General features: G+C 38.1%; 5 protein-coding genes, 1 non-coding gene and 6 pseudogenes across 9 annotated transcripts; 5 read left to right on the top strand and 7 right to left on the bottom strand.

Annotated features, from left to right (window-relative positions):
• Positions 1-81,206: 81,206 nt before the first annotated feature.
• AKR1D1 (aldo-keto reductase family 1 member D1) lies at positions 81,207-161,573 on the bottom strand. The gene is made up of 9 exons (XM_037836077.1): positions 161,274-161,573; positions 142,160-142,327; positions 133,076-133,192; positions 109,510-109,587; positions 102,433-102,555; positions 96,352-96,461; positions 95,230-95,395; positions 86,807-86,889; positions 81,207-82,566 (listed from the first exon to the last, which is right to left on the bottom strand). The coding sequence occupies exons 1-9, from the start codon at positions 161,364-161,366 to the stop codon at positions 82,524-82,526; spliced, it is 981 nt and encodes a 326-aa protein (XP_037692005.1). The 5' UTR covers positions 161,367-161,573; the 3' UTR covers positions 81,207-82,523.
• A 50,467-nt stretch (positions 161,574-212,040) lies between these two features.
• LOC119535299 lies at positions 212,041-214,417 on the bottom strand (annotated as a pseudogene).
• A 19-nt stretch (positions 214,418-214,436) lies between these two features.
• On the bottom strand, positions 214,437-216,733 carry LOC119535300 (annotated as a pseudogene).
• Positions 216,734-217,216: 483 nt separating this feature from the next.
• LOC119534872 (glutaredoxin-1-like) lies at positions 217,217-217,883 on the bottom strand. Its single transcript, XM_037837427.1, has one exon. The coding sequence runs from the start codon at positions 217,852-217,854 to the stop codon at positions 217,534-217,536; it is 321 nt and encodes a 106-aa protein (XP_037693355.1). The 5' UTR covers positions 217,855-217,883; the 3' UTR covers positions 217,217-217,533.
• A 12,954-nt stretch (positions 217,884-230,837) lies between these two features.
• On the top strand, positions 230,838-355,626 carry CREB3L2 (cAMP responsive element binding protein 3 like 2). Of its 2 annotated transcripts, XM_037836079.1 has the most exons (13): positions 230,838-231,348; positions 290,104-290,320; positions 317,503-317,678; positions 321,127-321,214; positions 325,313-325,497; positions 327,457-327,603; positions 328,644-328,702; positions 329,980-330,048; positions 347,452-347,551; positions 347,828-347,954; positions 349,337-349,553; positions 349,679-349,746; positions 350,889-355,626. In XM_037836079.1, the coding sequence occupies exons 1-12, from the start codon at positions 231,247-231,249 to the stop codon at positions 349,722-349,724; spliced, it is 1,533 nt and encodes a 510-aa protein (XP_037692007.1). In that variant the 5' UTR covers positions 230,838-231,246; the 3' UTR covers positions 349,725-349,746; positions 350,889-355,626. The 2 variants fall into 2 exon arrangements, with proteins under 2 accessions (XP_037692007.1, XP_037692006.1); XM_037836078.1 differs by lacking the exon at positions 349,679-349,746.
• Positions 311,417-313,773, top strand: LOC119534049 (annotated as a pseudogene).
• Positions 320,049-320,821, bottom strand: LOC119534050 (annotated as a pseudogene).
• Positions 355,627-388,628: 33,002 nt separating the features above from the next.
• On the top strand, positions 388,629-927,272 carry DGKI (diacylglycerol kinase iota). The gene is given in 35 exon segments (XM_037836080.1): positions 388,629-388,677; positions 388,680-389,022; positions 563,454-563,562; positions 576,820-576,915; positions 595,886-595,960; positions 597,847-597,903; positions 605,658-605,723; positions 618,280-618,351; positions 621,832-621,948; positions 649,283-649,357; positions 649,859-649,957; positions 658,016-658,098; positions 662,338-662,398; positions 671,503-671,616; positions 673,035-673,172; positions 681,483-681,561; positions 694,284-694,339; positions 695,326-695,388; positions 698,991-699,064; positions 700,470-700,581; positions 724,543-724,742; positions 729,983-730,045; positions 755,986-756,086; positions 784,907-784,986; positions 787,268-787,312; positions 810,682-810,751; positions 812,788-812,828; positions 813,706-813,833; positions 816,043-816,165; positions 854,710-854,735; positions 897,416-897,453; positions 900,988-901,108; positions 918,878-918,914; positions 920,637-920,736; positions 924,685-927,272. Coding segments are annotated over 35 exon segments (3,228 nt in total). The 3' UTR covers positions 924,802-927,272.
• LOC119534053 lies at positions 627,751-628,267 on the bottom strand (annotated as a pseudogene).
• Positions 927,273-931,933: 4,661 nt separating the features above from the next.
• On the top strand, positions 931,934-932,036 carry LOC119535663. The gene has a single exon (XR_005217274.1). It is a non-coding gene; the product is annotated as a U6 spliceosomal RNA (small nuclear RNA).
• A 7,457-nt stretch (positions 932,037-939,493) lies between these two features.
• Positions 939,494-940,784, bottom strand: LOC119535090 (annotated as a pseudogene).
• Positions 940,785-969,878: 29,094 nt separating this feature from the next.
• On the top strand, positions 969,879-1,099,335 carry PTN (pleiotrophin). 3 transcript variants are annotated; one of them, XM_037836083.1, is made up of 6 exons: positions 969,911-970,344; positions 978,264-978,345; positions 1,068,658-1,068,773; positions 1,070,411-1,070,584; positions 1,072,810-1,072,971; positions 1,098,690-1,099,335. In XM_037836083.1, the coding sequence occupies exons 3-6, from the start codon at positions 1,068,659-1,068,661 to the stop codon at positions 1,098,743-1,098,745; spliced, it is 507 nt and encodes a 168-aa protein (XP_037692011.1). In that variant the 5' UTR covers positions 969,911-970,344; positions 978,264-978,345; position 1,068,658; the 3' UTR covers positions 1,098,746-1,099,335. The 3 variants fall into 3 exon arrangements, with proteins under 3 accessions (XP_037692012.1, XP_037692011.1, XP_037692010.1); XM_037836084.1 differs by lacking the exon at positions 978,264-978,345 and having other exon boundaries at positions 969,879-970,344; positions 1,098,693-1,099,335; XM_037836082.1 differs by lacking the exon at positions 978,264-978,345 and having other exon boundaries at positions 969,923-970,344.
• The last annotated feature ends 54,098 nt before the right edge of the window (positions 1,099,336-1,153,433 follow it).

A 1,153,433-nucleotide genomic window follows, 5' to 3' on the forward strand; every position in this document is an offset into this window, starting at 1 on the left:
TTAATGGGGATTTATTAGGTTGCAAATTTACAGTTCTAAGGCCATGAAAATGTCCAAATTAAGGCATCAAGAGGCAGATACCTTCTCTGAGGAAAAGCTGGTGGCATCTGGGGTTCCTCTGTCACATGGGAAGGCACATGGTGATGACTGCTGGCCCTTTATCTTCTGGGTTCCATACTCAAAATGGCTCTTTCAATTTCTGTAGGTCCTTCTTGCTTCTCCTGGGGCATTTTCTTTCTTGGCTTCTCTCTGTTCTTTCCAAAATTGTCTCTGCCTTTTATCTCTCATAGAGGACTCCAGCAAGGGGATTAAAACCTACCTTGACTATGCAGGGGCACATCTCCATGGAAACAACCTAATTAAAAGGTCCCATCCAGAATAGGTCTGCCCCCACAAGATTGGATTAGAATAACATAGGCTTTTCTGGGGTACACAATAGATTCAAACCAGCACATGGACTTAGTCTTATGATTGTAAGTAACTAAAAAATTAGGGGCAGGATGGCATCTGTAGGTGTTGATTTTAGTTTCTCTCTCTGTGTTGGAGCCTTATACAGATCCATCTGTTACATAATAATTGCCAGGATGGGCAGTGTGGGGTATCAGGCCAGTAGGATCTTATGAGCACTGAGAACCAGTCAATGAAAGCCAGAAGATAAGAGTTAGCTACAAAGTAAGATATTAAGCAGTCAGAAAATCATGGCAAGAACTCTGAGATTGATGTTTCTACAAGATTGGAAAGGACAGAGCAATAGCTTCCTGGAGAATGGGAACTTAGTCTAGTATAGAGGAGATTTCTTCAGTTTCCTTGCCACTTATGGTTTTTCCAGGGTTTCTGTGGGGCAGGAGCCAATCTTATCGGAGTATGCAGTTGGCAGAATACTGTATAATATAGCAATTAAAGACTTGAAGAACCTGGTTTCAAATCCCATCATTGCTATTACTACTTGTGCCTGTTTGTGTGTATTGTGTCCCCCAGAAAAAGCCATGCTCTTTGATGCAATCTTGTGGGGGCAGACATATTAGTGGGGATTAAGTTGGAGCATTTGGATTAGGTTGTTTCCATGGAAATGTGCCTCACACAACTGTGGGTAATAACTCTCACTGGATAATTTCCATGGAGGTGTGGCCCCATCCATACAGCATGGGCCTTAATTAGTTTACTGGAGCACTATATAAGATCAGACAGAAGGACCCAGCTTGCTAAAGCCAAGAGGGACACTTTGAAGAATGCACAGAAGCTGAGAGAGTATCTGCAGATGAGAGACAGTTTGAAGATGGCTGCTGAAAGCAGACTTTTGCTCCGGAGAAGCTAAGAGAGGACAAATACCCCAAGAGCAACTGAGAGTGATATTTTTGAGGAATTGCAGCCTAGAGAAGAACATCCTGGGAAAAAGCCATTTTGAACTCAGAACTTTGGAGCAGATGCCAGCCATGTGCCTTCCCAGCTAACAGAGGTTTTCCAGACACCACTGGCCATCCTCCAGTGAAGGTACCTGATTGCTGATGTGTTACCTTGGACACTTTATGACCTTAATACTCTAGCTGTGTAACCAAATAAGCCCCCTTTATTAAAGCCAGTCCATCTCTGGTGTTTTGCATTCTGGCAGCATGAGCAAACTAGAACACTACTCATGTGAAATTTGGATTCAGATTTTTAATCTGCAAAATGGGAATTCTAATAATACCTATATTTCAGTACCCCTGTGAGGATTAAATAAGGTAGCCCATGAAAAGTGCTTAGCACATGGGATGGTGTTGTTAAAGGATAAATTTCAAAGCGGAAAAATCATGACTGTTAGGTATATATAAAGTAAACATTGGTTAAAGATTTTATTTAACTCATTAATTGATGAGTGAACCAGTAAGATGTTATAACCAGCTCAAAAAGCATTTAAGAAGCTAGGATACTTATAGGCAATTTGACAAAGAAATGTTAGACTAAGATTGCTGATATAAAATATGCCATAAATCTTTAGGGGTTATCTTTTCTATCAGACAGAAATTGTTTGTATCTTTCCCAGACAAAAATCAACACATTAACAAGTGGCTTCACTGAGTCTGATGCCTTTAATCAATGGTAAACATGAGATAAACTAAATATAATTCTGTAGACAATCTCTGGGTAACATTTGCTCCACTGTGACATTGCAAGGATGTGCCACCCACCTCTTTGACCTTATTCCCAAGTTGTGGATAATTTTTCTGGACAGCATATAGTTGTCCAATAATCTGTTTTAGGAAGAAAGAAAGATGGAATATAATACCACTGTTTTCAGTGGATGTGAAAAAGGAAGTTTGCTTCTACCACCAACACCTTGCATTGGTTGGAACGTTTGTTACAACTGATGGGTAGCACATTTTTATGATTTGGGATGAAGGGATACCAACCTTAGGGTGAAGGCAATGCTTAGACAACAGAGAATTGAAGAGACAGAACCTGAATTCTTCACTGGTCATTGAAAAAACTAACTGCAAAGCCTGCCATTCCTCTGGATGTTAAAATCTGTGAGATAATAAATGTCCTTATTGTCTAAACCTGTTTGATTCAGGTTTTCTGTTACTTGCAACCAAAAGCAACCCAGGATCTTCACACTCTCTGGCTTTCTAGGGTCGCTCTTCTCTTTAGCATTCAAATAAAATAACTCAAGCTCAAATCCTACATGATTTAAAGATTTTGTCCTTAATGTTTTTGGATGTATGTGCAGTATATTTAGATATGGCCTCAAAATCAGTGTTCATCTCTTCCTAGGGGCAGCTACTTTACACTGTTCTCTATAGCCTCTGACTTTTTTGACAGCTGTGCCAGTTTGAATGTATTGTGTCTCCCAAAATGCCATTATCTTTGATACAGTCTTGTGCGGGAAGATGTGTTAGTGTTGATTAGATTGTAATTCTTTGAGTATTTCCATGGAGATGTGACCCGCCCAACTGTAGGTGGTAACACTGATTGGATGATTTCCATGGAGGTGTGTCCCCGCCCATTTGGCATAGGCCTTGATTAGTTTACTAGACCACTATATAAGCTCAGACAGAAGGACCCAGCTTGCTACAGCCAAGAGGGACACTTTGAAGAACTCACAGGAGCTGAGAAGAAAGGAGCTGCAGATGAGAGACAGTTTGAAGACAGCCATTGAAGGCAGACTTTTGCTCCAGAGAAGCTGAGAGGAAAAATGCCCCAAGAGCAACTAAGAGTGACATTTTTGAGGAACTGCAGCCTAGAGAGGAATGTCCTGGGAGAAAGCCATTTTGAAACCAGAACTCTGGATCAGATTCCAGCTACATGCCTTCAGCTAACAGAGGTTTTCCGGACACCATTGGGCATCCTCCAGTGAAGGTACCTGATTGTTGATGACTTACCTTGGACACCTTATGGCCTTAAGACTGTAACTGTGTAACCAAATAAACCCCCTTTATAAAAGCCAATCCATTTCTGTTGTTTTGCCTTCTGGAAGCATCAGCAAACTAGAACAACAGCCTTTTCAGGATGCTCCTAATCCTTTATTATCTTTCTCCTGAAAAAATGTCAAGCCTTCTCTCTTTACTTGCCAAGGGAGCACTAGCAGAAAGCTTACCCTAGATTATACTGCTAACAACTTTTATTGAAAATTGAATGGTATAATCAAGAGAGTATTGTCAAAAAGGGTCATTTAAAATTGGCTATGTTGGACAGATATTTGCACACCATTGTTCATAGGCATTATTCACAATTGCCAAAAGATGGAAGCAATACAAATGTCCAACAGATGAATACATGAATAAAATGTGGTACATACATACAATGGACTATTATTCAGCATTAAAAAGCAATGAAGTTCTGATTCACGTGACATGGATGAATCATGAAGACATCATATTGAGTAAAATAAGCCAGACACAAAAGGACACATATTGTATCATCTCACTTTTGTGATACAATTAGAATAAGCAAACTCACAGAGTCAGAATCCAGAATATAGGTTACCAGGGGTGGTGTGGGGATATGGAATGGGAAGTTAAGGCTTAAAACATACAGGGTTCCTATTTGGAATGATGGAATGTTTTGGTAATGGGTGGTGGTGATGGTAGCACAACACTGTTTTACAAGTAACAGCAATGAGATATATATATATATATATATATATATATATATATATATATATATATATATATATGAATATGATTAAAGGGGAAATGTCAGATTGCATATATGGTAACAAGAAAATTTTTAAAAAATCCATGGAACTACAGTGCACAGTGAACTTTAAGTTAAACCGTAGACTTTAATTAATAGTACAATTATAAATATGTGCTACCATCAATTGTAACAAATATTCCAACCAATGCAAGGTGTTGGTGGTAGGGAGGTATATGGAGATTCTCTATTTTATGCATGATTGTTCTGTGAACCCACACCTTCTCTAATTAAAAAAAAAGAAAAATTGGCTATCAGATTGCACTGGTCTTAGAGTCAGTTGGCCATGCTCATTTGTAGGTTGTCACCTATAGGTTGGATGTTTCCTTAGCCCCCAGCTTGTGCTAGGACTGCTGGTTATACCCCCATTGGTATCTTGGTCCTTTCTTCTCCAAGCCTGAGGGATATGCACATTCCATGGAAATGGCCTTTACACTACTGAACATTTAATATCTCCATCCAAAGAACAATGGGAGGATAGTTGGCTTACATTTGTTTAACCACAAGAAATACATCAACAAATATTTGGTTCCACCTCAGAAGTAGATCAAGATCCAATGTTTTCTAACTATTCCTCTGCTCTCACTCTATGTGAACCGCTATCTTCCTGCTTGGACTACTGGGGCAACTAGGCAAGTCTGGCTCTTCTCTCTTGACTTCCACAGTCCCATTTCCACACAGAGCTAGAGCCATCTTTTTTTTTAATGTTTCTATTAATTTTATTGTTTATTTTCTCCCCATGCAATGTCTTTATTTTGTTATTTATCTAACCATACACTGGATAAAGGGGGTATCAGTCACAATGTTTTTACAATCACACAGTCACAAGATAAAAGCTATATGATTATATAATCATTACCAAAGATCAAGGTACTGGGTTACAGTTCAACAATTTCATGTATTTTCTTCTAGCTCTTCTAATAAAATAAAAGCTAAAGAGAAAATCTGTATAATGATTCAGTAATCATAATCGTTTGTTAAATCCTAACTTCTCTGTTACAACTCCTTCCTCTCATTTGATTATTCTTTCAATCTTCAGGGATATTTGGGCAATGACCATTCTAATTTCTTGATGCTGAAAAGGGGTGTTGAATTATGGGGTACAGAAATGCAACTGGTAGATCTTCTTGGAGAGACTGGTACTTCTGTGTTTCAGGGCTTATCTGGCATAAGAACAACTGGGAGGTTTTAAGTTTCTGAAAAACTAAACTTAATAAGTAAAGCTTTTATATAGTCTTAGATAGACCCCAGGGTATTCTTTAGGGTTTTCAGGAATACTGTTTGTTGTGGCTTGGCATACCATGGCATTTTTTCAATATCTGGCTGAAACTTGCATAAGAGTAACCTCCAGAATGACCTCTCAACTCTGTTTGAAATCTCTTAGTCACTGAAACTTTATTTTGTTCCATTTCTTTTCCCTCATTTTGTCAAGAAGGCATTCTCAATCCCACAATACCAGGGCCAGGCTCACCCCTGGGAGTCATGTCCCACATTGCCAGGGAAACCTACACCTCTGGAAATCATGTCCTACATAGTGGGGAGGATGGTGAGCCTATTTGCAGAGTTTGTCTTAGAGAGAAAGGCCACATCTAAGCAACAATGGAAGCTGTCTAGGGGGTGACTCTTAGGCATAATTACAAGGCCTAGTCTGGCCATTGCAGACATAAGTTTCATAAGGGCAGGCCTCAAGATTGAGTGGAGTCCCTAATGCTTAAGAAAATATCAGGAATTTCCCAGGTGGGGATGTTTAATAGTTCTATGTTTTTTCTCCAGTCCCTCAAGGGCCTTCACAAATACTTTTTTATTTTCTGCCCCAAATACTCTAAGATGTATACAGACTTTCATTCCCTATTTTAAGCTCCAAGTAATTAGTTTGTTCAAATAAACTTAACCAACAGGTTAAGTAGATAATGTGCTACAGAAAATTTAAATTTTGGACAAAATAAGCACCTTTTCTTTTGGTCTCACACAGAAGTTGAAGTGTTAAAATACAGACAATGTCATCCTTTACCCTGTATTCTGATTTACCCTAGTCCTAACCAGATCTGCTTCATTCATGTCTCTGTTTGAAGTCTCATCTCTTTTTCAACTTCTTTAACAGTTGCTGTATGGAGTAATGCTGACTTTTAGCGCTGTGGAACTATAACTCTGAGTCTCAGGTGTTACAGAGTTACCAAAAGTTCCAGGGAACTACCAGATTATACACAGTAGCACAGCATCTCAGAATTTAGAAATAACAATTAAAACAGGAATAAATACAACTGCTGTAAGAGCTTACAGTCTAGGCCCTAATTCTCTTATAAACATTTTCTAAATGAGATCATACAATATTTGACCTTTCAATTTTGGCTTATTTCACTCAACATAATGTCCTCAAGTTTCTTTCACCTCGTTGCATGCATCATGACTTCATTCCTTTCTGTAGCCACACAATATTCTATCCTATGTATACACCGCAGGTCGCCCTTCCACTTATCAGTCAATGGACCCTTTGGTCACCTTCATCCATTAGAGCCATTCTTTTAAAACACACTCAAATCATGTCACTGCTTTGCTCAAAATCCTCCAATGACTTTCTTGCTCATGCAGCATGTAGAAGGGGACAGTTTGAGAGTGTCCTGCCTCCTTTCCTTGGAACCCAAAAATAAACCCTGTGTTCAGGACCAAATGTGCCCACCTGGCACCTCAGATAGGTAATGAATATGGGCTGACTTCCTCCTTGGGGAATCTTGTCCTGAAACTCATCCCCTAGTAAATAGTGGTGTGCTGGCACATTCTTGCTCCTTTTGTCCTTAGTATATGTAATCATTCACAGAGACTACTTGGCTACATGTGTGCATTTCATGGTACCTGGCAAACCCCACTGCTATATCCGTTCCCTGTGGGGAGGGATCAGGGTTCTTTGCTTATGGCATAAGAGGAGTGTATACAGACCATTACTCTGCATTGGCCATGGATTGAGGCCTGCTGGCCAAGGGCCACTGATGCCTACCTTTGAAGCTGACTTTGCTCTGTCTCTTCTCTATTTGAGTAAAGCATTGTTCTATCCAATGCCTGTGTGAGTTGTGCTTTTCCTGGTGACCCTGATACCTACAAACCATGGTTGTTTTCTGTTTAGGTTTGCAAAGGCTGCCAGAATGCAGTATATCAGAAATGGGTTGCCTTTTACAATGGGGATTTATTCGCTTACAAATTTACAATTCTAAGGCTGTGAAAATGTCCAAATTAAGGTATTAACAGGATGACACCTTCTCTGAAGACAAGCTGCGAGCATCTAGGACTCCTCTGTCACATGGGAAGGCCACACGGCCAGTGTCTGCTTGTCCTTCTCTTCTGGGTTTTGTTAGTTTCAGCTTCTGGCTTCAGTGGCTCTCAGCTTCTGTGGGTGTGTCCTTGTCTCTCAGGTTCTCCCAGGCTTTTCTCTAAGCTCTCTGTGCTTTTTCTGTCTTTCATCCTCTCATGAAGGACTCCAGTGAAACGATTAAGACCCACCTTGAAGAGGGTGGTTCAGATCTCAATTGAAATAACCTAACCAAAGAGTCCCACCTACAACTGGTCTGCACCCACAGGAATGGATTAAAATAACATGGCCTTTTCTGGGATACATAACAGCTTCAAACTAGCACACCATCCTTCATGCAACGAACTCCTCCCTGGAGCTGGTAACAGGTCTTTCTTATCCCAAAGTTTAATGCAGTGAGCAGAGTTGACACAGTAAAGTCTATAGTTTAAAATGCAATTCTCTAGCCAATAAAAATAAGTTCCTCCTTAGGTTACCCAAGCATTTGCTAAAAACTTGTTTTACTTTGATGGCGCTGTTGTAACAAAATACCACAGACTAGTTGGCTTTAACAATAGCAATTTAGTTTGGGAGGGTAGAATTTAAAATAATGGTGTCAGCAGGATCATGCTTCCTCTGAAGTCTGAGGCATTTTAATGGTGGCTTGCCAGCAATCCATAACTCAGTCTCTACCTCTGTTACATGGCTGGTTCTCTCCTGTCTCCTACTACTATGGTTTCTAAATTCCCCCCGGCTTGTAAGGATGCCAGTCATCTTGGATTAAGGCCCACCCTGATTCATTTGGCCTCATCTTAACTAATAAGATCTTTGAAGATCCTATTTACAAATGAGTTCACAGCTATAGGACCAGGATTTGTACTGGGACAAGTCCCTGTGGGGACATGATTCAATCCAAGAAGCAAACTGTTTGAGGAAAACATTTTGTTAGCATGTGGCTACTATAATTAAGATGCCTTTCTAATGTTAGGAAAACTATCTGAAACTTGCAAATAAGGTAGAAACCTACTTGCATGACCATTTAATGTCCAAAATGCCCACTGAAGGGCCTCAGGCTCTGACAATATAACTTGGGTTGATTTGGAGCCAGTTGTTTTTCAATTCTGTCAAGTTAGAACTTAACTTGTAGAAAACGGATTTAGGTTTATTGCCCTGTAGCTCATTAATTGGTTTTTTATCTAATTTAGCAATCTTATTTTAGCTTTCTTTCTTTTACTTATTAATCCTCCTTCTCATATCCTTTAAGAATGTGCTCTGTCACCCACCTGGTTCCCTCATTAATAAATCGATTAAAACTTTGACATGGACTCGTTCGTCATTTGCATGAGAATTAGCTTTGCAAAATATTTTTCTAGCCACTTATACTTTTATTTTATACTTCGAGAAAGAGCTCTTTGAGACTTATTTTGTCATAGACTTTTATTTTATATTACTCTGGATCATATCCCCCTAAAAAGGAAAACATAAGTGAAATCAATTGATTAAGGAATTTCTAAATCCTCTTCACATTCACAGCCAAACTCTTCTGATAAACTTTTCCCACTCAAAGTCATCAATGTCTGTGTTTTTCCACATATATCATCCTCTGTGTGATCAAGAGGATAGTGATGCAGCATTTCTTGAAAATGTACTCCATTGTTGTCTCCTGACTACTCCATTCATCAAGTTTGATGTTCATATTTTCCTGCATTGCACATGATCAGTGATTCTTCTTTAAATATCTCAGTCATAAAATATAATGCAGCTTCATCTACAAGATCTTCTTCTTAGGTCCTGTCAAACATTTTCTTTTTGCCTAGCAGGAACATGTAGAATTGTGATCATATTTTTTTATTACTTCAAAAAAATATTTGCTTTAGAAATATCAAATTTATGTCCTGCTCTTTTATGTTTGTGCTTTTCTCCACATACAATAACTGCATTTTTAAATGGCTTTAATGTAGCTTAATTAATGTTTTTAAAAAATGAGGCAGTTAGATAGAGAGGGATGGAGGGGGAAGAGACCCTAAGACCCCAAAATAAGAAGTTGCTTTTGGCCCCCACACACCTAGCCCTCAGGTCGGCACCTGGAAGGAACCAATGCACCCCTTATCAGCATAACCACAGGGGGAAGGGCCCATCCAAATCCTTGTAAAGCAAGGAGCCTGACTTCAGAGGGCTTTCCTCCTTTGGAGAACTCCCACACTGACCCTCTTCAAGCGTGTACTTTTGCTACACATTAAACTTTTTGACTGTATACACTGACTAGTCCTTGTTTGGCTATAGACACTGTCTAGTCCTTCTTTGGCTGTGCACGCTGACTAGTCCTTGTTTGACTGTACACACCGAATAGTCCTTCTTTGGCTGTGCACGCTGACTAGTCCTTGAATTCTTTCCTGTGATTGAGTCAAGGACCCTCACAGTGCCAGCCCTGGTCGAGGTCTTGACTTTTCTGAGAACTCCCAGGGCTCATCAACATCAAAAAGCTGCACATTTATAAAGTGTACAATTTGATAAGATTTGACACATGTATGTATCCATGAAATTATCACCCAAATCAAGATAATGAACTTAACAATCACCTCCAGAAGTTTCCACGGTGGGTTTATAAATTTGAGCGCTGTACTTTGACACTAACAGGAAGCAGCTTTCAATGTAAAATGTAAATTTTAATAAGTAAATTGTGAAGAAAATTTCCTAGCCACAGTTTAAGGGGGGACGAGGGCCTTGCTTCAATTTTATTGTTGCTACTGTAACAAGTTACCACAAATTTAGTGCTTAAGACAGCTTAGAACAGCTAGAAGGAAATAACTGAAATGGTGGAACTGAAACCCATAGTGTATTTTGAAATTTGTTCTATAACTACTTGTTAAATCATACTTTGAAAGTTATCACTTTTCTGTATATATGTTATATTTCACAATAAAAAATGTTAAAAAAAAAGACAACATAAATTTGTTCTCCTTCAGCTCTGGAGAACAAAGTTAACATTCATAGATTCTGGGGACTAGCATAACAGATGAAACTATCTTTGGGTGACTATTAGTCATCCTACCACACATGTCAAGTGTTTGTTTAGTTCATCTGTACCCTCTACCACCCATGCCCCTGTGTTGGAGAATCCTTCAAAATTCTCCTGGCCGGCCAGGATCCCCATTGGGCTTATGGAAGCCCTAGAGAGTTTTGAGAAGTATAGAAACCAGTGGAGGCTATGCTTCTATGTCCAGGTGGAGCTGTTCCTTCTGGGTGGACTGCTGGCTGGCTAGCTTTTGAGGGCAAGAAGTTTCTTCTCCACCAGCAGACCCAACTTTGTACCTGTGTGAATCTGGTAAGAACTACATGCACCCTTGTGTTCTATCTCTTGGCCCACTCCCCTGTCTACCCCAAAATGTTTGCTAATTACTTTTTCCCTTCCCCTTCATCCACTTCCTTCTTGCTTCCCATCAACACTGGGCTCTGTAGGATGTTGTCCATTCTTTCTTTGTTCTCTACATAAAGCCCCATTCACATCTTTTGTTTCATAATGGCCCCCAGGAAAAGCCTAAATCTGCAGTATGGAAATTAGATTTCCCTTTCCTTAAGGGCAGGGAGGACTCAAACAGTTCGTATAATCCACCCAAGAAGAGAGAGTCACCTGGAGAAGTCCACTCCTCCTTCCTCTCCTCTACAAGAGATTGAAGAAAACAAAAGGGCAAAGCACATTTTTTCATACTTAAAAGAAAACAACCACAGAACAATCATAACTGCAATCTTCAGAACTACGGGAGGAAGCATAATGAAAGAATTTTTTGATGCCTTTTAAGTAATGTTAAAAATGCTGATTTAGAGAGGGAAAATTCCATCACTGTGTTTCCATCATTTGAATAGCTGATGATGTGCAACTTCATCTCCAGAGTTCCAGTCCCACATATCCAACATTTATTGAACATTGTCACTTGTATGCCATGTAAGAGCAAAATGATGAAATTTTCTTTGAGGGGAGAAGTGGCTGCCACTCCATGCTCTTCTCCTTAGGATGTCTCCTTGAAAACTTAACAGGTGAGATAAAGGGTCAAACTCTGGATCTTATGATGCAAGATCATGTGCTTTCTGACCCTTGGAACTATAAACACCTACCTCCCAAACTTAGTCAGAAGTTTCTCAGGAGGTATACAGGAAATAATCACAAGGTGAATCCATTTATCTCTCATGAAAATAAGAGAAGTTTGAATTGTTCTTTCTTCTATCTTATAAATTTGTGTGAAATTCTGTCCAGACTTTGTAGTCGCTCATGCTCCCTTACATGATGTACATCTGATAATGTTTATTCAGTAATAAGTTTTTCTTTCTCTCTTCTAAATTAGTACAAATGGGTCTTTTGTTGGCAGGATTGTTGTAATTTCCTCCAAACCCCTCAAGTACCTCAAGCTCAATGCAGTGAAACTAAAACCAACCAGGTTTCTCCTTTCCCATCCCAAACTCAGTCATAGACCTAAGAATGACAGCACATCCACACCCAGGCACCAAAGGCAAAACCTGTGTCACCTATGGCCTTACCCTCTTCTTCATTTATTCAACAAATACTCACTGAGCACATTTTATTGAGTCAGGTACTGTTCTGGGCACTGGGAACCAAGTAGTGAACAAAACAAACTCCCTGCTCCCCTGGAGCTTACATTCTAAGGGGAGAAAGTCAGTGAACAAATAGCTAATCTAATACCAGGTAGTCAATGATAAATACTATGAAGAAGAATAAAGCAGCTTTCTGAGAGTGAGAGAGAGGTGGTTAGGGAAGCTTAGGTAGATATTTGATTAGAGATCTGAATGCAGTGAAGAAGTAAACTGTGCAAAGATTTAGAGCTTGGCTGGAGCTCAGTGAGGGATTGGGAAAGCGGCAGGTAAGGAAGTCTAAGTAGGCAGGGTTCGGGCTCAGAGGGTACTATAGGTCACTCTAGGACTTGTATTTCTATTCAGTTCTTTGAGTAGGAAAATAACACAATCTGATATATGGTTTAAAAGGATTTCTGGGTCTGTTTTTCACTTTGACCAGGGTGATCTTTCCCATTCTTTCTTTTTCTTCCTCTTTCAACTCCTCCTCTTCCTCTTCTTTGTCTTTCTCCTTTTTTTCTTTTAAATGTAAATAGCTTCACTGATTGTAAAAATGTCATGTTTATTATAAGAAATTCAAACAGAATAGGAACATACTTTTTTTAAGTGAAAGTTGAGTGAAATCCCCTGGGTAACATTTTGGTACACCTTGCTAATATTTTGGTAAATGCAGAACAGTTTTGTAACCACCAATGTCAGTTAAAAATAAACCATGTAAGAGGTGCTATTGCTGATGCTGGGACCATTGTCCAGCATACTTCCCCTACTTGTTATTTCCTTCCATTGTTATTATAAGTTGTTATTTGTATTGGCTGATAACCATGCTGTAGCATACTTCCCTTACTTTTTATTTCCTGTCATTGTTATTACAGTTGTCTGTATTAGCCAAACCAGATGCTTCCTGTACTCCTTTACAGCCAGATAATACCTATCCCAATTAGTTCAGACACTTCATAGGCCAACTTACAATCCTTAATTGGAATATATACACAGCCAATCACAATAGCCAACTTATGATTGTTAATTTGAACATTTGCTAACCAATCACAATGTGCATATGTCTCTACACCCTCCTCCCCTTTCTTTAATTTAATAAAAATTCTATACACTCCAAGTTGGGGAGACAGATTTGTGCTTTGCCTCCTGTCTCCTTACTTGACCGCCTTGTAACAAAACTCTTTCTCTCTTTGAAACCCTGGTGTCACAGAATTGGCTTTGCATCAGGCAGTGAGCCCACTTGTTCAGCAATGGTTTCTCAGAGTGGAACTCTGTTCACTCTCCTCCCTGAATCGAAGTCCCTTAATATGTTTTCATTGTTCTTAGGATGAAGCCCACATCCTCTACACTGAGCTCGTTGCAATATGCCTCCCTTTACTTCACCATTCAGCTGTCTTTCACATCCAGGCCTCTGCACAGACTGAGGCCTTACCTCCACCCAGTTAGCCCTGCTTAACCAGCTGCTCAGATCCTCTACACCTGCCTTAGTTCTCTGTCTGATAGCTAGACACTCTAACTGTGGACTGTAAGCCTTTTTGGAGGGCAATCAGAATGTCTTTATGCCCCAGCATCCCAACACTTAGCCCAGTGCCTGGTACATGAGAGTCACACACAATAAATATTTTTGAATGAATGCATGAGACACTTTGATTGCAGATAACTCATTCAAGTGATATTTATTAAGTATCTACTAGATGGTAGGTTTTATTCTTTAATCAGAAAGATAAAAAAAACCTGAACACAAGCCTCCCCTCCTCAGGTTTTTAGTCTCCTGCTGCTCCTTGTCCCTTCTTCCTGAGGTAGGTTAAAGTTAGTCTTCAGCCTATAGCATCTTGATACCAATATCTTTTTAAGGATTTCTGCTGAAATTCTGGGATCCCTAGCACTCCTATGATCTGCTATTTTGCCTACCATCAATTTAAAAGTAAATCAGTGAAATGTGCCCTTTCTTCATTTTTACTTTTTTCTTTTACTATGACAGAAAAATATTTGATCTACTACCTATTTAAAGGTAAACAGTGCAATGATGTTTTTTATTTTTATTTTACTTGGTATATACTTTTTTATATAAGGGAAGTAACTGCTTAAAAACATGATTCACTTTTCTCTCCTTCCTTGGAGAAAACTTTTAATTTAATTGGTTTTTGGTTCTCAGATTTATTTATTGCATGTTCTTTCCATAGGGTCCTTATTCTATGCCTTGGCCTCACGCTACAATATTCCCCCACTTCCTGTGGATGTTTGCCTGTGTCAATCATAGAAACATCAGTCAGACCCCGGGTCTGTGGGAGACTGGCAATGCTACTCATTGGGTACCCTTTTCCCGCCCCCTCAAATCTAGGAAGGGACGATTTCTAAGCTGAGCATAAGAGAAAATTTTGAATCGCCTGCTATTCATGGCCCTCTAGTTTCTTTCACTTTTGAGTCACAATTTTTCTATCAACAATCAAGGATGAGATTGTGACAATCCCTCGAGGTTCTTTATTCTTCATATGTGTTTTGTTACCAATTTGCATAAGCATGGCTGTAGCTGACTAGTATCTCAATGGCTGGGGTTCCTCAGCTACTCCTTCCTCTTCTCAGCTGTCACCCTGACAGCTTTGTGTCTGCTATAACTCTTTTCCTCTTTTGGCAACATCCACAAAATAATAGGAGTAATACTTGGTTTTATGGTGTTTTATGTTTTTCAATGTGCTTTCCTATGTATCTATTTTTTTTTTTTGTCCCTGTTTTTCCACTCATTCATCCATACACTAGACAAAGGGGAGTGTGTTCCACATGGCTTTCCCAATCACATTGTCACACCTCATAAGCTACATTGTTATAAAATAGTCTTCAAGATTTAAGGGTTCTGGGCTGTAGTTTGATAGTTTCGGATATTTACTGCTAGCTATTCCAATTCATTAGAACCTAAAAAGAGTTGTCTATATTGTGTGTAAGAGTGCCGACCAGTGTGACCTCTCGGCTCCTTTTGGAATCTCTCAGCCGCTGAAACTTATTTTATTTCATTTCACATCCCCTTTTTGATTAAGAAGACGTTCTCCACCCCACAATGTCAGGTCTAGATTCCTCCCCCGGAGTCATATTCCATGTTGCCAGGGAGATTTACACCCCTGGGTGTCAGATCCCATGTAGGGGGAGGGCAGTGATTTCACCTGCCAAGTTGGCTTAGCTAGAGAGAGAGGGCCACATCTGAGCAACAAAGAGGCATTCAGGAGGAGGCTCTCAGGCACAATTATAAGCAGGCCTAGCCTCTCCTTTGCAGCAACAGTCTTCCGAAGGGCAAGTCCCGTGATAGATGGCTCAGCACATAAAACCTCCAGTCCCCAATGTCTGTGAGCACATCAGCAACCATTGAGGTGGGGAAGCCCAACACCCTTACATTCTCCCCAGCTCCTCAGAAGGGCTCTGCATATTTTTTTCATTGTTCTTTTTTTTTTTTTGAATTAACTACTAACTATATAAAAAAGAAATTAAAAAAAACATACAATAAAAAAACATTTCAAACCAACCAAAACAAGGGAATAAGAAAAAGGCAACTAACTTCCAACATGTTCCTACTCTACCCCAGGAAAATGTACAGACTATAACACACCAAAAGAATAAGAAAGACAGATAACCTAAGATAGCAACATTTCTGTGAGCTTGTTCCTACCATACACACCAGAAATTCACAAACCATAGTCAGCATCTATTGGTCAAATCAGTCTTGCCAAGGATGTAGGGTGGCTTTGGCTTTTATGTCCCTCCATTTACAAATGAAGAGACTTAAGATAAAGAGAATTTAGGTGATTCACACAAATTCATGCAGCTAATAAGTGGCACACCATGAACTGCAACGAAGATTTGTGACCAGTTGCTCAGCCCAGTCTCAGCTAGACAAAGCAAGCACTCCATAAATATTTGTTGAATAAATGAGTGATGTGCTTGTGTTTGCTCTTGTCTGATTGACCATTCTGTTGGCAAGCTCTACAAAAGGCCAAGCTGTTTCTCAGAGTGAGCCAGAGTTTTTTCTATCGATACTTCCAGGCTCTCAGTAAAAGCTTGTTCTTTGGACAATTTTTTACACGGATAGTTTACCTTATTCAAGTAGCAGAGGGTCCTGAATTTATAAAAACTCTCAGAAAATCATAGCAGAAAAATAACATGTGAGGAAGTTGAGGACATGGTTCATTACTCATTCATACATCACTTACATTTAAGGATGTTTACCAAACACATTATAAGGGTAGAGAGGAGGGGAATGGAAGTTGAGTTTGGACCAAAAGGGAAGATATTTTAAAAGTTAAATAGAAGAATACAGTTGTTCATGGATTTATGGTGATAATGAGCAATGAAATGAAGAATATGATAAACTTTTTGCTCCCAAGATTCAAAAAGAAAATAAATTCTATGTATTTCTCTCATCTCTCTCCTCCATGCAATAATAAAGAAAAAAAAAGTCCATCTAGAGAAATGTAAGTTTAAAAATTTTCACTTTTATTTTATCTTTCAAATAGCACCCTTCTGCAGGAGTGTGATCTTCAAGAGAAGGAATTATTTACAGAGCTGAATCCTAAAATGTGAACCATTTCTGCCAGTTGCTTGCAGATCATTTCTGACACCTGGGGAGCTGCTCTCAATTGTATTGATTTTCTGTGACCTTCCTTTATCATGCAAACCAAAGCAGTCAAACTGACCGAGCTAGGTCCTCCCTAGTTCCTGGCAGATGGTCATTACTCATAGCAAGTGAATGGTAAGATTATTCTTGGGCTCTGGCTCTCCCTTCAACTCAGTAAACTGGGTTTAGTGTCTGAAGATTAGACAGACATTTGCAATGGCTGATGTTCTTCCATTTACTGTGGAAAGGATTCCTATTTTGAGAGCTTTAAATGTTTCCAAATCACAAGTGAAGTCTGATCCAAAATCCATGAAACAGCAAAAATAAAATTCTATTTCAATACCAGTAATTAAATAAAATAGAAAAATCCCCAAATTTTTAATAAATATATTTTTGTCTTGAGTTTTAAAATGAAAAACTATTTTAACGTAAAGATGTATTAATTAAAAAAATAGAGATGAGTCCTGTGGCAGCCCAGGGGTGGGAACCCCCTCCCTTGGGGAAAAGGGTGGAGCCTTGGGCACGCAGTACCAGTGTGACCAGAGCACAGGCATTGAAGGTCACTGAGCCTACTCGCTGTTGGTAATCAACTTCTATGAGAGAGACTCAGCTGAGGCTTCTTTGTATCCAAATCTCGTGAGGCTCTGCTGAAATCAACTTTTGTGAAACTCAGCTGAGGCCTTTTTGTAACCAAATCTTGCAAGGCTCTGCTGAACCATAGAAAGCACTCCTCTTCGTCTTGTTTGCACTGATCATTGACCCATTTCTTAACCAGCTGTCATTGGGAAAAAAATCCTCCTTTACATAAGTCCCTAATTAAAACTCATAAGTAACTTTTTGCCTGGCACTTTCTTTGGTCTTGGGGTTGAGTTGGGTTGGAGGAAATACAAAGAAAATATTATCACATATGTTTGTATCCACCACTCAGAATTAACCAATGCTAATGTTTTGTCATTTTTCTTCAAAAGCTCTAATAAAAAAGAATTGGGATAGTACGGAAATTGTTGAATTCTACCTTATTTACCACATCACACCATTACAAATCTGATATAGTTTCAATCCATCTTTTTATACTTTTTGTAAATATATCATATTTTCATGTTTTAAAAATGACATAGATGGCATCATACTCTGCATATGATTCTGCAATGTTTCTTGCTCAATAATCTCAATTTTTTAAGATTATTGATACATACAGATTGACTCATTGAAACTGTCATCCAAGTAGTATTCCATTTACAAATAGGCCAAAATTTATTTATCCATTTCCCAACTGATAATTGGTTGTTATACTTTTTTTGTTTGTTTCAAACAATACAGCATATTCAGATCCCCTTGTGAACACATATTCCAGAGATACTCAAAAAGTAAAATTTCTGGGCCATAAGGTATGCTAATTTCTACTTCCATAGCTATTATCACAATTTTTCAAAGAGGTTCTACCAATTTACATGTTCCTGTTTCCTCACATCCTTCTAAAAACTTGATAATGTAAAATTTTTTAATTTTTGCAAACTGATATAAAATATCTCATCTTTTTTCATTGTTTTTTTTTTTTTTTTTCATTTGTACTTTCCTGATTATTAGTGAGGTTGATGCTCTTTCCATACCATACACTTACTGGTCCTTCTTTTGTGAACCACATGTGATATCCTTTGCCTTTTTTCTTTTAATAAACTATTTTGTTGACTACCTCTTTTCAGTGATATGTAGTAGTTCTTTAAATATTCTGAATACTAATCCTTTGTGGCTTACCTTTTAACAATATCTATGACATTATTTTTTGTTTGAAAGTTTTATTCTTGATGTTGATAATTTTATACCTTTTCCCTTTATGATTTCTGATTTTTAAAAATTTATTTTGTGTCTTTATAAGAAACTCTTCACTACTTCAAAACTACAAAAATATTCCTTGCATTTCCTTCTGAATGTATTAAATAATTATTCTTATAATTAAGTCCTTAATTCTATGGAGTTTTCTCTTCCCTATGGTTGAAGTAGAAATCTACCTTTTAGTTTTATTTCCTTTTACGGAAATCCAGTTGAACCAGGACCATTTATTGACTGTCCATTCTTTGTTCTAATGGTTTGTATTGACATTTCTCTAACATAGGAATGTCTCAAAAGTGCTTGGGTGTGTTTCTGAGGTCTTTTATTTATCTAATTGTCTGTATGCCAATATCGTTAAATCTTCATTTCTATAGCTTTACAATGAATTTGGGTATCCAGGAAGACACATGTCCCCTCTTTTGTTGTTCAGAATTATTTTAGACTTTTATTCTTTCATATTCATTTCCCAAACCACTGATGAGTTAAAGATATTGCCTTCTCTTCGTACTCTGCTGAACAGTTTTATCATAAATGAATATTGAGCTTTACTGTGTGCTTTTGTCTATGTCTACTGAGAAATTATATGATTGATCCTTGCATTCATGAGATAAATTTTACTTGATTATGCTATATTATATTCTATATACACATATTTGCATTACCTATAGGACAAAATTTGATTTGTTATTTTTTAAATTGAGGAGTTCTGCATCTATGTCTATACATGAGACTATACTGTCCTTCTATTTGACATCTAGGTTATACTAGCTTTGTAAATTGAATTTGGTCACTTTTACTTTTTTATTCTCTGAAACATTCTATATGAAAGAAGAATTACATATTTCTTGAAGGGACACATTTCAAATCATCTTGAAAAGTGTCTTTTGGTGTAGAGAAGAGTAACCTTTACTATCTTTTCTACTTCTTTAATGGTTATAAGTTTACTGAACTTTTATTTTTTAGTCAAATCTGGAAATTGGTACTTTTTCTTTCATAAATTGTTCATTTCATCTAAGGTTTAAAATTTGTGGGATAATGTTTTTTTATTGTTTTCTCATATAATTTTCTTTTATATCTGTAAAATACCTGTAAAATGTCACAATTTTTATTAAAATATTTATTTATGCCCTTTTCCTTTCATTTTTATTCAGATTTTCTAGTGTGTTATAGTTTAAATTCATTTTTTATTAATGAATACTGCTTTTGGCTGTGTTGATTTGCCTCTCCTTGTTGTTATCTATTTCATTAGTTTTCATGTTATTTTAGTTCATTCTGCTGACTGTATTTTGGTGTGTTTTTTTCCTTGTTTATTGTTACTATCTTATCTTCTTCAGCTGAAAACTTAATTTGTTTATTTTTACTCTGCATGTCTATAAATTTGCACTTCAGGCTATAAATTTTCATCAAAGTATTAATTTAATACACCCCACACATTTTGAAAGGTAGTGAGGTTTTAAGCATGTGTTTTTTAAATTTCAGTATACAATATTCTAATTTTCACTTTGATTTGTTTTTAACTCTCTCTCATGTGCTTGTTTGTTTAGTTTCAAATATACATGCAATAACTATCTTTTATTTTTTGAGGTTGAATTCTACCATGTTGGTCAAAGCCAAGTATTTGTTATTTAATAATAGGCTAAAGAGAAATGACAAACAAATTCAATACCTAGCTGTGGTGGACTGAATTATGTACCCAATTTAGACATTGTCTTGGTCTCCATCTGCATGCCTGTGGATGTGAATCTGTTGGAAGTAGGACCTCTTAAAGAAGTTATTTTAGTTAAGATGTGTCCCAACTCAATGAAGTTGAACCTTAATCCAGATTAATGGTGCCTTTTATGAGCAAAAGAAATTCAGAAAGAGAGAAAGTCTCATGGGAGGAAAGAGAATATCAGATGAGAGAAAGTCAATGGAACCAAGGGGAGAAAGTGATGCTGGAGATCCTCCAGGAGTTCTTGGAGAGCTCAAGACCTCAACTAGGGGCTGACACTGTGAGGATTCTTGACTCAGTCACAGGAAATAATTCAAGGACTATTCAGTGTATACAGCCAAAGAATCCATGGACTAGTCAGTGTGTGCAGCCAAAAAGTTGAATGCATAGTGAAAGTACATGCTTGAAGGGGATGAGCCTGGGCATTCTCCAAGGAAGGAGAAGCACTTACCCAAGCTGGGATTCCTGTATTTTAAGCACTTGGAGGGGCCCCTCTTCTTTTGGTTATGCTAATGAGGGATTGATGTGCTGCATGGGTCACTGGGTGCTGACCTGAATGAGGGCTAGGTGTGTCTGTGCCAAAAGGAACTTCTTGTTATGGGTTTTAAGGTCAATTCCCCCTCCCTCCTTCCCTAACTGCCTTAAAAGGAAAGGACGTCATATTGTGACAGGTAAGCCAAAAAACCCAAGGGCTGCCTGACACTCAGAATTCTACTGGCCCCAGGAAGAAGCAAGCCTTCTAGCCTCTGAAACCATGAGCTAATAAATTCCTGTTAAGTCCATACCAGTTTGTGGTATTTGTAATCATAGATTAGCAAAACTAAGACACCAGCCTTAGATCAGATATTGTAGTGCAAGGGGGAAATGCTATAAATCATATTTTTAGGCAGCTGACAAAATTAGAATATATACAGTAGATTAGATTAAATTATCAATGTAAATTTAGTAACTGGATAACTCTGGTGGTAATATAAAAGACTATCTTTATTCTTACAAAATACAAACTAAAGTATTTAAGTGTAAACAACTATGATGTTTATTCTCAAATGGTTCAGAAAAAAATTATATACACACAGAAAATGATAAAGAAAAACGGGTATAATGTTAACAATAGGTGAATCTGGGTAAAGGGTACACAGGTGTTCTTTGTACTATTTCTATTTTTGCATATTTTATATGTTTAAATCTATTTACAAATAAAAAGTTTTAAAGTATCTCATGGGTTCTTAAATACAACACGTATTTTCTACTTGTTTGGATGTAGTATTTTATTTATATAATATATCTAGTAGATGAATCTTCTTCATTGTGGTTTACATATCTTTTATATCCTTAGTAACTTTGATCTGTTTCATCTATCAGATTCAGAGAGAGGTTTGTTAAAATCTCCCAATGGCTTTGGATTATTCCAGTTTTCCTTGTTATTTACTCAATTTTTGTCTTATGTATTTTTTTTATTGCTAGAAACATCATTATTTTTCTCTTTATTTTCAACTTCTATGCAAATTTACCTAATGAATGCTATGGTAAGAAAAAATACAAGGGTTTTCACTGGCCAAATATGAGATGAATTGCATATCAAAATAAATAATGATAATAGATTATAACCCAAGGAATAAAATAAGAATTTATGATTCCCTTCTGAAAAATAAATAAATAAATAAGGAGAGGAAGGGACTTCCTTCCAGAAAAAATTGTCAACTGAAAGTGTATAATAAATTATTCTATTAGAAAATCACTGTTTGGCAAGAACCACAGTAGTTGTTTTAGGGAGGTATCATCAATGGAGGCTAAAATTACTGGGTGAACATATGATGAAAAATAAGATATTTACATAGTCTCAAAGTATCTCTCCACAAGGTACTTATTAATTACAAAGTGAATAATAGTAACTTCACAGTGGAGAAACCTGGCAGACGCACCTTAACCAAGTAATCAAAGTAACATCACTAGAAATGGGATAAATCACTATTTTGCCATTTAGGTCACAAAATATCTCCATTTTATACTCAGATAGTTATATACATTACATGATATTTTCCAGGGAGCCAGGCCCATAAATCCATAGTTTCCTGGTTTGTTTACCATAAGCAATCCTATCTAACCAGGTTCACCTTGCTAAAAGCATTCCATAGATAAGGGCTCCCCTGCTAGCAAATACCTTTATCTTGTTTGCCAAGAGGTCTGTCATTAGCCTTTTCACAAGGAGATTAGGCTGGCTTCTGCCTTATTTCAGCCCTCAGTAATAGAAGAAACTGCAGAGTTATCGCTTTACCCTTTCCTTTCCACAGGCATCACAAATATATTCACCTATTCTCTGTCTATTAACTTTTTCCTTGGTGTCCTTCACTGAATAGGAATCCTCGATCCTTAATTAATTAAATCCTTAATTAATTATGTATCAATATTTTGCTTTATGACTTGTAGTTTTGAATTGTTTATGAAATCCTTCTCATCTTGGGTCACAAAGATAACCCAATCAACTTTATTGTGTAGTTTTCTAAATCTTCATGTCAGAAACAGAGTAGCCCTTCAAAACTCCCAGCTTTAGCAGATGGCTCTGGTCCTGTTTTGCTCCCTGCAGCGTCTGGCCTGGCTTCTCCTTCCTGCACAGTTTCACACTCTTGTCTCCAGCTTCTAAGCCCACATTCAGTTCTAGGAAATCCAGGTTGGCTTCCACGTCTACTTCCTGCTTGGACTTTAAATTCATTCTATTTTTGGCATCTTAGCGTTTTTGTTTGTTTGTTTTTTGAGTTTGGTTATTCCGTCTTCAAATTTTTTTTCTTAGTAAAATTTAAGGAGCATTTCTATATATTTTTAGTAAAGTGGTGGGCAGTGAACTTTGCTGATTATGGATTAAACTGTTATAACTTGTTTCCCTTGTGACATCATAGAAGAGAAACCAGGAACCTCTGAAAGTAAGAAACTTTTGGGGGAAATACAGAAATATCTAAAGAAGAATTTTATTAAGTTTTTACCTAATGTCATGTGTAATGTGAATTTTCCTCAGTGGATTGTCACCAAATCTTCAATACAGTACTCACTTTTCATTAATGACTTGTGGGTGCAGCCTGAGCTTGGATATGAACAGAGGCAGCTCATAGAATCTACTCAGGTTACAACCTGAGGTTCAAATTCCACTTCTTTCCCTAGCAGCTGTGTGACCTTGGACAAATTTTATAACTTCTCAGAGTCTCAGTTTCCTTATCTATTCAATCAGGATAATAAGATGCACCTGATTGTTGTGCTAAATGGGGACGTTTACCTACATGCCTTTCTTTCCTCCTCTGCCTGTGGAAAAGCACAATAGAAAGATTGCAATGAAAGTCTGGATTAGCTAGCTCTGCAGTATTGCATACATCACTTGGCCATAACCTACTTTAGTTTCACCATATATGAAATAGTCTATAAGATTTCTTCCAAATAGAAAATCCCATGATTCAAGGTTTTGTGATTGTATTTAAGATAAACATCTGACAAGACTCCTGTGCATTTCCATTTCACTTTGCAAATATTTGCTTTGCAATGCTGCAAACAACACTGAGACTAACTTAGTCTTCTGGTGTTAATTTGCATAATGTAATCATCATGTGAAAGTTCTAGTTACCAGTAGAGATCCATTTTTTTTCTTCTAGCTCAAAATGACAAAGAATCAACTGACAAAGCATTGATAAGGACTTGCTGTGTATGTATTTTTACTCTTTTACAAGTCATCAGTCTTCAGTGAGATTCTTTTTCTTACAGGCAATCAAAATTGATCCATGGTAATTGGGGGAAAAAAATGGTTATTCTTAAATAACTATAACAGGAGGCTCAAACTAGTTCCTCTTGGAAACAGTTGAGACTATTCACGAAATATGCACATGCACACACACAAAGAGGCCTCTCCCTCAGCAATGGAGGAGCAGCTAAACTGCATAGCTGCAGAAGGCCATCGATCACATTTATTACACTGCAGACAGCACCAATTTTAAGTGAGGGCAGGCTTCCCGAATGAATTCCAATAATTCAAGTTATGATTCCTAAACTGTGAAACTGTGTGTCACACTAATTCAATATTACTTTAAGGAAAAAAAACAAAACACAAACACAACATAAAAACAAACAAAAGAACACACACAAACAAGACAAAAACCAAAAAATAAATAAAGTTGAAATTATTAGTCCTATACTATGGGTAAAGGAACATAGTTTTATTACTTTAGTCATTAATAAAGACTACATACCACTAGGTGATTTTTTAAAAATAAAAGAATGAAAAAAAATTGTACAAATCCTGCATCACAGTTGCATAAAAGGTCTTTTTTTTTTCTCTTAACATCAGAAATAGATTAAAAATAGACTTTGGAGCCAAATTACTTTGCATCACAATTTTGGGGTTTCTTTACTTTTTTCCAACATGGAGATTTTTAAAAATTGTTTTTGCTGACTATAAAAGTAATTCATGGAAATGAAAAATAAAAAGCAAACAGAGGAATATAATCTGAACAAAGAGAATTTCCCCTTGACAACACCCTTTGGGAATATGTGGTAAAATAAAAAATTGGTATTTATTTTCCAGATTTTTAATGTAGAGCTTGTAATGTAGAGCTTTTAATGTGGAGTTCAGATTTCCATGCCTTCCTTTCAGCTCCATTTCTAACTATTGTGAGACTTTGGGCAAGTCATGCAACCTCATTTATAACATGCATGTTCTTTGCATATTGGTATACTTTGAATTAGGCTTTGCTTTGTAGCTGGGTCTTGAGAAAGGGTTCATAAATATTTGATGGAAGGTTATTTTTATCTACAGGAGCATCCAGTTGGTGGACTACAACAGACACATATCTTGAAATACTCCAACATCTGAAAATGTATCATTTCTAAATGACCACTTAGCTAGTCTCTTTTAGGCTAAGCTTAAAATACTTAATGATTTTTAGCAATAGAGTCTGAAACAGATGTCTCTGTTGGCTCTGAGAAAATGCTTAAATAAAATTGATCATGTCTTGTCATTGATAAAACGATACTAGCATTGGCATCGGTAGCATAGAAAAGGGTTTGGGAGTGGTTGCCTATGCATGCTGAATTTCAAAGATGTGGTCTCAGGAATACAGAGGGTTTTGTATGGAGCTGAATGAAGCTTCCACAGTCTGAAAGCCCATCTTTGGGAAACAAATATCCTGTTGCCATGGAGACACTCAAGGTGGATGAAGGATGGATTAATCAAAATACAGTAAATCCTTTTTACGAGCTTCCTAAGAAATCTAGTGTGAAGTGAACCCTCTGGTCTGTCTTCTCTTATTCTCCCCTCCATCACACGGGAAATCTACCATGGATGAACAATAGCATGCATTTATTGTATTGAGTTCTATCTACACACTAGTGAAAGACAGATACTCTCTCTTGCCTGAAAGACACACTCATTGAAGCACAAGGGCTCCCCAAATGTTTATTTTTTAAAAAATAGTTTTAGAAATTTAAGGAAAAATCCCCTTATCTTCCGTACTCTGCAGCAAAAGAGAAAAGAAAATGGTAAGAGATAGCTTCTGAAAATTGTTGTTATTTATTAACTGAGCCACATTCTCCGGGGAATAAAGGAAATGAAATCATTGGTACTGAGACAGAGGCTACATTCAGCTTTGATCTAAATGCACAACAACTCTGATCATTTCAACTGTTCAATTTTGTCTCTGACAATCTTGGTATCAGTTAAATAAACAAATGAATAAATCTAAATAATAAAGTTGAATACATTAAATGAAAAAATAAATTAAATGTCTATTCCCTCCCTTCCCAACAAATTGGCAGGTCAAATTAATCAAAATGGTTAATCCAGTTGTGGGAGACATTTCCAGAAGCCTCCAGTAAATCATTCCTGCATAGCCAGTTCGAATTTAGCCCCTGATCTTAAACAGCCCCCTTTTCAGACAGACTAGATGAGCTAGCACATGGACCCAAGCTGATGTGAGTAGGTTTTGGACACTATCCAAGAACACATAACGGTTCACGGTGAGGACACAGGCAAGGGGCCTAAGGGGAGTGCAGAGGACCCAGCAGAGAGCACAGGCAGGGAGCTTTTCCACAGAAGCACCCCAGGTCTCAGACGCCATGTGTTCTCTTGCAATGAAGGGAACACAGAGGAGCAAATTCTAAGGGAATTCAGCAGAGAATGAGACAGTGGCTCCCAAATGGGAGCAGTTTTGTCACAACCAAAGTGGGAGGCAAGGGTGCTACTGATATCTCCTGGATAGAGGCCAGGGATCTGTTAAATATGCTATAATATACAGCCCAACCTCCCACAACAAAGAAAAATGTCAGTAGTGCTGAGGTTGAGAAATCCTTTAGTAGAAAAAACTAATAGCTGATAGTTTCTAAGCAGAACCTTAGATTAAGCACAAACTCATGGATTTACACCAGCATTACAAAAGAGAGATAGTTTCTGAGTACAGCAGTAGGGAATCAGCTTTGGTCTTGGGATTTGAAGACTTGGGTTTCAATTCTACCCTTGCTAGTTACTATTACCTGTGAGATGTTGGCCTGCTTAAGGCTTAGTTACTTAATCTATTAAATGATTATAATGATACCCACCTATATTATAGTGAGGATTAAATGAGATTGATGTGAAATGTGGGATACAGAGTCAGAGGTCATGAAATAATTATTGAAAACAAGCAAGCCTGCTTTTCTTTATGTTCTTCTTGAGGCAAGGCTGTCAGTTTTGGCCAATGATGACAATAAAAAGAAAAAAAAAATGGATTTCTTGTTCAACACTCAATGTGCTCTTTTTGCTTAGAGGGTGCTGGGTATGAGGATGCAAGATTGGAGAGGGCTGGATTTTTTTTGCACCAGAAAAAAAAAGAGATAGGGAAAATGTCAGGAGAGATCCAGTGCGGAGGGTGGGAGCCAGGAAGGTTGAATGGGAAGCATGGGAGCAGATATCAAACAGGATTTCAAAAAATGAAATTTTGCTGTGTGATATGCAGTGTAAACCCTCTCTTCCATTTCACTGCAGAGTATTGGTAAAATCTTTACTCATTTATGTTTTGTTTCATTTTGATTTTGACACAAGTAAGTGCTGACTCCTGTTTCAATGTGCAAACGCAGGGCTGCCACTAGCTTGTATTAAGGAAAATTATGGAAGACTTTGAAGAAAGCCCAAAGATGTTGAAGATCATGCTAAGAATATTTTCTAACAAGTTCATGTAAGAATCACCTGACTCATGGAATTTAGGTTTGTTGGTACAATTAATTAAAACTTAGAGATTTTCACAATTCTGTAAAGCTGTTCTGGTGCTATTATTTTCTTTTTTGTTTTGTGGGAAAGATAACCCCAAAGTTATGGTTTCATTACTTTTGGAGATTGAATCCTGTCCCCCATAAAGACATGTTCAAGTTTTCATCCCTGTTCCTGTGTGTGTGAACACATTTGCATATAGAACCTCTGAAGATAATATTAAAATGTGGATTCCTTTGTGAATAGGGTCTTTGAAGATCCTATTTTAGATTATGCCAAATTGAATCAGGGTGTGCTGTGTTTTAAAATGATATTGGTGATCTTGAATCCCAAAGATATTGTAAACATGTTGATTACAATTAGAATGTAAACAAATTGAGAAAAACATGTTTTTGTAACAAGTGACAAGCAAACATTCATGCCATGCTCTGATGTGGATGGGCTTGATGCCAGCCAAACGGGCACTTTCGGTAAAGACCCAGAGCCAATGCCACCTCAGTGAGCCCCTCCTGGGCTGTGCTGTGCTGTGAAGGAGCTCGCTGCGGCCCTTGCTACTGCAGTGTGATCACCAGCTCCCACCGTGGCCACACTGATGTGTGTTGGACCTGCTTCCAAGCCCTCTCATTAAAGACTCTGCCTGCATTCTTTTGGTCTTCAGCCAATGGACTTCAGAGTCTCTGGAATCCTCTAACTCTAAATGTGTTGTGAGCCCTTGACCTGGTCTTTACTCATTGGTTGTGTTGGCAGCTTGTGATTAAGCAGGCAAACTGCATTGAACATCCATATCATGTCGTGTGAAATCTGCTTTCAAGTGCTGAATTTCCTTTCAATTTCGCTCTCTTTTCAGTTTGTTATAACCACATTTATGTGTCAGGGTGGGCCTTAATCCTTAAGAGTGGAAATTCTGGCACAGTTATAGAAGCCAGATGGAAGTCAGAGGGAGAGATTGCCATATGACCTGGGCTTGCCATCCCCAGAGTGCCACAGATTCCAGGAGAAAACGTGGCTTTTCTGACACCTTAATTTTGGATGTCTAGCTTCTAAAACCATGAGACAATAATTCCTGTTGTGTAAACCAACCTATTGTGTGGTATTTGCCACAGCAACCATGGCAAACTAAAACAGTTACCATGAAGGATATTAACCAGTTTTGTATCTAACTCAGCACTTTATTTTAGTGTTACTTTTTTCCCCCAATTTACTGTAAAAATCCAAATTTCTTAAATCCTTCTTTTCACTGGTTTTATCAATCTGCTGCTTCCTTCATTAGTAGATTTACAAAAGCTTTGACATGTACTCACTATCTATTTCTATGAGAATTACATTTTTAACATTTTGTAAATTACGCTTTCACAGCTATTTGCAGTCTTTGTGTGAATTGATAAAAGGTCCCTCCTGGAACACAATTATTTTTCTTTTTCTCAAGTACGATTTCTAGAAGTTAGTATATTATTTATTTCTTAATAATAAAAATTTCAGGATACATAAAGTCATTCTATATAAATAATACAAATTAAATTGTTGAATATATAATAATAGTACGTACAAATTTTTAATCATAATAAAGAAAGTGCTGTATTAGAATTTAATAATTTTTTATAAAATAGGTATACACAACTTGCTTTCATGGAAACAAAAATCCTTATGACAGAATATGTTGCAACTTTTCAACTGGAGTCATTTGTGTGCAGATTTTAGAAACAAAATTAAGGTTTTAATTTCTTATATATATTAAAGTCCTATCAACATCATTTTCCTTACTTTGTTCACCAGTGAATTCCAATTGTTAGTGCTTACATAACTGCCATAGTTCCTGTTCACTGGTATTTAAATTACATTCACCATCTAGAGCACTGACAGGCCATGATATTCTTTCAGTATTTTAAAACATTTCCTTAAAGATGATATTGTTGTATCCCATAAAGAAAAAAGAAAACTAAATGTGGGGTTTAGTATTGAATCATAGATGGATTTCTCAGTTGAGCTGAAACTTTTTACTCCTTTTTCAGTATTGCCTATATTGGGGATGTTAATGTCAATGTCAAGAGACTGCAATTTGTTTAGTTCCAATATATATTTTTTTTCATTTATGTTATTGCTTTATTTTTCTTCAAAGGATTTATTAATTATTTTGGTACTTTTAAATGCATTATGCACATTTAATTTTTGTTCCTGCATCATTTTGCATATACCATCGATTTTTACCTCAAGTATTATGCTGAACTGATATTGGGCAAATAAATTTAAAAGTGCTTGTTTTTAAAGCTGTAGCTTTGGCTTGTATTACAGAAAAAGATTAACTATTAACATCATCAACAATTTTTAACAAGAGCATTGCATTCTTTCTCTATTTGAGTTTCTACTGTTGAGATGGCATCATCTTGACTTTTTCATCATGTTTTACAAAAGAACTTTCAAATTGGTATTCTTTTTTCCTAAATTGTTTTCAATAAATTCCAACATTGATTCCAAAAGAGTTGTTGAATGTTTTCCGTCAAGTTTAAAGAATGTGTAAAACAAATAATATAGAATACCATGTCATTTTTTTTCAAGAATTTACTGCTGTGATCCCTTATGTTTTCCACATGTATTGTATCATTGTCATATCCCTGGTTATGCAAATTATTTTGTCTAGATTCAGTTTTTGTCTAGATTCAGTTCTGTAGATATTCTACTGAGAATTGATATTATCTCTGCCAACATAGCTTAACCCTTTCTTTCTTTCTTTCTTCCTTCCTTCTTTCCTTCAGGAAATTCTAGCTCAGTAAGATAAGATTACAAACAAATAAATAACTTCAGTTTGATTCAGGAAATTCCTGCAAGCTAATTTATCATGGCAAACATTTGGCTTATTGTGGTAAAGAGATAATCTTGTCAAGAAAACCTGGCTCACATGGATGCACAGCTTGCTTATCAGGATAATAGTTTATCCAGACTTGCCTCAAGTGTCTCATCTTTGTGTATCTACCAATCCTAAACAATTACATCACCAACTCAGCCCAATCCATATCAGTTCCCTGCCTTGAAAGACTTGCCTTAACCCCCTTGAGCTCAGACCCCCAAACTGTATAAATATCCTTCCATAGATTCCCCCTTCTGAGACACCACAAATACTCTCCAGGATGTTGTTCTGGTTTGCTAATGCTGCCATTTTGCAAAACACCAGAAATGGATTGCCTTTTATAAAGGGGGTTTATTTGGTTACAAAGCCACAGTCTTAAGGCCATAAAGTGTCCATCCACAAAGGGTACCTTCACTGGAGAAAGGCCGTTGGATCTGGAAAATCTGTGTTAGCTGGGAAGGCACGTGGCTGGTGTCTGCTTGCTCCCAGGTTGCATTTCAAAATGGCATTCTCCAAAGTGTCAGTTTCAGCCTTCAAAAGCCATTTTTAAAACGTCTCTTTAAGCTGCAGCACTGAGTTCCTTCTGTTGTGCTCTTTTATAAGTCTCTAGCAAACTAATTAAGGCCCATGCTGAATGAGTGGGGCCACACCTCTATGGAAATTATCTGATCAGAGTCACCACGTACAGTTGGGTTGGTCACATCTCCATGGAAACAACCTAAGCCAAAGATTCCAACCTAATCCACATTAATATGTCTGCCTCCACAAGATTGCATCAAAGATAATGGTATTTGGGGGGCCATAATACATCCAAACTGGCACAGATGGCATTCTTCCCTGCTGCAGGAAATCTAATACTTATCTTTGCATGGCCAACAGATTATCCTGGTGGTTTTTGTCGGGGAGCCAACAGTCAAAATTATTAAAAATGCATATAATTCTTCCTTTCTCATGTAATTTGCTGAACAAAACCCCACAAAATGTTCACCTTCAGACATATTTTCATGTTTGAAATCCAAAAATCCATTAACAATTGTTTTCTGTTCTACATAGCTTGCATCAGGGGTTATATACAAAATGGTTGAGTAATATTTAATATTTCTTCTGAATTTTAAGTAATATACAATATGATTTGGTGTTGATGTTGTATTCCAAGAAAATGTTCTGCATTTAATGTTATCATGTTTTACTGTGGTTCCTGCCAAATGAAGAAAGTTCCCATAATAATGCTAATACAGTGCATATTACATCAATTTTACCAAGTGTTATGCCAAATTGGTACTGAGTAAAAACCAATACCAATGGTATTGGATGATCTTCTGAATGGTTGCATTGTCACACCAAAAATGAATCATGTAACTATAGCACGCTGACATTTTATTTTGTTATCATATAGCTTCTGATTTGTATCTTAAAACCACATTTAAATACTTAACACTGTTGTTAACATGCATTTAATTTTCTTGTTTACTAAGAACATGTGATAAATGATGCCAGTTATTGTAGTATTCTCATCCTTCAGTTGATTTTTCCCATCCCCAAAGATTTTGCCTTAGAGACAAAATGCAGAATCTTTTGAAGAAGAAAGATCTAGTAATATTTTTCATCATAAGGAAAAGTTTGCATGTGATGTTTCCAAAGATTTGTTACCTATATCTTGAGGTAGGTAATTTTTAATGAGTTTCCTTTCAATATTCAAATTATATGGACATGCACTTGGATGCATAGAAGGTACATTGGGTTTAATGGAATCTTTGACATATTGTTTTGTCTTCCAGATTTTCTGGAAATTTATCAGTTATGGTTGACATCGAGATAGAAGGCAAACTCATGTCCTTTATAGTCAGTGACATGTAAATACTACACTCTATTGCAACTCTTAACTCTGTCATTTTTTCCTTATTCCCCCTCAATTTTTTATATTTTCTCCAAAAATTTATTCAATTATCTGAACACATTTCTTTCAGTTGTGCTAATGGATTTCTTTTTTCTTATCCTGGTAATTAAAAAAATTTGCTTTGACATCTGGGAAGAAATTGTATCATAACAACTTAATGTTTTATCTTATAATTTGAAACATTTAAAATAATAGTATGGAGAAAACAGAACTACGGTGGAGAAATTTGGAAGACTCCATCTAAACCAAATGATCAAAGTTAACACCCCAGTAATGAGACATATCAACATCATGTGCCTCCTGATATGATGCACTGAGAAAGGTCCAATGTCACTTCTATGGAATTCCTACCCAAAAATACATAACCTAAATTCAATTTTGAGGAAGCATCCAATAATTCCAAATTGTGGGACAGTTCACAAAATAACTAGCCAGCACTCTTCAAAAGTGTCAAGATCATGAAAAACAAAGGAAAATTGAGAAGTTGTACAAGACAGGAAGAGACTAAAGAGACACTATAACTAAATGCAAATGAGATCCTGGATTGGATTCTGGATCAGTAAAAAAATAATAGCGGGCGTGCGGGTTTGGATGTATTATGTCCCCCAAACGCCGTGTTCTTCTAGGCAAACTTGTGCAGTCAGACATATTTAGTGTTGATTAGGTTGGGATCTTTGGATTAGGTTGTTTCCATGGAGATGTGACCCACCCAACTGTGGGTAATACCAGTGATTAGATTATTTCCATGGAGGTGTGGCCCTGCCCATTCAGCGTGGGTCTTGACTGAGAGAAAGATCAAATGAGAGAGAGGAAGTGTAACTGAGAAATTACGATTTAACAAATGACTGTGACTACGGACTTATATATATATATTTCTTTTTAGTGTCTAGTGTTTTAGGATAGACAGAAGGAAATACCTGAAGTTGTTGTACTGTAATCCAGTAGCACCAATCTTTGATGATTATTGTATAACTATATAGCAAAAAAAAAAAAAAAAAAAAAAAATAGTTGCCTGTGTTTGTATGAATCTACTTGTGGCTGTGTTCTGTTCCTGATCTGTTTATCTATCTCTGACAATACTACCCTGTCCTAGTTAACCTATCGTTATTGTACATCTTAAAATTGAGTAGAGCACAATACTAGTGGTCAATAGGAGGGGTAAGAGTTATGTGTTGTGTGGGGTTTTCTTGTTTCTTATTTCATTTTCTGGAGTAATGCAAATGTTCTAAAAATGGTCATGATGGTGAATATACAACTATATGATGATACTGCGAACCATTGATTGTACACTTTGGATTGATTATATGGTGTGTGAATATATCTCAATAAAATTATATAAAAATATATAAGCGTATGAAGGTGGAAGCTAGGCAAAGTGTCAAATAAAGGGAGAAAGCAAAGACACCAAGAACTGTGAGTCAAAGAAGCTAAGAGGGGACAAAACACTTCAAGAGCAACATTTTGAAGAATGCATGGGAGCTGAGAGAGAAGCTGAAACACAATCTGGGATCAGCAGATGCCAGCCATGTGCCTTTCCAGCTAACAGAGGTTTTCTGGACACTATTGGCTTTGCTTTGGTGAAGGTACCATATTGTTGATGCCTTTGCTTGGACACTTTTATGGCATTAAGACTGTAACTTTGTAACCAAATAAACTCCCTTTATAAAAGCCAATCCATTTCTGGTATTTTGCATAACAGCAGCATTAGCAAACTGGAACAGATTTTGGTACCAGAGAAGTGGGGTGCAGCTGAGTTTGCAAATACCAAACATGTTGGAATGGCTTTTTAAATGGATAAGGAGAAAATTCTGCAATAATTGTGTGGAGCTTGATAGACAAAGCCTAGAATGTTTGGAAGAGATTGTTGGCAGAAATAGGAACTCTAAAGATACATTCAATGAGGCCTTGAACAGAAATGATGAATATGTTACAAACTGGAAGAAAGGAGATCCTTGTTTTAAAGTGGCAGAGAATTTGGCAAAATTGTGTCCTGGTTTCAGATGGAAGGCAGAATTTGAAAGTGACGAGCTGGAGTACTTAGCTGAGAAGATCTCTAGACTATGTGTGGCTTTTCCTTGCAGCTTATAGTAAAATGTGACAGGACAGAGATAAGCTGAGAAATTAACTTGGGTATGAAGAAACCAGAAACTGATAGTTTGGAAAATTCTGGGCTTCCGGAAAGTGAAATCGCCAGAGGCTACAGCCCCACATAAGGATTTAAACAGACATGGAACCCGACCACCATTTCAGTACAAGCCAGGATTGGAGATGGAGTTATCTAGAAAGGATTTGTGGAAAGTCCCATTGTTTGATGGTTTTTACTCCTGTGTGCTTCATGCCAAGCCAACAAGATTTTTGTGAGATCTGTATAGATGGAGCTACTGCCAGTGGACTGGAAGGGACATTGAAGGAACAAATTGAAAAAAATAGTTCTTCAAAGACAGAGCTATGGAAGATTGAGGTCCAGAGTCAAGAGGTCTTGGGCAGGGAGAGTGGAGCAGCCCATGCATGTGGAAAGGGTGAGTTTGCCCCGGTGGCAGAGGGCGGGCCTTCCGCCTTGATGCTCAGGAAGAGTGCTGCCACCCCAGGCCTCAGAGCGGGTGGAGCACGTTTCCCTGGGATTGGAGAGAGCCTGGCCACCATCCCATTGTTCAGAGAGGGGAAAGCCTTTGCCCTGGAGAGGCAGAGTCCGGTTGGCACCCCAGTGGTGAAGAGGGAGGGGCCATGAAGGGTGCCAGGAGCTTCTCCTATGGCTCTTTGAAGCTGTACTTTCTTGATTTGGCACTTGCCAGTAAATGTAGCCCCTTAACTGTTTTCTGTAGCTTTGAGGAAGAGTGCCGTCTTTACGCCTCATCTGATGTTTCACCCAGGGTGAGTAGGAATAACGGCTGCCCTCAGAGCCTGGCCCCCAACTATCTGAAGTAGGTAATCAAATTGGTGATCAGTGATCAGACTGCATACCCCCTGGATCTTGGGGAACTAAGTCTTTATTTCCTACCCTGGCACCAACTGCCTATACCAGGGGCTGAGTGTGAGTACCTCACTGCTGCCAGCCGCAAGACCAGGGAATGTGCGATGGTAGCCGCTGTGCGGAGAGTGCAATTCTCTGATATTTACCATGATTTACCAGCCACTCCCATGCTTCCCTGATTGCTGCACAGTGCTCTACCAGATTCTGAATTTTCAAAATAGTTGTTCAGACAGTTTCTTCCTGTTTAATAGTTGTTCTGGTGGAGGGACTGATTCTTGGAGCTTCCGAGTACACCATCTTCCCACAATCACCATTCTAGTTAACTCTTATTCAGTCAACTATCTCTAAGAGATAGCTGACTGCCTATAAGTAACATTGAAAGTCCAAAAGACAACACATTTGAGGAAAGTTAATTAACTTTTGAGGGCTAGCCTTACAAATCCAAACCATGAATGCATGGGCACTGGGTTCTAGACTCAGTACCCCTGCTTGGAGTGGGTTGCTAATTTTCAGAAGCTGAATCCTTGAACATTTTGATGTCAAATATTTGTAGTATCACTCACCACCTGTGGTGGTTCTGTCAGAAGATACAATCCATTTGTATGGATAATATTACTTGTGGTATTTGAAGTTAAATTTATGTTTATCAAGCAATTACGAATGGTTGAGAAAAAGACCAATGACATTTTATCAATAGTTTTGAGCTTAAATTCGAATCCAAAATTCTTGTGCAAAAGATCAATGAAGCACAATCAAGTTATTCTAAAGTAGGATATAAATGCAGGATTTTGGCATCATTAGGCTCTATTAATTACTCTTTTATTCTATGTTTAGAATGAAAAGGTGGGCGTCATTACCCAAGTGCAGCTGGAGAAACAATAACAGCCTCTGAAAAAGGAGGGGGAGGATTTGTCTTGGACCCTTTTAGAATCACGAGGACTTTGTGTATATGCTGATCAGAACTTCTTGAACCTCTGAGACTTCTCTGAGAAATAAATATGCTGTCATTCTGAAAACATTCCTGAGGTGGGTCAAGCATGACCTAATCATAACACAATGGATTCTTTTTATGAAATCAGGAGAAAATACTGCACGTTAAAATGAATGCCTAGAGTATCTATTCCCATTTAAATTGGAAAGCCTGGGAAATTCACTGCAGGCCATATATGACTCACCCACCAATGGAAATAGCATGAAGTACATGCTGATAAGTGCCAAGCTCTTCTTTGTGTTCATCTTTAGGGAAGCTGTAAGAGACAGTTTGCCTTTGGGATTTTTCTCTGTGTAGTTGCTTAACAATCATTACAAGAGATTTTCTGGACACTGTATTTTGTTCTTCCTGCTCCTCGTTTTTCTTCTTGTTCTTCTCTTCCTTTCCTTTTCCTCCTCCATCTCTTCCTCCCACTCCTCAGAAGATTCAATGATGGTGCAGCATGGAGTGTGAACTGTGATTGCTCTTGTTTGGGAATAGAATTTGGGTCAAAAGTGGAGTCTTCTAGGCATGATATGTGGGACAGAACATTATACTGGAACTTAAAAGACCTGAGTTGGTCCTGTTTTTTTTTTTTTTTTTTACTAAGTATCTATTTTAGACTTTGGTCTAAGGCTTTCTGATTTCAAATCTGGGACTCTTTCAATCAAATCATAATGTCTTCTGTTCTTTGTATGCTGGGATTTTGGTTTCATTTGGGCATCATCTTCAATAGCTAACCAGCAAGTATTGTGGGATTCCCTCTTGGAGGAACTAGGTTTGCCCAAAGAGGCATATAACATTCTTGAGACAGATGAGTCTAGGTTGAGGCATATCCAGAAGAGATGTTTCCTAAAATTGTCACATTGCTGAGAGAAGAAGTTTAGCAATGTATTTTGCTAAACTTCTAGCAAAAGAAGAGAAGAAAGGATCAACTGAAGTCTGGATCGGAAGAGAAAGAAAAGTGTTAGGATAAATGTCACAGCTGGGATAAAAGTAGGATGAAGTAAAGTGCACAAGATGGGTTGGATAAAGTGGTTAAGAACTGGAGCCTACAAGTTCTGAACTTGGAAGACTGAGGCTTCATGTTGTGTTTATATTTGAATCTGTTAGCTACATTTCTTTATTGACTTGTATTTTGCAAGTCTACAAGAAGAAAACACAGCTGCCCAATAAAAAATATGGGCAAAGGACTTGAAAAGTCATTTCAAAGAAAAGAAATATAAATGTGAAAATATTTAAAAGATGTTGAATCTCATTCATAATTAGATAACTGTGAATTAAAATTGAATATACTATTATCAAATCTCAGATTAGCAAAAATCTAAAATTTTTCAATGCACTCTACAAGTACAGTTGTGAAAAATAGGGAAATAAGTACTTTCATACATTGTTGGTGTGACTGCAAAATATTGGAATCCCTATGAGGGTTATTTGGCAATTGTATTAGTCAGGTTCTCCAGAGAAGCAGAGAGAGAGAGAGAGAGAGGGAGACATAGAGCTAGAGAGATAGAGATTAATTTATTATAAGGAATTAGTTCACGTGATTGTGGGGACTGGGCAGGTCCAAATTCTATAGGCAGACCAGAGGCTGGAAATTCCAGTGAAGAGTGATATTGAAGTCTTCAGTGTGAATTCCTGAGGCTGGAATCTCAGGAAGGGGTGGAGGGTGAGGTTTCGAGGCAGAATTCTTTCTCATCCTTGAAATCTTCAGTTTTCACTCTTAAGACTTTCCAACTGATTGGATAAGGCCCGCCGATATTATTGAGAGTAATCTCTTTTACTTAAAGTGAAGTGATTACAGATGCTTATCTCATCTATGAAACACTTCCACAGCAACAACTATGCCAGTGTCTGTGCAAACATCTGGACACTGTAACCTAAGCTAAGTCAACACATAAAATTAACTATCTTAGCAATATCAGAATTACACTTGCATTTATTCTCTGACCTGGAATTCCTACTTATGAGAGTCTTTCCTAGAGATACATATTTTAAGTGAGGAATGCATAAAATTATTCAATGCACAAATTGACCCATACAGGAAACTCATACAAGTATTTATGTATGTGTATGGGTAGGTTGGTCAGGGTGGATGAAGACAGGGGTAAGAGTGAGATTTTTCATATTTTTTTTGAACCATGTGAGTGTGCTACCTGTTATAATTCATACATAAGATATACATTTACAAATGCATGGCTTATCCCTTAAACTGAAAATTGATAAATATCAATTAATCTACCAGTCTCTCTCTCTTTCTCTCTCTCTCAAACCATCCATTCATCCACTCATCCATCTATCCATTCATCTGTTCACCCATTTGGAACCATTACAGATATTCCTCCTGGATCCTCTGTCTTCTTTCCTCCTTCTCCATTCTGCATGACTAACTTTTTAGGCTTGCTGTCCACTTACTGTTCTAGAAGTTCTCCCCACCATCTTTTTCAGAATTTTCATTGTTTCCCTTCTGTGTTGGATACTCTGTTTATTAAATCCTATGTCTTCTTTTCCTTGGTATTCTCCCTCATTTGGATGGAGCCCTTCTTCTAGTTGCTTCTTAAGATTTGGCATATAAATTTTTTTTTAAATTTTACCCTCACATTTGATTAATTTTTTTTTTTTTTTACCTATAGGTTGCAAATCATTTCCTCTAAGAATTCTGAAGGCATTGCTTCATTGTCTTCTAGCTTTCAGAGTTGTTGAAATCTGATACCATACTGAAATTTTTGTGTTTTTGCTCTACATTATGGGAGATTTCCTTGGCATTATATTTCAGCCTTTACATTGAAATATTTATTTCCACTCTAATATTTTAATTTCAAAGAACTCTTTTAATTTTTTTTTTTTAATGACATCTGGGAAGAAAAATATTAGCAGCTGGGCTCTAACACTTTGTCCCTTCCCTGGGAATGCCAAAGGAGAAGAAAAAGGAAATGAACAAGGAAAATCTTGTAAATAAGCCAATGGAACAGTATTTATAAGCAGGAAGAGTTCTCATCTCTGGAATACTTCAACCAGTATGTACCTGGTCTAACTAGGTTGCCTTTGGTAAGCAAAACCACTTGAAAAATGTCTGCTTTTAACTGTTAGAGTATAAAATGGAGATTTTTTTGACTGAAATATCTCTGTTTGTGTGAGTGATGCCTTGTATATACTACTTAGAACCTCATATGTTAAATCTGGACTACAGCATGTCCTAAAATGGCAAGGAAGTACCTGGGGATCTGCATTGGCCAATTCAGATTTTCTGTGCTTTGCTTATGTGTTGTGGTTACCTGTATCCTTGAATCACTAGTAAATTTTGATACTAAGTTCTCCAATTCTTATGAGTCTGATTTGATAATATAATCCTTTGTGTTACCACAGTATTCCATTTCATAGATTCAATACCTTCTCTTTGAAGATAATAATTATGTTTTTAAAATGTTTCTTTTTTTCATTTGCATAGTCTTTATTTCCTTCAAGTTCCTTGTTTCTGTGAATTTGTGAGGATCATTTTCATGTTAAAATTTCTGTATGAAAGTACCAAAATGAATTTCCTCTTGGACTGGCTAGTCTTCCTGGAGAGGAAACCTACCATCTCTGGAAGTGGGGGCTGTGTTAGTTTCCTATTGCTGTTATAGCAAATTAACACATATTAGTGGCTTACAACAACATAAATTTATTATCTTACAGTTCTGGAAGTAAGAAGTTCAGCATGGGTCTCACTGGGCTAAAAGAGAGATGTCAACAGGGGTATGCTCCTGTCTGGAGGCTCTAGGGGAGAATCTGTTTTCTTGCCTTTTCCAGCTTCTAAAGTCTGCCCACATACTTTGGCTCATGGTCCCCTTCCTTCTTCAAAGACAGCAATGACATGTCAAGATTTCTCATATGTAGAACTCTGATCCTGACTGTTTCAATTTGCTAATGCTGCCATTATGCAAAACACCAGAAATGGATTAGCTTTTATAAAGGGGCTTTATTTGGTTACAAAGTTACTGTCTTAAGGCCATAAAGTTCCAAGGTAGGGCATCAACAATAGGGTACCTTCACTGAAGGATGGCCAATGGCTTCTGGAAAACCTCTGTCATCTGGGAAAGCACATGGTTGGCGTCTGCTTGCTCCCAGATTGTGTTTCAAAATGGCATTCTCCAAAATATCAGCTTTCAATGGCCATCTTTCAAATGTCTCTCAGCTGCAGCAAGCAGTGATCTCCTTCTGCCTGAGCTTTCTATATGGCTCCAGTGATTTAATTCAGATCCACCCTGAATGGGTGGGGTAACATCTCTATGGAAATTATCCAATCAAGGTCTTGTCCACAGTTGATTGAATCACATCTCCATGGAGACACTCAATCAATAGGTTGCAACCTAATCAACAGTAATACATCTGCCCCCACAAGATTGCATCAAAGAACATGGCTTTTTGTGGGACACAATACAGCCAAACCATCAAACAGAATCTCCTGCCTTTCACTTATAATGGAAACTTTCACTTACAATGAACCTGGTGATTAATTGGGCCCATCTGGATAATCCAGGATAATCTCCCCATCTCAAGGTCAACTAATTAGTAATGTTAATTCTGTCTGTGACCTTGATTTCCTCATACCATGTAACATAACATAGTCACAATAACCAGGATATGTCTGGTTACTGTTGTTCTGTAAAACAAGTGGGAACGAAGACTGACAGGTAGTTCCTGCTATGTGGTATGTAAATATTATTTAGTTCCCCTTGTTCACAATAGCATCCTCAGCTGTGTCTCTATCCCTGAGTTCAGAGATCAGAGCAAGATCTTCAGAGAGTAAATCTGTCTTCTGCCAAGCTGGTGGAGGGGTGGCATCTTGGCTTTGTGGGGATGTGGAGGACATCCAGGGGCTCCAATACTTTTTCATTTTCATTTAGTTCAAAGTATTTTAAAATTTTTTTCTTGAGACTGTTCTTTAACCCATGCATTATTTAGGAGTGTGTTGTTTAAGCTCTAAATATTTCAGGATTTTCCAGCTATCTTTCTTTACTGATTTCTAGTCTAATTCCATGATGATCTGAAAGCATACTTAAATTTGTTAAGATGTGTTTTATGGCTCACAATATGTCTATCTTGGTGAACATTCCATAGGAGTTTGAGAAGAATGTGTATTCTGCTCTTGTTGGATGAAGTATTTTATACATGTCAATTAGATCCAGTTGATGGATGATACTGTTGAATTCAACTATATTCTTACTGATTTTCTGCCTGCTGGATCTGTCAATTATAGACAGAAGGGGTTTGAAATCTCCAACAATGATAGGTGGATTTGTCTGTTTCTCTTGCAGTCTTATCAGTTTTTGCCTGACATATTTTGATGCTCTGCAGTTAGGTTCAAAAATATGAAGGGAAGTTGGCTCCTTTATCATTTTGTAATGCCCATGTCTGTCCCTGATAGTTTTCCTTGTTCTGAAGTCTGCTTTGTCTGAAATTAATATAGTGACTCCAACTTCCTTTTGATTAGTGTTAACATGTGTTCTAGTTTGCTAATGCTGCTGGAATGCAAAACACCAGAAATGGATCAGCTTTTATAAAGGGGATTTATTTGGTTACACAGTTACTGTCTTAAGGCCATAAAGTGTCGAAGGTAACACATCAGCAATTGGGTACCTTCACTGGACGATGGTCAGTGGTGTACAGAAAACCTCTGTTAGCTGAGAAGGCACGTGGCTGGCATGTGCTCTGAAGTTCTGGTTTCAAAATGGCTTTCTCCCAGGATGTTCCTCTCTAGGCTACAGTTCCTCAAAAATGTCAGTCTTAGTTGCACTTATGGTATTTGTCCTCTCTCAGCTTCTCCAGAGCAAGGGTCTGCTTTCAACGGCCATCTTCAAACTGCAGTTCCTCTCTCAGCTTCTAGGCATACTTCAGAGTGTCCCTCTTGGCTGTAGCAGCTTGCTCCTTCTGTCTTATCTTATATAGTGCTCCAGTAATTTAACTCAGACCCACCCTGAATGGCCGGGCCAACATCTCCATGGAAATTATCCAATCAGAGTTATCACCCACAGTTGGGTGGGTGCATCTCCATGGAAACACTCAAAGAATTACAATCTAATTAACACTGATAGGTCTGCCCACACAAGATTACATCAAAGATAATGGTGTTTGGGGGACATAATACATTCAAACTGGCACAACATGGCATAGCTTTCTCCATTCCTTTTCTTTCAATCTGTCTTTATATTTAAAGTGGGTTTCTTATAGATAACATAAAGTTGGGTCTTGTTTATTTTTAACCACTCTGTCTGTCTGTCTTTCAATTGGTGCATGTGATGGTTAAGTCCATGTGTCAACTTGGCTGGGTTATGGTGTCCAGTTGTTTGGTCAAGCAAGCACTGGCCTGATTGCTACTGTGAGGATACTTTGTGGATTTGAGTAATCAGTAGGTTGATTGCATCTATGGCTGATTATGTCTACAATTATAAAGGAGATTGTCTTCAACAATGAGAGAAGTCTTATTCAATCAGCTGAAGGCATTAAAGGGGGAACTGATGATTTCAGCAGTCAGAAGGAAGGATTTTTGTCTCTATTTCTGCCAGCCAGTTTCTCCTGGGGAGTTCATTGGAGTTCCTAGCTTGCAGCCTGCCCTATGGAATTTGGACTCGCCAATCCTCATGGTCATGTGAGCCAAATCCTGTAATAAATCTCATAATATTTACAAATATATATATCCTATTGGTTCTGTTTCCCTGGAGAACCCTAATACAGTGCCTTTAAATCACACTTAATCACATTTAAATGATTATTTATATAGAAAAGATTTATATTTACTATATTTATAACTGTTTTCTATTTGTTGCATATGTTTTTTGTTTTATATTTTTTCTTCCACTCTTTTTCTGCTTTTACTTGAACATTTTATGATTCTGTTTTCTCTCCTCTCAGCACACTGATTATACTTCTTTTAAAATTTTTTGAGTGATTGCTCTAGAGTTTTCAACATGCATTTACAACTAATCTAAGTCCACTTTCAAATATGACAATTCTATTTACTGGGTAGTGCAGGAACCTTATAACAGAGTATGTCTAATTCCTCCTTCCCATCCCTCATAACATTGCTGTCATTCATTTCATTGATCCATAAACTATAGTTACCTAATACATTGTTGCTATTATTATTTTGAACAGTTATCTATTAGATCACTTCAGAATAAGAAAAACAAAAGATTTTATTTTACCTTTATTTATTCCTTCTCTAATGCATCTCCTTTATTTATGTAGATCTGAGTCTCTGCCCTATCTCATTTCCTTCTCTCTGAAGAACTTCTTTTAACACTTCTTGCAAGGCTGGTCTACTAGTGACAAAATTCCTCAGTTTTTGTTTGAGAAACTCTTTCTTTCCCCTTCAATTTTGAAGGATAATTTTTCTGGATACAGAATTCTAGGTTGGCTGTTTCCTCTTTCAATACTTTAACTATTTCATTCCCCTCTGTTCTTGCTTGCATAGTTTCTGAAGAGGAGTCTGAAGTAATTCTTATCTTTGTTCCTTTATAGGTAAGGTCTATATTTCCTCTGGCTTATTTCAAGATTTTCTCTTTGCTTTTGATTTTCTGCAGTTCAGATTTTCTGCTTGCTGGATCTGTCAATTACAGATAGAGAGGTGTTGAAGTCTCCACCTAGGATAGTGGATTTGTCTATTTCTTCTAGAAGTTTTATCAGTTTGCTTGTGTATATATTTTTTGGTTTTTATCCTGTTTGGTGTTCTCTGAGCTTCCTGGACCTGTGATTTGTTGTCTCTCATTAATTTTGGGAAATTCTCAGCCACTATTATTTCAAATATTTCTTCTGCTCTCTTTTCTTTGTTGTTACCATTACAAGTTATACCTTTTTCAGAATTGTCCCACCGTTCTTGGATTATCTGTGTTTTAAATTCTTTTTTCTCTTTGCTTTTCAGTTTAGGAAGTTTCTAATGATATATCTTCAAGCTCTCTGATTCTTGCTTCAGCTGTGTTCAGTATAATGATGAGCCAATCAAAGGCATTCTTCATTTCTGTTATAGTTTTTTTTTTATTTCTAGCATTTCCTTTTGATTCTTTCTTAAAGCTTCCATTTCTCTGCGTTTATTACCCTACTGTTTTTGCAAGTTGTCTACTTTTTCCATTAGATTCCTTAACATATTCATCATAGTTATTCAAATTCCTGGTCTGATAATTCCAAAATCTCTGCTGTATCTGAATATTTTCTCTTCGTGATTGCATTTGCTCTTCAAACAGTGGTTTTTCTTGCCTTTTAAGCATACCTTGCAATTTTTGGTTGAAAGCTAGACATGATGTAATTAGGTAATAGGAACTGAGATAAATGGCCCTTTACTGTGAGATTTTATATTTATCTGGCTAAGAGTTAGGCTGTGTTTCATGTTTGCTGTAGTCATAGGTGTCAGAGGCATCAATTTCCTCCAGTGTCCTTGTGATTGTCTCCCCTATTGCCTTCAAGTCTTCCCAGAAATTCCTTTTAAAACAGAATCTGTGTCTTACAGCTCTCTCAAGTGCAATCCACTGTTATTATATTGGGGCCCTGCTGTGAAAAAAATCTCAGTTTTTTTGTTTGTTTGTTTGTTTTTGTTAAGTGGGCTTGAGTCCCTGGCTGTGCCCTTCAGAAGAATATTTTTTAGCAAGTTTTTCTTGCCTTATGTGATATAGGAAAGCTAAAGGGGGCTGGTTTATCTAATTGTCCTTTCCCAAGGCAGATTTGGCTCTGGTGAAATAGTTTTCCTTAAGGGCAGGCTTTTGTTAGGGAAAAGAGAACACTGTGGGTGTACTTCAAAACGGTTACTTTTCCCCTTCCTCTGCCTGAAACAAGAGGGTATTTTTCTCCAGCCTTCACCATGAGAGCCTGGTGAATCTCCTAATGGTAAAACTTACGAAAGTGTAGGGGCCTTCCTACGATTGGGCTCCCAGGAGATTTTAACACTCAAATTAGTCCATTTTAGGTTCCAACAATTAGTCAATTACCAATTACGTGTTCTTATTAGCTTTGGCTCCATCAGCTTGTTCTCCTGTTAATTCTCTGTAGCTGCCTGTCTCTTCAGTTTTGGGAGCAGCAATATGCCCTGAGTTTTAGTTTCCTAGGCTGCTCTAGCAAACGCCATGAAACAGGTTTTCTTAAACAATGGAAATTTATTAGCTTACAGTTTTGAGGCTGGGAAAATGTCAAAATCAAGGCATCATCAAAGTGATGCTTTCTTCTCAAAGACTAGCTGCCAGAGATCTTTGTTCCTCTGTCACATGGCAAGGCACATGGCGGTGTCTGCTGGTTTCTCCCTCTCTCCCAGGTTTCATGATTTCAGCTTCTGGCTGCTCAGTCTGTGGCTTTCTCTCTTTCTCTGTATTCACTGCACTTATAAAGGACTCCAGTAATAGAATTAAGACCCATTCTGACTGAGGTGGGTCACACCTTAACTGAAGTAGCCCAATCAAAAGTCCTACTTACAAAAGGCTCACACCCATAGGAATGGATTAACTTTAAGAGCAGGTTTTTCTGGGGTACATATAACTTCAATCCACCACACCCTGTGACTTCAATTCTCTGAAGGATTTAAGAAGAGTTGTTAGATTTTCAGTTTGTTCAGCTTTTGTTTTGCTGAAAGGAAGGGAGTGACAACTTCAAAGTTCTTTACATGTCAGAGTAGAAACCAAACAGGCTTGAGTTTTTCTGGATATCTATCTCCCTATCAATTTCTCTCTGAAGATAACATTTTTGCAGGTCTTACACTCAGAGGGGTTCCAAGGATGGCTTTCTAAGGATTTCTCCCCTACACGCAGCTCCATGTAGGATTTCAACACTCTTCTCACCTCCCAGTTGTTGTTTACTAGGTAGCATTGAGCCAAGGCTGTGTCACCAAGGCAAACTCTGCATAGAAGAGGCACTCCCACCCCAGGCTCTTCTTCCTCTAAAATTACTTTTAGAACAGATTTTCAACTAATTCTCCTGCTTTGTAGACTCACCTGCCTCCTGGTGCCTCCAATTCCTGAGACTTTCTGGCTTCAATATTGTAAATCAGTTTGCTTTTTAGTTCCATCCCCACCTCTATAAATCCTCCCGCACTCCCTTTAGGCACTTCAGTTTCAGCTCTCTCTAGTCTGGTAGACCAGTCACCAATTTGTGTCATCATTCCATCCCCCAAACTTTGGTTGAAACTCTTTGTCCCTAGTCTCCTATTCTCCTTGCCCTTTTGGGTTTATGACTCATACTACTTTATTGTCATTTCCAGTGATCTGGACAAGTAGAAGCAAACATATGCCTTTAATTCACATATTTAATTGTAAACATTTTAATTTTTGCCCTACCTGGCTCTTCGTCTTTTCTTTTTCTGTTTTAATGGTTATCATTAGAAGGTAACTATTCTTTAGCTGATTCTTTCTTATTTGTACTAAGAAAGGAAATGATCAGTTTAGCATTTTGGATTTCATCAAGCCCCTTATTAAATAGAACTGTAACTTACATTTCTATCACTATTGTCAGTCTGATAAAATCAAAGCTAATAATTTCTGAGTTCTACAGAGCTCTGTCAGTATCTGGTGTTTCCTGAAGCCTAAAGCTCCACTTTTATAATGTGTTTCATGTTTGTGCATGAGAGAAGCAGGGTAGTTTCCAGGTAAAGATGTCATTGTTATTAAATGCTAGATAAAGGGGCTAAGAGAATCTTATAAATTCTTCAATATAAAGCTGCTGGCTTATCCACATCTGCAGAGCCCCTGCTGCCTTCGTGTTTGGAATTTAAAACTATTCCCAAGATAGGTATTAGCATTACTTTCTGCTCACAGTCCCTCTTCCCCCACAATGTGGTGATCTCTCACAGTCCATAATCTGTTTTCTTTTGGTAGATTTTTTTTTCTGTTGTAACTTTGATTATTGTTACTGCTCCATTTGTTCTGGTTTCTGTGGTAATATCTGCTCTCCTCTCATCTTTATCATCTCTTTGTTTTATCTATTTTATTTCAGCTGCTATATGCTTTGTTTTATTATTTCTCTTATGAAGTCTATTCTTGTTTAATAAAGGAAAGCAATGCTTTCCTTTATCTCACTGAAAATAAACTACATACCTTTTCTTGAAACATCCTATGCATTACGAAGAAAACTCTATTGGAGGTGGGGTTGTGTAAGATTTTTCACCAGAGCCTTTATTACATTTCTTGTCTTTTGTTTGCAATAGGTACTGGGTTAGTTTGTTTTTACCCTGTTTTTTTGTGTTTATTTTGTTAAAATTATCTGCATTTGTGTGTGTGTGTGTGTGTGTGCATGTGTCCGTCTGTCTGTGCTGTTTTTAAGGCTGATGAGTACCACTGTCTCATTTGACTACACAGAATGCTATCCAGAGACAGTATTAGAATAAATGTGGCACTGCAATTTTTGCTTTTGTGTTTTCATTCACTTTGGAGGTCTCTTCTCTTCGGGATTAAAGGAGAGACTGTGATATGGAGCTCCTTCTCAGTGTCTTCTGCAGAGTAGTGTCCATTCAATATCTCTTAATTCCCTTTGTAGATGCAAATTATCAGTTCCAATCATCCAAGCAAAGAAAAAAGACCTCTCCAAGTCTAATCTGTGGACAAAAATCTCCTTGGGAGTGAAGTCCCAGTACAGAGAACAAAGGAAGAATAGATCAGAGGCTTATTTACCTTTCACTGCTTCAGGGATTCAGAGGCCAACAAGCACACAGATATAAAAGAAAGCTTAGGGCTGGACATTCTTTTTTTATACTCTCTCTCTTTTCTTCTTTTGTGAGATACAATAGACAGAGCTGCCCAGAGGCAAGGGAGCTAAGGAGTTTCTAAAGTTGGGTGAGGTCAATGCAGTGGTAGTATTGTAAAGGCCTTTGATACTGATTAAGGTCAAAGGGAATGGTAAAATAAAGAATTGAGAGAGGAATCCTTATGGGCATGCAGGTCTAAGATCCTTGGGCTGGGGAAGATGAATAGCAACTTGCCCTCCTGAGAGGATTAACAGGATGGACAGGGTCTTTCCTTTAGGAGATTCTGATAAACCAGATTTGGAGCGGGATTTTTTCCTTTGAGAATCAATGACCATCGAAATGAGTGTGTTATTCATGTTTAAGGTGGACTTGGAACTCCTCTACTGAACCTCTGGCCTTGACCAGATAGTTTTCTTAAAGGCAGGTGGTGAGCCTCATCTTCTGTAATGACAGAAATACTGATGTTGCCATTAGTACAAGGTATAACCATGAGAAAAACGAAGGTGTCTGTGCATTAAATTGTCTTTCCATTTGCTTAAAAATGCTTCAGCATAGACAGTGAAGGAGTATGTGTTCTAGTGAGTTTTATTCTCTTCTTTGGAATAATTACTGGACATTTCAAGAAGCCTAATTGGGAAAACATACTCCAGGGGTTGAAGGTTAACATTTGAAATTCTCAAATCAGAAGACATATTCCAGAAAGATTATTACATTCTAGCTCCAGCCATCCTTACCTCATATAAATCCCAGCATAACTTGTTAATTAGTGTTATGGATGTTAGAAAGGGTTTTTCATTGGTGAAATATGTTCAATTTATGTGTATTGGCCAACATTGTTTTATGTGAACTTGCTTTAGTTTCCTCTTTGCAAAGCAAATACCATGCAATGGTTTGGCTTAAACAATGGGAATGTATTGGCTCACTGTTCTGAGGCTAGGAGAAGTCTATATCAAGGCATCAGGATGATGCTTTCTTCTTGATGACTGGCACTTTGGGGCTGGCTGCTGGTAATCCTTGGTATTGGCTCCTCTGTCACATGGCAATGCACATGGCGGCCTCTCCTGGCCTCTCCCTTCTCTTCCTGGATCCACTGACTTTCAGCTTCTGGCTGCTCCCTCTGTGGCTTTCTTTCTGTCTGAATTTCATCCTGCTTACAAAGGACTTCAGTAATAGGATTAAGACCAATTCTGATTGAGGTGGGCCACACCTTAGCTGAAGTAACCTCATCAGAACATCTTACGTACAATGGGTTCACACCCACTGGAATGGATTAAACTTCAGAACCTGTTTTTCTGGACTGCATAGCTCCAAACCACCACAGCTCTCTTGCCTTTGCATGTGAAAATCTATCCAGTCTAACAGTTTATACACCTTGGATTATCTCCACAGGTTTGGGATTCTAAACTGGGTCATGGCTGAAATGGGTAGGGGTGGCGGGGTGGGATTCTTCATCTGACTTTGACTTAAGAGTTAGCTGAATACTGCCTCTAAGCTGGAACATTGTTCTACATGTCTCTAATGTCTGTTCGTACTGTAGGCACAACTAAAAGTAGAAAGAGCTAAGGTTTCATCAAGCCCACAAAAACTGGTTGTATGACTGTTTGGAAAACTCCTTGTTAATAAATATTTACACATGTGGCAAAATGATGTCCAAGACATTTTAATTATAACATACCATCTGGAAGTGAGGTCCCTGTGGTTGTCATTTACCTCTAATTAGCTGGAGCAATGGACACCTATCCAAAAGAAACTAATAATTGTGCAAGACCAAATTAGCTTAAGTGTATTTGAAATAGGATTTTTTTTTACAACTCCTTCATGATATCATTTGTAGTCTTTGGTCACCAACACATGAAGGTGACCAGAAGATTATGTGCAATATTTACAGTCTTTTTTTTTCCAAGACAAAAATAATATAACTCATTATGAGAGATTTTGAAAATGCTGAAAAGTATAAAGTTTAAAGAAGAAAATAAAAAATCACTAGGAATCACATACCTTCCACATTCAGTTTTTAAATCACTTCTTCTTTCTCAGATTATTCCTTCATAGAAAAATGAGAATTTAAGTATATCAGTCGGATTCAAGGGATCTGGCAGAATTAGGAGAAAAAGAATAAGTTCAGAGATGTCCTGGTCAAAACAATTGTAACAATTATAATGATAGCAATAATAACTTTTTCCCTATTGAAAAATTAACCCTATCTCTCAGCATATAAAAAATACTTTCAAGATATATTAAAGAAATAAACCTAAAAACTATAAAACTAATAGAAGAAATATATACTATTTTAACTTGGGGAGGGAGGCCTTCTTAAGTGAGATACAAAACCCAGAGACAAAAAGTACAGATGGAAGGACTTAATTTGAGACATAACTACAAGCAAAACACATAAGTATAAAAAAAGTTATCATAAAAATGTTACAAAGGAATAATCTTGGAGAAACTATTTGCAATATATATTAAAAAACAGAAAATAATTGCTTGTAATTGCACTATCAATGATGATAGAGATGACGATTCCTATTAACTTGGAGAGTATATCTATCTGTCATCTATCTCAGTATCATAATTTTTCCCATGTATTGACATAATTTGAATATGTTTCCATACATTAAGAATACTTCTAGGACGTAATTGTTAATACTGACAGAATTTCATTTTACCGAATGTGGTGTACAATTGTGGGGTTACTGCAGCGGAACTGCCCTAGGGGAGAGTAAGCTGAGCCCTCCGTCATCAAGTCTTCTCCATCCTTCTTCCCTCAGTCAGTGACATGGATCCTTTAAAAAAAAAAAAACAATGGACAAATATTTATGAAATGGTACCAAATTATTACACTGTATGGGGTTACCTGTTTCTCTTGATCCGGAACTGCCTGTCTCTTTTGGTGCCGTTTCAACAAAATCTATATTTATTTTTATTTTAAGCAAAAAGTGGAAAAAGGGGGAGGGAGAAACATGTGGTAGTATGAAACCAGCAAATGTGTGAAAATCCCATGACTAAATTTTTTTCCAAATTTTGAGCAGATTTGTTAATGAAGATATATAACATCTCTCTTGTCAATAGACATTTTTGTGGAATAACAGGAAATTGTTTGACATAAAATTAAATGTAATAATTCTCCTCTTCTGATACCCCTAACTAATTCTTTAATTTATAAAGAACTTCACATAAAAACTGTTTTAATAGTTGTTCCTTATTATAGATTGTGAAAAAAGTTTTTCTATTACAGCAAACATATTATACCTTGTTTAATAATTAAAATGAATTAAAATTATTTTGTTTTGAGAAGTTTATGATTTCAAATGATCTTTTTCAAATAAAATCTTAAGTTTGCCAATAGTAATATAAGTGAGAAACAATGAAACTTCTCTAATGAAATTAAAATGCAATCTAAAATGCGTTTTAATATTCTTATACATTTATGACCTAAGTAGTACATGCTCATGATTAAAAAGCAGAAAACTCAGAAATGTGGAAAGAAGAAAATATCCATTCAAAGTCTCAGAACTGTTAATATTTATTGTATTTCTTTTCATTTTCTAAGCAGAGTGTCCTCTTTTTCATCCTTCATGATTATTATTATTATACTACTATACAATGTTGAATCCTCCATTTCTCACTTGACATAAAATATGCTTTGTTAGCAGAATTTTCATTTTGTGAGATGGAATTTTCCTCTTAGGAATGCACGTTTAAGATTTGGTCCCTCTGTTTAACAGATGGCCAGAAACAACATTGTGTTTAATAGATGTTTCTATAAGTGAGTCTAGGTCCTGTTCAGAGCCTTTTTGGAATTTAGAGAGGTTCTGGATTTTCATTACTCATTTCAGCTCTTCTCCGAGCAGCAAAGAAGAATGACTTTTGGCAGCTTGGCTTGTGATGTACTGCCAATCACCAGGGCCAATGCCTGATAATTAACTTAGAAAATCTCATTGCTTTTGACTGAAAAAAAGAGAAGGGCTAGTTTCCAATTTACAAATATTGAGTTTACTGTTGCAGGGCAGACACAAAACATATTTTGAGAGAAGATGCTATTTATGTCAAATGCATCCTCCCAGTAGGTTGGTGAACAGAGTTCTTCTCTGTAGAGATGAATCATATTTCTAGCAGACATCTCTTCGGTACAGGCAGCTACAATTGATTCAAGCACCGAACTGGGTGTTCTCATTCCTAACCTTGTTCTAGAGAGGTGGTCACTCACTCCATCATCCATTTCCCTTCAATGAAGCCTAGTTTCCGAAGAGAAAGCCTCTTGGGGAAGGTGTGACCCTCTCAAATATCAGTGCATAGACTGCTTTATGCAGACACTATGAATAATGCACAGTAAATAAAATAAATACAACTGACCTGTGGTATTTGTCTCTCTCTGTCACAGGAATTCCCATCCCAGAGTAGAGACCCTGACTACATGAAGAATGAAAATCACATAGAACAACCATTTCAAAGCAAAACCCTCAGTGTGCACAAAACACTGCTTTGGATAAAAGATGGCAGCTGCAGAGCTGGCATGGTAGTTGGTTGCCATGGTTACCAAGTGCTGGTTCAGCTACCAGACGCCACCTGGTGTTAGTAGCCTGGAAATGCAGGTCTGTGGTGTCCCAGACATACAAATGGAGCCATGTCATAGTTCTTCAGAGAAATAGGACTGGCCTTGAATGTGAAGCATTGTTTGTGCCATTTTACCCATTGGTGGAAGAATTTGGTGCTTCAGCCTCATAACCATGGCCAGGGTTCAGGTGGGGAGCAGACACAGAAGCACATACACTCTCTCTCATTTAAATCATTTTAATTCTCTCAGGGAAATATGACCATACAAACATTCATTTTCAGGATCAATTTTTGTCCTCCTTTCAAGGGGAATTTGCTACCCAAATCAGACAAATCTGCAGGAATGATAAACTCAAAATGCTGGGCACAAGGATTGCAGAACGTTAGATTTTTTCCAAGTCTTTGCCATCTTTAGTGCCCTTTTCTCCTTCTAAATGTTCTTTGTGGAAAATAACAGCAATATCACTTTATTTTAATGTTGAATTGAATCCAAATTTCATTTATATATGTATATGTATGTACTTAAATACATGTTTATATATGATTTCTTGGCGTCTTTTAAAATCACTAAATGAAAGAAACCTGTTATAAATCTCTGATAATATGTATACTGTTTTACAATGGAAGGCAGAAATTCTGGGCACTGGTCTTGAGCTCCTTCAGAATGTTCACAGCCATTTGGTAGCTGTTATTGTGCAGTAGTAAGTAAATATACATGCTATATTGAAAATGTCATGTAATAATTTTAGCCTTTATTGTAAGTTTTGGGGACTAGTTTGATTTTTAGATGTTTGGTAAGAACACAGACAAGGTTTAGATATTGCTAGAGGCTTAACTTTGAAATGAACATAGTTTATTACCTTTCTTTCTATTTTCTAGAGCTATTAGAAAAACTGATTAATCATTTTATGTTAATGATACGAGCATGCAAAATTGTAGATGTGATTTTGCTGTCATTTTTACCAGAGCTGAGAGAAGAGTCATCAACATAATAAATAAAGAAGATAGTTAAAGAATAAGAAAAAATAATAACTTTTGCTCTTTACAACTGTTCCTGTATTATGTCAGGACTTTTAATGCTGTATAATTAAAAAGAAGGAAATAAATTTGATCCAGAGGTTGTTATACCATCTGATATGCTTTTTAATTTTGGGGTGCATCAAAACAGCCTCATCGATTAACTTTATAATACATACATGTCATACATTCTAATTTATAAAATGCATTATGTTAACTGAAAATAGCTTTTATTTTTCATTTATACTGGGGTCCCAAATAAAATTTTTGTTTGCAAAATGATTTCTGCTGATAAAAATGACTTTGGAAATCACTAGATTTGAACATATCAGGGCAAATACATGTCTATACATACTGAAGAAAATTGGCCCAGTCTCCGTAGACAAATCAGTCCAGGGAATTTCAGGAAATTTGGCCTTCATTCTGGTTCAGGTGGAAGTACCTTTAGCTGCCAACATAAACTCACAGAATCTGTAGACTACAGGTAAAAGAATGAGCTGGCCTATATAAAGAAACTTTGCCCTAGAAGAATAAAAATCTTGGACAGGCCAGGATCCCTTGAGGGCTTGCAAAATCCTATTATGTTTTGCTTCTTTCACCCTTGCCCTTCTCTGATTCTTCAGTCCTGATCTCATCCTCGAGATTATCACCTTTCCAGTCTTTATATTTGTTTTGCTTGCTTGATGATATCCTGAATAGAATCCCAATTTTGTCTCCCTAACTCATTCACTTGACATTTGGGTCTTGCTTCTTTAATTGTGGTACTTGCCCATTGTTACTATAAATACTATTACTACTACTTCTATTCTCATCAGCACCACCATTTGTTGAGCCCTTACTATGACAGTGGGACTATGCTAGCTGCTTTGCTCTTATTTCCTCAAATCTTCACAAAAACTCTTTGAGGTATATTTTATTCCCATTTTACCAGAGGAGAAACAGAAGTTCAGAGACAAACAGGTTAATTAACTAGCCCAAATGCCACATGGTTGATGACTTTTGGAAATAAATTTAAAATCCAGGTCTGCCTGTAAAAAGACTGCAAGTATCATTTTCTTTTTCTGTCTATGGGCCTGAAAAGGTGCCAGCTACAGACTTCTATGATGGAGCTTCCATAACCTACTCAAGTTTCTAAATTCCATCCATTTCTAAGATGGAGCATTTCTAACCTTTAAAATAATCACAAACCCTTATTAGTGTTTCCTTATGATTTATTTACATCTTTTCAAAATAATGATACACACACATATTCTTTCAAAAATCATGGTTTCAGTGGCTTGCTCATAGACAGCACTTGCATCTCTTGGTAACATTCTGTTTTTTCCTGACAGCTCCTTTCTGTACTACAGATAGATCAGAAGAAAGTCTTGCCTTTGTTCTTGTTTCTGTCCCTAACCAGGCAGAAGCCAAAACTGTGTGATAAGAATCCTTCTATTCAGAATATGAACCTCTGTAACTAATCTCTTTCAAGCATAAAATCTTCTCTTATAGATCACTTTTCCTTTGAGCAAGATAAAATGATATCCCCTCTGTCATAATATGTTTGCTTTGTATAGATAATCAATGTAAAGGGAAATCTCATTATGTATCATATAGTTCTTTATAGCATAGTTTGTAATGATCTCATTTGGGGAGATGAGAAAGGGAGAGCAAGCCTCCAGAGTATTATGAACTGCAGGTTCTGTGATAAGGAAGCAAAAATAACAATATTGAACTGTGTTCCAGGGAACACTTTGGAATTTACTTGTGTAGATACAATTTGGCCCTCAAATTTTTTTAATTTAACATTATGCTATAGTAAGCATTTTTCCATGTTTTAATATTTATGGATATAATTTCTATTGGTGTATGTTTCATTGAGATGATTTATCATAATTTTCTTATCTGTTTCTTTCTTCTTGAGCATCGAGCAATTTCCTAAGACCTTCATTATCTGCCTTCCCTCCCATCAACATTTAAATAAATGGGCAATAAATTTTTTTTATGACAGCTTTATTGAGATACAATTCAAATGCCATGTAATTTGCCCATTTAAAGTACACAATTCAATGGCTTTTAGTATGTTAACAAAGTTGTGCAAGCATCCTCACAATGAATTTTAAAATATTTTCATCACCCCCTAAAGAAACTCCATACTCATTAGCAGTTACTCCCCATACCCACACCCCACCCCCAGCTCCAGGCAACCACTAATCTACTTGGTCTCCATGGATTTATCTATTCTGAACATTTCATATAAATGGAATCACATAAGATGTGGTCTTTTGCGACTTACTTCTTTCACTTAGTATGTTTTCAGGTTTCTTCCATGTTGTAGCATGACTCAGTACTTCATTCCTTTTTATGGACGAATAATATTCCATTGTATGACTAGACCACATTTTATTTATCCATTCATCAGTTGATGGACATCTGGGTTGTGTGATGATCAGTTTTACCTGAAATCTTGTCTAGCTAGTCTAGTTAACATCTTGTCTATTTATTGAATGAAACACTAATCTAGGTGTTGCAGTGAAGGTAGTTTGTAGATGGGATTAACATCTATATTCAGTTGACTTTAAGTAAAGATGTTACTTATTATACTCCGTTATGCAAGTGGACCTGATTCAGTTGAAAGGTCTTAAGGGAAGAACTGAGGTTTCCCTAGGAAAGAAGAAATTCCACCTGTGGATTGCAGCTTTAGCTTGTGCCTGGGAGTTTCCAGCATGCCCTTTCTCATAGCTTTCCTTGTCTAGCCAGCCCACAGCCAATTCCGTAATACAAGGTAACAAAAATTTACACCTATACTTTCTTCTGAGTTTAATAGTATTAGCTCTTACATTTAGGTCTTTGATCCATTTTGAGTTAATTTTTGTATATGGTGTGAGATGGAGGTCTGACTCCATTCTTTTGTGTGTAGATATTAAGTTATCCTGGCATTGCTGAAAATAAACAATGAGCAAGGCTTCTGGTTGACAAAGATGGTGGCATAAGATGCTCTAGGCTGTTGTTCCCCTTTTGAATCTTTGAATAACTAGCAAAGATTAACAGAGCCATCTTTCTCAAAGTTCTGGAGAACAAGTGAATGGGTTGTAAAAACTGGGGAAGTGATGAATGAAAACACAGTTTCAAAAATTGGTAGACAAAGCTAATGGAAACTTCGCTAGTTCCTCACCCAAGTTCTCTCAGCACAGTGTGAAGCCAGCCTGTGCTCCCATTGTGGGTCCCTGGCCTTGTTCTAGAGGGAGCAGAGTAACCCTTATGTACATACTGGGTTTCCTATATGTCAGCACCAGTTTGTCAGGTTGAAGCCTAAAAGACTGAACCTGGAAATGTGTCATGGGATCACCTTCCCAAAACTTGTCCTGCATGAAGAAGCAGCATGCAGACAGATAAAGCAGTGTTGCAAACAATTAAGTAGAAGTAGTCTGGGGTAAAGGATTACAAGTATTAAGTCACACAATAGGGCACCCAGAATGAGATGAAAGTCTATTTCATAGAGAGTAAAGGGGGCATTCAAATTCCTATAAATGGGGGAATCCCTAAGGTTAAAAGCAAACACAGGCCCAGGATAAGAAGCAGGATCCAAGCAGGCTCAGAGAAGACAGAGAGAACTTTGTAGTCACCTTGTACTACTCTTCTTAATAGGAGGGTTAAACTCTAAAGGAGACTACCAGCCAAAGCAGAGCCAATTTTCAAAGACTATAAAAGACTTTTTTTTTTTTTTTTTGCATTGGTTTGTTTTGTATTTGTTAGCTTTGGTACTCAAGGAAATCTCTGTCATATAACTATCTGGATACAAACTGAAGGCCCAGGAACTAAATCCCAGAGTTAACACTTTAAAATATTAAAATGTACAGTGTGAAAAAAAGATTATAAGGCAAACAAAGAAAAAGGAAATGTGGCTTATTCAAAGGAACCAGAAAAATTCCAGAAACCATCAACAAAGGGAACCAGACTTTGGACATACTGGACAAAGACTTTAAAAAAGTGATCTTCAATATACTCAAGGAGATCAAGGAAAACACACAGAAAGAGCTAAAGGAAATCAAGAAAACAATGAATGAACAATATGAGAATCCCAATAGAGAAAAGAATGTTAAAAGGAAACAAACAATTACTAGAGTTGAAGATCACAATAACTGAAATGAAAAATTTCCCAGAGGGTGTCAACAGCAGATTGGAGCTGGCAGAAGAAAAAAATCAGTGACCTCAAAGACAAGACAATTGAAATGATTCTGGCTGAGGAGCAGGAAAAAAAAAAAAAAAAAAAAAAAAGAATTAATGAAAGCAAACAGAGCCTAAGAGACCTGTGGGACACCATCAAGCGTACCAATACATGCATTTTGGGAGTCCCAGAAGGACCAGAAAGAGAGGAAGGGGCAGAAGGAATATTCAAAGAAATAATGGCATAAAACTTCCCAAATTTAAAGAAAGGCAAGAATATGCAAATTCAGAAGCCCAATAACATCAAACAGGATAAACTTGAAAAGGACACGCCCAACGCATAGTATTCAAACTGTAAAATGCCAAGGACAATGAGAGAGTTTTACATGAGGGTGACCCAATAAGATTAAATGCTGATTTCTCATCAGAAACCATGGAAGCAAGAAAGCAGTGGGATGAAATATTTAATGTTCTGAAAGAAAATAGTTATCAACCAAGAATTTCCTATCTGGGGAGACTGTCTTTCAAAAATGAGATTAAAACACTCCAGATAAACAAAAGCTAAGGAATTTTGTCACCACTAGAACTTCCTTACAATCAATGCTAAAGGGAATTCTTCAGACTGAAAGGAAAGGACACTAGACAGTGGATCAAAACAGCATAAAGAAATAACACCATCTAGTAAAGGTAACCATGTGGGTAATTTAAATGCCAGTAATATTGTATAGAATTTTTTGGTATATAACTCCAGTTTTTACTTTTTACAGGTGCTAAAATGCAAATGCATAAAAAGTAATGTGAAAAATCTGTGGTTTTGGATATGCAATGTTAAAAGATATGATTTGTTACTTGTAAATCTGTGACTTGTAAAAAGGTGGGAGGACAGAGGCATGTAGGAATAATGTATGTGTATGCTATTGACGTTAAATTGGTATCAAATCAAATGTGCTTGTTATAAATTTAGGATGTTAACTTTAAGCCGTGATAACAACAAAGAAAATATAAGAAAAATATATACAGAAATGAGAATGGACTCAAAATTCTGTAATACAAAAAATCAAATCATATGCAAATTGGTATTAATGGAAGAATTGAGGGACAAAAAGGTATAAGATTTGCAAAGACCATGTGGTAAAATGGCAGAAGAAAGTTGCATGTTATCAGTAGTTACTTTAAATGTCAAAGGATTAAACTTTCTGGTCAAAAGGTAGAGATTGACAGAATGGATTTAAAAAACTGACTCAACTATACATTGTTTACAAGAGATTCACCGAAATGCAAAGACACCAGTAGATTGAAAATGAAAGGATGGAACAAATATACTATGCAAATAGTGAAAAAAGAGAGCTGGGTAGCTATACCAATATCAGATACAATAGACTGTAAGTCAGAAACTGTTATTAGGGACAAAGAAGGTTGCTAATACTAATTGCTATGGTTTGCTGAAGCTGCCATTATGCAAAATACCAGAAATGGATTGGCTTTCTTAAAGGATTTATTAGGCTACAAACTTACAGTTGTAAGGTCATAAAAGTGTCCAAACTAAGGTATCAACAAGAAGATACCTTCAACTGAAGGCAGACCAATGGCTTCTGGAATACTTCTGTCAACTGGGAAGGCATGTGGCTGGTGTCTGCTGGTCCTTTGCTCCCAGGTTGCATTTCAAAACTGCTTTCTCCAAAATGTCTCTGGCCTTCCATCTCTCTTAGCTTCTCTCAGCTCTCTGCTTGGCTCTCTTGGGGTGTTTCTCTCTAAGCATCTGGGAGTCCTCTCTTAGCTTCATCTCTTAGCTTAGCATTTTCAAACGTCTTTCTGTCTGCATCTCCAAACATCAGCATCTGTGTCAGTTCTTGAGCTCTCTTAAGTCCTCCAGTGAACTAATCTAGACCCACTCTGAATGGGCAGGGCCCACACCTCCATGGAAATAATTTAATCAAAGGCCTCACCTACAGTTGGATGAGTCACATCCCCATGGAAACAATCAATCAAAAGGTTTCACCTTAATCAAAAGACTAGTAAGTCTGTACCCACAAGATTGCATTAAAGAACATGGCTTTTGTGGGGGACATAATAGGTTCAAACCAGCACACTAATAAAGGGATCAATTCAAAAAGAAGACATGGATTATAAATATATATGCAAGAAGAAGGCAAGCACTTTTCAAACTATTCTTGATAAGATTTTACAAAGAAATAAAAAACTTTATTCTCAATGTTTCTATTTGAAATTACAGAATATTAAATAAATATTAGTTGTACTTTTTTCATTTCACTATATATTTATAATCAACACTAAGAAAGGTTTTAATGTTTTGACAAAAATTTAAAATGTCACAGTGGTAATTTTTTCCATTATGATGTTTAAAATTATTTATGCTTTTCCACATCAAATTTCAAGTTTCTGTGCTGTGCCTACCCCATAGAAATTCCTTACTATATATCTATATCTCTATATATATCTTTTCCCCCAAATACCTCATTTCATTATGTTTATATTTGTTTATATTTACTTCTGGATATAGCATTTACCTTACATATTGGAGACCTAAATGCTTATTATTTAAAAAATAATACTGTAAGCACTCTGCTCACCAGTATGAGCATGTGTGTATAAAAGAAAATGAAAATTGTTTGAATTTAAATTCCATTTTTTCCCTGCTCATTCTGGCAGGAAAATAATTATCAATTACCTTCTGATAATCGAAAATTCAAGGTACCCCTTGCTCCCCCAAGCCCTACTATATATAAAAAGATAATTTAGAATGATCATTAGACACAAGGTAAATACCAAAAAAAAAAAAAAATTGATTTTTTTTCTGTTTTTTTAATTAGAGCAATTGCAGGTTATGCCAGTTTGAATGTATTATGTCCCCCAAAATGCCATTATCTTTGATGCAGTCTTGTGTGGGCAGATGTATTGGTATTGATTAGATTGTAATCTTTGAGTGTTTCCATGGAGATGTGACCCACCCAACTGCAGGTGATAACTCTAGATAATTTCCATGGAGGTTTGGCCCCGCCCATTCAGCATGGGCCTTGATTAGTTTACTAGAGCACTATATAAGCTCAGACAGAAGCACCCGGCTTGCCACAGCCAAGAGGGACACTTTGAAGAATGCACAGGAACTGAGAGAGGAGCTGCAGATGAGAGACAGTTTAAAGATGGCCGTTGAAAGCAGACTTCTGCTCTGGAGAAGCTAAGAGAGGAAAAATGCCCCAAGAGCAACTAAGAGTGACATTTTTGAAGAACTGCAGCCTAGAGAGGAATGTCCTGGGAGAAAACCATTTTGAAACCAGAGCTCTGGAGCAGATGCCAGCCACATGCCTTCCCAGCTAACAGAGGTTTTCCGGTCACCACTGGCCATCCTCCAGTGAAAGTACCTGATTGTTGATGACTTCACTTGGACACTTTATGGCGTTAAGACTAACTTTGTAACCAAATAAATTCCCTTTATAAAAGCCAATCCATTTCCAGTCTTTCGCAATCTGGCAGCATTAGCAAATTAGAACACAGGTTTTCAGACAAATCATGCAGTCCCATATATATCACCACCCACAGTTTTCCTTATTTTAACATTTTGCGTAAGTGTGGTACTTTTGTCACAATTAATGAAACATTATAATTATAATTATATTATTAACTATAGTTCATAGTTTACATTAGGGTTCCCTCTTTGTGTTGTACATTTCTATTCTGGTAATATATATGCAAGCTAAAAGTAATCATTTTAGCTAATTTTAAGTATTCAATTCAGTGGTGTTAAGTACATTCACAATGTCATACTGTCCTCAGTACCATGCAATACCAGAGCTTTCCCATCACCCCAAACAGAAACTCTGTACAAACTGAGCATTAACTCCCCATTCCCCATATCCCACTCCATCCCTGCCCCTGGTAACCAGTCTTCTAATTTCTCACTCTAATAACTTTTTAAAAATAATAGCACCATTCTTATGAGTTGGAATAAAAAAAATTTACTGTAGCAACATATCTGTAGATTATCTAAGAATTAATTGAACAAGGAAGTAGAACACTTATGTGAGAAAAACTATTTAATTTTGCTGAAGGATATACCATAAGAATTGAATGCAGAAACATACCATCAATGCTTCTCAAATAACATATAAATTTTATGCAATTCCAAACAGATTCCCAATGGAGCATTTGGAGGACTTATTTTCATCTGAAAGAAAAAGAATGTGATAATTGCCAAGAAATTTTTGAAAAAGATAATAGTGAAGGAGGATCCAACAGATATCAAGAAATATTACAAAGCAACCCTAATTAGTAGTTTTGGTGAAAGAGTAGACAAATTCATCAGAAGAGTAGAAAAGAACCCTGAAATAGACTCATGTACATATGGGAGTTAAATGTATGAAAAATGGACCCTTTCAAATCAGAGAGGAAAGGATGGCCCCCCGATAGATGGCATTGGAACAACTAGGTCTCCATTTAAAAGAATTAAAGTTATGAGCTGTACTTCACAGCAAATGCAAAAATATTTCATATGAATTAAAAATCTAAATGTAAAAACAAACAATGAAACAAAAAAAAACCTACAAATGATTAGAAGAAATAGAGGCAATTTATATAATTTTAAGGTAGGATAAAAGGTGAGAATATTTAAAGGAAACTATTGACAAATTTTACAATATAACATTTTATTGTATATGTGTATATTTCTTAGACTTCATGTACAGAGAGTTGAGATAATCAGATGCTTCAGTTTGTGACACATTATTGTTAAATAAGAAGTCTCCTTTTAGCAAGCAAGGATGCCCACTGTCACCACTGTTTTCCAACATTGTACTGGAAGTTCTAGCCAGAGCAGTTAGGCAAGAAAAAGAAATAAAAGGCATCCAAACTGGAAAGGAAGAAGTAAAACTTTCACTGTTTGCATATGATATGATCTGATATGAAGAAAGTCCCGAAAAATATACAACAAAGCTGCTAGAGGTAATAAATGAATTCAGCAAAGTTTCAGGGTACAAGAGCAACACGTAAAAATCAGTAGTGTTTCTGTACACTGGTAATGAGCAACCTGAGGAGGAAATCAAGAACAAAATTCCATTTTCAATAGCAAGTAAAAGGATCAAGTATCTAGGAATAAATTTAACCAAGGATGTAAAGGATGTATACACAGAAAACTCTAAAAGATTTCTAAAAGAAATCAAAGAAGACCTAAATAAATGGAAGGACATTATGTGTTCATGGATTGGAAGACTAAATGTCATTAAGATGTCAATTCTACTGAAAATGATTTACAGATTCAACACAATCTCAATCAAAATTCCAATAGCCTACTTTGCAGAAAAGTAAAAGCCAATTATCAAATTTATTTGGAAGAATAATGGGCCCCAAATAGCCAAAAGTATCTTGAGAAAGAAAAACAAAGTTGGAGAACTCATATTTCCTTACTTTAAACCTTATTACAGAGCTACAGTGTTGAAAGAGCATATTACTGGTACAGGGATAGATATATTGATCAATGGATAGAAGTGAGAGTTCAGAAATAAACCTTCACATCTATCACTGATTGATGTTTGACAAGGATGCCAATTCCATTCAATTGGGAAAAGATCATTCCCTCAACAAAAGTGCTGGGAGAACTGAATATCCATATGCATAAAAATGAAGTGCGCTCCTATCTTACACCATATACAAAATTTAACTCAAAATGAATCAAAGACCTAAATATAAGAACCAAGATTATTAAAATCCTAGAAGAAAATGTAGGGAAGGTTCTTCAGGATCTTGTGTTACGTGATGGTTTCTTAGACTTTATACCCAAAGCACAAGCAGTGAAAGAAAATATAGGTAAATGGGACCTCCTCAAAAAAAAAAAAAATTGTGCATCATAGGACCTTGTCACAAAAGTGAAAAGACAACCTACTCAATGGGAGAAAATATTTGGAAACCACATATCTGATAAGGGTTTAATATCCAGAATATATAAAGAAATCCTACAACTTAACAATAAAAAGGCTAACAACCAAATTAAAATGTGGTCAAAGACATGGACAGACACCTCTCCAAAAAGGATATTTACACAGCTAAAAAGTACATGAAAAGGTCCTCAACATCACTAGCTACTAGGGAAATATAAATCAAAACTACAATGAAATACCATTTCACACCCACTAGAATGGCTACATTTAAAAAACCAGAAAATTACAAGTGTTGGAGAGGATATGGAGAAATAGGAACACTCATTCATTGCTGGTGGGAATGTAAAATGGTGCAGCCACTGTGGAAGATGGTTTTGTGGTTCTTCAGGAAGCTAAGTATGGAATTAGATATTACTTGGCAATTCTGATACTAGGTATATTCTCAAAAGAATGAAAACAGGGAAATGAACAGATATTTGCATACCAATATTTATAACAGCATTATTCACAATTGGCAAAAGACGGACATAATCCAAGGGTCCATTAACCAATGAATGGATAAAAAAATGTGGTATGTATATACAATGGAATATTATTCAGCCATAAAAAGGAATGAGGTCCTGATGCAAGTGACAACTTAGATGAACCTTGAGGACATTATGCTGAGTGAAATAAACCAGAAACAAAAGGACAAATATGATATGATTTCACTGATAAAAACTAATTATAACAAGCAAATTCACAGAGTTAGACTCTAGGATATAGGTTACCAGAGTATGGATTGGGGGTAGAGAATGCAGAATTGATAATTTGTACAGAATTTCTATATAGGTTGATGTAACATTTTGAAAATAGATGGTGGTGATGGTAGCATATTATTGTGAGTATAATTAACAGTGCTGAATTATACTTGTGAATGTGGTTAAAAGGGGGAAATTTTAGGTCATCTATGTTACTGGAATAAAAATTAAAAGATAAAATGTAGGACTATATAACACAGTGAACCCTATTCTAAACAATGGACTATAGTGAATAGTACAAGTATAAGAATGCTGTTTCATGAATTATAACAAATGGACAACACTGATACAAGGTGTTAATAATAGGGAAGTATATGGGGAAAATACACCTAATGTAAACTGTGGATTATAGTTAATAGTACAACTTTAATATTCTTTCATAATTTGTCACAAAAGTATGACACTAATGCAAAACAATAGGGGGGTACATGAGAACACTATTTTTTAGTTCATTTATTTATTTAGTTCAATTTTATTGAGATATATTCACAAAGCATACAATCATCCATGGTATACAATCAGTTGTTCACAGCACCATTATATAGTTGTGCGTTCATCACCACAATCAATTTTTGAACATTTTCATTACCATGCACAAAGAAGAATAAGAAATAAAAGTTAAAGTAAAAAAGAACACCCAAAACATCCCATACCCTCATCTCTCCCTTTTATTCATATACTTTTTGTCCTCCTTTTTCTATTCATCTGTCCATACACTGTATAAAGGGAATGGGAGCCTCAAAGTTTTAACAATCACACGGTCACACAATGTAAGCTATGTAGTTATACAATCATCTTAAAGAATAAAGGCTACTGGGTTGCAGTTCAACAGTTTTAGGTATTTCCTTCTGCCTATTCCAATACACTAAAAACTAAAAAAGGAATATCTATATAATGCATAAGAATAACCTCCAGAATGACCTCTTGACTCTATTGGAGATCTCTCAGCCACTGAAACTTTATTTTGTTTCCTTTCTCTTCCCCATTTTGGTCCAAGAAGGTTTTCTCAATCCTGTGATGCGAGGGCCCAGCTCATCTCTGGGAGCCATATCCCATGTTAACAAGGAAATTTACTCCCCTGGAAGTCATGTCTCATGTAGCAGGAAAGGCAGTGAGTTTATCTGCAGAGTTGGCTTAGAGAGAGAGGCCACATCTGAGCAACAAAAGAGGTTCTCTGGAAATTCCTCTTAGGCACTATTTTAGGTAGGCTTAGTCTCTCCTTTGCAGTAGCAAACTTCATAAGGGCAAGTTCCAAAATCAAGGGCTCAGCTTTCTAAATTGTTAGTCTCCAGTGATTGAGAACGCTATTTTTTACATGATTTTTCTGTAAACCTGCAGCATCTCCGATTAAAAAATCATCAACAACAACAACAACAACAAAACCCAAAATATTTCACAGGTCTGTGTATTGGGTGTTTTAAATGAGGTAATACATGTAAATTGCTTCACACAGTGCTTAGATCATTGAATCTCTCAATAAATCCTGGCCACTACTGTTAAAAAATAGTAGTACATGCTGGTTTTAATCTATTATGTCCCACAGAAAATGTTATGTTCTTTTAATCCAATCTTGTGGGTGTAGACCTATTGTGCATGGGATCTTTTGATTAGGTTTTTTCCATGGAGATGTGACCCCGTCCATTCAAGATGGGTCTTAATTAGTTTACTGATGTCCTCTATGAAAGGATAAAAGGCAGAGACATTTTGAAGAGAACTCCGAGATATTTAGAGAGAAAATGCTCAGAGGTGACAGACCCAGACATTTGGAGATGCTGAGAGAGGAAGCCCAGAGTTTGCCCCAGGGAAGCTAAGAGAGGACTCCCAGATGCTTAGAGAGAAACACTCTTGGAGAAAGAAGCAAGGATGCATGGGAGCTGAGAGAGAGGAGCAAAGACAGATGCCCAGAGACATTTCAGAGAAAGCCATTTTAAAACACAACCTGGGAGCAACGGACAAGAAGATGCCAGCCATGTGTCTTCCCAGCTGACAGAGGTGTTCTGGACACCATCGGCCTTTTCCTCAGAGAAGATATTTACCTCTTGATGCCTTAATTTGGACATTTTTTTTTTAAATTATGAACTAATAAACCCCCCATTGTAATAGCCAATCCATTTCCAGTATTTTGATTTCTGGCAGCTTTAACAAACTGGGACAAGCACAATTATAAAAAAGTGCTATCATCAATTTAACAAATGTTCTACCAATGCAAGGTGTTGGTGGGGTGGTCTATGGGAACCCTGTTGTTCTAGTTTGCTAATGCTGACAGAAAGCAAAACACCAGAGATGGATTGGCTTTTATAAAAGGGGGTTTATTTGGTTACACAGTTACAGTCTTAAGGCCATAAAGTATCCAAGGTAACACATCAGCAGTCGGGTACCTTCACTGGAGGATGGCCAATGGTGTCCGGAAAACCTCTGTTAGCTGGGAAGGCACGTGGCTGGCGTCTGCTCCAAAGTTCTGGTTTCAAAATGGCTTTCTCCCAGGATGTTCCTCTCTAGGCAGCAGTTCCTCAAAAAGTCACTCTTAGTTGCACTTGGGATATTTGTCCTCTCTCAGCTTCTCCAGAGCAAGAGTCTGCTTTCAACAGCCGTCCTCAAACTGTCTCTCATATGCAGCTCCTGTGCATTCTTCAGAGTCCCTCTTGGCTGTGGCTTCTCTTCAAAATGTCACTCAGAGCTGCACTGAGTTCTTTCTGCTTGTCAGCTCATTTATATGGCTCCACTGATCAAGGCCCACCCTGAATGGATGGGGCCACGCCTCCATGGAAATATCTCATCAGAGTTATCACCTACAGTTGGGTGGGGCACATTTCCATGCAAACAACCTAATCCAAATGTTCCAACTTAATCCCCACTAATATGTCTGCCCCACAAGATTGCATCAAAGAATATGGCTTTTTCTGGGGGACATAATACATTCAAACCAGCACACCTGTATTTTATGCATGATTGTTCTATAAACCCACAACTTCTCTAATAAAAAATTAAAAAAAGTATATATGTATTCATGTATTTAATCTCATTTGTCTCTTTGTATCTTTTCACCCCCTACATGTATAAACAACTATTTTAACATATTAAATATGTATTCTTTCATTTACATTGCTCTAAAATGGATATGTCGTTTAGAATGCATGTCTTTAATTTGTATATCATGTTATAGATCTTGTTCTGTTTCTTATTCTTTTATTTTTTTTCTCATTAAGAACTATTTTTTTTGAAGATCCATATTGCTCTGTTTACAACTAGCCTGTTGTTTCTATTGTCTGCATAGAACTCAGTGGTGTGTGTTTACCATATTTCACTTCTCCTCTCACCGGTGATCCACACCCAGATTGCTTCCAGCTGCCAGACACAGAAAGCATTGCTTCCATGAATATACTTTTGCATGTAATCTTACAGTCCTAGGTGGGAATCTCTTTGGAACAAATACCTGGGTATGGAATAGCAGAGACATAATTTGGCCAAGTGCTAGATCTGTCCTCCAAAATGACTGCACTGCTATGTTCTGTCAGCAGTTCATTAAGATCCGTTTTCCCCAATTTTTCTAATTTCCATCAGTTTTAGAGATTTAGAGTGATCTCATTATCTTTCCTAATTTCTTAAAAAAAAGTCAATTCTTTTATATTGATTGCAATTGTCTTATGGCCTGGCATATGCTCCTCTTGATGAATGTTCCATTAGTAGTAGGAAGAAAATGTGTATTTTTGTTGTTGTTGGGTAGAGTGTTCTGTAAGTGTTTGTCTTAGTTTCAGAGGACTGCTGCAACAAAGTACCACAGGTCAGTTGGCTTAGACAGAAGAAATTTATTGTCTCACAGTTCTTGAGGCCAAGGTGTCCTTAGGGCCAGGCTTCCTCTTCAAGGGAGAATCTGTTCTGGGCCTCTCTGCTGGCTCCTGGAGAGTGGCTGGAAATCCATGGTGTCCCTTGGCTTGTGGCAGCATCTCTCAATCTCTGTGTCCGTCATGTGGCCATTTCTCTCTCTGATGGGCTGTGTACCAATTTTTCTGCTTGAAAGGGGGCTCACCCTAATCCAAACAGGGCTTAATTAACATTTCAAGGATCCCATTTCTGAATGGGGTCATGTTCACAGGACAGGAGTGAAGGACTTGAATTGGAGGACACACTTCAGTCTACAACAGTGTTGATTGGGACAAACTGGTGGATAGAATTGTTTGAACATTTTATATTCTTACTGATTTTCTGTACATTTGTTCTACCAATTTGCAAGAGAGGTATATTGAGATTGCCAGCTATAATTGTGGATTTATCTATTTTTCCTTTCAGTTCTGTGAGTTTTATTTCACGTATCTTGAAGCATTAATTGTGTACACATTTAAGACTGTTACAACTTCTTGATGAATTAAACTGTTCCACATTATGAAATGTTCCTCTTTATTGCTGGAGATATTTTTTATCTTGAAGTCTGCTCTGCCTGTTATTAACGTAGCCACTCTTGCCAGTTGCTCAGAAGGACCCCATGCTTGTTTTAATGTTCTGCTGTCATCATCTTGATGTTCTTAGAAGTTTTATCTTTGAACTTGTGTTTTTGTAAGTGAAGTCTGTTGGGGCAATATGAGGAGATATGCACAGTGTACATGTCTGCTGCTCCTTGTGCCCCATTCACATATAGTGTTCACGATGCACTATGAGCACACAATCCTAGTGGACCCACAATACATGGAAGTTCAGGGAGACTCAAAGTGAGTACAAGTTATCTTATGTCTATGACTGAGAAAGTGGAAGAGGGGCACTGATGACCCCTAGAGGTCGTGTTTTCATTAGATCCAGAACTTCGAGTGCAGAAGGAAGTTAACTGAGCTTTAAGAAACATAAATGACCAACCAATCCTATCATATCCTTTCTGTATTAATTAACCAGTTAAACAGAAAATGATAATGTAAAAGGGAAAGATAGGGCAACCCACAGTTGCTTTTTCTTTCAGTCTTTCCTTATTCATCTGTAAGGGAGAATGTTGGTAGAATGGGCGTGTTTAATGATATGGAAAAAAAAAAAGTTAACTTAGATTTTTGCAGAGTTTCCACTGTTCTGGTGAGAATAAAGTACATGTGCATATAAGAGCTACAGAATATGAATTGTGTAATTTCATGATTCTGCATACAAGTTAAATGCTCTTATATTTGCAGTTGAAACTGGCATTAGATAATATAAACAGTAAAATTCATGCTGAAAATTAAAATTTTTAACTTTTCTTTACTTAGGATGACATTAAATAGCAAATTTAAAAAACAGCTAACCTGCAGCATCCTTTGAAATCTGTCTATAGCTACTTGTCATATTGTAATTTGAAAGCCATAACTTTTTGTATGTAAGTTAGATTTCACAATAAGGAAATAGCTGAAATTATGGTAGTATAACTCATAATAACTTTGGAAATTTCCTATATATCTACTTATTAAATCATACTTTGAAAGCTATTACCTTTATTACCTTTTTGTATGTATGTTATATTTCATAATAAGGAAATAACTGAAACTGTGGAATTGTAATCTATGATATTCTTTGAAATTTGCTCTCTAACTACTTGTTAAATTGCACTTGGAAAGTTATCACTTTTATGTATATATGTTATATTCCATAATTAAAAATATGATAAAAAATAAATAGATCACTGGAAAACACAACAAAACAAACAAACAAGAAAAACACCATGACAAATAAAGAGAAACCACAGAAGAAAAGAAAGGGTTTTCTATTTTAGTACCACTTTTTTTCTGCTTTTTGAAGAAGGGGCCCTATTTGACCATTTTCATTTTTTTACTGGGTTCTGAAAATTATATAGTTGGTCCTGATTCCAGCTCTCTTATAATGAGTGTTTGCATGGTGTATCTTTTTCTCTCATTTACATTTATGTTTATATTTGTCAGTTTCCTGTAGATAGCATATAGTTGAGTAATACATTTTTATCTAGTCTGACAATCTCTGCCTTTTCATTTGAATTCTCAGACTAATTACATTAAATGTAATTATCAGTTTGATTTAGTTTGAGTTCACCATCTGGTTATCGGCTTTCTATTTGTTCCACATATTCTTTGTTTCCTTTTTCCTCTTTTCCTGCCTTCTTTTAGATTAACTAAATATTTTTATGATTCCATTTTATCTCCACTATTGGCTTCTTAGCTGTACTTTTTTTTAATGGTTAGAATTTACCTTAAATAGGCTACTATCAGATAACTTTATGCCACTTCATTTTCAAATTAAACCCTTATAACAGTATATCTCCACTTCCCCATTGACCCATTCTCCCATTTTCCCATCAATACTGGAAGTTAACAGAAGGTCAGTCTGTCTGTACGTAGGCCAACTAGCAGCATCTGAGAAGTTTAATGGTTGTGGAGTTTCGCTGTGGAGTATATACAACTAATATATTAGTAATGATTATTACTAATTATTAATAAGTTATCAGTAACATTACTAATTAGTAATTTATTACTAATATGTTAATAATAATATATTAGGTTGTTCCTGTATAACATCTGCTGATGTCCTGTTAGAACTTCTCCCTCTTTTAGGCCAGGGCTGCTCTACCTCCCTGAGAGGAACTTCTCGACTCTCCCCTTGCGGTCAAACAAGGTGCCAATAGAGCAGGTTTGGCCATAAGGATTTAGTGTCTTTTTGATGCAGCCCTATCAGGTGAATGTCAGTTTGGGGTAATGGAATGGCTGTGTCTCAACATTTAAGCACCTGGCTATCAGGCAGTAGTGGGAGGCACAGAAGTAGGAGGACAACCACAAATATTATGAGATACTTTGGAACCTACTTTATAACTAATTTTTTTTTTTTTTTTAGTTAGCATAGGTCTAACAAGGAGAGCAGTTTTACTAAGTTTAGGTAAATAAGCTGCTTTATTTTGTGTGTCTTAATTGAATATATTACCTGTTATTTGGTTCATCATCAGAGATAAATTATAGATCACACATTCTTGTTTGAAATGTCTTGCCAGAGTAGAATCCTTATAGAAACCAGTGAAACCGAGTGTCTTAGATCCACTTTGATAAGTTATGATACCAGGTTTGGTTTTGAATATTTGGGAAGGCTGGAATACAAGTTTAACAGTTGGAAACTGATAATGGTGAAAATGCCAAAAAGGATTAATATGAAAGAAAAGAAGTAAGAAAAGGAGGATAAGGTAACTAATAAAGCTTAATTTCAAATGTAAATCTTTTATTCTGATTGTGTCTTGATTTGAAGGCCTTTATAGGATGCTGTCTATATCTGATGTCATCTTGAGTCACAGAATCTTTTTTTTTTTTTTTTAGTACAATGATCCTTTTTATTTTAACTTTTTGTTTTGAAACACTTTCAAATTGACAGGACAGTTAGAAAAATAATATAAGCTCCATACAGAGAACTCCAATATACCCTACCCCCCACATATCCAGATCCAACCAATTTTAATATTTTGCCACATTTATTGTTCTGTCTAAATATCAGTTATCTTTCTATCTATCCACTCATTTTCTGAACACTTGCATGTAGATTATATACATTATGCTCCTTGAACTCTTAATACTGTCTTGTACATTTCCTAAGTACAAGAATATTCACTTATGTATGACTTTAAGTGCAATAATCAAATTCAAAAAATTTAACATTGATACAAAGCTTACAATCTATATTTCAATTTTTTCGTGTCCCAATAATGTCCTTTTGGTCATTTTCTCCTCCTTTGTTACATCCCATCAAAGATCAGATATCACATTTGTTACTCTCTTTTGTTCCTTTCTCTGTTTTTGTAATTGTGAGAATATATATATATATACACAACTTAAACCTTCCCAACTCAGCCACTCCCAAGCATACCATTCAGTGGGATTAATCACATTCATTTTGTTGCAGTACCGTCACCACCTTCCATGACTGAAACTTTCCCATCTCCCCCAATTGACACCCTACACTCATTGTGCATTAATTCTTCATTCTTTCTAACTCCTGCCTGCGGCAACGTGTATTCTAATTTTTATCTCTATGAGCTTGTATAGTCTTTGATATTTTCTCTGAAGTTACCATGGAGCTCAAATTTAATAAAATAAAATTAACTTCAATAGTACACAGAAACTATGTTCCTATACCCCTCTGTCCTCCCACCTTTATGTGATTCTTGTCACAATTTATATGTTTATACATTATGAGTCCAAAACCACTGATTTATCATTACATTTTATGCATTTTTCTTTTAGTTCCTATACGAAGTGAGAGGTGGAGTTACAAACAAAAAATACAATAGTACTGGCATTTATATTTACCCATGTTGCTACCCTTACTGGAGATATTTACTTCTTTATGATCTATTGTCTACTGTACTTTCTTTCAACATGCAGAACTCTCTTTTGAACCTCTTGTGGGGCCAATCTAGTAGTGACAAATTCTCTCAGTTTTTTTTATTTGGGAATATCTTAATCTCTTCCTCATTTTTGAAAATCAATTTTGCTGGATATTGAATTCTTGGTTGGCAGTTTTTTGCTTTCAGCACTTTAAATTTGCCTTCCCACTGCCTTCCTGCCTCTATGGTTTCCGACGAGAAGTCACACTTAATCTCACTGAGGCTCCCTTGTATGTGATAAGTTGATTTTCTCTTGCAAGTTTAGGAATTCTTTTTCTCTTTGGCTTTGATAGTAATGTGTTGTGGTATGGGTCTATTTGGGCTTATTCTGTTTGAAATTCAATGAGAGTCTTAGATGCATATATTCATGTCTTTTGTTAAATTTGAGAAGTTTTCAGCCATTATTTATTTGAATATCTCTTTATCTTCTCCTTCTGGAATTCTCACAATGCATATATTGGTACACTTGATCGTGACCCATAGGTTCCTCAAACTCTGTTCACTTTCCCTCGTTTTTTGTATTTTGTGCTCCTCAGACTGAATGATTTCAATTGTCTTACCTACTTGAGTTAATTGATTTTTTCTTCTGCCAGCTCCACTCTGCTGTAGAAGCCCATTAGGGAATTTTAAATTTCTGTTACTGTGGTCTTCACTTCTAATTCCTGTTCATGATTTCCATCTCTCTATTGGTTTTTGCTTTGTATTCATCCATTGTTTTCCAGATTTCCTTTAGTTCTTTATCTGTGTTTACCTTTAGCTCTTTGAGCATATTTAGGACCATTTTAAAAATGTCTTTGTTTGGTATGTCCCAGTCTGGTTCTCCTTGCTGAGTTTTCTAATGCTTTAATCTTCTTTGCCTGGGCTATTACTTCCTGTTTCTTTGTGTGTATTGGAATCTTTTGTTGAAACCTGGACATTTTGAGATTTTAATGTGTTATCCCTGGAATTTAAACTCTGAAGCATCTGTTCCATGAGATTTTATCCAGGTAGTTTTATGACAGAAATTTCCTTGAATGCCAGGAGCTTTCCAGGTGCTTGAGCTGCTGCAACTGCTGCATGTTGTGCTGCTGCCGTTTCTGCTCCTGGAGATGCTGCAGCTTCTGCTCGGGTGGCTCCTGCAGCATCATGCCCACACTGGAGGACATCTCAGCCTGCACAATGCTTGGCAGCCCTGGTGACATGGCTGAGGTGGCCAAGATGGCCTCACAGAATCTTAGAGGAAGCTGTTTGCTTTTGTTATTGGTCTACTTCTGGGCCCCTTAAAGAGCCTGAAGGTCAGATCTCCAGGTTGTAGTCTGAAGTACTAAAGTGGGAAGTCTGTAGAGGTGTATTTGTTATTGTCCCTTTGGGCTGTGTGGATTGCATCTGCTGGGTATATAACTAAGTACGAGATTAGCTAAATAATAATATCTTATGAGAACATAATGTACCAAATTGGAATCTGACAATATAGAACTCAAGCCAGATCTCAAGGGACTTTTAGTAATAATGTTATATAGGAAGAGTATATGGGGATTTTGAAGTATACATCCCGTCTTTAGAGCTAGGGGTAATACTTTAGGCCAAGGAAGAATAAGCACTTTTGGAAGCTGGACAGTTTTGAATTTCAAATATCATTAGTTTTTTTTTTTCTCCTTAGAGCTTTGAAAACGATGTGGACAAAATGTTTCAGTTTAATGTCAGTAATTCACAAAGAAGTTAGAAAACTCTATTTTCATAGCATGTCAAATTCACAAACAACTTTTAAAAAGGCACATTTACTATCAGCATAGATGTTAATTCCTAAACCTCTAGTAATGTGGAATGCTCAGGTCAGAGTAATTTGAATAGAATTACTTATTAATTAATAACAATATTCTATAATAAAATACTTAGAAATTACCTTGATTATCGTTAATGCCAGATAACTTCATATTAAAATAGTTAGGGTTGAATATCAAATTAGAATGAAACAAGTTTAGAGCTTTAAATTGGAGTTTATACCCTAAAACATAACCTTGCCTTTTATGAACTAATAATGGAAGTTAGAAATTGCTAGAGCTTCGGGGTTGCTTTAATATCAGTTAAGAAAGGATCTGGCTCCCAGGAGATAGCTTCTGAGACCTTTAACTGTAGTAAAGGTACCCTTCAGACAGGCAGAAGCTATAAGGCACATAACCAAGATCTCTCTTGCTAGTTTTGTCCATGAGCACTCATTTGCTGTCATCTTAGCAAAATTTTAAGTTGGCAAAAACATGCATGTGCATCAACAGTTAAAAGCATTGACATTTTTTGATCAGATAATTGACGGCCATTCTATAATTTTATAAAAATAAGGGAGAAGGGTAAATTAAAATGATTAGTGAAGAGTTTTAATCTTAATTAGAAATTTTCCAAGTATCCAAATATAAGTTAATAATCAACTCAATTTAACATTAGTTTATAGTCTTAAAATTAGGATCTGGAAATTACAATTTAAGGTGACACATTAAGTCTGTATGATTTATAGTATTAAGAATTAAGCTCCTTTCTAAAGAATCATCTTACAATTTAATTTGGTCGGATATATAATTTTAAGACTTTATAACCTTAATTGATATTAGCTCATTTGACTAGAAAAAACAGTAAATTTAGAAAACTCAAATTAATTAGCCTGTGTATTAGAAAATAACCCCAAGTTGTGTTAAAACAAGAAAGTCTGTTAACATAATGTTATAGTGTTAAAATCAGGGAAAAGACATAGTTATTCTAAACCAGAAGTATTAAACCAGTTTAATTTGTTCAAGGAGTCATCTTGATTAGTATTATATGAATCTTTTCCATATACATCTATATGTCATATGTTAAAGCTTTTAAGTTGTTTACAAGTAAGTTTTGCTTCTGGCTTCCTAGTGACCAAGGCCATTAATTAAACTCATCATTAAATTTTAAAAATATGCATTACACCTTTAAGAAGACAACATTTCCTTAAAAAGACAGTATATTTAAAGCATATAATTTTTCCTAGAAATTTTTGCATTTCTCTTCACATTTATATTAACGTTTGATATATTAATATCATTTCTACTGGATAATTGGAAGAGGAGCCTGTTCCAATAAATTTCAAGAAATATTATAATCTGAATTATTAATTCACCCTGGAGGTTGGCAAGATATATGTTAACTCAAAAATTATATCTATGAAACAGAAAATTTTATGAACTCTTGTTCAAACTAGAGTTGCCAATTGTGATAAAGCAGCAGAATCTAATATAGAAACAGAGCTGCCAGTATCTATTGAGAATGTTGATCAGTTAAAGAAACAAAAACATATAATTATGCACCATTAGGTCCGTAGGGGGAATATCATTACTGAAAATATAAATAATTTTATGACTTATTTCTGAATATAGCAGCAAATCTCTCTTTTTTTCCAGTCTCCATGTCCCTTATGGTAATGACAATCTCCTTCCTTTAGTATTATTTAAAAATCCAAAGAGACACTAATTTGGAATTCTTTAATCATTTGGCAGTTTAAGCACACCAAGCAAAGAAAGCTGATCATTGCATATTAGGAACTTAGTTTCCTCCTTGTTCTAAGGCTTTTCTTTGGTAAAACACTTTAGAAGGAACTATGGGTAACAAAAAAGAGAAAAACAGAGAGGAGTCTATTAATATCAGAAAAACAAAATCCTTTTAAATCTGTATTTTTAAATGCTAGGAAATATTTGAAGACTCAACCAGATTCCAGATTCCCTGTCAATTGCCTGTTGACAGGAGCCATATTTCTACTATCTACCAAATGACAGAAATAACCTAATACTTGATCCATACAATCAAAACCCAGGTGTCACCATGGCTGCCAGTGGGGAGGACCCAACCAGCACGTACAATAAGGCTCAGAACCAAGAATCAGGTGTAGTGCGCAGAAAGCCAGAGCACAATGGCACGTTGTAACCAAGAAATTAAGAATTAAGAAATGATTATGATTACTGAATCATTATATAGATGCTTTTCTTTCTGTATTGTAGAATAGGCAGAAGTTAATACCTGAAATTACTGAAACTCAACTAGTCTCAGCCTTATTTATGCTTACTTTTGTAATGGTTATTCCAGTTTATTCTTAGCCCTCTTTATACTTTTGTAATGGTTATTCTAGCCTAGTCTCAGTCTCATGTATACTTCCTTTCTATTGTAATGGTAACAACTCCATCCCCTCTTGTTTGAATCCATAAGAACGCTGAATTCCTTAGCCTCAGGGAGACAGATTTTTGGCAGATAGGCCATCTGTTCTCCTGCTTTTTGGGTAACATTAAACTTTCTCTCTTTGAAATCCTGGTGTCATGGATTGATTGTTGTGTGCATGGGGCAGAGAACCCACTGCTTTTGTCTGGTATCAGTGTGAGGCTCACTAGAGACTTGAATAAAGACCAAAATGGAAAGTGGTGGAAATCAAGTCACCTTGAGTGAGAGTCCAAAAACTCCTGTAAATTGTGGTGCTTGACTAAGTCTGGGCAGATCTGTTTAATTCTAAAGTTATGTTTTATCTCCATTTCTCACTGCCTGCTCCACAAGAGTTTATTAGTGGGTGAAGGTTCAGCTTCAGGTAACAGAAACCCACTCAAAATACTTAAAAGAGACATGGTTATTTATTGGAAGGGCACAATTTCAAGTGACCAAAAAGTCAGCTCAAACAGGCTTAAATTAAAAGGGAATTTATTAGCTCATGTTTCTGAAAAGTCATAACCGTTTTTAGAATCAGAGAAGCCTGGATTGAGGGGCTGAAGTGTCATAAGACTACATTTTGCTATCTTCATTTCTTAGCTTTGCTTTTCTCTGTTATTGTTTTATTCTCAGAGACTAAAATTGTTGGTGGCACTATATAGCTTACACTAAAGACAGATTTCTCTGACAAACAATTCTGATAAAAGTCCTTGGTATGACTCTTATTGGCCCAAGTTATGTTATGACTTTATTCCTCAGTCATTTGCTCAATCCAGGGAAATGGAGTGAGTGGGTTCACTTACACCTGTGTTATTTACCTATTCCTGGACTGAAGGTGCGGTCATATCCATACTTACCCAACCCATATGGACAGAAAATTGGTCACTAGCTGACCTTATTTACTCAGTGTCTAGCCCCTCCAGAAGTCAAACTGATATCCCATGGTCCAAGGCCCTCACCAGAAATCACATTGTTAGCATAAACTATTTGGCATGACCCAAGACCCAAGCAAAATAAGACACTCATCTGTAGAAGAGATACTCCCCAAATATGGGCTCGCTGCTTGGCAGGGCCAATAGAAGTCACACTGAACCAGGCTAAAGAGGAAAAGAGAGTTTATTATTTACTTCAGCAAGATACAGGGGAAGTTTTTCCAAATCTACCTGTTTCTTCAATTGGTTTTTATACCCAGAGACAAAGAGAGTTAATCATTTAATTAACATGCAACAAGAGTGATAGAGGAAAGGCTTATCTATATCTGGGAGGTTGGGGCAATCTCCCCAAAATGATTCTTTAATTGGCTAAACCCATTAGGGACAAAGGGAGTTAATCATTGTTCTAGTTTGCTAATGCTGCCGGAATGCAAAACACCGGAGATGGATTGGCTTTTATAAAAGGGGGTTTATTTGGTTATACAGTTACAGTCTTAAGGCCATAAAGTGTCCAAGGTAACACATCAGCAATTGGATACCTTCACTGGAGGATGGCCAATGGTGTCCGGAAAACCTCTGTTAGCTGGGAAGTCACGTGGCTGGCGTCTGCTCCAAAGTTCTGGTTTCAAATGGCTTTCTCCCAGGACGTTCCTCTCTAGGCTGCAGTTCCTCAAAAACATCACTCTTTAGTTGCACTTGGGATATTTGTCCTCTCTCAGCTTCTCCAGAGCCAGAGTCTGCTTTCAATGGCCATCTTCAAACTGTCTTTCATCTGCAGCTCCTGTGCTTTCTTCAAAGTGTCCCTCTTGGCTGTAGCTCCTCTTCAAAATGTCACTCACAGCTGCACTGAATTCCCTCTGCTTGTCAGCCCATTTATATGGCTCCACTGATGAAGGCCAATGCTGAATGGGTGGGGCCACACCTCCATGGAAATTATCTCATCAGAGTTATCTCCACATTTGGGTGAGGCACATTCCATGGAAACACTCAAAGAATTACAATCTAATTAACACTGATAGGTCTGCCCACACAAGATTACATCAAAGATAATGGTGTTTGGAGGGACATAATACATTCAAACTGGCACAATCATTTTAGTTAACATGTAACAGGTTTGAAGAACGTCAGTAATTTAGTTAATTCCCATTTTCTTCAAGAACTAGGTGACACCTGTGAAAGGTAAAAACTTTACATTTACATATTGTTGCAGACTTTACGTCTTGCTCTTTTGTGAGAACAAAGGATCCTCACCCCCGCCCCCCCCCCCCCTTTGACAGTCAGAAGCTGTTTTAGGTTACATTCCAAGGTTAATTTACAATTTCCTGATAGCTTACACTTTTTAAGATTATATTTAAAAAGTCACTGTTACATGTCAGCAGTATATTCTGAGAGCTTAGAGGTTTCTCGCAGGAGCTGGTCAGGGGCAAACCTTTCTTTGGAATGTACAGGGTTTGAACATATCAGATCTGCTGAGTTACCCCTGTACTGCACAGTATCAAATAGGATATTTTATAGCTCTATAAGAGCAGTTTTTAATTTACAGAAAATTGATAGTGATTAAAGTGATTCTTGCTCAGTAGCAGTGATAATAGATCTTGTATGGTAGACACATAAATTATTACATCTGGTAGAAAAGAGAAATCAAAAGGTTATAGTTTTGTTGTCATTTAGAACATTAACCAGTTTTGAGCTAAATCAGCAATTTTATTTAAACATTCTTTCAGCTACTGTAAATATTTCACTCTCTCCAATTCTCTTACTAGTTCTACTATCTTGCTGATTCCTTCATTTATGAGGTGATTAGATCATTGTATGAACAAACTTTGTATCTTATGAAAATCATATTTTTAACTTTTTGAAAAAATAGACTTTGAAAATTTTAAAATAATTTACAGATTCTGATAAGGCAGAGAGCAACCTTCTTAATTTTCAGTGCTGATGCAGATTTTCTCTATTGTATCATTTTCAGGGGAATCCAAAGTGAGGGAAGGAGGGAACTAAAACTTAGTGTTCCAATACTCTGACCTGGAAATCCTTATTATGGACATCTTTTATTTTGTCTGCTCAGAATCCTTTTCCCCTTCTTGGGGGAACTTATTCCTTGTGATTCAGGTGGTGCTGGAGGTCACCAAGACCTTTCTTCCTCCTCTGTTCCATTGCCTTTCCATTTCCTCCTATGCCTGTCTGCACTTCTTCCCCCTCCTATCTCCCTCCCTTCATCCCTCTCCACCCCCTTCTCAGCCAAGAGTGAGCTTCTGCCCCAGGCCCCTCCAATTGGACAGACTGCCCCACCTTCTGGCCACAGTGGTTAGCGCAAGCATCCTGCCTGCTGGACCAGAGTTATTCCCAGGACTATCCCTTGACAGAGCTACGATTAAAGACTCTTACTTTCTGCTGGGGTTCTAATCTGATTGTATGAGAGTCCAAAGCTGCTGAGAGATATCTTGCCTGCAGTGTGGAGATGTTTAGTCCAAGGGGTTAAAAAAACAGACACTAGTTGTGATCACATTATTCGAGCGCTGGCTCTAGTTTTTTAAAGTCACTTTATTCCTGTATTTCTTTTTCTTCCCAGTTCTGTGAACCAATAAATTCACTCTTTCTGCTTAATCTAGTCTGAGTTGGGTTTTTATCGCCAGCAACTAAAAATATCCTACTAAAAAAATAATTACTTGGAAGTTGGGTATGACAAGTGAAAACTCCAGAAATTTAGAATTGGCTGACAAAACAGCTGGGTTAAACTATTAGATTTTGTAAGTTTGACCCTGTGCCTGGCTACACTCAAGCTTTAGCGCTGTGGTAGAAGATTTGTGTTGGATGCTTCCTGTGGCCTTCGGTTAAATCCTTGGTTTGAACTGGTGTGAAGGTTGGGGTGGTTGTAGAAGACAAAGAGGGAAGAGAATGTGGCCTTATTAAGCAAGTAGTCTCTGGCTGCTTTGAGTAATCCATAAAGGCTGAGTCATGTGCCTTGCAAGAGGAGGAGTCTGCACGAAGCTGCAATTAGCGAGCTCCACCTGGGCCCCTGTGTGTCCATTGGAAGGGGGAAGCTCCTTTACAGAGATTGTAACCACTGTAAAAAGCTTTTCACCAAAATGCTCCTTGAGAATAAGAGGTTCAATGGACAAAAAGCCTGAGAGGGGTGAGAGCTGAGGGAAGAGTGAATGCAGAAGCATTTTATCAGACTCTCGCTTTCTTGACTTACCTGTTTTCTGTCTTCAACTCTTTTCCTTCTGTCTCTGTTATGACTAAGGGAGGATGCCCCTCCTCCGACCTCTAGACATAATTTTTTCTTAACATATGGTGGGAGCCTTTTCTAATGCCTGGTTTTTAAAAATTGTTTCATATGTGTGGTCTCTATTCCTACTTCTATTCCCACCTTCAGGGACAACACGGATCAGGACTCAAAACGGTTCTTTCCTTAGGGTGCCCCCTTTTCTTCCCTTTTTTCCCAGTGCTAAATGTACACTAGGAAATCAATTAAAGGCCTTTTAGTTGAATTGAATTCAGATGATTCCTCCTGGTTCTCCCCCTTTCTGTCTTGGTAACAGAGCCTGAAGCAACAAAATGAAGATTCACGTGGTAGAACAAATTATCAGAATTTATTATTTCTTGAGAACAAAATATTTTCCAGAGAACAACATTCTGATTTTCTATTATTAGAAATTTATTAATTTTATTCATATTGGAATCAGTGGAAATGCTGAGTTTAGATCAGATTTTTTCAGAGCAATAATTTCTCAGAAATGTTTTCAGTTCATTGAAGATTATCTATAAACTATTGGTCCTAGATAAACATAATTTTCAAATAACTCTTGTCCTTGGGAGAGTGACCTAATGTAAATGAAGGAAATACATTTCTCCAGTTGAATTGAAAATACATACATCTCTACTGCTAAATTCTAATGATCTTATTCACTTTTTAGAAATTTACCAATGTTCTTTTGCACTTGTTACTTTCTCAAAACTCAACAGCTATCCCAATAACACTTTCAAAGTCTTAAATATAACAGTAATATTATAAAGCTTCTTCTTTCAATATGTTCCCTAAAGCCTGCTTTTTAAAGGCCTCTTTTAAAATGGTCATCTTTGGACTATTCTATGGTACAAGGTTTTATTTGTGTACATTGGTTATTCCAAGCTACTTCATGTAATGGTGTTCATATGATGAATGTGTGCAGGATTGATTGACAGTAGAAATACGGATCAACAGTTATGCTGAAGCTTCGGTGCTCTAAAGAATGCACGAGAGAATCAATTATCCATCCCTCAAGCTAGGTAAAAGTTAAACAAACACATACCAGGCGAAAACCCACCAAAAAACAAAATCATTATGGCTTAGTTGACCAATGTAATGTTTAATTATCTCTATTTTAAGACTTTTCTACACTTATCCCTGTCACTCTACTACGGTGCAGCAAAGCTCTTCCTTGTCAACAGTGAACGTGTGGGTCTTATCTTGGCTATGTCTAAATTACAATCAATGGCCCAAACCATCAAGGCCACTGTCAGAGTGCTGGCATGTGCTGGCTCTCTGCCCTCTTTAACTGCTTAAGAGCTTAGATTACCAAGTAGTCTCCAGATTCATGAGTTATTTGCCTTCATATGTTGTCATTTGAAGTCTATTCTAAAGCTTTATGTTTTGTTGTCTGAAGCCCAGAAGACACTGATCTAATAAAATATTAGTTGATAATTTCCAAACAATGATTTCAACAGGTTTAAACATTAGGTTCTTCAATATAGCTAAGTCAAAGTCATTCACACTACATAAAATTTGCATGCTTCAATCATTACTTCTTCTGAGGATAATAAAACTCCTTCTATTTCCACATCCGGGGGAACCACTACCCAAGTTTGTGGGTTACACAGAAGGGAAAATCTGTTGAGGAGCTCTCTGAAGTCAGTATTCATCATGAAATGGGTATTCAGGATGATCACTCCACCTGCCAAAACAATTTCCAAAAAAGAAAAATTCATTCTAAAAGTTGTACAGGCTGTATACTACTATCCTTTGACAATTTTATTGACCACTCTACCTCCCTCCTACCCATTTGTACTCTATTTCTCATCTGCTCTCCTCCCCTTTCCCCACTCAAGCTAACACCTTTTGTTAAAGCCCTGTACAGCACCCTGGGTGTAGAGTGTGTGAGTGTGTATAAGTGTGTGTGTATGAGCGGTTACCAGGGCACCAACACTCTGCCCAGAAAAAAGCACAGGTGAGTCAGCTGCCTTCATTTGCCTGCTTCTTCCCAATTTCTTCCACTCTCTCCTCTCTTGATATAGGCTGCCTGCCCTTTCAATGAACCATGTTAGCATTACTTCTCAAAACTCTCAATACCTGTCAGCATTTTTACTTGCCTTTCTTGCTACATCTTCTGAGAGTTAGAAGTTTGAGATCTAGAAAGTTGATGACCAGCAAAGCAAGTTTCCATGGTTGTTATTATTATTATTACTATTATTATTTTTATGAACCTATATCTTAAATAATGATGGTGAAATAGTCTGTAAAAGATCTGGAGTGTGTGTGGGCCTGTCCTGTAACATAACAAGATTCAGTTTTCTGCGAGTACTGTGAACTTTAAATTAAAATATAAAACAAAAAAGGCTCTCCAATGTCAAAGAACAACTGGAAAAAGAGTAGAAAAGGATCATGGCCCACTATCCCTAAATGGTCCTTTTTTTTTTAATCAACAGGGCCTAATCTTTGCTTTTTCTAGTTAACTCCTGGAAAGAAGTTATTTTCCCAGTGATGCTAGAATTAGGTATTAAATATGTCAAATACCAAATGTCAAAGCAAATGACATCATCAAGTGTGGTGGTCTGAAGCTGTCTGTACCCCAGAAAAACATGTTCATAAATCTAATCCATTTTTTTGTGTGTGTGAACCCATTGTACGTAGGAACTTTTGATGAGGCCAATTCAGTTAAAGGTGGCCCAGAATGGGTCTTAATCCTCTTACTGGAGTCCTTTATAAGAGGATAAAATTCAGACAATGAGAGGAAAAAGTCATGGAAGCAAGAAGCTAAAATCAATGAAATGCAGAAGAGAAGAGAGAGACCAGCAGATGCCATGATGTGCCTTGCCATATGGCAGAGGAGCTGAGTAACAGACAGCCAGTCTTTGGGAAGAAAACATCACCTTGATGATGGCTTGATTTGGACATTTTCCTGGCCTCAAAATTGTAAGCCAAAAAATTCCCATTGTTTAAGCCAACCCATTTCATGGTATTTGCTGGAACAGCCTAGGAAACTAAAACAGATTTTGGTACCAGGAGTGGGGTGCTGCTATTGCAAATATCAAAAAAGTGGAAATGGCTTTGGAATTGGCTAATGGGTAGAGACAGGAAGAATTGTGAGATACTTGATAGAAAAGGTTTAGATTGCTCTGAAGAGAACATAGGAATATGGATGCTAAAGGTACTTCCAACAAAGTCCTAGAAGAAAATGATGAATATGTTATTGGAAACTGGAGGAGAGGTGATCCTTGTTTTAAAGTGGTAGAGCACTTGAAAAAAATGAGCTCTGATGTCAGATGGAAGGCAGAATTTGAGAGTGATGAACTTGGATATTTGGCTGAGGAGATTTCCAAGCTAAAAGTGGAAAGTGCAGCCTGGTTTCTCCTTGCAGCTTATAGTCAAATGTGAGATGAAAGGGATAAGTGGGAACTGAACTCCTGAGCACAAAGAAACCAGAAATTGATGGTTTGGAAAATTCTGAGTTTCCAGAAATTGAGTTCCCAGAGAATAGTGCTCCAGGTGAGGGTTTAACTGAATATGGAACCAGTCAGCCATTTCAGTGCAAGTCAGGATTGGTAAAAACAGTTATCCAGGAAGGATCTTTGGGAAGTCTTACTGTCTGATGGTTTGTATCTCTGTGTACTACATGCAAAACTCACATTTTGTGTGTGTGTGTGTGTAAGATCTGTATGAACAGAACCACTGTCAGCCTGGACTAAAAGATACAGAAAAGGAATGGATTGAAGGAAAAATCACCTCAAGGGCAGAACAATGGAAACTGAGGTATGGACAGAAGACATCTCCTTGGGCCAAGAGAGCCAGCTCACCCACATGTGTGAAAGGGATGTGTATTCCAGCACTTTGAGAGTGGGCCTTCTGCCCCATTGTTCATGAAAAGTGGTAGAACCTGACGTTTCTGAGAGGCTGGAGTCTGTGCCCCAGTGATTGTGGAGAGTCTGGTCATCACACCAATTCCTAGAGACAGTGGAGCATTCACCCCAGTGTGCAGAAAAGGATGTGACTGCCGCTTTGTCAGGCCCAGAGGACAAAACATTGTTCCACAGATGACTCTCAGACCTTGAAATCTAATGGCGTATGCCCTGCAGGGTTTTGGAATTGTTTTGGACCCATGACTCCTGTTTTCCTTCCACTTTCTCCCTATGGGAATGGAAATATTTATCCTATGTCTGTCCCTCCTTTGTCTATTGGAAGCAGATAACTTGTTCTCTAGGACTCACAGGTCCACAGACTGAGGGGAATTGTGCCCCAGGACAGACCACAACTATAACTGAATTTGATGTGATTTTGTACTAAGCATTGTTTCTGAAATGATTTAAGTTTTTTTGGATATTGTGATGGAATGAATGTACTTTGCATATGGAAAGAACATGTCTTTTTAGGTCCAGAGGGTGGAGTCTGGTGTACCTCAGAAAAACATGTTCTTAAATCTAATCCATCCCTGTGAGTGTGAACCCATTGTAAGTAGGACCTTTTGATGAGGCCAATTCAGTTAAGGTGTGGCCCAGGATGGGTCTTAATCCTCTTAATGGATTTCTTTATAAGAGGATGAAATTCAGACAGGGAGAGGAAAAAGCCATGGAACCAAGAAGCGGAAAGCGATGAAACCCAGAAGAGAAGGGAGAGACCAGCAGATACTGCCATGTGCCTTGCTATGTGGCAGAGGAGCCAAGGATTGCTGGCAGCAAGTCTTTGGAAATGAAGCTTGATAATGGCTTGATTTGGACATTTTCCTGGCCTCAAAACTGTAAGCTAATAAATTCTCATTGTTAAGCCGACTCATTTCATGGTATTTGTTGGAGCAGCCTAGGAAACTAAAACACAAACTGTCTGTAAAAAATCAGTACAGTGGTGGATGGATCATATCTTACTATCTCTTCTTAATTTAATGATATTTATTCAACACAAATTTTTTATCTTAAGAGTTATTAATCTATAAGTGTTTGCTAGTTTTGAAAAAGGTCATGTTTGTTTTTACTCTTTTGTTCTTGAGGCTGGTCATACCATTTGATGTCAAATAATTTTCCTCCTGAAAAATTAACATTAGAAATCTGTTACATTAATTCAGAAATTCTGTATTAGCCTAGTCAGAGCACTTTCTGATTCATGAAAAATAGTGGGACCAATAAGACACATGACCAAACTATATGAACAATCTGAAGACCATTTTCTAAATCTCTGCTTAAAGAGAAGATTCCAAAAAGAATGTGACTATCCAGGTGATTTGAAGAACTTGAAAGATAAATAGAGAATTATTAAAAAGAAAAAAAAATGTGTATGTGAATGCCTATGTGTGTATATATGTGAACTCTATTCTTTTTTATTTTAAAGGCCCAGTAAAGTTTAGAGAATAAGGGCATTTCAGTTGGCTAGTTGAATTTGGAAATATTTTGAAGGTGTGTAAGGAATTCTGCTTCTGACAAGTCAGCTAAAAGATGGGGCTAGAAACTCAAAATCTTATAGGCAAGCAAGTATTTGTCTAAAACTCTAGGTTCTTGGTTCCCAGCCCAGTCTCTTTCTACTACATTATCGTGCCTTTCTCGCAGGAATTGTTTCTTGCAGGAATTGTTTCTTGCTGAAAACTTTGCTCTAATTTGGGCATTGCTTTGATGTTTAGGAAGAAATAATTTTTTTTTCAAGATTTGTGCTGCTTTTATATTAAAATATGTACACTATAACTTAATTCTCCTCAAGGTCCTTAGCTCTCCAGGTCCTAACTAAGTCATAGAGTGTAGTAAGTGCCAGGAACCTTCTTTTAAATAAAAGTATAGGTTTTTAGGAAGTTCCTATAGTAGACGTTTAATATTCAGCACATGCTGCCCACCAGCGTTTACCCTTGTGGCTTTCTATGATACAGGTCAGCATGCATCTGAGCCCTGTTGGTTGATGCTTGCCAATCCAACACCACTGGATGCTACCCCAGAACTCACATCAACAGGTTCACAAAGCGGACGTTTTTATTCAAGTCTTCAATGTCCTTCATTTCTTTTTCAGTGAGAGAAAAGTCAAAGACCTAATATAATGGAAATAGAAGACAGAACATTTTTGAAGGTAGGCAGTGGGTCAAGTTTGGGATTGGGAAGTAGTAGGATAGGGGATTGGGGCCAGCAGTGCACTTGTGGAGGGATACCAAGTGGGGAGTGGCAGGGAAGCCCTTCAAAGACTTATGAGGATTCCTGAACATGCCTAAGAGCAGCTGGACTAGTGCTGAGGGCCACCCCACTGATGTGGAGCTAAGCATTCTGTTCTGCCTTTTGTCCCTGACAAAATCCTGCTGGGGACTCCTTGTGAGATATTCCAACTACTCTGAAACAGCATATGTTCAGGAAGTCTCTTGAAATCTCAAATATGAAGATTCCTTATTATTTCCATATAGATGCTGAGCTTTTTGTTCTGGACTGCTACCTTAAATTTTATTTTTTGTTTGGATATTCCCTAGTCTCTAAATTTTCTTGTGGGTTTAAAATTTCAATTTGCTTAGTTTTATCCTCAATCCTTTCCTGCATCATTTTAAATCTCTCTCCTTCTACCTTTTTATTCTAATTACATTTTCATTATTTTTCTTAGGTTTTATACTTTGTTTATACTCTGGTTTTACAATTGTCCTTATAAATATTTTTATAATTTAGCTTATTTTTACTTTTAACATTTAACTTTTCTGTTTGTAACTTATCTTTTCTTTTATGTTTTAACTTTTATTTTAAAATATATTTTAAACATTCATAAATTTTATTGATGTAGGTAGCACATAAATATATGCTCTTTGTAGAGAATGAAACACTACAGAAAGGCACACACATATATGGAATAAAAAATGAAAGTTCACTTAGCACCCACCACTCCAATTTTATTCCCCTTTCTAGACGATCTTCTGAAACATTAACACATTAAGAAAGCAAAATACAGTAATTTTATCATATCTTTATCATCCTTCAACTTTCTTTGATGCATATAATATGTCTTGGTGATCTTTTATGTCAGTATATATAGACCTACTTTAATTATTTAACCACTGCATAGTATTCCATGCTATGGATATAACCTGATTTATTTAGTCATTCTCCCGTGGGTGATAAACATTGTATTGTTTATAAGTACCTCTTTTTAGGGAATCTTTTTCTTTGATATTTACTATCCAAGTATTAGAGGTTAAGAGATTGTGTAGGGAGTCAGAACTTTGCATAAGATAAAAATTCATGAATACACCAATCACTTGTAAAGTGGAATCCTTACCTCCTTTTTTTATTAAAATTAGTCCTGGTGAGAAACTAAGATGGCGGCTAGGTGAGACAGGGTGAAAAAACACCTCCATGAAAAACACTAGCTAAAAACCAGAAAGTGACCCAGAACACCAGTTACAGCGATGCGCCAGCTGGACAAGGCCTCCTAGTTCCACAGGGGCCGTATACTTGGTGAAACCGGGAGTCTGCATTCTGAAACAAGTGAGTAAGCTGACTGGAAGACCCGCAGCCATGTGGCGGTCTGGGGAAGCCAGGATTTGGCGTTTGGAGACCGGCTGGCTCTTTTTTTTAAAAAAAAAAAAAGGGAAAAACCCAGGAGCAGCTGCAATAGGGGGAACCACGCAGCAAAACACAGCAAGAGGGGGCTGGGCCGGCCTCTCAGTGTCTGGCTGGGAAGACAGCCCGCTGCAGATACCCTTGGGTCTGGGGGAATGGAGGGGAGAGCCGGAAGCAGAAAGAAACCCTGCGGCTAGCAGCTGGCCCCCCGGGGGGCTGGATAAACTCCTGCCTGGAGCCCAGTGCCCAGAGCCCCACCAGTTGTCCTGGAGCTGGGAAGGAGGAACTGTGCGAGGAGAGGGGGGTTGAGACTCCCCGTTCGGCCATTTTTGCTTCAGGCTGAGAGTGCGCCGCTGCACGGCCCAGCAGCCCGGGGCATCCCTTGAGGAATGGCGTGCACTGGTGATGTAGCATGGCATTCCCTTGGCTGAGCTCCTGGAGGATCACGGCTGGGAAGGGGACCTGCTCAGAGAACCCAGGGACGCTACGCCAAGTCCGGTGGTTTGTGGGACAGTGAGAGAGAGGGTCTGGGACTGAACTGAAATGAAGGCTTAGACTCTTGAGGCGGCCTTGAATCTCTGGGAACCTGGGGGATTTGAACATTAAAACTGCCCTTCCTCCCTGGCCACCCGTACACATGCCCCACATTCCGGGCGGAAGGCTCCAGCAACACACCCAAACTGAGTTCTCCAACTGAACCCCACAAGAAACATTTCCCCACACACTGTGGGAACAAGGTTGAGAATTGACATGAGGGATATAGGTGACTCACAGACGCCATCTGCTGGTTAGTTAGAGAAAGTGTACGTCACCAAACTGAGTTTCTGAAAAATTATATCGATATCCTTTTTTTTTTACAACTTGAAAGAACCCTATCAAGCAAAACAAATGCCAAGAGGCCAAAAACAACACAAAATCTTAATGCATATGATAAAACCAGACGATATGGAGAATCCAACTCCAAACACACAAATCAAGATATTGGAAGACACACTGTACCTCGCACAATTAATCAAAGAACTACAATCGAGGAACAAAAACATGGCAAAGGATTTAAAGGACATCAAGAAGTTCATGGCCCAGGATATAAGTAACATAAAGAAGACCCTAGAAGAGCATAAAGAAGACATTGCAAGAGTAAATAAAAAAACAGAAGATCTTATGGAAATAAAAGAAACTGTTTGCCAAATTAAAAAGACTCTGGATATTTACAATACAAGACTAGGGGAAGCTGAACAACATCTCAGTGTCCTAGAGGTCCACAGAACAGAAAATGAAAGAACAAAAGAAAGAATGGAGAAAAAAATTGAAAAAATTGAAATGGATCTCAGGGATATGATAGAAAAAATAAAACGTCCAAGCTTAAGACTCATTGGTGTCCCAGAAGGGGAAGAGAAGGGTAAAGGTCTAGAAAGAGTATTCAAAGAAATTTCTGGGGAAAACTTCCCCAACCTTCTACACAATATAAATACACAAAGCATAAATGCCCAGTGAACTCCAAATAGAATAAATCCAAATAAACCCACTCCGTGACATATTCTGATCAGACTGTCAAACACTGAAGAGAAGGAGCAAGTTCTGAAGGCAGCAAGAGAAAAGCAATTCACCACATACAAAGGAAACAACATAAGATTAAGTAGTGACTACTCAGTGGCCACCATGGAGGCAAGAAGGCAGTGGCATGACATATTTAAAATTCTGAGAAAGAAAAATTTCCAGCCAAGAATACTTTATCCGGAAAAACTCCCCTTCAAATTTGAGGGAGAACTTAAATTTTTCACAGACAAACAAATGCTGAGAGACTCTGCCAATAAAAGACCTGCCCTACTTCAGATACTAAAGGGAGCCCTACCAACAGAGAAACAAAGAAAGGAGAAAGAGATATAGAGAATTTTAACAGACATATATAGTACCTTACATCCCAAATCACCAGGACACTCATTTTTCTCTAGTGCTCACGGATCTTTCTCCAGAAGGGACCATAAGCTGAGACATAAAACAAGCCTCAAGAAATTAAAAAAAAAAAAAAAGAAATTGAATATACTTAAAGCACATTCTCTGACCACAATTTTTTGTCAAAATCTCCTCTGAATGATCATTCTGCAAAAAAATCTGTGTGAAATAGAGGATGCCATATCATGCTATCATGTGATTTTGTCAAGCACATTTAAAAAAAACAATACTTCACTTTTTGTTTATTTTAAGATTTAGTGCCTATGCAATTTAACCTAAATTTTATTGAACATAAAGTGATGAATACGTACTTCACTATTTTTTCATTGCAATTTAAAAATAAACTTCCTCCCCCCCCACATTATTTCTATACATTTTTCCTCATTTTACATGGCTTAAATTTCAGTAGACTTTTTTTTTCAAGGCACAAATTATCCTAAATGACTGAGAGTATTTATTTGCAATGAAAATTTTTGTACATACATTTTTATGCACATTTTTTATCTTTCTATCCCTTGCAATTAGGGATTTATATTTAAAATTTGGATTCCTACCTGTGAAAAATGCTATACCATTTACCTGTTGGATATTCTGAAGCTTTTAAAATTTTTCAAGCCAATGGAAATTTTTACTGAGGTTTTAAAAGTTTAGTTTTTCTTTTGTTAGTATTCTTAACTTAATTTATTAGTTAACATGTGCCAGGCACTGTTCTAAGTACTGGAGGTACCGCAGTGAGCATATCAGAAAGAAGTCCCTATCTCCATAGATTCCTATATTCTGGGTATGGGGGAGGGTACAGACAATTAACAAGATAAATAAAATATGTAGTATGATAGATAGAGGTAAGCATAGGGAAGAGATAAAGCAGAGGAGGAGAGAGGAAGTGTTGGAGGGGCTGCAGTTTTAGATGAGGGGGTAGTGGTCAGGGAAGGCTTCTTTGGGAAGTATGTGAGGGAGTAGCCATTTGTATATCGGAGGAAGTTCATTTTCAGACAGAAGAATGAGATGTTCTTCTGCGCTGAGGCAGGTGTGTGTCTAATGTCTGAAGGAATTCTGAGGAGTCCAATGTGGGAATGGAGTGAACAAAGAAGAGAGGAGAAGGATGAGGTTGGAGAGGTAATGGGGAGTGTGTGTGGGGGGCGCAAATCATGAAGGGTTTTTACTGTGAGTGAGAGGGAAAGTCACTTGGGGGGGGGGTGATATGAGCACAATATATTAGGACTGAAAACTAGTTTTTGGATCTAGCAATATGGAGGGTATTGGTGACCTTCACAAGACTGGTTTGAATGGGTTTAAGAGGTAATGGGGGAAGAGAATCAGAGGTAGTGAAAACAGACATCCCTTTCAGGGGTGTTGCTAGAAAAGGAAACAGAGAAATGGATAATAGAGAGAGAGAGGAAAGTGAGTCTAAGTTGGATTTTATTTTTTAATATTGGAGGTTACAGCATGTCTGTATGTTGGTGGGAGTCATACTGTAGCAAGGAACAATTGATAACGCAGGACAGGGGAAATTGGAAGGCCCTATGTTCCTGCAAGGCTGAAAGAGATGGAATCTGTTAAGCAAGTATGGGGTTTGGCTCCAGCCAGGAGCATGGTCATAGTTACGGTAACAGGAAAGCAAGTCACATATATTCACAAGGACACAGGTAGGTAAGTAGATGTTTCATGTGAGTTGGAAAAGTTCTTTTCTGATTGTTTCTATTTTTCCTCAATGATGAATAGAAATCAAGTTGATCAGCCAAGGCAGAGGTCAAGTATTAGATGTTAGAGAAAAGGGAAGAAAAAAAGGGAAAATATAAGAAATATTGTCTAGGAGAGTGGAAAAGGACTGTAGGAGAAGGGGAATATAGATGGCTGCCAGGCAGCCTTAAGCGCTTACTTGAGGTTAGTGATAACACGTTTTTGAAGAGACTGTCTGATATCTCTGATCACATTAGCAGGGTGTCCATCACAAAATAAGTGGGGAGATGAAATTAACCAAGATAATAGTTTAACAAAGAGCGAGTGTGGCAAGGGACTTCTGAGTAGTTTAAGGGAAGGATTGTAACGATTAACTATGAAATTTAGAGTAGTAAGAGGGTAAGTGAGGACATGAAGGTGGTGGACAGTGAAAAGGTGGTAGATTTACCCGATCATGGAACCCAGTAGAGGTGGGTACTAGAGGGGGTGAGTCAGAAAGATAGGAGGTGGTGGAGAGATAGTGGGATGTTTGAAATTGAGATTATGCAGCAGTTATTAATTCTCAGTAATTGCAAATGCCAAGTTATGACCATGGAATTTAGAACTAAAGTGTATAGGACCAGATCCCTGGGAGAGAGGAAGTCACGGAACTGTCAGGCCAGGGTACTGGAAGGATCATTTATGTGGATATCGAATTCATCAAGAGTTATGAGAGGAATAGTGTTGGAGAGAGTGATAGTGAGTCAGGAAATAAAAGCTTCAAGGAATTGGGGTCCGTGTATGAGGCCAACAAGGCCAGAAAGGGGGTGGTATAATCTGATATCTTTTGTTTGTTATTTTAACTTTTAAAATATTCTGCCTCTTTATTAGTTTTCTTCATTTTTTTGCCTTTAATTGTAAATATTTTTAAATTGTTTTAAAATAGTTTTTAATTGTTTTTGAAATTTAAATTAATGGTTTAGCATAATTTTTTATTATATAATTTTTAAATTCTCTGACATTCTCTTCTTTCATAGTCAAAATATTTAGTTTCTCCTTTAGACTTTATGTTTATTTAAATTTACCATTCTTTAAAAATAGCTTTAAAAGTTCATTTTACCTCAGTTCTAAAAGGGCACAATTTTCATAGTTTTCTGTTTTGTTGGTTTGATACTCAACAAAATTCATAGTTATAGAGTTAGTCTATATCCTAAAGAGTGGATCTTTGCTGTGATTCTCATTTTCCTTATAAATCTGTATCCTTTTTACATTTCCTTATATCATGTGAGTCTCTGATTTCTCTTCTTTTATTATTAGGATTATGGAAATATATGGAATGTAAAAGAATTAGTTGCAATAAAAATTTTAAGGAGCATCACAGTTCCTTCAGTACAAAATTATGATTAGCCAAACGCCATAAAGTCCAAAGGCTTTAGCCAACTCTTACAAAGTCTAGTAGTAACCACTCTCAATTTCTGAACAGTAAAATTTTGAGTCCATGAGAGCATTTGTTTCAGATACATCAAAATTTGTTTTGTTTTAATTGTTATGAAACTACCAATTAGCCATCTTTTAAGATGGCTAAAAAGTGTCATTTTTAGTATGAGGTATGTTGGTAGATATTAAAGTATTAATAGTTGATACAACTGTTTAGCAGCCTTTCCCCTTTTTGCTAATAACAGAGCACCCCCTTTCTTTCCTTTCATGAACTTTCCTTCCTCCACCTAGTGGGGCTGTCAATCACATGTTCTCACCTACTCCAGCATGGGAGTAGGGATATAGCCCAGGAGGCCAATGGGGGTATCCCACTCTATGGACATGGTGATTATTATGGAGGTGGGCCCATAACCCACAAAGGACCAGAGACTGACAGAGACCCTGAAACAGAGAGGATGTCTCTATTTTCTGTGATTATTGCTGTTGAGTAATAGATTATCCTGGAGCTGTCAGAGGCTGTCTGTGCCACCATGTGGAAGGAACTCATCTAATAACGAAACCAGCATAAAGAGATGGGGAAACACACACACGCACACACACACACAGAGGAGAGGGTAACTAAAATTCCTTTATAAATCATTTGAGCACCTATGTCCAGCCAGGTCCAATCTCCCCATGGATCTTTCAGTTATATGAGCTAATATTGATGTCTTTTTTTCCTTAAGTTTGAGTTATATTTGCTCATGTGCTAATAAAAGAGCTCTGACTATATAATTGTCTAATATAATGGATATCTTCCCATGTCAGTACTTACATTCTAATTTTATTCTTTTTAATGGCTACATAATATTCCATTTTACAAATATATCATAATTTGTTTTAAAAGGTCCTATTGAAGAGTGTTTCCAGTTTTTTAAATTACAGATAACATTGCAATAAACATCTTGGTGTGTGTGTGTGTGTGCGCGTGCATGTGTATGTGCAAATACATGTGTAGGATAAAATAGCTGCATCAATGGATAAGTACATTTGTAATTTTGATGAATCTGGAAAAATGACATTCCCACACCCAAATCTTATGGCCATCAATGTTTCTATTAACAGTATATGAAAGTGCCTGCTTTCCCACATGTTATCAAACATTTTAATGTTTTTCCTATCTGAGGTGATAAATACCAGGGATATTTACCTTTCATTATGAGTAAGGCTGAGCAAACAATTTACTTTTGAAACTGATATTATAAACTGGTGGGTAATTAATGAATTTGACATGGTGCTTTTCTAGGACTGTATTTAATCTAGCAGTTTAGTCTTCAGTAGTAGCAGAGCAAGCTAATCATCCCTTTGTTGGGTGGCTTGTTTTCTCACTCAGACATACTAACGCTGGTCACAGATTGCATATAGAGGGAATATTGGCAATTAGCATTTCCAAGTTTTACCAGAGTTTTAAAAAGTTGGAAAACTGACTATTACAGATTTCACATTTTATACAATGTATTTCTGCTGTGCTGGTAGAGAAATAAGTGATTAGTGTTGAGTCTATAAATAAGGAAAAAGAGAAATAAGGGCATTGGGTAATGTACAAACAGCAAAGCAATCCTGGAAGTAGTGGGAATTATCTCAAATTCAGCTAAAATTAAAACCAGATACAGGCATCTTGGGCTGGGGAGCCAGTATAAAAGAAAATATGAGGAATTACAAGTTTCTTATTAAGCTGAACAGAAAATTCTCTAAGTAATAATTTTTAATAATACCCCTTTTCATGTTTCCAAAAGCAATTTTCTTACCTGGAAGTTTTCTTTGATCCTTTCACTATTAAAGCTTTTAGGAATGACAACTACCCCTCGTTGGATATTGAAACGCAAAGCAACTTGAGCTGCTGTCTTATTGTATTTTTTTCCCAGTGAGTTTAAAAGTGCATCTTTCAACAAAGGTGGAGAAGAGAGATTCACCCTTGGGAAAAATCAAAACATGCATCATATTTAGCTTGGGTAATGAAAACCCTGATTAACTATTAATCAGTTACCCTCCTCTGTCTCTCCCACTACCAGGACACTACCTGTAACTAATTTCTCTGGGTGCAGAGTACTCATGGAATGAATAGTTGCTTTTAGTATGGAAAGGCCAAGAGAGGCAAGTTTTAAAACATTTTAGGTATATATATATATATAATATGATATATACTATAATATATAAAATAAAAATCTAGAATAAAATATAAATATATATTACAAAATTTGTCATTTTTAACCATCTTTTCTGTGAACGATTTAGTGGTATAATTACTTTTACAATGTTGTGCTATTCCCCTCTTCTGTTACTCTAACTTTTTTTAAAAAAATTATATTGTGGTAACATATATACAACATAAAATTTCCCATTGTAACCTCTTTCAAGTATACAATTGAGAGGCAAGTTTATAGAGCTTCCTCTTTCAGAGAATAAATATAACTTCTTTGATGAGTCTTAGAGAGAGAGAACTAGGTCAGAGGAACTATATAGAGAAAGTCAGGAAGACTGAAGTGGAAGAAACAGAGGCATAGCTCTCAGAATAATCCCAGAGTTGACAATTTTCCACATAAGTCTGTAGAAGTGTCATCATTGAAAAGAGATTAAAAAATAAAAAAAAAAATTTGAAATATGGCCATAGAAATGATTTCTCAAGTAATGTTTAAACCAACATTTATTGAGCCTTTCCCATGTTTTAGGATCTGTTAGTTAATGTCATACCTATAGTGTAATCAATTTTTACACCAGTTGGTGGTCTATGTGGAGAATGACTTGAAGAGGTTAAGTTATTTTCTTAAGATCACACAGACAATAGAATCATTCTAATCAAGTAATACACATTAGCCTTAAACTGTACACCACAGGAAATAATTCTTGAAGAGAAGTACAGCATTACTTACCAAACTGAATCCCTGGAGGTCCCCAAAGGGCTATATGCAGTAATGACAATGTCATGTTCTTGGCAAAATTTCAAGAGTTTGGGCTGGGTGAAATATGGGTGGCACTCAACCTATGTTGTTGCATTGGAGAACAGAGCATAAAATTAAGGCCTTGTAGATTAATGCAATTATACATAGTTTAAAAAAAATTCTTCAACTAAATCCATTAAAAATTATTAGGAATAATAAGGGAAGTCATTTTGTGTCTGGCTTATTCAATTAGCATAATGTTTACAGAGTCCATCCATGTTGTACTATGTGACAACTAACTATATTCCTTTTTGTGGCCAAATAATATTCCATTGTATGTATATATTGCATTTTGTCTATCCATTCATCTGTCAATGGACAAAAAGTGGTTTACACCTTTTGGCTATTGTGAATAATGTTGCTATGAACATAGATGTACAAGTATCTGTTTGAGTATTTGTTTTCAATTCTTGTGGGTATGTAACTAGGAGTGGAATTGCTGGGTCATATGGCAATTCTATGTTTAATATTTTGAGAAACTATCACACTATTTTCCACAGCAGTTGCACCATTTTATGTTCCTAACTATGGTTGGTTTTGACCCACGTTTTCTTTTATTCTTAATTAAAATCAACCAAGGTTTAATTAAAATATTTTAAGTGTATAATTATTATTTTCACAGTCTAGAATACTGAATATCTGACAAGTTGATTTCTAGAGTGCACAGAAAATACTATTGACCAAATGGAGAGGTAAACCGGGGCTCTTAGTGGTGGGTCTTTTTCCCTTTTATAATCCAGTATCTTTTTTCCCCCCAGGTGTTAGATTCTTTCATATCTTCTCTCTCTTTCCCTTTCTCTCTCTTTGATCTTGCTCTGTCTTAATGTAAGAAAAACTTTTGTTTTTTCCCTTGAATTTCATAAACAATTGAAATTTCATAAACAATTCTAAAAAATGAAACACAGATTAAGTTAAGAATCATCATGTTCATAGTGTTTCTTTCCCTTACCCTCTCCCATCCCAGTATCACCCCTCACCTTCACTCTCTTAAAAATTATCGTCCTATATATAATTGGTAGGCCAAACTTCCCACACCACACATTTTATCATGTTACTCTGTGATTCCAGACTAAATATGAATTACTTAATTTAATGTCCGTTTGCTTGTTCCAAATATAGCACTTAATTTCTCCCACAGGGACTCCTTTGTAATAGGGCTGGAGTGCTGTTACCTGTCTCTGGCCTCTCTCTATATATTTTATATATTTATTTATGCATATATATTGGGCATTTTTATAGCCTACCTTTTGAAAAAGGATTTTATATGGTTTGTAGCAAAAGTTATATGTACCAAGTCTAATAAAACTTTTGAGCAAACAAATATGTGAATATCAATTCTGTGACTGAACAAATCTGACATTTTAAAGAGAGATGCATTGGACAATATACTAGAAAAATGTACTCAATAGAGGTTTTTGAGTTAATGTAAAAGAGGGCTTTGCCTAGATAGTTCTTAGATAAAAATTCTAGGACACTAAAGGGAAACTCTGTTAAGGAAATTCTGGGGTGGGATGGTTTAAGCTAATAGGATTGAAGTACCCATGAACTCAGAGAGCCATGTTCCTTCTTTTCATAGCATTTATCTCAGCTTCTGATTACAAATAACATTTTTTATTGGACAGTGTCTTCTTCCCACTAGACAATTAGCTCCATGAGAGCAGAGATTATATCTCTCTTTGGTCACCTTTGCATCCTTAGGGCCTAGCAAAGTGCCTGTCATAAAGGCTCATGCTAGAGGAACATTTGTTGAATGAATGAAAATAATAAAGGGCAGAGCTCAGATCTTAGGACCTAGCAAACTGTCACAGGCTGGCCTTCACACGGGCTGCAGCTTGGTGGGTCACTTCAGGCCAGGGAATGGTCCTTGTTGAATAGGTCAGACCAGATACCCAGTTTAAAGTAGAGGTTAGTAATGGTATCTTAGATGTCACAGGGCCTTGGCTGAGTAGCATCATAGCCAGGGAACTTCATTTCCAAGTAGAAGAGTGCCTAACACACTTGCCTTCCTTCTTTGCTAGGGGCTGATTATAGCCCTTTGTGAATAGGCCAATGGAGATAGAGCCTTTAATTTTCTCGTTTGCCATGTAGGATTGGTATAACCTGTCACTGCAGTGTCTTGATGTGTCTGGGGCTTTTACAACACTAACTGGTAATGCTGTGGCTTTAGATGCGAAAATTTCAGAAAGTGAAGTTAAGAAGCTGGGTAGAATCCCCGAAACAAAATAACAAAAGCCCCTTTTCCATTAACTCCATCTTCTTCTACTTCTCTAAAATTCCATGTTAAATTTTCACTTTATTAAGTCATTCAACAAATATTAATTGATTAACATGTGTCAAGACATCTGTGAGTTAATAGTGAATTGGGTTAGGAAAAACTTTGAAGACTTTGAAAATCCTTCCTTCCTGCTTTTCGCCCTCCCTTCCTCCTGTACTAAACCTTATATAACTTAACATGCTTTCTCTTCCATGCACCCCCTCTCCAAACTAGGCAGTTCAGGCCAAATTTGATGTTCAGATTTTTTTCAGGACTCCTGAAAGGAACTAACAAGTGCCCTTTCCTTCACTACTCTCAAACTCTTCTGGTTTTTTTGGTTAATGAATGTAGGCTGAGATGGTGGTGGAGAGGGATGAGGCAGAAAGGGAAAAGCTGGAAAAGGGCATTGTCATATAGAAACTTCAGGAAAAGTTTATTCCTTCAAGCTAAAGTTTGAAGTGTGCTAGAACCTACTCCCATGACTTCCCTGGGATGACCCTGGAAATAGTAATGTTTCCTAAGATTCTCACTATGTTTTCTCTGTGCATTATCTTGGAACCTACAGGATTATAATGAACTAAAGAGGAAAAACTGGTGGCAGTGAAAATCCTCAACAGTGCAGATTCAGACTGAAAATTCATAGGATATTGGTTTATAAAACAGAAACTCAATTTCTTAATTTACAACATAGTTTAGTAATTAAGAGCAGGGTCTTTGAAATAGATAGAAATGAGTTCAAGCCCTTGGCTTTCTTAGCTGTGTGATCTTAGACAAGTTATTCAATAACTAATTCTAAGCCTTAGTTTCAATATCTGTAAAATAGAGAAAATGAAACTTCCTACCTCATTGAATTTTAGAGGATTAAAAGAAAATCCACAAAAATTGCTTGATTTGATGAATTCTCAGTAAAGATTAGTTATTTTTTATTAGATTGGCTGGTTAACAAATTATTGTTCCAATAAGAAAGCCAATTTGGGAAAATGGTTGCTTGGCGAGTTGTAAGTCAAAGCAAGGGAAATTAACCCTAAGGATTAATGAGGGTTAGTTGACATAGTTGTTAGAACTTTCTATTAGGTTAAAGGGCCTGATGTAAATAAAGAGGCTCCTTTGAATTAGGCTGGGAAAATGCTGCCATGTCAAGGTACCATAATTTTTAGGTCCATCAGTAAAACCTGCAGATAAAGAGTAAACCACAGAGTGGAATCTGGAGACACAAGTTGCTTCAGATGGATGCCAGAGGCAATACTGAGAAATTTTGGAATTCTTAGACTCAGAATAAGCATAGAGTGAGATCACATACTATGTGAATTTGTTCACGAAGTCTATGATCAAAATACAGGAAAAAAAAAATGGCAAATTCTACTTTACATTTATTTCTACAGGACAATTAGTTTTGAAGTATGTGAATTTTGAGTTAGGCAAGGTCTTCAGGCATATATCGCTTGCACATTAAATGCTTCCAGTCTATATTATGCCCACACTATGTTAATAGTGTAAGTGGATAGTAACATTGGAAGCTGCTTGTGTACAGAGCTCTTTTTGCATTTGTAGAGGTGGTCCAAACCAGTGCCAGCAGCAGGTAGAATTGTGCTTTGATCTGTCCCATCTCTAGAGTATATCAATACTCTGCTTTCAAAGGTCACTGAGCATTTGAATGGGCTCAGGCTATAACCCTCTAACATGTCTTGCTTCACCTGAGGAGTATATTTTTTAGCTGACCAATACTCTTGTGCCAACAGATCAGGGTATCTCCTCCTTGACATGAGGAGACACTATTGTCAAATTTTTACTCTGGTTTTCATTCTGAGGTAAAAAAACCACCATTATTCTCTGTACTTATAAGAACCCAGCATTTCCATAATAAGATGTTCTCGGGATGTAGGAAGGCACGTGCTGGTGAGGAATAGGGCAATAATAAAATTATAGATGGAAATCAGTCAGAAAGTCAAAGGTGGCTTTGTTTTCTGTTCCTGAGAGCATGTGGTACAGTGCCAGCAGAGGTGTCAATTCAGAACTTCTATTTTAACTATAGGTTCTTGTCCTGACGTGGGTAAATAATTTATTCTGTCATGGGCTCACTGCAGACTCTTCTGAATTATTTAAAACAATCAGACGAACAAGCAAACTGAAATCCAAAAGTTGAAAATTTACCCAATACAAGAGCATTTTTTTAGTGTAGCGCATAACATTTTACAACATAGGGCGAAAGGGCTCTTATTATCCCCATTTAACAAGATGGATAATGGTGTTTTGTTGTGGTTACAAAAATAATATATTCTCACTTAACTTTTCAAATACAGAGAAGCCTAAAGAAAAAAACAAAATTCACTTGTAAATTCACAGCCCAGAGATAATTATTGTTAGCATTTTGATATATTTCCTTCCAGCTTTTTTCCTTTGCATGTTAAAAAAATATAACATTGCAGCATTCGTACTGCATGTTCCATTTTGAACCCTGATCTTTTTCCTTAATATCAAAGCCATTTTCCTTTCCCTCAAATGATTCAAGAACATCTTTTGTTAAGGTTTCACATAATATGAATGTGTCATAATTTAAGTATTCCTCTAATTTTCATATGTATGTTTTTTCCACTTTTTTTTTTTTTTTTTTGTCTTTATAGACAATGCTGTGAGAAACACAAGTCTTTCTAGGCTTTTTGACATTTTTCCTTAGGATAGATTCCTAGAAATAGAAGAGGGAACATTTTTTAAGGTTCTTAAAACGTATTGTCAAATTGCTTTCCAGTAAGTCTGAGCCAATTTGCACCCCCCACCAATTCATCATTTGCTTACATGGAGAATCATCTTAAAAAATAAAACAAAAGCTTTGCTAACTTGATAACACAATATAATATAATATCATACTTTAAATTTCTCTAATTACTAGAGAGTTTGAAATTTTTTTGTATGCTTACCAATCTTGCCATTTGTCTTCTGTGAATTTCTATTCATTTCTTTTGCCCATTTTTCTATTTACCCTTTATATCTTTTTCTCATTGATTTTATTAACCTTTGAAATCATAAAGATATGTACCCCTTTTCTATTACATTTTTAAAAACATAATTGTCTATTTTTGTTTGCTCTTTATTTCTAATAATTTTAGAGTTAAAAAATGTTATACTGTTAAATTTATCAGACTTTTGTTTATAATTTTTCTATGGCTTCCTTTTCTATTCATAGCTCCAGAAAACCAAAGTTCTTTTGTAGTATTTTAAGAATGTTTTCTTTTTTCTTTAACTCCCAATCAAAGGGACATTCACTTTGGAGTCTGATATGAGGCAAAGATCTATATTTGTCTCTAAACTTCCATTTTCCTCCATACGATTTCCTGAAATATCCATTCCTTTGTATTAGCCATTTTATTTTACATAAAGTTTTAAATTATAATTTGACCTGTCTCTAAGATTTTTTTTTGTTTGTTTTTCATTTATTTGTATGTTGATTCTTGCATTAATTTTACATTGTTTTAAATACTCTATAATATGTCTTAATTGCTGGCAGGTCTAGTTTTCCTTCACAAACTGTTCATCTTCAATTTTTTTTTTTTTTTTTTTTTTTTGGTTACTTTTGCCTGGATTTGCAACTTCAAATCTTTTTTTCTCAAGAGGCATAAATTAAGAGAAGTTAAATGACTTGCTCAGGGTCTCATGACCAGAGATATGTGGAATCACCATAAGACTTCCTGACTCCTACTCCAGCATCCTTCTGTTAAGTAATTACTGGAATTTTCCCCCAAATGGAAGTAGTCAAGCTGTACCTGATTGTTCACAGGCTTGTATTTGAGTCCTGGTTTGTTTAGAATGAGCTCCAGCTGCCTGCGGTTAAAATTGGACACCCCAAGGGATTTCACCAAGCCGGCATCTTTGCAAGCTTCCAAAGCCTGTTGAATAAACACAAATAGTTCAAGAAAGGAGCCTCAAAAGAAGCAAAAATGAAGAATATTTTTAAGTGTGACTGAATTCTTTGGAAAGAAAAGTCCTTCAGTTTGTTAACGGGTATTCTCTGAAGAAAAAAATAAAATAAAAGGAGAGGGGCAGGAATTCTGTGATTGAATGAGTTTGGGAAATATTGTATACTATAGTTTCCCCTTGTATTGTCCCAGTGTTTACCAGTAAATTAATAATTATCTTCTTGAAATTTTTTGAGGCTTTCTTTATGCCATAGTACCTGATCAGTTTTTGTAAATGTTCTGCTTGTGTAAGAAAAGTGTATATTCCATGTGTATATATCCCATGTGTGTGAGAAAAATGTATATGGCAAAACTGTCCCTATTGATTGACCTATTGATCTAATTATCTATCATCTATCTATCATTTCTCTGTATATCTATATCTATCATCTATTAGGTCTAGCTTTTCCTGTATTCTCAGTAATTGAAAGGAGTATGTCAGAAATCTCCCATCATATTGGTGGGTTTATCAATGTCTTCCCATAGTTTTATTTGAAACTTCTGTATATTCTTGGTAAATTTAATCTTTTATCATGCTGTGGTGACTCTTTTTATCCCTAATAAGGTTTTTGATTTTTAAGTCTATGTTAACTGGTATCAATATAACTATACCAAGTTTTTTCTAAGTATTTGACTGATGATTTTTCCTATCCTTTAAATTTTAACTTTCATATGTCCTTATGTCAATCTTTGTCTTATAGTAGGTGAATTTGGTTTGTTGACATTTCTCATGACTATATATTTATTTGGACTGTTTCTATCATCTTAATTTTTCCATGTTCATTTTTAATTCATTATTGCTTTTAGAAAGTTTTTATCTATAACTTCTCCCTAATAAAGAAAAGAACTTAACATGCTCGCATATTCCTTGATGTTTCCCATAACACTTATGATGTTAGTAGTATAGAAACTTCAATTCTAGACTAAATTCTAATTTTAGGGTATATTTTTCTCTTTTATTTTGATCTTAGATATTTTTATAGATAACAAGAAACTTTATCAAGATTGATTTAATCTCTTTCACTTTACACATTTCTTGGAGCATCTCTTAGATTTTCTGTTCCTCATATTTAAGTATATCATCCTCAAAGGTTTTCATTGTGGGTCTTTAGGTGGCAAAACTTCTGAGCAGTGTATAGATCTGAAAATATTTTTAACATAACTCATTTTTGCCTTACGGTTTGGCTGGATATAAAGTTCAATGTCAATGTTCTTTTTTCTTCAATACCTTAAAATACTGTTCTATTATTTTTTTGCATCCAATGTTGCTGATAATAAAATCAAATAGAACAAAAATAAAATGGATGCCAATATCATTGTATGTGATTAGTTCTTTCTTTCTGGAAATGTTTATGTTCTGGTTTGCTAGTACTGCCGTTTTGTAAAACACCAGAAATGGATTGGCTTTTATAAAGGGGGTTTATTTGGTTACAAAGTGACAGTCTGAAGGCCATAAAGTGTCCAAGGTAAGGCATCAACAATAGGGTACCTTCACTGGAGAAAGGTCACTGGCATCTGGAAAACCTCTGTTAGCTGGGAAGGCACGTGGCTGGCGTCTGCTTGCTCCCAGTTTGCATTTCAAAATGGTGTTCTCCAAAATGTTAGCTTTCAAAGGCTGTCCTCAAAATGTGTCTCTCAGCTGCAGCTCTCCAAAATGTCACTCTCAGTTGCTCTGAGGTCCTTCTGTTTGTGAGCTCTTTTGTATGACTCCAGCAATTAAATCAAGATCCACCCTGAATTGGTAGGGTCCATATCTCCATGGAAATTATCCAATAAAACATTTCACTCACAGTTAGTTGAGTCACATCTCCATGGAAACACTCAGTCAAAGGAGTCCAACCTAATCAACACTAATACACCTGCCCCGACAAGATTGCATCAAAGAACATGGTGTTTTGGGGGACATAATACATATAAACCAGCAATTTAATTTAATTTTTTTGTAACTTTATTGAATTATAATTGATGTACAAAAACTACACATATTTAGAATTGTGCATTTTGATGAATTTGACCTATATATACATCTGTGAAGTCATCACCATAATTAAGATCATGAACATGCCCAGTAGTGTACTGAGAAATGTTTAACAATCATCTCTCCAGGAAAAAACAAAAAGCCCCAATTTGTAGTGTTCCTCAATTTCTATGGCATAAATATTCACAACAGACTGAATTCAAGCTAAGAACATGGCCTCACTGAAAATGGAGATGCGCAAAATCATTTCTTATACACTAGCGTGAGCTGGTTCCACTATGTCACCTAAAATTCCTCACTGAATGGCCTTGGAACTTTGGTTGAAAATTGTTTGGGTCTATTTCAGCACACTCTTTTCTGTTCCATTGATCTATATATCTCTAGTCATGCTAATATGACACTTTCTTACTGTAGTTATATAATAATTCTTGAAATTAGTGTAAGTAGTTCAAATTTATCCTCAATTTTCAAAGTTGTTTTGGCTTTTCTAGGGCATTTTCACTTCTAACTACATTTTAGAAGCAGATGTTCAATTTCTGTTGGGAGTTTGATTGTGGTTTCATTGAATCTATAGATCAGTTTGGGGAGAGTTAACATCTTGATCATATTGAGTCTTCCAATCCATGGACATGGTATATCTGTCCATTTATTTTAGGTCTTCTTTAGTTTCTCTCAGCCATGTGTTGCAGTTGCAGTTTTTACTGTATGAGTCTTGCACATATTTTCTTAAATTTATCCCCAAATATTTAATACTTTGATGTTATTGTAAATGGTATTGCTTTTCTTAAAAACATGTCAGTATTTAGAGATAAGATAGATTTTTATAAATCAAAACTTGTATACTACAATCTTGTTAAATTCTGTTACCTTAATTTATAGATTCTTTAGGGTTTACCATATAGATAATCATATTATCTGAAAATAAAGAGGATTACTTTTTTCTTTCCAACCAATACACCTTTTATTTATTTACTCTGCCTCTTGGCATTGACTATGGCTTCCAATACATTGTTGAACAGAAATGGTGAGAGCTGACATTTTCATCTCCTTCCAATCTTGGGGTGGGGGGCAGAAGGGTGCATTCAGTCTTTCATCACTAAAAATGATAAAGATTTTTCTTAGATGCCCTTTATCAGGTCAAGAAAGTTGCCTTCTATTCGTAGTTTTTTGAAAGTTTCTATTATGAATGGACATTGGATTTTGTCAGAGGCCATTTCTGCATCTGTTGATTCATACAGTTTTTCTTTTTTAGTCTATAAATATGGTGAATTATATGATTTGCTTTTTTAATCATATAAACCCCACTTGGCCTTTATATATTACCCTTTTTATTCTGCCAGATTCTCACTTGTAAAAGATTTTGCTTGTAATTAAGTAGATTGACAAGATCATTTTGCTAAACAGTTTTTCAAAGATTTTTTTTTGCATCTTTTAAAGATGAGAGATCTTAGTCTGTAATATCTTTAGAGTAATGTTTAAGTATGATTTTGGTATCCATGTTATACTGGGCCTCATATAATGAATTGGGAAGTCACCTCCTATTTTGGGGGAGAGGCTACATAGAATTGGTGCCATTTTTTCCTTACATGCTTGGTAAAAGTCACCAGTGAATCTATCTGGGCCTAGAATTTTCTTATCCTCTCTTTCTAAATATTGGGAGATTTCCACATTCTGACCTTTCAATTTGATATTTTTTTCCTCAGCTATATCCATTCTGGTATTTATCCCATCTCTTGTATCATATTATTTATTTTTCTGATTATTATTTGTGTTATTTAAAAATATTTTGCTGTTCTTATTTCATATTGCTAATACATTTTCTTATCTCCTTTAACATATTAATTGGCTAATTTAGAAGTCTGTAGTACTCTTCTGTTTATGTTGGGGTCTGTAATTGAGATACATTGTTTTCTTGTAGAACAAATGTCTTATTATTTTGGGATGTGAGTTCATTTTCTCCTAGGGTTATTAGATACTCTGACAGGCAGTCCCTTAGAAGGGTGTGCTGGTTTGAATGTATTATGTCCCCCAAAACGCCGTTAACTTCGATGTAATCTTGTGTGGGCAGATGTATCAGTGTTGATTAGATTGTGATTCTTAGAGTGTTTCTGTGGAGATGCACCCACCCAACTATGGATGATGACTCTGATTGGATAGTGTGCCGGTATGAATGTATTGTGTCCCCCAAATGCCATTATCTTTGTAGTTTTGTGGGGCAGAAGTTTCGGTGCTGGTTAGATTTGCTTGGAGTGTGCCCCACCCAGCTGTGGGAGATAATTTTGATGAGATGTTCCCATGGAGGTGTGGCCCCACCCATTCGGGGTGGGCCTTGATTGGTGGAGCTATATAAATGAGCTGACTCAAAGAGGAAAAGAGAGTGCAGCTGGGAGTGATGTTTTGAAGAGAAGCAAGCTTGCTGGAGAGGAACGTCCTGGGAGAAAGCCGTTTTGAGGCCGGAGCTTTGGAGCAGATGCCAGCTGCCTTCCTAGCTAACAGAGGTTTTCCGGAGGCCATTGGCCATCCTCCGGTGAGGGTACCCGATTGCTGAGGTGTTACCTTGGACGTTTTGTGGCCTTAAGACTGTAATTGTTTAGTGAAATAAATCCCCGTTTTATAAAAGCCTATCCATCTCTGGTGTTTTGCATTCTGCAGCATTAGCAAACTAGAACAGATAGTTTCCATGGACGTGTTACCCCACCCATTCAGCATGGGCCTTGATTAGTTTACTGGAGCACTATACAAGCTCAGACAGAAGGAGCAAGCTTGCTACAGCCAAGAGGGACACTTGAAGAATGCACAGGAGTGGAGAGAGTAGCTTCAGCTTACAGAGTCATTTTGGAGATGGCCTTTAAAGCAGACTTGCTCCAGAGAAGCTAAGAGAGGACAAACACCCCAAGAGCAACTGAGAGTGACATTCTGAAGAAAAGCTGAAGCCTAAGGAGGAATGTCCTGGGAGAAAGTCACTTTGAAACCAGAACTTGGAGCAGATGCCAGCCACATGCCTTCCCAGCTAACAGAGGTTTTCTGGACATCATTGGCCATCCTCTGGTGAAGGTACCCAATTGTTGATGACTTACCTTGGACATTTTATGGCCTTAAGACCGTAACTTTGTAACCAGATAAACCCCCTTTATAAAAGCTGATTCATTTCTGGTATTTTGCATTCTGGCAGCATTAGCAAACCAGAACAAAGGGAAAGCCAAACTCTAAATTTTCAATAAGCTCAGGAATTCAGTGTTTTGTCTCTTGGATGGTGAATCCCAGTGTTCTAGTTTTCTAATGCTGCCTTTTTGCAAAACACCAGAAATGGATTGGCTTTTATAAAGGGGGTTTATTTGGTTACAAAGTTACAGTCTTAAGGCCATAAAGTGTCCAAGGTAAGTCATCAACAATCAGGTACCTTCACTGGAGGAGGGCCAATGGTATCTGGACAACTTCTGTTAGCTGGGAAGGCATGTGGCTGGCATCTGCTCCTGAGTTCTGGTTTCAAAATGCTTTCTCCTAGGATGTTCCTCTCTAGGCTGCAGTTCCTCAAAAATGTCACTCTTAGTTGCTCTTGGGGCATTTTTCCTCTTTTAGCTTCTCCAGAGCAAAAGTCTGCTTTCAATGGCCGTCTTCAAACTGTCTCTTATCTGCAGCTCCTGTGCTTTCTTCAAAGTGTCCCTCTTGGCTGTAGCAAGTTTGCTCCTTCTGTCTGAGCTTATATAGTGCTCTAGTAAACTAACCTAGGCCCACGCTGAATGGGTGGGGCCACACATCCATGGAAATTATCCAATCAGAGTTATCACTTACAGTTGGGTGGGGCACATTTCCATGGAAACAACCTAATCCAAATGTTCCAACTAAATCCCCACTAATATGTCTGCCCCTACAAGACTGCATCAAAGATAATGTTTTGGAGGACATAATACATCCAAATCAGCACACCCAGCCACCAGAAAACAGAGTCAATACCTCCTAACTACTCAAAACCACTACCATTTGCAATCCACTGCTTGGATTTTCAGCTATTATGTCCAGGAAGATATACTCAATAGAGTGTAATTTCCCAGACTTTGGAGTTTGAAATGGGAAACAACTGTCAGAGGTCAGTTAGTAATTAATGTTTTCCTCAGCTGTTCACAAACAGCATTAAAATACTGTTCAGATTTGATTCCTGATTATACCTGGACACGAGTTTTAAGTTTCTGCATGTGTGGAGCAGACAATATTTGTCTCAAGATTATGGCAGAGAGAAGAAAGAGCCAAAAGTATTCCAGAAGTTTCCCTTGTATACTACACTCTCACTGCTTGTTGGACTGTCTTCTACTCTGGATCATAGCTTCCACATCACCTTTGAAACAAACCAGTTCAATCTGCTGCCCCCCTAACCCCCCTCCCCAGTCTCTAGGGGTTTCCTCATTTTTTTCACTATTTTCCTACTCTTTATGATCTTGGTGAAGGAGTCAGAAATCATGCTAGTTCAGCAGCTTGGTTAGAAATGGAACCAGACTTATTGTTCAGCATTTCATGTATCATTTTGTTTTAAGGTTTTTTCTTTTAGACATCATATTGTTGATTTTAAAAAATTCAATTTGAGAAACTTTTTTTAATTTGTGAATTTATCTTATTTATGATTTTTATTATCACTGTTACAGTAGAACTTCTTTCCTTTACTCTTTTTTTCCTTCCAACAACCCTTCTCCCTTTCCTTGGAATTCTACTCTTCCAACAAAACAAAATCAAGAATAATTCAGCATCCAGAAGTGGAGCTGAGACACATATGCACATATTATTAGCAGTACCTGTTCTGACTGTTATTTTTCTTTGGCAGTAAAGGCTGCATCTCTCCATAGATCTGACAGAATTAATCAGAGCACAGCTTTTAAAATATAGTCCTTTAAAATACAAGGGCAACTTGAACTTACCTCCCAAGTGGCACACAGATTTGATGGGTGATATAACCATTTGCCGTTCTCATCTCTAGGATGGATTACATCTCCAGGCTTCAAACAAAAGAAAAAGTGTAATACATTTTATTTATGTCTGGAGGTTATAACCATGGAATTTGAGTTGTTGATATAGCCTGGACCCAGGAAAGCAATTCGAGTTTACTTTTTTACACAGTGACATAATTATGTAATAAATTATACAAATATAAATATAAATATATACATATTACCCCCTTTGTGGGACTGTCCAGAAATTCCTTCATTAGTCCTACACTGGTGACACGTTAGTCTCATTATTGTACTCTACTCTGGTATTCATTTTAAGATAAATAAATTTTTCCTCTATTTTTTGACAAATTACTGTTGTTCTTAAGCCATGAAGTTCTCTCTTAACAACAGAATTACTTTTACAAAAAAAGAGTAGTGTTTGAAAATTAGGACTTTCTTATGGGTGTTTTTTTTCCTGTTACTTTTTTTCCTTGCAATTTTATTGAGATATAGTCACACACCAAACAATCATCCAATGTGTACAATAAATTGTTCACAGTATCATCACATAGTTGTGTATTCATCACCAAAATCAATTTCTGAACATTTTGCTTACTCCAAAAAAAATAATAAAAATAAAAATAAGAATAAAAATAAAAGTAAAAAAGAATACCCAAAACAACCCATCCCCACCATCCCTCCCTATAATTCATTTACTTTTTTGTCCCCATTTTTCTACTCATCTGTCCATACACTGGATAAAGGGAGTGTGAGCCACAAGTTTTCACAATCACACAGTGATACTGTAAGCTATATGATTATACAATCATCTTCCAGAATCAAGGCTACTTGGTTGCAGTTCAACAGTTTCAGGTATTTTTTTTTCCTAGCTATTCTAATGCACTAAAGACTATAAAGGAATACCTATATAATGTTTAAGAATAACCTCCAGAATGACCTCTTGGCTCCATTTGAAATCTTTCTGCCACTGAAATTTTACTTTGTTTCATTTATCTTCCCGCTTTTGGTCAAGAAGATTTTCTCAATCCCATGATCTGGGTCCAGACTCATCCCTGGGAGTAATGTCCCACATTGCCAGGGAGATTTACACCCCTGGGAGTCATGTCCCACATAGTGGGGAGGGCAACGAGTCCATCAGCCAAGTTGGCTTACAGAGGTAGCAACCACATCTGAGCAACAAAAGAGGTTCTTGGTGGGGGGGGGACCCTTAGCACAATTATAACTAGACCTAGCCTTTCCTTTTCAGTAATAGGCTTCATAAGGGCAGGCCCCAAGATCAAGGGCTTGATCTGCTAAATTGGCAGTCCCCAGTGTTTGCAAGAATATAAGAAATACCCCAGGTGGGTAATTAATATTTCCACATTTTCTCCCAGTCTCTCAAGGGGGGCTTTTCAAATAGTTTTTTTTTTTCCCTCTGCCCAAATTACATTGGTATGTATCGGGGCTTCACACTAAGCTGTGAAAACAAACCAGATCTCACTCCCTATTCAAGGTTCCATATAATTATAGTGTTTGTATAAACTGACCATACAAGTTAAATTACATAGCATGCTACAGGATATAAAGATTTTCCACCACATAAATATCTCTACCTTTGGTCTCATACAGAAGTTGAAGTTTTAAAAAACATAGTCAATATCATCCTTTACCCTTTACTCTAATTACCTTAGTCCTAACCAAGGTCATTTCGTTCGTATCTCTAATTGAAATCTGATCTCTTCTTCAGTTTCTTTAACATTTGCTGTATGGGGTAATGTTGACATTCATGGCTACCAAAATCTAGCTTTGATTCTCAGGTGTCATACAGATTCCTGAAGTTCCAGGGACTGATCAGGTTATACAGAAGAGCTCAGCATCTCAGAATCTAGAGATAAGTTTTACAACTCAGAAATAGAGGTAACTCTGAAAGTGCTTAAAATCTAGGAACCATTACAATAAGCCTTCCCCTGATAACATATGCTCTCAGATTCAATTCTCAGAGTTTGCACATTATAGTTAGTCCATATTAGTCAGGCATTATAAGGTCTGTCTTTTCATTTCTGGCTTATTTCACTCAACATACTGTCCTCAATTTCCATTCACCTAGTTGAATACCTCACGACTTCATTTTTTCTTGCAGCTGTTCAATATTCTACTGTATATATACACCACAGTTCACCATTCTGTTCATCAGTTGATGTACCCTTAGGTACCACTGCGACTTGTGAATACTGCCACCATAAACACCAGGGTGCAAATGTCCATTCATGTCCCTGCTCTCAGTTCTTCCAAGCATATATCAAATAACGGGGTTGCAGGACCATATGGCGACCCCATACTTAGCTTCCTGTGGAACCACCACATTTCCCTTCAGATAGGTGGCACCATTCTACTTCCCCATCAGCAGTGATTAGGTACATCCCTCTCTCCAAATTTTCTCCAGCATTCGTATTCCTCTGTCTATTTTTTAGACATTCAATCCTAAGTAAACAATCAGTGGTTCCTGGTATAATCACATAGGTATGCATTCACCACTACAATCTATATGCAGACATTTCTGTTTCTGATATCTCTCTTCTTCAATTTGGCATCTGTAGGGTCCTTTTTCCATCCATAGCCTCCTCCAGAGTTCCAAACATGTCAGGGTCATCCTACTTTTTTGCTGAATACCTGGGGAGAAGTTTTCGGCAGCTGTTTACGTTGCCATGTTGATGACGTCATCCAGTCTGGGTGCTTTGATGGTTGATCCTTGTCAAAGTTGTGGACAATAAATTACTTACTTTCACAAGATACCAAACGCGATCACTTAGAGGGATCACTTAGAGTGTGGTTGATGATTCTTTCATCAACAGTAACAAATGTACTATACCAATACTATGAGTCAATAATGGAGAGGGGGTGGTTAGGGGTATGGGGGATTTGAGTTTTCTTTTTTGTCTTTATTTCTTTTCTGGAGTAATAAAAATGTTCTAAAAATTGAAAAAAAAATTAATTGTGATGATGAAGGCACAACTGTATGATGGTACTGTGGGCAACTGATTGTACACTTTGGATCTTTGGATGATTGTATAGTATGTGAACAATCTCAATACAATTTTAAAAAATTAAAATAAATAAATACAGTGTGGCTGATGGATGGAATGCTAAGTATAAAGAAAAGGCACAGCACATTGCTTCTCAGTCCTGGTTAACCTGCTCACTGGTTCTTTTCTTTCCCTTTCTGGCCCCTTCAAGAGTTCAGCAACCTATTTCCACCCCATGCATTATCTGAGTGCCAATCTCTTTAGTCAGGGCCTATTTTTTTGTAGGAGGATTTTCAGCTATTCAGTAAGGAAGAACACAAGGATATTATCAACCAACCTGACATACACTGGGAATGTTAAAAGGTTCCAGAAATTTTACAAAATAAAATTGTCCTGAATTCATTTCTAATTTAAGTCAACACCATCCTTAACTCATGCCACAAGCCCTTGTCTTTTGGTAATGAGCTCCTTCACACCAGTGACACTGATCAGGATTCATCTTTCCTAAGTCTATAGTATACCAAGGGGGTGTAGTTCATCTTTTTTCCTACTACTTTCTACAGACACTCTTTTTATTTTTATTTTATTTTTATTTTTATTTTTATTTTTTTTGGTTGAGGTATATTTTACATACAATAAAATAGACAAATCTTCTGCATACTGCTCAGTGATTTTGACAAATGTAAGTACTCATTTAACAATCATCCAGATTAAGATACAGAATATTTTTGTCACTTCAAAACGTTCCTTCCTTTCCCTTTCAGTCATTCTGTCAGCCTTCAGAGGCTCAACCACTATTCTGATTTCTGTCACTATATATTAGTGTTGCCTTTTCTTGAATTCCATATAAATGGAATCACAAAAAAAAGTACTATTTTATCTCTGGCTCCTTTTAATCCATAGGTATGTGTTAGTTGTAGTTTGTTCATTCTTCTTGCTGTAACATGGCGTATTCCTTTGTGTGAATGTATTACAACTCATTTTATCCATTCTGTTGGCAGGCATTTAGGTTGTTTCCAGTTTTTGGCAAGTAGTGAATTATGCTGCAGTGAAGATTTTCATATATGTTTTTTGGTGAAATATATGGAAGAGGAATTCCTAGGTTATAGGGTGTGCTTGTGAACAGCATTAGATCCTGTCAAACAGTTTTCCAAAGTGGTGTACCAGTTCATACTCTTAGAGGTAAAGGAGCTTTCCAGAATTTCCACTTCCTTGCCAACACTTGGTGTTGTCTGTCTTTTTTGCATTTTTTTGGCTATTCTGGTGAGGGTATAGTGATATTGTGTGAAGATTTTGTTCTTTGTTTCATGATATAGCAACTCAAGTTGAGTACCTTCACCTGAGTTTATCAGCCATTAGGCTGTTCTTTTTTGTGAAGTGCCTTCTATCAGGTACCAGTTTGTCTATATTTTTTTCTTACTGACTTGTAAGAATTCTTGATATATTTTGGATATAAATATTGCGTTGAATCTACAAATATATCTTCTCCACTCTGTGGGTTGCTTTATTATCTTTTTTTTTTTTTTTGCTCTTTATTTTTTATCTTCATTTTATTGAGATATATTCACATACCACGCAGTCATACAAAACAAATCGTATTTTCGATTGTTTACAGTACCATTACATAGTTGTACATTCATCACCTAAATCAATCCCTGACACCTTCATTAGCACACACACAAAAATAACAAGAATAATAATTAGAATGAAAAAGAGCAATTGAAGTAAAAAAGAACACTGGGTACCTTTGTCTGTTTGTTTCCTTCCCCTATTTTTCTACTCATCCATCCATAAACTAGACAAAGTGGAGTGTGGTCCTTATGGCTTTCCCAATCCCATTGTCACCCCTCATAAGCTACATTTTTATACAACTGTCTTCGAGATTCATGGGTTCTGGGTTGTAGTTTGATAGTTTCAGGTATCCACCACCAGCTACCCCAATTCTTTAGAACCTAAAAAGGGCTGTCTAAAGTGTGCGTAAGAGTGCCCACCAGAGTGACCTCTCGGCTCGTTTTGGAATCTCTCTGCCACTGAAGCTTATTTCATTTCCTTTCACATCCCCCTTTTGGTCAAGAAGATGTTCTCCGTCCCACGATGCCGGGTCTACATTCCTCCCCGGGAGTCATATTCTACGTTGCCAGGGAGATTCACTCCCCTGGGTGTCTGATCCCACGTGGGGGGAGGGCAGTGATTTCACCTTTCAAGTTGGCTCAGCCAGAGAGAGAGGGCCACATCTGAGCAACAAAGAGGCATTCGGGAGGAGGCTCTTAGGCACAACCATAGGGAGGCCTAGCCTCTCCTTTGCAGCAACCGTCTTCCCAAGGGTAAAACCTATGGTAGAGGGCTCAACCCATCAAACCACCAGTCCCCTATGTCTGTGGTCATGTTAGCAACCATGGAGGTGGGGTAGGCGAATACCCCTGCAATCTCCACAGGCTCCTCAAGGGGGCACTACATCTTTTTTTTTCCTTGTTTTTCTTTTTTTTTTTTTAACTTTCCCTTCTTTTTTTTTTATCATCATTTTATTGAGATATATTCACATACCACGCAGTCATACAAAACAAATCGTACTTTCGATTGTTTATAGTACCATTACATAGTTGTACATTCATCACCTAAATCAATCCCTGACACCTTCATTAGCACACACACAAAAATAACAAGAATAATAATTAGAGTGAAAAAGAGCAATTGAAGTAAAAAAGAACACTGGGTACCTTTGTCTGTTTGTTTCCTTCCCCTATTTTTCTACTCATCCATCCATAAACTAGACAAAGTGGATTGTGGTCCTTATGGCTTTCCCAATCCCATTGTCACCCCTCATAAGCTACATTTTTATACAACTGTCTTCGAGATTCATGGGTTCTGGGTTGTAGTTTGATAGTTTCAGGTGTCCACCACCAGCTACCCCAATTCTTTAGAACCTAAAAAGGGTTGTCTAAAGTGTGCGTAAGAGTGCCAACCAGAGTGACCTCTCGGCTCGTTTTGGAATCTCTCTGCCACTGAAGCTTATTTCATTTCCTTTCACATCCCCCTTTTGGTCAAGAAGATGTTCTCCGTCCCACGATGCTGGGTCTACATTCCTCCCCGGGAGTCATATTCTACGTTGCCAGGGAGATTCACTCCCTTGGGTGTCTGATCCCACGTAGGGGGGAGGGCAGTGATTTCACCTTTCAAGTTGGCTTAGCCAGAGAGAGAGGGCCACATCTGAGCAACGAAGAGGCATTCAGGAGGAGACTTTTAGGCACAAATATAGGGAGGCCTAGCCTCTCCTTTGCAGCAACCGTCTTTCCAAGGGTAAAACTTATGCTAGAGGGCTCAACCCATCAAACCACCAGTCACCTATGTCTGTGGTCATGTTAGCAACCATGGAGGTGGGGTAGGCGAATACCCCTGCATTCTCCACAGGCTCCTCAAGGGGGCACTACATCTTTTTTTTTTCCATGTTTTTCTTTTTCTTTTTTCTTTTTTTTAACTTTCCCTTCTTTTTTAAATCAACTGTATGAAAAAAAAAGTTAAAAAGAAAACAAACATACAATAAAAGAACATTTCAAAGAGACCATAACAAGGGAGTACGAAAAAGACAACTAACCTAAGATGACTGCTTAACTTCCAACATGTTCCTACTTTACCCCAAGAAAGTTACCTAATATAGCAACATTTCTGTGAACTTGGTCCGACTATATCCATCAGAAATTAATAGACCATAGTCATTCCTGGGCATCCCCAGAACGTTAAATAGCTTATCTGTTCTTCTTGGATTATTGTTTCCCCTTCCTTAATTGCTCTCTATTGCTAGTTCCCCTACATTCTACATTATAAACCATTTGTTTTACATTTTTCAAAGTTCACATTAGTGGTAGCATATAATATTTCTCTTTTTGTGCCTGGCTTATTTCGCTCAGCATTATGTCTTCAAGGTTCATCCATGTTGTCATATGTTTCACGAGATCGTTCCTTCTTACTGCTGCGTAGTATTCCATCATGTGTATATACCACATTTTATTTATCCACTCATCTGTTGAAGGACATTTGGGTTGTTTCCATCTCTTGGCAATTGTGAATAATGCTGCTATGAACATTGGCGTGCAGATATCTGTTCGTGTCACTGCTTTCCGATCTTCCGGGTATATCCCGAGAAGTGCAATCGCTGGATCGAATGGTAACTCTATATCTAGTTTTCTAAGGAACTGCCAGACTGACTTCCAGAGTGGCTGAACCATTATACAGTCTCACCAACAATGAATAAGAGTTCCAATTTCTCCACATCCCCTCCAGCATTTGTAGTTTCCTGTTTGTTTCATGGCAGCCATTCTAACCGGTGTTAGATGGTATCTCATTGTGGTCTTAATTTGCATCTCTCTAATAGCTAGTGAAGCTGAACATTTTTTCATGTGTTTCTTGGCCATTTGTATTTCCTCTTCAGAGAACTGTCTTTTCATATCTTTTGCCCATTTTATAATTGGGCCGTCTGTACTATTGTCATTGAGTTGTAGGATTTCTTTATATATGCAAGATATCAGACTTTTGTCAGATATATGGTTTCCAAAAATTTTTTCCCATTGAGTTGGCTGCCTCTTTACCTTTTTGAGAAATTCCTTTGAGGTGCAGAAACTTCTAAGCTTGAGGAGTTCCCATTTATCTATTTTCTCTTTTGTTGCTTGTGCTTTGGGTGTAAAGTCTAGGAAGTGGCCGCCTAATACAAGGTCTTGAAGATGTTTTCCTACATTATCTTCTAGGGGTTTTATGGTACTTTCTTTTATATTGAGATCTTTGGTCCATTTTGAGTTAATTTTTGTGTAGGGGGTGAGGTAGGGGTCCTCTTTCATTCTTTTGGATATGGATATCCAACTCTCCCAGCCCCATTTGTTGAAAAGACCATTATGACTCAGTTCAGTGACTTTGGGGGCCTTATCAAAGATCAGTTGGCCATAGATCTGAGGGTTTATCTCTAATTCTCAATTCGATTCCATTGATCTATATGTCTATCTTTGTGCCAGTACCATGCTGTTTTGGCAACTGTGGCTTTATAATAAGCTTCAAAGTCAGGGAGTGTAAGTCCTCCCACTTCGTTTTTCTTTTTTAGTGTCTTTAGCAATTCGAGGCATCTTCCCTTTCCAAATAAATTTGATAACTAGCTTTTCCAAGTCTGAAAAGTAGGTTGTTGGAATTTTGATTGGGATTGCATTGAATCTGTAGATGAGTTTGGGTAGAATTGACATCTTAATGACATTTAGTTTTCCTATCCATGAACATGGAATATTTTTCCATCTTTTAAGGTCCCCTTCTATTTCTTTTAGTAGAGTTATGTAGTTTTCTTTGTACAGGTCTTTTACATCTTTGGTTAAGTTTATTCCTAGGTACTTGATTTTTTTAGTTGCTATTTAAAATGGTATCTTTTTCTTGAGTGTCTCTTCAGTTTGTTCATTTCTAGCATATAGAAACATTACTGACTTATGTGCATTAATCTTGTATCCCACTACTTTGCTAAATTTGTTTATTAGCTCTAGTAGCTGTATTGTCGATTTCTCAGGGTTTTCTAGATATAAGATCATATCATCTGCAAACAATGACAGTTTTCCTTGTTCTTTTCCAATTTGGATGCCTTTTATTTCTTTGTCTTGCCGGATTGCCCTGGCTAGCACTTCCAGCACAATGTTGAATAACAGTGGTGACAGCGGGCATCCTTGTCTTGTTCCTGATCTTAGAGGGAAGGCTTTCCGTCTCTCACCATTGAGTACTATGCTGGCTGTGGGTTTTTCATATATGCTCTTTATCATGTTGAGGAAGTTTCCTTCAATTCCTACCTTTTGAAGTGTTTTTATCAAAAAGGGATGTTGGATTTTGTCAAATGCTTTTTCAGCATCTGTTGAGATGATCAATTGATTTTTCCCTTTCGAGTTTTTAATGTGTTGTAATACATTGATTGTTTTTCTTATGTTGAACCATCCTTGCATGCCTGGAATGAACCCCACTTGGTCATGGTGTATGATTTTTTTAATGTGTCTTTGGATTCGATTTGCAAGTATTTTGTTGAGGATTTTTGCATCTATATTCATTAGGGAGATTGGCCGGTAGTTTTCCTTTTTTGTAGCATCTTTGCCTGGTTTTGGTATTAGATTGATGTTAGCTTCATAAAATGAGTTAGGTAGTGTTCCATTTTTTTCAATGTTTTGAAAGAGTTTGAGTAAGATTGGTGTCAGTTCTTTCTGGAAAGTTTGGTAGAATTCCCCTGTGAAGCCATCTGGCCCTGGGCATTTATTTGTGGGAAGATTTTTGATGACTGATTGAATCTCTTTGCTTGTGATGGGTTGGTTGAGGTCTTCTATTTCTTCTCTGGTCAGTCTAGGTTGTTCATATGTTTCCAGGAAATTGTCCATTTCTTCTACATTATCCAGTTTGTTGCCATACAGTTGTTCATAATATCCTCTTATAATCTTTTTAATTTCTTCAGGATCTGCAGTTATGTCACCTTTTTCATTCATTATTTTGTTTATATGGGTCTTCTCTCTTTTTGATTTTGTCAGTCTAGCTAGGGGCTTGTCAATCTTGTTGATCTTCTCAAAGAACCAACTTTTGGTGATATTTATCCTCTCTATTGTTTTTTTGTTCTCTATGTCATTTATTTCTGCTTTAATTCTTGTTATTTCTTTTCTTCTACTTGGTTTAGGATTGGTTTGCTGTTCATTTTCTAGCTTCTTCAGTTGATCCATTAGTTCTTTGATTTTGGCTCTTTCTTCCTTTTTAATATATGCGTTTAGTGCTATAAATTTCCCCCTTAGCACTGCTTTTGCTGCATCCCATAGGTTTTGGTATGTTGTGTTCTCATTTTCATTCATCTCTATATATTTAGCAATTTCTCTTGCTATTTCTTCTTTAACCCACTGATTGTTTAGGAGTGTGTTGTTTAACCTCCAGGTATTTGTGAATTTTCTAAGTCTCTGATGGTTATTGACTTCTAATTGTATTCCATTGTGGTCAGAGAATGTGCTTTGAATAATTTCAATCTTTTTAAATTTATTGAGGCTTGTTTTATGTCCCAGCATATGATCTATTCTGGAGAAAGTTCCGTGAGCACTAGAAAAGTATGTGTATCCTGGTGATTTGGGATGTAATGTCCTGTATATGTCTGTTAAATCTAATTCATTTATCAGATTGTTTAGGTTTTCAATTTCCTTATTGGTCTTCTGTCTGGTTGATCTATCTATAGGAGAGAGTGATGTGTTGAAGTCTCCCACAATTATTGTGGAAACATCAATTGCTTCCTTTAGTTTTGCCAGTGTTTCTCTCATGTATTTTCTGGCACCTTGACTGGGTGCATAGACATTTACGATTGTTATTTCTTCTTGCTGAATTGCCCCTTTGATTAGTATTCAGTGGCCTTCTTTGTCTCTCAAAACATCCCTGCATTTGAAGTCTATTTTATCTGAGATTAATATTGCTACACCTGCTTTCTTTTGGCTGTAGCTTGCATGAAATATTTTTTTCCATCCTTTCACTTTCAGTTTCTTTGTGTCCCTGTGTCTAAGATGAGTCTCTTGTATGCAACATATTGATGGTTCATTTTTTTTGATCCATTCTGTGAATCTATATCTTTTAATTGGGGAGTTTAATCCATTTACATTCAACGTTATAACCGTGAAGGCATTTCTTGAATCAGCCATCTTATCCTTTGGTTTATGTTTGTCATATTTTCCCCCTCTCTCTATTAATATCCTTTATTGTACCCATACGGAATCTCTTTAGTACTGAACCTTTCTCCAAGTCTCTCTGTCCTTTCTTTGTTTCTCTGTCTGTAGGGCTCCCTTGAGTATCTCCAGTAGGGCAGGTCTCTTGTTAGCAAATTCTCTCAGCATTTGTTTGTCTGTGAAAAATTTAAGCTCTCCCTCAAATTTGAAGGAGAGCTTTGCTGGATAAAGTATTCTTGGCTGGAAATTTTTCTCACTCAGAATTTTAAATATATCGTGCCACTGCCTTCTTGCCTCCATGGTGGCTGCTGAGTAGTCACTACTTAGTCTTATGCTGTTTCCTTTGTATGTGGTGAATTGCTTTTCTCTTGCTGCTTTCAGAACTTGCTCCTTCTCTTCTGTGTTTGACAGTGTGATCAGTATATGTCTCAGAGTGGGTTTATTTGGATTTATTCTATTTGGAGTTCGCTGAGCATTTATGATTTGTGTATTTATGTTGTTTAGAAGATTTGGGAAGTTTTCCCCAACAATTTCTTTGAATACTCTTCCTAGACCTTTACCCTTTTCTTCCCCTTCTGGGACACCAATGAGTCTTATATTCGGACATTTCATATTATCTATCATATCCCTGAGGTCCATTTCGATGTTATCAAATTTTTTCCCCATTCTTTCTTTTATGCTTTCATTTTCCATTCTGTCATCTTCCAGGTCACTGATTCGTTGTTCAGCTTCCTCTAGTCTTGTACTATGAGTGTCCAGAATCTTTTTAATTTGGTCAACAGTGTCTTTAATTTCCATAAGATCATCCATTTTTTAATTTAGTCTTGCAATGTCTTCTTTATGCTCTTCTAGGGTCTTCTTGATATCCTTTGTATCCCGTACTATGGTCTCGTTGTTCATCTTTAGTTCTTTGAGTAGCTGCTCTAGGTGCTGTGTCTCTTCTGGTATTTTGATTTGGGTGCTTGGGCTTGGGTTATCCATATCGTCTGGTTTTTTCATATGCTTTAGAATTTTCTGTTGTTTTTGGCCTCGTGGAATTTGCTGAACTTGATAGGGTTCTTTTAGGATTTGTAGACCAATTGAAGTCCTTATCTCTACTTTATCAGATCTACAGCTTCGTGGAGTACACTTTCTCTAACTAACCAGCAGGTGGCGTCCACGAGCCACCTGTTCTCCACAAGCCAGTTCTCCCCTGCTTAGCCTTTTTGGTGAGTGGGGGAGTGAGTCTTGTGGGGTCCAATTGGTGTACCAAGCTTGTGTGTGTAGTTGGTGTTGCTTGCCCTGTATATGGGGAGTGTTTCTGGGCAGTCAGGGAGGGGGGGGTGGCTGTAACAATCAAATCTCCCTGGTGATCCTAGAGTTTTAAAGCTGCTGCAATAGTCTAATCCTTCAGTTCAGTCCTGCCACAGTTTGTCTCTGCCACTGACCCACAAGTCCTTGGTATTGGCGTATGGCTCCTGAGACTTGCAAGTGGGCCCCTCTTCCAGGCCGTGCACCCTGGGTCCTCTGTTGAGGGATGACTGTGCTATATCACAGGTGAGTGCCGTCCCCCCAGGGCAGTTCTGGGCTGCTGGGCTGTGTAGGGAGGCTCCCAGTCTGCTGAAATGATGGCTGAATGGGGCTTTGTTAATTCACACTGCTCCACCTTCCCAACTCTGGGACAATCAGCTGAGGTTGCAGGGAAGGCTAATGTCCACGCTCAGTTTTGTGGTGTGCGCCTGTTATTTGAAGCACTTTTGTCACACTGGGTTGTCTGCGGCAGCTCTGGGCTATGGGGCTGGCGATGGGCAGGAGTGTTTCCTGTCCACCAGGATGATGGCTGTGAGCGGACACCCCCCTTTTCTTGGGAAGTTGTGGTGTTTAGTGAATTTTCTCAGCCACTGGATTATTGCGTTTTGTCTCAGAGCTCTCTTAGTTCTGCTCTTGACTTGACCTGCCCAAATTGCAAGTCTTTGAAGCTTTCTGTATTGGGCTTCTTAGAGTAATTGTTTTAGAAAAAGAAAAAAGGATTAAAAAAAAAAAAAGGGCCCTCCTCAGAGATCTAATGGGTTATTGAAATGCTAAGAGACAAAGCAATTAGGGCCATTAAGGAAAGGTCCACAGGGCAGAGAGATCAGCTTTTCTTCAGGATTTGCATATGAGCCTGAGGGCCTGAGCTCTGCCCTTCCCCTTTCTATGTTCACCAGAAGTCCAGAAATCCTCCGCTTTTATTTTGGAGTTTTTCCTGCTGTTTTTTTCTATGTCTGTCTCCTCTCTGCTGGGCTGGCTGCTCTCAGATTCTCTGGTGTCTGGTCTCAGTCTATCTATGGTTGGAGTCTGGATCAGTAGAATGAGTTTCCGATAAGAGCAGCCACTGCAGTTCTCCCTTCTCCTTCCCGGAGCTGACAGCCCCTCCTCCCACGGGACTGAGCCTGGCAGGGAGGGGTGCGGGTCCCCTGGCTGCAAAAACTTACAGATTTCGCTGATCTCAGCAGTTCCACGTTTTCATGAGTGTTGTATGAAGTATGCCCAAAGTCAGATTGCTCTGTGGTGTCCAGTCCACGCAGTTCCTGGCTTTCCACCTACTTTCCTGGAGGAGTAACTAAAACATACAGCTCAACAGTCCACCATCTTGCCCCGCTTCCCTCTACAGACACTCTTAAACCACTCACATACCACAAGACCAAATTTCTATTTGGCTGATCAAATATCCTTCCTTCTCCATTACCAAACTTTCTTCTGGCCACCAACATAAGCCTTCAGACTACTTCTGACACTCATGCTCCACCACTATTATTTTTATATCTCATCCTCCAAACATCCTTCTTATTTTATTCTCCATCTCCTCAGCTCATTCTCATATCCATTATGTACCAGGGATTGTTGAAGGATATTGTGGTGAATAAGATAGCCAAGACTCATCTTCCAATGGAGATTACATTCTAGTTGAGATGTAGATAATGAGCAAGTTGAGAAATATAAATAATTAAGATACTTTCAGATACTAATAATAGCTAAAAAGACTAACTATATGATGGAGAATTAGTTGAGGAGGCCATATTATGTGGTGTGATGGTTTGAAGCTGTACATACCCCAGAAAAACCTAATCCATTCCTGTGGGTGTGGAACCACTGTAAGTAGGATCTTTTGGTGAGTAGGATCTTAATTTAATTTGCGATTCGACCCACCACATTCAGAGTGGGTCTTAATCCTCTTACTGGAGTCCTTTATAAGAGCATAAAAGATAGAGAGAAGCTCACAGAAAAAAGCCCCAGAGAAGTTTAGAGAGGACACATAGAAGTTAAGAGAAACAGAAGCTAAAAGAGAGAAACATGCAGAAATTAAGCCAGTGAAGCCAGAAGGTGGAAGCAATGAAACCCAGGAGAAAAGGGAGAGACAAGCAGAATGTCCATGCGCCTTTGCGTGTGACAGAGGAGTACTGGATGCCAGCAGCCTATCCTCAGAGAAGGTATCATCCTGTTGATGCCTTAAATTGGACATTTTTCATGGCCTCAGAACTGTAAACTTGTAAGTTTACAAATCCTCATTGTAAAAGCCACCCCATTTCCATTACACTGCATTTTGTCAGCTTTAGCAAACTACAGCAGATGGGATATTTAGGGAAGGCCTCTTTGGTAACATGACAAAGGAACTGGGTTCTGAAAGATGAGATGAAGACAGCCATAGAAAGATTTAGAGGGAAAAACAGTCCAGGCAGAAGGAATAAGCATAAAGTGTCTAAAGCAGAAATGAGCTTGGCATGATTAAAGTAGTGAAAGAAGGCCAGAGGTCTGGAGTCTAGTGAACCTTAGTAAGTGTGATAGAAGGTGGGATAAAAGAGATAGGCAAGGACCAGGTCATGCTGGGTCTTGCTGTCCATGGTAAATACTTGGTGTTACATGCTAAAGCAATGAGAAGTCATTGGAGACTTTCAAGCAGAGAAGTGACATATTTGATTTATGCTTTTAAAAAGATCATTAGTGCTACTTTGTGGAGGATGAATGTTAGAGGATATTTTAATTTCTTTGGCTGCTCAAGCAAATACCATGCAATGGGTTGGCTTAAACAATAGGAAATTATTAGTTTACAGTTTTGAGGCTTGGAAAAAGTCCAAATTGAGGTGTCATCAGTGTGATGCTTTCTTCCCAAAGACTGGTATTCTGGGGCTGGCTGCCAATGATTCCTTTGTCCTGGGCTCCTCTGTCACATGGCAATGCACATGGCGGCCTCTCCCAGTCTCTCCCTTCTCTTCCAGATTCTGCTGACCTTCAGTTTCTTACTTCTGGTGGTTTCCTCTCTATCTGTCTAAGTTTCATGCCTCTCATAAAGGATTCCAGTAACATGATTAAGACCCATCTTGACTGAGATGGGTCAAGCTTCAACTGAAGTAACCTCATCAAAAAATCCTACTTAAATGGGTTCACACCCATAGGAATGTACTAAGTTTAAGAACATGTTTTTCTGGGGCACATACAACTCCAAACCACCAGGGGAGTAAAATGAAAACACAGAGACAGGTTAGGAGAATGTTGTCAGTTACATGCCCATACCCCTTGGATACCATTACCTTTTTTATGCATACTGTGCTTTCACTCACCATAGCCAGCACCTGCATTTCTTTGTTAGAGGACTGCTCTCAGGTTGCTGGAACCTGTTTGTCTACCCACACGGATGTGTGCAGGAATTTACATCCCCTTGGGGAAGTCTATAACCAATAGTTGCAAAGATAAAAAATCCCTGTTTCTTTGTTCTTTGATCAAGTGACTTGGAGATGTGACCAATTTTGTCTTAAGATCTTCCTGTGGCACTGAGCCTAAGTTGCTCTCTGTAGGACTCTGCTTTATACCTCACATCTGCTTGGCCTCTTTTGCTCCCCAGTCACATTTCCCCCCACTCCCTATCAGTTTTTCCTGGGAATCTTCATATTAACTCACTTTCATATGCACTCTCCTCTTCTCAGGGTTTAGCTTCTGAGGAAATCAACCTAAGATACAGTTGTAGTAGGCCAGGCAAGAGCTGATTTTGGCCCAGACCCTGGGGCAATAACAGTAGAGATGAAAATAAGGGATCAGATTCTGATATGAACTAGAAGTAGAGTGAACACAACTTTTTTTTAGCTTGGAAATTGGGGGTAGGGGTGGTGAGGGAAAGAGAGGAACCAAAGATGATTTCTAGACCCCACAGATGGATAATGGTATCATTTCCTGTGGTTGGGGGTAGGAACCAAGAGTTTTGTTTTGGATATTTCAAATTGAAAGGCCCATTCAAGTGGATATTTGAGTAGGCAAGTGGACGGAAAAGTCTGGGCACAGAGAGAGGTCATGGCTGCAGATAAAATTTGCAAGTAATCAGCACATAAAATGTATTAAATCCTTGTGACTGGATCAAATCCCCCTATAGAGAGAGTGTGGCTCAACAAGACAATAATACGGAAAACAGAGTACTGGGGCACAACAACTTTTGGAGGTTGGGCAGAGCAGAAGATACTGCTAAATAATCATGAGAGCATAGAAGTCATAAGAAGAAAGTGTTTGAAGAAGGAGGGAGTAAACTGTGTTGAAAGATATTACATAAGATGAGGACAAAGTATCTACTGGATTTGGCAGCATGGAAGTCTTTGGCCCCATCTTCATTCATGCTAAACCACCCTTTCTGAATCTGATTTCTAAGCACTTTGATCTTTTCAACACTTATGACCGATATTTCTATTCTAATTCAGTCTCTTGCAATATTTTTTGTCTTCTGCATTTTGAAATTCTACATATGCTCTGCAACTGCTCTATTTCTCTGTCATGACCTCTGTTAAATAATTTTTACTTCCCTTTAATTTAATTATCTTAATCTTGAATGAACCCCAGTTAGATATTTCCCTAGTGCCCCTTTGAGCTTCCACTGTGCCTAATTTTCTGATCCCTTCAGTAAAGGAATGAGTCTTTTCCTCCCTGCCTGCTCCTCCCTGCCAGGCATGATTGGAAAAATAATCCAACTCTTTAAAATTCCATGCTACTGGCTTCCACTCCCACTCAGCAATACTTCATCCATCTTCTTAAAAATGTCTTATAATGATTACCATAACAATGAGTCCTCAAGGTTTTTCATGATGCTCAAATTCTACTCCATCATGATTTTACTTTCAACATGCCAGGTTTTTTTTAATTGTTAAATTAGAACTTAAGTTGCAAGTATGAGAGACTAACTTGAGTCAGTGCAAGGCAAAAAGGCAAATTTAGTGTAAGGGATAGCAGAGTGTCTTATGAAAGATGAGAGCAGGCTTCAGGAAGGACTAGAAACAAGAAACAGAAGCCCATCTTCATATTAAATATTGAGAATTTAAAATATTATCCTTTCCAATGGGAGATACTGGTCTGTATTTGAGTTATGAGTGATAGAGAGAAAGAGGTAATGCTGTGGAAAAGAAACCAAAGAAAATCAATAAGGGTCTATCTTCCTGTAGCCTTTCTTATTCCTTTCTTCATGTAATTAGTATTCACTTCCTATTTCTCTTGCTCTCTGCACATCTGCTTCATTTTCTTTCTGTGAAGATTTTCAATCCACATTGAAAAACTTGGCTGCCCACAGATCCCAAGTTTAGTTACACTGTTCTATCAATCTCAAATCCAAATTTCTGGGTGAGAGAATCTGATTGGGTTGGAGTGCATCAGGTGTCCATCACTGGATAGGTCAGCAACTGTCAGAGGAGAAAGGATCATGCAGTAGAAATATTGCTACCAGGAGACCATCCTTTATGACAGGACAATGAGAATGAGGCAGTTTGACACAGATCACAGGGTAAAATGAAAGTCTTTTTAAACAGTCAAAAAATAAGGAGGAATGAATGGGGGGTCATCTCAATACATATGATTCTTCAGCCTTAAGCTCAAACTCAAACTCCAGTAGTTCTAAGTGCTTCCAAATTATTTCTACCTTTATATTTACCACAATGGTTCAAATTCAACATCTTTAAAACTGAATTTAGCAGTTGCAAGGTTCTCTCAAGTTTTCCTTGATTTTATCTTAAATTTTCTCAGTGCCTTAGCCTGGGCCACTGGATACAGCTGCATGGACAGCTCCAGGAGGCACCATTTACATAGACTATACATAGACTATACATAGACTATACATTTACATAGACTATACATAGACTATAACAGTGTAAAGGGACTATACATAGACTATAACAGTGTAAAGGGACATTCTGGAGCACTGCAATTTGGTGGCCCTGACCATTGTGCTGCTTAGATTCTTATCTGGCTTATTGCACTTACCTCCTCCTGGTCCCCTTGCCTCCAGGATTCTCAGCCCACAGGCTAGACCAGAATAAACTTCCAGACTCATCATTTGGATCTTAATATTCCCATTCTCCTATATCTTCAATTACTCCCAAGAACTTGAAGAATCCAATACAAATTTCATAGCCAGCCATTTATGGTCTTTTCTAATAATGCTTCAAAGTGCTTTTTCTGTCTTATATCCTAATACATTCATCTTACCCTACAGCAGTTGTGAACTGCTTGCTGATCCCCGAACTCACACAGCACTCTTCCTTTCCTGTGTCTGTGTCCTGTCTAATCCTTTTGTTAGAAATAAGCCCATTAATAACTAAATCCAATCTTCAAGCCTTAGCTCAAATTCCGTCTCCTCCATGACATTTTCTCAGGTAGGGGAAGGATGGAAGCATTCACTTTTACTGTCTGAAAACATTTTCAGCTCTTTTCACTTGCTTATCACATCTTGCCTTGTATTGGTGTTCTGGTCTTATCCCAGGGTTATATTATAAGTTCCTGATAAGGACAGTGACCATATCATTTACATCTTTAATTGTTTGACGCGTCTACCATATAATCTTTTACCTAGTACATATTTGATAGGCATTGGTTATTTGTGGCCTTTATTTGCTGTGTGACTTCAGGCAAATTGTTTTACCTGGAGTCTGTGTTCTTGTCTAAATAATGGGCTGGTGAGCAGAGGGGCTTTGATGATGGTGATGCTTAATTATACCTTCCCTATTTTCCTTCAGATGAAGTGATGCATATAGAATCAGTTTGAAAACTACAAAAAGTCACATAGACATGAGGTTTTGCCAGTATTGCTAATCATTCCAGAAAGGCTTAAGCAAAAGAACTGCACCTGGGCTGGAATGAAGTGTCCTAGGAGTCAGAGTCCAGTAGAGGGTTGGGAAAGGGCTCCTTAGGAGGCAAAGAACATGAAACTGGAGGTATGCCTAGAGCAGATTCCAGGGATGAACTCTCAGCCTGTGCAAGCCAGTCAACCTTTGTAACCTCTTCCCAGGGGAATGCAGGGACAAGGTCACAGAATGGGAACTGGGGAGTCACATCAACGAGAGGGTTTAAATAGAGGGTGGAAGCAGATCCTGGAGAAATTCTCTCAGTCAGCAAAGCAAAGAGGTGGGGGGCTTTTGATAGAGGATTTGCAGCCCCCACAATGGTTGGTAAGGGAACAGGTGACTCATGGAACAAGTATAGACCCTGGTGGAGGCAACTGCTTTGTTTGCAGATCGGTGCAACCCTTGTCACCTGGAAATAGGGGAAGATAGTGAAAGTGAATTTTAAAAAAAAATGTTTCTACTATCTTCCTGGCTGTCCTTGCAGTTCTGGTTTAGAGGGATGAGTGTGTGCAGTCCACCCCAACTTCTCAACACCACCCCATTGATGATGAAATTAGTGGGAATTTCACTCAGTCTTATCCCCTATTTCCTATACTTTTGCTTATCTGATATTATTAAATGTGTCTCCCTGGACATATTAATGGAAAATTGGAAAATGTTGTATCTGGCACTGCTAATGCCAGTTTATTATTCTGATAGCACCTCCTCATTTTGAAAGAGATATAGTTCCCCAGGCCACCAGTCAAGTGTAAAAGTGGGAATGCAAAATGATTTCCTTCATCTGGGAATGTTTCTCTGGTCTCCATACTGCTGTTGCCCTCTTTTCCCATAGGGCTTTGGGGCTTTTCCCGGCTGGCTGCCCTGACTCTGCTTACCAGTATCAGTGGCCTCCAAATACTTTTGACCACGTATACTGTAAAGACAAAATTGAAGCACACACCCTTGTTTTGTGTGTATTGTTTTTTACATAAAGGCAGCACTAGACTAATACCATGAATTATTAACATATGGTATAAAACATATGTAAAAATAGGATGTAAAAATGGATGACATAAAAAATATATAATAAAATTTCAATATTTATTCCACATCTCAGGACTGACATAAGTGAAAATTCTATTTTCCTTTGCTTTACTACTAAGCTTTCAATATTGTGAATTTCTAAATCACAACTGAGTGTTCAAAACCAATTTATTCTGATACTGGCATATAAGGTGAAAGGTTGAGTAAAAAGAAAATGGGTATAAAGTTTGTTTTCTGCCTGGTGAAGAAGTTGGGGGAATTCTCAAGTTAGTGATTAGGAAAAAAATAGTACAGGGGAATTAAGATGTTCGTGAGAGAATTGGAGCACCAGAGAGGGAAAGAGGTAAGGATGGATCCGAGAGGCCAATTTAAAGTTGGGGTCAAAGTCAAGAAATACGAAAGGCCTTGTCCATGTGTGGCACATTTCCTAAATAAGCATATAGAGAAATTTTAGCAGCAGTAGTATTTTGTATTTTGTTGCTTTGAAATTTTCTACTTATTAACCCAACATTTAAAAACAATAAAGTGCTATAAAATATTTTAGCAAGAAAAGTTTTGTGTTTAAAAAAATCAAGATATTAAAAAAGCATTTGACAATTTGACTTCAAATATTGATTTCTCAGTAACAGGCTCAGTTGGGACATAATATTGTGGTCATTTCCCATTGTTCTAAGTTTTACCTTCAGTGATCTTGAGCCTTGATCCCATGTAAGAATAGAAATAAAAGCTCTTTATTTAACTGCTCTCAACATTTTTACAGGCCATTAGTCAGCCACAGTAAAGCAAATTTCATTTTTCTGAGTTTTAAATATAGGTTCTCTACAAATTTTTAAGACAACTTAGAGATGTGCTGTTTGAATAAGGGTCTGAGCTAGCTGAGTGTTGATGATGACTGAGGAGGTATATTCCAAGGGTCCTAAAATCAAGAAATCACGGTGGTCCACAGGGAGCTGGGATTATTAGGCTCAGAAGGATAGGGCGGAAGAGGCCATGTAGTGTCAGGGCACAAGCCTAGGACTGGCATCAGGAGACGCAGGATCTGTTCCCTGTTCCAATGGACTGTAAACCTGAATAAATTACTTCACTGCTTGGGGTCTCAAATTTCTCCTCTGTGAATTGAGGTTATTGGGATATGTAATCACTAAGGTTCCTTCCAACTTGAACATTTCATAATATTATTTATCACTTATTATCTATAAAATGCCAGGTATTGTGTTAGTAATTTTAATGAATCCTCATGAAATTCTGCAAGTTAGTGATTATTGTTTCCATTTTACTGATAATGGAATTGAAATTCAGAAGAGTGAAAGTGACTATTCTAGGAAGCAATGAAGCTGAAAGTTAATCTTTTTTTCTGTGTGATTCCAAAGCTCACGCTCTTTCCACTGCACCATGTGTAGGTGATGTGGAAAGAGATTAGGTAATAGCTTGACTGCAGTCATTTGCTTCATATTGGACAGAGCTGGGATTCAAACTATGCAGCCTGGCTTTGGAGTCCATGCTCCTTACCACTATGCTCAATGACCTCTCATAGTTTCAGATCTGAATTAATGAGTACAGTGGAAACTATCATTTTTGCTTTCTGCCATTGCTATCCTTCTTCTCTGGAAGAACTCATTCCATGTCCTGGTGGGCTGATTCAGCTTCCATTCTTGGTCACAGAGGTTAGACCAAAGACTAGTCAGGAATAGGTACATGACCCAAGCACAGCTAATCAGTGTATCTCCCTGAGGTTTAATGTGTGGTCTTTCTTTTCTTGAATTTTTGAGTTGTATTGACAATATAGGCTTGGCATTTCAGCAGAGGTTTTGATACCATATGGAGAGGGATTTTTGAGAATGAAGTTAAGCAGAACGTAGGTATAGAGAAAGAACCAGAGTACAAAATGTTTTCTGAACATCTGAATCCAGTTATGCCTGTAATTCTCAGTTCCTTTTTACAGAACCGATTTGGATTTCTGCCATGTGTAACAAGAGCCTTGAACCATGTAGAAGTATTTGGATGTTGCAATTGGTGGACCAAAAAATGTGGAATTGGCTAGATCAATATGGTATTGTTGGCAGGAAGGATTTTCCCACCTCCAACGGAGGACTGGTAATTCCTGTTATGCAATAGCATGGTTTCTGGTTAAACTGTGGCTTTCCTGTATCTTGGGACTCAGACAATAGGACTTGTACGGCTGGAGTTTTACGGATCTTAGTAGACAAACATTAGGTGTTAGAGTTTGTTGACCATTTTTTGCAGCTTTAAGTCATGTCCTATAAGAAAGGTAAATGTGTTCATTGATACTGGACAATTTGAAAGTGGAGAGGTAAGATGGTGCTTTGCGAAAATGGGTGCTTTCTGCTTCTAGACAGCAATCCAAGATAGCAGAAGGTTAGACCTGAGCTTTTCAGTGTTGGAAAAGTCAGTGTCAGTGAAGCAGGAAGGCAAGTAACCTAAAAGGAGATAAAACTGGGCTTTGGGAAAAAACTGTTTCTTGAGATCCCTCTGAAGCTGAGATCTCAAGCCATGGATGGCATTCCTGATAAAGGTGAACAATCTAATGAGATGCAGACTGGGGACAAGGAGCATATTAGGACCACCTTCCTGTTTTGTATTATTTCAAATCAGAACCAAGAAGAAATCCATTAATCTGAGGGCTGGGCAGATGGGCAGAGCAAGGAGGCTCTTCGCTAATAGAACCCATAGGCAAAGGATTAGATACACAAGAAATGTGACCCTATAAGATTTCAAGCTCATAGAACAGACTGAATTTAATGAAAGCTTATCAAGAATTTAAGGGATATTGTCTTTTAGGGAAATTTTACCAAATCAAAAAAGGCCTATGATTACCAAGGCAATTGTGAAGCCCGTAAACCCATAACTATGTGACACAGAATGCAAAAGGGATATATTTCCCAAAGTCCATACCGGATGTGACCACAGAGAAGAGTAAACAAGTAAAGCACTCCCAGAGAACAGAATAAGGGGTGACAGGTTGGTTGCCTAAAGGAACTCCTGCCACGGCAATGGCAGGGAGTCCTTGCTCTTCCTGACCAGGATGATCTGATTTACCTTGTGTACAAGTGGCCAATTTTGTTTCTCTATCTCCCCTCTCTTCAAAAAGAGTTTAAAGCCATTATTGTTCTTCAGCATTGTATATTGTGTTGCTGATGGTTAAATTAACGTTGAGTCTATAGATTGAGAAATTTCAAGGCAATAGTATATCTGAACGGAAAGAATAGACATCACCTAGGTGACCTGACCTTGGAATTGGATCCCAAAACCTGACCATTCTTTGGGGTTGCCTCCCTTTGGAGGAAGTGGAGATGAGTCTATTTTAAGTTGTATATTTTGTCACTGCATTATGTTGAGTAGAGACATTTTCAAGATCGTAAATGGAAGAAGGGTACATCTGGAGGTCAACCAACTAAAATGTGGGCTACAGTTAGGGGACCATACGTTAGTTTCATGGGGAGAGTTTAAACTATAGTTGTAAAAACATGATATAATAGAAAATACGTTGGATAAAGAACCAGGAATCTTGGAATCCAGGTCTTATTTTGCTACTCATAATCTTTCTGGGCATTTGTGGGCTGGGTTCGTACTCCGACATGGTAAAGTATCACTGTAACATTCTGTGGTGCTAAATAAGGAACTAGCTTCGTGCATATAAAGGCCGACTCGCAACTGTCTAAATGCAGAAGCCTAACCTTCAGACATCTGAACTCACCTTCAGAGTCATTGGCATTTCAATGATGTAAAGATCCACATAATCTAACTGAAGGGTCCTGAGTGTTCTCTCCAGGGTTGGGCGGACCATCTCTGGGACATGATTTGTAGCCCACAGCTGAAAGAAAAAAAGGGGCTAGTAAATTAAAACCTATACTATTTTACAAACATGCAACCCTTTAGACTTTACAAAACACTCATACACATCTTATTAACTCATTTAATTTCACAAAAATATGTTTTGCTGCAGTATCACCTGGTCATAGGATGGGCTGATAACTCTTGAAACCCAGGGTATAACTTTATCAGAATATAGCACCAGATACTTAAAGATCTACGTGAACCACAGAGCAATGGATCAGGGACAAAGTCTTCCCCTGTCCCATGCCCATTTCCTAATTGACCCTCAAAGCTTTCACTTATCCTAGTTGTTTAACTAGGGACCGTATATCTGACTAGCCGTTCTACCCTAGCCTGGCACTTTATTTTCATGCTGCTGGGATAAAATGAGCAAGAAATATGTTGTGTGTCATATAACTTCAACAGCTCCTCCCCATTGTGACAGATAACGCAGAAGCCTGGTGAGATGATAAATTTTTGCATATGTTTAGATTCCCTTTCACTTCTCCTGTGTTCTCATGAGGTCCTACTCTGAAATTGGCAATTCTGCAAATTTCTACAAAAAATTTCTAGGTCTCTAAAATGAAACATCACGGCTTAGCTTGTCAAACTGTTACATGTGTATCCCTCAAGATGTGCAAAACATCAGGTGCCAAAGGGTACTCAGAGCTGCAGGACATATTAAGACATTTTCTTGGAGCATCAATTTTGCTCAAAGATTTTAGAATAAAGAAATTCTGAATTTTTTACCCCTCCCCCTTTTTTTGTCACAAGAAAAGATAAGCAAACTTGGAAAACTCTGATTTTTTTTGATAGTGATTTTTCCCTCTCACTTTAGAAGAGAGAACTTTAAGTGGAACAAATAGTTTAAATATGTGCTTTTACTGTTGTTGTGGGCCATTCTGGTGTTATCACTGCCATCCCATCTAAGTGAAAATTCTGTTTTATACATTTATTTTTCCTTAACAAACACCTGCAATACATCTAGTACTACTGTGTTTTGTAAATATTAACTCATAACTTTATGATATAGTTGATATTATTATCACCATTTTTGAGAAAGGGTCACCGGGCCCAGAAATGCTAATTCATAGCTAGTGTTATGGATTGAATTATGTCCCCCAAAAAGATGTTCTGAAATCCTAATTCCCAGTACCTCAAAATGTGACCTCATTGGGAAATAAGGGTGGTACAGATGGAATTAGGCAAGTTCAGTGAAGTCATTCTGGAATAGGGCAGGCCCGTCATCCAATATGACTGGTGTCCTCTCAAACAGAGGAAATTTGGACACAGGCAGAGAGAGAGAAGGCAGAACACCATGGATTGCTGGCAAGCCACCACCAGAAGCTGCAAGTGGCAGGGAACAGATTCCTTCCTGTGGACTTTGAAGGAAGAATGGCCCTGCCAACACCAGCACTGTGGGACAATAAATTTCTGTTGTCTCCATCCACCCAGCTTGCAGCACTTTGTTATGCCAGCCCTAGGAAACTGAGATATGCCCGCCATTCTGGAGGCACTTGGAGAAGCTGAGGATGCTGGACATGCTGTTTGTTTTACAAAGAATCAAAGAAAACTAATAGTGCTTTGGATTTTTTAAAGCATCAATTAGGAGCTGTTTCTCAGAAAATCCAGAATAGAGCTGCTTTGCCTAGAGCTGGCAGAAATGAAAGAGAAATATGAGGCTATTGTAGAAGAAAATTAAAAAAATGGAAAACAAAGCTTTTTTGGTATGAACCACTTCTCAGTTGAACAGACAGTGAAAATAGTTTTGTATGACTTGAATAGTTTGTTTAGTATTTAATCTTTTCTGAACAGATGCTATAGAACTTTTTAATATGTTAAATTCACTTACCACACTTTATTGTAAACCTATAGAATCATCAATAATAACTTAGTATAACTTTCTTTGATCTTAAAGCAGGAGAATCCAAAGTAAATCCTGAAAAAATTCTAACAGTTGTCTAAAGAGTTTTCATCACCTTAAAGTTATCTGAATAGTAATGATGGCACTGATTGTATTTTAGCCAAGGAAGTTTAGCATGGATCTATTTTTTGGTTTAGTTCAGGATATGAGCTCATTCTTTAAAATGAAGATGATGTGGTGTTTATATTCCCTGGTTCCCGTGAATCCTCTGCTCTTGTTTATATAATGCAAATAACTTCACTTTAGATAACCGTGCATGTTCCCGTTTGAACTCTGAACACATTTCCCTTCTGTGCAATCATGCCCTATTGGGCAATGTTCCCCAGCTTTGCTCTGGGCCTCAGTGGGTCCTAGTTGCACATTGACCTTTCTGTGTTAATTGTTTTTCAATTTGCTCTAATAGCAGTTACCCTGATTGTAATTTAAATAACTTTAAACAGGATTGACTGTTTCCCTGCCCTACCCTTATGAAAATTGCTTAGTTGAGCACAGAACAGAGAAGATATACAATTCTGGATTCACACAGAAGGGATATGAGAAGGGGAATGAGCTATACAGAATGGAAGATTATAATTTGTGGGTATAACTATATAGTGCTTTCTCCCTCAAAGAATTTTTCTAGCCTTGAATTAATTTTATCTTCACTATCCCTGTGAAGTTGGTAGGACACATATGAGGGGAGGTTGGGTACTGAATTTTCAGACCAAAGACGATATTAATACAAACTGTCTACTAAGTGTAGAACCTTGGTATATCAGTTAACTTCTCTGAGATTCATTTTCCTCATCTGTTAAACGAGAATATCTGTGCTGCCTGCTTCACTGTGTTGTTAGGGGCATCAAATTAGAACATACATGAAAGATTTGTAAATGCTAAAGGACTGTATAGTTGTTTGTTAGTTCTTTTTCCTTTCTTTTGGAAGACTTACAGCCATATGCGTTGTTTTATTGATTATTTATTTCCTCATTGATTGACTGACATTATTAAGAATAATCCTAAAACATGTTTTCTATCACTGTTGTTAGACAACATCTTTAGTTTTTTTTTTTTTTTTTTTTTTTTTTGTCAAAACCCACATAGAAACAAAATGAATCCAATGCAAGCTGGTTTAACTAGCAAAGGTCTCAGCACTGCTGGAAACTAAGACCAAGTCAATTATAAGGGAATTTTAATCAGTCATGTTTTTAGGAATGCGGCCAACGGCCTGTGCCTCGTCTTGTCACAAGTTTGTTTTTGGAGAGGGATTCCAGATACGATTGGAGGAACATTAACCTGAATTGATTTCTCTCTTACCAGTTTGAGTGCCTCATATGTGGAGAGAAATGGGCTAGGCACTGGGTGTTATAAGGATGAATGACTTGGAGTTATAAGACATGCATGCAAGCAATTGCAATATGGGATAGGATGTGCCAAGAACAATCTGAATATAAAACTTGACCCCATGTGGGAAGGCAGGGAAATTTGGCTTCTTTAATCTGATGGTATGATGGTCCCTTTGTAGATAAAGACAGGTAGAAATTATTTCTGGCAGCCACCCCTCATTTTTCCCCCAATGGGATTAGTATTGATATTTATGTCACTAAACCTGGTGACCATCTCTTGTACCATCCTTTTCGACAGAATGGAAATGTGGGTTGGATAATCCCACTTTTAGGTGCAATTGACCTGCTTAAACTGCTGTTCAAGTCATTGCTATTTAAGAATTCAGGGTCAACTTGGCTTCTGGAGGTCCTTTTCAACATTTCTATCAAGGATTTGGATGAATTTAGTATACAAGAGGATGCTCAATGGAGTAGAGAAGAAAGATTCCATCAGTTTAATTCTTGCTATACTTCACCTGTCTTATGCTATAAAAATGTTGATTTCATGTCTTGCTTACCTCACAAGGGTTGTGAGAATCAAATTAAATATAACAGATTTTAAAAATGCTTTTCCCATATCTATTGAGATAATCATATAATTTTAAAAATTTAATTTGGGTAATAAATTACTTTGATACATTTTCTAATAGATAAATCCAACTTGATGATAATGTTTTGCTTTTTTAATGTTATTGCTCCATTAAGCTTGGTTACACTTTGCTTATGATTTCTGGACTTATGTTCATTGTGAGACTGGCCTATAACTGATCTTTCCTTTACTGCCCCTGTTGGATTTTGGTAGTAAGATTTTGTCAGCCTCATAAATGGGTTGAGAGTTTTCTTCTTTTTATATTCTATAGTAGAGCTCTGTAAATACTTAATCATTTTCACAACTATAAAGTTCTCAGGTTTTAAAATTTCTTCTTGAGTTAGAGAGTTCATTTTGGTAAATTAATTTTTCTAGGAATTTGTCTATTTTATCTATGCTTTTAAATCTGTTGATATAAAATTGTTCAAATTATCCTCTGGTTTTTAAAAATGGCTTTACCCATCTTGTTTTATTCCTAATGTTGTTTGTGAGCTCTTTCTCTCTGTCTCTTTATGAATCTCCCAAAGTTTGTCACTCATTTAATCTCAGCATAAAAATATGGGGATTGAAGTGGAACCCAGAGATTCCTGCAAAGCTGTCTATAAGTCTACATCCTAGTTTCCCACTGGCTTTCCTTTTAATCATGGTCTTTTGTCTTTCTGATTGTGTTTTACTGGCAAGTGATTTCTAACACTGGAGATTTAAATTGCTCAAAAGGAAGTTATCAGAGGTGGCAAGATGGCAGCATAGAGAGGAGTGGAATTTAGTTAGTCTCCTGGAAAAACTAATAAATAACCAGGAACAACTAGTAAATAATTTGGAATAACTGCTGGGGGACAACCATGACTGTCCACACATTGTACACTAACCTGGATTGGGAGGAATGCTGGAGATAGCAGCATAAAATCTGTAAATAAAAACTGTGGAACCATGCTGGGTGCCCCCCCCCCCCCTCCAGCAGGATGAGCTGGAAAACCTTGCTGTGGTAGAAAGCAGAACTCTCCCAGCAAGTGAATATAGCTCAGTGGTGCTCCAATTGGGTTTAATTAACAAATGTGGACTGATGAATACAAGGCACAAACCCAACAAGCAGACAGAGGCTTCTAGTGATGACTGACCTTAAAGAACAAGAAGACTCATCTGTCCTGGGAGGGGGAGCCCAGAAGACCATGTGTAACCCTCGGGCCAAGTGAACTGGGGGGCCATGTACTGGCTCTAAAGGGGCTTTCTGTCCCTTTCTCCTCTCTCTCACACCATCAGGGGCTCAGAAGAGAGAACCTTAGCCATTTTAAGTTCTCAGTGCTCTGACCCAGACAGGGGTGGAGATAACAGAGTCAGAGAGAAAACAATTCAAATGCAGATGATAACCCCCTAGGGTATATCTCCTAAGAGTAAGGAGGTGTAGCCCAGCTTTCCCTTCAGAACCAGACTCCAGAGCCTGGAGGTAAACAGCCAAAACAGAAACTAAAGGGGCCACACCTCCTTACACCAGTCAGGAGTGACAGGCTGACAGGCACCACTTGCTGGGCAGGTTAGGAAAAGCAAAGTGGCTAGAGACCTCACAAGAAAGTCTTTAATCTCTAAGACACACCCTTAGGGAGACTTGAAACTGAATATAACCCCATTCTGAGATCTGAACCCGTTCTGGTCTGGGAAAATCTGATTGGGGTAACCAAGGAAACCAGATGTCTAGACAACAGAAAACTACAATCTATACTAGGAAAAATGAAGATATGGCCCAGTCAAAGGAACAAACTTACACTTCAATCAAGATACAGTTGAGATATTGTTTCACTTTAATAAAAAAATCTATTAAAGATTTTCAAAGAAATATGCTAAATCAAATAAAAAACAAAATAAATGAGTTCAGGGAAGATATGACAAAAGAGATGAAGACTATAAAGAAAACACTGGGTGAGCATAAGGTAGAAATTGAAAGTTTGAAAAAACAACTGGCAGGACCTATGGAAATGAAAGGCACAACACAAGAGATGAAAAACACAATGGAGACATACAACAGCAGATCTCAAGAGGCAGAAGAAAAGATTCAGGAACTGGAGGACAAGATATCTGAAATCCTACACACAATAAAACAGACAGGGAAAACAATGGAAAAATATGAGCAACATCTCAGGGAATTTAATGACAACATGAAGTAGTGCATGAATGTACATGTCATGGGTATTGCAGAAGGAGAAGAAAAGGGAAAAGGGGCAGAAGCAAAAATAGAGGAAATAATCAATGAAAATTTCCCATCTCTTATGAAAGACATAAAATTACAGATTCAAGAAGTGCAGCATAGCCACCCACAAACAGAATAGATCTGAACAGACTATGCCAAGACACTTAATAATCAGATTACAAATGTCAAACAGCAAAGGAGAGAATCCTGAAAAGCAACAAGAGAAAAGCGATCCATTCAACATACAGTGGAGCTTGATAAGACATGTGTGAATTTCTCAGTAGAAACATGGAGGCAAGAAGGAAGTGGTGTGATATATTTAAGATATTGAAAGAGAAAAAACACACCAACCAAGAATCCCTATATCTGGCAAAACTGTCCTTGCAATAGAGGGAGAGTTTAAATGAAAGAGTTGTGATTAAGGTACCTTGCTACAGGAAATACAAAGGAGTACTACAGACAGACAGGAAAAGACAGGAGTGAGAGGTTTGGAACTACAATTTGGGAGATAGTAGCACAGCAAGTAAGTACACTGAACAAGGTGACGGGTGAGTATGGTTGAAGAGGGAAGGTTAGGAGCATGTGAAACACCAGAAGGAAAGAGGAAGAGGAAAGATAAAGAATAGGACTGTATAAACTAAGTGAAACCTAGAGTGCTCAACAATTGTGATAAAATGTACAAATATGTTTTACATGAGGGGAGAACAAATGAAGTCAACCTTGCAAGGTGTTAAAAATAGGGTGGTATTGGGGAAAAAAATATAGCAATGCAAAACTAGAGACTATAGTTAACAGAAACATATATTATACTTCCGTAATGTAAACAAAGGCAATATATGTAAGCTGAATGCCTATAAGAGGGGGACATAAGAGAGGGGTTAGGGACTTGGCATGGTGATGTTGTCTGACTGTTTTATTCTTCTTTAATTTAATTCTGTCTTTTCTTTCATTGCTTTTAGCTGTCAATTTTTGTTTTTTTTTCTTTTTTTCTCTACCTTTTTTGATTCTTCCTCCTTTTTGTGGAAGAAATGGAGATGTCCTTATATAGTTAGTAGTGGTGGTGGTGAATACATAAATAGGTGATTATACAGCAAACCATTGATTGTCTACTTAGGATGGAAATTATGATGGGTGAACAAAACCGTCTTTAAAAAAAAATACATGTTGATGAAGGAAAACTTGACAGGGAAACTACATGAGTGAAATAAGTCAAACACGTAAGGACAAATATTGCAGGGTCTCACTGATACAAACTAATTATAATATGTAAACTTCATAGACATGAAATATATGTTACCAGGATATAGAACAAGGGCTAAGAACAGGGAGCGGTTGCTTTATTATGAGTAGAATGCTCAACTAGGTTGAACTTAAGTGTTTGGAAAGGGACAGAGGTGACAGTAGCACATTATTATGAGAAAAACTAACAGTGCTGAATGGTGTGTGAATGTAGTGGAAAGGGGAAGATTAGAGTATGTATGTCCAGATGGAAAATTGGAGAAAAAGATGGGAATGCAAAAACACAGAATCTTGTGGTGGACAATGTCCGTGATTAACTGTACAAATATTAGAAATCTCTTTCATGAACTAGATAAATGGATGACACTAATAACTAGAAATAATAATAGAGGGGTATATAGGGAAAAATATACCTATGCAAACCATGTATAGTTACTAGTATTTTAACATTCTTCATCAACAGTACCAAATGTACTATACAATACTGTGAGTCAATAATGGATGGGTGTGGTTAGGGGTATGGGAGGATTTGAGTTTTATTTTTTTATCTTTATTTCTTTTCTGGAGCAATGAAAATGTTCTAAAAATTGAAAAAAATTAATTGTGGTGATGGATGCACAGCTGTATGATGGTACTATGGGCAATTGATTGTGCACTTTGGATCTTTGGATAATTGTATCAATATGAAAATCTCAATAAAATTAAATTAAAAAATAAAACAACAGGTAGTTATCTACCTTATGGACTCATGTAGTCTTCCAAAATAACAAATTTTCCTTCAAAAAAACCTGTTAATCCAGGAAATAGACTAACAGTATAAAACTCTGTGGATGAAATCTTGTTATACTGAAGATAAAGAAAATTCATGATAGGTTCTAATAACAAAAATGGTTTAAAAAACTAAAAAAAAAAAAGTAGTGTTTGAAACAAAATATGGTACAACCATACAACAAAATATCCTTCATCCATAAAAAGAAATAAGTTACTGATAGATGCCACAACATGTATGAACTTTGAAAACTTTGTGCTAAGTGAAGGAAGTCAGACATAAAAGGCCACATATTGTATGATTCCATTTATATAAAATGTCCAGAACAGGCAAATCTAGAGAGACACAAAGTAGGTCATTGGTTGCCAGGAGCTGGAGGAAGAGGGTAATGGAGAATGACTGGTAGGGAGAATCTCTTGGGAGTGATGAAATGTTCTGGAATTAGTAGTAATGGTTGCACAACTCTGTGAATATACTTAAAATCACTGACTTCTACACTTTAAAATGGTGAACCTTGTGGTTTGTGAACTATGTCTCAATTTAAAAAATAGTGATCTGTGGACAAACAGGAATGTACAAAAGAAAAAGAAGCCTGCTCTTTTAGAAACAGCATTCCTAAATGCTTGTAATATGAATCTCCTATCACCACCCCCTTCCCACCACCACTTTCTTTCCTTCCACTCCTCAATTTATCTGCTTCCTAGATTTGGCTTTTCACATAGTAAGTTTTTTAAATCAATGCCCATGTAGGAAAGAGGTAATTAGTGCATAAGTCCTTGGCACAAGTGAGGAATTTGGAAGTTGAAGAGGAAGAAGGGGAGGAGCGTCCAACATTCTTTAGCAGAAAAGTGACCCTAGAGCCACTATTAATAGCAGGAGTTGGAGTCAGGGCGTATCTCACCTTTCCGCAGTAGAAAATATCCTCCCTCCGCACCTTGCCTTCTGCTATCTTCTCCCTGATGGCCTCCCCCACTTCATGCTCATTTAGATAGATGTAGGCACCATCAATGTGCCTGTACCCCACGTCGATGGCAGTCTTCACAGACGCCGCACAAGTCCCCGCGGTGGTCTGAAATGAGAAGGGAGTTGGGGTCAGGGAGAGAAGAGAAATGGGGCTTTCTTTTAGTTTAATCATTATTCATAAGGCCACATCTTACATATATCGTTTCACAGTGAAAATAACCAATTCCCAATTCCATTGCTGCTGTGATTAGAAGACAGTGTCAAAAGATTGAAGAAACTGACTCCCCAGAGCCCCCCTTCCCAGTGTGAGATGCCACCCACCCCAGGTCTGCCCTCAGCTTTATGGCTTCAGAGGTTTGATTCGATAAATTTTATCAGCGACAGAAGATTTCATGGTAGCCATGCCACAGGAGGACTCAGGTTAATTGAAGAAGGCTAGATTGTAAATCAAAAGATTTAAATAAATTGAGACATATCCACAGAATGGCATCCTACTCACTTATAAAAAGGAATGAAATATTGATGCATACAACAACATAGATGAATACTAAAATAATTATACTGAGTGGAAGAAACCAGATGGAAAAAAATACTACATGGTTCAATTTTCTTAAAATTCTAGAAAATGAAAGCTAATCTACAGTGACAGACACAGATCTGAGAATATCTGGGGTGGGAGTATGGGGTTGGGTGGATGGGAAGAATTACAAAGGAACAGGAGGAAACTTTCAGCGTGATGGAACTATTCATTACCTTGATTGTAGTGGTTGTGGTTTCATGGGTATATACATATGTCAAAACTCATCAAATTGTACACTTTAAATATGTGCAGCTAACCGTGTAACAATTGTATCTCATTAAAGCTGGGAAAGAAATATTGTTGGAGGACTGTTAAATTTTTAAAGATATATTTTTTGTCAAATTTGGTAGCTAACTTTTTTCATTTTATTAACCTGCATTAAGCACAAGAATTAGAATATCATCTTCATCTGAACATTGTTAAGACAAATTTTTTTAATGACAAATTTTTAGTGCTTGAGGTCTAAGTTACCATTTTTCATATGCCACATAAATCACTATTCTTCAGTTATGAAATTTAAGTATACAATAGTTTGTCTCATTTCAGTTATGATTTTTCTTAATGAGAATGGGACTTGATGAAGATTTCCATCAAGACAAACACTTTTGTCTCATCAAATAAAATTTTCAAATCCTCTTTTAAGATATGAGTATGAGCAAAGGTTAATCTGCTTTATTTATTTTTATTAACTTCATATTTCAAGGGTTATCTTTCTGATCAAGTTCACAGTACTTGGCTCTGTTTTCCATGTTCTAACCAAATGCTTGCCAAGTCACATCAGACCTGTGAACTATGACCCACAGCTATTGATTTGTCATAGAATGAGTGAAATTTGGAATATGTTTCTAGTGCCTTTATAGTCTTGGAAAGAAAAGACAAAGAATTGGAAGCATAAGTTGTATTTCCTTTCTCTATTTCAGCTGAAAGTTATCATCATGGAGAATATGAAAAATGAAAAACTGGCCTACACAGAAAAATAATATGAAAAACAGGATTCATAGTCATGAATATCTTGTAGCTGGGAAATGGAGCCACACATTCCAGGGATGCAAAAAATAAGTTTCTGGTCAATTGTCAACCTGATTAATAGTGCTTGAACAGAAATTGAGGCAAAATGGAAAAATTCAGAAAAAACTGTAAAATGAGATGTTATAGATGACAGCAACTATGCTAAAAGTACCGTGGAAGGGGGATAGGTGTAGTATCCAGAAATTTAGAGGAAAAAATAAAATAAAATAATACTTTCATTCCAAGTTATACACATATTAGTAATTAAAAAAAGCCTAATACAGTATTGTAAATATAATCTCAGAATTATCATTGAGATTTTATGAGTTGGAACTGATAATTTAGTGATAATTTTACTGATAAAGTAAATTTAATACAATGGGGAGAAGTATTAAAACATGCATATTCAAGTTTATGCTTGTGATTCAAAGATTAACCAGAAAAGCAGCACAGGGGAGAGCACTTAGAATAAAGAAAGAGGGAGAGACAAGGTCTAGGGTAGGGTGTGGATTGACTGTTCAGTCTGAAATAAATTATGGATTGTGATTTATTAAATAAGGATTCAGGCACAGAGCAAATTACAGTAGTGTAAGTCTTCAATTACTCAGCTCTCTTCAAGGAGCCTTTTCTAAAAGCAGAATATCTGGTATACTCTTTACTTGCTAAAATTATTTTCCCTCAGAAGGCAGAAGCAGCAATGAGGTGAGCTGCTATTTTGTATTTAATTCTAATCAATACAGAAGAACTAGTGGGAAATATGGACATGATGGAAAAAAAAAATACTACTTGTAATACTTAAATGCAACATAAGGTAATTCTACATAAATTCTGACAGTCTTCAGGAAAATCAATTTCAAAATGATCAGAAATATCAAATAGGACACCATATGTGGGGACTAAAATAAAGGATAGGATAGGAGAATCTAAAATATAAAAACTTAACACCACAGTTAAAGACAATCTCACTGAACTGTAAAATAGAGTTCTGTGTACTGTAATGGTGGGCTTGGTTATTCAGCCCCCCCCCCCTCCCGCCATCCACTTAAGACAACTAAAAATGCTGGATTTAAACTTTAATAATTACCTTAAAAATACTAATATGCTGAAAAAACAGTAGTTCATCTACCAGACTAAATTTTGTGGGAAAGTATAAATTTAGAAAGTAAAAGGAATACTGGGAGGACAACTGGTAAACAGCCAGGAACTGTATAGAACAGTGGTTTGGGGGACTTCTGTGACTGGCCAGCATGTACACCAGTCTGGAATGGGTTGAATGGCTGAGATTGCAGCAAAGACCTGCAAGTTTCCTTGGCGGGGGGTCTGGAGCCCCTCTCCCACAGGCACAGCAGACTGTCTTGGGGCTGGTTCCTGGAGGGAAAAAGAAACAATCTGTGCTGGGAGCACAGAGGGGGTCTCAACTAGGGTCCAATTGCAGAATTAATTAACAAATTCAGATTGCTGAATAAAAACTCCAGGCACAGATAAACCAAGAGCAGGCAGGAAAGGAACTGGGAGGACTTGGTCCAGCAGAGAGGAAGTGGGACTGACAACAACAAAAAGAACCAGAGGGGAAGGCGGGGCAAGATGGTGGAGTGGTGAGAAGCAGAATTTCGTCTCTCCCCTAGAGCAGATGGCAGTTACCCAAGAAACTATATGAAACAGTGTTTTCGGGGTCTCCAGTAACCAGTCACACATTGGGACACAAGTTTTGGAATTGGAGGAAAAGCTGAGATCGCATCGAACATTGTAAGTTCCTCGGACCAGGGGTCTGGCGCCCCTCCCCACCCAGACCTCACAGACTGTCTTGCTGCCAGCTCCCTGAAAGGGAGGGAAAAAAAAAACCAAAAAACAGCAATCTGCTGAGGGCAAGAAGGGAGGCTCAGCCCAGCCTCAACTGCAGAATTAATTAACAAATTAATTAACTAACTTTGGGAGCCGGGGTGCTAAAGAAGGGCTGGACTCCGAGAAGTGGGGGCAAGTAAAAGCAGGCACCCATTCCCAGACTCCAAAAAAGCCATTTTTTTTCCCCTACATTTTGTCCCTTCTGGCTTCTCACTGATCCCTTATCTTTTTGCATTTCAATAGCCCCCAGCAGGGGTGGAACCGAAGCGGTTGGAGAATAATTATCAGACAATAGCCCAAAGCATATCTTTAAATGCTCTATTCTGACACTGACAAAACTTCCAGGCTGGGGGAAGACTTTTAAAAGAGACTTTTTTTCTTTTCCTTTTTTCTTTTTCTTGATTTCTTTTCTTTTTTTTTTTTTTTTAATCTAAAAGTAATATATGTGGTTATTTTCTATCGGAAAGCCCAGGTTGAGGGACTAGGCTGGGCTTGGGGGGAGACAGAGTACCCACAGTGTCTTTGAATTCCATATTCACTACTGAAGGCCTCCACCCCCGTCTTTAACTGGCAACTCAGGCTGACCAAGGAATCTACCTGGAGAGGCCCCAAAGAGGAGAGAGGAGAAGGGAATAGTGCCCCTGAGAGACAACTGGAGTTCTGAGGACTGGGAGAGTGGAGGGAGGTCCAGCTCAACTGGCAGTCCTCCTTCTGGGAATTCAGACACCAGGGGCTGGAATTCAGATTCTGGCTTCAGTCAGCCATGCCCCTGACAGGATGAGAGTCACCAGGAGAACTAAAGGCTCCACACCTCCTTACACTGGTGGGGGAGCTGCGGGCTGGCCAGCGCCACCTGCTGGACAGGAGAGGAAAAGCACCAATTCTAAAGGCCTCATAGGAGGGTCTCATTCTCAGGAAAACTCCATACCCTCCCAATGACACCTGGGCCTCACTAGACTGGGAAAATCTGACTAGGGTCGACCATATCTGAGGAGACCCACTCACAAAAAGGTTACATAGAGGCAGAGCAAGAAACAGAAAAAAACAAGAGGGGGAAAAATTCTGATCAACTAAATAGAACCTAAGTTAGAGGTCTAGAATAAGTTGAACTGAATAACAGAGGCCAGAGACAAAGCCAACCAACAAGAAAACCACTAGGTAAAGACAGAAAACAAGCTCCAAAATAAACTAATCAAGAAAATCAGATGCTTAGACAACTTAAGATACAAGCCATACCAAGAAACACGAAAACATGGGCCAGCCAAAGGAACAAACTAATAGCTCAGCTGAGACACAGGAGTGGAGGCAACTAATGCTAAATAAATTTGATGAAATGAAGGAAGATATAGCAAAAGAGCTGAAGAATATAAAGAAGACACTGGCTGACCATAAAGAAGAATTCATAAACTTAAAAAACAAATGGCAGAACTCATGGGAATGAAGGCCACAATGGAGGAGATGAAAAACACAATGGAGGGACACAACAGGAGATTTGAACAGGCAGAAGAAAGGATCAGTGAACTGGAAGACAGGTCATTCGAATTCATACACACAAAAGAACAGATGGTGAAAAAAATGGAAAAATATGAGCAGGGTCTTAGGGATCTGAGTGACAACATGAAACGCACAAATATACGTGTTATGGGTATCCCAGAAGGAGAAGAGAGGGGAAAGGGGCAGAAAGAGTAATAGAAGACATATTCACTGTAAACTTCCCAACTCTTATAAAAGACAGAAAATTAGAGATTCAAGAAGTACAACATACACCAAATAGAATAGATCCCAATAGACCTACTCCAAGACACTTACTGGTCAGATTGTCCAATGTCAAAGACAAAGAGAGGATTCTGAAAGCAGCAAGAGAAAAGCAATCCATCACATACAAGGGAAGGTCAATAAGACTATGTACAGATTTCTCTGCAGACACCATGGAGGCAAGACGACAGTGGCATGATATATTTAAGATACTGAAAGAGAAAAACTGCCAACCAAGAATTCTATATCCAGCAAAACTTTCCTTCAAAAATGAGGGAGAGATTAAAACATTTTCAGACAAACAGACACTGAGAGAGATTGTGAATAAGAGACCAGCACTACAAGAAATACTAAAGGGAGTGCTACAGGCTGATAGGAAAAGACAGGAGAGAGAGAGTTGGAGAAGAGTGCAGAAATGAAGATTATCAGGAAGGTAAAAGGAGAGGAAAAAATAAGATATGACATATAAATTCCAAAAAACAAAATGGTAGTAGAAAGTACTGCCCTTACAGTAATAACACTAAATGTAAATGGATTAAACTCCCCAATAAAAAGACACAGACTGGCAGAATGGATTAAAAAACAGGACCCATCTATATGCTGTCTACAAAAAAGAACCAGAGACTTTTGTCATTAGAGGTGTTCAGAATATTGGAAAAGGGCTTGGGTCCAAGGAAAAAGGGGCACATAAGAAAGGGTACCAAATCCAGCTCTTGCTTCCAAACCCAGGTAGCTGGGGTCTGGCTCTGAAAAGGGTTATTTTTCTTCTTCTCTTCTTTCTCTCTATTTATTTATTTATTTATTTTTTACTTTTCATTAGCCCATCAGAGCTGCTGGAAGGTTCAGGTTTCAGTACTGCCCCAGGCAAGGGGAGAATTAAAGTTGCCTGAGAGTAACTATTCAGGTGAAACAGATAAAAACCTAAAGGGCATATCTTTAAATAGTCTATACTGGGACTGACTAAACTTGGGGGCTGGGGAAAGGACTTGAAAAGGGATTTCTTTTCTTTTCTTTTTAAAATAATTATTCTAAGTAACTCATTACAGAATGCCTCTGATATTTGCATTTGGCACCTGGACCCCAGCAAAGGTGGAGCTAAGATAGGTCTGAGGGACAAAGCAATAAGTCTAGTGGGGGAGATAATACCCTAAAGGATATAACTTCCCCAAGACAATGGTGTGGGGTGGAGGTGGGGCCCAGACCAAGTGGTGGCCCTTATTCAGAGAATTCAGACCCCAGGGGCTGGATAACAGAAACAGCTTGAGTCAGCCATACCTCTGGCAGGGACAGGGTCTGCAGAGAATTAAAGGCACCAAGCCTTTAATTGTGGGCTGACAAGTGCCACCTGCTGACAAGTGCCACCTGCTGGACAGGATAGGAAAAGCACAGAGCCTAGAGGCTTCACAGCAGTGTCTAACAACCAGCAGGTCTCATTCTCAGGGAAATGTGATATGGAGTATACCCTCCTCCTGAGACCTGGGGCAGTGTGGACTGGGAAATCTGATTGGGGTCAATCATATCTGGGGAGACCCTCTCACAAAAAGGTTATATAGAGCAGGGCAAGAATCAGAAAAACAAGAGCTGATAAATTCTGATAAACTAAACAGAAGCTATGTTAGAGGCCTAGAGTAAGTTGAACTGAATGCCAAAGAATAGAGAACAAAGTCAACCAACAAGAAAGCCCTAGGTAAAAGAGTGAAAATGAGCTCTAGAAGAAACTAATCAAGAAAATCATGCCTATACTGCTAAAAATAATGAGCCATACTAGGAAACATGAAAATATGGACCAGCTAAAGGAACAAACAAACACTTCAACTGAGATACAGGAATTGAAGCAAATAATAATTGAACAGATCTCCTAAATCAATTCAAAAATCAAATCAGTGAGCTGAGGGAAGATATGGCAAAAGAGATGAAGGATATAAAGAAGACACTGGATGATCATAAAGAATTCATAAACTTGAAAAAACAAATGGCAGAACTTATGGGAATGAAGGGCACAATGGAGGAGATGAAAAACACAATGGAAGGAAACAATAGTAGATTTGAACAGGCAAAAGAAAGGATCAGTGAACTGGAAGTCCAGACATTTGAATTTATACACACAAAAGAACAGATGGTGAAGAGAATAGAATAATATGAGCAGGGTTTTGGGGAGATGAGTGACAACATGAAGCACACAAATATATGTATTATGGGCATCTGAGAAAGAGAAGGGGGGGAAAGGGGGAGAAAGACTAATAGAAGCAGTATTTACTGAAAATTTCCCAACTCTTATGAAAGACAGAAAATTACTGATTCAAGAAGTACAGCAGATCCCAAACAGAATAGATCCCAATAGACTTATTCCAAGACACTTACTGATCTGATTGTCCAATGTTAAAGACAAAGAGAGAATTCTGAAAGTGGCAGGAGAAAAGTGATCTCTCACATACAAGGGAAGCTTGATAATACTATGTACGAATTTCTCCACAAAAACCATAGAGGCAAGAAGGTATGGTATGATATATTTAAGATACTGAAAGAGAAAAATTGCCAACCAAGAATTCTATATCCAGCAAAACTGTCCTTGAAAAATGAGGGAGAGATTGAAATATTTTCAGACAAACCAACACTGAGAAAGTTTGTGAATAAGAGACATGCACTACAAGAAATACTAAAGGGAGTCCTACAGGCTGATAGGAAAAGACAGGAGAGACAGGTTTGTACAAGAGTGTAGAAATGAAGACTATCTGAAAGGGTAAAGGAAAAGAGAAAAAAATAAGAGATGATATATAAAATCTAAAAGACAAAATGGTAGAAGAAAGAACTGCCCTTAAAGTAATAACACTAAATGTTGATGGATTAAATTTCCCAATAAAAAGACACAGACTGGCTGAATGGATTAAAAAAACAGGACCCATCTATAGGCTGTCTACAAGAAACTCACTTTAGACATAAGGACAAAAATAGGTTGAAAGCAAAAGGTTGGCAAAAGATATTTCATGCAAACAACAACCAGAAAAAAGTAGGAGTAGCTATATTAATGTAAAACAATTAACAGATACAAAGAAGGACATTATGTACTAATAAAAGGGTCAATTCATCAAGAAAACAAAACAATCATAAATATTTATGTACCAAGCCAGAGAACCCCAAAATACATGAGGTAAACACTGAGAACACTGAAGGGAGAAGTAGATACCTCTACAATAATAGTTGGAGACTTCAATACACTGCTATCATCAATGGATAGAACATCTAGACAGAGGATCAGTAAGGAAACAGAGATGTTGAGTTGTATGATAAATGAACTAGACTTGACAGATATTTATAGAACACTACACCTCACAACAGCAGGATACACATGTTTCTCAAGTACTCACAGATCATTCTCTAGGATATACCACATGTTGGGACAAAAAGAAGTCTCAACAAATTTACAAATATTGATGTTATACAAAACAGTTTCTTGGATCATAATGGCAGAAGGTTGGAAAGTTCACAAATATATGGAGGCTAAACAACACACTTTTAAACAACAGTGGGTAAAGGGAGAAATTAATAAATATCTTGAGGCAAATGACAATGAAAATACAACATATCAAAGCTTATGGGATGCAGCAAAGGTGGTGCTGAGAGGGAAATTTATTGCCCTAAATGCCTACATTAAAAGAAATAGCAAAAATCGAGGAATTAATTGTTCACCTGGAGGAGCTAGAAAAAGAAAAGCAAACTAACTGCAAACAAACAGAAGGAAAGAAATAACAAAGAGTAGAGCAGAAATAAATGAAATTGAGAATAGGAAAACAATAAAGAGAATCAACAAAATCAGAAGTTGGATCTTTGAGAAAATCAGTAAAATCGATGGACCCTTTGCTAGGCTGACAAAGAAAGAGAGAGGGAGAGAGAGAGAGAGAGAGAAAGAAAGAAAGAAAACAAGTAATTGCAAATAAACACAATCAGAAATGGGAAAGGGGAAATAACTACGGACCCCACAGAAACAAAGAAAACAATGAGAAGATACTATGAGCAACTATGTGCTAGTAAACTAGACAATTTAGATGAAATGGACAACTTCCTAGAAAAGCATAAACAACTAACATTGACTTAAGAAGAAATATGTGGCCTCAACAAACCAACCACAAGTAAAGAGATTGAGTCAGTCATCAAAATGTGCCCCCCCCCCACCAAAAAAAAGCCCAGGACCAGATGGCTTCACATGTGAATTCTACCAAAAATTCAAGAAAGAATTAGTACCAATCTGGCTCAAACTCTTCGAAAAAATTGAAGAGTAGGGAAAGCCACCTAACTCATTCTATGAAGCCAACATCACCCTGGTCTCAAAGTCAGACAAAGACACTACAAAAAAGGAAAAGTATAGACCAACCTTTTTAATGACTAGAGATGCAAAAATCATCAACGAAATATTCGCAAATTGAATCCAGCAACACATTAAAAGAATTACACAATTCTAGTCCAGGTATGCAAGGCTGGTTCAACACAAGAAAATCAATTAATGTAATACATCACATCAATAAATCAAAGTGGAGGAACCACAGGAGCGTCCCGATCGATGTAGAAAATGCAAAGGCACTCAACCCGGAAAGGAAGAAGTAAAATTTTCACTGCTTGTAGAAAATCCAGAAAAATCTGCAGCAAAGCTACTAGGGCTAATCAATGAATACAGTCAAGTGGCAGGCTAAAAGGACAATATGTAAAAATCAGTAGTGTTCCTATACACAGCTAATGAGCAACAGGAAGAGGAAATCAAGAAAAGAATTCCATTTTCAATAGCAATCAAAAGAAGCAAGTATTTAGAAATACACTTAACCAATGCCAAAAAAGACGTATTCACAGAAAACTACAAGAAACCGCTAAAAGAAATCAAACAGGACCTTAAAAAATGAAGAACATACTATGTTCATGGATTAGAAGACTAAATATAGTTAAGATGTCAATTCTACCTCAACTCATTTATAAATTCAATGCAATACCAGTTAAAATCCCAACAATTTACTTTGCAGAAATAGAAAAACCAATAACCAAATTTATTTGAAATGGCAGTGTACCCCAAATAGCCATAAATATCTTTAGAAAGAGGAATAAAGTGGGAGGTCTCATACTACCTGACTCTGAAGCATACTACAAAGCTACAGTGGTCAAAACAGCATTGTATTGGCATACAATGGAATATACTGACCAAAGGAATTAAATTGAATATTCAGAAATAGACCTTCTCATCTACAGACAATTGATAGTTGATACGGCAGTCAAGCCAATGCAACTGGGACAGAGCAGCCTCTTCAATAAATGGTGTTTGGAGAACTGGATATCTGTATCCAAAAGAATGAAAGAGGACTCCTACCCCACACCTTATAAAAAAAATTAACTCAAAATGGATTAAAGACTTCAACAGTACTAAGACCACAAGAATTTTAGAAGAAAATGTAGGAAGTGTATTAAGTATCTTGTGATAGGGGGTGGTTTCCCAGACCTGACACCCAAAGTGTGAGCAATCAAAGAAGAAATAGATAAATGGGATGTACTTTTGTACATCAAAGGACTTTGTCAGAAACGTAAAAAGGCAGCCTACACAACGGGAGACAATATTTGGAAACCACATGTCAGACAAGGGTTTAACATCCAGAATATATAAAGAAATCCTACAACTCAACAACAGAAAGACAAACAACCCAATTAAAAAATGGGGAAAAGACAGGGACAGACACTTTTCTGAAATGTGGTATATACCTTTTCCACTTTTCCAAAGAAGAAATACAAACGATGCAAAAACATATGAAAAGATGTTCAAATTCACTGGCTATTACGGAATCGCAAATCAAAACCACAATGAGATATCATTTCACACCTACTAAAATGGCCTATCATAAAAACAGAAAAGTACAAGTGCTGCAGAGGATGTGGAGAAAGAGTCACACTTATTCACTGTTGGTGGGAATGTAGAATGGTGCAGCATTGGAAGGCAGTTCCTCAGGAAGCTAAGTATAGATTTGCCATATGATCCAGCAGTTCTGTTACTAGGTATATACTCAGAGGAACTGAAACCTAAGGCACAAATGGACATTTGCAAGCCGATGTTTGTAGTGACATTATTCATGATTGCCAAGAGATGGAAATAACCCAAATGTCCATCAATGGAAGAGTGGATAAACTGTGGTATGCACATACAATGGAATATTACACAGCTACAAAACAGAACAAAGTCATGGAGCATATAACAACATGGATGAACCTTGAGGACGTTATGTTGAGTGAAGTTAGCCAGAAACAAAAGGACAAATACTGTATAGTCTCACTAATATGAACTAACATTAGTGAGCAAACTTTGAGAGTTAAAGCTGAGAACACAGGTTATCAGAGGGTAGAGATTGGGCATTTGATGCTGAAGGAGTATAGAATGTTCAACAGGATTGATTGTATAGATCCAGATATGGAAAGCACAATACTATGTGATGGTAGCACAATATTGTAAGTACACTGAACAAAGATGTCTGTGAATCAAGTTGAAAGAGGAGGGCTAGGGGCATGTATGACACCAGGAAGAAATATAGATGATAAAGACTGAGACTGTACAACAGTGAAACCTAGAGTGGTCAATGATGGTGACTAAATGTACAAATATAAAATGTTTTTACATGTGGGAGAACAAATGAATGTCAACCTTGCAAGATGTTGAAAAAGGGATGGTATTAGGAAAAAATATAATCAATGCAAACTGGAGTTTATGGTTAACAGTAACATTGTAATATGCTTCCATTAAATTTAACAAAGACAATATACCAAAGCTAAATGTCTATGAGAGGGGGTTATAAGGGATAGGTATGGATTCTTGCTGTTGTTGTCTGATCTTATTATTGTATTGTATTTTAATTTTTTCTTTTATCTTCTTTATTCTTAAAAATTTTTTTTGGAGTAATGAACATGTTCAAGTGCTGATTGCAGTGATGAACACACACCTATATGATGATACTGTGAATAATTGGTTGTACACTGTGAATGATTGTATGGTATGTGAATATATCTCTATAAAATTGCAGGAAAAAATATAAACAGAGGGAAACAAGTGCTGGAGAAAATACGGAGAGAGGGATGTACCTATTCACTATTGGTGGAGAAGTAGAATGGTGCAGCCCATCTGGAGGACAATGTGTTTCCACAAGAAGCTAAGTATGTGGGTGCCATAAGGTCCTACTACCTCATTATGGGGTATATACCTGGAAGATCTGAGAGCAGGGACTCAAATGGACATTTGCACACTGATGTTTATGGCAGCAGAATTCATGATTTGCAATGGATGGAGGTGGCCTAAGGGTACATTGACTGATGAACAGAATGGTGAACTGTGGTGTAGGCATATAATAGAATATTGAGCAGCTGTAAGAAGGAATGAAGTTGTGAGACACGCAACTAGGTGAAGGAATCTTAAGGACAGCGCTTTGAGTGACGTACACCAGAAATGAAAAGACAAACATTGTAATGCCTCACTAATATGGACTAACTATAATGTATAAAGTCTGAGAATTGAATCTTAGAGCACAGGTTATCAGGGGAATGCTTATGGTAATGGTCCCTAGATTGTAAGCTGTTACAGCAGTCGCATCTATTCCTGAGTTGTAATGTTTATCTCTAAATTCTGAGATGCTGGTCAGTCTCTGGAACTTTGGGTATCTGTGTGATGCCTGAGACTCAGAGCTAGAGCTCGGCAGCTATGAATGTCAGTATTATCTCATACAGCAACTGTTAAAAAAAAGTTGAAGAAGAATTCAGACTTCAATTACAGATATGAATGAAGCGGATCTGGTTAGGACTAAGGCAAATCAGGCCAAAGGGTAAAGGATGGTATTGACTGTGTTTTAAAACTTCAAATTCTGTGTGAGACCAAGGGAAGAGATGTTTATTTGGTTCAGGATTTATATTTTTCTGTAGCACACTAAATAATTTAACTTGTACAGTCAGTTTATTCAAACACCATCATCACATGGAACTTTGAATAAGAAATGGGATCTGGTAGGTTTGTACAGGTTAATGTGAAATCCCAATACATCCCAAAATAATTTGGGCAGAGAATAAAAATGTATTTGCAGTGCCCCCCTGAGGAACAAGGGGAAAATTCAGAAATATTGAACTTCCCCACCTGGGTTATTACTGATATTCTCACAAACATTGAGGATTACCAATTTAGTAGGCCAAACCCTTGATCTTGGGGCTTGCCCTTGTGAAGCTTGTTCCTGCAAAGAAGAGGCTAAGCCTACCTATAATTGTTCCTAAGAGTCTCCCCCAGAGAACCTTTTTTGTTGGTCAGATACAGCCTCTCTCTCTAAGCCCACAGAGCAGGTAAGCTCACTGCCCTCCCCCCCCCCCACCACGTGGGACATGACTCCCAGGGATGAGTCTGGACCCAGCATCATGGGATTGAGAAAATCCTTTTTGACCAAAAGGGGAAAGCGAAATGAAACAAAATTAAGTTTCAGTGGCTAAGAGATTTCAAATGGAGTCGAGAAGTCACTCTGGAGGGCATTTTTATGTGCTATATAGATATCTCTTTTTAGTTTTTAAAGTATTGAAATAGCTAGAAGGAAATATATGAAAGTGTCAGACTGCAACCCAGTAGCCTTGATTCTTAAAGACAATTGCATAACTATGTAGCTTACATGGTGTGACTGTGTGATTGTGAAAACCTTGTGGCTCACACTCCCTTTATCCAGTGTATGGACAGATGAGTGGAAAATGGGAACAAAAATTAAATGAAAAATAGGGTGGGATGGAATGCTTAGAGTGTTCTTTTTTACTTCTATTTGTATTCTTATTTTAATTTTTTTTTTTTTTTTTTGGAGTAAAGAATATGTTTAAAGATTGTGGTGATGAATGCACAACTATATGATGGTACTGTGAACAGTTGATTGTACACTGTGGATTATTTTATGGTATATGACTGTACCACAATAAAACTGAATTAAAATAAAAGAAAATACTGGAACATTGAAGCCTAGTTTTCCCTGAGGGATTTATCAATACCAAATTTTGGTTGTGTGACATTGAGGGGTAAGGGCAAAAGAAAAAATATCTAGGGTCTATCAAAAATGAACAGTCTTGTAGGAGATGTTCATAATATTAAACTGAGTTACCCAAAGATCTATACAATCAAAATAATGGTAAACCAGAACTGAAGCCATCACTTTGGAAGCCTAGATTACTGGTAAATTTGCCTTCATAATCAGAAGTGCAGGAGATGAGAAAGGAAAGCAAAACCCTGGAAGATACTTTGTGTTAGCCCTTAAGGCATCCTAATGCATATGTAATATATATAATATATGCATAAGGGAGAACTGTTAAAAACAACAAAGAGCCTAAACAGAGCCACAGATTTCTACTATTGGAATTGCCAAAGATTGTAAAATAATGATGCTTACTTTGATTAAAGAAATAACAGACGAGATATTTTCTGAGAACAGGAAAATATAAAAAATGTCATAGAAGATTTGGGAAAGAAACAAAAGAGGGCTTCTATAAATAATAAAAGATTATAAGAAACTTAAAATTAAATGAGCTTATTGGCAGCGTATTGAACATGGCAATAAAGAATTAGCGAACTGGAAGATAGATGAAGTGAAATTATTGAGATTGAAACACAGAGAACACAGGAAAGAAAATATGAAAAAGGGTAAAAGATATGTGAGGTAGAGTGAAAAGCTCTAACATATGTTTAATTGGAATCCTTGGAGAGGAAAGAAATGAGGCAGAGGCAAAACTTGAGTAGAAAGTGACTGAGAATTTTCTAGGATTATTGAAAGTCACCATCCATAGGTTCAAAAAGCCAATATAGACCTAGCAAGGTAAGTAAAGGTATTTCTATTAATGAAATAGAAAACAATTTGACAAACTTCTGTCAACTTGATTAGGAAAAAAAGAGAAGGCACAAATATCAATATTAAGAGTGAATCAAAGGATGTGACTACAAATGCTAAAATATTAAAAAGACATGAGAATATTATGAACAACTTTAGGCAAAAGTCTTGCAAATTAAAAGAAATAGAAAAAGTCCTTTAAAAATATACCAAAATTTATTTGAAACAGGAAGCCTAATAATCCTTATAACTATGAAAGAATTAAAGTCATCAATCCCAGGGAAAAATGTGGAAATATTAAATTTACTCACCTGGGGAATTCCTTATATTCTTGCAAATATTGGGGGTTACCAATTTAGAAAGCTGAGCCCTTGATCTTGGGGCTTGCCCTTATGAAGCTTGTTACTGAAAAGGAGAGGCTAAGCCTACTTATAATTGTGCCTAAGAGTCACCCTGAGAACCTCTTTTGGTGCTCAGATGTGGCCTCTCTCTCTCTAAGCCGACTTGTCAGGTAAACTCACTGCCCTCTCCCTTACGTGGGACACTCCCAGGGGTGAAAATCTTCCTGGCAATGTGGGTATGACACCTGAGGATGAGTCTGGACGTGGCATAATGGGATTGAGAAAGCCTTCTTGACCAAAAGGAGGAAGACAAATGAAACAAAGTAAAGTTTCAGGGGCTGAGAGATTTCAAATGGAGTCAAGATGTCATTCTGGAGGTTATTCATATGCATTATGTAGATATCCCTTTCTAGTTTTTAGTGTATTAGAATGGCTGGAAGGAAACAACTGAAATTGTTAAATTACAACCCAGTAGCCTTGATTCTTGAAGATGATTGTATACCTATATAGCTTAAATGGTGTGACCATGTGATTATGAAAACCTTGTGGTTCACACTTCATTTATCCAGTGTATGGACAGATGAATAGTCATATGGGGACAAAAAAGTAAATGAATAATAGGGGGATTGGGGGAAAAGAGTTCTTTTTTTCTTTTCTTTTTATTCTTACTTTAAATTTTTTTTTGAGTAATAAAAATTTTCAAATATTGATTGTGTTGATGAATGCACAAGTATATGATGATACTGTGAACAACTGATTGTACACTTTGGATGACTGTATGATATGCGACTATATCTCAATAAAATTGCAAGGAAAGAAAATCAGCAGTCCAAAATATTCCAAGAAAGAACACTCTACACTCAGAGTTTTTTCTACGGAAATATCCAATATCCTCAGCATTTACTAAAAAGACTGTCCTTTACCTATAGGTCTAAAGTGCCACCTCTCTCACATACATCAAACTAAGACTCACAAAATACAATAATAAAGTGGGAGAACATGCTTCTCCAGAAATGAAGATTTATTAACAAAATATTGTCATTAAGATAGTGTGACATTGGTACAGGCTTGATTATAAGACTAGTGGAACTCTAGAGATGGTTGAATTCTTAATCCCCGCATGGCTTGGATTAGAGAGAAATGGGATCCTGAGATTTTGGAGGGGATATCTGGATCAATGTACTTGAGCACCTTGAAATACAAGAGCTCCCTGAACTCTCTTGAATTTCAGAAGTTACCCGCTCAATCCTGCTGAAGCCTGGTATTCTCCCATTCTTTGAAGATGATTCAGAGTCCTCTACCTTGCAAACAACATATGTCCCCTGCAGGATCCACTGTCATCTCTCCTCCCAACCACCAGACCAAAATGTCAGAAAATATCCTGGCCAGGGAAGTACTGGTCCTGCTAAGGGAAGAAAGAGGACTATACATTGAAGGAACTGCAGGACCCAGACAACAGGTATAATAGGAGCAGGAGAATAAATATGGGATTGGACATTGAGGATACTGTATCAAGAAGGGATGGAACATCAAATTGGATAAAGGAGATTTTATTGATATGGAAACATCTTCTGATACATGATTTTGCACCCTGGCAAGGACCTCAGGAAACAATGCTAACATAACTATCAGGATAGCTGTTGGAAACTTGGAAAAAGTGATCCACATTAAAAGATGTATAAGTTGCCCTAAAGATGGCTTCAGTGGCAGGAGATGTATTCACCCCACTAACCTGCATCTTTTAATTTTTGGAATTTTGGAAAATCTGTTCCCAGATATGCTGCACTTAGTATATGAAGCTAGTGGATCCAACTGGCAGCTGCCAGGAGCTGCCAGGAGCCAATTGCTAGGAGAAGTATTTTTTTGTGGAAGGGGAGAGGGTGAGTGTAGTTTTGTCATGTTGAGTTAGAGGTGCCTGTGGAAGGTGAAGCACAAACCTAGTCATGCATCAGAATTACTGAGGAGCCTAAACACAGGTCAAGCTCTACCCCCAAAGATCCAGATTCTATAATCTGAGGTGATGAACAGGAATCTGAATTTTTAACAAATGCTCCATGTAGTTTTGATGTAACCAGTCTATAGCAATATGGGGAGATACAAAAAGCACAATATAGAATAGGAAATAATAGATTCAGGAGTCTTGTCTATATGCGGTTGGAGCCAAGATTATGGATGAGGTCATACAGAGACAATGTGCAAAGTGAGAAGAGTAAAGGACCAAGTTTATACATACACTCATGTAATTGCTCCAGGAGTGATTTTATCTTCATCTTTGAAGATTCTATAGCATATTCTATAGCTGGGCAATAGATGTGGAATGTGTGATTGTAATACAAATGTTACCTACTCTTACTATTTATAGTTTATTCCCCTTCCTCAGCCTTCTATTCTCTATTCTTCCACTAGAGCAATCTTTCAAAAACCCAGATTTGATGATACTATTCCTCTTTTGCTAAGCTTTAGATGATTCCTCATTTCTTATAGAATGAAACGTCAACTCCTTAGCATGGTATTCAAGGTCCTCTGCAATCTAGTTTCAACTTGCATTTTCAGATTCCGTTGTTCACCCTTCACCATTAACTCCATGTGCCAGCTACTGTGGGCTTGGCCATCCCTGGACATATCAGGTACCCTTGTGCCTCTACACCGACTCTTCTGCCTAAAATGTACTGCTTCACCTCCTCTTCCATGCCTGGCTAATTCATACTTAGCTTTACCGAGTTCATTCAAATATGATACCACAAATTTCAGTAGCATTTCTACAAGTACTGACGTTTGTTCTGGCAATCAGCATGTTGAATTGCAATGAGGAAAGCAGAAAGATGTTCTTACATGCAGAAAGTTTACAGTGTTGAAAAGGAAACCCGTTTCAATTTGCATGGTCAAATTTAATTATTCTCTTTTTTTTGCAGAGAAACACTGTTTACAGTTATAGGATAGCATTTACTTTTATTTTCACTGTTTTACAAATAGTTGTTATAAAGTCTTACTCCTCTATTTGATTTTTTTTTACTCCCTAGACAACAGAGATATTATTCTCTTCATCTTTGAAGATTCTATAGCAAATCCTTAGCACATGGTAGGTACTCACTAAGTGTTTGTTAGATTTCACTTAACATTCTCAAATATAAATTTTAAAATAATCACAATCCCAAACTCAGAAATTTCATGTGCCTTCGTTCAAGCCGGCAATCCACATTCAGCTAAATTTTAGTAAAGTAATCCATATTCAGCTGGATTTTAGTAAAGGAAGCAGAAAGGTCTCATTCTCTAATTCAAAATAATATTTAAGGAAAAATTTAAGCAAGAATATAAACATTTTCTGGTTTAGTTTAACTTTTGGCTTAATACTCACTCAAACAAACAGTAATCCTTGGAGGTTGCTTTGATTATTAAAAAAAGTAAATCAGTGAACACAAACAGTGAGCCCTAAGTTAAACCATGAAATTTAGTTAGTGTTACAGTTGTAAAAATGTGCTATCCTTAACTGTAGCAAATGTTCCACACCAGTTGCTGGGTGTTGGCTGTAGGATGGAGTATTGATCCTGTATTTCATGCATGATTGTTCTGTAAACCCACAACTTCTCTAATTAAAAAAAGTAAATCAGTGAGATCCATTCAAAATCAAGAACAAATTACACTTTGGGCATGAGGTTAAAAAGAGAGAGATACACTTACCAGCTTAGGTTCTGCGTAGGTTCCAAGACCGATAATAGGAATGCTATTTCCATCACTTAGAGGAATGCGGTGATTTGCAGCACTGAGGTGCATTTTGGAGAGAGAGTTCTGAGGTTCCAAGTTTCTAATAATGACACAGAACACCTTAGGGAGATTTCGTCTTTTTGAAAAGTTGTCCTAATGCCCAGTGAAAGAAAATTCAGAGGAAGGAGCTGCCGGAGGGAAGAGTGATTAAAAGATCTGTTTCTCAATCTGTTTTCTCCAGATGAATACTAAGAGAAGTTGCCCTTTGAACACCAACAGAGGCATATAAAAGAGTGATTAAAAGATCTGTTTCTCAATCTGTTTTTCTCCAGATCAATTCTAAGAGAAGTTGCCCTTTGAACACCATCAGAGGCATATAAATAAAATATTTCATTAAGAGCTTATGCTTACTTATCTGGAAAGTAACGAGTGAAAAAAACGAAAGGAAACAAACCCAGTTGGCCTCAAATTCTCTCAGACTATAAAGGAAATTTGTTGGTTCATGTGTCTGAAAACTCTAGCATTAGACTAGCTTCAGTTGAGATTTAGAGCAGTTTCCCAAGACCTTCCTGGAGATTCTGGCACAGCAGGACTGGGAAAGGGTTTGGGATTTTTCTCACCCAGTTAAATGTGGGAAACAATGGACTAGATGAACAAATGATATAACCAGGAACCCATTTTTCACTCTCTAGCTTGTTTCTCTACCTCCTCAGTCTGCATGCCACTCTCAGCGAACTCTTCCCCTTATCATTGAACGATGGTTGCCAGCAACTCTTGGAGAAACATGGTTACAGTTACAACCCAACAATAAAGAGATTTTACTTAATCCATAACTCAAAGAGTAATGCAGAAATTGAGTCTTGTTGGTCTTGATTGCATGTTTTGGTTTATGGATCTATCACTGAATTATTCATACTGTATTAAGATAATTAGATACCATCTCTAGATTTTGAGTTAAGGTTAATCTTACTTGAGAAGTGATAGCTGGATAAGTAGAAAATACTCAGTATAATTCTTCAGCTGGAAAATGCTTAGTATAGTCTTCAATAGCCAACAGAGGGAAAAAAAAAACCTGTTTATTAAGATCGCTTTACTCAAGCAAACTTATTCTCTGTTCCCAGGACCTTTCTCAGCATTGCCAGCAGTAGGATAAAAAGTATACAAACAAGAGGGAGATGTGACCAAAAGCTTTCTCTCTTCTATTTTTTTCCCCTTCTGCTTTCTTCTTGATTCTGGCTACTTCTTTGTGTTGAGTTATAAATGTCGAAACAACTCTCTCACTCTGAACTAAGGTTGGAAAGCTTTTTTTCCCTCCAGTTCCTTGTTAATGCATCTTCAATAAACTCACCTTCTCACCAAAGCAAAGAGACTTGTTTCTCTGTTTGAAGTGGGATCAGACGGGCCTAACTATTTAAAACCATGTTTTCTAATAGTATCAGAAGAGTCTGGAGAATGTTAAGGAAAAAGGAAGAGGTAATAGGGAAACGGTAAACAGATGTTTATTACATTTTCCTTAAAAGAATTGTGCTGTGGGCAAAATGAGAGCTTTGGGCCTGATGACCTCAATGATCACTTATCCATGATGGTTAAAATGTCCTAACGTCCAGTTATAATTAACTTGCCCTTTCTCCAGGACAGTCATTCTAGCTTATGTAAATACTATCAACCACAGGCTATGGTTATTTAAAGGAGCTTGGCGCAACATGGAGCAGGGCAGTAGTGGTCTCCAAAATAATTTGTAAATTGATCCAACAAACACTTATTAGTCATGTTTCTTTATTTTTATTATTGTTGATTTTTTTAGTTCTATGAATTTTAACACATGCATAGATTTGTGTAACCACCATCATAATTGAGTTATGGAAAATTTCTGCAATTCCAAAGAACTTCATCATACTATCCCTTTATAGTCAAAGTCACACCTCCCCCACCCCCAACCCCTGGAAATCTCTACCTGTTTTTCATCAATATAGTTTCATCTTTTGGAAATGTCATATGAATTGAATCATACAGTATGTAATCTTTTGAGATTGGTTCCTTTCACTCAGTACATTGCCTTTGAGATTTAACCAGGTTGTTGCTTTATCAATAGTATATCCTTTTTTGTTGTTATTGTTTTTGTTTAATTTTTTTAAGTTAGAGCAATTATAGATTTACAGAAAAATCATGCAGAAAGTACAGAGTTTCCATATACTACTGTGTGGTTTGGATGTATTATGTCCCCCAAAACACCATTATCTTTGATGCAGTCTTGTGTGGGCAGGAAACATATTGGTGTTGATTGGGTTGGAGACTTTTGATTGGATGTTTCCGTGGAGATGTGATCACTCAACTGTGGGTGAGATCTTTCACTGGATAATTTCCATGGAGGTGTGGCCCTGTCCATTAAGCATGGGCCTTGATTAGTTTCAGGGAGCCCTATAAAAGCTCAGACAGAAAGACTGAGCTTGCTACAACCAGGAGGGACACTTTGAAGAACTCACAGGAACTGAGAGAAGAGCTGCAGCTTACAGAGACATTTTGAAGATGGTCGTTGAAAGCAGACTTTTGCTCTGGAGAAGATAAGAGAGGAAAAACGCCCCAAGAACAACTAAGAGTGACATTTTTGAGGAACTGTAGCCTAGAGAGGAACATCCTGGGAGAAAGCCATTTTGAAACCAGAACTCTGGAGCAGACACAGCCACATGCCTCCCAGCTAACAAGAGGTTTTCGGGACACCGTTGGCCATCCTCCAGTGAAGGTACCCAATTGTTGATGGCTTACCTGGGACACTTTATGGCCTTAAGACTGTAACTTTGTAACTAAATAAACCCCCTTTATAAAAGCTGGTCCATCTCTGGTGTGTTGCATTCCGGCAGCATTAGCAAACTGGAACAACTACCACCTCAGTTTTCCCTATAATTAACATTTGCATTAGTGTTATTTTTTACAATTGATAAAACAATATTAATATAATTATACTATTAATTGTAGTCCATAGTTTACATTAGGTTTCACTCTTTGTGCTGTACAGTTCTCTGGGCTCCTTTTTAGTATTTTTTATTCTAATATATGCAACCTAAATTTGCCCATTTCAAATAAAAAATTTGGTAGTGCTAATTATATTCACAACATTGTGCTACTACCATTACCAAAATTTTTCCATCACCACAAATGATACCAATTAAGGAAAAATCTCCAATTCCTCACCTCCATGCCCACCCCTGGTAACCTGTTTTCTAGTTTTTACTATTAGTTTGCTTATTTTAAGTATTTATCAGTGAGATCATACAATATTTCTCCTTTTAGGTCTGATTTATTTCACTTGATATGACGTCTTCAAGATTCATCCATATTGTCAAATGTATCAGAACTTCATTCCTTTTTATGGCTGAATAATACTGTATTTATGTATACACCACATTTGGTTTATCCATTCATTTGTTGATGGACACTTGGATTGCACTCATCTTTTGGCAATTGTAAATAATACTGCCCTTAACATTGGTGTGCAAAGATCTGTTCGAGTCCCTGCTTTCAGTTCTTTTACGTATATACCTAGAAGTGGGCTTACTGTGTTATATGGTAATTCTATACTTAACTTTCTGAGGAATTGCCAAATTGCCTTCCACAGCACCTGCCACATTTTACATTCCCACCAATGATCTATGAATGTTCCAATTTCTCCACATCCTCTCCAACAATTGTTATTTTTCACTTTTTAAATAGTAGCCATCCTAGTGGTGGTCTCATTGTGGTTCTGGTTTTTAGTTCTCTAATTGGAAATGATGTTGAACATTTTTCATGTATTTATTAGCCATTTATATATCTTCTTTGGAGAAATGTCTATTCAAGTCTTTTGCCCATTTTTAAATCGGGTTGCTTGTTGGTTTAGTTGTGGAATTTCTTTATATATTCTGGATATTAAACCTTTACCAGATATGTGGTTTCCAAATATTTTATCCTGTTGTGTAGGTTGTCATTTTACTCTCATGATAAATTCCTTTGAGGCACAAAATTTTTAATTTTGATGTAGGCCCATTATTTATTTTTTCTTTTGTTGCTCATGCTTTTGGAGTAAAGTCTAAGAAACCATTGCCTTACTCAAGGTCTTGAATATTTTTTCCCTATGCTTTCTTCTAGAAGTTTTACAGCTTTTGTTCTTATATTTAGATCTTTGATCCATTTTGAGTTGATTTTTGTATATGCTGTGAGGTAGGCATCCTCTTTCATTCTTTTGCATATGATTATTCAGTTTTCCCAGCACCATTTGCTGAAGAGACTATTCTTTACCAATTGAATGGACTTGGCACCCTTGTCAAAAGTCACTTGGGTATAGATGTGAAGGTTTCTTTCTCAAGTCTATTCCCTTGATCTATATGTCTGCTTCTTGTGCAAGTACCATGCTGTTTTAATTACCGTAGTTTTGTAGTAGGTAAGTCCCCTAAACTTGCTCCTCTGTTTCAAGAATGTTTTTGTCATTTGAAGTTCTTTGCAATTCCACATGAATTTTAGGATCAACTTTTCCATTTCTGCAAAAAAGATCATTGAAATTGTGATAGGGTTTCCATTGAATATGAAGATTACATTGGGTAGTACTGCCAACTTTACAATATTAATTCTTCCAATCAGTGAACACAGACATCTTTCCATTTATTTAGGCCTTCTCTAATTTCCTTCAGCAATGTTTTGTAGTTTTCAGTGTACTAGTCTTGCACCTCATTGGCTAAATTTATTCCTAAGTATTTTATTCTCTTTGATGCTATGGTATGTGAATTTCTTTCTTAATTTCATTTTCAGATTGGTCATTACTGGTATATGGAAATACAACTGAGTTTTGAATATTGATCCTAGTATCCTGCAACTTTACTGAAGTTTATTACTTCTATTTTGTGTGTGTGTTCTTTAGGATCCTCTCTATATAAGGTCATGTCATCTGTGAATTAAGATAATTTATTAATTTGTTTTTAGTTTGTCTGCATTTTATTTCTTTTCTTTTCCTACTTGCTCTGGCTAGAATATCCTATACAATGTTGAATAGAAGTGGTGAAAAGTAGGCATCCTTGTCTTGTTTCTGATCTGAGGATGAGAGCTTTCAGCCTTTTACCACTGAGTAAATGTTAGTTGTGAGCTTTTCATAAATGTTTGTTATCAGATTGAGGAAGTTCCTTTCCATTTGTAGTTTTCTGAATGTTTTTATCATGAAGGGGTGTTGGATTTTGTCAAATGCTTTTTCTGCATCCATGAGATAATCTTGCATTTTTCTTTAGTTCTATCAATGTGGCATATTACATTGATTGATTTTTCATATTGAAACATCATTGCATTTCTGAGATAAATTCCACTTGGTCATGGTGTATAATCTTTTAATATGCTGTTGGATTCAGGTTGCTAGCATACTGTTGAGATTTTTGCATCTACATTCATAAGAAAAATTGGGCTGTAGTCTTATTTTCTTGTGCAGTCATTATCTGGCTTTGGTATCAGGGTAATGTTGGCCTCATAGAATGAGGTGGAGACTGCTCCTTCCTCTTCTATATTTTGAGATTTGAGAGGGATTTGTTAATTCTTTAAATATTTGACTGAATTCAGTAGCAAAGCCCTGGGCTTTTCTTTCTTGGGAAGTTTTCAGTTACTTATTCTGTTTCTTTACTCCTCATAAATCTATAAATAGAAATTTTCTATTTCTTCTTGAGTCAGTTTTGTTGTTTGTGTGTTTCTAGTAATTTGCCCATTTCATCTAAGTTACCCAGTTTATTGACATACAATTGTCAGAGTATTATCTTATAATCATTTTTATTTCTATAAGGTCTCTAGCATTGTTCCCTCTTTCATTTCTGATTTTAGTAATTTGTCTTCTCTTTTGTCTTGGTCATTCTAGCCAAAGATTTGCCAATTTTGTTGATCTTTTACAAAGAACCAACTTCTGGTTTTGTTGATTCTCTCTTGTTTTTCTCCTCTCTCTTTTGTTTACATTCATTCTAATATTTTTTATTTCCTTCCTTATGTTAAATTTTGGTTTAGCTTATCCTTTTCTTCCAGTTCCCTAAAGTATAAAGTTAGGTTATTGATTTGAAGTCTTCTTTTTTAATGTAAGTATTTATAGTGATAAATTTCCCTCTGGGCACTGCTTTCAGTGCATCCCATAGGTTTAGATTTTCATTCATCTTAAATTATTTTCTAATTTCATTTGTAATTTCTTCTTTGAGCTGTTGAGTACATTAATTCTCACCAGTTGTAAATTTTCTATTTTTGCTTCTTTTATTGATTTCCAAATTCATTCTCTTGTGGTTGTAGAAAATATGTTTTATGATTTCAGTCATTTAAAACTCATTGTGACTTGTTTTGTTGCCTAACATATGGTCTATCTTGGAGAATATCCCACGGGCACTTGAGAAAAATATTTATTCTGCTCTTTTGAGGTGGAGTGTTTTATAGATGTCTCTTAAGACTAATTGATTAATAGTATAGTTCAAATCCTCTATTTTCTTACTGATCTATTATTGAGAGTGGGATGTTGCAGTCATCAACTATTATTGTACAAATGTCTATTTTCCCTTCAATTATGTCAGTTTTTGCTTCTTATATTTTGGGATTCTCTTATTAGATGCATATAGGTTTGTAATTGTATCTTTTTGACAGATTAACCCTTTTACCAATGCATGATTATCCTTCTTTGTTTCTTGTAACAATTTTTGCCATAAGTCTGATATTTGTATATCTGATATTATCTTGAGGACTTTATGCATTTGTCCTTTAAATCACATAGAAAAAAAGTGGAGTTATCATCCAAAAATTCAATACTACTGGTTTTATATTTATCTATATTGCTACCTTTACCTTGTTCATTATTTTTTTTCACAGTACCATTACATAGTTGTGCGTTCATCCCCAAAATCAATCCCTGACACCTTCATTACCACACACACACAAATAACAAGAATAATAATTAAAGTGAAAAAGAGCAATTAAAGTAAAAAAGAACACTGGGTGCCTTTGTTTGTTTTTTTGTTTTTTTCCTTGCCCCATTTTTCTACTCATCCATCCATAAACTAGACAAAGGGGAGTGTGGTCCATATGGCTTTCCCTATCACATTGTCACCCATTATAAGCTACATTTTTAAACAATCATCTTCAAGATTCATGGGTTCTGGGTTGCAGTTTGATAGTTTCAGGTATTTACTGCTAGCTATTCCAGTTAATTAGAACCTAAAAAGGGTTGTCTATATTGTATGTAAGAGTGTCCACCAGAGTGATCTCTTGGTTCCTTTTGGAATCTCTCTGCCACTGAAGCTTATTTCATTTCCTTTCACATCCCCCTTTTGGTCAAGAAGATGTTCTCCATCCCACGATGCTGGGTCTACATTCCTCCCCTGGAGTCATATTCCATGTTACCAGGGAGATTCACTCCCCTGGGTGTCTGATCTCATGTGTGGGGGGGTGGGGAGGGTAGTGATTTCACCTGCTAAGTTGGCTTAGCTAGAGAGAGAGGGCCACATCTAAGCAACAAAGAGGTATTTGGGAGGCGGCTCTTAGGCACAATTATAGGGAGGCCTAGCCTCTCCTTTGCAGCAACAGTCTTCTCAAGGGCAAGTCCTGTGGTTGAGGGTTCAACCCATCAAACCACCAGTTCCCTATGTCTGTGAGCACATCAGCAACCTTCGAGGTGGGGAAGCCCAATACCCCTGCATTCTCCACCAGCTCCCCAAGGGGGCTCTGCATATTTTTTTAATTAACTCTTTTTATTTTTAAATCAACTATATAAAGAAAATTTTAAGAAAATACAATAAAAAACATTTCAAACAAACCATAACAAGGGAGTAAGAAAAAGACAACTAACCTAAGATAACTACTTTACTTCCAACATATTCCTACTCTGCCCCAAGAAAGTAACCTAATATAGCAACATTTCTGTGAACTTGTTCCTACTATACCCATCAGAAATTAACAGACTATAGTCATTCCTGGGTATTCCCAGAACATTAAATTTACCCACAATAGCTTATCTGTTCTTATTGGGTTATCATTCCTTCTTCCTTAATTGCTCTCTATCACTAGTTCCCCTACATTCTACATTATAAACCATTTGTTTTACATTTTTCAATGTTCACATTAGTGATAGCATATAATATTTATCTTTTTGTGCCTGGCTTATTTTGCTCAGCATTATTTCTTCAAAGTTCATCCATCTTGTCATATGTTTCACGATGTCATTCCTTCTTACTACTGTGTAGTATTCCATCGTGTGTATATACCACATTTTATTTATCCACTCATCTGTTGAAGGACATTTGGGTTGTTTCCATCTCTTGGCAATTGTGAATAATGCTACTATGAACATTGGCATGCAGATATCTGTTCATGTCACTGCTTTCAGATCTTCCAGGTATATACCGAGAAGTGCAATTGCTGGATTGAAGGGTAGCTCTATGTCTAGTTTTCTAAGGAACTGCCAGACTGTCTTCCAGAGTGGCTGTACTATTATACAGTCCCATCAACAATGAAAAAGAGTTCCAATTTCTCCACATCCTCTCCAGCATTTGTAGTTTCCTGTTTGTTTAATGGCAGCCATTCTAATCGGTGTGAGATGGTATCTCATTGTGGTCTTAATTTGCATCCTCTAATAGCTAGTGAAGCTGAACATTTTTTCATGTGTTTCTTGGCCATTTGTATTTCCTCTTTAGAGAACTGTCTTTTCATATCTTTTGCCCATTTTATAATTGGGCTGTCTGTACTATTGTCATTGAGTTGTAGGATTTCTTTGTATATGCAAGATATCAGTCTTTTGTCAGATACATTGTTTCCAAAAATTTTTCCCATTGAGTTGGCTGCCTCTACCTTTTTGACAAATTCCTTTGAGGTACAGAAACTTCTAAGCTTGAGGAGTCCCCATTTATCTATTTTTTCTTTTGTTGCTTGTGCTTTGGGTGTGAAGTCTAGGAAGTAGCCACCTAATACAAGGTCTTAAAGATGTTTTCCTGCATTACCTTCTAGGAGGTTTATGGTACTGTCTTTTATATTGAGATCTTTGATCCATTTTGAGTTAATTTTTGTGTAGGGCGTGAGGTAGGGGTCCTCTTTCATTCTTTTGGATATGGATATCCAACTCTCCCAGCCCCATTTGTTGAAAAGACTGTTATATCCCAGTTCAGTGGCTTTGGGGGCCTTATCAAAGATCAGTTGGCCATAGATCTGGGAATCTATTTCTGAATTCTCAATTTGATTCCATTGATCAATATGTCTATCTTTGTGCCAGTACCACGCTGTTTTGACAACTGTGGCTTTACAATATGCTTCAAAATCAGGGAGTGCAAGTCCTCCCACTTCGTTTTTCTTTTTTTAGAGTGTCTTTAGCAATTTGAGGAAACTTCCCTTTCCAAATAAAGTTGATTACTAGGTTTTCCAAGTTTGCAAAGTAGGTTGTTGGAATTTTGATTGGGATTGCATTGAATCTGTAGATGAGTTTGGGTAGAATTGACATTTTAATGACATTTAGCCTTCCTATCCATGAACATGGAATATTTTTCCATCTTTTAAGGTCCCCTTCTATTTCTTTTAGTAGAGTTATGTGGTTTTCTTTGTATAGATCTTTTACATCTTTGGTTAAGTCTATTCCTCAGTACTTGATTTTTTTAGTAGCTATTGAAAATGGTATCTTTTTCTTGAGTGTCTCTTCAGTTTGTTCATTTCTAGCATATAGAAACATTAATGACTTATGTGCATTAATCTTGTATCCTGATACTTTGCTAAATTTATTAGCTCCAGTAGCTGTATCATCGATTTCTCAGGGTTTTCCAGATATAAGATCGTATCATCTGCAAACAAGGACAATTTTACTTCTTCCTTTCCAATTTAAATGCCTTTTATATCTTTGTCTTGCTGGATTGCCCTGGCTAGCACTTCCAGCACAATGTTGAATAAATTGTGGCAGTGGGCATCCTTGTCTTGTTCCTGATCTTGGAAGGCTTTCAGTCTCTCACCATTAAGTACTATGCTGGCTGTGGGTTTTTCATATATGCTCTTTATCATGTTGAGGAAGTTTCCTTCAATTCCTACCTTTTGAAATGCTTTTATCAAAAAGGGAGGTTGGATTTTGTTGAATGCTTTTTCAGCATCTTTTGAGATGATCATTTGATTTTTCTCTTTTGATTTGTCAATGTGTTATAATACACTGATTGATTTTCTTATGTTGAACCATCCTTGCATGCCTGGAATGAACTCCACTTGGTTATGGTGTATGATTTTTTTAATGTGTCTTTGGATTCAATTTGCAAGTATTTTGTTGAGAATTTTTGCACTTATATTCATTAGGGAGATAGGCCTGTAGTTTTCCTTTTTTGTAGCATCTTTGCCTAGTTTTGGTATTAGATTGATGTTAGCTTCATAAAATGAGTTAGTCTTCCATTTTCTGTGATGTTTTTAAAGAGTTTAAGTAAAATTGGTGTCAGTTCTTTTTGGAAAGTTTGGTAGAATACCCCTGTGAAACCATCTGGCCCTGGGCATTTATTTGTGGGAAGCTTTTTGAGGACTGATTGGATCTCTTTGCTTGTGATTGGTTGGTTGAGGTCTTCTGTTTCTTCTCTGGTCAGTCTAGGTTGTGCATATGTTTCTAGGAAATTGTCCATTTCCTCTACATTATCCAGTTTGTTGGCATATAGTTGTTCATTGTATCCTCTTATAATTTTTTTAGTTTCTTCAGGATCCGCAGTAATGTCACCTTTCTCATTCATTATTTTATTTATATGGGTCTTCTCTCGTTTTGATTTTGTCAGTCTAGCTAGGGGCTTGTCAATCTTGTTGATCTTCTCAAAGAACCAACTTTTGGTGTTATTTATCCTCTCTGTTGTTTTTTTGTTCTCTATGTCATTTACTTCTGCTTTAATCCTTCTTATTTCTTTTCTACTACTTGGTTTAGGAGTGGTTTTCTGTTCATTTTCTAGGATCTTCAGTTGATTCATTAGTTCTTTGATTTTGGCTCTTTCTTCCTTTTTAATATATGCATTTAGTGCTATAAATTCCCCCCACAGTACCACTTTTGCTGCATCCCGTAGGTTTTGGTATGTTGTGTTCTCATTTTCATTCAGCTCTATATATTTAGCAATTTCTCCTGCTATTTCTTCTTTAACCCACTGATTGTTTAGGAGCATGTTGTTTAACCTCCAGGTATTTGTGACTTTTCTAAGTCTCTGATGGTTATTGACTGCTAATTGTATTCCATTGTGGTCAGAGAATGTGCTTTGAATAATTTCAATTTTTTTTTTTAATTTATTGAGGCTTGTTTTATGTTCCAGAATATGATCTATTCTGGAGAAAGTTCTGTGAGCACTAGAGAAGAATGTGTATCCTGGTGATTTGGGATGTAATGTTCTATATATGTTTGTTAAATACAATTCATTTATCAGATTGTTTAGGTTTTCAATTTCCATATTGGTCTTCTGTCTGGTTGATCTATCTATAGGAGAGAGTGATGTGTTGAAGTCTCTCACAATTATTGTGGAAACATCAATTGCTTCCTTTAGTTTTGCCAGTGTTTCTCTCATGTATTTTGCGGCACCTTGATTGGGTGCATAAACATTTATGATTGTTATTTCTTCTTGTTGAATTGCCCCTTTTATTAGTATGTATTAGCCCTCTTTGCCTCTCATAACATCCTTACATTTAAAGTCTATTTTATCTAAGATTAATATCATTACTCCTGCTTTCTTTTGGCTGTAGCTTGCATGAAACATTTTTTTCCATCCTTTCACTTTCAATTTCTTTGTGTCCCTTTGTCTAAGATAAGTCTCTTGTATGCAACATATTGATGGTTCATTTTTTTTTTTAGCAATTCTGTGATTCTATATCTTTTAATTGGGGATTTTAATCCATTTACATTCAACGTTATTACTGTGAAGGCATTTTTTGAATCAGCCATCTTATCCTTTGGTTTATGTTTGTCATATATATTTTTTACCTCTCTCTATTAATGTCCTTTAACATACCCATACTGAATCTCTTTAGTACTGAACCTTTCTTCATGCCTCTCTCTCCTTTCTTTGTTTCTCTGTCTGTAGGTCTCCCTTTAGTATCTCAAGTAGGGCACGTCTCTTGTTAGTAAATTTTCTCAGCATTTTTTTTGCCTGTGAAAAATTTAAGCTCTCCCTCAAATTTGAAGGAGATCTTTGCTGGATAAAGAATTCTTGGTTGGAAATTTTTCTCACTCAGAATTTTAATATGTCATGCCACTGCCTTCTCGCCTCCATGGTGGCTGCCGAGTAGTCACTACTTAATCTTATGCTGTTTCCTTTGCATGTGGTGAATTGCTTTTCTCTTGCTGCTTTCAGAACTTGCTCCTTCTCTTCTGTATTTGACAGTGTGATCAGAATATGTCCTGGAGTGCTTTTATTTGGATGTATTCTATTTGGAGTTCGCTGGGCATTTATGATTTGTGTATTTATGGTGTTTAGAAGATTTGGGAAGTTTTCCCCAACAATTTCTTTGAATACTCTTTCTAGACCTTTACCCTTCTCTTCCCTTTCTGGAACACCAATGAGTCCTATATTTGGATGCTTTATATCTATCATATCCCTGAGGTCCATTTTGATTTTTTTCAATTTTTTTCCCCATTCTTTCTTTTGTTCTTTCATTTTCTGTTCTGTCATCTTTCAGGTCACAGATTCATTATTAACCTTCCTCTAGTCTTGTACTATGAGTATCCAGCATCTTTTTAATTTGGTCAACAGTTTCTTTAATTTCCATAAGATCATCTATTTTTTAATTTACTCTTGCAATTTCTTCTTTATGCTGTTTTAAGGTCTTCTTTATGTCCTTTATATCTTGTACCATGTTCTTCTTCATGTCCTTTATATCCTGTGCCATGGTCTCATTGTTCATCTTTAGTTCTTTGATTAACTGCTCCAAGTACTGTGCCTCCTCTGATCTTTTGATTTGGGTGCTTGGGCTTGAGTTATCCATATTGTCTGGTTTTTTCATATGCTTTTAAATTTTCTGTTGTTTTTGGTCTGTTGGCATTTGCTTAACTTGATAGGGTTCTTTTAGAATTTGTAGACCAATTAAAACCTTTATCTCTAATTTGTCAGATCTACAGCTTCATGGAGTACACGTTCTCTAACCAGCAGGTGGCATCCACAAGCCACCTATTCCCCTCAAGCCAGTTCTCCCCCACTTTGTCTTTTTGGTGAGTGGGGGTGTGAGTCTTGTGGGGTCCAATTGGTGTACCAAGCTTGTGTGTGTAGTTGGTGTTGCCCACCCTGTGTATGAGGCGTGTGTCTGGGCAGTCAGGGAGTGGGGGCAGCTCTAACAAACAAATCTCCCTGCTGTTCCTGGAGATTTAAAGCTGCTGCAATAGTCTAATCATTCAGTTCAGTTCCACCACAGTTTGTCTCTGCCACTGACCCACCAGTCCTTGGTATTGGTGTGTGGCCCCTGAGACTTGAGAGTGGGTCCCTCTTCCAGGTTGTGCCCCCCCAGGACTTCTGCTGAGGGATGGCTTTGCTGTGTCACAGGTGAGTGCCATCCCCCCAGAGTGGTTCTGGGCTCCAGGGCTGTGTAGGGACATTCCCAGCCTGTTGAAAGGATGGCTGAATGGGGCATGTTAATTCACATTGCTCCGCCTTCCCAACTCTGTGGACAATCAGCTGAGGGTGTGGGGAAGGTTAATGTTCATGCCCAATTTTGTGGTGTATGTGTGTGTAGTTGGAAACACTTCCCCTCCACTGGGCTGTCTGGGGCAGCTCTGGGCTGTTGAACTGGCAACTGGCAAGAGTGTTCCCTGCCCACTGGGAAGATGGCTGTGAGGGGATGCCCTCCTTTTCTTGGGAAGTTTTGGTGTTTAGTGAATTTTCTCAGCCACTGGACTTACTGCCTTCTGTCTCAGAGCTCTCTTAGTTCTGCTCTTGTCTTGACTTGCCCAAATTGCAAGTCTTTGAGGCTTTCAGTATTGGGCTTCTTAGAGTAATTGTTTTAGAAAAAGACAATAAAAAAAAAAAGGGAAGAGCCCTCCTTGCAGATATAATGGGCTATTGTAATGCTAAGAGACAAGGAGATTAGAGCCATTAAGGAATGCTCCAGGGAGCCGAGAAACAGGTTTTGCAAAGAAACTCTTCTGGATTTGCATGACTCTGCCTGAGCTGTGCCCTTCCCCCTTCTATGTTTACCAGAACTCCAAAAAGTCTCTGCTTTTATTTTTGGGTTTTACTTGCTGTTTTTGCTATCCCTATCTCCTCTCTGCTGGGCTTGCTGCTCCCAGATTCTCTGGTTTCTGGTCTCAGTCTATCTATGCTTGGAGTTTGGATCAGTAGAATGAGTTTCTGATAAAGGCTGCAACTGCAGTTCTTCCTCCTCATTCCCAGCACTGATGGCCCCTCCTCCCATGGGACTGAGCCTGGCAGGGAGGGGCGCGGGTCTCCTGGCTGTAAAAACATACATATTTTGCTGATTGCAGCTGTTCCACATGTTCATGAGTGTTGTATGAAGTATGCTGAAAATCAAATTGCTCTGCCATGTCCGGTCCACACAGTTCCTGGCTTTCTACCTACTTCCCTGTACACCTCATCACTCTGCCAACTTGCCCTGCCCTCCTCTGCTCATTATTTTTCAATACATTTTTATTGTGAAATTAAAAATATGTACATAAGAATGATAACTTTGAAAGTATGATTTAACAAGTAATTAGAGAGCAAGTTTCAAAGAATGTTATGGGTTACAGTTCCACAATTTTAGTTATTTCCTTATTGTGAAATGTAACATATATACAGAAAGGTGATAACTTTCAAAGTACAATTTAACAAGTAGTTATATTGGTAATTTCAAAGAATGCTATGGGTTACAGTTCCACAGTTTCAGTTATTTCCTTCTAGCTATTCTAATACCCTAGCATCTAAAAACTTTATATAAAGATTCATTATTTGTAATCTTTTGTTAAATCCTATCTTGTCTGTTGCTATCCCTTCTTCTTGTTCAATCACTTTCTCAATCTTCTGGGGTGTCTAGGCAGTGACCAGCCTAATTTGTTCATATTGAAAAGGGGTGTCAACATTATAGGGAAGGGGACTGCATCTGGTTGTTGTTCTTAAAAAGGCTGTTGCCTCTAGGTTTTAGGACTTGTTTGGCATAAGAACACTCTGGTGGATTTAAGTTTCTGAGAGATAAACTTAGTGAATAAAACTTTTGTAGAATCTCAGATAGGGACCTAGGTATTTCAGGACTACTGTTTGTTAGGGCTTGGCAACATGTGGCCATTTGGGATATATAGCTGGGGCTTGCTTAAGAGTAATGTCCAGGATAGTCTCTCTACTCTATTTGAAATCTCTTAGCCACTGTAACCTTATTTTGTTACTTTGTTTTCCCCATTTAGTCAAGAAGGCATTTTCAATCCTTTGATGCCAGGGCCAGGCTCATTCCTGGGAGTCATGCCCCACATCATCACGGAGATTCACTCCCCTAGGAGTCATGTCCCATGTAGGGGGGAGGTTAATGAATTTATTTGCAGAGTTGGGCTTAGAGAGATAAAGGCCGCATCTGAACAATGAAAGAGGTTCTCTGGAGGTGCCTCTTAGACATAATTATAGGAAGGCTTAGCTTTCCATTTACAGCCCTAAGTTTCACAAGTACAAGCCTGAAGATCAAGGGCTTGACTTATTAAGTAGGGGGTTTGTAATTTCACATAGCATATATTCTGCCCAGGATAAACAATCAGTGTCTCACATTAACTTCACTTAGTTTTACAATCATCCTCTCTCTTGATTTTGAACAATGATGCTAACATAAAACGCCCCAGCATTATTTCTTCATATGGCTTTGAGTTACTTTCTAGAGACCTTTCAATTCATCCTGGAGGACTCACTTTACCATTTTTTGTAGTGGAGTTCTACTGGTGATGGGCTCCCTCAGTTTTTTGTTTATCTGAGAATGTCTTAATTTTTCCTTTAGTCTTTTTATTTTTATGGTTTGGGAATGCATTTTTTTTTAATTTTCTTAATTAAGATTTATTCACATACCATAAAATCATCCAAAAGTATGTATCTCCTTTAGTTTTAATAGATGGTTTTCCTGCATATAAGATTCTTGGTTGACACTTTTGGTTTCTTTCAGCATGTTAAATATGTCATCCTACTGCCATTGGGCCACCATAGTTTCTGAAGAGAAATTGGCTGTTAAGTATATTAAGGGGTCCTTATATAAGATAAGTCACTTCTCTTTTGCTGATTTCAAAATTCTCTTTTTGACTTTAACTTTTGACAATTTGTCTATAATGAGTCTGTTTGGATCTCTCTGAGTTTATCCTGCTTAGAGTTCATTGAACTTTTTGGACATGTTGATTCATGTCATTCATTAAATTTGAGAAGTTTTCAGCTATTATTTCTTTGAATATTCTTTCAAGCCTTTTCTGTCTCCTCTCCATCTAGAACTCCAATTATGTTTGTTTGTATGCTTGATGGTATCCCACAGGTCTCTTAAGGGTTGTTCAATTTTCTTTATCCTTTTCTCTTTTGCTCCCCACACTAGATAATCTCAGTGAACCTATCTTCAAATTTACTGATTCTTTTTTCTGCCTGATGAAATCTCCCATGAGCCATTCTAGTGATTTTTTTTAAATTAGAGAAGTTGTGGGTTGACAGAACAATCATGCATAAACCTCTAGTGAAGTTTTCATTTCAATGATTGTACTTTTCAACTCCAGAATTTCTATTTGGTTCCTTTTATAATTTCTATCAATTCACTGATATTCTCTATTTGTTGAAACATTGTTCTCTTGGTTTCCCTTTGTTCTTTGTCCAAGATTTCCTTTAGCTGTTTGTGCATATTTGAAAAAGTTGATTTAAGATCTTTGTAGTTAATTCTTGGGCTTCCTCATGGACAATTTCTATTTCTTTATTTTTCCCCTTGTGAATTAACCATGCTTTTGTTTCTTTGTATGCCCCATAATTCTGTTGAAAATTGGACATTTTGAATATTAAACTATTGCAAAGTTAGACTCTTTCCTCTTATTTTAGTTTTTTGTTGATGCTTGTTTTGGGTTGTTGTAATTTGCTTGTGTAGTGAGTTTTCTAAACTATTTTGGTAAAGTTTCTATTCTTTGCCATGTGTGGCCTACTAATGTCTATGCTCCATTAGCTTAGTGGTCAGCTACTGCTTTTACAGAGTTTCCTTAAATGCCTAGAGTCAAAAGAGAGAGAGAGAGAGAGAGAGAGAGAGAGAGAGAGAGAGAGAGAGAGAGAGAGAGAGAGAGAGAGAGGGAGAGAGAGAGAGAAAGGGAGAGAAAGAAAAAAAAATAAAAAAAGAAAAAGGAAAAATAAGCTCTCCCAGACTTTGTATATTAGCTCTGTGTTGGGGCACACCTTCAGTGCTTAACCAATCTGTTAACTACTCAGCCTTAGCTTTCATTTCTGGCTTGCAAGGAACCAGAAGTTCAGCCAGAAATGAAAGTTCAGAATCTTCTCAGATCTTTTCTGAGCATGTGTCCAGCCCTAGGCATGTGTGTGGACTTCTCAATTCCCCAATCTATGAAGGAGCCTTTAAAAGTCCTTCCCCCTTACATATAAACTTTCCCAACCCCTTCTTTCCCAGAATTTTTTGTCTGTCTATTGCTTGTCCTGACTCTTATCCCTAGCCCCTGGCTGCTATGGTGAATCTGTCTGACTGTACATTTCTTTCAGCAATATCCTCCTGGGAAGTCCCCCAGCCTTAGTAATGCTCTTATCCAGGTAAAAGAAAGGCAAGCTTTTTTGCTGGTCCTTCAGGGAGCCACCAGACAAGTCAAAACCCACAGCCACAATTATTTGAGAATAAAGTCTGTATTGCTCCCTCTGGCACAAGCAACCTGCATGGTAGTATATGCTGCTGTTCTCATGGCCACCACCAATCTGTGGTGTGGGGGATTTTAGGTGGCCAGTTTAAAATGCAATAGTGCTTTCTTACCACAAAGCAGTAGCATTTTTCTTCACTTACCCTTCTTTTTTACTAGAATCCAGAGTTCTGAAAAAGTTGATTTTGATGGTTTGTCTAGCTCATTAGTTACTTTTGTGGAGGAAAAGAACCCTGGAGTTTCCTATGCTGCTGTTTTCCTCTATTCATCTAAAAAATTTTTTTTCTCTCTGTCATTGAGATTGGATTATTTCTATTGACATATTTTAAATTCACTGATTCTTTCCTTTTTCTTCTCTATTCTGCTATTGAGCTCATCCAATGAGTTTTTCATTTCAGTTATTGTGTTTTCCTTTTCTAAAATTTCCATTTGGCTTTATTTATATTTTTTATTTCTTTGCTGTGATTTTCTATTTTTATACCAGCTTCAAAAGTGTTATTTAAAGTGTTTGTTAAATAATTCCAATGTCTATGCCATCTGACACTGACACCTGTTGGGTTTTTCTCCCATACAAATTTAGATTTTCCTGGTTCTTCATATGTAAGGTAAGTTTAGATTGTATTGAGGATATTTTGTATATTAGTGTGCCAGTTTGAATGTATCATGTCCCCCAAAATGCCATTATCTTTGATGCAATCTTGTGTGGGTGGACATATTAGTGTTGATTAGATTGTAATTCTTTGAGTGTTTCCATGGAGATGTGACCCACCCAACTGTGGGTGATAACTCTGGATGATTTCCACAGAGGTGTAACCCCCCCATTCAGTGTGGGCCTTGATTAGTTTACTAAAGCACTACATAAGCTCAGATAGAAGGAGCGAGCTCATTACAGCCAAGAGGGACACTTTGAAGAATGCACAGGAACTGAGAGAGGAGCTTTAGCTTACAGAGACAATTTGGAGACAGCCTTTGACAGCAGACGTTTGCTCTGCTCTGCTCTGGAGAGGCTAAGAGAGGACAAATGCCCTAAGAGCAACTGAGAGTGACATTTTGAAGAGGAGCTGCAGCCTGGAGAGAAACATCCTGGGAAAAAGCCATTTTGAAACCAGAACTTGGAGCAGACTCCAGCCACATGTCTTCCCAGCTAACAGAGATTTTCTGGACAGCATTGGCCATCCTCCAGTAAAGGTACCCAATTGTTGATGCATTACCTTGGACATTTTATGGCTTTAAGACTAACTGTATAACCAAATAAACCCCTTTTATAAAAGCCAGTCCATTTCTGGTGTTTTGAGTTCTGGCAGCATTAGCAAACTAGAACAATTAGGTTATTAGGAAAGTTCCCTGGCTGGATAACTTTTACAGTGGGCCCACTTCCCAAGCTCCAGATGTCTGGAGGCAGGCATCAAGCTGGGAAAAGGCCAAAGCTTTTCATGTCTGAAGGCAGGCAGCAATTTAGATAAGGGCTCCTTGCTAGGCTCCTTCTGTGCTCCTGTCTCCTGCCCCTGCTGTTTCCCATCTAGCCCCAAAGAAATTGTCACTTGAGATTAAAGACATGTAAACACACCTTATGGCTTTAGAAAAAAATGTGCCCTCCCTGAAATACCTGAAAACAGTCACATAGGAAACGACCTTGTATGCTATAAGGTAGGAGACTACCTTGTATGGTATAAAAACCTGTAGAAATGAGTAGAATAAAACTTTCTTTTGCAGGCACACAGAGGATGGAGTGGGCTCCTTTCTTTCACAATTGGTGCCCCGTGTGAAGTGTTCCAGTCCTGACCATGACATTTGGAAGCTGCGCAGTAAGTACAAGTGAGTTGTCTCATGATGGGTCAGAAGTTTCAGCCACTCAACCATATGGGTCAGTCTCTCTTTGTTCCCCAGCGCTGGTATGTGTTAATTGTACAATGGCTGCTGCAGGCTAGTGAAGCTTCTGTTTCAGAAGACAATTTGTACTCTTTATTGCATAATGTTTTTCATCATAACCCTTGGTTTCCCGAGGAAGGCACATTAGACTTAAATGTGTGGGAGCGCACTGGACGAAATTTAAAGCACCACTTTAAGCAAGAGCAGAAAGTTTCCTCTAAAAATTTACTACATGGGCTCTTATTTGCACTGCCCTGGCCCCTCTTCATATTGCTGAGACTGAGAGCTCTGAAACTGAGGTCCCTGAAAAAGAGACTGCCACTCTCTCTGATAAAGGTCTCCCGCCTCCCAAACCCTCTGCCCCCATACCGCCAGTCGATAAAGGTGGTGGGGAAATGACTATAGCCTTGCTCCCTCCCTTTCCCCCTTTATCACCACCACCACTGCCTTCCCTCCCTAGAGGAGCCACACCAGTTTTGCAATGCTGTTTTCACAAGGCAGCATTAGCCAGAGATTTTGTTTGCCCCATTATGCTTAACCAGTTGCCCAGAAATATTTCCTAGAGCACTGGGACTGGGAAGTCCAGATGAAAGTGCCTGCCACAGACAAACACCAAATGCATCTGAGTTAAGGTAGCTTTGCAATTAAAACTTTCCCTGTGCTGGTTAAGTGTGTAATTTTTTGTTTATTGTCGTCATTTTGCTTTCTTTTATTTCAATTAGTCTATTGTGTAGTAAAGCTAATTAAGTTAATCCAAGGTTCATACATACAAACTCAGTGGGTTTAAGCCCCACTAACAGTAACCCCAGATTTGTAGTTCTTTTAAATTTTGTGCAGTTTGCACAATTTGAATTTGTTTGAAAAACCAGTAACATTTAAACAGCTCCTACTCCTATGTTCTGTCTTTATAATTTCTTTTGCTGTTGTTCACCCATGGAAAACTCTCAAAGCATGCCAGTTACATCTTCCTTAAAAACTATTCTTAATAATTGGCCTAAATTTAAAAAGTGTCATTAAATTGTTAATAAGCTATAGCTGCAGCCAGCTGGCCTTTGTGTTTGGTAGGCTAACTATAGCAAACTGTCTCAAAAAACACAAAGAAATCTGTAAGTTAAAAGAAAAGTTACAGTTTAAAAAATATGCAGACTTCCACCTCTGCTTTAATATCATGACTTCCAAAGCAATTAAAAAATATAATAATAATGTAAATGTGCTAGCCTATCAGTTTTTAAAATTAAGAAGTCAAAAAAAAAACCTAGTCGAAAGGGTCCTTGCAAAAACCTAAAATTACTGAAAGGACATCAAAAGTAACTAATACAATTTAAAAATCAGCAAAAGTGCAAATTGTCAAACCAGTGTCATAAAATTATATCTCTACTAAGGAATCTGATAATGAGAACTTTGACTCCCTCTCTCTGTAAAGAACGTTTTGTTTTAAATATTTAGCATCATTCTAACAAGTTTGATTTTAGTGGCAATAGCATGTTGTGTAGAAGGTATAAAGAATGTTTTTCTAATTAAGGGAAAAAGGCAAGTAGCTTTGTCCTAAATGACTGATTGTTTAGGAATGTAAAATAAACCTGGAAGGATAGGAATGTGGGATAAAGCTTAGATGGATACAGAAAGTTGTAGAAGGTTTGTAGAGTGGAAAATTTATTTCTGTAGTCAAGGTTGAAAGATAGGTACAGAAAGCTGTAGAAAGTTTGTGAAAACAATTATTTCTGTGGTCAAAATAAAAAAATAGTAAAAACTAGTAATAACACTGCTTAACAATAGAACCTCACAACTTAAAGAAAAAAAAGTGGTTTTATGAAACAAAATAGCATTAAATATTTTAACCACCACCCAAAGCAGCAATCAGTATGCAATGTTGTATGTGCCTAATAATTCACAAAATATAAAACATTCCTCACCGTACTGCAAGCTCCTCATGTTACAGTCTCCTGCTCTTTTTATTAAGAAAAGGTTTCCTTAAATTATTAAGGGTTATTTTTTGATAAAAGGTTGTAAAAGTGTTTTTCTGAGTAATCAGTGTAAAATGCAAAAAGTCTCTTTTATCAAAATAACTTCTTACACTCAACATATGTTAAGTTTATCATGTCCTTAGTTATTTAAAAATATTATCTTCTCATTTTTAAAAGAGCTAAGTCTTTTCCTTAACTTTAATTAAAAATAAATAAATAAATACTTCTTCAAACCTAATAACTTTTAACATTTTATTTTCTCAAGGTGAAACCCTAAAAAATATCTTTTTATTCCCAGCCATTACAAAGAATTTATTCTTTCACCTTAGAAAAATAAATAATTAAACTACTAAAAATAATTAAATTCGTGCAGTATGTTATAAATTGCAAAAAAAAAATGTTTAGACAATGTTATAAAAATTAAAAACTTCTAACCTTCCTTTGGTTACTAATGTGCATAACATTAAACAACAATATAATACTAATAATTATAATTTCAGTTATTTTTAAAAGGTTATCTATCACAAAACAGCCCAATGGAACCCTGAAGCCCACCATCCTGTTTCCCAGAGAACCAACGATGCTGTTCTATGACAACTGTACAAAGAAAATACCTCCCAAAGCTGACTCCAGTGCGGATGGACCAGCCTAAGAAAATGTGGCACCCGTTCCCGGATCCCCCATGATATCCCTATGAATATGTCACTACACCAAATTGTAATCATAATAAAAAGTGGGGAGATGTGGAGACACGGGAAGTTCCCTGGCTGGATAACTTATACGGGGAGGCTGCTCTCAAGCTCCGGATGCCTGAAGGCGGGTGCCAAGCTGGGAGAAGGCCAAAGTTTTGCATGCCTGAAGGCAGGCAGTGATTTAGATAAGGGAATAGTCGCTGGGCTCCTTGCTGGACTCCTTCCATGCTCCTGTCTCCTGCCCCTGCTGTTTCCTGTCTAGCCCCAAAGAAATTGTCCCTTGAGATTAAAGACATGTAAACACACCTCATGGCTTTAGAAAAAAATGTACCCTCCCTGAAATACCTGAAAACAGTCACACAGGAAACGACCTTGTATGCTATAAAAACCTGTAGAAATGAGTAGAATAACTTCCTTTTGCAGGAACACAGAGGACGGAGTAGGCTCCCTTCTTTCACAGGTTATTAAGTTATGAGAATTTGGTTTTGTTTAAATCTTAGCAGAATGTTGATATTGTTGTTTTAGAAGAGAGTCAAGCTGGTTAGGTTTGGGTTACAAGGCCCAACCTGTGTTTTGTGTGCTGTGGTTCCAATATCCGTTCAGATCGCAAACACTTCCAAGTGCTCTTCGGATCTATTCTGCATATGCACCTTGCAGTGGCCAGTCCGATATCTAGGCAGCAGCTTATCTGTTAGTTCATTTCTGTGTCTTTGATGTGTTGAATAGGATCAAATCTAGCACATACAGCTCAGAGGTGACCCCAGTGACAATTTTATGTGGTCACTGTCCCAAAGTCATGCTTACTGCAATCTTATTGTTAATTTCCAGTTTCTCTTTTTGGTCCTCCAACTGAATGTTTGGGCTTTGATTACCCCACTCCATTGTGTACTCCCACAATTGTACCTGTGACTGGGTCATGTGATGAGAGGGCAGAGAGAGAGAATAAAAGTAACATGGGTTGATCCCACTTTTTTGTAACTGCAGCATCACTGAACATAGAGAACAAATCTCCATTCCACACAATTTCAGCTCCTGTTAGCCCCTGTTACCTAAAATTGCTACTGCCACTATCATGAATTCTTTGGGGACTAGAGCACAAGGGAATGGAGAAAACAAAGAGGAAAAAATGGAGGATTTTCACACTCTTTGAGTAAAATGAATTATCATTCTTCAAACCTTCACCTCTAGTTAGGTCTTCTCCCTGAGTTCTCTGTTTGCACTATGGTGCCCACTTCCTGGTTGCCTGTGTAAACTCTCTCCTGGGTCAGTGGTACTGGGATTATGGTCTTCTGTCCCAATGCACCTGGCACTATTTACTTTTCAGGGTTCTGAAATACTGCCAATGCATTCTGCCTGGGTTTGATAGTTGCATTCAGTGGGAGAGACAGAGTAGAGGATGATTACTCCACTTTACCTGGAACTGGAACTCAGACATATTTCTTCATTTAATTTTTTACTTTTTACATATCCTGACTAAATTGATGTGAATTTAAATATTGGATTGTTTCTTTTGCAAAAGTTAGTTGCAGTTACTTCTTAGATATTGATACTTTCAAAATAAATTGACTTAAAATATCCCTTTTCATTCAAAGAAAGTATTGCTTGGGAATTATTGCTGTTATTGCTAATACAAATTCATGAATACTCATAGTGATAACAATAATGAGATAATTTTTTAGTGTTTACCATGCACCTAACATGGATCATTTCAGTTAATTACAGCATCAATCCTATGCAGTGGTTACTGTTATTATCCCCGTTTTTATAACTCGGGTATTCAGAGAAGATACTTGTTAAAGATTACACTTTAACTTTCAGAGATGTCAGGTTATTTGAGTCCAGAGCCCACATTTTTAACCATTGCACTTTACTACCCCCAAACAGAACTATACAGAGTTGATGAATCAGTTGACTATAAAAAATGTTTGAAAAGGATTGTGAAACGACTAACTCAGACAAGTAATTCATAATTAAGTGAAAATAAATATACAGGCTTAGTATGCCAGAGCTGTTATGTTATATACCATACAATGGGTTGACCTGAGCAACAATCATTTATTGTCTCACGGTTTTGAAGGCTTAAAGTCTAGCATCAAGGTTTTGACAAGCCATGCTTTCTCCCTGATGTCTGTAGCATTCTGGTTCTGGCTTGCCACAGTTCTTGGGGTTCCTTGACTTGCATTCTGCCTCCAAGGGATTTTATGGGTCCTGGCTTCTAAGTCTTCTGGCTTCTTCTGGTTTCTGGTTTATACTGACTGACAGTATCTAAATTTCTTCTTTTTTATAAGGCCTCCAGTAATATAGATCAAGGCTCATCCTGATTCAATTTGGACCACACCTTAACTAATAATAACATTGTCAAAAGGACCTATTTGTAAAGGGATTCACACCCACAGAAATGCAGACCAAGACTTAGAATGTGTCTTTTGTTGGGGTAAATGATTTCTATCTATTGCAGAGACCTCTATATATAATGTGTTCACAATGTCAACTAGGTAATATTGTTCCTTTAGATATGAAAATAGGAAAAATCCTTACTCTTGACCATACCAATCAACTCATTCTACAATAAAAGGATCAGAAGGGACTTACCTTTGTCCAACTTAGAGGCAATATATCCCAAATAACTTTCTTACCAGTAGAATCATGACGATGGAAAAGATGTAGACATCAAAGATGTCTCACAAACTGACTTTGTCCATGGCTAAAAGTGGGAACTAAGAAAGAATAAAAGCAACCCTGACATCAAACCCTATTAGCTGGTAGCTGGCCTAATTTTTACCACTAAGCAATGTTGTTTCCCTGCTGAACATAAACAATTTCACAGCATACCAACATCAGATACGGACTTTTCATGATCATGATAGAAAAGAAAAAGCTAAGTTCACTCCATAACTATGTACTTAAGAATCTAGACAGGATGCATTGACCAACTGCAATACAGGCAATTATCAGAAAAAAATTATTATTCATTAAAGATTGTTCTTCCAGGGCCCTAGATGATCAAACCTAGGTCTCACAAATATGTTTAAAAATCCAGCTGGGTCTAATACAATATTTATGTATTTGCACCAGGATATCTTTGGTGTGGCATAAACTGCCCGTTAGCTACCCAAGAAAAAATCAAGAGTTATGTGATTGTCCATGAAAACCTTGGTTAATATATTTAAATTGGTTTAATTGGCCTCCAGTGATAGTGTTCACACAAGAAGTAATTCTCTAGTCGGGCACTGACCGTATGGAGAATACAGTCAACTAGAGTGAACCAATCATTGCACCATTAAAGTAGGCATATTTTCTGAGTGAAGTTAACCAGTTCTTAACAAAGCAGGAAGTAGTGACTTTGAAGAGAACAAATTGTCAGTTGCAGTGAGGGTGGCTTATATATTAATTCCTACTCCTGATGAATTGAGTTTAGTTGTCAGGGTTTAACGATCTCACAAAAAGCATTTTGTTGATCTGGAGGCAAATTCAAATTTTACATGACTGAAGGTTGGGATTAATAACCTGAGAGAAATTTCTGTACAGAAAAAACCTGTACAAGGAAATCAACCTTTCAAAGTCCTTAAAGAAATAAATATTAAATTTCTTTTCAGCAGGATCAGGTTACTATTGATCCACCAATTAGACAGATTTAGAGCAGTGGCCACGGTCTAAGAAAAATGCATAAGAATGTTTGTCTTTCCTTAAATGGCACCAAAAGGCCATAGAGGATTAAAAGTAAAAGGAAGAAGGTATAGGAGAGCATGCTGAATTTAATAAGTCACTGGAGAGATTCAGTATGTGCTGTTAGGCAAGATTAGTAGTAAAAAGCACAAAGAAAGAAAAAGGATGTAGAGGTGACAAATACAGGGGACAAAAAGTGGATGAATAAAAGTGGGGGAGGAGGGACATGGGATGTTTTTGGTGTTCTTTTTATTTTTATATTTTGGAGTAAAGAAAATGTTTTGGAATTGATTGTGGTGATGAATGCACAACAATATGATGATACTATGAACAATTGTGCAGTTTGGATGATTGTATGGTATGTGACTATATTTCAATAGATTTCATTTTAAAAAAGGCCATTGGTCTCTTTGGGGAAGGCTAGGAGGAAGATTAACACTATAAATTTTTGGCAGTGTAACAGGGTCCTTCCCCAAGGGGATGCGGCCTTCCCATCATTCAAGGGGCTCTTGGTCCGTAAACTGTTTCAAGTCTGGGAAGTGATTAAGGGGCTGTGACTCTCTGTTTTTTGTAATTCAAGTTAGGCTTTCTGTTCACCTGACCTAGAACTCTTCTGCTTATACAGATCAAGTAAGAATTTAGTACACTGCCCATCTACTTTACTTCTAGGTACTCCATAATTTTTTTTTTTAAACTTTATTTATCAAAAAAATTTTAAAAAAAAACATTTCAAACAAAACAAAACAAATGAATAAGAGAAACAAATATCCTAAAATAACTACATTGCTTCCAATATGCTCCTACCATATCCCAAGAAATTCAACATACCATAGTCATTCCTGAGCATTCCTGTATCATTAAGTTTACCCTCAATATCTTATCTGTTCTTATTAGATTATTGTTCCCCTTTTACTAGTTGCTGACTATCTCTAGGTCCCCTATATTCTAGAATATAAAATACTTGATTTGCATTTTTTTCAGAGTTCACATTAGTAGTATCATACAATATCTCTCCTTTTGTATTTGAATTATTTCACTCAACATTATGTCCTCAAGGTTCACCCATGTTGTCATATGCTTCATGACCTTGTTCTTTCTCACTGTTGCAATAGTATTCTCTTGTATGTATGTACCATGGTTTATTTATTCACTCACCTGATCTAAGACAATCTTGGCAATTGGGAACAATGCTGCTATGCACATTGGTGTGCAAATATTTATTCATTTCACTGCTTTCTGGTCCTCTGGTTAAATATTGAAAAGTGAAATTGCTGGATCATAAGGTAACTCAATACCTAGTGTTCTAGTTTCCTAATGCTGCAGAATGCAAAACACCAGAGATGGATTGGCTTTTAAAAAAAGGGGGGTTATTTGGCTATACAGTTACAGTCTTAAGGCCATAAAGTGTCCAAGGTAACACATCAGTAATCGGGTACCTTCACTGGAGGATGGCCAATGGCATCCAGAAAACCTCTGTTAGCTGGGAAGGCATGTGGCTGGCGTCTGCTCCAAAGTTCTGTTTTCCAAAATGGCTTTCTCCCAGGACGTTCCTCTCTAGCAAGCTTGCTCCTCTTCAAAACGTCACTCACAGCTGCACTCCGTTCCCTCTCTTTGAGTCAGCTCATTTATGTATCTCTACTGATCAAGGCCCACCCTGAATGGGCGGGGCCATGCCTGCATGGGAACATCGCATCAGAATCATCTCCCACAGCTGGGTGGGGCACATTCCAAGCAAATCCAACCAGCACTAAAAACGTCTGCCCCACAAAACTACAAAGACAATGGCATTTGGGGGACACAATACATTCAAACCGGCACACCTAGTTTTCTGATGAACCACCAAACTCTCTTCCAGAGTGGCTGAACCATTATACAGTGCCACCAGCAATAAATAAGAGTTCCAATTTCTCCACATCCTCTCCAGCATTTTTAGTTTCATGTTTGCTTAATGGCAGCCATTCTTACTGGTGTGAGATGATACCTCACTGTGGTCTTGGTTTGCATCTCCCTAATAATTAGCAAAGATGAACATTTTTTCATGTGTTTTTTAGCCATTTGTATTTCTTCTTTGGAGAAATGCCTTTTCATATATTTTGCCCATTTTATAATTGGGATTTTTGCCCATTTTATAATTGGGCTATTTGTACTAATGTAATTGAGTTCTAAGATTTCTTTATATATACAAGATATCAGTTTCTTGTCAGATAGTTTCCAAATATTTTATCCTGTTGAGTTGTCTGTCTCTTTACCTTTTTGACAAATTACTTTGAAGTACAGAAGCTTTAATTCTGAGGAGTTCCCATTTAACTATTTTTTGTTTCATTGTTTGTGCTTTAGGTGTGAGGTCTAAGAAGTGACCTCCTAATACCAAGTCTTGAAGATGTTTCCCTAAATTATCTTCTAAGAGTTTTATGATGGAGTCTCTTATATTGAGATCTTTGGTTCATGCTGAATTAATTTTTGTATACATTGTGAGGTAACGGTTCTCTTTCATTCTTTTAGATATAGATATCCAATTCTCCCAGCTCCATTTATTGAAGAGGCTGTTATGTCCCAATCCAGTGGATTGGGGGCCTTCTCAAAAATCAGTTGACCTTAGATCTGGGGGTCTATTTCTGAATTCTCAATTTGATTACATTGATCAATATGTCTATCTTTGTGCCAATGTCATGCTGTTTTGACTACTGTGACTTTAAAGTAGGCTTCAAAGACAGACAGTGTAAGTCCTCCCACTTCATTTTTCTTTTTTAGAATATTTTTAGCAATTTGAGGCATCTCTCCCTTCCAAATAAATTTGATGACTAGTGTTCTAGTTTGCTAATGCTGCTGGAATGCAAAACACCAGAAATGGATTGGCTTTTATAAAAGGGGGTTTATTTGGTTACAAAGTTACAGTCTTAAGGCCATAAAGTGTCCAAGGTAACACATCAGCAATTGGGTACCTTCACTGGAGGATGGCCAATGGTGTCTGGAAAACTTCTGTTAGCTGGGAAGGCACATGGATGGCGTCTGCTCTAAAGTTCTGGTTTCAAAATGGCTTTCTCCCAGGATGTTCCTCTCCAGGCTGCAGTTCCTCGAAAATGTCACTTTTAGTTGCACTTGGGATATTTGTCCTCTCTCATCTTCTCCAGAGCAAGAGTCTGCTTTCAATGGCTGTCTTCAAACTGTCTCTCATCTGTATGTAGCTCCTGTGCTTTCTTCAAAGTGTCCCTCTTGGCTGTAGCTCCTCGTCAAAACATCACTCACAGCTGCACTGAGTTCCCTCTGCCTGTCAGCTCATTTATATAGCTCCACTGATCAAGGCTCACACTGAATGGGTGGGGCCATGCCTCCATGGAAATATCTGATCAGAGTTATCACCTACAGTTGGGTGGGGCACATTCCATGGAAACACTCAAAGAATTACAATCTAATCAGCACTAAAATGTCTGCCCCACAAGACTGCATCAAAGATAATGGTGTTTGGGAGACATAATACATTCAAACTGGCACAACTAGCTTTTCCAGGTTTGCAAAGTAGATTGTTGGAATTTTGATGGGAATTGCATTAAATCTGTAGATCAGTTTGGGTAGAATTGACATCTTAACTATGTTTAGCCTTCCTATCCATGAACACAGAATATCTCTTTATCTCTTTATGTAGCCCTCTATTTCTTTTAGTAGAGTTATATAATTTTCTGTATAGAGGTCTTTTACATCCTTGGTTAAGTTTTTCCCTAGGTACTTAATTTTTTTAGTTGCTATTGAGAATGGAATCTTTTTCTTCATTGTCTCTTCAGTTATGTCATTTCTACTGTACTGAAACATTACTGACTTATGTGCATTAATCTTATATCCTGTGACTTTGCTGAATTCCTTTATAAGGTAAAGCAGGTATGTCATTGATTTCTCAGGATTTTCAAGTATAAGATCATATCATCTGCAAATAGAGTTTTGCTTCTTCCTTTCCAATTTGGACACCATTTATTTCTTTCTCTTGGTGAATTGCTCTGGCTAGAACTTCTAGCACAACGTTGAATAATAATGGTGACAACGGGCATCCTTGTCTCATTCCTGATCTTAGAGGGAAAGCTTTCAGTCTCTCACCATTGAGAATTATACTGGCTTTCAGTTTTTCATATATGCCCTTTTATCATATTGAGGAGGTTTCCTTCAATTCCTAAAGTCTGAAGTGCTTTTATCATAAAAGGATGTTGAATTTTGTTGAATGCTTTTTCAGCATCTGTTGAGATGATCATTTGCTTTTTCCCTTCTGATTTGTTAATGTGTTTTATTACATTAATTTATTTTCTTATGTTGAACCACCCTTGCATGCCTGAGATGAAACCCACTTGGTCAGGGTGTGTAATTTTTTAAATATGTCTTTGAATTCAATTTGCAAGTATTTTGTTTAAAATATTTGCATCTATATTCATTAGGGAAAATAGGCCTGTAGTTTTCCTTTCTTGTAGCATCTTTATCTGGTTTTGGCATTAGTGCAATGTTGGCTTCATAAAATGAGTTAGGTAGTGTTCCATTTTCTTCAATTTTTTTAAAAGAGTTTAAGTAGGAATGGTATCAGTTCTTTTTGGAAAGTTTGGTAGAATTCCCCTGTAAAGCCATCTAGGTCTGGGGTTTTATTTGTAGGAAGCTATTTGATAACTGATTTATCTCTTTACTTGTAATTGGTTTGTTGGGTTCTTCCATTTCTCCTTTATTAAATCTAGGTTGTTCATGTGTTTCTAGGAAATTATCCAGTTCCTCTAAATTATCTAGTTTATTGTCATAGAGTTGCTCCTAATATTCTCTTATATGTTTTATTTGTTCAGGATCCATAGTAATTTCCCCACTCTGGTTTATTATTTTGTTTATTTGGGTCTTCTCTCTTTTTGACTTTGTTAGTCTAGCTAAAGGTTTGTCAATCTTGTTGATCTTCTCAATGAACCAACTTTTGGTTTATTTGTTCTCTCTATTGTTTTTTGTTTTGTTTTGTTTTGTTTTCCATATCATTTATTTCTTCCTTAACCCTTGTTATTTATTTTCTTTTACTTGCTTTAAGATTAGTTTGCTGATCCTTTTCTAACTTCTTCAGTTGTTCCAGTAGTCCTTTGATTTTAGCTCTTTCTTCCTTTTTAATGTATGCATTTAGATCTATAAATTTCTCTCTCAGTACTACCTTTGCTGCATCCCATACATTTTGATATGTTGTGTTCTCATTTTCATTCATCTCTAGATTTCTGGAGAACAGCACTTTCTCTTGCAATTTCCTCTTTGACCCACTGATTGTTTAGGCATGTGTTGTTTAATCTCCAAATATTTGTGAGTGTTCTGGTTCTTTGGGAGTTACTAACTTCTAGTTGTATTCCATTATGGTCAGAGAATGTGTTTTGAATAATTTTAATCTTTTTAAATTTACTAAGGCTTGTTTCATGTCCCAACATATAATCTACCCTAGAGAAAGTGCCATGAGCACTAGAGAGGAATCTATATCCTGCTAATTTGGGATGTAATGTTCTAGATATATCTGTTAAGTCTAATTCATTTATCACATTCTTTAAATTCTCAGTTTACTTATTGGTCTTCTGTCCAGATGATCTATCTACAGGAGAGATAGCCAATGCCATAAATCTCTGTAAGTCAGATTATTTTGACTGCTGCTTTGAGTCTGCTGTCCATTATGGTAGCCTCCTCCACCTTGTCTTTAGCAGTTAAATGCTGCCACATGGCTTCTGCTAATTCAGGATCCAATCATCCCCATTGTGTTTAAGGATTCCAGTTCAGTGACAGCAGTTCCCACAGTAATATCTGACCTACAGAGAAGGGCAACTACAGAACTCTTCAGAGATGATGGAGTTAGTCTCAAAAATTTATTCCTCACAGTCTTTGTAAAAAGTATGTCCTCTGGACATTTCTGGAGTGGGTGAGCAGGTCTCCCATGATAAGTCCACTCTGAATTCCAATCTGTCTAAGACTTTGGATCCCCTCATACATTATACCATGGCAGTATTGGCATTTTGACCTCAGGTTATGTTGGCCATCTTTTGAGCCATGTTTTAGCCAACCACCCAAACAAACTATTAATACTCTTTCTAACCCCTAAAGCAACAACATTGACTCAGAATCTCTGCTGAGTGTGCCCATATCAATAAATTCAGCTTGATCCAACTTTATATTACTCCCACTGTTATCCCACACCCTTATTATCCATTCCCACACATATTCCCCTGAATTCTGTCTATATAAATTGCACAATTCATGCCATTCTTTTGGAGGGTAGCATACCTCCTCAGGGTCACACTTTGTACCTCACCTTTTGGGCTTGTTGGGACTTTAGTCTAGTTATTGTAAATTCTGACTCTATAAGTTGTTTATTCTAATCATTTCATATCAGTGAGATCATACAATATTTGTCCTATGGTGTCTGGCTTATTTTACTCAACATGATGTCTTTGAGGTTCATCCATGTTGTCAAATGTATCAGAACTTCATTCCTTTTTTAGGGCTGAATAATGCTTTGTATGTATATACCACATTTTGTTTCTCCATTCATCAACTGATGGTCACTTGGGTTGTTTCCTTCCTTTGGCAAATGCAAATAATGCTGCTATTAACATTGGCATGCAAGTATCTGTTCAAATCCCTGTTTTCAATTATTTTGGGCATATATCTAGAAGTGGGCTTGCTGAGTCATATGGTAATTCTATACTTAACTTTCTGAGAAACTGCTATACAGTCTTCCACAGAGGCTGCACCGTTTTACATTGCCACAAGAGATGAATGATTGTTCCCATTTCTCTGCATTCTCTCCAACATTTGTAATTTTCTGTGTGTTTTTTTTTTTTAATAGCAGCTATTCTAGTGGGTATTAAATGGTATCTCATTGTGGTTTTTATTTGCATTTGCCTGATGGTTAATGACTTTGAGCATCTTTTCATGTGCTTTTTGGCCATTTCTTTATCTTCTTTGGAGAGATGTCTATTCAAGTCTTTTGACCATAGTTTAATTTGGTTATCATTTTGTTGTTAAGTTGAAGGAGTTCCTTATATATTCTGGATATTAACCCTTTATCAGATATGTTTAACCTTTATCAGATACGTGGTTACCAAATATTTTCTCCCATTGGATAGGTTGTCATTTTACTTTCATGATCAAGTACTCTGAGGCACAAAAGTTTTCAGTTTTGAGGAGGTCCCATTCATCTATCTTTTCTTTTGTCACTTGTGCTTTGTGTGTAAAGTCTAAGAAACCATTGCCTAACACAAAGTCCTAAAATGCTTCCCTATGTTTTCTTCTAGGAGTTTGATAGTTATGGCTCTTATATTTAGGTCTTTGATCCATTTTTGAGTTGATTTTTTGTATAGGTTGTGAGGAATGGTTCCCCTTTCATTCTTTTGCAAATGGAAATCCAGTTTTCCCAGCCCAGTTTGTTGAAGAGACAATTCTTTCCCCATTGAGTGGTCTTTGTCCCCTTGTTACAATTTTCCATAAATGTGAGGGTTGATTTTTGAGCCCTCAATTAAATCCCATTGTTCTGTATGTCTCCTTTTTGCCAGTACCATGCTGTTTTCATTACTTTGGCTTTTTAATAAGTTTTAGGATCAGGAAGTGTGAGTCCTCCAAATTCATTCTTCTTTTTCCAAATGGATTTAGCTACTTGGCACCCCTTACCTTTCCATATAAATTTAACTGGTTTTTAATTTCTGCAGAGAAGGTTGTTGGAATTCTGATTGGAATCACATTGACTCTCTAAATCGCTTTGTGTAGAGTGGACATCTTAACAATAGTTAGTCTTCCAATCCATGAACATTGGATGCCCTTCCATTTATTTTGGTCTTCTTTGATTTCTTTTAGCAATATTTTTTAGTTTCTCTGTACAAGTCCTTTACATTTTTCTTAGATTTTTTCCTAGATATTTGATCTTTTAGTTACTATTATATATGGAATTTTTTCTTCATTTCTTCTTTTGATTGTTTTTTGATAGTACACACTACTGATTTGGGGGTATTGATCTTGTGTCCTACCAATTTTCTACACTAACTTATTAGCTCCAGGAACTTTGTTGTAGATTTTTTTGGGATTTTATGTATATAGGTTCATGCCATCTTCAAATAGGGAAAGTTTTACTTCTTCCTTTCCAATTTGGATGCCTTTTATGTCTTTTTCTTGCCAAATTGCCCTAGATAGAACTTCCAGGAAAAGATTGAATAACAGTGGTGACAGTGGGCAGCCTTGGTCTGGTTCCTGCTCTTGGAAAGCTTTCAGATTTTCACTAAGTATGATGCTAGCTGTGGATTTTTCACATATGCCCTTCTTATTGAGGACACTTCTTTCTGTTTCTAGTTTTATAAATGTTTTTTATCAAGAAGGGGTGCTGGACTTTGTCAAATGCCTTTTCTGCAGCAATTGAGATGATCATGTGTTTTCCCTCCTTCATTCTTTTAATGTGGTGTATTACGTTAATTGATTTTCTTATGTTGAACCACCCTTGCATACCTAGGAAAAATCCCATTTGATTTTGGTGTATAATTCTTTTAATATGCTGTTAGATTCAGTTTTCTAGTATTTTGTTGAGTATTTTGCATCTATATTCATGAGAGATGTTGGTCTGTAGTTTTCTTTCCTTGTGGTATCTTTATTTGTCTTTGGTATGAGGGTGATGTTAGCCTTATGGAATGAATTAAGGAGTGTTCCCTCCTCTTCAATTTCTTGGAAGAGTAGGAGCAGGATTGGTGTTAATTCTTCTTGGGATATTTGATATGACAAAATTCCCCTGTGAAGCCATCTGTTCCTGGGCTTTTCTTGATTGGGAGGTTTATTATTATTATTATTATTATTATTATTATTATTATTATTATTTTCAATACCTTTACTGGTGATTGGTTTGTTGAGATATTCTATTTCTTCTTGAATTGGTATAGGTAACTTTTATGTTTCTAGGAATTTGTCCATCTCATCTAGGTTATCTAATTTATTGGCTTATAGTTGTTCATAGTATCCTCTTATAGTTCTTTTTATTTCAAAGGGGTCAGTAGTAATGCATCCCTTTTCATTTCTGATTTTAACCATTCTTTCTGGAAGTATTAAATGTGAGAAAGATAAATAGTACTGACAGGCATCAGATGTTAGCTGGTTTGGTTGCTACCATTTAGGCTATGGTGCCTCCCCATTGAACATAAACAATTTCACACAATATCAGCATCAGATGTGGACTCTTGATGACTATGATGGAACAACAGAAAAACAGCACCAATCTATAATCACTCTTGGGAAAAGATACAAATGAAGACACTATGCAACCACATGCATACAAATACATACACACTTGCAAAATGTCCCCCTCTCCCTGACTGCATGAGTGACTACTGCTTCTTCTCCAATGACAATTGTAACCTCTTTCCACTCCTCTTCCTTCATAGATAAAAATTATCCTACCATATCTCTGAATTGCCCCACTTTCCAACAGCACCCAATCCAGACCAAACCATCAGTTCTTGAACTCTCCCCAATACATTTTTTCTTCAATTCAGTTTTATTGAGATATATTCACACACCCTACAATCAACCACAGTGCACAATTTTTTCACAGTACATTGTGAATTCATCACCAAAATCTATTTTTGAACATTTTCATTACTCCAAAAAAATGAAAATAAAAATACAAGTAAAGAAGAACACTCAGAACATCCAATCCCCCCATTCCCCCATCATTCATTTATTTTTTGTTCCCAGTTTTCTACCCATATGTCCATACACTGCATAAAGGGAGTGTGAGCCACAAGGTTTTCATGATCACACAGTCATACCATGTAAGCTACATAGTCATACAATCATCTTCAAAAATCAAGGACACTGAATTGCTATTCAACAATTTCAGATATTTACTTCTAGCTATTCTAATAAACTAAAAACTAAAAGAGATATCTATATAATGCATAAGAGTTATCTCCAGAGTGACCTCTTAACTCCATTTGAAATCTCTTAGCCACTGAAATATTGTTTTATTTTATTTTTTTCATTTCTCTCCCCCCTTTTGGTCAAGAAGACTTTCTAGATCCTATGATCATAGGGCCAGACTCATCCCCGAGAGTCATGCCCCATGTTGCCAGGGAGATTTACACCCCTGGGAGTCATGTCCCATGTAGGGGGGAGGGCAGTGAGTTTACCTGCCAAGTTGGATTAGAGAGAAAGGCCACATCTGAGCAACAAAAAAAGTTCTCTTGGAGTGACTCTCAGGCACAATTATAAGTAAGCTTAGCATCTCCTTTGCAGTAAAAGCTTTATAATGGCCAGTCCCAAGATCAAGGGCTTGGTCTACTAAACTGGTAGTCCCAATGCTTGTTAGAATATCAGGAATTTCCAAGGTCTGGAAGTTTAATATTTCAACATTTTCTCACAGTCTCTCCATGGGGCATTGCAAATATTTTTTATTCTCTGCCCAGATTACTTTGGGATGTATCAGGGTTTCACATTAGCCCATACAAACCAACCAATCTTATTCCTTCTTCAAGGTTCCATGTAATTATGGTGTTTGAGTAAACTGGCCATACATGTTGAATTATATAGTGAGCTACAGAAAAAGTAGATTTTGCATCAAATAAATATATCTTCCTTTGGTCCTACACAGAAGCCGAAGTTTTAAAACTCACTTAATATCATCCTCTACCCTTTATTCTGATCTACCCTAATCTCAACCAAGTCCATTTTGTTCATATCTCCAATCGAAATCTGATCTCCTTTTCAGCCTCTTTAACACTTGCTGCATGGGGCAGGGCCAACACTCGCAGCTGCTGAACTCTGGCTTTGAGGCCCAGGTGCCCTACAGACACTTGAAGCTCCAGGACTGACCAGGTCACACACAAACAGCTCAGCATCTCAGAATTTAAAAATAACTGTTACAACTCATAAATAGACATTACTACTATAAGAACTTACAATCTGGAAGCCATTACAATAAGCCTTCCCCTGATAATCCATGCTCCCGGATTCAAATCTCAGCAGAGTTTGCACTTATTGTTAGTCCATATTAGTGAGGAATTATAATGTGTGTCTTTTCATTTCTGGCTTATTTCACTCAACACACTGTCCTCAAGGTCCATTCACCTAGTTGCTTACATCACAACTTCATTCCTTCTTGCTGCCACTTGAAATTCCATTGTATGCATATACCACAGTTCACCATTCAGGTTTTCAGTCAATGTACCCTTAGGCCACCTCCATCCATTGCAAATTGTGAATACTGCTACCATAAGCACCAGTGTGCAAATGTCCACTTGTGTTCTTGCTTTCAGTTCCTCTCAATATACAACCAATAACAGGGTTGCAGGACCATATGGCAACCCCATACTTAGCTTCCTGTGGAATCACCACACTGTCCTCCAGATGGGCTGCACCATTCTACTTCCCAACCAACAGTGACTAGGTACATCCCACTCTCTACATATTCTCCAGCACTTGTATCCCTCTGTTTATTTTTTTAAACAGTTTTTTTCCACACCTGTGATGGTTAGGTTCATGTGTCAACTTGGCCAGGTGATAGTACCCAGCTGTCTGTTCAAGCAAACACTGGCCTAACAATTGCTGTAAGGATGTTTGAGGCTGGTTAATAAACCAACAGGCTGGTTTATTAAATCATCAGTCAATTGACTGCAGCTGTGACTGATGACTCACCAAAGGGCATGCTTTCCACAATGAGAGAATGTAATTGGCTGGATTTAATCCAATTAATCAGTTGAAGACTTATAAGCAAGACAGATAGAGGACCTTCACTTCTTCTTTGGCTGCCCAGTGAAGCGTTTCCTGAGGAGTTCATTGAAGTTGCCGGTTTGTTTCCTGAGGAGTTCATCGAACACATTCATCCAAGATCCCAGTTCATTTCCTGAGGAGTTCATCAAAGTTGCTGGTTCATTTCCTGAGGAGTTCATCGGACATCTTCCTTGGAGTTGACAGTTTGCTGACTGCTCTGCAGAATTTGGACTCATGCATACCCACAGTTGCATGAGTCACTTTTACAATTTGATAGTCAGAGACACCTCTCATTGATTCTGTTTCCCTAGAGAACCCTAACTAATACAATCCATCTTAAGTAGACAATCAATGATTCCCAGTATAATCAGATAGTTATGCATTCACCACCACAATCTATATGGTATTTCCCTTTCTTCTGCAATAAAAGAAGAAGAGGAGAAAAAAATAAGGAATAAAAGAACTACAAGAAAAATATAAAATACAATGAAAAGTTCATACAACAACACCAAGTATCCCATTCCCCTCCCTTATATCCTTCTCTTATAGACCTTTAGTTTTAGCATATTGCCTTTGTTACAATTAAGGGAAGCATATTACAATGTTACCGTTAACCATAGATTCTAGCCCACACTGACTGCTCTTTATCCCCAGTATCAACCAGCTTTCAACACACTGCAATGTTGACATTCATTTGTTCTCCCTCACGTTAAAACGTTCTTATATTAGCGCACTGAATCACTATCATTGACCACTCTAGGCTTCACTAATTTATACAATCCCAGTCTTTTTATGTTCTATCTTTCTGTCTGGTATCATACATGCCCCTAGCCTTCCTCTTTCACCCATACTCACACTCATCTTTGTTTAAAGTACTTACAATATTGTGCTACCATCACACATTATTTTGCTATTTATGGATCTATACAATCAATCCTGTTGAACATTCTATACTCCTTCAGTACCAGATGCCTGACCTCTACCCTCTTTCTATCTCCTGATAACCTATGTTCTCAACTTAAATTTTCAAGGTTCATTCATTAATGTTAGTTCACATTAGTGTGACCGTATTGTATTTGTCCTTTTGTTTCTGGCTAATTTCACTCAATGTAATGTCTACAGTCTATCATTTTGTCTTTTGGATTTTACATGTCATATTTTGTTTTTATTTTCTCTCTCTCTCTTTTTACCCTTATCAATAGTCTTCATTTCTAAATTCTTCTCCAAACCTCTCTCTCCTGTTTTTTCCTATCTGCCTGTGGTTCTCCCTTTACTCTTTCATGTAGAGCAGGTATCTTTTTCACAAACTCTCTCAGTGTCTGTTTCTCTGAGAATATTTTAAACTCTCCCTTATTTTTGAAAGACAGTTTTTCCAGATAGAAAATTCTTTTTTGGCAGTTTTTCTCTTTCAGTGTCTTGAATACCAATACGTTCTCTCCTCCCTGGTTTCTACTGAGAAATCCACACATAGTATTATCAAGCTCCCCTTGTATGTGGATAGATTGCTTTTCTCTTGCTGCTTTCAGAATTCTTTCTTTGTCTTTGACATTTGATAATCTGATCATTAAGTGTCTTGGTTTAGGTCTATTCAGATCTATTCTGTTTGGAGAATAGATCTGTAATTTTATGTCTCTCATAGAAGATGGGAAATTTTCAGTGATTATTTCCTCCATTATTGTTTCTGCCTCCTTTCTCTTCTCTTCTCCTTCTAGGACACCCATGACACTTACATTCATGTGCTTCATGTTGTCATTCAATTCCCTGAGATGCTGCTTATATTTTTCCATTCTTTTCCCAATTTTTAGTTTTGTATGTAGGATTTCAGGCCCTAAATTTCAGTTCATGAATCCTTTCTTCTGCCTACTCAAGTCTGCTGTTGTATGTCTCCTTGTGTTTTTCATCTCTTCTATCATGCCTTTCATTCCCATAAGTTCTGCCATTTGTTTTTACAGGCTTATAAATTCTTAATGGTCACCCAATGTCTTCTTTATATCTTTTACCTCTTTTGCCACATTTTCCTTCAGCTCATTGATTTGATTTAGAAGATTTGCTTGAACATATTTAATTAGTTGTTCCAGCTCTTGTAATCTCATCTGAAGTGTAAGTTTGTTCCTTTGACTGGGCCATATCTTCATTTTTCCTAATGTGACTTGTAATTTTTTGTTGTCTAGGCATCTGGTTTCCTTGATTACCCCAACTAGATTTTCCCAGACCAGACAGAGCCAGGTTTCAGGAGGAGGGTGTAATCAGTATCAAGTTTCCCTGAGGATGAGACCCAGAAGGTTGTCAGACTTTCCTGTGAGGCCTCTAGACTCTGTGCTTTTCCTATCCTGTCCAACAGCTGGTGCTTGTCATTCCTGCAGTTCCCTACTAGTGTAAAGAGCCCCTATCCTGGCAAGGGGCCAAGGGTGTTGGAAGCTTAGCTTAAGTTGTTCCTGATTTTTTTTTTGTCCCCCAGGCCCTGGGATATGAATTCTCTGAGGGAGGGCAGTCACTTGAGCTGGGCCTTGCTCCTCTTTCCTCAGGGAAGATATGCCTTTTAGGGAATTATCTCTTACACTTGAATTCCTCCTTTGTTTCTCTGACTCTCTTAACTCCACCCTTGTCTGGGTCAGAGCTGACACTTGAAAAGGCCTGAGGTTTTCTTTGATGGGTTACTTAGAATGGATAAAAAAAGGAAAAAGTGAGAAATCCCCTTTTCAGAGCCAGTCCCCAGCCCCTCAGTTTTGCCAGTCATCTGGAGTTGGTACCCCGTTCTCTGTGCCCCCTTTTTTGGGGACACAGCCATTTTCCAGTACTCTGAGCTCAGCTATCTCTAAAAGTCTCTGTTTTTATTTATTTATTTATTATTTTTCCCCATCATCCCCATCTCCTATCTGCCAGGAGAAACCTCAGGGTTCCTTTCCTGCTTGCTTCAGGTTTTCCTGTGCTTGTAGCTTGTATTCAGTAGTCCAAATTTATTAATTAATACCATAATTTGAGTTTGGTTGAGTTACTTTTTCTCACTCTTACTAGCCTGCTTCTTTTTTTTTAAATTCAATTTTATTGTGATATATTCACATACCATGCAGTCATACAAAGCATACAATCAATTGTTCACAGTACCATTATATAGTTGTGCATTCATCACCAAAATTAATTTTTGAACATTTTCATTACCACACACACAAAAGTAATAAGAATAAAAATTAAAGTGAAAAAGAACAATTAAAGTAAAAAAGAACACTGGGTGCCTTTTTTTTTGTCCCCATTTTTCTAACCATCCATTCATACACTGGACAAAGGGGAGTGTCCAGTGTCTCTCCCAATCACATTGTCATCCCTCATAAGCTACATTGTTATACAACCATCTTCAAGATTCAAGGGTTCTAGGTTGTAGTTTGATATTTTCAGGTATTTACTTCTAGCTATTCCAAGTCATTAGAACCTAAAAAGGTTATCTATCTTGTTAGCCTGCTTCCTTTTTCCACAGGGAAGTGTCCCAATTCAGCATGCCATGCCAGTGGTGGAGGGGTGCCATCTCTGCAGTTTGGGGAGCTTTACTTACAGTTCTATGCTGCCATCTCAGCCATTCCACCCATTCCAGCCTGGTATATGATGCATGTCCAGTCATGGATGACCCTCAACAGTTGTTGCAGACTATTTACTATTTGCTAGTTGCTCTAGGGGACTAACTAAATTCCACACCTCTCTATGCTTCCAACTTGCCCTGCTTCCTGAGACCAATGGCCTTTTACCAGGGTATCTGTGCATTGAGGAAAGGGAAATGATCAGACATTTTGGGGATTATTAGACACTGGCTCAGAAGTGACATTAATTCCAGGAGACCCAAAATATCACTGTTGGCCACTGGTCAGAGCAGGAGCTTATGGAGGTCAGTTGATCAGTGGAGTTTTAACTCAGGTCCATTTCGCTGTGGATCCAGTGGGTCCCCAGATCCATTCTGTGGATATTTTCTCAGTTCCAGAAAGCAGAATTGGAATAGACATATTCAGAAACTGCAGAATCCCCACATTGGTTCCCTGACTTGTGGAAGCCACTAGAACTGCCTCTAGCAAAATAGTGAAACCAGAAGCAACACCGTATTCCTCTGAAATATGGATGTCAGAGACTAATGCCGTTCTTAAGGGCTTGAAGAATGCAGGGGTGGTGATTCCCACTACATCCCCTTTCAACTCTCCTTTTGGCCTGTGCAGAAAACAGATAGGTCTTGGAGGATGACAGTGGATTATCATAAACTTAATCAGGTTGTGACTCCAATTGCAGCTGCTGTTCCAGATGTGATATCACTGCTTTAGCAAATCAACACATACCCTGGTACCTGGTATGTAGCTATTGATCTGGTAAATACTTTTCTCTCAATTGCTGTTAGTAAGGACCACCAGAAACTGTTTGCTTTCAGCTGGCAAGTCTAGCATTATACATTCACAGTCCACCTCAGGGGTATATCAACTCTCCAGCCCTATGTCATAATATTTTTTGCAGGGATCTTGATCATTTTTCCCTCCCACCAGACATCACACTGGTATACTATATTGATGACATCATGTTGATCGGACCTTGTAAGCAAGCAGTAGCAACTACTATAGACTTATTCATAAGGCATTTGTGGGTCAGATAAATCCAACAGTGAAATTTCTAAGTGTCCAGTGGTGAGGTCATGTCAAAGTATCACTTCTAAGGTGAAGGAAAAGCTGTTGCAGTTGGTCTTTCCTATGACTAGAAAAGGGGCACAATGTCTAGTTGGCCTCTTTGGATTTGGGGGACAACAGATTCCTTATTTGGAATATTTACTGAGTGATCAGAAAAGATGCTAGTTTGGAGTGGAGACCAGAACAAAAGGAAGCTCTGTGAAGGTCCAGGACACTGTGCAAGCTGCTCTGCTACTTAGGCCATATGATCCATCAGATCCAATGGTGCTAGAAGTGTCAATGTCAAATAGAGAGGCTGTCTTGTGCGCTTGGCAAGCCCTGAAAGGATAAACACAATGCAGATCCTAAGGATTGTGGAGCAAAGCCTTGCCATCCTCTGCAGATAACCACTCTCCTTTTGAGAAACAGCTTCTGGCTTGCTACTGGGCCTTAGCAGAGACTGAATGCTAACATATGGGTCACCAAAATACCATGAGACCTGAGTTGTCTGTCATGAGCTGGATGTGGTCCAACCTGTCAAACCATAAAGTTGGGCATGCACAGCAGCACTCTGTCATAAAACGGAAGTGGTATATATGAGAAAGGACTTGGGCAGGTCCTGAAGGCACAAGTAAGTTACATGAGGAAGTAGCCCAAATGCCCATGGCCCCCACTCCTACCACATTACCTTCTCTTTTCCAGACCACAGCTGTGGCCTCTTAGGAAGTTCCTTACAATCAGTTGACTGAAGAAGGGGAAACTCAGGCCTGGTTTACAAATGGTTCTGCACGATGTGCAGGTACCACCTGAAAGTGGACAGCTGTAGAACTTTAGCCCCTTTCTGGGATGTCCTTGAAAGACAGTTGAAAGGGGAAATCCTCCCAGTGGGCAGAACTTTGAGCAGTGTCCCTAGTTGTTCATTTTGCTTGGAAGGAGAACTGGCTGGAGGTGCATTTGTTTACTTATTCATGGGCTGTTGCTAATGGTTTGGCTGGACTGTCAGGGACTTGGAAGGAACATGATTGGAAAATTTGTGACAAAGAGGTATGGGGAAGAGGTATGTGGATAACCCTTTCTGAGTGGGCAAAAAACATGAAGATATTTGTGCCAGTATGAATGCTCATCAGAGGGTAAATTCAGCAGAGGAAGATTTTAATAATCAAGTGGATAATAAGACCTATTCTGTGGATACCAGTCAGCCTCTTACCTCAGCCACTCATCTCATTGCCCAATGGGCTAACGAACAAAGTGGTAATGGTGGTAGGGATGAAGTTATGCATGATCTCAGCAACATGGACTTCCACTCACCAAGGCTGACCTGGCAACAGCCACTGCTGAGTGCCCAATCTGCCATCAGTAGAGACCCACTCTCAGTTGCCAATATGGCACCATTCCCTGAGGTGATCAGACTGCTACCTGGTGGCAGGTTGATTACATTGGACCACTTCCATCATGGAAGGGGCAGTGATTTGTTCTCACTGGAATAGACACATACTCCAGATACAGGTTTGCCTTCCCTGCACATGATGCTTCTGCGAAAACCAGCATCTGTGGACTTACAGAATGCTTTATCCATTGTCATGGAATTCCACATAGCCTTGCTTCTGATCAAGGAACCCACTTCACAGCAAATGGAAGTGCAGGAATGGACACATGCTCATGGAATTCTCTGATCTTACCATGGTCCCCATTATCATGAAGCAGCTGGGTTGACAGAACAGTGGAATGACTTTTTGAAGTCTCAATTACAGTGCAAACTAGATGTCAATACCTTGCAGGGCTGGGGCAGTGTTCTCCAGGAAGCTATGTATACTCTGAATCAGATCCACTCTATGGTGTTGTTTCTCCCATAGCCAGGATTCATGGGTCCATGAATCAAGGGTTAGAAACAGGAGTGGCACCATTCACTATAACCCCTAGTGATCCACAAGAAAAAATTTTGCTTCCTGTTCCTGCAACCTTAAGCTCTGCTGGTCTACAGGTCTTTGTTCCAAAAGGCAGAGTGCTTCCACTAGGGGGCACAACAACCATTCCATTGAACTGAAAGTTAATGCTGCCAACTGGCCATTTGGGCTTCTTATGCCTCTGAGTGAACAGGCAAAGAAGGGGATTACTGTACTGGCTGGGGTGATTGATTCTGACTATCAAGGAGAAATAACACTGCAACTACACAATGGAGGTAAAGAAGAGTTCTCTTGGAATACAGGAGATCGCCTAGGGCATCCCTTAGTGCTACCATGCCCTGTGATTAAAGTCAATGGAAAACGGCAACAACCCAATACAGGCAGGACAACCAATGCCCAGAAACTTCAGGAATGAAGGCTTGGGTCACCCCACAAGGCAAAGAACCATGTCCAGCTGAGGTGCTTGCTAAGGGTAAAGGGAACATGGAATGGGTGGTGGAAGAAGGTAGTGATAAACATGAACTACAACCATACGACCAGTTACAGAAATGAGGACCATGACGGAATGAATGTTTTTGTTATGAGTATGTTTGTATATGTACATAAAGCAAATATCTTTGTTTTCTTCTCTATCTTATCCCCTTATCATATGACATAAGTTGTATTGTTCATGTAGTAGTATTTAAGTTATAGGATATCAAGTTTTAGAGTGAATATTACCAAGAACTCGCACCCTGCTCTGGAGAGATTTAGTACATTTCTGGTGTGTATGCAGAACAGTTGTGTATTACTAGATGAAAAATATGTCTGTTATTGTTTTTTATTTAGAGATTAGGTATGGTTTAAGGTGATGTGTATAGCTGCCAAGTTGACAAGGGATGGACTGTGATGGTTAAGTTCATATGTCAACTTGGCCAGGTAATGGTCCCCAGTTGTCTGGTCAAGCATGCACTGGCCTGCTACTGTGAGGACATTTCATGGACTTAAATCATCAGTAAGTTGATTGCATTTATGGCTGATTGCATCTATAATCAACTAAGGAAAATGTCTTCAGCAATGAGAGACATTTCATCTTTGAAATGTTGAAGCTGAAGGTTTAAAAGAAGAAGTGATGACTTCAGCAGTCAGAAGAGAGAATTTTCATCTCTTCTTCAGCCAATCAGCCTCTCTTTGGGAATTCATTGAAAACCTTTATCAGGATTGCAAGCTTGCAGCCTGCCCTATGGAATTTGAATTCATGCATCCCCACAGTTGCATGAGACACTTTTATAAAATCTCATATCTCATATCTTCTGTTGGTTGTTTCCCTAGAGAACTCTAATACAATCAGTCACCAACAATTTTAGTTAAGAAGCTAGAAAAAGGAAAGCAAAGTAAACCCACGCTAAATATATGGAAGGAAATAATAATGAGAAAAGAAGAGATCAAATAAATGGAGAACAGAATGAAAATGGATAACATCAACAAAGCCAAAAGCTAGTTCTTTGAAAAGATCAACAATATTGACAAATCTGTAACTAGACTAAGGAAATGAAAATACAAGAAACACAAATCATAAAGATTAGTGATGAAAGAGGGTTATCTGTACAGCTCTTACAGATAATAAAAGAATACTAAGGACAACTTCATGCCAACAGTTTTATTTAACAATTAGATGAAATGGATATGTGTCTTTAAAAATACCTACAAAAATTGAAATGAGAAGAAACAAAAAATCTGAATAGGGAAGAAATTGCATCTAAAACCTTCTCAATAAGAAAACTCCAAGCCCAGATGGTTTCACTGGTGAATTCTATCAAACATTTGAGGAAGCAAACACCAAACTTACACAAATGTTTTTAGAAATCAGAGAAGAGATCACCGCTCAATTCATTTTATAAGGCCAGAATAACCTAATACAAACATCTGGCAAAGACATTATCAAAAAAATTTACAAACCAATCTCCCTCATAAATATAGATGGAAAATTTGTAACGAAATATTAGCAAATCAAATCCAACATCATAATCAAGTAGAGTTTATCCTAGAATGCAAGATCAATTTAACACTTGAAAATTAATCTATGTAATTCGCCATATTAACAGAATAAAGGGGAAAATCCAGATGATCATTTCAACAGATACAGAACAAGCATTTGATGAAATTCAACATTCATTTGTGATAAAAAACACTCATCAAACTAGGAATATAAGGAACTTCCAAACTGATAAAGGGCTTCTATGAGAAACTTACAGCCAACACTATGTTTAATGGTAAAAGACAAGTGTTTTCCCTCAGACTGGGAACAAAGTAAGGATACCTACTTTCACTACTTCCATTCAACATTGTACTGGAAGTCCTAGCTAATGCAATATGACAAAAAAATAAACAAAGCTATAAATATCAGAAAGAAGAATTAAACCATACTTACTTACAGATGATATGCTTTTTTATATAGAAAATTCCAGGGAAATGACAAAATAATTATTAGAACTAATATATGAATTTAGGGTAGAATGTTAAAAACTAAGCAATTGGAAATGAAAATAAAAAAAGAACAATTCCATTTAGGGTAGCACTAAATCCATAAAATATCCTGTATAATTCAACAAAAGGCAGCTAAGATCATAACACTGAAAACTACACCACATTGGTGTGAGACGTTAAAAAAGACCTAAATTATATAGAGACGTGTCATGTTTACACTGGAGTAGGGTGTGCCTTTAATCCAGTATGACTGGTGCCCTTATAAGAAGAGACCCGGAGACACAAAGGGGGACAACCATGTAAAGATAGAAGCAGAGATTGGAGTGATGCATCTACAAGCCAAGGAACACCAGCAAACACCCAGAAGCTAGAGGACACAAGGGATTACTTCCCTCACAGGTTTCAGCCATGGTGACATGTTGATTTTGGATTTCTAACCTCCAGAAATGCCAGACAATAAATTTGTGTTGTTTTCAGCCACCTAGCTTGTGGTACTTTGTTGTCGAAAAACTGTTGCTATATGCAGGAATATGGATGACTCAGAATCATTAAGCTGAGTGAAAGAAGCCAGGTATTAAAAGAGTACATGCTTTATAATTCCATTTACATATATTTCTAGAAAATGAAAACTAACTAAGTGCAAGAAAACAGGTTAATAGTTGCCTAGGGATAGGGATGGCAGGAAGAATGGATTACAGTGGAATTGTAAATGGATTACAAGGAAACACTGGGAGTTATGGAAACATTTGCTATATTGATGGTCTGTGATAGTTTCACATGTATAAATACATATTAAATTTACTCATATTATACAGTTTAAGTATGTGCTGTTTGTTGCACTTCAATTTTTCCTCAGTAAAGCCGGGACAAAATAAGGAGAAATTAAATGGAAAAATAATCAGTCTCTGCAGTTCACCACATTAACAGGAAAAGTAAGTGGAACCAATTGATTATCCTAATAGATACAGAAAAGGCAGTTGATCAAACTTAGCACCTGTTCATAATAAAAATTCTCAGCAAACTATGAGTAGAAGGTATAACAGGTCAGTTTCCCAGGAAGCAGACTCAGCTATATACTCCATTCCATTGGAATCCCATCCCAAGTGATCCTGCTCCAAAATTCCATTTAAGAATCTGCTTCCTCAGACCACTCCCCATACCAAATGTCACAGAAACAGATTTGCATGAAGGAAGTTTATTGGTGTATGCTCACAAGATCATCTGTGGGGGCAATGGGGATGCCAGGGGCAGGTAGGGAGAGAAGTTGATGTGTTATGCAGGTTTTTTAAAAAAGATTTATTTTGCAGATTTAGAAATTTGAGATTTTTAAACAGCTGCAAAAGAAATTCAGTCACACTTATTGGATAAAAGAATGTAGTGGTATCTAAACAGAAATTGTGCTGATGTGCCATAATAAATTGTCTAATAGTAAAAAAAAATACATCTTAGGGCACAGTAATGTATCACAAATGACAGTAGGGATACTTTGCAAGAATTTAATCAAACCAGATAATTCTGAATAACTGTTTCTTTTAAATGTAGCACTTAATGTAACAACTGCTTTATTTTTTTCTTAAAAAATGACCTTGTGTGTCATAGAAATGTTGCTTTATTGCTGCAGAGGTCAAAGTTCAAGGCTCAAGAAGTACAGGAGAGAATATAAAGGTAGTCTTCAGAAACTCAGTTTTGTTTATGTACAAAAAAGGTGAAGTTGATAAAAGTTAATTTACAAACCAAGAACAAAAGTGGTATGCATGCATCATGTACCAGCATCATTAAAATACCTAAATTTTCAAATGCATAGCCAAAAAGAACAGGTAACAACCACTGCCACTTGGGAAAAAAAAAAAAAAACAAACACCTCCAATCACAACATTACTTTCTTTTGGGTAGATTATACGTTTCTGACACCACCAAATCCACAATTAATCACTTAATCTTTTTCAGGATACAGCATTTAGATGTACCATAAAAACTTAGTTGTACACAGAGAGGAATGATCTAACAATTAAAAACATGAGGGTGAGGCATTTCTGCTGGTTAGTATGTGCAGTGATATGTTAATTTATAGATCCAAGGTGGCCATGGAACCAGTCTCACATACCTTGGTGTCCTTTCCTAAGAAAATGTTTTCATACACAATATTGTTTTCACTTGACAAAAAAAAAAGATTATAAATTCCCTTTGCTGTACATTTGTTAAATCCACTACAATGGTTATATATTTTAGGTGCATTTTAAAAATGTGTGCCTATTACCTCATGCATAATAAAATAAAAAGTATATAGCAGCCAGGCATAAAAAGAGAATTATTATATGCTACCACTAATGTGAACATTGAAAAATGTAAAACAAATGGTTTATAATGTAGAATGTAGGGGAACTAGCGATAGAGAGCAATTAAGGAAGGGGGAATGATAACCCAATAAGAACAGATAAGCTATTGTGGGTAAATTTAATGTCCTGGGAATGCCCAGGAATGACTATGGTCTGTTAATTTCCTATGGGTATGGTAGGAACAAGTTCACAGAAATGTTGCTATATTAGGTTATTTTCTTGGGGTAGAGTAGGAACATGTTGGAAGTAAAGTAGTTATTTCAGGTTAGCTGTCTTTTTCTTACTCCCTTGTTATGGTTTGCTTGTAATGTTTCTTTTTTATTGTATGTTTAAAAAAATTTTTTTATATAGTTGATTAAAAAAAAAGTTAATTAAAAAAGAAAATGAAAAACATATGTAGGGCCCCCTTGAGGAGCTGGTGGAGAATGCAGGGGTGTTGGGTTTCCCCACCTCAATGGTTGCTGATGTGCTCACAGACATAGGGAACTGGTGGTTTGATGGATTAAACCCTCTACCACAAGACTTGCCCTTGGGAAGACTGTTGCTGCAAAGGAGAGGCTAGACCTCCCTATAATTGTGCCTAAGAGCCTCCTCCCGAATGCTTCTTTGTTGCTCAGATGTGGCCCTCTCTCTCTAACTAAGCCAACTTGGCAAGTGAAATCACTGCCCTCCCCACTACATGAGATCTGACACCCAGGGGAGTGAATCTCCTGGCAACGTGGAATATGACTCCCGGGGAGGAATCTAGACCCACATCATGGGATGGATGACCAAAAGGAGGATGTGAAAGGAAATGAAATAAGCTTCAGTGGCAGAGATTCCAAAAGGAGCTGAGAGGTCACTCTGGTGGGCACTCTTACACACAATATAGACAACCCTTTTTAGGTTCTAATTAACTGGAATAGCTAGCAGTAAATACCTGAAACTATCAAACTGCAACCCAGAACCCGTGAATCTTGAAGACGATTGTCTAAAAATGTAGCTTATGAGGGGTGACAATGTGATTGGGAAAGCCATATGGACCACACTCCCCTTTCTCTAGTTTATGGATGGATGAGCAGAAAAATGGGGGAAGAAAAAAAAAAAAAGGCACCCAGTGTTCTTTTTTACTTCAATTGTTCTTTTTCACTTTTATTTTAATTCTTATTATTTGTGTGTGTGTGGTAATGAAAATGTCAAAAATTAATTTTGGTGATGAATGCACAACTATATAATGGTACTATAAACAATTGAATGTATGCTTTGTTTTGTATGACTGCATGGTATGTGAATATATCTCAATAAAAATGAATTATTAAAAAAAAAAGTATATAGCCAGGCAGGGGACATAATAAAGTTTGAAGCTGTACTTTGGAAAGAACAGAACTAAAATACACCCTATTTACTGGCTGGTAATTTAATGGAAATAATATGTGAAATTAGCAGTCACCATGAAAAAGTACAAAAATCATTACAAAACAAAACATCTTTTTGAAATTCTGGCCAAATATTAATAGTTCTTCCATCACAAATATGCAATTTTGGGCATGTTTTCTGACCATGGTTCAGGCATGCTCACAACCTTCAACAGTTCAAACAAAATGCTTAACACTAACAACTGCAGGTATCAATTCTACAGAAAGTATAATACTTGATAGAGTGGTTCCCATTTAGATGTGATAAGTTTAACCTAGTTTCACATTATTTTTAAAGTTTCTATATTTTAAGAATTAAATGTGGTCAATCGGGACAGAAACACTATTTGCTCCAACAAGGTAATTTGGATCTCCAGGAAGACACTTGTTCTGCTAGGTTTTAGGATCATGGTCAGGGGTCAGGGATGCCCAGTGTGGTAAGTGCAGCTCTGCAGGCTTCAGGAACTTGCAGCTGTGGGACCCACACATCACTCAGGGGCTCAGCAGCATCTCACCTTTCTCTTTATCTAAAGGTGGGAGGATGCTGTTGTCTCGGCAGAACTTGAAATAGATTTCCTTCTCGATTCCCTCAGGAATGGCTCCTTGTGGGATAATTACACCAACGCCAGTTTCTATGGAACTCAACATCCCACCATTGCTGTTAATATGCCTTGGGCTGTGGCCAACAGTGTGACCGTTCTCATCTTCATCCTCTTCCATAGCTGAAGGACTCACAGGAATAGCTTTAGGCACTGTGCTGATATTATTGACTGGTATTTAGCCTTGTCTGTAGAATGGAGAAAGTTTCAACTCCACTGTCAAATTCAGGAGGCTATGCTGAACTGTGGGCTTTCATTACAGTCTTTGGAGAAGTAGGGGCTTTTAAAGACAAGTCTGGTTTATGTGCAGTTTCACTTGGGCAGAAGATTGTGACTGAATTTAGTACTTTCAAACTTGCGTTCAAATGGCCTAGGGTAACTTGTATATGGTTTTGGTGTGAATAAATTGTATGTTGCAGTGATTGTTTTCTGAGTCTGTTCAGCTACACCAACTGGAGCTTCATCTGAGAAACTTTTCTGGTGATAGACAGACTGACCAATATCTTCTCTGTTCGGTGGTCTGAACATTGCTGGATTATTCTGAGATGGAGGTGGGACTGGTTTAGACACTAAAGAGTTCTGAAAATCCAATGACTTTGAACTACCTTCACCATGTGCTCCCTTAGAATGTGTGTGAAGGGCCAGAGAAGAGCTGGTGACAGGATGAGAAGGCTGGGTGTACTGGGAGGGCAAAGGTGGTGGAGGAGGAGTGGTCTGGATTGGGTCATAACATTTCTCAACAAAGGACCTATCCACATCATCAGCTTCAGTAGGCTTTTCCTTTGAAGAAAAACTAGAAAAATGTGTTCAATTCTGAGAATGAACTTGCTTGGCAAGCTCTGAGATAATGGGCAGCAGGAATGTGTGTAGATGGTGGCTTGCTCTCAAAGCTTTGGTCAAATTACGAAAGCTGTTTTTGATAGTATTCTTTATCTTTCTCAGGCTTATAATGATTTGAATGAACAATATCTTCAGTTCTCTGCTTCACTTGAGGTTTTTGAGGTTCTGGGATCCTGCATAGCATTTTGTCATGCCCACTGAATTGATCCTGAGGAGTGTATTTAGCACCAATGATGGGGGCACCTGGAGGCTTAAACTGGCTAAGTCATTTACATCCTTCTGGCTCTCTAATGATGCTGATCTTCTGTTGTCAAACATTTTAACTCTAGTGAGCACAGACTGCAGTTTCATGGCTGGATCGTCCTCTTCTTTGGTTAGAGTAGGGAGAGGAGGCAGTAGTTTGGTATTTGAAGGCAGAATTTCTGGCTTATGCTGAGGTGAAGCTATTAGAGGAGAGACAATTGCGGTACCATGAAGAGGATCATAATGGCCTGCTGTAGAGGTAAATCTTTGTTATGGTACTTGCTAGTAACTTTGTGGGTATTGGTTAAAATATTTCTTGGTCTCAGAAGACTTAGGACCTGCTGAAGGATAAAGGCTGTGCTTCTGATGTGTTCCTATTATGCATATTGTACCCAGGAGTTGGCTGCCCTTCATGTTGTAGGGTGGAGGTTCTAGGTGGCTGTTCATAGCAAGGTCTACTGTCATTAGAGGGGTTGGCTCTTCAAAATGTGGGAGATACCCTTGTTCTGAGGACTCTTCAGGATGCTGTCTAGAGTCAAGGTCTAGAGGGTGCTGATTATCAAAAGAAGGCCAAGGTTGGTAGGGCTGTTTGTCATCATAATATGACCACTGGTCTTCACATAAAGGGATGTGATCTTTGTATTGCAGATGATGGCCCTAGTTTGAGGAGTCATATCTGTATGTGGGCTGCTCAAGGTCTTTGTTTCTCCACATATTGGAGGTGAGGTTAGCTCAGAGTAAGGTCTTTGTCTGGCCTCTGCCCTGGGTGACCAACAGCTGGCTGTTTCAAAACATGATTCTATCTCATCACTTCCTCAGGTTATGGATACTTTCCATATACCTGTTGAGAAGCTGTTTAAATCCAGGTAGTCTATTCTATGGATTGGTTGGGGCTGCACTTGTGGTGAATAAGAGGATATGTTTGGTTTTCATGATGCATTCCAGAGAAGTCTTCTCTTACAGGCCCAGAGGACCTGTAAAGGCAGTCTGCAGTGAAGTCCCAACCTCATCATTAACAGTTTCAACTAGTTATTGATCAGGATGGGCCCTGCCTTCTGTATCTGTGTCTTTGTAGTCAGAAGTGTGTCTGCTCTCCATGCTATACATTGAGTATTCACTACCTGGGGCTAACAGGTAGGACAGACAATTATTATGCAAAATCAATATCATTACTCGTAGCACTATCCACCTTTCCCTCAGAAACCCATACAAGCTGGTTCTGCTGTTGTTGAATTTCTTCTTTTAGTGTACCATACCAACTATCATTCATTGAATTTAAATTAATTGTAGTTGTAAAAAGATGATAATTATTTTTATGAAGTTCAGAGACTGCTCGTGTAATTTCCTAGCACTTTTCCATGATTCTGGACATCATCTCATTCTCATTTTTTCATATCTTACTTAGAATCAGGGTGAAGGAAAATGACAATCGGATACCACTGAGCATAATTCAGATGATCAACTGCATTTGGTGTTACATCTAACAAAGCATGTTTGTCTTGATCTGTTATTTGCTTTATTGTATGAAGCTGAATAATGCCAGAGTTAGGCTGGTCAGTTTCAGCATCTCATGGTTCACTCTTTGCAATTTGATAAATATCTGGTTCTTCTCTTGCCAGTTTTTCTCTGGCAACATCAGAAGATGGTTACAGGCCTAAGAAATACAGCTTCTCAAAGAACAACTCTTTCATAAGCTGGAAACTTTGTTTGAACTAGATGAATGGACTAATCTCTGCTTTATTGAAGATTTCTCCTGGAGCTCAAAAGACCTCCGAATCTCCAGAAGTCAGCCTGGTCTCCTGCTGTTTTTGGAAGTGTGTACTGGACACTGGCTAATTGCTCAGCTCTGTTTTTATTAGGGATGATACCTCATTCTACCTCCTTGTGATTTTTTCCAATTCTATAGCAAGCCAAGAACCCAGTTTTCCATTGTACGAGGTATCCATGACATGGAATACCTGTCCTTTGTTAAAACTAAATCTTTAGGGAGATTCCTCATGCTCAAAATGGGTTCTAATATAGAAAGAATTTTCCACATCTGATTCTACAATGTGATGATAAACATCCTTCTTCTGAGCTAAGAAGGTCACTTATTTTCTTTTAGGGAGATCAAGTAGGAAAAGGACAGTTTCTCCTCTTATGATATTTGTGAAATCTCTGTTGTTTACCCTGAGAAGTTGATCACTTTCTTCCAAGCCTTTTTTGGCTGCAGGTCTATCTTCTAGAACTCCAGCTACAAATATTCCAACATCATTGCCACCAGCCAGCTGCAGACCCACACTGTCTCCTTTTCTGAATTTTACCAATTCCATGCTGGGTCAAAGAATCCCATCTTCATGAATGGGATTAGGTAGGACACCATCAGATGGATTGATAGGTAAATCCATATGTATTTGTCTAACTTGAGCATACACAGGCTTTGGCTCTGGAAGACTGGGTGCTTGTTTTTCATTTTTTCATCTGTAACTTCTTCCAATGTTGTAGGTGTGTGATCATCTGCATGTTTTACAAGATTTGAGACAGTCCCAGGCTTAGAAATTCTCTCTCTTTGCTCCAGAGACTGCCATTCCTGGGCTGTGGTCAAGAGTGTCTGGAATGATCAGAAGGCTCTGACCTTTGGTCAGGAGATCGTGACTGGCTGGGGTGGGGCCTGTCCTGTGACTGACTGGAATGATGTGAAGCCAGTGACTGAATTTCTGAAATGTCATCTCTCTCAGATGCATTAACAGAGTGGATGCTATCGGAAAGATCAGGGAAGTTCAATAGGGTAGCCTATTCATCTCTTGGAACTACCATTTTCAACTTGCTTTTAGACTTTTCTATCAATGTCTTTGCATCTGTCAATGATATATTCTCTGTCACAGTACCATTTATCTTCAAAACAACATTGCCTTCTTGAATATTGCCATCTTTTGCTGCCAAACTATCTTGTGAAATTTCTTTTATAAACATATGATTGGCCAATCGAAGACCACATTCTTCATTTTGCTGAGATTTCATCAATGTGACTTTGGTTGGTTTGGCAGGTTCACTAGAAGCCACAGATCGTCAATCTGATTGTGGAGACAAACTCCTCTCTCTACTTGCACTTCTTTCCTTCACCTAATTCTTCTCATTCCTTTTGTTAGCCAGACCACTATAGACACTTCCTCATCATAACTTTTGTGCCAGTTTGGATATATTATGCCCCCAAAGAAAAAGCCATGATCTTTTTTTTTTTTTTTTTTTTTTTAAATCATGCATTTTAATTTTGATGATACTGCAAAACAACACACACTCATTCAGGATTACCTGGACAAGCATTTTATATAAAAATATTGCCACATGATTGCAACATCTGTACTTGTGTCTCTGACCCCTGTGGCACCAAGTGAAGACTAACAGTGCTTAACTTTTCCTGCAGAGTTTCTCAACTTGGGCCCTCAGCCATTTCAGGGAATTGTTGCATATTTCCTATGAGAACTCTTAAGTTGTCAAGGTTGTGAACATTGGCTCAGGGCAATGATTCTCAAAATGGATAGAGTGGGGTAAAGATGGTGAAGGGAGATAGATATGTAGTTTGAAAAAGCACATTTAAGAAGCTATTGATTTCATAATGCAAACTCTAGAAATTCAAGCTCAGGAAAATAATTGGCTTATAGGTAGTACCAAAAACCAAATATAGATCCATTCTAGGGGGCTTGGAATAAACATGGTTGCTGTTGAGAAACCCTGGTTTAGAGGTAGAGGAGTGCTGGCACATCAAGAACAGTCAGTAAAAAAACATGCCCAAAAGAACATCTTTTGGGTCAATGGGTGAATCCTAAACCAGAACTTGTCATGGTCTTCTGGAACTCAAAAGGCCAATCCAGAAGAAACCCAAGATGGTCCATCAGTCTTTTCAGCCCCATGGTGTGGGGAAAGTTAGTCTTTTTAATACTGATCCAAAAGAAGACAAGCTTTCCCCCCTGCCCATACTTCACCACTCCCCCTACCATTATTATTATTATTTTGATAACTGTATTTCATAATAAACAGTTGCTATAGCTGATAAGAATGGCCCCATATCCATCCACCAAGAAGTGTTGTCTTCATTGGTGAGGCCATCCAGTTCCCAAGGGGGACATCATTGGTGTCTGCTCTGTAATTATTTTAGAGCTTCAATTTGCCGTAGCCAGGTCTCCAGTTCTCCACTCTTTTGCATGCTTATTAGATCAGAGCATCCACCTATACAATCTTTTCCGATAAAGACCTGAGGTACCGTTCTTGCCCCCGTGAGCTGTTGGAAATAATCCTGAATTGCGTTTGTGTCACTGGTGCCTGTGATATCGACGAATTCCAGAAGTCCTTGTTTGAAGGGCATTTGACAGAGGATCTCTTGGGTCTTTCTGCAGTAGGGGCAGGTGGGCTTGATGAACACAACCACCTTCCCGGGGTGGATTTTGCTGTTCACAAATTCCTGAGCCATGCTGGCAGGCAGCCGTCTTCCCGGGAGGAATCCTCTGCCATGATCTTTTAATCCAGTCTAGTGGGATATTGGGATTAGGTTGTTTCCATGGAGATGTGACCTACCCAACTGTGAGTGACACCTTTGGTTAGGGCGTGATCTCTGATTGAATGTTTCCATGGAGTTGTGGCCCCACCCATTCAGCATGGGCCTTGATTAGTTCACTGGAGTCTTATAAAAGCTCATAAATAGAAAGACCTCAGAGCTGTAGTAAAGAGAGACATTTTGGAGGATGGCCATTGAAAGCTGACATTTTGAAGAACGCCATTTTGAAATGCAACCTGGGAGCAAGAAGATGCCAGCTATGTGCCTTCCCAGCTAACAGAGGTTTTCCAGATGCCAATGGCCTTTCTCCAGGGAAGGTACTCTATTGTTGGTGTCTTACCTTGGACACTTTACAGCCTTAAGACTGTAGCTTGGTAACCAAATAAACCATCTATATAAAAGCCAACCATATCTGGTATTTTGCATTCTGGCAGCATTAGCAAACCAGAATAACTATCCTCTTCATTATTTGATACTGGTTAAGGATCAGGGCAAGTTACTGGTATCTGAACTTTCTTCAAATGGTAATGTTCACATTCTTCTAACTTTTCTTAGTTGCTAAACAGCAAAAACATGTTCAACATTATCCATTGAAACTCCACTAACTATTGCAACTTGGTCATTTTCCTGTAGCTATCCTTCAGCTGGTCTTCCTTTCATAACATCTGAAATTACTATTGAGGTTTCCCCACTCTGAAAACGAGGATTATATCTTCCACCAAATATTGCAATTCCAAATCCAAATCCAGGAGCCTTGTGAAGCATTACTGTGTATTGTTCCCATTTGACTGTTTCCTCCATTGTTGTATTAGTGAGTTCACAAAAATCAATGCTATAAGGTTTTTGTTTCTGTGTAGTCTCTATCCGTCTTAAAGAAGATTTTCCTTGGCTGACGCTAGAGGATGGCATAGCCCACAGCTTCCTCTTGAGTGGCAGGAGGTTGCCATGGATGGAGGGAATGACATCAATGACCATCTGCACACTGTCAGGTATTTCTGGTACTTTGTCTTGTCCCTGCTCCACTCCTGGGGAGGGTCCCATGCTCTCAACACTCCCACTCCCGCTGCAGCCACTGGCACTACCCCTTCTGCCCCAGCAAACCTCAGACTCCAAGCTGGCTGGCCTCCTCAGTGTGCACCCAGCCCACCACAGGGCGTGGCAAGCCTTTGCACCTGGTCTCGGAACAGCAGGGTGAGGGTGGTACACCTCTTGACCCCCACCTTCCCCACCGCCCAACTATACATTTTTTAAATTAAATTTTATTGAGATATATTCACACACCGTACAATCATCCATGGTGTACAATCAGTTGTTTACAGTACCACTATATAGTTGTGCATTCATCACCACCATCAATTTTTGACCATTTTCATTGCCACACACAAAAGAGAACAAGAATAAAAGTTAAAGTAAAAAAGAACAATGAAAACATCCCATAACCCCCATCCGTTCCTATTATTTATTTACTTTTGGTCCTCATTTTTCTATTCATCTGTCCATACACTGGATAAAGGGAGCGGGAGCCACAAAGTTTACACAATCACATGGTCACACAGGGTAAGTTATATAGTTATACAATTGTCTTCAAGAATAAAGGCTACTGGGTTGCAGTTCAACAGTTTGAGGTATTTCCTTCTAGCTATTCTAATATACTAAAAACTAAAAATGGATACATATATAATGCATAAGAATGCCCTCCAGAGTGGCCTCTCAACTCTATTTGAGATCTCTCAGCCACCGAAATTTATTTTGTTTCATTTCTCCTCCCCTTTTTGGTCCAAGAAGGCTTTCTAAATCCTACAATGCCAGGGCCAAGCTCATCACTGCAAGTCATGTCCTATGTTGCCAGGGAGATTTATACCCCTATGAGTCATGTCCCATGTAGTGGGGAGTGCAGTGAGTTTACCTGCAGTGTTGGCTCAGAGAGAGAGGCCACATCTGAGCAACAAAAGAGGTTCTCTGGGGGTGATGCTTAGGCACAAATATAAGTAGGCTTACCCTCTCCTCTGCAGTAACAAACTTCATAAGGGCAAGCCCCAAAATCAAGGGCTCAGCCTTCTAAATTGGTAGCCACCAATGCTTGTGAGAGTATCATTAATTCCCCAGGTGGGGAAATGTAATTTCCACATTTCCCCCCAGTTCCTCAAGGGGACTTTGCAAATACATTTTTATTCTCTGCCCAAATTACTCTGGGATGTATTGGGGCTTCACACTAACTACTGTACAAACCAACCAGATTTCACTCTCTATTCAACGTTCCATATAATTATATTGTTTGAATAAACTGACCATACAAGTTAAATTATATAGCACATTACAAAAATATAGATTTTTCACCTAATAGACATCTCTTCCTTTGGTCTCACACAGAAGTTGAAGTTTTTAAAACACCATTAATATCATCCTTTATCCTTTAGTCTGATTTACCTTAGTCCTACCCAAATCAATTTTGTTCATATCTCTAATTGGGGTCTGATCTCTTTTTTCAGACTTCTTAACATTTACTATCTGGGGTAATGCTGACATTCATGCTGCTGGACTCTGGCTCTGAGTCTCAGGTGTCACACAGATACCCAAAGTTCCATGGACCAACCAGGTTATACACAAAGAGCTCAGCATCTCAGAATCTAGAAATAACCATTACAACTCAGGAATAGATATAAATGCTGTAAGAGCTTACAATCTAGGAACCTTTACAATAAGCCTTCCCCTGATAACCTATGCTTTCAGACTCAATTCTAAGAGTTTGCACATTATAGTTAGTCCATATTAGTGAGGCATTATAATGTTTTCCTTTTCATTTCTGGTTTAGTTCACTCAACATACTGTCCTCAGTGTCCATTCACCTCACAACTTCACTCCTTCTTATAGCAGCTCAATGTTCCATTGCATTTGTACACCACAGTTTGCCACTCTGTTCATCAGTCGATGTAACCTTAGGCCACCTGCATTCACTGCAAATCATGAATACTGACACTATAAACCCCACTGTGCAAATGTCCATCCATGTCCCTCTTTTCAGTTCTTCCAAGTATATACCCAATAACTGAGTTTCAAGATCATACGGCAACCCCATGCTTAGCTTCCTGTGGAACCACCACACTGCCCTCCAGATGTGCTGCAGCATTCTACTTCCCTACTAATGGTGATTAGGTACATCCCTGTCTCCACATTTTCCCCAGCACTTGTATCCCTCTGTTTATTTTTTAGACGGTTTTATTCACACATCACACATTCCATCCTAAGTAAAAAATAATGGTCCCCTGCGTAATCACATAGTTATGCATTCACCACCACTATCACATAAGGACATTTCCATTTCTTCCACAAAGAAAGAGGAAGAGGGAAAAAAGTAAAAAGAAAAAAGAAAAAGAAAGAAAATAATGACAACTAAAAAGCAACAAAAGAAAAAATAAAATTAAAATATAATAAAAAGTCAGACAAAACACCAATGCCAAGAATCCCATACCCCTCCCTTATATCACTCTCTTATAGACATTTAGCTTTGGTATATTGCCTTTGTTACAATTAATGGAAGCATATTACAATGTTACCATTAACTATAGACTCTAGTTTGCACTGATTGTATTTTCCCCCCAATACCATCCCATTTTTAACACCTTGCAAAGTTGACATTTGTTTTCCCTCATGTAAAAACATATTTGTACATTTAATCACAATCGTTGACCACTCTAGGTTTCACTAAGTTATACAGCCCCAGTCTTTATTGTCTATCTTTCCTTTTGGTGTCCTACATTCCCCTAATCTTCTTTCAACTGTATTCACAGTCATCTTTGTTCAGTGTACTTACATTGCTGTGCTAACGTCACTCAATATTATGCTCCAACCCTCTCTCTCTCTTCTCTTTTCCTGTCAGTCTGTAGCGCTCCCTTTAGTGTTTACTGTAGAGCAGTTATCTTGCTCACAAACTCTCTGTCTTTTGAGAATATTTTAAACTCTCCCTCATTTTTGAGGGACAGTTTTGCCAGATATAGAATTCTTGGCAGTTTTTCTCTTTCAGTATCTTAAATATGTCATACCATTGCCTTCTCTTCTCCATGGTTTCTACTGAGAAATATACCACATAGTCTAATCACACTTCTCTTGTATGTGATGGATCGCTTTTCTCTTGGTGCTTTCAGAATTCTCTCTTTGTCTTTGACATTTGATAATCTGATTATTAAGTGTTTTGGCATAGATCTATTCAGATCCATTTTGTTTGGGGTATGCTGTGCTTCCTGGATCTGTAATTTTACGTCTCTCATAAAAGATGGGAAATTCTCAGTGATTATTTCCTCCATTATTGTTTCTGCCCCCTTTCCCTTTTCTTCCCCTTCTGGGACACCCATGACACATACATTCATGTGCTTCATATTGTCATTCAGTTCCCTGAGAGGCTGCTCATATTTTTCCATTCTTTTCCCTATCTGTTCTTTTGTGTGTATGATTTCAGATGTCCTATCCTCCAGTTCATGAATATTTTCTTCTGTCTCTTCAAATCTGCTGTTGTATGTCTCCATTGTTTTTCCTCTATTGTATTGTGCCTTTCATTCCCATAAGTTCTGCCTATTGTGTTTTCAAATGTTTGAGTTCTTCCTTATATTTGCCCAATGTCTTCTTTATATCTTTCATCTCTTTTGCCGTATCTTCCCTCAACCTGTTTATTTGATTTTTGAATTGATTTAGGAGATTTGTTTGATTAATAATTAGTTGTTTCAATTCCTTTTTCTCAGTTGAAGTGTAAGTTTGTTCCTTTGACTGGGCCATAACTTCACTTTTCCTAGTGTGATTTATAATTTTTTTTGTTGTGTAGGCATCTGGTTTCCTTGATTACCCTAATCAGATACACCCTTTAGAGAGTTATCATCTACACTTGAATTCCTTCTTTGTCTCTCTGACTCTGTTAACTCCAGCTTTGCCTGGGTCAGTGCTGAAAACTGAAAATGGCTGAGGCTTTCTCTAATGAGCTACTTAGAATGCGAGAAAAAATAAAAGGAAAAAGAAAAAAAGCCCCTTTTTAGAGCCAGTCCCCAGCCCCCCAGTTTCAGGAGTCAACTGGTGTTGGTACCTGGTTCTCTGTGTCTCTTTTCTTAGGACGCAGCCATTTTCCAGTATTCTGAGCTCAGCCATCTCCCAAAGCCTCTGTTTTTATTTACCTATGTATTTTTTTTTTCCATCAGCACTGCCTCCTCTCTGCCAGGAGGAACCCCAGTTTTCTTTCCTGCTTGCTCTGGGTTTATCTGTGCTTGCAACTTGTACTCAGTAGTCCAAATTTTTAAATTAAAACCACAGTTGTAGCTTGGTGGAGTACAGTCCCTTGCTCCAGGCAGAATCTGCTTCTTTTTCCCACAGTGAAGTGTTTCAGCTCAGCCTGCCATGACAGGGGGAAAGGGGCACAAACTCTGGATTTTGGGGAGTTTTAGTTACAGTTCTATGCTATGATCTCAGCCATTCCACCCATTCCAGGCTGGTGTACAATATTGCCTGGTCATGGATGTCCCCCAACAGTTGTTCCAGACTATTTTATAGTTGTTCCTTGCTATTTGCTAGCTGCTTTAGAGGACTAAATTCCACACCTCTCTATGCCACCATCTTGCCCACCTCCCAACTATGCAGTTTTGACAAAGGCCTCAGTCAATCTTATGGGGAGCTCTGACACTGGGATGACTATTCAGAGCTGTCCAAAATTGCAGCATGAAGACTGGGTCTCTACACTCTATGGTTTGTGAACTTGAATGGAGTGACTCTCTTTGGCTACAAAAGGTCTCACAGAGAATTTTCAGCTGCCAGGACTTCTTGGAGTCGTGGAAATGAGTGTTTGTGTCATGCATGAGAGGGCCTGAGGAGGCAGGATTGAGGCACCACATAATGGCACCAACTATAGAAGTAAATCTCCTCAATTTAAAGTAAACATAAATAAAACATACATGTAATATAAACTATTGTACACTTTCCCCCTAAGGTGGCAAATCAAACAAGGACGATTACTCTTACCACTTTGATTCAAACATTGTTTTGGATGGACTGGGCAATGCAATAAGGCAAGAAAAGGAATAAAGCTTAAAAATTTTAAAGGAAGAAGTAAATTTGTCATATTAGCAAATGATATGACTATGTACATAGAAAATCTAGAGGAATAAACAAAGATATAACTAGAACTGACAAGAATTTAGCATTGTGTGAGACAAAGTCAATATGCAAGAATTAATTCTACTTCCACTGATATTAACAAGCAACTGGAAAAGGAAATTAAGAAAAAGCAATACTAGTTTCAATAACATTAAAAAAGATAATATACCTGGGGATAAATTCAAGTAAAGATGTTCAAGACCTCTATACTAAAAACTATAAAATTTTGCTGAGAGAAATTAAAGGAGACCTAAAGAAATTAAGCTATATTTTATGTATATGAATTGGAAGACTCAATATTATTAAGATGACAAGTTTCCCAAAATTGATTTAGAGATGCAATGCAAATCTCAGCAGAATTTTTAAAGATATGGATGAGATGGTCATAAAATTTATATGGAAATGCACAAGACTGTAAATAACTAGACAATCTTGAAGAACAATAAAGTTAGAGGATCTTTCAATACCATATTTTAAGACCTACTATAATGCTATAGTAGTTAAGACATAAAATCAATGGAACAGAATAGAGAGTTGACAACTCATCCATGAAAATGTATCATATATTTATTTTCAACAAAGACACCAATGTAATTTAATAAAGAAAGGAAGGTCTTTTCAGTACTGGAGCAATTGTATATCAGTATGAGAAAAAAAATCATTCTTGATCTCTACCTCACATCATACAGAAAAATTAATTTGTGATGGATCAGAGACCTACATGTGAAAGCTAAAATTATAAAGCTTTTAGAAGAAATAGAAGACATTTGTCTTCATTACCTAGGGGTAGTAAAAGATTTCTTAAGTCACACAAAGCACTAACACTAAATGAAATAATTGGTAAAGTTGACTTAAAATTTAAAACTTCCATTCATCATAAGCCACCTTTAAGTAAATGAAAAGGAAAGTTACATACTGGGAGAAAATAGTTGAAATATATGCAAAAATATCTATATTTATTTGACAAAGAACTCAAAAGTAGAATGAAGAATTCTTAATAATCAGTAATAAAATAAACACCCCAATTAAAAATGGACAGAATACTTTGAACAGTTACTTCACAAGGAAATATATTCAAATGGTCAACAAACATATGAAAAGGTGTTACCTCATTAATCATCAGGAAAGGATGAATTAAGACCACAATGATATATGAGCACACACCCACCAGAATGAGTACAATTTAAAAAGACTGTCAATAGCAAGCGTTGGTGTAGATATGAAGCAACTGAAATGCGTATTGCTAATGAGAATATAAAATGGTACAACCGTTTTGAAAAACAGTTTGAAAGTTTCTAATAAAATTGAACATGCACAGTAATTTCACACTTGGGTAGATATCCAAGAGAAATGTATGCATATTTCCACCAAATAGCTTATCCAAGAATGTTTATAGAAGCCTAATTCATAATTGTCCTAATTCATAAGAGCCTTAAACAGGAAACAACCCACAATTCCATCCATGGGTGAGGGGAGGAACAAATAAATGACATTTACACACAATGGAGTATTGCTCAGCAATAGAAAGAACAAAGTATAGATACGTGCAACAGCATGTATGAGTTTCACAGTCATTGTGAGAGAGACAGAGGAGTACATACTGAATGGCTCCATTTTTATCATGCTCAAGAATGGATAAGTCTAATCTAGGGAAGTTGGAAAAGCTGTTACCTCTGGGGGGTTATTGATTGGAATCAGCACAAAGGCACACTTTTTGTTGATGGAGATGTTCTATATCTTGGTATGGGGGGAGGCAAAAATTAACATAGAATGGGAACATGAAGATTGATTTTATTTAATGACGATTTTATTTCTATCACTTTGGGGTTGCTAGTGGCACGGTTCTTCTACAGCCACACGGTGGCAGAGTTGTATAAACAACCAAAATTCAGACAGACAAGTTCCTTTCAAGTTCAGCTGTTCAGTTTCTGATATGTCTTCCGTCCTTTTTTAAGTTATTTCTGACCTCCACCAACATTTCTCGTGACACAGTGGGAACAATGTCCCAAGGTGAGGATTCTAAACTGGTCTCAGACAAAATTGTGGTGTGGCAGTTTATCTTTGAGGCTTCTCTCTCCCATCTCCTGGCCTTTGTTCCCATTTCCTAAGCACCAGGCAACCTTAGGCTGTCAAGTTCAACACCCTGAGCCTAAACTCCCATTACAGGGAGAAGGTCACAAATGGGAAAATTCAAAAGAGAAAAACATCTTATCCCTCTGTCATGTACAAGATGTTTCCAGAAGTAAAATCTGAAAGTTGAATAGAGGCTTATCAATAAGAGAATAAAAAGTGCCTCACTTTTGTCATGCAGCCATTCACAAGAATATGTTAAATCTATCAGAGGACTTGGGGGACCTTCAGAATATATTGTTAAGGGAGAAAAGCAAAATGCTGAATAGTGTGCATAACAAAACAATGACCAAAAACTCCTATGTGTTTGTGTATTTGTATATAATTACAGGAGCATAAAGAAAAATGTGGGGAGGTACATGCCAGGCTGTGGACAGGTACAAAAAGAAGAGAAGAGAATTGTAAGGGGGTGGTAATATATCTTGAAGAGTAATGACAGAGATGTTAAATCCTAAGTGTGATGAGGCTTGTTTTTGTTTGTTATTTAAAAGGCTATGATGGCTTTGTCAAAGAATCAAAGAATTATGTTTGGGGCAGTAAAATTATCAAGAAAGGAATGGGCTTGCTCTAGGAATTTGTGGGTTAATATTGATGGTGACACTGTAGTCATCCATTATGTATTATGGCTCCCTCTCTTGCTTGCCTCTCCACCTTGGTGTAATCCTCACAATTTCAGGAAGAAGACTTTTATAAGCCAACTGCTGCCCAGTCTCAAACACATTCTCTGGTCCACAGATTCACTTGGGACGACCAAGTCTTCAAGGTTTCTGTCATGTATTGGTGTCAAGATATAGCTCCTGGGATGCTTTTACTTAATTTTTGCACAGCTTTTTCATGTTAGCTTAGGAAGATTTTTCTTCTGCCAATGAAATTTTTCTCCAATTCATGGGCTAGCTAGACTGAATCTCACGGAATGATTTCAGTTGAGGAATAAGAACCAAGATGATATTATCTTTCTGACCATCACCAACTTCAATTTGCTGGGCTGCTGTGATATTCATCTTTTGGCTAAGCCTTGAGATCAAAGTTCATCTCCAACACTAGGAAAGCCTGAGCGATGCCAGACTAGAATGGATCCAGCTTTCTGCCTTTGCGTTCCACATCTTGATACTTGAACTGAGTATGGCTTTTTCTCTCCTAAGCACCAGTCTCAGAAAATGGTGAGTAGCCAGACCCCATTTCTTTCTTTAAGAGAGTTTTATACCTGGCTGGGTAGAAAAATGTACACATCATGTGCCTGGCTTCCATCAGGTGCTTAACAAATCTTTGTGGATAAACTGGAGAAATCATGGGACATGAAAAGGGAAAATTCAATAGATTAATATTTGTTGAATAATCAGATCCAAATCATGCTGACAAATGGGGCTTTGGCAACTAAGATGGTGGTTTCTAGTATCATGATGTGCATAATTCTGGAAATACGTTGTCTTACTAATTAGGATGAAGGCATAGAAAACATATAGAGCAAATTTGTAAACAGATTGTCTCATGAAAAGATGGCAAAGACTATCAGGAAAAAGAAAAGAAAAATATTTTTTTGTCTCACATATCTGATTTTGGTTTTGGGAAAATATGACTTCCAATCATAAAGATGCCATTTATATAACAATAACAGACTAGGAAAGAAAGTATTGCTACTTCCTAAAGGATGCCAGAGAAGCTGGAAAAAGTGTCAACTAAATTGCTAAGTCCTAAAAATAAGAGGGAAAGGGACAGACTTTATTATTCAAGATGTAAAATAGGAGGAAGGACTGCTGAGAAGTCTTGTGTACATTTAATAGAAGTACACATAAAACAAAGGACAACGTTAAAAAAAATTCACCGTGAAAAATTGTGACATTATTCGTATACTGATAAGTTTGATCAAGTCATTTAGGGTGCAAATTGTCATATTACTTCACAAAGGAAAAACTTAGTGTCTTAAAACAACATACATTTATTACCTCACAGGTTCTGTGGGTCAGTAATCTGGGTATGGCTTCAGTGTTATCAGGGTCTCTTTTAAGGGTGCAATAAAGCTGCTGGCAGAAGTTGCAGTCATTTCAAGGCTCAGCTGGAGGAGGATCCACTTTTATGTTTACTCCCACAATTATTCACAGGATTCAGCTGTTTATGGGTTGCTGGACTGAGGACCTCAGTTCCTCACTCACTATTGTCTGGAGGTCTCTCTTAGTGCCTTGCTAAGTTGGCCTCACCATGTGGCAGCTCACAACATGGCAGCTGGCTTCCCTCAGAGACATCAAAAGAGACAGAAAGAGAGGGTAAGCAAGCCAGAAGCCAGAATCTTCTTGAAACCTAGTCTCAGAAGTAACACCACTTTTGCCATATTCTGTTTTTTAGAAGGTAGTCCCCAGGTCCAGCCCAAACTCAAGAGGAGGGAACAAAACAAGTATGTGAATATCAGAGGATTGGCACCCATGGAGACCATCTTAGAGGCTGCCTACCACATGGAGCATAACCAGGGGAGGACTTCGTCAAACATGGAAATGGCTGACAGATAAATGTTCAAATTCCAATACTAAGGCTGCGGGGTGGGCATACAAGTTTCCAACTTCACTTGCTCCTGTTAAATGCTATGCTGTAAAACTAGGAAAGGTCTTCAAAAACTGAAAGGTGCCCTATGAAAAGTACGTGGTAAAGGAGACAGAAGATTGGAAATCAAGGAGGGTCTAAGAGAAAAACGAGAAAATTATGATACAAGGAATGTCTGTGCCCATAAGCTAGAATCTCTACTCTGAGGGCATTAAAATAATTTCAAAAGATCCCAAGAAAACTACAGTGAGATATCACCTCGCACCCACAAGGATGGGTATTATTTAAAAGTCAGAAAGTAAGTGTTGGAGAGGAGAGATAGGAACTCAAGTGCATTGGTGGTGGGAATGTAAAATAATGTGGCCATTGTGGAAAGTGACATGGTGGTCCCTCAAAAAGTTAAATATAGAATTACCATATGACCTGGCATTTCCACTTCTAGGTTTACATCCAAAGAGAATGAAAACAGGGTCTCAGACACTTGTACACCAGTGTTTATAACAGCATTAGTCACAATAGCCAAAAGGTGGAAACAACCAAAATGTTCATCAACAAATGAATGGATTAATAAAATGTGGTAAATACACAAAATGGAACATTATTTGGCCATAAGAAAGAATGAAGTTATAAGAGATGCTGAAACGTGGAAGAACCTTGAAAACATGATCAGCAAAACAAGCATGGCACATAAAGACAAAAATTGTATGATCACATATAGAGCTGCCTAGAAATAGCAAATTCGCAGAGATAGAAAGCAGATTAGAGGTGGTTGTTGTTGGTGGTGTTTGTAAACATTAAAAAAAAATGTTAAAAAAAGAAAGCCCCAGGAAATAGACTAAACAAATGGAATATTTTACATGATAAACTGCTGCCTAAACACAATACAGTTCTATGACATTTGACTGTCCCAACCCACTAAAAATTGCATGTGAAGGGGACAAAGCAACACCTAATATCTGAATGTGTCATTATAAGCAACTTCCAGTGCCATCTGTCAAATACTCTTTATATTTAAAATGGGCAAACTATATTTTCAAGGACTTTGTTTCTTAAAAGGGAGGAGTCAAAAGGAGGGAGAAAAATCAACGTTGGGGGAAACTACTTTAAAATAAGCTATGTCTTCCTCAATCTATGCAGGAGTGGTGACCCAGCCTTCCCTCAAGCCGTCTCTCCCAGCACTCTCTGCCTGGCACCCCCAGCTGCAGCCACTCCTGCCTCCCTGTCACAGTCTGCAAATCCGGAATCCAAATTACTCAAGCCTCCTCATTTCTTTCAGGTTTGTGCTCAAATGTCACTTACCCAGAAAAAGATTCCCTGACCACGCTCCCTCCACTGAGATAAAAGCTCTATGAATTCAAGAACTGAAGATGACTGATGTATTTTAAGCACCTGGAAAAACACCTAGTAGGCTCTTATGAATAATGCCTGGTGTGTGAATGAAAGAAAAAACAAAATATGTGAAGCCCATAAAAGTAGGTCAGAAATAGAGCATTTAAAAAAAAAAAAAAAGAGGGCAAAAATGTGAGGAACAAGCCAATGAAAATTTCCTAGTACTCTGATAAAAATTTATGCGCAATGGGGACTATTTATATAGGTGTATAATAAATAATTATTAAAAAAATCCCGAAGGACTTAAATGAGCTAAACTACTTGAAGATACTTTCGTCAGTATATAAATCTGCCGCATTTCTCTAGCGTAGTTCCCACCGCCGACTCTCGGCGGGATGCTTGATTTTTGAGGATTCTCGGCCAGGGAATTGAGTTCGCCCTCCCTCTTTCATTAAATGTATTCTTGGCGCTATGTGATTGGCTCTCTGTCCCAGGAGCTCTTTTCTCAATGGTGGTGTCCTAGGTCCATCACTCCGCGACTCTAGCATTCCATTGGACGATTGCAACAAACAGCCCGCGGCTGGCGGAGCTCAAGAAGGCTGTGTTCCACAGTGACGTCAAAGAAGCTCCCCTCCCACATTCCAATTCCTGAGCCGAGAATGCTCGCCGTCCCTGCGTTTGTGGGCGGGCCGAGACAGAGAGCTAGACTTCTGATTGGGTTATACCGGTGGGGAGGGTATCCGATTGGTCAGTGACCTGGAGGGAGGTGGGGTCTGTAGCTGGGTCCTGGAGCGGAGCTGCGGAGCACTGGGGAGTCTCAAAGTTTGTCTGTGTAGCAGTAGTGGAAAGCGGACTTGTTGCGAAAGGATTTTATTGGGATGAGAGTTTAACTCCGGTCTTCATTTTGGATGCTCTTCCTGTTTTAACTCCTGCAGACTCCGGTCTCTGGACAGCCTGTCTCCCCTGGGGATTCTCAGATCTCCGAAGAGAGTGGACGGGAGCCTCTGGCAGTTCTCCGTCAGGCAGAGGAGAAAACGTTTTCCTTTCTAAGTGCCTGAATTACACAGCCACTCACACACACACGCACACACGCACATACACGCACACGCGGAATCTGCCTGTCCGAGGAGGCTCTGCCGGCCCCCCTCCTGCCCTCAGCATCCTTTGCCCAGCGGGGCTTGGACCACCATGGAGGTGCTGGAGAGTGGGGAGCAGAGCGTTCTGCAGTGGGACCGCAAGCTGAGCGAGCTGTCAGAGGCCGGGGAAAGCGATGCTCTCACGTATCACACGGTGAGGACTCGGCGGGGCGGGGGAAAGGGTGGCTTTTAAAGGGGGAAGTGTTGTCATCAAAGGGAACAACTGGAGACTGGGTTCACTGGGAAAGAAGTGTTTGGGAAAGGGCATGCCCAGACTGATGAGGTCCGCAGAGAAGGGTAATTTGTCTTTTTAACAAATGAAGGTGGACAGCTGGTCCCTTTAAACTTTCAATAATGGCAATAGCACTTTGCATTCCTCTAGCAATTCATACTTTTTTCAAGGTTATTGCTAATAGTAGTAAAGCGGTGGAGGGGATAGGCGTTTTCAGCCTACCATGCTTTCATCTAGTTTTCGATTAATTGTTGTGGGAAGGTTTTAAAAAACTGGACAAAATAAAGTGGCGTTTTCTTTCCATCCCCTTGCCACACACTCGCTTTTTTTCTTTTTTTTCCTTTACTTTTTTATTTATAGTTTTAAAAGTACATCTATGTTTTGTGTGTATGTGTGTGTGTGTGTGTACATGTACGTGTGTTTTGAAAGGCCTCTTTTAGGAGGAAGGCTGCTTTATTTGGCTTCTTTAACTGTGCAGTCCAGAAGTCTGCTTCCTCCTGTAAAGAGGAAGGACCAGGGAGAGGAGTATGGAAAATCTGAGATGTTTGCTTATTTCAGAAATGCCTTGGGCAAGGTGGGACAGACTGAATAAGTCTTATTCCGGTCTTATTATGCCTCAGAGACCCCTTTGGGGGTTAAACTGTCACAGAACATGCACATTTCTTTTAAAGTTTTCAATTTCAATTTTTTAATTTATTTGCAAAATGAAGTCTTGTTTCCATCTGCCGGCACTGTTAATATGACTTCATGTGAGATCTTTTGGTTTCTTTCTTACACATGCAGAAGTTTGTGATTAGAAAGAGAGAGAACACTAATGAGAAAAACGAGGGATTTGGCTGCTTCCTCTTCAAGGTTCTTTTAATGGGGTCAGTGCCAGGATATTTGAAACTTTTACAAAATGGCCTTCTTCAGGCTCCACCTCTTTGGCCTTTGCCTCTGACTGACGTTATTTTGGGAAAAGGGATGAGGGCCTCCCTGAGGATTCCCACCAAATCATTTGTGGTGGCTGAGAATGGGCTTGTAAGAAAATGCAGAGTGCAGGGCAGAGAGGGACTGGTAGTTCATGCTGGGGCAAATGCCAGATGTGCGGTTTGATCTGCTGAGCTATGCTCCCGGAGCCGTCCTGAGGAGACCATGTGGGTTGCATTTGGATTGGGGGCCCAGATGTGCTTCCTGTTGTCAGTAAAGAACTTGGAGCACTTTGGTCCTCAAATGTCTTCTGAAGATTGGGTACTTCAGATGTTTCTATTGACGTGGGCTGCATTTTAACCACTTGCTGAGGATTAGCTTCTCTTGAGTTCTTAATGATGCCATTCTTTTACTGTGAAAATGTCTCATGCCGTGGCTTTGGGATTGTCTTCCACCTGGTAGAATGAATTATTGCCAGGTATCCACAGTCTCTTTCCTGGCTGGGTCCTGTGGCTGGCATTTGTGAAATCTCAGGCAAGAGTTTGCGATGCTACCTGTGACTGGCTCTAATAAACATCTTTATACACTAACAGTTTCAGGAGCAGAGACTTACATCCCTTGTGTTATTAATGCTCAGTTTTTCTCCATCATTGTGATAAAGCATTGATGTGTGATTCTTTTTCTTCCAATTCTATTTTTAAAATAACTTTTATCTCCTCCTTTTAGGGATTTGTCTCCCTTCTTAATAGTGCACTACTTATCATTGCTGCAAGTCATTGCAACAAACTGTATATATGAATTAGTCCTGAAGGGGCGTTAAATTTAGTAGCACAATTGAATTTGTTCCTTGCAAACTAAGGAGGGTTTGGCAGAGATTTGAAATTAGACAATTTTCCCATCTCTTTCTTGAACTCTCTTGGACATCCAGTTCAGGAACTGGTTATTATTGCCATTTGTCCATAATGGGTGATGGTCTGACATGTGACCGAATGTGCATGTGGTAAAAGAGTGGTCTGATCATGCATACATTCAAACATTTATTTGTTCTTTCAATTAATATTTATTGAATATTTCTATGTGTCAAGCACTATTTTAGACCCTTGTTATAAATCAATGAACAGAAGCAGACAAAGATTCCTGATCTTGAGAAGCTTACATTCTAGTATGTGTGGGTATGTTTGAGTGTGTATATTATTGTGTTTGTGTAGAGGGAAGACAAACAAATGATGAACATAATAAAGAAGTAAATGATATAGTATATTAGACAATGTAAGTACTATGGAAAAAGAAAAAGTAGAACAAAGTAAGGGAGTTAAAGAATACACGGTGGAGGGAGGGCAAAATACAGTGTAGAATTGCATCCTCAGGATGAGTCTCACATAGGAAGTGGATCTGAACAAAGACTTGAAAAATGTCTGCTCAGCAGAGTAAAAAGCCAGAGCAAAGGCTCTCCAAGGGAACTGGGAACTATCTGGTATGAGCATAATTTCACCTTCTGTTTTAGATCCCCCATATTGGTGGGATTCCCCATTTATGCCTGTTTTGGGGATGGCCCAGTGAAGCTTACCAGACTGAATGGACTGGGAATTGTACCTGGAGAGGATAATCTGCAGGGAAGGTGAGATACAGATAAAAGTGGGGTGAGTGATAAGAAATGACAATGGCGACCTTTTTTGAGTGTTTTATTATCCAAAAGGGAGGGCTGGCTCATGGGCACAGAGCGTCACACTGGGTTTAATACTCTATTGTCACCATCTTGAAATCTTAAAAATTTTTGAGTAAAGGCCGTGCATTTTCATTTTGCACTAGGTCTCACAAATTATGTAGCTGTTCTTGCTGAAAGGCATTGTGTTTAGGAGTCTACAGAAATGATACCATTTAACCCTCTTAAAAGCCAGTGAGGGAGCCATTTTTGTATTTATTAGAATCTCATATTAATTATAAGCAACTCGATGAAGGTTCTACAGCTAATTGGTGGTAGAACCAGGATTCAAATTTCTCCAAACCCCAAGATCTTGACCACCATGATATTTGAATGATGGATCCCAATTAGGGAGAAGGGATTGAGTAAGAGTTTTGGAGAGAATGATTGCGAGTGGGAAGCTGCTAATGTTTAACTGAGGCTCACGTTGTCAGCCCACCAAGCCATCCTAGCACGATCAGTCTCATTGCTCTGAGTAAGGATTTAGTTACCGCATGCATGGCTGCTAATGAATGCCCTGTTTTAGCAAACCTGTCACACATCGGATCTTAAAAACATAGAAGGTTCAATTTGCCTGAGGCTGGGATTATAATGTCTCTCATAACGTCTCTCAGTTGCCTTCTGTAAGCCATCAGGAGGTAATGTTTTTCTCATTTGGTTAGTTCTGAAGAGTTCTTGGTCCAGAAATACAAAGGTTTAGAGGCGAGAGGGTTAATGTTTACAAAGTAATGAAGTGTAGTGATAGGGTGTATATGGACTTGCTCGTTAGATCCTGAATTACTAGGACTCTGGGCTTTTTCTTGAAGCCTAAAAAATAGTTTCCATACAGGTGATGAAATATTATTTTAACTCAGTGAGTGGTAAGTTTATGAAAGCTTTTGCTTCAAGAGTGGATCCAGGCTAAAAATAGATTCGGAAAAGATGGTAGGCCTAAAAATGAGTGTGTCTCTTATGGTTTGATGGATGTTTGAAAAACCTTGCCCCTTCTCCCAAACCTGAGGAGTTGTTGGATGTTTCTAACATTCATGTTGTGTTCCTCTAAGATTCAGTACATGTTACATTTCTGGGAATTCACTGTGGGATTTGGCAATTTAAAGAGAAAAACAATCTAAAAATTTTTGTGTATATCTGTAGTATATATGCCTAGACTATCTCTGGAAGGATTCACAGAACAACTGATATTATTTCTGGGAAGGGCTGTTGGGAGTCTAGAGGTCAGGAGCAGGAGGGAGACTTATTTACACACTATATACCTTTCTTATACTATTCAAATTTTTATTTCCTGGATGTATTTAGAAAATACAAAATTAGAACTTAAAAGCACCATGTAAAAGCTGGATTAGTGGTACTTTTAACCCAGGTTTTCTTTGTGGCAGAGAGGAATTCAGTGCCATGTTAAAGCTCAGCATCATTCAAGTCAATAGAGGCCTTTGCTGGAGAATAGGGAAATTAGGCGTGTTTGGTGGAAGTGGCCTTAAGAGTGGAGGATTAACAGTGGGTTTGTGTATGATAAACTGTATGATGTTTTCTCTTTCTTAACTCTCAGTTAAGCAATCTATAAAATAGGGTTTTTATCAAATTTTGCAATGATTTTTTCCTTTTCAAAAAATATGCATAGGAACTTTGCCAAGATATCACAGTTTTGCTTATTTAAATGCAAAATCATAAAAAGCCAGTTATTTGTAAAATAATTTTATACTTATCCTACTAAAATTCTATGTCCTCTTGCTTCTTAATGTGGATTGACTTATCTCAGACAGTGGTAGGCAGTGAGTTAAAGAAATGATCTCGGTGCCTGGAAATGAAGGCCATCTGGCTTCCACATCTATCACTCTCCTGATTGCAGGACATTGTCAGCTAATCTCACAGGCTTGATAGTTTCCCCTTCCTCCCAGCAGATATTGTTCCAACGGGATATTGAAGCTTTTGGTTTTGTTGGCTTCCAGCCTGGTTCTAAGGGGGATACCTGGGTCCTCCGTTGACTGAGAATGCCATTATTTACAGCCACTTGATGGTCACAAGAATAAATGTTAACAGCTGTTAGTAGGGGATGGAATTGTGAAATAAGTAAAATTTGTCTTCAAGGCCTTTGCTTCGTCTCTCTATATCTTCACCTCTTTCTTATTTTCATCCCTTCTCTCGACCCCAAGTGCTTACTTTAATGAGGTTGTCTTTGCAAATCTCCCTCTTTGAATTTTCTTCTCAGTAAAGATTTGATCAGCTTACACTAAAAATTTAAATAGTACCAACGCTTAACATATTATCCTTAAATGGGCAGCTGTATTTAATAATAATTACTTCAGGTCAAATGGGTGAATCTCTAACTGGGGAACTTAAGACAGTCCCCAGATAGTAAGGGAAGGAATATTTGGGGTATGAAAGAGGCACCGTTACCACTGCTCTATTAGTCCACCACATGTGGCCCTCAGTCATAAGGTAGCTCTGCAACAGTTAGTGTTGCTACTTTATTTATCATCTAAAGAGTTTCCACTGGCTAGGGAAAAAAAAAATCGGACCCGTTATTTTCTTGTCTCTGAAAGTGTTCTCATAGTGTTAACATGGGCTGGGGAGAAGGTGGACTTGGACACAGTCCTGAAAGGTGAGAGGGCAGTATAGAATTTTGCACTTGCCCTCCTTGAAAGATCCCTGAGCAATAATGTTCTGTGAAAACAGGGAGCTCTTACAGGACAAGTGAGGCATTGCATCTAGATTAATATTTGAATTAATTACAGTGCTTTAGCTGCAAGTAACTGAAAACTGATCTAACTTGGCTTATATGATAAGTAAATTATTATCTCAAGTAGCAAGAGGCCTAGAGGTATATGGCCCCTGGTTGATTCATTGTCTCCTCAGCATCATCACATCATATGGTCCATCCACCCATATCTTCTTTACCATCCTCATGTGCAACTTTCATCCTCAGGTTGGTTGTGAGATCTGTATACAAGTTTCAGATGTTAATTCAAAATGACAGTATCCAGAGGAAGAAAAGAGATCATCCTTTTCATGTGTCCCTTTTTAGGATGGAAGACACTTTTCTCAAAACCCCACCATTAAAAAAAAAAAAAGAATAAAAATTAATAATAATAAAAAAGAAAACGAAAAAAAACAAGATAAAAAAAAAAAAACCAGCCACAAAAAATACAACACTCAAAAAAATAAAACAAAATCCCACTAGTTGATTTCTCTTTGAGCTTTATTAGCAAGGATTAGGTCACATCACTATCTCTAAATCAGTGACTGTAGCAGCAATATTGGAGATTCAGCTGGCCTGACCATTTTAATGATCACTAGTGAAATGAGCTGACAGTTCTTTCCTAGCCAGAAGGCATGTTTGTTTAGTGAATGGAGTATTTTTCACAAAGATGGGCTCACAAATAGAAAATGTTTTTTTAAATCCCCAATAATTAGCCTTTGGAGCAAAAGAACAAACTCAAATACTGTGCCACTTGCAAAGGTCTAAGAACACTCTTTAGCTATTCTAACAGCCCCCAGTGAAAAATTATATAGGCAGGAATAGCCTTTCTGAAGCACATGCAAAGGCCATCATGGGTGGAGTAGTGTGGGTCCTTACTCACTAAGGAAACGGAGAATTAACTATATTGCCTGGGCTTTCCGTGCTTAGCTACACCAGGGCAGGCGATAGCTGACTGAGCCCTGTAATCATGCTCACTATGCAAGACAAAAATGACTTGTTATGTTTGAGGTCCACAGCAGGAGGAAAGCTGAATGTTATTTTTCAAAAAAGGTTATTTTTCCAGTTAATACAGCTATTCAAATATTCATGAAGCCTCCTATGCCTGTTTGCAGCTTGCACTGGCAGTCTCAGCTGGGTGTGGCTCCAGCCTGCTTGCTGTCTTTTGGGGCAGATGGCCCTAGGCTTTAGCTGGATATTTAGAAGGGCTGAGAGACTATGGCTGCAGGGCTACTGTATGTCCAGGTGAGTGAGCTTATGTTTAAGGGAATAGTACCCAACTTCCCAGCTCCTGTGGCATCAGAATTGAAAGGAAGTGATGAATGTCTTTAGGTCCATCCAAATACTGTTCCTCCTTCTCCCATCTTACTAGGCACTCTCTGGCTCTTCCAAATAAAGTTCTAAGTGATCCTGATTTTTCCCTGATTCAAATAGGTTATCCCTGAGGCACATAGGAGGTTATGACCAGTTTTGTCTGTGGAGAATCTGAGACCTAGAGCAGTAAAGAGATTTGTTCCGCTGGAATGCAAATTCCTTGAGGGCAGGAGTCATGGCTACTCTGTCTTTCCTGTACTCCCACAATGCTTAGGAAAGTGCAGGATGCTCTACTGTACTTAATAATTGCATGATGCCTAATTAAATGGAATGAGGCAGTGGCGGAGAATGGATAAATGTAAGTGGCCTTTCCCATTTTGTTAATATATTTTTTAAAACTCTGTATTCTTATAAATGCTTCTGCAAACTTGAAAATTTGGTATGAAAGTGACTTGGGTAATTCAGGGTCAATGGCTTTCTTGTGTTGCTTAGAGAAAAAGACAGGGGGTTTTATTAAGAGTCCCAGTTTCCACCAGCCTCCACCACACATGGCAATGAGGACTTGAGCCTCTCAGTAGGGGAATTGGAGGTAGCATTGTGGAAAGGCTTGGGCAGGTTTGGTGTTGAGTGGTGCGGGTTCTCTGGTGACCTTTGGGTCTCAGTTTCTTCCTTTGTCTGCCCCATGGGGTTTGAGGATTAAATGTGAGGGTAAATGTAAAGTGCTAGTAGCTCTGCTCCTGGCCTATACACTTTTACATTCTCTCCCCTAAGTTAAATGTCTCCACTCTGAGGAAGAGGTGTCCTAGCCTTAGGAGTCTGACATCATTCTGGAAGCATGGGGGGCTGTGATTTTTCTCTCTCAAGCATTTTCATTTCCTTTCCTCCCCAGCTTCTAACCTCTACTTTAAACACAGGTCTCTGCCTTGAAAACATGTTTTCCTGTTGCCCTTTCTTGCTAATTTTTTTTCTCTCGTTTACTGCTAGATTTTCTCAACAAGTAGTTCATAGCTGGGGCCTTCTTCTCATCACTTTCTATTTTGTCCTATACCCTCTGCACTTTGGTTCCTACTGCTGATAGAAGGTCCACCATCTTCTACCTAATTGCAAAGTCCATGAGTCTTCTCTCTGTCTTTAGCTGCTAGGCCTCATGGAAATGTTTGGCAATATTGACACAAAGCCATCTCATAACTCGTTCTTGCTTTGGCTTCCATTATACTCTGGCAAACTTAGACTTCTTCCTTCACTGGTTTCCTTTCTACCTGCTAAAAGTCAGAGTTTGTTGCTAGGCCTTCTCTTCTCTTTGTATGCTCTCCTGGGCTCCTTTATCAACTTCAGCACAGCTGGTTTTCAGATCTTTATGTTTCTTGTTTGTCTATTGATGGAAATCAGATCTTTGGAGTATGACTCAAGATTGTTCTGGGTCTGCCTTAGCTGCAAAACAACACTGGCTTGATAACCCTTCAATCTTTATGATATGTTACTCTGACTGAGAGGAGCTGGGGGCACTTTGATCCCCCTTATCACTGCACCTCATTTATCTCAAGGAATGTTTAGTGACTCATCTCTGCTGCAGTGTAAAGCACTGAGCTCCTCATGGGTCATTGCTAGGGGCACAGCTCCTTCTAGAGTCAAAGTCATCCATCAGATGTAGGTTGTGTTTTGTCTGCGCTTTTGCTTATACTTTGGCTTGGGAAACCCTCTGTGGTGTTCTGAGGTGGTATGGCTCATTTTTTCTAGGACTGTATGGAAGGTCAATGCAAAAGTCAGATATAACGTCTTGGGTCATATCCCATATATGCTTGTACATACCTATGGTATGTATAGCTGTTCTCAAGCTCAGTTACAATTGCCTCATGTCAAATTGCTTGCCTTTTGAGTTGCTCTGTTTAGTGTAATTTACCTAAACTTTACTGACATTACTGAAGAGTTTTGGATTTTATTTTTTGAATTGAGATGGGTGGTTCAGAGCCACTTACATTTATTTGCTTGTTTCTTTTAGAAGTATTGATACTGGCTTTTGGAATAGAATTTTTCATTGGACCATAAAGCATTTTGTTCTATGAACTCACTGTAGTACAAGTTACTTCACCTCCTGGGTCTCAGTTTATTTAACTATAAAATGTTGCATTTGTGTTATATTATCCCAAAGCTTCCTTTTAAATCTATAGTTCCATGCTGACTATGAAGTTCCTGCCATTGAAAGTCTCTCATCTTAAAACAACAGCAACAACAATATTCAGTTGACAGTGTATTTGATTTGGACAATTCAGTTGGCAGGTGTAGTTTTGCATTTTGTAGTTTCTGATTTCTGACTAAAAACCTGGCTTAAGCAACCCAGACAAAATAAAGAATCGAAAAACAGAGAGGCACAGAGGTAGGAAACGTTTTTCTACATCGGGAGGAAAAAATAAAACCTCTTTAGACATCTTGGCAAATAAGAGGAGATTGGGGGTAAAAATCCACAAACAGTGCCCTAGTTGTCTGAGTGGAAAGTCCTGGTTTTTTCACATTTCATATCTTGGAAATGTCTGAACAGTTTTTGTTTAAAGGGAAATTCCTTTTGGCTGAGAAAGCGCCTGGAGGATTCAAACTGATAGGGTGATGTTTTTAGAAAACTTGGAGGAAATAAGAATTTGTGATGAAAATGCTTTCTCACTAGCCAATGGTGTTAGAAATCCAAGGTTACCAATCACAGCTTTGTACTGGTTCAGCCATTAACTCCATCCTTCCCCTCACTTCCTGTTTGTGCATCCTGGGGAAATCTCTCTAGTTGGCCTTTCCTCCAGTTTGAGGAGCTTATTGAACTATTTTTCTAAATCTGTGTACCTTCTAGGCAGAGGGATATGTATTCTTGACCTTGTGCTTCTCCCAGTAGAGTGGATGAGGAAGATACGTAAAGAAATCACTACACACCTTGTATCCATCTTGCATTAGACAGATGGAGTGACAAATCTGAAGGGAATGGAGAGTTGGAAACACTTCACAGAGCAGGGGATAATTTACAGTGGGTCCTGATGTATGAGTAGGAGTTCCACAAGCAGTGGGAATAGCAGGTACAGAGGAAGAATGTATAAAAAGGCATGTTTGTTTCTGGGGATCCTGGGTGGTTTCATAAGTTTGAGAATAGGGTGCTCTTTGAGGGGGGTTGGGGGGAGGTTAGGAGATGAAACAGGATCATAAGAGGTTTGCAGTAGGGTGGGAGGCTTTTGAGGTTTTTAATACAGAGGGACAGGAGCAGAAAAATATTTTAGAAAGGAAATCCTATTCGGTTATGAAGGATGCGTTGGAAGGTAGAATTGACGGCAAGACAATATGCCAGATGGCTATTACATCTGTGAAGCAGAGCAAGACACCATAAGGGCCTGAACCGGACAAGGGGATGCAGATGAATGTAAGAGAGGTATAGCAGCTAGACTTGGAGGCTTGGTGACTGTGAGCATGACGGAGGGATATTGAAGGCATTTTGTTTCTGACTTGGCATGCCAAGCTGATGGTGCTGCTATTAACCTAGAAAGAGAATGTTTGGAGAAGAAATCAGTTTAGTGGGGAAAATAATGGGTTCAGTCTCAGACATGACAAATCTGATGTATTTGTGAAACAATCTAGAGAAATGCCAAAAAAGCTTTTGAAAACTTGGGTCTGGAGTTCTGGAGAATGGACTGGATCGTAGCTGTCAGATTTGGGTGTAGTAGGTCTAGTGGAGAATAAGTGAAGCCAGTGTCCCAAAAAGGTCAGGGTGAAAGTGAGGAGTATGAAAGAAAGGCTAAGGATGGAACCCTGGGGACACCTCAAGGGTTGGCAGAGGAAGAGAAATCTGCAAATAGAACTCAGAAAGAATCAGCAGAAAAACTGGAGAAAAACCAAGAAAATTCTATCACAAGATCTAAAAGAAGGGAGAGCTGCTACAGAGTGGTCAGGATAAATAAGGGCCGAGTGTGCTCTTAGCTGACTGCGAATATTTCAAGGGCTATTTATTTGTTAGCTCAAGGCAGTACCTGTGTCTCTATAGGCACAGATGTTTCACTGTTGGTGAAAACCCACATGCATGTTATGTGGCATTGTGCCTAGGAAGATGAGGCCTTGTTTCCAGAAGGGCAGGAACTGAGGGTAAATATACATAGTATATAATACACAATACTGCCTCATTTTACTTTTTGTAATGATATTAAAATTAGTCTTCAAAATTGGAGACTGTCAAGGGGGCCATTGTAGTTTTATGAGGATCCTTTCTTCATTCTTCTCTCCAGGCTGAGTCCTTCTGTCCCCGGACATCCTTTCAGTTGGCAGGGAGGAGTTTGTACTTGTGTCTCTTTTGTACATGCATCATATATGGTTCTCAGCTTTGGGGTATGCAAAAAGATAGTCTCTGGACTTGTTATATTGGCACAAGAGTGTTGGGATTTAGGAAATGACTGTAAGGTTGGAGCCGTTTTCTTCCTCAATTTCTCCTGCCTCTTCCTATTGAGAACATATCACATGGACCCATTGGCTGTTGAAGATGAGTTTGATCACAGAGGAATCAACACTATTCAAATGGTAGAAAAATAGAATACAAACTAATTGGCTCAGTTTTTGTATGAAATAATAATAAGAATATGAGGTGAAGGCTGTCCAGTAGACAGAACATTAAGATAAACAATTGTAGCTTCAAAGCAAATGTGTAGCTACACGCAGTGCGGCCTGGGTTTCAGGACCTACAAAGGAGCCTCTGGAGGGTCAGGATCCCTGCCTGGCTCCTGTGCCCCCTGTGTGCTGTTGCTGGTTCCTGCCTTGGCTCACCACTGCGCTGTACTGGAGGCTGCTTTCCTGGCCCCCCCTGCCTTCCAGGGAGGTGAGGAACAGTGATGGGAGGGAGAAGCTCTGCAGCCAGAACTGAAGTCAGACAGGCCAGGGCATAAGAAAGAAGGGGGAAGGAGGGTTGGAGAACAAGGAGAACTCTGCTTCCTGGCTACGCCGGGAGGGAGGAGGCAGCCCTCCCAATTTAGGAGCAGAACAGGCTCATGGGAGGAGACGCTGTGCTTAGGGTTAACGCCACAGTTCTGCTGCATTGTGGGTTACATGGGTTTCTGAGGGCTGACTGGAAACAAAGGACTTTTTATCACATTATTTCAATATGAAAATGTCTTGTGAGTTTGAAGCACCCATTTTACAAACTTTTGGAATATGGGTTCATAAGCAGGGGTTACTTGTGGTAGCTTTTGATTTTAACTTTGTTGTTATTTTTTTTTTAATGAGTCAAAGACAGTCTACTCTTTGTGGTCCAGCAAGAAGCCAGATTGGCCCACAGAAGCCCTAAGAATGCATGTGTGAGTATGTTTGTGTGTATGTATGCTGTTTTTTTTTTTTAAGCAACTTATTTCAAACAACCTGGAGCAGGCCTGTAGATTGGAGTAGAATACAATTAAAAAGTTTAAAATATGGTGGACTTTTCTACCCTTTACATTTTCAAATGATGTAGACACTGTGGTCTTGGGAAGGGGGTGTGGGATCTAGTGGTGAAATGCTATATATATATATTTTTTACCCAAGGAACCTGAAGCCAATCTTTGTAGCTATGACTTTTAGGATCCTACTCTGAGATAGTATTCATTTCTGAGCCACTGCCAAGAGTTGTTTTTCTGGTTCTGCTCTGGGTTTGCAAGTTTTGTTTTCAGTACTCCCCAGCAGACAGTGACCCATATTTGGGAGCAGCTGGAAGGCCAGGGACTGTGGGGTGAGGAAACTGAGGAAGCCGAGACCAAAATCTGCCCTCCTTGGCCTTCAGGGAGGGCATAATGTTCTAACTAAAGGTGCCCAGCGACCCAGCCAATCTTAAAAATTATGCATTTTTGTGTCTGATGAGAAATGAAGGACAGAAGAGTAGCCTCCAGAAAACCATTTGGTGCCTCACTTTGTTTATAATGAAAGTTGATGAACATGAGATGGGTCAAAACTCAGTGTTTCCCTTTGATTTAAATGCAGGCATATAGAAGGAAACTGAAACTAAAGGCTGACCCAGTAGAGAGGTGGGATGGTTCAGTGGATTGAGCATGACAAATTTTTAGCTCTCTTATTCTTACTTTTCCTGTTTCTGAGAGTGTGATCCTGAATGTCATGTTGTTTGCTGATTACCCGACTACTAGGGAGGAGGCAGTTGATAGAAACAGCAGTGATTTTGGAGTCAGTGCAACTTCATAACCTATAATACCATAGACAGATTATTTATTCAGTGCTTCCCAGCTTTGCTGACATGGCATCCATAGAAAATGGTAGTATTCACATTATACATTGAAATAATGGATGAGGCTGCTCTCAGTGGGTGGAAGCCATCCCAGGGGCTTTGTCTGCTTCATCCTCTATTGCCAACCCACTGCTCCTTCCCGGCTATGTGTTGCCGGAGCACTCCACAGGCACGCTTGTTGGAAAGTTTTTATATATATGTTTGTTTGTTGTTTGTCTCCCTCAACAAAATATAAGCACTATGAAAGCACAGAATTCACTTATTTTATTCACTGCTGAATATTTTGTTCATTCTCTAGTTTTCAGCTACTAGAGAAGGGCCAGGCATATCACAATATTAGTAAAATATTTGATGAATGAATGAATGAATAAATCTGGGCTTAACATCTGGTCTGGTGCTCCCTACTCTGAGCACCTTTCAGGGGCTGTTTTACCAGGTCGTGATAGAGGATGGATGACATGAGGTAAAATAAAGTGTCTATCACAGGGCCTGGTGCATGGTAACTACTTAGTAGATATTAGGTCTCTTTCCTCTGTTTTCTTTTTTTTTTTTTTTAGTTTTTTAAATTGAAATATATTCGCATACCATACAGTCATCCAAAGTGTAAAACAGTTGTTCACAGTATCTTCATATAGTTATGCATTCATCACCACAATCAATTTTTAAACATTTTCATTACTCCAGAAAATAAAAATAAGAATAAAAATAAAAGTAAAAAGAACACCCAAATCATCCCATACCCCTCCTCCCCCATATTATTCATTTACTTTTTGTCCCCATTTTTCTACACATTTGTCCATACACTGAGTAAAGGGAGTGGGAGCCATAAGGTTTTCACAATCACACGGTCACAGCTTATAAGGTATACAGTTATACACTCACCTTCAGGAATCAAGGATATTAGATTGCAGTTCAACAGTTTCAGATATTTCCTTCTAACTATTCTAATAAACTAAAAACTACAAAGGGCTATCTATATAATGCATAAGAGTTACATCCAGGATGACCTCTCTATTTGAAATCTCTCAGCCACTGAAACTTTATTTTGTTACATTTCCCTTACCCCTTTTGAACCAAAAGTCTTTCTCAATCACAGGATTCAGAGTCCATTATCATCCCCAGGAGTCACATCACACGTTGCCAGGGAGATTTATACCCTGGGAGTCATGTCCCATATAGTGGGGAGGGCAGTGAATTTACCTGCTGAGTTGGCTTAGAGAGGCCACATCTGAGCAACAAAAAAGGTTCTCTGGGGGTGACTTTTAGGCACAATTTTAAGTAGGCTTAGCCTCTCCTTTGCAGTAACAAGCTTCATAAGTGCAAGCCCCAAGATCGAGGTCTCAGCCCAGCAAGCTGGCCGTCCCCAATGCTTGCCAGAACATCACGAACTCCCCAGCTGGGGAAGTTTAATATTTTCACATTTTTTCCCAGTCCCTCAAGGGGGCTTTGCAAATACATTTTTATTCTGTGCCCAAATTACTCCAGGTTATGTCAGGGCTTCATGCTGTCCTGTAAATCATCTATTTTTCTATTCCAGTAATTTAGAGAAGCAGAGGAAGAAAACCCTTACTGAATTCTGAACATATGGAAAAATTAGTAAATAGAATAAGGCCGTTTGAATGTAGCCTAATTTTGAGAAGACATTTAATTGAAAATAGCCTAAAAGTTTCTTTGGTTTCCTCTAGGATTCTTTAGGCTCAAGGGCTATATTGATTTGCATGACAGAATTCACACTTCTCAGGCACCTGCTTCTGCAGAACTGAAATTCTTTGTAGGTTTTGAGGGGGTGGGTTGGAGGCAGGTGGTGGCATTCTTCAAGTTACAAGAGGGAAGGCAAGAAGGGAACCAGATTATTTTCCCAATTCCTGTCTCTACCATCCTCTGAAACAGCCACCTGTTTTTGCAGTTTTTTCTAACATGAGTAGTTTTTCTGGGGCTGATTGTGATACATTTAGAAGTCCACTTGTGTGAGGAGAATAAGAAAGGAATGGTGAGGATGGTATAAGACAGTCCTGGTCTCTGCTGCCCATAGTGTCACAGAGAAGCCTGAAGGGCTTTCTGTCTGCTGTGGCACTGCCTTCCCTGAAGACTAGTTTTTGAGTGCTGTTGATAAGCTTGAACAAAAGGCATTTAAGCCACATGCTCTCCTTCTGAACCATGGCCTGAACTTGCTCAACCTTTGTCTTTCCAAAATAGTTGATGTAAGTAGATTTCAGGGAGAACCTTCCCTGAGTCCTTCTTTCTTAGGAAGCAGGATCATACATTGGTCTTCTGTGTCTTCCTTTTACTTGGAACAAGCAATACTCTATCTAACAGAAGTTCCATGGAGTTTTTGGCATGTGAATGAATCCTCTTGCATAATGTCTTAATATTACTTTGGCAATTTTCAGTAGGGATTTGGGAGGGAGCTATTAAAAATCTGTTCTGAAATCTCCATCTTCCATGGAAATTATACAATTTTACTTTAAACAACAACAACTAAAACTGCTGGTACTGGTTGAAAAGAGAGGAAATCTTTAGATATAGAGGCTAACAAGTTTTTAAAAGTTACCTGATTCTTCTGTGACGAGCTACATCATTGCAAAAACACTTGACAGTTTTGGAGACTGGTTAGCCCTTCATCTTTGGACCTTCATGAAATGCAGGTGCCATTCAGGGAGAAGTTTTAGGTTTTTTTTTTTTTTTTGGTTTTGTTTTGTTTTGTTTTGATTGCCTCTTTGAGAAACTATTACCTGAGCCAACTTTGCTTTTGGGGAAGAGAAAAAAACAAGAACATAAATATGGAGATCACGAGTATTTATGTCATTAACTTAAAAATACAGTAACTCAAATATGTAAGGGCCTACTTATTTCATGAAACAAGAAACCCTGAGCTGGACCTTCCGGGATGGGTATAGTGGTTGAACAATGCCAATGTGTCCAAGATTTTTCTGCCTTTTCATTCTGCCATCTTTAGCAAGTACACCTGTGTCCTCATGGGCATTGCCTTCACCTCCATCCTAACATCCACCTTCCTGGCAGGAAGAAACTGGGAGGGAAAGTAGGAAGAGGTAGCACTTGTATTAGAAAAGCCAAGGTTTTCTCTGAAGTCCCCAGCCATGTGGCCACCCCTTGCTGCAAGAGAGTGTTTTTATCTGGATACCTTGCTACCTTGAACAAAATTAGTGTTCTGGTAGTAAGGAGAAAGGGCAGGATGAATATTGAGTGGTCTATCAGCAGTGTCTGCCACACCACAAATAACAATTTTACAAACTTACAGAATCATAGGCCTGGTAGAGGTCTCTGAGATGGCTGAGTGCAACCCCTTCAAGTTACAGACAATGAAACTAATTTATTTTCTTTTATTTTTGCTCTTGTGCCAGAAATCTTAGTTGCACTTTTCAGCACTTCTGAGCAGGGCTGCTCATCTGCTGATCTGTGAACTCTGCCTGGAATGTGGGAATGTGAGTGGGATGTCAAGAAGTACCTTTTACTAGAGAGGAGAGTGGTAGAGGCCTGGGCAGTTTGTTTTTGGGAATCAAAAGGTCCGATTATGCTTTCTGAGGAAAAGCAGCCAGACAACAATAATTACTGAGCCGCCTCTGAGAGCAGAAGCTGGAATCTGGCCTCCTGGAATGATCACAAAAGCCATAGAAAACTCATCCCTGCCTTTGAGGAGTGAAAGCCCAGCAGGGCCAAGCAGACAATCGCATGTGAGAGACATAAAACTGAGACATAAAACAGAGACACGTGAATGAAGAAAGGTCTTGGCAAATTGAGTAGCCAATCCAGGAAGGCAGCTTGGAGAAGTTGGCTTTGAGAGGGATTTGCAAAGATCTATTATTTGGTGGAGAGCAACGATATGTAAAACCACTGGTTTGAGAGTACTCAGCTTTGCCTGGTTGGAGCAATTTAATAACGCAGGCCTGAAGCCTGGTGTGTTTTCTTAAGAAGAGCTGCCTGAGAGTCAACAGTGTTTATGGACTCCTTGCTGTGTGCAGAGGGAGTATTAACTTAGCTGGATTTATTGGAACATGTGTAAAAAGACTGCTAGCTCTGTACCAGCTTTCTCTTTGAATTTCTATTTTCGATTTTAATCCTCTTCTTCCTTTCCCCCATCTCTTAGTACTCCCTGGTAGCCCTGACATTTTGTTTCTGTCCTTACTTCTCCTGTTTAAGATTCCTTCTTTGGGGCCTAGCCAGTCTCCTCAGTCCTGAATCTGTGTGCTAAGGAGAGCTCTAGAAGGCATTCTCCAACCTCAACTCAGGGCCATGTGGTGGAGGAGGCAAAAAATGAGGGACTTGTGTCTCAGAGGCTCTTACACCCCATAGTGGAGGTGGGCTGTGTTTGGTGTCGATGTTTCTAGGTGTTCATTAGAGTTTCATTCATCTCCCAAGTGACAAATGGAGGTGACTAAGGCAGTGTGTCTTCTGCTGGAAGAAACTGGTGGGAGTTGAAGACCTGTTGAGTGGAGATTCTGAACCTGGGGTCCAGGGACCCAAGTGGGCCTGGGAACCCCCTGAAATCCTCTCCAGGATTTTATCCAGATAGTACATTTGTGCATTTTTCAAGAAAGAAGATCCATATGTTTTCATGACTTTTTCAAAAGGCATTCATGACCCGACAAAATGTTAAGAGCTCATGTCCTGGAGATTGTACCTCTCAAGTAGAGGCTGAAAAGGAACAGGTCTGTGCATGGCTGTGTCCACCACCAGCAAGCTGTGTGCACGCGGATGATGCCTCCTGCTGGGCTGCTGTCAGTGCCACAGAGCATTTCAGAGAAGCACCGCTTCTTCCAGCTGCAGTGTACTCATTTGACCCAGACTGCTGACAGGTGAGCTTACTACCCAAGAACTAGAGAGAGCACTTCACCAGGAAACTGCGTTCTTTGCCCCATAAGACTGGCTTCATTTCTTTGGAGAATACAGGAAATAAGTGACTGTCTTACATCATAAGCCAGGAAAACTATCGTGCTTTTTAAAGACATTTCATAGTATTCTCAAGATTCTAACTCAGATTAGACAAAAGTTAAAGCTGTAATTTCTGACCATAAAATGGAGGCCTCTGGCCCACATGCTCATTTATCCTGTCTGTTGCCAAACCATGACTCACTTGGCTGGACATCCTGGTGGAGTGTCCCTTCCAGGCTAACTGATTTGAAGAGCAGGGACTGGGACTCATGGGTACAAATTTTTGGTCTATGACTTTTTTTTCCTAGTCAATTGCTGCAGAGACTATTATTTTCCAGCTGCGTGCTTCTTTTTTCTACTTTTGGTCCCCCCACATTGCTAATTCTTCTCAACACCCATTTTGAATTTTATTTGACCTCCTCTTTTATGTTTCCTTGAAGCCACTTACACCCTTTTGAAACATGGTAAGCATAAATAAATTTTAAAAAACCTTAGAATCTGGGATTAGCCTGGGCTGGGTGATTTCTAATGCTGGTATAGTCCCTGAAGGATAGTAAAGGCATTTACTGGTGTCCAGTCTCCTCCACCCCCATCTGGGCTTCCATTTTCTCATGTCCTTTCTGCCCCTCTCTTTCCCTTTTTGTGCCCTATACTCTTCTCCTCTCTCTCACCCAGGCCTTTCTCCTCCTTCTCTCATTGTGCTCTGACTGTCCCTATTCCTAGAGCTGTGCTCAGTCCTGACAGGAGTTGTTAGGGCTCAGACTCTGGGTTTGGAATCTGTTCTTAGGATTTCTTGTCTCATTGCAAGGACTTTGGTCCCCAGCAGATGATGGCATCCTGAAGGTTGTCACCTTAGTGATGCCTCATGAAGGGTCTTGTGGGGGATTTCTGATGGGCATTTGGAAACTGAAAAATTGACTTTCCAAATATATGGAGTCACTGGGGACATGGGAAGGGCCAACATATAAATGAAGAGCACAGGTAGTGAGTCACTCTTAAAGTGAGGAATTTTATTGGCGGCCAATGGTAAACTTGTTTCCAATTTTTGCCTTTCCTGTTTTTATTCTCAGCAGAAATTCTGAAGCTCTTTAGCCTTTGACTCTACCCAGTTCTGGAGCCTCCATTGACCAAGCACAGTCGTGTTTTAGGAGCCCGTTCCACAGGTTGGGGAAATCTGGCACTAGTTTTGCTGTTTGCAGGGATCTGTAATGCTTGGGTGCTAGCTTCCGTTTTCTCCAGTTGTGTCTGTCCAGGCCTAGGGGAGCTCCCACCAGTCTGGGACCACTTTAACCGGGCCTCTGATCCCTTCCTTAGCTGATCTTGCCCCTCAGCTAATTGACAGAGAACTGCTCCAGTCCAGATGAACCACCTGGAGTGAATCTCCTGCCCTGACCATCCCTGCTGTCTAGAGCAATGGTTCTCAGTGTTGACTGCACATTGTAATTTCCTAGGGGCTTAAAAATATTGGTGCCTGGGTCCCAGCCCAAGAGATTCTGATTTAATAGGTCTTTGATGAGACTAGACATCATTAATTTTTAAAAGCTGCCCTTAGAATTCCATAGTGAAACCAATGTGTTGTCTGTACCCTGGCAACACCAGCATCACCTGGGAGTTTGTTACAAATGCAGAATCTTAGGTCCTACCCCAGACTTTCTGAATTATAACCTGAATATTAAAAAGTTCCTCAGTTGATACTTATGCACATTAAAGTTTGGGGATCATTGGCCAGAGTGTCTTGCTTCCCCTCCCATGAGGCAGATTGGGCCACTATCCAGATCCCACTTCACCAAGTACTGATGCCAGACCAGGCTAGATGGAGCCCAAGAAGTTGACTTGGCCCTACATTAACCCTTCTGGAGAGTCAACTCAATATCTGCAGGATGACTAGGTAAAGCCCCGGGAGAGCAAGCCATTAGGACAAGATATCCAGAAGCATAGGTTATAGCCAGTCTCACCAGACCCTAATTTCAAAATAAAACCCAGGGGTGGGGGTGCGGGCGGGGCAGGGAGGGAATGGGGAGTTATTGCTTAGCGGATGGAGTTTCTGTTTGGGATAATGCAAAAGTTTTGGCAATGGATGCTGTTGATGGTAGTACAACATTGTGAATGCAATTAATACCACTGAATTCTGCACATCAAAGTGGTTAAGGAAATTTTGAATTGTATATATGTTACAATAAAAGGTTAAAAAAACCCAAACCATATTGGGACCTCTGGAGGAAAATGTGTAAAAAGGGATTATTCAAGAATGGGAGGGAGCAGGGGACCTAATCCAAGTTTCTTATTACACAAAACAAATAAAGCATGGTTTGTTGTTTTTAATTAATTGCCTTCAACATGAAATTAATTAGCCAGGCCTTTCTGAAACTGCTATTCATTATTTGATTAGATGCCCAGTGGGTTATACCAAGATTCTTTCCAGAGCCACTCTTTGGCATTCCTTTTTTTGAACGCCTGTAGGTATTATCCGTCCCTGCAGTGTTATTTTGTAATTGGTACGTTGTTGCATAACCATTTCATATGTGCTCTGGATGTCTGAGAGTACAGAAATGGAAATTGCTGCTGCTTGAATGGCTACTGCACCCAAGCACTCTGCTGGATCCTGTGCCCTGGAAAACCTAGGTAGGGTTTACTACTAATCCTTGCTCTCTTTTGCTAGATTTTAAGACTTGGCAACCCCACGTCCCCCAGCCTTCCAGTGTAGATGGGAGGCAGTGCTGATAGGAGGTGGAGAAGGAAGCAGCAAGAATGGAAGGTGGCAGCTGGGCAAGTACGATATCAAGTGTGTAAGCTCAAGGAGTGGCTTTAAACCTGCATTTCTCCTCTGCAGTCTCAGTTCTAAAGGAATAAAAGGACGTCTCTCTCTGGCTCCCACCCTGCATCTTTTTTCCTTTTCTGTGTGTTGGTGTGTGCTTATAAGAAGGCTGAGCAGTGCTGGCTTTGTAGCTTATGATATTCTTCAGTTTCCACCCTCTGGCCTCTGCCACTCCCACCAACCAGTCAGAGCTCATGGGAAGAAAATACATTCTTGCCTAGCCTTTTGGCTTCACGTTCCAATTTTCTGTGGGAGATTAAAAAAAAAAAAAAAGTACTGATACCCGAACCCCACTCAGGACTAATTAAATTGGTGGGATATAAGAATTAAAAAAATAACAACAACGAAACTCTCCAGGTGGGAACTGTATGGATACTGATGTTTGTAATTTACTAGGCAGTGCATCAAAAAATAAAATGTGGTGATGGATGAAGAGAATGAGGGCAGATGGATAGATTAGTGATAAAGCAAGAATAATAAAATGTCAGTGGTAGATTGTAGGTACTGGGCATATGAGTACTTATTATAAAATTCTTTCAACTTTGCTGTGAAATTTTCAAATTAAAATAAGGAAAAAACCCCAAACCTCTTCAGGTAATTGTCATATACAGCTAGGTTTGCGGATCACTAGACTAAATGATGAAATAATGAGCTACCACTTCTTTGAGATGCTTAGGGCGGGAAATTTGAGGCTGTTGGAGCCAAGCCCTGATGGTTGAGAGGAGTGCAGAGACTACATCTATTCTTTACGAAGAGGGTGTCAGGTCAGAGGTCTTAGCACGTTTGCTGGCTCAGTGGCCATAGTACGTTTAGGAAAGGAACCCCAAAAGGCCCCAGGGAGAATGTGGGTGAGAGCAAACTCCTGGCTGATAAAATATCCATGTTACCCACACAACCTGATTAATTGAAATTCTGTGGGCCACTGATTCACATATTAGCATAGAGAAAATAGATGTTTTTGAACAATGCTGACTCTTTAAGTGGGGATGATGTCTGCTGAACATCTGGTTCTTACTTATGGGAGCAGAGTCTTGCTGCTGAAGAAACCATTGAAGGTCATCTGGTCCCACCTCCCACTCAGTGTCTTTCTCAGTGACCTGAGCTGAGTTGTAATTGATCATGCAGCTGGACCGATGATTCTGTTTTGAGGGTGAATCTACTTTTATTTCCAGCAAATTAATATAGTTTAAAACAGTTTTCCTAAGAGAAAACTAAGAACTGGTTTGTGCAAAGTTCAATTGGCTCTCTCTTTCTTGCTATTTTAAAATCATGTTTTAAGGCAATGGGAGATGAACGGTGCCTCGAGGAGAAGTGTGTTGTGTGGTGTGTGTGTGTTATTTCTCACTGAGTCACTCAGTCCTGGTTGTCCCTGAAATGTGCAGAATGAAATCTCTTTCTAACTTCCCTGCTTCCCAACCTTCGTTCCACTTTGAAGCAAAGGCCCTTCTGTGTAACTGCCTGTGAGGCTGTGGAACAAATGACAAAGGCTCTTTAAGGGAGGGAGAAGGGGAGAGAGTCCTGCAGATGTGAGGTTATAGTGTGTCAGCCTGGCCTCTGGGGGCTGCAGCCAGCTTATTACAGAGGCGGCCTAAGCATGGGATCATTTGTGGGTTCTGGAAAAGAAACACCCTGCCGATTATGAGTAACTCCAAGCCCCTTTCCGGGAGCCTCTTGGGCCCACAGAGAATTTCAGAGTCTGTTCTCCTCGAGTTTTTGGAGTTTTGATATAGATTATGCTCCTGCCCAGTCACATCTGTACAACTAATGATCTTGTTGAGCTTGATGTGGGACTTTTCTTTATCAGTTTCTACATCTATAAAATACTGAGAAATATTCGATAGTCTCTAAACCTGTTCAACTCTTATAATTAATATTTTATAATGCTTTACAGTTTATAAAACACATTCATATATATTATCTAATCAGATTCATACAGCCCTCTAAAAAGCTTTGAATATCTCAAGGCTTGGTGGTGCTGAAATGTCATCTCTTCTCGTTCTATAACATTTCCTTGGGCAAATTATGATAGGCCCATAATTTATATATTTAGTGTGGATGTCTTTCTAAGACCTTATTATTATCTAATTGCCAGTTTATCTCTTTACTGGGCTGTCTCAAAGATTCTTCAACTAAATATGTTCAAGAATGAACTTACAAAGCTTTTCTGCCCCCAGGCTCCACCCCACACTTGTTCCTTATCTCAGCGAATGGGGCAGTCATCCATCCACTCGAGCAGGCCTGGCCCCTGGGAGCCATCCTTGACATCATCCTCTCCCTAACCGCTCATATCCAATCTGCCACTCAGTCCCATGGACCTTTCATCCTAAATGTCTTGACCCCATCTGCTTCTTTCCATCTCCTTCGTTAGGAAAAGCTGCCACCATCTTGTTACCAGAACTACTGCAGTGGTGTGTTAACAACTCTTCTCACATCTTATTTTGCCCTCTAGTTCCTCTCCCCATCATGCTCAAATTTCAAAGAAATCTTCAAAGTGCAAATCTGATTAAGTCCCTCCCACTCCTTAACCCCCTCATAGCTTTATAGTGCAGTTATGATAAAAATCCTTAACAAGGCCTCAGCACCCTCTGTGGCTTGATGGTCATCCTGCTCTTCCCTGGCAATCTGTGCTCTGGCCATAAAAGCATTTCCTCTTCCCCCACTTTTCAAGTTCTTTAAATATACTCCTTCTCCTACAGGGCCTCCTTCTGGCTGAAGCCCTCTTCCCCGCCTCTCTCCCTTTTACCCAGTTAACTGCTGCTTATCCTTCAGATTGAGCTCAAGCATCTCTGCCTTAAGGAGACTCCCTGCTCCTCCAGTCTATGTCAGGTTCCTTTCCTCTAGGTTCCTTTATTTCAGAGGAGTTATATCATTTTATAGTTATTTGTTCATTAGTTTATTTGATTGACCTCTTCTTTCCCATGAGCATAAGTTCCACTAGAGCAAATATCTGTTTGCTTTTCATCATCAGTGTATTCCAGTACCCAGAAATAATTGCTGAATGAATGAACCCAGTGGGGAAGGTAGGGCAATTATTTTTATTTCCTTTTTTTTTTTTTTTTTGCACAAGGAGATTGATTTTAAAAGGCAGATGCTTGGCATTATTTCTGATCTCATAATACTGAGTGTTCTATCTGTGGTCCATTCCTTCTTCCATCATCTCTTGTTCCCAACTGGTCCAGCAGGGTGAAGATGAGCAATCATTGCTTTGGGAAATGCTCCTCAGAATGATAGAACATCAACTTACAAAATGTTTTTAGATTGTTGGAAATCTTGTGAAAACTTACATAGTTAACAATTGGATAATTTAACTGTGAGTATAAGTGGGGGGTAATTAATTAGTTAATTAGAAGCTCTGTATGATAAACTGATTAAACAATGCAAGTGGGTTTTTAAGAGGTAGTTTTGGGGTGGGAGTCTCACCTTTTGCCTGCAGGGCATTAGGAAAAATAACCTATCCCTCCTAGTGTCTCAGATCCATCATATTAAGTCTTCTTGGTCATAACTTATCTGGATCTGGGTGCAAGATGTGCCCTCTGCTACTACTTTCTTGACTTAGAGCATCTCCTCTTACCTTCTGCGCTTTACTCTCCCTGGGAAACACAATAGATTCTAACTTACTCCCAAGGGCCATGTGTATCTCGTGTTGTGTTCAAAGAAAATAGGCACTTGTGTGTCACTGACTAGGAAACTCTCTAGTGCCTTCCTTGCTGCAGTACTAAGCCTATTAAAGTTAATCAACTTTGAGCCCATACCCACCATGAGCTTATGGATTCAGAGAGCACCCAGGATCTCCACCCCTAAAGATCCAATCTTTTATACAAGGCAAACAAGTTGGAATAGGCATCTCTATGACCTAGTCCATCATTAGTTGAGGGATTTCAACTATTTTAGACCTTCACACTAGCCTATTTCTTTAATATTCTGGTGTGGGTTGTGGTGTGTATGTGTGTTGTGTGTTTGTTTTCTCATGTACAAATATTTCTGCAGTAAAGAAGCTTTTATCTTCACTCTGTGATTGAAAACCGTGGGGACATTCCCCAAATCAGACAGGAGGCATCTGTTACCAAGGTGTCCATGTGGATACTTGTGAAATACTCGTGTTCATTCACAGTGGACTTATTACTGGATGTTACAGATACCTTGGTATTTAGCTTCCTTAGATGACTACAAAATTCAAAATAAGAAATCTGCTTTTATGCTAGCTTCATTGTTTTGTTTTACTTATCAAGAGAAAATACTGTTTTTATCATTTATTAGAAAAATAATATCCCATTATAGAAACTGAAAAACAAAAAAGGCATCTCACTAAAACTCTTTATCCCTGTAAACTGCTATTAAATTCTGTCGCATTAACATTCAGACATTTTTCTATGAATATTTATTTTACATAGCTATGTCATTCATATCTTCATGTAAATTTTTTGTGTCCTATTCTTTTACATTCTATGATAGACATTTTTCCTATTTTATTATTTATCACGTATTATTTTTATTCACTGTGTGTATGTATTGTGGCTTCTTAACCAATATCTAAATGTTAAAATTTTGGGTAGTTTTCCATTTTTTTCTCTTTTAATAGGTTGGCTTAATTTTTGATTAATAATTTTAGAAAAGTGAGAAGAGCCAGAATGTGCATTATAAACATTCTATGGTTTTTTGTGACTATCCAGAGAAGTCTATGGTTAAGGTAAGAGTATATGACAGAGTGGTCTGCAAGGGGTTAAAAGCCCCACGGGCATTATCACTCCTCAGGGAGAGGGTTTGAGTGATGTGTGTGCCCACATCTCACTGCACTGCCACTGAGAAGGGGGGCCTGCAGGACTAGCTGCTCCCCTTTAGTGTCCTGTGTAACACCTTCTATGTCTTTCCAAAACTTTTTTTTTTTTTAACGTAACTCAAACTTGGGAAATTAAGCGGCAACTTTATGCCCGGTGTAGACTTGATTATTTTCGTTTAAATTTGTGTGTGTGTCTTAGTATTCATGCTAATTTCATTCAGGGTCTAGGTTCATACTGACGTTGGAAGCATGCCATACTCCAGACATTTTAAAAAATATGAATGTTCTTAAGTCTCTCCCAGAGGCACACAATTATAAAGTAAATGCAGCAGAGGGAGATGTGCTCTTCATAAACAGTTATTGGGTAAGCCAGAGAAATAGCTGGAGGAGAAATGTGTTCTTAGAACAAGGCACACGCTGTTGGTTCCAGACATTCTTTCTCGCTGGAGGATACAAAAGTGGTGTTTAACGGCTCCCTGGCCCCCGCCCACTCTCCAGCCCTGTGGAATGTGCTCTGTCTGGGCCACACTCCCAGCCGTCAAGGCAGTTACTGTTGGGAAGGGAGAAGACAGCTCTCCAGTTCCTCGCCCTTAGCTTTTCCTGCCAAGAGGAGGAATCTGTTTTAAAGACTGGGTTTCCCACCTAACCCCTGTCCCTCTTCCATGAACTGCCCTGCTTACAGAAGAAGGCTCATTTTTCTTTCTTACAGTTGCTGTTTCTTCAGTGCAAGTGCTTTGCCCTGAATGTAATGTTAAGAAAAAGAGTTTATAAGACGCTTAGAAGTGTTACCTGTCCTCCCGTTAACGACATGGTATATGGATTGATTCTAAGTTGTATGGTTTTTGGCATGTGCCATCTTTCTAAAATTGCTTCTCTGTGTTTTACATAACAGGAAGAAAGAAAAGAGTATTTTAAAACTTTGGTATTCAATTTATTGTAAGTGGGGATAATGCTACATATCCCGTCCTTTCTTATATGATGATAATGATTATGATGATGATGATGATGATGATGATGATGATGATGATGATGATGATAATGATAGTCAAGAGCTTTGGTGAATTATCTAATTTAATTCTCCCAAATAGCCTTTCTATTTGGCCTCATCCACTGCTGTAATTATTGATTCCCATGTCTGTGTTCTCCTCCTGAGTTTAAAATATGAGGCTCTTCAGGTCAGGGACTGGATTTCTATAAACGCTTGATGAATGAACAAGGAAGAAATGGAATTGAATTCCCTTTGAGCAGTAGGTTGAATTAGATACATGTCTTGTAACAAAGTAGCTTCAAAGTAGAGTCACTCAAAGAAACAAATGAATATATAATGTGTTACTTTCTTAACCAACCTCTAGTCCTCTATTCATTGTCATGAATGTAGGGGTATGGGAAGAAGGCAAAAAAGACAGATAAGAGTATATAGTAATCCAAGGTTATTAGGAGGTATTCATTGGGCAAATGTAAAAATTTCCTGAGGCTTATGGAAATGTTGGCAATAGAGGTTGGGGCTAATTTGTGATTTTTCCCTTACATTTTTATTTTGAAAAATTTCTACCTGAGAAAAGTAGTGAAAATAGTATAATGAAAACCCAGATATGCCTCAACTAAATTCATCAGTTGTTATATTTTATCATATTAACTTATTTCTCTTTCTACGTACAGTGTATGTGTCGATATGTTTCCTTTTTGCTGACCTTTGAAAGTTAGTTAAGATATTGTGACATTTCATCCCTAAATACTTTAGAATTTATCTTTGAAGAACAAAGACAGTTTCCTAGACAACCTCAATAAAAATTACTATGCTCAAAAAAGTTTAACATTGATATATTGCTATTATCTAATATGTTCATATTCTAATTTCCCCAGTTGTCACCCAAAATGTTCTTTATATCTGCTTATTTTTTTTGAACCAGTATTCTATCAAGATTAAACATTGTTTTTATGATTTGTAGTCTTTGTATCCTGTACATTCTCTTCTCAGACTAAGAACAGTTTGCTTTGGCTTAACTAGGAGGACCAGAGAACTTATTATGGTTTCAGATTTTAACTTCCTGTTCCCCCTGACTAAGCAGCCCCACAAATGTCCTTACTTGACACTTATTGCTTTACAGGGCATCACATCTTCCTTCCTTCTCTTTCTCCTCCTCTGCTTTTTTCTTGACCACCTTTCTTCTCTTTCCTTTCTCTTTTTCCTTCTGCATTTTCTATTTTCCTTCCTCTCTTTTCTCTCTCCTTTTCCCCAAGCCCGTATAACATACATGAGACCTGAGACCTGTTCTTATGTGCTGTAATTGTTGTGTGCCGTAATTTAGAAATTGATGGGGTAGCAGATGGGAGACAACAAACTTGATTCATTTATGGGTTGGGCAGGGACCAGGTGAGGGAGTTGAGGGGTAGGGGATTGCACTAGGGGTCTGACCTAGCTGTAGACCCTGTTACAGAAAGCCCAGATGGCTTGACACAAGATAAGGCTCAGAGTGGCGACTGCCAGTACAGCCAGACATCAGCAATGGAGCATAGGGAAGGGGTGGTGTGTGCCATGATAGGGGAGAAAATGGCACTGTGGCTTATTGGAAAGAATATGGACTTTAAAATTGGATAGATAAGATAAAATACCAACTCTTTCACTAACCAGCTGTATGATACTGGGAAAGTCATTTAACCTTCTAAGACTTAGGTTCTTCACCCAAGCTACTTTGCAGGGTCCTATTGAAGGTTAGGGCTAATACATGTTAAAGCATAGATCCTGGCACACAGTTAGTGCTCAGTAAACAGTAGCTGTTAGATATTTACATGATGTCTCAGTAAGTGGATAGAGCACTGCAGTATGGGGAATCCCGGGTAGATGACATTGGAAGTTCATGCAGGTAGGCAGCATGGGGCTGATCTATCAGTGGATAGAAGTAGACCCTTCAGGATGGGGTACAGGGCAGGCCTCCAGTTAAGGAAAAGAAATTTGTTAGGCAGGAACCAGTATTTAGGAGCAGCAATAAATAAAATATCCAACTAGATATTGAGACCTTGATGTGGACCCAAGTGCCAGAACCAACTGTCCCATCAGGTTCAAATGAATAGCAAGGCCATCTTGATACGGAGCCATCTGTAGTGTATCTTGTTTAGGATTAGGAAGGACTAGGATTAGAGAGCAACTAGGTTAGGGATTGAGTCACTGTGGGGAGGAGGGCTGGAACTCAAACCAAGCCTGGCATTTATTCTCTTTTTATATCTGTTGTTGTTATGGTGACATTATTATATTAAAGAGGCTGTTGTCTTTCTAGGTACTTGGCTCACAGTTAGAATAACTCATCACTAGGTAGCAGATGTTACCTTGATTAGGAGCTCAGAGCCCAAACTGCAGGGCTGATCTAGATTCATTCCTACAGGTCACCATTTCTTGACACTTGAGAATATGCATGTTATGAGAGATGTTACCTTGATAATTTGTTGCTCATATGTACTCTATGGAAACAGAATAATGATGCAGAACCACAGTTTGAGGACTTTAAGCAGATTGACAATAAAAAGCCTTTGTAAGGAAGCTCTAATTAACTCATATTGCATGGATCCTTCCTTCTTACCTCTATTTTTTCCTTGTACAGTTTCCTTGTTATTTTTCATGTAGAGGTATGAAATGGAGCCAAAATGTATTTTGTTTGTTCTTTGTAAAATCTCCCAATTGAACTTTCTATAGCCAAAAGTGAGGTACCCCCTTCTCTCCAAAAGATTAGCTTGTTCCAAGCTTTCCCTCTTTCATGCAAGCCATGGCTAGAATGAACACACACTTCTTAAACCTTCTCATTCACACCAGAGATAGGACTTCTTCCTTTCTGCTGTGCACTGGCCTGCCCGTATATTTCCAGTTTTCTCTATGGACTGAATCTGCTTTTGTTTTTACTTGATTTCTGAAAGAGCATCAAATGACAATTTGTTTAAAAGTACAAAGTATTTTTAAAAAAATATTTAAGCAAGATACACCATAAAAATAGAATATAATCTACTTTTACAAATTATAAAGTAATGTACATTAGGGTACAATTAAAAAGCTGTAATAGCCCTTGTGTTTTCACTTTCTTTAAGAATTTCATGGCTGTTCACTTTTGTACCTCCCTTCTCTGGTCCATATCTTCTTTGACTCCTGTGTCTTGGTCAGCTGAGGTCCTCCCAACTCCATTTGAACATCAAGGACCTTCATGGAGACCAGCAGCCTCACCTGAGAACTTGTTAGAAATACATATTCTAATTCATTTCTGAGTTAGAAACTCTCAGGGAAGGCCCAGCTATCTGTGTTTTAAAAAACCCTCCATGAGGTAGTGATGTCCACTAATGTTTAAGAATTCCTGCACTAGAATAGGGGGCAAGATTTCAATTTATCTTCCAGTTCCTTATTTTGGCATAAATAATATCACTTTATTTTGCTTTTCCTCAAATGTAAGGTCAGATGATTTTTAAATTGATGAAATTTAGAGATTACCCTGGTCAATTCACATTACCGTAGATGGGAGTTTGTGGCTTGTGCTAAAGGTTTGCAGCTAGTTGCAGTGTTTAGATGAAGCCCAGGGCTTCATATTTCTGGTTCCTTGCTCATGACATGGGCCACATTACTTATCCAAGATTGTTTTGTCAGTGCTTTCTGAGACCAGGGTTCTTTGTAGGGTGGTCTAAGGAAATATTCCAAAAGAACCAATAGCATTGGCCTAATCACCTGTAGGTTCTCTTAACATTGTAATATTAATCATATTTTAATATTTCAGATGTAGGCTCCAAAGTCTCAAAATCAAGTGGCTTTTGTCAGGAATTTGATCTAATTTTTCTGGGGGGATGGACCAAATGCTTGAACTAGCAGAATTCCATATTTTTCTGACTTTTTTGGCTTTTTCACATATGAGAAAATGCGTATAAAAATATTTGTGTTTGTCTGTGTCTGATATGTACTTGAGGGGCAAAGGAGTAAATTTCTATTCATAGGAAAATTATATCTGAAGGAGGAGTTATTCTGGAAATGGCAACAGTTTGGACTAGTTTGAGCAGTTGTGGGGCACAGTCAACTGCATTGTCCCTTGATCTAACTCTGGTTTTAGAGGTAGGTATATTTTGAGTGTCATTACATGGGTTGTTTCCTTATCTACTTTGTTTCCTCTATTGGATGATCTCTGCAGCAGAACTAGATTTTAGTCACTACTGGCTTGTGATTCTCTATAATCTGAAAAAAAGGGTAAAATTGGAAGCATTTAGGAGCAGCTTGTCCAGATAATGCAATGGTGACCCTCTCACACATCACCCTGATCCCTTGGGAGGGGCAGGAAAGCCTTTACCTGAATGTTCTGGTTTTACTGAATGGCACAAAATTCTTGCATTTGATGGGTTAATAGTCCCAGGTGCTTCAGTATCTGTACTCAGTATGTAGAAAGGATGAACTGGGAGAGAAACATTCCCCTGTCAAAATACATGGTTGAGTTGGTAATAAGTGTCAGGTGATAAGTATCAGGTAAGTGTTTAGTAATAAGAGCCAGGGTGTAGACTTGCTGGTGGATTTGTGAGGACTTCTTTAACGTGGTATTTTCAAAAGGGATAAGGGTGACTAGTTAGATCTTCTAGGAATTTATTTCTGCTGAAAACAGATTCTCGTAAAGTCTCACTTTACTGATGTTATCGTTTGTTCATTATTCTTTTCTTCCTTTCTTTAACAAATATGCCAAGGACTGACCTAAGCACTGAGCAAAATAAGATTGGGGGTGGGGGTGGGGGGAACCTAAGAAAAAGGATGTAAAAACAAATCAGATAACATCCCATATAGTTATCCCTGTATCAGAAATTTCAAGAGAAGGCTTTCAAAAGATTCAGGGAAAAAATCCGATAAGCTTCATGGCCAAAGATTCTAATGCAAATATAGTTCATGAAGGATGAAGTGAGAAGAAAACTTAAATCAGTCTATAAAAACCATGCATGATAAAACAAAGGTGGGAGAGGGAGTAATAACCCTAGAGAATGACTAAAGAATTTTCTAATAAGCTCACATTTCAAAAGAATGCATCCAGAAGACAGAAGGATTGATGTTTATCTTAGGACAAAAATAAAAGTGATATAGATTGCTAAAAATTAGCATAAGGCCTACCAAAGTCAAGTTTGAGGTCCCAGAAAGCTAGAAAGAAGGGAGTACAGTGTTGATTTTTGAAAAGTGAAAAGCAGAGAAATTTGGAAACCACTGATTGATAAACTGGACATTAATATCTCGAAAATTACTACTATTAAGTCAGTCCTTGTGAATAGCGAGGTAGTGATGGCTAAGTGGTGGTATGGATTTGCTAAGATGTAGTCAAGAGTATGTAGATTTCAACTTAAAGCCAAAGGAGAAGGTAGTCTTTAGAAGGGCTCTGTCTAGTACATCTTTCTTATTAGCAAATTGGATAATGACATAGGCAGTATACTTACTAAGACTTTTGATGGGTGGCTGGTTTGAGATTGGGGAAGAATGAGGGAGGGAGCTGGTGAGAGTCGGGGAAGGAAGGAAGGAAAAATGGAGGGACTGGAGACAGGTTTATGAAGACCCACAGATGCCAGAATCAACATTCAAACTCACCTCGCTCAGGGGGTAAAGCTATATGCAGACTTGTGTGAGAGAAAGCAAATATGTATGTAAGTGATGGGGGATAGGTGTGAGGATGGAGAATCCATTCACTGAATATTTATTGAGCACTTACTTTGTGTCCAGTGCTTCATTCTATATATGGGAATACAACAGTGAATGAAGTAGACAAAGGCCCTGCCCTCAAGGAGCTAACATGCTATGAGGCAGGTAGAAAACAAGCACATAAATATATCATTTCTTAGGGGTGATAATGTGATATGAGAATGATAAAATAGGATGGGGTGAGAGAATGCTGGGGAAGGTTGGGTGGCTGTTGTATATAGGGTGGCCAGGGAAGGCCTGTCTGACCTTGTGGCATTGGAGCCCGAAGGTGGTAAAGGAGCTGTCAATGCAGATGGGTGGGGAAAGGAGTTCCAGGCAGAGGGTGTGTGTGAAGACTTGTGTAAGTGTGTGCTGGTGTGCATGGGAGCAGCGAGAAGGCCATTGAGCAAAGGCAAGAGTGTGGGAAATGGTGCTGGAAGAAGATGAAGGGTGGGAGGGCAGAGAATGGAGGGTCTGGAAGCCAACTGTTTGAGTAAGATTCAGCATTTTGGGCAAAGGAGTGATGAGATCCGAGAATACTCAGGATTTTCCTTTATGACTTTTCAAACACATAAAGGGAGAAGTTCCAAAGTCAGAACCAGGACCATCAGTGAAAATTATAAAGAGATACCTTTTAGTTCAGTATATGACAGAGCTTTATAATTCAAATTGCTCAGCCATGTTCTAAGCTACTTAATGAGATGTTCGTCCTTAGATACGCTGTAAGTGTTGTGCTTGCCCTGAGGCTGGCTTTAATTTAAAAACCTCCAAGGTCTCTTTCAATGTGAAGGTTCTGTGTTCTTGGAGAACAAGAGTTTTCTGACTTTGGTCCTGACTTTAGGTGGGGTGACGGGTGTGGAAAAGAGAGTGGAGGGGCATGGAGATGAGTGGGGTAATAAAGGATGGAGAAATGGAGGGCTGTAGACAGGTTTATGGAGACACAGGGAGAAGTTTGAAATCCTAGAAAGGGAGCTCTGTGGTTCAGCAAAGTTAGGGTAGGCTTGGCAAGCTGGGCAATGAGGGCACCAGGAGGGGTTGATCTCCAGGTCAGGGGTGGGGAGGGAACATGAGGGAAAGAGTTTGAGAATTTCCAAGGACAGATAGTGAGGATGAGTGGCCAAGGTAACAATCCAGAGACCTGTGAATCGTGCACCTGGGCAAGATAGGGAGAAAGTCCCCTTCTTCAGGGACCGGGTAGCTGAGAGAAGGGTAGATGACTGCCTGGTATAGAAAAGGGATTCGGGAGGACTGACAAGGTGACGAGAATGACTCCCAAGGAGAGGCTAGCAGCTAGATCCCTGAAGGGAGACTTCTGAGGATGTCCTGCTGTGGTGAAGTTGCTAAGAAAGGGCCTCTTTCAGACAGGACAAACTGGGAGGCACTGAGGTCCTCAGGCACAGAACTTTGAAGGAATTCCCCCAGTTTTTGGTCTCTTGGGTGTGGGGAGTGACTGTTGACTCAAGCAGAGAGAATCTGACTCAGCTTTGGCTGAAGAGGGGAGGACTCCCATGGCATGGCTTCGCCAGCTTTAATCCACAGTACTTACGCACTTTCTCCAGCACTGCTTCTTGATTATCTGCTGGCCTGATCCCAAGGACACTGGACTGATTAATTTCATTTGAGAAAATTGGAGACACTTGTACATTTAAAGAGTCTCATCTCTCTGTTCTAGTGTATAAATAACTTGGAAGAAGAAAGTGAATATAATGCAGAACATGAACATTTAACTGGAAATAGAAAGTTTCCTACTAAAACAAAAATTTACTTCTTTAATCCCACATTTTTCTTTGAGTAAAAGAAAAAATTCACTTGTTTCAAATAATTGAAATACAAGATCATATTAATTTGTGAATTTAAATAAACCTAGTTAAAAGTTTTATTTTAGAAGCGATTGTTATTTACTTAAATATATGATGGCGAAACTATTTAGAAATATGCACAATTAGTTGGTTGAATTTTGGGTGGTTCCCCTCCTGATGGCTTCACATATATGCTCCTGTTCCAGAGATAATCGGTCCAGTGATACCTTTTATTAAATAGTTCCAGGATACCAGACCACTAAACCTAATCAGCCTATATTCCTGGTTTTCTCTCACTCTTCCTCTATGTCTTAGAAAGGATTTGGATAAAATCAACAAAATTCTGACTCTTCTGGGAAAACTGCAATTTGCACAGCTACTTCTTTCTCTCTTTCTTTCTGTTGCTCTCTGTCTCATCTTTCTCTCCCTCTATATGTGCATGTATAGATATAAATATTTACTTTTGTATTTATTTATAGTCGCTGTATTTTAAGCTTGCATTCTCATGGAAAGTCAATGTTATGAGCTCAACAATAGAGCTTAGAGAGTTTCATAACAGAAAATTCATAAGCTATGTAATCAGAGAGATGGCTTAAATTCTAGCTCTAACACATTCAAATCATGTGACTTTGTAAGTTACTTAACCTCTATGAGTCTCGGTTTACTGCTCTATAAAACAGGTCTAATCATACCTACATAATAGAGTTATTGTGAGAATTAACAATATAATGTGTATAAAGTACCTAGTAAAGTGTCTCAATATATACAAGCTGTTGCTGTTACTATTGTTTTTGTTAGAGGACTATAATGAGGATATGAAGTAATAGAATTAGAAAAATTAGGGAAGGGAAACATGGAAAAGAAGAGTCCTGAGAAGTGAGGGAGAAGAGAGTGAACATGAAAGGTTATTAAGGTAAGTTAGTGTTTCACTGTTCAGGTTTCTCATGTGTTGGTAGACTTGATAATAAAAATACTTCAAATTTTCTAAATATTGTACCCATTTCCCTCACGGAATGGCAAAGAATGCAATTTTCCTAGGACTATTTAATTTGGTCTTTATCTCTTCCAAAAATTTTTTTGAGAATGGTATTTGCATTTTGCTGAATAACAAATTACCATGAAATTTAGTGATTTAAAACAACAACCATTTATTTAGCCCACAATGCTGTGAGTCAGCAGTTTGGACAAGGCTCAGATGGACAGTTCTGCTAGCCTCAGCTGGGCTCACTCGTGGGTCTGCCCTTAGGTACTGGTCAGCTAGCCAGTTCTGCTTCTGGGGAATGGTTGGCTGTTAGTTGGGGCGATGAAAGGAGGGAAGTCGTTAGGGTCACCAGACCTCATCTTCTCATCATCCAGTAAGCTAGTCCTGGCTTATTCACATGGAAGTGCAAGGTTCCAAGAGGAAGATTGGAAGGGTAAAAGACTCTTGAGACCCAGTTTTAGAATTTGGGCATTTCACTTCCACCTCATTCCATTGGCCAAAGCAAATCAAAAAGCCATCCCTGAATCAAAGAGCAGAGAGAGACACCACCTCTTTGTAGGAGTTTCTGTAAAGTATTGAGGCCACTTTTGCAATCTCTGCAGATGGGAACTCAACAGTCCTCTGATAATTCAAGTCTTTTCCGTTGGTGTCAGTAGTTCCCTTCTCAAGTCCACCTGTAATCCCTTCTGCTTTTCATTTCAGTTAGGTTCATTTCAGTTAGGTTTTTCTTTCATGACTTAATATTCTGAAAACTGGAAAGAGCTGCTTAAGTTCTTACGTCTCTTCCCTTGTGGCTAGAGCTCAAATTTATAAAGTGTTGGTGCCTGAGGATTGATGCTGATCTCATAGAACCTTCCTTGGGTTTCATCTCTGAAATCTCTGAAATCCACATCCACTCACCCATGCCTAAGCGGGGGCCAGGCAGAGTGGGGAAGCATCAGCTGGATGATCTGGCCAGAGGCTGCTTAGGGTGGACCTGGCTGAAGGGTAGTTTATTCATTGCCCTGCAACGAAGACAGTGCGCCATGGTGAAAAGAGCCCCCTCTTAATTAAATGGACCTCTTGAAACGTTTAGATATTGCATTGTAGCAAATACTAAGCAGGAAAGTGATTTCATCAAAGTAGTTTCACACTTCTTTTATCCATCAGATAATCTCAGTCTTCTGGGTTTACGTGGCTAAGAATTTATTTTCTGATTCTTTTGAGGGGGTAGAAATTTTAGTCATTTTTCCCCAGATACCATATTTGGGATCTAAGTGGTTTGCCTCTAAGTCTCAAAGTTAGAGTTCTTTTTAACACGAACCTAATCCCCAGAGTTCTCCTAGTTTATGTTAGACCATCAAGTCTGCCACCCATAGCTTTGGCTTTGTATGATTTGGGTGACACAAACTCTCTGAACTATCTTCTGGCCTCTAAATTGTAAATTCAGCTCTGTTCCATGAGGCCTACTGCAGGGCATTGCGTGAGCAAGGATGTAAGAGGAGGGGCCAGGGAGCTGCCTGTTTCCCTCAGTGACAGGAAATTAGGTCCAGTGATGACCAGGACTTTGGAGAAAAGTAGGAAATGATTGATCCAATTTAACGGCTTCTCAGGACGCCAGTGGGTCAGACCTGGTTCAGAATGTACCAGACATGATGTTCCTGCCTTCTGGGAGGGGTTACTGTCCTGTAGTCATTCCCACAGGGCCAAACAGTCCTCCACTTTATATTACAGCAGATTACCAAGAGCTCATGTGAAGCACTTTTACTTTATTGATCAATTACTACCTTGGCAGAAGAAAGAAAAGTCACTTCATTTACCACTCTTCTTATATACCCAGTCATCTTTACACAGGTGGGTTCTTTGAAGAAAGCTTGTAAAGCAGCTTAATTGAATGGAGGAGGTAGGAATTATTTGACTTATCAAAATAATTTTCACTCTCTAAAAAAGAGAAAAAAAGTTATCCGTTTCCCTTGAGTTTAAGTGTTCTTTACTAGTTGAGGACTGGCCTGGTTGTTTAAGTTTTAGTTGCTCTTTTTTTTTTTTTTTCCTGGAAGGAAATAGTCAAGGCTGAATCTAGATTCAGTGTGAGGAGTCACCCCTGGAGTTGGGTAGCAAGGCAGCCTTCTGGATGGTAAGGATGTGGCACAGAAGGGCAAGGAAAGCAAAAGGGTCATGGAGTTCCTCAATTTAGCAAGCATTTATCTGGCTTCTACTGTGCCTTGGCATTATGCTAGGTTTTGTGGCCACATCCTTGAAGAGGGAAAAACAAGCAGGTGAAAAAATACCAAGTAAGTGATAAATGTAGTAAAATAAGCATGTGTAAGGATCTTTTGATGCACTTTGGGTGCAGAATGACATGACTATTCCTGGGTGAGTGGAAGAAGGCTGTGTTGTGAAGGTAGGAGGTGGAGAGGGGAGGGAAATGGAATTCGAGCCTTCAGGAACCTTGTGTACAAAGGCAGGAAGTTTTGATGAGCACCTTACGTCCAGGGAAATCCACGTCACTTCATCTGGCTAGACCAAAGCCAGAGTGGAGAGCCAGGAAAGAATGAAGACTAAACATTTTGAGATTTTTACTGTATATCAGTGGAGAAATTGGATTAAATTCACTGACATAAGTTCTAGAAAGGCCTCTGTTTTACAGAGTGACATGCTGTTCATCTCTAAAAGCAGCTATTCAATAACTGGGTTAATTGAATTGTGCCACCTTCCTGCAAGTGGCAGATCCTTTTTCCTAGAAAAATGTGAACAGATTCATCTAGTCCTGGGACTGTTGTTTCACCCGTTCGAATGGTCTAAACTTTCAAGTGGATTGAAAGGCACCCAGAAAGAGGAGAGAAATTTTACTTGTGGCAAGGAAGACTTAGTTTTGAATACTGCTAGCGACATTGTCTGTGTAGCCTTGGAGAAGTTATTTCGTCTTTCTGAGCATCAGTTATGATCTTTATAAAATGGAGATGATAAGCATACCTGCTTCTTTGGGAAGGGTTTTAGACTCATCTGTAATATTTCAGTTCTCTTTAAAAAAAAAAAAAAATCTAAGGCCCTAAATAGCAGGTTTACATTTTAAAAATCTCGGTGGTGCATTCAGGGTATCTGTCCAATTATTTGCTGAATTAATTTATTTCGAGTTATTTCCTAGTTAGAAAAAAAGTTTTAATCACAAATTATTATTGAAAATGTCAAGTGCCCTCACATATTTCTAGGCTCAATAAGTATCTTTGTATTTGATGTTTATGCTTGGCTTGGGGGATTTAAGGGGAGATGAGTGAGTGGCAGTGCTGAAGAATTAATCATAAAATTACCACTGTCACACTCCCCTTACCCTGTGGCCCTTAGCAAACCAAGAAGTGACTTGCTTCAATCCATCAGGGCTTCACTGCTTGCCCATTAGAACAATGTTACTGGACCTTAGTAAAGGAAATAAATGTCTGTGAACGTGAGTTTTTTGAATGCTATCATTTGATTTCTAATGATGGAGTAAGTGTATCTAATGAAGCAGTAAGTGTATCTGCTTACTGCTTACAAAAGGCTGGCCAGGTGAGAACCAGAGGTCACTAAAGTAACTGGCCTGCCACAGCCATCACCTCTATCTCTAAATGTAGGCTAAACGTGGAAGAATGGTGTTCCTACCAGAGGATCTGTCATAAGAATGCAGCACTTTCATGTTTTATTTTCTGTTAAGTAAGAAACCAGACTCCAGTGGAGGGAGCAGGGTGGGGCCGTTCCCTGTAGATTTTGAGCAGGCACACACTGGAGCAGGGTTTCCTCAGTCTGGGCTCTCAGTGACTAGCAGAGGCGAGTGACTAATTAGGTGTACGCTTAGGCAATGTCTGCAGTGTTCTTTTTACTCCTTTGTAGGTTGATCAATTGTCCTAGTTTGCCTGGGACTGAAGGACTTTCTGGGCTAAACTGGGAAAGTCACTGGTAAACTGGGATAGTGGGTCACCCAACTTTTTAGCCTCTCTGCTATTCTTTTCTCTCTCTTGCTGCTTCTCACTGGCAAACAACATAGTGAGCATTTCAAAATGCTTTGTCCGTTGTTAACAGGTAAACTTTACATGTGGTGGACCTGGGGATCTTGAGAGCAGGAATATTTATAAGCTGTGGATTATACCACCAGGATTACTAGTCTTTTCAGGAAAAGTAGTATACAATTGGACCAAAATTTAAATAAACACTAAAACCACACACTTTTGCCCCAGTGATCATTAAATGACAATGGATCATTTTACAATTTTAGTCCTCGTTTTAGTTATCCCTCATGCCTGAGTAGAACAAATGCAAATTGTTTCTCAGTGTCAAAGGGCAGAACTCTAATAGCCCGAGGAGCTTCAAAATAACAAATCCATGCAGGCTGTTGCTCAAGATTTTGATTTTCTCTCTGTTAAGAATGACTGAATTTTTTACTCCTTATGACTCATCAGGAAAGTTCTGTTTATTCTTCCATGTTTGCTGCACACAAACCTTCCTGGCAAAGTTACATGACTGTGTGATATTGCTGGACTGTGTGAAAAACCTCTGATCATAATTTTCCAATCGGCATGTCGTCTTTATTTGACTACCTGTTTTAGGTGGCCCTCCCTCCCTTGGTTGTCTAGCTGTGAGCTGTTTACAAGCTAATTTTGCATCAAGCAATTGCCTAGAAATCATCATGAAAACAGGATTAGGTAAAGCATTTTTTCGGTATTACAGCTGCTTTCTGATTAATGCTTCGTGTTAGAAATAGCTCAGCTTATACCCCATAAGCAAAACAAGAATTTTTCAACATTGTTAAATGATTTTCCCAAAGTCACATTCTGAGATGGTCATCACCAACCCAATTCTCCCATTCCTCTACAATCCCCCTGCCCCACCTCCCTTTTGGGAGGGCCACGTGTTGGGGATTGTTGGCCCCCTTTTGAGAACATTAACATAAACCAACAACAAATCTCAGACACTGTTATCCATCCATCAGTGCTTCTGAACTCAGTCAGACCTCAGTCAGACTGGAACGTGTGTGGAGAAGTGAGAAGGCTATTGCAGTAATTTGGTCATGAAGGAGGAATGTGTTATGTGGAATACCAGTTAATCAGCTAAGTGATAACCAGAGTTTCAACAAAACACCGCCAGGGGCTAATTCCACTTTAAATCAACTGCAGGGATTCAGAGGGAACAAAATCTCTAACTATGAACCCTGTTGTCTCCCAGGAAAGAAATCAGGATGGAGTCAAGGGGTGTCAAGAAGTATATGTTGAAAGGACTTACTCAATGACTGACATATTCTTAGTATCCTCCTGGAATAAGATAGATAGGTAAATAAATGGGTTTGACTGGGTCTGGGGTCAAAGGAGAAAAAGGAATCAGGGAAACCTCTGAGTCAGTAAATCAGCAAATATTTATTGAGCACCTCCTGTGTGTCAGGCTGTACTTGTAGGTGTGGTGGGGGAAGGGTGGGGTGGCTGTGAAACAAGGAGCAAGACAGTTCCTGTGTGTTCTAGTGAGGGGGCAGACGTCAGACAATAAAAACCTGAATAGATAAATAATTTCAGATAATGGGAAATGCAATGGAGAAGGTAAAACAGGGTTAGTGACTACAGTTGGAGGCATGGTGCTGCCTTTCTGAGCTGCCACTTGAGTTGAGGGACTGAGAATTTGAGGGCTTGGGAGCTGACGCCATGTCAGCAATGGGGAAGTTGGGAAGGAGGCTGAGTGTATACGGTAGAGATAGTAGAAATCAAAACACAAAGAGAAACTTCAGTGTTGTTAGATGAGAAATCAGGTCCATATTAGGAAGATCATTTTCAAGTTTCTCAGGAAAGTGAAACCTCACCAGTCCTCTAGATGGTTTTAATTACCTTTTGGTGGTGATGAATAACATAGTATTAGTCATAGAATAGACTTTTAGATTTTTCTCCCAGATATTAATGGCGGGAGTTATTTGATATTTAAAATTTAATTTTTAAATCGCAAAAATAGCATAATACCAAAGTTGGAGGAATAAGAAAAGGAAAAAACCTCCTTTAATCCCACTACCCCAAAAGTGCTGTTGTCTATTTTGTACATTCCTTTCCAGTCTTTTTCAAGTACATGATTTTAGATAATTAATACATAGCCTTGTAAATGTATCACAGCCATTTTTCCACATTGCCTCAAACTTGTATTCCATACTTACAATTCATAATGGCTTTATACACTATTCTACTGATTGGCTGTCCCGTGATTAACTGCACCATAAATGGCTCCCTTTGGAAGTAGACACAGACACGCTCCTACTCTGGTGTAGGTGGAGCCTTTGTAATTCCTCCTCATTCCCCACCCCAGACAAACCAAATCCTGAAACACGGGGGTAGCCAGGATAGAAACAACTCTCTGCATCTCGGTAGGGGATAACATAATAGGGGATAGCGGTAGTAACCACCTTACATTTAGGAGGGGCTTTCGCATTTGTGAAGCCATTTGCTGTACCTTCTGTAATTTGATCTTCACAATGATTCTGTGAGGAAGACAGAATTATTATTTTCATTTTCCCAGAAAAAGGCTCCAGTGTGAAATGATGAAAATCATACCCTCCCTTCCCTGTGTTTATGAAATGACTGGCCTCTTTGCCCTCAGCAGAGGACGAGAGTGAGTCTTGCTTCATTTCTTTGAACCATGGCCTTTTTGGTGAGAATGGACCTCCCATTGGAAAACACATACCTCTCTCGTGGTCCCCAAATGCATGGTGATATCCATCCGTTTTCACCTGGATGATCAAGAAGCATGTGGTATAGTGTAAAGAGTGTGACTTTTGCAGTCAGGGGAACTGGTTTTGATAGCCTGGCTCTGCTCTTTCCTTAACTGTGCAACTTTGGGCTGATTGTACAGCCTCTCCAAGCTTGCATTTTCTCATTAGTAAAACGGGAAAAATAGTAGTACCTAGCTCATACATTTGTTGTGGAGATTTAATGAAATGATATATTTAGCCATTTTCCTCATTAAACTTCTGATGAGAAGACCTATGTTGACAAGGAGCTTAGAGGAAGATCAATGAGTAATCTTGATGGTAACCTTTGTTTCCAAGCAACTCTGTTTTGAAATTTCTCACCCTCAATAGCACCATTATCGAATAACCACTGTGCATTGGTTTTCTCATCACTGTGTCTAAGCTAACATCACTATTTATTTTTATTCCTCCAAAACACATTATTTTATCAAGTATGGGAAACATAAATGTTCCAAAATAAACATTAATAAAATCTCCCTTAGATATTTCCCTAATCTTTATTGGGGTGTTGACAAGCTTTCTGTACATGTTGGCTGTTGAGTAATATTGGAAGAGCCTTGCTAAATATAACAGACCCTGGTCAAATAAATGGTGGGAGAAGAGTATAGGACAAGACTGGTGCCCGTTTCATCGATATGAAAATTGAAATATAAGGAAATGACTTGCACAGTGTAATCTCTAAATCAGTTTTTGAATTCCTGGATGGGGAGAACATAGAAAGATCCCCTTTCTCTGAATTTTGCCATTAAATGAGAATTTGGGGGCCCTTTATGACATGTTTGTTTTGAGATCCATGTTACATCTATACAGCACGATTTCTAGCCTGTTCTTATTAAAACTTCTGTGTGAAGTTGGCAGGTAAAAACCCAACTGATAGATTGCTCTTATAAAGTACTCAAGGTAAGCTTCACAATGGTGAGGATGATGGGGTCAGCAATCTGGATGCTAAACTCCAGGTCCAAGTGGCTATTTCTTTCTGAACTTTGATAACTCATATCTGTCTGAGAGAAAATGACTTTTGTTTGTGCTGGCTTGGCCTTTTAGTCACCCTGAGACCACTGATCTCTGGACCCTGATGTGGGCTGTAGACTCGTTTCTCAACTAGGTACAAGTTAAACAAGTCATGTATAACTTGTTTGGAATTTTTTCCATTCTTGACATGCTTTTGCCTTCCGTGTCTGAATGGCTTCTTATATTTCCTATGACTCATAGGTGTGAGTTGGTAGTACACAGCCATCCTTACACATGGAACAGAGTCAAAAAACTGACTGGAACAATGCCCAGTGATCACGATGGTTTTTGTTGTCATCTCTATAACTGATTGGAATGGCCAGTTGCTCATTGTATGTTGCAGGTCACAGAACAAAGACAATAAAATGTCTCTGCTTTGCTTTCCAGGAGCTTGCAGTTTAAGACAGGTGCATGTACAGGGATGGCCAGTTTATTTTCGTGAGGCTGTTCTTCAGTTACACACTGATATTCATGTTTGTGGTTTCAACAGGAAGATTTAATCTAGGGAATTCTTGTTTTGACTCTAGCACATTTGAATAACCAAGAGGACCTCCTTAAAAGTTAGTGTTTATCTCTACTGAGTCATCTTGGGCAGAGTGAATTGTTACTCTATTTCTTCTTTTTAGTTAAATACAGTGGGTATCTGTGAATATGTAATAACAATGTAATAGGGAAAACTCTTGTAAGGACATGGCATTTAGACACTGAAATTCTAATACATTTGTTTTCTTTCAACTCTAGAATGTTTGTTAATAGGAGATAAAGAAGCTTCAGATAAGTTTTGGTTCCCACCATGGTGGTCCTGTGGCTACCAGCGAGATGAGACTTAGATCCTAGCCAAGAAAATAGGTTGATCATGAATCAAGTTTTAGCATAATGTAGTCCCGGCCTCAGTAAGGGACTAGCAAGCATATTTTAGGCATTCCTAGTACGCTTTGAGCTACATGTTAGCGTCTCTAGAATTTAGCAAGGTTGCCTGACACATAGTGAATTCTTAATATATTTTAGCTGAATGGAAGCCAAATAGGTCAGAAAATAAGAGTAAGACACAGGGTCACAGAGGTCTAAAGACAGTGAATGAAGCAAAATTACCTTGTTAGGTCCACAGCAATAGGCCTAGGAGGAGAATTATTGAAGTCAGAAAGGTAAGCACTTGCTCCTCCATGGAGCCAGAAACCAGAGGGGGTGTACCTGCTACAGTGGCTGCAGAGTGGAAGGGGCGTGAGTCTCCAGAGCTAGCAAGGGTGCCAACTCAAATGCAAGTTGGGCCAGAGAGAGAGGAGCACGGTTGTAAACCTCCTGCAAAGACAAGGCTGGGGAGAGAAGCGGATGTGGGGATGAATAGTCCATAGTCTACACCAGCCAAGTCAGGCTGTGACTAGTGTTTAGTTAGGTTAGGGCAAGAAAAGAGTCCTGTGTAAATGTGTCTATTTCCTTCATTTGAAAAATCCTCTTCCTTCTTCCCTTCAGTTTTTTTGTAAGGCATTTCTTAAAAAAAAAAAAAAAAAAAAAAAAAAATCAACTTTATCTTGGCCAAACCATCAGGAAAAAAAAGATTTATCCAAATATAAGCCAGGGCAGAACAGTAGCTCTATGATTCGGGAGACAGGTATGAAATTACAGCAGTTGTCTTACCCTGACTTCTCAGAAGGAGTAAACAGGGGGAGGTGAGGCAAAATATCAGGTTCAAGAAACATAGTGGAGAGCCTCAGACAGATCTGGCGGGGAGGGGGCTTAGGGCTACACGCCCCAGTTTGAGGCTGAGTAAATGGTTTACAATCTGTCCAACCCACACATTTTTCCTTAGAGGGTAGACCCAAAGAAGAGAGAGTATGGATGAGGGAGTGGACAGATATGTGGCTGGTTGGTGAGTATATTCGTTTTCTTTTGCTATATAATAAATCACCACAAGTTTCATGGCTTAAAACAATCTACATTTGTTATGTTACAGTTTCCATGGGTCAGGACTCTGGTCATAGCTTAGCTGGGTCCACTGCTCAGGGCCTCACCATGCTGCAATTAGGAGTCTAATGCTTGGGGTCTTCCTTTTGACTCATATCGTTGTTGGTAGAATTTAGTTTCTTGTAAAATCTCTCTGACTTATGGACCCTCTTTTAAAGGGCTTGCCTGATTAGGTCAGCCCCACCCAGGATAATCTCCCTTTTGATTAACTCAAAGTCAAGTGAATTGGGACTTTAATCCCATCTGCAAAAACTCCTTCACCCTAAAGTAACCTAATCATGGTAGTGCCTTCCATCACTCAAGGGAAGGGGATTATACAGGGAATGCATGCCAGGGAACTAGAATCTTAGGGGCTGTCTTAGAATTCTGCCAACTGTGTGGGTGAGAGAGAGTGACTGGCTGGTGCTTGTCTGTTCTCTCCATAAAAGCTGATGGATTTAGCAGATTGTAATTTGGTGGGGGTTGGAGAGCAGATCAAAAGTAGTATTTTAAGTGTTTATGGCTGGTGGTCTCAAGTCATGAGAGAATAGAAACTACCATTAAATACAATCTAAAGGGAAAAACTTAATTGTGGGGGTTCTATAAATGCTTTGAGTATATAAATATATAGATGGACATATGGCTAAATGTTGACAGTACTTCCGCATAGTATGCAGTATGTTTTTTATTTTTCTTATCTATATTATCTAAATAAAAATCTACAAATTTATAATAGGGGAAAAAAAGCATTTGTTTTTGAAAACAGACTCATTTAATGGAATTAAGTGAGATCTGGTTTAAATAGTCCTCTGGGAATAAAGAGGTGGAAATTTTGATTTATAAAAGAAAAAGTGTTATTGATAGGGCAATTGATGAGACTTGTTTTAGGGTTTACCCTTGTGAGAAGAGGGTAAATAAAGAGGAGCTCATTTCCAGGATCTGAGATTCTCTTGCATTTAAAGTTCCCAACTGAAGCTATTTTTAACAACAGAGCCTGTGCTTTCACCTATAGGTAACCCTACTTGGTGGAAAAAGATCCAGTAGTGTAAGGACTTGATTGCTTTCAAAATGGAGGACAAAATTAGAGAGGAAATTTCTGTCCATGTAACGTTTAAAGTGTCAGAGAAAAAAAAAATCTATGATTTGAGGGTATTATTGTCCTGCACAGTGATCTGTCTTTTAAGTCTGTGTCTGCCAATAGGTTATTATTATTCATATTTTTTAAAAATCAGGAATTACATATAGAATATCTATCTTCTGGTCACAAAATGTCTGGGCAGAAAATAGTTGTTCTCATTGTTCTTTATTCCCAGAGGACTATTTAAACCAGATCTCACTTAATTCCATTAAATGAGTCTGTTTTCAAAAACAAATGCTTTTTTTTCCCCTATTATAAATTTGTAGATTTTTATTTAGATAATATAGATAAGAAAAATAAAAAACATACCACATACTATGCAGAAGTACTGTCAACATTTAACCATATGTCCATCTATATATTTATATACTCTAAGCATTTATAGACAAATTTGTATTTCATAATTGAGAATATAGTGAACACATTTTTGTAACATATTTTTCATTTAGAAATATATTGTGAACCTTTTTATGTATTAGTAAATAACCTTCTACAATAGCACTATTAATGGTTACTTAAATATACCTTATTTATTTAGAGAGTTTTATATGGGCTATTTTAAATTGTTTATATGTGCATGTGCATATACATATATTAATATCTGTCCATTCAGGGTTATCCACCTTTGATCTAAATTATACTTAGTGGTTGTGATCCTGTTATTTTTACCCAAATGCTCATTTCTTTTGTCTTTATTTACTAGGAGCACTAATACTCGTTGATGCTGTGCTTGTGGCTTGCAAAGGCAAAACTTGTGCTTTATGTTTACTTTTTTCCCTGGTTGGTTCCCAAGACTACTTGTAGAGTTTTAAAATACTTCTTTTGTGAGCTAGAAACCCTAATAAACAAATCACTTTGTTGAGACTAGGAGTATTAGCACTGGCACAATTTACTAATTTTACAGTGTGTTGCAGACATCACGAGGCAGTGAGGTGGTCCAGCTGCACCTTAGTTATATACACAGAGTCTGTGTACAGCTTTGTGAACTGCTGTTTTTCTTTCCCTTTTCCTTCTAAACGGGCTGCTGGTGGCAAAAAATCTGTTTAAACAAAGGTGAGGAAAGGATCAGTTTAGTGCAAGCACAAACTTTAACCTGTTAGAAACCTGAGCTCTGCGAATGTTGAGAATATTAGAGTTAATGGGGAAAGAGGCAATCAGATACTGGTGGGTCATTAGACAGAGGAGGGAATACAATTCAATGATGGGAGACAGTCATCAAGAGAACTTTTTGACGTGGTGACACATTTCATGTGAATGATGAAAACAGACCCACCAAAAGAATCTGAATTAACATATGGTTCTTTCATCCAGCTGAGTCTATATACTGAAAGTTCACTTCTGGGGCTTCTGGAAATATATGAAGGCATTTTCGATTGTCATCATGAGGGGAAAGGCATTTAGAGCTCAGGGGCCAGGGATCGAAATGTGCTGGATGATCCCGGTAAAGGAAGAGTCATCTTACCTAAAATACCAGTATGTCCAATTGAGACGCTCTAACCATTTCAGAACCTTATGATTTCTTCTAGGAAGGAAACATGAAATTATGGCCATCCATTTTTCTGGGGCTTCCTAGAGATTATCTAGTCTTACTTCCCCCATTTTCTAAAGAGATTCTATAGGACTAAGACTAAAAAGATATTGGTCAAAGTAAGGGGTATGGGTAAGAGGAAAGCAGTACAACACTTTTTAAGTCTGATATTTCTCTCTATCTTTTTTGTCTGCAAAAGTTGAGTCTTTTTTTCTGTTACAAGCCTGTCTGGTTGTTTTTCTCATAGACCAGCTGTTCAAAGGGTAGAAATCATCTAATAGTGTCCAGCTGTTAATTCAGCCGTCCTCAGGGGAACTAATTCTTTGCCAGAAAAGTCTCAGAAAAGGCCATAGCAAGGGAAATGTAGGGAACACTGACTCAGGCTTAAGATTTGTTTTCCAGCTATTTTATTCCTTTAGGTGTGAGTGGAAGCAGAGGCTCCCTGCATCATAGCTAGGCTCTTAGAATGTCTGAACTGCAGGGGCACTGGGAGACCATCTGGTCCCACCCTTTTATTACATATTCCAAGAAAAAGAGATACAGAGAGGTTAAATGACTTGCCCAGGGTCACAAAGCCAGGTAGTGACAGAGACAGGCCTCAGACCTAAGCCTTTTTATTCCAAGTAGAGCATTATTTCTACTGTACCAGCAGCTACCCCTTTGATTTCTTATGTTATTTATTAATGAAGAGGGTTTGCTGACTTTCTTTCAAAAATACTCTCCCTCCTCCCCCAAGGCATTGTGACATTATTATACTCAAACCTTATGCAATTTTTGAGCCTGCTGGCTTCATAGGTAATGGAAAAGAACCTTTTATGACCAGGAGGCAAATATTCCCTATTTATGATGTGGTAAGCAGTTATCCACTTTTGTTCAACTGCCTAACGTCTGTGTGCTAGAATTTTGTTACATATGAAACTTAGGTCCCTGTCCTGTCTCCTCTGCTATCCCTAAAACTTTTTTTTTTTCCTTTCGTGGTGTACATAGGGATCTGCAACTCCAGTTTTATCACTACCTAGGTAATTTCTCTTTTTCTCCAGGAATATATTGAAGTCCTCCCCAAATTGCCAAAACCAAAATTAATTCTAATTCCTAAATATGACATAGGAAAAGAAGGCTTGATTCTAATGGGAAGTTAAATAATGAAAAAGTCATAAAAAATTTAGAAGCATTGATCCAATTTAGCTGTTTCGTATCAGGTTTAAACATGTGGTGATTGCATGTATTTCCCAGAGGCACTCTGTAGAGTATTTTTTGTTTGCTCATTCTTATAACAACTCTGCAATCACTAGATTCCATGTATGGGCTTTCTTAGAAAGAGAATATTATGGTCTCTATGTTTTTTTTCACCATTCTTAGACGTTCTCCAACTCTACCAAAGTCAAACCAAGAGGAATGGCAGGACTGTAGCTAGAGCTCAATAAATGTTAGTTGTTTTATTGTTGTTATTTTGACATGCCTTGCTGAAACATGGACAAAGTATTAAGCATTTTTTTTCTGATCAGCCTTTTAACACTATAAAAAATACGAGGCTTATTAAATATCAGCTTAATGGCAAAATCACTTAAAGAGATACCTTTTGGAGTACATGGACTCAACTTTGAGGGAAAGATTTGAGAACAGGAAAAGACCCATCTGTTGGGAAAGATTTGGCCACTGCTTAGAATCAGAGTAAAAAATCTTTGGTCACTTCTCGTAACCAAGTTGTTCTATGTTCCTGATTTGACAACCCGTGGGATTCTTCTTACTCTTATCTCGGAGTGAAGGAGCTCCTCCTGGCAATGGGTCAACTCCCTGTGCATTTAAGCAATATGGATAGTAACTTGTACTTCTGAAGCACTTTTCCTTTTCCCTAGTGTGTCACCCTAGGGATAAGATTACCTCATTAATTTCTGCAGCATATTTGGCTCATAAGGAAAGAGTAGGTTTTCTAGGGAGGATGCCATTTTTTCCCCATACCTGACATCTTTGGCATTTGATCTCAACTTGGAGGCAGAATTGTCCAATTGCAAAACAGAGGTTCTCTTCAGAGAATATCATGGGAGAAGTCTGTGGGTCCCTCTTCAGTCACCCATGTTTGGTGATACTTACGTTTAGTCGCTGTCTCTCTTGTTACAGATTCTGCAGTATGGAGTTCACCCTTCAACTCTGCTTTCATGTGCCACTTTGGATCTTAGTTTTCTCAAATCAGAATGCTCCTGTCTGAATGTGGAGGTAGAGTCTAAACTTGGGGGTAGAAATGGAGAAAAGGCTGGGGGAAGAGGTAGTTGTCAAGACGGTACCTTCCCTTAGTATCTCAGGTCCCTGTGGCTCCCCCACTGAGGATGCAGAGAATAGAAGTGCAGATTCTGTACCGCCTCAGCCTGGAATGGTTGACTCCATCATGATTTTGAAGGGCTTTCATTTGTTGGTGAGATTAAGCAGTCTTTTATAGGAAGGAAGAATGAAGAGAAGGACTGAGGGGATTGTTTGAGTTTCTCAAAATCAATCAAAGACCCTTCCATCTGATATGGATATGTTATTTCTGGAACAACTCTGCCTGCTCTGAAAGCCACCTACGGATTTCCTCCCATAATGCAAGGAGATTGCACTGCTCTCAGACCCAAGATGAAATTCAAAAGCACTTACAAGTAGGAATCGGAGTGCCAGGTTCTCTTTACTCGTGATTGAGAAGCAGAGGGCTATGCTACAAATGCATTGGAAGGGGAAACCAGGGATCCAGCTCTACTCTAGTGCACAATTTCCACTCTCTGGATAACTCTTGATCAGATACAATAATGATGTAGAAGTGTTTTGTCATATGTGAAACACTATGCACCGAACATGGAAGGTGATATTGTAATTATATTTTGTTATCATTATTTTTATCCTGTGGAGACTGGTTGATGCCCTGAGGTCATGGAGGGGGAGGCCCTCTACTAGGTATAAAAGGGTAGTTGGGTCCAGAAAGAACTAAGAAGCACACATTTGGGGGCATTTGTAGCTATATATGTAAACGAGGCAAGAAATAGGCAGATTGAGATTGAATTTCTCTGATACTCTTAGTTCTCCTTTGCCAGCAGAAGCCAACCAAGGGGTGTTTCTTCCTAAATCTAAGTAGCTGATTTGTTTGCATTGGGGGCAGATATTCTTGAAACGACACAATGGCTTTTTCACATCAAATGTTAAGCAAAGAAGAAACTGCTATCGGCCATTTAGGATTGGACTGTATTTGGAGAAAGTGCTTAATTAAATTTACTTGTTTTAATGATGGAAAACAGAAAAGTACCTGGTTTAAAAGAAATTAGTATTGGTGCATCTCAAGAAGCCGATGTCATTTGTAAAAATTTGTATTTGCTTAGTAAATAAATTAGGAGTGACTCTGTTTACAAAAAGTAGAATTTACTCTGTCAATGGATTATAATAGGGTCCCTTTAAATAGCGCCACTCCCCTTTATAATTTGATTAAACCTGTTTCACAAAGAAAGGCTCATTTGGATACTATGAACAAAAGTATGTATGTTTTGGATTAGGGATTTTAAAAACAATTTCTGCTACTACTCTTGAAATTCTGTAATGCAGGTATCATTTCAAACACATACACACATACACACTTCTTAGTCCAAAGTTTATTTATTTAGAGAAATATGAAATGTACCAAAACTTTGGTAGCAGAAAAGAATTGAGGCAGACTTGAAAGTTCACTATAATGAGGTTTGACTTGTGAGCCGTTGTTTTTTGTTTGTTTGTTTGTTTTTTTGTGAGCCGTTTTTATGCTGTAACTTTGACAAGATCACCTTTTTTCTGTTTCTTGGCATCTGGCCATTTTCTGTGTGGTATGTGCCACGTTTTATATATATATATATGTGCCACCTTTTGTATATGTTTATTTGTATTTTGTATTTGTATATGTGCCACCTTTTATATGGGTTTTTTGTATAAGAACAGTTCAGGTCTAAGGTTTGCTCTCCTTGAAGGCAAGTTCCTGGGAGATGCAGGGAGGGGGTGGAGGAGGGAGGGAGGGGGTCCCCGTGTCTTTCGGGGCAGCCTCTCCCTTCTCCATCCTCCTCCTGGGCAACTACAAATGAACTGTGTGTTTTGCTGGAGAGAAACCTTGATTTTTAAAGTGAATTTGAGGCGCGTCCTCTAAATTATTTCTCTGCATTTCCTTAAGGCTTTTGGAGGTTGTTAGCTTGCCCCAACCGCATTCCCTATGTCTGTGGCATGTTCCTGTGCTCTAGGCAAGGCTCCTAGCTGTGATTTTTAAGTAAAAAGCCTTCTTTCCCTTCTTGAGAGCGATCCATTCAGCCAGAGACCTGCACCAAACGCAGTAACATTTCCCCAGGCAGCAGGGCTTGAGAAAAGGATCTTTGTGGAACACAGATGGCGGAGCTCTGGCCAGGTTCTGCTTTCTAAACCCCATTACCTCCTGCACCCAACCACTTCACTGGCCCCCGGGCAGTGTTTTCTAAATCTAAACACACCCATGAAACAGTAAGAGGGCGTTTTCCCTCTTCCTTTCACTAAATTTAAAAGTTTATGCAGCTACATCTTATATTGCTGTAACATTTTTAGAAAATTACAGGGTATTATAGCTGAATAGGTTGTTAGCAAAGACCCATAAATTATTCTCTTTCTGGGAGTGTTTAACATGAGATCTAAGGAAACCCTCTCTCCCATGTGGGTGAGCCATCTGAAATTGTGTGCAGTATTTGTGTGTATGTGCCTGTGGATACTTCTGGCAGGTAGTTCCAGAACTGCCATTAGATTATCAAGAAAATCCATGACTCAAAAAGGGTGACAAACCACTGATCATGTCCATAGTCCACTCTAGCTCATCACCATCCCCTCTCGCCACGCCTCCCCCACCCCCACCCCCCATACTCCTATAGTTTTATAGATAAGAAAATTGAGTCCCAAAGATGTGGAGTGACAGCCAGTGAAATGCAGGGCCAGGACTAGAACCCACTTCCTCTTCTTACTCTGGTCCAGCCCTCTTTCAATAGCGTCGCACAAAGGAGGCCGACTTACAGAGGGCAGTACTGCCGGGGAGCAGGCTCCATGAGCACACTGAACGACTGGGGTGCAGTAATGCTTTCCAGATTATTTATTTATAAACTCATTTTGCACCTCAGGACAGAACTCTCTAAGACTGATCTTTATTCGTCTTTCGGCATGCCCACCACCACTCCCAGCACAGTGCCTTACTCAAGAGTAGCTGCTCACTATATTTGTTGAATGAGTGAACATCAACGGTGAGTGCTACGAGGATGACAGCAGCTTAGTGCAACCAGTTATTTGAACTCAAGAATTACGAATCTTTCATTTTCCTATCCTCCTTATTCCCCTTTTTCCATTTTGATCACATCAGATCTTGGGGCACAAGTGGAAAAGTCACTGTAATTTTTTAAATAAAATAAATAATTTTTGTTTGGTGAACAATTTCCCCTAATTTATCTGATTTGTAAATTTGCATATCTCTTTAAGCATTTAATGAGACTTATTTATAAGAGTGCCTGGGCTCTAATTCTTTTTTTTTTTTTTCTGTTTGGGATATTGTCAAATAATAAGGAAGCAAGAGAATTATTGAGTGCATAGTATCTGTGATCTGTGCTTAGCTCTCAAGGGGATGGGTAAAAATGTTTATGACTGGTCATAGAGTTTATAAGGCCTAATGATAAAAAATTTAAATAATTTGACAATGAGGGGAACATCAAAGAAAAGTAAAAAAAAAAGTGTCAGATTAAGAGATATTTATTCTAAAGGCTGCAGCTGTTCAGGGAAGTAAAATCAATTCAAGCTGTATCTGTCTAGAATGACTTTATAAAATAAATAGATTTGTTTTGTCTTAGGTTTCCAGATGGGTAGAGAGGGAAATGAAAGGCCATTCTAGGAAGCACAGCAAGAGAAGCAATGTAGAAATAGAAAATGCCAACATTTTATTGTTTTAATTATGTTAGGCTTTTAAAAAAAAAGCCTTTTAAAAGATTGGGTTGCTGTGCCAGTGACATTTTAGGTGAATTACATGCATTATCTAATTTAATCCTCACAATAGGAAGCGGGTGCTATTGTGTTCCTCACTTACAGGCCTAGGAAACCAAAGCTTAGAGAATTGAAGTCTCTTGCTCAGGTTCACACAACTAGAAGCCAGGATTCAAAGTCAGGGCTTCCTGGCTCCAAAGCTATAATGCCATATGTTGATGACCACAAGGGTTGGAATAAAAGTGTCATGTATAATAAAGGGAGACAAGCCTTTACAGGATGATTGGAGCCAGGTTGAAGGATATTGAATTCCAGGTCTATACATAATGGGGAGAAAAGACTTTGGCAACAGATTTCCAAAGGAAGTTGCCAACTGTCTTCCTTTAGCTATTGATAAAGGATGGAAATTCCATCTGAGTTGCATGTAGAACTTTCGTGTCATGAGAAAGGACTTAGCACTGTCGGGAGGTTTCTTCCAACCCAGAGATTCTGTGATGTTACTTTGAACCCTTTGGCAGGAGTATGTACTGAGGGCAAGTAAACATCTTCATCTTTATCACCTTCCCGAGAAAGTGATTCTGGTAGCCTTTCCATCCAACAAGTCCCTGCCATATTTCTACCCTTTTAAGACAGAAAAACTGTGTTGATAGTGAATGTGCCATCAAAGAATTCAGTGGGTCTATGCTGTTTTATTTATTTATTTATTTATTTAACTCCTTTCTCTGTTTTGTGTCAGATTTAGAGGCTGACTTAAATGAAGCAACATGCTGTAATGCATGTGATTTGGGGTTGGCTAGAGTTCGGATAGAATCTCAATTCTACTTTTCATCAGCTGTATTACACTGAACAGGATATCTAACCTCCTTGAGCTCCCAGTTCCCTATTCTATAAATGGGGCTATGTCTGCCTTATGGGAAAGCACTGATCTCATTTTCTGAAAATCTAATATATCCATCAGACATAGGCTTAGTCCATCAGACCAGCCTAGCACTTAATTCTATGAGTATGAGCATCATCATCATCATGTTCTTTATACTTGTTAAGAGTTTCTCTAAGAAATTGGATTTTGAGGCTCAAATACTTCTTTCCCAGGAAAAACAATGTGAGAAAAGTTCAGTGAAGTTGAAGTAAGAGGACTATAGTTCAAGGTCTAGCTGTAACAGTAGGTAACTGAAATCGTGGACACTAGGTTTAAAGCCAACATCACAAGGTTGTTGTCAGCATTGAATGAGGGAAAGCCTATGAAAGTAATTGGTAAACCCATAAACTTTGACTAAAATATTAGCAGCATGGTAAAAATGTCATTATGCCATTGTCTTTGAAAGACTTAAATTAAAATTTCATATCCCCTGAGCTCACATGGGTAGTATTTTGCTGAAATGGTTGTAGGATTCTCCAATGTTCTTACCTCTTTGAGGCTCACTTGGCTTCTTTCTGTGGTTTTTGGCCTCTGTGCCAGTTTGAATGTATTATGTCCCCCAAATGTCATTATCTTTAATGTAATCTTGTGTGGGCAGACCTATCAGTGTTAATTAGATTGTAATTCTTTGCGTCCCACCCAACTGTGGCCATTGAAAGCAGACTCTTGCTCTGGATAAGCTAAGAGAGGACAAATACCCCAAGTGCAACTAAGAGTGACATTTTTGAGGAACTGCAGCCTAGAGAGGAACATCCTGGGAGAAAGCCATTTTGAAACCAGAACTTTAGAGCAGATGCTAGCCACATGCCTTCCCAGCTACCAGAGGTTTTCCGGACACCCTTGTCCATCCTCTAGTGAAGGTACCCGATTGCTGATGTGTTACCTTGGACACTTTGTGGCCTTAAGACTGTAACTGTGTAACCAAATAAACCCCCTTTTATAAAAGCCAATCTGTCTCTGGTGTTTTGCATTCCAGCAGCATTAGGAAACTAGAACAGCCTCCAAGACCATGATGCCCGTCTCTCGCTGGCTGTTGTGAATGATGGGTTGAGCCTGGCCTGGTCCCTGCCTCAGCAGTAGAATGCCAAGTCACAGTATCTAGTTGGAACTATGTGGGCATATCTTTTCAATGACAAGTACCTCCCCTGAACCTACCCGCTACTCACCACTTTGTTAAGCTCCTTGGATTGGAGGGTGGTTAGGCGCAGTTGGTCCCTGCTTCTGAAGAGGCTCTAAATCCATAGGGGAGATGACACTAACACACTTGATAGCAAAAGTGAATTCTTCAAGACTGCCTATCATTAGAGCTAGATTGTTTGGTAACATGATAATTACTCCATAATCCACATGGGGGAGTCCAGGGAAGGTTAGCAGAGTTAGAGGAGGTTTATTATTGGTTATCCAGGAGCTATTCATGAAAACTTTCATCAGTGCTGTTCAGAAGAAAGAAAACATAGTGTCAGCAGAGTAGCCCAACTTGGGCAACTTCCATGGGAAAGTGTGGGCAAAGAGAGCCTGTCCTAAGAAGAGAACATGATTCCAGAGTTTTAGCAGGGCTTGTGGATCTGACCAGTCTATACCGTAGCTTAGAGAACAGAATCCTGGCTTGGGAATGCAGGTTTGTGAGTTCTACTTTTGCTTTTGCATTTTACTCTGTTATTTACTTCTCTTTCTGTTTCCTTAATTTTGTTCTTGAAAGGAATTTAGCCAAGTGCTTATACAGTATTCACCATCAGGCAGTCGGTAAATTTGTCATTAGGTCCCTACTTAGTGAATCAGATCCTGACTTCAGGTTATTGTAAATCAGGAAATCTGAGTTTTAATCTTAGCCTTGCCACTGTTCTGTTCCTGGCCTCTCAAAGCATGGTCCATGGAGTAGCACCATCAGTATGACCTGGGAGCTGGTTTTGAAATGCAGAATCTCAGACGCATCTGTACCTGCCATCCAAAATCTATATCTTAACAAGATCTCTAGGTGATTCATATGCACAAAAAAATTTGAGAAGCACTGGCCTAGATGGTCAGCTTTGGGAAGAAATAGGCTTTTTCTATCTTCTTTGATTATTTTGTATCCCCAGTGCCTTCTAAAGTTAAACACATAATAGGTATTAAATTCATGAATTTTCCTCTGACCTTGGGCGTGTCTGAACTTCTAGGGACCTTGGCTACCTGAGCTGCAGTAGATGTGGGGGGACAGGGAATGGAAATAGGGTCAACCTTCAGTGTTTGAAAAACTGAAGTGAGTATTAATCACCTACTGGTGGTGGTAGTTGTTTTCCTATGGATGCCTTTGACCTACTAAGTGCAAAATCTCTGAGGGTGGGTCATAAAGTTTCTATTTTTAAAGCTTTCCTTCATGTTCAAGAAAATTTATTACCATATCATATGTAATTGATACGAAATTGATAAAAAATCTTGTAATGTCTCTCAATGGAAATGGAATACAATTCAGAAATTTAAATGAATGAAATAGAGCTACATGTATAAACAGGGATAAATCTAAAAAAAATTATTTTCAGAGAATAAAGCTTCAGAAGGATATGTGGGGTATGGTGCTGTTTATTTGAAGTTTAAAAGCATTATGTGTATATTATGGAAACATATAATGAAAGTATAAAGACATGGATGGGAATGATAAACACCAAGTTCAGGGTGGTAGTTAACTCTGGGAAGGAAAAAGGGGAATGGATGGGAGCCGTAACAGTCCTTTCATGTTTTATTTCTTTAAAAAAAGAGAAAAATAGAAAAAGCAAAGAAAAAAGGTGATAGCAGCAAACATGGAATTATAAGATGTTGTTTAAAAGGGGTGATGGTTCATGATACTATTCTGTGTTACTTTCCTGAATGCTTAAAATATTTCATTATAAAATGCCTGAAATAAAATTCTCCTGGTCATACAAGCAGTTAGCATTGGGGGATTATTGCTTTAGATGCTCCTTAGGACCTTCCAGTTCTAAATGTGTTTTCACATGGATAATTTGCTCCATACCACCCTCCTTTGTCTCATAGATGGCCAGTGTCTGTAAGGCCTGCAGCTTCCCTGAATTCTGGCCTGAGGAGATGTAGTCATTTCCTGTATCTGTGATGACAGTGAAACCCACCATTCTAACTATAGTTTAAGGACATAGACAACAAGGTCCTCCTGTCTGCTGTCTGCTTCTTTCCTTTATTAAAGGAAAAGTTCTGTCCTACAGCTACTCTGATCTTAGAGCTCTAGCTTTAGAGTCACCTCTGCCTTCCTTTCCCTCAGGCTGCTTTCATTTTTCACAACCTCTTCGTTTACTGCAGTTCGGTGGTGGGACTCATCTATTTGAAGCCTGAGAATTTTCATTGCCTGCCCCAAGTCTCACAATTTTCTATCAGTTCTCTTATCGCGGTATCTGCTTCCTTAACTTCCTTTCTGTACCAGAAGCATCCCTAAAAGTTTAATCAATAAGGAAGAAAATTGTTGGCCTGTGATTCAGGGAGCATTGAAGGAGGCAGAAGTGGCTCCAACAGCTGGTGCTAAATTAGATTTAAAAGTTTTATACTCTATAACAGTTGTTCTAAACCAGGGATAATTTTGCCCTCTAGGGACACTGGCAATATCTAGAGATGTATGGTTGTCACACTGGGGAGGGGAGAGGTGCTGCTGGCATCTAGTGGGTAGAAGCCAGGGATGCTGCTAAACCTATGATGTACAGGACAGTCCCCCAAAACAATAATTATCTGGCCCAAAATTTCAATAATACGGAGATTGAGGAGCCCTGCTCTTCAGATCCTCATACTTTGGATATCCCCCTATCAAAGAAGGCCAGTGGCTGGGGCTGCAGCTCCTTTATCATGAGGCAGTAGAACAAAAGATGTAGGAATCCCAGTGAATATAGGTACAGACCATTCATATATCACCTTCCTTGGCATGGTGGGGCTAGGGAGTCCATGGCATTGGAGATGGAAGATGTGAAGAGATTAAGGGGATTAAGAAAAACTGGAGAGGAGCAAAGTCCAGGTGGTAGTGAGAATAGAGAGAAGCTGCCTCTGATGCCTTTGACTGGCACCTAGCTATAAATAACCACTCTCATGCTATTTACAGGACAGCTTATTTCAGATATTCCCATTGCAAGTGTGGTAGATGGTTACCATAATGGCCCCATTGAATCATGCTGCCTTTGGTCCATACTCTTCTGCAATGCAATTTTTTGCCATTCCTTTCATCAAGAGGTGGAGTCCATTTTCCCACCTCATGAATCTGGACTGGCCTTGGCACTTCCCTTGACCAAGTGGGTGTGGAAGAAGTGATGTTCTATGCCTTCTGAGGCCATTCAGCTTTGATTTCTCCCTCATGGAACATTTCTGCCATCATGTGAGGAAGCCCAACTTGATTTAGCCTCCTTGAGAAAAATACCCAGCTGTCCAGTTACCCCAGCTGAGCACAGTGCCCAATAGACATTTGAGCTGAGTGCAGCCACACCAGTGAACCCAGATGAAATCAGTTGACTCACCAAGTCAACCTATAGAATACTGAAAAATGATAAATTGTTATTTTAAGCTTATAAACATTGGGGCAGTTTGATAGATAACTGTACATTGTAAATAAGTGATTCATATAAAGCAATGATGATATATTTGCCTTAGAATATGTGTGTAGAGTAAATATCAGATCTTGGTTAAGAGAAACTGAGTTCTTCCTCCTTTGTTTCTTGTAGCACTTCTCAGAACTTCTGGATGAGTTTTCCCAGAACGTCTTGGGTCAGCTCCTGAATGACCCTTTCCTCTCAGAGAAGAATGTGTCGATGGAGGTGGAGCCATCCCCAACATCCCCTGCACCTCTCATCCAGGCTGAGCACAGCTACTCCCTGTGTGAAGAGCCTCGGGCCCAGTCACCATTCACCCACGTTACCCCCAGTGACAGCTTCAATGACGGTAACCTCAGAGCAGGGAAATACCTGGGACAATAAAGCCTTTGCTGTTGAGCTCCTTGAGGGCGTTGGAACATGCATTATATTATTGTCAGCACCCACTTTAACCAAATACCTACTGAGTGTAAGGCCTTGTGCTTGGGCTTTGAGGAAATGCAAAGAGGCACAAAACACATCTCTACTCCAAGCTGTATACTCTGGGAACTTTCTGTGACTGAATCATAGTAATTACTTTCTTTGATCCTGTGGATTAGACAGCAGGTCATCCTTTTGCAAATCAGGCTAGCCTACCTGGTTGATAACTCCTGCTAATCCACTAAGTCCCATTGATTCAAGAAGTCATGCCTTTTTTTTTTTTTTTTTTTTTTTTTAATTTTTATTGAGATTGTTCAGATACCATCCAATTATCCAAAGATCCAAAGTGTACAATCACTTCCCCCTGGGTACCCTCATACAGCTGTGCATCCATCACACTTAATTTTTTTTTTTTTTTTACCATTTTTTTTAAATTTTTATTTATTTATTTATTTATTTTTTCATTTTTATTGAGATTGTTCAGATACCATACAATTATCCAAAGATCCAAAGTGTACAATCACTTGCCCCTGGGTATCCTCATACAGCTGTGCATCCATCACCACACTTAATTTTTGTTCAAGTTTTTAGAAACTTTTCATTACTCCAGACAAGAAATAAAGTGAAACATGAAAAAAGAAAAAAAGAAAAGGAAACTCTAAACTTCCCCTATCCCTAACCAACCCCCCTCAATTGTTGACTCCTAGTATTGATATAGTACGTTTGTCACTGTTTATGAAAAAATGTTGAAATACTACTAACTGTAGTATATAGTTTGTAATAGGTATATAGTTCTTCCCTATATGCCCCTCTATTATTAACTTCTAATTGTATTGTCATACATTTGTTCTGGTTCATGAAGTGATTTCTAGTATTTGTACAGTTGATCACGGACATTGCCCACCAAAGGATTCAGTTTTATACATTTCCATCTTTTGACCTCCAACTTTCCTTCTGGATCACACTTAATTTTTGTTCAATTTTTAGAAACTTTTCATTAATCCAGACAAGAAATAAAGTGAAAGATGAAAAAAGAAAAAAAGAAAAGGAAACTAATCCTCCCCTATCCCTAACCAACCCCCCTCAATTGTTGATACGTAGTATTGATATAGTACATTTGTTACTGTTTATGAAAAAATGTTGAAATACTACTAACTGTAGTATATAGTTTGTAATAGGTATATAGTTCTTCCCTATATGCCCCTCTATTATTAACTTCTAATTTTATTGTCATACATTTGTTCTGGTTCATGGAAGCGATTTCTAGTATTTGTACAGTTGATCATGGACATTGCACACCATAGGATTCAGTTTTATACATTCCCATCTTTTGACCTCCAACTTTCCTTCTGGTGACATATATGACTCTGAGCTTCCCCTTTCCACCTCATTCACACACCATTTGGCGCTGTTAGTTATTCTCACATCTTGCTACCAACACCCCTGTTCATTTCCAAACATTTAAGTTCATCCTAATTGAACATTCTGCTCATACTAAGCAACCACTCCCCATTCTTAAGCCTAATCCTATATCTTGGTACCTTATATTTCATGTCTATGAGTTTACATATTATAATTAGTTCCTATCAGTGAGACCCTGCAATAATTGTCGTTATGTGTCTGGCTTATTTCACTCAGTATATTGCCCTCGAGGTTTTGTCATCAACCCATTTTTTTTTTTAATATGGTTTTGTTCACTCACCATACATTCCATCCCAAGTAAATAATCGATGGTTTTCTGCATGGTCATACATTTATGTGTTCACCACCTTCACCACTATCTATATAAGAGCATCTGCATTTCTTCCACAAGGCAGGAGGGAGAGTCAAAGAAGGTAGAGAGGCAAAAGAAAGAGGAAAAGAAAATGACAGCTAGGAAGCAGCAAAAGGAAAAATAACCTTAAATCAAAGTAGAATAAAGAATCAGACAATACCACCAATGTCAAGTGTCTCACATGCCTCCCCTATCCCCCCCTCTTATCTGCATTCACCTTGGTATATCACCTTTGTTACATTAAAGGAAGCATAATACAATGATTCTATTAGTTACAGTCTCTAGTTTATGCTGATTGCTTCTCTCCCCCAATGCCTCCCCATTTTTAACACCTTGCAAGGTTGACATTTGCTTGTTCTCCTTCGTAAAAGAACATATTTGTACATTTTATCACAATGGTTGAATACTCTAGATTTCACCAAGTTACACAGTCCCAGTCGTTATCTTTCCTCCTTTCTTGTGGTGTCTCACATGCTCCCCACCTTCCTCTCTCAACCGTATTCATAGTTACCTTTTTTCAGTGTACTTACATTGTTGTTCTACCATCTCCCAAAATTGTGTTCCAAACCACGCACTCCTGTCTTCTATCACCCTGTAATGCTCCCTTTAGTTTTTCCTGTAGGGCAGGTGTCTTGTTCACAAGGTCTCTCATTGTCTGTTTGTCGGAAAATATTTTGAGCTCTCCCTCATATTTGAAGGACAGCTTTGATGGATATAGGATTCTTGGTTGGCAGTTTTTCTCTTTCAGTATCTTAAATATATCACACCACTTCCTTCTTGCCTCCATGGTTTCTGCTGAGAGATCCGCACATAGTCTTATTAAGCTTCCTTTGTATGTAATGGATCGCTTTTCTCTTGCTGCTTTCAGGATTCTCTCTTTGTCTTTGACATTTGATAATCTGATTATTAAGTGTCTTGGCGTAGGCCTATTCATATCTCTTCTGTTTGGAGTACGCTGCGCTTCTTGGATCTGTAATTTTATGTCTTTCATAAGAGATGGGAAATTTTCATTAATTATTTTCTCTATTATTGCTTCTGCCCCCTTTCCCTTCTCTTCTCCTTCTGGGACACCAATGATACGTACGTTATTGTACTTTGCTTCATTCTTGAGTTCCCTGAGACATTGCTCATATTTTTTCATTCTTTTCTCCATCTGCTCCTTTGTGTGCAGGCTTTCAGGTGTTTTGTTCTCCAGTTCCTGAGTGTTTTCTTCTGCCTCTTGAGATCTGCTGTTCTATGTTTCCATTGTGTCTTTCATCTCTTGTGTTGTGCCTTTCATTTCCATAGATTCTACTAGTTGTTTTTTTGAACTTTTGATTTCTGCCGAATATATGCCCAGTGTTTCCTTTACAGCCTCTATCTCTTTTGCAATATCTTCTCTAAACTTTTTGATTTGATTTAGCATTAGTTGTTTAAATTCCTGTATCTCAGTTGAAGTGTACGTTTGTTCCTTTGACTGGGCCATAACTTTGTTTTTCTTAGTGTAGGTTGTAATTTTCTGTTGTCTAGGCATGGTTTCCTTGGTTATCCAAATCAGGTTTTTCCAGACCAGAACAGGTTCAGGTCCCAGAGGGAAGTAATATTCAGTATCTGGTTTCCCTGAGGGTGTGTCTTAGAAAATTGCTCCACCCTTTGATGCCTTGGGTCACTGTGCTTTTCTGCCCAGCAGTTGATGCCTGTTAGCCTATAATTCTTGACTGGTGTGAGGAGGTGTGGCCGTGTTCCCCCAGGCTCTGGGGTCTGCTTCTGAATGGAAAGTGCCCCACCCCTTTCCTCCTAGAGAAGACAGAGCCCCCAGGTGGAGGTCATTAGCATTTCAATGGTCTTGCTCTCTGCTTGTGCTGTCTCCACCCTTCCCCAAGTCACAGCCCTGAAAACTGAAAATGACTGGGGCTTTCTCCACTGAGCCAAAAAAGAAACAGATAGTCCCCTTCAGACCCAGTCCAAGGCGACCCTCCAGCTCTCCAAGGTCAGTCGTCACCCAAAGCCTCTGTCTGTTTTTTGAGGATGCGTACCTGTAGCGAGCAGTTCACACTCGCTACTTAAAACCCCAGTTGGAGCTCAGCTGAGCTATTTTTGCTTGCTGGGAGAGAGCTTCTCTCTGGCACCATGAGGCTTTGCAGCTCGGGCTATGGGGGAGGGGGTCTCACGACTTGGATCTGCAGGTTTTACTTACAGATTTTATGCTGTGTTCTCGGGCAATCCTCCCAATTCAGGTTGGTGTATGATGAGTGGATGGTCTCGTTTGTCCCCCCGCAGTTATTCTGGATTATTTACTAGTTGTTTCTGGTTTTTTGTAGTTGTTCCAGGGGAACTACTTAGCTTCCACTCCTCTCTATGCTGCCATCTTGCCACTTCTCATGCCATTTTTAATTTGGAAGATTTTTTTCTGATGACGCCTTTATAGAAACTTTTTGGAGTTTCTAATCCTATTTCCAGCATGTACTATCAACCCCAGGCATATGGGATCTTGAGAAGCATTCCTAGACTTTCTTATGGGTTACCCTCTCATGCACATAGTTAATGCCATCAATAGGGTGTTTGTTGAAGGCCCGGTTTTCCTGGCCTTAGCGCTGTTAATATGTTTTGATCATTACTCGTCTGGCCTTTTATTGGAATATATTGTGTCTTCTAAACTCTCCAAGACATGTACACCTTTTTTAATTTTCTATCATTTGTTTTCCTAGAGGTCTAACCACATATTTTAGTACCTTGAATAAGTTTTAGAAGCTATATTCTCTTTTCTCAATGATGCATATACCACCTTCTTCTCAGGAGGATGACACTGTAGAGAATGATCACTAATTTGACCTCCTTTGCACATCTTCTCTCCCTCCTTACACTAGTGTATCTGTGGCAGCATCTTTTGAAGTTTTCTTGTGATTTCCCTTTGGTTAAAGCCAGTCCCTATATCTTCTTCTTCAAAAAAGGTATTAGCTTTGTGGGGGAACCCTTCTTCCTGTTGGGGTTCCTAGATCCACTACTGGCCTCCAAGGAAACCAACTCTGGGACCAGTAAAACATCATATCTTGGAAGAGGGAATTCTGTGAATGCCATAGCAGATACAGTCTTCCTTTGAATTGTATTGTCCTGATCAGCAGCTCAGGAAATTTGGCCCTATACCCTCAATGAAGAGAGTGCCTCCAATGTACAAATAGATTCTTTCTTGGCTGGATCTTGCTGGAGCCTTGACCATACACTCAGATTTTTTTCCTGGTAAGGGTTTTGATGCCCTGTAGTTTTCTGCTCTGTGGTTTCTCTCCTTTCTTTACCTTAGGTCAGGGAGATGGGGAGGAATTATAACTAAAATAATTTGAGAATGTGGAGTTGTTTTAAGGGACATGAGATGATGTATGTAAAAAACTTAGCAAAATGCGTGGCACATAGCATTTCCATAAATCAATTTTTTCCTCTTTTTCTTCTTTTCTTCTTCCACTACCTCCTCCTCTTTTATTTCTCTCCTCCTCTTCCCCCTTTTCTCTTCCTCCTCCTTTTCCTACTTGTGTTTATACTTCTCCTTTTTGCTCTGTTTTCTTCTTCTCCTTCTCTCCCCCAACTTCTTATTTAAATCACTTTCAGGAATGATCTGAATTCTAAGGTAGGAATCTAGTCTCTATTATGATAAGCACCCTTGTTTGGATCACTACAATAAAGAGAACTATAGGAATTCAGCCTTCTGGGTTCCACCTTGGATAAAGTCACTGCAATCTCTGGCTTAGTTTTATTGTTTTAAGAGTGGACTTTAGCATTAGATGAGTGGTTAGACTAAATGACCTTTAAGATTTCTTCCATTCGGTAGAGGAACATTTTGTACCTGACTTTGCTCATGGTTTTTTCCCATGCTTTGCCTTTATTATTCTGACAATTCCCTTGATGCTTCTGTTTGAAACCCTACTTCCTTTGTGAAAGTCTTTTTTAGTACCTCACATATTACTTATCTTTTGCTGTGTGGCTAATAGCCACAAAATGGATGGCTTTAAAACAGCGATAATAATTTATTATCTTCATGAGTCTGTTGAATAAGAAATTCAAGAGTGGTTCAGCTGGGTGGTTCTGATTCAGGATCTCTGGTGAGGTTGAAATGAGATGTTGCCTGAGGATCTACTTCCAAGTGGCTTATTCACATAGCTGGCAAGTCAGTGCTGGTGATTTGATTCTTCTCCAAGTAGGCCTCTCCATGGGGTTGCTTGAGTGTCACCAAAGCATGGCAGCCAGCTTCTCCAAAAGTTAGGGATCCAAGAGATCAAGGCAGAAGCTGCAATATCTTTTTCTGACCTACCACTAAAAGGTATAATGATGGTCACACAAAAGAGCCCTGATTCATTGTAGAAGGGGACTACAGAAGGGTGTGAGCACAGGAAGGTGAGGATCATTGAGGACAACTTGGTAGCTGACTGCCACATCTCTCCTTACAGTGATATTTGTAAAATGACTTTCTTTCATTGCTGAATTCCTCTGATGAGTGAAGAATAAAGCCCGTCCCTAACCTTTGGTGATGGCATCATGGAATTCACCTCCTATGCTCTCCCATGCATTGTTTTTGCCCCATAGCATGTCTGCCTGTGCAGATCCACTGGGCTTGGCACTATGCTTGAATCCTATATAAGAAAATTTCTCCAAGTCAAGAAATGGGGTGATATTTCTTGACTTGGAGAAATTTTCTTATATAGGATTCAAGCATAGTGCCAAGCAGAAGTAGGTACTTTATGTTTTAATATATAAATGCTTTATGATTCCTTTTTAAAATTCATTCCATAACTGTTTATGGAGTACCTACCTTGTGCTTAATTAACATGCTAGGGACTGTTGTAAGCATTGGGTGATAAAGCAGTGAATATAACTTACAAAGAACTCTGCTCTTGTGGAGTTTACATTCTTGTAGCTGGTAGTGGGGTGAACGGAAAATAAAGAAGTAAAATATGTAGTGTATTAGATGGCAGTAAGTGATACACAGAAATATAAATCAATAAAAGGGATAGGGTAATGAATTGGAATGGCTAGCAGTAAATACCTGAAACTATCAAACTATAACCCAGAACCCTTGAATCTTGAAGACAATTGTATAAACATGTAGCTTATGAGGGGTGACAATGTGATTGGGAAAGCCATATGGACCACTCTCCCCTTTGTCCAGTGTTACGGATGGATGAGTAGAAAAATGCGGGCAAAAAAAAAAAAAAAAGGCACCCAGTGTTCTTTTTTACTCTAACTGTTCGTTTTCACTTTAATTTTTATTCTTATTATTTTTGTGTGTATGGTAATGAAAATGTTCAAAAAATTAATTTTGGTGATGAATGCACAACTATATAATGTTACTGTGAACAACTGACTGTATGCTTTGTATGACTGAATGGTATATGAATATGTCTCAATAAAAATGCATTAAAAAAAAGGGATAGGGAGTTGCTGGGGTAGGAAGAGTTGCAATTTTAAATAGAGTAAACAGGGAAGCCTCAGGTAACAGTTGAGTGAAGGCCAGCAGAAGATGAGGGAAAGAACCAGGTATATGTCTTGGGAAGAGGCCTCCAGGCAGAGGAAGCAGCAAGTGCAAAGGCCCTGTGGCAGGAATGTGATAACAATATAGTGATATCTATATTATATTAAGACAGCATCTGTGGAGTAGTTTGCTGTTCCAGAGCCTTGCTATTCTAGTATTACGCAGGTTAGAGATGGCCTAAACAACTTAGGCAGACTATCTTTCCTCTTCAGTTGCACATTTGTTTGTTGAACGCTTACCATTTGCCAAGCCCTGACCTAATGTCTGTGGAACACAACAGTAAAACTTAGATCTTGCCTATAAGTAGCTCAGAGTCTTGTGGAAACAATATGTACTAAATACTGTGTCAGCAAAGTGTGAGCAGTGTTCCAAGAGGAAATTAAACTGTAGAAGTTTAGAGGAGAGAGGACATACTCATTGAAGATCTCAGGAAAAGTCGCACAAAATGAGGGAGTATTTTAGGTGGTCCTTGCAGCTTTCAGTAGAGTTAAATCAGCAGAGATGGTTGGAGGAAAATAGATGGAGAGCAGAGGGCTAGGACATCAGTTCTTCTAAAACAAGATATTTAGTGAAGTGATTGCAAATAAGCTGATTTCCAGAAGTTCAGTGTCCTTCCTTTTCAACCATAACACTATTTTTTTTTCTCTTTTAGTTCTAATCAATATAAATGCAACATAAAAGAACTCATGGGTGTTTCCTATGCTAATAGCTGAGTGTGGGGAGAAATAATCAGTTGATCTTTTCCTGGAAGCGTGTCTTATCATGAGGCCATTCAGTTCCCCTAACTGGCACCTTGTTCTATTTATAGATCCTGTGCTGCAACAGGCTATGCTGGTAATTTGCTGAGAACTGGTACAGCCAGCAGGTCAGATATATTTTGCAAAGGGTTTCTGATACACAGTCCATCTTCATCAAAGAACCAGTGTTTTCTCTGAGTAAAACAGTTAACATCTGTGGAATAGTCAGCCATTCAGCAGCTCTGACATCCTAGAATATGCAGGTTGGAATGGCCTAAACAACCTAGGCAGACGAACCTTCCCTTTCAATTCCACAGAGTTATTGAACACCTACTCTGTGCCGGGTGCTGTCCTAGGTACTTGTGGGTGGCCTATGCCATTACAAGGGGATAATGAACATGAGGTAGTAACAGTTAGGCAGATGGATTATTGGATGGGAAACTTGCCCAGGAGAGCTTTGTTTAGGTCTTAGTTTAGCAATTATTTTTCTGAGTTTTGTGGATGAACAAATGTTTAGGAACAGAATGATTTTATTCGTTTGAAACCTAATTTGCATTCCCATGGGGATTAATATACACAGCAAAGTGCTCTGTGAAAGTTAACCTCCCTGACAGAGGAGGTTATGCAGCATTAAAAATTGCTGTTTGTGCAAATTAATCTTAATGTAATAATATTAAAAATTAACAATTAATCACCATTAACCAATCTAATATTAATGAATAATATTAATTAACATTAATTTAATAATTATCTGTCTGTTGCATTGTGATAAGCAAAACTAAGAGTCCTTATTTCTGCTGATGGATAGTATTTCACTATACCCAGAAAAGCCAATGATTAAGATCACTTGTCCACTTTTACTAGAATTAAGTGCAATTCTTCTGTAATTGCTTCTAAGACTAAAAGTAATAAGATACACAATTCAAGTAGAGGTTCTCTCCTAGTTTATAAGAATTGTTCTCTTTCCTTTTCTGCCTCTTTCTGCCCTTCTTCCTCCTCCTCTGTCCCACCATAAACCCTCTCTCTTTCCTCCCTACCTGCCTTGTCCCTCCCTCCTAACTTCCCTTCACTCTAGCCCACCCTCCTTCCCTCCCTCCCTCCCTGATCCCCAAGCCAACAATGTAGGGCAAATGTATGTGTTCTCAGCAGTCATCTTCTCATGGACCTCAGAAAGACTTTGGACACTAAAATTATACACCAAACTTTTGCCTATTTATGTATATTAATTTTTATGGTGAGAGCATTTATACCATTTTTAGATTTTCAAAAGAATCTGTGACCAAAAAGGGATAAGAAACACTAGTCTAAGATTACATAAGGGTAAACCGTCTTCTGAGTTGAATTTGACTGTAGACTTCTCTGAAATACTAGAGCTAAAGAACTTCATGTGGCTCAGCAACCACAGGAGCCAATTCTAGCAATGTGGGCTCACCCTTCAAAACCACCAGAAGTGTATCTCATGTCCAGCTTATGCATTTCTTCCCAGGATTAAGGCTGTTAACCAGATGCCAAGCAGGGTTTTCTGTCTTACAAAAAAAAAAAAAAAAAAAAAAAAGTAAAGAATAAAAAGAGATAAACAGAAACCATTCATGTAAAATAGTTATAGAAATTTTCTTACTTTGATCAAGGAATAAAAGCCTAAATTTGAATGACCAAGCACTTTTGTGCCTCAACACAGGAGGGTATCTTTGTGATTTACCATATTTTAGTGATGTTTTCTTGTAATTAAACTGAGATGCTAGATATGCATTTTTTTTATTTTCTATTTTTTGTTCTTTAATTTGTCTTCCTCCTAAAGAAGAACCTTGGTAGTGCTGGACTAGGGCTGCTCAGAGACTATGTCACTTGGTTCCAGTCCTCCAAGATGATGCAAGGAGATAATTTAAAGATATATAAAAAAATCAATTGACCTTAGCATAAAACATTCTAATACTGGCCTAATACTGAGCTTGCACCATGTGTAAGTCAAGGTGATTTTATTTTGGGTGGAATTAAGGACTAGAACTGTGGCTGTTCCAGGCCAGGAATGTAAATAATAATAATTTTCTTCTGACTGAATCTAGTCAGGCTTCTAGAGCCAGTAGGGGCCAGGGATGACTGGGTAGACTGGACTACTATGGACATCCTACATTTTTGGAGCAGTTTTCACAGGTGGAAATGAAAACAGTAGTCTGTGAGCTCAAAAATGAGCAGATGCTACTGTTGTGAAGTAAAATGAGAAAAAAATGAAGAGGGTAGATGGGACAGCCTGGTGAAGGACAAGGATCCCGGGTTTGATTGCCACATGGTAGAAAGCAAGGCCTTAGGAAAGTGGGATGATGGTTTTTGGAGATTGGAAGAAGACAATAATGTCTCAAGGATTGATGATGCCAGAGCAGGGAAGGTATGCAATGACAAAGATATAGTAATCCAGGGAGAAATACCCGGGTGTATACCATGGCTGGCAGAGAAAGACTGGATTTGAAAATGATTAGGTGAAACCCACGGCGGGATTAGTGCATGATCGAGTTCGTTGAAGAAAGGGTAGAGATAGAATTATAGATTACTTAGGTTTCTGCTTTGCAGTATTTTAAGATCTTGATGTTGAAATGTTTCAAGGAAATGACACCTGAAAGAAAGTCTCAGAGAGAAGATGGATAGTTGTATTGTCATCATGTTTAGTTTGAGTTGGTGACAAGAGCATAAGGGTGGGCTTAGGGGTAGAAAAGGAAGACATGTTTGTCATCTACTTACAGAGATTAACTGGACCCTCTGACATGTGTAAGCTAAAGAAAGAACTCGATTATGGTTGGGTAAGGCAGAGAAGCAATCGTCCTCTCTTGAGTCTGAAGCTTGGCCGTGTGTTATTTGATATTTTTTTTTCATTAACTTTTTTTGGTATTACCTTTTAGTTTTCTTTTCTAATAGGTAAGAAGGATAATGATGCTTCTTTGTTTTTCAAATGAGTCAATGACTTCTTTGCCTACCCACTACAATGCTAGAATAGAATTAGAAAACAATGGTTGCATTTATATAATAAAGTATTTTCGATATTCATGAACAAGGGTCATAACCTCAATGAAGACATAAAAGTGTGGCTGAGGTTGTATGTGTGTGTGTGTCTGGGTTTACCAAATCTTCTGAAATCAACAACTTGCTCCACAGATATTTATTTAATTCATACTCTGAGCCTGGTATCCTACAGGAGGACATGAGATGCTAAATGCAGAACCATTAATAGAGCATAGCGGTCCATCTCTAGAGTCAACCTGTCTGGACTAGAATCTGGGCTCTACTCTTTATTAATGGTGTGATCTCAGGCAAGTTGCTTAACTCTTCTGTCTCACTTTCCTTATCTATTAAATGGGAATAATAATAATATTTACCTCATACCATTGTTGCAAAGATTAAATGAGTTAATACTTATTAAGCAGTGAAAACAATACCCCAAAATTAGTAACCACTCAATAAGTATTAGCTATTATTATTATTATTGCCTTTACATTGATTACAGCATAATTAAATACATAATTTACCCACTGGCCAGAGTAAGAATGACAAGAACCAGGGAAAGGGTTCTGTATACACAAGCACAGAAAGAACATGGAGTAAGAGAGGTATCTTAGAAAGATTGTCTTGATCCCGGAGGCCATTCTAATACATGAAAACATTTAGAACAATGTCTGGTAACAGTTCCCCCTTGAATATTTTAGCTACTCTTGGTTGGTCATAAACTGGGTTTCTTCATCTCTGGAACATTGAATAGAAGTCCATATAAACTAGGAAGTATAAAAAATATAGAAGGAGTGAGAATAGAAAAAAACAATATTGTACCTTCTGCATTGGCTAATTGTGGACCCCTAATAACACTAATTGAAAATAATCTTGGCTAGACATCTCTTTAGTCATTGAGCTCTTGAAAAGCAAGATATTACAGTGGTAAAGAACACAGGTTGTGGAGCTATTTTACCAGAGTACGAATCCCAGGTCTACTGTATGCTAGATGTATAACTTTGGACGAATCATTTAATCTCTTGGTTTCCTTATCTGTAAAATAGTAATAATAGTACACACTCCATGTGGTAACTCTTAGGATTAAATGAATTAATATACCTAGAACAATACCTAGCACAAAGTAAACACTCATAGTAAGTGGCTTTTACTCTTTTAGCCATCTCTTCATGCCATTCACAACTGGAGGTTATTTCAGGGTCAAGGTACTTTTTGCATTAAAAATTGGTCAAGGTTTGGTAACTCTTGAAAAATTTCAGAAGAGCAAACAGAGTCTTGAAATACTGAGGAATTTAGATGAGGCATACTTTTTTAATTTACAAAATTTTGCTTCACTTTAGACATACATAAATAGCAAAATGGATATAAAGATGTGCATATTATAGAAGTGGTATTTCCCCCATGTGATTTCTCTTTTTAAGAATATATGTGCACTACACACACACACACACACACACACACACAAACATACATATTTATAAAGGTACTGTCAACTCATGATTTAGGATTTAATCTTTTTTTTCCCTTCCCAAGAATCAGTATCTATTCCATGTGCAGTTATCTATGCAGTACAGATGGAAATGATTGAGGATCTTTATTTTGGTGTTGCCACTACTGTGGCTTTGATTTTGCATATTTTTTTAAGTCTGTCTGTTCACCATGATGCCTTGCTAATCTTGGTGTTTAATGCCCTTGTTCATAGCTGCTCCATTTGTCCTTGAGTATGAAGGACTTGCTCATCACCATGAGACGGTGGCTTCATTTTATTTTCTTGCTTATAGCTAAATGGTGATGTTGAGGAAATATGCCAGTTAAGTCTGACTGTTGGCAGAAAACTGTTTAAATATAATCAGATGATCTGGAGGTTGTTCTTACTCCCCGCAGTATGCATTACTAACCTTATTGAGTGATGTTTTTCTTCTGAAATGAAACTTAAAGGGCGTATAAATAGAAGTTAGAAAAACTTCTTTCACTCAAGATCTGAGCTTCATGTTTTAGAAATTAGGAAGGTTAGAGTGTTTACTGATTCCTGCTTTTATAGTTTAGCCAATAATTCAAACATTCCAATTTTAAGCCATGGTGGCTCTACTGCTATTTTTGCCAATAAAATACTACTACAAAAATAAGGTGTTCTAGTTTGCTGATGCTGCCGGAATGCAAAACACCAGAAATTGATTGGTTTTATAAAAGAGGGTTTATTTGGTTATACAGTTACAGTTCTGAGGCCATAAAATGTCGAAGGTAACACATCAACAATCTGGTACCTTCACTGGAACATGGCCAATGGCATCTAGAAAACCTCTGTTATCTGGGAAGACATGTGGCTGGCGTCTGTTCCAAAGTTCTGGTTTCAAAATGGCTTTCTCCCAGGACGTTCTTCTCTAGGCTGCAGTTCCTCAAAAATGTCACTCTCAGTTGCTCTTGTGGCATTTGTCCTCTCTTAGCTTCTCCGGAGCAAAAGTCTGCTTTCAATGGCCGTCTTCAAACTGTCTCTCATCTGCAGCTCCTGTGCTTTCTTCAAAGTGTCCCTCTTGGCTGTAGCAGCTTGCTTCTTCTGTCTGATCTTATATAGTGCTCCAGTAATTTAATTCAGACCCACCCAATGGGCAGGCCAACACCTCCATGGAAATTATCCAATCAGAGTCATCACCCACAGTTGGGTGGGGCGCATCTCCATGGAAACACTCAACAAATTACAATCTAATTAACACTGATAGGTCTGCCCACACAAGATTACATCAAAGATAATGGCTTTTGGGGGGACATAATACATTCAAACTGGCACATAAGGTCATGTGGAAAAATTACAATCCATGTTATACTCATTCCCTTTCACTCTATCCTCCACTAACCTGCTACTTCATAATTACATTTGTCATTTTATTTTTTCTAATTTGATACTTATTTCCATTGAGGGACAGAGTACAAGCCAATATGGAATTCACAATAAGAGCTCTTTTCTCTGATATCAGCTGCCACTGGAATGCTATTCTTACCAAACTTGTTACTGGCTTTTCTTTCTTCAACTGAAGTCTTTTGTTTTATGGTGTAACTGGTATGTCTAATTGCCAATCTACAAATATTTATTGATATTGTTTACAATTTGTGATTTAGAGGAATCATTTTGGAAATGAAATGCAGCAATTTTGTTGCAATAGGTTCTGATGAATGGATTTGATTTCTTTTTCATGCATTCAACTATATTGTATCAGCTAGCCATGTTTCTACTACATAATAAACCACCCCAAATTCAGTAACTTAAATAAAAGCCATTTATTATCATAGCTCACGTATCTGTCCCATGGCTGGGGACTGGCTGATCTTGGTGGGGGTCAGCTGGAGTGATTTTGCAAGTTTCAGCTAGCTTCATTCACATGTCTAAGGCGAGTTTAGAGTTGGCTGATCTTGGCTAGGCTAATCTGGGTGTGTCTCTGAGACAGGTTTGTCTTCACAGTTCAGGTATCATAGTTTGCCCTCCAATCTCGATTCCCTGATAGAGCAATGTTTATATTTGTATGCATCAGTTTAGTAGGTCTATATAGGACACTGAACATTTAGAATATAAACTGTCCTGATCTATTTCATGAATATAGGCACTTTGAGAATGGTTTTGCTGGATTTTAATAGCTGATTTTAATACCTGTCTTCATTTTGTCTTTTAAATTTGTATTTACTCAGTTGTGTTTCATTTGGTTTGCCTTGTGAATTATTTCATCACATTAATCTTATCTGAACAGTGAGGGATCCTGCCTTACCTCACAATTTCCTGGTAATTGTGTGCAACCTTTTCCTTAGGGATGCTTTCTTCTTTTAATTTTAAATATGTACTGTGGCTATATTTCATCTTACTATCTTCCTTCCGGTCTCTGCCAGGGATAAATAATGCTCAATTTGGACAGGTTGTATGTGTTGTTGACTTCAGGAAGCAAATGGTTCCTCAGGGCCACAGCAGAGACATCAAAATATCATTGCTAAGGGGGATCGTCCAGGAAGATGGTGGAATAAGGACAAGCAGTACTCACACCTTCACCAAAAACACCTAGAAAACAGGCAGAAACTCTCCAAAGCAGTGGTTTGGGGGCTTAGGAGACCAGGGAAGGGCCACTGGGACACATAAGGAAGAGCTTGATGAAAAAGCAGAGAAATTATGACTGAAAAACAGGGGTGAGTGAACTGAAATGTGCCTGTCTCCACACCCTTGCTGGTGGCTGTGCATCGGTCTGGTTCTTACCAGGTGGCAAAACACAGTGCAGTCCAAAGTGAACCCTCTTGGTCCCGCAGCCTAGAGTCTTTCCACATGGGAGTCCAGGAGCCAGCAACTCCATTATATCCACAAACAGAGACTCCATCATGGTTCCAGGTGTCCACTCCCACCCCAGAGGCCAGCAGCTTTAGGCACCTGAATCTGGGGGTGATGGGGAGCCCTCCCCTCACAGAGAAAGGGATGCAGAACAGTCCTGATCTGGTGGTTGGCTGGCAAGGGTCCTGCAGCCTTGAATGTTTCCATGCCTGGGACAGGGCGCTCATGGCTCTGCTATTTCCAGGAACAGAGAGGCAGGGGTGAGGGAGGGAGCTCCACTGTGACATGTGGTGCCTGTGCCGGTTTGGATATATTATGTCTCCCAGAAAGCCATATTCTTTAATGCAATCTTGTGGGGGCAGACTTATTAATCTTTTTGATTATGGTGTGACCTCTTAAATGAATGTTTCCATGGAGATTTGACCCCAGCCATTCAGGGTGGGTCTTGATTAGTTTACTAGGGTCCTATAAGAAAGCAGCTGAGAGAGACTTTTGAGAGAGACACTTGGGAGCTGATGCTTAGAGATGCCTGGAGATGTTTGGAGATGGTAGCCCAGAGTTTGCCCCAGAGAAGCTTAGAGAAACAAGCCTAGAGACATTTTGGAGAAAGCCATTTTTGAAACACAACCCAGGAGCAAAGGAAGAGCAGACACCAGCCATGTGCCTTCCCAGCTGACAGAGGTGCTCTGGACACCACTGGCCATTCTTCAGTTAAGGTATCCTCTTGTTGATGCCTTAGTTTGGATACTTTTATGGCCTCAGAACTATAAATTTGTAACCAAATAACCCCCCTTTATAAAAGCCAATCCATTTCTGGTATTTTACATAATGGCAGCACTAGCAAACTGGAACAGTGCCCATCCCCCACCCCTGAGGCGGGCAACTGTGCATCAGCCTGGTTCTTGGAGACTCGGCACAGTCCAGGTTCAGTGGCTAGCCAGTGAAGTTAACCCTGTCAGTCCTGCAGCCTAGAGTTTTTCCATGCGGGAGTCTGGGAACCAGCAGCTCCATTGTATTCACAAACAGAGACTCCTCTGTGGTTTCTGGCATCCATCCCCTACCCCTGAGGCTGGCAGCTTGTGTGTGTGTGCCTGGACCTGGGAGAGACAGGGAGGCCCTCCACTCAGGAAAAGAGGGAAATACAGAACAGTATTGATCTAACAGTTGGCTGGCGAGGGTGACCATCTGGGTCCCGCAGCCTGGAACCAGACCTTGAGCTGGTCTGGACCCTGCCCAGCAGGCTCCTACAGTCTGGGAGAGGCAGGGTTGTGGGGAATAGGTTGCCCAAGATCACCATGTGCTGGAAAGGCTGGGAAAGTGCAGTCTTGGAAGCTGCTTCCTGCCCACCCTCTAAGGCCCTTCTGAAAGGGGTTTTACCCCCTGCATGAGACCCTGGTCCTGGTTTGGCTGGGAAATACTAATGAACCAAGTGTCAATGGAGACCTTCAATATGAACCCAAGCAACAACAAAATCTTAGACAAGAGAGGGAAACCAACTTTCAAAATAATCTTATCAAGATAATCAGATGCCCAGAAACAAACAAAAAAAGATTACAAGGCACATCAAGAAACAAGAAGATAAGGCCAAACCAAATTATCAAATTAAAAAATAAGAGGAGACACAGAATTTGGAACAAATAATCAAAGATGCTCCAACTTATTTCCTAAATAACTTCAGTGAGATAGTTAAAGAGATAAAAGATATCAAGAAGACACTAGAAGAGCATGAAGAAGAATTTGAAAGAATACATAGTAAAATAGCAGGTCTTACAGAATAAAAGATACTGTGGATCAAATTAAAAATATACTACAAACACACAATAGCAGGTTTGAAGAGGCAGAAGAAAGATCAGTGAACTAGAGGACAAAACAACCAAATTTGAAAACCCAAAATAATAAATGGAGGAAAAAATGGAAAAATTTGAACTGGAGTTCAGGGTAATGATTGACAACACAGAGCACACAAATATACAAAATCACAGTTGTCTCAGAAGGAGAAGAGATGGTAAATAGCCAGGAAGAAAATTTGAGGAAATAATCGAGGAAAATTTCCCAACCCTTATAAAGATAAAAATATGCAAATCCAAGAAGCCCAGTGTACTCCAAATAGAATAAATCTGAATAGATCCACTCCAAAACACATCAGACTGTCAAATGCCAAAGAGAAGGAGAGAATCCTAAAAGCAACAAGAGAAAAGTGATTCACCACATACAAGGGAAACCACATAAGGCTAAGTGCTGATTACTCATCAGACACAATGGAGGCAAAAAGGCAGTGGTACTATGTATTTTAGATACTGAAAGAGAAAAAATGCCAGCCAAGAATCCTTTATCTAGCAATGCTGTCCATCAAAAGTGAGGGAAAGTTTAAAATATTCACAAATAAACAAAAGCTGAGAGGATTTGTTAACAAGAAACCTGCCCTGCAAGCAATACTAAAGGGAAAAAGAAAAAAGAAAAAAAAAAAAAAGGCAAGAGAGGCTTGGAGGAGAAATGATTATCAGTAAGGGTAACTAAAAGGATAAAATGAGAGAAAAATAATAGATCTGACAAATAAAAGCCAAAGGATAAAATGGTCAAAGTAAGGATGGCTTTTACAGTAATAATACTGAATGTTAATGGGTTAACCTCTCCAGTCAGAAGACACAAAGACACAGATTCCCCCTACCTGGGACATGACTCCCAGGGATATAAGTCTCCCTGGCAACGTGGGACATGATTCCCAGGGATGACCTGGCCCTGGCATCACAGGATTGAGAATGCCTTCTTGACCAAAAGGGGGAAAAGAAATGAAACAAAATAAGGTCTCAGTGGCCAAGAGATTTCGAGAGGTCATTCTGGAGGTTACTCTTATGCAAGCTTTAGCCAGATATTGCAAATTGCCACAGTATGCCAAGCCCCAACCAACAGTATTCCTGAAAACCTTAAAGAAAACCCTGGGCTCTGTCTAAGACTCTATAAAAGTTTTGCTTAGTAAGTTTATTTTTTCAGAAACTTAAGGTCTCTAGACTGTTCCTATACCAGATAAGTCCTGAAACCCAGAGGTACCAGTCTTTCCAAGAAAATCAACGAGGTTCATTCCTCTGCCCCATAAGGTCAACACCCCTTTCCAACATGTAGAAGCTAAAATGGTTATTCTAGTTTGCTAATGCTGCCAGAATGCAAAACACCAGAGATGGATTGGCTTTTATAAAAGGGGGTTTATTTGGTTACACAGTTCCAATCTTAAGGCCATAAAGTGTCCAAGGTAACACATCAGCAATCGGGTACCTTCGCTGGAGGATGGCCATTGGTGTCCGGAAAACCTCTGTTAGCCAGGAAGGCACATGGCTGGCATCTGCTCCAAAATTCTGGTTTCAAAATGGCTTTCTCCCAGGACGTTCCTCTCTAGGCTGCAGTTCCTCAAAAATGTCACTCTTAGTTGCACTTGGGGTATTTGTCCTCTCTTAGCTTCTCTGGAGCAAGAGTTTGCTTTCAATGACCGTCTTCAAAATGTCTCTCATCTGCAGCTCCTGTGCTTTCTTCAAAGTGTCCCTTTTGGCTGTAGCGGCTTGCTCTTTCTGTCTGATCTTATATAGTGCTCCAGTAATTGAATTCAGACCCATCCTGAATGGGCAGGCCAACACCTCCATGGAAATTATCCAATCAGAGTCATCATCCACAGTTGGGTGGGGCACGTCTCCATGGAAACACTCAAAGAATTACAATCTAATTAACACTGATAGATCTGCCCACACAAAATCACATCAAAGATAATGGTGTTTGGAGGGACATAATACATTCAAACTGGCACAATGGTCATTGTCCAGATATCCCTGAAGATTGAGAGAGTGATCAAATGAGAGGGAGGAGGTGTAACTGAGAAATTAGGATTTAGCAAATGATTATGACTAGTAAATCATTATATGGATATTTCTTTTTTAGTTTCTAGTGTATTGGAGTAGCCAGAAGGAAATACCTGAAATTGTTGAATCCAGTAGCCTTGATCTTTGATAATGATTATATAACTATATAGCTTTTATCATTATCATGTGAACCTGTGATTGTAAAATCCATATGACTGACACTGCCTTTACCAAATGTATGGGTAGATGAGTAATAAAATAAAGAATGCATGAAAAAAGAAAAATAATAATAGGTTGGGAATATGGGGAAAAAATCCCTACATAAACTATGGACAATAGTTACAGCATTACCTTAATAATCTTCCATCAGTTGTAACAAAAGTAACTATCTTAAAAAATAGAATTACCAAAAAAGTGTTATCAACTGTAACAAAATTTCCACACCAATGCAAGTGCTGGTGGTGGGGAGGTGAATGGGAATCCTGTATTTTATGCATTTTGTTCTATATACCCACAATTTTTCTAATTAAAAATAAGAGAGAGCGAGGAGATAATGGTAGAGGATGTTTCTAGAGCTACTGAAGTAACCAGGGAGCTTTCATCACATAAAAATATCACTACTGTCTTTCTTTTATTGAAACTAAAATGTTCTTCCTAAAGAATTCTTGATAAAAATAAAGGTTAATTTGTTCACAAGAAAAAAGACACAGATTGTCAGAATGGATAAAAAAATATGATCCCTCTATATGCTGTTTACAAAAGACTCATTTTAGACCCAAAGATACAAATAGGCTGAAACTGAATGGATGGAAAAAGATATTCCATGTAAGCAATAACCAAAAAAAGCTGGTGTAGCCATACTAATATCAGACAAAATAGACATTAAATGCAGAAGTATTATAAGAGACAAAGAAGGACACTATATATTAATAAAAGGGGCAATTCACCAAAAAGAAATAACAATCAAATATTTATGCACCTAATCAAGGTGCCCCAAAGTACATGAGGCAAACACTGGCAAAACTGAAGGGGGTAATAGACTTCTCTACAATAATAGTGGGAGACTTCAACACACCACTCTCTTCAATGATCTAATGTCTAGAGAGAGGATCAACAAGGAAATAGAGAACTTAAATAATATAAATGAAATAGACCTTACAGCCATATATAGGTTGTTGCACCACAAAACAGCAGGGGATACATACTTCTCAAGTGCTTATGGAACAGTCTTCAGGAAAGACCACATGTTGGGGTACAAAATAGATCTTTATAAATTTTGAAAGACTGAAATTATACAAAGCACTTACTTTCTCCGATCAAAGTGGAATGGAATGAAGCTGGAAATCAATAACAAACAGAGAACCAGAAATTTCACAAATATATGGAGATTAAACAACATGCTTTTAAACAATCAGTCGTTCAAAGAAGAAATTGCAAGAGAAATCAGTAAATATCTTGAGACGAATGTAATGAGAAAACAACATATCAAAACTTACGGGATGGAGCAAAGACTGAGAGGGAAATTTATATCCCTAAACCCCCACATTAAAAAGGAAGAAAGAGCTAAAACCAGATAATCTAACTGAACACCTGAAGAAAGTAGAGAAAGAACAGCAAACGAATCCCAAAGCAAGCAGAAGGAAAGAAGAAAGATTAGAGGGGAAATAAATGAAATGGAGAATAAAAAAACGATAGAGAGAATCAGTAAGACCAAAAATTGGTTCTTTGAGAAGATTGATAAAATCAACAAACCCTTAGCTAGACTGACAAAGACAAAAAGAAAGAAGCTGCAAATAAAATCAGAAATGAAGGTGGGGGGTGGGGTATCACCACCAACCCTGAAGAAATAAGAGGATACTATGAACAACTGTATGCCAACAAACTAGACAAAGATGAAATGCACAATTTCTTAGAAACACAGGATCAACCTATACTGACTTGAGAGGAAATAGAAGACCTCAACAAACCAGTCACAAATAAAGACGAAGAGATTAAATCAGTCATCACAAACCTCCCTACAGGCCCCTCCCACAGACGAGGGCCCGGGCAGCCGTGGGCGTGTTCCCCGGCTGCACCCCGGCGTTGGCGGGGCACGGTGTGGCCCAGGGGCTGCGAGGCTGCCCGGCTGCCGGCTGGGCGTGCAGATGGCGCCTCCTCCGCCTCTCCTGAGTCCCGGCCACGCCAGGCACCGTGCGGCCACCAAGGAAGAGTGCCATTTGCCCGGTTCCGGGAGCCCCACTGGCACTGCACGCCGTGGTCCATTGTTTCGGCTTCTCTTTCTCTTCCGGACAGGTGCCAGCGGCACCCCGGCCCTGCAACTGCCAAAGCCTCGGCAGGAACGGCGGACCCGTGGGCGCCGGGCAGGGGGCGTCTCCGGGCGTGCGGCAGGAGATGAAGCACCTAAAGCCGTGATGGTCAGACGGGGAAGGCCTGCTGCACCTCACCATCCTGCTGAGCTTGGCGGACCTTTACCTGCTACTCCCCCCGCCCACCCTGCTCCCGGATGAGCTGCTGCTCCTGGGCGGCCCGACCAGCTCCGCCTACACGCTCAGACCCGTCCCGGCTTCGGGAGGGTGGAGGCGCAGGGGCCTGCTGCACCCCAAGGGCCGGGAGCCGGTCCCCGCGACGCCATTCAAGTCCGCCGCCTTGATGGCCTGAGAAGTTGGTATCAGCATGAGCGGCGGCAGCCGGGGAGGAGGAGACGGTACTAGCGGAACCCACGGCACCAGGAGGTGCTAAGAGAGCGCTGTGAAGTTGTGGATTATGGTTGCCAGCATGAGGAAAATGAGCTAAGGGCGTTAGTCCAGAAGAAGGAATCACCACAGCAGATCAGTGAAGATGAAAATGAAATAGCAGCTAAACCGGACCGAGAGGCAGAAAAGGCCACCGAATCTAGAAATGAGAGACGTCTGAATGGCACAGACACCTCTTCCTCTCTGGAAGACTTATTTCAGTTCTTTTCATCACAGTCTCTCACTGGGAGATACCCCACCTCTTCCCAGCAGTAGCAATGATGTCATGAATTCTTCACATTGTAATGCAGATTTTAGCCAGGCTCTGAGTCATGATGTGAGTCTGCATGAGGCCATGTTGCTGTGTTCCAATAATATATTTAGAAGAGATCCGGTAACTAGGACTTCACAGCCACATGAACCTTTTCTGCAATTATATGCTTCTTCCACCAGTCCTTAGCAGATCCTTCCTGGAACTAATCTGACAGGATTTCTTCTGCTTGTTGACTATCAGATGAGGAATCTAATAAGCCAGGACCTTCTATATGACCTTGCTGTAAACATATTTGATGAGATAAATTTATTGTCTTTGGCCATGGAAGAAGGTTTTGAGTCAATGGAAGTTTCTCAACTTTCTGAAGAAGCAGATTCTGATTCTGGGCTCTCTTTAAATTCAAGGCACTGTAGCACATCTGTCACCAAGTCTAATTCCTCTTACTGTATGTGTGATGAAGGTGCTATAGGCTATACTAGTACCCTTGAATCTCTTTCCCATCAGGACTTAGGAGCTGTAGGAGGCTGCTACCCAGAGCCTGATAAGCTTTGTCACATGGATCGGAGTGATTCTGGTTTACTTGGAGAACTTGCTTTTCAACACATAGTTCATAACCACACTTACTGCTTACAGCCAAGTGCATTGGGATCCTTTCTGAATCTCTTAAATGGCCTGGGAAGTCTCAAAAAAATAAGAAATGGGTGTCACGATAAACAACATGCTAAATTTTTCATATTCCTTTTTCTATAGATGAAATTGTCCTCATGCCTGTTGATTCTTTCAATAGCATGCTAGCTAAGCAGGTGCTGTTTGACAGACTTACAAGTGTCACTGATTTGTGATAGCAGAAGAGGAAAAAATAAAATAGCAGCTCAGAAGTGTTGTAAATGCAAATTAGATGTAATTTTGAATCTAGAAGATGATGTATGTAACTGGCAAGCAGAAAAGGAAACCCTTGAGAGAGAGAGCAGGCCCAGTGCAGCAAAGCTGTTAACATAATGAAACAGAAACTGCATGACCTTTCTCATGATATTTTCGGTAGGTTAAGAAATGACCAAGGTAGGCCAGTCTATCCAAACCAGTATGCTGTTCAGTGCAGCCATGATGGAAGTGTTTTGATTGCACCCAAGGAACTGGGCAAAAGACATGAAAAGACATTTTTCCAAAAAAGAAATAAAAATGGCTAGCAAGCACATGAAAAGATGCTCATCTTCAATAGCTATTAGGGAAATGCAAATCAAAACCACATTGAAATATCATCTCATACCCATTAAAATGGCTGCTATTAAACAAACAGGAAAAGCTACAAGTGTTGGAGAGGATATGGAGAAATAGAAACGCTAATTCACTGCATGTGGGAATGTAAAATGGTGCAGCTGCTATGGAAGGTGTTTTGACAGTTCCTCAGAAAACTAAATATAGAGTTGCCCCATGACCTGGCAATTCTGCTACTTGGTATGTACCTAGAAGATCTGAAAGCAGTGACGTGAACAGACATTTGCACATTGCCGAAACATGGAAACAATCCAAGTGTCCATCAACCAATGAATGGATAAACAAAATGTGCTATATACATATGATGGAATATTATTCAACAGTAAGAAGGAAAGAGCTACTGAAGCATGCAACAAAATGGATAACCTTGAGGACATAATGCTGAGTGAAATAAATCAGGACAAATATTGTATGATTTCGCCAGTATGAATTAATAAAATATGTAAACTAATAGTCATAAAATTTAGAAAATAAGTTATTGAGAGATAGAATGAAGCTATAGAATGGGGAATGGTTGCCTAATATATATAGAATTTTTAAGTAGGTTGAACTTAAATGTTTGGAAATGGATAGAAGTGACCGTAGTATGTTATTGGGATTATAAATATACTGCCGAACTGTCTGTGAATGTGGTTGAAAGGATTATTTAGAGTCATGTGTGTCACCAGAAGGAAAACTAGAGGTTAAAATATGGGAGTGTATAACACAGTGAACCTTGTGGTGGACAATGTCTGTGATTAAAACTACAAAAATAAGTAAGCTCTTTCATGAACCAGAACAAATGTATGACACATTTACAAAGAGTTAGTAGTAGAGTGGTATATGGGAAAAATGTATCTATTGCGAACTACAGACTATAGTAAATAGTAATATGTTAATATTCTTTCATCAACAGTAACAAATGTTCCACATCAATACCAGGGGTCACCAATGGGGAGGGGGTAAAGGTTATGGAGTGTCTGGAGTTTTCTTTTTTAGTCTTTTATTTTTCTTTTTGGAATAATATAAACATTCTAAAATTAATTGTAATGATTGCACAACTATGTGATGATACTGTGAGCCACTGATTATGTACTTTGGGTGAATTATATGGTATGAATGTATCTTAATAAAATTTGCATTTAAAAAAGCAAAAAAAAACCCCCCGAGTTGAATAAAATTTGAATATGCATTATATAACATGAAATGATTAATATCTGTAATGTATAAAGATTGTCTACAAATCAATGAGTAAATGATGACATGGTAGAGAATAGGCAAACTATGCCATGGTAACAAAATATGTAAGAACCTCTGTAGAAGATAGATATAAATTAATAAATATGTTCTCATTAAGAGAATATGCTTGTAATCCATAAATTACTTTGCAAGCTGGATTTATTATGCTAAGAACCCAATTAGGAAATTAGGAGATGCAGTGTGTACTAGTAGTATGTCTTATATTTTCTGAAATGCATATCTGGACTCCTATTTTTGTGTTTGGAGAATAGTTGTAAAATACTACATAAAAGCATAAAATAGCTAGGGAAATCATTAATATTGGTTCATAAATCATATTTGTTCAAACACTGAAGATGTAAGTGAATTAGCTGTAAGTATACCATTTGATTATTGCTGTCCTTTTTTTCCAAAGTCATGAAAGATTAAGGTATTTGAAATAAACAATGTCATGGTTTTGTCTCCCTGCTGCAGTGTATTTCAGATCACTTTATTAAAGCAAAATGAACTAAAAAAAAAGTACTTGTGAAATAATTTACACGTTTGTTATAAAATAGTTACATATGGATGCACTTGTCATATTTATTTGGCAAAATCATTCAGTTTGAGAATCAACTGACATTTATTGGGTGCCTTCTGTGTACCAGGTACTTTAACCAATGTTACTTTTGTTGAATACTCAGAAATATACAAATATGATAGTTTTAATATTAAAAAAATGACAAAAAAAAATAAACGCATTGCTGAATGGAGATAGTAAATCTCTCAGTCTTTGCAGCTGCCTCCTGAATCTGTTCTAAGTGAGTCTTCCTTGTAGGGACATATTCTAGTTCCTAAACTCCTTTTAGGAGAGAATGAAAATCTTTTGGTTCTTCATCCAGTTGCTTCTCTAAGCTGAGCTAGAGTACCCATCAAGCCAGCTGAATTCTATGTCAAGTACAGTGTGGTCTCACTCCCCTAGCCACTGTCAAAAAGTCCTTTGTTTCCTAGGCCTCCCCCATATGCCAGGATGTCTTGCACACCCTGTGAATGATGGTGGAAATTCCCCCTATCAGTCCACCAGACTTCAGCAACACTAGAGAAATGGCTCTAAAAGCAAAACATCTTCAACCAACGAAACTCCTGCCTGTCTTTATTTTACCACAGGAAATAAATTGAGGTTGGAATAGTTAATTAAGCCAAATATAAATTAGACTTAGAGGGGAAAATCATTTTCTTTTATGAATGTGAATCTTTTTCTGAGCTTGAAAGAGGTTGCTTATGAAATAAAATTTTAAATAATTGTGAACTTTAATTTTCAGCTTTTGTGCCCACCCTTCCCCCTACCCCTAGCAGTTCTGAGTGATCTTTATGTACCTTTTTTTTTTAGAGGAAACTTGAGTCAACTCTTGAGTGTAAAATAATCACACTATGAATGATTTTTCTCTCTTGCGCAGTAATAGTTCAGTGAGCGGATGGAGTGTGCATTTAAACATTTCCACAAAGCAGGGAACATCTCTTTACTTAATTTTAGCCTAATTTTAGCAAAATTGCTATCAGACGAGGAAATCGCTCACTTGTTTGTTTGTGTTCTGTGTCAATTTGCAACCTTCTTGATGTAATTATTTCTTTGTCTTTAATTTTCCTGTTCTCCTCCTTGCCTTGCTAGGGCTGTGCTGAGATACTAGGTCTGAAGTAATTTGGTAGGAAATGCATGGTACTGCTTAGACTCCTAGAAGAATGTGTTAAGTAATGAGGTGCCTCTGTCTGTTCTGTCTCTGCTTCTTGGTTGCTGTGCTCAGGCCTGGTGTTCTCATGAAAGCCATCAGCAAGCCATGATCCAGACTGTGATGAGTAGTTACTCCATTTTAGCAAGGGATGGATGTTTGTCCGGCTCTCAGGTTTCCCAGAGGGCTCAGCAAAGACTCTGGAAGTCCAAGTCAGGTTTCAGGCATAGGTAGGGAAACAGAAGAGGACAAAAGACAGGGAGAGTACGAAGGAAAAAATCATAACGCAAATAACTGTGCATTAAAGAGGGTAGAGACCTGCTATTCATTGCCTCATGTTTCTCCCCTGAGACCCAGTTTGCCAACCAGTCACTTTTTTCTTATTTTTAAATTCATTTTTAAATTCACTTATTTATTTTTAAATAGATAACACCTTCACTTGGTTTGAGAACCAAAAACTATAAACTACACATTGAAATTCCTCCTTTCCATCTGTAGTCCTCATCCACCCAGTCTCCTTCCTGTCCTCCCCAGGGAGCCAAGTTTCGTTCCAGAATTTCTTTAGGCATACTCACGGTAAATACAAATACAGTCTTTTCTTTATCCGTTTATCTCCTCTTTCATATGCTCATTTTATTTCCCTTTTCCCCTACTTTCAATATTCCTTTGTTGGAGCTTTTTTAATAAAATCAATGGTCATTTGTTTTCCTTGTGCCTGATGCCCTGAGCCAGTTCACATGTGTGCTTGTCTTCTGCCCACAGAGGAGGTGGAAAGCGAGAAGTGGTACCTGTCTACAGACTTCTCTTCAACAACCATCAAGACAGAGCCGTTTACAGATGAGCCGCCCCCAGGACTTGTCCCCTCTGTCACTCTGACAATCACAGCCATCTCCACCCCTTTTGAGAAGGAGGAACCGCCTCTGGAAATGAATACTGGGGTACATTCAGTTTTCTTCCATATAAACAGGTTGGATCAAAAGATAGAGTTTCTCATTCGCCAATAATTTTTTTGGAGGTACTTTAAATTTAAGGATATGTACGTGTGCGTGTGTGTGTGTGTGTGTATGTGTATATACGCACACACATATATTTAAGATATTTTTTAAACTTTCAATCATTTAACCTTTTCCTAATCTATCCATGTTTTATTGCCTTTATATCCTCCCTTTTCTAGCTTCTTTTTTTTTCCCCACTCATGGCCCCTACAAGCATCCTAAAAATTGTGGTCAGTTCCTAAACTATTCCAGTTTAGTTTTTTTCTCTCACTTCTGAGATTTTGAGAATTGTGGCAATCCAGATTCTTTCTTTCTAAAAATTACTTCTTTTTATTTTTAAAAACACTGTCCCTCACCCCTCCCTCCATCCCCCCTCCCTCAGTAATGACTTATCTGCAAATTTGTTATTTCTAGTCATCTCTTATAAGTGATATCATACAATTTTTGTCCTTAGGTGCCTTGCTTGTTTCACTGAACATAATGCTTTCAAGATTCTTCCATGTTGTAGCTTGTCTCATCTTCATTTTTTCTTATGGCCAAATAATATTCCATTGTGTGTACACACCACATTTTGTTTACCTGTTCATTTGTTGGGGGATACATGGGCGGTTTCCAGCTTTTGGTTGTTGTGAATAATGCTGCCATAAACATTGTTGTACAAGTATCTGTTTGTTTGTTTTCACTCTCTTTGTGTGTATACCTAGAAGTAGGATTAGCAGGTCATACTGTAATTCTGTATCTAACTTTTGAGGAACTGCCATATTGCTTTTCACAGCGGCTTCTCCATTTTATATTCATACCAACAATGCACCTCCACATCCTCTCCAACACTTATTTTCCTTTTTCTTTTTTTAAATAATAGCTTTCCTTGATTTAGTATCTGCATTGATTGTATCAGTGCCTTTAGAAGCTTTGTCCAGAAAAAACTGGTAGAAATGAAGATTTCATTTTTTTCTTTGATTGCTTCTATAAAATTTTTTAAAAATAGATGGATATCTGTGGTAATAAAAAAAAAAATTCTCCATGGGATTTATTTTTAAGTCAGTGGAAAGGAAATGGTTAGGCCATGTAATCCATGACTTACTGGACATGATACCCCAAAAGCATTGCTGGGGCTGTTGGGAATGCTGATTCCTGTGCCATATTTTGCTTTCCTACTGCAGTGCTATGTTGCTCTGTCCCAACCCAGGGATTTCCAACCCACCAGTTGTTTGTGATTGTGTAACCCATGGAAAGCATAAGAAATTAGGAAATTATTCCTTGCTCAATTCCATGTCCTCAGCTATTAGAGTTTAGTTCGGTTCCTCCTTCTCTCTGGGTATTTCCACTGTCTAGAAATGGACCAGAATCCTGCTTGTATATCTTCTCACAGATGCTGGGAACCGGGCTTAAGTTCAAAGCCTTGGGTGATAAACAATGACTCCATTAAAACTTCTTGAGTCGAATGCCCTATGAGCAAGGTATAGTGGTCTTCCTATTTAGGAAAAGGTAGACTCAGTAGAGTCCAGAGGCTTCACTCCAAACTCAATTCTTGGTGCTCTTTACATTCCATCTATGTAGACGATGATGGGCTGTAGACAGAAGATTTCAGCAGCTGTCCTCTAAGATTCTTTTCTCTGTAATAGCCTGAGTCTCTACTGGACTGAACTCCTGGGGTGTGTAGTAGTCTTCTTGCTCTGTAAGATTTTGGTTCAGTTTATTTTTAAGTATGTAAATAAGAAAGGTCAGGGTCCTGGCCTTGCTTCATGTATAGATCAGTTAATTTTTCTCTTTTCCCTACCAGGAATTACATGGTTAGATGCCATCAGATTAGGAAGCCTGGAGAGAATGGATATAGCTTGTTGCACACAATTCCTACAGCAGGAAACACTAGTGGAGGGCTGGTTGCTCTTTAAAAAATTTACCAGAATATTATGTTATAAAATACCTTTATATTACTACAGAAACAATAGAGAAAAGTAGTAATGTGTGAGCCTTGCTTTTTTTTTTTTTTTTTTTTTTGCAGATGAAACAATTTTATTTCACAGTTGAGTTTAAAATCTCAAAGACACTACATTCTTCATATAAAAACAGTGATACAGATACCCTGTACTTTCTAGAAAATGATTATGTAGACCCTTTCAAAGAAAAAAAAGCACCTCATTATATGGTTTCAGTTAGGTTACTTGGAAGAAACTCATTTCTGGACTGATTACTAAAACGTACTATTCCACTACTCTGTATCTTTTGGTTCAGCATACAGATTATTGTTATTCAGGTATGTGGTCCTGCATTGTTATATATTTGATAATGTATATATAGTTGGTTTATCATTTAATGTTCCATTGGTTCATCAGCCTTTTCTGCAGGTTCATCAGAAGGTTGAGCAGGCTGTGCCTTTCTGTGTGGTCTTTCTTCAAGACCTTCCAGGAATGGGGACACATCATCATCATCATAGATCTTGAACTCCAAGTCTTTACCAACAATTCCAGTAGAAACATTCTTTGCAGTTAGGTCCTGCTCTGCAGGAAGTGTCTCTTGAGGCACGTAGACCATTTTAAACCATTTCATTCAAATTATACTTCATAATCTCAGACATATGTCTCTTCTAGTAAGTAGGAACTGATTGAGAATGGGCTCCAACAGACGTAGCTCTGCAATCCAAATAGTTAGCAGATGGACAAATTTGGAAAATTGAGGGCACATATCATCATAATCAGCAATTAACAGTCCCACACCATATGGTCTCCAGCCATATCATTGTGTTGGTATCTGGGTCTTGCTTCCAATTAGAGATACAAGACAAGACATGGGAAGAGGTCTGTCAAATACAAATCTGGAATCCAAACACTCCTGGCATGTGAAATTACATAACAGTCTAGCATAAGTAGTAGGCCCCACAGTTGTGATACCAATATGGTTATTATATGGAGACTTTTTTTTTTTTTTTTGATGGGCTGCAATGCAACCAACATTGCATGGATTTTCCATTTCAGACCAACTGTGGCTGAACCTTGCTTGATCACTGCCATTGTATATTCAATTTGATGAATCCTGCTGTGAGGGCTTCAAACAGTGACATCATTGTCCTACTGATGGCAAAACATGGTTCTGGCATGGGACTGGCTGCAGCCTCCTGCAAAACTGCAGATCAAGGTGCAATGCCTTGTGTTTTTAATTTTGGGTTCTTAGGGTTCCATCAACCATAATGCCAGGGTTATCAATGAGGAAGTGTTAAGATATTTGAAATATCTTCATTTCATAAAATAGTTTTTGCTCAGCACTGGTCAGCCAACTCCAGAGAAGCGGGGTTGCTCTGAGAGGAAGACACAGATGACTAAATAGCTTTTCTTTGTGTTTCTTCAATGTTATTATTTGTTTTAAAAAATTGTTTTTGAAATTCTTTCTTTAGGTTGATTCCTCATGCCAGACAATTATTCCTAAGATTAAACTGGAGCCTCATGAAGTGGATCAGTTCCTAAACTTCTCTCCTAAAGAAGGTCTGTCTGTTCTCCCCATTTTTCTTTGGGTTACCAGATGTATTTACACAGGCTAAAGAGAGAGAACACATGGGAGGTGGTGCTGAGATTTAGTTTGTACCACTAGTATATCTTGCTTTATGAAATAGCTCTCTTCTTAATAACTTTGATTTTAAATAAAAAATTTGAAAGCTAAATCTTATCTTCCCATATATGTGCATGCTTAGTTTCCAGCTAAGTCTTTTACTTTACAAATACTCGTAGCCAGTGTGATTTTACAAAATGTTTATAGACTGGTACAGCTTGGGCACTGATAAACAGGAAAACCGCTGCCTTTTATTCTGTCCAGATATGAGATGTGAATATAGCCCAGCTCCCTGCACTGAAGTGATGATTAGCAGAGGCCAATAATCAAATACTACAAAGGGACCTTGCCTATTTAAAACGACTCTAGTTTAAACCCTTTTCAAAGTAAGTTCATAATGTATCTGTCTGGTCAATTAGGTGTTTTTAAATGTTGACTTTGAATGACAACAGTTGCAAGGAGCCCCTATTTGGTAAATAATATTCATAGCCTCAGATAAATGATGCATCTCTTTGGGCTTTTGTTATCCATTTAGAACTAAATAATGTCACACTTGCTGTTGCCATACTTTTACTTTTTTCTTTCTTTCTCTATGTCAGTTTTTTCCTGACCTTTTCTTTCTGAAGCCATACTTAGGAATGCTGAATGCTGAGCTCTAAGCCCCATGTAGTTCAGGGCATCTCTTTCTACCCTGTCTATTCAGATATCCCTGCACAGGTCATGCTTTTCTCCATTCTGTGCCTTCGATCACGCCATACTCCTACCCCCTCCCTTTTTTTTTTTCAATTCAGTTTTATTGAGATATATTCACATATTATACAATCATCCATGTTCACAGTGTCATCATATAGTTGTGCATCCATTACCCAATCTATTTTTTTGAACATTTTCCTTATATCAGGAAAAGTAAAAATAAGAATAAAAAATAAAAGTAAAAAAGAATACCCAAATCATACCCCCATCCCACCCTATTTTTCATTTAGTTTTTGTCCCCATTTTTCTACTCATCCATCCATACAGTGGATAAAGGGAGTGTGATACACAAGGTTTTCACAATCATACTGTCACCCCTTGTAAGCTACATTGTTATACAGTCATCTTCAAGAGTCAGGGCTACTGGGTTGCAGTTTGATAGTTTCAGGTATTTATTTCTAGCTATTCCAGTGCATTAAAACCTAAAAGGGGTTATCTGTATAATGCATAAGAGTGCCCACCAGAGTGACCTCTCAACTCCATTTGAAATCTCTCAGCCACTGAAACTTTATTTTGTTTTGTTTCACATCTCCCTTTTGGTCAAGAAGATGTTCTCAGTCCCACGATGTCGGGTCCAGATTCATCCTCAGGAGTCATATCCTGCATTGCAGGGAGATTTACACCCCTGGGACGGGAGAGGGCAGTGAGTTCATCAGCTGCATACCCCTCCCTTTTTAGTAATAGTTTCAGTAAAGTTTTATAAGTACACTTGATTAGTGTGGTATACAAATAAGAAAATAGTATATGCAATTGTCATGGGAAAGGTATTTCTGCTATAATATATACCTAAAGTATATATTGTAAATATATGAAGTATGGATGTTACACATAAGCAGTTCTCATGGAAGTGTAGTCTACCTTAATTCCACTAGAAACTAACTCAGGATTTGATTTGTGACATTTTAATCAGAGTTGGAGCTTACCTTTATTGTTGTCAGTAAAGAAAGGATTAAATTTAAAAGGTTAATAATATGGACTTTTGTCAATACTTCTTTGCACCAGGTGACATACATTAATGCCTTTCAGCTTTATATACAGTTTTAAAGTAATTCCTGTTGCTTTTATGATACCTTTTGATAATATCAAATACATTTTGTTCTTTTAATTTATGTTACAATATGCTTCAGGAAGTGTTACAACTGTAGCAATGAATCCCACAGTGGCTTCAGAATCCAGGGTCACTGGAGGAGAAGTGCTTCAAGAGTAAAGTAAATGGCGTTCCTTCTTCATTATCCTGGATAAACAGAGATAAGGAAATTCAATATCCTTGAATGCATCAGAGCTTCTAGACAAAGTAGCTTGTCCCCAGACCTTTCAGTAATGTAAGCGCAGCGTTTCAGATGCTATTTAGAAATCTGATACCAAAGCATCTGCAGCCAGGTCAGTACCTCTTAATAAGTAGGAAAATGGAGTTTCAAACTTGCTTCACTTTTCCTGTCATGCCAGGAAATTTTTTAATGTGTGTATGAGACACTCCCTTTTTGTAAAGGAGGAAAGTATTAGAACAATTTGACCCGTGGCAATTGACAGGAATAGGTGAGCTCTAGGTACTCTTGGCTAGCTCTCTGGAATGGAACAGCCCTGCATGACAGACAACTGGAGCCCCTGATAGGTTAGTTTGCTTCCTGTTTTCCTTGCCATTAAGTGTCACGGGTATTCATAGCATTGGGAAGACCTTAGTTCTTAGCAGTCCTACTTTCTAGCCAAGCACATATGTACTTAAGGTACATACCTAGCCTCCTTAGCTGCCTGGAACTGTTGGCAGGAGTGTTGGGAATAGAGATATATAGAATTATTTTAGAATATTCCCAGGCTCTAAGAGTGCTCAGAGACACTAAGAAGCCCATGGAGCCCTTTGGCAAGACTTTGGCAGAGAGAAAGGGAAAAAAGGAAGTATCTAGAGAAAGTAGTATGTTAGAAAAAAGAGGAAAAAAAGGGTTCGAATGAAAGATTAAGATAGAAAGACGAAGGAAATGCACACTGGGGACAGGGATAGGGAGGGACACCATCGCTGTTGTCTCATATTCAAGTATTTCGGTAGGAGAGGAAGCTGCCAGGTCACTGCTTGGCCATCTCCAAAGGCAGCTATGAGTGGGGTCATTTTTCTAGGTCAATAAGTTGTGCCCGATTGTCAGGAAGCCCCTTCTCATCAGCAATGCCTTTGTTAGGCTCTAGTTGAAGAAGAGAAGTGGAGATTAAGTGCTGAGGCCCGACCATTGCCGCAAGCAAAAGTACACTTCCTGGGAAGACACACTCAGCATGTCTCTTGATTGAGCAATCCCAGATTTGTGTAAAGCAGCCCAGCCCCGTGCCCAGTTCAGGGCTGCTGGACTGGAGCTCTGTCGTGCTGGGGGGCCCAGGAAGGGTTTGGGTGAAAGGCTTACCCAAGGTTACCTCCCTTGGCTCAGTGACAGTGAGCAGCCGAGTCTTAACAAAGCATTTCAGCGCAACACAAATATCCACTGTTAGTGAAAGAAGGAAGAAGACCAGAGGCAGTTTTGTCCAGGTGGACTCCAGATCTGGATTCTTCCTTTAGAAGCCCACCCCTGCTGGCTGGCAGATGCCTGACCGATGCCAATTAAGGCAAGCAGTGTGTGCTTCAAGAAAGGCCAAGGATGGGCATTTAGATGCTGGGGACTTTGGAGGAGAAAGCCACCACCTCTAATTTATTTTTCCACTACCTACTCATCTCTCTAAAGGTGGAGTTAGTGAATGCATAATTCCTGAGGCTCCTGCCATGCATATTCCTTTAGAGACAGAATGAGCTTTTCTCAGAGCAGCCATTGGGAACCCTCATGAGCTCCCAGATTTTGCTATTTTCTAAAGACCTTTTTTTTTTTCCTTCCTGAAGTGATAATACACTAACATGGTTTAAAAAAGAAAGAAAGGTCTTGCCAACCCTCTGTCACTGTCTACCCTAATTTCTCCTTGCCCCTAGTCACAATTTTATTTATGAGTTTCTGGTGTATTCTTCTGGTGTTTCTTTGTGTAGATACAAGCAAATATCAGTATATTAAGTCTCTGTCTCTCCTTGTACATAAAAAAGGAGAGCTACTTTATACACTGTTCTGCACCTTGCTTCTACCCCCTACCCACCCCACCCCACCCCCACTTAACAATATATCTTGGAGATCTTCACCATATCAGCTAATGGAGAGTCCTCATTCTTTTATTCAGATGTTCTGTGTTCTAAAGTATGAATGCACATAGTTTGTTTAACCAGACCCCAAGTCCTGCTTCGTTGCTCTCTGCATCGATGAATTCCATTCTCTTTTCTTCAGCTCCAGTCGACCACCTGCACTTACCACCAACCCCTCCCAGCAGCCACAGCAGCGACTCGGAGGGCAGCTTGAGCCCCAACCCACGCCTGCACCCCTTCAGCCTGCCTCAGGCCCACAGCCCTGCCAGAGCCACGACTCGGGCCCCCTCTGCCCTTTCCAGTTCTCCTCTGCTCACGGCTCCTCATGTAAGTATACGGCTGCATTTCTGCCCATGAACCCTTCTCATTCTGTCCCTTGGAGTTTCCTCCAGAGTGGGTGCCATTCAAGGCCATTCGATTTTTATTCTTTTAAAGAAGCTTTCTGTCTAATTGCTAAAGCAATGTGATAACAACCTTACAGAACATTTAAAAGTACTGTCCATCATCTTACCATGTTACCAAAATTCTCTTCCTTTTCATGTGCATACTTCCACGTTTTACTTGTATGTGTATTTTACATAGGATAAAATTTTCTTTCTTTTCTCCTCAAAATTATATTATAAATGTTTGCCATTATTTTAGGAGTTCCTTATGACCTACAAAAGGAAATAACTTTTATTTTTAAAATAAGCAATCTCTGATGAACTTAAAAATCTCTCTGACATTAAAATACTTTGGTGCCAAAGGCTCAAAAACTTAGTTTAACCCCTTTTTGTCTGTGGTAATACTCTTAACCCAGTGATTCAGTTTAGAAATTGTGAGTCATCACTCATCCTCACATCTTTAATGACATTTCTAAATAAAAAATAGGGATAGCTAATTAACTTTTATTGTTTTGAAGAGTGAATTGATTTTTATGAAGTCTTAAAAATTATAAAATTATAATCAAATTTGTTGAATTTATAATATGAAGAGCAAAATTAAATGAAATGCTGTAAAAACTATATATCAATTAATCGAACTTTCCCAGAAAGTTCTAGATCTGTGGCTACATTCTTACACATCACCATCACTGAAAACAAAGAATTAATTCTTTCCACTCTATCTTTACTGTCTCTACTCTAATCTGACTCCTCACCCCTTCAATTACTGTCGCAGCTTTCATCCTATGTATCTGTGTGCCGTACCACAATCAATCCATTCTATACTTTAGTTACGGAGTATGTCTTCCCCATGTCATGCCCTTGCACGGCAGCCCTGTTGGTTTCCCTTTTATCTGTTGGCATCAAGCCCAAATATCTCTACTTGGTATCCAAGGTCCCAACCTCTCCTGTTTCAAGAACTCCTTATCCCCTCTAGGCACAGTGGTTTCTTCAATTACTTTTCAAAGTTGTGCCTTTTGCGTGGACCATCTCCTCTTTCTTATGTAAATAATCCCCTTTCTTTCCAGAGACCAAGTCAAGTCTTAACTCCTCTCCTAAGTCTTCCCTTATCACACAAACTTACATAAGTTTTCTTTTTCTTAAAATTTCCAGTGCATTTTGAGTTAACATTTCACAGTTTGGCCTTTACTTGTTCTCATCCTTTTGTGAATATATATATCAATTCAGTCTCACAGTCTTGATCATAAGTTGCTTGAGACATGGAATTTGTTTTGATTTCTCCATGGCATTTAGCTCAGAGCTAGTAAGCAGTAGGTACTAATTTATTTGACTAATTATAAACAATTCATTTCTATTATGGGTTAAATGAAATGAGCTACACTTCTTGTCTTCATTGATGGATGATCTGGGAATATACTGAAGCCAGAGACCTCCATGGAAAGTGCCTGCAGGTGTAACCCTGGGAACCCTGGTTCTTTAGCTGGAAGTAGGGGATAGTAAGTGACCCATAGAGTATGGAGGAATCTGGTACAAAGCTGCAATTTTCAGAAGGAGAACAACAGAAGTTTTTTTTCCTTAAGGCAGAGCTCCAAGTGAATCCTTCATCATTCCAGGGTCAATAAATCTTCAGGGATGTGGGAAATGAATTCTATAATGGATAGAGGCTTCTTTATCCTTTTCTTTGAATTATAATTCTTGGATTATAACACTCACATAAGAATGTCTTCTCCATCTTTGCTCCCACTTCAAAGTACCCATTTCTCACCAAAAGCAGATGGGGCATCATTTTCTCTGAACATCTCCAAGACATTATAACTTATTCTGATGACTTCATTACGAGGCTGTTCTTCAGGATGCTCAGTTTTTCTTCTTTCGACCATTTTATGCTCCTTTGTCTACACAGAAACTGCAAGGATCAGGCCCACTGGTCCTGACAGAGGAGGAGAAGAGGACCCTGATTGCTGAGGGCTATCCCATCCCCACCAAATTGCCCCTAACAAAGTCAGAGGAGAAGGCCCTGAAGAAGATTCGGAGGAAAATCAAGAACAAGGTGAGCCCTGCAAGCCCAGGCACTTCTGTGCGCAGAGACAGAGAGCAGAACCGAGGCCACATCCCCTCCACCTCCATTCCCAACGACAAAAAGCACTGGCTTGTGCCTTGGAGGGGAATCAAGGCTCAGCCATTCCCTTGGCAGGGAGGAAGGGCACCGTCACCACCTGCCACTATCCTCCTCCATCCCCTTCGATCCATTCTCTAGGCCAGTGGATTCCAAAATCAGGTGTGCCCAAGATTATCCGTTAGGGGGTGGGAGGAAAATATGAGAACTTCTCTTAATATTTATTTTTTAATCTCAACCCTTTAAATTGTTTCATGATATATACAATATTTGCTTATAGTAAACATGCATATAATTTATAAATAAAAAAATATACATACATTGGGGGGTGCTTTTTTGTTTTTTTTTTCTTCGTAGGGGTTTGTGATAAAAAAAAATTCTGGAGACCACTCTTCTATACCTGGGCATCATGCAGGATGCCTAGTCCTGTGCTCATCGGTTTCCTAGTCCGTGACCCCGACATAGCTAAGCATGGCTAGGAAGGCCCAAAGGCTTAGTTAAAAGTACAGGCAGAGCAGGAGGGAGGCAAGAAAGAGAGGAAGATGGAAAGAGCTTGGTTAGCTTGTAACTTCATACATACGCAGAAGTGGCAAGGAGTTTACACATGTACGGGCCCACTTTTCTTACTTTCTTACGTATATACATATACCATCTGAAGTCCAGAGAGGTGAAATCATTTACCTAAGACCATAGGGATGGTTTGTGACAAGCAGTGACTAAATCCGACATGTTCTGTTCTGACTCCTGGCTCAGTGCTCTTTCCACTTGGGGCCTAGTGGGTGAGGGCATAGGCTGGTTGAAACCAGGGAGGACAGAATAGGTGATTAGGAGGTGAGCCTAAAGAAATGAGGAGTGGCCACAAACATGAGTAGGACTTTGGTGATTTCTGTGCTGATGGCTTCCTGCCTTCCATTTACATATAATTGGTTTCCTTATATAACTGGAAATTAATCCTTTTTTCCCCCTTATCTCAGATTTCTGCCCAGGAAAGTAGGAGAAAGAAGAAAGAATACATGGACAGCTTGGAGAAAAAGTAAGACTCCTGACAAACTGGTTAGGTTTATTGGGCAATAACTAGAAGACTGAGACTGTGGTAACAATCTGCTTTCCTTAAAAAGCAGCTAAGTTCCTCTTCCTTGCCATCTTTAAAGCCTGTTGGTTTATCAGCTATGTTTTTCCTGCCACCTACTGGTGATTTGGAAAGGAAAGCTTATAAGTGTGGAAAGAAGCAATAAGTGCAGTCCATTGCATTAGGCACATGTACCAGTTTTTCCAACCAGGGATCACTGAATCCTTGAAGGCTTCCTTTGAAACAAGTACAAATATTAGCATCCATGCCTATTCCTGGAATTTTTCAGAGGAGAAGGCAGTGTTTTTGCAGAAAGGAGCAGTGCAATTGAATCAATTCCCATTGGCCACATTCCCTCACACAAGAGCAAACAAGGAATGGTGTAAGTAAGACTGGCATTCTTTATTTTCTGTCCACTAAAATTCTTACTATAGGTGGCTCACTCTTTTTGCAGTAGCCCTTGAAGGCACCCTCTGTTCTTCTGAAAAGCCTGGAATGTCAGGAGTGCTGTTAGAAAATACAAATTAAATGCAATTTTATATTAGGCCTAGAAAAGAGTCCTCCAGCTGATAAACTAATATCATTTCAAGGTGACAATGAGGCCCCAGACCCAGAAATGAACCTTCTTATGTATCTGGGGAAAGAAGTGGTCAATGGATTCTGGCTGAGCCTAGAAGTTCCCATTGAAAGTCAGTGTTTCTGTCACCCGGTTAAGTGTTGGTAATTTAGCATTAGGTAGCCCCATTCTATTCCATCATATTCTGCAGGCATCCAGGGCCCAGATATTTGTATGAATATCTCTCTGGGATGTGTATGTCCCCTGGTCCCCACTCCCCACCAAGTCCCATGGCTTCTCATCAGTCCTCCTGGCCAGGAGTGCAACCAGAAGCATCCAGGTCCTGGCAGCATGGAGGGAGCAGATTGATGAGCATTGAGGGAAATAGGGAAGAGGTGAGAGAAAACATGGCTGTGACACCCTGAAAAAGGTTTTTATTTTGTGCTACCCATAATCATTTTCCATTATCAAGGCATTTGTTACTCAACTTCTCCACCCCCCTTTTCTTTGTCTTCTCAGCCTTCTCACTTTCTCACTTTCAGTTGACCAAGCTCTTTCCCTCACCTTCCTGGAGTAGCTGATTTCCCTCCTTTCCCTGATCCTCACCCTGTCTCCACCCTAGCCCCTGGCTTAGTTTTTGCTCTGTTGATAATAACTGATTTTCTTCTTTCTCTCTCCTCTGTAGAGTGGAGTCTTGTTCAACCGAAAACTTGGAGCTTCGGAAGAAGGTAGAGGTTCTGGAGAACACCAATAGGTAAGTGTAGCCAGAGTAAGAACTGATGGAGATGCCTAGTGGAAGGTGGGGAAAGAAGGGGCACAGAATCCAGGATCAGAAATGAAGAAAATTGGAGATCATGTTGAAAGTGTGGTTGTGCCAGGATGTTACTCCAACCCACCTGTTCCTGCTACAGACACATGTACGGACTCACATGCACACACACATACACACATACACACATGCACATGCACACAGTCTTTACTTTTCCTACAAGACACAGGATTGGTGAAGAGGTTGATCCTGACAAGGACTGTTATGTGGGGGTAAGAGGAGAAGCTTGGAGGAAAATGAGGCCTTCTGGAAATTACATCAAACTTTAGAGGTGGTCAGGGAGGTACTGTCCACTTCATTGTCACTCAACTTTAGTAATAAATGGTGTTTATTAATGAAGAAAAAGAGAAAACCATGTTTGTTTTTTTAATTGATAAAAAAATTTATTAGTTATATTTCAAACCCATTTTGAAGAATAACTATGGCTCAGACTGAGTTAATGAATTCTTCTAGCACTTACTATGCTGGGCACTGTTTTAAGCACTTTATAGATAATAACTCATTTAACCTTTCAACAGCCCTATAAGATGGTACTATTATTATCCTCATTATGTAGAGGGGATTAAATGAGACTCAGAGAGGTTAGGAGATTTGCCCATGGTCACACAGTAAAGGCCAGAAAGAGCTGTGATTTGAACCCAGGCAATTTGGCTCCAGAGCTTCTTTATGAGAAGAATAAATTGAGATTTAGCCCTGGGTCATATATAAGAGAAAGGAATTAAGGTATAGGGTTAAGCAAAAGGGCATAAGAAACCCATATAGGTTAAGGTATAGGTTGTTGGAGAGTTTCATCTAGAATATGAATGTTCATATGCATACTTGGTGCATACCTATACTTTGAAGATTAAAGTATTCATTAGTTAGAGAATTCTGTCCAACAACCAAACAGAGAGAAATTGATTTGAAGGTTAAGCAAAATATTAATTAATCATTTTAAGGCTTAACATAAATGCCTGATAATTTTGCCAATTTTAAGAGATCAGGTTACATCTATTTGTGTATTTTCTGATACTTTCATTAAAATTGACTCCAGTTAGCTGAATCTTTGTAGTTTGTTGCTCAGATAGCAGGCTAATCTACTTGTAAGTTAAAACCAGCATTAGTGGGACATTGGACATTGTGAACCCACTAAATTTCCTTCTGTTACTGGAAGCATGTGCTCGTCTAGCAGGTCAGTGGCAGTTCACCTCAGATGCTCTGTAGGCAGACTCCTAAAGGGAGTAGAGGCCACCAGCTCAGTGTGCCGTGACCTTGATCCCCTGAGGTAAGGGAGACGTAGCAGAATCCACTTTTGGATTCTGGTTTCACTGCTTGCCTTTGGCCATTAGTCTCCTGAGGCTTCATCCCTTCTCACTCCACCTTCACTGCTGTCAGAGGGGATTTCCAGAGGCGTTTTTGGTCTTCCAGATCCTGACTCCCTCCATCTCGTTAGCTTCGAGGAGCTCTGGCACCCATCCTTGCACTTGCTGCTATGAAAGGGCCTCACGTTCACGAGTGGGACAAATTCAGGCCAAGCATGGGTGAAAGGAGGAAGAAGAATCTATCAAAGACAGGACCGAGTTTTTTTCCAGGTTTGGTCTTGGCGCTCCAGTTGTCAGGCCTTTCCCTGCCACACGGGGGCAGCAAAGGTGCAGCACAGGGCGCAGGTGGATGAGAGGCTCCTGCACTGCCACCTCCCCTGGGAAAGATCGCTCCTTCACCTCGCTAGGCTTACTACCATATTTTTATGTCCTATCATATTTTTTTTTTAATTAAAAAACCCGTAAGTGATATATGCCTATGGTATAAATAAAGGAGGAACTATAGGTAAACAAAAAAGAAAAGAAATCCAATCCTGTCACCCAGGGTATCTTTCCATTTTGGAATATTTTATATGTGTGCATTTCTATTGTACAGGCTTTTGTGTTAAAGTGCCTTTCCATTTAACAAAGTACACTGGAAATATTTTAATATCAATAAGTATATTTGTACAGAGTCTTTGTTTCTATCAGATTTTGATAAAGAACTTTAATTTGAGTAACACTGACATAAGGTACATCTGATTCCATGTAACAACAATCCATGTTTTGCCAACTGTTTTTATCTTTTTAAATAATTGTCATACCTATTTTAATATGATATTGGCTATAATAAAATACAATTTATGGGAACATGACATATTTGATCTTGGGAAAATGGTCAGCATATCTTATGTTGTTGCCTGAGAGTCAGTGTTGATTTTTCCCTCTGTCTGCTCTGCTCACTGTGTAAGAACCTTTTCCCAGTCATTGAGCCTACTTGAAACTCCATGAGAAAAAATACTACCTCATGATAATGGTATCTGAGCCTTCCCTAACAGCACTGGTTGCTGTTAATGAAAATGGCCAGAGCTAGTGGTCGTCCACCTGTTAAAGCAGGGAAAGTTTGTTGATGCCTCCTCCCCCCACTTCCCCTTTCCCAATTGCCTCCCTCTGTCCCTGGACTGTGAGGAGCCTCCACGGTGGTTTCCCACCAGTGTTCCTGTGTGTATTTCCTCTCATTTCTTCTCCCTCTTCAAAACTTACCTCTCTGAGTAGACAATCTTTTAAGATAGCAATGGTCGGCAGTCGATTAATCTGTAGTCTTCCCAAGGATAATTTTATCTGAGGACTCCTAGGGATATAATATCTAAACCCAGCAGCTTTTAATGTATTTTGACTCAAGAGGTAAATAAATAAAAGCAGAGCTGCCCTTACTGAAACAGGGAAGGTGATCCTGCAGTCCCTCCAACTTCCTCTTTCCCCTTTCTCTTATTCTCTGCCTAGGTTCTCCCCTTGTGCAGGGAACAGTAGTTTAGAAATCACCACACTAACCAAAATGACTAAATGTAAACATTGGCAATTTCCTGTGCCCAACCCAGCCACAGGGTGTTGGTGTTTTTGGTGTATGGCAAGGGAAGACTTGTGGAACCTTTACTCCCAGCACACCATATAAGTGATCCAGAGTTTGAAATAAGTACAGGGTTAGGCCTAATGAACTCACACCTGTGTTTGTGTTGCTGTTCATGCTTCTCGAATTATAATCCTTTGGAGGTAGCTGGACAGAAGGAGAAATGAATGTTATAAGTGAACAAGATCCTGGGTCACCAACTCCAGTTGGAGACCTTGGGTGCCATTGTTTCAAGTGTCATGACATGGACATGAAAGGAGAGTAGATGCTTTATCATTGACCAAATATAGGAAAAATTATACCTCTTTACACTTTTCCAGTTCTGTGCCATACCCCACCAGAGAGTTTTCCATCTGTCCATATGAGAATTAGTGTTCAGTTTGAGTCATTTCAGAGTGTCCTTCTTTGTACTGGACTCAGCAGCAGCTACCTACCCATATTAGTGGTTTCTGGGTGAAAAGACCCATTTATCTAAGCTCAGGAAAACTGGAAGAGGATGGTAACGGGAGGAGATGAAGACGCCCTCTTAGCCTTTCTTCAGCTTTACCCCTGGAGCCTCCCAGAGCAGAGTTGAGAGAGCGTGAAAGCACCTTCACACTCCTTGGCTGAGGTGATCCACTAATTGCACGCCATCAAGAAATGTGTAAGATGCAAGTGAGATGGTTTCCCAGGGGGCCCTTCTTCCTCTGCTCAGTCAGGAAATACACTTTCACTTACTAAGCTAGGAGCGATGCTCATGTATTTGTGGCTGTTGGAGAATTCTCCTGGCTTCCCTATGCTTAACCATCCCTCCATAATGCGAGCTTTCTGGATGGCACCACCCTTGTCTCATTCCTAAGAAATTGATCCTTGTTTTTCTTACTTCTTTTCCAGAAGCCCTTGTATCTTTTTCTTCTGCACAGGTCATTCGCATATCCTGGCCAGTCCATCGGTTTTGTGTTTGTGTCTCAGTTTTCTTCATCTATTACTTATTTTGCTTTCATGTCTCTTTAGGGCTCTGAGCCACTGTCCTTCTCATCTAGCTCTGATTTGTAGAGTCATAGGAGCTTAGATTTAAAAAACTCTTTAGTGATCATCTTATTTAACCCCCAATTTGTTCATTTTACAGAAGAGAAAACTAAGGCCCAGTGAAGTTATGGTTATCTGAACATGTAGCAGTAGAATAAAGGCCAGCCACTTGGCTTTTTTTTTTTTTTTTTAACTTCACCGTTATTTCTTTTGCTGCTGGGCCCGTCTGTCCTTTAAGGATGATTATCTTTCCCCAGCACAGGACTGACTTTAAACTCAGGCAAGAGGGTCCTTGCTTTGGACCCAACGTTTTAGAGGGCCTTGCTTTGCCTCTCCTCTAGCCACACCCTCTCCGTGGGACAGGTATTTAGCAGTGCCAAGGAGATGTGTCTACCTGGAGCTCTCACCCTCCCCTTCTCAGGCCATTCCTTGGTATCTGGGTTCTTGGAATTTCCTCCCCAAAGGACCTTAGCCCACATCCAGGGCCTGTTTGGACTTCTACCCCAGTCTGTTCTCCAAAGGGTACACCCGGCCACCAGTATGCACACCTAAGCCCAGAGAATGGCCCAAGGCAGGTCTTTGTGAAGGCTGTGTATGGAGTTTGAATTTACAGGCAAGTGTACATGAGATCCTTCTTTGTGTGTCAGGTCTGGGGTTCAATTTTATCCTCTTTACAGAAGATGGAAGAGTACTGGGTCAGAAGAGTTTATTACTCACAGCACAGCAAACAGCATGAGCTTCAACATATTTGCATCTGTTCTCCTTGCTCCCATGTCCTATGATGGGCCCAGATGAATGCTGTGTTCACAGTAGGATTTTGTTATAGTTAAGGAATCCTGGGCTTGGGGAATCCACTGGTTTTATACTAAGCAGTAAGCAAATCTGCATTTTGTCCATGGGGAGCCATTACCTCATCTCTCAAGGCTACCAGCTTCATAAACAACCCTGAAAAATGGCCAGTGTAAAACAGTGGCCAGGGCCTTTCAGTCTTAGCATACCCAGCAAAGCGTGTTGACTAAGAGACCCAGGGAGGACTGTCTCTCAAAACTGGTGTGGGGTAGAGACAGGGATGGGAACAATGAGAGAGCTAGAGCTGGCTGTGGCCTGGGGTAGTTTTGTCCATACCACCACATTTTGGCAAGGAACCCTGGAGAGGCCGAGAATCCTAAATTGAAACCCAGCCTTAGATAAGTTAGCAGGAATGGGTGGAGAAGGGGTCTTGTGGGCAGACTTTGGAGTGGGTGAGGTGAGGAGAAACCTTAAGATGTTTAGTGTAAGCGTCATTCATACTCTTTCTCCAGCCCTCATGGAAGTAAGAGACATGCCTGTCCTGACCACATATCTCTATTGTTTCAGAAATAAGAATTGTTTAATAATCCCCTTTAACTTTTCTCTTAAGTTATCTTCCTAGTTAGAATATTCCGTCGTAGTCCTCCTCCCCATCTCACTCCAACCTTCCTGTTCTTTAAAATCCGTATGTGTTTCTGGCAAAGGCTTTTCAGCTGATTCTGTAGGGCTTTGACTATTTTCTGGCTCTCCTAATGCTTTTGTTTAGACCACACAGCTGTGTCCATTTGTATTTGTTTTGTATATTTGCTCCCTGCACATTATTATAGTCTTCTGTGGTGTGAGTTCTTTTCCTCTAGACCAACCGTAACTGGCTCATCCCACTCCCAGCTGTGCACACAGAAGCCATTCAAGCACTGATTAAAAATGGCCCAAGTTTCTCCTCTGTAGACTTTTATCTTCGGTTTTCATTTCTTCATTATTTCTATCTTCTGGTAGTGTGAGGTGTATAAACTTTGTTTTCAAGGGAAAATATTTCAAACCTAAAGGATTTTTGGGTACTAGACTAAGTTCCCTAGAGCGTTAAGGAAGGAATTTTAGTGTAACTTGGTGGTTAAATTAGAAATCTCACAGCCAAGGAAAACATACTAGAAGTCTCTTTTTTGTATGTTCCTGGGCCAGTGGTACTATAGTATTTTCAGAAATTCTCTCTGATCCCTGCAAAAATAAATAAACCTCCTATAATATAGCAGTTATGCAGAAAGAATAAGAAGGCAGTTTGTTCCTTTGTTTTCATTTAGGCCAGAGTCCCATGAACAACCTTCAAAAACTTAAATAAAGGATCATAAGCAAATGTGTATTTACTCTCTAAGTTTAGGATTTTAGCTGAAGGGGTTGTCTTTTGTACATGTCATACTGCAGTATTTAAAAATCTTTGAGACAGTTTGTGATTCTTGCTGAATATCCTTATGGAATGAGTAAATTTCTAATTAAGAGTATTATATCCCATCACCTCTCTACCCTCCACCCCAGGACTTTGAGGTAGATTTTTTTCATACTCTTCCTACTTTGGGACACTCTCACTCCTAAACCTGCAGGACTGCTAAGACACTAATTCTAGATGACTGCAGTGGGGATGGGGGGGAGGGATTCAGGTGGAATTCTGCCTCAGAAGGACACAGATGCTTACCTCTTCCATCATGGGGCCACTGTTAGTCACTATTTTTTTTTTTTTTTTTTTTTTTTGCAGGTGTGCACTAGATAAGAGGCATTCCCAACTTTTTTTAATTATAATCATTTTACATTTTATATACTGGCTCAGAGCATACTGCACATACATAAACCTATACACATACACATGAATGCATATCATATACGTAACTAACATGGATATTTCACAGATTAATACTTATTTACTATATGTGATACCTTTTGATGTGTATTCTATTTGATTCTATTTCACTAAAAAAAAACATGTTGGTCACAACCCAACTGATTTCACAACCCACTAGTGATTCATGTCTTAGAAGTTGGCCATTTCTGTTCTAGAAAGTTCTTTAGGGGGTGTGGAAAAAAAGTTTCTGCACCTCTGAAGGTGCCTGATTTACCCAGGGAGTAGTTTATATGCACACATATGTGCGCATACATACCCATACTCCAGCCCAGCTATTTCCGTTTCTGAGCAAGGTGTGTTACAGGATTTGATGGAAAGTATATCTCCAGGGAGGGTCTGGTTTGAAGCTCCCAGCACAGCAAGTAACTGGGAACCACCAGTTTATTGTTTTTCTTGGGTCCTGGTTTCTGCCTCCAGTGGGAAATCAGGAACCTGAATGTTCCAAGTATAACATGTGACAGCCATACTCCCTCCCTCTCTCTGTGTGTCAATCTCTCTCTCTCTCATAAATAAAGGAAACAGAAGAGAAGAAAATTAAACCAAGTGAAAACATATGAGGCTGTTGATGCATTTCCCAGTTATTGTAAGATTGTGCCTCACACTCTTGGCTACTTTTGAATGTTTTGCCCAATTTCCTGTGATACTCCTCCCAAGATATGGATGACACTTTATTTTGAGCAAGGCTGGCAGCTGCCTTTGACTGCTCTTTTGCAAGGAACTGTATGAGGATAGCCACTAAATTTATTTTTACAGCTCATGACAGGACAAAATCCACATTTTCAATAGATTGTTGGGCACCACTATTTAACAAGTTGTGAAAAATCTGTTGGCCCAGATAAACATATGCTGGGAGTACTCCTTTCTCTAAATTAAGACCTTGCTCCGGGAAGCCCAAGAATTCATTAAGCCATAATTAGCCATGATCACTGATGATTTAAAATACAATAATAAGGAGAAGTTTACACTGAGCTTTGAGCTCACCGTTGGATCTGTCCTACAGTTGACTTTTTATAGCCTTAGTTTAAAAATAATTCTTCCATTTTATCTGATGACTGATGGCTGCCTCTTCTCCACCCAGCCCTTCCCCCAAGCAGGATAACAGCTATCATCCTAGCTCCCAGTGCTGCAGGCAGGTCTGCCTCTGTTCCAGTGGTATCAAAGAAAGTACCAAAAGGTTTTTTTTCCCCTATGTTTTTATTTTTTATTGAAATATATTCACATAGCATACAATTATCCAAAGTGTAAAACAGTTGTTCACAGTATCATCATACAGTTGCACATTCATCACAATTTTTGCACATTTTTATGACTCAAAAAAATAAAAATAAGAATAAAAATAAAAGTAAAAAGAACACCCAAAACATCCCATACCCTTCCTCCCCCATATTATTCATTTAATTTATGTTCCCATTTTTCTTTGCATTTGTCCATACACTGGATAAAGGGAGTTGGAGCCATAAGGTTTTCACAGTCACATGGTCACACGATGTAATTATATAATTATATGCTTGCCTTCAAGAATCAAGGATACTGGATTGCAGTTCAACAGTTTCAGATATTTCCTTCGAACTATTCTAGTAAACTAAAAACTAAAAAGGGATATCTATATAATGCATAAGAGTTACCTCCAGAATGACCTCTCGACTCCATTTGAAATCTCTCAGCCACTGAACCTGTATTTTGTTTCATATCTCTTCCCCCTTTTGGTCCAGAAGGCTTTCTTAGTCACATGGTGTAGAGTTCAGTTTCATCCCCGGGAGTCACGTCCCACATTGCCAAGGAGATTTATATGCCTGGGAGTCATGTCCAATGTAGGGGGGAGGACAGTGAGTTTACCTGCTGAGTTGGCTTAGAGAAAGGGGCCACATCTGAGCAACAAAAGAGGTTCTCTGGGGGTGACTCTTAGGCACAATTATGAGTAGGCTTAGCTTCTCCTTTGCAGTAACAAGCTTCATAAGGGCAAGCCCCAAGATCAAGGTTTCAGACTACTAAGCTGGTTGTCCCCAATGGTTGCAAGAATATCAGGAATTCCCCAGGTGGGGAAGTTTAATATTTCCACATTTACCCCCTGTCCCTCAAGGGGACTTTGCAAATACATTTTTATTCTCTGCCCAGATTACTCTGGGTTGTATTGGGGCTTCATGCTAACCTGTACAAACCAACGAGATCTCACTTCTTAGTTGTTCTGGTTTGCTAGTGCTGCCATTATGCAAAATACCAGAAACGGATTGGCTTTTATAAAGGGGGTTTATTTGGTTACAAAGTTATTGTCTTAAGGCCATAAAAGTGTCCAAGCTAAGGCATCAACAACAGGGTGCCTTCACAGAAGGATGGTCAGTGGCACCAGGAACAACTCGGTTGTCTAGGAAGGCACGTGTCTGGCATCTTCTTCCTTTCCTCCCAGGTTGCATTTCAAAATGGCTTTCTCCCAGGATGTTTCTATCTAAGCGTCTGGTGGTATTCTCTTAGTTTCTCCCAGGCAAACACTGGGCTAGCATTTACAAAGTGTCAGCAAAAGTCTGCTTTCAGCAGCCATCTTCAAAATTTCTCTCTTGGCTGAAGCAATGAGCTCCTTCTTTCTGAGTACTTGTAAGGGTTCCAGTGATTTAATTAAGAGCCATGCTGAATGGGTGGGGCCACAGCTCCATGGAAATAATCTAATCAAAGGAATTACCCACGGTTGGATGGGTCACATCTCCATGGAAACAAAGTAATCCAAAGATTCCAACCTAAGCAAAACTAATACTTCTTCCTCCACAAGATTGCATCAAAGAACACAGTATTTGGGGGGACATAATACATCCAAACAGGCACACTAGTCAAGGTTACAAGTAATTATGGTATTTGAGTAAACTGATCAAATTAAATTATATAGTTTGCTACAGAAAATATAGATTTTGCACCAAATAAACATCTCTTCCTTTGGTCTCACACAGAAGCCAAAGTTTTAAAGTACAATTAATATCATCCTCTACCCTTTAGTCTGATCTACCCCAATCTCAACCAAGTCCATTTCATTCATATCTCCAATCTAAGTCTGATCTTTTCAGCTTCTTTAACAGTTGATTCATGGGGCAACACTGACACTCACAGCCTCCAAACTCTGGCTCTGAGTCCCAAGTGCCACTCAGACACCTGAAGCTCCAGGGACCTACCACGTCACATACAAACAGCTCAGCATCTCAAAATTTAGAAATAACTGTTACAACTCATGAATCGATATGACTGCTGTAAGAGTTTATAATCTAGGAACCTTTACATAAGCCTTCCCCTGATAACCCATGCTCCCAGATTCAATTCTCAGAGTTTGCATATTATTAGTCCATATTAGTGAGACATTATGTTTGCCTTTTCATTTCTGGCTTATTTCACTCAACCTACTGTCCCCACAGTCAGTTCACCTAGTTTCATACCTCACAACTTCATTTCCTCTTGCTGCTCCCTCATGTAAAAACATTCTTAGATTTGTACATTTAATCACATTCATTGACCACTCTAGGTTTCACTAAGTTATACAGTCCTGGTCTTTATCTTCTATCTTTCCTTCTGGTGTCATACATACCCCTAACCTTCCCCTTTCAACTGTATTCACAGTCATCTTTTTTCACTGTACTTACAATATTGTGCTACCATCACACAGTATTTTGCTCTCCATTTCTGGACCTATACAATCAATCCTTTAAAACGTTCTATCTTCCTTCGACATCAAATACCAGATCTCTATCCTCTATCTCCTGATATCTTCATTTCTACACTCTTCTCCAAACCTCTCTCTCCTGTCTTTTCCTATCTGTCTGTAGTACTCCCTTTAGTATTTCTCGTAGAGGAGGTCTCTAGTTCACAAAATCTCTTAGTGTCTTTTTATAAGTATTTTATACTCTCCCTCATTTTTGAAGGACAGTGTTCTAGTTTGCTAATGCTGCAGAATGCAAAACACCAGAGATGGATTGACTTTTATTAAAAGGGGGTTTATTTGGCTATACAGTTACAGTCTTAAGGCCATAAAGTGTCCAAGGTAACACATCAGTAATCGGGTACCTTCACTGGAGGATGGCCAATGGTGTCCGGAAAACCTCTGTTAGCTGGGAAGGCACGTGGCTAGCTTCTGCTCCAAAGTTCTGGTTTCAAGATGGCTTTCTCCCAGGACATTCCTCTCTAGCAAGCTTGCTCCTCTTCAAAACATCACTCACAGCTGCACTTGGGGTATTTGTCTTCTCTTAGCTTCTCTGGAGTAAGAGTCTGCTTTCAACGGCCGTCTTCAACTCCTGTGCTTTCTTCCAAGTGTCCCTCTTGGCTGTAGCTGCTCCTCAAAACATCACTCAAAGCTGCACTGAGTTCCCTCTGTTATGTCAGCTCATTTATATGGCTCCACTGATCAACTTAGACCCATCCTGAATGGGCGGAGCAACACTTCCGTGGAAATTATCCAATCAGAGTCATCACCCACGGCTGGGTGGGACACATTCCAAAGAAACACTCAAAGAATTACAATCTAATCAACACTGATAATGCCTGCCCACACAAGATTACATCAAAGATAATGGCGATTGGGGGACATAATACATTCAAACTGGCACAGACAGTTTTGCCAGATACAGAATTCTTGGTTGGCAGTTTTTCTCTTTCATTATCCTACATATATCACGCCTTCTCGCCTCCATGGTTTCTGCTGAGAGATCTGCAGTTTGTCTTATTGAGCTTCCCTTGTATGTGATGAATTGCTTTTTTCTGGTTGCTTTCAGAATTCTCTCTTTGTCTTTGACATTTGAAAATTTGATTAGTAAGTGTCTTGGAGTTGAGCTAATTGATCTATTTGGATCAATTCTGTTTGGGGTAAGGTGTGCTTTGTGGACCTGTAATTTTATGTCTTTCGTAAGAGTTGGGAAATTTTCACTGAATGTTTCATCTGTTATTCTTTCTGCCACTTTTCCCTCCTCATCTCCTTCTGGGACACCTGTGACATGTATATTTGTGCACTTCATGTTATTTGTGCACTTCATGTTGTCATTCAGTTCCCTGAGACCCTGCTCATATTTTTCCATTCTTTTCCCTATCTGTTCCTTTGTGTGCAGGATTTTAGATGTCCTGTCCTCCAACTCACTGACCCTTTTTTTCTGCCTCTCCAGGTCTGCTGTTGTATGTCTCCATTGTGTTTTTCATCTCTTCTCTTATGCCTTTCATTCCTATAAGTACTGCCGTTTGTTTCCTCAAGCTTACAAATTCTTCCTTATGGTCACCCAGTGTCTTCTTAATATCCTTTATCTCTTTTGTCACATTTTCTTTCAACTTGTTGATTTAATTTGAAAGATTTGTTTGAACATATATAATTAGTAGTTTCAACTCCTGAATCTCAGTGGAGGTAGTATTTTCTTCCTTTGACTGGGCCATATCCTCCATTTCCTGATGTGGCTCATGATTTTTTGCTCTCTAGGCTTCTGATTTTCTTGATTGGTTTATTCTGGAGATTGTTTTCTCTCTTTTGCTTAAGGTTTTCTTGTTGGTTGTCTTTGATCTCTATCTTTTCTTTGTTTGTCTTCCTGGCCAGTTGTCAGATTGGCTCTTCCCCCCAGTCTTCCCCCCCCAAATCAGATGTCCACCATGGCCTGCCACAGGGATGAGGGAGGTAGGCACTGGGCACCCCAACAAGTTCACTGTGTGTGGTAATATAGATCTGCTGGCTTCCAGTGGTGCTCTGTTTTCCACCAGCTAGCAAGACCTGGGTTTGTTTTGGAGCCCTGCTTTAACAGTTGTGTCTTCCCTATTTCTCAACCAAAACAGTGCTGGGCTTCCGTACGGGGCATGTAGACAAGCTCCTGTGCTCCTAAGAAAGGATCTGAAGCATCTTTTAGTCTTTTACTTCCCTTGCATTATCCAGACTGTTCAGCAGATGGCGCTGTTGAGTAACTTAATCGTCCTCGGAGGCTGCACCCCTCCCCAACCCCCCGGCACAGGCGTTGTATGAGCCAGTGAGGCTGAAGCTGTGGGATTCCTATGCCCTCACTTTGCAGGCCAAAATCTGGCTCAATGTGGGGCTCCACCTGTGGCAGAGTAATCCCTCAGCCAACCTATTACTCCAGCTGTCCCCAAGGCAAGGACAAGGATGCTGACTGCTGCTTCCCTCAAGGGTGGGGGAAAGGCTTTAAGACCCAGGGCTGGGAACATTCTCTGTCTGTGTTTTCTCAGTCTCTTTGTCCCTCACTGATCTTGGTCTTGAAATGTCCTCCCCTGTCCCCTCGGTCTTCAAACAATGAGGGTATGTCTCACTGCTGTGAGAGATTTTTAAAGTCTGTGACTTAGTGGGAGGGGTCCCGTCTGCTGGTTCTGTGCCTCTGAGACCGAGTGAGGGGGAGGGGAGAGGACCGGCTGATCTAGGACGGAAGATTCTTACCTGATATTTCTTCTTTCTTCAAGTTGGCATTTGCAGGGTCTTTCTCCAGTCTATATCCTCCTCCAGAGTTTCAAACAATTCAGAGTTGTCCCTTTTTCCATCGAATCTCTGGAGAGAAGTTTTCAGTAGCTGTTTACATTGCCATGTTGATGATGTCACTCCCCGATCTATACGAATATGTATGTTATGAGGGCACAGGCTTTCCTGTAGGGAGGACTAGTTTCACATACACACGCATACACATCATATACATCAGTCATCTCACCAGTAAGAAGAGACAGCAGGCACTATTAAAAGATGTATTTGCTTCAACAAACAGAGTATTCCAGGAGAGGAGATCCTCTCATGTTTACTCTGTTAGCATATGATATGGAAGGAATTGACTTTTATTCCTACTAGATGTTAAGCTCTATGCTAGGTTTTGGATAAGTATTTTATTTAATTTTCAAAACAATCCTATGAGATACTGATTAATCCCATTTTATAGGTGAGGAAATTGAAACTCAGAACTTAACTTGATTAAAGATGCTTAGCTGTGGTACTGCTATCTAAACTCAGCTTTCTCAGCTTTTGGAGCCTGGCCCCCTGTTGTACCAGAGTAGCAATCCTAAAGCCATACCATCAGCTTCTGTGGTGTCTGAAAGAGTGGCAAGTCTTATATTTTCCATTTTTCAAAAGAAAGCCCGGGTTTGATTTCCTGACATCTGAACTAGAGGAAGGAGCACCTTTGATTCTTTTATCTGCCACCTGCTTTGTATCTTTGAAATATGCAAAGATGTACCATGGAATGTTTATTTGCCTTTATTGATATTATTTGGATCATTATCCCTGAAATTTTGTTAGTGTGCATCTCACTGTCATTGGGCTGTTGTATTGGTGCCTGGGTTTTCATTGTGGCTCTCCCATCTGTGATTTTCATATGTAACAGTGGCATGATAACTTTGTTGAGCTTTGTTACTATGGTATTAACGTCACTAGATTTAAGAAACATCTACTCAACTGAAAGTATTTTGGTTATTAATTTTACTACATTATTGGTGCTGTACCATGTTGGAAAGTAAATGAGCTATGGAGTCAGACAGGTTTTGGTTTACATCTTAGGTCTTCTACTCACTAGTGACGTGGCTGAGACAATCAGCATATGAAGTGCCTAGAACGCAATCAGTGGGCACCCCATCATTGTTCATTTTTTCTCCTTTTCCCTTATGATAAAAATGAGGGTTTCTGTTGTATGTATGCATATGAAAGTCCCAAACTTTATTGGGTCATATAAATCTATTTAGATTTTAGAAATGGATGAGCTGATTTATTCCTGAGGGACTTGTGTGAGTATACTCTGGTACAGTGACTCATTGTGTTATTGTTGGGTCCTGTTCACCTTCACCAACCCAAGGAAGAGAAGCAGGAGCAAACAGCACATTATAAATCATTGTCACCTTCCACTAACATTTCAAACTTAAAAAACAAAACTCTTTTAAACTACATGTTTGCTCATCTTAAAGAGTTAGATTATAAACTGTTAGAAGTCCGGGACCATTAAACAACCATTTTCATTTGCATTGGATTTAGAATGTAAGCATCTTTGCTTTTGGAAAAAATATGCCACTGAATGCCAAGTAAAGTGCCATACAGCCAGGATGACATGAAGCCTCCCCTGCTTTCTCTAGCCAGACTTAAATAGTCCTTCTTCCACATTTGTAGCACTTGGCACCTGTAGCTTGAGCCTAAAGCATGACTACCATCAAGGTTTAGTGGTATCTGGCCTGCTAGAGGTGGTCTGTTTTCAGGAGGGAAACTATTCATCCAAAGGGATCACAGCCAGAAATTGGAAGGGAAGGGTGATTCAAATAATGTTTTCTTAGGGACACCTGCTCTAAGGACCTGGGCAAGGAACAGTACATAGGCAGGGAGAGAGAGTGTGATGGTTGTGGGTAAATAAGAATGTTGGTAAGAACTGGAAAAGGTAGTTTTGCTTAAGAAACACTCTAAGTCTTTGGAGCAGAAGTAACATGACCTTAGCACCCAGGTGGAAAGTCCTATCTAGCTCTGAAGCCTGGGTGCAGGCACGTTTCCCTCTTCTGCATGGAACACAGCTGAACTTTAGCACTTCAGGGATGCAGCACACAGCAGTGGCAGCAAGAGTGCCCAGTGGGAAGTCGAGGAGCTCAGCCATTGCTAAAGTGGTGGCTCTTCAGCAGGGACCTGGGGAAGCAGGGAGATCCCTTTCTGTAACTTAGCAGGCAGTGAGGACCTTATTAATTGGTACCAGAGAAGGAGGCCACAATGCAAGAGAAAAGGGCTTGCGCCATGTGGCCATAAGCAGACCTTACCTGTGGGCTCATCTGTCTGCCCTGGGTCTTCCGGAAATACTCAGTGAGGAAATTGGGGCTGGCATTAGCAGATGGTGGGCAATAAGATACTTGCTGCAGCCAGCAAACTCTTAGCTGCTGTGAGAATGAAGGGGTCACTCGGGAAATGGGGGTGCAGTAGCTCATTTAGTTCTCTGTTTTGAAAGGGCAGCCATGCTAGTGGGTAGGAGGGGGTGCTCTTGGGAAGTCTCGGGAGAAGAGAGAAAAGAACTGGGAAGGAAAGGTGCGGCATTATAGAATCATTCAGTTATGACTTTTTCTTTAAGTGGATTAAAGAAATTGTACTATTGGTACTTCTCAGCCCTGAGTAATGTACAGAAAACATTTAAAGAAGTGATTTGAACATAGATAAACATAAACCAAGTCTAAACTATGTGTGATTATATCTATATGTAACCAGAAAACAAAAAAATGTACAATAAAGTACTAAAAAGACCTCGAAGTTAATAGAACTTAAATTGACTATAGTAGTTAACAGGATGGATGATTTTGTTCTGCTTAAATTAAATCACCACACAAGGCAAATATGGTGTAGGTGGGACCACACAGCAGTTTTTGAATTCAGAAAGCTTTCCCTAATATAGGCTCCCATTTCCCCACCAGTTTTATCCACTTAAACTGCTGAAAACGTTATTATTCTTATGGCCAACCTGTCCTTAATGTGCTGAAACCTGGGAGGACTGGTTTCATTGGCACTTGTCAGAGGGGAAGTTGCAAGTCCTGGGAAAGGCTGCTTATTCTTCCAGCACTGTACAGCTATTCAAGGAGTAGGTGAGAGGCAGCTGTCTATGAAAGCCCAGGATTCTTCTGCAAACAAGTGATTTGCTGGTATTTTCCGCTGAACTTGTCTGGCTTTCTAACGTCACGTCACAGCATGAATTTTCTGAAAATACTTGAGAGTCAAGAATAAGCATCTGCTTATAAAATCTTTCCACTTTTCCATGTGCATTGGGCTTGGGATAAGAGATGAGGGCGAGAAGGAGCTTCAACTCTTTACACTGCTCATGCGAAATTCATCCCAGATGCTCTAATTTAGGAGGGTGTGTTGTAAGATCCTTTTCTGTGGCTCTTGGTGTTCAGAATCTGCAAAGAATTTCACCAGCTGCTCTTTCTATGTACTGGTGTCACACAGAGCAGAGTTTTAATACTATTCTCATTGCCAAACATTTTCCTTTTAAGAGTGTGCACATTTGTCCTATTTTAGGGATGGAACAACTCTTTCTTGCTCCTGCTTTCTGTCTTTTGCTAAAGAAAGACTAGAGTCTGCATCACAGGATCGTTTCCCAGATCCCTGGCTCTGAGGGGGAGTGTTCAGTTGAGCAGGCATCTTTCTTTGCTCTTCTGTATTTTGGCTTCATTTATGACTGTGGAGGTGCTGTGAGCTTACGAGAACCACAGGCTGGAGGTGTGGATGGCTGTTTGCCTCCCTGCCCTAAACAAGGCCATTTTTGTTTTTCTTCTCTATCTCTCTCTTCATATCTGTTGTCAGAATGCCTGCTGCTTAGTGGCTCTGCTGCCATTTCTAATCACAGCCACCACTGGCCATTTCTCTGCCAGTCACTTTCCTCTTTGCTTTTCTCCTTTCCTCTTTTTGTTTTTCTCCTTTCTTCTGTTTTCTTCAGTGTTTTTCACCCTCAGGGTAAATGTGTTCTCCTTTTATCACCATCCCCAGCTAATCAGAGTGTCATAGCATGTTGAAGTCATTTTTGGGCATTCATCTTTTACTCAGAATAGCACAAAAACAACAAGCCACAAAAGTGGGCAGATTCTGAGCCCCAGTGAGCTCTATGTCTGTGGTGATGGGTTTTGGCACCTGTATCTTCTTCCATAGGAAAATTTTACTTGGTGCTCTTTGTTCAAATTCAGTAGCAGCAGCAATTTTCCTGAAGCACAGTGGGGGAGGGAGGAGAGATCAGCAGAAATCATTGTCATGCCTAACAGGCTCCCTTAATGGTTTTTATTTGTTGCCTTTTCAGAACTCTCCTTCAGCAACTACAGAAGCTTCAGACTTTGGTTATGGGCAAGGTGTCTCGTACCTGCAAATTAGCAGGCACACAGACTGGCACCTGCCTCATGGTGAGTTTCCCAAAGGGCAGCACGATCACTGCCACCTGGCCCAGCCCCCCCATCTCCACTCCCTCCCCCAACTTGCCAAGTCTCAGGGCTCTGGGGTTGGAGAAACTATGCCGCTCACTCTAAAGCGGTTACTTTGCTGTGGTATAGTTACTTGACTTGGGGGTGCATGGAGGGGAGGTGAGTTTCCCAAAGTCTCCCAGGGGTTGCAGTTCTAAAGGTTTGCTCTGTGGAGCCCAGAGTACACAGCTTCTCATATTCTTCTCCTTCCCCCTCCAGGTCGTTGTGTTATGTTTTGCCGTTGCGTTTGGCAGCTTTTTTCAGGGCTGTGGACCCTATCCATCTGCCACGAAGATGGCTCTGCCCAGTCAGCATTCCATGCCAGAGCCGTACACGTCCTCTGTTGGTAAGAGGGCACTCAGCAATTTGGAAAATTTGTTTTACTTCTCCAGAGCCAGATTTTTCAACTTTCTGAAAGGAATCTTATGTGAAATTAAAAAATAAAAAAAAATCAACAGTAAAAGTGAGCTTCTCCATTTGAAGAGAGGGAATAGGGTGGGGGAGAGGTTTCTGCTGCCCAGGCTGTCGGGTTTCCCCTGGTGCCCCCCACGCACTGGGATGAGGCACCCCTGGGAATGCTCTAGAGTTCTTCAGAGCACAGTTTCCTCACTAGTGCTCTAGACTATGTTCCCTGATAATTCTGACAGTTCCCTTTTGAGCTCTGATAAAGGGATGTGGATTTTTTGGGGAGGTCAAAGGAGCATTAAACTTTCCATGATATTTTAAGAGAACTCCTGAATTTCTGCCTCCATTCAGTGGAATTGTCTGTTAATGGGATGAGATTCTAAAATCAAATTAAAGAAATCAGCCTGTCTTATAAAAGATTATGCCCCATATTTAAAGAATTTGGAGATTCAGGTGTCAGATAGGAAGTGTGTGATATTCTAACCTGGATCCATTATCTCTTTCAAATATTTATGAAATAAAGGATTGGTGAGTAGGGATCAAACACTAATAACAACAAGTGTGTGGAATTAGGAGATAAGGGATTTGGAGTAGGGATGATTCTGCAGTTCTGAAAGGTCTTTGATCTCCGGGCAGGTATATCCCTGCTGAGTAGATGACAGAAGTGCTAGCATTTCAACAAAATCATTTCAGTGGCCTCTTGGGAAATGCTTTGTTTCCCCGAGGAACTATCTCTCTACATTTAAATGGAAGCCAACTGGAGCATAGTTTCTTTGTTGTGGAAAACTGCTGCAGAGCCATCTAGCCATGCCACTGTTCTACAAAATGAAAGAGACTATCTCCATCCTTTGATTTATGGCTTGGGCTTTGTGTCTTCTCTCCAGGTTGTGAAATGAAAATGCACATTTTCTGCCATTGTCCCTTGTTTCCCTGTGAGACCTATGCATTGGGGATGCTCCTTATTTTAGCTGGATTTGGATGTCTCCAAGTATTTGGTTCCCATTCTCCATGAGTTGTTGCCCCTAGATGGTTATGGCTGGGTAAGGAGAGCTTTATTTTCAAAGCATTCAGGTTAGCAAGTTAGCTTCTGTATTTATTTGCTTTTCTACTGTTCTTCCAAGTCTGTATAGTCAGTATAATTTGTGAATGCACAAAATTGCGAAAGTCTTTAAAGACAGCCAACTCCATTTGGCAACTCAGTCCTGAGTAATAGGAATACATCAATTGTCACCTGCTACTGGCCTTCAGGCATCTTAAATGAGAATTGGTGGTGTGCCCTTTGTTGTCTCTTGCTCACCCCTTGTTACTTTGTTCTGTCCTCAGTGAGATCCAGGAACCTGCTGATCTATGAGGAGCATTCTCCCCTGGAGGAGACGTCTAGCCCATCCTCGGGTGGGGAGCTTGGGGGCTGGGACAGAGGATCCTCCCTGCTCAGGGCATCAGGGCTGGAGTCCAGGCCAGATGTGGATCTTCCCCATTTCATTATATCGAATGAGACAAGCTTGGAGAAGACAGTGCTGTTGGAGCTGCAGCAGCACCTGTGAGTCAAATAGACACTGATTCAACTCCCCTACTGCACTGATGATGGCTTATGAGTCATCATCCTGGAATGTGGGGGATGGACTCTCCCACATTGGACCAGTCCAATCCCTCTGCTATTTCCAGGACCAGGAACTATGGAGAGTCTGGTGCTTGTCAGGAGGTGCCCTAAGCAGAAACAAGGAAAAGACCGAGTAAGCCCCCCCCCCATGCCTGCTGCATCAGCGGGGAGCTGGCAGTGGTGGCACCATTCAGTGGGAGGGCCTTTAATCCCTCCCCTCACCATCTTATTCTCCCGTCAAAGTCACACAAGTGAACATACAGCCCAAGAAATAGCAGTGTGTTTGCTATGCAAATGCAACTTCAAGACAAGCTCTAGAGTTTCCTTCTAACTAAAGAGTAAATATATGTTAGGCTATATATCAATATATAGTTTTATAGTTTTATATATATAAATATATATCCCTCCCACAAATGATGCTATTTCAAAGTAAGTGGGAAAGATTGCATTTCAGATTCTTTAGCTTTCTTCCCTTAGTTCTGCTGGAGAAAGGTCATCACTATATGTATTTTTATATATTTATATTATATATGCATATTTAATATTTACACAGTGTTTGTTACTTTAAGCACTTTACAAATGTATCATTTTAATTCTTTTAACAGTCTAGAAGATAAGGCATTATTATTCCAATTATTGAGAAATTCTTGAGCTGCCACTAGACAGTCTTCTATGGAAGACTCAGCTGCTTCATCACTTGGCCCATAAGTCTTCTCTACTCTTAGCCTGGCTATTCAAGACCCAATTCAAATCCCAGTTGTTCTGCAATACTTCCCAGATACCAAAGTCCTCATAGTCATCTTTTGAATGCTTAAAGAACTTCAGGCTGTTACACTACCTAATAACATTTTTGTTTTCTATTATATATTTATCATTATTTCAAATTAGTTTAAAAAAAAATCTTTTTCTGGATTATTAGCAGTTTTAGAACAGGGATCAGACCTTCCCAGAGTCTAGCATGGAGCTAAATATTCTTAGTAAATACAGTAATTTAAAGCAACTTATAACAAACCAGGATCAAGCTACCATGTTTATCCTCTGGGTGGGATGTCTGCCCTTGGCTGGGATAAAGGTAGGAGTATGACTGAGTGGATAGGCTAATGGTAAGAGACCTTGGGAATAGAGAATTGCTATTAGGAGGGAAAAGGACAAGAAAGATGTTTGGGCCAGCCCATGAAGTTGCAATAACAGAATGATTATATCATATTACAAAGCCTGGGAATTGTACTTTACAGTTAGTGGCTAATGCTTATTTTCCTTTCTATGCCTTCACAGGGTCAGCTCCAAACTGGAGGGGAACGAAACACTAAAAGTTGTAGAACTCGACAGAAGAGTGAATGCCACTTTTTAAAGAGGCTCTATCCACCCTCCTCCTTTTTCTTAACTCCACTTATACATCCCCACACCACCTTGGTCATAAGCCTTTCCTTTTTGCTACCCAATCTTGATGAAGACAAGTAGTGGGTTTGGATGGGAAGAGAGCCTGGGATTTCTTCCTGCAGCGAGAGAGCATCCTCCTCTCCATTTCCATCCCCTCCCGTGCAGAGGGGAGCCTGGCATGTCTCGCTCCCTTTCTCTTACTGCCATAGGAAATTATTTTAGGGCTCGGGGTGGGACGAGCAGGCTTGTTTCCACCAATGGTGCCAAAAGGATACTGCCTGATTCTCACCTGTCAGGTGTGCCCACTTCTTTGAGGAAGATTAAGCGCTTGTTCATTTGAGACCCCCAACTTCAGCCAGAAAAACCGAGGATGCCTGTTGGGATCTGGCGAAGCACTGACTGATGTCCTCCCTTCCTCACACTTGGCTGTCCGTTGTGAATGCCCAGTTTTGGCCATGAATCAGCATCCCCCCTTCCACTCTCCCCCCTTTGAGCCCCCCCTGGATTGCCCTCCCTGCACTGACTGGCAGGTGAGGGCTTCCTCTTTGCATTCTCAGGCCGCAAGTGCAATGCCTGAAGGAATCAGGCTTTTCTACTCCAGGCGAACCAATCCCATCTTGTTGCTTGTAGGACTCCCCCATCACCTGTTTTTCCACATCCCCATAGTTCTGCCTCCCCGGCTTCTCCTCCCCATTTGTAAATAGTATTTATTAGCTTTCTGAGGTTTCCCACTAGCAACCACACTGAAGAGATTCGGTGCCTCCCTCCAAGCTAGCGAAGTCTTCTGTTGACCTTTGTAGCTGAGAGGGCACAATAGGCTCTGGGGTCTGCACTCTTTCCTGACCATGTTTTATTTCCTTTTCTTTTTTACTGGAGGTCTTTACAAGATTATGGTCAAGACATCCCCTGAAGCATTTGTCTCCCTTTAGGGTGAACTCAGAGGTAAAGATGGAGCACTTCCTTGCTCAGATCTGTGGCTCTGTGGCCACATATTTTTTCTATCCTGTTCCCCATAACAGAGAAGGGAGGTCCTGGGCCTGACAACAGGTATTTCAGACAACCTTGCTGGCTTGTCTTTCCATACCTGCTCCTGGCATCCTCCTTCCCTTCTCCTCCCCTCACCCACCCCACTCCTGCTTTACCTTTCTCTTCTCTTGCCTCAACAAGGGGGATGGACCTGAGGCCCATTCCTGGGGTTGGGATAGAAGACATTTGTATATTCACATTCTTACCTTTTTATAATCAGGTTTGGTTACTTTGCAGCTCACTCCAAAGAGATACAACCTAACCCACCATCCTCCTTTTATTATTATTTTTAATGATTAAAAATAACTTTTGTAGTTTAAAAAAAAATCTTTCTTCTTTCATACAAATAAGAAATGGAAATTGCCTTTTTATTGTATAATGTAGAAAACTCCCCTTAAGTGTTTTTCTTTTTCCCCAGCTTGTAAAAGATTTTGTGTAAGGACATTTACTTACATTTTGTATTTTATTAGTAGTAGCAGCCGAGGGGCCTTTAGCGCTGTTCTCGCTTCTCGTTCTCTATCTCAGCTGTCTGCATTATTGCTGACGAGTCTGTACTTAAGAGGGATTGAACCCACACATGGGCCTTTGATTCCATAACAGGTAACAGGATTTGGTGCCATTAGCATTTGCCATCATACTTCATAAGCGGATTCTTGCTTTGTGTGCCCAGGTACATGTAGGGTTTACAGTGAGCAAGTCCCCTCTCTCCCTGTTGTGACAGGGAGTGTTCAGACTGGAGAATGGCCAAGTTCATCTTTCTGGCAGTGTGTAAAAGGTGGATTGGGACTGTAATGGTCCTGACAGCCCTGCAGTTGTGATGTTTATCACTGTCATTTGTAGTGGCCAGGGAGGGCTGGGACCATCTGAGCTGTGTAGGCAGGAGTTGGTAGTATGCCCCCTGCTTCTGATGCTTCCGCTCCACTCTCCCCTGCTCTGGATCTTCTGGGGCCTGGATGCTGTCTGGTTATCCTGGGCCACTGCTGACTCATCCTTCTCTTTAAAATTTCATGCAAATATCAGGCAGGAGCCAGCCTGTGGGGCCATAGAAAAGGTGGAAAGAAGGAATTAAAGCAAGTAGTATTTGGGTGATGAAAAAGGAAGGGTTTCACATTTAAGGGCAGAGGTACAAGAATGGGTCAGCTTTTCCACAAGCCAAAACTGAACCAGATTGGGTTTTTAAACTGAACCTCGATGTAGCCAGAATGGAAAATCTGCTAGTCTGACTAGAGGGAGAAAAAAAGCACAGACAACTTCTAGTCTCTTGTCCTTAGTGCCTTGAGGATTTTCTGCCCTACTACACCCTTGCTTGACATCACTGTCTCCAGATCTCCAAGCATCAGGGTTTTATCTCCAGGGAATTATCCTTCCAGAATTGCTTCTATATCTAGTAACATGGGACAACAGCCTGAGAGCTCCAATGGCCCTTTTGACAGTGTTCCAAAAACCAACATTGTTGCTATTTGAGAAAAATCTCTGCCCTCTACTCCTTGCTTGGGTGAGTAAAGGGAACTAAAGTTATCCCTTTAGGAGGACCTAACAGGCACATGAAGACAAAAGAGATGGATAACAACAGATTGGTTCTAAATGATTAATGGAAATGTGCACTTTTTCTGTTCAAGTGTTAAGACCAGAATATCAAAGATCAAAGACCAATCAGTAATACATGGTTAGGTCTGAAGATTTCAAATAGTGGCAGATATTGGCTTCTGGACTTAAGTTTTGAAAAGTATGAGTCTATGAGAGCAACCATGAATCACACAAAAAAATAAATATGGCATGTTAATTATATTTTTCATCATGTAAAAAGCTTTTCTTCCTCCCTTTCTTGATTAGGTTAATTAAGGAGATGTCTTACAAAAATGCAGAGAACCAATAATTTTTCACTGAGTAACCCAGGCCCCCCAAGGTAGTTCTTTTCACACGTTTCAACTTTGCACTTAGAAATGGATATTGTAAATTAAAGGCACCAATGCCCAGTTTTAAGAAAGAATTTCTGTGAAGTGCTTGGACTCTGGAGTCTTTCTCACATAAAGAGAGTATTATATAAAAATCTGACAGCTGAACGAGGTTGTTCCCTTTTGGCAGGAGTTGGGGATGGAGCCTGATACCAGTGTAGGCAAAATTAAATAACTTTTTTATTAACGTAAAGAATTTTTATTTGGAGACATAATTTGTAGATCATGAAAGCAGGTTTTAGTTCAGCTTATTTACAAACCAAATAAATAATCCCCCGATTTTTCCTCCCCGAATCTCTTTGAATTCCTCCCTTGTCTTAAAGATACCTGCTGGTGCCTTAGCTGTGCCTTCTATATAAATCTAGATTGACTGAGGAATCCCTTGACTGTGGAGATTTTATCTGTAGCCTTAGTATTAGACTGAAGTAACTGTGGGGAAAAGGAACTTTTTCCATAGGCTCAAAAATGGTTTCCTGAAAGTGAGCCACTCTCAGATTTGCACATCAGGAAAAAAGAAATAGGGTTATTTCCATCAGGAAAATCCCATTTTGTAGGGGTGCAATCAAATCAAAAGCAGCCATCCTGGATTAAGGGTATTATAACCTCGTGGCAGAACATTTTCCTCAGTGCAAAGGAACCTGCGCATTTGAAGACGAATGCTCAAAGGGTCAGCACATACTACAGGAAGAAACCAGGGTGCTGTTTTGTTTGGTTTTGTTATTTGGGGCAATGTAAAATTCAGGAATGCTTGTTTTGTCTTGGTTTCTAGAAGGAAGGGAAATTATATTTTTTGATAACTTACTAGATTATCAGATGCTGTGCTAAATATGTTTCAAGTCCTTTAATTGTATAGAGATACAGGAAACAAGGGTGACTCCTCTCCCACGGCCTGGTTTACCGGGGGATGATAAACAGCTGTATGTTGTGAGAAGTGCCACGATCTGTGGATTAGACTGAGCGATTCCTTTCTGTGAATACACTGTAAACTTTTAAAGTTCTCTGGGCAGGAAACATAGTGTCTGCCCCCTGTGATGGCCCCACTGTTAGATAGTTCGGTTCCTTGTCTCATGCTGGAGATGTCCCACAGATGTTCATCTCCAGTCTTCTTCATCCAGTCTTCTGTGAATTCCAGCTAGCAGGCTTTGCATCCTGGAAAAGGGAAACCAAGAGTTTCAGCTCCCTGCCTATTTTTCTGCTCTCATCCTTTGCTCACCAGCTCTTTGAGAACATGAACTTTCTGCACCATGGACCTATGGTCTATACTACTCAGATGAAATATTTCACGAGTCTATGAAGAACACCAGCCCTCTTGGACAATGTGAGTGACCCTTTTTAAACAATGCCTAATGTTTCCTGGACTAGAATCAACCTTGAGCTTTATGGTCTATGCTGACAGGCTGGGCTCTCCCCTCTTCTTTTGTAACAGGTTATATAGAGAAGCAGTGTGTAAATCTCAACATATTGTGAGTCTATTATCCTATTGTGCTAATTGTTTTTTATGGCTCTTTATTCTTTATTGTAGCTGAATAAATACCAAAAGAAAAAATGCTTTGTAGGACTCATACGTAGTTAGGGAGAAAAAATAATAAATTGAAATTATTATGCATTTGTATTTCCATTTCTTGCAAATAAATATTTTTTCTTAAAGAGTACAGTGTTGCCCAGTCTTTAAAATCCTGCTTTAATCTGATTATAAATGCACTTTGCTTTTTTTTACGAGCATGGGTTCTTGTATGTGTGCCTTATTGTTTAGTCGTTGAACTGAAAAACGAGCCTCAAACCAGTAATTTGAATGTTGTATAGTACTTGAATCCAACTCTCAGTCTGAGGAATATTGAGAAATGTAATTGTTTTTTTAGTCAGCAACAGGAATGAAAATACACTGGTATTCTCTAGGGATTTATGCAGCCTGACTGCTATTTTTTGTTGTCTCCTACAACTATTACCTAACTGGATTTCAAAACTCTCTGGATTTGATTTTGCTGTCCTCAACTCTGTATGTTTGAGAATGATGCTTTGGACTTGTGCCAGAAAGAAATGAATCCTTCTTCATGTAACAGTTGCAGAGGATGCCCAACACAGATTCATGCTTCAGAAATTCTGATGAAATGGTTGATAAAGGTCAATGCACTCAAGCAGAACAATCTTCATTCATTCCATTGCAATCTCTGGATTCAAATTTAATTTTTTCCATTCAGAGTGGGGGCTACATTTAGCCTCAGACAGAGTGCCCGGGGATGTTAGAAACTAAGGCCATGTTCTGTGCTTGCCTGAAAATAATTTTTTTTTTTTTTTTTTTTTTAAATTTAGGAGCATGCCTCACCCCAGATATGATTCGAGGGTGCATTGATCCCCTGCTTCCTTTCCCCTCTGAACATCTTGACCTTTTCTTCTTTTCCTATGCAAGGGGCCTCTTTCCCCAGGGTGAGCTTCTAGTAACACTTCCTCCCCTTTCTTTCTTATACGGGGATCCTGGTATGGAAGTCTCCTCCCTGACAGTGCTGACATCTTTCCAATGACGTGGGGAAATGTGGGGAGGGGGCAAATGCTCACCGATTTGAAAATATTCTTTGGGTATTGAACTGTTAAATCAGAGGCTGATCACAGAATCGTGGGCATCCCTGGGTTCATGGATGGGTCCACCACGATTTAGGGTAAGATAAGATAGACTTATTATCTCATTTTACATTCATTGTTATCTTGTTCCCGAGAAGAAAAGTGAGACTTATAAAGGGTGGTCACGGGGCTTGTTCATGGCAAAGGAGGGAAAATAGGTGTCTAAAGATCTCACCCTGTGCTCTGATTTCAGGATAAATCATACCTGGTATCTCTGAATATGAGAGCTAAAGAGGCAAGGAAACATTGCGATACGGTGGGGAAAATCCACACTGGAAGACATGAGTTTATGGGTTCTTGTTACTGTTATATCATTAACTTGCTAACTTTAAATGCCTTTTATGTACTAGGTGATTTTCAAATATTATCTATGACCTTATTTAATTCCCCCCAAAACTTTATGGAGGATACATAATTACCTCCTTTTACAGTTGAGGACTTGAGGGTTTTTATTTGTAAAAATACAGAGGTTAGCCTAGATTAGAGTTTGCAAACCTTCAGCCCATGCACAAATGTTTCTGGTTTGGTTCCATGATGGTTCAGACATTTAAAAATCATTGGCTAACATTCCAGCATTTGAAGATTTCTTATAAAACTCCAAATTTCCATCTTCTCTTGAAATATTGGAAGTCCTGGCAACTTCAGGGGCTTTGTAGTGATGACCCCTTAGATGGCAAAGATATCCCTATTGGCCACTATTGTCCATGCCCATTTAGGTTATCTGCTTGGTCCTTATTTGCCTCTAGGTTAGATAGTGACTGACTTTCTGGGAGTCACAGGAAAAAGAATAGGTGAGAAGATACTGTATTGGTGGTAGGTTGGACTAGGTGATGGAGAGGTGGGTGGACTAGGAGGGGCTTAGTTTCATCCTGAGAGGCAAGGAATGAGAAGCCTTAGTAGGGAAGTAGCTGCACCATGAGCTATAGAGTATGCACACTGGTTGCCCTTCTTTGCCCTGAGCTTTGAAAAGTCAGGAAGAAAACATTGAAATCTGGGGTCTGTTCTTTCCAGTTCCATAAATAAGCCATCATTAATCTCAAAAATTATATTTAAAAAACCATGTTATTGACCCCACTTCTCTAAGACATTGTGCCTTACATAAAGCTCTTTCACATGTTATCTAACATACCTGTTGCTCATCTAGGAGAAAGGTGGTGCATTCATTATTGACAATCCTTGTTTTTCAACTGAAGAAATTGGGGCCATAGAGACAGGAATGGCTCCCCATTTTAGATTCCACATTAGTGAGTGAGCTGCAGAGCAGAGTCAGGAAGCAGCTGTCCTGATTCCCACCCCAGTACCATTTCCATTGGCTATGCCTCATCTGGGCAAATGGCACTCAAGCCGTCCAAGTCAAACAGGTCTCCTCCAAACATGTGGGGTTGTGTACAGCCACGAAAGTGAACCTATTTTACAAGAAGCCGCTGCAATCCTTTTTTCCTTAGTATTCTCAGGATTGAGTTTTAACCCTGGATTTGGGACACATAATGTACTTCCATCTCTATAGAGAGAAGAAAAGGAAGGACTGTGGCTCATCTCAGTCATTCCTTGCAAAATAATCTAGGTAATCATTTGAGGGGCTGATTGCATTCAATCCTTCATCATTTCATGAGCCTGGGCAGTTGCACAAGTTGATGTTGTCTTCCAATGGGCACAGCTGTTGCTATATCTTTTGGCAATTTTAAAGAGTTCTGGCCCCATGAGGAGCCCACATGTTCTCCTCCTCCTTCTGTGTTGTTGTTTTTAGATAAAGCCCAAAATAACCATTGAGGAATACCATGAAAGCTGGCAGAGAAGCTGTGGTGCTGTTCTCCAAGAAGTCTGTTTCAAAATGTTTAATGTTTCTTATGTGAAAAGTATTTGGGAATCAGGCTGCCGGAGTGTTCATAACTAATGTCCTCCCCACTTACACTCAGAACAGATGGCAAGTTCAATTTCATGATGTGTGCATGAGGAGTGCCATGTGCCTAGGCTGGTTCAAATCAAAAAGGTAGAGTATAAGTCACCGACATTTTTTAGAGATCACTGGGATAGAAAAAAGTGCTCTATATTCCCAAAATGTTCCTTTTCTTTATTTAGTTTTGTTTAAATACTTTTAATGGTTGATATATCTTTTCATCATGGTTTGAGATAGTTAAAATCAAAATGAATGCAGAAAAGAAAATATAGTCTAAAAAGTATTTGTAACATAGCATATATAAAACTCCATGTAATCCTACTCCACAAGCAGTCCTTGACTGGGGTTGTAAGTGGAACTGTGAGGTGTTTTGTGGGGAACGTGGGTTGTAGTTAGGGAGTACATGTATGGCATAATCAGGGAAAAGAAAGAGGCAGAAAGAGTGCCTTTGGAACCAATGACAAAATTTTCCTACAATACAATTAAATTTTTGAAAATTTTACTGTCGTGATATTGTGCCTAGCTATAAAAATTACAGTACTAATAAAGCTTTTTTGAGAAACAAGTCCATTGCTCTATCCCTTTTCCATATACTACTCTTACTCCTTGGAGGTAACCAATTTCAATTTCTTCTTCTATTTACCTCTATATTTATAAATAGTAGGATTATGGTGCTAATGCTTGATATATCAATTTTAAACAGTTATCATTATCTCTTGCTATGGTATACAGTATAAGAATCTACCACCCTCAATATATGCACTTCTCTTTCCCTATTTTCCCAATAGAGTTTATGTTAATATAACTATAAATGTTTTATTAATTAATGTTATATTAATATATTATGTACATTAATATGACTATGTAAATGTTGTTTTCTGCTCTCATGGCCCAAGAGAGCTTTTGTTGCCAAAGGACTAAAGAAAGCACTGGACACATTCTGAGACATGAGCCTTTATTGTGGGGCTTACCAACAGGGTGGAAAGTTGAGTCACGTTGCCCTGAATTCAGGAGCTTCTCTGTATGGATTCAGGAGCTGCTCTGAATGGTGGCAGATTCAGAGCTCAACATGAAAATACTCCACAATTTGAGGGGGCTCAATAAGCTGGTTACAGGGCTCGACATTCCAATGGGTATGAGCATATAAGGCAGACTTGCAGTATAGGGAGGGAGGGATTGTAATCAACAGGGAGGAGGGGAGGATTATAGATTATCTTGTAGATAGTATCTCAGGGAGTCCCAGGGAGGAGGTAGTTATAGATTACATTTAGCACAGATGTTACAAGAATAGGTCAAACATTAACTGTCCTAGGTCAAGCAAACTGCTGTGTGCAGTCTTCAAGACATTTGGGGGCCTGGGGTTCCCACATCCGTTGTGCCATGTTTTATGTTAGGATTATATTTCCTTGTATAACTTTTTGTCTTTCCTAGGATTAATAATTGTCTCATTTTTCCATTTAGTTATGTGTGTGTGTGTGTATTCAGCTGTTACATCTGCTTTAGTGCCTATCAATTTGTTTTCAATATTCAAATTAATTAATCTATCAAAGTTCTATTTCTCTTAGAGATGCTCCTTTAAGATACCTCCAACTGCCCGCTTCAATCTGTCTGCTTTTTAGACTTATTGTGCAACTGTCGTATGGAACTGCTCTTCACTATTATACTGGGAAATCCCTTCTCCTTTTTGTTCTCCTGGAGTCCCCGTGTGTCTTCTCTTTTCTTGATTTAATCCCTTGTTTAGCTAGAGTACATTCTAGTAGCTGCCTAAGGAAAGGTTTGTTAGTGGTAAAATATTTTATTATTTAATTCTGGCAAGGCTCAAAATATTCTATTCTCCTTTTTCACTTCAATAGTTGGTTGGGTCTAGAATATTTGGCTAGGAAAATCCTCCCTTAGAATTTTAAAAGCATTACCCTATAATCTTCTAGCTTTCAAAACTGGCATTGAGAATTCTTTTGCTATTCTGGTGTGACTTTTTCCTCCTGTATTTCTGTTGTCATGAAACAGATCTGCCTTATTGAGGGTCTTTTTTGTTTACTGCTTTGGACTATTTATTCCAAAGACTCAGATCAGGGAAAATTTTTTGAATAGTTTATTTTCCTCTCTTTATTTTTGGAATTACTGGATTAATCCCTTAATTTTCTCCCCATTTTCTATTTCTTCTTTTTTGTATAATTACTTTTACTTTAACTTCCGGTACTTCTGTTTAAATTTTGTTTTTCAAATATATACATTTTTTCATTTTGAAAGCTCTTTTTTCTTTCTCCAATTTTTCTTATTCATAGCATCTGTTCTGGGTTTTTAGAAGAAACATCTGCTTTTATATAAATGTATATTAAGCACAATATTTTTAAACTTGTTTCTGTTTCCAAATGTGTTTCCACTTTAATTCCCCTGTTTGTTTTTATCTCCCTCTTTTATATTGTCAACAGTCCTCAAACGTCTGAATGGATATTGCTGTCCACTCATATGCATCAAAGAGTATAAATGAACTGACTGAAAGCTCTTTCTGCATGGGTGAATCTCTAATGGGTCTCAATGCAAGGTGATAAGATGGCAGGTTAGCTTTTTGCTGGGGTTCCCAAAGGCTAGCAGTATATGAAGAACTGGGGCCATTTAGCTCAAAGGGCGGATGTTTCAGGGCTCTGATTGGGGAATGTAATTTGTGTGTGTATTCTGGGATGACAGTAGGGAATAGCACTGGGGAAAGTCTAATCATTCAGGGTGTAGTTCACTTAATCCTGTTTTCATCCCACGCCTCACCTCTGCTTTCCTCCATCTCTGATGGCCAAAGGTGTGTTCTCTTTTGATTATCTCCATCAAGAACATCCTAGAATTTTAAAAGATAATTGAGCACTTGTGCTCATCCCACTATTGCTTAATGATGAAATGAAAGACCTACTCCAAAGATGAACAGTAAGTTTCTCTTTCCCCTGCCCAAACTCCGTCTTCCTCTGATGTTCCTCAGCTGGCATAGGTCTCTGAGTTTTTGCACAAACAAGGGTAAAATAATCTGGCACATCTAAGGGAGTATATGCTATTAAAAGAGCTGGAACCTTCAACACAAATTTGAAAATGCTTTTCAAGCTGGGATCAAAAACATATTAGAAGCTGAGCATGTCCTGGGGCAACAGGGGAGAAGATAATATGGTAAAGGGGAGAGCTCCCATGAGAACTACATGGCATTGCACACATCCTTCGTAAGCTTTACTCTCTTTGTCTTTTCTGGATACCTGATTGTGGAAGTTATGTACGCAGACTGAGAGCGTGAAGTGGGTGGTAACAGATAGAGGCAGAGCACTTGGTATAGGGAATACCTATATTTAGGTACAAAAACTTACCTTTCTAATAATAGATTAAGGGAATCTAGCTTAGCAGTATATCTAGAAGTTTGTGTTGACACTTTGGAATGTGACTGACCAAAGTGAGTGCAGACTTAGAATCTGCCTTGAGTCATAAGAAGCAAGGGCCCCACTCACACTGAATTAATTGATTTACATATGTGGTATTCCATTTCATTTCTGGAGTACTATGTTTTAAAATACATGTTGTTAAGTTTCTTAGTTACTAACATGCTTTTATCAAAATGGTTGTATCAATTTACACCTCCATCAACATTACATGTGTTCCTGTTTTCCAACATGCATACCAACACTTGGTGTTAATCAGATTTTAATTTTTGCCAGTCTGATAGGAATAAAATGATACCTCGTGGTTTCTATTGTTTTAAAACGCTCTGTTTTTATTCTTTTTAAACACATTAATTTTAGTCTTTTAATGCATATTTAATTTGAACATCTAAAATTAGTATATTTATTCTCCTTTTGAACAACTTAAGGATCTTAGAATCTTAATTCTAAACAGCCCTTCCATTTCTGTGCAATATTTTAGTTGTATCTTGTTTTATTTAACTCACAAAGTAGACGTTTTATTGTTTTATATTGTCAAATTTTTAATCATTTTCTTTGCTTATAATTTCTTTTCTTGCATCTAAGAACTTCCTTCTGGGATCATTTTCCTTCTTCCTAAGGTACCTCACTTCATATCTATTTTCTAATTCCTATTCATATCTAGGTCTCTTTACCATTGTGTCTAATCTGCTTGTCACTGATGGGATTCTCTGGAAGCAGATGCTAAATGGAGTTTCGGGTATAAGCTATTTATTACGTACCAACCCCTACGAAAAGAAAGATGAAGGATCAGAACTGGGCAAAGGGGGAAGCCAAACTTCAGTGCAGGTCTAACAAAGCTTTGACCAATCCAGCAGGGGTCTTTGAAGTGAACATTTCCTACCAGAGTTTTCCAACATTGGGCTGAAACAGTTCAGATCTTTATATCCACTCCTTCCTCAGTCATTGGACACAGGCTACCCTAGGGACGTTGGCTGCTGTACTTCTCAGATCCAGGATTTCTAGTTGGTTCCTTTTTAAATAATTTCTATCTTTTCATGGCTAGTCCCTACTTGTTCATATATTATTCTGATTTCCTTCAGTTTTTTGTCCATGGTTTTCTTCAGCTCTTTGAGCATATTTAAAACAGTTAATTAAAAATCTTTGTCTAGGAACTCTTGTGTCTGAGGTTCCTCAGGGATGGTTTCTGTCAATTTTCTCTTTTCCTGCCAGGCTGAATTTTCCCTTTTCTTTGTATGTTCTGTAATTTTTTGCTGAGAACTGTGCATTTGAGTATTGTAATGTGGTAACTCTGGAAATCAGATTCTCCACCCCTTCCAGATTCCTATAGGTACTTAATGAAGGCTGCAGTCCTCTGTTAGTGACTTTTCCAAACTATTTTTTCAAAGACAGTATTCCTTGTTGTGTGTGGTCACTAAAATCTCTTCCATTATATTTGTGGTCAGCCAGTGACCTGACAGAGATTTCCTTAAATGACTGGATCCAATAAGAAAAGGAAAAGAAGGGGGATTTTGTCTCTTTAAATCCCCTCAACATATGCCACAGGTGAGCTGCTTCAGCCTGGTGGGGTTTGAAATGATGGTCAGCCTCTGTGCTGGCCCCTCAGCAATCAAAAGCTGTGAGCAAAACATACAACCTGGAGTTTTGGAGAACAAGGTCCCTATTTCCCACCATGGCACCAGCAAGCCACTCCAGGAATGCTGGCCACCATCTCCACCAATGCCTGCATGGTGCTGGATGTTGGAGGATGTAGCCTCTGTGCTAAACACTGAAACTGATTGAAATTGACCAGCCTCTTTCTTCACCAAGCAGTCCTTGGATGATGAATGTGTTCAACTACATGCCAGAGTTCCAAAGTAGTTGCTTCAGACAGTTCTTGCCAATTCAATAGTTGTTTTAATGGAGGGACCAGTTCCTGGAGCTTCCTGCTCCATCATCTGTCTTTCCCCAGTGACTCTGGGCAAGGCAGTTCTTGATAGATGAGCAGACCCTAAAGGAGATGACAAGTGGAGGCTGTCTACTGACCACACTCTTTGCAGCTGGACAGCAAGTTTCTCCTTGATGGCACATTTCTGAGTCAACTACATGCTGTTTAATCTATCACATTTCTAATTTCAGTTATTTTTTTTTAAGCTCTAATTGGTTGGTTTTTTTTTTTTAGAAAATGTTAGTTGTTTTCATAGTCATGTTCTTCCATCACAGTTTCAATAACTTCTCTTATTTTCAAACATCTTAAACATTATTTTATATTCTATACTAATATTTCCATAATATGCAGATCTGTAGGATGATTTGGTAATTTATTTCTCTGTGGAATCTTGCACACGATGCCTTGCCTCTTCATGTGTTTTGTGATATTTGATTACAAACTTGTCTTCTTTGAAACTTTATCTGGGGAGTATTCTGAGTCCTAGATTTAAACTGTGTTCCTCCAAAGAAAACCTGACCTCATTTCACCAGATGCCAAGACTTTACCTGCTTGGCACTACTTTAAGCTAAGTTTCTCATTTGTGTTCTCCAGGTAACAAAGATAGTATGAATTCTGACTCCAAATCTTACAAAATTTTTGTGGAGACTTCCTTCTTCTTTTACCCCTCCTATTCTGTAGTAGTAACAGTAGTAGTAGTTTACTGCCTACCAAGCCTACAGTCTGCAACCAACCCTACCAACTTCCTCTGTGGGCTGGATTTTTCTAGGTCTCTCACTGTGGATGCAGTGCTTCAGGGATCTCTTCTTGTCTGATCCCATTAAACATCCACTTCTGGTTAACAAGGAATCAGCAAAAACCTCTAGGGCAAACTTTCTTATTATTTCTGGCTTTTGAGGCTTTCCTAACTTTTAAATCAGCTTAAACATGCATTTGAAAAAAAGATGTTTTCTATGTTTTATCCAGAACTCTGGATGACTTACATCAAGGGAAATTTCTTTGGGAAGCTAGTGTACCATATTGCCAGAAATGAAGGCAAGGTACCACATTTTAAGCAGAATATTGATAATTGGAATGTGCCTAGAAGAAGGTAAAACTAGAGCAAAACATGAAGCTGAGAACCCTGCACTATACAAAAAAGTAGAAGGAGACTGAATTATTTATCTTGGAAAAGAAAAGATGCTGTCTTGGAAAGGTATTACAGAATGAGTACTGGGTTGTAATTTAGAGGCGCTCTAGCTTCAGTTCTAGTTGGGCTATTCATTAATCATATAGTTTTGGAACATCTCTACCACTTTAGCCTTCTGTTTTGCCATCTATAAAATGCAAGGTGACACTGGTTGATTTATGAGGCCTTGTCCAGGTCTAACATCCTATAATCCTAGTTGTATGAGGGTCATTCATTTGAAGCAACAGATTCATATTAAAAGGGCCAGATTAGAATTCATAAACAGAGGTTGCAAAGAAGAAATGTTTAGCTCAGCATAAGGAATTACAATGAATTAAGATGTTCCTCAGTGGAATTCTGCCCTGGCGATACAGTATTATCTTAGAGCTATTTAAGACCCAGATTCTGGAGTCAGATAGGGCTCTCTCAACTTCAGTTCCTTCATGTGTAAAATGGGAATAAAAATGGTACTTACCTTGATAGGGTTATTGTGAGTTTAGAATGATGTTCTGGTTTGCTAGTGTTGCTGTTAAGCAAAATAACAGAAATGGCTTTTATAAAGGGGGTTTATCTGGTTACACAGTTACAGTCTTAAAGCCATAAAGTGTCCAAGGTAAGGTATGAGCAATAGGGTACCTTCAATGAAGGATGGCCATTGGCATCTGGAAAAACCTCTGTTAGCTCAGAAGATACGTGGCTGGTGTCTGCTTGCTCCCAGGTTGCATTTCAAAATGGCATTCTCCAAAATGTTGCTTTTGGGGCATTTTGTCCTCTCTTAGCTGCAGCTCCTCTTCAAAATGTCACTCACAGTTGTTCTCCAAAATGTCACTCTTAGCTGCTCTGAGGTCCTTGCCTGCGTACTCCTTTAAATGACTCCAGTGATCTAATTAACACCCACCCAGAATGGGCAGGGTAACACCTCCATGGAAATTATCCAATCAAACTTTTCACTCACAGTTGATTGAGTCACATCTCCATGGAAACAATCAAAGAATTCCAATCTAATCAACACTAAATACATCTGTCCCCACAAGATTGCATCAAAGAACATGGTGTTTTGGGGGACATAATACATCCAAACCGGCACAAATGAGTTAGTATAAGTGGTATGTTAATAATTGGCACATAGTAGTCACTATATAGTGTTAGCTATAATTATTAATATTGTATATGTAAGATGGTTGGATAGATAATCATTACTGATGAGCAAATGGAACTATACCTTTAACTTTTAATTATCTATGAATTCCCACTTAATGCTCTAAAACTTTCCTTAATGACCCCATCCAGCCCACAGAAATCTCTCCTTTCTAGAAGGTACTATAACATCCATTGTCTGTACTGCAAGGGCCTGTGGAACTATGCTATTTTATCAAATACCAACACTTACTTCATGGCAAATACCCAAATAGTTGTGCCCAAGAGATAAACCAACAAGCATCTAGATCAGTGATTCTAAAAACTTTCTGTATGTTAGAATTACCTGGGGAGGTGTTTTCTCCCATTCTGTATGTTGTTGTTTTACTTTCATGATGAAGACATTTGATGCACAAAAGTTTTAAATTTTGATGAAGTTCTATTTTTCTATTTTTTCCTTTATTGCCTGTGCTTTGGATGTAAAGCCTAAGAAATCTTTGCCTAACACAAGGTCCTGAAAATTCTTCCCTTTGTTTTCTTCTAGGAGTTTTATAGTACTAGTTCTTACATTTAGGCCTTTGATCCGTCTTAGTTAATTTTTATATATGGTGTGAGGTAATGTTCAACCTTCATTCTTTTGCACATGGATGTTCAATTTTCCCAGCACCGTTTGCTGAAGACTCTTCTCTGGCACCCTTGTCAAAAATCAATTGGCCCTAGATATGAGGGTTTACTTCTTAACTCTCAGTTTGATTCCATGGGTCTATCATGCCTGTCTTTGTGCCAGTACCATGCTATTTGGATTACTGTCTCTTTGTAATAAGTTTTAAGATGATTGCAGGAAGTTTGAGTTGTCTAACTTTGTCCTTTTTCAGGACGATTTTAGCTATTCAGTGTCCCTTTACCTTTCATATAAATGTGATGATTGGCTTTTCCATTTCTACAAAGAAAGCTATTGAATTTATTTTAGGATTGTGTTGAATTTGTAAATTGCTTTGGGTAGAATGGACATCTTACACATGTTTCATCTTCCAATCCATGAACATTGAATGTCTTTCCATTTATTTAGGTCTTCACTGATTTCTTTTAGCAATGTTTTGTAGTTTTCCATGTAAACCTACTTTACATCCTTGATTAAATTTATTCCTACATATTTGATTCTTTTAGTTGCTAATAGAAATGCTATTTTTCCCTCTATTTTCTCTTCAAATTCTTCATTCCCAACATATAGAAACTCTACAGATCTTTGCATATTCTTCTTATATCCCTTCATTTTGCTTAATTCATGTATTAGCTCTAGGAATTTTGTTGTGAATTTTTCAGGATTTCCTGTATGGGGTCATGTTATCTGCAATAGAGATAGTTTTACTTCTTCCTTTCTGTTTTAGTTTTCTAGCTGCTAAAACAAATACCACACTCATTTATATTATCAACAGGAATTTATTGGCTCACAGTTTTGGAGGCTAGAAGGCTTGCTTCCTCCTATGGTTGATATTTTCTGGCTGGCTGGAAATCTTCAGGGTTCTTTGGCTTTTCCATCACATATCAATGCACATGGCTGTATCTTCTTCTTTCTTTTGCAGATTCTATTGACTTCCACCTTCTGGTTGCTCCCTGTGGCTTCTTCCATGTCCACTTTCCTTTGCTTTTAAGGATTTCAGCCATATTGGATTAAGACCCTCCCTTATTCTGTTTGAGCACAGCTCAACTGATAGCATCATCAATGGTCCTATTTACAAATGGGTTCACACACTGAAGCGCAGGGGTTGTGACCTGAACATGCATTTTGTAGGGGACGTGATTTCAATCCCCAACACTTTCCAACTTGGGTGCATTTTATTTCTTTCTTCCCTAATTGCTCTGGCTAAAACATCTAGTACAATGTTGAATAACAGTAGTAACAGTGGGCAGCCTTGTCTGGTTCCTGATCTTTTAGGGAAAACTTTCAGTCTTTCACCATTGAGTATGATGTTAGCTGTGGGTTTTGCATATATGCTCTTTATGTTGAGGAACTTTCTTTCTATTCCTAGTTTTCCAAGTGTTTTTATCAAGAAAGGATGGTGGATTTTGTCAAATGCCTTTGCTGTATCAGTTGAGGTGATGATTTTTTTTTTTTAAATCTATTAATGTCATAATATTACATTAACTGATTTTCTTATGTTAAATCACCATTATATACCTGGGATAAATATGCTTTATAATGGTGTATAATTCTTTTAATGTGCTTTTGGATTCATTTTGCTAGTATTTTGTTGAGGCTTTTTGTATCTATATTAATAAAGGATATTGGGCTTTACTTTTATTTGCTTATAGTATCTTTATCTGGCTTTGGTTTTGGCCTCATAAAATGGATTCCAAAGTCTTCAATTCTTTGGAAGAGTTTAAGCAGGATTGATGTTAATTCTTCTTGGAATGTTTGGTGGAATTCATCAGTGAAGCCATCTGGTCCTATGATTTTCTTTGTTGAGAGGTTTTCAGATTACTGTTTCAATCTCTTTACTTGTTATTGTTCTGTTGTGATCTTCTATTTCCTCTTGGGTCATGATAGCTAGTTTATGTGTTTCTAGGAATTTTCCCATTTCATCTAGGTTATCCGATTTGTTGGCATAAATTGTTCATAGTGTCTTCTTATAATCCTTTTTATTTCTATGGGGTCAGTGGTAATGACCCCTTTTATTTCTGATTTCACTTATCTGTGTCCTTCCCTTTTTTTCCTTTGTCAGTCTAGCAAAAGGCTTATCAATTTCACCGATCTTTTCAAAGAACCGCTTTGGTTTCCCTGATTTTCTCTATTGCTTTTTTATTCTCTATTCCACTTATCTGCACCCTAATCTTTATTTCCTTCCTTCTGCTTGTTTTGGGTTCAGTTTGCTGTTCCTTTTCTAGATTCTCCAGTTGTGACATTAGTCTTTGATTTGAGATCTTTCTTTTTCACTATAAGCATTTGTCCCAATGCATTCTTGCCTCCATGGTTTCTGCTGAGAAATTGGCACTTAATCTTATCGGGATTCCCTTCTACATAACACATTGGTTATCTCTGACAGCTCTCAGAACTCTGTCACAGTCCTTGGCATTTGACAGTTTGTCTCTGTCTCTGTCTCTGAGAATGGTTCTCTTCAAGTTTATCCTGTTTATGGTGCATTGGGCTTCTCAAATGTGCATTTCATGCCTTTCCTTAAATTGGGGAAGTTTTCTGCAATTATTTCTTTGAATATTCCTTGTGCCCCTTTCTCTCTTTCTTCTCCTTCTGGGACTCCCACAAGGCAAATATTGGTATGTCTGATGATGTCCCACAGGTCTCTTAGGCTCTGTTTGCTTTTTCTTTTTCTTTCTGCTCCTCAGTCTGCTATCATTTCTATTGTCTTGTTTTTTAATTCACTGATTCTTTCTTCTGCCTGCTACAACCTTCTGTTGCAACTCTCTAGGGAATTTTTCATTTCAGTTATTGTGTTCTTCAATTCCTTAATTTCTGTTTGGTTCCTTTTTAAAATTTCTCTCCCTTTTTTGAGATTCTCATATTGTTTATTCATCATTTTCTTGATATACTTTAGCCCTTTCTCTCTGTTTCCTTTATCTCCTTGAGCAGGTTAATCCTTTGCCCCAGGCCACTTTGACTTAATTATGTCTTATACTGCTTTAGCTGTCCACAAGCTGCAAACCTGAGACAGATTTCCTGGTTCAATCTTTCAGCTTATTGGCATCGACATATAGGTACCTCAGTATGCCCTTGGGGGTTATTCTGCTTCCTGTGAAACAGGGCTAGGGACCTACAATGGGAGCACAGGCTAGTTCCATACTGCACAAGGGATAGATTAGAGGAGGGGCCAGGATGAATGTCATGAGCTTCTCCTACCATTTTTTAAAGCTTGTTTTATTGATTTGGCACTAGCCTAGATACTACAACCCTTTATTTTTTTTTTGGAGGGGGGGTTTCTAAGGAAGATGTCTCTGCTAGTTTTTTCTAGTTCAAAGAATCCAGGGGGAATGCACCTTGGAATATCTTACAACTACCATCTTGATTGATCAGAAGTGCTTTTCTCTTTTTTACATGGGCATCGAATCAGTAAAGTAACTTTGGCCAAACATTGGAACATGATGGAAAGTCTAGATACGACAATCCCCAAACCAGGCAGTTGCAAAGGAGTCCTGTTCTCAGCTTGCCATAGGGCAAATACCACCATCTGCCTGGGTGCCTTGGACAATTGACTGGCTGAGCAAATGGAGCTTTTTGGTACAGTTTGAAGAAGTTTGCTGGCTGGGAGATACTTCAAGAGTGGCTGTCTGTTCCTTGTTACTCTGTCAGGAACCCTCAGCAACAAAGGGGTGCTTGGAGTTCTCCCATCCTCATCAGCCTTTTTGTTTCAGGCCCACTGGGAAGGACAAATGACACCTTCCTCTTTCATTTCTTGACCACCCACTTCTATCGGAGAGACCCATCCTTCTAACTGGTACTGAAGATTACTGCATGCTGGCTGGCACAAGTAGGCCAAGAAACATCACAAGCCATTTAAGGAGACAGAGACATTTGAAAAGGGGAGATCAAGCTGAATAATCAGATTAGGTGCTTTCTATGGAAGCCGAGCTAATGGAAGAAAGAACTGAAGACAGTGTTAATAAAAACATAATGAGGGCTTTTAAAGATATTTGCTTAAAGAACAAATTAGAGTTCTGGAACCAAATGAAATTCTGAATTTAAAAAATTTATTAGAGGAATGTAGAGAGTTCATTTTCTTTTGGTTTGTCCCCTGGCAAATCAACAGCATTCCCATAAGACTTTAATTGTGCCAGGCTTTAGCTTTTTCCTTATCAAACTAAACAAATATCTCTAATTCCTTCCATTTTCCCCATTTTTATTTCTTTAATCATCTTTATTGCTTGACTCTAAACTCTATTAAGTCTACCCATATCTTCTTTAAAAGAGTAATAACAATTTAACCAGCACAGTGGAGTTACTGTGTTCGATGTGATTACATGTCCCTACAGGAGGGCAGAAGCTTCCACCTCAACTGTCAGAGCATTGTTCTAAGAAGCAGCCAGCATTCACACTTTCAAAGGAGAAAACAAAGTCCATTTGGCAACCTCAGGGCTGTGGGGGGACGAACACATCTCTACATTTCCAGCATAATGGCTTTTCTCCTCTTCCTCTCTACTTCCTTCCATATTCAAAGAATTCATTCCAGAGTGGTTTTAATAGTATCATTTCTATTATTGCTATTTAATGATTATTGAGTAAAGGAGCAGGAAACACATCAGTGGAATCTTGACTAACAGACTAGAGTTATCCATTAGCTTTGATGAAGCGGATCTTTTGGAAATAGTTCAATGTTCAGATTGGCAAACATGCTCAAGAAATTACTTCCTGAGACAGAAAAACAACTGAAAAGTATAAATATCTGTTTCTGGGAGTAAGATATGATAATTAATATCTTTAAGAAGCTCCTTAGTCCTGCCCTTTGAAAGTGTTCACGTTACCATGGCTCCTAACCTCTATGTGACTTAACGGTGATCACCATCTGAAGTGGGGGAGGAAAAATAGAAGGGGATGGCGAGAAGATAGAGAAAGAGAGAGGGAAGGGTAAGACAAATGAAGCCAGAGTAGTAAAAGCATCATTCAAGCTGTTTTAGGACAACAAAATGTATGATAGGGTGCCAGTCTACCTCAACTTTCCAGTTCGCACCTTGTTCAAATTTATGAGATTCTCAGAGCGAGAAAGAATCTCAGAGATTCTCTATTTCAACTCTTTCATTTTATAAATAAGAGAACTAAATACTAGAGAAGTTAAGTGACTTGCCTGAGGCTGTACAACTACTTGGTGTTAAAGATAGAGCAAGAAGGGCTGTGACTTTCTCTTCTAGCATCCTTTCCAGTATAAAGTCTTCCTGAGACAGTTTTTGACTGGAAGATTTGGTTTAAGTTTTTTCATGTCTGCTTTGTTTTAAATGCAGTTGCCATTTTCTCAATCAGGAGTCTAGTTGAGTGAAAGAGTATGAGTGCTCAGGTGTTATGGTCTGAATGCAGGTAGTAAACAGAATATCACCTGTGGTAAGCCAACAGACCTTCAGTTTATGTCTCTAAATGGCCCACACAGGGACTGAACCCATTCCCTGTCCCAATAATAATACCTTCTCTAACCCAATAAGCTGATTGGTACAGACTCCAAAGAAAAAACATAAAATAAAACAAAACAAAAACAAAACAGGAAGCCTCAATTAATCAGTTCATCAACCTATCAAGCAAGCAATTGGTCAATTACAATTTATGATAATGGATCTAGCTTTATTAAGTACTTTATTAGGAAGCCAAAGAACCATAGAAGTTAATGCCCTAAATGAGCTGACACCTGTAGAGAGATTAGGAAACAACAGAATGCTTTATTTGAGTAGGTATTAAGAGAGGCATGGTGTAGAATAGTCTCCCTTAAACTGGGTACAAAAGTCTGGAACTTCTGTTGTTTCTCTTTAAAAATTAAATTTTTTATTTTTATTTATATCATCATCTAAAAATTAATATGGTGTATGTATATTCTTCATCACCTGGTTTATCTCCTGAATACTAAATGCCATGTGATTTCAGGGGCCGCATTCACACTGGGGCAATGTAGCACTATTTTGTGGTTCTGGCTGATGAGGACAGAATAGAGATGGAATTATTATGATGTCTTTGTGTTAAGTAAGGCCAAATGGCATCAGGGTGGGCTGTGTAAGCAAAGGCTCCAGGGTAATTGCAGTGTAGAAGTATGACCAACAACTGAGTTTTCTCAAAGCACCCTATAATACAGGTAGCACCACCTCAAAAGTACTTCCTCTGGAGCAAACAGGACGATATTCTTTTTGGAGGTGGTGATTCAATTTGAAGAAAACATCCTCTATCATATTGAGTTAATAGAGAGATTTAAATATTTTGGTTCAGTAATTTTGTATTGTATTTGAGAATTATTTGAGTTTATTATTGTGTAACTAATCTAAGAATTTTATATCTTGCTTTCGTAAAACTTATTTAATTACAATTATAATTAAGAGAATTTAAATGAATTCTGTGTCTGCAAAAATTCTTTTTTCCTTTAAGAGGTCAGTACATGATTAAAGATCTAGACACAGTAGAGTAGATAATGAGTCGAACAGGAGTTCAAATAAATGTAATAGTCGCTGCTTTCAAGGCCCTTGGACAGCAGATGCAATAGTTGGGCTAGTAAGGTTAAATTGCTGCAATCCAATTAAAGATGCAGCTCACTTGAAACATAAGGGGAAATGCAAATATTCTCCTGTGCTGCTCCCTAATGGTGGATTGGCCTGATTGAGTACTGCTGATTGCACTTGGCTCACCGGAGGGACTGTGAGTAATAACAAAGGCATACCTCTAAGTACTCTGTTTTTTTGTTTGTTTGTTTGTTTTTTGCCACAAGGGAACTCTGGTCCTAAGAACAGGAGCATTTTTCCTCAGGGAACTTCTCTCACTCCAATCAGCATTATCTTCCAGAGGAAGAAAATGGAACTCTGGCAAATAATTCTGCATTATCTTTGATTAATAAAGAAAGGAAGAGCAAGCTGCGACGTCCTGAAGTGTGGTGCTGGGACTGGCATCTCGGTTTAGATGACTACATCAAGAAATGGATTTCTTCCCTAGCCTTGCTATTGCTTCTGCCTGGTTCTTGCCATTTGGAGCATTCTTCTTAAGATAATTTATTTTCCTTGCTCAGGGTCTGAGACTTAAAGTTAGAGATAGGCTTCAACAATTTGTAAACGAGAATGGTCTTAGCATAAATTCTTTTTCACTTTTTCCCAGAATATAATTTTTTTACCCTTGTTTTAGAGGTTTTCTATGACAAGTATTCTTGATTTGACCTTTCTCTTAGTTAATGTGCATTTGATTATCAGAGATTTGGCAGGCTAGATAAGGAAGTTTTGAGCAACTATTTCTGACATATAGATAAGCTCATGTTAAGTTCTATTATGTCCTTCACATTACTAGAAATGCTGCCTAAAATTTCTGGAGTTACTGATTGGAAGAAGTACTTCAAGCTGGTTGAATTCAACTTTGATTCCACCTTTTCCTTCACTATTTATAACCAGCTTGCTAAATCCTTTTAATTCTACCTCAGCAAATGTCTCAAATATTTATTTCCTTCTGTGGCACCCCACCACACCTTCCTCAGGTTCTTAGTATTTCTTGCATTGACTCTTGCAATACCTCTTAACTTGTCTTCCTACTTCTTCCTGCCTTGATTTGTCCTCTCCACTTCCATTGCTTTCCAAAATTTATATCTGATTATGCCATTTTCACTGCCTAGAAACAATCCGTGCTTTTTATTTGTCTATTCTACAAAGTTCCATTCTTCAGAATAGAATAAGACCTCTCGATGTTTTCAATGTGTCTGCAACTTGCCCCTCTGGTCTCATCTGCCCCCACGTCTCCCCTCCCAGCTCCCATCCCAAGTTCATGCCACATCGAAGTATTTGGCATCCTCCAGTACACCTGGTTCTTCCATTTTTCTGTGCTTTTGCAACAAGTCATTTCTGGGGGATGGAAGCCCACTCAAACCTTCAGAAGCAAGGTGAAAGTCACTTCTCTGTGATGCCGCAGACAACAATTGTTATGTCCTTCCAGGTCATGCTCCAAGGTACTTGGAACCTAACAGAACACTAGCACTTAGATCATTGTGTCTTACAGTGGTTACTTGTCTGTTCCCCTCACAAGACTATGGTCCTTGAAGGTTAAGACAGATCCCCAACTTACCTTTGTATAGAATGCTAAACATAGTGTCCAGCATAGAGTAGCACAGAATAACTAATAAATAAGTGTTTATTTAATGAAAGACTGTTTATTCTGGGGGGTGAATAACATTAAAGAAGACCTGACTTCTACTCCTTGCTATCCACTTACTACCTATGTGATCTTGGGTGAGTCATTTAACTTCTCTAGGTCTTAGTTTCCTTCTTTGTGAAATGAAAGGTGAGGACAGATCATCTCTAAGATCCCTGCCAACTATGGAATCTTATTATTGCTGTTATTATGTCTGAAAAAGATGACCTTAATCATTAAAATAATTTCATTGTCCGTGACTTGCAAGGAAAACAAAACAAAACCAAATGTCTTTAACTCATTTTGACCCTGCATTTCATGTTCATTCCTGAGCAGAACCATTCTAATTTTTATGAGCTGTCCTGATATTACAAAAATTCACTCCTTTACTGAATTACAATGTTTTGTTACCTTATTTTATTTAAATTAAATATATAGCTCTGTTTCTCTTTCCAGTGATATCAACCCATAGGCTTATATATCTGTTCCTGGTATAGGTACAATAAGATATTTATGAAAGAACATGGTGTTTAGTAAAATAATGTTTATCATTTAAAATGTTTGCAATATAAAATAAGCTATAAATTATTTTGAAAAAATTTAAACTCACCTTGAAAACCAACTGTTACCCTATATACTGCTGTGTTTTCCTCTTCTGCCTTTATATATACATATTTTTATATAGTTTTAATGATGATGTCACTTAATTTTATATCCCAGTATTTTCATTTTGCACATAATCAGTAACTTCAGTTGTGTCTACATCGTGTTCATAGCTATCATTTTGGGGGTCTGCATAATATTCCTTCAATGGACATTGAAAAATTACTTAATTATTTTCCTAGGCAGGAAACCTGTTAGTTTCATTTTATTCATTATTAAATATAATTTTACAACAAATATCTTTCTTTAGTCAGAATCTTCTTCACTTGAGATGTTTTCCTTAGAATACCTTTCCAGAAGTGAGATTTTTTGGCTAAAAGAGTGCTATTACCAAATTAATTTTGAAGTTAACTTTGCAAATTATCCACAAAAGTATATATTTGGGGGGATATAGCCCAAATACTGCATTTGCTATAGGTTATTATGACTATTTCAGTCAATTTATTAAAATTATTTCTGAATTTATTTGTGCCACATGACAGTTAGGAATGCATTTGACTCCAATAATAAAAAAGTCTAATCAACTGTAGCTTAAATAGATCAAGATTTAATTTTTTTCACATACGAGAAGTCTAGAGGTAGGCAAGTAGTTCTGGGTTGGCAGCTGCTCAAGAAATCATCAAGGGAGGTGGAGCTAAGATGGCAGCGTAGAGAGGAGTGGAAGACTGTTAGTCCCCCCACCCTGGAACAATTCATAAATGACCAAAAAACTAGTAAATAACCTGGAATAACTGCAGGAGACAAACGTGACTGTCCACTCATCATCCACCAACCTGAATTGGGAGGAATGCCCAAGATCGCAGCATAAAATCTGTAAGTAAAACTGCGGACCCACGCTGAGAGCCGAGAGCCGAGAGCCCCTTCCTCACGGAAGCCTCGTGGTGCTAGAGAGCAGCACTCTCTCAGCCCAGCTTCAACTGGGGTTTTAATGTTAACTGCTCGGTACAGACAGCAAATCCTCAACAAGCAGACAGAGGCTTTTGGTGACAACTGACCTTGGGAGAGTCGGGGGACATATCTGTCTCAGGACGGGGAGCCCAGAGGATCGGGTGCTATCTCTGGCTGACTGGTGAACCTGGGAGCTTTTCTGTTCCTTTTTCTCTCTGTGGAGAAAACCTCAGCTGTTTTCAGCCCTCAGCGCTTTGCAGTAAAGACAGCCTCAGCCGTTTTAAAATCAAAACACTTTGATCAGCAGAGTCAGAGAAACAAAGAACTTATTGATATGAAGATGACCTCTCTGGAGGGTGCATAGCCTCCCAAGAGGAAAGGGAGGGGCCAGCTCTATTCCTGCCTTTCCAGAGCCAGACCCCAAAGCCTAGGGGAGGAGAGCCACAGGCCACACCCTCTTACACAGGCGGTGACAGGCTGACAGGTGCACCTGCTGGGCAGAAAAGCACAGGTGTATCAATCCTCTAAGAAAAACCATCAGGGAAACCAGATACTGAATATTATCTCCTTCTGTGACCTGAGCCTGTTCTCGTCTGGGAAAACCTGATTGGGGTGGCCTAGGAGGTCAGATGCCTAGACAACAGAAAACTACAACCTACACTAAGAAAAATGAAGCTGTGGCCCAGTCAGAGGAACAAACGTACACTTCAGCTGAGATACAGGAATTTAAACAACTAATGCTAAATCAATTAAAAAAGTTTAGAGAATATTTCACAAAAGAGATAGAGGCTGTAAAGAAAACACTGGGCATACATAAGGCAGAAATTGAAAGTTCAAAAAAACAACTAGTAGAATCTATGGAAACGAAAGGCACAACACAAGAGACGAAAGACACAATGGAACCATACAACAGTAGATCTCAAGAGGCGGAAGAAAGTACTCAAGAACTGGAGAACAAAAGACCTGAAAGCCTACAGGCAAAGGAGCAGATGGAGAAAAGAATGAAAAAATATGAGCAATGTCTCCGGGAACTTAAAGATGAAACAAAGTACAATAATGTACGTATCATTGGTGTCCCAGAAGGAGAAGAGAAGGGAAAAGGGGCAGAGGCAATAATAGAGGAAATAATCAATGAAAATTTCCCATCTCTTATGACAGACATAAAATTACAGATCCAAGAAGCGCAGCGTACTCCAAACAGAATAGATCTGAATAGGCCTATGCCAAGACACTTAATCATCAGATTATCAAATGTCAAAGACAAAGAGAGAATCCTGAAAGCAGCAAGAGAAAAGCAATCCATCACATACAAAGGAAGCTTAATAAGACTATGTGCGGATTTCTCAGCAGAAACCATGGAGGCAAGAAGGAAGTGGTGTGATGTATTTAAGATACTGAAAGAGAAAAACCGCCAACCAAGAATCCTATATCCATCAAAGCTGTCCTTCAAATAAGAGGGAGAGCTCAAAATATTTTCTGACAAACAGACAATGAGAGACTTTGTGAACAAGACACCTGCCTTACAGGAAATACTAAAGGGAGCATGACAGAGTGATAGGAGAAGACAGGAGTGTGTGGTTTGGAACACAATTTTGGGAGATGGTAGCACAGCAGTGTAAGTACACTGAACAAAGATAACTATGAATACGGTTGAGAGAGGAAGGTGGGGAGCATGTGAGACACCAAAAGAAAGGAGGAAAGATAAAGACTGGGACTGTGTAACTTGGTGAAATCTAGAGTATTCAACAATTGTGATAAAATGTACAAATATGTTCTTCTACGAGGGAGAACAAGCAAATGTCAACCTTGCAAGGTGTTAAAAATGGGGAGGCATTGGGGGAGGGATGCAATCAGCATAAACTAGAGACTGTGCTAACAGAATCATTGTATTATGCTTCCTTTAATGTAACAAAGGTGATATACCAAGGTAAATGCAGATAAGAGGAGGGATAGGGGAGGCATGTTAGATACTTGATATTGGTGGTGGTGTCTGACTCTTTACTGTGATTTAAGGTTACTTTTCATTTTGCTACATCCTAGCTGTCATTTTTTCCCTCTTTCTTTTGCCTCTCTACCTTCTTTGACTCTCCCTCCTGCCTTGTGGAAGAAATGTAGATGCCCTTATATAGATAGTGGTGAAGGTGGCGAACACGTAAATATGTGACCATACGGAGAACCATCTATTGTTTACTTAGGATGGAATGTATGGTGTGTGAACAAAACCATCTTAAAAAAAAAGGGGGGGGGTTGATGACAAAATCTCAAGGGCAATATACTGAGTGAAATAAGCCAGACACATAAGGACAAATATTGCAGGGTCTCACTGATAAGAACTAATTATAATATGTAAACTCATAGACATCAAATATAAGGTACCAAGATACAGGACGAGGCTTAAGAATGGGGAGCTATTGCTTAGTATGAGCAGAATGTTCAACTAGGATGAACTTAAATGTTTGGAAATGAACAGAGGTGTTGGTAGTAAGATGTGACAATAAGTAACAGTGCTGAATGGTGCGTGAATGAGATGGAAAGCTCAGAGTCATATATGTCACCAGAAGGAAAATTGGAAGTCAAAAGATGGGAATGTATAAAACTGAATCCTATGGTGGGCAATGTCCATGATTAACTGTACAAAAATTAGAAAACTTTTCCATGAACCAGAACAAATGGATGACAATACAACTAAAAGCTAATAATAGAGGGGCATATAGGGAAGAAATATATACCTATTGCAAACTATATACTAAGTTAGTTGTATTTCAACATTCTTTTATAAACAGTAACAAATGTACTATACCAATACTATGAGTCAACAATTGAGGGGGTTTGGTTAGGGATATGGGAGGATTTGAGTTTCCTTTTTTTTTTCTTTTTACATCTTTCACTTTATTTCTTGCCTGGAGTAATGAAAGATTCTAAAAATTGAACAAAAATTAAGTGTGGTGATGGATGCACAGCTGTATGAGGGTACCAGGGGCAACTGATTGTACACTTTGGATCTTTGGATAATTGTATGGTATCTGAACAATCCCAATAAAAATTAAAAAAAAAAAAAAAAAAAAGAAATCATTAAGGACCAAGGCTCACTACCTCTTCTGACTTCATCATCCTTAGTAAATGGGTTCTGTCCTTGCTCTAGTTTGCTAATGCTGCTGGGATACAAAATACCAGAAATGGATTGGCTTTTATAAAAAGGGGATTTATTTGGTTACACAGTTACAGTCTTAAGACCATGAAGTGTCCAAGGTAACACATCAACAATCAGGTACCTTCACTGGAGGATGGCCAATAGTGTCCGGAAAACCTCTGTTAGCTGGGATGGCACGTGGCTGGCGTCTGCTCCAGAGTTCTGGTTTCAAAATGGCTTTCTCCTAGAACGTTCCTCTCTAGGCTTCAGCTTTTCTCCAAAATGTCACTCTCAGTTGCTCTTGGGGTGTTTGTCCTCTCTTAGCTTCTCTGGAGCAAAAGTCGGCTTTCAAAGGCCGTCTCCAAAATGTCTCTGTAAGCCGAAGCTCCTCTCAGTTCCAGTGCATTCTTCAAAGTGTCCCTCTTGGCTGTAGCTCCTCTTCAAGATGTCACTCTCAGCTGCAGCTGCACTGAGTTCCTTCTGCTTGTCAGCTCATTTATATGGCTCCACTGATCAAGGCCCACCCTGAATGGGGGGGGGGCACAACTCCATGGAAATATCTCATCAGAGTCATCACCACAGTTGGGTGGGGCGCATTTCCATGCAAATCTATCAGCACCAAAACGTCTGCCCCACAAGACTGCATCAAAGAATATGACTTTTTCTGGGGGACATAATACATTCAAACTGGCACAGTCCTTTTGGTTGCAAGATGGCTATTATACCTCTAGGCTTTGAATTAGTTCTCAAAGCATGAAGAAGGGAGGACAAAGGACTGAAGGGGCATATTATCTTCTGTACTATTAAAACATTTTCCCGAAAGCTCCATCTGGTTACTTTGGCTTAGATTTCGTAGGTCAGAACCAATTCACAAAGTTACACTTCACTGCAAGGTTGTTTGGGAAGGAGAGTATCAGCGTTTATAGCTCTATAGTTTGTGAAGATGAGGGAGAAAGGGACATAAATGACTTTTGAGTAAAGAAGCCATAGTGTCTGCTACAGGGTTTTCATTACTTTAAGAAAGGGGATGATTTTCCTTTATTACAATTAAATGATAAACACCTTCAGGGAAGTTCTTGAATTGTCTCCATCTTTGAAACCTTAGCATTAGCATAGTATTCATATAGAAGAAGCTCAAGAAATGTTCATAAAACTGTATGTTGAAAAGCAAATATATGATCCCTGGAAGTTAGGATGGATTAATTGAAAAGTCATGTTAGATTAACCTCATTTCCTTTGATAGGGTTTCCTGTCTGATGCTTTGGGGAAATGCACTTGTCCTAATACAGTCATTCAACCCAACTCTGCACACAGATGGATTCAATGTGGTTTCAATGAGATGTTTTAATATAACTAAACACAAAAGTTATTAATGGAGTACTAGAATGGTTAGCACCAGGAGAGTAGAGTCTAGTTTTTTTCCGCTAAATCACTAGTGCCTCAAACAGTGTATAACACATACAGACATTTAGTAACTGCCTGTAAAACACATGATTGTAGGTCTGGATCAGAATTTCTGGAGGCATTTCATGCATTCTGATCCCCATTTTATCCTTTCCAGGAAATTTACTGGTAACCTCACTGAGTATACTGCAGATCAGACCTGCACCTGATACGGAACCAAGAAGGATAGTGATGTACTGAGTGATAGAATTCTGACCCCAAAGACTCTTGGATGGGTGAATGATGGTCAGAACATAGCAAGAGAAAATTTCATGGGAATAAATGTTAATTCCTTTAATTGGCTTCCAAACCAGCTCTCAACTACAGTAATATTGTAAATATCTATTTTTTTCCTCCTGCATCAGAGGTCAGAATGTGAAATAATAATGAAAAGTAGGGAGAACTTAGTGATAACCTGTTGAGAATAATTGGGTTGCTCTTACTCACCTGCAACTACAGTTGTTCAAGGCTAAAAACATTCCTTGAAGGTATACTATCGAAGCACCAGGCATGGATGGGAGGCTGGACTTGATGATCTAAAGACCCCTTCCATCTTGAAGATAGAATGGTTCTATTTTTATTTAATTTAAGACCACCTGTGGCAATGAATTTCTATCAGTAGAAACTGAAAGATTGTTATCATTCTAATTTTACAGGTTCTCACTGCAGCTTCGTATTCTGTATAGCGATGAAAGCCTGAGAATCTCCTTCAGTTCTGGGTTTAACTCACAGTTCTTATGTGGATCACTTCTCTTTTTGGCTGGCAAATTTACAATCCAAGCAGCTTCCAAATTGGTCCTCTAATTTTCCTTCTAGGCAAATGATTGTTGAATAGCAAACATTCATTCAATAAACATTTGTTGTGCCCCAACTATGTGCCTAGTACTGTTTAGTTGAATATATTAGCAAAAGTAGAGCCATATCCTAATAAGAGGAGAAAGACAAAGAATTAAATAAACAACATTTAGACAGTAGGAAATGCTACGAGGAAAATAAAACAGTCATATATTAGCTAATGGCTAGGAAGTGCTCTTTAGGGAGTTTCAGGGAGGTGTCTCTGATGAGGTGATAAGTGAGGTAAGAGCTGAATGAGAAGATGATGTGCACAGTTTATGGGCCTCCAGAGATTGGCTTGGCCCCATCCCCCTTGTTTCTTTAGTTGCTCAATGGAAAACCCCAACTGCTACTGCTTTGACTCATATCCTATCTCTGCCAGCTATCTCAGTTGCCCGCATATCCTCCCCCACCCCCAGCGAGGGGTGGGCTCCCGCACAGCCTCCATTGAAGTCTCATTGGAAGGATGCTCAACAGCTTTGGTTACAACATAAAATTGGACTCTTGTTCAATCCATATTTTTCCATTTGTGTACAAAGTTAAATTGAAGGATTACTCTTTCTGTTTCATTTCCCCCAAGAGACCCTAAACTGTTGGGTTTAGGCCCAACCTATTTCTACCCTGAGAGATTCCTCCTACCACTTCCAGGAAGAGATAAGGAGCCCAGCTGTGGGGAACGGGAGCCGGAGGCTGCTGTGGAGGGCCGGGTAACACCACTAGGTGAGTTAATTCCCTAACAGACAAACTTCTACCATGTGAGACAGGAGATAGGAAGAAACTCATGGATAAATTCCTCTCCCTTCTTCCTGATGACAGAATGTTCCTAGGTGCACTAATGATGTAAGTCCTGTCTGGAAGAAGGTCTGGTGACCAAGCAACCAGGTATGTTTTTTGTGAAGCTGTGGCCATCTCAGTAACTCACCACATATTATTAGTAGAGCAACTGTTCATATGCTTACCAGCCGTAATTATCTCTTCCTTTGTTAGTTACATCTATTGGTATTCCTCTTTTTTTTTATTGACTTGTAACTTTTAAGCCTTTGCTGCAAATAGTTTTTCAAGCATAACACTTAATTTTTAACTTTGCTTATTTCTATCCAAGTAAAAAACTTAAATTTTATATAGTCATCTCTGTCAATATTTTCCTTTGTGATTTCTGGTCTTCGGGTCAGGCAAAGTAAGATCTGCCTATTTCAAAATTATGTAATTTTCTCTTGTATTTTCTTTTAGTATGGTTTTTAGTTTTAGTTTTTACATTAAAGTCTAGAATCTATCTGGAATTAATTTTGGAGTGTGGACTGTTTTCCCCAAATGATAATCAATTCTTCCCATCTATTCCTGTTTGCTAATGCTGCCATTATGCAAAATAACAGAAATGGATTGGCGTTTATAAAGGGAGTTTACTTGGTTACAAAGTTACAGTCTTAAGGCCATAAAGTGTCCAAGGTAAGGCATCAACACTAGTATACCTTCACTGAAGGTTGGCCAATGGCATCCGGAAAGCCTCTGTTAGCTGGGAAGGCACGTGGCTGGCATCTGTCCGGAGTTCTGTTTTCAAAATGACTTTCCCCCAGTACATTTCTTTCTAGGCATCTAGGGGTGTTCTCTTAGTTTCTCCCATGCAAACTCTGGACTAGCAAAAGTTTACTTTCAATGGCCATTTTCAAAATGTCTCTCTTGGCTGAAGCTAACATCAGGGGTCTGTAACTCCAAGCATGTCTAAGCATCAGCATCAGCAAGCATCTGGGCCTGCGTGGCTCTTTTTAAAGTACTCCAGAAAATCAGTCAAGACCCATTCTGAATGGGTGGGTTCACACCTCCATGGAAATAATCTAATCAAAGGTATAACCCACAGTTGGTTGGGTCAAATCTCCATGGAAACACTCAAAGGATTCCAACCTAATCAAAACTAATATGTCTGCCCTCACAAGATTGCATCAAAGAACATGGCGTTTGGGGGACACAATACATCCAAACTGGCACACCACCTTATTTGTTGAATGATCCATCTTTTTTTAACTGACTTAGCCACTGTCATCAAACATTGAAGTCTTATATATGGAAGGGTGTGATTTTTGATTCTATTTGACCGATCTGTAGCACACTGTTTAAATTAAGGTAGCTTTGTAGTTTCTTTTAATAGCTTTTAGGGCAAGACCACCTGTTTTAGTTGTCTTTTTCATTATTTTCTTGGTGATGTTTGAAAATCTCCCTATTTCACTTTTTCAGTGGTTCCTTGGCTATTCTTTACATGGATTCTTTTAGAATATATTTTTCCACTTAAAAATAATCATTTGCATTTGATTTTAATCATGTTAAATTTAATAGTTGGCATCACTTTATTCTTCTAAGTCCAATTGTAAGACATTAAAATTGAAACCATGATTTTAGTAACAATATACTCCTGGAATAAAAGGACTGCTGATCATTCCCCAAAAACATTCTTCCAGAATAACAGGTGGACTTATTATATCATCATTAACAAGCTTTAAGATAAAAATTTTCATGTTTTTGCACATAGTTTTCTACTTGTATTTTTCTTTTACCTAAAAAATTCTTTGATGTTATATGTGAACATATGCATGTCCCTGTTTGAAGCTGGGAACTTCAAATAGTCTTCATTACTTGGGAATCAGAATAAAAACTTTGAAATGCTGCTAAAATTGAAAGGCTTAGCAAAGGAATGATAGAATGTGTAAAAGTCAAAGGGTGTTTAAAAATAGAATTTAATGAAAATTTCCTGGTTGAGTCCCATAGATTTATTTTCAAGTGGTAAAATTTGACTTTATTATCCTTACACTGTATATTGGTCTATAAATGAGTTCATGTTTATATGTGCTACTTGCTTTAAAAAATTTTTTTCTGTGTTATTTCTTGAAAATACCTGATTATTATGCAGTTTTTTTTAAATATTAGATATAACATTCTCTTTAGTATCTGCTTTTTGCAGTCTTATCTAGACTTTAAAACTAATTTCTCCTTTCTTTAAAACTTTATGTTTGAAGCTCTTTTAATCAAGGCTAGAATTTAGGAGACTTAAGTTTGATATCTAATACTGAGCAAATAACAGTTTTAGACTGAACCATACTTAATAGAAAGAGAAAGCAAGATACCCACTCAAAGGGACCTGGTTTTGGGTCCAGTGATGGAGATAAGATCCATCAGAGGTCTGGGCTTATACTTATAGGTTCAGAAGCTGGGTGTTTCAATATACTCAGAGATGTTCATTTCCTTGTTTATGTGGGTATGTTACCCAAAATTGTACAAGGTATATTTTAAAATCAGAATGTGAATTTATTGTTTTATACTGGGGGTTAGTGATGATTTTCTTTTTCTGTGCTTGGAATGTTTTTGTCCTATTTCCAGGGATTCCACTTTTTAGTGTCAAGGAATCTAAGAAGCTAAAAGAATAAATACAAGGTGCTTACTGACCACTGGAAAACAAAACAAAAGGGGAAATGAGTAGTTTATGGAGAGGACTAGTATTTTAAGTAACTTCTCAGAAGACCACTCCACAATGAAATTCCTGGAATTGATCATGCTTTCCAAATCTAGGGTCAGTCTTTCTCTCTCTTTTAAATTAGGGTGCCTGTTCAATGACCTTTTTTTCTTTGTCCTGTTTTCCTTTGTTTAGCAACCCATCTATAGTGATACACTCCTTTAACATGAAAATATGCACCTAATAGGTCTGGCTAGTTTTCTTGTTAGCCTGGGAGATAGTCACGTGATAGTATGTGTTGATTTAATCAGACAAAAGCTCAGGATTCTAGCTGGGGTCATGTTATGTGTTAATTTAATCAGGAAAAAGCTCAGGATTCTAGCTGGGGTCACTCAACTCTGCTTGAGTGTCAATGTTTTCTTACATATTTCCAGATATTTCTGGATCTCTATATCTGTATCTATCTGTACATATTTATCCTATTTTTACAATAAATGGTATAATATGAAATAGTTGTGTGCACCTTATTTTTCTTTTTTAGTTAATGTTATATTTTTGAGATTGTTCTATATTAATGCATATCAATTTTCCTTATTCCTTTCAATGACTGCAGAGAATCACATTGTCTGGATGTATAATAATGTAGGTAATTAGTCCTACACTGACAGACATTTAGATTATTTCCTATATTTTGTTATTATAGGCAACACTGTGTCTATGCATAAATTTTTGTATACAGTTACACAAAATTTCTAGAAGTGGAATTGCTATGTTAATTATGTTGTAAATTTCATATATTGACAGATACAGTATTGCCAAGTTTGCCATTAGAGGCTGTGCCAGTTAAACTACACCAACAATCAGAAAGTGTTGGTTTTCCTATCCCCTTGCTGACACCATCTATTATCAAACTGCTTATTCTGAAAAATGGCATCATATTTTAGTTTAAAATTAAATTTCTTTTATAATGAGTGAATTTGAGCATATGTTCATATGTTGAAAGCCATTTATAGTTTCTTTTCTCAGTCAAGAACCATTTAATGAGGGCCTATGATATGCACAATTATGCTAGTTGCTAGAGATATAATGATAAACAACATACAGTCTCCATGTACATGTGTTAGAGATAGAAAAGTAACAAGCAATTACAAGGTCAATGGTGCAAAGGGAGCCTATTGGAGTTGCATCTATCAGTCTAGAAGGCTTAAGGGAGACTTCTAGGGGGAAGTGACATTTAAATTGAAATCCAAAGGAGGTGTAATAGCTCAGGGAGTATTAGGGGTGGGAGACGCATGGGAAAGGAGATAGCAGAATCACATGAGCAAAGATTGGAGTGGAGAGTGCCTGGAGCATCTAGGCCCCTGCACATTGTGCAGTTCAGTGCCACACTATCAGACAATATGAAGGGACAGTGGACAGGGCTAGTGCACCACCCACCAGTGTGGACTTAAACACCAGTTAAAGAGTTTGAACTTTATCCTAAGGGCAATGTGACAGCATTGAAAGATTTTTAAATAGAGGAGTGACATATCAGAAATATTTGGGGGGTCATGTTGTAGAATCCATTGGAGAAGTTATGGCTGGGGAGGAGAGCAGTTAGGAACAGTTGCAGTAATTCAGGTAAGATGATGGTTCCTTGGCCTTAGGGACGTACTAGATATTCACGAATCTCATTTAAAATTGCTGTCAAAGCTGCTAATACTCTCCGTTCCTTCTGAAGATGGGATGCACTGCACTGGGTGTGATTCCTGGCTCTGCCACTTTCTAGTAACTTCCCCCTAAGCCAAGGGAGAAGTTACTCACATTTGAGGGGTGTTGTGAAAATGTAAAGACATATGTGTGTGTAGTGTTTAGCACAACACATATTTTAAACGAGGTCTTAACAACCGTTAGCTGTTATTATTACCTTTCTTCACGCCACTCTGAAAATGCTCTTTGGCTTATTATAATGTACATATGAAGATAATTATGGGAATGTGGGCGTTGGATGAGATTTAAGGGACTTTGTTCATCCTAATTTTAGCCATAAAAAAATAAAGACAAATAAATTAAGCTAGTTTTCCGGGGTCACACAGGCGCGCGGAAACTCCTCGCTGGTCTGGTTCTCTTACCACCACGTACACGTAGGTATATATTTTGGTCACAAACACTCTTAAGCATACACCCTTTTCGTGTTTGTTGGCAGTAGCGATTTCATGGGCGGAAATCCCTAATTGGAAAAAATAAGGGTCTTAAACACATAGTAACACACCATTCAAACCCCAACGAGTTATCTTTAATCTTAAGAAAAAAAACCAAAAAACAAAAAACGGGGTGTGTGTGTGATGTAAGCTGTAAAATTCTGCAGAGACTGCAAGCTCGGAGTCCAAAGTGGTTCCAAGCAGCAGCCCCTTGGGCGAGCCCCTCCTCCCCTCCTTGCCTCCTCCCATCGCAATTCACAAGCCGGTCCTCACTTCTTGAATTTCTGAATTCTCTTGTCTTTTCTGCTTCACTGAGGGCCCTGTGATCCAATTCAATCGAATTAACAGCTGTTTAGCGAGTGCCTGCTACGTGTAACTGGCGAGGAGCTGGGAGGGGAGATTTAGGGATGAACGGCTGCCAGCCCTTGGCCAGAGAGAGGAAGAAGGAAGCACCTACCGTAACTTACCCACCCCACCACCTCTTAATAACTTGATCCCCACCCTCCACCCCCCTTTAATTTACATTGCGCACGAATTCTCTCCAGGGTTTCCACAGACCATGCTCCTTCCACAACACTCAAAGCTTTTCCCGCGTAGGGCAGCTTCCGTCTTGTTCCAGCTCTGCACACCTGGGGAGCCGTGGTGAAGAGAATGCTGACCCAGGCATCACGGGTCCTGGGACTAGGGTGGACACTGCCACTTATGGGGCGAATGACTGGGCAGGTCATCTCTCAGGTCTCAGTTTCCTCGAATATTAAAGCAGGGAGCGGCAAGCTTTCCCCTAAGTTCCCCTCTAGTGCTCTCATGGCAGGGTTCTCCGTGTTCCAATCTCACGGATCCCAGGCCGGCGGCTCCTCTTCCCCTCCTCTCTTTCTCTCTCTCTCCCTCTCCCTCTCTCTCTCTCTCTCTCTCTCTCTCTGCCTGTCACGCAGACCGTCGCCTCAGGGCAAGGTTCAGGTTGAGCCCTGGCTTATGCTCTCGATTTAGGAAAAGGCCAGTGGGGGCTGCAGGGCGCGGATTTGCAGGGGGGAGGAAGGTGGAGAGCGGTGGCCTCTGATTGGTTGGGGAGGGGGAGTGGAGGCACGGAGTTTCCCACAATGCCCCTGTGCGGTGCAGCCGCGGATGGATGCTGCGGGAAGGGGCTGCCATTTGCTGCCCCTGCCAGCGGCGCGCGAGGCTGCCGGGTCCCTGCAGTCGCCGCGGTCGCCACTGCCACCAGCCGGCTCGGCTTCTGCAGCGGCCCCGCCTCGGCTCCCTCCGGGACTCGCGGAGAGGTCGCCATGAACCCCAGCTCCTCCGCGGGAGAGGAGAAGGGGGCGACAGGCGGCAGCAGCAGCAGTGGAAGCGGCGCCGGGAGCTGCTGTCTCGGCGCCGAGGGCGGCGCGGACCCGCGGGGCGCAGCGGCAGCGGGGGCCGCTGCCCTGGAAGAGCCGGTAGCCGCTGGCCAGAAGGAGAAGGACGAGGCGCTGGAGGAGAAGCTGAGGAACTTAACTTTCCGGAAGCAGGTCTCTTACAGGTAGGCGCGGAGACCCGAGGCAGCTGTGAGACTGGTGCCGCCAAGGGGCGTGAGACGCATTCTTTTCTCCCTCCAAAAGGCGCTTCTACGGAGTTGGGACGCACTTGCAGCTGGTTCCCTCTCCCCTCTGCCCTCTCTCTCCTTTTCGGGATAACTCTTCTCATTCGATCATTCTGGGCTGGAGGGACGCTTCACGCGCCTGGGTTTCCTCTATAACAGGAAAGGAGGCTGGGTCTCTGAGGTCAGAACAACACTGTGTGTGTGTGTGTGTGTGTGTGTGTGTGTGTGTGTGTGTGTGTGTAAGGAGAAAGGTTCAGACAGAGAGACGTACTGAGTCTTTCTGAGAGTAGTCCTCAAAGTTGTCCCTAAGCCAGTGTCATCTTCAGCCACTCCCCCTACCTTCCAGATTTCACTTGATAGCTGAGCTCACACCTACAGGCAGAAAAGAACAACGCTGTAATGAGGAGAAATCCTTCTGGAGGTCGGACTTGCGTGGAAACCCCCATTAACCAACAGTCAGATGTGGTTCTATGTCTGCAGATACGCAACTGGTTACAGGGGTTACAGGTACACGTGCTCTCTCCCTGTCTCCTGGGTGTGCTCAGAAGGATGCCGTGGGGAGCCCATGGCAAGAAAGGGATAAAGGCGAGAAGGGGACCATACTCACACCTAAGAATGGATGTGTTTAGGAGACAAGGACAGTGCAGGCTAAATTACTACCAAATTTTTTATAAAAGATAATCCAAAATTGTGTCAGGATTCAAAAATGAGAAATGAGAGTTCATTAGATTTCCCTTCATCCCCAGACAAAAATAAAAAATACTGACAGATTTGGAGAGTTGCAAGAAGGAATTGATGGTACTACCTTTCCTGCTTGTTGATTTTAAAAGTTGCACTGATATGCAAGCACAAAACTGCCAAGATTTACCCTTGCTAGGGTTTCTTGAGAAAAGGATCATTAAAAGCATTCCTGTGACCCTAATTCTTTTGAGTTACGCAGTCCCTTACAGAAAACCCTATGAAGTATTAAGCCTGCTACACCATGTGCTGTTATGTAAGCAAAAGCAGATGACAAAGGTGTGTGGGTTTGTGAGAGTGTGTTTTATTTAGGGGTGCATATGTGTGAATTATTGGGATCCCCATAGACACTGTCTGGACTGGAAGCCCCAGTCATCAGGGCATGTCCTGTGCCTAAGCGTTGACTTCTGCTGACTCCTTCAAACAGTCTTCCTGATGAGGTTGTTGCGCCTCTATCCCTTGTGTTCATTTTGTTCACTGTGCACTGTTTCCCACCTGAGTTGCTCTTTTAGTTATTCACACAAATCAGGACCTAATGGATTTTCTCTTTTTATTTTTGGTTTCTAAAAATAGACAGGGCGTAGCTCTAGGGAGGTATGCTAGGACACAGGCAGTTCTACTTCCTAGTTACTGTCTCCTGTTTGGCTCTTAGGGGAACAGAGACCATGTTCAGCCTAATTTAGGAGCTGTGAGTTGGGGGTGGGGGTAATTACATGGAGCATATTGTGGGTCTGGGCTCCTTGGCTGAAAAAAAGCTCCTGTGTCATTGGTATTCACCAGGCTTCTCATTTAGGAGGCTACAAAGCCAGAGTTTGCAAGGGAAATCATTTCAGCTTGCCTCTTGGCAGAGGTCATTCTCAGAGCCTTTCTCCTGGCTATGTGTACTCCTTGGAGCCAGGGCTTTCTGGGTTGCATGCTCACAAATGCATGTGTAAGTGTGTACACACAAAAAGACATGGACACAGACAGACGGCGTTTTTCTATAGGGGAATAATACCGTATCTGCCTTTCAGTCCATAGAAGTGGGCCCCACTTTGTGAACATCATTTCCTTTTCAATAAGATGAAATGATATCATGTGTAGAATTTGCCTCAGTATAATCTGGGAAATGGGGAAATGACGGGGATGTGGGTGAGAAAAAATTAGCCTTGAGTTGATAATTGTTGAGGTTGAGAGATGTTTATACAGGGTTCATTATACTATTCTCTCTTCTGAAATTTGAAAAAAAGAAAGTCTATTGCATTTTATGCATCAATGAAGATGATCATGTGATTTTCCGGTTTGATTTATTTATGTGGTGTATAACATTGATTGTTTTTCTTTTGTTGAACCACTCTTGCATACCTGGAATAAACCCCACTAGTTCATGGAAAAAAAATCTTGCTGTCTCTAATTCAGCAAACCACCTGCATCAGCGTCCCCTTAGGTGGCTGGTTAGAAATGTCCCCACCCCAGACTTACAGTATCAAACTCTCTGTGGGTGGGAATTTATAACAGGCTCCTTAGGAGGTGCTTTAGCACACTAATATCTGAGGATTGTTGCCATATTTTTTTCAAAGGCTAAATAATTGATCTTTGAACTTTTAAAAAGTACCCAGTCAAAAACGTCAGGCAGTCCTAATGTCAGAGGAATGACAGTGAGAAAGGAGGTGATGTCATCCAGAACATATTTGTCCTGAGTAACTTGGAGAGGTTCTCATATTTGAGTATAATAACAACCATCATCATCATCATCATAATTTGTTTTTAGAGGCATGGTGAATGGCCTACCCAGTCACCATGGTGGCCATTTGTCCTGGACTCAGATGTAGCTGGCCTGACAATTTTGCCTGTGGTTCAACAAATTGTCTGGAAGGAAAAGATAGCTTTTCCTCAGTGAGGACCACACCAGCTCATTTCTGGGGCATTCCTGAGGTGGTGACCAGTAGGAGTTAATGGGGAATGGTTAGGAAGACCTCAGAATGGAGTCCAAGAAAAAGGGTTCAGTTGGAGTGTGAAGTAAGGCTGCTTGTGGAAGGGGGGTCATTTGAGGGAAATGGAGATTTGCAGGTAAGTAAAAAATATCTTTTGAAGAACGTGGATATTTGTGAAATGACACTTTGCAGGGAAGAAGAAGGGGGATTTGGAAGAGGGTGTGCGTGTGTGTGTGTGTGTGTGTGTGTGTGTGTGTGTGTGTGTAGGGGGGTCTCATCTGCTCCTTCTGTTGCTAAGGAACATATAAGCTAGGGTTTAAAAATAAATGAGGAGTGGGTGGGCATATGCAGTGACTCCTGTCTTTTTAGGAACCAGAGCCCTTTACAAAAAGCCTTTAAATAACCATTTCTGGAGGCAGATTATTCATTTTGCTTGACTTTTACTTTGTTAATTAAAATAAATTCCTTTATATACCCTTAGATTTCCCCTCATTATCTTTTCTTTCTTGGCTTTTTTTGGGAACCATTTTCCTTTATTTCAGTTTCTGCTCCCCTAGAGCAGTCTCTGTATACTGTAAAGCTGAAGGTTTTAGAAGGTGGTGCAAGTGAGCTAGTACTTTTCTCTTGAAATTACTACTTCCTTTTTCTTTGAAAATTATGGTGCTACAACAGATACAAATGTGCAAATGACTATATAATGTGTAGGAACTTTTTTTTTTTCTTTTTTACTACTTTAAGAAATTCCCATTTAAGTCAGGGAAATTAAAAAAAAATAACTTCCAGGAACACACAGGGGAAGGGCAGGAGAAGATCAATGATGTTTATTGTCTTCTATGTACCAAGTACTATGCTATCTTATTGTATATTGTGTATCTTATTTAATCTTTATGACAGTCCTATGATGTGATTATGATTACATCTATTTAAAAAAAAATGAACCTGAAGCATAGAGCTTGGGCAGGAGACAGAATTAAAACACAGTTCTGACTCTAAAGGACTTTCTCTTTAGACCATATCATGCTGCTTCCCTAAACAGTCATTTTAGGTTTTCACTTCCACCATGTGTATGTGTGTGGGTACAACATGATCTTTCATCTCATCCCTCATGTACCACAGGTCATTATATATTATCTCTTGGTTACTTTATTCTTTGGGCTTTGTTCCTTTGGCTATGTAATTTTCAGGAACTCCTTTACTATTTCAGAAAAAATGTGTATAAATTCATGATAGAAAATATCCACCTACACGAGACTTGCCAACTCTGTGAAAAGATCCATGTTAAGAGTTTTTACATGCCTTTAAAAAAATTACACAGACATGGTGTGGGTAAAGCTAGATTCAGTGAAGAACTGGCATGTCTGTACCTCCTTGGGCAGCACAGAATGATTTTGCATGTAAGGAGGACTGGACAGTTACTATTACTTATGAGATGTTGATGCCTGTGTTTCAGTTTCTCTGCTTATAAACCAGGATGGTAATAACCAGACCTTCCTTAAGGGGAGCTCTTTGTGTGAGAAAGAAGTAGTAGCTAAGAATATTGAACTTCTTAGTTTAAACAAAACTTACATTTTATGTTTTGTCCTGAAAAACAAGATTTTATGACTACAAGAAAGATGACTGTGAAGCTGGAAGTCAGAGAGAAATGACAGACATTATTCTTACTTCCATGGCAATCAATAGTGTATGGATGGATGTTTTCTTCTCCTGAATATCAGTATGTAGCATCCTCCCTTGTCAGTAAATTTTATTTATTTTATATTTTTGTCTGCTAGATATTTAGAGACTTTTGGATCAGGTAAAAATCTTGCTTCTAATTTAATATTTCCTTCCTCAGTAATTACTTACGTACTGGCTAAGTTGGCTTTCTCATTTAGGAAATACACCAGGCAAGATTTCAATTTAACTACTGTCCACAGAACTTTAACCTGCTATAGTTGATCTTTCAGAGGCTTGATGTTTCAGAGGCTTGTGTTGGGTCTGGTAGAATCTGGGATGGAGATCCTGAAGAGAGTGTTGCTGGTATTCCAGTCTTCTGTGGCAACATCAGCATTGTCTCATGGGGCCAAATTAAATTAGACCAGATAGCTCTTTGTAACACATCACTTTCTTATCTGAAAAAATAAGGATTCCCAGTGAGGGCCCAGGCTGGTTGCACCTCCATATTCTTCTTGGCCGGGATCTAGGTTACATGTTCCCTGCAAAATCCACAGGTGCTCTTGAAGTGGGCTCAGAGATACTCACCCTGTTAAACAGGAGGCCCCTGGAAGGATCATCGCCAATATGTTGGGCTGTGGCATTTGCTTTCTTAATTGGTAACACTGGATCCTATGGAGTCTTTTTCTTCTGATATCCCATCATTGTAGTTGTAGGACAGTAGTCACTGCAATGAGTGGGGGTATGTGAGCTTTTCTCACAGTGGATAACTGAGGAAGTAAGATCAGGAGTGAAACAAATCTAAGCCATTAGGCCTTTATTTTCCTTTATAATGTAATTTGCTCCAAATAATCATAAAAGGGCTTATTTCTAATTGTTTGAACTGGTTGGGACCTATTTTAAGGCATAACAAATCAATGCAATGTAGAATAAGATTGAAGAAATACACTCTAAATTTTGCCTATTTGCACATAATGCTTCCATAATTCATCTCGAGCTTGTTTACCAGGCAAGTTCCTCCTCAGGATTCAGCTCAAAAGGATCCTTCTTCTGTGATAGGTGGTTTTTTCTCCCCTGTCCTCACATAGTACTTTCAAACAGCTTTGTTAGGACTGAATTGTAACTATTTCTTCTTGGAGTTAGATTACTGTTTGAACCTAGCTGGTCTTGGGGGAGTTATTTAAATCTTTTGAAGCACAGCATATTCATCTGTAAAATAAGGTAATAGTAATACCTACTTTAAAGGTTTGTTAATGGGATTAAATGAGCTGCTTTACGTAAAGAGTTCAGCCCAGTACCTTGTCCAGAGGTAACTTTTATAATTGTTATTATTCCCTGCTAAATTGTTAGCTCCTTGAAGATAGAAACTGCACCTTATTGTTTGAATCTCTGAATCCTGTTCTTCTTTCTCATTTGGTGTTGGATAAATATTTGTTGAACGAGTGAATTTAATTACCTCCTATAAATAAGCTACTACTATTGTCCATTCCCAATCCATCTAAATTGGGCTTTCCCTTTCTACTATAAATAAAGGTCTGCCTTTTCTCATTTATACTTTGTCCAATAGCCCAGGACTGTGTTTCTGTTTTCAACTTCCTGTTGGAGTACCTGCATCAGCCATTTAGCCAGCTGTTGGAGGCTGGAGAAGGGTGTTAGAAACTCTTACTTAACCAGCTATTTTCAGCTTGTCAAAGAAAAGGCTTTAATTTGCCTTCTGAGTAGCACTAATTAGCTCTCCCGGTTCTCTTTCTATCTGTCTCATCCCTTTCCAAGGGGCAGCATTGATTTTCTCCTCAGGGTGGTTTCTGTTGACTTTTCCTTGTGTAATTGGAACTTAAAAATGCAGGAAGATGGCTACCCCGTGTTCTGAAGTTTGTCCTGACTGTTGTGAGGCCAGCCTGAGGTTACTCCAGCAACCACCGTTCTGTGTTACTTCACCAACTCTTTCCTTCCAAGTAGTCTGATTGACTTTGGTGTGAAAATTATTTTAGGAAGAATTCCTTGGCTAACTTAGTGACTCTAGGGTTTTGTTTTGTTTTTAAATTGCTTAATAAAAAAAGGCATCAAAAAAGTGCTAGCTACTTTTATTCATATAATATAAAGCATTTGAAGAATGGCTAGTGAGTTTCCCAACATCCATGGTGTTCAAAGAGATGTTGGATGTGCAGTGGTCAGGGTTCATTTTAGAGAACATTAAATCATCAGGGGTTTGTATTGTCGGGTGGGGGCATGGTGGAGTCTGGCTGGGTAGAGGTGGGAAGAAGAGTTTTGCAGATGAATTTTAATGCTCTTTCCTTTCAGTGCAAAGGTTCTGTCAGCCTTTAAAGTGGAGTTAACATAGTTTTTAAAAGGCAACACATTTCTTACAGGGATTTCTGTAGTTCTGACATCTAACTTTGAGTTTTGCTCACATGGAGATTTGCCTTTAGAGTTTCAGATTCATAACTAATCTTATGGTAAGGACCCAGTTCTGTTTTAAGCTGTAATATTGTCTGGGTTTTGTTGGAGGTAGTGAAAAGCATTCAAAGTTTAAAACAGTAATAATTAAAACTTCAATAAAATCTCATTACTCTTGTCCTTCAGTTATCAAAAAGACAGAGTAGAGTAGTGCTTCGGAGTCCTGACTCTGGAGCCTACCGCCTGGGGTTTCACCTATTGTGTGACCTTGGGTAAGTAACCTAGGCTCCCTGGGCCTTAATTTCCTTATTTATAAAATGGTAATGATGTTAGTACTCACCTTGTAGGATTGTTTGAAGGTTAAATGAGTTGATACAACTCATTCTAAAAGTACATTTTAGAAATGTATCATATGAGGAAGACAAGAATTCTGTGGAAAAATAAATTTTTTGTTTAAAAAATTTTTGTAAGTGCTAAGTGGTGTCATCCAAACTTAAGTGAAGGAGCACATTTGTTTCTGACTCTTCAAAATATTGAACATTAGTCACATTATCTACAGCTAGTGATAAAATTAGATAACATTGAAAATGAGATATACATTTAAGAAATTTAGTTTACAGATTTTAGCTTTTATCAAGGTAAAGTATATAATTTTCCTCTCACAACTTATTAAAAATAGTTCACTCTTACTAAGGGACCTGAAGATGAGCAAGCTGCTTCTGCGTGCTCTGGAATTTGGAACAGTCAGGAGAGAGAGGTCTGAGAAGACAGACATAGTCAGTGTAGAGAGGAATCAGAGCAGCTCCCCAAACCCCCAGCTGGCAGGCTGAGGGCAAGAAGCCAGGTGTGGAGAGTTGGAAGGTTGGGGAGTTGGATAACAGGGGTCTCAGCTTCGCAGTCAGGAATAGATAAATAGATAAAGATAGAGGTATTAGAAATAGAGTGGTCACCAGTGATTTCAGGACAGGTGCTGTTTCTCTTTCAGCCTGGCTTGCTGATGTCTGCTGTGTATGTACAGACAATGGCCGGCTTGAGTGTCCTGGCAGTCAGGGAAAAATGCTTCAAAGATGGTATCTGCCCTGGATTATTTCAGAAATGGAAGGGTCAGCCTTCTGGGATGTTCTGTCAGCTATCTCAACCAAGCCACGCAACAGAGTTTGTTTTTTAAACTGTAGATTATTATTAAATATTTGTTAAACAAATAACACTGGCTCAGGATTGTGAAATAAATGTTGAGGAAATAAATCCATTTTGTTTTTCAAAAGGCAAAGATAAAGGCAGTTTGTTTGCTTTTGTGTATCACATGGCTTCTCAGGAAATAGCCAGAAAGTAGACTCCTTGAAAGTTTCAAAAGTACATTTTAGAAATGTATCATATGAGGAAGAAAAGAATTCTGTGGAAAAATAAATTTTTGTTTTAAAAAAAACTTGCAAGCAGTTTTTCAGGATGAAAAGAGTTCTATATAAGCTTATGTGAAAGCAGCTGGAAAGGGCTCTGCGTATCGTTTTGAGACAAACTTCTAGAAAATTCTTCAGATTGAAAGGACTATGATTTCATCATGGTCCTTATGTAATTGACAAGATTTGAGGCAATCTCTCTCAGATAGATGGGGTTCCCTATAGAGTTTTTGAGAAAAGAGCCTGATTTAAAACAATTTCTTCCTTTTAAATTGGTCTCCTCTACAATGCAAAGACTAAGCTGTAGCATATTTTTGTTTCTTGCCAGTTGTAGCACTTTCTTCAGCATCTAAAGGCAGACAGGAAGTGGAAAAACCTTGATCCCCAGAAGCTTCAGGATGTCTTACCTGACAGAGTGATCCTCCCCTGATCTCCCTGAGAACGACTGCCCAGTGGCTTAGCCTTGTTAACCCATTCTGCCTTGTCTCACAATCACCTCTGAAGCAGTACGTATTGCTTCTTGTCCTTCAGGTGCCTCCGATGGGCCATTTCTCCAGGCAGCCAGGCAGCCTGTTCACTTCCAGACTTTTTGTACAGAGGAAGACAATTTTCTTAGTTCAGATATTTTTCTTAGTTCAGATACTGACTACGAGTGTTAATGTATTTACCTACCTACCTGTGAGTATTAATTATTATGTTACTGATTTTCTTAAATGCTTACTCTGTGCCAAGAGCTGTTAAACATTTTTTTTTTAATTTTAAATTCAGTTTTATTGAGATATATTCACATACCATACAGTCATCCATGGTGTACAATCAGCTGTTCACAGTACCATCACAGAGTTGTGCGTTCATCCCCCCAATCCATTTTTGAACATTTTCCTTACACTAGAAAGAATAAAAATAAGAATAAAAAATAAAAGTAAAAAAGAACACCCAAACCATCCCCCCCATCCCACATTATTTTTCATTTGGTTTTTGCCCCCACTTTTCTGCTCATCCATCCATATACTGGATAAAGGGAGTGTGATCCACAAGGTTTTCACAATCACAGTCACCCCTTGTAAGCTATATTGTTATATAATCGTCTTTAAGAGTCAAGGCTACTGGGTTGAAGTTTGATAGTTTCAGATATTTACTTCTAGCTATTACAATACATTAAAACCTAAAAAGGGTTATCTATGTAGTGCATAAGAATGCCCACCAGAGTGACCTCTCGACTCCATTTGAAATCTCTCAGCCACTGAAACTTTATTTTGTTTCATTTCACATCTTCCCTTTGGTCAAGAAGGTGTTCTCAATCCCACGATGCTGGGTCCAGATTCATCCCCGGGAGTCATATCCTGCATTGGCAGGGAGATTTACACACCCCTGGGAGTCAGGTCCACATAGCGGGGAGGGCAGTGAGTTCACCTGCCCAGATGGCTTGCTGCTAAACATTTTACATACAGTACTTCATTTAACCCTCAGTTAAGGAAGGATTATGATTATTTCCATTTTATAGATGGGGCATTGAAGTTTAGGATTTAGGTAATTTGCTTGAGGTCACATAACCAGTTAAGTGGCAGAGTGAAGTCTGTGCCTATATTTACACATTGCTTCCCTAGTGCAGCTTTTCAGTCTGGTTCTTATTTTACCCATCCCCATTTTCTATGTGCAAAGAGCCATGTTTTCACAATCTGGTGGCTTTATTAGACTGAAATCCTCTTGAGGGCAGAGACTGATTTTTCATCTTAGTGGGTCCATACAGGTCTACACAGGACATAGAGAAGGGACTTAAGAAGTGGTGATTGGCTGTCCAAGCATAAGATTCAGTTGTAGGGAGGCCAATATTGAACTTTGCAGAGCGGTTAGCTTTGAAAACTATTGGAATTTTCCATTTCACAAGATGGGGAGATAAAACCAGTTTCCTGGGGCTAGAAAATGACAGCAGGAATTACAGCCTGGTATTTCTCCTTTAAATTCTAGCCCTTATAACAAGGTCTTGTGATTCTTAGTAATCAGAGCAGAACTTGAAGGCGGAATCCTGATGATTTCTTGGGTTGGGGTCCAGTGTAGTAGTTAGGTCCAATGTATGTGCATTTTATGCAGCTGGAATGGCATAAGAAGCACGATTTGATTCTAAAAAAAATATTCTTTGAAGATTTGGGTCTCTTGGTTTTAATTAGAGCATCTGCTCAAGCTGCAAGTTTTTGCAATATATTTTTTTCCATTAAAAACATCCTTCAATATTCATATGTGTATGTTCATGTGTGCAGTTACAGACACCTAGAAAGTTTCAAAGGAACATTTCAAAAACCTGAGTCATTTTTTCACATTTGAAGGAAACCTCCAAAATTTCTTAAGAAAATAAATCTGTAGCTTAAAAATAAATGTTGAAGCTATTTAAAGATTAAAATAGAAGCTATCTATGAGCCAGTGCTGAATTACTTATAAAAAAAGTCTAAGGGATTTTTTTTTTAAAGACACATTTCTGGAGATTCCTTAAACTGCTAATATTGATGAAATTTATGTACTTAATAATAAAAAAGTATATAGTGCTTTTAGGACGTTACCATTTATAAACTGCTTTCATATAGTTGACCTAATTTTACCCTCAACACAATCTGAGGCAACAGATACAGCAGGTATTATTTTCATAGCTACTGTACAGCTAAGGAACCAGGCATGACAACTAAGTGACTTCTCCAAAGCCACAAGCCAGTAAGGGGCACAGCCAGGCTCAAGATAGATTTTGGATCCAAAGTCCCATGTTCTTTTCACTTCTGGGCACTGCTTCTACATACCTCTCGATGGAAGGATAGTTGGGAACATTTTTTATTTGCATGACTCTAAACGGTTAATCACAATCTATGAAGTCGGAAGAACTCACCGGGCAGCATACCTAAAGTATATTGCGTTGACAATGTGGATGATCTCATTGTCATCCTTATTACTTTTACTTTATATATGAAAGCATAAAAAAGAGATCACAAGTGCAACAGTATATATTTAATGCTCCACTTAAACTGGGAGAAAAAATGAGGGTATTCAGGTTCTTCCTTTGCATTAGTTGCTAGGCAGCAGCCGTTTCATTGTAAAGGAGATTCAGTTAAAGTAATGACATAGGTATTCCAAGAATAGCACTTCATTTTTACAGCAGCTGCATTTCAGGACTTCATATAACATAGACTCCTTTGGCTCAGTGATTTCAGGGGGAGAAATAGCCACCTCAATACATTTGCTGAAAATATGGGGAAAATTCAATATAGCTAATCACCTAATAACCCAAATCCCATGTTCTGTGGCTGACAGTGGACAGACAGGAGGCTGCTTGCAGTTTGGAGGATTTGGAAGTGTCTTCAGAAAACATGACTGACAAACAGGTATGTTTTTTAGGCCATATTTGAAAATGACTTATATCATCTCAATGGAATAGTCTGGATAATTTAGAATTCTAAATTTTTTTGAAGTAATATGATATAGAAAATTTTGTTGCAGCAGAGTTGTGTTGTGGCCAAGATTTTGCTGGCAGCTGAAGAGTCTTAAAAATGAAGGTAAAATATAGGACCAAATAAGGCTAGCCTAAGTCATGGGAAAAAGATGTGAGTATAGAGGAAGACGTGTATTCAGTGTCCCTGTAGGTATATGGATAAAGGAGAAATGTTAAGAAGTAAAGCTGCCAGATGATATATTTTCTGATTGCACTATCATTAATTTTGAAGACTGCATGATATGTGTGTGGAAGCCCATGGCCCTGCCTTTCAAGGAATTTCCGCCATTCCTCGTCTAACTTGCATATATTGTTGTGAAACTTATGAGTATCTAGACAAGTATATTTTCTTCAAAGAACTGCTTCATGGGAATTGTGAAGGGAGCAAACTTTGTTGTTTTTTAAGAGTTCACTGCAGAGCACCCCTCCTACAACCCCTCCCCAAGCTGTTTGAGAGAAAATGCCTCTCTCTCCTGAAGCAAATGGGATGCTTGGAAGCTGGTCTTTAACTTCCAGTAAATTGCCCTCCCATTTAAGGCAAAGTACCTCTTCCAAGGAACTAAAAGTAATGTGCGGAAGAAGTAATACATGGATGAATCCACAAATGGTGTACGGTCATTCCCACGGTGGTGTTGGGTTCATTAGTACGGCTGTTTTTAGCATCTCTTCAGCAATTAGTGCTTCTCATGTATTTTACTGGACACTTTTTACATTACTCAAACAGCTTTGGTGAAGCAGCGCTAGCATTATAAGAATGCATTATCTACATGGGGAAATCAAGTCCAGAAGGGCTGGGAGAAGAGAACTAAAATCATTGATTCCCTGGCCTGGCATGAAACCACAGAGGGGCAAGATCCTAAATATCTCTCAGAAAAGGCATATCTGGGAGGTATGTTCAATGAAACACCCACAGCATTATTAACACTAATATTAATTATAATAATGAGCATTTATTGAGTTACTATGTGCCAGGACCTGTGCTAAGTGCTTTACATACATTATCTCAGTTAATTTTTACAACAACTTTATGAGGTAGATGCTATTGCCATCCACATTTTCACAGAAGAGGAAACTGAGGCCCAGGAGGATGGTGCAACATGTCAGCCTCACAGAAAGCAGTGGAGCCAGGGTTTAAATCCAAGCAGAATTCTAGAGTCGGTGCACTTAAACATTACTCTATGCTATATCCCAGTATAAATATATAAATACACCCTGTTTTCCTCTTGGGAATTACCTCTACCCTATTGTGTTTGATCTTTGTACGGCTGTACATCAAGGTGCCTGACTGTCCACCCTGGAAGCCAGTGAGGTCTTTGGAAGCTGCTGTATGCAACTTCCTCTTGCCACTTTGATATCACCTCATGGCAAGCATATGACTTGAGCTTGCATAATCAGACAGACTCTTTTGGACCTTGAGTGTTCAAGGGCTATCAAAGGGACTGCCAGTTCATCCATGTCCAGGGGCAGCCCTGGTGGGATAATTCCTGCTGCCCTGGTTCCTGGCTTTATTCCAAGCATCAATTACCAGCCTTTCTATTGAATCTGTGAACTACCCAACATTTTCTCAATAAACTTCCCTTTTGCTTAAATTAATCAGGGTGTGTTTCTGTTGTTTGCAATTTAAAAAAAAAATCTAACTGATAAAGTATCATTGGCAAATGGTCCACCAGCCTCTACTGTTGAGTGTCCTCAGTGCCAGAAAGTTCATGGCTGCATTGGGGAGGTAGTTATGCCGTTAGCCAGTTGTAATTGTTAGAATTTTTTTGTTGTTGTTATAGGAAAAATGAAAGTATTATCATTTAATGACTATTTAGCATGGAATGGATACTTTGTTGCCTCCTTTTTTGTTGTCATTCTCTTATTTAATTGTCACAATTCTTTTAGTCTGTTATCTCTATTTCCAGATGAGAAAACTGAATTCTCACAGTTTTAGATCAAAGGGCTATTTGTGATGGAGTCCGGATTCAAACTCAGATCTAAGTCCCCTGAAGGCCACAATTTTTTCCATTATATTATGTTGCCTCCATGTTGAGACCAAAATTGACTCCTTTTTTTTTTTTTTTTTTTTTAATATACTGATATTTCAGTTCCACTTCTGGGAGATATTCAAGATAACCTGCCTCCCCTTTTCTATATGATAAGTCTTTGAATATTTGAAGTCAGCTATCACTTATCCCTTTAGCTTTCTTTTCTTTAGATGGAACCATTCTCCAATTTGATTCTTCACATATCCCTTATCTAAAGGTGATTTTCAATCACCTTCACTTTTCTGGCTGTCCTTATTCTGACGACATCGTGGCCTTCTTGATAAAAGCTGAGCACTAAAGTAAAAATGTGGTCTAATCAGGGCCACCAATAATACAGTCAGTACCTTTGTCCAAATTAGAAACAGCACTCCAGTCTGAGTGGGCAAATTACAAAATTCCCTCTCACTCCGGAGCTCTGCCAGTCCCTGAACCAGCACCTAGCACATGGTGGGTGGAAGTTAGGCTGGATTTCAGTGCCCACTTTCTCCCTTCTCTGGAGGCCCTAGTGCTGGACACAACCTGCACACTATAGGGATGGCTCTGGGGGATATATTCCCTTGCTGTGGCCATTGGTTGCCATGAGTATATGGATTAGTCTGGGTACAGGCCAATTTCTGTAAAACTCACTCCAAAAGCCAGTTTGCCAGATAGCCAATTTAACAAATTACTGATGACATTTCCAAAGTTTTGCTTTTATGGCAGCCATTTCACTTAGGATTTGACACTTCAGTTTGGCTAAATATTTGTCATATTTCATATTTGTTTCAGAGACCAAACACTTCTAGAATCTTTAAGATCTTTCCTTTCCTTCCTCCCTTCTTTTCTTCCCCCCTTCTTTCCTAAATAAGAAAGGGCAAACTGTCTCTTAAACATATTTAATATTATTTTTATTTTTCATGCTTATCCCTGCTCCACCCTTCTGCTGGTGGAGAAATAATGCCTGTGGTCAACTCCCTTAAACTTGGTTTAAGCTGTTTGTCTGAGAGGTTTGGGGGAACTTTTTTTTATTTTGTTGGCATAGAGCTGATAAAGAAATTCATCTTTACTTTGGTTAAACCTATATTTGATGTCTAAGAGTGTTTTTTTTTTTTTTTTTTTTTTTTGTCCAGAGGATAAAATTTTGCTATTACAACACTGGGGATGTGCTGTTCAATGCCATAGATGCTAGCCACATGTGCCTAGTAAAATTGAAATTAAATTAAAAACCCAGTTTCTCAGTCACATTAGTTACATAATATGTGCTTCATAGCCTTCTATGGCTAGCAGCTATCATAGTGGACAACATAGATGGAGAATATGCAGAAAGTTCATTTGGACAGCACTGCTTTGAGGGAGAGTAGCATCAAAACACTAATTGATCCAAATTACAGAAACCTCCAGCCAATCATCCTTGAATGACAACCTTGAATATTGTTTTTGAATTAAGAAGTCTAGTCCCTTACTTTAAGGTATAATTAGGAATGAGAGAGCATTGTAGACAGAAAAAAGGGAAAATTCATCTTGGTTTTCTCTATCCTCCTGCTTTCTTGTATTCCTTTTCTCCTTACCACAGTAGTGATTGAGTTCCTTAAGGGTAGAGCCAGAGAATTTGTCTTCTCTTTTCTTTGTAACTTGAATCTTCCCCTACATTGTTCATGAACAAAATAGAGGTCTATGCAGAAGGATACATGTTCTGTAACTTTTGGATGGACTAGCTGTTTTGCCACTTGTGATAGTTGCATTTGGGGTTGGGTGAAGGGTGGGAGAAGAAGAATGTTGCTGTTTATCTATGAGTAGGTGCCTGAAATTTGGACAAGGATTGGTCCCAGAGGCAGTATACAGACTTGGAGTGTGGATATCTAGGCTTCAGATTGTGTCTCTGTCACAAAAATTCCTGAGTGTACTCCCTGCCTTATTCTTAACATCAATTCCCATCACATTCAATAAATATTTTTTGTAAACTCACCTGGAGATATGGAAGCAAATACATGGACTTAAACCTTTAATACGGCACACCCGGTTCTTAGTGGAAAGACCCCAGGAAGCTATTGAAAGGAGCTTCAAGGACAAAGCAAAAGCCCTAGGAGAATCTGTGTGTGTGTGTGTGTGTGTGTGTGTGTGTGTGTGTGTGTGTGTGTATTCTCTCTGGTGCTTTGAACTGCCAATATTGCACACAAGGGTTTTCTAAAAATAACCTGAGTAATGTGTATCCTTTGCTGGAGGGAGTGAGATAATTTGTGAGGATGATGAGAAATGGAAAAGGAGAGGAGCTTCAGAGTGATGAGAAATGGAACACGCAAATTTCAGCAGTCTCTGAGACTCTTCCATGCACCAAGAGCTTTGTGTGAAGTCTTGATTTTGAAAACCAGGAGGAAGTTCTTAAAAAAGGCATTACTGGGAGAACCATCAGGTTTTTCTCACCTATGTTTTATAACATGATCAGTCCCAGATCAAAACTACCTATTTCATAAGAATAGCTTTTGAATACTTGCTTTTTGTACGTGCAAAACCCTGTTTCAATCCTTTGGTGGGGGATCCAAAGTTGAATAATCTATGATCTCTACTGTCAAGTTGCTTATAATTTGTTGGGGAAAACTAATCAAAAGCTTTTGAATGACAACTATGTGCTAAATACTATGCTAAGTGCTAGAAATAAAAGACAAATAAGAATCTCTGCTACCAAGAATTTATGATGTAGTGAGGGAGAGAGGCAAGGAATTGACCAGTTAACATATACAAGATGATAAATGCAAAGATAGGGGAATCATCAGGGTGTGGGGTGTGGGACTACAGAGGCAGGACACCCACATTACACAGGAGAGTTGAAGATCTTCTGGAGCAGGTGATGGTTAATATGTCTTCAAGGAGGAGGAGATAGCTATGTGAAGAGGGGAACAAAAAGACCTCTTCATATCATTGTCTGAATGGAGAAAACAAACCCTAACATCTAAATGACAAACTAGGAACCAAATTTTGGAGCACAGTCCATTTACTTCTAACCTCCTCTGAAAAGCCACTAAAATAGATAATTTGAATTTTTGGAGTGGAGAATTTTAACAGGTTCTACAGCCTAGAAATCCATGCATAAAGGACCTTTACTAGGAGATACCTTTTCTGTACTTATTAGACATTAACAGCGTGAACAAAGGTAAAACAGTGGGCATGAAAAGAGGCACATTATCATATCTGGACTGTAGGAGCAGAGAAAAAGGAGAGGTTAATTCTGTTTGCGAGAATTTTTCTTTGATCATTGACTGAAGGATTGGTAGGATTTCAACAAGAGGAGATGGGATGTGAGAGGTACTGTATGAGAAAGGACATGGTGGGTGGAGGCGCATGGCATGTTTGGGCAAAGTGGGAATTGTGGAATAATTTTGCTTTGAGCTTATGGATATGTTGTGGAAAATAAGGCAGAGAAGGTAAATTAAAACACTCACTATGGAGAGCCCTTGAATGCATCAGAGGAATTTGAATTTTGTGGTTATTAGGGAGCCAACGGAGTTTTGGGCAGAGAAGTGATATGATAATAATGGGGGATGCTCTGTACCCAAGATCAAGCTGCCCAAATGTGGGGGTTCCTTGTTCTCCCTGGAACCATTGCTAGTTCCTCTTTTGCTGAACTTCTGTCACTCTTATTGTTATGGAAGCCATGGCTGCAGAAGTGACACCTCCACCTGGCCCTGCCTTCGAGCATTCCAGTATAGACAAGACAGAGGGAGACCCTGTTGTCTCTACAGAAGCCAGGGTGACAGAGAGCATGCTCCCCGCATACTTCTGGGATAATAGGAGGTAGGGCAAATCTCCAGGCTCTGATGAGAATTTGGGAAAGACTAATGAGAATGTGAGATGTCCCCAGAGTCTGAACATGAAACTTATTTTTACATGAAGTTCTGTAATAGTCATGTTTAGATTTGATGTAATTAAGTAATACTTTAGCTAAAGAACATGGTCCTAAAGTCTAAACAGGTAACTGCAAAGAAAGTCTGGGAACACGACTTGCCTCTGAGCTGGGAACTTTCTCTCTAACCTGTTTGGAGAAACCCCCAGAATCACATTATTGGACTTTTAAAATGAGGCTTTTTAAAAAACAGATTAAAACACCTAGAGACCTCTGAACAAATTAATGAGAGTAATATGTGTTCTGAATTCATTAGAAAGATAGTAGTTGAGCAGCTTAAATGTTGTTCTTGTCAGAAGACTGTGCCACTGTCTAACATTATTACATGAGCAGTTTGGCTGGACCAGTTAATAGAAGTAAAATAATTTTGCAGCTAAGAAAGATTTGCTTTCAGCTGCAAACTGCACACTCTATTCAGAATGAAGCTTCAGTAAATGAAGTGCAACATTGTGGTGGAAACTCAGTATGACCAAGTCTGTCTCCTGGCTTTCATGCCTGTTCCTGAAGGATTAGGACGATGCCCAGCTTATTCTCTGCATTATGTTCATTGCATTCGATGCCTAAGAGCTGGCTCAGGCCCTGCGTTTTGAAAATTCATCATTTTTGTTATATAAATGGAAAATAGGAGAACACAGGGTAGAAGAAGGAGCAACTTTGAGATCAGAGTAATATTAACGTGTAGGAAGGAACTGAGTCTTGGTTCCAGGCTACCTACAATGATGAGCAATTTGAGCCCGCAGACCTGCATGACCTGCCTGCTCTGGGGATACAGCCTGCAAACTAATTTCAAAATTAAGATTAGAAAACTCTCTTTACCTATATTTCAACCAAACACAGTTATTAATAATTTAGAGACTACCAATGTTCAGCTTTCTAATTGACATAATTCTATTCAATAATACTAAACTCTAAGAAGCAAAACTTTATTTTTTTCCATGTTACTCAATGAAGCCAGCTTAATTTTTTTAAACTGCAAATTTTATTGAGATATATTCATACACCATATAATTCATCCAAAGTATACAGTCAATGGCTCATGGTATCATCACCTAGTTGTGTAATCATCATCACAATCAATTTTATAACATTTTCATTACTCCAGAAAGAAAAATAACAAATAGACACACAAAAAATAAAACCCAAAACACCCCACACTCTTTATCCCATGCAGGGATTTTCATTTTTTCATGTTTTTGGTACCATGTGCCAGCAAACCCTGTCATTTCCTCCTCTGCCCCTGAGTCTCATGGTTGGTCTGAAGTCTTTTCTACATCACATGACCTTCCTTACCAGGCTGCTGTGTTTCTCAGTAGTCTTCAGGTGGGCAGCACCATGCCATGGACCACTTGGAGACACACCTTCTGGGCACTTCCTCTCTGGCTCGTCCCCCCACATTTCTTGTGGAGTGGCCCCTCCAGCCTCCAGTGGGTATCCCTTCTTTTATGTTCTAGTCTAGAGAAGCTGGGATGATGCTTCATTTCTAGATCTTTGTCATCTGCAGAGCTGATGAGACCAAATGAAAGTCCCAAGAGGCATCACAGAATAGAGGCAATAGCATGGGCTTTACAATCAAGCAAACCTGCTTCCAGTCTCACTGCTGTCATTTTTTAAATTCAATTTTATTGAGATATATTCACAAACCATACAGTCATCCACAGTGTACCATCAGTTGTTCACAGTATCATTATCTAGTTGTGCATTCATCACCACAATCAATATTTTAACATTTTCATTGCCACACAAAAAAGAGAAAAAGAATAAAAATTAAAGTAAAAAAGAACATCCAAAACATCCCATACCTCAATCCCACCCTATTGTTTACATTTAACTTTTGTCCTCATTTTTCTATTCATCTGTCCATACACTAGATTAAGGGAGTGAGAGCCACAAGGTCTTCACAATCATATGGTTACACAGTGTAAGCTATATAGTTAAATAATTGTTTTCAAGAATAAAGGCTACTGGGTTGCAGTTCAACAGTTTCAGGTACTTCCTTCTAGCTAATCCAATACACTAAAAAACTAAAAAGGGATATCTATATAATGCATAAGAATAACTTCCGAAATGACCTCTCAACTCTATTTGAAATCTCTCAGCCATTGAAACCTCATTTTGTTTCATTTCTCTTCCCCCTTTTGGTCAATGAAGGCTTTCTCAATCCCACGATGCCAGGACCAAGCTCATCCCCACGAGTCATGTCCCACATTACCAGGGAGATTTACACCCCTGGGAGTCATGTTCCACATAGAGGAGAGGGCAGTGAGTCTACACAAGGTTGTCTTAGAGATACAGGCCACATCTGAGCAACAAAAGAAGTTCTCTGGGGGAGACTCTTAGGTACAATTTTAAGTAGGCTTAGCCTCTCCTTTTCATTAACAGACTTCATTGGAACAAGCCCCAAGATCGAGGGCACAGCCTTCTAAATTGGTAGTCCCCAGTGCTTGTGAGAATATCAGTAATTCCCCAGGTGGGGAAGTTTAATATTTCCACATTTTCCCCCAGTGCCTCAAAGGGGCTTTGCAGACACAGTTTTATTCTCTGCCCAAGTTATTCTAGGATGTATCGGAACTTCACACTAACTTGTGCAAACCAAACAGATTTCACTCCCTATTCACAGTTCCATGTAATTATGGTGTTTGAATAAACTGACTATACAAGTTAAATTATATAGTATGCTACAAAAAATATAGATTTTGCACCTAATAAACATCTCTTCCTTTGGTCTCACACAGAAGTTGAAGTTTTAAAACACCATCAATATCGTCCTTTACCCTTTAGTCTGATCTACCTTAGTCCTAAATAAGTCCATTCATTCATATCTCTAATTGAAGTCTGATCTCTTTTTCAGACTCTTTAACATTTACTGTATGGGGTAATGCTGACATTCATAGCTGCCAGACTCTGGCTCTGAGTCTCAGGTGTCACATAGATACCCAAAGTTCCAGGGACCGACCAGGTTATACACAAAGAGCCATTACAACTCAAGAATAGATGTAAACGGTGTAAGAGCTTACAATCTAGAAACCTTTGCTCTCAGATTCAGTTCTCAGAGTTTGTACATTACAGATAGTCCATATTAGTGAGGCATTATAACATTTGTCTTTTAATTTCTGGTTTATTTCACTCAACATACTGTCCTCAATGTCCATTCATTTAGTTGCATACCTCATAACTTCATTCCTTCTTGTAACAGCTCAATATTCCATTCTATGTATACACCACAGTTTGCCATTCTGTTCATCAGTTGATGTACCCTTAAGCCATCTCCATCCACTGTGAATTGTGAATATTGCCACCATAACCCCCACTGTGCAAATGTCCATTTGTGTCCCTCTTTTCAGTTCTTCCAAGTATATACCCAATAACAGGGTTTCAGAACCCTATGGCAACCCCATGCCTAGTTTCCTGTGGAACCAGCAAACTGCGCTCCAGTTGGACTGCACCATTCTATCTCCCCACCAACGGTGATTAGGTACATCCCTCTCTCCACATTTTCTCCAGCACTTGTATCCCTCTGTTTTTTAGCAGTTTTATTCGGACACCATACATCCCCTCCTAAGTAAACAATGGTTCCCTGTATAATTACAGTTACACCTTCACCACCACTATCTATATGAGGGCATTTCCATTTCTTCCAGAAAGAAAGAGGAAGAGGCAAAAGAAGAATAAAGAAGAAAAAGAAAAAGAAAGAAAATGTGATAACTAAAAAGCAACAAAAGAAAAAATAAAATAAAAATAAAATACGATAAAAAGATAAGATAATGACACCAAAGCCAAGAATCTCATACCTCTCCCTTATATCCCCCTCTTATAGACATTTAGCTTTGGTATATTGCCTTTGTTACAATTAATGGAAGAATATTGCAGTGTTACTGTTAACTATAGACTCTAGTTTGCACTGCTTGTATTTTTCCCCAATAAGATCCCATTTTCAACACCTTGCAAAGTTGACATTCATTTGTTCTCCCTCATGTAAAAACATTCTTATATTTGTACATTTAACCACAATCATTGACCTCACTAGGTTTCACTAAGTTATACCATCACTGTCTTTATTTTCTATCTCTCCTCCTGGTGTCCCACATGTCCCTAACCTTCCTCTTTCAACCACACTCATAGTCATCTTTGTTCAGTGTACTTACAATATTGTGCTACCATTACCTGGTATTGTGCTATCCTAGATCTATGCAATCATCCTGTTGAACATTCTATTGATCTTTACCCTCTTTATATCTCCTGGTATCTTCACTTCTACACTCTTCTCCAAACGTCTCTCTCCTGTCTTTTCCTTTCTGTCTGTAGCACTTACTTTAGTATTTCTTGTAGAGAAAGTCTCCTATTCATGAATTCTCTCAGTGTCTGTTTATTTGTAGATGTTTTAAACCCTCCATCATTTTTGAAGGACAACTCTGCCGGATATAGGATTCTTGACAGTTTTTCTCTTTCAGTATCTTGACTATATCATATCACTTCCTTTTTGCCTCCATGGTTTCTACTGAGAAATCCGTACTTAGTCTTATTGAGCTTCCCTTGTATGTGATGGATTGCTTTTCTCTTGGTGCTTTCAGAATTCTCTCTTTATCTTTGATATTTGACAATTTGATTAGTAAGTGTCTTGTAATAGGTCTATTTGGATGCATTCTGTTTGGGGTATGGTGTGCTTCTTGGACTTGCAATTTTATGTCTTTCATAAGAGTTGGGAAATTTTCAGTGATTATTTCATCTGTTATTCTTTCTGCCACCTTTTCCCTTCTCTTCTCCTTCTGAGACACCTATAATGTGTATATTTGTGCACTTTATTTTGTCATTCAGTTCTCTGAGACCCTGATCATATTTTTCCTTCTTTTTCTTATCTGTTCCTTTGTGTGTAGGATTTCAGATGTCCTGTCCTCTAGTTCAGTAATGCTTTCTTCTACTTCTCCAAGTCTGCTGTTGTATGTCTCCATTGTGTTTTTCATCTCTTCTATTGTGCCTTTCATTCCCATAAGTTCTGCCATTTGTTTTTTCAAGCTTACAAATTCTTCCTTTTAGTCACACAATGTCTTCTTTATATCCTTCATCTCTTTTGTCACATTTTCTTTCGACTCATTGATTTGATTTAGAGATTTTTTTGAACATCTTTAATTAGTTGTTTCAACTCTTGAATATTGAGGTGTTAGTTTCTTCCTTTGCGCCATATCTTGGTGTTTCTTGGTGTAGCTCATGATTTTTTGCTGTCTAGGAATCTGATTTTCTTGGTTAGTTTATTCTGGAGGTTGTTTCCTCTCTTTTGCCTTGGGTTTTCTTTGATCTCTATATTTCTTTGTTTCTCTCACTGGCCAATTGTGAGATGGGCTGTGCTCCCCATTCTTCTCCTCCAAATCAGGCACCCACCATGGCCTGCCACAGGGATGGGAGGTCGGCACTGGGCACCCCAGCAGATTCACTGTGTGTGGTAATGTAGATCTGCTGGCTTCCAGTGTGCTCTGTTTTCTGCCAGTCAGCAAGACCTGGGTTTGTTTTGGAGCCTGCTTTGACAGTTGGGTTGTCCATATTTCTCAGCCGAAACCAGGCTGGGTTTCTGTGCAGGGTGTGTAGACCATCTCCTGTGGTCCTAATAAAGGGTCTGGAGCATCTGTTTAAAAGTGTTTCTATTCCCTTGCACTTTCTGGACTGTCTAGTAGGTGGTGCTGCTTGGTAGCTTAATCATCCCCAGAGGCTGCTTTGCCTCTGAGCACAGGCTACATCTACACATGTGAGCTGAAACTGCAGGATTCCTAAGCCTTCACTTTGCCGGCCAAAATCTGACTCAGTGTGGGGCTACGCCCATGGCAGAGTACTCCCTCAGCTGACCCAGCACTCCATCCATCCCCAACACAAGGAAATGACTGCTGGTTGCTGCTTCCCTCAAGGGTGAGTGTGGGGTTTCAGACCCAGGGCTGGAAATGCAGTCTCTGTCCACATTTTCTCAGTCTCTTTGTCCCTCACTGACCTGGGCCTTGAAATGTCCTCCTCTGTTACCCAGTTCTTCAAGCAGTGAGGATATGTCTCCCTGCGGAGAGAGATTTTAAAATCTATGTCCCTGGTGGGATGGTTCCTGTCTGCTGATTCTGTGCCTTTCCCACACTGAGCCTAAGTGAGGGGGAGGGGAGAGGAGAGGCTTGTGTGAGACAGAAGATTCCTACCTGATATTTCTTTTCTTTCTTCACTTCAGCAACTGCAGGGTCCATTTCCAGACTATATCCTCTTCCAGGTTTTCAAACAATTCAGAATTGTCTTTTATTTTGGTTGAATCTTTGGAGAGGAGTTTTCAGTAGCTGTTTAAGTTGCCATGTTGATGATGTCACTCTCAGTGCTGTCATTTATTAGCTCATGGCAGAGTTGGTCAAGTCCAATGAGCTTCTGTTTCCTTATGTATACAATGGCAATCACCCTATGAGCCTTGCAGGGCAGTTGCAAGGATTAAATTATCTATTGTATGTGGTATAATGCTTGGAATATAGTGAGTGAGTACTCAAAATTGAAGAGTCTGTATTATTGTTATAGACCATCCAAAATGGACTCAGGTGCCAGTCAAATGAAGCTTTACCCTGGGACCAGTATTCTCTTGTCCTTGAAAGTAATATCAGAGTGGCTATCTGGTAGGAGCCACACTCTTCTTTGGCACCTTTCCAGGACTATACTGACCTTCTGAGCTCTAACTTTCTACCCTACCCCCGAAGTTAATCCATATGTCATCAGTCACTATAGTGACTTGGAGAAGTCTTTGAATGCTCTTTCTTTTGTATCCCTACCCATAAAAATCATACCCTTTCTTTATTGTCAGACTTACATACTAGCTCTTCCCTGAAATCTCCCTTATCATCTCCTCCAGCTGTGAGCTTTCCCCATGCTTAGTACTCTTATGACACTTGACACTTTCTATCTTGTATTATTATTACTTATGTTTATGTGTTGTCACCCCTTTGGAGTCTTAAGTACTTTAAGGGAAGGGGCCACACCCACTTCCTCTTTATGTCCCTCTGTAGTGTCTTGTGTAGTTTAAAACACAATGTAAGCACTTAGTGTTTTTGAAACATAGAATAAACTTGTCTTCTTGTTAACTGAGAGTTTCTTCATTGCATGGTATCAATTGTAAGGACATTTAGGGCAGTCTTCAAAGAAGTCCACAGTAACTGTCCACAGCCCTGCACATGCTCATGAAAGACATTTATCAACCTTAAACAACAGCAGCGACAGGAGCACCCTCCTCTATGTTTTATCCCTAGGAATTTTCATGATGTTTTTGGCTGACAGGGTGGAAGAGTTTTACATTTAATCAGATGGGTTTTATGAGTGACACAATCTATGAGGTCATTTCTGGTGTCAGTGAGTTGAATCTATCACATGTGGAAACAGCTTTGAACAGGGAACCAAGCGTATGGATCTGAGCCTCGGATCTGTCACTTGCTAACCCTCAGCTAGGTCGGTTTTTCTTTGAGCCCCAGTGTTCTCATCTGAGAAATGAGGGTAATAACTGCCACACAGCATGGCTTTTAGGATTGAATAGAATGATGTCTGTGCCTTGTAAATTGTAAGGCTCCATACAAATGCAGGATATTGCTATCACCACTGCCGTCATATATATGTTGTCTGCTGTGGAATAAACTGAAGACCTTGCAAATTCATTGGGGTAATTAAGTTTCTTAATGACAGCTCTGGAGCATTGTTTTGCAGTGGTTCCTCTCATCTTGAGGATGTGCAAATGCAGGATTTGTGAGGATTGGCCAACTCTTTGTTTTCTTTGTAAATACAAATTTACTTAATCAAAGTAACACAAAAGCATCATTTAAAAAGTTAACTTGAACCACAGGCTTAAATAAGCACCAGCATTTCCCTTCTTCATGCCTCTATTTCCCATACTCCCATACCCCCAAAGCTGCTATCATGTATTAACTGTTTCCTCTGTGTTCTACATTTATGCTTTTAAATAATAAGCTGTTAAGTGGTGTTTCAGAATTTTTCTTGACTGCTTGCTATAAGAAGGTGAAAATTTAGTTCTCCTTTATTCCGTACCCATGTGTCCCTTCCTCCATCCTTCTAATATATTCATCACAATTATTTAAATAATTAATAAATGTTTATATTATTATGACTTTGTAAATCTTATCCATAGCTGAGCCACCAAATATGCTATGAATACATTTCCTTTCTTGTATTATTTATCTAATTTTAAAAATTAGGCTTATTATGGGCTTGTTCCCAGTATTTTCACAAACTCAGTTAATGTATCAGCTTCTTACTTTTCTTGTAGAAAGCCCTCCTGGTACCCCCTGTCATCATGTCCCATCTTGTCTGTTTTTAGCATAGCTCTCACCACCACCCCCATTATCATACTTTCCTGTTGTGATTTTTGTTCCTTTGGATTTCCTATTTTCTAGATTTCATGTCTTTTTCTTTTTTTACTTTTGTGCTAGTTTTAGTGGAGCACACAACAACTCCTGGATGATTTTTTTTTCCCCGCAGGAATTTTGATGATGTTTTCAGATGACCAAGTTGAAAAAGTTTCCCAGGATGTGGCACACAAGCTGTAGTAGCTGCCTCAGAAAGGCTACATGGAAAGTAGATGTTTCGAGTTCTTTCATGTCTGTGAATATATAACATCTTTCTGTTATACTTGATTGAGAGTTTTGCAGGTTGCTGAGTTCTTGTTTGGAAATAATTTTCCCTCAGAGTTGTGAAGTCATTTCTGCTTAGCTTTCAAAGTTGATATTGAGAAATCCAGTGCCATTCTGAATCTCAATATTTTACTATGTTTTTTCTTTATCTCTGGGTATTTTTGTTTTACAGAATTTTTTATTTGTATCTCAAATTTCAAAACTAATGTGTCTTAGTTTGGATTAATCTATTCAGGTTATTGGTAACTTTTTAGATCTCTTTAATCTTAAAACTTTTAGTTCTGGGAAGTTTTCTCTTATTTTTTGTGGCGGGGTGGGGAGGTTTGTGAGAGAATACTTTCTTCCCCACCATTTTACCTATTGCTTTTTTTTTTTAAATTTCTGTTATACAGATATTGCATCTACTGTACTATTTTTCCAATCTTCTTTTATGTTCAATATCTCCTTTCATTTTATTCTGCTTTCAGGGAAATTTCTGCATTTATTTTCCATCCTTTCATTGAATTTTTATTTTTTTTCACAATTATATTTTAATTCCTAAGAGTTCCTTCTTGTTTCTGAATTTCCTTTCTATAAAATTCCATTCTTATTTCTTGGTTTTAATCTTTTATTTCTCTAAGAATATTGATAGTATTTTTGAAGGTTTTTCACCCTGCATTAATTCTGTTTTATTTGAATTCTCTTTTCTGTTTATGTTGGTCTCTTCATGTTGGAGACTGTATTCAAATATCTGGTGATCAAGACATATTTAAGAGAGAGGCACCAAAATGTTGATTGGAAGCTCAGTGTACATGGATGAGGCTTGTGAGACCATTCACTTTGGGGTGATTGCCTGGAGACCTGGGTTGTTTTAACAGATAAACCCCCAAATTAATATTTTATGTTCAGTTTCTTGAAGAGGCATACATCTAACTACCATTTCTCTGAGGCTGAGATTTTTATTATTCAATGAATAGACTAAATTTGATCTCGATGTTTTTAATAGAGGATCTTACTCTCAAACCCAGCTGTGGTTGATGCCTCTTAGTTCCTCTTTTTATTTGACTTCCTTAGAAAATAAGTCTTCTGTCTCATTGCTGGGTAGAAGAGGAGGCACCAGGCTGCTCAGGATGGTGGTCTAACTACTGTCTGTGAAGCCTTTTTCCTGTTTTCAGCCCCTTCTTATGTGCTCACCTTCAACGGTACCTGATGGGCCTTCAATTTCTGAGCTTTCCTGGAGCTCTGCAGCATGAATCCACCTCCTTTTTGTTTGTTTCTTCCTCCTTGGTACACCTAATTTCCAGCTTTCTCTACCATGCCTAAATTCAGTTACCTCTACTCAGTTCACTCTCTAGCTTCCAACATTTTTGACATCTCCCCTGCTGTTGTGTTCTCTCCTGTCTTTTTTATTTCCTTTACTTTCATTTTAGTAAGGGTTTCTGGAGGGAGTTGAGATAACAATATGTATTCAACTCACCATGTTGAACTGGAAGTTGCCCACTCTGTTTTTCTCAGTTAGTATGGTAGAAACTTAAATTCATATTTTTTTTTAGAATTTTTGAACAGCCAGTGTTTTTAGGGCATTCTTATTTCCAAAGAACATTTAACCTCTGTACAGGTGTTTCATCTGTCCTTACTCTTTCCCTCTGTGACAGGAGGGAATAGATCATTTTACGTCATTTTCCAAGCATCCGAGTAGGTTATGTGATTTCCCTGTGGCATTCTGCCACAAGTCACTTGCAATTGTTCAGTTCACCATTTACCTTGCAGCCCACAACTAAAGTTTCAAAATATCCTTTCGAATCTTGGCACCTCCTAAACTTGTGCCACTGGTTTCTGCCAGACATGATGCTCTCCTCTGTCCTCTGTCTGTAACCCATGCTCTCCTGATTTTCTGAGAAGCCCTGAGATTTGTCATTCTCCTAGCAGCTCAGATGCCATTCTCTCCAAACACCCCGAGTTCATTTAGCACTAAGGAGGTGCTCAGTCTGGGATTTCTGAGGGACTGTCACTGGGGATGGACTGTTGCTAATTGAGTGCAAATTGGTAGCAGCTGGGGAGGGGCTGGTCTCTCTAGGCTGAGCCCCAGGGGAGGGGTGGATTGCTATGACACTTTCAGAAGAGGCTGGCTGTGGGCTGGAAATGGTGACTGCACCTTGTGGTAATGGCTGCTTCCTTGGCCAGCAGAGGCCCTTGCACAATGCTGGGAGGCTGGTCTGGACACACACAGCCGTACCTTCAGAGCTGCTGCCAGCTGGCTAATCTCTTGGCTGGTTTTCCTGGCTGGCTTTCCCTGTAAGCAAAGAGGCTATGATCAGTCATGGGGCTTTCCCAGACATTGGAGAGTCAGCCAGGGAGTCCCATATCCCCCAGAGACACTGTTCTTGGGATTGGTCTGCAAGAAGGTTGAGAGGCTGGGGGATTGGTGGTGGAGTTGTGGTTATGGTAGCAACTGTTGGGAGAAGGGAGCATATCCATGTCTCCACATCATTTGCTCACCAGTCTTGCATGGAAGAGATGCTCATTCAGTAAACTGTTTACCAAGGTGCCCTAATCAGTTCCTCTTCTATGCTCCTGAAAGCCATTTTTGCTTATAAGTGTCCTTACCAGAGCTGTGGCAGAGCTGTGGGTGGAAGGAACCAGAATCTATGTTCTAATGGAGAGAAAATGGAGGGAAGTAGGTGGCTTTATTGTTCCTGGCTTTTGTGACATAGTATGACTGATTAGGGTGTCTTGCTGCCATCTGTGTGTCTATTTGGGTGATCTTAAATAAATCTCTTAACTTCTCTGACTCTAGCATCTCCTGCTCTTTCTTCTTTCTCTTTATCTCATTCCCTCTAATATTTATAAAGAATTTTCTGGGGGCCAGCCTAGATACAAAGGATGACAGAAATGAATGAAATACGGTCCCCATCCTCAAGGACTCCCCTTCTAATGGAAGGAGGGAGACTTATGAACAACACACAATTAGGCATGATGAGAAATGCGCTATGTCATAGGTATGTAAAAAGTGTCAAAGGAAGACAGAGGAAGGGGCAGTAATGCTTTCTGAGAGGTTCAGAGAAAACTGTACAACGGTGGAGACGTTTGGACTGGTCTGTAGCAATGGAAGTGTGTTTAAGAGAGGTGACAGCATGTGCATAGCATGGAGGTTTGAAACAACTTGGTCTAGCTGTTTGCTGGCATAAGAGTGCAGGTGCAGGATAGACTGGTAGGATATGAGGCTGGAAATAGACCCGATCAGATGATGAAGTGTGCTGCTTGCCATGCTGAATTTGGATGTCACCTTACTGGTGATGGGGAGTTGCTGTGGGCCATGGAGAACTGTACTAATTTACTAAATGAGGAGGCTGGATTAGGTGATCCTTAAGATTCCTTATAGTCTGAAATTCTTGGCTTCTCTGTGTGGGTACAACGATGTGGGTCTGGGAACACAGCTTCGTTGAGGAGTGTTATCTGGTATAACGTCTATGAGTAGGTGTTTAAGTGTGGGTTGTACTCAATAGCTATATTAAGAGGCAACGTCAAGCAGAGTGTGGAGCCCTGGGTTCTGAGTTAAACTGGAGTTTAAATTTCCAAGTCTTGTTTCAGCCTTCAGTCACTCTTTGACCCTGGCTAAAGCACTTGACTTCTCTGTGCCTGAGAATCTCCACTTGTAAAATGGAAAGTTTCACTTCTGTGCAGCTGCATGGGGGTAGGGCTGGTTGAGAAGCTTTATTTGATAATGACTTTGCTGCAATTTAGGGCAATTGAGGAAAGAAATTATTTTAAAGTTTAAAATTATTTCTAATTATATAATTAGCTATCAATAAGCAAGGAAATAAAAGTTATCTCTTCATCAATTTTTCTGTAATATACTTTTGCTGAGTTTCTCCTGAGTTTTGATTCATATGTGGAGGGGGAAACTGGTAGGTGTGGGGGAGGGGAGATAGGAATGTGTTGAAAACATGGTATTGCAGGAGCTAACTCAGTTAACCAAATAGATGGACAGAGCTTTGTTTCAGCTACATCTTCCAGCTGGACCATTTTAGACATGCACTTGTATGATTGTTGACACATTTCCTGAGCTCCTAAGTACAGTTTATGCTTGTTGAACATTAAACCAAGGAGATTATTATGTTCTGGAACCACATGATAAACATTTTTGTCCAACTCCAGAACAGTTCCCAATTTCCCAGTTGCCTGTCTGCTTTTGAGTTGGGTGTATTTTCTTCAATTTTATCCTAGAGGGTCTTTAATTGGCTAGCCTGCCATCTTCTCAACATACTCTTCAGTTAGCTGTCTTTGTTATCCAGTGGGATAAATGATTTCTACATAGTTCTCATGTTCTGAGACAATGCCATTGATGGTGTGACAGCCGAATGCAGAGGAAGTCAAGAAGGATATTCAAAATATGGAATAACTAATAAGATGTGGACATGGATGCTGTCTCTGGACAACTGAATCTCTCATACCAGCGTGCATTGTCTGAACATTAGCCCTGATGTGGCCTGGGACACACAAGCCCATGAATAAAACTAGTAGATTTAATATCTTGAAGAGACTGGGAAAGAATGGAGTAGAAGGTACCTTTTAGCATTTGTCTTATTCAGACACACAGCTTGGATCATCTTCCTTCTTAGGACTTTTGGCTGAAATAGTCCACTGGTGTCTGCAGGCTGGTTTTCCAGGAGTGATGGCCAATGAGAGCCATTCAAACATCCTCATATCTAGTCTGTGAAGTCTTTACTGACTCCACTGAAATTATGACCATGATCTGTGACTATAAGACTATATTTTTGGGAGTAGGAGGGGAAAGACTCACAATCAGTAACACACAGTATTTACTTTGTTCCATACAAATGAATAATATACTCATTGAAAGTAATTTTTCCTGACCCTGATTTCTAATAACACTTTTTTTGCTATTTCTCTTTTATCACATCTCTTTTAGTATTATTTGATAGATACGTATGTATACATCTTGAGGTCTCTAACTGAATGTAAAATTCTTGAGGACATAGTAATCCATTCATTCAGCAAACATTAAGTGCCTAGTGTGTGTCAAGTATATTTTAGGCACCAAACACAAGTGAATAAGCAAACACTAGCAACCATAATTGAGTAAGACCCATGCTCTGACAGCAGAGGGGGATAGGCAAGTAGACAAATAATTATAAAACAATATATAGCAAGTATAATGATAGACATAGACACATTAAATTGGACTATGAGACATTTTGAGTTGTGTTTTAAAGGATGAGGAGGAATTATTCAATTGAAGAGGGGCAGAAGTGTGTCATAGTTAATTCCATGCATTGACTTGGCTGCGTTATAATGTCCAGTTGTTTGGTCAAGCAACCACTGACCTGATTGTTATTGTGATGGTATTTAGTGGATTTAAATCATTAGTCAGTTGATTCATCTATGGCTGATTATATCTACAATCAACAAAGGAGATTGTCTTCAGCAGTGAGAGGAATCTCCTCACCCAATCAGATGGAGTACTTAAAGGGAGAACTGAGGATTTCAGCAGTCATGAAGAAGAATTTCTATCTTTACTTCGGCCAGTCAGCTTCTCCTGGGGAATTCATTATCACTGAATTTCCAACTTGTGGCCCATCCTATGGAATTTGGATTTACCAGTCCCCATGGTTGAGTGATCCAATTCCTGTAATAAATCTCTTAATATTTATGTATATATAATCTCCTGTTCATTAGTCAGAACCCTGACTAATACAGAAGGTCTTTCACAAAGATTAAGAGGTTGGCATAAGCAAAGGTGTGACTTGGTTGTATAGAAGATTGAAAATGAGTTGGAATTCTAGGAATATAAAGGGACAGAGAGGTTGGGTCAAGAAATAAGACTGGAATGGCAACAATGTTATCATTTGAAATCGTTACTTAAGTGGTATTTGGTGAGAGTGATTTTGTCATGACTTGGGAGGTGCTGCTGGTATCTACTGGTTAGAGGTCAAAAGATGCTGATAAACATCCTATAATGCACAGGGCAGCCTCCCACAACAAAGTGTCAAAAGTGCTAAGGGTAAGAAACCCCACTCCAGATCTTTTCATGTCTGACTTTCATCATTCAAGTCTTAGCTCAAAAGGAATTTCTTCCTTGATGGCCTACCTGACCCCCATGCTCCACACCCCCAACCCAGTGAGAGGAGAAATTCACCACTCCTTCTTCTCTATTATATAACCGTATTTTATTTTCTTCATCCTTTTATCATCATCTGATATTACATTATGTATTTTTTACTATTATTATCTATTTCCCCTAATATACAATTACCATGAGGTCTTTGACTTGTTTGCTGCTGTATCCCTAGAACCTAAAATAATGTGGGCCACATAGGCAAATGCTTGGAAAAATGTGACAGATGGGTATTTTGGGTGGAGGAATGCAACAAGTTGGCTACAGATTCTGTGGTGCTGGAATAATAATAGTAGTTAACATTTACTTGTATATATATCAGGCACTGCTCTAAGCATTCTACATGTATTAACTCATTTAATCCCCACAACAACCCCAGGGTAGTATTGTGATTATTCCTCTTCTACATAGAAGGAAACTGAGAAAATGAGGTTAAGTATTTTCCCAAGATTATCTGTTTAGCAAGTGGCAGTGCTACAGAGGTAGAATACCTTAGGTTACCTTTGTGGATTCACAGCATGATCCTATGGCTGTTAGTCTGAGAACACTGTGTGTGTGTGTGTGTGTGTGTGTGTGTATGTGTGTGTGTGTGTGTGTGTGTGTATGGGGCAGGGGTAGATGATTTGTGAATTAGATTTGAGGGGTTTCACACAATGTGCCCCAAAACTGAGATACAAGCTGGATGGGTGGTCAGATGAAAATGGGGGCTGTGTAGACATAATTGGTGGACACAGAGGATCTCATAATGAAGAAGCTGATGCCTGGCAGGGGATGGAGTTGCTATCCTGATGGGCCAGATATGTCAAAGCTGAGTACCAGGTGTTAATACTCAAGGAGAGTCCTTTGGGTAGACCTCCTAGTCAGTCCTGAGCTTAGAAAATTGTTCTTAAGTGGTGGCATAATGCTGAGAAATATTCCTAATATGGGTCCATCAGAAGTTTCTGTGGATCATTTTCAATGTCAGCAATGAGCTGCAGAGATTGACTAGAATGACAAGCTGACATAAAGGCAATCCCTGGACAGAGTCTCTGTCTGCTGGGTGGTAGGGCTGCTGCTTCTTATTACTGCGGACCTGCTCACCACTCCACATCTCCAAGATTTATGTCCTTGTGGCTCTGGAGTTCTCAGAATTAAGACTGCACAACTGGGTCATTTCGTTTGAGTTCCTGTCCAAGGAACCCAACTTATACTTGCTGCAGGTATGAACCAGACCTTCACAAATAAGATTGCTGACCTAGCATAGTACTTCTGGGAAGTCAGGTGGTTTCTGCTGTCTACTACCTGGAAACAAGGAAGACGACTGCTGTTTTTCCTTCTCCCCCTTCTTCTCTTTTCCTAGTGGTAGAACCACAAGTTAGAGTATAGTGAGTCCGAATATGAACATACTTTATGGAGAAAGGGGAGGTGGGTCTTTTGGTCTGCAGCCCCACATTTCCCCACTGGTTGGAGGAGGCCTTGGGGTTAGTACAGGCCTAGCATTTTGGGTTTTGAGTGTGCAACTTCTTCAAATGCAGTCAGATTGCCTGACACTGGAGGACACTATTAGGAAACCAGATGTGTGGTAGAGGCTGCTATACACTTATCAGTGGAGGCTGTTGTTGAAAGCTTCAGTCTCTACTGCATGCAGCCAAGGATAATTCCTGGGGCAACAAGTAGATGTGGATGGTGAAAGCAACCGAGGGCTGCCATGTTAGACCTGAACACAGAAAGAAATTTCTCTAAACATGGAGCTCATGGTCTAGATGTATTTTCCCTGCTTAATGGGTGCTTATCACCATGGTTCAAGTTGGGTTTCCAGAAGCTGGAGCTGGCATGAGACTTGCTAGAGCTGATGTCTGGCAGTGGGGTGGGGGGTGGAGCAAGGAGATTCCAGCGTAAGTTTCTGGTGAGGCTGTGTCTGGAAGTAGGACTTGAGCCAAATGCATTTGTAAAACAGACAGGTTCAAAAAGTAGAGATGGGAGGTGGAGGCTGGAAAGTTCCTGTGAGGAAATGATATACAGAGGGAGAGGCCCTTTATGGAGAACGCCTGGACCCTGGAGGTTGCTGCTAAGGTCAGTGAGCCAGTCCTAAAAGTGAAGTACTTGATACTGTTTTCTGGAAATAGTATGGATAGCCACTGAGAAGTTTTAGATAAGGAAGTGACTGTTTCAGATTTTGCCTTTCAATCAGGTCATTCAAATTGCTGCACAGAGGATGGACCAATAGAGACTCGTGGGCCATTCTAAGTGAGAGATAATGAACAAGGGCAGAGGTAGGATGTAGAGGGGACAGAGGAGATATTTGAACTTAAAACTAAGAGGACTTAATAAGTAAGTGTGATTTATTGGGAATGAAGGCAGAATCAAGGATGACTTCAGAGTTTCAAATTTGCTAACACTTCAGATAGAGTAGAGAATAAAGAACTTCACTGGATAGGGAAAATACTGAACTAAATACTGGTCATATTGCATTTGATTTACTTGTGAGCCATCGGGGTGAAGAAGGTCACCATGAAAGGGAGTTTGAAGTTCAAGGGAATGGTCTGGGCTGAATGTGTGGGTTTGGGAGTGGGAACTGAAATCATGAGTGGACATGATTATCTAAGAATAGTCTGTAAAATGAGAAGAAAAGTGGACCTAGGCAACACACTGAAGTTATAGCAACATAAAGGGCCCTCAAGGAGAAGCCCAGGAAGGAAACATAGAAAACAGTAGAACTGCATTCCAAGATCTGCATTAGATGCAAGCTTCTCTCTGAAGTCTCTCTAAGCATGTAGAATTAATTCTTTCTCGCTCTGTTCTACCACAGTCTTTTGTGTTTTCAGTGTGGTAAGTGACATCATAGAAGCATTAGACAACAGACAGTGTTACGAGTGTCTTAGAAGCCTGTATGTTTCTTTAGGCCTATATCCTTATCCTTTTTCATTTCCATGTCCCTGGTATGAATTTCAGTGGCCAATGTGTAGCAGGCTTTCAGTATATAGTTAGAACATATTGAATACATGAATTAGGAATTCATTCTCTCACTGAGGCACTCTCAGTCTCCTTGCCTTGGGTGTATTCACAGTGTGTTATTCTTTTCTGTAGCTGCTCCAAGGAGAAAGAGGATGACTTTTTCAAAGATCCAGGGAAAGGAATCCAGATTCTTTATGTACCAAGAAAGTAACAATAAAACTAATGATTCTACTTTTATGAACTAAAAACCAGTGTTGTTTAGTATTATTGTTTGCTGGGAGGCAAAAAGAGAGCAAATCTTTTGAGTAATTATCATTTCTGTGTTTGCAGCAAGATTCAAGCTTGCCAAGGAGAAGTTTAATTTCTTATTGCCCCAATTTAGAGACATCTCAGGTAATTCAGAACCAGGATATTGCTGCCCACAGAGTGTATTTTCTTTTAGTTTATATACCAGTTTGACCCAAAATCAGTGTACTATTTTTGTTTCTAAATATAAAAACACCTATATAGGCTCATTCTGCCTCTGGAATATTTGCAGGCTTAGATTCCTCTCTGTGCTTATTCTCTAGGAAGGATTATACTATTTAATAATAGTTACAGAGCCTGGGGCATTGCTTAGTTGAGTTCCAAGCCTCAATCTGAGTGCCACGTTGCTTGGAGCAGCTTAAGTCCCTGCTTAAGAGTGTGAGAGACTCAGCCCTTCAAAGGGGAACAGAATTGTTGATGGAATTTGAACCCTTTTTTGGCATTTTCCCACTTTTTAAGAGGAAGGGGGGTGTTATTGCCCTGGCTACTGTTTCTGTTTAGTGTTGAGAAGTTATCCTTAACCTTTAAACTGAGAGCTCTGCTATTAGTAAAGGCCTTGTGAACGCATGGCTTTTTGTGAGTGGGGCTCGTCATGCTGTCTCCACTGCTGGCTTCCTCTCCTCGTTCTTCCCCTTCATTGTCCCTCCACATCTATCTCCTCATCCCACTCTGGAGATTCTTTGGAAAAGAAGAATGGGAAGGACAAACCGTTGATCAAATAGAGACCACAAAGCTGTGCTTTGGGGTTTAACAGTATGTCCTGTACTATTTTTGTGTTTAGCAAAAATCGATTTTGTCTCATTATGGACATGTTTTCTCTTGGGCTTTCACTTCCGAGATTATTTAAGGGAAATTATATCTATATATTAGGCTCATTTGCCCGTATCTCACTCAATAACTATTAGGGTTATTAGATATCTTGAACAAGGAAGTTGTATTTTGCCAGCACTAAATGGAGCTTAAAATTTTAAGATTCAATTTGGAGAAAAATCACTATATTAAAGTGGGCTAGAATCTTGCCAAAAATGCATTCTCCCATCTGTCTCCTGGTAAAAGCTCTTTTAGGATGTGAAATGTATAGCTAAAGACTTTCAGCTATTTTTGTGAAGTGGTCTGGAACTGGAGAGTGGGATAAAGACAGTAGGTCCTTGGGAACAATCCTCAGATGGTAAGGATAATAATTGGGAAGGGGTCAGTTTCCTTGAATGGTAGACATCCTTGTCATGAAATGTAGTCATCCCCAACATATGCAGTACCCACGTAGGTGGTTCATAAAGTGTTCACATCCATAGCCTTACGAGGCCCAGTCTGAAATAACTCAAAATGTTCATCACAGACACTTCTTCTTCTTTCCTCCTAACCTGAATCTGCCCTTGGAATATGAGCATTGGATACATCCTTGCTCACCTGTTCTAACACGTAGGACAAAGTCTCTAAGTTTGCCAAAGCCAAATAAGAAATTTGAGGCCAAGTCATGGGTTGGTTTTCAGCCTGTTCACTGATATGGGCCCATATGCAATTGTCCTTTATTTTCTGAAATGACACTCCTGAAAGTGACTCTCTCCTCTTTGTCTTAGCAACACTGATGACACCAGGTGAGCACCATATATGGTCCCCCTAAGTCTGGTTCTTGGATGAACCCTGCCTCTTAGAATCATCATTGGTTGATTTACTTTGCTTAAAAAAAAGAACCCCCATCCTTCTGACTGCACACCAAGTTGTGTCCCTAGCATACTTTCACTGTGTCATGTTTGAGATTCTGTTTTGTTGAATTCTTGGACCATTTCTATTGTTCTCCAAACTGATGCTTACTCGGCTTTAATTCATTATGCCACAATGACTTGGGATACCACACTCTTTCACTGGACACAAATAAAATATTCTGTTTTGTTATTGCTCAATTATTACTGAATACCTAATTACTGGTTCACAGAGGCAGCCTACCTTAGTGGATAGAGCACAGGCTCTAAGCTCAGCCCTCCTGAGTTCCAATCATGACTTGATCGCTACCTGGATATGTGAAGTTGGGCATATTCTGGCCTCAATTTTCTTATCTGTAAGATGGGCAAATTAATAGAACTTACCTTATAGGGTTATTGTGAGTGAGGATTAAATGAAACAGTGCATAAGAAGGCCTTGGAATATTGTCTTTCACCTATTTAGGTCTCAAATTTTAGTTAAGATGATGATGTTGGTGGCTAAATATAATGACCTCCAAATTGCTCCTGAAAGAGCAGTGTTTCTTTGCCACTCATTCTTCCCTGGCACTTTATTGTCATGTAAGACTTCAAGGAAATATACATGAAACTGCTTAAGAGGTTGGATGTAACCTTTGCAACAAATACTTCTCAGTTTTGGGTAGAAATTCAAAGATTTTGAACCTAGATGTTGAAGATGATGATTATATCCCCTCACTTAACTATATAACAGGTCCTGTCCTAAGCATTATATGTAATTGTATTTATTCCTTATAAAAGCCACGTGATGGAAGACTCACTCCAATTTTGCAGTTGAGAAATCTGCAATTCAAACTTCAGTTCAAAGACTTGTAGCTGGGTTCAAGTCCAGGTCTATCTGTCCAGAGCTTTCACCATTAACCATCATTATAAACTGTGTCCTATATAACCAAAGATTGATTCTTCTCAAAAAAGGAAGCCTGAGGGATTGGGAACTGGAGGGAATCTTCCTGGGATCTACCACATATGAGATGTAGGGCCTTAAACAAACCACTCAACTTCTCTGAAATTCATAGGTTATTATGAGGGGATACATAGCAAAATAAAATAAATAACAAAGCAAGTACAGATAAATACTTTGAGTTGCTAAGTCTCAGTCTTGCTCGAGAGGGAGCATGTATCAAAGGACTTACATGACAGCTTTCAGTTCTCACTATAGGCTTTAAGAAATGTGAGAACTTCTCTTTCTTTCTAACAGAGTGTTCTGTGTTTATGTTCTAAGGTCAGGTGATTGTGTTTGGGAAGCTGGCATTTGCAGGCTGTGATTATGGATGATGGTGGGGTTTAAATCCCTTTTTTCAGTTCTTGGTCAGAATGGAGCTTAGACTGGATCTTCCCATTTGTGAAGCCCATTAACTCTTCCTGTATGATACCATTAAGTAGTCTCCTGACAGCCGTAGGTAAGGAGTAGCTCAAGGGTGTTACTGTTTAATCACATTAAGCCCAATTTCATGTGTTATTACAGATCCATCTCTCTTCTTTATCACTGCATTTTCAATAGCACACCATCACTTCAGAAGCAGAATTCAGCAACAGCTTTAGTTTGTCTATTAGTAGTAAACATATTAGAGTGATCAAGGTAAATGCGTGGGCACAATCTTTGGGATTAGTTACAACAGAGTCTGTGGTAGTCTTTGGTGCTATTTACCAAACATTCTGGTTCTCCTTGCTCTAGGAACATGGTAAGTTGTGGTTCCTGGCTCCCATATATATTTTTTTTAATTCAATTTTATTGAGATATATTCACATACCATACAGTCATCCATGGTGTACAATCAACTGTTCATAGTACCATCATATAGTTGTGCATTCATCATCCCAATCTATAGTTGAACATTTTCCTTATACTAGAAAGAATCAGAATAAGAATAAAAAATAAAAATAAAAAAGAACACCCAAATCATCCCCCCCATCCCACCCTATTTGTCATTTAGTTTTTGTCCCTATTTTTCTTCTCATCCAGGCATACACTGGATAAAGGGAGTGCGATCCACAAGGTTTTCACAATCATACTATCACCCTTTGTAATCTACATTGTTATACAGTCGTCTTCAAGAGTCAAGGCTACTGGTTTGAAGTTTCGTAGTTTCAGGTATTTACTTCTAGCTATTCCAATACAATAAAACCTAAAAAGAGTTATCTATATAGTGCTAAGAATGTCCACCAGAGTGACCTCTTGACTCCATTTGAAATCCCTCACCACTGAAGCTTTATTTCGTTTCATTTCACATCCCACTTTTGGTCAAGAAGACGTTCTCAATCTCACAATGCCGGGTCCAGATTCATCCCCGGGAGTCATATCCTGTGTTGCCAGGGAGATTTACACCCCTGGGAGTCAGGTCCCATGTATGGAGGAGGGCAATGAGGTCACCTGCCAAAGTCCGGCTCCCATATTTTTGAATGGGACCATATAACTAGCTCTGGAAAATATGTTGTGATTGAAAGTAATGTATGTCACTTTGGGGCTGGAATGTTTGTTTGCCAGTGCAGCCCCTCCAGAGATCTCTTTTCCTTCTGTTACTTTTGTAGGCAATGTTCTTTATTGTCAGCTTGGGTCCCAGAGAGCCCCAGCCAACTCTTTATCGACAGGCAGTGTGAGCTAAGAATAAATTGCTGTTATTTTAACAAATGAAATATTTCTTATGTTCCTACATTCATAACTGACCCCATCCTAAATGCTATGGTCCATAGTCAGTGTTGTTGGTCAGCAGTCAACATGTAACCCAGATAACGATTGTTTTCTGTGTTTTACCTTTACTATGAAGCCTGTCTAGCAGTCTGAGAAAATGTAAGAGCTTACTAATAGATGTCTTGGGGACAACCGAGCTTGCTTAGTAATTTCCATAGTATGGATTTTTTTCTTTCTCTTTAAAAATTTTTCCTGTAGCTTCTTGGCCCAGCCCTTAATGTTTTACCTGGCACATAGCAGCCACTCAATAAATGAGTGAGGAATGAATTTGTACATAAATCCATTAATTTGAAGGAAACTGGCCATTAGCAATATAGCAGCATCTTGACTTTCCCTGAATTTACTATTGCCATTTATGTTTTTTACTTAATGCATAATATTTTCCATTTTCAGAGCTCTCCCATGGAGAGCAAGCCCCTGCCCTGGCCTGTCTATAACTGCAGTGGCTTCTCTAAGAGAACAAGTAAGAGCGCTAAAGCTCTCCACTTTCTGAGCAAACAGAAAGAAACGTGTGGAACACTTGCCCGTGAATGCAGGAGAACCCCTTCTTCCTGTAACATTTTGTGGCTCAGGTCATAGAAGCCTAACTGCTGCTGGCTTTGAAGAAATGTTTCACTTTACTTTTTTTTTTTAAACTTTTGTGGTTTTAACTAAATTAAAACTTCTCTGACCCTTGTGCCTCTCTTCCTATAAGGACACACCTAAGGTGTCTATTGGAGAAGTATTAAGTGCCGAGAGGGAGAGGAACAGGGGGTTAAGGCAGCCTGAGATTTCAGTTTGATATCAAGAGACAAAATACCCAGTATTTATAACATTTTACGCATATCCTGCCAAATTAGAGATCTCTCTTGGATCAGTTCCCTTTCTCCATTCCTCCTGGCATTGCTTCAGATAAGGTTCTCAAATTCAATTAGAACTGTGCCTGGAACATAGTATGTGCTCAATAAATATAAGCTATTATTATCTTTATTATTGCTGTTTCTGCAGCCTCATAACTGTCCTCTATACTCCAGTTTTTTCTACTCCAGTTCACACTCTACATCTTCTAAAAATGGATCAGATCCTGTCATTTCCCTTTTTCTAAAGCTCTTTTGCCACCACTGCCTAGGGGATAAAGCTCAAAATCCTTAGCTAGTCGTACTTCTTCAGCAGTGGTTCTCTTCCATTTTAGTGGTATCTGAATCACCAAGGGAGTTTGTCAAACTTCACATGCCCACACTGTCTACCCTAAGAGATTCTGATAAGCTTATGGGTGATGGAAAACAGAGACTTGACACATTCCTAGAGTCGAGATGTGCAGTTCAAGAAAGCTCTTCAGGTGATTCTGAGACCACTTCTTCCACACTTGGCCACCTGGCCTCCCCATAGAGTACCTCTGCCCCACCCTCTCATCTTCTGCCATGCTGTCACATGCATGGGTTCCAACCACGCCAAGCTTCTGGAGACTCCTTAGCCTTATCAAGCTCTTTTACGTGTCCATGCTTTGTACAAGCATTCTCTGCACCTTTTCTGCCCTTCTCCCTTTCTCTGCTCAGGTGTTTGTTCACTGAACTTTTTATTTTGGGATTAGGTTTTAATTTGCAGAAAGTTTTGAAGATAGTACAGAGAGTTCCTTCATAACCCACACAGTTTCACCTAGTAATGGTGCATTTATCACAAATAATGAAATGAAAGTCCATGCTTTATTCAGGTTTCCTTAGTTTTTACCTATTGTCCTTTTCCTGTTCCAGGATCCTACCTAGGACAATACGTTAAATTTAGTTGACATATTTCCTTAGGCTCTTCTTGGCTGTGACAGTTTCTTAGACTTTTCTTGTTTTTGATGACCTTGACAGTTTTTAGGAATATTGGTAAGATATTTTGCAGATTACCCTCAATTGGTATCAGTCTGATGCTTTTCTCATGATTAGACTGGAGTTACAGGTTTTTTTTGGGAAGGAGATAGAGAGGTACAATAAACATAAACATGATTTATGACTGTTGATGTTGACCTTGATCACATCACAAACACTGCTAAGACAGTGTTTGTCAGATTTCTCCACTGTAAATTTACTACCCTCCCTGCTCCACCTTCCATATTGTATATTTTAGAAGGAAGTCACTATGCAGAGCCCACTCATAAGGAGTAGGGTCACTAGTGTTTTTTAAAGATTTAGTTTAAATGCTTGTTTTTAGGCCTTTCCTAAATTCCCAGATAGTTTTCTTTCTCTTCCATACTCCCATGGCATTTTTGCATTTACCTACATTATTGTTATTATCATAGTGCAGTTATTATTTGTGTCTGGCAACTGCCTGGAAGCAGGAGAGCATCTTGTTCTGGGACTTTCTATCCGATTTTAACTGAGCTTTGGTACACAGTAGGCACTTAATGGGAGGAATTATGTGAAGTAGTCCTGTGTGGTGATTGAGTATAGGCTTTGAAGTCTTCTCTTACAGGCCCTTTTGACAACTAAATGAGATAATGTATACAAAGCACTTAGCCCTGTGCCTGGATCTTAGTAAGTGCTTGATAAATAACACCTATTATTTTTATGAAGTAAATATTTACTGATTAAATTAATCAGTATATATAATTCTCTCATTCATATGCTAGACTATTTATCCATTATTATCTGTACCTAGCTGCACATAGCCTCTCATCCAGAAACTCATATACATCAGAAGGTATTGAGTAAATATTAGATGCTGTGGATTGCATATACCACATTATCTTTGCTCTCAAGGGGCTCACAACTAAATATCCCTGGTATCAACACAAACAGGTAAACAGCAGTCAGCCAATTGTAGGCGGAGCACTTAATTGGTTATATAATTAAGTCTGCATGCACAGTGGGAATGAAAGTAAGAGGAATCAGCGAGGCCTGAAAGATAAAATTCACTTTGGGGGAGATAACCTTCACACACATACTCGTTTTCAATAATCAGAGAAAAATGGTGGTGAGAATGTATGTAACTTGATGAGTGGGAGAAGATATGGTTGAGTGAAAAGGTGGGTGGATGAGAGTCGAGGTTTTACAAGTGCTAAGGCCTTGCTTCTCAAAGAGTTTCCACGGACTATATTAGCATTGCCTGGGAACCTGCTAAAAATGCAAAATCTCAGGTTTGGTTCCTGACCTACTGAATTAAAATCTGCATTTTAACAAGATACCCAGATGATTTGTATGCAGATGAAATTTTGAGGAGCTCTAGCCCAGGGGATCCCAGTAACTTGTTCTTCGTGGTGGCTCCTATTCAGAGATCTTCAAAAATTTGTAACCATTTCCAAGGTAGTCTGAAACTATGCGCAAACTATGTAGCTTATTCATAAATGTGGTCTTTATTTTTTTCCAAATGTACCTAGATGCTATTATGATAAAATACAAAATTCATTTGGAAGTGTTATTGATTATTAGTAGCTTTTTGCCATTATGTAGTTTTCTCAGGCATCCAAATCTAAAAGAAAACAATTCTTGGGTGGAGATTCTTGAAACTTTTTATATTAGAAAGAAGTCCTGATATTTGAAAACAAGTATTTGTTAACCTATATAATTTCAGTACTATGTAATGTGCAGTATTTTGTGTCTTCACAGACAGAGTCAGGAATCAAAATCTGATTCCATCTCTTCATTAAACAGAACAAATCACCTAACATGTAGCATGCTGTCCAGTGACTCAGGATTTAGGTGTTTGGCATGGTTCTTGAATTTGTGCCTTACTATATCAGCTTGCTATTCTTTGGGGTCAAAGGATAGTGGTGGCAAGTACATGAATGGTTCTGTTCCTTCAGTTTCCCTTTGCCCTCCGCCCTTTGGGTTGGTGGTGATGGGGTGGGGGTGACAACAGAGCTCTTTAGGGATTTTGTACAGTTCTTTTTCCAGTTCTTGGCTCTGGGGTAGGTTATTGGCTTGGATGATGTCTTGCTGGTGGAGGTGGGCAGATGAGAAGCCTGACTCTGTTACTAATCTTAGCCCTGAGCACAGATGCAAAGTAGGAAGCAAGGTTCAATTTCTGATTCTTCCCTGTCTAATTTAGCATTGGTTTTGGTATCAGCTAGACTAGGATTCAAATCCTTATTCCATCACTTAAACTTCCGTGTAACTTTGGACTAGTTACTTAACCACTTTCAGCGTCAGTTTCTCGATTTGTAAACTGAGGGAAAATAATATCTGGCTTAGAGCAGTTCTCAGAATGAAATGCAAATAAACTTATAAATGATTTGGCATATATTCACAGTTAGAACTGCTATCCCCATTGTCTTCTAAAGCCATCCCCTTCCTATCCATCCTCTGATAAATTGGAATGCTGAAAAAGAATGGTCAGGGTAGGCAGAAGACGAGGGGAATCCTGTATTTTAAGCCTGATTATTTTGTAAACCCACAACTTCTCTAACAAAGAAAAAGAAAAAGGAGGCTGCAGAATTGTTCTTCCTCAAAAGTGACTCGTAATAAATGAGATTGAGAAAAGGAAATGAAATACTCTGTCCTCTCACTCTTACTCAAGTGTTACCTGTATTATCATTAAGCATCCAAGAAACTGGCTTCTCATGCTTTCTTTAAATTGTGCCAACTCAGGGCAAGTGTGGTGATGCTGGCACAGCCTTGGCCAGCCTGTGTGACCTCAAGTAAGTTACTTTGCTTTTCTTGGCCTCAGTTTCCTTATCTTTAAAATGAGAGTATGAATCTATATGATCCCTAAGGTATTTTAAATTATAAAATTCTGAGAGATTATGCCCATCTGAGAGAAAGTGGAATTAATTCTATGGAAGGGGAGCCCTCAAAGGAGAAATGCTTGAGATGGGAGCAAAAATAGATGTAAATCACTTCAGGTTTTGAGCTCAGAAAGGCTTATGGCAGGTTTTCATATTCACCTTACCAGTTGCACGCTTATGCACTGCCCTTGTTTGGCCTTGAAGAAGGTGGTTTTTTCCATTGTTTCTAGCGGAGACAGTACTGTAGTGTCACAATTATTGTGCCCAGTCTGCTTGGGAAGCCAACCAAGACTGCTTCTCTTTGGATCCTTGTTCAGGAAGCTCTTAAATCAGTAGTTGGCCTCAGCAATTAGTGATGACTCTGGTTTGGCTCCTCTTTGGCCAGGAACTTATTTCTCCCATCTCTCCGGACACTGGCCAGCGTTCCCTTTGTAGGCTTTTCCCTTCAGTTTGCTCGCTCACCAGAAGCAGCTCTGGTGATTGTCAGGCAGGTGAGGAGAATGCTGTCACGCTCAATAGAGATGTCAGACCCGACGTGAATCAGCTTCAGCTTTCCCCAAGCAAGGCTGAAAGACAAAGAAATGGATTTATTGGAGATGTACACAAACCAGTGCCTATTATGTTAAAAAACATAAATAAAAGGAGAGAAAAAGCATAAAGAGTGAAATTATCTTTTTAAACCATCTTGCAAAATAGCATTCAATGCACATCAGTACAATAGTGGAATGAGCCATGTGTGTCAACCTGTAGTTTTTAATGACAGAGATGTATAAACAAGTAGGTAACACACAGCCCAGCTGCTTCAGGGATTTTTTCTTAACTTATTCTCTTAGAGAATGAGTTGGTGGAAACACAGCTGAAACCACAGAATTAGAAAACAAGTTATTTAAGTTGAACATAGAAAAGGAGACATGGGTCAAGATTTAGAAAGAATATCCATTGAAGTCTCTAAGCCTAAAAAGTAAGACTGGACTGAACAGACATAAATTTTCCCTCTACTCTCAGAGGAAAAGTGTCATTTCCCATTTCTGTGCTGTGAATAATATTTTTAAGGCAGGCTTCATTATGAAAAGAAAAATATATCACATTTCCTCTCATTCTCTGTCTACTCAAGCTCTTCCTGCTCTTCAAAGAATTTCTTCATGTCCTCTTCCAGCAAGTATCAATGTTAAGCACAGAGGTGCAAAAACCAAAAAAAGTTGGTTTTAATTTTTCTTCAAAGAATCCCAAACTGCCCTGCCTTTGTTTTTACAGAGAATTTATAATAGCAGATATAGTTTTATTTATGTTAACTGGATGTGCAGGAGGCCAAAGAGACTAGTTCACAGGACAGAATTAGTGAAGGGCTTCTCCTCTCTTCCAGAGAGGAAACAGGACATAGAACTAATAATCAAATCTTATTAAAGCAGAGAGAATTTGCCTTTATTTATATGCCTACAATGTTTCGGGTACTTTTCTTGTAAGACCTCATTGAATCCTTACAATAACTGTAAAGTGATAATTTCCTGAAGAACAAACTGATGTTTAGAGAGGCTGTCACTTCCCAAGCTCACATATCCAACAGAGATGGGAAAGAGATGAACGTCTAAAGCCAAAGACCCTCTGCTTCCTCTTTTGGTAATAATATCAAAATCAGACACTAAGCAGCTACTATGTGCCTGAAATTTTGCTAGGTACTGGAGATGTGAAGAGAAAATGAAACAAGTGTTTATAAAGTGTGTATTGAATACTTACTTTTTGTCAAATTCTCCCACAATGGAAACATCTCATTCAAGTCTCAGAGTAGATAATTGTGCAAAGGTGGGCATGGTTATTAGCTTAATTTTTACAGAGAAGGAAAAACACATGCTCAGATGTTTACCTCATGAGGCTACTAAGGTTATACACAGTGCGTGAGTGTTAGGTTTGGGAATTGGACCCAGGTATATCTGGCCCTCAGACTCTTCCTCTTTTCCTATACTAGGTTGGAAGTTAATCAAATAGTTAAATCTAATCCTTGCTAGGTTCTGCATAATGATTGATATGGACTTAATGTTATACTACCTGCAGAAATATATGTATTTCAGTAGAAGATACTGCCGGTGAAATTATATTTCTGTAAAACATTCATAGGTTAGTGGGGGAAATAATTTTGCTCAGGAAAAATTTTCAAGATACTTCTAAATGACACTATGTTAAGTCTATGTACAATTAAGATGGTAGTCTAGAAGTGTGAAAGGTGAATTATCTTAGATGGCAGACTACAGAGAGAAGAATAATGTATTTAAAGCAAATAAAATATTATACAAACTCTCAGCAATACAAGTAGTATATATAATACTTATAATTTTTTTGAAATTAGTTAGTAGGATTCAAATGAGGATCTACTTTACCCACTCATTGGTACCAGATTCATAAAATATAGTTCCTATCTTGTTGCTTCCTTGTATGAAATCCTTATTTGACTCTGTGTAGGACTGAATACTGTCTGAAACGGTGTATCTTGGAATATAAAGCCTCCCAGAGCTGATCACAACCCCCTTTTTCATTCAACCTTACCTCTGTCTTCTCCCCTACAGCCAGCTAAACTGGTCTCCAAACTACCTCCCAAATTTCCTTGTTTTATCTCACCTATGTTCCTTTATCAGCTAGGATCCCTCTGTCCTTTCTCTCCATTTTAAACGGCCTCCTCTTTCTCCTGGATGCCTTGCTTGACCCTTTCTTAATGCCAGTGACCTGACCTGCCTTTTGTTGGACTTTTGCTGTGTAGTGTTGATATTTGCCTGTGATCCTTATTTTGCTTTGCCTTATATTAATTACTTTTTAAATACTTGTCCTATTTTACCTCCTAAAATATGTTGCTTGGGAGATTTTCTGATTGGACTTTACCCTTTGCAGCACTTGGGTTGTATTTATGGATGTCAGCAGATATTAGTAAAATGAAACAATTAAATAAAGGTCAGAGTAAAATGTACAGTCAGAAAAGCCAGGCATTAGACTTTCTGTGACTCAGAGATAAACTGCTTCCCAGCAAGGCAAGGAGTTGGAAGAGAGAAGCAGGCAGGAGAGGAATGTGCCTCTTTAAATAGGCATTGATATGAAATTTACATTGGAAAATTCTCATGTTTCCACAACCTCCTTCACCCTTCTCAAGAGGGAGAATACCTCTTCATCAGGTAGGAGCTTATATAAATTAATGGGCAAATCTTACCACCTTCCTAAAGCCATAACCCTATTTATGATCTCACATTTGGTGACTTAGCCACAATTATGGTGTCACAAATAGACAGCTGTTATGATTTTAGGTGAAAACAATTAACTGGGACAAAGTCAGCAACAAATGGAAGACATGTAGTAAATTCACAATTGGAACAGAGTTCTTTCACAAAGAAATTTTTGCTTAAGGTTTCCCATGGCGTGACAGGGAGCACCTCCTAATATTAAAGCTTCTCTCCTAAAGAGAAAGCTGAGATGTCAATTCTCCCTAACAGTGCATTTTGCAGCCAGAAACACATATATATCTCTTCTTGTACACTTACTAATCCTTTGCCTCTTGTCCTCACCCCCAGTAAGTGCTTGCCTGTGCATGAGGAAACACTTCTTTCTTTCCCACTCAGAATTTGGAATAATATACACCATAAAAGAGAATGATCGCCCTCTGATCCATGGGACTCTGTATGGAGTGGACCCAAATTACCTCATGCAGTGGGTTAGGGAGAAAGTGATAATGCTGCACATCATAAAGTCAGTCAAGATTGTTATCCGTTTTGTGGATGATAAAACTGGTGCTGAAGCCTAAAGCTTGACTTTTTCAAAATCGCTGATTAGTAATGAGAGTCCCAAGTTTTCTAGTCCTAGGTCTAATAGGCTAATGGTTTTGTTGTTGTTCTTGTCTGTTTTTGCACTATACTTTATAGTTACAATGATAAACAGCATGGTTGTTTACTTTTCCAGTATCCATTCCTCCTTGCTCCTTCTTTTAAGAACATTAATGACTCTTTTTTTTTTTTAAAAGCAGCTCCTGAGATTCAGGGAAGGTGATCCCATTTCCAGTTTTAGGGGCAGGAGAGTAGGCAATTCCAGGTGGACTTTGAGAGGAGGAGTGGTTTCCTTCATTCTCTTCTTCATCCATCTTTCTTCCTTCCTTTTCCCCTTCTTTCCTTTCTTCCTCTTTCCCTCCCTCCCTCCTTCTGTCCCTCCATCCCTCCCTTCCTTATTTCCTTCTCCCTTCTACCTTATATGTTCAAACCAACATCAATAACATCTTTGACAGGTAAGTAAGTCACAAAAGACATCTCCATGTGAGTCATGTGAGTCATGTGAGTGAGAGAGTGTGGATTTAAAAGTTCAAAGAAAAGGAAGTCAGATGTTGACTGGGAAGTTCAGGGGCATATGCTTATACAGCTTTTTAGAATCAACTGGTCCTTCTCTGCCTGTTTCATAAGTCATGCCTCATCAAAAGTAACTCAGGCCCCTGTAGTATAAATGACAAATGTGTGGATAAAAGTTATAGGAAGGGAATTACATGATTTAATTAAACAGTGTGGATTGAAACAATTTGCAAAATGAAAAATTTCAGAAAGTACTGACATTTGTATGATAAGGCATCAGCACTATGTCTCTGCTAAACAACATTCACTTTGGTATAAAGCCAATTCTGTTGGACAAGAGCCTCACCCCCTAACCTGCCACATTCTTTGATGGGGGGACTCCTCAGATCTCTTGAGTTCTGGAGATTTGTCATTCCCCTTATGGAGGTCCTTGGTCATGTAACTGCTGATCTAAAGCAACCATTCCCTGTACCCATGCTACCTCCAGTATTTGCTTCCTGCTTTATTAACAACAGTCCTCTGGAGATAAACTTTCTGAACACTTGGACTTGGTGATTTCTAATGTCATTGAATACTTAAACTTAGCATTGAATTACTCATTATAGGGGGAAATTTCATTAAGTTATAATACATGGCTAAAAATCACAGTGAGTTTAAAAGCCAATTGAAGATTCAACATGGAACAGCTAAGGGAGCAGCAACCAATACCTAAGTTGTATGGTAGGTGTTCTGGTTTGCTAATGCTGCCTTTATGCAAAATACCAGAAATAGTTTGGCTTTTATAAAGGGGATTTATTAGGTTACAAAGTCACAGTTCTAAGGCCATAGAAGAGTCCAGACTAAGGCATCAACAAGATAATACCTTCACTGAAGAATGGTTGATGGTGTCCAGAATACCTCTGTCAGCTGGGAAAACACATAGGTGGTGTCTGCTGGTCCTTTGTTACCAGGCTGTGTTTCAAAATGTCTTCTCCAAAATGTCTCTGGGTGTCTGACTTAGCTCCTCTATCTCAGATACTCTGCATCCTTGCTTCTTTCTCCCAGGATGTTTCTCTCTAAGCATCTGGGGGTCCTCTCTTAGCTTCTCTGGGGCAACTCTGGTCTTCATCTCTTAGCTTAGCATCTACAAACGTCCTTCTGTCGGCATCTCCAAGTGCCTCCAAGCATCAGCAAGCATCTGGGCCTGTGTTGGCTCTTAGCTTCTTTCTTAAATTCTTCAGTGAACTAATCAAGACCCACCCTGAATGGGTGGGGCCACACTTCCATGGAAATAATCTAATCAAAAGTATCACCCATGGTTGGGTGAGGCACATCTCCATGTAAATACTTAATTAAAACATTACACCCTAATCAAAAGACTAATAAATCTACCCCCACAAGATTGCATTGAAGAACGTGGCTTTTCTTGGGGACATAATATATCCAAGTCAGCACAGTAGGTATTGTAACCAGTGTCTCATTTGGTCATTCATTCAAGCATTCCTTTGACCATTACTGATTGCTGGATGAGGCTGTTTGGCTTGCTATTTCAGATTGGGCTCCTAGATATTCTGGCTTTATTTCTTGGAGGTTTAGAAATTGATTTTTATCAATTTTCCCAAGGTAAGCAGGTGATTGACTTCCTAACCAATCTAACCAGAAACTGATGAAATATGTCAAAATAATTTCCTTTAAAGGAATAGGTTCTGGGCAGAATAACTGAACTCAATAAGTTCTTATATGGAGTTGGACTGCTTTTTTTCTTTTTTTATAGCATATTTATTGAGGTATGAGTTACATACCACAAAATTCACCCTTCTAAGGTGTGCACTTCAGTAGATTTTAGTAAATTCTACTAAATATATTTAGTATATTCTACTAAAACATACTGTTCTAGGTTGTTGAATTTTTTTTTTCTTTTTATCATGAAAGGGTGTTGGAATTTTTTCAAGTGCTTTTTCAGTGTTTTTTGAGATGATCATGCATTTTTTGTCATTTAGTCTTAATATGGTATATTATATTGATTGCTTTTCATATGTTAAACAAACATTGCATTCCTACAATAAATCATCCTTGGTCATAGTATTTATAGTCCTTTTTATATATTGCAGGATTTGGTTTACTAGTATTTGTCGAGGAATTTTGCATCTATATTTATAAAGGTCTGTTGTATTTTTTTTTGTGATGTTTGTCTACTTTTGGTATCAGGGTAATTTTGGCATCGTAGAATAGGTTGAGAGGTGTTTACTTCTCTTTCAGTTTTTTCAAGAGTTTGCAAATGATTGGTATTAATTCTTTTTAAAATCGTTTGTAGAATTCTCAAGTGAAGGCATCTGGGTCTGGAATTTTCTTCTGAGTAATTTTTAAATTGCTAATTCAGTATCTTTGCTTGTTACAGGTCTGTTTGCACTTTCTCTTTCTTCTTTAGTCTTTGTAGGTTGTTTCTTTGTAGGATATTTCAGTTTCATGTAGATTATCTAATTAGTTGACCTACAATTGTTTATAGTATTCCCTTAATAATGCTTTTTATTTCCGTAAGGTCAGTAGTGATATCCCTCATTCCTGCTTTTAGGAATTTGAATTTTCTCTACTGTTTTCTTGGTCAGCCAATTTTTTTTTTTTTTTTTTTTTTTTTTTTTTTTTTCCCCTTCCAATTTTGTTAATCTTTTCAAAGAAACAACTTTTGGGTTCTCTGATTTTCTCTATTGGTTGACTATTCTGTACTTTATTACTGCTCTAAACTTCCTTATTTCTTTCATTCTGTTTGAGTTTAGTTTGTTCTTCTTTTCTACTTTCTTAAGGTAAGAACTTAGGTTATTAATTTGAGATGTTTCTTATGTCTTTAAATATTTCTCTATTCCTCCATACTGCCTTCTTTTGTTTTAAATATATATTATATTTTGTATGTATATATCACATTTTGTTAATCCGTTCATTAGTTGTTGGACACTCGGTTGCTTTGTCTCTTGGCAATTTTGAATAATGCCGCTATGAATATTGACGCGCAAATATCTGTTTGAGTCCCTGCCTTTACTTTTATGTATATATCTTGAAGGGGGATTGCTGGGTCATATGGAAATTCTATATTAATTTTCTGAGTTACTTCCAAACTGTCCTCCACAGCAGCTGCACCATTTTGCATTCCCACCAACAATGAATGAGTGTCCCTATTCCTCAGCATCCTCTCCAACACTTGTAATTTTCCAATTTTTTTATAGTAGCCATTCTAGTGGCTGTGAAGTGGTATCTCCTTTTGGTTTTGATTTGCATTTTCCTAATAGCTAATGATATTGAGGATCTTTTCATTGCTTTTTTGACATTTGTGTACCTTCTTTGGAGAGATGTCTATGCAGGTCTTTTGCCCATGTTTTAGTTTTGTTTTTGCCTTTTTCTCATTGAGTTGTAGGATTTTTAAAGTATATTCTGGATATTGAACCTTTTCAGGTATATGGTTTACAAATATTTTCTCCTCTCATATAGGTTGTTGTTTTACTTTCATGATAAAGTCCTCTGATACATGACAGATTTTAGTTTTGATGAGGTCTCATTTATCTATTTTTTCTTTTGTTGTTTGCGCTTTGGGTATAAAGTCTAAGAAACCATTGCGAACACAAAGTCATGAAGATGTTCCCTATATTTTCTTCTAGGAGTTTTACAGTTCTAGTTCTTATATTAAGTCTTTGATCTATTTTTAGTTGGTATTTGTATATGGTGTGAGGTAGAGATCCACCTTCTTTTGCATATGGAGAGCCAGTTTTCCCAGCACCCTTTGATGAAGAGACAGTTCTTTCCCCATTGAGTGGACTTGGAATCCTTGTCAAAAATCAGTTGGGAGAGAGTTCACTAAGATGGAGGCTAGGTGAGACAGGGCAAAAAAAAACACCTCCGAGAAAAATACTAGATGAAAACCAGGAGGTGACCCAGAATACTGGTTTCAGCGATGCACCAGCTGGACAAGGTCTGCTAGAACCACAGGGGCCGTGCACTTGGTGAAACTGAGAGTCTGCATTCTGAAACAAGTGAGTAAGCTGGCTGAAAGACCCGCGGCCGCGCTGTGGTGTGGGGAGGCTGGGGGTTGGTGTTTGGAGACGGAGTGGTTCTTTTAAAAAAAAAAGAAGGGAAAAACCCAGGAGCAGCTGCAGTTGCAATGGTGGGAATTGCACAGTAAAGCATGGCAGGAGTGGGCTGAGCCAACCTCTTGGTGTCTGGCCTGGAGGATAGCCCACTTCAGATTCCCTCAGGGCCAGGGGAGCAGAGGGGAGAGCCAAAAGGAGAAAGAAACCCTGCTGCTTGCAGCTGGCTCCCCGGCGGACTGGAGACACTCCTGCCTGGGGCTGTGCCCACAGCCCAGAGCCGCACCAGTCGTCCCGGAGCTGGGAAGGAGGAACTGTGTGAATGGAGGGGGGGGTTGAGATGCCCCATTCAGCCATCTTTGCATCAGGCTGAGAGCGCCCCTGCACAGCCCGGCAGCCTGGGGCTTCCCTTGAGGGATGGCACACACTTGTGACGTAGCACAGCCTTCCCTCAGCAGAGGTCCTGGAGAATCACAGCTGAGAAGGGGAGCCTGCTTGGAAAACCCAGGGACGCTACATCAATGCCGGTGGTTTGTGGGTCAGCAACAGAGAAAATCTGGGGCAAAACCAAAATGAAGGCTTAGACTCTTGCAACAGCCTTGAATCTCTGGGAGCACATGGGAGGTTTGAATATTAAAACTGCCCTGCCTCCCTAACCACCCAGACACACGCCCCACATTCAGGGCGGACAGCTCCAACAACACACCCAAACTGAGTTCACCAACTGAACCCCACAAGAATAATTTCCCCACACACCACAAAGACACAGTTGGGGAGAACTGACTTGAGGGGTATAGGTGACTCGCAGACACCATCTGCTGGTTAGCTAGAGAAAGTGTACACCACCAACTTGTATTTCTGAAAAATTAGATTGGTATTTTTTTTTTTTTTTTACAACTTGAAAGAACCCTATCAAGTATAGCAAATGCCAAGAGGCCAAAAACTACAGAAAATCTTAATGCATATGATAAAATCAGACGATATGGAGAACCTAATCCCAAACACCCAAATCAGAATTTCAGAAGAGACACAGTACTTGGCATAATTAATCAAAGAACTACAATCGAGCAATGAAAACATGGCAAAGGATATAAAGGACATGAAGAAGACCATGGCACAGGATATAAGGGACATAAAGAAGACCCTAGAAGAACATAAAGAAGACATTGCAAGAGTAAATAAAAAATAGAAGATCTTATGGAAATAAAAGAAACTGTTGGCCAAATTAAAAAGACTCTGGATACTCATAATAGAAGATTAGAGGAAGTTGAACAATGACTCAGTGTCCTAGAAGTGCACAGAACAGAAAATGAAAGAAGAAAAGAAAGAATGGAGACAAAAATCGAAAAAATTGAAATAGATCTCAGGGATACGATAGATAAAGTAAAATGTCCAAACTTAAGAGTCATTGGTGTCCCAGAAGGGGAAGAGAAGGGTAAAGGTCTAGAAAGAGTATTCAAAGAAATTGTTGGGGAAAACTTCCCAAACCTTTTACATATGTAAATACACAAAGCATAAATGCCCAGAGAACTCCAAATAGAATAAATCCAAATAAACCCACTCTAAGACATATTTTGATCAGACTCTCAAATACTGAAGAGAAGGAGCAAGTTCTGAAAGCAGCAAGAGAAAAGCAATTCACCACATACAAAGAAAACAACATAAGACTAAGTTGTGACTACTCAGCAGCCACCATGGAGGTGAGAAGGCAGTGGCATGACATATTTAAAATTCTGAGAGAGAAAAATTTCCAACCAAGAATACTTTACCCAGCAAAACTCTCCTTCAAATTTGAGGGAGAGCTTAAATTTTTCACAGACAAACAAATGCTGAGAGAGTTTGCCAATCAAAGACCTTCCCTACTTCAAATACTAAAGGGAGCCCTACTAACAGAGAAACAAAGAAAGGAGAAAGAGATATAGAGAATTTTAACAGACATATATAGAACCTTACATCCCGAATCACCAGGACACTCATTTTTTCTCTAGTGATCATGGATCATTCTCCAGAGTGGACCTATGCTGGGACATAAAACAAGCCTCAATAAATCAAAAAAAAAAAAAATTGAATATATTCAAAGCACATTCTCTGACCACAGTGGAATACAAATAGAAGTCAATAATTTTTGAATTGTAACTCCACTATTTACTTCCTACATGATATAAAATATACAAACTCTAATGACAAATCAGTAGTTTTGAACTCAATGTAAAATATGTAATTTTTGACAAGAACTATATAAAGGTGGGGGGATGGAGGAGTATAGGAACATAGTTTATGTGTCCTACTGAAGTTAACTTGGTATCAAAGAAAAACAAGATTGTTATGGATTTAAGAGGTTAATTTTAAGCCCCACAGCAAACACAAAGAAATTATCAGAGAATATGACCACAGAGATGAAAAGTAGAGTATAGGTTAAGAGAAATGGGGGAAGGGGCAATGGGGAGTTAAGAAATGAGTGTAGGGTTGCTGTTTGAGGTGAAGAGAAATTTCTAGTCATGGATGGTGGGAAGGAGACAGCATTACAACGTTCTAAATGTGATTAATCCCACTAATGCAATGCTAGGGAGGGGGTGGAATGGGAAGATTTAGGCTGTATGTGTGTTTCCACAATTGAGGAAAAAAAAAAAAAAGACAGTCTAAATAGATGACAATTGAATGCCAAGGATGACCCTGGATGGGATCTGAGGATGGAGGACAGGAGGCTCAAAGGGACACCGTTGAGACCTAAGGAAAAAAAAAAAAAAAAAAAAAACACACAAAAGAGGAAATATAGAATGTAAGCTTTGTATCAATGTTGAATCTCTTGTTCTTCTTAGCTGTGTTTAATGGGATTGCTTAAAAGAATGTTCTTGTTCATGGGAATTGTATATGTGAATTATAGTGTTTGTTCAAGGATGTGTGCAGCTAGCTCTCATGTATTCAGAAGACAGAGCAATAGATGATGGATGATAGATAGGGAGGGAGGGAGGGAGAGAAAGAAATAGCGGTGTGACAGCATGTTAAAGTTGGTGGATTGGGGTATCGGGGGAGGGGGTCAGGGTATGCTGGAGTTCAGTGTATGGGGTCTGTATTGTTTTTGCAACTGTTCCTAAAACTTTGAATTTATTTCAAAATAAAATTAAAAAAAAATCAGTTGGCCATAAATGTGAGGGTTGATTTCTGAACTCAGATTCCGTTGGTCTATATGTCTATCCTTGTACCTGTACCATGTTGTTTTGATTACTTTAGCTTTGTCATAGATTTTAGCATAAGGAAATGTGAGTCTTCCAGTTTTGTTCTTCTTTTTTCCAAGTTGTTTTTGGCTTTTCAGGGCCCTTTACACTTCCATATAAATTTGATTATTTGATTTTCCATTTCTACAAATAAGGCTGTTGGACTTTTCATGGGGATTGCATTGAATCTGAAAATCACTTTGGGTAGAATTGACATCTTAACAATATTTAGTCTTCCAATCCATGAATACAGAATGTCCTTCCATTTTTAGGTCTTCTTTGATTTTTATTTAGCAATATTTTGTAGTTTTCTGTGTACAAGCCCTTTACATCCTTGGATAGATTTATTCTAAGATATTTTATCCTTTTAGTTGCTATAGTAAATGAAATTTTTTCTTTACTTATTCTTCAGATTGATTATTACTAGTGAATAGAAACACTACTGATATTTGCATGCTGCTCTTGTATCCCACCAATTTGTTGAACTCATTGATTCTAATAGCTTTGTTGTGGCTTTTTTCAGGATTTTCTGTGTATAGGATCATGTCATCTGCAAACAGAGAATGTGGATGCCTTTTGTTTCTTTCCCTTGCCTAGTTGCTCTAGCTAGAAATTCCAGTAGATTGTTGAATAACATTGGTAATATGAGCATCCTTGTCTTGTTCCTGATCTTAGAGGAAAAGTGTTCAGTTTTTCATCACTGAGTATGGTGTTAGCAGTGGGGTTTTCAAAGCATTTTTATCAAGAAGGGCTGCTGCATTTTTTCAAATGCATTTTCTGCATCAATTGAGATGATCATGTGTCTTTTTTTCATTTGTTCTGTTAATGAGGTATATTACATTAATTGACTTTTTTAATGTTGAGCCACCATTGCATAACTGGGATAAAACCCATCTGATTATGGCATGTAATTTTTAATATGTTCTTGGATTTGGTTTGCTAATATTTTTTTTTTAATTAGAGAAGTTGTGGATTGACAGAACAATCATGCAAAAACTACAGGATTGCCATATACCACACCACCACCAACATGTGCATTGGTGTGGGAAATATGTTACAATTGATAACACTTTTTTTTGTATTTCTACTATTTTTTTAAACAGTAGTTACATTTTTTAAAATTGATGAAAGATTATTGAAGTAGTTCTATTACTATTGTTCATAGTTTACTTAGGGGTATTTCCTCCCCATATTCCTGACCTATTATTATTATTATTTTCATACATGTCTTTATTTTATTACTATTCTACCCATACACTAGATAAAGGGAGTGTCAGTCACAGGGTTTTTACAATCATTTAGTAACGTGATAAAAGCTATTTAGTTATACAATCAGTATCAAAGATCAAGTCTACTGGATTACAGTTCAACAATTTTAGGTATTTCCTTGTGGCTCTTCAGATACACTAGAAACTAAAAAGAAATATCTATATAATGAGTCAGTAGTCATAATCATTTGTCAAATCCTAATTTCTCAGTTACATCTCTTCCATCTCATTTGATAATTTGCTCAATCTTCAGTGATAGCTGAGCAATGACCATTTTAGGTTCTTTGTGCTGGAAAGGGATATTGACCTTATGGGGTAGAGGAGTGGATCTGGGTGATATTCTTGGAAAAACTGGTACCTCTGAGTTTCAGGGCTCATCTGGCATTGGAAAAATCTGGAGGCCTTAAGTTTCTGAAAAAATAAACATACCAAGTAATATATTTATCGAGTCTTAGATACAGCCCCTATTCTTTAGGGTTTTCAGAAATACTGTTGCTTGGGGCTTGGCATACTGTGGCAATTTGCAATATCTGGCTGAAGCTTGTGTAAGAGTAACTCCCAGAATGACATCTCAACTCTCTTTGAAATCTCGTAGCCACTGAAACTTTATTTTGTTTCTCTTCCCCCTTTTGGTCAAGAAGACATCCTCAATCCCATGATGCTAGGGCCAGGCTCATCCCTGGGAGTCATGTCCCATGTTGCCAGGGAGACTTAACCCCTGGGAGTCACGTCCCACATAAGGGGTAGGGAAGTGAGTTAATTGAAGATGTGTTAGAGATACAGGCCATATCTGAGCAACAGAAGAGGTTGTCTTGGGGTGACTTTTAGGCATAATTTTAAGTAGCCTTAGCTTTGTCATTGCAGAAATAAGCTTCATAAGGGCAAGCCTCAAGATTGAGTGCTTGGCTTATTAAGTTGGGAGACCCTAATGCTTGAGAGAATATCAGGAATTCCTCAGATAGGGAAGTTTAATAATTCCACATTTTTTTTCTCCAGTACCTCAGTGGAACATGGAAAATAATTTTTTGTTTTCTGCCTCAAATACTCAGGAATGTATCAGGGATTACATTAATCTGTATAGAGTAACAAAATCTCATTCCCTGTTCTAGGTTCCATGTAATTAGGTTGTTTAAATACACTAACCAGAGAGGTTAGATCAGATAGTGTTCTACAGAAAATTTAAATTTTGAACAAAATAAACATCTCTTCTTTTTTGGTTTCACACAAAAGATGGAGTTTAAAATACAGACAATATCATCCTTTACCCTGTATTCTCATCTACCTTAGTCCTAACCATATCCGCTTCATTCTGTCTCCAATTGAAGTCTGATCTCTTTTTTTTCTCTTCTTTGACAGTTACTGTGTGGAGCAATACTGACTTTCAGAGTTGCAGAACTCTGTCTCTGAGTCTCAGGTGTCACACAGATACCTAAAGTTCCAGGGAACTAGCAGGTTATACACAAAGCAGTTTGCTAGTATTTTGATGAGGATTTTGCATCTATATTTTTAAGGGATGTTGGTCTGTAATTTTCTTTTCCTTTGGTATCTATCTGGCTTTGATATGAGAGTGGTTCTGGCCTCATAGAATGATATAGGGAGTGATCCTTTCTCATCAACGTTTGGGAGACTTTGAGCAGGATTGTGTTAATTCTGCTTAGAATGTAAAATTCACCAGTGAAGCCATCTGGTCCTGGGCTTTTCTTTGTTGGGAGGTTATTGATTACTGATTCAGTCTCTTTCCTTGTTGTTGGTCTATTTGATCTTCTATTTCTTCTTGAGTCAGTATAGGTAGTTTGTGTGTTTTTAGGATTTATCCATTTCATCTAGGTTATTGAATTTGTTGGCATACATTGTTGTCTTATAGTCCTTTTTATTTCTGTGGTGTTAGTAGTAAGGTACCTCTTTATGTTTCAGATTTAGTTATGATTTCTGATGAGAAATCAGAACTTAAATCTTATTGGAATTTCCTTGTATATAACTTGCTTTTCTCTTGCAGCTTTCAGAATTCTCTTCTTGTTCTCAGCATTGGACAGTTTTATTACTCTGCATCTAGACATGATTCTCTTTCAATTTATCCTATCTGGGGTTTGTTGGGATTCTTGAATGTGTATATTCATGCCTTTTGCTAAATTTGGAAATTTTTCTGCCATTATTTCTTTGACTATTTCTCTGTTCCTTTCTCTCTTTCTGGGACTCTCATAATGCATATATCCATATGCTTGATGGTGTTGCACATTTCTCCTTAGGCTAGTTCACTCTTTTTAATTCTTTTTTTCTTTTTTTGCTCCTCATCCTGAATCATTTCAATTATCTGGTCTTTGAGATCACTGATTATTTATTTTGCCAGCTCCTATTTTATGTTGAAACCATATAGGGAGTTTTTCATTTCAGTTATTGTGTTCTTCAACTACCATATTTCTGTTTGGTTCCTACTGAGAATTCCAAAGAGATTTCCATTTGTTTGTTCTTTGTTTTTCCTATATTCTTTAGTGCTTTCTCCACTAAAGAGCATATTGAGGATCATTTTTTTAAAAGCCTTTGTTCAGTAAGTGCAAAGTCTTCTATTTTTTTTTTTTTTTTATGGTTTCTGGGTTTTTATCTTGTTCCTTTAGAAGGGCCATCATTTCCTGTTTCTTTGTTTGTCTTGTAATCTTCTCTTGCACTGTACATTTTTTAACTCAATTTTATTAAGATATATTCACATACCATACAGTCATCCATGGTGTACATTCAGTTGTTCACAGTACCATCATATGGTTGTGCATTCATCACCCCAATCTATTTTTTGAACATTTTCCTTGTACCAGAAAAAGTGAAAATAAGAATAAAAAATAAAAGTACAGAAGAACACCCTATTTTTCATTTAGTTTTTTGTCCCCATTTTTCTACTCATCCATCCATACACTGGATAAAGGGAGTGTGATCCACAAGGTTTTCACAACCACACTGTCACCTCTTATAAGCTGCATTGCTATACAGTCATCTTCAAGAGTCAAGGCTACTGGGCTGCAGTTTGATAGTTTCAGGTATTTACTTCTAGCTATTCCAGTGCATTAAAACCTAAAAAGGGTTATCTATATAGTGCATAAGAGTGTCCACCAGAGTGACCTCTTGACTCCATTTGGAATCTTTCAGCCACTGAAACTTTATTTTGTTTCATTTCTCATCCTCCTTTCGGTCAAGAAGATGTTCTCAATTCCATGATGTTGGGTCCAGATTCATCCCTGGGAGTCATATCCTGCGTTGCCAGGAGATTTACACCCCTCAGAGTCAGTGAGTTCACCTGCCGAGTTGGCTTAGCTAGAGAGAGAGGCCACATATGAGCAACAAAGAGGCACTCAGGGGAAGACTCTTAGGCACAATTATAAGCAGGTTTACCCTCTTCTTTGCTGCGCTGTATATTTTAATATTTTAAAGTGTTAGCTCTGGGATTTAATTTCTGTGCCATCTGTTTCTTAAGTTTGTATCCAGCTAGTGATGATAGAGATCTTCTTGAATGCTAGGCTGATGGTTTTCAAGGCAACAGCAGAGCTGGGGTGAAGGGGATGGGAATAGGGCAAGTTTAAATGCCATAAAGCTTGCTATTCTTATAAATCCTTTTTTTTTTTTTTTTGCAAGCTTTTGGTTAATTTCCAGAGTTCTGAAAATGCTTATTTTGATGATTTTTGCCACTGTTCTTATTGCTTTTATGGAAGTTCTTACTTCATCATTATGGATGTGCTTCTTCTCTCCAGGTGATTTTAACAACAGGACTGCTTTTGAGGCAAAAATTTCAAACCAGAAAGTTGTTTGGTGAGCACAGAATTAAAAAAAAAAAAAAATGAAATGGGTGTGCTGTAATCATACAGCTGGAGATTAAATCTGGGAGTTGTCTCCACCCTGGGAAGATTGATATCTGTGTCTCCAGGGAAATGTTGTACCTCATCTTTCTGTGAACAAGAGCCACCACTAGGTATTTCCCTTAAGCTTTGAGTTCATGAGAAAGAAAAAGGGGCATTTGCAGCAGATAATGAAGTCTGAGTGAATGTTTCAGTTTGGAACCCTGATAAAGTTGGAATAACCAAACTTATGGCAGTAAGGCTGGGGATTGACTGCTAGATAGTGACCTGTTTTCTGGGGACCCTTGAGAATACTTGATGTCACTTGGCTATTCAAGGTGTGGTTCAGGAACCTCAGCATTAGCTTGTTAGGAATGTAGACTCTCAAGCTCCACTCCAGACCTACAGGACTACAAAATCACATTATACATTTTAACAAGATCCCCAGGTGACTTGTATGTACATTAAAGCTTTAAAGTTTGAGAGCTACATGCCAGTAACATATTTACATGTTTATGTGGTTTTTCTGTGACGGTTACTTCAATTTGTTACCCTTATCTATTTAATGCTGATTTTTATTAGTTAAATTTTTTGAAGTGTACTTTATGGTTCTGTAAAAATCTGGAGAGTAGCAACCTTTACACAGTCTTGTTTTTCTTGTAGTTCTTCATAGTGAAGATAAAGAGTTGAACTTCAGGAACACCAACGAAGGAGAAAGTCTCTGTTGGCTGGAGTGATCCAGAAAGGCATTATTTGAGTTGGGCTTTCAGGAAAGGAAGGGAGGATGTGAGTGCATATAAGTCATATGGAAGAATATGGGTAAACCTACAGATGTGAGAGTTATCTATCCTATGTAGTAGATCTCCAAATTGAAAATTCTGAGGGCATGTATTATGACTTATTCATATATGTATTTTCTGCAACTGGCATTTGTAGTTCAATAAATTTTTTATGAACTGAACAGTGGGAAAATTGGTTTGAATGTAGGTGAATGTTTGCATAAAGATTATTGGAAATGATACAGATTGCTTACAATAGGGCTAAATAACAGAGATATTGAAAGCTTGGTAGGAGTTTCTATCTAAATTTGTTGGGTGATTTCTAATAAGGTACATGGTGATGGGAGGAGGCTCATTTAAGGCAGCTGTTAGAAAAATTAAAAACAAATTAACATGTCCAAACTCCAGAAAATAAAGCCCTCCCAAATCTTCTTGGCTCTTCTGGGTATGCAGATATTTGAGTGAGAAAGCCTTATAGGAATCATGGATTAAGTAACAAAAAAAGGTTTGAGAAATATGATAGGCAGTAGTAGCACATTTCAATTTTTTCTTACCTTGTAGATTCACTAAGCAGGGAAGTGATGTGAAAAATGTGGTTTGAAAGTGTTTAAAATGTAGCAAAATGCTAGGTGGATAGAAAGGGAAAAGAAAATGGAGGCAGGAAAACCAGCTAGGGAGTTGTTTTCATAATCTATGGGATGAAGGCAGGTGGACATAGACCAAGATAATGGCAGATGCTGACAGAGGATGGTTGCTACTGGAAATTCTTGATGTTATAAAGCAGAGAAATTGTAGCAAGCGTTTCATTAAGGGGAGAGAAGACAGGAGAAAAGAGAGAAACCATCTGTAGTAATAACTACAAGAACCATTCTTTAACATTCCCATAAGGCAATAGTGAGGATTAAATGAACTAATTCTTGTAAGATGCACAGTATAGTGACTGGCACATGGTCAGTGCTCTGTAAATGTTGGCTATTACCTGTTGTTTCCTGGAAGGAAGGACCCCCTGGTGCCGTCAAGTAGTACTTCTGTTCCTCAGATCAACACCCAGCCCAGTGCTCATTTGTAATAGATGTGTAATAAATGCTTGACAAATGAATGAGTGGGCAGTAAAATCTCTCTCAATATATGAACTAAATTTGTTGATTCTAAACAGAGTCACATTTTTACGGTTGATTTCAGTTATAGATGATGGCTGTTTTCATAGGGGTAATATAATCCTTCAATGGGAGATTGGGGAAGAGTGGTTGTTGATCTCTTGTTTTCCTCTCTTCAAGCTGACTTTAACTCTTTTTGTATCTATTTCTCTACTTCTTTTCTGCTCCCACCCTAAGGGATCCCTCTTTCCATATTCATGATTCCTGGAACACAGCTCTACAGCAGATATTCAGTAAATGTTGGTTATTGCTAAGCCAGCATATTTCAGATAATGCCTTGAAGGAGTGCTATCAATGAGAAAGATACCTTCTTTTTCTGCATGTTTAATTCAGCCCTTTAAAATACTTCAGCCTCTTGGAATGATCACTAAAATGTTTGGTACAGTCAGTTTAATGAGTTGTGGCTAGTTTCTTGGTTATTGGACGGCATAATTGAAGTGAGGAAAAGATTGAGTAGTTCATGTCTCACATATTTCTTTACCCACCACCAAAATAAAATATTTTCTGGAACAAAAGTCAGGAACTTTTTTTCTATCCTTTCACAATGTGACGGCAAGTTGGAAAGTGGAATAAAATAGCATCTCTGATAGAAAAGAGAAGTTTCCACTCATATTTGCAACTGATGCTCACATTTAAAGAATCTTTAGGGTCTTGTAATGTGTAAGGGAATTAAGTTCACTTGGAAGAGTATGTAGAAACCTGAAATCAAGTTCTTCTGAATGCTTTGGGTCCTTTTATTTAAAGTTGGCTTGCCTTTTGCCTTTAAACAAGCCTTTATAATGTGCTTCAAACAAGTGCTTAATAATGATGAGTCTTTTGGAGGAGATTTGCTACAAAGATTTTGAACAGGGGTGGAGAAACTTGCTATATCAGGGCCACTGACTCACCAAAAAGATTAATCTGGCACGCTGAAGAAAGAGCAGTCTAATTTAGGTCATTTGAGAAGTACTTTCTAAAGAAGTGGGAAATATCCAAATCACCTAATTTTAAAATTAAGGAAAGGGAATGTGAACCCGTTAAATAAATATGCTTCTAGCTCGTATCATGGCCAGTTGAGGAAAGTGAAGGAAATAAACAGAGTAAGTTAGAAGCAGGAGAGAAAGAGAGGAAAACATGGTCAGAGGTAGACAGATGCATGCAGAAAGAGGGGTAGAGAGAGAAGAGGAGGTTTATGAGTGCTGAGTCGGGTTACTGAGGTGAGATGCTTGTCACAAACCATTGCTCACTTGGAGTTTCTTTGCTAATGAGTTGCTTAAGCACTGGTCATAGCCCTTTGATTTTGCTTTATCTTTAAACATTAAAACTTCTTCTACAATGGTTTGCCAAAAGAAAAAATTATTCTTTCAACTGTAGCAACATTGACCCAAATGATTTCTCTTTGAAAGAACAAATGAAATTATGCCAAGGGCTAGAGGATCCCCAATCCTTGAAGGGAATGCAACTAATATTCATAGAATACTTACTCTGTAACAAGTGCTTTATATAGGTTATCTAATTTAATCTTCAACAAATACAGCAACAGGCACCATTATCCCCATTTTACAGATTTGATAAAACGGCTGTTTCGGTGATCTGCCCAGGCAATGTAACTAGTAAGTGGAGAGCCAAGATTCATGCACCATCAACTCCTGAGGAGTCCTGCTCTTTCTGCTTCACCAGCTGCAGCCAGTTCTCTTTCTAGAACATAAAGGAACTTCAGAAAATCATCCAAGTTTGCAAATTGGTTGAAATTGCTCCAGCCTTCAGACTGATAATAATTTGTTTTATTGAATATAAGTGCGTCACTGGGCCTCATGCCAGGAAGCTGAATTTCTTATACATTTAAAGTAAAACAGCACCCAGTTGGTTGCAGGGAGTATTGTAGCTATCCTTCTTTAACAGATAGTTTTCTATTTGGCTTTTAAAATTCTTCTAGGAGGGAAACCACAGTTTTCCACAGTAGCTTATTACAGCCGTTCTCAGAGTGAGTTTTAGGATCACCAATACAATTATCCCTTTTCCCTTACTTTTAACTGCTACATACTCTTATGGGCCTGGCTTTCCTACTGGGCTAAAGATGGTGGTACCAGTGTATATTCTTTTACCAGGCTGCTATGACAAATGCCACATAATGAGTTCGTTTAAATAATAAACATTTATTGGCTCATGGTTTCGGGGACTAAAAGTCCAAGATCAAGACATTGGCAAAGCCACTATTTCTTCCCCCAAGTCTCTAGCATTTTGTCCTGGCTTACTGCAATTCCTGGGGTTCTTTGGCTTGCACCTCCTCTTTCTCCTGTCATATGGCAGTCTCTCTCTCCTTGTGTCTGCTCTCCCAGTTCCTGATGACTTCTGGCTTCTGGCTCTGTGCTGTGGTCTTCTCTGACTTACTGTGTCCCAATTTCTTCTGCTTAGAAAGAATTCCAGACATCCAGATTAAGGCCAATGTCCTGACTCAGTTGGGCCACACCTTAGCTAAAAATAGCATTTTCAAAAAGTCCTATTTACAGTGAGTTCACACCCACAGGAATGTAGATTAAGAACATGCCTTTTGTTGGGTTATGTAACTTAAATCTATCACACATGTTTTCTGTGATACATAGAAAACCGTGAGTGAATGCAACGAGTAAGGTGTTCAGCAAACTATGGTTCACAGGTCAAACCTGGTTAGCTATCTGCTTTTGTAAATAAACTTTTACTGGAACACAGCCAGGCTTATTCATTTACATATTGTCTGTGGCTGCTTTTGTGCTACAACAGTAGAGTTTAGTAGTTTAGACAGAGCCCGTATAGCCCACCAAGCCTAAAATATTTATTATCTAGCCCTTTACAGAAAAGGTTTGTGATGCCTGCTGTAGGTCAATAAGTCAACTAGAGAATTCTTGAAGGGTAAAGGGAACATGAAGGTAACAAAGCTATGGTGTCACCTGGGCTATAGTATTATGAGAGTCTGCTACAGATACTATTTTCCAGGTGTCCCTTGCTGTGTTTGGGGAATCTAAAAAAGGGAATTCTCTTGGTTATATGTTGAGAGTGCTCCTCAGAAGAGAGACTGAGAGTTGAGGAATGTTGTTTGTGCATCAAAATAGACAGTTGTGCTTCTGTTTTCTGACTATGGTTCTTGTCCAGGCAAGTTTGGAAATTGTGACTCCTTGAAACTGTGCGTGCAGCCAAGTATTCCAGCTGATGTTTTGAGAATTTTTTTCTTCTCTTAAAAATAAACTTTGTAGATTTTTTTTTCACAGCTCTCTTTAAACATTCTGTTTTGAAACATTTAATTACCCAGGTTATTTATATGGAAAGGTCTGATAATGTTTCTATGGGAGTCTGTTATTTATTTCTTTTGCTAAATTTTATCTTACATTAGGGGAAGGGCTGGGGTTGGTTACTATGGGAACATTCTCAAAACTGCAACAATTCTATTATGGATGCTAAAACTATAGTCATTCTGGTGGGAGGGCAGCATGGTTGGTGGGTGGTAGTCTTTTTATTTTTATTTTTTTTTTAAAGGAAACCTCTCCTACTTCCAACCCCTTTGCATTCATTTATTTTAAGCTTTGCAGCTTAGGGACTGGAATGAGAAATGAAAAGAAAAAAAGGGTGTCATGTCTCTCTCCATTAAATTTCTGTAGTCCTTTATCTACTCCATTCGTAGGTATAGCCTATTTTCTATCTGTTATTTTATTCCTGCATGCATTCATTTATTCACTAAACTTACATTGAGGCCTACTCTGTGTTAGAGATGAATAAAGGTAGAATCTCTGTTCTCATTTCTCCTTTTCAATTACAAGTTCCTTTAAGTCTTTACTTCTCTTTAATTCAGTAAAACAAATATTCATTGAGCACCTGCTCTATACCAGATGTCATGTCAGGTACAAAATTGAAAAAAACAAACAAACAAAAAAATAACAGAAGGGCTTTTGTCAAACAACATTGTTTTGTTTTTTTGGGAGGGACAAGAAAGGGAAAATAGTCAAGTCCATTGATGATTAAAATAAAATTTGATGAATGCTAAAACAGAGATAGGCACTTAACTCAGCCTGGAGAGCATAGAGGACTTGGCAGGGGAGGTGACATTTGGGCTGATTTGAAAAAAAATGGGCATTTTCTGGTTGGGGCAGGGAGGTAGCTGGAGCATTCCAGGCAAAAATAGTCCAGAAAGAACAGAAGTATGTTGGGCAGGGAGACCTTGGCCATGTGCAGGAGCACTTAGAGAACGTGCAGACCAGCGCTGCAAGAGCAGACCAGAGACATAGGCTAGGTCCATCAAGAGAAGCCATACCAGGAGTTTGGATTTTGGATATTGGGAGATGTTGAAAAGTTCAGGTATGGGAATAATTTTAGTATTCTGGTTTAGAAAGTTATTTCAGTTGTCACTGTGTAGGGTGGATAGATAATGAAGGGAAAGGGTCAGGTTGGATTGGGAGGAACATGGAAATTTGTGAATGATGATAAGGTTCGACTTGGGGCACAGTGAATTTTAGTTGAGCCCCACAAATGGATTGTCTAGTAGGCAATTGAAAATAGGGATGTGGAACTGACTGGAAATGTGGATTGGGGCCAGAGGTTTGGGCATAATCAGAACACAGGTGGCTGTTGAGAAGGTGTGTTTGTTGGGGAGGGGAAGCAGTCAGAAGACAACTACTCATCACTGTTTCCCCACAGGATCTAACATAGTGCCTCACTTTTGGTAACAAAATAAAAAATTTTTTAAGTAGATTCTGAAGTATTGATGTGACCACAAGAATTAGAGCCATTTTGACAGAATCAAGATTCACTGCAATAATTAAAATGTAATAACTTGAGATTACTGAGCTCAAGTCATGGGATGTAATCATAAAACAACTTTGATTTTCCCCTTTTCTGCTTGAGGGTAGGGGGTGGAGCCTGTGCTTCCCTGACTCTTCTGGCCACTCTTAGGTAATAAAAAAGCTTTCAGGTGCAAAACTTCCTCTTAAATCAGTGACTAAAATGTCCAGAGCTATGTAATAATAAAAACTCTGTATATGATTTAGAGTTGAGGCTTCTTTCCTTCCCCAACTTGGTTCTGCTATAGAACTGCAGTCAGGAAACAGGAAAGTGGTCAGCTTCATCTTTCTTTATCCACAGTGTTTTCTTCACCCCTTCTCTTCTGTTTGCTAGCCTCTATTTCATACCCTTCTAAAGTCAAAGTTGGTTTGGGGGAGAGAAGGAGGGAGGAAAAAGAGGAGGAGGAGAAAAGTTCTTACTTGACTAGTTCTTACTTGACTATTTATCTAGTGTCCATGCTTTTTAACTCTAGAAGATACTTTCTTAGGAATACTTTTGTGGAGTCTTTGCAGACTCTCCCCCGAAATTACTGAGAGTCTCACTCTTGCAGCTCCCTGAAATAAAAGCAATAATATATTGTTATTCTGGCTACTCTTTCCTCCACCCTTGGGCTCCTGGTAACTTCTCCAGCTTCTGTCTACTGAGGTCTCTTGCATAGTGTCCAAGCCAACTCAGAGTCCAAGATGGGTATCTCTAGTGCTTGGGCCACTCCTATTCATGGGCAACCCCATCCATCCTTTGCTTCCCCAGACTCTGGGAGTACAGACACCTCCTCTACACACACCATCAAAGCAGCTAGCAAGCACATCTCTGTATGTAGGTTTCTCAGATGTGAATCAAACACAAATCTACTTTTATCCCAAAGAGCATGAACTGCTGAGGATAGATGTTAAGCTCTCTGTCTCTTTTTAAAGCCCCTTTTTCTTGGCTTGAATAAAAGGAGAAGCACCTTGTGCTGGTTTGGAGCTGTTATGTACCCTAGAAAAGGCCATGTCTTTTAATCCATCCCTGTGGGTGTAGACCTGTTGTGGGTGGGACCTTTTGGTTAGGTTGTTCCAATTCAAGGTGTGACCCACCGAATTCAAGGTGGGCCTTAATCCTTTCTGTGAGAGCCCTTTATGAGAGGACCCATAGACACTCAGAGAGAAAGCCACTGGAGTCAGAAGCTGAAAGCAACAGAACCCGGGAGTGAAGGACCAGCAGACACTGTCCATGTGCCTTGCTATCTGGCAGAAGAACCCTGGATGCCAGCAGCCTTTCTTCAGAGAAGGTATCTTCCTCTTGATGCCTTAATTGGGACATTTTTCCATGGCCTTAGAACTGTGAAATTGTAAGCCAATAAACCTCCTTTGTAAAACCAACCCATTTCTTTGTGTTTTGCATTCCAGAAGCTTTAGCAAACCTAAAACACCCCTAACCACTACCTGACTTGATGGGAAGGGTATGGACTCTCAACTGCATCTTCCAAAAATTCCCAGTTCTTCATCCACTGTTGATGTGGTTAAGGAATTATGAGTTTTGGAACCAGTTTATAGCCACCTTCTTTGGTCAGTTTTACAAGTGGTCTGGTTCCTCTTTTAAGACAAGTTTAATTATTACTTCTTGATGCCTCAGAAATGATATTCATTTAAATAGGTTGTTACATATATATAGTTTCTCTACCTGCATTTCTTTTAAACTTTTCCATCCAGTTCTGGAAATAATTTTATTACATGGATTGACTGCTTCTAGGGTTGAACTTAGGGGATGACAAGGGTAGATTCAGGCAGTCTTTTGTGGGGATTGTGTGCACACATTCCATGTAGACACCCTTCCCTTCCCAGGGCCCCCTCAGATGAGCAGCTGTGCATCTAATGGGAACTCAGTTTACAATGTTTTCCTCTATGATCATGACTCCCAAATCTGTCTTTGTCACTCAGACCCCTTCCACAAATGCAGACTTATGTATCTGACAGCTAACTTAACTTCTCCAAATGAAAATACCACAAATTTAACTCAGATCATTACTCTGAACTCCATTCCCCATCCTGAATATGCATTCAACTTCATGTAATTTCTCTTTAGTCTTAGTAAATGGGACATAGAAAATCTACCTAGTTGATCAAATCAGAAACCTGTGAGTCATTTATGGGTTCTTAAGCTCTTGTGTTCCATGGGTGGTGTGCCAGTTCAATGTATTATGTTCCCCAAAATGCCATTATCTTTGATGCAATCTTGTGTGGGCAGACATAGTAGTGTTGATTAGATTTTGGAATCCTTTGGGTGTTTCCATGGAGATGTGATTCAATCAACTCTGGACAAGACCTTTGTTTGGATAATTTCCATGGAGGCTTGCCCCACCCATTCAGGGTGGATCTGAATTAAATTACTGGAGGACTATATAAGCTCAGACAGAAGGAGCAAGCTTGCTACAGCCAAGAGGGACACTTTGAAGAATGCACAGAAGCTGAGAGAGTAGCTGCAGATGAGAGACAGTTTGAAGACAGCCGTTGAAAGCAGACTCTTGCTCTGGAGAAGCTAAGCGAGGACAAACAACCAAGAGTGACATTTTTGAGGAACTGCAGCCTAGAGAGGAATGTCTTGGGAGAAAGCCATTTTGAAACCAGAACTTTGGAGCAGATGCCAGCCATGTGCCTTCCCAGCTAACAGAGGTTTTCTGGACACCATTGGCTATCCTCAAGTGAAGGTACCCGATTGCTGATGTGTTACCTTGGACACTCTATGGCCTTAAGAATATAACTGTGTAGACAAATAACCCCCCTTTTATAACAGCCAATCCATCTCTGGTGTTTTGCATTCTGGCAGCATTAGCAAACTAGAACAGGTGGTATGGTGATACCCACGGACATTTTAAAAAATAATATTTTAAAGCATAAAGGATTATAATGGAAACCAGTGATATGGAAATACAGTTCTAGTATGGATCATTTGGGATCTGTGAATCATCTCTTCTCTTACCTTTCACACTATTTTCATCTTGCCTGCCTTTATTTTCTTAATTCAGACCTTCACCGTCTTTCACTTGAATCAGTGCTGTTAAATTTTTAAAATTTATACCAGAAAATTTCAAATATATACAAAGTAAACAAAATAAAGAATGAACCCCCATGCAACCAGCACTTAGTTTTGCTAGTTATCACATTGCTGCCTTAACTCACTTCCCACTCCCTATTCAATGATGATGATAATTTTATACTTTTTGTTTGAAATAAAATTTATAATCATTGAAATCCATAAATATTAGATATACATTTTGGAAAAATGGATCCACCACCCAGCATTCATGTGGTAAAACCCACATCCCCATGAAGATATTGAACATTTCCGTTTTCCCAGAAAAGTTTCTGTTTTCTTTCCAGTCCCTTCCCAGTCAAGTTCCCTGCCTTCCAAGGCAACTACTATTCTGATTTTTTTCACCTTAGTTTAGTTTTTGTCAGTTCTGAAACTTCATATAAGTGGAATCATAGAACAAATATTCTTTTGTGCCTTCTTGCCTTCAGCACACTGTGTATGAGGTTCATCCATGTAGTTACTTGTGTTGGTAGTTCATTCTTTTTGCTGAGTGGTATTCTGTTATGTGAATAAACCACCATTTGTTTGTAAATCTACTGTTGCACATTTGGGTTGTTTTCTGTTTCTTCTATTGTGAATAAAGCTGTTCTGAACATTCCTGAAGTATTTTGTGGATGTATGTTTTCATTTCTCTAACAGTGGAATTTCAGTATCAAAGGGTAGATGAATGTTTAGTTTTAAAAGTAACTGCTAAATCTTTTCTCAAAGAACAATTTATTTCCTACTAGCAGTGTATGAGTATTCTAGTTCCACTATTCGCCAACATTTGTATTGTCAGTCTTTAATTCTGACCCCTCTGGTGGGGAGCATAGTATTATCTCTCATTGTGATTTTATTTTGCGTCTTCCTGATGACTAAAGATGTAAAGCACTGTTTGTCATTAGACATTCACATATCTTCCTTTGGGGAGTGTTTGTTCCAGGTTTTTTTGGTTGTTGTTTGTTTTTTTGATGCCTATTTAAAATTATATTAACATGTTTTTATTAGTGAGTTATAGGAATTTTTTAATTCTACATATAAATCCTTTGGGTTTATTAATTTTGTGCAAAGTGTGATGTAGGGGTTGTATGGATATCTAGCTGTTCTAGCATGATTTGTTGAAATCTCATTAAGCTATTAAATTGCTTTGGTGACTATGGTAAAAATCAGCTGACAATATAATTGTGGGTTTATTTCCAGACTCTATTTTGTTCTGTTGATCTATTTCTCTATCTTTATGCCAATACAATACGGTAGCTTTAAGAAAGTTTTGAAGTCTTGTAGTATAAGTGTCCATCTTTTTTCAGTATTGTTTTGAGTATTCTAGACTCTTTGCATTTGAATATTCTAGATTTTTTACATTAGATTTTAGGATCAGCTTGCCAATTTTATTTTTTTTAAGAAAACTTGATGGGATTATGATTGGTATTATATTTACTCAATAGATTAATTTGCATACATTGTCTATTGATTAGCCAAGGATTTGCAAATTTCATTTGGAGATATTAGGGCTCACTTTCTTTGTGATTCCCCTCCTTTTTCCTCTTTCCCTCCTAGCTTTCTGGCCACTTTTCCTTCTCTGAGCTCTTTCATCTGATACCTCAATCAAGTAAGGAAACACAGACTTTCTGAAGCCCCAGCCCTGTGTAGATTGGGACTGACCCTAGGCAAATATTTGCAAATTTGCAAATCTCATCATTTTCAGTTTGCTGTTTAAGGTTAGTGCCTGTTCTGGTTTTGGCCTGACTTTTCAGTGTCTTTGAGTATTTTTAAAAAATTTTATACAGATATTATCATTGTTGTCTGTGGAACACTTGTTCTGACCAACGTGCTCTGCCATTAACAGAAGCCAGAACACTTCCTGGAGCTGCCTTTTAGTGGCTTTCCTGCCACCTCTTTCACCCCTCTATGATCCACCTGCTCATTGTTCCCAGAACAGTCTTTCAAACATCCAAACCTAAGCAAATCAGTTCTCTCACTAATGGTCCTAGATGTTTAAATGCTAGTATGAAATAAACAAGATAAAGTCAGAACTACAGAAATGCCTGATATCCAGATGAAAGCCTTTCAGGAGCCTCAGAAAAGGCACCAGACCAGGATTTTAAAAATATACTTTAAAGCATGCTTTTAAAGAGAATTAAGGACATCTGTGGGTAGAAAGTAGTGATTAAAAAAATAACTGAAGAGCCAATATTTCAAATATTTCACCTGTTGAGATGTGATTTAAAGTTTCATGGACTCAAAGGAGAAGGAACATTTTCATTGGCTGGTTATGATTTCAAAAACAAAGCAGCTCTTGAAGCTTTCTTTTATCTATGTGGCCAATAATATGTCACAGAAGTACAGGAGGGAAGCTAGACCATAGATGTCACTGTTGCAGGACATGGAGAGCCAAAATCCTTTCACATTTACTTGGACCTGTCAACATTTTTTTTTTTTAATTGCTAGGGAATCACATAGACATTACTTATTTTGTTCATGGGACTATTTCTTGGTGGAATCCCAAAGTTTCCATGTAAGTCACTTTTTGTGAGCAGGCAAAGTCTTCTTCACTTTCTTTTAAATTAAAATTAGATTTTTTTTATTAGAGAAGTTGTGAGTCTAAAGAAAAATCATGCAGAAAATACAGAGTTGCCATATCCCACCCTTACAGACAGCTTTCCCTATTATTAACATTTTGCTTTAGTGTGGTACTTGAGTTACAACTGATGGTACAATATTACTAAATTTGCACTATTAACTATAGTCCATAGTTTACATTAGGGTTCAATGTTTATGTTGTATGGTTCTATAGTGTATTGTTCAGGGTTCTCTAGGGAAACAGAATCAGCAGGAGATATCTGTAAATATGAGCTTTTATAATAAAAGTGTCTCACACAACTGTGGGGATGCATGAGTCCAAATTCTGTATGGCAGGCAGTAAGTTGGCACTCCTATAAAGGTCTTTGATGAACTTCCCAGGAGAGGCTGGCTGGCTGAAGAAGAAATGAAAGTTCTCTCTTTTCCCCTAAAAGTCTTCAACTGTTGGGTTAAATCCAGTTGATTGAATTCAGTCATTGCAGAAGACATACCCTTCACTGATGCAGTCAGCCACAAAAGCAATCAACTGACTGATGATTTAACAAACCAGCCTTCTGGTTTATTAACTGGCCACAAATGTCCTTGCAGTAACAGCCATCACCTGGCGAAGCTGACACATCAAACTAACCATCACATATGGTTTTTAAAAATGTTTTATTCTAGGAACGTATATACAACCAAAAATTTTCCCTTTTAACCACATTCAAATACACAATTTCAAATACACATTTCAAATACAAATACACAGAGAGCCTGTGCCAATTAAACATTAACTCCCATTCCCTAATCCCACCCTGGCCCCTGGTATCCTGTATTCCAGTTTCTGGCTAATTCTAATTATTTCATGTCAATGAAGATCATACAGTATTTGTCCATTGTGTCTGTCTTATTTCACTCAACATGATGTCTTCAAGGTGCTCCATGTTGTCACATGTATCAGAATTTCATTCCTTTTTAGGGCTGAATAATGTTCCATTGTATGCATATACCACAGTTCGTTTATCCATTCATCTGTTGATGAGCACTTGAGTTGCTTAATCTTTTGGCAATTGTGGATAATGCTGCTATGAACATCAGGGAGCAATATCTGTTCGAGTCCCTGCTTTCACTTCTTTTGGGTACATATCTAAAACTGGGATTTCTGGGTCATATGGTAATTTTATAATGTGCTGAGGACCCACCAAACTATTTTCCATAGTGGCTGCATCATTTTACACTCCCATCAAAACGAATGAGGGTTCCTATTTCTCCACTTCCTCTCCAACACTTGTAATTTTCCATTTTTAAAAAAATAGTAGCCATTCTAGTGGGTGTGAAATGGTGTCTCTTTGTGGTTTTGATCTGCATTTTAAACGATGCCAGAGTCTTCCATCTTATCATCTTGCACATCAACTTAACTTGAAGGTTTCTGTTTTTCAAAGGCCTTTCCTTGCAGTTGTTCCCTGTATTTTTCTCTTCTTCTCCCTTTAGATTAATTTGTAAAACTTTACTTTCCTCTGTTCCTTTGCTTTTTGCTTTAGTCCTCTCCCACAAGTGTACCTGGTCCGCCCAGATGCCTTTTGTTTCTCATGAAGACTGTTCCCTTCATTCTCTTATGGCACTGATTATGTACTTCTACCATTGAGTTCCTCTGGACTAATCTTAGATAGTTAATTACATGTATGTTTGTGTGTATGTAGGTGTGTACTCTTTTTTAAAACTTTTAATTATAAATTTACCTTTTCCCCCACCTGCAGCATTAACTACACTTAATCATTTGCTGTGTTTTGTCTCCTTCCATATTTTTTCCAAGCATATATGAATGAGTGCACACATATACTTAAAAGATGTGTGATCGAAATATTTACCTACTAGTATGGTAATACAAATAAACACAATTCAGCACTTTAAAAATATGTTCTATTCTCTAAGTTAACTAAACTATATATAACTGCCTACCAAGTAATGTAAACTAGAAGACAAATCATTCTAATAATTTCCATTTCTATACTGACTTATAGACTCAATTAGTAGAGGATTCTCTTTCCCAATTGACATGGAAGTTTTCACGTATTTTAAATATAAAAACTGTATGTCAACCATGCATATATTCCACATACATTAAATTTGTTATGTATATTTTACATATATACATATTTATATATACACACATATATGGTCATCCCATATATTATTCTGCTCCTTACTTTATCCATTTAACAATGCATCTTATTAAAAAATTATTTATTTTTATTTTTTTATTAGAGAAGTTGTAAGTTTACAGAAAAATCATGACTATACACAGTTCCCATCCCCCCTCCCCCATTCATAGTTTCCCCTATTAACATTTTGTCTTATGTGGTACCTTTGTTACAACTGATGAAACAATATTATTATAATTATACTATTAACTATAGTCTTTACATTCGGGTTCACTGTTTGTGTTTTACATTCCTAAGGTTTTTAAAAATTTTATTCAAATATCATATATACAACTTAAAATTTCTCCTTTTAACCATATTCTAATATATGATTCAGTGCTGTTAATTACATTCATAATATTGTGCTTCCATCCCCACCATTCATTACTAAAACTTTTCCATCTCTCCTAATAGAGAGTCTGTGCCAATTAAGCATTAACTGCCTATTGCCTACCCCAGCCCCTGTACCATGTATTCCAGTTTCTGACCCTAATAACTGATAATTCTAATTATTTCATACCAGTGAAATCATACAGTATTCATCCTTTTGTGTCTGTCTTATTTCACTCAACATATTGATTCTTCCATTTTATTTTTGCATGTATCAGAACTTCATTTCTTTTTAGGGCTGAATAATGTTCCATTGTATATATGCTACATATTTACCTCTTCATCAGTTGACAGACACTCGGGTTGCTTCCATCTTTTGGCAGTTGTGAATACCGCCACTGTGGACATCAGTGTGCAAATATCTGTTCGAGTCCCTGCTTTTAATTCTACCTAGAAGTTGAATTACTGGATCTTTTGGTGTTTTAGTTTCCCAACTGCTGAAACAAATGTCGTACAACAAGAATTTATTGGCTCGTGGTTTCAGTGGCTAGAAGGCTTGCTTCCTCCTGTGGTCAGTATCTTTGGCTGGTTGGCAATCTTTGAGGTTCCTTGGCTTTTCTGTCACATGGCAGTGCACATGACGGTGTTTTCTCCTTTCTTTTCTGGGTTCTGTTGAACTTCCAGTTTTTGGCTGTTCCCTGTGGCTTCTCTTTGTTCAATTTAGTATTCTTATAAGGATGTCAGCCATATTGGATTAAGGCCCTGGGCTTTTCTTTGTTGTGATGTCTTTAATTACTTATTCAATTGCTTTACTTGGTATTGATCTGTTGAGATCTTGTATTTCTTCTTCAATTAGTGTAGGTAGTTTGTGTGTTTCTAGGAATTTGACCATTTCATCTAGGTTATCTAATCTGGCATACAGTTGTTCATAGTATCCTCCGATCCTTTTCCTTTCTGTGTGATTGGTAGTAATGTCCTCCCTTTCATTTCTGAGTTTAGTTATTTGTGTCCTCTCTCTTTTTTTCTTTGTCAGTCTAGCTAAAGGTTTGTCAATTTTCTTAATATTTTCGAAGAATTAAATATTGTTTTAGTTGATTCTCTCTATTGTTTTCTTATTCTCTATTTGTGTTTGCTTTAATTGTTATTTCTTTCTTTCTCCTCACTTTGAGTTTAATTTGCTCTTCTTTTTCTAGAGCCTCCAGTTTTTAGGTTAGGTCTCTATTTTGAGATCTTTTTTTTTAAATATAAGCATTTAGAGTTATAAATTTCTCTCTTAGCATTGCCTTTGCCATATCACATAAGTTTTAGTACGTTGTATTTTCATTTTCATTTGCCTTGAGATATTTCCTAATTTCCCTTATGATTTCTTCTTGACCCATTTGTCGTTTAAGAGTATCTTGTATAATTTATGCCTATTGTTATTGATTTGTAGCTTTATTACAGAGATAATTATTACAGAGCTTTATTATCAGAGATAATTCATTGTATAACTTCAGTATTTTTGAATGTACTGAGATTCGTTTTGTGAACTAATGTGATCCATCTTGAATAATGAGCCATGTGCACTACAGAAGAATGTGTATTCTGCTTCTGTTGGGTGAAGTGTTTTATATTTGTCTGTTTGGTCTAGTTGGTTTATATTGTCCTTGAAGTTTTCCATTCCCTTATTGATAGTCTGCCTAGATGTTTTATCTTCTATTGAAAGTAGTTTATTTGAAGTCTCCTACTATTAATGTACAGTAATTTAAAAATTTCCAGTGTTTTGCTATTACAAACATCCTGTTATAGTTTTGTGTACCTGAATGGATGTTTTTGTATGATAAATTTATAGATGAGGAATTGTTAGTTCAAAGTGTATATGCGTATCAGTTATGTGACCATTTACAAGGAAAACTTCATACATCACATGTGCACAGACACTGACAAACATATTATTATCGTTTGGAAATATAAACCCAGATGCAAGCACATGTGGACACACATAAAGCATTGATACACTCATATATCCCCAGTCAAAGGCATAGCCAGCTAGACAAGAAAGAGGGATGACAAGAAAACACCTGGGTAGAAAGTGAGAGAAAAGAGGAAAGGTTGGAGGTTCAGAGAAGTGTCAGTATTTACCTGCCTGCCATGTGTGCTTGTCCATCAAACTTTGGGAAAATATCTTGAATGTTGTTGTTGTGCTGTTTCCTGATTATCCTCCCAAGGGGCCAACTGCATTTTTCTGAAAATTAGAGATCATAAACTGCTTCGCTTAGCCTTTAAAGTGTTTTTTTCCTTTTATATGAGAACTGGTCTTCAGTGAACCATAACATTTTCAGGAGTCAAAGAGTTAAAAAAGAAAAGAAAGAAAGAAAGAAAAGACAAGTGAGTCAGAAAACTTCTGTCTATGAGTCTGAGTCAGCTTTAGTGGGTTAAAAAAAGCAGCATGAAGAGACCTGCCTGGAAAAACTGCTGAATGGAAATATTTGAATATCGCTTATAGACTTTGATGACAGATGAGGAATTTTCATGTCCTTTCAGAGATGGTTAGCAGCCATTAATAACACTCCCGTGACATCACAGAAACATTGACTCTTTCTTGTCCTTCTCCTCATTCTGTTTTAAGCCCATCCCACCTCTTTTTTTCATGTAGGACCTTAGCACAGGGGGTTAGGAAGAGAAGGGGGAGGATTGTCCAAAGGAGGAATAAAGGCCAGGGTTAGCTGCTGTTCTACCTGTCAGGGCACGTTCATTCACACATCAGGTGGTCTCCTTGGAGGAGATGCAGCCTGGTGACAAGGCCTGTGAATACTTGGCTAACTTCCAGCTACTGACATGTGGGACCGCTGGAAAGAAAGACATCCCTGGATGGGGGGAAGGTTGAGTTCAATTTTATTTTATTTTTTTGAGTGTGCGTGAGTGTGTGTGTGTGTGTGTGTGTGTGTGTGCGGTGGAGGATGGTGACAAATGTGTGTGTGCAGATATATGAAGTGCAGCAGAATACTGGATGCAATTTTATTATATTCACACAATGTGGGTATTGTATTTTTATTTACAATAGGGAAAAAGAACTCCAGAGGTGAAGATTTGGTCTAGTGGGAAATTGCATCGAATCTTCTAGCTCCATTCTGTTTTCACAACGCATAACTTTCTGAGAAATTCTCCACTTGACTGACCTATTTCAAAGTTTGATTTTTAAAAAAGCAGTTTGGAAAATTGGAGCTAAAATTAATTTAGCTCTTTTTAGGCAGTGAAATGTTTTTAATGTACTTTTCATGTTGCTCAAATTATGGCTGTTATTTCTACTTTTTGATTCAAATTTGAATCTGTTTGAGTTTAGACATGGTCCACATATAGTCCTCTATAAAATGTTGTGTGTATTTTATTATTTTGTTTTTTAAAAAATGGAATTTGTTTTTTTCATAACAGAGACTACTTTTCCCTCAGATGTTAGTTAATGTGTCTGCTCAGTATAATTTGTTGAGCCCTCAGTCATTACTCTTAAGTATCTCTCCAAAGGTGTAGGTGGATGTGTATTGTAATCCCTGATTTAAAGGTCATTCAGAGACACCAGTTTAGGGCATGGATCTACCAGGCAGCTGCTATGTTAAAAAAAGAGTCCATTTTTTGGAACTAAAATTTCAGTTGATTTTCAAGGACTTACTGATCAGAACTAAGTAGTATTTTTAGATATTGGCCAAAATAGGTCACCCTGGATATTAATAAGGGACCAGTTAAGAAAGGGAGTTTTAGTGACTGAAAATAAAATGATCATGTCTAAAGGAGGCAGATTTGTGTACCTGCTTATAAATCTGAGTTATTATCATATAAATGGTCTATACACTTAAACTGTATCATTTTTCTCCTCGACTAAGGATATACCTTGTTATGATAGAAAGAACATGGATATAGGATCAGACAGTTCTGGATTTGAATCAGTTTACTCCTTCTGTGGCCTTTAGCAGGTTATTTATCCTCTCTAAGCCTCAGTTTCTTCATCTATAAAGTGAAAATGATGCCCTTAGTTTAGTGTTGAAGCGAGGGTTAATTCCGATTCCTTTTGTGAAACCTTTACATTTGGTAAACAGTTTCTATTTCTATTTTTCTTGTTCTTTGGTTATTATTTGTTTGCTTGTTTGTTTTTTCAGCTGAGCCTTGGGTTTCTCCTTCATTTTAGGTAGAATGTGGTCATCTTGCAGCGTCTAAATCTGGATTCTGCCCAAAGAATTTTTCTGGTCTCTTGTCTTTTCTTGACAGCCAGCCTCCCATTTAGTCCAGCTCCCTGTTCAGTATCTTATTCTCAGGTCTGCACGCTTCCGGATCCTTTCGGGTACTATCAGAGGGCCATCCCTTGGGGTCACCATTTCAGGGCTCCAGACTTCCCTGGGAGTCAGAACACCTCTTTGGGCGCCTGACTTCCTAAGGCAGTCGTCTATTTCTCTGGCAGAGAGCCTAATAGCATCTTCTCTGCAAGTTAATGGCATTTATTCACCCTGACCAGAGTGAAGATGTTCCCAAATTGCCATGACTTTGCAGAGTTTTTCCAACCATTATGTGCTATAAATGTGGCATCATTTTATGTTCCTACTTGTTCTTGCTAATATAAAATGAATCCCATTATAAATAATTATAAGAGATTTTGCAGATTATTTTACTGGTTCAAAATAAGAGGGCTGTTCCTGGAGTGTGGAGTTGCTTTGGTAGGCAGAGCTTGTAGACGTAAAAATAGTATAATGTGATTGACTTGTGGATCTGATTTTGTACGGAATGGAGTTTGTTGAGAGAGAAGGAAAAAGAGGAGAGCCCTTCCCTGCATCTGCTGATTCTCCCCCATTCTGTGACATTAACTCATACAGCGGCTCAGCCCATTGTGATAGTGACTCACCCTTCCTCTTTCCACCCCGACTGTCTAGTTCTGATGTGTGCTGTCCCCACTAATTCTAGGGTCTCACTTATGCCTTCTTCTTCCTAAGGGGGGAAAAAGCTTGTCTTTATTAATGAAAGTATGAAAAAGGAAATGCCATCTATTACTTTCAATGTAAAAAATATATGTTGGTTGCACGTAAGAATACAAAAACTTGGAATAACTGCCTGGCGGTGTTTCCAAATATTTTAGACCTATTTAAGTAAAGAGACATGAATAATTTGAAATTGACATTCTTTTTTTTTTTTTTTTTTTTTTCTTTTTTTAGCAATACTTGTGATGAAACCTTTAAAAACAAATTCTCATAGATTAAGAATGGTTGCTTCTGGGGAGGAGGGCTGGGGGCTGGGGTGGGGACTTGGTTGTTTATCATTGTATATGCTATGTTTTTGTCTAACCAGAAATATGCACTGCTTTGATTTTTTTAAAAAAATACCTTCCTTAAGTAGGGCTCAGCTCAGCTTAATTAGAATCTATTAAGTGCCTCATGCCAGACATTGTGCTGGTCATCCTGGGGTTCAAGGATGAATAAGGCATAGCTCTTGCTTATGAATTTACAGTCTAGTTGGGGAGACAGGACAGACCAAAGGCAGATAATTTTTAAATAATATGATGCTGACTAAAAAAGAGCTATACATGGAGTTGAATATCTTCCTCCCCAGATACTTTATTAACATTTCTGTTTCATTAAATTCTATCTTGTTAGTGAGTGTATCTCAACAGAGTTCTAATGATCACAATTTTGGATTTAGTAAATGAATGTCAACCATGTAGAAATTTGAAAAAGGGATGGTATTCAGGAAAAAACATAATCAAAGCAAACTGGAGTCTATGGTCAACAGTAACATTGTAATATACCTCCATGAAATGTAACAAAGGCAATATGCCAATGCTAAGTGTATATGAGAAGGGGATATAGGGGAGTAATATGGGATTCTTGGTAGTGGTGTTATTTGCTGTCCTTAGTAGTATATTGTATTGTATGACATGTTATTTCTCTTTTTATCATTTTTTCTTATTGCTAAAAAAAAAAAAAAATTTCTTGTAGTAATCAGTATGTTCAAATGCTGATTGTGGTGATAAATGTACAACTTTATGATGATACCATGAACAACTGATTGTACACTGTGGATAAATGTATGGTATGTGAATATAACTCTATAAAATTGTAGGAAAAAATATATATAGGAGTAAAAGTGTTGGAGAAAACATGGTGAGAGGGATGATGCCTCACCAATATGGACTAACTACAATGTGTAAACTCAGAATTGAATCTTAGAACATAGCCTAACGTGGACACAATAATTGTAATAGTCCCTAGATTGTAAGCTCTTACAGCAGTTAACTCTATCCCTGAAGTGTAAGGCCTATCTCTAAACTTTGAGATGCTGATCCCCTAGCATATGTTGTCACAAACATTGGGACTGGCGGTTTGATGTGCTGAGCCCTCGAGCATGGGACTTGCCCTTATGAAGCTCATTACCACAAAAGAGAGTCTAAACTTGTATGTAATGGTGCCTAAGAGTCTCCCCCTGAGTACCTCTTTGTTGCTCAGATGTGGCCCTCTCTCTCTCTAACTGAGCCATCTCAACAGGTGAACTCGCTGCCCTCCCCACTACGTGGGACCCGACTCCCAGGGGTGTAAATCTCCCTGGCAACGCAGAGTATGACTCCCGGGGATGAATGTGGACCCGGCATCGTGGGACTGAGAGTATCTTCTTGACCAAAAGGGGGATGCAAAATGAGACGAAATAGTTTCAGTGGCTGAGAGATTCCAAATGGAGTCGAGAGGTCACTCTGGTGGACATTCTTATGCACTGTACAGATAACACCTCTTAGGCTTTAATGTATTGGAATAGCTAGAAGTAAATACCTGAAACTACCAAACTCCAACCCAGCAGTCTGGACTCCTGAAGACAATTATGTAATAATGTAGATTACAAGGGGTGACAGTGTGATTGTGAAGACCTTGTGGATCACACCCCCTTTATCTAGTGTATGGATGAGTGGAGGAATGGGGGTAAAAACTAAAGGACAAATGGGGTGGGATGGGGGGATGATTTGGGTGTTTTTTTTCACTTTTATTTTTTATTCTTGTTCTGGTTCTTTCTGATGTAAGGAAAATGTTCAGAGATAGATTGTGGTGATGAACGCATAACTATGTTATCATACTGTGGACAGTGGATTGTATATCATGGATGATTGTATGGTGTGTGAATGTATTTCAATAAAACTGAATTTAAAAAAAAAAAAAAGATAATGACAAGAATAGATGAGATTTTATTGTTATCTCAGTTTCCCCTTCATGGAAGACTCTAGAATGAAGCGGCATCCTGCAAAGCGAGAGGCATAAAACCAATCACAAGTTTTACTTTGTGACTTTCTCTCTGGCATGCACACACGACAATGTACAGTGGCTCTGCCACAAATTGGAATATCCTTTGGTCTCTGAAGCACACAGTTGCCCATTCCTATGTCCACATCCAGAGTTCTCTTGCTTTTCAGTGATTCTGGTCCACCCAAGAATGTTGTCATCTTATTAGAAGGTGTTCTCCAACATGATTCAGTGGCAAGCTGAGCATCTTGTCTCACGCCAGGAGTCCTGGTTTTACTGAGGAAGCTTCCAGACTCACCCACGGTCTGTTAGAGTAATTGAGTCAACCTATTAAATTGTTCAGTAATGAAGCCACCCATTCCCCTGCATATTATCAGGGAATACTAACACATACTGAATTTTGGCATATCATTGACATACATCATTAAAATATCATTCAAATGAATATGTATGTTTTATGGTATTTATCTGTTCCTCTGTCTTGTTCCTGTAAGAACTTACTAAAATCTGTAGAAAAATATTTTCTGGTTTACTTAATTTTATGGATTTGTGAGTTCTGCATCACTGAAAGTAACTGGAATATACATGATGCAATGTGAATCTTGTTTCCGCTGACTAGGAAGTAAATGTTTTATTACAGTTTTAAGAAAGTGTTTGATTTGTGTAAAAATAAATTAACATCATTTCAAAGTCAAAACATAAACTCAGACTGGGGATAAGAAGTAGAATTATACCAAAATGAAAGTTGAAGATCATACAGACTAAACCTGTTCTAAATTTCATTCAAAGGACTGTCTTAACACTATAAAGGAAGCAGGCAACTGTTTTTTAGATTCACTTCAAGACTCCATGATGATATTTTATTTTTAAATAAATAAACAACAAAAACCCAAAGCATTTTATTAAAATTAACTTTGCTATAATTTATTGCTTTTTACAAAACTAATGTTTGCCTGTTAACAATCAGTGAATGGCACTTGTTTTATCATCCTTGACTGATAGTACAATTCTTTCCAGCTCACTTTAAACCCATTTCTTTGGTTCAGATAGCTTTCAGTTTAGCTCCCAATTTTCATGTAAATTTGGGGCCAAATTTTTTTTTACAGAACTTTACCCTCAACTGCTGTAGCTTAATTCTACCCCAGCCATGGTTTATCTACTATTTTTAAACTACCCTGACTTTTTTTCATTTGCTCTTGATTCCTCCCTTGAAAGTGCAAAAGCCCCAAAAATGATTCTTATCATGTGTTGGGGCTCCATAATCAGAATTATAAATTCCTGTGAATAAATGCTTTCTTTTCTCAGAATTGCCTGACCCGTTTTTTCCATTTTGGAGAGAAAGACAAAACTGATGCTCTTTCCCTTCTGACTTCTTCAGGAATCTCTTATATTAACTGGTATTTTCATCTGCTGGCACCTCTAATGATGACTATTACAACGTGCCTCGGATGGAATGCAGAACACCAACATTTCATCCTATAAAAGAAATACTTTTTCTGCAAGAGTTAGTTTCTCTGATGAAACCACAATGTGGACCATTTAATAGAAAACTCAAAAGACTTCAGAACACAGTTTAACAGCCATTCAATCAAGCTGTAGCAATTTCGTTTGCCCCTTAGTGTGAAAGAAGTTCCTTGAGGCATTGGCATGAGGCTTGGAAGGAGGAAGACCAGACTATAAGGCACGAGGGTTCTAAGGAGGAAGGAACGGTTTAAAATTCAGGGCACCTTGGTGCAATAAGGCACAGCATGATGTTGTCCACGAAGGCACAGCGTGGTGTTGTCCACGACCTGTACACTAAGTCTGGTCATCACACTTTCCCCTGGAAACATGCCCTTTCCTTACTTTTTTGTTTGTTTTGAAGCAGCTGGAAAGGATATTTTTTGCTCTGAGTCAATGCTTAGCTTTTGAAGAAGCTGCTTCCTGAGAATCATCTGTTGTCATCCATTTGGGTTTCATCTCAGTGTGATAAGGTTACTTAAATATATGTATGTGTTTAAATAGCTATAAAAATAAACTATTGACACAAACGCACCCCGCCCCTCCCATCACTGAGTCCTGCTCTCCCTTGCAGCCACTTTCAATTCTTCTAGGTGTTCCTTCTGGCATTTGCCTATAGGCTTCTAGATAATACGTTCATGCTACAATTATTTGATTAGCCAATTGTAGATAATATCGACTGCCTTCTTTCTATGAATGACATAGATTAACATCCTTGTATCCCACTTAACATCCTTCCTCCTCCCCTAACCTCCTCATATATTTATATCACAGTTTTTTGTTAAATTATTGATAACATTTGTTATAAAATTAAATAATTTATTAAATAATAGCTAACATTTACCATGTGATTTCTAGATGCTGGATCCCATTTTAAGAGCTTTAAACATGTATTAATTTACCCTCATAACAATCATACAAAGTAGACACTATTTTCTGTTTGTAATTGAGGACATTGAGGAAGAGGGTGGTTAAATAACTTCTGAAGTCATGTAGATAGTAGATGGTGAAGCCAGACTTTGAGGTAAAGTAAGTCTGGCTCCAGAGACTGCTTTTAACTAGTATTCTCTTTAAAGTTTTTATGATTTTGTAAATATTATTCATGGCAGAACCACATGTAAACTATCATTTCTTCTTCTACTACTTTTTTTTTTTTTCTTTTTGAAACTCCTATTAGGTGGAAGTTGTATGTCTTCTATTGGTCCTCTAATTTTCTTGTCTTTATCTCATGTTTTCTTTGTTTTGCTTTTTTGGACTATGTTCTGGGAGATTGTCTGAACTTTATATTTTAAATCTTCTGATTTTTTTCTTTTTTCTTTCTTTTTAATTACAGAAGTTATAGGTGTACAAAAAAATCATACAGAAAATACTGAGTTCCCATTACTCCCACTCATGTACACTTTTCCTGTTATTAACACTTTGCATTAAGTAACCTTTGTTATAATTGATGAAACAATATTAATGTAATTTTACTATTAACTGTACTCTACAGTTTACATTAGAGTTCCCTGTTTATGTTGTACAGTCTTATGGTTTTTACAAATTTTTGTCCTAATACCATATATACAGCCTAAAATTTTCCCTTTTAACTACATTCAAACATGCAATTCATTGGTGTCAATGTTCACAATATTGTGCTGCCATGTACCATCTGTTACCATTACCCTTCCATATCCCAAAGAGAAATTCTGCACCAATTAAGCATTAATGCCCCATTCTCTACCCTTACCCGAGCCCCTTGTAACCTGTGTTTTAGTTTCTAACTCTATGAATTTGCTTATTCTAATTATTACATATCAATGAGATTGTACAATATTTATTTTTTTGTGTCTGTCTTATTTCACTCAACATGATGTCTTCAGGGTTATTCCATGTTGTCGTGAGTATCAGAACTTCATTCCTTTTGATGGCTGAATAATATTTCATTGCATGTATATACCACATTTTGTTTATCCATTCATCTGCTGATGGATGGGTTGCTTCCATCTTTTGGCAACTGAGCATAATGCTATGAATGTTACTGTGCAGGTATCAGTTCAAGTCCCTGCTTTTAATTCTTTGGAGAATATACCTAGAACTGGAATTGCCAGGTCATATGGTAATTTAATACTTAACTTTATGAGGAGCCACCAAACTATTTTCCACAACAGCTCCACCATTTTAGACTCCCACCATGAAAGAATGAGTTTTCTTATTCCTCCACATCCTCTCCAACACTTGTTGTCTGCCCTTAGGGTCAGTTCAGATCTGAGGGTTATTTGGCTGAATTGTTCGGTCAATGATACAATTCAACTCTGTCATCTCTAGGAAGACTCCCACATTCACTTTTTTTTTTTTTTTTCTGATTCTTTCTTTTTTTTTTTAATTTTTTTTATTGAGATTGTTCAGATACCATACAACTATCCAGAGATCCAAAGTGTACAATCAATTGCCCATGGCACCACCATACAGCTGTGCATCCATCAACACAATTATTTTTTTTTCATTTTTTAGAACATTTTCACTACTCCAGAAAACAAACAAGGACAAAAAAAAAGGAAACTCACATCCTCCAATACCCCTAACCATGCCCCCCTCCCCATATTGATTCATAGTTTTGGTATAGTACATTTGTTACTGTTGATGAAAGAATGTTAAAATACTACTAACTGTAGTATATAGTTTGCAATAGGTATATATTTTTTCCCTATATGCCTCTCTATTATTAACCTCTAGTTATAGTGACATACATTTGTTCTAGTTTGTGAGAGAGATTTCTAATATTTGTATAGTTAATCATGGACATTGTCCGCCACAAGATTCACTGTTTTATACATTCCCATCTTCTAACCTCCAGCTTTCCTTCTGGTGACATGCGTGCCTCTGAGCTTACCCTTTCCATCACCTTCACACACCTTTTAGCACTGTTAGTTATTCTCATTACATGCTACCATCACCCCTGTCCATTTCCAAATATTTAAGTTCACCCTAGTTGAACATTCTGCTCATAATAAGCAACCGCTCCCCATTCTTTAGCCTCATTCTATATCCTGGTAACTTATATTTCATGTCTATGAGTTTACATATTATAATTAATTCATATCAGTGAGACCCTGCAATATTTGCCTTTTTATGTCTGTCTTATTTCACTCCGTATAGTGCCCTCAAGGTTTCTTCATCAACCCATTTCTTTTAAGATGGTTTTGTTCAAACACTATACATTCTGTCCTGAGTAAACAATCATTGGTTCCCTGTATAGTCACATATTTATGTATTGAGCACCATTGCCACTCTCTATATAAGGACATTTCTTCCACAAAGATGGAGGAAGAGTCAAAGAAGGCAGAGAGGCAAAAGAAAAAGGCAAGAGAAAGAGAGAAAAACAAACAAACAAACAAACAAAAAAACTTGATAGCTAGAAGGTGACAAAAGGAAAGACAGCATTAACCTAAAGTAAAATAAAGAGTCAGACAACATCACCAATGCCTGGAGTCCCATACCCTTCCCCGATTCCCCCCCCCCCCATATGCATTTAGCTTTGGTATATTGCTTTTGTTACATTAAAGGGAGCATAATAAAATGTTTCTGTTAATTCTAGCCTTTAGTTTGCATTGATTGTATTTTCCCCCCAATCCCACCCTATTTTTAACACCTTGCAGTGTTGACATTCATTTGTTCTACCTCATGTAAAAACATATTTGTACCTTTTATTACAATCGTTGAGCACCCTAGGTTTCCCTGAGTTACACAGTCTCCCACATTCACTTTTGCAAAGTGTTGATGGTGGGAATGGTTCTAAACCTTGCTAAAGAAGCACTTTCTGCAGGAATGCTCTCGGGAAGACTATGATGGTAGAGACAAGACAATGAATGTCACTAGTGAAATAATTTTAAGATTCCTAGCTCTTGGTTTTGCCTGGTTCAATGAATTCATCAGTGAGTTGGAAGAAGATGCAAGAAGCATGCTTATCAATTTTGAAGCATACACAATGGAAAAAATGGTTAGTATAATCTACAAAATAATGACCCAAAATGACTTAGATATGCTGGAATCCTAGGTTAAAAATAACAAGGAGACATTTGAAAGAGATACATGTAAAATCTTATTTTGGAGTGAAAAAAGTCAGTGATGATGATGATGATGGAGAGAGAGAGATTGAGACAGAGAAAGAGAGAGGACCTACTGACAATACTGGTTGGTAGAGAAAACCGCTACATCTGATGAGGCAACTGAAAAGCTGCATTAATGGAGACATAATATATTGATATAGTGATCCCAGGAAATAACATCCTTCAATGGTTAGACCACATCTGGAGCCTAGAATTTGTGGGTGTACCTTTTATTAGATGTAGCAAATAAGTTTTCCAGAGAAGGGAAATTAGAGACAGGTATGAGAGCCTAGAAGCAGTGTTGTATCAGAAACCATTGAAGGAAATGGGTATATTGAGCTAGAAAAGAAGATTGTCTTCTATGTATTAGCTGCAGAACCTTAGGCAAGTTACTTGCTCTCTGCACCTCAGTAGCCTCATGTGTAAAATGGAGAGGGGAGAAAATTTCTGTGTAGTGGAAGTAGAGGTACATGGTAGGAAGTGTTGGATGATGATATTGGAGAGTATTTCAGTTTGGTAAAGCTGACAAAATGCAGTATACCAGAAATGGGCTGGCTTTTAACAATGGGGATTTATTAGCTACAAATTTACAGTTCTAAGGCTGTGAAAATGTCCCAGTTAAGGCATCAACAGGGTGACACCTTCTCTGAGGACCAGTTACCAGTGAGCTTGGGCTCCTCTGCCAGATAGCAAGGAACATCATGATGTCTGTTGGTCCTTCTCTCCCGGGTTTTATTGCTTCAGCTTTTGGCTTTTCTGTCTGTGGCTTTTTCTCTGAATTTCATGTCTTAGCTTCTATATGTGTTTTATCATTTTATAAAGGACTCCAGTAAGAGGATCAAGACCCAGCTTGAATGAGGTGGGTCACATCTTGATTGAAATAACCTAATCAAAAGATCCCACCTACAATAGGTCTATACCAACAAGAATTGATTAAAAGGACATGGTCTTTTCTGGGGTACATAACAGATTCAAACTATCACAGACATAGGTGGAGTTAAGATTGGAATATCTTTGTATGTCAGGATAAGGAATTTGAAGTTTATTCTGTGCTGTAGATAAAGTGTATGGTCACAGTATCTATTACCTACCAAACCAGGAAACTAAGAGTGAAAAGGGTAGTTTATTAATATATACACCAGGGCAATAGTGATAAAAACCACACCTTCTGAAGCTTAAAATAAATATTAAAATGATATAGGCAGACACCGAGCAAATGCAAAGGCAAGTAGACAACCTGCCTCTTATTTTAAGTTCTGATTTTCAGGCCGGAGCTACCCTGTCCTTACCGGCCGGAGGTGTTGCAGCCTGCTGTTACAGTGATAGCAGAGACTGAGAGCTGCTCCATGTTGAGGGTGGAGGCCTTATTGGGGGGTGAGGCCCACAGGCAAAGCCTGTTATGCTAGCAATTCACAGAGGAAAACAACACCTACGTGGTCGGGTCCCCCTGTCTTGCCTAACAGTGAGAGGAAAGGAGATACACAAGCAGGTCACTGTGGAGCGCTTCTCTCCCTTCTGATTCTCTCTCATAGAATGTTAAAGTCACATTCTGTCCCCAGATACCAGGTGGTAGACCTTGTGAAGGCAGGACTGCTCGGGCCCAGGGACTCACCTTAAGGAGATCCTGAACCTCTCCTCTCTTAGTTTTATTTTCTCCTGCGAAAGAGACACTTCTTAGGAGGAAGTCAGAACTGCGAGCACGGGTGACAAGAGACCTTGTCCCAGATGACCATAGGGAAAAATTCAGTACTTGAGAACTTTGCAATGAGAAGGGTTCTATCTTGGGAATGGGAAAGAAGTGTGAAAGGAAATTAGGGGAAAAGGTTAAATTTGCTGAGGAAAAAAACAATCCCCAATGAAAGCCAAGTCAAAATACCCAGATGAACTAGAATATATTTACTATTTAAGGAGGCTAAAAATAACCAGCACTATATTTTTTATTTGAATCTGTATGTGCCTCAAAAAACCCACAGTTAGAAAGGTTTAAGAACCAAAGGTCCATTCCAAGTAAAAGCTGAGAAGTTCACTCCCATGAGAACTGGTGTTCCTTCCTAGAGCACACATGCTAACTGACCCAGTCAGTATTTGATTCATTAAGAAGTGAAGTCACTGAAGTCCTGTGCATCCAAATAAAAGCTAATATGCATTCAGGCTACTACTGTGTGTGTTTAAAAATTGAAATATAAAGTAAAAATCATGGAAAGAATTGAAAGCCAAGAAAGACTGAGGTGTTTTCATCACAGATGCTCCTAAAAATGCCTTCGGATATGGGTTGGCAAGTGTTCAGGAATGCATAGTTGAGGTGATCAATACCTGATTAAATAGGGATTTTGGGACAGCAGAATTTGCCTGCTGAGCTCAGGAGCTATACACAATTGACCGGCCTTGTAAGCTCTTGGCTTCTAGGCTCTGTTTGAGAGTTGTTAGCAAGGTCTGATCATACTAGGCCTATTTCTGGCAATGCCTACTTCTATTCTAGGTTGTCTGTGTTGATTTCTTTTCCCTGTATTTTCTACAGAGCAGATTTGCTTTCCAGAGATGCAAGGGGGCTTTTTTTACTCTATTCAACATACAGTGTGATGCTCACCAATGTATAATGGCGTGGGATATCTATGGCTCAGTAGTTTTCAGCAGTTCTTGGGAAGTCCTACATCACTATGCTTGATTGTTTAATTTTTCCTGTCGTTTTATTCCTGAAATTATTCTGGACATTTTCCCATCTGGAATTTCAATTTAAAAATTATACAGATAGCTAAAAGAAACATTTAGTGGCAGTTTCACTAGCAGGTACAATTTGTAGTTGCCAGGCACTGTGCTAGTTCATTTGTATTAACTCACATCTTAAACTTAGCATTATTTGTCTCCCTATTTTGAAGGTGAATTCATTGAGGTTCATAGAGGTTAATAGTCTTGCCCAAGGGTGAACTACCACTAGGTGAAGGAACTTGGATTCTTATATTGGTCCTTCTGACTCCAAACTCTCTGTGTATGTGTGTGTGTGCATGTGTGTGTGTAGTTACACCACTCTGCTTAGAAAAAATAATGGATGACTGATTTGTGTAAGTCTTTAAAGGAAACTAAAGGGGTTTAGGATACACTCTTAACTTTCAACAGCCACAGAGGAAGGCTAACTGTAGTTCTCTTTCTCAGATTCTCTCTGGACAAGGAGCTTTTAAGCAAACACTATTGAGTGACATGAATTCAAGCCTTTTGGCCCAGATAAATTACATTCTAGTTAACAAAGACACTACTGAATTACTATTGGGAAACTGTGGAGAATCATAGATAATAAGGAACAGGAGCCAGAAAGCTCTGATAGGTAAACATTTTCTAGGTTTTCAAAGATAGGAAGACTGTGGATTTCACACACTACAGATGAGAGAGTTTGACATCATTTCCAGAGAACATTCTTGAACAGGTTATGAAATGGATGATTTGTAAGTACTTAGACAGGAAAGGGGTGATCCATAAGTGTACCGGTCACTGAGAATGTGTTGCCAAGCCAAACTAGCATTGTTTCTTTTCAGGGAATTTAAAGTTGCAAAACTGTAAGTAGAGTAAATACAGAAAATAAGGCATATCTGGGAGTACAGCAAGTAATTTAAGAAGGTCCTTGGCAGGTTACTTTACACCCAGATCTTCCTGGACGAGATGATAAAAATGAATCTATGTAAGGGCAGTGAGATGGCATCATCCCCATTTGAATGGCTTCTCTGATGTCCTTATACCTAATCTATCAGAGGCATGCCGACATTTGACCCTGGTTGTTTTGGTGCTTATAAAAGTATGTACAGTTCCATTTATAGTCTTACACTTCTAACTTTCTTATAACTGACCATATCCTAGACACACACACACACACACACACAGGCATATACACACAGTCATACTAACAGTTTCTTGACCTAACTTTATCACAAGAGTGAATCATGCGAAACCAGAGACATCTCATGTGGACTCTGTCCATTGGGCCTTTATTCAACACTTTTTATCAATAACTTAGATGAGGACAAAGAAAACATGGAAATCAAAACTAGGTGATATGAAATTGGGAGGGATAATTAATGCTTTGGATGGCACAAGAAGATTTCAAACACATATGAACTGTTGGTGCAATAAAGCTAAATCCTACTGAGATCATTCTTTGTTACCCTTTCGACAATATTAAATTGTTATTTGTCAGGAACTGGGTTAGGTCCTGGGATTAGGGAATACACAAGATTTGCTTTATAGATGTACACACTATAGCAGAGACACCAAGAAGCAGTGTGTATCCTGTAACCATGCTTTGAAGGCAGTGAGCAGAGCATGCTGTAGGAGTGCAGGTGAAATGGGACTAAGGAAGGCTTGGAGTGGGACCAGGGGTGTGGGTGCTACTGAATCAAGCAAGGCCTGCTGGTAGAGGCAATATTTGAACAGTTTTGAGGAATGAGGAGGAGTTAGCTGAGTGATCAATACTGGGACAAGGTGTTCCACATTCAGGAAACAGCATTTATAAGATGTAGGGACAAGGAACAGTGGAGACAGGATGTGAGAGAATGTGGAAAACCAGTTTATGATAGACATCAAAGGCACGGAACTGGAAGGAGAAAAGTGTTACATATTTTCCTCCCTTCAGTGTTTCATGCTGCTGTTAATATAGAATGTGAGACAGAATATAGAAATGCTCTAAAGAGGATCACTTTAGCATGAAGGACTTGCTCTTTTGTTTTAGAGGCCAGTGTTCCCCTAAAATATCTGATCATAAGAATCACCTGGCACTTGTTAAAAATACTATTTCAAAGGCCACTTCCTTGGAGAATCTGATTTCAGTAAGGTTAGGGTGGAACACAGAAATCTGTATTTTTAAGATGAACCCCAGATAAGTTTGGGAAATACTATTACAGACTATCATGACCTGTTGAAGATGTAATACAAAGGAGGAACATGAGTTATTGGAATGATGAGTCTTTCTGGCAGCAATGCAGGGAATGATTGAGATGAATGAGTACTTTGGATAATCTAGCCATAAGTAATGAGTTCCTGGATTAAGTCACTAACAGTAAACAGGTTGCAAAGTAAATGTTGGCTTGAAGGAGACTGAAGTAGAGCCAATTGGATTTAGTGACACCATGGACATAGTGGATGAGGGAGAAGTCACTGACGGTGCCAGGCTTTTGGCTTGGGCAAAACTGGGTGGTGCCATTCGTTGGGACAGAATGTACGGGTGGAGAGTTCTGCTTTTGTCAACTTAAGTTTAAGCTGCCTATGAGACATCCAACACAGAGATAGCTTTATGGGTCTGGGGTCCAGGAGAAACCTCATGGCTTGGCTGAACATGGAAATTTGATAGGCTACCATGCACTATGGTAATCAAAGCCTTGAGTATGACTGAGGTTGCAAGGAGAGTGTTGTAAGAGAAGAGCAGAGAGCTAATAATGGATCTCTGCAGAATATACTAAGAAAGAAAGCTAAAAAGTTGTCTACAATGGAATGTGAGGAGGGGTGGGGGGGTAGGGGGTATAGGAGAAAGACGAAAAATGGTAGAGAGTTTCAAAAAGAAGGGAGGGAGACACAACAATGGATGCTGGTAAGGGGTTAGTGTTAACAACGATCACCTATGTTTGTTAGATACTTTCTATGAGCGGACATTGCTTGGGTTTTTTTTTTACATGTTTCCACATTCAATCATCACAATAACCTCATTAGCTAAGCACTACTACTACCTCAGTGAGACATGAGAAAACTGAGACAACAGGGATTAAACAACTTGCCTTAAGTCACACAACTAATGAATGCTCGGGCCAATACTTGAACAGAAGTTAAAGGACTCCAGAGTCCTGTGTTTTTTTTTGTTGTTGTTTTTGTTTTGTTTTGTTTTTAAAATCACCACAGCTATTTGTTCAGGGAGTACAATAAAGGCTAAAAATCATCTGAATTTAACAACTGGGAAGTCCTTCGTGATCGTGCATTTGCCATGGTACTGGAGGAAACCATTATGTGGTGGTTTGAATGAAAAACAAGGAAATAGGAAGGGGAGATGACTTTCCTAAAAAGATGAGGGGCAATAACTGTATGATAATATGGGGTCAAAGGGGGTTTTGTTTTAAGATGGGGGATTGTGTTTACATACTGAGGGGAACAAGTGAGTAGAGGGAAATAGGTTTAAGATTCAGGAGACCAAGGAAATTTTGGTTGAATCAAGATCCCTAAAGAGTCATAAGGTAATGGGATCCAGAGCAGCCTGAAGAAATTTGGTCTGGACAAGAGGAAGAAGCTTCTTCCATCTAAATTCAAGAAAAGGAGGGATACAATGTGAGGATGTGAGTGGAAATTCAGGGTTTGTCTCTTTAAAGCAAGATGACAAGTCTGATTCTGAGGGGCAGCTTGTTGCGTGGAGTAGGGCATTAGCTGGCCTCTGCAGGTCTGTTAAATAAGTTTTCTGGGCCTTAGCTTCTTTAGGCTAACCAAGATATTCAAGTTCTCATTGTACTTCCCCATTCTTCCTTACTTTTCTCCCTTTTTCCTCCATTTCTAGAGACTGTGTAGAGCCTTCATTTCCAGTCACTGGTTGTTTTTGTCTTGAGTGGTACTTTTCCATTTAGGAACAAAAAAGAAAACCTTTCTGATAAAGTCTGGTAGATTAGAGAGGTGGGAAGGGAACAATGATCACTGTGTTTTCTTTTTATCCCTGGAGAAAGGAAGAGGATGAGGATGGAGAGGGAGGGAAGCAATGCAGGACAGGGAGGTGAGGGTAACCAGGAGGTGGGTTGGAGTGAAGCCAGCTTGTTTAACAAGCAAGGCAGATAAAGATGAGAGTAACCATGACAACAGGCTACTGGCAGAGGCACTCAGGATTTGGGGTGGAAGGAGGGGAGTGGAATGAGTTGGCTGGGTATAAGCCCAGAATTTTGGAAAATGCTGTTTCTTCTCTCAGGGCTCTTGGCTGTTACAGAAATCACCATAGTCACCAACAGAGACTGAGGGGAAAGAAGAAAGGGAGAACCAGAAAGATTAGTAGGTGAGATATAGGCCCAGCTGATTCAAAGAAACCCCCAAACCCACCGGAAGAGCAAGTAACTTCTGAGGACTGAAACAGAGGTTTTTGATTGGCGGCATGGAAGAGGATTGGGAGAACTTAGTGTTTACTGCTTTAGTCTACCTCTGTCTTCTGGGCACGTATTTAGTTTTTCATTTGTTCCTATTTCACCACTTACACTGTGGTAGCAAAAGTGGCACAACTAATGTTTTGTCTTTTTGTTTTAAGTATATCATATTTTTTACTTCTGGATAATGAAGCATGAACTGGTCAAGGCGTTCTTTTCTGAGGATGCTCAAAGTGTATGTGTGCATGTGTGTGTGTGTTGTGAGAGTTCATATTAATATCGGCCTCTTCACCCAGCACTGGCCTCTAATTATCTAAGAATTTCCTGGAAGTCTTTTGCCTTTATTATATTGCCCCTATAATATTGCTGCTATAGCTGCTTGAGAATGTGGCAATAAAGAATGTAGGTACTTTAAAAATATGTACATAACTTATTTCGTTTCTGAGTGAGCTCAAAGTACCAGAGTTGGAAATGTCAGAAATAAACATGATTATAAATAATGCTTCTGGCTTCAGCATTTCCTCATCAAATCCAGTGGATGCTCCATCATGCCCAAAGTAGTACCAGCAGCACCACTGGGGGAAGGACAAACCAACTCTCAGTCTAACATAAAATGCTTTGCAAAGATAGCTTCATGCAAGTCCATTTTCTGCCTCCCCCTTTCAACCAGACTGGCACCCTTTAAGATTCTTCCATTGGGAAATAAATGCTGGACTCACTTCTGGAATGTACAGTGACCTGAGATGCAGAATGAGCCTCAGGATGCTTTGAATTGGTGCTGTCCATTCAGGTTTCACACACATTATTTCCAAGAATTAGCAATTTTGATTGGGGAGAAGTAAAGTGGACTCATACCAATTTCCAAATCTTTTCCCTCCAAACAAGCTTGTGTAGGCAAAGATACTGGGAAGGGAAGTTTCTCTGGTACAAAAGAAAGTGAAAACAGGACATGTGTTCTCTATTCCAAGCTGTAATAAAAAGCTGCAAAAAGAGAAAGCATAAAGAAGACTGATTTCCCCAGGGTGCAGAGCATATCTGAAAGCTGGAAAGAGTATGAAGATTCTCCCATTTTGCTGTAAGCCTAAAACTACCTTTTTTTTTTTGTTGTTGGAACAAGTTCTACTTCTGCCAGGTGGATACAGTCATCTTGTTCTTCTCAACTATATTATAATTCATAAATATGTAGATTTGTCCAGCAGTGATACAAAAAGATCCAAGTGCCCTGGGGTACAGGCTTTGCATCCAGATTTCGTTGGTGTAAGAGAGATTTCCTGAACCAGTGGCTTCAACTTTGCCTCATGTTATCTGTACCAATCAAAGAAAGTGGAACCACATGCAATGAGGGGCAACTGGCTAAGTGCTCCTAATGTCTGGAAAATAAAGGAAGACACAGGTGTAAAATCATATAAGATGATCCTTTTTTTGTGTGTGGGAACTGCATTAGGAAAATTTAGGAGAGAGAGTGGAGAAATGGCTCTACCCTTAAGTAGGAAACACACTGATTTACTCACACCTTGTAGATAAACCATTTCATTGCATAGACACACATGCACATACACACCTACACACACATCTTCACATGTGTCATCCAAATGTAAACTCAGATGCAGACGAGAAAAATTTGGTTTTCACACACTTCATTTATTTTGCCATTCATCTCACAGCATTTGTTGAGCATTTACTATAAGCATCTCATGTGTTAGAGAGAATGAACACGAAAATTAACTACATTGTTTCTGCCCTCAAGGAATTTGCAATTAGTGGGTGGGAAAGACATATAAACATTTAATTGCATTACAGGATGGTAGATGCTGTAACAGATGTGTGATTGCACGAGCTATAGTGAAGAATGATCAACCCTCACCAGGGTGAGGAGGATGGGGGTTAAGGAAAGCTTCACAGAGCAGGTGACATTTTAAATGTATCTTAAAGAATTATCCAATATGGTGGAGGAGGCATTCCAGAATGTGCCCCTGCCCCTCCCCCACCACATAGGCAGGAAGGTGTACAATAGCTTTATGCATTTGAGAAACTACAAATAATGTGGGATAGCTAGAAAATAGAAAGGGAAATGTGACCGGGGCAGATGAAAGGATTAGATTGACTTTGTAGTTGATGTAGAACCATTAAATTAATCTTAAAGGTGGGTGTGGTGCTCCAATTTAGACATGTTCTTAATTTTAATCTGCATCCCTGTGGGTATGAACCTTTATAAATAGGATCTCATGAAGATGTTATTTTTAGCTGCATAGCACAACTGGTTGAGGGTGGGCCTTAATTTGGATTACTGGAGTCCTTTACAAGCAGAAGAAATTCTGACAGAAAAAAAAAAACAAGCCATGGGGAGGAGCCAAAAGCTGACAGTCAACAGAAGCCGAAAGAGAGGAGAGGAAACCACCATGTGACATGAGACGGAGATGCAAACAGAGGAACTCCAAGGATTGCCAGCACCAGAATGTTGCAGTTTAGGGAGAAAGCCTCACCTTGCTGGATCTTCAATTTTGGACTTCTAGCCTCAAAGCCATGAGCCAATAAATTCCAGTTGCTTAAGCCAACCCACTGTGTGGTATTTGCCGTTACAGCCTTTCACACCAAGACAGTGGGGGTAACATGTCTGGACTCACTGGAGCAGGAAGGCCCAGTGAGAAGGGACAAGGTTCTGAATGAGCATGGCCACAGTGGAGGAGCAGAGAGAGGGTGTGAGACAGGTGCTAGTGGTACCACTGGCTGGTTTTAGAGCTGACTAGATGTAGGCAGTGGAAAAGAGTGGAGTATTGAACACATTTCCAGGTCCTGGCTTGAATAATTTATTTTAATAGAAAGCACAAGTAGAGTGATCAGCTTTGAGGGGCAGATAATGGTTCAGTTTTAGACATTTTGATATATGAGCTGTTCACTTCTGGCTGGTCAAGAGAGAAATTCTCAAGACACAGATAAAATGTTAGGACTCTTTACCATATGGGAGGAGCCAGAGGATGAAACTGGGTAACTTCTAAGAAATCAAGTGGACAAGAAAGGAGGGCTGAGCGCAGAATACTGAGTTAAGATTAATGTTTAAGGAATTGGAGGAAGAGAAGTCTGGGAAGAAGAGGGAATAGTAAAACCAGAAATGAATCAAGCAAAGAAGTCGAAGGTGGAAAGAGTTATGGTAAGGAGGAGGAAGTGGTCACCAGTGCCAGTAGCTGCAGAGCAGGGCTGAGAGATGCTAACTGAATCTGGCCCTTAGGATGGCATTGATGTCTTTAGTGAGTAGTTGGCCTGGGGTGATGCAGTTGGAGCCTGAGGACCATGGACTGAGGAGTGAATGCATCGTTTAGTGGCTCAGAGTATAGCGTGGGTATCAGGGAAAGGGACGTTTGAAGAGTCGAAGGCTTTCCTTCTTTTGATTTTGAGATGTTTTTAAGATCCTAGAGCATGTTTATTGATAAACTCCAGAGAAGTAACAAATGCAAAAAGGAGATATTTAAAAAAAAACAAATACTTGTTATATGGACTTGTAGAAAAACATATGCATATGATGTATGGCACCCACATAGTTGAAAGAGAAAGAAAGTAGGTAGCTATATCTGGGTGAGAGGTGAAAACTGAATGGAAGGGGTAGGTATCAGTGACTGGTATATGCTTAGCAGAGGGCTTTTGGAAGGGAAGATCAGGGAAGGGTGTTGAAGGGTTAACCACTGAAAACTGTGTAACTCAAATCTATACAACTTGATCTCTGAGGGTAAATAAATATTCAACTTCATTTTAAAATTGGAATTTAAATAAAAAAAACCCACCAATCTAAATACTTAGTCTTTTAGATCTTAGAGATGGATGAAGTTAAATAGCTCTTTTAAGAACAGCTCTGCATGGAAAATAACTAGGTTTACCCAACTAAGTTTAGCATATAAAGCTCTTTACTGAATGGCTTCTTTGTCAACCTCAGGCTGGAGGAGTTCAATTCCTTTTTATTCGATGAATTCCTTAATTGGATTTTGTTTGCCAATCTTACTTTCTCACATTGTAAGATTTTAATAAATCATTATAATCATTCCCTCATGTGTTGCAAAAATAACCTTTCTGATGGTTCTCAAATGATTTTTTTTCCCTGTGTTTGCATCATGGAATTATTAGTGTAGCTTACAAATGAATCAGAAAAGGGCTGTGCAGCCAAGGGTATATTTCCATTATTTCCTAGGCATGAAGTCAGGGCATGATAACCAGGAGCCCCTGAGGTCCAGCTTGGCTTGGAGGGCACAGCAGGTCTTGGCATATCATCTCCTGTCTGTATTATTGATGAGATGCTCTGCTTGCGCACAGGAGAGAGATCTCCTATCTGCTTGGTTATTAAGGTCTCTACGGGAAACAGGTTTATTGGTGATATATGCACACTGGTGGTCTCTGTTGCATTCTCAGCCCAGATTCTTCTGTTATCAGTTATTGTTGATGACTGTGTAAGGAAGAACTTATTTTGTTTGACTGAAGTGCTTTGTGAATGTCTGACTGAAAATATACCTCTCCTAAGCATTTCCATGACCAACCTCCTCTAGAAAGGCTGAGGGGCTTGCTGAGTCACACATTTAAGAATCATGGACCCAAGCTTCTTCCTTCAAATTCCCAGGTTTTTCCAGTTTGCTTCTTTGCTTGTGGCTGCCCAACACTTTAGGTTTATACAGTCAAGTTCCGTGATCCTGAAGTGTGATGTTTCTTTACAACGATCACAGTCAGTTGTGTCTCTACCATTTCTTTCCTCCCTCTTCCTTGTCCAGTATCCTCCAGGCTGTATCTGAAGTGGGCAGTGCAGAGTGTGCCCTTCCTGAGGCATGCACAACTTTCACAGCCCACTTCGTTTTGGTAGAGCATTTGAGGGAAGGTGGAGGGGATGAACAATTAAGGGTTTTTCAGACCAGGCTCTTGGTTTATTTGACAGTTCAGTTCTCTCAAAAACTTAGGAGAATTCGGGATGATTTGCTTCCAGTTTTTCCATATGTGAATAACCAAGCCAAAGGTAGATGTAGAAGTAAATTTTAAGCCCCAAAAGCCTGATTTACTTGTCTCTGTAATCAGTCCCTCCCTCTCTCACTCTGTCAAAATAAAGGCAACCATCTTGAGGCCATATAAAAAAACAAAAGGCCTGAGAAGATAACACCCTTAATCTATTATTTGCTATGGAAGGCTCCCTTGTTTGGCTGAGAACTCTTAATGGGAGGTGTTGGAGAAAGGTCTTGCATCCTTACAATTTTTTCATTTATATTTCTTTCTGTTCTGAATTGGGTTTTGTTAGAAGTCTTGATTAATGCACAGGGATGCTGGAAACCTTAATTTATTCTTTCTCTTTGTATCTGCAGGGTCTAACCACGTGCCTAACTTACAGTTTGTGTAAGTGCTGGTTACATATTTGTTTAATTGCGGTGTGTGCGCCTGCCTGTGGGTGTGGGTGTGTGTGTGCGTGTGTATAAAAACTTAGAACCTGAAATGCCCTCGAGAGCAAAATAAAGAAATAGAGTGCCTCAAGTATATATAGAAAAAGATATATGGGAAGAAGAGGCAAATGTTTTTAAGCATGTGTTGAGATTTTATAACACGTCTATCAAACATGCCTAAATTTCCTGCATGTGAGATATTTTTAATTTTTCTCCAAATGGGGAAAGCTGTCTTCCAGCCCCATGCTGTTAATCAAAGCCACTAAAACGGGGCTGTGGCTGCTGGTGTGAAACCGGCTCTCCCAAGGACCTGGAGGAAAGCTGCCGCCACTGCTGCTCCTGCTACTGTTTCCTCCTCCTGTGCTCGAAAGTTGGCAAGTGCTGGTCATGTCATGGGTCTATTTATAGTAGGCACACCACGTCTAACCACCTTGTTCTTTTCTTAGCATCAGCTTGATGCGCTATCAATTATCCATGAGGTGAATGACAACACAAGGGAAGTTATTTGAGGCAGGTGCCTAAGGTGAGAGATGGAGGGAGTGGAGGTCACATGGGGACAACTGCAGATGAAAAGGGTAAAACCAACGTTCCTTGCAGCATCAAAGTCAGTGAATGAATCCAGACAGGTCAGTGGGAAACCTGAGCTGGTTGTCCAGCAGACTCTGACTCGGCTCTTCTTAGCCTCTGTCTGTTTATGTTTGGAAGGCCTATTTAACAATTTCAAGGATGTGAAGATGTTGATCCCTGCCAGAGGAGGTCATTCTGGTATACTCTGAAGTCACAGGAGGGGCAGAGATGAGATCTGTGTTACTGAACTCCTGGGGGTGGAGAGCAAGGAGGCTGCAGGACACTCTCTCGACCTGGACTGGAGTGAAGCCTGCTGCTGGGGGCCTGAAACAAGTGATGGGGCGACCCGCGTGCCCCTCCCTGCTCCATCTGGGCCAGCCAGGAGGCTGTTCCTGGTAGCAGCATCCACCTGCTGCTGGCCCATGGCATCTACCCAGCTTCCCACCGCCCTCACATATTCTCCCATTGCCCTCTTGGATTCTAGACTTGGTTTTTCACTGTGGTTTGGTTTTTAACTCCTTCTCACTGACAAATTTGGATTCCCTTTCATAAGCTTTTTTTAAAAAAATATTGTAATGGAAATATTGATCACCCCATTTCACTGTGACAGGTTGCCCCGACGTCACAGTTTCTTGTTTATCTGTGGTTAATTTGGGGCTGCTTATGGGAGCCAATGTATTTTTCTACCAGAGCTGTTATAATGCTGCTCATGTTGTTGTTTTAGCTCCAGGAGGTGAATTATTTGCGAAGATGGTGTTAGTAAGAGCTCCTGTCTTTTCTATAACCTCTCAGTATCACCTGTCCAGTCCATGTCCTCTTTCTACTGAATCTGAAGTTAACAGACAGAATGAATTAGAGTCAAAGAGAGTGGAAAGCAAATTAAATATGCTATCAGCCTTGCCTTCAGTTATAAACAGGCTCGCAACTTACAACCCAATCCTCTCTAAATTTCCTCATCTCTCCTCCTTCTACCCCTCCATTCCTTTTGGCAATGGGGGACTATTCCAGTTTGCTAATGCTGCCATTATGTAAAATACCAGAAATGGATTGGCTTTTATAAAGGGGGTTTATTTGGTTACAAATTTACAGTCTGAAGGCCATGAAAATGTCCAAATTAAGACATCAGCATGAGTATACCTTCACTGAAGGAAGGCCAGTTGCATCTGGAAAACCTCTATTAGCTGGGAATGCATGTGGCTGGCGTCTGCTGATCCTGGGTTGTGTTTCACCTCCTCTCTCAGCTCCTGTGCATTCTTCAAAATGTTGCTTTTCGGTGTTTTGTCCTCCCTTAGCTTCTCTGGAGCCAAGTGTCAGCAAAAGTCTGCTTTCAATGGCCGTCTCCAGAATGTCTCTCTTGGTTGTAGCAGCGAGCTTCTTCTGTCTGTGTGCCTTTATAAGACTCCAGAGATTTAATTAAGACCCACACTGAATGGGTGGGGCCACACCTCCATGGAAATAATCTAATCAAAGTTATTACCCACAGTTGGGTGGGTCACATCTCCATGGAAACAGCCTAATCCAAAGATTCTAACCTAATCAACACTAATACATCAGTTCCCACAAGATTGCATTAAAGGACATGGCATTTTGGGGGACATAATACATCCAAACTGGCACAGAGTCTAAACTGTCTCCTTGATGTATGTGTGTGCACGTGTGTGTGCCGACTCCTTGGAGACAGAGTGGCTATGTCTTGAAAAGCCTTGTAATCCTTGCAAGGTTCCTAAGTGTATGTGGTGGACACTCAAACAGTGGCTGGCAGTTTCGCTCAAGGATCCCGGCTCTGAGTCCGATACCATCTGCCCAGCTAATCCACTTTCCTGGGCAACGTCTAGCGCCAGAGAATGTCTGCATCTGTGAGTATCCTGTTGCCATTTAAACCGAGTCCAGGTTCCTGGGGATCAGTTTGCAGCCTTTGTTATCTTTTGGCAGATTCTCTCTATCTTTTCCTTTCTCTTCAGTAGTCAGACCACTCAAGTTTAACTTGGTTTATTATTTAAGAACTACAAGAGGGGGAGTTGAGAAGATTATCCTGCACACAGAGCTCCAAGCTTCCAGGCGTGTACTGTAGGTGTGTGTGCAAGCCCACTTGTGTGCTTGTGGGTGCTACTAGCTGTCTTGGAAGGATGAGTACAAGATGGATGGATCTCTTTTGCAGAAGCTGCAGGAACCATAACAAGTGTAACATGCCAGTGTCAGAGTCCTCAGAGGGCTGGTGAGTAAAGAGGAATTTCTCACTTTTTGTTCTAACTTAAAGGAAAAAAAATGTAGTTGGTAAATATTAGGTCTTCCTTTTCCCTCTTGTAGACTGATGTTTTTGAACCAGACCCTAGCTCTACTTGTTCAAGGATTGTGAGATCTGACTTTTCCTTTTTAATTGCTGATTATGTTATTCCTGAGTGATGTGAGTTCACCACAGTAATTTTTAGTTATTTACTATTCCACCATTTCTCTCCCTTTGTTTCCCTCAGCTTTTATTATCACAGGAGAGATATTTTTGGAACAGGTCAAGAGAGGTTTCTTTTGGGGATAGGTTTTGGAAATAACTAGATTTTTAGTCTGAAGGTTATTGTGGCAGGATTTAAGATTTTGAAAAACATTGATGGATTGTATGTAATTATGCTTTTAAACACATAGTCAACCATATGCATATTATACTTAATACTGTTCGATGAGTGGCTAATGTCTAGACACCATAAGTAAACTGGGAGATGATGCCTATGGTTTTTCCTTCTGTTTTCACATTATTGTTTATTTTCTTAACAAGCTTCCTAAGAGTCCATATTAAGAGTGAGTAGTTGTTATTGAGACTGGAAAAATGATAATAAATTGTTCTTATGCTTTCATGATTTACGTCAGGGTTTGACAAGCTATGGTCCATGGATCAATCTGTTTTTTCTAAATAAAATTTTGTTGAAACTCAGCCATGCTTATTCATTTATATATTGTGTATGGTTGTTTTTGCACTACAACTGCAGAGTTAAGTAGTTGTGACAGAGACTGTATGACCCGGAAAGCCTAAAATATTTACTATCCAGCCTTTTACAGACAAAGGTTACCAATCCCTGATTTAATTCACTCTTTCTCTTAACATTCTTTTAAAAGGGCAAGAGCAATCCTAAATGGTTAGGAAGAATGAGTTAGTATTTGTATTTAAGGAGATACTAAACCAATCAGAAAGGCAGGAAAGATACATAGGAACACATATGATAAAAGTATGTGAAAAGATACTCATCAGATACTTGGGCTCAACCGAGTGCAAGGTAGCATGACAGGTGCTGTGAGAGATCCACAGGTGAGTGGAAGGAAGTCCCTGTTCTCAGAGAGCTTACAGTCCAATAGGAGAAATCTGCAAAAAACAGCTACGATTTCTGACTGGCTCTGACAGTGGCTTTAGAAAGATACATGTTCTTATGACATTCAAAGGAAGTAAAATGTTTTCCATAGCCTAGTCTAGAGGGTAAAAACTTTGGAATGGAAATTAAGAAACTGTAGTGATGATTGCTTCTTATAACAGTGAAGGAGATCTTTATGGGTAACTTTCAGATGCCAAAGGTCAAAACTAGACCTTTGCTTCTGTGCTAGAGGGAGTTTTGTTTTTTCCAAAGGACAGGAGGAATCTTAGAAAGTTGTTTGGTATGAGATTCACAGTTATAATAGACTCAAAGATGCCTTATTACAGGCCTTAGATAGGCACAAAAATGTGATTAAGCCAAAGTTAGCCTGGAACTAAAAGGGACTGTTAGAGATCATCTACTAATATTCTGTTCATTTTACAGATGAAGAAACTGGGATATAGAAATGTTTCTGGAACCCAGGACTTCTTGCTTCCTGGTTTTTACAATAATCCACTAATTTTTTTTCTAATCTTAAAACCAGATTCTCTGTGGTTGTAGAGAACATCTTCTCAGGATTTTCAGCATAGAATCTTTCGTAGCCTTGAAGATCATCATTAACTTGTTAGTTCCTTGCTTAGCCCTCCTGAGTCCCCAGCATTACAGATGGGAGAGTACGGAATGGGCAGTTTCCTAGGACTCTTCATCTTCTTCCAGTTGCCCTATTATACTGCTTATGGAGACAGACATTCTAGGGCTGGAGTGGGTCATCTGCTCTGTTGGTGTGCCCTATATTATGCAGTTGCTGATTTGGTCCTGGACCACCTGCATCAGAGTTTTTTCTTGGAGGGGAGTTTGGGTGGGCACAGAGGATGGGTAGGTGGGAAAATGGCCTACAGGTAATGAGAGAAGGGGAAACCTTGAGCTACCATGTAACTTCCAATCAGTGGTCATTTGCTCATTCATTCAGCAAGTATTTGTTAAGCACCTACTATGTACAGGCTTTGTTCTAGGTTCTTGGGATGCAGCAGTGATCTAAACAGACAAGCATTCTCACCTTGTGGAACTTAGATTTTGCTGTGCTTCACCAAGAGGGATTGTGTTTTTCATGGAATCTGGACAGGTTGAGGCACTGGAGTTGGAGCGGGAAGAAACTCGGTGTAAGCGCTAGCTCTACCTCTTTCCTAACTCTGAAATCCTGTGCACTTCCTTCCCATCTTGTTCTTCTGTAACCAAATTCCTGCCTTGTTAATACCTTTACACAGGTTCCTATCTGTGTGGGGTCTCTTCCCGCGTCATCTTTGCTGATGCTTGCCTTCTTTCCTGGTTCTCTTAGTTCTGCTTGCTTTTGATGCCCCTTTATTAGGCTCTTCTGTTGTGTTGCCTGTTGCTAGGTTTCTCTGATGCCAACTGTGTGCTCTCGCTGTGGTCTCTGTTCTCTTGTGCCATTGTTTCTTCCTCTCTGCAGCTGGTTCCACTCCTGTTCTCCAGCTCCTACCCAGCCACGCTGAGCGTATCTAGCTCCCGATTCTGGTTTGCACTTTGAGTCTGTCCACTGCAGGGAATCGCTCCACTCCTAGCCTTGTCTAGATTTGTAGCACATTGTTTCCATTTCTGTTGTGGCATTTATTCACTGTATATTAGTTCATCCATTTAACAAATGTTTATTGAGCACTATTCCAGGCAGGGACATAATGGTGAAGAAAATCAAGTTCCTACTCCCAGAGATCTTACATTTGCAGTTGGGGAATCAAGGTTTAGATTTGGGGTAACCTCAGGGACTCTGATTCCTTACATACAAAATGATGAGTTTGGAGTAGATTAACTTTAAAGTCTCTTTTAGTTCAAACTGGTCTATAAAACTGCTTTTCAGTCACTTCTCCCCACTTCCCTCTCTCTCACTTCCTCTGCCAGTAATTGATTGACTATTGTATTCAGTTAAGGTTATAAGAACAACCAGGATTTCCTTGACAGGTAAATTGAAGTGAGAAAAAGAGCCCAGGCAGAGAGGAAAGAGAATATGGATGAAAATGAGAATATTAATTCTCTGGATCAGGGGTTGGTCAGCTGGGTAGTGAAGTGGGGAGTGAAAGCCCTTTGATGCCTGTAAGGTGGAGGTTCACCAGGGATTTGAGTGAGTAGTTTGCTTGGGGAAGACTAACCCTGTTTACAGGGATGTTAAAGGATGTAACAGTTAAGGGGAAGGGTGTGGCAGGGCTGAGAGCTTCTTATAGTCCTCACCTTACTTCAGTGTTCTGCCTGTGTGTGCTTTTCAAATTGAGGAAGCACAAAGAGCAGATATTTTGTGTTTTGAGTGTGGAAAACCAGAATATAGAGAATCTGCCTGAGTTCATTTTAGGTGAAGTTAAGAGTTTTGTTTTACCAGTTTGATGATAATAGAAGGCTACAGCTTGAAGAAAAAGGTGACCATGTTTATAAATATTCTATGATCACTCTGTGAATATGGCAACCATAATCCAAATTTTAAATAATATATTCTGTTGTATCCATAAATAATCCTGTAGTCATAACCTGTATGCTAATATTTGGTTCAGAAAATATAATCACTGGTTTCTGTTATTGTCTGCAAGGCATGATACTAAATTATCTTGTCATACAACTCAGTTTTTATCATTCTCTCTTACTCAACTTTATTGGAAGAAGTCAGTAACTTGTAAATCATAAGAAGTGAGTAATCAAGTCATAATATCCTTCCATTACCAGGTGTCTTTAAGACTTGCTTTTTAAATTCTGGATAATATTTTTCAAAAGGTTTTTAAAGAACTGAATTACGAGATACATGATGTGACAGAGTTGGGAATGGTTTATTTAGAATGAATTTCTTATATTATAAAGAGAATACATACCTTTGAAAAAAACTGAAAATACAGAAAGGTATATAGAAGAAAATCAGTCCCCCCAAAGCATTCTTTTCTCCAAGAAATGACACTAGAATGTAAGATGTGTGAAGGCAGAGATTTTGTCTGTTTTATCCTCTGCTGTGTCCTTGAGTGAAAAAAATGTTGGCACACAGTAGGCCCTCAATAAGTGCTGGTGGAATAAATAACTGAATATTTTGCATATTCTTTTCAAGTATTTTTTCTATTTACTTATTGTTCCAGTTTGCTAATACTGCCATTATGTAAAATACCAAAATGGATTGGCTTTTATAAAGGGGGTTTGTTTGGTTACAAAGTTACGGTCCTAAGGCCAAAAAAGTGTCCAAACTATGGCATCAACAATAGGATACTTTCCCTGAAGAATGGCCGATGGTGTCCAGAAAACCTCTGTCATCTAGGAAGGCACATAGCTGGCTTCTGCTCTGGGCTTCTGATTTTAAAATGGCTTTCTCCCAGGATGTTTCTCTCTTAGAATCTGGGGGTGTTCTGTTAGTTTCTCCCAGGCAAACTCTGGGCTAGCAAAAGTCTACTTCCAACAGCCGTCTCATGTCTCTCTAAGCTACAGAACTGAGCTGCTTCTGTCTGAGCTCTTATAGGGTTCCAGTAAACTAATCAAGACCCACACTGAATGGGCGGTGCCACACCTCCATGGAAATAATCTACTCAAAAGTAGCACCTATAGTTGGGTGAGCCACATCTCCATGGAAACAACCTATAATCCAAATATCCCACAAGATTGGATTAAAAGATCGTGGCTTTGTGGGAGACATAATATATCCAAATTGGCACACTTATGTATGAACATTATGGAATGATTAAATTTATACCTTTAAATCATATTCTGTATTTCAGTTTTATATCTTCCTTTTTTTCCACTTCAACCAGAGATACGTTTATGTTCTGATGTTCTTAGAGGGAGCAGAAGAAAATACAATGAAATTAGAAATATATACAGAATGATTCAAGAATGTTTATATTCCAACTCTTGTGAGTAAGAAATCTGAAGTTGATCTTTTCCTTTTGTGCCTTAGGTCACCATCTACAAAACTATATTTGTAGGAATGTTGCTTATGTGCCAATAGCCAGTTTTCAGTGGTGATGATGGTGGTGGTGATGATGATGATAAGATGATGATATATAGATGGGGTCTTAGTTTGCCAGGTTGCTATTACATATATCACACAATGAGTTGGCTTAAACAACAAGCATTTATTGGTTTTGATGCTAGAAGGAGTCCAAAATCAAGGCATCAGCAAGTCTTGCATTTTCCTGGAGCTGTTGGTGTTCCACTGCTTTCTGCCCACAGTCCATGGGGTTCTTTGGCTTCTATCTCTGCTTCTGTCTCCATCACATGACAATCTCTTTCTACTTAATGTCTTGCTTTTCTGGTTTCTGCTGACTTCCAGCTTCTTCTTATGGCCTTCTCTAACATCTGGCTTCTGGTTTCTACACTTTATAAGACCTCCAGTTATATGGATTAAGTCTCACCCTCATCCAATTGGGCCACACTTTAACTAAAAATAACATCTTCAAGAGGTCCTATTTACAATGGGTTCACACCACAGGAATGTGGATTAAGATTAAGAACATGTCTAATGTCGGGATATGTAATTCAGTCTACCACAGATGGGGTTAAGAGCTCAATTCTGGAGTCACAAGAGACTGAATTTGAATCTTTTCTCTCTTACATTACTGATTATGTGACGTGGGGCAAGTGTCTCACACTTTATAAACCTATTTCCTTGTCTGTAAAATAGGTTTGAATTTGTTAGGATAGGCTAGCTAGAGTATACTGCAGTAACAAATAAACCCTGGAATCTAATTGGCTTAGCACAATGAAAGAGTATTTGTCACTCACACAGAGTCTAAGTTATTAGAGAGATGTCATCCTCATAATGACTCAAGGAACCAGGCTACTTTCATCTTGAGATGCTGCCATCTCAACATGTGATCTTTAAAGTGCCTGCAGCAAAGGAAAAAAAAGTTTGGTGATTGCATACTGACTTCTTTTTATTGTGAAATATATCATATATACAGAAAGTGATAACTTGCAAAATAAAACTTAACAAGTAGTTAGAGAGCAAATTTCAAAGAATGTTATGGGTTATAGTTCCACAATCTCAGTTATTTCCTTATTGTGAAATATAATGTATATACAAAAAGGTAATAACTTTCAAAGTGTGATTTAACAAGTAGAGAGCAAATTTTAAATAATGTTATGGTTACGGTTCCACAATTTCAGTTATTTGCTTATTGTAAAATGCAAAATATATACAGAAATGTGATAACTTTTGAAGTGCAATTTAACAAGTACCTATAGAGCAAATTTCAAAGCATGTTACATGTTACAGTTCCACCATGTCAAATATTTTCTTCTAGCTAGTCTAGTACCCTAGAAACTAAAAAGAAATATTTATATAAAGATTAAATATTCATAATCCTTTGTTAAATCCTATCTTGTCTGTAGCTACCCCTCTTTCTTGTGTGATCACTTTCTCAGTCTTCAGGGATATCTGGGCAGTGACTACCTTAACTTGTTCATATTGTGGGGAAAGAAGATGCATCTGATTGATGTTCTTGGAGAGGCTGTTGCCTCTGGGTTTTGGGACTTACCTGGCATAGGAACACTGTGGAGAATTTAAGTTTCTGAAAAGTAAACTTAGTGAGTGAAACTTTTGTAGATTCTCAGATAGGGACCTAAGTACTTAGTATTTTCTGGACTGCTGTTGGTTAGGGCTTGGCGTACTGTGGGCATTTGTAATATCCAGCTGAGTTTGCATAAGAGTAACCTCCAGGATAGCCTCTTGACTCTATTTGAAATCTCTAAGCTACTGAAACCTTATTTTGTTACCTTTATTTCCCCCTTTTTGGTCAAAAAGGCATTCTCAATCGCTTGATGCCAGGGCCAGGTTCATTCTTGGGATTCGGCACACCAACTCTTAACTACCTTGACATGGAAGTTACTTGTTAGATTTTGCTTTGCTCACTAGGTACATAGCCCCCTTCAAACACAAGAGGCTGAAAGTAGTTTTTGGATACGTAGGAAGAAAAAGAGACCTAGATATAGGTGACTACTAGTCGTTTTTACAGCAGAGGCTAATAATAGTAACTTCAAAAAATGTTCATGCAATCCAAAACCTACCAGCCATGATTAAGAAAATAAGATTACACTTTAGTCTTAAATTATTATGACAAGCAACCCCACTAGCCAAATTGCAAGAAATAAATACCCCTCAAAATAGCTTACAGTGGCTCTACTTTTCCCAGAGTCCTGCCTCCTAGGTATTCTTGAAGAGGTCTTTTAGGTTTCCCTTTGCTTGTCCCCTCATCTTGCCCCTCGCTGGCTTTGCATCTATGGAGAGGACTTTTGTGCTGTGCAAATGCATCCTCCACTGGTGACCAACGTTAAGCTCCTTTCCTGGTGTTCTCCCTAGTTCCTTCAGGACAACCATGTCCAAGCTTAGTTCATAAGAATGTCCCTGAAGCCTTGAGGATAGAAAACCAAAACCCAGAAAATAGCTTAAAACAACACGGTACCAGACATGTTTAGACCCACAGGTCCTCAGACCCAAACCCAACTTCAGAAACTCTTGTTCTGCTAATTCTTGCCCACTTCCATTTTGTCTCCATCATAGGGAAAAGTTCAAGCCTCTACATGCTTGAGCATCCAGGCCCAAGTGACCGGCAAGAGAGCGAGGAAACCTTCCCTGCCCTATTTCATGGCATTTTAAACCTCAGGATGACTTCTTCCAAGGAGGTTGCCAGTAGGAAAGTCATTTCCCTTCAGGGGAGATTCTCACCTCCCACTACACAGTATGGTTTAACCCAATGTCCCTGAAAATATTATTGCAATAATTGACAGTACATTTTTCCAAATCTGGATTATTCATGCTTAAATTATACCATCGTGGTGTTCAACATCCCACTCAGATAGTCTTTTATCAAATCTATATGACTTTCATGTGGCCTTTGCTTGAGGGGTTGAGGAGGAAAGGCAGGACTTCACTTCCCTCCTCCAAAGTCCAGGTTCAACTCCATCTCCCCAGAGCAGGTGCTTGGACAGTAACAAGCATGGCAGTATCTCAAGAACAAACCATCATTTCAAGAAGAATTGGCTAATCCTGAATCAAACTTCAGGGGAAAAATTATAACAAAAACTATCTCTGAAGATGCAGCTCTGTCAGTACAGCTGGTTTGCATTATTAAATACATCCTTAATATGCTGGTCTGATGTTTTTGTACTGGACTTTCTTCTCTGGATTTAAGCCTTCTCAGAAAGTATGGGAAGATACTTGCCTTCTATTGGCATGAATAGAAGTCTGGCCAAAGAACTTCTTTCCATGACAAAGGGAAATTCTGCCCAATAGGAAAATATATACATAAGGCAAAAACCTACAAATGGATATTTTTACAGCTTCATGACAATTTTAAAGTCCAGTTCTCATCAGAACTCCCTTACACTAGGTATTATGATTATACTGAAACATACTTACATTTTCCATTCTTTGTCTTTTATTTATTATTCAATAAATTTCATTATATGTAAAATTTTATTCCTGCTTAATGAATGTTTCTGGGACTAGGCCCCTTTTACTCACTTGCACAGTTAAATTTTCCTTCCCAACATTAAGTTTCCCAGTAACTTCTCTTCTTGGGGTAACATTGAGTTAAAGGTAGGCTATTTATATACTTAGCCTTTCATTCTCGTGAATGTATGTTTGTGGTTTGTGTATTAATCTAATCATGCCTATAATGCGGGTCTGAGTGTCTCTGCCTTTGAAATGACTTATGCATGCACTTGGGTCTGTGGTTTAAGGTCCAGTGTGTCTGTGGGCGAGAGCAGAGGAGATGGGGCACTCCCATGGGCGTTCATGTGCACACTTGGCCGTGGCTTTGGGTCTCAGACTGGATCTTGGGCACTTCTTTAACTGAGGCTGTTTCTGCCCAGTGTCTCTGTGCTGCTCCTATGCATGGCGGCCCTGCTTGGGATGAATTTGAAAGTCCTGTATCTTCCTTTTTTTTCCCTTTTGGAGGTAAGAGCTCAACCACTGCTGCCAGAACTGATGGAGTTGGAATGGTAGGAGGTGGGTGGGGTGGTGGGAGTGGCAAGGGGAATGGTAATCATTGATTTGGGAACAATCTGAGCCAAAGAAATGCCTTTGGCATAAGAGGAAAATATGAGAGAGTTTGCTTCTTTTCTTTCTTGGAGGTAGGTGTGCTATCAATCTAACTCAAGCCAGGAACTATTTAAGGGCAATCATTATTAAAGAGCAGATATTTGATTCGTCAGTTAGTTAGTACAGACTTGAAGAGACTGTGAGTTGGTCCCTAAGAACTTTTTATGGACTGATAAATTTTCTCCAGCCAACTTAAGGCAATTGTAAATTCTTGGCAGGAATATTTTTAAAAGAATCAAGATTATGTTTATAAATTGTATTTGTAGCTGTGAAATGTAAGGGTTATTATTAGAAAGTAGCCCCTACAGATTTTAGCAATTTTAGGATCAAGAGATTTTGCACGTTAACTATTGACTCTACTTTTCCCTGTCACCCAGTGTTGCAAATGCATTGAAATTGGAGTGAGCATTCAAATTTTTGAGACAGTTATCTTAACTGGATTCTACTTCTGAGTTCATGAGAGACTGTCATTCTCAGTGATTCAAATGGATATTTGGGTACAGGTGGTCATGTTTGGCAAGCAGGCTTCTGTGCAGATTTGACACCTGTGGTTTGTTTAGTCTTATCGTGCAGACGCAGATGCCTTGTGGAGCACTGCAGCATGCTTCTGATTAAATCTTTTGGCTTAAACCGCGATCTCTCTCCATGATCCTAACTGGAAGGAGTCAGTGCATAGAGGAACAAAAAATATTATGAACCCAAAGCAAGGAATCTTATGGGATTAACTATCTTTTTAAAGGGTGGGTAATGTTTTTTACATACCCTCTTTCAAACCTCAGTATTTCACTTGTCCATCTGCATTTTCTTTAAGCATTGCAAATGTCAGGCTTGTGTGAAGAGGCATCTGTAAAAATGTGTTGGAAAGAATAACACTTCTGATATTTATGTACAGATAAGAGTACCCATGGCAGGGTGAACAGGCTGACTTTAGCACACTTATCTTTTACTAATTAAAATCAAGAAGATTGTATACCAAGATCCTGCATGTACACAGTGCCTAGCAGATTTTTTTTTCTCCTGATATTTCTTCTTGGGCGGGACCCAAGAAAAAGGGAGCTGAATACCTTGCAGTCAGCAACGATGGTGATGCTAACTCTCACCATTCTGGGCCAGGCAGTCACTGGCCTGTTTAAATCTATTTTTCTAATTCTCAAAATACTCCTTTAAGTGAGGGAATTGGGGATCTAAGAGGTTAATTAATTTATCCAATAACTCAATTAGTATGTGACAGCACTAGAATTTGGAGCCAAAGCCATTTTCTAAAGCCTACTCCCCTTCCAATCTTACAGCTGCCCTAAAAACAGGGTTCTGGTTGTTTAGGCCAGTCAGCTTTTACATTAGAACAGCCTCATTTTACATGCGCTTAGTCTATATTGGCTATAGGTATTTAAAATTATAGTCATAGACCCAGTGATATGACTTTGGGTAAGTCATATGTAAGATTTTTGGAGATGTTTCCTTGGTTAAAATATTTACACAACTTTTAAACACTGAGCAGCCAATCACGACGTTAATTGTGGGGGATATAAGGATTAAGCTGGTGAGGTAATTTCTATTTTCATTTCTTACCTTGAGATATTCTCTCATTCTCTGGTTTTGAGGCAGGGAAGGGTGACTGTGGTGGATCCTTGGAGATGGCTTCATGGACGTGCCTGTAACCTGCCACTGTGGAGTGCATTGGTGAGAGCTGAGGTAGAGACACAGGGTAGCCAGACTGGCAGCCCTCGGGGAACTTCTTATGCAGCCCAGCTTTAGGTGTCTAACCTGTGGAAATTCCTCACACTGTACATATTGCATTCTGGCCAAGCTGTACTTATTTAGTGAGTTTTTTCCCCCAGAATGATGTGAATAACATCAGAAGTGGGAGATAAAGGACGCTGGTCTTTCCTCCTGAATTACTAAACCAGGATATTTTAAACTTACTCCCCAAGACCATTGATTTCTGCAGTGTGTCGCTTCAGGCTGCATAACAGAATTTGTGCTTCAATTTGTCAGAGTCCCTAATTTCCAAGTCCATTGCAGGAGCATTACACAGAGGAGATACCTGGATTTGACATGCTATGAAATACTGCGGAGGGTTTTTCTTTATCTTTATTCCACAGCGAGTGATTGGTTGATCTTTGTTGAAATGAATTGCTTCTCCTTACTTTCCCCAACCTTGAAAATCACAGTGGAACAGAGTCACTGGCAATGCGAGGAGGACTATTTCAAATCTGGAGTGGCTCTCACTACAGAGAGAGACCTCAGTGTCAACCTTCTCTGGACGGCCAACTTGATTCTCTAAGTGGCAAAAATAGACCAAAAGCAGAATGGTCACTCATGCCTATTGACAAACATGAAAAGTAGGGAAGAAGGAATGAGGATGACTGTGACTTCCTTTGGACACTCTGGGGGATGAAAGTCATTGAGGAGGACCCAGAATAGACATCTGTGCAGCCCTTTCATAGTTATATTCTCATTGACCATTCTAACTACCCCATGTGTTGGGAAAATGGGTTCTGTTTTTCCCATTGAAGAGGGAGATGTAAAGTCTAAGCAGGCCCCATTAGCAAGAGAGCCCATAGGAAGACTCTATGATGCCTTTCTTTTTCTCTTAGGTCACACTGCAATTCTGAAAAAGCCAGGGAAGTTGAGACTTTTCTTATTTAGAGTTTTAAACCTGGGAGGAGGCTTAGAATTTAATTTGTTCCTCCTAATTTTACAGATGAGGAAATGTGACCCAGGGAGATGTGATTTTTACAGGGTTGAATAGTTACATGGCCCCAAGTGGCCTATAGGGATGCCTTGTGCAAATGAACAAAAAAAAATGCCATTGGAGAACGCAGCCTTTTTGCACATGGCTTGGGAAGCTGAGATGTCTTTTTTGCAAAGAAAGAGATGTCTCTTGTTCAGGTGGCCACAGATCCAAGGTGGAGCACATGCTTCAGGAACACAGTGTGGGCTGCATTTTGGCTCCCATTCCCCCAATTTGTGATGCACAAATTGTACATTCTTTGAAGTGGTTCTGCAGGGTTTTTCCAGTTCATCTAAAACAGGTGTAGATAGAAAACATTACCATGTGAGAGAGTAAGCTTTCTATTAAGTAGATGAGGGCATCCACATGTCTGCTAATTGTCCTCATTTGGTATAAATCAATCAGACCAGGGTGAGGAGGGGGTGGAAGGAGATGAATCTGTTTTTTCTTTTTGTGGTTCCTGAGATTGCAGAAATTAGGGTGAAACCAGTCCTGCATATGCTGGTTTGACAGATGATGGGCATTTTCAGAATTATAGCAAAGAAAAGAGACAATGAAAGTCTGGCAAACTTCACAATTAGTATCCAATGAATTGAATGTGAAAAGGAAAGGGAAAAAAACAATACCTTTCTGTGTTAAAAAAGTGTTCACTGAAGACAGGGCTGGTTAGTTTGAAGAATAATTTTCTAAGCTCACATCATTACAAGAGGAAATTTCCTCTGGGAACTGGAATTTAAATAGGCAAAGTCAAATTGGTGTTAGTTGTTAATACTTAATGTCTGTAAACATACCCTTTACCCCCAAATTACATAAAATGCATTATATTAATGTTATTTTATATTGGAAGGTAAATGTCATTATCATGTTGCTCATGAAAATAGCTCTGGCTTACAATAGCTAGATCCTTCTTGTAAATGCTCTTCAAGCAAACTGAAGTTCCCTTGGTGTCATGTATTACAACTGTAATGTAAATGATTATTTGTAGATATGTGTTTAATGTGTGTCTCCTCCAGTTGCTTGGAGTCAGTATTGCACACTGGGGGACGAAGTGAGGCAGGCTTTGAGGTGTGGTTTCAGATTCCACTTTTGTCACTTAGCTGTGCAACCCTTGTTAAATGATTTAATCTCTCTATGCTTTGTAACATTATAATAATAGGGCATATTTCACAGTCCTTTATATTGGGTAATGAGGTAGCCCACGTAAATTGCTTCACACAGTGCCTGGAACAGAGAATCTCTCAATAAATGCTGGCTACGGTTAATATAATGTAAGGGACTCTTTCTGTCTTATTCTTTGGGTTATCACTAGTGCTTTGCAAAGAGCTTGGGGCACATAGACAGACAACAAATATTTGTTGCATAAATTAATGGTACCAATTCTTCATCACTCCAGTGCAGTGAAACCTCAGATTGCCATGGGTGTTAGGTGTGAAATTAGTTCCCGTGTGGCTGGGGCCCTTCTTCAGTGTGGCGTGTCCAGTTCTGCCACTCTTCGTTTAACTCTGGATTGATCTGCCATTACATAAAGACAGGAATCTACAGGAGGCTTGGGCTATAGTTTTTAGCTTCTTAAAAATTGACAGCTAATGTTTAGAGGCATTTCAGAGTAGTGTATTCAAACATTACTAGGAAAATAGGAGATGTAGTTTGGGGTTGTGTAGAGACCTTGAGGACGAAGTCAGAAGTTCTGGTCTCAAGTCCCAAGCTGATCACGGATGAGATATCACTTCAGCTGCTTAAACTTATTTATTTATTTTTATAAAATTCCATGATCTTCAAGGTCTTTTCTTGCTTTGTTACATTTTATGTTTCTGAGATTTTAAGTTATTTTTGTTAATTCCTTAAATGCACCAATACATATCCAACTGTATATTACAGCTAGAATGCAAATTCATTTTCTGCAAATAGTGTTTCTTTATCCTCCAGGGAAACTTGCCATTTGAAAGGATCCTTCCATGAGTATTTCCTGTAAATCAAGGCTCTTTTATAATGCAAATATTTATCTTTTAGTGTCTCTGCTTTGAAAATTTGCATGTATTGTTTTTTTTCTTAAAATGAGGCACATCTGAATACTTTTAAGTAAAGCTAACACTCTTTGGTGAGTCCACACAGGCCAAGAGTAGGGAACTAAGTATTTTGGGGTCGGCATTATTAAAACACTGTTATATTTCCTGCTATTTAATAGCATTCAGTTCAATAGTTTTCAGTCCAGGTTTTTGAAATCAACCATCCTTGATTTTGAGGAATTGGTTTAAAGATTGCTCAAACTTCTGATTCATTCTTACCTATAAGAGATAGCAAATAAAGATTTTTATTTAACACCGATATTACTAATGACATGAAGGTAGATAGAAAAAACTGGACAAAGCACTTATCTCTTCCTGTGATCCATGTGACCTCTGAATAAGTTAATTATGCTTCTGAATCTAATGTTGTGGGCCTGCAACAAGGCATTGGTTGACAGAATCTATTTCCTCCTGATAATAATTCAGGCCTCTTGGAAGCTAGGGGTTTCTGATTAAATTAAGCTACTTTTATAATCTGCAGAAGATCCCATATGGTCAATTTCAAGTTCCCTTGGCTTCTAGTGTTTTTTTCTAGATGTTTATTTTGCTTAGGGCAAATAGGATGCCAGTTGTTGGTTTGCTGTTTGACCTTTTCATATCAAAATGTTTTAAGTGTTTTCTCATTCAGCTGGCCATCTTAAAGTTAACATTGATTCTTGAGTACTTTAAAGCATTTTGTCACTTAATGGTAAGGGCTGCAGTAGTCCATTTTGCATTTGCAAAAAGAAGGCACAGAGAAGTTAGTTTGTTCACTGTCACAAGGTTAGTAAGAGTTTGAGCCAGGTCTAAAACTGGGGTTTATCTGACTCTAAAACCGTTGCCTTAAGCCTTGAAATAGGCTGCCTCACCAAATAACCTGGCTTGACTGAGATTGCATGCTAGATATATTATGTTTTTATATTGTAAGTGGTTTATTGATGCCCTCCAGCATTCATATTGGTCAGCCTACAAAATCTGTTTGGACATTTATTAAGAGACTGAGGCTAAATTAATGAAGTCTTCCCTGAATTTCCCCTTGACTTATCTTGGGAGAAGTTCAAATGAGCTGGCTGAAGCAGGGAAGAAGAGTGAGCTGTGCAGGAAAATTAAATAGAGAATATAATCTTTTTTTAGTGTCCACCGGTGGTGAGTGACTTCATGTGTAATGTATGATCTATGTGTGGAGCCACATGTTGAGTGCTCAGGCCACAGTTCATTCTTTCATTTTCAGCCATTGTACAATTGCTGTGCCAGGGGCAGGGTCCAGGAGAGAATGCAGCATTGCTGACTGACACAGTGTACTGCCACCAGCCTAGAGTCCTGCTCCAGATAATTTTATTTCGCAAAACTTGTTGACCTTCCCTGTTCTGGTTTTCGAAAAGCCCACTCTACTAGTGTCCTTCATTTTAAATTTGGAGGATCAAGGGTTGGAGCTTTGCTTCCTTCCTTGCCAAAAGGCCTTTGGAATCCTTATGCGATCTGGTCTCCTTTCCTCATAGTGACCAGTTTTGCATACTTGTACTTCCTTAGCGCAAGAAAATGGTTTGCTACTCAATCTACATTTCAGTACTTAAGATGGCACCTTTGTGCCACCAAGAAAAATTACTTTTTATTTTAAAGTAAAAAGTTAAAGGAAATTTTTTCTACCTCACCAAATGCCTCAAATGTACTATGGTAAATGCTGGGACACAGGCATATTTGGCATCCTAGGAAAGCACAGAAAAGGGCTACTTAGCCAAATCTGGAGGAGTCATAGAAGGCTTTCTGGAGTGATGATTCCTGATCTGAGTCTTGGGGGATGAGTGAAATTTAACTAGGTAGGGAAAGTTGGAAAACAGTATATATGCAGAGAGTACAGCATGGCAAAGGAAAGGAGGAGTGAACCGATGGTTTGTAAAGCAAAATCAAAGTAGATTCATATCACTAAAGCAGAAATTATGGGAGAGAGTGGCAGAAGATATATTTGAACACATTGGTAGGAGCCCCGATGTAAAGCTCTAATATGCAATGCCAAGGAGACTGGAATTTTCTTAGGCAGCAGGGCAATCCTAAGAGTTTGTAGCTAGGGTGATGTGTTTTTCACATGGATTATGAGAGATGAATTTAAGGGGCAGTGGCTAGACTGGAGGCAAGGGCACCAGTTAAGAGATATTAAAATGGTTATAGGTATGAGATGAGAAAGGGCCCACCCCAAGTAGTAGAAGTGGGGATGCATAAGATTTTCAAATTATGTAGAGGGGCAAATTGACAGGCCTTGCTAATTAGTTGTGATGTGTAAAGGAAAGAGTAATCAACAGATATTTATCTATCATCCACTACATGCTAGGCACTTTAAAGGCCTTAGGATATAGAAATCTGGAGTTCTTAAAGTCCAGAGAATGACTACAAGGTCTTTCTTTATTAATTAGTTTTCTATTGCAGCATTAGAAATTAACCCAAAACTTAGTGGCTAAAAACAGCAGTGTTTATTACCTCACAGTTTTCGTGGATCAGGAATCCAGGAGCAGCTTAACTGGTGTCTCTGGCTCAGGGCCTATCGTGAGGTTACAGGCAAGCTGTTGGCTGGGGCTACAGTCATCTCAAAGCTTAGCTTGATCTGGAGAATCTACTACTTCCAAAATCATTCCCACAGTTGGTGCAAGCCCTGGTCCCTCATCACAGAGGCCTCTCTGCAGGGCTGCTTCAAGATATGGCAGTTGGTTTCCCCCAGGGGAAGCAATCCAAGTAACATATGAGAGACAGAGAGAGAGAGAGAGAGAGAGAGAGAGAGAGAGAGAGAGAGAATCCAAGTCAGAAACTCGTCTCTTTATAACTTAATCTTGGAAATGATATCTCGTCAATTCTGCTGTATCTTGTTAGAAGGGAGTCCATAAGTCTAGCCCACCAATAAGGGGAGGAGATTACAAAAAGACATGAATACCAGGGGGTATATATCCTGGGGAGTCATCTAAGAGACTGGCTACTCACCTGAGTAGATGGCAATGCATTAACTAACACCAGGAATGAAGTTGAAAGAATAGATTTGGGAGGGTTAATGAAGAGTTCTGTTTCATACAGAAATGATGGTCTATCCAAATGGATAGGTGCAGCGGCATTAGCGCTGGAGCTCCAGTGTGGATTTGAGGGAGTGGGTCTTCATGTTATAGGTGGCATTTGAAACCTTCAAGGTGATGACTGCCTCATTTCCTTCAAATCATTGCTTAGAGGCCATCTCTTCCATAAGGCTTGCTTCTCTACTCTATTTAAACTTGCATCCCTCCTTCTTCCCTCTCAATACCCCATCTTTGCTTTTGTTTTCTCCATAGTGCTTGTCACCTTCTTTCATGCCAATGCATTGCTTACTGCTTATTATCTGTCTCCTCCTCCTGAAGTGTACACTCCAAGAAAGCAGAGTTCTTTGTTTTGTACACTGACATATCTTAGTGTTCAGAAGACTAGCTGGCATATAGTTAACATACAACAATTTCTTACAGATGAAAGGAAGGAAGGGAGGAAGGGATGAAGGAAGGAAGGATGGAAGGAACAAAATAAGTTAGGTAAGGAGGGAAGAAGATAGACTGATTAAAATTTTCAAAGGTTTGCAGAGATACTAAGCAAGATAAAGACTGAAGAACACCTTTTGTATTTGGCAATGCAGAGACTACAGGTGATCTCTGTGAGTGCAATACAGACTACCAGTGAGCTCTGTGAGAGCAGTTCTAATGGAGTGTAGGGAGTAGGATCTAGACTGCAGTGGGGTGAGGAGTGATTTGAGAAGCTAGGGAGGATGCAGCCTATAGGAGACTTCTTTATAAAGGATGAATGAGATTTGAGAATGTTTTCAGGCTGGGAGGAGTAGTGAGAATGGTGGTTGTGTGTGCTTGAGCGAAATGCACACTTTTGTGTAAGTCGTGGAGAGACTCAATACAAGAGTGGCAAAACCACTTGGAGATATAGCTGTTAAATCATAAATGAACAATAATACCAAAGATGTGTTAAGGGAAGTCAGGAAGGATATTGAAACCAGCTTTCACATCATTCGTATAGCTAAAGGTGTGGTTGATGGGGAGATGGAGCAAATATTATGGTGGCTTGGGAAGACTGACACACAGTCTGTATTATTCAAGACTAGTGTCTGTCTATCCCAGGGACAGTTTTTAAGACTGAGCTACACAGAACTGTGAAAAAAATGTCAGTGGTCTAGGGCAGTTAAGGCCACAGATTCTAGGGCAGTTGTGGTAAAAGGCATCGATAGAAGGAAATAAACTGTTGAACATTCTTTATAGGGTATTTGTAAGAGCTTCTGAATTAGAATATTTTACTATAACACATATGTTGTATGCAAAGTATTTGCTCAGGCATTGCAAAAAAGACAACAATTAAAATCCCAGGATTATTCACTAGGGTTCTATCACACAGATTCTGCAACATGGGCAAATTTAATTAAATACATCATTTGTGAATATCTGTAAGGCTCCATGCTATGAAAGGCATGCAAAATGTATATTTACACATACCTATTGAAAGGTGATTAAACATACTATTACGAGATTAAATCACTATTTTGTGTACTAGCTGGTATTAGCATAGGAATTGCCAAAAAAGCAAATAAATCATTGTGACAAATGACAGAATTGCAGCTTTGGTGAAAAACTGTGAGCAGGTTTTAAAGTATTATTGGAAGTTGGAAATTTTGCTAAGGCACAAAATTGTTGATTCGAATTAAAGGTTTTTGCATAAACATGTATTATTTATTTAAAGTTGCTTGTCAAGTATACTCTAGAGTCTGAATAGTAGTTGCAGGAAAGGCCTGATCAGGAAAAGGTTTGGGATAGAGATAGGGTATGGGTTTTTGTTGTGGGAACCAGCAACTCTGGGGTTAATTTCAGCACGTACATTAGTGACAAGTGGAACAACCTTCAAAGAGAAGGTCTGTGGTTATGTTTTTTCAGCAGTGAGGGCAGATTTAGGAAACCGAGAAATCACGTTATGGGAAGCAACTAGTTCCAGAAATCAAGGCTAGCCAAGGGCAAAAATTCAAGGAGAAATGTAAGTCAAGGTAGTGGCATGGCCATCAGGAAACAGATGTACGCCTGATTTGGGGAAGAAAGGGTTTGTTTTACAGTTTCTTTTAGAATTGCAGTGGGGGTTTTGCTAGTTTGGTGGTGCTAAGGCAGATGATGATGATCATGCTTCTAATAATAGCTGCCATGTATTGTGTATGTCCTATGTGCCAAGTACTGATAATTCAACAAATACTTTGAGTGCTTAGTATGTGCCAAGTATTACAGAAATGACTACAAGCAAAATAGGCAAAGTCCTTGTTCTCATGAAGCTTGTATTTATATGAAGGGAAACAAATAAACAGGCAGATATATAGTAAGTCAGAGGTGATAATTGCTCTGGAAGGCAGAAGAAGCAGGGTAAGAGGAAGAAAGAGTGCTGGGAAAGGGGTAAATATTTCTTGTAGGATTCTCAGGAAAGGCCAAGCATTTTGAACAGAGATGCATTATTAGTGTGGGAACGCGCCAGGCAAATTTGGGAAAGAATGTTTTGAACAGAGGGAAGAACGGGCCTAAAGGCCCTAGGGTAGAGAATTGCTTGACAAGTACGAGGAATAGGGAGGAGGTCAGTGGGGCTGAGGTGTAGTAGGAGCTGAGAGCTGAACCATGTAGAGCCTTGCTTGTGTCCATTTTAAGGGCTTTGCCTTTTAATTTAGTGAGGTGGGAAGCCATTGGTGGCTGCTCTAAGCAATCTGAAGTTTTAGCTGTTTTGCTAACCATACTTGTATAGGATAGGTGATATTATTATCCCCTTCATACTTTAATGAGAAAAGTGAGACCTAGAACTCAAGTGACTTGCCCGGAATCAGTTCTGAAATTTGGAGTTAAGGAATTTTATCTCACATAATATGATTTTAACACATACAGGGCTCATGGGAGGGATTTGCAAAGGGACACAAGGAAACTTTTGGGGTTTCATTACCTTGATTGTGGTGGTGGTAGTTTCACAGCTGTATACATATGTCAAAACTCATCAAATTGTACACTTTAAATATATGCAGTTAATTCTATGTCAACTCAACCTCAATAAATTGTAAAAACATTTTGAAAAGATGTGGAGGGCCTCGATGGAGTTTAAAGCAGAGGAGTGACGTATTTTGTGAGGATCCTAAGTGATAGTAATGTGGAAGATGGATTATAGATCAGTTAGAAATTCAAGAAAAATTTGATAGGGACCTGAACCAAGGTAGTTTAGAGAGGAAGGAGTAGAAGATCTGGGGACTAATTAGAATGAGAGGTGAGAAAAAGGAGCCTAGGTTGACTGCCAGTTTGGGTGCTTGGTCAGAAGCGACCATTAACCAAAAGTAAAATTCCAAAGGAGGATTGTCCGGAGAAAGATGATGGCAGCTGCACGCATGCTGAGATTGGGGAGTCCATGGGATATCCAGTTTGACTTATGGAGGCTTCTGGTTTAAAAACATAGATGTGGGAATTAATGTGTAAGAGGCTTTTGATGTTATAGTCATGAATGAAGTGACCCACTGAAAATGTTGGTATGAGGTAGAGAATACTTTGGGGAACATCAGTAGTTAAAATGAGATTTAAAAAATTCAGCATGCATTTGCCCTGTTCCTCTTCTCATGATCACTGGAAACACTACCAATCAGTCACAACATTCTTTCATTTACAAATCTCTCAACACAGTACAGTGTTCTTGGAAACCACGTTATTTAATCAGTGTTGATAAGCAAGATGAATCCTCATTTTCATCCAGATTTAAGCAGTGAACATGCACTCTTTAAGGAGATAAAGGAGTGTTTTTAAAAGTTAGCATTGGACCAGGAGAGAATCATATCTTGGAAGCCAAGAAAATTTCAAGAAAAAAGAAGTAGTCAGCATAGACCGTAATCCAATAAGAACTGAAACATACATTAGAATGTTAACAATGACCTTATTGAGAGTCATTTCAGTAGCATGAAGGGGTGGAGACCAGATTCTACTGGACTGAGCCTATCAGTGGATCAGTGGATGACAGGGAGTAGGCATTTTATTGAAAGAGCTGATTTTATTTTTGTAAATTTCTTACCAAATCAAAGAGGTGTATTAGTGTTTTAAGATTGTTACAATTGTTTCTTAAGTATAGGAAGATATTTGGAATTTCTTTGCTAGTAGACTTATGTGCAGAAGGCAGATGCACTTATTTCTGGGCAACATCCTGCTCTGAGATCTGGAAGGAGACTACCTGAACATTAGGGTCAAAGATGACAGCCTCCCAAGTGCTGGTCCAGCAGCTCAGACCAGTCCCAGAACATGCTGTGCCAAAAAGAGGTCTTCATGCTATGAAGAAAAGTAAGGAAGCCCAGTGAAATGAAAAACTAAGGGCACTATATGGATACCACCTTATCGTAAGATCATCTTTTCTCCTATAATTGAGTTAAACTATCTTTACTTAGTAGATGGTATTTGTTCTTTTAAATGCTCTTACTTGGCAAAATAAGAAAGTTGGCACCTCTCTGTCAGTCATCCCAATTTTTTCCCTCCATGATTCTCATTTCTTATAAATAGCTATCTTGTTTTAACTATTTATCTTTTGTGAATCAGAATTAACTTGGACACAGTGAATTCACTAGAACTGTGTAATGAGATTATTGAGACAGGTGGCTTCACCCCAAGAACTTCAAAAGAAAGGACGTAAGATTGCTCACCATTTGTTAATGGAGAAATTTACAAAGTCACCTTAAAGATACAGAATCTAGCCAGACTCAACTTTAATGTAATTAGAAGTATTAATGTATCTAAAGGAGGAATGCGTCAATGAGCAAGGAAGTTGATTAGCCATGAGAACATGGAGAAGCCACTGAGGCACAGCTGGTGGTGCCTATCTAGCATTGACCAGAAGAGAGGGAACCTTGGTGAATGGATGCCTTTGGTTACTCAGGTTGCATTGGCAGAGACTGGATGAATGCATTGGGTCAGAGAAGCCAGGTATGTGATCTTGATGCCGACACTTACATTTGCTGTATTCACTCTCCTTCATCTCTTTCTCCTCTTACTGTGTTATTTGGCTTTCCAAGTAGGAGGAGAATACTGTCGTGTTGGGGATAACATATTGTTGCTTATACAAACTCACAATCCAAGTCCATGTGTGGATCGTTTATTAATGATCATAATAGAAGATTATGATCATTAAGAAATAAGAATGGAAATAAACTGGCATTCTGGATTTATCCCTAGTCTCATCTCTGGGAGAAGGACTCTTTAATGTGCTGGCAGTGTCTGTTTTCTGAGACTGTGAGGCTACCAGGCAACTGAGACTCTTGTGAGTTTAGCCAGGGGTCTCTGGGCCATTGATTTTCCCCAGGCTGGGACAAACTGACTTTGCCACTGTTTTTGACCACCTGGTGCCTGGCATAATTTTTCTTTTAAATTCTCTTTTCCAAATTACCATTTTGAAGAAAACACCAAATTAATAGCATGTTTATTGGCCAGACATTCTGCAGAAAATTGTGTTGAAGAACGTTTCCCATTTTTCAGTAAGCAAGTTTCAGTCAGTTCAACAGATTGTTATTGTTGATATTGTTTCTTACTGTGAGTAGCTTGAAATTTTTGTGAATTTCGTATCCGTGCCACTTTGGATAGTCCTGTGATGATAGTCCCCAAGTCAGTTTCCCCTTCTTTGCCCCAAAGTCTGCTCTGATGGATTATTTGTCTTGTAGATCTTGAAAGAGGTGAGTCCTGAAGGGTTTAGTCATATCAAGATAGTTTCCTAGATTCCCATCTGTGACCACAAACAAAAATGTTCTGTTTTTGGCTTTTGCTATGCAAAATTACATGCAGTTTTCCTCATGGTTTGCAAATTATTTCACTCCTAAGGCTCAAGGCTGTTGACATGACAGTGAACATCTGGGAGAAAAATTTTAAAAAATTATTATTTGAATGTTTGATGTACAGTCTGAGAAGTTCACAAATGTGTAAACATTCTGATTTTAGTCATTTGGGTTGTTCCTCTACTTTTCTCATCTGCTCGTTTGACATTATATAAATAGAGCCTTACAGAGGGAAAAGAGAAAGATGCTTCTTTGTCCAAATACCTCTTTCTTTTGCATTTGATCAGAATGTCCTCTGTGCTTGACTTTATGTGGTAAAATGAGTATGGGGAGATTTTGCATAAAAGCAGTGGTACTAAGCTGAGGCTCTGTAGTTCTTGTCTATTTGAGTGGTTTTTGCTCAGTCTTTTCTTTTTTGATGGCAACTTCTTTTTGATTGTCATATGATGTATTTAGAAATGAAAATAAGATGAAATATTAACTTGCCAAATGTCTGCTCTTCTCTCAGATGGGATCATGATCCTAATGTTCCCCATTGACATAGGAAAGATTGGCTGGTAATTTCTGTCCCTTTTTCTCCCTTTTGTATGACTTCAGACACCTGATTATTAATGTCAACTATGCTAAGGAAAAAAGTCCTGTTTCCATGGAAATGGCATTAGGAAAGGACTTTGGGAGCTAAAAATCCCCATCTCCACCAGATAACATTTTGTTTTTCTTTACAGATCTTGAAAAACAGCAGTACCTTTAATATACAATATGCATAAATAAATGTTTTGGTAAATTAAATAGATACATATAAGAAACAAGTCATTAGGGATTACATCAGACCTCCAATAACAAAGTAGCAAGGTCATTTGGGAATGAGGACTAGGCTCCAGTAGGCAATCACAAAAGCTTTACCAGAATGCTTGAGATAAGACATTTTGAAGAAATTAAAATAGAACCTGTTATATACATTAGTATCTTTCATAAATCTGTATGGTCAATAACAAAGTCAATGGCAATATATCTAAAAATTCTTGAACAGTCAAAGAAATTTTTTTGAAGGGACAAGCTTTTAGGAATTTTTACCTCATTTTTAGCTGACTTCTTCATGAAGTAAGGGTTGTTGATGATTTGCCTCAGATGTGATTCCTTGTTCCCTTCATGGAAGAACTCCTAGATCCAGAATAAGAATGCCCATGGCTATACAATGTGGGCACTATTAAATTAGAATACACACTTTACTCAGATTTCATGAACTCTTAGATCATTTTAGCAACAAACATCACGATTCAGTACCATTGTGTTTTGGTTAATGCCTTAAGCAGGGTTGTTTTGGGTAACCAGGGAATTATCTTACCTGATTATATTTCTCAAAATGGTGACCATGAGAAAAATATTTTGGGATTAGGACTTAGATTGGTGGAAAGAGTAGAAGAAGGACCAAGTAGGAGGCTTTTGCAGTAGCCTGGGTGAGGATGGTTGGAACTAGTGTGGGAGCAGAAGAGATGCAGTAAAAAGCAAGTTTCAAGACATATTGTAGAGGTAAAAATGATGGGATTTCGTGATAATTGGCTGTGGAATTGAGGGCAATGGAGTGTCAAGGAGGACTGCCAGCTACTGAGGGGATGAAAAGGTCGTTTACTGAGATGGGTAGAGGACCAAAAGTTCAGTTTTGGTGTAGATATGAGGGATCTTCAAGGTGAGCTATAAGCCAGGCAGAGGAAATATGAGTTGGGGCTTAAAAGAATCTCTCACAGATATGGCATGTTATAGCAGCTGATATTGGACAAGAATTTGAGTATTTTATTCAAGAAATTGTTTTGTATACTATTTTGAAGCCATGAAAGTAAGAGCTGGTGTACCTGATAATATCCAAAAAGAAAAGGAAAGAAATCAGGTTGGGTCCAATAAAAATCAGCCAGTAGACTTAAAGAGAATAAGAGAGTCAGGCTAAAAAAGAAATTTGTTCACTTTTGGATTCATTTACATGGAAATTTGTGCTTGAAAGGGAAATTATTATCAAAACTATTATCAAAAGTCTGGAAACAAAGATGTAAGAAGAGAAAGTAAACTCACATTAATTTACTACTCCTTTAAGTTTTCTAATGTTAATTAAATCTATCTAGATTTTATAATGAGAAAAATATAAAAGTTACTTTAAGATAGCATACAACATTTTTTAAAGTTATTTGAATTAGAAATACCTCTCTTATATTCTCTTTTTCAAGCTGTTGTGAGGGTGGGGGTTGCCAGCAAACTCCAAGGATTAAATGTCCTCTTGTGGTGACTGCAGGTCACCTCAGGAACATAGTGATATAATAAAGAAAACCCAAAGGAGGATGTTTAGGCCTGAAATCTTGGTTATTTGGACCATTTGTTGAGGTAGTCTCAGGTATATCTGTACCCAGAAGAATATATTTCAAATGTCTTGAGCTGTAGATTTTTTTAAACAACAAAAACAAGAAGACCAGCAATTCCACTGATTTATTATTTCTTCCCTGGGTTGTGTTTCCTTTGACCAGTGAGCACACACACACATGCACACACACGTGTACACACACATGCATGCCTATTTGGTATAACACAATAGAGGCGGGAGAGAAACATAGGGAGTAGTCATGGAAGAAGAATCACAGCCTCTTGGAGGCAGTGGTATTGAAGAGTAGAGGGGGGGGCAATACCAGCAAGTATACCTCTGATGATTTCCTTCAGGGATCATTTTCATAACTTTTCCCCCACTTCTTTCTTCTGTAAATGGCTATGCTCTTTGCCACTCCATTCTCCATCACTGGTTGCTCCTTTTTCGTCTCTTTTGCTCGAATAATCTTATCTTCCCAACTTCTAATTGCTGGAGAGCCCAGAGTGAGGTATTGAACTTCTTTTCCTCTCTATTCCCAGCCACTCCCCACTAGGATCTCATCTGGCCCTATGACTTTAAATGCCTTCTATATGCCGAGAACTCCCACATCTGCATCCAGTCCTTATGTCTCTTCTGATCTCCAGACTATCTACTTGATATCCTTGTTTAGATGTGTGATAGGTATCTGAAACTTAACTCGTCCAAAACCAAATCCTTGATTTCAGCATCTCTGACATTAGGTCCTCCCTCAGTGTTCCCTTCTTAGTAAATGTACCACCATTCATCCTGGACCCTTGGGTCATTTTTCTTTTTCTCATAATTCACCTTCTGCCCATTAGCAAATAATATTGGCTCTGCTTTCAAGATAAATCTTAACTCTTACCACTTCTTACCCGCCTCACTGTTAACCATTCTCATCCAAGCTACCATTTTCTAGACAATGGTAATAGCCTCTAAAATGGTTTCAGTTATTCTACTCCTCCCCTCCCACACACAGTCTAGCTATTCTCCACACACTAGATGATGCGATCCTTTAAAACAGAAGTCTTTTGATATAAGTTCCTCACTCAAAAACATCTAATGTTTTCTTTTCACACTTTGAAAATCCGAAGTTCTTACTATGGCCTATCAGGCCCTGCTTGGTTTTTTCCTGGGTGCCTCTCCATTTTCATTTTCTAGCCCTTTTTCCTTCACTTACTGAGAACAGGGTTTGTGATTTTTATTAAGTATAAAATAAACAATTTGTAATAAAAATTTTGAATATAGAATGTAATAGCACATGAGAGTAATTAATGCTCTTAGGGATAAATGTATATATATAGGATTAAAATTTGAAAGAATAGAAAAGAGCAGGCTTTAGAAATACCATTATAGAAAATTTTAAATATCTAATAATTTCACCAAAAATTCTACTTGCCAATTAGTCTAATGACTTGAGTTTCTTTTAAGTTTGATGTAGCTTAAGAGTGATGAATTTTTTATTATACTTCCAGTTTTACGATAATATTAGCTGCCTAAAAATTATGGGGGATTGCAGATAGGTGATAGCGTAGCTTTGAAGATTTTCTCTGTTCATTTTCTGTAATGAAAAATGTATAGTAAAAGAGAGAAGCATAACATGTCAGAACCAGAATATAAGATCAAATTTGCCATTCTGGACATCTTTATTTTCTTATTCTGCAAGTAATCATGGTCTCCTGAGAAGGGGCAGACATCAGCAGCTCTCACTTACCTGTGCATCAACATAAATACTTCAGGGCCAGGGTTGTAAATTTTTTTCAGCACTTGCCTGGCTTCTAGCTGAGCTTGGAATTGGAAAATTTTATAGTTGCAATAATAAAATTCACTATTGTTGTTATATGAGCGTCCACTATATGGATGTCCATTATATGGATGTGAGTAAAAAGAATGACAAACTGAAGGCAAATTCTAGCTATAGAATATTTTTTTCTCCTCATTCCTTTGTTATCTGCAGAAAACCAAAGACTCAAACAATTGAAAGTATGATACTTTTATTAATATAAAATAAAAATAAATATGTTACACCATCTGTTCTGGTTTGCTAATGCTGCCATTAAGCAAAATACCAGAAATGGATTGGCTTTTATAAAGAGGGGTTTATTTGTTACAAAGTTACAGTCTTAAGGCCGTAAAGTGTCCAAGGTAAGGCATCAACAATAGGGTGCCTTCACTGGAGGATGGCCATTGGCATCTGGAAAACCTCTGTTAGCTGGTGTCTGCTTGCTCCCAGGTTGTGTTTCAAAATGGCCTTCTCCAAAATGTTGCTCTTGGGGCATTTTGTCCTCTCTTAGCTGCAGCTCCTCTTCAAGATGTCACTCTCAGTTGCTCTCCAAAATGTCACTCTTACCTACTTTGATGTCCTTCTGTCTGTGAACTCCTTTATATGACTCCAGTGATCCAATTAACACCCACCCTGAATGGGCAGGGTAACACCTCCATAGAAATTATCCAGTCCAACATTTCATTCACCGTTGGTTGAGTCACTTCTCCATGGAAACACTCAATCAAAGGAGTCCAATCTAATCAACACTAATACATCTGCCCCCACAAGATTGCATTAAAGAATATGGCTTTTGGCGGGACATAATATATCCAAACTAGCACAGCATCTAATTATCATTCCGCTCTAATCACTCCATCAGAGACAAAAATCCTGACAGTGTGATGGGCTCTTCAGAATGAGCAGCATAATTGAAGAGAATGTTGACTTACCCCATTTGAAATGGAGGGAGAAGCAGAAATGAAGTTAAGCAGTGAGCCAAAACAGAATGCAAAAACATCTAAGTTTCTCTTTTGAAGTATTAGCTATGAGATTCTTTTCTCTTGAAATCCCTTGGTTGGTCTCTTGATTGCCATGATCCATGAAAATTTAAGTGATGTAAGGTGGCATGAGATAAAAGGGGACCTTGCTGAACCCCAGTGGAGGAAATGTGGGTCAGGCTCTGCCTATTTACTGTGAAAGCCAAACGAATAGATACTATATTTTTCTCTCAGTGTGCAGAAGATTTAAGTAACCCTAAAATATAAAATCAAACCACCTCTCAGAGTGTAGGACATGTAGATAATTTCCAAATTTAAAATCTAATAACCTCTTCTTAATTCTCAGTTCTTCAGCCTGTCTGCAGAGTTTACTTTTCTAGGAAGCTGAGCAGTGTGGTAGAATGTGCTTGGTTTGGGGGGTTACCTAGGCAGACATGTTTCAAATTCTGCTTGGTGTGAACTTGGGCATGCCAAAAAATTTTTGTGAACCTCAGTTTCTGTGTGTGTACAGTGGGGCTAATAATACTCATTTCAGGGGGTTGTTGTGAGGCATAAGTGAGCTGAAATAAAGTACTCAACACAGAGTGGACATGCAGTAAATGTTCATTTTGTTTGGCCGCCTCCTTTTACACCATGGGTCGGTGTGATTTTGAAATGTGGCTTATGGACTGCCTGTATCAGAATTTCCTGAGGATTTATGGGAAATTTCTACTTGTGACCAGCATCCTCCCTCTTCCCAGCTCCTGGACCAGGGGCTCCCCCAGGATCTGGGAATCTTTGTAACTGCCAAATAGCCCAGGTGATACTGATAAGTTTGGGAAGCATAGTTATGAGGGACAATGCCTTCCCAACCAGCCCTAAGTCAATCTGTTGTGGGCCTTCTTTGCCCCACTTCCTGCAATATCATTCAACATTGGGGCCTGGAAAACCCTGGCAAATTCTGCTTAGAAAATGGTAGATAGTGTTTGGGGAAAAGAGAGATGTGTTACTCTTAAACTCTTTGGTCTATTGATTAAATGCAGCAGGGCTCTCCAGGAAAATCATCTGGTTTTAGGAGATGTTCCTAAAAATGTTTAGACAGTTGGAGCTAGTTTTTGGCTGAGGGGGCTGCTGTGAAGATTTCTCCTGTGAAGGAAGTGCCTGATGGGATTTGCAGTGCAGTCCCCATGTTGCCCAGTGCAGCTGTAATTCCATCGAGGGATTCTGGCAGCATAAGCCTTTAGACACAGAGGATGTTTTACTGCTGAGACGACTATGTAGACTGCAAACAATAGTTAGGTGCATTGCAGGACTCACTCGGCATGGATTCAGGTTTTATGCCCTATTTAAATTTAAGAGGCATCTATTAAAGGTGGGTAGAGGGTAATAACTGGATACAAAAAATCTAGTTGTCCAAGACCTTAAAATATGTGCCAAGACCTAGAACCTTCTGCTGACCAAAATGCTGACAGAGTGAAACTCCACATTGCTTGTATATTTTATGCAGAAATTCATCCTATTGAAAAATGTGGTTCCTTTTCATGGTGATTACATTTTCCGTAAGACTCCCCTACCAGAAAACTTTTGTTTACATCAGATAGCTTTTAATCTTTCATAGCATTGTCCAGTTCTGTGTACTCTAAGACTCATGTGTGTGTATGACAGGTGGTTGTCTTCTCCTTTGGCTCATGGCTGGGAGACTGCTAGTGTAGCTCTGAAGGCTATTGTTCTCACATGGAGGAGTTTTAAGTCTCCCAGAACTGTGACTTTCATATGTTTTCCACGAAAACATCTGGTTTTTCAGAGGGCTGTCCCTCGTTATGTACCAGAGAATTGCCAACCTCAGCAAGATTTCATGTTCTTCTGAAAAAGTGACACTATACCTGGAGCTGTGTTGGCTGGAGCGTTGTATATCTTACAAGGAAATTCTTGAGTCCCACAGAGTGGTCCTGAGTTAGAAAGAAGCCTTTGGCACTGCAAGGCTTAGTTATAGTGCCTCTTCCTCCTTGGTCTTGGTTCTTTTCCAATCCTCCTCTGGGTAACACACATATCACACATCACATCTCATGGCAGGGTGGTTTTCTTTCCTTCAAGGGGCCACCCTTTGGGTTCAAATCCCAACTGCATCCTTTATTAACTTTGGGCAGGTTATACATCCTCCCTGGGCCTCATCTTCCTCATCTATAATGGTGGACTAATAATAATCATCCTGCCTAGTGTTTGTTTTTTTTTAATATCCCATATACTGTCCAGTACATAATAGCTGCTCAGTTGCTCATAGCTCATTGCTTTTTTAAAAAATTAAGTTATATTGAGATGTATTCACATATCATATAATAATCCATGGTGTATGTTCCGTTTTGCTAATGCTGCCAGATTGCAAAACAACAGAAATGGCTTGGCTTTTATAAAGGGGGTTTATTTGGTTACACAGTTACAGTCTTAAGGCCATAAAGTCCAAGGTAATGCATCAATAGAGTACCTTCACCAAAGGATGGCCAATGGCGTCCGGAAAACCTCTGTTAGCTGGGAAGGCACCTGGCTAGCATCTGCTCCAAGTTCTGGTTTCAAAATGGCTTTCTCCCAGGATGTTCCTTTCTAGGCTGCAGCTCCTCAAAAATGTCACTCTCATTTGCTTTTGGGGCATTTGTCCTCTCCTAGCTTCTCCGGAGCAAGAGTCTGCTTTCAAAGACCGTTTTCAACTGTCTCTCATCTGCAGCTCCTCTCTCAGCTTATGTGCATTCTTCAAAGGGTCCCTCTTGGCTGTAGCTAGCTTGCTGCTTCTGTCTGAGCTTATATAGTGCTCTAGTAAACTAATCAAGGCCCATGCTGAATGTGCGGGGCCATACCTCCATGGAAATTATCTAATCAGAGTCATTACCCACAGTTGGGTGGGTTGCATCTCCATGGAAACACTCAAAGAATTACAATCTAATCAACACTAATACATCTGCCCTCACAAGATTGCATCAAAGATAGTGGTGTTTTAGGGGACATAAGACATTCAAACTGGCACAGTGTACAATCAGCTGTTCACAGTACCGTCATATAGTTGTGCCTTCATCACCCCAATCTATTTTTTGAACATTTTCCTTGTACCAGAAAAAGTAAAGATAAGAATAAAAAATGAAAGTATAAAAGAACACCCAAATCATCTCCCCCCTTCCACCCTATTTTTCATTTAGTTTTTTCCCCATTTTTCTGCTCATCCATCCATACATCCATACATTCCCAAGACTTTCGCAATCACACTGTCACCCCTTGTACGGAACATTGTTATGTAATCGTCTTCAAGAGTCAAGGCTACTGGGTTGGAGTTTGATAGTTTCAGGTATTGACTTCTAACTATTCCAATACATTAAATCCTAAAAAGGGTTATCTATATAGTGCATAACAATGCCCACTAGAGTGACCTCTCGACTCCATTTGGAATCTCTCAGCCACTGAAACTTTATTTTGTTTCATTTTGCATCCCTCTTTTGGTCAAGAAAATGTTCTCAATCCCAGGATGTCGGGTCCAGATTCATCCTCGGGAGTCATATCCCATGTTGCCAGGGAGATTTACACCCCTGGGAGTCGGATCCCATACAGGGGGGAGGGCGGTGAGTTCAACTGCTGTGTTGGCTTACCGAGAGAGAGAGAGGGGGCCACATCTGAGCAACAAAGAGGTTCTCATGGGGAGACTCTTAGGCACAATTGTAAGCAGGTTTAGCCTCTCCTTTGCAGTAAGGAGCTTCATAAGGGAAATCCTGTGATAGAGGGCATGGCACACCAAACCGCCAGTCCTCAATGTTTGTGAGAACATCAGCAACAATCCAGGTGAGGCAGCCCAACACCTCCACATTTTCCCCCAGCTCCTCAGGGGGGCCCTGCATATATATTTTTATTCTCTGTCCAAATTACTTTGGGATGTCTCTATTTCACACTAACCTATGCAAACCTACCAGGTCTCACTTGCAATTCAAAGTTCCATATAATTATGGTATTTGAACAAATTGTATGAGTTAAAATGTTTAGGAAATATAGATCCTGCACCAACTAAACATCTCTACCCTTGGTCTCACATGGGATTTGAAGTTTTAAAACACAGTTACAGTATCGTCCTTTACCCTTTGACCTGATTTGCCCTAGTCCTAACCAGATCTGCTTCATTCATATCTCTAATTGAAGCCTGGACTCTTTCCATAACTCTTTGTTTTTATCATCACGAGTCCAGTAGCTGTCAGGCCAGTCCAGCTATTTCTTGTTTTATTCACTTGAGACTGTGTGAGTGGGCAGACCATTGGATGAGTCATCACTCCTCGTTCTAGGTGAGATTACACTCTAAGTGCATTCTGAGAAAGCAGCATCAGAGGAGCACTCCTCTTCTTCTCAATACAGAAGAGCAAGGCTCATAATTTTTCTTTCCCTTGGCTGGATTGTGTAATTTGCAACAAGGATTCTAAGGGGAAATTTAAGGCAACCAGAAGCAGTGTATGTGGAAGTGACACATATTATCTGAGATATTTTTTTCAACTAGGAATGGTCATTGTGATGTGGGCTTTACATAGAAGGCTTCGTGAGAAGGTGAAGTGTGAACTCCTGCTTCATCATATTCCCTTGCTAGTATTAAATATCTTTTTTCTCATGCTTCTGCCTCACCACATTTGATATTCTTCTTTCCAATAATTTTCTTGGCAATTTAACTTAACATTTTGAATATTTAAATACAGTGTTAAAATAAAGATTTATATATTGAATGTGTGTGTGTTTATATATATACACATGCACATACCTATATGTATATGTATGTATATGGTGTAGTTGTGATTGAACGGTACCTACACTTGGTAGTACATGACCTGACAGATATCTTTAAGCCTAGCAGAAGCTCTAGCCTCTTACAAAATGCTGAGTCCACTTAAAATGTGCATGTCCACTCTGATTTCATTTCATATTTCATTTTCTGAGAGCTCTTTCCTGGAGTCAAAATGCCAAATACTCATTTTAAAATGGAATTCTGTTTTCTTCTAAGTCAGAAAGAAAAAAAAATATGGGATTTCCTTTTCTTTCTTGATAACCAAAACAAGCACATCTGAGCCATTTCTGTCCATGATTGAGTAATAGAGCCTTCCAATACCCTACAGGTTCCAGCCCATCAAACTGATGAAAGCAACCCTGCTGGAGTTTTACTGTACAGAGCAAAATTTCTTCATGCATTTTCATTGACATTAACAACTATATATTGACTACCTACTATGTGCTGGTCACTCTGGGGTCCAAGATAAGACACAGTTCCTGCTGCTGAGTGTTCTATAATCCAGTAAGAAGGGTCGAAAAAGTGCACTGAGCTTATAGTACAAGTGGAATAGGACAAGTGCCATAGAGAGGATACAAGCCAGTCTGGAAGAAGAGAGCAATGTACTAGTGGTGAGCAAAAGGACCCCAATATGAAATCCTACAAGATGCAGGCAGGAAAGGTGTAAAAACAATATTGGTGGGGAAAAATTACATAGGCCAAAAGATAATTGTGTTTTTTTTTCCCCTCAGGGTGAGCAGCAAAAGAATAGATCAGTAATGGTACTGAAAAAAAATGTTTAAATAAGAGAAAAGAGAGGTTAAGGAGGCACCCACCTTGATCTTTGGGAATTTGGACAAGGTTCTTTCATATAGGGTGAGGATGGAGATGAAGTCTTGGCCAGTGATAAAACAAATGTTCACTTGGTGTATCTTTCAGTCTTTCGACACATGCTGTGTGTGTTCAAGAGTCTACCTTATTATTTGCTTTTAAAATCATTAAGAGAATAATGATTTCATTTTTAATTACCTCCCTGCTGATTTCTCCTCCACTGGCTTCTATTGCTTTATGTTTGAGTTAACCTATTCTGGATCCAGCTGTCGTCAGGTTACTGGTGTAAAGTAAGAGTGAGTGGCAGGTTGTTATAGCAACTGAATCTGATAGCAGTTGGGGATACCTGTGGGGATTGATCCTGAACTTGAACAGTCTGCAAGCTTTTCTTAGGAAATTTAACAGTTATTTAAAGGCATTTCTTGAGGTTTTTATCCTGATAATGAGTCTTTGCTCAGATTGTGTGAAGATATTATAAAATTATAAGAAGACAATTGTAAGAACATTCCATGTTTCCTGGAGAACAATAATATTTGAACATTCAATTGTGGCTCTATTAAAGTTGTGAATAAGAAAGATTTTGCAAAGACCAGTGTTAATGGGATCTTTTTATTTAAAGCTTTGGTGATTCAGAGTCTGTGACCTCCTTAGTAGGTTGTTCAAGGCTTCATACTATTGCTCTTGGCAATCAAGCTTCATGCTCTCCTTTCCTCACACTCCCTGCCTTTTACCCACTTGTACCCAGCAAAGACATTCACTCTTATGGCTCTGGACATTTGCTCATGCTTTCCCTTCTTTATAGCATGCTTTGTCCCTAATTCTTCATCAGGCAAAATTCTCAGTTCAAATGCCATCTCCTCTGTGAAGCCTTCCTTACTCCCCTCTTCAAGGCAGAATTCATACCCTTTTTGGTGCTTCCTGACCATGCCACTATTATAGTAAGCATGGGGTTGTGTCATGGTTATGTGGTTAGTCTTCAGGGAGTACATTTTTTCCTTTTTGCACATTCTTTGCTCTTTTACACAGAACAAGGCACTGTTGCAGGTACCCACACTTATTTTGTTGGATGTGTATCACAGTACCACCCTAAATGAGACTGGGGCTTTAATGATGACCATAACATGCACCATGTAATATCAAAGCCATATTTTGGGTAATGTTAAAAGGGACAATATTCCTGAATTTTAAGGGGCTTTTAAAATAGGAGGGAAAGAGGGACGTGGTCTCATAACCTTCTACCCTACGCCACCATCAGACTTCCACTCATCTTGACCAGTGTTTTTCAGTCCCAGTGTGGCAGGAACTGTTTAATAATATTACAAATGCCTGTGCTCCAGAGCTTCAAATTTAGTAGGTCTGAGTTTGACTTCTAATTTTTCCAGAGATTTAACTGGTGACTGCACAGCAAGATCACGGACCCTTGATCCCACAGTGATTTTTCACCCTGGCTGCTGCACATTAGCATCCTCCAGAGAAGATTTCAAAATATCAAGGTCTAGGTCTTGCCCACAGCATTTAAATCACAATCTTTAAAACAGAAATGCTTATCTAGGCTTTCGTCTTACTGCTTTCCACCAAGGAAGCAATTTATTTAAGCTAAAAGAAGGAAGGCATATTGTGGATTAACAAAGAAGACCCTTGTATGAATGGATGAAGGGATGTGGTGGGTGGAATAACTCAAAATCTAGCTTAAGGTGTGTGGATTTAATGTTGGAGAGAACAGAGAACTACTTTGTACTTAAGCAGGGGGATAATTTTATAGATAGCATTTAATTCAATAAAATGTCTTATTACTATGTTTAGGATAGATTGAAATAAATTGTAAAAATGAAGAATTTGACCCAGGACCAAACTGAGTGGAAGCTATGGAAGGCTGGCTACCTTCTGTTTTACATGTAAAATTTGGTGAACCAAGATCTAGCATGGAATTCTGGCAACCCATGCTGTCTTCCCCTTTCCCTACCCAGGCTCCTCTTGCCCTTTTCTCCTTTCCTACATCTGTTTCCTCTGCTAAAAAGTTTTGTTGTTCTTTATCTAGGGTAAATGTATAAAAGTAGATGTAAAGAAATAGAAGAAAAATTAAAAATTAACAATTCTGGGCATTCAGATTTTTAAAGATGGATGCTGCCTTCAGATGGTCTACATAGTTAAAATAAGTATTTATAAGCAGTATGTGTTAGATGCTTTTAACCCATTGGGTCCAAGGTGTTGGGTTGAAGTAAAGGGAGCAGGAGGTTTTACTTGATTAGTACCTGGATGTTGATTTACCATTCAGTGCACTCTGAACTCAACAGATATGTAAATCTGACCCTTCTTCTCTTGGGCAATTTCATGAGGTCTTCAGAGAACTCTGTATCGCTAGAGATCTCACATTTATGGTTCCCTTGATGTTCATTGGCGTATCCTGTGGACTTTATTCTAAACCTTTAGGATCTGTCAGCTCCTCTCCAGCTGATGGGTCTCCTTTCACTCTGATGGCTTTCTTGAGCCAGTCTTGAGATGATCCCATACCCACTCTCTCATGCATGTGGCCCACATTTAGTCCATAGGGAACCAACAGCATACTCTGCCTCAAAACCTTCAGGGATTACAAATCAGTCTGACCCAGCAACAACCACTCCAAGTCCTACACTTTGCCACTAAAGCAACTAGGCAAACACTCACTAGACTTTGGGTTTACCAGACATGAATCAGACGCTGGTCCACTGTGCTCGCCACCAACTAGAGGCTTCTTCATACTGTTCTCTCTTTGTAGTCCCATCAAAGTTTCTTCCCTAGTCTTGAGATGAAGGCAAGACATCTGTACCCTTCCCCCATGAGGGTGGGTAGGACTCATCACACAGCAGCAGCTCTCCCCAAAAATGCTCTTCCTCAAATCGTGTATTTTTTTCTGAAAATTTTGAAAGTAACTTGAAAACAGAATGTCCTTTTATCCCTAAATATTTCAGTGTGTATTTCCTAAGGACAGGGACATTCTCCTGTTACCAGAGAAGGGTTTTCAAAATCAGGCAAGTGAACACCAATACTGTACTATCACTTCATAACCCATTTAAATTTTGCTTAATGTTATTTGTAGCTTTTGGGTTTTGTGGTTTTTTTTTTTTTTTTGCCTGTATCCAAGATCCAATCAATACTGCCTTTAACTGTCATGTCTTTTTTTTTTAATTTTTTTTTAATAAAAATTTTTTTTTTATTTTGAAATAAATATAAAGTTATCGGAACAGTTGCAAAAACAATACTAACCCCATACACAGAATTCCATCATACCCTGACCCCCCTCCCCCGATAGCCTGATCCACCAACTTTAACATGCTGTCACATTGCTATTTCTTTCCCTCCCTCTCTCCTTCCCTCCCTATCTATCATCCATCATCTATTGCCCTGTCTTCTGAGCATATGAGAGCTAGCTGCACACATCCTTGAACATACACTATAATTCACGTATACACTTCCCATGAACAAGAACATTCTTTTATGCAATCTCATAAGCACAGCTAAGAAGTACAAGAGATTCAACAATGATACAAAGCTTATGTTCTATATTTCCTTTTCCTTATGTCTCAACTGTGTCCCTTTGAGCCTCCTGTCCTCCATCCTCCAATCCCATCCAAGTTCATCCTTGGCATTCAGTTGTCATCTATTTAGACTGTCTTTTTTTTTTTTTTTCAGTTGTAGAAACATATATACAGCCTAAATCTTCCCATTCCATCCCCTCCCTAGCCTTCCATTAGTGGGATTAATCACATTTAGAATGTTTTAATGCTCTTTCCCACCATCCATTACTAGAAATTTCCCTTCACCTCAAACAGCAACCCTACATTCATTTCTTAACTCCCCATTGCCCCATTTCTCTTTACCCATACTCTACTTTTCATCTCTATGGTTATATTCTCTGTTAATTTCTTTGTGTTTACTGTGGGGCTTAAAATTAACCTCTTAAATCCATAACAATCTTGTTTTTCTTTGATACCACTTTCACTTCAATAGGACACGTAAACTATGTTCCTATACGCCTCCATTCCCCCACCTTTGTATAGTTGTCTAAAATTACATATTTTACGTTGAGTTCAAAAACCACTGATATGTCATTAGAGTCTCTGTAGGAAGTAAATAGTGTAGTTACAGTTCAAAAATTATTGACTTCTATTTGTATTCCATTGTGGTTGGAGATTGTGCTTTGAGTATATTCAAAAATTTATTTTTTTTTTTAATTTCTTGAGGCTTGTTTTATGTCCCAGCTTATGGTCCCTTCTGGAGAAAGATCTGTGATCACTAGAGAAAATGAGTATCCTGGTGATTTGGGATGTAAGGTACTATATATGTCTGTTAAAATTCTCTGTATCTCTTTCTCCTTTCTTTGTTTCTCTGTTGGTAGGGCTCCATTTAGTATCTGAAGTAGGGCAGGTCTTTTATTGGCAAACTCTCTCAGCATTTGTTTGTCTGTGAAAAATTTAAGCTCTCCCTCAAATTTGAAGGAGAGTTTTGCTGGATAAAGTATTCTTGGTTGGAAATTTTCTTTCTCAGAATTTTAAATATTTCATGCCACTGCCTTCTCACCTCCATGGTGGCCACTGAGTAGTCACAACTTAGTCTTATGTTGTTTCCTTTGTATGTGGTGAATTGCTTTTCTCTTGCTGCTTTCAGAACTTGCTCCTTCTCTTCAGTATTTGAGAGTCTGATCAGAATATGTCTTAGAGTGGGTTTAATTGGATTTATTCTATTTGGAGTTCGCTGGGCATTTATGCTTCGTGTATCTATATTGTGTATAAGGTTGGGGAAGATTTCCCCAAAAATTTCTTTGAATACTCTTTTTAGAACTTCACCCTTCTCTTCCCCTTCTGGGACACCAATGAGTCTTAAGTTTGGATGTTTTATTTTATCTATCATATCCCTGAGATCCATTTCGATTTTTTCGATTTTTTTCTCCATTCTTTCTTTTGTTCTTTCATTTTCTGTTCTGTAGACTTCTAGGACACTGAGACTTTATTCAGCTTCCTCTAATCTTGTGTTGTGACTATCCAGAGTCTTTTTAATTTGGCCAACAGTTTCTTTTATTTCCATAAGATCTTCTATTTTTTTTTATTTACTCTTGCAATGTCTTCTTTATGCTCTTCTAGGGTCTTCTTTATGTCACTTACATCCTGGGCCATGGTCTTCTTGATGTCCTTTAAATCCTTTGCCATGTTTTCGTTCCTCAATTGTAGTTCTTTGATTAATTGTGCCAGGTATTGTGTCTCTTCTGATGTCTTGATTTGTGTGTTTGGAGTTGGATTCTCCATATCATCTGGTTTTATCATATACATTAAGATTTTCTGTTGTTTTTGGCCTCTTGGCATTTGCTTTGCTTGATAGGTTTCTTTCAAGTTTTAAAAAAAAAGATACCAATCTAATTTTTCAGAAACACAGTTTGGTGGCATACACTTTCTCTAAATAACCAGCAGATGGCGTCTGTGAGTCACCTATACCCCTCAAGTCAGTTCTCCACCTTGTCCCTGTGGTGTGTGGGGAAATGATTCTTGTGGGGTTCAGTTGGAGAACTCAGTTTGGGTATGCTGCTGGAGCCATCTGCCCTGAATGTGGGGCGTGTGTACGGGTGGCCAGGGAGGAAGGGCAGCTTTAATATTCAAATCCCCCAGGTTCCCAGAGATTCAAGGCTGCCACAAGAGTCTAAGCCTTCATTTCAGTTCAGCCCCCAACCCTCTCTCTCGCTGTCCCACAAACCACCAGATTTGGCATAGTGTCCCTGGGTTCTCCGAGCAGGTCCCCCCGCCCAGCCATGATCCTCCAGGACCTCTGCCGGGGGAATGCCGTGCTACGTCACCAGTATGCGCCGTCCCTCATGGGAAGCCCCGGGCCGCCGGGCCATGCAGGGGCGCTCTCAGCCTGATGCAAAGATGGCTGAATGGGGCATCTCAACACCTGCCTCCTTGCACAGTTCCTCCTTCCCAGCTCCAGGACAACTGGCAGGGCTCTGGACTGTGGGTACGGCCCCAGGCAGGAGTTTATCCAGCCCTCCAGGGAGCCAGCTGCTAGCCACGGGGTTTCTTTCTGTTTCCGGCTCTCCCCTCCATTCCCCTGGCCCTGAGGGTATCTGCAGCGGGCTATCTTCCAGGCCAGACACCGAGAGGCTGGCCCAGCCCCCTCTTGCTGTGTTTTACTGCATGGTTCCCACTATAGCAACTGCAGTCGCTCCTGGGTTTTTCCTTTTTTTTTTTTTTTTTAAAGAGCCAGTCGGTCTCCAAACGCCAAGCCCTGGCTTCCCCAGACCGCCACGTGGCTGCGGGTCTTCCAGCCAGCTTACTCACTCGTTTCATAATGCAGACTCCCGGTTTCACCAATTATACGGCCCTGTGGAACTAGCAGACCTCTTACAGCTGGCACATCGCTGTAACTGGTATTCTGGGTCACTTTCTGGTTTTTATCTAGTGTTTTTTTGCCCTGTCTCACCTAGCCGCCCTCTTAGTTTCTCCTGTCATGTCTTTTTAATTTTCTTTAATCTGGAACATTTCCTCAACCTTTTTTATATCTCTTGATATTGGCATTGTTAAAGAGTACAGGCCAGTTCTTTTGTATAATGCCTTTAATTTTTTAATGTTGCTTCCTCATGATCAGACTCAGTTTTGTATTTGTAAGGGGTATCCCTGAAGGCACATGGTGTTAGCTTTGATCACTTGGTTAAGAGGTTGTCTCCCAGGTATCTCCACTGTAAAGTTTTTTTTTTTTTTTTAATTTACAATTAGTGAATAGTTTGTAGGGAGGATCTTTGTGACTCTTTAATATCCTGTTCTTCCTGAAAATTTCACCTAATAATTTCAGCATTCATTGATAATTTTCTAACACCATCATTCTTTCTTCATTTATCAGTTGGCTTTCTACTGTAAGGAAGAGCTTTAACTTCTCTGTAATTTGTTTGTTCGTTTAATAATTACAGTTACTCATGAATTCTTATTAATGGATTGTAATCCATTACCAGCATTATTTCTTTTGATGCTCAGATTTTCTCAGATTGATCAGTGGGAGATTCCTTCAAGCTGAAATCTGTGTCCTTTTGTTGCATACATATGATTATTTGAATGTATTCGTACTTTTTAATCTAGGCTCATGTTGCACTTTTCCTGTCCTGGCCCTGTAATTGACCATTTTTTCAAAGAGCCCTGGCTTCTTTAAATAGAGGATGGAATTTAGGGACCATTTTCTAAATGCTAGGAGTGCTAATTGCTATTAGTGTGGCATTGCTTCTCTACCCTTTCAGTGGACAATTAGGAATACATGTTCATGTTTCTTTCTTTCTGTCTATTGTTCTTAAAATCTGTAAGTTGATACTGATACTCCAACTCCAGTCTGGAACTATAGGCAACTTTCTAGTCTAGTATGTAGTATGTATTCATCTAGTATGTAGATGACACAGTTTTCTTAGCCATTAACCTCTGGTTGAGTATTTAGCTTGTTTCCCATTATTGGCTATTATGAATAAGGCTGGGATGAACATTTCTGTACAAGTCCTTTTATGTACATAAGTCTTCATTCTTCCTAAGTTAATACCTAGTAGTAGAATTAATGAGTCATAGGATAAATATATATTAACTTTATAGAAACTGTCAAATTGTTTTCTTAAATGTTTGTACCATTTTACAGTCTCACTTCAATAATGCTTTAGGCAATTCGATTAAGGACAATTCTCTTAAGCTAGACAAAGGAATAAATATTGATAATAGGGAAGAATCTAAAGGTCAGAAAGAACATATTCAAAAAGAACCTATTTTTTTTGAAGAGTTAAGTTTTCTGCATTCAAATAAAATATATCACAGTGTGGGACCTTGTGAGTTTGATCGTAGGACAATAATGTCTGAGAAATCTTGAAAATGAGACGGTTGCTGAAAGATTGGAGATAGAAAAATATTCCCATTATAAAATCAGACAGGTGAATTTATAGCTTAAGAAACCGAATGGCAGTGTCTACAAAATTCTCTCAAGGGCCTTGAAGTAGATGTTTTATGTAGATTTAGACAGGAAAATAGTAGGCACAATGATCTCATGAGTTCCCTAAAATAAATTATGTAGAATTAACCTGATTTTAGGTTTTTAATGCAATTTTATTGAAATATGTTCACATACCAGTCATCCAAAGTGTACAACAGTTGTTCACAGTATCATCATATAGTTGTGCATTCATCACCACAATCAATTTTTGAACATTTTCATTACTCCAAAAAATGAAAGGTAAAAAAAAACTCCCAAAACATCCCATACCCCTCCCCTAACCCCCATTATTCATTTACTTTTTGACCTCATTTTTCTACTCATTTGTCCATACAGTGGATAAAGAGAGTCTGAGCCATAAGTTTTTCACAATGACATGGACACAACATATAAGCTGTCTAGTTATACAATCATCTTCAAGAATCAAGGATACTGGATTGCAGTTTAACAGTTTCAGATATTTCCTTCTAGCTATTCTAATAAACTAAAAACTAAAAAGGGAATATCTATATAATGCCTAAGAGTTACCTCCAGAATGATCTCTCAACTCCATTTGAAATCTCTCAGCCATTGAAATTTTATTTTGTTTCATTTCTCTTCCCCCTTTTGGTCCAAAAGTCTTTCTCAGTCCTATGATGCTGGGTCCAGGCTCATCCCTGGGAGTCACATCTCATGTTACCAGGGAGATTTATACCCCTGGGAGTCATGTCCCACCTAGGGGGTTTGGCAGTGAATTTCCCTGCAAAGTTGGCTGAGAGAGAGGCCACATCTGAGCAACAAAAGAGGTTCTCTGGGGGTGACTCTCAGGTACACTTATAAGTAGATTTAGCCTCTCCTTTCAGTAAAAAGCTTCATAAGGGCAAGCACCAAGATCAAGGGCTTGGCCTACTAAACTGGTAGTCCCCAATGCTTGCAAGAATAACAGGAATTCCCCAGGTGGGAAAGTTTAATATTTTCACATTTTTCCTTAGTTTCTCAAGGGGGCTTTGCAAATACTTTTTATTCTCTGCCCAGATTGCTCTGGGATGTATCAAGGCTTCATGCTAACCTGTACAAACCAACCAGATCTCACTCCCTATTCAAGGTTCCTTGTAATTATGGTATTTGAGTAAGATGACCATACAAGTTAAATTATTCAGGGTGCTACAGAGAATATCAATTTTGCACCAAATGAACATCTCTTCCCTTGGTCCCACATGGAAGCCAAAGTTTTAAAGCACAGTTCGTATCATCCTTTACCCTTTATTCTGATCTACCCCAGTCTCAACCAAGTCCATTTTGTTCATATCTCCAGTCAAAGTCTGATCTCCTTTTCAGCCTCTTTAACAGTTGCTGCATGCGGAAATGCTGACACTCAGCTGCCGAACTCTGGCTCTGAGTACCAGGCACCACACAGACACCCAAAGCTCCAGGGACAGAACAGATTGCACACTAACAGCTCAGTATCTCAGAATTTAGAAATAACTGTTACAACTCATGAGTAGATGTGACTGTTCTAGGAGCTTACAATCTAGGAACCTTTACATAAGCCTTCCCCTGGTAACCCATGCTCCCAGATTCAATTCTCAGAGTTTGCATGTTATTGTTAGCCCATATTAGTGAGATGTTATAATGTTTGTTTTTTCATTTCTGGCTTATTTCATTCAACCTACCATCCTTAAGGTCCATTCACCTAGTAGCATACCTCACAACTTTATTCCTTCTTGCTGTCACTTAATATTCCATTATATATATATACCACAGTTTACCATTTGGTTTATCAGTCAATGTACCCTTAGGCCATCTCCATACATTGCAAATAGTGGATACTGGTGCCACATACACCAGTGTGCAAATGTTCACTTGTGTCCTCGCTCTCAGTTCCTTCAAGTATACAACCAATAACAGGGTTGCAGGACCATATGGCAACCCCACACTTAGCTTCCTGTGGAACCATGACACTACCTTCCAGATGGGCTGCACCGTTCTACTTCCCCAACAGTGAATAGGTACTTCCCTCTTTCCACATTTTCTCCAGCACTTGTATCCCTCTGTTTATTTTTTAAACAGTTTTATTCACACACCGTGCAATCCATCCTAAGTAAACAATCAGTGATTCCTGGTATAATCACATAGTTATGTATTTACCTATATGAGGACATTTCCATTTCTTCCAAGATGAGAGAGGAAGAGGATAAAAAAAAATGAAGAGTAAAAAAAGATAGAAAAATAAAATAAAATACATTGAAAAGGTCACACAACAACAAGACCACCACCAAGAATCCCACACTACTCCCTTATATCCCCCTCTTACAGACCTTTAGCTTTGGTGTATTTCCTTTGTTACAATTAATAGAAGCATGTTACAATGTTCCTGTTAATTGTAGACTTTAGTTTGCATTGATTGTCTTTTTCCCCTATACCATCCAGTTCTCAACACCTTGCAATATGGACATTCATTTGTTCTCCCTCATGTAAAAACATTCTTGTATTAGTACACTTAATCACCATCACTGACCACTCTAGATTTCACTGAGTTATACAGTCCCAGTCTTTATCCTGTGTCTTTTTTCTGCTATCATACATGTCCCTGGCCTTCCTCTTTCACCCAGGTTTATCTGTGCTAATAGCTTATATTCAGTAGCCCAAATTTGTTAATTAAAACTGCAATTGGATCTTTTTTTTTAATTCAGTTTTATTGAGATATATTCACATACCATAGAGTCATCCATGGTGTACAGTCAGCTGTTCACAGTGCCATCATATAGTTGTACATTCATCACCCCAATCTATTTTTGAACATTTTCCTTATACCAGAAAGAATCAGAATAAGAATAAAAAATAAAAATAAAAAAGAACACCCAAATCATCCTTCCCCCCATCCCACCCTATTTTTCATTTAGTTTTTGTCTTTGTTTATCTAATCCATTCCCACACTGGATAAAGGGAGTGCGATCCACAAGGTTTTCACAATCACACTGTCTGCCATTGTAATCTACATTGTTATACAGTTGTCTTCAAGAGTCAAGGCTACTGGGTTGGAGTTTGGTCATTTCAGGTATTTACTTCTAGCTATTCCAATACAGTAAAACCTAAAAAGTGTTATCTATATAGTGCATAAGAATGTCCACCAGAGTGAACTCTCAACTCCATTTGAAATCTCTCAGCAACTGAAGCTTTGTTTCGTTTCATTTCACCTTCCCCTTTTGGTCAAGAAGATGTTCTCAATCCCACGATGCTAGGCCCAGATTCATCCCTGAGAGTCATATCCTGCGTTGCCAGGGAGATTTACACCCCTGGGAGTCAGATCCCATGTAGGGGGAAGGGCAGTGAGTTCAACTGCCAAGTTGGCTTAGCTAGAGAGAGAGAGGCCACATCTGACCAACAAAGAGGCACTCAGGGGGAGACTCTCAGGCACAATTATAAGTGGGTTTAACCTCTCCTTTGCAATAACAAGCTTCATAGGGGCAAGTCCCAAGAAGAGGGCTCAGCATGTTATGCCGTCAGTCCCCAGTGTTTGTGAGAACATCAGCAACAATCCAGGTGAAGAAATCCAACACCTCCACATCCTCCCCACTAAGGATATATATTTGTAGTCTCCGCCCAAATTACTTTGGGATTTATTGCTATTTCACTCTAACCTATACGGACCTGCCATATCTCACTTCCTATTCACAGTTCCATGTAATTGTGGTGTTTGAACAAGCTGACTGTGGAAGTTATATTGTTTAGAAAATATGGATCCTGCACCAAATAAACATTTCTTCCATTGGTCTCACATAGAAGTTGAAGTTTTAACACACAGTCAGTTTCAACCTTTACCCTTTGGCCCAATTTGCCCTAGTTTTAAACAGATCTGCTTCATTCATATCTCTAATCGAAGTCTGACTATTTTTTTTTTTTTTAACAGTTGCTGTATGTGTTAATACTGACATTCATACCTGCCAAGCTCTAGCTCTGAGTTTCAGGTGTCACACAGATACCCAGTGTTCCAGAGACCAGTCAGGTTATACACCAAAGGATCAACATCTCAGAGTTTAGAGCTAGCCATTACAATTCAGGAATAGATTTGACTGCTGTAAGAGCTTACAATCTAGGGACTATTACAATAATCATTTCCCTGTTAGGCTGTGCCCTAAGATTCAATTCTGAGTTTTCACATTGTAGTTAGTCCATATCGGTGAGGCATTATAGTGTTTGCCTTTGTTTCTGGCGTACTTCACTCAAAATGCTGTCTACAGGATCCGTTCACCTCCTTGTGTATCTCACAACTTCACTCCTTGTAGTTGCTCAATATTCCATTGCATGCATACACCATAGTTCACCATTCTGTTTCTCAGTCAGTGTACTCAGGCAATGTCCACCCACTGCAAATCATGAATACTGCCTCCAAAAACACCAATGTGCAAATGTCCATTCATGTCTCTGCTCTCAGATCTTCTAAGTACATACCCCATAATAAGGTTGCAGGAGCTTATGGCCCCCACATACTTAGCTTCTTGTGGAACCACCTCAGTGACCTCCAGAAAGGCTACACCATTCTGCCTCCTCATGAACAGTAAATAGGTACATCCCTCTCTCCATGTTTTCTCCAGCACTTTTACCCCTATTTATATTTTTTCCTACAATTTTATAGAGATATAATCACATAAGATACAATTATCCACAGTGTACAATCAGTTGTTCATGGTATCATCATATAGTTTTACGTTTATCACCACAGTCAGCACTTGAATGTATTGATTACTATGAAAAAGTTTTTTTTTTTTTTTGGTGAATAATAAAAAAGATCATAATAAAAAGAAAAATAACATGTCATACAATAAAATATATTAGTAAGGACAGAAGAAGACAACACCACTACCAATAATCCCATATCCCTCCCTTATATCCCCCTCTCATACACATTTAACTTTGGTATATTGCCTTTTTTACATTTAATGGAAGCATATTACAATGTTTCTGTTGACCATAGACTCCAGTTTGCTTTGATTGTTTTTTTCCCCAAATACCATCCCTTTTTCAACACTTTGCATGGTTGACATTAATTTGTTCTCCCACATATGAGAACATTTTTATATTTATTCATTCAGTAACAGTCATTGGCCACTCCAGTTTTTGCCAAGTTATACAGTCCCAGTCTTCATCATCTATCTTTACCTCTGGCATCATACATTCCCCTAACCCCCACCTTTTTCAGCCTTATTCATAGACATCTTTGTTCAGTGTACTTACAATATTGTGCTACCAACACACAGTATTGTGCTATCTGTTTCTGGATCTATACAATCAATCCTGCTGAACATTCTGTAGTCCTTCAGCATCAAATGCCTAATCTCTACCCTCTTTCTATCTCCTGGTAGCCTGTGTTATCTTTTAACTCTCAAAGTTTGCTTACTAATGTTAGTTCATATTAGAGAGACCATACAGTATTTGTCCTTTTGTTTCTGGCTAACTTCACTCAACATAATATCCTCAAGGTTCATCCACATTAGTACATGTTTTATGTCTTTGTTCTGTCTTACAGCTGCATAATATTCCATCGTGTGTGTGTACCACAGTTTGTTTATCCACTTGTCCATTGATGGACATTTGAGCTGCTTCTATCTCTTGGCAATCGTGAATAATACTGCAGTAAACATCGGTTTACAAATATCCATTTGTGTCTTAAGTTTCAGTTCCTTTGAGTGTATACCTAGCAGTGGAATAGCTGGGTCATGTGGCAGATCTATACTTAGCTTCCTGAGGAAGCTGCACACTGTCTTCCAGAGTGATTGCACCATTCTACATTCACACATGGTTAATTAACAACTCCACCCACCCACCCACACACACAATATCCTATCACAAGATCTTTAAGGTACTGACCTACCTTTTCTTCTAAGAGTCTTATGGTCTTAGTGCTTATGTTTAGGTCTTTGATCTACTAGAAGTTAATTTTTGTATAAGGTGTGAGGTGGGAGTCCTCTTTCATTCTTTTGGAAATGGATATGCAGTTCTCCAAACACCATTTATTGAAGAGTCTGCTCTGTCCCAGTTGCTTTGACTTGACTGTCTTATCAAGGATCAATTGCCCATAGATGCCAGAATTTATTTCTGAAAATTCAATTCAATCCCATTGGTCGGTATCTCTGTCCTTATGCCAGTACCATGCTGTTTTGAGAACTGTAGCTTTGTAATATGCTTCAAAGTCAGGTAGTGTGAGACTTCCCACTTTGTTTCTCTTTCTCAAGATATTTTTGGCTATTTGGGGCAGCTTGCCCTTCCAAATAAATTTGGTTATTGGTTTATTGCTGACAGGGCGACGCAGGAATGAGACACGGACACAAAGCTAAGAGTTAAGGGAGCAGGGGGCCCACTCGCCTCTAGGGCGAATGGACGCCAATGCATTTTTGCTCCAGCTATTTATTAGAGCAGATCACGTGCATATGCTAAAGATCCTCGGGCTCGGGAGAGCCCACCAGATACCTACATTTACATCAGATGCATTTACATCAGGTGCGTACATCTTGTTTACATCAGGAACGTCATAGTCACAAGTTACATCAGGTGTATATCATAGTTACAAGACACATACATCAGGTGTATATCGTTATCATAGTCACAAGGCTTACATCTTCACAGGGCGGGCCTGCATGGCATTCTATGCAGGCCTGTGGCTCAGCGTTCTAAGCCACCACGCTAGATATGCCTCAGGCAGCATGGAAAACTCAGTTTCCCACATTGGTTTTTCTATTTCTGCAAATTAAGTTGTTGGGATTTTAACTGGCATTGCATTGGATCTATAAATTAGTTTAGGTAGAGTTGACATCTTAATTATATTTAGTCTTCCAATCCATGAACACAGTATGTTCCTCCATTTTTTTAGGTACTGTTCAATTTCTTTTAGCAGTTTCTTGTGGTTTTCTTTGTATAGGTCTTTTGTGGCCTTCATTAAGTTTATTCCTAAATACTTGATTCTTTTGGTTGCTATTGTAAATGGATTTTTTTTTTTTAATTTCTGCCTCTTGTTGCACATTACTTGTGTATAAGAACACTACAGATTTTTGCATCTTGATCTTGTAGCCTGCGATTTTGCTGAATTCATTGATTAGCTCTAATAGCTTTGTTGTAGATTTTTCTGGATTTTCTACATATAGAATCATGTCATCTGCAAATGCAATCGGATCTTGGTTGAGCTACTTTCCCTTACACCTAGTAGACTGTAGACTGTTTCTTTTTCCCACAGGGGAGTGTTCCAGCTCAGCCTGCCATGCCAGTGGGAGAGGGGCACCAGCTCTGCAGTTTGAGGGGCTTTACTTACAGTTCTGTGCTGCTATCTTAGCAGTTCCACCCATTCCAGACTGGTGTATGATGTGTGTCTGGTCACGGATGTCCCTCAACAATTGTCCCAGACTATTTACTAGTTGTTCCTGGCTATTTACTGGTTGCTCTAGAGGACTAACTAAATTCCATGTCTCTTTATTTTGCCATCTTTCCCCACCTCGGTCATTTCAGTTTTTGAATAGAGCTACTGTATTGATATATTTGGGGAATTCTATAGACAATTTATATCTAGATTTCCACAATGATTATTTTCTATGATTCATTTATAGTCTGGGTGGAAACATGTAGATAGGCTAAACTTAGGCCAAGTCACACATGGTTAATTAACACCCCCACCCATCCACCCACACACACAATTTTAATTCGAAGCTGGGCTCTTAGAGCAGAGGTTCTCCACTTGATCATATCCTGTTTTCTACTTTCATCCATGACTTAGCCGAATCATATATTTAAGCTTATCAATTTGCACTGATTCTCTGAGAGCTAATAAACATGGTAATAGAAATAGGATTCAGATATCTGTAGTCTAGATTAATGGACCAATATTAACTGGTAATTTAGAACAAAAGATTATGCATTTCGGAAATATAGCCATTAGATTAATGGGTAGTAGTAGTGCTTACCATTCCTTGTGCTCTGGAGTGTTTTGTCTAGTTCTGTGATACTTGAAACTTTCAAGCTGAAGCTGTTGGACCACTTTTCAGAGTACTTGGCAGAAAATAATTTCTGAGTTGTAAGGAAGGTTGAACTTGAATGCTTTAATAACCCTGAAAGTCTATTATTCTTTGTAATAACTTTGAGAAACTATTTTATGAAACACACCAGCATCTTAGTTATCATTCATAGAGCTAAATCACCCATCTCACCCATCAAATTTATTTTCAAATAACTTTTTGCTCAAAATAAAATGTATCCTCAAAAGATGAGGATTGTCAGCATTCAGTTCAAAAGAATGGTTGCAGGTTTAAAAGGCATTTCCAGAAAAGCAATCTCAAATGTTGTGAACAAGATGCTGGAAATTCAGTAAAATACCATTCATTATTGAAAGGAAATTAGTTTGTATTTTCCAGGGTGATGGCTCTGAGTGGACAGCAATGGCTTGACTGTGTAAAGACTCATATGTCTCTTTTCTGTTTCTAAACCTTAAAAACATTTTTTTTAATTAAAGGAGAGTACATGTATCAGAATAACAACAAATGATTATAAACTATTGTTATAAGGAATAATAATGCAACAAATATCTGAGTATTCACTACTCAGTTTAATAACACAGGACATCACCATAACCTTTGAAGTCCACCTAGGTGTTTTTCCTAATCCATCCCTTTTTCTCTCATTGGTTTGAAATTTTTATTTATCATTCCCTTGCTTTTCAATATTGTTGTATCAGATATTTTAATCTTTAATGATGATAGCAGCATCAGACTTTTATATAGTGATTTCTATGTGCCAAATATTCTCCTAGGTGCCATATTTAACCTTTAAACAATCCTCAGGGGTAGGTAAACAGTGTCCCCATTTTACAGATAAGGAACTTGAGGAATATGAGGCCAAGTAACTTGTCCAATGTCATGTAGTTAGTAACTGTAGTAGCCAAATTACAACTCAGGCACTCTGGCTGCAGATTTTGTGCTCTAAACCTCTATACCATGCTGCCACTCCAGAGTATATATTTTCTTTTCGCATACTATTTTATCTTATATAAATGAAATCCAACTGTATATATTCTGCAATTGACATTTTTCAGTAAACACTGTGTTCCTGAGTTTCATCTATAGTGTTCTGTGGAGCTGTAGTTCATTCATTTTTATTGCTATAGAGTATTCTTCAATTGTATGAATATTTTACAATGGATTTATCCATTCTGCTTTTGTTTGACATTTGGGATTTTTCCATATTTTTGTAAAATAAACGGTACTGATTTCAACTTTCTGGTATCAACTTGTGTGTATGTGCCAGAGATTACTTAGGGTTTATATCTTGGAGTGTAATTGGTAATTCTTGTGCTATGCTTGCCTTCAACATTCCTATAAACACCAAATTTTCCAAAGTAATTCTGAAGTGATCATACCATATTGTACTAGTTTTAACAGTATGTAAGTTCTACATCTTTCCAATGGTTAATATTGTCACATTTTTAAATAATTTGGTAGTCTGGTGAGTTTGAAATGGTAACTGGAGAGGGAGAGAGGGAAAGAGGGAAAATGAGATGGGGGAGAGGAGGAGAAAGGAAGAGAAGGAGGGAAGGAGAGAGGGAATTTCCGTCTCCCTGATTACTAGTGAATTTGAGCATGTTTTCATATTTCTTTTGGTTACTTGGGTTTCTTCTCTCTGAAGTGTCTGTTCCAATATTGTGTCCATTTTATTTTTTGGGGGGAGGAGTTATTTTTCTTTATCTATGAATCCTTTATCAAATTATATTTGTGGTATATATCTTCTTTTATTTTGTTGCTTGTGTTTTCACTCTTCATAATATTGATGAACAGAATTACTTAATTTAATTGAATTTAAATTCTTTCCTTTTAGGACTTCTGCATTTTTTGTGATTATTTATGAAATACCTTCCTCCACTATGATAAAAAAAGGAATCCTTTCTATATTATTGTTTTAGTTTGCTAATGCTGCGGAATGCAGAACACCAGAGATGGATTGGCTTTTATAAAAAGGGGGTTTATTTGGCTATACAGTTACAGTCTTAAGGCCACAAAGTGTCCAAGGTAACACATCAGTAATCGGGTACCTTCACTGGAGGATGGCCAATGGCGTCTGGAAAACCTCTGTTAGCTGGGAAGGCATGTGGCTGGCATCTGCTCCAAAGTTCTGGTTTCAAAATGGCTTTCCCCCAGGACGTTCCTCTCTAGCAAGCTTGTCCTCTTCAGAACATCACTCATAGCTGCACTCCCTCAGTCTCTTTGAGTCAGCATGTTTTATATGGCTCCACTGATCAAGGCCCACCCTGAATGCATGGGGTCACACCTCCATGGGAGTATCCCACCAAAGTCACCACCCACAGCTGGGTGGGGCACATTCCAAGCAAATCTAACCAGCACCAAAACGTCTGTCCCACAAGACCACAAAGATAATGGCATTTGTGGGACACAATACATTCAAACCGGCACAATTATCTTCTAAAAGTTATATAGTTTTGTATTTTGCATTTTCATCATTGATCTACCTGTGATTGATTAATGGGCCAATGTTAACTGGTAAAATATAACAAAAGATTATGCATTTCAGAAATATAGCCATTAGATTAATGGGTAGTATTAGTGCTTACCATTCCTTGTGCTCTGGGGTGTTTTGTCTAGTTCTGTGTTACGTGAAACTTTCAAGCTGAAGCTGTTAGACCACTTTTCAGTTTTTGGCAGAAATAATTTCTGAGTTATAAGGAAGGTTGAACTTCCTTATGTATGGTTTGAGGAAAGGGTCCAATTTCATTTTTTATAATAGATTTAAACAATTATCCCAGAAATATTTATTGAAAAATGAATCTTTCTCTATTATTCTGCAATGCTAGTTCTGTCATAAATAATTTTCCATAGATTTTTTGGTCTGTTTCTCAGTTCCTTTTTTTTTTTTTTTTTGGTTGAGATCTGTTAATGCAAACCATACTCCCAGCCTTTTTTTTTTCCCCTCATGAGTCTTGGCTACTTTAGTTCTTTGCTCTTCCATATAAAATTTTAAATTAGCCAGTCAAGTTTACCCAAAAGCCCATTGGAGTTTTGACTTTAATTTTATGAATCCATAGCTCATTCTGGGAGAATTGACATCTTTAATATATTGAGTCTTCCACCACATGAACATAGTTCTCCTTTTATTTGGGTGCTTTTATTAGAGGATTTCTAATGTCTTATTAACTCTGCCCAATTCTCTTTCTCCTTTCTCCTATTTCTGAAATTCTGATAGATATATGTTAGGTTTACTTTCTTACTCTTCTTGATGTCTCATAGCTTCTATTCCATCTTTTCTATTTTAAGGGTATTCTTTTACCATATTTTTACTTTCAATATATTTGTGTATTTGAATCCTAAGTGAGTCTCTTTTGGACATTGTAGACAACATATAGTTGGATCATTTTTGTTCTGTTTTGTTTTGTTTTGTTTTTAATCCAATTTGCCAGTCTGTGCCTTTTGATTGGAGTGTTTAATCCATTTGCATCTAAAGTAATTACTAGTAAGGTAAGATTTATATCTGCAATTTTGCTATTTGTTTTCTATGTGTTGTGTCTATTTTGTTCCTCAATTCCTCCATTATTGCTGCCTTTTGTGTTAAATATATTATTTTCTAGTGTATCATTTTAAATCCCTTGTTATTTCTTTTACTAAATATTTTTTAAATTAGAGTTTTAATACTTGCTCTGGGGGTTACAATTAATAACTCTTAATCTAGTTTGGATTAATACCAACTTAATTTAAATAGTATATAAAACTTTGCTCTTATATAGCTCTGTTCCCTACCCGTTCTCTGTGCTATCATCATGCAAATTACATCTTTATAGATTTTATGCCCATCAATTCAGATTTATAATTATTACTTTTTGTAGTTGTCTTTCAAATAAGTTTGAGAAAAAGATTCAAAATATATTTATACTGTCTTCTATGTTTACCCATATATTTACCTTTTCTGATGATGTTCATTTCTTCACGTAGATTCAAGTTTCCGAAAAGTGTTTTTTCATTTGAGCCTTTAATGTTTCTTGTAGGACAGATCTTCTAGCAGTGAATTCTTTCAGTTTATGTTTACCTGTGTCTCTTAATATCTACTTCATTTTTGACAGTTTTGCTGCATATAAAATCTTGGTTGATAGTTTTTTCTTTCAGCACTTTTAATATGTCATCTAGCTGACTTTGGCCTCCATGTTTTTCTGATGAGACGTCAGCTGTTAACCTTATTGAAAATCACTTGTACGTGATGAGACATTTTTCTCGTGCTGTTTTCAATATTTTCTCTTTGTTTTTGTCTTTGTCTTTTGACACTTTGGCTGATGTTCCTAGTTGTAGAACTCTTTGAGTTTATCTTTATTGGAGTGTGTCAAGTGTCTTAAATGTGTGGATTAATGATTTTTTTTCCATCAAATTTGAAAGTTTTCTGCCATTATTTCTTCAACTATTCCTTATACCCCTTTCTCTCTTCATCTTCTGGGACTTCAGTTATGCACATGTTCATATGCTTAATGGTGTCCCACAGGTCTCTGTGGTTCTGCTTTTCTTCATTCTTTTTTCTTTCTGTTCTTTAAACTGGATTATCTCAATTGACTTTTCTTTGAGTTCACTGATTCCTTTTTCTACCAGCTCAAATCTGCCGTTGAGCCCTTGTAGTGAATTTTAATTTCAGTTACAGTACTTTCAATTCAAGAATTTCTGTTTGGTGTTCTTTTAAATAATTTCTGTCTATTGATAGTCTTTATTTGGTAAGACATCATTCTCATAGTTGCCTTTAGTTCCTCAGACATGGTTTCTTTTAGTTCTTTAAACATTTTTAATATGGGTGACTTAAAAATTTTTTGTAGTATGTTCAATATCTGGGCTTCCTCAGGGACAGGGTCTATTGACTGCTTCATTTTCTGTTCATGGGCAATATCTTTTTGTTTCTTTGCATGGCTTATAATATTTTGTTAAAATGGACCTTAAAAAAATATGAAAAGGAAATCAAATCTACCTCTTTATCCCCTTAGTGTTTGTTACTGTTGCTGTTTGTTGATGTTGTCGTGGCTCTTTGTTTAAGTGACTTTCTTGGAGTAATTCTGAAAGTCTGTATTTTTTGTTTTGTATGGTCTCTGAAGTCTCTGCTTGGGTAGCTTATTGGTCATCTAGTAATCTGGTGATTGGACGGAGATTTTCTTACATGCATGAATCCTTAAGTCTGCCAACCTTTGACAAGGAACGCTGAGTGCATGTTGGGGCATGCCTTCAACTCTCAGCAGTTTACTTTACCTTAGCCTTCACTTCCTACCTACACAGGGCCTCAAGGTCAGCCAGAAGTGGAAGATTAGGGCTTTCTCATATCTTTCATAGGCGGGCATATATCCTTGCACATATATGTAGTCTTCCAGATTCCTATGATTATGTCACAGCTTTTCAAAGCATCATATGGACATTTTATTCCCTGATTTCCTTTTAAGATTTTTACTCATCTTCTTGTTTGCCCTAACTGATCACCACCTTAGGCAGTTATGATGTTAAACATTTGCTGCTACTTGTTTTCAGCAAATCTCTTTTTGAAGGAGATTGCAGTGTGTGAGGTTTGAATCAAATCAAATAAAAACAAGCCATGCAATGGGGGTTTCCAGGAAATGTCAGACATGTCAAATAATGTAAATTCTCCGAGAATGATGTTTTGGGTGAGCTTCATATCTATTCTGCCTCCTCCGGTGGCTGCTAGATTGCTGGTTCCACTGTGATGTATTGGTAGCTGTTGGTTTCCAGTGCTGCTGCAGAGCAAGGGAGAGGGTGATGTGTGTGTGGCAAGCTCAAATGCCACGAAGCTGACTGTTCTTATGGAAATTCAGTCATTTTTCTTGACCCAATGCTTCTCAGATTGTTTTAAACCTTGGGTTAATTTTCAGAGTTCTGAAAAAAGCTGATTTTGACAATTCTTGCCAGTGTTATTGCTCTTTTGAAACAGCAGCTTTTTGGAAGTTCTTTCTCTGCCATGTTCATTGCTGGCACTTAGTATCTTTTGATAAGTAAAAGTTTTGAGTTTTGATGAAGTCCAATTTATCATTTTCTTGTTTTATAGTTAGTATTTTCTGCATCCTATCTAATAAAAGCATTGCCTACCTACAAGGTCATGAAGGTATTCTCTTATATTTTTCTCCAGAAGCCTTATGGTTTTAGTTTTTAGGTTTAGATCCTTGATCCCTTTTGAAATAATGTTTGTGTATGATGTGAGGTAAGGATCAAGATTATTTTTTTCCTATATGTTTAGTTTTCCAGTATCATTTGTTAAGAAAACATTCTTTCCTCCTCAGAATTGTTTTGATGCCTTCGTTAAAAGCTGTATATGTGTGGATATATTTCTGGAATCTCTATTTCTTTCCATTGATTTATGTTGTCAATTCTATCTCCAATTCCATCTGCTCTAGATTTGTTTAGTTTTTTAGTAAATCTTGAAATTGGTTAATAAAATTCCTCCGTTTTCTCTTTTTTTTAAGATGCTTCTGGCTAATTTTTGTCTTTTTCATTTCCATATAAATTCTCGAATCAGCTATATTTTGATAGTGATTGTATTAAATCTATAGATCATCTTGGAAAAATTTGACATTTTAACTGTGTTGAGTATTTCAATACATAAATATAGTATCTTTCTTTTTTTGTCTTCTTTGATTTCTCTCAATAATTTTTTGTGGTTTTCAGTATAATGTCTTATACATATTTGTTAGATTTATCCCTTAATAGATCATGGTTTTGGATGCTATTTATAATGGTATTTTTTTAAGCTTTGTTTTTCAATTTGTGGTTGCTCACGTGCAGAAATCAGTTGATTTTTGTATATGGCTTTCTACCCTATGAGCTTGGAAATCAACATATCTGTTCTGGTAGATTTCTGTGGATTACTTGAAATTATACACTACTGTGTCATCTGCAAATAAAGCTAGCTTTACTTTTTTCTTCTCAAAATGCAAGCCTTTTTCTTTCTTTTTTTTCTCTCCTTTATTGCACTGGTTAGGTTGGACCTCCAGTGCAATTTGAATAGAAGTGTTAAAAGCAGTTATCCTTGCTTTGTTTCAGTCTTAGGAGGAAGCATTCACTCTTTGACCATAATATGTGATGTTAGCTGTAGACCTTTCATACATACCCTTTATCAGATTGAGGATATATTTTTCTTTCTAGCTTGTAGAGAGTTTCATCATTATTGCTTTGCTTGCAAGCAGGCCTTCAGGACACAAATGAAGCATGAGAATTTGGGTAGTGATGAGTTAGTTGCTGGTAGACAGAGAAAAATGTAAAGAACATATATACCTACAGGCCAATCTGTTTGAGATGGATGAGGGCCATTTTATGGTGATGTGGACAAACTGGACCTGGAGTGAAGAGATCTGATTTCTATTCCTGGCTCTACTGCAAACTATCTATTTGACCTTAAATAAAGCACTTGGTTCTCCACCTAGGCCTCTGTTTCCTCATCACCAAAATGTGGGGTTAGGCTCTTGCAATAGTTTGAACTATTCTTTCTAGCAATAGTTTCTCCCCACCCCCCACCCTCCTCGCTCTCACTCTCTCACTCTCTCACTCTCTCTTCCTCTCTCGCTCGCTCTCTTGCTCTCTCCCTCTCTCTCCAGGGAAGAACACAGATTAGGAGTACTCAAAGATACATCAATTCCTGACAGTGACGTTTCTCTGGCTTTGAGGACATAGTAATTGGATTTCTGAGAACTAAGTTGATCTCAAGGAGAATTTATAAGAGTTGCAAGTGTGATTAAAAGAGTTAACATCAAGAAAACAAATTCTTATAAATTCTAAAGGATTGAAAAAAATTACAAAAAGATTTGAAAAATAAGAAATGTGAGAAGAGGTTGATGAGCCTGCACTTCCTTTGCCTAGTAAAGAGAAGACTGAAATGTAGATTGGTTTTATACTGATTATAGGTTAGTGCACCAAGACAGTCATTCTGTTGTTTTCTAGTCTCTGGCTGCCTTGACATCCTTTTCTCCGATAGCAAATGCTCTTGATTTCTTTAGCTTTATAGTAAGTCTTAAAATGAGATAGTGGTTTGTTCCTTAAGACCCTTTACTAAAGTCTCTTCATCTTACCACTAGGGTGAATTCTGTTTTCTGCCAGCACCCTCCTCTCACTGACACATGGAGAGTGTCAGTGTTTTCTCAGCATACATGTATGCTCTTGGGTCTCTGTGTAAACTAGCCATTATGCCCAGTAATGACCTTAAAGGGTGCTCTCTAACCACAGTTGCCCCTCCCCCATCTATGTTTACAACATTCTGGATTGTGGCTTAGGCAAAGTATTTTAACTTCTTTGAATATCATTTTGCTCCATTCCTTCAAATCATGCAGACTTTTCATTTTTTTGAGTCCTTTTGAGAATGCAGATACTATGGCTTAGGACACATCCTCAATTGCTTTCAATTGACATTAGTTTTAGATTATCTATTCAGTGATACAATCAGTGGAACAAGATCTATCTTAGTTTAGAAACCATAGATGCCAGGGTGATGGGAAATTGCAGGGGGAAGGGAGTGTGTTACTATGGGAGATGGGGAGGTAGACTCCAAAGATAAATAAACTCCAAAGATAGTTTTACTGGGAACAACCTTGTGGAAATCTACGCCACCCCCCCCCCAAAAAAAAAAGATTTCTGTGAATTCCCAGAGAGCTTTTGTTCTTAAGGGTATTTCTGTTCTAGGCTCATGCTTAGATATTTAGAAAAATTTGCCCAAGTTTGGATAATCTTACTATCTCAGAAGTCAAAGTCTGTTCTGTATTCATTGACTTAGATGTAAACTTCAGCTCCTTGTTCAATTTCCATGTTTATAAAAGCCCACTCATTTAAGGCAAAGAGTTGACTTTCCTCTAAATTTAAGTGCAAGTGGGATATATGGATGGAGGAGACAAAGGATACATTTCCATTACAGCCAAATAACAGCTTCCAAATGAGCAATAGATTGTGTTTTAAAATGTCCTTTAGCCACTCCTCCTTGAAGGCATTTTATTGGTCACTTTCCATTGCACGTCTTGGCCTTATACCATGTTGTGGATCTTTTTCTCCTCCCTTCTATGTCCCTTCCCTTTTTTCTCTCCTTTTCCCTTTCAGATGGAGTGCCTAGTGGTAGAGACTTTGGAGCCAGACCACTGAGCTCCAACATTGGCCTTAACATGTATTAGCTGTATAGCATATGTAAATTACTTAACCTTTCTATCAGTTATCCCATCAGTAAAAATCAGCATGATAAAATGATCTATTTCATAAGTTTGTCATGGATATTAGAGGTGTGTAGTAGATGCTGTGACGTGATGCTCGCATGTCTCCTCAGGACCCTCCCACTCATTTCCCCCGCTGCAGGGACTGCTGACTGTTGATAACTACAGCTGAGCCCCTTCCCAGGCATTGCCCGTAGCATAAAGGAGTCTCTTGCTCATGGTTATACTCTCACCAGGGGATGCTGATACCAAAGACGGATGAAGGTGGAGGTTCAAAGCCTTGTTCTTTTGCCTCAGTTTGGGACAACTCTGGAGGGCCATTTCAGCTCCAGAACTTCTTGTAAGATTAACTAAGGCTTGTGTTGCAACTGTATTACAGTTCAGCTTCTCACTTTGCCAGTCCTGCTTCCCTCACTCCCTCACAGTTGTTTCCACAAGCATTCTCCAATAAACCTCCTGAAAATTTCTGTCTCAGAGTCTGTTTCCTGAGAAACCCAATCTAAGAGAAGTTGATTAAAAGAATCCATACTAGGAACCCAATAAATTGATATTAATTTATTTGGAGGAGTGAGGTAATTTATTTGAGAGATCTTTCAGAATACTGTCTATGTCTAGTTTCTAAAGAGTAACATACATCTACATCTATGTCTGTCTCTGTCTATCTACATCCATCATCTAACTAGAGCTAGGTATACTGCACAGGAGTTCTAATTAATAGTTTAACCATGGTTAGTGAGAATAAAATTATCCCAAATTTTGACAAAGGAAGAATAGTTTTGATTTTTTTTAAATGTTATTATGCTGGAGCACATCCTAATTAGCCTGCTCCTCCAATAAAAGCAGAACCTTGTTAGGTAGTAATCTACGCTCACCTGACTCTCTTGAGTACGGTCGTTTTGTTGTCTCTGTATATTTAAGTATCCAAACTGTTAGAGGTGCTGATAGTTTATGGCCCTGTAAGGTTAGAGGTTAACCTGTAAAAAGCTGAAAAGTTAAGATTTTGTAGACCAAAAGAGAAGTTAATGTCCTAGAGGTTAAGGTCTCATTAACCTGTAGAAAGTTAATCAGTCTTACATTTAATTTTGCAGTCTTTTTAGGCATTTCTTTCCTGAATGACTATTATAAATCTCAATTTCTTATATACACTTTGAGTTTGCAGTAGTCTTGCCTGTGGGTTACTTCATTAATGAGTTAATAAAACTTTGTTGGATGCACACTTTGTAAGATAATATTGCTTTTAACGGTGGTTTTCCACAGGATGTGTTTCTGTTTTAGCATTATTAGTTTCTAAAGAGTAACATTATGGTAGGAAGCTAATCAAAGTTTCATGGGGACAGTTGGAAAAGAGATGTCAACATTTTGTAGTTAGTCCATCTGTATCATACTAAATCAAAACTTTGGGTCTTGTTTTGAAATATGATTACTTTTTCTCCATTTCTAAGAATTACTGTTTCCTTCAAAGAATACTTTAGGGAGAAGAATGTCATTAACTACTGAGAGGATCCTTGTTAAGAAATCTCACCTTGTTTTATGATGAGGTCTTTTCCACATTCCAACTCCAAGCTCATGCCAACACTGCCTTATGGATGTGGTTATGATGAATTGTGCTTGGAAAATAAGCCTTGTCTAACAGATAAGTTCACAAGTTCTCAGATGGGGGCATTTAACAGTCAGTCTGTTTTAGATTTTTTTAAAATGTCTTTTTGATATGGCATTTATACATATGAATATAATTAAATAAATAATTCCAATGGCGTCTGAATTGCATATTTTTAATATGTTGGTAAATTTGTGTGAAGGGAGAACGTGGTGCTTTTTAACTTCATAGCAGGAAGGTAGGCAAGGCAGGGGAGATGAATGATTCTGTTGGCAATCATAGAATTATTTAGCATGGCCTGAAAAAGAATCTTCTGTTTGAATAACCCCTTTGAACTGCCTCACACATAGGAGAAGCTTGTTAAATGTTCATTGAATGAAGAGAAATGTCCAGGGAACTTAAAGTATTTGAGAGCAATCAAATAAAAAGCACATATTTATTCAGAGATTTATCATGTGCCGAGCTTTGGCTAGATGCTGTGGGGGATATGTGTAAGAGAATATTAATAGCAGCAACCATTTGTTGGCTTACTATGTGCCAGGCATTCTGCACACATCTCTTTTAATTCTCTCATCTACTCTCTGAGTAGGGTGCTATTGTTCTTATTTTACATATAAGGAAACTGAGGCTGAGAGAAGTCATACATCTTGACTACATTAAGTGCTAAGGTAAGGGCATTCTTATCCTCTGGGCTCCAAAGCCTCCCAAACACGGCCTCTGTTTAATTAGAAGCTTACATTCTTACTGTGGAGATAGGATATTTATAATTGAGGTGATCAGAAAATTAGAGTATAGTAAAAGGCTAATTGTGTAGTATGTCTCTCTCTCTCTTTTTGTATATGTGTGCTGTCAGCATGTATGAAAGTGTGGGTAGTGTAATGGTTAAGCATGTACAACCTGGAGTTAGATGCCTGGATTCAAATCTCACTTGGATCATTCTGTTTCTCTGTGAACTTGGACATGTAGCTTAAGCATTCTATGCTATAGTTTCTTTATTATAAAATAGGGTCGATAAAAGTACCTTTCTCACTGTTGTAAGACATAAAACATGCAAAATTAGTGCCTGGCAGAATGTGTTTCCTGCTAGGATATAAGCTTCACCAAGGCAGTGATTTATGTCTGTTTTATTCATTTATGTATCCTACACATCTAGAACAGTGCTTGGTGTAAAATAGACATTCAATAACATATATTCATTGAATAAATGAATATATTTCAATATGTAAATGCCTGAGATTAATCACATTAGAAGACATGATGAAGTAGTCAAAGGCTTGTCGTATATATGTAGAACAGAGACTTTCAGCCGAGGACACACGTTAGAAACACCTAAGAGGCTTTTTAATATACTGATTCTCCACCCTTACTGCAGGCAAAGGTCTTCAAAGCTGTTGGAAAATCACTGTGAATATAACTGCTAAGAATGTAGAATAATACAGGCATAGATTCAAATACCAAAAGCGATTTTCTGAATAACCTACAAGTCTTGGGATAAAAGTCCTGAACAAAACTAAATAAACACAACATTGCCTTTTTTCCCATAGTAATTGCATCCTTGAAACGTCAATATAAGTTAAAATTGTCAAAAAGTACTTTTAGTACATATGTAATGTGGAATTAGTTCTAGGCTCAAATAATTACACAAGGTTTATTCCCCTACATAAATCTTTGGGATAATTGAAATTGATGTGGGGTTTTGGATAATTTTTTATTGTATGAACTATCCTTAGCATTGAACATTTCAGTTTATCTAGATCAAGCAGCACTGTGGGCTACTCTGAATGTAAACTTAGTGCCTATGAAGTATAGGGGGAAACACACAATGATTAAGATCTCTCTTTCGGCTGCTGGAGAAATAAAGTGAAGTGTAGAATATCTTTTTAGACAGTACGTCCCGTTTCTGGAACAGGGAGATGAGTTCACCATCTCTAATGTGTCAGTGGCTTGTCGTTAGAAGACATCCAGGCTGAGGGGAGCCCCTGATTCTCTGCTTCTCCACTAGCAGCTGGATCCTAAGATCTCTCCATTTTTATGTGTGAAATCACTTGAAGACAGTTGGCAAATGGAGTTGGATAAAATATGGGCCATATAAACCTGTAGTCAGAAGGGAATCAGAGAGAATTGAGAGAAATTTGCAGAATGGGTAATTCATTAGGGGGTATTCTGACTAGGAAACATAAAAAAGTTTTTAACCATATTTTAAAAATAATCTGTTTATGAAGAGTATATGCTGCATGTTTCCTTCAATAAATAAATTGTGAAAATATTAAAACTGTCATATACCCTTTCCAAATGTTACAGCAATAGAAATACATTCTAATGATCATAAAGCCATTCTGATGTCTCTTACTTAGGCTTCTTAGTCCTGGATTCTACCTCTGTTTGCCCTTATCTTTAAAGAGCTGCTTTGAAGAATTTCTGGCCCTCTCAAGGAAGAATATAACTTAAATGTAAAGCCTGGGATATAATTCAAATCATCGTAATCAGATTTTTCAACCCTTGATCTAATCAGCAAGCTTTTATGCTTGGCTCCTTGGTCAAGTTCATTCATTAACTCAGAAAACATTTATTTAATATATGCTGTATCTGCCTCTGGGCTAGAATGTAATAAGATTATTAGATGAATTGAGCCCTGCCCTTTAGGAGTTTATAGTCATATTGAATGAAGTGAAGGAAATAATAGAATGCTGTTTTGAATGCCTGATGGCTTTTATATTTAAATATGTTAGAGGTCTTTCATGTCAGGTACTTGACATTAACTGTGACTGTACTCTTGAAACTGTGCATTAAAGAACATTTACTTTGCGTATCTATTTCACAGTTAATATTGCAGTTCTCTTTTTAAAGGGTTTTTTTCATGATTATAGTCATCCCCTACAGAGTGCTGTTGTGAAATTAATGGAAAGAATCATTGGCATTTCACAGTTTTGCAGACTATGGGCTTGGGACCGTTCTGAGCAGGAGGAAATATTGAGAAGTAGAAACTCTGATTTTTTTTTTATTGGTGCAAATTGTAGTATCAAGCTCCTGCTCCTGCAAATCCAAAGAGCAAAATAATTTACACTAATTTTATTTGAGGTCTGAGAAACAATGAAATTGCTTTCTTATTTTGGAAGAGAGTGTGATATATATACATATTTATATTTATAGATTTATATGTTATAAGAGAGAATTTTTTCTTCCATGGTTATTTAGGAGAATGGGAAGCTGTAATCAGAAATCCCCTCTCCCCCAGTGCCTATAATTATTTTTTCTATTTCCTTTCTTATGTAGTGTCCTTTTGTAAGATCCCTTTACAGTTACAAACTGGCAGCAGCTTTGATGTTTCTTACTTATTTTTCCTCCTAATTAATGTTCACATGTGTAGTAGACATGCAGTTTTCTTCTATTAATGTTATATAAAACCAACCTTAAATTTGCATCCACAATGAGGAATAAATAATCATACAGCTCTTACTTAAACGTTTCTATTACCAGGCTAGAAAAGAGTAATTTTACTGTATCTTCATTGCAGGGCTTAGCCAGAGTTGAATGTTTTTACATCTCTTATAGCCACATTTCTCTTCCATAAACACATACATTCTCTGCATCTTAATTTGATTAGCTGAGTAATTTGCCCCTCCTGACAGTCTTAATTAGGAAGAGCAATCAGGTTGTAATAATGAGAGTCTACAACTTCTGATAAGTTAAAACCATTTGTTCTGTGGTTTTCACTGGTAACCAACAGTAGCATTTTAATTCCTTTTTTACATTTTTAATTTTTAATTTTTATTTTTTCTAGATCACAGCTGAATGGGGCTGTTCATGAAAAAATGAAAGATTTATTTTTTCTCATTCACCCAAGATTCAGAAATTCTTTGTTCTAACTAAGTCTTTGTGCCGAGGCTCTGTTTGGTATTTTTTGTTAGAACACTTAAATTTAGGTTATGGTGACTGTTATAGAAACAAAGGTTGAAAATGTGGATTCCATCCCCACAGAGATTTGGCTTGCTTGTGATGAACGCTGTGACTCAGAATCACCATACAAAACCCTTCAAAGGGGAGAAAAGTCCTAACTGAAAAATGCCAAAGAATTTCCTTATAGAGGAGAAAGGTTAGGGGATGGAGGATTCCATGCTAGAATCTTCCACTGTTATTTTCTTTTTACCCAATAATATGGGATATACTTTGGGATGAGGACCCAAAATTGATGTTGTTAATTATTTGCCTTGATGAAAGTGAGGAAAGACAATGTTGTATCATCAGACTGTCTTCATTAAAGGCCTACATCCTTGTAATGACTCTTTGGGGGATTATATAAAGCAAGTACATTGCTTGCTGCCCAGTGGGAACTTTTGAAAGTAGGCTGCCAGCAAGCTTGCTATGATCACTTCCAACTAATGAAGACCTATCCACCATTTCTGGGACCTCCTGTGTAGGAATATGAGAAAGGGAAAAATGGGGCTGGATGTTGACTGAGCTCTCAGAAATACTTTCTAATTGATAGATTACTGCACAATCCAGGATTCTTTTGTAGATTATATTCAGACTTTCCTCTGGTTTGGGGACTGGTGTTTATCTTGCTTAACTTTACAATTTCCATTTCTGGATGAAGTTTGGAGAGGTTAATGGGCAAGATAGAGAGGTATCTGCCTTTTAGGATTCAATAAAGCTTTTAGATTCTGCTCTAGTTTGAAAAGAGATAGCCTTTTCCCTTACTCTTTCCCCTGTCCCAGGCAATTTCCCCTGCCTTCAGTGGTTCAGTCATGATTGAATGCATCATACAAATGTTCACCACTCTTTTTCCCCCATTTCACTGTCTGTAGCCCCTGTTGGAAATAAATTTTCCTTTCTTTCCTTGTTCCTCTGTATAATGAGATGGATGAAGGAATCTGAGGATCTGAGCCTCCCTGGGGGTTCTGGTGCACCTCCAGGCCCAGTGTCAGAGATAGTAGATGCTTACTGCAATGTTGTATCATATGAGACAAGCTGCAGAGAGCCAACTGGGGGTTAAGTAAAAAATCCAGTTGCAGATGTTTTCCTTCAGGCTCCCCCCTTGAAGGGTCTTGGTAAGTTATTGCTCTTCCATCTGCCCAAACTTATTTGCACCAATACAGAAAAATTTGAAAACTTTAACACACGAAGGAAACATCTGGGGAGTATGTATAAATGCAGATTTCTGTGCTTCCCCCTCAGACGGGATTCAGGACACAGAACTGCAGCATCACAAGATCCAACTGATTCTAATTCAGATAATTCTTAGACCACACACACACAAACTATGGCAACAAAGACCCTCTCCCTTCCAGGAAGCAACTTAGTTAATTTAATGCACAAATCAACACTAACATATAAGCTTGAGACCCTTGTCTGACATACTTGATAGGGCTGTTCAGAAACTGAACTTCTGTTATTCTTGATGAAGACATAAGATCTCCTAGGTGATTCCTACTTTTTTCCTTTTCCTTTGCCGTTCTTATTCTCTGCACTGTGCTCTTCTCCCTCCTTCTTTCCCTTTGCACAGCAATAGCCATATTTGCTTGCTAAAGCAGATGCTCTTATTTCTTAGCTTTGCAGACCAAGGTCCGGGCTGGCTTTTTCAACTTCTGGTTTATTACCTTCTTCTAACCTGAATTTTGTTGTTTTTCATGCTACAAACCTAAAATCTAACTGGTGTGTCTTGGTTTTCTCTCACCATGGATGTTAAGATGTTGGTCATTTAGCATTTGCAGTTTTTTGGCAGATACAAATCAGTCTTTTCCAATTTAGAATCTCAAGTTATCTGTAGTATCTCCTCTTCTGGGTCAGGAAGGATGTTCTTAAGAGGAGCAAGAGTGAACTTTGAGCTGTAACCAAGTTGGGAGAGTATTTTGCTGGGAAATGGAGGAATCTCAATGGAAGATCTCATGAGCCCGCTTTTCATGATTTTAGACTGTGGCAACTTAAAAATTGTCCAGGTATTGTGACTGTCCAAGTCCTAGTTCTTTTGCTGTAAATGGAGAGACTTGCCTTTCTGTCCTCTACCCTGAATAAGAGTTTACATTTTAATTTCAGGCCCTTGGGCAATATTTCTCTAAAGTGGTCCCCTCAATTTCCATGTGTTTTGAGACTTTCCACCTTCTATGTTCACCACACACTTTATTTTTTTTACTTTTTATTTTTTTTAATTTAATAGATTTTATTTTGAAATAAATTCAATCTTACTGGAAGAGTTACAAAAACAGTCCAAATCCCATACATAGAACTCCATCATACCCCGACCCCCGTCCCCTGATACCCCAATCCACCACCTTTAACATCCTGTCACACCACCATTTCTTTCTTTCCCTCCCTCTCTCCCTCCCTCCCTCCCTCCCTCCCTATCTATCACCCATCATCTATTGCTCTGTCCTCTGAACATATGTGAGCAAGCTGCACATATCATTGAACAAACAATATAATTCACATATACCTTTCCCATGGACAAGAACATTCTTTTATGCAATCTCATTAAGCGCAGCTAAGAAGTTTAAGAAATTCAACATTGATACAAAGCTTACATTCTATATTTCCTTTGTGTGTGTGTGTGTGTCCCATCTGTGTCCCTTTGAGCCTCCTCTCCTCCATCCTCAGATCCCATCCAGGATCATCCTTGGCATTTAATTGTCATCTATTTAGACTTTTTTTTAATTGTGGAAACATATATATATAGCCTAAATCTTCCCATTCCACTCCCTCCCTAGCATTCCATTAGTGGGATTAATCACATTTAGAGTGTTGCAATGCTATCACCTTCCCACCGTCCATTTCTAGAAGTTTCCCTTCACCCCAAACAGAAACCCTACTCTCATTTCTTAACTCTCCATTGCCCCTTCCCCCACTTCTCGGAACCCCTACTCTACTTTTCATCCCTATGGTCATATTCTCTGATACTTTCTTTGTGTTTACCATAGGGCTTAAATTTAATATCTTAAATCTATAACAATCTTGTTTTTCTTTGATACCAACTTAACTTCAATATGACACATAAACTATTGCTATACTCCATTTTCCCCCACCTTTATGTAGTTCTTGTCAAAAATTACATATTTTACGTTGAGTCCAAAACCACTGATTTATCATTACAGTTTATGTATTTTAGATCCTGTAGGAAGTAAATAATGGAGTTATAAATCAAAAATGCAGTAGTATTGGTATTTATATTTACCATGTGATCTTTACTGGAAATCTTTATTTCTTCATGTAGTTTCAGTCAATTGTTTAGTGTCCCTTCCTTTCAGCCTGCTTAACTCCCTTTAGCATTTCTTACAGGACCAATTACTGGTGATGAAGTCCCTCAGCTTTTGATTATCCGGGAATGTTTTTATCTCCCCCTCATTTTTATCCTCCAGGTGTTTGTGAATTCTCCAGGTCTCTGATGGTTATTGACTTCTATTTGTTTTCCATTGTGGTCAGAGAATGTGCTTTGAACAAATTCATTTTTTTTTTTTTTTTAATTTATTGAGGCTTGTTTTTATGCCCCAGCATACGGTCCATTTTGGAGAAAGATCCATAATCACTAGAGAAGAATGTGTGTCCCAGTGACCTGGGATGTAATATTCTATATATGTCTGTTAAAATTTTCTATATGTCTCTCTCCTTTCTTTGTTTCTCTGTCGGAAGGGCTCCCTTTAGTATCTGAAGTAGGGCAGGTCTTTTATTATCAAAATCTCTCCGCATTTGTTTGTCTGTGAAAAATTTAAGCTCTCCCTCAAATTTGAAGGAGAGTTTTGCTGGATAAAGTATTCTTGGTTGGAAATTTTTCTCTCTCAGAATTTTAAATATGTCATGCCACTGCCTTCTCACCTCCATGGTGGCCCCTGAGTAGTCACTACTTAGTCTTATGCTGTTCCCTTTGTATGTGGTGAATTGCTTTTCTCTTGCTGCTTTCAGAACTTGCTCCTTCTCTTCAGTATTTGAGAGTCTGATCAGAATATGTCTCGGAGTGGGTTTATTTGGATTTATTCTATTTGGAGTTCGCTGGGCATTTATGCTTTGTGTATTTATATTATGTTTAAGGTTTGGGAAGTTTTCCCCAACAATTTCTTTGAATACTCTTTCTAGACCTTTACCCTTCTCTTCTCCTTCTGGGACACCAATGAGTCTTAAGTTTGGACGTTTTATTTTATCTATCGTATCACTGAGATCTGTTTAGAATTTTTTTATTTTTTTCTCCATTCTTTCTTTTGTTCTTTCATTTTCTGTTCTGTGGTCCTCGAGGAGGCTGAGTTGTTGTTCACCTTCCTCTAATCTTGTATTATGAGTATCCAGAGTCTTTTTAATTTGGCCTACAGTTTCTTTAATTTCCATAAGATCTTCTATTTTTTTATTTACTCTTGCAATTTCTTTTTTATGCTCTTCTTGGGTCTTCTTTATGTCTTTTATATCCTGTGCCATGCTCTTCTTCATGTCCTTTATATCCTGAGCCATGCTCTTGTTGCCTGTCTGTAATTCTTTGATTAATTGTGCAAAGTACTGTGTGTCTTCTGATCTTTTGATTTGGGTGTTTTGTTTTGGGCTCTCCATATCGTTTGGTTTTATCATATGCTTTAAGATTTTCTGTTGTTTTTGGCCTCTTGGCATTTGCTTTACTTGATCCCTAATTTGACAGAACTGCAGCTTGGTGACGTACACTTTCTCTAACTAACCAGCAGATTGCGTCCGTGACTCACCTATTCCCCTCAAGTCAGTTCTCCCCCACTTTGTCTTTGTGGTGTGTGGGGGTCTGATTCTTGTGGGTCCAATTGGTGCCCCAAGTTTGGGTGTGTTGTCTTAGCTGTCCGTCCTGAATGAGGGGCGTGTGTCTGAGCAGTTAGGGAGGAAGGGCAGCTTTAATAATCAAACCTCTCAGGTGTTCCTGGAGATTTAAGGCTGTTCTGTGCCGCTGATCCACAAGTCCTTGGTATTGGCGTAGGTTCCCTGGGATTTCCGAGTGGTTCCCCCTTCCCAGCTGTTCTCTTCCAGGACCTCTGCTGAGGAAGGGCCGTGCCACATCACTAGTGTGTGCCAGCCTGCCAGGGAAGCCCTGGGTCTCTGGGCCGTGCAGGGGTGCTCCAAGCCCACTTCAAAGATGGTTGAATGGGAAACATTAACTTCCTCCTTTTCTCACAGCTCCCCCCTCCCAGCTCCGGGACAATCAGCCGTGGTTGTATTAAAGGCTACTGTCCATGGCTGATATTGTGGCTTGTGTGTAGTGCTGCAGGAAAGATTCCTCGTCACACTGGGTTTCTTGGCATGGCTCTGGGCTGTGGGTCTGGCCCCAGGCAGGAGCATCCCCCGCCCGCTGGGGAGATGGCTACAAGGAATGCAATTTTTTTTTCTCCTTTTGGCTCCCCTCTGCTCCTCTGGTCTCGAGACAATCAGCAGCGGGTGTGGGAAGGGGTATCCTCCATGCCAGACACCTAGGCATTAGCCCAGCCCGCTCCCACCGTGCTTCACTGCACAGCTCTCCCTGTTGTATCTGTAGCCACTCCCGGGCTTTTTTTTTAAAAGAACTAGTCTGTCTCCAAATGCCAGCCCTCCATTTCCCCACACTGCAGCGTGGCCATGGGACTTTTAGCCGACTCACTCACTTGTTTCAGAATGCAGGCTCCTGCTTTCACCAAATGCACATTCCCTGTGGATTTAGCAGACCTTGTCCGGCTAGTGCATCACTGGCAGTGGTGTTCTGGGTCACTTTCTGAGTTTATCTAGTATTTTTCACTGAGGTGTTTTTTTTGCCCTGTCTCACCTAGCTGCCATCTTAGGTTCTCCCCTCACCACATACTTTAGAGAGGTCATTCCATCACATGTGTGAAGGTTTTCAGATATGAAAGACTAACTCAGGCATTGTTTCTACCCCATGGGAAATGTTCAGCTCTCTATTTCCTTCTGATGTTGGTTTTTCTTTGTATTTCTTTCTTCTTGCTGCAGGAAAGCAATCTCCCGGGCTGGCCTTCAGCATTTGGCTCCTGCACATCCCCTCAGCCTCCCTGTGGCAAACGGTCCAGCGAAAGAGCCCAGAGCGACTCTGGACTGGAGTGTAGGTGTTGGTTTTTTCTCTTTTTTTTATATTCCAGGCACTACAAGTACTCCTGTTCTTTATATTCCCTCCCCAATTCAAAGGTGGATGGCTCTTGTACCAGCGGGTTGGGTATATTAGCTGGTTGATTACATTTTAACCAAAACATATTCACAAAAGCCATTAATTTAATTCAAAGTTTATAGTCTGAAATTCATAAGTCAATTAGAAAGCATTGTCTTCAATGAGTCAAGTTCTTGACAGAAGACATCTTTATCCATGGAAAGAAAGGCTCTTTCCCTTCCTGAAGAAATTTAAGGCATCAGCATAAAAATTCTTTTCTTTCCAGATGAAACACTGAAGAGAATGGAATAGTGGGAGAGAGATTTTTTTTTCTTTTGGCTTATATGCCATCATTTAATGTCCTTCACATTGCAAAAGTTTCCCCTCTACTCTAGCATACACTTATTCACATTCTTATTTTATGTCCTGAACACATGCCAGTAACTGCTGCTTGTGTTTATGAGTACCTGGCAAAGGACTGCATTTAACTGAAATGCAACTTCTTCTTTGGTGGAGGTTTTATTGTACTGAGAGTGCTTAGAGACCACTAACATGATGAAGTGGGGTTCAGGAAGTATGCTCCTTTCCTGGTCTTTGCCTTTATTCTAGGACAGTAATTTTATAAACTCTTAAATCAAGATAGAGTATAGAATATATTTACACCAGGGTTTGCCTCCAGTGTATACATAATTAAAAATAATGTACAAACAAACAGATAAATAAAATCAAAGAGGAGCATGCAAGGACCATGATGGGAGTGTGTTATGAATCAAGTACCCCAAAATGTTAGTTTAATATTCATGATGGTCCAAAGAATCCTCTGATCTAAAGTAGCAGGGCCTTATTTGAGTTGTTAATGAGAAAGGGTTTAATACATTTAGGTAGAACATTCATTACCCTTTTTGTACCTTTGTGTGACATTAGGTATTTGACTTCTTTCAGCCTCTGTGTCCTCATCTATAAATGGTGGTTGTTAGGATCAAATTTGGCAGTATGTGTGAAAGTTCTTTGTAAACCGTGCAGCCACATGCAGAGCCATTTATTTAGAAATAAAGTAATAGATAAATTCATTAATTAATCAAGCATATTGTCAGCACCTATTGTGTTTGTTCCTTGGGATCCTGAGGTGGTGAAGATACAGGTTCTACCTTCAAGGATCTTTTGGTCCAGTGGGGGAACAGAAAATAAATCAACAGTTAAAATATAGGGTGGTGATACCTAGAATAGAGGGGCACAGAGGATGTCACTGGGATGTGAGAAAGGACTTCCTGTCCCTATTTGATGTTGGAGTAGTTATCAGAAAATGCTTTCAAAAAGAGGTGTCCTGCTTGAGCTGAGCAAGCTGAGAAGGTGTTATTTTCTGGTTCTTTAGAGAGGTATGTGGTCTATTATTTCATCAAAATGATGTTTTTGGCTAGTGGTGGGAGGCTGCAGTTCAGAGTAAGGGAAGAAAAGTGGAAAAGTGGGTCTAAGCTGGGCTCTTGCATGGCTTCTTTTCTTCCTCTCTCCTCTCCCCTCCTCTTGGATTATGGTGACCTACTGGAATTATGACATGGCAAGAAATGCTTTGGAAATGTTTGATGATGGAATGAAAACTGAAAGCCTTATCTGATGACACTTTGTGAGCTTTCTTAGAGGTAGTATGTGTAAGGAGTTACAGGATGACTCTGAAAAAAACACATTTGAGGACTAATATTGGTGATAGCAAAGAGAAGCAAAGTAGTGATCAATACTACAATTCTTCATTAAAATCATGTAAAACATGATTCAGAAGAGAAGAAACAGTGTATCATTAAAAACATTTCAGTGACTTTTTTTTACTAAAACTCTAGATATGTGCCTTTCACTGTAAAATTTTTTACTTTTCCCAAAAAATATCCTTTTTACCACTTTCATTTATATAATATTAGTTTGCCTTTCTGTTCAAGGAGCTAAACCAGGAATTTCTTTGCTCTGTTTAAAGTGTTAAGAACAGTCCTCTGGCTTTACTTATGTCTGCCATATCCGTTATCCCATCCACTTGTTTGGTTCCCTATGGAAAAGCAACATGTCTACTTATCTTCCACCACTAGTATGTTCTGCACCAAATGTATTAAAATGATAAATTTTTACTTATTTAGTATTAGTCTATTGAGCAGTGATTTGGTTTGGAGTCTCTAGAGATTTCCCAAATGAGGAAGAGGACAGAAAGAATTTTTAAAAAAAGAAAGAAAGGAAAAAAGAGAGGAATTCAAATTACTTGCCTTTGATGAGATAAAGGGCTCTCACAGCTTCTGAGAGTCCTGACCACAGTGGCTGTGCAGGGGTGGAGCATGGCTGATGTGAGCTGACCTTGTTCCTCATCTCACCCTCTTTGACTCAGGTTGAAATTCTCGTTGCTCAATTCCCATTCCCCTTTGGCACAGAGGATGATGGTCATCTCAAAGGCCAATAGTACTGTGACCCTCTAGCTTATGTCACCTCTATTCTCACTGCACTGGTGTTCATGGTGTGCCTGAAGTTGCAAGGTAAATCAGGGTGAACCTGAAATTAGGATCTTAGTCTCCAAGTTTCTACTTATTGTGGTGCCCCTTTCTGATTCTTGGATATGTTCCAAAGTCATTTGAAGAGGTGAAATAGTTTCCTAAATATTCTTTTGAATATGATGTGATGTGTTTATGGGATGCCTGAGATGTGGATGAGCACTGATTTAGTGAGCCTAGACTGTAGGTAATCGCACATTTGGGCCAGGATACTACTGTAGGAGTTAGCTTTTATCCTTTTGGTACATGAACTTAATAATTCCCTTCAAGTATTCCATTTTCATCTTATCATTTCCTTGCTTAGTGACTTATACCATCTCTCTCTTATTTTTAGCATGCTCCTCAAAGCCCCAAAACTCTCCTGCTTGTGGTTTACTCACATGGCTTCTTATGACTTTTGAAATTCTCTGCTCCATACAGTTTCATTTCCTTGATGACACTCGGCCAACCTTTACTTTCATCACATGTGCACAGGCCATTCTCTCTGTGAATATTGGGACTATAACCCTCAGCGTTGATCTGTGAAGAATTGCATAAATTGGCCTTCAGTATGGTGCCTGAGTCTTCTTTGACAACAGTGTACAATGGTCTTAATCCAATGTGTAAAATTGCTATTTTGGATCTTTTCTCTAGCTTCCTGCCCAGCTATATTCATCTTTTTAGTAGAATCGATTCTGTTTATTTTATTCATTCTTGCTTTGATTCCTCGCAATACCTGTACCCATGGTACATTATCTTAGAAACCTTAGAATCAAATTAGTGTTTTCTATTTGTTTGATTCTCTTTTTCTAGGCCCTTGCTTAGATTTCAGGCTACTTGAAGGGAGGGACTATGTCGTTTGCTTGTTTTCTCTTCACAGTGTATATAGCACCTCAGCTGTTGCCTACCAGCTGCTTGATAAATGATGTCAGGAGACCGATTACAGCTTTTATGCTCAATCGGAGAGAAGGGGACATTGGACTGGTAATGAACAAGTACTCAGATAATCTCCAGTTCCTGACAGGCTTGGTAGACACAGCTCCAAAGCCTGCTTGGAAAATAAATGGATTTATGCAGTTTGAATCCCAAGAAACCATTTTAAAATTTCCTTTTTAATAGAATGAGTTGTGCTAATTCTTAAAACACACACACCCCATTATTTGATATTTTCTCTCTTCCCAATGACATCCTCTCTCCATCTGCACGATGAAGGCCTGCAACTGCTGCACATTCTGACACTGGACACCATGCAATGTATGTCAGCCAAGTCAGTTTGGGAGGAAACAAGCTAAATTACTAGAAAGAAAGGAAGTAATGCTCAAAAAGGAGAAATATTCTCATCTCCTGGGCTGAACTCCAAGTTCCCAGTTTAGAATGAGTTAACCCATTTAGGAGTGTCTGTTCCACAGATACTGTGTTTTCTCTTAAATGTCACATGCTTTTTTGGTAATTGAGACCTAATTTGGACATAGAAGGGTCTTCACTTTTTTTTTAGTTTTGTAGCTGAGTAGAGGGAGTGGGTCCTCATTCTGGTCTTACTACTTCATATTGTATTTTTGCACAATTTACTGCCTAAAACAATCTTCGTAACAGTGGTAGAAAAGTCATCAATACTTTTTTAGAGAGTAAGTTGATTTTAAAGCCATTGTCTTTAGATTTCAATTCTCCTTTCCTTCCTCATCAGAAAATTTTCTCCAGTACCAGGAGCTGAGGAAAACAGAACCTCAGCACAAACAAAGCCAGATCTTAAATCCAGACCAACTTTCCTTTCCTCTAGTTGATGATGTGAAAAAAAAAAAAAAGAAGTGCAGGTAGAAACATAACACAGTTGATACATTGCCTCACAGTTTGTTTCAGGGACAACATTAGGGAAAGTGAGTCTTCATGCAGAATTGATTTAAACTGGGTTATAAAACTGGGTCATTTTATCTTTAGAAACCTTGAATGAAAAGCCAGGAGGAGGCAGGCATATGTGTGTGTCTGTGTGTGTGTGTACCATGTGTGCATTTTCTCATTTCAGTCCTTTTTCAGATGGCAAGTACTAGGAGACCTGTGCTTTCTTTATAAACCATCACCAGCAACTCCTTCCATCCCAATTTATCTCTCCATTCCCATTCGCATTTCAAAAAAAGTTGAGTTAGGTTAATCAAGATATCAGGTTGCTGAGCAGAGCATGAAGACTGATCAACTACTACTGAGTAGAGGTCCTGGCAAGCTAACTGGTCAACCGTATTAATAGTGGGACAGATCAACTGCAATTTCATACACTCTCTCTTTTCTTTTACTTTCCAAGATTGTGAGAATTTTAAATTAAATCACTCTGTCTTCTGGGGAAAAAATTATAGAATCCTACAACCTCAGAGGCCTGTAAAAAATGTCTAGGTCTAATTTTCTGCCTCTAGGCATGTGATTATCTAAACTAACAGTGTCTAATAGATATATAATGTGGGTAATAATATGAGTCACAAAGTAATTTTAAATTTTCTAGTAGTCACATGAAAAAAGTGAAAAGAAATAGGTAAAATTAATTTTAATAACATTTTATTTAACCAGATGTATTCAAAATATTATTTAAATATATAATCAATGTAAAAAATGTTAGTGAGATTTTTTCCACAATACGTTTTCAAAATCTGTTGTGAACTTTATATTTACTGCTCATCTCAATTAGGGCTAACCACATTTTAAGTGCTCAATAGTATATGCATATCAGACAGAATAGACCTAAATCATTTAAGGCAGATTTTTCACTTACTATTATCCTGAAGATTTTCAGGGAGAGACAAGTCACAGATCTTTTTTCTCCTTCTGGATTTTTAAGGACATTTACATAGGATTCATATTTATAATTATTTTATTATTATTTCAGAATAAATTGATTGTATTTGCTTTCCACAAACACTGTTAAACAAGTAGAAAACCCTTTTCCCCCTCTTGTGTTTTCTTCTGTGGTCATCTGTTCCATAGCACTTGTGTCCTCAAATCTCTTCCTCTCACTCTTACCACTTTCAATGTCTATTTCTGATTTATGGGCAGTGAGAAAACAGCAATCTGACTGAGCTAATCACACTGTATTAACTCCTAAAAGTTCCTGAGTAGTTGATACTTCCATAAATCTAGCAGAGGTATTTGCATAACAAAAGTGTGGTTTGTTAACTCAAGGGTTTGGTTGTAATTCAGGCTGCACAATAGTGTAGTGTTGGAAATGTACAAAAAGATATTTTTAAGCCAGGAATCATGAAATTGGTAAACTGGCTTGACCTAGAATTATACTGGTAGATTGTATTCACTTAAGTAATTTCTGTTTCTTACTACTTCTTTCTTTCCTTCACTTTTGAAAGCACAGATTTCTTTTAACCCCCAAATAGCTTCCCATGACATCATCTCGGATTTTGAGAGCAATGGAAGAGAGGTAGGGTGGAGACTTTTTAATTTATTCCTTAATTTAATCAATTGATTATTACCATGTGCCAGGTACTATGCCAGAAGTGAAGGTAAGAGATATTTATTAGATATATGTGCAAATAAATAAAATATTACAAATTGAGATAAACCTTATGAAAGAAATGAATGGGGAAAATTCAATTTCAATTGATGGGTGAGGGAAAGCTGCTCTATAAACTGTACACACATGAATATAAATTATGGGGAAACTTTGAAGTATCAAAAAATTCTTTATGGAAGTATTTTATTTAGTAGTAAACCTCCTAGTTCTTTTGAGTCCTCTAGGTTACTGTTTAATAAAACACTGACACTGAGGAGAAAAGCTAGGAGGGCAGAGAATCTTAAAATTTTAAAGGTAGAAGATTAAGTAAGACTCTAAATAGGGAACCTCCAAAATGCTAATACAATACAGTAAGGGGAAAATTTTGGATCCTAAAAATGTGATTTATTTATCTTTTCAGAAACTCTTCTACCTTTCTCCTTTTTTCTTTCTGCTTTTTCCATCATCATTTCTTTCCTTTCTTTCTTCTTGTTTCATCACCTTACAGCAAATTGCACTTTAAAATGTTCGTGGTGGGAGTCTTGTTTGACCTTGAGTCTTATGAATGCTCAGCTAATATATCTAGATCATCAACTACTGTAATGATGATAATGCAAGGGGGTCTTTTCATGTATTCTCTCCCATTTTTATGAAGAAGTGTCTTCATTTTGTGTATATTGTTTCTGATATCAGTGCATTTTTTTATCCATGAATGTTTTTCAGTCTGTTATCCACCCATACCTCTATCTCTGTACCTGTAACCATTAATAGGACTTCAGGAGAACTTGAGCAAGGAATTAGATCTACGTCTATTAATCTGTATCTATCCAGCTGGATTTATATTCTTAGGTAAAAAGGTCTATCTATATGCATCTATCAAAATTATTGTATGTGAATCTATAGAGACTTGTTCAGCATTCACTAGAAAATGTGTTACCTTCATTTAGAAATGGGCGAGTTATTTTTTCTCTCTAGTACAGATGTATATTCCTTGAGTTATATACTATTTGGGATGGTATTTCAAGATGGATGTATGCAGAAGTGAGAAAGAGGTTTCAGGTAGGGAGAATGGAATGAACAAAAGCATGACACAAAAGAAGGAAAATATAGTACTTACTTAGAGAGGAGCAACAAGAGAGTAAAATGTATGAAGGTAAATAGAGATAGATAGATTGATGCCATTAAAGGATTGGCTAGTATACTAGATTGAATTTTGACTTTATTTTATAAATAATAGTGAATCATTTAAGACTTCTGAGGAAGGGAGAGGCATAATTATAGCTATGTTTTAGATAATAATGTGTAGGATAAATTGGAGGGAGTGTCAGAATTAGAATTCAGACAAGAAGAAACATGGACTCAGAGATTGCACATGCTTCCAGTGTATGGTAAATAACTGGGGGGCAGATGCAGATAATGTAAGGAAATCAGGACAAAAATGTGAGCAAAGAGAAGAGACCTATATTGGGTGGAATAGACTAGGTTGTGGGAAATCGAAGACTCAAACATGCAATGGCTTAATACAATAGAAGTTTATTTCTCACTCATGTCACAAACCAGAGCTGTTCTAGATAGGTTTGGAGTGGATGGGGCCCTGTTCCACAGAGTTATTCAACATCTTCACATAGAGGCTTCCAAAGTCAGCCCGAAGGTTCACTACCCAGGCAACTAGGAGGAGAAAAGGGCATGGAGGAATGCATGTGGGAGGTTTTAATAGGCCAAGTCTGGAAGTGACACACTTCCACTGGTTAGAACTTGGTCATATGGCCATACCTAATTGCAAGGGAGGCTGGAAAATATGGTCTAACTGTATGACCAGGAAGAAGAGAATAATGCTTTTGGTGAATGGCTATCAGTCATGACCACAAGATCAAGGAACGAAACTTGGATAATGCCAACATCTATGGATTAGAAGGGGGAAGGAACACTAGAGAGTAAAGCAATAATGATAATGAAAATTATAATGAACATCTGTTAACTTTTATCATTTATTAGACATTGGGCTTTATGCATTTTCAAACTGAAACATGACTGAATCTGTGAGGGAGGTAAAATTATTATTCCAATTTTAGCAATGAACAAACTAAGATTTAGAGAAATGAGAGAGGTTCTAGGTCATAGAGACATTAAGTGGCAAGTCTGTCAGACTATAACACCTATGTTTATAAACATTGATCTAGAGAAAGGTCCATTAGAAATGTAGGAAAAAATCCAGAATGGTTTTTTAAACCTGCTTTGTTCATTCTGCTAATGCCATGCAGGATGGATACCTCTCTTGAGCATCAGATAAGAAAGGCATGCCAGACAAAGATCAGGCATGGGGAAAACAGTCTAGAAATAGGTATGCTTCATACTTTCCTTGAATGCCTCTTTTCAAGGATTCTGTTTCTCTTCCTGATTTAAAAAGATTTGTCATGTCTGTTAGGCATCCATGTCTATTTCTCAAAGTTTATGACCCCAAACTTATGGGCAGATTAAAAAAATTAACCCTTCCTACTCTTTTATTCATTTATTCATTCATTTTTTAATCTTTCATCCTTTCATTTCCCAAAATTTATTAAGCATCTACTGTTTGCCAAACACTAAGTTAGGTGCTAGACAGTCACTGTTTTCTTGGAACTTAGAATTTAGTATTATGAAAACATTAAATAATCACACTAAAGCATAATTGCCAACCAGATAAATGATGGGAACATGGTTTTGGGAAAAAATGTAATAAATTAACTTGATTTAGATTTTGGGGTCAATGATGTCTTCTCTGAGGAAGTATTGCTTGATCTGATGTCCAAAAGATGAATAGGAATTAACCATATTTTAGTTTCCTAGCTGCTAGAACAAATACCATGCAATGGGTTGACTTAACAGAAGGAATTCATTGTCTCATGGCTTCACAGGGTAGAAGGCTTGCTTCCCCCGAGGGTAGGTATCTTCTGGCTAGCCAGTAATCTTTGGGGTTCCTTGGCTTTTCATCACATGGCAATGCTTTTCCTTTCTCTTCCAGCGTCTGCCTGTTCCCTGTGGCTCCTCTTTCTTTGTCCAGTTTCCTTTGCTTATAAGGACTTCAGCCATATTGGAATTATGGCCCACCCTCATTCAGTTTGGGTACACCTTAACTAATAACATCTTCAAAGGTCCTACTTAGAAGTGGGTTTATACCAGGATCAGGGGTTGGGACATGAACATTCCTCTTGTGGGGGACATGATTCAATTCCCTAAAACCACATTGAGTCAAAGTGGAGAGGGGTGAGTATTTTGGATGTAGGAAGCAGAATATGCCCTGTACTGTCTTTGATAAGGGGGCGTTTGAACAGAGACCTGAAAGAAAGGATGAATACACGATGGAGTCTTATGGTATAAGCAATTTTTCAAGCAAAGGGAACAGCAAATTCAGTGAACCTCTGGTAGGAGTTTCCCTAGCTTACTTGATAAGTAACAAGGAGACCAGTATGATTGCGATTCAGTGACTGAGAGGGACTGTGACAGACAATGAGGTAAAGGAGATAGGAAGTGATGTTGGAGAGAGATAGGACATGATGTCAGAGAGGTTCCCAGAGACCAGATAAGTCAGGACTTTGGACTACTCTAAGAATGACGGACAGCCATTGAAGGGTTTGGGGCAGACGAGTGACTTGACTGGATGTACATTTTAAAGCAATTGCTTTGGTTGCTCTGTGGAGAATAGACCATGCAGAGGCAAGAGTGGAGCAGGGATACCAGTCTGGAGGCCATTGTGAAATTCCAAGCCAGAGATGATGGAGGATCAGGTGGTAACAATGGAGGTGGTGAGAAGTGACTGGTTGTGGTATACATTTTGAAACTAGAGTATACAATTAGCTGATGGACAGATATAAGAGAGGGATCAAGAATGATTTCAAAGCTTTTGGCTTTTGCAGCTGTAAGAATGGAAATGCCATTTACTGAAAATTTGGGGAGGAGACAAGGGTAAGAGCAGATTTAGGGAGGAAATTAGAAGTTCTGTTTTAAAATGCTGATTATATTTTCAAGTAGAGGGGTTGAGAGGGCATTTTCTTATGAATCTGAAATTCAGGGAGGAGGACCAGACTGTGTGTATAATTTGGGAGTCAACAATGAATAGATGAGATTGAAACTGAATGTAGTAATTTAAGGACTGAATATAGATAGAAAAGAGAAAAGATCTGAATATTGAGCTGTGAAACACTCCAAAATTTAGAGTTTATGAATATAGGAAAGATCTGGCAAAGGAGACTGGGAAGGAGAGGTCATTGAGTTACCAGAAAAATAGAATACAGCATTTCTGGGGCCAGAGAAGAAAGTGTCCCTAGAAAGGAGTGATCAACTGTTCACAAATATGAAGCTGTTGACAAATATGAAGACTGAGAATTGAACATTAGACTTAGTAATGTGAAGTCATTGATGAACTAGACAAGAGTGGTTATAGTGGACTGCGAAGTAAGAATGCCTGATGGAATTGGGTTCAAGAAATAATGGAGTAGAGAGGAAGTAGAGGCAGCAAATAAAGAAAACTTTTTGCTGAACTTTTCCAGTAAAGGGAAGTAATAGGCAGAAAGGAGCTGGAAGGGGATGTATGGGTCAAGAAATGAAAGTATGATTTAGAGCTTCAGCCACAGACAGAGTCTACAATCTATTATCCAGTAAACTTGAAGAGGTAGGATAGGATCTACTGGATTATTGGGTCTCAGACTCTCTTGCAGTATTAGAGGTGCCTGAGAAATGTTAAAAAATCCTGATGCCCAAGTTTCACCTCAGATCAATTAAAAGAATCTATGGGGATGGTAACTGGGTATTTTTAAAAAACTCACCAGGTCATTCCAATGTACAGCTAAATTTGAGAATCAGTGTACTAGACCAACTGTGTCAGGATACAGCAAAGTCTCTATCTTTTGTATCTCCTCTTCCCTTCCAAAGGACAGTGTCTTCAAAGTCAGATCTCCAAGGAAGAGTGAGGTTAGCTAATCTTGACAGTTGTGCTGTGCCTGAACAGGGGCAAGATTTACTAGCAAGCCACTGAATGCTTGAAGCTGGTATGCAGTGTAGCAGGGGGCATACAGCCTCTGTCTCAGGATTAGGCCCACTAGCCCAGTGAGTTCTTGCTGTACTTGCAAGTCACTGATTTCCTGGGTCTTGCCTGTTCTTGCCTGCCTTACTTGACCTATCAGGACTTATTTCCTGGCCTGTTAAATTGGAATAATCAATGATTTTTGAACTTTTCCTGACTGCAACATATTATACCTCACTTTTCTAAAAATTGGCAGGATTTTTCTGTGGTTAGGTTTTCCTAGAATTTACTGCTTAAGTTACATGTTAGGTTCCATCTTTCTGGCAGATTTTACTCCGTGGATTACCACTGTATCCCAGTGCCTGGTACCAGGGGTGTGGAATAAATGCTTGTTAAATGAATTAAAGAATAGTCGGAGAATGAAAAGGAATTTTATTCTATAAAGGATTATATGTTAAAGATGGATACCCATTCTAAATAGGGCTGCAAGTTAAATAAATAAATAAATAAAATAATAAATGTACATACACACATATATTTATAAACTATTCTAAATTAGAATATTTCAGATTATGGGGATTGATTTCTTCAAGATTCCTTACAAAGTGTAGTGCCTTTTTAAAATTTGTATTTTAATATCGCCATCATCTACCACTATCTGAAAACTTTTAAGGTACAGACCTACAGCTATTCTTCTCTTTCCTCTATTGCTCCCCAACAAGGTTGACTATAAGGTAGATCCCTGTTTCCCATTGACTTGCATGAAAAGATTGAACATGACTTTCTTCAGAGAAAACTTACCAAAAGAGTAGAATAAGTTTTGGAAAAAAGGTGGCGAATCGCTGGTGTAGGGAGCGGGTCCCCCTCTGTGTTGCTTTCCTTCTGGGAATGGTTTTGAGGTGCTCTGAGATATGCGTGGCACTTCCCCACTTCGGGGTCTCCCATGCATTGTCCCTCCCTGATACCTCCACACCTGCATGCATAGGGAACTTCTCCTATCCCTTCATGTCACGCTTTTGCTGTTCTAGGACTTGGCATCACCTTTTTTGGCTTGCAAGACACCTTGATCACATGCCACAATACAGCATTTGATTATTCTTGCCTGAAAATAATTTGAGACTATAGACCCTGAAAGGAAAATGTGTTCTATTTGAATCTGAAGAGATATACTCATTTTAAACAATGGATGACACTTGGAAATTTTTCCCAACAAATGCCATTTGGAATATCTTACTACTTCTCTGTACTAAGCTTCTGAATCCAGAGGGGTAGCATTTGGAAAATTCTGGAATGGAGTATAATAAATGTGGTTCTCATAATCAGAGCAATTTTCCTGTAAGACCTGTAGTCATGATCTCATTTCTTTATGGTCCTAATACAATGCTTTTCCTACAAGTTCAGAGCCTTTAATTAGCGAATGAACAAAACATACAGTAAATATATAAATCCATCACATTTCTTAGGAAGTGTGCCTTAAGAAGTAATATAGAATACTATCCATCCTACTCGTAAAAAGAAAGTGTTAACCCCCAATGAGATACTTCACATTTCTGGGCAATAGGATTGTACTCTGCTTGCCATCAGAAGTGTGTGAATATTTTTAGAAGCAGTAAAATTATTCAAATTGAAAATTTTGTAATTAATTGAGGGAAGGCCTTGCTGAATTTATAAAATGTCTGAATTGGTAGAAATATATTACTTTTTAAGAACACAGTGACTTAAACTAAGTTTTAAGAAGTCTTTGCCCTTAGAAGCCTAGTTTACTTATTACTGGTAATAGGTAAATATGTTTTCAACAGTCTCTGTTAAAAGTACTTTAATACAAAAATTCCCTTTCTTAGATAATTTGCTACATAAAGGCAAATTTTAATAGAATGTCTGTCAACTGTCATGGAGTCTGCAGTGCAGGACTCAGATGAATAAAGCTTGTAATATTGACATTTAGATCTTTTTTCCCTCATTTGTTTAATGTATGTTTAAAAAATTACCACATCCATGGATAAAACATCTCTAAACCCAATGCCTAGTTCAGTTATAGCTCAAAGTTTTTACAAAAACCATTTTTTATTGCTAGAATTTGATAAGACCAACTCCAGCAGTATTTTAAGAAGTAAAATAACTGTTTGAACTTCTTGGGTTCATTAACTTTCTTGAATCCTAATCAAAATTTGAAATCTCTCCCCTTTATACCTGAAAAGAAAACTGAAGTAAGGTGGGTCTCTTCCTTCCAGGAGAACGCGGTGAACGGAGAACACCTCTGGTTGGAGACCAACGTCTCAGGAGACCTGTGCTACTTGGGAGAGGAGAACTGCCAAGTCAGATTTGCAGTGAGTGTGCCCCTCAGGCCTCTGGGCTCTGTCTTTTTCAGGGGGAGGCCTCTGAGACTGGGGCAGAGGGGCCACCAGGCCTGAATTTCCAAGAGGTTTGAAAGAGCCTGTCTTTTTGAAGTGATGTTTTCAAGGTTTTCATAAAGAGTTTGTCAGTTGAATTTGGTTTTCAGGGTGTCATTGATTTTAGGGTTTGATTATGCAGGGCAAATCTTGGTATACTGTGTTTCTTTATGATAATTCCCAGGGTAGGTTTTGGTTTGTGCATTGGGAGGTGGGAAAAGGGAAAGCTGGCTGGAAGGAGTGGCTGTGCAGGGGCCATGGAGAGGGAGTCTGTGTGTGGGAGACGGTCTTGGAGGGAGGGTGTCAGAGGTGGGTGAAAGTGGTAGTGGACAGAAACACCTCTGCTGGTGGTGGGTATATCTGTTTTGGAGGATAAAATTCTAGAAACTATACAAACAATAAGCAGCCAGGTTAATTGGAAAGTCCTTTGCTTTGCAGACTTCGATTTGTGTCCTTTTTAGAAAAATCTGTTTAAATGTTCTCATTCTCTTTTATGCTCTGTGAAAAGAGCTTGGTGGACAGGCAATAAGCCATAGAGGAGCTAAACCTTCAGCATTGAGAAAATGAACTTAAAAAAATTGTGTGTAGTTTAAAATTATTGATCCCAAAAGAAAATAATGGAAAACTTAAGAATAGTGAAGAAGAAAAAAAAGATGTGTTCCTTCTTATTTGGGAAAATAGGCATCGTGATTCACATTCCACATATTTTCCTTTTTTCCTTATGCTTGTTTATTTTGTGAAAGAAAGACTTGGGGCAAAATGTAGGGCCTTGAAATTGCAAATGAATATGTTTCCATTAGTAATTAATAAGGAAGAAATTGAGTTTTCTCCAAAACTTAGAGAAGATAGCCCTCAAGGACTTTTATCAGGCTGCCTGAAATCCCAAAGCTCTGGATCCAAGACCTTTTATGTTTCTTTGGACTGTTTTGACACTAAGTTTACAGATTTTCTTTGGAAAAATTCTGCAAGTCTTGAGGAAACCAGGTTGTGTTTGAGTGCAATTGAGAATTGTTAAAAGTCAGTGAAAGACCTTGCTGAAGACGCTGCTGTGGATTTGAATCTCGATGTCACCACTCCTTGTGTGACATTGATAGAGGAACTCATGACCTTTGGGCCTTGTCTACCTCTTAGGTAAAATAAAAGAGTAGGATTAAAGTATTTTTAGTTTTACTTCCAACTCAGATCTGCACCTAACTGTTTGCATTTAAAAACTGTTGTTGTTGATTCAATTGATTTAAATATCAGGATTTCAACTTTATGCATACGTATTTTCAATTAAAGTATAATTGCATTGACTTTGATTAAATTAACCAAATCCTTGAGAAACTCACCTGTTTGGACTAAAATGCTGTAAATAGTGAATTAACATTACTGTTTTAGTTAAATAAAAACTGAGCTTGGGATATCAAATAATATAAAATGGGAAAAATAAAAGCCAACCTTACTTGCACATGTACGTTTGACATTTGAACTCCTTCTGCTGACACTGCTGCCAATTTACGGGCTGTAATTTGTTATGGGGGTTTTGCCTTATCTCCAGATTGCTCTCTTTGTTCCTTTTGGGACAGCCACGTATTACCTCCCTTGGCAAATATATGAACAGGTACATACATCCTCATTAAACCTTGAATCAGTAAATAGTACTGCTTACTACTAACTGATTATTAATTGATCACTATTATCTAGGCCAGGAAAAAACAACAAAGAGAATAAAGAAAATTTTAGGTCAAATTAAGGAGAAAACAGAGTTGTGAAAATTTCCATTGTCTTTCTGAACTTCCACATAATTTCATCCCAGGTACTTTGCCCTATTAACTCATTTTACAAAGTATCTGGAAAATGAAGAATTCTCCTCCAAAACTGTTGATTAAAAGAAGGAATAAGTTACTGAAGAAGCTGATAACCTAACTGTGTTTCTTCATGCCAATCTCTGTAAGGCTCAGTTTCTTTATCTATAAACTAGGGGAAATGTTTTGAGTATTAGACAAGATAATGTACTGAAGACGTTTTCATGGCACAGTGACTGGTATAATGAATTAAAAGAAAAGAAAAACAGAAATGATAGTAGCTGACAATGACCAATATATATGTGAAAATATATGCAAAGGATGCAAATTAAAACAATATGAGAGGTCAACACTATGTGCCTATTAAATGATCAAAAATTTACAGAATGATAAGACTAACTGCTGCTTAGTTAAGGCCAAAATGGGTACTTCCATACTCACCTGTCAGCTCTATAAATTGATATACTTTAAAAAAATTAGCAATGGATAGTAAAAGCATTAAAAGCTTTCTCCTTTTCCCTGTCATTGGGCTTCACACTTGGGGAGGCACATTGTCAAGTAGGAGAGGACTCATAGGAGAGGGTCCAAACTGGTTCAGGGTATGGAACCTTGTTGTGGGAGGAATAGTTAACCTGGTTACAAAAAAGTATTAAAGAGGGAAAGGAGAGAGAACACTTGCTTTCCAATATTTGACGAGCTATCACAAAGAAAAGGGAAGTGACTTGTTCTCTGTTGTTCACGAAGGTAGAACTGGGTTATAGATATAGAATACAGAGTGAATTCAAACTCTGGTAAACATACAAATCACCTGGAAAACCAGTTAATGATTAGTTTCCCTCCTTGCCACAAATGCTAATTCAGTACACATAAGAGTTGGACTCAGGAACCTGTGATTTTAACAAACACCCCAAATAATTCTGGTGCAGATGGTCCACAAAACTAACTTTGAGAATTACTGTTCTATAAGAATGAACTTTAATAGTCTGAGATATCCAGCAAGCAAACAGGATGCCCAGAGAGATGGGCTCAATGGTCACGTTTATGAATGAGTTGCATGGCCATCCTTCAAGGAAGCTGTAGAAGTGGGATGCATGCCTACATTAGGTAAGAGGTTAGGCAAGAAAATCTCCAAATGAGCTTCCAACTTAAATGTCCTAGTTGTAGTTTTCTTGGCACTGAACAGCAATGTTGTAGGAAAAAGGCTTGGGTTAATTGAAGATGTATTATATTCTCATTTCTTAATTAACCACCTTTGAAGAAAACCTACCTGTTGGGACCATAACTAGGTACTACCTATGGGCTTCTAAACAAGTGCAGGTAGAGTGCTTGGGAGAGGAGCGAATCCATCACCAGAGACCTGTCTTTCACTCCCTACCCTGTTTTAGCAAAGCAAATGTCACGAGAAGAAGGGAGGAATCAGTGTGGGTTGAAGTAGACAGAGGCGGCTTCATGGGGATGGTTTTGAAAGATGGGAAAGATTTATGTAAGTGAGTTGGGAAAGGAGAGTGTTTCATGCAGGGAGAGAAAAATGAGCAAACTCAAAGGCAGAAACAAGCTTCGTACAAGGGAGGAGGCAATCGTGAGACATGCATGAGCACACCAAAAGGGCAAGTGTTAGGTAAGAATGGAAATAAAGATGGATGGTTTTTTTGTGCCAAAAGTTTGAGTGCATGTTATAAATGTCTGTGTACTTATGAAGCATGAGCATATAATAGATTGTCTAAACCAAGATAATTTGGAGGGTGAAAGTGGCTGTTATTAACAATGAAGCAGTGTCACTAGGAGTAAATCATGACTGCATCAGGAAAACTGAGATTGTCACCCTGACTTATGGGACATAGGCACTGTCAACTTAAAACCAAAGCAGTCCTAAAATCTACAACCTCCTGCTGCCATAAAGATTGACATTTGGGGGCTCATTTTGGATGGCTTTGAAAGCACACTAGGACTGTGGGGGAGGAGTTTGCTCCAAAACCTGGGGGCTGAAACCATTTTAAAGGATCACCTTTAAAATCCTTCTTGCTTCTATGTTTCTCTGGTGGTAGCACCTAATCCTGTAAAATGTCTGTGAGCAGATATTTAATGGGATTAAAGTTGTTTCCAAATCAGAGATAGTTCCCAAACATGGCCAGTTGTTTTTCTTGTCAGGAGAGGAGAAAAGGAACACAGGAGTAAAGAAATTGGAGAAGGATCCCTGCTTCTCAACCTAATTACAGGAAAAAAATCAAATTCCAACTAGGACCATCTTTGGTGATAGTTATTTTGATGTACCTTTCTTCATTCATTTATTCTACAAGTGTTTATGGGCTGAGTATATAGAACCAGGCAACTTCAGGCAGTTTTGAAAATGACAGCTAAAGATAAGAGAGAACCTCACAGCTTAGTGGGTACACTCTGATAGAAACCATTCTCATGCTTTGTTGCTACATACACCAAGGTATTCATCCAAATGTTTATACCCAAGGAAACTATGCTTCCACCTATATTCCACAGAACATAAACCGGTGCACACCTATTTTTACACTTGAAAGAAACTTGCCTACATCTATATGTAGATGTACAACAGTAGTCACATCTACCACGATGCCTGTAGACACAGATGGGTAACATGAGGAAGTAGGAAGGGAATGGATTTTGTGTCAGTCTGCTCTGGGTTTGAAGACCTGCTGCTCCATTTACTTATTGATTCAACTTTGTACATATTGTTTTACCTCTTCCTGCCTCTGTTTCCCAACTTAAAGAGTTGTTATTAACATCTGCTTCTGTGATTCTTATTTCTGGATGAGCATTATAGTCACTTATATAGCTTTATTCTTTCATTTTATTTTTTTTTCCCAACTTAAAGAGTTGTTATTAACATCTACTTCTGTGATTCTTATTTCTGGATGAGCATTATCGTCTCTTATATAGCTTTATTCTTTCATTTTATTTTTTAAAGTGCCTAACCTGTCTCTATAAAACCAGACATTTTGCTGGGTGGGACAAGGCATGAGTATGCTGAAAAAACTCTGCAGGTGATTCCATCTGCTGTCAGAGTTGAGAGCCGTTGATCTACTTCATAAAGTTGGTGTCAGGACCAAACGAGGGGACCTGGAGTCCAGACCTGGCATAGAGTTCTGTAATGTGAGTTCCTTAACTAGCCTTCTACCTCTTTCCACAATTACACAGGCTCATAGATGCACATGCAGTGGTCCATTTAAAATGGTCTTGAGTATTTAGGTTGAGAGGTATGTGGCTTGTTGGATAAGTGCACAGACAGGCAGGTAGGTGTCAGAAGCTGAGAACTGCAGGGGAGAGAGTAGGTAGATGGTTAGGTGAGTGAGAGCGTAGGTTGCGTAAGAGAAAAAGGGAACTGTCAGACTTCAGAATGCTGTTACCAGATATATTCTCTCTATTTTTAAATGTGCTTGTGTCACCTTCTTTTTGAAGGTAGACTAATGGGTACTGCTTCACTTTTGTTATTGTTTTGTTCATGTGTTTTGCTTAAATCTGTTCCTTGTGGGTAAGACTTGGCAAAAATGGCTAACCCCACCTGAACCATCTAACCTTAATTCTAAGATGCTTTCCAATATTGCTCCCAGTCATTGGTTCATTCATTTAACAATTATGGTTTTATTGAGTAAATGAATGAATTGCGTTAGGGAGACCATATGGTATGGGGGCAGGGGTAGGGGTGAGGAGCACAAATAGATCTGCGTCGATTCCTAGCTCTGCATCTCAGGTTTCTCAGGTTACTATCTACTTCTCAGAATTGGTAAAAGGATTAAACAAGTTAGCAAATGTTAATATACACTCTCCTGTCCTTGTAATATTTCAATTAATAAATTAACAAGCTAATTAGTAATTTGGTCGGACTTGGGTTTTAACAAGACCCTATATTTGGGATTATTCTTACACCTTCACCTAGTCATTTTGCTGCTGTGTGTAACCTCCATATTTACACTAGGACCTAATGATTGTGACAAATGGGAGTAATCCATCTGGGAAGCATCTCACAGGCCATGTGATCCTGTTGCTGGATCAGAAGACTCATCATTGTCTGTGTTAGGTATCACAGCATCTGCTCTCAAGGATGCTGCGCATGTCCTTGAGTTCTTGGGAGAAACTTGTAGGAACAGTAGGAGGGCTCTCTGCTCTTTCAAAATAAAATGACCCGAACCTGGTTACACACTATTTCATCTCTTGAAGAGCTAAGCACCAGAATGACATGTGCAAATACTGGTTTGTGGGCATCTGTGGGTTGTGGGTGAAAATATGAGAAAATCATTTCCCAGCATGCATTGCTGGGGGCTTTCTGACAATCTGTGTCTTCAGGTCTGGTAGGTACATTCCAAGGAGCAGCAACATTGGACTCAGGCCTCAGAATGTACCCAGATCTGCCTGCGTGTTGTTCCTGTTCTGCCAGCCCCAAATGCCAGTTGTCCAGCATGGCAGATTGATGATCCACACCCCCAGATGGCAGCTTGGCTGGGCTGGCTGTGGGCTGTCAGAGGGAACTGCATGCGTGGCAGTAAAGCCCAGAAGGCAGAGCCAGCTTTCTCAGTTATTTGGGTGCTAGCCTGAAGATGCCATCTCCAGGGAGCTGCCAAGGCCTCTCTCTGCTAGAGGCCTCTCCCACCATTATGATATTGAGGATCTAATGAATCAAGATGACTCAGGAAAATCATAGCCATCAATAAAAAGTAGCTTAAGAAAGGAATTTGCACAGACAGACTCTCTGCTACTGATTTTCAAGGATACAAGGATACGAGTGGAGGGAGGAGGTGGAGTGTTCCTGCAGATGGAAGTGATGTGTCTGACCAGATGGTTGGGCATTTAATGAGATCATCCAGGTGCAAACTTAAACCAGTGTTTGGCACATGGCAGACTGTCAGTAGAGTTTAGCCATTATTATTATTATTACAAGTATCATTATTGTTGCTGTTATAATTGTTATTATTTGGCACAGATTGCTGTCCATATATTTGAAGAGAGTTATAATATGGATCCTACCCACATTGCATAATAGAGATCGTGCTAGGACATGGATCCCAGGAATCTTTAGGATTCTGCCACTTCTAGATGATCCTGAACAATAGGACCATCATCCATTTGCACGGTCCGTTTTTTTTAAACAGTGTGCTAGAGAACAGTAAAGTCATTTAAAAACAACAATGGATATTATTCACTGAAAGGGCTTGTGATCAAGTAAGTTTAGAAAACACAGAATGTCTTTAAAATGCAAATATGCATTTTGAAGCTCTAGGAAAAGTTTAAGCTATGCAGGATTTCTACTTTTTTTCTGAGCAGGGGAGATTGTGGAACCCATTATTTTCTCAGCAGAGTTCCTATTGATATCTTGTGGGATCTCAGTATTAGTGGAAAACAATTTGAGAAATATTCACACATGCTTAGAAATTTTCTTAACACTCTTACTTGTCTCTGATCAATGACAACAACATTTGGGGTGACTGTAGGAGGCAACTTTACTTCCACTTAAAGGTAAAGGAAAGAAGACTCAGAGAGGCTTAATCACCATCCAAAGGCTTAATGACTGTTCTGCATCTTTGTCTAGTTCTGTTGTCTATGTACTAAACTTTCATTTTGTCAAATGTGTGTTTGTGTGTATAAACGCCTTATTTTATCCTTAGATTTTGAGCCTCTAAGAATAATTGTCATCTCTTCTGTGATGACAATTTTAGATGGAGGCTGCCTTTGTGTGTTTTGTGTGTGGGTGTGTGTTTGTGTGAAGCAGTTCTGTTATTTAATATTGGTACAAACCTGTTAATAATAAAAATAATTTGCATCTGATTCACCATAAGGTTTGCATATTACCAAAGCAATGTCCAGGTTTACAGAAATGTTTCCCCCTTTTTCAGCGTTCCCCAGTGCCAGGGATCCAGAACGGTATATTTTAGCCGGTAATCTTATTGTTCAGGTGCACCCAAGCTAAAGCATTATTTGCATTAGTAGTTACCCAAAACTTCTAACCCCAAAAGTTAACATTGTCTTGGTTTTTTAGGAATTTTTTGTTGTTTCCTTCATCATAGACCAGACAGACAAAGATTCCAGGACGTAATGCCTTAAAAATAAAAGGAAATGGAAAAGCCGGCTGTGATGTTCTTACTTTTGAAGAGGTATGGGCCATGATGCAGGGTTAGGGCTTTGGAGTCAGGTAACTTGGGTTTGAATCTAGACTCTGAGATTTTCTAGTTGTGTGGCAATTAGTCATTAAGTCTCTTTAAACCTCAGTTCCACATTTGTAAAATGTGAATAATACCTGCTTCTTTTTGCTGTTGCAGAAATTGAGTGAGATAATTCATATAAAGCTGTTAGCACTAGGGGAAATAATGAGTGCTCAGTAAACATCAGCCGCTATAATCATTCCTTCCTGAATGAAAGTGGTTCCAATGGATTGTCAGAGACTGAGCAAAAAAGGCAAGCCAGGGTACTAGAAGCGGAGAGTCTGATAATAGCCTGCTCTCTCTCTCTCTCTCACTGAAAAAGAGAGAGAAAACAGATCTCATGAGGTGAAACAATTATACCAGCATCAAGAACAGTGTCTGCACTGAGTAGGTATCATACATTTCACTGTATGAATAAGTTCAATGATCTTGTTGTTAAGAGACAGAGACAGACAGACACACGCGCACATATACACACACATAGATACCTGTCACCAGATCAACCTGGCGATTTAAATTTCATACTTATCATCCAGGACATTTGAATGCATGCTCTATTTTTAAGGCTCTTCGGAGAGAGATACAGCACTCTTTGCTAGCAGACAATTCAGGGGTTTTAAACCCTGTTTTGTCTGTGTCATGCCTACTGCAACCCATTTTATCCTCTTCTCATGGAAGACAAAGAACTGCTCTTTACCATTCTGGGCACAGACAGCCTTGATATGTTTTTAATTAGTCCATTTAACAGGACAGTAATAAGAATAGACTGTATAAAGCAATTGTGTCAAATATCATGTTTCTTATCTATTTTCATTAGTCTTGTTCCCCTAAGCCATTGTCTGCAAAGAAAATAAGTGGGAGACAGTGGGTTGTAATAGAAGGAGATGGGCTTAAGGTGAGAGAAACCTAGGTCCCACTCCTACCTAATCTATCTTGGGCAAGTTGCCTGATTTTGCAGGGTCTCAGTTCCCTTAGCTGTAAAGCAGGTGAATCGTGTCTACCCTGCATGGCTGAGGTGAGCTGTGTTTATAGTGTATATAATGTGTATGTCATACTGCTGGACTCCTGACAAGCGCTCTGTCTGTGGTAATGATGCCTCTTTGAAAGATGGTATGGAAAGGCATGAATATGTGAGTGAAAACAACAACTGAAACATTTGACCTTCCCGGGCTAACTTGGAATGTGGGAAGTGGAAATGAAAGGATAGCTAGTTTACCACAGCTTGATATGGCTTAAGTAGGTATAATATTCCATATGCAATGAAATGTTTCTAAATTATTGTTTAGAAATAGCAAGCTGTGAACTGAAAATGTCAATGCCATCAACTTCCGTGAAGTACACTGATAATGAGAACGTGTCAGGTTGTGTGATGCAAGTAGGATTGCTTACATAGTGCCATCACACCAGCTAAGATTAAAAGGCAAACATTGTTTTCTAGTTTAGAGTTAACCTCAAACCTCTGCTGTGCCTTTGATATACCAACTCAAAATTAGAGACAGATATTGAGACAGCATTGAGACACCATTTCCTGTTAACTTCCTTTCATTATGACTTTTGTAGAATTGTGTTTCCTCTTCTGCTGACCTTCTCTCCAGCCCATCCTCACTCATGCCTACCTGCATGATGTGTGCATATGCGTGTGTCTGTGTGTGTAGGCTCTAATTGTGTGGATTTCTATTTATTGGTCTCTGTGTACTTGTAACCATGCTTGTATACATTTTTTTGCATATGTATTAACACTTCAATTAACCTGTTCTAAGATAGATGGAAAATTTGATCTTCTGGTACAGATAAAAACTTTGAAGAGAGTGCAGCAGTCTAAGAGGGAGCAGCCACCAAAGCAGTTGGGAAAACCAGACGGAAAGCCTGCACGTGATATAAGTGAAAGAATTGAGTTTATTGGCTGGCTATGGTTGTATAAGCTAGGACCTCTGGGCACTGAAGCTGAGAAGGATAGAGGGAATAAAAAGAAAAAAAATTAAAAGAAATAAGAAAAAAGCAGGCAGAATTAAAAACAGAAACAAGAGAGGAGAATAACAGGGTATAAAGACAGTAATATAATTGTGAGCCAGGAATGGAAAATAGAATTATGGATTTTTCAAGATTTCTTTGAGTTCATTAGGCTGAAACTCCTTTTTAATGCCTCATGGCCATTACAGAGGAGGCAGAGAAAGCCTGAGCAGTGTAGCCCTCTAGGACCATTCTATGAAGGGGCTTGCTGTATGTTATGCAGCTCAGCAGTCCTTGAGAGCATCAGGACGTTGATATCATTCCTCTAAACTTGTCGCCGACCAAAGCAAATTTATCACGTCATTCATTATACTTTTTATAATAACAGCTACACACACACACACACACACACACACACACACACACACACATAATATACCCATAACTCTGCCTTTATTTTAGATAGATTTTCAAAAAATGGTAGTGGCATGCAGTAGTCACCCCAATTGGGGTCCAAGATATAGACTTCTCAGAAGATTGACATGGTAGTTTCTGTCACAGCCCATCAGAGAATCTTCATATCCCTATCATTTTCTTCTCATTAAAAACAAACAAAATGAAACATAGCGTAAGTCACTTTTAAATCACTCTTAAAGAGAGTGATTTGGTACAAATTTTAGTATATAAGTAAACAGCTGAGATACAGATATGGGCCTTTTTTCCCCCTTAAAATGAATCCTTCACTGTTCTCAGAGATTTTTGCAATCCTAATCTAATGCTCAAAGCACGATGGGATTGTCATTCTTTATAACTAGTCATAAACTTTAGGTTTAATGAACACTATTCCTAGAATTTGGTTACTACCTGTTAATTTTAAGGGTGTTTCAAGTTTGTTTCTCAGGTGAGCCCTGATTGGCTGTATAGTTCACATACAACATGTGCCTTTGAAGGTCTCATATTCAGCTCATAAAGTCCTTCCCCTTCCTTTGGTTTCCTGCTCTTTGTCTTCAGATGAAAGATATAATATATACTTGCAGTTAGAGAAATAGAAAAGTTTGTATTCATGTCCAAACAATGAAGAGAAAATACTTTTTTTTCTTTCTCTCCATGTGCCTCTAGGGAAGCTGTGGAGCAGACCTCTACTGCGAATTAACTCAGGTGGGGTCCTGCTTACCCTATAGATTTACATACATATCTGAGTTTACTCAAGCAGAGTTTCCCTAGAAACATAAACAGTTCATATGCAAATTGCTTCAGTAATGTGCTCCTTCGAACAGAACAAAGTACACTGTTTTGAGAGTGTATGAACTGAGTTTTATTGCGGTGCTTTAGAGGCAATCCAAATGGTGGCACAGTGTGAGATTGGAGTATGTGCAGTCAGTTGGGTATACGAAAGCAGCCGAGCTGACCATGGTGTAAGATTGAAGCCATCCTTCTCTATCAGTTATTCTACTGAGAGAGATGAGGCCAATGTGTGAGTAATTTGTATTAAATTTGGTGAAAACTTGCATGTGACTGGAAAGAGGGCTATATTCTATCAGTTAACTGCTCTTTGTACATCTCCCTTTCTTTACTGTTCCGTTTTTGTCACTCTAATTCAGGCCCTAATCATGTAATATGTGAATATCACTGTGGTCTCATCACTTATTCCCTTTTAGAAAAAATACAAATGTCTTAGCCATGACCTGCAAGAACCCATGTGATCTGGCCTCCACGACTTGTCTGACTCCCCCACCCCAGCAGCGCTGTCCCTCGAGCAGTTCTTCAAACACTCCAGATGCGTTTGGCCTCTGGTTTTACACTTCTTCCTTCCGCATGGAATGCTTCCCCTGGCATCTTCACTTCCCTTGTATGTTTCTCACAATTTACTTTCTCAGTGAGTCCTTTCCAGGCTACCTACCTGCAATCTCAACTTCCCCCTGCTCCTGATATTTCCTATTCCCCATCTCTCTTTAATTTTCTTTTAGCACTTATTTCTATCAATATATTTTATACTTTATTTATCTATCTTGTTTACTCTCTGTCTTCTCCATCAGAATGTAAGCTCCATTAGAGCAAGATTTTTTTTTCACGTTTTCTTCATTGCCATATCCCCAGGGCCTAGGACAGTGCCTGGTACTTAGAAGGTGCTTGATATTTATTGGTTGACTCAATTAATAAGTTACTCATCTCATTTTCTCTTATCTTCTTGCTTCTGCTTTCAGATATTGCCCCATATTGCCCCAGATTAAATTATTCTTGGTCAGATAAGTCTCAAAAACTCTACTGGTATCCCTTTGCCTGTTAAAGTAAAGTTTGTATTTCTCAGCCTATATTTAAAACCTTATCCCAGTCCACCTTTTGAGCCTAACTTGTATCACCCAACCAGGGACTTCTGTTTGGAAAGGCTGGCCTACTTGCTGGCCCTAATTGTTTTTTTTCTCGCCTGCAACTTTTACCCAAGTCAATATTTCACAGTTTAACAAGTCTGTTGATACAGGTGGCATCACAGGAACAGCAGTAATGCAAACTTCCTGCTCTTAGCTCTATCCATTTATGTAAGACTTCTGGCCTTCTGCAAAATAGCCTTCCTTTCAGGTATTCCTGGGAATCTCCAGAGGACATCTAGTTTGTGCACACTAAAACAATTGCTCAGCTACGATCACCATGAAGCTTCTACTCTATGTTTCTTCTTTTGTTTGTAGAAGTGTTTTGTTTCTAAAACTACTTCAGTGTGCCTTAATACTACTTCTTTTGGAATTGATGATCGTGAGACTGCCGATTTCTGAGTAGGGCCCTGATGCCTAATGCTTCCAGAGACTCCAGTTCTACAGGTATGAGACCACAGCTGGGTTCAGGGCTTAAGTGGGGAGAATGTGCTACTCTGTGATCTCTCTCTCCTTCTCTTCTCCTGTTCTTCTGTTCTTCCCTCCCTTCCAAACTATTTATTGAGCTCCTGTTTTGTGTCAGGCAGTGTTGTTGGTGTTCGGATTATAGCAGTAAGTACACACACAGGGATATCTCTGTCTTCTTGTAACCTTGGGGACCCCTTGGGAATATGTGTGCTCTTGCCACTTCTCTTGCAGACACTCATGAAAGTGCTCCTCTGGTTTCCTAACATGGCCAGTGTACCCACACCTCAAGTTTGCAGACACCCTCCTTCACCTGAACCCTTAATCCAGAAGCTCATGTCCAAACCTCCACACTTAACCACCAAGCCTTATGCCCAAAAATTCATGCAAATTGACACCTGCAAGTTCAGTAACTCTGTACTCCCTCAGACACACCCAGGCAGGTCTAATTCCTTTTAGTCTGTGTTAGTACCTGCTACGTCATGAGACCTTGGATCGTCTCCCTGCTGAAGTGTTCTCTATTTTTCTAATATAACCATATTTTAAGGCCCAGTTCAAGAATTTACTTTTTCTTTGAAGTCTGTTATACTGACCCAGTCTCAGAGATTTTACCCTCCTCTAAATTATAGCTTTTATGTCTGAACTCTTCATTTAGCATTTAACTGTGTGTGGTCCTCTCCTATTAATTACCTTTTCTTTCAGGTCCATCTTGTCTCCTCAAGTGGATCACAAGATTCTCCCAGGAGAGACTGTAGCTTATTCTTCTTTGTATCCTGCACAGCACTTACCATTGCTTTAGACACATAAGTGATGGCTAAAATTTTTGTTTTGACTCTATGTCCATGAATATGCTTTGGAGAAAATCAATGATTACTAGGTTGCTTCAGCCACATGAAAAAATTCACCTGTGTAGGACACCTCAGACTATCATGATTTCAGATAACCAACATAGAGAGATTTAGGTGTATTTGGGTGTGTTGGTATCTATTTGAACATTGCATGGGTATTTTTGTGCACCATTTTACATGAGCCCCCACCCAAACTCCAGTTGTTCCTGCTGTTTTTTCTTTCAGATATTCTCAGCTACCTCTGGCATTGTTTAGTATCTAGGGTATATATGGTGTGGGGCTACCTTGGAGAGACTCAGCCCTTGTAGGGCCTTTGTATATCCAGAAGCCACAGTGCATGAACACAGGTGTCTTGACAAATGGAGGCCCACTGTCTAACACGGGCCAACAGCACTCAGGCTAAAGACAGGGCAAGGACTCTCTACATTGGACCCTGCCAAGTAAGCTCTGAGATTCACCCCAGCCGTGGACTCCTCCTGACATGGGGCATGTTTGGTCTTAGTTCTAATGAAATCCTATTGTCACAGATAGACTTGGTGATATATTGTGGAAATGTAATAAAAGTGTGCTGGAGCTTCAGCTAGTCACCCTCCTGGTTTGTCTGATATGTTCTTTATTCTGTTTGAGCTAAAAAAGAGCTAACATGAGAGACAATGGAGGCTATGCTTGGTCCCTGAAATCCCATTAATGGAACTTTCAGATAATGTCATTCTTCATATTTCCTAATACCAATTTATAGATTGGATCCAGGCTCCCTAGAGAAGCAGAACTTGCCAAGTATGCTTGTCATTTCTTCTAATTAGGTTTTTAAATAAATACAAGAATGCTTGTTTTCCTTTACCTTGGATTATACAGCAGCTATGTTCTGGTTTATGTGGCTCACAGAGGCAGTCACCACTGAAAGGATATCACATTCCTGACATTTAAAAGATTTATGAAGTTTCATGTCTCCACTTTCCTACATGTTCCATTTGCTCCACCCTCAGAGACAGAGGAGAAAAGGATGCTCTTGCCCTGTGGATGGCCCCTCCTCCCCACTCCTACCAGAAAAGCTTTGTGGTCTAAAAAGATGAGAAAAGGAAAGGATACAATTCTTCTTGCCTCACTGGCTGTTTCTCCTTTGCCTCATTCCCAACCCTCCCTCAGTTTCTATTCCAGCATGAATCCTCATTTCTAGGAGAGATGACAGGGCTGAGCCATCGCTGGGGAGAAGAAAGATTGGAGGTAGCTTGAGGGGGTAAACCCATCCCCTTGACCTGTCCTCCCACCTTTTCCACAGCTATTTCCCACTCAATGTCCCGTCCAGTTCCTTTCCACAGAGTGTCTTCTCCACCTCCTTTCCTCCTTCCTGGGACTGTTGACCTCCTCCTGGAGCCCCTTGCCTGGCTCTTCCTTCCCTTGCTCACAGTGGCTGCATCACAGGGGTGGGGCTAAGTGGAAGAAGTGATTCTCTGCATTAGGACCGTGGGCCCATGGTTCTGAACTTGGTCTGGGGCGAGATGCTTCTAGCCCTAACTTTGTTCTGGTGGTTTTCCATCTGGCAACAGGCTCCGGCCTCCAAGCTGTCCTGAGTCAGGGAGAGCAAGCAAGGAGAGCAGTGCTGGCTCTGAGGACTGCCTGTTTCCCTGCCACCTTTCCTGGTTCTGATCTCTTGTGATTAATTCTGTGGAGGTGGGGGGTGAAGGCGAGTGTCTTAATAATACAGTAGGGAAGATGTAGATGTGGTCGGCAGACTACATTTTTGACCCTTTCTTCAAGTAGAAATAAGGCTTGGCATGTGCATGGTCAGCACACCTTTGCTTTGGAAGGGACACAGCCAGGCTTATTGTATGTGCCTTTTGGGTTCAAACTTAAGACTATTGGGGATGACAGATATTTAATTTCAGTTACTTTGGGTAGCAAGGAGGTCCAGCTCTTTCACAAATCACAGGCCTGGAGATTACCTAAGGCTCTGAAGTGCCCACATTTTTTTTTTCTTTTCTTCTCTTCCTTTCCCATCCTTTCCCATTCCTATCTGAAGTGTAACAACTGATCTACAAATATTTGTAACAGCTTTTCTTGCTTTAATTTATTGCCACTTTTATACTGAAGGAAGCATTGGCTTTAAATAAGAGTTATGTGGGAAAACGTAAATACAGTATTTTGAATTTTCAGATTAGTGCTTTTCACATTTGTATTTTGTTTAAATATTCAATATAAAAACTGCAAAATAACTAAGAACAAAAGTATATATGTTTCGAGCATTTCTGCCCAGAATATTATTATTCAGTTACTTCAAATGACTTTAACCAATGGAGACATAGTCATGAGCCAAGAAGACAATAGTTAAGACTTCTTGTTCACTGAAATAATATTAAGTAACTTGAGGAACTAAGATCCATGAATTTTACTACTATAGGAAAATACCTTAGGCCTTCACTCAGGATTTATTAACTTCATTTTGCATATGATTATAAACCTTGATTATCTGATTTCTCAAATTATAAACAGTTTAGAAGCTATCATTCAGGAAATTGAGGGCAAAAAGATGGACATTGACTTTGAAAGGTAATGTAATCTGGCGAAAAGACAGGAAACAAAAACAGTAAGATTATGGTCTATATATTCTGCCTCAAAAGGCACAGAAGTATATAACATATTTAATGTGTCATTTAAAATCCAATATTGTGTAAATTAGATCAGTTTTATCATTTAAAGCACTTACTTTCATTATTACCTTCTGGGACATTGCTTTTGAATGATTCCATATGAGTGATGTTACTGTGTTTGTGTTGAACCAGGAAGCAGAGAAGTGACATATCTTAACCCAGTAGTTCTCATACTTGGCTAGCCCAGAGCTCTTGTTCAAATGAAATTTTGACTTGGAATCCCAATATGTAAAACAAAGGAAGGAGGAGTTCCTCTGGTTTCAGTGAATACGCATGGGCTCCTGATCCTCCTCAGTGTTCTTTCTGTCATCTTCAGTGACTTCTAAGGAACTTTACAGAACTCCTGGAGCTCTGCAGGACATAGTACAGAACACAATGTCAGGTGCAAAGCTAGGCTAAGGCAGGAGTTATTTTTAAGGAAGTAGGCTTTTCAGGCGTCCTTAAATCATAGCCCATAGGTGGTTGCCTACCTTTAAGAGTTTGCTTTGCTTGTCTGTAGTGTAATCTACCAGGGGTTTTGTATATAATGAAAAGTATGCTGGAATCTACTCCATCTATCTTAGCATCCCTATAACTCTGACAAGCAACATCCTTCAGATACCCCATGCTGTCTCAGCAGGTGGTGCTCAAGCAGAGATGGGCCCCAAGATTTCCATAGAAATAGGAGAGCAACAACAATTTGCTTGTGGGCACTCTGCTCATGAAAATTTGCAAATGGATTTCATTACTGTTGCTTTGATTGCTTTACTCCTCCTCCTCCTCCTCCATGTCCTCCTCTTTATTCTTTTCTTTGCAGTAGTATACAAGACAGTCTTCAGTAGAGTAGCTAGATTTGTTGGTTTCCCTTATCCTTTATTAGTTGCAAAATGAATTGATTGGCAAATTTATTTAATGTTCCTAACCATGCACTTTCTCAGGCAGAAGGAATCCAAGAGTAGTTTAGCACCCACAAGTAGGGTAACTAACTGGACCTCAGGTAGTGGGTATCTTCTAAAAGTTTAGTTACTGCCCTATTTTCATGTTTTGAGGTGCATTGTTGGTGGCTGATAACACTGTGTAAAAACCTGTTGAATGAATAGAGCCATGAAGGAAGCAGAAGGCTACAGTTTCTTTCCTGAGACTGCACCTTCTGAGTTGGCTGTTGCTGTTCTTTCGGGCTCCTTTGGTAGCAGCAATACTTTATTCCTTCTCGCCCACCTACCACAATTTGCTCAAAAGTTACACTTCAGCCAGTGAAAGCCATTCCTCAGAAGGGAAAAGATTGCCAGCAATCTATACTAGGCATGTTTCATAAGAATAGGGACTCAGGGCCTTTCACACTCAAATGCTTGGATAGACTATTTGACAGTTTGGCTTTGTTATAATAAGTTTGTTTCAGTGCCCCAGATTATTCATGCAGATCTGCCCTCCAGTCTGTCCTTCACAGAAAGGCCTTGCATGTTCCTAGGTTAGATTCTGTATGATACTGGTAGTAATGAATCTAGATTCATCCCATTCATCTTCATCTCTCTCGTTGCATCTTATTTTACCTTATTAGAGAAAAGATAAACCCTAAAAAAAGTGTAACTCTTATGAATGTGAGCAATGGGCCAGACTACCTGGCTCTGCTCTGCACTAATTATGTGACCTTGAGTTTGTCACTGACTGTGCCTCAGTCTTCTCATCTGTCATATGAGAGTGATACTAGTACCCTCTCAAAGGGTTGTGAGGATTAAATGAGTTACTATTTGTAAAGTACGTATGAGAGTACCTGGCACATAGTAAGTACTATATTCAAATTAACAGCAGCCACGACTGCTGCTGCTGTTGTTGTTCTTATTACTAATGTACTGTTTACCCAGCCCCTTGAGAGTACCTAGTATTTAATACCTGCCACCAAGAGAATCCTCAGACTTCTCTTGAAATTTCCCCAGAGTTTTGGTTATAGAGCTACTGCTTTCCCTTTCATGGTGATGTGTTCGTTGAAGATTTAACTGCTAAAAAACATGCTCATCTTTGTTCCTCTTTGGCCTGATCTTCTTCTCAAATCAGGAAATAAAAATGTCCCCTTTCTTTAACTGGGTAGGATCATTTCTTGGGTGAAAAAGCTAGACTGGTCTTCTTGCTTTCCTGAATATTTGGGCATACACCTGAGTGTTTTTGTGTAGATTTGTGCCTGGGACAGAAGCCTAGAGTAACTGGCCCCTTGAAATATAGACTCATTGGTGGGGGTAAAGAATGTTTTCTTTGAACTTGGACCTCAGTTTGGATGTTGGCCTTTCCCCTTAAGTACCTGGGTAACCTTTGCAAAATAATATACCACTCTGAGTCTCAGTTATATTACCTGTGAAATGGAGGGTAATAATACCTACATTCCTGGGTTATAAAACTTAGAAATAACAGAATAAAGAGTGTGGTTCCTATTATGACTCAATGTCTAGCAGCTATTGTTATTATTCTACTTTGACGAGACAGTCTAGGCTGCCCTAAGTCATGGGGATATGAGGCTCATTGATAGGTCAAAGGGCTATTGACAAAGTCTGTCCTATTATTGAATGTTTTAGGTGACGTTTTAAATTTCCTTATTAATATGATTAATTGAAATATGTTTGTTTTATTTGCATATACTTGCTTTAATATCAGGGAACTCTTCAGAACAGTCTGTTAACAATTTCTTGTATTTTGAATTGAATGTTGTAGAAATCAGCTCTCAGGAGGAAATGTGCAGTCTGTAAAATCGTTGTCCATGCCGCCTGCATTGAACAGCTAGAAAAGGTGAGAGAGCGCCATCTGCTGCTGTTTGTGCTACATTTTAAGTGTTTGGACTTCGAAAGACTAGGTGCAGATGCTTGTCAATCTCATTTCCAGCTTTTTAAAAACAAATGCACTTTAAAAAAAACTGGAAATCCAACATTACTACCAGATTAATAATGGGAAGGCAATGTTTAAGGTTCATTCACTCTATTGTTAATGGAAATGTAAGCTGTATTTTATATTGACTCCTGGGTTAAGGAATGATATACACACACACACACACACACACACACACACACACACACACACACACACACACACACGATTAGAGGGGAAAGCCTGGTATGCACGAATTTTCCCTTTATATACTCTCTGCTCAAGAATTGTTATTCACCTATAGACTTTGCCATGAGATGTTTCCTTTAAGAAAAAAGAAATCCATAATCTCTTTAAAATCTTTGTTGAAGTATTTCTAAGCTTTGTGGATTGCCCTTTGTGAATTTCCTTCTTCCTGAAGTGTCTGCAAGGGAGCTAGCCAAACCAGAAGCCAGCTCTCAGTCCCTCTTTGTCAGTGTTCCTATTTGTGCAGCAGTAATGTGTGGGTGGGGCTGGAGGGGACACCCTGGTGACGTCTTGTCTCCAGAAGATGTGGATTATACATAGTCCATTTTTCTGTCATTTGGGGTAAGGGAAAAGGCTCCAGTAGTGAATTGTCTGCTTTAATTTGTCCTCTTTTCTTCCACATTTCATGTTTCCTGCTCCATTTCCATGTGTGATTTTTCATGCATTAAGTATGTTCTTGAATTGCTATGTATACACATATAGGAATATTTTAGTCCCCCATGGCATTCATTTCATTTCACTGACACGTTGCCATTGTTGCCAACTGATAAATTGGTCATGACTACTAACATTTTGCCTTAATAGTTTCTCCACTGTGCCAGCCCTACTTACTCATTTTCTTCATTCCTACACTCCTTTCACTTTATCAAGTAGCTAGAGGAGACTTAAATATACCAGGAAACCTCCACATTTTTAAAAAAAGGCAGTGGTAAATCCTTTTGTAACTATACACTTTTTGTGAATAATTATTATAACATTAAAATTTCTCAAGTTTGTATTTTCCTACTTTTAAAATCTGAAACACACAGCCCTCTGGATAGTTTCAGAGGCCATATATTTCCCTCTGACTCTTATCTCAGTTTCTCAAATTTGCAGTATAAGAGTATTACTGTTTAAAGATACTTTAATTTCAACAGTGAGAATGAAGGGACATGGCTTGGGGATATAGAATCACTTGGGCTCTCTATAAATTATCTAACATGATCATTTTGAAAGACTAAGATTAATGCTGCTTTAGTTTCCCAGCAGCTAACACAAATATCATACGATGGTTTGTCTTAAACAAAGGGAATTTGGGGCTCATGGTTTTGAGGCTAGGAGAAGTGCAAAACTGAGGCATCAGCAAGACAATGCTTTTTCCCAAAGACTGGTATTTTAGTGCTGCTTGCTGTGTTGCCTGGGTCTTTGGATTTTCTGCCACATGGCAGTGCACATGGGGATATCCTTGGCTTTCTCTTCTGGTTATGCTGACTTCAGCTTGCTTCTCCTCCAGGTGGCTTCCTCTTCATAAATCCTCCAGTAATAAAATTAGGGCCCAACCTCACTCAGTTGGGCCACACCTTTACTAAAAATAGCCTCATCAAAAGGTCCCATTTACAATGGGTTCCCACCCACAGAAATGGATTAAGATTATGTTTTTTTCTGGGGTGCATAATTACCACAAATGCTAAATTTTCTTCCTTATTCTTTTGTAATCTCAATATCTGTCACTTGGTTTTTTCAGGCAACTCAATATAATTCTTTGCTTATACCTAACATAATATATTTTTCTTTTGAAATGACAGATTAATTTCAGATGTAAACCAACATTTCGAGAAGGGGGCTCAAGATCTCCAAGAGAAGTGAGTATTTAAGAACTCTATTTCAAATATTACTTTTATTTCCCTTATTCATTGGGTTCATAGGTATTTACCAGAAATTAAAAATAAATTCTATCTCCCTCCATTCTATATCAGTTTCTTGTTATTAGTTATTAAAATCTTCAAGTCTCCTGATGTATTCTACACTTCAAAGGTATATCTGCACTTGGTTCTTCCATGGAGTTTATCAGGGACCCACAGTCTGATTGAATGAACCAGAGACTAGGGAGTTAGAATGGGAAGGAGGGCTGGTGGCAGAATCAAAGGTTAAGACAGAAATAGCATTTTATTGTCTCTTCGTCAATTCTAATTCCATTTTTCAATTTTGAGTGAATTTAAGCTATTCAGGGGCAGCATAGTTAATGGTTATTTGTGTGCACACTGGAATATGGCTGTCTGGTTTCAAAACCTGGCTTGCTACCTTACTAGCATCTCACTTAATCTCTCTAAATCTCAGTGTTTTCATCTGTTAAGTAAATCAATCCATCAGTCGATCAGTCGTAAGATAGACATATGCACAGTACTCAGTCCCTGACCAATACAGTCTGGTTGTGAAGACAAAGAGGTAATAGGAAATTGTAATGCAGACCAGTTTCTCATGGGTTAGTGGTAAGTGGAGGTGATGATGGGAACAGAGCTGTGCTTAGACATATTTGCTCAACTTTTATTTTGAGGAGACCCTGAACACTATGTGGATAAAGTTAGAGAAGCTAACTTGCTGGTAGAGATTCTCAGCCTTCCTGTAATATCCTGAACAGTCTAGCTCTGGGCACAAAGTTGAACTCCCCAGCAAATAAAACTAGCAGAACCCATCCTCCTTAGAATGTAGTTTAGCCTGCTCACCTGTTACCTACTTCCTCCCAAACTCTACCATCTTATATAATTATGAGAAAGTTTAGCAAATACAATTTTTGATAAGTATATATTCTCCATTTTATTTATATTCCCAGGAAGGCTAGTTTCATCTCCACTGATAGATTCATCCTTTGGAAATCTTCACAGTTGTCCCACTCCTCAAACCAGTTCTATATTGGAACACGTAAGAGAGAGGAAGGGCTCAGAGAAAGCTTCCTGGAATAGGTGACAACTAAACTGAGACCAAAAAGCATTATCTAAGTCAAGTGGGTGGGAGTGTTAGGAGGCGAGTAAGAGCTTTCTAAACAGAAACAACAACATACACACAAGCACAGAAGTGAGAGAGAACATGGCCAGTAAGACACGAGATCCAAGAGCTTAGAAGGGTCTAGACCCTGAAGGTCCTTGTAAGCCATGCTACAGGTTGAGAGTCTTATAATCAGGGCAGCTGCAGGGGAGAGGGGAGCACTAAACCATTTTAAGCAGGAGATATTATTGTGGCTGCAGTGTGGAGAGAATACCATTTAGTCCTAGAGTAGAAATACTGGAAGCATGGAGACAATTTAAGAAGCTATTCTAGTAATTCAGGCAAGAGATGATGGTGGCCTGAACAATGAGTTACACTGGGGATGTAAAAAATTGGTAGATATGAGTTGGAAGGAAACAAAATTGACAGGATGTAGTAATTGATTGGATTTTGGACATGAATAAGGAGGAGTCCTATGTAATTAACCTGGCTCTACCCTGGAAAACTGATTAGATGTTGGAAATTAGATGTTGGAAAATAAGTTGACTTGGGAATGGAAGAGATGATGAGTTTAGCTGTAAAGCTCTCAAGTTTAAGGTGTACTTAGAGTCCGTGATTGGACTTGCCCAGTAGAAAGCTGAATGGGTTTGGAGCTTTTGAAAAAATTGGGTTGGAGGGAAGAATCTTGTGAGTTGTCAGCATATAGATAGTAATTAAAGCCATGGGACTTGATCAATGTGTAGAATAGGAATAGAAGATGTCTAAGGACAGAGAGGAACACTAACGCTTTACAGTTAATGAAAGATGACACTATGGTAAAAAATGATCTCATTGTCATTGATAATAAAAGGGGTTGGGAGAAAACATGGAAAGGGAATTGGTTTGGGGGTGGCAGTCTCAGAGAGAGGAAAAAGTGGTTGCCCCTATTTGGTGGCTTTTCCCATGATGTTTGTCCATTGTGGCAGCAATAAGGTTATGGGGCATGCATAGGGTGAAGATAACCTCTGGGAAATGATAGGGTTGTCAGTTCCCTTTGACACCATTAGAGTGTACTGTATCATTGGCCAGAGGATATTTCAGTAAAAGCCCAAATTGAGGAGTTTTATTTAGGGAAATAGAGGAGAGTTTTGTGTTTTTAAGAAGAAGTTTATGAAGTTCCAACTAGAGGATCTACAGATCTACCTGTAGCTCCCTCCTCTTCTCTCTCTGTCTCTTTGTCTCTGTCTCTGTCTCTCTCTCTCGACAATCCCGAATATTTCCCACCTTAAAAACAAACAAACAAAAATATTCCTCCAGCTGTGCCTTTAACTGCTGATCTGATTCTCAGCTTTGTTTTCACTGCCAAACTTCCTAAAAGCGTCATCTGTATAAGTTGTTTTCCTTATGTCACCTTCTAGTCATTTTAACCTTTTCCTTTATCTATGCACTAAAGTTTCTTTTTCAATGTTACCAATTATCTCCCTGATGCCAAATCCAATATATATTTTCTGTTCTCTTCTAATTCAATCTCTCAATAATATTCCAATTACTGAATATTCCATCTTGCTTTAAACGCTCTCCTCTCTGGATTTTTGACATCACTCTTTTCATATTTCACTGTTACTTCACTGGATAGTCCTTCCTACTCACTTTCACTGATCACTCCACTTGACCTTTACATATTCCTCAGGCTTGTTCTCTTTTCTCTGCAGAAGGTCTCATTCAAATTCTTGGCTTTGAAGACCATGCCTGCAATGGCAACTCCTAACTTTACATTCCAGACGAGACTTCTTGGAGTTCCACTTGACAGGTCCATTGGAAGTATCACAGTCATCTCAAATATAATGTGTCAAAAACTAAACTCTTTATTTCCATACCCATAAAAACTACTTTTTCAAATCTTTTGCATCTCGGAAAATGAGATGGCTACTGATCCAGCTCCTCAATCGAGAAAACTAGGGGGCACATATTGACTCCTTATCTCACTTTCCACATCTAATTCATTAGCAAGTCTTATCAATTTTACTTATAAAATATATTTCAAATCTGTCTATTTATCTCCATTTCCTTTTTAGCACCTTAGTCTAGGCACCATAATTTCTCATCCTTGACCACTGCAGTAGCTTCAATTCCCACCCCCCTTCAATCCACCCATAATTTCAGAGACTGATTTTTACGATAAAAATTGGATAATGCCGTTTTCCAGCTTAAAATTGTTCAATGCTTTCCGTAGTACTTTGAGCAAAATCCAAACCCCTTGTCATGCCATGAAAAGTTTGGCATAGTCTGGCCTCTGCCTACCTCTCCAGCCCCATCCTCCTGCCACATGGTCTCTCAGTTCTTGAAGTGCACCCAAAATATTCCCCCACCTTCAGATAAATATGTGTATATTGTTGCTGTAATGGGAATCTCTTTTCATGGCTGTCTATTTCTTAAAGTTAGCCCTTGGCTTAAATATCATTTCCTCAGAGGCCTACCTTGATGACAACTACTTCTAACTAGGTAGCACATGGTTCTTTATCACAGCACCTTGCTCTGTCTCTTCAGAGAACTTTGTATTTCATGATTATTTATGCTTATTCCTTATTTGCTTCTTTGTTATCAGTCTCCTCTTTTGTAAGTTTTGGGAGGTCATTCATGGAATTTGTCCCAAAGTCATCGTACCAGGACACAGAGTATACGATCAATGACTATGTTGATTGAATGAACTTTTCAAGAGGTCTGTTTTTCCTGCAGTGTTTAAGAACTCTCGATCTAAGAGGACATTTTGACAATGAAAGTTATGACAGACTATGACTCTTTTGAGATTCTCAGTTAAGAGATATGCAATTTACGTAATGTCAATAATAGAACAAGAATTTTGGAATTAGTTTGACAGGGTTTAAATTATACTTCTTTTTGACTAGGCTGTAAGTGCCTCTAGAGCAGGGATTTAGATCAGGAATTGTCCATCACTGTACACTGCTTATAATATAGAGCCTGACACATGGAAGTTATTTCATGAATATTTGTTGAACTCCTCTGAATTGAATTTTTGTGTGTCTCAGTTTTCTTAGCCACAAGCTAAGATCCTTTGGTTCTCTATGAATAGTGTTATGAAAAGAATTAGCTGTTTGAAAACCATTGATCAATTGTGTTATGTATTACTGCTAAGAACACTGAATATAAAATTCTGGTAATGTATCACCAATATATTAACACCTATAATAGCCCTTCCCTTACTCAATGCTTGAAGATTGTGTATTAATAATTCAGAGATTATTGATGAACAGAAAAAAGATACAATGTTAGAAGACTTCCTTTGCTATCTTAACAGCAGTGTATCAACACTCATATTTGTAGTGTAAGAGTCTTGAGTCTAATTTTAGTTCAGCAGTTTAAGAGATATGAATAATGGTCAAAAGAAAATAGTGTGAAAAATGAAAGTGCTTAGAAAATAAGGATTAGAAAATATTTTTTTCTTATTGATGGCAATTGATCCAAAAAAATGATAACATCTGATTTAATTTTCAAGGAAATTACATTGAAAATTTCATTCAATTCAACACACATTTATTGGATGTTTACTTTTTTCAAACTATGTTTAAGCAGCGGGAGAAGAAATTTATATTAGGTCTGAAAAGAACTCAGAATACAAGGATGCTTGATATCTCAAATCGTATAGATTGGAGACATTTACTCAATTTCTTCTATATTAGTGCTTTTGTTTAAGTTACTTTAGAGATCTGTGCCTTAGTTTCTTACCTATTTCCCAGAAAATAGTGATATTTAAAATTAATAACTGGTACAGTCATATATATTAATATTTAAATACAGTTAAAATATGTTCTTTTATTCCCTAAATAAACTAAAATTCATGGTATTCTGTAAATTGTAGCACAAACGATCCTTGAATTAGCTTTATAATGTCTAAATAATTGTTGATTTGTGGAAATTGTTGGTTTAGTCTTGTATTAATTAGAACTGTCACAAGCTAAATGATCCCCACAGTCATCCATGATTTGACATAGGTAATTGCATCAAATTCTTTCAACGTTACTCTCTTTAAATTGATAGTCATTAGGTGATTTACAGTCTCAGTAAGTTGACAATTTCTCTTAATATGCATAATATTGTTCATTCTCCCTCAGCTTCTGCTAAATAACAGCAATTATATTAAATTGTTTCTGTCACTTATAATACTGTCTGCCATTTTTATATATTCAATAGTTCCACTATTGGCTCTCATTGGAAACATTTATTGGTATGTCATATTGAACCATGTTGAACAGAATCTTTCAGAGCATAGGAGAGGCACTGCAAGCACAGAGGTTCTGCTGCCAGTCTGCCTGGGTCTAAAACCTTGCTCTGACCCTTATACTTTAAGTAACCTCTCTATACCTTGGTCTCCTCTCCATAAAATGAGAGTGGTATTGATAATTAAAAGTAAAACCCTGCAATAACATGCCCTATAATGATGTGAATTGGGATATGTCACAATTGCCAGTTGACTCCAGTCCTCCCCAGACCTTATTCTTAAACAGGCAGTGAGCTAAAGTTCTTATCTTATCACTGGAAGGGATCATAAAGGGCTGGCATAACTCCATCTGTGAAACAGAGAGGTGGAGGCTTGGGTACCTGCATCCCTGGTAGTATTGTAGCATCGAGCTGATGATATGGGAGCTGATAACTGTGTAGGTTCCTGGGATTGCTGCCACAGTCCTGAAAGCCACAGCCAGCCATGGGACCCAGAATTGCCCGTGTACATAAGTACATTTGTGCAAACAACCACCACCAGTAGGGTAGAGCCCAGTTTTCTGATGCTCCTGGAAGGAAGCAGTGGCATTGCCCAGGCAACATGTTTTGTGGTCAGATAGCAGCTCATTGGATCAGGATCCTGGAGAACCATTATGCCAGAAATTAACATTCTAGTTGCTGGATAAGGAGGAGGTGGGATTGGTCTCCAATAGTGAGGAGGTGGAGGATGCTGTGGCAGCAAGAAAGGAGCCAGGGAAGTGGTAGGGGCACTAAATTAAAATTTACCAAACATTATCAACATATTTCAATATTTTTGCAACTCATAGGACTTGGTTGGCACATACCAACTGAATAGCATCTCTACTCATGAAAAGTCTTGTGATGATTAAGTGAATGATTGCATGTAGAGCATTTTAAAAGTGCCTGGCACACAATTTGTACTCAATAAATGATACCTATGATTATCAACTTCTTTCTGAGAACAGTATAAGAATTGTGTCTTTGTTTTCTTAAATTGTGACATTGGGAAAAACAAGACAAAAATTAAACTGATTAGAGAAACCATTATGCTTCTTTATATCTTATTACAGTTAAAAGATCATTTATTCTCCCAGGATCTTTGTCTAGTTTTAATTTAAATTGATTTGACATTATTAAGAGAAATAGAGGTGGCATTTTTGTATTTGTAAGGCTAATGCTTGTTAGAGGTAATCATTTCAGCCTGAATTTTATGCCTTTCTATAGCATTTTTTTTCTTTGACACTGATCTATTCTCTGTGTCCCTCTGAACTTAGCACAGTGCTTGAAAAATAGTAGGTGTTTAATAAGTATTTGTTGAATGACTGAATATATATTTAAGGTCCTTTCAAAGGGAAAATATGGACTGGGACTGTAGCCTACAGTAGACATTTTAGTTTCAGGTGGAATGTGTTTTCTTAGAAAAGGACAAGGGAAAAAGATTAGGACTTTAGTCCTAGTAGAACTTTAGGTCTATTGGAAAAAGAGGGATGAATTATATGTAAGTTATAAGAGTTTACCTGCATCATTGTGCCTGACAACTTTCTCTCTTAAAATGTATTCTAAGAGCTGGTGGTGATGTGTGTTACATAAAAATCTATTTAGGATTTGTCTATTTAGGAGGAAGACGAGTTTCTGTGTTTCATACATCTCCCTGACTAGGCTAGACCTTGAAAACTAATCTATTTCATGGCATCCAAAGACTGTTAAACACAATGTCATTGCAAAAACTTTGATGATATACCCAAATCTCTTGACTATGACATAGCTTTTTTTTTTTTTTTTTTTGCCTTTTCTGTTCCTCACTTTCCTAGTGAAAAATTCTCAATATGTATGTCCGGAATCAGGAGATTTCTTTCTTTCTGAGAATTTAATTCTTCTAAAAATTAGTTCTTTCTAGCTGGAATGTTTAGCACAGTGCATGCCTGGCACATATAAAGCATGAAATAAATGTTTGTTAAACTGAGTTGTATATTATTGTTGTTTTAGCTTTTCTCCTCGACTTTCTCACTACTCTTTGGATATTTCTTTTATGTGCCTCAGTTACTTCCCAGCCCAGGGTCTTCTGGCACATTCACAAACATGCACAGAGTTTTGCTAGTGAGAAAGTGTAAAAACTGCAATTTGGCATGGCTAATTGCCACTAGGAAGAATTTACATGGAAGGAGGATGTGATAAGTGGCATGTGCAAATACAAAAAACCTCCAGGAATAGAGGATCAGCTTCATTTTCCCAAGTGGATTCAGGTTTACTGTTCAACTAATCATGATTACACATGTCATTTTTTTGTACTTATATGAGCTCAGGTTATGATTTAGGAAATCTATATTTTTACGACACTGAAAGCTAATATTGATGTTTATAAATTAAAACATATTCATTTTATTTTGTTTTCCCACAGAATTTTGTGCGTCATCACTGGGTGCACAGGCGGCGGCAGGAGGGAAAATGTAAGCAGTGTGGTAAGGTAAGGGGCCCAGACAGTCCATCTCTGGAGGCTCCCACAGGCCTTGCAAGCACCAGGTAGATGAGCCTGCTGCCAGAATCCACTGCCAGTAGTCTTCCTTTCCTTTCTGAAAGACCTTATTTCTCAGGTTTCCCTTTCCTTAAGAGCTTGTTTTAGTCTTGAACTCACTGCAAGAGGCAGTAGGGTTTGCACTCTTCTAGTGAAAATCATTGCTGCTATTATAAAAATAACACTTCCCTTATGCAGGAGTTTTAACAAAACAGGAAGATGTTTCCAATTCCTGGAGAAAGATGGCCCTCCTCATTTGTGGTTACATATGTATACTTTCTCCCTTGGTATGACTGTTTATACAAGCTCCTCACGATACAGTGCATTTTCAGCAGAGAAGCAAGACGCGAGGGATTGATGGTGTATGGCCACATGCTGTTAAACTCTGTAGGTTCCATATGCTGTTGACCCCATCAAATTTGAGTTATGACTCTTTTCAATGTACAAAATCTACTTTAGAGATCAAGGATCTCTCGGGAAGTAGTGGTGCATCACATATAAAGATTTTTTTAAATGACATCAATAATAAGCTGATGGACATCAGTAAAGGGAAACTTTGATTTAGTGGAGAGCAAGATAATTTTGAAGAGTATATTCCTCATTGGATAATTATTAATTTTCTTTTTTATTCATTGGCTCCTCTGAGTCAAGCACTGGGGTGAGCTGACCAGTAATGGCTTTTTTGACAATAGAGGGAAGCAAGGTAGAATTGGCTGCCTGAGGCAGGGTTATTGAGGGTGAGCGAGACTTGGAAAAAGTTTCATTAATTTTGCTGTTTTTGCCCAGTACTGATGAAGAAGATGTCTCTCTGTAGCTGTTGTTTACCAGGTTCTTCTTTGGAAGGCTACATACCTTAGTCTCAAAGGCAGTGTCCTCCATTACAACTAGTATCCCCTCCAGTTCAACCCAGTGGCTCTCAGTTGGTTCCTTCCTAGCCCTTAAAAAGGTTGGATGGAATAGGTTGAAAGGGGGTTAGGGAAAAAGAAGAGGAAAAGTTGGGGAGGGGGTGAGAGATTCTTCCCAGCCATTGAACGTGGCTGGGAAGAGGAGAGCAGACCTCCACTCTCACATGTCCTTCCTTCATAGGATCTATCTACCTTTTCCCTTACAGTGTTGCCTTGGGATATATGGATTTTCTCTTAATTAGAGGACTGTAGATTATCTACAGATTTCTTATAAGAATGCTTGTGTGTATAAGAGACAAAAAGAGATAGACAGACACACCAATTTTTGAGTCAGAGATGTGAAGGGTAGGGTCTGGATGTAGAGGCTCTTCACTTTCAAAAATGTCTTCACTAGACATCTTGTTAGCTGGAATCACCTCAACAACTTTCAAACTATAATGGACTTGGAGGAGTTTTATTAAAAGAAAATCAATCAGCATTACAAATTTTGTGGCAAGTATTCCCTAGTGTCATATTGCACTCTCTTTTCTGGCTTTGTCTTCTCTTGGCATAGTAAACCGAATAGGAAAGCCTGGACTCCCTGTACCCTGAATTGCCATGGCCTTGTCTCTTTTCTTGCTGAATGCTCTCAGGCAGACATCTTGGATGCCTGCAGCTTTGCACACCACAGCTGTCAAGGGGAAGTCAGTGGTCCCAGCTCTTTCCACATGGTTCCCATAGTGTTGCACTGTTATATTCATTTCCTATGTTTAAAATCCAGCTGCTCCTGAATTCTTGGAGATGCAGGCTCTTATGGGATGGGATGGTGTTAGACCTTGGGTTTCCTTCCCAGGTAATAAAGAATCGTCCTTTGGATCCCAGCTCTACCATGGACTACAGGAAAGCTTGTGCTCCTGTCTCTATTTATTGATTTAGTGATTAAAAATTCATTCCAAACTTTGGTACTATACATAATTTTCACCAATAGGATTGCACATTTGAACATATCCAGGGACCACCCCTCTTCACACACACATACACATACACATATAGGTATGCTTGTTCAAATGCACACTGTTCTGTAATTTACCTCTTGAGATAGATAGGAGTGTAAAATAATCACTTCACTCTAAAACTTTTTTTCAATTTGTGGTTTGCAAACTTTTGGGGTTATTAGGTAGTGTTCACAGTTAAAGAGTGTTATGGTTTTAATTTCTACTTTTAAAATCAACAATAAATAAATATTTGAACTTATTTTCCCTTGAGCCTTGAATGTGTATTTGGCTGAATGTGTATGACATTTAATGGATGTTAAGATGAGGTTGCTCATGATTCAATTCTTCAGTTCCTTTAACACTTAACTGAATACCACAGGCTGCCATGTTTATGACTATTACATAGTTTTACATTGTTTTTATGCAGAGTCTTGTACTAATTAAGAGTCAGAGACATGATGGAAAACAAATGGTACAGAATTTGATGAAAGTTTAATTAAGAAATGGTTTACAAATGTGTGATCAGGGTATATGGACATCATAAGGGATAGCGGAGAACCCTGAGGCTAGTTACAGCAGGGAGCCCTGGCCAAGCCAAGTCTGAAGATGAAAGAGATGGAGAGGACCCCTCAACAGGAGCTTTAACCTTTAGTCATGGACTCATCCAACCTCAGGTGACTTACCAGCTGGGGGAATAAATATTCCAACCTCATTCATCTTCCTGCGCCAATGGCCAAACGCAGTAGAAACCAGAACACAGGGGAGGGGGACTCTGTTGATGTACTCCATAAAAGTCAACTATTTATAGCATCACATTAGGTAGAGAAGGATGGAGAATGAACCTGGAAGGGCAAACAGGATTGATCTTGCACATATTATTTAATTTAAATCTGTATCCAATCAATGGTTATGAGAGGATGCATACATATTTTGTAAATGTACCTCTGACTGATCTTCACCTGACTTATATGTTGTGTTCATTCCATCAAAGTTCTTTTACAGCAAGGTCCATAGTAATTTAAAAAAATCAATATGCAATGAAAAAATTATAGAGATGATTATAGCTAATTTTACTTTTCATTTTTGAGGAAATAAGGCATCTAACCTGGCATTGTGGTAATTGTGATAAAATGTTTATAAATCCTAACCTGACAGCATAGTTTTTATTTCCTTGTTTATAAACATTGTAAAAATTATGAAAATAAACCAGTTAGTATTTTGAGACTCAAAATTCAAAAATTTTGAACATCAAGTCTTAAAAGCAGCTTTCGATGCAACAACACATAGTTAAACCTGGGTCTACATTTTTAATACCTCTCCAGCTCACTAACCAAACATTCTGCATTATGAATTATTTGTCTACAAATGATAGCTACTTTCTTATGTAATTAGTTTAAGTAAATTAAACAGCATGCAGCATTTATTCAATGGGAAAATATCAAAACTAATCTTTACTTATGGTGAATATTGTTAAAAACAAAGTTAAAATTAAATTATGGTGCAATGTTTCAAATGTACACATCTGAATGAAGTATATTTAACAGCATCTTATAATGCAAAAATAACAGAATTATTAAAAACATTCCATGGAGGTGGTTGAGATATTATATGAAAAATGAAAGGGTTTGCAGAGTCTAAAAATAATGGAAAATACTATTCTTCCTTCTCTACCTAAAATACATCCTTCTCTACTTAACCTCGTGTTTTTAAGGGTGTTCCTTTATCAACTTAAAACATCATTCCCTGACAGTCTTAACGTGTGTGCCCCGAGGTCATCTTTCAAGAGACCCTGCTAGGCTAGGGACAAAGAATGGAAGCTCAAAGATTAGGATAAGGGTAAGGGTAAGGAATCATGCATTGGTTAGGAGGGGTTGATTATTTGCCTGTCTGTGGGTCTGACCAGAAATAACAGAGGAATCCTCTGTTACTGAGGATGTGTGGAGCAGGAATGCAACAGTGGCAAGGAAATCAAGCCTCTCCCTGGAGTCCCTGTCAACAAAATTGCTGGAAACGTGGCTTTTCTTTCTGTTCTTGGCTGAGTAACAGGAAAGGGGAATAGGGGTTGAAGGTTTAGAAGCAGTACCCATTGCTGCAGTTCCCAGGAGAAGAAATCGCTCTGTTCTTTTGCAGTCATTTTGTTACTGCACTGCTCTCCTGGCTTTGGGCGTGATTGATATGTCCTAGTGGCTGCAGTTAACGTGATGCTCTGGGTACTCTGGTACCCTTTCTTCTTCACAACTGTCACTACCCTAGTACTCACTTTTGGTTGCTTCTGCTGGTGCTTCTGGAGCTTAGGAATCCAGGTTCCCCAAGGCTCTGGCCAGGATTGGAGTGGAGATGGTCCTGCCATTGGCTCAGACCTCAAAAGAGTCCAAATGCCCAGGCATCCTGTAGATGGCTTCTCTGCACCCAAGAGGCAGATGGCCTCATGTCTTCTCCTTTTCTTCCTCCATGAACTGATTCTGCTTCCATATGTTTACCCTCTTTTTTTTTTTTTTTAGCAGAATCTAACCCTAGATGTATTTATATCTATGATAAAACTGCAGTTTTGATGCCTAGTCTTTTTATGGGACCTATCCAAGTACACATTCATAAGTGCTTGCTCTCTCTTATATTAGCAAGTAAAACATTTTATTAAAATGACTACTTCAAACATAGTGATTTAGAAATAGATGAACAAATAATAAGAAAAATAGAGCCAACAATATTTGAAATTTTTTTTCCTATTCAGAGATATGGCCTAATATATGAGATAATGCATATAAAGCAAGGTTATTGCCCAGTATATGACAAATGTGTGCCTCACATTTTAGATGCCAGTTGATAAGAGCTAGTTCTTTCTTTTTGATCCACATGAAAACAAATCAATTATAGGGTACATGCAAATAACAATAAAAGCAATTTAGTATTTTTCAAGAGAGAAATATGAAATCTAGTATTTCACTGCTTTTTAAGTGGGCAAGACATGTAACATTTTCAAACTGCAAAAATGGTGCACAAATATAAAGACCATACATAAATCTATATATAACATAGAAAATGATATGTTAACATTTTACATAAGGTTATCCTTATCAGACAAGAGACTGAAAATTCATAAATGGGAGATAATAGCAAAAAGGAAGAGTTGGAGAGATGAAGAAAAGAAGGATATTTAAGAGAAAAATTAGAGGAGAGTAAGAAACTTGAACAAAATGGAAAACAGGTAAAGAAAAGGAAAGAGAGGAGTGATGTAGGAGATGAATGGGAAAGGGATAGAAGGAGAAGAGAAGGCGCAGAAGCCAGCAGTGAATGAATAAAAACATCTACAGAATGAGAAGGGAAAGTTCTGAAGCTTCTAAGACACTATTTACAAACTGGGCTATGCATATCCCTGGGACACATTAAGATTTCAAAGGGCATGCAGACTGGAGAGCTGTAATGCAATCAGTCTCCAAATCTTCATTCCTCATTTTTCTCTTTCTTAAAACCTCAAACTGATCTGTCTGAGAACACCTTTGTGGTTCTCTGTGCTCACCTACCTTTTCAAATTGCCCTTCTCGAATCGCTTTATAAAGAAAGGCATACATCTCATTCTTTGCCCTCCGTGTGAAAGCCTGGAAGTGTCAAAAGGACATTTGGAAAATTGATGTCAGCAAAGCCTCCTTTAACTAAAAAGAAAAAAAAAAAAAAATGTGTATCGTGCAATAAAATATGATTTCAAGAAGGAAAAAAAAAAAATCATGTAAAGTTCCCTTTTGCTAAAAGAAATTCACCGTTTTTATGTATTTTAAAAATTGAACCCCTACAGTGATAAACAAAGCCAGTGTTTAGTTTATTTACTATTCAGGCAGAGGAATGCAGACTAGTGGAGAAATACATCAAGTAGTAAACTGAGAAGCAAAAATCAGGATTTTTTATGTATTAGGAAAGAGAGGGGCTAATGACATCTCTGCTGATAAATTTTGGAGATTTCCCTCTCTATAGGGCAGAATTAATCCAAAAGTATATCCAAGCTGGTTAAACAAGTCAGGTTAATCTAAAAGCACATCTGTGTTGGTTAAACTACATTGATCAGGAAAGGCTCTTCAGTTGCTTGTAAGGGTCTGGTATATCGGTATAATAATTCATTATTTTTCAGCTTCAGCTGGTTAAAAGCAACTGTTCTGAAACACAGCATTCAGTTTTGATATCTCCTAAGCAAGTGCTGCTGTTCAGTGGTGAATTTTTCTTTTATAGTCTCAACCTCATGGTCCTTCCTCATAAAGGGATAGGCACATTGTTGCCTTTTCACATCTAAGCCAGCATTTTAGGTCAGACTCCCCAAGAAACAGACTCTAAGACCAAGATATATGTGCAGTAAATGAATCAGGGAAGTTTTGCTAAATGTGAAATATGCTGCCTCCGGAACCCAGAGAGGCCTACCAAGGGGTTCATGCTTGGTGGTAGAAATAATGGTAGTGGTAGAAATATGTAAAGCAATAACTTGTTCTTTAGTTTGGAGAGGATATTCCAGCATGCCTTGGACCACGGAACCATCAAAGCTTCACTGATGTTGTGTGGGGACTTTGATTCTTCATAGGGTTTATTTTCCCACCGTTTCTACCAAGGCCTCCAATGTACTTGCTACTTCTTGTCATCAATGTAGTGGATTAAGTTGTTTTCTGCAGAATGTTCATATGGTTCAGATCCCTTTGCATTATATTAGGATAAAGTACATAAAAGTTAAAAATCCTGGGACAAGACTGTAAAAGTACACTGTTCATTCTCACAAATAAAGGCAAACAGTTTTGATTCTCCTTCTAATAGGGATGAAAAAGAATTTGTTTGCCAAACCAGTGGCCTCATGTGTTGTACTTGAGGCCAAGAGATTCCACACTTGGCACAGTAGCTGCAGTAGGGGTACAATGAGTTGAATTTTTGCTGGCCCTGTACAAATCCTCCAGTATCTTTCTGATTTTTAGGGGCTCAACTAGTGAAATAAATGGTATTATGATAGGGAATACCACTTCTGCCTCTGTTAACCTATAAGGATGACAATCAGATAATAATTTTTTACATCTTTAGCACAATACCATGATCGCAAACTTTAATATTTTTAACTTAATAGCATCTAATACTGTATTAGTCAGGGAAACAGAACCAATGGGAGATATCTGTTAATGAGATTTTATAAAAGTGTCTCACACAACTGTGGGGATGCACGAGTCCAAATTCCGTAGGGCAGGCAGCGAGCTGGCAACTCCAATGAAGGTCTTTGATGAACTCTCCAGAAGAGGCTGTCTGGCTGAAGAAGAAGTGAAAGTTCTCTCTCTTCTCCCTTAAAAGTCTTCAACTGATTGGATTAAATCCATCTGATTGAATTCTCTCATTGCAAAAGGCATGCCCTTCGTTGATGTAATCAGCCAAAGATGAAATCAATTTACTGATGATTTAATAAACCAGCCTTCTGGTTTATTAACCAGCCACAAATATCCTTGAAGTAATGATTAGGCCAGTACTTGCTTGACCAGACACCTGGACACCATCACCTGGCCAAGTTGACCCATGAACTTAACCATCACAAATACCTATTAATTTCAAGGATGTGGAATTGGTTTTGATTTAGATCATGACTAAAAGAGTGGTTTGGGGGTCTCATTTGTGTTTCTTCCCTATGGTAGCCCTTAGAAAACAGGCTGAGAAACAAATTTTACAGTTTTGCCAACTACCAAGTGTGTTGATTGAAACTGTACAGTTGGAGAACAGGGAAATGAATCCTAATATATCTGTGGAACCAGTAGACATGCTATAAACCAGACCTGGTCCAGGAGGAGTAGATGTATTAAAAGCCCAAAGTGAAGTAAGAACTGTTTCTGGGTAGCAGATTCTTTTCGCTCTCTTTAGCATGCATTATATGGCAATATTACCTGGGCAATAATATGTGAAGCCAGGAGGGGCACAATCTGAGTAACCTTGGCAAATATAAGACTCTTTCCCATCTGTCTGGGGGAAATTATGGCAAAGATATCTAAGTTTATGCAAAAAGAAAATGTAGTTAGTTCTACCAGCAGAATGACATTTCCTAAATCTAGTAGGTAAGGATTTTGAGTACTATCAGTTATTTCCTGTAATGGGTGCCATCAGCAAGATTATGTATTATATGGATTCACCGTAAAGCTACCATGATTTATAGTTAGGAACCGTAGTGGCAGCAACCCTATCTTTAAAAAAATTTAGACCATTATAAATAGTCTTTTTTTCCCCCCAAAACTTTCTGCTTGGTGAATATTATCAGCATTAAAATTATAATTTTTATTGGTAAGATTATTAACTGTAGGTCGATCAGAGATAAGGAAATTTATTTTTAGGAATCAACATTATCATAATTGTATCTGGTTGCGTCATTAGGAAAGTCCTTTTATATAAGGAATCTCCCTGGTATTCTAAGACAATGATATAAACCCAGCAGTTAGTTAAAGTTTTGTAAAGCTTTGGCCTGTTTTTCCAATTCAGTTTTATTGAGATACATTCACATACCGTACAATCATCCATGGTGTACAGTCAACTGTTCACAGTGCCATTATATAGTTGTGCAGTCATCACCCCAATCTTTTTTGAATATTTCTCTTATACCAGAAAGAATCAGAATAAGAATAAAAAATAAAAATAAAAAAGAACACCCCAATCACCGCCCCCACCATCCCATCCTATTTTTCATTTACTTTTTGTCCCCATTTATCTACTCATCCATACATACACTGGATAAAGGGAGTGCAATCCACAAGGTTTTCACAATCACACTGTCACCCCTTGTAATCTACATTGTTATACAATCGTCTTCAAGAGTCAAGGCTACTGGGTTGGAGTTTGGTAGTTTCAGGTATTTACTGCTAGCTATTGCAATACATTAAAACTTAAAAAGTGTTATCTATATAGTGCGTAAGAATGTCCACCAGAGTGCCTCAGCCACTGAAGCTTTATTTTGTTTCATTTCACATCCTCCTTTTGGTCAAGAAGATATTCTCAATCCCATGATGCCAGGTCCAGATTCATCCCCAGGAGTCATATCCTGCATTGCCGGGGAGATTTACACCCCTGGGAGTCAGGTCCCACATAGGGAGGAAGGCAGCGAGATCACCTGCCAAGGTGGCTTAGGTAGAGAGAGAGGGCCACATCTGAGCAACAAAGAGGCACTCAAGGGGACACTCTTAGGCACAATTATAAGCAGGTTTAGCCTCTCCTTTGCAGCTACAAGCTTCATAGGGGCAAGCCCTAAGAGAGGGCTCATCATATCAAGCCATCAGTTCCCAGTGTTTGTGAGAACATCAGCAACAATCCAGGTGAGGAAGTCCAACACCTCTGTATCCTCCCCCAGCTCCTCAGGGAGGCCCCGAGTATATATTTTTATTCTCTCCCCAAATTACTTTGGGATATGTTGCTATTTCACTCTGACCTATATAGACCTACCATATCTCACTTCCTATGCAAAGTTCCATGTAATTGTGGTGTTTGAACAAACTGACTGTAGAAATTATATTGTTTAGAATGGCCTTTTGAATAGAACACTAATTATCTGTATAAGGCATTTTTTCCCTAGCATCAGGATGGTCAGAAAAATATGAAATAAAAATATCATGGCTACAATAGTAAATGTAACTCAGTAGCCATTGTTCCAGGTGTCCGTCTTGATTCAAGGGTGCTGGGTCCAGCAGTCTACTTCCATGAAGTCATCTGCTTCTGGAATGAAAAAGTCCTGGAAATCATGTCTTAGTCTTTTGATACAGTCTGAAAAGTTTGTGTTAACAATGTGAACTTATACTGAGATTCCTATGCCTTAAATTTGTGATATCTTTTTTCCTTAGTTAAGTACATAAGCAATAAAATAATTTCAACTGGTTTCAAGTAAAGCCATTGTTTTTTTCTGGTTTCATCTGAAGCTGTAAAACTAAGTGCCCTTTGGTACATGCCCTAGATTGCAGAAGAAAAAAGAAGCAACAAAGCTTTAGCTATTCAGAATAAATCTTGTATTTGAAAACTTTATTTCAGAGGCTCAATTTGATTGAAAGAAATCCAAAGAACAAAAGAAAAAGACCTTATCCCTCAAGGTTCTTGGTATTTATAGTTAAGTCAGTTGCACCAAAGACCCTGACCTCACAACCCTGTTTTCCTCCTTGATAGCACTGAATAAAAAAATCATAAAGTCAGTTAAAATTCAAATAGTCAAGACATCGATAAGTACCATAATAGCAGATTTGGGCCAGCATTTAAAAATGGATAATTAGGAATCTGGCACTTTTGACTGTTCTGATTGCCCAGCCAAAATCTCCCCATAGCAGGTGGACTGCGGGAACTTGATCCATGAAGAAGACTCCATTGTGATTCTGTTTTTGTCCCAATGTTAGACTATAACCCTAAAGCCATGTTTTCCATGAATCTTCCAGACCAGAGTCCAAAACAAAACATGCAGTTCATTACCACCAAGCTCATTTCCAAGGGACTCTGCATGGCTGGGTTCTCAGTGCCCCAGCTACGGCTGGCCTCATTGTTTGTTTCTTGTATCAGCCTGGCACTCAACACTACAGTGGATTGCATCTGTTTTGTTCCTGAAGCCAAAAGTGACTTGAGTGAGGATGAAGACCGTTTTAAGAGTGCTGAAGTCATTCCTGAATATTTGGTGCCATCTTATTTTACACTGGGGAGTCTGTGCATCAGCTTTGAAAAGACCTATCCTTTCTGTAAGCTATTCCAGTCAAGCAGTTGCAACTCCCAGGTGCTGGAAGAGGCAGGGGTTATTACTGTCCACCACAGCAATAAACACATGGACATAAATGTGGCCCAGCCCTTTAGTCCAGGCATGCCATAGAACTTGTGCATCCTCTGCTGGGGAAATAATGCTGTCATAAACAGCAGAAGGCATAGCAAGAGTCAGTATCTGGGGGGAGGGGAATGTGTTAGGGGACTCCAGGCCTTCCCTAGGTGTGATGATTTGCTAGGAGGATTCAGAGGACTCAGCACGTAATCACACTCATGGCTATGATTTATCACAATGAAAGGATACAAAGCAAAATTAGCAAAGGAAAAGGTGCATGGGGAGAAGTCTGGAGGAAACCAGGTAAAAGCTTCCAACAGTCCTCTCCCAGTAGATTCATACAGGTTGTGCTGATTCCTCTACTAATGATTTGTGACAACATGTGTGAAATGTCCTCTCCCAGGAGGGCTCATTAGAGACTCAGTGCCCAGGGTTTTTACTGGGGACTGGTCACCTAGATACCCTTTGCCTAGCATGAAATCAGATGTTCAGCATAAGCCACATTAGTTATACAAACAGTTTAGGCACTGTTCTGGGAATATGGAGAACCCTCTCGAAATTCAAGTTCCCAGATGTATCTTGCAGGTTTGCTATGTTAACTGTTTTCTGCACAGGAAGTTATTAATATTAAATTACTCTTTAACTTGTTGAGAAAGGAGTATTGATAAAGAAATTTTTCAAGATCCAAGACAGTCTGATTTTAAGAAGAGGGCATGTTTCTGAGAGTGAGATTTGAAGTTGAGGCAAATGAGAAGGATTAGAGGAGGAATCACAGAGCACAGAGGACTGAAACTGGTCTTATGTCCACAGGCAGAAGACATTGACATGGAAGGAGAACCAGGGTGGTATATTAGGAAACCAAGAGAAAAGAGAGGTTCAAAAAGGAGGAAATGCTCAGTAGTATATAAAATGCTGCAGATAGGCAAGAATCATCGGGACACATTTAATAATGTGTAAATTGATTTTTTAACTCAAAATTTTCTGTACGTATCAAGCAAGACTTATTCAACAAGTGCCTTAAATAGCTTTCCTGGCCATCACACCTTTCTGTTTTCTTTTGATCATGTTACAAAAGTCCCATTTAAAATTTTATCTTTACTTTACCTGTGTTTGTTTTGGTTCATATTTCACAGGCAGATAGAAATGAATGAGCTTTAGGAAAGCTAAGAAAATTTCCTGAACATTATTCTATGCTTCTCTCTAGTAACCATTTAGAGACAGCAGCAGTCAAAAGGCACCTCTTCTGTTCTTGATGAAAACAGTAATTGTGTTTGTTCATTTAAGAGGATTGTGTTTGTCATGCCATTAATCTCACTGCTGCTTGCTGGTGAAAAATAAAAACTGAAAAGCTGCATGTTTTGAGTGCAGATTTCTCAAGGAGATGATGAATGTGTTTGAATTTGCTACTACACCCTTGGACTTCTCCAGACCCTGACTTCTAGATACCATCTCTCTGATATTTAATTTCTCTCTCTCCGGGTTCCTGGACACTAAAAGTTGTATAGAGGCCCTGAGATGGATGACTATTGTTACATAGAATCATTAAACCAATAGTGCTTTTTCCTTTGCTTATTATAAAAATACATCACAGCCACATTTATTTTTTTTTTAAAAAAAAGCTCTTCTTTTTGTGGCTGACCTTGAGTAGTTATTAGTGGTACAGAAATTCTGTCTCCTCTCTTGCACTCTAGGTGGCATAGGGTGGAGAACATAGTGCTGAGTGTGGCATTTGCCGTCCCATTATCTCAAGTGATGAGTGACAATTCTGGCCTTGGTCACTTCTTTGAACTTCAGGAGGGCAAATGCATTTTGTGATTGAGATGATTTTAAATTCTCTGTCTCTTGTCCTAATATCCCAGGGATTCCAGCAAAAGTTCTCCTTCCACAGTAAAGAGATTGTGGCTATCAGCTGTTCCTGGTGCAAGCAGGCGGTAAGTTTTGGGATTAAATAAAGCAAGGCGGGCTCATATTTTATCAAATTAGGCTTAATGTCATTGCCTGAGTTCCTGTCTCTAAGTGGATGGCTAGCCTGATTTAGCTATTACTTCTTTCATTCAAGATTCTTAGAAGAAAGATTAAAGCCATAGAGCCATAGGATATATGAACAGAAGAACCTACAGAGATAAATTAACACCTTCATTTTATGTACACTGAAACATGGGATCAGAGATTGAGAAGTTCTCCCCTCATTCTAGTCCTGGGACTAATATGTGGGGGGTGTCACTCCCCCACCATGCCCCACCCCACTGTTCTAGATCTTTGAGCCCTCTTCCTACGGTAGGAAGCTGCTATAAAGCAATGCATGATGTTAGCTGTTTCTCTCTCACAGGAATTGAGGCATCTTTGTTCTTTTGTTTTTGATGCTGGTGACTTTTTTATGGGGTTAAGTGTTACGATAAGAAGAGTGGTTCCTGTATACTTCTTCAGATGTGGATGTTGTGTATGCCCATTGAAATGTAGCTCTTCCTTTCATTTGAACATACATATTTATTGAGATCTGATGGTAATTTCCCCATTAACTTATCTTCTCTTTTATGTGCCCCTTTTTCTATTTTTGAACACCTATCTCCTGTCTCAACCAAAGGCTGCATTTCTTATTTGTTTGCCTATGTACCTGTTTTTTCTCTTACCAGATGATGCATACTCTAATCCTGAGTTGCAAACTACAACATGTGGGCCAAATCTTGCCTGCCACATGTTTTTGTAATTAAAGGTTTATGGAAACATAGCTACACCTATTTGTTTATATATTGTCTGTAGCTGTTTTTGCATTTATGTATTGTCCATGACTGCTTTTGCTCTACAACAGCCAAGTTGAGTAGTTATGACAGAGACTGTGTGGTCCACAAAGCCTAAAATATTTACTAGCTGTTGTCTTTATAGAAAAGTTTGCTAACCCTACTCTCATCTATCAATCTACCAACTCTTTTGAATGAATGGAGAATGGGGATATATAGTCACCTCATTGCAAAGCAGACCCAAAAAGAAAAGGGCTGTGGGGTTTCAACAAGGTTAAGGGTTTGCAAGAAGAGACCTCACCCCTCTGTGAACATCAAAATTAACTAGCCACACAGGGCCACAAGTCAGGAGCAGAAACACAAGTCTTGGCTGAAACACAAGAAATTGACATTTCTATAGATCAAAAACATTTGAATTTTGGCAATCGCATAAGGATAAACCCAACAATTTCCCTCTCATAATTCCCCAAGGCCCCCATCTGTCAGAAGAACCTACTGTTACTCGTTGGTCTGGAAAACTCAATTCTTGTTGTGTCACCCTCCTGTTATTTTATATTCTTGGCCTTTCAGTTATTTGTTACACAGATAATCACTGTGCTTCTTCTCAAGGAAATTTTTGCAAATACAGAGCTATGCTAGTTCTTGAATGAAACACTGCTTCATCTAGGCAATATCTCCATCTGGGGAGGAGATGGCAGATTGAGTGTCCAGGTGTCCCTAACAATATCCATGCTGCTGGTTTCCCTGATGTGGTGAGGACCTAATTTGCAGGACAGCATCATTGGCAGTATATGCTCTGATGGGCTGATCTGCTCCTGCCCTGTGTAGCCAGGATGCTTTGATGATTTATCCATGGTCAAGTAATTTGGGAAATCAGTCTCACTTTACAGAATGTGTATGCTCTTTCCATTAATCTACAGTCCATTCAAAACGCTAGGAAGGCTGAATTTTCACTTGATCATTGTGGCATAGCTTTGGCCACTACCATATAACTATGAGTTTCCTACATTGTAGAATGTGATTTTTCAAGGACTAAATGCAAGTTAAAAAAGGTAATATGTTTTAAAAGTATAGATAATCCCTTCTTGCATATCTGATGTCAAACAAATAAGTGTGGTGCCACAGAAAGAACACTAGCCAGGAGCTAGGTTTCCTGCATTCAGGTTCTGACTCAACTACATGAAAGTTATGCAGTCTTGGACCTACCACTGTCTAGATTAGAGATATTCAAGTGTAAATTGGGAGAGTTGAAATAGGCAGTCTCTTAAGATCCCTGTCATTTTAGAAATGGAGTAGCCATGCATTTGGGGACTTGAGTTGCTAAAACAAAAAAAATCAATTTTTAAAAGAAAGTACTCAAATAATATTCTTCTGACATATTTAATTGTTTACTGATAATAAATAATTGGTGGCAAAGGGAAATTATTAATTATTTTATTAATCAGTATTTTGTACTTATTTAATAAATTAACTTGTAATTAGCCACTGGATAATGGCAGATCTTGACAACATGCAGAAATGAAGACAAAATCTCTCTGATTTACATAGTATAATTACATTGCTCATACTTGCCAGTTTTTCTGAGACAGTCCTAATTTATGCCTGTTGTTCCAGCATAATTATTATCAATGTTCCCTTTCACTCTTAAATTGTTTGAGTTAAGATGATAAATTATATGGTCACCTTAAGTATAATCCAAGTAGGAACTGATAGTCAATTTTTGAAAATCACTATGATTAAAATTATAAGGCACATAGTTATTGTGTAAAGTGGCTTTTATGCTTATTAGGAAATTACTGCTACCATGCACCATTATCATTTTACAGCCACACAAAAAGATGATTGAAAATGTGATTGGCCCAAGGTCACTCAGTGTCACAGTGGGAGTTAGTTAAGCCCATAACACTGAGGTATTGTTATAATCATTAGTCTGTATTTACTTCCTTCCTTTTAAAACAAAAAGCACTTTAGACTTGCCAAGTATCATTGGGCGATTGTAATTTTTTAGTGAAAGAAGTTTGGATACATTTCCCTAAAGCAACCCTTGCTGAAACAATCCCTTTGTTCATTGTTACCTCTTGGAGGAGCAACTCCTAGGAGAGATATCTTGCTCCTTTCCTGGCTCCCCTAACCCAGAGGGACTACTTGGGCAGGATTTACATCGATGGATAGAAAAAAGAGAGGCAGATGGTAGGCATGGCCTCTGTGCTTGTCTCTATTTTCTTTTGGACATAATCCCAAATCATCCAAGTCCATGATCAGCGTTAAGTCAATTGAAACAAAAATTGTGTGCCAAAAGTGGAGGTTAATGGGGCTCTCTAAGACCCCAGCATCTTTATGTAAATATCCTATTAAAAGGTTAGAATGTTTTAGCAGGCCTTGCACTACTAGATTAATCTCTTATTGTCAGTTATAAATTTGTAAACTGTAATGAATTTGAAATCTGCTCTCTAAATTTCTGGGTTAGTGTCCTCAGTGTATGTGTGTGTGTTTGTCCATGCATGCATGCACACTCGTGTGTGCATCCATGCTCATTTCTGTGTGCCTGCGTGTGCGTGCACATGTGTGCATATGTGTGTGTGTCTGTGTATATGTGTGTGCATGCTCTTAATCCTTCTTGTTGCAAGGCTGCCCTTTGCCCAGAATTGTTTATTGGCCTATTTTTCTCTTTAGTTTCATAATAAGGTGACCTGCTTCATGCTGCATCACATTGAGGAACCCTGCTCCCTGGGGGCTCATGCTGCTGTTATTGTCCCACCCACCTGGATCATTAAGGTGAAGAAACCACAGGTAACTGCTGGGGACCCTGATGCTGCTGGGCAGGTGCAGAGAGAAAATTAACTGCTGCTTCTTGCTTCCTCCCACCCCCTGACTAGTCTTTGGGTTCCTGTGACCTCTGCTCACTCATTCCCACTGCCCGATGCTTAGCTTCCACAGATCATTCCATTGGCCCATCACTTGACTGTGTTGGGTTCTGTCATGGAACCAGCCTCTCCATCCTAATGAAATCAAAGTTTCAGAGCAGAACTGTTTTCTCCCTATTCATGTTCCAGTAATATTCTCTCTGATAGGAACTCTCCAGCATTTCATTCAGTACTAGTGTTGGGTACAGCTAATTCTTATGCAACTCTCTTCTCTTTCAGCCTGGGCATTCCCAGGGAATCACTGTGAGGCAAACTGTCCAGGCTTTTTTTGTTTGGTTAAGATCATTACCACTTCCAACTTGAAAGACAGACTGTGGGTCAAGGCCTGCCTAGACATACAAGGCCTGCTTAGAGAGCAACACTCTATTCTTAAGGCAAAGTAGAATTTATCCTCTTAATACCTAATATCATTCTGTGTTTGTTCCTCATTGTACTTTCTGTCCTAGGGAGTGTCTAATACTCTGGGAAATAGTGGTAGTTTCTCAATAAGATTATTGTCTTTGAAAGAAAACTTTTCTGCATTTGTACTAGACATCCAGTTTTGGGGTCCAGATTATGGGATGACAGACTTTCAATGCTATGAGGGGAGAGATTGTGACACCCCCAAAGTTCATGTACCTTAGGACATCTTACTGAATATGATAGCTCTAAAAGACATGGAAGTCCTATTTCATATGGTCTCCAAACACATCATGCAATTTATTCTTGTCGACTCAGTTTTATTTAAAAGCTGGTACATCAGGGATTTTTTTTTTGGCTTTGTGTGTTTTAGGTAAAATTTAGACTCTGATGATAATGGTTAGAAATAACATTTCCAAGTAATAATTCATGGAAGCCCTTGGGAGATCTTTTCCAGAGGCAAATTAGTATCTACACTTTAAAATTTGGAATCTACACCTTAAAATTTGGGAAGTCTAGTCCTTTCATTTTACATTTTAGAGCCAAATGTGAAGAGATGTTAAGTGAGTTGCTGAAGGTAACATAGCAAGTTAGCTGTAGTACTTTGGTCTGAAATTCAAGTTTACTGATTTCCAGTTTAGAGTTATTTTTAAATCTCTTTGACATTTCTACTTCTTTGCTTCTTTCCCCTAAAGTTCTGTATTCTTTTCATGGACTTAAATTGAATATTCATTCACTGAAAACCTAAATTGCTTCAGGAAGGTTACTAGGGATTATGATATAATACATGATCTCTGTTCTGAAGAACCTTGTAATCATCTTAGGCAAGATCAGGCAGAGCTTCAGGAAGGTGGTAGGTTTATTCTGCTTTTGAAAGATGGGTAGGATTTAGATCAGTGGACAAGTGAGAAAGTACAGTCATGAGCAAAGGCACTGTGCCCAAAATTATATTCATGGGACTGTGAGGCTAGTTCGAGTGAAGTGCAAGGTTTATGTAGAGAGTGCATGGGAAATTAGCATCAGGTAGCTCAGGTCTGGCTGTGGAGGGATTTTTGATACTTATGAACGTTTCCCTGAAGTGGCAGGCTTCCTTTTAAGTAAAAGAGTGTTAGAGTAAAAGTAGTATTTTAGAAAGAAACAGAGTGTGTAGAATGACCCAGTGGTACGAGATTTTGGAAGAATGGAGCTAGATCAGTTAGGAAAATCAGAAGATGATACCACTTTGTGGGAAAATTGTAAGTTTACTTTCATAAGTTTTTTCTTTAAAAAAGAATTTCATTGTGGAAAATTTCAAACATACAAAGATAGAAGAATACGATGAATTCTTCAATAGCCATCAACTTTGCTGCAATTTTTGTTTCATCTATAATCTGCCACACCTTTTTTTTTTCTTTTTCTTAATTAAAATTGTTGTTTGGATATCCACATGTAGTTGTAAGAAATAATTCAAAAGGATCCCATGTACCCTTTACCCAGTTTCCTCCAATGGTAGCTTCTTGCAAAATTATGTTACAATATCACAACCAAGATAATGGCGTCGATACAACCAAAATACAGAATATTTCATCACCGTGAGGAATTTTCTTCTTGCCCCTAACTCCTCCTTAAGCCATGGCCACCATCAATCTGTTCTCCATTTTTATAATTTTGTCATTTCAAGAATGTTATATAAAAGAAATCAACCTTTAAGGATAGATTTTTTTTTCATTCAGCATAATTCTGTAGAGATCCACCCAGTTTGTCGCATGCACCAATAATTTGTTCCTTTTTATTGTGAGTAGTATTCCAAGTTTGGATGTGGATATACCATTTTTTGTGTTTTTAAACATTCAGCTATTGAAGGACATTTGGGTTGTTTTGAGTTTTAGGCTGTTAAGAATTAAGCTGCTATAAACGTTCATGTACGAGTTTTTCTGTGAGCATAAATTTGCGTTTCTTTGGGATAAATGCCCAAGAGTACAATTACTGATTTGTGGTAATTGTGTTTTTAGTTTTATGAGGAACTGCCAAACTGTTTTCTAGACTGGTGGTACCATTGTACATTCCCACCAGGAATGTATGAGTTATCCGCTTTCTCCACATCCTCACCAGCAGTTGGTGTTACTATATATTTTTTTTTAATTTTAACCATTCTGATAGATGTATAGCGTTATTGTGTTGTGATTTTTGTTTACATTTCTCTAATGGCTAATAATATTGAACCTCTTTTCATGTGCTTATTTGTCATCTGTATATCCTTTTTAGTGAAATATCTCTGTGTCTTTTCCACACATTCTGTTTGGATTGTTTGTTTTTTTAAAGGTTGATTTTTGTGAATTCTTTTATATTTTAAATAGTTGTCCTTTGTCATGTATGTGGTTTTCAAATATTATCTCGAAGACTATAGCTTGTCTTTTCATCCTCTTAACTGAGTCATTTGCAGATTAGGATTTTTAAAATTTAATGAAGTCTAGTTTATCAATTTTTAATTTTATGGAATGTGCTTTTGGTGTTAAGTTTAAGAACTCTTTGCTAACTGTAGATCTCAAGCATTTTTTCCCATGTTCTTTTCTAAAATTTTAATTATAGTTTTAGGTTTTACATTTAAGTCCATGATCTATGTTGAGTTAATTTTTGTATACACATGAGAATTTTTCAGTTGGTCCAGAATCATTTGCTGAAAAGGTGATCTTTCTTCCATTGAATTGATTTTGCACCTTTGTCAAAAAATTAGTTGAGCATATTTGTGTGCCTCTATTTTGGGGTTCCCTGCTTTGTTCCATCAGTCTATGCATTTATCCCTCTGCCAATATCACTAAGTCTTGATTACAGTAGGTATATAATAAATCTTGAATTCAGGTAGACTGTTCCTTGTACTTTATTCTTCTTTTTCAAAATTGTTTAACAAGTTTAATTTTTTTTTTTTTTTTTTGCCTTTTCATATAAAGTTTAGAAAATATATAAATCTTACTGGGATTTTGATAGTCATTGCATTAAACCTGTATATCAAATTGAGGAGAATTGACATCTTCACTATGTTGACTCTTCCTATCCGTGAACATGGTATGCCCTTTCATTTATTTAGGTCTTCTTTAATTTCTTTCATCAGTGTTTTTTATTTAGTGTAAAAATCCTTCATGCATTCTTTTAGAGTCATACCTAAGTGTATTTCAATTTTTTTTTTCAGTCGATACAAATAGTATTGCATTTTAAATTTCAGTCCCCCTGTGTTTATTGCTGGTATAGAAATACATTTGATTTTTGAATGTTTTCTCTGGTATCATTTGACTTTGCTGAACTCACTTATTAGTTCTAGGGAGTTGGTTTTGTTTTGTTTTGTTCTGTAGATTTCTTGGGATTTTCTACATGGAATCATGCTGCCTGCAAATAAGGACAGTTTTATTTCTTCCTTTCTGATTTATAGGCCTTTATTTCATTTTTTTGTCTTATTGCCTTGGCTAGAGTTTCCAGAACTATGTTGAATAAAAGTGGTAACAGCAGATAGCTTTGCTTTGTTGTTAATCACAAAGGGAAAGCATTCAGTCTGTTACTATTAAGTAAAATGTTAGTATAGATTTTCTGTAGGTGTTCTTTATAAAGTTGATGAAGTTTCTCTCTCTTGCTATTTTCTTCTGAGAGTTTGTATTATGAATGAATATTGAATTTTATCAAGTGATTTTTGTGCATCTATTAATGTGATAATGTGATTTTTCTTCCTTGGCCTGTTAATATGGTAGATTATATTGCTTAATTTTCAAATATCAAACAAGCCTTGCATGCCTGAAATAAACTCTATTTAGTCAAGGTGCATAGTTCTTTTTATACATTGTTGAATTTTATTTTCTAACATTTTGTAAAGAATTCTACAAAAACCCTGATACCCTATCCTGGTATCAGGATAATGTCAGCTGAATGAAATAAATTGGAAAGTGTTCTCTCTTGTTTTCTGAAAGAGGGTTTGTAGAATTCATGTTAATTCTTTTTTTTTTTTTTTTGCATTTCATTATTTATTTAGATGTTTAAGCTCTTACACTAGTTTTTTACAACCTGGTGAACACTGACAAATTATTTCTCCCATAGAACTATAACCACACTTTACCAGAAAGTATAAATATATGATTGAACTAACGTTAATGCACATAACCATTTTATCAATTACATAATAAAACAAATTATCACGTATTCAAATATTAAGTTACACATCTCAAAAGGCATATAAAATATTAGATGTCTGCTGAATCATTAGCAGAAGCCTACTTTCTTTTTTTGCAAAGGAGGTTGGGAAGAGAAGGAAAAGAAAATCACATTTCAAACAAAAATAATGCTTGGTAAACAAACTCTGATATGGAAAAAAATTATAAGAATTCAGAAATTTTGATTAAGAATTATTGTAGCTACCCTAACAAAGTATCTCTACTTTTAAAAAAATATTTACTAAATTAAAGATCATATTCTACATGTTCTACACACAAAAAAAGCAACATTTTACTAAAATATTTAATAGCCCCCCTTGCATTCATTTGTCAAGCCCTCCTGGTTAAGTTGCACCTCAAAGTGCAAACATTAAATTAACTGTAAGGCTTTTTTGTCTGGAGACATAAAAGACATGTGCTTCTGAACAATGTAGATTTTTAAAATGTATGTTTTCTCTAATGTCACAAAATGAGACTTATAGATAGACATTAAATAATAACTGTAAAGACTCAGTAAAAAATCAAACAAAATTCAATGGCTGAGCAAACCTGATGTATACTGGTATGAATGTGGGAGATATAAACAAAGTGAACAGGCAAATAACTACATAGGCCCTACTTTCAATGTTTGGAGTAACTGAAGGAATAAACCACATAAGGTCTAGAGTGTTCATAGTTCCTGGGATTTTAAGTTCTGTATGATACTAAAAATATAATACAAGTATTGTGCTGGGTATTTTGGCACCTAATCTCTCTAGTTTCTTATATATTGGTAAGATTCTGGCATGGGAAGAGATTTAAAGACTTACAACTCAATACTGCATGATTTCAGGAAAGGTCAGTTGTTGCAAATGATAAGCCTATTTTAAATGCTGACCAGCAAGAATCCTTTGCTAAGTGTCCAAACAGGCTGATTGTAACCCAAACATAGAGGTTGCAATTCTGTCAAACTTGTAGCATGGTAAAACTGCTTTTCAGTACTCCTATGGAAGCTTCATTAGAAGTATTCACCAACATGTTGGCCAATATATATGACAAATTAGATCCTTCCTCTCTCAAGTTCCACTTCCAAGGCAATAGCATCAGGCACCCCAGTTTTACTGAATGCAGCAATTGTTTCTGTGACCATTGGAGTCTTTGAAACTCAGCCACATTTTAGGATGATACTTCTCCAAATACTGCTTGCTGTTAAAAGCTCCACACTGCTTTTGTCTTATGAACTGTACTGCATCTTCTTGTTTCATTCCACCTTCAATCAATGCTAGGGCCATGAACAGTGGAGCTCTCCCAAGCCCTGCAACACAATGAACAGCAATGCAGCAACCAGTTTCTTCACAAAACTTGATTTTTACAAGATTTAACCAGTTATCAATAAACTGGTTGGATGGTGGTGCACCATCATCAAAAGGGCAATCGAGAACATGGACGCCTTCTTTCTCCAGAAGAGCAGTGTCGTAAGTTGCTTCACATACTGTTACTATTGTGGTAACTCCATACTTCTTAAGTTCCTCTACAAATTTGCTTAAGTTTGCATTGATTGGATTGTATGTAATTAAGAAATCTCATATTCTTGTATGTGACTTCCACAGGAGCTGGGCAGTTCATTTGAGCCATGTTAATTTAGTTAAAAAAAAAAACACTCAGAAGCGTTATGAAAGAATTTTGAAAATTGAATACAGAAATGATGTAAAGAAACTGAAGTCTACTTCAATATCTTCCACTTGAAATTCTCAGTGCTTTGAGTATGAAGTTGGAAGTAATGGGAAATGAAATGAAACTCCTAACAAGAAGCAACGATTCTTCAATCCAGTAATACTGAGGCAATATAAAGAAGTGCATGGAGGTTTACCCCTTCCAGGTCAGAACTCTTGTTCTGCGGATTTCAATTCAACACTTCTATATCCAGGTTAACCACTCTTATGGGGGTTTCTTGGTGGAGTAGTAATGATTTTCTACAGTTCACTTGTCCACATAGAGGTCGTGCTGTGCCTGGCAGTAATCTCCACTGCCCTTCAGAAACTCCATAAATGTGTGACCAAGGACACCACAGAGCTGAGGAATATGTTTACTCATTGAAGATTGTGGCCTAATCATACAGCTGTTCCCAAGGCAGCGTTGAAACAGGCTGCAGGGCTGGGGGCAGCAGCAGTCGTTGCAGGGCAGTGGTGCCAGGCTCTATCATGCAGTGAGCGGCTCCCAGGAGAGAACGTCGCTGAGCTGGCCCACAGCTGAGGGAGCCAACAAGTGCACCGAAGCCCCATGTTAATTCTTATTAAACGTTTGGTGGAATTCTCCAATGAAACTTAAGGATGTGAAGTTTTCTACTTTTTTTTGGGGGGGGAGGGGATTTTTAAAGTACACATTGAATTTCCTCAATAGTTACAAGGCTACTCAAATTATCTATTTCATATTGGATGAATTATGGTTGTTTGTGTTTTGTGAGGAATTCATCCATTTCATCTAAGTTGTCAGATTTGCACATGTAGAGTTGTTCGTAGTATCCGTTATAGTTTCCTAGACTACTCAAGCAAAGATCATGAAATAGGTCAGGCTAAACAATGGAAATTTATTCACTCATGGTTGGAGGCTGGGAAAAATCCAAAACAAGGCATCATCAAGGTGATGCTTTCTTCCTGAAGACTGAGGTGTTTGGGGCTGGCTGCCGGGGATTGTTGGTCCTTGACAACTCTGTCACCTGGCAATGTGCACGGCAGCCTCTCCTGGTCTCTCTCTATTGTCTGAATCCTGACTGAGCTGGGCCACACCTCAACTGAAGTAACCTCACCACAAGGTCCTACTTACAAGGGGTTCACACCCAATCTAAGGAATGGATTAGATTTAAGACCATATTTTTTCTGGGGTATGTGCAGCTTCAAATCACTGCAATTCCCTTATATTTATATCAGAATGGTCTATAGTGATATCCCTGTTTCAATCTTAACATTAGTAATTTGTGTCTTCTCTTTTTTTCTTTGTCAATCTGCTAGAAATTTGTCAATTTTATTGATCTTTTCAAAGAACCAGCTCGTTTCACCGATTTTCTCTTTCATAAGATATCACAGTCTACTAGTGTCATCATTTCACCAATTCAAGTAAGGTATATAAATTTTAACTCACTTTATGTCTTTTTAATATCCCCCAATTGTAATATAATTGTATTAAATGTTTTTATCAACATACATTTAAAGTCACTTTAAACAGTGTTATAATTTTTGTTTCAATCAAACATAATTTTAAAAACTGAGGAGAAGGAAAGTGTATTGTATTTACCAATATTTTTGCTTACTGCATTTTTTTCTTCCTTACTGATGTTCCAGGTTTCCTTCTTTTATTGTTACCTTTCTGTTTAAAGAACTTCCTTTAACCATCCCTTTTCATAGTTCTACAAACTCTTTTAATTTTTTTTCATCTGAAAATATCTTGATTTCTCCTTCATTCCTGAAGGATATTTTACTAGATATGGGATCCTAGTCTGACAGTGTTTTCTTTCAGCACCTGAAAAGTGTTGTGCTACTTCCTTCTGGCCACTGTGGTTCTGATGAGAAATTCCCTGTCACTTGACATGTTTTTCCATTATTGGTAAGGTGTCTTTTCTCTCTCATGGCTTTAAGGATTTTTTCCTTTGGCTTTAATTTTTAGAAGTTTGACTAAGTTGTGACTTAGTATAAGTTTCTTTGTGTTTATCTTGCTTTTGGTTCATTCAAGTTCTTGAATCTGTAGGTGTTTTTGGTTTGTTTTGCCATATTTGGGAAGTTTTCAGCCATTATCTTTTCAAGTACTTTTTCAGCTCTTCCCTCTTTCTTCTCTTTCCAGGACTCTGATGACATGAATGTCAGATCTTTTGTTATATTCTTACAAGTTCCTGGGGCTTTGTTAATATTTTTTCAGTCTATTTTTCTCTGTTGGTCAGAAAGGGTAATTTCTATTATTCTTTCATCAAGTTCAACCATTCTTTTCCCCGCCCTTTCCATACTGTTATTGAATCCAACCATTCGTTTTATATATTGGTTAGTTTATACTTCAGTTCTAAAATTTCCATTTGTTCTTCTATTCTCTGATTCTTTGCTGAGATTTTCTGTTTCTGTGCTGAGACTATTTTATTGTTTATGTTGTGCATGTTAATTATTGATTATTGAAGCATTTTTATGTAGGCTATTTTAAAATATTTGTCAGATAATTCTAACAGTCCTGTCATCTTGGTTTTGGCATCTATTGACTGCTTTCAATCAGTTTGAGACCTTTGTAACTCTGGGTATGATGAGTGATTTTTTATTGAAATCTGGAATTTTGGCAATTACATTATGAGACGCTGGATCTTAGCTAAACTTTCTGTTTTAGCTGGCTTCATCTGAAACCACTCTGGCAAGCAGGAAAATGGGGTATGTGTGTCACCTTCTGATTATTGCCAGGTGGGAGTAAAATTCCAGGTCCTCTGCTTGGCCCCCACTTATACTTGAGGGAAGGGTAGCTCCTTTTAACTGCTGGGAGAAGGTGAGAATTTCAACTCCCCACTAGACACTAAGAACTATCTGGCTGGGAAAGGTGGTAGTGCCTTTTTACTGCTCTACACATTGCCTCTACTGACAACACAGGGTTGGGAATAGCCTTGTTACTGCTAGTGAAAGTCAGTAACTTTTGGCACAGTGAAACTGTGTCAAGAGTCCCAACTCTCCTCTAAGCTTTCTCTGCTCCCACCTCAGCAGGGGGGTGGTGGTGCCTTGTTACAGCCTGGCCAGGGTAGAACTCTGCTCCCAATTTGACCTCTGCTGATGTAGATAGGGGAAGCCACAGTTTTTTTCTGTGATACTTGGCTGGAGTAGAATGGTATTGTCTGAAGTTTTCTCTCTTGCTAGGCTGCCCCTTTCCTGGTCCTATGGATAAAGAGAGCAGGCTTTTTTTGTTGGGGCTTTTAAAATCTATGCTTTTTGGTGTTTCTGGGTTGCTGGTTTCTTCAGGTTCAAGTCTGGGATATGTAAGGCAAATAGAAGAACCAGGGAACTTAACACTGTGCGATACCTTTGTTCCCAAGTTCTCTAGTCCATCTGTCTTTTTCTTTCCATCTGTCAGAGTCTTCTTATGTTTGTTTCACATATAATGTCCAGGGTTTTAGGTGTACTTAGAAAGAGAAATGAAGTAAAGTACATCTATTTTATCTTCCTGGAATTGTAAGTCCCTTTTTTTCTCTTTTGCTGAGTATTTAAAAGTAAAATTTAGATAGCATATTATTATTTGGTAAATACTTCATTTTGCTTCTCTAAAAGACAATAGGTTTTAAAAAGATAACCATATACTATTATCTTACCCACCAAAATTAGCAATAATTCTTTAAAATTATTTAATACTGAATATATTTACATTTTTTTGTTGTCTCAGATATATCTTCTTTTCAGTGTTTGAAATCAGGATCCAAAGAAACACCACAATTTGCCTTTTGTTGACATATCTCTTAAGTCTCTTTTAATTTATAACAATAACTTCTATTTTATGCCATTTATTTGTTGAATAAATCATATCACTTTACCTGTAGAATTTCCATATGTTTGATTTGGCTGATTGTATGTTATTGAGTTTTAAAATAATTTCCCTTATCTTCATATTTCTTGCAAACTAATATTTAGAAGTGTAGACTCAATTAGAGTCAGTTTTTTTTTTTTAAATCATTTTATTGAGATATATTCACATACCACGCAGTCATACAAAACAAATCGTACTTTCGATTGTTTACAGTACCATTACATAATTGTACATTCATCACCTAAATCAATCCCTGACACCTTCATTAGCACACACACAAAAATAACAAGAATAATAATTAGAGTGAAAAAGAGCAATTGAAGTAAAAAAGAACACTGGGTACCTTTGTCTGTTTGTTTCCTTCCCCTATTTTTCTACTCATCCATCCATAAACTAGACAAAGTGGAGTGTGGTCCTTATGGCTTTCCCAATCCCATTGTCACCCCTCATAAGCTACATTTTTATACATCTGTCTTCGAGATTCATGGGTTCTGGGTTGTAGTTTGATAGTTTCAGGTATCCACCACCAGCTACCCCAATTCTTTAGAACCTAAAAAGGGTTGTCTAAAGTGTGCGTAAGAGTGCCCACCAGAGTGACCTCTTGGCTCGTTTTGGAATCTCTCTGCCACTGAAGCTTATTTCATTTCCTTTCACATCCCCCTTTTGGTCAAGAAGATGTTCTCCATCCCACGATCCCGGGTCTACATTCCTCCCCGGGAGTCATATTCCACGTTGCCAGGGAGATTCACTCCCCTGGGTGTCTGATCCCACGTAGGGGGGAGGGCAGTGATTTCACCTTTCAAGTTGGCTTAGCCAGAGAGAGAGGGCCACATCTGAGCAACAAAGAGGCATTCAGGAGGAGACTCTTAGGCACAAATATAGGGAGGCCTAGCCTCTCCTTTGCAGCAACCGTCTTCCCAAGGGTAAAACTTATGGTAGAGGGCTCAACCCATCAAACCACCAGTCCCCTATGTCTGTGGTCATGTTAGCAACCATGGAGGTGGGGTAGGCGAATACCCCTGCATTCTCCACAGGCTCCTCAAGGGGGCACTACATCATTTTTTTTTCCTTGTTTTTCTTTCTTTCTTTTTTTTTTTTTTTTAACTTTCCCTTCTTTTTTAAATCAACTGTATGAAAAAAAAAGTTAAAAAGAAAACAAACATACAATAAAAGAACATTTCAAAGAGACCATAACAAGGGAGTAAGAAAAAGACAACTAACCTAAGATAACTGCTTAACTTCCAACATGTTCCTACTTTACCCCAAGAAAGTTACATAATATAGCAACCTTTCTGTGAACTTGTTCCTACTATATCCATCAGAAATTAACAGACCATAGTCATTTCTGGGCATCCCCAGAACGTTAAAAAGCTTATCTGTTCTTCTTGGATTATTGTTCCCCCTTCCTTAATTACTCTCTACTGCTAGTTCCCCTACATTCTACATTATAAACCATTTGTTTTACATTTTTCAAAGTTCACATTAGTGGTAGCATATAATATTTCTCTTTTTGTGCCTGGCTTATTTCACTCAGCATTATGTCTTCAAGGTTCATCCATGTTGTCATATGTTTCACGAGATCGTTCCTTCTTACTGCCGCGTAGTATTCCATCGTGTGTATATACCACATTTTATTTATCCACTCATCTGTTGAAGGACATTTGGGTTGTTTCCATCTCTTGGCAATTGTGAATAATGCTGCTATGAACATTGGCGTGCAGATATCTGTTCGTGTCACTGCTTTCCGATCTTCCGGGTATATACCGAGAAGTGCAATCGCCGGATCGAATGGTAGCTCTATATCTAGTTTTCTAAGGAACTGCCAGACTGACTTCCAGAGTGGCTGAACCATTATACAGTCCCACCAACAGTGAATGAGAGTTCCAATTTCTCCACATCCCCTCCAGCATTTGTAGTTTCCTGTTTGTTTAATGGCAGCCATTCTAACCGGTGTTAGATGGTATCTCATTGTGGTTTTAATTTGCATCTCTCTAATAGCTAGTGAAGCTGAACATTTTTTCATGTGTTTCTTGGCCATTTGTATTTCCTCTTCAGAGAACTGTCTTTTCATATCTTTTGCCCATTTTATAATTGGGCTGACTGTACTATTGTCATTGAGTTGTAGGATTTCTTTGTATATGCAAGATATCAGTCTTTTGTCAGATACATGGTTTCCAAAAATTTTTTCCCATTGAGTTGGCTGCCTCTTTACCTTTTTGAGAAATTCCTTTGAGGTGCAGAAACTTCTAAGCTTGAGGAGTTCCCATTTATCTGTTTTCTCTTTTGTTGCTTGTGCTTTTGGTGTAAAGTCTAGGAAGTGGCCGCCTAATACAAGGTCTTGAAGATGTTTTCCTACATTATCTTCTAGGAGTTTTATGGTACTTTCTTTTATATTGAGATCTTTGGTCCATTTTGAGTTAATTTTTGTGTAGGGGGTGAGGTAGGGGTCCTCTTTCATTCTTTTGGATATGGATATCCAACTCTCCCAGCCCCATTTGTTGAAAAGACCATTATGACTCAGTTCAGTGACTTTGGGGGCCTTATCAAAGATCAGTCGGCCATAGATCTGAGGGTCTATCTCTGAATTCTCAATTCGATTCCATTGATCTATATGTCTATCTTTGTGCCAGTACCATGCTGTTTTGGCAACTGTGGCTTTATAATAAGCTTCAAAGTCAGGGAGTGTAAGTCCTCCCACTTCGTTTTTCTTTTTTAGAGTGTCTTTAGCAATTCGAGGCATCTTCCCTTTCCAAATAAATTTGATAACTAGCTTTTCCAAGTCTGCAAAGTAGGTTGTTGGAATTTTGATTGGGATTGCATTGAATCTGTAGATGAGTTTGGGTAGAATTGACATCTTAATGACATTTAGCCTTCCTATCCATGAACATGGAATATTTTTCCATCTTTTAAGGTCCCCTTCTATTTCTTTTAGTAGAGTTATGTAGTTTTCTTTGTATAGGTCTTTTACATCTTTGGTTAAGTTTATTCCTAGGTACTTGATTTTTTTAGTTGCTATTGAAAATGGTATCTTTTTCTTGAGTGTCTCTTCAGTTTGTTCATTTCTAGCATATAGAAACATTACTGACTTATGTGCATTAATCTTGTATCCCGCTACTTGGCTAAATTTGTTTATTAGCTCTAGTAGCTGTATCGTCGATTTCTCAGGGTTTTCTAGATATAAGATCATATCGTCTGCAAACAATGACAGTTTTACTTCTTCTTTTCCAATTTGGATGCCTTTTATTTCTTTGTCTTGCCAGATTGCCCTGGCTAGCACTTCCAGCACAATGTTGAATAACAGTGGTGACAGCGGGCATCCTTGTCTTGTTCCTGATCTTAGAGGGAAGGCTTTCAGTCTCTCACCATTGAGTACTATGCTGGCTGTGGGTTTTTCATATATGCTCTTTATCATGTTGAGGAAGTTTCCTTCAATTCCTACCTTTTGAAGTGTTTTTATCAAAAAGGGATGTTGGATTTTGTCAAATGCTTTTTCAGCATCTATTGAGATGATCAATTGATTTTTCCCTTTCGAGTTTTTAATGTGTTGTAATACATTGATTGTTTTTCTTATGTTGAACCATCCTTGCATGCCTGGAATGAACCCCACTTGGTCATGGTGTATGATTTTCTTAATGTGTCTTTGGATTCGAATTGCAAGTATTTTGTTGAGGATTTTTGCATCTATATTCATTAGGGAGATTGGCCGGTAGTTTTCCTTTTTTGTAGCATCTTTGCCTGGTTTTGGTATTAGATTGATGTTAGCTTCATAAAATGAGTTACGTAGTCTTCCATTTTCTTCAATGTTTTGAAAGAGTTTGAGTAAGATTGGTGTCAGTTCTTTCTGGAAAGTTTGGTAGAATTCCCCTGTGAAGCCATCTGGCCCTGGGCATTTATTTGTGGGAAGATTTTTGATGACTGATTGGATCTCTTTGCTTGTGATGGGTTGGTTGAGGTCTTCTATTTCTTCTCTGGTCAGTCTAGGTTGTTCATATGTTTCCAGGAAATTGTCCATTTCTTCTACATTGTCCAGTTTATTGCCATACAGTTGTTCATAATATCCTCTTATAATTTTTTTAATTTCTTCAGGATCTGCAGTTATGCCAACTTTTTCATTCATTATTTTGTTTATATGGGTCTTCTCTCTTTTTGATTTTGTCAGTCTAGCTAGGGGCTTGTCAATCTTGTTGATCTTCTCAAAGAACCAACTTTTGGTGATATTTATCCTCTCTATTTTTTTTTGTTCTCTATGTCATTTATTTCTGCTTTAATCCTTGTTATTTCTTTTCTTGTACTTGGTTTAGGATTGGTTTGCTGTTCATTTTCTAGCTTCTTCAGTTGATCCATTAGTTCTTTGATTTTGGCTCTTTCTTCCTTTTTAATATATGCATTTAGTGCTATAAATTTCCCCCTTAGCACTGCTTTTGCTGCATCCCATAGGTTTTGGTATGTTGTGTTCTCATTTTCGTTCGTCTCTATATATTTAGCAATTTCTCTTGCTATTTCTTCTTTAACCCACTGATTGTTTAGGAGTGTGTTGTTTAACCTCCAGGTATTTGTGAATTTTCTAAGTCTCTGGTGGTTATTGACTTCTAATTGTATTCCATTGTGGTCAGAGAATGTGCTTTGAATAATTTCAATCTTTTTAAATTTATTGAGGCTTGTTTTATGTCCCAGCATATGATCTATTCTGGAGAAAGTTCCGTGAGCACTAGAAAAGTATGTGTATCCTGGTGATTTGGGATGTAACGTCCTGTATATGTCTGTTAAATCTAATTCATTTATCAGATTGTTTAGGTTTTCAATTTCCTTATTGGTCTTCTGTCTGGTTGATCTATCTATAGGAGAGAGTGATGTGTTGAAGTCTCCCACAATTATTGTGGAAGCATCAATTGCTTCCTTTAGTTTTGCCAGTGTTTCTCTCATGTATTTTGTGGCATCTTGATTGGGTGCATAGACATTTACGATTGTTATTTCTTCTTGCTGAATTGCCCCTTTTATTAGTATGTAGTGGCCTTCTTTGTCTCTCAAAACATCCCTGCATTTGAAGTCTATTTTATCTGAGATTAATATTGCTACACCTGCTTTCTTTTGGCTGTAGCTTGCATGAAATATTTTTTTCCATCCTTTCACTTTCAGTTTCTTTGTGTCCCTATGTCTAAGATGAGTCTCTTTTATGCAACATATTGATGGTTCATTTTTTTTGATCCATTCTGCGAATCTATATCTTTTAATTGGGGAGTTTAATCCATTTACATTCAACGTTATAACCGTGAAGGCATTTCTTGAATCAGCCATCTTATCCTTTGGTTTATGTTTGCCATATTTTTCCCCTCTCTCTATTAATATCCTTTATTGTACCCATACCGAATCTCTTTAGTACTGAACCTTTCTCCAAGTCTCTCTGTCCTGTCTTTGTTTATCTGTCTGTAGGGCTCCCTTTAGTATCTCCAGTAGGGCAGGTCTCTTGTTAGCAAATTCTCTCAGCATTTGTTTGTCTGTGAAAAATTTAAGCTCTCCCTCAAATTTGAAGGAGAGCTTTGCTGGATAAAGTATTGTTGGCTGGAAATTTTTCTCACTCAGAATTTTAAATATATCGTGCCACTGCCTTCTTGCCTCCATGGTGGCTGCTGAGTAGTCACTACTTAGTCTTATGCTGTTTCCTTTGTATGTGGTGAATTGCTTTTCTCTTGCTGCTTTCAGAACTTGCTCCTTCTCTTCTGTGTTTGACAGTGTGATCAGTATATGTCTTGGAGTGGGTTTATTTGGATTTATTCTATTTGGAGTTCGCTGAGCATTTATGATTTGTGTATTTATGTTGTTTAGAAGATTTGGGAAGTTTTCCCCAACAATTTCTTTGAATACTCTTCCTAGACCTTTACCCTTTTCTTCCCCTTCTGGGACACCAATGAGTCTTATATTTGGACGTTTCATATTACCTATCGTATCCCTGAGGTCCATTTCGATTTTTTCAATTTTTTTCCCCATTCTTTCTTTTATGCTTTCATTTTCCATTCTGTCATCTTCGAGGTCACTGATTCGTTGTTCAACTTCCTCTAGTCTTGTACTATGAGTGTCCAGAATCGTTTTAATTTGGTCACCAGTTTCTTTAATTTCCATAAGATCATCCATTTTTTTATTTAGTCTTGCAATGTCTTCTTTATGCTCTTCTAGAGTCTTCTTGATTTCCTTCATATCCCGTACTATGGTCTCATTGTTCATCTTTAGTTCTTTGAGTAGCTGCTCTAGGTGCTGTGTCTCTTCTGGTCTTTTGATTTGGGTGCTTGGGCTTGGGTTATCCATATCGTCTGGTTTTTTCATATGCTTTATAATTTTCTGTTGTTTTTGGCCTCGTGGCATTTGCTGAACTTGATAGGGTTCTTTCAGGGTTTGTAGACCTATTGAAGTCCTTATCTCTAATTTATCAGATCTACAGCTTCGTGGAGTACACTTTCTCTAACTAACCAGCAGGTGGCGTCCACGAGCCACCTGTTCTCCACAAGCCAGTTCTCCCCTGCTTAGCCTTTTTGGTGAGTGGGGGAGTGAGTCTTGTGGGGCCCAATTGGTGTACCAAGCTTGCGTGTGTAGTTGGTGTTGCCTGCCCTGTATGTGGGGCGTGTTTCTGGGCAGTCGGGGAGGGGGGGTGGCCCTAACAATCAAATCTCCCTGGTGATCCTAGAGTTTTACAGCTGGTGCAATAGTCTAATCCTTCAGTTCAGTCCTGCCACAGTTTGTCTCTGCCACTGACCCACAAGTCCTTGGTATTGGCGTATGGCTCCTGAGACTTGCAAGTGGGCCCCTCTTCCAGGCTGTGCACCCCGGGTCCTCTGTTGAGGGATGACTGTGCTATGTCACAGGTGAGTGCCGTCCCCCCAGGGCAGTTCTGGGCTGCTGGGCTGTGTAGGGAGGCTCCCAGTCTGCTCAAATGATGGCTGAATGGGGCTTTGTTAATTCATACTGGTCCACCTTCCCAACTCTGGGACAATCAACTGAGGTTGCAGGGAAGGCTAATGTCCACGCCCAGTTTTGTGGTGTGTGCCTGTTATTTGAAGCCCTTCCGTCACACTGGGTTGTCTGGGGCAGCTCTGGGCTATGGGGCTGGTGATGGGAAGGAGTGTTTCCTGTCCACCAGGATGGTGGCTGTGAGCGGACACCCCCGTTTTCCTGGGAAGTTGTGGTGTTTAGTGAATTTTCTCAGCCACTGAATTATTGCCTTTTGTCTCAGAGCTCTCTTAGTTCTGCTCTTGACTTGACGTGCCCAAATTGAAAGTCTTTGAAGCTTTCTGTATTTGGCTTCTTAGAGTAATTGTTTTAGAAAAAGAAAAAAGGATTAAAAAAAAAAAAAAAAAAAAAAAAAAGGGCCCTCCTCAGAGATCTAATGGGTTATTGAAATGCTAAGAGACAAAGCAACCAGGGCCATCAAGGAAAGGTCCACAGGGCAGAGAGATCGGCTTTTCTTCGGGATTTGCATATGCGCCTTAGGGCCTGAGCTCCGCCCTTCCCCTTTCTGTGTTCACCAGAACTCCAAAAATCCTCTGCTTTTATTTTGGAGTTTTTCGTGTTGTTTTTTTTTTTTTCTATGCCTGTCTCCTCTCTGCTGGGCCGGCTGCTCACAGATTCTCTGGTGTCTGGTCTCTGTCTATCTATGGTTGGAGTCTGGATCAGTAGAATGAGTTTCCGATAAGAGCAGCCACTGCAGTTCTCCCTTCTCCTTCCCGGAGCTGACAGCCCCTCCTCCCACGGGACTGAGCCTGGCAGGGAGGGGCGCGGGTCCCCTGGCCGCAAAAACTTACAGATTTCGCTGATCTCAGCAGTTCGACATTTTCATGAGTGTTGTATGAAGTATGCCCAAAGACAGATTGCTCTGTGGTGTCCAGTCCACGCAGCTCCTGGCTTTCCACCCACTTTCCTGGAGGAGTAACTAAAACACACAGCTCACCAGTCTTCCATCTTGCCCCGCCTCCCTAGAGTCAGTTTTTTTTCAGTAAAAGTACTGTCTAAATGGTGCTCTTCATTTCTATTACATTGTCTTCAAAGGAACATAATATTAGGTTATTTCACTCTTAGTGATGTTAAGATTGATCACTGCATTCAGTAGCTATTATCCTGATCTATCTGTCATAAAGTTCTCCATCAACCTTTCACCTATTTTTTATCCCTTAAGTATTATCAACTAAATCTTGTATTTTGTTAGAGGTTGCAAAAGGGTGCTTTCTCAATTTTTACCCTTTCTTCCAAACAATTTAAGCTATAATTTTTCTATAAAGAGACCTTTTTCTTATTGCCAGGAAATAGAGGACAAATGCTTGAGTCTTTCCCTTTATTTATACATTTTCCATATAATGAGTTGTTGCCTTAGCAACCTTTTTAGGTAGCTAAAAGTTGTTCTTACTTTTGGAGAGTATCATTATGAATTTATATATATAAATATATTATAAACTTACATTATAAATTTACATCAATATGAACTATCTCTACATATATAGAGAATGTATATCAATCCATTGTCACATTGTTGTAATCTTTGACCAGTTGGAACTCTGTCAAACTGGCCTCAGTCTGTTTTTGCCATGAGTCATGAGGTTTTTGATAACTTCCTTGGTTTCAGGATGACATCATGCCCCAGGATCATCTTATTTCCTGTCCTGTACCTGGAATTGGCAATTTCTCTAAGGAGTCTTGGTTACTTACAATGGGAAATGGCATCTAGAGTTCCCAGTCTGGATGCTAAAGTCCACATTTAGCATTCAGCATGCATCTTATTACTGTCTTCTATGATTCAGAACACTGTAATAATAATAATGATTTGTTGAATGTGTTATATGTGTTATAAGGTATTTTAAGCACCGTACATTCAGTATCTTATTTAATCATCACAGGACCTCATGAGACTGGCATCCTATTATTTCCACTCAACAGCCAAGGATACTGAGGCACAGAATAGTCAAATAAATTTTCCAGAGCCATTTAATTATTAAATAATTTGAGATGGCATTTGAATCCAGGAATTGTGATTCTGGAAGCCAAGCTCTTGATGCTATGCCATTCTGCCTCACTGTCTTAAGAGCTTATCTTAAATCTTGTTGAATCATATATCTTTAAAAACATTGGTGGCCCCTCTTTTCAGTGGTCTCCAAAGCCATCAATAAATTAACTAAATTCCATTTAAATGCTCATGTATGATGAGCTTGGGTGACAAAGTTGTAGTGGTTATGAGTTCTGGCTTTAGAACGAGACTGCCTGGATTTATAACTCAGCTCTGCTACTTACTAACTTGTGAACTCTTAAGCAATATTAACTCTTCTATTTCACTTTCTCATCTTCAAAATGTAAATAAAACTAGTATCTAATACATAGAGTTTTCATGAGGATTACTGAGCTTAGAAAATAAATAAAGTTGAATGAACAACTATATGAAAGTAATGTGATCAATGGATTATATACTTTGGATGATTGTATGTTATGTGAATAAATCTTAATAAAAAAGAAAGAAAATAAATAAAGCACACTGAAGCACCTGACTCATAAAGATTCAATAAATGTTAGCTATTATTATCATCTTTCTTCTTGTAATGTACAACAGACGAACATATTGGGCAGACATACAAAGGTCAGGATAGAAGTTATAGATCCCTGAGCCATCTCAGTTGACTGGAGGAAAATAAGATTTCCAAAGGATAGTGTGCAAAAAGAGAAGAGTAGGGGACATGGCCTGGCATCTACTCCCAGCACACCTTGAAATATGACCATAACTGTTGTAGTTTACTCTGTAGTGGAATTATTTGTTTGTTCACTAGTACCTATCCCATGGGATAGAGTCAAGTTTTATTCATTCAATGAATAAAAAATGGAAGAAACCTGGGTGATCATCCAGTATGGAAAATTAAAGGAAGAAGAGGAGCCAGCAAAACAGGGAGACAACTATGTTAGCACAGAGGTTAATCATTAAAGATGAAAAGAAAAATGGGGCAGCCCTCAGTGTCAAACTCTGTAGACATTGAAATAAAAAAGCAAAATGATTGAGAAAAGTCCTTGTGCTTGTGACCCTATCGTTGCTTCCAGTCAAGACTATAGTTTGTAGAGTAGGGAACATTGGGTGGCAACCTATTAGTGATGACGTGGAGGCAGCAGGATTAGCAAATTCATCTGAGTCATTGGGAAGTGAAAAGAAAAAGAGAATTTGGAAGCAGAGTAAAATGTCTTTCCAACTTTGAGGAAATATGTTTATGTATGCACATGTATGTATATATATATATATATTTCTATTTATCTATAGCTATATATTTTTGTATTTTCCTGTAATACTGCTTTCAACAAATAAATGATAACATTGAATATAATCTTTTTAAATATATTCTTTATTAAGATAATTAAACTTTTATTTAATGACTCGATTCAAGATGTCATATACATAAAGTAATAGGTCCAAGGATGAATCAGGTGTAATCTAGTGCAAACACAGACTTAACTATCTATATCACTGCAGAGTATTTGTAGATTCTGGAAGAGAAATTCAGCCATTGCAAATCTTTGATAAAAGGATATCCTTTTGCTCTCTGGGAAGGTCTGTCTTTGTGATGAGTGTGCCTTTTGGGGGTATTCATACGTAGGATGATGTGAAAGAGAGAGAAAGTACCTTGTCCATCAGCCTGGCTAAATCAGCCATGGTCAGTTAGAGGCTTACACATCTAAAAGGCAAAGAGTGGTTAGTGCTACCTAAGATGTAGAAATACAAAACAGGATTGAGCAATTCTAGTTGTGGGAATCAGGGAAGTCTAAATGGAAAATGCGCTGTTTGTGCTTGGTCTTGATGGATGTGGGTAGTGTCATTGGAAAGGAGGAGGAAAGGGCAGTGCGAGTTGATAGAACCTACTGAGAATGACAGTTAAGATGTTTCATCAAATGAAGTCAGCTTTATTTGTGGTGTTTGTGTCTAAAAAAATGAATCCAAAGAGGTAAAGAGTCTACTTGAGTATACTATGGTCAGGAAAAGTAACATGTAAAGAGAGGGAATTAAATCACATATTTTCCTTCTCTGTTAAGGAAAATGGGAGCTGTGTGGAAAACTTGATGGTAAGGGGAATGAGGACTGTTTGGATTATTTTCTGGGTTTCATTACCAAATTATTTAATGAGATCTGAAAGTTAAAAGATAATGGAAGATAGATGATTTTAAAGAATTAAAATGAAAAGCAAACAGAATTTTAAGATTCAAGCATGAATCTGTTGATATAAAGTCAAACTCAGTTACAGATGTTAGTGTTTTTCTTCTGGAATGAAAATGTTAGTGTGCTGGTTTGTGTATATTATGTTTCCCAGAAAAAGCTATATTCTTTAATGCAATCTTATGAGGGCAGACTTATTAGTGTTGGTTAGGGTGTGACCTCTGATTGAATGTTTCCATGGAGGCTTGGCCCAGCCCATTCAGCGTGGGCCTTGATTAGTTCACTGGAGTCTTATAAAAGCTCACAACTAGAAGGACCTCAGAGCTGCAGCTGAGAAAGAAGTTTTGAAGATGGCCATTGGAAGCTGATGCAGACATTTTGGAGAACACCATTTTGAAACGCAACCTGGGAGCAAGGAGATGCCAGCCACATGCATTCCCAGCTATCACAGATTTTCTGGATGCCAATGGCCTTTCTCCAGTGAAAGCACCCTATTTTTGATGCCTAACCTTGGACTCTTAATGGCCTTAAGACTGTTGCTTTGTAACCAAATAAACCCTCTTTCGAAAAACCAGTCCATTTCTGGTGTTTTGCAAAATGGCAGCATTAGCAAACCAGAAAGTGATAAGTATAACTGCCAAGTTGACAAGGGGTGAACTGTGATGGTTAGGTTCATGTGTCAGCTTGGCCAGGTGATTGTATCCAGGTATCTGGTCAAGCAAGCACTGGCCTAACCGTTACTGCAAGGACATTTGTGACTGGTTAATAAACCAGAAGGCTGGTATATTAAATCATCAGTCAATTGGCTGCAGCTGTGACTGATTACATCAGCAAAGGGTGTGTCTTCCACAATGAGAGAATTCGATCAGCTGGATTTAATCCAATCAGTTGAAAACTTTTGAGTGAGAAAGTTAGAGGACCTTCATTTCTTCAGCTAGCCAGCAAAATGTTCCCTGAGGAGTTTATCGAAGTTGCCAGTTCACTACCTGAGGAGTTCATAGAACACCTTCATCGGAGTTGCCAGTTTGCTGCCTGCCCTACGGAATTCGGACTCGTGCATACCCACAGTTGTGTGAGACACTTTTGTAAAATCTTATATTTCTAGATATCTCTTGTTGATTCCATTTCCCTAGAGAGCCCTAAGTAAGTAAGTGTATAACCCTACACAGTTAGTATATAATATTTTGATTGGATAAACAATGTAAAGATGTTCAAATATAATAGCAAGCGTTTGGGGATGAGAGCAGGACGTGTGTCACATGAATTTTTTGTGGGGTCAAGTTGTAGAAAATCAATGAGAAAACTTTCTCAGAAGTTTGCCATCATAAAGCAAGACACTTTTTGAAAAAACATTTTACACTTCATCCACTGACTCTTCCAAACTATCAGTGCATTGTAACTTTTCCACTAACCTGAAAGAGTTTCTATATTTTTCTAGAAGGAATGTGAAATAGCTATCCCATCCTCTCTTCGAATAGAGTTCCTTATGGCTTGATAGTACTGAGTTGGAACAATGCAAGTTTCTTTGCAAGAATGTCAATATTCAGTCTTTCAGTCCATTGTCTAATTTTGAATAACGTGAATAATACATAAATCTGTTCTCTTTATAAAAAGTGAAACTGTTTAGATAAGAAAGTACCCTTTCACCGATATTTAATATTATAAGATTATCCCATGTTTCATCAGTTTGTTATATATTTATACAGAGCTCTTTCTGTGCATTTACATACATAAAAATATACCCATAAAAAAGATGTAGAAATTTTTTGGTTAAGGGTATGTGTTTTTAAGTAAAGGACATCATTCTACACATAGTGTTTTAAAATTTGCCTTTCCTGGTAAAAAGACAACTCTTGGAATGGAATCGGTATTAGTCCATATAGATTTAACTCATTTTTAAAGCTACAGTACATATCCCATACTGTGGATATAGAAACTATAATAAACTAAAGCTTATTTAGTCATATCACTTTTCATGGATATTTATATGCATATATTGTTTCTAATATTTTACTTATAAATAATGCTGCAGTCAACTCCTTCATATCCTTGTATGGGCTTTCCTTGTGTTAGTCCTTTATTATCGTTCATGACTTGATAATTCTCTTAAAATGATGAGGACCCACAAAATTTAATAGCTAATTTTTCTGCAATGGCTAACAAACAATATCTGATAAAATTTCCCAAGCCTTTTTCCCTGGTCAGTTTTAAAGATTAATACTTGCTGTGACTTAGCCAAATATGCCTAGGTTGGAGATGTTGAGACCCTTTCTTTAACTTTGGGAATGAGTTTTCTTTGTTTTTCTTCTTTGCTATTCCCAAGGCTAGGACAGCTAGAGCATGGCAGGATGAGAACATTCTTTAATAGACAAAGCCTATGACTCTCCCTCCTATTATTCATCAGCATTTTGCCCAGCATTTGATGGAGGATGACTTCATTTGGGCTGATGAAATGATGTATCTTCTCTTAGATCTGTTATTAGAACCAGTCATTTATGATCCCCATGATTTGGAAAAATCCCTAAAGAAAAATGAGGTAGTTATGTTTCATGCACAACTGAATGATTCATCATATAATAAGTATTTATAAACAGTCCAGGAAGAAGTGGTAACTATGATAAGGATTTTATTGATAGGATTATTTCTGTGGCAATGTAATACTGCCCTGATACTTGGTATAAGAAAATAAAATTTTTTTATCTTTTCTTGGTGTCTTTAACAAAAGAATAGGCACAGAAATGCAGGGGGTGAATACTGTTGGAATCACAAGAATGCAAAAAAGACGTTTCACTGTTTTGGTGCTGTTGAAACCTGCGAAGTCCCTTTCTATAACTAGGTTAGCTGCCATTGATAACAGAGATGCCTTGTTTTGCAATAGGACAAGTATTAAACGTCTCTTGAACATATCACCAACATTTCTTTGCAATAACTTCTTGGTACAGTTTTTACATCTGTGCAAAGCACATTATTTTGTTTAACTCTCACAACACTGACACAGGCAGGGCAAGTGATACTATAGATGAGTGAGATAGGTGACTTGCCTTGTCATAGATGGAACACAACCCAAGTCTACCTCCACATCCATGTGTCCCTCACTGAATCATGCTGTCTTCTAAAAGAAGTTATATATTGAGACACTTTATATATAAATAAAAGGAAGCCTCAGGAATTTTGAGTTGTGCTGTGAAATTCTATTCTACTTATCTACTGCTATTTGACTGTCCTTAGGGCTGTAAGCTCACTCAGAGTTCACATAGAAGCGTCCAGGTACTGTAAGTCAACCACTGTGCTTGATCTTTGCCCCCATTTTGTTCTGTGAAATGAAGAAGGCCTCGGGTGCATTTGGCTCAGTGAGGCTCAAAAGCACTTGTATTTGCTACATCTCTGTTTTAAAAAGGCCGTTTTGTGTGTCTGTTCCCCGTCAGAATTGAGTTCCTTGCCTGCTTTGTTTTCAGACATCAAGCCTTAATTTTGATGTTTTTCTAACTCTGTGTTTCTCTTGAACTTGTTTGATCATCAGAATCATCTGAAGTACTGTGATTTCTATGATTAGGCAAGTTTAGGAAACAATCTTAGCCTGATCCATTAGGACTATCTCTTGGAGTTTATTTGTTGAGTCCTGTCAAGAACCAAGGTCCATAGTGTGTTCCTGCAAGCACTTGGCGTCCTGGATTCCTCTTGGCAGTGAACGAACTAAAACAACAAAGAAGTTAGGAGGCAAGCATTCACTTCCTAAGGATCGTTTCCAAAATCAGGGAAGGCCCAGTAAATGTTGTGAAAAAAATAATACGTATTCATTCTTTCAACAATTATTTGCATGCATACTAGGTACCAGGCATTTGTGCTAGGTGCTGGGGATATACAACTGTGAATGAGGTAACTAACATTTATTGAAGAGTTTACTGTGGGATGGAAACCATGCTAACTGCTTTACATACCTTCTCTCGTTTACACTTCACAACTGTCCTGTGAGGTAGGTATTCTCACCTTCATTTTAAACTTAAGAAACTGATATTTCAAAAGTTTGAATGACTTAGACAAGGTCATGACTCAGCACAGCTAGTTAGTCACTTACCTTGATCTAGTAAGAAGGAGATGCAGAATTCATACCAAATCTGCAACACTCAGAGCCCATGTTCTTTGCCTTATTGGTATTGTTTGACTGTGGTATAAATGTCTCCTCATTTTGTCCTTTCTACTTCAGACAGAGGTTCTTAACCCTGGCTGCAAGATAGAATTGCCTAGAGTTTTTGAAAAACATCCTTGTCTGGTCTTCACCCCAAACAAATTCAATGAGAATACGTGGTAGGGTCCAGGTGTCAGTATTTTTAAAGAGCTCTCTGGGGGATGCTAATGTGCAGCCAGGTTTGAGAACCACTTAGAGCAGCATTAAGTGTCATCAAATAGACACTGCTTCTGCCAACCTAATAGTTTCCAGCATTCTTCTGGCTTAGGATCAATTGGCTAATTAAACTTTTAAAGATTAAAAATAATTTTTCTTCTCTTTTAAACAAAGAGGAACATGACAATTTCATGGTCATTTCAACTAGAAATTCAGAATGCCACAAGCTCCTGGATCCTTCTTTTCTGGTGAAACTCAGGGAACCTGAGGGCACTTTATCTTTTAATCTGATGGGGAAAGAAAACCCTGAGACATATGGTGGCTCAAGAGGGTTTCCCTCATCCTTGGTGAGTGTAGCCTACAAGTCAACTTATTCATTTATTTTCTTGTGATCAAAATCAAAGTAAAATATAAGCTAAATAGTTTGGATCTTGCTAATTTGGCTACAATAATATATGTAGACTAGATTAAAGTTTATTTTGAACTAAGAAAAAAAGAATAACCCTAAAAAGTAGAATAATGGATGTCTGAGTTTCCTAAAGCTGTTTGAAAGCCTTTAACAGTGCTCAAATAATGCATATGTGTATTCTCACATAAAATTTTATAGAATTCCATATTTCATGCTTTCAACACAAATATCTATTATGTGTTCAGTAATAGCTTGCCTTTGTGAGGATGGCAGTTTAACAAATTATTGACCCTTCACTAATTAAGAGTTTATCCTTTTCTAAAGACCAGGGTGTTTTGGTTGTCCTCTGAGAGGGGTTCTTCTCAAAGCATCCACATCAAGTATTAAGAGTAAATGTTTAGTTCAATGAGTCACAAAAATTATGGTCCATAAAATCCCTAGAAAAGGAGAGACAGATAAAGTAAACTGTTGTCACTGTATTTCAACAATTTTGATGCACGTTCATGAGAAGAAAAGATCAGGGCTATCAGGAGAGGGAAGACATTTTAAACCAATGGGTCTTTATAACAGAGAAAAAAAAAATTGTGACTACCACCCAATTGGAGTAAGTAGCTTAAGGTGAGTCTTACCTCTGCTTTTTAAAAAGTCAGCTATCAATGCTGATTAGACAGGTAATCCATAAAGTTCCATTGGAGTCAAGAGTCATTTTACGACCATTGCTAGAACAGGTCATTATAAAAAAATAAACAAAGGAAAAAGAAAACAAAAGAAAATCATGAAAAATGGCCTCCTTTTTTACATTTCCACATAGGTGATCTCCATACCAGGAGATGAACTTGAACTTGGTTGGGCGGGAGACGGACCTGGTTGGGCGGGAGACTGGAGCCCCTCAGAGAATTTGGGATTCTTCCATTTTTACTGGGAGGGTTGGCAGGTATAACATGTGTTGTTATGTGAGTCCATGAGAGCCTCTGGGGTTGTAACTCCCTGCCTCTCCGTGTGGTGGGGAGTTGGTCGCTTACTCTGAAGCACTCAACTGATTTCTGTCTGTGGCTTACCCATGAACAGTGGCTTGGAAGTGTCAAAGCATGAGAAGCATGCAGTCGAACAGCATGCGCTGCCATCATCTCCTAACTGGTTCTGCATGGGAGAACTCATGGGTTGTCTGCCTCTGAGCTCAGGTGTTTCCTTCTTTTGCTACAGAACTCACTCAAGGCTTCAAATCGGAAGAAGAAGAGAACAAGCTTTAAAAGAAAAGCCAGTAAAAAAGGAATGGAAGTAAGTGTTTCAGGGTTATGTTCCAAGGAAATCCAAACTCCTTTCCATAGCTTATTCTACCCTACATGATTTGACCCAGGCTTTTCATTCTGCTGTGTCTCCTTCTACTTACTTCCTCTTTCACTATACTTTGACCACACTGGCATTCTTTCTATTCCTCAGGGGAAAAAAAAATCTAACCTTGTGTTACCTCAGAGCAATAGCACTTTCCTGGAACTATTGTCCCAAAGATGATGATAATAGCTTACATTTCCTGAATACTTAGAGTGTATATAGTAAAATCAAAAGCATGGCTTAATTCTCAAGGGCAAATGAAGGCTCGAGAGACTTTCTTCTGAGCTTGTTATGGAATGTTCTATTGACTGTAAGTCCTGTGATGTAGGGATTTTTTTTTTAGGTGGGGGAGCAGAGGAGGTGGTGGTGATTTCCCACTTCCTTGGCTTTGGGGCTGCCTTTCAAGTCATGTGAGTATGTCCCAACAGTTCTGCTTTCTTCTTTCAGCAGGAAAACAAAGGCCGTCCTTTTGTGATAAAACCCATCTCTTCTCCTCTCATGAAACCCTTGCTTGTATTTGTGAACCCCAAGAGTGGAGGCAACCAGGTACGTCTTTTTCATGAGTTCAACTCAGAAGCTTCAATGAGTTCTTGAAAGTACAGTGTCCATCTCCAATTAAAATAGCACCACAAGGACCTGTTCCCAGGAACTGATTATTGCTGCCCCATTTTCGGATAGCTTTACACAATCATGGGCTGGGAAGAACCTGGAGGTTCCGTAATCTATCCCTCTGCCTCTACATTAGACCATACCTGAGGCATTTCAAAAACATAGCTGCTGACATTTTCCTTACAAATTTTCACGAAAGGTCATTTCAGAGTTCTCTTAATATGTTGCAGGGTTTCTCAGCTCTTAAAAGTAAAGAGCCCTTTACAGACTTCATTTCTTTATTTCTTCTTGTTGTAATTTTGATCCAACTGCGTTAGTCCCTGTCCTTAGAGGAAAGAGGGAATAGTGACTCATTATCAGTTGCAATCATTAACAATAAATACCAACAACATTATTGAAAATATCACTTTCCAAAGGTTTCATTTGGGCCTTGTCCAAAACCTATAGTAAATTAAATAATATTAACCTCACTTGAGGATAAAGAAATAGCCTCAGAGAAGCTCATTGATGTAGCTAAAGTGACCCTGCTCTTCAAAGGACAGAATTTGTTCTAGAAGCCAGGTCTTTATTTCCCTATCCAATTCTTGCTCACTCCTGGGGCTTCTTATCAGTATTCTTCTGAGGCTTTGATTTTCTCTTTGATATTTTTGTGTGAGTTTGGATGATAAAATATTTTCTCTGACCATTAAGCTAAATGCATGTATTTCATTTAGAGGCGCTATTCCTTGAAGCTTCACACTGCACAAAGATTTGAAAACTTTAGTCACAGGTATAAGGACGAAAATCACAAAATTAGGATTGACCCAATAGCCAAGAGGTTCTTATTACTAAAGTTAATGAGCATTTTCCAGAATGCATTAATTACAATGGGATGTTATAGTTTAAAGAAAATATTATTCCTCCTTTGCTCCTTTCCTTCAAAATTCTTGGGAGTTTGCTATGTTAAAAAATCTGAAGTAACATTGTAGAGCATGGGGAAAAGAAATGTGTTGTAAATAGAGACAATCTGTTTCAACATCCTGTATTTTTAAGTTGTTGAGTGGTGCTCTTTTATATTATACGGATGATGGCTCTAAGGCACTGTTGCTAGAGGAGGACCTGGGGAAGGGTATCTCAAGTGTGATGTTCAATTTTCCCTGAAGCTCACCCAGACCCTTGGTCTGATCTTCCTAGTGATTCCTAGCGGTGTATGGCTGGGAACCATGGAACAAAGCAAAACTGCTGTAATTGGTCCCATGATTTTGGGCACTTGAGCACCACATGTTAATTAATACCACATTTATTTTATCTTGACAATCATTATAGAAAATGCATTTACTAAATCATTTTAAGCTTTCTTCTAGTGGTCATGATGTGCCGCAGGGCAAGCAGAAGTTTGTAGACGATCCTCCTGCCTTTAAGATAGCAGCTGCCTTTAAGGAGCTGACATTCCAATTATGATATAACCTGTTCCAATCTCTGTTATAAATTAATGAGGCGGGGACTTCAGAGATTATCTAATGTGACTTCTGTTTTCACTAAATAGAAAACAGGCCAAGGAAACTTAAGTGAATTTTCTGAGGACTTCTTGTTTGCTAATGACACAAAAGGGGAAAATGGGAAAAATAATCAAACAACATTGATTGTAAGTTCTCAATTGAACTGCAAGTGATATGGAATTTCAGAGGAAAGGGGTGACTTGGGAGTTATAAGGAAATGGTGCCATGAAAGTGACTGAAAAAGAAGATGGACATTACTTGGTTATGCAGGTGACAGAAGGCTGGAGGAATGCCCTTTTCCTTCTCTGCACTGTGGCAAATTCCTGTTCATACTTCAAATCCCAGTGGGGCCCTCCTAAACCATTTCTTCAGGTGAACCACCCTGTCCATTCTGCTCCCATAGCCTTTGGTACACACCTGTATTATGCAATTGCAACATTATTGTTCTGTATGTGTCTGTACTGTTTGTATATAGGTACCACAAAGTCAGGGGCTGCACCTATGAAACTTGATTCATACTACATGGCACATAATAGTAAATACATATTTGTATAATAAACAATATGAGCAGTATCATATGTGTTGTGATGAAAAAGATTCATTTACAGGTCAGTACAGTGAGTGGAGCCTGTGCATTAAGTTACTGGAAATCTAGTTAAATAAAGAGTGAAACAAGACCATGGAAGAATATCTTAAAAATTCAGCTGAGGATTTTGGGTTTGTGCAGTGGAAACTGTTTGCTATTTGAAGTATTTAGTTTTTAAAAATATATTTTTTTTTTGAACAGAGGATTAATATGAGGGAAGCATCTTTAAGGAAGATTAATTTGGTGCATTAAAAATCTCTCTTGGGCAAGAGGTTATTCATGTAACTTAGGCATAAAATGAATGAATGGATGGATGAGTGGATGGATGGATGGATGGATGGGTGAATTAAAATACAGAAAGGAAAGTAAAACATACGATCAACGTTTTACAGCAGAAGATCCTTTGCATTCTCTCTTTCTCTTGTTTTTTTTTTTTACTGTTTCAGATAAAATACATGTGGTATGTACTCTCACTTCTACTCCTCTAAGCTTCAAACTTTGCTTTTCTTTGTTTTAAACGTCTGACTTCTGTTCTTCCAATAAATAGCTAGTCAGTGTCACCATCTGCTGGCAAGAAAAATTCCTGCAACTTTTTTGTCTTCACACAAAATGTGCAGAAGGAAAATCTGAGCCTTTTTATTTCCAGCAGTTTCCAGGAATATATTGGAATGAATACATACAGGAAGTGCTTCTATGTACTTATTTTAAATAATTCTAGGTACTTCATGTACTTTTCTCTTTGTTTTTCCAACTTCTTCCAGTGGGCAATGGAACTGAGTATTTTGTGATGCTTTAGAGGTTAGCAGTGCTACTCTTACTTTGGGGATTGAATTATTTGAGATAATAAGCACTGTGACTCCTCCTGTGGAGAAGAGACAGTAAGTGAAAGATAAAGTTTACTCTAACCCAGTCCCCCCCTTCTGCAAGGAAACCTGAGGAATAGAGACATAGGCTTCTCCCTTATACCTTGGTCTGCTTTAACTTCACAACTTACATTTCTTTGATGACCCTGACTTGCTAGCAATTTTCTATCAAATCTCTTAGACCTTCGTTATATTTCCCATGTCTCCTTTACATTCTCTCTTTCACTCATTTTTTTTTTTACTTTTTCAGAAAATATTTTATTGAGTATAATTTTTTGGGGGTTTCTACAAATTCTTTAGACAACTTTATGCTACAGGAAACATGGAAAAATATATTTTTGTTTTATAATATGTACAAGTTATATATAAATATTATATATATGTAATATGGTAGTGTAACTACTGCAGATGTTTTTTAAGAAAATAAATTATCATCTATTTTGAATAATTTTCTTTTTTATAGAAGAGATTATTTTGCCACCAAAAGTACCATATACTTAATATTTTTTATCAGGTTATCAGATTACCCATTTAAGGGCTAAAATTAAACTGGAGGAGGAATGAAAATACCACTTTTCTGTTACTCATGTAAGTCCTATTTCCAAATGATTCACATTCATCTTTTATATTATACCTTTCCAAAAATGTGATGAAGTTGGTTATCTGATATTCAAGGAATTTTTGGTGAAGTAAGCTGATTTTTTTTCCAGCAAGTGCACCATAGATTGCCTTAGAATTCTGAGCCACAAGCGCTTGAGGAAACACTGGAGATGAGTTATAGCTCTTCTCACATTTTCCAGTGACTTAGAGTATAAATACAGATTTAAGCAGCTAGACAGAGTCTAGCTGGCCATACTTAAGAGTCAAGGGATCCAGACACTGGATCCTCCCACTGCTCAATGTGAAATCCCAGGGTGGAAGTATGGCGTGTGCTCATCCCAGAAGGGGAGCTTCCTGGGACCTTCTCAGTAGGGTGGTGTGGGGAAGGGGTATCCAGACCATGGAGATGCTTCCCCAGACCGAAGCCACCCCTCCTGGGTCAAGGGAGGGTCGCACCACGGCGAGGAGATAGGAGAGACAAAAAGAGTACGCAACTGCAGGTGAGAAATTTGAGTCTCCAAACTGTTTCTAAGTACTTGGACAAACAACTTCAAAAAGAAGTTGTTTTTTGCAATGCTCAAGACATTTCAACCTAGGGGTAAATCAGGGATCATTGTATTTAGATAGAATTTTAGGCTGTTAAAGCTCAGAGTAGTCTGAGAAGAGGTCAGAGGGGCAGTGAGTTGATAAGGGCACATGTCAAAATCCAATATGAAGATCTTCCCATCAAACCAGCATCAACAGAAGGGATTAAAACAACCAAAAGATGAATCTATGAAAGTCGCTTTTCCTTTAACAAGCCGTAATATTGTTGAGGGTGTGTGGCATGGCTCAGAATCAAACCAAGCTATCTACCCCCTTTGATAGACCTAAGACCTGAATGTCCAACCTATGAGTCTATGGCCAAAGTGATGTATCAAAAATGTCAGTCTGACTCCTTTGATTAAAATATTTCAGCATCTTCCCATTTCCTACAAAATAAAGCCCAAGCTCTTTAGCCTCCTAATTCTGTTCCTTTGTGAATTGGTCTGCAGTTTCTTCTCTCACCATGCCCTGCCTCATGGTTCATAAAACTGAATGGGACATAATTTTCCCTTGACATATCTTGCTGTTTCACAACTTTTGTGTCTTTACCCTGAAAACTTCCTCCAGTATTTCATATGGAAAGAAATAGTGAACTCTACTCATCTTTAAAGACAGTCCAGGCATCTTGAAAGGAAGCTTTCGTTTCACCACCACCCAATTTGGGCATAGTGTGTTTTCTTTGGGCACTCAGACTTCTCAGTAAATATCTCTATCATAGCATTCACCATCTTTACTGAATTTAGTGACCAATATTTTGTACTGGTCTCTTTCTAGTAGATTCCAAGCTCCTGAGAATACACATGGGAACATAGTATGAGCCTAATGAATGTTTGTTGAGTAAATTAGGTATCCTTTGGGATTATTTGGAGCCAGTTTGAAATAATTATTCCTTAAACTTTTTCTTACAAACTTTTCTTTTCCTCAGTCTTTTCTTATTGTCTGGGCAGTTGTTTCCATGCTCTAGGTAATGCCTTCATGATATAAACCAGAGCTTGCTTCATAACACATTAGAATGTTTCAGTGACTACAGTTACAATACTTTGTTGAAGATTCATGTGCTTGTTTGAGCTGACTATTTCTTTATTGCTTGTCTGCAACCCAAAATCATTTTCATTGTTTTCCTTATTGCAAATTCAAAGCACTACTTCTTGAGAGCAAGATCTTCTCTGCCTTGTCCTCTCTATTACTCCCACTAAAACTGTGACTGATGAATGAATGCATCCTGTTCAATGCCCTCTAAGAAAAGAATCTGCTGGCCTTTTGGCAAGTTGTATTCTTCTGCCTGACCTCATGTTTAACACTTGAAGCTAGAAGGAATATGTTTTATTGCCCCTTAGGTATAACTAACCCTACAATCTAAAAAGTTTTGTGGTCAGCGAAGCATTATATATATAACAGCATGGCTGAAAACCTTCTCCAGGGTGTGTTTGGATTGAATTGTAAACTATTTTTTTTACTTAGAGAAAGCTAGACTCTCATACATAAATAGACTTTTGTGTTTTGGGCATATGACTGTGACAACTACAAGAATGTTTGAAACTTATTAGGGAATCACAATTGTATAAATGCCTGAGTAGACTTAGTCCTGCCAGTGAGAAAGAAATTATTCTTTCCTGGGTAATTAGTATTTACCAAACCATTCAGTTCCATTTACTAAGTCACCTCTATTAAAGACTACAATAGCTTATTCTGGAGGTAGCAGCAGAGTTAATAAAACTTTTTTAAATGTGTGAGTTAGACCTTTAGTCTCCACCCACCAAGACTGATTTAAAACAATGCAGTGCTTTCATTCATGTTATTGTTAATGAATATCATATTTTGGGAAAAAAGATTACTTTTAAAAGAAGTCATTGCATTTTGCCTGAATGTAAGTGCTGATTACTACGTCCAATACCCCTACACAGTTCCAGAGGGCTCTGTTTCCATAGATTGCAATGTAAATGGCAACTCCTGGAGCTGTGCACTGCACAACCTGTCAGCTTTAGGTAATAGCCTTTCCTCGAAAGTATAAATTGAGATAATTAGGTGTTTCATTTAAAACAAATTGAAAATGAGCAAAACCAAGTCTATGGCCACTCCAATCTTTTAGAGAATTTTTAGGTTAAGAAAACAACCCCTCAGTGCTTTTAATTTTGTTTGAAAGGTGTTAATTACCAAATACTGCATGCATAATAGGAGAAGCTAAAATTGAGATGTGTACTCCTCCATAGCCAAAGGTGGAAAGGAATCAGTAACATCAACAATTCATATTGCTCTAGGAATCTAAAATTGGGAAATTCATTCTCTAGCAAATCAACTGGATATTTTTAATAAATTGGTTGGTCATTAAAATGATTCTGGTGTTACTTATTAAGTATAAAAGATTATTAGAGATAATCCCAACCTGACTTGATAGCAAGGCTAGGTATGATCCAGCATTTAGCCAGTGTTATGTGTCTAAATCTATATCTAAGTGTGATGGGAAGCAAAATGTGTCATTTGGTGAAACTGAAGGATTAGTTGTGATAATTAAGGATAGAATTTTATTGCTAAAATCATATGAGCACACGATAAAGCAGAACTTTTAAATTATAGGTTTGGATGCTATGTGAAACAATAGACCCACAATGGCATCCATAACAACTGGCATAACAATGTGATAATTATAAACTACACTCTAGCCCTTACAGCCACAAGTGTAATTTAATGAATAGATTAACAAGGAGCAAAAAGGACTAACATTTAAAAAGAAAGTGGCTAACATTTACACAGTCCTGTTTCGTGGCACATACTGTGCTAGGTACATACTATTACTGGTTCATTTCATCCTCATAATCACCCTGGAAGGTAGATATTGCCCTCTTATTTTATATATTGAATTTCTGCAAGATTAAAAAATGCTCATGATTACTCTGTTGGAACCCCTAAATTAGTTTTAACTCAAACTCCATGCTAGTTCCACTATTCTAGGATGGCTCTTAAATATAGCAATTAAATATACAAAACCTAGCAATATTTTAGGAAAGAGTAATTATGATATCTACTAAAGGAACCCTAATTACAAGCAATAAACCTGCCCAGCTGATCAAATGTTATTTGCTATGGTTGATAATGACCTAAAATGAGGCATCTTACACTTTTTAAAGCTCTTTAATACTGCCTAATAAAAAGGTCCTTCTCTTATTTCTTGTTCCTTCAATCCACTTTAAGAAATTATCTCCAGAATTGACTTTTATCTGCCACAATGATCATCAGTATAAATGTCGCAATTACTTAAAACATTCCAAAAATGTTAATGTGAGAGGAAACTGATTGGCTTGGACAAGGTAAACCAATACAGCATGGAGACTGAAAAATACCAAAATAATCTTTGATCTCACTAATTGGGGAAGATATATGTTTTATCAATAATTGGGAACCAGCAATATTTTGTTCCAGTTAAATTTTTATTTTAATTGAATTATATTTAGCTAACACTACCCACATTTCATGTTACGCAAAGACAATAGCAATCTGAACCAAAAGTGAAAATTATTGTTTCCCTACTTGGATTCCATACATTAAGTAATAATGGTAAAAACTAATAGATATGATCCATTAAGCACTTGCTGCATGTCAGACACTGCATTATATGCTCCTCAAACATTATTACATTAAACCCTTGCAACAACTCTATGAAGCAGGCATTCTTATCTCCGCTCAACAGGAAACTTGCCCAGGGTCACACAAGAGTTAAACCAATGTTGAACCTATATATATATACCTGTCACCAAAGCCCATAACTTTAACTGCTCTATACTATTTATAATTGAATGTTATCTTAGATATGAGAATTTATTTGTATTTTTAAATGAGCAGTTATTATTTGGAAATTTCTTCCTATAATTACCATTTTTCCTTACAGGGAACCAAAGTCCTGCAGATGTTCATGTGGTACCTGAATCCACGGCAAGTCTTTGATCTTTCTCAGGAAGGGCCCAAAGACGCGTAAGTCTGGAAATACCCTCCATGGTTCAAATCTATTTTAGGCAAGTGAAAATGACTTTCTGCTTTGCCATCCAGCTCCATTGTTTGACTACCTTGTGAAATATTTTCCAAGAATCACTCAACTACTTTCTCACCTGTACTCTCTTTCCTTTAAAACTTCTGCTAATGTTTCCTTCCTACTCTTCTTGGGTTACTTCCCTTGAGGACGTATCTTCTCAGTTGTTAATGGCATGAATACTTCTGTGTTCATTGCTCATATCTATACAGTTGTAGATTATCAGTAAGTCTGTGATTTGAGGGAGACCTGTCATTTTTCTGTGTACACCTGTACAACTTTGGAGGTGAATGTTTATGGGAATGTAGGTATATTTCTAAGGAGGGTGACCCTATTTGTTTGTAAACATGTTCACTTAGTTAGATTAGAGACTGTGTTGTGTGTGTGTGCTTTCGGGTATGTTGTTGAGAGAGAGACTGTTTCATTGATTATACTAATGGACTGCAAACAATTGTGGTGGAGATATTTTAATCCCTTTCCATCCCCCTGGTGAGCTTCTCAGAAATCTCATTCTCTGTTTTTGTTGGAAATGTTGAGAAATAGAGAAAGTCTCACTGTAGATGGCATGTATTGTATATGAAAGAGGAAGAGGGACATTTTTTCTCTTGTCTGGTTCCCTTTTATAACCCCATCTATTAAGATAGTTCAGATATCATTTGATAAACATCAGAACCTAAGGAATATCAATTATTTTTTTAATAAGTAACAATATCAGAAGCAAAGAAATAACAACTCCAATGATTTCTAGATAAATAGCATTCCTGTATGAAATGGGTAAATTAAGTATTTTAAACATGCAGGAGAACATAAAATATGAAAATTAATTTCTGCTGTCGTTCTCTTAATCTGTGAATTTCTTTGCCACTAGAGTTAGCTGTAAGACTTTGGTTTTTTTTTTTGTATTTGGACATATTAAGGCAAATCTGCAACTTGAATTTTGTTTTTTTAAATGTATATTTTTCTTAAGATGTTATCATTTTAGCTAGACTTGAGAATATAGATACTTTATAGGTCACAAAGAAGAAAATAGTGGGACAGGAAATATCTTCAGGAAAGAATTATTAGATTTAAGTAGGTAATATTTTCTAGAATAGAATCACTAACAGCTTTACTTAAGCAAAAGTTTTAGCAGGGATGTATCATTGCTTTATTTTTCGAGGCAGGCAAGTTCAAAATAAAGAAAAATTATCTTATTTCAGGCAGGCAAGTTCAAAATAAAGAAAAATCAATAAATTTCCAACTTTGATTTGGGAAGTTTGGGAGGGGTTGTGAGTGTGAGTGAGTGGGGACAAAAATGAAATTCTGGGTGTGGTATTAGTGATAGTGGGGTGTCCCTCTTCAGTCACTCTTTGTAAAAGGATTTCTAGGGTTAAGATTGGGAAGTGTAAGCTCAAAAAATAAATAGATCCAGGACAAGTTAATAAAATATATGGAAGAGACATAGTTTGAAGCTGTATGTACCCCAGAAAAACATATTCTTATATTTAATCCATTGCTGTGGATATAAATCTGAATAAGTAGGATCATTTGATGAGGCTACTTCAGTTAAGGTATGATCCAACTCAATCAGGATGAGTCTCAATCCTATGATAATGGGGTCCTTTATAAAGGGAATGAATTCAGACATGAGGGGAAAAAGTCACAGATGGAGCAGCCAGAAGATGAGAATCAACAGAACCTGGAAGAACTGGAGAGACCAGGAGAGGCTGCCGTGTGACTTGCTATGTGACAAAATAAGGACTAAGGATCACCAGCAGCAGCCTCAGAACACCACAGTCTTCAGAAAGAAAGCATTGCCTTGATTTGAACTTGATTTTCCTGTCCTCAAAACTGTGAGCAAATGAATTCCCACTGTTTAAGCCAAGCTGAACCAGCTTAAACAGTGTATTTGCTTAAGCAGCCTAAGAATTTGGTACCAGAAAAGTGGGGTGCTGCTATTGCAAATACCAAAAATTTGGAAATGGCTTTGGTATTTAATGGATAGAGGCTGGAAGAATTGTGAAGTGCTTGATAGAAAAAGCCTAGATTGCTTTGAAGAGATGTTGGTATAAATATGGATGCCAACCGTACTTCTGATGAAATCTGAGATGGAAATGATGAATGTGTTATTGGTAACTGGAGGAAAGGCAATCCTGGTTTGAAAATGGCAGAGAACTTGGCAGAATTGAGCTCTGATGTTAGATAGAAGGCAGAACTTGGGCATGATCAATTTGGATATTTAGTTGAGGAAATTTCCAAGCTAAATCTGGAAACTGCAGCTGGCTTCTCTTACAGCTTATAGTAAAATGCAAGAGGAAAGGGATAAGCTGAGAACTGAACTCATGGGCATTGAGAAACCAGAAACAGATGGTTTGGAAAATTCTGAGTTTACAGAAAGTGAGTCCCCAGAGAACAGTGCTCCATGTGAGGGTTTAACTGAACATGGAACCAGTCAGCCATTTCAGGGGAAGTCAGGATTGGAAATGAAGTTATGCAGGAAAGATCTATAGCAGACATATTGTCTGATAATTTGGACCATTGTGAACTACGTACAAGCCAACAAGTTGTTTGCTTACTTTGAATGAATGAAATCACTACCAGTCTGGATTAAAAGGGACAGAGAAGGGACAAAGTGAAAGAAGAATGGCTTCAAGGACAGAATCGTGGAAGCTGAGGTCTGGACCGAAGACATCTTCTCAGGCCAAGAGATCAGGCCCATCCATATGTGTGGAAAGTGTGAGTCTGCCCTGGTGCTTGGAAAGGGTGGGCCTTCCACTCCGTTCAGGAAGAGTGCTGCCATCTCAGTGTTCAGAGAGGGTGAAGCCTGTGCCCTGGCATTTGTGGAGAGCCTGGCCACCAGCCTGATGGTTGGAGAGGGTGCACCCTTCACCCCAGTGTTTGGGGAGAGCATGGCCCCTGTGCAAGCACTTGGAAGGGGTGGAGCTTCTGCTCCATTGGGCTTGGAGGACAAAACATCATTCCATAGATGACTCTCAAACCTTGAAATCTAATGGGTTTTGGAATTGTTTGGGACCTGGGGCCCCTTTTTTCCTTCCAATTTCTCCCTGTGGGAATGGGAATGTTTATCCTATGCCTGTTCCTCCATTGTATATAGGAAGAGTTGTATATAGGTTTCACAGGTCCACAAACAGAGGGGAATTGTTCCCCAGGATAGACCATACCCATAATAAATTATGATGAGATTTTGTACCAAGAATTGTTTCTTAATTGACTTAAGGCTTTGGGGATATTGTGATGGAATGAATGTATTTTTCATAGAAAAACGTGCTATTTTGAGGTCCAGAGGGTGGAGTTTGATGGTTTGAAGCTGTATGTACCCCAGAAAAATATGTTCTTAAATCTAATCCATTCTTGTGGGTGTGAACCCATTTTAAGTAGGACCTTTTGATGAGCTACTTCAGTTAAGGTGTGGCCCACCTCATTCAGGATGGGTCTTACTCTTGCTATTAGAGTCCTTTATAAAGGGAACGAATTCATACATAAGGGGAAAAAAAGCCACAGACGGAGTAGCCAGAAGCTGAGAATCAACAGAACCTGGAAGAGAAGGTTGAGTCCGGGAGACACCACCATGTGCCTTGCCACATGACAAACTAAGAACCAGGAATCACTGGCAGCCAGCCCCAGAATGCCTCAGTTCTTGGGGAGAAAGCATCACCTTGATAATGCCTTCATTTGACCATTTTCCAGCCTCAAAACTGTGTGAATGCATTTCCATTGTTTAAGCTGAGCCATTTCATGATATTTGCTTAAGCAGCCTAGGAAACTAAAACAACATATGAGGTTGATGTTGATGATGATTTGTTTTAAGAAAGGAAATGGGACAATGAGGGAAAAAAACAAAAGAAGGATGTCAAAACCAATGAGGAAAATAATGTGTTAGGAACTAATAAGGAAAATACTGTGTTTTGATACTTTAATAGGAATTATGGAAAATAAAACTTTAGTACATCCTAAATTCCCATAACAATGCTGGCCATTTAAAAATAATATTTGCTGCCAATCTCTGATGGAATTGGTGGAGTCAATCCTCCCAGGGTTACTTGTTAGCTAGTTTTGTTAGTATTGTCATCCTCATGATCAGGCATTTTCAACAATGGACAGCCCACCCCTATTTTACCATATATTTTCTCTTTGGTATAGCCAGTGGTGTGCTCTTTTGTTTACTTTTTTAATTTCCTCTGCAGGCTTGAGTTGTACAGGAAAGTACCAAATCTGCGAATTCTGGCCTGTGGTGGGGATGGAACGGTAAGTCTTTGAAATAGAATCTAATTCTCTCCCTTCTTTCTTCCATCTTTCTTTGTCCTCCTTATGAAAGTTCTCTTTCTTCATTCACACCTCACAGTCTTTCCAATTTCCTAAAACACATGTGTCTCTATGTGTGACTCATAGCTCCTAAGGATTAGAAGGGACTTTGTTATTATCCTCATAGACAAATACTTGATCCCTCTAAATTATGCTAGCTCCATGAACTATACTATATCATCTCTTCTTCTTCAAGGGAAGTATGTAGTCAAATCATTAAATGTGAAGCTTATAGATGGCCAAATTCTTTTAAGAATACAGGCTGACCTATTTCCATTTGTGCTTGTATTTGTTGTAATAATTATTAAGGAGAACTGTATAGACACAATTGAAGTATTTATTTACTAGTGAAAATAAAACTATGAATTATGACTAACATTGGTTTGCTTTAATGATCATTGGTCTAATATATATTCATTTTTGAAGAAAACATGGAATTGAACTGAAGTTTAATATCACAGATGTATTTTCCCCTGTTTACTGAGTCCCATCTGTTTCTCCATTTGGCCTCTACTTATCTTGATATAATTAGCAAAAGTAAAGAATTGAGAATTGTGTCATTTAGATTCTGGTGTCCAGTGTATTTTTCTTCTGGGTTTGAAGTCCACCCCCACAGAATCTAAGATTTTATTATGAACTGTCTTTGGTTGTTCTCTAATCTCCCTAATTAAAGGTAGCATTTAAATAGTTTCTCTAATTTTAATCTCTCATAGCACTTAAGCACTATACAGCATTGAATACTCATTATATACTAATAAGTGTTACTGAAATGAAATAGAACAGTGATTCCTCTGGTCCCCCAAGAAACTCTGTGAGGAGAAAACATTTTTTTTTCAGTTGGGGAACACTGCATACGGTTTTTGTCATTCTTGGACATTCACAATGCATGTTATTAGCTTATAAAATTTATTATAAAATCTTATAGCAATCCTATCCAGTGTTTACCAAAATTATTTCACCATGGAATCTTCCCCTCTCACAAGGCAAGTTAAATTTCAGCCACTTAAAGTGTTCAAGATATATCTATTTAAGAGTATGCTAATATGAAACTTTCTGAACTTCCTTTAATAAGAGTTATACACAAACTAATCCTCTGAAAATAGACATTCTATGGATTTCCTAGTTCTACCATACCCCTGGTTAGTTAACTTTAATAAAAAGATAAATTTATTGTGACCCTTTACTACAGTTATCTTCCTCATTTTAGAATCTACTTGCTTTGCTAAATGATTTCAACATCCCACTCATTTCTTTTATCTTTCTCCAAATCTTAGTGACAGCAGCGGATAAGTTTAGAATCTTCCTAATGTCTTGAATTCGTAGTTCTTCCTCTTTCTTAATTTAAATAACCACAATCTCAAATTCCCATCAGTTATCCATTATATCTCCGTATCTTGGACTTCATCACCACATGGTATGTTTCTCCTCCAAACTTCCTCATCATCCACTGACCCTCCCTATCACCTTTCCCACTTTCTCCCTGCTTTATTCTTTCTTTCCTCTATTAAGAAGATATGTGTAGAAGGCACTGTGCTAGATTATGGGATATTGAATTATTCCCTGCAATTAGTTAAGTATTTGAAGAATGGAATTTTCAGAGCACAAAGTAGAGAAAAGAAGTTCAGACACTTGTGAAACACATGTAATTATGCAGTAGGAACCAAAGTCCAAAAGGAAAATGGAAACATAGAAGTAGAAGGAAAACCAGTAGTCTATTCTGTCAGAAAAGCAAACCAAAAGAGAAGTTTCAAGAAAGCGGTAGTGGTTATATCTATAAGGAGAGACTGGAGAATTACCATTGAATTTTCAAAGCAGGATTTAACTCACGGTTTTTCAAGAAAGCCATTTCAATAGAGTGTCTGGGATAAAACCCATAATGATGAGTAAGTGAGACTTGGTGCATCCCAAATGAACTCCTAATGGCCGAATCCACATTCAGAGCTGGCTCTTTATGAATGCTCTCTTGTACCATAAATATCACCTTTCACCTTGATGTGTAGAGCACATAGTTCTCCATCTACTTTTCTCATCCGTTTTTTCTAGCATCATTTCTTTAAATGTACTACAGTTAATGGGTATTCCACAAAGCTAAAAATTGCTTTTTTTTATGTTCCTTTAGAGACCTATGTTACCAACTTCATTTTCACATCCTTCCACATAACTCACAAATGCACTAGATATTTACACTCAAGTGTTCTACAATCACTGGCAACAGTCTAGCATTAAGTAGTTTATTTACCCTAGAGTTGGTGAATACTTTTGAACTCATTATTTTTTTCAGTATAACATCTTTAGTGCAATCACTCACAATCAAAACTTGGGTTATCTTGTATCTTATTTAAAACTAGGTTTTATTTTACTTAAGCTTGTTAAATAAGATCTTTTGTGAAAAATTTATGAGTTTTATAAAATGTTTATCAAGTTATGTAATTGATGCATTTAGTTTTATTCACTTAAAATATGAGACTTTTATTTTTGGGTGGAGACAGAGTTTATGTAAAGAAAAGGCAGCCTAATGGATTCATAAAGAAAAATTGCTGGCTTTAGCAAGTTGAATATAATTTTCCAGGATATCAGGTATATATTTGACATAAGATATTCAGCCATTAGTTAGTGAGTATATCTATCATTGTAGACGCCTTTAGAATTCTGTCGGTATAGTGACAGGACTCAAGGAGGAATCAGAAATGGAATCTTTTTGACCAATTGGAATAAGGAGAGATTAACTCTAATCATAAGTTCATGGAGTATTATTTACTATAGAGAAGTTTCACATTAATTTTGGTAAAAAAAAGTTTTGAGGCTTCAATATTATCCTTAATTTAATTTTATGTTATTAAAAAATATGAGTAGGCAGGGTGATCTATCTCTTGATATTTCAGTGGGAGTTGGAGGAGTTTGATTCTAGTCCTGGTTCTGTCACTGAGTGTTTCTGTGAACTTCTGCAGTCCCGTTAAACTCTTATTAGAGTTTTCTAAATCTGCAAAGAGATACATTTGGATCTCTAAATTGCTTCACAGCTATAGCATTATAATAGTACAGACAATTGCTGTTCAAGAGACATATAATGTGATCCATGTTTGTAATTTTTTATTTTCCAGAAGGCACTTAAAATAAGTAAAAAGCATATGAAATTAACTTTAATAATATATTTTATCTAACCCAAGATATCCAAAATATTATAATTTCAACTTGTAATAAAAAAAATTATTGAGATACTTTATATTCTATTTGTACTGTCTTTGAAATCTGACGTCCACTTTACATTTAAAGCACATTCAATTTAAATCATTCACATTCAAGGGCTCAATAGCCATATCTGGCCAGTGGTGACTGCACTGGACAGCCAGGTGTAGTCTTTTTGTAACTGGTTTAACCCTGAAGTAGTCACCTATTTACAGGTATCAGGTGGTCTGTCCCATCTTTGAGTGCTAGACTGAGATAAAACTTAGCTAAGTCAAGAATGATTTCAAACCTTCATGTTTATAAGCTAGAAATAATCATGCTTTGGTTTTGTAGAAAATTATATTCTCTGACTTCCTTTGCCATGTCTGCACCTGTCCAACTCCCCATGGTTATCATCCTTCTTAAATATTGAAGAGCATATGAACTGAGACATTGAGGCACACATGCCCTCACATGGCTCCTTCAGGTTTAACCCTAGACCCCTACCTGGCCCCTGACCTTGGTGAACTGGGCTGGATCAGCAAGTCCACTTCATTATTTTAATCTCTTTCCAAAGACTTAGAGTTAAATTGACTTGAGCCATCCACTTGATGCTCATTTCTTGTTCACTTTCCCTCCATCCATGAGTACACAGCCTAAATAGCAGGCACTGCCATGCTCTGAGGTGCTATAGCCAAGACAGGAAAGAAAGAAAGAATTGTTTTTCTTTAATTTACAGGGATAAGCAGATAATTCCAAGTCTCTTTTCTCTCTCAGCCTTAACTTATCTCTGTCCCGCCCTCTCTCAATAGTAAATACATGGTAAACCCTTGACATTCTATTTCAAAAAGGCTCCTACCTTGAATTTTATCTCGATTTCTTTAGGGCTAATTTTAAACATATTTCTTTTGACAGATGGTGACTTTGTAAACTATTAAGTGCAAATATAAATTAAAATATCAAAAGGAAGACTCATGGTTTTCACAATAGAAGGTGAAAACAAGCCATCAAATGCTGCATCTTAATCTCCTTTCAGAGTTCAGAAATGTTACCCTCTTTGCCTTGAATTCTCAATATGAGTGTCCTTCACTTTTCTGCCCACCTGAGACCAGGGAATACAACTTGTGTCTGCTCTGTTTGAGGAAAATGTCAATTTACTGTCTTCTTCACCCCTCAGCCACCTCCAAAATTACTATATTACAGAACGAAAATGTTCCTCAAAATGCACTTGATGAACATTCAGCGGCAGCTAAAGCTGAGAACGGACAGGTGGTGGCAGCATTGGCCAGCTGCTGCTGTGGATTGGTTGCTCTGGGATAAAGCCCAGGACCTGGTGTTCTAGAATGCCAGCCCTGCTTTTTCTAATACAGAGAAGGAAGGAACATTGCAAACTGGAAAATGATTTCACCCAATCAGAATAGCTTTCTTCAGTTCTGGTGGAAAATATGCAAGTGTTATGTGTTGGAAATTATTAATAATTTCGTTGAAACAGTGCTAGATCAGCTTGTGGAGATGATTTGGAGGAATGCTTAAACCCCAGCAAACAGTCCCAGTCCAGGAATAACTTATCAGAACAGGTTTCTGATTACTGGCAAGATAGAGCCTCCAAGAACAGCTTTGAGCTCTGAAGCTCTTTTATATAGCTTTGTTCTTATTCTTATTCTTTATTCTTATAAAGTCACACATTACTGCCCAAGTTCTTTTATGCCTCCTGCTGTTGTAGGTGTGTATTTGTTTCATTCTCTTTTTTTTTATAGTACCTTTTTATTGCAGTACAGCTTTGCTTTTACCGTTCTTGATAGTCTGCAGAAGAAAGGCTTCTAGATGTGATGGCAGCCAAAGGTGGGACTAACTTGCAAACTTAGGGCTCAGCTTTTCTATAAGTGGAAAGATAGAAAGAGAGCATTCTGCTTCTAGGAAACTGGACCTTTATTGACGAAGTGAGGAAAGAAGGAGAAAAATATAGCTGAATCATAGAAGCTAATGTTAATTTAGAGTTTCTTATTTGTCAGGCACATGCTAAGCAATTTCTACACGTTATTTAATTGATAAAATAATGATAAGTGGGAGGTGCTATTATTATCCTGGTTTTACCAGTGAGAGAATTGAGACTTAGAGAAATTGAGTGACTTGTCTAAACTCACCCAGCCAGAAAGTGGTAGAGCTGGACTTCCAATGCAAGCCTGCTCACTTTGGTACCCTGCATTCCCACCTTATGCTGTCTTCTGAAGAAGCTGGTCATTGGGTAGTGATGTAGCTGTTGAACATTAAAAACTATTGAGGAGCTGTATGAAGGAAAGATACAGACCCACCTCAGCCAAAGGACTATTAGCCTGACATTGGTTGTCCAGGACAGAATGTTAAGATAAAAATCAGTGCTGTGAGAAGTAGGAGGCATTCAATGACTCAAAGGGTTACATAATGATGAAATACTAAGATTATCTTCTCGTACTCAGAGGAAAATTTAAAAAGTTGATCCATTTGCTACTGGAAAAAAAAGGAATAGAATTATTTATCTGGTTTGTAATGCAGAACAATTGATGAGAACGTGGGAAGATCCTTTGCATTCAAATCAATCATACTTTTTCCTTTTCTGCTTGGGCCAAGTATAAGGGGAAAGTAGATGGTGAGAAATCAAAAGATCCCAAGGGTTCTTGCCATTTTGTGAAACCACAGTATGGTATCCCCTGGATCTTTGACAACTTTCTTTGAGAAAGTAAAAAGGAACAGAGAAAGGATTGGAAGTTACGGGAGATGTATTTCAAAGTTATTTGGAAATTTTATATTTCATGGTCAGTGAATTTATTTATTTATTTTATTCTGTGTTAGTATTAGCATTCCAAATGTGATTTGGAATTTTTCTTTGCAGACTCATCTTCAGAGTAGTTCTTTTTGTTTTGTTTTGCTTTTTGTTGTATTTTTTTCCCTTTTCCTTCTCTACATCACTATCTCTGGGTCTTGTCTTCAGTACCCTTAGTCCAAAGTTGAGTTTTCTATTTGTGACTAAGGCTCCCATCCTGAGAAGATATTAGGGATTTTCCATGACACTCAGCTGGTCAGAAGTGGGGCCCAGCTCGTATAACAGGCTTCTCAGCCTCCTCCAGCCATAACAGGTCCTCGAGCTTTCTAGGGGCCACAGCCTTAGACAGTGCTTCTTCCCATTCTTTCCCTAGCCTCATTCCTTCAGTGCTAAGAGAAAGCCTGAAACCCCCCCTTATCCCCTGCAGAGTAAGCAGCAGCCTGGCTCCAGGGCAGTCTTCTGCCACCAGGGAGAGTACATTCAGTCCTTATTATCAGACAGAAGCCAAACTTCAGCTGCCTCTGCTCCTTACAAGACCAGGAGCCAAGCAGATCTGAGGCTTTAACCTAGCCACTTGTGTTTTTTTTTTTTCTGTTTTGGCCCATGAAGATGTGTGTTTTAAAGTTTTTCCATCATTGCTATATGTAGAGTGAAATAGGGCATTGAAAATGTGAACTCATAGCATTATCTTTACCAATAAAGAGACATATTTCAACTAAACCTAAGAAAAAAATTCTAATTTAAGTCTACCTAAAAGAAAATGGGCTGATGCAAAGTGCAAATAATAAAGGGGAGGTTGAGTGATCATCTATCTCTCAGGGAAGTTTAAAAGAGAATGCCTTATTTTCCTGAATTTGATTTCCATTAAGATCCATTGTGTATCTGAGAGTTAATGATTTTATTCAGTGTAGTTTGCTTCTGCAATCTTTGATCCCTGATTGTTTGGCTTTCTGAGTTTTTATGTCCTGTTTAATGATTTTTAAATTCCCTTTATTGTTGTCTATTAGTCTATCTTAAAATCTACTAGGCTGTGTACTTTCATTGCTTTTAGTTTGCACTTTTAGCAGTGTAGGAGCAGTGTCCAGCACAGTTATCAGAACTAATTTAGCATCTTGCTTTTCTTTTTTTTGTAAGTATTGTATGTAAAATAAGAGGTGAAAAAGCTCTGGGTTAAAATCTAAGGAGTTGCCTATGAGAAAATTGCCCAGTCTGGGGCAGTGGGTGAACTTTCCAACATTTTCACATATCTAGATATCTAGTTTACCACATTAGATGAACACTGTAATATGCTTTTCCAGAAGGTAATCACAATTTTAGACTTCACTGATAGAAGGACAAGTTTTACACCCTGGGAAGTGATCATTGTGGAGGAGAAAGGACATTAGCTAAGGAATCTGATTCTACCCTGAGTCTGCCACTACTCATTATTTAGTCTTGAGCAAATTATACAATCATCAATTAATAAATTTGCAAATTAACTGAATGAGAATTAACAATTTCTAAGGTTTCTCCAGCTCTGAAAATTCCAAAAGAACACACTGTGTTCAGAATGAGCAGGTCCTAGACAGAATACTAGGTTTGTTTTTTTTATTTAAAGACTCTATACCATAGTGGTTAATCGGTTGGCCTAATTGTGAATGCCAGCTCTACATTGCAAGAGAGCTGATATTAGGCACACCTCAGCAGATACTAAGTCTCAGCCTCCTCATCTAGAAAATTGTGTCTTTCTTCCAGAGCTGTTTTAAAGTTTAATAAAATAATCCCTAAAGAGAATTGCTCAAGCCTAGCCCATAGACAGCAATCAATATGTCGATCTTTTTGTTATTATAAGCTCTTTGGGAGCAGGCATTCTGTTTCACGTATGTTAGCTTAACTCATTTATCTCTTTATCTCAGTTGCTTAGTTGTGTGCTTTAAATGTAGTAGTATTCAATAATATACAAAGTATGATTTTCAAAAAAGTTTAAAAAAATGACTCATATGAATATAGAATGAATACATTTCAAAAATGTACTTAGATCTTTAATGAAAGAACCAACAAGATGGTAAAACTTATTCATTGGAGAACTAGAGGAACAGGATTATGTAATCCATATTCAAAAAAGTTTTCTCAAATTGAGATAAAATTGATTAATATCATATGGGGGAATAAAAATCACAATGTTCACAATAATCTTCTCTCTCAACATTTGTGTCTCTATAGAACAGAAATCTATAAGTTAATCTACAGTTAAACATCCTTGGGAAGGCTATGAAACACTGCTCTAATATAACATTGTAAGGACATGCAAGTTTGGGGTGATTTTCCTGAACAGTTCTAATAGAACTAAACCCAAAAGCATGATTTATCTCAGAAAAAAAAATTAAATGAGAAAATGATTCTAGTATAAAAATATCTATGTCCTGCTTATATGTATAATAAGTACTAGCTCTATCCTTAATTATGTCTTCACAATGTTTCATTTAAGGGGAATATAGGGATATTTAGGAAAACACTACTAATTTCCAAGATGATATAATGGAGGGTAACCATTTAATGAGTACTTACATGAGCCATGCAACATCGTAAGAACTTTACATATATACTTTAGTTTAATCTGTAAACAATCCTGTGAGGTAGGTCTTATTATCTCCATTTTCAAATCTGGAAAATGAGTCTCAGTGAAGTTAAGTCATTTAATCAAGGTTATACAGCCAGTACGAGCCAGAATGAAATTTAGTCTGATTCTGAGTCTCATATTCTCTTCAGTGCAGTTACGTAACCTCCCTTAATCTTAAACTCTCCTAGATATTAAAATAGATCTCTAGTTAAACATACAGATGAATGGGTCCAGTTTTGCTTGTATGGTAGTAAATATGCAACGTGATCCATTTCTCCTTTAAAAGTATTTTCAATCTGGAACTGCGTGAAATGAGTGACCTTTCCATTCCCTAGCCACTGAGTTACAACATATGCTTTAAAGAAAAATAAGCCATTAAATTTAGCCATTAAATTTAACTCTTTAAAGCCTCCTCTTCCTAAGTTGTCTTCTCTATAATTTATTATCTTCCTTATCTCTCTTCTGGCCCCCAATCTGTTTTAGGTGGGCTGGATCCTTTCTATCCTGGATGAACTGCAGCTGAGTCCTCAGCCTCCTGTCGGGGTCCTTCCTCTGGGGACTGGGAACGACCTGGCTCGCACTCTCAACTGGGGAGGGGTAAGAGCTGCCTCTCAGAGCGACCAGCTCCCCAGAGCCACCCCTGTGCTACTATAAGGGGCGTATGCTGTGACTGCCCAAGGAATACATTAAAATTAGGAATCAAAGGTCCATGAATCCTGATTCCACCTGGCAGCTTTTCAGGTTTAAGCTGGTAATCAGCTACAGGGGAAGCTGGTTTCTCAGCTATGAGAAAAAAATCACTATGGTTAGTACACAAGCCTGGAACTTTTTGAGGTATCTTCTAAAACACAGTGAGTGAGTGGGTTGGCCACAAGTCTTCATGCACACCAATCTGGCAAACTTGAGTTTATCCCGACCCTGAGCCCTGGTCAGAATAGCAAATCTGGTTCAGATTGACAACCCTTACTTTGGGGAGTTATAACCATATTTGAGCATCTGTTTGTTGTTGTTGTTGTTGTGTGTGTGTGAGTTTATCAGTGTCATCATGGCTTTTCTTATCCAGGCAACCAAATATCCTTTCCACCACAGAGACAACTTCAGGCAAGTTTAGTGGGAAGTAGTTCCACCTGTCACTAACCAGCATTTTATAGCCATGTGTATATATATACACACATGTATATATGTACACACACTAAAATAGTAAGAAGTCACAATATAGTAATATATGCAGCCCCACCAGCTTTTTATATATTCATATGAGGCCATTGCTTGGGCATAACTTGGTGAAAATTACATATTTGCAGATATTAACCTAGCCTTTGGGTGAATTAACTTCCCACAGTTTTTTTTTTTTTTTTTTTTTAAAGTAGGCAGTTTAGAAATAATAAATAGATTTATTGAAGCAACCAGTTTATTTTCAGTGTTAACTCCTCTGATCCAAACCAACAACTTGGTTATCCTTAATAATCATGCTGTCAATAATGGATCCTCAATAAATAAGTAGCTGCCTAACAGGGCTATAACTCAACTAGGCTTGCCTCACGCCATGGGAGGGATGGTGATCTGCTACAAGGAGAGATGAACGAGATGGAATATTAATAGAAGAAAGTTGTCCATAAGATACCACCTAAATGCTTTTCTCTCTTTTCCTTACACACTTGTTCTGTGTATCCTTGAATTCCTCTGGACAGAAGGCTTAGGCAGTCCTGATTTTTACACTTATAAAAGCAGCCAGCATGGTTCTCATTGTCTACAAGTGGCTGTTTGTGCTTAACACTGGTGAAAGTCAATCCTTAGCTCAGACCAGCCAGTGTTAACTATTCCAGCACACATTACCTGTGACTATTGTCTTAAATTCTAAGTACCTCAAGAAAAATATAGACTTTACTGTCCTGCCCTGGAAAAATGCAAAACAAACAGAAACCTATAGCAGAAAGGGTCTTTCTTGAATAAAATAGTGTTGGTTACACTGTTTACTCTCTGGACAGCAATGAGTGTGTTCTCTGATTCCTCAGGGCTACACTGATGAACCTGTTTCTAAGATCCTATGCCAAGTAGAAGATGGGACAATTGTACAGCTAGATCGCTGGAACCTCCATGTGGAAAGAAACCCAGACTTGCCTCCGGAAGAACTTGAAGATGGCGTATGTAAGGTTAGAGAGTTTTTTCTTCAGCAAAAAGGAACCCTGAAGCATTTGTCTGAGGCACAGGAAATACATTCCCGACAGAATAGTCATGTGCTGATTCATTCCTGTGAGACAGTGGAGTAGTGATTGAGGTTAGGGCTATTAGGACTGAGTATGCTAACACTTCCAATGTTATGCACCGTAGACTTCCAAAGACCTAGATTTCCTACCTGCTTCCAGAGCTCAGGGAGATTTCATTCTTTCTTCTCCATTCCCACACTAGGAAGGCATATATCCATTTTCTAATCCTTTAAGCATTTTGCAAGATACTGTTAGCCTATGAAAAGATGAAAAATATGTATGTTCTGAAGTGTTAGGCTCATGATCTTTCAGTAGAAAGTTAACCTCTTGAGATTTCTACTCTGATATTAAATATCCCTTATGTTTAGGAAGTATTTTTAGTATGTCTTCCTAACTAAGCCAATTTCACCACTTGGTTGGGACTTGGAGATGATTAAATGAATGTTTTGACTTAGCTCCCATTTTTCCTTCAGTGATTGAGCTTTTTTTTCAGCCAAAAAAAAAAAAAAAAAAGAAAGAAAGAAAGAAAAAAAGAAAAAGAATAAAAAAAACAATCAAGGGGCATAGTTGCAAATATGCTGGTGTGGAACTTCAGTTGAACACTTGGTTCTCAGTTCTTTCCTCAATTTCAGATAAATTTTATAAGTTACTGAGTAACCACTTCCTCTCTATTATTTTTCATCTTTCTTCTATGATAGTGTTTACAAACTTTTATGTGCAGAAGAATCTGCAGATATGCTTGTCAAAATTCATATCACAAGGCTCAGCACCTGGAGATTCTGATTAAGTGAATATTGGGTTAAGGCCTAGGCACATGCACTGTAAACAGCATCCCTGCTATATTGGACCACATCATTGATTGAGGTCAGGATTTCATGGATTTTTGTTTTAAAATAGATTGAATCTGATATCATTTTTAAAATTCAATTTTATTGAGATATGTTCATATACCATACAATCATCCACAGTGTACAATCAATTGTTCACAGTACCATTATATAGTTGTGCATTCACCACAATCAATTTTTGAACATTTTCATCACCACAAAAAAAGAATAAGAATCAAAATTAAAGTAAAAAAGAACACCCCAAACATCCCATACCTCCATTCCTCCCTAGTATTCATTTACTTTTTATCCTCATTTTTCTACAAATCTATCCATACACTGGATAAAGGGAGTGTGAACCACAAGGTTTTTACAATCACATGGTCACGCAGTGTAAGTTATATACTTACACAATCATTTTCAAGAATCAAGGCTACTGGGTTGCAGTTCAACAGTTTCAGGTATTTTCTTCTAGCTATTTGTGCCGGTTTGAATGTATTGTGTCCCCCAAATGCCATTGTCTTTGTGGTCTTGTGGGGCAGACATTTTTGGTGCTGGTTAGATTTGCTTGGAATGTGCCCCAATCAGCTGTGGGTGATGATTTTGATGAGGTGTTCCCATGGAGGCGTGGCCCCATCCATTCTGGGTGGGCCTTGATCAGTGGAGCCATATAAATGAGCTGACTCAGAGAGAGGGAACTCAGTGAGTGCAGCTGTGAGTGGCGTTTTGAGGAGGAGCAAGCTTGCTGGAGAGGAACGTCCTGGGAGAAAGCCTTTTTGAGGCCAGAACTTTGGAGCAGACACCGGCTGCCTTCCTAGCTAGCAGAGGTTTTCCGGAGGCCATTGGCCATCCTCCGGTGAAGGTACCCGATTGCTCGTGTGTTACCTTGGACGCTTTGTGGCCTTAAGACTGTAACTGTGTAGCGAAATAAATCCCCGTTTTATAAAAGCCTATCCATCTCTGGTGTTTTGCATTCTGCAGCATTAGCAAACTAGAACACTATTCCAATACACTAAAAACTAAAAAGGGATATCTGTTTAATACATAAGAATAACCTCCAGAATGACCTCTTGACTCTATTTGAATTCTCTCAGCCACTGAAACTTTATTTTGTTTCATTTCCTTGGTCCAAGAAGACTTTCTCAATCCCACGATGCCAGGGCCAAGCTCATCCCTGTGAGTCATGTCCCAATTGCCAGGGAGATTTACACCCCTGGAGTCATGTCCCACATAGGTGGGAGGGCAGTGAGTTTACCTGCAGAGTTGGTTTAGAGAGAGAGGCTGCATTTGAGCAACAAAAGAGGTTCTCTGGGGTTATAAAAAAAGTAATTCTTAGGCACAATTATAAGTAGGCTTAGCCTCTCCTTTGCAGTAGCAAGCTTCATAAGGGCAAGCCCCAAGATTGAGGGCTCAGCCTTGTAAATTGGTAGCCCCAATGCTTATGAGAATATCAGTAATTCCCCAGGTGGGAAAGTTTAATATTTCCACATTTTCCCCCAATCCCTAAAGAGGGCTATGCAAATACATTTTTATTCTGGGATTTTTCAGGGCTTCACACTAACCTGTACAAAACAACCAGATCTCACTCCCTATTCAGAGTTCCATGTAATTATGGTATTTGAATAAACTGACCATACAAGTTAAATTATATACTGTGCTACAAAAAATATAGATTTCGCACCTAATAAACAGCTCTTCCTTTTGTCTCACACAGAAGTTGAAGTTTTAAAACACCATCAGTATCATCCTTTACCCTTTAGTCTAATTTACCTTAGTCCTCACCAAGTCTGTTTTGTTCCTATCTCTAATTGAAGTCTGATCTCTTTTTCAGATTCTTTAACATTTGCTATGTGGGGTAATGCTGACATTCGTAGCTGCCGGACTCTGGCTCTGAGTCTCAGGTGTCACACAGATACCCGAAGTTCCAGGGACCAATCAGGTTATACACAAAGAGCTCAGCATCTCAAGATTTTGAAATAACCATTACAACTCATGAATAGATGTAATTGCTGTAAAAGCTTACAATCTAGGAACCTTTACAATAAGCCTTCCCCTGATAACCTATGCTCTCAGATTCAATTCTCAGAGTTTGCACATTAAAGTTAGTCCATATTAGTGAGGCATTAGAATTTTATCTTTTCATTTCTGGTTTATTTCACTCAATGTACTGTCCTCAATGTCCACTCACCTAGTTGCATACCTCACAACTTCATTCCTTCTTGTAGCAGCTGAATATTACATTTATGACTATACCACAGTTCGCCATTCCATTCATTAGGCAATGTACCCTTAAGCCACCTCCAACCACTGCAAATAGTGAACACTGTCACCATAAACCCCACTGTGCAAATGTCCATTTGTGTCCCTCTTTTCAGTTCTTTCTAGTATATACCCAATAATCGGGTTGCAGGACCATATGGTAACCCCATGCTTAGCTTCCTGTGGAACCACAACACTGCCTTCCAGATGGGCTGTACTATTCTACTTCCCCACAAATGGTGATTAGGTACATCCCTGTCTCCACATTTTCTCCAGCACTTGTATCCCTGTTTATTTTTTAGACAGCTTTACTCACACACCATACATTCCCTTCTAAGTAAATAAATCAATGGTTCCCTGTATAATCACATAGTTATACATTCACCACCACTATCTATATGAGAACATTTCCATTTCTTCCACAAAGACAGAGGAAGAGGGGGAAAAAGAAAATATATATATATAAAGAAAGAAAAAAATGACTAAAAAAAAAGGAAAATAAAATTAAAATAAAATACAATGAAAAGATCAGATAACAACACCAACACAAAAAATCCCATACCCCTTCCTATATCCACCTCTTATAGACATTTAGCTTTGGTATTTTGCCTTTGTTACAATTAATGGAAGGATATTATATGTTACTGTTAACTATAGACTCTGGTTTGCATTGATTATGTTTTTCCCCAACACCATCCCATTTTCAACACCTTGCAAAGTTAACATTCATTTGTTCTCCTTCATGTAAAAACATTCTTATATTTCTACATTTAATCACAATCATTGGCCACTCTAGGTTTCACTATGTTATACTGTCCCAGTCTTTATCTTCTTTCTCCTTCTGGTGTCCTATATGCCCCTGACTTTCCTCTTTCAACCATACTCACAGTCATCTTTGTTTAGTGTACTTACAAATATTGTGCTACCATCATCCAGTATTGTGCTATTCATTTCTGGATCTATACAATCAATCCTGTTGAACATTCTGTACTCCTTCAGCATCAAATGCCCGATCTTTACCCAATGCTCAGTCTTTACCCTCTTTCTATCTCCTGGTATCTTCATTTCTACACTCTTCTCCAAACCTCTCTCTTCTGTCTTTTCTGTCTGTAGCATTCCCTTTAATATTTCTTGTAGAGAAGGTCTCCTTTTCAGGATCTCTCTCAGTGTCTGTTTACCTGTAAATATTTTAAACTCTCCCTCATTTTTGAAGGAGACAGGATTCTTGGTTGGCAGTTTTTTTCTTTCAGTATCTTGAAAATATCATACCACTGCTTTCTTGCCTCATTGGTTTCTACTGGGAAATCCACACTTAGTCTTATTGAGCTTCCCTTGTATTTGATGGATTGCTTTTCTCTTGCTGTATTCAGAATTCTCTCTTTGTCTTTGACATTTGCAAATCTGATTAGTAAGTGTCTTGGAGTAGATCTATTCAGATCAATTCTATTTGGCATATGCTGTGCTTCTTGGAGCTGTAATTTTATGTCTTTCATAAGAGTTGGGGAATTTTCATTTATTATTTCCTCAATTATTCTTTCTGTCCCTTTTCCCTTCCCTTCTCCTTCTGGGACACCTATAACAAGTATATTCATTTGCTTCATGTTGTCATTCAGTTCCCTGAGACCCTGCTCATATTTTCCCATTCTTTTCCCTATCGGTTCTTTTATGTGTAGGATTTCAGATGTCCTTCCTTCATCTCATTGAGCCTTTCTTCTGCCTCTCCAAGTCTGCTGTTGTATGTCTCCATTTTGTTTTTCTTCTCTTGTATTGTACCTTTCATTCCCACAATTTCTGCTGTTTGTTTTTTTCAAGCTTATTAATTCTTCCTTATGGTCACCCAGTGTCTTCTTTATATCCTTAATCTCTTTTGGCACATTTGTCTTCAACTCACTGAAGTTATTTTGAAGATTTGTTTAAACATCTTTAATTAGTTGTTTCAACTCTTGAATCCCAGTTGAGGTGTTAGTTTTTTCCTTTGACTGGGCCATATGTTCATGTTTTCTGGTGTGCCTTATGATTTTTTTGCTGTCTAGGCATCTGATTTTCTTGATTAGTTTAGTCTGGAGGTTGTTTTCTCTCTTTTGCCTAGGATTTTCTAGTTGGTTTTATTTGATCTCTATCTTTTCTTTGTTTCTCTCCCTGACCAGTTGTCAGTTGGCTCTGGCCCCTAGTTTTCCCCCCAAATCAAGCACCCACCATGGCCTGCTACAGGGATGAGAGGTAGACACTGGCAACCCCAGCAGGTTCACTGTGTGTGGTAATATAGATCTGCTGGCTTCCAGTGGTGCTCTGTTTTCCACCAGCCAGCAAGACTTGGGTTTGTTTTAGAGCCCTTCTTTAACAGTTGGTTTGTCTGTATTTCTCAGCCTAAATTGGGCTGGGTTTCTACACAGAGTGTGTATTACCAGTCCTGTCCTCCTAATAAAGGGTCTGGAGCATCTTTTTAAGTTTCTATTCCCTTGCACTTTCCAGACTGTCCAGCAGATGGCACTGTTTGATAATTTACTCATCCTCAGAGGCTGCTTTGCCTCAGAGCACAGGTTGTCTGACCCAGAGGGGCTGAAACAGTGGGATTCCTATGCCCTCACTTTGCCAGCCAAAATCTGGCTTGATGTGGGACTACACCTATGGCAGAGTACGCTCTCAGCTGACCCAGTACTCTAGCCATCCCAAAGGCAGGGAATTGACTGCTGGCTGCTGCTTCCCTCAAGGGTTGGGGAAGGGTTTTCAGAGCTAGGGCTGGAAACGCAGTCTTTGTCCATGTTTTCTCAGTCTCTTTGTTCCTCACTTACCTGGGCCTTGAAATGTCCTCCCCTGTCCACCAGGTCTTCAAACACTGGGGGTATATCTCACTGCTGTGAGTGATTTTAAAATCTGTGTCCCTGGTGGGAGGGGTCCAGTCTGCTGATTCCATGTGTTTCCCACACTGAGCCCAAGTGAGGGGGAGGGAAGAGGACTGGCTGGTCTTTCTCCAGTTAGGCATTTGCAGGGCCATTCTGCAGTCTGTGTCTTCCTCCAGAGTTTCAAATAATTCCAAGTTGTCCTTTTTTTCCTTGAATCTCTGGAGAGGCTTTCAGTAGCCATTTTCCTGATATCATTTTAAACCAAACCAATGCCCATTTATTCATTAGCACCATCATCCTGACCAATTGTGATAGATGTTCAAGTTTTCTATTTGGCTAAAATAGGTTAGTGCCTTGTCTCCATGTTCTTTCCACCTAAACTATGATCCAGAATTATTAAGGTTATTAGTAGATATCATAATAGCTCAGTTGAACTTGAGTTCATAGTGTCATAATGCTGCTTAAACAGGTATCATCTTGGGATTTGCTATTTTTTTTCTGAAGTATTTGACTTACAGAAAGTGGACAAATAGCCTAAGAAGAAAAAAGTGTACCAGATGGAAATATTAAGATCCTCTTCCCACTAAATTTGGAATTGTTAGGCCTTCAACAGAAATCCATATATAGTTCTTTTCCTGACAACTTAAGAAAAGAAAGTACTTCTTGGTGCAGCCAGGGAACATCAATCTAGATAATTAAAGGGTTTGAAATTGGGTTTTTGAGATATGTAGGAAATGGAGCAATTTTTCCTGGAAAATATGAATAATAACTTAATAACAGACTAAACTGGGATATTATTTACAGGATGGTGACCAGATGTTCTCCTCAGTTATCAGGGGATGCGAAGACATGGGTTAGAAATGTAGCCAAAAGAACATAAATGGTAGAGGAGATGAACGTATCTGTGCTTTTGGCAGGATCAGCAATATATGCTGTCATTTCAAAGGACTAGTATTTTGCTTAAGTGCAGGAACTGGACATTCTCAAATATGAAGCCAGGAGAATGAGGCATGATTTTGGCACTGTTTTTTGTGTTTGGTTTCTCTCCCTGTTCTCCAGTCAGATGTAACCATTTCTAAGGGATTATTTGGCCTCTGAATCATTATAAGCTCTGCTTGGGGGCTTCTATGTGGGGTTTATTCCTTACTTTCATTAGAGACCAAGGCAATTCAGTTTCTTTCTTTCTGCATTAATTTCTCTCTTGCTGCACTCCCCCTCTTTTCCCCTCTGATTTCATTTTCTTTTAATGGGGTAAAGTTCTCACTCTAGCCGAACAGAAAATCTTACTGATCAAGAGGCATATGCAACACTGTAATAAAATTACTTTGAAAATCTTAAGGGTTAGAACACTTAAATCTAATAGAATAGAGGTGCAGTTCTACCTGGGGTATAAACCTGATAATTATCTGGAAACACTATCAAAGCTGAGGTAAAATTACCTCTCTTTATTTTCATTTGATGTTTATAGTCCACTCTGGATTACAAAAGGGAGAATTACCTTTTCAGCTCTAGATTTTTCCACAGTCCTTTCTAATTATTCTAACATTGAAATGAAACTTTAATACTGCATCAATTTTGCAGTTTTATTTGCAGAATTTTAGGATGCCTAGTTCTCTCCTTCACTTATTTGTAGCAGTAGTAGCCATGTGCCCTAGAGGACTGGGGAAGGAAAGTTAAGGCCTGTTATATGTATCTGCATGGCTGTGTTTGCATATTTCATGGTCATGCTAAAGATATAAAGTTTGATAAACTAAATTGGAATCATAATAATACTGAATATATAGAGTATTTTTCTTTTCTCCTTGTTGAGAATTACTTACATGACTTTAAAAAAATCTTTTTTGGAAAATATGTGGAGGGTAGACAAATAGTATATTATTCATTGTAAGTTGCAATATTCATATTCTGAATACATTTAAATTCTCAAAAAAGTATATCCATTGAGTAAGTCAGTTATACATGTTCCTTACGATTGAATTTCCTTTCTAATGACTCATTCTTTATAGCTATTGCAAATATTCATCCTTTAGCTTAAACAAGGTTCTATTATCACAACATCCTAAGAATAATTCTAATTTAATGATATGTACTTATATCCTTTTTTCCCAAAACTATTTAAAATTCTTGGGAAATTTACCTGATTTCAACTTTTGCCTGTGAATTTATTCAAGAATCCCTTGTTCTTCTCCTTAAACACCTATCACCTCTTGTTGTAACTGATCTCTCTCCCAGGGACTGCCCCATAGATAGGCTTCTGGTTTGGGGGTTAATTTTTCTTTCTACCTTGTTAAACATTACTTTGCCCCCACCTTTGTTTGTCATTGCAGCTTCCTCTGAATGTTTTCAATAATTACTTCAGTCTTGGATTTGATGCCCATGTCACACTGGAGTTCCATGAATCCAGAGGTGAGGACAACGTCCCATTTCCATCTTCCAGGGAGGAAGTTTCCAGCAGGTGTTTTGCATGTTCCCTTTTGTTTGCATAGCACTTACATGCTTTCAGTGTATTTAAGTATTGCTTCATTTAAACTTCATGAAGACCTTGTAAGTTAGGCCCGATAGAATTTATTATAATTGTGATCTTGAGACCTAGAGGTTCAGGGTCTCAATGATAGAAAAGGACAGAATGAGATGTATGCCCCAGGTCTTTGGCCCTCTCATTTTCAAGTATGACTGTAAATTCTGAAGTTTGTGAGCTACTGAGAAGTAACAAAGGGTTCAGAGTTATCAGGATACTGGCACCTGCTCAAACCACTAATCATTAAAATTCAACACTTCATAATTGAGCCATTGAAAATTGATAGCAAAAGCATTAAAGACATCTTCCCTGTGTGCATAAAAGAGACAACAGACAACTTAGGTGGTATGTTGAAAGAAAAAGGTGTGATGATTATTGGATCAGGTTTGTGAAGTAGTGGGAAACACCACTCAACAAGGTAGAGGTATGAATGAGGGTGAATGGTAATTTTAAGTACTAAAATAAGTGGAGTCAAAATTAGGGGAGTAAAACAATTTTTAGAAGAGAAATAAGAAGAAAGAATGGCATGCTGTTAAGTATTTTATCAAAATTTTCTTATGCCATTCAAAGTGAGAATATTTGAGATTTTTTTACCCGACCAAGGTGGTGGATTCTTTTGCCTGATGCGCTCAAATGACCAATTCCTGAGACACTGGGGTTTCAAAGAAAGAGTTTTGCTAGGCATGAAGCAGGAGAACAGATGGCCTATCAGTCCAAAATCTGTCTCCCAAACTGCAGTAATTCTGATAGTTTTACAGCATCAAAAGATGGGCAGGTTTTAGGATGAGTACAATGGCCCCAGATTATGTAATTTAGAAGTGATCTAGTTATTGAGCATGTGCAGATTGATCACATGCTTAGTCACAGAATATATGTAAGGAAATGGTGGCCCTAATATGATGATGGGATGATTTTGAGTTTTATAATAAGGTATATGTGATTTGTAGGTTAAAGTTTAAGCTACTGCACATGTCAGGTGGGCCCAGTTTGGTTAGAATCAGCTTTAGTTATTAAGATAACTTTGGACTTGGGGTGGGTTACTTCTGGACTGACCCAAGACCCTTCATTAATAAACATTAGGGGCTGTCTTCAGTGATCGTAAGACTTTAAAGTAAAAAAACTGGATCAATGGATACAAGTGAAGGTTAGTCACAAGGTTTTTATAATCACAAGGGCACAAGATAAAGGCCATATGATCATTATCCGAGATCAAGGCAGCTGGATTACAGTTCAGGTTTCAGGTATTTCACTCTGTCTACTCCAATATACCAGGAAGTAAAAAAGAATATTTATATAATGATTCAGTAATCATAATCTGTCCTTAAATCCTAGCTTCTTGGTTACAATTTTGACTCACACTTTGTAGCCCAAATAAGTCAACCACCTAGGTATGTATGTATGTATGTATGTGTCTAATTCTCAATCGATATCTTTCTCTCTTCCTTTCTCTCTTAAAGCTTTTCTTTATTAAGATATAACTGCACTATATAACTATGTCTATGCATCTATAATATCAGTACCTAGTCCGTTTCAAATATATTTATATATAGCCAAAATAATGCTAGATAAAAGTTAGAAATGAGGAGATATTTTACTTTTTTTTCTCTAGATCCTACAAGATCTAGATTTTAACTCGTGGTTTAACTCTACACGGTTTTAACTAATAGAATTTGAAATATAGATTGCTAGAGGATAGAAATAAAAATTTCAGATTCTAGTAATTATGCAAAGAAAATTCTGATATGCTCTTCTGTACTAGAGGTAAGAGTGGAGCTATGAAATTAAGGCTGTAAGAATGCAAAATGTAAATGAAGTGTAAATTTGAAATGTCCTTTACTGAATTCAGCAATTGTAGTGACTTTCTTGCTTTCATGATGCTTTAAGGAGACAGACTAAGTAGAGGTTAAAGGCTGTACCGAATGATGAAGAAAGAGCCACAGTTTGGCCTCTCCTCTCTGATTAGTGAGAAAATCACAGATAGGATGGTTGTTAACAAAACCTCAAACATCCAAATCAGAAATATCCCCTCACCCCCACCCCTCATTGATAGTTTTGGTAGATTAGAAATTCGAGGAACCTACAATTTATAACTTGTTGCCCTTCCTACATTGAAGGAAAATAATCTGGAGATGTAAATGGGGCTTTCTTCACCTATTTTTTGCTCATTTACTTCTCATATTCCTCAGGAAACTCCAGATCTTGGGTTCTTAATAAAATCCCTAAAGTTTCTTAACACTACTGTCAAGTAACACAATTTTCACATGGATCTTTGAAAATAGGCTTCCTAGCATGAAAAGAATAAGTGGTCAACAATGAGCTCATTGAAGTGAGCCTAATGTTCAGTCTAATTAATCTGAAGGTTATGCAAATGATATATTTTCTTATATTATGGTGAAGTCTGTAACTCCCTTTCTTAGTAGAAAAGGGGTGTGGTTTACCTGAATGGTCTCTGAATAGTCTCAATTATTTTGCAACTGAGTGAGAGGTGAGCAGGTTAATTCTTGAGGGAGAGGAGCAGTGGTTTATTTCTTTATATTAAGCTTTGGAACGACTTAATTTTGGAATACAATATATAAATTGCTGTAGGTGTGTATGTATATAGTTTTGTGTGTGTGCAGGTGTATGTTTATTTATAATCGTAATTAAAATTATAATTGGTTAAAAGATGCCAAGTGAATAGTTTATCACTGGGGCTTAGTGCAAGTTCTTTAATGCAGTATGGAATGAAATTGCAACATTTGACTTGCAGGAAGGCCAGAGACCTTCAGGAAAGCCAGCCACTAAAGAGCTGATTAAGGAGAGTTTATGTTGAGTGAGAAGACTGCATAAAATATACAAGAAGATGATTTAGAAATGATACAAAATAAATGTTCACAAAATTTTGGGACCAGATTTGGTTGCTAGGGCTAGAGGTGTGGTGGGCTTCTCAGTCGCTCTTAATCTGTTTTTTCTTTTAAAATTAAAGTAATTATTTAAGATGAAGAGTATAATTATTCACATTATTCTTTTCTTTTCTTTTTTTTTTTTTTTTTTTTACCATTTTTAGTTCATTTGTATTCCCCATAGTTTTACCTGGTCAGTTAAAAAATCTCAAGCTAAGCTGCAAAAAGAAAAGAAAGATAGAAAGGTCACATTTTCAATGGAGTCGGCTTACTTATTTTTGTTGGTAGTTAATAAGTAGCTGTTCTCAAACCAAGAGCACTCACCATTGAGACTTCAAACTGTTCTCAAACACAGCCATACAGATTTGAGACAACAGCACAAAACTTGTATCATTTTCCATAAAATACCTGGAGTGGGAGTCAAAGCTTTATGCGAGCCATTGTGAAAAAAATGAGCATTGGGTAGAACAACCCATGAGATATTGACCAAGAAAATATAGTGCCTTAAATAGGGAATTATACCAACAAGCTACAGGAAATACACATATCTCACAAAGGCAGAATCTTAAAATATTGAAACAATTTTTGGTGTAGATGTGAAAATAGCCTATCAAATTGAAGGCAAATGCAGATATTAACGTAACTACCTATATTGTATTTCTTTAGCCAGGGCAATTGAAGTGACATTTGTTTTGAGACAGTTTATTAGTGACATTATTGTGCAAATGCTCTTAGAATTACCATTGGAAAGTCAAGCAAGGAGTAAAGATATTCTTAACATTTTCATTGATTTGGTATATAAAGAAGGCAAACATTTGGATAATTTGAGTTTCTATATTCAATCAAAAAGATAGATTGGAAAATAGAGACGTTTACTTACTGTTCTCAAAGTGGCTAAACCATTCATGGTTGAACTATTGCTGCTGTATATCAGAAAGTGCAATCATTTGGAAGAAAATTTGGAGCTATAATAGGATTGGCCATTAATTGTCAGTTGGATCCTTGTCCCGTACTATCATCATAATTGCATTATGAGAGTGCTTGAGGAAGTGCATTGAAAATATTCCAATCTATTAATGTATAGCCACGTTAACAATGATTATGGTTATCAGGTGGCAAAGTTAAGTCTCACTTTGCCAACTGTATTAATGATATTGTAATTTTTTTTGGATACAAAGAATATTAAGCACATCACACTTGTAGTCTGTGAGATTGGATGCTTAAATTTTATTGCCTCACTGTAAATCACTTATTCAGAGGAGTTGAACCTTATGCTACAAGGACAGGGAAATACAATTATGACTCTAATGGAGCTTCATTGAAATTTGATTTAGGATTTACTATTTTCATCTAATGTACAGAGACATGCAGATAAGTACGTTTCAAAAGACTATGAATATTTTAGGATTCATGTAATAGAGAACCGACAGTTTATTTTTTTTAAAAGATATTTTTGCATTGACTCGCTAAATGTCATTGTTACCATCATGTTAAGGACCCATTTCAGGTTTTTGTCTGGGCACGGAGGCTCAAGCACAGTCTGCCCTTAGGAAGCTCTCACTATCCAAGGTTCTCTATCTGATACTTTCTTCTCCATTTTGAACCCCTGGTTGAACCCTATTCATCATTCAAGAGTCAAGTGTACCTCCTCCAGAAGCCCTTTTCTGATCATTCTCTTTTTGTTCACCTCCCACTTTATCTTATACAGACTTCTCTCATTGCATATGTAACATGATGTTTCCTTTTCAGTCCTGCCTCTCCTGCTGTAACCTCTAAAAGGGAAAAAATTTCCTGTTTGTTTTTATATTCTGAGTATTCAGCTCAGCTACTGTTTCAATAAGTGTTTGTTGATATAATGGAATGTCTAAATGGGGTATAGGCCCCATAAATAAGAGAAAACTAGTAACAGAAAGTAATGTATAGTAAGGGCAAGAAAGGTTGTATAGGAGTAAATGATAAAGAAATTTGGTAGCAGGGGAAGTGACAGGGACAAAATGCAGCTGGGAGATAAAGGAGAAGTGTGATGTAGACAAGAAGTAAAGTGGGTTGAGGGCATTTCAGACAGGAGAAAAAGTACAGAGGGATAATGGGCTCATCATGAAGACGGGCTAGATGACCAATTAATACAATAGTGAAAAGTTTGTGATGGTGCTAGAAAATGATGATAATATTGGCAAAAATATTTTGCCTTAATGAGAGATGATTTTGCAAAGAAGGAAAGATTTTTTAATATACACAATTTGAATTTAAGTTAGCAATGTTACCCTAGGCATGGACTTGGGAGTCCTTTATGTAGACATGATAAAACTGAAATCTTAATATTGGCTAAGTATCCAATGGAGAAAATATGAGGATGTAAGTTATATGGGGTTCAATTCACATGCTGTTTTTCATAAACATATTATTTCACTTATAGTTAATGGTGTCAATGAAAGAAATAACCAGGAGACTTGTTGTAGGGCAAGAATGAGGTTTTATTGAGCAAGAGCAAACCTGCATGTGGAGCAGAGCCAGAAAGAAGCACCTGCTTGGGGGTTGGGGTCTAGAGAATGGCTTATTTGGGTCACTTGGGACTTGGGCTGCCTTGGGAGAGGGTAGGGCATTGTTAGATAGCCTTGGGAGGGGGTAGATCATTGTAAGGGATGGTTTCAGACAGAGTGTCTTTGAGCACAGCAAGCCAGTTCAGATACTATGAGCCAGGATGTTTGTCAGCGAGAGTGTCTTTGGGGGACGGATAGCCAGTTCAAATACCACAGAGGCAGGATGTCTGCCAGCAGATTTTTTTGTAATTAGCTTAAACTTGTTCTTTCTGGGAGACTTGTGGTTGCTGTAGCTGTAGAAATGGCATGGGCACTCAGAGGATCACAGGTATGTCAAGCTGGAGCAGCTTCATTGGATTCCCACTTGTCTTGGTTGTCCCTTGGATAATGTCTGAACTTGAGCAAATCAGGAAGGTTAGTGTTGCCATTTACCATTATGTTTTCACAATGTGTACTCTAATATGCCTTGGAGACATTGGATTTGACATGAATTTCAGTTAAGAAGATGAAAATAGAATGAAGGAGGAAGATGAGAAATACATGCATGCTGAATTTGCAACTGGAAAAACTCATGATGATTTGTGATTTGTGTTTAATAGTTGCAACTGGAAAAACTCATGATGATTTGTGATTTAGGGAGCCTTGCTTTTCAGCATACACAGTTGAGAAAAATGTATACATAGATAATGTGAGTAATAACCAAATTCTAAAAACTTGGAAATGTGTCACCTTGTGGAATGCGTACTTGGCTGCACTGCATTTTTTCACTCCACTTTAGGTGTGAGCTTGTTTTCCCTCTCTCAAATCACATTAAGGGTAATTTGGGCTAAGATTAGTCAAAGCAAGTTAGAATATATGCATAGCACTTTTTTTGATCAGTTATAAATATCAAACAACAGAAGGCTTAGAAACATTTATATCTAATAAAACCTAAGTTTACAAGGTTCATTTATGTCATTATTAATAATTTTACATTGTATATTTTTAGGAACACAAAACATGCTGACATTTTCAACTACTTATTTTATATTTTAATGTAATTAGACTTTTTGATTTGAAAATGAAGATCATATGATCACTTAATTTTCATTCCATATACTAGATTTTAAAAATGTGTGCAATACTGAATTTCCAAGAACGGTGCTGAAGAATCACAAATTTGACATGATATTGTGTATGCATGGTTTTGTGATTCCCTTTACATGTGCCATTCCAAGAGTGCAGTCTGTTTATCACCTGACTCTTGTAAATTTTGACCAATGGAATTTTTGTGTACACACGTTTAGAATATCATAGTGCTTGCTTTTAAAATTATAATAATTGTATGTTAATTGATAAAATAATAAATATGTGAGAAGGCAAACTAATACATGTTTTATGAGCATTCTTTCATGAATTTCTGTTTTTTGGGCTCTTGGTGAACTTTGTGTTTGAGTGGAGATCTAGAGCAATAGAGTAGCACACTACTAATTTCCTGAATTTTTAACCACATTCTTTCTTAGGTCCATATTGTAGGGGAACATAGGGTTGCTGACTGCATGCTCTGCAGAGAAAGAGCAGGAAGTATGTAAGAATTGTGTGGGGGCTGTTTTAGTATCCTAGCTGCTAAAACAAATACATACAATGTGTTGTCTTAACAACAGGAATTTGTTGGCTCACGGTTTCAGAGTCTTGGGAGGCTTACTTCCTCCCAAGGTCAGTATCTTCTAGCTGGCCGGTAATCTTTAGGGTTCCTTCATTTTCTGTCACTTAGCATTGCAAAAGGCGGCATCTTCTCCTTTCTCTTCCAGGTTCTGTTGAGTTCCAGCTTCTGGCTACTCCTTGTGGCTTTCTTTCTGTCAGACTTTCATTCTGCTTATAAAGGACTCCAGGTTAAAGCCCAAACTGATTTAGCTGTGCCACACCTTAACTGAATAACTTCTTGAAGAGATCTTATTTGCAATGGTCCACATCCACCAGGATATGGACCAAGACCAAGAACGTGTCCAAACTGGTATATAACAATTCAGTCCACCATGGGGCCAAACAACCTTTGAGGACCTTTGCAACACTCTAGTAGTCTCTGAATATATGTGTTTAGTGACTCAAAACTTACAAATGATCTGTGTATAGAATGTAAATGCAATGTGAATGTTTGTGCACCAATCACCATACACCTTCCTAGGCAGAAAGCAATATGGAGACTATGATGACTCAGTTATCTTGTACTTCCTGCTCTTTTGAAAACACATTCATTTGGAAGACTATGGGACTGGCCTAAAGAAAAGAGTCTGTAGGGATAATCAACATGGGCCCTTTTAAGGGAAAGGGACCAAGAGCTCAGTTAAAAAGGAAAAGGGAATAAATAAATCGAGTGGAAGAAGTCAATGTGTTTCAGACCTAGAGAGGGACGACTGCTGAAATAAAGATTTGAAAAGGACTTTAAGCTAAATTGCAAGGGAGACCAATCACAGACAAAAGCGGGGTTTTAGGATCCCCATTTTGATGGTACACGTGATATCATTGTGTTATATATATAAGGATGGGATTAATATATGCCATCAGATGATTGGATTTATGCCAAGGGCCTCACCATTATTATAAACCACTTAGATGATAAGATTTGGGAGTTTTGAGCTGATGAAATTTCGATGAGATTCTAGACTTTGAATTGATGTTATAGTGGAATGAGGCATTTTGGGACCTTGGAAGGAGAGAAGGTACTTTTCATATGGGAGGGATATGGACCATGGAGGCCAGAGGGTGGACTTTAATAGGCAGAATTTTGCTCCCATGACCTTTGCCCTCTGATGGTATGTCCATAGTTATGTAACCTTATATGGCTAAAGGGACTTTTTAGATGTAATTAAGGTTACTAATCAGCTGATCTTAAGATAATGATATAATCTTGGATGGTCCAAGTGGGTCCATTTTAATAACATGAGCCCTTAAAAACAGAAGAGGAAGGCAGAAGAGGAAGTCAGGGAGATGCAGCAGGGGGGATTTGAAGTTTAAGAAGGGCTTGACATGCCATTGCTGGCTTTGAAGTTAGAGGGGACTTCTAGAAACTGAGAATGACCCCTGGCCAACAGCCAAAAAGGAAACAGAATCTCAGTCCTACAATCACAAGGCAATGGATTCTGCCAACAATCCAAATGAGCTTGAAAGTGAATCCTTTCCAGACCCTCTCAAGGAGAGCCTACCTGGACAGCTTGATTTCAGCCTTGTAAAACCCTAAGCAGGGAACCCAGGTGAACCCAGCCCAGACTTTTGACCTACAGAGCTGTAAGATAATAAATAAATGGTGTTTTTAGCTGCTAAATTTGTAGTGGCTTGCTTACAGCAGCAATAGAAAACTAATACAGTTACTTTCGATGCCCAATCAGATTCATGAACAGGTTAATGGCATAGAAATATGCAGTTCTTAGATATCACTATCTAATACCCTCTTCTGTGGATGAAGAAAATGAGCAACCTAGGATCTGGAGAAGTAGGCCATGGATACGTCTACCTTTGAGGTCTTGGGATACCTTGAGCACCACTGACCCCTCATGAGAGTGGCTTTTCATGGTTTACCTCATACAAATTAATAGATGCAACTTCCTTAAGGAACATTAGCCCTTAACTTTTCTCACTGGCCCTTTCCCAGTTCTTTATATCTCCCTTTTTTCTTGATGTAGTTGGGACCCATACTCCTTGGTTCTGCATCCTCAAAGGCACATCAACTCCTATACATAAACACAGACACAATCAGTCACCCAACCTCCTTTCTTGTTAATGAATGAAAGGAAATGATTGAATACTGATTTTGCATTTGATTTCTATGGCTTTGCTTCTTCAGGGACTGGCAAAGCTCCAACACTAACAGACTTCTCTCTTAGGTCCTGCCAACCTCTGTTTCTGAGTCTGATTTGTGCTTGGAATAAAAGGGGAAAGGGTCCAGCCTCCAAGGAAGGCTCAGTTTGGGAGTTAATAATATAATGTACAGCTTTGAAGCTGAGAGACAAACAAGATCTCCCTCATACCATTTCTACCCTCAAGATGAAAGCATTTAATTTTATTGAGATATATTTGCATGCCAAACAATCATCCTAAGTATACAATCAGTTGTTCACAGTATAATTATATAGTTGTGCATTCATCACTCCAATATATTTTTTGAACATTTTACTTGTACCAGAAAAAGTGAAAATAAGAATAAAAAATAAAAGTAAAAAAGAACACCCAAATCATCTTCCCCACCCTATTGTTCATTTAGTTTTTGTCCCCATTTTTCTGCTCATCTATCCATATCCTGGGTTAAAGGGAGTGTGATCCACAAGGTTTTTGCAATCACACTGTCGCCCCTTGTAAGCTACGTTGCTATACAATTGTCTTCAAGAGTCAAGGCTGCTGGGTTGCAGTTTGATAGTTTCAGGTATTTACTTCTAGCTATTCCAATACGTTAAAACCTAAAAAGAGTTATCTATATAGTGCATAAGAGAGTCCACCCGAGTGACCTCTAGACTCCATTTGGAATCTCTCAGCCACTGAAACTTTAATTTGTTTCATTTCACATCCCCCTTTTGTTCAAGAAGATGTTCTCAATCCCACAATGTTGGGTCCAGATTCATCCCCAGGAATCACATCCCATGTTGCCAGGGAGATTTACACCCCTGGGTGTCAGATCCCATGTTGTGGGGAGGGCAGTGAGTTCACCTGCCAAGTTGGGTTAGCTAGAGAGAGAGGGCCACTTCTGAGCAACAAAGAGGTACCCATGGGGAGACTCTTAGGCACAATTATAAGCAGGTTTAGCCTCTCCTTTGCAGTAACGAACTTCATAAGGGCAAGTCCCGTGATAGAGGGTTCAGCACATCAAACGCCAGTCCTAATGTTTGTGAGAACATCAGCAACAATCCAGGTGAGGAAGCCCAACACCTCTGCATTTCCCCCCAGCTTCTCAGGGGCACCCTGCATAAATATTTTTATTCTCTGTCCAAATTACTTTGGGATGTGTGTCTATTTCACACTCACCTATGCAAACCTACCAGGTCTCACTTCCTATTAAAAGTTCCATGTAGGTATGTTATTTGAACAAACTGTATGAGTTAAATTGCTTAGGAAATATAGGTCTTGTACCAATTTAACATCTCTTCCCTTGGTCTCACATGGAATTTGAAGTTTTGAAACGCAGTCAGTATTGTCCTTTACCCTTTGGCCCAATTTGCCCTAGTACTAATCACATCTGTGAAAGAATATTTTTAACTCTCATACCTCTTTATTTGATAGCTATGTGACACTTCTTTGTATGCCGGACCCTTGATATGATCTCTGCTTTTTAGGTTGACTTATTCATTGAATTTCATCTAGTTAAATTCCATTCGAGATGATTGTTTTCATTAACTATGTGAGTGAAATCAGCAAAACCTAAGTTTATTTCTTGATTTTTATTCTCATCTTCTTAGGTTTTACAGAAAATTTTATGGCTCCTGAGATAAAAAAAAAAGAAATCTCTTTCTCTTTTTAAAGATTTTTCAGTTATTCAGGATTTATTTAAAAACCTCATAAAAATGTAAATATTTTCCAAACAAAAAATGTTAATAGTCGGTATATGATTCATTTACTCACTGTGGATGTCAGTGCTCAGAAAAAGCTGTATCAGAACTATGACTAACTGCATAGTAACAAATATTTGTATTTTACCTCTGGTTCCATAAAGCATGGAAGAATTAATGCAACTGAAAATGATACCCAGTCAATTTTGGGTCAAAGCATGTTCAAAACAACATGCCATTCAGCAGCCAAATTTATTCTGAAGAAGACATTGTTTGTGAAAATGCTTGCCTCTGGGGCCCAGAATGGGAGATGAGGCAGGCAGAGCAATTAGTACCATTTTTATCTTCTTTTTGTCTACTGTGCTCAATAAGTTAACCATTTATCTTTTGTTTTGTTTTATTATTAAGGTTAGAGTACTTAATTTGGTGGAACACAGTGGATTATTAAGAGATATTTGAAATGCAGAAACTCTACATACATGAAGATGGCTCTCAAGAGCAACTCCACAAAATTATTGCCATTTTTTTCATTTGCAAACCTTTACTCGGTTTCCCTGTCATGTGATAATTTTATGTTCTAATAATAATGACAATATTTTTTCCGGGCTATTTGTTGAGGACCTGTAGCTTTTGTTCTGCCCAGTGTTACTGAGTGAGTTCTTTGTTACTTTTCTTCATCTAACCAGCAATAGTTGGAAATTGCCAGTCAAAGATAGGGTTAGGACTTGGAGAGTTTCAGCTATCTAATCAGCTGTCTAAGGAGACATGACTTGGAGAAAGACATAGATCTCAGAATGAATTAATGAGACTGTGGAACAAAATAGCAAAAAGCAAAAGTTGACAGTGGGTTCTTTTGGAAAGTCTTGGAATTGTATTAGAAAGAAATACATGAGGAAATGATATTTCACTTACGTATTGTTTTAATCTTCTGAATTCATGTGAAGAATTCTGTTACTAATTCTTGTTTCATCTTTCTGTTGTCCTTAACCTATACAGCATATGGGAGCAAACTCAAAATTAAACCATTTCCAACCAATGACTTTGCTGTAATATAAACTCTTGGGTCTATTCAGCAGACCATTTGCATTTATGAACACACTAAACCAAATGATTTTTCAAGGCCTGTCACAAGCCAGAGAGCAGGTAGTAGTGTAAAGTTTTTGCAAAATGTGCAAACAAATTCTCTCTTAATTTTTATCCAGATTTCCACATTTATTTACATTTGGAGGCTGCATACATAGTTTATGGAAGCCATGCTCTCTGGAAGTCAAGCAAAATTTGCCCCTCCACCTCCTCCCCGTTTCCGCATCACCTCTGCACTGTATCCCCACCAACCCTCCATTTGAATAGAGTCCAGAGTGACACAACCTTTAATATGCTTGAGAATCACCTGGAGAGCTTTTAAAACTACAGACTCAGACCCCTACCCCATTAGGGATAGGGCCCAATAATTTGCATTTCTAAAAAGCTTACAGTTGACACTGTTGCTGCAAGCTTGGGTACTATACTTATGTAGCACTGGGCAACTGGCCTATACCAGAGGAAAGTTGATAATGAAGTTGTTGGATGTGTGGAACTGTGGGGTGGGGAGGGAGGGGGAAGAAGTAGGGGTGCTAATCTAAGTCACTACCTTTAAGAAGGTCTCTACAACAAAACTTAACTTTCCTCTTCACAGAAGCAAATCCAGAGAAATTCAACAGTCGTTTTCGAAATAAAATGTTTTATGCAGGGGTAAGTATATATTTCATTTTATTATTGTTACGTATTATTACTACAACTAACAAATTACTACTAATGATAATGAACTGTTAGCAATAAAGATGCCAACTACATTAAAATAATTGCACATGCCTCTCACTCATTAATATGTGTATGTCTACATATGCTTAATGCTTAATGTCTTGGTTTAAAGAATAAAAGTAAGGATGTATTTATAAAGTTAGTTGGCAGAAAGAGATGGTATTCACCATCTTTGAGCTTTAAAGCTCTTGAAACTCCATGTTATAGAGAGGTGATGATATTCAAGGAGTGATGGGAAAACAAATGTCAAAGAACACAGAGAAGCCAATATAGAGAATGGGAAAATTAGTTAGACTGAAAGATGTAAGAAAGTCTGTGGTAAGAATGTTCAGTAAGCAAGGGTATGTACCCATTGACATTTGGATGAGAAATTGGCAAAGCATGGAAGTTTTCCGTGGGAACGTATATGAGATTAAAGGGGGCCTCTTCTTTTTCCTCCTTCACCTCCTCAGTGTGAATGGCCAGAAGTCAAAAAGAAAAAAAACAAGACCTCCAAAATAGTGATGAAGAAAGTTCCATTTAAATTTACACCATTGGATAGAGGGTCTTGAAATAAAAAGATGGTGGAGCAAGGCATTCTCAGCGGCAAGCTAAACGTCATATTAGCACCTAACAGAAAAGTTGTCAGGAAAGGTGGTCAAATTAAACCTTTAAACTGACCCTTGGAATTACCCGCTTTTTCACTCTCCTACCATGATCTTAATTCTATTATAGGTTACAGTTTGAAAACAAAGAGAAAGATTTCAACTTGATAGCCACTGTGCTGCTTTATTTTGGATTCAGAAAAAAAAAAAAGAATTTGTTTTATATTTTTGATAAATTTGGAATATTTGGGATATCTATAGGGAAGTAAGTATTTTGTATAACCATGTACTTAAAGAAGGTTTTTTTTGTTTATTTGTTTCCTTATGGTATAGGCAGCTTTTTCTGATTTTCTACAGAGAAGTTCTAGGGATCTTTCCAAACATGTTAAAGTTGTTGTAAGTATTGAATATATTGATTAATTTCATTTGAACATGAATATGTATGGTGCAAAAACTGAACCAGAAAAAAAAAAAACAATTTATATATTGAAATTAGTTATTGGACTATTTAGAACTTTAGATATCATTTAGTGTAGTTCATTCTGCCCACATTTCCTGAGTGCCTACTACATATTGAGCACCATCTTGGTTGTGGGGATGAAGATAAATAATAAGACTAGATTCACTCTTCAAGGCACTCACAGCTCAGACAAGGAGATGGACACATAAATTGTTGCCTAACAGTATAACAAGTGTCGTTATTCAGCTCTTTGCACAATATAGTGGTGGCACAAAGGGAGAAACGATAACTCTGGCAATGATGGAGCCAGGGAAACCTTTCTCAAAGAAACGATGCTAAGTTATTAGGTCTTGAAGTATAAATAGATGCTCACCATACAAACATCTTTCTTCCAGGGCTTTCTGAGGAGTCTTCATTTTAGAACAGTGCATTGATTTCACCTTTTTTGTGCTAACTCACTCTCCTACCTCCTCAACATTCCTTGCGTCTGAATGATGTGAATGTGTGTGCTGTTTCTTCCTGGGTTTGTATCCCAGGTTTTGGACACACACTGCTTAGGGGAAAGGGACAGAAAAAGTTATTCTTTTTCATTTAAAAATAGCATATAATTAGCTTGTAAGGAAGATACAAAATATTTCCTCATACTAAAAAATTAAAAGAAGGGATGGACTTGAATATGTTGCATGTAATTGTAAATGTAAATAAGAAAGATAAGCAGAAAGATAATCATGTAGATGAGGAGAAGAAATGGGAATATAGCAATATTTGAATTTATCATGAGATAGGTAAAGAATAAGAGTATGTGACAAAACAAAAGATATACATGAGAACAGAGAAAAATATATGATCTAAGGCTAATAGAAGTATAGAGGAATATATAGGAATATGAGAGAACACAAATTACATTTTGTAATCAACAATAAAGCATACATGTGGCATGAATCTCCTAAATCAGTTGGAATAGGGGACAAAGGCTTCTACTACTAGTAGTAGCAACCATGGTACCACAATCAGATGTTTCATTACTCATTCAGTAATGATAAAAAGCAAATATCTTTTTGACTTGTAGACTGCTGAGAAATGAAATATTGTCTTTAGAAAGAAACAGGGTCCATTGAACTATAATGATCTTTATTTTGATAAGTTAGTTATTAAATTTAAGTAGCTGCAACCCTACACCAAACTTCCTCTGTTTCTTCAGCTGCCTACAACCCAGCCCAAAATACCCTTTACAGTTCCTTGCAGTACTTTTAGCATTTAGAGGAACATTGTTAGCACTAGCCAGTGAATGCTGGGCAGTGGCCATTTTGAATGGCAGTACACTGTTCAAGTCATCTGGTTTGAAATTAAATTCTGTATGTTTCCTAAACAATAAAGAGCTTCTCTCCCATATCTGGCAGTGCTCTGGGTGATAAATGTCTGATACATGGTGGCTGTAAAGCAGTGATTAAAAGAAGTTTGCATGAAGGCCAAAATGGCAGCTAAATAACTAGGAAACATTTGACATCAGCTAATACATGTAATAGTCCAAATGGATTGCGATATGTAGTCATGTCTTCTTTGATAAGGAGGAAAAAACATTGGAAACTAAATCCAAAACCTTAGGATTCAGTCTTAAGTCTGCGTTTACTAGAGATGTGACTTCAGAGAAATTCTTTAACCTTTCAGAGGAATTTATGTTCCTCTTCTGTAAAGTGAGCATAAGACATCACTTTGAAGCAATGATTATTGACCATTGTGCTGTGAAACAGAGGGGCATGGGGATATTCCTATAATGGCATTATTGTATGTTTTCTTGAGTGAGAGATTAAAAGGATGGAAGGGTAGCTAGAGTGATTAGATGTGTATACAACAGCAGACCATTTTTATTTTTGCCACAGGGTGAAGTTAGTGTTTTTGATGTAATAGTTAATAATCCATCACATAAATGTAAGAGACTTGTATGAATGCTACACCAAAACATCCAGAAACAGTCATTAACAAAAACCTTCATACAGCATTAGTTTCTTTACTTCCCTTGTTTACTTCTGGCTATTGATTTGATTTGTCAGTAAGTGAGCTCATACACAGAAACATGTTATACATGCAAATAATTTGATGAATTCTCTGAATTACTGATGTGTTTTCCAGAAGGAAAACATAGTGATTAAAAACTGAATGCAGTTCTAAATACAATAATATTTTTATCATTTTCTTCTGTAATGTAACAATACTGCTTTGCATGCTATTAATGTATCACATCCCATTTTTAAAGTTTCCTTTGCAAACAATTCTCAACTTTGATAATTTGTAAAGTCTACATATTTTTCTTCTTTGTTACGGTCCTCTACAAACTCAGTTCAAGTCCTTAAATGAATTGGGAGCATTCATCCTTGCTTAGTAGTTGGGAGTATTGCAGAAACCCCTTAAATCGACGGCTAGAATTTGGTTCCTATCTAAGTTACATTTGAAAATATTTTGTTCATTTAGGGCTATAAGATTTCCCAGAAACAATTTCTGAGAATGCTCATGAAAATGAGACCGTGTTAAAATCAGTTGGGAAAAAAAGGCAGGTGCTTAGAGACATCCTTGACTGATGGCAGAATCATTGTATTTAGATTGAAACTCCTCCTAAAGAAATCTTTAAAAATTTGCAGGGAGCTTGGAAATGTTTTGTTTCTGTCTCCAAAAGAGAAGATAATGGGAAAATTCTGTGATGGGATTGTGAGGAGAGCAAATGTAAAAGCAGGCTTTATACTTCTGACATTAAGTTAAAGTCTGCAATTGTGACCAGAGTGTTCCTCTTTTGACTTTTATCTCAAGTGGGAAATGAGAAAGGGAAATTAAAGCCTTTCCTTTGATTAGTAGAATGGAATCAGGAGACACTCTTGAGGAAAGCACTAACCAATGAGGGAAGCCATGGACGAAGGTATTAAAGCCAAGTTGGCCTGAGGCCCTTTAGATCCAGGGCCATGTTGAGACTCCAGTGAAGCAACTTACCCAAAACAGTACGAAGTCTGAAAGAGGTTAAATCTATGACAGCAGAGGCCTAATTAAATTAACATTTTGATAATGTTAATTTAATATTACAGACCTTCTTAAAAGCTTTCAGTATACATACCTTTCACATAGTGCTCAAAATACTGTCTAACATTTTCTGGATAGTACAGAGCACTACTGTCTTTAGGCTTCAGCCTTTTCATTCTTTTAAATATTCATAAATCTTTTAATGTTGATGCTACAAACCTAAACTTCTAACAAAAATCCAAGATTAAGAATGACAGTAGTTCCTTTGATTGTGAGAGAAGAGAAGAATCATTGTGGTCAAATGCCAGCTTTATTTTTACATTAAAAATGAAGCAAAACCCACCTCTGTGCCCTGGTTCTGGAAAAGGTATATTGAGATTAAATTCCCAATTGTAGTTAAGTGGTTTTCACTTAAGCAGAGACAGGAGCAAAGGAAGACCATGCTATAAATTGTCAACCGAGCTATCTTTAATAATTTTTTAGACTTGAGACTACTTCAAAACCTTTGCTTTTTCTGCTTAAATTGTTGCAGTGTGATGGAACAGATCTCACCCCAAAGATTCAGGAGCTGAAATTCCAATGTATAGTATTTTTAAATATACCCAGGTAAGCTCTCTTCATATTGTTTCCTTAGTTTGATGTGAGCTCTGGTTTGATTTGAGATTATCTGTTTTCCTATCAGAAAATATTCAGATGTGAACAATGAAAATCAGTTATCTTAATGGTTTATTAAAGGTTTCCAGGTATGATAATATTGATTTCATACGTGGATTGTTTAGTGTTCTCTGTGGTATGTGTTTTCTGTGTAGCGTGCATGGTTTCTACTGACCCATATTTAAGAAACCCAGAAATTCCTCTTGATTGGAACATTTTAATTTAATTCTAATTTACTGCAGTTCTTCCTAACCAAGAATGGGTAGTTTTCCCAAAAGCCTTCTTCAGTTGTGTTAGAAAGCCATCCAGCTTGATTTGAGTGTAGAATTCATTCAAAATAGTTGCCAGATGATTGTCTTTGAAAAAACTGCATCTATTAGGGTAGCATTTTCTAGCCAGGGTGTCAGCTCTCTTTGGCGCTATTATATACCTCAGAAAAAAAAGGGATATTTAAAATGAACTAGTCTGAAAATAAGCACCTTAGTTCAGGGGCATAAAATTAGATTCCAGGCTCCCAAGCCAAGATTTTGGGAGGGGTGGAATTAGGATCCTTTGTTATTTGCACAGCAGGCGACTCTGATGCAAGATCTGCAAACAGGTTCCATTTAGACTGAATTTAACTGAAATGAGAGTTATATGCAAATCTATGGCTGGGAAAACATTTTATAATACCCTGATTACTTTTGGCAGTGCTCAGTGTAGTCAGTTAGAATCCTATTCCAGAAGTATTTCCCACTTAGTTCTTTAGGTAAAAGGCCTAGATTCTTAGGAAACATTATTAGTCCTCTTTAATTTTCTTTCTCTTTCCTTTTCTTTTTTCTTTCTCCCTCCCCTCTGGATTACCCTTTCTCTGCTTTTCCAATTTCCTTTATTTTCCCTTCCTTTTCTAATTTCCTATCTTTTTTCATCCCTTCTTCACTCTTTCCTTCTTTTTCAATTCTTTTTCCCTTCTCCTGTGGGTGTTATTTTTAGTTATTTATATAATATTGAATGTTTATCTACCTCATTTTCCTTTCCATTTTCTATTAGCATTAGTCTATCCCCAAGACTGAATTCTGATTCCACTTTTTAGTTACTTATAGCATATTCACAGAAAGCAGACATGTGAAAAAGTTTGATAAATAATGAATTAGGAGAAAGTTGGCCATCATAGGATGCTTTTATAAAATTGCAGCCCATTTCCACAGTCTGATATTTTAGAGAATATAATTGTCCTTTTTTATTGGAAGGTGTGCACCAAGAACCAAAAACTGTTCTTATATTAAATAAACATTGGGTCTCACTATAAATTAATCCTTTATGGTAATTATAAGACAAGTGGGATAAATTTAATTCTGATTTTGTTCTTATCTTGTAGATATTGTGCTGGCACAATGCCCTGGGGCAATCCAGGAGATCACCATGATTTTGAACCTCAGCGTCATGATGATGGCTATATAGAAGTCATCGGATTTACCATGGCCTCTTTGGTAAGCAGTACAACTGTTTTATTGAAATGAAATCTATTTTAGTCACAGAGTTTATTCACTTCACAGGACTTCAGCATAATTTTCTCTCCTGCTTTATCAATTTATAAAATTTATCAATTTATAGAGTTGCTTAGGAAAAACAAGAACAAAAAAGTCATTTTTTATGTTACTAAGAAAATTGATGTACATAGGTTTGAACTTTAGAAAGCAAATGGGCTTGTTTATTTTCCTGATTAATTTTCTACCACAATGAAATGCAAAGTTTTCATGCTAATTAAAAAGCATTATGCCACAGATGTAGTCTGGCATTGGTGCAGAAACCATGACATGTGATACTCTTTGGATTTACTGAGGAGTTGAGTTTTTAGGTAAAAAGAAAACTGGTCATCTGTATTCAACTTCATCTCACCTACTTATGCACGAGGTGGACGTCTCCATTTTCTCAAAACACCTGAAAATAGGAAAAAGTATTGTTATCATAGTATTAATGAATATTGATTAATATTAATATTAATATTAATATTAATAATTAATAAAACTGACCCTATACATTTTACTCATTTATTCACTGATGCAGTGAACTTTTATTAAATATTTATTAATATTAATATTAATACAGTATTGAGATTACTTTTATAATTTTGTTTGCTTGCATTAAAAAATAAATCTATAGTATAAGTTAATTTCAAGCGGGTTTTAGCCATGTATTCTCAATTATAATTAAATGATGAGGGGGCTAATTAAAAATTATGCTTATCTTCTATCTTCTGTAAGTCAGGTCATGCTATCAGTTTACAAAGTAAATCAAAATAAAGCCTCTACTTTCAACCTGTGGTCAGCACTTATGCTATACCTTATGCTTGAAAGCAAGAAGGTTGCATTTATTTTTCTAAACAAGCCAAGACAGCTCTTTTTTTCATGCATCTCATGGATTCCAAATGACTTTTTCTCAATCATCTTGAATTAGTGAAGTTTAACAAAGTGACCTATTACGATTATGGCAAGAATCACCATGACCTGAGATAGTAATATTGTTTATGTCTGCCATCTCTAGAATGCAATGGTTGTTACAGTGTGAAAGATTGGGCTTGGATTGCCTACTTTTCAGGGCTGTAGATGACACATACAGCTCTTTGTCTCCAAAGCTCTTTATGCTAATTGCAGCTGAAGACACAACCAAGAGCAAACAGGATTAAGTTCAGAAAGGATATGGAGGTGACAAAAACATGCTAGTATATGGTGGGAAAAACTGACCCTATACATTTTACTCATTTATTCACTAATGCAGTGAACTTTTATTAAATGTTTACCATTTGCCTGAATTCCTAATTAAAACTGTGCAGCAGAAGGCTGTCAGGCAGTATTTGAAGGCAGATGATTCTTACCTCAGCCTGGGAGGGTTTATCAGAGTTCTCCAAAGAAAGAAAACCAATAGGATACAGGTATGAAGAGTTATTGTAAGGAATTGACTTATGCAATTGTGGGGGCTGGCAAGTCTGAATTTTATGGGATAGGTCAGAGTCTGGAAAACCCAGTAAGAGTAATGTTAAAGTCTTGGGTCCAACTTCCTTATGCAGTAAACTCAGGAAGGAGTAGAGGATGTCATCTTGAGACAGAATTCCTTCTTCTGGCAGAGAACCCTCAGTTCGTTGAATTTGAAGTCTCCAACTTATTGGATGAGGTCCACCCACATTATTGGAGGTTAATTTCTTTTACTTAAAGTCAACTGATTGTAGATGCTAATCCCATCTGCAGAAATATCTTCACAGCAACATCTAGGCTATTGTTTGACCAAACAACTGGACACCATGGCCTAGCCAAGCTGAAACATAAAATTAAGCATCACAGAAGGCAAGGGGAATGTTAGACTCTTGCCTATGTCTCTTAGGATCAAAATCTACATCCTCAACTGGCCTGCAAGTTCAAGTGTCTCCCCAGTTCTGCACCTTTCTCAGCTTCCTTTGGATTTCTAGCTCAAGTGGCTTCTCAAGTCAAGCACAACTTTGACTATTCCTTGTTTCTCTGTACCACAGAGCCTCTGCATGTGAAATTTATTGTCCATCTCTCTCTTAAATGTTCTTTAACTCCTTCATCATCTTCCCTGACTTCTCAGTCCATATGTGTGTCAAGTTCTTTTAGTCTCTTCTGTTTGTTTTTCCTTACAGTTGTATAATTAATGTCTGAAAGGAGAGAGATGGCAGAGTCAAAGTAGGTAATCAGAAGGGAGTTTAATGGAATGGCTATTTAAAAATGATTTATGAGGGTGGTGATATATTCTTGACTTGGGTGAGGTGCATAAAAAGAGAATTGTTTGGAAAGGGCAACCTAATAAGAGTGGCTTTTGCTGAGAGGATGCAGCCAAGCCATTTCAGCCTAGTAGGGAGGAAACCAGGGACATAAATACAATGGCCTCACTCTTGTTCCCCAAATCTCCTGCTGGTGCCTCCCTCTGGACATGCCTAATCAGAAGCCAGAAGACAAGGGAGCCACTGATAAAGTTCAGTGGGTCAGCTTCTTGGGGCAAAGAGGAGGGCAAGAAGGGTGGAGAGCTGACCAGGAGTGGAAATCCAGCACTCCAGTGTAGCGCCAGTACACAGCAGAGGGCCTGAAAAAATGTATGCGTTTTGTCCAGTGAAAAATGGAATTTGACCTTCTGGAAAGAAAGGGAACACTATGAAGCATGAGAGGACATAGTCCTTTGTGAGAACAGTGTCACAGTTTTGTCTCTTTGCATTTCAAACCTATGATCTCTGTTAGAAAAGGCCTGAGTGTAACAGGCCATGATTCAATGGGTTTGGGCTTCATCAAGTAACCTCCCACTCAGTTAAGAGTATAGGGACAGACAATAGTTTAAAAGTAAAGAGCACCAAGACAAGAATTCACCTTTAACACATTTTTACTGAAGGAACACTTAAGGTAAAAGGAACAAGTTGGTAATGTAAAAATTGGTTGGTACATTACCGAGCCTGGGAGCACCCGTTCCTCCAGACACAGCTGGACATGAGATCAGAGAGCTTCCCTTTGAGTTACAGAAAAATTGTAGCATTTTGATTTAGAGTAACTTTCATTAAGTCATACTCTATTTTTACATTAAATGATGCTTCATGAACACGAATGTCTCACAAAGCAAAGCATCTTGATCCATGAGTGGTTCAAGATCAGAGGAGGGTATCCACATTATCAGAGACTTAGCCTTGAATGCCTGTAAAACTCTACTGATAATATTTTTAGTAATTATGCTATGATTTCTGTGAGAGCAATATAATATACTTTTACTTGTATAAAACCTAAAAATTAGAAAAGAGATTACTATTACCTGTCTCTAAGTTGTTAATATAGTTTTTTCCTTTTATTCTATAATTAGTTTAGCCATTACATCATATTGATAAATATACATTTGATTAGGACTGTATTTAACCTTGCTACATTATTTATGACTTATTTATGATTAAAGTAACAGCTGCAGCTCCATCCTGTTTTCACAGAGGACTAGATGATTACTTGTTATCTATATCTAAGAAGGTTGAGAGGTCCTTTCTGCTTTCTTGAAAATATTCACAGTTTTTTTTAACTGTTCAGTTTCTCCTTCAGTATAATCTTCTAATACAGGACTTGAAGAATATGAGTCATTTGTCCCAGTTATTATAGTAAGTCCTTTCCACTTTTTATCATTTGGAAATTGTACTTGAGTGTTTTTAGGTAAAAGTTCTGTTAAATACGCTTCTATATCAGAAGGAATAACTGGTTCTTCACTATCAGAACAGAAAACATCAGGTGGTATATGAGAGCAGCATAGAGAGAAGGAATCAGCGTTCTCGTTATCAGATTCCTCAGTAGAGATATTATCCTGCGATAACAGTAAGTAGTTTTATGTGGTGTAAACACAGGTGAAAAGTGAGAGTGTGAAAAGTGAGAGTGGTAGCAGATGCCGCTGAAGAGATAGGCAAGGGCTGGATAACAGATGCGCTGTAGAATCTACCTAGTTTTGACTTTATTCCAAGGTTACTGGGGCATTATTGAAGTGTGTTTTCTAAATTAATTTTTATTATGGGAACCTTTCAACAAAAAGGAGACAAAATAATATAATGAGTCTTCATGCCATCACTCAGCTTCTGTAATTATCAGCTCATGGACAATCTTAAATCTTAATCCCTACCTTCCAACTTCTTCCCTATATTATTTTGAAGACGATCCCAGACATTATATCATTTAATCCATAAATAGTTCTGAATACCTTTTTAAAAGTAAGACCTTTTTTTAAGCACAACCACAATAACATTATCTTCTAAAAAATTAAAACAACAACACTTTAATATCACTAAATATCTACTCAAGTCTCAGATTTCTTATTGCTTCACAAATGTCTTTTTTTTTTTCTTTCACTTGCTTTGAACCAGGATTGATTGATTTATAGGACCCTTAAGTCTCTATAGGTTCCCCTCTATTTCTTATTTTTTTTTACTAATTTCCTTTTATTTGTTGAAGAAACTGGGCCATTTTTTTTCTGTAGTGTTTCCCTGAGTGTGAATTTTGCCAGTGATATTTCTGAGGTAGCAGTTAATATGCTCTTTTCTCTTCCATTTTTCCTGTAAATTGATAGATTTTGATTCATTTCTCTGTAAACTGCTATTTAGATCTAGATAGATCAGATACATTCCCCACCCCCACCCCCCAAATCTATTTTGTAAGTAGTATTTTATTCTTCCACAAAAAGGATGCATAATGTCAGGTTGTTTCTCCTTTTTTAATGTTTAAAGCTATTGATCAGCATCTGGATCCAGTAATCCTTAGGGATTGCAAACTAGTGACATTCTTATTCTGAACTTTTTCATTTATTTACTGAAATACTTCTGTAAAGAGAAACTTCTCTTCATGTACTATTTGGTTACTTAGGTACACTGTCTTTATAGGAAAGGAAGTTATGTAACTTCTGAAACTTGATCATAAAAGGTCATGCAGTGTATGGGAAATACAGGCAATAGTAATGTTCTCCAATTAATAGGAATTTTGTAAATCCAAAATAATAATTTTTATTTAAATTTTCTCACTGATTTCATTCATTTAATAATTTACAAATATTTATTGATAAGTTATTAAATCCACACATTTTTATTGAATCCATAAATGACACTCTGCTAGGTAAAACAGTTAAGAAAGGAACCAAAATGAAAGCCCTGTCCTCAGGGTGCTCACAGTTTGGGGCAAAAGGAAGAGACAAAGAAGTAAACAAGCAATCACACTTTAATAAAATGAATCCTAAGAGAAATGAATGTATGAGAATAGAAAGGAGAGCTGAAAGCAGTACAGCAGTCTTAAAACGGGGATATCAGCACAGATTTCACAGAGGAGATAGGAGGTCTCTGGGAGTGAAATTGCCAACTGGCCACTCCCCTAAGAGGAGTTAGCCTAAGAGAGCATGGTACACTAGGAAAATTATCAGTGGTATCTCAGAGTGATGAGTGATGGTAAATAAAGTCATGGATGTGGAGAAAGAAAGGGCCAGAAATAGAGATTTTTCACTGCTAATAAGGAGGGGAAGGTGGGATAGGTGTGTGCCTAGAAAAATTACCTGGATGTCAGGGTAGGAGAGGACCTGAATCTCTACAGGTGAAGAAATGAGGAGACCTGGAAGCCTGAACTAAGAAAGTTGCAATAAAGATGGAAAGGACTGGTGAATTCAAGAGAGTTAGTTGGATACAGTAACTTATTATGAAGGGTCAAAAAGGAGTAGAAATGAATCCCAGCATGTAGCATAGCCCATTAAGTAAAGGGTCAATATATTAAATGAGATAGTGTTCCAGTTTGCTAGAGCTGCTGGAATGCAAAATACCAGAAATGGATTGGCTTTTATAAAGGGGCTTTATTACAGTTCTAGGCCCATAAAAATGTACAAGTTAAGGCATCAACAAGAGGATACCTTCACTGAAGAAAGGCCGATGGCATCTGGGGTTCCTGTGTCACATGGAGAGGCACATGGCAACGTCTGGTGGTCCTTCTCTCCTGGGCTCAGCTTCTAGTTTCCGTTGCTTTCTCCAAAAATGTCTCTGGGCTTCTGTCTTAGCTTCTCCAGGGCAAGCTCTGGGCTTCGTCTCTTAGCTTAGTATTTCCTGGCTCAGGTTGTAACAGCTGTCTCCAAAATATCTCTGGGTATTTTCTCTCTAAGTGCCTCTGAGCTCTCTTCAAAATGTCTCTGCCTTTTATCCTCTCATAGAGGATGCCAGTAAACTAATTAAGACCCATCTTGAATAGGTGAGGTCATGTCTCCATGGAATTAATCTAATCAAAAAGTCCCACTCACAATTGGGTGGGTCACATCTCCATGGAAACAACCAAATCAAAAGATCCCATCCACGATAGGTCTGACCCCATAAGATTCAATTAAAAGAACATGGCTTTTCTGGGGTACATAATAGATTCAAACCAGTACAAATAGAAAACATAAAAGAAAGATAATGTTACAAAAAATGAACCCTTTTATACAAGTTATATTTGAAATCCCTGTAGTATATCCAAGGAGATATATAAATGGCAATTTAAAATATATGTTAAGCACTCAGGATATCCCTCAAGGTTGGAGATACTGTTTGGGGGTATCTGCCAATCCTTCTGTCTCCCTTCTTATCATTAGTAGAAAAAAGAGAAAAATAATAGTAGATGGGAGTTGGTGAAGAGGAAATGGAATGCTAACATTATGCCAATTATTTTTTTATTTTGCATGGTAGGAATAATTTTTTAGAAGTTAACACTAGCTAGCATCAATTGTGTAATTGAATCTTAGATTCTAGTGACTCTAGATTGCTTCCAAGTTAGAAAGCTCTACCTTGGAATTGCAGAGTAGTGGTTTATGCTGTGCAGTTACGAATAGCTTGTGCTCTATAAATAATATTGGCATAAATTTCTCTCTTTTCATATGTCTTACCTCATTACCCATAAAATGGCAGACTCGATTTTGTTTTCATTCAAAATGAAAGAATCTTATTTTCAGTCCATCAATTTCATGTTTTTTGAAACAATTATACTGAATTTAAAAACTTATATCCCTAAGAAAGTAAATTATTTGAAAAGGTAAATAAAATATTTGCTTAAAATTATTACATAAGCAGAAGAATGTAGTTATTTGTGCATGTGTATTTGTGCATGTTTTTTTTGTATTTAAAATAACTGCTATATAATTAAGAAAAATAACTATTAGGTAAAGTCTTTTTGAAACAAATTATTTTCATAGTATTCAAAATGTCTGAAGTAATTAAAAGCTATATACTTTTAAGATTATAGCCCCAAACTAATAAATACACTTGTACATTCCTTATGATAGAAGCAAAATCTAAAGAATGGAAAATTCAGAGTGGTACTTTAGGAGAGATTTGAGGTAAAATTATTGGCATGGGAAAAAAATGGTTACTTTTAGACTTTTTCTTGTATTTGCATATTCCAAAACAGAAGTCTTCATTTTACTGATTGAAATGTATTCCTACTAATTAAGATTATTTTTCATTGAATGCTTGGTAACTTGATGACCTGTTTGGATTCTACACAGCCCATAATCAGACATGATAATTTGTATTTATTTCTGCCACAATTTTCTGCCATTGTAGCCAGGAAGATCCTTTCTTGTTGAGTCTGTATCTAAACAATTTAAAACATTTCAAGACAGTTCAAACAATGATTTATTTTGAAGAATTTGGGGCCTAGCTTGCCATGCTGTATGAAATCCAAAGATTTCAGTCTTAAAAACTTTAAAGAAAGCATATACAGCAAAGCATACACAGCTTTCTTTTCGTTAATTGAAAATACAATGTGTAATTTAGGGCTTTTTGTATTTATGAATTGGTAAAGCAAATGATTATTCAATTAATAAAATTATATGGAGAAATACCTAGGGTTGAAATTTCATACATACCAAATAATACATCCTTTTATTATTTGTTAAGAAAAGGATAATATTAATATTTTGTTTACTTTGATACATAAGAATAAGGAATAAAGTAAAATATCAGTTAGAATGATAGGCCCAAGAATAACCACTTATATTTTGATGTGTTTTCTTCCAATTGCTTTATTTCTGTGTTTTAAAACATATTTGAAATCATGTAAGTAAAACCCATACTATATATAATACTCTTTCACTGAATAAATGTCCTAGTTTACATAATAATTATTCCTTTATGAAACTTATAAGTTTCTGATGTTTGGTGCTATAATCCTTTAATTTACATGTGTTCATAAACCTCTGTTCATATTTATATGATACTCTTTCACTGAATAAATGTCCTAGTTTACATAATAATTATTCCTTTATGAAACTTATAAGTTTCTGATGTTTGGTGCTATAATCCTTTAATTTACATGTGTTCATAAACCTCTGTTCATATTTCAAATTATATTCCTATGACAAATTCCCAGAAAAGAAATTACTGTTACTTGGGCATGAACAGTTAAAGCCTCTTAATAAAAATTATAAAATACTTTCTATAATTTATGCCATTTACTTGCCCAATATAGAGTACCTGGGAGACAAGTAGTTTAAATTTAATATCGCATAGTTGCTGAAAAATATGTTAATGGATAGAGACAAAATTCTTTTATAGTATTACACTTGATGAAATGGAAAGATGGGAGAGAATCAAATTCCGTACCTAGAAAGTAAGAAATTGTATGTTTTATAGTTATTAAACTTGTGGAAGAAGTAATTACGCCCTAATAAATGAAAGAAAAAAGAAGAGAGCAAGGGCATGTTATGTTTTGTTTTGTTTTTTTTTTGTGGTAACAATTTATTTTGTGTGATTATTTAGAAACATAAGCATTGAGAACATCAGAAATTTATAATTGCATAGGGGTTAAACCATAATGTTCTATAAAATATGCCAAACAAATTATCTGAAGTTAGACAGAAGTTTCTTTGCTATGAAAAATTCAATAGAAAAAGGTACGATATTGTTGGAACAGGAATGGCATCCTTTATATGAATCTTTCACCTTTACATCCAGATGTGCCTCATAATTTTCAGACAACAGAAAGTGGGGCAGGGGAGCTGGGGAGGAATAGATGAAGGAAAACACTTACTTATTCCTTTTTAATTGTACAAATTGGAAACATCATGCAGAACTTTCCATCATACTCTGTCATCTAAATTTAGTCACAAAACAATTCCAAGCTGAAAGATGGTCTAGAAAATGTTGACTCTAGCTGCACTTCCATGTGTCCAACTAAGATTTTCCCTTCACAGAACATGCCTGAATGCTCAAAACCTAAAAACTCCAAGTAATCACTGCGTCCAGCTGAGAGTCAAGTATCTATATCAGATTGTTTTTCCTCTTGTTCTAGAGATTATGAAACAATGTAATTGTTTCCATAATATGCTCCCTCCACCATATATGTGGAGTATCACAAAATACAATAGAGGAGAATATTCTGAGTTTATAGGAATTAAGAAATAAATTCATACATGTATATAGATAAATGCATGGATGGATGGATATATATGTTAGAAACATTGGTCTACACAATTATCATGCATTCAAAGCTATGACTACACAGTGGTTCTATTATTATTATTCACAAATTTTGATTTCTGTCATTTTGTGATATTTAACTATCTTAGCCATTAAAACACTTATGTAGCATGATCTCACAATAGCTAATGATAGCTATTGATGGTGAGTATTTTGTCATGTGATTGTCTATTTGCCTTCTGTACAGCACTTTTAGTGAAGTATCCTTTAAGTTTTTTGTCCATTTGTTAATTAGATCATTTCTTCTCCGAGTGCTGTGTTTTGAAGTATTTTATATATTCTGCATATATTTACTGTGGGATATGTAGTGTGAAAATATTTCCCCCAATATTTATCTTGTATTTGTATTTTCTTAATAATGTCTTTGTCAGAGCAAAATATTTTAATTTTTATATATCCAATTTATCAATAGTTTCCTTTGTGGATTGTACTTTTAGTAGCATATTTAATAACTTATTGTCTAACCCCAGTTCACAAAGATTTCTCCTAAGTTTTGTTATGGGTTCATCTCTTTACACCTCAAACCTTTGATCTCTGTTAGAAAAGGTCTAAGCCTAATCAGGTTGTGATTCAATGAGTTTGGGCTTCTTTCAAAAAATCTCCCACTCAATTAAGAGTATAGGGACAGACAATATTTTAAAAGTGAAGAGCACTCAAGACAAGAATTCACTTTTAACACACTTTTACTAAAGGAACACTGAAGCTAAAAGGAACAAGCTTAAAATGTAGAAATTAATTGATACATTACCAAGCAGGGGAGCCCCCACTCCTCCAGACACAGCTGGACATGAGTTCAGAGAGCTCCCCCTTGTTTCAGTTACAGAGAAATTATAGCACTTGATTTAGAGTAATTTTAAGTCATATTCTATTTTTACATTAATTGATGTTTCATGGACACAAATATCTCATGAAGTGAAGCATCTCAACCTTAAGTTGTTCAAGATCAAAGGAAGGTATCCATGTTATCAGAGATAACTTTAGGCATTCACTATCCCTGAATGCCTGTAAAATTTTATTGATAATATTTTTATTAGTTAAGCTATGATTTCTGTAAGAGCAATATAGCATTCTTTTACTTGTATAAAAATTAGAAAAGAGATTACAATTACTTTTCTCTAACTTGTTAATATACTATTTTTTCATTTTATTCTATTGATTAGTTTAGCCATTACATCATATTGATAAATACACTTTTGATTAGGACTGGATTCAACCATGCTACATTATTTACAACTTTTCTGTGATTAAAGTAACAACTGTTTTCACCTAGGACTAAGGGATTACATGTTATCTACATCTAAGAAGGTTAAGAGGGCCTTTCTGCTTTCTTGAAAATATTCACAGTTCTTTTAACTGTTTAACTTTTCCTTCAGTATAATTTTCAAATATGGGACTTGAAGGATATGAATCTGTCCCAGTTATTATAGTAAGACCATTTCACTTTTATCACTTGGAAATTGTACTTCAGCATTTTTAGGTAAAAGTTCTCTTAAATACGCTTCTATATCAGAAGGAATAACTGGTCCTTCACTATCAGAACAGAAAATGTCAGGTGGTATATGAGAGCAGCAAAGAGAGAAAGAATCAGCATTCTCATTATCAGATTCCTCAGTAGAGATATCCTGTGATAGTTTTACTTTCTATATTTAGGTCTATGATCCATTTTGTGTTAAGTTTTGTATAAAGCATGAGTTTAAGTTAAATTTTTGCATATGGATGTTAAATTGTTCAGCACTATTTGTTAAAAATACAATCATTTGAGTCTTAGTTTCCTGGCTGTTTTGCCAAATACCACACAAAGGATTGACTTACACAATGGGAACTGAGTCATAATTTTGAGGCTAGAAATCCAAAATCAAGGCAGCAGCAAAGGCAATGCTTTGTACCCAAGATCTGTAACATCCTGGCTCTGGATGCTGGCAAACCTTGGGTTTTCTTGGCTTGTGTCTCTGCCTTGCATCATATGGAGAAGTCTTCTCTTTTCTCTTCTGGGTTCATTGACTTCTGCCCTCTGGCTCATCCCCACATTTTTTCCTTATAAGGCTTACAGTAGTAGGAAGAACCCATCCTGATTCAGTTGGCCATACTTTAACTGTTGGATGCCTAAGAACAAATACAGAAATTTTCAAAGCAACAAGAAAAAAATGGCTCTCTCTTCATCGGAAACTATGGAGGCCAGAGTGCAGTAGGGTAATATATTCAAATTGCTTGGAGAGCTGGAGGGTCGCCTTGGACTGGGTCTGAAGGGGACTATCTGTTTCTTTTTTGATTCAGTGGAGAAAGCCCCAGCCATTTTCTATTTATCTTTATTGTTACCTCTTATGTCTCCTTTTCTGAAGCATCTGTTTTTTTGAACATTTTAATGGACTGCTCATCTTTTATTATTGAATTCCAGGAATTATTGCTATAGTCTTGATGCATGTCTTTTGACAGATATATGTATTGCAAAAATATTCTCTCAGTCTGTGGCTTAACTTTTTACTTCCTTAATGGTTTCATTTGATGAGTAGAAGTTTTAAATATCCTTTGGAAGTTCAGTTTTATTAAGTTGATTTATTTTGTATTAGAGCTTTTTGTGTTCTTCCTAAAAAATCTTTGCTTACCCCAAGGAAGGTTGGGAAAATGTTCTGAATTTTCTTCTTGGAGATGTGCAGTTTTAACTCTTGTGTGTTAGTCTATGATTTGGTTCAAATTAATTTTTGTGTATTGTATGAAGTAGGAATCAAGGTTCCTTTTGTTCATTTGTTTATCTGTTTTTTCCCCCAGCACTATTCAATGAAAAGATTTTCCTTTTCTCACAGAATTGCCTTGCTGCTTCTGTCCATAGTCAGTTGATTGTGTGTGGATTTATTTCTGGCTCTAATCTATTCTGTTGATTTATTTATCTTTATGCCAGTACCACACTTTCTTGATTACTGTAGCTTCATAGTAAGTCTTCAATCTGGTAATGTGAATCATTTCAATTTGCTCATCTAAGAGTGTTTTAATTATTTTAGGTCTCTTGCATTTGCATATATTTTAGAATCATTTTATTAATATCTACCAAAACCTGTTATGATTACGTTGAATCTATAGATAAATATGGAGAGAACTGACATATTAACAATATTTTTCCCAATCTATGAACCGGGTATATCTCTTCATTTATTTATGTGTTCCTTAATTTCCTTTAGCAATGTTTTGTAGTTTCAGAACCTTGGATGAATTTTAAAAAAACTTTTTATATTCAAATACTTTCAAATCTACAGAACAGTTATAATAATAATACAAACCCCATACAGAGAACTCCAATGTACTCCTATCCCTCAGATACACAGATCCACCAATATTAACATTTTGCCACATTTGCCACATCATTGTCTGTCTTTCTGTCTATCAAGTTATCAGTCCATTTTCCCAACTTCAATGTAGGTTGTATATATTATGCTCCTTAAGTACTTAATACTGCCATGCACATTTCCTAAGACCAGGATTCTTAACCTTCAGTTATCAAGTACAAGAAATATAACATTGATAAGACGCTTACAGTCTATATTCCAAACTTTTTCATATATCCCAATGATACCCTTTTGAGCCTTTTCTCCTCCCTGTTAGATCCCATCCAAGATCATGTATTGCATTTAATTTTCATTGTTTCCATAGTTGCTCTATCATTTTCTTTCTTTTTTTAAATTGTGGGAACATTTCTACAACATAAATTTTCCCATCTTTACCACTCCCAAGCATACCATTCAGTGGTATAATCACATTCACAACGTTGCAGTACCCTCACCACTTTCCATTACTGACACTTTCCTATCTCCCCAAATGAAAGCCCAACACCCACTATGTATTAATACCCCATAGCTCCTGCCACCTCCCCCTGGCAACCTGTACTCTAATTTCTGTCTCTATGATCTTGTATAAGCTCCAATATTTTCTTTGTAATTACCATGGAGCTTAAATTTAACATGTAAATCTATAACAATCTCATTTGTGTTCATACCTACTTAACTTCAGTAGTATATACAAACTCTGTTCCTCTATCCCTGTCTCCCCACCTTCATGTAGTTTTTGTCACAAATTACATGTTTATACATGATGAGTCCAAAATCACTGATTTATCATAATATTTTGTGCATTTGCCTTTTAGATTCTGTAGGAAGTAAAAAGTGGAGTTAGAAACCAAAAATATCATAGTACTGGCATTTATATTTAACTCATGAAAGACCTTTATTTCTTCATGCAGCTTTGATCTGTTGCCTTTTGTCTTACCTATCCTTTCAAACTGCAGAACTTTCTTTAGCATTTCTTGTAGGGCTGATCTAGGATGATGAACTTCCTCAGCTTTTGTTTATCTGGGAATGTCTTTATCTCTAACTCATTATTGAGAGACAGTTTTACCAGGCATAGAATTCTTTGTTTGCAACCAAGATTTTTTTTGTTTTGTTTTTAAGCACTTCAATATGTCATCTTATTGCCTCCATGCCTCCATGGTTCCTGATGAGAAATCTAATTCAGTTTCCAATGTTATGTGACATTTTGCTTCTCTCTTGTGGCTTTCAGAATTTTCTCTTTATCTTCGCACTTGACAGTTTGATTATAATATTCTACACTGTGTGTCCATTTGAATTTATCCTGTTTTGAGTCCCTTGAGCATCTTGGATGTTTATAATCATGTCTTACTAAATTTTGGAAGTATTCAGCCATTTTTTCCTTTGAATATTTTCTCTGCCCTTTCTCTCTTCTCCTCTGGGACTCTCACAATATGTATTTTGGTATCCTTAATGGTGTCCCACAGGATCCTCGGGCTCTGTTCACTTTTCTTCATTCTTTCTTCTTTCTGCTCCTCACTGGATGATTTCTTATCTTCAGGTTCACTGATTCTTTCTCCTGCCAGCTCCAGTCTGCTGTTGAACCCCCTTGGGAATTTTTAATTTCTTTTACTATGCCTTCAGCTCTGGTTCCTTTTCATAATTTCCGTTTCTGTTGTTAATCTCTTTGTGTTCAGCTCTTGTTTCCCAGATTTCTTTCAGTTCTTTGTCCACATTTTCCTTTAGGTCTTTGAATATATTTAGGATCATTTTTTAAAAGTCTTTGTTATGTCCGTGGTCTGATTCTCTTCATTGATGGTTTCTAATGCTTTAATCTTTTTCTTTGCCTTGACTTTTTTTAAAATCCAGTTTTACTGAGATATATTCACATACCATACAATCATCCATGGGTTACAATCAACTGTTCACAGTACCATCATATAGTTGTGATTCATCACCCCAATCCATTTTTGAACATTTACCTTATACCAGAAAGGATCAGAATAAGAATAAAAAATAAAAATGAACATACAAATCACCCCCCCATCCCATCCTATTTATCTACTCATCTGTCCGTACACTGGATAAAGGGAGTGCTATCCACAAGGTTTTCACAATCACACTGTCACCCCTTGTGATCTACATTGTTGTACAATTGTCATTAAGAGTCAAGGCTACTGGGTTGGAGTTTGGTAGTTTCAGGTATTTACTTCTAGCTATTCCAATGCATTAAAACCTAAAAACTGTCATCTATATAGTGCATAAGAATGTCCACCAGAGTGACCTCTGACTCCATTTGAGATCTCTCAGAGACTGAAGCTTTATTTCGTTTCATTTCACATCCCCCTTTTGGTCAAGAAGATGTTCTCAATCCCACGATGCCGGGTCCAGATTCATCTGTGGGAGTCATCTCCTGCATTGCCAGGGAGATTTACAACCCTGGGAGTAAGGTCTCATCTAGGGCAGAGGGCAGTGAGATCACCTGCCAAGGTGGCTTAGTTAGAGAGAAAGGGCCACATCTGAGCAACAAAGAGGCACTCAGGGGGAGACTCTTATCTTTGCCTTCACTTTTACTTCCTATTTCTTTGTATGTTTTGTAATCTTTTGTTGGATCCTAGACATTTTGATATTTTAAGATGCATTCACTGGAATTTTGACTCTTGAGGCATCTGTTCCTTAAGCTTGTTTTCAGCTAGTGTTGTGACAGAGCTTTCCTTGAATGCCAGGAGCTAAGAAAAGAAGCAGCAGCAGCAGAAGAAGAAAAAGAATAAAAAGAAGACAAAGAAGGAGGAGAAGGAGAAGAACAAGGAGAAGGAGAAGAAGGTGGTGGTGAAGAAATAAAAGAAAATGCTTTTCCCAGACTTTGCATATTGATATGTGTGAGTGCTCTCCTTCAGAGCTTATCCATACAATTAGTTTGGAGAATAGCTCGGGGCCACAGCATAGGTTCTTCCCTGATCCTTTCTAAGCATGTATCCTATCTTAAGCATGCTCTATGTGGTCCCAGGATTTCCCAAATTTACATGGATTTGAATGCCCCATCTTTCCTAGGAAACAATTTCCTCATGCTTCCAGGCACTGCACTGTATGTCCTATAGCCAGCAATCCCTTGCCTCTGACAGCCATGACTTGACTGTTCTCCTAAGTGTTCTGTAAGAGAGCTCTGTAAATTACTTTTTACACATGGGGCAAGTTCTGTTCCATTCCCTCAGGATGCCACCAGATGGAATCAGCCAGACATACATGCTCCCTGTATATACATGAGGGCTAATCTGCTCCCTCCAGAACTGGGACCAGGCATTCCCACTGTGAATGCAGGCTAGCTTCATGCTAATCTGGTGAGGAGATGATGGAGGGGCCAGCCAGGACACTGTGAGATCCTATCTCTTTTAAGTAACTTGAATCTTGATTCAGCACTCACCCTGTTTCTGCAGTCTTTTAACTGTTTTCTGGATCTTTGCAAAAGAAGTCTCTGCCAATTGTTGCTGGTAATTCAATGCTTCTGTGTGGGGACTGAGCCCTGAAGCTTCTCACTCTATCATCTTGATAGGGCAAGACCTCCTTTTATGCCTTAAAAAAATTTTTTTTTCCTAAATTTATTTGTTTTTTGAAGTTATTTTAAATATTATTGCTTTAAATTTCACATTTAGTTGTTCATTTATAGAATAAAGAAATATAACCGTGTGTATAAATTTATTTATTTATACATATTTTCCTTGTCTTACAATTTTGCTAAATTCACTTATTTCTCATTTTTTTATGGATTTTCTATGTTTTTCTACATACACGATCATGTTGTTTGTGAATAAAACAGTTTTTCTATTTCCTTACATGCTTTTTTATTTCTTTTTCTTGCCTTATTGAGCTGTCTAGGGCATTTAGTAAGATGTTGAAGAGAAGTAACGTATGATTTTTCTGCTTTATTTTGTTAGCATTGTGAATTCCATTCATTGATTTTTTAATGTTATAGTAACCTTCCATTTCTGGGATAAGCTCCTCTTGGCCTTGATATATTTTTTATTATATTATTGGGCACAATTTGCTAATACTTTGTTAGGAACTTTTGTGACTATGCTAACGAAATATATTGGTCTATAATTTTCTTTTCTTGTAATAATTTTGTCAAGTTTTGATATTAAGGTTAAGCTAGCCCCATAAAGTGAATTAGGAAATCATATTTGGTTCTATTTTCTGAAGGAATTTGTGTTGGTTTTGTATAATATTTTCCATAAATGGTTCATAGAATTTCCCAGTGAACCATTTGACTTTAAGATTTCTTTGAGGCAAGATAGACAAAAAACTTTTCCAATTTTCTATTTCTTTTTGAGGCAATTTTATTATATTAAATTTTGAAGAAATTTGTCTGTTTTATCTAAATAGTTGAAGTTATTGGCACACTATCTTTAGGATTGGTGGTGATGTCTTCTCTTTCATTCCTGATATAAGTAATTTCTCTTATTGGTCATTGTCTCTTTTTGTTTCATTGGACTTGCTAGGAGTTAATCCATTTTATTAACCTTTATAAAGAACCAACTTTTGGTTTAGTTATTTACTCAAGTGTTTGTCTATTTCTATTTAACTAATTTCCAGCATTTTCTTTTTTATTTCCCTTCTCCTTATGTTTGGTTTCACTTGCTCTTTTCAAATTCTTAAGGTAGAATCTTAGATCACTGATTATAAGTATTTCTTCTTTTCTAATTTAAATGTTTAAAGCTATGAATTTCACTCTAAGCACTGCTTTAATTGCATCCCACAATATTTTGTATTTTCACAATATATTCCAACTTTCTTTCTTTGACTTCTTAGAAATGTGTGTTTTAAAATTTCTAAATTTTTGGAAGTTTTAATAGATATGTAATTTATATTAATTTCTATTTTGTGTCTCTTGTGGTCGTAGAACATACTATATAAGGTTTCAGTTTTTTTAAATTTTCCTGAAACTTGTTTTATGGTCCAGAATATGGCCTTTCTCAGTGCAGTTGAAAATTGCTAGCTTTTTTAAAAATGATCAGAAGGGAGGTGTTTTAACTTTTTAAATAAAGCTCTTTCCTTTTATGGCCCTCCACTTCTCATATACTTAAGGTAAAAAGAGGACTATAGATGGAATGAGGTGGACTTTGAGAACATGGAATTATAAGTATGATCTAAAATCATAAAATGCTAGTGACGGAATAGCCCATAGCAGCATACTATCAGACATGCTGCTTAGAAGAAGCTAGAGAGGGAAAAACACCGTCAGACACGCTACTTAAAAGAAGCTAGAGAAGGAAAAACACTTGCTTTCTCCTGTCTTTCTATCCTTCATTTCATACCAGTGCTTCTTATGAGCTGTCCCTAACTAGAACCTATTGAGCAAGGAAGCATGGGGAATGTAGTTTGCAGGGTTCAAGCACATGAGATACAGAGCAGAGCAAGGGAAGAATGAGGAAGAGAACAGGCAAATAATAGCAGAGGCAGTCACATTTATGTGTTGGTGTTGTCCTTCATTTCCTACAATAATTTACGTTTAGGTCAAAGAGCTAAGTCAGAATACCAGCTCTTTTTCTCACTGTTTTTTTTTTTTCTTAGTATTTTTTTAATTTTGTAATAAAGGTGTTCATATTTTTCATTTTACAGAACTGCCTGAAGGTCAATTGAGAGCAGAGTTTTTAATATGTGTATTGGTGTTTGGCATGTAACAGTTTCCTCACACAGTAAATGTTTGTTCTTTCTGAATACTTGTTTTCATCTCTCTGAGTCTCATTTCCCTCATCTTAAGAGTTAGACTAGGTTATTGAAAATATGTCTTTCAGTTCTAAAGTAGGAAACCTATTGTATCTTATTGATCCTGATAAGCCTAGCACCTTAAAATAGTACTTGCCACAACATTATCCCTTAGTGCATGAAATAAATGTTTAAAATGTTGGAAAATTCAGGAAAAAAGCAATGGAAGGAAGCAGAGAAATAGAAACATTATAGTTTTTAAATGGAAGAAAACAGAGCTGGCTGACTTCCTTCCTTCCTTCCTTCCTTCCTTCCTTCCTTTTCTCTATCTACCTACCTGTCTACCAATCTATCATCTTGTGCTGGTTTGAATGTATTAGGTACCTCAGAAAAAGCCATATTCTTTGATGCAATCTTGTTGGGCAGACATATTAATGGGAATTAAGTTGGAACGTTTGGATTAGGTTGTTTGTATGGAAATGCACCCCACCCAACTGTAAGTGATAACTCTGATGAGATATTTCCATGGAGGCATGGCCACACCCATTCAGGGTGGGCCTTGATCAGTGGAACCATATCAATTAGCTGATGGGCAGAGGGAACTCAGTGCAGCTGTCAGTGACATTTTGAAGTGCAGCTGTGAGTGACATTTTGAAGAGGAGCTACAGCCAAGAGGGACATTTTGAAGAAAGCACAGGAGCTGCAGATGAGAGACAGTTTGAAGACAGCCATTGAAAGCAGACTCTTGCTCCAGAGAAGCTGAGAGAGGACAAATATCCCAAGTGCAACTAAGAGTTACATTTTTGAGGAACTGCAGCCTAGAGAGGAATGTCCTGGGAGAAAGCCGTTTTGAAACCAGAACTTTGGAGCAGACGCCAGCCATGTGCCTTCCCAGCTAACAGAGGTTTTCTGGATGCCATTGGCCATTCTTCAGTGAAGGTACCCGATTGCTGATATGTTACCTTGGATACTTTATGGCCTTAAGACTGTAACTGTGTAACCAAATAAACCCCCTTTATAAAAGCCAATCCATTTCTGGTGTTTTGCATTCTGGCAGCATTAGCAAACTAGAACACAGCTCTATCATCTATTATCTCTATCTATAACCTATATCAATCTATCCATCATCTGTCTGTCTGTCTATCTATCTATCTATCTATCAGCTTTATTGACATATAATTCACATTCCATACAAGTCAACCAAAGTATACAATTCAATAGATTTTTAATATATTCACAGAGTTGGCAACCATTGCCACAGTAAGTTTTATAACATTTTCATCAAGTTCCATACCCTTTAAACTATAACTTCACAATCTCCTTGTTGCCTCTGGCCCTAGGCAACCACTAATCTCTTTTGGTCTCTATGGATTTGCCTATTCTGGACATTTCATGTAAGTGCAATCATAGAATACATGGCCTTTTATGTCTTACTTCTGTCACTTAGCATAGTGATTTCAAAGTTCATCCATGTTGTATCTATATCATATAACAAGTATCAGTATTTCTTTCCTTTTTATGGGTGAATAATTTTTCATTGTATGGCTATATCACATTTTATTTATCCATTTGTCAGTTGATGGGCATTTGGGTTGTTCCCACTTTGGGACTATTATGAATTATGCTGCTATAAATATTGTGTAAACTTTTCTGCAAGGGCATGTTTTCATTTTGCATGAGTATATATCTAGCAGTGGAATTGCTGGGTCATAGGTTTCAGGTTTTGAGGATCTTCTTTTCTTTTGTTTTTTTTTAATATTCCAATTCCTCCCCCAACCTCCTCACTGTAGGCATTGTTCTTAGGTACTTAATCTGTGTCTTCCCAATCAATCCATAGCAGGGGTACTAAAATTTTGTTTTCCTGTACTGCCCTTATCTGGTTTTCTTATCTCAGAAGCCATAGCATAATATTTTCTAGAGAAACTTATATTAAAAGACACAGTTTTTTCTTAGAAGTTGGATAGGACTTACAAACATCTGGCCTGTTTGGCACTTTTGGGGGTGGGAGGTGGAATGAGGAATGCATTAGATAACTCTTTTGGTTTTAAAAGTAGTTTAAATTTATTCAATTTCTCTATTTCTTACCATACCAAATTTGGGAAGTTACATTTTTCCAGAAATTTCTCCTTATTTAAATAGGTTTCCAAAGTATTGCAATATAGATATTCATAATATTCTAGTATGATTTTTAAACCTCTTTATTATATCTTTAGCTATCCCTCTTGTTTATCTTTTCATGAAACAAAATTAAAAAAATTGTTTAGTCTTACAAGAGGTTTGTCTACTTTATTAGTCTTAAAACAAACAAACAAACAAAAAAAAACAAGAACAGATGTCAGTATTGTTGATTATCTCCTTGGTTTTTTCTCCATATCACTGATTTCTGCCTTGGGCATTTTGTTACAGGAATAAAGTTGAGAGTTAGGGGCTGGCAGCCATGGTGAGGAGGGAAGGATAGGGGGGTTTATCCTTTTTCTCTTCCCTCCCCCCTCAGTATTGTCCATCCTTTCCATCTGATTACAGGTAAAATAAGGACTTGAGTAGTAAGAAGGAGGACAAAGTATGAAAGATGATGGAGAAAAATATTCCAGGGAGTAGTCGAGTGTGGAAAGACAGAAAATCTCAAGCCCCAGCAGTGGAGTGAAGGAAAGTTGTTATAGCCAGAAAACAATAAATGGCAATGGATACACTTAGTTCAGGGGTCATTTTTGTTTTCCTCTCAAGTCATATGCCACTAGAAAGGCAATACTTGAAATTTTCACAATAGTAGCACATGCTAGGTTGAACATATATTTGAATGTCATTAATAAACTGATGTATTATTATTAGTAAATGATTCTTTCTAGCAAATCATGGGAATGTTTGTACTACTAGAATCTGTGCCTCATAGGATGATTAGTCTCAACTAATCTGAGTGATGAAGATATTTCTAATAAGTATTTTAAAAATTTATACCCTAATTTGTTCCAAAAATAATTTTGTTTGGCTGTACTAACAAGGATAGAACTGTTTTTACCCTGAAAAGCTAATTATGCTAGTTCCTGTGTGTGCCTGTAAAATAATCTTAATTGATTCTGAAATGTGAGTGGGGCTGGCACTGACAGCTATTTAATGCTACCTGTTTATACAACTTGCTATTGTTCTATTTTTGAGATTGATAAGCTGGTTTACCAGTGCTCTAGAGTACCTCCTACACCAAAGGGCTGGAAAATATTTAAACAATTTTCAGTCGTGTTAAGCTAGGGGAATAAGCATCTTACCTGGTAGATTCTACATTTTTATCTGTCACTAGGCTTATCAAGACTGAACAAAATGAAGAAAATGTAATTCCTCTTAGTGGTAGGATATGGTTCTATCAGGTAAATGTTGGGCTGAGAAATACTTGAAGTCAAGGGAATGTATTGGGAAAGTTCTAGAAATGGGAAAATGGCTCAAATCCATAGAGTAATTTAAATAGATCATTTAAGTATGGCCAGAAAAACTTTAATGGATAGTAGAGGATAGGAAATAGTCTGATAAGAATCTTGGCAAATTATCACTGCAGTCTCTTCTGCTTTTTTGTTTGCTTATTAATTGAATAAGAATATATGTAAAGAACACGGCAGAGTGTTAGTGATATAGAAAGTGTTTAATAATGATAATAGGTTCTTTCTTCTTCAGTTTTTATGCTGTATTTCCCTTCCTTTTTTAAAGTGCAATTTTACCGAGATATATTCACACAGCATAGAAACCATCCGAGGTATACAATTACTGGTTCACAGTGTCATCATATAGTAGTGCATACAGCCCCAAGATCAAATATAGAGTGTTTCCTATATTCCCTTTGTTTTTGTCCCTTGGTTTTCCTTTTCTCTTTTGCAATTAGAGATAGAAGTTTTCTGTTGTCTAAATTAATGCAATTGTAAAAATAATTCATAAATCAAATAAATAGAAATATCTGGCTGTCAACTAAGTGGAATTTGACTTCACAAATCAGTAAATTAGTTATTTTCCCCTTCACAGGGATGAGACATAGGGAAACAAGATAATAGTTTGTATATTTTTCTTTCTGTAAAAGATAAATCTTCTAGATTTTAAGCTGGAGTTAGTATTCAACTAAGTTCTTTAAGTTTACGTCATTATAAATAATTGATATTTGAAATGTAATATAACCTTTTTAGAAAACTATTTTGCAGTGTCTTCTAAAGCTAAACATACACCAAAACTTAAAATCCAGCAATTCTACTCATTTGTATATACTTGAGACAGTATGTATCCACTAAAAGATATTCACAAGAAAGTTTGTACCAAAAATAACTCAAAACTGGAAACAACCAAATGTTCACCAAGCGTAGAACAGGTAAACACATATTGGCATCATTCAGCCATAATAATGAACAAAAGGTCAGACACAAAAGAGTATATTCTGTATGATTTATTTTATATGAAGTTCAAGATCAGGCAAAACTAATTTATGGTGATAGAAATCAGAATAATGCTTATTGCCTGGGTGGTGGGAGGGTGTAATAAATTGGTAAGGAGCATGCAGGAAACTTCTTGGTTGCTGGAAATTTTCTGAATCTTAATCTGGATGGTAGTTTCACATATGTTTGTAGAAAGTATCTATCATGCTACATAAAAAATTTGTATATTCAACTCTATATATGTTATACATCAAAAAAAAGTATTGTAAAATTTTCATTCAACCCTAAGAAGGTAAATGATATTAAATACATGTGTGTATGCATGTGTGTATATATGCATGTGTATACATATATGTATACACACACACACACACTAAGGCAGGGAAGTTACAATAATTTGTGTTTCTTAACAAAATAATTTTCATGTTGACTTGAATCTCCATTCTGTGGCTGCTGTGGTGAGTTGAGCTCTTTACTATGTTTGATTTTGATCCTCAAAGTTGCTTTACTTTCTGAAATATTTTTAATTGAAGTAATTAATATTATCTTGCATTTCATTGATCTATGTAGGTTAGAAGTAGCTTGGGGAAGTAATAGGTAAAACGGAAAAGCCTGCTCGAATTTGAAAATTAGCCAAGGCTGAGCAAGCATATAGATATATTAAGAAATAGATAAACATAATTTAGAAGCAGTCTTAAACTTTATGTGCTTTTTCCCTTTTATATTACTTTTGTTCTACTTACAGTGGTTATTTCATGGGAATAGATAAATACAAAGAAAAACTTGTGTTAGTCTGGCATGATTAAATCAAGACCAAAAATACATAAAAGAGTGATTGCCAATGAGAGTTTATGGTAAAGCTTACTAAAATTTTGAACTTTTAGTTTATTTACATTAAAGGGTTTTCCTAATTTCTTATTATACTAATGGATGACAAATTTGAATGTGCTTACCAAAGCCTTTTAATTTTATAAAATGGAGTTGGGATTTCTAGCTTTCCTAAGTTAAGAACTGATTTTCTTTACTTCCTATTGACTCTTGTTTTTATAGGCTGCCTTACAAGTTGGAGGGCATGGAGAAAGGCTGCACCAGTGTCGGGAAGTCATGCTTCTAACTTACAAATCCATCCCAATGCAAGTGGATGGGGAGCCCTGTAGGTTGGCTCCTGCTATGATTCGGATCTCCTTGAGGAATCAAGCCAACATGGTACAGAAGAGCAAGAGGAGAACATCCATGCCTTTACTCAATGAGTGAGTCTGCTCCTTGCCTACCTTTGTTAACATAAAAAGCTTGGGGAGGAGAGCACACAGCATGTGCATGGTCTGGGGACCTCACTGTGTCCCCAGGAGAAAAGTCCAGGCAACTCAGCAGTTTAATGGTCTTTCTCATGGGAACATATATATATGTATTTTTTCTTTTCGTGTATTATGCAGTTAGCATACCCTTCTTTTAGAAATTATTATTCTATGCTAGGCAGATGGTTCTTCTTCCCTGCCCACTTGAGAATATATTTACAGGGACTAGTAGGAACTCATTGCAAGTATCTCTAGGGTCCCTAAAATGTGTTTAGATAAATGTGTCCTTGTTTTGTTTTGAAGAGGCATGTTATTAGCCTGCCTTTACCCAGGTCACTTGATGAGTGGTGATATCTCCAAATACAGGAGGTTGGAAGAGCTGGGTTTTGGCTTGCCTCTTTCCACATTGTGTCCCCTTCTGCATGTTAGTTATTTGTCCCTTTCCTGATGCCCCATTTCGGGGTCCTGTGTACTCTGTGTTTCAACTCGGTTTTCCCTTTCTAGGTGGCTTTCTACTATTTAAACTTAATCTGACCCACTAATTCTGCCCCTAAACAGAAGTGGTCCCTCCTGGACTCTTTTGTTTCTTAGAAAAAGCATTTTAAAATAAGGTGATAATGCCTAGATGTTTAGAGTTCATATTCATTTTATAGGGTTACCTTTGTCCTTATCCCATGAGTGATCAAAATATCTGTTGGGAATTGGAGAAAGATGGATATTTTTGGCATCTTATGACTAATATGACTCAGAATAAGGCCATTTTTGGGCTCAGCTTTGGGTCATTCTTGTGTCACAGGGAGAGACCCTTAAAGGAGCTCTATCTGTTTGTGGCCTGGGATGCATGGTTACCTACTTGTACTGAATGGCTGGCTTCCTGGCGGTGCCTGTGGAACAAGGGCTTGCTTTGCCTTGTACTTATTGAGTCAGTGTAACGATCTACAGAAGTGCCTGGAATAAACCAATGATACAGGTGCCATATCTCACTGCCAAAACCTTATTTCACCTCTCCTTCTGTTGTGGCATATGTTGAGGAATAGCATTAGACAGTGCTCTCAAAGTGTTTCAGTTTTTGGCATCCATTTCTAAGTCTGAAGCTGGGGTGAAAGATCCTTTCTCTCTTCTGCTTCCCTCTTTCCCAGAGTAACTCCAGACCACCCTGGCACTTTCCTAAGTCATTATCTGGAGGATTTGTTTAGTTGTATTTCTTGTTTTGCTTACATTTTGCAGCTTGTAAAACTCCCAGCTCATTCCTGATACTTTCTTTTTCCCCTGCCTTTACCTTCTACTAGATTAAATATACAAATGCCATGTTTATAATTTAAAAAAATAAAATAAAAGATGGGATGTCAGCAATTGTGTATGGTTCACCAACTTCCCTCTAGACATGTTAGAATTAACTCATGAATTATTGTTTTGGGAAAAATTGCTGGACTAATAAGAAAAATACATCCCTGAACTTGTACTGTAGCTCATGTTATTTTGAGGTCACTTGCAGATAGCTTGTTAAGAAACTTTAATAGAGCTGTAATCTGGGCAAAGAGCTCACAGTCTCATGCTTGGTGCTTTTATAATTAATTGTCTTATCAGACATGAAATTCTTCTCAGATGTTTAGTTTGAAATAGCTCTTGTCCTTGAGTTGAGGAATAATTTGTATTAGCTTACTAACCATATGGTTAAGCATCCTTTTGGACTTTATTCACATATGAAAACATGCTTTGTTTTTGTGCTTATGGCACGTGACATATGATGTGACTTGATAGGTTTAGCTGTGTAGATATTGAAGAAGCAACCTTAACTCAAAAAAAAAAACAAAAAAAAAAAAACCCAAAAAACAGTTTTTTCCCCACCAGGGGGCAGTGGTGCCTCCATCAGAGCAGCTTCAGTCCATACGAAAGACCTATGTGAAATGGCAAGAAGAGTATGCTTTTCATTTTTATAAAGTACACTATAAAACTTCTAAAATAACACAGATCTTTATTACTACTTATGAAAAGTTGTCATTCAACACAATAGTTTTAGAAAATCAGTAGAGAACACATTTTCAAAAGAAACAATGCCATATAATACTTCCTCACTAAACCTTAACTCCTCTCACCCATTGAGCATTTATTCACCATCTGTGAACAGATTTGTTTTTTCTATTTCATGATTTCATCTTGTTTTGAAATCTGACTTCTTCAGATGGTGTTCCAAGTTTAAGGGCAAGTTGGCCTTTAGATTTTTCGACATACTTTCTTCAACCTTCTGAGTCCTCTGAGCTTTTCTCTGATTCAACCATGGGTATGTATGTGAAGCTCTTTATTCCACCAAAGCAGAAAGAGATATTGAATGACATTTCTTTTTTATCTTTCCTTCCTTCCATCCTTCCCTCCTTTGTTTCTTCCCTCCTTCCTTCCTACTTCTTTTCTTCCTTTTTGCCAAGACAGACTATTTTTTCTGTTTCATTTGCTACTCTTTTCTCTTGCTCACTAAGGAGGATAAAGAACTGGTTTAACACGTCTGTAGAATTTTAGTTTAAAAACCCATGCATAGCTGTGTTTTCCCCATCAGAAGGGAATAGCTTTTTATTTCATCTTAAGGAATATTCTCCTTTCACACAACATAGTCACTGTGAATATTTCTCTGGGAGATTGTACTTACACCTGCAGTGTTCACTTACAGCTAATAAACTAATGAAGCTCTGTCTTTGGCCCAGGCTTTTTTCCTAAAAACTGAGCAATCATATCCAAATATCTTAATTGACATCTTTACTTGTATATCTCATAGCAACCTGAAATTACATGCTCAACTCCAGTCTTCCTTTTCCTCCTTCACATCCACTGAGCCTTTTACTTTCACATTTTGTATGAATGGGACTGACATTCTACTCATTCAGCATGTCCTTCGCCCCTGGAGTCACCTCAGACCCCTCCATGTTTACACATCTTATAGGCTAGCTACCAAGTTCTTTGAAATCTACCTTATGTTTATTTCCCAAATCTTTAATTCTCACACCCTCTATCCCCTCTGCTAGTAATTTGGTCTTAGTTCAAATTCATGTTAGCTCTCAGCAGCATTACCAAAATATGTTCATAATTCATTTCCCTGCTACCAATGTTTCTGCCTTTCACAAAATCTATCTTTTCTTATATTCAAGTGAGAATGATCTTTCTAAAAATGTAAAGCATATTTAGACCTTTTTGATCTTTGCTTTCTTCATCTTCTTCTCACTGTACTCCACAGATACTTGTTATTCCTGGAAGAGAAGCCCAACTCTTACATCACCATGCTTTTGCACTTCTGAAGCTTTTCTTGAAGTGCCCTCCTCACCACCTTTTCATCTGGCTAATTCTCACTCAGAGTTCAAGATGCCACCTTCCCTAAGAATCCTTTTATATCTACTTCCAGCCATTAGATACACCTCTCAGGACTTCTACAATGCTCTGGAGTACCTCCATCACACCAAATGTCAAGTCACTGGTTCACATGACTCTCTTCTCTGCTTTGTGGGAGGCCCTGGGGATTTCCTCTTAGGCTCTCCAGTGACTGTCATAATGTCTGAGACTCATGGTTACATGTTGATGAATAAGTGACTCACACATGAATCATATCTATAATGCTGCCTGTTATGTTTCTCAGAAATTATATCTAAAATAAGATAAATCCACCAAAACATTTTAAAATTTCATTAATATAAAAATAACATAGAAAATGTTTCAGGAACAGTTCACATTGATAGCTACAAGGAATTCCCATGAGAAACAGTTAAATATTAGGTCTTTATGATGCCAGTAGACCTTCATTTATGCAAAAAGGAAAAATAATTAATAAAAAGTCCTGACCAATCAATTCCATTTGCAGTTACTATAAGCAAACAAAGAGAACAGGCCCCATTGTGTTCAGTAGCTTTCCATTGGTAAGGAGCATATGGTTCTACTAGGAATGTGAACTCTAGTAAATGTCTTCTGCCCAAAAAATAATAGAGGATATTTATCTAGGTTCATATTCATATGCTATCAACATAACAAGCAAATAAATTTGATTATGTTCTCAATTTGAAGGAGATCAGAAACTTAACTACCACAGGGGTCTTAGAATAACAGTTACCCTGAGTTCACTAACAATTAAGGTTGCCTTGTGAAAGATACAGTATTATCTATCCAATGCAAGCTTTCTTGTTGGCAAACTTTGATTTGGACAACTGGATACCATCACCCTGGGCTGCTGAGTATTATTGGCGGTAACTGATAGTTCTTTGAAGATAATAAGGATAGACACAGCCTGAGCTGGAGTTAACTGGGTGGTGTTATGTGAGTGTTTACCCGCTTAGGAGAACAGAGGGATCAGTGAAAGCTGTATCTATTGCATTTACAGTGGAACTTTTCATGTGGTGCAAGAAAACAGAGAGAATAATTATGCAAAAGCGATGGGAACATTTTAGCTTCCTACAATCTAAATTTAGTGTTTCCTAACAGCTACCGAGGACTCTGTCCTTTACAACAGAAGGGAGAAAAGGGAGAGGTCTATGGTTTCATATTGTCTACCAAGAACTCAGTGATGAATTTAGGCTTTCTTAGTATGGCTTTCAGAGTTCTTAAAAAGCCTTTGTTGTTTAAAGGAAGAAAGTTAAAGTTTTTGTAGAGTCAAGGAGCTCCATCTAGTTTGTTCCGTGATGGTTGTCTTTTGCCACGGGTACCCTTCCAAAGCCCAGGAACCAGGAGGGCTATGTTAAAGGATTAAATTTACCTTCAGTCTCCTCAGAGATGAGTTTCCTGTGCCAGCCTACCACTCTCTAGTGTGCGTGTGTGTGCTGCTTCTTTGTGGGTGTCCTAAATGACCCAGGGCAAGAGAGGAACCTGATGATCATCCCTGAACGCCAACCCTCTCTGCCCCCATCAACTTCCGGTCTCAGTCCTGCCCGGAGTCAGCGCACCTGCCGCACTCGCTCCACGCCCGCTTCCTGTGCCAGCCTGTGGCCTGCCTAGAGCCAGCCCCTTCCGTGTGTCCTGTTGGCTTCGTCGCTACCACCTGCTTTTTGGACTATTTCCGTGGCTGGCTTTATTTTCCTTTTCTTTTCGTTCACTGTTCGGTGAAGCACTCATTCAATTTCTGTTTAAATTTTGTGTGTCTCTCTTTCTCTCTTCTGGCTTGTTCCTTGTCTGTCCACGCTGTTGTGCTGACTCTGTCTTCGCTGCTCATTCCCTGCTGCCTCTAGTATTCATCAGGTGCAAACTGCGGACCTGCGGAGAGTGTCTGCTCCCCCCGGCTCCTTCACCATGTGAGTACAATTCCGTTTAGTTTTTACATTTCCTCCTTCAGTCTCAACTCCTCCTTAGGGTTAGACTATCTGCATCCTTTGCCTTCACAGGTCTACCACACAGACAAGGGAGCTGCGTAATGGCTTAATTTCCCCCTTGATTTGAGGTGGAGCTGTGAAATTCTTTGTGTTCTATGTGTCTCAGTCTTCAGAAAATTAACAGTTTAATTGTTCGATTAAATACTTTCAGACCCATAGTTGCAGGGGGACAGGGAAGTTGTATAAAATTCCATACTAACCCTTTGTATGGAAAATTTGTAATACCATTATACCATTCCATTGCTTATGCTCAAGGATGACTTTGAGGAAGAGCCTGATGTCCTTGATTAATGGATGGGCCCCCAAAATTATGTGTGGAGTTTTGAGTGTCTGTACCTGCATATGTGCATTTTTCTGGGTTGAAATAAAAAAAAAGTTGTAATAAAAGATCAATGACCCAAAACTGTCATTGAGTTAGCAAAATGTATTTTTATGCATATTTAGTAATTTTATACTTAAAACTTTATTTTTCTGGTGAAAGAAATGAACTAAAAGAAGGTGATTTTTAGCATTTCACTTCAGAGTTTTCTTATTCTGTTGTTCCTGTCTGTAATGTCTTTCTTCTTTTCCCTCCATCTTACATATACTTATCTCATGTTTATTATGGTTCAGGTACCATTATAGGTGCTTTACATACATTAACTAATTTTATCTCCCAACATTATCCCTATTCTATACACAAGGAATCTGGGGCACAGAGAGGTTAAGTAACTTGCCCAGGGTCACACAGTTAATAAGAGGTAGATTGGGAATTAAACTCAGGGAGTCTGACTCCAGAGTTCAGCTCTTAAAAATTTACAATCTGCCTCCTCTCATGTATCAGAATACTATGTATTTCCCAGGGTCCAGTTGATTGATCAACACTTTCTCAATGAATTCTTCCCTGCTGACAGAATTAATTACATCCTCATTGGAGTTCACTATTAATGTACCAATTATACTTCTTAAAATTTAATCTGATATTTAACTACATTAATTTGTTTTCTGTCTGTGCCCTACACTATATTTAAGTTATTTGAGAGCATTCACTTTCAATATCCTCTTATACAACTTTGTGTTCCCAGCCCAGTTCACAGATCTTGACACAAAGTATTCTGAAAGCAAACAAATTTTTACACTGGTTGGTTGGTAGAATGAATGCATGAAAGAATAAATGTCTAAATAAAACTGAGCAATATCTAAAATATAGTGATAGGCCAAATTAATTTTTAAAGTTCAAGTATATTATTCTAGTTGTATAATCCTTTATTTGTGTGTTTATTCAAAAATTATTGCTTATTAAAAAATATTTTGTTTTTTCTGCATGTCAGACGCTGAGTTTTGTGCTGGGTTATCTAGGTATGAGTCCAACAGGAATAATTCCTACCCTTATGGATCTTAAAATTGAATGGTCAAAGAAACAATAAGAAAAAACATTTAAGTTCTAATCTGGAGAATATTGTTGGGGATAAATTCTTCATTCTTCTTAAGGCCAGTTCAATAAATTTAAGTTCAAGAATGGCTCTCAGTGATCATTATTTTCAGCAGCTCCACTGATAGATCAAGATCAAATAATTGAGAGTGTTGATAAAAATGCATGTGATGTTTCTATCACATTTAAGTTTTGGTGATGTTTAAGCTTTGGTTGTGTATCTTGAAGGTGACTATTTATTTCTTATTCCAGAAGTAGGTGATATAGTCAGATAAATTACCGTATTTGTTTCAGAAGCATGTAGCAGAAAGGGAACTTAGATGTGGTCACTTTAAAACTGGAATATTAATCTGAAAACATTTTGTATATCATATTAAATGATTCATGTTATAGGTATTATATACATTTAACTGAGAAAATATTTATGTAATACACATTTATTAAATCTGGTATTATTTTAAAAGTAGATACTAAATATTATCAAACAGAGCAGGGAACACAGGGAAAAGTCTAAGCACAAAATGAGTACTGTCTCTTTTTATATTTTAGTAATGGTAACTTTGCTTTGACCAACTGTCAAGTTGTTATTTGCTATTTTCCATAATGTTTAAAAATCATGTTAACATTGCTTTGGTCCTCATAAAAGTCGGGAGCCAAGCATCCTGAATTGAGATTATCTGATTTTCTTAGCTCTCTGATTAGCCATTCTGTCCTCAGAACAACTTTTTCTATACAGATCATCTTTCCTTTGGGAGGAGCCTCCCTGTCTGTAGTTCCTGACACAAATGTTGTTTCCTGAAGCAGCTTGCCATAATCCTTCTTTTTCTTTGGTTTTCCATTGACTTTTTTGTTTTTCTTTTTTGGTCATGACATTGACAATGTCCTGCATGTATTTTAGGAATCACAACATATTAATGTCTGAGCACCTGCGAATTTTCAGCTTTAAGCCAAATGGAATCCTAATGTTTTAGTTTTTGATCATATATGGCCAATATGAATTGCTGAATTTTAATCCAGTGTATTTAGTGGCCTCATTCAATAGGAAAAGCAGTGGAAATGGAATATTTAGCCATAAGTCTTGTGCAGTGTAGCATAATGAATTATTAGAGAAATGCTTCAAGTAATCTTTATAATTGACTTCATAGTAAAATCCTCATTAAAGGCCACATACATATGCTGCATATCAGAAATCATGAGTATTCATGCAAAATGTTCCAACTGCCAGTTGCTATTTACTAATGCAAAAAAATATGAAATTGCAAAATGAAACTTTAAAAAAAACAACAACCCCATTCTAGAACCCTTTTGATCTTTAGTAGCTATCTCTCATTAGGGTTCCATTTCCCTCTTGCTCTTCCACATCAAAATGGAATGATGTGAACCACTTAAACCAAATTCTTTCATTTTTTTCATTCATCTTTCAGTAAACAATATTTAATGCCTACTCTAGACACCAGGCACTGTGGGGCACTGGGGAGACAGAGATCAGAAAGGGAATGTCCCTGTCCTGGAGAATCTGACACAGCGGTAACAGATGCAATTATTTGGCCCACAATACAATTACGGTGCAGTGTGACAAGGATCTGACTCAAGGTTCTGGTTGTACTTCCAAAGTCTGAATGGCTTTTTTATTGAGTTTTTATTATATTTGTTTTTATTTTGGTATTTTAAATTAACATAGAGTAAAATTGACTTTTTTGTTTTATGTTTCCATGAGTTCTATGAGTTTCAGCACATGTATAGATTCATAGAACTACAACTCTAGTCAAGATACAGAATAGTTCCATCACCTCAAAAAGCTCTCTTACAATCTATCTATTTTTAGTCACATCACCATCCCTACATCTGGCATCTACTGATCACAATAGTTTTGTATTTCAGAGAACGTCACATAAATGGAATAATATATGTCCCTTTTTCAGCTGGCTTCTTTGACTCAACATGTCTTTGAGATTTACCCATATTTTGCATATATCAATAGTTTATTCCTTTTTATTGCTGCGTATTCTATCATGTGGATGTTCCACAGGTTGTTTACCCAGTCACCCATTGAAGAATATCTGGATTATTTCAAGTTTGGAGTGATTATAAACAAAACTGTTGTACACATTGATGAGCAGGTTTGTGTAAATAGAAGTTTTCATTTCTCTAGGTTAAGCACCTAGAAATGGGATGTGGGGTTATATGGTAAGTCTGTATTTAACTTCATAAAAAATTAACAAGCTGTTTTCTGGAGTGAATGTACCATTTTTCATTCCTTCTAGCAATATATGAGGGTTTCAGTTCTTCTACATCCCTTCCACCTTTTGATATTGTCGTTATTTTAAAATTGTAATCATTCTACTAGGGATGTACTATATTACATCATAGTTTTAGTGTGTCTTTCCCTACTGGCTAATGATTTGAACCTCTTTTCATGTACTTATTTGCCATCCATTAGATATTTTTTGGTGAAGCATCTGTTCAATTCTTTGGTCCATTTTTTGGTATATGGTGTTTGTTTTCTTCCTATTGAGTTTTGGGGGAATTTCATATATTCTGGATCTAAGTCCTTTGTGAGATATGTGATTTACAAATATTTTCTCCTTATATATATTTTTTCATTCTCTTAAAAGTTTTAACTTTTAACAAAGTTCAAATTATCGTTGTTTTTTTCTTCATAAAGCCATGCTTCTTGTGTCATGTCTAAGAAGTCTGTCTAATCCCAGGGAGTAAATATTTTCTTTCTTGCTTTCTTCTAAAATTTTTATAGTTTTGCATTTTATATTTAGGTCTGTGATCTGTTTTGAGTTAATTTTTGTATAAGATATGAGGCTTAGGTAGAAGTTCATTTTTTTTGCATGTGTATGTCCAATTGTTCTAACAAAATTTATTGAAAAGACTACTGTTTTCCACTGAATTGCTTTTATAACTTTAGAAAAAGTCAATTGGCCATATGTATATGGATCTATTTCTGGGTTCTTTCTTCTGTTCTATTTATTTATGCATTTGTCTCTTAGCCAGTAACATATTCTCTTGATTATTTTATCTCTATAGTAAGTCTTAAAATCTGAGTTGTGTTATTCGTGTAACTTCATTGTTCAGTTCCAAAATCATCTTGGTTATTCAAATTCCTTTGTCTTTCCATGTAAATTTTGAATCAACTTACCTATATCTACAAAAATCCTACTGGGATTTTGACTAGAATTTCATTGAATTTATTGGTCAATGTGGGGAATATTGACATATTTACTACTTTGAGACTTCCAATTCATGAATGCCAAATGTCTCTCCATTTATTTATTTATTTTCCCTCATTTTTTTGTAGTTTCAGCATACAAATTTTGTACATGTTTTGTTTGACTTACACCACGTATTCTAATTTTTGGAGCTATTGTATATGGTATTTTTTTTTAAATGTTAATTTCCAGTTGTTCATTGCTAATATAGAGAAATACAGTTTAATTTTTATGTGTTGGATTGGTATTCTGTGACCTTACTAAACTCATGTATTCATTCTAGGAGTTTGGTAGTTTCCTTAGAATTTTCTACATAGTCAATCATGTTATTTGTGAATGAGGATAGTTATATTTCTTTCTTTCCAATCTGTACATCTTTTATTTCTTTTTTTGCCTTATTTCACTGGCTGGTATTACCAATATGAAGTTAAATAGGAATGGTGAAGGTAGACATCTTTGCCTTGTTTCTGATCTTAGAGGGAAATCAATCTGACTTTCACCGTTAAATAAGATTGTTAGTTGTAGAATTTGTGTTGATGTCCTTTATCAGAGTAAGAAAATTATCTTCTATTCCTAGTTTAGTGTTTTTTTGAATCATGCCTGAATGTTGAATTTTGTTAAATGCTTCTTTCTGCATCAGTTGATGTGATGGTGTGCTTTTTCTTCTTCAGGATGTAGTATGGTGAATTACAGTGATTGATGATTTTCAAATATTGAACCAGCTTTACATTCTTGGAATAGACTGCACTCCAATCATGGTATATTTTTTTATATATTGCTGGATTTCATTTGCTAATGTTTCACTGAAGACTTTCTTCTGTGGCCATTAGGGATATTGTCCTGTGATATCCTTTTCTTGACCATATTTGCCTGGTTAATGCTGACATCATAAAATGATTTAGAATGTGTCCTCTCTGTTTTATTTTCTGGAAGAGATCAGGGATAATCAGAGTTATTAGTTTTTTTAAATGTTTGTTAGAATCTGCCAATGAAATCGTCTGAGTCTAGCAATTTCTTTTTCCAAAGACCTTTAACTACAAATTCCAATTCCTTTAATAGTTATAGGACTATTCACATTATCTACTTCATCAATCTTTTTGGAATATGAGCTTTTGGTTTCATTAATTTTCTCTATTATTTTTCTGTTTGAAGTGCCATTGATTTCTGCTGTTATCTTTATTATTTCCTTCCTTTTGCTTGCTTTGGGTTTATTTTACTCTTCTTCTTCCAATTTCTGAAAAAGGAAGTTTAATTCTTGATTTGTTTTAGTAGGCCATTGATTCAGTTGATCTCAGGCCACAAGTTTTGACTAATCTTCTAAGGGTGGTAGTTACAATATTAGTTCCATTTTCAAAGTCTTTGCAGTGTTACTCATTCTCTCTGGTGTGTGCACCACCAAGTTGCTGGTATGGGACCTGGTAGTTTGTCCTTAGTTTAGTTCTTGAAGTCCATGATATGTTGTTTAAGGAGGGGGTGGGGGCGGGGAGGGAGGGGAAGAGGGCTGAGGGAGAGCTTTGAGGCCTGGGGCATGAGAGAACAAACTAAAAATGCAAAGAGAAATGGGAGCATTTCTCCAAATTTCTCTGAGCATCCAGAGTCTCCTTTCCTGTTCCTTAAGCCAGAGAGAGAGAGCTTCTCCTGGATCGCTCTCTGTCTGTGCCCATTTTCCACTTCTAGGCTTTTTGCTGCCTCGAGTCCAGTCTGGAGTTTATTGGAGGGGGAAAGAATACCACCAGTTCAATGGTATTTTAAGTTCTGTTCTTATTCCCCAATTTGCTACTGTCATTTATTATCTGAGGGGGAGAAAGAGTATTCTGTACTTACTCCATCTTACTCAGAACCAGAAATTCTCTACTTATTTCTTAAGCAGAGAAATATCATTCTGTATCCCCTTCTTATCCACTGCAGTTACTCAGGTTGTGATTTAGCCAAACAGCAATGCTGCTCTACAAAGAGATCAGTATATTTTGAACTACAACCAACATTTTGTTAAATATAATGTGCCATCTTGTGCAACTGTTGAAATTTAAACATAAATATTATGTTTCCCAATGCTAAATTGTGTGGGCTTGATTGTTACTTTGGGGAAGGCAGAGTTAGTCACAAGGATCCATGAAAAAAAGTATGGATTTTCATATTTGACCACAACCTAAATATGATTCAGCATTCTAAAATTGCTTTCAATAAATGAAGACTCTTTAGTAAAGGATGAAAGGAAATTGATTTTCATTCCAAGGAAAAGGGGGTTACACTAAGAGACATGTGTTTGATATGTCTATTTTTGTAATGATTCTGTTTTAAGCTGAGCTTATGTATTTTATTGTTGAAAAACTACCAAGACAGAGATGAGACTCTTCAAGCTCCATGATTTAAAAAAAAAAAAGTAAATTTATCGTAGGTGTTTACATCTGTTTAACATTTGCATTCCCTTGACCTAGGGACTAAACTAGGTCTTATGGCGTGCACTTTAGAATTCTGTAATTTTTCTTTCCACCTAGTCACATCAAAGCTTTTGTTCTAAAATTTTCTTGAATTTGTTTATATGCTAAAAAAAAGTATGTTTATTTTAATACTGGCCCTTTAATAAGATTTGATCTGCTATATTCAAAACCCTTCAACTTTTCCTTTTTTCTTCTCTAAAAACTCTGTTCTACCATACTCTGTACTCTATCAAAGAGTACCAAAAACATTGCTAAGATAGAAATTTGCATGTATGTCTTGATGAACTAGGTTTATCTCTGAAGTAGTTGAGATGATCCGGGCATGGTCTATCTCAGAATGAATTAAGCTGTTAGTTAATTCACAACCTTCCTGAGAACCTTAGGATGAATAGCACTCCCAGGCCACACTGAGCCTCCAGAAGTTTGTTTCATGTCGGGACAAATGTCTATCCAGATTCTGATTTGTGAGTTATAATTTTTGGGTTGTAGTTTTGGGACCTCAAAACCAATATTGAGGATACCAGAGGGAACTAAGCCCTCAAAAAATTGTGATTAGGTTTGTTGTTAAAACTTTTGTTTCTACTGTTATACCTCTATAATATTGTATCCCAGATGATTATACAAGATTATAGATCTAGGATTATAGATTATTTTTATTGGCTTATATTTTATATTTAGTTTCAATGTACATGCATTATTTTTATAAAGTAAAAAAAGACAGCAACAAATGGGAATTTTTTAAAAGAGGGTAGAATTTAAATAATATTGAGGAAAATAGTTAATCCCAAATGCAAATTCCTATGTCCACAGAATTGAAAGAAATGCCATTTGCTAAATCTCAGGGTCAGATAGTGGAACATAAGAGTTAGCTTCAGGATTCCTGGAGAGCAAAAGATATTTTCCCTTTAAACCTCAAAGCAAAGAAAGCAGCAGCTTCTCCTCTTCCTTTCTTCCCTTTCTCCACATTTTCTGAGTTATTTTACTAGTGATTTCACTTCCCACTATGCACAAAATTTCTTGACCTTTAATTATACCTTTAATTATAATTTCATGCTGTTCTCTTCTTAATCCTCTCCTCTCTGCTTGTTTCATAAAACAGATATACCAAATTGAAAATTCCAAATTAAAGAAAATAAAGGCTATTAGGATTTCATCTCGTGCTTGTTTGCAAACTAGGCTTCAGGTGCGGTTTGCATAATGCTCCCTGAGAGCTCCCCTAAGTGTTTCCTCACTCTGCCTGGGCTTTCCATTCCTGCTGAGAAAGCCAGAGAAGCCTAGTGAAGGAAGTGAAGGAAGGCCAAGAGGCAGCAGGAGCTGACCACAGGTCTGACTGGGTGTCTTCCTGCTTATTCTGTAGCACCTCCGTACAACATCCTGTTTTGAGTGTCCAGGGGAGCCCTGCATCACCTTGTGTGGCACTGACCTTTTATTAACCTCCTTGCATTTCAATTTTTTCATATATAGGAAACATATGCAACTGGTCCCTGGGATTCCTGTCAGCTCTGAAGTGCGGTTATACTGAAGTATTAGGCATGCCCCTAGGCTTATATGACATATTTCCCTGAAAGGGATCTAAGAAATGAAGTAAGCAAGATTTGCCGTGGTCATCATGGGGCCATCCTTTACCCTCAGTGGGGAGGGCAGGCCCTGCATCGCTTTGGTGAACTTGAATAATGTTTCACACATCTGGCAGCAAGAAGCCAGCTGGATTGTGAGGTTTAGCCCTAGAGGTACTATGTGCCAGAGACTGTACTTAGTACCTTGCATTGTGATCAAATTTAGCACCCTAATAAATATGTGGTAACAATTGCTATTATTTCCATTTCATAGATGAAAAGACTGAGAATAAGAAATATTAGGAAACTTGACTGAGGTCATATGCTATTAAGTGATACAATTAAGATTATAGCCCAAGATTATCTGCTTTGAGGTCAGTATTTAAGGCTTTGAACTCTACTGCCTATACGACTTTCTTGTCGTATACCTATGAGTATATATCTATATGTATTTGTGGGTGTTTATTTCTACATAAATAAATATTTTAATCAAATCATAACATATAAACTTATCCCCTTTTTTAAAAAAAATTAGAAATGAATAATAACTTAGACTTTCAATTTTGCGTGATTCAAATCTTTGGTGTTGCAGGTTTGCAGTTCGAGCGTTATAAGAAAAATGTCAAAATTACAAAGCCTAGTTAAAAGTAAGTTCTAATACAGCTGAGGAATTTGGACAATCTTTTAGAATTGTTAGCAATGCTATTCATTCTGTGAAACAGGCTGGTCAAGAAGGGTCATGCCTGCATTTACAGTGGAGGGATCGCTCCTCTGCTCTTCTATTAGCAAAGGTAAACACTGGCTTCAGCATTAGTACGGTTATGTAAAGGCATAATACATTTAGTGTTCCCTCAGAATTTAAAATTGTATCTTACTGCTTTTAAAATTTATTTTTTAAAATGAATTATTCATGTCTGCGTAGGTGTGGAAACAGTCTACAAGTCAGCACTTCTCTTATAGCAAAAGGTCACTCCAAAAATGAAGTGAATATTTTCTGCAGGCTTTTGTTGGCATGAGGTTGCAGGGCTTAAGGAGCCATCAGGGGAGTCAGATCAGGGGTAAGGTGGGAGAGTTTGCAGGAAGGCTTGTGTGGGTGGACATGGAAAAGGAAGGGGGGAAGTTCGTGAGTGTTTCTCTTAAGAACCAAAGTATCTGACCTTAGAAATAGCATTAGTCCAATAAATACAGTAGTTTTATATCATTCTAGATACCTTGACATCAATCCAGCATAGATTTCCAAGTCAACTTGATGTTTTGGAAATCCCAGTCTTCTATCATGTATGTCCTTAAAAAACTAGTTGTAGGTTTAAAAAAAATGTGTTCTCAAAATGTACAACCCTTTCAGTAGGAATCATAATGGGTAAATTTCATGGAATTCTGTTTGTTTGTTTTTTTTTCCTGTCACCCACTGTGAAGTTTGATTTTTATGTAAGTTACTTATATTAATAGTTTAATTTTGGAAATCTTTTTTGAAAGACATTACCCTTTTATTTATAGCAGATTCATTTTATTTATAGAGAGGCTGTTGATGTCTTTGTCCCCAGATACATTTAATGTAAAATAAGACAGTTGAACAAGATGAATTTTTGTTCAGATCTAAATTCCTAAAGCATTGTTATAAAAAAAGCTATATTCAGAATATAAAAGGAAATGGGTGATTCCACTAGTCTTTGTGAATGAAATATTTATTTAAAAATAGACTCTCCACCCAGAGGAAAAAAAACAAATTCATATCTTTTGATAGAGCAGTGCAACTACAGTGTTATTAGTGGACTTACTGCCTTCAGGGAGAAAAAAACATTGCAGTTTTTATTTCATTGTTACACTAATAACTGTTACTATCTTCTGACATAGAGTAAGAAGAACATGTCAATAACAAAGAAATTTAGACCTTTGTTTTTTGTGTTCCAAGAGTGTGTTTATTTTGGATTACTTTGCAAAGGTGGTAATGAACGGCAATGTGCATTTCATTTGTAGCAGAGTTTCAAATAATTATACTAATGCAATTTTTTCCTGGTCTGTCAAAACACCCTGAAACAATGTACATGAAATGAAAAGAGAGTACATTTGAAAAACCTAAAAGAAAATACTTGTTGATGCTAGATTTAATTAAGCCTCAGAAGTTACCATCACAGTCTGTGTTGGAAAATGAAAATTTTAAAATAAACAAGTTCCAAAGTTGTAGTTAAAATATTTGACTAAAATGAAAGTGGCATTAGAAGCAGTACAAATGGAACAAAAAGGCCAGTTTTTCAGCTTTATATTACAGAGACCTGCAGTTGAATTTATTATTATTATCATCATTATTATTATTAATCATTCAGACCCTACTACTTTCAAGGGAGATGCCTTGCCTTCTCATTGGGACATAGGTAGATCTTTTGGTCTGATGGTGTTACGTTGGCCAGGTAAAGTACAGCAGTTATATATTTCCTTGAAGTTAAGGTCCTTGGCTAATGAATAAATAAGGATACTGATCTTGAGAGAGTCTTGATCTGCTTTAGTGTGGCAAGTGAAAGGGGAGGACAAAATGGACAGGCAAAAGTACCTTCGATTATTTTCACATTCTGTTATGACATTCTCAACAGAAACCATTATTTTCTTTGTCCTTCATTATTTTCCTGCTAGTATTGGTAGCATCAAAAATATTTAACTGGTTGTTTTGTGTTTCTTCTTCATCATCTAAGTAATTTATTAATCTACCACTAAAAGCATGTCTTAAGAAACTTCCTTTTCTAATCTATTTTCAAACTTTACAAGTTATTTTTATTGATTGGTGATTGTTGTATTTATGTAACTATCATATGAGTTTTACAAGTTCTGTTATAGAAATGTATCTTTATTCTGACCATTCTCTTTATACAGATAAGAAGAGTGGTTAAAAAAAAAAAAAAAAAAAAAAGAAAGAGTTCATAAAATCCCTTAACTATTGTATCAGAAATTAGAAAAGGGTGATTAAAAGTTTCTACCCAAAGGGCTGAATTGGCTGCGTTGGAAAGGAGAATCAGGTTCAGAGAACTCTCCAGTTCTTGTTTCTTGGATCTCTGATGAAGATAAACAAGGCAGTGGAAACACATCTGTATTACAAGTGGAGATAATATTTTCACCAGCTGTAGGTTGATAAATAAGAGAGTAGTGAGGCCATATCTTTCTCCAGAGCCAAATGTAGCTCACTACTGAGTATTCCACACTTTGGCAAGCAAATGTTAGCCTGGAGAAAAAAAAAAAAACAGTTTAAAACATAGCAAGATACACTATTAATCACCCATTAATTAAGGAGAAAAAGGATTTTTCAAATATTCTTTCCCTGAAGCCCTGATACTGAAAAAGTGTATGTAATATTTTATAAAATGTTTTATATAGAAAGCTGAACTCACTTAAACAAATATTTCTTATGTAATGCTAATTGATGTCAGGCCAATACTTGCTTTTTATTTCCTTGATATCAAGCAAAATGTTTAATTTTCTCCTTACGGAGCCTATTTCCTTGGAAGGCAGTCCTACTCCCACACAATTTGCAGAGTAGCTTTTCAACCTTTTAGTTCATGAGTTCCTTCCTGTATCAACCTACTTGGGGCCATGATGTTTCTCCACCTTAATTTGTAGGTAGCTATATTTATTTTCCCTTCATTATTGCTTCTTGAACTTTTTCTACTGCTTTAGTTATTTTTACTTACAAAAAGTTCTAAATTCTTTACTTTTTCTGTGGATAGATGAAATAAGCATAAAATAGCTTAAAATTACATTTAGTTAACTTTTTTTTTTTGTAAAAATATTGTTTTAATGTTACACATAGATGTTCACTCATATACTACCACTTGCTTAACCTAAGTGCTTAAGGTTCATGAAGGTGAGCAAATATACCAATAATCTTAAACCTAATTTCAGTGTCCTTCATGCTACATGTAAGGCCACAGATTTTTTTATTCTGTGAAAAGACAGTTTTTAAACTAGAGAAATCCCCACATTTTCTCCAAACTATTTTCCAGTAAATAAAGTCAACTGCTTTATCAGTTGCAAATAAAATCAGGATATCACAATTTGTGCTTACAAACCCAACTGAAGATTCTTTAGCACTTTAAATAGCAAATGCGTGTAAGATTTCTCTTTTGTTTGATACGTAGAAGTTGAAGCCTATAGTTAAAAATACATCTTTCTTTTTGTGCACATGAGATTGAAAGCCATACAGCAGGTTTTGGACCAACATTTTCCTATTATATCGCATTGCTTCAAGTACCACTGATTGCACTGGAGATGGTGATTAAGGGTCCTCTCTCTAATCAGAATAGCCTAAAAATTCTTCAGGCCATTACAGGCTACAGTACTAAAAGTAGCTTAGATTATTATTATAAAGTAGAATCTTGAGTCATTTTAAATACCCAGGAAACCTCCATTACATGGGCTTACTCCTTAAAGGGAAAATTATTTTCACCTGGGATAATGAGAGATAGGGCTTGATTTCATTACTTACTCTCATTCTAACAGTTCTCAATTTTTGTTTTATTTAAACACTTGGAATTTTCAGACTTTTACCATGTAAAAAAAAAAAAAAATGCGTGTTCCACCTACCTCTAACTTCCAATAGTATGGGCTGGACTTGCTCTTCCCTTTATTTTCTGAGGCATTTGCTTCCCTTTTGCCTTTCAGCATGATACATTTTTTTTTTTTTTAACTTTTATCATCACTCTTTGAACCAGTGGGAACTTAAGGTCTTAAACTCTTGCCCGGAAAGACTTCTTTTTTTCTTAAGCATTGTTGCCTCTAGTTGCCAATTCAACAAATAACAGGCCAGGAGACTCCATCTTTGCAAGATTTAAATTTGCATGTATTATCAAATCACCAGTAAAAAATTCTTCTCCATTCCTATTAATTATAGGGAAGCCAGAGAATCACCTCAATACATGAGAGTATGCAATAATAGCAATAATGTGATGCATGAACATTGAGTTTATATATTTTTTGTTGTTTTGATAATGGGAATCTATTTTTCCTTTGAACCAAATTCTGTCTTGTGGTTCCCATTCTGACCAATGCTGCATATTACATATATGCATGATTAAGTGAGATGAAGAATGTAGTCCGTTGTCATGGAAAATAATTTTTCTCATTAGCAAGGGAGTGGTATAGAGACTGTTTTCTCCATACAGTGGAACACATATTGAATGTCTACTATTCAGCACATGGAACACGTGGAGATGTAAAGATTGATGAAACTAGGGATCCTGTCCTTGAAAAGCTCATCATTTCATGTGTCAACAAAATTATCATTTCATCCATCACATTACATTTCAAATGGACTGCTTAGTCTGCAGTCTGATGGAATTATTGGAAGCAGGGTGTGCGGGTTTGAATGTATTCTGTCCCCCAAATGCCATTATCCTTGTGGTCTTGTGGGACAGACGTTTTTGGTGCTGGTTGGATTTGCTTGGAATGTGCCCCACCCAGCTGTGGGAGATGATTTTGATGAGACGTTCCCATGGAGGCGTGGCCCCGCCCATTCAGGGTGGGCCTTGATCAGTGGAGCCATATAAATGAGCTGACTCAGAGAGAGGAAGTGAGTGCAGCTGGGAGTGATGTTTTGAAGAGGAGCAAGCTTGCTAGAGAGGAACGTCCTGGGAGAAAGCCGTTTTGAGGCCGGAGCTTTGGAGCAGACGCCAGCTGCCTTCCCAGCTAACAGAGGTTTTCCAGATGCCATTGGCCATCCTCCGGTGAAGGTACCCGATTGCTGAGGTGTTATCTTGGACGCTTTGTGGCCTTAAGACTGTAACTATATAGTGAAATAAACCCCCATTTTATAAAAGCCTATCCATCTCTGGTGTTTTGCATTCTGCAGCATTAGCAAACTAGGACACAGGGCATGGATGTGTGCAGGGAGTCCAATTGTGAGATGATAGTAGCTTGGTCTGTGGAGGTTTAAATACACTGGGACAGAGAAGGATACATATTTGAAAGACATTTAAAGGAGGATGAATTGCAGGGGAGAAAAAGAAGGAGCTGCTGGAGACTTAGTTGTTAAATGAGGAGAGTGTTTTGAACTGAAATCCAAGGGAAAAGAGCTTCAAGGAGCAGGGAGTTAACCACAGGATCGAATTTTGTGGAAGGGTGAATTGAGGTGAGAACTGATCAGTGAATTTAATATACACAAATAAAGGGAAAGGAGGAAATGAAGAGACTGCATGATCTTATAGAGAGGAAACTTTTAGGGACTGTGGTAGTCAGCTGTTCAGTGGTTTAAAAAGTAAATCCTTGGGGGATATCTAAGATGGTGGCATAGAGAGGAGTAGAAGCTAGTTAGTTCCCCTGGAACAACTAGTAAATAATCTGGAATAACTGCAGGGGGACAAATATGACCATCCATTCATCATACACCAACCTGAATTGGGAGGAATGCCCAAGATCACAACATAAAATCTGTAAGTAAAAACTGCAGATCCAAGCCGGGAGCCCCTTCCACCGACAGCCTGAGCTGCAAAGCCCCGTGGAGCCAGAGAGCAGCTCTCTCCCAGCAAGCGAATATAGCTCAGCTGAGCTCCAGCTGGGGTTTTAATTAACAAGTGTGAACTGCTCGATACAAAGTATGACTCTCCAACAAGCAGACAGTGGCTTTGGTTGAGGAATGACCTTGGAGAGCTGGAGGGTGGCCACAGAGTGGCCCTGAAAGGGGCTTTCTGTCCCTGTTTCAGCTCAGTGGAGAAAGCCTCAGCCATTTTCAGTTCCCAGCATTCTGACCCAGACAAGGGTGGAGATAGCACAGGCAGAGAGAGACCATTGAAATGCTAATGACCTCCCCCTAGGGGGTCTGTTTTCCCTAAGAGGATGGGGGGGCCCAGCTCTACTACCCGCCTTCCATTCAGAACCAGACTCCAGAGCCTGGGGGAAGCAGTCATGGGCCACACCTCCTTATACCAGTTGGGAGTTACAGGCTGAGAGGTGCCACCTACTGTCCAGAAAAGCCCAGTGACCCGAGGCCTCACAGGGTGTGCCAGTTTTCTAAGACACACCCTCAGGGAAACCAGATACTGAATAGTTCTTCCTTCTGGGACTGGAGCCCATTTTGGCCTGGGAAAACCTGATTGGGGTAACCAAGGAAACCATGCCTAGACAACAGAAAACTACAACCTACACTAAGAAAAATGAAGTTATGGCCCAGTCAGAGGAACAAACTTACACTTCAGTTGAGAAATAGGAATTGAAACAAGTAATACTAAGTCAATTCAAAAAGTTTAGGGAAGATATGGCAAAAGAGATGAACTATATAATGAAAACACTGGGCATACATAAAGTAGAAATTGAAAGTTCAAAAAACCAACTGGCAGAATCTATGGAAATGAAAGGCACAACACAAGAGATGAAAGACACAATGGAAACATAGAACAGCAGATCTCAAGAGGCGGAAGAAAACACTTAGGAACTAGAGAATAAGGCACCTGAAAGCCTACTCACAAAAGAACAGATAGAGAAAAGAATGGAAAAATACGAGCAACGTCTCTGGGAACTTAAGGACAAAATGAAAATCAGGAATGTATGTGTCATTGGTGTTCCAGAAGGAGAACGACAGCATCAACAACAACAAAAAATATGACAGCTAGAAAGCAAAAAAGGGAAAGAGCGCATTAACCTAAAGTAAAATAGAGTCAGACAACATCACCAATGCCAGCAGGCCCATACCTTTCCCCTATTTCCCCCCCTCCCCCATATGCATTTAGCTTTCGTATATTGCCTTTGTTACATTAAAGGAAGCATAATACAATGTTTCCATTAATTGTAGTCTCTGGTTTGCATTGATTGTATTTTCCTCCCAATCCCACCCTACTTTTAACACCTTGCAGTGTTGACATTCATTTGTGCTACCTCATGTAAAAACATATTTGTACATTTTATTACAATTGTTGAGCTAAGCCAAAAGCCCAGAGATACTTTGGAGAAAGCCTCTTTGAAACACAACCCAGGAGCAATGGACCAGCAGACACCAGCCACATGTCTTCCCAGCTGACAGAGATGTTCCCATCAGCCACTCTTCAGTGACGATATCCTCTTGTTGATGCCTTGGTATGGACACTTTTATGGCCTTAGAACTATAAATTTGTAACCTAATAAATCCCCTTTATAAAAGCCAGTCCATTTCTGATATTTTGCATAATGGCAGCATTAGCAAACTGGAACATCTTCCTACAGGATCATAGAATTAAAGCGTTATGTGGCTGAGAGGGATCTTAAATATCATTTAATTCAATATTTGCTATTCTCTCTGATTCTATAATTCTCACTCATTAATCTTCAAACAGTTGTTCAGTCTCTGCTTGATCCTCATCCAGGGTGATGCAATGGATAGAAATGTCATTTTCTTTGTTATACTGCTCTAAGCATTTGCAAATTCTCCCTAAAGAGTCTAAATCTCCCTCTCCATTGTTTCGTTTATTGGCCCTTCTTTTACCTTTTGGGTCAGTAATGGTTTTTAAGTCACTGAGATACTCAGCCATGGGCACTAATAGCGCTAGACATATATAAAAGAAACATTTGCTGACTTAATAGATTAAACATCAGACTATAAGTACCAAATACTGAAGAATTTTATACCATTGGCTGAAACAAAATAAATTTGTATTTAATAAATTTAATTAAATTTAATAAAAAAATAATAAATTTAATTTGCTGGAAATCTATAAGTGCACATTGAAATGCACATTTCCATGCTTCCATAGAAATTTGTAATAATTTTCCATGCTTCTGAAATTTGTAACGAGTAAATATGCAGTAGAGTGGAATTAGTATGTAGTTATTATAAATTGTCCACTCTAATCAACAGACTAATCAGTGTGCCCCGTAAGATTGCATTAAAGAATATGGCTTTTCTGGGGGACATCATATATCCAAACTGGCACAGAAGATCTGGAGGGATTGGTGTCTTAAATAATTTGTAAGCCATGACACATCATATTCAACACCTTCACAAATGGATGTCTTTAGAAGCTGAGAATTTATTCAACTTCTGTTGTTACTAGAGCTCCTTTGTTACCAGAGCCCCCAGTCCAGGCTCCATGTTTCATTGTGAGAAGGAATTCAAGGATGAGACAAGCCGGCATAAGCAAGTGAGAAAAGTTTATTGAAGAAAAAGAAAGTACCCACTTAAATGGGTGAGTGTGGGTGTGCTCAAGGGAGAGACACGAACCAGGCTGTTTGGCACATGGATTTTTATTAGTTTGAACAAAGGGATGTGAGGTTAGAGACACTGGCACATTGTGTTTTGTTTGTACACATTTAAATTAGGGATTGTCATTTGGCCTTTGAAGCCTCTGAACAAATTGTGGGGCTGTGGGTGAGGTTTTGGGATTGGAATTTTCCTTTCCCTACCCCTTGCCTCTTGCCCTCTTTGCTAGTCTTTATCTTTAGCAACCCACTGCTTTTTGAGAATTTGTGGTCCATGACTTGTAATCGAGTAATGTATTCTGCTTTGCTCAACAGCTTTGGGTTTGGGGAGAATTTATTGTTATCTCCAGATGCCTCCACCTTGCACTGGGTCCTGAAGGTGCCTCAGGGTCTGCAAAATCTTTTCCTTCATCTCACTTACCTCACTATCAAATAGGAATTAAGAACATTTAAAGGTACTTTCTCCAGCAAAGCATGTTGGGCAGTTGGAGCTCAAGATTGAATGCTAATATAATTTTGGTTTATCCTTGGTTCCAGATTAAAAAAACTCCTGTATCTTTGACTTCTCAGAATCCTGAGGCATTGCTCTCTACTCCAGGTAGAAGACTCATTAGGGTTCTGTCTGAACTTGACAGGTGTCCAAAATTCTTTTGAACTATCTATTCAGAATCCTTGATTCCATTTGGTTTATAGTGTTCAGTGTAAAGAGACAATTTGGATGCATTTTGGGGTAGATTATTGTCAAAACAGTTCAAGTCAAGACAGGGTAAATTGCAGCAATTTCTAGGATGTGGTTAAAGGAAGATATTGGGTGTAAATATATTTAGATAAGGCCCAGCTTGATTGCTGATGTAAGGAGGTGGTAGATATTTCTGGTTCATTGTTATTTAATTGAAGAACAGGTAGACCTGAAATGGTATATATATCTTTCTGGCAAGGACATTTGCCTTTGCTGTTTGAAGCCCCACGACCATGTGTAGTCCCACAGAACCAGACTTTCATTTCATTCATTTATTTTTTTGAAAATATTTATTGTAAATAATGTGAGAGTCAGGCACTGTTGTAAGTACTGGATTTGAAAGAGGAGTAAGAAATAGTTTTTCTGCTGTGAATTCATAATAGAAATTAATGTAGTAACCAAAGTCCACTCAGAAAATAAGGGCCAGCTCAAATGAATTCTATTTAAGCATTAGTAAGAAACATACTTTATTATATTTAAGTTATGATCAGGTAAAATCTTACATTTGCATTGCTTGAAAGAAATTAAGGCAATTTATCATTATTGTAATTGAGAAGTTAGAATTTAACAAATGATTATGACTACTGAATCATAATATAAATATTTCTTTTTACCTTCTAGTGAATTAGAATAGCCAGAAGGAAATACTTGAAATTATTGAACTGTAATCCGGTTGCCCTGATCTTTGATAATGATTGTATAATTACCTTGTGATTGTAAAAACCTGGTGACTGACCTTCACTTGTACTCCTTTATTCATATTTATTTTTCATGTTAGAAACTTGTAATCACAATGGCAACCCCCCTACTGCTAATGGAGGAACTTGAATCAGCTCAGTACTAACCATTGACTTGGTTCTGGAACAGCTCCACTCCTGTGCATTTCTAAATTGTTTCTGCCTATACTTGCTATTGAGATGGTAATTACTCCATCTCCCTTTGTTTGAATCTATAAAAACCTTCAACTCCTTAGACTTGGGGGATACAGATTTTGAAGCCATTAGGCCATCTGATCTCCTGCTCCATGCCTAGCAATAAACTCTTTCTCTCTTTGAAACTCTGGCATCTCAGGAATTGGTCTTTTGAGCACATTAGGCAAAGAAACTACTGCTTTTGTCCAGTAACAACAACAACATCATCATCATCATCATCATCATCATTAATATTATTAAATCAGGCCTAAAGGGAGAAAGGCAGACAGAGTTGTGATACTTTTTGCCTCACAAAGAAAAACCAACTCATATATGAGTAACAAGTACCTGGTGTGGAGTGAGTCCCTACATGGTAACTCTAGGGAACACAGGCTGAGGCATAACAGAAACTTTCAGCAAATGATGGCTTTATTATTTACACAGCACAAAGGGTCCAAAAGAGCAGGGGAAGAGATGCTATCTTGGCTGGTCTCCCAGGCAGGCCAAATGCTTGGGTCAGGGTTGGTGGACATAGCAGCTCCACATACCACACTTTCGGTGGAAGGGGAGAAACCCCTATACTGCAGAAGGCAGGGCTTTTATACAGCCTGGGGAAGGAGGCGCCCCTGCCACTGGGCAGAATGCATATTTTAAGCAAACTTTGTGCAGAGTTCCTGGGCAGATAAGCAGCTGGGGCTCCTAATTCCTGGTTTGGTTTTGAAGTTCCATCAGGCTGTTCCATTAGACCTAATTTCTCTCTGGGGCTGCTAAATGGAAACGTATTGAAACATCTGCACACAAAGAAAAGGAGTGGGTAGGCAAGGGTCAGGAGATGGCCACTTGAGTTCTGCGACTTCCCCGGCTCCTGGTTAAATTTTAGTTCTCCATGAAAACCGATGAACTGACATAGTGTTTCAAGGAACACGCTTTACACTGAGCTATCCAAGACATGTTAATGAAAACAGGATATGCAAAATACCAGAATATGCAAAATACCAGAAATGGATTGGCTTTTATAAAGGGCATTTATTAGGTTACAAATTTTTAGTTCTAAGGCCATAAAAGTGTCCATACGAAGGCATCAACAAGAGGATATAGTCACTGAAGAATGGCTGATGGTGTCTGCATCTTTAAGCCAGAGATACAAAATGAAGAGTAGTTATACTACTAACTTTAAGGGTCTTCTCGGCAACATGTATTAGGGTTTGTATTCTTAATATGTTTAAATAAAATATCTTGCAAACATTCATGGTCTCCACTTAAATTCTTATCCAGCAGTTTGTAGATGATACGTAACTCTGAATCTTGTCTTCTTACTGGTATCAACAGGCACTATCTTGCTAAGGTTTGTTGTGTACTAACAGTTAATTATGGGCTGCTAACTTCGGCTTCAGCTATGATGACAAATATCTAGGGCTAAATCAAAGATTATAGGGCTTATAGAAATTGAAGACTGAAGCAAAGACTGTAAGATTTATGTGGTCATTTTCAAGGTCCATTTTGAGGAGTAGCAAGTTGTTAGCAATAATGATAATAACAATAATAATTACATTGAAAACTTATTATTTGTGAGGATTGTGTTCACTCCCTTTTGGGAATCTTCTTATTCAGTGCTCACTACAATCCTATTATCAATCCCATTTTTCAGGTCAGAAAATGGGTTTAGAGAGGGTAATTTCAGAGTCCTCAAAGTCAAATATATATTAATTGACGGACTTTGGGCTGGAACTAATAGTTTTCCTGACTCTACTTCCTACTTAACACACTGTGCTATATTGTTTTGCTATTAAAGGGAACCACTCCAAGAGAATCAGGAATTATGTTCCATCAGTGGTCTGGAAATGACCCTGGGGCACCTAGATTACCTAACTCATCCCCCTCTTCCCTAGAATCTGATGGAGAGAGATTAGTTCTGTGCAGGAAATTGGGATGAGGAGAGTCTTTCGTCAGTCTGGGAAAGCCAGATTGTAATGAAGTAATTGATTGAAAGTTTGAGGGTCTAAAAGAAAGATTTGTATTGGAATTACATATAAAACCAGCAAAAAAAAAAAAAAAAGCTATTGGCATGGTCAGTGGGGAGAATAGAGAGTACAGAGAATTATGTGTAGATTGAATAGCGGTGAGCATTCAGGGAGTTATCTGGATGGCAGTTCACCTCCCCTCCAACAAGTAAGAATAACAGCTGTGTGTCTGGAGGTTGTTAGAGGCACATTTGAGTGATGTAATCGGAGTCCCCTTATTATGGTTCTTGAGAAAATTATCAGTGGGGGATGTTTGGGAGTTAAGCCCAGAGCCATAAACTTACACTTTGCCTAAGGAGACTGATCTCGGTGTTTTAGAAGGAATTAGAGAAGGCAGCAGATTGAGGCTACTGCCTGGATTTCAAAGGAGGTTCCCAGATTCCTGACCTCCTTTTAGGAACCTTGTAAGGGTTCTTGGAAGTCAGGTTGAAAAACCCAAATCTAGTGTCTAAATCAGTATGAGAGTAGCTTGTGGTAGATATTGGCACTGAGGCAAATGTATTTTTATCCAGGTTCTTTGTTAATGTCTTCCATGCTCTATTAACTTCCATGGCAAAATTTAATTTTAAAAGGCTAATGGCAATGCTATTCTCCAGACTCCAAGAAACAACTTTGTCATCTTCTACCTGTAGTCAGCCATTAATTGGACACTAATGTATTTTGACATAAAGCAACAAAATTGAATTATTTGGTTGGCTTTCATTTAGCCTCTGTGCACTTTTTCTTTCCCATGTTCTGGCTGGCTATTTTTGTGTTATTAGTTGGCCTGAAAATACTAGGTGGGGAAGATCCAGAATCATGGAATATCATGATACTAGTCAAACTAGGCAATTTTCCCCCAGAGAAAGTCCAGCAGCTTGTCAGACATACCTAGACAGGTTCTTATATATGCCCTGAACTTTGTTCAATATCTGATAGCAGCAGAGGATATTGTTTGCTAGGCAGAACCTTAACTAGAAGAGCAGTTTTCAGAAAAATAATTATAGTGTTAATAACTGACATCTATTGAGTACTTACAATGTACCAGGCATTTTTCTATTAACATGTATTAACTCATTTAATTCTCATAATATCCCTATAAATTATATTCTGTTAAACCCACTTTACCTATAAGGAAACTGAGGCACTGAGTTCCCTGATTAAATAGTAATTGGCAGACTCTACTTCAAATCCAGGCAATCTGACTTGTAACCTGAGCTCTTTAACTCCTTGCTGTGCTGCTTTTCATAATGGCTTTATGGTTTAATGCCCCCAAAATTGCTGATGGACCCCTTCTACGGCAACATAGCAATAAAAAACACATCAGAAGACTGTGCTTAAGCACACCTCTGCTGGTGAGAAGGTACTTGTTGGATGTGTTATAAGTTGTTGGGAGATGAGAGCTGAATGCAAGAGAATGAATGTGTAGGAAGGTAAATGGAAGAGAGTAAGTGGATTGGTGAAAGACAACATTTTGTTCTCTCTTGCTTAGCTGGTCATTCTGGAGATGAATTGAGGTAATATGAATGAACTTGTGATCTGCAAAATCCTATTCAAGTGACAGTTCCTGTTTTGTGTCCATGGTGTACCACAAGTGTCAGGAACATTGGTGGGAGGCTGTGGTTCAGGAGGCAGCAGCTTGTGGGTTGGGGTCAGAGGGTGTAGATGAGAATTGGGAGTTACTTGCATGTGGACTGGGAGTAGACACTGATGGATCCTGAGAAGGGGTACACAATTGTTTAGCCCAGAATCGAGGAGTGCGCTGGAGGAAGGATGCAGCAACTGGTCTTCCGTCCTCTGCATCCTATTTCTTACTAGGCAGCTGCCATAGCAGGTCTTAGTCTTGATACCTCTAACCCACTAGGGAGAAGACTAGAGCCCACTGCTGTCAGAGCTCCTGTTATCTCAAAAAATGTTTATATAGAGTTCTTTAAACTTTCATTCTCTTTTCCTGTTCATAGTATGAGGGGGCACCACATTCTATGGTTCCAGCTTTCTGCTTTGTTTGCAGGAATGCATTTGCTAATTACAATCTTTGCAGATCACTTGGGTAAATTCGAGAATAAACTGATCAGACTTCCCCCTAGTTTTAGGATAAGTATTTGGTATGAATATTCTGTAGTTATTCTGTCAATTGCTAATTTTTTTCTGTCTATTAACATCTAATATCTAACACTCTTTGCTATAATCCATCTTTAACTCTTGCCCTGAGGTTTCATTTATTTACATACTGACATACTTTAAAAATAACTGCTATTTTCTAAAAATTATATTCAATATAAAATAATCCCCAAAGCCTCAAAATGAGATAACCACTTGGAACAGCTCGTGCAACATTTCCTCTGTGCACACAAATTCTAAAATATACAATTTGCATGAAGGAAATTATGCTATATGTAATTTTCCATAACTTTTTTTCACTTAACAAATGTATCGTAGTCAGACCTCACTCTAAATAACTATTGATCTACACACTAATTTGTAATACCTGCCCAGTATTCTCTTGTTTGAATGTACCACATTTTACTAAATCATCCTCCTGTCAGTTCTTTATTCTTCAAGTGTCTGAGCACCACAGAGAAATCATCTGATTCTGAATCCAGGCTGTATAGTTTTGCTGTCAAAATCCATGGTATTTATCCATTGGCTAGAGAGTCTGAATCCTCAGAAGAGCATTGTGTAATAGCAAAACATGAAACTGATGATTGAAGAGTCTAGGGCTCTACTCCCAGCTTTGCCACTTAGTAGCTATGTGACTTCATCATCATCTCATCTTTCTGAGCCTCAGATTCCTTATCTATAAATATCCGGCAGAACGTCAGGCACAGATTAGACACCCAGCAAACACGCCTGGAATGCATAGACCAATACAACCACTGTATCTGTCTTCTCAACTTGGCCCCAGCAATGTCCATCTCTGCCGTTTTGTGCTGACTTAGTTTTTAATCCTGTGAGCCTCAGACATTTTTGCCCATATGCCATCTCTCTTTAGAATTACTGCAATTATATCTATACTCTAAAATAGTTACAGCTTAAGTATGTGTTTGAGAGAGAGGCATTGAGTATGGGTGTGCACATATGTGCCTATAGCTGTATATATATATATATATATATGTGTGTGTGTGATTTCAGGGTGAGTAAAATGTGAGTCTATATTGAGGGAATTACTATATTTTGCTCTAAAATAAGGTTTTAGATGGAAGAATGAGATTATTTTAATGAAATCATTGTGTTGTGTATGTGTGTGTTTGAGCTGAAATAGAGAGGGGTGTTTTGACAATAGTTTTAAAGTATCTGCTCCCTCCTTCCATCCATGCTTTCTTTCTTTCCCTCTTTCTTTTCTTCTTTCTTTGGTTCTTAGTCTCTTTCTCTCTCTCTTCTCTGTCTCTGTCTCTTTTACTAAAATGAATTGAATATCAATGCTATTTCTATTTTATTAAATGATGACTTTTATCCTGTAATATAAGAAAGGAGTTGCAATCCTCCATTTGAGAAAATTCTCTGAACCAATGAAATCTTAGTATAATAGGTAATATTCAAGGACAAGTGGGGCTGTGTGATATTATATTAATATATTGGAGAAATGTTTTGATCCATAGTGGTAGTGATGAAAACTAATTAATTTCATTTAATTAATGCCCAAGATTAAAGTATTTTGAAAATGTTACTTTAAAAAAATCAGGAGTTCAGTAAAGGCATGCTGAGGGTAAATGGGTTGATTCAGAATGTTTGGTACTTACCCCCCATTGTTTAATATAGGTCATGAAACAGTTTGGATTGAATTCTTTTAAAATGTATTACACACTCCATTATGTTCCAAAAGAAAGTACACTGTACACAATTAAAAATTTTTCTTTGTTTTGGGGTATTCAGAGGAACCATCACAGATAGCATTTATTGTAATCTGCTTTAACAGAGAGGTGCCCTCAGAGACTATTGGGTGTGTAGAGCTATTTCAAATCCCAATCCTGTACTTTATGGATTCTAGGTCTGCTTTTTATAGTTTTTCTGTGTCTTCTGAGGGTTAGGCTCCCAATGACCATGTTTGACTTTTGGAGGCATATTTGCCGGGAGCAGTTCTTTATAGCTCCAACCACTTATCACTTTTTCAGGTTATTGGGTGTCTAATAATTTGCTATGGAACTAAACACATAATCTTATTAGAATTTTGAATAATTTAAAAGCAAATATAAGCATGGTCTCCAGATATTTTTTTCTGCTTATCTCCATGTTCTTACCCAGACTCCAGACACTTAAGGTTTCTGGAGAATTATTTTCCAGGTAGCTGCTGTATTCTTGTCAAGAACCCACAATTCAGGTTTGAATGTGATATTTCCTTCTAAGCATGAAAAGACTATATTGCTTTTACTCCTTACAGCTACATGACTCCCAATTCCACTCCCTCATTTATATCTAACTACTCAGTTCTTGTTTTGCAGTCCCCAGTCTGTCCCAGACCGCCTGAGAATCCGAGTGAACAAAATCAGTTTACAAGACTATGAAGGATTCCACTATGACAAAGAAAAACTCCGGGAAGCTTGTAAGTTGGAAGTGTCTAAATGATTTCATGTGATCAGCCTATCTCCAGCTTCTTGATCCTTCTTGGTTTGATGAATAGATTCATTATCTTTGTGTCTGAAAACCATGGTTAGGGAAGTGTAGTAGTATGCAAACTCCAAGTGATGATATATAATCCAAAGAAAATGGAACTGGGAAAGGAAAGCAGCAAAATAAAATCATTCTGCTGTCAGCGCCTGGTCAGAATCTCTTGGTTTAGTACCTAAAATGAGCAAAGCAGAAGGTTAGTGATACCTTGTGGTATAGTAACATCCAAAAAACTCTTGAGAAAACATGTCTCTTCCTGGAGCCTGCATTACTAAATACTATCCTCATTTTTCATGCAGGTATGGCAGAGTTGTCTGTGAAGACATGTTCAGCACTTCTAGCAGTTGTGCTATTGTATGATATCAAAGAAAGTCCCACAGGATACCAAATCTCATGATAAAGTGATTCGTTGATAGTGAGGTGCCATTGTTTCTGAAATCTTAAATTGAGTCAACATACGAATTATTTCTTAATGTTCCTATTTTCCACATGCTTCTGTAAATACACAGCTAAGTGTTGAGTCATCTGGTCACTCATTCATTCAGTATTTATGGGGCACTTTTTACATTCCAGTCATCTCTTTTAGATCCATGTCTATATGAGGATATGTGAGGTAATTGGGTAAAGTAGGCCAGAAGAAATTAAGACCATAGAGGTTTTAGATATTAGGTCCTGGACTCCTCCAGAATTGTTGGGGTCAATAGTCAAGTTCATTAAAGTCAGGGAAGTTAAGGAGAACCAGAGCCTAAGGGAACAGGCAAGGAGGATGCCAACAGAAAGAAAGGAGTTTTAAGTAGAACCAAGGATTTTTGAACCAAAGCCCAAAATAGTCTCAAACAATGAACTTGCCTGAATGTGTAGAAAAAGCAAATAGTTAAAACTGGCAAGAATGGGGTAGGAGAAGTATTCCTGAGACAAAGGTTTGTGAGCTGTGATTCCTGATCTTACCATGTGGAGTGAGGGTTAGTGGGCGGCAGTCCAGAGACGGGTAAGTACAGAGGCTTCTGGGATCTGTTGGTGGCAGTGAGCAAGGACTTGTTTCTCAGGTAGCACAACTACTGAACCTACTAGGAAGTTCTGTGTGAAATTTCTGCTTTCTCAATTATCTCAGCTGCATCAGCTTCTTCAACCCTTTTACTCCTTTTTCTTAAACATCAATTCCTTTTAGTTTCTTTCCAACCTTCTCATTTCTAGCCTTCATTCTCATTTCCTTTGGTAGGAAAATATGAGCTGGAGGAGGAGTAATTTCCTGAAACTTGACATTTCTTCCTTTTCTAAATGACAGATTACGTTTTCTAATGGAGATGAGATAATATGTGACAGACCAGCAAAAAATCTAATTTCAGCAAATGTAGATGGGCATATATATTTACAGTGGAATATTGGGTAGTTTAGCTACAGTATAGATTAAATTGCTTTTTGGATCCTCTTAGTGATGAAGAATAAATAGCTTTTTATGCTTTCTTCAAGATTTCAAACAAATGACTTATAAATTTTTTTTTTTTAATAAAAGAAGAGAGTGGACATGAAGTCAATAATATTTGACAAATGCCATCAACTCTGAAGAGTGTCAGTTGGGAGTGAGGAGGCATTCGAAATTTGGGGCTGAAATGAGAATTGAGACTTTTCTGTGAATTTCAACTATTTGATCGGTCTTTTCTGAGGCATTTAATTGCCCGCCATTGCCAGAGGTAATTGTGATGACAAGATGACATTTCCAGGCATGTGCTTTACTCATCATATCTTAATAAAACTTATATGTGAGGAAGCTTCTTATATCCAGCTAGGACAGGTAGCTTCCTATAAATATAAGTCCAATAAACTCAGCAGCATCTTGGGGACCCAAAAGAACAAAGAACTTCTCAAAGGGGAAATAAAGGCGTCTCATTCTAATGATTTGGGTTTGAAAAAAAAAAAAGATATTAATTAAAAGTCAAAGTGGCCAACTTAGTAATTCTACTTTTAATTTACAGTGATGTTACTTCTAACCTGTGATTGCTCAGGGAAGTTTGTCCCTTGGGGTTATGGATTTGTTCTTACTCACCCTCATTCTCTTGCCTGGCTCCATCTTACAACTGGCTACAGATTCATAGGAAGGCTGGCAGAGATAAAATTGAGTATAACAGCAAAAACTGGTTCAGGTCCATATGTGGTGTGCATGCCAAATAGATATGCCATTTTAGAAGCATTAATTAAATGAAATGAATAGATCACATACAGATAAAAGGGACTTTAGGAATGTACTCTGACCTGTTCCCCAAAATAATGAAAGGAGTGAACCCTTTTAGACCATTAATTTATTGTCAGCATTCAAAGTCTGAACTAGTGTAGTACTGTGTTATTGGGTGTAAAAAATTGGTTTCCTGTCTTGATGATACACGAAGTGAGTCATCCATGCAGCATGTGGCTATTTGCTATCACTATTTAATACAGTCTTGCTGGATCATTATTCATATTAGATTACAAGCTTGGATGTTTGTTGTTTAACAAAGCCCTGCTTCCATCTGTAACTCAAGACTCCCTAGTAATTCCAGGATGGCAGTCCTTTTAATTGCTTTGCTTATTTTAGCGTAGAGAACAATAACTATATTATTTCAAATACTTCCTATTCCCTTTCCACTTAATCCCATCTCACCTGGTGGCATTCCCTTAAAATAATAACATGGAAGTGGCTCTTGCTAGTTAATTTCAGAGTTATTTAAAATGATTAGAGTCTTCATTGGATTTATGATTTGTTAACCCTCAGGCTAATGGTATGATTTGAAAGATGGAAATGTTTGTTCAACTTAAGAGGTAGAGTGTAAACAGAAAGAGGCCTTTTTTTTTTTTAATTCCTAACACAAATCTATAACAATGACAGCAGAAAATCACTCCCATCAATGAGTACATAGGTAGGTCCTTAACAAAGCCTATGATCACCAGCCTAGGCAAAGGATTGGCAGTTTCTGAAAATCTGTTATATTTCTAACTCTAAAAGATTTTTATTAAAATGTAATATATTGTTATATCTAAACTTAATACTGGCCAAAATTTAACTCTATCTTGTGTAAACTGGCTAAATTTTACTTCTGTCATTAGCTTACTCTGCACTTTTGAATTGCCATATTAAGTCATGTGAGTTTAGGGATTAAAATACAAAACAGCAAAAAAAAAAAAACAGTTTGTAGACAGTTAAAAACAGATGTATCTATAAAGGTAGGGCAGGTCTAACATTTGTTGTTTATCAAATATTGTGTTCAACAAGAATTTTGCGTATGTTCTCTTAGTATATTTTTCTTCATGCTGATGTCCAGTTTAAAAAAAAATAGAGGAAATAAAAAAGAAAATAGAATCTTGTATTTCTGAGGAAACTGGAATTAATTTCTGCTGGTTTGTACATGAACATGTGTGTGCACATATATGTGTATATCCAGAGAAAGGGAGTTGAAATGAAAGTATTAATGACAGGCATACTCTCCATTAGATTACCAATTAATAGACCCCATCAATGTAATCCATTAATAAAGGGTAACTATAGAGTTCCTTTAAATCTCCTGCTAACCTTCAAGGTATTCTGTGGTTAAAGCAAATGTTACTAGGGTTATACCCTACTTAAATAGTTATGTAATTTCCTTGTCTTTTGTTTTGTTTAGTGATTTACTGGAAGAGTCAGAAATGTGCATACTTCAATCCCAGTAGCAACCTTGACAAAATGACTTAATTTCTCTGATGTTCAAATCTCTCTGTATTCTTTGAATACTGAGGGCTATATGTAATCTTGTATATAAAATGCCCGGTGCGTGGTCTGGCACATTAGCATGCTCTCCAAAAATGGTTATTACCATTTTTGTGGTTGCTGCTGTTAAAGAGACAGTCCTGTGTCACACATACACACACACACACACACAGCCTGACTCAGCAGGCTGAGCTCTTCTACACATATCTTTCTCAGACTTGCAGCAGCTCGCTTCAAACTACACATCACCACCCTCCGACTTACTTTCTCACTTTAAAAAATAGAATTGAAAACACTAGTTAATATCAGAAAGATTTAGGGAAGAAAATATAATTAATCATCCAGTTTACTTTTATTGTGTCTGCTATATGAAAGGGGCTGCTATGATGACAAGGTACTTGAACCTACGAAACATGTAAACATTAAATCCCCACAGTTCGTGATCTGGCCAGATATCTGCAGTCTCTCATTCCTATATCCTAAAACATTTTCTTGGATACATCATCTGGTATCCATCACTGAATTTTTTAAAATAACTTTTTGTTTCAGATTAATTTTAGATTCACCTAAAAGTTTCACAGATAATACAGGGGGTAGTATATCACTACTGCTACTGCATGAGTGATTAAACATTTATATTACCATTGTGTGTTTGTCAAAACTAAGAAACTGATATTGATACATTACTATTAACTATACTCCAAACTTTTATTCCTGGATCCAGTCTAAGACATGACATTGCACTGAGTTCCCATGTCTCCCCATTTTCCTCTGGTCTGTGACAGTTTTTCAGTCTTTATTTTTTTTCATGACCTTGACAGGCTTGAGGAATATTAGCAAGTATCTTGTAAAATGCCCCCCAATCTGAGTTTGTCTGTTGCTTGTCTCATGATTTTTTTAGTCTGGATTTATGGGTTTGGGGGAAGAAAACAACAGAGGTGAAGTGTCCTTCTCATCCCATCATCCACGGGGGTACATAATATCCCCGGGGCATCACTGATGATATTAACCTTCATCACTTGATTAAGGTGACAATTGCCAAGTTTCTCCAATGTAACTTTTTCCCTTTCCCTACCCCGTTCTTTGGAAGCAAGTCCCTAAGTCTAGCTCACTTTCAAATGGGGGGAGGATGTGTCATTGGATTTTTCATTGTTTCCGGTTTCCATATTTGTCCTCAATTGAATTTAATAAAGATGCTAAAATGGTGGAGCCATGTTGTTAGATGCTTTCAACAACTATGTGCATCAGTTATATGCCAGATACTATTCTAAAGGCTAGACAGCAAATGATGAAGCTAGAACACCCAATATTGCGGTATTATTAATTCATTCATTTATTGAGACCCTACTATGTAAAAATAGTAGTGGAATTAAAAAAAAAGAAAAACACAACAGAAATGGCCTCTGATCTCTTGGCCCTGTTTTCTCATGTGTTAAAGCCCAAGATAGAGACTGTGGAAATACACTATACCTGTTTTCCTAGCAAACATCATTTTAATAACTAAAGGAAGGGATGAAATATATAAACAATAAAGAGAGAAGCCAGTCTAACCACTAATTAGTTGTATGACCTTGAGCAATGCATTTATCCTCTTCAGGCTTCAGTTTCCATATCTGCTAAGTGCAGTGGTTGAACTAGTATTTTCTAAGAACAAACTATGTAATAATAAATGTTTAGCCCTATAGAAATTCCAAAGGATTTAACATTTTTCCCCTGGCACATTTCCTTAGTAAAGTTTATAAAGCTCCAACATCAATTATAATGAGTGAGAGCACTGGAAAATCATCTAAATGTGTTTTGCTGCAAAAGTTTGCAAAAAACACTGATTTTTTTTTTTTTTTATCAATTGCTTCATCTAAAATTGAGTCTTTCCCCCTCATTTAACAAGTTGACAGCAGAGCTGTTCAGTAGAGATTAGGCCTCAATTTGGTAGAGGTAGGCATTCCATTTTGAACTCTGTCTAAGGAGTTACATGATGTCTGTCTGTCACCTCAAGGACATTGTCCATCCTTTTGCGAGTGTGTTTATGTTTATTTCTATTTTCAAGTACAGCATTTACCCAGAGTGTTGTTCTTAGTTTCTTTTACTGTTATTCCCTGTCTTTTGTCTGTTTTTATATTTATCCCTTTTTTGTTAAAAAGTTATAATAACAATAAATAAAAATAATAATAGCATATATTGTACTTTTACTGTGAGCTAGGAGGTGTCTTAACTTTTCTACACGTCATGCAATTTACTCCTGACATCCTGTAGCATGAGTTGCTACAATGGTGCATAATGGAAACACAGGGTCAGGGCATGACAAAAACTTTTAGCAAATGATCCTTTTGTTAGTTGCACAGTATAAAGAGTCCAAAAAAGGTACAAAATCTCTTTGTCATTTACACAGCACAAAGAGTCTAAAAGAGCAGGGGAAGAAGTTCCTTCATGGCTAGTTTCCCAGGGTGGCCAAACTGCTCTTCTGGTGGGGGTGAGTAGATGGCAGTTCTACATGGCCCACTTTGTGTCGAAGAAAGACCATTCTAAAGTATTCGAGTGTGGTTTTTATCCTCCTCGGGGTGGGGACGACTAGTTCTCGGTTTCGGGTTTAAAGTCTGGCCCGACCTTCTGATTAGATTTAACGTCTCATTAGATTTAAAGTTCTCATTAGATTTATGTGTAATAGCACCAATAGAAAAGGAGGTGAGGGTGGTGGAAGGCTGGAGGATGGCTACTTAGTATCTCTTCATGACTTCCCCAGAGAAGGAGGTGAGAGTAGGTGAGGTCTGGGAGATAGCCACCTAACAGGTGTCTGTGATTTCCCTAACACAACCCTCTGTGATATGTGGTATTATCATCACCCTTTTACATTATGAAACACAAAAAAGTTAAGGAAATTGTCTATGATGACACAGCTTGTCAGTGGTAGAGCTGGTATTCTGAATACTTATTTCATCACTATGCCCTCTGTTTCCTCCATAATAGCATAGTTGAAATTTGTTTTTAAATCTTTCACAATACCCTTTCAACTGCCTTTTTGTGCTTAAACTGATTTTACCTTAATTTACCGTACTCTGGTTTGTTGGACAAGTTTTGGATCACCCCCCCTCACACACACACACAAATAACTCATTCATTCGTTTAAATGTTCATTGTTTGCCTACCACATTTCAGGTACTATTTTAAGTGACAAGGATACTGAACAGTACCTTCCTTCATAGCACTTATCTTCCAGTGGCAGAAACAAACAAATGAATAAATAGTATAATATAGTGGTAAGTGTTCTAAAGGAAGGGGGAGAGTGGCAAAGGATCCTATTTTTGATAGAGTTATGAGAGAGGGACTCCATGAAGAGGTGATATTTAAGTAGAGGGCCTAAAGCAAAGAGTGAGCACACACATGTATGCCTGGGGGAAACGTATCCCCAGGTTGAGGAACTGGTAAGTGCTAAGGCCCTTTGGTGCAAGCATCCTTGTTATGTTCAGTGAACAGCAAGGAATTTGGTGGGGCTGAAACCTGGTTAGTTGGGTAACAAGTGGTAGGAAATGAGTTTGAAGTTGTAGTTAAGGGCTTGAAAATGGAGGGGGCTTGTAGGCCATGGAGAAGGCTTTGGCTTTTATTCGTTATAAGATGGGAAGGAACTGGAACTATTTGAAAAGGAGTGTAACATGCTTGAATTTATTCTGAATAATTCTGACTGCTGGGTTTCAAGAGTGGAAGTAGAAGCGCTAGATATGAGACTAATATGATATTTCAGATGAGAGATGATAGTAGCTGAGAGGGTTAAAGTGGTATGGTTGAGGAGAAATAGCTGTAGTCTGGATATATTTTGAAGGTAATACTGTAGGATCAGATGATGGATTAACTGTACTGCAAAAAAGGAAAAACTTGATTCAAGGATGAGCCTGAGGTTTTGGCCTCAACAACTTGGTAAATAGAAGCAGGGGAGATGCAAGGATCCAGCATAGGAAACCACGAAGAAACATGCAGTGGGCTAGAAAGAAAACCAGGAGGGCTGTAGATTTGGAAGGCAAGAGAAGAAAATTGTTGCATAAAACAGGGAGTGGCGACTGTGTCAAATGCTACTGAGAGGTTGAGTAGCAATTGGATTTGTGTAGAGAGTGGTTATTAGGAACCTCGGAAGAGGTAGTAGAGTAAAAAAAAGTGAAGGTGAGTAGAGTGGGTTCTCGTGAGGGTGGGAGCAAAGAGAATAATTCAGCATAGGCTACCATTTGGAGGTTTTTAACTGTAAGTGAGGGAGGATATGAGATGGTGGCTGGATAGAGATGTAGAATCATGGGGGGATTTTGTTTCTATACCTGTAAGATAGTAAGTACAGCAGGTGTGTATGCTGATGGGGCCAGTCTACTAGAGGGAGAACTGGATGCTGGAGACCGAGGGCCAACTGCTGGAGCAACGTTCTCGAGTAGGTGAGAGGAACTGGGATCTGGGATGAGTGCACAGTGGAAGAGTGTGGGTGGAGTGTGGGCAGGTCCCCCTAGTAAAGAGAGCAAAGACAGGGGAGGGAGTAGTAGGTGTGCAGGTAGAGGGATGGAGTTGGTGCCAAGGAGCAGAAGTTCTGCTTTTATTTTCTTAATGAATTAAGATGCAAGCCCACTAGCTGAAAGTGGGGAAGGAGGAGTATCAGAATTCACGAAGAGAGTAGTTTCAGTCACTTCAAAGAACAAGAAAATGAGTAGCCTGAGCAGAATGGCTGAGTTGCTCTTGAGTTATGGATCATTGAGTTCAATGGCTTTTTTAAAAAAATTGATAGCCTTTATTCATTAGAGAAATTTCAGGTTTACAGAAAAATTGCATAGAAAGTACAGAGTTCCCATATTCCCCCTCTATCCAACTCCTGCTGCACAGTTTCTACTATTATTAATATCTTGCATTAGTGTGGTATATTTGTTATAATTAATGAAACAATGTTGATATATTAACTGAAGTCCATAATTTACATTAGGGTTTACTCTTTGTGTTGCTCAGTTCTATAGGTTTTTAACAAAGGCATAATGCAATATATCCATCATTATAATATTATACAAAATAGTTCCACTGCCCTAAAATTGCCAGGTTCTCCACCTCTTCATTCATCCCTCTCTCCCATCCCCGAACATCTGGCAACCACTGAACCTCTGGCAACCCTATAGTTTTGCCTATGTCGTATAGTTGGAATACCGTAGAATGTAGTTTTTTCAGACTGTCTTCTTTCCATTAACAATATGCTTTTCAAAGTCTTCCACATCTCTTTGTAGCTTGATAGCTCATTTCTCTTTATTGCTGAAAAATATTCCATTGTATGGATGTACCACAATTTGTTTATTCATTCACCTATTGAAGGACATCTTGGTTTCTTCCAGTTTGGGACACTTATGAATAAAGTTGTTATAAACATTTGTGTGCAGGTTTTTGTGTGGGCATAGGTTTTTCAACTCGTTTGGGAGGGTACCTAGGAAAATACCTCGGAGCACAATTGCTGGATGATATGGTAATCCTGTGATTAGCTTTGTAAGGACTGCCAGACTGTCTTCCAGCATGGCTGTACCATTTTGCATTGCCACCAGTAATGAATGAGATGAATGTTGCTCCACATCTTCAGCAGGTTGTGTCAATGTTTTGGATTTTAGCCATTCTATTAGGCAGGTAGTATTATCTCATTGTTTTAATTTGCAATTCTCTAACAGGCACACGATCTTATGCATCCTTTCTATGCTTCTTTGCCATCTATAGGTCATCTCTGGTGAGGTGTCTGTTATATCTTTTGCCCATTTTTTAAATTGGGTTGTTTGTTTCCTTATTGTTGAGTTTTAAAAGTTCTTCATAGATTTTGGTTACAATTCCTTTATCAGATATATGCTTTACAAATATTTTCTCTCAGTTTATGATTTGTCTTTTCATTCTCTTAACAGTGTCTTCCATGGAGCAGATGTTTTTAATTTTAATGAAGTCCAACTTATCAATTTTTTCTTTCATAGATCATGCTTTTGGTTTGTATCTAAAAATCATCACCTAATCAAAGTCACCTAGATTTTCTCCTATGTTATCTTCTATAAGTTATATAGTTTTGCATTTTATTCTAATTGCTTTTATTTTCTCAGTGAAGTAAGAAGCAAGCCCAGTAGCTAAAACTAGGGAAGGAGGATATGAGTGTTTTTCAAGAAGAGAAGAGTAATTTTGAAATAGTCCACTTGAAGTGCAAGAAATGAATGACCTGGATAGCAGCAGTTTAGTTATGGATCATTGAATTCAATGGCTTTTCACAAGCACGTAGAGCCTGACTCACCAGGTCTTAGAGATCCTGCTTTATAAATGAATGTGTACTTTTTCTAATTTCAAAGTACTCAGATTCCAGGGGAATTTTATTATTAATATTAATACTATTATCAAACGCTAGGGCTGTGTTTGCTTGAGACTGCCCTATTTCACATCTCCTTCATGGCAGCTGTCTATGTATAATTTTTTTCTACATACTATTTTTGCTTTCAGAAAGAGATTTGGGGCCACTTCAGCAGATTTGGGGAGATCTTGCTGTCACTAATTCCTTTCATGTATCCAGTTAACTCAAAAATTTAGAGCTAGATGACCGAATGCATCCCCAGCATTTAACTGTTAGTGACCTCATTTCATCACCGTACAGTATAATAGATAGCATGGTGTTGAAGTTGTGATAGAGATTTGGGCCAGGGTTCCTAATCATCACTTGAAGTATTTTACCAAATTTTGGGTATGGTTATGAATCTTTGCTTTTGGACATTTAATATTTCCTGGTGATTTTCACATTTATTTGGCTGACGAGGTCATGTAGCCAAAATTCCAAAGTCACAGTCAGATATTAGTTATCTTGTTTCCAAATACTTGAGCACTGGCAATAAACAATCAATAGCGAGTCTGCCCTACCTGTAACAATTTTGTGAATATTGCATTCCTGATAGATGTACTTGGACAAAAATTATATTATTTTCCAATACCCATTTTCAAGTACATTCTAGAAAGAACATCACAGTTAAACATCTATCACATTTAACACTGGGAACGAACTCTGAGGAATTATATAAATCATTTTGTTGTACTAGAATATTGTTGCATGTGACATTAGGAATCGTCATTGAAGTGGAATTCCCTCCATGAAACATAGACATTTACATCATTGTTGGTAAGCTTTCACATTAAGCTGAAGATCATATTTTGTAGAGTTGTTTGATGTGGACTTTGGGTTCCTATTATACATTAGAAGAGATAGGCATTTGGGCCTTCTGTCCTACCTTCTCCTGGTTACCACTTGGAACACATGAACCAAAGTCATCAGAAGTAGGAAAAAAGAAGACTCATACTGTTCTGGTCTGCTAATGCTGCTGTTATACAAAATACCAGAAATGGATTGGCTTTTATAAAGGGGGTTTATTTGGTTACAGAGTTACAGTCTGAAGACCATGAAGTGTCCAAGGTAAGGCATCAACAATCGGGTACCTTCACTGAAGGTTGGCCATTGGCATCCAGAAAACCTCTGTTAGTTGCGATGGCACATGGCTGGCGTCTGCTTGCTCCCAAGTTGCATTTCAAAATGGCATTCTCCAAAATGTTGCTTTTGGGGCGTTTTGTCCTTTCTTAGCTGCAGCTCCTCTTTAAAGTGTCACTTCTCAGTTGCTCTCTAAAATGTCATTCACAGCTGCTCTGCATCTGGGCCTGTGTGGCTCTTTTTAAAGTACTCAAGTGATCCAGTAAAGACCCACACTGAATGGGTGGGACAACACCTCCATAGAAATAATCCAATGAAAGTTGTCGCCCACAGTTGATTGAGTCACATCTCCATGGAAACACTGAACCAATAGGTTCCAACCTAATCAACACTAGTATGTCTGCCTCCACAAGATTGCGTCAAAGATAATGGCATTTTGGGGGACATAACACATCCAAACTGACACACATACCATTGTAAATATAGTAGACACGAGGTAAAGTAATGGTCTAAGTCTTAGACTATCCTTGAAACCAGGGAACATTCTCCATCTAATGCCTTTCATCTTTGCTCAGGAGACAAGCCTTTAAATATCTCTTTTTTTCTGGATTTTTTCCCTTACTTTTGCTTTTCCATTTATCATATCTTGTATGCTGATGATTTGGAAAGAGAACAAGAGAAGGATCTATTACTGATGAACCTTTAGTTCCTGAGGTATGGTGATCTGGGGGTGGGATGGGTGACTGGAAAGTTACTGTGTCCCTTTTCCTCCTGCTTCCTTCCTCCTTTTTCTGTTCTCCAGGCCTGAGAATATTTTTATCCCAATTTTACCTGTAACAACATTCTGTCTCAGAAACCCTTTTCAGATATCTTAGGCGTTTTCAGCTGCTATCAGGCATTTATAAGTGGTCCTTGTCATCCATCACCACAGGACCACATAATTTCATATTTTCATAGTCCCTCTCTGCTGCCTTCTTGATTCTCATACCCTCAGGAGGATACAAGTGCACTGTAGTGTTAGACAGATGTGGGAAGGTTAAATAAATAACTTGTAGCCATCCTTCCTCCTTTCTCCTCTCACCATCCAATTAATCACCGAGTTGATTCTTTGACTTTGATATCTCTCCCATATGTCTGTCTCTCATTATCTTTGCTGCCAGTACTTTATTCCAGACCCTCACCATTGTGCGTCTCATTTACTAAACGGCTTCCTAACTCACCTTCCTGCCACCCATCTTGTCTTCCATCATCTGCCTTCCACATCACTCTTTGGCAGTGATTTTTCTAAAATGTGAATCTGAAACGATCACCTTCTATTAGAAACTCTTTAGAATCTGCCCATCCTTTTGAGAATCGGGGCTCAGCTCTTTAGCATTAAAAACCCAAGCCTGTGACCTCAGCCTTAGTGCTCTTAATCTGTACCTGTCTACTTACCTAACTCTGCTTTTTTTTTTGACTTGGTTTCTTAGTGTCCAAGGATAGTCTAAGACTTAGACCATTACCTTTATTTGGAAAACTCTTGTCCATCTTGTCAAATTTCCTTATTTTCTCCTCTGAAAAGACAGCTCTTCTTGGAATTGTGTCTTGCCCTGGGGAATGTGCAGCTCCTCTGGGTCCTAAACATACCTAGTTCATCTCTAACAGAATTCCTATCACAATATATATAATCTGTATGGTGTTTTAAAATCATCCCTTCCCCGGCTCTCCACACCAGTATGAACTCCTTGCAGCAGGTACCTTGTCTTACTCAGTGTTGTATGCCCAACTCCTAGCACTGGGATCGTCTCTGGCACTAGAAAGTCCTCAAAAATTATTTACTGAATGGTTAAGGGAATGAATACAAACCTAAACACCACAATTCCTTGTATGTATACAATACATTTGCCAAATGTGTTGAATGAAAATGAATACTATGAGGATCTGTAAAGGTTATGAATAGCATAAACACTTAAGAAGATTTTTGAAAGTGAGTTGTATATTCCTAGGGTTGCCTTCTTAGGTAGCTATGCTATGATGATAAAAAAGCAGAGTTTGATCTCTGATTTGAAACCCAAATTTTTAGAGAATATGCCAGATATTAGAAAGCATACCTCAAAAATCTTACCTATGCATTGAATAAAATGAAAATCACATAGTTTACTTTTGTCTTCTGGATGACATTTTGTATTAACTATGGTTAGGACCCAGTTGAGCTCAAACTAGAGAGTTAGAACTCTAGGATCATTTTTAATTAAAAGAACCAGGGGTTGTGAAAACTTTGACAGGCCCTGGGCATGATATGGTAGGGTATAAAGTTCTTAGGGTGTTACATTTCCTTTCGAATGCTTGCCTGCCTATTAGTTTCCCTTTGGTGGTTCCAAGTGAGCAGTGGGGGAGTTAATGACAGGTGGTTGTAAAATGGACCTGTGGTCCACAGGGAGAAAGAATTAGACTGAAAAATTGCCAACCTATTCTTTTTTATTATCGTCAGCCATCAAGTAAGAATTTTAGTTTCTTTGAAAACCATGATCGATTTGAAACTGATGAGGTGACGTGGAAGATTCCATGTGTTCCCCACCAACCTCCCTTAGTGCTTTCCTTTCTCCCTCTAGCCCCCTACCTCCCCTCTTGATTTTAATTTATTCCCTTATCATCATCCCTTTGGCTCCTAAATATTGTAATAATACGTGTAAGAAAGTAGGTAATATTCATTTTTCTAGATATTTTCTCTGATATTGAAAAAGCAGCTGTCTATAGGAAACTCAGAGGAGTTTCTTTTTCAACTTTTAATTTGTATAGGTTGATAGAAAGTACTTGACATAACATGTATTGATTACATCAATAAATCTAAAGTTGATACTAAAGGAAATTTCAGGTTTTTTGAACTGTGTATCTGAATAGTGTTATCATAAAATGCATTGGTTCTAAGACTATTATCTATATTTTTAATGGTTTACCCCATCGTTCAATGTCCTTTCCTATTTATGAATTTCAGTCCTGTGGTTATATCGATTGTTCTCTTAAGAAAGTGACAAACTTTTTATTAAGCTTCAACAGAGCCTCTGTAATTAGAATTTATTTATATATAGTTCTAATTTACATATGTATTATACACACACATACACACATATGGAGAAAGAGAGAGAGAGAGGGAGTTTAAAACTTAATCTTTGCAAATCCCTGCAGTTTCTGAGAGGCTTTTCTGTAAGATTTCACACCTTCCTTTAATGATCCCATTTAAGATAGTTTTGTTTGTGATTTAAATAAGTAAATGGCTCCATTTAGCTGCAATTCTGTTCTAACAGGAACTGTATTGTAACAGCAAAAGTGACAGATAATTAAATCCTTTCTCTTTTAAAATGCTGAGCTCTCAGCCCTTTCTTTCCACAGTGATACCTTGTGGAACACACCATGGTACCTTGCAGGCAAAGACTTCATGCTTTGGGTTTTTTTCCCTTTTTGTAAGTCCCACTATCAGTTTCACATGAACTTAGTATCAAAGGTGGTTCTTTCTGTTTTTGTCTCTGAGGGCTTTTGCTTATGTCATGAAGCAGCTAGCTGTGTCCCCCTTATCTTTCTTGTAGGTTTGATTCATCCTTTTATTTACATGCTTTAGTTTAGGCTCTTGGCTTTAGGGGCTTTGGCAACGCATATCTGCTATAAAAGTTCTCACATTTGGTCTGCTGAAATTGGTCTGAGGTCTTATGAATGGCCAATAAATATTGATTTAGAAATAAGAGTGAAAATTGCTGAATTTAACAAGGCTTAGAGGAGTAAATCTAGGATGGATTTGCAGATATTATGTACTCTACAGGCATCAATTTATTTAATCTTCACAGTAAACCAGAGAGATAGATACCATAATTTCCTCTTTACATAGCGCCTTCACCTGATGTATTAAAAGTATCAAGGGCAAGATGAGCTCATTGAGTAATCAAAGTGATCAAAAGTATCTGTGATTAAGATTTTCCTGAATACAGTTATTTACCAAGGATAATTGGACATTAACACAAATGGCATGAGAATTCCTATCACAGAAGAACCTGCCAAATTAATAATGTCAAGCATTAGCCAGAGTGGAAAGTAGTGTTTAGTAAACATAATGTCAAAAATCCCTGGGAACAACTTTGAATAGATTGTGCTTTGGTATAGAGAACATTCACACCTCAAGTGAGAGCATAGGTTTTAAGTTTAGTTCATATCAACTGTTGGTCAGTAATTCGGTTTAATATTGGAAATTTGAATGCAAGAATTTTAATATCAAAACAAGTTGTGTGATCCTCCTTAACTAATGTCTGACATACTCTTGTCACCTCCACTTTCCCAATAATGATTAGCATCTGCTTAGAATGTCACAGTTACATATTTTTATAGAGTAACCAAGAGTAAATTTAATTCCATGATCCCTAAATTGCAGTTTCAGTTCGCCTGATTCACAGGCTTGTCTATAACATCCTCAGACGCTAGAAAAGGAGGGCAGTGGGGAGTCTTTGGAAGTGGTCCCACTTGTGCAAAATATATTCATGTAAATATAATCTGACTCTACTCCCGAATTTCTGGTCCCATTGTCCTGCTACCCTATCCAGGCCTGGAATGGTTTATCTTGGCCTTGTTCCTAGCCTGCTCACAGCCCTTGCCCAGTTCTGTAACTCTATGTACTGAACTTGAGATCCCATCTGCACTTCTTGATCAGCCTGTCACCTGTTTGTGACTTCATTTCTCTGCACTCCAAGTTGAAAGCTAGTAGAGATGCTATCCTTCTGAATGGCCTAAGATTGATGGCAAGTGGGAATCGTTCACAACAGGAACTCTTGGGTAAGAGAAACCTGGGATGGCATCTGAATTGTTCTGTTTAGTAGCTGTGACATTTAGGACATGTCACCTAATTTTCCAGAGTCTATTTCCTCATTTGAAAAATAGGAATAATGATATCCACCCTTCAGCACTATGGCAAAGATTAAGTTAGATACTTACATTAATGTAGGTTTTCTTCTTTTCCTATTTTCCCTCCTCTTCCTCTCCCTCTCTCCCTTCCAGTCTTCTCCTCTTTATTTTTCCTTCTCCCATCTTTCCCTTCCCCTTTCTCCACTTCTTCTTGTTCCTCCTCTACTTAGTTTTCCTCTTATGATATCATCATCATTTTCCTGTTCACCCAGAAGATTTACTATACCCATGCCTAATTTGTCGCACTAATTCCAACATGTATGTAAAGTTTAAGACCTGTAACATGGCTCTGGAATGTATTTTTACATGTAAAATGGATCAGAGTATGCTCTCTAAAGCACATGTATAGAAAAATCTCCTGGCATGGCTTGCTTTTCCAGAGGTGGAGGTATGAGTCACTAATATAAGAAAACAAAGGACTTGAGCCACTCTGCTTCTTCTCTCATGTCCACTCTTACTAAACCTCCAAGCTTAGGCTCAGTCCTGCTGTGCTTGGGATGAATACTCCTAGGTCAGTCCGTCAGGAAATAGTTTTAAATCTGGGAACTCAAGAATTTTGCATTTTTAGTGACCTCAGATTCTCATCCATCGTGAATTCGTTGGCCTCAACACAATTCAGGCACATCCCTAAGATTGTATCAGAATAAAATTTGCTTCAGAGATCACTGTGAGATGCCCTGCCTATCTGAGTGCCCTTAGGAGTTGGTCTCCAGGGGTCTTTTGCCTTTCTTCAATCAAAGAATTAACTCACTTGAGGAACTTATTCTGATTGTCTTTTATATCATCCACTCTGATAGTTGGAAAACGTTTTTCAAGTCTTCTTAATACTCTAGACACCTTTCATTTAATAGTCTTTAAAAATGATTGGGTCTATTCAGTCTAAGGTACCTGACTTGGCTTAGCCTTTGTGGTGAAATATGTATTTTAGAAATTATATTTTGATTTATTTACTTTAGTGCATTTATACTTTAGACATTTCTTACAGATAAAGTAGCACACTTGTGGATTGGTTGCCAGAAGATTTTGCATTTGCTGAAGATGAATAATGTTAATTTATGTCAATCAGGACATAAATTAACATAATGAGTTCAAGTAGTCCCAACTTCAAGTATAGAAGACATAATTAATTAGTAAGACCTGTTGGCATTTTATTTCAAACATGAAATCCAGACATGCACATGTAAAATGTATAATAGATTTCACAACTAATTAATTTCATCACATTCAGGATTGAGACATATAAACAAACAGAAATAGGGAATGGGGGTTAATGGAGGTCAGGGTAAAGCCCAAAGGGGAGCCAGGGCAGGATTCATTTTTTTTTTTGGTTGAAAAGATGTAATTGATAGCATAATTTTCTAGGGGCTGAGGATTACCAGTTAGCTCCACATTGGCCTTTGTCAAAGTTTCATCGTGTTAGCCCAAACTTTAAACATGTTAAAACTCAAATGCTCCATGGAAGAGTAACCCTTTAATCAATTATTAGTAATTTATACCCAAGTACCAAGAAGGTTGTGAGAGTATGTTTTGATAGAAGGAGAGGCAGAGAAGTGAATAAGAAAGCACTGGTAGGGCATGGAGTGAAGGAAAAGAACTTTTTAAAAATTTGTCCTCAATCAGTGGAGGAATGCTATTGCTAGACATTAGGAAGCATATAGGATCCAACTGGGCAGGAGTAAAAACAAAAGCAGTTAGCTTTGTTTGTTGGACCTATGCACTCCTTACTTGTGGAAAGGTAAAACATGGATGGTTTTAACATATATAACAATCTGGTACTAAGGAAATTCTCTTGGTTCCTCGGAGTCCAAAACTGTAATGCTCACTAGCAACATATGGTTATTTAAATTGAAGTTTAAATGAATTAAAATGAAGATAAATACTTCAGTTACTCAATCACGCTGGACACATTTCAAATTCACAATACCACAAGTGGCTAGTGGCCACTGCCTTGCATCTACTGCAGAAAGATCTTTTGGACAGTGCTACTTTAGAGACTTTTACGGCCCAAGTAAGGTGATCATCCTGCTGCTTGTTATACAAATGCACACAAGCAAGCACACGTACCATAACAAGTCACGGGGCTGATGATTGCTTAATATGCCTGGTACCCATTGCTGGAAGTGGATTGCAGCTTTAGGTATCATTTGAGAGCCTTCATTCTTAGCAATAATTGTTCACTTCTCTATCCTTTCTCCCTTTTTGCTATTTGATACTGATGATAATTTTTTTTTATAACTAATAGAGACCATCTCTTGACAATATGCAGCATAATTTGATACCAGTAGCGTTTAAAGTTGCCACACATGGCTTGTATTATTTTTTTGATTCTGAGATCCATAAATGTATAGAATATTTAAAATACACAGGTACAGTTTAAAGATTAATAGTAATGTACACATCCATGTACCTCTCACCTAGACTAAGAAACAGAACATTACAAGTGCCTGAGAAAGTCTTTCCTTTTCCTTACCCCTGTCACCCCAAGGTAACCACTAACCGATTTTACTATTTGCCATTCTCTCAAAAGATATACATTTACAGCCAATGTGTGCAACCCTAAGTGAAATACTGAATCGTTTTGAAAAACTGAGTAGCAAGCCTAACCCGTCTTGTGGAATGAAGAAATGATGCTATCACTTTTTGATGAAGTCTCCCAAGTCTCTGGGTCATTGTCTGGCTTCAACTTTCCTGAGAATGTGCACAGTCTCTTTCTGAGAAAATTTAGTGGGAGGAAAAATTAATGAGAACTGGAAAGCATTTGGTAGGGTTTTAGGGTAGATACTGGATATAAAGTGGAGGTATGAATAAAGAGAATGGACTTCTCTGCATTTTCCTGCTTTGCCATGATCTACCTCTTGCTCTCAGGAGTGGGTTTAAGGAAGTGCCTATGTGGAGGCGATATAAGTATTCTTCTGTAGATAAGAAACTGGGTCAGGCTTGCCTGGGCATTCTGTCCAGAGGTTGGAAAATAACTCTGTGAGGGATGTGAGGATCTAAGTGATGGCAGCCCTCAGCACGTCTGCCTTGTGACTCACACTGCTCGGTGTATTATTTGGTAACCCTCACCCAGTATGTCCATCCTTCTGGGATCTGTTATCCCTTTCTTCTTGGATATTTCCTTTGCTTCTCTCCTTAGTTGGATTTCCCTTTCTTATATTCCATGCATCCCTTGTTCAGTTGCAAACTCAGCTTTTGCTGAACTGTATCCTCCAGTAGCTTCTTAATACAGGGTGTGTCCTTTATTCAGTGCTTCGGCATGTTTGATAGTTTGGATCATGTGGAAAGATCGAGATTGGACATAATTTTCCTTTAGGATTTTGAAGGCATTGCTTCATTGCCTCCCTGATTGTGGAATTTCTTTTGAGAAATCCAAAACCATTCCATTTTCTGATCCTCATATGTGATCGGGGTTTTTCCTCTCTGGAAACTTGTGGATTCTTTTTTTTGTCCCCAGTATTCTTAAACTTCAAAGGAAATGTCTTCCTATTGTTCTTTGCTACCGTGCTGGCCGTTTATTGGCCATTACAATTTAGAAACTAATATTCTTTATTTCTAGGATATATTCTTGATTATTTTTATAATTTCTTTTCTAGGTTCTCTGGTTACTGGAACTTTATTTGTATGTTGGACTTCTTGAACTACTCTACTTTTCTCAGCTTTTCTATTTTCTTCCTTTTTGTCTTTTTGCTTTACTTTTGTAGAGATTTCCTCAATTGTATCTTTTTTTAATAATAGATTTTATTTTGAAATAAGTTCAATCTTATAGGAACAGTTGTAAAAACAGTACAAACTCCATACATAGAACTCCATCATACCCTGACACCCCTCCCCTGATACCCCGATCCATCACCTTTAAGATCCTGTCACACCACTGTCTCTTTCTTTCCCTCCCTCTCTCCCTCCCTCCCTCCCTAACACCCATCATCTATTGCTCCGTCCTCTGAACATATGAGAACAAGCTGCACATATCTTTGAACAAACAATATAATTCACATATACCTTTCCCATGGACAAGAACATTCTTTTATGCAATCTCATTAAACGCAGCTAAGAAGTTCAAGAAATTCTACATTGATATAAAGCTTACATTCTATATTTCCTGTTTTTTTTGTGTGTGTGTGTCCCATCTGTGTCCTTTTGAGCCTCCTCTCCTCCAACCTCAGATCCCATCCAGGATCATCCTTGGCATTTAATTGTCATGTATTTAGACTGTCTTATTTTTTTTTTTTTCCCATTGTGGAAAGATATATATATATAGCCTAAATCTTCCTATTCCAACCCTCCCTAGCATTCCATTAGTGGGATTAATCACATTTAGACTGTTGCAATGCTATCACCTTCTGACCATCCATTTCTAGAAGTTTCCCTTCACCCCAAACAAAAACCCTACTCTTATTTCTTAATTCCCATTTCCCCTTCCCCCACTTCTTGGAACCCCTACTCTACTTTTCATCTCTTTGGTCATATTCTCTGATACTTTCTTTGTGTTTACCATGGGGCTTAAATTGAACATCTTAAATCTATAACAATCTTGTTTTTCTTGGATACCAACTTAACTTCAGTAGGACATGTAAACTGTGTTCCTATACTCCTCCATTCCCCCACCTTTATGTAGTTCTTGTCAAGAATTACATATTTTACATTGAGTCCAAAACCACCAATTTATCATTACAGTTTGTATATTTTAGATCCTGTAGGAAGTAAATAGTGGAGTTATAAATCAACAATACAGTAGTATTGGTCTTTATATTTACCATGTGATCTTTACTGGAAATATTTATTTCTTCATGTGGTTTCAGTCAATTGTTTAGTGTCCCTTCCTTTCAGCCTGCTTAGGACTGATCTACTGGTGATGAAGTCTCTCAGCTTTTGATTATCCAGGAATGTTTTCATCTCCCCCTCATTTTTATCCTTCAGGTGTTTGTGAATTCTCCAAGTCTCTGATGGTTATTGTCTTCTGTTTGTATTCCATTGTGGTCAGAGAATGTGCCTTGAAAAAATTCATTTTTTTATTTTTTATTTTATTGAGGCTTGTTTTTATGTCCCCACATACAGTCCATTCTGGAGAAAGATCCGTGATCACTAGTGAGGAACGTGTGTCCCAGTGACCTGGGATGTAATAGTCTATATATGTCTGTTAAAAGTCTCTATATCTCTCTCTCATTTCTTTGTTTCTCTGTCGGTAGGGCTCGCTTTAGTATCTGAAGTAGGGCAGGTCTTTTATTAGCAAACTCTCTCAGCATTTGTTTGTCTATGAAAAATTTAAGCTCTCCCTCAAATTTGAAGGAGAGTTTTGCTGGATAAAGTATTCTTGGTTGGAAATTTTTCTCTCTCAGAATTTTAAATATGTCATGCCACTGCCTTCTCGCCTCCACAGTGGCTGCTGAGTAGTCATTACTTAGTCTTATGTTGTTTCCTTTGTACGTGGTGAATTGCTTTTCTCTTGCTGCTTTCAGAACTTGCTCCTTCTCTTCAGTATTTGACAGTCTGATCAGAATATGTCTTGGAGTGTGTTTGTTTGAATTTATTCTATTTGGAGTTCGTTGGGCATTTATGCTTTGTGTATTTATATTGTGTAGAAGGTTTGGGAAGTTTTCCCCAACAATTTCTTTGAATACTCTTTCTAGACCTTTACCCTTCTCTTCCCCTTCTGGGACACCAATGAGTCTTAAATTTGGACGTTTTATTTTATCTGTCATATCCCTGAGATCCGTTTCAATTTTTTCAATTTTTTCCCCATTCTTTCTTTTGTTCTTTCATTTTCTGTTCTTTGCTCCTTGAGGAGGCTGAGTTGTTGTTCACCTTCCTCTAATCTTGTATTATGAGTATCCAGAGTCTTTTTAATTTGGCCTACAGTTTCCTTAATTTCCATAAGATCTTCTGTTTTTTTTATTTACTCTTGCAATATCTTCTTATGGTCTTCTAGGGTCTTCTTTATGTCTTTTATATTCTGTGCCATGCTCTTCTTCAAGTCTTTTATATCCCATGCCATGCTCTCATTGCCTGTCTGTAGTTCTTTGATTAATTCTGCCAGGAACTGTGTGTCTTCGGATCTTTTGATTTGAGTGTTTGGGTTCGGGTTCTCCATGTTGTCTGGTTTTATCGTATGCTTTAAGATTTTCTGTTGTTTTTGGCCTCTTGGCATTTGCTTTACTTGATCTTTAATTTGTTAGAATTACAGCTTGGTGGCATACACTTTCTCTAACTAACCAGCAGATGGCGTCCATGAGTCACTTATTCCCCTCAAGTCAGTTCTCCCCAGCTTTGTGGTGTGTGGGGATCTGATTCTTTTGGGGTCCAATTGGTGCACTTAATTTGGGTGTGTTGTCGGTGCTGTCTGCCCTCAATGAGGGGCATGTGACTGAGCGGTTAGGGAGGAAGGGCCGGTTTAATAATCAAACCTCCCAGGTGTTTCTGGAGATTTAAGGCTGTTCTCTGCCACTGACACAAAAGTCCTTGGTATTGGCATAGGTTCCCTGGGATTTCTGAGTGGTTCTCCCTCCCTGCTGTGCTTTTCCAGGACCTCTGCTGAGGGGGGGAGAGCCGTGCCACGTCACAAGTGATCGCCGGCCTCCAGGGAAGCCTTGGGCTGCCGGGCTGTGTAGGGGAGTTCCCAGCCCGCTTCAAAGATGGTTGAATGGGACACATTAACTTCCCCCTTTCCGCACAGCTCTGCTCTCCCATCTCCGGGAGAATCAGCCGTGGGTGTATTCAAGGCCACTGTCCACGGTGGATATTGTGTCGTGTGAGCGGTGCTGCGGGAAGGACTCCCTGTCAGGCTGGGTTTCTTGGCTCGGCTCTGTGCTGTGTGTTCAGCCCCAGGCAGGAGAAGCCCTGCCCGCTGGGGAGATGGCTGCAAGACGTGCATCTCCCCTTTGCTCCCCTGGACCCGAGACAACCAGCAGTGGGTGTGGGAAGGGGTATCCTCCACCCCAGACACCGAGGCTTCTTTTTTTTTAAAAAAAAATACGCCAACCCACCGTTTCCCCACACCGCAGCGTGGCCGAGGGATTCAGCCAACTCACTCGTTTCAGAATGCAGACTCCTGGTTTCACCAAACGCACGTTCCCTGTGGCTTTAGCAGAACTTGTTTGGCTGGTGCTACTCTGGAAGTGGTGTTCTGGGTAACTTTCTGGTTTTTTATCTAGTGTTTTCCATGGAGGTGTTTTTTTCTCTGTCTCACCTAGCCTCCATCTTAGGTTCCTCTCCTCAATCTTATCTTTTAATCTTTCTATTGAGCTCTTACTTATTCTATCAGATTTTTATTTTTGAAGGATATTTTTCTTTGTTTGATGTTCTCTGAATGATGTGCTGCCTTCCTCTTCTTTTTTCTTTTTCGTATTCCTCATCTTCTTCTTTTAATATAATATTATTTCTATTTCACAGATGAATTGTTTTCTTTAAATCTTCTTAGGATATGAAAGAGCATTTTTAAAAGCATTTATTCCTCTTGCAAGATGCATTTTAATCTATTTTTGTTTGGGTCTCTAGCTTCTGTGTTAGAGAGATTGCTCTATTTTCTGGAAATCATTTGCTGTCTGCACATTATCAAAAGTGGGAAACAAAAGTTGCCTGGAAGCTCTGAGCTCATGGGTGGAGCTTATTGACTTTGAGCTTTAGTGTGAGGGAATGCCATGAGCTGTGTTTTTGGGAATGCCTAACCAGTGTTGCCCTTAGATCCATGCAAGAGGGGTCCCATGCTTTAGAGGACTCCATTATGGTTCTCTTCCAGCTTTGGCTTGCTTTATGGGGTCATGTGTCTGAAGTGCTAAATCTCCCTACATTTTGCTGTACTCACTAATAGACTATGTTTTGGGTTCTCAGACTTCCCCATCCAAACAACTCCTCCCAGGGCTGACACAACCTCCCCTGTTGGTTTGTTCTCCCTGGCACAGCACTACACTGTCAGTATGCATGCCATTCATCCCCCTAGAGGCAGCTATTTGCATGGGCTGTGGACAAAGCATGGAGGTGTGGTCTGGAATATCAACATGTGCATGCATGAGGCCTTCAGTATTTGGGATGGAGCCCGGGGATGGTAGGAGAAGGGGGTCTGGCTGTGAGTCACAGACAATGTTCTGTCCCCACACTTCATGAAGTCCAAGAACTATGAATGTCATCATATCATTCAGGAATCTATAAGGGAATATTTGTCAAATTGGGAAGATAGAATGTGTTTTATTTAACAATTTGGGGGCTTGATTTGAAATGGATATCTATTTAGGTAGATACATGGAATTCAGGCCTCTGTGCCTTGGGCCTTACAAATGTTGGGGGTGGACCTGTTCCCAGGTTAATATATTTCCCCTCGGGTTTGTCATCTTCTTCAGAGAACAGTCTTCCAATGTCTTGCCAAGAGCTAAGGTTCTGGTTGCCAGCTTTTCGTGTACCCAGTGGCAGAAGAGAGGTGGAGAGCTCTGCATTCTGTAAGGTAGCCACATCTTCAACTATTCCTGCTCTTCTCCAGTAAGTGTCCATCTGCTTTTTTCTTTTCAGAGAATAAGCTTCTGGATTCTGACCAGTTTCGAGAGGGACAGTCCCCACCTGCCAGGAGTAGATGATGGGCATCTGATGATCCACAGCTCTCTACTTTATCTACTTTCTTTATTCTCAGTTCCTGGGGTAATTGGCCCTGCCATATTGCAAGCCTTCCAAGAGTCTTGCATTGTAAACTGTGATGGTTCTGTTCCATCCCCACCAAGGGTTTAGGATTGTACTCTCTAGGGGCTCTGGGTCATTACCAGTTTCTATCTGCTTCATCTGTTACTATTTTCTTCTTACTATTTCTCCTCATTTTTGAGGGTTTGAGTCTTTTTAAAAATTGATTTACTGTAGTTTAATAGCATTTCTGGTGAAAGAGAAGTATGTGTTAAATCTGCCATCTTAATGTAGAAACCAGCTTGTTTTCTATTGCTTAGTTAGAACTTGTAAATTCTACTTGATCCCTACAGTAAAAGTTTCATTAGGCAGGTTGAGTATTGGCTGATGCTTACTAGAGTCAGATAAAGTCTCTGAGTTCAAGATAAGATGAATCAATGAGATCAGGGATAGTAACGCTAATGTTCAGGTCATGAACACTCTCACTGCTACTGATTAAAATGGAGGAAATTCAGTGGAGTCGATTATGTAAGTCTATTGAAATGTGTAATTCTGATGAAATGTAACATTCTTTATAATTAAATGGAATGGAGGTTTCTAAGAAGAGTCAGTGAGTTTTTATGTGTTTTGGTTAATTCAAAATTATTACCATCTGATACGGGCCAAGTTTTGAAGTCATAAACTAGGCAACATTTATATTATGCCAAATGTGTTTAACAAAGTAGATTTAATTTCAAAATGTTTTCAATCCTTGTGAAATATGGAGGCTGCATTTTATTCAGTTTTGTATTTAAAATAAATGTCTATACTTTAAATTAATTCTTATTGAAAAGTAGTATGGCTCCCTTCCTCCTGCCCTCCCAGAATGGTTGGCAGAATTCATGACCTTTCAATAATTTTTATGGTGTCAAATAAGAATCACCATAATGGAATATAAAGATTTCTATATTATTGTATTGTGTGATTTAAAAATCTCTGGACATTTTCTCTACCATCAATTTTGACAGTGAAAAGAAATCAACCGTTTTTTCTTAGAAGAACATGTGTAGAAAAGATAAAACTGAACTGTTCGCTTTTGTGTTCTATGTGTAAAAAAGTGATAAATACAGTTTGGCAGTTGATTATCAATAGTGTAAAGGGAAGGTGGTAATTTTCCACAAGTTTCTGCTTTCTCTTCACCATTTGAAGCCCCAAATTGAAGTGTCAAATTAAAATAGTTTTGTACTACAGTTATTTTTACTGTTGCAGAAAAAGTCAAAATTAGTTTTAAGGAAACAGGACTATAAGTATGGAAATATAATTTATAGAAAAGCTAATCCTTATAGTATAATGATAAATTAAAAGATAATAGAATGCATCAATTTTCTAGCTAAAGTTGCTCATAGCAAAGTAAAGGAAGTGAGAGAGCACTACATTGATGTTTTGGCAACTCATTTTTAAATATAGTTTTTGCATTTAATTGTCACGAAATTCTATAAACTTCCTAGACTACACACCATAGTCTATAAAACTGAGACATAGAGGAATTGATTAACTTGCAAGACCAACAGCTAATTAGAGTTGGGATATGAACTCAGGAATGAATCACTATAAAGCGTTTGTACTGTACATTGCTACCTTCATAGTATAAGTTTGACAACAATTATCTGTAATCGTGCTATGGAATTGGGGTAGGAGGGACTTTTTTTTTTTTTTTTTCCCCAATTAACAGCTAAGTATTCAACCCAAAGCACTGCTTCTCTTAGACAACTTCCTGAGGAATAGGCAGAGTTGATTTTATACCCATAGTTAAAATGAATAACATATCTTTGAAAACTTGTTCCTAGCTTATTCTTCTTGATTCCAGGTCTGGAATATCCAATCTTTAATTGCAGTTTAAAATGTTTAGTCATTGAATTTATAATCAAACTAACTCCAATCATCCAAGCAATAGAAGGAAGTCAGAAGTGTGGTCAGGATTTCTGCATTTCCATGAATTTAAGTAAATAGATAAATAATAGATTAAATTCTGTTTCTCTACATTTGCACATTTGAAATAAAGAGGAAATTAAGCAAGATCCAACTTGTTAATTATCACCATATTTTATTTCCACAACCTTTGACTTATATTATAGGCCAAATTCTTACTTTTTCATATTATTCCTTAAGTATTAGCAATCCTTATTCTCTGCTTGCCTTGGTGGATCACCTTATTTGGACATATTTAATAGTCTAGCTGAAGATGATTACTTCACTGAGTACTTTTAAGGGATCTCCTTATTGAATTTTCCTTCTCTACTCTTCAAAGATGTGCAATTACCATGCTGAAGACTTTTTGATGCTTCTGTTTATATTCATAAAGAAGGGGAAAATTCGCTTCCTAGTTTTTATTGTCCTCACCCTTCTCTTACTGGTTCCCTTGCTAGTAAAGGGAAGGTCCAGCTGCTTGTGTGTTCTTTGCTTATGGACAGAACTTCTGCTCCGAAACCTTGCTTCTTTGTCTACCTTGTGAAGTTGACTTAGACTTTAAAGATACACTTGCTCTCTCACATTTGTGGAGGAACTGTCTCCCTCCATCTTTCTACAAGCATTTACTGAATATCTGCCATTTCTCTACTAGATATTGTCTTAGGAATTTGAATATAAAGGTAAACAGGCCTTGCCCTTGATACCAGAGAGTCTATACTCGTTCACAGGCTTATAAATAATTCTACAAGGTGGTGGATGCTTCAAGGATTTATGAATGTAGGACTCTGGGGACCTAAAGGAATGGATGGGTGGTGGTGGTGATCAGGTCTTCCTTGTAGAAGGAAGGAAACTAATCTAGGAGGTAATATTGAGAAACAACCCTTTTTCTTTTTATCTAGATCACCCTTACTTCTCTAGCTAAAAGATCCACTGGGGCTCCACACCTGCTTGGGCAATAATTAATCCCTCTCTCCTATGGTTTCGTATGACTGGGTTCATATATCTAATATAGCCTACATCACATTTATTATTTTTTGCTTACATGTTTGCCTTCCCTACTCTTTGTGTGTTCTTCAAGGTTTTATGACATTCATTTAAAATAAATTTTATTCTGTGTCTTAATTTTAATGCCCTAGCACTTTGTATTTTTGACCCATTTACTGATGATGAGGTTTTAAAAATATATTAATTCAATGAGTGAAGGGTTTAAAAAAATTCTTAATGAATACCACTGTCATTTGCTTGCTAGTCTCCAGTTGGTTAATTCAAGGTTTCAGTTTTTTTTTGGTTAAATCATAGATTTAATTGTATAACTGTATTTCTAGAATCAGAAATTTTCACATGCATATTTTGAAGTTTGGGGAAGGAGACTATATTTCAGTATTTCAGGAATCTGATGGCTATATCTCAAGTTTGAGGTTCTCACTAATGCCGCCACCTAATTCAGTATTATTATTATAAGGTACATATCTTAGCTCATGGTTGTTTTTCCTGAGGTCCTGCTGCTCCCACACTTGACACTGGTCATCTTCCAAATCAGTTGGATTGTCAAGATGTGAGCTCTCTAGAAGCATTTTTTTTTTTTTTTTTTAAATTTTATTCTGCAGTTCTGGTATCTGCCACCAGATAGCAACAGTGATTTTGATAGGTTGATTCTCACAAATAGGGAATTTTGGAAACTGGCAAAAATTTAAGCCCCATGCATTCAGGAGGAAAAGGGGTAAGTGTTTAGAATCATGATTTTTTATTTCTCTCTGGGACAAAACAGGAACTCTACTCTCATGCTGGTATTGGAAGTGTAGGCCCAAATTAACAGTGAGCTATATTCCCGGTCCCCGGTCCCACCGTTTCGATGGCATTACACTTCATATCGAGCCACTGAGATAAAACAAAATGAAGACCAAGTGGCAAGGGGCAACACGGATTGTGCATGGAAAGTGTATAACAACTGCCTAAATGAAGAGATTAAAATTGTAAGTAGGTGTAGGGAGACGGCACTTACATCTTTTTAATGCAAACACCAAAACACCCATAAGTTTACAAGATTTTTTTTTTTAACCATGAGAAACACATTTATGCCAATCTAGAAGTAGCAAATATGTTATTTTAGAATTTTCTTTTCCTTCACTCTTAGCCATCCCTCTGGGTATCCTAGTTGTGCGTGGAGACTGTGATTTGGAGACTTGCCGTATGTACATAGACCGCCTACAGGAGGTGAGTTTTTAGCCAATTATTCATTTTCCTCAGCTTTCCATTTTTGTAAACAATTAATGGCCATATATGCCTTCTTCTGACATGATACACTATGGAAGGAAATGGGATGTGATAGCCTTGTCCTTTAAGCTGACCGCTGACCCCTCTTATTTTTTCACCAACTATGGTTTAAATGGAAAGGATTGGATTGGGTTAACTACGAGGTGATGTTGCCTAGTGTGTTCCATAACTTTCACTTGGAACATCTTGTCTTGTTTGCCAGACTATACACCTGTAATTTTTGAGCTATACAGAATTTCAAAGGGCACTGTTAAATTATGAAAGAAAACAGAGATTTGGGGTTATTTAATGTTTTGTATCTAGCACAGACTTCTGCCAGAGACAGCTGGTTTTTTTTAAAAATGTAACTCTACAAAAAAGAAAAACCTTCTATATTTCGTAAGAATTTGTGTCAGAACACAAAGGTATAATCCCTCTATTCTTCTTTTTTCCTCAATTTGGTCATACCACAGAGAAAATAAAGGAAAGACATCTCATATATGACATTCCATAAATGTGAACTGCACCAGCATAAGCGGGACACCCCAGCATGTCATTACACTTGTCAATGATTGTTATTTGCAAAAATTTGAGGGAGTGCATTAACTGTCTCTACTCCACAAATGGCAAAAAGCATAATAGCAACATCTTTATCAGTGTTTTGATGAAAGATGCACATTAAAATAACTTTTCTGATGTGGGGCCTAGACTTCTGTATTTTTAAAAGCTGTTTGGGTGATTCTGATATATACTTCTAAGTTGTAAATCTCTCTTCTAGACAACCGGCAACACAGAAGTAAATGTTGCATATAAAGTAGATGTATGTGTGTGTGTGTGTGTGTGTGTGTGTGTATGTGTATATATATTTATTTAGTGTAAATATTTATTTAAAATCCCTTAAAGTTGTGGCCATTTAGCTTTCAAAGTTAAATTCCATTTCTCTTGGAAATAAATTCACGTGGAAAGCATAAAATGATACAAATTATTTTTTTTCCTCAGTATTGTTAAGGATAGAGATGGAAATTTAAATACAAATAATTTAGAAATAAATGCTGAATTTGAATACTGATATGAAAGAAAAGTTCCACAGAATTTAGTCCATGGTTTCATGAAGTTATTTTTTTTAACCAAGGATAACTACTTTAACATGTTAAAATTTATGAACTTTTTAGCATGTGACCTAGGTTCAAATCTATATTTCCAGAAAATATAGGATCTTATTTTTCAAAATAATGTTTGTATTAAACTTAACCAACCTGCAATAAAAAGGTGAATCTAAATGGATACCAAAGCTTTTTCTTTTGTATGTCTTTTTTTTTTTGTAAATACTTAGGTAACTTTGAAAGCAAAATTTTGCAGTAACAAAATACATGACTAATTGACTTTGTTGAAAACCAACTTATTTGGTTGCTATCACACTGATAATTCAGCTAAAAGTAGCTGTTAAAAAAAAAAAAAGGAAAGAGAGAATTCAATAAATAAAGAGAAAAAGTTTTAAGACTAACTTGGACAAAGAGTCAGTTGATAAAGCCCTGTGGGAAGCAGGTATAAGGACAAAGTTACCCAGGATTGCTACTTCTGTAAATAGAATCACTACATTCGTTAACAAGAAAGCCTGCAGGACATGACAATGGTGACAACTTAGTTATAAAACTTTATAAAGGGAGCCAGCCTTTCCGAATCTGCCAGCAAAACCTCATTAATTTAAACCCTATTAATTTGCACTTCGTGATAATAGAGAGATGGCCAGTGATTTTCTCTTTGCACTCTATGAAGAGCTGTGTGCTTGCCAAACAAGTTATCAGTATAAGCCCAATTACGGTGACAGTATTTATTTGGCCCAAAGTAAATAAATTCTAAGTGCCTAAAGGGACTTTAGATGCGGTCTTTGTGAGTCAGTTCAGGTACAAATCATATATGATCCCAACTTATTACCAAAAAAATGCCTCTTCTTTACTTTTGGTCTTCTCTATCCTTGAAATTATAACACATTTCTCTCCTTTAAACACCATTTAGGATTTATAAGTTTCAATAGCTAGTTGATCTTTCTCCTCAGTCCAGCTTAGTGTGCTTTTATTATTTTTGGTCTATCTTCTTTGTTTAATCTTATTGACTTTGGGTGAGTAGATACATTCCAGATGAGCTTAATTACATTAAATTGAGAGCTCAGTTGAGAGATTTGTGGGGGCAGCTTGTTCAAACTAATTTTAAGGTATGGATATTTTTTTCATTTTCTCATTAGGACCTGCAGTCAGTTTCTTCTGGCTCCCAGAGAGTTCATTACCAGGTAACACATCGACTCTCCTTTTTTCTTACCTTCTGGCCAAGAAAAGTCCATCTTTCAATTCCTTTTGATTTACAGTCCCCATCTTCTCTAGGGATAGAATTTGCTCTAAGAAGTACTGAGTGTAGCTGTCATTCTGATTCTGTCGTAATTTCCTGATTTTGGACAATCCTAGTCTAGCACAAACTTTAACTGTGGATTTTCTCCCAGATAATTTAGAGCAAATTATAAAATGAAGTCTTTTAGTGACAAATACTGGAAAACTCAACTCAAACTAGCCTAAAAGTTTCTGTTAGTTCTCATACTCAAAAAGTCCAGAGCAAGGGTAGATTTCAGTTGCGTTTGGTCATGGTTCATGCCTCATTTGTCTGTTGGTCTTTCTGCTCTACTCTCCTATTGTCAATATCATCTCTGGGCTGGATGTTTTTATGGTCCAAGAAGGCTGCCATTAGCAATCAGGACTATATGTTTCTCCTTTACCTCTGGTAAAAGAGAATTTTTTGCTTCCTACAACCATCAAGCAATCCTATTGGTCCATCCTGATCCTATGGACAGAATCTAATTAACCTAGTATACCTCTCTCCCTTGAATGACTCACATCAGGTCCACAGGAAAGCGCGCAGATATCCTTTGCCCGAACAAATTTTGGGATTGTAGTTTCTTCCCAACTATTCCACCCCTATTGTGCAGCACAGACTCCTTCAGCTGCCCTCTGACCCACTAGGTTTCTCAGACATGATTCATGCGCTTGCACAGTGTCACCCATATCTGCAAGGGGTTTGCACAAGCTCTCTGCATTGTCCGATTGAAGCCATTTTCTCTGGGAGGTCCCTGTACTCTTCCCTGTTGGGAAGGACATTTGGGAGTCATAGTATGTCAACAATTCCCTCCAAAGAAATCTTTCTAAACCCTTTTATATCCCCATATGAGTGAGAGGTTTAGAGATGTCTAGTTTGTAAATTTTAAATACTGGTTTAGCACCTATTTTGCTACACCTGAAACTTCCAGTTTAACACTCTTTTGAATAAAAAACAACAACAATTTTAAAAAAAACAATAACAATACCCGTGGCCTTCTAGGTAGCTTTCTCCCCTGCCAACAGATACTCTCTCCTCTCTGTCAGAAATGGCCTATTTATCCTTAGGCTATTGGCAGGACTGGCTTTGGTATTCTTATTTGTTAGTATATATTTTTTTCGCTATACCATTCCAGAGTCCTTTCTTCCACCTAGCTTCAATTGATAAGACTAGTAGTCACTTAAAATATATTTACATTGAGAAAATAAACTCTACTTCTGAGACTGTTTTTTATGAGCCATCAAAAGGCAAGTTTCTACCTTATTCTTCAGATAGAGCACAGCATCCCTCACATTGGCTACTTGCACATTTATCTAGAGCCACTACCTAGGTGTAATTTTATTTTAAAAAGTTTAATGCTTTTAAAGACTAGTGCTGATCTGCACCCTTTAAAAATTGGCACTGGTAGCTACAAAACTTTAGGAATATGGGTTTGCCAAAGAGTTTGTACTTTTTAATATGGGACATTTTGAAACTTTGGAATTTTATAAAAGTATTTTAAACATTTATCCTAATTAGTTTTGTGAAACTGATATATTTATTTATCATCCTGGCTAATTTGATGCAGTCATTTTGGAGTGATAGTTTTGATATGTGGATATTTTGTACCATGTTCCATTTCTACCATATTTGTATATATGCATAGAGTTCAGGGGATGGATGACGCTCTGGAATATGATAAGGATGTTTGTTTCATATATTATTTCATAATAAAAATGTGCAAAAGGATTAATGATATTTTTCTGACTGTGTCAAGATCTTGCTGCATTTTTCATTAACTTGCATTTTCAGTCAAGTCAAACCTTGATGGCAAAACTGCTGCATTATAAATGTCACTTCAAAAGGCTTTGTGTCCTGACTACTAGGATGACTGGTGGAGTGATCAGGAAGAGTGTCAGGACTGTGGCCTCCCCCATATCCCATGTGATGGAGCAGAGTTATTAAAAGCAGGGGCCTTTGGATATGAAGGTAGGACTAGAACAAAAGAGATCTGGGGGCGCCCAGGATCTGCTCATTAAGCCAGAGACTTAGAGAGACTATGTTAGAATTAACATGGCCAGAGCATAGGGAGATGGGGAGAGGGTGTCGAGGGAATATCCTGAGTGGAGCAAAGGACAACTGTCTGAGACAGGTAGACATGGGGGACAGGGTGGATGAACTTTCACCTATAGCTGGGATCAGGAAAAGGATGAGTCAGGGAAATGGTGAATAAAGTTCTGTTTTGGCCACATTAATTTTGATATGCGTATTAAATTCCAGACTCTTTGGTGAGTAGAAAGCTGAATACATGATTTTAAAGCTCATTGAAAATTTCAGGCCTGAAGATGGAAATTTGGGAGTCATCAGCAAATGGATGGTACTTAAAACTATGGAGCTGGAGGATGTCACCTAGGAAGAAAGTTTAGATAAAGAGGAGGGCCCAATGTTGCACCTGTGTTTATTGATCAGTCAAGAAGAGCATGAACCAGCCAAGGAAACTGAGATGAGAATGAAGCAGGAAAGCTGGAAATCGGAAATCAAGGAGAATATGTATCGTGAAAGCCAAAAACAAAATGTATTTTAAATGCTGTTGAAAGGCTAAGATGATATAGATTGAATTGTATGTATTTCTGAGGATGCATATAAAATACATGGGATAGGGGTGCTTTTAGTTTTATGTAGAAAGTGACAAAAACAGCTATCAGGAGATCGAATAGTAAATCTTTTGTTTCCTAATGCAGAAACTGATAATATCAGAAACTTACTCTCTCTCAGTGGGGGGTGGGAGGGGATGTGGGAGACAGAGTTGTAAGAAGAAATGTGGACAACATAATGCCTTAAATGCTTTTTAATGTTCTTGCTTGTTTGTGAGATGACATTAAATGTGCTTGGGGAAATTCTGAGAGAATGAGTATACACTAATGTTAAAAAACTTGAGAAATTCCTGTCAGCTCACTAATTTGCAGTTGGGATTTTTAGCTGACTGTTTTCTAAGGCTGCAAAAAAAGAAAGAAAAAACTAAACCTCAAGAGAAAAACTTCATTTGGAAAAGAATGCAGTGCCCAAGTTACCTTATTAGTGAACCACATGGCAGTTCTAGCCACTTAAGCGTTTCATTGCCTTGGTTTCCTCTTTTCTCAAATTCATGGTGAGTTGCCAACAAAGCACTATGGCTCAGAAATGACACTCTGTATTAACCTAAAAAGGCATTATGGGTTATAAAAGAATGTGTTGGATATTTATAACGTGTTGAAAATTCCTGCCTACACTGTGTCTGAGGTCAAAATACAAAGTCCCCTCCATCCTAATGGAATCTCAGGCAACTTGTAACTGATGTGTTAGACAAGCAGAATGTATTGTGCTTGAGATTTAGGATATTCCTGAGTGTGGCAGATAAACTAGAATTCAACCAGAGGAATTGGACTCTAGCTATTAAAGAAGCTTTTCGAGGCCACACACTATGGAGAATTCCTACACTTCTTAACCCTAAGTCATACAGATACCAAGGAATAGAAGCAGATTCACCCATTCTAGTGGTTCTTAATTGGGGAAGATTTTCCACCTAGAGGGGACATTTAGCAATGTCTGGAGGTATTTTGAGGTGTCACAACAGAGAGAGGGAGGTGCTTCTGGCATCTGTTGAGTAGAGGCCTGGGATGCTGCTAAATATCTTACAATGCACAAGACAGCTCCACAACAAAGAATTTTCCGGCTCAAAATGTGAATAGTATGGAGCTTGAGAAATCCTGAATCGTTCTGATGGCTCGCAGGGCATGACTGGCAACCACTGGCAGGTGCAAGTCTTAGGAATAAGTCAAAAAGGAAAAGGAAAAAAAGATAATGGAGACTTAAAAAGGGGGAAGAGAGAGAAAGGAGCATGAAGAAAAGAAATAGTGAAGAAAAATAGAAAGGATCTATGGTTATGGTAGGGTAGAATACAGGGAGAACCAGGAGCAATTGAACCAGAAACAAATAGGGTTTTCTTTAGACACCCAGGGTTTCTCCATTTTCCCAGGGTAGCATGCTGGAGGGCCTGATTCAGTTGGCCTCACAAGGGTATGGTTTTCAGTATTATGAGTTAGTGATCAGAGATTTAAATAAATACAATAGGATTCCATAGCAGGTACAGTTCTGGCTCCACGCAGGTGACTCCTCTCTCTAAGAATTAATTTACTTAAAAATATCAATTGAATCATTGGAATAGTTCAAAATAGAAGAAACATTTTCAAGAAGTCATCATTATCCCTTAGAATAGCACAGATAACTTTCACTTTCATAAGGAAATACTGTTAGGTCTGAGTCTAAATTCATTTATTCATCCTCTGACCTCTGTTTCTGGAGGGCCTGTCTGTGTTGTATTCCATCACAGCTCTGTCTAGCCTTATGCAAACAACATTCACCTGAAAATATTTGATTCCTCTTCTCTTCCTACTGACTCTCCTTTTTCATCTCACTGTTTTCTCTGAAATCTCTTTCTCCATTTGTTTTCTGGATTCTAGGAGAGTCCTTCAGTGGATGTGGTTAAACAAATTTGAGGGGATCATCCTGGGAATTAATTTATCTTGTTTTAGAGAAGGACAGGGCCAGCTGGAAACTTTGGAGAATGTGGTTCCTTTGGGCTAGATCTAAGCTGTTAGAAATGTCTCAGATGAAGAAATAAAATAAGACTTGCCTAGGGCCAGGCCTGTTGGCTGTTACAGGTGAAGGCAATCCTGCTGATAAATAATATATGCACACATTTACATTTACATATACATGTATTATTGTTAACTGAGGACTTTCTCACAGGAAAAAGGATATTTCCATTTCTATCCTTCACCATACCCTCACTATTATCTCCTCTTTCAAAACTGTTTTCAAGAATGGCCATCCCCTTTCTGGATTTTTCTGCTTCGGCAGTTGTGGGGTGGTAAAGTAGCTTTAAGATGAAAGTTTTTTGTTTTTTTTTTTAAATTTCTCCTCGTAATGATGAAAAGGATTTGAAAGATAAAAATGATGTATCACGTCTATTGATTGGAACTATATGTAGGCAGAGACATGTGTTTCTATCCATTTCTGAAGGATCCTTCAGCAAGGATGAAGAGATATTGGTATGCAACTTGGTGATGTAAAGACAGAAAAGTGAATGAATAGGTATGTTGGGTATGGGAGATGTCAGGGCAAGCAGATGAGTAATTTCATGGGTAAGCAAGAGAGGAATTTAAAAGTAAGTGATTATTGAATAGATATTATTAAATAAAGCCAGGATTCCCAATCTAAAGGTACTTTTCTGTTTTGCCCCTGCTTACATCTTCCTAAAATTTTATGAAGCAAAAAGAATTTCATTCACAGTGAAAGGATAGCTAAACACTAGGTGAATTGCTTAATTGGATAACCTATTAGAGTGTGTAATAGGACTGCTGTGCCTTCATTAAATTATGTATGCATCAGCTATGAGTAACTGAATGTAAATTAAGGGCTAGTGTGGCATATGCTTTCCAAATAGTGGTTCAGATGATTTTCTTATTAATTATATCGAATTCATGTCAGTTTACTTTCAGAAATGTGTAAATATATATGTCTGTATGTGTGTATGAGAAATATCAGGTTTGCTTTTGTGCATGTGGCTATATTTTTAGCATGAGAAACAGATTTATCATCAACATATCAAAGGAGAAAATTCACTTATCAGGGATTTTTCAGATGAGCAATTTTTGTTAACATTACTCATTTAAAAAGCATGCAATTGTAAAATATTATTACATTTAAAATAGGAAGGAACGTGATATGTCTAAGGTTATGTCATTCTGCCTACATTATAGAGAAATGGCAGTTGCATTTATCTAAATCACACCATTTATATGAAAAAAAATAACAGATAAAAAAATGATCAAGTCAAGTATGTTATCTCTTTTATGAGTCATTGATTTGATTATGCAACTTGAGAGGACCAAGAAGACTAGAAGCCCTAAATTAACCCCCACCCCCACCCCCAAGCTATAGATTTGATGGTTAGAGGCACAGCTCAGGTAATTATGTGAATATCTTCTGAAATGCGACTGCTTTCACAAATCATATTTCCTACGTATCTACAGTCAGGTCCTTTTGAAAGAAGCATAATTTTGGCTCTATCAGAAGTTAGGTCAATGTAGATTTATTTTAATGTGCAGCATTCACAAATCAATCGTTTTTCTGTTATGTTCTTTTTTAGCGATGAGGACCTTGCAATATTCTACCTAGAATTTCCATAGAACTAAAGTCTGCCCTTGGTGCCAATGCTCTTCTTCCTGCTAGGGGCTGTTTTTGTTTTTCTCACTTACCCTCTCCTGCTGAAGCCTGATTCCTGGTCTTCACTGATCTGCCTGGTTACCTTCCTGCTGGAGCTTGAGGCTGCCCCTAAATCAAGATTCCCTTAGTGCTAGAGCCACCCGCGTTTTCTGTCTGCCGGGCATTGTTTGGGACTAGATACGATGTGAGGGGTATCACCTATCAAGTGTTAGTAATGATGGTTATTTTAAACAAAAATTGCTGCAAATTCAATATTACTTCTATAATAACATCATTATCACTCATTTGTATTCCCATTCGCTTTTTTTGAGTAGGGGAGAAAGATGAAGGAATTACACAGATCCTGTGTACTTAAGAGTCTACTCACATATGTAAACACATTAGTTAAGTACACGAAAGTGGAAAGAAGTTTAATGACCATGGCTTTAAGTTACTGTGGAGTCCTTTTCAATAATCTGCCCCTCTTTGCCCCACTCTACGTCAAATCCATCCAGTATGCCAAGTGATACCAAGGTCTTCATGTTATTTCACTTGCCCTTTATTAGCTGTGTGTGTTGTGAAGTTTGCCAGATCTTATAATCTTGTCTTACCTTAGTTTTCAGATTGTACATAATTTTAGACTTCTGCTTGGTTTTTAATTCTTTACCCATTGTAGACCATGGGACAGCATCTTTCTTGTATGCATCACTTTGTACTTTTCTCCACATCCATATAAAGCTATACTCAGAAGTACATGGATATACATATGGAGTCTTGGTTTTTAAAATAAAAGTGGACTTAATTTTTTTGTACACTCTCCATACATATTATACCACCATTTCTATTAACTATAATCTACTACCATGGGCATTATTTCTTGCTGATGAAAGAAGCTCTAACTCAATCTTTTAAAACTACTTCTGTATTCCTTGTTATTTTTCTAACTCTTTTTCGGTAGATAGACATATAGGATATATATATATGGCTTTTGCCATTGATTTTGTTTACAATGGTGCAGGTATGTAAATAAAGTTATTTATAGTACAGATATGAAAATAAAGTTGTAACAGAAATACCCATGTCCCATGACAAAAAACCTATGACAATTGGCCATATTTGTATGGAGTTTTTAGAATTGTAGTTACATGACACATTATAGCAGAGTTATCTAAAGTCTCTGGTCAGTATTACCTTTAAATGAATATAGTCTGAGTTCTTTGTCTCTGGGGTGTGGTTCTTTTTGTTCCCATTGATTACCATATTTCAAGAGATTCTTAAGCAGCAGAGTACATGGAAATGGGAATGGGGCAGGCAAGGTAACTGGAGAGCTTGAAGGAACAGAAACTCTGTGCGTTACCAGGCAATGAGATGTCTAATAGGAAAGAAGAAAGATTAGGTTTGACGGGTAAAGAAAGCTGAAACAATGAAAAATCCTTGAGTACCAGAGAAGAAGGAAGGTCTTCATATCCATTAAGATCTAAAGGGATTTTTTGTTTGTTTGTTTGCTTGCTTGCTTGCTTCCTGTTTCTGCTTGAAATGAATCTAGAAAATTCTCTTCCCTCAAACTTGACATACAAATCCCACCCATTCCTCAAAACCCCAAATAATTCTAATTCTTGTAGAAGCAGTATAACCCAATATATAAGCTTACTGACTCTAGAATAAGATGAAAGAGGCCTGGATTTGAGTTGTAACTCTACTAATTAATAACTGGATCCTTTTGAGTAGTTTACTTAAAATCTCAAGACTGCAGCTCTCCATTTGTGGTTAACTCTTAAGTGGCAGAAGAGGTTCAAGAAGAATGGTGGGAAAAATGGTATTTAAAAGCTAGAATATGGCCCATCCTTAGTAACAGAATGATAAATCTGTGCATAAGAATATGGCTTAAAGTCAACTTATTAGATGAGACTTTATTTCTACATGAACTCTGTGGCAGTGGCCAGGTAACCCTAACACCTGGAAGGATGGCGAGACTTTAACATTCAAATTGTGAATACTAAAAGTAGTTTTTCCCGTACATATTCTGCTGGGCAAAGTTTTTCCTGACTGAAGGTATTCAGGACGTGAAAAAACAAAAAAAGCCCAGAGTCTGAATTTTATTTAATTTATAAACAATAAGGAAAACAGAAGTAGAGCATACTTACGGGAAATTTTCAGGGGTGAAAAATGAACATACTATCAAAAGAAGAGAAGTTCACCAGTACCAAAATATCAAATATTTTTATTTCAAATATCAGTAATTATTTGATAGCTTGTCTAGATTATTGTTTCCCACTCTCTAATGCCAGACAGTGGAGATGAATCAAAGAAGTTGTACATGGAGGTCTAAAGTGGAAGGAGGTGACAGAGGAGAGCAGAGCAAGAATCAGCAACCTTCTGCTCTATTTGAAATCCTGACAACTGTCCTTTGTGCAAATAGATTGTATGATTCAGAGTTGTGTCTTTTGAAATGACTTAGCCATACATCAGCCTCAGGATTATTTGAAAACTGCTGCCCTAAATCAAAGGTTGTTAGTCCTAAATTTCAGACTTGAATGAGAAAGGGTTTTCTTGAATGTGAACTGAACCTTCCAGTTGCTTTGCCAATGATTAATGTCTTCTACCGCTGTCATTACCAGACTCCAATTCTTTTGGCAGCAGACTCAAAGTCTTCCCCTGAAAAGAGTGGCTTTTGACAGAAGCCAGCAAATAAATTAGTATTGTAATTAAAATATCTATCCCTTGGGAAAAAAAAGTGAAACCTGTTAAATCTGACATACAGTAAATCCAAAAATTAGAGCCAGATAGGAACTTGGAGAGCACCCAGACTTATTTCATCGTGCCATATGCACTGTTTGAAGACAAGTTCCATGCTTTGTTTTTCATTATGGATTTTGTATCATATGCCTTGAAAATACACATTGAAAAGGTTAATCATTATCTCACATTTCACAGGATTAAGAGTAATTTGTAGGCTTGAGACAATTGACAACCCAGATGAACAAATGCAAAACAATAATTTTGGTGAAACTAAGCAAATATCAGGTAAGCACAGGCACTATTTAATGAGAAAAAGAAAGGGCAGTAAAATAAGGTGGTCTGAGCAATATTGCTGTTGTTGATGGGAGGCATTCAGCCCATCAAGACAAAATATCCTGTATTTAAGATAATTAAATGGTTTCTATTGTGAAAAGAAGCATTGGAATACTGATTAAGAAAGCCCTACAAGCACTGAGCCAACAAATGGCATGATTTCAGCCTTCATTTAATGTCATTCTCTTTTGTGTCCACTCATACAAACCTGACCTATTTCTTTCTTTTCTCTGAAATCCATAATCTGAGCACAAATACATGCATGGGTGTGCGGGGAAATGGTGTTGTGCTGGTCTGGTTTGGTCTGAAATGTGGCCTTATGTCCCAGATCCTTTTTGAACTCTAAGGGTCAGAATTGTTTTAGTAAAATAATTTTGTCCTATTCAGCCCTTTGCTCAACCCCTTTCTCCTTTTCCTTTTATTCCTGCCTGGAATCCAAACCTCATCCTCAGGCTGGAGGAGTCATCGTATAGCATGAGGGTCATAGCAACATGTGGGGGATAACAGAGAGAAAGGCTCAGGGACCTGGGCTTGCAGTGACATGTATGAACCTGCTATGCCACTCCTGGGCCACTTACCTTAGAGTATCTGAATGTGAGAAAAATAAGCTCTGCGCTGGTTTAAAACATACATAAATAAACTAATTTTGTCCCAGACACCCCAGTGTTACTTGTCTATCATATGTCTACCTGGATTTCAACATGTGTGTCATTTCATTTGTTCCTCAAAAGAACTCTTTAAAATAAATACTGTTATAGCTCATTTTGCAGATGAGAAAATCAAGGCACAGATTAGATAAGAAACTTGATTAAAACCTCCCAGCTATTTCTAGCTAGTAGGCTGTGGAATCAGGACTAGTGCTTTTGGCCATCAGACTTCTGCTGCCTCTGTGCTTCCTATCTAATTGAGGCTGAAATCAAATAAAGCCTCTTGCATTGTTTTTCCTTCTCATTCCAAAGTCTTCCTCTCCTAGGACATTTAAACACCTCAAGAACCATTTTGCTATTTCAGTTCTTAGCCTGTCTATGATGATGATCTCATTCTACAAAAATTTCAATTTTCCAAAGCAAGCTTTCTGACATGTAAAGTCAGTTTTTCAACTCAAGTGATTTACAGTAACAACAACAGCAAAACCCTTCACCATTACCCCAATATTGACCTTCTCTAGCCCACTCTTCAACTCCTCTTTTCCCTTAGATCTCTTGGTTATTGTCCCAACACCAGGTTGTGCCTTGTAGCTGGATGTCCTGGCTTCTTATTTTAGAGAATGTTGGTGTATTTAGTGGGTATATTTCACATTTTGTCAATCAGTTACATTGGAAAAGCATTGTGTAACACTCGTTTCAGGAAAATCTCTAACTTTTGGGGTTTTTCATCTGCATGTATGTGTCTGGACTAGATCCAGGAACAAAATTTTGTTGAGACTTGACTGCTTTTGTATAATTTTTTTGTATATGTAAAAAGTTTAAAGAAGTTGTTTAATTGCATCGTGTTATAAATCTTGCCCAGGTCTTATAGATGTTAATCATGTTTTCCCTTTGGAATTCAACTGACTTTTAACCTAGGACCTTCTAATGCTACTAGCTGTCCCCGAAGAGTTCACTTTTCTCATAAATAAGGTTAATAGAGGTTCAGAAAAGGAAGAGGAGGATGCAAACCTATTTTGAGGAAGCCATTTCAGGAACTTAGAGCTCTACTTGTTCTTTTTAACAATCTCTGAAATTTGCAGTTTAATTTTTTTTTTTTCTTTTTATGGTCTCTCTTTTTTTTTTTTATTAAATTCAGTTTTATTGAAATACTTTCACACACCATACAATCATCCATGATATACAATCCACTGTTCACAGTATGATAACATAGTTATGCGTTCATCACCACAATCTATCTCTGAACATTTTCCTTACATCAGAAAGAACCAGAACAAGAACAAAAAATAAAAGTGAAAAAAGAACACCCAAATCATCCCCCCATCCCACCCCATTTGTCCTTTAGTTTTTATCCCCATTCCTCCACTCATCCATACACTAGATAAAGGGGGTGTGATCCACAAGGTCTTCACAATCACGCTGTCACCCCTTGTAATCTACATTATTATATAATTGTCTTCAGGAGTCCAGACTGCTGGGTTGGAGTTTGGTAGTTTCAGGTATTTACTTCTAGCTATTCCAATACATTAAAGCCTAAGAGGTGTTATCTATACAGTGCATAAGAATGTCCACCAGAGTGACCTCTCGACTCCATTTGGAATCTCTCAGCCACTGAAACTATTTCATCTCATTTTGCATCCCCCTTTTGGTCAAGAAGATACTCTCAGTCCCACGATGCCGGGTCCACATTCATCCCCGGGAGTCATATTCTGCATTGCCAGGGAGATTTACACCCCTGGGAGTCAGGTCCCACGTAGGGGGGAGGGCAGCGAGTTCACCTGTCGAGATGGCTCAGTTAGAGAGAGAGAGGGCCACATCTGAGCAACAAAGAGGTACTCAGGGGGAGACTCTTAGGCACCATTACATACAAGTTTAGACTCTCCTTTGTGGTAATGAGCTTCATAAGGGCAAGTCCCATGCTCAAGGGCTCAGCACATCAAACCGCCAGTCCCAATGTTTGTGACAACGTCAACACCAGTCCAGGTGAGGATGTCCAACACATCTGCACCTTCCCCCAGATCCTCGGGGCTGGGGACGGGGAGGCTGTAAATATATTTTTTATTATCTGCCCAAATTACTCTAGGATGTGTCACTATTTCACTCCAGCCTATACTAACCTACCGTATCTCACTTCCTATTCAAAGTTCCATGCAATTGTGGTGTTTGAACAAATCGACTGTAGAGTTGTACCGTTTAGAAAATTTAGATCCTATACCAAATAGATATCTATTCCCTTGGTCTCATATGAAAGTTGAAGTTTTAAAACACAATCAATTTCAACCTTTATCCTTTGGCCTGGCTTGCCCTGTTCTTAACCAGACCTGCTTCATTCATATCACTAATTGAAGTCTGGGCTCTTTTTCAGCTTTTTTTTTTTTTTTGACAGTGGCTGTATGCACTAATACTGACATTCATATCTGCCGAGCTCTAGCTCTGAGTTTCAGATGTCTCAGAGATATGCATTGTTCCAGAGACCAATCAGGTTATACGCTAGGGGATCAGCATCTCAAAGTTTAGAGATAGGCCTTACACTTCAGGGATAGAGTTAACTGCTGTAAGAGCTTACAATCTAGGGACTATTACAATTATTATGTCCATGTTAGGCTATGTTCTAAGATTCAATTCTGAGTTTACACATTGTAGTTAGTCCATATTGGTGAGGCATCATCCCTCTCACCATGTTTTCTCCAGCACTTTTACTCCTATATATATATTTTCCTACAATTTTATAGAGTTATATTCACATACCATACATTTATCCACAGTGTACAATCATTTGTTCATGGTATCATCATAAAGTTGTACATTTATCACCACAATCAGCACTTGAACATACTGATTACTATAAGAAAAATTGTTTTGTTTTTTTTTTTTTTAGCAATAAGAAAAAATGATAAAAGGAAAAATAACATGTCATACAATACAATATACTACTAAGGACAGCAAATAACACCACTACCAAGAATCCCATATTACTCCCCTATATCCCCCTCTCATATACATTTAGCATTGGCATATTGCCTTTGTTACATTTAATGGAGGTATATTACAATGTTACTGTTGACCATAGACTCCAGTTTGCTTTGATTATGTTTTTTCCTGAATACCATCCCTTTTTCAAATTTCTACATGGTTGTCATTCATTTGCTTTCCCACATGCAAAAACATTTTTATATTTGTGTATTTAGTAACAGTCATTGGCCACTCCAGTTTTTGCCACGTTATACAGTCCCAGTCTTTATCATCTATCTTTACCTCTGGTGTCATACATTCTCCTATCCCACTTCTTTCAGCTTTACTCACAGACATCTTTGTTCAGTGTACTTACAATACCGTGCTACCATCACACAGTATTATGCTATCTATTTCTGGATCTATGCAATCAATCCTAAACATTCTGTAGTCCTTCAGCATCAAATGGCTGATCTCTGCCCTCTTTCTATCTCCTGGTCACCTGTGTTGTCAGCTTTTAACTCCCAAAGTTTGTTCATTAATGTCTGTTCATATTAGTGAGACCATACAGAATCTGTCCTTTTGTTTCTGGCTAACTTCACTCAACATAATGTCCTCAAGGTTCATCCACATTATTACATGATCCATGTCTTTGTTCTGTCTTACAGCTGCATAATATTCCATCATGTGTATATACCACAGGTTGTTTATCCACTCGTCCTTTGATGGACATTTGGGCTGTTTCCATCTCTTGGCAATTGTGAATAATGCTGCAATAAACATTGGTTTACAAATGTCTGTTTGTGTCTTAAGTTTCAGTTACTCTGAGTATATACCCAGCAATGGAATAGCTGGGTCATATGGCAAATCTATATTTAGCTTCCTGAGGAACCTCTATACTGTCTTCCAGAGTGGTTGCACCATTCTACATTCCCACCAACAATGAATAAGTGTGCCTCTTTCTCCACATCCTCTCCAGCACTTGTCATTTTCTGTTTTTTGGATAATGGCCATTCTGGTAGGTGTGAGATGATATCTCATTGTGGTTTTGATTTGCATTTCCTTAATAGCCAGTGAAGTTGAGCATTATTTCATATGCTTTTGAGCCATTTGTATTTCCTCTTCAGAAAAATGTCTGTTCATGTCTTTTGCCCATTTTTTGATTGGATTGTTTGTCTTTCTGTTATTGAGATGCAGGATTCCTTTATATATTCGGGATATTAAACCCTTATCTGATATGTGGTTTCCAAATATCGTCTCCCATTGTGTAGGTTGCCTTTTTACTTTTCTGACAAAGTCCTTTGATGTACCAAAGTGTTTAATTTTGAGGAGATCCCATTTATCTATTTGTTCTTTGGTTGCTCGTGCCTTGTGTGTGAGGTCTAAGAAACCACCTCCTTTCACAAGATCTTTAAGATATTGCCCTACATTTTCTTCTAAGAGTTTTATGGTCTTGGTGTTGTTTAGGTCTTTGATCCACTTTGAGTTAATTTTGGTATAAGGTGTGAGATGGACATCATCTTTCATTCTTTTGGAAATGGATATCCAGTTCTCCAAACACCATTTATTGAACAGGCTGCTCTTTCCCAGTTGCTTCGGCTTCACTGCCTTATCAAAGATCAGTTGTCCATATATGTAAGGGTCTACTTCTGAACACTCAATTCGATTCCATTGATCAGTATATCTGTCCTTATGCCAGTACCATGCTGTTTTGAGCACTGTAGCTTTGTAATATGCTTCAAAGTCAGGTAGTGTGAGACCTCCCACTTCATTCCTCTTTCTCAAGACATTTTTGGCTATTCGGGGCACCTTACCCTTCCAAATAAATTTAGTTATTGGTTTTTCTGTTTCTGTAAAGTAAGTTGTTGGGATTTGAATTGGTATTGCATTGAATCTGTAAATCAGTTTAGGTAAAATTGCCATCTTAACTATATTTAGTCTTCCAATCCATGAACATGGTATGTTCTTCCATTTTTTCAGGTCTTGTTCAATTTCTTTTAGCAGTTTCTTATAGTTTTCTATGTAAAGGTCTTTTGTGTCCTTGGTTAAGTTTATTCCTAAATACTTGATTCTTTTGGTTGCTATTGTAAATGGGATTTTTTTCTTGATTTCCTCCTCTTGTTGCACATTACTTGTGTATAGGAACACTACAGATTTTTGCATGTTGATCTTGTAGCCTGCTACTTTGCTGTATTCATTGACTAGTTCTAGTAGCTTTGCTGTAGATTTTTCTGGATTTCCTACATATAGAATCATGTCATCTGCAAATAGTGAAAGTTTTACTTCTTCCTCTCCAATTTGGATGCCTTTTATTTCTTTTTCTTGCCTAATTGCTCTAGCTAGAACTTCCAGCACAATGTTGAATAACAATGGTGATAGTGGGCAACCCTGTCTTGTTCCTGATCTTAGAGGAAAAGCTTTCAGTCTCTCCCCATTGAGTGTGATGTTAGCTGTGAGTTTTTCATATATTGCCTTTATCATATTGAAAAAGTTCCCTTCTATTCCTATCCTTTGAAGTGTTTTCATCAGGAAAGGATGTTGAATTTTGTCAAATGCCTTTTCTGCATCAATCGAGATGATCATGTGGTTCTTCTGCTTTGATTTATTGATGTGGTGTATTACATTAATTGATTTTCTTGTGTTGAACCAGCCTTGCATACCTGGAATAAATCCCACCTGGTAGTGGTGTATAATTCTTTTAATGTGCTGCTGGATTCGATTTGCGAGTATTTTGTTGAGGATTTTTGCGTCTATATTCATTAAAGAAATTGGTCTATAATTTTCTTATTTTGTATTATCTTTGCCTGGTTTTGGTATTAGGGTGATGATGGCTTCATAGAAAGAGTTAGGTAGCTTTCCCTCTTCTTCAATTTTTTTGAAGAGATTGAGCAGGATTGGTACTAATTCGTTCTTGAATGCTTGCTAGAATTCACATGTGAAACCATCTGGTCCTGGGCTTTTCCTTTTTGGGAGCTTTTTGATGACTGACTCAATCTCTTTACTTGTGTTTGGTTTGTTGAGGTCATCTATTTCTTGTTGAGTTAATGTTGGTTGTTTATGCTTTTCTAGGAAGTTGTCCATTTCATCTAAGTTGTCTAGTTTATTAGCATATAGTTGCTCATAGTATGTTCTTATTATCTCCTTAATTTCTGCAGGGTCAGTAGTTATATTTCCTTTCCCATTTCTGATTGCATTTATTTGCATCTGCTCTCTCTTTTTTTTTTTGTTAGCCTAGCCAGTGGTCCATCGATTTTATTGATTTTCTCAAAGAACCAACTTCTAGTTTTGTTGATTCTCTCTATTGTTTTCCTGTTCTCAATTGCATTTATTTCTGCTCTAATCTTTGTTATTTCTTCCCTTCTGCTTGCTTTGGGGTTAGTTTGCTGTTCTTTCTCTAATTCCTCCAGGTGAGCAGTTAACTCTTCAATTTTTGCTCTCTCTTCTCTTTTAATATAGGCATTTAGGGCAATAAATTTCCCTCTCAGCACCGCCCTTTGCTGCATCCCATAAGTTTTGATAAGTTGTGTTTTCATTGTCATTTGCCTCGAGGTATTTACTAATTTCTCTTGTAATTTCTTCCTTTACCCACTGGTTTTCTAAGAGGGTGTTGTTTAGCCTCCATATGTTTGTGAATTTTATGACCTTCTGCCTTTTATTTATTTCCAACTTCATTCCATTGTGGTCTGGGAAAGTGTTTTGTATCATATCAATATTTTTAAATTTGTTGAGACTTGCTTTGTGACCCAACATGTGGTCTATCCTAGAGAATGTTCCATGAGCACTTGAGAAAAAAGTGTATCCTGCTGTTGTTGGATGTAGTGTTCTATAAATATCTGTCAAGTCTAGTTCATTTATCATACAATTCAATGTCTCTGTTTCTTTAGTGATCCTCTGTCTAGATGTTCTATCCATTGATGAGAGTGGTGTATTGAAGTCTCCAACTATTATTGTAGAGGTATCTATTTCTCCTTTCAGTGATCACAGTGTTTGCCTCATGAATTTTGGGGCATTCTGGTTTGGTGCATAAATATTTATGACTGTTACATTTTCTTGATGAATTGACCCTTTTATTAATATATAGTGTCCTTCTTTGTCTCTTTTAATTGTTTCGCTTTTGAAGTCTAACTTGTCTGATATTAATATAGCTACTCCCGCTTTTTTCTGGTTATTGTTTGCATGAAATATCTTTTTCCAACCTTTCACTTTCAGTCTATGTTTGTCCTTGTGTCTAAAGTGAGTTTCTTGTAGACAGCATATAGATGGGTCCTGTTTTTTAATCCATTCTGTCAGTCTGTGTCTTTTTATTGGGAAGTTTAATCCATTTACATTTAGTGTTATTACTGTAAGGGCAGTACTTTCTACTACCATTTTGTTTTTTGGAATTTATATGTCATATCTTATTTTTTCCTCTCCTTTTACCTTTCCTGATAATCTTCATTTCTGCACTCTTCTCCAACTCTCTCTCTCCTGTCTTTTCCTATCAGCCTGTAGCACTCCCTTTAGTATTTCTTTTAGTGCCGGTCTCTTATTCACAAACTCTCTCAGTGTCTGCTTGTCTGAAAATGTTTTAATCTCTCCCTCATTTTTGAAGGAAAGTTTTGCTGGATATAGAATTCTTGGTTGGCAGTTTTTCTCTTTCAGTATCTTAAATATATCATGCCACTGTCTTCTTGCCTCCATGGTTTCTGCAGAGAAATCTGTACATAGTCTTATTGACCTTCCCTTGTATGTGATGGATTACTTTTCTCTTGCTGCTTTCAGAATCCTCTCTTTGTCTTTGACATTGGACAGTCTGACCAGTAAGTGTCTTGGAGTAGGTCTATTGGGATCTATTCTATTTTGGGTACGTTGTACTTCTTGAATCTCTAATTTTCTGTCTTTTATAAGAGTTGGGAAATTTTCAGTGAATATGTCTCCTATTACTCTTTCTGCCCCTTTTCCACTCTCTTCTCCTTCTGGGATACCCATAACACGTATATTTGTGTGTTTCATGTTGTCACTCATCTCCCTGAGACCCTGCCCATATTTTTCCATTTTTTTTGCCATCTGTTCTTTTGTGTGTATGAATTCAAATGACCTGTCTTCCAGTTCACTGATCCTTTCTTCTTCCTGTTCAGATCTACTGTTGTGTCCCTCCATTATATTTTTCATCTCCTCCATTGTGGCCTTCATTCCCATGAGTTCTGCTGTTTGTTTTTTTAAGTTTATGAATTCTTCTTTATGGTCAGCCAGTGTCTTCTTTATATCCTTCAGATCTTTTGCTGTATCTTCCTTCATTTCATCAAATTTATTTAGCATTAGTTGCCTCCACTCCTGTGTCTCAGCTGAGCTATTAGTTTGTTCCTTTGGCTGGTCCATGTTTTCGTGTTTCCTGGTATGGCTTGTTATCTTAAGTTGTCTAGGCATCTGATTTTCTTGACTAATTTATTTTGGAGCTTGTTTTCTGTCTTTCACCTAGTGGTTTTCTTGTTGGTTGGCTTTGTTCTCTGGCCTCTGTTATTCAGTTCAACTTATTCTAGACCTCTAACTTAGGTTCTGTTTAGTTGATCAGAATTTTTACCCTCTTGTTTTTTCTGTTTCTTGCTCTGCCTCTATGTAACCTTTTTGTGAGTGGGTCTCCTCAGATATGGTCGACCCTAGTCAGATTTTCCAATCAGTCTAGTGAGGCCCAGGTCTCATTGGGAGGGTATGGAGTTTTCCTGAGAATGAGACCCTCCTATGAGGCCTTTAGAATTGGTGCTTTTCCTCTCCTGTCCAGCAGGTGGCGCTGGCCAGCCTGCAGCTCCCCCACCAGTGTAAGGAGGTATGGAGCCTTTAGTTCTCCTGGTGACTCTGAGCCTGTCAGGGGCGTGGCTGACTGAAGCCGGAATCTGAATTCCAGCCCCTGGGGTCTGAATTCCCAGAAGGAGGACTGCCAGTTGAGCTGGACCTCCCTCCATTCTCCCAATCCTCAGAACTCCAGTTGTCTCTCAGGGGCACTATTCCCTTCTCCTCTCTCCTCTTTGGGGCCTCTCCAGGTAGATTCCTTGGTCAGCCTGAGTTGCCAATTAAAGACGGGGGTGGAGGCCTTCAGTAGTGAATACAGAATTCAAAGACACTGTGGGTACTCTGTCTTCCCCAAGCCCAGCCTAGTCCCTCAATCTGGGCTTTCCGATAGAAAATAACCACATATATTACTTTTAGATTTAAAAAAAAAAAAAAAAGTAGAGAAGAAATCAAGAAAAAGAAAAAAGGGGTAAAAAAAAAAAAAAAAGAAAAGAGTCTCTTTTAAAAGTCTTTCCCCAGCCTGGAAGTTTTGTCAGTGTCAGAATAGAGCATTTAAAGATATGCTTTGGGCTATTGTCTGATAATTACTCTCCAACCACTTCAGTTCCACCCCTGCGGGGGGCTATTGAAATGCAAAAAGATAAGGGATCAGTGAGAAGTCAGAAGGGACAAAATGTAGGGGAAAAAAAATGGCTTTTTTGGATTTTGGGAATGGGTGCCCGCTTTTACATGCCCCCACTTCTCGGAGCCCAGCCCTTCTTTAGCACTCCAGCTCACAAAGTTAGTTAATTAATTTGTTAATTAATTCTGCAGTTGAGGCTGGGATGAGCCTCCCTTCTTGCCCTCAGCAGATTGCTGTTTTTCTGGTCTGTGAGGTCTGGGTGGGGAGGGGCGCCAGACCTCTGGTCCAGGAAACTTACAGTGTTCGGTGTGATCTCAGCTTTTGCTCCAATTCCAAACTTGTGTCCAATGTGTGACTGGTTACTGGAGACCCCCAAAACACTGTTTCATATAGTTCTTGGGTAATTGCCAGCTGCTCTAGGGGAGAGACGAAATTCTGCTCCTCACCGCTCCGCCATCTTGCCTGCAGTTTAATTTTTAAGTCCCAAGGAAAGTATCCAATTATTTTTGACTAAAATTCTCTTTTTTCATCGGATTCCTATGACTTTAATTTTATGATGTACTGATTGACTTCAATCATAAAACAATGCAAAATTCCATATATGTATGTTTTTCCTTTGTCCATTTAAAAAATTAGGTAGACATGGGTAGAAGAACTTGAGCGGCTTTAAAGAGCTGAAAATAAACCTTTGGAAGGGGCCAACCACAGATGGAAATAAAAAGTTTATTGAGGACTTCTATGCAGAAATTGGCCTCCTTTCAACCCACTATCAAGAGAATAGCCACAAGTTTGGAGAGCTGCTGCTGTTTAATACTACAAATTTTATCACTCAAAACTTTGAAACAGTAATTCTCTTTCATGGGAGTCTTTGGTAAAATACTAATCAGAAGTCTCTTATTTTATTGAATTCCCTCCAACGTAAATGTTTTATTGTTTAAATTAGCAGGATTTTTTTTTTTTTTAAGCTTTGTAGGTCTCAGACCCCTTTGATAATCGGCTGAGAGCAGTGGTCCCTCTCTCCAGGAAAATGCACATACACATATACACGCCAAATGTAGTATAACATTTCGGGGAATTCAAGGATCATTGAACATATCTGAAGATGCATTAAAATGTTTCAAAGAGCTCTGTGGCAGCCATTGTGCTTTTTACCTAGCAAACTGCTAACATGCTTTTTTGAACAAAACCTCTTTTGAGAAGGATAAGTTGTGTCAGATGCTTTTGGGATCAAGGTGTAAAGTAAACAAATGAACAGAAAATAAGCAAAATGAATGAATAAAGTCAGGCATGTGCATAAATCTCTCCAGACACATAGTCACCTGCAGGTAAAAAGGATTGCAATTATAACGGTACTTTACCAACCTGCGGTAAGCTAATCATGTGGATGAGGTAATATATCAATCTGCATATTGTTAAACCAGACTAAAAAATATCCAGTTTTATCTAATTAAATTATCTTATCATTATCAGTATTTTTTTAAAAATCCTTGATATATTCCAGCATTTCTGTATTCCTTCGGAGTTGATTTTTACCTAGAGAAATTATGATATACTTTCATGGTGTCTCTGTAGCACATTAAACATAAAAATTAAGAAAAATACCCTTGTTATTTAAGTTCCTGTATCTCAGAGAAGATAGCCATGTTGCTGTTTAACGTCTTTATTTATTAGCTTTCAGTTGCCTCTAAACATTTTCAATTTCTTTTGAATTTGTTGTTTTATAATTACATTTCTCTCCAAAGTTGGGAATGTCAGTAGCTCTATATATTTTATAAAAATGCATTAAGGACCTTAAGTTCCTTTAAAGTAAGATATAACATATGTCAGTGGGTGCTGAGCGCATGTCAATATTTCATTTAACTCAACCAGCATGATGACAAAGCCGCTTCAAAACAGAGGGATCTGTATCTGTATTCACAGCTATATCTATCTATCTATTTGTCTATCTATCTATATTTGTTTATAAATTTAAATTTTGGTACAAGTCCTGAGTGAGATCAAATTTTTCTCTATCAATTTTTTTAATTTTCAGAGTTTATTCATATTAAACACTCAGCATGCTCAAGCTTTCTAATAATAAGATGGATATGTTTTGTTCAAGTATCTTTAGGCCATGGCTCTAAAACTTTAGCATGCTTCAGACTCAGCTGCAGGGCTTGTTAAAACAGACTGATAGGTTCCATCCCCAGGGTTTCTGTATACCTGGAGTGGGACCTGGGAATTTGCATTTCTAACAATTTCCAGTTGGTCCTGCCACTCCAGGGTTCACATTTCAAAAATTACTGGTTTAAGCATAGGATCAAGTGAGGGCAGTGGGGAGTATCAGTTAACCCCCAAGTTATTCCATGCAGCCTCTGATTGCCTCTCTAATCACCTCTCCTGTGTTATTCCCATTTCCTCCTATCCCCCTCTGTACACACAAGATCATGTGTACCTGTGGTTTCAGCTGCCAGCTCTCTATTGCTGCCATCTCAGCTGCACTCTACTGGTGCACCCTATATTTGAACATCTCAAATCCATAATAAACGTAAATCTCCCAGGGTCTTTCCTACAGAGACCCTGGCCTCCCTTCTCATTTGTCCTATTTCTGTCAGTGATTTCACTGTGAGCCAGGACGAGAATCCTCTAAATCAATGTGTTATAAATTAGACCACTTTTTTAGTGCTGATTATTGGTAGAGCCTCCCTTATTAGATTTTTAATTTCTTAAAATTTGGAATCATAACTTTTTTTTTTTTCCATTTTCAGTCTGCCAGTTCCGTAGTCTGTTCTTTTGCTGATGTGTCCTTAATTCTCTGTAAGAAAGAAAAGCTTCAGAGACCCTAAGGAGATTTGGGGGGCTGAAAGTAATACTAAATCAGGAAAGAAAGTTAGTCCTGGCAAATCCCTTTGGAGAGTGGTTTCAGTAGAATAGTGGTTCAGAATCCAGGCTTTTGGGGGTTAGGACCAAAATAGGTAAATGGGAATTGGAGGCAGGAGATATGAAACACAGGCTTCAGCAGTTTGTTAGAGCAAGGGAGGGGAGATGAAGAAAATTATCAGATGTATCAAGATCAGTTGAGGGATTTATTGTTTAAAGAGGGAATCATTTGAAAGCAGAAGATTTGATGAGTTTAAGAATGGAGGAGTGGATTCTAATAATTTATAGAAATAAAATTATAAAGGAAGAAAAGGAGAAAGACTATAATCCAGAGATTAGATGAAGTGGTTGGCTCTGGAGAGGACAGAGATCTTTTTTTCTAAGACTAGAGGAAAGAATGAGGGTCTCATATCTGGGTACCTTGAGCTCAACTTTTAGAGGGAAAATTGGGGCTCTTCAAGACAAGTGAAAATCTTCGAGAGAATGCCACGATTGATAAGCACAGAGCCTGCCAGGTCAGTGTTAGGCAGCATAATTCTGCTATGGGCAAGGTTGGCATTGTTTTTCTTCCTTCTTGTCTACTTCTCTGCAGCTCAGGTAGAGTGGAGAAGGCTGAGGGTGGAGAGAATCTCAGAATATCTCCATGCAGATAAATGGCCCATTGTAGTAGATGCGACTCTATTTCCAAGATGTGACACCGCGTGTGGATGACCTCTCGTTATTTTTAGTTGCTAAAGTTTAGTCTGACCAGTAGATGAAGCTTGATCGTTCCTCTCCTGTGCAAATGCCCTACCCCTATATGGAGAACAGAGTTGCAAATGGCACCCCAGCTGCCACTAGTTCCTGAGCTTTACAAAAGAAAGAGATCCCAAGAAGGAAGCAAACTCCCAAGTTGTATCCATTATGAATGTTTAATGAAATAATTGAAAACCTTCTGGGAATTTTTTGTGGGAGTTCTAAGTGAAGTAAACAATTTTAAAGAGAGCCCCCATTTCTGTTTCTAGTGAAAAATTTAGTTTGGTCTTTTCACTAGTTCTTTGTTTAGGAAAAGATGCTAACCCTGAGAAATAGGTGATGTGGTAGAATGTCAAGTGAGGGAAGTCCCTCAGGTTATACAAAAGGAGCCATGAGGACGTGTGTGTCTCTTTCCAGGATCATGAAACCTCCTTCCCCAGGGCCCTCTCGGCTCAGAGGCTCTCCCCAAGGTGGTGCTTCCTAGATGGTGAGTGTTTCTGTATTTCACAGAGGGTTGGGATAAGTGCAGCAGGGCAAGACATTTCTTCAGAGTGGATTTTAATTTTCCAAAGGATTTTTCAGAAATCATATGCATGGCTCCACCTGATTGGTATTTGCATCTCAAACAATGTGGATTTGCTGGAAGTCCCAGCACATTTTCCCCGAGGTCATTTCCCTCAGAGCAAGTTGGTTAACCCTGGCTAAACGTCTCACTGTTAAATTACTCAAGCTGACATTTCCCTTCCATTATCCACTCTTGTTCTAAAACTTGCTGATTGCCTATCTTAAATTCAGGCCAGTGGATGAATTTTATACACACGGGATTGGTACTCATTTGTATGTTGTTGCATACTATGGAACTTTCCATATTATTTTCATGAGACCTTCATTTCAGTATGATCTGAACATTTTTTAAAGGGTACAAAATGGCAGTTGCATTCAAATCTGGTCTGCTGAGCATGGCACATTGAATGCATAATAAGTTGGTTATCTTCCTATTGGTTAGTGAGTCCATTTTCCATCTCAAGCAGTCTCTCTCTTGTCTATGCAGAGACATGGCTTTCATTGTTTCTCTTGTTTGTCTGTGTGTGTATCTGAGAGGATATGAATGCAGATAGGAGTGGGACAGGATGTGTGAGTATGTAAGCAGTTTTATGAAGATGGACGCTTGTATCTATATAAAATCTAACCCACATAAATCATGATGCAGGTTTTTAAAATGGCTTATCAACTGCCCCTGAAGATAATTGACATTGCTTTTCCTTCAGCTACCTTATTCAGTAGCAATTAGGACCACTATTATTAGTTGTTTCTGATCCACAGAGGAGGAACTTATATTGAAGGAAATTATGAAAGTATTTCTATCAATTATTCTGTTTTTTATATATAGTCTTGTAAAAAATACACCTGTGAATAACGGTCTCTTAACCCAGACATTAGTTTCACCCTATAAAGTGTTTCTTTTAAAAACCTTTGTTTAAATTGTGATTACAGTCATGGTTAAAAGACTAAAGTACAGTGAGTTTTTCCTGGGCAGATTTTACACCACTGTTGCCTTTTAGAAGGCAGCGATCATGACTGTCGTGTTTCTTAGCACAATTCCCTTCAGAAAGAAGTTCCTCATTAAATATTTATGATTTTTGAGTGATTACCTGCACTTTGAATTTTCTTCTCTAGTGCTATGCTCTTTTTAGAAAATCTATTTATAATATTTTGGGCTCTGTTAGATAGATTTAAGTGAGGAAGAACATAATTCTTTTTAATACTGAGAATAATCAAAATAGTTTCTAAGAAACCTAAAGTTTGTAATTTAACTTTTTTTTTTCCTCAAACCACAGATAGAGCCCCATTCCTTTTAGGAATGCTTAAATAATGATTTTTTTGCTAGTTTAACTTCCTTCAGGCATGCCTCTAGGGATATGGTTTGAAAGTGAAATGAGCCCAGATGTGATCTCTGGCTCTCTGCACCTTCAAGCTGTTTTCCAAAATGAGAATCACTTCTCCAGGAAGTCTTTCTAACTACAAGCTTCTTCTAGCTTTATTTACTTAATAAACATCCTATTGCATCCAAACCCTGTTTTAAATCCTGTGCTTATTTCTGGAGACATAAAAGAAACACAGACATTTACTGAGGCAGATATCTTGTCTCTTAGTTATCTGTAAAGGTAGTTTCCTTAAGAAGTTTGGATAAAATTTATCTATGCATAGAGTTAGGAGCAATGCATTCTGTCTGGTTTAGGGAAGTTGGGACTGAGGAAGGTTTCATAGAGGAGGAAACATTTGAGTAGATCCTTAAAAGACAAGGAAGTGTTAGTTAGCCATGGGGAAGGGCTTTCTAAGCAGTAGGAAGGGCAGAGGCAAAGGGCATGGAAGTTCTGAAATTTTCTTACTAGGTTTAGAGTCTGGCTGATAGTCCAGCATGGCTGTGACTTCAGGCTTCTTGGTAGCATAGTGGAAGACTGTAAATTTGATGCCAGATCAAAGAACATTCTGAATGTCATATGGATTTTTTTTTTCCCCTAGCAACTTCTGCTGATCGCTTTTATCGAATAGACAGAGCTCAGGTAAGTCTTCTTTGACCTGCTTGTAGAAGTGGAATGTTCCCAAGTAATTATACTTTATTTGTACCTAATACCATCAATTTTTTTTCCAACAAAAACACTGAAACATTCACAGATTTTGAAATGATATTAAAAGCCTAAGCTGTAGACCTTTAATTTGTTTTCAGGTGTTTTAATATCTTTGAACTCAGGATAATATAACTGGGCCTGGCAGATGAGTAGAGAAAATAACTAGGCTTGCAAACATTTATCATCAGCCCACACTACAAATTTTCATTCATACTGGCACATTTACTGCTTCCTAGCCAAATAATATGCCTTTGTAAGTTCATTTTTAGTTAGCAAGTTTGAGATCATAAGTGCATATCTGAGCTAGTTTCAGTTCATCAATTCCAAGAGTTCAGTAATGAGGGAAAAAAAATGTTCCCACTGTGAATTGTCCTGGGAAAATTGTACAGTGTTGAATCCAGTAATAAAACCATTTGTTAACCATGCCACTTATCTTTGACCAGATCCTGGGGGTGGAATTCCAGGTTCTTTTACTCATTCTGAACCAAGATACATGTGGTATCACTTCTTTGACAGTATTTTGGGGGAAGAGGCAAGATCATTTCTAGTTGTACCTAATGAAGTCCTGGTCAAATAGGAATCATGAACCAAAGAGGGACTCAACTCTCCTGCTGCCCCTACTTCTTGCTGCAATGTGGCTTCAGGGAGGGTTGTCAACTGGTCAGATCCTGACAATACTCTGTGGGCATTTTTTGTGTCATGCGATTTCATTATTCCTCAAGACCAGAGATGCTTTGTTTTGTTACTTCAGATGATGGATATGTGTATCATGTCAATCATCTGACAGACTTAAGTTTTTCTTTTTCCTTAGGAACATTTACACTTTGTGATGGAGATTTCCCAAGATGAGATTTTTATTCTGGACCCAGATATGGTGGTGTCACAGCAGGCAGGGACCCCTCCAGGAATGCCTGATCTTGTTGTGGAACAAGCCTCGGGGTGAGTGTGCTTCCCCGTTGTTGTTACAGCAGTGAGGACAGTCCCGGGTGATGTCTGTGTGGTCTGGCTTTGGATTTGATATTCTCATAGCATCAAGCAATTTAAAAAAATAGATTTCTTGTTGCATTTCCTTAGAGTGAGGTATAGATGATTCCATTGTAAGTCTGCCTTATAATTGGCTATGAAGAATTACTCTTTCCCACTCTGATTGACATCATGCCTGAGCCTTCTTTACACACCTTACCAGCCCTTCCTAACAAACCTATAAAATGCTACCACTTCCATTTGCACATATACATCCATAGTCAGCATATTTCCAAATTAAATTTAGCACAAGGTGGTTTGACTATACCATGTTTTTTTTCTCCTGCTTGTTTTTCTCCTCCCTTTTTCCTACTTCTTTTCCATCCCCCTCCCCCAATTTCTTCCCTTCTCCCCTCCTCCTCCCTCACCTTCTCCATCTCTCGCCCTTCCTCCTTTTTCTATTTCCAGGCAGCTTGAGACATATAGATTATATAACAATAACTACAATGTATCAAGCACTTATTATGAGCAACATGTTGTGTTAAATGCCTTTCTTGCATCCCAAATACTACTACTTAATAGTTACTTAACTACTTTAACTGCTCTGTGCTTGTTTCCTCATATGTAAAATGGAAATAATAATAATACCTACTCATACAAATGTTGTGAAGATTAAATGATTTGATACAGGTCAAGCACTGAGAATAGTAAATATCATTCAATATCATATTATTAATATCATCATCTTCATTATCATCATCATCATTTCACAATGACCATGCAAGTTTGGTTATTATTATTATACCAAATCCATAGATAAGAAAGTTGAAGCTTGGGGGTTTGTTAGTTGACCAATATTATTCAGAAAATAACTGACAGACCTGAGATTCAAACCCAGATTTTCTGATGCCAGAACACATGAGTTTATCTGCCACATCACACCACCAAAATATTACTATTTCTAGATTATTTCAATAATTCAACAAAAAAATTATTCAGAGCGCTTCATGTGCCATGTACCGGTGTGAGCAATTGGGAAACAATGGTGCAAAAATAAAAACAGATAAAAATCTCTGCCCTTTTGGAGTCTAATGGATTTCAGTGGTTTACTGATATATACAGGCTAAATAGTTTAAATAAGGATAGCCCTGGAAAGCACACACATGTGGCACTCAAATAGCAAATGCAAATTTAGTACACATACTCACATGATATAAACAGGAAGGAATCCCTATCCTTGTTTACACCTGTTCAATAATTTATTTGACCACTGCTGCTCTTTCTGAATGTCTCCAATTTTCTATGGCCAGCTGATGTCCACGGTATGTGCTGAGTCTGTGGGGAATTAGGATGACACACAGTGGCAGAATGGGACGAATTTCTAGCTGTGTTTAGGAAGGTGGCAAAGCCAGTGATATCAAGGCTGTCCTGACATGAAGGGACAGGCTGAGAGGCACCAGGGGTGGCCTGATGCAACCCTGGGTATTTGACAAGGTGGTGGAGAAGGCTGGTTTCTTGGGCTATGTACTATAAATCAAACCTGTTAGTTGGAGAAGAACAAGTGTGATGTTTCCTATGCAGAATCAGTAGGTGCTGGAGTCTAGGTGTCCTCCCACCTGACCTGAGCTCTAGTGCTTGATCTGATAAAGGGTAAACTCACTCTGTAACTCTAGCACTGGTCTTTGCTCTGTCAGTCATTCTCTCCATGTCAAAAAATGACCAAAAGAAATGGCTTTGTCCTGGATTTGACGTGTGTTAGCTCCATTTCCAAAGATATAAAGTAGCCTGGACTTGAACTAAAACTAAATCATTCTCTGTCTTATTTCTTATTAATTGTCCCTTTAGAAATGCAACAGGAACAGGGTTGCAATGAGAGAGGTTGAGCTTTATTATTCTTTAATCTTCATTTCTATACCAGGCCCATTACTTCTTATTCATGGCATACTTAAAATGACCCAATCTTGAAATTCGGTTTCCTCATCTGTAAAGTGGGCAGAATCATATACATGGTTAATGATTGTCAGAAAATTTAAATGAAAGAATGAATGTAATGTGCCTAGCAAATGTCCAGTGAAGATTGATTTCCCTTCTCAGCTTTAGAGGTGAGAATCATCTTGAGGAAGAGTAGTATGAGCCTTGAGGCTGACTTTGAATGCTTAACTGACTGGGGCCCTCTTTCTCTCAGAATGTCTGACTGGTGGAATCCGGCCCTACGGAAACGCATGCTGAGTGACAGTGGGCTGGGAATGATAACTCCACATTACGAAGACTCAGATATGAAAGATATCGGCCACTCCCATATGCTACAGTAAGAGCTGTCTCTATTATTTTCCAATGTGACACTGATTGCTGGTAGAGGATCACATCATGGAATATTAACCAACAGGAAGGATTTTCTTTTTCATGGTGCTCATGCTGTCTCACGTCTGTGTCACTTTGGTTCATACCAAGCTCCTGTGGAGCTTCACCTTCCATTTCTCTTGTTCCTAAACCATGTGGTGGCCTCGCAAGGGGATGTATAGACACTTTATTCCTCACCAGTGCTTTCTTTACTGGAGTCCCTGTGTTTGCCATAATCATGAGGACATGCATGAGGGTGATCATGAATAGTTTGGAAATGGCATTTAGTTTTTCATTTGTGTGAACATTTTTACTTGCCATTATTTTTCTGTTTCATTTGTCTTAAGTTCTAAGCCTATGGATATATGCTATATGTAATATTGCCACTTGGCTTTGTTGGCTAAAGTGGATTTCTCCTTGTGTTGTGGTTTCAGTCTCAATGGGTAATCAAGATGTTATGTGTTCATAGATCATGATAGTAGGTGTGCTTTCTTCTCTGGTCTGATCTTGGTCAGCAAGTAGGATGAATGTTGGAATTTTGCAAATGTCGATACATTTGTGTTGAGCGAGTCTTATCTCCTGCCATCGTTCTTTGCAGGAGCAGGTCCTGGGTGCACTCTGTGGTCATGAATACACTCAGTCACACCCAATGTTTAATTTCAGGTCAGTTGCCCATTTTGGAGGTCATACAAATTCATGCAATTCATGAAATTAGGCTGGTTCTGAGTCCTAGCAAGTCCTACTCGAATAGTTCACAATGGCTTTGTAACCATGCAGTTTTTTATTGTTTTGACTTAGAACCCTAAGGTTATCTGAAGAGGCAAGACAGTGCACTGTTTCTCAAAGAAGAGTGGAAGCAATTTCATTATGACAAAAGGGAGAAAAATGGGAAATCTGAAGCTAATTATTTCATTGGCAAAGGTTCTGCTTCAGACACCCCTAGGGCAAAGGGAGACTTCATTTTAATTGCTTCTCTGTACTGCCTCTTATTTTGTTATGTGAAGAGGGGAGAGGAAAAATGAATAACTATGAAATTTCCTTTTTAATTAAACTGTTGTTAGCGTCTGATGGCATTTTGATTGCTTACAATTCAAGGATGTTTTTTCAATTCCTTTTGTTACAGAATTGAAGCATGTGAACCAGGGTGAGTCAGTCACTCACTGTTAGCTAAAAAAGTGTCCATTTATCTGCTGCGGAAAGACTTATGATAAAATTAGTACTTTAAATAGCCAGAGAAATAGAAATTAAGCCTAGACAAGGAAGATCAGTGTTGAAGTTGTTTTTATATCCAGGCTATTTTCAAAAAGTGGAATATGAGCTTAATCTGATTTCCTATGCCCCGATGTTTCTTTATCTAGGATTTTAATACTCATATCATGATATATGGAATGATTTTTCTAAGATATTAAATATTCTTTCAAAGAATCACAAATAAATATGCCACTTCGTATAAAAACCAAGTTATTAACACCCTACATCAAAATCAATTCTTATTGTTTATTTAGGTTATAACATCCTTTTAGGGATCTATCTTAATTTTTGTTGATTTTCAGTTGGAAGCTATACATTTTTCTGATCATTGATACTTCCTTAGTTCTTAAATACACTAGAGTAGCTTATTCTGTTTCAAAATTCTCTGTAAAATAACTTGGAAAACAATCAGACAAAATGAAGCATTTCAAACACATACCTCTAGCCTTTGAGTCTTTTCAACTGAATCCCCAGACATTGTGGAACAGATACAAACCATTCCCACTGGGCTTTTTCTGAAGCCCTGATCCACAGAATGTACGTGTATTATAAAATAGTTTTTGAAAACCATATGCACACATACACAAGTGTGCGCACACACACATGAATACTTTATCCTAGTTTGTCCATTCTTTTTAAATTTTTAAAATTTTATTTTTGTATCCATTCTTCTTTAAGAAGACCATCAAATTAATTCCTTCAGAGATCATCATTGATCCAAACAGGTACAAGTACAGTTTCAGTTATGGAAGTATCTAATAATGTTAGTAATTACTACTATTTAAATACCTTCTGCTTGCTTTGCACCATAGTTACATTGTCTCTACTCCTTTCAACAACTTTTAAAGTTAGCCGTTATTTTAACTGATGCTCACAGGGGTTAAGTACCTGTCTTAGGTTACCTAGGTAGTAAGTGTGTTAACTGTGGTTTGCATCCTGGTTGGTTAATCTACTGACTCCATGCTTTTTCCACTGCACAACACTGCCTTCCCTAAGGGACAGTGTAAAGGCCTTCTGTAATGAAGAAGGTGTGATACTCAGGACCAAAGAGAGATTTAGATTTTTACTTTGGTTTATATTTCTTATTAGCATTTGTAAGGTAAAAAAATTTTGTAATGTAGGGGTACATTAGATGCACATTAATATGTGAGAGAAAATATACCCCAAAGTAAAGATGGCTGAGAATTAATTTTAAAGAAGTTTTTTTTTTGCTTTCAAAAAAAGAGAGCTTGAAACAAACAATAATAATGATGATAAAATTCTGTTTAAAAATTATTAAATACCTATTAAATATGCCCCAAATCCAAATAAGTAAAATATGATGTAAAAGGTACTCATGTACCAACCGTCTCATGTTATTTTTTTTTTTTTATATTTGCATTAGATCTTTCTTTTGATCCAAAAACAACATAGAATAGCATACAAATATATAGTATGGTTTTCTTCACTTCTATTATATATTGTATACACTTTTAAAACTTGTCACTTCATTCAATATCACACTTAAATTTTATCCTTATTGATACATGTAAGTTCCTAATCTTTTTATTTGGCATTATATGCCATAATTTATTTATCCATTTTGCTTTTGATTTCTAATATTTTAGTATTTTAAAAATGCAGTGGACATCGTTGTACATGTCTTCTTCTGTGTTGTAGGAAGAATTGAAACTAAAATGTTTCCCCCAACTATTCTTCTCCTACTTCTGCCGTAGCCTTCACACTTTAACTGAACCAACCTGTTTGTTCTCCTCAGGATTTTTTTATACTTTCTAACTTTGATTTCTGAGAGCCATCAATCTCCCCCCTCCATCAGGGAGGGTAAGAGGGAATGAACAAACAGACTGAATTCATTTTCTATCATTTCTGGAACCAGTTGCATTTATATTATAATTCTATTTACAAATAGATTATAATTTTTTGAGGAATGTATTTGTTATATTAAAAAATGCACACTTATATACAGTTCATCTGGATGGAACTGTAATTCCAGAGAAGGATGTACAACATCTATAGTGCCTTCAAAACCTGTGAATATAATAGAAAACAATCTTGAAGACCCAGTTTTGAAATAAATTGGTGAGAGCCAGTTGTCTCACATTAAGACTGCTGTAACCATGCTGAATATGTCTTTAAGCTAAAAAAAGGATGTCTCAGTGTTCTAATAGAGTTCTACTTACAAAAACATGGTTCTGGAAACATGTTTGCACTTATCATTAATTGTACCATCACTACTAATAACAAGACTGTATCTCACTTTGGCAAAAGATTAATAAGGAAGGAGTTAAATTTTAGTAGACAGAATCTGTTTGAGACAAAAGGAAGAAATTCCCAACTTTAGAAATAGTTAAGAAAATAGTCATTTAGGGAAAACTCTGGTATGTTCTTTCTAGGTTATCCATGAGAAAAGGACAGAATCACCTTTGAATCAGATGGGTTAAGGGCAGGAAGGTAGAGGGACTGGGAGACATTGCTTTAGTTTCTGAATCAGTATCTTCTTTTCCAGTCCTTAGACCCCATGGGTTATGAGAAATTCCCAAATTGATTGAAAGAGATGCACTTCTTCTTAGTTCACCAAGTTCTAAGTGTGAAAAAGCAAAGATGAAGGACTGTGGCACAGGTGAAAATAGAATATCTTGCCACTGGACTAAGACATTGGGGAGACTTAATAATAGTCTCATCACTTTACCTGATGTGTGTTGTGAACCACCCCGATGCAAATATTTAATCCAAACATCTGGGTCTAGGCAGGTATCTGTTACTTGATCAGCTAAATAAAACTAATGGATTTTTATGATTAGCATAGCATTTCTAACTCAAATGGGAAATAATGTTATCAAAGATTGAACTACAATGTATGAAATCTTATTTTTTATTTTGTTAGGATTCTAAGAAACAGACTGAACTATTCATTCATTGACCAAATAAATATTGAGCACCTAATATGAAGACAGTGAATATTTAAAACTAAATAAGACATAAATATTGCCCTGGAAGAGCTTGTATGGTAAGGGAAAATATTAAGTAAGCCAATTATTACAGGTCACCCTGTTAAGTGCAATAATGGATATATGTATAGAGTGTTCTGAAAACATGAGGAAATAGAAGTTTCTTCTTCCCTTGGATTTTACTTTTAAAGAATTAATGAAAATGCTAGTCACTAAAAAAACAAAACAAAACAGGATTTTAAGGGATTTCTTTTTTTGCTTATTTTCTTCACCTTTGCACATGAGCAGGTAAAAATTTGTTTTCTTTCTTCATTATAATACCAGAAATGCACCTCATATAATTGAAAGTGCTTAATGATAGTTTACCATCACTTTACCTGGTGTATGCTTAAGGAAATTTGTACAATTGGCAAATTACTTAGGGATATCAAACTACCTAATAATACTTTAAACAGAAAAATTGGACTTTTAATGTATCCTACAATTCTGAATCATCCTATCAGGAAGACAGTGCTGGGTTCCTATTTGGAAGTGTTTTGGTAATGGATGTTGGTGACGGCAGCACAATGTTGTGAATGCAATCAACAGCACTGAAATATATATTTGAATGTGATTAAAGGGAGAAATGTTAGATTGTATATATGGTAACAAAATAAAAAAAATTAAAAATCCATGGAATTATATTACACAGTGAACCCTAAGTTAAACCATGGACTTTTATTAATAGTACCTTTATAAAAATGTGCTATCCTCAATTGTAGCAAATGTTCCATACCAGTGCAAGGTGCTAGTTGTGAGGTGGTATATGGGAATCCTATATTTTATGCATGATTGTTCTGTAAACCCACAACTTCTTTACTGGAAAAAAAAATTAAAAAAAGAAGACAACCCTGGGAACTCCCCCACTTTCAAAAACTCAGAAGCTCTGGGCTGACAGTAGGAGCAGTGGTTTCATTCTCTTCCTGTCTTCAGCTCTTTCCTTTATACAGTTTCTTCTTGGAACATTAGGTGATGACCCGAACCTACTAAAAAGGGTAATTGTACTTATTGTCAAAACTCTAGGTTCACAACAGGTTGACAGAATGTTGGGTGACAATTTTGGTTGTGGAAATATGCTTTGCCCATCACAATCAGATAAGAGGGAGAAAATTAATCTTCGTGGGGTGCCAGTTTTGCTGGGATGTATCTTAGAGATGAAATCAGGGCTGTCAGGATAGAGATAGTGCCTTGCATCTGTTCCACTAAGATAGTCGGGTCCTGTCCTTACTTACCTTTGACTGACCTAAAGTTTGCTGTCTCTGGCTAATCACTCAAACTGGAGAAACTGCAATACAGTTGACTTGTCTTTTCTTCGTCTTTTTCTCCGTTTTACCTTAAGTTTTTGATACCCTATTTAGCCAAGCACATAATAATATTCTGTCACTTTGTGTGAAAACAATTTAATAAGAGATTTGACTCTGTTCTGTTTATATTTTCCCCTCAAATAGTTATGAATATAGAAGCCTGTGACAGTTTGAATGTATTATGTCCCCCAGAAAAAGCCATGTTCTTTGATGTAGTCTTGTGGGGCATATGTTTTGGTGCTGATTAGATTGGAATCCTTTGAGTGTTTCCATGGAGATGTGACCCACCCAGCTGTAGGTGATAACTCTGATGAGATAATATGCATGGAGGCGTGACCTCACCCATTCAGCACGAGCCTTGATTGCTGGAGCAGTATGTAAGCTCAGACAGAAGGAGCAAGCTTGCTACAGCCAAGAGGGACACTTTGAAGGACACACTGGAACTGAGAGAGGAGCTTCAGCTTACAGAGACATTTTGGAAACAGCCTTTGAAAGCAGACTTTTGCTCCGGAGAAGCTAAGAGAGGACAAATGCCCCAAGAGCAACTAAGAGTGACATTTTGGAGACAAGCTGAAGCCTAGAGAGGAATGTCCTGGGAGAAAGCCGTTTTGAAACCAGAACTTTGGAGCAGATGCTAGCCATGTGCCTTCCCAACTAACAGAGGTTGTCCGGGCGCCATTGGCCATTCTCCAATGAAGGTACCTGATTATTGATGTGTTACCTTGGATACTTTATGGCCTTAAGACTGTAACTGTGTAACCAAATAAATCCTCTTTATAAAAGCCAACCCATTTCTGGTGTTTTGCATTCCAGCAGCATTAGCAAACTAGAACAAAGCCCTAAACTCCTTGGGGGAAATGGAGTCACATTTCCATTTTCAAGTTCCAGTTCCCTATTCACCAATATTTTAAGCAGCATTGAGAAAAAAAACTGCTATAGTAAATATGCCTTAATAGTAAGTATCAATTTTATATAAAATGATGCCAAGAAATTTTGACCTTCCTTTTCCATGAATTCCAAGTTTATGCCAATGATTAGAGCATGAGGAAATATTATTATCGTTCAGTGGCTCTCTCCTTTCATTTGTAAAAGATGGTGGCCTTACCTGCTCATTCTTCAGGAATATTGTGAATATGAGAGAAAGTTGATCAAGTCCTTCTTTACAATAATGGCCAATTTGTGGTCTTGTTCTCTTTGTATCCACAACACTTTGCACCACACCTCATGTAGCAGACCTTCAGTAAGGCAGGCTTGTTGGATGAATGTTAGATATTAAAGAGAAGATTCTCTATCAAACTAAAGTAGATATTTCTATTTGCATTGCTGTAGGAAATCCAGTGCTAATCACATAGGGATTGCAACACAATAATAGTTAAAATGTTAAGCGTTTTGTTAGGCTGTGGAATCCATTTTTGTATTTCAAACTTTAAAATGTGTATGTTTGAGTGAGGAAATTCACATGCCAAAATAATAAAGATGCACTGAATCCCTGACTCAGAAAAATGCTGATAATTCACAAATGGAAAAGTAAAAGATAATTGTGGTAAATATGGAAAGTTACAGGCACTGTTGATGAGCACAGTGCTAGGGTGGATTAAGGAGGAAGAATTGTGGCTAGAAGCCTATGCAGCGAGCTGCTTTTCATGATGTATCTGTATTGTTTAGATTATGTTAGTGACATTTAGTCCTTGGAGAGATTTTGGATGTTCTTTGAATGAAGAGAAAGATGACTTGGCACATAGGAAGCCATAAGCCACCAAAAGTTTAAGGAAGGAAGGGAATCAGGACTCCCTAGGGATTCCCAATACAAGGAGACAAAGCAAAGCCAGAGCAGTAGGATGTATGGGGCAACATGTGCAGCAAAGAGTCTTTATTTGAGTTACCCAGTAGTCTGGGTCATAGTAGGAAGTAGTAGGAAGGGACTCAGGGATTTATTGGAGACTCCTTTAAGAACAAAACAAAGGAGATTTCTCCTGCCTTCAAACAAACACGTTCTGCCTTAGGACATTGAGGAAAGCTAGTAAGGAAGGTGATAGGGTCTTTTCTGACAAAATCATCTAAGCATCATTCTAAAATTGTCAGGAAAAGAAAACCCTATCTCACACTGCCTTCAGATGTTAGAGTGAGTTTGTTTCACCTATATAAAAGCAGGAATTCTTGTTTGCAGTGGCTACGCTGAAAGTGGCGACTTGTGTGCAGAGCCTTTCTTGTTGCCCTGGGGGAGCAGCTGTGTGCTGGTGTCAGGGTCACCATGCCATCTGTTTTTGTGCAGTTGGGCCTCTCTTCCCTGAACCAGATGCCAGGTCCTCCTCAAGGGCCTGAAGGTGACAGCTTGTTCTGAAATCTCATTAGTTTGGTAAATAGAGTGGGGAATAGGGCAAGATGGATGATATCCAAGCTCAAACAAGTTGGTAAAGATGTAAGGGATGTTAGTTCTGTAAAATTATAGGCATTTCTCTCCTTGAAGTCCCAGTTTTTCTTGAGCACAGGGGCTGAACTTTTAGTCAGGAGTGATAAGAATAATTTCCAGAGCACGCAGGGACACTTTCATGCTCTAGGGAAAGTGGGCGCAGTTTCTGAGGACTCATACAATGGTTGTTCCCTTCCTTCTAATTTCCCCTGTTAGACGATCCCCTGTGGGTTCCATTAGTCTCCTGGCATCAGCCATGCCACTAGCCTTCCATAGTAAGTCTTGGCAACAGGAGGGAAGGTAGGAAGCAACTTTCCCACAGACAGTCACTTTATCAATGATACTTCATCATCCTGTCAGGATCTGAGCTAAATATTTGTTTTTTTTAATTCTAACAATAGGAGAAGAGGCAAGAGAGCATAGTTTCCACTAAATATGACTTTGGCACATCTACCTGTGACATGAGATATTTCAGCATGTATTTCCTGTCTTCTGACCCCTGATCCTGGGACTAACCCTTTAAAGGCTGCCCTCTTCCCCCTCATTCCTCTGTCAGTGAGGAAGGTGCCTGCTGCTGGCTTACCTCTTTCCACCTCCACAGAGAGGGCAGAGCCCTCACAGAACACATACAAGGAAATGTTGGGGACAGCAAGGCAGTCCCAGGGGGCTACTGTGCCCTTCTCCTCTGCTCTATATCCCTATTCAATTCCCCTCTGCTTTCATTTCCTCTATTTCTTCAGAATCCAGTGCTTTCATGTTCAAGTCTACTTCAGTGTTTTAACTGCCTTCTTTTTCCCTCTCTAGCAACTCTCTATTCCAAAATACCTCTCAGTCCTTTTTCTTCTTTCTCAAACTCCCACCAAAACTCTAGTTTTCTCAGTATATCTGATTTAGATGAGTAATTTGATTAAACTAATTTGAAGTATGAATGACTGACAGCTTTGGAATCCTTCCAAGAATATTTGCCTGTAATTCTCAGGTTTGTGGGATATTGGCCATTAATGGTTCAACCTGCTCAGGCGTGTGGTCAGAGATGTGAAAGGAATACCCTTAACAACCACTGGAAACAGGGAGATGGTATAGAGCGTGGAACTTCCCTGAGGTGCATCCAGGGATCCCACAACTCTGGAGAGATCAAGGCAAGAAATATCTCGACAACATGGAGAAAGTGTTTATTTGGAATTCAGGGAGATGGGGACTACATTCTTCCTTTTCCTAACTTTTCTACATATCATTGGATCTCATGCATAAAAACAACAAACATTGTTTTATTGTCTTCTGTAATGTCCTATTTGATGCTAAATTCCCTCCACAACTCCATTAGAAGCCCCTTGGAAGTGTGAATGAAACATTATAAAGTAATTATCTCCCACAACTGGAATGGGATTAAGTACATTGTAGGTGCTTAATATGCAAACATTGAATTAATTGAATTAGTCTCAAAAATAGGGTCTATAGAGTCCATTTTTATTTCTTCTCAATATTACTATGATATTTTGCTATTGCTTTTATCCTTTTCTTACAGAGTTTCTTTACTTTTCTTGGTTATGATATATTACTTGCAAAAATACTGCGTCCTGAAATACAGAAGAGTTGAGAGGAGACACACACTTCAGATTCTGTTTTCCACATGAGTGTCTGGAACTTGAACTCCCTCTCCTAAAAGTGAGTGAGGTGGGAGGAGGCATCTGATAGGAAAACTTCTGGGATATATTACTGCCAAAGCAGTCTCCAACTCCATCTACTTTTTTTTCCTTCCCTTTTCTAGAACTGGATCCAGAAGTTCTTGTATGGATTTCATAAAAATAATTAGCTATGGCTGAGCCCTTCCTCAATTACCATGACACCTCAAGGTAGATAGTACATATCCTGAATCATGAGATATGTCACATGGCCCTTCTTATAAGTTTCATGTGTTAATAACACAACATGTGGCCCTGAAGTGACCTGCATTCACAGTCCAGAGCTTCTTGTTACAGAGATGCTTAAAAAAAAAAAGTGTCCACAGTTACAGAGCTCTGAATGGATTGTGTTTCAGCAGGAGTTGTTGACTGGGTCTCCCATGAGTCAGTGCAATCAAGCCAGCAGCTCAGCTTTTTCTGATGCTCTCTGTGGGTATGTCTTCCTTGGTTAGATTTTAAAACAGCATGCCTTTTCTATTCCTTTTGTTTTTTTCCTTTTTTTAAGTAATTGAGCTGGCAATTGTATGATTTCTAAGGTGGAGTCTTACATCCTTTTATCTTCATAACTGTATTGTGTCTAACATACATTTTTTTCATGTCTTCTTCGAAATGCTAAAATGTTTCCCATGTGTGTTTATGCTTTAGGTAATAAAAAGTTGTGGTGGTGAAAACTTCAGGTTGAATGAACTTGTTAAGTATCCGTTTTTTCCTTTTTTTTTCTTTTATCTGTTTTTTCCCTCTGTTCACTGTCCACTTTCGCCCATTACTTCTCATCTCTCTATTCACACGTCTCAGAAAAACTCCTTTCCCTCATTTTATTTGATTGCAGTTCTTAGGAATGAACACCAGGTGGCAATAAAATTTCAAACTCAACATTTTTGTAGAGGCCTCTTCACTGGGCAAACTGATTAAAGAGGGTAGACAGAAGAAATCATATTGGGCAAGCTAATGGGAAAACGGTGTTTTCTAAAAGCCAAATATAACAAAACCACGGGAACTTATTTTAAAAAAAAACCCAGACTTTTCAAGTACAGCTCAAGTGGGGTTCATTAGGTATATTTGCCTGGGAGAGTGTAAAGACTAGGAAATTGTGAGAAGTAAGGAGATTAGTGGAAATTTACATCAAATAAAGAGCTCACTAAACATTCTTTATTTTTTTGAGTTCTGGGATTTATTTCCTTACCTCCACACAAATGCCTATCTTTCTCTCCTTTCTTCTTGGACTCTTTCTGTGTCCCTGCTCCCTTGTGGGTGGTGAATTTTACCTTTGAGTCTATTTGGCATTCCTTGAATGGGTTTGTGACTATTCAAATAGGGAATGTGTTTGTCTTTCTTTCATTTCAATGCCATTTTGTGTGGTTGTTGTAACTTTCATCTCCCTCCTCATTGTCACTTGCTCTTTTACTGTATGTGCTTTGTTCATTGTCTTGATAGAAATATTCATAATTAGAACGGTAAAAAAGCAAACAAAGAGACGATTGTATAGTTGATGGAGATTCTCAGTGCTAAGGGATTTCTGGTTCCATTTTGCCTAATTTGAGCCTTCATGATCAGATCCGCTGTTCCAAACCCTCAAAATGCTGTCCCAGGCCCAGCATATGAGTTTTCCAGGGATAGTCAGTGCACAATCTTGAGGGACGCTCCCAGCTATTGCCAAGGGATAATAATCTACAGCATGCTTTTGAATCACATTAAATCATCCCTTGACTTACTTATTTAAATGAAAATTCTTAAACAATTTCAGGAATTAAATTCAATTAATGTAGCATCACACCTTAAAGGTAAAACAGAAGATGGTGTTTCTGTATTAGTAGTGTGTTTCTGTAGTAGTAATGTGGATTTTTGAAGTGTGCCTATAAAGAGTTCCCAGTTGGGAAGTCAGTTTTCCTTTGGGCTACTCCTCATGGGTTTAACAGAGAATCATCAGAATGATTCAGACAGGGAGCAGAGCCACCTGGGAAATTTTGACTAGAAATGAAGGGTTGCTGCATGTTCATTAGTAAGAACAAGCATGTTAGCACACAGTTGGGAGACTAACCAAGCCAAGATTGGGTTCCACCAAAGTGTGAGAAAGGTATATAAGATAAGCTCATGGAATGCCAAGGGGTGCGATCAGGAGAAAGAAAAAGAAATAAAAGATGAATGAGAAAAGAGAGAAGGAAAGAATATGTAGGATTAATAGAAAACTGGAAACCAGAGGCTTCTCTTTCTCTTCCTCAGTAGGATGAATGATCACCCCCTTGCTTATAGGAAGTGATATTTTTACTGTGGTTCTCTTCCCTGAAGCTAGAGAGTAAAGAGAAAAGGCAAGCAAAAAAGGGAAAATTAATAAAATATGTATACAGAGAGAGTTGCTTTTAGTATGTGGGCATGTGAGTATTGCTTTGTTCACCAAAGAGGATTTCGCAGCCAAGCAACAGCTTATTTATTTATAGTGTACCAGGCAGAGTGCAGAGGTAGCACAGCTTCTAGCTTACCCTATCATTTCTTCCTTGTCTTCCACCATAAATCCATGATGGTAGCCAGGAAACAGAGAGGACATTGGCTCCACCAGCCAGGCCTTGTGATTGCTATAAATACCTTACCTTTTCCCCCATCCGTGGTCCATTATTTTAGAGAAATACTCCACTGTTGATGTCAGGTCAGTTTCAGAATATGCTCTTCTGCCTATTCAGAGTCTGCTCTTTTACCAGTCCTTCTTGTTTATTCCAAGCTCACCTCTATGTCTATGTGGTTGCCCTATCCCTTGGCTTAGTCCCTACCAGGTGATGGTCTAAAATTGCTAACTACAGAGTATACGTATTGAGTACACTGGGAAGGGAGTAAGGCATTCATTTTTGGATGATTTTCTTCAAAACCATGAAGTGGGGTCCCCCAATATTTAAGTAATCTATCCTCCATCTTTAGGAAAGACTCCATCTGAAACGGATAATCCATTGACCTTCTACTTTATCTCTATGGAAAGATGTGGTATTTACATTCTGAGGAAGGGCCTGGTAGGAAAGCCATGGCACTGTTGAATTAAACCATGAGATGAAAAGAAAACCGAAATCTTGTATAGGCACATGGATGCTGGCTTTAAAAAAAAGGCAGAGTTAGGCCAGTATTATTTAAATTAAAATGAGATTCTCTGATTCTGTCAGGGTGAGTTTGTTAAGTTTAAAGCATTTCATAGAAAATACCAAGAAAATGCATGTATCCAAAACCTACTGTGAAGCATTCTACTAGATTGTAGAGGATGAAATAGTCAGGAAACACATGATTTCAGTTCCAAGTTTATTGCTTAAAAACAATAAAACATCATAAGATGTACAGTACTTCTTAAAGACTTTTGCCTTCATGAATATAATACTCTTTCACTCATAGTTACTGCTACTTTGCTGGTAGAAAACTGGGCAAATTTCCCAGTGTTCTCAAGGCTTGTAATTGATCTATACGAAAGATTAAAGGCTTTCAAAGCAAACTTACTGATGGAAGGCAACTTACATATCTTTGAGTTTCTTAGAAATTCCTTGTGTCTTAGTGATGATAGGGTCTAAATGCAGCCCTATCCAATCCAGTAGTCAGTAGCCCTTCTGTGCCTTATATCCCATTCCTGCAAATTCTTGATATTTGTATAAATTAACCTGATTAAATGATTCAGTCCAAGATATTATAGCTGTATGTAGGGGATAATTTCATAGTTTCAGACTTTTCCATGGAAACACTCTTATTCCAGAGGAAAGCAAACTCAGCCCTTTGGGGGCCTGGAGACAGTACCTGAAGCTGACTGCCTTAAACACATTATTTTTTGAAGCTTATTGCTTTAGTTTAAGAATTCAAATGACTTGTGCTTTTGAATCTATAATATGGCTGTTCTAATTTTCATATACAATAATATTTTCAGTTTTTTATCATTTATTCTTATTTATTATATTTTATTTTTTATTGGTTTACAGAACAATCATACATAAAATACAAGACTCTCATATACCACCCTATTATTAATACCTTGCATTGGTGTGATATGTTTGTTACAACTGATGAAAGCACATTTTTATAATTACTTTTAAGTATAGTACATGGTTTAATTCAAGACTATAAGTTAAAATGCGTGTGCAGTTCCATGGAATTTTTTTTTTTTTTTTACTTTTTGTTCTAGTAACATATATGCAATATAAAATTTCCCTTTTTAATTACATTCAGATAAATATTTTGGTGCAGATAATTGTATTCATAATGTTGTGCTACCATCACCACCAAGTAGGAACCTGGTACATTTTAAGCCTAATTTCCCATTCCTTTTCCCCACCCCATTCCCTGACCTATATTAGATTCTGACTCTATGAGTTTGCTTATTCTAATTATTTCATATCTGTGACATCATACAGTGTTTGTCCTTTTGTGTCTGGCTTGTTTCTTCAAAGTTCATCCATGTTGCCTCATGCACCTAAACTTCATTCCTATTCACGGCTGAGTAATACTAATACGTGTGTATATATCACATTTTGTTTATCCATTCATCAGTTGATGGACACTTAGGTTGCTTTCATTTTTGGCAATTGTGAATAATACTGCTGTAAATATCAGTATACAAATATCTGCTTGAGTCCCTGCTTTCGGTTCTTCTGAGTATATAGCTAGAAGTGGGCTTGCTCCGTAATATGGTAACTCTATACTTAAATTTCTGAGAAGCTGCCAAGCTGTATTCCATAGCAGCCGCCCCATTTGAGATTACCACCAGCAATGAATGAGTGCACCTATTTCTCCACATCCTCTCCAGCACCTGTAATTTTCTGTTTTTTTCTTTTAATAGCAGCCATTCTAATGGGTGTGAAATGGTATCTCATTGTGGTTTTGATTAGCAGATTTCCCTGATTGCTAATGATGCTGAGCATCTTTTCATATGCTTTTTGACCATTTGTATATCTTCTTTAGAGAGATATCTATTCAAGTCTTTTTTTAATTTTTATTTTTAATGCAATTTTATTGAGATATTCACACACCATACAATCCATCCAAAGTATACCATCAGTGGCTCCCAGTATCATCACATACTTGTGCAATCATCACACAATCAATTTTAGAACATTTCATTACTCCAAGGAGGAGGAGGAAGGGGGGAGAGAACTTTTTTGTATTTGTACTGTTAATCACAGTCATTGTCAACCAGAATATTTACTGTATTATACATTCCCATGTTTTCACTGCTAGCTTTCCCTCTGGTGACATACATGACTTTACCCCTCTCAAGCACATTCACTCACTATTCAGCGCTATTAATTATACTCACAATAATGTGCTACCATCACCTCTATCCATTTCCAGCTGTTTTAAGTTCAACCTAGTTAAACATTCTGCACATATTAAGCAACTGTTTCCCATTCCCTAGCCTCATTCTATTCCCTGGTAACCTATATTCTAGATTTTAGGTCTGTGAGTTTACATATTTAATTAGTTAATATTAGTGAGATCATACAGTATTACAGTATTTGTCCTTTTGCGTCTGACTTATTTCACGCAACATAATGTCCTCAAGGCTATTCAAGTCTTTTGCCCAATTTTTATTTGGGTTGTTTGTCTTTTTGCTGTTAAGTTGTAGGATTTCTTTATATATTCTGATGTTAAACCTTTATTGTATATGTGTTTTCCAAATATTTTCTTTCATTGTGTAGATTGTTGTTTTACTTTCATGATAAAGTCTTTGGAGTACAAAAGTTTTTAATCCTGATGAGGTCCTATTTATCTATTGTTTCTTTTGTGCTTTTGCATTGGGTATAAAGTGTAAGAAACCATTGCTTAACATGAACACCTGAAGATACTTCCTTACATTTTCTACTAGGACTTTGATAGTTTTGGCTCTTATATTTAGGTCTTTGATCCATTTTGAGTTTATTTTTGTATATGATGTAAGGTAGGGTTTCTTCTTCTTTGTGTGTGTGTATGTGTGTGTGTGTGTGTGTGTGTGTGTGTGTGTGTGTGCAGATGGAGATCTAGTTCTCCCAGCACCATTTTGTGAAGAGACTATTCTTTCCTGATGGGGGTCTTGGCCCCATCTCAAAAATCAGTTGGCCATCAATGTGAAGGTTGTCCTGAGCTCTCGATTCAATTCAATTGGTCTCTATGTTTTTTCTTGTGCCAGTATCATGCTGTTTTGATTACTCTGGCTTTGTAGTAAGTTTTTTTTTTTTTTTTTTAAATCATCATTTTATTGAGATATATTCACATACCACGCAGTCATACAAAACAAATTGTACTTCTGATTGTTTACAGTACCATTACATAGTTGTACATTCATCACCTAAATCAATCCCTGACACCTTCATTAGCACACACACAAAAATAACAAGAATAATAATTAGAGTGAAAAAGAGCAATTGAAGTAAAAAAGAACACTGGGTACCTTTGTCTGTTTGTTTCCTTCCCCTACTTTTCTACACATCCATCCATAAACTAGACAAAGTGGAGTTTGGTCCTTATGGCTTTCCCAATCCCATTGTCACCCCTCATAAGCTACATTTTTATACAACTGTCTTCGAGATTCATGGGTTCTGGGTTGTAGTTTAATAGTTTCAGGTATCCACCACCAGCTACCCCAATTCTTTAGAACCTAAAAAAGGTTGTCTAAAGTGTGCGTAAGAGTGCCCACCAGAGTGATCTCTCGGCTCGTTTTAGAATCTCTCTGCCACTGAAGCTTATTTCATTTCCTTTCACGTCCCCCTTTTGGTCAAGAAGATGTTCTCCATCCCACGATGCCGGGTCTACATTCCTCTCCGGGAGTCATATTCCACGTTGCCAGGGAGATTCACTCCCCTGGGTGTCTGGTCCCACGTAGGGGGGAGGGCAGTGATTTCACCTTTCAAGTTGGCTTAGCCAGAGAGAGAGGGCCACATCTGAGCAACAAAGAGGCATTCAGGAGGAGACTCTTAGGCACAAATATAGGGAGGCCTAGCCTCTCCTTTGCAGCAACCGTCTTCCCAAGGGTAAAACTTATGGTAGAGGGCTCAACCCATCAAACCACCAGTCCCCTATGTCTGTGGTCATGTTAGCAACCATGGAGGTGGGGTAGGCGAATACCCCTGCATTCTCCACAGGCTCCTCAAGGGGGCACTACATCTTTTTTTTTTTTTCCTTGTTTGTCTTTTTACTTTTTTTTTTTTTTTTTTAAATTTCCATTATTTTTTAAATCAACTGTATGAAAAAAAAAGTTAAAAAGAAAACAAACATACAATAAAAGAACATTTCAAAGAGACCATAACAAGGGAGTAAGAAAAAGACAACTAACCTAAGATAACTGCTTAACTTCCAACATGCTCCTACTTTACACCAAGAAAGTTACATAATATAGCAACATTTCAGTGAACTTGTTCCTACTACATCCATCAGAAACCAACAGACCACAGTCATTTCTGGGCATCCCAGAACGTTAAATAGCTTATCTGTTCTTCTTGGATTATTGTTCCCCCTTCCTTAATTGCTCTCTACTGCTAGTTCCCCTACATTCTACATTATAAACCATTTGTTTTACATTTTTCAAAGTTCACATTAGTGGTAGCATATAATATTTCTCTTTTTGTGCCTGGCTTATTTCGCTCAGCATTATGTCTTCAAGGTTCATCCATGTTGTCATATGTTTCACCAGATCGTTCCTTCTTACTGCCGCGTAGTATTCCATCGTGTGTACATACCACATTTTATTTATCCACTCATCTGTTGAAGGACATTTGGGTTGTTTCCATCTCTTGGCAATTGTGAATAATGCTGCTATGAACATTGGCGTGCAGATATCTGTTCGTGTCACTGCTTTCCGATCTTCCGGGTATATACCGAGAATTGCAATCGCTGGATCGAATGGTAGCTCTATATCTAGTTTTCTAAGGAACTGCCAGACTGACTTCCAGAGTGGCTGAACCATTATACAGTCCCACCAACAATGAATAAGTGTTCCAATTTCTCCACATCCCCTCCAGCATTTGTAGTTTCCTGTTTGTTTAATGGCAGCCATTCTAACCGGTGTTAGATGGTATCGCATTGTGGTCTTAATTTGCATCTCTCTAATAGCTAGTGAAGCTGAACATTTTTTCATGTGTTTCTTGGCCATTTGTATTTCCTCTTCAGAGAACTGTCTTTTCATATCTTTTGCCCATTTTACAATTGGGCTGTCTGTACTATTGTCATTGAGTTGTAGGATTTCTTTGTATATGCAAGATATCAGTCTTTTGTCAGATACATGGTTTCCAAAAATTTTTTCCCATTGAGTTGGCTGCCTCTTTACCTTTTTGAGAAATTCCTTTGAGGTGCAGAAACTTCTAAGCTTGAGGAGTTCCCATTTATCAATTTTCTCTTTTGTTGCTTGTGCTTTGGGTGTAAAGTCTAGGAAGTGGCCTCCTAATACAAAGTCTTGAAGAAGTTTTCCTACATTATCTTCTAGGAGTTTTATGGTACTTTCTTTTATATTGAGATCTTTGGTCCATTTTGAGTTAATTTTTGTGTAGGGGGTGAGGTAGGGGTCCTCTTTCATTCTTTTGGATATGGATATCCAACTCTCCCAGCCCCATTTGTTGAAAAGACCATTATGGCTCAGTTCGGTGACTTTGGGGGCCTTATCAAAGATCAGTCGGCCATAGATCTGAGGGTCTATCTCCAAATTCTCAATTTGATTCCATTGATCTATATGTCTATCTTTGTGCCAGTACCATGCTGTTTTGGCAACTGTGGCTTTATAATAAGCTTCAAAGTCAGGGAGTGTAAGTCCTCCCACTTCGTTTTTCTTTTTTAGAGTGTCTTTAGCAATTCGAGGCATCTTCCCTTTCCAAATAAATTTGATAACTAGCTTTTCCAAGTCTGCAAAGTAGGTTGTTGGAATTTTGATTGGGATTGCATTGAATCTGTAGATGAGTTTGGGTAGAATTGACATCTTAATGACATTTAGCCTTCCTATCCATGAACATGGAATATTTTTCCATCTTTTAAGGTCCCCTTCTATTTCTTTTAGTAGAGTTATGTAGTTTTCTTTGTATAGGTCTTTTACATCTTTGGTTAAGTTTATTCCTAGGTACTTGATTTTTTTAGTTGCTATTGAAAATGGTATCTTTTTCTTGAGTGTCACTTCCGTTTGTTCATTTCTAGCATATAGAAACATTACTGACTTATGTGCATTAATCTTGTATCCCGCTACTTTGCTAAATTTGTTTATTAGCTCTAGTAGGTGTATCGTTGATTTCTCAGGGTTTTCTAGATATAAGATCATATCATCTGCAAACAATGACAGTTTTACTTCTTCTTTTCCAATTTGGATGCCTTTTATTTCTTTGTCTTGCCGGATTGCCCTGGCTAGCACTTCCAGCACAATGTTGAATAACAGTGGTGACAGCGGGCATCCTTGTCTTGTTCCTGATCTTAGAGGGAAGGCTTTCAGTCTCTCACCATTGAGTACTATGCTGGCTGTGGGTTTTTCATATATGCTCTTTATCATGTTGAGGAAGTTTCCTTCAATTCCTACCTTTTGAAGTGTTTTTATCAAAAAGGGATGTTGGATTTTGTCAAATGCTTTTTCAGCATCTATTGAGATGAGCAATTGATTTTTCCCTTTTGACTTGTTAATGTGTTGTAATACATTGATTGTTTTTCTTATGTTGAACCATCCTTGCATGCCTGGAATGAACCCCATTTGGTCATGGTGTATGATTTTTTTAATGTGTCTTTGGATTCGATTTGCAAGTATTTTGTTGAGGATTTTTGCATCTATATTCATTAGGGAGATTGGCCGGTAGTTTTCCTTTTTTGTAGCATCTTTGCCTGGTTTTGGTATTAGATTGATGTTAGCTTCATAAAATGAGTTACGTAGTGTTCCATTTTTTTTCAATGTTTTGAAAGAGTTTGAGTAAGATTGGTGTCAGTTCTTTCTGGAAAGTTTGGTAGAATTCCCCTGTGAAGCCATCTGGCCCTGGGCATTTATTTGTGGGAAGATTTTTGATGACTGATTGGATCTCTTTGCTTGTGATGGGTTGGTTGAGGTCTTCTATTTCTTCTCTGGTCAGTCTAGGTTGTTCATATGTTTCCAGGAAATTGTCCATTTCTTCTACGTTATCCAGTTTGTTGCCATACAGTTGTTCATAATATCCTCTTATAATTTTTTTAATTTCTTCAGGATCTGCAGTTATGTCACCTTTTTCATTCATTATTTTGTTTATATGGGTCTTCTCTCTTTTTGATTTTGTCAGTCTAGCTAGGGGCTTGTCAATCTTGTTGATCTTCTCAAAGAACCAACTTTTGGTGATATTTATCCTCTCTATTGTTTTTTTGTTCTCTATGTCATTTATTTCTGCTTTAATCCTTGTTATTTCTTTTCTTGTACTTGGTTTGGGATTAGTTTGCTGTTCATTTTCTAGCTTCTTCAGTTGATCCATTAGTTCTTTGATTTTGGCTCTTTCTTCCTTTTTAATATATGCGTTTAGTGCTATAAATTTCCCCCTTAGCACTGCTTTTGCTGCATCCCATAGGTTTTGGTATGTTGTGTTCTCATTTTCATTCGTCTCTATATATTTAGCAATTTCTCTTGCTATTTCTTCTTTAACCCACTGATTGTTTAGGAGTGTGTTGTTTAACCTCCAGGTATTTGTGAATTTTCTAAGTCTCTGATGGTTATTGACTTCTAATTGTATTCCATTGTGGTCAGAGAATGTGCTTTGAATAATTTCAATCTTTTTAAATTTATTGAGGCTTGTTTTATGTCCCAGCATATGATCTATTCTGGAGAAAGTTCCGTGAGCACTAGAAAAGTATGTGTATCCTGGTGATTTGGGATGTAACGTCCTGTAGATGTCTGTTAAATCTAATTCATTTATCAGATTGTTTAGGTTTTCAATTTCCTTATTGGTCTTCTGTCTGGTTGATCTATCTATAGGAGAGAGTGATGTGTTGAAGTCTCCCACAATTATTGTGGAAACATCAATTGCTTCCTTTAGTTTTGCCAGTGTTTCTCTCATGTATTTTGTGGCACCTTGGTTGGGTGCATAGACATTTACGATTGTTATTTCTTCTTGCTGAATTGCCCCTTTTATTAGTACGTAGTGGCCTTCTTTGTCTCTCAAAACATCCCTGCATTTGAAGTCTATTTTATCTGAGATTAATATTGCTACACCTGCTTTCTTTTGGCTGTAGCTTGCATGAAATATTTTTTTCCATCCTTTCACTTTCAGTTTCTTTGTGTCTCTGTGTCTAAGATGAGTCTCTTGTATGCAACATATTGATGGTTCATTTTTTTTGATCCATTCTGCGAATCTATATCTTTTAATTGGGGAGTTTAATCCATTTACATTCAACGTTAAAACCGTGAAGGCATTTCTTGAATCGGCCATCTTATCCTTTGGTTTATGTTTGCCATATTTTTCCCTCTCTCTATTAATATCCTTTATTGTACCCATACCGAATCTCTTTAGTACTGAACCTTTCTCCAAGTCTCTCTGTCCTGTCTTTGTTTCTCTGTCTGTAGGGCTCCCTTTAGTATCTCCAGTAGGGCAGGTCTCTTGTTAGCAAATTCTCTCAGCATTTGTTTGTCTGTGAAAAATTTAAGCTCTCCCTCAAATTTGAAGGAGAGCTTTGCTGGATAAAGTATTCTTGGCTGGAAATTCCTCTCACTCAGAATTTTAAATATATCGTGCCACTGCCTTCTTGCCTGCATGGTGGCTGCTGAGTAGTCACTACTTAGTCTTATGCTGTTTCCTTTGTATGTGGTGAATTGCTTTTCTCTTGCTGCTTTCAAAACTTGCTCCTTCTCTTCTATGTTTGACAGTGTGATCAGTATATGTCTCGGAGTGGGTTTTTTTGGATTTATTCTATTTGGAGTTCGCTGAGCATTTATGATTTGTGTATTTATGTTGTTTAGAAGATTTGGGAAGTTTTCCCCAACAATTTCTTTGAATACTCTTCCTAGACCTTTACCCTTTTCTTCCCCTTCTAGGACACCAATGAGTCTTATATTTGGACGTTTCATATTATCTATCATATCCCTGAGGTCCATTTCGATTTTTTCAATTTTTTTCCCCATTCTTTCTTTTATGCTTTCATTTTCCATTCTGTCATCTTCCAGGTCACTGATTCGTTGTTCAACTTCCTCTAGTCTTGTACTATGAGTGTCCAGAATCTTTTTAATTTGGTCAACAGTTTCTTTAATTTGCATAAGATCATCCATTTTTTTATTTAGTCTTGCAATGTCTTCTTTATGCTCTTCTAGGGTCTTCTTGATTTCCTTCATATCCCGTACTATGGTCTCATTGTTCATCTTTAGTTCTTTGAGTAGCTGCTCTAGGTGCTGTGTCTCTTCTGGTCTTTTGATTTGGGTGCTTGGGCTTGGGTTATCCATATCGTCTGGTTTTTTCATATGCTTTATAATTTTCTGTTGTTTTTGGCCTCGTGGCATTTGCTGAACTTGATAGGGTTCTTTTAGGGTTTGTAGACCTACTGAAGTCCTTATCTCTACTTTATCAGATCTACAGCTTCATGGAGTACACTTTCTCTAACTAACCAGCAGGTGGCGTCCACGAGCCACCTGTTCTCTACAAGCCAGTTCTCCCCTGCTTAGCCTTTTTGGTGAGTGGGGGAGTGAGTCTTGTGGGGCCCAATTGGTGTACCAAGCTTGCGTGTGTAGTTGGTGTTGCCTGCCCTGTATGTGGGGCGTGTTTCTGGGCAGTCGGGGAGGGGGGGTGGCCCTAACAATCAAATCTCCCTGATGATCCTAGAGTTTTAAAGCTGCTGCAATAGTCTAATCCTTCAGTTCAGTCCTGCCACAGTTTGTCTCTGCCACTGACCCACAAGTCTTTGGTATTGGCGTATGGCTCCTGAGACTTGCAAGTGGGCCCCTCTTCCAGGCTGTGCACCCCGGTTCCTCTGTTGAGGGATGACTGTGCTATGTCACAGGTGAGTGCCGTCCCACCCAGGGCAGTTCTGGGCTGCTGGGCTGTGTAGGGAGGCTCCCAGTCTGCTCAAATGATGGCTGAATGGGGCTTTGTTAATTCACACTGCTCCACCTTCCCAGCTCTGGGACATTCAGCTGAGGTTGCAGGGAAGGCTAATGTCCACGCCCAGTTTTGTGGTGTGTGCCTGTTATTTGAAGCACTTCCGTCACACTTGGTTGTCTGGGGCAGCTCTGGGCTATGGGGCTGGCGATGGGCAGGAGTGTTTCCTGTCCACCAGGATGGTGGCTGTGAGCGGACACCCCCCTTTTCTTGGGAAGTTGTGTTGTTTATTGAATTTTCTCAGCCACTGGATTATTGCCTTTTGTCTCAGAGCTCTCTTAGTTCTGCTCTTGACTTGACGTGCCCAAATTGCAATTCTTTGAAGCTTTCTGTATTGGGCTTCTTAGAGTAATTGTTTTAGAAAAAGAAAAAAGGATAAAAAAAAAAAAACAACAAAAAAAAAAAACGGCCCTCCTCAGAGATCTAATGGGTTATTGAAATGCTAATAGACAAAGCAACCAGGGTCATTAAGGAAAGGTCCACAGGGCAGAGAGATCAGCTTTTCTTCGGGATTTGCATATGCGCCTCAGGGCCTGAGCTCGGGCTTGAGCTCTGCCCTTCCCCCTTCTATGTTCACCAGAACTCCAAAAATCTTCCGCTTTTATTTTGGAGTTTTTCGTGTTGTTTTTTTTCTATGCCTGTCTCCTCTCTGCTGGGCTGGCTGCTCTCAGAGTCTCTGGTGTCTGGTCTATCTATGGTTGGAGTTTGAATCAGTAGAATGAGTGTCCGATAAGAGCAGCCACTGCAGTTCTCCCTTCTCCTTTCCGGAGCTGACAGCCCCTCCTCCCACGGGACTGAGCCTGGCAGGGAGGGGCGCGGGTCCCCTGGCTGCAAAAACTTACAGATTTCGCTGATCTCAGCAGTTCCACTTTTTCATGAGTGTTGTATGAAGTATGCCCAAAGTCAGATTGCTCTGTGGTGTCCAGTCCACGCAGTTCCTGGCTTTTTACCTACTTTCCTGGAGGAGTAACTAAAACTTACAGCTCACCAGTCTGCCATCTTGCCCCACCTCTCCCTAATACCTGTAGTAAGTTTTAAGATCAGGAAGTGTGAGTCCTCCAACTTCATTCTTCTTTTTGAAGATGCTGCTGGCTATTCAGGGCCACTTACCTTTCCATATAAATTTGAAGATTGACTTTTCTATTTATGTGAAAAAGGTTGTTGGAATTTTAATGGAGATTGTGTTGTATCTATAAATCACTTTGGATAGAATTGACATCTTAACAATATTTTGTCTTCCAATCCATTAACACAGATGTCCTACCATTTATTTAGGTCTTAGTTGCTTTCTTTTAGTTGTATTTGGATTTTTTTGTGTATGAGTCCTTTAAACCTTAGTTAGGTTTATTCCTAGATATTTGATTCTTTGTTGCTGTTGTAAATGGAATTTTTTTCTTGATTTCTTCTTCCAAATGTTCATTGCTTTTATATAGAAAGACTACTGATTTTGGGGTGTTGATCTTGTACCCCATTACTTTGCTGAATTCATTTATTAGATCTAAGAGCTTTGTTGTGTGTATTTCAGGATTTTCTGTATTGAGGATCATGTCATCTGCAGATAGGGAGAGTTTTACATCTTCCTTTCAAATCTGCATGCCTTTTATTTCTTTTTCTTGCCTAATTGCTCTGGTAAGAACTTCCAGTACAAAGTTGAATAGCAGGGTAACAGTGTGACTCCTTGTCTTGTTCCTGATGTTAGAGGGAAAGTAGTACGTTAGCTGTGGGCTTTTCATATATGCCCTTTATAATGTTGAAGGAGTTTCCATCTATTCCTAGTTTTCTTGTTATTTTTACTAAGAAGCAGTGCTGGATTTTGTCAAATGCCTTTTCTGCATCAATTGAGATGATCATGTAGGTTCTTTTCCTTTATTCTGTTAATGTGGTGTATTACATTAATTGGTTTTCTTATGTTGAACCAACCTTGCACACCAAGGGTAAATTGCACTTGATAGTGGTGTATAATTCTTTTACCATGCTGTTGGATTTAGTTTGCTAGTATTTTGTTGAGGATTTTGTATCTGTATTCATAAGAGACATTGGTCTTTAATTTTCTTTTCTTGTGATATCTTTATCTGGCCTTGATATTAGAGTGATGTTGGCTTCATAGAATGAATTAGGGTGTGTTCCCTCCTCTTCCAGTTTTTGGAAGAGTGTGAGCAGAATTGGAGTTAAGTCTTCTTGGAATGTTTGGTAAAATTCCCCTGTGAAGCCATATGGTCCTGGACATTTCTTTGTTGGGAGCTTTTTATTCCTGATTCAATCTCTTTACTCGTAATTGGTTTTTGGAGATACTATTTTTCTTTTTGAGTCAATCTAGGTGGTTGGTGTGTTTCTAAGAATTTGTCCATTTCATCTAGGTTATCTAATTTATTGGCATATAATTGTTCATAGTATCCTTTTATAGTCCTTTTTATTCAACATGGTCAATAATTATGTCCCCCTTTTTCTTTCTGATTTTTGTTATTTGTAACTTCTCTCTTTTTTCCTTTGTCAGTCTAGCTAAGGGTTTGCCAATTTTATTGATTTTTTCAAAGACCAGCTATTGATTTTATTGAGTCTGTTGTTCTTTTTTTTCTCTATTTTATTCATCTCTGCTTCTGATCTTTGTTATTTCATTCCTTCTGCTCTCTTTGGGTTTAGTTTGCTCTTCCTTTTCTAGTTTTTCCAGTTTTGAGGTTAGGTCTCTGATTTGACATCTGTCTTCTTTTTAAATGTAAGCATTTAGAGGTTTAAGTTAGCCTCTCAGCACTGCCTTTGCTACATTCTGTAAGTTTTGGTATATTGTATTTTTGTTTTCATTCACCTCAAGATATTTCCTAACTTCCCTTGTGATTTCCTCTTTAACACATTGGTTTAAGAGTATGTTGTTTAATTTCCACATATTTGTGAATTTTCTATTTCTCCCTTTTTTACTGATTTCTAACTTCATTCCGTTGTGGTTGGAGAATATACATTGAATTATTTCCATATTTTTGAATTTATTGAGATGTGTTTTGTGACCTAAGATTTGTTTGATCCTGAAGAATGTACTTGAGAAGAATATGTATTCTGTTGTTTTGGGTGAAATGTTCTATATATGTCCTTTAGGTGTAGTAGGTTTAGAGTATTGTTCAAGTCTTATGCTTCCTTATTGATCTTTTGTCTAGGTTTTTAATCCATTATTAAAAGTGGTATATTAAAGTCTTCTACTATTAATGCAGAACCATCAATTTCTCCCTTCAAATCTGTCAGTATTTGCTTCATATATTTGGGGGCTCTACTGTTAGGTACATATAAATTTATAATTATCAACTGTTCTTGTTGAATTGACCCCTTTATCAATACATAATGACTGTGTTTGTCCCTTGATACTGTTTTTACTTGAAGTCTATTTTATCTGATATTAGTATAGCTACGCCAGCTCTCCTTTGGTTACTGCTTGCATGATATACTATTTTCCATCCTTTCACATTCAACCTACTTGTATCCTTGAATTTATGGTGAGTCTCTTGAAGACAACATATAGTTGGATCATGCTTTTTTCCCACTCTGCCAATCTCTGCCTTTTGATTGGACAGTTTAATCCACTTACGTTTTAAGTCACTATTGATAAGGCAAGACTTTCTTCTGCCATTTTGCTATTTAACCTTTGTAAGTCTTATACATTTTTGTCCCTCAATTCTTCTCTTAATGCCTACTCTTATATTTATTTGATAGTTTTGGATTGTAACATATTGAGTGTTTTCTGCTTACTATCTGGTTATATTTTTCATATGATTTCTTTGTGGCTCACATGGGGTTAAAATTTGACATCCTAAATATATACCAATCATATTTTGTTTGATTCCACATTTATTTCAATAGCATACATATATACTTCTCCCTCCACCTTTTCTGTCTCTCCACCTTTTTTTGTTTGTGTCACCATTTATATATTTTCACATTGTATGTCCAAAACCATAGATTATCATTACTTTCTATGCACCTGTAGGAAGTAAGAGATGGAGATACATATCATAGAATACACTACAGTAATACTGGCATTTATGATTACCCAAATGTTTATCTTTACCACAGGTCTTCCGTTCTTTATGCCACTTTGAACTGCTGTTTAGTGTCCTTTCCTCTCAGTTTGAAGAACTCCCTTTAGCATTGCTTTTGGGGGCAAATCTTGTGGTGATGAATTCCATCAGCTTTTATTTATCTGGGAATATCTTAATGTTTCCCTCATTTTTGAAAGATAGTCCCAGGGGATATAAAATTCTTGTTTAGCAGTTGTTTTGTTTTAGCACTTAAAGTATTTCAATCCACTGCCTTCTTCCCTGCATTGTTCATTTCTGATGAGAAATTGGCACTCAATCTGATTGGGTTGTTCTTATACCTGACATTGCTTTTCTCTTGCAGCTTTCAGAACTCTCTTTGTTCTTTGCATTCAATAATGTGGTCAATATTTGAGAGGTTGTAGTTTTCTTCATGTTTATTCCTGTTTGGTGATCTCTGGTCTTCATGAATTTGCGTATTCACGTCTTTTGCTAAGTTTGGGAAGTTCTCTGTCATTATTTCTTTGAATATTTCTTCTGCCCCTTTCTCTTTTTCTTCACTTTCTGGTATTCCCATAACACATATATTAGTGTTCCTGATGGTGTCCCAGAGATGTCTTAGGCTATTTTCACTTATCATAATTCTTTTTTCTTTCTGCTTCTCAGCTTGACTCATTTCAATTGTCTTGTCTTCAAGTTCACTGATTCTTTCTTCTGTCAGCTCCAGTCTCCTCTTGAAACCTTTCTGGGAATTTTTCATTTTAGTTGTTGTAGTCTTCAACTCAAGTAGCTCCATTTTGTTTCTTTTTAAAATTTTTATCTCTTCACTAAGATTCTCATATTGCTCACTCATTGTTTTCCTGATATCCTTTAGTTCTTTCTCTGTATTTTCTTTCATCTCCTGCAGTGCTTTTAAGATTTTTTTCTTTTTGTCTTTTTTGTGGTATGTCCAATTCTGGTCTTCTTCATTAGTGTTTCCTGGATTTTTATCCTATTCCTTTGCTGGGCCATTATTTCCTGTTTCTTTCTCTTGTACTTTTTTGTTGTACACTGTGCATTTTAATGTTTTAGAATGTTTACTCTGGGATTTATTCCCCGAAATGTGTTTCGTGATTTTGTAACCTGCTGGAGATAGGACAAACTTTCTTGAGCTTCAGCCCTACTGTCAGGAAGATTTGCCCAAGGTGAATGCAGTGTGCAGGGTCCTCACTGTCTTTTCTGTGTCTGTGTTGTGTCCGGCGACTTGTGCGTTATAGTTGTTTTGGGGTTCCCCTGTTGATAGGAATTTGAATACCCCCTCTATTTCCCAGGAGACAGACCTCCCTCTGCCAACTGTTTAAAGCAAGAAAGCCTTTGCCCCAGGCTGTCAGCCTCTGTAGTTTCTTCTGCAGTCTCAAGTTGCTTTCACCTGGAGGGGAAATTCTGAGAGGGGGTGGTCCCATGGGAAAGGAGTTTCCCAAGTCAATCTTTCCCAGCCTAAGCAGGGCCAGAGACCCACTAAGGGGGCACCAACCAGTTCCAAAGTACCTGCGGGAGGGTATCAGGAAGGGCTTCAGGTGTTTTTTCCATGACTCCCCAAAGTTGACTTTCTTGAATTGGCCAGAAAATTCAGGCTTTGAACTTGTCCCCTAGCCCTGAGGAAGTATAGTTCTTTGAGTCTCCTCCACCATTATCTTTGTCAGGGGCATGTTGGAACAATGGCCAACTTCAGAGTCAGATTCTCAGCAATCCAGAGTTGCTAAATGAAAGCCATGATCAGCAATCAGCTCTGCCCCCTCCTGGTTTGGGGAACTGGATTTTTAGATGACTTTCTGTCAACAGTGAGCTAATCAGGGGCTGGACCCCACAGCAGCCTGCCACGAGAGTGGGGTATGGGCACCGGGAACCGCCCAGAGAGAGCAATTTGTTGGTCTTTACTGTAATTTACCAGCCTCTTCCTCCTGCTCTTCTCCAGATGCTGTACAGTTTCTCCTGGCCTCCAGAGTTTCAGAATAGTTGTTTCAGATAGTTCCTGCCTGTTGAATAGTTGTTCTGTCAGAATAACTGAATCTTGGAGCTACCCATTCTGCCATCTTCCCACAATCCCTCCATATTTTTAGTTTTGTGCCAGTTAAATTGCATAATCTCCTACCTAAAAAAATATTTTCTTGTTTTCCTGGAGTTTGCCATATTTCCAAGTATCCCCTGTGCATCCTTCTTTATGAAGTGTGGTCGTCATTAAAAAAAAACAAAAAAGTACAGATATGCTTAGCAAAAGTTAATATTGGAAAGAGAACTTTCACCAGCAAATAGTCAAATTAAAGCTCATAGAAAATTCAAAGTCAATAAGAAAACTCATCCACAAAGCAGATACTTGGATGGACAAATAAATGATACATTATTTCTTAATATATTTTCAGTTGTTAGTCATCTTCATCTTTATCTTCTTTTCTCAAGAAAGATGTGTTACTTGGGATGATGTTACAATGGGAGAAAAACCTTTTCCTATAACTTTCTATACTCAGACCCTGGGCAAACCACTTATTAGTTTTCTTTCTCTTTGGTTTTCTCTTCTTAAAATGAGAAGGCACATTTTTGAGAGGACTATAAGTATATTAAGCAAAATAAATTGCAAAACACTGAAAATTCTCAAGCACTACACAGATCCAACAACCTTTAACAGCTTGTGGAATTATTTTTTAAATATGCTATAGATTCTGTGCTCTTAGGGCTTGAAATATAAGTGATTAGAATTATGTACTTCTGTATAACTTACATATCTAGGAAAGCTGGTATTTGATAAATATCAAATGAGTGGCACATTTTGTTTTTTCATAGAATGCAGGTTCAAGAGTTAAAGATATCCAGACTAACAGCATGACCAGGGACAAGTTGCTTGATGTCTCTAGGCTTATTCTGGCCACCTTCTGTTTATTTTCTGGTCTACTTTCACTCTTACTTATCCTGTTCTGACCCTGGGAAGCTTCATGAAGGGTTGGGATCAGCCCATGAGAACATTGGCATGAGATCAGAGAGAGGGAGGAAATTGAGGTTGGGTGTTTGATTTCCTAACTCCCTCCCTATGGATCACCTCAGGCTGGTTCCTGATAGGTGGTCCATTACACACAGCTCTCTCTTGCACATGCACTCCCTATGTTCTGGTAACTTCTTCCCTCCCAGGCCACTTTGGGCCTGTGTGTAGTAAGATCCCTTTCTTTCCTTCCCCCACTTCTGTCACCCACTGCACTGTTCTTTGGGTTTTTCCACACCCTGCTCATACCTTTGTAAATAGTCTCAATGTTAAATGCTCGTTAAATTGTAGTATTTCAGTCTGATATCTGTTTGCTGCTAGGGTCAATATTAGGATAAATGATTAGATAGGATATGTAAAATGCATAGCACAGTGTGAGGCTCCTCACAATTCTGAATATTCACTATAGTTATTAGTTAATAAAGAATGAATCAGTATGGGAGGAGCAAGGAATGGTTTCACTAAAAGATGAAACTTGAACTTGTATAGAAATTAGAAGAGAGAATTGGCAGGTCATGCTAGTTAAGGGAAGAAATAGGGAAACAGGAATGAAAAAGGAAGTGAGTACTCATGATAAGAGAACAATGATGGGAAATTCATAGATGACTTATGAATTAACTTTTGGGATCATAGTCTACGAGATCAGATACAAAGTCCATGAGGGATAATAGTTCTCTTTGATTTCTACATCATTTTTATACATTTTCACATTCCTCCCTCTTAAATATTTCTTCCTTTACTTCCCATGGCAGGCCTCTCTACCATTTCCACTCTTAACTTTGGTTATGCCACAATCTTCTTAAATGCTGGCGCTGTCAGGGCTTGGCCTTAGCTATCCCTCTTCTTACTAAACATCCTGGCCTTAGGCAATCACATCCACGAAACTTTATTTGATGAAGATCCCTGGGTATGCCCAGACATCTGAATTGCTTATCTTCAGATCCATGGCACCAACTAACTCTAGACATTTCTGCCTGAATGCCCAATGACCCCTGAAATTTGATGTGCTCCAAACACATAATTCTTGCCTCTATCCCCCAGATTTGCTAGTTTATGATTTCTGTTCATGGCTTAGCAGTATCACTCTCTAAGCAAACATCAACCCAAATCTGAGAGTGGCCATCAGATGGTTCTCTGTCTTCACTCCATATGTCACTAAATCTTTTATGCCATACTTCCTAAATGTCTCCTATACTTACCCCCTTCCTTCCATCTTCATTGACTAATCTTAGTTCAGATTCCCCATTATCTTCCTCTTGACTCTTTATTTTTCAATGCATGTATGTGGCTAAAAAATCATACCATACAACAGTTATCATGTCAAAGCAGAATTTCCATTTCACTGCACATCTACTATCCCAGGGTTATTTTCCAAAGAGACAAGCACTGTTAACAATTTTGCTTACTGCTTTCCAGAAATAATCTATGACCATTCACATGAGTGTGTGCACATTTAATTTGTTTCCCCTGATTGAGAGTATGTTACATATATTGTCCTATACCCTGCTTTTTTCTCATTATATTGACAGCTTGATTTGGGGAGTGGAGGAGGGTAGGTATTGAAGCCCATCAGATTCATTCTTTATATTTGAAGTCCAGTAATTTTATTAACACACACACACATATGTATGTGTGTGTGTGTCATTTATTGTCCTTTCAGTATGTATATTAAGATCTCATGTTGGAGATTGAATCATATCCCACACAACAGGCATGTTCAGGTCCCAACCCCTGGTCCTGTGGGTGTGACCTATTTCTGAATAGGTCTTTTGAAGATGTTGTTAGTCAAAGTGTGCATAAACTGAATGAGGGTAGGATTTAATCCAATATGACTGAAACCTTTAAAAGCAAAGGAAATTGAACCCAGAAGCAGAAGCCAAAGGGAGCAGCCAGAAGCTGGAAGTCAACAGAACCCAGAAGAGAAAGAAGACACTTCCATGTGCACTGCCATGTCACAGAAAAGCCAAGGAACCAGATGGTCAGCAGCCAGAAGGTACTGACCCTGGGAGGAAACCAACCTGCTAGCCTCTGAAACCATGAGCCAATAAATTCCTGTTATTAAGCCAACTAATCATATGGTATTTGTTTTAGCAGGTAGGAAACTAAAACAGCTTTTGGTACCAGAAAGTGGGGTGTTGCTATGACAAATACCTAAAAACGTGAAAACAGCTTTGAAATTGGTTAATGAGTAATGACTGGAAGAATTGTGGGAGCTCACAAACATGTGAGAGCTTAGAGATGTTTGTATCATATTAGAGAATACATAATTCATCCTGAATGGAATGTTGGTTGAAATGCATATATTAAAATTTCTTCTGTTGAGGCCTTAGAAAGAAATGATGGATGTCATTGGAAATTGGAAGAAATGTGTTTCTTGTTATAAAGTAGCAGGGAACTTGGTGAAATTGAGTTCTTATGTTAGATGGAAGGCAGAAATTGAAAGCAGTGACCTTGGATATTTAGCTGAGGAGATTTCCAAGGTAAGTGTGGAAAGTACAATCTAGTTTCTCCTTGCAGCTTATAGTGAAATGAGATAGGAAAAAGATAAACTGAGGATTGAACTGTTAAGCATAAAGAAACCAGCAATTAATAATTTGGAAAATTTGTGGCCTATCCACCTATCCAGATAGCATGCTCTGAGACTGGGGCCCAAAATGTCCTTATCAGGGACCCCCTGAGCTTCCAGGAGGTGAGTCTCCAGAGAACAGGGCTCCATGTAATGGTTTAACTTTTGCTAAAGAGGTTATGCCTGAAAAAGGATCCTGTCAGCCATTTCAGTGGAAGTCAGGCTTGGAAATGCAGTTAACCTGGAAAGATCAGTGGAAGGTTCTATTGTCAGACAGTTTGGGTCACTTGAACTGCACACAAAGCTGACAGGCCTTTTGCAAAATTTGTATGAGCAGAACCAGTGCCAGCCTGTACTGAAAGGGACAGAGAGGGAACAAATCAAAGGAAGAATTACTTCAAGGGCAGAATCATGAAAGCAAAGGTTGGAACTGAAAAGATCGCCTCAGGTCAAGAGAGAGGGCCACACACCTGTGTGGAAAGGGCAGGTCTCCCTCTGCATTTGGAGGGGGCAAGCCATCTGTCCCAACACTGGTGTCTCATTGCTCAGGGAGAGTTCTGCCACCCCAATGCTTGGAGATGATGGGGCCTGTGTCCTGATGTTTGTTGAGAGCCTGGTTGCCATCCTGATGCTTTGAAAGGGTAGGACCTACACTCTCCAGCATTTGGCAAGAGCTTGGCTGCCATGTAAGTGCTTGGAAGGAGAAGGGCTGCTGCTCCATCAGAGATATAGGACAGAGAATCAAGGCACAGATGGCTCTCAAACCTTGGAATCTAATGAAGTTTGTCCTGCTGGATTTCGGACTTGCTTGGGACCTGTGACCCCTGTTTTCCTTCAAATTTTTCCTTTCTGGAATGGGAATGTTTATCCTATGCCTGTCCCACTATTGTATATTTAAAGCAAATAATTTGTTTTCTAGGTTTCACAGGTCTATCAATGGAGAGGAATTTTGCCCCAGGATTGACCACATCCACAACTGATTTTGATGAGACTTTGCACTTAACATTGTTACTGAAATGGCAAGGCTTTAGGGATGTTGTGATGGAATGAATGTATTTTGAATGTGGGCAGAACATGTTGTTGTGGATTCCAGAGAGTGGACTCTTGGGGATTGGATCACATCCCCCACAGAAGCATTTCAGGTCCTGACTCTTACTCCTGTGGGTGTAAACTCATTACTAAAAAGGACTTTTGAAGACGTTATTAGTTAAGGTGTGCCCAAACTGAATGAGGGTGGGCCTTCATCCAACATGGCTAAAGTCCTTAAAAGCAAAGGAAATTGGACACTGAAGAAGAAGCCAAGGGGAGCAGCCATAAACTGGAAGTCAGTAGGGTCTGGACAAGAAAGGAGATGACACCATCCATGTGGATTGCCATGTGACAGAAGAGTCAAGGAATGCCAAGATTGTCCACTAGCCAGAAGATACTAACCCTGGGAGGAAGCAAGCCTTCTAGACTCTGAAACTGTGAGCCAATAAATTCCTGTTGCTGAGCCAATCCATTGTATGGTATTTGTATTAGCAGCTAGGAAACTAAAATACCTCCCTTTATCTTGGAGGTTTCTTCTATCTTTAATTTTCTTTTTGATCCATATGTTCTATTTACCAATTGTACATATCTTGCCCTTCCTTTATCTGCATTCCTTATCCATTATTTTCTGTCTACTTTTACCTTTTTTTTTTTTCTCCATTTCGTTTTGTTCATTTTATTTCAAGCTCCTGCATATGCCCTGAGCAGAGTCTGGTCTTCTTTTTCTGCTTCTAATTTTTGTTTTACTTTTCTTTCTAATTTTGCTCTTTTCATTTCCTCTGGTTTTATACTTATATCTTGATCATTACGTATTTTTATTTGTGTGTGTTCCACAGAGGTAGATTCCCTTCCTGTGTTCCTTCCTCCCTTTATACGTTCCTTCTACCCTTCCTTCTCTTTTTCCATTGTTAAATTTCATGGAGATCTGCTTCATATTGTCTTCTTTTTAGTATATTCTTCGTTTGCTTTGTGTTTGTCAGATTCCTGTCCTCCTTTCTTCTGTGGTAATTTTTGCATAGATGTCATACTGGCTTCTTTTTGATATTTACCCATATTTGCATTGAGACAGTTCTTTTTGTTACTGCTAGTTTGGGATATATAATCAGGGATAGTGAGTTGGTGTGTCACTGGAACCTTAACTTGGGGTCTTAAACTCATTCTTAGCAGCACTGTCCTCTGGGGTATGATTCTACTGTCGACTGTCAGGGCACTTTGGCTCACAGTGGAGGGCTTTCTGTCATAGGTTTTGTGGTATATGATACAGCTTATACCTCTTCATTTGGCTAAAATCAAACCTCCCTTTGTCTTAAAATTTGGTGCAATTTTTACTATCCCTTGTAACTTTTTATATATCTGGTTCAGGTTTATGGGCATCTTCCAGTTTAGTCCAGGATGGTATTTCTTTTCTGTTTCTGATTCTCCCTATTATTTTTCATGGGTGTTTCAGTTTGCTAAAGCTGCCAGAATGCAATATACCACAAATGGATTGGCTTTTTCAATGGGGATTTATTGGGTTGCAAATTTATAGTTCTAAGGCCATGAAAATGTCCAAATTAAGGCATCAAGAGGTAGATATCTTCTCTGAGGAAAGACCCATGGCATTCCGGGTTCCTCTATCACATGGGAAGGTACATGGCAACATCTGCTGGTCCTTCTCTCCCCGGTTTAGCTTCTGGTTTCAGTGGCTTTCTCCAAAATGTCTCTGCCTTTTATCCTCTAATAGAGGACTCCAGCAAGGGGATTAAGACCCACCTTGAATTGGTGGGGGTCACATCTCCATGGATAAAACCTAATCAATCCACAAGATTGGATTGAAAGAACATTAGCTTTTCCGGGGTATGTAACAGACTGAAACCAGCACAATGTGTTTTAAAAAAAGACTGACAAACAGAGCTGTTTTTATTCTGTACCACTAACTGAAAGTTTAGCAATAATAGTTCTTAACTTTTTTTTTTTCCTTTATTCTTGTTCTTTTATAGTCTACCCTCCACATCCTGCCCATTCAAAAGCACAAATCAGAATGTGTGAATTCTGTACTTCAAAACCTTGCTCTTTTTAGCTTAGAAGGTAAATTACAGGCACTACAAAATGGCCCCACAGGTCCTTTTATGAAATGGTCCCTGTCTCCCCAGTCTAACTTTTACTTCTTATTTGCATTTTAGCAATAATGAGTTACTTTTTATCTGATAACATACTGTGCTTATTGCTTCTGCCTGGAATTCATCTTCTCTTTCCTTGCTTACCTAATAGGCTCCTGTGTATCCTTCAGAGCCCAGCTCAGTGGTTTTGAAACCATTCATTGTTCATCTTCGAATCCCCATCACTTAGCATAGACCCTGGTGCTTATAGTTTCAAGTAGTAATAAATTGAATCAACACGAATTGTAAGTTTGAAATCCAAATAACAATGGAACAGGAATATTAAAAGATTTTTAAATACATGACTCGAGGCTTCTTATTTTGTATTACTTTGCTGAATTTGAAGTAAATGTAAATGAAAAATGCAAAAATTGCCAAAACAGATGAAAAACCAAAAAAGAGCAAAATAAATATAAATACCCTATAGATAATGAAAAAAAGAACTAGTGATCAGAAAAAAAGGTGAAGAGAACTATAAATTCTTGCACTAGTTGCGTGTTAGTAATAGTTCACCTTGTGAGGGCAGATGCTTTCTCTAAGTTAAAGTTTATATGGGGTAAATTTTGAAAGTCTGGGACAACCGCATAACTTTCAGTGCAGTGGGAGGAATAAGCAGTGAGCCTTCAAGTATTCTTCAGTTGTCAGTTTGAGGAAGATTATCTGTTCCTGGAATTCAAACTCTGCTTTTAAAATAACTACTTATATTGCTGATTTCATTGTTTTTCTTCTCTCTTGTGCTAAGTTCTGTAAAATTGTATGCCTGTTTCCAACAATAATGGATGATGTGCTTGCCTCCATAGTATAATTTAGTGAGTTGTTATAACGAAAGGTGAAATACTGAGTGAGGATTGAAATACTCCATATGTCTTAAAATTCCACAAATCTAGGAGTGTGGGAGACATTCAGCACAGAAACCCAATGTGGCTAATCCTTAGAAAACATTCTGAAATTGATAGTTCTTCCCCACTGCCTGGACATACAATAGAATGCATCCCCTCGGGACTTTAAAAAGAGCCATCTGGAATTTCTCAGATTTAATATTAGTTGTTTGCTTTTACAGAAAGGGAACAGAAACCCTGCTTCATAAGCCCTCCATCTGAGACATTTAGTCGTCCATTGGCATGCATTTTTCTTTGTTCCTGTAACTCTGAGAAATAAGTTGCAAACAAGTCAAGATGTATTTTTGCTTACTTCCCATCAGTAAGCACCAGAAGGAAAGATGTTTACTTGTTACTGACTTTTTTTTTTTGCCCTAGGCAGCTTTAGAAATTAGCTCATTTTATTTCAAATCTATGTTTCTTTTTAGATTTACTCTCCAATCCCATATCATTTTCTGTTCAACACCACCACCACCCTCTTTATTTTTCCTGATCATTCAGGCACATTATGGGTGTCTCTGTTGCTGGTTACATTGAGATACTTGCCTTTTGACTCTGGGAGTGCCCATATTTTAACCAATCTGTGTTTTGGGGCTCACTCTCTGGATCCTTCCCCCACAGCTGCACCAGGAGCAGGCAAACGTATCTTGAAAGTAACAAGTAGCATGATGACTTCTTGAGGTGCTCAAGATTGTGTCCGAGTCTCCCTAACAGTGTGGTGATGCTGAAATCAATTCAATTCAGCAATTTATAATAAAGAGCCCACTCTTTTAAAAAAAGTCATAGAACTGGTTTCCAAGGAGCTCACAAACTAATGAGGCAGAACAATGTGTGGACAGTACAAAATATGGGAATGCGACATGGAGGCCAAGTCGAGTTTTTCAGGCAGTTGATGCTGTAACCGTGACTTAATGATTGTGGCAGATTCCCTCCCACTGTTGTTCTTGGGTGCAGTTCTCTTTCCACCAAATCTTGGGACCCTCTCTAGTTTTGGTATTCATAAGTAACTTGAAAAGACCCTTAAGGTTAAAGTGATTTGATACTTATCCACTAATGGAGATTCAAGGCACTCTCACCATTACTGCTACATCTTAGTAATTTTCTGTTTGCTCATACAGTGGACAATGGTATCCCTGATGAGTAGATAAACTGAAGCAGCAGCAAGTGTCCTAAAGTAGCTAAAAATTTCCTTCAATCACTTGTGCATGTCCTAGCAATTCTAGCCCCAACATTTATTATCATGTCTCATAAGTATTAGTCGTACTAATGGGCAGCTTTATTGCCAAACTCCTGCATTTGTCTTTGGTCATCTTCCTGCCATGGTCTCCAACAAGTCCATCATTCAGAGACAAGTATATACCTGATTTCTTCCCTTTTGTTTCATAATTCTAAGACTTCTGAATACTTTATTTATGCATCTCTCTTTTTCCCCCCAGAATAGAATTAGTTGGTGATTAAAACCGTAGTTTTTCAAACATGCGGTGAATTCATTCACATGGTTATACCTGTATTGCTCAAAGTAACTCAATTAGTCAACTAAGGAAGAAGAAAGGTTTTTATTGCTAAAGAGGTTGATATGAAGCTTCATTAGAGATGAACCCACAAATGGTGTGCAAAAGTCATCAATTTATAAATGATTTGTGGGAACCTGTAGGTTGACCTCTTATTCATCCTGATTCTCACAGATTTAGAGACACAGGCCAGCATACAAATGGCCTATGTCATGCTCACTCAACATTAATTTCTATATAGAGTGGAAACAAAAACACTAAGAGTATGTAACGTTTCCTTTACTTCTGTCTTATTGTTTTGCTATCCAAATAGGTTTCTTTTCATCTGTTTTCATCACTGACATTTGCTCTGGAGGTTTGGACTTGGGCACTAGGTGACATCACTGGATTCCAGTCAATACCAAATTTCTATGAGTTCTCTTTTTTTTTATGATAAATCCAGACTTATTGCTTAGAAAACTTACCTAAGTTTGTTGCAGCTCTGTGGCACTATGCAATAGACTGACATTTTAGTAATCCCTACCCACCAAACCAATCCAGGTAAGATTTGGAAGTTACTAATAAGAGTACTCTATACAACCAACACATTAATTGCGTTGTCTACGATATCAAGTTTCTATTTAAGTGAATTGTTGGGATATAGTTCTTTTGAAATTATTCTTGATTATAGTTGTACTTATAATTATCAACATCATTTACAAAAGATTTATCATGCTTATTATCTCATTTTAGGTCACCAGTCTCTTCAGAAGACCACGGTAAGAATCTGTCTTACTTATACTAATGCAGGATTAAAAGTTGAGCTCTGGTCCTTGAATTTCACTGCCAGAGGGAAGAATTATTTTTTAAAATCTCTTCAAGATGTTGGTCTTTGCATTTTTAATATGAAATGCCAAGCACTTTTAAGAACTTAATTCTCTCTAGCTAAATTTGAAATCTTCTATTACCTTCAAATCGGTTACAACCATTTTGGTTGAAAAATATTGTGGAGCTTAATGTATTTTGCCTGACTTTTGTTCCATCACCTGAAGCTTTTTGTGACTTTGAGTTAGTCATGTAACTTCTCTGAGTCAAGATTTTCATCTTTAAAATAGAAGTTTGTAGTAGATAGTAGATAGTCCCCAAAGTCCCTTCCAGATTAGACACTGGATTTGTGAAGCTAATTGGTGTGTGAGTTATTTGCATTTTAAGAAACAATTATTTAATTTCTGTCTACTTAATCAGTCATTTTAAAATGCTTAAGTGTCTACCATAGGTCAATTATGCTGTATTTTTATGCTATAAAATTCTATTGTAGGGGGATAGGCAGAGACAATGTGGTGGACACAGAATTTTTTCCCACAAGTAGCTTGATGGGTCTGGTGGGGGTAGGGAGTGATGGAATGACACATATGTACTGCAATACAAAGGGAAATGTGATCGGATAAAAGAGGGATAAACTAGGACTTTAAAAGCACCACTGTTACTCCTCTTCATGCAGTCCCTAATTTAGCTAATGGCATTGCATTTCATTCAGTCAGCCAAGCCAAAAAATATAACTGCCCCAAACTTCCCTCTTAATCACCCCTCATTTCCACATGACCACTAAATCCAATCAACTCGGCTTATTTTCTCTTTTAGCTCTATTCTCTTTTCCATCCCATTGCCTTAGTTTAGGTCCTCTCCATGTCTTACTTGAACTCTTGAAATTATCTTCTAACCGGTATCCATACCTCTAGATTTTATTCCTCTTAATTCACTGCATAACCAGTTAGTACTAAGCTATGCTAATAACTATTCCCATCGCCTGTCAGATGAATTCTTTCCAGTATTCCAATAATTTTGCTCAGCTTTCCAATATTCTATCTTAACATGGGATAGAAAGCACTAGATGATGGAATCTTTGCCCTCCTCTACTGCTTATTGCTTCATGCGCCATCTTTTCCCCTTCTCCAATCTATGCTTTATATTCCAGCCACGTGAAACCACATCTCATTTCTGGGACTAACTGCGTAGCTCATGTCTCCTTGCTTTTTTGTCCATACTGTTCTCTGTAACAGGAAGCTATTCTAACCTTTTGACACGTAGACAGTTTCTACTTTCCTTTTGAGACCTTGCTTATTCATCTTATCCCCTATGAAAGCTTTCAGATCCACTCATCTTTGTGCCAAAAATTTTTCTTCATGCTAGAGCTTCACACACACATTTGAAGCTTTATTTATCTATATCCCCCAACTACACAATGAGTTCTTCGACATAGATCTCAACAAATAGCAGACACTCAAAAATGTTTATTAAATCAATCAATTAAGGCAATAGAGAGGGAGTTTTAGGCATGCCTTTTCTGTTGCCACATTATAAAATCTGTCCCAATATTGGAACAAAGTGCTATCATGTTCTATAAAGAATTGATCTTTGGGCAAAGTATGTTCAGGGCCATTAAGTCAGCATTAGGCAATTCACCACCCAGTGGTCACCCATTATTATATGCTATTTGGATGATCATTGTTGGTATGACAAGGTGTTTGGTTGAGAATTTGGTGACTTTCCAAGGTGCCAAGGTCTTTGAGCTTCCATGTTCAAATGATAAACTAGAAATAATTGTGTTTGATTCTTATTTGAACTAGGGTTCACTTTAATGATCTTTAGTTGCTCTTGCCTTTTTCTCCATAAGAACTTATCCTTTATTCCAAAAGAATAGGGACTTCTGAATTGAAATTCTGTACTCTTCTAGGAATTCTTAAGGTCTATGTCAGGGTTATGTCATGGTCCTTTGAAGTTTTAAAGGTTACTACTATCAGAAAGGCTTTCTTAGTTCTAATAGCACTATGAATTTATTATTTTAACATCTGGCACATGTGATTAGTTGATGAAACAATAAACAGATTAGAAGGTTTCCATAGTTCATGACTTCAAAAACTTATTACGTGTTCATGCCTTTTAGTTTGCTTCAGCAACTTTCAAAACTAGTTCAAATATATAATGAAAAATTATAATGCTGATTTATCTAATTTTATCTAATTTTTCATCTTCTTCTAGTTCATTTATCATTGGGAAAAATATTCTCTTGTTTTTATCACCAAGATTTTCTGTCTAACACTCAAAACGTGTCCTTAGGCTTATACATTTTTAAAGAGTTCATATCTACTATGGCATAAATGAAACTCTAAAATATTTCTATTTGTATAATTGAGTATCAAGGTTATTAAGAATGAAGGCCATAATTTATTGAGAACTTAATATGCTTTAGACACTGTGCTAAAGTACTTCTACCACATTATTTCGTCTTTAACAAATAACACTACATGTTTGAATTATTTCCAATTTTAGAGTTGAGGAAACAGGCTCAGAGTGTTTAAACAACTTGTTTAAGGTCACACAACTAGTAAGTCATAGAGTTAACTTTCAAACTCAATTCTAACTCCCAAACTCTTGCTCTTTATTCCACCATGTCCCTGGAAAACAAAAGAAATGACTGTCAGCTTTAAGGCAAATTGATAGATTTAGAGAGAAAATGTATGTTTTTTTTTTCTAAAAAGAGTTTACTTACTACTGTGTAAATGATTTCTGTTTAATGGTAAAAAATAAAAAATAACAGCTTCTCCCTTTTGCTGGAAATGATTTGTCCCTGTAGAAAAAGGAAATACCAATGTCACATTCTCTCATAATTAGTGGACTGAGTGAAACCAAAGCTTCAGGGAAAACTGCCATGCAAAATCCCAGTAGAAACATTACATTTTAATGTTGCACCTGGAAGCTGGAGTCCTAGTCCTTGTCAGAAGATAAGCTTGTCAGTGATTGATTGCCCTGTCTTATGAGTTTCCTTAGCATTTCAAGCCCATTACTTCATCATTTAAACCGCTCCTGGAGCCTCTTCTTGTGCCCACACCGCCTCCCCTGCTCTCAGCTCTCCTGTTCTCCTCTATTATCTTAGCCTGCTTGGTTTATGAGCCTCTCAGAACGCCTTTCTTGCTGCTGCTACCTGTGCCAGCACCCTAGGGAAAGCCATCTTCCAGCTACTGTCTGTTCATTTACAAAATAGAAGATATTAATTGGCTTATTTGAAAGGTACTGCCAGCAATCTTGATTCCTCCTGGAATATCGGAAGCAGGCATCCTTTCTGTTCTCCCTCCCAGGCCTGTTGGCAGTAGCAGCTCCCATGTGATATGGTAACTTCTTGGTTGCAACAGTAACACAGTGGACAAGGATTTGGGGGCAGCAGGCATCTGGAAATAAAATTGTGACAATCAAAATCACTAGTGTAAGTGTCCAGGGATGAGGCCATGGTCAGACTTGGAGGCAGCTGTACTTTGCAGTAGGTTGTTCAAGGAAACACATCCTACTCTAAAGTTCTTTGACGCATCAATAGCTATTATTGATGATTTGGCTTTCAGATATTATTTCCCTTGGCTGAAATAAGAGAAACATTTTTCTTTTTCTCTCTCTCTGTCTCGTGTGTGTGTGTGTGTGTGTGTGTGTAATTTTACAGAAATAAGTAATAGTCATAAAACTGTCTAAAACTTACCTGTTCAGTTTAAATAATAACCGAAAGAAATTATGGAGTACCCAGCCTCCAGACCAAGAAATAAAACATTTGTAGTAACCTGGAAGCTTCATGCTCTTTGCCTTCCTGATTATATTCCCTTCCCTCCCCTTGAGAGATAACTACTTTTCTGCTTTTTTGTTAATCAGTTCCTAGTTTCTCTTTATCATTTTACCAAATAGATGCATATCCCACAAATGAGCATGTGTGTAAATGTACATATACATATTGTGTATGTATAGTTTTATCTATTTTGAACTTACATAAATTGAATCATGCTGTATATTCTTCTGTGATTTGTTTCTTTTGTTTGAAATTATATTTTTGTGATTCATCAGTGTTGAGGTTCATTTTCATTCCTTCATTTTCCATGTTGTATAATATCCTATTGTATGAATATATAGCAATTTACTTATCCCCTTTATAAATACAGATATTTATGTAGACTCCAGAAATTTTACTATTTTAAACAATACCATGATGGCTTTCTTTTTTATAACTCATGGTGCCCACATGCAAGAATTTCTCTAGGGTTTAAACCTGGGTGTCCTAGTTTGCTGGGGCTGCTGTGACAAACACCACGAAACAGGTGGGTTAAACAACAGGAACTTATTGTCTCATGGTTTTTGAAGACCAGAAGTCCAAAATCAAGGTCTCCACAGGCTGTGATTTCTCTGGAGTCTATAGCGCTCTGATGGGATCTTCCTGGCACTATTTGGGTTCCTTGGTTTGCAACTCTATCTCTGTCACATGGAAATCTGCCTCATTCTCTGGCTTCTTCTGAGTTCTTGTTTCTACATCTGTGGCCAATTTCCTTTACATATAGGGACTTCAGCCATATTGGATTAAGGTCTACCCTGATATAATTTAGCCTCATCCAAATAGGATAGGTTCTATTTACAAATGAGTTCACACTCAAAGGACCAGGGGTTAGGACTTGACTTGAGCATCTTCTTGTGGGGGACAGGATTCTACTTACCAGACTGCGGATGGCATAGTTAGGTGGTAAGGTTTAACTTACCAGGTAATGACAAACTGTTTTACAAAGTGGTCATTTCACTTTACACTTACAACTGAAATGGATAAAGTTCCCAAAGATCCACATCCTGGCCAACACTTGACATTAACCAATTAAAATTTTTTTTGCCAATCTGGTAGGAGTGTGAAATGATATCTCATTGTGGTTTTAATTTGCATTTCAAAGAATACACGTCAGATTGAGTATGTTTTCAATTATTTATAGGCCATTTTGTTTACTCTTCTATGAAATGGCTCTTTATTTTTACCTATTGGGTTGTCTTTTTCTTAGAGATTTATAGGTTTTTTTATTGTATTCTAGATACACACTTTTTGTTGATTTTATGTGTTGCAAATTCTCTCCAGTTTGTTGCTTGATTTTCAAGCTCTATTTCGTATCATCTGATGAACAGTTGTTCTTTATTTTAACATAATCAAATTATTAATATTTCTCTATGGTTTATACATTTGGTATGTTTTTAAAAGAAGTTCTTTCATTCTATAAGTATGAAAGCATATAAGCTAAAATTTTTGTAATGTTACCTTTCATATTATGTTGGTATTGATTCTGTGGTTTGGTGAGAGATAAAGACCTGATTTTATTATGATTGTTTTCATGTAGATAACCAATCATCTCAGTATCATTTATTTCCTTCACTGATTTGCAAAGCCTGTTTTTTCTCTAGGTCCTCTATTCTGTTTTTTTTATTTGTTTGTTTGTTGTTAATTAAGATTTATTCACACACCATACAGTCATCCAAAGTATACAATCAGTTGTTCACATTACTATCATATAGTTGTTCATTCATCACCCCAATCTATTTTTTGAACATTTTCCTTGTATCAGAAAAAGTGAGAATAAGAATAAAAAAATGAGTAAAAAAAGAACACCCAAATCATCCTTCCCCTCCAGCCCTATTTTTCCTTTGTTTTTTGCCCCCATTTTTCTACTCATACATACAGACACTGGATAAAGGGGAGTGTGATCCACAAGGCTTTCACAATCACACTGTCACTCCTTGTAAGCTACATTGTTATACACTCATCTTCAAGAGTCAAGGCTACTGGGTTATAGTTTGATGGTTTCAGGTATTTACTACTAGCTATTCCAATTCGTTAAAACCTAAAAAGAGTACCTATGTAGTGCATAAGAGTGCCCACCAGAGTGACCTCTTGACTCCATTTGGAATCTCTCAGCCACTGAGACTTTATTTCACTTCATTTTACATCCCCCTTTTGGTCAAGAAGATGTTCTTCATCCCATGATGCCAGGTCTAGATTCCTCCTTGGGAGTCATATTTCACATTGCCAGGGAGATTTACACCCCTGGTTGTCAGATCCCACGTAGTGGGGAGGGCAGTGCGTTCACCTGCCAAGTTGACTTAGCTAGAGAGAGAGGACCACATTTGAGCAACAAAGAGGCATTCAAGGGGAGATTCTTAGGCACAATTATAAGCAGCCCTAGCCTCTCCTTTGCAGTAACAGGCTTCTTAAGGGCAAGTCCTGTGATAGAGGGTTCGGCACATCAAACTACCAGTCCTCAGTGTTTGTGAGAACATCAGCAACCATCCAGGCGGGGAAGCCCAACACCTCTGCAATTTCCCCAGATCCTCAGGGGGGTGCTGCATATTTTTTTTCATTGTTTTTTTTTAATGAACTTCATCAAAAAATTGAAAAAAAAACAGACAACAAAACATTTCAAACAAAACCAAAACAAAGGAATAAGAAAAAACAAATAACCTAAAATAACTACATCACTTCCAACATGTTCCTACTCTACCCCAAGAAAATATACAGACTATAGCCCAGCAAAGGAATAAGAAAAACAGATAACCTAAGATAACTACATTTTTGTGAATTTGTTCCTCCCATACCCACTAGAAATTAACAAACCATAGTCATTCTTGAGCATTCCCAGAACATTAAATTTACCCATGATAACTTATCTGTTCTTATCAGGTTATCATTCCCCCTTCACTAATTGCTATCTATCGCTAGGTTCCCTATATTCTACATTATAAACTATTTATTTTACATTTTTCAGTGTTCACATTAGTGTTAACATATAATATTTCTCTTTTTGTGCCTGGCTGATTTTGCTCAGCATTATGTCTTCAAGGTTCATCCATGTTGTCATATGTTTCACGACATCGTTCCTTCTTACTGCTGCGTAGTATTCTATCAAATGTATATACCGCATTTTATTTATCCACTCATCTGTTGAAGGACATTTGGATTGTTTCTGTCTCTTCGCAACTGTGAATATTGCTGCTGTGAACATTGGTGTGCAGATATCTGTTCGTGTTACTGCTTTCAGATCTTCTGGGTATATACCAAGAAGTGAGATTGCTGGATCGAAGGGTAACTCTATATCTAGTTTTATAAGGAACCACCAGGCTGTTTTCCAGAGTGGCTGAACCATTACACAGTCCCACCAGCAATGAATAAGGGTTCCAATTTCTCCACATCCTCTCCAGCATTTGTAGTTACCTGTTTGATTAATGGTAGCCATTCTAATTGGGGTGAAATGGTATCTCATTGTGGTTTTAATTTACATCTCCTTAATAGCTAGTGAAGCTGAACATTTTTTCATGTGTTTTTTGACCATTTGTATTTCCTCTTCAGAGAACTGTCTTTTCATATCTTTTTCCCATTTTGTACTTGGGCTGTCTGTACTATTGTCTTTGAGTTGTAGGATTTCTTTATATATGTAAGATATCAATCTTTTGTCAGATACATGGTTTCCGAATATTTTTTTCCCATTGAGTTGGCTGCCTCTTCACCTTTTTGACAAATTTCTTTGAAGTACAGAAACTTCTAAATTTGAGGAGTTCCCATTTATTTATTTTTTCTTTTGTTGCTTGTACTTTGGGTATAAGGTCTAGGAACTGACCGCCTAATACAAGGTCTTGAAGATGTTTCCCAACATTATCTTCTAGGAGTTTTATGATACTGTCTCATATGTTGAAGTCATTAATCCATTTTGAGTTAATTCTTGTGTAGGGTGTGAGGTAGGGGTCCTTTCGTTCTTTTGGATATGGATATCCAACTCTCCCTGCCCATTTGTTTAATTGACTGTTATGTCCCAGTTCAGTGGCTTTGAAGGCCTTGTCAAAGATCAGTCGGCCATAGATATGGGGGTCTATCTCCAAATTCTCAATTAGATTCCATTGATCAATATGTCTATCTTTGTGCCAGTACTGTGCTGTTTTGACTACTGTGGCCTTATAGTAAGTTTCAAATTCAGGGAGCATCCTCCCATTTTGTTTTTCTTTTTTAGAATGTTTTTAGCAATTCGAGGCATCTTCCCCTTCCAAATAAATTTGATAGCTAGCTTTTCCAAGTCTGCAAAGTAGGTTGTTGGAATTTTGATAGGGATTGCATGGAATCTATAGATGAGTTTGGGTAGAATTGGCATCTTAATGACATTTAGCCTTCCTATCCATGAACATGGAATATTTTTCCATCTTTTTAGGTCCCTTTCTATTTCTTTTAGTAGAGTTATGTAGTTTCCTTTGTATAGGTCTTTTACATCTTTGGTTAATTTTATTCCTAGGTACTTGATTTTTTTTACTTGCTATTGAAAATGGTATCTTTTTCTCGAGTGTCTCTTCAGTTCGGTCATTTCTAGTGTATAGGAACGTTACTGACTTATGTGCATTAATCTTGTATCCCACTACTTTGCTAAATTTGTTTATTAGCTCTAGTAGCTGTATCATCAGTTTCTCAGGATTTTCCAAATATAAGATCATGTCATCTGCAAATAATGACAGTTTTACTTCATTTCCAATTTGGATGCCTGTTACTTCTTTGTCTTGTCAGATTGCCCTGGCTATCACTTCAAGCACAATGTTGAATAACAGTCGTGACAGCAGGCATCCTTGTCTTGTTCCTGATCTTAGAGGGAAGGCTTTCAGTCACTCGCCATTGAGTACTATGCTGGCTGTGTGTTTTTTATTTATGCTCTTTATCATATTGAGGAAGTTTCCTTAAATTCCTACCTTTTGAAGTGTTTTTATCAAGAAAGGATGTTGGATTTTGTCAAATGCTTTTTCAGCATCTATTGAGATGATCATTTGATTTTTCCCTTTTGATTTATTAATGTGTTGTAATACACTGATTGATTTTCTTATGCTGACCCATCCTTGCATGTCTGGAATGAACCCCAGTTGGTCATGGTGTGTGATTTTTTTAATGTGTCTTTGGATTTGATTTGCAAGTATTTTGTTGAGAATTTTTGCATCTATATTCATTAAGGAGCTAGGCCTGTAGTTTTCCTTTCTTGTAGCATCTTTACCTGGTTTTGGTATTAGATTGATGTTAGCTTCATAAAATGTGTTAGGTAGTGTTTCATTCTCTTCAATGTTTTGAAAGAGTTTAAGTAAGATTGGTGTTAGATCTTTTTGAAAAGTTTGGTAGAATTCCCCTGTGAAGCCATCTGGCCCTGGGCATTTATTTGTAGGAAGTTTTTTGATGACTGATTGGATCTCTTTGCTTGTGATTGGTTGGTTGAGGTCTTCTATTTTTCTCACCAGAATACGCATTCTTCTCTAGTGCTCACAGAACTTTCTCCAGAAAAGATCATATGCTGGGCCATAAAACAAGCCTCAATAAATTTAAAATTGTTCAGTCTGGGTTGTTCATATGTTTCTAGGAAATTGTCCATTTTCTCTATGTTATCTATTTTGTTGACTTACAGTTGTTCATGGTATCCTCTTATAATTTTTTAAATTTCTTCGGGATGCACAGTGATGTCAGCTCTCTCATTCATTATTTTGTTTATTTGGGTCTTCTCTCTTTTTAATTTTGTCAGTCTAGCTATGGGCTTGTCAATCTTGTTAATTTTCTCAAATAACAAACTTTGGGTGTTATTTATTCTCTCTATTGTTTTTTTGTTCTCAGTGTCATTTATTTCTGCTTTAACCCTTGTTATTTCTTTTCTTCTACGTGGTTTAGGATTAGTTTGCTGTTCATTTTCTAGCTTCTTCGTTTGCTCCAGTAGTTCTTTGATTTTAACACTTTCTTCCTTTTTAATGTATGCATTTAGAGCTATAAATTTCCTCCTCAGTACTGCTTTTGCTGCATCCCATATGTTTTGATATTGTGTGTTCTCATTTTCATTCGTCTCCATGTATTTAGCAATTTCTCTTGCTGTTTCTTCTTTAACCTACTGTTGTTTAGGAGTGTGTTGTTTAACCTCCAGGTGTTTTTGAATTTTCTAAGCCTCTGATGGTTTTGACTTCTAATTGTATTCCATTGTGATCAGAGAATGTGCTTTGAATAATTTCAATGTTTTTAAATTTATTGAGGCTTGTTTTGTGGCCCAGCATATGATTTATTCTGGAGAAAGTTCCATGAGCACTAGAGAAGAATGTGTATCTTGGTGACTTGGGATGTAATGTTCTATATAAATCTGTTAATTGAAATTCATTTGTCAGATTGTTTAGGTTTTCAGTTTCCTTATTGGTCTTCTGTCTGGTTGATCTATCTGTAGGGAAGAGCGATGTATTAAAGTCTCCCACAATTATTGTGGAAACATCTATTGCTTCCATTAGTTTTGCCAATGCTTGTCTCATGTATTTTGGGGCACCTTGATTGGGTGCATAAACATTTATGATTGTTATTTCTTCTTATTGAATTGTCCCTTTTATTAGTATGTAGTGGCCTTCTTTGTCTCTCATAACATCCTTACATTTAAAGTCTATTTTATCTGAGATTAATATTGCTACTCCTGCATTCTTTTGGCTGTAGCTTGCATGAAATCTTTTTACTTTCAATTTCTTTGTGACCCTGTGTCTCAGATGAGTCTCTTGTATGCAACATATTGATGGTTCATATTTTTAAATCCATTCTGCCAATCTATATATTTTAAGGGGAGTTTCATCCTTTTACATTCAGTGTTATTACTGTGAAGGCATTTCTTGAATCAACCATCCTATCCTTTGGTTTATGTTTATCAGATTTATTTTTCCTCTCTCTCTCTCTTAATGTCCTTTAACACACCCTTACTGAATTTCTTTAGTTCTGAACCTTTCTCCATACTTCTCTCTCCTTTTATTGTTTCTCTGTTGGTAGGGCTCACTTTAGTATCTCAAGTAGGGCAGGTCTCTTGTTAGCAAATTCTCTCAGCATTTGTTTGTTTGTGAAAAATTTAAGCTCTCCTTCAAATTTGAAGGAGACTTTTGCAGGATAAAGAATTCTTGGTTGCCAATTTTTCTCTTTCTGAATTTTGAATATGTCATGCCACTGCCTTCTCACCTCCATGTTGGCCCCTGAGTAGTCACCGCTTAGTCTTATGCTATTTCCCTTGTCAGTGGTGAATTGCTTTTCTCTTGCTGCTTTCAGAACTTGGTCCTTCTCTTTAGAATTTGACAATCTGGTCAGAATGTGTCTTGGGGTGGGTTTATTTGGATTTATTCTGTTTGGAGTTCGTTAGGCAGCTATGATTTGTGTATTTATGTTGTTTAGAAGGTTTGGAAAGTTTTCCCCAACAATTTCTTTGAATACTCTTCCTAGACCTTTACCCTTCTCTTCCCCTTCTGGAACAGCAATGATTCTTATATTTGTGCACCTTATGTTGTCCATCATATCCGTGAGATCTATTTCGATTTTTGTTTTATTTTTTCCCCATTCATTCTTTTGTACTTTCACTTTCATTCTGTCCTCTTCAAGCTTGCTGATTTGCTGCTCACCTTCTAATCTAGTACTGTGAGTATTCAGAATCTTTTTAATTTGATCAACAGTTTCTTTTATTTCCATAAGATCATGTATTTTTTTATTTACTCTTACAAATTCTTCTTTATGCTCTTCTAGGTCTTCTTCATGTCCTTTATATCCTGTGCCATGATCTCCTTGTTTGTCATTAGTTCTTTGATTAATTGTTCCAAGTACTGCATCTCCTCTGATCTTTTGATTTGGGTGTTTGGGTTTGGTTTATCCATATCTTATGGTTTCTTCATATGCTTTAAAATTTTCTGTTGTTTCTGGCCTCTTGGCATTTGCTTATCTTGATAGGGTTCTTTTAGGATATGCAGGCTTATTTGAGCAATTGTCTCTAATTTGTTAGAGCTGCAGCTTGGTGGAGTGTACTTTCTCTCACTGACCAGCAGGTGGTGTCCACAAGCCACCTATTCTCCTCAAGCCAGTTTTCCCCAACTTTGTCTTTGTGGTGAGTGGGGGTCTGAATCTTGTGGGGGTCCAATTGGTGCACCAAATTTCCATGTGTAGTTGGTGCTGCCTGCCCTGAATGTGGAGGGGTGTCTGAGTGATTAGGAAGGGAGGGTGGCTTTAATAATCACATCTCCCAGGTGTTCCTGGAGAATTAAAGCTGTTGCAGGAGTCCAAATCTTTGGTTCAGCCTCCCCACAGTCTATGTCTGCCGTGGACCCACATATCCCTGGTATTGGTGTATGGTGTCTGGGACTTCCGTGTGGGTCCCTCTTCCAAGCCCTGTCCTCCTATGGCCTCCGCTGAGGGAAGACTGTGCTATGTCACAGGTGAGCGCAGTCCCCAAGGGAAACTCTGGACCATGGCGCCATGCAGGGGCATTCCCAGCCTGCTGAAAAAATGGCTGTATGGATCATGGTAATTTCCCCCTTTTGTGGACCTCTGCCTTCCTAGCTCTGGGACAATTAGCTGCAGGTGTGCAAAAGGCTATCATCTACGCCAGTACTGAGGTATGTGCACAGGTTGTGGGTAGCACTTCCTGCTGCACTGGACTACATGGCTCTAGCTGCTGGATCTGCAGCCACTTTTGGGGTTTTAAACTAATCTGTCAACAAATGTCAACCCCTGGTTTCTCCAGACCACAGCGTGGCTGCCAGTTCTCCAGCAGGCCCACTCACTCGTTTCAGAATGCAGACTCTCAGTTTCACCAAGTGCACACAGTCCTCATGGATTGAACAGACCTTGTTCAGCCGGTGCATCACTGGAACTGGTGTTCTGGAGCCATTTCTGTCTTTTATCTAGTGTTTTTCATGGAGACATTTTTTTCCCCCTATCTCTCCTAATCTGCCATCTTCCTAGCCTCTCTATTCTGTTTTATTGGTCCACATGTCTATTCCTGTGGCTATCATATTGTGTTAATTGCTATAACTTTGGAATAAATCTTGGTATCTGGTAGGACACATATTTTTAAACTTGTTCTTCTTCAGTAGTGTCTTGTTTATACTTGTTTTGTTCTTTCATATAAATTTTAGAATCAGCTTGTCAAGTTGTGGGTTGTAATTTGATGCTATCACTTGAATCTATAAATCAGTATAAAAAGAATTGAGAGTCTTTGTATTAAAAATCATTTTACCTCTTTACATTTAATTGACCTTTTCAAATGGCTGTCAATAGAATATTATAATTTTACTTTATGGAGGGTTTATCCATCTTTTGTTAAATATATTCCAAGTTACTTTATGTTATTTGCTGATATTTTATATATTTTAAAAATTATATTTTCTAAGTTATTGTGGCTGTTATATTGAAATACAGTTGAGTTTTAAAATTTGTTTCTGTATCAAGATTCATGCTAAGCTACTAAATTCATTAAATTTATTTGAAGGATTCTTTTTGTGGGGGGAGAATTCTGCACAGGTAATATCATCTGCAAATAATGAGAATTCTGTTTCTTTCTTTCTAATCATTATGCTTTGTATACATCTCCATGGCCCTCTGTTCTGCTTATATACTCTAGGACAATACTGAATAGAAACAGAGACAGTCAATTGTAGTTGACTGAATGGCAATCCCCAAAAAGATATGTCTGCATAAATTAATTGGGAAGTGTTACCTTTTTTTCTAATCTCAGGGAGACTTTGTATAACATTTGGGTTATGTATTTTTGCAATATTTTGGAAGATCTCATGTGTAAAATTGTCTGGGCCAGGTATTTCCTTTGTGTGAAAGATTTCTATCACAGATTCATATTTTTAAAAATGTTTACAGGGCTAGTCAGCTTTTCTGTTTTTTCTTGAATTAGTATTGATAACAATTGATAGGGGTTTCAGTGTGTCTCATCCCCTTTACTGCCTGAAAGAGAAGAATATATTCAGTTTAGTTCATGTAAAAGTTTGATATTGTGAAAGACATATTTTTAAAAAATTCTGTGGTATCTCCTGAAATTAAAAAAAAAAAAAGATTTTTGACAGTCTAAGGTTGGAGGTTTCAGTTGTTTGTATCACCATTTTTTTCCTTTTTTATTGTAGAAAATAACATATTTACATAAAAGTGATAACATTCAAAGTGAAATTTAACAAGTAGTTAAATTTGAAAGAGCAAATTTCAACGAATGTTATGGGTTGCAGTTCCACTGTTTCAGTTATTTCCTTGTTGTGAAATATTACATATATACCAAAAGGTGATAACTTTCAACGTACAATTTAACAAGTAGTTATAGAGCAAATTTCAAAAAATGTTGTAGGTTACAGTTCCCCAATTTCAATGATTTTCTTATTGTGAAAAATAACATATATTCAACAAGGTGATAACTTTCAAAGTAAGATTTAACAAATAGTTATACAGGAAATTTCAAAGAATGTTGTGAATTACAGTACCATAGTTTCAGTTATTTTCTTATTATGAAATATAGCATATATACAAAAAGGTGATAACTTTCAAAGTATAATTTAACAAGTTGCTATAGAGCAAATTTCAAAGAATGTTATGTGTTACAGCTCTACCATTTCAGTCCTTTCTTTCTAGCTTTTCTAATACCCTAGCAATTAAGAAAAAGAAAATTATATAGGGATTCAGTATTCATAATCCTTTGTTAAATTCTTTCTTTTCTGTTGCCACCCTTTCCTCTAGTTTAATCACTTTCCCAGTCTTCAGGGATGTCTAGGCAGTGTGTCATGATTTTTTAGCAAAATATTTTTAATTACTCCCTTGAAATTACTAGGCATAATATACTGTTATGCATGCTTAAAAATAAAAACTGTTACTCTTTACTAAACATTAAGTACCAAGCAAAGTATTAAAGTATGTTCCATTGAGGCTTAAAGAGGCTACTTAGCTTTACTTCTTCATGATTATACTATGCTATTATATACCAACCTAACTATTCTAAATAATTTACATATATTTACTCTTCACAAGAATCAAATTAGTATGTATTACTATTATTTCTATTTCACAGATGAGGAAACTAAGGCACAGATTATTAGGTTTGCTTGTCCAAGGTTACATGCATAGTTAGTAAGGATGAGAACTGGGATTCAAACCTAGGTAGTCTAGATTCAGATCCTATTCTTAACCACTTCTTTTGACTGTCTCTCAATAGTATCATTGAGATTTGAGCTAATGTAATGTGAAATCATGATTCTGTTTGTTGAATGGAGACCTCATAATTATGTGAATTTTTATTGGATAAAAATTGATGATTAAAGATGAGTATTTTTTAAATATCAGGAGCAATACCCTTGACACAGCAGAAAAATTCAAAGATGTTGTTTTCATCATCCATTTCTTCTACCCCTTATACTTGCAAAATCTAGGGCTCCATGATACCGTTTCCTGACAGTAGCACTCATTCTTGCAAGGTAGAATTCTTGAAATATAGGTATTTCCTTAAGGAAATATCGTATGTAGGAAGATAATTATAATGAACAGAAGAGTAGAGTGGAATAAGAAAGATGCTTTCTCTTTTCTTTTATGTAATCTATTAGTAAAACATGATAAATAAACTTGGCTGAAGACACATAGAATCATTTGCAGATCTTTAATTGCTTTGCTAGGTAGAAATTACAATACTGGCCATCACAGCGTGCCATTTTGCAATGCCATTGGGCTATCCAATACAAATATTTTAGTGTGGGTTTTTTTTTGTCTTTTTTTTTTTGGCCTCATATCTCATTTCTTACGATGGAATCCCCTGTTGCCTTCTTAATTTAGATCCAAACTTCTTAGTGCTTGCTTTTGAGGGTCTTGTCCACTCTGGGTTAGCTCATGTTTCTTAAGTGAATTATTTCTATTCCCCTGTTTACAGATGCCATCTCCTTTTGTTCACTCAACCATATGGTTTATATTGCCTCCCACCATCTCTCTGGCAGACCACCTTCATTGTCCTTTGTTCAGATCCTTCTTCAATGCTCATTAATTCCTGTGTCTTGGAACCACCTCCATAGATTCTAAGGACAATGATGAATTTTCCTGACAACTCAAATGCCCGTGATTTCTCTTTCCCTATTCACATTCTGGTTTTGTGTGTGTGTTTCTGTGTGTGTGTGTGTGTGTGTGTGTGTGTATTCAATTTTTTTTTCCTCATGGGTGGTGTTGCCTTTCTCATTTAGCTGTAAACCCAATGTGAATAGAGACATTGCCCAATTCTATGCTATGCCCTGGCATAGAATTGGTTCTCTGTACCTAAGACTTACTGTTAAATTTGCTGTGCTGTGTGGTGTTGGCAAACAGAAACTTTGAATCTCATTGTAGCCTCATTAATATTGTTCCCTGTTGTAGAAGGTAGGTCAATCCCAGTCCTTTTCCAAAGAGATTCAGTTATTAATGTGTTGAAAAGATGGCTTTTTAAGGTGTTCTCACTGGATGCATCCTGAAGACTGTGAAAGAAAAGGAATAAAAATGACTGCATGCATTTCCTTGGTTAGTCTTCTTTCACAAATCCTAGGAAAACGGACAATCTACTGCTGTTTGGAAAGCAAAACAAAACAAACAAACCAGAAAATCCTGGGCTTTCCAGAATCAGGGCAATGTTACTTTAATATATCCTCTCGTCTTACTATTGTTTTCCATTCCCTTTATTAAATCTCACTATGGATTATAACACATAATCCTTTCCATTGTTTTGTTTTCTCTGGAATGCTTTCTTGTTAATAATTATCTTTGTAAGCCTGATTATAGGTATGTGCTTGAGGAGAGGGGTGTACTCTTTACTCCTAAGTTTTACCTGCAACTTTGCTTTGGATTTGCCTTTGGACTCAGAGAATGTTTAAGTTAAAGTATTTAAAACATTGTAAAATAATAAAATAAAGAAAACAGAAAACAGGAGAGAGTAAGAAAGAGAAGGCTAACCTCTTGGTTTGCTTTTCACTGAAAAGATAAGAAAACTTCGTCAAATCAGGTGATGTGTCATGAGATCCTCTGGCATCAAATGAAGCTCTCATGGATTTCATTCTTACAGATAAGTCAATATAGTGTTTGCAAAAGGAGTGAGAAATGTCTGATTCTTGGTCCCAGTATAGTCGTCTATGTTAGCAGAAATGAAGAATGGGAATTGTGCTCACTTTTTGAAATTTACTGTGTTTATTTAAGATTTTTACTGTATGAAATAATACAGTCTGGGTTATATTAACATACATGTAACCATGGGGCTAGGTACATACACTGACAGTCATTATAGTACATTCTTTATATAATGATAATTTTTACCCCATTTGTCTGTTTTATACTTGTCTAGAAACCCTAATACTCAACAGCTGTTCTTCCTCAGTATTCCCTAGATATGTTACTTCAACTGTGTTTTCACATATTTTGGAAGAATTTTTTTTTGTTTGTGTTTTTGTTTGCCCAGGCTGCCTGTTAAAGCTACTTAGGCCCATGCTATCCTGGATAGAGATTTGAAAATATTCACATGTCTAGGACCAACATTCAAGCTCAACTGGAAATGTGCCAGCTCAATCTGTTTTGCAACTGGTAATCAGATTAAGATATGCATAGGCTAAGGCCACGAGTCAGGAAAACCAACCACCAATACCCATCCAGTCCTTTGCAAGGAGAAACAACAAAAGTAATTTTAAAAAATAAGCTTTCAGTGAGACACATTAAAGAGCAAAAGAGTAAAAGTGCAAGAAAGAGCAAGAGAAACCATCAATGTCAAATAGCGAATGGGAATATATATATTTTTTACTATAGATATATCTCTTATGTAGTATTTGCATGGATTCAAGAAACCATTGAAGCCTACTGTTTTCTGGGTTTACTGGAACTACATTATTTCCTTCAGATTACAGCCGAATGGGAAGAGAATGACTTGTATCATTTGGAGCAATGGTCGCTTGAGTGTGGATGGTAGTGTTGGGCAATGACAAAAGCCTTGGTCTAAATCAGAAGCACCAGTCACCCACCTGGCTCTGCTCTTCACAGGCTGGGTGGCTTGATGAACCACTTTCCTCAGACCTTGGTTTCTTCATCCAGCAGGTTAGCTGGATGACATCTAAGGCCTCTTCCGCTCTATAGACTCTTAGGCCTCTGAGTCAGGAAGAATTATGGGGCAGTGAAATACATGGAAGAAAAAAAAAAAAAAAGGCAAGCAAACAAAAAAAATTAGACTTTCAACTTTGGGAAAGTACTTTGGAGATACCTGTGCTCTGCGCTCTATGGGACATGTGTATGGGTTTCTGCAGATAAGCACCAGTCTACTATTTCTGCTTGTATTATTATCACCACATGCCACCAAATATCCACTTTTGGAAAAGAGAAAATGAAGTTTGCAAGTGTAAAAGTGCTGCAGGCAGCTTCTACACAGTTAGCTTCCTTTAACAGGATAAAAAAATGCATTACTATTTAATTACGCAGCTTCTAGTTCTTATTCTGACAAAGCAAAGCTCTATCACTTATGGAAAAAGGGATTTGTAATGAGTCAGAATCCACCCAGTTTTCCTCAGTCTGGTGACATGTGCATCCCATCCACTATCCTAGTAAGTGACAACAGTTGTTTCAGCCATTGCCAAAAAAGTAAGAGTAGTGGTTTACAAGACACCAAAAGGTCATTTCAGCCATACTGTGTGTGTGACTGTTTGCTCTGTTTCTCTGATCATGAGCTTTTCTAGTTTGCCATTTCTTCCTTAAATAACCTTGAAGGCTGCTTCCCATTCTCAGAAGGCATAGCCCACCTGAAGGCAGTTTTCTTCAGGCATATGATTTCCTAGTAATCTGTCCTTTCTGCAATATATTTAAACTCTTATTATCTTTGAGGGAGAAGGTGGTAATCCCTGACCAAGGATCCTCCATTCTCAAAATGGAGTAGCTGAGTAAATTTTCATTGATATTGTGGTAGAAACAAAGAAGAAAAACAAAACAGTACAAAAAACAGAATCTTTGACCTCAGATTACTTTCTTTGCCTTGGAAAGCTGTTGTACCAGTGTCTTCTTTTTACTCTATTCCTTACTTAATCCTCCCTACACTCTTCAGACATCCTGCATTCCCAAGGAAAACTGCTTATGGCTCTTCCTCCATGCTCTGTGCCAGCCCCTCCTCTTTACAGGAAATTCTTCTTCCATCTTCAGCCAACCTAAATCCTCCTTTTGTGAGTAATTTCTTACAACTTCCCTGGGAAACCATTCTCTTCATCAGTCTGTTTCTTTAGCCATCAAAGAGGGTCGCATTTGAATGTATAAGTACATGTGTATTTATAGATACTTGTATTCTTCTTTCCTAAGAGTATATGAATCCTAGAAATAGTCTTTAGTTTTATTTCTCTTCATAGCAACTGGACAGTAAAATATGAACCTTCAATAAATTCATTAATGCTCACTAATATACTGAAGCCTAACCTATTTTGTATTTTATCTTTGGAGCAAGCTTCAGGACTAACAATTTACTTTATAATTCTTGGTTTTAAGGCATGATATTTGCTACTCAACTAGCATGATGTTGAAGTGAAGACTTATTTTTCATATTCCTGAAATAACATGCTTAGTTTTCCCATGCTTCCAACTAACATCTGTCTTCTGTTGTTACATGAAAGGTCTGTAATTAGTTTTTATTATAACTTAATTGGAAATACAAATTATCTTGTCTATCTTTACACTAATAAGTCAGAATAGGCTCTAGAAATTTCATCTTTTTTTCTACTGTACACTTTTGCTGTATGTGCATTTTGCTCTTGTTTGGCCCTGGAAGTGACCTTGCTATATCACCTCCTCCAATGACTTTATTTTTGCTCCAATAAGGAGTGCTTTGGCTGATTTTATTCTTCTTTTCAGTAAAAAGGCCTTCAGCTGACAGAGTGGTCAGTTTGCTGCCAGGCACTGATAAGGTATTTAATGTGCATCCCACTGACCAGATGACCCATAAACCTCTAGTCTTTTTGAACTCTAGAACACACTCATCTATACTTGGATCCTGGCCTTAAACACCATTTCCCATACAGTCTTGATGTTTGGTTAAAACCAATAACCATCCATCACTTTCAGGCCATGTCAGATCTGCTTGTAACTATCACTGAGTGAAATATGAGAATGCTTTTTCAAACTAAGTTCCTTTTAGAGGTCCTGAAGGACAGTGGTAAAATAAATCAAATGAATTCAGGGAGACTGATCACAGGAGGAATGCTGGCCTGATGTTGAGAGAAGGACAAAGCCAAAGACCTGTTGCTATCTCTAAAATCCTCTGTTAAAGTTATTAGGGGTTACTGGCTGGTGCCTTCTCTTCTATTTTTTACCTTCCTCTCATCTGTGAAGCTAATGAGAACTTTTGTTTATTAGTTCTTCCATTTCCCTTACCATTTCAGGAGTATGGCTTTTTCATCCGTAATGAGGAAAGCAAAAATAAACAAAGTCAATCTAAATGAAATTCTCTCAACATTAAAAGGGATGAAAGACTGTTAGAGAATGCTAGAATTTTATTTCTAAAGCAGTTTACAATGTACTAGGCATTTTAATATGTGTTACTTCATTCACATGTTAAGGAGAAAGTGTTATTGTGTATTGTGCTTATTTGGGTACATGAACTTAGAGGTGTAATCAGATTAAAACCTTTTACAAGTGTGAAAAATCCACCTTGTTGATGGAAGTTTAATATTTACTGAACAAAAATAGTTAATAGTATTCTGTAATATTCATGGTAGAAATAAATTTATATTTTCTACCTTTAAAGGAATAGTTGTTTATTACTATTACAGTAATAGTATTATAGTATAAAAATGTGTTTACCCAGTGCATCCAAAGATGATATTAATTTATTGTCATTAGAGAAAACGTTAGTTTGAATTGCATTGTTTAACAAGAAAGTAATGTTAAGAACCTCTCTTGGTCCCCCTTGTGACTATTTGCACATAGCTGGCTGCAGGTAGCATTCTATTACTGTGAAAGACTGTGAAACCAATTGGCTCCATGACCTATGAATTTGCCTTCAATAATCTAATGCTCAAAGCAAATTAATTAACCCATGAAGTTTATTGTAACACTTATCCAAGGCATACTACTGGTCTAGGAAATAATATGCATCATTACTTAATCTAATATTCTGGTATGAACCATAATATAAACATTCCTGGTCTAGTGAGGACTTGTAATGCTATTTTGCTGAATTAATAATCAGTATTTGATTCCCAAAGAAATTTTAACAGTTTGTAACTCTAAAATAGACCTCCAGATATAGCAAAGACCAGTAATGTGGGCCTTTTTCCATTCAGTAGAATGTGTTTCTCAATCCAGAGTTTGCAGAAGATTTGAAATGCGGGGTGATTGAATACCAGGCCATAAATATCAACCATATATTTATTATGCACTTCATGTATTTCCTGTGCTATAGAGTTTCCAGTGAAGGATGGAGTATGGATGAAGCAGAGAGAGGAAAAAAATTTTTTAAAAGATTCTGGCGCTTCTGGCTTAATTGCAGAGAGAGGATTTATGCAGGTGAAACAACAAGAGAACAATTTCCCAGCAACAGATAAACAAATGGGATGTTTTGGGGAGACATCTGGTCCCTACACAGTTGATAGCCAATACCATTGATGAATAAGAGAAGTGGAACTGACTGCTTCTGAAGGGAGCACGTCCTGAGCCTCTGGCAATAAGGTGGAGGTTTTCTGCCAGGAGGAAACACTAGATGGGGGCTGTTTATTTTTTCTCCAAACAGGAAATCTCTTCCATGCTAATAGTAGCTTCAAATGGATTGCTGCAGCAGATGGAAAGAACCAGTATACATTCATGCATTTAATTAGCAGGAACTAACCAAATTTGGGGATTAATTCTGTTATTAGAGAGAAACAAAACCAATTTATGTCTCCCATCCATAGTTACATACTCTAAGAGAGATTTGGCACAGGTGGTGTTTGAATATAAGACCACTGTAGTATTTAATTGCCTTTAGATGCCATTGATGGATTAACCCTGATGATGATGAGATTCTCTGGTCCTAAGAGATTTGAGATGTGTGCTCTGCTCCCTATCCTTCCATATTTCAGTAATGGAGGACAATGGAGGAAAGGCTGGTATGTGGAGTATGAGGGGTATAGGACTAGAGTTAAATGAGTGATCACTTGGCTGGAGGAGGAGAAAGGGGAGAAGATAGGGGAGGGTCTCTTCTCTCCACATCCTGCTACAAAAGAGAGATTAGGGTCAAGTCTTAGCATAGAAAGAATTTCTAATTCAATTCAGCAACATTTGTTGTCTGCCTAGTTTTCCTCCTGCCTTCTTTTTGCTCCAAAGAGCTGATTCTTCAGATAAGTTCTCAGTCATTTTTATTTTTCTACTGATACGCTTGTGATCCAAAGAGATGACATTTGCATGTACCATATGCTCACATAAATGACACAGGTAGCAAAGGCTAAGGACATGACCATTTCCCAGTACAAACTGAAACTCAACAAGAATACTTCAACTCAAAGAACATAAAAATTCAAGTGTATGAAGTGACAGATTGGTGAAAGATTCTGTTTTCCAAAAACAGCCACGGTAATATCTCCCATCACACACACTCTTCTTGCAATGTGATTTTAACACTATTGAAGTTAGGAGGTGGGGTCTATGTTCTCTCTCCTTGAACATGGACAAACCTCAGACTACAGAAGAAGTGACACTATGTGATTTCCAAGGCAAGGTGACTTCCACTGGCCTCTCTTGGGGTGGTTGCTTTTGTAACCTAGCCTCTATTCCAAAGCAGCCTATGGGAAACCCCTGTGAAAAGAACCAAGGCTCACACCCGAAGTCAGCACCTACATGCCAGCCACATGTTGACCATCCTGGAAATGGATCCTTCAATTCTCATTGAAAACACTGAGCTAATGCCAGGCAGAGCAAAGATGGACCATCCCTGCTGAATCCTACCCAAATAGAAGATGTTGTGCAAAATGAATAATTGTTGTGTTTTAAGTCACCATGTTTTAGGATGGTTTTTTATGCTGTAAAAGCGAACCGATACAGCTTTGAGTTGTCAGTATAGGAATAAACTTGATTTGACTCTAATATATAATAATAAAAACTCTCAGTATTTTAGCTATTATTAGTAACAAATAACTTGTCACGTATATCAATACTAATTGTCAAAAATTCTTCTGGGTCTAGATTAAAATCCAGAAGTCTTTAGAAATAACTCATTCCTCCTCTCTCTTGCCTCATTTTAGAATTGTTAGGTATGGCTATGTAAAATAATATTAATTACAGTCATTTTCACGAGCTGCTTCCCATGTATGCCTAATTAGCATAAATCACAGTGGTTATCCATACCATTAAATGTGTTAGATTACAAATCTTTGCTGTATTTGGCAGTCACACTACATTCCGTTTTTGTGAGCTGAACTTTCACAGTTTGTTGCTCATGTAGCATGGCTGGCTGCTCACAAAGTAGAAAATTGGACAGGCTGTTTTTGATAAGGCAAACACAGGAAAAATTGGAGAAATATATACCTCAGAGAAGCAAGCTTTCGGGCAGCTGACAGTGTAAGCTATCTGGTGGCCAAGTAATTAGTAATTTGGATTGAATAAAGGAGTAAAATGAAGACTCCAGGAACAAACAGATCAAAGGAATAGTGAGCATAACATTTGCCATTGATGTGCTCATTACTCAAGATATTCTTTGGTGCAACAAAGAGTTGGGGTTTAAAGCCATAAATTAACTTTACTTCATTTTGCATGTGATGTATTTATAAAACAATTATTGGGGTTTATTTATTTTAATTTTTGGCCATCCTGCTCCAAGTTAAATAAAGAGGAAAACAGCCTATTATGGTGGAAGTAACTCTGACCAAGGGGAAAAAAATAAAAACAAGAGTCCCCCTGTCTTTCAGTGGGACTGCTCACTAGCTGTATGACCTTATGTGGTGGTTTGAAGCTGTTATGTACCCCAGAAAAGGCCATGTTTTTTTTTGTTTTTTTGGTTTTTTTTTTTTAATTCAGTTTTATTGAAATATATTCATAAACCATACAGTCATCCATGGTATACAATCAACTGTTCACAGTATGATCATATAGTTATGCGTTCATCACCACAATCTATTTCTGAACATTTTCCTTACATCAGAAAGAATCAGAATAAGAATAAAAAATAAAAGTGAAAAGAGAATACCCAAACCATCCCCCCATCCCACCCTATTTGTCATTTAGTTTTTACTCCCATTTTTCTACTGATTTTTTTTTCAATTTTTTAACTTTGTTTATCAAAAAATTAAAAACAAACAGGCAAACAACAACCAAAAAAACCCCACAACATTTCAAACAAAGCAATGGATTAAGGAAAACAAATAACCTAAAATAACTACTTTGCTTCCAATATGTTCCTACCATACCCCAAGAAAATTAATAAACCATGTCCAAACAGAGGAGTAAGAAAAACAAATAATCTAAAATAACTACATTGCTTCCAACATGTTCCTACCATACCCCAAGAAAATTAACAACCCCTAAGAAAACAAAGGAATAAGAGAAAAAAAAAACCTAAAATAACTCTATTGCTTCCAACATGATCTTACTATATCCAAGAATGTTTACAAACCATAATCATTCCTGAGCATTCCCATAACATTGAGATTACCCTCCATAGTTTATCTGTTCTTATTAGATTATCATTCCACCTCCACTAATTGGTATCTCTAGGTCCCCTACATTCTACAGTATAAAACATTGTACATTTTTCACAGAATTCACATTAGTGGTAACATACAATATCTCTCTTTTTGTGCCTGGCTTATTTTGCTCAGCATTATGTCTTTTTTTTTTTTTTTTTTTTTTTTTTAAATCTTCATTTTATTGGGATATATTCATATACCACGCAGTCATACAAAACAAATCGTACTTTCGATTGTTCACAGTACCATTACATAGTTGTACATTCATCACCCAAATCAATCCCTGACACCTTCATTAGCACACACACAAGAATAACAAGAATAATAATTAGAGTGAAAAAGAGCAATTGAAGTAAAAAAGAACACTGGGTACCTTTGTCTGTTTGTTTCCTTCCCCTATTTTTCTACTCATCCATCCATAAACTAGACAAAGTGGAGTATGGTCCTTCTGGCTTTCCCAATCCCCTTGTCACCCCTCATAAGCTACATTTTTATACAACTGTCTTCGAGATTCATGGGTTCTGGGTTGTAGTTTGACAGTTTCAGGTATCCACCACCAGCTACCCCAATTCTTTAGAACCTAAAAAGGGTTGTCTAAAGCGTGCGTAAGAGTGCCCACCAGAGTGACCTCTCGGCTCCTTTTGGATTCTCTCTGCCACTGAACCTTATTTCATTTCCTTTCACATCCCCCTTTTGGTCAAGAAGATGTTCTCCGTCCCACGATGCCAGGTCTACATTCCTCCCCGGGAGTCATATTCCACGTTGCCAGGGAGATTCACTCCCCTGGGTGTCTGATCCCACGTAGGGGGGAGGGCAGTGATTTCACCTTTCAAGTTGGCTTAGCTAGAGAGACAGGGCCACATCTGAGCAACAAAGAGGCATTCGGGAGGAGGCTCTTAGGCACAACCATAGGGAGGCCTAGCCTCTCCTTTGCAGCAACCGTCTTCCCAAGGGTAAAACCTGTGGTAGAGGGCTCAACCCATCAAACCACCAGTCCCCTATGTCTGTGGTCATGTTAACAACCATGGAGGTGGGGTAGGCGAATACCCCTGCATTCTTCACAGGCTCCTCAAGGGGGCACTGCATCTTTTTTTTTTTTTTTTTTAACTTTCCCTTCTTTTTTAAATCAACTGTATGAAAAAAAAGTTAAAAAGAAAACAAACATACAATAAAAGAACATTTTAAAGAGACCATAACAAGGGAGTAAGAAAAAGACAACTAACCTAAGATAACTGCTTAACTTCCAACATGTTCCTACTTTACCCCAAGAAAGTTACCTAATATAGCAACATTTCTGTGTACTTGCTCCTACTATATCCATCAGAAATTAACAGACCATAGTCATTCCTGGGCATCCCCAGAACGTTAAATAGCTTATCTTTTCTTCTTGGATTATTGTTCCCCTTTCCTTAATTGCTCTCTATTGCTAGTTCCCCTACATTCTACATTATAAGCCATTTGTTTTATATTTTTCAAAGTTCACATTAGTGGTAGCATATAATATTTCTCTTTTTGTGCCTGGCTTATTTCGCTTAGCATTATGCCTTCAAGGTTCATCCATGTTGTCATATGTTTGACGAGATCGTTCCTTCTTACTGCCGTGTAGTATTCCATCGTGTGTATATACCACATTTTGTTTATCCACTCATCTGTTGAAGGACATTTGGGTTGTTTCCATCTTTTGGCAATTGTGAATAATGCTGCTGTGAACATTGGCGTGCAGATATCTGTTCGTGTCACTGCTTTCCGATCTTCCGGGTATATACCGAGAAGTGCAATCGCTGGGTCGAATGGTAACTCTATATCTAGTTTTCTAAGGAACTGCCAGACTGACTTCCAGAGTGGCTGAACCATTATACAGTCCCACCAACAGTGAATAAGAGTTCCAATTTCTCCACATCCCCTCCAGCATTTGTAGTTTCCTGTTTGTTTAATGGCAGCCATTCTAACCGGTGTTAGATGGTATCTCATTGTGGTCTTAATTTGCATCTCTCTAATAGCTAGTGAAGCTGAACATTTTTTCATGTGTTTCTTGGCCATTTGTATTTCCTCTTCAGAGAACTGTCTTTTCATATCTTTTGCCCACTTTATAATTGGGCCGACTGTACTATTGTCATTGAGTTGTAGGATTTCTTTATATATGCAAGATATCAGTCTTTCGTCAGATACATGGTTTCCAAAAATTTTTTCCCATTGAGTTGGCTGCCTCTTTACCTTTTTGAGAAATTCCTTTGAGGTACAGAAACTTCTAAGCTTGAGGAGTTCCCATTTATCTATTTTCTCTTTTGTTGCTTGTGCTTTGGGTGTAAAGTCTAGGAAGTGGCCGTCTAATACAAGGTCTTGAAGATGTTTTCCTACATTATCTTCTAGGAGTTTTATGGTACTTTCTTTTATATTGAGATCTTTGGTCCATTTTGAGTTAATTTTTGTGTAGGGGGTGAGGTAGGGGTCCTCTTTCATTCTTTTGGATATGGATATCCAACTCTCCCAGCCCCATTTGTTGAAAAGACCATTATGACTCAGTTCAGTGACTTTGGGGGCCTTATCAAAGATCAGTCGGCCATAGATCTGAGGGTCTATCTCCGAATTCTCAATTCGATTCCATTGATCTATATGTCTATCTTTGTGCCAGTACCATGCTGTTTTGACAACTGTGGCTTTATAATAAGCTTCAAAGTCAGGGAGTGTAAGTCCTCCCACTTCGTTTTTCTTTTTTAGAGTGTCTTTAGCAATTCGAGGCATCTTCCCTTTCCAAATAAATTTGATAACTAGCTTTTCCAAGTCTGCAAAGTAGGTTGTTGGAATTTTGATTGGGATTGCATTGAATCTCTAGATGAGTTTGGGTAGAATTGACATCTTAATGACATTTAGTCTTCCTATCCATGAACATGGAATATTTTTCCATCTTTTAAGGTCCCCTTCTATTTCTTTTAGTAGAGTTATGTAGTTTTCTTTGTATAGGTCTTTTACATCTTTGGTTAAGTTTATTCCTAGGTACTTGATTTTTTTAGTTGCTATTGAAAATGGTATCTTTTTCTTGAGTGTCTCTTCAGTTTGTTCATTTCTAGCATATAGAAACATTACTGACTTATGTGCATTAACCTTGTATCCCGCTACTTTGCTAAATATGTTTATTAGCTCTAGTAGCTGTATCGTCGATTTCTCAGGGTTTTCTAGATATAAGATCATATCACCTGCAAACAATGACAGTTTTACTTCTTCTTTTCCAATTTGGATGCCTTTTATTTCTTTGTCTTGCCGGATTGCCCTGGCTAGCACTTCCAGCACAATGTTGAATAACAGTGGTGATAGCGGGCATCCTTGTCTTGTTCCTGATCTTAGAGGGAAGGCTTTCAGTCTCTCTCCATTGAGTACTATGCTGGCTGTGGGTTTTTCATATATGCTCTTTATCATGTTGAGGAAGTTTCCTTCAATTCCTACCTTTTGAAGTGTTTTTATCAAAAAGGGATGTTGGATTTTGTCAAATGCTTTTTCAGCATCTATTGAGATGATCAATTGATTTTTCCCTTTTGACTTGTTAATGTGTTGTAATACATTGATTGATTTTCTTACGTTGAACCATCCTTGCATGCCTGGAATAAACCCCACTTGGTCATGGTGTATGATTTTTTTAATGTGTCTTTGGATTCGATTTGCAACTATTTTGTTGAGGATTTTTGCATCTATATTCATTAGGGAGATTGGCCGGTAGTTTTCCTTTTTTATAACATCTTTGCCTGGTTTTGGTATTAGATTGATGTTAGCTTCATAAAATGAGTTAGGTAGTGTTCCATTTTCTTCAGTGTTTTGAAAGAGTTTGAGTAAGATTGGTGTCAGTTCTTTCTGGAAAGTTTGGTAGAATTCCCCTGTGAAGCCATCTGGCCCTGGGCATTTATTTGTGGGAAGATTTTTGATGACTGATTGGATCTCTTTGCTTGTGATGGGTTGGTTGAGGTCTTCTATTTCTTCTCTGGTCAGTCTAGGTTGTTCATATGTTTCCAGGAAATTGTCCATTTCCTCTACATTATCCAGTTTGTTGCCATACAGTTGTTCATAGTATCCTCTTATAATTTTTTTAATTTCTTCAGGATCTGCAGTTATGTCACCTTTTTCATTCATTATTTTGTTTATATGGGTCTTCTCTCTTTTTGATTTTGTCAGTCTAGCTAGGGGCTTGTCAATCTTGTTGATCTTCTCAAAGAACCAACTTTTGGTGATATTTATCCTCTCTATTGCTTTTTTGTTCTCTATGTCATTTATTTCTGCTTTAATCCTTGCTATTTCTTTTCTTCTACTTGGTTTAGGATTGGTTTGCTGTTCATTTTCTAGCTTCTTCAGGTAGTCCATTAGTTCTTTGATTTTGGCTCTTTCTTCCTTTTTAATGTATGCATTTAGTGCTATAAATTTCCCCCTCAGCACTGCTTTTGCTGAATCCCATAGGTTTTGGTATGTTGTGTTCTCATTTTCATTCATCTCTATATATTTAGCAATTTCTCTTGCTATTTCTTCTTTAACCCAGTGATTGTTTAGGAGTGTGTTGTTTAACCTCCAGGTATTTGTGAATTTTCTAAGTCTCTGATGGTTATTGACTTCTAATTGTATTCCATTGTGGTCAGAGAATGTGCTTTGAATAATTTCAATCTTTTTAAATTTATTGAGGCTTGTTTTATGTCCCAGCATATGATCTATTCTGGAGAAAGTTCCGTGAGCACTAGAAAAGTATGTGTATCCTGGTGATTTGGGATGTAATGTCCTGTATATGTCTGTTAAATCTAATTCATTTATCAGATTGTTTAGGTTTTCAATTTCCTTATTGGTCTTCTGTCTGGTTGATCTATCTATAGGAGAGAGTGATGTGTTGAAGTCTCCCACAATTATTGTGGAAACATCAATTGCTTCCTTTAGTTTTGCCATTGTTTCTCTCATGTATTTTGTGGCACCTTGGTTGGGTGCATAGACATTTACGATTGTTATTTCTTCTTGCTGAATTGCCCCTTTTATTAGTACGTAGTGGCCTTCTTTGTCTCTCAAAACATCCCTGCATTTGAAGTCTATTTTATCTGAGATTAATATTGCTACACCTGCTTTCTTTTGGCTGTAGCTTGCATGAAATATTTTTTCCATCCTTTCACTTTCAGTTTCTTTGTGTCCCTGTGTCTAAGATGAGTCTCTTGTATGCAACATATTAATGGTTCATTTTTTTTGATCCATTCTGCGAATCTATATCTTTTAATTGGGGAGTTTAATCCATTTACATTCAACGTTATAACCGTGAAGGCATTTCTTGAATCAGCCATCTTATCCTTTGGTTTATGTTTGTCATATTTTTCCCCTCTGTCTATTAATATCCTTTATTGTACCCATACCGAATCTCTTTAGTACTGAACCTTTCTCCAAGTTTCTCTGTCCTGTCTTTGTTTCTCTGTCTGTAGGGCTCCCTTTAGTATCTCCAGTAGGGCAGGTCTCTTGTTAGCAAATTCTCTCAGCAATTGTTTGTCTGTGAAAAATTGAAGCTCTCCCTCAAATTTGAAGGAGAGCTTTGCTGGATAAAGTATTCTTGGCTGGAAATTTTTCTCACTCAGAATTTTAAATATATCGTGCCACTGCCTTCTTGCCTCCATGGTGGCTGCTGAGTAGTCACTACTTAGTCTTATGCTGTTTCCTTTGTATGTGGTGAATTGCTTTTCTCTTGCTGCTTTCAGAACTTGCTCCTTCTCTTCTGTGTTTGATAGTGTGATCAGTATATGTCTCGGGGTGGGTTTATTTGGATTTATTCTATTTGGGGTTCACTGAGCATTTATGATTTGTGTATTTATGTTGTTTAGAAGATTTGGGAAGTTTTCCCCAACCATTTCTTTGAATACTCTTCCTTGACCTTTACCCTTTTCTTCCCCTTCTGGGACACCAATGAGTCTTATATTTGGACGTTTCATATTATCTATCATATCCCTGAGGTCCATTTCGATTTTTTCAATTTTTTTCCCCATTCTTTCTTTTATGCTTTCATTTTCCATTCTGTCATCTTCCAGGTCACTGATTCGTTGTTCAACTTCCTCTAGTCTTGTACTATGAGTGTCCAGAATCTTTTTAATTTGGTCAACAGTTTCTTTGATTTCCATAAGATCATCCATTTTTTTATTTAGTCTTGCAATGTCTTCTTTATGCTCTTCTAGGGTCTTCTTGATTTCCTTTATCTCCCGTACTATGGTCTCATTGTTCATCTTTAGTTCTTTGAGTAGCTGCTCTAGGTGCTGTGTCTCTTCTGGTCTTTTGATTTGGGTGCTTGGGCTTGGGTTATCCATATCGTCTGGTTTTTTCATATGCTTTATAATTTTCTGTTGTTTTTGGCCTCGTGGCATTTGCTGAACTTGATAGGGTTCTTTTATGGTTTGTAGACCTATTGAAGTCCTTATCTCTAATTTATCAGATCTACAGTTTCGTGGAGTACACTTTCTCTAACTAACCAGCAGGTGGCGTCCACGAGCCACCTGTTCTCCACAAGCCAGTTCTCCCCTGCTTAGCCTTTTTGGTGAGTGGGGGAGTGAGTCTTGTGGGGCCCAATTGGTGTACCAAGCTTGCGTGTGTAGTTGGTGTTGCCTGCCCTGTATGTGGGGCGTGTTTCTGGGCAGTCAGGGAGGGGGGGGTGGCCCGAACAATCAAATCTCCCTGGTGATCCTAGAGTTTTAAAGCTGCTGCAATAGTCTAATCCTTCAGTTCAGTCCTGCCACAGTTTGTCTCTGCCACTGACCCACAAGTCCTTGGTATTGGCGTATGGCTCCTGAGACTTGCAAGTGGGCCCCTCTTCCAGGCTATGCACCCCGGGTCCTCTGTTGAGGGATGACTGTGCTATGTCACAGGTGAGTGCCGTCCCCCCAGGGCAGTTCTGGGCTGCTGGGCTGTGTAGGGAGGCTCCCAGTCTGCTCAAATGATGGCTGAATGGGGCTTTGTTAATTCACACTGCTCCACCTTCCCAACTCTGGGACAATCAGCTGAGGTTGCAGGGAAGGCTAATGTCCACGCCCAGTTTTGTGGTGTGTGCCTGTTATTTGAAGCACTTCCGTCACACTGGGTTGTCTGGGGCAGCTCTGGGCTATGGGGCTGGTGATGGGCAGGAGTGTTTCCTGTCCACCAGAATGGTGGCTGTGAGCGGACACCCCCCTTTTCTTGGGAAGTTGTGTTTAGTGAATTTTCTCAGCCACTGGATTATTGCGTTTTGTCTCAGAGCTCTCCTAGTTCTGCTCTTGACTTGACCTGCCCAAATAGCAAGTCTTTGAAGCTTTCTGTATTGGGCTTCTTAGAGTAATTGTTTTAGATAAAGAAAAAAGGATTAAAAAAAAAAAAAAAAAAAAAAAACGGGCCCTCCTCAGAGATCTAATGGGTTATTGAAATGCTAAGAGACAAAGCAACCAGGGCCATTAAGGAAAGGTCCACAGGGCAGAGAGATCAGCTTTTCTTAGGGATTTGCATATGCGCCTCAGGGCTCTTCCCCTTTCTATGTTCACCAGAACTCCAAAAATCCTCCGCTTTTATTTTGGAGTTTTTCGTGTTGTTTTTTTTCTATGCCTGTCTCCTCTCTGCTGGTCTGGCTGCTCTCAGATTCTCTGGTGTCTGGTCTCTGTCTATCTATGGTTGGAGTTTGAATCAGTAGAATGAGTTTCCCATAAGGGCAGCCACTGCAGTTCTCCCTTCTCCTTCCCGGAGCTGACAGCCCCTCCTCCCCCGGGACTGAGCCTGGCAGGGAGGGGCGCGGGTCCCCTGGCCGCAAAAACTTACAGATTTCGCTGATCTCAGCAGTTCCACGTTTTCATGAGTGTTGTATGAAGTATGCCCAAAGTCAGATTGCTCTGTGGTGTCCAGTCCACACAGTTCCTGGCTTTCTACCTACTTTCCTGGAGGAGTAACTGAAACATACAGCTCACCAGTCTGCCATCTTGCCCCGCCTCGGCCATGTTTTTTAAATCCATTCCTGTGGGTGCAGATCTGTTGAGGGTGGGACCTATTGATGAGGTTATTTCAATAAGGATGTGACCCACCTCATTCAAGGTGGATCTTAATCCTTTCATTGGAATCCTTCATGAGAGGATAAAGGACAGAAAAAAACCAGAGAGCTTAGAGAAAAGCCCCAGAGAAGCTAAGAGAGGGTGCACTCACAGAAGCTCTGAGAGGAAGCCATTGAAGCCAGAAGCTGAAAGCAGTGAAACCCAGGAAATAAGGACCAGCAGATGCCGTTCATGTGCCTTCCCATGTGACAGAGGCATCCCAGATGCTGGCGGCCTTTCCTCAGAGAAACAGAGGTACCATCCTGTTCCTGCCTGAATTTGGACATTTTCATGGCCATAGAACTGTAGATTTGCAAGCTAATTAATACCTATCATAAAAGCCAACTCATTTCTGGTGTATTGTATTCTGGCAGCTTTAACAAACTGCAACACCTTGTAAAAGTCAGTTACTTCTGAACCCCAATTTTCTGATCTATGAAATGGGAGAGATTAAACTAAGGAGAGTTATAGCTCTAGAATTTGGAATATGACTAATTCTGAAGGAATAGTTTTCTTTTTCTTAGAATTTTATTGCAATATAGTCACATACTGTACAGTCATCCAAAGTGTACACTCAGTTGTTCACAGTATCATCATATAGTTGTGTGTTCATCACCACAGTCAATTTTTGAATATTTTCATTACTCCAAAAGAAAAATAAGAATAAGAATAAAAGTAAAACAGAACATACAAAACAAGCCATCTTCCCCATCCCCCTCTATTATTCATTTACTTTTTTGTCCCCATTTTTCTACTCATCTGTCCATACACTGGATAAAGGGAGTGTGAGCCACAAGTTCACAATCACGTGGTCACACCGTATGTTATATGCTTATACACTCATCTTCAAGAAACAAGGCTACTGGGTTGCAGTTCAACGGTTTCAGGTATTTCCTTCTAGCTATTCTAACATGCTAAACACTAAAAAGGGATATCTATATAATGCAAAAGAATAACCTCCAGAATGACCTCTTGACTCCATTTGAAACCTCTCAGCCCCTGAAACTTTACGTTGTTTCATTTCTCTTCCCCCTTTTGGTCAAGAAGGCTTTCTCAATCTCATGATGCTGGGTCCAGACTCATCCCCAGGAGTCATGTCCCACATTTCCAGGGAGGTCTACACCCCTGGGAGTCATGTCCCACATAGGGTGTGGGCAGCAAGTCTATCTGCCAAGTTGGCTTGGAGAGAAACCACATCTGAGCAACAAAAGTAGTTCTCTGGGAGTGACTCTTAGGCACTATTATTAGTAGGCTTAGCCTCTCCTTTGCAGTAACAGGCTTCATAAGGGCAAGCCCCAAGATCAAGGACTCACCCTACTAAATTGGTAGTCCCCAATGTTTGTGAGAATATAAGGAATTCTCCAAGTGGGTAAATTTAACATTTTCACATTTTCCCCAAGTCCTTCAGGGGGGCTTTTCAAATACTTCTTTATCCTCTGCCCAAATTACTCTGGAATGCATTAACCTGTACAGACAAACCAGATCTCATTCCGAATTCAAGTTTCCATGTAATTATGGTGTTTGAGTAAGCTGACCATACAATTAAATTATATAGCATGCTAGAGAAAATAAAGATTTTCCACCAAATAAACATCTCTACCTTTGGTCTCATGCAGAAGTTGAAGTTTAAAATACAGTCAATATCGTCCTCTACCCTTTAGTCTGATTTACGTTAGTCCTAACCAAGGCCATTTCATTCATATTTCTAATTGAAGTTTGATCTCTTTTTCAGCGTCTTTAACATTTGCTGTATGGGGTAATGTTGACATTCATAGCTACTGAACTCTATCTCTGAGTCTCAGGTGTCACCCAGGTACCTGAAATTCCAGGGACAGACCAGGTTATATACAAGAGCTCAGCATCTCAGAATCTAGAAATAACCATTACAACTCAGGAATGGAGGTAACTGCTGTAAGAGCTTACAATAAAGGAACCATTACAGTAAGCTTTCCCCTGATAATCTATGCTCTCAGATTCAATTCTCGGAGTTTGTGTATTATAGTTAATCCATACTAGTGAGACATTTTAATGTCTGTCTTTTCATTTTTGACCACTGTACCTTTGTAATATGCTTATTTCACACAACAAACTGCCCTCAAGGTCCATTTACCTAGCTGTGTACCTCACAACTTCATTTCTTCTTGCAGCCACTCAGTATTCCATTGTATGTATACACCACAATTCACTATCTGTTCATCAGTGGATTTACCCTTAGGCCACCTCCATCCATTGCGAATCATAAATAATGCCACCATAAACAACAGTGTACAAATGTCTATTTGTGTCCCTGCTCTCAGTTCTTCCAAGTATATACCCAATAACAGGGCTGCAGGACCATATGGCAACTCCATATTTAGCTTCCTCTGGAACCACCACACTGCCCTCCAGAATGGACTGTACCATTCTGCCCTCCAGAATGGACTGTACCATTCTACTTTCCCACCAGCTGTGATTAGGTACATCCCTCTCTCTACATTTTCTCCAATTCTTGTACCCCTCTGTTTATTTTTTAAACATTCAATCGTAAGTAAACAATCAGTGGTTCTTAGTATAGTAATATAGTTATGCATTCACCACCACAATCTATATGTGAACCTTTCCATTTCTTCCACAAAAGAGAGGAAGAGGAGTAAAAAGACAAAAGAAAAAAAAAGAAAAGAAAAGAAAATGATGAATAAAAAAATAAAAGAAAAAATAAAAATTAAAAAAATACATTAAATAATTCAGACAACACCAACACTAAGAATCTCATACCCCTCCCTTATATCCTCCCCTTATATACATTTAGCTTTGTATATTGCCTTTGCTACAATTAGTGGAGGCATATTACAATGTTATTGTTAATTATACACTGTAGTTTGAATTGATTGTATTTTTCCCCCAGTGCCATCCCATTCTCAACACCTTGCAAAGTTTACATTCATTTGTTCTCCCTCATGTAAAATCATTCTTATATTTTACATTTAATCATCATCATTGACTTCTCTAGTTTTCACTGATTTATACAGCCCCAGTCTTTATTTATCTTTCCTTCTGGTGTCATGCATGCCCCTAGTCTTCCTCTTTCAACTATACTCACACTCATCTTTGTTCAGTGTACTTGCAATATTGTGCTACCATCACACAGTATTGTGCTATCCATTTCTGGATTTATTCAAGCAGTCCTGTTGAACCTTCTATACTCCTTCAGCATCAAATACCCAATTTCTAACCTCTTGCTATCTTGATAACCTGTGTTCTCAACTTAACTCTCAAAGTTTGCTCATTCATTAATTAGTTCGTATTAGTAAGACCATACAGTATTTGTCCTTTTGTTTCTGACTAATTTCACTCAACATAATGTTCTCAAGTTTCATCCACATGGATATATGCTTCGTGACTTTATTCTGTCTTATAGCTGCATAATATTCCATCATATGTATATACCACAGTTTGTTTATCTACTCCTCTGTTGATGGATATTAGGGCTGTTTTCATCTCTTGGCAGTCATGAATAATGCTGCTATAAATATTGGTGTGTAAATGTCTGTTAGTATCCTTGCCATCAGTTCCTCCAGTATATACCTAGTAATGGGATTGCTGGATCATAAGGCAATTCTATGCTTAGCTTCCTGAGTAACTGCCACATTGCCTTCCAGAGTGGTTGCACAATTCTGCATTCCCACCAACAGTGCATAAGTGTGCCTCTTTCTCCACATCCTCTCCAGCACTTGTAATTTTCTGTTTTTTGATAATAGCCATTCTAGTAGATGTGAGATGATATCTCATTGTGGTTTTGATTTGCATTTCCCTAATAGCCAGTGAAGTTGAGCATCTTTTCATATGTGTTTGAGCCATTTGTATTTCCTCTTTGGAAAAGTGTCTGTCCATGTCTTTTACCTTTTTTTAATTGGGTGGTTTGTCTTTTTGTTTTTGAGTTGTAGGATCTGTTTATATATTCTGGATATTAAACTCTTATCTGATATGTGTGGTTTCCAATTATTGTCTCCCATTGTGTAGGCTGCCTTTTTACTTTTCTGGCAAAGTCCTTTGATGCACAAAAGTGTTCAATTTTGAGGAGATGCCATTTATCTATTTTGTTTCACTACTCATGCTTTGGGAAGAAGGTCTAGGAAACTGCCTCCTATCACAAGATCTTAAAGGTATTTCCCTACATTTTCTTCTAATCTTATGGTTTTAGCTCTAATGTTTAGGTCTTTGATCCACTTCAAGCTAAGTTATGTATAAAGTGTGAGATAGGAATCTCGTTCATTCTTTTGGATATGGCTATCCAGTCCCCCAAACACCATTAATTGAAGAGGCTGCTCTGTCCCAGTTGCATTGCCTTGACTGCCTTATCAAAGATCAATTGTCCACAGATGATAGGGTCTATTTCTGAACACTCAATTCAATTCCATTGGTCAGTATATCTGTATTTATGCCAGTACCATGCTGATTTGACCACTGTAGCTTTGTAGTATGCTTCTAAGTCAGGTAGTGTGAGACCTTCCCCTTCATTCCTCTCTTTCAAGATATTTTTGTCTATTTGGGGCACCTTGCGCTTCCAAAAAATTTGGTTATTGGTTTTCCTATTTCTTCAAAGTAAGTTGTTGGGATTTGAATTGGTATTGCATTGAATTTATAAATCAGTTTAGGTAGAATTGACATCTTAACAATATTTAGTCTTCCAATCCATGAACACTGTATGTTTTTCCATTTATTTAGGTCCTCTGTGGCTTCTTATTAGCAATTTCTTGCAGTTTTCTGTGTATAGGTCTTTTGTGTCCTTGGTTAAATTTATTCTAAATATTTGATTCTTTTGGTTGCTATTGTAAATCAATATTTGTTCTTGATTGCTCTTTACTAGTGTATAGAAACACTACTGATTTTTGCATGTTAATCTCATATCCTACCACTTTGCTGTATTCATTTATTAGTTCTGTAGCTTTGCTGTAGATGAAGGAATAGTGTTAAGGTTGTGATTCTTGTTTATAGAGGAAAATATTTAGGAGTAAAAAGTATGCAGAACTTGGCAAAGCTAGGCATATTTTTGTGATTCCCAATAAATAAACTGATTTTTCCCCTATGTCCCTGTAAGCCATTCTTTTTCAGCATTTTTTGTTTTTACTTTTAAGTTTTTTCTTCCACAATTTTTAAAATATTTAAATGACTTATTAATGACAAACACTGTAACAACAGAATATTAATTCTAAAACTTCAGAATAACTAATCATGAAAAGTTTTAACTTTTTAAATAGACATATTGCTCAGGGTTATGATTCTCTTTTGTATATAATATTATATTTATTTCCATTGATTTACTTAGAATCACAAACATATATATGACTCTACCAAGTTCTGCATACTTTTTATTCCTAAATATTTTCACCTGCAAAGCAAGAATCACAAAGTTAAACCATCACTTTAGGAGTGGTCTGTTCCAAATTCTAGAGCTGTAATTGGCCTTAGTCCAACCCTCTCATTTCATAGATGAAAAACATTCTTTTTCAATATGAGAAAGTTATAACATCGGTATTCCATGGCCTTCTAAACAGAGGACCATGATGGTCAGGTTCTCTGTCTCTTGAACCTATTTGCAAGGCAGGTACTCAATAGAACGGTTTTTATCTCTGTTTTTTTCCAGTGAGGGAACTGAACCTCAAGAAACCAAATTAACTTGCTCAAGGTCACAGCTGGTTAATGGTGCTCACAGGTTTTAAACCGAAGCAATCTGATTCTAGATTCATATCTCAGTTATGATATATCCTTTCCTAACTATAAAGCCAGGTCTTGTTTTGGACTTCTTTGTTACTCATGGTTCTCTAGGGAAACAGAACCAGCAGGAAATATCTGTAAATATGAGATTTATAAAAGTGTCTCACGCAATTGTGTGGATGCACAAGTCTAAATTCTGTAGTGCAGGATGCAGGAGTCCAAATTTCGTAGGGCAGGCTGCGAGCTGAGAACTCCAATGAATGTCTTCTATAAACTCCCCAGGAGAGGTTGGCTGGCTGAAGAAGAAGTGAAAGTTCTCTCTTCACTCTTTTAAGTCTTCAACTAATTGGATTCTCTCATTGCAGAAGACACTCCCTTAGTTGATCATAGATATAATCAGCCACAGTTGCAATCAATCAGCCTTCTGGTTTATTACCCAGCCATGAAATGTCCTTGCAGTAATGGTTAGGCCACTGCTTCTTGATCAGACAACTGGGCACCATCGCCTGGCCAAGTTGACACATGAACCTAACCATCACAACTTCTTACTAGAATGTGAACTCCATGAGGGAATGGCCTTGTTTCGCTGCATCCCCACCACCTAGAACAGGGCCTGCCATGGCAAGAGCAGGTGGGCCAACAGTCCCATGGAGCTGTTCTTTCCCTATCCTGATTCCAAGTGATAGGAGTCATCTTTTCCTTCCATGCATGGATGGCTAAGCACATCCAGGGTCTTGGCAATCCAGGCCTAACAAAGAGAGACCATGAGAAGGAAAACAGCGATTCCTTTCTGGTTGTCCTGAATTTTCAGTTCCAAGTTTTGTCTTGGAATTTTTTACTGGACAGTGATTTATTCAACAACATAGCACTGACAGAAAAATAAGCCATTTCATATGAACTAATGATTCAACCACTAATCTCTGAAAATGACAAACTTCTCATTTCCTGTAGTCAATTACCTTTATTTCCCTTTAACAGTTTGACTGTCCTTGTTTTTTTGAATTTGGAAACATTGTTTCTTCAGTATGAAAGTTTTTCAGAAAAAGCAAAAAGGCAAACTCAGAACTCAAGAAATAATAAATAATACAGGAATCATAACAAGTCATTATTTGTTTTAATGCTTGCCCTTTCAGAAGGTTATAGGGAGTTGAATGCTAGTGGATTCAGGCTGTCTTTATGCAGCAGAAATCTTAAACAACAGCTCTCATAGAGAAGGACATTAATCAGAAGAAAGAAGAGCTTTGTGCCTAATAATGTTTGCATAATAGCTACCCTTGGGTGTTTTGCTTGATTTAAGAATAATTATTCATGCTTTCCATATCCAGTACAATTGGAAATTATTCATGGTTATGATTCTGTCATATGATCCTCTACATGTTCATGAGGATTTTAAACTGGGAAGGCATTGAAACCAACAAGCATAAAAAGCAATGCTAGTGAGTGAGTGTGGGGTAGAAGTTGAAAGAGGCTTTAATATGGATGGTCTGGAGATACTCATTTTTAGGGGGAAAGGGAGCCAAGAGCAGGTCCTAACTCTGTTTCCAAGAGAGGAAAAGCAGAATCAAACTGGACACTTAAAAGTTATTTATATGCTCCCCTGGTTTGCTTTTAATGTTTCAGTGACTTCTCATTGCCTGCAGGATAAAATCTGAGTCCCCTGGCTTGGCATAAGCAGCCCTCACTAGCGTGGTCCCTGTGGAACTCTGCAGCACATTTCTTGAGACTACTCTCCAGCTTAGGCATCATGATATGGCACTTCCAGCAGAATCCCACAGACACCATGAGCTTTAGCTTTCAGGCCTTTGTTTGTGTCGTTCTGTCTTTCAAACCTTCTTTGCTAATTGATTCTGCTTAGCATTTAAGTGGCAGCTTAAGCTACACCTCCTCCAAGAAGCTTCTTTTGAACTCTAAGGCTGGCCAATAACGTTTAATGTAGCCTCTCCTATTTTTGTTTCTTGGTTTGTTTACTTCTTTGTTTATCATTTATGCTTCTTAGACTTTGTCCTTGGGGATTCGTTCCTCATCTTGATTTATTGCTTGCATGCAACAAATTTTATTACTCAGATGCTTTAAATTATGGATTCCTTTTTTCCTTTTCTCTCTTCTTCACATACGTCCTTTCTTTATAACTTTTATTTCTGAGAAATTTTTCAATTATGGCCTTGACTAACAATCTATACTGCTGTTTTAAACTTCCGTATCAGGTTTCAGTGCTTTGCACTAACTGCCCCTTCATGCAATTTCCCTAACCTTATTTCTTTCCTAATATGGATATTCAACTTCAGGCAAGAGAACATCTCTAGTATAAAAGTCCAAACTAGTTTGTTCTCCCAGACTTGTGATTGTTTCTGCTGCTTCTGAATCTGCCTCCACCCCGCCCCTGTTCTCTGTTGTAGGGTTTATATCTTGGGATTAAACATCAGCCTATTGGTCCCCTTATCTGTGTTTCTCATCTGATGCATGCTATATATTAACCAAGATATGTGTGCTCAAATTCATGGGCCAATTTCACCCTTATTGGTAGGCTCCTTCTGAAATGTCCAATAACTTTTTCATGTACTTGCATATAGTTGCATAAATACTGAAAATTACCCCTTCTGTTTATGTAGCGCATCTACTTATAAAGCACTTTATGACTTTGTTCTCACTACAGAGAAACGGACAGGGCACTGTTAAGCTTATTTTTAAAATGAGAAAATTGTATAAAAAATACTGAGTGGCTCAAATCCAATAAATTTGAAAGATTAGAAATTACAGAGATTAGAGAAAGACGCCAATCCAGTGCCTTTTTTTTTTACAATTGCACAAACCTGATAACAATATTATCTTCCATCTTATATATGTCTCACAGAGCCTAGTACAACTATGCACATAGTTATGGTGCAATTGGGCCACTAACTGTCTCTGTGTCCCAAGAAAGTCCTTTTACTCTGAATCCCAGTGTCCCCATCTCTAAAATGAAGGGTGAGACATGATGCTTTCTTAGATTCTTTTGACCCATAGTGTTTTGTCAGTTTCCTTTCTGCTATTTTTATCTTTTTCCCTCTCATTCTTTATTCTTTGCTTCTCTTACATCAGTTCAACAATGAGTTCTTTTGCATCTGTAGTGTGAAAGGCTTTATACTAAGAGCCATAGGGAGGTGAAAAGAATGCATGGCTTACGATCATTATGGACATGAAGCATTCCTCTTTCCCTTCCTTATTCTCCATTGCCATCCATTGTTTCTTCTTCCTGCATCTTTCTTCCTCTCATGCTCAGGTACGCATCATCTCCTCCAGAAGTTTTCAAGGCTTCCGCTTTGGTCAAAGGGATGGTGCTTAGTGCCTGTGGTCCTTTGTATCTGGCTACTCAGGACTCGTAAATACTTGATATAAAATCTCTGAGGGCTTTGCTCAGTGATGGGCAGGGCAGGTTAACTCTATATGAGAGACTAATAAAACAAGAAGAATAAAATGATGCTTTTTAAAATAAATTTTAATAATTTTTCTTCTAAATTTTTGTGATTTTTTAAAGCCTTAAAATTGATCTATTTTTTAAGTAGCTTTAGAAGGTAAGTATTTATATTTCTAAAAGGACTATTTGAACCTGATGTAAATAGTTCCCTTTAGGAACCATAATTGTTTTAGAAACTCATATATTCTTTTTCTCTTTTATTTGTAGTATTTTCTCATTCTTCTCCTACACCCCACATGATATGCACATATTAGTTTCATCTATTTTTTTCCTCCAAGGTTACATATTCTTCCAATTAATTTAGGTTACTCAAGACCTTTAGCATTCTTTCCGTAAGAGTCACCAATGAATTAGGTGCCAAACACATGACTAGTTTTTACACAATACAGTTAAGATATATTTGTTTCCTTTTAGCTGTCTCTCATCCTCTTCATTTCCATGGCAGTGGGTATTTATATACCATTCAAAATGCATAAATATACTATTATTTCTTGGGCCCCAAGAAAGCAAAGTAGAAGGAACCATGAAGAAGGGAATAATCATGATTAGACACATACTCTGCCTCAGTAGATGGGTTAGGAATATGTATATGATTTAATTAATCCTTTCAACAACCCTACAAGAGTTACTTGCCATTTTACAAGTAAGGAAACTGAGGCTCAGATCAGTTCAACAATTCACCCACAGCTAAGACTTGAACCTAATCTGTGTGACTCCAAATTTTACGTTCTCTTTGCTGTACCAGAGCCAGGGTGGGAGTGGGAGGGCTGCATGTAGACTCTAGAATTATATATTGGATGGATAGGGAGGTGTTGAAGAGAGAACTTTAGTCTGTTTTTCCAAGATTCAATGGCATGCTTCTCCTTCCCTGGTTCCTGCCCCAAATGTAGATTATTTCTCTAAAATATGGATCCAGCCCTTTGTAATATTTTAACGAGAGGGGTCTTCTACTAATGGGGCATCTCTCTTTTGTCTTTCACAGCAATTTTGCAGGCAGTAATAGCTGGTGATCTTATGAAGGTAAGATATCTTCCTTCCGAAGCTTTTGGTGATTACTTAAGAACCTTAAGTCAACATCATTACTCACCAAATCTTTCATGATCCCATATGTCCTTGGTCATCCCCTGCCTGTGCTGACTGAGTAGAAAGAGGAAGGATGTTCTTTTGAGAACTGAGCCCCAGGACTGAGCAGAGAAAGTGATGGGAATCTTCACAGTATCTGCAAATAAGTTCTTAACAGCAAAGGGTTTGTGCGGAGGGCATCATGATATTTGCCTTGATTGGCTAAAATAGACTTCATGCCCCCAGGAGGCAGCACTCTGTGTCCAGAATCCCTGCTCCCTAGAGGCTGACATATTAAAGATTTAAAGATTTCTTTTGAGACAGGTCTTGAAATGAATGCATCTATAAGAATTACCTGGACAGCACCCCAGAAATGCATTCTCCAGGCCAAACTTATTAGGGTTTTGTACATTAGGGATCACAATTAATCAAAAGAAGATACTCTCTCTGATCCAGCTTGAATATTTTAACCTCTGCTTCTATGTTCTCATTAATTTAGTTCAGAGGTGAGGAGTTGGTCACTGCTGCCTTCAGACTGAATGTGAATTCTGAAATCAGACTGCCTGGGTTCAAGTCTTGGCTCTGCCATTCACTATCTGTGTGACTTTGTGCAATCATTTAATTCACTCTGTGCCTCAGTTTCTTCATCTGTAAAATGGGATAATCATATTACCTCTCTCTTTGGTTTGTCATGACGATTGAAAGAAATAATACATGTAAAGCTCTTTAGACTATGCCTATTACATAGAAGGGGCTCTAAAATTTTAGCCATTTAGTTAATATTATTACAGTGTTAACCTGTGTTTAAAAGCTACATATGGTAGAGATACAAATATTTGCTCTATGATATAATACAGTCTATGAGTATTCTAGAAGTTATATTTGGTCCCATATCCTTTTCAGACATTGGGATTGGTAACTTCCCATATGTCTCTGAATAACCCACACTGGCGTTGACCAAGTCTACAATATTCACAACTGCCTAAGAGCAGAGGCTATGCCTTACTCATCAGCCTAATATGGTGCCATTGCAGGTCGAGAAACCAAGAGTCTTAAAAGGAAGCTGGGAAGCACTGCCCTGTACACACCATTTTTGAAGCATATCTGTCGTGTATGTTGAGGAACCCCTGTGCTGTTCTTAAAAGTCTATTTGTAGAAAACCAAAGTTTAGAGGATTGCAAACATTTGCATAAGCATCCGTAGGTACATAATCCTCAAAATAGTGCCTGTGCCACTGTCTAGATCATTGCATTTCTAGAAATTGTTACTCAGAAGAGAAAGGTGCTCTATCGGCAGTATAGCATTGTCATTTCCCAGCAGTGGATTAAACCTATGCTAATCTATACTATATTCAAAACCTTGCATTAGGTCCCCTGGCAAATAATGACATGAGTAAGACCTGATCCTTGCCCTTGAAGAGTTGTAAGTCAGGAAATTTTGCAAAACATTGTACATTTGAAACCTCTTTTCGTTTTATTTTGTATATGCTTTTAGTTTAGAATGTAGATTTTCCAGGCCCTGGAAGTATCATCATACTTTCTTTGTGCTTAAGAGAGAATTATTTGAAATATGGGGAATCACTGTCTAGTAAGTTGTATTCTGTAATTTAATTGTTTCCTAAATGGCTAAGAAATGGCTAACAACATCTTATTTACTGAGAGATGAAATATAAAGACTTAGTTTTCTTCTGGTTCCCTCTTTTCTCTTTCCTGCCTTTTTTCTTCCTTTCCTTTCCTCTTTCTCTTTCCGTCTTCTTTCATTTCTCTCTTCTGTATAGAAAGCACAATAAATACTAAATACTAAACTGATTGTGAGTGTGTTTGTGAGAGAGAGAGAAAGAAAGAGAGGGAAATCCCATTGGCAAAGAACACAGGAGAGACCAGGGGTCACCCCAGTGTGTGGGTGTTAGGAGTAGCTCCTGTATCATAAGGTGGTCATCAATGATTTAATGCTTGCAGTGTCTAAAAATACCCCAGAAAGGCAGGATCAAGGCTGCTGATAGATTGAGTCTTTACTGCTCTGTTGAAGCTGAGTCAATTGTGGATCTGCCCACAAAGAAAAAGTCTCATCTTGAGACATTGCAGGTGAAGAGCACAGGATTCTCTTTTAAATTTCTGTGGAAAACTTCCTGTTTTCTTCCTGTCCTTTTGTACCCCAGGTTGGGGACAAAAGCCACCAAATATTCCTTATTGCCATTCAACTACTCTTTTTAATCTATTTCCCAGGAGTTTTCCATGGGTTCTTTTCTAGCCCCTGCTTTATATTTTCCCAGTACCGTATAATAACCTTATCATGGCCCCTCCATTACTGTGAAATTATTTGCCCATCTGTCTTCCCCAGAGACTGTGAGGTTTTTGAGGTCAGAGACTGACCCTGTTTCCCTGGTATTTGGCACATGGAAGCTCAGTGGTTGTATTTGAGTAAAGGCATGAACTATGGTTTACTCTCTTTGATCTTGTGATACATCTGATTGTTTATAATGTTGTACCATCCAGCTTCTTGGGAGTAATACCCTTTTGCTTATTACCTACTGTGTTACTGGATTCTTACTTGTCCTAAAACTATCTTTTAGAAGCTTCGGAAAGTCTCCTCTCATTCTGATATACTGCAGTGTGGAGAAGAGGGACTCATTTATACTTCCTATGTATTCAATATTTCATGAACTTAGACTGTTATCCTCACTTAACCACCTTTTTTTCCTCAGGCTGCAAAACTCTAGTTACTTTCCAGTCTTTTCTCATGGAGAAACTACTACATTCATTCTCTGAATCGTTTTGGTTCTCATCCTGCAGATCATCTCTAGCCTTGTTAGGGTTTTGTGGGTTGATTAATGGAAGGCTTGCAGGCTGGGCTGTCCATCTGGTTGAACAAGGGAGCCGTAAGTGTGTGTGTGTGTGTGTGTAGGTATGGTGTATACATATGTGTGTGTATGCTTGTGTGCGCATGTACACTGATTATTTACACAGGGAAATTGACAGCAGCTTTTATATTTGGTAGTTAGGTTCATTAGAGATTGAAGAAAAAACTAAAGCACACAAGAAGGGAACTTAGCTTCTAAGACACCAAGCTGTTTCTGCATATAGCCATAATTATTCTTTCATTCAAGAGGATGCTGAGTTAACATAGGGAAGCTTTTGTTCTCTTCTCCATCCCTCACTCCTTTGGGACAGAGACCAATGCCCCAAAATGGAAGGGGGTGGGGCATGGAGGGCAGAATAGGAAGAAGATGAAAAAGAAAAGAAATAAGTAATTCAGTATGTTTTTGGCTTTTCAATACCGGTATAGCCTGTCTGGAATTATCTGAGACACTGGCCATCTATTTAAGTGATAACACAATCCAGAAATGTTACTTCATCTCTTTGACTTTCCTCTGGGTCCTCTTGTGGCTGGAAACATCTGTGGTTTGCTACATTACTCTTATTTTATTACTGGTTAGCTGTTATCTTTGTTCTGGACTTTGCCTGAGCCTCTTTTCATATGTCTCTTTTTCAGCTAATAGAAAGCTATAAAAATGGAGGTAGTCTGCTAATTCAGGGACCAGACCACTGTTCACTCCTTCACCACGCAGCTAAAACCGGCAACGGGGAGATTGTGAAATATATTCTCGACCACGGTGAGTAAGCACAGTGAACTTACCAATGAGTACTTCTCCATGAAAAAAGATTGAATTTTGTAAGTTGACATTTATCCAGGCTAGCTTGGGAATGGCAGTAATACTCTCCAACTTTTAGCTGATTCCCCTGCTTATTTGAGACAGCAGGGATTGCAGACCACTAACATGTATCGGCCATCTTAGCCAAGAGTTAATAGAAATAATTTACGTATCGAGGTCTTTGCAGGGGATGTTGGGACTAAAAAAAAAAAAATAAAAGACAAAAACAAAATGCAGCATGGCATAATGTGCTTTATTTTTTCTAAAGCTTTTTGTTTGGGGAAGTTAACTGGTTGGTATCAGGTACTTAATCTATATTCATAGCTGATCATTCTGAGAATTTATGAGTATATTTTTGCCATCTTTCTACTTTCTCATTTTTTTTTGCTATTGGAATTGTATTCATCTTTTCAAACTAAATCACACTTAATTCTCTATGAAACGTCCTGATTTTATTGTGTCCTCTGTAGCATGCCATGCTTACCTCCTAGGCAGCCTACTAACTGGTTTTCTAATTTGTTGTTAGATCTTTTGCTTGGAGTAGCGTGCATTTTAGTATCTTCGTCTTATAGTTCTTTAAAAGCATAAACACATGTGACCATTAATTTCAGCTTCCCATGTGTATAGTGTTTCCAAGAATAAAGAACCAAAATAAAAGGTAAAAACTCTTCCTGGCTTGGCTGTTTTTAAGGGAGAAGGAATGGGAGATTCTCTCACTCTGTAGGACATAAGCTCATGGAAACACTGGGAGACTTTCTCTGAACCCCAGCAATAAGCCTATGATACCCTGTTTGTACCAAAATTCATGCTGTAAACAGTAAGCACATTAGTAGAACTTAAATTCCATTTTGCTCTTTTTATTCAGGTCTACAAAAGCATGTCTTATTCTATTCATTCATTCAGTTATTCATTCTACAAATAGTTGCATAGTGCCTAGCAGGAACCACCCGTTATAAACCAACACACAGGAGAAAAATCAGTCACTGTTTTTCAAGACTACACTTTAGTTGTAGGCTGAAGGAAAAATATGATCATGTGCACAATTAAATTTAAAACCATTGTATATAGATGTAGTAAGTCCTACCATCAAGCCACAAATAGATAACATAGCTACTGTCTTAATTTTTCAGGCTGCTGTGACAAATACCACACAGTGGTCTTGCTAAAATAACAAGCGTTTATTGTCACATGGTTTCAGAGGCTGGATGTCCAAAATCAAGGCATTGGCAAGGCGATGCTTTCCCTCAAAGTCTACAGCATTCTGGTCCTGGCTTGCTGCAGTCCCTTGGGTTCCTTGGCTTGCATCTCTGCCTCCCATCAGATGGTGATCTTTCTGTCCTTTGTCTGCTCCTCCAGTTTCTGCATGATTTCCAGCTTCTTCCTGTGTAGGCTTCTCTCACTCTCTGACTCCAAATTTCTTCTGCTTATAAGGAAATCTCAGATTCACTTGGGCCACACCTTAGCTAAAAATAACTCTTCAAAAGTTCCTTTTAAAAATAGGTTTACCCCACAGGAAGGTGGATTAAGATTAAGAACATGTCTTTGTTGGTGCACATAATTCAACCTACTGCAGCTACCATTTATCAATCACATATTATGTGCTCTACCTTAACGTTAAACACGTCACTCATGTAATCTTCACAAGGACCTTGTAAGGTAGGTATTAGACAGCAAGTCGTATTAGATTGATCCTGTTTCATCTTTAATCCCTTCCCACTGTGGAAAGTTTGCTTGAACCCTTGGCCTGAATTATGGTGGAATGCGTGGTTTAGGAAAAGGAAAGTTTGTTAAAAGTATGGTCATGGTCATTAGAGAATTTCCCATATCTGTCCACACTAGAAAACCTAGGTGGGCAAGACTTATTTCCGGTGCTGTCTGCTCATGGATCATTCCATCTGCTACTCCTCTGACCACACTGCTCCCCTAGTTAAAAGTCTTGCTGTGGGCAAACTTGCAAAGGCAATGGTTAGATGATTTCTGTTTGCTTCCTACATCAACTATGTCATAGGTTTTTCTCTGTCGTATAGTGAATTCTTAACATGCTGGTAAGAGGTAAAACCAAATATTGGAACTCAGCACCATAGGCCTTGAATAAAATTACAATGTTTTTATAGTTATTTTCCTCTAGTGTCTCAGAATATCTACTCTCACAAAACTCAGGTAAGCTGTAGGTATGTACTTTCTCCTTATTTCTCTTTAACTCAGGCTTAAAGTTTGAAATGCTGCCTTCTTGATCATTCCTAATCCTTTCTTTCTAGTTTACCTTTCCCCCAATGAGAGTGAATGCTTGCTCACATGTCAGGCTCTCTCCACCCACCTCTTGAAGAAACAGCACCCGCTATCCCCCTCCCCCTATAGTATTAGGTTCCTCTGTGAAACAGTTATCTATTCAGTCTCACTTGGACTCATTCAAGTTGCTGCTTTGACCAAAACGGTATTTAAGGTGGACTTGCTTACATGTTGGAGCCTCTCAGCTGGGATGGCTGGGATGCCTGAACGCCACCCACCTCTGGCCTTTCATTCCTGGCTCTCCACAGCATGCTGGTTCCTGGGTCCTGGAAGGGTGAGAGTGGAAGCTACAGGATCTCCTGAGCCAAAGTTTGGGAAGTTACACATCATCTTTGCTGCAATTCTGTAGGTTACAGTTAGTCACAGGGCCAGCCCAGACTCAAGAGATGGGCAAACAGGTTTCACTTATTGATGAAGGGATCTGTAACAACTTGTGGCCTTATTTAATCTACCACCCTCTTACTCTCTATTCTCATCAGTTTAATGTTGGCCCTTCCCTCTTAATGTTCTGAACTATTGACTCACCTGTGATTCCCTGGAACTCAGCTTTCATATTTTCCTTTGGTTCTGGGTCCTAAACTAGGGTTGTAAGATTTAGCAAATAAAAATACAAGATGTCTAGTTAAATTTGAATTTCAAATGCAGAATAAATAAAATTTTCAGTATGTTATATGCAATATTAGGAGCATAGTTATCCTTAAGAATATTTGTTGTTTATCTGAAATTCATATTTAACTGGCTTTCCTGTGTTTTAACTGGCAATCCTAGCCTAAGCATCTTTCTCAATTATCCTTAGCTGAGTCTTCCCAGGAGGATGAATGATGAGGTACGGGATGCTAATATTCTAATACTTTGGGTTTTCACCTCCCCAATTACCTCTCTTTCTCCTACTACAAATAATAGGACTTCTAAAAGCCCCTGTAACCCAACTTCATGAAACATGGAGTTTCTAACCCCAAATACAGATCAGTACACACATCCTTTACCTGACATAAAATTCACCTGACACATTAGAGTCTTAGGGCTTAAATCAAAGTCTGATGCCCTGATTCTAAACTAGTTTTTCATTGATCCACTGTGCCTTTTGCAGAGTGAGTCATGCAATTCAACTCTCTGTCAAAACTGAAAGACAAAGGAATTCGTTAGTTTTGAGGGCGATGCCTGGGTAGGTGCTTATTTTTCTACGGTTTTGGTTAGATTTAGGAAATTATTTGGTTTAATATTTATGCTAATGAGTAAAACTAGAGATAGGCAGTAATCATCTTAACTTCATTCACAGGCAGAGAGCCATGGTTACAGGAAGTATCCTGTAACCTCCCTGCCTCACAGGAGGTAACTGGTCAGTTGGTTACTGGGAGAAAGATGGTGAGGATAGTGAAACAAGTCCATCACCTCTATTTGAAAATAAAATCTTATTATGATCTATAGTCCAAAGATCACTGCATCTTTACTGCATGACAATGCTTGCATTAACACTTTAGTATTAGAAGTGAGTAACGGAAACCGATATGCAATTCAATTTTCATTGAAATTAGAGTTTATCAAACTGATAGGCTTCATCAATTGCATTTTTTTAATCATTTTATTGAGATATATTCACATACCACGCAGTCATACAAAACAAATCATACTTTCGATTGTTTACAGTACCATTACATAGTTGTACATTCATCACCTAAATCAATCCCTGACACCTTCATTAGCACACACACAAAAATAACAAGAATAATAATTAGAGTGAAAAAGAGCAATTGAAGTAAAAAAGAACACTGGGTACCTTTGTCTGTTTGTTTCCTTCCCCTATTTTTCTACTCATCCATCCATAAACTAGACAAAGTGGAGTGTGGTCGTTATGGCTTTCCCAATCCCATTGTCACCCCTCATAAGCTACATTTTTATACAACTGTCTTCGAGATTCATGGGTTCTGGGTTGTAGTTTGATAGTTTCAGGTATCCACCACCAGCTACCCCAATTCTTTAGAACCTAAAAGGGGTTGTCTAAAGTGTGCATAAGAGTGCCCACCAGAGTGCCCTCTCGGCTCCTTTTGGAATCTCTCTGCCACTGAAGCTTATTTCATTTCCTTTCACATCCCCCTTTTGGTCAAGAAGATGTTCTCCGTCCCACGATGCCGGGTCTACATTCCTCCCCGGGAGTCATATTCCACGTTGCCAGGGAGATTCACTCCCCTGGGTGTCTGATCCCACGTAGGGGGGAGGGCAGTGATTTCACCTTTCAAGTTGGCTTAGCCAGAGAGAGAGGGCCACATCTGAGCAACAAAGAGGCATTCAGGAGGAGACTCTTAGGCACAAATATAGGGAGGCCTAGCCTCTCCTTTGCAGCAACCGTCTTCCCAAGGGTAAAACTTATGGTAGAGGGCTCAACCCATCAAACCACCAGTCCCCTATGTCTGTGGTCATGTTAGCAACCATGGAGGTGGGGTAGGCGAATACCCCTGCATTCTCCACAGGCTCCTCAAGGGGGCACTACATCTTTTTTTTTCCTTGTTTTTCTTTCTTTCTTTTTTTTTTTTTAACTTTCCCTTCTTTTTTAAATCAACTGTATGAAAAAAAAGTTAAAAAGAAAACAAACATACAATAAAAGAACATTTCAAAGAGACCATAACAAGGGAGTAAGAAAAAGACAACTAACCTAAGATAACTGCTTAACTTCCAACATGTTCCTACTTTGCCCCAAGAAAGTTACATAATATAGCAACCTTTCTGTGAACTTGTTCCTACTATATCCATCAGAAATTAACAGACCATAGTCATTTCTGGGCATCCCCAGAACATTAAATAGCTTATCTGTTCTTCTTGGATTATTGTTCCCCCTTCCTTAATTGCTCTCTACTGCTAGTTCCCCTACATTCTACATTATAAACCATTTGTTTTACATTTTTCAAAGTTCACATTAGTGGTAGCATATAATATTTCTCTTTTTGTGCCTGGCTTATTTCACTAAGCATTATGTCTTCAAGGTTCATCCATGTTGTCATATGTTTCACGAGATCGTTCCTTCTTACTGCCGCGTAGTATTCCATCGTGTGTATATACCACATTTTATTTATCCACTCATCTGTTGAAGGACATTTGGGTTGTTTCCATCTCTTGGCAATTGTGAATAATGCTGCTATGAACACTGCGTGCAGATATCTGTTCGTGTCACTGCTTTCCGATCTTCCGGGTATATACCGAGAAGTGCAATCGCTGGATCGAATGGTAGCTCTATATCTAGTTTTCTAAGGAACTGCCAGACTGACTTCCAGAGTGGCTGAACCATTATACAGTCCCACCAACAGTGAATAAGAGTTCCAATTTCTCCACATCCCCTCCAGCATTTGTAGCTTCCTGTTTGTTTAATGGCAGCCATTCTAACCGGTGTTAGATGGTATCTCATTGTGGTCTTAATTTGCATCTCTCTAATAGCTAGTGAAGCTGAACATTTTTTCATGTGTTTCTTGGCCATTTGTATTTCCTCTTCAGAGAACTGTCTTTTCATATCTTTTGCCCATTTTATAATTGGGCTGTCTGTACTATTGTCATTGAGTTGTAGGATTTCTTTGTATATGCAAGATATCAGTCTTTTGTCAGATACATGGTTTCCAAAAATTTTTTCCCATTGAGTTGGCTGCCTCTTTACCTTTTTGAGAAATTCCTTTGAGGTGCAGAAACTTCTAAGCTTGAGGAGTTCCCATTTATCTATTTTCTCTTTTGTTGCTTGTGCTTTGGGTGTAAAGTCTAGAAAGTGGCCGCCTAATACAAGGTCTTGAAGATGTTTTCCTACATTATCTTCTAGGAGTTTTATGGTACTTTCTTTTATATTGAGATCTTTGGTCCATTTTGAGTTAATTTTTGTGTAGGGGGTGAGGTAGGGGTCCTCTTTCATTCTTTTGGATATGGATATCCAACTCTCCCAGCCCCATTTGTTGAAAAGACCATTATGGCTCAGTTCAGTGCCTTTGGGGGCCTTATCAAAGATCAGTCGGCCATAGATCTGAGGGTCTATCTCCGAATTCTCAATTCGATTCCATTGATCTATATGTCTATCTTTGTGCCAGTACCATGCTGTTTTGGCAACTGTGGCTTTATAATAAGCTTCAAAGTCAGGGAGTGTAAGTCCTCCCACTTCGTTTTTCTTTTTTAGAGTGTCTTTAGCAATTCGAGGCATCTTCCCTTTCCAAATAAATTTGATAACTAGCTTTTCCAAGTCTGCAAAGTAGGTTGTTGGAATTTTGATTGGGATTGCATTGAATCTGTAGATGAGTTTGGGTAGAATTGACATCTTAATGACATTTAGTCTTCCTATCCATGAACATGGAATATTTTTCCATCTTTTAAGGTCCCCTTCTATTTCTTTTAGTAGAGTTATGTAGTTTTCTTTGTATAGGTCTTTTACATCTTTGGTTAAGTTTATTCCTAGGTACTTGATTTTTTTAGTTGCTGTTGAAAATGGTATCTTTTTCTTGAGTGTCTCTTCAGTTTGTTCATTTCTAGCATATAGAAACATTACTGACTTATGTGCATTAACCTTGTATCCCGCTACTTTGCTAAATTTGTTTATTAGCTCTAGTAGCTGTATCGTCGATTTCTCAGGGTTTTCTAGATATAAGATCATATCATCTGCAAACAATGACAGTTTTACTTCTTCTTTTCCAATTTGGATGCCTTTTATTTCTTTGTCTTGCCGGATTGCCCTGGCTAGCACTTCCAGCACAATGTTGAATAACAGTGGTGATAGCGGGCATCCTTGTCTTGTTCCTGATCTTAGAGGGAAGGCTTTCAGTCTCTCACCATTGAGTACAATGCTGGCTGTGGGTTTTTCATATATGCTCTTTATCATGTTGAGGAAGTTTCCTTCAATTCCTACCTTTTGAAGTGTTTTTATCAAAAAGGGATGTTGGATTTTGTCAAATGCATTTTCAGCATCTATTGAGATGATCAATTGATTTTTCCCTTTTGACTTGTTAATGTGTTGTATTACATTGATTGATTTTCTTATGTTGAACCATCCTTGCATGCCTGGAATGAACCCCACTTGGTTATGGTGTATGATTTTTTTAATGTGTCTTTGGATTCGATTTGCAAGTATTTTGTTGAGGATTTTTGCATCTATATTCATTAGGGAGATTGGCCAGTAGTTTTCCTTTTTTGTAGCATCTTTGCCTGGTTTTGGTATTAGATTGATGTTAGCTTCATAAAATGAGTTAGGTAGTGTTCCATTTTCTTCAATGTTTTGAAAGAGTTTGAGTAAGATTGGTGTCAGATCTTTCTGGAAAGTTTGGTAGAAGTCCCCTGTGAAGCCATCTGGCCCTGGGCATTTATTTATGGGAAGATTTTTGATGACTGATTGGATCTCTTTGCTTGTGATGGGTTGGTTGAGGTCTTCTTTCTTCTCTGGTCAGTCTAGGTTGTTCATATGTTTCCAGGAAATTGTCCATTTCCTCTACATTATCCAGTTTGTTGCCATACAGTTGTTCATAGTATCCTCTTATAATTTTTTTAATTTCTTCAGGATCTGCAGTTATGTCACCTTTTTCATTCATTATTTTGTTATATGGGTCTTCTCTCTTTTTGATTTTGTCAGTCTAGCTAGGGGCTTGTCAATCTTGTTGATCTTCTCAAAGAACCAACTTTTGGTGATATTTATCCTCTCTATTGTTTTTTTGTTCTCTATGTCATTTATTTCTGCTTTAATCCTTGTTATTTCTTTTCTTCTACTTGGTTTAGGATTGGTTTGCTGTTCATTTTCTAGCTTCTTCAGTTGATCCATTAGTTCTTTGATTTTGGCTCTTTCTTCCTTTTTAACATATGCGTTTAGTGCTATAAATTTCCCCCTCAGCACTGCTTTTGCTGCATCGCATAGATTTTGGTATGTTGTGTTCTCATTTTCATTTGTCTCTATATATTTAGCAATTTCTCTTGCTATTTCTTCTTTAACCCACTGATTGTTTAGGAGTGTGTTGTTTAACCTCCAGGTATTTGTGAATTTTCTAAGTCTCTGATGGTTATTGACTTCTAATTGTATTCCATTGTGGTCAGAGAATGTGCTTTGAATAATTTCAATCTTTTTAAATTTATTGAGGCTTGTTTTATGTCCCAGCATATGATCTATTCTGGAGAAAGTTCCGTGAGCACTAGAAAAGTATGTGTATCCTGGTGATTTGGGATGTAACGTCCTGTATATGTCTGTTAAATCTAATTCATTTATCAGATTGTTTAGGTTTTCAATTTCCTTATTGGTCTTCTGTCTGGTTGATCTATCTATAGGAGAGAGTGATGTATTGAAGTCTCCCACAATTATTGTGGAAACATCAATTGCTTCCTTTAGTTTTGCCAGTGTTTCTCTCATGTATTTTGTGGCACCTTGGTTGGGTGCATAGACATTTACGATTGTTATTTCTTCTTGCTGAATTGCCCCTTTTATTAGTATGTAGTGGCCTTCTTTGTCTCTCAAAACATCCCTGCATTTGAAGTCTATTTTATCTGAGATTAATATTGCTACACCTGCTTTCTTTTGGCTGTAGCTTGCATGAAATATTTTTTCCATCCTTTCACTTTCAGTTTCTTTGTGTCCCTGTGTCTAAGATGAGTCTCTTGTATGCAACATTGTAATGGTTCATTTTTTTTGATCCATTCTGCGAATCTATATCTTTTAATTGGGGAGTTTAATCCATTTACATTCAACGTTATAACCGTGAAGGCATTTCTTGAATCAGCCATCTTATCCTTTGGTTTATGTTTGTCATATTTTTCCCCTCTGTCTATTAATATCCTTTATTGTACCCATACCGAATCTCTTTAGTACTGAACCTTTCTCCAAGTTTCTCTGTCCTGTCTTTGTTTCTCTGTCTGTAGGGCTCCCTTTAGTATCTCCAGTAGGGCAGGTCTCTTGTTAGCAAATTCTCTCAGCATTTGTTTGTCTGTGAAAAATTTAAGCTCTCCCTCAAATTTGAAGGAGAGCTTTGCGGGATAAAGTATTCTTGGCTGGAAATTTTTCTCACTCAGAATTTTAAATATATCGTGCCACTGCCTTCTTGCCTCCATGGTGGCTGCTGAGTAGTCACTACTTAGTCTTATGCTGTTTCCTTTGTATGTGGTGAATTGCTTTTCTCTTGCTGCTTTCAGAACTTGCTCCTTCTCTTCTGTGTTTGACAGTGTGATCAGTATATGTCTCGGAGTGGGTTTATTTGGATTTATTCTATTTGGAGTTCGCTGAGCATTTATGATTTGTGTATTTATGTTGTTTAGAAGATTTGGGAAGTTTTCCCCAACAATTTCTTTGAATATTCTTCCTAGATCTTTACCCTTTTCTTCCCCTTCTGGGACACCAATGAGTCTTGTATTTGGACGTTTCATATTATCTATCATATCCCTGAGGTCCATTTCGATTTTTTCAATTTTTTTCCCCATTCTTTCTTTTATGCTTTCATTTTCCATTCTGTCATCTTCCAGGTCACTGATTCGTTGTTCAACTTCCTCTAGTCTTGTACTATGAGTGTTCAGAATCTTTTTAATTTGGTCAACAGTTTCTTTAATTTCCATAAGATCATCCATTTTTTTATTTAGTCTTGCAATGTCTTCTTTATGCTCTTCTAGAGTCTTCTTGATTTCCTTTATATCCCATACTATGGTCTCATTGTTCATCTTTAGTTCTTTGAGTAGCTGCTCTAGGTGCTGTGTCTCTTCTGGTCTTTTGATTTGGGTGCTTGGGCTTGGGTTATCCATATCGTCTGGTTTTTTCATATGCTTTATAATTTTCTGTTGTTTTTGGACTCGTGGCATTTGCTGAACTTGATAGGGTTCTTTTAGGGTTTGTAGACCTATTGAAGTCCTTATCTCTAATTTATCAGATCTACAGCTTCGTGGAGTACACTTTCTCTAACTAACCAGCAGGTGGCGTCCGCGAGCCACCTGTTCTCCACAAGCCAGTTCTCCCCTGCTTAGCCTTTTTGGTGAGTGGGGGAGTGAGTCTTGTGGGGCCCAATTGGTGTACCAAGCTTGCGTGTGTAATTGGTGTTGCCTGCCCTGTATGTGGGGGCGTGTTTCTGGGCAGTCGGGGAGGGGGGGGTGGCCCGAACAATCAAATCTCCCTGGTGATCCTAGAGTTTTAAAGCTGGCTGCAATAGGTCTAATCCTTCAGTTCAGTCCTGCCACAGTTTGTCTCTGCCACTGACCCACAAGTCCTTGGTATTGGCGTATGGCTCCTGAGACTTGCAAGTGGGGCCACTCTTCCAGGCTATGCACCCCGGGTCCTCTGTTGAGGGATGACTGTGCTATGTCACAGGTGTGTGCCGTCCCCCCAGGGCAGTTCTGGGCTGCTGGGCTGTGTAGGGAGGCTCCCAGTCTGCTCAAATGATGGCTGAATGGGGCTTTGTTAATTCACACTGCTCCACCTTCCCAACTCTGGGACAATCACTGAGGTTGCAGGGAAGGCTAATGTCCACGCCAGTTTTGTGGTGTGTGCCTGTTATTTGAAGCACTTCCGTCACACTGGGTTGTCTGGGCAGCTCTGGGCTATGGGGCTGGCGATGGGCAGGAGTGTTTCCTGTCCACCAGGATGGTGGCTGTGAGCGGACACCCCCCTTTTCTTGGGAAGTTGTGGTGTTTAGTGAATTTTCTCAGCCACTGAATTATTGCCTTTTGTCTCAGAGCTCTCTTAGTTCTGCTCTTGACTTGACGTGCCCAAATTGAAAGTCTTTGAAGCTTTCTGTATTGGGTTTCTTAGAGTAATTGTTTTAGAAAAAGAAAAAAGGATTAAAAAAAAAAAAAAAAAAAGGGCCCTCCTCAGAGATCTAATGTGTTATTGAAATGCGAAGAGACAAAGCAACCAGGGCCATTAAGGAAAGGTCCATAGGGCAGAGAGATCAGCTTTTCTTCGGGATTTGCATATGTGCCTTAGGGCCTGAGCTCCGCCCTTCCCCTTTCTGTGTTCACCAGAACTCCAAAAATCCTCTGCTTTTATTTTGGAGTTTTTCGTGTTGTTTTTTTCTTTCTATGCCTGTCTCCTCTCTGCTGGGCTGGCTGCTCTCAGATTCTCTGGTGTCTGGTCTCAGTCTATCTATGGTTGGAGTTTGGATCAGTAGAATGAGTTTCCGATAAGGGCTGCCACTGCAGTTCTCCCTTCTCCTTCCCGGAGCTGACAGCCCCTCCTCCCACGGGACTGAGCCTGGCAGGGAGGGGCGCGGGTCCCCTGGCCGCAAAAACTTACAGATTTCGCTGATCTCAGCAGTTCGACATTTTCATGAGTGTTGTATGAAGTATGCCCAAAGACAGATTGCTCTGTGGTGTCCAGGCCACGCAGTTCCTGGCTTTCTACCTACTTTCCTGGAGGAGTAACTAAAACATACAGCTCACCAGTCTGCCATCTTGCCCCGCCTCATCATCAATTGCATTTTAAACATTATTTCTGCTTATTCAGGACTATGGATGTAAAATCTTTTGGCATAGCTAAATTCACCAGGTTCTAGAAAAACTAACTAAACACTTCAGTTCAACCCCCTGATTTCTTTTTTTTTTTTTTAAAGTCCTTTAGTTGCTTATACAGTTTGTATTAACCTGCACATTTTGGAATTGGAAACTATCTTTGCAGAACCATTCATCTCTTTTAAATTATAGAAACCTCTTTAAATAATAGTGTTCTTGAAGTCAGGACAATTAACACCAAAACCATTATCCTTTCTCTTTTCAGTAAGCACCTTCTTAATGTGATCTCTATTGAGTGAAATGGTTGCTGTCTCCTGAACCTCAAATGATGTTAACTCTGAAATTCCTCTGTCCTGACAATGAAAATAGCCTTTTCCAGAAGGCCTCAGTGAGGCTGGGATTTAGGGCTGGATGCCAGTCTATGGCACTGCATTTATAAATGAGTGTCAGTTTTGCAGTGGGTCTGATTGGTTTGAATCCATGTAAATGAAAAAATGATTAACTGAAATGTTTGCACTGTGCTAAAGATCAAGAGAGACACATCACTTAATCAGCAAATACTGCAAATCTCCTGAAGGTTTTGCTTTCTTTAAGAATTTGGCTCAAGTCTTTCCCATGTCTTCGTGTGACATAACTCCACAAGGCGGTTCCAAGACGTGACTGTGAGGGTGCCCTTAAGGAAAACAGTTCTGAGAAATCACTGGGCTCTTTCAAAGGTGCTTAAATTACTTTATCCTGAGTTGACACTTTGTTTGTTTACTGCATCCTTACTCCTTGGAGCCCCTCTTTCCCTTGTGCCATGTCTTCTTCTTCGTTGGGTATATATGGTGAGCACAGTCTAGAGGGCAGTCTCTGGACAGGAGTCATGAGTGATTAGTGCTTCTGGACCGATGCAATGTTCAGCAATTTATTGCTTTTCTAAGGGCTCTTTTATATTCAGGCTGGTCAGGTTGGGGGCATGGGATTTGTAGTATGTTCTGAAAAAGCCACAGGAGGCTTGAGTTTTTTTGTCCTGCATCTTCTTTTGGACGTCTTCTCTCATATACACAACCTGCTGCTTTCTTTTATGAAAAACTGGAATTTGGGCATTTGGAGGGTTGAAAAGAGAATTGAAGAGGAAGCACGCTAACAATCCCACATAGAGGGGGCTGAGAGCCTGAGGCACAGAGGGAGCCCACCGAGACCCCCCCAGAGGTTCCTGCTTTTCAACTCCTTTCAACCATATTTTTTACCCTCTCCTTCCTCCCTAGTTTTACCCCTCTGAGAGACTTTTGTTTTGTTTTATTTTTTTACCACCCTTCACATTTTGCTCTTTTGTTTTTATTCTCTCTACCCCCACCGCCTTGCCCCCTACTGTTTTCCCTGATAGAAATCTCACTCATGCATTTCCTTTTTGCTTTCAATGGGGTTATTTTGTCTTCCCTCTTTTTCTGCCTCTTGTCCCAAGAGAAATGACCACCTTCCCGCTGGGACAGGATGACAGTGCTGTTAGCATTCGCAGTGCCAGCTCTCCCCACATCTGTGCAGCTTTTGTCCTGTGGCAGAGGGGGATTTGGAATGGTCTGCCGGCAGCGTCAGGGAGACTAATGGGAAATGAGAAAGGCCATGGAGAGGTGGAAGGAATAGCAAAGGGGATTTGGATGCATTGGTGTGGGAAGCAAATTAAAGGATGTTACAAAAGACACATAATAAATATTACAGATACAGTATTGATGATGAGTTTTTATCAGCAAGAACTGGGGAATACACCAGAAGAGTCTGTGGAATGGGCCCTGGGCAGCAAACTTGCAATTTGGAAGGCTTGAGTCCTTCCACGCTGTTCAGTTTCTCATCGTGGAAGATTTGTGAAGTTTTGCTCCCTTTCATACTTCCTAAACTTCCCTTGAATACTAATGTATATAAATCTCCTTAATCTGGTTTTTTTTTTCCCTTAATTTTCAGACCATTTCCCATATAGCACAACTTTCTGTCCCTGTATTTCAATTATGAATCTTTCTCTGAGGAATAAACATAATACTGGCTGGGAGTTCAATTTGATTTTTCAGTGTCTTTAATTCATTCATTCATTAAAAAATTCTAATTCTGTCCCAGGCACTTTTGAGAAAAAAATGTTATGTTAATAAGCACTGCAAACCTTCATTATTCTAAATGTTTTATATGTATTAATGCAGTTAATTCTTGCAGCAACCTTACAAAATAAGTTATGATATTATCTCAATTTGACAGGTGGTGAAAAAGGAAGCATAGTGAGTTTAAGTAACTTGGGAAAACTCATATGTGTATGGTCTCTGTCCTTCATATTCCTAATACCCGAAAAGGGAAACGAAACAAGGATAAATAACTACAATGCACGGTAGTTTGGTATGTGTCATATACAGAGTTCCAATGACAACTAGTATAGAACTGGGAAGAACATTGTTTTCTCTTGAAAATTTCATGAAGTTATTTGCACTGATGTTCCTTTAATAGAGGTTTAACAGTTGTTTTCTGGTGCACGTCAGCTGTGGATGGAGTGTGGACACTTCAAGAAACTCTGGGATGAAAAGAGACTCAAGACCTCTTATATTCAGGGCATGAGTGAGGTCTCTGCTGACAATTTAATGGCATTCCTTCAACTTCCTTAGGGCCAATGGCATGGGATCCATAGTTGGAATATATATATATGTCAAATAAACCAAATCCCAAAATGTCTACCATTGATATTACTGAAGGAATTCCATCATCTTGATTTTTCTCTCTTATTCTTTTTCTCTCATTAGGGGTACTCAAATGAATGTTCCAAAAATCATAGATGCTATTTTTTATACTTTTCTTTTTGGAGGATTTTTGTGGCCTTTGTTGATTATTTTTCTTTCTCTGACCATCCCTCCTCTAAATCTTATACCAACACTACTGAACAGCACAGGGTCACTAACCTCAATCCATCTCTTCCTGTATGCTCAAACTCAGGGATTCTCATACCCACCTACTGGATCTTGTAAAGTAATTTGCAGATGAAGAGAGTATTATTCCAGTAGGTCAGTGCAGTACAAATAAAGAGGGAAACTACAACCTTGTCTCAGGTTGCACCTAGCCCCCACTCTTCTTGTTTCCTTCCCCTCTGCAACCCCCTTTTTGCTGGCATTCTGTAAAACAGTTATTTTAAAGCAGGCTGAAAAAAATGATTAGAAAAATGTACCATGCTATTAAAAATAGCTCTGCACTCACATCTCTAATTAGCTGGCTACATCTGTTCCTCTTCTTCATTAGATGTCGGCCTGCCAGTGTTCAAAATATTCTGCTATTTTGTGATTATGTGTGTTGATGGGAGGACAGGGAGAGTTGGGCTATATTAAATCTGTGGTTCCAGAGCTGTTCCCAAAACCTTTAACTAGAATTTCTACAGATACTCATTAATAGCAGAAGTATCTTGTTTTAGTATCTGTGTCTGTTTCTCTCAACTCTGTCAGTGCTGCAGAGGATTAAAGGGAGAGAAGAGAGAAAATAAGCAGCTACAGGCATGCTTGATTCACAAATTGGATAATCAGTTCTGCAATAATTATGGGTTTGCTGTATTTACAGTGATTCTGGTTTGAAATTGTGAGGAGTAAGATCCTATCTCTTCCTTGCCCCAACCTTCAGATTGACATCTATTGTTATTTTAGCACAGATTAAAATGCTTCAGCATCCCCTCACTTGCATGGAGCCTTGGACCCTAGAAGGTATAGCTCTTAGAGTGCTGAATGACAATGATGAATAAAAGAGGAAAAGAGGCAAGGCCCCTGCCTGCCTAAATATTTGGGCAATTAGCAGTAGTGATGTGAACAGAACTACGAGTGAGGTTGGGCTGCTGGTGTTTATGGAATTCCTTTCAAGATGAATGTCTTAAAAGGTTAGCTGAGGGTGACAGGAGCTCTTTAAAAGGACCACTGGGCACCATAAGCCTTCTTGCTCCTGGTTTTGTTGAGGATGCCCTGTCAGTAATTGAATGGGCCTGGAGTACTTGGTTCTCAGGACATAATTTGATTCAGCAAGTGGCTCCAAATGTAAGTGGGAGTGAAGTGACCCTTTCACATCCCCTTTCACTGATGTTCCAGTATCTTGACAGTGTAACTTGATGTATGGTGCCGGAAAATAGGATACTTAATAATATCCAAATTTAAATGGTGCGTGTGGTGTGCCAGGCACTGTTTTAAGCTCATGACATGTATTAATGTTGTGAGGAAACCTCACACCATCCCTATGAATTAAGCACTGTTACTAATCATGATTTTACATAGCAACAACCAAGGGACTAAAAGACTCAATGAATTTGCCCAGGATCTAGTAAGTGGTAGAGGTGGAATTTTGAATGAAGGCAGTATAGCTCCAGAACCTCACTCATAAAGAGTGTATCATGCTGCTTTGGGGGAATTATTGCTTGTCACCATAGAGTCATAGGACTCGGGTACAAAAATGAATGAGTTAAATCTTTATTGAATCCTTAATATAGGGTAGATGCTAGGGGGATACAAAAATATATAAGACTATTATTACACTCAAGGAATTTTGAACAATTTATTTAAGAACACAAAGCATACATTTGAAAAGCAAATTCATAGTACAAGGATAAAACCAAGTGAGTGTTACTGGAGTTCAGGGAAGAGACAGATTTCTTCAGTCCAAGGTGGTCTTTTTAGAGGTCCTTATCCCAGACTAGGCTTTAAAGACGTGTAAGATTTAGCTATTTGACTAGAAAAGGGAAGGCTGTTCTGGATAGAGAGAGTGGAGGGAACAAGTTCTCAGAACTGGAAAAGCCTGAGAAATGTTTGGGTGGTTATGCAGTTACCAGTTTAGTTTATGTGAAACAATGAAACCTTGGAAGCAAATTTAGTAAGTGCAGTTCCATCTAAAGTCCATAAAATCCAGTGTTTAAATACCGTGGAACAAGCAGTAAATATGATGAATTGGAAATCCACAACTCCAGACGATGTAAGATATTTTATTTTTCTCAGTAACAGATTCTGCATGCTAATTATATTCCAGGCATAGTCCTGTTAGGAGGTCTGTTTGTCGTATAGGGCAAGTAGGAGAGACAAATAGGAGAGACTTTGCAAGAGAAAAATCAACCTACCTCTATGATGGATGGAGGATTTGGCTCTTTGATGACCAGGAGGAATGTGAAAGTTCCATAACTTCTCAGTTATCTTCTCATTGGTCAATAACCTCATGGTGAGAAAGTGCTGACCTCTTCTTCCCCTGCAAATTAAGTAAATTTTCAGTAATAATGATATCCACCAACAGAGAGAGAAAATTATTAGGATCATATTTTTGAAGATAAGAAAGCCATTATTGTCCTTCTGTGATAAAATATTCAATATGTAGAACCATGTTTATCACTTTTAAGCACATTTATTCATTCATTCAACCAACTATTTATGTATCTGCTTTGCACCAGGCTCTCTGCCAGGTGTGTAGAAAGGAAACAGTGGTGGAAAAGGCACAACCCAAAACCTCAAATAGTTTACTAGAATGTAGTTGAGGAGGGAGTCAAATCAGCCAGTGATTAAATTTGGTTTGACAAATATCATGATAAGGTAACCATATATCCCCACTTGCCTGATATAGTCCTGATTTGTATAATAAATTATATGATCAACCTTGTAGCTGGAGAATGAAAAACAATCCTTAAAGATGACCAGATTGTACTAGGCAACAAAGATGGCCCCTTTCCAGACACTTAATTACCATTCAGTTATTTTATTCTAGTTAATTTTTTTCTTCAATTTGATTGAAAGCTTCTTAAGGGCAGAGACCATATCATACTTTTGTATCTCCCATTCTGTACGTATTGGCTTCTGGCAATTGGGAGACTGGTGAGAGGGAGTTAGAGGAGTCAGGATTTTTTTTTCCATTCTCTCCATTTTTTGACTATATTACCCCTATCACAAAATGACTTTTTAGATTCAGCTTTCCAGGGCATTTTAATTATGTGACTATAAATTTTCTCTTAATGGTTAGTTTTTGAACTTTTGATGGATATTTTGTTTTCTTATTTAGGACCCTCTGAGTTATTGGATATGGAAGACAGTGAAACGTGAGTGTTACCTTTCATTATGTGGTCTAGATTATTTTCTTCAGAACATATGTAAGAGAAGAATATAGTCTATAGGGTATATAATAGGTGATTTTAATGACAGTGACTAAAACTCCACTTTTAACTGCATTTAGAACTGTGCAGGGCTAATCTCATAAATCCAAAACTACACAATGAAAACTGGTGACAAATGTCGCAATGATTGCATGCAGAGTTATTGCTATTCATTAAGAGTTTCCTATGTCAAGCTACTTCTGTTCAGTTGCATTTTGAATTACTGAGAAGTCTATATAAATACATATTTTTAAGTACTGATCACATTTACTCTTTCTCAACTGGAGTTTTGTGAGAGGATTAACCCTTAATGCCCTAAGGCATCCATTGTATGCAATGAAACAACTTCTCTCCAATGTATCCAGAATAGAACAAATTATGTACCACCACTGGAGAACTGAGAACATAGTCACTCCAATCATTGCCTGTGTTCTGTGGTTCAGATGAAGAAACTTGGGTGAGAAAGTCATCAGCTTTGGGATGCTTACTTAGGGAAGCAAAGTAGCTACCACTCCCCAACCAGGAGTGAAGAAAGGCTAAATAACTAACCCTGAAAACCATATGGGAGCCACTGTAGAACTTAAAGAAATTCTGTAACAGCATAGGGGCAGGTTGGGAGTGGGGGTGGTGACTAAGTAGGTGGGGGATGAGGAAAAGTAAAAAAGAATAGAACTATGGATCAGTGGGAAGAAGTATAGTAATGAGTCACTAGACCTGGAAGAAACTGTCCGTTCCTGTGTAGAGCTGGTCCATATACCAGCATATTCTTTGGCAAGGTCATGGCTGGTATAATCACTTACCCCAGGTTGTCTTTTTAAGAACTACGTTTGATTTTCCATGAAACACTTTGGTATTAAGAGTCTTTTCACTTTTGTACTCAGAATGGAAAGATCCTCTTTCCTATACTGCTGTCTGAGGAGGGGAAAAGGCCACTCTCCTGAGTCCCCATCCTCCCTGAGTGATGGGATCTGTGGCCCCAGGCTTGCTGCCTCCTGGAAAGAGCTCTGACTCCATGATTCTTCCAGAGTCTTCCTGTGCCTCCTGATATCCTCTGTAGCTTCCCCCATCCCCTTCAATCTGCCGTTCATGTGGAGTCTGAAAGGGCAGAGTGGGTGTTGGCCTGGCTTTGTGAAGTTGGGTTCCCAGGAGATATTCCCCCAAAGGCCAGGTACAGCTGTGAAAATGTGGTGGTCTAACAAAGCACAGTGGTAATGTTTCTGAAGGGCTGTTGGTTCTCCATTCCTGCTCACTGGGTACTTCACCTGTGCCCTTTATGCTCTGCCCAAATATATATACAGAGAGAATTGCTAAGTAGTGCTCATACACATCTACCTATGTCAGTCCATTAAACAGTGCTCTTGAGTATTACCTAAATCAAACAGTAGTTTAAAAAGTTCATTAAGCGCAGTTAACCAACACTGTTTAGAAAAGAGCCTGGACCTCATAGTTAGTTGATGACTAACCCAAGGAATTTTAGACAACCCTCAACACCTCACCAGAATGTACCTTGCAGCCATGGTGTCAGCCACTGATAGAAAAAAAGGTTGGAAAGCAAAGACCATCATAGTAAGGCAGCCTGCATACCCTCGCCATCCTCCCTGCCCCCTCTGGTCCCACCCCTTCTCCAAACCCCTTTATGGCTGGCTTCCCATTTCATCTTTGATTTAGGGGTGAGACCGCACTGCACAAGGCTGCCAGCCAGCGGAACCGGGCTGTGTGCCAGCTTCTGGTGGATGCAGGAGCATCTCTGAGAAAGACGGACTCCAAGGTAACTTGATGAGTGAGTGAAAACATCCTCCCACTGGACAAGATCGCCAGAACCACTGCCTTCGCTGGTGCCCATAGCAAAAGCATCCTTTCTGTGTTTATGGAAGTGCCTGGGGCTTTGAAAAAAGGAGGAAAAAATAAAGTCCTTCATTTAGTGAAACTGCAGTTTAAATATAAAAGCACAAAGGGAGGGTGTTTGCTTGCCTATGGGACTCTCTGAACCTCTGAACGTGCTGGCCTTGGGATTTTGGGGGTTGTTCCCCTGATGACTGCCAGAGTCAAGTTGTGGGGAGGTGAGGTCCAAAGTCCTAGGAGGAGTTCAGGACCAAGTTCAGAAAACATTGCCTGGCTATGAAGCTCCTTTCGGGTACCCCCTTCAGCTTTGGGAGCCCTTTTGGAGTTTCCCCTTCCACTACTTACTCCAGTGTAGCCTTAATTCTGTGATATATGTGGCCCCATAAGTGGGCCCTGGCCTTGAGATGTTACCATCTTAGACATGGTGTATTTATATTAGTTCTTTATTCTCAAAACTTTCTTGGCATTTGTTTTCTTCTGTTTTTGCACAAATTAACCCCAGACATGGACAGAGTGGGAATTATAAACCTCCAGTATAGATGGGAACTGAGACCAAAAGAAAGTTAAATATGCCTTTGTTTCAAGAGCTGAGCCCAAATCTAAATTCAGCTCTTTTGATGCCAGCCATGTGTTGGTTCAGCAAATCAGTTGTTCTCATTTGGTGACAGATCATCCCACTGCCTCAGCAGGAAGAACTGTGACAACAGAGTAATAAAGATGGTTTTCTCTTGTACTTTGTATAGTTGATTGTATTATCTCATAGTGAAAACCAGTTGCATTGTACCTTGAAATGTGGTTGGTTCCCCTGCAGAATAAGTTATGTCTATCTGGATTCCAAGTGTGTCAGTGTTTTAGTAAGAGGGAATTGAGGACAGAAATTGGTAGTGTGACATATGTTCTAATCTATCAGAAAATCCCAACAGGTAGAGATGAAGCATCAGAAGGAAATCTGTTTAGGAGCTCTGAGATCAGGCTGCACACTGTGTTGTTCCAATTTACAGAGAGCACCCAAGAGAAAAGAGTTGAAAGCTGGAGGAGGAGCTAGCTATAGCTGAGTGAAATTGACCTAGAACTGCAGCAAGTAAGAGAGGATTTGATACAGAAGATCAGCCCCTTAGAGGATCTTGATAAGTGGGAGTTATTAAGCATGCTGGATAGACTCCAAGAGAGGACAAACCACTTAGCTATGGACGGTTGCAGAGAAGAATTTTGATGTATAGACGAGGATTTCATTAAACAGGTACCTAAGTGAGTAACCTAAGTGGTGGGCCAATGAACATAGCCATGGAACCTACATAAATGTTTTAAAGGGCTAGCTAAATGACTTAAGCTCCATAAGTCTTTTATTTAAGTGATGAGAATCTGCCTAGGGGCAGTATTTACCCTGGGATTTCCTCACACAAGGCACATTGAGAAATAACTATCTCCTGTGTGGAGCCATCTTTCCTTTCTGAGTCAGTTGCATTGCATTATTCTCTACTTCTCTTGCTACCCATCAGCATCCATTTTTCTCCAACTACCTCAATTCCTCCCTAGGCCTATCAAACACACAGAACCTGTGTCCCGGTTTCTAATTACTCTGTCATGGGACTAACTTGTTCATTGGGTATACCATTCTATATGGCAGATAATTACTCACTGTGATGTTCTTGTCTGTCAGAGGATATTTGACTCACATGCTTCAATGTGTAACCTGATTGAGAAACAGCCATTTGAGGTGGCATCAGTGGAGGTCATATTGTAGAGTAGGGTTGGCCTTGCTGGGGACACTCAGACAGTGATAAGACAACTGCCTATTTACTACACCAGAGGCTGGTCTGAGGTTCAAAAAGGGGAGGAGCAGCATGAAACAGGGACAAACAAAACAATAGGGATCAGGAGACCTGAACTCTGCTACTGATAAATGTTCTTTGAGATGTCTTCCTATTTTTGGGTTGTATGTAAGTATGCAAGTAACTTTTTTTTTTTTTTTTTTGATGATAAGTATAGTGCAGTCTTACATAAAATTCTCTAGCTCAGAAAAATATAAAGAAACAAAAAAAGCAAAAATTGCTGGAAATCCCATAACCCAGACAAAAGCACTGTTAAATTTTTAATCTCTCTTCACATGTGAGTTTCTGTTTTTCTCTCTCACAACTTTTTTAAGTAGGTGAGGTCATACTACACATGTAATTGTATAATCTAACTTTTCACTCAACATTATGTTCTAGAAAGATCTTTTCATAGGAAGAAATATAGCTATGCATCACCCATTTTAGGGATCTTTTAATTTTACCATTCTGTAATTTGATATGAGGTTAAAGTTGAATCTGATAATTATGACCAGAATTTCTCCTGGAATTTTTTGGAGTGAAGCAGTATCCTGAGAATTGCTCTTATTAGAAATGGTTCCTTAAAAATCAACTCAAAGGCCTGCCCCAGTCCACCTCTCTGAATGTTTGGAAACTAGAAAGTCAAATATTATTATTATTACTAGAAAGTAAAAGCAAGAAAATCTACTAAGACTGTAAAAAAGTGAAATAGAAATTAGAAAAACTTTAAGGTAGTGGTTAAATATTTAATTCTAACTAAATAAGTAAAATTTTAGAAAAAGAGTCCAGAGCCACTATTACTTCCCTTTTATCCTCAACCCCACATGCCCTTTCAGGCTACTTGGTCAGGTTTAATTGAGATGGACAATATTTATCTCAGCATTGATGGAGGCTGAGAATTCTTTGATAATGCTTTTAAAAGTCCTTTGTATTGGTATTTATTTAGGGACTATTTCTTTAGGACCATGATTATACTTGCACCCTTTTCTTAGAACTTAAACTTTTAAAATAGATAAAATTATCACATTTAGCAACAATCAGAAAGAAGGGCCTGGGCATATTTAGTACCAATAAGCATTCAAACGAATGGAAACCCTCCCTCTCTTTACTGTTGACCTTTTTTAATTGTCCTCATTTTAAAAATATCAAATGTATAGACAAATATGTGTGTCTGTATGTACAAATGTTCACATAACCTTATATATAATACTGAAAAATTATAAAAACCTAATGTCCAACAATGATGCAAAACAGTAGGCTGTAAGAAATTCTGAGGCCATTTAAAATGATGTAAAAGAATATTTAAAGATATAAAAAAGTTTATGATATATTAAGTGAAAAGACAGATATGTAATATTCAAGAAAAATATAGATTATTGTTATAAAAATAAATATGTATAGAGGTATAGAAAGAGACAAAATAGTTACTTGATGAAAGGTTAGCAGTAGTTATCTTAGTTTAGTGGAATTATTGGTGACACTGATTTTCTTCTTTGTGTGTTTCTACTTTCCCAAGATTTCTCTAATGACCATCTATCACTTTGTAATCAGAAATTAACAAACATTTTGTAGGGAAGTGGTAGTTATAAATTGGTGAGAATTTAACTACAGAGTTTGAACCAGCAAAGAAACCCTTTAGGTATTTTATGACCATCCCTTCCCCTTAGTTTCTGATTGTTGCTTCCCAGAGTTTTGTATAATAAAAAGATTCATAAATTAGGGATCCAAATCCCTGCTTCCTAATTTTCTAATTGGTGATTTGTATCCTAACTTCTTCCAAAGAAGGATTTGGGTCCCAGAATTTGCAATGTCATTATTTCTCCTGTGTTCTCAGACTCTGTGAACCTGTTTCCTTAGACGTAAATGCCACCCATCAAAATGATAATCTCTTTGTTTTTAACTTACTGAGCTCACAAGTTTAATATGATGATTATATAAGATAATGAATTTGAAAGTGTCTTGTAAACTCTAAATGCTAAACATGGAAGGATTCTTATCAGCAAGTAATATTTGAGACCTTACTTCAAGAGTTTGTCTTTCTTTCTTTGTTCTGCTACTTACAGGGTAAGACACCTCAAGAGAGAGCACAGCAAGCTGGGGACCTGGACTTGGCTGCTTATCTAGAAAGCCGTCAGAATTATAAGATCATTGGCCATGAGGACCTGGAAACTGCTGTTTGACCCTGGTAGATGAGCCAAGAGAATCTGAGCAAGCATAATCACCTTTGCCCTCCCAGCAATTGGGCAACTCCACTGGTAGAAGCTGATGGAATCCAGCTGTTTCTCTCCTGCAAGAATCTATCTGAGCTCATGCCATCAGTTTTTAAGGGCTACCAAGATATCCCACAGAACATGATAGCCCATTGAGAATGAGGCAGGATACCTGGAGATTTGTGGAGTTCAAGTTCCACAAAATTTGATCCTTATTGCTTCCAGCAAGTAGCATGAACTTCTCTGTTCACCTGTATAATTTATTTTAAAGATTCAAAGGATGTTCATATAAATGGCACTGCTCCCTCGTTCCCCTGTGAATTCACCTTTCCCCTGTACCATACCATTCTACTGTAACTACCCATCAATTTTTAAAATATGATATTATCTGTTCTCTTTATTTACATTTAGTCTTTGAAGACCATGAAATTGTCTGAAGGTCTTTTGAAAACCCCTGGATGTCTTACAGAAACATAACTATGAAACCACTTCCATTTCCAAGACTAAATACACCAACACTACTTAGTGACTCTTTGCATGCCCCCTCCCCTCCTTTTTTATTATATAGGAGCTGGAAAGTGCCACATATATAATGTCAGCTGGTGTGTGCTGTATCTCTGAGGTATGGTGAGGTGGCATGGGAGTTGTCTGTGCTCTGAGGTACCTCAGAAAAGTAACCCAGAGGTTGGCCCAGGCTGCTGAGCTGTGGCCGATAGCCATGAAAGACTGGTTCAGCTTGGGCTGTTTGTGCAGCTCAGTACTGCCTACGTGTAGCCATCTTTGCCTTTTGCTGCAATAGAGATGAGCAACAGATTAAACAAAGGCCCATTGCTAGTTTGCAGAACCACTCAATTTGTAAGTTCTGTTTAAATTGCAGAGCAGAAAATCTTGTGTGGAAACTGTGGTTACAGGAAAGGTATCAGTATAATAGCTGTTACTTCTAAACCTTTTTGAGTGAGAATAGAACACAGGATAACTGATTCAAAATAAAACAACAAAAGAAAAAGTAGCAACATATGTCTAGGTAACATAACTTGAGCAAGAACGCAGTCATTAGAATGTTGCACAGGGCCTAATAAATACACACTCTTGGATCCAGTAGTAAGAGGGAACCCAGTTTAGGTTTTCCTTCTGTTTTTTTGGTTTGTTTGTTTGTTTGTTTGTTTGTTTTCATTACTCCAAGTAAGTCTTGTCTCAAAGGCAAAACCTTGTTTAATGAGCTCTACTGCCAGATTTCCAGGCTGCCTGGATCCTTCTGATGGATGTCTCACCCTGCTACTTGTCAGACCTGATAACATGGTAGCCCCATTTTCGATGCATGGGGTAGTCTACTATTTTCCTTTCCTTACTTTGTTTTCCTCCTTCAGAAAAATCTGAGTGCAAACCATTGTGGGAAGTTGACCAGAGATGTCTACGTGGTAGTGGAATTGCAAATTGTAATTCTGCCACAGATCAGATGGTATTTACAGGTACCTCTATTAGGGATAGCAAAAATAACAGGAGAAAAAGTCTTCTAACTTTTTGTCAGAATATTTACTTGACTTTGATATAAGTCAGAAATAAAAGTGGGTATTCAAGGGGTTTGCTTCTGGCTAAAATTGGTGACTCCTTAGCCTCTTTCCGTTTTGCTCTTGGACACAAGCAAAGTGCTTCCTTAGTATTTCTGCATGTGATCCTAAATGATCATTTCTCTGCATTTAATTTAAAGGTCCAGTGGTGACACATTGCTTTTCAGAATCACATTTGTTCACATATCATCATTTTGAAAGTATGGATATGATATACTATATTATGTAAGAACAGCCTCTCAGTCGATGGAGATTTTATTACCGTGGTCTCCCCACAGTCATTTCAAAATCAAATTTTGGGCATTATTTCCAGCTGTGGGAGAATGGGTTGGTTGTGAGTAATCTATTTCCATATATCACTCTCAGAATTGGAAATATCTTTTGTATTTTTATGGTAAGAGAAGGAGCGCCTGCAGTAGATTATTTCCAGAAGCTGGAAAAATATGCTCCAGAAGAATTTAATCACTGTGCTTCTGCTGGAAGTTTTTCAGCTGGTGGGACCGTCAAGAAGAAAGACATTTTGATGACAGAAATATAATCCTTAAAACAGACCAGAATCTGGTGTTGAATGGTGCCTTCCATCTCCTGGATTGAGCCAAATGCTTGGCCAAGCGGCCAGTTACCCAGCTGCCACTGCTGGGATGAAGGACTCTAGTTTCCCCAACTAGGATCTCTGATTTCTCTGTGAATGCTTGAAAGCAGTCCAGAGAAAGTTTAAGGTACAAATGGCCATAGGCCAATTCAAAGAGCTCCAATAGGAGTCAAAAGTAAATCCCTAGTATGAAAACAAATGAGGTACTGACTACTGTAGGGGTCTTGTTGCATTTGGAAATTGTTCCAAACCAAACCAAACACACAAGAAAAGCATTTGGTCCTCAGGTCCTATGTTTTTGATTGGGGGGGTGAGGAGGGGGGGTGGTAGGCAGGAGTGTTTGTGACAAAAAACCAAGGCAGATATCTCTTTGAAAAAATAAACACCCCCAGGGACTTGGGCTTTCCAGAGAAAGAGCATCCAAAATGAGCAGAACAGCCATACGTTTAATGGCTCTGACATTAAATCTACCTCCTGTAGCCTTTATTTTAATTGATCACTGTGTGTGACAGTCCCAGGCTTTAGGACAAGCTAATGGCCTATGCTCCAGAAGTCACCAACTCCGTTTAGGTGTGATGTTTCCCCTTTCATGGACCATCAGGAAGTATAGAGACAAACAGTCTGACCCTAGTCTGAAGACTCACATTACTTTAATTTAAAAGGCATAAAATATGTAGCTATAGAAATATCATTGTCTAAAACACTTATTGAGACTGTCATGCACAGATCAGCCAATTAGCTGGCATTCCTCTGTGTTTAGCTTGAAAGAGCCTTTCATTTTGTGGCACTGTCTGCCCCGAGATAAGCCAATGGATAACAAATGGGGAGATATTAAAAGTCAACCTTATATAACCTTGAAGTTAGGCACTGTTGCAGACTTGTATTCCGGTACTGCACATTAATGAAAAATAACCCAGTTAAGCTGTACTTTATCACATTTAAGGACTTGATAAAGAGTAGAAGAGAGGGCTAGTAAGCCAAGAAGGTAATAAACACCACGGCTGGAAATTTTGCTTGGAGAGTTCTGATTACCTCTATGGAGTTGATAAACTAAAACCAATGTAGTTTCTGAATCAAAGAATTTAGCTAAAGTACACAACCATGAAATCAGTGACAACTGATGGAGAGCTTCATATACCCCATTGCTCCGTATACTTTCATTGTGGCTGGCATTAGTGCTTCAGTAGCTCTGTGTTGCAAGATACTTAATAGGTAGTTAATTTTCATTTGGCCCTGGTAACAGTTCCTTTGCCTATAGGATTTCTGAAATTTATTTATTAGAATCCTCATAATATTCCTGTCTTAGAAAATGTGGGGCAGCAGGTTTAATTTTATTTTACATGTAATTTTATTTAAAATGTTTTTTTATTAATTGTGGGAGTAACACATGCTTTTTATAAAAAGTTATAATAACACAGATGAGTATCAGATTCAAAGTCAAGGCGTCACTGTTCTGGTGTCCTCAGTCCCACTCCCTAGATATAAACACTGTTAATACTGATAAACACTGTTGCTTATTTGGTCTTTCAGAAATACTCCATGCATATGCAAGCATATATGTATATACAGAGAGATTTATTTATTTGTATACACACATGTTGTGTAGGTTTTAAAAAGAGAAAACATATCAGAAGCATGCTAATCATCTATATATGTGTAGTTAACCCAACAAGCAAAGATAAGATAACAGAATAACAGAGAATGTTCATTTGTTTTTCATTGTTTCCAATATTACTAAGGTTGGTTCTATCATCACAGCACTTCAAGTGCACATGACGTTCACTACTGCTTGTGTCATAAAATCCATGAGCAAGAGGTCTTGTAATTCTTTATGTTGCCATCAATGTAGCATGAAATCTACCTTAGCCCAGAGACTTGTCTCTGCTATTTTTAGGATCTCAAGTGAAGGAGAGTTTCTTCTTCTGTGATGCTTACACCACTTTACAAGGCTGAGTTTACAAGCCTAACAGTCAGTAGATTGGTGAACGATATTTAATTAGGGCAAACTACTGCCAAGAAGGGGATAATAACTTTAATGTGGTCTGGGGTCTGAGCACTTTGGCTTCCTTCCAGTAGGAGTAGCTAATGAAATCACTGAGAACAGCATGGTATTTTATTCAATTATACTATTTAAAAATAAAAAAGAGGTCTTTGTTAAAATGGTTCATAATAACCATCAAATAAACTACTAATTGCTCTACTTAAATGGATTATTTTCATTTTAGGAAAAAAGTAGAACATCTATTAAATTAGTTTTCTGATTAATCTTTAACGGTATTTTGTATAAAATAGCTTCTGCCCAGGTCTTAATAGACCCACCCGTGAATCTCTCAACTCTTCACATTCTCTGAATTCCATATCTGGTTGATTATAAGTCCCAGTATTCTTTCTGCCAAGCCTTTCATATTGACCTCATGGCCACCTGTGTTCTCTATCCCAACCATCACTCTTCTCTAGCTCCTTTTAATTTTATGAGCATGGCAACAGTCCTGCTCCTGAACTTTCTGCCACTATTTTCATCATACACCTGACAAACCTGCCCAAAATGGATCAAAATGCAGTTAGCATCTGGGATAAGTATCCATTTTGCCCAAAGGACAAATACATGTCCACTGACCTTAAATATCTTAAATACCTGTGACAAGCTGATTCGGAGAAGTAATTCAACAGGTAGATCGAGCAAATTTCTATCTTAACCACACCATGGGGTACAAGATCATGGCTTCTTTCTTCTTCCATATGTAATGACGTAAATGGCATGACCCCTCAATGACTCCCTGGAATATATAAATTTTATAATCTTACTAATTATCTGTGGATTTTAGATTGTATCCCTACATTTTTTGTGGAAAATCTAAAAATAGTAACTAAGCAAGAAGTAGTGCCGCTGGATGACCTGTTTTCTCTAGACACTGAGATTCCCAAAAAGAAAGGCCCTCCCCCCAAGAAAAATAATTGTTCAGCAGTTGATGCATGATAGATTTTACAACAGAAATTTGAATATTGGATGTTATCCTTGTGGTGGACAGGTACAAGAGTCTATTTATATATGTATTCGAGCACTGATTTATACATGCAATATTTTATGAATCAATCATGCATTTATATTCTCAATCATTTATTTTAAAAATATTTATCACTGTGATGCAGACACTTTACTGAGAATATAACAATGAATACAACAGACTCAACTCTTGATCTCATAGAGATGACAGTCCAGAAGAAAAGACGAAGTCTAATGTGATACATGCTGTGGGCCCTAAGGGAGCACAGAATAGGAACATGCCATGCACTAGAGGTTCAATTAATGCCAGTTACTCTTTAGCCAGCAATGTTTTATTTCTATGAAACAAATTAAATAGGAAAGAAATAATGACACTTTACATTTCTATTTCATTGGAGTCTTGGTACTGTTCATAAGAATGTATTTCAAATCAGACTTTAATATAAAACTTAGAAACTACTAAAATGAGGGCTAAGATTCAAGGACAGAACTAGGAATAATAAGCAGAATTTGCAGTGGTACTTGACTAAATATAAGGAAGATAAGTATAAACATAGTAAAATGGAGTGAACATCCTTACGTCACTAAAAGCTTTCAGCCACGGGGAGCATTTAAACAGAGACTGCGTGGTCATTGCAAGGGCTGTTGTGATTAAGGGTGTGCAATTTGAGGGGACTGGAATTAGATTCTGTGATTTTTAAAAAAGTTTCTTTTAAAATTATTTTGTTGAATGGCAGAATTTTATTTGACCATTCTTGAAAATCTTTTTTTAGTCTTTAAAACATCACTTTATAAGTGAGAGGCTTTAAATACTGGGTATAATGGCCTTTAGTTATTTCAAAACTTGAAACCAACTAAGCAGGAATCTAAGAACAAGTTAAAGAAAACATACTTAAAAAAAGTATAACTTGCTCCAAAATGCTTCTGGAAACATTATGTTTTTGATGAACATTTAGACATTCTCAACCAATTAGAAACCTTTCTTTCTGTCCATCATATTTAAAAAATGCTGTGATTTGATATTCTTAGAATTAAGTGTAATCAAATACAACCACAGTGGAAAATTCTGCCTGAAAGATGTTAGGAAATCAAGTAAATGCACATGAAAGTCAATCATGGAAAATGTCTTGGCTTCTACTTGCAGCATGATAATTATAAGGGCCTACCCTTGAAAATTATACAGTGGTGATCCCAGTTTTCCCCAGCTTACAAAGTTTCAATATTTCCAACCAAATGACATTTGAAATGGGAGCCTTTCATAGTGGGAACAACTGAGACTATCTTGTTTTTCAACCCTTTAGTCAAACATACATATATCTTACAGTATAAAATAGCTTAAACAACAATTCAAATCTATGGTGTTTGTTAATAACAATTTCAATAACTAAAAAAGTTAGTGCTTTAGCATTTTGATGCATTTTTTTATAGTTTTCAATCAGTAGAACCCTGTGAGGTGGATAATGCAAAAAATATATATTTCAGACGAGTAACTTGAATTCCTGAATAGTGAATTCACTTGTACAGGTTCATATAGTAAGTGGTAGAACTGCAGCCAAAACCAATATTTTCAAAAATTCTAGACTAACAAGTCTACAATAGATGTTTTCTTATTAAATGATTTTCCAATATTGCCTTTAAAGTTGTTTTAAGTCAGTCATTCAGATTTCCACAATTGGAAAAGTAGCTCCATTAAAAAAAATTTATTTACCTAAGATTCCACAGCAAGAGTTGATTAGAACTTAGAGAGAATATGAAGTAAAGAACTTGGGATTTTTGCTATCAGGCAGAGGTGTGTCAACTTGGACATATTTTAAGGAAAAAATTTGAATATTTTGGGCACCAGGGTAGATTTCATGAGAAGAAATTAACAGTGAGTGTGGCTTTCTGGCTTCTCTGCCTTATTTGTGATTCTCAGCATTTAAAATATTTAGTAAGGCCTTGCTTTGGTCACACATATACTAAATTTGGAGCAATATGGAGAAGATTAGCATGGCCCCTGCACAAGGATGACACACAAATTCATGAGGTATTCCATATTAAAAATAATGTTTAGTAATATTTTCTCTCCTTGGAAGTCACTATTGAAATGATATTATTTCAGAATGCTTCCACCAAAACTGTTGAAAATGGTGCTGCCATTCCAGACTCCATTTCTCTAAGTGTATGGTGAGCATGCAAAACTAAGTCTATTTTAGGCCACATAAACAGAGGTGTGATACAGCTACAGGAAGTTATGTTGTACTTGAAGTGGAAAGAGCAAACAGACCTTAAATATTATTTAATTATCAGTCACATCTTTTAAGAGGGGCATCAATGGACAGATTAAAGAATAAGTAGAAAAGAGTGTTTTATGTTTAATCTGAAAAGAAGGCAAAATTAGATTGGGAATAATATTTGGAGGAGATAGGTCAAGTAGGATTGTTATATGCAAGTGCTATAGAACAGACAATTTGCAGAACACAACAAGAACATAACAGAGCAGAGACAGACATTAAAAGGAAATAGTTTTATTAGATATATAAGGATTTACTTTCTCCTAAATGTTACATTTAGAAAAATGGTTTGGGCTTTCTAAAAACAAGAATGAACTCACCACTTCTAGTGCTTCTTCTAGTATTTAAGTGAAGATGGAACAATCATTCCTCTCAGGAATCATGTAGAAGGAATTCCTTAGTTGTGAAAGAACTTGGATGAAAGGACCTCTGGGGTATTTTCCAGTTTTAGATTTCTATGATTAGATTGGAGCAGAACTCAACTGGAGCTCATTTTCTTTCCAGTTTCTGACACATAGATGACAATGAAAGTATTTTGGTAACAAAGTTGGCCACTCCAAATATATCTTAAATCATTTAGAAGCAGATATTTCATGACCCTAAAAATGTGCTTTGACTTCACACACATACATACACACTCTTTGCCAATTTCTAGTCAAACCCAAATCTCCTGAAAAAGATATATATTTTTACTAAGGCCACACAATCACAAATTCAGCAACTAAAGTAGAAAAGGATCTAGAGCTTATTTCTCTACTTTCTCTTCATGTATTAATTATGGGAATAGGATTTGGAGAAGAAACCAAGGATCTCTTTATTTACTAGTGATGAAGAGGAACAGAGGCATTTTCTATAGATTTTTGTCATTAAATAGAACTTACATCACTATGCAAATGTTTCTGTAATATTTCTGTTTAATAATAAAGCCTGAGTTCCTAGATTTCAAGTTGGCTGGAAAGGGAGGGGGTCACTATTGAGATAGTCTTAAGAAATGGGCACACATCTGGAGTTTGGCTCAGAGAACTGCCCCGTTCCACCTTATCCCCAGCTCCACTCCTTGCACCTGGCTTGGAAAGGCAAAGGAAAAGCAGAGATATGAGGTAAGGAAAAACAGATTCTTAGGAGTGATGAAATAATAAAACTCTGGTCTTAACACTATTCTTATGACAATCCACAAATAAATAATATGTATCCTCAGCAAACTTTGATCCTCATGAATTAAACTCAGAATAATAAGAAAAATAGGAGTTATGCTTCTTCAGGATGGCCTCTCAGAGTATCCATCGTGCATTTTTCAATTTATGTAGTTTAGAAGAATTAGACCATGTGTGGAACTTAGGGGCAAACAGGATTCAGCTAAATATAAAGAAGAACTTTTAGTAGAAATCTCCAAAGGAATGAATTGTTTTTGGAAGGTGAGATATATCCCCAATTGTTCACAGTAGGTTAGACCTGTCCACGGACTTATGCTGGTCCCTGATAAAATTTGAGGAAAACAAAGACAATTTAGGGAATTTTTCATAAATCTAAATTTTTCATAAGTCATAATATATTTATAACCACTTCATAAAAATTCAGAAACTATGGCCATCTTAATCGAGGGCTCTTATATATAACCTTCTTAAAAATGATAGAGATGAGAGATGTTTAGAATTGTTTTCATTTGTACAAATAAACAGCTGACTACCCTAAGTTGGTTTACCCTCTTTTTTTTTTGTTTCCAATTTATGGGTAATTCTATCAAATATATTAGTGAGCTTTATCACTTTTAAGATACTTTCTAGTTTTAAATTTACTGCACCATGTACAATGAATCCAAATGGTTTCTTATCTATTGTGTTTTATTACAATAAAATTTCTCATTTGGTCCCCTCATTAGTTGGATTGATTCTCTGACCATACACATAATTTCTAGTGCAGCTATAACTTAGATTGACGCTTGCTAACATCGTGGTTATGTTTTAGGGAAGGTGGGATTATTGCCATTTTGAGAAATGAGATTTGGAACTTTTATAGACAAAATATTCTAATACAATAGAATATTTTGTAAAATACATCTTTGACAAGTTAGAATCCAATTAGTCTCAGTAGAAGTTAGGTGGACTACTTATTAAAATCAGCAATGTTTAAGTGGGCAACTGTAAATCAGTATTACATGGATCATAGCTGATTGAAAGTAAGGAAAACCATTCCTGTAAAACATTAAGTAATGGAGAATGATATCAGTCCCATCACATTGAATATATTTGATTTAATTTGATCTCTGAGTGAATAAAAGTTCCTAGGCATCCAGAGTACCCTCAGCGTGTGGGTAGTCCACTCTCAAAGGCCACATCTGCATGGGGAGTAGCAGAGACATTATAAAGGGCTCATTCATGCTTTCTGATTTTGCTTTATCACATCCCAGAGCCATAACTGTGCAAAGCTGCCAGCTGGCAGGTAGAATCCAAAAAAAGTAGTAGCTATGTTGGTAGGAGATTAAGTTTTATTTCCAGGTAAAGTGGGGTCCAGATAATATGAAGTGGAGGGAGGGAGGGTGGGAAGGGTGGGATAGGGAGGGAAGAATGGAGCTTTTGTAGCAAAGTCATAAAGTATTTTCCCTAATTTTCTTGAATTTTCTATTTATCTAAAATATCTTAATAACTGTGTTGCTCTACAGAGATTTTCAAACTGAGTTAATTTGGGAGACTGAACTAATCTCTGAAAAAGAAAGTGACTAGTTATAGTTACCTTTTGGGCACTTTTTCTGTATTGTGAATTGTGTGGACATGTACAGAATAAAAGTGAAGAAATATGCTTAATCTGTTTCTTTGCTTCTGTTTATACCTACTAGATACAGATGGTATGACTACTATCCTTTATCGTGGTTAATTTTGATTTAAAAAAAAGGGATGCAAAAAGTTGACTGTTAAGGCAGGCAGAGACTAAAAGAAGTCTCTGATTAGGCATATTTTTTTTTCTTTTAGTTTAAGATTTCTGCTTCTGTCCACAATGAACTAAGAGAGGCCAGATTTACCAGCCTACCTGAAAATAATCATATATGAAACAATGATTTCTAAGATATTGGACCTTAGGCAACAAGAGACAGTGATTCTTGAGAGATGGGAAACAAATGAGGTAAACCCTATGATTACATCAACTTTAAGCCTTTAGAGAGTTTCCAGGCAGTTCCTCAGGGAGCAGTAATTCAGAGCCTGGCAGATTTCTTGAGTTAAGGAGCAGGAGATGAGAGTTTGGGGAGACCAAAGCAGCTAGAGAATAGAGTGTTGGAGAGTAGAGAGTAGCAGGTATTCAGTAGTGTACCAATCAGTGCATGCAAGTCAGGAAACTATCTGTGCCTGGGGAAAAAAAGCCATCAGAAAGGACTAGAGGGAACAGTGACCAAGGCTCAGACAGGGCTGGGAATACTGCCTGTTGACACCAGGCAGACTGAAAAACCTCATTACTCACGGGGCAGCCAGTAAAGTACTCAGAAGTGTCTTGCCTCAGTTATGAGGAATAACTAGTCATAGAATAACAAAGTCTGTGAGTCTTTATACGAATACCAAATTACTCAGGAAGTCATAAGTTAAAATTCACAATGTCTGAGATCCAATCAAAATTTACTAGCAAATAAACAGGAAAAATGACATATAAAGAGAAGAAAAATCAGTCAATCAAAACCATCTCAGAACTGACACAGATGTTGAATTAGCAGAAAATTATATTTAAAGGTTATTATAACAGTATCCCAGATGCTCAAGAGTTAAGGAAAGATATGGAATATTTTAAAGACACAAATCAAATTTCTAGAGTTGAAAATTACGTTTGAAATGAAAAATACATTGCCCAAGATTAACAGCAGATTAGACATGTTAGAAGAAAAGATTAGCGAACTTGGAGACATAGCAATAGGAAACATCCAAAATGAAACAGAGAGAAGGATAATTTTTAAAAACTGAATAAAAGCATCAGTGAGCAATGGAACAACTTCAGTCATCCTAGTATGCATGTATTGAGGGTCTGAAAGTAGAGGAAAGGGTGTGGGAGAGAAAAAATGTTTGAAGAAATAATTGCCAAAAATTTTACAAATTTGATGAAAACCATAAACCCACAGGTCCAGGAAGTGCAATAAGTACAAAAAAAAAAAAAGAAGAAAAAGAAAAAGAAAAAAAGAAAAGAAAAGAAAAGAAAACTACACCAAAGTATCTTATAAACGAATCACTCCAAAGCATTGTAAGGAGAAAATCTTAAAAGCTTCCAGAATAAAAGATGAGGAACAAAGACAAGGGTAAGAGCAGATTTCTCATTAGAAATAATGCAAGTGAGAAGACAGTGAATCCACATCTTTAAGGAATTGAAATTTAAAAAATCAGACTAGAATTCTTTATTCAGCAAAAATGTCTTTCAAAAAAATACATGTGAAATAAAGACTTTTACAAATGTACGAAAGCTGAAAGAATTCAACACAAACTGATCTGAACTAAAAGAGAAGTTACAGGAAGTCCTTCAGGCAGAAGAAAAATGATACCAGATGAAAACATGGGTATACAAAAAAGGAATGGAGAGCACTGGATATATTAACTACATTGGTACACATATAAGATTTTTTATTATTGAAATGTTTAAAAGATAAATGACGAAACAAAAATAGCAATGTATTGTGGAATTTATATTATAAGTAAAATGTAAGATAACAATAGCATTATAGCTGAGAGAGAAGTAATGGAAGTATTTTAATTGTAAGAGTTTTATACTACACATGATGTGGTAAAATATTACTTGAAGGTTGATTATAAGTTAAACATGGATACTATAAAGCAACCATGAAAAAGGAAATCAAAGAGTTGTCACTAATAAGCCAACAAAGGAGATGAAATGGAATTACAAAACAAATACTTCATCCAGAAGCAGGTAGAAAAAGGGAAAAAACGGAATGAAGAACAAATGCAACAGGGAGAAAACAAATAAATAGCAGTATGATTGAGTTAAATCTAATCGTATCAATAATCATGTTAGGTGAAAATGGTCTAAACGCCTCAATTAAAAAACAGGGGTTGTCACATTATATAAAAAAGCAAGACCCATTTATATGCTGCTCACAAGACATGCGCTTTAAATATAAAGACACAAATATGTTAAAAGCAGCAGGATGGAAAAAGATGAACCATGATAATACTAACCTAAAGAAAACTGGTTTGGCTATGTTATATTAAAAATGTGAATTTGAGAGCAAAGAATATTACCAGGGATAATGAACATCATTTTATAGCAATAAAGGGATCATTTCAACAAGAGAACACAATATTCCTAAACATTTATGACTGTATTAACAGAGCTTCAAAATACATGAAGGAAATATGATAGAATTGCAAGGAGAAATAGACAAACCACAATTATAATCAGATATATGAGTTGTGTCTCTTAATAATTGGTAGAATAAGAGAAAAGAAAGAATATGCCCACACAAAGACATGAACAGGAATATTCGTAATAACTTCATTTTCCTGGAAACAAAAGCAAAAACAAGTATTTATCAACAAGTGAATGGATAATCAAATTGTAGCATATCTTTAAAATAGAGTATTTTTTAGCAATAAAAAGTAATGGACTATTGATAAACAAATATGGATAAATTGCAAAATAATCAGTGACTGAAGTGTACATATTGTATGATTCTATTTATACAAAACTAGAAAATGTCAACAAATTTATAGTGACAGGAAGCAGATCTGGAGGTTGCCTGGGTTAGGAGCAGAATGGGGTGAGAAGGAAGAATTATAAAGGAACATGTGGAAACTTTTATGGGGCGATGGATGTGTTCATTACCTTGATTTTGTTGATTGTTCCATGAGGATGGAGATATATGTGTGTGTGTGTGTGTATGTATGTATGTATATATGTCAAATTTTACCATTTAAATATGTACACTTTATTGAATATCAATTATATCTCAATAAAGTTGATTTAAAAAATTTAAAAATAGAATTTGTATTGAGACAAAATACATTTATTGGAATTACCCACTTTGAAGGTGACTTGGTCTGTGAAAGAGAAGTATCCTTTGTTGATAAGGTTGTAAGCCACTGCCTACCTCAGTGGCTTTTCTTCAATCCTGGACTATGTCGTCAGCCCTGCTACAAACAAGCAGCAAGTTCAAATAAGGAGCAAACCTTATCCTACATCAATTGTGATCCAACTCAGATTTGAGGAGAACACCTGGTATTCTCATTTCTGGGCTTACATAGTCTATATGAAATACCACAGAATATGACTGTTCATTTATCAGCAGTGCAGAGAAGTTTGGGGTCTGTTTTCCCATTTTAAAATGACTCATTTACTAAAGGTTTAATTCTAGTATCAAAAGATGAAATGATTCAACAAAATAAATGCCTTCTGAGAAGAAAAATATTCCTTTCTTGGGTGATAGCTAAATTCATGCATAGTGAGCATTTCCTTTGTTTCCATCTGGTCAAGATTTGAAGTCAGTGATGCACCGTTTTCCTCACAAATCATGCAGAAATCCTTACATAGATACGGATAAGGATTTTACTACCGAAATGGCGTGGGGTGTCAAATACGCAATAGATTACTTCTCAAAAAATGCAGAACCAACCTCCAGACTGCAGATTCTTGGAGAAGGAAAACCAAAAACAAAAAACAATAGTGCAATATTTTGACCCTCACTTAAAATAAAGATTTACATTTCCATTGCTAAAATTTCTAAAGATAAAAATAAATGGAAGTAAAAATTAACTCATTTAGGAAGAATAGTTACTTTCTTCCCCTACTTCTTCCCCCAGAGCATTTAGAGCATGTTCTACACTTAGTCTTGTCCTTTAAAGTTTCAAAAGGCTGGAGAATAAATCAGCAAAACAAATCTATACTTATACAGTGTGTGCACATATGCATATGTGTACATAAACATATATGTGCACATATAAACACGCATGTGTATGTGTGTGCATATACACACGTACATGCAATGGAATAAAATTGCAAAAGGTCATCAACTGTGCGTAGAGCCACTGAATCTTTCCATGACTCCTGGCAGCTCCACAGTTATTGAAAGGCTACAGAAACTTGAAGACTTTTCATCTCTTAAGTGTCAAAGTCATATTAGAATTGAAAACTTGAACTAGTTGATTTTAGGTCATGGAGCCCAGGATTTTTTTTTTTTTTTTTTGAAGATGCAGAAGTTTTTATTGGTCACCAGTTCCCCAAAGGGCACCCTGCTTCTGCTGCCTCAGTGCCTCGGAACTTTGGTGTCATTGGTCTCAGATACCCCTTTGCCGTCCACGATCCTGCGGGTGGTGGTCTTGTGGATGGTTTGCATGGAGTTGCTGCTGCACAGGGCATCGCCGAGACTGAAGTCCTCTCTGTCTTTTAGCAAGCGATGATAGATGTCAGTCTCAGTCTTCAGCTTGACCTTGATGTTCAGCAGGGTCTTGTACTCCTGGGCCTGGCGCTGCCCCTCTGCCCGGGTCTGTGACAGCTCTGACTCCAGGTGCAGCAGGACCCCACTGAGCTGCTCCATCTGCAGGGCATAGCGGACTTCCACCTCCCCCAGGCTGTTTTCCAGGCTGGCTTTCAGGTTTCTCATGGAGGCCAGGTCAATTTCCAAGGACTGGTATGTCTCAGCTCCGTAAGTGTCATCTCAGCAGCTCCTATCTCAGCGGGCTCAGAGGTGACCACTGTGGTGCTCTCTTCAATCTGCTGAGACCAGTACTTGTCCAGCTCCTCTCAGTTCTTCTGAGCCAACTCATCATACTGGGCTTGGATGTCTGCCCTGATCTTGCTGAAGTCCTGAGACTTGGGGGCATCCACCTCCATGGTCAGCCCAGAGCTGGCAATCTGGGCTTGTAGGCTCTTTACTTCGTCCTCATAGTTCCTCTTCATGAAGAGCATCTCCTCCTTGAGATCCTCGATCTCTGTCTCCAGCTGCAGCCGAGTGACGTTAGTGTCATCAATGACCTTGCAGAGCCCATGGATGTCACTCTCCACAGACTGGCTCATGGCCAGCTCAGTCTGATACTTGACTCTGAAGTCATCAGCAGCCAGCTGGGCATTGTCAATCTGCAGAATGATGGAGGCATTGTCCACAGAAATTTCAAAGATCTGAGCCCTCAGTTCCTGGATGACCTTGAAGTAGTGGCTCCAGTCCCTGACCTGGGGTCCCTTCTTCTCCAGGTGTTCCCAAATTTTGCCCTCCAGTCTCCGATTCTCGGTCTCCAGTTCCTCACCCTGTCCAGGTAGGAGGCTAGGCAGTCGTTCAGGGTTTGCATGGTCTCCTTCTCACCCTGGATGCTCCCCATTCCTGCCAGACCCCCAGCCACCCTGCCAGCCAAGCCCCCGAACCCTCAGCCACCCCGGGAGCTAGAGGAGCGGGACACGGAGATCCAGGAACCTGAGCCCCCTGTGCCCGCATAGATGCTAGCCACGCTGCTGGCCGGCCGGACCTGGTGGCTGGGCAACTGGACTGAGCCCAGGGATCGGTAGTTGGTGGAGAAGGTGGTGGAGCGGGTGGTGAAGCTCATGTTGTCTGGGGAGTAAGGCGAGAGGCCAAGACTCAGCAGCCTAGGATTTCAGGGCCAGAAATCATCCAGATAAAAATCCATTTAGCAGAATGGGATTTAGTCACCAGGCATTCCTGAAGACAAAGTGTGGTCCTGGGGTCAGCAGCTTCAGCAGCATCTGGGAACTTATTTGAAATGCAAATTCTCTGACCCAATCCTAGATCCATTGAATCAGACACTCTGGAAGTGCAGCTCAGCAATCTCTCTAGTGGTCTCTGGGGCTCTTTCTTTTCTCGAGTGTTGGGTGTTTCTGAAAGGGATCTTTTAATCAAAGAATCATTATCAAGATAGAAAATGCTTCAAAATGATCTCTGTTCAAATCCCTCTCTTTGGAAACCTCCACGAAAGCTATCCCAAAAGAGTATTGCTTGAACAATATTGCCAAAGAATTCGTAACTGGTCGGCATTTTTTAATCCCAAATGTCTTTTTAAAAAGCTAACCATGATTTCTTTTTTTAGAGAAGAATAAAATTCAATTTTATTGAGATATATTCACATACCATAAAATCATCCATGGTGTACAATCAAATGTTCACAGTACCATCATATAGTTGTGCATTCATCACCCCAATCTATTTTTTGAACATTTCACTTGTACCAGAAAAAATAAAAATAAGAATAAAAAATAAAAGTTAAAAAGAACACCCAAATCATCTCCCCCCCTATTTTTCATGTAGTTTTTTTGTCCCCATTTTTCTACTCATCCATCCATACACTGGATAATGGGAGGGTGATCCACAAGGCTTTCACAATCACACTGTCACCTCTTGTAAGCTACATTGCTATACAATTGTCTTCAAGAGTCAAAGCTACTGGGTTGCAGTTTAATAGTTTCAGGTATTTACTGCTAGCTGTTCCAATACATTAAAACCTAAAAAGGGTTATCTTTATAGTGCATAAGAATGCCCACCAGAGTGACCTCTCGACTCCATTTGGAATCTCTCTGCCACTGAAACTTCATTTTGTTTCATTTCACATCCCCTTTTGGTCAAGAAGATGTTCTCAATCCCACAATGTCAGGGCTAGATTCATCCCAGGAGTCATATCCCACATTGCCAGGGAGCTTTATGTTCCTGGGAGTCAGATCCCATGTAGTGGAGAGGGCAGTGAGTTCACCTGCCGAGGTGGCTTAGCTAGAGAAAGAGGCCACATCTGAGCAACAAAGAGATACTCAGGAAGTGACCCTTAGACACAATTACAAGCAGGTTTAGCCTCGCTGTTGCAGTAATGAGCTTCATAATGGTGAGTCCCAAGATAGAGGGCTTCGGACACCAAACCACCAGTCCTCAGTGTTTGTGAGAACATCAGCAACAATCTAGGTGAGGAAACCCAAAGCCTCCGCATTTACCCCCAGCTCCTCTTGGGGGTCCCTGAATATATATATTTTTTTATTCTCTGCCCAAATTACTTTGGGATATGTTGCTATTTCACACTAACCTATGCAAACCTAACAGGTCTCACTTCCTATTCAAAGTTCCATATCTATGACTTTTTATTCCTCTGCAATCTCCTAGAGAATTTTTGCATGTGGTCATTTTTAGAGAAGGTCTCATGAGTACAAATGAGCTGTATGTTGCTGGTTCACTGATTCTACAAGTATCACTTCACAAGGCTTAAAGATAATGTTAGGTTAATACAGATGGAAAGGACCAGAACTTATGCAGAGCACAGATGCTTAGCAACTATTACATGTTGCAGCTACATTGAGGATATGGTAATGATTATGAATAGAAATGTTGTCAGGATTTTTGAGTGTGTGTTTTTTGTTTGTTTGTTTGTTTCTAAGTCTGGCATTTTTTTCTGAATCAGTATAGACAGCCCTGGGATTGACACTGGTTGACAAACTGGGTGAACTTGGTTACATAACACTCTTTCTCTTCTGAGCGTCAGTTTTCTCAACTGGAATATAGAAAACAGCAAAACTAACAAGATATTGGCTGGAAGTATACTTAGAACAATGCTGAGCACATAGTAAGTGCTCAATAAATTGAGGATGAACATGAAATGCTTACTGTATTTCTAGCCTTGTTCGCTATGCTGAGGGACAGGAAACAGACAAAGGGGCCTGGGAGCTCTCTCTTTGGAAAGTCATTTTACTTAATCCACTCTGCTTTGACTTGAAGTCCTAACCCAAAGTTTGCTTCAATCTTTTCTTTTTCTCTAGCAAGTAAGAATGTCTTCAAAAATAAAGATATCCAAATTTTGACACTGAAAGATAAATTCTGAAAACTTTGAGAGAAAATGTGAAAAGTATATCCAAGTGTTTGAAACAAAAATGGACAAGATAAATCATCAGCTTGTTCTAAATCTAGTGTCACGTTGTCAGTCTGTGGACGCTGCTTATTTAAGAAGAAACCACTGTGCTGCACCCTTCAAAAATGAATACACCTGCAACGTACATCATCAATTTAGTTTTAAATTCTTCAAATCTTTTTTCTTATTTTAAACTGCCTTTCTTTAAGCTGTCTCCATTCTTCTAAGAGTCACTAAATTTCCAAATCATTAAATTTCCAAACACAGATGGCATAGAGTAAAACTTTTGGAGATTCCTTCATAATGTTAAAATCTCTGTCAATAGTAAAGTTATACTGATATTCTATATGTACTCCAGATGTCCCATAAGGCTCAGTTTCAGTTGCTATGTCTAGTCCCATTTCTTGAAGACTATCTCTAAATTTCCTCTATCTATAACTTTTAATCTCAGCTCTGAAACTGCATTTGACTGAGCTTCTCTGAATTTAGTTTTCTTGTACTTCCACAGAAAGAAAAATGCTTCTTCAGCCCAAACCTAAGGTTTGCAGTGAGGACCCTTATACATTCACATGAATTAAATAAAGCCTTTTCATTGTCACTGATGATGGGGATGAGATATGGGCATACAAGCTGCTTTCAATTACTTGTATAGAAAAATCAATGGCAGCAGTTTGTGCTGGCTCGGAGAGCTGCGGGCTCATTGCAGGGAGAGGTTACAGATGCTCTGCCTGCCAATGGCATACTCCTTCCTCTGACAGAGGCAATCAGGAGTAGGCTTCTCAACTGCTTTAGTGGTAGCCTATGGAAAAATGTACATACTTAATCACCAACCATCAAATGGCCATTTAGGCTGTCAAGAGAATGATGATACTGATAGAATGGAATTTTCTAACCCTAACCAAAACCCGACTCATATTTTTCATTCTATTTATCTTGTCTAAACAGAAGTAGGGAATAAAGGTTTGATGAGCAACAAACACTGAATATTGATGTGATCTATAGTAAAATAATGTGCTAGTCATTTGATTTAATAGATCCACTTCAGAAACATGAATCTCTCAGAGATGTTTGAGTCCTATTGAACTGTTTGTTTTCAGAAGGCTAAACATAGCCTGGGTCAGATGCTGGCTCAGTGGTATAAATTGTTTGAGTCAGCAATCCCATATGGGTGTCTCTGGTTGACTGTTGCTTTGTGGCCCCAGTGAACCCTGCCTCCTGGTATTAATGTCTTGTGTAGTCCTCTCCCACATTGGCTCTAAGTTTGTCCGCTTTGTTATAGAACTTTAGCTAGTGTGATCCAAGTGGTAGTTTGATAAGCACTTGCACATTGGGGCCTGTCCTTTGATATGCTCCTTCTTGGAATTCAGTGCCATTATGAGAAAGCCCAACCTAGACACGGGAAGAAGCCTGTGGACCGAGAAAGATGGCTGGCCAGCCCCCACCTGTTTCAGCCATCCCAGCTAAGGTATCCGTCATTCATGTGGTTGAAGACGCCATCTTGGATGCTCCAGTCCATCTTGGATGCTCCAGTCCTAGCAGGTACGCATGTAGTAGAATAGAACTGCCCTTCCAAGCCCTGTCCAAATTGCAGAATTATGAGCAAATAAATGACTGCTGATTTTTAAAGTTTTGGGTGGTTTGTAACAAAGCAATAGAGAATTCAATCAAAGTCTCAATTTCTAAAAAGAGGCAGCCCTATATGGGAGGAGAGGGATGTTACATAATTTTTTAGTTCAATAAACAATTGAATTTGTCATATTGGAGTGTCCCTAAATTCTATAGAATCAAAGAATTATGGAGTTGAAGAGAATTCACAGAACAATTTTTTCCTGCATTTAAAAAACCCTCCATTTTTGCAAGTAAAAAATACTGGAGCCCAGAAAATTTAAGCCGGGCATAGAATTTGTCTTGTGATTCTGTCCAGCATCTGTACCCCGTTGAGTCCAGTGGTCTCCAACACTTTCCTGGAAGTGGATTACTTTTTAATAACATCTAGAGCATAGTTGAATATAACATCTGGGACAAAGTCAAATTAATGTGAATTAATTTATCATTATTTTACTTTTCTTGATCTTGTTTCTCTAAAGCCTCCAGATCCATTTTCATATCCATATTAGATAGGATAGAATATAGCTGATAAGCAAGTCTTTGAGAGGAAAAGGAGATGAAGGGCTGAGAATATATCAGTAGGAAAATGGCTTCCAGGCATTTTCTCTCCACATCAAAGAAGCAGGTCAATCAATGTTAGCTCCTTAAGACCAAATATTTCAGCCTCAGTAATCCCTGATTTGAGAACTTTGCTTCAAGCCACATGGCTTGATGGTAATTTAGGGAGCTGCAGTTTCATACTTTTATTTGGAGAGCAGTTTATGTATTCTTTCTCTCTCTCCTTCCCTTTCTCCTCTCCCTCTTTTCTCTCTTTCTCTTTCTTGCTTCTCTTCTATTTCTCTCCCTCTTTCTTTCTTTCTGACAGAAAACCAATCACTCAATGACTTCAAGAAATTAAGCTCTTAATGAAGAGCTACTTTAGACTCTTGGGAATGATAGAGCCCACTGTTCATTTGTGAGTTCCTAAATCTAGTTGTTCATTTGATAGGGTTCAACAGGGACCCAGTAAATAACAAACTACCTTAGTGCTCTAGTCCTCAGCTGATTGAGAAATTAAAAGTAAATAAATTAATTAAAATAAAACAAGACAAAGCAAATGGGAGACCAAACTATTACCTTTACTGCTGATAAATCTGATATTGGAAACTGTGGTTCATGTGGAAGGGCAGGAGTAATCCCTATTACTGGCTTCCAGAACTACACAAGTCCACAAGACTGACATTACATGTGGTTACCTCAAACCTTTCCATCTCTAAGGTCTAAAGAAATGTGAATTCCTGCAATAGGGATATAGAAAATTGCAGATATATAATTAGCTGGTCAGGAAAAATGAAGCTTACTTAGTGTTCATCCCATCTTTAATAACATTTGGCTGTACATACATCTTTTTGTCATTGCGAGAGATAAAATATTTGGCTAAATAAGGCAACATCTTATGCTCTTAGTATTTTCTTGTTCTAAAGACTATTGCAATAGAAAAAATGCCGGAAACTATATTTTTCACCTATTAATTTTAACTTTTCCTCCTCAAACCAGAGAAATGATATGTTAATATCTGGAATACATAGTCTAGTTCAGTTTATATGAATTATATGAATTAGTTATCAGTAGATTTTGCTAAGGATTTCTGAAATTATAAGGTGAGATCAATCAAAGAAACTCGAAAGGAAGGGACTGAAAAAGAAAATGAAAGGCTTAAGGAAAAGAATATGACTGTTTTAAGAATGTTGGCACATGCTGAAGCAATGAAGTAAGTGATTTGATGGAAATGAAGAGTAAAGTAACTACTTTTTCCATTGCAACAGCTTTTTATTAAGTCCCTTGGCAGTCAAAGGAAATAAAAATGGTGCCAAAACTCAGTACAGATGAAGATGCTGATATTCAGCATTTTTTAAAAATTCCAGATAGGTGCAAATAATTTTGTTGGGTCCAGAGTCATTCAACACCTTTTTTTGGGAGACCACATAATTAAAATTTGTTCCTTATATTAAAGGGGAAAAATTCTGAGTGTGCCATGTAATAGTTGTGGCAGATGTGTTTGTTGGCTACCCTCAAGCCTTTTCCAACCTCTTTTCCTTTGCCTGCCTCCCATTACAGAAGCTGAAAAAAAAAAATCATATCCTCATCTTACCCAATCTTCCTTCCACTTAAATTCACATATTACTCTGTCATGGCTAATAACATGTAAGGGAGAGGTGGGGGCTTTGGTAAGATTTATTTTTCTCCTGTGAAGAAGAGGTACCCAAAGAGAACCCCTTTGCCCACCTCTCCCCAACCACAAGGAACAGAACAGATTGGAAGAGATGCCAAACAGGCTCTGATATCTTAGAGCCCTTGAACCAATACTGGCAACCACTTATTTCCAGAATTCTTGTTATTTGAGACATTGTTAGTCAGTTTTTCTGTTACTTAAACCTGAAAACTTCCTAACTGTTCCTAAAAATGGGGTCCATGCTTCAGTATAGGAATATTTCTTCTCATCTGAAGTCCATCATGATTTTTCTCTTAACAATTTAGTTTGGAAAGGTAAACAATCACAAAGAGTCATTACTCACAGATCAAAATGTTATATGATGTAGCAAAAACAATAAGGAAAAATCTGGGAAGATGATTAAAAGAGACTAGAAAATGTTCTGGATCAGACCTGGCTCAGACCTCAACTTGACCATTTCTAGCTGTGGGCCTCATACGAAAAATAAGGGATAATAAGAGTACTTTACTTGATAGGATTTATGTGAGAATTACATATGAGATTTGTAAATTGCTTACCCCACACTACACTGATTACAGTTTATTATTATTATTATATACCTCTGAACTAATTGGTAAAATAAATGTTCACTTTTATAGTCATAAATCTTAATATCAACTTGCAGTTTTCCTAGTTTTACAGGAAAACTTTTATCCTGTGTTTACTTTTAAAATATACTCATTTTTTCCTTTCCTAACAAAATTCTCATTGGCACTGAGGGTTTCTAAGAGTAGTTATTCCATTGCTTTAGAGCCTGTACACACACCAAGCATTGCACTTTTCTTACCCACTTCTCTGTCACTCATCTGACTGGAATCGAACCAAAGGGAAGATGGGCAGAAGATGCAGAATGGTGTGTAAAAATTATTTGGAAACATATATAAAAACAATGTAAAAACAAATTTCAACTAATGGGGCAGGAGAATGGAGTAAAAGTTAAGGTAGCCTGATCTTCTCACACATATACGCAGAAAGCCAAAACAAAGCAAAACAAAATGACAACGAAACAAGAAAGAAAGCACACAAATACACACCAGCAACAGCAATAACAAAATAAAAGCAAAATTTAAGACATTGAATTGCAGGTCTGAAACAATAGCAAAAAGCTGCTTGCAAGTTAACTAATTCATTAGAATAATTGCCAAAATGGGAAACGGAAAGGGACAGAAGGGGAGGAAACAAGGCTTAGTAAAGCTATTGATTTTGCCACTTAAGTAACAGATAACCAGATTTTTATTTAAACGAAGGCATGGCTTCCGTTTTCTCCAGTGTACTTTGATTTGGAAGCCACGTTAATATGGATATCTCCCAGTTGAAGAAAAACTAAAGAATCAGCTATTAGCAAAGTATTGCCTTTTTCACTTTGGATATAGAATAGAAGCATCAAAATGAGAAATTAAACATTCTTTTTAAAAATGCAAACTCTAGTTTGGAAAGATTTTTATCATAGGTTTGAGAACTTTGGCAGGAATTGATTAAGGGACTATAAATGAACTAATTAAAGCAATTGACCCATAATTTTGTAATTTTCACTTAAAATACATAAAAGTTGAGTTTAAAATTGTCAGTCTGTGCCATGGTGTATACTTCTAAATCTTGCTTAAATGATACATTGTCACATAAATGTCTTAACTCAACATGTCTATAGGTGGGTTCATTTCTAATTGTCTAATACCATTTCCTGCCTCAAGGGTTTGCATCATCATCCAAAAAGCCAGTAGTTATTCTTGATCATTTTTCTTGTTTACCACTCATAGCCAAACATCCACTGATTCTTGTCAATTCTTCCCTTCTAACCTGTCATCCCTCCATCACCATTGCTGGTCTACTTATTCAGACCACCATTATTTCCCATCTGGATTATTTCAGTTGGTATCCACACTTGATCTTCATTCACCCTTTCCTCTCTATCTGCTCAGTGCAGCCAGAATGTGACTTTTAAAATACAAATCTGATTATGTAGTATTCCATGACTTAAAACACATCAGGTCAATCTGTTTTAGTTTCCTAGGTTGTTGGAAGCAGATACCATGAAATGGGTTGGCTTAAACAATGGGGGTTTATTACCTTCAAATTGAGAGCAAGAAAATGTCCAAATCAAGGCATCAACAAAGTGATGCTTTCCTCTTGAAGGCCAGCTGCCAGCAATCCTCATTTCTCTGTCCCATCGCAAGGCACATGGCAGTATCTTCTGGGTTCTCCATTCTCTTCTGGGTTTCACTGATTTCATTTTCTTGCTTCCATGACATTCCTCTCTCTCTGTATTCTTCTGTTTGTGAAGGATGCCAGTAAGACGACTAAGACCCATCTTGAATAAGGTGGGTTACACCTTAATTGAAGCAGCCTCATCGAAAGATCCTACTTACAATGGATTTATACTCCCAGGGCATTTTTCTCTATGCATCTGGGGGCCCTCTGTTAGCTTCTCTGGGGAAAAATCTGTGCTTCATCTCTTAGCTTCTCATCTCCAAATGTCTTTATGTTAGCATCTCCTAGCATCTGGGCTTGTGTTGGCTCTGAGCTCTCTCTCCCTAAGCTCTCTAAAGGACTCTGGTAAACTATTTAAGACCCATATGGAATGGGCAGGGTCACATCACCATGGAAATAATCTAATCAAAACATCCTGCCCACAATTAGTCTGCATTCACAAGATTGGATTAAAAGAGCATGGCTTTTCTGGGGTACCTAACAGTTTCAAACTGGCACAGATACCAAGTGTTCTAGTTTGCTAATGCTGCCGGAATGCAAAACACCAGAAATGGATTGGCTTTTATAAAGGGGGTTTATTTGGTTACAAAGTTACAGTCTTGTTCCCATAAAGTGTCCAAGGTAAGTCATCAACAATCGGGTACCTTCACTGGAGGATGGACAATGGTGTCTGGAAAACCTCTGTTAGCTGGGAAAGCACGTGGCTGGCATCTGCTCCAGAGTTCTGGTTTCAAAATGGCTTTCTCCCAGGATGTTCCTCTCTAGGCTGCAGTTCCTCAAAAATGTCACTCTTAGTTGCTCTTAGGGCATTTTTCCTCTTTTACCTTCTCCAGAGCAAAAGTCTGCTTTCAATGGCTGTCTTCAAACTGTCTCTCATATGTAGCTCCTCTCTTCTCAGCTACTCTGCATTCTTCAAAGTGTCTCTCTTGGCTATAGCAAGCTTTGTGGGGACATAACACATCCAAACCAGCACATTCACCCCATGGACCCCAAAATAACATGGTCTTTTCATATACAAAATACATTCATCCCATCACAATATCACAGAAATATCATTTCAGTAATAATATGTTAAGTACAAGATCCCATCAAAGTCAGTTACAAGCATGATCTGTCCAAAAAGCAAAATTCCCCTCTGGCTCTGTACCTGTGAAACTTATCTGCTCCCAATATACAAAGGAGGGACATTCATAGGATAAACAGTCCCATTGCCATAAGAAGAGACTGTAAGGAAAACAGGGTTTAAGGGACCAAAACAATTCCTAAAACCTGCAGGGCAAACTCCATTGGATTTCAAAGTCTGAGAGTCATTTATAGAATGATGTTGCATCCCTGGGGTTTGAAAGAGTGGGAATCTTACCCTTTCTAAGGGCCTTTGTGGCAGCCCTTTCCTCTCCAAATGCTGGGGTGAGTGCTCCAACATATCCACACACTGGGGAGACCACCTTCTCGGCCCCACCCTCCTCAAACATTGGGGCAGCACCTGGATTGTCTTCCATCTCTGGGGCACATGCTCAACCCCTTCAGAACAGTGGGGTGGTGGCCAGGCTCTCCCCAGTCCTCTGGGAATGTGTTCCACCCTCTTTGAAGCCTGAAGTAGCAACACCTTTCCTGAACATCGAGGTGGAAGACTCACTCTCGACCTCTGGGGCAAACTCACCCTTTCCACACATGTGGGCCGCTCCACTATCCCAACCCTAGCCCTCTTGTCTCCAGACCTCAACCTCCATGGCTCTGTCTTTGAAGAAATTTTTCCTTCAATATGTTCCTTGTGTGTATCCTCCAGTCCAGACTGGCAGCAGCTCCAACTATAAAGATCTCACAAAAATTCTTTTGGCTTTGCATGGAGCACAGGGGTCAAAGCCGTCAAACAATAGGACCTTCCACAAATCCTTTTTGGATAATACCAGCTTCAATTTTTGCTTGTACTGGAATGGCAGTCAGGTTCCATGTTTGGTTAAATCCTCACGTTGGGCTGTAGCTTCTGGGGTTCCACCCCCTGGAAGCCCAGAATTTTCCAAACAATCAGTTTCTGGTTTCTTTGAACCCAAGAGTTAAGTTCTAAGTTTATCTCTCTCCACTCACATTTTACTATAAGCTGTAAGGAGAAGCTATGCTATAGATGCAACTTCTAGTTTCAAAATCTCATCAGTCAAGTATCCCAGCCTGTCACATTCAAATTCTGTCTTCCATCTGACACCAGGACTCAATGTTGCCAAATTTTCTGCCACTTTAAAACAAGGATCACCTTTCTTCCAGTTCTCAATGTCACATTCATCATTTCTGCTCAAGGCCTCATCAAAAGTGTCTTTAGATTCCGTATTTTCACAAATAGTCTCTTCAAAGCAGTTTAGGCCTTTTCTATCACGCTCCTCACAATTTTTCCAGAATCTTCTGCTTATCCATTTAAAAAGCCATTCCAACATGTTTGGTATTTGCAAACTCAGCAGCACAGGTACCCCACTTCTGGTACCAAAATCTGTTCTGGTTTGCTAACGCTGCTGTTATGCAAAACATAAGAAATGAATTGGCTGGTTTAATTGGTTACAAAGTTACAGTCTTAAGGCCATAAAGTGTCCAAGGTAAGTCATCAACAACCAGGTACCTTCACTGGAGGATGGCCAGTGGTGTCCGGAAAACCTCTGTTAGCATGTGGCTGGCATCTGCTCCAGAGTTCTGTTTTCAAAATGGCTTTCTCCGAGGATGTTCCTCTCTAGGCTGCAGTTCCTCAAAAAATGTCACTCTTGGTTGCTCTTGGGGCATTTTTCCTCTCTTACCTTCTCCAGAGCAAAAAGTCTGCTTTCAAAGGCTGTCTTCAAACTGTCTCTCATGTGTAGCTCCTCTCTTCTCAGCTCCTGTGCATTCTTCAAAGTGTCCCTCTTGGCCATAGCAAGCTTGCTCCTTCTGTCTGAGCTTTTATAGGTGTTTTAGTTTGCTAATGCTGCGGAATGCAAAACACCAGAGATGGATTGGCTTTTATAAAAAGGGGGTTTATTTGGCTACACAGTTACAGTCTTAAGGCCATAAAGTGTCCAAGGTAACACATCAGTAATCAGGTACCTTCACTGGAGGATGGCAAATGGTGTCCAGAAAACCTCTGTGAGCTGGGAAGGCATGTGCCTGACATCTGCTCCAAAGTTCTGGTTTCAAAATGGCTTTCTCCCAGGACATTCCTCTCTAGCAAGCTTGCTCCTCTTCAAAACGTCACTCACAGCTGCACTCCCTTCCTGCTCTCTGAGTCAGCTCATTTATATGGCTCCACTAATCAAGGCCCACCCCGAATGGGCGGGGCCATGCCTCCATGGGAACATCTCATCAGAATTATCACCCACAGCTGGGTGGGGCACATTCCAAGCAAATCTAACCAGCACGGAAACTTCTGCCCCACACAAGACTACAAAGATAATGGCATTTGGGGGACACAATACATTCAAACCGGCACAATAGGGCTCCAGTGAACTAATCAAGGCCCACACTGAATGGGCAGGGCCATGCCTCCATGGAAATTATCTTAGAGTTATCACCCACAGTGGGTGGGTCACATCTCCATGGAAACACTCAATCAAAGAATTACAACCTAATCAACACTAATACATCTGCCCACACAAGATTGCATCAAAGATAATGGTGTTTTAGGGAACATAATACATCCAAACTGGCATACCAAGTTAATAATGGCTTATACATATTCAACTGTTTTATCCCTCTATCCTTCCCTGTTATTTTGTTCTTGTCGCAAGTTACATGTTTATATACTGTGTGCACACAAATAAGTGTTTGTGTTTGTTTTTATGCATTTAAATTTTAAGTCATATAATGTGGTGATTAGGGTCATGTGTCATGAACCTGATTTATTAAATCATCAGTCAATTGGCTGCAGCTGTGACTGATTACATCCACGAAGGGCGTGTCTTCCACAATGAGAGAATGTAATCAGCTGGATGTTTTTATTAAGATTTATTCACATACCATACAATCATCAAAAGCATATAATCCATTGATCACATTACCATCATATAGTTGTTCATTCATCACCCTGATCTATTTTTTTAACATTTTCCTTGTAGCAGAAAAAGTGAAAGTAAGAATAAAAAAATAAGAGTAAAAAAAAAACACCCAATTCCCACCCCCAGCCCAATTTTTCCTTTAGTTTTTTTTGCCCCCATTTTTCTACTCATCCATCCATACACTGGATAAAGGGGAGTGTGACCCACAAGGCTTTCATAATCACATTGTCACTCCTTGTAAGTTCCATTGTTATACAATCATCTTCAAGAATCAAGGCTACTGGGTTGTAGTTTGATAGTTTGTGGTATTTACTACTAGCTATTCCAATTCATTAAAACCTAAGAGTGATCTGTATTGTGCACAAGGGTGTCCACCAGAGTGACCTCTCAGCTCTTTTTGGAATCTCTCAGTCACTGAAACTTTATTTCATTTCATTTTACATCCCCCTTTTGGCCAAGAAGATGTTCTCTATCTCATGATGCCAGGTCTGGATTCCTCCCCAGGAGTCAGATTCCATGTTGCCAGGGAGATTTACACCCCTGGATGTCAGATCCCACGTAGGGGGGAGGGCAGTGATTTTACCTGCCAAGTTGAAAGGGCCACCTCTGAGCAACAAAAAGGCAGTCAGGGGGAGACACTTGGGCACAATTATAAGCAGGCCTAGTCTCTTCTTTGTGGTAACAGGCTTCCCAAGGGCAAGTCCCGTGATAGAGGGTTTGGCACATCAAACAGCTAGTCCTCAATGTTTGTGAGAACATCAGCAACCATCCAGGTGGGGAAGCTCAACACCTCTGTATTTTCCCCCAACTCCTTGGGGGGGGGGGGCTCTGCATATTTTTCATTTTTTTTAAATTAACTATATCAAAAGTTAAAAAAAAAAAAAACATTTCTAAGAAGCCAAAACAAGGGATTAAGAAAAAGACAGCTAACCTAGAATGACTACATACTTCCAACTGTTCCTACTCTACCTCAAGAAAATATAAAGACTATAGCCCAGCAAAGGAATAAGAAAAACAGATAACCTAAGATAACTACATTTTTGTGAACATGTTCCTACCATACCCACCAGAAATTGACAAAACATAGTCATTCCTGGGCATTCCCAGAATGTTAAACTTACCCATGATAACTTATCTGTGCTTACTAGGTTATCATTCCCCCTTCACTATTTGTTATCTATCACTAGTTCCACATTCTACATTATAAACCATTCATTTTTACATTTTTCAATGTTCACATTAGTGGTGGCATATAATATTTCTCTTTTTGTGCCTGGCTTATTTTGCTCAGAATTATGTCTTCAAGGTTCATCCATGTTGTTATATGTTTCACGACATCATTCCTTCTTACTGCCATGTAGTATTGCAGCATGTCTATATGCCACATTTTATTTATCCACTCATCTGTTGAAGGACATTGGGTTGTTTCCATCTCTTGGCAATTGTGAATATTGCTGCTATGAACATTGGCATGCAGATGTCTGTTTGTGTCACTGCTTTCAGATCTTTTGGATATATACCAAGAAGTGTGATTGCTGGATTGAAGGGTAACTCTATATCTAGTTTTCTAAGGAACCACCAGACTGTCTACCAGAGTGGCTGAACCATTATACAGTCCCACCAGCAATTAATAAGAGTTCCAATTTCCCCACATCTTCTCCAGCATTTGTAGTTACCTGTTTGTTTAATGGTGGCCATTCTAATTGGTGTGAGATGGTATCTCATTATGGTCTTAATTTGCATCTCCCTAATAGCTAGTGAAGCTGAACATTTTTTCATGTGTTTTTTGGCCATTTGGATTTCCTCTTCAGAGAACTGTCTTTTCATATCTTTTGCCCATTTTATAATTGGGCTGTCTGTACTGCTGTCATTGAGTTTTAGGATTTCTTTACATATGTAAGATATCAGTCTTTTATCAGATATATGGTTTCCAAAAATTTTTTCCCATTGAGTTTGCTGTGTCTTCACCATTTTGACAAATTCCTTTGAGGTACAGAAACTTCTAAATTTGAGGAGTTCCCATTATTTATTTTTCTTTTGTTGCTTGTGCTTTGGGTATAAGGTCTAGGAGGTGACTGCCTAATACCAGGTCTTGAAGATGTTTCCCTACATTATCTTCTAGGAGTTTTATGGTACTGCCCCTTATGTTGAAGTCTTCAACCCATTTTGAGTTAATTTTTGTGTAGGGTGTGAGGTAGGGGTCCTCTTTCATTCTTTTGGATATGGATGTCCAATTCTCCCAGCCCCATTTGTTGAATAGACTGTTGTGTCCCAGTTCAGTGGCTTTGGAGGCCTTATCAAAGATCAGTAGACCATAGAACTGGGGGTCTATCTCCAAATTCTCAATTTGATTCCACTGATCAATATGTCTGTCTTTGTGCCAGTACCATGCTGTTTTGACTACTGTGGCTTTATAATAAGTTTCAAAGTCAGGGAGTGTAATCCTCCCACTTTGTTTTTCTTTTTCAGAATGTTTTAGCCATTCGCAGCATCTTCCCTTTCCAAATAAATTTGATGACTAGCTTTTCCAAGTCTGTGAAGTAGGTTGTTGGAATTTTGATAGGGATTGCATTGAATCTTTAGATGATTTTGGGTAGAATTGGCATCTTAATGACATTTAGCCTTCTTATCCATGAACATGGAATATTTTTCCATCTTTTAAGGTCCCTTTCTAGTTCTTTTAGTAGAGTTATGAAGTTTTCTTTGTGTAGGTCTTTTACGTCTTTGGTTAAGTTTATTCCTAGGTACTTGATTTTTTTTTCTTGCTGTTGAAAATGGTATCTTTTTCTTGAGTGTCTCTTCAGTTTGGTCATTTCTAGTGTATAGGAACATTACTGACTTACGTGCATTAATCTTGTATCCTGCTACATTGCTAAATTTGTTTATTAGCTCTAGCAGCTGTGTCATCAATTTCTCAGGGTTTTCTAGATATAAGATCATATTATCTGCAAATATTGACAGTCTTACTTCTTCGTTTCCAATTTGGATGTGTTTTATTTCTTTGTCTTGTCAAATTGCCCTGGCTAGCACTTCTAGCACAGTGTTGAATAATAGTGGTGACAGCGAGCTAAGCTGGATTTCATCCAGTCAGTTGAAGGCTTTTAAGCAAGACAGACAGAGGGTCTTCACTTCTTCTTTGGCTAACCAGCAAAGCATTTCCTGAGGAGTTCATCAAAGTTGCCAGTCTGTTCCTGAGGAGTTCATCGAACATGTTCATCAAAGTTGCCAGTTCGCTTCCTCAGGGGTTGATCAAACATCTTCATTGGCATTGCTAGTTTGCTGCCTGCCCTATGGAATTTGGACTTGTGCATACCCACAGTTGAGTGAGATACTGTTATAAAATCTTATATTTATAGATATCTCTTGTTGATTATTTTTCCCTAGAGAGCCCTAACTAATACATATAATAGGTAAAAGATAACATTATAAATGAAAAAAATGCAAAAATACTGGCATTTGTATTTACCCATATAGTATCTTACACTGGAGGTCTTTCTTCTTTCATGCAGCTTTGATTTATTTTCTAGTGTTATTTCCTATTATATGAAGGTCTTCCTTTAGCAATTCATGAAAGGTGAGTCCAGTGGAAACGAAGTCCCTCAGCTATTGTTTACCTAGCAATGTCTTAATTTCTGCCTCTTTTGAAGGACAGATTTGTTACATATATTATTCTTAGATCGCAAGTTTTTTTTTTTTTTTCCTCCAGCACTTTAAATATGTTCTTTTGCTGCTTTCTGGTCTCCATGGTTTGTAATGAGAAATCAGATGTTAGTCTTTGTGATGGTTAGGTTCATGTGTCAACTTGGCCAGAAGATAGTACCCCGCTGTCTGGTTAAAGCAAACAAGCCAGAATTCAAGCGGCTTTTCTCTTGCCAGGCAGGTACCACTTTCTCAGGGAAAATTGGCCACGTGACTCAGAGAACAGCAAGACCTTTTATAAGGATTTTAGACAAGGACATTCCTAGGGGTGGGGGGAGCATAGATGCAGGAACAGGTCACTCTGACCTGGGGGGTTGTGCAGGAAGGACTAGAATAACATTTGACCAATTACATTTTGTTCTTTTTGTGAGACTAAGAGCCTCTCACTTCCTGCCTGCTTCCCATAAAGTTATATTTTAAGGTCAATTTACTCTTTTTCTCCTTACTGGCTTACAAAGACAATAGGTTGAACATTTAGCTGCCTAGGTCATGCAGACTGCTGTGCACCAAAGATCTGCAGGTGTGTTTTGCTTAGGCCACGGGTTGCCACACCACTACTGAATTTTTCATTTCAGTTATTGCATTTTACATCTCCAGAATTTCCATTTGGTTCTTCTTTATAATTTCTATCACATTATTGAATTTCTCATTTTCTTCATATATTCTCTTTCCGATTTCCCTTAGTTCTCTTGTCTATGTTTTCCTATAGTACATTGATCTTATTTAAGAGAGTTCATCTAAGATATTTGATTAGTAACTGTGAATCCTCCTGAATAGTTCTCATAAAATTATTATTTTTTTTCCTGCAATTTGGACATACTTTCCTGTGTCCTTGTATGTTCTTTTTTTTAAAAATTTTTATTTGAGAATTGAATATTCTGAGTATTATATTATGGTAAATCTGGAAATCCAGTTCTCCCATTCTTCAGTCCACCAGTTAAGGAGTGAAAAAGAAAAACTAGGAAATAAAGGAAGTGGGGAAAAAAAAGAAACAAACAAAAAAACAGACGAAACACTCTTAAAAAAGTTTAATGCCTCTTCAAGTCTCTCAGTAGATGAGAGGTCAGCATCCACTCTGGATCCATCAGACCAAACAACACAAGGAAGACAAAGAAAGGAATCCAACAACAACAGCAAAGAGGCTTTCTCCATCCTGGTAGATGCTGGAATGAGGCCAGAACTCACTGCTGCCCAGAGGGACAAAACCAAGGCTAGTATTTGTGCTGGGCCTTCAGGAATCTACTGGAACAAAAAACACTCACTCGCAGAAACAAAAACAACAAAATAAAGGTTCACTAGTTCTTTATGTTCCTGTGGCTGCCGGTGGGAGTCTTGAAGAAGGTACTGCACAGAGAGCTGAAACCAAGGCCATTATCACCTCAGGGATTCCCCAGATCAACCCCGACCTTCTACCCCAACTTTAGGAGGACAACCTCTTCCTGCCCCTGGTCCCAGCCAGCTGCTCACAGAATCTTGGTAGCATTTCCACCACTTCACAGCTGCTGCCTTAGGACTGAGGAATGGGGACTGGTTGATTTGTGCTTTCACTTACAAAAGCTGAACTCTCTACAGACTGTCCCTCCTTCTGGCACTCCCGGGGTTGTTCTAAATGTCCAATCTGGTTCCAGGATGGCTACCTAGTCAATACAAATTGCTTTTCCAGTTCATTCATTTTTCTGGTTAAGGGCGCAATCTGTAAAACTTCCTACTCTGCCATTTTGTCTCTCTGGAATCTATTTCTGTTTTGATTACTCTTTCACATATACAGAGATAGAATGGGATATGTGTGCATTTATATATTGATTTCTTCCTTCAATCCAAGCTTTTATTTTCTTCTCTAAATTTCCACTGAAATCTTTGTTAGTGTCAGTCAAAAACATCAATCTGTTCTATAAAAAACAGTGTAAACAGATTACTCAATAAAGTAACAAGAGTTCCAGGAACTTAACTTCTAACAGAAATTGCTATTTATTTACAGTTTGAGAGAATGCAAAATGTGAAAATTATATGCTGGAATATAAATTATGAAAAGATTTGGAAATGAGACAGGTCATGATTACATTAGGAATTTGCATTTATTTTTGAAATTTTCAATATGCTAGACCTCACTTTGCATACTGGATGTGTATTATATTCAACTTAATTCTTGGAAAGTAAGTTTTTTTTTCCGAACTATTAGAAATTAAAGAGAACACGTTGCAAATAGTGCATGCTCTGTTTTCAAGACAAGGATTCAACACACATTGAATGTGAATGGATGCTGAGAAGCAACCACTCAGAAAGTAGCTGATTGGGAGTCTTAATTCCCACTAAATAATTCAGAATCTCTAATGGAAATCAGATCCAGTGTTTCCCCAGTGGAGGAGAAGCCCTTCTTGGTTACCCAAGTGTTTGGCTAGCAACTCAATAGCTTTAGAGAGCAATGGTAAACTAAAAGGTAAAAAATATTTTAATGGTATTTGTATTCTCTTGGGTGCTTTCCTGGCATGAGGTTCTCCACTTTCTGACCGTTGCTGCCATTGTGAAGAAACAGGGAGAGTGAGAGGGAAAAAAAAAAAATCAATATTTAAATCTGAAACAACCAGCAAGTTCAATGAGGGGTGCCGGTATTAACTGGTTTGTGTATGTGTTTGGCCTTTCAAATGCCCCAAGTCTTAAGAGGAGAGAAGACATTCTAAGTAAACAACTCATTAGGAATCAAACAAAAGTTTGGTTAGCTCATGATGAGCACATTTAAATTAAAGAAGAATATTCATGTGAGAATTTTGTGTAGGAATCTCAATAACAGAATGAACTGTTGCATGAAGTAATGCGTTTTTTTTTCCCTCTGCAAAGAGGAAGAGAATATTGATTTCTCACTCTTGGCCACCAGCCCCACCCCCTCTCACTATGAGCATTGAGATGAATGGTTTTGTGTCTCTAAGAGCACTAAGCAATCTTGAAGAACGTACTGCTTTATACATTTCTTTAAAAAGCTTTATTATTATTGGGTAGAAATGTTAAAGAAAAAGTTGGAGCTCTTATCAAAGGCTGTTGGTGCTCAGGCATTTGGTGTCAGCTCTGAAAAGGTGGCTGTGAAACTCATTGTATCCAACCCTGGTTGGCTTTGGGCCCAGCATACAGTGGGATTTCTGGCCAATGGCCCCGTACAGTGAGATGGCTGGCGCCTGGCCCAGGGATTAGAGAGCTTTCATTTCTGTCTCATTGACATTAGTCACAGAATCTCCCTTTTCATGCAAAACCCAAACCCATGCTGGAGGTGGGGGAGAGGGCGGGAGCAGAAATCACTAAAAACTTTTGAGCTATTGTACCCCAGGAGTAATAGGAAAATTTCCATCGCCAACTCAGTTATCCAACATCTGTATGCATTTTGTTATGCACATTTAGCAGGAAATGGATAGTCTGGTATGCCCTTGGAAGGAATATTACTTTATAGATGTAAGATACTGCAAGTTAACCTTGGACTAACAAGGTATTCAGTATCTTAAGGCTTCTCTGGCTTTCTTCTTCTCCTTTTCCCTCTCTTTTCTCTCCCTCTCTAATGAACTAATGACTATTCTGAAATTTCATTCCAAGGAGCAGTTTTGGTAAACATAATCTGTGGGCAAATTTCCTTGAATTCTATTTGTGTGTGAGTGTATACACCCTTTGCAAAAGGCCATATGTAATATATCATTATTGACAGATTTCCTTTTATTCCTTCCTTTGGCATGTGTGCATGTAATTGTTTATTTGTGTGAGTGTGTGTGGTGTGTTTTGCAAAATGCATCTGTAATTATGTGTCCTAGGGCACATTATGGTTCAGTCCTGGAAAATTTTCTACTGAGTTCCATAGAATAAACTTTGGTCTCAAATAATATTTCTGATTTCGATACTCATGCCAGTGGAAACTGAAAGTCATTTCCAAAATAAAACTGGGACCATGAATTACTAAATAGCAACTGTTCTTAAAATAAACCACAGAGCCCCAACACATAATAACAAAATGACTCACGCTCACATCTCTCTGCCTGATTCCTCTTAAAAAAATATCTTCTGATACAAGGAAAGAAATATTAATGTCTTCAAGAACATCTAAATTGAGAACATATGTATAGCATTGTTCCTTTTTATTAGGTTATACAACTGCCATTAGTGAAAGACCAGTTTATCTCAGGTATAAAATAAGTACATTTTCTGCAACAAAATGAGAGAGAGAAAGAGAGGCAGAGAGGGAGAGAAATTTAAGATAATGCATAAATGCCTCTGTGAAAAGCTATCATCTTCCTTATTAGAGGATTAAACTTTAGTTTACTGACCTATGAAGTAGTATTAATGATACCATTTCTTGTAAAGTTTATGGTGTGCATCAACTGAAAAAACACGTCAAACACTTTGTTAAAGCTGAATCATTCAAAGAAGGTAGTGCTGCTGCTGTAGCATTTGAAGAGGCAATATTTAAGGGGGAAAACTAAAAGATGGCTGGATTATGTTCTGGGACTACACATTACCTAAAAGCTTCTCAATTCCTAAAATTATAATAGAATGTCTAATCCAATCTCAGAATAGAAGGATCCTAAAGATTGCTAGTCCTACCATAGTTTAAAGAGATAAGAAAATGAAAGTCAAGAGCCTTTAGTGATTTATCTCAAGTCAGAAAACCAATTAGCCGCAGATGTAGGGAATTCAACTTTGCTAATTTTTAATCCCATATTCTTGCATCTGCATTCTTTCTAAATGGCAACTCTGATTTTTCTGATAAACAAGCAATGAGCTCTGAGAATTATGATGTTGATGGGAGTGGGCAGGGGGCAGCTCAGGGTGGATGAGTAATTAATCCTGGAAAGGCTTCGTAGTGTAGATTGAAGTTGACGGAAGGGTAAGATCTAGGTAAGTGTAGTAGATTCAGGGAAGCCCTTATAGGTACAGAAATAGCAAGGATCTATAGAGTGTGAAAAAGCATGTTTGTGTACAAAAGCCACTGGTAAGAGCTGCCTGTGTTCAATGGAAATAATGCACTGGAGACTGTGAGAAATAAGTGTGTTAGTAAAGGGCAATTTTTTGATGATAGCCTTTTAAATAGCTGTTAACTGGTACTATAAAATTTAAGATTCTTGAATGCAAGACTGACAGGATGACAAGTTTTTAATAGATTTCCTTTGCTGTCTCCATGCTTTATACATCTGCTAAATTTATCTTCCTAAATATTACTTAGATTGTGTCAGTCTACTTTCTGAACCCTCCCATGTCTCTTTAGTATTTAAAATAAAGTCAGGATTCAAGATCTGCCACAATTTGTATCTCACTCTGACTCAGGTTAGTTCACAGATCTGACAACTCTGTTTCAGCCAAAATTGTCCACAAACTATATCCAGAAGTCTTCCCACACTTCTTGGGCTTACCATCTGGAAAAATTGCCATTTATGACTTCACTCATCAAAATATTTTCTAGACCCGGTTTAAATAACTTCATTATTATAGAGTGTTTTTTAATTTTTCCCAAACTTTTGATGTGAATGCTTTTTCCTCTGAACTGAGGAAGCAACATTTCAGTATAAACTCATATGCATTTGTCTGTAATACGGTGCATATAATCTCTTTCAGGACAGAACTCACGTCTCTACGTGGCTCTTTGTTCTCTTATATCCCTAGCCATGGTTGCTGCCCTGGATGAGCTGGTCTAGATGCTAACTAGTCAGGCACTTACCCACTACAGACCTCCTTCTTGACTGACTATTGATTAAATGTCTATTAATAATAAGAGTTAGCAATCAACTTGGTGAAATAAGCAAATATAATTCATTTCTTAAATGATAGAATTTAGTTTTGAAAGTTTTAGAATATAGCTTTACATTAACGGGAATGTATATACTTAAAGGGCTTGTTAATTCACTACATGTGTTTCCTTTTCACATGTATCTAATCACAATTTAGTGCAATGTTGGTCCAAATTTAGTGTAGTGTTTGTAAAATTTTCTCTTTAGTTTAACAAATGGCTTAATATACTGTTTATTAAGAACCAAGCAATATTTTAAACCTGCTAAATTTAATTTTCATAGCAAATTTATGAGCAAGGAAGGTTATTATCCATGCTTTCCAGATGATAAACTAAGGTACAGAGAGGTTAAGCAATTTACCAAAGGTCACATAGACAACAAGTGAAAGGCTTAGGCTTTGAAACCAGGCAATATGACTAAAGAGTCAGTGCTATTAACCATTACCCCATGCTGTCTTGTTATTTTACTTTTTATATCAAATTTTTCGAGGTGCATTCATGGATTTTAGTTACATACAATAAAATGCACCCATTTTAAGTGTACAGATTGATGACTTCTACAAATGTATACTCCTGTGTAACCACACATCAATAAAACATTTATCTCATCCCCCAAAATTTCTGTGTGCCCCTTTGGAATCAACCTCCACCATCCCTCACTTACCCTAGAGAAACACTAATCTGCTTTTTGTCAATATAGATTAGATTTGCTTTTTCTAGAATTTCATAGAATGGAATCATACAGTATGTACTTGAACTATCTGGTTTCTTTGCCCAGCAGCATGTTTCTGATCCTAATCCATGTTGTTGCAGGTATCAGTAGTTTATTCTTTTATTCCTGAATAGTATTTCATTGAATGGGTCTACTAAATTTTATCAATATATTCATCAATCGGCATAATTCCATTTTGAGGCTATTATGAATAGAGATACTATGAACATTCATGTACAAATCTTCGTGTGGGAAACATATTTTTGTTTCTCTTGAGTAAGTACCTAAGAATGGGAAGACTAAATCACAGGGTAGGTGTATGTTTAATCTATGAGAAGCAGACAACTGTTTTCCAAAGTGATTGTACCCTAACTCCCAACAAAATTTGGGATTATCTCTCTTTTTAATTTTATCTCTTTGATTGGGCATGTAGTGGTATCTTATTAATGCTTCAGTATCTTATTAATGCTTCAGTTTACATTTTCTTGATGCCAAATGATGTTGAACATCTTTTCATATGCTTATTGACATTTAGATATGTTCATATGTTTAAATCTTTTGCCCATTTTTATTGAGTTGATCAAATTCTGACCATTGAATTATATGAGACCTTCAAATACCCTGGATCATATTCTTTGTCAGATATCTATTTTGAGAATATTTAATTTTAATGAAGTCCATCAGTCTATTATTATTATTTTAATAGTAGGTTGTGTTTTTTGTGTCCTAACTATGAAATCTTTGCCTACCCCAAAGTGACAAAGACTTTCTCTAACTATAATTCTAGGAATGTCGTAGCTTTAGCTTTTACATTTAGGTCTATCATCCATTTTGAGTTAATTTTCCTATATAGTATCAGGTAAGTGTCATGGTTTGTTTTTTCCATATGAATATCTGGTTGTTTCAGCACCTATTGTTGGCAAGACTTTCCCCTCACTGAAATACATCTGGTTCTATTTGTCAACTTATCATTTTATTCCCCATTCATCTGTATGTATACCCTTATATTAAGACGTCACAATCTTGATTATTGCGCCTTTATAGCAAGATGATACCACGTAGTGTGAGTCCTCCAACTTTGTTCTTTATTTCAAATATGTTTTGACTATTTTAGATCCTTTGCATCTCCACACAAATTTTGGAATCAGCTTATCCATTTCTTTGCAAAAGCTTATTAGGATTTGGTCAGGATTGCATTGACTCTATATACGGAGAGAAATGACATCTTAATCTTGAATTTTCAAATTGATGAAATGATTAATCTCCCCATATCATTTGAGCTTCTGTAATTCCTCTCAGAAATGCTTTGACCATAAAACATATACCGTATAAGTCTTATACGTTGTCTTCATTTCTTGGGGCCACCACAACAAAGCATCACAAACTGGGTGGATTAAACAACAGCAATTTATTGTCTCGCTGTTCTGATGGTTAGAAGTTCAAAATCAAGGTGTCAGCAGGGCCATGCTCCCTCTGCAACCTGGGAAGGTGTATCTTCTGGCTTTTCTGTGCATTCCTGACAATTTACTATGTGCATAAACATATCGCCTGAGTATAAAGACAATTGTACTTCTTCTCTCACAATCTGTATGCCCTTTCTTTCTTTCTTTCACGTTATTTTACTGGCTAGGGTCTCCAGCATAATATTGAATTAAATTGATGAGAATGGCCATTCCAGCCTTGATCCTCATCTGAGATGGAAAGCATTCACTTTCTCTATTAGGTCTTGTGTTAGCTAGAAATTTTCCATAGATACCTCTTATTAGAAGGATTTTCCTTTATATGCTTAAGATGCTGAGGATTTTTTTTTTTTATCATGAATGGTGTTGAATTTTGTCAAATTAGTTTTTCTGCATCACGTGCTTCCTTCCCCCCTGCATTATTCTGTTAATATGGTGGCTTATATTGATTGTTTCAAATGTTAAACCAAATTTACATTCTAGGGATAAATATCATCCATCATGATATATTATGTTCTTTATAAATTTCTGACACTGATTTGATAATATTTATTAAGGACTTTTGTATCCATGTCCTTGAGGGTCTGTAGTTTTTGTTTTCTTGTAATCTGTGACCAAACATCTTTGGATATTTCAAGTCTGATTATCTGGGATAGGTGAGCCTGGATGAGGCTATTGCCCAAGTCCTTCTCCTCAGCTCTGCCAATTTGGAATCTTGATTTTTATCTGAGTTTTACTGGACGGCAAGTTTAAGGGGCTTTAAATCAAGCTGCTTACATTCATCAGAGACTGATAAACTGCAAATTTATCAAATTTCAGGAAGAAATTGTAGCAGAAACTGTTGATTGTTTCCCAAATCCTATCCACCTCTTCTTTTGCTGGCATAATCTCAGTTGGCTACATACTAGAGAAGCAGACCTATTCTCTGCTTGGCTTTGGCCTTGTTTACTTTAAATCAAATATGCCTGAAGCTCCTTGTAACCATTCCGAGGAGCCCTTGTTCAAACTCTGAGATGCAAAGTTAAAAGATGGAAAGGCCTATGTCCTTGAAGACTTTGAAATATAGACTTCTCCAACCTATGTTTTAAGTGAGACAAATTCCTGACTTACTTAAGCTATTTTTAGTTGTTTTCTTTTTTACTTCCAATGTAAAAATAGCATACATATTACAAAAATATATCTAATAGAGAAATAGGTTTCATAATCTGGTCATAGCAATCAAAGTTATTAAATTTGAAGTACTACAGGGAGAGAAAGAGAAATGTATTAATGTGAATGCTATCAAACTATGATAGCTTGATGAATTGCCCTTCTGCATTCTAGGGATATTGAAGAACCCAGAATGGTAATCAAGAATCTGAATTTTTTGCCAAGTCGGCAATCCAAGAGACACAATGACAAATTTCTTAACATGTTTCTTTACATTTTTTTTTAATTTCATGCTGATCACACTTCTTGTATTTGTCACTGCAAAATCAGCAGCCTCATTTTCAACACACCCTTAGGACATGTTATAATTTCTATGATTTTGAATCATCTTGTATTAGTTATATTTTAGTCTGGTAACTCTCATGCAAGGGTCTCATTAATTTTACCTGGAAAGACCGAGCATTAGGAAGCCAAAATAACTTCTGGCAGGAACTTTGGGGACAGAGAAAATGTTAACAGGTGAATTGGTTACCAACCTACTCCTCATACCTTGAGTTCCAGCTACAGTGGCTCCCTTACAGTTCCTCTAAGACACCAGGCAAAGTCTGGCCTCAGGGCTTTTGCATTTGCTGATTCCTTGGCCTGGAGGCTGTTCTCCCAAATATTTGCTTGGCTTGCTCCCTCTACTCTTGTAAGTCTTCACTCAAATTTCACCGTAGAGAGTCTTTCCTCCCCCAAATCTGCTCTTTTATCTTCTTCGGAATCTTATTTTTTCCATAACACATATCACATCTTTCTTATCACATTTATTTAGTCAGTCAGTTAGTTTATTATAAAGATGAACCTTGAAGACATAATGTTGAGTGAAATAGGCAGGCACAAAAGGACAAATATTGTATGGTCTCACCAATTTGAGACAGAATAAGCAAACTCATGAAATCAGAATCTAGACTGTAGGTTTCCAAGAGACAAGTTGGGGGTAGGGGATGGGAAGTTAAGACTTAAAATGTACACGGTTCCTATTTGGGACGATGGAAATATTTTGGTAATGGAAGGTGGTGATGGTAGCACAAAATTGTGAATGCAATTAACAGCACTGAAATATGATTAAAAGGGGAAATGTTAGATTGTATGGTAACAATAAAAAACCCCATGGAACTACACTACACAGGTTAAACCATGGACTTTATTTAATAGTTCAATTATAAAAATGAAATATCATCCAATTGTAACAGTTGTTCCACACTAATACATGGTGTTGGTGGTGAGTGGTATATGGGAATCCTGTATTTTATGCATGATTGTTCTATAAACCCACAACTTCTCTAATAAAAAAATGAAAAAATATAAGTTATATAGAGTAGGAATTTTTTTTGTTTTTATTCATGACTCTATTTCCAATGCACAAAAATGTAATAAGTGCTCAAAGAACAGTTAAATGACTGAAACAACTTGAAATCTTGAAACAACAGAGCCATGACTATGCAGCAGGAGGAAGTGTGGATTTGAGGTTGAACAATTCAGAGTGCATTTAAATTAATGCTCTACTTAAACTCTCTGTAAACATGGGTTGAATTAAATTAGGACTAATCTCAATCTTATAGATTTCTATTTCTCTGAAAAAAAACTTTCTTTAATTTTTCTTTATGTTTTAAAAACCCAATCATTAATAATGTTAGTTGGGGCTTCTCAATCTCAGCCTTATTAACAATTTGGGTCAAATAATTCTTTTTTATGTGGAGGGCATCGCAGGATATTTGGCAGCACCTCTAGCCTATACACACTGGGTACCCGTAGCACCGCCACGCTAAGTTGTGAGAACCAAAAAATGTCTCCATCATCTTCCAAATGTCCCCTGGAGGGCAAACATTCCAGGTGAAAACCAATGATTTTAATAATTTTCGTGATACCTGTTTGAATAGAGGTATATTTGATGTATAACTGAGCAGAAAGAATGGGAATCTCACACTTACTTAATCAACCCTATAGGGAACACCACAATAAAGCCAGCATTGTTCACCTGGTAGCAAAGACTACCTTTGTAGATGCTCAGATAAAGTTTAAGAAGAAAAAGAAAATGGACACTCCTCTGTTTAATGGCCTGGAAGCTCTACCCTATGGAGTGATAGTAAATGTTGAGAAGTCCCTTTCAGTAAAGGGCCTGGAAAAAATTATAATAAAGAATAACAATGTGATTCCTCCACAATTTATATGGATGAAAACAGATTACAGCAAACACTGCTTGCTTCCTTGGGAAAATGGAATCACAAAAGGGAAACAGGCAACCTGAAGACTGTGTGTAGAAGAAAGCAGTTAGTTCCTTATTTATTTCATTTGAAGATGAGGTGAGGTGTGTATTAGTGAGTGTTCTCCAGAGAAACAGAATCAACTTATTATAGGAATTGGCTCATGCAACTATGGGGTTGGAAAGTCTGAATTTCACAGTTCAGGCTGCAAGTTGGAAACTCCAATGAATGTGAAGTTGAATTCCCTAGTAAAGCTGCCAGCTGAAGTAGAGGCAGAAATTCTTTCTGACTTCTGAAATCTCAGTTCTGGCTTTTAAGACCTTCAACAGATTGGATGAGGGAACCTGCCTTCCCCCTCATTACTGAGAGCAATCTTTTTGTTGATTGTAGATGCAGTCAGAGGTAGGTGCAATCAACTGACCATATATGCAAATCCATCTGTTAAATACCTTCACAGTAATAATCAGGCCAGTGTTTGCTTGACAAAGCAACTGGACACCTTAACTCAGACAAGTTGACACAGGAAATTAACAATATCAAGTGTGTATTTAGAGAAACTGGTTATAGATATAGACTGGAGATGTGCAAGTGAATTCCTGACCCCTGTCTTAAAAAAACAAAAAACAAAACACTTCATTTATTTACTTATTAAAAACTCTACCCAGGCAGCTCCTCTATGAGGTACTCATCTGGACAGCAGTTGACATAAAAAGCCAGGAGTCCCTAAAAGCTACTTGCTACAAAACAATTCTTCTAATTTGGGGGATTTAGGGATGGTCCTAAATACATGTTTACTTTCAGAGTTATATAAGGTGCATAATAAATATTTGTGAAATTGAATTGAGAAGATGTAACCTCAGATTTATGTGAAATGGAAAGATATTTTTTAACCACATTTGGGATGTAAACCATCAAACGATAAACTGAAAGGATGTAAAAAGAGCAAGGCAAGAAGCAGGAAGCAACAACTGATGAGTGGCAGAAATACTGCCTCTTTTTTACTTTTGAGAATGGGTAAATTTGTTTTATACTTCTTAAGCATTTTACACAATACTTTAATCTCACTTGTATCACATTCACCTATGGATCACTAAAACAATCCTAGATTTATTACCTTAGCATCTTTCTTCAACTGAACAAAAAGGAAATTCCAGAGAGCCATGAAATCCAGCCTCTGAGTTAGTCAAACCCCAGAGCTTGAGCTACATTGATTAATCGCTGAAGTCTGGGTGTCAAAGGCATGTCCTGAAATAGGTCAATAAAGGCACCGAGCAATTCAAAAAGAGAATGAGTCCCCTAAAGGAAAGTGACACTTAATTGGAAACTTTCAGACATCTGCCATTCTTTGTGACAAGTGCAAAAAAACACTTTGCATATTTGTGACTTGCAGGTGGGTGAAAAATGTGGATGGGGCTGACAGCTGAGAAACTAGGACTTGTGTGTAGGAAGGGAGTTTGGAGGTACAAGAAATGAGAAGCTGGGATTTGAAGACTGCTTTTTCATTCTAAACATCATTTTTTTTTTTTAAATGAGGCCAAAATTGCAACTTGAAATGCCATCAATTTTACACTTTAGACATCCTACTCTATAATCTGGGGTATATACCCGTCCAAAGAATAGATAATGCCCAAAGTTTGGAAAAGAAATACTGAGCTCAGTCTCTCTGCTAACAAAAGAAAACAAAGCAAAAACAATGTTACATCTCATCACCTCTTCCTTCAAATCCGTTTTCTTGCTCCTGTGGGGAGAGACTGCCCCTGGAGTATTTTGCTTTTAATAAGCTTCCCAATCAGCTCTCCAACAGCGCTCTCCCCCTAGCCCAGCCCAGCACAGCCCTGCACAGCCCAGCCCGCGTCCTCTCTGCCGGCCCTCTTCTCCCTCCCATTCTCCATTTCCTTTCCGCTCACTCCCTGTCAGGGCGTATTTGAGTCAAAGGCAGGATCAGGTTCCCCGCCTTCCAGTCCAAAAATCCCGCCAAGGGAATCCCAGAGCCTAGGAAGATCCAAAGTGGGGAGAGGGAGAAAAAGAGACCAGTGTGAGTCATTAATCCAGAAGCAAGTGAGAGCAGCAGCCGCGGCGGCAGCAGCAGCTGTACCTGGACTCCGGGAGCAGAAAACCTCGCCCTTTCCAACAAAGGCAGCCTGAGCGCGGGAGAGGACATTTGCAACTCAAAGTAAGTGAAAGGGAATGCGCGATTTTCCCGTGGGGTCTGGAGTCCAGTTCCCCTTCGCCCCCTGCCCACTTTTCTGAGCCGCCAGATTATGATCGTAGGCGGGAGAGAAGCTACCTGGCTTCTTTGCTGCTAAGACTGCTCTCTAAACTGACTTGATGCAGACGCAAACAAGCATTTTCGGGGGAATCAAGTCAGGATAGTTAGGGTGCATTTAGATGAGCGGAAAGAATGAAGCTTTTGTAATGTTGCACATTCATTTGCACAGTACTGCTGCTAGCAGCTGGACAACAGGCTGGGGTGGGCAGCAGGGATGCTTCTTGGCTCTTTGCAAAACTGGTGCTTTAGTAGGTGTGTGTGTGGCTGGGTAGAGAAACAGGAGACTTAAGCACTTTGAGCAGACAGTCTCGTTTTTCGTCATTCTCTGCTTCTGATTGCCCTTGGGGCTTGCCAGCTGATGACTCTTAGCTGGCACTTCTAGGTAAGGTGTGGGGCTTGTTCCTCCCAGAGCCAGCTGAATTGAGCATCTTTCGCAGAGCAGCTGGCACTTTTTGCTCTTTCTGCCAGTCCAGGGAGGGTGCTAGAAATGGGTAAGGCCTACGTTTAAAAGCGACACCTTGAATCCCATCACTCATTTGAATGCTAATTTAAATAACTGCCTTGCACAGACACTTGAACTTTTTTATTTCATCCACATGGAGCTAGGATATATTTATTCCTCATTTGCCAGATACTTATAGCTTCTATCAGAGTTGATGCTTCTAATAAGCCAAAAAATTATTTTAAATAGAGAAATGTATCGAACCCCTTCCCTACTTAAATACCCAATAGAGAACTTCCTCTCTTCTTAACACACTCACACAAACATACATATCCCTTTCTTCTTAACACCACACACACACACACACACACACACACAGAGTTTTTATACATTCTATTGTTCATTCACCCCTGTCTCTGTTAACAGCTGCTTTGTAAGTTTGAGGATACCTTGAGAACAGGGGAGTGGAATCAGGGAGAAAAATGGGGGAGAGAGTGGATAATGTGAGGGCAAAGTTCTACCCTTTCAGCGTCTCTCATTTGAAGGGCTATCTAGACATTTTGCTTTAGGAGCTTGAGAAAGATGTGTGTGTATGTGAGTGTGTGTGTATGTGAGTGTGTGTGTGTGTGTGTGTGTGTGTGTGTGTGTGTTGGAGGGAAGGGCAGAGGAGGAGATTCAGGAACTACCAAGGAGCACTTTTGAATTAATAACATAATGAAACAATTTCATGACCCAGGGCAGATGTGGAATTGATGAAACAGCACAACCCATTTTTGCGCCTTGATCATCTGAGGATGTGTTGATATGTAGAAGTATTAAAAGGGGATTGGAGTGAAACAAAAGAGAAGTTTCATAACATAGATAATAAAGCTTTTATTTTTCCCCTTCAGTATGTTCCTTTTTAATCAAATTATGCTCTTTAAAGACAAAAATCATTAAAAACTTTTATAATCCAATTAATTTGAAGTAATATAGAGTGGACGTGATTTTTCCTTTCCCGCCCTTTGGCATGAGTTATCTCAGAATATCAGTAGTTGTACTTTCTCATTTAAATAAGAAGATGAGAATTTTTTTAAAAAAAATTAAAACAACTAATGCTATTCTTCTGGAAACTTTTGTGCTTTAAGGTCTCTCATTGTTCTTTAACTGCTTGGAAGATGATCTTTCCTTTTCCACTGTTCACAAATCCCCTTTAGCACTTTCTTTTTCCTGATTTAGTGAAAGGTCTCTATGAAGGATACTCACCTAAAACCAGAATGTAACTGCATTAGGTACTGTGTTCCAGCTGTGTGCTTGGGATACAAATGCATTATTTTTTCAGCAGTGGAAATGAACTACTGTTATCACATGACTTTTTATTAGCTGACCTTAAAGTGAGGTATTTAGACAATCTGAATAATATAATGAATATATAGAAATATTATATATAAAATTTATTGTATAATATATAGTATAATTGTGTGGTTTCTTAGACCTCTTTCCATGAGATTTGGATTTATTAATTTATTGGAAGTTTTCATGTACCTTATTTCATCTTCATGTAAAGCAGCATGTAGCAGGATCCTTGTAAATTACGGATGTTTAAAAATGGATATATATATATGTTTTTTCACACCAGTAATGCCAGTGGCGTGATTTGAATTTTCCGAAAACCTGATCCTTGGAAATAACTTGACAGAAATAAGGTCCCCAAATATTTTAATCATTTCCATGAATGAAATTATCTTTAGAAATTAAATATTTTAAGTTTCAATAGCTCTCTCCTTTTGCTGATACTCTTGCTTTTTCATTTAAATTCCATTCTCACATAAATTCCTGCTCTGATGTTTTTGTTACTATTCAGATTTTTCCAGGAAACTGAAGTTCACCAGTTTGTTCAAATGGTTGTAATAAATTAAGAGTAACTGATTGAGGACCAGAGGTCAGAATTTAAAATATAAATTCCAGTTCTTTTTCTTATGGTGACATGACAATAAGGGGAGTTGTCTTTGCCCTTTCTCCTGAAGATAATGCCCAAATTGAGACCATTCTGGGTGATCTAAAACCAAATGGGTTCTATTTCTGGATGGTCAGAGGGCACCTCAACCTAGTTTAAGGTCTGGTTGGCTGCAGAGCACCAGACCAGGGTACCAAGGCCTCAGCTCTCCAACTTCCTTGTCCCCATTGCTTTGATTGTGATGTCGTGTGGGCCTTCTCCAGAAGGCTGAGGAAGTTTTTCTCCTCTGCCGCTGTTCTCATGATTACTTAGAAGTGCTTTGGTCTCCCCTTGGCACAATGCCATGTAATTTCCTGGGAGTAAAATAATATTCAGACCTTCTTTTTTTGAACTGGGCCTTCTTTTATTCCATCCAGAGTCAACTGACTTGAAGGGAATTTGGGCTATAGCATCACCTTTGAAAGTTGTTCTTGTTTCTTGATATTTATGGTTAATTCAGATTTCCACTCGCTGGGCCATTTTTCCATCTGTTTCATGCTAGTTTTATATGTGGCACAATTTCCATGATGTCATCACAATCTCTCTAGATTATCATATAAAACAATTTTTTTCTATTTTAGTATTTAGTAACTATGAAGTTAAAGGTACTCTGGTTTCAAAGGGTAGCTGCACTAAATCATCATCACAGGGGTTTATTAATTGTGTTAATATTGTGGGTTTGATTACATAGATCACATTCACTTCTAATCCCTATTTCTTAAGGGTAGGCAAAGAATACAGTGGATTGTTCATGCTTGAGATAATTGAGAAATAAAATTTAATTTCTTCTAGCAAGCTTTATTTTTTGAGCCACTTTTTCACAATAGGTTTAGATAAAGTGACATTTCAAAGACAGACGATCATAATGACTTTCTTAAAAACAAAATTCTTAGATTCCTAAACTCCATATATAGCAAAAAAAATTCATTGCTGAATATATTAATCTTGAAAGAAGTGAGTCATAGGAACTGACGTTCGAGCTCTTAATTCTAAGAACTGCTGTTTGTAAAAACCAAAACATCAATTAAAAACACAGATAGTATTCGGTGCTTCTAATCTTTGCTTCCACTTCTTTCAACTTTTACACTTATAGTTCTCCTTCCTCTAGCGTCCTTCTTATTAATCCATTGGCCAGTATTTCTCATCCAACAAGTCCTTTGACCTCTTGCCCAATTGCTTCCCCAAATGTATGATGGTATTCATATCCATTTATATACAAATGTTTCAGAAAGGTTTCCCCATATCTTGGAATGAATGGAGGGTTGGACTTTGCTTTTGACGTTTTTCTAAGCTGGTCCACTCAAATCTGTTTTTGAGGCCAATGCACTCTCTATTGACTCAACTATATTTTTCCTTTTTTGACTGAGAACTTGGCTAAGGTCATTATACATCTTCATCACTGTATTAATGTTGACTTCATTCTCCCCTCAGTTACCCAACTTGAATGAAGGGGCACAGACAGGTTATTCATCTCCCTTATATCCTTCCAGTTCCTACTTAACAATGCAATTTTTCTTCCTGCTATGTCCAATTAATTTAACAATATTTATTGTGTGTCTTCTGGATGTCCACTGCTGTGCTGGGAAGTACAGCATATTTAAGAACTAAAACACAGGGGCTCACAATTATACAATGCCAATTACTTTGTGTTTGGTAAATGGTGCTAATTTGTGAAATCTTTTATTCAAAAAAATTAATATTAAATAGATCCCAAACAATTAAAATCCATTCTATCTTCATCAGTCTCTGGAAATAATGCTTTAAAAGTCATGTCACCTCATCAAACCAATAACTTTTTGCAATTCTTCCTTTTCTTTACCATACAGCAGCATTGTCTGCTAACACCACCTTCTTATGATTATCTTTTCTAACCTCTGACATGTAATTATCCTAGTTTTTTTTCCCCATCTTTTTGCCACTCCTTCTCCTCACCCCCCCCCCCTTTTTTTTGCGTTTTTCTCAGTCTCCAAATGTGGACCTTCATTTCCAAAGTGACTGACTTCAGTTTTCTGACTCTGTCTCTGTCTGTCTGTCTCTCTATATTTGTATCCATATTGATCATGAAACTTCCTTCATCTTGAACTCCAACTTTCGTTTGGAAAACTCTCAAATCTCTCCACTCTCTCTACTGAGCTTTAGTCTCACATTTTCAATTTTCTTTTTTTTTTTTTGAATGAATACTGAAGGCAATGATGTGAGCAAAATCCTATTTTATTTGAAGTAAAGGACTTCTTGTTATTCTTATCTCTGCAGACTTTCTATAGATATTGACTGCCTGACTATATGTGAGGTAGTATGATAGGGGATGCCAAGATAAATAAATATACTTTCAAGCAGCTTAATATCTACTCAATGTATGTTGAGTAATAAGATTAAAGGACAAACTACTACAACACAAGTTGGAGGAAGGTATGCACATACAAGATTTTTGTACCAAGAGTTTCAAGAAACAAAGACATCTCATTGCTGTGAGCTATGGGAAAGTGGAGATTACAATGAACTAATCATAGGAGGTGGTATTCAATATTTATTTCAAAAGCATCACTGTCTTTTTGTCACTTGATGTAGTTTATTCTGGAGATGAGACAGAACTCTCAATTCTTACATGTTTTCATTTCATACTTGCCGCATAATACAGTAGAAAGAAATGATTGGAAGTGACATCTTAAGAATTCAGTCTGAGTTATTTAGAATAAATGTAATTTTAAAGGCATGATACCTCACCCTAGATGTTCTTTTCAGGGAAATGTGTACTAGATATGAGACCACTGTCCTTTAATAAACATATAGATGTGAGGGGTAAAAAAGCACGTCCTTCAACTTTAGCTGTGGCATTTGGGTAAAATTGTAAATGATCAGAGATTGAAGGTGCCAAGGGATGGTTTCCCTGTAGGTGGAACTATAACACCCCCTCCTCTTTGCTTCTAAGCCTCTCCATTACCCCTTTCAGCAGCTTCAGTTCCTCCTTTTCCAGCACAGTGTCAAGACTAGAGCAACACATTTTTTATCTCGTTATTACTCACCATTAACACCAGCTCTACCCCTTCTACATACTCCATGAAGGCAGAGATTTCTTCTTGTTCATCTCAAGAACCTTGGAATATCTAACATAGGACTATTACAGATGCCCAACAACTGTCTGCTGTGGGAGAAAAAATAAACAAATGACCCTGAATATCATTCTTTCTGCCCCTCATGATCCAGTATCCTTGATCATTTGCCAGTTTCTTGTTTAAACCCAAGAACCCCCATTCTCAAGCTTGACTCTCTAGAAGAAGCCTCTCCATCTCTCCTCTGCTTATGTCCTATATTCCAAAGGCCACATAGCCCTGCTAGTGGATTGTTTTTGAGCATCTTCTTAATCATACTCTACCTCGTTCATTTTAAGGCCCCAACCTTTTATGATCTCTGACTGGCAGCTACCTTGAGAATGCTAATCCCTTCCTCTTCTTTGTAAAACCATATTATTCAAAGCTACAAGACTGATCATGAGCATTATTTTCATTATTTTCCAGTGAGGTGGTCAGGCCTCTTTTCATAATTCTTCATGTTTATTTTCCCATCATATTTTCATAACAACTCTAATGAAGTATGCTGAGCAGGATTTTTTAAATTAAATTGATGCAAAAATCGAGGCTTGGAGATGTTAAGATGGCTCCATTTAATGCCATACAGGTATTAAAACAAAGGTCTTAAAATTCCCAGTTTGGGTTTTTTCCTCTTAATAATATAATGCCATTTTTCTTTTGCTAATAAATTGATTTCATCTCCCAGTTGTCTCACACATCAAACCTTAACATCAATATATATACAATGAGAGGCCAAATAACCTTGCCTTGGGCAGTGTTTCCCTGTCTTCAGTGTTTATCAAAATGACTAGAGTCACAACTCAGCATCCAGATGCCCAGGGCCCACTGTAGAGACTCTGATTTGAGAGGTCTGGAGTAGAGTCAAGGAACCTGGACATAGGACGGGTGATTCTAGATGCAGGTGTTCCATTAGAAATGTCAGTGCTAATGGTCCAATCTTTGAACTCCACAGTCAAATTAACAGAGGTATATACCACAGGTGCACTTCTTACTAGCTGTGTAACCATGAGTAAAAAAAAAGTCGTGGTCTTTCTTACTTCAAGTTCCTTACTACTACTACTACTATTTAATACTAATACTTCCTAGGATAGACATAAACATTAGTTGAGAAAACAGATGTGAAGTACTGAACATAGAATCTGATTGCTGGGAGTGTTGGGTAAAGATGGTGAAAAGGAAGATGATGGTGATGCGGCACCAGACGAACCCTGCCCCCCTACCCCCTGCCTCCTTCCCTGCTGCTTTTATTTCTTGTGCCCCAGTTGTACTTTAAAACAAACATACAAACAGAAATTTATGTGAAACTCACGGCTTTAAAGTGCCGTCCTCAAGTCATTCTCTCCCTTTCCTTTAAATGCTGATTCAGAGCTCACCTCTTCTGAAAAGAAATGGACAGAACGTGATTATGATCAAGACCTGTGGTATTTGGACATGGAGGTCCCCAAATCAGACTTTTAGGCCTTGATGTTTCCCATAAATTCTAGGAGAACCTTTTGCATACCAGGGACTCCCAACTCCGTGGGGACCGGTCTCTGCAGCCATGTTATTTTTGAAGTTGGTGATGCCCATAACGAAGTCCTCTCTACTCCTCCTGCTGCTATGGGGGAAGTACAGGGAGGAGAGAGTCAAAGTTTGGGTTCAGAAACTGGCGTTTCATCACGTCTGCAACCTTTGTTCACTATGGGAGGCCGAGTATGTCACTGTATCTCCTGGAACCTCGGGGTTTTCAGCTGTAAAATAGAGATGATGAGTGCCTTGTCCACCTCACAGGTTGATGGCAAAGATAAATGTGATAATGCAACATTTATAAACTGTAAACTGTTATATTAAACATTTTCTAATAAAGTCAGTGAGGTAAGTTCTGGGCTTCTCTTTCCCCAGTTCTGCTGTTGTCATTGTCATTTTCTTAGGACGCTTAGAGATTACCTAAGATGTCGGAAGTTAAGTTTGACCTGATGAAGTGAGTAGGAGGAAAGATGTGTGACAGGAAAGAAGAAAAGGAAGTCTGAGTCATAGGAAGGAAAGCCAGAAGATGATCTTAAATAAAGCTAAACTAAAATGGTTATGAATTCTTTTACAAAATATTATGGTAAAGTTCTTTCTCAGGTATCTTAAAGAATACCTAACAAAATTTTCAAATGAGTATTCTCTCTATGTTTGGGTCTTCAGAATTAGCTAGCAATACTTTGTTTACCCTATAGCAATGCTTCTCAACTTTTAACTACATACAAATCCCCTGGGGTTCTTGCTAAAATGCAGGTTCTGATTGAGTCATCTCAGGTTTACTCTGAGAGTCTGCATTTCTAAAACCTCCCAGGTGGCAGCAGTGCTTCTGGCCTACAGACCTCATTTTCAGCAGCCAGCTACTATACTTTAATTCAACAAACCTGAGTGAGCAGGTGAGTGATAAGAATTCTCCAATCATACTATCTACTGCTGAATCGAAATTATGAGAATTGCTGGTAAGAACCCTTCTTACTTAAATGCAAAAGCTGCTTATGTGTATATTTTCATGTCCAAATAATATTTACAGTGTTTGGTTATTTTTGGAAGAAATTTGCAGGCATCACCTGATTTGCTGTAGACTTAGTTGAAACCCTCTTAAGAATAAAAGACTCCTTACCTCTTCATCTGCACTTCTGCTGGAGTCTTTCCCTGGAGGGGTTATGATTGGTTCAAATGTTGCCTTCTAATTTGTCTTAAAAGCTAGTGAAAAAGTGTGTAGGAAATGCCGATTTTAATATGAAGAGCACATAATGTAATATAATTTCTAAGTGTAAGAATATTCTCTTCTTTAGGGTTTTTAACATATTCTATTGCTTCCTTCCATACTGCAGTGAAAGTAGAGCAGGTATCATCAGTCCATGTGATTTCCTCAAAGACAATGGGCTGCCCAGAGAGGAGCCAGAGCTTTTTGTCTCAGAGTCCAGATTTAACCAACAAGGAATGTATCTTGGTAACAGTCTCAGGTAACAGAGAAAATATTCACTCAGGCTAAAACAAATGGAGACCATACAGAACTTGCTCCCAACAGCGGAATCATTTCTGAGATTTTAACATCTAGTGGACTTCATTTGTGAGTGTAAGAACATCTGGGGTTGCCACTGAGCAAGTCAACTGAAGAGAGGGTATTCATGGTAAGCCAGAAGCTGGTTCTCTGCCTTAAAAAGATACGTGATAGCTTTTTGAAAATCTGAAGCAAGGGTCAGTTTAGGTCTTCAAAAACCATTTACCAAACAAACAAACCTTGCCTTTTGTGTGTTTGTGTGCAATACATTTCTTTAGTTGTGGTATAAGCAGTTCCAGTGAGGAAGTCCAAAGCTGCCATAGGAAGAAAAGCAGGTAGTTTATTAGATTATTTTTAATAAGTGTAGGTACTTAAATCTTAGACACCATACAACAATGCCTTCCTTCCCATTCTCTTTTCTTGTATACAATATAACCTTCCCTGTTGAATTTAATGTCTGACAATATGTGTTATGCAAAATGTCAATTATAGCTCAACGCATGTCAAGCTTGTGAAAAGGTTGATTAATTTTAACCATGTGAAAAATACGGAAAACAATTTTTTAATGATTAAGGTTGTTATTGGTAAAACACTGATAGATGCCTGAAGAAACACATTTTTCCAATTCTAGAAAAATATGTGCTTATGGTATAAGATATTCATATTTTATAAAATTATAAAGAAGGAAAAAATTTTCTCATAATCCTCCTCAAAATAGACACCACTGTTAACATGCTGATATATTTGACAGGTTTTTTAAAAAATATATAACTGTTTTGAAATAGTTGTATGCATAATTTATGTCTTGCTTTTCTAAATGAACATTATAATTGATGCATGCTATATTTTTAATAGCTGGATACATGTTAACATGTGCATTTGTTCCCACCAAATGGAACAATTAAGATGATAAGTCAATTTATTTGGCTGGATATGGGTAAATTTGAATCAGAAGAAAATGCTACATCCGTTAATGGAATAATCTCTCATTAAAAAGCTGGAAACAGAAAATTACAAATAAACAAAATATCTTTGTTTTACTGAAGGATGTAGCTGTTTAGATGGGAACAAATAATCCTGTGTGTTCTAGCATGTGTCAATTAAAGGTCAAGGCTGAGTAAACAGTGTTTTCCATTGTTACGTGAGGGTCCTTCCAGGTAGATAGCTGGGGGTAAGTCTCTCCAGGCAAACCACGGCTGCCTGGTCATGCCTAGGTCCAGCCTAACTTCTCAGCTGGTCCCAAGAGCCGGGGAAACCTCAGAACTGCTCTGGGCCTCAGGGGTGTGAGCCTGATGCACTGCAGGTGGGTAAACTGCAGGAGCAGCAAATCTCTTTGATGCAGGTCACCCTCGGGCTTGGCACCCTTTGGAGTTATTTGCTTTGTTAGTATTTGAGATAACTAGTGTAAAATTGGCTCTAGTTGAAAGTGAGTCAGATAAAATTTGCGTTTGACAATCGCATTCCTGATTGCAGAGATGGGGTGAAAGTAAATGCTTTTATCATCTATGCATCTCTGCCAGTACTGAGATTCCCACCAACATTAGCCTGAAATGATTTTTAGCCCTTTTAAACAGTTTTAGTTTGATGTTTTAGGGATCACTAAATCTGCCTTATAATATATGATATCTGGGGGTTTGTCGACATACTTCAAGGCTGTCATCAATGAATTTTGTTTTGGAGATGTAGATCAAAAGCAAGTCAGCAGGAATAAGTGGGTAGAGGAGGATTTTCTACCAGTGTGTCTTTAATGAACTCACATTTCTTAAAAGCATGCTAACTGTGGGTTTCTGGGGTCTCACCCAATGATTTTCTTTTGTGATTCTGAGAGAGGTTTAAATGAGAACCCTTAACTTCAAAGCCAGCAGGACCAAGAAGAAAAAAATAATAGAAGTGGACTTAGGAAAAAAATCCAGGAATCTGACAGACAGAAGCCCAATGCTAGTAGAGCGGGATTTCAGACTTTACGGAAAATTCTATTAGATAGTGTTGTGGTTTCTCCCACCATGGGCAAATACCATCCGTCCTTTGAGCCCGTCTGGCTGTGGTGGTGTTTGTTAGGAGATTTCTCTAGGGTGGATTTGCTTGTTTGCTTTCTAAATCTCCTGGGCTCCATATGCCTCTTGGCACAATAATCCTATGAAGCAAGCCAGCTCTGTGTAGCAACCCTGTCCCCTCCTTGTTCTTCTTAAAGGAAGTGTTTGAAGACAAAGCAAAATCAACTGTTCCAGTGAAGAGTTCCTGCCTCAAAGAGGACCTGAGCAATCTCAAGAGCAGGGCCTGGGGTTGGACAATCTGGTTCCTGTAGTCAATTCTTCTGAAGGGCTGCTTACCCTCTAACCTATTGTTTCCTCTTACGTCCTCCTGTTCTTGGTTGGGGGTTGTTGAGGGGAGGAGAGTGAGAGGCTCCTTTCATGGGCTGGAGCACAACAGTGTTCTTTCAGGCCCAGGGTTTCGCTGTGCACATGCAGGAGAGCTTCCTGAACAGTTTTCTGCCTTAACTGTCATTTGCTAGCTGTAACGTGTGTGTAAAACTAAAATTCTGTTTAAATTCAGAATAAGTTTAGGCTTTGGCTTTTCTATTAAAATATCCAAGTTTATTTTGAAGAAGAAACAATATTCCCTTGTTTTCTTTCCATCTCAAATCTCCCCTTCCCTATTCTGATTTCCAGGTCCAATGCAAGATGTAAGTAGGTCCATTAGAACTTGCTTAACAACAATTGGAAGCACGTGCAGAATAGGAGAAAGTGTGACTCCAGTTCTTCTGGTGCTTTTAATGTTTCTTCAGTGGGGAAGGTGGGCCTATATCAGACGCTCTTTTCCTCAAAAGGAAGTGGATTTTGTTGGCTCATCTAATGTGACATGGGATTGCTTATCTCCATTCTTGGTGGCATTTAAGCAACATCTCACTTTGTCCCTTGAGAATGTTCAAATATGTGTATTTATTATACTTCATAATGCTGCATTGAGATTGGAGTATCTTTCAGACCTGCAGAGAAGCCAAGAACCTCTGGATGGAAAGAGGTGAGAAATAACGATTGTTAAATGCAGACCACTCAGTAAGGCTTAAGGAGAAAGTAGCATAATTTTCTCACATGGTGGAAATGGAGAAGTGATGACCCTGTGGTTTATCAGATAAATAATGACTTTTACTCAAATGAGGACAAGAGGATACCCAATGAGGAACAGCATGTAAAACTTAGGAGCATTTAGGATACACACTAGAAAGGAGAAGAAATATTGACTGTTTCCTGAAACAAATCTACACATCTTATAATATATCCCTCAAGATAGCATCTCACTGGCATTACTTCCATTTGTAGGTGTCCATATGAAGATACTTCAATTGCTAAATCTTCTTAGATTGTGGGGCTTTTATATTTAAGGAAATAACTGCATTGATCCTGAGTTTCAGAGGCTGTTGGTCTTGTGGCCTGAACCTCATTGTTTCTACTACGCTGCTGGCTGGTTTTATCTAATTCCTCTTTCACTTTACCACTACCTAACGTAGCCATGGACACATAGTAGGTTCAATACATGTTTATTGTTAAATAGACTCGGAATAATCTTTTACCTAATTTATACTCACCCTACTCCCAGCCTCCAGCCTGGCCCTCTGCCAACCCAGTAGGTTTTAATGTTAGCCAACTGCCCCTGACCAAAAATTGTTTTCTTTGGTGTCTTCAGCTTCCTCCTTCTGCTCTGTCCTTCATATTCAGAGGGTATTTCCTTTACCAGTGCTCGGATACCCAGAGCTCAGCCTCCTGTGACTGTATGAAGACATCTTGTATCTAGCCTTTATGCTGGCCTTTGGCGTCTAGCTTCCCTTGCTGCAGACCCATAGCAATAAGTCAAAGTTGAGGATCTACCAGCGCGTCTGAGGCGCTGTACCTAGTAACTGCCAAGGCCACAGAAGAGCCTTTGCCCTTACTGCCAGCTACTTCTAGGAGCCGGAGATTTGATTTGTTTTCCTATTAATTCTTCTCCTTTTCTTTTGAATACAATTCAACAAAATTAATAATAGAAAATACTTATTGAGTGTTTTCTATTTGGTGGGCACAGTACTAAGAACTTTACGTTTAGTGCCAAGTTAAATGCTCCCAATTTAAAAATGAGGGAGCTAAATTTCAGAATGCCATGAGTTGGTAAGAGATGGAACTGGGATTGTAGCCCAAATATATGTATATACACGAAGCTCTTAAACTGTGCTCTTCTGCCTCCATTCCCCAGTTCTATGAGTATTTGAAGACATTTTGGTTCATATTCCTCTCTTCCCCTTAGCCAATGAATAAGAATATGTTCTTGTACTCTCTGTAATTTATTTTTATCTCATTACAATCATTAGAATACACTCTCTTGGACAAAGAATCCTGTCATTAGACTAGACTTCTTTGATTACTATTGTATATTGTTTAATTCTCTATTGTTTTCTCAAGCATCAATTTGGCTGGCTCAACTCCCAAGTGCTAAGAAGGGTGAGGGGTTTGGTATGTAGACAGGAGGGTGTCTAGTAGATGCTCTGTCTGTTCCCCCACCCTGCTATCACCTGACTAAATTGTTTGCTGGGACTGCTGTGTTCCAGCCCTGGGGGGGTCCGCAATGCCGTGTTTGTTTGTGTATGAGAGTCTCTGGCTTTGATTAGCAGCTAGCTCCAGTGCAGCTGAACATACAACAGGGGCCAAAGGATGAGAAAAAAAAGTCTTGCTGTAGTCACCCATTGGAAAGCATTCATGGTCAAACTTGGACATCCAACAGTGGATGGGCTGGAAAAGGGTGGGTGATGGATTCCCCATGCTCTGCAACCTGTTCTTTGTGATGAGGTCACTCCTTTATGTGATATGCTGAACCTCTATCCCTCTAGATGTCTTCTACTACTGAGTTTTGAGAATGGAAGTGATGTGGTTTACTTAGAGGCAAATTCTGGAAGGCTGGAAAGCATGAGGGAGCCCCACAAGTCCAAGATATTGGACAAAATGGTTACCAATCTCAAGGGCTGTTTCCCAGTTTAAAAAAGGCATTAATTTGGCTGCATGGAAGAGGCAAAAATCTACAATTGTAATTCTGTTGATGAAACAGGAAGTTTTTATTTTGTAATATAGACAAAGTCAGTGACTTCTTGACCAAACTGATAATAGAATTTGTATTTAGTCTTACCAAATTAAATTTTATATTCATTCGAAGCACCTCTCAACCTCTAGTAGCTAAATAACAAAGTGTCTGTCCCCAAGTAAAAAGCCTTCATATAGCCTTAGAAGAGTACTGGATTTTTAATCCCCAGAAAATTTTTTGAGACACTGTGCATGTTACAATAAGAAACATGCCATTATCCTATCCTGTAGGTGCCTTATTTAGGTCCTCTTAAGGGGACCAAAGCAGACTTATAGCATATGATTAAATTATCAAAGAGTCGTTCAGTCACGTTGTTCAGAGGAGGAAGACATTCTGGGCTAGAGTGTAAAAGGAAGGCAGCATGAAGAGGGTGGAATTTTTCAAGGACAGGATGGTAGTTCATGGCAGGAAGACAGGGGAAAAGCATTCCAGGTAAAGGATGGAGAATAAGGAAAGCCAAAGAAATGACAAAAAGCAAGACATGTTTTGGGGGACAGAGAGCAGATGGGCTTGACTTGCACAGAGAGTGAGTGTCCAGAGGGTGGAAGTTAGGATGAGAAAGGAATGTTGGGAAATAATATCAAGACCCTCGAATTACAGGCTAACTTGCTTATCTTATTAGATAGAAAGGAATCAAGCAGGGAAGGAAAAAAAAAAAAAACCTCATAAAAAGTAGGGCATAAGAAAGATTATTTTTAGAGAAGAAGCAGATTAGAGGTGGAGAGAATCAGATAATTTTTAAGAAGTTATTCTCTATGTATCACTCCTTGCCCCAAGACCTTGGTCTTTTTAGTTTCTGGAAATCCTGTTCACACTTTAACACTTTGCTCAAATACCATCTCCTCCAATTAAATAGCCTTTATTCCCCTAGTTAAAACAAATACTTGCTTCATTTTCTGTTCCACAATGTTCTATGGTTTTTCTTTTATAGCTTGTTATTAATTAATTCATTCATTCATTCAAAAATACGCAATGAACACAACATGCCAGGCTCTGTGTTACGTACAGGGGATACCGAGATGAATACAACACAGTCCTTGTCCTCAGATGGCACAATCTGGTTGAGGGGCAGACATATGAAGAGTTAAATCAGGGCACTGTCTGTGCAATGGCCCAGATAAGCACTTCTGAAAGCTTTAGGAGAGTTGCTTCATGCAACAAGGGGTGGATTCAAGGTACACTTCCAGGAGAGAGGGAATGTCTCTTGATCTGCCTTTAAAGACTGAAGAAGATAAGGGAGAAAGGAGAGTTCTAGGTGGAGGCAACAGTGTGGATACAAACTTCATTCTGTGGCATCTAAAAGTTACTAAAGGATACTCTCCCCCTACTTAACCATGAAGCTCTTAGCCCAGTGCTTTGCACAACAACAAATGAATGCATGAATATATTGTTAATGCCTTGATGTAAGTAGATCGTTAGGAGGGATCCATTTCTGGGGACATTATGAGGGAAAATGAAAGGATCTGGAGTTCAGACATTATGATGGAAGATGGATATATACGGTGTGAGTGGAAAAGGAGATGTTCAAGTTGATATATTTGGAACAATTCTAATGCCATTGATAGAAAGGGGGAATCTAGAGGAAGAGCTGATTTTGGGGGAAAAGATGAATGTTCCATGTGTCCAGGCCTGAAGGAATTGTGGAGAGATGGAATTATTCCCAGAATTGGGTATGAGCTGGATGTAGGCTTCTCAGGTCTGTATGAACTTTATGGGCATCCTCAAGGTCTGATGTGGCCATTTAAATGAGAATTAGCCTCAGGCTTGTAACAGTTGGTCAGTGGTGACCAGGCTCCCATCTAAACTGTAATTTCCAAGACTCATTACTCTACCTTCCTTCCCAGGAGCTCTTGTAACATACTTTCACTAGACTAAGATAAGACCAAGTGAATTTTATTTTCTGCAAAATATTTTTATCACTGTGCTCCTTATTTTAAGAGATCCTTGGGTGTGTCAGCTTTCATGAATACTCTATAATCAGTGTAGACATTTAACATGCACATGGGATGGTTTGAGGCCACATCTTCCAAAAGAGGCCAGTTGGCCTACCAGAACCTTCTGTAATCTGAGTAACCACATTTTAGATGAGCACTGATTCACCCACCCGGGGATTCCTGTTCTTTCTCTGAAACTGCTCATTTTCCTATGCTCAAAGGAGTGATCTTCTGCCAGTATATATATGTGTGTGTATATATATATATATGTGTGTGTGTCTATATATAGAGAGAGAGTCATTACTTCTGCAACCAGTGGAAAATGTAGTTATTCATGAAACTTAACACCAGAGTGACAGTGAAAGCCAGATTGTTATGGTTCAATAAATATTGATTAAACTATGTGGAGAAAAACAAAGTGCTGGGCCCTCAAAGGGAGAAACTGTCTCTTATGCTCTTTGTTGGAAGGGCTCCTAGTCCTGGGAGGGTATTTTGTAACATGGTTTTTTCTTCAACTGTCCACAGTCAGCACCTCCCCTTGGACATGCCCTGCTGGGATGTGAAGACGCTTCCTTCCTTCTATATATATTTTTAAATCCAACTCCTTCACAGTGAGGGCAGATTTGAGGCTAAATGAATCTTCTCATTTTTCCTCCTGAAAATTATTTTTTCAGCCTTGCTAAAAGAAAAGAAATCTCAGGGCATCAAAATTGTCTGGTTTCCAATCCCCAGTTCAATTTTGAGTCAGAAGAGGCAGGAAATGTCCTGGGGACGCAGATTGGGCAAGATATTTTCTAAGAAAACTGTTTGCCTCCAGATATAGATTTTATTTGATAATGTTTCAGATTAAGTTTAGTCAGCAAGTATGGGTTCAGGTAATTTAGGGCTTGTGAGGCCGAAATCCTTGTGATTTACCAAGGTTTTGCTACTTCTGGTTCCTCTGCTTTTATCAAGATGATGCTATTACAATGCAATTTAAGATTCTTTTATCTGCATCTGACCCACATGATATTTTTAAAAAATTGTACTCTGTTTAGGTTTATCTATAAGGAGGTTGAGTAACATGCATGCATTTTATTATTTGCAAATTACTTTCACATATCTTATGTTATCCTCACAACAATTCTGTAACTTTTAATACAGATGAGGAAAAGGAGACTCTGAGAATGGAGGAGTCTGGTCCAAGATTACTAGATGAAGGAAGATTGATAGTTACTTCATCCACCTTGTCAGATTATTCGGGAATTATCATAAACTGTGAAAGTATTTTGTAAAACAATTCACAGAGAATTCGGCATTCTTTTCTCTCCTGTGTATAGATTCTGTGGCATACAACAATGGCATATACAATTCTAAACCATTGTTTCTTAAAATTTGTTCTATTTGCATTAGAATCTGGTGGGGATGCTGTTTAAAAGTTTCACGTCCTCCACGTGTTAAACCAGAATCTTTAGGTCAGGGTTTAGAATGTTAATTTTTAATAAAGCCCTAGGACTAATTTCATATACAGTAAGTTTGAGAACTTTTCTCCCAGTGTGTGTGTAATATATTTAGCATGTATCTGTTGAAAATCGGGCCTATTACAACCTTAGCAGTCTTCCAGAAATGCTTGGAAATAGATTCTAGGTTCTAGACCAGACTATCACTGGCTAACAATATATTTCAATTAAATCACTTCCATTTTTCAGGCATTCTTTCCTTTCCTGTAAAATAAGGGACCTAGACTAAAAGATCTCTAAGCTTCCTTTAGGTTCTTTGATTCAACATCGATGCTTTTGCCAGATTTTAGTCTCCTGACAGTTTCCCCTCTTCTCACGGAATACCTTTAAGATTGTGTTTAAGCTAGTTGTTCTCGAAATGTGGTTCCTATACTTGCAGAACCAGCTTTACCTGGAAATTTGTTAGAAATGCAAATTCTCAGGTACCACCCCAAAACCTACCAAATCAGAACTGTAGGGGTGGGGGCTAGCAATCTGTTTTGATAAACCCTCCAGGGGACTGTAATAGAGGACAAAACTTAAGAACCACTAGTTTAAGCATTTCTGATCCTGGCTGGTAAATGCAAATATGTAAGCATTTATATTTTCCAAAACTTATAGTATGACTAAAGATGTACTGCTGTCTGCTTCTCAGTGAAAGACATCAAGGAAAGCTATAAACTCTCTATGTTTTTAATACATTACTTCCAAGGGTTACAACCCAATTGTCTACGTCTTTAAAATAGCTTCTTCCATACGTTCAAAGTATGCAGAGGTCGTATGAAAGTTTGGTAGAGAAATGAAATTTTCTGATTATAGGCAGTTTTTGCTTTGCACAGTTTGAGTGTGAATAAATTTTTTTTTTATCTTCATTTTATTGAGATATATTCACATACCACGCAGTCATACAAAACAAATCGTACTTTCGATTGTTTACAGTACCATTACATAGTTGTACATTCATCACCTAAATCAATCCCTGACACCTTCATTAGCACACACACAAAAATAACAAGAATAATAATTAGAGTGAAAAAGAACAATTGAAGTAAAAAAGAACACTGGTTACCTTTTTCTGTTTGTTTCCTTCCCTTATTTTTCTACTCATCCATCCATAAACTAGACAAAGTGGAGTGTGGTCCTTATGGCTTTCCCAATCCCATTGTCACCCCTCATAAGCTACATTTTTATACAACTGTCTTCGAGATTCATGGGTTCTGGGTTGTAGTTTGATAGTTTCAGGTATCCACCACCAGCTACCCCAATTCTTTGGAACCTAAAAAGGGTTGTCTAAAGTGTGCGTAAGAGTGCCCACCAGAGTGACCTCTCGGCTCCTTTTGGATTCTCTCTGCCACTGAAGCTTATTTCATTTCCTTTCACATCCCCCTTTTGGTCAAGAAGATGTTCTCCGTCCCACGATGCCGGATCTACATTCCTCCCCGGGAGTCATATTCCACGTTGCCAGGGAGATTCACTCCCCTGGGTGTCTGATCCCACGTAGGGGGGAGGGCAGTGATTTCACCTTTCAAGTTGGCTTAGCCAGAGAGAGAGGGCCACATCTGAGCAACAAAGAGGCATTCGGGAGGAGGCTCTTAGGCACAACCATAGGGAGGCCTAGCCTCTCCTTTGCAGCAACCGTCTTCCCAAGGGTAAAACTTATGGTAGAGGGCTCAACCCATCAAACCACCAGTCCCTTATGGCTGTGGTCATGTTAGCAACCATCGAGGTGGGGTAGGCAAATACCCCTGCATTCTCCACAGGCTCCTCAAGGGGGCACTACATCTTTTTTTTTTTCCTTGTTTTTCTTTCTTTTTTTTTTTTTTAACTTTCCCTTCTTTTTTAAATCAACTGTATGAAAAAAAAGTTAAAAAGAAAACAAACATACAATAAAAGAACATTTCAAAGAGACCATAACAAGGGAGTAAGAAAAAGACAACTAACCTAAGATAACTGCTTAACTTCCAACATGTTCCTACTTTACCCCAAGAAAGTTACCTAATATAGCAACATTTCTGTGAACTTGTTCCTACTATATCCATCAGAAATTAACAGACCATAGTCATTCCTGGGCATCCCCAGAACGTTAAATAGCTTATCTGTTCTTCTTGGATTATTGTTCCCCCTTCCTTAATTGCTCTCTATTGCTAGTTCCCCTGCATTCTACATTATAAACCATTTGTTTTACATTTTTCAAAGTTCACATTAGTGATAGCATATAATATTTCTCTTTTTGTGCCTGGCTTATTTCGCTCAGCATTATGTCTTCAAGGTTCATCCATGTTGTCATATGTTTCACGAGATCGTTCCTTCTTACTGCCGCGTAGTATTCCATCGTGTGTATATACCACATTTTATTTATCCACTCATCTGTTGAAGGACATTTGGGTTGTTTCCATCTCTTGGCAATTGTGAATAATGCTGCTATGAACATTGGCGTGCAGATATCTGTTCGTGTCACTGCTTTCCGACCTTCTGGGTAAATACCGAGAAGTGCAATCGCTGGATCGAATGGTAACTCTGTATCTAGTTTTCTAAGGAACTGCCAGACTGACTTCCAGAGTGGCTGAACCATTACACAGTCCCACCAACAATGAATAAGAGTTCCAATTTCTCCACATCCCCTCCAGCATTTGTAGTTTCCTGTTTGTTTAATGGCAGCCATTCTAACCGGTGTTAGATGGTATCTCATTGTGGTCTTAATTTGCATCTCTCTAATAGCTAGTGAAGCTGAACATTTTTTCATGTGTTTCTTGGCCATTTGTATTTCCTCTTCAGAGAACTGCCTTTTCATATCTTTTGCCCATTTTATAATTGGGCTGTCTGTACTATTGTCCTTGAGTAGTAGGATTTCTTTATATGTGCAAGATATCAGTCTTTTGTCAGATACATGGTTTCCAAAAATTTTTTCCCATTGAGTTGGCTGCCTCTTTACCTTCTTGAGAAATTCCTTTGAGGTGCAGAAACTTCTAAGCTTGAGGAGTTCCCATTTATCTATTTTCTCTTTTGTTGCTTGTGCTTTGGGTGTAAAGTCTAGGAAGTGGCCGCCTAATACAAGGTCTTGAAGATGTTTTCCTACATTATCTTCTAGGAGTTTTATGGTACTTTCTTTTATATTGAGATCTTTGGTCCATTTTGAGTTAATTTTTGTGTAAGGGGTGAGGTAGGGGTCCTCTTTCATTCTTTTGGATATGGATATCCAACTCTCCCAGCCCCATTTGTTGAAAAGACCATTATGACTCAGTTCAGTGACTTTGGGGGCCTTATCAAAGATCAGTCGGCCATAGATCTGAGGGTCTATCTCTGAATTCTCAATTCGATTCCATTGATCTGTATGTCTCTCTTTGTGCCAGTACCATGCTGTTTTGGCAACTGTGGCTTTATAATAAGCTTCAAACTCAGGGAGTGTAAGTCCTCCCACTTCGTTTTTCTTTTTTAGAGTGTCTTTAGCAATTCGAGGCATCTTCCTTTTCCAAATAAATTTGTTAACTAGCTTTTCCAAGTCTGCAAAGTAGGTTGTTGGAATTTTGATTGGGATTGCATTGAATCTGTAGATGAGTTTGGGTAGAATTGACATCTTAATGACATTTAGCCTTTCTATCCATGAACATGGAATATTTTTCCATCTTTTAAGGTCCCCTTCTATTTCTTTTAGTAGAGTTATGTAGTTTTCTTTGTATAGGTCTTTTACGTCTTTGGTTAAGTTTATTCCTAGGTACTTGATTTTTTTAGTTGCTATTGAAAATGGTATCTTTTTCTTGAGTGTCTCTTCAGTTTGTTCATTTCTAGCATATCGAAACATTACTGACTTATGTGTATTAATCTTGTATCCCGCTACTTTGCTAAATTTGTTTATTAGCTCTAGTAGCTGTATCGTCGATTTCTCAGGGTTTTCTAGATATAAGATCATATCATCTGCAAAGAATGAGAGTTTTACTTCTTCTTTTCCAATTTGGATGCCTTTTATTTCTTTGTCTTGCCGGATTGCCCTGGCTAGCACTTCCAGCACAATGTTGAATAACAGTGGTGACAGCGGGCATCCTTGTCTTGTTCCTGATCTTAGAGGGAAGGCTTTCAGTCTCTCACCATTGAGTACTATGCTGGCTGTGGGTTTTTCATATATGTTCTTTATCATGTTGAGGAAGTTTCCTTCAATTCCTACCTTTTGAAGTGTTTTTATCAAAATCGGATGTTGGATTTTGTCAAATGCTTTTTCAGCATCTATTGAGATGATCAATTGATTTTTCCCTTTTGACTTGTTAATGTGTTGTAATACATTGATTGATTTTCTTATCTTGAACCATCCTTGCATGCCTGGAATGAACCCCACTTGGTCATGGTGTATGATTTTTTTAATGTGTCTTTGGATTCGATTTGCAAGTATTTTGTTGAGGATTTTTGCATCTATATTCATTAGGGAGATTGGCCGGTAGTTTTCCTTTTTTGTAGCATCTTTGCCTGGTTTTGGTATTAGATTGATGTTAGCTTCATAAAATGAGTTAGGCAGTGTTCCATTTTCTTCAATGTTTTGAAAGAGTTTGAGTAAGATTGGTGTCAGTTCTTTCTGGAAAGTTTGGTAGAATTCCCCTGTGAAGCCATCTGGCCCTGGGCATTTATTTGTGGGAAGATTTTTGATGACTGATTGGATCTCTTTGCTTGTGATGGGTTGTTTGAGGTCTTCTATTTCTTCTCTGGTCAGTCTAGGTTGTTCATATGTTTCCAGGAAATTGTCCATTTCTTCTACATTGTCCAGTTTGTTGCCATACAGTTGTTCATAATATCCTCTTATAATTTTTTTAATTTCTTCAGGATCTGCAGTTATGTCCCCTTTTTCATTCATTATTTTGTTTATATGGGTCTTCTCTCTTTTTGATTTTGTCAGTCTAGCTAGGGGCTTGTCAATCTTGTTGATCTTCTCAAAGAACCAACTTTTGGTGATATTTATCCTCTCTATTGTTTTTTTGTTCTCTATGTCATTTATTTCTGCTTTAATCCTTGTTATTTCTTTTCTTCTACTTGGTTTAGGATTGGTTTGCTGTTCATTTTCTAGCTTCTTCAGTTAGTCCATTAGTTCTTTGATTTTGGCTCTTTCTTCCTTTTTAATATATGTGTTTAGTGCCATAAATTTCCCGCTTAGCACTGCTTTTGCTGCATCCCATAGGTTTTGGTATGTTGTGTTCTCATTTTCATTCGTCTCTTTATATTTAGCAATTTCTCTTGCTATTTCTTCTTTAACCCACTGATTGTTTAGGAGTGTGTTGTTTAACCTCCAGGTATTTGTGAATTTTCTAAGTCTCTGATGGTTATTGCCTTCTAATTGTATTCCATTGTGGTCAGAGAATGTGCTTTGAATAATTTCAATCTTTTTGAATTTATTGAGGCTTGTTTTATGTCCCAGCATATGATCTATTCTGGAGAAAGTTCCATGAGCACTAGAAAAGTATGTGTATCCTGGTGCTTTGGGATGTATTGTCCTGTATATGTCTGTTAAATCTAATTCATTTATCAGATTGTTTAGGTTTTCAATTTCCTTATTGGTCTTCTGTCTGGTTGATCTATCTATAGGAGAGAGTGATGTGTTGAAGTCTCCCACAATTATTGTGGAAACATCAATTGCTTCCTTTAGTTTTGCCAGTGTTTCTCTCATGTATTTTGTGGCACCTTGATTGGGTGCATAGACATTTACGATTGTTATTTCTTCTTGCTGAATTGCCCCTTTTATTAGTATGTAGTGGCCTTCTTTGTCTCTCAAAACATCCCTGCATTTGAAGTCTATTTTATCTGAGATTAATATTGCTTCACTTGCTTTCTTTTGGCTGTAGCTTGCATGAAATATTTTTTTCCATCCTTTCACTTTCAGTTTCTTTGTGTCCCTGTGTCTAAGATGAGTCTCTTGTATGCAACATATTGATGGTTCATTTTTTTTTTGATCCATTCTGCGAATCTGTATCTTTTAATTGGGGAGTTTAATCCATTTACATTGAATGTTATAACCGTGAAGGCATTTCTTGAATCAGCCATCTTATCCTTTGGTTTATGTTTGTCATATTTTTCCCCTCTGTCTATTAATATCCTTTATTGTACCCATACGGAATCTCTTTAGTACTGAACCTTTCTCCAAGTCTCTCTGTCCTTTCTTTGTTTCTCTGTCTGTAGGGCTCCCTTGAGTATCTCCAGTAGGGCAGGTCTCTTGTTAGCAAATTCTCTCAGCATTTGTTTGTCTGTGAAAAATTTAAGCTCTCCCTCAAATTTGAAGGAGAGCTTTGCTGGATAAAGTATTCTTGGCTGGATATTTTTCTCACTCAGAATTTTAAATATATTGTGCCACTGCCTTCTCGCCTCCATGGTGGCTGCTGAGTAGTCACTACTTAGTCTTATGCTGTTTCCTTTGTATGTGGTGAATTGCTTTTCTCTTGCTGCTTTCAGAACTTGCTCCTTCTCTTCTGTGTTTGACAGTGTGATCAGTATATGTCTCGGAGTGGGTTTATTTGGATTTATTCTATTTGGAGTTCGCTGAGCATTTATGATTTGTGTATTTATGTTGTTTAGAAGATTTGGGAAGTTTTCCCCAACAATTTCTTTGAAAACTCTTCCTAGACCTTTACGCTTTTCTTCCCCTTCTGGGACACCAATGAGTCTTATATTTGGACGTTTCATATTATCTATCATATCCCTGAGGTCCATTTCGATTTTTTCAATTTTTTTCCCCATTCTTTCTTTTATGGTTTCATTTTCCATTCTGTCATCTTCCAGGTCACTGATTCGTTGTTCAACTTCCTCTAGTCTTGTACTATGAGTGTCCAGAATCTTTTTAATTTGGTCAACAGTTTCTTTAATTTCCATAAGATCATCCATTTTTTTATTTAGTCTTGCAATGTCTTCTTTATGCTCTTCTAGGGTCTTCTTGATTTCCTTTGTCTCCCGTACTATGGTCTCATTGTTCATCTTTAGTTCTTTGAGTAGCTGCTCTAGGTGCTGTGTCTCTTCTGAAGTTTTGATTTGGGTGCTTGGGCATGGGTTATCCATATCGTCTGGTTTTTTCATATGCTTTATAATTTTCTGTTGTTTTTGGCCTCGTGGCATTTGCTGAACTTGATAGGGTTCTTTTAGGATTTGTAGACCAATTGAAGTCCTTATCTGTAATTTATCAGATCTACAGCTTCGTGGAGTACCCTTTCTCTAACTAACCAGCAGGTGGCGTCCACGAGCCACCTGTTCTCCACAAGCCAGTTCTCCCCTGCTTAGCCTTTTTGGTGAGTGGGGGAGTGTGTCTTGTGGGGTCCAATTGGTGTCCCAAGCTTGCGTGTGTAGTTGGTGTTGCCTGCCCTGTATATGGGGCGTGTTTCTGGGCAGTCAGGGAGGGGGGATGGCCCTAACAATCAAATCTCCCTGGTGATCCTAGAGTTTTAAAGCTGCTACAATAGTCTAATCCTTCAGTTCAGTCCTGCCACAGTTTGTCTCTGCCACTGACCCACAAGTCCTTGGTATTGGCGTATGGCTCCTGAGACTTGCAAGTGGGCCCCTCTTCCAGGCTGTGCACCCCAGGTCCTCTGTTGAGGGATGACTGTGCTATGTCACAGGTGAGTGCCGTCCCCCCAGGGCAGTTCTGGGCTGCTGGGCTGTGTAGGGAGGCTCCCAGTCTGCTGAAATGATGGCTGAATGGGGCTTTGTTAATTCACACTGCTCTACCTTCCCAACTCTGGGACAATCAGCTGAGGTTGCAGGGAAGGCTAATGTCCACGCCCAGTTTTGCGGTGTGTGCCTGTTATTTGAAGCACTTCCGTCACACTGGGTTGTCTGGGGCAGTTCTGGGCTATGGGGCTGGCGATGGGCAGGAGTGTTTCCTGTCCACCAGGATGATGGCTGTGAGCGGACACCCCCCTTTTCTTGGGAAGTTGTGGTGTTTAGTGAATTTTCTCAGCCACTGGATTATTGCCTTTTGTCTCAGAGCTCTCTTAGTTCTGCTCTTGACTTGACCTGCCCAAATAGCAAGTCTTTGAAGCTTTCTGTATTGCGCTTCTTAGAGTACTTGTTTTAGAAAAAGAAAAAAGGATTAAAAAAAAAAAAAGGGCCCTCCTCAGAGATCTAATGGGTTATTGAAATGGTAAGAGACAAAGCAACCAAGGCCATTAAGGAAAGGTCCACAGGGCAGAGAGATCAGCTTTTCTTCGGGATTTGCATATGCGCCTCGGGGCCTGAGCTCTGCCCTTCCCTTTTCTATGTTCACCAGAACTCCAAAAATCCTCCGCTTTTATTTTGGAGTTTTTCGTGTTGTTTTTTTTCTATGCTTGTCTCCTCTCTGCTGGGCTGGCTGCTCTCAGATTCTCTGGTGTCTGGTCTCAGTCTATCTATGGTTGGAGTTTGTATCAGTAGAATGAGTTTCCGATAAGGGCTGCCACTGCAGTTCTCCCTTCTCCTTCCTGGAGCTGACAGCCCCTCCTCCCATGGGACTGAGCCTGGCAGGGAGGGGCGTGGGTCCCCTGGCCGCAAAAACTTACAGATTTCGCTGATCTCAGCAGTTCCACATTTTCATGAGTGTTGTATGAAGTATGCCCAAAGTCAGATTGCTCTGTGGTGTCCAGTCCACACAGTTCCTGGCTTTCTACCTACTTTCCTGGAGGAGTAACTAAAACATACAGCTCACCAGTCCGCCATCTTGCCCCCGATCTGGCATGAATAAATTTTATTTACCACATTTTAGTTAACAAACACCAGTCCCCCAACAATGCAGTTCAAATTTTAGTATATCAACTATGATTAATTGCATAAAGTACAAACTTCTCTGCTAGCTCCTCAGTCCACCAATCATTATGCAAGTAACAGATATGCTTCTCAAGTCATGTGACTTCTTTTATAGCCTGTCCGTAATTGGTCACTGTTTATCTGCCATTCATTTCACATGCAGACAGCAAGGCATGCAGTTGTGTTGCCTCCTTATTTCCTAGGATAAATACACATGACATTTTCAAAAACAGATAACTAAAAGAAGGAATTGGCCAATGAAGATGGAAAGTGCAGGCAAGAAATGAGAAGTGATTGAACACTTGAAGTGAAATTCAAATCAAATATAAATAGAGTTATAACTGAGGGTGGGAATGTTGTCACTGCCACCATTCAAGAGACTCTCCATATGCAACCAAAAGCACTTAGTGAAGGCCAACTATTGACATAAATGAGGAAAGCATGATGGTGTCCAAAGGAGGTGGTGCTAGCAAAACATCTCACTCCTATAGAATTCTCAGAGATACTTCACAACATTGAAAGGGTAAAGGATAAAATGTTGGAAGCTGATCCAAAATTAGAAAGGTGTATGAAAATTTTCCAAGGCATAGAAAAGATGCCCATTCTGTGTTGTAATTTATATTAGAAGAAAGCAACGGCTGTTCAAACTACTTTTGTATAAGTATTTTACAAAGAAATGAAAAGTGTTTAAATCTCAATATTTCTAGTGTTTTTAAATTATAGTATGCTTAACACATATTAGTTTTACTATATTTTTCATTTCCCTATTAACTTATAACCAATAGTAAGAAAGTTTTTAATCTTTTGACAAAAACTTTTAAAGGTCAGAGAACAACCATAATTTTTATTATTAAGGTTGCTTTGAATGGTTTCAGCTTACGTCACCACTTTTACAGTCCCACTCTATTGCACAAAGAGAGGGCTGCCTGTCTATACTGCATATCTGTCTATATTTCTCTCCCGAAAAATAACTATATGAAATTATACATTTCATGTTTTAAAAATAGAGTGTAGATGTCACCACATGAAAACATCCATCCATTTATTCACTCATAAAATATTTATGGATGCCTGCATACTATGTGCCAGGTGTTCTAAGGCCTGATTCAACAGAGGCGAAGACAGAAAAGGAACCTCCACACTGAGATTTCATTCTCCATACATGAGGAACTAAAAGGCAAACACAATGTCAGTTAGTCGTAAGGTTATAAAGAAAATAAAAGAGGGTAATGAGATGGAGAAGAACTCGTGTGTGTGTGTGTGTGTGAGAGAGAGAGAGAGAGAGAGAGAGAGAGAGAGAGAGAGAGAAGGAAGGAGGTATGGTTTAGGAAGGAGGGTATAAGGGAAAGCCTCTTTGAGTTTCAACCAAAGACATTTCTGTCCCGGGGATAAAATACCTCTTAAATATTATATAATTTTATTTATTAAGTGCAAACTTCTTATTTTGTAACTTTCAGTACACTAGACCTGTGAAAAACATAGTTATTAATATTAAATATATTGTTTTACTTATCCTAGTCACAGATGGCCTATTTCAAGTAAAACAAGCAAAAAACCGTAATAATAATTGTTCTCATTTACTAATGCTGCCAGAATGCAAAACACCAGAAATGGACTGGCTTTTATAAAAGGGGGTTTATTTGGTTGCACAGTTAGAGTCTTAAGGCCATAAAGTGTCCATTAACAAAGGGTACCTTCACTGGAGGATGGCCAGTGGCGTCTGGAAAACCTCTGTTAGCTGGGAAGGCACGTGGCTGGCGTCTGCTTGCTCCCAGGCTGCGTTTCAAAATGGCTTTCTCCAAAATGTCTGCATCAGCTTCCAAAGGCCATCTTCAAAATGTCTGTCTCGGCTCCAGCTAACTTTGAGCTCCTTCTGTCTGAGCTTATATAGTGCTCCAGTAAACTAAACAAGGCCCATGCTGAATGGGTGGGGCCACACCTCCATGGAAATTATCCAATCAGAGTTATCACCTACAGCTGGGTGGGTCACATCTCCATGGACACTGGATCAATAGGTTCCAACCCAATCCACACTAATACGTCTGTCCCCATTAAAGAATATGGCTTTTTCTGGGGGACATGAATATATCAACCAGCACAATAATAATAAACTTCTAAGAAGAACCTTAACCCAAGACTATGATAACTTCTTCTTATGTAATTTAAGCATTAAACAAAATTTTATTTCTACCCATTCTGTATGTTCAAATGTGGGATCATATGTTCAAATTCCAAAGGCTGTGGCCATGGTTCAACTGAGAAATGAACATAAAATAGTGTTGGACAAAAAGAGGAAACCATATTCTGACTTTCATAAAGAAATACACTCAGGCTTTAGTCAATATCTAGCAAAAAATAATACTGTTATAAAGAAATTATAAGTCTGTGTATAAGATATTTTTTAGCACCTACTATCTAAGAACTTGCCATTAACAACAAACACTATTAATGACACAGAAATATTGCCACTAATCAATTTTGCAGTTAGCATTTGGGTATGAATAAAGGTATTGGGGGCTACCTTTAAGGTGGTGAAATATGAAATTGTAAATATATCTCTATCTCTATCATCTCTGTCTCTATCTTATAAATAGATATATAAGATACACATATAAATAGATATGTATATGTATCTAAATACAAGAGATAAAGAAATAGATAAGATAGATAAACATACAAATCAAAGTACAACTATTTGGTTAAAAACTATTTTACGGCCAAAGAGAAATCTAAGCCATTTTTGGTTTAAAGGATTTTATTTTTACAAAACAAACAGCTCTTTGATTTGTAGCCACGCTGAACAGATATTAAGCCTGCCCTTAAGCCAGTTTGATAAATGGTATTAACCTTAGAGTTGGGAGGAGTGAGAGCGTGATGAGCATGGAGCTCCTTTGCTTGTTTAGCAGGGCATGTGTTATATAATTCAATACAGCTTGGAGCACGAGAACAAGATTGGCACTAGCAAGGGAGGCCAACAGCTGTCGGGTTGTTTCCTGAACTGTCCATTAGCCTGGATGCTCTGAATGGGACACCTGTGGATACAAAGTACATTGTTGAATACTCATTATAGAGCCCCAGCACATGCAGTTCACCTCAAAGCTTATTTTCTCATTTTGAGTCTGTGCAAAATAAAGCCAGAACTTATAACACAGAGGGTTCCCCAATCCCAGCTTGCTCTGCAAGATGAATAACTAGCATGTCAAGGCATCAGAGGAGGAATAACAGGACATCCTGTGGGGTAGGTTGACAATGAGCTGCAAGATCAGAGAAGGCAGAAAGGGCCGGTTTGCGTAAGGCAATGGCTGTTAGAAATGAAATGCAGTTGACAAGGTATCTGAGAAATTCAAGGGAAAGCCTATAATGCAAGCCTGAAAAACAAAAACAAAAACAAAAACAAAAACAAAACAAAACAAAAAACGCACAGTCTGGCAAAAGTTTATTTTTCTCAATTCAGTGTCCATAGTCATATTTTTTCCCTAGAGTACTGCTGAATTCCACTTTACTTTCTTTATCCTATCTAAACAACTTATGGAATTTTTTCTCTTATCTTGCTCAAAAATAGCTTTACATTTGAGATGATGTCAAAATGTTCATAATCTTCATAATAAATAACTCACTACATATTTATTAAAGCACAGACAGGTATTAAACTCTAAGAGAAAAAGAGCAGGGCTAAATTTCCTAGAAGTGTGAAATGATCCAGTTTGTAACCACAATAAAGTGGAAACAGTAGTTGGAAAATATACTTCCCATTTCAATCTGACACTAAAATGTTCTGCTTTAGAGAAAGATTTTATAGCCTACGTGTGGCTCATTCTTTCTACTGGTAAATGACAGTGAGTGTGAGTATGAAGGGAGGGGGTGCTTGTGGACATGTGGGTGAATTCTGGTGAAGGATGATTAGGAACAGAAAAAATAATAAGAATATTGTATTCCCCTGTGACATAAAACAATAATAATAAAAAAAAAGGTGAGGACACTCAATGGTTGTCCTTCAAATATGAATGCATATGTTTGCATCATTTCAAATTAGCAAGCACATATTAAGCATATACATAATGTGAGAAGGAATTTTGGAGATAGAAACAGGGAGAGACTTGTTTTCTGTCGTTTAGAATGTCGTGGGAACACAGACATGTGGACTCTTAATTAGCAGGATCTCTATGAAAGGGGGAGTACCCAGGAGGATAGTAGAGTTGAGTATAGACTGACCCTAGACCATCTAAGTTTCCTTTGACCCTTTGATGACACACTGTGAGCTACTTAATCCCTATCCTAAGTGTAGAAAAACATGATGTCAAGGAGTCTTAGCAAAGCTGTGAGAGAATGGAGAACAGACAGCAGGGCCCGCCCACCCAGCAAGAAAGCACAGGTCTTGCAGCCAGTCTCTGGGTCCTGAAGTCTTGGCAGTTAGTCTTTCTTCCCATCTGAGCAAGTGTTAATACCCTTTGTGGATGCTGAGATGCACTCTGAGATCTCAGTCAGATTCTGATAAAATGTAAAACAAAACCCTGCAAGGGAGAAATCTTGGGTTTCCCATTTCAATTGCTACAGAGGAAGCTGAACAGGCAAATTAAAGAAAAAAAAAGAAAAAAAAAGTGAGCTGCGTGAGGAGCACTGCTCTTGGTGAAATGACAAAGAGATGTTTCCTTTCAGCCACTTGGAGGGCCTTGATTCAATTTTAAGTTTTAAGGAAATACTCCAAAAAGAACTTTTGGGTTATGGGTATATTAAAGTAATCCCCTATTTGGAGACTTGAGCTTCCTGAGAACAAATGGAAGGGAGGAAAAGCTAACCTTTGTGATATCTAGCACTTTTCTTTTTTTGATCCGGGAATTCTCATAAAGGCTTTATGTATATAGCTTCAATTCAATCCCCAACAACAATTCTATAAGGTGTGGATACTAATTAATCCCATTTTACAGATGAGGACAGTGAGACTTAGAGATGTTAGGTAACTGCACAAGTTTTTTAGGTTAGTAGGTGGATTTGAAAGCAAGCGTGTGGTACTCCAGAACTCAAGCAGTGAGCAAGTATGCTACTATTGGTAGATATATAGGGATAAGAGGAGTGAATGGATGGAAGATTAAGAGATGAGAGAAGAGAGATGTATAGACAGAGGTGGATTGAGAGATGATAGATGATGATAGATAGAGGTAGAGATAGACAGATGAACCAGGAAGATTCCTCCTTTAGTAATGCAAAATGGTAGAGACACATGACACTATAACTAAAATACCAAAGAGCAACCAAAGGAAACTTAGGGGTTACTGGGGGAGAAGTTAATTCTATGGATTTCAGGCTAAGTATTTTCCTATACATTATCTCGTTTGAAGTGTTACTATCCCATTTTCCAAGTAAGGAAACTGAGATTTCAGAAAGGTGAAGTAAATTTCTCAAAATCTTCAGCCAGTAGTTAGCAGAGGCTAGATTCGAATTCAGGTTGTCTGACTCCAGCACCCATGTTCTATTTATAATCACCTGCTGAATGAGAGCAAACCCTGAAAGATAGGAGAGAAGGAGTATTATACCATTCAGGAAGAGCCTGTGGCCACTGGCTCATTCACCTCATTCACAGCATGTACAGTTATATGTCAGGCCTCTGAAAGGCTTATAACACAAAGCTAAATGAAACTCAGAGCCTATCATTTGTTGGCTTGAAAGAATGTATAATGAGGCCAAAGTATATAGCAAAATTAATAGCTGACGGTAGAGCCACAAATGATAAAATGTTGCCTACAGAAAGAGTCTGTAGAATTCTATCCAATTTTCCTGCTCTTTGAAGTCTCTGGAATTCCTGGAATTGCTGTCAGAGCCAGCCTGCTAGTGATGAGGTATACAAATGCCTCACCCATTTCAAAACTTTGCCTCCAGCAGCCTCCCTACCACTAGATTCCAGCTTTGGAAGAAGTGTTCTAGTCCATCTCGTCCAGAAATCTTCTTTAAACTCTCCAGCCTACCTAACTACCTCATGCTTGAGCTTCCAGGGCACTTACTCATGTCAAACTTTACTTAGATGTCCTTTGTCACTTGGTAACTGATTTCTCAGTTGATACATCTTCTCCCTGCCAAAGACTATAAACTATTTGAGGGAGGGACTGTGCCTTGTGTTTGTGTATTATATTTTAATATAGCACAGGACACTGAAGACAACATCATTTATATTGAGTGATCTACATATAATTATTTCACTGTATTAAGTCATTCCTTCATGAAGACCCTACAAACGTCAGAGACGGAAAACAGACACATGGTTACAAATCATGGCATTTGCTGAAGATGGGGTACAGGAATAATGATTGCAGGACTGAAACATTTTGAAGTTTCTGGGGGTGAAAAGGGAGTCAGTAAAGTTCCAAGGTCTAGAGGATTTCCCCGAGATGGGACTCTCGTGTCTGAGCAGGGATTTTGGAGTGTAGGCATTGCCGCATTGGGTTCCTCTGGGATCCCTTCTATACTCTAAACCCACATACTCACTCCCACTGGCCCACTAGATTTTGCATTAGGTAAAAGCTTGCAGAGTTGAATGCTTAAGGAAGGAATTATGAATCTGGAGGTGGTTGGACATTTATAAAATTCTTGACATTCAAATTTAAGCCTCGCAAACTAAAAATTGCACTCTGATTCTTGAACTGGGGTTACCAAAGCATAGAATGCAAGAAGTTTTCCCCAACCTGGAGGCAAGGAAAGGATGAAAGGAACCAGATCCGGAATCTGCGTTCCCAGCCCTCTGCTCTCTCTCCCCACTCACTCAGGCCTGCTAATAAACAAGCCTGACAGAGTAAGTGAAGGATTCACTAACACAGTGACCGATGTGATTTCTGATTAAGATTGCTATGTGTGTGTGGAAGTAAGAGAGACTGAGAGAGACAGAGAGAAAGAGAAACCACCAACCTGAGATCTGACAGAGAGAAAGAGAAACCACCAACCTGAGATCTGACAGAGAGGGAGGGAGGGAGGGAGACTATGAACCCCACATCCAACAGAGAGGCCGGACTTGGTGACAGACAAAGCAGTTAATTGTGAGCAGTTCCACTAAGGGGCCTGGGAAACGCGAGCACAGAGGAGCAGCTGTGACCCATTTGGCACAGGCAGTGCTGGCCTTGCATATTTCCACATCCTAGATGGTCAAACACCTGGGTTACCTCATGAGTTGCAGCCCTGTTCTTGGAGATTTATGATGTTTAGCAAATCTGGCAGCAGGCTAATTTGAAGCAAAGGTAATCCTTTGGGAGCTACTTTGCAACCTAATGCTCCCCAGGAGGACCTTAGTCCCCCTGCCTTATTGTTCTTGCTGAATTGCCTGGCCATCTTCAACAGCAAAGAAAGTGATCCTCACCCTCTTTTGGGCCCCTTTGATCCTCTGGTATCTGTCATTGGCCATTTTCAAAAACAGCCCCTTCCTGTTTGAAAGGCAGGAGACCCTGTTATTAATGTGAGGTGACCCTGGTCTGTTCTGCAAAGTCCTATTGCATTTAGCCATTTGACTTAGGCAATCATGAAAAATGCCTCCTTCTGAATTTCTCAGGAACTCAGCTTGTTTGTGCACCAAAGGGATTTTCGTATGTAATTTGTGTTCCCTTAATATGGAGGATTCCCTCAAGATAAAAATTCCGGTGATGAAAATTAAAGGATAGCGTAAGCATGTTGCTCCAAGTTTATACGTGATCTGCAGGTCCAAGGACGACACTTTGAGAACTAATACTTTAGATATAAGGAGAGAATTTCAGAATCAGCTACCTTTAGAACAAGAAGGAATTTAAGATTATTAAGTTCAGAAATTTGCTGATTGTGTTCAGTAGAGACTTAGAATTCTGAAAAGGTGCCTCAGGGTAGACACAGTAAGCAAGAATCTTCACTTTGATAGAAGATGCAATCAAATCCGCTTATTTATATCTGTTTTATATATTGGAATTTTATACATGCATTTATTTGCTACATAAAACAAAAGTTAAACTACTTTTTAATCTTTTTAATATGTAAATACAGAAACAGAGACAAAAAGACTTACCTAAAATCACGGAATGGCATGAATAGGTCTTTTCAGTGCATTATCTATGCAATTTGGATGATGCATGTATGTGTTTGTCTCTCAACTCCAACCCCACCCTTCTATAGTCAGCTTTGTGATGCTGGGGTTGGAACACTTCAGACCACATTTCTGTTTTGTCAGTTGGCCCCATGTTGATATGGGAGTGTCATATCTTACTGACTTACATGTCAGTAAGGGGTGCTAGAGAAAAACTCAGAGTAACTCAAAGGTTTAAGACCCTGGGCTTTGTCTTAGTAGAACTTAATCTCCCTTTTCCAAGTTTCAGGAACTTTCTTTCTCTATCAATGTCCTAACTGGCACAGGAGAGAATTGGTGAAGCTTTGAATTCAATGAGTTTGTAACTCTAACATATAATTGAATGTTCTGCTTGATTTTCAGCAATATCAGCCCTGAGGTTACAAGAGATAAGACCTTATTTTAAGGCTGCCACAAGAGTTCTTTTCTGTTATTGGCCATGGGGATTTATAAGTGAGCTTGTCACTTTCCTTCTATAAGTGCTCTGGGGCACTTCAAAGAATCCATCCTACTGCATGACCCTCATAGTCATCAGTGCCATAGTGGTCAAGGGCAGTAGCCGCTTGCGTCCTCAAGCCACTTCACAATCAACCACAGGTGATTGTGATTAATTTGATTAATTGTGATGCCATTTCATGCCATAGATTATTGGCATCCTATTTTCCATTGGCAATGAGCTCATCAGTGTATTCAAGCCCAAAGATACAACCAAACCAATCCCCAAATCCCATCCCTGAGGACTGATTTTTTTTTTTTTAAATTCAGTTTTATTGAAATATATTCACATACCATACAATCATCCATGGTATACAATCAGCTGTTCATAGCACGATCATATAGTTATGCATTCATCACCACAATCTATTTCTGAACATTTTCCTTACATCAGAAAGAATCAGAATAAGAATAAAAAATAAAAGTAAAAAAAGAGCACCCAACCATCCCCCCCATCCCACCCTATTTGTCATTTAGTTTTTATCCCCATTTTTCTACTCATCCATCCATACACTAGATAAAGGGAGTGTGATACACAAAGTTTTCACAATCACACTGTCACCCCTTGTAATCTACATTATTATATAATCATCTTCAGAAGTCCAGACTACTGGGTTGGAGTTTGGTAGTTTCAGGTATTTACTTCTAGCTATTCCAATACATTAAAACCAAAGAGGTGTTATCTATATAGTGCATAAGAATGTCCACCAGAGTGACCTCTCGACTCCATTTGAAATCTCTCAACCACTGAAATTATTTCGTCTCATTTTGCATCCCCCTTTTGGTCAAGAAGATATTCTCAATCCCATGATGCCAGGTCCAGATTCATCCCCGGGAGTCATATCCTGCATTGCTAGGGAGATTTGCACCCCTGGCAGTTGGGTCCCACATAGAGGGAAGGGCAGTGAGTTCATCTGCTGAGGTGGCTCAGTTGGAGATAGAGAGGGCCACATCTAAGCAACAAAGAGTTACTCAGGGAGAGACTCTTAGGCACAATGATATGCAAATTTAGCCTCTCCTTTGCAGTAATGAGCTTCATAAGGGCAAGTCCCATGATAGAGGGCTCGGCACATCAAACCGCCAGTCCCAGTGTTTGTGAGAACATCAACAACAGTCCAGGTGAAGAAGTCCAACACTTTTGTACCTTCCCCCAGCTCCTTGGGGTGAGGGGGAGGCTGTAAATATATTTTTTTATTCTCTGCCCAAATTACTTTGGGACGTGTCACTATTTCACTCTAACCTATACTAACCTACCATATCTCACTTCCTATTCAAAGTTCCATGTAATTGTGGTGTTTGAACAAACCGACTGTCGCGTTATACTGTTTAGAAAATGTAGATCCTGCACCAAATAGACATCTCTTCCCTTGGTCTCACATGGAAGTTGAAGTTTTAAAACACAGTCAGTTTTGACCTTTACCCTTTGGCCCAGTTTGCCCTAGTCTTAATCAGATCTGCTTCATTCATATCACTAATTGAAGTCTGGGCTCTTTTTCAGCTCTGTTTTTTTAACAGATGCTGTATGCACTAATACTGACACTCATATCTGCTGAGCTCTAGCTCTGAGTTTCAAGTGTCTCAGAGATACGCATTGTTCCAGAGATTGAGGTCTGATTCTTGACCTTATACCTGCAACATATTTCTGTGTCAGTCAGAACCAGCCAAGAAGTAAACCACACCAATTATTTTAAGAACAGGAATTAATGTAAGTAATAAACTATGTGTGAAGTTAATAACTTGGGAACTGGAAAGAAAACATTAAGGAATTGTGGCATATTACAGAGAAGGATAGGTTTGGAGTTGAGAGACAGAATTTAAAAATAGACACAATATATACTGTATATCTGTATATATAGTTGCCCTTGACTTCCAATCTCCTGAGAGTCTATATTCTTATATTTATCTTATATATTTCTATAATGCCCATTTCTCATTATGCTATAACTATCTGTATACATGTCCACCTTCCACTAATAGTGGGCACCTCAAAGGAGATACTTATTCATCTTCTCCATGTATATCAATACATGGAACAAAGTGGGTCAATAAACAGAAAAGAATATTGAGCCATGATAGTGCTGAACCTGCTTTGGTTAATGGATTGATTATTCAATGCAGACCCTACTCCGGAGAGCCCCTGTCTTGGGATTCAGTCTTTTAGGATATTATTAAACTTTCTGAAATTTTGGCTATGTTGCACAGTCCCTTTAATGACTCCAAAATAGATATTTTTCTTCTCCCTTCCTAATGTGAATTTCCAGCTCTTGCTTATGACCTTAAAGATGCTTAAAGATCCTGACTAGTGAACCTGCTTCCAGCCCAGTACATTGTGCATTCCAACATCCATTGCTGAGAAGAAGCTATATTCCAAGAGGGTGTAGATTCTTGCTGGGTTCCTGAGTGGAGTAAATGAAACTTCTCAATCAACCTAAGAGGATATCTATAGTAGATTAGATTTCATAACCTTATTGTAGATAGAGCTCACTTTGTCTCATAAATTTTCAGAACAGGTTACTCCTATGTGGATTGAAGTCAAAATAACTTAGTGTGAATTTGTTTATTTCATCCTTCCATAGTAATGGAATGGTCGGGTGGGTGAGAGCAGAATTTGATCAGGGAAAGAGTGGAGAAGGTCACATTTTTTAGTTGCAAACAAAAATCCCTTCTGACTAGTTTAAGCGGTGAGAGATTGATTAGGGGACAGAGGTAGCGCCCCCATTTATTGCAAATGCTGAAGAAATAGATTCTAGGCTGAACTTCAGGAATGACTCCTAAAAACACATTGCAAAGCTGGGTTACCAAGGGAGTTGCTGCCTCAGCCATAGTCAGAAAGCTTAGATTCAGGAAGCTGCAGCCACACTGCTGACTCTAGTAGTACTACGTAATTTCTGTCATGAACAGGAAGCAGGGGAATCAGGATCCCTGGCTGAATCAGTAGGTCACTAACAGAGCTGCCAGTTCCAGAACCAACTTGTCCTGCCACAGTCTACACCAGCAAATGGAATGCCTCATATATGGCCTTTGTCCCTGCATACTCAGTTTCCAATCAGAGTCTCTTCTGAGTGCATTCTAACTGGCAGTTCCTGTAAGATAGGCTAGGTTCTTGTTTTGTTTGATTGTTTTGTTGTTGTTTTATTCTTTCTGCTTTTTGCTTTCCATTTTCTGTTTGCTAGAAGAGGGTTGAGATGGGTGTTGAACAACCAATCCCTGGCTGAAGATGGGGAAGTCAGATAACTCTCAGGAAAGTGTCTCCTTGGAGACACGTATGTGGGAGGGGAGGGGAGTCAGGAGGGCTCTCGGTTTCTGTGAGGTGGGTGAGGGGTAGGGAACTGTGAGGGAGGAAAAGGAAGGTGATTGCTAAAGTACTTGCAGTGAAGCATCTAGAAGCATTTTGTAATAATAAATATCACAGCATTAAAGTATTTTACACTTTTTATTATGTTCCATCTTTTTGTTCTTATTTAATTCTAACAAGAATCCTGTGAGGTAGATAATCAATAGTTGAGTGAGATTTAATACCAACAAATTTCTTCATTCCATAAATCATCTGTTTTATACATTTGATTTAAAGTAAGTTATTTTAAACTAGTGTATAATATAACTGTTCAAAATTCAAGATTTTTGATTTTCTAAAACATTAAATGGAACTTTCTCAACCACTCCATACCTTACTTTTTGTCTTCCCTCTGACCAGATGTTGAAAATCCTCCTGGTCTTAATAACTCCTAGTTTTTTTAAATTAAATATGAGAGAAAGGTGGGAAGTAGTATAAAAACAAATTAAATAGTAACTTTATTCCAAATGGTATGTATTCAAACTGGATATGAAAGCTGAGCTAAAAGGTATGACTTAGAAATGGTGGAGGTTATATCCCGTCATCTGATAAAGGAGGCATATAGGCAAAATAAAAACACGCAGACAAAATATTAAACCAGGCAAAGTTTGTCTTTGAGCATTTTCCATTGCTCATTTTAGTAGGTCTCCCTCTGCTTAGTTCTCTCTCTGTGCTCTCTGTTGCTAGTAGAAAAGCAAACAAAGCACCTTCAAGTAAAATTGTCCTAAGAAACATACACTGTAGAGACTCCCGAAAGAGAAATAGGTGGATTCATTTAATTGTCTCATTGCTGCACATCCTAATTTATATTCGTTTTCAATAAGAGAGAGATTACAACTGTGTAATTAAAAAGTTGACTTTGAAAACTACTGGCACTAAAAAGAGATCATTAACATCCTGTCCTTCAAATCTGAAGACCTTACTCCCATCTTGACAATGTCTGTTTGGTTTTATGTATCTCTTATAGCTTTGGAGCTGCAACCCTCTATCTTAAAACCAGGTCCTTGCACCTTTGTGCACCATGATCTATAGATGATACAAGCTGGTTTCCTCAGGCTCTCCAGCCCTCTAGTTCACAGAGAAATTCCATCCAATCTTTCCTTTTAACTCTGCTTGGGATCCATTTCAGTGTCTATTTTGGATCTCATTTTCTCTTTCAGTCACAGTTTGATATAACTATTTGAATTGATAGAATAAGTCAACCCCCCAGGCCTAGAGGTTACTTAACTTCCATTTTGAACCTGTCAGGTAGCAAAGAATCAATCAGAGACAATTCAGAATAATTCCTACATTTAGGGTTATTCAATTAACTCAAGCCTTCTTTTTCTTCCCTAAACTTTACAATCCCTAGCATAGTGTCGAAGTTCTAGGGAACTTACTAAGAGCCAATGTGTTGGTGAGGGATGTAGAGATGAGGGTTGGGTCAGGAGCATTTTGTCCTTGATCATCATCTGCCTGACACAAAAGTAGTTGTCACCATATCTTAGCATAGAGACTGTGCTCATAAGAAACAACTTCCTTTGTTCACTGATTCTCTAAACTATCTCAGATTATGTGCTACCTCCAGCAAAAAGTTGTTTTACCAAACTCTACACCCTAGTACTTGGCATAACTTGCTGTGAAAAGAAAATAAAACAAATGGCCAATCCCTCTACTTGTTTAAATAGGTTTTGGCCAGCTGATTTGGGAAACTAATAACCACTGGTAGCTTGAATGTATATGCCTATGTATGTATAGATTTCTATAAAATAGTGATGTGGAATAGCAGGATTGGTTCTAATTTTTTTTTTCCTACTGGTAAATCCAGTTGCCCTATAACCCTTCTTTCTTTGAGCAGCTAAACAAACCATAATGCAATCATCAAGAGGGAGTGTTTGTAGAAGAACACTGGAAAAGGGTGAAATTCAGGACTTTTGAACATCAATCAATTTGGGGGCCTTCAAACCATGGGGAACTCAGGACATGAAACTTGCAACAGTAAATAATGAATTGGCTCAGTCAGAGGTGGTTCTTCCTTCCCATTGACTAGATAAAGATTTTACAGACTGTAAGAAAATTTGAGCCAGAGGGGGCAAGATTGGTAAGATGTAAGTGTGTCCCTCAGTAGGAACTCAGTATGTCTCCCTCTGTGTGAAAGAAGACAGAAAATATAATCTGAGATAGTTTAGAGAATCAGTGAACAAAGGAAGTTGCTTCTCATTTCCAAAGATCACAGAATATCTTGCAATGTCCTTTCATTCCACCCCTGGCATTTGGCATGGAGCAAGGGCAGGAGTGCTGGGTGGAGTGTTAGAAAGAGGGATTCAAGGTATGTTCAAGGATATGTTTCTGGTCCTGGCATGGCTCTTCCATTAGTACTTAGGGAAAATTACTCAACATCAATTTTTATTGGGCAGTGTTGTTGATATATCAGGTGACCATGTATATTAGTTAAAGCAGATTGTGAAGTCTAATCACAGAATTCCAAGCCATATTACACTCAGAAATACCAAAGTAAGTGACCCAAATTAAGAATACATGTGCATGACTACCCATATAAAAGAAAACTTTTAACACAAAATCAGAATGTGACATAATAGAAAGACCACTGTTGTAAGGCATGAGGAATCAGCTCTACTGCAAGACATTTGTTTGATTTGGGATAAAACATTTCATCTCTCTTGGCCTCTCACCTCAAAAAAAAAAAGGAATGGGGTAGATTAGATGGTCTCAGAAATTGGTTCCAGCTCTGCATTACCATGATTTTTTACAACCAACACTGATATGTTTAGTATGAGTTCTTAATCAGGCAAGTTGGAAAGAAAAATCAGTGTGATTAAGTCATCTCTCCATCTAGTTGAAAGCATTCTTTAAAAATTCTTGAAGATGTAAGTGGTCTTTCCATTCACAGATTTGCATAATAACCATTCTAACAAACACGTATTGAATGACTTCCAGGCACCAGGTTTGGGAATCCAGTGAATTGTACCTTTCCTGGTATAACAGGAATACATATTTTATCCTGTCCTACCCTAAAAAGGAACTTATATTTTCAGAATGCCTCTCAGGTGCAGTATCTCACTGGATCTGGCAAAAGTCAGTGCCAATGAGAAGGGATGGGAATAGGGAGGAACTTTCATGGAGGCTGGGACTATCCATAGAAGAGATAAAATGTCAAAATCAACCAAAGCCCAAAGTTTAAAGCTGATTTCCAAAGCAACTGGCATGTACACCACTGATATTTGGATTGAATTTCAGTTTTTCAACAGAGCATTGACTGCTTGTGGTATATATGGGAAAATTAGTATCGTAGATTGAGGAGTACTAGTTGCTAGTGTACATCAAACCCTGTATTTTCACATGAGGAATCGGAGGACCTGGAATCTTAACTGTCCAAGATTACATGCTAGTGAGTGACAAAGCTAGAACTAACGTCTATAACTAACGTCTATACCTGTTTCTCCATGCTATATGTTTCCCACCACTTTGCAAATGTTCACGGCAGATTGAATACTTGTAGTTATTTTTATTTCCCAATAGAACCAACTTTTTCTTTTTAACCACCATAGAGAAATCATGATGAACTACCTTTGAAGATTTATCTGGACAAAGGGTCCTCGAAAGAACAAAGCATTTTCTTGGTCTGGTATGGTCAAATGACTAGGGAAAATGATTCTGAATTTAAACCAGACCCTCTCCAGGTAACGACTTCGAACAATTTAGCCTTAGATATCTGAAAAATGGATTATCATGACAGCCTAACTTAAATGTGATCTTCCTGAAATAGTCACATTTCATTCTGAGGATGTGTTTAGACATCTGAACATCTCCAGGGTTGTCATAGATACAAAGGAAAGATAAGTGGATACTAGCAAGGAGATAAATGAATTTCCAAATCTGCTGAAAGATGAAAATTCAGCTATTTTTGTTACCTTTAGTCCAAATTTTCCTGTTTCTATAAAAAAAATGTTGAGTTAAACTGTGTAACTATTGGCTTTGGCATTTTGTCAAAGGATTTCTTTTAATTTACTGAAGACCTCATTTGTTCCTAGCTCTCCCTGCTCCCAGGGGGTTGGAAACTCAGCCAGGGCATCTGATTTATATAATTAGCCTTCCGTGAGTATAGATGGCCTCTCACTTCAGCATGCAGTGAGGTGAATTTGAGAAAAAACACTCCTTCTTTATCCTTCTCCCTACCCTCTCTCCCAACTCTAGTTCTCATTTATAATCAGATTTACTAGGGAAAGCAATGATTCTGCAATCTAATGTGATCTCATCATGTCAGAGCTTGCAGCCAGAAAGACTTAGAGCCCATCAATTTCATAATAATGGGTGAATAATGAAGGTCGCTTTGGTATTTCTCTCACCCAAATCCCTATTTAGAGACGGCGACTGGAAGGACAAAGGCTAGTGTTTCAGGAAGGGCAGATTTAGGGTAGATTAGCCATGGAAATCAGCATTGGCTCACACGTCCAGGACCTAATGAAAATCTGGCAGAAGCCCAAAAGGAGTTGAATCTGCTTTGCCTGTACATTCTAGTCCCTATTTTGGTGGTTTTCATGGGAATCTGTAGAACTGTAAGTGGGAGAGATGGAGGGAAACAGGGCAGGGAGGTGGTGTTCTCAGTAGTATTTGCTAGAAGTTGATCTCAGTATCCTTCTTAGCATAGCAAATAGGTAGAGCCACTGATTGTTCTTTCTATGAGAGATTCTCCCAAGGTCATTTATATTTCCCATTTTATGACTGTTGGGGGTGCTCAGGACCCTGTTCCTGAGTGTAGTTAAGTGTATACTTGAAGTCCATGAGGTTTGCACTTGATGATTTGAGCTCATGTAAATTTGCAAATTTGACTGTCAGCCTCATCCTTAATTTTTTCCAGTCACAATACAATCATCTCCTTCACTATATATCCTTGAAATATAATATAAGAGTTTTAGAAAATGTAGGTCAAAAAGTTTCAATAGAGATGAAATAAAAGGGAAAGTGCGAATGGATATTTAGGGCCAATGCAAAATTTACTGGCTAAATTATTTTTTAATTCTATTTGCAACTAATTGGAATATGTCTAAGAGGAGGTAGGGGGACTTAATATATTGCAAAACACAATCCCCATCCAGCTGTAATAGGTGAGTCTCTATTGATGGAAAAAGAATGGATTGAAAGGTGATAGAAATGTTTTCTTGCCCCACCATTTTTGGTGTGAAGCATATTTATAGTGGTTACTTTGATTCCCATAGAATGAGCATTCTTTGGAGTATTAATCTCAGAGATAGCACTTATATTAAAAAACAAACTTTCAAATACAAGATTAATAAATTAGGAAATTGTTTTATCTTGTGAGGAGTGTAGGAAATGGGGTAAAATGCTGCAGAATTATTGAACTCGACCCAGTTTTGAGATTGAATTTAGTGCTGTTTTATCTTTTTTCCTCACATCTAAACTATCATTATACTTAGAAGAGATACTAAGCCAGCCTCAGTGCTGTTACCAGGTTAGTTGACCATAAGGTCATTGAAAAGTCTGAGTTGGGTAAGTTTTTCACATTATGGTTTGGTCCTAGGCACATCAATGGCTCAGACATGCTTATTGAAAGAATGACAGACTATACAAGTGGCCCAAAGAATATATGTGCCATAACTTGCTCTCTGACACATAAGAACATTTCCTATTGATGAATTTGGGATTTGCTAGGGGTTCTCAGTTCCTGATTTTCTGTGCAGGAATCCTATTTCCTTATCTCCCCACTCCCAAAGACTGCCTTCATGATTCTTAAAGAAAGGCCATGTGGCATCTCCTTTTGTTTCAACTACAGGCCAACTCTCTTGTTTAAAATGTGTAATATACGTGATAGGCATTCGTTTTTGAAAGTGTTGACCCCTGTAAAGGTAACTTGGTTTGGGAAATGGGCATTGCTGCTCTTCATCTTCTGAGATTTTCTATTTGACGAATTGCAGTTTTCACTCTCCACTAGTTCCCTCGCTCTTCTCCATTTCTTTCTCTGGCTTTCCTCCTCTTTTGCCTTCTGTATTTCTTGTTTTTCAGCCAATAGGGCTTTCTTCTTCATCTCCTACTTATTGATGAATGAGCTTCATTCATTTTTCTCTCGCTTTTTTTTTCTGGGGTGGGGGGTGGTCTATGAATAGCTATAGACTTTGCCTGCTCCCATTTTTCCTCTTGGCTATTCAGTTCCATGGAGACAGAAAATGTAGGGGAGAAGCAGGGTGGGAGGCACCAGGGTCAGAGGTCAAGAGTGGCCACCTTTTGAATTAAAGCCTCTGATTTCCACTTGGGATAACATATTGTAACTCGAAGTAACTGTGCAAGTACTTGGTTGTCAGAGGGCTCAAAGCAAAGGGAGGGAGGAGGAAAAAGAGGGAGAGATCAGAGAAAAGGGGAGGAATGCAAATCCTGGGGTCAGTTAACCTTGTTTGCAGTGTCTTTTAAGATAGTGTTTGGAGCCTCCATATGAAAGTCATTATTCTTTGAACCAACCACTCAGCATATCTTCTCAAAGGTTGAATGTAGAATGTATTAGGCAGTTTATGTACAGGAGAGTATAGCTTTTACCTTATAGACAAGTTTATTTAAAACAAATATCAAAGTTTTTTTATTTTTTGAGGGACAGTGACATTTTTTGTTACTTCTTAGACCAACATTTCTTAGAGTTATTAGCACTTTGCAAGACCAACACTCAAGAAACTATTGTTATCCTGTGGGCATTATATAAGCATATAAATTTAATTGATTTAGTATCTTAGTGATTTGTATCATGGTTAAACTGCAAGAAACCCTCTAGAAGTAGTTCAATGAATGAGATTTGCTAGGGTTTTCACTCAGACATGCTATTTAAATATCCCAAATATAATTATGAGGAGGACTAAATTAACATTAAAACCAAACCTTAATTTTCCTACTGAATTTTTAAGGGCTTGGTCTCCATTTTATTCATCATTACATCCACAACACATACTTCACTGTGTTCAACAATTGCTTCTGGAAAGGATGAATGATGAACAAATAAAATTTAAGAATTTTTTTGGCATCTTAAGCACTTTTTATATGATAAGATATTATATGATTTCTATCAAGTGATCCCAATATAAATTAAGAATCATACTAAAGAAATTCTCATGAGATTAGGCTTCTTCTTTGGTCTGGAAGAAAGATTCCATGCTAATAATAAAGAATTAGATGGAATCATCAAAACACAATGATTTAATCAAAGTCTACAATAAAATAAAATGGCATTTCACACAACAGTAATTTCTAAATCTAGCAACTCAGCAAAACACCTGGGGAACTTAAAGGTATTTCTTTTGAGGCTCCATTGCTGTCGATTCTTTTTTATATATAATTTTGTTGTTGTTGTTAGAGATGTTGTAGCTTTGCAGAAAACTCATTCAGAAAATAAAGAGCTGTCATAACCCCCCACTTTATTAACATTGCATTACTGTGATAGCTTTATTAAATTGATGAAAGAATATTATTTTATTTGTTCTATTAACTAGAATCCATGGTTTACATTAGGGTTCACTGTGTTGTACAGTCCTATTTTTTTTTTAAATTTTAAAACTAGTAACATATTTACAACCTAAAATTTCCTCTTTTAACCACATTCAAATGTAGAATTCAGTGGTGTTAATTACATTCACAATGTTGTGCTACCATCACCACCACCAATTACCAAAACTTTTCCATCACCCTAAGTAGAAATTCTGTACTAATTAAGCATTAACTTCTCATTTCCTACACCCAGCTGGCCCCTGGTAGCCTGAATTCTAGTTTCTGACTTTATGAATTTGCTTATTTTAATTATATCATATCAATGAAATCATACAATATTTGTCCTTTTCTGTCTGGCTTATTTTACTTAACATGATGTCTTCAAGGTTCATCCATGTTGTCACATGTAACAGCACTTCTTTTCTTTATATGCCTGATTAATATTCCATTGTTTGTGTATACCACATTTTGTTTATCCATTCATTGACTTATAGACACTTGGGTTTCTTCCAACTTTTGGCAATTGTGAATAATGCTGCTATGAGCATCAATGTGAAATATCTAATTGAGTCCCTGCTTTCAGTACTTTGGGGTAAATACCTGGAAGTGGGGTTGGCAGGTCATATGGTAATTCTATACTTAACCTTCTGAGGAAGTGCCAAACTTTTTTCCACAGAAGTTGTGCCATTTTACATTTCCACCAATAATGAATGAGTGGCTCCACATCCTGCCTAGTACACATTTTCTATTTTTCAAAATAGTAGCCATTCTAGTGGGTGTGAAATGGCAGCTCATTGTGGTTTGGATTTGCATTTCCCTAATGACTAATTAAGTTGAGCATCTTTTCATGTACTTTTTGACCCTATATATATCTTCTTTGGAGAAATGTCTATTCAAGTCTTTTGCCCATTTTTAAGTTGGTTTGTTTGTCTTTTTGTTGTTGAGTTGTAGGATAGCCTTTGTAATAAGTTTCAAAATTGGAAAGTATGAATCCTCTAAGTTTGTTTTTTCTAAGATGTTTCTGACTATTCAGGGTCTCTTCTCTTCCATATAAATTTTTTGATTGGCTCTTCCATTTTTTTTGCAGGGAAGGCTCTGAAATTTTGATTGGATTGCATTGAATCTGTAAATTGCTTTGGATAGAATTGATATCTTAACAATATTTGCCTTTCTAATTCATGAACATGAAACATTTATTTAGGTCTTCTTTGATTTCTTTTTAGCAATGTTTTGTAGTTTTCCATGTGTAAGTCCTTTAAATCCTTGGTTAAATTTATTGCTAGACATTTGATTCCTTTAGTTGCTATTTAAATGGAATTACTATCCTGATTTCCTTTTCAGATTGTTCAGTACTGGAATATAGAAACACTACTGATTTTTGCATGTTGACATTGTACCCTGTCAATTTGCTGAATTTGTTTATTAGCTCAAATAGCTTTGTTGTGGATTTTTCAGTATGTTCTATATATAGGATCAGGGCATCTGCAAATATTTAAAATTGGTATGTGTTCTGTTGAACAAACCCCTTTACCAGTATATAGTTCCCTTCTTTTTCCCTTGTAACAGTTTTTAACTTATCTGATATTAGTATTACCACCTCAGCTCTCTTTTGGTTACTATTTGAGTGGTATATATTTTTCCATCCTTTCTTCAACCTACCTCTCTCTTTGAATTTAAGGTTAGCCTCTTGTAAACAACATATAGTTGGATTATGCTTTTTTTTATCCATTCTTCCAATCTTTATTCTGACTGAAGAATTTAACCCATTTACACTTAAAATAACTACTAATAATGCAGGACTGTATACTGCCATTTTCCTATTTTGTCTTTGTAAGACTTATAACTTTGTAAGACCTACACCCTCAATTCTTCAATTAATTACTATTTGATATTTATTTGTGTTTTTTTTTTTTTTGTATTGTATAATTTTGAGTTCTTTCTCAGTTCTTTCTGTATATATTTTTTCATATATTTTCTTTGGGATTACCATGGGCCCTAATTTAAAATTCTAAATCTGTAACAATAATGTTTGATTTGATACCAACTTAATTTCAATAGTATATGCGTACACTATTCCTATACCCCTCCATCCCATCACCTTTTTGTTGTGCTTGTTACAAATTATATCTTTATATACTCTATGTCCAAACCCACAGATTTGTCATTATTTTATATGCATTTTCATGTTAGAACATTTAAGAATTAAAAACGGCAGTTACTTATCAATAGATACAATACAGTAATACTGGCATTTCTAATTGTCCACATGGCTACCTTTACTGTAGGTAAAGCATCATTATGCAGCTTTGAGTCACTGTCTAATATGCTTTCCTTTCAGTATATTATGAATATCTCTCTTTAGCTTTGGTTATCAGAAAATTCTAGTGGTGACAAACTCCCTTGGCTTTTGTTTATCTGGGAATGTCTTAATCTTTCCATTATTTTTGCAAGACAGTCTCATCAGATATAAAATTCTTGGTTGGCAATTTGTTTTCTTTCTGTACTTTAAATATTTCATCCCAGTGCCTTTTGGCTTCCATGGTTTCTGACGATATATCTGTACTTATACTTATTGGGAATCCCTTGTACATAACATACTGCTTTTCTCACAGTTTTCAGAACTCTCTCCTTGTTCTTGACATTCTACAATTTGACAACTATGTGTCTGGGCATGTTTCTCTACTCCCTATGAAATAGGGTTTCTCCCCATCCTGGGTGCTCTATTTATAACTTAAAGCAGGTAATCCTTTGCAAATATCTTCTTTACTTAATTCTTTTCTACACTGCTTTCCTTGTTCACAAGTTGCTTCTGCCTGTAGGGCAACTTTTGGGAGGGCAAGCCAAGGTGAGTTACCTGGTTCAGTCTTTCAGGCTTCCACTGGATAGATCAGCATGAATATTCAAGCACCCTATGCACATGGGGTTACTCTGCTCCCTCCATAACAGGATCAGGGATCCACAATGGGAGCACAGGCTGGCTCCACACCACACTGGGGAAGGGGCGGATGAGGGCCAGCAAAGACAGAGGGGACTTTTCTTACCATTTTTAACGCTGTGTTTTCTTGATTCAGCCCTTCCCCTGTCACTGCAACCCTTTAACTGTTTTACGGAGTTTCCAGGAAGATGGCTTTGCCAGTTTTTGCTATTTGTTCAAAGATTCTGTGAAAGAATGGTGCAATGCCATCTTGACCCAATGTCTGGTAATTCTGATGTAAAACTTCTTTTGTTAACTTCCGTCATAGGTTTTGGAATGGTAAGAGGGAGAAGAGTAAGTCTAGTAAAAACAACTTTCCTCAATTCTGAAACACTTAGAATTCAGAGCTATATATAACAAAATTCCATTAAAAAAAACAAAAAAACAAAAAATGCCGAGAAAGTTTTATAAAACAAAGTTATTTCCATGCTATTTCCCATGGCCCACAGAAACAGTACCTTGTTGACATAATACAATAAATACTATACAACAAACAAACATGAACATCATATGCTTTCTGGAGGCCATACAAGTAACAGTTATTATTTCATGAAGGGACTAGATTGTATACAGTTTACATTGAGAGCAGAGAGAGAAGAGCTGAACTGATACATTTTTGAGATATTTTGAGTTATTTATTTATGCATTAAATGGCACATCCCAAATATTCCAACTGCCTACTTAGACAATAAAATGAGATAATTCAAGTGGAAATGCCTTAAAAATATAAAAGATGTGGTGGTTTGAAGCTGTATGTACTCCAGAAAGACATGTTCTAAAATTTAATCCATTCCTGTGGGTGTGGACCCATTGTATGTAGGACCTTTTGATGAGCCTACATCTGTTAAATTGTGACCCACAAATGGAATGAATACAGAGAGAGACAGAGAGAGAGAGAGACAGAGAGAGAGAGAGAGAGAAGAGAAGAGAAGAGAAGAGAAGAGAAGAGAAGAGAAGAGAAGAGAAGAGAGAAAGCCACAGAAGCAAGAAACTGAAAGCAACGAAACCCAGAAGAGAAGGGAGAGACCAGCAGATGCTGCCATGTGCCTTGCCATGTGACAGAGAGGCCAAGGATCATGGGCAGCCTGTCTTTGGAAAGAAAGCATCGCCTTGATGATGCCTTGATTTGGACATTTTCTCATCCTCAAACTCTAAACTAATAAATTCCCATTGTTTAAGCCAATCCATTTCATGGTATCTGCTTTAAGCAGCCCAGGAAACTAAAACAAAGCACTAAGTAAGTATAACATGCATTCTACTATTGCGTTCTTGACAATTTCATTATAAGAACAAACTTGAATAACCTCCTTAAATTAGTTGTTAAAATGGTAACTGGAGAACATGTCCCACAGCAATTAGAGGAAGACAGTTTTGATGGTGCAGTAAATTCTTTATGGTATTTGGTATTGGTTGATTAAGCCAACTCTTTTTCATCCATTTCTTATTTCCTCTGTTCTTTGCTTTATCTAACCTATCCCTCTGAATTTTTTCATGACTATGAACGCTGATTGCTAGAACTATTTACTTTCATTTAAAAACAAAACAAATCAAGCTTTTCCTTTTACCTGTAGTGAAATATTGTGTTACAATAATGACTTAACATTGCAAACAATATGACAACTAAGAATTGGCAGGTATGTTATGTGGCCTCAGCTTTATTTTTTGCTAGTTGTGCGAACTTCCTCATAACAGTTCTCAGCTTATCCTGAGGACTACATTTCACCTCAAGGAGATGGGATGGGGGTAATACAAATTGCTCTGCCTTTCTCACAAAATGATTGGGATCAAATAAGAAAATATACATAGCAGTCTTTGTATACCATAAATCACTATATTTATATAGGGACTTCTTGGGTTTTTACACTCTTTCTTTATTTGCTGACTTCTTTTACGCCTCCAGAGAATTTATTTTATACAGAAATAATTTTTAAAACCTTTATTTCTAAAACGGATGCCTTTATTATTTGAAAAACCAAGCAGCACCAAAAATAATGAATTACTACAAATCTTAAGGGTACATATATTAACATTGTTCGTATTACCCTGAATGTTCGACAAGCCAGAGAAAAGAGTTTCGGGGTTACTTCTACCTTGCTAGGTCTTGATCTTGAAATGCTAGGTAAATTATTAAATTAAGACTTTGATTTAAAATTCTAAAAGAGGAGAAAACATGCTCCTCTTGAGTTCACGGGACAAGAACACTATTTGCTTGTTTGTTTTAATTTGAATTTCTGTATTTCTGCTTATTCTGCATCTTTAATGGAGCTCATTGGCTCTCCTTCATGGGATCCAAAATTTAAACCCCTGTTATGTACATATTCTGCATGTATGTATATGTATGTTTATATATAGGCTTGCTATATATATATTTTATACATCTTTTCTGACTTTATGTACAAAATTATCAGCCTCTCCTGAAATCCTGAGGGGCACTGTTGACCTATTGGCTCATTATTCCTTCTTTTAAACGTCCAGTCTAACCTTTATGTGATCTGGTTCACCTTCTGCACTATGACAATGCTCAGTGCTGTCTCTCTCCTGATGGATTTGTGGGTATTAATGATGAAGGACCTGTGAGCAGCCTGCCCTACCCACCATTCTCAGTGTTATTTACAAAGCCCATAGGTTACTCTGGGTAACTAATGGCTCTCCCCTTCCTGCTTTTCTCCCCATGTCAGACTTTTCCCACATGCTAAGTCTATTCCCCAAGTTGCCTTGATTAATTTCTCTTGCTGACCTGTATTGAAAATCTTCAGAAAATTATTTAAGAGACTCTACTCATATTAGCATGTTGTTTGTCCAAACCATATTTTTAACAGATACTGTACAAAACTCTTTATACATTTTTTCTGTAGAACCTGGGTCAGAAACCTTTGTAATTATCCAGACCATCCTTTAAGAGCCTCTTTGTGCAACACTAAAATGGGGAATAAGTGAGAATTCAGTTTAAGGTACAGGCAGAAGGATTTAAATATAAAGGACTAATCTTTAATAAGAGGACAAGAATGGTTTAAACAAACCTTGTACCATGTTCAGATTGGGATTTTGAAAATGAACCTTCAGATGGGCAAAGTAGTGCTCATAAATTGGAGCTATGATCCCTTGGGATTGAAGTGGGATGAATTCAGGGAAAAATAAATCCTTGTGAAGATAAACTGAGGCACAAGGTATCTGGGCCATGTCATCCTTCGTGTTCTTTCTGAGTTCTTTCTGCAACACAGTTTTGAAACCCTCCACTGTAGAAATAAGGGGAAAATTGTTAAGGTTATTTGAAATAGTTGATGCAGGTTTGTGTTTCTCAAATTGTACTGCTGGGATCAACCACCTGTGCCTTGGGCCCTAAGAACTAAATTCTGATGATCAAATTCTGACCCAAATAATGTAAAAAGTATGGAAGTGTTGGAAAAGTTATTTTGGTGTATATTACCAATGTTCTATCAATCTATGTCTACCTTTTAATCTATCTCCATCTATATATCTGTTTTTCTGTCTATCTATCTATCTATCTATCTATCTATCTATCTATCTATCCATTTATCTATCCATCTATCTAGAAATAGAGAGGACTGTTGTTGTTTGAAGAGGGGCAGTCATCTCTTCTTAGGCCTTTGGTCCCCATGTGCTTAAAGCACAGGCTTGGGGGATAAAGGACATGGGTTCTCTGTGAAAGGATTTTTAGCTGAGATTTGATGAAGGGAACATTTGAAGATTTGGATCCTAAGAATTTGGAGCTTTCTAGGCCTTGTTAATAAGAGTTGACTTCCACTTGAGGGCCACTAAGATTCTAGGACCAGGACAGGGTCTCTGACATAAGGGGCAAGAGACTCATTCTTTAGGGCTGGTTCTCAGAAAGAGAAGTAAAAGAAAAAAATTAACTGTTTCCTTGGTATTTGTCCCATTTACAAGGGTAGGCCCAGAGATGAGGACTCAGGGAAGATTCTCTGTCAAAGGTTAAAGCTGGTACATTTGATGGGAATGTGTCTTTCATACTAGAGCATGTCTTTCAGCAATAACACTGTCTATCTCCTCTTTGGAGATAACTGCCCACCCTATTTGGTGGCCTGGTTTGGAATGCTTCCTTTTGCCCTGTTTCATTCTATTAAGTGTCATTCGGAGGCCTCTCAGAGGGGCACGCCTTGGTGCCTGGGTAGTCAGGCCGTCTTGGGTATGAATCTTGGCCCTGTTCATTAAAATCCTTGCCAAATGACTTGATCTTTTAAAACTCAGTTTTAATGTTTGTAAAATGGAATTAATAGTTACTCCCTCATGGAGATGTAAAAATTAAATAAGATCATACAAAGAATTTAGTATTGTCTTACAACCAAAAAGAAAACAACAGCGATAACAGCAACCAATTAAGGTTAATTGTTATTGTTAGGTGTAGTCCATTTGGAGCACTTGGATGCCTGATGGGGCACTTGATGACTAGAGAAGCTACCAAAGGTTGGAAGTAGGGCTAGATGTACTATTGGTATATAGAATTCTTGCTGGGAATGTCTGCTAGTTAGCAGTATGTGCCCACTTACGTGCACCTAAGGAAGTTCAGTGCAACTTTCTCTTAAATCCCAGAGGCAGTAAATATTCTCTTTGCTCTCTGTACTTAATAAGATACTTTCTAGAGTTCCCCAGTTGCTTAGATTAGTCTGAGGCTCATCAATAAGGCTTGGTGGAGCTGATCCCCACATTTGAGTCTAGAAAAGAGCATTCTGGAGAAAAAGGCCTGCTGTCTTACCACTGGCTTTGTGCTATTAACCTGGCCTGAAGTCATGTCATTTCTCTGAATCCCTGCATATATTAAAGATCTTGTTTCATTTCTTTGCTCATAAGCTAAGTTCTGGAGAAGAAACCAAAAAAAAAGCCTTAGCTTTTTTGAAATTCCTGGCAGCGAACCCTAACCCCTGCAGAGAAGTGGTACCAAAAGCAAAGAGGGCTGGAAGAATTGGGTAATTCTTGCCATTTTGGGCAGGAAGGCAGGAAATAGCTCTGCTTTACAGTAATTATGGGCAACAGGATTAGGAATAAAGCAGGGCCTCTGTGAAAGCAATCCGCTCTCAACATGATATGCTGAGTTGCCAGAATTTTGACTGGGTTTCACTGTGTCTCACTGACCAACCACCCAGTGGTCATGCCTTTTTAAGCATGAACTATAATAAGAATTTTATATATCTTTAATTAAAAACATTTTTACATTAAAACCTATGGAATAATCAGAAAATTTGATTTTTTTCCACATTAAAAACACTGGCATATTAAATAGGGCACTTTTTCCTCCTTCAATGGCAGATTCAGGTCCATAAGTGGCCAAGTTAAGGAAAAGGAAATCAAAAGCATATTTACTCAGCTAATGAATACAGGAGTTTGGATTAGTCCAATCATAATTTAATCAGACTCAGATTAATACAATTCACAGGATTGTGGAGTGAGAATTCAAGATTAGAAACAATAAAATTTTTACTTCCTCATCCTTATTGTACTTTTGAAATTGAATGTGGGCATTTTTTCCTGTTCATCCCTGCTCATATATCCTTGGTTTAGATATATTCTGTTAGAACTCTGTAGAAGAGCTGCTTGTAACAGTTTTTTTTGCTATCTGTAGTGTGAGCTATCTCTGACATGTGGACAGTAGGAGATAGATTCAGAGCAAATCTGTGACAGGAGGAAACATCCCCTATAAACACTTCCCCTATTTCTGCCTACCATATAAAATCCTCTAGCTTCCAGTATCCCCTTGATCTAACTTAGCAGCTCTTCAGGATATGTTCTATTCTCCCCTCCAGCACCACTTGCCAACCTTCTCTACCCTGCTCTGGGCACCAGTAGACTGATCCTTATGGAATTACCAACAGGTTCCTTCACCATCTGGGTTCTTTTTGGCTTTGGCTAATGGCAGGGCCTGTCAGGAGATCAAAGAGGTGGAAAAGAATGAGGCTGAGCTCTTTAGTTCCCTCCTGCCCTCTCTGTTCATTTATGAGTTTTAAGTGGTTTGATCCTCTTATGGCAACTGTCCCTTACGGTTCTAGATCACTCTAGGTTTTGGCAAATTGTCCTTTCCTCTTCCTACCTCAGATTTAAAGTTAATAAAGCCTTCTTGAAGCTGCTTGCCTCACTTCGCTTCAAGTCAATGCCTCTCCTTTGTCTCCCTTAACCCTTTCTACACCATTTTAAGTAATGCATATTAAACTCTCCTCAATGAATCCACTTAAGTTTGCTGAGACTCTCCTCTCTACCACAACGTGAAACTTCTATTCCATTCAGACTTGTTTACAAACTGTTTCTTAAATATCCTCTATGGCTTTCCCACCTCTACATGTTTAATGCCCCGTACCCTTTCATACCACAAATCTACACCTAAACGGAACTTAGCCATGCTAGTCTGACTGGACACTCCAGAGGGAAGTGACAGTACAAATTCTTTGGAAAAATTGATAATGTGCTATTTTATAACATCCCTTATTTTTTTCTAAAAATTATTATTCAACATTATTTTGTCTGCTTATGTCTTATGGAAATGTCTGTGGGCAAATACACCATTCTTTCAAATCTATACATTTCTCCATAGTGTCAAACTCTTTGTCATGCATGTTAGAAAACATGTTTATTGATTTAAATTTGGTCCCATTTGGAATATTATTTGAATCTTTTGTGCAATCTAGCAAGCATGAAACAGCTCAACTTCCCATACTACAACAAGCTTCCCCAACTACAACTAGCACAACCAAAATAGGACTTTGTAGACCTTTGGAGCTGCCTTGATTTTCGGGGTCTAATAGAGACCAGGAATGTTGCGGTCAGCTCAGACACCCAGAAAAATAATTACATCTCTGTGTTTCCCTAGTGTGCAATTAATTATAGGCTAATCCATGTGGTGCCTGGCAATGCTAAGCCAGAGATTTCACAGAGTTCCTTCTGTTTTAACAAGCTTCAACTTATGCAGTGTGAAGCCAGTCTTACCTCCCACCCCTTGCTTCCACAGAAATAATCAACCACAAGATAAATATGTGAAGTTGTTTTTTTTTTTTTGATCACCATCAATTTACTTGAAAACCGAATAATACTTAAGTGATATTTTCTGACATCACGTAATTGATATCAATGTGAGCTCCCAAACCGAAGTTTCTCAGAAAGTCCTGACATTTTCACATGCCTCCATTCTAATTCTACGTCCCTATTCCTCCCTTAACTCTCCTCTTCCTTTGTCAGCCTTACTATTTAAACATTGGTATTATAATATTTCTATTTGAATTTTTGTGGTTCTTGTAACTTCTCCAGAATTATGGCATTTTAATCTTCTACATCTCAAAAGTTTTCTTGATTGCTTATAGAAGTATTTCTTCTTCTTATTATTACAAATGATGATAATGGCAATATGATTTACAGTTTATCAGGTGATTTTACATACATTTATATCACATGCTACAATATTATCTGAGATACAGAGGACCGATTATTTTTACCACTACATTACACATAAAGAAAAGAAGACACAGCAAGACCTCATAGTTTGCTATTGATCTTTCAATAAATAAGAATGTTGAGACCAGAAGAATTAAGATTTTTTGATTTAAATCTATGGCCCCTCCATTGCATCACATTACCGGGTTTTTGAATCATGTTTCACTAATCACATAAGGTACAAATGATCTTTCAAAAAGAAAAAAGAGAGAAAGGGTGGAGCTGATCAGCTTATGGTGCCCTAGTTTGGTTCAAGTTCTCCAATTAGTTACTTCACAGGTTCCTGAAGGGCAAAGCTCCCTTTGATGTTGTCATTCATACTGGCGGAGTGGAAAATATTAGTATTGAGAGGGGCTGGCCAATAGAAATACAATGTGAGCCATATATGTAATTTTAATTTTTCTTGCAGCTGTATTAAAAAACAAAAAAGAAGCAGGTAGAATTAGTTTTAACTATATATTTCATTTAATACAATATATTATGATTTTACCACATAATCAATGTAAAAATATGAATGAGATACTTTACATTTATTTTTTCACACTAAGCCTTCAAAATTGAGTGTGTATTTTATACTTACAGCTGGCCTTAAGTCAGACTCATCACATTTCAAGTCCTCACGAGTCATGTGGTGAGTGGCTATTTTATCGAACACCAAGGTTCAAGCACAATGAGAAATTACACCTTTTTTGGGCAGCAATTGGTAATGCACTCCTAGCTCACATCTCTGCCTTTGACATTGCAGCAGGGCTACAGTGGTATCTGCTTTAAGAATAGCAGAAATATAGTTAGCATATTCATGTAAAGGCCAAGTAGTGAAGGAAGAAAACTGTGAACGATACCTACTAGTCTATAAGCTCCACGAGGGTAAGGGTTAAGATTGAATGAATACAATAACTGTATTTGAGATACTTCTCCATTCCTTTTTTTGTTCAAGCGAAGTCTTTTTAATCTGATGCTTATCTCACACTTATCAGCATATCTCAGTTTTGACTAGCTACATTTTGTGTGCTCGAGAGCCACATGTGGCTAGTGCCACTGTGTTGGACTTCAATCTAGATGGTTGGGATATTAGACTGACTCTAACACCAACCAGAAATATAGCACAAGGTGTGTTATTTTAATAGATTTTTTGTTGTTGTTGTTTACCAAACCCTATGGAAGCATGAATTTAGGTCTATTTCCAATTTCAAATTTGGTGAGTCACTGTAAAAAAGAGGAGACAGATAGCAGAGCTATCTAACCTCCCTTTCTGGTCCCACTCTCACCCAACCAAAACAGTTATTATTATCATCCTCAATAATTCTAATAATTTGGCTAATTGAGCTGGCAGGCACTTTTATTTACCCTCCTCACCTCCCCCCATATGTACAAAGAGCAATGTCACAAGGGCCCATAACTAGAATCACTGAGAGGAGAGGTTAAAGACACAATAGATAACGGGCTTTTCGATAACTGCCACTTGGCCTGCTTTCTGGTGACTGGGGTGGATGGGAGAGAAATTTGCCAGCAGGCAAAAAGTCTCTTGGTGGGGCATGAGGTGTCGCAGTGGGGAGTAAGTGATACTAATTTGGCTTCTGACTAGATACTTGACTGCCAAGCAAAGCAGCCAGAGACTAAGTGAAAAACGGAAACTTCAATGTTCAGGACCAGGGCTGTTGTACACCAAGAAGCAAACTGTGCCCTGCACGAGGGAACCCAGCTTGTGAGGTGGTGAGAGAGAAAGATCAAATACTTATTTTATCTTGCACAACAGATAATGGGGAGGAGACGTTAAATTCACACCCAGTATACTCTGCTGTGGGCTTGCATTCACTTGGAGGAAGAGAAACCTTCTTACATTTTGTGCAAGGATGCTTTCTAGGCAATCAGGAGCCCTCTTTAGGACACAGACAGACTGATTCTCAAGTTACAGCTAGAAAGAAGAACTCCATCAGCCAAGATGTAAAAAATAACAACGATAAAAAATTAGTTTGTAGCTAAAGCCTAAAATTCAGAATCCCTCATATACCTGAATTTTTGTTTGAATATGAGTATTATTTCTTTCTAAGAAATGAAAGGAAAAAAAAGCTGTGAATCTATGTAAGTGCATATGTAAGAAAATGCTCAAGGTATTCTTGTAATACTCTGTCACCATTTTTGCTTGCATCATATAAGAAAATTTTTCTTTTCCTTGAGTATTTTAAAGAACTCCGTTTTACCTAAAAATAAAGACTTTTTAAAAATTTCAACCACTATACCATTATTATATATAATAAAATGAACATTTAAGATTTGGTGTTCTGACCTTTCTTAATATGATCTTTTTTCTGTTTCTCTAATAAATTGTCCCATTGCAAAGGAAGATCAGGGCATCAGGTTGCCATCTGCATGCTACTGTGTTTGGTGAAATCATCCAAAGCATCACTTCCCAAGATAAAATATTTCTGTCTTCCTTCAGCGCCCTGCACATCTAATTCTACCCTTAAGTCAAGCATTTCAAATATGCCACCCCAGAAACTTTTATCAACTAGAGGGTGAATGGCTTCTGAAGGTATTTAGGGATGTTTGCTTTTCAATTCTTCCCCAGTAAATAGTTGTACTGCTTGGGAGGTGGAATAATGTCCCACATCAGCACAAACCAGTTTTAGTTACTTATTTCTTATCCCATGAGGTGGGGAATGGAAGCTGGCTCCATTCCATCTATTTATGGGTTCTTCTTTTTCTCTCTTATCTCTCGACTTGACAGCTAAGCAGTTTTAGGCCTAAATAAACTATTGTTTAACTCCATCACAAGACTAATGGTTTATGTTAACCCATTTATGAATAGCTTTGGGAAAGGAAAACAACCCTGAGAGTGACACGTGGCAGGGGTTCTCTGAGGCGGATCAGCTGTGTAATATGGTTTTGCTACCTGTATATCTTTGTCCAATGTTTAAGAAAGAATCTTCATTTCTGGAAGTTGGTGAAAGGAAAAGGTACAATAGACATACCAAATTATGCTACATCCAGTTGGTGGGAATTACGTAGCATTAAAATTAGAACTTAAGATACTAAATAGAACCATGTAAAATTTCGTCTTTTAAATTTTGAGAACAATGAGTGTCAGGAGATATCATCCATGTAAAAATAAATATGCATGTGGGCAAAGACTGGAAATAATTCTACCCAGTTCTTCACATTTACTCTACTGATGACAAATGAGGACAAAAGAACTGGGTAGAACTTTTACTTCACATTTCAATTCCCTTTTTCCCTCCTGAAGATGCCCCACTAAAATGCCCAAACTTACCCACTTGACACAAAATGGAATATTTTTCAGTGGTGACAACAAACATGAAGTTACAAAATTCATTTGCACTTGCATTGGTTCAGGACAGGCCAGAGACCCAGGGACACTCCTGCTTTACTGGGATCCCAGTTTTATTCTTCAGACACAAAGGAACACAGGGAGGAATGTCATCGGGTCACTAGCAGAGGATGCCAGAGAACAGCCTCCCCAAAAAGAATAGGCGGCTTGGAACGCAGCCGAGTAACACTTATTTCTTGATTGTGTCAGAGGAACTCAATGGACATTTTTGTCTAGCTACCCCTGGCTGTAAATTTATAGGTTTCAGTAACTCAAGTTGGAAACACAATTTAAAAATACTCTGGTGTTTTCATAGCCCATGAAGTAGAAAGCGAAGAAGGAAAATTCCCCTCGACTTCCTTCAGTTGGAGCTTTGAAGAAATGGAGTCAGCACTTCTGTCAGGGGAGATGAGTGTTCCCTCAGGCTCACTTCCGTGCTCAGTGTACCTGCCTAGGTATAGGATGCTGTCAGGAAGTTAACTAGCACTTGCTCCTTATGTCAAACAGGTCTTCGAAAGCAGTCAGGGATTGGTAGGCATTTGCCGCTGAAGCTGTAGCTGCCGAGTATGTGATGCACGTAATGACCTGATAACGACAAGAGCTGTACTCCATATTTAATTCTCTATCTTCATGTAGATTCTTGGATATTTAATAAGAACCAAATTGTTTTGATACTATTAGATGGAGGTACGGTTTCAATCAAATTATTTTGCAAAATAAAAATGACTATTGTTTTGTTTTCTGATAATAAAAATATACCATAAAGCACAGTATTTATTTAAAAATGCACACAATTTAGAAAAGTAGTAAACCTGACCACATTCCACAGGTAACACCTCTGTCAACAATTTGGTACATTATATGTGTGTATTTGTGTGTATATATTTATATCTTTACAAAAGTGGATCATAGTATACAAATGGAATCAACAGCCTCTCGTGTGAATAGATATATATCACAAATTTTCATGTAGATAAATATAGATCATGTTTGGATGGCTACTGGAATTCCATTTTATGGATAGATTTAATGAATCCCTAATTTTCATTATTATACAGCTTCAATCATTCTCAAATTTAGTGCAATCCATTAGAAAACCAATTTGAATCTTTTTTTTTTAAAACTTTAAAATGGCCCACATTGAATAAGAGGTAGGGCATTTTGGTATGGGAAGAAAAGCAATTATTTCAAGTATAAAAATAGCTGGTTGTTCCTTTCTTTCTTGAAATAGAAAGAGAGAAGAGAAGAACATAACTCCATTGTTTTACCAAATATCTTGATTCAGCTCTGAGAATAAAATGTGGTTTAGTTAAAAGTCCACTTGAGAGGAGTGGACTTAGTTAACACCTGCTGGACACCTCACCCCCTCCCTTGATTCTGGTGGTTGATCTTGAGTCAGCCACTTGCCTGCTCTACCTATTCATTTCGTGGACAGTACAGGAGGGATAATAATATTTATTTTGTCTACTTCACTGGATTATAGTAAGGCTCAAATGAATGTGGAAATACTTCAAGCATTATTTATATTATTATTTATCATAGCCGCATGACTAGATGAACACCATTGAAGTGTTTCTTGCAAATGTTCTTTGTGAAAATTGATTAAATTATTTACAGAAAAGTCAAGTCATTTACTTGCAGTACCCATTAAAGTCCTAATCATAGGTTAATACTCTTGTGTTAAAAAGCGTTTCCCCTCTGTTTTCCCCCCAATTTCATTGAGATATTTATACTGTACAATCATCCACAGCATACAATAAAGTTTTTCACAGTATCATCATGTAGTTGTGCATTCATCACTACAATCAGCCCTTGAATGCATTCATTACTCAAAATAAAGTAAATAAAAAATAAAAGTAAAAAAGGACACCTATAACATCCGATGCCCCCATCCCCTCCTGTTATTCATTCACATTTTGTTCTCATTTTTCTACCCATCTGTCCATATACTGAGTAAAGGGAGTGTGAGCCACAAGGTTTTCACAATCACACAGTCACACCCATATAAGCTATCTAGTTATACGATCGTCCTCAAGAATCAAGGCTACTAGATTGCAGTTCAACAGTTTCAGGTATTTCCTCCTAGCTATTCTAATACACAAAAGACTAAAAAGGGATTTCTATATAATGAATAAGAAAAACCTCCAGGATGACCTCTCAAATCCATTTGAAATCTCCCAGCCATTGAAATTTTATTTTGCTTCATTTCTCTTCCTCCTTTTGGTCAAAAAGTCTTTCTCAATCCCGGGTCCAGGCTCATTCCCAGGAGTCATGTCCCATGTTGCCAGGGAGATTTATACCCTTGGGAGTCACATCCCATGTAGTGGGGAGGGCAGCAAGTCCACCTGCTGAGGTGACTTAGAGAGAGAGAGACCACATCTGAGTAACAAAAGAGGTTCTCTGGGGGTAAGTCTTAGGCAAAATTATAAGTAGGCTTAGCCTCTTCTTTGCAGCAACAAACTTCATGAGGGCAAGCCCTAATATCGAGGACTAGGCCTACTAAATTGGTAGCCCCCCAATGCTTGCAAGAATATAAGAAATTCCCCTGGTAGGTAAGTTTAATATTTCTGCATTTTTCACCAGTCCCTCAAGGGGGCTTTGCAAATACTTTTTTATCCTCTGCCCAAATTACTCTGGGATATATTGGGGCTTCACACTAACCTGTACAAACCAACTAGATCTCAGTCCCTGTTCAAGGTTTCATGTAGTTATGGTAGTTGAATAAACTGACCATATAGGTTAAATTATATAGCATGCTACAGAAAATATAGATTTTCCACCAAATAGATATCTTTGTCTTTGGTCTCACATAGAAGTTGAAGTTTTAAAACACAGTTATTATCATCCTTTACCCTTTAGTATGATTTACCTTAGTCCTAAACAAGTCCATTTCGTTCAAATCTGTAACTGAAGTCTGATCTCTTTTTTCAGACTCTTTAACATTTGCTGTATGGAGTAGTGCTGACATTCATAGCTGCCAAATTCTGGCTTTGAGTCTCAGGTGTAACAAAGATACCCGAAGTTCCAGTGACTGACCAGGTTTTACACAAAGAGCTCAGCATCTCAGAATTCAGAAATAGCCATTACAACTCATGAATAGATGTAACTGCTTACGATCTAGGTACCTTTATCATAAGCCTTCCCCTGATAGTCTATGCCCTTAGATTGAATTCTCAGGGTTTGCACATTATAGTTATTCCATATTAGTGAAGCATTATAATGTTTGTCTCTCCTCCCTTTTTTTTTTTGTTATCTATTGCTGTGTAAAAAGTTACTACAAACTTACTAGCTTAAGACAACATCTATTTATTACCTCACTGTTCTATAGGTCAGAAGTCTACTTCATAGCTGAGTTTTCTGCTCAGGGTCTTACAAGGTTGAAATCAGGGTATTAACTAGACAGCTTTCCTTTCTGGAAGTTCTGGAGAAGAATCCACTTCCAAGATCTTTCAGGTCATTGGCTGAATTTAGTTTCTTGTAGTGGGAGTACTGAAGTTCCCATTTCCTTGTTGGTTTTCAACCTTGAACCACTCACAGCTGCTAGAAACAGTCCACATTCTTTGCCACATGACACTCAACATCTCAAAGCAAGAGAGTTTGCCTTGTGCTGAATCCTTTTCTAGCTTGGAATCTCTAACTTCCCTGTCTCTGATCAGTCCACATTCTTTGCCACATGACACTCAACATCTCAAAGCAAGAGAGTTTGCCTTGTGCTGAATCCTTTTCTAGCTTGGAATCTCTAACTTCCCTGTCTCTGATCTCTCAATCCAGATTTGTGATTAAGACTAACCTGATTAGCTCTATCCAAACCAGATAATATCCCTATTTTAAGGTCCATTGATTTAGGAACTTAATTGCATCTGTAAAATCCCTTCACAACAACACCTACATTAGAGTTTCATTAAATAACTGGGAGAAGGTGAGTGTATACCAGAAGCTGGGAATCTTGGGAGAACCTTAGAATTCTTGCCCCAAAAGCAAAGTTCCTTCACTTTTAATGATTCACAGGACTGCTCTTTTCCTCTAAAAATAGAACCTCCAGTGTGAAAAAAGACCCAAGTTCTAGGGATCTGAGAGATCATGTTTTGTTGCCACTTATGGTGACTTGCAGCTGTGTACCCCCAAAAAACAGGTTCTTAAACTTAATCCAATTCTGTGGGTATGAACTCTTGTAAATAGGATCTTTTGATGAGGTTACTTCAGTTAAGGTGTGGCCCAGAATGGCTCTCAATCAGGATGGATCTTAATCTTATTACTGGAGTCTTTTATAAGCAGAATGAAATTCAGATTCAGACATAAAGAGAAAGCCACGGGGAGCAGCTAGAAGCTGGAAGTCAGTGGAACCTGGGACCCAGAAGAGAAAACAGAAGATACCTCCTGTGCATTGCCAAGTGACGGAAAAGCCAAGGACCAAGGATTATAGCAGCCAGTCCTAGACACCATGATCTTGTCAGAGAAAGCATCGCCTTAATGACATATTGATTTTGGACAACTCCTAGCCTCAGAAACGTGAGGCAATAAATTACACCTGTTTAAGCTAACCCATTGCATGATATTTGCTTTAGCAGCCAGGAAACTAAAACACCAAAGTTCTAATTTCACAATAACAACCAAGCACACTCCTTTTACATGCCCTAAGAGAACAGGCTTGTAAATCAGATATACCAAATTCATATTGTTCTTACATCTACCTATGAATGGGAAATTTTTTCCACTTGTGTTATGGTGATAATACTATCTACTTTGCAAGGTTGTTGTATCAAATAATAATGTGTGTATAAAGCCTTATACAGTATCGAAATTTAAGTGCAAAATAAATAGCAATTTCAATATTGTTTCACTGTAAAGGCAAAGGAAGTGCAGAATTATATTATTTTTTTCTCTTGGCCTTCCTAAATTAATACTACCATCCAAAAGAAGGACTGATTCTGCCATTTTACTACTTTTACTGAAAGTGATAACCCATGCCATTATTAATGAATATATCATATTTTTTTAGTAGGTCCAGACTTTCTAGACTCCAGATGAATGTTGTTTTTTTCCCAAATAAATGTTTCTTTCTGAGTCTACACAAATACTTGTTGATTTTTAAGTCCCAATCCATCCTTAAAAAACTAAAAAATATATTTGGCTTTAGATAGCATTAAATAAATACTTTTTATAATAAGTGTTTGTGCAGTTTTCATTGGAGGTGCATAGATTGTGTTCAAATGTTCTTTAAAGGGTAAACAATGATTGCAAATTATATTTAATATTTAAGTGAATTAGGAGGTTCAAACATGCTTCATGTTACATGGAATCAAGGAACAAAACGGAGACTGAAGCTAGGCAGAGCTCTTGTACGTCTTCGTTATTCTAGGAAATATTTGCCAAGGAGGATAAGGCAATAAAACCAATCCATAGCTTTGTAGCTTCATAAAATTCCCGAGAACCATACATCCAAACAAAAAGTTTACTAATCTGGGCAAATTGCACTCCTATTAGAATAAGAGATTGCTTATCTTGGTAAAATTTACTCTTATTAAACAATAGCTTACTTATCAAGACTCACTTTATGATCCATGCCTCACTAGACTATTAGGCCATGAATTTTGCTCTATCTTAATCAACTGATCATTTCGCTGCTTTGAAAGACTAGTCTCAAATGACTTGAGCCCAGACTTCAGCACCCTATGAATATCCTCCCTGACCTACTCTTTCTGAGGCCCTAAAACAGTGTGTGATCTCCTTTACAGCATTAGGTTTAATAAAAGATTAACATTGTTTAGTCAATAAGTTTTTCTTGCTTTTTGGCGGGGAATCAACAAAAAATGACCATATATGCCTTTTATAATCCAGAAATAAAACTTAAGGAAAAGTAGTCACCTAATTTATCTCCCTGGCTTCAGAATGGATTGCATTGTAAACATTTTGGGAAATGCGCTCAATGTAAGGCTTTTAATTCTATGTCATGGAACATCTTGTCATATTGAGCATAGACATGACCATTTAAATTTTTGTGAGAACCTTCAAGGATCTACAGTTTTTAAGTTCTTTAAGGACAAGGGCCATATACTATATTTACTCTTTATGTCCACTGTGTCTGGCATATAACAGCACTAAATAAATTCTAGCTGATGGATTAGGAGCTTAAGGAGCAATTTAAGGCCTAAAATTCTTTGAAAAATGTACATTTTGCTTATACTGTGATCACATCTTGAATGACCCTAAGCAGAAAAGAATTCCATGTCATCTCAACAATACTTAATGGGTTGTAAATGGGTGCCACTTGGGTGGCATTCACAAATTACTTTTTACAAGTCCTCTGAAAACAATAGTCATTTAAAAGGTAACAGTAAATTGGTTCACAAATTGTATGTGTAGAATGCCAGAGGAGAACCAGAAAACCTTTACTAGCAAAGCAGCAAATGATATGATTTGGAACATTCCTCACTTATTCAATGTGTTGCTTTGTAAATATACCACTTAAATGAGATTTTAATCTTAAGTGAGATTTTAATCTATGAAATGGGATAGTTGATTTCTTATCATGGAACATGAGTAAAAGACATTGTATCATAAATAGGATAATTAATTAGGATTCAAATCAAGTTAACTTCTTATCTGTCTTCACTATTAACTAGCTGCATGGTTGGGTGTAAATTATGTGATCTATTAAAACCTCGATTTCATAGTCTATGAAATGCAGGTTAACAAGGCCTGCCATGTTTATTTCATGGTGATTTTGTGGAATTGAACAAAAGAATCACACCATTTTGGAGTTCAAAGGTAGTTAATGGTTATATAGTCTAACTAAGTATAGGACAATATTTAAAGAGGAAAGTTTAGTCCAATATAAATATGGTACTTAAACATATCAGACTTTCTGACTTTTTAATTCATTCTGAAACTATTCCTCCAAATTTATGTTTATGTGTCTGTCTTCCTGAGAAAGCTATCTTATCTCTGTGTTTGTTTCACCCAGACCAGTGCCTGGTGTTTAGTATACATTCACACCATAAATTTATTCATTCCAGTTGAATGATTAAAGCCAAAAACCCAAATCCTTACCTTTGAGGAGAAGACTGGCCCCACTTACTATTGATTTACTTGATTTAATTTATTTCTTTTGTATTAATTTGTTTTTTCATATCCATAAAATGGACACAGTGCCGTCATTGTACTTCTCGAAGGTGCTATGAAAATTGGGAGAAAATATGAATCAGTCATAAGAAAAAATATCTCTCTGGAAGCTGGTAACATTAGTTGCTATGGAGACTCTACAGAAGTGTAATGAAACTGAGCCTGTCTGGATCCCAGAGGGAGCAAGTCACCAGGAATAGTTGGGTTTTCTAGAGAGCTAGAGTTTATAATTTCAAGTACTATTTTTTTTAAATTAAGTTTTGGTGAAATCTTTTAGAAGGTATTGCACATACTTTGCTATATTACTTCTCTTATAATGCTTTATAAATCTAAGTGTTCCTTGGTGATCCTAGCTATGTTACAGGTATTAAATACTACGTCTGTTTCCCCCAACAGGGAAAACTAAGTTATTGGGAATTATTTGGAGCTAACCTAAATGACTCCAAATTATAAGCATATGAGTTTTTAAAAATAATCCAATCTTTTCCTTTATTTTTATGTTGATACAACTTGTCTCTAGCATTTAGTTTTCTTGTTTCTAATTTACTATGGTCTTGAAAACCAGATAACCAATGCCGCAGAATTATACATAAAATTCAAAAGGTAGTGGCTAATATCCTAAAGGTATCAACCATGTGATATTATTTCATTGCTTTTGTCTGGTTAATGTTTTTTATTTTCTCCCTCCCTCCCTCCCTTCCTTCCATTAGTAGATATTTATCAACAGTCTAGGCACTTTACTAGGCATAGAGTGGAAAGATATCTAGGACACAGTTTTTTAGATACATGAAGTTGCTGGATTTATATGCCAGTGAATAAGAAACTAGTGTATGATTTTAAGGAGATAGTATGATTTCAATTAGCAACTACTTTAAATCTAGTTAAAATTTGCCACTGCAAGATGGAAAATCTGTGTTATCTGTAATCTATTTGACTATTGTTTCTTGCTATCATAGTCACATTAGACACATTATAATCAGTTCATTGTGTATCCTATTGTCTATGTTTGGGTTGTCAGGAATTCAACCTTCTTTCTCTCTGAAAAGAATTAGATGATATTTACAGGGACTAGATCTCAACTCAATATTGATAGAACTTTCTCATGATTTGAGCTTCTTAAAATTGGGATTCACTGATTTGTTCACCACCTTGTTTTTTTCCACCCATATTTACCTTTTGTGTATATGACGTTTGTGGTCAAGTGAAGCTTTCACTGTATCTGGTGAGCCACGGTGCAGCCAGTTCTCTTCACTATTTATTTAGGTTATTGATTTAAATACCTCCAAATGCAGAACTTTACATTTATCATTGTTAAATTTTAATTTCTTTATTTCAGGTCAGTATGGTAGTTCATGGAGATGATAATTAATTTTGAGTCTATCACCAAGGCAATTTTTGTATTTTCCCCAGTTTTAAGTAGCTGGCACATTTAATTAGAATCCTTTTACTATTTTTATTCCAATTATTGATAAAATTTTTTACAGAACAGGGTTGAAGAGAGAACCTTCTGTCAGTTTCCTGTAGGCATTTCTCCACATTGACTTCTCAGGAATGGTAGTGCATCTAACAGTGTAACCGCCTCATAATGTTTTTAACTAGAACGTCACCAAATAATTTCCTATGATCACTACTATTAGCCACTTTCTCACAGAACTAAGTAAGGTTTATTTGGCTTGGCTGAACCATTTTGATTTCTTAGTTATCCTTTTAATAAATTCAAATAGTATTTTTAGCCCTTAGGCTAATTATATTGAAGAGGGAAGGAGGTCCATGAGTGGGGCATTCAATGCTCTCAAAGAAAGGAAGAATAAAAAAAATTAAACATCCTTTTTTTTTGACATGGCAGCTATGCAGAGGAAATTCAGAAGGGCAGGAAGCAAACTGATTCTCACGCACCATTATGAAACCTAAGGGTGCTTGTGTTCACACTCATTAATCAATATTGCATACAGCAAATGGTCAGGTGAGAGGAGAATAAGTGGGACTATGAGTGAGATAGAAAAGAGGATGGTGGAAATGAGGTCAAAATGACTACGTAGGCAGAAAAATAAAATGGGCTTTTTAGAGGACAGGGTGAATGATCAGAATTGCTATCCGTGAGTTTAATCTAATTTCCAATTAGTCACATTTCCTTCAGCATATTTTCTAGTAGCAAACTTTTCACTAATGCTAAAAATATCAGGAGTAGTGGAAAGAATGGGGTGAACAGAATGGGATGAAGGGTGGGATACCCCAACCAAATTACATGGCCACTTGGTGTTTTAAACTAACCTAATGTTCTGGTTTTAGAAGATGTCACTAGGTCCCTAATGAAGTAACTTTGCCAGGCTTCTAACAAGATTTTCCCCTTTCCCAAAGCAACACTCTGCATAATCAATTAAGCCTTTCCTTGATTTCTTTTCTTTTTTTTTTCCGTTCTTTATTTTTCAGTCAATGAGCTCAGCCCTAAATGAAAGCTGGAGTTGTATGAACTGAATCCATTGAAAATAGTGGCTGAGAGGCGTGAAAATCAAAGCTGGCAAGTTTCAGTTCTTCCGTTCTCCAAGGAGAGGCTAACTTCAATCCAAATGGCTTCCTGGGCAACTGTTTGATTATTCTAGGGTTTTGTTCCTGGTATGGAACCAGGCATTAATAACCCAGCCTTTGCCAGCTAAACCAATAAAATTCACATCTCATCTCTACCTTGGGGTGGCTTAGTACCCATTTGAACACTTCGGTAGTGTGGGAACTGTATGGGAAAAGATTTTAATTATTTGTGGGGATGGGGTGGGGAGTTAAGTCTCCAGAGGCTTTTTGACAATTCCTAGCCTAGGGCCTAAACTGTAAACAGCAGACAGAATAAACCAGAAGCTCTGGAAGCCAAGCAACCCTGTCTACCTTTGTACTTACGATGAGGACAGGGACTTCTAATACCTTCTAGGACGTGATAGATAGTGTTTTGGTTTGGTAAAGCTGATGAAATGCATTATACCAGAAATGGACTGGCTTTTAACAATGGGGTTTATTAGCTTACAAGTTTACAATTTCAAGGCCATGAAAATGTCCAAAATTAAGGCATCAGTGGGATGATACCTTCTCTGAAGACTGGTTGTCAGCAAGCTTGAGTTCTTCTGTCAGATGGCATGGCACAAGGTGCTGTCTGCTGGTCCTTCTCTCCCGAGTCGTTGCTTCCAGCTTCTGGCTTTAGTGGCTTCCCTCTTGAGCTTCTGTGTTTTTTTCTGTGTGTTTCTCTGAATTTCATCTCTCAGCTTCTGTAGGTGTTGTATCCTCTTATAAAGGACTCCAGAAAGACAATTAAGACCCACCTTGAATGAGGTGGGTCACAGCTCCATTGAAATAACCTAATAAAAGGTCCAACCTACAACAGGTCTGCACCCTCAGGAATGGGTTAAAAGAACATGGCCTTTTCTGGGGTATATAACAGCTTCAAAATTTGATAGATGATAATAGATAGATAGATAGATATAGATGTAAATATTTAAACACAGACAAACATTTTGGGGTTATAAAACTGTTCATGATTTTGCTTTTGAAATTATTGCCTTCAAGTAATTCATTTCTAGACCATTACTAAATGTATTCAAGAATTCCTGCAAAGTGAGGAAATGTAACCTAAATATAGTTTTCAAATATAGTCAATTTTTAAATTGCTAAACATTATACATTATGAAGTGGATGCAAGTTTTTTTTATGTAGACATTATTAAAAACTAATTTGAATTTTTGTTATTTTCTTATTTTAGAGACATTTTAAAAAAATCATATCTCAAACATTTTTGAATGCCTCCAAAAAGCTTGCAGTGTTAATCACTCTGAGTATACTGGCCAAAGGATAAAATGGTCGTGAGCAAGACAGATTGGTTCATGACCCTCTATTCTGCTTTATGATACCACATGTCTCCCATCATCCCTCTCCAAGTTTTTTAGTGCAGAGTAGTAAGTTATCAGCCATCCATTTAAAGTATGTACAAGATTTTACTGTAATATTTGAAAATCTTTGGAGATGATTTACATATATGTTAGCCAATAAACAGGACCTTAGACTCATGGTATACATTTCAGTTTTGTGGCATTTCCATAATTCACACTTTTACAAGGATGTAGAGATCTTTTTTAAAAAAAATGATAGCACTCTTATACCATACAATAACATTATACTAGACAGGGAATTAAATACAGACAACTAAACTGCTGAGACATGTGACTGTGGTTCCAAGAACATGAAAAGTATCAGAGTGACTTTACAGGCCAAATGAATGTTGTAATCAATTGTATTCTTTGTTCACATTGGTTTCTGGAAAGCTTTTAGACAAATGTGGACAAATTATTAGTAAGTGTATGGGAGTGCATGACAGGTATTTCCTTTTTAACCTCATTCTTTAACTTTGTGATTAAGAGCAAAGGTCTAAGTTTTGATGTCTAGGTTGAAATCCTAGTTCTAACACTTATCTTGGACAAGTTTCCTAAATTGTCTGACTTATATTCTCCTCACTGATAAAACTGGAATAGCAGTGATTGCCTTCTAAAGTTGTGTGGGTAAAAGTGAGATAAAGCATATAAAGCTCCTAGTCCGAAGCAAAGCACTTAATACAGGTGGTTATTATCTTTGCCTACTCTTATTTTCCTGTTGCCTTTTTCTTTATTTTTTAAATGTTTTTTTTTAAATTAATTTTTATTTACAAACATTCCGTACACACCAAGCAAAAATTTCCCTTTCCTCCTTCTCCCAGTTTACCTTGAATTTACTTTTTTCTGTCTTTGTGAATTTGTTATTTCTAGGTATCTCACATATAATTGACATCATACAATATCTGCCCTATGTGCCTTGCTTATTTCACTGAGCATAATGTTTTCAAGGTTCATCCATGTTGCAGCATGTCTCAGAACTTCATTTCTTCTTATGGTCGAATAATATTCCATTGTGTATATGCACCACATTTTGTTTATCCATTCAGTTGTTGATGGACACTTGGGTTGTTTCCACCTTTTGATTATTTTGAATAATGCTGCTGTGAACATGGGCATACAAGTGTCTGTTTGAGACTGTTTTTACTTTCTTTGAGTATATAGCTCGAAGCAGAATTGCCAGGTCATATGGTAAGTCTATGTTTAGCTTCTTGAGGAACCTCCATGTTACTTTCCACAGTGACTACATCATTTTACATTCCAATTTCTTCATGACCTCTCCAACATTTGTTATTTTCCATATTTTTAATAATGTCTAACCTTGTGGGTATGAAGGGGTATCATGTGGTTTGGATCTGCATATCTCTAATCGTTAATGATGTACATCTTTTCATATGCTTTTTGGCCATTTGCATATAATATTTGGAAAAATGTCTGTTCAAGTCCTTTGCCCATTTAAAAAATTGTGTTGTTTGCCTTTTTGTTGTTGAGTTTTTTTTTTAAATCTTCATTTTATTGAGATATATTCACATACCACGCAGTCATACAAAACAAATCGTACATTTGATTGTTCACAGTACCATTACATAGTTGTATATTCATCACCTAAATCAATCCCTGACACCTTCATTAGCACACACACAAAAATAACAAGAATAATAATTAAAGTGAAAAAGAGCAATTAAAGTAAAAAGGAACACTGGGTACCTTTGTCTGTTTGTTTGTTTGTTTCCTTCCCCTATTTTTCTACTCATCCATCCATAAACTAGACAAAGGGGAGTGTGGTCCTTATGGCTTTCCCAATCCCATTGTCACCCCTCATAAGCTACATTTTTATACAATTATCTTCGAGATTCATGGGTTCTGGGTTGTAGTTTGATAGTTTCAGGTATCTACCACCAGCTACCCCAATTCTTTAGAACATAAAAAGGGTTGTCTAAATTGTGCGTAAGAGTGCCCACCAGAGTGACCTCTCGGCTCCTTTTGGAAATCTCTCTGCCACTGAAGCTTATTTCATTTCCTTTCACATCCCCCTTTTGGTCAAGAAGATGTTCTCCGTCCCATGATGCCAGGTCTACATTCCTCCCCAGGAGTCATATTCCACGTTGCCAGGGAGATTCACTCCCCTGGGTGTCTGATCCCACGTAGTGGGGAGGGCAGTGATTTCACCTTTCAAGTTGGCTTAGGTAGAGAGAGAGGGCCACATCTGAGCAACAAAGAGGTATTCAGGAGGAGGCTCTTAGGCACAATTATAGGGAGGCCTAGCCTCTCCTTTGCAGCAACAGTCTTCCCTATAAAAGTTCTTTATGTATTCTAGATATTAAGCTCTTATCTGATATATGGTTTGCAATATTTTCCCTTTCTACAGATTCTATAGATGCTATCTTTTCACTTTCTTGGTAGTGTACTATGATGCACAAAAATTTTTAATTTTGATGAAGTTGAATTTGTCTACTGTTTCTTTTGTTGCTTGTGATTTGGTTTTCATATCTAAGAATCCATTGCTGAATACCAGATCATGAAGATTTGCCCCTATATTACCGTCTAAGAGCTTTGTGGTTTTAGTTCTAATATTTAGGTCCTTGATTCATTTGAGTTAATTGTTGTATATGGTGTGAGATAGGGATCTAATTACATTTCTTTTGCATGTAGAGATCCAGTTTTTCCCAACATCATTCATTAAAGAGATTATCCTTTCCTGAATGAATGTACTTGGCACTCTTGTCGAAATCATTTGGCCAAAAATGTATGAGCCTATTTCTGGACTTTGAACTCTATTAATCTATACTTATGCCAGCACCACAATATTTTGATAATGTAGCTATGTAGTACATTTTGAAATTGGGAGGTGGAAGTCCTCCAACTTTATTCTCGTCTTTCAAAATTATTTTGGCTATTTTGCGACCCTTTGCATTTCCATATAAATTTGAGGATCAGCTCTTTTACTTTCATTTTTAATGTTGACAATTTGTTTATATATTTTAAGCTTCCTTAGACAATTCTTGAAAGATGTTGAACTATAAATTAGTGAATTTAATTAATTAAATAAGTGATGAAATAATTGCTAAATATTTTATTTTTTATCAATAAAGAAATTGTAGTTAAGAAGAAAATTTTATCAAACTTTCATATACGTGATAGTTAAATGGGGATCTTGTTAAAATGCAGAATCTAATCAGTGAGTCTGGGACAGTGCCTGAGAGTCTGCATTTCTAACACACTCCCAGGTGATGCTGGTGCTTTTTGTCCCCAGAGGAGCAAGAGGCCCAGAAAAGAGGTGAGAATATACTCTCTAGAGCTTTGTAAAAACATGTAGGATTTGGGCCTTGGACCCCTTGAATCAGAACCTAAAGCAACGAGGCAGTCTCTTATTTCTCCTGTTCTGTTATGAGCAAAACTTCCTCTTTCTAACCAAAATTACCTTAAAAAGTCCCATGGAATTCTATTTCTGGCAAGAATCATTGTCTTTGATGACCTTTTGGGTAATATCAGTTCCTTTAGCAGGCACTTGGTCCCTTGACTCTTGGAAAGAATCTTTTCCATTATACTGCATCAGTTCTCAAAAGTTTTTCATTATGTCACATTGAATATTAATTCATGCCTTATTAAAATAAGTTGGCCAAATCACAGTTTATCCTTTGGCCAAGAAACAATCTCTAAACTAATGTTATCTTAAAATAATGATTATTTATGAAATAACCATTTACTTTCATAACTTCATAAGCTTACTGAAACTCCTTAAGATTACTGGTTACTTCTTATTGTTAAGTCCCACGGACTGTAGAATTTGACCTTGTTCATCATTTCTTACTTCTTGAAATTTCCTCCTTGTTTGGTTTACATGGTTCAACTCCCTTTGTTCTTGTTACTCTGGCCACAATTCTTCTTTCTCATTGTAAACTCTACTTCTTTACCTAAATCTTCAATTCATACTCTATGGTTCTTATTCTGTGGTCTTCTTGGGCAATACCAAGCCCCAAGCCCTCCTACTTCTTTGAATAATATATATTATCTATGCTTTAATTTTTTTTCTCCAGACAAGAGCTCTCTCCCAGATTCATAATCTATTTCAATCCAAACATCCTATTGATACCACAGATTCAACATTCTCAAACAAGTAGGGATAGTAAAAGAACCTAAATAATCTGATTTTATGAGAATTAAATCACAGTTAATATATGTCAGATGCTTAGGATAGTGTCCAGAAGAATATACATAATTTTCAAACTGTTTCTGAACCCACATCCTCTGTGTTGGCATCTATCTCAGGATCGAGGTCAGAATTCTGGAGCCATCCTAAATTTCTTCTCCTATAGAATATTAGAATAATTGGATAAATCCTGTAAATTCTATCTTCTTAATAACTTGCTTATCTACTTTCTTCTCACCACCTCCTGTCGTACCTCACAGTTTAAGCCTTTGTCATGTCTCACCCGGACTGTTGCAAAGGGTCTCTCTCAGCTTACCTGGCTGAAGTCTCATCTTCCTATATTCACTCTGCTTACTGCCTGTTAAATGGTCTCTCAGAAACTCTCGTCTGGTCGTCATCCTCCTTTGCTTAGAATTCCTCATGGCTCCATAGTTCCTAATGAATAAATATATGATCCTTCTTTATAGCAAGCAAGAAACATCAAGATTTTTCTCTTCTGCATGTTTTCTATTTTTCAGCGTTTCTCACTGATGCGTCAGCAATATTTAACTAACTGTTAATTTCTGGAATATATCACACATTCAAATCTTCAAGCCATTAACTAAGTGTTCTATTTTCTCTCCCCTCACTTAATTGGTTATTCAAGATTCAACTCAAAATTAATCTCCTCTAGAGGGTTTCCTTGAAGTCTGTAATCTCAGATAATGTTTTTAGTGCATTTATTAATTCTGTGTTTATATTCCCACTAGAGTAGAAGCTCTTCAGAAGAGGGGAGATGCCCTTCAGAGTTGCATTCTCAGCAGCTAATATAGAGCTTGACATCTGCAGGAGTTCAATATATAATTTGTTGAAAGAATAGATGACTGATTAAATCAATAAATGGCCATTGTTGAAGAGGAGTAACAACAGTACAGTACATTTTGCTAATATGATTTAGGCATGTTTTAGTAGGCGTGATGAATAGACTAATGGAGAGGAAAGTCCCTACTACCAAAAAGGAAAAGGCTCAAAGGAAAAGACCCAATTTGAAAACCTGAAGAGAAGGGTAGCAAGCATAAAACCAATGGACATGTCATGTTATAGGAGAAAAAATTAATAAAATTAGAGACATATGTATGCATCTATTTAATCTATTTTAATACACTCTGTTGCTCATGCAGTTTATTATAATTTATCAGATGATGATGTAAAACATAAGCCTAGTAGAAAATAAGTTAACTAATGACAAGTCATAAAAAATTATCTTATTTTAATTTTCTTTGTTTTTATTTATGTTCATTAGATTGAGAAAACTTTCTTGGAATTTGCATTCATAGATTTTATTGTCCTCATTTTTATATAGCATAATCATGTAACTGTTATTTGTAAAGAATAGTAAGAGATAGGAATGATTTGGAAGATACACCAAAAGGTAAAATGAATGAAAAAGAAAAAAAAAGTGGATAAATGTACATTCAATACTTTGAAATTTTAAAAAGATGACCCAAATATGTATTCAGGAATGAAAAAATTACTATCATTCAACTTAACTTGGTGTGCTGGTTTGAATGTATTATGTCCCCCAGAAAAACCATATTCTTTGATGCAGTCTTGTGGGGCAGACATAATAGTGGGGATTAAGTTGGAACGTTTGGATTAGGTTGTTTGCATGGAGATGTGCCCCACCCAGCTGTGGGTGATGACTCTGATGAGATATTCCCATGGAGGCATGGCCCCACCCATTCAGGGTGGGCCTTAATCAGTGTAGCCATATAAATGAGCCAACTCAAAGAGAAGGAACTCAGTGCAGCTGTGAGTGATGTTTTGAAGAGGAGCAAGCTTGCTAGAGAGGAACATCCTGAGACAAAGCCATTTTGAAAACAGAACTTTGGAGCAGACACCAGCCATGTGCCTTCCCAGCTAACAGGTTTTCCGGATGCCATTGGCCATCCTCCAGTGAAGGTACTCGATTACTGATATGTTACCTTGGACACTTTATGGCCTTAAGACTGTAACTGTGTAGCCAAATAAACCCCCTTTTTATAAAAGCCAGTCCATCTCTGGTGTTTTACATTCTGCAGCATTAGCAAACTAGAACAGATTTTGGTACCAGAGAAGTAGGGTGCTTTTGTTGCTGAGTCTGCAAATACCAAACATGTTGGAACGGCTTTTCAAATGGATAAGGGGAAGATTCTGGAAGCATTGTGAGGAGCTTGATAGAAAAGGCCAAAACTGCTTTAAAGAGACTGTTTTTGGAAATATGGACCCTAAAGATACTTCTGATGAGGACTTGAGCAGAAATGATGAATGTGTTGTTGCAAACTGGAAGAAAGGCGATCCTTGTTTTAAAGTGGCAGAGAATTTGGCAAAATTGAGTCCTGGTGTCAGATGGAAGGAAGAATTTGAAAGCAACAACCTGGAATACTTAGCTGAGGAGATCTCCAGACTATGTGTGGAGGATGTATCCTGGCTTCTCCTTGCAGCTTATAGTAAAATGCGAGCAGAGAGAGAGAAACTTAGAACTGAACTCTTGAGTTCAAAGAAACCAGAAGCTGATGGCTTGGAAAATTATAGGCTTCCAGGAGGTGGAATTCCAGAAGCTACAGCCCAACATGAGGATGTAACCAAACATGGAACCCAGCTGCCATTTCAGAACAAGCCAAGATTGGAGATGGAATTATCCAGAAAGGATTTGTGGAAACTCCTGTTGTCTGATGGCTTTGACCCCTGCATGCTTCATGTGAAGCCAACAGAATTTTTGCAAGATCTTTACAGACAGAGCCATTGCCAGTGTGGACTGGAGGAGACAGACAAGGAACAAACTGAAGGAAAAATTTCTTCAAAGACAGAGCCATGGAGGTTGAGGTCTGGAGTCAAGAGGTCTTGGGCTGGGAGAGCGGAGTGGCCCACATGCATGGAAAGGGTGAGTTTGCCCTGGAGGTCGAGGGCGGGCCTTCCACCTCGATGCTTAGGAAATGTCTTGCCACCCCAAGCCCCAAAGAGGGTGGAGAACATTCCCAGGGAACTTGGGAGAGCCTGGCTGCCACCACACTGTTCTGAAGGGGTTGAGCATGTGCCCCGGAGATGGAAGGGAATCCGGGAGCTGCCCCGATGTTTGAGGAGGGTGGGGCCGAGAAGGTGGTCTCCCCAATGTGTGGATATGTTGGAGCACTCACCCAAGTGTTTGGAGAGGAAAGGGCTGCCACAAAGGCCCTTAGGAAGGGTTAAGCTCCTGCTCTCTCAAACCCCAAGGATGCAACGTTGTTCTGTAAATGACTCTCAGACTTTGAAATCTAATGGAGTTTGTCCTGTGGATTTTAGGAACTGTTTTGGTCCTGTTAACCCTGTTTTCCTTACTGTTTCTCCTTATGGCAATGGGAATGTTTATCCTATGAATGTCCCTCCTTTGTATATTGGAAGCATATAACTTGTTCTAAGTCCACAGATCCAAAGCTAAAGGAAAAGTATGCCTTAGGGCTGACCATGCCTATATTTGATTTTGATGGGATCTTGTACTTAACTATTGTTACTGAAATGATTTAAGTTTTTGTGGTATTGTGGGATGCATGTATTTTGTATTTGAAAAGAATACGTTTTTCTGGGGTCCAGGGGGTGGAAGTGCTGGTTTGAATGTATTATGTCCCCCAGAAAAAGCCATATTCTTTGATGCAGTCTTGTGGAGCAGACATAATAGTGGGGATTAAGTTGGAACGTTTGGATTAGGTTGTTTGCATAGAGATGTGCCCCACCCAGCTGTGGGTGATGACTCTCATGAGATATTCCCATGGAGGCATGGCTCTACCCATCCAGGGTGGGCCTTGATCAGTGGAGCCATATAAATGAGCCGACTCAAAGAGAAGGAACTCAGTGCAGCTGTGAGTGATGTTCTGAAGAGGAGCAAGCTTGCTAGAGATGAACATCCTGGGAGAAAGCCATTTTGAAACCAGAACTTTGGAGCAGACGCCAGCCACGTGCCTTCCCAGCTAACGGAGGTTTTCTGGACGCCGTTGGCCATCCTCCAGTGAAGGTACCCGATTACTGATATGTTACCTTGGACACTTTATGGCCTTAAGACGGTAACTGTGTAGCCAAATAAACCCCCTTTTTATAAAAGCCAGTCCGTCTCTGGTGTTTTGCATTCTGCAGCATTAGCAAACTAGAACACTTGGGTACAACTTGTGTCATGATTGTAGTTAAGTCACAGAAAGACCTTTGTATTGAAGTCACTCTTCATATTTCCATTCCATTATCTTATAGGCAAAACAGTCTTAAAGAGGGTAAGGATGTGTGAATTAAATAAAGACAAAGGCACTTGGGCATTATTAAGTGCTTTATATTTAGTTTCTGTCTTTGGGCACCAATATTCAGATGGTAAAATAAAAGATTAATAGGAAAAATGCATTGATAAAATTCTGCTGGTGATAAAACTTCTAAGGATAAAATTAAGATAGCCATTTTCAGTTACAGAAAATATTTGAACATTATCTCATGCTTTTTCTTTTATAAAAGGCAAAAAAGAAAGAAGTAATTTTATCCTCAACATAAAATGATTCTTACTTTTAGGAAAAAATCAGAACTCATAAAATATTGTATTTTGTTGCTCAATCACTTTAAGTATTTGAGTTTGCAAATCTTTCTAAGCCTTTTTTTTCCTTCCTAGACATTATTTTGCAAATTGGATAATTGCTTTTTAGTGATGGACATGACTGTAATTGAAGTTTCAGTCAGCCAGATTGTCCCCAAAGGAAGCTCTTGATTTAGGAATAACCAATGAATGCGTGTTTCACATATGAAGTCCTGACTGAACATGCCCATATCCTTGGACAGTAAGAAATACTGCATAAGCCAGTGTTTATCCTTCTCAAAATTACAGAAATTGCAATTTAGGTGAAAAGAAGAAAGATATAATCATAATGATAGTGCATTACCTTTTGATTTGAAAAACAAAAGTAAGTAATAATAGCTTTTCCAAAGCACACAATGTTTCCCAGTTTATGCCCTTAAATCCACTGAACCCATGATGTAGGACTAGTAGAATTAATAATCCCATGGTATTTTTAGCACCTCAGCTACACTGAGTATACATGTGTATATTTGTGTTTCAGCTAGGAATCTAATCACATCCTATGCCAAAGTGTATTTGAATTACAAACATCTTGCAAATTTAATTTGGGAAAAGACTTGTATTATGGCTAATTATTATTCTCAATATTTAAACATAATTTTATCAGGAAGTAGTATTAAATTGGTTCAAATGCTTTTGCTTTATCTGTTTAGATGCTCCTGTGATTTTTCTTCATTATCCTGACATGGTGTTAATGTGGTGAAATACATTGACTTACAATTGTTAAACCAAGCTTGCGTCCTGGAATAAACACCACTAGCCATGATTTATTGTATCTTATTTTACATTTGTCAGATTTGGTTTACTAACAGTTAAAAATATTTTAATTATTATGTTTATTAGGTATATTGGTCTATATATATTTTAATGTCCTTGTCAGGGCATAGTCAAGTTCGTTGGTAATGTTATTCAAATCTTTGTATCCTTACTGAGTTTTTTCCTACTACTTTTCTTAATTACTAAGAGAGATTTGTAAATTTCCAGACTATGATTCTGGATTTGTGTATTTCTTTAATTCTGTCAGTTGTTACTTCATGTGGTTTGAGACTTTGTGATTATGTGCAAACCCATTTGGTATTATTTCTTCCAGATTAACAGATATTTTTGTTATTATGAAATGTCATTTTTCATTTCTATTAAATCTCCCTGTCTTGAAGTCTAAATTTACTGAAATTAATATAGCCCATAGCAGCTTACTTATGATTACTGTTTATATGGAATAAATTTCCCCATCCTTTCATTTTCAATCTGTGTATTTTCAAAAATATTTAATGTGTCTCTGGTAGATAACATACATTTGGCTCTTTTTTTTTTTTTTTTTTTTTTTTCATTTTTATTGAGATTGTTCAGATACCATACAATTATCCAAAGATCCAAAGTGTACAATCACTTACCCCTGGGTACCCTCATACAGCTGTGCATCCATCACACTTAATTTTTGTTCAATTTTTAGAAACTTTTCATTACTCCAGACAAGAAATAAAGTGAAAGATGAAAAAAGAAAAAAAGAAAAGGAAACTCTAAACCTCCCCTTTCCCTAACCAACCCCTCAATTGTTGACTCCTAGTATTGATTTAGTACATTTGTTACTGTTTATGAAAAAATGTTGAAATACTACTAACTGTAGTATATAGTTTGTAATAGGTGTATAGTTCTTCCCTATATGCCCCTCTATCATTAACTTCTAATTGTATTGTCATACATTTGTTCTGGTTCATGAAGTGATTTCTAGTATTTGTACAGATGATCATGGACATTGCCCACCATAGGATTCAGTTTTATACATTCCCATCTTTTGACCTCCAACTTCCTTCTGGTGACATATATGACTCTGAGCTTCCCCTTTCCACCTCATTCACACACCATTCGGCGCTGTTAGTTATTCTCACATCTTGCTACCAACACCCCTGTTCATTTCCAAACATTTAAGTTCATCCTAATTGAACATTCTGCTCATACTAAGCAAGAACATCTACATTTCTTCCACAAGGCAGGAGGGAGAGTCGAAGGTAGAGAGGCAAAAGAAAGAGGAAACAAAAAAAAAATGACAGCTAGGAAGCAGGAGAAGGAAAAATAACCTTAAATCAAAGTAGAATAAAGAATCAGACAATACCAGCAATGTCAAGTGTCTAACATGCCTCCCCTATCCCTCCCCCCTTATCTGCATTCACCTTGGTATATCACCTTTGTTACATTAAAGGAAGCATAATACAATGATTCTATTAGTTACAGTCTCTAGTTTATGCTGATTGCATCCCTCCCTCAATGCCTCCCCATTTTTAACACCTTGCAGGTTGACATTTGCTTGTTCTCCCTCATAAAAGAACATATTTGTACATTTTATCACAATTGTTGAATACTCTAGATTTCACCAAGTTACACAGTCCCAGTCGTTATCTTTCCTCCTTTCTTGTGGTGTCTCACATGCTCTCCATCTTTCTCTCTCAACCATATTCATAGTTACCTTTGTTCAGTGTACTTACATTGTTGTGCTACCATCTCCCAAAATTGTGTTCCAAACCACACACTCCTGTCTTCTATCACTCTGTAGTGCTCCCTTTAGTATTTCCTGTAGGGCAGGTGTCTTGTTCACAAAGTCTCTCATTGTCTGTTTGTCAGAAAATATTTTGGGCTCTCCCTCATATTTGAAGGACAGCTTTGCTGGATACAGGAATCTTGGTTGGTGGTTTTTCTCTTTCAATATCTTAAATATATCACACCACTTCCTTCTTGCCTCCATGGTTTCTGCTGAGAGATCCGCACATAGTCTTATTAAGCTTCCTTTGTATGTAATGGATTGCTTTTCTCTTGCTGCTTTCAGGATTCTCTCTTTGTCTTTGACATTTGATAATCTGATTATTAAGTGTCTTGGCGTAGGCCTCTTCATATCTCTTCTATTTGGGGTACGCTGCGCTTCTTGGATCTGTAATTTTATGTCTTTCATAAGAGATGGGGAATTTTCATTAATTATTTCCTCTATTATTGCTTCTGCCCCCTTTCCCTTCTCTTCTCCTTCTGGGACACCAATGATACGTACATTATTGTACTTTGTTTCATCCTTGAGTTCCCGGAGACGTTGCTCATATTTTTTCATTCTTTTCTCCATCTGCTCCTTTGCGTGTAGGCTTTCGGGTGTTTTGTTCTCCAGTTCCTGAGTGTTTTCTTCTGTCTCTTGAGATCTGCTGTTGTACGTTTCCATTGTGTCTTTCATCTCTTGTGTTGTGCCTTTCATTTCCATAGATTCTACTAGTAGGTTTTTTGAACTTTTGATTTCTGCCGTATACATGTCCAGTTCTTCCTTTACAGCCTCTATCTCTTTTGCAATATCTTCTCTAAACTTTTTGAATTGATTTAGCATTAGTTGTTTAAATTCCTGTATCTCAGTTGAAGTGTACGTTTGTTCCTTTGACTGGGCCATAGCTTTGTTTTTCTTCGTGTAGGTTGTAATTTTCTGTTGTCTAGGCATGGTTTCCGTGGTTATCCAAATCAGGTTTTCTTAGACCAGAACAGGCTCAGGTCCCAGAGGGAAGAAATATTCAGTATCTGGTTTCCCTGCAGGTGTGTCTTAGAAAATTGCTCCACCCTTTGATGCCTCGGGTCACTGTGCTTTTCTGCCCAGCAGGTGATGCCTGTTAGCCTATAATTCTTGACTGGTGTGAGGAGGTATGGCCGAGTTCCCCCAGGCTCTGGGGTCTGGTTGTGAATGGAAAGGGCCCCACCCCTTTCCTCCTTGAGAAGACAGAGCCCCCAGGTGGAGGTCATTAGCATTTCAATGGTCTCGCTCTCTGCTTGTGCTGTCTCCACCCTTCTCCGCTTCACAGCCCTGGAAACTGAAAATGACTGGGGCTTTCTCCACTGAGCCGAAAAAGAATCAGATAGTCCCCTTCAGACCCAGTCCAAGGCTCTCCAAGGTCAGTCCTCACCCAAAGCCTCTGTCTGTTTTTTGGGGCTGCGTACCTGTAGTGAGCAGTTCACACTCACTACTTAAAACCCAGCTGGAGCTCAGCTGAGCTGTATTCGCTTGCTGGGAGAGAGCTTCTCTCTGGCACCACGAGGCTTTGCAGCTCCGGCTATGGGGGAGGGGGTCTCCTGACCTGGTTCCGCAGGTTTTACTTACAGATTTTATGCTGTGTTCTCAGGCATTCCTCCCAATTCAGGTTGGTGTATGATGAGTGGATGGTCTCGTTTGTCCCCCCGCAGTTATTCTGGATTATTTACTAGTTGTTTCTGGTTTTTTGTAGTTGTTCCAGGGGGACTACTTAGCTTCCACTCCTCTCTATGCCACCATCTTGCCCCTACATTTGGCTCTTGCTTTTTATTAATCTAGTTTGGAAATCTGTGCTTTTTGATTATCATATTTAATCTATTTGTATTTAATGCAATTATTTATATGTCTGAGTTTAAATACCTTCTTGCTATTCTTTTTCATCTCATTTGTTCTTTGTTCCTTTGTCTCTCCTTTCCTGTGCTATTTTGGGTTAATCAAAAGTTATTACTTTTTTTGCTTTCCATTTTTTTTTCTTTCTATTGGCTTTTCAGCCACAGTTCGTCTCATCTCGTCTAGTGATTGCTCTAGGAATTGCCATCTGTATCCCTGATACATCACATTTCATTTAAAATGAATATTATAACATTTATGTAAAAGGCAAAAATCCTTAAAACAGTATAATTCCATTCATCCTCTATTTTCTACTTCATTGTTGTCACACATTTATATCTACATGTATGATTAAAACCCATAAAATTGTTAATTTTTCTTTTAAAAGTCTGTTGTCTATTTTGAAAATTAACAAAAAGTTAATGTATTTATGCATAAGTTTTGCATTTTCTGTGCCTTTGCTTCCTTCCTGTAGATTTGTAACAAGTATAATACATTTATAGCCATACACAGTATATTCTAGCCATGTAATATTTCCCTTTGGTTTCAATAACTTCATTCAGAATTTATTTAAGGAAGATTTGCTGCCATCAAAATCTTTCAGCTTTTTTTCCCTGAAAATGTATTTATTTAACCTCATTTTTTGAAATATCCTTTCCTGTATATAGAATTGTAGTTGGCTAATTTTTTCTGTCAACTCTTTGTCATTTGGCTTCCATTGTTTCTGATTGGAAGTAAGCAGTAATCCCTATCAGTGTTCCAATCTATGTAATGTGCCTCCCTTCCCAGTTGCTTCTAAGATTTTTTGTTTTGTTTGTTCCTTTCTTTATATTTGGATTTCAGCAGTTTGACTAAGAAGTTTCTATGTGAGGTTTTCTTAATTCTTATCATGTTTGGGGTTTGTTGACTTTCTTGCTTTGCAGATTGGTTTTCATCAAATTTTAGAAATTTTCAAGTATTATTTCTACAAATATTTTTGGTGCCACATTCTTCCTTCTCTACTTCTGGTATTCCAATTACAAGTAGGGTAGACTACTTAATACTGTCCCTTAGGTCACTGGGGCACTATTCTTCTTTTTTTAATATTTCCATTTTCTAGTTTAGACCATTTCTATTGATCTATTTTCAAGTTCAGTGATGCTTTCTTCTGTAGTATCTAAAGTTCTATTAACTACAGCCAGCAAATATTTCATATGTATTCACTTCTGAAATAGCCATTTGATCCTTTTTGTTTCTTCTTTTCTTTTCTTTTCCTTTCCTTTTCTTTTCTTTTCCTGTTTCCATTTTTATGCTGTGATTCCCCATTTATTCATGCAGTGTTTCCATCCTCTCAAGTAAAACACTAAATATATTTATTACCTCTACAGTGTTTTTGCCAGCTAAAATCCAACATCTGTGTCATCTCAGAATCTATTTGTGTTGACTACTGTTTTTTTTGATTATGTCCCATTTCATGGTTCTTTGATGTCTACCTCTATAAAGATTTTTTTTCTTTTGGGGGGTTTAAGTGATACACTGCTCTTATTCATGTATCTTGGGAGAATACCTAAGTAGTAGAGTGGCTGGGTTATGATAGGTGTATATTTAAATTCTTCAGAAATTGTTGACGTGTTTTCCAAAGTGATCATAACCATTTTACAGTACCACCACCAGGGTATGAGAGTTTGAGTTACTCTACATCTTTGCCAATTCTTAGTATGATCATTCTTTAAATTTTAGTTAGTTGAGTAGGTATGTTGTGGTATCACATTGAGGTCTTCCTAATGATGCTGAGCACCTTTTCATGTGCTTATTTGATATCTGTGTATCTTCTTTGGTAAAATGTATGTTTAATTCTTTTGCTTATATTTTTATTGGATTTTCTTATTATTATTGAGTTATAAGTATTCTTTATGTAATCTAGATAAATGGTCCTTGACAAGTACATATTTTTCAAATATTTCCCCCCAATCTAAGGCTTTCCTTTTTATTTTTTGCAACAATGTCTTTTGAAGAAAGTTTGCCTTATTTAGAATAAGTCCTATTTATTGATTGTATTTTATATTTGTGAAATCTTTGCCTAACTTGAGGTTGCAAACATTTCCTCCTATGTTTCCTTCTAGATGTCTTATAATTTTACCTCTTACTTTGGGTCTATGATCTATGTTAATATAATTTTTTATATGATTTAAAGTAAGGAATGAAGTTAATTATTTTTGCATATGACTAGCCTATTGTTCCATTTCCATTTGTTGAAAAGATTGTCAAAAATCAATTCACCCCATATGTTTGGGTCTAATTATTGCTCATTATTTTGTTCACTGATTTATCAGTATCATTACCACAATTCTACACTTTCTTGATTACTGCAGCTATATAGAAAGTAGTATTATCAGACGGTAAAAGTCTTTGAACAGTGCTATTAATTTTTAATTTTTTTGGTCAAATAGATCAATTTGGGGAAAATATATGTATTAACAATATCAAAGCTTCCAGTACATGAATACAGTATATCTCACCATTTACTTAGGCTTTCTTTAATTTATTTTAGCAAAGTTTTGTAGTTTTCAGGATACAGGTTTTGAATACCTTTGTCAAATTTATCCCTTGTTATTTCACATTTTTGATATTATTAAGGGTGTTTTTCTTAAAATTTCAATCCTATTGTTTATTTCTAGCATATAGTTGTGTAATTGATATTTGCATTTTGATTTTGAATCCTGCAAACTTGCTAAACTCCTTATTCATTGTCGTAGCTTTTTCTGTAGATTTGATGGGACTTCCTACATAGATGATTATGGTGTTGTGAATAAAGACAGTTTTAATTCTTCATTTCCAATCTGATACCTTTTTTCCCTCTTCTTTTACTTGCTAGAATATATAATACAATGTTAAATAGCAGTGGTGTGAGCAGATATCATTGCCTTGTTCCTGATCTTAGACAAAAAGCATTCAGTTTTTCACTGTTATATATCATGTTATGTGTAGGGTTTATGTAATTGCCCTTCATCAGATTGAAGACGTTCTCTTCTATTCCTATTGCTGACACGGCGATGCAGGAATGAGACACGGACACAAAGCTAAGAGTTAAGGGAGCAGGGGGCCCACTGCCTCTAGGGCAAGTGGACGACAATGCATCTTTGCTCCAGCTATTTATCAGAGCAGATCACGTGCATATGCTCAAGGTACATCAGGTGTAGTTACATCAGGTGTGCACATCTTGTTTACATCAGGAACATCATAGTCACAAGACTTACATCAGGTGTATATCCTCATCATCATAGTCACAAGTTACATTCTTTACAGGGCGGGCCTGCATGGTATTCTATGCAGGCCTGCAGCTCAGGGTTCTAACCCACCACCCTAGATATACCTCAGGCAACATGGAAAACTCAGTTTCCCACATATTCCTAATTTACTGAGAGTTTTAAATCAGAAATGGGTGCTGGGTTTTCTCAAATGCTATTTGAAAATGCGTTGAGATGAGCATATCATTTTCTTAACCTGTCTGAATAGAATATTATCAGTTTAATTGCTCTTCTCAACAAATCAGTCTTTCGGTTTCTTTGATTTTCAGTGTTGTTTTTTCTTTTTTAAAAATTTTATTCATTTCCATTTTGATCCTTGTTTTCTTTCTTCTGCTTGCTTTATATTTTGTTTTCTCTTTATTTTTCTGATTTCTTAACATTGAAGCTGAGGTTATTGATTTTAGATCTTCTTTTCTAATTTGGATATTTAGTGCTATAAATTCCTCTTTAAGTACCTTTTCACCTGGAATCCCAAAACTTTTAAACATCATGTTTTAATTTTCATTTAGTTATTTAGGAGCATGTTATGTAGTTTTTTGATATATTGGAATTTCCAGAATCTTTCCATTTCTGGTTTTCTGTTTGAATTTATTGTAGTGAAATAACATGCTTGTATAATTTGTATACTTTTAAATTTATTGAGACTTGTTTTATGGCCTAGAAAATGGTCTAACTTGGTAAATGTTGTATGTTCACTTGAAAAGAATACATATTCTACTCTTTAATGATGATATATTCTCTAAATCACAATTAGGTTACATTGATTGATGTTGGCTGCTCAAATCTTTTATATCCTTGCAGATTTTTTAATGTAGTTTATTATTATATACTGGATATCATAAGTAATATATTGTATTCAGTCTGAGATATCTTGTCTTTGTTTAAAGGGTGTTGAGTTTTGTTCAAATTACTGGCGAATCTTGTCATCCTACAGGCTTGGTTTAGGTTTTGTTAGGGTCAGGTTAATTTTGTTTTTGTTTTGTTTTTCCTTAATGTTAGTATTTCTCCCTTGATCTATGGTGTGTTCTTTACTTCTAAGGCATGGACTTTCTGGGGTTTAAATTGAATGCTTGAGATGTTCAGCATTTGTGTGTTCCAAAATTCCAATATTTCCCACCAATGCTCGGTCTCTGAAATCATAATTCGGCACTTTTCCTCCATAGACCACTCACTTCTAGGCCTCTCATGGTCTTTCTCTATATCAGACATAGCCCAGCCTTCAGCCTAGTCCCCAAAGGGAAAATTTAGGAAGACTTCTGAGCACTCCATTGGTGAAATGCCTTCCTTTATGCTACTCTGCCCATAAATTCCAGCCATTTCAGAATCCTCTATCTGATCTCTTCATTCTACATGCACGGGGACTTCCCTCCCAGCCTAATGGTAAGGAAAATGCCCACATTAGGATACCTGGGGCCAATGTGCACTTCCCTTCTATCAGTGATGACAGTCTTGCAGTGCCTGTTGTCCTGTGCCTGAAATAGGTATCTGATAAGTTTTTCAGTTTTTTGGTTTCAGGATGAGAGGGTAAATTCAAAACCAGGTGGGTCATTGTGGCCTTGGGCAAGCAGACATTCCTTAAACTATATTTCAATAATAGGAGAAACTATAATTTATCTTATCTCTATAATTCTGGTGGAGAACTTTAAGCATACCATAAGCAAATGAAATATCCTTATGTTCCCCAAATTAATTTAAAAAATATTTTCCTTTGCTAAGTTTCATTTTGTTGTATTTTAATGTATACATACACACTGATTGAAATACACTGTATAAAGTTATTTATTTGAGAGTTTAGGAATCTAAAGAAATAGGGAAAGCATCCAAGAATAAACCAATATGAGGTTTGTAAGACTTGAAGATGAAGCAGTGAAATAAAGAAAAGTGAACAATAAATAAGGAAAAATAAAATTAAAACTGCTAACATCCCACGTGTAAACAAATGTCTCTTGAATGTAATGTAGGAGACAGAAGAAATCACCATTATTAACTAAATGTATAAAGTGGAAAGATAAAACAAAGCTACGTACATGCCTAACCAAATTTTTGACTGTAACCTTAGAAAAAATATTACCTCTAACAATATTTCCAATATTTCTCCACATTTCATATGCAATGTGGAGAAAATTGATTTAGATAAAAAAAGATTACCCTAGAATCGTCTCCACAGCTCTTTAAAAATGAGGATTAAAATGTATTTTAGTTACTATTGCAGATAATGCCTGGTGCTATGCAGAACCTCTGAGCTTTCCTTTCTTCACGTCTGTGTGCTCTCCCACCCCAGACTTCAATGTGATTTGAATGGCCAGCCCCTGCTGCTGTTCTTCAGCAGCCTGCCCTCTTGGGAGAGACAGATAATTATCAAATAAAATAAAGGTATAATAAATCCATCATTGTAATAAATCTAGTACAACAATGATTTTTTTTAAACTGTGCTAAGGGAAAAATAAATCCAAATGATGGTACAGAGGTGTTCAAGGTGGATGCTATTTTAAATACCACGGTTAGTTATCATACTGGATACCGGGCTATTTTTTCTCTTCTTTATTTTTTTGTTTTATTCATTTATTTAACAAAAATTTAAGTGGCATCTATGTGTCAGACACTTTTCTAATTTTACAAATGAGTAACAAGAAAATGATAAAGTTCTGTCCCAGAAGGACTTACAGATTACTGATGGAAGAGATGTGTAAGCACTATTATATATACATATCAGAATTCCATATGCATATGCAGACAATTTTAATATTACATCAGAAGCTTTAGAGGAGATTCTAATTGTCAGTATTCTAATAGGACCTCAGTGGTTCATGGCTTTTATTGTGAGTAATTTTCCTAAGATGAGAATTCACTTCTTGGCTGGTATGTGGGAGCCAGTCAGTTAGCTAGTGTGGAACCACAGTGGACTTCTCAGTGTCTTTCTCTCAGGAGAGCTTTATTGTTCTCCACTTGCTTTGTACAGTTAAAATTATATAGATAGATAGATAGATAGATAGAGGGAGAGAGAGAGAGAGAGAACTAAATAACTCTGGATAAGAAAACAACTTCTAGTGGTGAAAAGGATAAATTGAAAAGGTGTAAAAATTGATAATTACTAAATATTAATGGTCTAGAGGACTCATGCCATTGTTTTCAATTTTCTATGCCTCATTTTATGGAATCATTAATACATTTTTGTACCACTTTGTTCCAGTTTGCTAGAGCTGCTGCTACGCAAAATACCAGAAATGGATTTGCTTTTATAAAGGGGATTTATTAGGTTACAAAATTACAGTCCTAAGCCCATAAAAGTGTCCAAACTAAGGCATCAACAAGAGGATACCTTCACTGAAGAACGGTCAATGGCGTCTGGAATACCTTTGTCAGCTGAGAAGGCATGTGGCTGGCATCTGCTGGTCCTTTGCTCCCAGGCTGTATTTCTAAATGGCTTTCTCCAAAATGTCTCTGGCCTTCTGTCTCTATTAGCTTCTCTCAGCTCTCTGCTTAGTTCTCCTGGGGTGTTTCTCTCTTAAGTGTCTGAGAGTCCTCTCTTAGCTTCTCCGGAGCAAACTCTGGTCTTCTCTTAGCTTAGCATTTCCAAACATCCTTCTGTCTGCATCTCCAAGTGTCAACAAGCGTCAGCATCTGTGTTGGCTCTTAGCTGTCTTAAATACTCCAGTAAACTAATCAAGACCCACCGTGAATAGGCGGGGTCTACACTTCCATGGAAATAATTTAATCAGTGGTTTCCACCCACGGTTGTGTGAGTCACATCTTCATGGAAACAGTCAAAAGTTTCCACCCAACAGGATTGGATTTTAAATGATCATGGCTCTTCTGGGGTCCATAACAGTTTCAAACTGGCAATACTTGTACATTCAAAGCTTGTGAATGGCCAGAGTCTACGGAATGGACATTGTGCTCTGAGTCCCCAAGAGAAAGAGGACAATCATACCCCATCAAGCCTTCATCAAAATTAATATCTTTGAACTAAACCTTGGATGGTGATAAGGGTTTGCAGGGTAGAGAGGATTAGAAAAACCTCCAGTGACATGGGGCATCATCAGGAAAAGACCAGTTAATTGAAAACACCTTTTCTGGTTTAGGGGAATTAAAACCATTTCTTTCTGGCTAAAGATATATAAGTTGGAGGCAAGAGGAGAGAGCACATAAGGGAAAGGAGTTCAATGAGAAAGAAAGATTTTGAGATAATCTAGATACCTTAGTTGCAAAGGAGACAAAAAAAGTAGCAGGAAGGTGAGTTAGAAGATAGGACAATAATCTAGTGAGGGAAAGGATTGAATTAGCATTTGTGCCCAGTGAACATTCAGTGTTTTGCATTCTATTATAGGAAAATTCCATCCAAAATGTTGATATGTTGTCTTATTAAAGTTAAAAGCAAAGGGGCCAAGGGGTACAGTAGAAATTAAGAAAGCACACTGAAAGAAGATACTGTGGTTCTGCCAGGTGGGAGGTACTGAGTTGCTTGTTTTTCATGCATAATCTCTAATCCCAAAACATTGCCGAACAGATTTTATCCCCACTTCTAGAGCTAAGGAAACTAAATTTCAGAGGAATTAAATATCCTGCTTCATATTACCCAGAAAGAGTGAGGATTCAAACTCAGGTCTAATTTATTTCAAAGCACTTACTTGTTCTCTATTCCAAGTTGCAGCAGATAAACACAAAAAGAATTGAGGAAACTATAAAATTGTAAAATTCTTAAAGTCCATCTCCAGTTACTTTTGATGACAATAAATGGAAACAGTAAGGGCATAGTGTAAACAACCCATGTCACTTTTGAACTCATTTGACACCCCCAAATAATTGAATAAACATACCTTCACATCACAGTGGAAAACCAAATCTATTTCCATTGAATACTTGTTATGGTTGATTTGTTTATTTTTCCATTCTAATTCCTACATGCTCTGTGCATTCAGAGTTGCATTTCAACTTGTACAATTTTCAAGAAATCTACATATCCTTGTAAAGATTAATAGGGGACAGAAGTTAAAAGACTGTATGCTTTTAGTCAGAATGGATTTCCTATTGTATTACCAAGTCAGAAAACATGAGAAAAGAGAAATCTGGAATATCATGTTTAAATTAAATAAACAGTGGTCATTATTTTACCTTGGCATAGGTAAACACTTCTTAAAACTATATTTTATTTGATTTATTTTTTTAAAAATATGACAATAGATATTAGTGCAGGTTATCAATTGGTAAGATTTCAGGTTTGAATTGTGCCTACTCATGAGCCAATAGGAGTGAGTGAGTGTTGATTGTTGGTCAAACTGAAGAAAATTAAATGGATCCAGAGATTGGGATAGAGTGGAGAGAACAAGTCAATCAGTTGTGGATGGTTAGTTACTGATTTCTAGAATAATTATAAGAGCTTGGAGGCAAAAGTATGACTGTCAAAGAGAAAAATACTAGGGAATTAAAAGTGAAAATTAGGGGCTCTGTGGTAAAATATATATCAATAATAGATACCATACTTAACCGGCTCTTTCTCAACTGGAAGAAGCCATCCCTAACCACTCTACTTAAATATTCATCCTCAAATCACCCTTATTTTCACATCATTTTTTAAGTTTTTTCATAAAATTTACCACAATCTGCAATTGTCTTGCTTAAGAATTTATTTATTTGTCTGTTTGTTTGCATGTTACTTACTAAATTCACTAAATTCACTAAAGCATCATGGGGTCAGCAAACTTGTTTATCTGGTTCAACTCCTTATCCCTAATGCCTAGAAAAATATATCTCACAATGGACGCACCTTTTATATATATAGTTTTTAAATTATTGAATAAATAAATAGACTGTTTATGATGATTACAATATCAGTAACATGAACATGAGTCAGTATCTGTAAATTGCTTTAAATGGGCCTGTTTCGGTTTGCTGTTGCTGCCGTTATGCAAAATACCAGCAATGGATTGGCTTTTATATGGGGGATTTATTACGTTACAAATTTATGGTTCCAAGGCCATAAAAGTGTCCAAACTAAGGCAAAAACAAGAGGATATCTTCACTGAAGAAGGGCCGATGGCATCCAGAACACCTCTTGTCAGCTGGGAAGGCACGTGGCTGGCGTCTGCTGGTCCTTTCCTCGTGAAGTTTTGTATCAAAATGGTGTTCTCCAAACATCCTTCTGTCTGCAGCTCCAAGCATCTCTAAGCATCAGCAAGTGTTTGGGTCTGTGTTGGCTACTAAATACTCCAATGAACTAATCAAGACCTACCATGAATGGGTGGGGTCAAATCTCCATGGAAACATTTAATCAAAATGTTTCACCTACAATTGGGTGAGTCACATCTCCATGGAAACAACCTAATTCAAATATCCCACAAGATTGGATTAAAACATGGCTTTGGGGGGTGGGGGCATAATATATCCTAACCGGTATAGGGCCCTTGCATATAACGAAAAGTGTGTTTGTTAAACAAATGAGTAACTTCCTGACTGATGTAATGTGGGATAAATTAAATGGTTAATTTTATGGTATTTAATTCCATTATTCTCTTTGTCCTTTCCTAATTCTGCTCACAGAAAAAGACAGAACTAGAGACCAACCCAGTAACGTTGAGCATCTCTAATGCCCAGATTTTGGACTTGAAATATCATTTCCCATTAAAATGAACAAGGTCTTTTAAAGGAATGGCAGATTACAGGTCTAGGGCAGGAAATTTGTAAGAAAGAGCTGGGATATCTTGGCACACCAGATAGCAGAGAAACTATCAAGGTTGCCAAGAGTCATGTCAAAATAATTCAGGAGCCAACTAGACAAGGCTCACATTTGCCAACAATGGAACAATTTGAGCTTCAATAAAAAGAAGTGACTTAAAACCCATCAAATATGAATACATCAATGAGTTCATAATAGTTAAAAAAAAATTAATGGTTGTATTCTAATTATGTTAGGGAAAAATTCATTATCTTAAAACTTAGATAAATAAAGGGAAAGAATCAAGAATTTACCCCACATTTCTTTATGAACTATAAGACTGGAAAACAAGATAACACGAGAAAAAACTTCTCATGAAATAATTCCAGGTAATAAATAAACATTAAGAATAGACTTAGAATATCATTATTTTGAAAACCCCATCAATAAGCATAGAGCACTAAAGGCTGTTAACATCACCAAAGAGTAAAGAACAAATATTATGTGGCTCCTGATGAAAGAACCAAACTGCATTTCCCAGAAGGACAGTACCAGGGTCTGAATAAACCTTTGCATTCAGTTACCGATTTGCAGGAAAAAGAAAGGAATGTTGAATTGCAGCATGAATTTGTAACAAGCAAAATCCAGCCTGTGAGATATTACTGATTAAATGGCCTGAGTTCTGTGGGGTTGGGGGAAGAAAAAGAAAAAGATGGATAGTGATCCTGTACATTTTAAAAAGGAATTTAAAGACATCAAGTTTTACAAAATTGGCAAGTCTGTAGAATACAGGGAAGCACACTTGAATAAAACTCTAAAGAAGTGCAAAAAGTAATTACTATCCAAGTTATTTTTGGAGAGATGGGGAACATGGAAAACCTTCTTATGACTGAAAAAATTCTTGTAACAAGCCACCAAGCTATACAATTGCTTTGTGTGGTTTTCTATATCTTGTATTTTGTTTTACAATAAAAGGTAAAAAATTACTATTTCATGGGAATTTAGAAAACTAGATAGTAAAATGTCTAGAAAGGTCTATTTTTGTGTAACGTGATACAGAAGCATCACAAATCATTTATTGATTATTCTTGCATGTATGACACTGCTTTAGATACTGGTTTTTGCTTTCAGCCCAACTTCTTCAGAGTGAATTGCATATTCCGTGGCATCGAAAAAGGGGTGAGACACATTTTAGCATGACTATTTATTCCTCTATTTAATGCCATGTTTTGGTGATATTTTTCACTAGCAAACATTTTACTGAACAACAATTATATAATGGAGCATAGTCCTAGGCACTTAAAATATAAAGAAAGGTGGAATGGTTTCACCACACAAAGTGCATTTACAGTTGCAAAATGAAATGGTTTTTCTCATTTCATACAGATTAAATTGCACTAACATGTTTCCTAGTTCTTGACATGGGATCCGTTGACTTCAGCAAACTGAAAGGAAATATTGGGGATGAAAGTCCTTGCATTTGTTTAATCTTCCAAAAGTCAAAAGGCAGAATGATTTTGTCACCTGAACAAGACTTTAGTTGGCCTTAATTAATATATGTCTCTATCTATTTTCTTTTGTTTTTGCTTTTGTATAACATTAGATAACTCAAAGTATAACATTTGTTGTTTTTCAATAAAATGAAACCCTTCTTTGTAGTTAGGAATAAGGGCATAGGATGAACTAAACTTTAGCAACTAAAATGTATATATATTTCTTAATATTCTGGGTTATTTCGATCTTGTGAACCTTTCAAGCATCTCTGGCAGTTGATATAATCACTCTGATTTTGCAGATGTCAAAACAGAGGTTCAAATGGTTGTGATTTAGTGATTTGACCAAGGACATCCCTCCATAAATAAATGGGGGAGCTGAAGTTTGAGCTGAAGCTTCTGCTTCCAAAACCCTTATTATTCCTACCAAACAGGTCAGTGAGGGAGAGATGCTAGCCAGCATCCTGGTCCTGTGTTTACACCAGCCATTACCATCTTGAAAACTCTAGATCTTATTAAAATGCTAAAGGAAAGGGAAGATACCTTCTTCTGATCAGCTATTTCTCTAGAAAAAAGAATAGGACTTCATAGATTAATACATTTCCCCTAGGAGCTTGTTTCTTTAACTTTAATTTACTTTGATTATTGGCCTCAAAATTTATTAGTGATTCACATAACAAAAATTTCCAGACATCAGCATGTATCTTTGTAGTCTAAACTCAACTGTTAAGCCCTGTGAAATTAAATGTATCAGGACGAGTACAAAGACAGATGGCAGTAGAAAGAGACAGAGGTGAAAAATAGGTAAATTATTCAGAAGAACTGAGTCAACTTAACAAGCCTCCTTCTGCTGTTTTATTTTCCTCAGTGTGAAATATGACATGATCTGAATTACTTCCTAAACTCATTTAGTAACCTGTTTGTTGGAAATCAGGCAGGGTTAAAACTGTATATAGTGAGAGTTTTTACCTTAGCTTGGTGCTAGGACAAATAAACAATCAGCTGTGCAATTAGCACAAGCAAGGGGAACCGCTATTTAATATACACTAATTACACAAATATTTACTAAAACTATGAGGGGCCAGCAGGCTAATTGGATATTGTTTGGATACACTCGAATTTTTAAATAATCTTAATCATCCCGTTTCTAATCCCCCCCTTATTTTCTCTTTTTAAGGAATCATCATTCATTTTTTCTACCCAGGTGATCTAAGCTATCAAAATTAAGCTATCAAAATATAAGTTTAGGCAGCATGGTGGGCAAAACAGGAGTAAGCAGAGGAAAAATCTGAGGAAGAGAAAGATATTCTGAACTCCAACCTTTTGCTGATCACATATTTTACACAGGAGACTCACTGTACGCATGGACTTGTATGCCTTTTCCCTTAGAACATTTTAGAGTTGAAACTCGTCATTTACCAACTTCTTAAGATTCTGAATTGTTCTTAATTAATATCAGAAGCAGGCAGGGCCCATTTCCAGTCTACTAAACCTCAACTCCCATGTTCTCTTCCACTCAGCTCACACTCCAGTTAAGGTAATTAGTTTTGAAGTCTTCTCTATGACTCAAAAATTTAGATGGCTAAGGAAATTTTGGCCAGCCTGGATTATTTTCCATAAAGTTAAGTGAATTTAACTTGATTCAAAAGAAAACTTTTTGTAAATAATTATGAAAGTAAGATCTTAGCAAAGTAAAACTAGAAATTCTGAGATTAAAACTAGCCAATAATTTGAAGTAACTTTCTATTAGTAACTGTGGGGTGTGTGTGTGTTATTGTGTTATTTACAGAGGGTAGAGTTCTTTAAATTTATGCAAAGTAAGTTTCATCAGTAGGATCTGAGGCTGAATACATTACCTGCTATTTATGTTATAAGGCTTTGAAGGACCAAACCAGACCCAAAGTAGCCACTCTCTGCTTGATCAGAAAGTTCTCTCAAGTGCTGTGCTTTCTCAGTGGGTTTGTTGAGTAAAAATTCACAACTATTTAAATACTTCAGAGTATTTATGGGTAATTTGTTAAAGGTAAAAGCAAATTCGAACTTGGAGAGAAACACATTAAAATTTAAGAGTTCTAAATCGAAAAGTTAACATACACTTTAAGGAAATCCAAATGAAAAGTATCAAAGTGGATAATGACATTAAGTTCTCAGACAGCCTTTGGGGAAGGCAGCAGAGGACTTTCACTTTGGTTCATTTTATACCTAGCTATTTTTAAAGATTTTTGAATATATGATAAAAAGTATAGTAGTTTAGCTGCACCAGGGCACTCAACTCTGAGAAGAATTGTCAAATTCTAAGTCTAGACTGGCTTCTTGTGTTATTCCTGCCCAATGGAAGACACAGGGAAAGCCTCAGAATTAAGAGATACTTTTCTGTGTGACTTCCAATGGAGTATAGGGATAAATCAAGGTCAGGAGGGAGAACAATGCATCCAGTACTAGAATAGAGGAAGTGATGGAGATAGTGAGTAGCTAATCATGGTTTGTGATTCAACGGAAGGACAAAATGACCAAAATATTAATTTTATTTGGCAAATGACAGCATTTCCAATGTCACAGAAATGGAGACAAAGTCAATGACAAGGATATCATTTCATAGATATTTTTGAATGAGAAAATCAGGTTACAGAACAGAATGATCCCGGTCCCATGTGTATGACAGAGAGAATAACTGTCTTTCACAAGGGTTTTATTACTCATACTTAAGAGAGTATGAAAACATCTAAAGCAATCTATTACTGTTTCTGGAAAAAATCCTTGAGGTAATGACCATGTGTCATTACTTACATATTTATATGAAATATAAAACACCATCAACACAGCAGATGGAGTTAACTAACTGCCGGGCAAGGTGCCACAGCCAGTGGATTCGTGTGGGTGTGGGAAGTGGGTGAGTCCTGGGGCTGGCACTGAGGCTTCAGTTGTGTTTTGGCAAGAAAACCACATCATTCTTGGCTGCAACAAATGACTTCACGTTTTAGGAGAGTCTTTCTAGTGTTATATTGGGATTTGGGTTCATATTAAATGTGAAACATTTCAGATTAGGAGTGAATGCAAAGGCTCTTCAGTATATTAGAGAATTTAGAGAATTTTCAGCTTTTGTGAGTTTACAGGTGAATTTGATATTTATCACCGGTGTTCTATCTCCAATTCTCTTTTGTGCTTCACTCTTTGGTTGATCAATGAATGATGGTGATACGATGATAAAAATAATGATCATGACATATGATAAAAAAAGTCAGAGATGTTGGTCATTAGCAATGCATTTAAGATAAGTAGTGAACATACACATGTGTAGATAATCCGTTTATTGTGCCCATTCACACTACCCACGGGGACTGCAACACCATGGCCAATTGTAGGAATCATCAGGAGTTTTGAAGATGGCTGCAGTAAGAGTTAGTGTAGGAGTCTGCTCAGACATGTCATCAAAATTATTCTACTTCCACAACTCCTGAGTCATATTTAGCAAGTGGTTGTGTGATGTTGTATGTGGAGAAGTATTGCATTTTGTAACTGAATACATGACATTGCACAAGAGCTCTTATTTCGGTGTCTGTTGGAGAAAAAAAGATAAAATTCTGGCCAAGGTAATTGAAATGAATCTTCCTGAGATCTAATATTCCAGAAGTAGAAGGTGGAGCCCTTGACCAAGGAGTTCAATGAGCCTTCCTCTTTGGCTTAGATTGATGCCACTTTCTTCTGTTTCTCTGTTTATCCCTAGCATGCAGTCCCAACAGCACCAGGAACAGCGTCGAAAATTTGCAGCTGCTTTACTGGCATTCATTTTCATTTTGGCAGCTGTGGACACTGCTGAAGCAGGAAAGAAAGAGAAACCAGGTAATCAGAAGGCAGGATGCTTTGTTGCTTAATGTCCATCTAGCTCAATTAATTGTTTTTCTACCTTCCTTCCTTCCTTCCTTCCTCCATTCCCTCCTTCCTCCTTTCTTCTCTTCCCTCCTTTCTCCCTTTCCTCCTTCTATCCCTCACTCCCTCCTTTCATTCCTTCTTTTCTTTCTTCCTTCCTTCTAAATATTTATAGGAACATGTTCAATATTCCCTCTCATTTTCCCCCATTGTAAGTCTTGGACTATAGGAACATGTTCAATATTCCCTCTCATTTTCCCCCATTGTAAGTCTTGGACTATAGATGATGATGATGCTCAGCATGATAATGATCACATTAGCAACTATTAGGTATGGAATATTGACCAGGAATCAGGTGCTTTGCTTATGTTACCTCTCTGCTTCAAAAAAAGCCATGCAAAGAATTGTTTTTAATCTCAGATTTACAAAGGAGAAAATCAAACCTCAGAGAGGATAAAACATCTTCCCAGTGTCACTCAGGAAGTAGGCTGTGGAGCTGGGAGTCTGTCTATGTGCATCATCAACTGAATTTCTTTCATGCCATTTCATCTACAAGACAGAGAAGGGTGCATTGACTTACATTGAAAGGGCTAATCTGGCAATTGCTACTTCTAATAGAATACTGTCTCATATTCTAGACTTAACTGCTTTTGACCATCTCTTTTACAAAAATTTTTGCTTCTGAAAGGAGATGTAGGTAAATCACTTAATACAGTCCCTAACACATAGTAAAAGTCAAATTAATATCAGTTCTAATTTCTTCCTCCTTTCTCTTGGTTATTCATTGATTTTATCTTTCAGCTGATACCCATCAAGTTCTTAATATTTACTGGGCACTGAAAGTAGAGGTAAAAGCAAAGACCCTGCAACTAATGTGTTCAGGATGAACTTGGTTACATTTAGGAGTTACCGAGTATTCTAGTTTGCTAATGCTGCCGGAATGCAAAACACCAGAGATGGATTGGCTTTTATAAAAGGGGATTTATTTGGTTAAACAGTTACAGTCTTAAGGCCATAAAGTGTCCAAGGTAACACATCAGCAGTCAGGTACCTTCGCTGGAGGATGGCCAATGGTATCCAGAAAAACTCTGTGAGCTGGGAAGGCACGTGGCTGCCGTCTGCTCCAAAGTTCTGGTTTCAAAATGGCTTTCACCCAGGACATTCCTCTCTAGGCTGCAGTTCCTTAAAAATGTCACTCTTAGTTGCTCTTGGGGTGTTTGTCCTCTCTTAGCTTCTCTGGAGCAAGAGTCTGCCTTCAGCAGCCATCTTCAAACTGTCTCTCATTTGCAGCTACTCTCTCAGCTTCTATGCATTCTTCAAAGTGTTCCTCTGTAGCTCCTCTTCATTTATATGACTCCAGTGATTTAATTTGGACCCACCCTAAATGGGTGGGGTAACACCTCCATGGAAATTATCCAATCAGAGTCATCCCATACTTGGGTGGGGCGCATCTCCGTGGAAACGCTCAAAGAATTACAATCTAATCAACACTGATACCTCTGCCCACACAAGATTACATCAAAGATAATGGCATTTGGGGGGACATAATACATTCAAACTGGCACACTGACTTTTCTAGAAGCTGATTATTTCTCCTTTATTCCTTCCAGAAAAAAAAGTGAAGAAATCTGACTGTGGGGAATGGCAGTGGAGTGTGTGCGTGCCCACCAGTGGGGACTGTGGGCTGGGCACCCGGGAGGGTACCCGGACTGGATCTGAGTGCAAACAAACCATGAAGACCCAGAGATGTAAGATCCCCTGCAATTGGAAGAAGCAATTTGGAGGTAAGTCCCATCCTATTGTCCTATTGATTTATTCTCCTGCCCTGAGGCAATTTTAAAATTCTTCCACCATATATCTTTTGAGATTGTCTATTGTTTGCTTTAAATAGGTTTATTTTACCAGACACAAGGTGACCAGACATTTTGCCTAATCCTAGGGTTTCTCAACCTCCACAACACTGGCATTTTAGGACAGATCATTCTTTGTTGTGAGGGCCTGTCCTGTGAATTTTAGGATATTTCTCATCATCCCTGACTTTACCCAGTAATAGCTTCCAATAGCCACCCATGCCACCTCCACTATTGATGACAAGGAGATATCTCCAGATATTGTCAACGATCCCCTGGGGGGCAAAAATCACCCCTGATTGAAAACCACTGTCTTACCCTACTGGGACATGAAATATATCCTTGATCCCTCTTAACAATGTTCATTTACCTATCTTACCTCTCTTTTCTTTCATTCTTAAATTTCTCAGTTTCTTTTATTTTCTTCCCTCTTTTATTTGTTCTTCTCTTTCTCCACGTCTTCCTCTCCCTCTGTAACATTCAGGCCCTCTCTCTCCTTTGAGTCCCCCTCTCTCTCCTCTCTGTTTCACAGATTTACTTATTGAATCCAGCAGGACTTGTCATAGCCACTTTTCTTAGACTTTTCTCTTACTGACTATAGCCAGTCTCATTCTGGCCTCATTCACCTATATGAAACAGAATCTCTCAACATTTACAACACTAAACCCACTGTTGAAACCTCAAGTAACCTCTTTTGTCCGTATTGGAAACATTGTATCTTTCTTAGCTATGGCAGGACATGATGTCCTAAATGTCCTCCCTGTGTTCTGTAGAAATGTATTATAGCAATTGAAGGAGTATGAGTACATGTGCATAGCTCTTTTCCCCTCTCAGTAACTTTCAGGGCACTTTTACTGAGGGATATAAGTTCTCTGAAGGCTTGGTGAAGTTCAGATATATCTTGCACCTTACATTTTATATTGTACACCCTAGAGATACACCTGCAAAAAGTTTTTAAAAATTGTCTCTTAAAGGACTTATATCTAGGATACATGACGAACTCTCAAAACTCTCTCTTAAAAAATTAACAATCTAATTGGACAAAAGACCTGAAAAGACATTTCACCAAAAATGATATACAGGTGGAAAATAAGCACATGAAAAGTATTAGATATTAGGGAAATTCAAATTAAAACCACAATGAGATAACACTATACACCTATCAGAATGACTAAAATTAAAGCAAAAAACAATATAAACAAACAAACAAAAAACAGGGATAACACCAAATGTCAGCAAAGAATGCAGAGAAACTAGAGCTCTTATATATTGCCAGTGTGAATATGAAGTGGTACAACCATGCAGGAAAAGTGAACGGCAGTTTCTTACAAAACTAAACCTATGCTTACCATATGACCCAGCAGTTGCACTCTGGGCATTTATTCCAGAAACTTGAAGACTTATGTTTACACAAAATCCTGCCCACAAATTTTTATAGCAGACTTATTTGTAGTAGCCTAGATCTGGAATGAAAACTCAGATGTCCTTCAGTGGGTGACTGGGTAAACAAAACTGTGGTACATCTATTTTGTGGGATACCACTTCAACAATGAAAAGGAACACATTATTGACACACATGACAACTTGGATGGATCACAAAGGAATTATGTTTAATGAAAAAAGAGAAACAATCTCAAAATGCTGCATACAGTATGATTCCATTTATATAATATTCTAAACAATGACAAAATTAAAGAGAAGGGGAACAGATTAGTGGTCACCAGGGCTCAGCTGGGGAGTTGGAGAGGGAGGTGTCTGTGACTCTAAAACAGTAACATGAGGGATCCTTGTGATGGACGATTCTGCTTCTTAACAGTGGTAGTGATCAGACAAATCTACATATGTGGTAAAATTGACAAGAACTAAGTACACACACACAGGGATGAGTGCACGTAAAACTTGTCAAATCTGAATAAGTTCTATGGATAGTGTCAATGCAAATGTCCTGGCCATGATATTATACTATAGGTATGGAAGATGTCACAATTATGGAAACTGGGTGAAGTATATAAGGGATTTCTTTATATTATTTCTTACATCTGCATGTAAATATACAATAACCTCAACATGAAAAGTTAAAAACAAAACTGTATCTGTAGGAATATGGCCCTACCGTAGGATCTTTCAAAGATTTCTCTTTGGTCCTTCCTTGCTTCTAGCGGAGTGCAAATACCAGTTCCAGGCCTGGGGAGAATGTGACCTGAATACTGCTTTGAAGACCAGAACCGGAAGTCTGAAGCGAGCCCTGCACAACGCTGACTGCCAGAAGACGGTCACCATCTCCAAGCCCTGTGGGAAACTGACCAAGCCCAAACCTCCAGGTGGGTCTCTGCTCTCACAGCACAATGTTAATATAAATAGACTGATTGACTCAGACTGGCTCTTCATATGTGGAAACCTAAATTTTCAAAAAGGAAACTTAAGTAAATTGTCTTAAGAAAGGGATTTTGAGCACCACACAAGTGCTTTTCAGCAGGTTATAGATGAGTTCACATTGAAGACCTCTGCACAGATGGACAGATTATACATTCTCCTAATACAGATAAATAACAGCAAAACAGGCCAACTAAGGCAGCTTTTATATGATGACTATATTTTCCAAACCCTAAAACAGGACTTACATCCTGACTAATATGGATTTGAGAATTATGAGACAAAAAATTTTAAATCAAGGCTCTCCCAGATTATTCCAGATAGTTTTCATAAAATTGGGTACATTATCTTACATTATTCTTTTCTCCACTGCATATTTGATAGTTTCTGTATTTCTTCTATTTTCAGTTGAAGTTGGATTATTTTGCTAACTACATTCATCAGAGAATTTTTTAATTACGTAGAGCTATCTTTCTATGGGAGAGAAAATAAATAAAAAATAAATATCATGACCATGGTTTCATACCAAATCCCAGCTTAGGGAAGATAAGGAGGTATTAAACTATTTTATTTGATGGGCCTCAGTGGATTCTAAATTTAAATACCCTCTTAGCCTCTGCTTATCTTTGAGCTCTATACTTGATCTGAAAGTTCATACTGACTACATTAATTACAAGGAGAAGAAAAGAAAAATGACCATTAAAACCTTAATAAATGAAAATAAGGGGGAAAAATACCTAGAAATGGGAGGATTGGCTCGTTTGCTGCTAGTTGTTAAAAAGGCCTTATATCATTGGCCTGACTCATCAGCCAGCCTCTGATGGAGTTGTTGTGGGAATGGTAGCTTCCAACCTAAGAATGGCTAGGTGTAGCCTGGACCTGCACATGAGCAATCCTAGGATTCTATCTATCACTTTCAGACCTTGGAAACTTCCATTTGTTGTAATGTGCATTTAGAAGGCATGAAGGATGTGCTGGGATGAGTACTGTAAGTGCTTGTACCAAATTTACAAATGTCATTTGTCCAGAGACAACCAAGTGTCTAATCAAAATTAGTAGCCATATCTAGTAAGTAAAACACTTCCAGAAATGGAAGAACTCAGAGATAGAGTCTTCAAATTAATTTACTTTTAGCCCAGCTAGCATGCCAAAACACTCAGCATAAACACAGAATGGAAAGGAAAAGCAGTTAAGGAGTTCCCATGCTCTAGCACACTGGTTCCCAACCTTGGCTGCATATTAGAATTTTCTGAGCAACTCATAAAAATTCCAGTTCCCAGGCATAACCCAAATCAATTAAATTAGTATCAGTAGTTTTAAAAATTAAAAGGCTCCCTAGATGGCTTTAATTTGCAGCCAGAATTGAGAACTACTGCTCCTTTGTGAAATACGTTGACAGAGACACCACAGGTTCCCTCTCCTCCTACCCCACGCCCCTCCCTCTCCTTGTTCCCCTCTGAAAAGCTTGGAATAAATAGGACAAAGGAGGAAATGGTTAAGAAAGACCCCTCCAGGTATTTGGTAAATATATTTTGTGAGGGCTCTCTTTTAGTTAGACTGGTGTATATTTCACCTTTATAAATCTGCCCATTTAGTAAGATGTAATGAAAGTTAAATGTTTTATTCTGGCTTTCAGCTTGAAAACTATTTCAGGTGAGCAAACATTCTTTTATTTTATGCATATCAATAAAGTAAGATATGCAATTAATTAAAAATGGGATTGTACTGAGTGAGCTCTGTATTTCATAAAAATACTAGTTATGCATTTTGTAAGACATTAAAATGCAATCTCCTCTTTGTGCGTCACACAAAAGTGAGATTTGTAGAGCACAATGCTTACATGCAAGATGATTATTAAATGGGAGAAGACATTTTCTACATTATTTCTAAAACTCTTCAGGAAAACATCCATGAGAATATAAATTTTGGGAGAACAGGGACCTGACCCACTTTGTTCTGTATTGCATCTCTTGTTCTAGAACAAGGCCTGGCATGTAGTAGTTGCTGAATAAATATTTGTATAATGAATGAATGTTAAAGGGAAAAGGTGTACACTAAACCCTCTTTTCTCTTTGTGCCCAGCAGTTTGGGTCCTGCAGTAAACAAGTCATTTAATTCAACTTTTCTTGAAGTTACACAATTTTATATTATTTTCTTCTTTTTAGGAAAGCATAAGTGGTCAATGCTTTCTCCTATTGTAATTCCATATATGAAGAGGGTAGAGAGAGGTAGGGAATTCATATATAGGAAAGGCCTAATTTTGAATTTGGCACTGTGATAGGAAAACCTCATCATTTAATTTATGCTTCAAGGCAGTTCCATGAAGTAGATTTTATTTATCCCACTCCATATATGAAAAGTTGTAGGCTCATAGAGGTTGAACAAGTTGCCCAAGGTCTTGCAACTTGTAAGTGGTGAAGCCAGGATTCAAATTCAAAGTCAGACCAACACGAAAGCTCCTCTTCTTTTTCAGTTGCATGATGCTACCACTGGATGTTATAAACTCATGAAACTCTAGCCATATTAGATAAAGTCTGTGTATAGAATGCTTAAATTGTAGACCTTCTGGGTTCCCTCTATCCCCTGATCTAACCCTCATATGACAAATGAGGGCAGAGAAAACCAGAGATATCCAAACCCATCCTGTTATTTAGTAGCAGAATTAGTTCCAGGTTTTGTTCTCTTTCGACTTCATTTTTCTGCCTTTTTTTCAAACTTGGGTAAAAATAGGAAAGTAACTTTTCATAGCTGTCAGACTTTCCAAAATGACAGCATAGTGTATTGTGCTCTTGAGGAAAATTGGCATTTTGCTGAATACTTAAGTTTGATTATTTTATATAACTTGGTCACTGAGCTCATAACCAGAAAATGTTTCCTTCTGTTGTATCCTTCTCTTCAAATACATGACCAGTCTCTGTTTTGTTTTGTTTTTCTTCAGGAAATTCTTTTCCTTGGTTTACTGGGCTCTTTTGTTGTGGGAGATGGTAGTGGGTTAATATGCAAATCTTAATGATTTTCACTGTAAAAAACAACATACTTTTTAAGTTTTAGAATGCAGCAGATAGATAAATTTTGGTCAGGCTGTGCCCAACCCAGCATTAAATTTAAGGGAAAGCTAAAAAATATCCTTGTGACTTGATTACTAGCAATAGGATTAAAAGGTTAAAAGATTTGCTTTGGGGGCTTAATATCTAGAATTGTCATCTAGACCCTGGAAAATTACTAAATATCCCACTTATTTTAGTTAAAATTTACCTTAACATTCATCATATGCCAGCCTAACAGCAATACCTCTTGGAGTATAGAAGTGGTCCTTTCTATTACTCTGTCAGTGTTGTGCAAACTGCACTGTAACCTCAGTCCCCACTTTCAATGATACTGTGTACCAAATTGGAAACCCTTACCTCAGGATTTCCTTGTATTTATTCTCACTTAATCTGAGAAGAACTTTTAATCATCCACTTCTACGTTATACACCTAGAAGAAGAGAGAACATTGATATTCTTATGTAGATTGGAAAATATACATAGGTAGACACACGCATTGGTGGATGCATAATTGGAATGCAGTTTTCCTGGGGGTTGGGCAGGATTGACTTGGGGAAGGACCATTGCTTGGTTGAAAGGTTGCAACTGGGAATTTGCTTAATTGCTGCTAGAGTCTAGAGAGGATAAATAGGCGAACATTGGGCATTTGAGATTTTAATTTCCCAGGAAAGGAAATTAATACCCTATTTCTGTCAGAGTGCTTAGATGTAGCAAGATCCACTCTAGCTAGCTTAAGCAGAAAAGGGTTTATTCAAGGGTGTTCTGTAGCTTATAGAGTCTCCAGGAGAGACCGAGAATCTGGTTCTGATGTTGCATAGCCAGGAAAAATAATGCAGCCAAAGACATCAGATCCATGAGAAATGTCTAATCATACCATGCATGACTGGTCTAGCAGAACCCTTCTCCTGAAATTACCCACTGCCCAGTACATGCAAGGCTAAGATTCAGACACTAGAAACTCCACTATAGCTGCCCTCCCCCAAACAGTCACATCTTCCTCCAGAATATTGTCTTCCCAAATGTGGCTGTTACCTCTGGTTGCTCACTTATACCTCCATGTCTCATTTATGTGTGTCTGCTTGATGAAAACTAGGTCACATATAAAATCCTGCCACAAGGGAGTCTGGGAAGTATCTAACACAATAAGAGAAGCTGAAAGGGGCTTGAATTGGTATTTATCTAGCTAATCTACAGTATCTCCCACAGTTTCGTTTTAGGAATATTGGAGTGTGTTGGAATATATCAGTAGATCTCAGCCTCCCTCCCAGTGAGTTAGATGAGGCATTGATTCCACTAATTGGAGAAAAAATTATTGATAGTAATCCTATATCGGGACCATGTAATACCCCACTATAGAGTTAAGTCTTTCCTCTTTGAAGCAACCAGTAATTTTTTTCTGGGTCAATTCCAAACTTTTAGATTTAGAATTTAGATTTAGATTTTAGAAAAATCTGTGAGGCTAATTGAACTGCTAATGAGGGTAGAAAGTTGGAAACAAGGTTCAGTCTATGCTGACAGCAAAGAATTCTTTAGAAGGAAAATAACTCTTCTCCAATCCACAAGTGTTTCTTGGTGGTCCCTTTGGAGAATGGGCTCGCTGTGGAATTAGAAGATGGCCAAGTCCAGCAGGACTGCCAGGATGGACCCATCTGTGGGGAAACTTTTGTCCTACAGGTGGCCCTATCTGTGTGAGCAGGTGCAGCCCTGGAGAGTCAGGTATTTATCACTGGAATGCAGAGTCCACGCTGAGGCTGAGGCTTGTCTGGGAGGCTCTGACATGAGCTGAGATCTTCCTAGGGGCCACAGATCATACTGCCTAATGATCATCTAGGAACATTCTAGGATCTTGGGTCATTATTCACATAGAAATTATTAGTTGTTGCTTTTTATTAAAATTCAATTTTATTGAGACATTCACAAACCATACAGTCATCCACAGTGTACAATCAGTTGTTTACAGTACCATTATATAGTTGTGAATTCACCACAATCAATTTTTGAACATTTCCATTATCACTGAAAAAAAGAATAAGAATAAAAATTAAAGTAGAAAAGAACACCCAAAACATCCCATACCCCCATCCCTCCCTATTATTCATTTACCTTTTGTCCTAATTTTTCTACTCATCTGTCCATACACTGGATAAAGAGAGTGGGAGCCACAAGTTTTGCACAATCACACGGTCACACAGTGTAAGCTATATAATTATTAAAATCGGCTTCAAGAATCAAGGCTCTGGGTTGCAGTTCAACAGTTTCACGTATTTCCTTCTAGCTATTCCAATACACTAAAAACTGAAAAAGGGATATCTATATAATGCATAAGAATGCCCTCCAGAGTGACCTCTTGACTCTATTTGAGATCTCTCAGCCACTGAAACTTTATTTAATTTCATTTCTCTTCCTCCTTTTGGTACAAGAAAGCTTTCTCAATATCACAATGCCAGGGCCAAGCTCATCTCCAAAAGTCATGTCCCACCTTGCCAGGGAGATTTACCCCTCTGGGAGTCATGTCCCTCATAGCGGGGAGGGCAGTAGGTTTATGAGTTGGCTTAGAGAGAGAGAGGCCACATCTGAGCAACAAAAGAGGTTCTCTGGGGGTAACTCTTAGGCATAATTATAAGTAGGCTTAGCCTCTCCTTTGCAGTAACAAGCTTCATGAGGGCAAGCCCCAAGATTGAGCGCTTCGGCCTTCTAAATTGGTGGCCCCCACTGCTTGTGAGAATATCAGTAATTCCCCAGGTGGAGAAGTTTAATATTTTCACATTTTACCCCAGTCCCTCAAGGAGGCTTTGCAAATATGTTTTTATTCTCTGCCCAAATTACTCTGGGATATATCGGGGCTTCACACTAACCTGTACAAACCCATGAGATTTCACTCCCTATTCAAAGTTCCATGTAATTATGGTGTTTGAATAAACTGATCATACAAGTTAAATTATATAGTGTGCTACAAAAAATATAGATTTTGCACCTAATAAACACCTCTTCCTTTGGCCTCACACAGAAGTTGAAGTTTTAAAACACCGTCAATATCATCTTTTACCCTTTAATCTGATTTACCTTAGTTCTAACCAAGTCCATTTTGTTCATATCTTTAATGGAAGTCTGATATCTTTTTCAGACTCTTTAACATTTGCTGTATGGGGTAATGCTGACATTCAAAGCTGCCAGTCTCTGGCTCCAAATCTCAGGTGTTACACAGATACCCAAAGTTCCAGGGACCAAGCAGGTTATACACAAAGAGCTCAGCATCTCAGAATTTAGAAACAGCCATTTCAACTCAGGAATAGATGTAACTGCTGTAAGAGCTTACAATCTAGGAACCTTTACAATACCTTTCCATGATAACCTATGCTCTCAGATTCAATTCTCAAGAGTTTGCACATTATAGTTAGTCCATATTAGTGAGGCATTATAATGTTTTTCTTTTCATTTCTGATTTATTTCACTCAACATACTGTCCTCAATGTCCATTCATCTAGTTGCATACCTCACAAATTCACTCCTTCTTGTAGCAGCTCAATATTCCATTGTATGTATCACAGTTTGCCACTCTGTTCATCAGTTGATGTACCCTTATGCTACCTCCACCCACTGCAAATCGTGAATACTGACACCATATATCCCACTGTGCAAATGTCCCTTTTTTCAGTACTTCCAAGTATATACCCAATAACCGAGTTTCAGGACCATATGGCAACCCAATGCTTAGCTTCCTGTGGAACCACCACACTGCCCTCCAGATGGTCTGCACCATTCTACTTTTTCCACCAGCAATGATTAGGTACATCTCTCTCTCCACATTTTCTCCAGCACTTGTATTCCTCTGTTTATTTTTAGATGGTTTTATTCACACACCATACATTCCCTCCTAAGTAGACAATCAATGGTCCCCTGTATAATCACATAGTTATACATTCACCACCACTGTCTATATGAGGACATTTCCATTTTCTCCACAAAAAAAAGAGGGAGAGATGAAAAAAGAAAAAAGAAAGAGAGAGAGAAAAAAAATGATGACTGATACTTCTTATCTTTCTTCAATTTGGCATCTACAGGGTCCTTCTCCGGTCTATATCTTCCTCCAGAGTTTGAAACAATTCAGCATTGACCCTTTTTTTTTTTCGTTGAATCTCTGGAGAGTTTTCAGTAGCTGTTTTTGTCACCATTTCAATGATGTCACCCCAGTTGCTGCTTTTTAGTAGGATGTATAAATAAGGTGTATTGTGAAGCTCTTTCTGATACTTACAGGCCAGCAGGGGGTTCCTGTCGGCCTTCTAGGTTGTCTGGCAGAAGGGAATTCTTGGGTTTCTGGGAGTAGGAAAGATGGGGAGCACATGGTTGAATGTCTGTGTTTCAGGTGGTTCAGAAAATGAGTGTTAATCCCTCTTTCTATCCTGTACACCAATTCACACTCTGCTGTTACCAGATCGTTGTTAAATTTGCTGCTCTGGATAACCCTAATTCCTTTTATGACTTCCCAGCTATTTCAAAAAATCTTGCCATTTCGCTAGTCTTTTTTTGGACAGTTGCCTAGCCCTCTCTTAGGTTTGACAATTCATCTTTAAAGATCAAAAGAAAGGCGACTGTTTAAGAGCAAGGCAATGCCTCTCCTCAGCTGTGTTCAGGACACGGCACTGGCAGATGATTATTAAAAGGGAAAAAGGGGTCAGTAAAGTGATATTCCCAGCATTCTCAATTCTTTCCCTGCTAAGTGGATTCTTTTGTTAGTTCTTTTAAAAGATAAAAGAAGTTCCCCAACATTTCCTTCTATTTTCTGGGCTCTGACATCCCTTAGGAGTGAGCATGGCAGCACTGTATAAATGGGCTTTGCTAGGCTGACAGACTTTTAACTGTGTTGAGAGAGGTGAAGGGGCAGGATCCCACTGCAGGCCAGCCCAGGACTGCCTCCCTCCCGCTGGAGTCCCCGTGGCGAGGTTGAGATTGCTACCCTTGCATCTGACCCAAAAGAGGCAGCACGGGGTGCCTTCTGGGAATTTTGCTATTCTTGATCAGAGAAAAGCCCTTTTATTCATTTTGGTCTCAAGGGCTTTTTTTTTTTTTTTGGTTTCTATTTTATTCTGCTTATGGAAATATCTTTCAACATCCATATTTTATTTTCCAATTATGATGCTATAATTGAAGTGAGAAGATGTAATTCCACCCCTTTTCTATTAGGACTCTATTTTATTTTCTGTAAATTAGAGTCTACAATAAATACCTCATTGTAGTGTTATACAGATGAACTGAATTAATTGAAGTAATATGTGTAAAAATGCACAGTAAATAATCTGCATTTTTAAAACTATTTCCTGTCTTCCAAATGAATTTTTTGAGATGAGTGCGTCCCTCAGCACCATTTCAGGCAAAAGGAGAATTATGGGATTACAACAATAAAAATCATGGTTAATATTTATTGAGATCTTAGTACGTTCTGAGTGTAGTCTAGTACACTGCTCACACATTGTGTCACTTAATTTTCACAAAAGCTCTGTGAAATAGTTACTATTATTATCCCCAATTTTACATGTGAGGACACAGACTTGGAAAGTGCAATACCTAGCCTAAGGTTGCAGAGCTGAATAGGACTGAAACGCAAGGCAGTCTGCCTGTAGATCTCACGCAGTGTGCACAGCTCCTTCCCGTGGATCTATTCAATGCAGATACCTAAGATTCTCATCTGAGAAGGGTAATATTAATTGGACCCATTTCTTCTTCTTAAAATCTTCCTTTATCATGGCTTCAGAGCAAGCAGAATCAGACCCTGATCCTCAGCGGGACATCTACGCGTCATCCTGGCCTGGCTCTTCCTCCAGCCACAGCTCCCGCCCAGGCTTACCGGATTCTGGGAGTTGGACAACTGGGCCATGATTTCTTCTGCATCCATTTCTCTGAACCTATGGTTCTTTTGACCTAGAACTGTTTTCCATCTTCTATACTTCATACAATTCTGCTCATTCCATAAAACTAGCATGTTCATTCAGCAACTATTTTTAAGCAAGTGCTGTGTGGTAGAGTTAGCACCAGGGATACGTTAGTGACCTCAGTGAACCTATAGAGCAGTAGGGGAGCCGGGGGGGGGGGGGGATATATCACAATGTACCAAGCAGAGTGAAACATGCAATTAAAGAGAGAAGCTTAGGGTCCGTTGGCATCGTTTCTGAATCATTCTTTACTTATCAAATCAATTAAGAGCCTGCAGTGGGGCAGGCAACAATTTCAGTGCTAGTGATATAGAAATAGAGAAAAAGTCAAAGAAGTTTCCTTCCCTCCTACCATGTTCTAGTGGGGGTGGTGGGTAGACAATGAAGACAAAAAGAAATAGATAATAAAAACTGAAATGATAATTACAGATTGGAAGGAGTAACCTTGAAAACTAAATTGAGCCATGTCACGTGGTAGAATGACCAGAAAGGCCTAGGTTAGAGAGATTAACCAAGGAAAGCCTCTTTGAGAAAGGTAAACTTTGAACTAGGTCTTGGAGACAGAGGAGGAGCTAGTCATGCTAGTGTTCTAAAGAGAGAAGAGGGGGAGTTCCCAGTCCCAGACACCAATGTTCAAAGACCAGAAAGGAGATCAGTGTTAAAACTCACCAGACTTCCCTTCCCAAGCCTTAGGCACTGCCCTCCGTGAGAGGGGCTCCTCTATTAAGTCAGGAGTAGGCCTGCTGACTGCACATTTGCATCTCAGTACTGACCCTCCTGAGGACAGGAGCTGCCTCTTGTTGCCCTTTGTACATTGCTGCATCTCTCAGTCCCTAGTCCATGATGGGAACTCCAGGAACATTACTGGCTTGAATGGATGAATGAATGAATGATGCATCCCATTCAATTGTCCTGCTCTGCCTCACTGGGACATTTCATTCATTCATTGGCCTCAAAAATGTGCACACAGATCCTTGTTAAAGCACAATACACTCACCTGGAAGAGTCATCATCTAGGTATTTTACTCCCATCCTCATTAAAGAATTTTTGGTCCTAATTGCCTGGACAGATGTGAGAACTAAGAACTATAAATATTTGTAGAGTTTACTTCACACCATGTGTCTGCTTTCAGCTTTCATCTCCCTTGGCAGATTCCATGTTCGGAGGCTCATTAGCTGTGCACACACATAGCATCTATGTAATAATTAGTATTAACAAAGGCTGCATAATAGAACAGTGCTCACACTAATTAGTTACTGGGTTGAGGGACCTGCTTTTTTTCCTCCTGAAGCTTTTGTCTTTCTCCCTTCTAAGTTCTTTTGGATAGAGAATTTCTGCTTTGTTTTGTAAGCTTAGCTATTGTCCTCAGCATTTATTCAGCATGGTAAAAATACTTCCTATTAATTGAGTACTTATGATATATAGGCATTAGGCTAAACCCTTAGCATGCATTGTCTCAATCCTCACAGTAGCCCAGAGGAAATTTATTCATATTTTACAAACAAAGATACCAAGATTGCAACTTATACAAGGTCACCCAACCTGGATAAATGTGCTTCCAGAATTCTTCTCTATTATACTAGTGCTTCTGAACTGAGTGCTCCCTGAGGGATCTCTTTGGGTATTCTGAAAGAAATTGAACATCTTTTTGGGTTTATTTCAATGATAATCCTAAAACTTTAATATAAGCATATTTTGATTCATTTAGGAGTGAGTACTGCCAGACAATTTTGGCCCAAGCTTGTCTTCGTATAATAATTGCATCAAAGCCAAATGATAACATCCAGTGCAGCATTTCTCAAGCTGGGGTTCTTTAACGGTGCTCCCTTCCTCGAGAGCAAGAAAGAACAGTGCAATGCGTGCAGTGAGCCACACTGTACCCGCAGCCTCCCTCCGCCGCCAGGCACTGGCCTAGATTCACGGTCTCCTCTCCCCTGTGAGATTCACAGCGACTCTGGTGGTTTACAAGGATGTGAAGCATTGCTGTCTTGGTAACAAGAGCTGACGGTGGAGACATTTCACACACTTCCAGCGACTCCAGTCAGCTTCGCACTTGATGCAAAACCCCCGGGAGCCTACAGGGAAATCAAAGCAGGCTGGCAGAAGCTCAGAGCACACGGGCAGTGAGAAGAAGAAGGAAAAAAAAAAGACCTTTTTCTATAAGAGTAAACAATATTTGTAGAACAGCTCATCTGAAATCCAAAGAACAAGAAGCAGGTAACCTTTTTTTCTGGTGTCCCGCTGCTCCGGCACCAGATAATCCTAAAACTTTAATATAAGCATATTTTGATTCATTTAGGAGTGAGTACTACCAGACAATTTTGGCCCAAGCTTGTCCTCCTATAATAATTGCATCAAAGCCAAATGATAACATCCAGTGCAGCATTTCTCAAGCTGGGGTTCTTTAACGGTGCTCCGTTCCTCGAGAGCAAGAAAGAATAGTGCAATGCATAACCAGCACTCTCTCTTGAAAGGCTTTCAAAAATTATTTTCATTCTACAAAAAAGAGAAAAATATTATTTTCAGATCTTCACCCACATACACGAGAATAGTAAATTAATGTGCTATGAGGTATTAAGAGCTAGAGAAATACAGGGAAAGTTCTTCAAATCTAATGTTTGCTGCTGTTGTAGACAAGTGCTGGGCAATGGGTGGAGTAGAAAGGGGGACAGGGATTGGGTGGTGGGGAAAAAATAACTTTCCTGCTTAAAATTTGGAGGAAAGATGATGGATGAAAGGATTAAAGCAGCAAACAATTGTGAAACCATTAAAGAACACGAAATTCTATATTACCTAGAATCAAAGTCACATATTCAAATGATGAATATTTAAAATTCTGGAGCACAGATAAAAATAGCACATAATTAATATATATTTGGCATATCGACAACTAATGAGGATACTCTGAGGGCTATACAAAAAGGAAAGATATTCTTTAATCCAAATCACTGATTCTATATGTTTATGTTTTATTTTTTCTGAAACCAAAAGGAAAAATCCATTAGGGAGCAAACAAGGAACAATTTATGGAGCTATGCTTACTGAACTTTTAAATATTCTAGAATTCATGAGCCATAATTTAATTTTTTGGTAGGACCAGTTATATATTAAACAGCAGATATGATAATCAAAAAGAATGATGTTCAAAATGGAAACTGCTTATTAGGGCTTTATAATAATAAATTTCATTTCTCACGTATGCTGCCAATACAGTTTTATATTTTATAAGACAGTATTTCTACCTGTGCTCTCATTGCAGAAATACATTCTTAAACATTTAATTATGATATCAAAGATAAATTTATGTTCCTCTTTCCTGTTCTGGTGTGGAAGATGTCAGTGTATCTGGAGGGAGACACTGTCAAGAAGTATAAGGCCTTGAGAGTAGCCTGTGGGTTGAGGAAGGGGCAGATGATTTTGCTGAACAGAAGAAACCCAAACATTAATTCCCACATCTGTGGTTTTGTATATATAAGTACATTTAAGTACATTTCTCTTTCATAGCTGACTTCATAGGGTTCTTCCAAATAACTTTGGGAGACATAACAATGGAGTTAAGCCACCACCATCACCAAGTGTGACAGCATATAGTGACTTTCCAAAACAACTTCACACACATGTGCATGTGTACACATAGAGTTTCTAACATAGGTATCAGAAATGTATGCTATTTCACACACAAATACATGGGCATAGTAATACCCATATTCACAAAGATGCATTTACACACACACACACATATATGTAATTATACAATCCTTTGAGATTTTTCACTTGCTCTAGCTATATTTGCCTCTCTTTAATTTTATTTGGTCCTTTAAAACATTTTAATGTATGTGAAAAGGACAAAACTTAGCAGCTGAATATTGAATATATGCATATGTATATGTTTATGTGTGTGTGTATATATATAGATATATACATATTTACATTTATGCATACATATGCCTATGCAGTTTTTCCCCCTCTTTGGTAATTATATAAAGTGAGAAAATCCTGGACTAAAAGGCTAAAAGATGAAATACCTCTCATTCCCTTCTTCACTGCTCTTCTCTCTCATAATTCTTAGAGGAAAGATCCACAACAATTTTCAGCTTTTTTTATATTTCCAAACAAATGAATAATAGCTGTATCAAATGCACAGCGATGAAGTTGATGTTGTAAGCTAAAAACTGTTTCACCCACGGAAGTTTCCTGTGTTGATTTTCTACACAGTATGACCTGTGCACGTAAGTCAGAGCAGGGAGTGACCCCAACACACTCATGCATGGCTAAACCCCCACTCCTGACTGTTACCTAAAGAAAGGGCATCTTAAAGAGGGTTCCTTTTTTGATGAGTTGGAGAAGCAGTAGATAATTCAATTGCTGTCTCTAAAAAGGGAAATAGGGGCTGAAAAAGCTGGAGAGAGGAGTCTTTGGGTGGTGGGAGAAAGCAGTAATCTAATGAAATTGGGCAAATTACTTTGGAAAACTAGCATGTGTAGGAACTTTATTAACCTTTCTCTGTGTCATCAGTGAAACAATTAAACAATTTCCTCATCTCCACCACTAAACACTCAGTTAAATTGCACTCCTTGCCAGTGCTTTCATAGTTGGATTTTCTATTTTGAGGTGATGCATCCCTCAAGATGATTGGGGGCAAAAGTAGAGGCTACACAAGGGTCCAGGCATGTTCAGTTTATGTCTAGACACAGGTGCATACTGTGTTTTATTCACCTATACTTAATATAAGAAAGCAAACACATGCAGAAGGCAGGTAGGTGAGAAGGTGTGGTAGGTATGATTATGAAATAGAGTTGGTGAGTAAGAGGGGAAGTAGAGAGTGAGAGAAAGAAGGAATGTGAAGGCACAAAAGTGTCAGCATGTGAACAGCAGTGAGGAGTAGTCCTAGAAAAATTCCATAAATAATCCTAGAAATAAAATGCATTCAGTGCGTAAAAGAGGAAATTATGTAAGTGGTATTACAAAATAAGAAATCGAAGGAGAAACAGCAAAATGATTTACAAGCATTGAAATCAACCATGTTTGTGAATCATATATTAAGCCAGTTTTTTCAAGATTATACTTTTGATTTTTAAATTGATGGGAATTTCTTCCTGTATTGTGTCACTCAGTATAAGCTGCTCTAGTTGAAACTGAAATATTGGGAAATTCGATTAATGGTGCCATGTCGGGAAGTTTAGCCAACTAGTACCCAGGTTCCAGTCAGATCACTGAGTTGTACATTCATTTGATAAGGCTTATTAACAGTTCCAAGGCACAAGCTAATTCTTAAGTAGATGCAGGTTACTTTAAATAGGTTCATAAAGCATTGAAAGGATCTTGGAGCTAGCCAGGCTTGTGGACACATTTACATCCTGATACTACTGTTTGACAGTGATAAATGATCCTTTTCCTTCACTGACTTATCATTTATTGAACAAATCTCAGAACATTAACTTTTAGTGGTCCCTATGGCAGGCATTCAGCTTTCTGGCTGACATTCTTGACCTTGGACTCTGTAGTATACATTTCCAAGTTTTTACCTTCCTGATAAAATGACTTCTACCTCTTAGAAGGTTCAAGTCTCTTATTTCTATTCTAATCAATCCATTGATTTACTAACCTAACATCATTTTGAGTCAGCTGCAAACGGAAGTTCTGCAAACAGAACTCCCCTAAATAATTTTATCTATTGTTTCAGTTTCCTTGCCTTCTCAAGCAAATACTATGCAAAGGTTTGGATTAAACAATGGGAGTTTATTAGCTCATAGTTTTGAGACTAGAAGAAAGTCCAAATCAAGGTGTCATCAAGGCGAAGTTTTTTTTCCCAAGGACTGGCATTCTGGGGCTGGCTGCTGGTGATCCTTGGTCCTGGGCAGCTCTGTCACATGGCAATGCACGTGGCGGCCTCTCCTGGCCTCTCGTTCTCTTCTGGATTCTGCTGAATTTCAGCTTCTGGCAGCTTCCTTTGGCTTTCTCTCTGTCTAGATGAATTTCACTCTGCTTATAAAGGACTCCAGTAATAGTTTAAGGCCCATCCTGGGCCACACCTTAACTGAAGTAACTCATCAAAAGGTCCTATTTACAAAGGGGTCATACCCACAGGAATCAATTAAATTTAATAACATGTTTTTCTGGGTACATACAGCTCTCAAGTACCACATCTACTAATTTCCTTTTTTTTTTTTTTTTTTTTTCTGTATATGGAGCAGGCTAGCCATTTTCCCATCTGAAAAAAATGTAGTCAAACCAAGACATTTGCTAAGAAAATGAGAGAGCTAATCCCAGAATTTTCAACCTTTCTTCCTCTTGGCAAAACATCTTGCCTCAAGGTCTTGGAAAATCCTCAACTTTAAATTGATGTCTTTCTCTCAAGGCCCAATCCCAATCCTGTTTCCCCCAGATTCCTCTAATGGTAAAAATGGGAGCAGATGCTTATTGGTACCAACTACGTGGCAATCCTATTCTTAAAATTGCGTGAGAATATATGGGAAAGAATGGATGCATGCTGTTTATTTGCCTTTAGAGGGCAAATTTGCTGTAAAAGGCCTACATATAAACTGCTCATAAGAATTTAAATTAATACCTCCTTTCAACAAGGAAATTGGCCAATACATAGCTAGAGCTCCTCTTCTAATAATCTATACCATGGCTAAACTTAATACAATGATATATGGTGCAAAAATGTACATTGCATCATTATTTATAATAACAAAAAGTGAGAACAATCTGACTGACCTACAATAGGAAAGGTCACAAAAGTTTAGCATGGAATGACATAAAGGAATACTCCTGAGTCAGTTAGTGTAAAATACTATGTCTACTGTCAATATATTCCTAAGTACACATTGCACATAGTCATAGAAATAGTTTATTTATGGATAAGTAAATTCATAAATAAAACCATTATTAACAGTGTTATCTCTATATTGGGTAATTATGGATTTTTTCTTTTAATATACAGGTGTTTATTTTCTATTTAAGCCTGTATTAATTTTATAACCAGAAAAGTAATGAATTCTTTTTTAAGAAGAATGAACTAACTCAGAAGGGATAAACCATCTCCTCCTTTCTGACTGAATCCATTTGAAGTATACTTTTTCTCCCTAGTAATTCATTCTTGCTGTGGTGACCTCTCTTCTAGATCATATGCATAAATATATTATTTCTTGCTACCTCATCCATCTGGAATGCGCTATAAACTAGCATCAAGAGAATCAGCCCTTTCTAAAAATTGACATCACAGACTCCTGATCATTAATATCAATATATACTTTAAAAGAATTTTAAAACTGTAGAAGATTCTCATGAAGAGCAATCTTTACAATTGTCATGGAAGCTCTATAAGGGCAGAATTTGTCTTGTTCACCGTTGTATGCCAGCTTCTATAATGGTACCTGGTATATAGTGGCTATGGAGTGACTATTTACTGAAGGAATAAACGAATATTTTTTGAACCCTAGAGCTAAAGTGAGATCTCAGAGGTAGTAATCTCACATGATACTCAAAATGGCCCTCTGAGGAAGATATGCAATGTTTTCTTATCCCCAGGTCACAAGATCACAGAGTTGGAAAGTGGCAGACATCTCTAGGTTAGGACTTCGTTCTCAGTGTGATTCTAACAGAACTTCATTGTTTCCTCATTGCCTCCCTGATCAGAACAGCCACGGTGCCACTTATTACTTCAATGTTGATCAGTATTTCATTTTCTAGTCAGAATAAGAAAAAAATGTGGGCTGAGAATATACTGTATCATGGCTCATATTAATTCCCATTCTTTCTTCTCACTGTCCCTCTTCTTTCCTATCAGAAGTTGGTGTGCATTGACAGAATTTCCTTGGCTAAATTTTGCATTTTCTAGATAGAATATCGTAAAGATGGTATCATAGAGTTTGTGATTCCTTGCAATGTGAGAGCCTGAATTCTTTCTAGAGAATTTGTTCTTAAAAGTCTTGGGACTTTCTGAATACTTTCAAACACATTTTAAACTCAACAGACCTACCCCCATTCAAACAATACAAGTTTAATATGCCTACGATTCTCCCCGATTTCTATATCCTGATTGCTGTGAATACTGTTCTGGTTTGCTAATGCTGCCATTATGCAAAATACAAGAAATGGATTGGCTTTTATAAAGGGTATTTATTAAGTTACAAAGTTATAGTTCTAAGGCCGTAAAGGTGTCCAAACTAAGGCATCAACAAGAGGATACCTTCACTGAAGAACAGCTGATGGCGTCTGATGGCTCTGTCGGCTGGGAAGGCACGTGGCTGGTGTCTGCTATCCCTTTTAGTCCCAGGTTATGTTTCAAAATGGTGTTCTCCAAAATGTCTCTGGGTTTCTCTTAGCTCCTCTCCAAAAGTTCTTCTGTCTTCATCTCCAAGCATCTCCAAGCATCAGCAAGCATCTCAATTGGCTCCTAGTCTCTCTCCAAAAGTCTCTCTCAGCCGCTTTTGGGGCATTTTGTTCTCTCTTTAGCTTCTCTGGAGCAAACTTTTTGGGCCAGCATCTCAAAAGTATTCACAAGAGTCTGGGTCTGCTCCTTTTAAAGGACTCCAGTAAGCTAATCAAAACCCACACTGAATGGGTGGGGCCACATGTCCATGGAAATAATCTAATCAAAAGTATCACCCACAGCTGGATGAGTCACATCTCCATGAAAACAACCTAATCCAAATACCCCACAAGATTGGGTTAAAACATGGCTTTGAGCAGGGGGGAGCAGGCATAATATATCCAAATTGGCACAAATACTATCCTCCCTCAAGTAAAAAACTGGCCAGAGGAAGGATGAAGCTTTTTTAATTGAGGGAGTTAAAACATACCCAGGGCAACACTGTGAGTTTCTGGTGCAGCAGTGTCCTGGTAGGGACCACCCAAGGGAGCAGAACACGTTGTTTCTCAGGCAGGCACCCTTTACTTTCAGATTTTGACAATGGCTTTTTTCCTGTTTGCATCCATTTCTGCTTCACAGCCACAGTCAATGTGGGTAGAATGACAAGAAGCCTGGGGTGTTATTTGATGTATGGCATGTTTGTATGTCCTTCCTCTGACTTGGCTCTTTTCAATGTTAACCAAGGGGCCCTGCTGTTTTACACCAGGATAGCTATCGTACTGGCTCTTAGAACCTTTAAGAGTAGCCACTGTATGATGCCATCAAAAAGTGCCGAGCTTTACCCAGTTAGAGCTCTATCCAGGTCAATTTGTGATGCTCATGCTTTTTCTCCCTGGAACCTTGAAATGCTATTAAAATGGAGCATTAGTTTTACCCAGAGTTAATTCAGGCTTCTACTTGAAAAAGAAGAGGTATACATTGCAAAAGTTAGGCAATCTGGATAAATTTCATATGTGTACTTGTAGTTTTATTCTTCATGAAATATTTATTATTTAAAGAGATACTAAAATATTACAAGATTCTGATCAAATATATACTCCTTTCCTTGGGAAATACTATTTTTCTATATACTAACAAGTTGACTATTTCCCATTCAAGTATTCACTCATTCACTCTGCATGCAACAAATATTTAATAAGAACCTACTAACATACCAGACACTGAAGATACAGATGCAAAAGACAGACATGGTCTCTACTCACATGAGAATGGGGAAATATGAATATTAAATAATTAGCTAAAAAATTAGTAATTCAGTTCTAATTTCGATAAGAGCAATGAGAGGCACAATGGAAGTTCTAACTGTGGGTGGTTGCTACGTGGTCTGGAAGTTCTGAAAAGGCTTCCCTGAGGAAGAGAACTTGGAACTAAGATCTTAAGCATGAGTAAGTGCTGACTAAGCAAAGTTGGGATACCAGGTGGGAAAACATAGGCTAAGAGAACATGACATGTAAAGAAGATAAGGATTTGGTGATCTGATGGGCTGTGCATTCTTGCTGTGTACAGATTTTTTTATTTCACTAAAGATTTCCTAATCGGCAATTAGGCACAAGGCACTGTGCGATGTGCTAGGGATGCAACAAGGAGTAGAGATGCTGTCTTCTCACCACTCATACTTTTGTGGCAATTACAATACTAGAGATAAATGTTTCAAATAGAAAGTAAAGAGAAAAGTCATTAAACTCAGAGCAAGAGGTCAAAAAATTAGATGTGATGTCAAAGTTAGGTCCTGAAGGATGGGAGGCATAAAGAAGACACAGGTGGTAGTAGAAGTGTAGGTTGATGGGATGAAGAGCAGTTATGAATATCACAGACTTGGAGAGGAATTGAAATAAACCCAAGCAGGGATACTGAAGTAAAGTGAAGTGATTGGAATGATGGGCCAGATATAAACACAAAATAAGCCCAGTGGGCACTTATTTCATGTGTGATGATTAATGGAGGTAATGTCGTGTTGTGCAAAGGTCAAAGAGTTAGAGAATGGCTCTTGTCTGAGTTCTACTACTGCATCCTCCTAGGCCTTACGGAGTCACTGAGATACTTTTGGCCTCAATATCTTCATCTAGTATGTGGAGTTGGATTAGGTTCCTTCCAGATCATAGAGTCCATGATACTATGGAAAATCCCGATGTATACTCTGTAAAGATTGAGAGTTTGTTAATAAGTCATTGAGGCCTTAAACACAGCAGTGTCAAAGCTCATTTAGTCTATCAGTAAAATGTACATAAAAGTAACCAAAAAATGTTTCTGATTGGAAGCAATATTACTGACCTAATTTCCTTCTTTATTCTAAAAAATTCTAACACATTGTTATGTGAGTAATCAAATGGAACTTATTGCAAATGTAAATTCTTCTTTCTTTCTACTGCTTCCTGCTGAAGACCCCCTTATTTTTATATTTAGATGGAGTCCTGAGTGAACTTAAAGTCTACAGTGTGTCTATGCAATGCTATAGTGACTGGCCAGTTTTTTTCAGAAAAATAAACTGATTGAAATGGGCAATTGGTTGATATCTTGCTATTAAGCAAGTTAATTAATGAATATAAAATAATTGCCAGGATCTGGCTTAAATGCTTCTAATAAAGAGAAGGTGTGTTCTTGCCTTTACCAAGGAGAATTTGGGGTAACATTACCATTCCCAAAGTATCCCCTGAAATGGGCAACCTACATTAGCTAGATCAAATATTGTCCAGGATTCAGAATAATTTCAGGTTTTCCAAAATAAATGTATACAAAGCACCTGATTACTATGATATCAATTCAGATTTATATAAGAAATAGGAACATGTTGATCAGAATGTGCAAATTACTGCTACTAACATCCATTTTACTGGAGACCTAGAGGATTACGAATTACTGAGGATCCCACAGTAAGAGACTTGGGGAAATTGAGACAAGGGAAACTAGAGTTAGATCTTAGTTGGCATACTAGATTGTTTCTTGTGGATACAATCCAAACTATAGTTGTTGCTTAAGAACTCAACCAAAGACATAATTATTAAAGAACATTCTGAAATCAAACAGGACACATTCTTTAACCTTATAGGTATTTTTGAACTTGTAAGTTCTGGTCATTTCATCTTTCATAGGTCAAAAGAAAAACAACAAAGGGAATGAAAAATTAAGTCTCTCTTGTAAGCAGCATGTGTAAGGTGACCTAAACTATTTTAACAATTTCTGACCTAAATGCATATAGTGCATCTTTGAAGCTTTTGTGAAGGAAGCTTATAACAATTATTTTGAACAGAAATACTACTTTACCATATATGTAGTGAACTTTGCACTTTTTTGAAGAGGTGGTGTGGACAGTAAACAAGAATGGAAAAGTTTCAAGCTCTACTTAACTATAAGCTGGAAAATGTACAACATTCATGATTGACATCATTTCCCCACCCCCAACCATCACAAACTTAGGGCACTTTTGGACACAGGCCCCATGATCCAATGAACAATATCCTATTTCCTGCTGGCCATTGATTTTGTCCACATATTCATCTGTCACTTTGCACATTCATTGACCAGTCAGTATGTCTTGATGATGATGGAGAACATTAGTTATGCAGAAAAATGACCTCTTGTTCTTAATCTATTATCACACTTACGATAGCTGCTTACATTTACTGAGCACATGCTATCATGTCATGGTCTGTTCTCAGTGGATTTTATACAACTCATTTCATTTTTATATTAGCCCTATGAATAGGTACTATTCACATACCCAATTGTGGACAAGAATTCTGAGACAAAAATACATTACTTGGGGAGGGTCAAGATGGCGGCATAGAGAGGAGTGGAATTTAGTTAGTTCCCTGGAATAATTAATAAATAACCAGGAATAGCTAGTAAATAATCTGGAAAAACTGCTAGGGGACAATTGTGACTGTCCACACATTGTACAGCAACCTGGATTGGGTGGAATGGCTAAGATCACAGCATAGAATCTGTAAGTAAAAACTGCAGGGAGACGGAAGAAGATGGTGGCATAGAGAGGAGTGGAAGTTAGTTAGTCCCCTGGAGCAAATAATAAACAACCAGGAACAACTAGTAAATGATCTGGAATAACTGCTGGGGGACAAATGTGACTGTCCACACAGCATGCACCAACCTGGATTAGGAGGAATACCTGAGATCATAGCATGGAATCTGCGAGTAGAAACTGTGGACCTGAGCTAGGAGCCCTTTCCCCCACAGCAGCCCAAACTTCAAAGCCTCGCTGTGATAGAGAGCAGCACTCTCTGAACAAGCAAATATACCTCAGTTCAGCTCCATCTGGGGTTTCAATCGGCAAATGTGGACTGCTCAATGCAAACTGCAAATCCCCAACAAGCAAACAGAGGCTTTTAGCGATGACTGACCTTGAAGAGCCAGGGGACTTCTCTGTCTCAGGATGGGGAGTCCAGAGGACCAGGTGCTGTCTCTGGCTAACGGATGAAACTAGGGGCCATGGACTGGCCCTGAAAGGGGGCTTTCTGGCCCTTTTTCTCTGTCTCAACCTGAGCAGCTCAGAAACCTCAGCCATGTTCAGTTTGCAGCTCTCTAACCCAGACAAGGGTAGAGATATCAGAGGAGTCAGAGAGACAAAGAACCTATTTAAATGCAGATGATAACTCTCTAAGGGGTGTATCTTCCCAAAGAGAAAGGAGGTGATGCCCAGCTCTACTGTCTGCCTTCCATTCAGAACCAGACCCCGGAGCCTGGAGGAAAACAGCCCAAACTGAAACTAAACAGGCCACACCTCCTTACACCAGTCAGGAACTACAAGCTGACAGGCACCACCTGCTGGGCAGGTTAGGAAAAGCATAGGAGCTTGAGGCCTCACAGGGTGTGTCCATCTTCTAAGACACATCCTCAGGGAAACCTGATACTGAATGTTGCCTCCTTCTGGGACCTGAGCCCATTCCAGTCTAGGAAAACCTGATTGGGGTAACCAAGGAAACCAGACGCCTGGATGACAGAAAACTACAACCTACACTAAGAAAAACAAAGTTATATGGCCCAGTCAAAGGAACAAACTTACACTTCAACTGAGATACAGGAATTAAAAAAACTAATGCTAAATCAACTCAAAAGGTTTAGGGAAGATATGGCAAAAGAGATGAAGCATATAATGAGAACACTGGGCATACATAGGGTAGAAATAGAAAGTTTGAAAAAACAACTGGCAGAATCTATGGAAATGAAAGGCACAACACAAGAGATGAAAGACACAATGGAGACATACAACAGCAGATCTCAGAAGGCAGAAGAAAACACTCAGGAACTGGAGAACAAGACACCTGAAATCCTACACACAAAAGAACAGATAGGGAAAAGAATGGAAAAATATGAGCAACATCTCAGGATACTGAATGAGAGTATGAAATGCATGAATGTGCATGTCATGGGTGTCCCAGAAGGAGAAGAGAAGGGAAAAGGGGAAAAAGCAATAGAGGAAATAATCAATGAAAATTACCTAACTTTTATGAAAGACATAAAATTACAGATCCAAGAAGCACAGCATACTCCAAACAGAATAGATCTGAATAGGCCTATGCCAAGACAATTAATAAGCAGATTATCAAATGTCAAAGACAAAGAGAGAGTCCTAAAAGCAGCAAGAGAAAAGCGATCCATCACATACAAAGGAAGCTTGATAAAGACTATGTGTGGATTTTTCAGTAGAAACCAGGGAGGCAAGAAGGAAGTGGTGTGATATATTCAAGATACTGAAAGAGAAAAACTGCCAACCAAGAATGCTATCTCCGGCAAAACTGTCCTTCAAATATGAGGGAGAGTTTAAAATATTCTCTGAAAAACAGACAGTGGCAGAGTTTGTGAGCAAAATACCTACTCTACAGGAAATACTAAAGGGAGCACTACAGATAGATAAGAAAAGACAGGAGTGAGAGGTTTGAAACACAATTTTGGGTGATGGTAGCACTGAACAAAGATGACTGTGAGTATGGTTGAAAAAGGAAGGTTAGGAGCATGTGGGACACCAGAAGGAAAGAGGAAAGATAAATATTGGGACCATATAACTCAATGAAACCTAGTGTCCTCAACAATTGTGATAAAATGTACAAATATGTTTTTTCATAAGGGAGAACAAATGAATGTCAACCTTGCAAAGTGTTAAAAATAAGGAGGTATGGGGGAAAATACAGTCAGTGCAAACTAGAGACTATAATTAACAGAAACATTGTATTATGCTTCCTTTAATGTAACAAAGGCAATATACCAAGGCTAAATGCATATGGAGGGGGACATAGGGGAGGGGTATGGGACTCTTGGCATTGGTGATATTGTGGGACTCTTTATTCTACTTTAGTTTAATGCTCTTTCCTTTTGTTGCTTCCTAGCTGTCATTTTTATTTTTCTTGTTTTTTTTTTTTTTCTCTTTTTCTTTTGTCTCTCTACCTTCTTTGACTCTTCCTCTTTCTTTGTGGAAGAAATGGAGATGTCCTTATATAGATAGTGGTGATGGCGGTGAACACATAAATATGTGACTATACAGGGAACCATCAATTGTTTACTTAGGATGGACTGTATGGTGTGTGAGCAAAACCTTCTTAAAAAAAATGGGTTGATGAAATCTTGAGGGCACTATATTGAGTAAAATAAAACAGACACATAAGGACAAATATCGCAGGGTCTCACTGATATGAACTAATTATAATATGTAAACTTATAGACATGAATGTAAGTTACAAGGATATAGTACAAGGCTAAAGAATGGGGAGTGGTTGCTTATTATGAGCAGAATGTTCAACTAGGTTGAACTTAAATGTTTGGAAATGAACAGAGATGATGGTAGCACGTTATTGTGACAATAACTAACAGTGCTGAATGGTGTGTGAATGTGGTGGAAAGGGAAGCTCAGAGTCACGTTATGTCACCAGAAGGAAAGTTGGAGGTTAAAAGATTGGAATGTATAAAACAATGAATCTTGTGGTAGACAGTGTCTGTGATTAACTGTACAAATATTAGAAATCTCTTTCATGAGCCAGAACAAATGTATGACACTATAACTAGAAGTTAATAATAGAGGAGCATATAGGAAAAAATATACCTATTGCAAACTGTATACTACAGTTAGTAGTATTTTAATGTTCTTTTATCTACAGTAACAAATGTACCAATACTATGAGTCAATAATGGATGGGGGTGGTTATGGGTATGGGAGGTTTTGAGTTTTCTTTTTTTGTCTTTATTTCTTTTCTGGAGTAATGAAAATGTTTAAAAGTTGAAAAAAAAAATTTAATTGTGATGATGGATGCAGAGCTGTATGATGGTACCGGGGGCAATTGATTGTACACTTTGGATCTTTGGATAATTGTATGGTATGTGAACAATCTCAATTAAAAAAAATACATTACTTAACTTTCCCAAAGTTTCATAGTGATTTAAGGATGAGGCCAGGATTTACACTCTACCAGCCAGGCCTCAGAACCTGTACTTAATCCCTATGCTACTGCCACCATGAGGCACTGAATGAGGGGAGGAACTTAATAATATGTGGCAATATCCTTTCACTTGTTAGCCCAATGCTTCTGAACATTCTCTAAATTGGAGCCAATGTTAACATGCCCTATTCAATACTATATCCCTCTCTGATCAGGGAAAGAGAGGAGGCAAGAAGATTGAATGGAAAAAGATGGTGTCTTTTGATTTAACTCCTTATGGTTTTGCTTAAGTCACTTAGCTCAGATTGGGACATTCCATTTACTCCAACCAAGACCAAGAGTCCATCTAATTGAAGTATCAGACAGGATGTATGTGCTTTATGAATGGTTCTTCAAGGAATTTTAGGCCAAATGTATAAGCAGATGTCAGACCAGGACTGGAAACACTTTGGAATTATTTGCACAAAAAATTCTAACAAAAAGTCCACGAAAGAGAATGTGGGAAGTTAAGTGCTTATCAGAGCTCTTGTAGCTCTCCACTGCATGGTTTATTCTCTCAGAGATGCTTGCCATGTTTCTGTTTTCTGAGTAGGATCCCAAGACAGTATTTTGTATACTAAATGGGGGTAACCAATAAGATAATAGGCACTTACAGGCATTCATACAAAGCAGTCTGTATTCTTCCTAGTTGCTCTCATAGGTATCTCCCAGCAAAAACAGACTCTTGCACACAAGTAAAACATGAATATAAGCACATACACACACACATGCACATGCACACATACTTTTTTCCCCAAACTTACCAAGAAGACTGACAGTGTATGTACCTTATCTATGCATGTAAACATTTCATTCCTGGCCAATTGTAGGGAAGTGTGTTTTTCCCCCTATAGATTAGTAAAGTGATGTTCTCTTCTTTTTTATAACCACAGCAGAATCTAAGAAGAAGAAAAAGGAAGGCAAGAAGCAAGAGAAGATGCTGGACTGAAAGAGGCCACCTTCTGTGGAACGGGAAAAGGACATCAGCAAACAGGATCAATTAACTATTGCATTTATACCTTCTGTAGGCTTTTTATTCAAAAATTATCTATAGCGTAAGTACACAATAGGCAGAATCACAAGAAAAGAACATTTTTGTAGTAGCATTTTATACATGTATACCATAGTACCATTAGGGGCTTATAATAAAGGACTATAATCCTATTTAGAAAGTTGACTTATAGTACGTGATAAATGATAGAAAATTGAGGTAAGTTTTTTTGAAGTTATGTGATATTTTACATTTAAAATCTTATTTTATTTTACTTTTTTTTTTGTTTGGCAGCAATTTAAATGTTATGTCCATGTAAACCACTTCTCTTGTTAGGTAATTTTTTCATTCAGACTATTTTCCCAATTGAAAAAATATATATACTAAACAAAGCAGCAATAAAATATAATCATCTTATTTGAGGAAAATATCTTCTTTTCTGCCAGTGGATTTTTAAAAGAAGTTTTAGTCAGCAAAATGTGAGGGGTGGGGGAGCATGCCTTTGTTCAGTGTTGACTTTTAAAGTAAAGCATTGAAACATGAAATTCTCTAACTTTGGCAGAAGCATTTCTTTTCTTGATAAAATTATTTTTCCTTCTGAGAAAAAAAATTACTAGGGAAATAAATCAAGGTGATGCCACAAAAAGATGCCTTTGTATTCAATAATTTGATATTTAATACACTCACCCTTTGCCTCCTATACTGATTCAGTCAAGCTGTTAGCTGTGAAAATTTATTATACCAATGGGTTAAATCACGCTTCAGCACAAATGTTATAGAGGTTTAATTTTAATTTTACTTTTTTCACTTTCCATCAATATTTACAAGATTATACAGGTGCTACTGACTTCAACAGAAGTAGACTATGGTTTGATGGAACAGGAAAATGCTCTTCGCATATTAAATAATTTTGGGCTAGCACAGTCCAAATCAGGATGAGGTTAACCAAATCCCAAATGACACTTTGTGCTTGGTTTCTATAAGGCAAGAATTTTCATGCTATTGTATATCATATGAGTGCCAAAAACCATCTATACAACACCGTTCTCTGCTGGGCTCTAGACACAGTCTTTAAGTAAGCAAGACTAAGCTTCTGTTACTCAGAGCAACAAGGTCTCAGAAAATTGTCTGGGTTTAGGTTCAAAGTATTTATCTTGACTTCTGATTTTAAAGTGGTAAGACTCAATAAACAAACATCTAACTACCAAGATAACTGTAAGTTCATTTTCAGAAATGATGGTTTCAACATACCCTGGGTTATTTATAAAATAGATCATTACAAACTGGTATGAAGATGCAGCGAAAGGATCTTCCCAGCTAAGCTATTTTTGCCATCTAGTCTAAGGCTCCACTTGAGGTACATATGTTGAGGGGGTCCACTTCTCCCCTTTAAATCAAAGCCAAAACCACCTGCCAGTAGGAATAGAAATAGGAAAAAACTTCTAGGCATATGCACTAGTTATGGGTGATGGGTGCTTAATGAAAGCAGAGTACCTTGAAAAGTGCAAATGACAGAAATATTAATAGTAAATTTATTCCTTTTACAAGCAGATCTTAATAGGAATTGATGGAGGAGATGAAAGAAAACTGAATGAAAGGCTGTGTCTTGAGTGGCTTTTTGACAACCAAGTCCCATAAGGATGGGCATGTCAAGAGCAGCGAATTTTGTCAGTCTCTTACCTAACACTGCTCCTTCTTCGTCATTTAGCCAAAAACAGCAGTCTATGAAACAGTTGTGAGTTAAGGGGAACAAAATCTCCCTAGGGAAAAATATTCCTGTAAATAACTTAGCAGTTCTCCTTTATTCATAAGGCAAGTCAGGAAGCCCAAAGGTCAGCAGTTCTCCTCTGTGTCAAGCATGATTCTCAGCAAACTTTAAAATGACTCCTAAATTCTCTGTTAAAAGAAATATTGGGATGCTAATCTCCATTGCACAGGGTGTGAAATTAAACTTCTGGTAAGTCTCCAGGGTTATTTTTCTCCAAACCCAGCTTTAAACATCTTGCTCAATCGCACTGATGCATTGAAAGCGTGAATACGCAAAGACAAGTTCTAAAAATCAATGATTTTCACAAATAGGAAGAAAACGGACCATCCTCAGGAGCTTCATAGAGTGCCCCAGCAAACCCGCTTTCCAAATGCTCTGAGTTTTGTGATTTTTTTCCCCAAAGTTTATTAAGCCTTGAGGAAAGGAAGGGAAAGATAAAGAAGACAGCTATTCCCGTAAACTCCCTTAGAGTGACAACAGACTTTCCATCAAATAACAGGGAACTCACAAAGCAGTCTCCACAAAACACTGTCAAAAACAACTCTTCAGTGACCTGAACACCCCAGTGTTCATCTCAGTGATGGCATTGACCACACTGGTACTCTTGTAGACGTTCTAATTTCTCCTTTTTGTGAATTCTATCACACTCTCAATTACACAGGGTGTGGCCAAGAGTATCTCACGTAAGGACAGTTTGACTTTGTATATTCCTGGAATGAAATCCTAACACCTTGTTAATTCTGGAGTAGTGAAACTCCAGAGTTTAGTATTTATCAAGCAAAGTTCTACACCCCCTTCTTCATTGAGATATGAATTTCAGACTTCCAAGTCAAAATGTTTTCATGGCAGTCATTTTTGCCTGATAATCTTTCTGAACAAAACATTTACCACACTTTTCTTTTTTTAAAAAAAACATGATAAATGTAAGTTAAGCTTCTCTTGGAGGCACATTCTTGTCATTTAGAATATCAGGTGGCAAAGTTGTAAATATTTTCTCACGTGTTGCTTATGAGTCATGGGGTTGAATGGATGGTGCACCAGGATATAGCCTGGAACTTTATTTGAGGAAAACAGTCTAACAAAAATAGAACCAATCTGACTTTCTTTTAAATGTTGTCTCTTCCTAATGAAAATGAAATGAAATATATGCTGCTGCATGAACCATAGGATAATATAACATGGTGGCTTTTCTATAGAATTATCAATTTGAAAGCAAACTACCCAAATGTTTTCTTTTTGCCTACTAGAAAAAAATAATCTTCTTTGCTGTCCTTATTTGCTGATCTTATTCTTGGACTTGTCAGTGGTAGTCAAAGCACTATCTATTATTTCTATATCAGTAGCCTGGTGTATTATGGGCATCCTTTTTCTTTTTCAGCCTACTTTTCTATTGCACATGTATGTCACACATTGATGGGCTATGAAGGAGCAGTACTTAGTATTGGTCATTTTGAGAGTATCTGCAAATTATTAGTCTTCATAATGAAACATTTCTAATAAATATGCCATAATTATTTGTAAATTTTTATTTTGTCTAAGCACCAGACCAGTGAAAATGTGATATTTTTAATAGTACAGAGAGGGAATCTCCACATACATCCTATACGATGGAGTGACTTTCTCATGAAAACTCTTTATACACCATGTATTGAATAATATATTTATGTAAGGATAGATCCATTGTAACTTTATAGTATCAAAGGATGGGACAAAATTAAAAATACTAAAAGGCCCTGACTAATCTTTCTATTTTGTTAATTACTTTAATTATTTAATAAAATATTTACTGAATGACAGCTATCTACATGGTACAATGTTAGGCACCCTGGGAAGAAAAAATTAAAAATTTATAAGTCATGGCCCTCAATCTCATATATCCTGGATTTCAAAGATTTTAAAAATTAAAAGAAAAAGTTAAAAATGTAACATAATGCAGTATAGTAAGGATTAAGGGTGGACTGGGTCTAAAAATTTCCGAGGAATCACTAAGCAGCAGTAATCAGAGGAGAATTCTTAAAGGGAGCAGTTCAAGTTTGATAGGTCCTCAAAGAATGGACAGGATTTGGATAAAAGATAGGATTTTGATGGAAGATAAAAGGGATATTCCAAGAGCAAAGTTATGAACAAAGGTACAGAGATAGGAATGTTAGCAGTTTACAATATTTGTTTGCTATAGCTAATCTAATTTAGCTAAAGATTAAGATAGTGTGTTTAAAACATTTTTTACCATGATCCACAGTCAAATTTGGCATTGTGACTCAGCATACCCTGATACAAACACATATATTATTAATGAAATATGTAAATTTCATGAAACAATACTTATCCTTACTATGTTTTATGTACTCTGATATAATTTTTCTCTGTTTTATTTCATTGTTTTAAAAGCCGTTTGCAACCCATCAAACTCATGCATGGATCAAAATTTGCATTTGAATAGTTTTACCTTACGGAAACTTGACATCTAGCCAAACTTTATTTACTATACAAAAATTGGTGTAGGTACTAATTTCAGGATCTCTCTCCTGCAAGGAAACATACACTTTGAGAGGACTTTTCTTTTCCACTGTCTTACAGAATCATCCCTAGTGAGACCATGCTATGTGAGCAAAGCCTTAGAGTTTCCTTGTCCATTGGAGAGAAGGCAGGTGATAGAAGTGGGCAAGTCAGAACACATGGTTATCTAATATTCCATGGTTGCATATTCAAGTTTCCACCACAGCTCAAAAAACAATCTGGGGATGTTTGTCAGGAGAAGAATAATTATTAGATAGAAGGGTTATGTTAGATGCCTTCCAATTGTCCATATGGGTCCATACTGCTCCTCCATCCTGCCCTGTGACCCATGATGCTGATCTGGGTGAACTATATCCACGGGCTCCCATGCCCGCTACTTCTAGTTGGGTTTAGCAAATATGGAGCATCCGCATTTCTCGAATGACGTTCTCAGCACCACTCAGGCAGATCTTCCATATATAGATTTTCTCTGTCACTGGATTCTGGTATTTGCTCTCTCCCCACACCTCTTAACGCACACTTGTAGGAAAGAGCACCCCTGGTTATTGTACTTCTCCTATCCACACCTATGCAAATAGTCCTTTGCCATCTATTACCTGCTAGGACCTGTGAAAGACAACTGCTTTCTCAAGCAAGGAATGCAAAGTGTGAATGTTAGTAAGGGGTTTGGTGATTCAGGTTCCTTCAGAGTATTCAAATCCTCATTATTATAACTGCTAAAGAGTTCATATCACATTATTTTCCTCAAGATTCATGTAATATATGTGGGTAGGTTATCAATTCACCTGATCTAATTCAACAAGCTGAATGATCCATCTCTGAGTCTGGTTTTCATCGACCTCAGTCCACTATATAATCATGGACTTTTAATTTCCAAGCCTAGATTATTAATGTCAGTCCCTTTATTTTGTATGACATTATAACCTAATAATCGATTCCATATTCTGCAATAATCAATGGGGTTCTGTGCCCCAACCTCCACTTAATTCCTCCCACCCCTATGCTATTGTACTTATTTCTTTGTCAGTTAGCATTCTTTGGTTATAAGCAATAGAAACTACTATTCTTAAACCAAAGTGTGTGTGCATGTGACTGGAAAAGGGGTGAAGGTATTTATTGAGCATATATCAGGTAGCTCAAAGAATTGAATAGAAGAGCCTAGGGAAGGATAGAGGATCAAAGGAACCTGAAGAAAGATAAAGGACACAGATACTCAGAGCATCCCGAGTTCCTCAAATGACTCAGTTCCAACACGTTTTGTCCCTGAGTGTCCTTACATACTTGGGGCATTTGTGGGAAAAAGATTCTGATAGGCCCAACTTGGGCCACATGCCATCCTGTTCTCAGGTGGCCATGGTCTTTGGAAACCACATGGAAATGAAGTGGAACAATTCTTCAAAATAAGGACACACTTGTCAGAAATGAAAAGGAAACATTAAAAATAAAGTATTAAAATATTAAATATTTAAATCTGTAATTTAAATATTCTAATATTAAAATATTTAAAAATTAGGAATACGAGGATATAAGCATTGACATAGATTGGTGCTGTACTATACAGAAATTTGAATACCAAAGAAAGGAGCCTGTTAGGCAATGAAGAATAGTTACTGCCTTACAGTAGGGGACTGAAGTAAGTGATGGTGTTTATACTTGAAGAATTTTAGTCTGTCATCTGGAAGTAGTTTATAAGATAAATTTGAATAGGGAGGCACTTAAGATGGGGAGACAATTTCAGAAGTTATTGGAATTTTCCAAGTGATAAATAATGAAGAACATTTGGATCTGTCATACTTTTTGCCTCTGTCCACCCAATCATTTCCTCTCTTATTTCTGTTTCTCTTTTATCACTGTCACCTTATTGTTTTATTTGTGATCCTAGATCTGACTTAATAATACATTTTGCTTCATGCACTGGGAGACTAATGTCGTGTAGAGTGGATATTGCTCTGGGTGATGTAGATTTAGAGAGCTGACCAGCTGTCATGAACTTCCTGGGTCTCTGCCTTCATAGCCCTCCATTCTCATTAGCATAAAACAGGTCACCTTCATTTAAGATGGGCCTTGGGAATCATCCTGTCCTTAGTTGTTTGAGATAAGCTGATGCAATAATAAAAGTTTGGCATCAAGCCAATCTTGACTCACTCACTCTCATGTTGTGCCCCGAGTCTAAGCATTAGGGTTGTGCCTTGTTTCTGAGATAAAGCCTCCAACTTATTACCCTTTTCTATCCTGTCCCTAATTAACTTCCTCTTAGCCAGCCCAGTGTTCTAGCCCTTATAAGACTGTTTTGCACTTTCAATCCCTCTTCCCCAACACACCATTGCCACCCCAGCTGAAGTTCTCCTCTGAAGTCCTTACCATATCCTGACAAACTTGCCTGATGCAAATTGAATATTCAGCCTTGGGAATATGTTCACATTTTATCCTGCTTCCACGTTCCCCAGGCCGCCTTTGAGCAAACATTTTCACTTCTTGCTGAACTTCTCTGTGACCTACTCCTGTACTTTCTGGATGGAAGTGCCAGGCTTTCCTCCTGCCACCTGCAGCTTTGCCTTCTCCCCCATTACCTTCCCTTCCTTTCCTCTCCTTCAGCAACTCCCATCCATGTGTGAAGCTCTCTCTTCCAAATATAAGTCTCTCAATCTTCCCCACTTTTTTGAAGTTGTTTCCTTTATCTCATGGTGTGTGCTAAAATAGGGAAATTCATTTTAACAAATAGAGACAGCCAAAGGGAGGGAGGAAGAGGGGGAAAAACACAACAGAAACCTGGGATGCAATGGATATGTTTCCCTTCTTTTATCTAACTCAAACGTACAACTAGAACTGTCCTGGATATCAATTACTCAGAATCCTGGAGCTAGTAGATGGAACTGTCTACCTGGAGATGGTTGGAGAACTAACTGATAATAGAAAGGAATGGGGGGCTTTAAACCCCAAAATGCTTATTGTAAAATAGGGGTTGTTAACATTTTTTCTTCTGTGAAATCAGTAGTTACAATGTGCAGTTGCAGATGTGACAATTTTTGCTTGTTGGAAAATACTAATAGCAATTTTCCTTTCTTATAGTATTAAAATGAATTTGAACAATGTAGAACACTTTGAAAGCGATAATAATAATAATAAATTAGCTTTATCGACTGCCTACTATGTGCCATGCTCTGTTGTAAGTACTTACCTGGATTTTCACTTTCATTCTCACAACTCTGAGAGGTAGGTGCTCTTAATAGCTTCATTTTATAGTTGAGGAAACTAAGATACAGGGAGATTAAATAACTTGTCCAGGGACACTCAGTACTGAAGAACAAAAGGAATTATATCAACTGTTACCCAGTCTTCTACCCACCATTAGGTGAAATGAAAATTATATAAACTCAAAGTTGTATGAATATGTTAAAGTACTTAACCATAGCTAAATAAGGGCCACTGGGCTCCATTCCACTATTTGTATGTAAATTACTCTTGGAAACTATCAGATTGAATAATAGTCATAAACCGCAAGATAAGATGATAAATCGCTCCAAGGCACTTATGCAGGTGAAATGTGCAAACACTAACCTTCATTTGCACCTGGGGTGTAACTTATGCATTAATAGCAGCTATGAGTTTTGATGCAATATGTTTTCTGTTGTGTTTTCTCTCATAGTTAAGACTTGGTAGTTTGTTATAAACACATTTTAATTCTCTTTTTTTAAGTATAAAGAAACCATCTTCACTCCAATTTTGAGGAGAAGTCATAAAATTCCCATTACAGTAAGAGGACAATCGTTATCTTTTCATGAGGTTAATTCAAGAATTGTATGCTAGGGAAACAAGAGAAAGAAAAATCTCCTACTTGTGCTACCTAAAAGATTGTAACTGAAACTAGATTCTTTGTGTTGACTTTCATTTCTTTGTTTTCAAAGTGAATCTAACAAAATGAATATATGTTAGTAAAAAGTCAATAACTTTTCCCCAATATTTCCTTATGGTAATTAATAGTAACACTTTTATGTATTCTTCCAAAAACGTTACCTCTGTACACATATATACAGCAGTTCTGAAGCATAAACCAGGTCGGAGTGGAACAGAACATTCTGGAGGGTACAACCAAATCATCCTTACTGAAATTGACTCACACTCTGGATATGAGTTCACCTTCTTGACTATAGTATCTCTGCCAGCTTCTTTATGCAAGGGCTCACAACGTGCCGTATTTATTGACATGGGATCCCTCACAATATTGCCTCAGAAAAGGGGCCTATTTTATAGCAAATAGGCACACGATCATAGGATGCACTGCTCCTAACATATACAGCATCACCTGAAGCTGTTGGCCCAACTGAACTCTGGAATGGCTTTTTAAGGGCTCAGCTAAGGTGTGAACTTGGGACAATACCTATAGCGTTTCAGCACTGAATCTTAGGACATGTAGAATTGCCAGATTTAACAAATAAAATACAAGACCTCCAGTTAAATTTGAATTTCAGATAAACAATGAATAATTTTTTTAGTGTAAGTATATACCAAGCAATAAAAATAAATAAATAAATTTTGTTGATTATCTGAAATTCGAATTTAATAGGTGTCCTGTATTTTACCTGGCAACCATAAGAACATAGTATATAAATTGAAACAGCAGCAATTGTGTGTGTGTGTGTGTGTGTGTGTGTGTGTGTGTAAATAAATATAGTACTGTGTCCCTGTTCAGCCAAGAAAATGTATCTCTCAGCATTCTGCTGTGGGGAGCATAATTGGCTGATAAACCCAGTTACTATCCTTCTGGGTTCACCAAAGCAATTTTGCCAAGGCCATGCTTCCTGTGAGTTAACCTAAGCAAAGGAAGGAGCATAGTGGTGATACTAATGCAGGCCTGTTTTCTCAAGATGTGGTATTCCTCCAACAAGTGACACTGGCTTGAAGATTCCACACTGGCCTGCTTGGAACGTTCTTGGAATTGTATACAGTCTTAAACACTTCATACCCAAAGTTCCTTTCTCTGCCTAAATGCTCAGTCAACATGTGAAAGGAAAATTATATAAGTTATATAAATGCTCAGTCAAGGTACATCTGACCTACTAAGGTCAGGACTGTTGGGAAACCTGGGATTCTGAAATGTGGGATGGGACATCTGCTTGAACCCTTCTAAGGTTGTTAACACTGCAAATACCCTGAACTCTCAGAGCTTACAGAGGTGGCCCACACTTCCCTAGTAAGAGATAGCCCTTCTCCCATTCCTGAAGACAAGACAGAGGCATCTGACCGGTTAGGCCAGAGGGATTCCCCAGGAGCTGCCCCCACATCCTCTGCAAGCTCTCTGGCCAATAACTGGGAATAAATACCAGCATAACCCAGCTGGGGAGGGCTAGGACTGATAAGGAAGGAAGGATTTTCATACTAAAGAAACTTGAAGAATTGCTACAATGTTCAGGCAGGATCCAAGAGATTATGCTGGGGGTTGGATTTTGAGAACACATGTTTACAGCAGCCAGCATGTAAGTCTGGATAAACAAGATTTCATTAATTTGGGGGGGAACTTTCTCGGGACACAGGATTTACCAGCCTGGAAAGAACTCTAGGGTTTACCTAACTAGGGTAAAACCACTGTTAGACTGGCTCTTAGAAGCCTTTAGAAAGCAAGGACCCACATGGACTGAAGTAAAAATGTCTAAGTCTTCAAGGCAGATCATAAAGGAAAATATGAAAGGCTCAGGGAAGTGGGCATGATGGAATGGATATATTATGTGAGGCCAGACTATCCACAGGGATTTATGTCACACCGAGGACCCAAGGCATGCGCTATTCACCAAGGCCATCAGGAATATACTGATGAGAGGAATTCCAGCATCACTAAGAAGTTAAGCAGTGATTCTCCTCCGCAAACCAGCACTGATCGTAGGAGAGGGCTCACACACTGGGTTGGTTAATATTCAAGGGGATGATGAGGCCCCCAAGTAATAGAGGCCAGGTGTCAATCCTTAAAGCCCCAGGCAGGAGGGTGCAATTACCTTAATGACCAACAAGACCTGAGGAGAGCCAATCAAACAACCTGCAGGGAGTTTTGGAAATGGTTAAAAGAGTCTAGCATTCCTACAGTCAAAATAGTAAGGAAAGAGTGATGCTGAAACTCTACAACTGAAAAAAAGGTTAGAATAGAAGAGCAGGAGTCTAAGGGTGTTTGCACCAAAGAAAGTCATGATTCCTTGCTCAGTTCCTAAACCAGGACTAATTTTTTGTATTCAGAGTCTAATGACTGAAAAGGACCCTGGATCTCTAGGAGGAAAGACCTTGTAATACCGTGGCAAATATATACCATAATGATTCCTTTAGCCCTTCCACAAATGGACCTATTGCTACTTACAAAGGTGCCTGTACACTGGGGAAAGGAGAATACCTAGACATTTTGAGAAGTATCTAACAAAGTATCTGACTTGACATTGATTTGAAAAGACCCAAATAACCATCATGGCCTCCAATCAGAGTACAAGCGTTTGTGTACAGGTTAAAAAAGGATAAAGTTCAGGTCTCAGTGGGTCCTTTACATCTTCAGACACCCCCACTGGTCATTTTCCCAGTCCCTGAATGGACAATTGGAAGTGATAAATTTAGGAGTTAGAGTAACCCCACATCAGGTCCTTGGCTTCAGATAAAAGCTAGCATAATGGAGAAGTCCAAAAGGAACCTCTGAAATTGCCCCCACCCCTCACTATAGCCAATATAGAAAATCAAAACAATGTCTCATCCTCAGTGTAGATAGAAGAAATTAGCGCCACTTATAGGGTAAATCTAAAGGATGTAAGAGTGGTGGTCCCCAATGTATCTCCCTTTAATTTGACTGCCTGGCCCCTGCAAAATGGAAACAATTTTGAGAAATTACTGTAAACTTCTGCAAGCACAAGTAAGTAGAAGCCCCAACTGAAACTACTATGCCAGACATACTTTCATTGCTAGAGCAGATTAATAATGCCTCAGGTACATTGTATGCAGCCATTATTGGTAAACGTGTTCTTTTTTATTCCAATCAGAAAAAAAAGGATCAGAAAGAGTTTGCATTTGTGTAATAGAAAACATCTATTTATAGTTTTGCCTCAGGATAGCATTAGGTCTCACATTCCTGGTTATAATATAATCTAAAGAGAACCAGATCACCTGGACATCCCAAAGAATATCAAACCAATCAATTATGTCAATGATTTCATGCAAATTGGGTAGGATGAACAAGAGGTGACTAGTATGTCAGAGACATTGGTCAGACACTTGTTGTCCAGAGGGTGCATGTTAAACTCGATGAAGATTCAGGGGCCTGAGACGTCAGAGAAGTTTTTAGGGGTTCAGTGGTCAGAGGTTGCCAGGATATCCACCACTCCAAATTAGAAGACACATTGCTGCATCTTCCATCTGCTACCTCAAAGAAGAAAGCACAGAACCTGTGGGCCTCTTTGGGTTATGAAGTTAATACATTCCACAATTATTGCTTTGGTCCATGTACTATGTGACACGAAAGGTTACCAACGTTGAGTGAGAGCTAAATTAGGAAAGTTCTCAGAAACAGGTGCATACTGCAGTGCAAACAGTTTCAAGACTTAGGTATTATGATCTAGCAGATCCTATGGCATTGCAAATGTCAGTGGTGGGAAAGACAGTGTGCGATTTATGTCAAACCCTAACACAGGCACTTGGGATTCTGAAACAAGACCAAGTCATCTGTATTAGCCAGGACTCTCTAAGGAAGCAGCATCTACATGAGATTTCCATAAATATTATGAGATTTTATAAAATTGTCTCATGCAACTGTGGAGATACATGAGTCCAAATTCTGTAGGGCAGGCTGCAAGCTGGGAACTCCAATGAAGATTTTTGACAAATTCCCTGGGAGAAGTTGGCCAGCTGAAGTAGAGATGAAAAGTCTCTCTTCTGACTGCTGAAGTCATCACTTCTTTTAAAGTATTCAACCGATTAGATGAGACATCTCTCATTGTTGAAGGCAATCTCCTCAGTTGATTGTGGATGTAATCAGCCATAAATGCAATCAAATTACTGATTATTTAAGTCCATGAAATGTCCTCACTGTAACAGGCCAGTGCTTTCTGGACCAGACAACTGAGCACCATTACCTGACCAAGTTGACCCATGAACATAGCCGCCACCGCACCATCCATAACAGAAAATTTTGTGTCTCTTGAAAAACAGTTTCTGGTGTGGTACAGGGCCTTGGTAGATATGAAATGTTTCAGCCTGGGGCACCAAATGACTATGCTTCCATATTTGTACAATATAAGCTAGATTCTGTCAGAACCACAAGTTATAGATGGAGTTGGCACAAATTGTGAAATTTTTTCCATCATACATTAACATCCACCAAAATTGTCTACCAGGTAGACAAAATGAATGTGCCCCATGACATTAGCCAGTCGTTGTCACCAGCCATCCAGGAACTGATATTATGGGCATATTAATGGTGTGGCCATAATAATAAATATGGAGGCTGTATATGAGCTCAACAACATGGACTCTGACTTATCAAATTCAATCTACCTACCTCTGCTTCTGAATGTCCTACCATCTTTAAAGAGCCAGTAGCTCATCCTCATGGGGAAAGATCCCTATTATGGGTATAGTTTTGACTCTACTACCCATAGGAACTCAGCTTTCCCTACAATCTGGGGTTTATAGAATGCCTGATTCCCAGGAATGAAATCTCATACAATATAGCATTCAACCAGATGTTCTACCTACACCTGTTAGGAACAGATATTTGACATAGAAGGAGGTAGGGAGATGAGATAAGAAACATGGAATATATTGGAACAGTTATTTACAGGCACACATATATATGAATATTGCTGGCTCATAGCAACACTCTCAAAAGATTGAAAGTCATAATTCAGCTTCTATATAAACATTAAATGTGAGATTTCTATATGACACAGTGTTCCCAACTCTGGAAGAGTAGACCAGTGTACAAAACAAAGGATGAGAAGGAATGGCCCCATACACCATCACCCCTAATAACCTACTTGCTGTGAGATTTTTGCTTCCCATTCTTGTAATTCTGGGCTCTACAGGATTGGATATCCTGTCCCCAAAAGTGGAATGCTCTTGTCAGGGCTCACAGTAGGGTCCCATTGAATTGTAGACTAAGACTGCTGCCTGGGGACTTAGGACTCCTTGTGTTCAGGAATTGGCAAGTGAAAAGCAGAGTCACATACTGGCAGGGTCATTGCCCCTGATCATCTGGAGGAGTTATGGCTGCTTCCACATGATGGAGGAAAGGAGGAATACATGTGGAAACCTGATGACAGATGATCAACTTGAGCATCCCTTCTACTCTCTTGCCCTATTATAACTGTGAATGGGCACATGCAGCAACCTTGGCCTGTATTTGGTATGATTGCTAAATATGCAGAACCCTTGGGAATGAAGGTTTGGTCATGGAACCAGATATGAATCAAGACATGGATTCATGATACCTGAGGGTGATGGGAATTTAGAATGAATGGTCAAGAAGGGAGAGGAGAGAATGGGAGAAACTTAACTGTATCAATGAGAACTGTCATTCTTCCCACTAATCTCCTTCTTCTAAGTCTCCCCACTGTAATGGATGCCCAAGGGAACCATGGAATTGCCGCTCTCTGAACTTGATACTAGAAGAGGATCTTTATGATGGAGAGGGGGTAGATTATGGCATTGGCAAAAAATGTGCCACTCAGATCTCCTGTTTTGTGGAGTTTAATCGTCTTAGAACCCCAGCTACTCCTCTAGATTGACCACCATGTTTTTGCCAAGATCACAATTCTCTTGTGTTTTTACTAGCCAATTACCGATTAAGGAGTGGGTACCAATGAAGGCCCATTCCTGCAAGACCAGGACTTCTCCAACAGATAACTTTGACTTAAGGATTCTCCATTAGCCTGGCTGAATCGCTTTTGGAACTGAAATTTTCCTACCCAATTCTTCTTTCCCCCTTTCCTTCACATGTTTCAGACCAGTATTACAGTCTGAAGGCTCTCCCCACCTTCTCCAGAGCCCTACCATTTATATTTCATAGGTATTCACCCAAATAAATCTATCACATGCTGTTGAATGAAATGTGTACCCCAACATAGACATGCTCTTAATTTTAATTTACAATCCTGTGGATTGAGAAACCACTGTAAACAGGACTTCTTGAAGATACTACTTTTATATAAGGTGTGGCCCAATGAATGAAGGTGGGTTTTAATCCTGACCAATGGAAACCTTATAAAGAGAGCCATGAAGTCACAGAAGTGAGAAGGAAGAGGGCATTGCCATGTGATAGGAGGCAAAGATAAAAGCCAAGGAAACCCAAGGATTGCCGGCAGCCAGCACCATAATGTACAGACTTTGGGGAGAAAGCACTGCCTTGCTCATACCTTGATTTAGGACATCTAGGCCCCAAACCATGAGCTAATAAATATCGGTTGTTTAAGCTAACGCATAGTGTGTTATTTGTCATAGCAACCTGGCAAACTAAGATACATGACTAACCTAAGTGTGACTTCTCAGGGAACCTGGAACAACACAGCCTCAAATGACTAAAACACAAGGCCCAGAAATGAAGTGGTTGTAGTATGATTGGCCTCTCTCCCCATTATTCTTATTTATCTCCTGGAAGAATAGTGTCATGTTGTGGTCTCATGTTGTTCTGCATTGCTGTCAGGTGGATATTAGTAGGCTGCAGTAACTAGCCAGTTTTTAAGTGAGAAGCCATGATTTTGACCAATGTATAGACAATATCTGTCTTTCCATGGGCACTCTGTTCATGTGTCCTTCATGCCATCATGACAATGGCTGGCTAACAATCAACTGGCTGAGCCATTTATTTCTACCTCGTTATTCAATTCCTCTTCCATGGTGGATGTTTTCTGATATTTGTTAATTTAACCCTAATTAGTGGTCTGGCAGAGGAGGTAGGGGGAACCTCCTGAAAGGAGCACTTGTGTTGATTGGGAGAGGCCTCTGCAATGTATTTCTACACAGGAGAATTGTTAGCTCATACAAGGGAGAGGTGGGCCCCCTCTGCCAGATCTGAGGATTTAGGGGGCATCCATCCATATGTCCCTATTTCATGTTTCAGAATTCCAGGTGTTATGGATTATGTCATCTTCCCCAAAAACGACATGTTCAAGTCCTAACCCCTGGTCCTGTGGATATGAACTCATATATAAATAGGATCTTTGAAGATGTTATTAATAGGATGAGGCCAAACTAAATCAGGGTGGCCCTTAGTCCAATGTGATTGGAGACCTTATAAGCTGAGGAAATTTAGACAGAGTCAGTAGGAGACAGAGAGATGAATGACCATGTGATAGAGGCAGAGTTTGATTTGTGGATTGTCATCAAGCCACTATCAGATTGCTACAGATTTCAGAGAAAACATGACTTGCCAACACCTTGACTTTGGACCACTAGCCTTCAAAACTCTGAGACAATAAATTTCTGTTGTTTAAGCCAACCACTCTGTGGTATTTGCTATAGCAGCCCCAGAAAACTAAGGCACCAGTTTTTCCCAACATGGCCTTGACCTGCTTTGAGTTCTGTAATTCTTGTCAAATCCTGTATATGCCCCTAAGTGGCATCTCCTCTTCTGGTGCAAGAGATAATGGCCTCTTTGTAATCTACCTAAGAAGCCATCTGGATCTCAAGCCTAACCTTTAACAATTTGTTTACAGCCATCAGTTTATCCCTTTACAGAGCATCAATGCAATCTCATAATAACCAACCAACTCTGCCATCTTTGTAGACATTATTCTCCCCTATTTTCAAAAGTCTGAATCATCACACCCTTAAAGATGTTACCTTCTATGGGAACTCAATTTACCAATCCTCAGCAATTGGGCTTCCACCTTAGGCCAGGAACAATCTTTGTCCCACCCCCATACTACTAAAGATAGGGACTCATCAGTCAGGTGGTGAGACAGCCATCCCGTTTTACTATCTATTTTCTTGGTCCACTTTTGGCAGCATCTATGTTAGTTCAGGTCCTCTGAAAAGCAGACACCAAAGCTGGAGTAGATGTACAAAAGATTTATTGGGGTAAATATGTGTAAAGGCTAAAGGAAAGGGAGCAGGATTAAACAGGGAAAATCTTAACACAATGCACATAAAAGGAGAGTGGAAGAAAGAGGATTGAGGAGGACTGGTCATAGGCTGCAGTGCAGTTTTTGAAAAGTTTCAGTTAAGTCACTGAGAAAGCCTTAGAACCACAGTTGCTCTTTAGAGGAATCTTGTATCCTGCAGAAATGGTCTTGCACTGATGTCACCACCACGCTCAGGCATTGGTTACAAGAAGCTTGAGGGAAGAGTGGCCTCAATGAGAATGAAGTGGTATATGCAGAGTGCAGCTATTGAGGCCATCAGAGGCGCTCTCTGCTCTCTGCACTGTAATGTACAATGAATCCACCTACCAACCCAAGATTTATGTCATTACCAATGATTTGCATCTACCTATGAATTTCATTTCTGTTCTATTTCACTTCCTCTACTTCAGAGCTAACTAATAAATTAAATGTTTAATATCATTGCCATTTTCTTGTTCTTTTAAAATATAGCTTCATCATGTACAAATGGGATCCTTATACCACTGGTATTTTGAAAAAAATTGTCTAGTCTTTGTGCTCAGTTCCTGGGAAGCAACTTCTTTGGAATTTCCAGTGATAGGAGTGTATCTTTTGTCTTCATGGTGGGCCCAGGAGCATACCTGATAGTTAGAGGGTGTGGCCAGCCAAAGCTGTAGCCTAAGAGTAGCTATACCAGAAAAATATATATGTTATTTATGAATATATATCCAGTATAGATCCTAATTATTTGAGGATTCCATATTTGCAAATTCACCTACTCCCTAAAATTTATTTATAAACCCCAAATCAATGACTGTGGTGCTTTTAGTCATTTTCAGGCATGCACAGAGTGACATAAACATTGAATTATCCAAAGCATACCTTCCCAGCTGTAGTTCAGTAAGGCGAGATTCCCTGCCTTCTTGTTTCAACTCTCATACTGTAAATAAGTATCTTTTAATGATGTATTTATTGCCACTTTTTTTGCATTTTTGTGCTTTTTGCTGGTGATTTAGCTTTTTAAAATGACCCCTAAGTATAGTGCTGAAGTGCTATCCAGTATTCTTAAGTTCAAGAAGATTGTGAAGTACCTTATGGAGAAAATACATGCATTAGATAAGCTTCATTCAGGCATGAGTTATAGTGCTGTTGGCCATGAGTTCAAGGTTAATGAATTAGCAATACATATTAAATAAGATCTTTTTAAATAGAAACACATATGAAAAAAGTTTATATATTGTTTGTTTGATGAAAATGCTGTGTTATCAGAGGCCCTCAGGAACCTCTCTCTGCATTTTCCCTAGGTGCAATGGTTCAGTATTTGCTAATTCAATACTTATGGTGACATTATAGAACATAACTGACATGAATAATGAGAATCAACCATACTACAATTTTAGAATTGACTGTACTACATTTTTTTAACCTATTACTCTGTCGATGAATATTTGTTTTGTTTCCAGATTTACCTAGTAGAAAAATGCTACCATGAATATTCTTGTATGTATATCCTAAGGACATATCCATATGTTTTCTAAGACATCAGAAGTAGAATTGTTAGAACAGTGAGATATCTGTATCTCTATGTCTATAGATAATGTAAACTCATCCTGCAGATTCATGGCACAAAATTTGTATCTCTACTCGTAGAGTATGGAAGTTTCAACTACTCCTTGTTTTTTTCAACCCTTGGCACCATCAGAATCTCAAATTTTAAATTTCATATCATTCACATAGAAAAAAATGGAAAATAAACTTATTTTCCATGCATCTTTGTCTGATGTAGATAGCAGTTTTTATAAGATAGAGGCTAAGTACCTGGAACAAATTTCCTTCCAATCAAAATAATAATTGAGAAAAGGAAATAAAATAAATCTTTACAATATGGAAGGAAGAAAGATTAGGAAATTTTCATAATTTTACATCAGTTGATACTTTATAATTGTTTTTTTCTTTATTGTGTATTACCCGTATCCAAGATGCCCCACAATACATGATAATACCCCAATTCTTGAGACTAGGTCTTTAGGTAATAAGAACCCAAATTGATCTGTTCTAAGTTTATGTGTCTAAATTACGATTTGCTTATGTTATACTCTAACATATTTCCAAACGTATACACACACACACACAGACCCATTTGGCTTCCTCAAAGGAAAGAAAAAGAAAACATGACATATGCTGCTGTTCATTAATTTCTCCCTAATAGTAACTACACATTTGATACCTTCTGAAGTATGTCAAAGCTGAACAGAAATCATGCCCTTCATATATGCTCAAGAGTGAGAAACATCCTAAAGACCTCTTTGATGAGTTTTAAATCAATACCCACAGAGTTACATTAAAAGAGATACATGAGATTGGCATTATTCTAATAGCTATTATTAGACAAGGAAAAAAAAAGATTTATCAGAAATTTCAGTAGAATTGGGGTCTCACCTAGACCACAGCTGTAAAATATATGTCCATTTGCAGTTTTGAAAACCTCAGAAGCAGCAGACCATGGACCTCTAGTGCTCCACAATGAACATGAGGTCAGCTACACTCTGACTGTCTCTCCTATTTATCTAGTATCTTCCAGTTTTCTCAATCCTCTATTTACATTGTCCAGAATCGCATTAGCAGGAGCTCTGCCAGGTCTGCGGTATCTAAGAGGTTCCTGAGATCACAGACTCAGCATATGTGATATTTACAACCTCAGATCCTAACCTTGAGACATTATTTGCCTACCGCTTAAACTTCTCCCCAATCCTAACTCAGCTTTTACACCAAGATGGGTATTTATTTGTGTATGTATGTTATTAGAAAAGTAAAACATTCACAGAAAATAATCAGTAAAATGCAGAAAATATAGACTTCCTATATACCCTCTCACCTCACACAAAGTTTTCCCTATCCTTAACACTTAGTGTGGTACCTTTGTTACAACTGATCAGACAATATTATCATAATTATACTATTGACTATTCATAGTTTATGTTAGGGTTCACTGTATTGTACAATCTTATGCTTTTTTTAAAAAGAATTATTCTAGTAACATATACATCCCCAAATTTCCCCTTTTAACAACATTCAAATATATAATTTAGTGGTGTTAATTACATTCTCAACGTTGTGAAGAGTCAACAGTCAATAAGCAAATGATCTAATTAGAAAACGGACAAATGACACGGAGAGACATTTCACTGAAGAGGATATACAGATGGCAAATAAACACATTAAAATTGTTCAACAAACAATGAGATAACATTACACACATATCAGAAGGACTAAAATTAAAAAAATGGTGACAATACCACATGATAGCCATTATTAGGGAAAATTGGTTCAATCAGACATTGGTGTATAATTTTCTAGCCACTCTGAAAAACAATTTGGCACTTCCTTAAAAAAATTACCATATGACCCAGGAATTGAACCCTTGCACATTTATTCCAGAGAAATGAAGACTTGTGTACACATAGAAACCTATATATTAATGTTCATGGCAGTTTTATTTGTAATAGCCCAAACTGGAAACAATTCAGATGCCCCTCAATTGGGTTAATAGTTAAACACAACTGTGATACACCCATACCTTGGAATACAACTCAGCAATAGAAAGGAACAAACTATTGACACACATGACAACCTGGGTGAGTTTGCAGAGAATTAAGTGAAAATTGCAAATCCCAAAATGTTGATGCTTTCTGATTCCATTTATATAATACCATTGAAATGACAAAATGATAGAAAAAGAAAACAGATTACGGCTGCCAAGTGTTGAGGGAGTAGCAATAGGAGAGAAATGGGTATGGCTATAAAAGTTCAACTTGAAGGACGTTTGTGGTGATGGGAAGTTCTGCATCTTGACTGTATCAATGTTGATATCCTGATTGCAATATCTTACTGTAGTTATGCAAGATGTCACCATAGGAGGATATTTGGTAAAGGGTACATGGGGCCTTGCTGTATTATTTTTTACAACTGCAAGTGAATCTATAATTATTTCAAGAGAATGTCCAATTTAAATAAAACAGGTCAGATTATATACAATAAAGCAAGTATGGCAAAATATTAACAATTGGCAAATCTGGGCTAAGATTATATCCATGCTCTTTTTAATATTCTTGCAACTTTTTCAAAGTTTTAAAATTACTTCCAAATTAAAAAATTACAAATAACAAAACAAACTAACCAACAAAGATGAAGAGCAAAAAAGTGTTACAGAGGCAAAAATGTGCAGATCATATTTGGTGACTTACATAAACAATTTGGTCAAGAGAACAGAAATTATACAGAGATAGAAAACAGGGTTAAAGGAGGAGATTTTGACAAATTGTGGGTTATTTTGCTTTCTAGAACAAAAAGTTTAGATATGCACTGAACAGTAGGATGTTATTGAATAATTTGGGCAGGGGAATGATAAGATCAAAGTGAGAATTTTAGAAAAATTGATCTGGCAGTAGTGGGAAGGGAACAGATAGTAAGTAGGAGAATAATGCAGGCAGGAATGCAAACTGCCTACCCGTTTAGTCAGAGAGGGGGAATTATGTAAGTGAATGCTGTAAACAAAAATGGAAAATCTTTCATTATGCCTAGAAAAATCAATTACATTTCTACAAAATAGGAGTGAATCTGTCTCTAAGAGCTATTGATGCTAAAAAATAATAATTAAAACCCTAGGGATTTTAAATGACAAGAAATTCAATATGAACCAGTAGCATTAAGTCTTCTAAAAAATTAAGTCTATCGGTTCTGGCAGAAATGCATTGTAGGTATTGGAGTGATAAAATTCCAATATATTGCACCTTGGTGAGACAAAGTTCTTGGTGGCACATTTTAAGAAAGTATTTCTGTTGCTTTTACTTCCACTGTAGTTTTGAGTTTATAAATTCAACAAAAAGTACTGAGAAATCATGGCCTGCCTTTGGACAAGCAGTTTTAACACTTCTTTCCCTCAAATTCTGAGACCAAAAGTGTGTGTGTGTGGGGGGGGAGATACAAAGATAGAGATAGACAGAGACAGAGACAGAGAGAGAGAAAGAGAAGACTGAAGAGTACCAATAAGAGTTTGAGTTTTTTGGGAATTTGCATATGTCTCAAGTAATTTCTGAGCTAATGGTGATAGATGAGGGAAGTCCTTCATGAATTTTCATGATGTAATTATTCCTACAGGTATCCAATATTGAAGGAATTTGTTTGCAAATCTTATTTACTCATTTGACGTTAGCCATGAAGTGTAATTTAGAAATCTGCCTGCTTAGAGAGTCATTCCCAGCTATCGGTTTCTCCATCCAGGGAGACTATATCCATTTTTGTGTGGTGGGGCCCTGTATTAATTAGGCTTCTCTAGGGAAACAGAACTAACAGAAGATAACTGTAAATTTGAGATTTTATAAACCTATCTTGTGCAACTGTAAGGATTCATGAGTCCAAATTCTGTAGGGCAGGATGCACAAGTCCAAATTCTGTAGGGTAGGCAGTGAGCTGTCAACTCCGATGAAGGTCCTTGATGAACTCCACAGAAGAGGCTGGCTGGCTGAAGAGGAAGGAAGGCTCTCTTTCTTCTCCCTTAAAAGTCTTCAGCTAGATGATTGTATAAAAATGTAGCTTATGAGGGGTGACAATGTGATTGGGAAAGCCATATGGACCACACTCCCCTTTGTCTAGTGTATGGATGGATGAGTAGAAAAATGGGGGAGGGGGGAAAGGTACCCAGTGTCCTTCTTTACTTTAATTGTTCTTTTTCACTTTGATTTTTATTCTAATTATTTTTGTGTATGTGGTAATGAAAATGTTCAAAAAATAATTTTGGTGATGAACACACAACTATATAATGGTACTGTGAACAATTGAATGTACGCTTTGTATGACTGCATGGTATGTGAATATAGCTCAATAAAAATGAATTTTAAAGGAAAGGTCTTTAACTGATTGGATTAAGTCCAGCTGATTGAATTCTCTCATTGTGGAAGACACTCTCCTTGTTGATGTAATCAGCCACAGATGCAATCTATTGACTGATGATTTAATAAACCAGCATTCTGTTTTATTAACCTGCCACAAATGTCCTTTCACTAATGGTTAGGCCAGTGCTTGCTTGAGCAGACAACTGGGCACCATCACCTGGCCAAGTTGACACATGAACCTAAACATCACAGGCTTCCTATTCATCTTTTCTGTTTTCTATCTTCCCCTTCCCTTTGACAAATGGTTCATGTATATTAATATAGAAAAACTTCTTCTTGACCCAGGCTCAGCCACTCCCTTCTACCTTAACCTCCAAACATTTCTGGCTGATGTCCTTCTCTTTCTACCACCCTAAATATCTACCTAATAAATAATGTAAATAACTTGTACTCTACAGTATTTACATAAAATTCTCTGCTTTGGTAGCAATCCTAAACTGAGGCGGCTCCTCAAGCAATTTTTTTTTTTTAGGAAAGTTGTGAGTTTACAAAACAACCACATAAAATACAGGATTCCCATACACCACCCCACCACCAACACCTTGCATCGGTGTGGAATATTTGTTAATATTAATGCTAGCACTTCTAAAAACAATTGTACTATTTTTTAAAGTAGTTAACCTTTGTTACTGTTGATGAAAAATTATTAAAATAGTTCTATCATCCATTATTTACAGTAGGTGTATTTTTTCCTATATACCACTCTATTATTACCGCCTGGTATTAGTATCACACATTTGTTATAACCCATGAAAGAATATTCTTAGACTTGTACTATTATCTATAACTCATCATCTGCAATTGGAGTCACTGTGCTGTAGAGTCCTATGCTTTATCTTTTAAGTTTTATTCTGGTAATATATGCATCCTAAAGTTTCTTCTTTTAACCACATTCACCTATAAATATTGTGCTGTTAATTACACTCACAATAATGTATTACCATCACCACCATCAATTTCCAAACCTTTACCATCAGCCTAAACAGAAATTCTGTACCAGTTAAGCATCAACTACCCACTCTGTAACCCCAGTCTATCGTCTGGTAACTTATGTACTAGATTTTAACTCAATGAGCTTAGTTATTATAATTTGTTCATAACAGTGAGATCATGTAATATTTTTCCTTTTGTGCCGGTTTATTCCATTCAACATAATGTCCTTAAGGTTCATCCATGTTGTTCCTTCTTACAGCTGAGTAATATTCCATCATACGTATATACCACATTTTGTTTATCCATTCATTGGTTGATGGACACTTGGGTTGTTTCCATCTTTTGGCAATTGTGAATAATGCCACAATGAGCATTGGTGTACAAATGTCTGCTCATGTCCCTGCTTTCAGTTCTTCTGAGTATGTACCTAATAGTGGAATTGCCAGATCATATGGCAGTTCTATACTTAGCTTCTTGAGGAACTGCCAAATTGTCTTCCACAGTGACTGCACCATTTTACATTCCCACAGCAGTGAATAAGTGTTCTTATTTCTTCACATCCTCTCCAACACTTGTAGTTTTCTGTTTGTTTAATAGTGGCCACTCTAGTAGGTGTGAAATATCACATTGTGGTTTTGATATGCATTTCCCTAATAGCTAGTGATGTTGAGCTTCTTTTCAGTTGCTTTTTAGCCATTTGTGTGTCCTCTTTGGAAAAATTTCTATTCAAAACTCTTGTGCCCATTTTTCAATTGGGCTTTTTTTTTTTATTGTTGAGTTATAGGATTTCTTTATATATTCTGGATATTAAACTTTTATCAGATACATAGTTTACAAATATTTTCTCCCAATGAGTAGGTTACCTTTTCACTTTCTTGATAAAGTCCTTTGAAGCACAAAAGTTTTTAATTTTGAGGAGGTCCCATTTATTTTTTCTTTCATTGCTTGTGCTTTGGGTGTAAAGTCTAACAAATTATTGCCTACCACAAGCTCTTGAAGATGGTTCCCTACATGTTCTTCTAGAAGTTTTATGGTCCTGGCTATTATATTTAGTTTTGTGATCCATTTTGAGTTAATTTTTGTGTAAGTGTGAGATAGGGGTATTCCTTCATTCTTTTCATGTGGATATTCAGTTCTCCCAGCACCATTTGTTGAAGAGACTGTTCTCTCTCCCAGTTGAGTGGACTTGGCAGTCTTGTCAAATATCAATTGGCCATAGATGTGAAGGTCTATTTCTGAACCCTCAGCTGGATTCCATTTGTCAGTACATCTATCTGTATGCCATTACCATGCTGTTTTGACCACTGTAGCTTTGTAACATGCTTAAATGTCAGGAAGTGTGAGTACTTCAACACTTACACTTCCAAATAAATTTTATAGTTGGCTTTTCCTTTTCTGCAAAGTAGGCTGTTGGAATTTTGATTGGAATTGCATTGAATCTGAGGTTGCCACTGCCATCTCACAATGCTTTAGCTGCGCCCAGGGATGTTGTCCTTCCCACTCCCTCCTTTAGCTGTGGTTTTCTTTTAAATTTTCCTTTTTGAGATTTGTAGGCTTTCTAGAATTTATGTTTTGATGTCTTTCCTAAATTTTAGAAAATTCTCAGTTACTATCCTTTCAAATATCACCATTGGCCAATCTGCTCTCTCCTTGTTGTGGAGACATGGAAGTTTCCCTGGCTTGATAGGTTATACATTGGGGCCACTTCCTAGCCTCAGAAGCCTGAAGACAGGCACCAAGCTGGGAGAAGGCCAAAGCTTTGCATGCCTGAAGGCAGGCAGCAATTTAGATAAGGGAATAGTCACTGGGCTCCTGCTGGGCTCCTTCAGTGCTCCTATCTCCTGCTCCTGCTGTTTCCTGTCTAGCCCCAAAGAAATTGTCCCTTGAGATCAAAGACATGTAATCACACCTTATGGCTTTAGAAAAAATGTACCCTCCCTGAAATACCTGAAAACAGTCACATAGGAGACTACCTTGTATGCTATAAAAACCTGTTGAACTGAGTAGAATAAAACTTTCTTTTGCATGAACACAGAGACGGGGTCGACTCCCTTCTTTCACACGTTGTAGTCTCCTTGGACTAAAAGTATACATATGTAGATCTACGTGTTATTCTCTTCTTTTTGTTCTCTTTTGTATTTTCTATCTTTTTTTCTCATCTTGTTTCATTTGGGGCAATTTCTGATCTGTAATCCAGCTCACTAATTCTCTCTCTGCTGTTAATTCCTTCTACTGTGTTCCTAATTTGGGTATCTATGTTTTTCAGTTATAGAATTACCCTGTTATTCTTTCCCAATTTCCAGTTCAAAGTTTTATTCCTGTCATTAATGCCTTCAACAAAACAAGCATACTGAATTAAAAATCAACATTTAAAAACTTCAATATCTGGAGTCCAGTAGATCTGTTTCAGTAATTGTCATTATTGATACATTTGTCACCCATGTTATTTTTTAATATTTGTGTGATTAGTATTTTGATTTTGCTTTGAATATTATATTTTCAGAATTATTTGTAGAAATAGTTTGAGTACCAGGATCTGTGGGAAACTGAGTTTTCCATGTTGCCTGAGGCATATCTAGGGTGGTGGCTTAGAACGCTGAGCCGCAGGCCTGCATAGAATGCCATGCAGGCCTGCCCTGTAAAGATGTAAGCTTTGTGACTATGTTAACGATATACACCTGATGTATGTGTCTTGTGACTATGATATACACCTGATGTAACTTGTGACTATGACGTTCCTGATGTAAACAAGATGTACACACCTGATGTAACTACACCTGATGTGAACGTAGGTATCTGGTGGGCTCTCCCGAGCCCAAAGATCTTTAGCATATGCACATGATCTGCTCTAATAAATAGCTGGAGCAAAGATGCATTGGTGTCCGCTCGCCCTAGAGGCAGTGGGCCCCCTGCTCCCTTAACTCTTAGCTTTGTGTGTGTGTCTCATTCCTGCGTCGCCCTGTCAGCAATAAGGATCATGTTATTTTTTTCCCAAAAGCATTTAGATTTTTGTCTTCAATGGGCCTGGGAGCATACTAGCAAGCTAGCATTACTTTTCTGGCTGATTCTTACTCTTTAATGCAACTCTTCAGGATTCCAACTAAGTGTAAGAAGATTCATCAGGGCTTCCACGGGGAGGCCCTGGACTCCAAGCCCCATTAACCTAGCCTTCCTAGCCCTTTCAGGTTGCCAAATGGACCACATCCATCCTCTCAGCCTTTCAGCTGCCACTCTGGATTTTGCACACACTCCGGGTGAAATATGGCTCAACTGCCAAGTGTATTTCCCAGAACTGCAGTCTTCCCATATATCCTGGCCTGATAATTCTTCACTGTCATGCAGTCTCTACATTGCTTTCAGGAAAAAGTTTTATCTTTTATCTAATGTTTTATTTGATTTTGGGGTGGGGGGTGGAGGGTGGAATTTGGAAAGAATTACCTCATCTGCATTAGTAGAAGCAAAAGTCTAGGATTATATATATTTTTTATAAAATTTATACCATAAATAGCTTAATATTGAACTATAGAATTATGATTAATCAATTTCAGCAAAATATTTATATATAAAATAGTAAAAATAATAAAATATATATTCTTCTCCAACATATTTATTAATTTGACATATAGTCTATTTACTATTCTCATAGGAAATGATACGGTTCAAAAGCATTACTGTTGGGTATCAAATCATGTCCCTCACAAAAAGTATGTTCAGGTCCCAACCTCCAGTCCTGTGGGTGTGAACCCATTTGTAAACAGGTCCTTTGAAGATGTTATCAGTTAAGTTGTTCCCAATTGAATGTAGGTGTATCTGAATCCAATATGGCTGAAATCCTTACAATCAAGGGAAATTGGACCCAGAAAAAGAGAAGCCACAGTGAGCAGCCAGAAGCTGGAAGTCACCAGAAAAAGAACACAGTCCTCCCAGTTCCATTCTTGTGTTATTTCTACTACACCAGTAGGTGGTCTTTAAACATTGCCAGAGAATTTCTCTATTCTCAATCTCCCTGGTTCCTGGTTCCAGAGTGGGTGGTGAGGCATTCATTCTTCTTTAGGTAGATGGGCCTAATGCCAGAAGGGAAGTAAAGGATGCTCTGAAAAATACTTGTCTGCACTGAGCCCTCCTCATGTAATTTTGAATGTATAAGGAAAAGGTCCATAGTGAATTTGGTGATTTTTCTCAAAACAAATCCATTTTATGTGATCATTGCACCAATATCCCCCAGACACCAAAGCTCAAATTCTCTGTCAGGTACTGTTTTACTTTTCTGGCTATCAAAGCAAATACCATGTGAAAGGTCAGCTTAAATAATGAGAATTTTTTTTGGCTCATGGTTTTGAGGCTAGGAGAATCCAAACCAAGGCATCATCAAGGTAATGCTTTTTCCCAAAGACTGTGGTATTCTGGGGCTGGCTGCCAGTGATCCTTAGTACTTGGCTCCTCCGTCACATGGCAATGCACATGGCGGCTCTCCTGACCCTCCCTACTCTTATGGGTTCCACTGAATTTCAGATTCTTACTTCCCAGGGCTTTCTCTCTGTCTGAATTTCATTCTGCTTAAAAGGACTCCAGTAATGGGATTAACTATCCCGACTCAGTTGAGCCACACCTTAACTGAAGTAACCTCATCAAAAGGTCACACTTACAGGGATGGATTAAGTTTAAGAACCTGTTTTTCTGAGGTATATGGCTTCAATCCACAGGTATGATTCTTCCTTTTTCCTCATCATTGGCCTCCAATTTGTCACCATGCTCTGGTAATCATCTAATTTTACCTTTACAAGGTTTTTCTCAACAGTCTCCATGAATTTCTTTCTATTTGGGCTTCCTTACTCACTGGTTTTAGTGTAAAATTGCCTGATTATAATAGAGGTAATAATTCTTAATTAGTGGGTTGCAATTTAAAAAATCATTATAAAAGTCATGGGCAGAATCTGGCTTCCTTAATTATTAGACAACTGTCTGACATTGCTAAAAGAGTCACCAAAAGGAATTAGCTGGAAAAAATAAAGTGAATAAAAGCTTTGAGCCCAGTATGAAAATTATTAAGGAATGCAAAATGTGATGAAGTGTCTCAGTAAGTTCTCCTGAGTCAGCATCCCAAGCTTTCTATGAAGAACAAGCCTTCACCTTTACCTCATGTCTCCATTATCTTCAATGTTTCCTGGTTGACTCAAGACTAGAATGATCTCATCATAGACTATTTCTGCCTTCTTACTCTCAGGAAATTGCATTATTATGTCTTTCTTAAAATTGATCTCTTTTAAATTTATATTGACCTCTACTGTAATCCTTCCATTTTGCCTTGTTAACATCACCATTATGATACTTCCTATGTTAACCTGCAAAGAATTGTTTTAGGTGTTTATCCTTCTCCTAACCTTGAGAGGTTTTTAAGTGATCATGTTTTATTACTCAAAGTGTTCATATTATATTCAATAATTTTCTGTGGAATGAAACCAATGGACAGATAAATGTTTCTAAAGATATAACATAAAAATGTTCCACAACTATTTAATTTCATAAACATTTTATCCCAGTACCATTCAGTTACTCATATGTTTGCTGAAAAAATTATATATATATGTGAATATATGTATGAGTGCATAAATATACATATGTATGCACATATATATATACACTATAATGGCATTTCTTTACATGTGAGAGTTTTCTGTTACTTTTATTTTGATGTTATTTCAAACTTTCATAACAGTGGTAAGAATAGTACAAGAAATTCTCATATATCCTTTATCTTGATTCACCAAATAGTTATTTATATTTTGTCCCATTTGCTTTATCATTATCTCTATATCTATCTATCTATCTATCTACCCACCTACCTACCTACCTATCATCTATATTATCTATCTATATCTATGCATATTACCTATCTACATATTTAATCTATCCTTGGAGTCTTTGTTCTTTGAATTTTTCCTCCCTAGATAGTCACAGTGTTCTCTGGAAACTCTCATTAGATAAATCTTGGAACCATTGAATGATGTCTTCCATTTTGACTTTTTTCTCATGTTTTCCATATTTTAGCCACGATCTGTGTTCTCAAAAATGTTAAAGGCTGTGTCCCAGATAAATTCAGTTTATCTGGGAATAATTTCATTATTTAGTTCTAATATTAATTGTTCTTTTAATTTCAGCAATCACAAATTTAATTTCCAAGACAATACTCATTGTTTCCAGATTGCTCTTTTTTCACAAGTAGCCTGTTTCTATCTATCTAGTTATGTTTTTATTAGTTTATTTGTTTTTAATGCCTTCAATATCCATTTAAACTGCTTGTTAGATTTGTTATTTAAGTTTCATATGTTCCATACATTATCACTCTTTCCCTGACATCAATATTGATCATACATTTCATGCCAGTTGTGTTCCTCAATTATCTGGTGGACTGGAAATCCATGAATAAAGACTATGATGATTAGTATAGATGGCTGTCTTATATTTATCTATAGTTTCATAGGACTGCTTCCAGAATAGAAAGATTTTTGTCTTTGTAAGTGAAAAATATCAGTTGACCAAGCAGGCTGCATTTTAAGATGCATGGGAGAAAAGCAGGCAAGCAGGCAGGGCATCTTCACAATTGCCTCTTCTAGTTATAGAGTGCTTCAATATATTTCACTCTGTTGTAGATTGGTCTTTCCTCCATTTTGCATGCCCAGGGTCTGTAATGAAATTTAGCAATCATTTCAGACTCTGCTCTGCTTCTCTTTTTAGGACCAATAACCATGTTTGAAATCTTCGTCTGAGATAGCATTTCCGAAGATTTAGCCTAAGGGCAAATGCTGCTGCCCAATTGTTTTTTTGTTTTTTTGTATTTTTTCAGGCAGCCTTTTTTTTTTTTTTTTTTAATTCAGTTTTATTGAAATATATTCACATACCATACAATCATCCATGGTATACAATCAACTGTTCACAGTACGATCATAGTTATGCATTCATCACCACAATCTATTTCTGAACATTTTCCTTACATCAGAAAGAATCAGAATAAGAATTAAAAATAAAAGTAAAAAAAGAACACCCAAACCATCCCCCCCCATCCCACCCTATTTGTCATTTAGTTCTTATCCCCATTTTTCTACTCTTCCATCCATATACTAGATAAAGGGAGTGTGATCTACAAGGTTTTCACAATCACACTGTCACCCCTTGTCGTCTTCAGGGGTCCAGACTACTGGGTTGGAGTTTGGTAGTTTCAGGTATTTACTTCTAGCTATTCCATGTATTGTTTTTTTTTTTTTTTTTCATTTTTATTGAGATTGTTCAGATACCATACAATTATCCAAAGATCCAAAGTGTACAATCACTTGCCCCTGGGTACCCTCATACAGCTGTGCATCCATCACACTTAATTTTTGTTCAATTTTTAGAAACTTTTCATTACTCCAGACAAGAAATAAAGTGAAAGATGAAAAAAGAAAAAAAGAAAAGGAAACTCTAAACCTCCCCTATCCCTAACCAACCCCCCTCAATTGTTGACTCCTAGTATTGATATAGTACGTTTGCTACTGTTTATGAAAAAATGTTGAAATATTACTAACTGTAGTATATAGTTTGTAATAGGTATATAGTTCTTCCCTATATGCCCCTCTATTATTAACTTCTAATTGTATTGTCTTACATTTGTTCTGGTTCATGAAGTGATTTCTAGTATTTGTACAGTTGATCATGGACATTGCCCACCATAGGATTCAGTTTTATACATTTCCATCTTTTGACCTCCAACTTTCCTTCTGGTGACATATATGACTCTGAGTTTCCCCTTTCCACCTCATTCACACACCATTCGGCGCTGTTAGTTATTCTCACATCTTGCTACCAACACCCCTGTTCATTTCCAAACATTTAAGTTCATCCTAATTGAACATTCTGCTCATACTAAGCAAGAGCATCTACATTTCTTCCACAAGGCAGGAGGGAGAGTCAAAGAAGGTAGAGAGGCAAAAGAAAGAGGAAACAAAAAAATGGCAGCTAGGAAGCAGCAAAAGGAAAAATAACCTTAAAACAAAGTAGAATAAAGAATCAGACAATACCACCAATGTCAAGTGTCTAACATGCCTCCCCTATTCCCCCCTCTTATCTGCATTCACCTTGGTATATCACCTTTGTTACATTAAAGGAAGCATAATACAATGATTCTATTAGTTACAGTCTCTAGTTTATGCTGATTGCATCCCTCCCCCAATGCCTCCCCATTTTTAACACCTTGCAAAGTTGACATTTGCTTGCTCTCCCTCGTAAAAGAACATATCTGTACATTTTATCACAATTGTTGATTACTCTAGATTTCACCAAGTTACACAGTCCCAGTCGTTATCTTTCCTCCTTTCTTGTGGTGTCTCACATGCTCCCCATCTTCCTCTCTCAACAGTATTCATAGTTACCTTTGTTCAGTGTACTTACATTGTTGTGCTACCATCTCCCAAAATTGTGTTCCAAACCACACACTCCTGTCTACTATCACTCTGTAGTGCTCCCTTTAGTATTTCCTGTAGGGCAGTTGTCTTGTTCACAAAGTCTCTCATTGTCTGTTTGTCAGAAAATATTTTGAGCTCTCCCTCATATTTGAAGGACAGCTTTGCTGGATACAGGATTCTTGGTTGGTGGTTTTTCTCTTTCAGTATCTTAAATATATCACACCACTTCCTTCTTGCCTCCATGGTTTCTGCTGAGAGATCCGCACAAAGTCTTATTAAGCTTCCTTTGTATGTAATGGATTGCTTTTCTCTTGCTGCTTTCAGGATTCTCTCTTTGTCTTTGACATTTGATAATCTGATTATTAAGTGTCTTGGCGTAGGCCTATTCATATCTCTTCTGTTTGGAGTACGCTGCGCTTCTTGGATCTGTAATTTTATGTCTTTCATAAGAGATGGGAAATTTTCATTAATTATTTCCTCTATTATTGCTTCTGCCCCCTTTCTCTTCTCTTCTCCTTCTGGGACACCAATGATACATACATTATTGTACTTTGTTTCATCCTTGATTTCCCGGAGACATTGCTAATATTTTTTCATTCTTTTCTCCATCTGCTCCTTTGCTTGTAGGCTTTCAGGTGTTTTGTTCTCCAGTTCCTGAATGTTTTCTTCTGTCTCTTGAGATCTGCTGTTGTATGTTTCCATTGTGTCTTTCATCTCTTGTGTTGTGCCTTTCATTTCCATAGATTCTACTAGTTGTTTTTTTGAACTTTTGATTTCTGCCATATACATGCCCAGTGCTTCCTTTACAGCCTCTATCTCTTTTGCAATATCTTCTCTAAACTTTTTGAATTGATTTAGCATTAGTTGTTTAAATTCCTGTATCTCAGTTGAAGTGTACGTTTGTTCCTTTGACTGGGCCATAAGTTTGTTTTTCTTAGTGTAGGTTGTAATTTTCTGTTGTCTAGGCATGGTTTCCTTGGTTATCCAAATCAGGTTTTCCCAGACCAGAACAGGCTCAGGTCCCAGAGGGAAGAAATATTCAGTATCTGGTTTCCCTGAGGGTGTGTCTTAGAAAATTGCTCCACCCTTTGATGCCTCGGGTCACTGTGCTTTTCTGCCCAGCAGGTGACGCCTGTTAGCCTATAATTCTTGACTGGTGTGAGGCAATGTGGCCTTGTTTCCCCAGGCTCTGGGGTCTGGTTCTGAATGGGAAGGGCCCCACCCCTTTCCTCCTAGAGAAGACAGACCCCTCAGATGGAGGCCATTAGCATTTCAATGGTCTCGCTCTCTGCTTGTGGTGTCTCTACTCTTCCCCGAGTCACAGCCCTGGAAACTGAAAATGACTGGGGCTTTCTCCACTGAGCCAAAAAAAGAAACAGATAGTCCCCTTCAGACCCAGTCCAAGGCAACCCTCCGGCTCTCCCAGGTCAGTTGTCACCTAAAGCCTCTGTCTGTTTTTTGGAGCTGCATACCTGTAGTGAGCAGTTCACACTTGCTACTTAAAACCCCAGTTGGAGCTCAGCTGAGCTGTATTCGCTTGCTGGGAGAGAGCTTCTCTCTGGCACCACGCGGCTCTGCAGCTCGGGCTATGGGGGAGGGGGTCTCCCGACCTGGTTCCGCAGGTTTTACTTACAGATTTTATGCTGTGTTCTCAGGCATTCCTCCCAATTCAGGTTGGTGTATGATGAATGGATGGTCTCGTTTGTCCCCCTGCAGTTATTCTGGATTATTTACTAGTTGTTTCTGGTTTTTTGTAGTTGTTCCAGGGGGACTACTTAGCTTCCACTTCTCTCTATGCCACCATCTTGCCCCTTCAGGCAGCCTTTTAATCAATGATACCAGGAACCGGCAAACTAAGGTTTGTGGACCATATTTGCCACCTGTTTTGGCACAGCCTGTAAGCTATGAATGGATTTTATATTTTAAAATTGTTTAAAAAATAAGATAAGGAAGAATATTTCATGACACATGTATATAACATGAAATTTAAATTTTGGTGTTCATAATTAAGGCTTAACTGGAACAGAGCCATCCTCATTTGTTTATATATTGTCTACGACTGCTTTCATGCCTAGCTGAGTAGTTGTGACAGATACCTTATGGCTCACAAAGCTCAGAATATTTTCATCTTGGTGCTTTACAGAGAAATTTGCCACACCTTAAATAACACTGTTGATTGTTCCATGGCCCATTCCTGCTCCTTTTATTTGTTGACTCTATAGGGTGTTTATTCAGTCTCCTTTGGGAGGAATGGCTCTTATTTCAGAATCAGTCTTCTCCTGGATTCTTCTAGCCCTAGACCTCCATTGGTATAATCTTCACTCCTCTTTAACTTCCTAATGCTTCTTAAAAATTTTTAAATTTTTACTTTATGCCATCTTTCATTGATAAGTTTATTATTAATTTCTTCATGAATTTACTTTGTGTATATGTGTGGTAACAAATTTACAAAAAATGTTGTGAAAATACTGTATAGAGTTCTATATCTTTCACTGAGCATCCCCAAATGTTAACAACTTACACAACTTTAGTTCAGTTATCAAAATCAGGAAATTGATATTGATAAAATAGGTTTTACTATAGAATTTATTCAAATTTCACAAATTGTCTGATTTGTGCCCTTTTTTCTGGTCCAGTTTCCAATCCAGGATCCCACGGGGCATTTTGTTGGCATATCTCCTTAATCTTCTCCAGTTTAAGACAGTTCCTCAGTGTGTCTTTCATGACTTTGATACATTTGAAAAATGCTGGTCAGGAATCTTATATAATGCCTCTCAATTGGGGATTGTTGCTTCCTCATGATTAGATTGAGGCTATGCTTTTTTGTTGTTTGTTTCAAAAACTATCACAGTAGAGTTGCTGTGCCCTTCTTAGTGCATCATGTCATGGAGTACATTGTGTAAATTCATCTTAATGCTAGTGAGGTTAACTAGCAAGTGATTACTTGGTTAACGTGGTATCTGCCATGTTTCTCCACTATAAAGTTACTACTTAAACTTTGGTAATTTATAAGCTTCTTGTGGGGATTCATAAGGGAGTTACGGGATTTTCAGGATATCCTGTACATACACAATCAGAGATAAAGGATATTTATTTTTTACATTTTATAAAAGTAGAAGGAATGCTGGATGTCTCCTGTGCCGGTTCAAATGTATTGTGTCCCCCAAATGCCATTATCTTTGTGGTCTTGTGGGACAGACGTTTTGGTGCTGGTTAGATTTGCTTGGAATGTGCCCCACCCAGCTGTGGGTGGTGACTTTGGTGGGATACTCCCATGGAAGCATGACCCCACCCATTCAGGGTGGGCCTTGATCAGTGGAGCCATATAAAACATGCTGACTCAAAGAGACTGAAGAGAGTGCAGCTGGGAGTGATGTTTTGAAGAGGAGCAAGCTTGCTAGAGAGGAACGTCCTGGGAGAAAGCCGTTTTGAGGCCGGAGCTTTGGAGCAGATGCCAGCTGCCTTCCTAGCTAGTAGAAGTTTTCCAGACGCCATTGGCCATCCTCCGGTGAAGGTACCTGATTGCTTGGATGCTTTGTGGCCTTAAGACTGTAACTGTGTAGTGAAATAAACCCCCGTTTTATAAAAGCCTATCCATCTCTGGTGTTTTGCATTCTGCAGCATTAGAAAACTAGAACAGATTTTGGTACCAGAAGTGGGGTGCTTTTGCTGCGGAATGCAAATACCAAACATGTTGGAACAACTTTTTAAATGGATAAGGGGAAGTTTCTGGAAGAATTGTGAGGAGCTTGATAGAAAAGGCCAAAACTGCTTTAAAGAGACTGTTTGTGGAAATATGGACTCTAAAGATACTTCTGATGAGGACTTGAGCAGAAATGATGAATGTGTTGTTGCAAACTGGAAGAAAGGTGATCCTTGTTTTAAAGTGGCAAAGAATTTGGCAAAATTGAGTCCTGGTGTCAAATGGAAGGAAGAATTTGAAAGCAACAACCTGGAATACTTAGCTGAGAAGATCTCCAGAATACATGTGGAGGAGGTACCCTGGCTTCTCCTTGCAGCTTATAGTAAAATGCGAGCGGAAAGAGATAAACTTAGAGCTGAACTCTTGGGTTCAAAGAAACCAGAAGCTGATGGCTTGGAAAATTCCAGGCTTCCAAGGGGTGGAATCCCAGAAGCTACAGCCGAACGTGAGGATGTAACCGAACATGGAACCCAGCCGCCATTTCAGTACAAGCCAAGATTGGAGATGGAATTATCCAGAAAGGATTTGTGGAAAGTCCTATTGTCTGATGGCTTTGACCCCTGTATGCTTCATGCAAAGCCAACAGAATTTTTGCTAGATCTTTATAGACAGAGCCATTGCCGGTCTGGACTGGAGGAGACAGACAAGGAAAAAAATTAAAGGAAAAATCTCTTCAAAGACAGAGCTATGGAGGTTGAGGTCTGGAGTCAGGAGGTCTAGGGCTGGGAGAGCGGAGCATCCCACACGCATGGAAAGGGTGAGTTTGCCCCAGAGGTCGAGGGTGGGCATTCCACCTCGATGCTCTAGAAGAGTTTTGCCACCCCAGGCCCCAAAGAGGGTGGAGCACATTCCCAGGGAATTGGGGAGAGCCTGGCTGCCACCACACTGTTCTGAAGGGGTTGAGCATGTGCCCCGGAGATGGAAGGGAATCCGGAAGCTGCCCCGATGTTTGAGGAGGGTGGGGCCGAGAAGGTGGTCTCCCCAATGTGTGGGTATGTTGGAGCACTCACCTAAGTGTTTGGAGAGGAAAGGGCTGCCACAAAGGCCCTTAGGAAGGGTTAGACTCCTGCTCTCTCGAGCCCCAAGGATGCAACGTTGTTCTGTTAATGACTCTCAGACTTTGAAATCTAATGGAGTTTATCCTGCAGGTTTTAAGAACTGTTTTGGTCCTGTTAACCCTGTTTTCCTTACTGTTTCGCCTTATGGCAATGGGAATGTTTATCCTATGAATGCCCCTCCTTTGTATATTGGAAGCATATTACTTGTTCTAAGTCCACAGGTCCAAGCTAAAGGAAAAGTGTGCCTTAGGACTGACTACGCCTATGTTTGATTTTGATGGGATTTTGTACTTAACTTTTGTTACTGAAATGGTTTAAGTTTTTGTGATATTGTGATGAAATGAATGTATTTTGTATTTGGAAAGATAATGTCATTTTGGGGTCCAGGGGGTGGAATGTGCCAGTTCGAATGTATTGTGTCCCCCAAATGCCATTATCTTTGTGGTCTTGTGGGACAGACGTTTTGGTGCTGGTTAGATTTGCTTGGAATGTGCTCCACCCAGCTGTGGGTGGTGACTTTGGTGGGATACTCCCATGGAGGCATGACCCCACCCATTCAGGGTGGGCCTTGATCAGTGGAGCCATATAAAACATGCTGACTCAAAGAGACTGAAGAGAGTGCAGCTGGGAGTGATGTTTTGAAGAGGAGCAAGCTTGCCAGAGAGGAACGTCCTGGGAGAAAGCCGTTTTGAGGCCGGAGCTTTGGAGCAGATGCCAGCTGCCTTCCTAGCTAGTAGAAGTTTTCCAGACGCCATTGGCCATCCTCCGGTGAAGGTACCTGATTGCTTGGACGCTTTGTGGCCTTAAGACTGTAACTGTGTAGTGAAATAAACCCCCGTTTTATAAAAGCCTATCCATCTCTGGTGTTTTGCATTCTGCAGCATTAGCAAACTAGGACATCTCCATTTGTCAGAAAACCACCATAATTATTGTTGTACCCAAGAATCAGTGATGGATGCAAAAATTACTGGGCAAAGTATGATGAGAAACAGGATATGTCCAGTCATATTTGGTTGGATAAAGCTCATACTCTAGTCGATTTCTCAAGAAGGGCTCATAGGTACAGAACTCCCTATGCTTTTGTATATTTACAAATGTTTTTATTTAGTTTTGATACGTGAAGAACAAGTTGGCCCATGCTTTCAGTCATTGAGTTTTTGAAAATGATGCTCCTCTACTGCCTTGTTTTTTAACATATTTTGAGTATGATTCAGTTGCAAATAATTTGAACTATTTTCCTGGGGAACTGATAAAATTGCGAATTTTTTTAAACCCTGAAATCTATTAACTTTACTGTAATATGCTGCAATGTTTGTCATTCTTGGTTAACATTTCCGGGTGACCAGTGGGCATTTTAAATATGCAGATTAGGATCTTTTTTTATTTAGGGGAAATTTCCTTGATGTATTATTATATTGTTGTTTCTGTCTTCATTTTTCTTCTTCAGGAACAGCAATTATACAAATCTTCCTATTCTTTTGCCCCATTTCATTTCTATCACTTTCTCTCAGTACTCTTCTTTATTAATTTTAGTCTCTTTCTGTTGGTTGTTTTTCTTCCTTACTTCAATGTCCGTTTTCAAAATTTTTGCCTGACTCTCTTCTCCTTTGTGCATCTTGAAATTTTTACTTTATTTCTGAGGTAATTTTGTCATTTTTTTCTTTTGTTTCCTCAGTTAATTCTGATTTCATTTATCTCTGTTTTTTGATAATTTACATCCTTAAGTTTTAAATTTCTGATTCCAGATGTTTTCCTTAACTTCAAATACTTTTACTAAGTATCTTTAAGTTTGCAGTATTGTCTCACAGTTTTCTTTGGCTTTATGGTGTTTTGAGGGGGGAGTTATTTTCTTCATCGACTATGTTGAATCTTATTTTCTGATATGGTTTATTACCCTTTCCATTTTTCTGGTATTGTGATCATTTATGAATATTCCTAGTTTAATGGTATTAAGGTGTTTAATAGTATTAAACCTGTTGGTTTTGCAAAGTTCCACATTTTTAGTGGATTTTAAAATTTTTCTGATGGTGGAAAGTAATTGTGTATCTTCCAATAGTTTGATTCTGTTTGTTTATTCTTTTCAACTTTTCAAATTGTACATATTTTTAACTATCTGCCTTGTAGACTATTCTCTCATCTACCAGAATGTTTTTAAAAAATATTTTCAGGATTCAACTATTTAAGGGTAGATTTACTCTTACTCAACGTTTGGGCCTTCAATGGCTCCCCTATTTTCCCTTCTGTGCAGAGTTACTCAGCCAGATTTTGCTTGCCACAAAGACTTTTGTCAGGGTGGGAGCATGACTGATTTCTCCCTGGGATTTGGAGTTTGTTTATTTACTGTTATTTTGAAGTTTGAGCATTCTCTTGATCAAATTATGCTAGAGATTGTGTGTGTATGTGTGTGTGTGTGTGTGTATGTCTGTAGTTTCATGTTTCTTCTTTTGTTCTGTATTGTTTTAGATGAATTGTCGAAAGTCTGGGAGGTAGGCAGCCACCAATGTCTTCAGCTGCTTCGAAGTCTTAGATTTATTTTGTAAAATATATTTATCTACTATATTAAAGGAAATGTGGATTTCTGTAGGGAGATAAATATGTGCTTAGATTGCTATACAAATTGGTAGACTTCAAGCATTAGAAATTATTCTTCATCTAAGTAATATTGTGAAATCTTACTAAATGTATGCTTTTTGGCCTTTTGTTGTAGTCTTTATAAAACTAAATGCACATTGGAATTACTTAGCAAACAAAAGCAAATGAGTCTTCAAACAAACAAATAACAATGATGTCAGGGCCTATTTCAGGACAATTGAATCAGAACGACATGGCTGTAGGCCCAGGATCAGTAGCTGTAACAGTAACTTTATTACATAGGATTCACTGATTTAGAAGAAGTGGGGTTTTGTGTCATTCAGAGATGTCAGATGGACATATTGATTATAAAAACACCCAACCATATTATCACATACTACAACTACTAAAGTAGATGTAAACCTATGATGATGGAAAAACAACACCAATCCATACATTTCTACTCTGTATTCAAAATATAAAAGCATAATCTTCTCAGGGGATATTTGCCTCCCCTTGCTTTCTTCTTTCCCAATTTTGGAAGCAGGGTTAGAAGAACGAGCATGGTGCAATGGCCTATGCCTGGAAGAACTAAGGACCTTTTGATGAAGTGCACCTATAGACACCACTGTCACTTTAGCTCAGGGATTTAAATTTTTCCATTGTTAATCTCCTACTCTTTCTGGGATGTTCAACTCTTACCTAGTGGTTACCTGCAGGGATCTAGGGCTGAATATTTTTACCCCTTTATTGCCAGGCTTCCTAAATTAGCCTGCAACATGTTATTTCTACCTCTTACACCTGGAAAGGATACAAACACATGAACAGAGGTGAAGGGAAGGATGAGGGGAATGGAGAAAACTTTGTTGACTTAAAATTTTAAAATTTAGATTAAAATTGTGGGATAAATAAGTATTTTAAAGTGGCATTTTGTCCCATAACACATATATTTTGGAAATAACTTGCTCTTGAGAAATATACACAGACAATGAATATGAAAACTTGCCTTTTATAGTGAGTTCCTATTGTCATTTGTTTTTGTGTGGGTAAGGCCAATTCAGTTATTTCACAAGGTAAGGAAGTGTTTGTTCTGAGCCTTAGTGTGGCTCTATTTTTCATGATTAGGATGTTTCATCTTTTGTAAAGCCAAGTGAAAGTACTTTCTTTGTACCATCTTCAATGCATTCAGGAATAGTGCCACTAGACAACTCAGATGAAAATCCAAGCTTATTCAATTTTAGTGTGACTTTGAATTTAATCTCAATGAACCTAAGTTTCCTGTAAGTAAAAGAGTGACAACAAAAGTAAATTTCTCAAAGAATTGCTTTGAAATCTATGAAAAGTAGTGAGCACTATTAGTGAAACTTAGTAGGTACTTAATAAGAGTTAGTTATTACAGTTCTCTTTATTAGCTTTTTCTTACTATGGTCTTCAGGATTTAAAAACTGCATGAATTTCAGTGGTGCTAGAAATAATGTTTGTTACTTTTTAAAATTGTGGCAACATATACATGACATAACATTTGCCATTTTAGCCAATTTTAAGTGTACAATTCAGTGGCAATAATTATATTAACAATGTTGTACTACCATCAACACTATCTAGTACCAAAACTTTTTCATCAGCTGTATGAGTCAGGGTCTCCAGAGAAACAGAATTGCAGGAATTGACAAATCCAGATTCTGTAGAACAGGACATAAGCCGGAAACTCTAATGAACATGAAACTGTATTTCCCAGGAGAAGATGCGTGGCTGAAGAAAAGGCAGATATTCTTCTCTTTCTGACTTCTGAAATCCTCAGTTCTTACTTTAAGACCCCAAAATGATTGGATGAAGAGGCTCCCCTCGTTGCTGTAGGCAATAGCCTTTGTTGATTGTGGATGCAATCATCTGTAGATGCAATCAACTGACTCTAGATGCTAATCTAGCTATGAAATACCCCACAGTAACAATCTGGCTAGTGTGTGCTTGACCAAACAACTGAACACCATAATCTAGCCTAGTTGACACTTGAAATTAGCCATCATATCACCTGAAAAAGAGACTCTGTGCCCATTAAGCAATTACTCTCCATTATCCTTTTTGCAGCCCTTGGTAACCTCCAATCTAATTTCTGTCTTTATGAATCATGCTTATTCTATGTATCTCATATAAGTGGAATCATACAATATTTATTATTTTGTGTCTGACTTATTTCACTCAGCATAATATTTTCAAGGTGGAAGTGATGTTTTGAAAGTCCATCATCTGGTAGTCTTCTGGATAAAGACAATTGTATGTGCATGAGACTCATCTGTGGAGTCAGAGACTTTGTTTTGTTTTCTTGCTTTATCCCTAGCATCTAGCACAGGCCTGAAACATATAAAGTTGGTGCCCATATTGTGAGTCACTAAATGAAGGAGTATTTGGATCAATTCTGCAAAACTCATAGGTTTTCATGTTAACCTCTGTTGTCTCTGATGAATTCCAGTACCAGTTTTCTCCTGGTGCTGGTCAAAAATTTTCTAATTGCCCCACCTAAGCCTACTGGCAGTTTCAAATTAATTCATTTTACTTTGTCAGAGGACATTTTTTCAGAGGGAACGTTCAACCCAAGTGAAGTTCCATTTACTTCAAAATGTAGGAAACATGTATTTCAAGTAGCGAGAATAGAAATTGATGAATTTCCAATCTGAGGTGTATCTAATGTATGCAATTTTGTAATCACTTTCAGGATAACAAAACATTGAGCAGAAATATCTATATAATTTTGACAGTTACATGGATCATGCCTTATATCTTTGTGTCAATTGACTGGTCTTTCAGTTATGCCCATGTTCTGATAATATAACTGAATATGCCCGATTGTGGAATATCAGAACTAGGTCTGAAGGTGGCAAATGGCAAACCTTAGTCTACTCTTATTCAATCCATGATCCTTCTGTAGTCCCCTCATAATTATGTCTGTCACATCTATAGAGTATTTCCCTATATTCATGGGTGAAGGAATTGGAGAGGAAGGGAAAAAGAGAGAAAAGATAGAGGGGGGTGAAATATCAATCAAACTATGTTTACTGAGTCAACATATCTGTAGGGGAAATCAGAAATCAATTAAAAATTTAATGATGTAATTGTGATGATGAGTTACAATTGGTATTATGAGTTCAATTGTGTCCCCCCAAAAGACATGTTCAACTCCTAATCCCTGATACTATGAATGTGAACCTATTTGGAGATAGGGCGTTTAAAGATGTTGTTAGTTAAGATGAAGCCCAACTGGTTAAGGGCGGGTTCTAATCCAATATGACTGGTGTCCTTATAAGAAGGGGACAATTGGACACAGACGGACAGACGGAACAGCCATGTGATGACTGAGGCAGAGACTGAAGCCCAAGGATTGCTGGGAACCACCAGGAGCTACGAAGAGGCAAGGAAGGATTTTCTCCCCTCCAGATTTGGGATTTCTAGTCTCCAGAACTATGAGACAATAAGGTTCTGTTGTTTTAAATCACTTAGCTTTTGATACTTTTTTACAGCAGACCTGGGAAGCCAGCACAATTGGGAAGCTCTTTTTGGGGACTCTTTTTAATAAATCTTGCCGTAGCTATATCAAGACCTATAACATTTCCTTAGAATTCAGATCTGGGTTGATCTGAAAACTCTGCTGAAGGATTGAGAGATTTCCCAAGGACAGATTGCATAGGAATACAAGAACTATATAATTATATGCTATGTAATCATAACCCAGATTTCTTCCAGACCATCATTGCCCAAAAGAAATATAATGCATACCCCAAACGCAACAAACATGTAATTTTAAATTTTCTAGTAGCTTCATTAATAAAAGTAACAAGAAAGAGGTGAATTAAATTTTAATTATATGCTTTATTTAGTCCAATATATCCAAAATATTTCCATTTTAACACTTAATCAAAATCAAAATAAATTATTATCTTTTCTAACATTAAGTCTTTGAAATCTGATATGTGTTTTACACTTACAGCACATGTTAATTTGAACTAGATTTTAAGCAGTTGAGTCACATGTGGCTTGTTGTTTATTCTATTGGACAGCATAGCTATAGAGAAAGTTAAATTATTAGAAGCAAAGGCTAATAAATATAAACCAGAATATAGCATTATTAAGTTCTCTCCATGCATCTTCATCCTCTACCATCAATATTTCAACTGGGCTAGAAAAATATTCAACAGAAAAATAAAAATAAAAAACAAAGCACACTTGTGTAAACAAGAAGCACTGGAAAATGTTCAAATCTCCTCACTGCTCTTTTGCAAGCATCATATTACTCACAATCCCTGTGTCTCAGCCACAGGTGGTGAGGCCAAGTGGACAGCCTCAGACATTTGACGTGAACTTGGACAAGTTGGCAGCTGCTTTATTACTGGAGCTTGAAATTGAGGCCAATCAAGCTTCTAGCACATGGAGGGAGTGAAAGTCTGGTTGCGGAGACAAGGCCACCATCATGTGGAACCTGGTGGAACTGCAGTGAGATTCATGTTCCTCTTGCATGGTGGAAGATCCATATATGAACAAGTCATCACATCCCAGGAGAAAATTGCAAAAATGCCTGGTCATGAGAGACATGCAATAAGAGTCATGCATAAGAGACGTGCAATAAGCATGGAGAAGAACCAGAGAAGGTTCAGAGAAGACCAGTTACTGTTTCAAAAGAAATAAAGGACAGGCTGAAATCACTATAAAGTATGTGATCAATATCAGTGAAATCATAACATATAAAATGATGATGTGTATAAATCTCTGCGTGCTGAAACTAGGATTCACATGTTAAAGTTGAAAGTATAATATTGGGATAAATACACAGTTTTAAAAGTAAATATTTTAGAACTCTTTATTCTAAGAAGAGATATAGATTTCAAGTAAACTAAGTGCTATGAGATGAGTTAATCTTTTTGAAGCATAGTCAAGCCACTGTAGTCAGTTATCAGGAAGATTTGAAATGACAAGATGTCTTCCAAATGGCAAATTGCTTTGGCAATATTAAGGAACTTGGTCTATTTCTAAGAAAATTCTATACATAGTCGGTTTTCTGGTTTCAAAATTGTATGTAATTTTGTAAGAGAGTTTCAAAATATTCAGACATAAAATGTAGGCTCACATTACTGTGAAGTTAATGAGATGACCAGGGTGAGTCTGTTCAAAACAATGGGAGACAATCATGTAATATCCAAAAACATGTTACTGCAAAACACATCACTGTGCATTTTCACTATATCTTCCACAGTGAGACCTGTGCTTTCCTTTTCCAGAAACAAGATCAACAATCACACCATATTTACTCCCTGGAGAATTCTAGGTCATATTATTAACCATATGCTTTCTGAGCCTGTATAAAATAATATACGATTACCAGGAACTGATATGGAGCCACCAACTAAGCATATGTCTGTTTTGATAGATGGACAGAGAGGGTATAATAATTTTTGCATATCATTTAACAATGGTTACTCATTTCCTGGTTAATTAATGATAGATGGAATGTGATCTGAATGATTGTACTTCAAACTATTGAGCAGTTGTCTCCTGGGTTGTTTATTTTCTTCTATATTCAGAGGCATCTTTAATGGAATATTTCTAAGTTCTGTAATTTGTCATGTCCTTTCAATATTTTAGCAATGACATGACTAAATGCTTAGAAAACACAGTTATCAAATTTGCAGATGACAAAGTTTGGAGGATAGTTCATATGACAGATTTCAGAATCAAGTTTTAAAATAATTATGGCAGACCTAAGCCAAAAAGATGAAATTTAACAAAGATAAATGATCTTGCATTTTAGCTATAAAAAATACATTCTACAACTTAATTAGGAAGACCTTACTTTGAAACAATTTGTATAAAAGTAATATGAAATTTTTGCTTATCACAAAATAAATATAAGTTCAATAAAAAGTACTCATACAATTTTAGTTTGCAGCAATGGAACTCTTGGCCCAAATCAAATCTGGTGATTGTCCCACTGTATTCTGTGCTAGTAAGGCAACATCCAAAATAAAGTGTTTATTTCTGTGCTGCATTTTAAGAAACATAATAACAAGTTAAATGGTATATGGAGAAAAGGAATTTGAAATGGTAAGTGCTTTTGAAGCCACTTTTTAAAAGAACCATTTGAAGGACATATAGTTATTTTCAGTATGACATAGAGGTTAAGCTCATAGATTATGGAATCAAAGAGAATTGAGTTCATCTCCCAGACTAGCCATTAACCATCAGTGTGGCTTTGGACAAGTTATTTAATTTATTTGGGCCTCAGTTTCCATATTGATGTACTGTTTATGATAATAAATAATGATAGAAAAGATGCATGTTAGTGGAAGTTAGATTTTTGAAGAGGGGTTATATGGAATTAGACATATTCAATCAGGCTTTATAAAGTAGAACCAGTGGAAAGGAAGAGGAATTGACATATTTTAATCATTTGAATCATCCAACTATGGGCTAAATTGTCTATACAGTAAACTGGGAGGTTTCACTATATCACTATCTCTATGACACTATTTCTCATGTCTCTCACCATGTCATTTATTCTTTCAACAAACAATTATTTTGCTAGGCACTGCACAACCTAGAGACAGACCGGTGGCCTGGCTCTGCGTCTCTGCATGTAATGGAAAGAGACACACATTCTAAAATGTTACATTACAATGAGTTAGGAGAAAAGCATAGAGCTCTAAAGTAGAACAAAGAGCGGCACCAAAGATAGCCACAGTTGATCTGTCTGGAGACATTTCTTTAACCCCATTGTCTATCTTTGCTCTTATTTGAAATATCTCCCATTAGACGCAAGAGCAACAGAATAACTTGAAGACATTTATAGACCTACAAAATTCCCCTTCCCTAAATCCTACTCTGGCTTTTTATACAGCTCTCTCTTGGCCAAAGCCCTCCCGGAGCTCTTCCTTTATCAATTCCCCCATCTATCTAATCTATCTAGGAAGGTAGAGGGAACAAACAGTCTGCCTCTTTTTTGCATTCTCAGTTTTTCCTTCATTCAGGTTTTTTTTTTTTTTTTTTTTAAAGGGACCAAATTCTTTGTTTCACAGACATGAGGAACAGCCTTTATGGAGCCGAGATTGAGGCCCCCAATGCCTTCTACTGACAACAGTTCCTTCCAAGCATATGACTTTAAAGCAGTCTATCATTCAAGGGCTGAGTGCTGAGCTTCTATTTTGACTGGACTCAGGTGTTCAATAATAGCTTTAGTTCTTTGGAAAAAACATAGCCGAATATAATTTTCTAAATATTTCCCCCTGTTGTATGGACGTTTAGCCATATCCTTTCTCTCAGTCTGCTGCCCCCTCTGGCTTTCAGGAATGTGGCCGACCCAAAATTATCCCATTTTGAAAGAGACAGAGGGACATTATCTGTTTTTGTTAATGAAACAATTTTATTTATTTTATTTGTGGGGACATCTGAGAAGAGTGGTTGACTTGGCTCCTCTTTTCTTTCTGCAGAGAATATTTCTAGCGTTCAAGCACTCTACATCAAATTTAAAGGAGGAAAAGCACCCCTCTTTGGAGTGTCAAGTAGGATTGATACAGGGGAATGTGCTTTTAAACAGAGCTTTTACCTAAGTTATATCACATCTCAAACAATTACAGACTTGTTTTTCCACTTCTTCCTCTGACTGCTGAATCCATTCCACATTCAGTGTACAAACTGATTGGGTAATGAAGATGTGTAATCAATCACTAGTCTGGCAGAAATATAGGAAAGCGTCCTAACCAAAGTCATCTGATTCCTGAGAAGAGAGGATGTAAGGAAGCTGGTGGCTGGCCAGAGGGGAAAAAAACATTTTCTTGAGCATGAGAAAATTTGGCATTTCTCTCCTCATGTAGGTCATACCATCAGTTTACATTTAAATACCTGAAGCTTGAAGTTTTACAAGAATTACTTAACAGTAACTGAATTTTGAGTTGCTTTTTTTATTATAGTCTAAACATTTCTTGATGTTTTCCTGGAATTTTCCTTTATTTCTAGAAGACAAGTTGAAGTGATTAGTTGCTAGTGAATATTATAGATACTGTATAAACCTATCATTTGTCTCTTTTCTTTCCTTAACCTGCATTTATTTTTTCCAGCAAACACATTATTTATGATGAAGACATTTTCATTAGGTTCAGTTCTTATCCCATGAAATGCTCATGTGCCTTTTTCCTGACTGTATTAGGGAAAGTAGAATTTGACAAACAAAATCCTCTCTGATGACTAAGCAGAAACAGGCTCCCCTACACTCTCTAAAAGTTGTGTTTCGGTGTCATAGAAAATCGAACTCAACAGCTAATGGAAATGCCTTGAGCACCAACTGCCTGGGACTTAGCATGAGACAATACCTGTCCTCAAGAAGCTTCAGTGATATGTACAGCAATTCCTAAAAAGGCAGATACCCTGACTTTGAGCTCACTCCATTTTATTCTTGTCTTTCTTAACATCTTCCCTCCTAATTTAAGATTATTACCTAGTAGCCAATGCCAACTCTTCTTGTAGGGAAGGTTGGATAAATTTAAGGGCAGTCACCCATCTTGCCCAGTGGACTATGAGTGACCGGCAATGTTTTCACTTTTCTAAGAGGGCAGAAGCCCAAAGTATCACACTTTCTCTAGAAATTCTGCACAAAAATCTCCTCCATATGTGGCTTGAATTACTTGTGGGGCAAATCAGACCCACTTTAACTTGGAAAGAAGAGGGTTTCCCATGTGTTACAATCAAACTGGAAGATGCTTTTTCTTTTTTAATAATCAATTATCAAAGCTAGGGCATCAATTCTGCTTGAAATTTATTGAAACTTGCTTTGTGGACAAGTGTATGATCAGTCCTTGAACATACTAAGAACTCTTTTAAAAGGATGTACTTTAATTTTCATTATATTACATGATTAAAGGGAAATAGGTGGCAAGAAGACATATTGGACAATTCCAAGTTATAGCTAAAATGGAAACTATAAGCAATTTTCAATGATTCTCCAGGTAAATTTACCAGTATACAGATCAACCATGATTGAAACAGCATATGTGGGGTAACCATCCTGTAACCCTTTCACTTCCTGGATGCTTGTCTTTTTCCTAACTTTTTAGTGAATTTGCCTGACATACACAATTTTACCATCTTTAAATAGCTTCAGAAAGCTACTGATTTTGCTTTGTTGCTGTCTGATAATATTATTGCCAAAAGGTTGTCTAAGTATGGCCAAGTTATTCTTTTGAAAATAATCAGGTTTTTTATTTTTAAAATTTTGTTTTTATGAAGTTTTTTTTTTTTTTTAATCCTGAATTCCTGTAGGCTTTAAGTGAGGATTTCTTTTCATTGGATTCTCTGGCACATGATGATCCAATACTAACTTCATAATAATATTTTCCTTATTGTTTGTTTTTATTTTATTGTAACTATGGAAATGTCAATTATTTTTATTGTTATTATTTTGGATCCAAATTCTCTGTTTTTTATCTAGGAATAACAGTCATTCTTAGTTTGTTTCTTCATTATTTCCTCTCATTTATTGTATTCTTCACTGTTTTCCTATCTTGTACTGTCCCTCTGCTTAATGGGAAACTTCTCGTTTGTTTAGCATATCACCAATCAATTTTCTACCATGCCAATCCTGCTTCTTATTGCTGCAAAATAAGAATCTTCTTCCTTTCATTTGTATGTTTAGTTTCTATGAAATTATTTCTTATCTCACTATCTCTCTTACATGGTATCTTGTTTTGTCTTTTTGACTATCCTATGCTTGCTGCTTCTGATTTTCTTGCTTGTTTCACAGAAGCTTTTTTTTTATTTCAGATAATTAAAAATTGCTTTCTAATTTGTTTTTCTGATTGAATATAAATTTTTAGAGGATGTTCTTGCTCTAGATTTCTTTAAGTTAAACTTCTCCTTTTTTTGGTATTTTAGTCTTTTTATAGAACCATGTAGCTGTTATTTTAAAAATTTTACATTTCCTTATCCAGAAATAAGAGTTATTTTCAAGACAGTGTTTATCAAGAACAAAGTGCCTTAAGAACATCCTCCAAAAGTCAGATCTCTATTTTAGTTTATAGTTGGGAGCAAGAAGTTTGAAACTCTATTCCAAGGGCCTGTAGAACTTCACAATAATGATAGCTAACTTGTATATTGCAGTTACCAAATGCCAGGCATTCCTACATGAACTTTACATATTTTCAGTCACTCAGTCCTTCCAAAAGTCCTACGAGGTACATACTATTATTTTCCCTGTTTTACAGACGAGAAAATTGAGGACCAAGGAGGTTAAATAAACTTTTGGGATCATACAGTAAATATGTGAGTCAAGATCCTAACCCAGAATTTAACTCCTGTATTTACAGGAGACGGTGCTTGCCTTATCTTTTCTTGTTGGCTTTTTTCTATCCACATAAGAGGTTCATAAATTTTTGGGGTTTCAGTCATCTCTAGGAAAAAAAAAATCAGCTCTCACTATTATGCAAGTAATATTTTGCAAATAATCTCATACAAACTTACTGAAAGTAGATTCCTTTTGGTACACCATGGACTCACTAGGTTTAGATCCTCTGTCCTAAACTGATCATTTACAAAATGTACTATTGTGCCAGTTTGAATATATTGTGTCCCCCAAACTCCATTATCTTTGATGTAATCTTGTGTGGGCAGACGTTATCAGTGACGATTAGATTGTGATTCTTTGAGTGTTTCTGTGGAGATGCACCCCACCCAACTGTGGGTGATGATTCTAATTGGATGATTTCCATGGAGTGTTGGCCCACCCGTTGGGTGGGCCTTGATCATTGGAGCCATATAAATGAGCTGATGGGCAGAGGAAACTCAGTGCAGCTGTGAGTGACATTTTGAAGAGGAGACACAGCCAAGAGTGACATTTTGAAGAAAGCACAGGAGCTCCAGACCAGAGACAGTTTGAAGATGGCCATTGAAAGCAGACTCTTGCTCCGGAGAAGCTAAGAGAGGACAAAGGCCCCAAGAGCAACTAAGAGTGACATTTTTGAGGAACTGCAGCCTACAGAGGAACATCCTGGGAGAAAGCCATTTTGAAACCAGAACTTTGGAGCAGACGCCAGCTACGTGCCTTCTCAGCTAAGAGGTTTTCCAGGCACCATTGACCATCCTCCAGTGAAGGTATCTGATTGCTGGTGTGTTACCTTGGACACTTTATGGCCTTAAGACTGTAACTGTGTAACTAAATGAACCCCCTTTTATAAAAGCCAGTCCATCTCTGGTGTTTTGCATTCCTGCAGCATTAGCAAACTAGAACAACTACCTTTGGCATCATCCAATGCCAGGCCTGTTCCTGAGGTTCTTGATGATTCTTCAAAACATGCCACCCACCTTCCCCTTACATCCTGCTTAATTTTTATCTGGGAATTATTGTCTCCCATTATCTGAAAGATGGATCTTGGCTGTATGAAGGAGGGAACCACGCACTCAGGAGACAAGGACATTTCTGACACACTTTCTAGTGATTACAGATTCAAGGGATAAACAAGGTGACAGAGTGTTAGGGTCTTCCTAAATTAGCCAAGAACTCTTTCACCTTTCTGGTAATTTACTGGTGGCCTGTCACAAATGTTATTTTTTTTCCTTAACTGCAAGAAAAGTGCAAAGATTTTGAAGTTCCAGTTTTATCATGTCGTGAATGTATACTCTCTTGGGATCTAGAGAAATGAAGATTGTGACTGCTGGCAGGGAAGGAACAAGATTTTGTGGGGGCTTTAACAATCTTGAGGCTCACTTTAAGGTTTTCTTTTTCAATATTAAATTATGAAGACCAAATTAGGTACAAAAGGGAATATTTATTTAGAATGGGAGAGAAAATCATAACAAATTATAAAGAAAAAACTAACAAACAGGTTAAGTGATCATGGTTTTTCATTGGGGTGGCTTATTCAGCCTTTTGCTTGTCAGCTTTTGTTGCTTCTGGTTAGCTGTTCATTTTTCTTGCACCTAGAAACATAGACCAGCATTTTTGTGTCCACGATGTACAAGTCAGGGACTCATTGTGGATAAACATCACAATGAAAAGAAATTTTTTATTTTTTTGCACTGAGCAAAGGATCCAACAGGACCATTTTACAATGGAAACATAGAATCATAAATGTTAGAGTGAGAATGGACAATAAAAGGTCATATATGAATACCTCACTGAAAAGATCATATAAGAATATGAATGTTTCAGTATAAATGAAAGGTCACAATTTTAAACTCTGACATCAAAGGAGTAAATAGGTTGCAAAATATCATTTAGTATCATAACTAGGCTAAGTTAGAAAGATACCAAATAATCTAGATATCTATTTAGTGCTATAAAAGAAAATTCTCACTTTAATTTATATTAATTTTAAAATTAATTTGGATATATACTCATAGATTAACATGAGAATTATAGATTATTTCAAACTACTCCCTTGATATTTGATATAAATTAAAAAATAATTGTAAACTATATGGAATCATATATCCTATTGTGAGGGTTTGGATATGTTATGTACCCCCAAAACGTCATGCTCTTTAATGCAATCTTGTGGTGGCAGACTGATTAATCTGTTGAGTAGGGTAGAACCTCCGATTGAATTATTTCCATGGAGGTGTGGACCCTGCCCATTCAGGGTGGGTCTTGAGTAGTTCACTGGATTACTTAAGAGAGCTCAAGAGCCAATACACAGCTGGTGCTGATGCTGATATCACCTGTCAATCTTTCGCGGTGATTAATAAGACTACCATTTGTTGAATTTCATAAGCTTTTATGGTTATTTGTAGAGTACAAATTTTTGGCATTAATATTAAGTGTAGTTTAACTTGCAGAGTTTGATATTTAAGGAGTACAAAGCAACTTAAGTTTTTTTTGATTACCTAATCTACCAGATATGTACATATTCATTATTGCTTTTCTTGTCCAATGAAAACAACTTCCTTGTTTCTATTACAATGCATGTTTATTGTAAAAATTCAAACCACAGAAATAAATATTAAGAATAAAATTAAAATTACCTGAAATCTTCCAACCAGAGTTCTTAATATAGTATTAGTAAATATATGTACCTAGAGATACGTATGTGAGTGTGCATACCTATATATGTGTGTGTGTTTTAATTACATGTGGTAGTTAAATATTGTAAACTGTTTGGTTCCCTGTCTTTTTCACTCAATACATATTTTATGATATTTAATGTCAGAATATATAGGTTTATATCATCATTTTCAATGACTGTAGAGAAATCTATCATTTTGGTTAAAAAAAAAAACCACAACACTTAAATAGGCTCATCTTATGATTAATTTCCAGAATGGGACAATTTTGGAGAGTGAAAGGGGCACTATTTATAATACTGACAAGACAACAGTCATAAACCAGAGTTATCCTAGGAAAACTGGGATATATGACCACATTATATTTAACCAATCCCATAATGCTGCACTTTCAAATTGTTTCTAGTCTCTGTGACATTATAAATAACACTCCAAAGAACTCTCTATACGTTATCTTGTATATTTGCATGCTTATTGATCTTCAATTTAGGAAATATTCCTGGGTATGATTGCTGAGTCAAAGGATATGCACAATAAAACTTTGATAAATGTTTCCAAAACCCCTTCCAAAAAATTTATACATATTTACATTCCCACTAAAAGTACCAGAAGTGTATTTCCTTCACATTATCTTCAAAATAGATACAGTCAGTCTTCTTAGGCTTCGCCAATCTGACAGGTGAAAAGCAATATCTTGTTTTTCCTTTTATTTATTTTGTTTTTTTATAACTAGTGAATTTTTTTTTTTAGGTAGGTAGAGCCAATTTGTATGTATATAACAATATATAAGTGATAAACACGGGGAGGGGAGGAAGAGAGGAAGAGAGAAGGCATCCTCTGTTTTATACTTTATTCATTTTTTCTTTGGAATATATATATTTTTTGGTCCTCATTTATCTGCATGAGATTTTTTTTAAAATGAATGGATAGTTATACTCTGATGAGTCAGTATCATAATTGTTAAGTGCACAAACTTCGGAATTAAAGTGAGCTAGTGCAAACCTCTACGCTCCTAGAATTACTAGCTATGGGACTTTGAACAGTAACCCGAGCTTTATAATTGTTTTCATTTGTAAAATGGGAATTCAGAGTTATTGGGGGAATTACATTAACTGATTCCTATAAATGCTTATAAGAGTGCTTGGCAATTAATAAGAAAATTAATGGTAGCAACTAATATCATTATTATTAAAATTATGTTGCTGATTTATATTTCCATTTTATTAGTTGTACCTTAGTTTCCTTAAGCTTTTATATATATATAAAATGATATATATATATCATTCAGAATTTCTCTATGTTCTTGTTTTAAAATGTGGGCATATTGTTCAATATTTTTCTTTATATTTTCTGACTTTTGATTTCTTGTTGTAGAAAGGATTTCTAGATAATCTTTTCTAGGTAATCCTAGGTAAGAAAATCATGCACTCATATTTTTTTCTAAAGCCTTTATGGTTTAATTTTTGCATGTTTTAATCACCTGGCATTGAATATGTTGTTAGGAGTGAGGTACAGCAGTAGTTTTATTTTTTGTCCCAATGACTAACCAGTTGCTCCTAAACTACAATTGAAGAATCAATTATGTCTTTCTTATTCAAATGACAATTTTGTCATATACTAAATATATTTGAGTCTATTTCTGGACTCTACTGATCTGTTTATTTGCTATACCTTCTCCATCTCACTCCACCACTCTTGATCAAAGTAATCTCTATCCACACTTTCATTTTCTTTCTAGCTGCACCAAACTCTTGTTTCCCGAATAAGTCATCCTATATTTCACACTTTTATACCCAATACTGTCATTCCATTTGCCTTAAGGGCTGCCTACTATGTCTTCCCATGCACAGATACTTATCAGGTACTCTTTTGTGTCTTCCAAAACTCAGATCAAGCATCACCTCTATTAAGTCTAGTTATGTTTCAAGAGTTTTCTTTTGTGCTTCCATGGAGCCACACTTGTAGTTCGACTAGGTAGATTGCACATTTTAATCACTGATATACTTGTGTGTTTCTTATGGTAGAAAGTGCCCAGAAACTGTTTCTTACTCAACATCTTTCTCCAGTATCTGGCACATAGGAGGTGTCCAATAAATATCTTTAAGTGAACGAATGAGTTTATTAAGTGTTGCAAAATGATTAGGGAAAGGAGAACAACTTGTTCCTTTTAATAATTTAAAGCTGTTCCAGTCAAAGACCTGAGCCAAATGGTAAATTACAAAGACCAGAGAAGTGAGAAAAGTTCTGCTTTTGTCAATGTCTGCCATAGTTGGAAGAGAAAAGTGGGTAATTTCAGAGCCAAAAAGACCTTTTTCTAATGGTAAAAAAATTATTTTAGAGATTTTTCCTGGAGAGGAGTGTAGGAACCAGGTGCATTTGTCCTTTTTATTCACTTTTTTCTTTTTGTTATTGACCCCTGGAAACAATTCAGATGTTGGAGGAGAGAAAATCAGTTTGCTGGAAAGTTTCTCCTATTAGGGAACACAAAGTGACTTTGGACTTGAGAGGCAGAGGAGTGAGCATTGCAGAGTGGAATAAGCACATACATGGCCTGGCTACAGGGAATGGGGCACGTGAGACCTGACAGGTATTTGGTGCTCCAATCATTTATTAGAA

The sequence above is a fragment of the Choloepus didactylus genome, chromosome 5 (assembly GCF_015220235.1).
Source record: "Choloepus didactylus isolate mChoDid1 chromosome 5, mChoDid1.pri, whole genome shotgun sequence".
Classification (NCBI taxonomy): domain Eukaryota; kingdom Metazoa; phylum Chordata; class Mammalia; order Pilosa; family Megalonychidae; genus Choloepus; species Choloepus didactylus.

Coding starts and splice junctions, on each gene's coding strand:
- AKR1D1 (XM_037836077.1), bottom strand. CDS start 161,366: ATGCACCTCAGTGCTGCAAATCACCGCATTCCTCTAAGTGATGGAAAT. Junction 96,462..102,432: donor ACAAGCCTGTGAACAATCAG/GTACAGCTTGAC, acceptor GCAACAACATAG/GTTGAGTGCCACCCATATTT. Junction 86,890..95,229: donor GGATCAAAGAAAACTTCCAG/GTAAGAAAATTG, acceptor CCATTATATTAG/GTCTTTGACTTTTCTCTCAC.
- LOC119534872 (XM_037837427.1), bottom strand. CDS start 217,854: ATGGCTCAGGAATTTGTGAACAGCAAAATCCACCCCGGGAAGGTGGTT.
- CREB3L2 (XM_037836078.1), top strand. CDS start 231,247: ATGGAGGTGCTGGAGAGTGGGGAGCAGAGCGTTCTGCAGTGGGACCGC. Junction 317,679..321,126: donor CTCTGGAAATGAATACTGGG/GTACATTCAGTT, acceptor TTCTTTCTTTAG/GTTGATTCCTCATGCCAGAC. Junction 327,604..328,643: donor GGAGGAAAATCAAGAACAAG/GTGAGCCCTGCA, acceptor CCCTTATCTCAG/ATTTCTGCCCAGGAAAGTAG.
- PTN (XM_037836083.1), top strand. CDS start 1,068,659: ATGCAGTCCCAACAGCACCAGGAACAGCGTCGAAAATTTGCAGCTGCT. Junction 1,070,585..1,072,809: donor TTGGAAGAAGCAATTTGGAG/GTAAGTCCCATC, acceptor CCTTGCTTCTAG/CGGAGTGCAAATACCAGTTC. Junction 1,072,972..1,098,689: donor GACCAAGCCCAAACCTCCAG/GTGGGTCTCTGC, acceptor TTATAACCACAG/CAGAATCTAAGAAGAAGAAA.